General features: G+C 45.2%; 3 long non-coding RNA genes across 3 annotated transcripts; 1 reads left to right on the plus strand and 2 right to left on the minus strand.

The window, feature by feature from the left end:
• The first annotated feature begins 383,401 nt into the window (after positions 1-383,401).
• Positions 383,402-973,935, plus strand: LOC148436236 (uncharacterized). Its single transcript, XR_015876487.1, has 4 exons — positions 383,402-384,047; positions 717,018-717,104; positions 866,923-867,016; positions 973,808-973,935. It is a non-coding gene; the product is annotated as an uncharacterized LOC148436236 (long non-coding RNA).
• Positions 453,340-509,407, minus strand: LOC148436237 (uncharacterized). Its single transcript, XR_015876489.1, has 3 exons — positions 509,364-509,407; positions 454,361-454,571; positions 453,340-453,652 (listed from the first exon to the last, which is right to left on the minus strand). It is a non-coding gene; the product is annotated as an uncharacterized LOC148436237 (long non-coding RNA).
• LOC148436238 (uncharacterized) lies at positions 571,714-622,389 on the minus strand. Its single transcript, XR_015876488.1, has 4 exons — positions 622,312-622,389; positions 594,089-594,272; positions 574,187-574,375; positions 571,714-572,013 (listed from the first exon to the last, which is right to left on the minus strand). It is a non-coding gene; the product is annotated as an uncharacterized LOC148436238 (long non-coding RNA).
• Positions 973,936-1,153,124: the final 179,189 nt, after the last annotated feature.

A 1,153,124-nucleotide genomic window follows, 5' to 3' on the forward strand; every position in this document is an offset into this window, starting at 1 on the left:
TGGCTGCATGGGTACTCGACTCCTTATTGCAATGTTGTGTAAAATCCCACACAATGCGAGAAACCAAATCCGGCGAGTACATGAGTGCACCACCAGAGTGATGGAGACACCGGAACCGGCCCTTTAAAAGGCTGATACAGCACTCCACCACCTGCCTGGTGGCAGTAAATGCGGCATTATAGTGAGTTTGGGGCCCTGGTGTGGGAGTCAAATAAGGAGTCAGCAACCAGGGTGTGCAAGGATATCCACTGTCACCTGATGGAAATGGGACACCAAAAGATACATACATTTACCATGAAAACATGTTTACACTATTACTATAGATACATACTGGATTTTTACTTACCAAGAATCCACGCGTCACCAGCTTGCAGTGTGCTTAATTTTGGCCAAATCCCTGAATGCTGGATCACGTATGCATCATGGCTGCAGCCTGGGAATTTGGCATTCAGGGAGAGGATCTGGAGGGAGGCATCACATAGCACCATTACATTTAGGGAATGGAAATGTTTTTGGTTCCTATATATTTGTTCCCTGCATGCAGGGGGCTGAAGTGCTATGTGAGTGCCATCCACTACCCCTATGACGTGTGGAAAGCCTGCAATTTCAAAAAACTTCTGCTTTATCACATCAAGGACTTCCGTATCCAAAGGCATACTAATAAAATGTGCTAGATGATTGAAAAATGCATCTAGCACACGCCTCAGGATCCGTGAAAATGAGGGCTGGGAGAGGCCACCCACCAGCCCCACAGTGGTTTGGAAGGACCCTGAGGCGCAGAAATGTAACACCGCCATCAACTGTGTAAGTGGTGATATTGCTGTTGGAATGTGAATCTGACTTTCTAGATCATTCTTTATTATTGAAAGAGTGTCTAGGATATTTGGAGGCAGGCGATAAGTGGTTACTACCACATCAACAGGCATTCCAAAAAGGGTGACACATGTTCTATATATCTTGGCCCTTGCACGCCTCCTATGCCTATGCCCAGGAGGAGGCTGAGGAAGGTTGGTGGGGGGCAACATGGCCACTATTAGCTGTCCAACATCGCTCTGTAAAGTTAAATTTATATTTAAAATTGGTTTTACAGAGTGTTTTTTGATTATTTGTTCAAAAATACTTAGCTTTATAATAATGGTGCATATTCTTACAGGGTTGGGCAGTGCCATCTTCGGAAATCCCTACATGTGTATTTGTTGTACGGTTGTTTTTTTTATGGAAGACAAAAATGTTGAAGATTTTTTTAGTCCAAACCAATATTACTACTATTATTGTTAAAACAAAGCTTAACTTTTAATTTGGGCAATATGAATTGTTGTTAAATGTATGAATTTACATTTACCAAATAGAAAATAAATCATTATTAATAGAAAAAAATATAAAAAAAACAAAAATAAAAAAACATAATTGTAGGTTTGAATAAATAGACACTTACCTGATTCAAGTACAAAATGGACTGTTAAACACCTTTAATAAATTTAAAAATACAATAAAAAATTAGTAACAAAAAATGTAATTTTTTTAGGATTGTAGAACAAAAAGAAAATAAACAAAATATGCAGTAGGCTGGCACACTTACTTGAGTCTTCTAATAACATTGTTTTTTTAAGGCTACAAAAGCCCGGCCACCCAAACAGAACAAGTAACCGGCTCAAACACAACAAGTAACGGGGTTTTGTAAATGTATGAAAACCAAAAACCACCACCAAAAAAAAAACACTAAAAAAAACCACCACCAAGAATAAAGGAACAAAAAAACCAGCACCAAAAATAAAGGAACAAAATAAAAAAATAAAGGAACAAAAAAAACACCCACCAAAAATAAAGGAACACAAAAAACAACCACCAAAAATAAAGGAACACAAAAAACAACCACCAAAAATAAAAAAACACAAAAAACAGCCACCAAAAATAAAGGAAAAAACAACAGCCATCAAAAATAAAGGAAAAAAAAAACACCCGCAACCAAACAAAAAAAAAAAAAACCAAGACACAACCAACACACAAACAACACACACAAGCAACACTCCAAAAACACACACAAGCAACACTCAAACAACTCACACAAGCACCTCTCAAACAACTCACACAAGCACCTCTCAAACAACTCACACAAGCACCTCTCAAACAACTCCAAACAATGTAACCACTAACAATCCCTTCCTGCACCACAAATCACTCCAACTACAACCCACAAGTAAGGGAACATTTGGCTTTGCCTTAAATAAAGAAATAAAACCCCAATTATTGAATCATGCAGGAAAGGTGTGCATTTGTAGTTATGCAAATAGGGATGCACGGGTAACCAATCCAGGGATGCGCTCACATCTAGCACAACCCACGCAGTAATTACGGAATGCAGGAAAGGTGTGCATTTGTAGTTAGGCAAATAATTATGCATGGGTAACCAATCCAGGGATGCGCTCACATCTAGCACAACCCACGCAGTAATTACGGAATGCAGGAAAGGTGTGCATTTGTAGTTGGGCAAATAAGGATGCACGGGTAACCAATCCAGGGATGCGCTCACATCTAGCACAACCCACGCAGTAATTACGGAATGCAGGAAAGGTGTGCATTTGTAGTTAGGCAAACAAGGATGCACGGGTAACCAATCCAGGGATGCGCTCACATCTAGCACAACCCACGCAGTAATTACGGAATGCAGGAAAGGTGTGGATTTGTAGTTAGGCAAATAAGGATGCATGGGTAACCAATCCAGGGATGCGCTCACATCTAGCACAACCCACGCAGTAGTTACGGAATGCAGGAAAGGTGTGCATTTGTAGTTAGGTAAATAAGGATGCATGGGTAACCAATCCAGGGATGCGCTCACATCTATTAAAAAGTCTGCACAAGCAGTATTCTTCATGCTCTCTCACAGGTTAGCAAAATGTCAAGCGAGGAGCATGGTGAGCAGAGGCCAACTGAGGCAGGTAAGTGCGAATCACATTTTTTCGACAACATAAGAACTGTTCATATTTCCCTTTAAAAATGTTTACAATTCTATGTAATTTAAACAATGTTGTAGGTGCTGGGAATCAAATTCCACCAGTAGAGGAGGAGGAGGCGGGCCCAAGCAGGCCAAGGCCAAGAAACCATCCGTTTTCACGGATCGAGCTTGAGACATTGGTGACCATGACAATGGAGAACCTTGTCAATGCCCCAAGACATATGGGGGCTGGAGCCAAAGACAGGATTTGGTAGGAGATATCCAGGGCTGTTAATGCTGTGGGGACAACCTACAGAACCATGAAAGTCGTTAAAAAACGGTAAGAAAATGATATTGTGAGTTTACTGAAGTCCAAAGCTTGATCTTATTTAAATAAACTAACCCTTAAAATTTCCAAAATCACATTGACAGATGGACGGATTTCAAGTACCAACTGAAGAGGAAGCTACGGAGTAGGGTGGACCATGCTGCGGGGACAGGTGGTGGTCCCATCCCTGAGGAGCTGGCCTTGACGAGGTTGGAGACGTTGGCTCAGGGATGTGTGACGGAAGAGGAGATAGTCGGCGTGTCCACTATGGACACTGACATGGCCGACTTCAACACTCCACATGTGCAAGAAGGCAATTTTTTTTTGGTAGCCAAAAAGTATAAAGCTCAAACGTCTATACGATTTTTTTTTTATGAAAACAAATAAAAAAAATTTTTTTTATATTCCAGACTCAGAGGAGGTAGTGCCTGCTCCTGAGGTCAGGTCTGGGTCCAGCACAGATGCATACTCTGCAGGGGAGGATCCAAGTACTCCATCTGGGGACCCTGTGGAGTCTACTCCAGGGCAACCATCAGACCGAGCAGTGCCTCTCCTCACCAGGTTGGTCTCCCAAACTCAGGAGAACACATGTGTTCTTCTGAGGATGAAGACGACTCTGGTGAGGGTGGCAGTGGCCCTGGAGACCATTGCTGGGGCCCTAGATCGTTTGGCCAATACCCAGGAGCAGGCCAACCCACCTGCCATGATGGAGCGAGACTCCCTTCCTCCCAGGACCACCACCTTTGGCAGCCCAACAGCCACCCCCGCAAGTATGGAGAGCCCTATGCCTAGGCCAGAGGAAATACCATCTACCTCTGGCCAGGCCGTTGCTCACCTCTTCCTCCAAGCCAGCCCAAACGATGAAAGTAGCCCTGGATATCTCCTCCCTCACCTGTTGTCCAGTCCCCAATGTCTCAAGCTCTTTTTTTTTTTTTAAACAAAAAATGTATGTTTTTTTTTTTAATTATTTTAATTATATACAAATGTTGCTGTAACAATTATTATTTAAATTGTGCTGAAAGTCAAATTTAAAAAAAAAAAAAAAAGTAATAACAAAAAGGTCTATCTTCAACTATATCAATGTATACAAGGTTTAAAAAGTATGGTATCTGAAAAGGCTGCTACGCAAAACACAATGCTAGATGTTTTAAAAACTGTTTTACCAAAAAAATGTTTAAAAAACACAAATAAACATTTGTGTTACGAATTCCCTAATGCACACGCAAGTGAAATCAGTTTTAAGGTAATTGGCAGTGTTAATAGTTACAATGCAGCAATCTTAGCTGCTTGGTTTGTGTGGTTCCAAATCGAAACATCGCAGGTAACATCAGATTAATGATTGTACTGTTGTGGCTTACGGACGCTTCTTGCCAACCTTAGCCTGGACGATCATCCTGTTCGTAGAGTGATGTTTTCATGCATCTGCAATTCTTGGTCTTACGAAGCAGGTAATTTATGCACTCCCCTAAAACGCCTGGAAACGCTGAAGAACGCCTCCGTTTGCAGACCACCACCCCCGCATACTCCCACAAACTGTCTTTCCTGTCAATCAACTTTAGCAAACCACTTCCGTGTCGGAAGCCCTACGACCGAAAGTATTTTTGATCTGTAGAGCTCGTACGCACATGCGCACTGCTAGCCGTGTGCAGGCGCAGAAAGAAAAACTTCGTATGCGTACGACCGTGTGGCCGCAACGACCGACTCTGAATGAGGTCCTGAGACTCGGGAATTTGCCGGGTTGACAGACTCGCTAATTTCCCGTATTTTAGGTCTGAAAGGGGATACAGCATAAACCCAGGTTGTTTGCCGTGAACACACATTGATGTGGGTTTTTGCTATATGTGAATCGAAATGACCCAGGTCGAAGTTCCGGATCCACGACCTCTACCAGGTTCACACTGAGACCCGGGAAATTCTAACTTGGATTTGCCTTTAAAATGATTGTCGCTTTAAAAACACGGGAACACTCGTATGTATTCCTGCAGTGGCACAAGCTCGCACCCTATTACACAAGCACCAATGTGTGGAAGGGGCTGACCCAGGTCAGAGTCCTGGGTCCACGACCCTGCTCATTACCAGGGTTCGAGCTGAGAGACCTGGGAATTTGACAGATTGATGGACCCGGCATTTTCCCGGGTCGGATGTGTGAAAGGGGCTTAACAGGTCATGCTTTGTGGATTCCTTTAATCACGCACAGGTGAGTTCATCTCTGTTGCTTGGTCAGTAATTATCACACCTGCTTCCACAGACAGAAAATCTCAAAGCATGACCTGTTGGGAAAACTTATACAGGGGTATTCAATATGGAGCGAAAAGTAATTTTTTGCGATAATTTCGGCAAGATGACGTCATTTTTGCTTGTTTTGGTTTTACACCGTATTCAATTTCAAAGACTTTTCGCAGGTTCGAAAAGTCTTTGAAAAAAAACAGGGATAACTTTTCACCACTGAATAGGTGGCGAAAAAAAGTGCAGAATTGGGGTTTAGGGGTGCAGGCTTAAAAAAAAATAGCCTGCATCCCTGGGAATGTCATTTTAAAATAAACTGTGTCAAAAAAAGTTTTAAAAACAAATTGGGACACCCCAAAAAAATTATTTTAAATTTGGGGTGAAAAAAAAACATGGGAAAAAAGTGTTTAAAAATATGGAAATAGGTTCAGGGCTATACTGCAAATATGCGGCAGGTGTATTCTTGAATAGGCTATTAGTGGCAGGTGCATATTTGCAGAATTTTTAAATAAAGACTTTAGGGACTTAAAAATATGCTAGTACCCATTTTCAAATTTGATGGGACCACTAAAAAAAACGAAAAAAATAACCTAAGTGCTCTTCTGCATCACTTCTTCAATGTCGGGAAAAAAACACCCGCAGCCGCTATTTAAATCCCTGACTTTCATTTGCAGGCTAAAACGGGGGTACCCATAGTGATCCCCCATGTTTTTACAGTTTTAGGGGGGTCCTATAATTTTTGCCAGGAAAATTTCGTATTTTTTCGTAGATCCAACTTCGCAGGTTCCCGTTTTCGTAGCTTTTATATTGAATACGGGGATAAAGCGGGCGCGCACCCGATACTTTATCCCTGGAAAATCTCTGATATGGAGCGAAAAGTCCAGCACGGACTTTTCGCTCCCATATAGAATACCCCTCATAGAGTTGAGCTCGAGAATCACTGACATGGGCTTCCATGTTTTAGTACAGTTATCACGCTATGTTTGGAAACAGCGGTTTCGGATGCTGGAGTTAAAGGGGCAATGATATTGAATACAAACCCAGGAGTGTTTTGTGTTCCTTAATATTGCCCCTTTAAATCCAGCAGCCAAACTGCCAAAGACACAACGACTTTGAAAAACTCTGCATAGTAAGTTTACTCCACATCATTCTTTATGGAGAAGGTGGGAAAGACTGAGCCATGGTCCATGAGCTGCTATACTGTATCTGCTTTGTGTTTCCCAAGAGTGTGAGTCCCAACGTGATACGCCCACTGCCCAGTAGAGGGCTCTCAGTGCCTGCAGATAATTAGTTTCTACAATACTCTCCTCCATAAAAGTCATTATTGGCTACAAAATAACTTATGTAAAATATTTGATTAATTATGGAGGTTTGAAAGAAAGCGATGTAACACTGATGTATTGATGACTACGTTACACGGAACCTAATGAACCTGAAGCATTAAAGTGTCACTGTTTACAACTCAATAATAATTTTCATATATATAAAATGAACTGTATATGCTGCATTGTTATAAAAAGAGTTTGGCCAACCAACACATATATAAGGGCTAATGCTGAGGTTGGACGTAATCTGCTTCTAAAGTACATTCCAAAAAAAGTGCAGAGATGCCCAGCTCTGCATGCAAGGCCGCCATCGGGGGAGGGGGGGGGGCTGCCGGGACTATATTCCTACCACCCTTCTAATACCTCCTTAGGTACGTGCTATCTGCGCAAACCCTGATTTGACAGGGAACATGGAGGCCTGCCAGTCCTTCCACCCACCCACTGGTTCAATAAAGTTTTTTGATTTGGCGCGCGTGATGTCAGGCCGCACCGATGGAAGAGAGAAGAGCCGCGCCAGCCCGGGGAGAAGAAGGAGTCAGCCTCCATCAAGGAGGGTAAGTCATGGGAATTACAGGCTTGCAGCAGCAGCCAGCATGTCATACGAGGAGTGGGGACTGATTGCTTGGCTAGGGCTGGAGATGGAGAGCGTAAAGGGCAGAAAGCTGGATAGAGAGCTGGGCTATCTGTATTACTTATATATATATATATATATATATATATATATATATGTACAGCCAGGCGCACAGTGAGAGTGGGAGGTACATAGTAAAGAAAAGGAGCTAAAGCTGCCTATTTTGCTAGTCCCGGGCTCCGTAATTTCTGATGACAGCCCTGCCTGCATGAGTAGCAAAAACACCTGTTTTATACAGTAGTATATGCGCCTGGGTTACACCTGGAGCAGTGGCGTAACTACTGCCCCCGCAGCCCCCGCGGTGGCTTGGAGGCGCTGGGTAGCTTGGGGGTGACGGGGGCAGTAGTAGTAACTACGGAGGGTGCAGGGGTGCGGTCGCACCCCCTGCACCCTCCATCTGCCAGGCACCCGCTGAGTGTGTTACCAGCGGGCGCCCGGCTCCAAGTCAAACCCCCGGCGGCAGCCGGAGGACGGAGCTCCCTCCATCTTCCGGGTCCCGCAGGGCACTATGGGAGTGACGTAATGACGTCACTCCCATAGTGCCGAGGAGCGGACGCCGGGGTATGGACGGCAGCAGCACTGCAGCGGGGATAAAGGTAAGTGTTTGTGTTTTTTTCTTTTGTGTGTGTTTGTGTGCGCGCGGAGGGGGGGAGCAACTACAGGGGGCTAACTACAGGGGGCTAACTACAGGCGGCTAACTACAGGCAGCTAACTACAGGGGGCTAACTACAGGCGGCTAACTACAGGCGGCTAACTAAAGGGGGCTAACTACAGGGGGCAACTACAGGCGGCTAACTACAGGTGGCTAACTACAGGGGGCTAACTACAGGGGCCTAACTACAGGCGGCTAACTACTAGAAGGGGCACTACAGGGGGGCCCTGCATAATGGGCACTACTACAGGGGGCACTACTTTAATGGGCACTACTACAGGGGGCCCTGCATAATGGGCACTACTACAGGTGGCCCTGCATAATGGGCACTACTACAGGGGGCATTGCATAAGGGGCACTACTACAGGAGGCATTGCATAAGGGGCACTACTACAGGGGGCATTGCATAATGGGCACTACTACAGGAGACATTGCAAAAGGGGCACTACTACAGGGGGCATTGCATAAGGGGCACTACTACAGGGGGCATTGCATAAGGGGCACTAGTATAGGGGGCATTGCTTTTTGGGGCACAACTACAGGGGGCACTGTATAAGGGGCAATTATTTGATACACAGTTTACAGGTTATAAACTATGTTCCCAATAATCTGGTTCTACATGGACATAAAAACTGTGCAACCTGTCTTGAGCTGAGGTAACGGACTGGCAGGAGCAGAAAGGAGGGTTGGTGAAGTAGATCTGTCAGGGTGGGATGTAATGGGCATTACTGTTTGGCATAATGTGTATTTGACATTACTGTGTGCACAATGTGCTATTAGGGGCATTACTGTGTGGCATAATGTGTAAGGGGCATTACTGTGTGGCATAATGTGTTGTATGTGGCATTACAGGGTGGCATAATGTGAAATAGGGGCATTACAGCACGGCATAACTTTGTTATAAGTGCTTTACTGTATGTCATTATGTGTTATATGTGGCATTATTGTGTGGGATGTGTAAGGGGCATTGCTGTGTGGCATAATGTGTTGTAAGGGGCACTCCGGTTTGGCATAATGTGTTGTGAGGGGCATTCCGGTGTGGCACACTGTATTATAAGTGGCATTACTTAGTGTGTCATAATGTGTAAGGCACGTTGCTGTATCATGTAACCACACACCTTAAACGTAGTCTTTGGGTGTGTTTGATCTTTGGGTGGGAGGACGGGCGCCAGAAACTTTTTTGGCATGGGGGAGCAAAATTTATAGTTATGCCACTAACCTGGAGAGAACAGTAGTATATGCGCCTGGGTTACACCTGGAGAGAACAGTAGTATATGCGCCTGGGTTACACCAGGAGAGAACAGTAGTATATGTGCCTGGGTTACACCAGGAGAGAACAGTAGTACATGTGCCTGGGTTACACCAGGAGAGATCAGTAGTAGATGTGCCTGGGTTACACCAGGAGAGAACAGTAGTATATGTGCCTGGGTTACACCAGGAGAGAACAGTAGTGCATGTGCCTGGGTTACACCAGGAGAGAACAGTAGTATATGTGCCTGGGTTACACCAGGAGAGAACAGTAGTATTTGTGCCTGGGTTACACCTGGAGATAACAGTAGTGTATGTGCCTGGGTTACACCAGGAGAGAACAGTAGTATATGTGCCTGGGTTACACCAGGAGAGAACAGTAGTGCATGTGTCTGGGTTACACCTGGAGATAACAGTAGTATATATGCCTGGGTTACACCTGGAGATAACAGTAGTATATGTGCCTGGGTTACACCAGGAGATAACAGTAGTATATGCGCCTGGGTTACACCAGGACAGAACAGTAGTATATGTGCCTGGGTTACACCTGGAGATAACAGTAGTGTATGTGCCTGGGTTACACCGGGAGGTAACGGTAGTAGTGTTGCTGCTGAATAAGTGCAATGAAGTAGTAGAAAGTAGATAGCAACATCAGCTTTACTACGTTATTAGCATAACTGGGAGGGATTTAGAAGTACTCAGTCATTTAAAAGCTACGGCCATTTGTCACCATCATCAGTTTATATCTTGCACCAGGGTTTAGACACCCACTTGAGATCAGTCTACAAACAGTTAGAACACAACCTTTCTGTACTTTGCTATCAATTGCTCTTTCCATCCCATCACATTTGTATGTCATACCCAAGTTCAACACAAAACCTCTACATCAACGAAGAGCACAGGTGAAATTAAAGCAATGGATTTAGCAAAAGTTGCAGGATGGAATTTGAAAACCAATTAAAGTCGCCTGACGATTTAGGCTTATATGAACTCACCTTTGTGTTCTCCTGTATCTCACCATAACAAGCAATGTATCACTAGGTTTTAGAGCAGCTATCAGGGTAGCTCAAATGGAGACTTCAGTGTGCTTGCAAAAATACCTCACAAGTGTCCTGATTTTGATGGATCAGTCTAGTAACTGCACTATCCTGAATTGTCCCAAGGACCAGACATTTTGAAGATATGTCTCATTAATGCAGAGCCACAATGAAGGGTGGCTGATGGAGAGTGGAGTAGGATTGGACATTGTCCATCGATGGTTAGAAACAGTCAACTGTTTGCTGGCAATGGTTTTTCCATGGAAGGCTGAGCGCTGATGGTGCACAGTTTGTCGCTTTTTTCTTTGCCTGGCTGAGGTCTCCTTTCCTCTCCACATTCATGGTTGGAATCATCAATGGTTTATACAGCAATCCATTGATCTTATATGATGAACACTTCGACCGGACAACCCTAGAGAAGAGTTGGATAAAAGTATGCCCCAATAGCAACATTATCATATAACCTCCATTGTGATGTCACCATGCCCACTGTTCTGATCCACTGATTGGAAACATTGGGAGGTAAATGTGTGTGCTAACAACTTAAAAACGAATCAAGGCTGTGACATTCTGACCCGACAAAGGTTTCAATACCTTACTGTACATAAAACGGTGACATATAACTTATGTATTGAATGCTGAAGAAAGCTGATTCTGCTGCTCTTGCCCCTACATTAATGGGTTTGCTGGATAGAATGTGTTGTTCAATCAATTATTAACAGTTTGCTAAAGATATAAGCAGAGTGCTGATCGATTCATAGCCACAATACAGAAACAGTCGGAAGGCAGGTGGTCATTACCGGAGGGCCATTTGTATAAACAGACATTGATTATCTTTTACTTTTCAAAATATGTTTGTGTATTATGACATTGAACAGATGATTGGTTGCATTAACGTCATGGGTGTAACTGCCAAACAAGTGGAAATACAGGATTCCAGCCTCGTAACCAGTGTGAGACGGTTGGGAGACACCACAGCCTAATTTATTGATTATCACAGAACACTTGAGATGATTACTAGGTATCATCATCGCTTCGCTTCTGAATGGGGCCATTGGGCTGAGGTAGAGACATTGGTCAATTGCAGTCAACAGATCCCTGTAACATACTGTACTGTCTAATACAGTAGTGGGGAACAGGTGGCCCTGGGGCTCTACAAGTCTTCACTTGAAACCCACACCTACATCCTTCTATGATGTCTTTAATAAACTGGTCTCCGTTCATGAGCACTTCATCTGCAATGCGTTGATTCTCCTTGCCATCACCAAACCCTGGATATACCTTTCTGACACCACTGGTCCTGCAAAATTCCTCCATCACTTGGCTTCCTGGCTCTTAATCTTCAAATGGGCCCTCAAGACCCATTTCTTCCTCAATGCTTTCCAGCGCTCATCCTAACCCACTACTCTGTGCTCCCCATCTGTGTCACCCCTGTTTGTCTGACCCTCCCCTCAGAATGTAAGCTCTCGGGAGCAGGGCCCTCTTTCCTCACGTGCTTCTTCTTGCCTTACTTTTACTTTCATTTACAATGGCACCTAAAACTGCTTACTGACACCCTGCTGCTTATTTAGTTGTTATGCAGCATTGTTTATAAATCATCTACTTGTCCTGCATTCTCTGTAATGTTAATAACTGTCTTGTGTGCTCATTTGTTTCTGTACTTTGTAAGGCGCTGCAGAACCCTTGTGGCGCCATATAAATAAAGGATAATAATAATAATAATAATAATAATAATAATAATAATAATAATAATGTTATGTTTGTTTGTTGCAGTTTGTGATGCTTATTTAAAAGGCATTCTGATATGTTATTACACAAAGGTGTCCCTTCCACTGATTAAATGTGTTAATTAACTTACTACTGATATTAAGAGTAATGTGCAGCCCTTACAGTATGAATGGTAGTGGGCCACCCAATGCGGTCCCAGAAGTGTATCAGGTTGCCTTTCACTGCCCTGAGGAGTTTATGGTAATTGGAACAGATCAATATAAATCATATTCAGTACTTATCTTATTCAGTATCTAGATGTGAGATTGTGGGAAATATAACATATTCAGGTTTGACTGTCTGTTTTACAGTAAATGTATTAACTACATGTAGCAGAGGCAAATATTTTATGGTCACAAAGAATATTATTATTATTATTATTATTATTATTATTATTATTATTATTATTATTATTAGTAGTAGTAGTAGTAGTAGTAGTAGTAGTAGTAGTAGTAGTAGTAGTAGCAGCAGTAGTAGTAGTGGTAATTATTATTATTATTATTATTATTATTATTATTATTATTATTATTATTGTAGTAGTATTAATACTTGAAGTAGTATTTATTATTATTATTATTATTATTATTATTAGTAGTAGTAGTAGTAGTAGTAGTAGTAATAGTAGCAGCAGCAGTAGTAGTAGTAATTATTATTATTATTATTATTCTTATTATTATTATTATTATTACTGTAGTAGTAGTATTAATAGTCGAAGTAGTATTATTTATTATAATTATTATTATTAGTAGTAGTAGTTTTAATAGTCAAAGTAGTATTATTTATTACTATTATTATTATTAGTAGTAGTAGTAGTAATAGTAGTAGTAGTAGGAGTATTAATAGTCAAAGTAGTATTAATTATTATTATTAGCAGCAGTATCATTAGTACTAGTAGTAGTAGTGGCAGTTGTATTATTATTTTTAATAATAATAATAATAATAATAATAATAATAATAATAATAATAATAATAATATTAAGTTTAATATGCATGAATTGATAATAAATGAACAGGCTGAAAGTTAATGCAGCCCAGAGTGCCTCCATTGTGTGACAGAGATAGTCAAATGCATTACTTGTAGACCAGATATTTCTAGTAATACAAGGGTTGCAAATGGATAATAACCCATAGCAACCAATAAGGTGCCGGTTTTCATTGTCATTTGGTTAGAACACTGAAAAAGTAAATGATGATTCTTTATTCTCTGCACCATCTTGTAACCAGCAAGTGCCACGTGCCAATCCCACGTGTATAGAGGTTGTAGATTGCCCCTAATCTGAGAATAAGAGATACTGCTATATGCTAAAGTCAGCAGGGCATATAGCAAATAATAAGAGCTGATGGAGGGTGAAGGGTACTACAAACAGGGCCAGATTATCAATGAGGCAGATGGGACTATAGCTCTAGGCCTCCAAATAAAAATAGGCCGAATCATGACAGCATGCTTACCAGCCACCCACATGGCGGCCATAAATTATAAGTATTGAAATTAGATTTACATTTTTCTCATGAAATGAAGCACTTTTTTTACTTTACGTATTTAGAGAGACATTGGGGCTGATAGTGTAGGAGTGTTCATGCTCACATGGCTCTGGCCACACCCAAACAGCACCCGTCACACCCACATGTCACTGGCCACACCCACACAACACCACAGGTCACACCCACATGTCACTGGCCACACCCACACATCACTGGTCACAACTACACAGCGATGGTCACACCAACATGTCACTAGCCACACCCACACAGTGATGGTCACACCCACATGTCACTGGCCACACCCACACAGCAATGGTCACAGCCACATGCCACTGGTCACACCCACACAGCACTGGTCACACCCACATGTCACTGGCCACACCCACACAGCGATGGTGACAGCCTAATCATCTTCAGCCCAAGACACACGTGGCCCTTAATCTATACTTATGCACAAACCAGAGAAAGAATTAACTAGACATAAAATAGGGATGAGTTGGGAATGCATTTTTGCCTGTTGCCTGGAACTGTATTAAACAAAGTATATTTTAATATAACAAATATCAATGTTTTTGCCACTTTCACATACTCTTACCTTTTTAAGATCAGGTTTTAGTTGTTGAGTACCTAGTATTAATTAGAGATGTGCAGGACCAGATTCCTGGAATCCGAACACACCCGAACTTAGGGCTTACGAGTCAAACTGAGCCAGTGCTGCCTTGTTCGGATCTTAAAACGAGGCAAAACGTCATCTTCCCGGCGTCAGATCTCGTGTGTTTTGGATTGCATATTAAAGACCCTCCCTAGTGATCGGGCACCATTTCACACTGGAGACCGGAGGGAGAGGGTGTGGATAGTATAGGGACACTTGGGGCCTGATTAATTAAGGATTGTATCTGCAACAGTGCACGCAGTTGGCTGATTGTTGTGTACTGCGCATGCATATGCATCACAGTGCGCGGTTGTGAAGGCTACACTGTGATCGCACTGCCATTACGCAGAGCATGGTAAGCCATTGCAGAGTGAGTGACAGGTAGTCAGTGTTTGGAGGCGGTGATGGGGGAGTGGTTGGAGAATCGCAGGGGGCGTGCCTAAATTAGCCACTGCAATGGCATACACAGCTTGAGTGCTCTCTGTGTTGCGATGAGGTTAGCAATTTCTAAGTAAGGTCAGGGTTGCTGTATTTCTGGGTGAGGGACCGATGGTAATCGATGTTTCCGATATGTACACAGGGCCTGATTCAGAGCAGCTCGTAAGCGGCCGCTCGTTCGTTACGAGCGATGTTTGCCCAACTGCGCAGTCAGTGCGGCCGATAATCGTGTGATCGCTAAATAGTGAATGCCTGCTATTTTGAGTGACAGAATGAGGCGTTTGTGGGTGGTAACAGGGGAAGGTGCTTGAAAACGGGGAGTGGAGATCTGAACGCAGGCGAGCTTAAAGGTCAAAACGGGCGTTTTAAGGGTGTGCATAATTAACAAAGCAGCGTCATTGACCACGTCACTTGGTTGTTTTATAGTCAGAACTGCTCGCATGATTGTGGTAGGAAAAACCAACCACAAGAATAGCGAGCAGTTCAGACGCCTTTCGATGTACTCGATTAATCAAATAAATAGCGGACATGACATATGATGCGAGCGGCCAGGGGGCGTTTTTTTCAAAATTACGTTTGCATGTTTTGTTCGCTTGTTCAGACATAGAGGCGTGAACAGACCGCAAAGAGCGAACGGTTCATTTAAATAGCCAGCCCCTTTTTCTGAACGAGCGAGCGCAAATAGCGTCCGGCTCTGAATCAGGCCCACAGTACTGCAAGGTATTATGGATAAGAGATAGTGGTAGTGGGAGGCAGTGGGCGTCTATGCTGGCTGTGCGGCGGCATTGTGATACCATTCATTAGTATATTTTCTCAACAGACCTGCGTGCGATTATGGAGCTGCGATCACAATAGCGATCTGTAATGAATCAGGCCCTTAGTTTGTACTAAATAAAAACAATGATTAGAAGCACTGAAGACAGGGGCACTGTGTACTTCGGGCTGGCTGCAGCACTCTGCGAGGCACAAAATAATGCCATAGTAGTGGACTGCAGCACTGTGTAATTTCAAAAGCCTACTGGGGCAAAGTTTTTATAAAATATATTAAAATGTCATCATTACTATTAGGGTGCCACCCGGCTTATACTGGGGGTGCTGTGAGGCAGTTTGTTGTGTGTTCAGGGCCTTTAGGCCCAAATCTTGAGTATGTTCAGGCACTGTTAATATGATAAAAAATGTAACATCAGTAGGGTGCCACTCATACGAGGAGGACTGTTAGTTCATATGGATCAGTCAATAAATGAGCAAGAGCAGCAACCCAATACTAGTGCTGTGGTTTTTGCCAGTAGTCATGGTAGTACAGTACTTCAACATCTACTAGAGGTGGTCCAGGGGAAATAAAGTTTAAGAAAGGGCATCAGAAATCTAAACCATATGTCACAATGTTAAAGGAAAAATTACCTCTACTAAAAAATTGAAGAATTACTTCCAAAAAATTTAAAATTGCATACACCTTCTCACTCTGTCACCTTTAAAACAGGCAAATTAGTTCACTAAACATAAAGCTAAAGCTGAAGAAAAACTGTGTGTTCACAAACTTCACAAATCCCTGAGAGTCTAATGGTATTGTCAGGGTTTGGCCTAGGATTGGCCGTTACTCACCCCAACACCGGCTTCCCCTGATTTCTCGTGTGGTCAGACATCAGGTGCGGTGGCAGTTGACGTGCTGAGGATTTTGCCTTAGGTGCCCTTGGACTCTCATGTGCGGCTGTGACTTGGTTACTGAGGTTGCCATCATTCGCACAGCCATGATAGTCTGCATCACCTGACTGTTCCTTTAACCAATGGTAGCGTGGTCTTGGTCAGTTGACACCGGACTCCTATGAAATGCTACCTTAGGGTATTAGGGTATATAAGTAGGCTCTGGACACCAGGAAGTTGCCTGTGCAATGTCGTCACTTCTAGTGTATGTTTGTTGTCATTCCTTTCCAGGTTCCTGTTCGTTGCTCTCAAGCGATTTCTATTGCCATCTCGGTTCCTCTCTCCGGTGCACTGAGATTCACACGCTGTGTACTCAATAGTGTGTACTGAGTACACAATGTGCAAATCCAGACTCATCGGAGAGTGTTTCAGTGGTTGTACTCGGTAGTGTGTATTGAGAACACAGCGAGTGAATTTCAACGCACCAGAGAGTGGAACCGAGATGGCAATAGAAATTGCTTGAGAGCAAGGAACAGGAACCTGGAACAGAATGACAACAAGCATACACTGGAAGTGATGCCGATCCTAGGCCAAACCCTGACAGGTACTGTATCCATGAATGCTATTTTTGACACCATCTCTGCACCCACAAGTAAAGATGGAGAAATGTAGGATACTGTGTTAGTGCAACAGGGTGAGGGGGATATTTGTGTATCTGAGGAGGATGTTCATGATGAGGATGTTGTTTGATTCAAAGTAAGTCAGCAACCAGTGGCGACAGTTCTTGCCCATGATAAAATGAAGGCCATTGACATACCTGGGAAAAAGACAAAAAAAAGCCACCTCTTGTGTGTGGATTGGTTATTTTTTTCCATATCCTACATTTGTCAAGCCATTTTTACCATTTGTGAAGCCAAAGTAAGTAGAGATAGGGACATTAACCATCTAGGAACCGTCTCCCTATTACGTCATTTGCAGCAAATTCATGCAAAGTATTTGGAAAAAGTTTAAAAAGTTTAAAAATCTTGTAAAACAATAACAATCAGTCCAGCATCAGCTAGCTCCCAGCTCTTAGCTAGATACCAGCTCATGCAATATCTTTTGCCAACACTTTCATTATTAATTTCCTCATTAATGATGGAAGTAGCCCTCCTGCATCCGTTTTGCGAAAAGCTGACATCCATATCCAGGATTCCCCAGAAGATTCTTTGCGCGCTAAGGCTGCTGCTGCTGCCGAGGGTGAATCTTCATCCCAGGAAGGGACCAAGAAGACTAGTTTCAACCAACAATTGAAACTCATACTCAAACATCTGGTACACCTCATGAATATACTACGGAGGTTGTTCCCCAATTAGGAAGGAGGGAGGGGGTAGTATGGTCAGCTTATCTTGCAATCCTTGTCAGGAATTCTTGGCTATATTAAAAACAACATTGTACTCTTTTATGGCCTTAATTAATTTTCTTAATTATGTAATCAAACAATCAACCATTGCTTTACCTGCCTTCCACTAAATAGTCAGTTTTCATTTCCCTGTATTACCTTCGGGTCTCTGATCTATTTCTTGATTAATGAAAACATTCTTTCTATGCGGTCGTATAGTTTATGAAGCTGCCATCCTGTCTGCCACTGCTGTGCCACTATGTTTCATAGATGTACTATATTCTTCCATGTGTTTGTGACGCTGCTCTGTTGCTTAGTTTAGTCAGCAAGCCTTGGAAGAATATATAGGTGAAAACAATATTGTGAATTGTGCAGTGGTCAAAATTTAATGTAAATTAATGTTATTGAGGCTGATAATAATGTAGAAATAAAAACAGGCCCAAATGACATGGTTTTAGCTGTTTTTATCAATTTAAAAAAAAAATCCAGATCCAAAACCAAAACACGGAGGTCCACACACATCCCTACTATTAATACTATATTTGCCATACCTAACAAAGACCATGTAGACCCTGCCATCTGGGAGGAGAACAGCATTGGGAATGGCATATGGACATTTTAATAGTAGTGTTGTATACCTTCGGATGAGATCTTCATCTGATGATAAAGACAAAAGGAGATGGTCTACCAGAAAAATACTGGTTATTTATCAACACACTGGAATAATTTTCCTCTACTTCTGATAAATGCATGTCCAGGATTCAAACAGGAGGGAGCTTTGCATTGTTACAGCAAGTGACAGATGGCTGCCTACTGATCGTGGAGAATTAACAAGACAGACAGCTTGGCTGCAGCTAAAGCAAGTGTGAGAGGCTGCTCAAACACTTATACTGTTAGTTACTAAATATCTAAGACTAATTACCATATTTGTTCAATGCACCACATAAAGAGGGTTTGCATTGCAGTGGGAGATCTCAGTGACCCTTGGCTTGTGTTGCTATTGGTGTTACTTCTTTTTGTGGACATTGATTCTGAGTATGGAGCAAAGCAAAAAAAGTAACTTTGCACCAGGACAAACCATGCTGCAATGGGTGCAAATATATTTATTATTTTTGCATGCAGTATAAATACTGGCTGCTGTTTCATGTAGTCCACAAATGCTGGACAGCTTTATTTTACATAGCAATTTAGATTTCATTTTGGACACACCCCTCCCAAATGTAACTCTCTCTGCGCATTTGACATATGCCCCATCTGTAGCGCAACAGGGTTTTACGTAGATGCACAGTTACTTTCTTTTTTTTGGTCCCAACTTAGTATCGGACTTATAGGGGTAAATTTACTAAGATGGGAGTTCTATTAAGAAGTGATGTTGCCCATAGCAACCAATCAGATTCCAGATATTATCTTCTAGAAGGTGCTAGATAAATGAGAAGTAGAATCTGATTGGTTACTATGGGCAACATCACTTCTTAATAGAACTCCCATCTTAGTAAATTTATCCAATAGTGTTAAAAGTGATTCAAAACAATACAATACTGTGGAGGTAAAACTCTTCAATCAAACTCCCAAGGCCAACGACCTGTCTCAATGCATCAGAGAAACAAAGTGTCTTAAGGCGTAATTGTGATGGCGAAAATATATTGAGACCATGCAACTCATGGATGCTTGAAATGTGTCTGTCTTATAAATCCTGGCTTTTCTTACGGCATATGGTCTGGCAACATGGTTTCAATATTTTTTCTTTCATTAAAATAAATGGACATTTCTTTCTTCTTTATTCTCTGTAGTAGTCGGGAAAACCTTTCTTCTCCGCTAAGCTATTCGAAAAGTTTCCAAAGTACTGTAGCAAAACTTACACTACAGTACTGAGGGCCTGATTCAGAGGAGCTCGCAAAAATCGAGCACTCGCTCTGAATCAGGGCGGGCGCTGTTTTTTTTAGGGGCGGCCTCCTGGACTCGACCATCGCGACCATCAGGCTTGCGACAAGACCCTTGTGGTAGGGTCTCGTGGCCACAAGCCCCAGAGAGCTTCTGGCTCAAATCGAGCTGGAAGCTCTCCCACTGACATCACTGGTGATGTCAGTGGGGCAGCCCACAAACGGCAGGCGTTCGCATGGGAACGCCTCCGTTTGCGAAGCCACCCCCCTGCCACACCTACAAAATGGGACGAGCTGTCGATCAACATCGACAGCCGCCCATTTTGTAGTGAGTCCCGGAGCGAGCGTTTTTTGAGCTCGCTCCGGGGCTCGCGCACGCGCAGTGGGCACACCACGCGTGCGCACTGGGCCACCATCGACCCACTTGCACGCACAATGCGCTTGCGAGCGGGTCTGAGTCAGGCCCTGAGTCTCCAGGAAGTTTTGTTGTTTTGAGCTGGTACATTGACTTTCAGCAACTCTATTACTGTAAATCTTAATGGCCACCTAAAGTGGCCACAGGCGGGTGGTATATGTGAGAGAACCAATCAGAAGTTACAATGTCTGCGATTGGTCCTTAACTTGCATCCCAATCCAAGTGTCAAACAGGAAGGGGTATAAACAGCTTTATGGATCAGCCTCCGGAACCTTTATCTTTAATTAAAGAGTTAAAAAGTAATTTTTGGATCAAATTTTAACGTATAATTACTTCTTGGAAAATTCCATATTAAAAGACTCCTGTTTATATAATTTTTAAAAGGCAATTTTGTAATACATTTTCAGCATGACTTTTGAGAATCAACGTGGTGACTGTGGAATACTGCTCGCTACATGCGTTCACTATGTCTTGGCGTGCGATCACTTCGTGTATGCAGACACCCACGAGCCATTCATATGACGCCCACTTGCGCACGTCATCTCCTGGTAGTGCATGAAAACATTGCTACATCGAGCACCATTGGATGCGATCGCAGCGCTTGGGGTTGACTATACCCTGCCGCAAGCACTGCGATCACTTCAGTGTGTATTTCAACCAGGTGACGTGTACTATGACGCTGCCTGTTAATTATGCACACCTCTGAAACGGCGTTGAGACGCTCAGGCACGCCTGCGTTTGCACCTCCACTCTCCCGTTTATAGTGGCCAGCCCCTGTCACCACCCACAAACAGCTTCTCCTGTCACTCACTATGCTGGGCTGTCTATGCGCAGCGAGCAAATGCTTCCCGATCTCTCGCAGTGGTTTGTGCACGCGCAGTGAGATGCATGCGTAGATCTAAACTGTCGGCAGCTACGAGCGAACGCATCCTAGTGAGCGGGTCTGAATCAACTCCTAAGCCCCATGTTTTAGTTTTGGTTGTGGATCTGGGGTTGTATTTTTTAATTGTGTCGAAGTTAAATAATTGGTTATGGTCGTTTGTAATTATTATCTGACGATCTAGTCGCATATGGGCTGATAAAGAGTAAAATGGGACGCTAATCTGCGTCGAAAGCAAGCCGATGCGCACAAATGCGTATATATATATATATTTAAAAATGCAACTTTTAGCCAATGTATAGGAGACAGGTTCTGAGTATGTCTGTGGCAGATTTATTGAAAAACACACATACTGTGAGGTCCAGACGAGTGTTTTAAATGCAAAATTAGAAACCATTGTCATAAGTCTGACTATCATTGTATGCCTAAAGGAACTAACGTTTACATTCCAAATAGGCAGAAGAGGTCATCGATTAGCCATCAGACATTGTGACTCCATCAAGTATCTATCTGCTGGTCATCTCTGATCAGAACAACTTCATTGTCTGTCATTTGTTGAACTTAGGGCCTGATTCAGACCCGGTCGCAAGCACTGAGCGCTCGCAAACGGGTCGATGGTGGCCCACAGCGCATGTGTACGATGGAGCCGGCACCGTCGTGCACATGAGCAAGACCCGGATAGCGATGGGCAATCCGCCGCTCCGGGTCTCGCACCAAAGGGGGCGTGCTGTCGATGTTGAGTGACAGCACGCCCCCTTTGGTGGGCGGGCCGGGGGGGGTGGCTGCCCAAACGGAGGCGTTCCCAAGAGAATGCCTACCATTTGGGGTCGGCCCCACTGACATCACAAGTGAGTCTTAACCATTGCGACTATCTTCCTGGCCGCTCGCTATAGCTGTGGGTGGTCACCCACAGCTATGCGAGTGGCCAGGAAAATAAAAAAAAATGGCCCTGATTCAGAGCGAGCGCTCTGAATCAGGGCCTTAGTTCAGACAGATATAATAACGAATAAAATATAAACTCACATACAGCACCTATTTGCATGATACACGACACATACACGCAGCGCACGTTTGCACTGCGCTCAGACGTACAACGCACAGTGATGAATTCCTGTAAATATCTCACATTCATTTATGCAAGCATACATATAAAAGGCTCCCTAGCATTGAGCGTAATATTAGAGATTTTGTTAGCTAATCATTATGGTGTAAAATGTACATATATGATATGTAAGGTATAGAACTTAGTAGACATGTCATGTTTGGTATCATACTGACACCCTGTTTAATTCCAGATATCTGAATCTATCAGTGAAGGAGTCGCATTTTGCGTTCGGTGGTTATGGATTATAGGGGATTATTGGTTAGAATATGTACTTTGTATGTAGTGTTATCTCGTCTGGAGGGATGGACCATATCCCTGTTGTCACCATATGAACTGTCCTATGACCTGCATCGTACCAGAATGACAAAAACAAGAACCAATGGAATTATGCCAGCTCGTTCACTATTGTGTTGTCCATTTTCTGTAGGGTATGTATTCAAGCGCTCTGAGGATCTCATTCAGAGTCAGTCGCGAGCGCCGATGCGCTCGTAACCGACTCAATGGTTCAGCCTGTGCACGCGCAGCGGCCGCACTGCGCGTGTGCAAGCCCTGGAGCGACAGAGAGCTCCGGAGCTCATTACCAAAGCGGCGGCTGTCGATGTTGATCGACAGCTGCCCCCGTTTGGTAGGCGGGCCGGGGGGGTGGTTTCCAAAATAGAGGCGTTCCTTTGCGAACGCCTACCATTTTGTGGGTGGCCGCACTGACATCATCTGTGATGTTAGTGGGGAGCTTCCTGCTCCATCAGAGCAGAAATCTCCCTGGGGCTTACGAGTGCCCAGACCCTACCCTAGGGTCTGGTCGTAAGCCCCGATGGTCGCGATGGTGATCATCATTGCGACCATCAACCTGGTCGACGGTTAAGCTGTGGGTGGTAACGGCTTCTATGCTCAATCAAAGACTGTGGATGGACACTGGACACCTGTTTCAGACAGATCTTGTGTGTGTGAATTCTGTTTTATATAATATATATATATTGCATCTTGTTCAAAAAGTTTTTAGCAATAGTAGACACTGCCACTCTTCACTAAATATATATATACAGTATATTAATATATATATATATATATATATATATATATATATCCATAAATGGGACAAGTAAGTAATGGGAAGAGAAGTCACCTTTATTGTATCTTTAATCCTGTCTGGCGAGTTGCTCCCGTCCCCTCACAGCATTAGTGTTCCCAGCCCCATTTGATTTTCGCGAGGTTAGCAAGCGTTTAGACAGGCTCATAATTATAACAAAATGCAATAATATAATGACACTGTGTTTTTAAATGAGAAATGACACCAGTGACCCTCTGCGTCTGTAGGACGACAATTACTAAACACCTATCTTCGTGCACGCAACCCCCTGAGGACTTACTTTATTATTATTAACCTGACAAAGGAGTTTTGGTCTCCGCATGCAGAATCGCAAATATATGAGCTACGAATTGCTCTGGCTTAGCAATATTTTTTAATTAAAAGAACTTCTTAAGCTTAATGGACCATGATGAAGCTCTTGGCATGGTTACTCGAGGGTATAAAACTTTGGAAAAAGTTCTTAAAATAACCCTACAAATATAAACTAAAAGAAAAATCATCGTAAAGAGATCTTAGGAATAATATTTTACAGTAATATTAATCATTACAAACCACTAGTACAACGGCAAATTCGCATATGTTTTTTCTTTCTGGTAATTTTAGAAAAATTGTTTAAATGTTGTGCTACAGTAAAATGGCTCTTTTATAGTGAAATAGGCAAAAACTGCAAGCAAATGTGAATTGTGTACAAGCAACTACAGAATGTCTTAATTATTAGAAGTTACTGTATTAATTTATTTATACAGGTTGAGTCTCCCATATCCAAAATTGGATATCGGAATATTCCGTATTTTGGAATAATTGCATACCATTATCATACATCTCGGGAAAAGAACCCAAATCTAAACACAAAATGCATTTATGTTTCATATACACCTTATACACACAGCCTGAATGTAAATTTATACAATATTTCAATAATTTTGTGGCTTAAATAAAATTTGTGTACTTTGATTCATCAAAAAGCAAAGGTTTCACTATCTCAGTCATGCTAAAAACAAATCTGTATTTCGGAATATTCCATACTTTGGAATATTTGGATATAGGAAACTCAACCTGTACCAGAGAAGGTTATTTTAAAACTTGAATAAAACTGGCACGCAATGAATGCTTAATGCATAGATGCACCAGTTTACCCTGCATTAGTAAGTACCTGGGATACATTGGGAAGAGGGGGGGTTAGATCTATCAAACCTTAGAGAGAGATAATAGTTGGGATGTGGTTAAGATATCACTGCCCGGAATGCCTCCCGTTGGTATCCCGACACTGTAAGCTTGACCAGGGACTAAAGATAGGCATGTAAATCCCGACGCCTATCCTTAGCCCCACACCAATATCCCAAAGCCTGGCATCCCGAACAATGGTAAGCTGGGGCTTTCTAGCTGTTAGCCGTGGGAGGGGAGGGTTAGGTTTAGGCACCCACGGGGAGGGTTAGGGTTAGGTTAGGGAAAGGGGGGTTAGGGTTAGTCACCACTGGGGGGAGGTTAGGGTTAGGCACCCCCTGGGTGGGTTAGATTTAGGGTGCGGGAAGGGGGGGTTATGGTTAGGCACCACTGGGGGGAGGTTAGGGTTAGGCATCCCCCGGAGAGGTTAGAGCTAGGCACCCCTAAGGGAGGGTTAGAGAGGAGAGGATTAGGGTACTTACCAGCCCCAGTTGGGATCTTCACTGTTCGGGCTTCCGGCGCCGTTATTTGGTCCACCGGGAATAGATCATATTTCATTATGAACATTACATACCGATTCCGAGTACTTACCTATAACAACCAATCAGCTTCTAGCCATCATGTATCTAGCACAGTCTATAAAATGACAGAAGCTGATTGGTTGCTTTGGGCAATTTCTCCATTTTATCTCACTTGATGGTTTGATACATCTCCCCCAGGGGCTGATGCAGAGGTGAACTTATGCCCATTGAGTAGCATATCTTGCCTAACTTCACACTCCACATGCTCAGAAAGTGAGCGCACATAAACCTGGCTATGCAAAGTTGCACACAATTTGGGCAAATTGGCCCTTACGGCCTGAAAAGATGGAACTGGGGTGAGAAGAGCTATTCTCACATTGGCGATGTTCAGTGAGATGCTACATTCTGCACACATACCGTATCCTCACAGATGACATAATCTTGATGCTTAGGGCCGAGCACATTCTTTAAAAATGGATGTATTTGAAAAATAGGGTCAACGTCATTGCCTGGGGCGCTGCTTGGTTGCATTTTCCATGATCACTCTTAGGGACGTCAACCGCTCACGTTGTGCTTATAATTTAAACATGAGCTGTTTAGTCTTGCTGAAAACCAAACACAATTGAACATTATGGGTTCAAGTAGAACCAAGTCCCAGTTCTAATTACTTTCTGTGTTCCTAGTATAACCGCGTATTGGCTTGGGTCTTCCCGCATGTCGGATGTCGGATCTGAAAACCGCATCTCGCGTGTTTTTGATTGCATGTAAGTCCCTCTCTCATGATTTCAGGTGCCAAAATTGGTCAAAATTTACTGGAAATTACTGGAAATTACAGTTATTTATATTAACGTTTGGCAAACTAGGTTGGGTTTGAAATACCCCAGCAAGATTAAGGGGTCTATTTACTAAGCAGTGTAAGGAGACAGAGTGAAAAGTGATAAGTCAGTGATAAGGTGCCAGCCAATCAGCTCCCAACTGTCATTTTTCAAACACAGCCTGTGAGATGACAGTTTAGAGCTGATTGGCTGGCACCTTGTCACTGACTTATCACTTTTCACTCTGTCTCCTTACACTGCTTAGTAAATAGACCCCTTAAACTCTTAAAACTTTCAATAAATACTGCATGCAAGTTGCCGTTTTGTGTAACTGGAGTTGCGATGTTGCCAGTTTGAATAGTGACGGCGGTTTAGCGAGCACTAGCACAGTGAGTACTGACAGAGTTGACTAAGTTTATTTTAATTATTTCTAATCTCTTAAGTATACTCTTTGCTAACGATTTTGATTCAAATGTGTTCCAAATATCTTTTTCAAAAACGTTGTTACTAGAAGGCTTAGAAGCTTAGGGCCTGATTAAGACCCGCTCGTGTGCGCATAGCGTTCGCAAGCGGGTCGATGGTGGGGTACTGCGCGCGCGCCGTGGGCATGCGCAAGCCCTGGAGCGAGAGAGAAATTCTCTCACTCCAGGACTCACTACAAAAGGGGCGGCTGTCGACGTTGATTGACAGCTCGCCCCGTTTTGTAGATGGGGAGGGGTGGTGGCTACACAAAGGAATGCCTGCCATTTGTGGGAGGCACCACTGACATAACCAGTGATGTCAGTGGAGAGCTTCCTGCTCTGTTAGAGCAGGAAGCTCTCTGGGGCTTGCAACGGACAAGACCCTACCACAAGGGTCTCATCGCAAGCCCCGATGGTCGCGATGGTCGCGACCATCACCTGGCGGCTCGCAAAAGCTGTGGGTGGTCACCCACAACTTAGAGAGCGGCCAGGAGGCTGCAACAAAAGAAAAAAAACGCCCTGATTCAGAGCGAGCGCTCTTAAAGAGCATCCGAATCTGAATCAGGCCCTTAGTTCGTGAAAATAGTCTTATTTTTGTTTTCTTGTTTTAATAGAATAATGAGTTTATTCCCTTTTTATTATTTTGTTTGATTTTTATTAGAGATGAGCGGGTCTGGTTCTCAGCGAACCAGACCCCCCGAACTTCGCAATCCGAGCTGGTATCCAAGTCCGGCTCGTGTTTTCCCGCCTGACTCAGATATGAAAACGAGGCAAAACGTTGCCTCCTGCTGTCGGATTCTCGCGGGTTTTGGATTCTATAAAGGTACTAGTGATTGGCGCCATTTTCACTCTGTCTGTAAAGAGTGTGCATTACAGACGTGCTCTGTCTGTGCTTCTGTTATTCAAGGGTGCAATGTTGTCAGGCTGGGGCTGCAGTACATTAAGGGGGGCTGCTGTGTTGTCCTGTCCATCAAGGGGCTAGGGCTGCAGTACATAAAGGGGTGCTGTGTCGTACATGGGTGCTCTGTCAATCCAGGGGTGCTATTCCTCAGTGTTAAAAATATAAAACTTAAATAAAATTATCATTCCACAAAAAAAAAGATCTGTTTTGATTCTTTTGTGTGTGTCTGCTACTGTAGCTATGCTACTATTGTTCGGTCACACTGCCGGCCAGACCTGCAGTTCATCATCAACGCAGGGGTGTTTTGTTGTCCGTAAAGGGGGCTGCTGCCTGGTCCAGGGGTGCTTTTCCCCAGTGTAAAAAAAATAAAAGTAAAATAAAATTATCATTCCTCAAAAAATAAAAAGTAAATCTTTTTTTTCTTTTTGTTGTGTGTGTTAGCAACTTAGCTGCGCTGTTATTGTTCAGTGACACTGCCGGCCAGATCGCAGTTTATCATCCACGTATTGTGACACTATGGAGCATATTCAATTGGGTGTGAGAATAGCAAAAAACCCGCATCTGTGAGGTTTTTCCAGCGGGTGCAGGTTTTTTGCTATTCAATTAAGTGCGTGTTTGTTTGTTTTTTTGGCCACCGGGAGGTTTTAGTTCTCGCACCTCCAGAGCAAACATGATTTTTCCTAAAATCTTTATTTTTTTGAAAAATCAGAGGGACTTGCTCTGGCACCCTGGCCAATTAGCTTCATTAGTACTTAATTACTTACCTTTTGCAGCGCTGTATTCTGCAACAAGCGTCGGGAGCCGGCTCTTCTGCAGCAGGGTGGGTATGTCAGTGTGTGTGGTGTTTGTAAGTATGTATGAGTGAGTTTTTGATTGTATGAGTGTGTGTGTGTGACCCCCACTGCCAGTGTGCCCCCCAGTATCCATATTGCCCCTAGAATGGGCGATGGGAGAACTACATCTCCCAGCAGCCCTTGCCCCTCCCACCAGCCCCTGGAGCCTCCCAGGAGCCCCCAGGACTCCCAGCAGCCCCCTCTCCAGTAGGAGGAGAGAGGGGAAGCCACCGGGAGGCGCAGAGATCACCGGAGACCCCCGGCCAGGTAATTGAATATTTTTTATTTTTATTTTTCTTCGCGCGGCGCAGGGTTTTCAGAGCTGAAAACACTGCGACCACTATTTTTTAATTGAATACCGCGGGTATTGGGAGAGTGCATACCTGCAGTATTCCTAAATTGGGCACAAGGTTTTTCCTCCCTAAACCTCAGGCCCAATTGTATATGCCCCAATAAGTTGTAGCGTACAGTGTTATTCTTATATATAAAAATATTCCGACACTGGACCTCACTCAGAGTCGGTCGTAAGCGGCCACTCGGTCGTCCGCCTAATGATCGAGAATCAGAAATAAAAAACAATTGCACGGCCGGGCGATCGCAACCAAAGTGACGCCCATACATGAACAATGCACCTCCTCTAGGTAACAAGTGATAGCAGCTAGCGATCGAGTCGATCGTTGTCAGTGGCTGTATGTTAATTTTCTTCCGCTTGTGTTGTGTGCAAATGACACCAAAAATTAACAAAAAAACGCATAGAATAAGCCATCCCCATGACATTTATTTATTCTTATTTTTCGCTAATGCAAACGCAACTGAATCAATTACATGCCAATTAGCAGTGTTATTAGCAATGACAAACGATTATTAGCTGCTTGCATTGTGTGGCTCAAAATAGAAACATCAAACATAACATCAGTCACATTTGATTGTATCGATTGTACTCTGGGGCTTGAGAGAGCACATACCCAAACTCAAGCTGTACAATCAGCCAGGCCTCTAACCTGCTCGCAGTGTGACGGTTTACTACTTCCGGCCTTCTATGTCGGTCGTAGCAGGATATTTATGTACACCCCTGAAATGCCCTGAAAACGGTGAGGAACGCCTGCATTTTTAGACCACCACCCCCGTTACCACCCACAAACGGCCTTTCATGTCAATCAACTCTCGGAAGTCACTTCCTGCTCGTAAGCCGTACGATCAACAACATTTTGGATAGCAAGGTCTCGTACGCACATGCGCACAACTAACTGTACGCATGCGTGGTTTAGAAATATCGGATGCGTACTACCGAGCGGCCACTTACGACCGACTCTGAATGAGGTCCACTGTTTTTGTTACTGAAGTGTGTTATTCTTTTTTTCTTATTCATAAAAAAATATTGTGACACTGTAGGTCATTGATACCGTATTGCAATATTTACAATTGGTACAAATTTACGTGTGTGCTGTACCTCACTTCAATCGTGTTTGTTGATATGGATAACAATCAGTTGGGAGTAGAGCAGGAACCAAATACTAGTGCTGGAGCTGCTGCCAGTGTCACCAGTCATGACAATACTAGTCTGTCTACAGTACATCACCTACTAAAACCGATGCCCAAGGGCATACAGGGCTTAAGTCAGGGCATCTAAAATCAAATAACCAATCTTTTACATTGGTAAAGAAAAAAACATCAAATTGAAAGTTAGCTTTAGAAAGACATAACATTGGCGATATGCCTTTCACCACACGAAGTGGCAAGGAGAGGCTAAGGCCTTGGCCTTTATTTATGACTGGTAGTTCTGCCTCTTATGATGATGTAAGCACAAGTGATCACACTTACATAGAAATCTAGGATGCTTCTGTGGAAATGCACCAGGATGAGCAGGATATTTGTGTAGCTGACGCTAATAAGGATATTGTTGATGAGGATGTTGTTTGTGTAAATCAGGCATCAGTGGAAGAAACAGTTGTTGCCCATGATAAGGAAAAGCCCATTGTCATGCCTGGGCACAAGACAAAAAAATCCACTTCTTATGTGTGGTATTATTTCTACCCAAATCCAGACAACAATTGTCAAGCCATCTATACACTTTGTAAAGCCAGAGTAAGTAGAGGTAGGAACCTTAACCATTTAGGAACCTCCTCCCCGTTACTTCATCTGCAGCACATCCATTCAAAATGTTTTTTCAAAATTCAGAAACTTTGGCTAATAAAGTACCAACAAGCAGTCCAGTGTCAGCTAGCTCCCTTCTCTCTACTAGATCCAAGCACCTGCAATCTACACCACCAACACCTTCATGAACAATATCAATCATGACTCGATTGGTTTGTTTGGGCCCAACAAAAAAGCTACCAATTGGCATCTTACATTGCTGACAATTATCTCTATGTGTACAAACTGGCTTTACAGAGGCAAGATGTTGTCGCCACCATCAGCAATTCCTCACCCTCGTCAATGTGTACATCAACTTCACACAATATTAATTTGTCCCCGCTGGAATCCACCATTACAGGTGACTCTGTAATTTTTGGATGTAATTGGCATAGAATTTGTAGTTCATTTTTTTGGACATCATGTTTTCCTCATTTTGAGGAAGTAGCGTTCTACGCCGATCACTGACAAGGTTCCTGACTGTGCTGAAAACTCTTTCTGAGTACACACTGGAGGGTGGGCAGCTCAAGTAAAGCAAAGCCAGTTTGAGCAAATAGCCTTTTTTCCTGCCAGTAGACTGTCTGACATGCCTGTTTGGATGCTATCATGAAAAAAATTAAAATAGTCTTCAATCATTCTTTGAATTATGACTGTATAAGAATCAGTCATGGTAGAGGTCTCATTAATTGTAAGCAATTCTTTTACACATGAGCAGATGTCAAAACTTGGTTGTGTTGACTCATCTGCATCACCAGTGGGTCTTTTGGGAAAGTTAATTTTTTTCTCGGCAGATGCACTTGCTGGAGAAACTGAAGGAGAAGCCATTGCTGCATCACATGCCACTTAAGCTGACAATTTGCTTACCAACAGCTGTTTGCATCTCTTCAGATCTGTGTCCATTTGCAAGAAAGACACAACATATGACTTAAACCTAGGATCCAGCATCGTTGCCAAAATTTATTGATCCGATTGTAAAATCCTGACAACCCTTGGATCCTGATGAAGTGAATAAAGGACTTGATATAAAAGTCTAACAATACTGGATTTAAACCTCTATACGCTCCTGCCTATACCTTCTAAATCCTGCCTATACCTTCTAGAATTGTCACTATTTGTGTACGCAGTCATACAGTAAATAAATGCCTTCAGACCTTGAAATGTGTCTCCAACACACAAAGGTAATTATTCAACATAAAAACAGTAGGTTACACGCTGTGATCTAAAGACAATTTACCGCAAAGAAATCATACAGACCCAAGGTACAGTTATACATACGCACACACTCTGGGACAAGAAGCCTCCGTCAACAGCATCAGCTAGAAGACTCCAGATTGGGGTCTAAACGCACATATATACCCTTACAGGGATAAGCAATACAATAGGTAAGATTGGCATGATTCCATTGGTCCTCCGTCATTGTGCTTCTGTTACAGGACATTTAACAGGTCGATTCAAATGGACACAGGTCAGCCTCTGACAGCCTTTTGTCTCCTTTTTCCCCATGCATGCAAATCTAAGCTGCTAACATTACAAAGTACATTTTAGTGTTTTAACTCTCTACAGTCCATAAGTTGCGAACGCATGTTGCGATCTTCTCACCGATGACACCGGAAAGCTGTTGAGACAGAGTAGATCAGTACAACACCAAACATGGTTTGCTTATCATGTACTAAACCTTAGATATCAAATAGTGTTTATTTCACAACATTAGTAATAAATGAATAAACTTTGAATATTACACTTTGAAATTATGGAACCTTTTATGTGAGTGTGCAGTGTGTAAGTCTATCTATGATGGATAACATATATATATATATATATATATATATATATATACACAGTCAGGTGCATAAATATTGGGACATTGACAGAATTTTCATATTTTGGCCTCTATTCACCACCACAATGGCTTTGAAATGAAACAAACAAGATGTGCTTTAACTGCAGACTTGCAGATTTAATTTGAAGGTAATTACATCCAAATCAGGTGAACAGTGTAGGAATTACAACGGTTTCTATATGTGCCTCCCACTTTTTAAGGGGCCAAAAGTAATGAGACTATCAACTCAAAAGCTATTTCATCGACAGGTGTGGGCTATTCCCTCATTATTTCATTATCAATTAAGCAGGTAAAAGGTCTGGAGTTGATTCTAGATGTGACATTTGCATTTGGAATCACTTGCTGTCGACTCTCAATAATAAAAGTGGGAGGCACATATAGAAACCGTTGTAATTCCTACACCGTTCACCTGATTTGGATGTAATTACCCTCAAATTAAATCTGAAAGTCTGCAGTTAAAGCACATCTTGTTTGTTTCATTTCAAAGCCATTGTGGTGGTGAATAGAGGCCAAAATATGAAAATTCTGTCAATGTCCCAATATTTATGGACCTGACTGTATATATGTACAAACTGTACACATACCATACCCTTCTAACACATGTTTATTTTAAAACTACTATGCAAGGGTTATGAGCAGTGAGTATCACTCTCAAACAGGGTGGAGACCCCCAACTGTCTGCTGGTGCCATCCTGTCTGACAGTGAATTCAAAAGTTCTCTTCTGCCTATTTAGGATACCTGTGTCAGTTCATTTCAAGCAGATTTCTTACCATTGTTCATTCAGACAAATTGAATTGTGATCAGTGTCTGGGCCATATTTCAATTGCCACAGCTATACCTGTCCACATGTGGGGTCTCTCCATTTACATGCAAAAACACCCACAGTATCCTGGTGTATTGTTTTTCTAATTACTTTTCTCAGGAAGCTGTTTTACTAATACTGTGTTTGTTATGGTATTTTTTTTATGCAAGGTTGTCCTTGGGCTTGTATATGGTTTCTGAAAGGATTATTAAAACATTGCCATATGTACTTAGCTCGTGAGTTGTAACTTAAAATGGCGCTGGGTGATCAGTTACAAAATGGCGTCTTGCAGATTCTGATTGTAAACAGATTCTGTCTCAGCCGATTATCGAGCTTTGACAAGTCCGACATACTTAGTGGAATTGCTTCGTTTCAGCTCCTCCAGTTTCTCAAGCTGCTTATCCAACAGTCTAATTAGGGGAATTACCTGACTCAAGCTGGCAGTGTCTGAATTCAATTCACAGGTGACTACTTTGAAGAGTTTCAGCACTTTGCACAACATGGAAAGTATTTTCCACTGAGCTTGAGTAAAGTACATTCCCCCTCCTCTTCCTATGTCATAGTATGCTGTGTAGCTTTGGATGGCTTTTTGCTGTTCCTCCATCTGCTAAAGAATATAGAGTGTGGAGTCTTAAATCTTAAAACTACCTCTTGTTTCAGCTGGTGGCAGGTGCTGCAATCTGCCTGCTGAATAGCGAAAATGTCCAGAAATTTTTTAGGCCACAGAGAGCATCTCCTGCATGGCCCTGTCATTTATAAAAATAAAAATTGCACCACAAAGTTGTTGCATGAGCAAAACGTAGGACGTGTTGGAATTCACCCAGCTGTAATGCTCTCACAATATTGGTGGTGTCAGAAATCACATATCTGGAGGAGAGTCCAAGTGGGGTAAACCATTTTGCAATGACTTCCCTAAGTTTTTCTAAAAGGTGGTCAGTGGTATGCCTCTTAGTGAAACTGGTGATACACTGAGAAGCCTGCCTCTGCATGAGCTGCTGTTTCTTAGATGCTGTGTTGCTGCTGCTGCTGTTGGTGCTGCTGAAAGCAATACACCCACCAAGGTGGGCTGTTACAGTCATGTAATCTTGCATTTGTTCTGTTCAGCTTGTCCACATATCTGTGGTTAAGTGGACAGTGGGTAAAACCGCATTTTGGAGGATACTTATTAAGTATTTTTTAATGTCCTTGTGCAGGCTGGGAATTGCTTTTCTAGTGAATAGGAATCTAGATGGAATTTGATAGTGAGGACACAGGACCTCAATTAACTGTCTAAAACCCACTGCATTATTAGTGGATATTGGATGCACATCTAATACCAGCATATATGTTATGGTGTCAGTGATCCGCTCTGCAACTGGGTGACTTCTGTCATACTTGCTCCCCCTTGCAAATGATTGTTTAACAGTCAATTGTTTTTTTTAAAGTACTACTAGTAGTCTTCCTGGTCCCCTTCTGGGATGAAAATCCACTCCCAGTAGCAGCATGCATAGTGCTCAAGGATTTTTTGGGGCTGATGTGAATGATTTATATATTTTTTGTAAATGCCTCCCCTCTTCCCTCATAAAATTGCTTTGGAATAAAAAAAATAGATTACATTTACTACTAATCAAATTTTCCTTTCCCTGCCTTCAATTATATACATACTCCAACTCCCTCAGGCCTTTTGAATAATAAAAACATTTATTTCCTGATGTGCCATGTTGGAAGTTGAACTGCCACTGCTGCTGCAATCTTTGACATGCAGTTGATGAATGCCAAAAATGTCCAGAAATGTTTATGGCCACAGACAGCATCTCCTGCATGCCTCTTTAATAAAAAAAAATATTCTGAACCACCAAGTTGATTTTGTGGGCAAAACATTTGACATATTGTTCACCCATGCTCTTTCCTCCTCCCTCATAAATTTACTTCGGAATCAAAAGATTTAAATAAATTTACTACAAATCTACCCTTCCAGTCCCAGCCTTCAACTACATTCTGTCAAAGTCAAATATAAAAACTAAATGAATTACAATAAAATACAACACTTTCTGTAAGTTATTATAAATATTATTTTCATTATAAGTGTCTTTTCCTATTTCCTATTAAATTTGTATAACTGTATATTGAAGTGTAGTCTTATTTTAATCAGCATTTGATATGTATTATTTTATAGATACATACTGCATCTCTGCTGTAAATATAAATGTAGTATTATTGATGTAATGTTCTAGATTCCTTTATTTGTAGTTAAGCAATGTAATGTGCTGGCCCTGAAACTAAATATTTCCCCTCACCCATGATACTGTAAAACAAAAGAAATTCGGCATGGGATAGTCATCGGCAGAGACCTCAGGCTTTATGAAGATCCGACCGCTCACACAAAGGAGAAAATCCTGACCTATCCAATGTCGCGTATACACAGATCCCTGTCAGTACCCAATGATATTATTCCTTAAGGACTATTTTAATGTTAACTTTATATTGTACTGCAGTAACATTTGGAAGTCAGTGCATTCAGAATTGAAGCATTGTGTTGGTGCCAACCGTGCATGTGCATTGTAGGGGCTGTACTCTTTTTTATTTCTTTTTGCAAATAAAACTTTTGGACTTTGGAACGCCAAGTAAGCTGACCAGATTTCACAATTATTTTACTTTAATAATTGGGGGCTCATCTTGAAAAGAACTCGTTTTACTCATAGCCAAACAAAATTCAGAGTGTTAACAGAGGTGGAAGATGCATCACAAAAACATAAGAACAATTTGTTCTATATCTTAAACCATGTGTGTTGATACACCAAATTCCTGCTTTGTGGGTTGAGAAGGTGCAGAGAAGAATTCTGGAATAAGGTAAAGTAAATTGCTTAGTCTGCGTAGATATTTGCTGTGTTTAATAACTTGCTGCCTCATAGTTACGTTGCCATAAGACTTAAACAGTTTAGTCAAAATTGTATACAGTAGCTCAGTGTTCTAAAATTGACCATTTACTGATCCTATGCATACTTGCTGGACAAGTTAATTAGCACATGAAAACATTGAGCGAGCCACACAGACAATATAATCTGTGGCCATCTAGTGACTGAAACTGACTCATAATTTTGTATTTATTTTTCTTTCTTAGTCAGTACATGTTGAATAGAAAAGATATCTGAATTAAAGGTACCAACAAAATTAATTGTGTTAACAAAACTATATGCTTTATATGTGTATGATGCTCAAACCACCACATAAATAGGAAATTGTCCTTGGTGAAGGTAATCGCACTAAATATACAGTTTTTGGTACATGTGAATGCCCGCAGCAAGTGATGATATAGGTAGGGTAAAATAGTGTTAGAGACTGCAAAAAGGGGAGCAAGATACCGCACCCTAATTTGCTACATTTTAAAAGGAAAAGGTCGCAACAGGAGAAGCTAAAGAATCGCATTTCAGGAGCGGCATTTAATAAGTATGAGACTACAGTAATTCAATAAGTACAATAGTGAATATCGGGGAGTGAATGAGCCTGTTCCACTTCTAGTTTAAACGATACATAGTGAGAGCAATATTGTGTGTAGATAACCCGTTAGGACAATAGGTCAGTCTCGGGTTGTACTGTTAGGCCAGTAGGTTGAGCAGCTGGGGACGTGTCTGTATTGGTATTATCATACCTACCTGTGTGTCGAAGAGATCATTTGGACATAAAGTCGAGATGCGGGATATACAGCATGGAAGCCAGACATTCACAGTTTGGAAACCAAAGGTATATATCTGTACAATGTAAATGCTCAAAAAACAAGCACATATGTACATGTATACAAAGAGTGCTGTGCGTACAGTAAACAACTCAAGGGTACTAATTATAAATTTATTACCATAAAAATCACAATAATATAACAGTTTGGAGCCAATAATGTACAGAAAGGGAGGTCGGGAATGGTCGACAGCAATTTCCTGTACAGTGCCGACAGGTTCAGCTAGGTTTATTGTAGGGACATAGGGGCATATGTATCAAAGCTTGATATGAGATAAAATTGTGAAATATATTTCACCAACCAATCAGCTCCAAACTGTCATTTCTTAAACACAGCCTGCAAAATGTAAGTTAGAAGCTGATTGGTTGATGATATATATCTCACAATTTTTTCTTGCATCAAGCTTTGATACATATGCCCTTAAATATGGTGTGGCACAACTAAATATTGTGAGTAGTTGTCAAGAATGACCCAAGAGTGTGTGAGATCTTTTCCCATTGTTGGTACATTTGATGTCATGATAAATGTTAGTGATAAAAGCTGTAGAATAAGCCCACGCAAAATGTGGCTTAAAAACAAACAATGAATGTTTGGAAATATGGCAACGTAAAAATGAGGGGTGGAGAGTCGCAAACTAATAGTGAGGAAACTGGAAAGGTGGTTTGCATGCACACAGCGTGCCTTTACCTCCATATAATATAGACAAGAGTACCGCTAATATTGAGAAATAGTAATAATAATTGCATCTTGTATTGTCTGGTAAAATATGTGATAATATGGTTAAACTAAGTATTTTCCATCAGAAGCATTTGCTTTAGTTAATGTTTGTGTGGAGCCTAGAGAAAGAAAAAAAAATCTCCATGCATAATGAAGTTTCTCTTCGCATACTAACTAAATCACACAGGTAACAAAATACTTTTCTCTGTATTGTATACAGACACAAAATACCTGTTTAGCTACAAATTTTTGTGAGAAAAAAACAAATTTTAATTTTTAATATAACTTGTAAGTGAATTTAAAAGATATATTCATGAGGTTTTACATAATTGGTTTACTAACTAATGAATGCAAATATAAATATATATATATAAAATATATATATATATATATATATATATATATAAATTTGCAAATACCCAGTTCCCTATGAACTAAAGATGGACAGGACTCTGGATTGAAGGCAAAAGGTACTGTGGCACCCATAATTAATTATATATTTGATGTGGGATTAAAAGGGAATACATGAATGGTCAATTCCCCATAGTGCCCAATCCAGTGGTCATTTTTCATGTAAAAACATAAAAAAAAATTTATTTCTCATATTTATTTTCTTGATATCACTGTCCTCTACTCTGCTTTCTTCTCTTTACCTCTTAATCCTGACTGTTAGTGCTGGTGTCCTAAAGGATCAAAGACAGCCTAAGTATCTTTCCACAAGTCTGAAATGACTGTTTTCATTCTTTTAATCAAGTTAAGTATCCATTCTTAGTCATATGGATGAGTTATTGTTATGTTCATTTATTGCCTTCTTTGCCTGACACTAAAACAATTGTTTCATCTCTTGTAAGCAGGAAACCAGGTATTATAAGGATAAGCTACAACCATGTCAGATGAAGGAGAAATATTTGGGACATTGTCTGACCCAGGGGACGAGACACTTGACACTGGATAGGATGTAGGGAAGACACAGTATAAGGGTGTGATCTAATGTTATATGCACAGTATGCAGTATCTGCTCATTCTAAATTTGACACAAACGAGCACAAGATGGAAATTGTCACTTATGGCACCAACAAATAATAACCATCAAAAGATGTAATATGCTAAATCCTGTAATTTATTTTCCATATGTATCTCATAAAATACAAAGGGTGGAGAGTGACAAGGATTTAGCAGTTACACAGATACGCATGGATGCATGAAACATTTATATCAGATTGACTTTACATGTGACAACCTTTTAGAAAGTATAGACTTTAATATCATGTTTTTTCCCCCTTTTAGAGATGGGAGCTGCTATTATAGACTGATGAAGGTATGAACTGATAGCACTATTATAGATAATGTGGGTTGGCAGAAGACAATAATAATGCCAATTAAAATATAATTTTTGAGGTCATATATGAAGTTGGTGTCCTATGACAGATTAGAACCTTGTTTTATTTTTATGACAAACAACTAGAACACCACACAAAGAACTACTGACAACCATACACCTGCTACTGGCAGTGACAGATATAAAATGTCTAAGCACTTGCATATACTGTATAGGGATTACACTTATTAAGACAAGGAGAGCTGATGAGGTTACAAAGAGAGCGGCAGCCTCACCTATAGCTCAGTTGCCAAGAATCCCAGAAACCAATTTAATGTTTCTCTTTAGACTCTCAGCGTACAAAAACTGATTAATATGCAAGATTTGTGTTACCACAGGGGGCTCATTCCGGCCAGGTAATACAAATCGACTTAATTCAAGTAGTATAATGTGTAAATTTGAAATGTGTGTTTGTTTGGGTGAATTTGTTTTAATTGGGTCACAGAAAGATAAGTTGAGTGAGGTGATGACTGACCCAGGGTAAGTATGGTAAGAAGCATTGCCACTAGTGTTACAAAGTATCAGAACCACCCCTAGGCCACCACTTAACTTGTCACCATTGGATATATTTTATTTTTGTTGGACAGACAACCTTGAGCTGTGATAATGAAATGACTGTCAGGTACACCATGGGTGTGAGAAAGCAAATGAGACATTAACAGGTGAGTTCAGAGCTTCTGGCTCTGATCATGTTGGGAACTAACTATCATGTCAGTGTTCCTGGAAAAGAATGTAATGGTTAACAAATTTCTTGCGTTCTGGTTGCTTAACAGATCATTGAGAAGGACCGTAACAGGTGTTGATGACCACTACTACTACATGGAGAGTAGCTGAAAGAGACACCTGGATCCATTCCGCTGATTGCAAGAGCATATCCGAACAAAAGGAGAATAAAGAACAAGAAAAAGGAGAAGTGCTTTCACAATTTGAGGTTCTTTTGCTGGCAACTTAAACTTGCATGAGGGCAAAGCAACTGAACCAGAGATGAAGAATAACCATTAAAGCATGAAAGTGTTCCTGTCTCTTCTGTGTACTTACTTTTGTTTTGTTTTTGTTCCTTTTAGCTGGAACCATTTTTGATCTGACACCAAAGTGGAACGTCCTGGAGGTGGGTCTGATAATGATGTTATGGGAAATACATGGAGAGGTACCCAAGATCAGGCCATGACCTAACTCAACTTATAACTAAGGAAAAGATTCATAAATCAGGAAAATATTAGTAAACAAAGTGTTTAACAAAGTGTAGAACATGTTTGGTTTTGGGAGAATGGGACATAGGTTACAACAGAGGATACCAGAGGAACAGGTATAATCTAAGTATTGACGCAGAAGGGAACATGCTGTCAGCAGCTGGGGGTGCTAGCATCCAATAGGTATGTTGCGTATAATTTTTGAATAATAAAGGTCTTATATTTTCCTGGAGTATATCATCAGTGGTTGTGCCTTACCCCAAACTCTGAAGGAATGTGTTTAAAGAGAAAGTATTACTGAATATGATGACACATGTCTCATAAAAGGTACATTAATACTGATAATTCAATATAAAACTAATCCAACAACAAGATGGTAAAAGAAAAAATATATAAAAATTATGTAAAAGGAGTAATGTCTACATTGGAAAGCCTTCTGTTGTTAATATTTACAATCATACAGATTACTGTATATACACCATAAATTTCTCAAAACTATACCTCTCTTTATAGGATGTGTTAGAAATATGTTCAAGGGCAACAATAACCAATCCAATCAACCTGGTATAGAAATGGATGTTAGGGTTCCAATAAAGTATTACAACACAGAACTGGATAATCTGCAATATGATCCTACATTGGAATCATGAAAAGAGTGATAGTTTATTGATGATCAAAGGGTGGACTGTCAAAGTCAAATATTAAAACTGAATGAAGTACAATAAAATACAACACTTTCTGTACGTTATTATAAATATTATTTTCATTATATGTGTAATTTCCTGTTTTCTATTAAATTAGTAAAAAGTATGTACTGATGTTTAGTTGTATTTTAAACAGCATTTGCTATGTATTGTTTTATAGATACATACTGTATCTCTGCTGTAAATATAAATGTAATATTATTGATGTAATGTTCTAGATCCATTTATTTGCAGTTAAGCAATGTAATGTGCTGCCCCTGAAACTCAATATTTCCTCTCATCCATGATACTATAAAACAAAGGAAATCCAGTCATTGGCAGGGCCCTCAGGCTTTATGAAGATCCGGCCACTCACATAAAGGAGAAGATCCTGACCTATCCAACTTCGAGTATACACCGATCCCTGCCTGTACCCAATGATTTTATTCCCTAAGGACTATTTTAATGCTAACTTTGAAATTATACTGCAGTGACCATTGGAAGTCAGTGCATTCAGAAATGAAGCCTTGTGTTGGTGCCAACCACGCATGTGCATTGTAAGGGGCAGTACTCGTTTTTATTTTGTTTTGTAAATAAATCTTTTGGACTTTGGAACTCCAAGTAAGCTGATCAGACTTCACAATTATTTTACTTTAATAATACATACTCCATCTCCCTCAGGCCTCTTGATTAATGAAAACATATGTTTCCTTATGTGCCATGTTGGAAGTTGATCTGCCACGTGTTTGTGTCGCCCATTGCTGCTGCTTAGCTTAGTCAGCCAGCGAGTTTGGTGCAAATTTGGGCCTAAACCAGATGAAAAGAATATTATGAGTTGTGAGGTGGTCAAAATGGTCTGGAAACGAGTGAAAAATAATGTTATTGAGGTTAAATATACTGTATGAACAAAAAAAGCCCAAAATATGTGATTTTAGCAAAAGCAAAAACAAAACACACATGGGTGGTTTGGCAAAACCAAATCCATATCCAAAACACGAAGGAGTTACAGATCCAAAACCAAAACACGGGGATCGGCGCACATCCCAAATGTTTAAGGGACAAGAATCAATATTTTGACAGTCAGAATTACTGTTATACTAAATTAATATACTCATGGTGAAGTAAAGCATTGTGTATGAAATACCCCACATGGTTTCGCCATGTTGATTTTTCTCACCTGGTTCACAGAAGGTTAATAATACTATAGGAATAAAACAAGTCCAAGTTACATGATTTTAGCTGTTTTTATTAATTATTTAAGGAAAACTAAAACTGAACAAAAACCATAACATTTAGGGTGGTTTTCCCAAAAAATCGAAAGTACAGACTGACAGGCGCTAAAAATATTAATGTTTAATATTGATGTCAGAGGACCACAGTAATATAATTAAAATAAACACACAAAAAAAGGATGAAATCAAAATTAAATAAAAGTAAGAGATACTAAAAACATTGTAAATAATTAGTATAGAGAAAATAAATAAATGCAGCTGAGACAATGATATGAATCAATATAAGAAAAAATAAATGGACAATTCTTATTAAAGATACATAAAGTCTGCACTAAGCAGAAAAAACGGACCTGTACGATGAATTGTGGAATTTGTAGCAATAAAGACAATATACAATGGCTTACATATGCACAATCAAAAATAACATTAAAAGTATTGACGTTGATACGTAGCTCTTAAGTGGTCCGTGTATACATAGATATATACCAATGACTCTCACACATCTGAGACTATAGGAGAGTGTTAATTAGTACACCATAGTAAAGGTATTCCTGCCTGTGTGGCAAAATATGGATTTTAAAAGGGGGACTGTCAATGTCCAGTGATATTCTGAAAAGAATTAGAATATATAGTATAAATTAGGCCCTTAAAGCTGGGCTTATTGATTGTTCATCTTGGAGCGAAAGGCTGTTTCTGACGTTTAGAGCCACTCCTGATAGGTGTAGACCGCACAGCCGCAGATAGCTCTGTTTAATGTATCAGAGAAAAAAATAGAAAATTGTGCACATTTAAGCATGCATGCTTTAGAGGGTTTATCACTCACGATCCGGTTGTGACCATGTATCATGTCGTGTTCCTCATTTAACTCTCACATGCAGTGGCCTCACAGCAATCCAAGGAGGAGAAGAGTCGGCTCCGGTGCAATCAGCCGTCGGTGAGCAGCGTACAGCGTTGTTGTTCGTCCTGAATTCTGTCTCCTGAGTAAGCCGCTGATATCCCTAAGGCGGAGAAACACGTAGAGAGAAGGACGGGACGTGAAACTGCAAGCCGGGCAAGTGAGTCACTGACCACTTTATACGGAGGACGAACAACAACGCTACACGCTGCTCACCGACGGGTGATTGCACCGGAGCCGACTCTTCTCCTCCTTGGATTGCTGTGAGGCCACTGAAGCAATCCCTCTAAAGCATGCATGCTTAAATGTGCACAATTTTCAATTTTTTTCTCTGATACATTAAACAGAGCTACCGTGTTTCGCCGATAATAAGACCTACCCCGAAAATAAGCCCTACCCTTACTTTTGTAACCCGGTCAAAATTAAGCCCTACCCTGAAAATAAGACCTACCAAAATCCCATTTTGAGCTGGGAACGCTTCAGAGGCCAGCGTTCTCAGTCATGCAGTGCGCGGGTGACGTCATGACATCACCCGTACGCTGAGGATCCTGTGTGGCCGCACCTGCTGGATCATGTTAGATCCAGTAAGCGCGCAAGTGAGAGGGACATCCCGAACGGCGGCAAGTCAGATAAGTACCGAACTGGTGGGTGGGGGATCAATTATAGGGGGGCTTGCACTGCAATAAGGGAGGCTGCATAAGGGACACTGCTACAGGGGGGGCCTGCATAAGCGGCACTGCTACCGTACAAGGGAGGCTGCATAAGGGGCACTGCTACAGGGGGAGGCTGCATAAGGGACACTGCTACCGTACAAGGGAGGCTGCATAAGGGACACTGCTACAGGGGGGGGGCTGCATAAGGGGCACTGCTACCGTACAAGGGAGGCTGCATAAGCGGCACTGCTACCGTACAAGGGAGGCTGCATAAGGGGCACTGCTATAGGGGGGGGCTGCATAAGGGGCACTGCTACCGTACAAGGGAGGCTGCATAAGGGACACTGCTAAAGGGGGGGGGCTGCATAAGGGGCACTTCTACAGGGGGGGAGGCTGCATAAGGGGCACTTCTACAAGGGGGACCTGCATAAGGGTCACTGCTGTCAATGTTAATTAAAATAAGACCTACCCTGAACATAAGCCCTATGGTGTTTTTTTGAACAAAAAAAAAATAAGACAGTGTCTTATTATCGGGGAAACACGGTATCTGCGGCTGTGCGGTCTAAACGTATCAGGTGTGGCTCTAAACGTCAGAAACAGCCATACGCTCCAAGATGAACAATCAATAAGCCCAGCTTTAAGGGCCTAATTTATACTATATATTCTAATTCTTTTCAGAATATCACTGGACATTGACAGTCCCCCTTTTAAAATCCATATTGTGCCACACAGGCAGGAATACCTTTACTATGGTGTACTAATTAACACTCTCCCATAGTCTCAGAGGTGTGAGAGTCATTGGTATATATCTATGTATACACGGACCACTTAAGAGCTACGTATCAACGTCAATACTTTTAATGTTATTTTTGATTGTGCATATGTAAGCCATTGTATATTGTCTTTATTGCTACATATTCCACAATTCATCGTACAGGTCCGTTTTTTCTGCTTAGTGCAGACTTTATGTATCTTTAATAAGAATTGTCCATTTATTTTTTCTTATATTGATTCATATCATTGTCTCAGCTGCATTTATCTATTTTCTCTATACTAATTATTTACAATGTTTTTAGTGTCTCTTGCTTTTATTTAATTTTAATTTCATCCTTTTTTTTGTGTGTTTATTTTAATTATATTACTGTGGTCTTCTGACATCAATATTAAATATTAATATTTTTAGCGCCTGTCAGTCTGTACTTTCGATTTTTTGGCAATTGTTGGGAGGGTCCAGATTCCTCCATTTTTATGACGGCTGCTTTATATTATTAATTAATCCCCTGTTCCTTAGTACACTCCTTACTTATCCCCTGGTCTATTGAGGTGGATATAGTCCAGCGCCTACTTTTGTCTGTGTGTGATTTTCCCAAACCCAAAACACGGTGATTCGCGCACATCTCTATTATAATGGGCGGTAACAGTAGGACAATCCTGCTTGCACCTCCATAGGCTGTGAACAGAATTAGCCTTCTGTGAGTTATGGCACTTCATTGTTTCTGAGCCTGGTCATGAGGGTAGTCTGCAGGTAAAGCAAAGTACTGTAGGTATAGACAAGATTTGGTGTAAACCACCCCTTCCAGGCACGCCTAGCACTTCTGAGAAGCACTAGCCAGGTCTTAGCAACCCTCTACCAACAGTATCCTTGAATTGCCTTGTTTATTAGGGACACCAGTTTTTTGTGGAGGGCAGTACATCCCTCTGTCTGCATCTTACTTCAACATTTACTTTAATGGCAGGTAGGTGTGTTCATCCCCCCTGACCAATTCTAAGCAAAGTACTGGTGCCATAAAGTGTGGGTTGGTGGATTTTATCTATAAATATTCTGCCCATTCTTACCTCCATGTCTTAGTTCCATGGTCTAATACCATCTCCAAGCTGCTTCATGAGTTCTCAGGCTATGACCCCATTGGAACACTCATAGCATCATGTGGTATTAAATCCATAGTTTTAGAAAACAATATGCACAAAAATATACTGTATATATGACTTTGCACAGCAAAACATTATTATTTAAGTACATTATAAGATCTCTGACCACAAGTTTTTAAAAATATAGAAGGTGGGGGGATGTATCAAACCGTGGAGAGCGATAAAGTGGAGAGAAATAATTCCAACCAGTGGTGGCTCCAGTGGTGGGGCTGCAGCACAGTCCAAAATTCAAATAGGGGAGTCACACCAACTGCCACCCCAAACACTGCCAAACATCGCTGGCCAGGACTCACTGACAGTTGGTGTGATTTAGGGATTTGCACCAACCCTCGTGTTTTGGTTTTGGATCTGTAACTCCTTGTGTTTGGATCTGAATTTGGTTTTGCTAAAACCACCTCTTGCGTGTTTTAGTTTTGGAACAGTATTTTTTTTTCAAAAACTGATAAAAACAGCTAAAATCACTTAATTTGTTTTTTTTGTTCCTACAATATTATTAACCTCAATAACATTAATGTCCACTTGTTTCCAGTCATTTTTGACCACCTCACAGCCCACAATATTGTTTTCATCCAGTTTAGGGCCAAAATTTGCATCAAGCTAGCTAGCTGACTAAGTTAAGCGGCAACAGTGGGCGGCACAAACAGGTGGCAGTTCAACATCCAACATGGCACAAAAGGAAACATATGTTTTTATTAATCAAGAGGCCTGAAGGAGATGGAGTATGTATTATTAAAGTAAAATAATTGTGAAGTCCGATCAGCTTACTTGGAGTTCCAAAGTCCAAAAGATTTATTTGCAATAAATAAATAAAAAAGAGTACTATTCCTTACAATGCGCATGTCAAAGATTGCAGCAGCTGTGACAGTTCAACTTCCAACATGGCACATCAGGAAACAAATGTTTTTATTATTCAATAGGCCTGAGGGAGTTGGAGTATGTATGTAGTTGAAGGCAGGGACAGGAAGGGTTGATTGGTAGTAAATTTATTTAAATTTTTTGATTCTGAAGAAAATTTATGAGGGAGGAGGGGAGATAATGGGTGAACAATATGTCACATGTTTTGCCCACAAAATTAACTTAGTGGTTCAGAATATTTATTTTAATATTAAAGGGGCATGCAGGAGATGCTGTCTGTGGCCATAAACATTTCTGGACATTTTTGGCATTCAGCAAATGCATATCAAAGATTGCAGCAGCAGTGGCAGTTCAACTTCCAACATGGCACATCAGGAAACAAATGTTTTTATTATTCAAAAGGCCTGAGGGAGTTGGAGTATGTATGTAAATGAAGGCAGGGAAAGGAAAATTTGATTAGTAGTAAATGTAATCTATTTTTTTCATTCCAAAGCAATTTTATGAGGGAAGAGGGGAGGCATTTACAAAAAAATATAAATCATTCACATCAGCCCCCAAAAAATCCTTGAGCACTATGCCTGCTGCTGCTGGGAGTGGATTTTCATCCCAGAAGCATTCAGCAACTGCATGTCAAAGATTGCAGCAGCAGTGGCAGTTCAACTTCCAACATGGCACATCAGGAAACAAATGTTTTTATTATTCAAGAGGCCTGAGGGAGTTGGAGCATGTATGTAGTTGAAGGCAGGGAAAGGAAGATTTGATTAATAGAAAATTGAATTGAAATTTTTGATTCTGAAGCAAATGTATGAGGGAGGAGGGGAGATGCATTTACAAAAAATATATAAATCATTCACATTAGTCCTTGCCCCCCAAAAATCCTTGAGCACTATGCCTGCTGCTGCTGCTGGGAGTGGATTTTTATCCCAGAAGGGGACCATGAAGACTACTAGTAGTATTTTAAAAAACAATTGACTGTTAAACAATCATTTGCAAGGGGGAGCAAGTATGACAGCAGTCACCCAGTTGCATAGCGGATCACTGACACCATAACATATATGCTGGTATTAGATGTGCGTACAATATCCACCAATAATGCAGTGGGTTTTAGACAGTTAATTGAGGTCCTGTGTGCCTGCTACCAAATCCCATCTAGACTCCACTTCAATAGAAAAGCAATTCCCAACATGTACAGGGACATTTAAAAAAACGTAATTAGTGCCCACTGTCCACTGTTGGTAAGCAAATTGTCACCTCAAGTGGCATGTGATGCATTGATGGCTTCTCTGTAAGTTTCTCCAGCAAGTGCATCTGCAGAGAAAAAACTAAACTTTCCCAAAAGACCCACTGGTGATGCAGATGAGTCAACACAAAACACAAAAATTTTTAGGATGGATACGCTGCAGATGACGTAACAGGGAGAAGATTCCTAGATGGTTAAGGTTCCTACCTCTACCTACTCTAGATTTACAATGGGCACAGATGACTTGACAATTGTTGTCCGGATTTGGGTAGAAATAATTAACACATAAGAAGTGGATTTTTTTGTCTTGTGCCCAGGCATGACAATGGGCTTTTCCTTATCATGGGCAATAACTATTTTTTTCACTGGTGCCTGATTTACACAAACAACATCCTCATCAACAACATCCTTATTAATGTCAGCTACAAAAATATCATGCTCATTCTTGTGCACATCTACAGAAGTATCCTCGATTTATATGTCAGCATGTTCACTTGTGCTTACATCATCATAATAGGCAGAACCAACAGTCATAAATAAAGGCCAAGGCCTTAGCCTTGCCTTGCCACTTCATGTGGTGAAAGGCATATTGGCAATTTCATGTCTTTCTGCAGCTAACTTTCCCTTTGATGCTTTTTTCTTTACCACTGTAATAGATTGGTTCTTTGATTTTAGATGTGCTGACTTAAGCCCTGTATGACCTTGGAATCGGCTTTAGTAGATAATGTAGATGGATTAGTATCGTCATGAATGGTGGCACTGGCTGCAGCTTCAGCAGTAGTATGTGGTTCCTGCTCTCCTCTCAACTGATTGTTTTCCATATCAACAAACATGAATGAAGTGGGGTACAGCAAAAACGTCAATTTGTACCAATTTTAAATATTACACTGCGGTATCAATGACCTACAGTGTCTCAAGATTTTTTATGAATAAGAAAAGAATAACACACTGCGCTACTACTTATTGTCACAAGATTATTTATGAATAAGAATAACACACTGCGATACCACTTACAGTGTCACAAGATTTTTTTATGAATAAGAAGAGAATAACACTCTGCGATGCCACTTAGTGTCACAAGATTAGTTGTGAATAAGAATAACACACTGCGCTACAACTTAGTGTCACAAGATGTTTTTTGAATAAGAAAATAATAACACACTGCGCTACCACTGTGTCACAAGATATTTTATGAATAAGAAAAGAATAACACACTGCGCTGCCACTTACAGTGATGTCATTATGTTTTATATACTGCATAACGCATGTTATTTAGCACTTTGTTGTGGTCTTGTAGTCGGTGTGTAGACTAATCATTTATACACAACTGAGCTACCACTTACAGTCTCACAATATTTTTTATGAATAAGAATAACACACTGCGCTATGACTTATAGTGTCACAATATGTGGACAATAAACTGCGGTCTGGCCGGCAGTGTCACCAAACAATAATAGCGCACACAGACACACACACAAAAAAACACTTATTTTTTCACACTGAGGAAGAGCACCCCTGAATGAGGCAGCAGCCCCTTAATGAACAACACAGACAGCACCCCTTTTTTATGGACAACAAAGCACCCCTTGCGAGTGCGGACAGACCACCTGCAGAGTCACAAATATGTGGACGATAAACTGCGGCAGTGTCACCAAACAATAATAGCGCAGCTAAGTTGCTAACGCACACACATACACACAAAAGAACTTTAGTTTTTTTACACTGGGGAAGAGCACCCCTAATTGCCTGAGCCACCCCCTCCTGGACAACACAGCACCAGTTTATGGACTGCAGCCCTAGCCTTATGGACAGGACAACAACACAGCAGCAGCCACAGTTAATTGACAGGACAAGTGACACAGCAGCTGCAGCACCCACTGAAGGAAGCCCCCCTTTATATATTGCAGCCTAAGCCCCTTTATGGACAACACAGCAGCAGCCTTCAGCCCAAGACCCCGACTGGACACACACACTGAGTGACTGTCAGTGACTACACATCTGCTAGCTTCTCTCTCTACAGCCGGAGTGAAAATGGCGCCAATCGCGGGGACCTTTATATAATCCAAATCAAAAAGAATCCGACAGCGGGAGGATGACGCATTTTGCCTCATTTTCAGATCTGAGTCATGCGGGAAAACTTGAGCCGGACTCTGATCTCGCCTCAGAACACAAAGTAAACACATACCTTTCCTCCTGTCCAGCATGGTTTCGGGTATTTGCATCTAATTTTTTTAACCCCCTGGATGCCTACAGGGACCAAAGAGGACATAAACATCACATAGGAGAGGTGAGTATGGATTTTTTATTACAGGTACATCTATGGAATCCTACTGGACAAGGGTGTCATCATGATGTCATCAGGGATACTAGGTGAGTACAGTATGTGTGATAGTGAGTTTGAGTGTGTATGTGTGTGTGCATGTATGTAATAATAAACTTATAAGCGTGTGTTGTGTTTTTTTTTAAGTATTTCTTTGGCTGTGGAACTACAGGTACCAGCGGGTCCATAATGCCCCACATGCTGGTACTTGTGGTTATCCAAGTACCAGCATGCAGGGAAGGCTTGCTGGGACGTGTACTACCACAGCTAAAGACAATATTTTAACGTCTAATTTTTACACAACACATTTACACTATCAACCCGGCACCCACCAGCCAGGGGTGCTGGGGATTGCCCCGGGCTATCAGACTAGGCCTGGGGTGCCCTTGAAAGGGGGACCCCTTTTTAGGGGGAACACCACCTCCTCAGGGATCCCTGGCCTGAGCTGACTAGCGGTCAGGGGTAATGCATTGGCCGTTGAAACCAGTAAAAGGTTTTCTTTGGCTGTGGCATTACCCCCCCCCTGCTAGAAAGTGTCCGGTGCTGGTTGTGGAAATTACAGGGGACCCCTACTCATTTTGTCCCCTGTTTTTCCACAGCCAGGTCAGGCTCAGTAAAGCCCTGTGCTGGTACTTAATATACAGGGGCCCCCTATGCATTTTGGCCCGTGTATTCTTAGAACCAGGTCAGGCTTTATATAGCCCGATGCTGGTTATGCTTTTGGGGATAAAGGTGATTTTATATGTACTGCATACACATAAACATGCACGTATCTCATGAATATGTGCATGTTTCTATTTTACTCTGACCTTCTCAGGATAAACTCGCCTATCTGAACCTGGTCTAAAGTTCTGGAAAATTTTAGTCAAGTTTGGCTTGCGAATTTGCAAATCGCAACCTATTACATTTGGAAAGTTGTAAGTTTAGTATGGGAAAACATCTGGATGTGATTTGTGGGAAAAAGTGAAAAATGCAAAAAAGCCTGTTCTCACACTCTATTACATTTGCGATTAGCCAAAACATGCAAATTTACTGTCAAACTCGCAAAAAACAAAACAAAATTGTGACCTATAACATTCGGCCCATTGTCTTTCTCAAACCATTACCCTTCACTTCTAATCTATCTCACTATGTGAATTATTTTCTTCAACCTCATGTTACACGACTAAGGTCACACCTAAAAGACACTACACATTTCCTTAATTCCATTCAAGGAATTATTTGGAATGAAAAGTATGCCTTTCTCACACTTGATATGAAAGCACTATACACCCATATCCCCCATGATTTGGGGATTAATGCGATTGCAAATTGTCCTTTGGAAGATAGTACCTTATCCAAAACTCAGATTTACAAACAATCATAAAGTGTCAAAGATAAAGTGTATTTAGGCAATTTAAACAATTCTATCCACAATGTAGAACAAAATTATCTATAACATTTGCAATGTCAGTCTGTACTCAGCTATCCCTCTATATACAGGACAAGATACAAGATTGCTGTATAATCCATTGTAAATGAAAGTCAACAATTGGCTTTCTCAAACCATTTCATTCCAGGGTAAATAAAAGACACAAATTGGCTTTTGCATATTTCTGGGTGTTGGTGTATCATAGCTAAACGCACACAAACATACCCACTCCACACTCCAATAGGGTTCTGGTTGAAATAATGTTGCAACATTTGCCAGTGCATACTGTATGTTGTAACTTGTAAGAGCTCAAGGCTAACCACTGTGCCACCAGCTGGTGAAAGGCCTAAAGACTAAGGGGTCTATTTACTAAGCTTTGTTAGGAGATAAAGTGAACGGCGATAAGGTACCAGCCAATCAGCTCCTAACTGCCATTTTTCAAACACAGCCTGTGACATGGCAGTTAGGAGCTGATTGGCTGCTACCTTATCACCGTTCACTGTATCTTCTAACAAAGTTTAGTAAATAGACCCCTAAGGAGTCTATTTACTAAGCCTTGAATGGAGATAAAGTGAATGGAGATAAAGTACCAGCCAATCAGCTCCTAACTGCCATGTCACAGGCTGTGTTTGAAAAATGACAGTTGGGAGCTGATTGGTTCTGTTAAAATTTTTTTATATATATATATATATATATATGAAAGGGTTGTGAAAAAACCATTTGACCAAAAAGATTTAAATTTAAAATATAATATTGACCTAATATGCTTTAGGTAAATGTATTATTAATTAAAGGTCAGTGAAGCTGTGTCCAGAGGCTTCACTTACCTGTGTTACACCCGGTGTGGCTGGATTGAGTTCTTTTGCGTGCTGTAGGTGAGCGTGCTCTCGAAAGGCGGTGTGGCTTAGTGGAAAGGGGCATGACCTCGACCCGCAAAGCCACTCGCCATTATGTGTGCAGATCTTGGGGGAGCTACCGCCCCCCGTTCTCGGCACACAGTGGGCTTCCCCGGCACTCCTGCAGCTCCTGCATCTCTCCATGTCCTGGATTCACGTTGACACCATCCGACGGGGTGACACCAAAATAGCAGAGCAACTCTGCTATTTTGGTGGTACCCCCTGGGCCCCCCCCCTAGTGCAGAGTTGGATGTAAGCGTAGATACAAAGGGAGATAGGGGCGGTCTGTCTGCAATGGTGCGTACAACTTTCCAAATGGATCCATAAACACTTTTATTTCTGTGCACACATCGGCGGATGACTCTACATGAAACCCAACATGCTTTACTGTCAGAGGAGCTCCACGGCATGTGGTGGTAATCAGTGGCACACCTAGAATACCTTGCTTCAGTAATGGGATGGTCTTGGTCCTCAGGAAGACGAACAGATCACATTTTCCAGATATATTCATTACTCACTGAGACATTTTAAAAGATTCACAGGAGGAGCTAATTACTTCACTTGTGACTCTGCAAGGAGACATGGAAAACAGGCACTGTTTGGGGTCCTGAGGACCGAGTTTGAGAACCTGTGTTTTTTTAGTTTCCATGTCTTCAAAATAACTCTTCTTGGGATAAAATAATCTCCAATTTGTTCAACATTTTTTTATTTAATAAAAGGTGTTTATATAGCGCACACAGTGGAGCTCACAATCTATTTCCAATCGCACAGGTTCTCAAGCTAGGTCCTCAGGACCCCAAACAGTGCAGGTTTTCCAGGTCTTCTTCTAGAATAACAAGTGAAATAGTTAGCTCCACCTGTGGATCTTTTAAAATGTGCACTTGCTAAATGACCCGGAAAATGTAACCTGCATGGGGCCCTGATGACCCGGTATGAGAACCACTGCCCTATCACCATCAGAAATGATGGGCCCCAGAACTGACAAAACAGGCAGCCCCCCCCCCCCCCGGTGTTTCTGCAACACCAGCCCTCTCCAGTACTAACCAGTCTCCCTTCTGTCTCTGCCAACCAGCCCCCCTTATGTCTCTGCCAGCTGGCCTCCTTCTGTCTCAGCCAGCCATCCCCCTTTCTGTCTAACCAAGCCGGCCACCCTTCTGTCTCTGATAAACAGTACCCATCTGTCTCTGCCAACCAGCACCCCTTCTGTCTCCACTTGTTAGCCCCCTTTCTATCTATGTCAGCCAGACCCCCTTCTGCCTCTGCCGCCCCAGCCCCCGCACGACATGACACTTACCTTCTTCTCTTGTAGCTGGCATGAATGCTCCTCACAAGCCACGGGCCGCGGATCTTCTCCCTTTCAGCGGCCCAGCTCACAAAAAACTTTATTGCAGTGCAAGCGGGCCCCCTGTCACTGCATTGCACAAGTGTACTAGTGGCTGGTGAGCAGGCGGTAGGAGCCAGAGGGCGGAAAGGCGGTAGGAACGGCCGGGATCCCCCTTCTCTGTCTGAGTGTCCGGATGGCCCATAACTAGAGTCCAGTCAGTCCCCCCACCTGATGGCAGTCCTGACTATCACATGGACATACAGGTATACGCTAGGGTTCATTTTTTGCTAAGACTAAAATTAACCTACCACATGTACACAAGCATACACTAGGGTTCTTTTTTTTGTCAGAAGCCAATTAACCTACCATTTCAGTATGTTATTTTAAATGTGGGTGGAAAAGGAACACCTGGAGGAAACCCATGCAAACACTGAAAGAACATACCAACTTAACGCACTGTCAGGGCCATAGTGGGAATTGAACGCAAGACCTCAGTGACGTGAGGCAATAATGCTAACCACTATCCTACTGTGCTTCACATCTCCATGAAGAGTATATTCCAGATAATAAGTACATATAGAATATAGGTTGCCATACAAAAGAGTACCTATACCTTCAAACAGAAAATCTGAGATAAGACTGTGGTCCTTTTTAACATACAGATGACATTTTTCTCCTGTTAGCACCGTTAAAGATGTTGACTTACTGCTAAACGTAGCTCCATTTGATGGTAAATTTGTGTGTGCATAGAAGCAAAACGTAGTTTTTTTTAGCATGAATGAAATGAGAAAATAACCCATTCACTCTTGATTAACACAGACAGAATGCATGAAACACCTTGCATCTTTTTACAGCGACTGGAAGCCCGTCTTCCCAAGCATGCAATACTCACAAAGAATTCATTTATAAAAGGTGTTATGAGAAAAATTATTAAAAGGAAAAAATGTATTTCAACCTTATTAAGTCTTCCTTCAGATGGATGAATGAAAATGAAAAATTACCCAGATTTCTGGGAGAGTTAATAGTCTGTATTCTTTCATTAAGGTGGAAAGACGGCTGAAGGAATTGGCACATGTTGAGTTTTAATACATCGTCTTGTAATTATAGAATTGTTCTAATTTGGAATGCAAAAGATCAAATGCTGGGGGAATTAACCCATTTGCTCCTGGGCAATTACAGACAGGTTGATCCAAATATCACTGAGGAGAATTAACATAAACATGTAAATTGGCTGCAAAGAGACGTATGCTGTTAAAGTTTACTTACTTCTTCCACCAACAACACAGGCAGCCATTTTGTGAGCTGAGCCAATACTTGATTAACTGGTGACATTCAGTGATAGCAAAGCATGCATAGAAAACTTTAGAAAAAAACATACTTTTCGTTAAAGCCCACCAGCCTTCCTCACACTCTTAATTCCTCCCTCCTCATCTCTTCTGAGTTCACCAGTTTTATCCCTTAGCCCCTTAGATTGTAAGCTCTCTTGCTGCATTACACCTGTCTCCGATGCGCTCCCACTCAAAGTCAGACACTGTGATCCAAGCTGTTCTCTCCTTGGGGTCATTGAGTGCTGCTGTTTGATATCTCCCACTGAAGTGTCTGTTTGAACCTTTTTCTCAGAGGTTACCAAACTCGGTCCTCAAGGCACCCTAACAGTCCAGGTTTTAAGGATATCCATGCTTGACCACAGGTGACTTAATTAATACCTCAGTCAATTTGATTTAACGATCTGTGCTCAAACATGGATATCAAAACCTGAACTGTTGGTGTGCCCTGAGAACCGCGTTTGGGAACCTCTAGTATACAGTAGATTTGTTACTGTATTCTCAATGGACGGCACTGTGGACACTTTGTGGCTCCATATAAATTAAAGATAAATAATAATATGGACTGTTTACCAAGCTGCACTAGATGGCAAATGATTTCAGATGCAAGTCAAAAATAGTTTTGCAATTAGAAGTGTTTTCAAATGCTTTACTGCATTTTGTAGAGAGGAGGTATTCTTTTATGATTGTTGATTTAGATGCTTTTGGTAGCATTGGGGATTCTAGAAGATCAACCGCTGCCAAACACCACAACACCCAGTGCTGGATTAACAACAAGGCAGCAGGGACGGTAGTCCAGGGGCGCACACACACTGGGGGCCCCAAACATAGGTAGCTAGTGGGGCACTGTGGCATATATGAACTGGGGACAACACAGTGTGCGGTGCTGGGAGTGTTTACACACTATACTGTACATTGGTAGTGCCCCCACAATTTAGTTGCCCTAAAACCCCCACTAACCTTACTCCAGCACTGACAAAGGATTGGGTATGGGATTCCGGCGCTCGGGATCCTGATGCCGGAATCCCGTCAGGGTTAAGATGCCGACACTTGCTGGACAGTATGCTAACCCTCCCCCTTTCCCTACCCCTAACCCTCCCTCCCCGGTGCCTAAGCATAACCTCCCCCCTAGTGCCTAAACCTAACCTTTCCCTCTATGTACCCTAACCCTAACCCTCCCCCTTAGTGACTAGCCCTAACCCTCCCCCTAATGCCTAACCCAAAGCCCTAACTCTAATGCTAACCCTCCCCCAATGCCTAACTCTAACCCTCCCCCTTATGCCTAACCCCCCCTAATGCCTAACCCTTACCCTCCCCCTAATGCCTAACCCTATCCCTAATGCCTAACCCTAACCCTCCCCCTAATGCCTAACCCTCCCCCTAATGCCTAACCCTAACCCTCCCAATAATGCCTAACCCTAACCCTCCCCTTAATGCCTAACCTTAACCCTCCCAATAATGCCTAACCCTAACCCTCCCCCTAATGCCTAACCCTCTCTCTAATGAGATGCCCACCTGCGGCTTTGCAAATCCAAGCACTTTTGTAAAAAGACACATCATCGGTCGCAGATCCTTCGATTATCGGCCTTCAGAGTAACCCTATGGTCACATAGAACAGGCGTGGGAACTGATAAACTGTAGACTTTTTTATTGTGTACAGGATCGCAGACGCAGGATGTGACACGACCCCGAAATGTTCGCGATATGCCTGCGTTCTTTGCCGCCATTCCTCCCGTTACCTCCCCCAAATGCTCCCTGACTGCGTCAATCACACTGCAAGTAAATAGTCGCTGCGGGCAACTACAGTAATGTACCCTCACACGTGCGCTTTGCTACTTAGATGTCGATTATCGCTCAATTGCGTAACATCGGAATAGATCAGGCCCTTAGACGGCATCTATGGAATGTTGGCTACATTTCCGGGAGGCCGGGAGTAGCACCCGATATTCGGGAGGCTCCCGGCCAAACCTGTCTCACCTCCCGCTATTAGGCTTCACCCCTTGAAATTTTACTGGTACCCAGACTGGCTCTCTTAACTTGTAAAATAATTTCTATAAAAAGGAGTAATGAAAAAAATATATTTAGGCGACAATTTTTAAAAATATAATATTCTTAGATCAAATATCATTCAATGAATCTAAGAGATGACCTCAATTTACAGTCAGTGTAATGAGGGCCTGATTCAGAGCTGAACGCTCTGACCAGAGCGCTCGCACCGAATCAGGGCCCTCCTACCTTTTTTTGGAGCGTCCTCATGGACGCTCGCATAGCTGTGGGTTACCACCCACAGCTATAGCGAGCGTCCACGAAGATGGTCGCGATGGTCTTGACCATGGCGACCATCGGGCTTGCGACGGAGACCCTGCGGTAGGGTCTCCCTGCCACAAGCCCTGGAGTGATTTTGGCCGGCTTGAGACGGTAGGCGTTCCCATGGGAACGCCTCCATCTGGCAGGCACGCCCCCGGCACGCCCACCAAAGGGGGCGTGCTGTCAATCAACATCGACAGCATGCCCCCTTTGGTGCGAGACCCGGAGCGATGGAGAGCCCGTAGCTCGCCGGGTCTCTCGCATGCGCACGACGGAGCTCCCTCTGTCATGCGCATGCGCAGTGGGGGAACATCAACCCGCTTGCGAGAGTACTGCCGCTCACGAGCGGGTCTGAATGACCCCCTGAGTTCACTCAGATAAACTCCAGGTTCTAATATGGTCCTTAACGGCAAAAAAGGAATCTGTCAATGTCTTACAGCATCATACAGTACAGTATATCTAGTAAGCAGTGCAAATAGATGCATTTGATAGCACTATATAATCAAGGATTTTAACAATTACACATCCCCCATAAAATAGTTTGTATTGTAGGCATAAAATATGGCAAATTCAAATATTAAACCTCCGTATAAGTTTGTATGCGTCTGACAACACAGTCCTATTTATGGTATTGCATTTATCACCTTAGAGAGCAGCTTATAAATAATTGCACATTTCCCGTTTGATAGCAGCGTATATATTGACAGATTGAATCATTCAGTTGTAATCTGATAACTGTTCGTTAGTGAAAGCAGACAGTAATCATCACTGCATACAATTTGATTGCACGTATCCCATATGGCAGCAATGTGGAGTCACTAAAGATATTAATCCCTAATACTGCACATGTCTCTATTAGCAATTTGTTATTGGAATCATCAATACATTGCACATATTCCATAAAGCAGTAGTATGGTATCTGTAGACTGAAAAAAAAAACATTTATTCATAATATTGTACCAGTCCCTGTTTGCATTGGAAGTTTGTCATCAACATTGCACAGATCTTTAACAAGTTTGTAAACCAAGTGCTCCTAGAAAAGCATATTGAAAATACATAGGGGTAAATTTACTAAAGTAAGAGTTTTTAGAAGTGAGTTTTAGAAGAGATGTTGCTCATAGCAACCAATCAGATTCTAGCTATTATCTTCAAGAAGGTGCTAGTTAAATGTTAAGTAGAATCTGATTGGTTGCTATGGGCAACTTCTGTTTTAAAACTCACTTCTAAAAACTCTCACTTTAGTAAATTTACCCCTTAAACTCTAAAACATACAAAACAGATAATGTATATAAGCTCTTTTGTGGATGTATTGTAGGGAAAGTGAGGGCAGTACTAGCGATCATATTACATCTCTCTGAACTGAGATAGTGACTTTACCGTTCAATTCTAATACATCCACAAAAGAACTTATATACATTATCTGTTTTGGTTGTTTTAGAGTTATAGGAGCCTATTCATCATCACTTAATTGTCACAAAAGCAGGTAAAAAAGCACATTTTCACCTGCAATTGTGACAATTAAGTATACGGGCCATTCATTAAGAAGGTGAAGCAGGAGATATCACAGATATACACCCTATACAGTAGTATCAATGATATCTCCTGCTTACCTTTTGTTTGCGGAATGGCCCGCTGTCCCCATACACTAGTATCACAGATATCTTCTACTTACCTTCTGTTTGCGGAATGGCCCGCTGTCCCCATACACTAGTATCACAGATATCTCCTACTTACCTTCCTCTCCCGGAATGGCCGCTGTCCCCATACACTAGTATCACAGAGATCTCCTACTAACCTTCTGTTTGCGGAATGGCCCGCTGTCCCCATACACTAGTATCACAGATATCTCCTGCTTACCTTCCTCTTGCGGAATGGCCCGCTGTCCCCATACACTAGTATGACAGATATCTCCTACTTATCTTCCTCTCCCGGAATGGCCCGCAGTCCCCTTACACTAGTATCACAGATATCTCCTGCTTACCTTCCTCTTGCGGAATGGCCCGCTGTCCCCTTACACTAGTATCACAGATATCTCCTGCTTACCTTTCTCTCCCGGAATGGCCCACTGTCCACATACACTAGTATCACAGAGATCTCCTGCTTACCTTCCTCTCCTGGAATGGCCCACTGTCTCCATACACTAGTATCACAGATATCTCCTACTTACCTTTCTCTCCCGGAATGGCCCACTGTCCCCATACACTAGTATCACAAAGATCTCCTGCTTACCTTCCTCTCCTGGAATGGCCCACTGTCCCCATACACTAGTATCACAGAGATCTCCTGCTTACCTTCCTCTCCTGGAATGGCCCGCTGTCCCCATACACTAGTATCACAGATATCTCCTGCTTACCTTTCTCTCCCGGAATGGCCCACTGTCCCCATACACTAGTATCACAGAGATCTCCTGCTTACCTTCCTCTTCTGGAATGTCCCGCTGTCCCCATACACTAGTATCACAGATATCTCCTGCTTACCTTCCTCTCCCGGAATGGCCCACTGTCCCCATACACTAGTATCACAGAGATCTACTAATTACCTTTCTCTCCCAGAATGTCCCGCTGTCCCCATAAACTAGTATCACAGATATCTCCTGCTTACCTTCCTCTCCCGGAATGACCCGCTGTCCCCATACACTAGTATCACAGATATCTACTACTTACCATCTGTTTGCAGAATGGCCAGCTGTACACATACACTAGTTTTACAGATATCTCCTACTTACCTTCTGTTTGCGGAATGGCCTGCTGCCCCCATACACTAGTATCACAGATATCTTATACTTGCCTTCTGTTTGCGAAATGGCCCGCTGTCCCTATACACTAGTATAACAGATATCTCCTACTTACCTTCTGTTTGTGGAATGGCCCACTGTCCCTATACACTAGTATCACAGATATCTCCTGCTTACCTTCCTCTCCCGGAATGGCCCGCTGTCCCCATACACTAGTATCACAGATATCTCCTACTTACCTTCTGTTTGCGGAATGGCCCGCTGTCCCCATACACTAGTATCACAGATATCTCTTTCTTACCTTCTGTTTGCGGAATGGTCCCCTGTCCCCATACACTAGTATCACAGATATCTACTACTTACCTTCTGTTTGCAGAATGGCCGGCTGTCCCCATACACTAGTACTACAGATATCTACTAACTTTCCTCTCCCGGAATGACCCGCTGTCCCCATACACTAGTATCACAGATATCTCCTACTTACCTTCTGTTTGCGGAATGGCCTCCTGTCCCCATACATTAGTATGGGGACAGAATTCATCAAGCTCCGAAAATATTATATTTTCGGAGCTTGACTGCGGGGGAATTCGGCATCTTCAGCTGGCGAATACCCCCGCTTGGGTTTTGCTACCCGCTCTTCCTTATGGGAAGTAGGTCCGGGTTGCGAGAAGGGATCCTTTCGGATCCCTCCGCCCCTGTCCGGCTCCTTCCACCGGAAGTCGGGGTTCTTGTGCGCATGCATGACCTGTAGGTCGCGCATGCGCACCGTTGTCACTACTCCGACAGGACCAGTGAAAAGATTCACTGCTCCGAAAAGGAGCAGTGAAGCCGCTCGCGGGGGCAGCTGATTTCACATCAGCTGCGACCGCGCCGGAGCAATGCTGAATTGCTCCAGCGGCTGCGGTGAATTAGAATGTTAATTATTGGGGTCCGTTTGGACCCCGATAATTAACATCATGAATAGGCCCCTAAGCCTTTGCAATATGCTTTTTTAGGAGCGCTTGGTCTAGAAACTTGTTATTCATTTATGTTTGATAGTGTGCAGCTGGGAGTCCATCAGCTTGTCTGCCGGTCAGCTGACTGGGCTGACTGTGGGAGAGATGACTGGTTGATGCGCGTTTCGCCATTAGGCTTGTTCACAAGTCACCTGTCAAACTGTCAATATATACACTGTGATCAAACGGAAAATGTGCAATTATTTATAAGCTGCTCTCTAAGGTGATAAATGCAATACCATAAATAGGACTGTGTTGTCAGACGCATACAAACTTATACAGAGGTTTAATATTTGAATTTGCCATATTTTATGCCTACAATACAAACTATTTTATGGGGGATGTGTAATTGTTAAAATCCTTGATTATATGCTGCTATCAAATGCATCTATTTGCACTGCTTACTAGATATACTGTACTGTATGATGCTGTAAGACATTGACAGATTCCTTTTTTGCGGTTAAGGACCATATTAGAACCTGGACTTTATCTGAGTGAACTCATTTCACTGACTGTAAATTGAGGTCATCTCTTAGATTCATTGAATGATATTTGATCTAAGAATATTATATCTTTAAAAATTTTCACCTAAATATATTTTTTTCGTTTCTCCCTTTTATAGAAGTTATTTTACATGAGTAGGTAGAAATAAAAGTTACATTTTAAATACTACTAATGATACACTAGTCCAGTGGTGGAACTAGAGAGTGGTGGGCCCAGGTGCAAGAATATACTTTGGGCCCCCCTTTCCTGGCACCTCGCACCACAACATTTTTTTACCACCCCTCACTCCATCCCAGTAATTAAATCCAGTGTCTGTCCTGCTGCCCAGTATTGTTTTTTCACCACCCCTCACAGCCCCCAGTCAGTAAATCCAGTCTCTCCAGCCCCAGTGTGTCAGCCTCATTATCTCCCCCAGCCCCAGTGTGTCAGCCTCATTATCTCCCCCAGCCCCAGTGTGTCAGCCTCATTCTCCCCCAGCCCCAGTGTGTCAGCCTCATTCTCCCCCAGCCCCAGCGTGTCAGCCTCATTCTCTCCCCCAGCCCCAGTGTGTCAGCCTCATTCTCTCCCCCCAGCCCCAGCGTGTCAGCCTCATTCTCTCCCCCAGCCCCAGTGTGTCAGCCTCATTCTCTCCTCCAGCCCCAGTGTCAGCCTCATTCTCCCCCAGCCCCAGCGTGTCAGCCTCATTCTCTCCCCCCAGCCCCAGTGTGTCAGCCTCATTCTCTCCCCCCAGCCCCAGCGTGTCAGCCTCATTCTCTCCCCCAGCCCCAGCGTGTCTCTGCCTTGATCTTCCCCCAGCGTGTGTCCCAGCCCCAGCGTGTCAGCCTCTTTCCCCCCCAGCGTGTGTCAGCCTCTTTCCCCTCCAGCATGTGTCAGCCTCTCCCCCCCAGTGTGTGTGTCAGCCTCTCCCCCCCACCCCCAGCGTGTGTGTCAACCTCTTCCCCCCAGCATGTGTGTCTGCCTCTTTTCCCCCCAGCGTGTGTGTTAGCCTCTTCCCCCCTCCAGCGTGTGTGTCAGCCTCTTCCCCCCCAGCGTGTGTGTCAGCCTCTTCCCCCCCAGCATGTGTGTCTGCCTCTTCCCCCCCTCCAGCGTGTGTGTCAGCCTCTTCCCCCCCTCCAGCGTGTGTGTCTGCCTCTTTTCCCCCCAGCGTGTGTGTCAGCCTCTTCCCCCCCCCCAGCGTGTGTGTCAACCTCTTTCCCCCCCAGTGTGTGTCAGCCTCTTTCCCCCCCAGGGTGTGTGTCAGCCTCTTACCCCCCAAGCATGTGTCTCAGCCTCTTTCCCCCCCCCAGCGTGTGTCTCAGCCTCTTTCTCTCCCCCCCCGAACCACCACCACTTACTTAACTTATTTGCCTCTTCCTCTCCGGCTCCTCTCGATCCCTTCCAGCAGCCCAGCCCCTTGATATGACACGGCAGACGTGACGTCATGACGTCACGTGCGCTGTGTCATAACAAGGGGCCGAGCCGTGGCGAGTGTCTGTCTTGTTGGAGCCGGAGCAGCCAAAGCGGGCCCGCTCCAGCTCCAACCATTTATTTAATGGGGACCAGGTTGGCGGGCAGCGGCGCTGTCAGATGCAGGTGGCCATGGGCCCCTGCACCACAGCGGGCCCCTGCACCGCCGCTAGTTCGCCCCTGCACTAGTTACACACAAAAGTGCCCCACAAAGTAATTGAAAAAGTAACATGGCAGAACTGTTAGGGCACAAATGCTCTTCTGTGATGTCATCAGCCTACTGTAAGTGATGCTTCACCTTGTCTACTATGCTGTGAACCCATAAATAGGGCCTGTGCAAAACCAAGTGTGTGTGTGTGTGTGTGGACGGAGGGGGAGGGGGAGGGGGGGGAATTGGCTGTGACTCCCAGTGCGGTCAGATTGCAGATTATTATTGCTCTACTGCATAAACATCAGGCTAGAGTACAATTCTGAATCAGGCCCTTAGATGTTGTCTTTGGAATGTTAGCAAAATACATGAAGTATCTCTTCCATGGATCCATGGTTGGGTGGATCCAGAAAGTAGACAGGGTGGATTGCGAGCGTGGCCAACACACAAGACTCACCCACAAACTGACTTACATTCCATTCTGCATAAGCCGCTGCGTCCTTTTCCGCACTGCCGGATGAGGCTAATTCTCCCCTCTATGTTTTTGTGTCCTTTTATGCATGTTTTTCTGATATTTACAAAATCTTTTTGAGCACAATTTTTGTTTTTGGGTGACAGTGACACAGATTACACCTCTCCTGTATTTACCTTGCAGTTTGTGTTACATGATGTGCAGCATTAGGTCCATAATCAATTGCCCTTCACATACTGTAAAAGGCACAAGGTTTCCTGACAACAAAATACAAATAACTTGCTATGGGAGTAAGTAATTATATAAGTTATATAACTAAAATCAGCTCACTCAGCACTACGGCCTAACAAATATCCCAAACAGTGACACTCAAAAAATACCGTTAAATTTGAAAAAATATTAAAATGTAGAATATTTACGTTCAGGAACAGTGGGCCTGATTCAGCAAGGAACGCATCGGGCGATTGTTGCGTACTGCGCACAGCGATCGCAATGAAGTAACATAAAATTTACTTACATCCAAATTTAAACGAGTCCTAAAGCAGTTAGTAAGATCTATTTGTTGATGAAAACACACTGATACTATTTAGGGGTTACTAATATATTGGGTTTTACAGGGGGTTCCACATAAGTGTCCAAGAGAAACCTTATATGCAAATGCCTATAGCCATACGGATCTATGTGCCTTACAATCAGTGGCGACTCCAGGGGTGGGGCTGTAGTGCAGTCCAAGATTCAAATAGGGGAGCCACACCAACTGCCACCCCAAACACTGCCCAACATAGATGGCTGGGACTCACTGGCAGTTGGTGTGGCTCCCCTATTTGAATCTTGGACTGTGCTACAGCCACATCCCTGGAGCTGCCACTGTATAACGAATACAGAGAAATGGCACTGATTTTGGGGGAGATGTACTAAGCTCTCCAAAGTGATAAACTGGAGAGTGATAACTGACCAGCCAATCAGCTCCTAACTGTCATGTTACTTTCTGTGTTTGAAAAATGACAGTCGGGAGCTGATTGGCTGGTGGTTTATCACTCTCCAGTTTATCACTTTTCAGAGTTTAGTACATCTTGGCCCATACCACTTAAATGTATATATCTCTGATTTATTCACCCCCCCCCCCCCAAGTATATAACAGCTATATAATGGGGGTAAGGTGTAATCAGGGAGATTGCTAGACAGTTCTGGGAGTCAGGGAGATTGCTACTATTTCAGGTAGTCTCCCTGACAATCAGGGAGAGATGACAAGTATGTGTTGCATCAATTATATGCTTATAACATTTTATTCTTTGTAAAGTTTAACCAATAAATTATCTTTCTCAAACTATCATATTATTATTTTTTATTTCTTCTATATTGATATTTGTACTGGAAAGTAAAGGGAAAAGGAAACTGAAAACTGATATGTATACACCTATTACTTACAGCAAGGATGGGGAACCTCCTGCAGGGGGGCCGTATCAGGCCCTCGGAATCATTTGGTCTGGCCCTCAGAGCTTTTTTCTGTTAGCCTCATCTGCAACTAGAATCTATGCAGCAGTGCCGTGTGGAGCCTCCTTAGGATGCTTCAGACGGTCACACCACTGCCCTTAGAGCTCCTGAGGATGCTCCGCCCATTTCTGTAATCACCGGCGATTGCAGTCACGCCCCCGTGTGACATCACGTGGAGGGGGCGTGGCCTGAGAATAATGTTATATATTTCAAAATGGCCCTCAGCAGAAAAAAGGACCCCCACCACTGACTTACAGTAAGCTTGTAAGAGTATCTAGTGAACATCGATTATGGCTGGTGGAAGAGATATTCCTATCAACTTACTATTTCAGTACTTTGGTGAAAGAAGCACAAACAACCTATATTGTCAATTGCTGACTAGTAATTAATGATCTGTGTGACAAAAAAATCCAGTTCTACAGAATGTGAAAAGACTTAGGGGAGGAACGTGCATGTGTGTACACAGCCGCTATGCAAACGTCACAGACACAGAGGAATGTATTGAGACGCCCACCGTCGGCTTTGCAAATCCATGGTTGCGCAGAATGGTCGCCGGAGACATATTTCTTGTGTTCCTTGCTGCCGCTCTCCGTTACCTCCCCAAAAGGCTCCCTGCCTGTCAATCACACTGCGAGTAAATATTCACTGCGAGCAACTACAGTAATGTACCTTGACACATGTGCAGGGCGACTTGCTGTGAACGCATGAACAGTTTACCGATTATCGCTCAACTGCAAAAATATTGGCATAGTGTACAGTAAATCAGGCCCTTAGGGCCTCATTTATCAACGCGTTTCATCATACGCAACGAGTGATAAAACTCGTGCGTATATATAGGAGCTCATTTAGACCCGGTCGCAAGCGGCCGATCGCTCGTATGCGGCCGATGTTAACCGACCACGCATGCACACGCTTCATGCTGCGCGCGGAATCCGATCGCTCGCCAAGCAAAGACAGCCCAGTGTAATGAGTGACCGGAGAGGCCGTTTGTGGTTGGTAATAGAGGCAGGACACTAATAGCGGGGGAGTGGAGGTGCGAACGCAGGCGTTCCTGAGTGTAGCAATGCCATTTTTAAGGCGTGCGTAATAGCCTCATAGTACACGTCACCAGCCTTTTCTTTTTTACACAAAATTCCTCGCAGTGCTTGCGGTAAGATAAAGGCAACCACAAGCACTGTGAGTCCTTCCGATGGTCCTCAATGTGCCAATGTTTTAATACACTTCCTGAAGATGACGTGCGCTAGTGGGCGTCTCTACATACGCTAATGGGCGTCTGCATACACAAAGTGATTGCTCGCCAAGACAAAGTGGGCGTGCTTATGCCATTCCGAGCGAGCGCCTGCCATGCTGTCACTTTGCAGAATTTGCATAAGCTGGGGGAGAGAGATCGCATCTAGCGAGCGGCTCTGAATCAGGTCCATACTGCGCCGTCTTCACTTTCCGCTGCCATTTCATGGGTGTCTTGCGTCACTTCCTCAAAGATACTGTACCCACATCTGTCTGTAACCAGTTCCTGACATTCACACTACATCCAGAGAGCTACGGGCTCCTCTTATTCAGAGCTAACCATGTGCATGGCTCCGACACCAGGGATTGGTCTGTCTAATCATTCAAATGGATAGGGCTATAGTAAGTATGTCTAAGGTGTTGCAAGGAAATCTAGAAGTTCTGCTATATTGAAAAGGTATGTAATTATTTAAAAGGAAAAAAAAAAGATTATTAGTTAATTGATTAAAATGATGAAGACCACATACATTATACTAGCAGATGTACCCAGTTTCACCCGGGTAGACTTTAGATATTAAATGTTTTTATTTCCATCTCACCTCTCCAGTAACACATTAATTCTTCACCTCTATAGTAATGCATCACTGCTATAGTAAGACATTACCCTCCCTCACCTGTGTACTAAGACATTCCACTCCCTCGCCACTGTATTAACACGTTATCCTCGCTCGCCTCTGTAGTAACACATTTCCCTCCCTTGCTCGTGTTGTAGCACATTCGACATTCCTCTCCCTTACCTGTGTAGAAATACAACCCCTCCCTCACACCTGTAGTAACACATTACCCTCACTCATACCTGTAGTAACATATTCCTCTCCCTCACCTCTGGAGTAACATATTCCCTTCCCTCGTCCATGTTGTAACACATTCCCTTCCTTCACCCTATAGCAACACATTTGACATTCCCTTCCCTCACCTGTGTAGTAACACATTTTCCTCTCACCTATGTAGTAACACAGAGTGTCCCTAACACTACACACCATACTGACCCCCCAACCCTGAACCCATTACTATATGCATACCCCTCTAACCCTGCACCCAATACTGTGTCCTTATCCCCTTAACTATCACCCCATACTGTGCCCTTATCCACCTAACCCTGCACAGAATACTGTGTCCTTATCCTGCAACACAACCCATTACTGCACCCTTATTCCCTAACCTTGCTACCAATACTGTACCCTTACCCCATTACCCTGCACCCAATATTGTATATTTACCCCCAACCCATCCTCACTATTCAAATAGGGGAGCTGCACAAACTGCCAGTGATGCTTGGCAGCACTTGGGGTGACAGTTAGTGTTTGAGTATGATCTGTGCTACAGTCACATTGAGACAGTCAGGCAGGACATTGCACAGGGGGGGCAAACATTTTATCCCTTTTCAACCCCTTTCGAAAAATCCCTTCTTAGTGGGCACCTACATCATGGAAGGAATAACCCCCCCGATTTTCCTGTTTCTAGGTCCAAGGGTTTGGGCTGGGCGTTGATGAGTCGGTCAGCCAGTCAGTCTGGATATCTGATTTTATATATATTATGTTATACTCTTTCTTGCAGTATTTCCAATTTACTTGTTTTAGCCTGTATCTACTGTGTGCTCTTAGTTATTTCAGGTTTGGTCATACCTCTTTGAATGTCAGTATCTTCCCAGCCCCCAGACTCCGGTATAACTAGTCAATAGCAGTTTGGGGGACAGGAAGATACAGGAGGGAGGCGCTGATTGGTGTGTCCCGGATGCAGCGGCTGTGACACACAGCGCTGGTACCCGGGAGCTTACCTTCCCAGCAGACACCCGGCAATATTAAAAACAAGTTTAAAGGTACAGTTAGGGGTATGTTACATCCGGTGTCCCTTCTGCTATTTTTGGTCTGCGCTGCAACCTTCCACTGAGCGACCACCACTGCAAGCATCGCATTCGCTACTGCGACCGTGTGTGTACACACTATGTAATGCTTGTGCTGTACCAGTTTTTAGGGATTTTTGCACGTGTACAAAGTAGCAAATACATCACTCAAATCCGTAAACATCTGCATTGTGTACGATTCTGCGTCAGGCCATAAGAGTTAATTGCTGGGACTGTGCACCTCTGCATAACGCCGTGTTCTGCCATAAAATGCGATTCACACCAAATTCAGCTACAATTCAGCTCTTTTACTAAGTATTTATAGACATGGGCGAGTGCGACCAGCTGCAATAAATATCTTCCTGCAATCAATAAATCAATATGATTATAGTATATAATACTACCATAAAATGTAATATCACGGTACTCTGATTCTAATTATTACAAGACAAGAAAAACTTTACCGTAAACGAATCCACTTAATGCAGAGAGCACAGCCATATAAAATACTATTAGACATCAGTAGTGTTAATATAAGTAAATGTTTCTTTCCCTGCACAATCCATTAATGAGCAATCAAGGAGAATAGTTGGTAATTCAGATTGCTTTACATTTTCCTACTCAGGTACACTGGATATGTTTAGTTTTAGAAGGTAATTCCCATTAACATCCAACTCCTGCAAATAAAACCAACTAAAACACTCTAATCTGTCTTCCTCACCTAACACTAGAGTTTTTTTTAAAGATGTGAATAAGATTTTTCCACTTTATCGTAAATCTAATATAAAATCTTTCTTTAAAATGCTTGTTGGCTGTTTTTTCGCTGTAACAAGTGCATATATCAGATTGTTTCTCTCCATTACAATTCATGTTGCCTTTGGTGCACAGCTGGTTGTAATTACACGCTGATAGGGGTGCGCCCCTGAATACTATAGGCGTTATATATAGGGATTTTCATGTTTGTTAATGTATCAGTTCACATGCACGCTCAATGCTCTCATCAGTCGTGGACGGGCATCCGGCTCCTTCTTCATGGCTGACACTTGTGCGAGATTCTTTGATCTACTGTACTCTGGGCCTGATTCAGAGCCGCTCGCTCTGACAGAACGCTCGCTCTGAATCAGGGCAGGGGCTATTTTTTGGGGGATCGGCCTCTTGGCTGCTTGCATAGCTGTGGGTGACAACCCACAGCTATTGCGAGCGGCCATGATGATGGTCGCGATGGTCAAGACCATCGCGACCATCGGGCTTGCGATGAGACCCTTGTAATAGGGTCTCGTGGCCGCAAGCCCCAGAGAGATTTCGGCTCTAACAGAGCCGGAATCTCTCCACTGACATCACTCGTGATGTCAGTGGGGCCGCCCCCAAACGGCAGGCTTTCTCATGAGCTGTCACATGAGCTGTCACTCAAAATCGACAGCTCACTCCCTTTGGTGCGAGACCCGGAGCGACGGTTTGCCTGTCGCTATCCGGGTCTTGCACATGCGCACGAAGGAGCCTGCTCCGTCGTGCGTATGCACACTGGGCCACCATCGACCCGCTTGCAAGCACATAGTACCACGGCAATATTCAGCTCCACAGCATGAAATACAGTACTAGGGCAATATTCAGCTCCACAGCATGAAATACAGTACCACGGCAATATTCAGCTCCACAGCCTGAAATACAGTACCACGGCAATATTCAGCTCCACAGCCTGAAATACAGTACCACGGCAATATTCAGCTCCACAGCCTGAAATCCAGTATCACGGCAATATTCAGCTCCACAGTATGAAATACAGTACCACGGCAATATTCAGCTCCACAGCCTGAAATACAGTACCACTGCTGTGAAATTCAGTGTTCTGCACTGGAAACATGTTTATAATAAACTGTCTGGTGATTACGTATAAATTGGGTCTTTTACTTTCTGTCCCCCCCACCCCACCCCATCACGTTCTGTATATCACTGTTTTTGTGTTTCTGCTGTAGATTTGTGTTCAGCTACTCCCTCCTTGAACACTACAGATGGCCTTTTGGAAACAAAGCCATTTGTCTTGAGCATTAAATAATTGGTTTTAACAACAAGAATAGTAGGTCATTTATCAGCTTTGTCTCAGCACTGTAGTATATATACCTGAACTGAACGAACGGCTTTACTGCTGCAGACTGGGGAAGAGGATTTCCAGCCTCATAATGCACATGTATAAAATGATCTTTGATAGAACCTCACTGTATGTTCTCTGTTCTCAGCACATTTTAATGCAGTGTGAAGATTACTGACCATGACTTTCAGTGAGAGGACTATTGCATCCATCCTGTGGTGTTACATTATGTCTGGCATGTGACCTGTAACCAGGGGTTGAACTAATGTTTCTATTTCTTGCAGGAATTTAATGTATTGATCAATAAACTCTTACTATCCCCCAGTTTGCTTTTTTTTTGCGTACAAAAGGGGGTGTGGCTTAATTACCAGAGGTTGCGCCCCCTAAGTGACTTTATTTGCACCCCAAAATTGGGGGCGTGGCCTCATTACCATAGGCCATGCCCCCTAAGTGATGTTATTTGGAGGCGTGCCCGCATGCCCTCTCCTGTCTGTGAATGGATGCCACGCGCATGCATGCTGCATCCATTCACACTCTGGGGGTCTGCACCGCTGTACAGCTGCCGCGGTGGGGGTCCCCAACCTCCTGATTTGACCTCCAGCGGGCCACTTCGGCCCACGGGTGGAACAGCGGGACAGTACTGTCCTGCTGAAATCGGAATGTTGGGGAGGGGTGCACCCTCTATTGGTGGCACCCCTGTTTGACCGCACTGGTCGAACACCCCTAGAGCCGGCCCTGCACAGCGGGTCTCCAGACACCCAGAGGGCTATCCTGCTGCCAGCAAGAAGTCAGTGGCTAATTTATGTACGTCCTGAAAACAGTGTTCAAACAGTCCGACAAATCTGTGTTTTTCTAACCTCACCCCGTTACCTCCCCCAGACGCTGACCACCTGTCACTCACTTTGTAAGTGAAACCTCTGTGCGTGCATGATCGCAGAACAACCGCAGTACGGCTTTTGAACATGCACATCTGGCTAACAATCTCAAAATCTGCATAAACATCGGCATTGCGTGCGGATCTAAATCAGTCCCATAGTTACATTGGGCCTGATTCAGCAAGGCCCGATTATTGCATCGCAGTGCGCATGTGCAAACAAGCCACTGTGAACGGGACTGCGGTCGCAGAGGCTACACAGACCAAACGCAGAGTGATTGACAGGAGGTGCCATTTGTGGGTGATTACGGGGGTTGTTCGGGGAAACGCAGGCATGCCAGTGCGTTTTAACGGCATTTCAGGTGCATGCATAAATTAGCCACTGCGATGCCATACACAGCCTGAGGTCTCATAGTGGGTGTGCTTGTTAGTAATTTCTGAGTGCTGACCTTGTGCAAGTGTGCGCGAGGCTGCGATTGTACTCAATTGTACCGATGGTTTCACAGTCTTGCTAAACATTACGGATGTGTGTAAGGTAAAGTGGGCATATTTATGTAGTGCTGCGGTGGCGTTGCATGGATTAGCATAATATCGCAGTTGAACTGCGTGCGTAATCGAAGGTAAGATCCAAGCTGAATTGAGCCCATAATCAGTAGTGATGGAAAAAGGACGCTAGATATTTAAATTTAAACTTTTATGAAGCCCTTTTATAAATTGTAAGGGGCCTTATTTATCAACGAGTTTTATCATTCACAACAAGTGATAGAATTTGTTGTGTATGATAATGGTGTTGCAGCCAATCAGCTCCCAACTGTCATCTGTTTGAAAAATGACAGTTGGGAGCTGATTGGCTGGAGCACCATTTATCATGCGCAACAAGTTTTATCACTCACTGTGGGTGGGATGTATTAAAGGGGAATATGGTAAACCCCCCTGAAAATGCAGTTTTCGGGGATTTTACCACGTACCCTATCTTCAGGTGGCATCACCCAATAAAAGCCTATGGGCTTCTTTTTGGAACACCCCCCCTGAGGTGGATCCAATCGGGTCTCTCCCATCACCCCCCCCCCCCCCCCTGTGCATGCAGAGAAGGACGCCACTGGGACTTCTGGATGTTAAACCCGGAAGTCACTCGCTCCGTGGGCATCGCAAAGGACAGCTCTTATCGGGAGAACTGTCCTGTTCGATATTCCAGGTACATAGTTACCGCGGTAATCAACAGCGCTATGTACCCGATGAGAGGTGACATGTACCATAATACTCTTTGATAAATGAGGCCCTTAGTGGCTCATTTAGAGTTGAATGCATTTACCCTCTATGCTGAATTGGAACTGCACAAAAGAAAGAGCTTTGGCATGTCTGTGTAGTGAGTGCTGGTGAGCTTTTATGTTGCATCAGAAACATCTCCAGTTGTGTCACAGTTGGACGTCTAACTAGCAGTATTTGCGTCATGCGTACAAGTGTGTGAATTTACGACTAACAGTTGCATAGAGTTACGGCTTGCCAGTTTTAGTAGTAAATTTAAAGAAAGTCATATTAAGTTATGTGTATACAATATAATATAATAAAGTTTAATCAGCAGGAGAGATCAATACACCAGGATATATATATATATATATATATATATATATATATTGCACAGGAATAGGTCCTATAAGTATTAAACGTATGTAACAAACCCCTAAATGGTACCCAAATCTCAATTACCAATATGTATGGTATAGGGGGTGCTGCCATAGATAAAGTAATATAACTTAACAAAGGAGAGAAGAAAAGATCTGTAAATGGTGCATTACAACTTAAAATATAACTTTTATTAAATCTTGTCTAAAATAGATTCAATTACAAATGGCGAAATATATGTTACAAAATAAGTGAAAAAGTGCCAATAAGTGTAAAAGTGTATATTAAAATACACTGGATGCCTGTATTTGGTCTTCTTAATCTAGATATAGACCTAAGTCCCTCACCTTAATTTGTGTGAAACCAAACATTTGTCAAATATAAGATATGCGTGGGTTGATAACAATTGAATTTATATATATATATATATATATATATGTACATACACAAATTATCTTATTGTCTGTGTCTATATAAACTTGTATCCAAAGTCTAGATACAAAATTATCTTGCACAGGGTATTTTGCAACAATTGTATCAATCTTCACACATTGCTAAAGGTGCCTACACACATAGCAATCTGCACAGGATCCCACATTGTGTACGATTTCCCTTGAAACTCCTCCCTGGCAGTCCTGCACACGATTTGGTGTTTAAAGTGTCCAATTTAGAAACGATCTATCGCGCAGCCAGACTTTTTCCAATGCATTGTGTCCAAGATTGGCAAATTTGCCCTACAGCACAGCAGATCTGAAGATGCGATGTACAGTGAGCGGGGACGCGTATCGGCATCGTAATCATGAGTGGAAACTCACGATTTGGACATATTTTACACGATTTGTCGTCACGATTCATCGGAATCGGGCAAATCGTGTAAAATATCGCTATGTGTGTAGGCACCTTCAGGGAAGCTTGATACAATTGTTGCAAAATACCCTGTGCAACATAAGTTTGTATCCAGATTTTGTTAAGTGAGATCAATACACCATCATCCAATAGGAAGCAACTGGATGCAGGTCGTAGGCAAATAGTTGAATTGATCTTGGATATATTATATATGTATCAATTATGTCACTTTTATGTTGCCTTTTGTTCAAAAATAACAAACCTAGGTCCTGATTCAGAGCCGGACGCTCTGACCAGAGCGCTCGCTCTGAATCAGGGCCCACCTCCATAAATATGGAGTGTCCTCCTGGACGCTCGTATAGCTGTGGGTCACCACCCACAGCCTATACGAGCATGCAGGATGATGGTCGCGATGGTCTTGACCATCGCGACCATCGCCACTGCGAGCCGGAGCCTGCGGTTGAGTTTCTCAACCGCAAGGCCTGGAGTGATTTTGGCTCTATCAGAGCCAAAATCACTCCCACTGACATCACTAGTGATGTCAGTGGGGCCGGCTTCTGACGGTAGGCGTTCCCTTGGGAACGCCTCCGTCTGGCAGGCACGCCCCCGGCACGCCCACCAAAGGGGCGTGCTGTCAATCAACATCAACAGCACGCCCCCTTTGATCAGACACAACGAGCGAAGGAAAGTCCTTCGCTCGTCGCGTCTCGCGCATGCGCACGACGCAGCTCCCTCCGTCGTGCGCATGCGCAGTGCACACCATCGACCCACTTGCGAGCGGACAGCCACTGGCGAGTGGGTCTGAATCAGGCCCCTAGTTTTATACTCTTCCATTCTATTTATTATTGAGATTGCCTGACTGTGAGTCCTCTCATGTTCTCCTATTGTATGGTCTTCTTATAGTGAGATGTCCAAGAGTGACCCTGTATTCCAGGTGTGGTCTGACAAGTGAGTTATAGGGGCATATTCAATTGGGCGCGAGGTTTAGCGATGAAAAAACCTCACTACCCTCGCGTCCAATTTTGGTTTACCACGGGTATGTGCTCTCCGGATACCCACAGTATCCAATTTAAAAAAAGTGGTCTTGGGGTTTTCAGCTCTGAAATCCCTGCGCCGCGTAAAAAAAAAAAAATCTGCACTTACAAGCCCGGGGGTCTCCAGTGGTCTCCACGGCTCCCGGTGGCCTCTTCTCTATTTTCTCACTGGAGAGGGGGCTGCTGGAAGTCCTGGGGGCTGCTGGGAGGCTCCAGGGGTTGGTGGGAGGGACCAAAGGGCTGCTTGGAGATGTAGTTATCCCAGCGCCCGTTCCGGGGGGCACATAGACACTGGGGGGCCAAACACACTGGAGGCCACACATACACAACACTCATACACACACACATACACATACACTTACTCCTACACACTTACAAACACTAACAAACTCTCACACACACTGACATACTCACCGCTGCAGCAGAAGACCCGGCTTCCGACGCTGGATACAGAAGAAGATGCAGAAGATAGAGCTGCAAAAGGTAAGTAATTATGGACTAATTAAGCTAATTGGAAACTTCCAATTGCTTAATAATGCATGACTTACATCACCCTCAGCGGGGGTGCCGCTGGGGTCAAAGAGCAAGTCCTGCTGATTTTGCCTAAAATTAACGATTTTAGGGAAAATCTCACTTGCCCTGGAGGTGCAAGAAAAAAAAGCTCCCGAAAGAAAAAATCTGCAACTAACTGAATACCAAAAATCCTGCACCTGCAGGAAAACCTCACAGGTACGGGATTTTTGCTTTTCTCGACCCCAATTGAATATGCCGCATAGAGTGGCAATACCCTGTTTGCATTATGTGCACTTATCGAATTTATAACGGATGTCGGAATAATATCAGGCTTTGCAGCTACTGCCTGGCTCTGTGCTGCTCCTCAGCTGTCTGCCAGCTAGCTTTCCTAAGTCTTTTCTTTACTGTATACGTTTTAATAATAGACATTTTGCAAGTGGTGACAGATGAACCGAAAGTCATTTTTCATGACTTACATCTATACAGTGCATCCGGAAAGTATTCACAGCGCTTCACTTTTTCCACATTTTGTTATGTTACAGCCTTATTCCAAAATGGAATAAATTCATTTTTGTCCTCAAAATTCTACACACAATACTCCATAATGACAACGTGTAAAAAGTTTTTTTGCAACTTTTGCAAAATGAATTAAAAAAAAAAAACACTAAGAATTCACATGTACATAAGTATTCACAGCCTTATCATAAAGCTCAAAATTGAGCTCAGGTGCATCCTGTTTCCACTGATCATCCTTGAGATGTTCCTACAGGGTGAAAACATGCAAGGTACGCTCCGAAAACAGGTGTACATCCAACTGTGCATCACACACAATATAAGGCACATTACAGTGGCAAACGAAGGATTTTCAGAGGGGGGTTTCCAAATGCTTGATTTTAGAGTGAGTGTGGCCAGTCCATGAAGAGGGTAGAATTATCCAGCTTTAATATGCATCATACAAAGTATATTGTGTGTCATAATTCCAGCATATCCAAGACCAGCAATCACAGTAAGTCATTAAATTTGGCAGTAGGGCAATCTTGCCTGAGCTAAATGTTTTTATTTCAAACCAGAGCATTGGATCAAGTCCGGGAGTCTGGGGTTGCAGCAGAAGAACCTAGCACTGCCCTGGACATATATGTACATATTGGTCTTCTTATGCACTGAATAGTGTATTATACTGTATTAATAATTGACCCTATTGATGGTCTGTAGCATTGCACCCCTAACAGTGCATGTTTTCCAGATCTCCTAGTTGGTGCACAGGTGTATTTAATACTGGCTGACACATATTAAAAGATCAACAAGGGGTGCTATTTATTTCATTTGTCATTCTGAGAAGAACATTCAGTAAAATTCTATTATATTACAATTTCTATTGTGGTTATGGGCTGGGTAGGGGGGTTTCCAGGCAACCGGAAACCCCCCCTGCATTTGCCTATGCATTAATACCTCCAAATACGCATGGCCGGCAGTTCGATTCCCAGCAGCGTGAGGCAGACAGCTGGAGAGATCCCGGCAGCTGCAGCCCGACAGCACTGGAAATCCCGATCGTCCCTAGGTAAGTACTTACTAACCTAACCCTAACCCTCCTTAGGGGTGCCTAACCCTAACCTCCCCCCCTGTGCCTAACCCTAAAACCCCCTCTAAGTGCCTAAACCTAACCCCCCTCTTCCCTGCTGCCTAAACCATAAGTCCTCCGGGGGGGGTGCCTAACCCTAACCTCACCCCGGGAGTGCTTAACCCTAACCCACCCTCCCCCTAGCCTAACCCTCCCGGGGGGGTGCCTATCCCTAAGTCCCCCCGGGAGTCCTAAACCTAACCCTCCCCCCCAACGGCTGTCCGCTTGCAGCGCCCACCATCCCTTCGATCGGGATGCTGGGCGCCGGTCTCCCGGCGTCGGAAAATAGATTTAGACACCTGTCATTTAACCCTCGTCTGGATAAAGCAGTCGGGAAGCCGGATGTCGGGCTTACGTCAGCTGGCTTCCCGATTGCATCCCTCCAAATACTGTAGCATGTGGCACGAACGCTCCAATCCGCAAAGTTCCTATCACTGGGAGATGCTACATTGTACACACCCACCCGCCACGGCCACCTCCATCTTAATAATTAACCGAATGCTCTTATTATAAGAAAAGGCATATATCCACAATAAGTAGCCATATGACGTCACAAAATGTCTTGATCTGCTATGGAGAAGGTGTAATACAGATGTGTCCTCATTCATCTAGTGCACATAGGGCGTGAGGCGCTTGGTGCAACCTAGGTTCTCCGTCACAGGTAGAGATTCATATTTTTCCCTTAAAACCTTTCAGCCTTTGCATCAATATCCAGCGAGCACATTGGGTCACTAATGATGATGGGCCTGTTTCATAAAACATGTGGAAACTTATTTAATGGACCCATTCATCTTAATGAATAGGCCCCCATTTCACACATGATGTATAGCACTGGGAATGAAATGCAACAATTTTCTCAAACCATTTAACTGCAGGGCACAGCCCCACCTTGGGGTATCTTCTATTCTAAAATGACCAATTGTTATTGCCGCTGATTTCCTCTCCATGTCACACATTCTGCTTTATAAAGTTTCTAATCAAATCAGTACCTAATAATAACAGTACCGAATTATAACAGTACCTAATTATAACAGTACAATAACAGTACCTAATCATAACAGTACCTAATAATAGCAGTACCTAATTATAACAGTACCTAATAATAGCAGTACCTATTTATAACAGTACAATAACAGGACCTAATCATAACAGTACCTAATAATAACAGTACCTAATTATAACAGTACAATAACAGCACCTAATCATAACAGTACCTAATAATAACAGTACCTAATTATAACAGTACAATAACAGGACCTAATCATAACAGTACCTAATTATAACAGTACCTAATTATAACAGTACAATAACAGTACCTAATAATAACAGTACCTAATAATAACAGTACCTAATTATAACAGTACAATAACAGCACCTAATCATAACAGTACCTAATAATAACAGTACCTAATAAAAACAGTACCTAATTATAACAGTACAATAACAGCACCTAATCATAACTAGGGGTGTGCACCGGACACTTTTCGTGTTTTGTGTTTTGGTTTTGGATCTGGATCTTTCTTCGTGTTTTGGATCTGGATTGGTTTTGCCAAAACCACCCTTCCGTGTTTTCGGTTCTGGGTTTTGTGTTTTGGATCTGGATTTTTTCTTAAAAAATAAAAAAAAACGCTAAAATCACATAAATGGGCCTTTTTTTGTTCCTACGCTATTAATAACCCCAATAACATTAATTTCCACTCATTTCCACTCTATTCTGAACACCTCACACCTCACAATATTGTTTTTAGGCCAAAAGGTTGTACCGAGGAAGCTGGATGACTATGCTAAGCGACACAAGGGGGCGGCACAAACACGTGGCCCATCTAGGAGTGGCACTGCAGTGGCAGACAGGAAGCCAATCAGCGTTATGGTGCCCATTTGCATGTAGCACGAACCCGGGAGATCCGTGCTACATGCATCTGTGTGATTGGCACAGAGCAATGACAGGTCCGTGAGACCCGTCTGTGCTGCTGTGGTAAAAAAAAAAAAAAAAACTGTGTAAAAAAAGAAAAAAATGGCGTGCACCCTCCCAAAAAAGAGCAACCAGCCCCGGGCATTAGTAACCCAGTGCTGGGTGTGCTTAAATACAGGGGACAAACGACGTAGGGGTCCCCTGTATTCTGCGCAACCAGCTCTGGGCTCTGATCCGGTCCTGGTTCTGGAAATATAGGGGACAAAAAATGAGTAGGGTTCCCCTGTATGTTCCAGAACCAGCACTGGACTTTTTCTAGCGGGGAGCTGATGCCACAGCCAGGGGAGCCCTTTCACCGGGCCCCCCAGCCGCAGCATCAACCCTGACCGCTAGTCAGCCCAGGCCGGGGATCCCTGGAGAGCTGGGGACCCCCCCAATAAAGGGGTCACCCTCTCCAGGGCACCCCAGGCCCAGGCTGATAGCCCGGGGCTATCCCCGCCACCCCTGGTGGCGGTGGGTGGCGGGTTGATTGTGTGGTGTGGTGTAAATAAAGAATATCAAACATTGTCTTTACAAGTAGAACTGCAAGTCCCAGCTAGCCTGCCCCGCATGCTGGTACTTGGAGAACCACAAGTACCAGCATGCAGGGCATTAAGGGCCCACTAGTACCTGTAGTTCACCTGTAAAAAAAATGTTTAAAAAAACACAGGACACACACACCGTGACAGTATAAGTTTATTAAACATACATACACACACACACATGTACACATACTCACCTATGTAACCTGTAGCATCGGTCCACTTGTCCGGTAAAGTATCCCTAGGGGACCTGTGAAAAAAAACATACTCACCATCTCCTATGCGAGGTTCTGTCCTCTTCGTTCCAAAGTAGGCATCCCCGGACTTGGCAAAAAAAAAAAAGAAAACGCGATCCACGAACTTAGTACCGTTCTATAGAACGGTACTTCCCGAATGAGAGCTTAGCGGCGGGGTATCACCATGGAAACCCCGCTGCTAAGCGTTCATTGGCTGAGAGAGGTCATCTCCCGTCTCTCAGCCAATGAACGGCTCCCTCCATTGTAGTCAATGGTGGGAACCGCAGGGTAAACTTTAATAACCTTGCGGCTCCCAGCATTGACTACAATGGAGGGAGCCGTTCATTGGCTGAGAGAGACGGGAGATGGCCTCTCTCAGCCAATGAACGCTTAGCAGCGGGGTTTCCATGGTGATACCCCGCCGCTAAGCTCTCATTCGGGAAGTACCGTTCTATAGAACGGTACTAAGTTCGTGGATCGCGTTTTCGTTTTTTTTTTTTTGCCAAGTCCGGGGATGCCTACTTTGGAACGAAGAGGACAGAACCTCGCATAGGAGATGGTGTGTATGTTTTTTTTCACAGGTCCCCTATGGATACTTTACCGGACAAGTGGACCGATGCTACAGGGTTACATAGGTGAGTATGTGTACATGTGTGTGTGTGTGTGTGTATGTATGTTTAATAAACTTATACTGTCACGGTGTGTGTGTCCTGTGTTTTTTTTAAACATTTTTTTACAGGTGAACTACAGGTACTAGTGGGCCCTTAATGCCCTGCATGCTGGTACTTGTGGTTCTCCAAGTACCAGCATGCGGGGCAGGCTTGCTGGGACTTGCAGTTCTACTTGTAAAGACAATGTTTGATATTCTTTATTTACACCACACCACACAATCAACCCGCCACCCACCGCCACCAGGGGTGGCGGGGATAGCCCCGGGCTATCAGCATGGGCCTGGGGAGCCCTGGAGAGGGTGACCCCTTTATTGGGGGGGTCCCCAGCTCTCCAGGGATCCCCGGCCTGGGCTGACTAGCGGTCAGGGCTGATGCTGCGGCTGGGGGGCCCGGTGAAAGGGCTCCCCTGGCTGTGGCATCAGCCCCCCGCTAGAAAAAGTCCAGTGCTGGTTCTGGAACATACAGGGGAACCCTACTCATTTTTTTCCCCTGTATTTCCAGAACCAGGACCGGATCAGAGCCCAGAGCTGGTTGCGCAGAATACGGGGGACCCCTACGTCGTTTGTCCCCCGTATTTTGGCAACCAGCTCTGGTTCTGACTAGCCCAGTCAGTGCCGGTTGTGTTTAAGTACAGGGGACCCCTATGTCGTTTGTCCCCTGTATTTAAGCACACCCAGCACTGGGTCACTAATGCCCGGGGCTGGTTGCTCTTTTTTTGGGGGGGGGGCACGCCATTTTTTTCTCTTTTTACACAGGTTTTTTTTTTTTTTTTTACCACAGCAGCACAGACGGGTCTCATGGACCCGTTAGTGCTCTGTGTCAATGACACAGATGCAAGTAGCACGGATCTCCTGGTCCGTGCGTGCATCTGTGTCATTGAAATACACAGCAGCACAGACGGGTCTCACTGACCCATCTGTGCTCTGTGTCACTGTCAATCACACAGATGCATGTAGCACGGATCTCACGAGTCCGTGCTACATGCAAATGAGCACCATAATGCTGATTGGCTGAGAGCCGTGACAGACGGCTCTGTCAGCCAATCAGCACTTTGCCCATTAAAGGCAAAGGCATTTTTTTTTAAATGGCCGCTCGAGGCAAAACCTAGAGATCCGACAGCAGATCTCGAGGTTTTGCCTCGGGAGAGGGATCCGGGGCAGACAGGGAGATCCGAGCTTGGGCTCGGATCGCCCCGGATCCCCGAAGTTCGGGTGGGTTCGGTTCTCAGGGAACCGAACCCGCTCATCCCTAATCATAACAGTACCTAATAAAAACAGTACCTAATTATAACAGTACAATAACAGCACCTAATCATAACAGTACCTAATAAAAACAGTACCTAATTATAACAGTACAATAACAGTACCTAATCATAACAGTACCTAATTATAACAGTACAATAACAGGACCTAATCATAACAGTACCTAATAAAAACAGTACCTATTTATAACAGTACAATAACAGTACCTAATCATAACAGTACCTATTTATAACAGTACAATAACAGTACCTAATAATAACAGTACCTAATCATAACAGTACCTAATAATAACAGTACCTAATCATAACAGTACCTAATAATAACAGTACCTAATCATAACAGTACCTAATAATAACAGTACCTAATTATACCAGTACAATAACAGCACCTAATCATAACAGTACCTAATAAAAACAGTAGCTAATTATAACAGTACAATAACAGCACCTAATCATAACAGTACCTAATAATAGCAGTGCCTAATTATAACTAGGGGTGTGCACCGGCCACATTTCGTGTTTTGTGTTTTGGTTTTGGATCTGGATCTTTCTTCGTGTTTTGGATCTGGATTGGTTTTGCCAAAACCACCCTTCCGTGTTTTGGGTTCTGGGTTTTGTGTTTTGGATCTGTTTTTTTTTTTTAAAAAAAGCATAAAAACAGCTAAAATCACAGAATGTGTTGATTTTCAGCTCCTATGCTATTATTAACCTCAAAAACCTTAATTTCCACTCATTTCCAGTTTATTCTGAACACCTCACACCTCACAATAGTGTTTTTATATCCAAAAGGTTGCACCGAGGTAGATGGATGACTATGCTAAGCGACACGAGTGGGCGGCAGAAACACGTGGCCCATCTAGGAGTGACACTGCAGTGGCAGACAGGATGGCAGTTTTAAAAACTAGGCCCCAAACAGTACGTAATGCAAAGAAAAAAAAGAGGTGCAAGACGGAATTGTCCTTGGGCCCTCCCACCCACCCTTATGTTGTATAAACAGGACATGCACACTTTATCAAACCAATCATTTCAGCGCCAGGGTCTGCCACACGACTGTGGCTGAAATTATTGCTTCGTTTGGGCCCCCACAAAACAAGCTGGCAATTAATCTGGCCCTGCACAAACTGGCTCTACGGAGGCAAGATGTCGTCCTCATTCTCCTCATTCACCGATTCCTCACCCTCTTCAGTGTTGTGTACATCCTCATCCTCACAAAGTATTAATTCGTCCCCGCTGGAATCCACCACCACAGGTCCCTCTGTACGTTCTGGAGGCTGGTCTCCCTGGAAAAGTTGATAATTAATTTTTATGAACACCATCTTCTCCACATTTTGTGGAAGCAACCTCCTACGCCTTTTGCTGACAAGGTTCCCGGCTGCACTAAACCCTCTTTTGGAGTGCACACTGGAGGGGGGGGCAACTCAGGTAAAATAGAGCCAGTTTGTACAGGGGCCTCCAAATTTGCCTCTTTTTCCTGCCAGTACATGTACGGACTGTCTGACATGCCTACTTGGATAATGTCACCGACGTAATCCTTTAACAGACAGACGCACGCTTGTCGCTGCTGCTTTGAGGATGCAGGTGCGGCTACAGCCCACACAATTCACAAAGACAGGAAAAAAAAGAATAATTTTTTTATTGTTTGTGGAGCGCACTTTGAGGGTTACACCACCCTTTAACAGACAGACGCATGCTTGTCGCTGCTGCTTTAAGTATGCAGGTGCGGCTACAGCCCACACATTTCACAAAGACAGAAAAAAAAGAAGAATTTTTTAATTGTTTGTGGAGCGCACTTTGAGGGTTACACCACCCTTTAACAGACAGACGCACGCTTGTCGCTGCTGCTTTAAGGATGCAGGTGCGGCTACAGCCCACACATTTCACAAAGACAGAAAAAAAAAGAACTTTTTTATTGTTTATGGAGCACACTTTGAGGGTGTCACCACCCTTTAACAGACAGATGCACGCTTGTCGCTGCTGTTTTAAGGATGCAGGTGCGGCTACAGCCCACACATTTCACAAAGACAGAAAAAAAAAGAAGAATTTTTTATTGTTTGTGGAGCGCACTTTGAGGGTGTCACCACCCTTTAACAGACAGATGCACGCTTGTCGCTGCTGCTTTAAGGATGCAGGTGCGGCTACAGCCCACACATTTCACAAAGACAGAAAAAAAGAAGAATTTTTTTATTGTTTGTGGAGCACACTTTGAGGGTTACACCACCCTTTAACAGACAGATGTACGCTTGTCGCTGCTGCTTTAAGGATGCAGGTGCGGCTACAGCCCACACATTTCACAAAGACAGAAAAAAAAAGAAGAATTTTTTATTGTTTGAGGAGCACACTTTGAGGGTGTCACCACCCTTTAAAAGACAGACGTACGCTTGTCGCTGCTGCTTTAAGGATGCAGGTGCGGCTACAGCCCACACATTTCACAAAGACAGAAAAAAAAAGAAGAATTTTTTTATTGTTTGTGGAGCGCACTTTGAGGGTTACACCACCCTTTAACAGACAGACGCACGCTTGTCGCTGCTGCTTTAAGGATGCAGGTGCGGCTACAGCCCACACATTTCACAAAGAGAAAAAAAAGAATAATTTTTTTATTGTTTGTGGAGCGCACTTTGAGGGTTACATCACCCTTTAACAGACATATGAACGCTTGTCGCTGCTGATTTAAGGATGCAGGTGCGGCTACAGCCCACACATTTCACAAAGACAGAAAAAAACAAGAATTTTTTAATTGTTTATGGAGCACACTTTGAGGGTGTCACCACCCTTTAACAGACAGATGCACGCTTGTCGCTGCTGTTTTAAGGATGCAGGTGCGGCTACAGCCCACACATTTCACAAAGACAGAAAAAAAAAGAAGAATTTTTTTATTGTTTGTGGAGCGCACTTTGAGGGTTACACCACCCTTTAACAGACAGACGCACGCTTGTCGCTGCTGCTTTGAGGACAGTATCATATGCAGTGACAGTAGACTTGTCAGAAATTGTTGGCACGTCCTTCAGTCCGGACCAGATGTCCAAACCGGCCCTTGACTTATGACACAGGCGCACGCTTGGCACTGCTACTGTGTTGATACACGTGCGGCTACATCGCACACAAGTCACAAACACATAAAAAAAATTGTTTTTTATTTTTTGGAGCACTTTGAGGGTTACACCACCCTTTAACAGACAGACGCACGCTTGTCGCTGCTGCTTTGAGGATGCAAGTGCGGCTACAGCCCACACAATTCACAAAGACAGAATAAAAAAAAAATTTTTTATTGTTTATTGAGCGCACTTTGAGGGTTACACCACCCTTTAACAGACAGACACACGCTTGTCGCTGCTGCTTTAAGGATGCAGGTGTAGCTACAGCCCACACATTTCACAAAGGCAGAAAAAAAAGAAGAATTTTTTTATTTTTTGTGGAGCACACTTTGAGGGTGTCACCACCCTTTAACAGACAGATGCACGCTTGTCGCTGCTGCTTTAAGGATGCTGGTGCGGCTACAGCCCACACATTTCACAAAGAGAAAAAAACATTTTTTTTTATTGTTTGTGGAGTGCACTTTGAGGGTTACATCACCCTTTAACAGACAGATGCATGCTTGTCGCTGCTTTGAGGATGCAGGTGGAATCTAGATGGGATTTGGAACCGGGGACACACTACCTCCATCAATTGTCTAAATCCCACTGCACTAATGGCGGATACCGGATGCACGTCTAACACCAACATAGCAGTCAAGGCCTCAGTTATACGTTTTGCTTCAGGATGACTGCTGTCGTACTTCATCCTCCTCGCTAGGGACTGTTGGAGGGTCAATTGTTTAGTAAAAGTAGTGGTGTTCCTACTTCCTCTCTGGGATGATGAACAACTCCCAGCAGCAGCAACAGCACTAGGAGGAAGTGGTTCTTGATCTTTCCCTATTTTATTTTTATTGGAGAAAGTTTGGTCCTCCATTTATGTTATATTGATATATACGTGCGGCTAAGGCGCACACAAACACAGAAAATATTTTTTTATTTTTGCTGGAGAGTAGTGCACTTTGTAGGTTACACCACCCTTTAAGAAATGAGCCAGCTGGCTTTTTACTTATGGGACACAGGCGCACGCTTGGCGCTGCTCCTTTGTTGATGCACGTGCGGCTACAGTGCACACAATTCACAAACACAGAAAATATTTTTTTATTTTGTTTGGAGTGTACTTTGGGGGTTACAGCACCCTTTAATGGACAAGCCAGCCGGACCTTTATTTATGGGACACAGGCGCACGCTTGGCACTACTTTGTTGATGCACGTGCGGCTACTGCGCACACAATTCACAAACACAAAAAAATATATTTTATTATTTTGTTTGGAGTACCCTTTGGGGGTTACAGCACCCTTTAGCGGTCAATCCAGCCGGCCCTTTATTTATGGGACACCGGCACACGCTTGGCACTACTTTGTTGATGCATGTGCGGCTACTGCGCACACAATTCACAAACACAAAAAAATATTTTTTTTTTATTTTGTTTGGAGTGCCCTTTGGGGGTTACAGCACCCTTTAGCGGTCAATCCAGCCGGCCCTTTATTTATGGGACACAGGCGCACGCTTGGCACTACTTTGTTGATGCACGTGCGGCTACTGCGCACACAATTCACAAACACAAAAAAATATTTTTTTTTTATTTTGTTTGGAGTGCCCTTTGGGGGTTACAGCACCCTTTAATGGACAAGCCAGCTGGCCTTTTACTTATGGGACACAGGCGCACGCTTGGCGCTGCTCCTTTGTTGATGCACGTGCAGCCACAGTGCACACAATTCACAAACACAGAAAAAATATATATTTTTTTTGCACTTGGGGGGAGCACCCCTGATGGACAGAGCATCCCCTAGACAACACTATAGCACCCCTTTAGGACTGGGACACTGCACAGGACTTTGGAGTGGACACAGCCCCTATGGACAACTGACTGCACAACACAGTCCAGCCAGCCCCAAGGGACTTTGAAGTAGTGGACAAAGCCCCTATGGACAACAGCAGCACAGCGCAGCACAGCACAGCACAACACTACACTGCACTACACTACACTACACTACAATACTACACTACACTACACAGCCCAGCCAGCCCTAACTCCCACCCTCCCTCTTCACTGTCCACAGCCGAGTGAGAAAATGGCACCGATGCGGGGACCTTATATAGGATCCAAAACCCGCGAGACCCGGAAGGCGGGATGATGAAGTTTTGCCTCGATTTCAGATCCGAGTCAGGCGGGAAAAGTCGAGCCTGACTCGGATCTGCCTCAGATCGGGAGGGCTCGGGGGGGTTCGGATTTCAGAAATCCGAACCCGCTCACCCCTAATTATAACAGTACAATAAAAGTACCTAATCATAACAGTACCTAATAATAGCAGTGCCTAATTATAACAGTACAATAAAAGTACCTAATCATAACAGTACCTAATAATAGCAGTACCTAATCATAACAGTACTTAATAATAGCAGTGCCTAATTATAACAGTACAAAAAAAGTACCTAATCTTAACAGTACCTAATCATAACAGTACCTAATAATAGCAGTACAATAACAGTACCTAATAATAGCAGTACCTAATCATAACAGTACCTAATCATAACAGTACAATAACAGTACCTAATAATAACAGTACCTAATAAGAACAGTACAATAACAGTACAATAACAGTACCTAATCATAACAGTACCTAATAATAGCAGTACCTAATCATAAAAGTACAATAACAGTACCTAATCATAACAGTACCTAATCATAACAGTACCTAATCATAACAGTACCTAATCAGAACAGTACCTAGTAAGAACAGTACCTAATCATAACAGTACCTAATAATAACAACAGTACCTAATAATAACAGTACAATAACAGCAACTAATCATAACAGTACCTAATAATAACAACAGTACCTAATAATAACAGTACCTAATCATAACAGTACCTAATAATAACAACAGTACCTAATAATAGCAGTGCCTAATTATAACAGTACCTAATAATAACAACAGTACCTAATAATAGCAGTGCCTAATTATAACAGTACCTAATAATAGCAGTGCCTAATTATAACAGTACAATAAAAGTACCTAATCATAACAGTACCTAATAATAGCAGTGCCTAATTATAACAGTACCTAATAATAGCAGTGCCTAATTATAACAGTACCTAATAATAGCAGTGCCTAATTATAACAGTACAATAAAAGTACCTAATCATAACAGTACCTAATAATAGCAGTACCTAATTATAACAGTACAATAACAGTACCTAATCATAACAGTACCTAATAATAACAACAGTAACTAATAATAATAGTACAATAACAGCACCTAATCATAACAGTACCTAATAATAGCAGTGCCTAATTATAACAGTACCTAATAATAACAACAGTACCTAATAATAGCAGTGCCTAATTATAACAGTACAATAAAAGTACCTAATCATAACAGTACCTAATAATAGCAGTACCTAATAATAGCAGTACCTAATAATAGCAGTACCTAATCATAACAGTACAATAACAGTACCTAGTCATAACAGTACCTAATAATAGCAGTACCTAATCATAACAGTACCTAATTATAACAGTACCTAATTATAATGGTGCATACACACGGTCAGATTTTTCCTTCAGATATGAACGATAACGATTTAAAAATCGTTCAGTCGTTCATATCTGAAGGAAAATCGTTCATATCTGACATGCCTGAATGATGGACGATCAACGATGCGCGTTCCCGATGGTCAGATAACGATTTCTGACATCTGATGTGTTTGCAGTCAGACTTGGACGATTCCATTCACTTTAATGCAGTCAAAAATCGTTCAATCGTTCAAATCGTTCAAAACTTTGGTCAAATCGTTCAAATCGTTCAAATCGTTTAGTCGTTCAGTCGTTCATCTGACAAATCTGACAAGTCTGACAAATCTGACCGTGTGTACGCTCCATAACAGTACCTAATAATAGCAGTACCTAATCATAACAGTACAATTACAGTACCTAATAATAGCAGTACCTAATCATAACAGTACAATAACAGTACCTAGTCATAACAGTACCTAATCATAACAGTACCTAATAATAACAACAGTACCTAATAATAACAGTACAATAACAGCACCTAATCATAACAGTACCTAATCATAACAGTACCTAATAATAACAACAGTACCTAATAATAACAGTACAATAACAGCACCTAATCATAACAGTACCTAATAATAACAGTACCTAATTATAACAGTACCTAATAATAGCAGTACCTAATCATAACAGTACAATTACAGTACCTAATAATAGCAGTACCTAATTATAACAGTACAATAAAAGTACCTAATCATAACAGTACCTAATAATAGCAGTGCCTAATTATAACAGTACAATAAAAGTACCTAATCATAACAGTACCTAATAATAGCAGTACCTAATCATAACAGTACAATTACAGTACCTAATAATAGCAGTACCTAATCATAACAGTACCTAATAATAGCAGTGCCTAATTATAACAGTACAATAAAAGTACCTAATCATAACAGTACCTAATAATAGCAGTACCTAATTATAACAGTACAATAAAAGTACCTAATCATAACAGTACCTAATAATAGCAGTACCTAATTATAACAGTACAATAAAAGTACCTAATCATAACAGTACCTAATAATAGCAGTACCTAATCATAACAGTACAATTACAGTACCTAATAATAGCAGTACCTAATCATAACAGTACCTAATAATAGCAGTGCCTAATTATAACAGTACAATAAAAGTACCTAATCATAACAGTACCTAATAATAGCAGTACCTAATCATAACAGTACAATAAAAGTACATAATCATAACAGTACCTAATAATAGCAGTGCCTAATTATAACAGTACAATAAAAGTACCTAATCTTAACAGTACCTAATCATAACAGTACTTAATAATAGCAGTACCTAATCATAACAGTACAATAACAGTACCTAATAATAGCAGTGCCTAATTATAACAGTACAATAAAAGTACCTAATCTTAACAGTACCTAATCATAACAGTACCTAATAATAGCAGTACCTAATCATAACAGTACCTAATAATAACAGTAGAATAAAAGTACCTAATCATAACAGTACCTAATAATAGCAGTACCTAATCATAACAGTACAATAACAGTACCTAATAATAGCAGTACCTAATCATAACAGTACCTAATAATAGCAGTACCTAATCATAACAGTACAATAACAGTACCTAATCATAACAGTACCTAATAATAGCAGTACCTAATCATAACAGTACAATAACAGCACCTAATCATAACAGTACCTAATCATAACAGTACCTAATAAGAACAGTACCTAATAAGAACAGTACCTAGTAAGAACAGTACCTAATCATAACAGTACCTAATAATAACAACAGTACCTAATAATAACAGTACAATAACAGCAACTAATCATAACAGTACCTAATAATAACAACAGTACCTAATAATAACAGTACCTAATCATAACAGTACCTAATAATAACAACAGTACCTAATAATAGCAGTGCCTAATTATAACAGTACCTAATAATAGCAGTGCCTAATTATAACAGTACAATAAAAGTACCTAATCATAACAGTACCTAATAATAGCAGTGCCTAATTATAACAGTACCTAATAATAGCAGTGCCTAATTATAACAGTACAATAAAAGTACCTAATCATAACAGTACCTAATAATAGCAGTACCTAATAATAGCAGTACCTAATCATAACAGTACAATAACAGTACTTAGTCATAACAGTACCTAATAATAGCAGTACCTAATCATAACAGTACCTAATTATAACAGTACCTAATTATAACAGTACCTAATAATAGCAGTACCTAATCATAACAGTACAATTACAGTACCTAATAATAGCAGTACCTAATCATAACAGTACAATAACAGTACCTAATCATAACAGTACCTAATAATAACAACAGTACCTAATAATAACAGTACAATAACAGCACCTAATCATAACAGTACCTAATAATAGCAGTACCTAATTATAACAGTACAATAAAAGTACCTAATCATAACAGTACCTAATAATAGCAGTGCCTAATTATAACAGTACAATAAAAGTACCTAATCATAACAGTACCTAATAATAGCAGTACCTAATAATAGCAGTACAATAACAGTACCTAATAATAGCAGTACCTAATCATAACAGTACAATAACAGTACCTAGTCATAACAGTACCTAATAATAGCAGTACCTAATCATAACAGTACAATAACAGTACCTAATAATAGCAGTACCTAATCATAACAGTACCTAATTATAACAGTACCTAATTATAACAGTACCTAATAATAGCAGTACCTAATCATAACAGTACAATTACAGTACCTAATAATAGCAGTACCTAATCATAACAGTACAATAACAGTACCTAGTCATAACAGTACCTAATAATAACAACAGTACCTAATAATAACAGTACAATAACAGCACCTAATCATAACAGTACCTAATAATAACAACAGTACCTAATAATAACAGTACAATAACAGCACCTAATCATAACAGTACCTAATAATAACAACAGTACCAAATAATAACAGTACAATAACAGCACCTAATCATAACAGTACCTAATAATAACAGTACAATAACAGCACCTAATCATAACAGTACCTAATAATAACAACAGTACCAAATAATAACAGTACAATAACAGCACCTTATCATAACAGTACCTAATAATAACAACAGTACCTAATAATAGCAGTGCCTAATTATAACAGTACCTAATAATAGCAGTGCCTAATTATAACAGTACAATAAAAGTACCTAATCATAACAGTACCTAATAATAGCAGTGCCTAATTATAACAGTACAATAAAAGTACCTAATCATAACAGTACCTAATAATAGCAGTGCCTAATTATAACAGTACCTAATAATAGCAGTGCCTAATTATAACAGTACAATAAAAGTACCTAATCATAACAGTACCTAATAATAGCAGTACCTAATTATAACAGTACCTAATAATAGCAGTGCCTAATTATAACAGTACAATAAAAGTACCTAATCATAACAGTACCTAATAATAGCAGTGCCTAATTATAACAGTACAATAAAAGTACCTAATCATAACAGTACCTAATAATAGCAGTGCCTAATTATAACACTACAATAAAAGTACCTAATCTTAACAGTACCTAATCATAACAGTACCTAATAATAGCAGTACCTAATCATAACAGAACAATAACAGTACCTAATCATAACAGTACCTAATAATAGCAGTGCCTAATTATAACAGTACAATAAAAGTAACTAATCATAACAGTACCTAATAATAGCAGTGCCTAATTATAACAGTACAATAAAAGTACCTAATCATAACAGTACCTAATAATAACAGTACCTAATCATAACAGTACAATAACAGTACCTAATCATAACAGTACCTAATTATAACAGTACAATAACAGGACCTAATCATAACAGTACCTAATAATAGCAGTACCTAATCATAACAGTACAATAACAGTACCTAATCATAACAGTACCTAATAATAGCAGTGCCTAATTATAACAGTACAATAAAAGTAACTAATCATAACAGTACCTAATAATAACAGTGCCTAATTATAACAGTACAATAAAAGTACCTAATCATAACAGTACCTAATAATAACAGTACCTAATCATAACAGTACAATAACAGTACCTAATCATAACAGTACCTAATAATAGCAGTACCTAATCATAACAGGACCTAATAATAGCAGTGCCTAATTATAACAGTACAATAAAAGTACCTAATCATAACTGTACCTAATAATAACAGTACCTAATCATAACAGTACAATAACAGTACCTAATCATAACTGTACCTAATAATAGCAGTACCTAATTATAACAGTACAATAACAGTACCTAATAATAGCAGTACCTAATAATAGCAGTACCTAATCATAACAGTACCTAATAATAGCAGTACCTAATCATAACAGTACAATAACAGTACCTATTAATAGCAGTACCTAATCATAACAGTACAATAACAGCACCTAATCATAACAGTTCCTAATAAAAACAGTACCTAATTATAACAGTACAATAACAGTACCTAATCATAACAGTACCTAATAATAACAGTACCTAATCATAACAGTACCTAATAAGAACAGTACCTAATAATAGCAGTACCTAATCATAACAGTAGAATAAAAGTACCTAATCATAACAGTACCTAATCATAACAGTACAATAACAGTACCTAATCATAACAGTACCTAATAATAACAACAGTACCTAATAATAACAGTACAATAACAGCACCTAATCATAACAGTACCTAATAATAACAACAGTACCTAATAATAGCAGTGCCTAATTATAACAGTACAATAAAAGTACCTAATCATAACAGTACCTAATAATAGCAGTGCCTAATTATAACAGTACAATAAAAGTACCTAATCATAACAGTACCTAATAATAACAGTACCTAATTATAACAGTCCTTAATAATAGCAGTGCCTAATTATAACAGTACAATAACAGTACCTAATCATAACAGTACCTAATAATAACAACAGTACCTAATAATAATAGTACAATAACAGCAACTAATCATAACAGTACCTAATAATAACAACAGTACCTAATAATAACAGTACAATAACAGCACCTAATCATAACAGTACCTAATAATAACAACAGTACCTAATAATAACAGTACAATAACAGCACCTAATCATAACAGTACCTAATAATAACAACAGTACCTAATAATAACAGTACAATAACAGCAACTAATCATAACAGTACCTAATAATAACAACAGTACCTAATAATAATAGTACAATAACAGCAACTAATCATAACAGTACCTAATAATAACAACAGTACCTAATAATAACAGTACAATAACAGCACCTAATCATAACAGTACCTAATAATAACAACAGTACCTAATAATAGCAGTGCCTAATTATAACAGTACAATAAAAGTACCTAATCATAACAGTACCTAATAATAGCAGTGCCTAATTATAACAGTACAATAAAAGTACCTAATCATAACAGTACCTAATAATAACAGTACCTAATTATAACAGTACCTAATAATAGCAGTGCCTAATTATAACAGTACAATAACAGTACCTAATCATAACAGTACCTAATAATAACAACAGTACCTAATAATAATAGTACAATAACAGCAACTAATCATAACAGTACCTAATAATAACAACAGTACCTAATAATAACAGTACAATAACAGCACCTAATCATAACAGTACCTAATAATAACAACAGTACCTAATAATAACAGTACAATAACAGCAACTAATCATAACAGTACCTAATAATAACAACAGTACCTAATAATAATAGTACAATAACAGCAACTAATCATAACAGTACCTAATAATAACAACAGTACCTAATAATAACAGTACAATAACAGCACCTAATCATAACAGTACCTAATAATAACAACAGTACCTAATAATAGCAGTGCCTAATTATAACAGTACAATAAAAGTACCTAATCATAACAGTACCTAATAATAGCAGTGCCTAATTATAACAGTACAATAAAAGTACCTAATCATAACAGTACCTAATAATAGCAGTACCTAATTATAACAGTACCTAATAATAGCACCTAATCATAACAGTACAATAAAAGTACCTTATCATAACAGTACCTAATAATAACAGTACAATAAAAGTACCTAATCATAACAGTACCTAATAATAGCAGTGCCTAATTATAACAGTACAATAACAGTACCTAATCATAACAGTACCTAATAAGAACAGTACCTAATCATAACAGTACAATAAAAGTACCTAATCATAACAGTACCTAATAATAGCAGTACCTAATCATAACAGTACAATTACAGTACCTAATCATAACAGTACAATAAAAGTACCTAATCATAACAGTACCTAATAAGAACAGTACCTAATCATAACAGTACAATAACAGTACCTAGTCATAACAGTACCTAATAAGAACAGTACCTAATCATAACAGTACAATAACAGTACCTAATCATAACAGTACCTAATAATAACAACAGTACCTAATAATAACAGTACAATAACAGCACCTAATCATAACAGTACCTAATAAGAACAGTACCTAATAAGAACAGTACCTAATCATAACAGTACAATAACAGTACCTAATAATAACAACAGTACCTAATAATAACAGTACAATAACAGCACCTAATCATAACAGTACCTAATAATAACAACAGTACCAAATAATAACAGTACAATAACAGCATCTAATCATAACAGTACCTAATAATAACAGTACAATAACAGCACCTAATCATAACAGTACCTAATAATAACAACAGTACCTAATAATAACAGTACAATAACAGCACCTAATCAATACAGTACCTAATAATAACAACAGTACCAAATAATAACAGTACAATAACAGCACCTAATCATAACAGTACCTAATAATAACAACAGTACCTAATAATAGCAGTGCCTAATTATAACAGTACCTAATAATAGCAGTGCCTAATTATAACAGTACAATAAAAGTACCTAATCATAACAGTACCTAATAATAGCAGTGCCTAATTATAACAGTACAATAAAAGTACCTAATCATAACAGTACCTAATAATAGCAGTGCCTAATTATAACAGTACAATAAAAGTACCTAATCTTAACAGTACCTAATCATAACAGTACCTTATTATAACAGTACATAATCATAACAGTACCTTATTATAACAGTACCTAATCTTAACAGTACCTAATCATAACAGTACCTTATTATAACAGTACCTAATCATAACAGTACCTAATAATAGCAGTGCCTAATTATAACAGTACAATAAATGTACCTAATCATAACAGTACCTAATAATAGCAGTACCTAATTATAACAGTACAATAAAAGTAACTAATCATAACAGTACCTAATAATAGCAGTGCCTAATTATAACACTACAATAACAGTACCTAATCATAACAGTACAATAAAAGTACCTAATCATAACAGTACCTAATAATAGCAGTGCCTAATTATAACAGTACCTAATAATAGCAGTGCCTAATTATAACAGTACAATAAAAGTACCTAATCATAACAGTACCTAATAATAGCAGTGCCTAATTATAACAGTACAATAAAAGTACCTAATCATAACAGTACCTAATAATAGCAGTGCCTAATTATAACAGTACAATAAAAGTACCTAATCTTAACAGTACCTAATCATAACAGTACCTTATTATAACAGTACATAATCATAACAGTACCTTATTATAACAGTACCTAATCTTAACAGTACCTAATCATAACAGTACCTTATTATAACAGTACATAATCATAACAGTACCTTATTATAACAGTACCTAATCTTAACAGTACCTAATAATAGCAGTACCTAATCATAACAGTACCTAATAATAGCAGTGCCTAATTATAACAGTACAATAAATGTACCTAATCATAACAGTACCTAATAATAGCAGTGCCTAATTATAACAGTACAATAAAAGTACCTAATCATAACAGTACCTAATAATAGCAGTACCTAATCATAACAGTACAATAACAGTACCTAATCATAACAGTACCTAATAATAGCAGTGCCTAATTATAACAGTACAATAAAAGTACCTAATCATAACAGTACCTAATAATAGCAGTGCCTAATTATAACAGTACAATAAAAGTACCTAATCATAACAGTACCTAATAATAGCAGTGCCTAATTATAACAGTACAATAAAAGTACCTAATCATAACAGTACCTAATAATAGCAGTACCTAATCATAACAGTACAATAACAGCACCTAATCATAACAGTACCTAATAAGAACAGTACAATAACAGCACCTAATCATAACAGTACCTAATAAGAACAGTACCTAATCATAACAGTACAATAAAAGTACCTAATCATAACAGTACCTAATCATAACAGTACCTAATCATAACAGTACCTAATAATAGCAGTACCTAATCATAACAGTACAATAACAGTACCTAATCATAACAGTACCTAATAATAGCAGTACCTAATCATAACAGTACAATAACAGTACCTAATCATAACAGTACCTAATAATAGCAGTACCTAATCATAACAGTACAATAACAGCACCTAATCATAACAGTACCTAATAAGAACAGTACAATAACAGCACCTAATCATAACAGTACCTAATAAGAACAGTACCTAATCATAACAGTACAATAAAAGTACCTAATCATAACAGTACCTAATCATAACAGTACCTTATAAGAACAGTACCTAATCATAACAGTACCTTATAAGAACAGTACCTAATCATAACAGTACAATAACAGTACCTAATAATAACAACAGTACCTAATCATAACAGTACATAATTATAACAGTACCTAATCATAACAGTACCTAATTATAACAGTACATAATCATAACAGAACCTAATCATAACAGTACCTAATTAAATGAGTGTCACCAAGGTTCTTATTTTTTGCAAATGATCACTGAGATGCAGGACGGAATCGGTATGAAATACCGATCAATGCCGGCTGTCAGTATACAGACAGCGGCATCCCGATGGTTCAAATCCTGACAGGGAAACGGTGAGTAATGTTCCCCTGTCCTATTTACTCCCTAACCCTTTGCTGCACCCTCATACTAACCTTCCCTACCCCACACCCTAACCCTCCCGGTAAGTGCCTAACCCTCCCCCATTAGTGCTGTCAAAGTCAGATTTATATTAAATACAAAAATAATTTCTTAGATCCAAAATCTTATGCAATAACAGGCCTAGTATTACAGATTTCAAATGCAATAGATGATTATAGTTTAGCTAGTAACCCCCAAGGAGATATAAAATCAATGTTGGCTGGCCCAGGTTGGAACAAACAACAATGGTGTCATAAAATATGCAATTTCTATTCACCAACATTCCCTGTGTTTGTGGTACAAATAAGCTGACCCTAACTGGACAATGGATGAACTAGTTTATGATCACCCCAGGTCTTAAGTATACGTATTGCCTACACACACCTGTGTATACGAGTGGCCAGTCCATTGTCTTATGAAATAAGCAGGAAAACTTGTTTACTAACCATGGTCAAACAATTAAGAGAAATGCATCTATCATATATATATATGCAGTGATCTTAAAAATAGCAATTAGAGATGTGTTGTTTCTAACGACGTCTCTCAATCCTTAGATTCCTAGAGATATATTTGATTTTTTTTGCATGTGATATACCAGCCAGCTGCAGTATCAAGGTTCCCCTTTGAGGCCATGAGAGATTGGTTTAATTGGCCACACATTAAATCTTCTAACTTAGATAATATTCAAATGCATTTTGAGGCATTTCTTGTAAAACTAATCTTTCCTTTATCGTACTATTTGGTAATTTCAGCATACTGTATATGTACAGTATATAGGCTAGAATTAGACATTTATATTACATGTATTATATAAATTCCAGTTTACATGGCTCGCATAATTCAGAGATAAAATCACATATTTCTATCATGTCTGGGGTCAAAATGTGCAGAATGATGTTAGCTATAATCCAGTGTTTGCAAATAGATTATCGCACATTGTGAAAATTAAAGATATTAGCAAGGCCGAATTTAGGTTTAAATATAGTTTATAACAATAGGTTGATTCGAACTAGTTATTGGACGGGATCCAGTGGTGAATTCCAGTAACAACACCCTGAGCCTAAGCACCACCCACTGCTTGAATCAGTCAATGACCCCCAGTGAACTGGAGACGTCCCGCCCTTGAACCAATGGAAGCAGACACCACTTGAAATTATACACACCCATAATTTCACAGTATAAATTAGGCTCCACTGATCCAGAGGGGGTAGTAGCTGTATTTCTACCAGTCATCTGGTGACGACTGTACTCTGGATTTCAGAGGGGGGCGCATGCGAACCTAAGTTATACTGATATTGTAACTCTGGCTCTTTCTTGAACTATATTGTACCACTGAATTGCTTGTAATATCAATGTTATATATTCTTTCAATACAATAATTTCTTTTTGTGTGTTGGACCACAGAAACTGGTGTGTGTGTATTTTTCACTTGCTTTCACATAAAGGTTATTATACTGTGATATATATATGTTGCACTGTGATTTACATTATAATTTGATATGAAGATAGTGGCCCTCATTCAGAGCCACTCGCTAGCGGCAGTACGCTCGTTCCGAGCGATGTTCGCACATCTGCGCATGCGTACGGTTTTTAGTACGCATGCGCGAACCAGTCAGTGCGGCCGAAAATCGTTGGTACGCAATATAGCGAGGGCCTGCTATTTTGAGTGACAGAATGAGGCATATGTGGGTGGTAACAGGGGAAGGTGCTTGAAAACGGGGAGTGGAGATCCGAACGCAGGCGTGCTTAAAGGTCAAAACGGGCGTTTTAAGGGAGTGCATAATTAATACAGCAGTGTCATTGACCACGTCACTTGTTTTTTTTTAACTCAGAACTGCTCGCAAAATAGCGGTTGAAAACACCAACCACAAGAATAGCAAGCAGTTCATACGCTGTACGATGTACTCGATTAATCTAATAAATAGCGGACATGACTTATGGTGCGTGCGGCCAGGGGGCGTTTTTATCAAAAAAACGAGCGTATGTTTTGCTCGCTCGTTCAGACTTAGAGGTGGGAACAGACTGCAATTTGCGAACGGATCATTTGAATAGCCACCCCTTGTTTTTGAACGAACGACCACAAATAGCGAATGGCTCTGAATCAGGCCCTGTAATTGTTATGCATACTAGTGCTGTTACAATAATGGAAAGTATTGCGTATGCATCACACCGTGCATTCACATTTGTGTATCACCATACACAAGGTGCGTCCACATAGCGTCAATCGCCATAGAGAGATATAAAGAGGATTCCATAGTGCATAGCCCTAACCTCCCCCTGGTGAGCCTACCCCCTCCTGCAGCCTAGCCCTAAGTCCCCCTGGGGTGCCTAAACCTAACCCCCCCCCCTTCCCCAGCAGCTAATACTTACCTTTCCTCGGTCTCCTTTTGATCAGGACTCCATCTGCCGGGATACCAGCGTCGACATTCTCGGTCATGTCGGGATTCCATTGCCGTTGTTCTGACGGCGATCGGGATTCCGGAGCCGGTGTTCCAGCAGACGGCATCCTGGTTGTCAGGATCTTAACCGCATCCCCTGTAGGACATTGATACTGTATTGCTGTATAGTCTAATGTGATTGAAAGACAAAAACTGGCATTCTGGAACCATTTAACTTCTGGGTGTTGACCACATTGATTTATCAACACTATCTTGTTTTCTATCTTTTATTATTATTATTATTATTATTATGATTATTTTTATTATTATTATTATTATTATTATTATTATTATTAATTTCTTGAATTGTATGTGTACTGTCAAACATTTGCTTCAAAAACTACATTTAACAGAACGCCTGGAAATTACGAAACTATACAGTGCACAGACAGAGTCACAGCTAGTGATAAAAGCTTGTCGGAAGGTGAACAATACACAACACTCAAAGTACAAACAAAAAAAAAAGCACGCATACACTCACACAAAAAAGATATACAACATTTACAAACAATGGTAATGTTGCAAAAATAAAATAAAGTATCTTAAGGCCAATCAAGTGTTTCTATCCACAATCTGGATCAAAATGATGTGGCACATTTAAAAAACATACATTGTTTTTTTTAAAGCCATTTTGACCAATTTATTGTTTCCAGGTTTTTTTTTTTTTTTTAAATGATCACACTGTCACTGCTACCACCCTCTATGTCAGGCATATTACTGTATAATCTATTGTCAATTAAAGCAAATTATTGACTTTCCCAACCATTACATTCTGAGATTTGTCTGGACAGCTTGGGGTATTTAATTTTTTTCACATAAGCTCACTTACACTACTACTGTATACAGATTCAATAAATGAACCAAACTCCACTGGTCCCATCTGGTGAAAAGTTGCTCCTCATCTTTTTTTATAAAAAGTTGGGTGTTAGTCACAGCTGTGACAACAAGTTGCATTGTAAATGACATGTAAATAAGCGATGAATCACACAGGAACAGTGCCTTGTATTTTAGCCAATTGCTATCACGGATTTGATACTGTCCCTCACACAAAATAATACTCAACTGTAATTACTTGGATTTTAACAAGAATATTTTGTACATTTTTTTAATATTTTTTATTTACATGTTTTTATTATTATTACTATTATTATTATTATTATTATTATTACGGTATTATTATTTGTATTTTTTTTTCTTGTGGTTCTCTAATCCACAGCTGCATTTTGCTATCAGTGATGTGATTAAATGGCCCTAACAAAACAATCTCCACCTGTAGCCCCTTGGATTTTAACAAGAATAGTTTTTTTTTTTTATTTTGCTGTGGTGCCTTAATGCACACACCCAAAGGTCCAGAGCAGCATTTTGCCATTAAAGATGTGATATTACTGCCGCTCACGTAAACATTTTTGAAAATGGTTTTTACTACAATAAGAAAATGCTCTTTGTTTGTTTTATTGGTGTGCGTATGTGATGGTGGTGTATGTTTGTATGTGTGTCATATATTTTTAAAAGCAATACACGAAACATGAGAGATACAAGATTTCCAGTTAAATTATATTTTTTCTGCCTTTGTTAGGTCAAATAAAAGTTTCTACTGTGTCTTCCAACTATATAATGAACAGAAGTGGGTATTTGTACAATATATAAATAATAAACAAGTAAATTAAGCCAAGGTTTATTAGCGCTAATGTTCCTTATACTGTTATTAATACTGTGACGACCTATTGGACTATATTATCAAAGGGGCATAATAAAATATTACTCATCTAAGAACACAAAAGCGACCAGGGTTGGACACAGGAACGACCAGGGTCACGGTGCAGTGTGAACGGTCCGACCTGGGTGATGGGTGGCCGTGGAGCAATCACCACTTTTTATGACCTCACAAGTTTAGCAGGGCAGTACTGGGTTCAGTGTGAACGAGGCCTCCCCGGGATTAACTGGGGTCGCAGGTGCAGTGTAAACAGGGTATGACTTGGGTCTCATCCGGGGCTGACTCATGTTCAAAATCCTGGCTCAGACCCAGGATTTTGGTCTGTAAGTGGTATAACTCAAATTTATATATTACATGTAAAATAATAAATTTTAATATAATATAAATATTTTATATTATTCAGTCTATTAATATTGTATTTGTTTAAATTAAAAATAGAGCCCCTTCCAGTCATGTTAATTAGAACCTAGCCTGCTGATAATAGGCTTTGCACTTTAGAGTAATAAATGAGCAGGGGCGCCGAGATGGGGAGAGCGGGTACTAATTACCCGGCTCCGGGCTTGTTAGAGGGGCCTGGGTCCAACGCTGCCCCCCATCCCTCTTACCTGCCAGTAGCCCAGCACACACTAGGTGAGTTGTCTGTGACACTGTGTCTGTTTTTAATGTGCATGTGCAGGTATACGGAAGCATGTCCACAGTGATTCTTCTACGAATGCGCAAATCATCAGGAAAATGGCCACCGCGTCATTTTCCCTGTGATTTCCACGCGAGATACAGGAGAGGTGAGTATTAAACATGGGTGCAGGGCAGTGGCGTATCTATAATGGGTGCTGTGTGTGCGGGGCACACGGGCCCCCAGGTCCAAGGGGGCCCCGCAACGCACACCCTGCACCCATATTATTTTAAACTCACCTGTCCTTGGTCCTGTGTCAGGTATCAGCGCTGCTCAGAACACCGGAAAAATGGCCGCCGCGGCCATTTTTCCAGTGTTCTGAGCATGCGCAGCTGACTCCGGGCACACTCTAGTGCCCGGAGTCTACTAATGCTCCAGTGGCTGGTCAGCCACGTCAGTCGGTGCCAGCCACCATGGAGAGAGGAGGGGGCCCCGCATGGGGAGTGCACACGGGTCCCCTCCTCTCTTAAGACGCCCCTGATGCAGGGTGTGCGGTGTAGGACCCCTGGTCCTAGGAGCCTGTTTGCACCACAAACCCCTGCACCCATTATAGAGACAACACTAGGTTATAGTAGCTTAAGATCTTTGCCCAGTTCCTGCAAGAATAAATCCTTACACCCTACGGACAGAGAATAGTGATCTTGATAAAAAAAAATTCACACTAATCGAATTTCGTAACAGAACAGATGGATCCGCTGGTGAGAAACATTCCGGCTTAACAATCTTTGAGTTCTGTTTTCCCTGGAGTGTCACTGTGATTGGTTACAGTGACTTTTCTGCTCCGCAAAGTCCAAGTAGTGCATAGAGCAGGGTTTTATTTTATAGCTGCAGAATTCCCAGAGAAGAAAGAAGAAGAAAGTGACAGAGACGAAAAACGTGTTTATTTCAAATAAAGTAGTTGTAATAGGGAGATGGTGTTTTTATTTCTTAGTTCTTTACTATGGGGCACTACAGGTCTCAGCAGAGCTTGCAGTTCTACAACCACTAACATTACCTGGCAGCCATGCATTTTCAACCAGCTAGTGGCTTCTAGAGCTTTCTGGGACTAGAAATGTCACATACTAAAATGCTATATATAATATATATATATATATATATATATATATATATATTAGGGGTGAGCGGGTTCGGATTTCTGAAATCCGAACCCCCCCGAGCCCCCCCGATCCGAGTCAGGCTCGACTTTTCCCGCCTGACTCGGAACTGAAATCGAGGCAAAACATCATCATCCCGCCCTCCGAGTCTCACGGGTTTTGGATCCTATATAAGGTACCCGCGTCGGCGCCATTTTCTCACTCGGCGGTGGACAGTGAAGAGGGAGGGTGGGAGTTAGGGCTGTGTAGTGTAGTGTAGTGTAGAGCTGCTGTTGTCCACTACTTCAAAGTCCATAGGGGCTGGCTGTGTTGTGCTGTGCTGCTGTTGTTAATAGGGGCTGTGTCCACTACTTCAAAGTCCATAGGGGCTGGCTGGACTGTGTTGTGCAGTCAGTTCTCCATAGGGGCTGTGTCCACTCCAAAGTCCTGTGCAGTGTCCCAGTCCTAAAGGGGTGATGTAGTGTTGTCCAGGGGGTGCTCTGTCCATCAGGGGTGCTCCCCCCAAGTGCTAAAAAAATATTATATTTTCTGTGTTTGTGAATTGTGTGCGCAGTAGCCGCACGTGCATCAACAAAGTAGTGCCAAGCGTGCGCCTGTGTCATAAGTAAAGGGCCGGCTGGCTTGACCGTTAAAGGGTGCTGTATCCCCCGAAAGTACACTCCAGTCCAAACCAAAAAAAAAATTATTTTCTGTGTTTGTGAATTGTGTGCGCAGTAGCTGCACGTGCATCAACAAAGTAGTGCCAAGCGTGCGCCTGTGTCATAAGTAAAGGACCGGCTGGCTTGACAGTTAAAGGGTGCTGTAACCCCCGAAAGTACACTCCAGTCCAAACCAAAAAAAAAATTATTTTCTGTGTTTGTGAATTGTGTGCGCAGTAGCCGCACGTGCATCAACAAAATAGTGCCAAGCGTGCGCCTGTGTCATAAGTAAAGGGCCGACTGGCTTGACAGTTAAAGGGTGCTGTAACCCCCAAAAGTACACTCCAGTCCAAACCAAAAAAAAAAATATTTTCTGTGTTTGTAAATTGTGTGCGCAGTAGCCGCACGTGCATCAACAAAGTAGTGCCAAGCGTGCGCCTGTGTCATAAGTAAAGGGCCGGCTGACTTGACCGTTAAAGGGTGCTGTAACCCCCAAAGTACACTCCAGTCCAAACCAAAAAAAAATTATTTTCTGTGTTTGTGAATTGTGTGCGCAGTAGCCGCACGTGCATCAACAAAGTAGTGCCAAGCGTGCGCCTGTGTCATAAGTAAAGGGCCAGCTGGCTTGACCGTTAAAGGGTGCTGTAACCCCCAAAGTACACTCCAAACCAGAAAAAAAAATTTTTTTCTGTGTTTGTGAATTGTGTGCGCAGTAGCCGCACGTGCATCAACAAAGGAGCAGCGCCAAGCGTGCACCTGTGTCCCATAAGTAAAGAGCCGGCTGGCTCATTTCTTAAAGGCTGGTGTAACCCACAAAGTGCACTACTCTCCAGCAAAAATAAAAAAATATTTTCTGTGTTTAGCCGCACGTATATATCAAATCGATATAACATAAATGGAGGACCAAACTTTCTCCGATAAAAATAAAATAGAGAAAGATCAAGAACCACTTCCTCCTAGTGCTGAAGCTGCTGCCACTAGTCATGACATAGACGATAACATGCCATCAACGTCGTCTGCCAAGGCCGATGCCCAATGTCATAGGGCACATACAATCCCAAATGACAAAATTCAGGAAAATGACCTTGAAAAAAACATTTAAATCATCTGAAGAGAAACGTAAACTTGCCAATATGCCATTTACGACACGGAGTGGCAAGGAACGGCTAAGGTCGATCCCTGGTATGTTCATGACTAGTGGTTCAGCTTCACATGACGATGGAAGCCCTCCTCCCACTAAAAAATTCAAAAGAGTTAAGCTGGCAAAAGCACAGCGAAGAACTGTGCTTTCTAAGAAGATATCACAAATCCCCAAGGAGAGTCCAAGTGTGGTGGTGGTTGCGATGCCTGACCTTCCCAGCACTGGACGGGAAGAGGTGGCTCTTTCCACCATTTGCACGCCCCCTGCAAGTGCTGAAAGGAGCACCCACAGTCCACTTGCTGATATGCAAATTGAAGATGTCACTGTTGAAGTACAACATGATGAGGATACTGGTGTAGCTGGCGCTGAGGAGGAAGTTGGCGAGGAGGATTCTGATGGTGATGTGGTTTGTTTAAATCAGGCTCCGGGGGAGACAGTTGTTGTCCGTGGGATGAAAAAGCCCATCACGGTCATGCCTGGGCAGAAGACCAAACATTCCACCTCTTTGGTCTGGCAATATTTCTATCCAAATCCGGACAACAACTGTCTTGCCATATGTACCATATGTAAAGGTGAAAAAAGTAGGGGTAGGGACGTCAACCACCTAGGAACATCCTCCCTTATACGGCACCTGCAGCGCGTTCATAAAAAGTTACTGTCAAGTTCAGAAACTTTGGCTAAGACCGTAAGCAGTCCAGGGACACCTAAAGTCCTGTTGTATCCAAGCGCCTGCAAACCACACCGTCAACTCCCTCCTCGTCAATTTCCTCCTTAGTCAGGATCGGAAGTAGTCCTGCAGGCCATGTCACTGGCATGACTGACTCTCCTATCCGGGATTCCTCCGGAGGATCCTGCATTGCTACGCCTACTGCTGCCGCTGCTGCTGTTGCTGCTGCTGCTGGGAGTCGTTCATCATCCCAGAGAGGAAGTAGGAACACCACTACTTTTACTAAACAATTGACCCTCCAACAGTCCTTAGCGAGGAGGATGAAGTACGACAGCAGTCATCCTGAAGCAAAACGTATAACTGAGGCCTTGACTGCTATGTTGGTGTTAGACGTGCGTCCGGTATCCGCCATTAGTGCAGTGGGATTTAGACAATTGATGGAGGTAGTGTGTCCCCGGTTCCAAATCCCGTCTAGATTCCACTTCACTAGGCAGGCGATACCGAGACTGTACAGAAACGTCAGAAAAAGTGTCCTCAGTGTCCTGAAAAATGCCGTTGTACACAATGTCCACTTAACCACGGACATGTGGACAAGTGGAACAGGGCAGACTAAGGACTATATGACTGTGACAGCCCACTGGGTAGATGTATCACCTTACGCAGCAACAGCAGCAGTGTCACCAGTAGCAGCATCTCAGAAACGCCAGCTCATTACAAGACAGGCTATGCTGTGTATCACCGGTTTCAGTAAGAGGCACACCGCCGACAACCTCTTAGAGAAACTGAGGGAAATCATCGCCCAGTGGCTTACCCCACTTAGACTCTCCTGGGGATTTGTGATATCTGACAATGCCACCAATATTGTGCGGGCATTACATCTGGGCAAATTCCAGCACGTCCCATGTTTTGCTCACACAATAAACTTGGTGGTGCAGAATTTTCTGAAAAGCGACAGGGGCGTGCAGGAGACGCTTTGGGTGGCCCGAAAAATTTCTGGCCACTTTCGCATTCAGCGACTGCGTGCCGAAGACTGGAGCGCCAGCAAACACTCTTGAACCTGCCCCGCCATCACCTGAAGCAAGAGTTTGTGACGCGGTGGAACTCAACCCTCTATATGCTTCAGAGGATGGAGGAGCAGCAAAAGGCCATACAAGCCTATACATCCACCTATGACATAGGCAAAGGAGGGGGTATGCACCTGACTCAAGTGCAGTGGAGAATGATTTCTGTGTTGTGCAAGGTTCTCCAGCCCTTCGAACTTGCCACACGTGAAGTCAGTTCAGACACTGCCAGCTTGAGTCAGGTCATTCCCCTCATCAGGCTTTTGCAGAAGCAGCTGGAGAAAGTGAAGGAGGAGCTAAGACGGAGCGATTCCGCTCGGCATGTGGGACTTGTGGATGAAGCCCTTCATTCGCTTTGCAAGGATTCCAGGGTGGTCAATCTGTTGAAATCAGACCACTACATTTTGGCCACCGTGCTCGATCCTACGTTTAAAGCCTATGTGGTGTCTCTCTTTCCGGCCGACACAAGCCTGCAGAGGTGCAAAGACCTGCTGGTGAACACACTGTCAGCTGAAGCGGAACGTGACACGTCAACGGCTCCTTCTTCATTTTCTCCCGCAACTGGGGCTGCCAGGAAAAAACTTAGGTATCCTAAGCAACCCGCTGATGCAGGGCAGGCAGGACCAAGTTTGGACATCTGGTCCAGACTGAAGGACCTGGCAACAATTTCTGACATGTCTACTGTCACTGCATATGATACTGTCACCATTGACAGAATGGTGGAGGATTACATCGGTGACAGCATCCAAGTAGGCATGTCAGACAGTCCATACCTGTACTGGCAGGAAAAAGAGGCAATTTGGAGGCCCCTGTACAAACTGGCTCTATTTTACCTGAGTTGCCCCCCCTCCAGTGTGTACTCCGAAAGAGTGTTTAGTGCAGCCGGGAACCTTGTCAGCGAAAGGCGTAGGAGGTTGCTTCCATAGAATGTGGAGAAGATGATGTTCATCAAAATGAATTATCAGCTCTTCCAGGGAGACCAGCCTCCAGAAGGTACAGAGGGACCTGTGGTGGTGGATTCAAGTGGGGACGAGTTAATACTTTGTGAGGATGAGGATGTACACACTGAAGAGGGTGAGGAATCGGTGGATGAGGAGGATGAGGATGACATCTTGCCTCCGTAGAGCCAGTTTGTGCAGGGTCACATTAATTGCCAGCTTGTTTTGTGGGGGCCCAAACGAACCAATCATTTCAGCCACAGTTGTGTGGCAGACCCTGGCGCTGAAATGATTGGTTTGTTAAAGTGTGCATGTCCTGTTTATACAACATAAGGGTGGGTGGGAGGGCCCAAGGACAATTCCATCTTGCAGCTCTTTTTTTTCTTTGCATTATGTACAGTTTGGGGCCTAGTTTTTCAAACTGTCATCCTGTCTGCCACTACAGTTTCACGCCTAGATGGGTCACGTGTTTGTGCCGCCCACTCGTGTCGCTTAGCATAGTCATCCAGCTACCTCGGTGCAACCTTTTGGACATAAAAACACTATTGTGAGGTGTGAGGTGTTCAGAATAGACTGGAAATGAGTGGAAATTAAGGTTATTGAGGTTAATAATAGCATAGGAGCAGAAAACCTACAAATTCTGTGATTTTAGCTGTTTTTATGCTTTTTTTCAAAAAAATACAGATCCAAAACACGAAACCAAGAACCCAAAACACGGAAGGGTGGTTTTGGCAAAACCAATCCAGATCCAAAACACGAAGAAAGATCCAGATCCAAAACCAAAACACAAAACACGAAAAGTGGCCGGTGCACACCCCTAATATATATATATATAATGGACGATCGGAGGCACTCGGCAGGACTAATCCAACTACTTACAAATAAAGCCAGGCGGAGCCGGTGTAAAGGTCAACGTTTCAGCAGACTTGTTGCTTTTATCAAGACATAAAGACACTAGAGACAAATACATACATATATAAACTTACCCCGTGTCCATCACCTCCACGTCCACGGTATCCCCCACCGCTGCGTCGTGCGATGATGTCACCACTTGGGACCCGCCAATGCTCACGCGTCATGAGGGGGCGTGGTCAAACACCCGTGCCATCACCATGACTACAAAAATAAACAATGATATACATGAAGATAAGTGATAAGTGTGCGTAATCACACCTAAACTTATGGGCTGAGCAAACTGAAACATGCTCATACTACAGACATACCCTTAGATCATGACCCAATAAATACAATCTGAAAACCCAAATGGGGGTAAATGTATGATGACAATATCAGGCTAGAAATACTGAACTTAACCCATTACTGTGGATCACCTGCAAATGGAGACTTATGGTGCAGCTGCCCGCTAAACTGTCAGATGCTATAATGGCAAACATAAATGTAAGGGACAAAGAAGGGAGGTGTTTAAAGATAACAATTAAAAGATAGGGTCTCGTTAAGGCCCATAGGATGCACAGTCTGTAATGTATAGATCCATTTTGCCTCCCTCTGCAATAGCAAACGACCTCTGTCACCTCCCCTGTTGCTAGGGGGTATCCAATCTATCATCTTATATTTTAGGCTTGAGAGATTATGTTGCTGTTCTCTAAAATGACGTGCAACTGGTTGATCACAACCCTTACCCTCCAGCGCAGCCCTAATGCTGGACCAGTGTAGCACCATTCTCTCTTTAAATTGACGAGTGGTTTTTCCAATATACAACTTGCTACATGGACACCTGATGTAATACACTACATATTTACTTAAGCACGTTAGTGCATGCTTGATATAGAATTTCTTGCCAGATCGGGGATGTAAAAATGAGTCTCCTGTTTCGAGGAAGCCACAAGTAGTGCATCCTGTGCATTTAAAATTTCCTGGCTTGCATGTCAGAAAATGATGGAATTTATTTTCAGAAAATTGACTGATATCATTGTGGACTATAATGTCTCTGATATTCCTCCCTCGCTTAAAAGATGGCAAAATAGAGGATCCACACAAGGCTGGCATTTGTTTGTCTGTAGAAACTATAGGCCACATGGCCATAGCCGTTCACATCAAATCATGGCTGCCTTTAGAATGTTTGTGTCCAAACCACTTGATTCTCTGATATCTTCAGTAAAGCTGGTGAAAGAGCATCTTTACGGCTCACCGCCAATGCACGGCCTCTAGCTCTAGTTAGGATTTTATGATGATATCCACGTTGGAGGAACTTCATCATCATGTTCTGAATTTGTAATTGTGCATCTTGCGGGTCACTACAGATTCTTATCACTCTCAAAAATTGAGAAAAAGAAAGTCCAAATTTAAGTGTCCTTGGATGTTCACTGTCCGATGCTAAAAGCGTATTCCTATCTGTATTCTTGTAATATAAAGAGGTACATATGGTCCCATCTGGTTGCATCTTAATGGAAACATCCAAAAAATGTATGCTAGTATAACTACTAACAGAGGTAAGTTTAATAGGACAATCCTGATCATTAATGTCTTTAATGACTTTATCATATTCCTCTGGTGTTCCTTTCCATAATAGAAAGATGTCGTCTATATAGCGGCAGTACTCACATATATTTAGTCTAATGGCTGGATCGGAAAAGAAAAAGTCCTCCTCAATGACAAACATAAAAATGTTCGCAAACCTCGGAGCTACGCATGATCCCATTGCGCACCCCGAGCATTTCTGAAGGACACTACAGCATTTATCCTCAAATTACAGGCACTTTCACCTGTTCAGCAATCTGTTTTGATGTGTACGGTGGACGTGTCCAGCCTATACACCAGTATCCCTCAGGCACAGGGAATAGAGGCTGTCAGACAATATATCTTGCGAAAACCTGACTATAGAGGTCCTCAGATTGACTTCTTTATCCAATTATTCACTTGGACTCTTACTCGCAATTATTTTATGTTTGATAAAAAGATCTATTTGCAACGCTCGGGGTGCGCAATGGGATCATGCGTAGCTCCGAGCTTTGCGAACATTGTTATGTTTGTCATTGAGGAGGACTTTTTCTTTTCCGATCCAGCCATTAGACTAAATATATATGTGAGTACTGCCACTATATAGATGACATCTTTCTATTATGGAAATGAACATCAGAGGAATATGATAAAGTCATTAAAGACACTAATGATCGGGATTGTCCTATTAAACTTACCTCTGTTAGTAGTTATACTAGCATACATTTTTTGGATGTTTCCATTAAGATACAACCAGATGGGACCATATGTACCTCTTTATACTACAAGAATACAGATAGGAATACGCTTTTAGCATCGGATAGTGAACATCCAAGGACACTTAAATTTGGACTTCCTTTTTCTCAATTTTTGAGAGTGATAAGAATCTGTAGTGACTCGCAAGATGCACAATTACAAATTCAGAACATGAAGAAGTTCCTCCAACGTGGATATCATCACAACATCTTAGCCAGAGCTAGAAATCGTGCATTGGCGGTGAGCCGTAAAGATGCTCTTTCACCAGCTTTACCGAAGATATCAGAGAATCAAGTGGTTTGGACACAAACATATTCTAAAGGCAGCCATGATTTGATGTGAACGGCTAAGGCCATGTGGCCTATAGTTTCTACAGACCAACAAATGCAAGCCTTGTGTGAATCCTCTATTTTGCCATCTTTTAAGCGAGGGAGGAATATCAGAGACATTATAGTCCACAATGATATCAGTCAATTTTCTGAAAATAAATTCCATCATTTTCTGACATGCAAGCCAGGAAATTTTAAATGCACAGGATGCACTACTTGTGGCTTCCTCGAAACAGGAGACTCATTTTACATCCCCGATCTGGCAAGACATTTTATATCAAGCATGCACTAACGTGCTCAAGTAAATATGTAGTGTATTACATCAGATGTCCATGTAGCAAGTTGTATATTGGAAAAACCACTCGTCAGTTTAAAGAGAGAATGGCGCTTCACCGGTCCAGCATTAGGGCTGCGCTGGAGGGTAAGGGTTGTGATCATCCAGTTGCACGTCATTTTAAAGGACAGCAACATAATCTCTCAAGCCTAAGATATAAGATGATAGATTGGAAACCCCCTAGCAACAGGGGAGGTGACAGAGGTCGTTTGCTATTGCAGAGGGAGGCAAAATGGATCTATACATTACAGACTGTGCATCCTATGGGCCTTAACGAGAACCTATTTTTTAATTGTTATCTTTAAACACCTCCCTTCTTTGTCCCTTACATTTATGTTTGCCATTATAGTATCTGACAGTTTAGCGAGCAGCTGCACCATAAGTCTCCATTTGCAGGTGATCCACGGTAATGGGTTAAGTTCAGTATTTCTAGCCTGATATTGTCATCATACATTTACCCCCATTTGGGTTTTGAGATTGTATCTATTGGGTCATGATCTAAGGGTATGTCTGTAGTATGAGCATGTTTCAGTTTGCTCAGCCCATAAGTTTAGGTGTGATTACGCACACTTCTCTGTCCTTATCTTCATGTATATCATTGTTTATTTTTGTAGTCATGGTGATGGCACGGGTGTTTGACCACGCCCCCTCATGACGCGCGAGCGTTGGTGTGTCCCAAGTGGTGACGTCATCACGCGACGCAGCGGTGGGGGATACCGTGGAGGTGATGGACATGGGGTAAGTTTATATATGTAAGTATTTGTCTCTAGTATCTTTATGTCTTGATAAAAGCAGCAAGTCTGCTGAAACGTTGACCTTTACACCGGCTCCGCCTGGCTTTATTTGTAAGTAGTTGTTTAGTCCTGCCGAGTGCCTCCGATCGTCCATTATATGCATTACCTCCTTGGATGCGCACCCAGGCAAGTTGCTTCTACATATTTGAGTGCCGGACGTCTTTTGATTTATATATATATATACAGACAGGTCCATAAATATTGGAACGTTGACAGAATTTTCATATTTTAGCCTCTATTCACCACCACAATGGCTTTGAAATTAAACAAACAAGATGTGATTTAACTGCAGACTTTCAGATTTAATTTGAGGGTAATTACATCCAAATCAGGTGAACTGTGTAGGAATTACAACGGTTTCTATATGTGCCTCCCACTTTTTAAGGGGCCAAAAGTAATGGGACAAACTAAACAATCCTAAATCTAACTTTCACTTTTTAATACTTTGTTGCAAATCCTTTGCAGGCAATTACAGCATGAAGTCTGGAACGCATAGACATCACCAGATGCTGGATGTCATCCCTGGTGATGCTCTGCCAGGCCTCTACTGCAAATGTCTTCAGTTCCTGCTGGTTCTTAGGGCATTTTCCCTTCAGTTTTGTCTTCATCAAGTGAAATGCATGCTCAATCGGATTCAGGTCAGGGAATTGACTTGGCCATTGCATAACATTCCACTTTTTAGCCTTAAAAAACTCTTTGGTTGCTTTTGCAGTTTGCTTCGGGTCATTGTCCATCTGCACTGTGAAGCGCCGTCCAATGAGTTCTGAAGCATTTGACTGAATATGAGCATATAATATTGCCCGAAACACTTCAGAATTAATTCTGCTGCTTTTGTCAGCAGTCACATCATCAATAAATACAAGGGAACCAGTTCCATTGGCAGCCATACATGCCCACGCCATGACACTACCACCACCATGCTTCACTGATGAGGTGGTATGTTTTGGATCATGAGCAATTCCTTTCCTTCTCTTCTCATCACTCTGGTACAATTTGATCTTTGTCTCATCTGTCTATAGGATGTTGTTCCAGAACTGTAATAGCTTTTTTAGATGCTGTTTGGCAAACTCTAATCTGTTTTTGTGGCTCACCAATGGTTTGCATCTTGTGGTGAACCCTCTATATTCACTCTTGTGAAGTCTTCTCTTGATTGTTGACTTTGACACATATACACCTACCTCCTGGAGAGTGTTCTTGATTTGGCCAACTGTTGTGGAGGGGTTTTTCTTCACCAGGGAAATAATTCTTCTGTCATCCACCACAGTTGTTTTCCGTGGTCTTCCGGGTCTTTTGGTGTTGCTGAGCTCTCCGGTGCGTTCTTTCTTTTTAAGAATGTTCCAAACAGTTGATTTGGCCACACCTAATGTTTTTGCTATCTCTCTGATGGGTTTGTTTTGATTTTTCAGCCTAATGATGGCTTGCTTCACTGATAGTGACAGCTCTTTGGATCTCATATTGAGAGTTGACAGCAACTGATTCCAAATGCAAATGTCACACCTAGAATCAACTCCAGACCTTTTACCTGCTTAATTGATAATGAAATAATGAGGGAATAGCCCACACCTGTCCATGAAATAGCTTTTGAGTTGATAGTCCCATTACTTTTGGCCCCTTAAAAAGTGGGAGGCACATATAGAAACCGTTGTAATTCCTACACCGTTCACCTGATTTGGATGTAATTACCCTCAAATTATATCTGAAAGTCTGCAGTTAAAGCACATCTTGTTTGTTTCATTTAAAAACCATTGTGGTGGTGAATAGAGGCCAAAATCTGAAAATTCTGTCAATGTCCCAATATTTATGGACCTGACTGTATATATGTATATATATATATATATATATATATATATATATATATATATATATAAATAGATATATAATTTTTTTATATTATATAGTGTATATTATTTTAAACTGCAAATGAAGCTCAATATTTGCAAATGTAGAATTTACAATCCATCCACCGTCAGTGTGTGATGCAATTGGAGTAGGATTGAAAATAAAAAGTTACAGTCAAACTTCGCTGAGCAAATAATTTTCCCGCAAAGGGTCTGCAGGTTTCAGCCGTCTCCACCTCTGGGCCATTACTAGAAGAATTCATGAACTGAAGAGTTTCCACCATCGCCGCTCCTGCAGTCTAGATAATGTAAATCCTATTTAATTCACACAAATAAAACGTTACGGCCCCTTCTCCAATGAGTGCGTTCTTATCTCCACGCTTGAGCCTCTCTCAGAGTTTTTTTTTTTGTGTCTACAAAATAATTCCATTCAGAAGCAATCTTTATGAAACATCATGTGTCATGTTCTCCAGGACACTAACATCATGGTAAGGCATTGATTTTGTGTCATGGAAGATGACGCTTCTAGGATAATGACATTCATCTATATAGACTGCAGTAGTCACTCAGACACTGGATACGCTCTGCATCACTGCTTCAGTAGCCAGAGTAGAACAGAGAATCCACCTGAAATATAAATATAACAATTATATCTAATCTAACATGAATTTTTGGAAAGCAAGATTGTGTGAAGTGGCACTTATACAGTGTGGACTGATGAACTGTATATAAAAGATTCATTAATACAGTATCTGTAATACACAGATTAATACTAGATACAGATGTGTCCTTTCTTACAGTTGCTATAGTCGCGCCAAATAGCCCCTCTTGGTGCGCCAGGAACCATGAATCTCGGACCACGCCAAGGGTCCTTCTTGCTCAAAATGTGCATTTTATTTGCATAAATAAAACAACAGGGAGCAACAAAACTACATTGCTGGCTTACACTGATCAATGTGATGTGCGACTGAGTCTGAATCTGTGTAAGAAGGGCTCCAGCCAGCAGCCGCGGCTTCTCCTCTCATGGTGTGCTTCATCTGCGACTTTCTATGTGTGTAAAACCAATTCCTTTGCCATTAAAGTCACAGCCCAGTGTTTCGTACACCGTGAGCGGCTTTTTGCTGCATCTGCGATGCAGCTAAAGCTGGGTGTACACTGGGCCTGATCCTGAGATTTACGCAATGCCGATATTTACGCAGATAGAGCGATTATTAGCCACTGCGCATTTGTAAATGCCGTACTACGCACATGCAGCGATTGGATTAAGATTCTGCTCACACAGACTTAGAAAAAGACAGACGTGTCTGAACCTGTAAATGCCATTTCATGGGCGTGCACATACTTGCCTAATTTTGAAAAAGCATTTCGGGAACATTGTGAAAGCAGCACCTATGAGCATGGCGGTAAAGTGGGCGTGTACTGCTACATCTGAGAGGCGTGTCATACATGTGATGGGTGTGTACTGCTACATCTGAGTGGCGTGTCATACATGTGATGGGTGTGTACTGCTACATCTGAGGGGCGTGTCATACATGTGATGGGTGTGTACTGCTACATCTGAGGGCCGTAACATACATGTGATGGGTGTGTACTGCTACATCTGAGAGGCGTGTCTTAAAATTGACTTACATCCAAATGCAAAGCAGTTAATAAGATCTGTTTGTTGATGAAAACACACTGATATGATTCTAATGATCCCATTTCAATGTATATATCTTTCTTTTTTTAATAAAACAGCTACATAAAGGGGGTAAGGTGCAATCAGGGAGATTGGTAGACTCTTCAGGGAGTCAGGGAGATTGCTGCTATTTCAGGGTGTCTCCCTGACAAACAGGGAGAGAACACAAGTATGGGTGTGCATTAATTAGCCATTGCGATCTCCTATGCAGCATGAGAGCTCTCTGCGTGTCAGGAGAGCTGCAGTGGTTGCAGCTGGTCAAACATGACTTACATGATGTGTGACTGCCCAGTGTGTGTGGATGTTACCGATGTTTGCACTGTTGCACGTTATCGGACGGATATGAGAAGGCAGCAATGGACGTCCCTATGCTCGTTGAAGCTTTGGAAGGCATTAGCATATTTTAGCAATTCCAGTCTGTAAGAGATCGCAGCTGCAATTGCAGTAGTGTAAATCCGGAATCAGGCCCATTATGCGATTTTCGGCCCGACATGGCTTGTCAGACAGGGCTGATAATTGTGTACTGTGTAAACAGCACCAGGGCCTAAAGGTTGATCTAAAGCAGGGATAGGGAACCTCAGGCCCGGTGGCCATATATGACCCGTGAGATCATTTGGTCTGGCCCTCTGAGCTTTTTTCTGCTAGCCTCATCTGGCTAGCGGGGTGTCTAGAATGGCACCCTGCAGCCAGAATCTATGCCGTAGTGCCACCTGGAGCGTCCTTAGGATGCTTCAGATGGTCACACCGCTGCCTTTACAGATCCTCAGGATACTCCGGGCATTGCTGTAATCACCGGTGATTGTGGCCCCGCCCCGTGTGACATCACATGGTGGGCATGGCCTGCACTGGGCCTGCATATAATGTTATATATATCAAAATGGCCCTCGGCATAAAAAAGGTTCCCCTCCCCTGGTCTAATGCCTGTCAGATCGGCTCTCAAAATAGTAAGTGCTGAATATGCTACATCGGTCCCATGATTTTATTATCATTCAGTGCAGTGTGTATGGATGTCAGCCTACTGACTGCCAGTAATTAGCATTCCCCTACAGAGACAAGACAATTTGGAATTGAAAGGATCATTAGGAACTAAATGATTATTGGGTAGCGTGTATATCAACTGTTTTCGGGATCGTTTTGGTCAGTCTGAATTGGTCTAATCCACAGTCTAAAACTTGGTCCTCTGGACCCCCAACAGGTCTTTTCAGGTCTTCTCACAGAATCACAAGTGAAATGATTAGCTCCACCAGTGGATCATTTAAAATGTGTCAGTGAGTAATGACTACACCTGTGCACCTGCTAGGTGACCTGGAAAATGTGCCCTGTGTGGGGTACTGATCTAGCCATTAGCATTGTCAGCATAGTTGGGCAAACTCTCATATTGTGTACCCAGCTTAAGACGCAAAATGTAAAGACAATCTGGTACAGTGTTCCACTCCTCTTGGAGTATCTCAGTCACACCAATTGGAATGTGGGCAAACAGTCATGGTGAGATGTATCAAGCCTTGGAGAGAGATAATGTGGAGAAGGTGTCCAAAGCAACCGATCAGTTTATAAATGTTTTTGAAATGACAGGAATGCTGGGTACGCACTTTGCCGGCCCAGCGGCCAATCGACCATCCGGATGTACCAAGCTCCGGAATGCAAAGCATGGAGTGTGCAAGGAAACCGCAGCACCAGGAGGACACCCACAAAAGCAAAGAGACACTATACAGACTTCACTCACTGACGCATGCGCCGACCAATAGCATCACAAGTACAGTACGCATGCCAATGCCGAATCTGGTAGCAAAGTGATAGACATATATTGGTTTATTAAATAGACCCCTAAGTACATTGTATAAGAGCAATGCTAATGCCAGTGGTAAAGAAGAAAATAAAAGATTTGCTAATGCATCTCTATTCATATCCAGCTTATCCATGGAACATTACTTGGGGGGGCAAATTATTTGATAATAGCCTTCTTTTGACAGACATATCATATTTCATGGAGGTGTAAATGGAAACATTGGGCCTGATTCAGAGCTGAACACTCTGACCAGAGCGCTCGCTCTGAATCAGGGCCCTCCTACCTTTTTTTGGAGAGTCCTCATGGACGCTCGCATAGCTGTGGGTTGCCACCCACAGCTATAGCGAGCGTCCATGATGATGGTTGCGATGGTCAAAGACCATCGCAGACCATCGGGCTTGCAACGAGACCCTGCGGTAGGGTCTCGCTGCACCAAGCCCAGGAGTGATTTTGGCTCTATCAGAGCCAAAGTCACTCCCACTGACATCATTACTGATGTCAGTGGGGCCGGACTCAGACGGTAGGCGTTCCCATGGGAACGCCTCTGTCTGGGTGCCACGCCCCCGGCACGCCCACCAAAGGGGGCGTGCTGTCAGTCACCATCGACAGCATGCCCCCCTTGGTGCGAGACCCCGAGCGACGTATTTCTCATCGCTCGCCGGGTCTCGCGCATGCGCACGACGGAGCTCCCTGCGTCATGCGCATGCGCAGTATCACAACATCGACCAGCTAGCGAGCGAAATTTGCTCGCGAGCGGGTCTGAATGACCCCCATTATTCTTAGCAAATGCATACAGTAGCTTTAACATTAGTCCAGGCTTCAAATCTGACCTACAGTACCCTAGTCCAAGCTTTATCCATAACCCAAACATTACAACCACCCCAAACTGTCCCATGTACATAAAAAACCCTATGGCTTGGGAAACATTTGTATATACCCATCATATTTGGCAGAAGGATTCTAACAGGGTCAGTGTAACATGGTAAGCCTGATTAGTGGACCAGGAGGGCACTGCCAAGGTGCCCACCAGCACACCTGGGGCCAGATGTACTAAACTCTGAAAAGTGATAACTGGAGAGTGATAAACCATCAGCCACTCAGCTCCCAACTGTCATTTTTCAAACACAGGGCCGTATTCAATTGGAAGCGGAAAGCCGACATCCGCAAAAAAAATATCGCCGATTCCGACTTTTCACCTGTCGGAAACTTATCTCCGTACTCAATTCCATCCGCTTTTCGCGTACGCGGAAAGTCAATGCAGTGTAATAGGTGAAAAAGATTTGCCTCTGAATAGCAGGAGAAAAGCAGTGCAATTATTTTATTTTGGGGTGCAAATGTTTGGAAACCACTTAGAACCCTTGGAACAGCCCCCCAAAGGACAACTACATAAAAAAAATCCAGGAAAAAAACTTAAGAACACCCCAAAAAAGTACTTTGAATTTTGGGGTGAAAAAGCACAAAGTGGGGGGACAAGTTTGCAAACTAGCGAAATAAGGTTCTGGGGGTCAAGTGTTTTTGGGATTGCAGGTGCTTTTTTGAGGGAGGAATTTCAGTTTTATTAAAACTACACTTTACAGACATTAAAAGATGCTTGTATCCATTTTCAGGTACCCCAAATTTGACAGAACTACTTATTTTATCCAGACAATACTGCTTTATGCCATTCTTCAACACTTGTGCAAAGACGCTAATTAGAGGCAATTGTGCGAACTTAAGTACCCCAAACAGTTTGATTACGGCGAATCGGGCACTACTACATTGATCCCCAATGTTTCTGCATCTTTTTGGGGGGTTCAGGCTGATTTCCCCGATTCCGACAACACTTTTTGCCTGTTCTGACTTCGCGTGTCGCCGTTTTTGCCGCTTTTGGAATGGAATAGGGCGAATAGCGGGTACGCACATGATAAGTTTCCGCTGCTAAAATCACCATGTAGGCAAAAAGTCTAGCAATGCAAAACTTTATCACAGGTGCGAAACTAATTGAATACCGCCCACAGCCTGTAACATGACAGTTGGGAGCTGAGTGGCTGGTCGTTTATCACTCTCCAGTTTATCACTTTCCAGAGCTTAGTACATCTCCCCCCTGAGGTGAAATTTGTTTCATTTTGGTACCAAATGGAGCTTCATGCTGACCATGTTCAAGGGACACCAGAGATCTCAGCATCAGCACTGGATTTCAGAGTATGTGATCTTATGGGGCCCATAATGTACATCAAAAACAAAAAAAAACAGATTCTGTACTTTTTATTTCCCCAATCTAACACTTCTCCTATCCTCCAAAATGCGCCAAAACATTGCCGATATTTTTTAGTGATCTGTAGATAATTTTCACCAAAGATCATATTTGCCAATCGTGAAAGACTCCTCATTTTACTAGGAACGGTCTATAAAACGGCTGATCGGTACCATACACTAGCAATCTACAACCCGGTGAAATCCAACATGTTGAACAACCTAATTTACTGATTCTGATCACTTTTATGTTGGAATCACCAATCGGTGAACCATATATATTTTTTTAGACAATCATCTGCAAAACACTAAATTGCCCCAACTGATCGCAGATGTATGGGCCCAAAAGTCTTGAATCCATTAATGTCATAAAAAAAAGTCTTGAATGTGGCAACATTTTAAATTATTCACCTGATATCGTATTTGGCCACAATATTTTGCAGATTTTTGCTGTTAAGCATTCCCAAGCCCACCCAAGTCACACCACTAGAGATGTGCACCGACCCTCGTGTTTTGGTTTTGGATCTGGAACTCCCCTGGTTTTGGATCTGAATCTGGTTTTGGATTTTTTTCCTTGGTGTTTTGTTTTCGTGTTTTGGTTTTGGATCTGGATTTTTTTTAAAAAAAATAAAAAAAACAGCTAAAATCACATAAAATGTGCCTTTTTTTGTTCCTACAGTATTAATAACCTCAATAACATTTATTTCCACTCGTTTCCAGTCAATTTTGGTTACCTCACAGCTCACAATATTGATTTTTTTCAATCTAGTTAAAGGGCCAAAAGGTTGCATCCAGCTTGCTGGTTCAAAACTGATTGATATAATTATTAATAGAGTTGAGGACTGTGCAAAGATGATGGTTGGGATACCCTTGAGGATTGAAGGCATGGGCCTTCATAGAGGACAAGGAAATTGACGACCTCGCATTATCATGATGACTGCTGGCGGCAGCTACAACATGTGGTACTTGGCCTTGCTCTCCTGTCATGTGACAGCCCTCCATATTTTCTGCGGTATTGAAGCAGTGTCACAAGCACCAATAGTGTAGCCAAGGTGCGGTTACAAAATTCACACACGTGCAGTCATGTGCACACAGAAAAAATATACAAAAGACACTATTTTTTGGGGGGTAGCACTAGGTTGCGTTGCTGTATATTGTGTGGCTAAGCCTAACACGCACACACACAAAGAAAATAAATGGACAAAAGACACTATTTTTTTTTTGGGGGGGGGGTCCAAAACTTGGGCCCAGAGCACAGATTGATGATGACGGGTGGAGTCGGGCAGCACTAGGTTGCGTTGCCGACTTACTAGATCTTGTGCGGCTAAGCCTAACACACACAGACAATTATTAGAAAAAAAGACAATTTATTTTTATTTTTTTTATGCTCCAGAACTTGGGCCCAGAGCACAGATTGATCACGACTGGAGTCGGGCAGCACTAGGTTGCAACTTGCTGCTGGCGGTACTGCGGTTAAGCCTAACATGCACACAGAAAAATATAAAATACACTTTGATTTTTTTTGTTTTTAGCACGACTGGAGTTGGGCTGGATCTTGTGTGGTACTGCGGTTTAGCCTAACACGCATTCACACACAGAAAAATATAAAAGACACTTTGGATTGATATTTTTTTTTTACTTTTTTTTTTTTTGGAATCCTGAACTTGGGAGCAGAGATGGACACAGCACAAACCCAGGAAAAAGCAGACAGCACAGTGACAGTGACAGCACCGTGACCAGAGACCAGAATGGATCAGCAGCACCAGCCCAGGACACAGCAGACAGCACAGTGACAGCACCAGCCCAGAATGGATCAGCAGTCACCAGCCCAGTACACAGCCGACAGCACCAGCACCTCTCCCAGCTTACACTACCCACCCTCCCTGTTCAGTCTCCGCAGCCGGAGTGAAATGGCGTCCATCGTGTGGTCCCTTATATACTACATTGATTATAGACGAAAGCTCGCAGACCGCGAGATTTTGTTTCTATGGTTTTTCCTCGATTTGAGAGATCCGAGTAAGGCGGGAAACTCCGAGCCTGCTTGGATCCGACTCGGTTAGCTAAATTCGGGTGAGTTCGGGTCTCTGGAATCCGAACCCGCTCATCTCTACACCCCACATAGCAGAGTAAACCTACTGTTATCATTCAAAATTAAATGTGTTTGCAAAATCTGCAAAATGGGAGTTTACCAACACAATGCATGAGAACATGACGTGGAACGTGTACGCAAAACTCAATAGGTGTAAAATGTCGGGGCTGTTCTACTTATCTCTAAATATAACCACTGTTAGAAAAATAGTACATCTCAGTTTCTTCCGTTACATATAAATATGAAGCAGGGATTTGAGGTGTATTTAATAATGAATATACAGTATTCATGCAAAGCTGACATTTGACACTGAGGAGTCATCATTTTCTTGTATCAGGTCGCAGCGCACAGCTTAAGTATCCTTGGCCCTGTGGCACTGTATTTCATCTGACTGTTTAGTTAATATGTTCTTATAAATCTCCGATAGATTTCAAAGAGCTCAAGAGGAAAAAAAAATATCTTCGGAATTGCTCGGGAAACAGAATTTTTTTCTATGTAATCATCCTGTCCTTGCCAAGAATCAAAACGATTGTTTACTGTTTACGAATACATAACAAAGTCTTTGTTTTCCTGCATTATTACTTTTTTGTTTTGTTTTTTCCGTGCGATAGACCAAACCGCCCCTGTGCTCTTCAAAGGTAGATCAAACAATCAAACAGAGCAGAGAGATTATTCAGCTAGAAAGATAATTAAACCGAAGCTGTCAGCCACCCTCAGGATCTGTGTGCCCATTTTGAGATGGGAGCTGGAAGGAAGTTGAGTTGAGATTGCTTTGACAATGTATCAAGGCCGATGTAACAATCTGCTTTTCCAATTCCCTCTCTCTTTGTGGCAAAACAGCGCTAAGCCACGGTCTTGCAAACAAGGGAATTTTCTTTTTATAAGATCAATAATAGTAGCCAGAACACTCAATCATACTCAATACGAAACTGCCAAAACAATTTTATTCACTGATCTGCCCAATAAATGTAACGTAAAATTGTTTAATCTAGCAGGAACCGGTGTGTTTATTCGGTAGTGTGAGGGCTATGGCAACAGATAATGTACAATACAGACAGATCAAAAGATTATTAGTAACAGCATTTCATTGGGGATTTGGCAGTCAGGTTTATTTATACCTGGGTAATCCCAAGTGTATATTGCATGAGACATTATGATGCAGCTTAAAGAAACATCTTGGAACTGTGTTTTGCTATGAGCATAAATTCATCTCCCCACTGATGGAAAAGCCTATTTATAGACACTTAGCAACTAAAACTGATACTGATCATTAATATATGTCGAAATCGGTGTATTACTAAGCAAAATAATGTGCCGGAATGAATCAAGTATTTCTGCTTGATAAAACTGTTCCCAGCATATGTAATTGAAAACGGTGAAACTTAAAGAAGTTTACACCACCAGACAACTTTAATTGACTGGTTCCTAAATGCCTTACTGCAATTTTTATTTTTTCACCAAAGCTTTTTGTTATTTATATTTTCTTCCCTTAGATACGACAGATCGCTGCATCCAAGGAAACAAAGAATACCCAATACTGGATATACAGAATAGTTTATTCACTGTTGTAGAGGAAAATTTACTATGGTGTTTATTTTCTGGAGTACTTCCATGATCCTAGATGTTTCAGTGGGTTGGGTATAAAATTCCGGCTGTCGGGATACCGCTGGTCAGAATACCGACAGGGTCATCCTGACAGCCAGAATCCCGACACCCATAGGAACGAACGTAAGTATTTTCCTAATACCTACCCCTACCCTAACCCTCCTTCCCCGGTGGCTAACCCTAACCTTCCAGCACCTAGGATGGGAAGTGTGTAAGAAGCAGTGGTGGAGCAGGGCTCACTGCCGACCCGTGCAGACCCCAACCCTCGAACCCACGCCTTCACACAAAACTCCAGGCAGCTCTACGCACTGCAGGGTGTGTGCCTGGATTGTCCTGGCTGCATGGTGCCATTCACAGGTTGAATATTTCTTTGACTTTCTATATGGTGATGATCCCTGTAGTCACTGTGTGTAGGCGATGGGTCCACTTTAACCACTAGCCTGGGTTGATCACATCAGATGCAACCTCTCCATATTGTTGGAAACCCCAACGGTCACTGCTGGAAGAAAACCATCTGGCAGTTGTTGTGCTCAGCACACCATGTCATCCTCTCTCTTCCTTGGCCATCCCTCCCAGTCTACTCCTCCTGCTCCAGTCACAGAAAGATCACCCACCCAATGGGTGATCTTCCTGCAGCCCAAGCTAAGGGTAGCAGCAGTTCCCCACGCTGTCCCCTGGCCACAATGTGATTGTCGGCAATCCTAACAAGATCGCCCACCAGCCAGAGCTCACTGAAGCCCTGTCTCCCCCCAGCCTCTTCCCTCTCCCAAGCAGCAGTGATGGGGGATCTGTCACGCTGGGAGGCAGTTTTCTGGAAGCTGAGGCCTGAGGCCTGAGGCTGCGGGAGGAAACGGAGGCGAGGGGCCTGAATGTATGACCTCCGCATCCACGGGTCTTGGTCGTTGGCGAGACCTAGTCAAAGGTGTGGAATCTAACCCACGAGATGGTGTTCGCCAGTGACCCCACCAATCGGGATATGGGCTTGAGCTGCACCTCGTAAGCAGGTCGCGGTCCTTTGACTAGGTGACCAAAGCCCGCGGGAAAAAGGAGAGATGAACACTCGTGGCCCAAAGGGTCGGTGCCAGTAAGGGGCACGTAGGGACACTGTACTTGAGGTACAAGGAAGTGTGCACTGCGGACACACTCTACCGGGTTGCCGGTCAGAAAGAATGCACCACGGTGCAATACTGTAACACATAGGTAGGGACCACAGAGTCCAGTAATGAGGTGGGTAGTAGACAAACAAAAGCTGCCCCGGTTAGCAATGAAATTACATAGGCCACCTTAGACCGGGAGGTAGGGAAATTCTGGGGTAGGCATTCGAACTGGATCTCACACTGGTTTATGAAACCACGACATCGTTGAGGAGCAATACTGTAACACGTAGGTAGGGACCACAGAGTCCAGTAACAAGGTGGGTAGTAGTACTGGAGCCAGCCAGAGATCATAACGCTGGAGATTTTGGTACGAATAGCTACACTGTGATGGTAAAGCACTGGTGAAATGGATAGTATACTGCACACAGGCGACGGTGGTAACGCACTGGTGGAATGGAGGTATACTGCACACAGGCGAGGTGGTAACATACTGATGAGATGAATGTTATATCTGCACACAGGCTGAGGTGGTAAAGCAGTGATGATATAGCTGCACACAGGCTGAGGTGGTTAAGCACTGATGATATAGCTGCACACAGGCTGAGGTGGTTAAGCACTGGTGAAATAGACGATATAGCTGCACACACGCTGAGGTGGTAAAGCACTGGTGAGATGGATGATATAGCTGCACACAGGCTGAGGTGGTAAAGCACTGGTGAGATAAACGATATAGCTGCACACAGGAATAGATCACTGGAAGCAAGGGAACCTGGAACGAGAGACCACCAGTAACACTAGCAGCGACAATGGTTGTTCAGGCAACTACCTATTACACAGGAGCCGGATATATACCCCTGGAAGCCCACTGATTGGTCCACAGCGTCAGCTGACCGGCCAGACTGTCAGGGAAGGAAGGACAGTCAGAAAAGAAAGTGTCATGGTGGCGCCCATTACAGGGACTCCGATCCCAGCGCACCAGGCCGCCCAAGACACCAGCATTAGGGAGAATGCTCAGCACCTCCCACGTCGCCGCACCAGCCGCCCGACTGCCCGGGAAGTCAGAGGAAGCCGGCGGGACGGTAAAGGACAGCCGATCCCCGGCTGAACTCTGACAGTACCCCCCCCTTTCAGGGTGGACACCGGACACCCACCAGGTTTACCAGGAAATCTAATATGGAAGGCTCGAACCATTTGAGGCGCATGAACGTCTGTGGCTCTGATCCATGCCCTTTCTTCCGGACTGTACCCTTTCCAGTCAATGAGATATTGGAGGTTGTTAGATTTGGTAAATCGAGAGTCAAAATCCTCCCTACCTCGAACTCTGTACCTTGAGAAGTTTGCACTTGAGGTAACTTGGGAGCAGAAGTTTGAAAACGATTCAGCACTAGAGGACGCAGCAAAGAAATATGAAAGGTATTGGATATTCTTAGTTGAGGAGGGAGTTCCAACTTATACGCGACTGGGTTGATGACCTTGCGAACACGGTAAGGACCAATGAAGCGCGGGGCTAGCTTCATACTGGGTACTTTCAATCGGATATTCCTGGAGGATACCCAGACTTTATCTCCAACCGTCAGCAGTGGAACAGCGACACGTTGTCTATCCGCAAATATTTTGTAGTTCTTAGACGACTGCTTCAGAGAAGACTGAACCCTCTTCCAAATGGTTGCGAAAGACTCCACCAATTTAAAAACTGCAGGGACCTCTACTGTAGGTACATTTTGAAAATCTGGGACTCGAGGATCTCTCCCAAACACCGTAAAAAAAGGAGTGGCTTTGGAGGAAGTGTGATATTTGAAGTTGTGTGAAAATTCTGCCCAAGGTAATAGATCCAGCCAGTTATCTTGTGAAGAGGAAACGAAGAGTCTTATGAAAGTCTCCAGCTCTTGGTTAACTCTTTCGGTTTGCCCATTAGTTTGTAGATGGTAGGCTGAAGAAAATTTGAACTTGGTTCCACAAGTGCTACATAAGGCTCTCCAAAATTTAGCTACGAATTGAACTCCGCAGTCGGAAATTATCTCTTTAGGAAGTCAATGCAACCTGAATATTTCCTTAACAAAGACTCTTGCCAACTGAGGAGCAGAAGGGAGACCCATCAATGGTATAAAGTGTGCCATCTTAGAAAAGCGATCCACCACTACCCATATGGTATTGTATCCTTTGGAGCATGGTAGTTCAAAGATGAAATCCATGAATATATGGGTCCAAGGAGTATTAGGAATGGACAGGGGTTGCAGGAGACCTGCTGCCTTCTTGCGGGGAGTCATGCTGAGTGCATTTTACACATGAAAGAATAAATTCTCGAATATCCCCTTTCATTGTGGGCCACCAATAGGAATGCTGAAGGAACTTGTAAGTCTTGAGGATACCAGAATGACCAGCAAACAGAGAGCTATGAGCCCAAGTTAGTAATTTTCCCCTTAGTTCTGGGGTCAAAAATTTTTTCCGGGGGAGGAGTCAAAATTTGAGTATTAGGCGAAGACTACAGGATCTAAAATTGGTCGGGAACGTTGATGATCCTCTTCCTGAGTGCTGGACAAGAAAGACCGTGAGAGGGCGTCAGCTTTTCTGTTTAGACTGCCAGGACGAAATTTAAGTTTTAAATTAAATCTTGAAAAGAACAAGGACCAACGGGCCTGTCTAGCATTTAGACGGTGAGCTGTTTGGAGGTAGATTAAGTTTTTATGATCCGTGATCACGGTAACTGGAAAGTTGGCTCCTTCCAACAAATGCCGCCAATCCATTAAAGCTAACCGCATTGCTAGTAGTTCCTGGTCACCAATTCCGTAGTTCTTTTCGGCAATGGAAAACTTACGAGAAAAATACCCACAGGGATGGCACTTTCCATCACTTGAGATTAGAGACAGTACTACCCCCACCCCTACTGAAGAAGCATCTACCTCAACTGTGAACGGTTTGTCAAATTGGGGTTGGCACAGGATAGGTGCAGTGGAGAAGGCTTCTTTTAATTTTTGGAAGGCTTGGATGGCACTATCTGGCCAGCGAATGGGATTGGCACCTTTCTTTGTGAGATTTGTGATAGGTGACACCAGTGTGGAAAAATTTATTATAAACCTCTGGTAATAATTTGAAAAACCCAAGAAGCGTTGAGTAGCCTTCAAGGATTTTGGTAACGGCCAGTCAGAAATGGCTTTTAACTTCTCCGGATCCATCCGGAGGGACTTTCCAGAAATTATGTGCCCTAGGAAGGGTACCGAGGTTTGTTCGAAAAGGCACTTGGATATTTTTCCATAAAGATGATGCTTCCGGAGGCGTGACAAGACTTCGCGGACATGCTGGCGATGATCTTGCAAATTTTTGGAAAAAATTAGAATATCATCCAAATAGACTATAACAAAACTGTAGAGGACATCCCGGAAGATCTCGCTCACATAACCCTGAAATATCGCTGGGGCGTTGCAGATCCGAAGGGCATTACGAGATATTCGAAGTGGCCGTCTCTGGTGTTAAAAGCGGTCTTCCACTCATCTCCAGCTTTAATACGTATTAAATTATACGCACCCAGCAGATCAAGTTTGGTGAACAAAGAGGCCCCGCGAACTTTATCAAAAAGCTCCGGAATCAGAGGCAGAGAATATCGATTCTTTACAGTAATCTGGTTGAGACCACGGTAGTCATTTCAAGGCCGAAGCCCGCCGTCCTTCTTGCTAACAAAAAAACCCCCTGCCCCTGCTGGAGAAGTGGAGGGCCGGATAAACCCCTTAGCTAGATTTTCTTTTATATATGCCGCCATAGCGGTTGTTTCAGGAACTGATAATGGGTAGGTTCGACCCCAAGGAGGGTTCTTCCCTGGCAGGAGCTCAATACCACAGTCCCAGGAACGATGAGGTGGAAGTTTATCCACAGCCTGTTCGCAAAATGCATCGGCAAAATCTTGATAAGCTGCTGGTAGACCGGGAACAGAGGAACACTTGGGTTTGTCAGACGGGGGGGAAGCTTATATTTCCACTGGAGGACACCGCGTTAGTGCGGACAGGGAGTACTTGGATGAGACATCCATGGAAACAACTTGGACCCCACTATAAAATCTGCTTACTGGACCACTCAAACGTAGGATTGTGATTTTGTAGCCAGGGGAGGCCTAGAACTAGTTCATTGGCTGAGTCGGGAAGAACAAAAAATTCAATTGTCTCCTGGTGCAGACATCCAATCTGGAGGAACACTGGCAGGGTTTTTGAGGAAATAGATCTCCCTAGCAAGGTCTTGCCATCTACACCAGAGAGCAGTAATCTGTTTGGCAATGGAACCACCGGAATGCCTAGGGTCTGAACCAGTGACTTAGAAATAAAACTACCGGCAGCCCCAGAATCCACAAGGGCTTTAACCATCCTTGTCCTGGACCGGTAGGAGAGCGACACAGGCAATAAACTGTCATTTATTTGGGAGGAGTCAGAAATAACCCCCAATTGCATGCTCCCAACATCAATTAGGGTTTTGCATAGCCCGCCAATACAGGACAATTCCTTAATATGTGCTCCGGAGCAGCACAATACAAGCACAATTTATTTTGAAAACGCGGCGGTACTTAACCGGGATCTGTTAATTTGCATCAGCTCCTCACTGCTAGAGAAGGAAGGAGAGGAATGACCTCCCAAGGATGGGCGATCCCGAGGACGATCTCCACGCCCCCTATTTCCCCACCGCTCTCTATGGCGAAGGTCAATTTTAATACAGAGGGATATAACATCCGAGAAGGTGGGAGGTAAATCCCTAGATGCCAATTCATCCTTCATCCTCTCAGATAAGCCATGTAGGAAGGCTGCCTTAAGTGCTTCCTTGTTCCATTTTACTTCGGACGCCAGGGTTTGAAATTGTACTACATATTGCCCGACGGACACGAAGCAAATCTGAAGAAGCAGAGACAGATCTCCCGGGTTCATCGAAGATCCTTTTGAAAGCTGCCACGAACTCTTCATATCTAGATACAAGCGGATCTGCTCCTTCCCACAAGGGGGAGACCCAATCCAGAGCTGCCCTGGTTAGCAATGAAATTACATAGGCCACCTTAGACCGGGAGGTAGGGAAATTCTGGGGTAGGCATTCGAACTGGATCTCACACTGGTTTATGAAACCACGACATCGTTGAGGTGCAATACTGTAACACGTAGGTAGGGACCACAGAGTCCAGTACCAAGGTGGGTAGTAGTACTGGAGCCAGCCAGAGATTATAACGCTGGAGATTTTGGTATGAATAACTACACTCAGGCTGTGATGGTAAAGCACTGGTGAAATGGATAGTATACTGCACACAGGCGGCGGTGGTAACGCACTGGTGGAATGGAGGTATACTGCACACAGGCGAGGTGGTAACGCACTGATGAGATGAATGTTATAGCTGCACACAGGCTGGGGTGGTAAAGCACTGGAGAGATGAATGATATAGCTGCACACAGGCTGAGGTGGTTAAGCACTGATGATATAGCTGCACACAGGCTGAGGTGGTTAAGCACTGGTGAAATAGACAATATAGCTGCACACAGGCTGAGGTGGTAAAGCACTGGTGAGATGGACAATATAGCTGCACACAGGCTGAGGTGGTTAAGCACTGGTGAAATAGACAATATAGCTGCACACAGGCTGAGATGGTAAAGCACTGGTGAGACGGACGATATAGCTGCACACAGGAATAGATCACTGGAAGCAAGGGAACCTGGAACGAGAGACCACTATTAACACTAGCAGTGACAATGGTTGTTCAGGCAACTACCTGATACACAGGAGCCGGATATATACCCCTGGAAGCCAACTGATTGGTCCACAGTGTCAGCTGACCGGCCAGACTGTCAGGGAAGGAAGGACAGTCAGAAAAGGAAGTGTCATGGCAGTGCCCATGACAGGGACTCCGATCCCCGCGCACCAGGCCGCCCGAAACACCAGCATCAGGGAGAATGCTCAGCACCTCCCACATCGCCGCACCAGCCGCACGACTGCCCGGGAAGTCAGAGGAAGCCGGCGGGACTGTAAGGGACGGCCGATCCCCGACTGAACTCTGACAGGATCCTTAGGAATATCCACCCCTTGCTGTGCACTACGGCCAAATAAATTTGAACCCAGTTAACTTACCAGCATAGTTTCCGACTTTGGGATTAGACTCACACAAACTTGGGGAGAAAACCAAAATGCCACGCTTATCGAGACCTATTCCACACCCGAACCCCCAGGTCTGCCAGGCACCAGTGCTAACCACTGGCCAACCATACCACCCCAGAAGGTGTTCCTTGTTTTTTGTCAAAACACATTTTAATAAAAATTTTAAAGACTTCCGTTTTGTAGACTTGGTTTGCAGACGTACCTGTTGCATGGAACTCCAATCTCAGGAGCTGGGAAATTGGAATGTACATTCTCTATCAAGCTGCCGTTGTGTGTGACTCCAACTGACACCACAGTGGAACTGGCATTTTTAAAATATATTTTGCATTTATCACAATTGTCACTTGCCATTAATTTCAGTTCCCTTTATGCATCTGCTCAAAAAATAATTAGGATTTTATGCCGCAGTAAATATGTGTGTTCATCCATTAGGGCAAAGCAGAAGATTAATTGCATTACAATAGAAATCAGTGTGGCAAGATTCACAGTTCCAGTTGTAATGGCAGAACTGCTGCCCACAATACCTTGCTCTGATAAGCTTCAAAAGCATGTGTAAATGGGAAAATAATTGAATCTCTGACAATTATCGCCATTCCTGTATCTGTGTATATGAGCTGGAAAATGTGTTACTTAGACAATGGAGCCACGTTTTATGGGCATTGTTTCCCAACAGTACCAGCATGTTTCCAGAAAATGATTAATTTTCCCTTCCATTGTGCACATAATGGGTCATTTTATAAGAACAGCAAACTTTGAAAAGCTTAAAAACTTAATATTAATTATTCTCCCGTGTTGAGATTCCTTCTCTGGGGCAACAGAACGACGCTGCTTTGTCAGGACTTGCCATAGAGTTGTGTTGCCATGGCTTTTTAAAGAAGAGCGCATTACTTGCCCATTGCGGTGCCAGCGATTTTGGAGGGCTGCAACAGTGTTTAAGAGAATGTACTCAAATTGTTGCAGATAAAATTGGAAATATAGTGTCGTCACTGAAGCATGAGACACCATGCAGAACATTAGAAGGTGCACACTATGGGGTAGATTGCAATCACGCGGGTAAATTGCCAGTTTTCCAAACACGGGAATTTACTTAGAAAAAAATGGGGGTATTTTCTGTATCTTTAGAGGTGATCACGGACGATTTTGAAGTTAAAATGCACCCGAAAGTACAACTAGAAATGAATACATCATCGTCTAGACACGGCAGTACTTTCCCTAGACAGGAATACAACATGGGAATTTACCAAAAATCGTGGTTAGAATCACGAGTGTAATCAAACAAAAGACAGTGTAAAAATAGAACTTGCAAATAGACCCCCACTCAAGCAGCATGTCTACTAACATACAGAGATCAGTATGATCTGTGTATGTTTCTGCCTTTTGGTGTTCAATAAAACGTTAATTAAAAAAAAAAAAGATGTGCCCCCCCCTCAAAAGCATAACCAGCCCCAGGCTCCTGAGCCAGTCTTGGTTCTTAAAAATTGAGGAACCAGCACTGGACTCTCAGAGCCAGTCCCGGTTTTAAAAATAGGGGGAAAAATTGCGTGGGATTCCCCCTACTTTTAAAACCAGCACCAGCAGACTGAAATCTAGCCAGGGTGTAATGCAACAGCCAGAGAACCCTTTCACCGGTATCCCCAACCAAAGTATTCACACCCCAAGCTAGTCAGCACAAGCCAGGGATCTCAGGGGAGATGGGGACCCCCAATAAAGGGGTTCTCCTTCTCCTGAGCACCTCAGGCTTATGCTGAAGCCCGGGGCTCTTCCCTGCACCCCTTTCCGGAATTATACTATTGTTTTTACAGTAGAACCACAAGTGGAACCACAAGTGCCAGCAGACGGCCGGCACCCGTTCCTCCACTGTAAAAAAAAAAAAAGTAAAAAAAAGCCAGTACACACACACATCGGAGAATTCAAAAGTTTATTACATACCTAACACACACACATACTTACCTTCTACCATATGTTCATGTCCCCTTCTCCAGTATAATTCCACGGGTTACCGGTGAAAAAAAAAACAATACTCACCAACCTCCAGGCGTAGCCTCAGTCCCCTTCTCCTGTTAACACATACATCTCTACATGTCAGATATGGATCGGGTGCTCCTTTTTTGTTTTTTTTCACAAGTCCCATGGAGCCTACAGGAGAAGCGGACCGAAGCTACACCAGGAGGTTGGTGAGGATTGTTTTTTTTTCCACAGGTAACAGGTGGGAACTCTACTGGAGAAGGGGACATCAACATCTGGTAGAAGGTAAGTATGTGTGAGTGTGTTATGTATGTAATATATTAAAATTCTACGGCGTGTGTGTACTGTTTTTTTTTTTACTATTTTTTTTTACAGTGGGGATACGGGTGCCGGCCGCCTGCTGGCCCTAGTAGTTCCACAAGTGCCAAAGGGCTGGCATTTGTAGTTCTACTGTAAAAAACAATAGTATAACTCTAATTTTCACACTATTACCCCTGCACCCACTGCAAGGGGTGCAGGGAAGATCCCCAGGTTTCAGCATAAGCATGGGGTGCTTGGGAGAGGAGGGACCCCTTTATTGGGGGGTCCCCACCTCCCATGAGATCCCCAACTTGTGCTGACTAGCTTGGGGTGTTAATGCTTTGGCTGGGGAGACCCGGTGAAAAAGTCCCCTGGCTGTGGCATTACACCCCAGCCAGTTTTGAGCCCAGTGCTGGTTTTAAAAATAGGGGGAACCCCAGGCAATTTTTCTTCCCTATTTTTAAAACCAGGACTGGCCCAGCACTGGTTCCTAAAATACGGGGGAACCCTACACTGTTTTTCCCCATATTGTTAGAACCAAGACTGGCTCAGGAGCCTCAGGCTGGTTATGCTTTGGGGGGGGGGGGGGTGTCATTTTTTTGTAATATTAACCTTTTAGTTACACACACACACACACACACAAGCAATCTGCACGTATCTCACTGATATGTTCAGGCTGCTTGTTCGGGAGGGAAACACGGGGATTAAACACGGGTAGGAACAATCACATACACCAGCTGGAAAAAACGATCCTGACAAACATGGGAGCTTGGTAAATTCTACAATTATCATGGAGTAAAATTGAGGTTCTTAGTACATGTTTGCCCATCCACCGCGTCAAGGTGAACCCCATAAGATGAGTCCCTAACATCACTAATACTAACACATTACATTTAATTTTTCCAGGGCTAAAGGGGGACATCCACTATACGATTTTAGCAGGCGATTGAACGATAACGACGTCGTTATCGTTCAATTGTTTATAAATCGTTTATAAATCGTGCAGTCTTTGGTCGCTAACGATCAACGATGCGTGCTCCCACTGGTCGTTGGATCGTCTCGTCAGTCGACCGAACATGCAGGTCAATTTCACTTGATCTATTAAAGATCATTTGCAAATCGTTCAGACTGAAAGATAAAATTTCAAGGGAAAAAAATCAAGGGAAAATCGTTTAGAGATTGGACAGGGAGTAGATCGTCTAGTGGATGTGCCCCATTACCTGTAATAGTACCCATTCTAATATGTAAACAGAAATGCAGGAACCTGGACTGGTAATTAACAACAGCTACGGGCAGAAGGGTGGGGCACAAATCCAAATAGAAGGCGTCTCAACCTAGAAGTGTACAAAATATACACAAATATAATAGTAAGGGGGGGCTTGGACTGCACACCCTAATTTTTTTGCCTATCATCGGTTTTAGTACCTAGAGTGTGCGCCTGCATTCTGTGTCCCCTGTATTGTACTACAAGTCTCAGCATGGCAGCACCTCCTGTTATGTTTAAAATTATGATGTACAGTCCAAGCCTCCCCCCCTCCCAGCTTGGTAAATTCCCGAATTTATTTTAAGAAAAAAATCCCAATTCTGATTGTTCCTACCCATGTTTAAAAACAGACAGGACACGATTCTTAGAAATGTACACCTGCAATTATAAACCTATTGGACAGTTGTTCTCAAACTCGGCCCTCAGGACCCCAAACAGTACACATTTTCCAGGTCACCTAGCTGGGCACAGGTGTATTCATTACTCACTGACACATTTTAAAAGATCCACAGGTGAAGCCAATTATTTCACTTGTGATTCTGTGAGGAGGCCTGGAAAACATGAAGATGGATACTGTAGGTTTAATTCAGAGTTGTGAGCAATGCAAAAAAACAAAGCAGTCATTTTGCACCTGGACAAACCACGTACCACTGCAAAGGGTGCTAATACGCATGTATGCAGAGTAAATACTGGATGCTGTTGCATGCAGTCCACAGTTTCCCAAACTCCACCATTACAGTCCAGGTTTCAAGGATATCCATGCTTAAGTCCAGATGGTTAAATCAAATTGGCTGAGGTCCTAATTAAGTCACCTGTGCTCAAGCATGGATATCCTGAAAACCTGGACTGTAATGATGGTGTTTGGGAACCTCTGATGTAACCCACAAATTCAGAATAGCTTTATTTTTACACTACAATTTAGAGTTCAGATAGGACCCCCCCATCTAAATCTCTGCACAGTTTGATGGTCTCTTCCACTATAGTCTTGTCCATCTGCACATACCGTCCCCCTGTGTGTCCACCTACCATCTTTGTTATTATCACAGAGAATAGAAATCTTGTCCTATCAGCTGGGAGTTGTATGAGCCTCGCTATTGACCTGGTAATGCAGCAAGTGTAAGTTGGGCACACTAGTGGCTCCAGGCACGGGCAAGCCGGTCTGTTGCACGGAGCGCCATGGGATCCGGCGAGCACTGGAAAAGCCCTCCCTCCCACCTGGCGCTACTTTGATGATATACGCACAGGAGGAGGGAGCAGAGGAGGGAAGGGAAGGGGTGGCAACATAGGACGGCGCTGGGCACAGCAAAGCCTAGCACCGGCCATAGGTGGGCACACACTTCTTTTGTGTAGGACAGAGGTTCCTAAACCCTCCCATTACAGTCCACATTTTAAGGATATCTATGCTTATGCACAGGTGTCTTAATCAGTTCCTCAATCATGCATTTTGGGAACCTCTGGCCTAAGCATTGCATTCTGAGCTGCAAAAGACATGGTGGATTGCTGCACACTAAAAAGCCCCATGCATCAGAGATTGATTGCAGCAATCGTGCAATTTGCAATCGATTGTGTATAAATATCTTTCCCTTTTTCAATCGATTGCAGATTGCAGAATTGCCACAATCGATTGAAAAAGGGAAAGATTTTTATACACAATCGATTGCAAATTGCACGATTGCTGCAATCAATCTCTGATGTATGGGGGCCTTAACTCCACCCACTGAATAGAATAATCAATCAATTTCACCATTACAGCGGGAAGTGCATTAGCAAAACAGGGATCTTTTGGCTGTAACGTTTTTTGACACTGGAATTTTCATTTAGATTAGAACTGAGGTGAACTTTTTTTGACGACTCCCCATTGTCGCACCTGTCCCAACATACAGCAAGAATAGAAACCTGTTATTGATCATGCTGCGAGATTGCAGCCCTGGGAGAAGGAACCCGCTCACACTTCTCACTCAGAGCTGTGTGTTAAATAGGGTGGCAGGTGTGATAACTGGGGAGTTGTCCAAAAGTGTTTGTGCTTATGTAGGTTAGACGTAATCATTTATTTTCTACTAATAGTTTCTATGTCTTTTTTATTAACATGATGCTACTGTAAGCTGTGCCCTAAGATGTGCTGTAAATATAGAAGCACCTCACCTTATAAAAGCTTCATGGGTGCTGTTGACACTCGGGTGTTATAAGTTTCTGAGGAGCCTATTCATCAACACTAAATTAACGTTTTTAAGGACATTTTCCTTAAATAACGTTATGTTAGTATTCATGAAGTATCTTAACATAGGAGATATCACTGATATCTCCTGGTTAAGTTCCCCTGCGTTAATTTCCACACTCCCCATACATTAGTACATTATTCATCAAATTCCGAAAATTAAGTATTTTCGGAATTTGATGGAGGTACTATCCTGCACTGTGAGGTGGCGAATATCAGGTGACACTTACCTGCTTCCAGCTGGACAGGTCCCCCGGCGTCTCCCTCCGGCGCTCTGGTGCGTCCTCTGGCTCCGGAGGCTGGTCGGACACTGTGATCTCCCAGTAGAACACAATAAAGATTAGAAAAAAAAAAATACTTTTTTTTTCTCTCTAATCTGTACTGTGCTCTGCTGGGAGACCATGTGACAGACCAGCAGGACGGAGCCGGAGGCTGCTGCGTGGACAGGTAAGTGCGGGACATTTTGGTTAGGGGTGTACACAAAATGACCGCAGCTCTAAGTAGTGCTGCGTATGCGCTGGGTTTACGAATGTAACAGCGCATGCGTAGCACTGTTTCCAGCTGTGGTAAGTTAGTGTAGAGAGGGATAACTATCTATTTCCCGAAAAGCTGTCATCGCAAAAATGACAGCTTTTCGGAATAGATACTGATGGAGAGGAGGAATGATGATTCCTCCTTTATTTAGGTAGAACTCCATGCGAGTTTTAAACCTAATTACCTCCATTGAATTTTATGTGTTAATGAATAGGCCCCTCAGTCTGTATAATTTGTGCTCTATATTATATGTACGTACATTTCTCCCGGGACACTGTATTCAGTTGTCAACAAGTAGTGAAACCGAAAGATTGCATAAGAAAAGAGGTGTGTTAAACCTCTAGGATGGGGGCCGGCATGTATGCAAATTACTGTTTAGAGTTAGCCTATCGTTAGCAGGGGCGGGTTTTCAATAGAGACATTATATAAGGGGCTAGAAGTGAGGGCCAAAGCCTCTTTGTTCCAGATCCCTCCAGGACAGGGAAGTGCATTTTGTCAGTTGTCATTTTCCTTAATAAAACTCTCTTAGTGCTTCTCCTTCTTCTCTTCTTCTCTCCTCCTTTTCCTTATTGTATTTAGTCTCTTTTCATTTACTTCATATCATTGCTTTTACTTTTCCTTTCTGTCCTCAATCAGTGTCTTTTCTGATTTCTTGTTCTGCTGGGGGTGGGTGTAGCTATGTCCTGCCTAGTAATGAGCCTCCCCAGACCCTGGTCCCTGGCTCCACAGTGTCCCCATGTTATTAGGAGCTGCAGGTGTGGTTCCCCTATTGATAGTTCTATCCCCCCTCAGGCTGCAGCAGCTTTGTGGAAGGTGTGCCAGTGCGGGGGAGGGGTGCTTCCCTTTAGTCCTTAATGCCCCTGGTCAATATTATCTTTGTGGCTGCAATGGCCAGCACCATAGGCAAATGCAGGAGGGGTTTATGAGTGCCTTGCCTGAACCCCTCCTCAGCCCACACCATGATGACTACAATAGAAATAGCATATAATACTAAAGTTGCATGTTTTTTAGGATCCCCTCAGTGTCACAAATGAAATAACTAGCACTACAGTCCCTGTTGATCTTTTAAATGTGTCAGCCAGTAGAAAAAGTTAAAAAGCCAGTAATGAATATTGTTGTGCACCAACTAGATCTGGAAAACATGCACTGTACGGGGTGCACTGATATGGATCACCTATTGGATCAATTATTAATACTGGATAATACACCATCCAGTACATAGGGGGACCAATCTGTGCATCTGTTTCCAGGACAGTGCATGGTTTCTTTTTCTGCCCTCTCCCAGATTCCCCAACTTGCTCATATGATCTGTAAAGGAGTCGGCACATGAAATAAAAAGATTCAGCTCAGACAGGATGGCTCTACGTCTACATATAATTACTTATTGTGTTTGCTGGTCCTGTATATGCCAGAATTATATCATTCAGTACATTCGTATGATGTATTTTATAGATGGTCTAAGTGCTGATTATGCCCTCTTAATGGTAGAAAACAGTTGCAGCAAACAGTGTCAGTATTATGCTGGGCATTGAGGTATCATTGGGGGAATAGAATGCTTTAGTGATGCGTTATATGACAGTAAGGGGTAATGGCTTTGACACTGCTTTATTTATCTAATGCACCTAAGATCTAGCTTTTATCTCCTTTGAATCATTATTATCAGCCAATAGAGGAGATTGTATTATATACTGTATTCTGAGCATTTAACTTACAAAATAGACAGAATACATGTGCTACAGTGAATTTCTACAGGGTGCACAGCTTATTATTGCAATCACTGCCCCAAGCAGCTATCACCGGGAAGCTCCATTCTCAGCTATGCTCCTACTTCGACAAATATACATTGCTGGAGGTCACGCAGCCTTCGCGTCCTGCCTATGAGGGGAACAACGCGTGCAAAGCAGCTAGTTCAGTTCGTCAGGGCTAACAGCAGGCGTCTGGGGAAAATGCTTCGCCTTTAATAATTCCACATTAAAATGTCGTTTTCGTCACCTCTGCTTGCGATGTGGTGGCAATCACCCAGTTGCCAAGTGTTTCAAGGGGGGTGCCCAGCAGCAGCCTGCACAGCCAGCAAAAGGCACAAGTGCTAAGTAAAGTTCCATCCCCTGTCCGTGTCACAGCGATAGCAAAATGGTTGAGTTGGTACCCGGTTCTGCAGGACGCAGAATTTTCGTTAAAAGGCTTCAGTTTTGGTTTTCGTTTACCTATTTGCAGGGATGTCGACACATATTCGCCTAGAAATTTGAAGTCTGCCTTTGAATTGCCTCACATTCTTAGGGAAAAAGTGGCTGGCGAGGTTAGCGCAGGCGCATTGCTGGGCCTTTTGCAGAACCCCCATTAGGGATCTTGTGAATTCCCCAGTGGGAGTGGTTCCCAAGAAAATTCCAGGAAAATAAGGGCTCATGCAACATCTGTCTTATCCGCCAGGCTCGTCAGTAAATTATGCCATACCAGTTGAGGTTTCCTCGGTGGTGTACCAGTCTTTTGACGATGCTTTGGACGTCATTAGGTGTTATGGTCCGGGCGCACTGATGGCTAAGATAGATGTTGAGTCAGCTTTTCGTCTACTTCCTTTGCACCCAGAGTCATTCCAGTTTATGGGTTTTTAGCTTGGACAACGGATATTGCATAGACAAATGCTTGCCTATGGGGTGTTCTGTGTCCTGTGCGTTTTTCGAGCATTTTAGCACCTTCCTACACTGGTGCGCGGAATTTATTTATTTAATTTTTGCGGTAGTCATGGAATAGCCCACTATCTCGATGACTTTCTGTGTGTCGGCCCTTCCGGTTCAGGCAGATGCAGTTATCTTTTGTTTTCTTTACGAGCGCTGTTTTTTCATTTGGAGTTCCCGTTGCTGTGGACAAAACGGAGGGCCCTTCCCCTTGTCATTCCTGGGTATCGAGATCTGTACCTCGGTGGGTTCTTGTCGCATTCCTCTCGATAAGCCTGTCAAGTAATGCCATAGCGGAATGCACGGCTTCCAGTAGAATTACCCTGCGGCAGGCGCAATCCCTCCTGGGCCTGTAAAGTAATTCCAATGGGCAGAGCTTTTTCACGTAAATTGGAAAGGGCCACGGCTGGTGTCACTAACCGAGACATTTGCTACGTTTATCCTCAGAGATTAAGCAGGACCTCTCTGTCTGGGTCTCGTTTCTTCGGGATTTTAATGGCGTTCGGTTGTGGATGTCTCCAGCCGCTGACAATTTGCAGCTGCAGCTGTTCACCGACGCAGCAGGCACCACGGGGTTCGGATGTTACCTTGATGGCTCCTGGTGCGTTGGCCGTTGGCTGGAAGAATGGGTGGGAAAGGGTTTGACTAAGGACTTACTCCTTCTCAGACTCTTTCCCATAATGGTTTCCTTGGAAATCTGGGGGGAATGGTTACGCAATCGCAGCATCATTATCAGGTGTGACAACCTGGGCATGGTCCATGCGATACAATCAGCAACATGCGGCTTCCCTGCTGGTTTTGCGCTTGCTAGCGCAGCTGTGCTCACATGTTTGCGCTGTAACATCATGTTTAAGGCAAGACACGTTCCTGGGGTGGAGAATGAGATAGACGATGCGTTATCACGTTTCCAGTGGGCTAGGTCCCGATCTGTGGCCCTGGTGCTGACGTTGTGCTTTGCCCCTCTTATGTTTGGCAGGTGATCGAGCCGGCATGGAGGGCTAAGCAGAACAGTCTGTAGCCCCCTCCACGTTGCGAGCATATCGGCAGGCATGGAATGAATGGGAAGATTATTCCCGTAGCAGCAAACAGGCAGGTAAGAGTCAGCATCGTTCGATGCTTTCTTTTATTTGGAGTCTCCGTTTGGCTGGCAGATCCAGGGCTTCTGTTGCGCGCTCTTTGGGGGGCATTGCATTTTATTGTAAATTGAAGGGCCAACCTGACTTTACTAAAAGTTTTCTGATAGTGAAGGCTTTAAAGGGTTGGGCACGGGTCTCCCGGCCAGTAGCTGACCGTAGGAGACCTGTGGACGCTCATCTGCTTCCGGCAGTATTAGGGGCGGTTCTCGGAGTGGCTCTTACTGCGTATGAGGCGGTCCTGATTCAAGTGGTGTTTTCGGAGGCTTTTCACGGCACCTTGAGGGTATCGGAGCTGGTGGCATCATCCAAATGGGTTGATGCCGCCATGCTCCTCTCGGATATCCTGGTCAGTGAGAGGTCTGTTCTCTGTAGGATTCGGCAGTCGAAGACCGACCAGACTGGTAGGGGTAGGTGGATCTCGTTGGGTCCATCTAGGGACGAACAGATCTGCCCCGTGGCACTAGCTATGCGGTATGAGTTATTGCGGCCGGATGTTCCTGGTTCATGACTCATGCATATGGACAGGACTCCGCTTACCAAATACCAGTTTGGTTGGTTTTTGAAGAGGTGTGTATCAGTTTTAGGCCTCCCGCCTCAAGATTTTGGTACACACTCGTTTCTGATCGGAGCCGCAACTTCGGCGGCAGCTGCGGGTTTCTCGGCATCAGAAATTAAGGCCCTAGGACATTGGAAATCGGATAGTTATAAAGGTTACATTCGACCTAGGCATGAAGGCCCTTTGTTTAAAGTCATTTCACAGTCTGTTCCGGTTACGTTTATATTTTATGCTTGCCTGGTTTTTGTCTTGTCTCATGTACTGTCCTGTCTTGTCTGTTACCCCTGTCCGTCCTACTCGGGATTAGCTACTCGCCATTGCTGGCAATGGGAGTCTTGAGGGATTTTACAATTTTTACCTGAACTGACGGATTCAATTCGGCTATTCTCAATCATTTAATTAGGCCATAGTCCATCCCTCAGCAGGTTTTTATTTTACCTCTTGCCGAGTTCACCTGTTTTTTCCCAATTCCCCCCCACCCATTCTTCCCCTTTGTGTCTTCTGTTTGTCTCAGCCACTTCAAATAGTAAAGTCGGCGACCAATAGAAAATTTTTCTTTTTGGCAGATACTCACTTATGTTCTATCAGATCCCACTAATACACCATAAAATTTTATTGTTTTATGACAATTACTAATTTTTTATTTACTGCTTTCCTCCACCTTTAGGATTGCTCTTTGACACGCAGGACATTTGGGTTATAGGCCACTCATATATTTTCTGGGCTGCTAGGTTTGAGTTCAGATCAAGCTCCAATTTTTGAATATTCAGCTAGGGTCCGTTGGATAGGTTCCAGAGGTATGAGATGGCATTCCTTTTGTCCTAAACTGTTACAGTATGCAAGGCTTTTTGGTAGGCCACGTATTTTGGTGGCTTATTTAGGAGGCAACGACTTAGGGCAGAGGTCCACTGTAGAATTACGAGTTGATATTGTCAACGATTTGGCGAGGGTGCTATCGGCCTGGCCCTTGTGTAAATTAATTTGGTCTTGCATTGTACCTCGACAGGTCTGGCGTGGGGTTAGGAGTTTTCCTGCTAATGACGAAGCTAGGAAGAAACTTAATTTCGCAGTTGCCAAATTTGTGATGGCCAATTATGGCCGTTTCATTTACCATAATAACATTCAATTTCGATTTAGTTATATGTATAGACCTGATGGAGTTCATTTAACAGAGGAGGGTGTGTCATTGTTTATTGGGGATCTTTTTGAGGAGTTGGCGTTATTGGGGTAGTACTTGGTATGGTGGCGGTTCTATAAGCTGAACCTTGCTGTGGCGGGAAAGAACGGCAGTTCACCAGTCCAGGTGCAATTATGATTTAAGGGCGCTCCCTTCGTTGACTGGTAGTTGGCTGTACCAACCTAACGGGGGGCAGTATCATCACCTAAACGGGTGGGTAGTCAAGTTAGAGGGTGAGCGTTACCTTTTGTGTTTGACATGGTTTACATGGTTATGTGTATGCACTCTGGGCGATCTACGCCTGCTAAGTCTTTTGTTGTTTGTGTGTGGGCATAGCAGATCTGGCTGATTTCTGGCCGTCCTTTCTTTGCCACCATACATCCTTAATTAATTTAAGAATTAATAAATAATATTAATTTCTCCAATAAATCGCCATCAAGTTATCTGCCAAATCCACGTCTCAGTGTCTTTATTTTATGTTAGTATGATAAGTGGTTTGCACACATGACAACACCTCATCCGATAGAAGGTTTATGGAAATTAGGCAATGTCAGAGTTACAAAATGCCCAAGGTGTAGGCGTGTTATAAATCTATTTATTGAGCTGCATACACACACAACGATTTTGTAAATGAACGATTTTAGTAAACGATTTTCGTTCATTTACTAAATGTAATGAACGATTTTTTTTTAACTACAAACGATTTTTGCATATTCCTTTAATGAAAATCGTTGAGTTGGTCAATCTGACTGAACTACAAACGTGAACGCACATGAACGATAATTGTTCATCGTTTTAACTTAGAAAGTGAACGTTTTTTTGAATGATTATCAATATTGTTTATCGATAATCGTTCATTTTACATTTTTATGTGCTCTACGTTTTGGATTAATTTCATAAAACCTCATATTTCGCTTCAGATATTATAGCTACCAGATCTTCATTTTTGTCTCACTAGTGATCTGACATTATTATAATAGTTTATGTATATATATAGGGCTATCATATGATGCAGCACTGTACAGAGAATATTTGCCATTCACAACAGTCCCTGCCTTTTGAAGCTTGCAGTCTAAATTATTTAAAACACAAGAGCACACACAGTAATATAGATTTTAGTCAGCAGCCAAGTAACCTTTTAAGGTGCGTACACACACAACGATGTAAGTAATGAACGATTTTCGTTGAACAATTTTCGTTCAGTTTTTCCCTTGAAAAAGTGAATGAAAATCGTTTTACAAAGTAGTTGGTTTTACTTTACATAATAAACGATTTTCTTTGTGTTGAAGGAAAAATGTTGCAACTTCTATTGAAAATCGTCCAGTTGGCCAGTCTGACTGAACTACAAACTACAATCGACAAACGTGAACGCACATGAACGATAATCATTCATCGTTTATCGTTTTACACTGAACGATTTTTTGAATGATAACGACGTCGTTATAGTTAAATCGTTCAAAAAATCGTTGTGTGTGCACTGTGTACGCACCTTTAGTACGGTTTGTGGAGTGTGGGAGGACACTGGAGTACCTGGAGAAAACCAGCACGAACGCTAGGAGAACATACAAACCCCTGGCAGTCATGGTCGTGGTAGGGAATTGAACTCATGACTCCATTGCTGTTACGCAGCAATCCTAACCACTGTGCCACCATTTGATGCTTCAAAAGCTTTTGCTGCCCTCCAGCCAGGCTCATTAATTCATACCGTCGGAGAGAGTGAAGCAGCAGGAATTTATTCAGCTTTATTGAGGCATTGAGTCTGATTGAGAGCCGGGTGCAATGACAAGGTTCACGTAATTGAGCCTTTTTTTTTTTTGCTACTGCGCACGCTTGGAAATTACGGAAAATTCCTACAGCGCATTTGTACACAGATTGTATTGGGCCTGCTTTAGAGATGGACGATACTGCATAGCCGCACAGAGGGGCTGTGCAATACCATCCAACAAAATGGAAATCCAGCAGGGGGATGTAATCGGCATCCCGGCATGCGGGATGCCGACTGTTTTAATACCAGCACCGAAATCCCGGCAGGTCGGCATCCAGGCACCAGTATCCCGACCGTCAGCATCCCAAAGGTAAATATCGGGGTGTTAGGGGGACGTTAGGGTGCGGGGTTAGGTGTCTGCACTAGGGGGAGGGAGGGTTAGGATTAGGGTACGGGGAGGTTAGGCTTAGGCACTAGGGGGGAGGTTAGGGTTAGGCACCGGGGAGGGGGGATAGGATAAAGGTTAGGCTTAGGGTGCAGGGAGGTTAGGTTTAGGCACTAGGGGGAGAGGTTAGGTTTCGGCACCGATGAGATTAGGCTTAGGGACTAGGGGGGGAGTTTAGGGTTTGGCACCGGGGAGGGGGGGTTAGGTTTAGGCACTAGGGGGAGGGCTAGGATTAGGGTGCGGAGAGGGGGAGGGTTAGGGTTAGGCACTGAGGTGGGAGGGGGAGGTTAGGTTTAGACACCAGGGAGGGGTTGTTAGGTTTAGGGTACGGGGAAGTTAGGCTTAGGCACTAGGGGGGAGGTTAAGGATAGGCATCGGGGAGGGAGGGATAGGATAGAGGTTAGGACTAGGGTGCGAGGAGGGGGAGGTTAGGTTTAGGCACTAGAGGGAGGGTTAGAGTTAGGCACCGGGGAGGGAGGGTTAGGATTAGGGTGCAGGGAGGGGAGGGGGAGGTTAGGTTTAGGCACTAAGGGGGAGGTTAGGTTTAGGCACTGGGGAGGGGGTGTTAGGTTTAGGCACTGGGGAGGGGGTGTTAGGTTTAGGGTACGGGGAGGTTAGGCTTAGGCACTAGGAGGGGGAGGTTAAGGATAGGCACCGGGGAGGGGGGGGGGTTAGGATAGGGGTTAGAGTAGGGGTTAGGAAAAGAATTACCTTTAGTTCCTATGGGTGTCAAGATTCTGGCTGTCGGCATGCTGCTGTCGGTATTCTGACACGATCTGAGTGCAGTATCCGTAGACGCAGCTTCTAATCACCGTCGCACCCATCGTGATCGATGGTTGCTCCATTGGCGTGGTTGGTGCCTGGTGACTTGCGGAGCCAGGAAAGCTGCGTCCACCTTTGGATCAGTACCAAAATGCAGTTTTTACCCTAAATTTCCCACAAACCTCGGTGCTGTCAAACAACGCTCTGTCCACCCAGCTTTTCCCCGACTACGGCAGAAAAATCCCTATGCTGACATGCCTGGAACATCGTCATCAATTGTGGCCACTGGTGGTGGTGGTGGTGTCTCATTCAAAGTACAGCCTCAATCCTACTAGTGGAGGAGATGGGGCATTTAAAGTGAGAAAAAAAAACACCCCACACCTTCTAAATACACCCATGTGGTTGTATTTGGGAAGTAAATGCTACATTTGGAAAGACCCAGTGATATATATGTGGGCTGTAACCCTTTCGCTGCCAGTCTGAACCGCAGCGTGGGGATTTAGCTGACTGCGAGCCACGGCATCCATATAAATGTCTGATCACACCTGACATCAGCACATTCTCTCTCTATTTATTAATAATTGATTTTCTTGTTTTGTAACTGATTGAATATTTAAAAGCCTACCCAGTCAATTGCACTATGCCATTTATTATTCATTAAAGATAAATAAAATGTAATCCTGATGTCTGGTTGCCTTGTCCTGTCAGCCTAGTAAGGATTTATTTTCTTTATTGGGGACTTAAAGACCCACATTATTAATAGATGGCATTGAGTCAGAGAGTCTGGTGTCATTCAGAACATTGGCCACTAGGGGGTGAGACTAATCCTTGGCTGTGAAAACCATCGGAATGCGTGTTCCATTCAGTTGCTGTCTCCTCATAACCGCTTTCTGATTGCGCGATATTAAGACACAACCAGGGGCATAACTAGACCTAAGGCCCACCCTCACCTCTTCAGCTCTGTCCTCCATCAGCATGTGCAGCACAGGGCCAGGGCTACCATCAGAAATTGTGGGGCCCAAGACAGATTAAACTGGCAGGGCCCTCCTCTGACCCAATGGACACAGGGGCTATGACACCGCCCTGACAGTGTTAACATACGCCTCATGCCCCACACACTTGGGGAGGGATGCTGGCAGAAGCACACTTGGGAGGGGGGAGGATAGAGGCACACTTGGGCAGGGGGGGTCATTGCACACTTGGGGAGGAATGAGGCAAAGGCATACTTGAGGAGGGGGATCAAGGCACACTTGGGGCGGGACACTTGGGCCCGCACGGCGCATAGCTGGCTGGCCTGGCAACGTAGGTGCAGGGGAGGGCCAGGTCCCGGAGGTGACCCAGGCCCCATAGCAGCTGCAACCCCTACACCTATGTTAGTTACGCCGCTGGTGTCACCCACAGGGGCCGGAGCATCACTCCTAATGGCTGCACGCTCAATGAGAGGGGGCCCAGAACACGCAACTCCCTTTTCCGCACGGCGCTTAGCTGGCTGGCCTGGCAACATAGGCGCAGGGAGAGGGCCGGGCCCCCGAGGCGACCCGGGCCCCATAGCAGCTGCTCCCCCTGCACCCACGGTAGTTACGCCACGGGACACAAAAGTAAGGGAGATTTACTGTTATTGCTCAAAGGTGCAAATCTGCCTGTAACACAATAGCAGTAATCAGTGTCACGTGCAAGTTACAAAATAAGGGCAAGTTACAAGCTACATATTCTGTGCAGAGAAACTGCGCTTACTGGTTCGCCAAGTGTATTATAAGGTGAATGCACACATCGCAGCGCTGGAAGCACCCTCTGCCTCTGTGTCTAGTTTTGCAGATTTGAGGTTGGCTTGGAAAATAAAATAGTGATGACAGTACAAACACAGAAATGGGAGGAACAATTTCTTCAAAGGTTCCCCATTGCAGAGAAACACATATAGGTAAGGCATGCTCTCGAAAGACTGGCCTGTACCTGCCAGGGACACGGGGATGGGAGGGGGGGGGCTAAAAAACTCGGCTCCTGTCACTGAGGGGGAGTCTGCACCTTGGTGACAATCCTCAGCGGGTGATACCCGGGTGCGGCCCGCACCCCCCGTGTGACGCCACTGCTTTATATATAAGGTCAGGGTGTATGACACACAGATGTGTTCTTAAAAAAAGTGATACAGTTCCTCCCGTTTAACACTCGTTTTAGGATGAGCCCCCGCCAGAGCCGGATTTAGACCTCATGTGGCCCCTCTCACCTCTCAGCACAGACCCCCCATCACCTCTCAGCACAGACCTTCCTCACCTCCCAGCGCAGACCTCTCTCACATCTCAGCACAGACCCCCCCTCACCTCTCAGCACAGACCTTCCTCACCTGCCAGCACAGACCCCTCTCACCTCTCAGCACAGACCCCCCTCACCTCTCAGCACAGACCTTCCTCACCTCTCAGCACAGACCCCTCTCACATCTCAGCACAAACCCCCCCTCACCTCTCAGCACAGACCTTCCTCACCTCCCAGCACAGACCCCTCTCACCTCTCAGCACAGACCCCCCTCACCTCTCAGCACAGACCTTCCTCACCTCTCAGCACAGACACCTCTCACATCTCAGCACAGACCCCCCCTCACCTCTCAGCACAGACCTTCCTCACCTCCCAGCACAGACCCCTCTCACCTCTCAGCACAGACCCCCCCTCACCTCTCAGCACAGACCTCCCTCACCTCCCAGCACAGACCCCTCTCACCTCTCAGCACAGACCCCCTCACCTCTCAGCACAGACCCCTCTCACCTCTCAGCACAGACCCCCCCTCACCTCTCAGCACATACGCCCCTCACCTCCCAGCACAGACCCCCCTCTCCTCTCAGCACAGACCTCCCTCACCTCCCAGCACAGATCTCGCTCACCTCTCAGCACAGACCCCCTCACCTCCCAGCAGAGACCCCCCCATCACCTCTAAGCACAGACCTTCCTCACCTCCCAGCACAGACCCTCCCTCACCTCTCAGCACAGACCCCCTCACCTCCCAGCACAGACGCCCCTCACCTCTCAGCACAGACCTTCCTCACCTCTCAGCACAGACCCCCCCTCACCTCTCAGCACAGACCCCCCCTCACCTCTCAGCACAGACCTTCCTCACCTCCCAGCACAGACCCCTCTCACCTCTCAGCACAGACCCCCCTCACCTCTCAGCACAGACCTTCCTCACCTCTCAGCACAGACCCCTCTCACATCTCAGCACAGACCCCCCCCTCACCTCTCAGCACAGACCTTCCTCACCTCCCAGCACAGACCCCTCTCACCTCTCAGCACAGACCCCCCTCACCTCTCAGCACAGACCTTCCTCACCTCTCAGCACAGACCCCTCTCACATCTCAGCACAGACCCCCCCTCACCTCTCAGCACAGACCTTCCTCACCTCCCAGCACAGACCCCTCTCACCTCTCAGCACAGACCCCCCCTCACCTCTCAGCACAGACCTCCCTCACCTCCCAGCAGAGACCCCTCTCACCTCTCAGCACAGACCCCCTCACCTCTCAGCACAGACCCCTCTCACCTCTCAGCACAGACCCCCCCTCACCTCTCAGCACATACGCCCCTCACCTCCCAGCACAGACCCCCCTCTCCTCTCAGCACAGACCTCCCTCACCTCCCAGCACAGATCTCGCTCACCTCTCAGCACAGACCCCCTCACCTCCCAGCAGAGACCCCCCCATCACCTCTAAGCACAGACCTTCCTCACCTCCCAGCACAGACCCTCCCTCACCTCTCAGCACAGACCCCCTCACCTCCCAGCACAGACGCCCCTCACCTCTCAGCACAGACCTTCCTCACCTCTCAGCACAGACCCCCCCTCACCTCTCAGCACAGACCTCCCTCACCTCCCAGCACAGACCCCCCTCTCCTCTCAGCACAGACCCCCCCTCACCTCTCAGCACAGACCTTCCTCACCTCCCAGCACAGACCCCCCCTCACCTCTCAGCACAGACCCCCCCTCACCTCTCAGCAGAGACCCCCTTCACCTCTCAGCACAGACCCCCTCACCTCTCGGCACAGACCTCCCTCACCTCCCAGCACAGACCTTCCTCACCTCCCTGCACAGACCCCCCTCTCCTCTCAGCACAGACCCCCCCTCACCTCCCAGCACAGACCTCCCTCACCTCTCTGCACAGACCCCCCCTCACCTCTCAGCACAGACCTCCCTCACCTCTCAGCACAGACCTCCCTCTCCTCTCAGCACAGACCCCATCTCACCTCTCAGCACAGACCTTCCTCACCTCTCAGCACAGACCCCCCTCACATCTCAGAACAGACCCCCCCTCACCTCTCAGCACAGACCTTCCTCTCCTCTCAGCACAGACCCCCATCACCTCCCAGCACAGACCCCTCTCACCTCTCAGCACAGACCTCCCTCACCTCTCAGCACAGACCCCTCTCACATCTCAGCACAGACCCCCCCTCACCTCTCAGCACAGACCTTCCTCACCTCCCAGCACAGACCCCTCTCACCTCTCAGCACAGACCCCCCCTCATCTCTCAGCACAGACCTCCCTCACCTCCCAGCACAGACCACCCTCACCTCTCAGCACAGACCCCCCCTCACCTCCCAGCACAGACCCCCTCACCTCCCAGCACAGACTTCCCTCACCTCTCAGCACAAACCTCCCTCACCTCTCAGCACAGACCCCCCCTCACCTCTCAGCACAGACCTCCCCTCACCTCTCAGCACAGACCTCCCTCACCTCTCAGCACAGACTTCCCTCACCACTCAGCACAGACCCCCCTCACCTCTCAGCACAGACCTCCCTCTCCTCTCAGCACAGACCCCCCCATCACCTCTCAGCACAGACCCCCCATCACCTCTCAGCACAGACCCCCACCACCTCTCAGCACAGACCCCCCTCACCTCTCACCACAGACCCCCCTCTCCTCTCAGCACAGACCCCCATCACCTCTCAGCACAGACCCCCCTCACCTCTCAGCACAGACCCCCCTCACCTCCCAGCACAGACCTCCCTCACCTCTCAGCACAGACCCCTCTCACCTCTCAGCACAGACCCCCCTCACCTCCCAGCACAGACCCCTCTCACCTCTCAGCACAGACCCCCCTCACCTCCCAGCACAGACCCCCCCTCACCTCTCAGCACAGACCCCCCTCACCTCCCAGCACAGACCCCCCCTCACCTCTCAGCACAGACCCCCCTCACCTCTCAGCTCAGACCTTCCTCACCTACCAGCACAGACCATCCTCACCTCCCAGCACAGACCCCCCCTCAACTCTCAGCACAGACTTCCCTCACCTACCAGCACAGACCCCCCCTAACCTCTCAGCAAAGACCTCCCTTTCCTATCAGCACAGACCTTCCTCACCTCCCAGCACAGACCCCTCCCTCAACTCCCAGTACAGATCCCTCTCACCTCTCAGCACAGACACCCCCTCACCTCCCAGCACAGACCCCTCCCACCTCTCAGCACAGACCCCCCCTCACCTCCCAGCACAGACCCCTGTCACCTCTCAGCACTGACCTCCTTCACCTCCCAGCACAGACCCCCTCTCACCTCTCAGCACAGACCCCCCCCTCACCTCTCAGCACAGACCCCCCTCACCTCTCAGCACAGACCCCCCCTCACCTCTCAGCACAGACACACCCATCACCTCAGCATAGACCTTCCTCACCTCCCAGCACAGACCCCCCCTCACCTCTCAGCACAGACCTCCCTCACCTCCCAGCACAGACCCCCTCCCTCACCTCTCAGCACAGACCCCACCCTCACCTCTCAGCACAGAACCCCCCTCACCTCTCTGCACAGACCTCCCTCACCTCTCAGCATAGACCTTCCTCACCTCCCAGCACAGACCCCCCCCTCACCTCTCAGCACAGACCCCCCTCACCTCTCAGCACAGACCCCCCCTCACCTCTCAGCACAGACCTCCTTCACCTCCCAGCACAGACCCCCTCTCACCTCTCAGCACAGACCCCCCTCACCTCTCAGCACAGACCCCCTCACCTCTCAGCACAGACCCCCCCCTCACCTCTCAGTACAGACCTCCTTCACCTCCCAGCACAGACCTCCCTCACCTCTCAGCACAGACCCCCCTCACCTCTCAGCACAGACCCCCCCTCACCTCTCAGCACAGACCTCCCTCACCTCCCAGCACAGACCCCCCCTCACCTCTCAGCATAGACCCCCCTCACCTCTCAGCACAGACCCCCCCTCACCTCCCAGCACAGACCCCCCCTCAACTCTCAGCACAGACTTCCCTCACCTACCAGCACAGACCCCCCCTAACCTCTCAGCAAAGACCTCCCTTTCCTATCAGCACAGACCTTCCTCACCTCCCAGCACAGACCCCTCCCTCAACTCCCAGTACAGATCCCTCTCACCTCTCAGCACAGACACCCCCTCACCTCCCAGCACAGACCCCTCCCACCTCTCAGCACAGACCCCCCCTCACCTCCCAGCACAGACCCCTGTCACCTCTCAGCACTGACCTCCTTCACCTCCCAGCACAGACCCCCTCTCACCTCTCAGCACAGACCCCCCCTCACCTCTCAGCACAGACCCCCTCACCTCTCAGCACAGACCCCCCCTCACCTCTCAGCACAGACACACCCATCACCTCAGCATAGACCTTCCTCACCTCCCAGCACAGACCCCCCCTCACCTCTCAGCACAGACCTCCCTCACCTCCCAGCACAGACCCCTCCCTCACCTCTCAGCACAGACCCCACCCTCACCTCTCAGCACAGAACCCCCCTCACCTCTCTGCACAGACCTCCCTCACCTCTCAGCATAGACCTTCCTCACCTCCCAGCACAGACCCCCCCTCACCTCTCAGCACAGACCCCCCTCACCTCTCAGCACAGACCCCCCCTCACCTCTCAGCACAGACCTCCTTCACCTTCCAGCACAGACCCCCTCTCACCTCTCAGCACAGACCCCCCTCACCTCTCAGCACAGACCCCCTCACCTCTCAGCACAGACCCCCCCTCACCTCTCAGTACAGACCTCCTTCACCTCCCAGCACAGACCTCCCTCACCTCTCAGCACAGACCCCCCTCACCTCTCAGCACAGACCCCCCCTCACCTCTCAGCACACACCTCCCTCACCTCCCAGCACAGACCCCCCCTCACCTCTCAGCATAGACCCCCCTCACCTCTCAGCACAGACCCCCCCTCACCTCTCAGCACAGACCCCCCTCACCTCTCAGCACAGACCCCCCTCACCTCTCAGCACAGACCTCCCTCACCTCCCAGCACAGACCTTCCTCACCTCCCAGCACAGACCCCCCTCTCCTCCCAGCACAGACCCCCCCTCACCTCCCAGCACAGACCTCCCACACCTCTCAGCACAGACCCCCCCTCACCTCCCAGCACAGACCTCCCTCACCTCTCAGCACAGACCCCTCCCACCTCTCAGCACAGACCCCCCTCACCTCTCAGCACAGACCCCTCTCACCTCTCAGCACAGACCCCCCCTCACCTCTCAGCACAGACCTCCCTCACCTCCCAGCACAGACCACTCTCACCTCTCAGCACAGACTCCCCCACCTCCCACCACAGACCCCTCTCACCTCTCAGCACAGACCCGCCCTCACCTCTCAGCACAGACCCCCCTCACCTCCCAGCACAGACCCCCCTCTCCTCTCAGCGAAGACCTCCCTCACCTCCCAGCACAGACCTCCCTCACCTCTCAGCACAGACCCCCCCATCACCTCTCAGCACAGACCTTCCTCACCTCCCAGCACAGACCCTCCCTCACCTCTCAGCACAGACCCCCTCACCTCCCAGCACAGACGCCCCTCACCTCTCAGCACAGACCCCCCCTCACCTCTCAGCACAGACCTCCTTCACCTCTCAGCACAGACCCCCTCTCACATCTCAGCACAGACCCCCCCTCACCTCTCAGTAGAGACCCCCCTCACCTCTCAGCACAGACCCCCCCTCACCTCTCTGCACAGACCTCCTTCTCCTCCCAGCACAGACCCCCCTCTCCTCTCAGCACAGACCCCCCCTCACCTCTCAGCACAGACCTTCCTCACCTCCCAGCACAGACCCCCCCTCACCTCTCAGCACAGACCCCCTCACCTCTCAGCACAGACCCCCCTCACCTCTCAGCACAGACCCCCCTCACCTATCAGCACAGACCCCCCCTCACCTCTCAGCACAGACCTCCCTCACCTCCCAGCACAGACCTTCCTCAACTCCCAGCACAGACCTACCTCTCCTCTCAGCACAGACCCCCCCTCACCTCCCAGCACAGACCTCCCTCACCTCTCAGCACAGACCCCCCCTCACCTCTCAGCACAGACCTCCCTCACGTCTCAGCACAGACCTCCCTCACCTCTCAGCATAGACCTTCCTCACCTCCCAGCACAGACCCCCCCTCACCTCTCAGCACAGACCCCCCACCACTCTCAGCACAGACCCCCCCTCACCTCTCAGCACAGACCTCCTTCACCTCCCAGCACAGACCCCCTCTCACCTCTCAGCACAGACCTTCCTCACCTCTCAGCACAGACCCCCCCTCCCCTCTCAGCACAGACCCCCCCTCACCTCTCAGCACAAACCCCCCCTCACCTCTCAGCACAGACCTCCTTCACCTCCCAGCACAGACCCCCTCTCACCTCTCAGCACAGACCCCCCCCCTCACCTCTCAGCACTGACCCCCCTCACCTCTCAGCACAGACCCCCCCTCACCTTTCAGTACAGACCTCCTTCACCTCCCAGCACAGACCTCCCTCACCTCTCAGCACAGACCCCCCTCACCTCTCAGCACAGACCCCCCCTCACCTCTCAGCACAGACCTCCCTCACCTCCCAGCACAGACCCCCCCTCACCTCTCATCACAGACCCCCCCTCACCTCTCAGCACAGACCCCCCTCACCTCTCAGCACAGACCCCCCTCACCTCTCAGCACAGACCTCCCTCACCTCCCAGCACAGACCCTCCTCACCTCCCAGCACAGACCCCCCTCACCTAACAGCAAAGACCTCCCTCACCTCTCAGCACAGACCCCTCCCACCTCTCAGCACAGACCCCCCTCACCTCTCAGCATAGACCTCCCTCACCTCCAAGCACAGACCTTCCTCACCTCCCAGCACAGACCCCCCTCTCCTCTCAGCACAGACCCCCCCCTCACCTCCCAGCACAGACCTCCCTCACCTCTCAGCACAGACCCCCCCTCACCTCTCAGCACAGACCTCCCTCACCTCTCAGCACAGACCCCCCCTCACCTCTCAGCACAGACCTTCCTCACCTCTCAGCACAGACCCCCCTCACCTCTCAGCACAGACCCCCCTCACCTCTCAGCACAGACCTTCCTCACCTCTCAGCACAGACCCCCCATCACCTCCCAGCACAGACCCCTCTCACCTCTCAGCACAGACCTTCCTCACCTCTCAGCACAGACCTCCCTCACCTCTCAGCACAGACCCCTCTCACATCTCAGCACAGACCGCCCCTCACCTCTCAGCACAGACCTTCCTCACCTCCCAGCACAGACCCCGCTCACCTCTCAGCACAGACCACCCCTCATCTCTCAGCACAGACCTCCCTCACCTCCCAGCACAGACCCCTCTCACCTCTCAGCACAGACCCCCCCTCACCTCTCAGCACAGACCTCCCTCACCTCCCAGCACAGACCCCCCTCACCTCTCAGCACAGACCCCCCCTCACCTCCCAGCACAGACCCCCTCACCTCCCAGCACAGACTTCCCTCACCTCTCAGCACAAACCTCCCTCACCTCCCTGCACAGACCCCCCCTCACCACTCAGCACAGACTTCCTTCACCTCCCAGCACAGACCCCCCTCTCACATCTCAGCACAGACCCCCCCTCACCTCCCAGCACAGACCCCTCTCACCTCTCAGCACAGACCCCCCCTCACCTCCCAGCACAGACCCCTCTCACCTCTGAGCACAGACCCCCCTCACCTCCAGCACAGACCTCCCCTCACCTCTCAGCACAGACCTTCCTCACCTCTCAGCACAGACCTTCCTCACCTCTCAGCTCAGACCTCTCTCACATCTCAGCACAGACCCCCCTCACCTCCCAGCACAGACCTCCCTCACCTCTCAGCACAGACCTCCTTCACCTCCCAGCACAGACCTTCCTCACCTCTCAGCACAGACCCCTCTCACCTCTCAGCACAGACCCCCCTCACCTCCCAGCACAGACCCCTCTCACATCTCAGCACAGACCCCCCTCACCTCCCAGCACAGACCTCCCTCACCTCCCAGCACAGACCCCCCCTCACCTCTCAGCACAGACCCCCTTCACCTCCCAGCACAGACCCCCCCTCTCCTCCCAGCACAGACCCCCCCTCACCTCTCAGCACAGACCCCCCTCACCTCTCAGCACAGACCTTCCTCACCTCCCAGCACAGACCTTCATCACCTCCCAGCACAGACCCCTCTCACATCTCTGCACAAACCCCCCCTCACCTCCCAGCACAGACGCCCCTCACCTCTCAGCACAGACTTCCCTCACCTCCCAGCACAGACTTCCCTCACCTCCCAGCACAGACCCCCCCTCACCTCTCAGCACAGACCCCCCTCACCTCCCAGCACAGACCTCCCTCACCTCCCATCACACACCTTCCTCACCTCTCAGCACAGACCCCTCTCACCTCTAAGCACAGACCCCCCTCACCTCCCAGCACAGACCCCTCTCACATCTCAGCACAGACCCCCCTCACCTCCCTGCACAGACCTCCCTCACCTCCCAGCACAGACCCCCCCTCACCTCTCAGCACAGACCCCCCTCACCTCCCAGCACAGACCCCGCTCACCTCCCAGCACAGACCCCCCCTCACCTCTCAGCACAGACCCCCCTCACCTCTCAGCACAGACCTTCCTCACCTCCCAGCACAGACCTTCCTCACCTCCCAGCACAGACCCCTCTCACATCTCAGCACAGACCCCCCTCACCTCCCAGCACAGACCTCCCTCACCTCCCAGCACAGACCCCCCCTCACCTCTCAGCACAGACCCCCTTCACCTCCCAGCACAGACCCCTCTCACCTCTCAGCACAGACCTCCTTCACCTCCCAGCACAGACCCCCTCTCACCTCTCAGCACAGTCCCCCCCTCACCTCTCAGCACAGACCCCCCTCACCTCTCAGCACAGACCCCCCCTCACCTCTCTGCACAGACACCCCCATCACCTCAGCATAGACCTTCCTCACCTCCCAGCACAGACCCAACCTCACCTCTCAGCACAGACCTCCCTCACCTCCCAGCACAGACCCCTCCCTCACCTCTCAGCAGAGACCCCTCCCTCACCTCTCAGCACAGAACCCCCCTCACCTCTCAGCACAGACCTCCCTCACCTCTCAGCATAGACCTTCCTCACCTCCCAGAACAGACCCCCCCTCACCTCTCAGCACAGACCCCCTCACCTCTCAGCACAGACCCCCCCTCACCTCTCAGCACAGACCTTCCTCACCTCTCAGCACAGACACCCCCTCACTTCTCAGCACAGAACCCCCCTCACCTCTCAGCACAGACCTCCCTCACCTCCCAGCACAGACCCCCCTCAACTCTCAGCACAGACTTCCCTCACCTACCAGCACAGACCCCCCCTAACCTCTCAGCAAAGACCTCCCTTTCCTATCAGCACAGACCTTCCTCACCTCCCAGCACAGACCCCCAAACCCTCTCAGCCCAGACCCCCAAACCCTCTCAGCACAGACCCCCCACTCACCTCTCAGCACAGACCTCCCTCACCTCCCAGCACAGACCCCCCTCACCTCTCAGCACAGACCCCCCCTCACCTCCCAGCACAGACTTCCCTCACCTCTCAGCACAAACCTCCCTCACCTCTCAGCACAAACCTCCCTCACCTCCCAGCACAGACCCCCCCTCACCTCTCAGCACAGACCCCCCCTCACCTCTCAGCACAGACCTCCTTCACCTCCCAGCACAGACCCCCTCTCACATCTCAGCACAAACCCCCCTCACCTCTCAGCACAGACCTCCTTCACCTCCCAGCACAGACCCCCTCTCACCTCTCAGCACAGACCCCCCCTCACCTCTCAGCACAGACCCCCCCTCACCTCTCAGCACAGACCCCCCCTCACCTCCCAGCACAGACCCCCCCCCCACCTCCCAGCACAGACCCTCCCTCATCTCCCAGCACAGACCCCCCCTCACCTCCCAGCACAGACCCCTCTCACCTCTCAGCACAGACCCCCCCTCACAGACCCCTCTCACCTCTGAGCACAGACCCCCCCTCACCTCCCAGCACAGACCTCCCCTCACCTCTCAGCACAGACCTTCCTCACCTCTCAGCACAGACCTTCCTCACCTCTCAGCACAGACCCCTCTCACATCTCAGCACAGACCCCCCTCACCTCCCAGCACAGACCTCCCTCACCTCCCAGCACACACCTTCCTCACCTCTCAGCACAGACCCCTCTCACCTCTCAGCACAGACCCCCCTCACCTCCCAGCACAGACCCCTCTCACATCTCAGCACAGACCCCCTCACCTCCCAGCACAGACCTCCCTCACCTCCCAGCACAGACCCCCCCTCACCTCTCAGCACAGACCCCCCTCACCTCCCAGCACAGACCCCCCTCACCTCCCAGCACAGACCCCCCCTCACCTCTTAGCACAGACCCCCCTCACCTCTCAGCACAGACCTTCCTCACCTCCCAGCACAGACCCCCCTCACCTCCCAGCACAGACCTCCCTCACCTCCCAGCACAGACCCCCCCTCACCTCTCAGCACAGACCCCCTTCACCTCCCAGCACAGACCCCCCCTCTCCTCCCAGCACAGACCCCCCCTCACCTCACAGCACAGACCCCCCTCACCTCTCAGCACAGACCTTCCTCACCTCCCAGCACAGACCTTCATCACCTCCCAGCACAGACCCCTCTCACATCTCTGCACAAACCCCCCCTCACCTCCCAGCACAGACGCCCCTCACCTCTCAGCACAGACTTCCCTCACCTCCCAGCACAGACTTCCCTCACCTCCCAGCACAGACCCCCCCTCACCTCAGCACAGACCCCCCTCTCCTCTCAGCACAGACCTTCCTCACCTCCCAGCACAGACACCCCCTCACTTCTCAGCACAGAACCCCCCTCACCTCTCAGCACAGACCTCCCTCACCTCTCAGCACAGACCCCCAAACCCTCTCAGCACAGACCCCCAAACCCTCTCAGCACAGACCCCCCACTCACCTCTCAGCACAGACCTCCCTCACCTCCCAGCACAGACCCCCCTCACCTCTCAGCACAGACCCCCCCTCACCTCCCAGCACAGACTTCCCTCACCTCTCAGCACAAACCTCCCTCACCTCTCAGCACAAACCTCCCTCACCTCCCAGCACAGACCCCCCCTCACCTCTCAGCACAGACCCCCCCTCACCTCTCAGCACAGACCTCCTTCACCTCCCAGCACAGACCCCCTCTCACATCTCAGCACAAACCCCCCTCACCTCTCAGCACAGACCTCCTTCACCTCCCAGCACAGACCCCCTCTCACCTCTCAGCACAGACCCCCCCTCACCTCTCAGCACAGACCCCCCCTCACCTCCCAGCACAGACCCCCCCCTCACCTCCCAGCACAGACCCTCCCTCATCTCCCAGCACAGACCCCCCCTCACCTCCCAGCACAGACCCCTCTCACCTCTCAGCACAGACCCCCCCTCACAGACCCCTCTCACCTCTGAGCACAGACCCCCCCTCACCTCCCAGCACAGACCTCCCCTCACCTCTCAGCACAGACCTTCCTCACCTCTCAGCACAGACCTTCCTCACCTCTCAGCACAGACCCCTCTCACATCTCAGCACAGACCCCCCTCACCTCCCAGCACAGACCTCCCTCACCTCCCAGCACACACCTTCCTCACCTCTCAGCACAGACCCCTCTCACCTCTCAGCACAGACCCCCCTCACCTCCCAGCACAGACCCCTCTCACATCTCAGCACAGACCCCCCTCACCTCCCAGCACAGACCTCCCTCACCTCCCAGCACAGACCCCCCCTCACCTCTCAGCACAGACCCCCCTCACCTCCCAGCACAGACCCCCCTCACCTCCCAGCACAGACCCCCCCTCACCTCTCAGCACAGACCCCCCTCACCTCTCAGCACAGACCTTCCTCACCTCCCAGCACAGACCTTCCTCACCTCCCAGCACAGACCCCTCTCACATCTCTGCACAAACCCCCCCTCACCTCCCAGCACAGACGCCCCTCACCTCTCAGCACAGACTTCCCTCACCTCCCAGCACAGACCCCCCCTCACCTCTCAGCACAGACCCCCCTCTCCTCTCAGCACAGACCTTCCTCACCTCCCAGCACAGACCCCTCCCTCACCTCCCAGCACAGATCCCTCTCACCTCTCAGCACAGACACCCCCTCACCTCCCAGCACAGACCCCTCTCACCTCTCAGCACAGACCCCCCCTCACCTCCCAGCACAGACCCCTCTCACCTCTCAGCACAGACCTCCTTCACCTCCCAGCACAGACCCCCTCTCACCTCTCAGCACAGACCCCCCCTCACCTCTCAGCACAGACCCCCCTCACCTCTCAGCACAGACCCCCCCTCACCTCTCAGCACAGACACCCCCATCACCTCAGCATAGACCTTCCTCACCTCCCAGCACAGACCCCCCCTCACCTCTCAGCACAGACCTCCCTCACCTCCCAGCACAGACCCCTCCCTCACCTCTCAGCACAGACCCCTCCCTCACCTCTCAGCACAGACCTCCCCTCACCTCTCAGCACAGACCCCCCTCTCCTCTCAGCACAGACCTCCGTCACCTCTCAGCATAGACCTTCCTCACCTCCCAGCACAGACCCCCCCTCACCTCTCAGCACAGACCCCCCTCACCTCTCAGCACAGACCCCCCCCTCACCTCTCAGCACAGACCCCCCTCACCTCCCAGCACAGACCTCCCTCATCTCTCAGCACAGACCCCCCTCTCCTCTCAGCACAGACTTCCCTCAACTCTCAGCACAGACCCCCCCTCCCCCCCACCAGCACAGACTTCCCTCACCTCCCTGTACAGACCCCCCCTCATCTCCCAGCACAGACCCCTCTCACCTCTCAGCACAGACCTCCCTCACCTCTCAGCACAGACCTTCCTCACCTCTCAGCACAGACACCCCCTCACCTCTCAGCACAGAACCCCCCTCACCTCTCAGCACAGGCCCCCCCTCATCTCTCAGCACAGACCCCCAAACCCTCTCAGCACAGACACCCCCTCACCTCTGAAGATAACTCCCCCTTTCCACAGATACCACCTCCACTGACAACACAAACTCTTCTGCCCTCAAAGCATAGACCACTTTAGCAGAGACTCCCCTTCCTTTCTCAGCGGTGATCTCCTCCCCTCACAGCTCAACCCCTTCCCATTCCCTCACAGCCCCTTTCACCCCTCCCCGCCAAACTTACCTGCCAGAGACATTTGTATTAGCGCTGCTGACCTTCATGGGTCATCTTGTGGCTCTTCGTCAGTGGCTCTTCGTCAGTGGCTCTTCGTCTGCCTCGGTCAGTGTAAATTGCAGTGTGAAGTGATTACGTCACATCGCATTACGGAGCAGTGCCTCCGTCCAGCCGCGTCTCAATCCTGCCTCAAGCTCCTGATAGCCAGCTGTTATCCAGCGAAACCCCGAATCTCACATGCCGGTGAACACGTCAGTTCTCTGATGTGTTTCGCTCTGTAAAGCTGGGGCTTTTTCAAAGAGTGAATCACTCTTTCACTCTTTGAAAAAGCCCCAGCTTTACTGAGCGAAACACGTCAGAGAACTGATCTTTGGACCCATCTGTAGTGTCTATTGGCATCTAATTATTTTATTCCATCATCCCTTTACCGGCACGTGAGATTCGGAGTTTCGCTGGATAACAGCTGGCTACCAGGAGCTTGAGGCAGGATTGAGACGCGGCCGGACGGACACTGGTACATTGACTATTAAGGAGCCGCTTAAACCTCGTCTCTCCGGAGCCTCCTCCGATGCTCACAGCTATCTAATTACGTATACAGGATTGTGAACCGTGGAGGTGACATGCTTATTTAAGCAAGGATACAGGTTTCCCGCGATTCCTATTATACAGTTGATCTTGCTGGGTGAGACTGAAGATTTCTAACATTGCTTAGATGTGGACACTATGGAATAACATTTATGTTTTTTAAAAAATAAATTCTTGCAAATACATATTTTCACAATTTTTCGATCCACCTCCTCCAGCGGATTTTTTCAGATCTGTCAAATTCTATTTTGATTTTTTGCTAGCTATAACTTTATTATGAAATAGCATGTATTATTTGGGATTAATTTGCAATCCTATAAATGTCTAATCCTTAAAGTCTAAAACACTGTAGGTGATCAATATTGTATGTGATTATATTTTGTTTGCTGTTATTTTGACGGGTCAAATAATTTTATTCAATATATTAAATTGATTGTATTCTTTATATTTTTGTCTTGGTGGTGATCTGCTTGTATCAATTCTCCTTATTATTCATTAGCGCAGATATTTTAGTTTATTGTTTGTACTTTGGCACACCTGGCAGTCAGGTGTAGTTTAGTGTGCTACCACAAGCACACTGTGTGTATCTGCTGCTTCAATTAGAACACTTATCCATACAGATGGTTATGTATTAATTTACAATCTATGTGATTTGTGGTTACAAATTGTATTAGCGCTGAGAATTTCATTGTGGGCTTGTGTGTTAAGACCTGTAAAAAATCAGTTAAATAATATAAAAAAAAATTACATAGGGTCCCCCCCCCCCCTAAACCTTAACCACCCCCGGACTTGCCAGCCTGTCCTGGTACCTACAATTATGGGGAACAAAATGAGTAGGGTTCCACTGTAAATAAGGTACCAGCACCAGGTTGCAGGGCCAGTCCTGGTTTTAATTATAGGGGTGAAAAATTTGCATAGGGGAACCGCTATAATTTAAACCAGCACTGGACCCTTCTAGTGGGGGCTGATGCCACAGCCAGGGGAGCCCTTTCACTGGGTCCCCAGCCACAGCATCAGCTCTGACCGCTAGTCAGCCCAGGCCAGCAATCCCTGGGGAGTTGGGGACCCCTCCAATAAAGGGATCCCCCTCTCCAAGGTACCCCTGGCCTAGGCTGATAGCCCGGGGCTATCCCCGCCACCCATGGGCAGTGTGTGGCGGGTTGATAGTGTTAGTGTGTAGTGTAAAATCAATGCTTATATATTGTCTTTGGTTGTGGAACTACACAAATCAGCAAGCCTCCTCCGCAAGCTGGTATTTGGAGAACAACAAATACCAGCATGCGGGGCATTACGGGCCCACTGGCACTTGTAGTTCCGCAACCAAAGAAATACGTAAATAAACACAACATATACCGTGAAAGTAAAATTTTATTACAACATACATGCACTCTCACTATCACACCCACTATCATACATACTCACCTAGTATCCTAGTGGTTATGCTTTTGGGGGGGGGGGGCCCTATGTAATTTTTTTTACATAAAAACACTTTATATTAGGTATACAGGCAGATACATACACAAATCACACTGATATGTGTATGTTTCTGCCAAACTCACAGCTCAGGAGGTGGTCTAATTGAAATTTCTATTTCACATTGAGTTTGCTACAATCTCACTCGAGATTGGAAACTCGATTCATAGTAAATTTGCGAGTTGCTTCTCTTTCATGTAAAGTACTGTCTATTTTGGCCGATGGTGAGTTTTTTCCGAGTTTGCAATCTCACATGAGTTTTAACAGTGAAAAAAGAGAACTCACTTCCAAACTCACTCGAGTTTGTCTTTAGTAAATTTGCGAGATGAAAAAAATGCCAAAACTCACGTGAGATTGCAATCTCACCCAAACTTACACAAACTCGACTCTTAGTAAATTTACCCCTTAGAGAGAAGTCTGTGTGCAACGGAAGTGATTGCAGAACACAAATCGTGAGGGGAATTCTGACAAATTCACAAAAGAAACATGCAAAGTCTTGCACCCATATACGGAATGAGGCAAATAGTCTGCTGAGCAATTTTGAGAATTTCACAAATCTCTACAAGCTGCCCCTGGCGTGCTCCTGAATTTGGGGTGACTTATTTCCTGGACATGGACACTCATAATCATCTCTCCAGCTTTTCAACTTCCATTCCAGGAAGGATCCACTGGGACTGTCAGAGAGTGGTGGGACTTGGATCCCAATACAATCAGCTGAGATTTGCTCTAACAGGAAAAGGGGTTTCCGAGCATAACTCACCAGTGGTCTTTCCCGGGGACCCCTGCAAGGAGGTTAGGACTTTGCAGCACATTGTACAGAGGTTGTGGCACCATCGCCCACACCATTGGATATTGCACCTGCCTATGGCAGGCATAGTAAGTCCGACTGACCATGGTTACCAGAGTCAGTACAACTCCATCTTTAGAAACAGTCGCTGACACACCTCAGGGACATACCAGTGTCTGTTAGCCACCCACTCAGTCACCACCCAGAAATGTCATCAATATTGCATGGAGCTCCGTGTGATCTAGATCTGTGTCTCTGTGTGGCAGCCATTGGGACGTGCGCCTCTGACGCATCGCCCTATGCCTTCCCTGCGACCACCTCTGACTGACCCCTGTACCCCAATTATCTCTTCATGCACTGATCTATAATTATATATATGTTTGTGATGGTTCCTAATCGTAGACTGGTATAAAATCATATTGGTGGTAAAATATAGAATGGAGATCTCCATGGAAGAGTTTGCAGAATTATATGGGACATTTGAAGTTTTAATTTTGCCATAATGATTTCTGAATCTTTTGTCACTGGTTTAAATAGAACAAAAAGAACATTTCAAAAAATACTTTTATAGGGTCAAAAATGTTATGTATTATACAACTTTGTTCTGTTTGTTGCAGGTTTTCTACTTTGTGCTGTAGCAACAAAGTTGCGCCTCTCTGCAGAATGTTACTTATTAGTGCTGCCGAGGTGCTGACACGCTTATTTATCTTTTCTCATCCCTAAGGCAACAGATGATGAATAAAATATGTTACAATTTGAATTAATTAAAGAGTACAATTTTTTTTATTATGAGAGGGCATCTTCCTGACCCTTTTCCATGCCAATAATATAGGGCCTTATTCAGAAATGGACGCCAATACGATCGCAGCTACGATTTTGCCCGGAATGCAGCAGCAAAAAGACACAAATAGTTCCAAAGCACACCTGCACATAATGACGCCCTCCGCTTCTCATGTGTGCTCGGCGTCGCTTACCTGCGTAAATATCGGTAACATCGTGCCGCCATCTTGCCCTTGTCTGACCAGCCACAGACTCGGCAGCTCCCCTGATACACAGAGGGAGTCGCTGACTGCCTGTCACTTACAATGAGAATGGATCCTCTGTGGAATTGCAAGACAACCGCAGAGCGTGCGCAGTGTGGCTAATACACATGCGCAATGGCAAAGAATCGCTCGATCTGCGTAAAATTCACCATTGAGTCCATTTCTGAATCAGGCGCATAGTTCCAACATCATGGCATGAAGATAACAACCCAGAAAGTATGTCAGCGAGCCTCTGCTCCCACGTCATTCTAAGCTTGGTCTGCTTAGAACTCTAGAACCCAGGAGACACCCAGCTCACAAGGAAGGAACAGTCGCTAATTAGACACATGGGGAAAGTGATTTAATAGAGATCACTACCCTTGTGCTTCATAATGCCCCTCCCCCAGAGACCACATCACAAGTGTTTCCCGAATGAAAGTCATGACATGGGTCTAGAAAGAGCTCAATAGAAAAGTGTTTTTATGAGCAGTAGTTTATATACAGTAGTCCCTATATTTTCTGTAGTGCTTTACAGTGAGTACCTGGTTATCTAATTGTAACGTATATAATACTATATATTCCCTACCACACAGACACACATTAGGGTTAATTTTGCCAGAGGGCAATAAACTTACCATATGTTTTTGGAGTGTAGCAGTAAACTTAAAAAAGGAAAAATATATACACACAGAAAATACACTACATAGTATATGGTATTTACAATAATATATTGTATTTGTGACCCTATTCATGGGTCATATACTCTCTCTCCCCTCACCTGGCCGCTGACTTCTCAAGATGTCTCATCACCTGGTTCCTGCTTGCGAATTCTGTACAGACGCGCCTAGTTACATTGTGGCTGATCGCGCCACAAAAACATGTGCGCGTATCGTGCCATGTGACTGCATATGCTACGGTACACTATGGCGCACGCTGTGATCGCACCATGCATTCCGATGGAGAGGGCCAGCAACAGAAATCATGGGGTCTGGTACACCGCTATCTCTGGGGGCCCCCTCGACCCCCCCCAACCATCTCAACCCCCGCACACATACATTCCGCCCCAGCCTGCACAGATTCATGCATCACTAATTTATTAATATATATATTGCACTCATGGTCACATGGTCAACAGCAGAGGTACACTCATCATATGTGTGCTTAATCCATAGGTAGCGCACGTCATTTGCAGCAGATAAAAGCAGGGAGGCACTTACCCGTCTTCCAAAAATAGTAGAAATATATTTAATCCGTTGTAAAATTTATTACAGCAGACAGACACAGAACAAACTGAGCGACATTTCATGCCCCAATAAAGTTATAAGTTGCAGCCTTACTCACCTATAGAATGGTTTTGATCTTACAATGGATTATTATTATTATTATTATCCTTTATTTATATGGCGCCACAAAGGTTCCGCAGCGCCTTACACAGTACATAAATGAGCACACAAGAAAAACAGTTAATAGTAATACAAAACAATGCAGGACAAGGACAAGGTTATAAACTCAGCTGCAAAACACAAGCAGCAGGACATGAGCAACCAGGTGGTAGGTGCCATTGTAGGGAGTTAGGAGTAAATTATACTATAAGTAGGGGGAGGAGAAGCACGTGAGGATGAGGGCCCTGCTCGTGAGAGCTTACATTCTAAAGGGGAAGGGCAGACAGACAGGGGCGACACAGAGGGGTAGATAGTGAAGAAGGAGCATGGAGCATGAGAGAGAGAGAGAGACAGAGAGAGAGAGAGAGACAGAGAGAGAGAGAGAAAGAGAGAATACATTGGGGTCTATGTACTAAGCAGTGTTAGGATAGCGTTCCCGCTAGGCTGTTTTAGCGGGGCGCGGCGCCCTGCCCTCCTTCTGGAGGGCAAAAAGCACCCTGCCCTCCAGGAGGAGGGCAAAAAGCGCCCTGCCCTCACAGCCTGCGGGTGCCATTCTCACCTGCGGGACGCAGTGTCCCGCGGGTGGAGAGACATGCGGTGACCCGGTCACCGCCGGAGAATAGATGCCGGGCGCATGTGCCCGGCATCTATTCTCCCTTTCTGCAGCGCTTGGGGGCTGCCCGGCATGTCCGTAAGCACCGGGCACGCCCCCAAGTATGACGAATAGGGGACGCATCTTATAGACACGCCCCCTTTTCATGACCATGCCCCTGTTCGGGCGCGCACACGCCGAAGGCGCGCGCACAAGGTTGCCCTGTCTAGCTCCGGCGCCCTGCCTGCCGCCGGAGCTAGAGTGAACACTAGTTAGGAGACAGAGTGAAAAGTGATAAATGAGTGATAAGGTGCCAGTCAATCAGCTCCCATCTGCCATCTCACAGGCTGTGTTTGAAAAATGACAGTTGGGAGTTGATTGGCTGGCACCTTATCACTTCCTTATCACTCTTCACTCTGTCTCCTCACTGCTTAGTAAATAGACCCCACTGTCACTTACCACACGCTCTCAGACTGTCACTGATGATGCAGGCTGCTTCCATTCAGTGTCACTCCAGTTGTCTCTTCCACTTCTTAATTGCTGTGGCTGCCTCATGGGTGGGTAAGGTGTTAGCAGCCATTGATTCTGCTTGTGCCCTGTTATGTTCGCCTCGCTCCTCCTGCTTCTCCTAGGTGGCCGAGGTGGTATGGAGGCAGGACAAAAGAGAAGTGGGTTCAGTATCATGCATAATGACATTGTGACGTCATTCAGTACTATTTGCAGGCAGCGCCGGACCGGGAGACGGAAGTAACCACGTTTCCCTTGCCGGCTTGAATACTTTTTTCTTGCCTAATTGTGCTGGTGCAGTTGGTGTGTGCCCCTTTGAACATCGGGCCCCCTCTGAACCTCGGGGCCCGGGACGGGGGTACCCTTTGTTCCCCCTGTCGCAGGGCCTGCCTATGGAGGCGCAGGCGCGAACTCAGTGCCCGTATCCACTCTGGGCGTGCGTCTCACGCTATGTGTGACACGATTTGCCCACAGGCAGCAAGGATATAGCTGGGCATATCTTTATATTGTGTCCCTGTCCATGACCATCCACTTCACCATCGGAAGCTGTTGGCGGGCAAGGAGCATATATGGGTTTTTATTATATCATGGGTTTTTGGCCCAATGGGTTCAGCTGAACAGAAGTACTCTTCTGCAGGGTAACCAAATTCAGGCTGATGAGACATTTGCATAGTTAAGTAATTTAAAATAATAATTCAAGTTATCCATAAAATTCAACCTTCAATGCTTGAAAACCCTCAGTAGATCCAGAGGAAAACAAAAATAACAAAAACTATTCCAGGCCCCATACTACAGTAGTAACTGGACAATTTACTTCAACCTATTGGTGATGGACAAGGAACCGACGGTCTCTTATATGGTCTGCAGTCTGGTGCTATGTTCCATTTCCTTCTCCGTTTGGCGCCAGCTTCCTGTATGATGCTTGCTAACACCTCTCCGCTGTTTTAAAGGAGTGGGCACACAGCTCTGAGTCTAAAATGTCAGAAAGCGCATGTGTTCCATCGTGAATGCTGATAAAATATACCACACCCAAAATACACCTACTTATGTACCTTGTGTAATATCACCCCTCCCCCCCCATTCAATTGTCTCTTGGTTTGTGCTTTGTATCTATAACACCTTTTATTAGATCTAATACAATTGAGGAAATCAATTTCATACACGCATACTGGTCTAGGAGCCCATTTTAGATTGTACTCTTTATAGACATGGAAATGATTTTGAGATTAGTTATGGCTTCCATCAGGGCGGCATTATTTCCTTACCGATCTTCATCCTTATGCTAGAACTTTTCCTAGACATGGCGAGGAGAACCGGTGACATGGTGGGAGCCATGTATAACGTTGCAGCCTCTGTAAATGACCTGTTATTTCTATGCACTGAAGACAGCAAATCCTCCTTATGCATTTGATGATGGGATTTATGAAGTTCCAGTATTAAGAAAGATATTAACAAATCTGGAGAGTAGTTCTCTTTGGACCAATTGCAGGCTGGCTTCTGGGAATCTCCACTCTCTGTTTATGAAGCTAAAATGTTCATCTTATACTTGGCTAGTGACTTTCCTTTATACAGATGCAAACTATTTATTATTTCAAAACCTTTCCCTATCCTGTGTAGGTTTACACAATATATCCTTCATACATTACAGGGACCAAGCCCCTTCTGCCTGGTATGAACAATGTAATCTAATCAGAACCAATGATACCTTTAAGAAAATCTCCCAGAGAAGCTTATGATGCCCTCCCTGCACTACTGAAGTGCAACACATGCCCCCCTTACATGCCAACCAGACCTCCTTACTGCCCCTTGAATGCTGCTCAGACCTCCCCCATAACAATAAAAAAACATTATAAAAAAAAAACAGTCAATATTTAAAATTATTTAAAGAAAATGATTTTCAGGTCTTTCAGTGAAACTAATACATTTATTCAATAGGCTTCCCCATGTGAAGGCAGTCTTAACATCAGCAGCAGTTACCACCGGTGCTAGTAGGCAATAACTCTTTAAAGTGAGATAAACCCTTAATGATGTAATAAAAGGAAATTGTGATTGACTGTCATGTTTATGTGGTGCAATGCATGGTTGTGCCTTCGTTTGTCCACGCTTCTTCTGATTGGCAGCCACCAGCCTTCGTTGTACTTACAACATCCAGCAGCGGAGGATGGAAAGGTATGAAGAGGGGTGGAATAGAAGATGAGCCGGGAGAAAGTATGGCACAAGGGGAAAGTGAATGGTGGGAGAAGATGGGAGAAGAATTAGGGGGAACAGGTGTGGATGGGGGTCAGATGGGACAAAGGGAGACATCAAGGCAATCAGAGGTACACGAGGGAGGAGGCTTAGGTACACATGGTGACCGGGGGGGGGGGGCAAAGGCATAAATCAGTGATGGGGCCCAGTGAATATGCCCCCTGCTCTCAATTTGCCCTTTATGACAGGGATTACCTTTGCCTCAAACTGTTTCTCAATCATAGAACTGTCTATTTCACCCCAGGATCATCAGCGCCAGCGGGCCCTCATAGCATCCTGGGAACCTTACATTTGTACCTCTGATACCCCATGATGGCTGTCTTGTATCCCAGGATCACTCTTTCAAACAGTTCACTTTACACTCTTGTAATACCCCAAAGTAGTAAGGGCGATAATTGTGTGGTATGCATACAGATCAGAGTTTCCTTGGTGGGAAGCTTTTTTCCACAACAGCTCTTCACTATTTCCACACCCCAGCAGAGAGGCAAGGATTCCCCAGACACAGAGAGATACAACACAGTTCAGATGCAATCTAACAACAATATTTATTCCACAATCTGGCGTAATAATTGGAACATTTTCACCTAGTGCTGAGTATCACTAGTGCATCAGCTCTCTGTCTGTACTTGGGTAATGTCAGGTGTGACTGGCTCCCTGCGGTAAGTGTAAGTGACTCTGGATGCAGGGTTGTTTGCAGTCCAATCTGTTGTTGCTTTATGCTATTTCCTCAAACTCCTTTCTCTGTTCTCCTTGTTTCTTAAACTCAGCAGCTGTATGTAATCCCACTGCCAAGTCCTGGAGCTGTCTTTCTCCCTCTCACAGCACCCAGCACCTCCTTGTCCAGCTCTGCCTCACCTGTAACTGTCGCTAACTTTCCTCTCTGTACCGGTCACTGCAGGTTGTGCATGTGCTCATCTCCCTGGATGAGCCTGGTGAATTGTGGGGCAGCAGTTCACTATGGCTACAGCAGCCTGAGCAGCACCGACAAGCCAATGAATTGGTATCTTGAAGATGCGGGATACCAGATATAAACTCTCATTTAGGTATGAAGTGTGCTATGCCGGCTTCCTTGTTGCTACGACAGTTAAACTGGTAAAACTTTAAATCTGTCAGAAAATCTAGAACAGACTCTTCTCTTTCCAATGCAGGAAAATGCCCCCCCCCCCCAGATTCCAGGGTACCGGCAACAGAGCAGAAAATACATCTTTAGGGGAGAAATTGGAGCCTAGTGGCCATGAGTCAGTGTGGCTTTATAAAACCACAACTGCACCAAAACAAAGGTTTTAGAATATTGAAAGGGCCGGGAGTGCAAGAAGAGTAAAATAATAAAAAATAAATAATTGTTTTAATCATAACAGATGTTTGTGGAAGGTATATTAGTATAACCAAGTGGAAGAGATAGCCAGAATGGTTCTCGAAGGAAGCGTCAGCTGTTATAAGAGCTGAGGAATTAGATATATGAAATACAGACAGACCTCATCCATCAGAGGAGGAGCATAAATCTAATACAGTAGTGCAACTAAAGCGATAGAATTTTTTTTTACATATTTATAGAATTCGGAAACAAATATATATACAGGTTGAGTCTCCCATATCCAAATATTCCGAAATACGGAATATTCCGAATTACGGAATATTTTTAGTATGACTGAGATAGTGAAACCTTTGCATTCTGATGGTTCAATGTACATAAACTTTTTTTAAAGCACAAAATCATTAAAATACAGTATAAAATAACCTTCAGGCTGTGTGTATAAGGTGTATATGAAACATAAATGAATTTCATGTTTGTACACAAACTTTTTTTGATGCTCAAAATTATTAAAAATATTGTATAAAATGACCTGTAGGCTGTGTGTATAAGGTGTATATAACACATAAATGCATTATGTGTTTAGATATGGGTCCCATACCCAAGATATTTCTTTATATTATGCAAATATTCCAAAATACGGAATATTCCGATATCCAAAATACCCCTGGTCCCAAGCATTTTGGATATGGGAGACTCAACCTGTATATATATATATATATATATATACTAGTCAGTAGCCAGTCAAAATGATGGGACAATGACGCACCTATGAAAAGCCCTGTTTGAGCGTTCGAAGGACTACAAGTAGAAATGTCATCGGCGGCGCCTATGTGTGCCCGAAAGGAGCAAGAATTGAATTGCTCCATCAGGCACCACCTAGGGGCCGCTGGCATGCAACACACTTGAATTCCCCCCATAGAGGTGAGGAGCAGCATTATATATATATATATATGTGTGTGTGTTTATATATATATATATATATGCATACACACACATATATGTATATATACACACACACACACACACACACACACATATATATATATATATATATATATATATATACTGTATATATATATACAAAATAAATTGATAAACCTAATTGCGCTAATATACAATGAATTACAGATTGTGATAAAAACAATAAAATAAAATTTAAGGACAGTCCTCATCCTTAAGGATAATACTTGTGCTTGTTCCAATTTGAAGTGAATCAAAACAGTCCAGGGCAATTAGTCGCTTGAATTTTTTTTCATAAGATGTGAAGGAACTGTTATGGTGAGCGCAAATGTCCTGTAATTATACCCTCACACCAAAAAGTCACCCAAAAACGATGGCCAATTGGCCTATTATTAGTAACTGACACGATAATTTATCTTTTGTTTTTTATTAAAATAATTTAGAAAAAATTTCTTACATCGAGTAAAGTGGTGTCAAAATAGCCAACGTCTTTGTTAGGTAGATGTTAACCACCAAACACCCCAAAGGGTGTGGAGCTCATAGGTGGAGACCTGACGTAGGACAGATGGGTATGGAACCAATACCAGTGGCAAGTCAGATGCTTGGTTGCATAGGGAAGACGTAATAATGCCACTGTATAGATCATTGGTACGACCTTATCTAGAATAATGTGTTCAGTTCTGGAGGCCACATCTCCAGAAAGATATAAATACATTAGAGAGTGTACAAAGAGGGGCAAATAAATTGGTGCATGGCCTACATCATAATACGTACCAGGAAAGACTAAGAGATCGCAATATGTATAGTCTGGAACACAAATGGGAAAGGGGGGACATGATAGAAGCTTTCAAATATATCATGGCTTTTAACAAGGGACAGGAGGGAGACATTCTTCAAAACAAGAGAAGTACTAAAACAAGAGGACATGCTCTGACACTGGAGGGAGGTAGGTTCAAAGGAAATTTGAGGAAAGATTACTTCACAGAAAGGATAGTAGATAATTGGAATAGCCTCCCATTAGAGGTGATAGAGGCTAAGATAGTAGAACAAAGTAAACATGCTTGGGATAGACATAAGAATATCCTTACACAGAACTGAGGATCACATAGGGTTGAGGCTACCAAAAGGTAAAAAAGGGACAGACTAGATGGGCCAAGTGGTTCTTATCTGCCATCAAATTCTATGTTTCTATGTTTAATACCCTACGCATTTCGTCCCTTAAATGGGACTTCCTCAGGGGTACAATTGTTGAACAGGTAAAACATAAATATAGTATTGATAAGGGTGACAAATATATGTAACATACATAATAATAAAAATACACATACAGATGATCACAAAAGATTCATATACAAACTATCATAAAAGTTCAGGGAATGAGAATGACACATGGTACTCACTGTGCGATTATTAGTGCCTAAGAGATCTATATACATAGTGCATAGAAATTCTGCCAAATAAACATAAATGCAGAATTTGGTAAAAATGTACATACTACAATACAGATTTTGCACCTTTCACAAAAAAGACGAAACTTTTCACCGCTGAATAATTCTGTTAGGACCTGGTGTCATAAGCAGTGTGCAAGCAATGAGTGTGCCCCAAAACAAAAATCCAGTTAAGGCCTAATAATGCAAACACATATAAATACATAGATAAATCTAAATTGCATATACATAAATAAAGCCCCTAATAGGACACATTATATATAACCTCTATTCACAATTACACCTTCTCAATATTTTCTTTTAATTCTTATGACAGTGTCAGATATAGCTGTGTTATTGCTCGCAGTGGTAAAATTATCTAAATCATCCTGGTAAAACATGGATACATTAATCTCTAGAAAGAATGACTATTATAGTATCCCTACTTAAGTGATCAAGGCCCTCATTCAGAGCCGTTCGCTATTTGCGTTCGTTCGTTCAAAAACAAGGGGTGGCTATGCAAATGATCCGTTCGCACATTGCAGTCTGTTCACACCTCTAAGTCTGAACGAGCGAGCAAAACATACGCTCGTTTATTTGATAAAAACGCCCCCTGGCCGCTCGCACCATACGTCATGTCCGCTATTTATTAGATTAATCGAGTACATCGAACAGGATATGAACTGCTCGCTATTCTTGTGGTTGGTTTTTTCAACCGCTATTTTGCGAGCAGTTCTGAGTTAAAAAAAACCAAGTGACGTGGTCATTGACGCCGCTGTATTAATTATGCACACCCATAAAACGCCCGTTTTGACCTTTAAGCACGCCTGCGATCGGATCTCCACTCCCCGTTTTCAAGCACCTTCCCCTGTTACCACCCACATACGCCTCATTCTGTCACTCAAAATAGCAGGCACTCGCTATATTGCGTACAAATGATTTTCGGCAGCACTGGCTGGTTCACGCATGCGTACTAAAAACCGTACGCATGCGCAGATGTGCGAACATCGCTCGGAACGAGCGTACTGCCGCTAGCGAGTGGCTCTGAATGAGGGCCCAAGTTCCTTATGACACATTGCCCATTGAAGTGCAATACATAAACAGTCAGATTACTAGTGAGTAATAAACAACATTCTTATAAATGTATAGAACAAATGCAATAGAGGATACAAAGCCTCTTTGATTAAAGAAGCCCTTTTTAAGGCTTCAACTCGAGTTAGGGAAGATCTTATTTAGGGAAAAAAAAGGGACCCCGCAATGAGAAAAATGGGTGAGTAGACCTTTCATCACCCAATTTAATAGAGAAAATAATTCCATTAAAAAAGTGTTAGAAAACACTGGAGTATTCTTATGAAGGATTCAGTCTTGGGCCCACACCTTCCTAGTAAACCAAACCTAGGGCCTGATTCAGACCCGGTCACTATTTGCATACGCTCGCCCTCAGCGTATGCAAATTTGTCAAAGTGACGTCACGGGAAGCGATAACTCGCCAAGGCATAAGCACACCCACCATGTCTTAGTGAGCGGCCACTTTGTGTATGCGTACGCCCAGTCGCACAGGCAGAGCCGCCCACCAGCAACACGTCATGTCTAGGAAGTGTATTAAAACATTGGTACATCGAGCACCATCGGATGTGAATGCAGCGCTTGAGGTAGCTTTACCCTACCGCAAGCATTGCGAGGAAATCAGTCTAATAAAAAGGCAAGTGACGTGTACTATGATGCTGCCTGTTAATTAGGCACGCCTCTAAAACGGCATTGAAACACTGAGGCACGCCTGCGTTCGCATCTCCAACCCCCCGTTATTAGTGTCCTGCCTCTGTAATCACCCACAAACGGCCTCTCCTGTCACTCATTACCCTGGGCTGCCTTTGCTAGGCGAGCGAGAGGGCTGCGATCGCAGTATGTAGTTCGTGCACGCGCAGAACGAAGCATGTGCATGCGCGTAAGGAGAACATCGGGCCGCTTGCGAACACACAGCGCGAGCGGCTCTGAATCAGGCCCCTAGTCTTTAGGACATCAAAAAATTTGAAAAGTCTGTTAGCTCCCAGTAAATTAAGGACAACTAAAGACGTTAAAGGGTCTTTAAGCAAAGATGGTTATTTTCTGTGCAATCGTTGTATATGCTGTAAACATATGGAGGGGCAAATTTCAACAAAATAAAAAGAAACCTACTATCAGAGAAATAGTCACTTGCAATACGGATTTTGTTGTTTATATAATAACTTGTAGCTGTGGCTTGGTATACGTAGGAAAAACTAAAAGAGTTATTAAAATCCGTATTCAAGAAGACCTACATAACATCAAAAACCGTATAAAAACGCACAGCCTGCCTTGACATTTTGCAGAATTTCATGGCTCGGAAGTTAAAGATCTCTCCTGTACCATCTTAGAGCATATAAAAGATAACCCTAGAGGAGGGAGTAGGGAATTACTCCTTTCTAAAAGAGAATCATACTGGATTTATACCCTTGACATAAATCCTAAGGGTTTAAATGAGGGTATAGACATTGTCTCATTTTTATAAATTCTTCATTAGAATGTATTTTGTATTGGTATCAGGTTTCACTTAATCCTTATTATTGTGTCAATATATTAGTTTTTATTTTAATCTCAATTTTGTAGGTCTTTGTAAAGCTGGGATTATTATGGGAATTCCATGTTACTTCATTCAGGTGTTAAGTCACTTTAAATTATATTAAATTTAGGGGGTTTACAGTATTACAATATATATGCATACTTTATTGGTGTTTTTTTTTTTCATTTTAGCACTAAATTTAGGGGTTGATTCAATTCAACTTAATAGAGTGACTAATTTTTCTTTCCCACATTGAATGCATTTCTTTTTATGGGGTAAGGGATTTGCGATGGACCTGGCAACATGTAAGATGTTGGAACGCTTTTAACATATGGAGAAGGAGACATGCGGCTGGAACATGTGATCGGCAGGGTTGGAACACAAGCCGGAACACATGACCAGCCCGTGTGGAATGCAAGCCGGAAGTGTGGTCTCGCGTTTCGACCAGCTTCGTATACTTTGCAGGCAGGAGTTATTGGCTGGGCTCCCAGTAGACTGGGGGAACACACGGCCGGACTACTGATGTGTATTAGTTAGTTGAGTTCTCTGTACTCTTGAGGGATTGACTTTGTTGAGGAGTCATTTGGTCAGTGTAGTTTATTAATTGAAAGGAAGAGATGTCATCAGCATCCGGGTTTAAATATGTGGGAATTCTTGACAAGGAGCGAAACTAGTGGATAGGGGCCTCTCTGTATTACTGCTGCATTAATCTCTCTGCTCACCAGCCTTGATCTCCTGTGTGCCCGGCTGTGGACTTGCCATCAGTCTAAATTATAGTGGACTGGCTGCTCCTCTCTCCCTGTGGACAAGCATCAGTGAAGGGTGTGGCTGTTAGCTGAGGTCCTTGCCACACGCAGGACGTACAAACAGGATGCCATTCATACCAGCTGATATCTGTCATCCATGGCTGCTCCACCACTCCTGGGGCTGAAGTGCTGTAAGATCGGGCACAGTGAGACCCAGCCCGGGACAAACAGTGCTGCACACTATTTACTAAATACAAGTGTTATACGAGCAGCCGGATTAAGGTCTGTGGGGGCCCCTGGGCAACAAACATGTGGGGGCCCCTATTAAATGTGACAAACTGGGGGTATGTGCAATGTGGACCTTATGCAGAGCCCCCAGTAGTGTCAGTGCCCACAGTGGTAGTGCCCCGTATGCAGTGCACCCAGTAGTAGTGCCCCTTATGCAGTACCCCCTATGCAATACTCCCATTAGTAGTGCTCACTGTAGTAATGCCCTCTGCATAAATGCCTCCAGTAGTAATACCCCTGTAGTTGTGCCCCAAATAGTAATGCCCCCCAGTAGTATTTGGGTGTGTGCCCAATAGTAATGCCCTAGTAGTAATGCCCCCTGTATAAATCCCCCAGTAGTAATACCCATGTAGTTGTGCCCCCAATAGTAATGCCCCAGTAGTCATTCCCCCTTTAGTAGAGCCCTCTGTAGAAATTCCCCCAGTAGTAATGCCTCCCCTTTCCCCGAGTAATGCCCCAGTAGTAATGCTCCCCCCACGAGTAATGTCCCCTGTAGTAATGCCCCCCGCCAGTAATGCCCCCAGTAGGCTGCTTGCACTAAAAAAAAAAAATACTTACCTTAATCTAAGCCCCGCGTCCGCTGCTGTCCGCTCGGCTGCTCATCTGCACCATGGCAGAGACGTCATGACATCTCTGCCATAGTGCCCTGCGTGAACCGGAAGCTGGAGCTCAAGCCTCCGACTCCGGCTGCCGCTGCGGGGAGGGAGCCGGGCGCCCGCTGTTTACAGCGGGTGCCTGGTAAATGGAGCCTCCCTGCGGCGCCGGGGTTAAGTTGGCCAGAGGAGGCAGAACTGGTTCCGTCTCCTCCGGTCCTCTTTAACCCTGATGGGTTTGGGGGCCCTTAACGTGTGGGGGCCCAGGGATGATCGTCCCTGTCGCCCCCTGGCCGTATATATGCAGGTACTATACTATTAATTGACTACAGCCCGGCATCAGAGTCTGCCCCCTGGGGAATATCCCAGCGGAGAATGATACTAACATCTCAGGAATTGCTGCGATTTTATGCTACTCAAGTGACCTCCTATTACTACTGATCCAGCATATTCATTGCTCTGTGGAGAATATCTATGGAGATCTGACTGAGGGCATAAGCCATGCACCTCATAGGACACATTGTATTTACATAGGTTTGTGAATTTGTTACTAACTTATTATCCTTTATGGGCAGCAGTATTGGGAATGTACTACTGATATTAATAATCTTATTGTGTTTGTTTTTTGAATAAATGTTTTTTACATATAGTCAGAAGAAGTCTGTATTTAATTAGTCTATCAAGCACCATCACTTCAATTATATTTTTCTCACCATTACAGTTTGTTTTCTTCCTTTCTTTATAGTAATTACTATGTACTGCCAGGTGGCTACTGGTATTAAAATTAGCAGCAGTACATGGTGCTATAATCTATTGACTGATCATTGTATGCAGCTATATCACACTATATATAAGTATTTAGCCAGTGGTTGTCTAGCGCCAGGTCTTAGCAGCTTAGCTTTTATCAACAGCTGATACCCATTGCCCTGTGTATAATGTCATTCTTTCTAGAGATTAATGTTTCCATGTTTTACCAGGACGATTTAGATAATTTTACCAATTCGAGCAAATAACACAGCTACATCTGCCACTGTCATAAGAATGAAAAGAAAATATTGAGAAGGTGTAATTGTGAATAGAGGTTATATATGTCTTAGGTCCTCTGCTATACTCAATCTACACCACCTCTCTTGGCAAACTAATCCGCTCTTTTGGATTTCAGTACCATCTGTATGCGGATGATACCTATCTTCCCCAGATTTATCTCCATCTGTATTGGTCCGTGTCACTGAATGTCTTTCTGCCATTTCATCTTGGATGTCATCTCGCCACCTGAAACTTAATATTTCTAAAACAGAATTAATTATATTTCCACCGGCCAATAACAGTTACCAACCTGATCTCTCTATCACTGTTGATACCTCGACCAACCACCCCGCCCCACAAGCTCGCTGCCTTGGTGTAATCCTTGACTCTGAACTGTCCTTTGTTCCCCACATTCAATCTGTCTCAAAATCATGTTACATACACTTAAAAATATATTCAAAATTCGACCATATCTCACACAAGACACTGCAAAAACTCTAATCCATGCACTTATTATTTCCCGCATTGACTATTGCAATAGCCTCCTTACTGGTCTTCCCAAAAACAGGCTATCACCATTACAATCCATTATGAATGCAGCTGCAAGGCTTATCTACTTTGCAAAACGTTCTTCTTCTGCTGCCCCGCTCTGTCAGTCCCTCCATTGGTTGCCGGTTTTCTACCGTATTCAATACAAAATACTTTCACTTACACATAAGGCTATTAACCAAACCACACCAACATACATCTCTTCACTCATCTCAAAATATCTCCCAACCCGACCTCTCCGCTCAGCACAAGATCTGCGTCTCTCATCCCCATGCATTACTTGCTCCCATTCACGGTTACAGGACTATCTTCGCGCTGCACCCACTCTATGGAATGAACTACCTCACACTATAAGACTTTCATCTAGTCTCCAATCCTTCAAGCGATCCCTGAAAACTCACCTCTTCAGGCAAGCTTATCAAATTCCAGAACCTCCCACATAACCTTCATAGCTTCCATATCTAATTACATCCCCTTTTTACAGTCCACACACAATCTCACACATTGTATTTCTCTCACATCCTCATGACATTTGGTCGACATTCCCGTGTGACTGGATCATGCAGCCAACCAAGAAACTGTGCATTCTGGCTGGACCAAATGCAATATATAGCACCTATCCCTGTGTATCAATGCCTATTTCCCTATAGATTGTAAGCTTGCGAGCAGGACCTTCCTACCTATATATCTGTATGTTATTACCCAGTTTTGTTCTATTAATGTTTACAATTGTAAAGCGCAACGGAATATGCTGCGCTATATAAGAAACTGTTAATAATAATATATAATGTGTGCTATTAGGGGCTTTATGTATAAGCAATTTAGATTTATCTATGTATTTATACATGTTTGCATTATTAGGCCTTAATTGGATGTTTCTTTTGGGGCACACTCATTGCTTGCACACTGCTTATGACACCAGATCCTAAGAGGATTATACAAGGGTAAAAAGTTTAAAGTCTTTTTTCTGAAAGGTACAAAATCTGTATTGTGGTATGTACATTTTTACCATATTCAGCATTTCTGTCTATTTGGCAGAATTTCTATGCACTATGTATATAGATCCCTTAGGCACTAATAATCGCACAGTGAGTACCATGTGTCATTCTCATTCTCAGAACTTTTATGATAATTTGTATATGAATCTTTTATGGTCATCTGTATGTGTATTTTTATTATTATGTATGTTACATATATTTGTCACCCTTATCAATACTGATATTTATGTTTTACCTGTTCAACAATTATACCCCGAAGGTAGTCCCATTTAAGGGACGAAACGCGTAGGGTATTGGTGCCATACCCATCTGTCCTACGTCAGGTCTCCACCTATGAGCTCGCACCCTTTGGGGTGGTTAGTGGTTAACATCTACCTAACAAAGACTTTGGCTATTTTGATACCACTTGATGTAAGAATTTTGTTTTTTAAATACTTTAATAAAAAACAAAAGATGAATTATCGTGTCAGTTTCTAATACTAGGCCAACTGGCCATCTTTTTTGGATGACTTTTTGGGTATAATTTGACATTTGCGCTCACCATAACAGTTCCTTTACATCTTATGAAAAATATTCAAGTGACTAATTGCTCTGGACTGTTTTGATTCACTTCAAATTGGAACAAGCACCAGTATTATCCTTAAGGATATGGACTGTCCTTAAATTTTATTTTATTGTTTTTATCACATTATTTTAATAATCTGTAATTCATTGTATATTAACGCCCTCAGGTTTATCAATTTACTTTTCGTAATATCTGTTAGACTCCTGCTGACAGGGGTCCCACTTTGAGGTGCTACTAGAATTGACCTTAGCACAAAATAAGGGTATTTTGTGTGTTTTTATATATATATATATATATATATATATTTATATATATATATATATATACATATATATATATATATATATCATACTTATAGACTTTGTAGAACAGCTTTCCAATAGAGCTCCTGCAGCAGGCTGGATCAGGGGGCGGGGACGGACGTGTGATGTAATTAGAACCCGCCCCTTTCTCGGAAAAGTGTGCGATTCGCAGGTCTGCGAGTATGGGGAGGTGCTAAATGACGTAAATCAGGTTGTTTAGCCCCACCCCCATTAAATCTCCCCATCCTGCCTGCTTCACTAGGAAGTGGGCAGGATGCGGGAGTTATGCCTACACTTCCGGGGGGTGCGGAATATATATATATATATATATATATATATATACACACACTAAATAAAAGGAATTCCAGAACATAACATATGGGGATTCACTTTTGAAATTGTAAGAAGGAGTCAGAAGTCGTGAGGATGACGGGTGCAGGGAATAGTCTCCCAGCAACTGTGGTGAGGACTCAAACAGCTAAAGAATTGGATTACAAATCTAAGACCCCCCCTCCCCCCAAAACCAAACTCAAATACATAAAATGAAAAAAGTAAAAATACACAACAAACATGTCATATAAAAGGGCAAGCAAGATGGACCTGTAGACTCTTTTCTGCCCTCAAATTCTATGTTTCTATATTTCTATTGCTCTTTCTGCTTGAACACACAGTACATCTCCTGTCTGCAATTATATCACAGCATCATCAAAGCAGGACACTGGCCACACTCACAGAACCCTCCGCCAAGGTCCACTGAATATACTGGCAGTTTATCAGAAGCTGCATCTATGAAGCAGGGAGGCAGCTACTGTATGACAGACCAAGTCTTCTGTGTCCTGACATCGGATCAGCAACTGTAACAAAACCCGCGCTGCTGCAGAGCCACAGAACAGTGACACCCACACATTGGTTTTTATCTTCATTTTTTTTAAATTAAAAAAATATGATTTGATACATTTTTTTTTCACTTTTCTGCAGAAGACGTAAAATCAGTGATTGGCCCGGGTTTCCGCTGGCACACACGGGCACTCTTGGCAACTACATTACATCCACTTTGCATGTGGCTCAGAATCAGCGCCTTAGTGTTGCATAAAGCTGCTATTTTACCAGGTTTCCAACATTAAACATACAGAAAGATGCATATAATATTTACTAATTATCTTATCAGTCAATCAGTCTTACCAGGTACTGTACCAATTGGAGAATATGAATCCTTGCAAAGATATTTTTTACTCAGCCCTATTTTAAAATATCTGTAATTCTATTTTTGGACTTCACTTGTTGCCATAGAAATAGGTGTCATAGACAACAATAAGTACATTTTCTCCTACTCATCTCTGCCTGAAAATATTTTAACATGGTGAGAACTACAATAGATCCTGAATGTGGCATCGGGAGCAGCAAACACATTCATACTAAAATGCATAAACATCCTAAGGACCTCATTCAGAGCAGCTCACAAAATGTGAGCGCTCGCTCTGAATGAAGGCGGCCGCATTTCTAAAAAGAGCTGGCCTCCCGGCCGCTCACTAAGTTGTTGGTGACCACCCACAGCCTTAGCGAGCGGCCAGGTTGATGGTCGTGATGGTCAAGGGTCTCATCTGCCGCAAGCCCCAGAGAGGTTCCGGCTCTAATAGAGCCGGAAGCTCTCCCACTGACATCACTGGTGATGTCAGTGGGGCCGCCCACAAATGGCAGGCGTTCGTTTGGGAACGCCTCCATTTGTGAAGCCACCCCCCGCCACGCCTACAAAATGGGGCAAGCTGTTGATCACCATCGACAGACACCCCTTTTGTGGTGAGCCCCGGAGCGAGAGTATTTCTCTCTCGCGCTCCGGGGTTTACGCACAAAAGTTGCATCAATGCTCCGGGGTTTACGCACAAAAGTTGCGTAAAAGCAGGTCAATGTTGCGCAGAGCCCAACATTGACCTGCTTGCGAGCGCTCAAGCACTTGCGAGCGGGTCTGAATGAGACCCTAACTTTCCTACGTCCCTCACTGTTACCGGGACATACAGTACTGTAGCTCTCTGCTGATGGGGGGAAAATATCAAAGCTTTAGATTCATGCAACATTTCTACTCCCTCCCATTTTTGATTTTGGAATTAAAATCTCAAGTTAGTTCAGTTTCATTTTTCAAATTTCACAAAGAGAAAAGTTAAAAATTTTAATTACAAATTAGGTTTCTCTTAGTAATTTGTTGTTACCTTTTCATGTATTTTACCTTGTATGGCACCATACTTTCCTCTATCGGCAGATTTTGAAACTTAAAAAAAAAAAAAGGAATTCTTCTCCCCTTGCCTCGAGTAGTAAACTTACCCAATTTGGAAGCAATTGGACTCATTTGAAATCAAAGAATCGTTTGTCACATAAATGAAATAGGAACGATAAAAAAAGGGAAAAACTTAAATGTTGCATCAGTAAACAGGGCTTACATCAATTTTTGTGGGAAACCAGAAAATATGTATCAATATCTACATGGTATACAATAAAGTTCATTATTGTGATATATCTTTAATGGTTTAGGCAACGTAAGCAAAGAAAATGCTCAGACGTCTGTTTTTTTCATTGACTTGCTTCACTAAAATTGTCACTGCTCGGCCCCCTTGTGTCATACAGCTAAACCTTCCTCCACAAATGCTCTATAGAATAGGGTCAGCTACATCGAAATCTGTCCAGTGGTTCTTGAGATTAGCCCAAACAAACAGGGACTTTATTTTATACTATATATAGTAGGGATGTGCGCCAACCCCCGTGTTTAGGTTTTGGTTTTGGATCTGTATCACCTTGTATTTTGGTTTTGGATCTGTATTTTTTTTCAAAAATGTTCAAAAATCTGTTCCTACGGTATTATTAACCTCAATAACATTAATTTCCTCTAGTTTCCAGTCAATATTGACCACCTCACAGCTCACAATATTGTTTTCATCCGGTTAGGCCCAACATTTGCACCAAGCTAGCTGTCTGACTAAGCTAAGTGGCAGCAGTGAGCTGCACAAACATGTGGCAGTTCAACTCCCAACATGGCACATCAGGAAACAAATGCTTTTATTATTCAAGAGGCCTGAGGGAGGAAAGGAGGGGAGGCATTTACAAAAAAATATTTTACTCATTCACATCAGTCCTTGCCCCAGAAGAATTCTTGAGCACTATGCCGGCTGCTGTTGGAAGTGGATTTTCATCCCAGAAGGGGACCAGGAAGACTACTAGTAGTGCTTTCAAAAACAATTGACTGTTAAACAATCCTTTGCAAAGATTCAACTTCACTAGAAAATCATTTCCTAACCTGTACAGGGACATTAAAAAAACTTACTTAGTGGCCTCCAAAATGCCATTGTACCCACTGTCCACTTAACCACAGATATGTGGACAAGCTGAACAGGGCAAATGCAATGTTTAAGATTTACAGTTTAAGTCATACAGTACATTGTATCTTTTCTTTATATCCTTGAGTGCTATGTCTGCTGCTGCTGTGAGTGGATTTTCTTCCCAGAAGGGATGAAGACATTGTGTAAGAGATGCAAAGAGCTGTTGGTAAGCAAATTGTCAGCTCAAGTGGCACGTGATGCAGCGGTGGCTTCTCCTTCAGTTTCTCCAGCAAGTGCATCTGCTCAGGAAAAACTAAACTCTCACAAAAAAAACCCACTGGTGATGCAGATGAGTCAACACAACCATGTTTTTTTGTCTTGTGCCCAGGCATAACAATGGGCTTTTCCTTATCATGGGCAACAACTGTTTCATCCACTGGTGCATAATTTACACTAACAACATCCTCATCAGCAATATCCTCCTTATCAACATCCTCATCAACAACATCCTCATCAACAACATCCTCATCATCAACATCCTAATCATTAACATCCTCCTCATTAACATCTTTATTAGCGTCAGCCACACAAATATCCTTCTCATCCTGGTGCACTTCCACAGAAGCGTCCACAATTTCTATGTCAGTATGTTCACTTGTGCTTACATCATCATAAGAGGCAGAACCACCAGTCATAAATAAAGGCCAAGCCCTTAGCCTTTCCTTGCCAGATGTGGTGAAACTGGCATATTGCCAATTTTAGCTCTTTCTGCAGCTAACTTTCCCTTTCTTGTTTTCTTCTTTACCACTGTAAAATATTGGTTCTTGATTTTTAGATGCCCTGACTTAAGCCCCTGTATGCCTTTGGGCTTTGGCATTAGTAGATGATGTAGATGGACTAGCATTGTCATGACTGGTGGAACTGGCAGCAGCTTCAGCACTTGTATGTGGTTCCTGCTCTCCTCTCAAGTCTCAAATGATCGTTCTCCATATCAACAATCACGAATTAAGTGGGGTACAGCACACACATCAATTTTACCAATTTTAAATGTTACACTGCGGTATCAATGACCTACAGTGTCACAAGATTTTTTATGAATAAGAAAAAAATAACACACTGTGCTGCCACTTAGTGTCACAAGATTAATTATTTATGAATAAGAATAACACACTGCGCTAACACTTAGGACCTGATTCAGACCTGCTCGCAGCTCGCAGGGTCTGTGGGCACTACTTTTGTGTCTGGCCACTTACAAAGCTATGGGAGACCTCCCACAGCTTGTGTGAGCAGGCAAGAGGCCATCGCGATAATTGCAACCATCATTCTTGCGATGAGACCCTGTGGTAGGGTCGCGGCTACAGCAAGGCCGAGTGGACTTCCTGCTCTAATAGAGCAGGAAGTCCACTACTGACATCACTAGTGATGTCAGTAGAGCCTCCCACAAACGCGTGCGCAGTGGGGCACAATCGAGCCACTTGCGAGCGGCTCTGAATGGGCTCCTTAGTGTCACAAGATTCATAATTTATGAATAAGAATAACACACTGCGCCACCACTTAGTGTCACATGATTAATTATTTATGAATAAGGATAACACACTGCGCTACCACTTACAGTGATGTCATTATGTTTTATATATGACACATGTTATTTAGTACTTTGTTGTGGTCTTGTAGTCAGCGTGTAGACTAATCATTTATTCACAATTGAGAAAAGAAAAAAAAAGTTGAATATTAGACTGCGCTACCACTTACAGTGTCTCAAGATTAATTATATATGAATATGAATAACACACTGCGCTACCACTTACAGTGTCTCAAGATTAATTATATATGAATAAGAATAACACACTGCGCTACCACTTACAGTGTCACAAGATTAATTAGATATGCACTACGACAGTGTCACAATACGTGGACAATAAACTGCGGTCTGGCCGTTAGTGTCACCAAACAATAATAGCGCAGCTAAGTTGCTAATGCACACACACAATAAATATCTTTTTTTTTTTTGTGGATTGATATTAATTTAGTTTCACTTTTATTTTTTTTACACTGGCGAAGAGCACCCCTGAATGAGGCAGCAGCCCCTTGATGAACAACACAGACAGCACCCCTTTTTGATGGACAACAAAGCACCCCTGCCGAGTGGCGACAGACCACCTGCAGTGCAGAGTCACAAATACGTGAACGATAAACTGCGCAGTACAATAATAGCGCAGCTAAGTTGCTAATGCACACACACAAAAAAGCACTTTTTTTTTTTAAACTGGGGAAGAGCACCCCTAATTGAAAGAGTGCACCCCTGCACAACACAGCATCCCTAGCCTGATGGACAGGACAACAACACAGCAGCAACCACAGTTAACTGACAGGACAAGTGACACAGCAGCTGCAGCACCCACTGAAGGAAGCCCCCCTTTATATACTGCAGCCTAAGCCCCTTTATGGACATCACAGCAGCAGCCTTCAGCCCAAGACCCCGACTGGACACACACACTGAGTGACTGACAGTGACTGACTATGTTTGCTAGCTTCTCTCTCCACAGCCGGAGTGAAAATGGCGCCGATCGCGGGGACCTTTATGTAATCCACAACCCACTCAGGGCTGGATTAAAGGGGGGGCGACAGGGGCGATCGTCCCTGGGCTCCCACACCTGAAGGGCCCCCACACCCAGCCATAAGGGTTAACGTGAACCGGAGGAGATGTAACCAGTTCCGCCTCCTCCGAACACCTAACCCCCTTCGCCGCAGAGAGGCACCATTAGCCAGGCGCCCGCTGAGACTGTATCCAGCGGGCGCCCGGCTCCCTCCCCGTAGCGGCAGCCAGAACCGGAGGCTAGAGCTCACTCGTGAGCTCCGGCTCCCGGCTCCCGGCTCATGCGTCTCCCATAGTGCAAAGGAGCAGCCGGGTGGACCAGAAGGCAGCGGGAGCGGGGCTTAAGGTAAGTATGACTTTTTTTTCTTTTTAGCGCAAGCGGCTTTTCCACTGAGGGCATTGCTCGGGGGGGGGGCATTACTACAGGGGGCATTACTGGGGGGGGCATTACTCGGCATTGCTACAGGGGGTATTACTCAGGAAGGGGCATTACTATAGGGGGCATTACTATTGAGGGCACCATTTCTGGAGGCATTACTATTGGGGACTACTTGAAGGTAGGGCATTACTACTGGGGCACTAGTACAGAGGGAGCATTACTATTAGGGGCACTAATACAGGGGCACACAGAGGGTACTACTATAGGGGGCATTACTACTGGTGCCACTACCACAGGGGGCATGACTACTGGAGGCACAACTACAGGGGTATTACTACTGAGGGCATTTATACAGGGGGCATTACTATTGGGTACACTACTACTGGGGGCACTGCATAAGGGGTAACACTCCTGGGTGCACTGCATACGGGGCACTACCACAGTGGGCACTGACACTACTGGGGTCCCTCTTGTGCATACCCCCAGTTCGTCACATTTAATAGGGGCCCCCACATGTTTGTTGCCCAGGGGCCCCCACAGACCTTAATCCGGCCCTGAATCCACGAGAATATGACAGCGGGAGGATGATGTGTTTTGCTTCGTTTTCAGATTTTAGTCAGGAAGAAAAACCTGAGCCTAGCTCGGTTCTCACCTCGGATCTGGAAGTTCAGGTGGGTCCGGTTCTCAGAGAACCGGACCTGCTCATCTCTAATGTATAAATGGAATGTAGTTTAAATGCTGACAGGATGCCAGCACTCAGAATCCTGGTGCCAGCATCTCAACCGCTGACATCTCGATGGTAGGTATTAGGGCTGGGGGAGGGTTAGGTGTAAGTGTTAGGCACTAGGGGGAGGGTTAGGTTTAGGCACTAGTGGAGGAAGTTTGGTTTAGGGGTAGGCTTAGGATACTTACTGACAGGTGCCGGTATCCTAACCCTCTCGGGATGCCGGCATCGTGATTCTGGCTGCCAAGATCCTGGGTGCTGGCATCTAGTACCCAACCCGTATAGATGCATACCAAACAATCGCTTACTGTATATGTAAAACAATATGCACAAAACAAATATCTATGTAAATATATATATATATATATATATATATATTTACATAGATATTTGTTTTGTGCATATTTTACAAAACAAATTCAATTACAAAAAATAAAAAAAATAATATATATATATGTATATATATATATATATATATATATATATATATATATATATATATATTTTTTTTATTGAATTTGTTTAGTAAGCTTTTTATTTTTGACTTCTATAATAAAATGCTATTTTCACAAGTAAGTACCTCTTTAATCTTTGGGGTACACAATATGACTTGACTTTCTTTGGGGTACACAGTCAGCCTACGACATATTATCTGGCATTGTGTCACCCGTTAACAAGATGTTCCACCTACATTTCCTACTTCTGTCTAAGATAATGACCTCACACTACTCAGTGATGGCCAACACCCAATTACCTGTTCTGAGTTACCAAATCTGGTGAGATCTGCGGCCAGCGCATGAGTTAGTGGAAGGGCGACGACCATTTCAGTAGTCCATAGGCTACTATAGGGTAACGCCGTCTACAGAGGGTATTAGTTATCGGGGCCAAGCCTCAGATTGAGCTTGCTAAATCCAACTGCATAACAGCCCCCATAGTAGCCTATGGGGCCCGCATTAAAGTCAGAAACGGAGAACTGATGTATATATCGGAGATATCTGCTTTGGTTCCTTCATGTTAAATCCTAGGGATGCTTAATATTTGAGGGTACCCTGTAATTCAAGATTGGATTACTAACTTACAAAGCCTTACATGACCATGGCCCAAGGTAACTAAAGCAGCTTCTGATTCCATACCGTCCCACACGAGTACTGCGATCCGTTTATTAACAGTACCTACAATCTCCCGGAATTCATCTGGGGGTCGAGCTTTCAGTTTTGGGGCTCCAACCTTATGGAACTCACTTCTCCGCACAGTTCGAGAGGCCTCCACTCTGGAATCCTTCAAAAATAGACTCAAGACTCACCTATTCACCCAAGCATTTCACTAATGTCCCTTGTTTAAGCTTATTTTGAGTTTTGTACTGTAAAGGCAAATGTAAAGCACTTTGAGTCCTTTAGGAGAAAAGCGCTATATAAATAAAATGATTATTATTATTATTATTATTATTATTATTAAATATTGTTTAATACATCCGCTCCCTTAAATTACAATTTGATGCAAGATATACCGCAGCTTCCATACTCTTGACAAGTGCTTGGAGGCTTATTTTATTAATTTCTGAAATTATGTCTACCTGTTTTTAGGACTACCAAGAAAAATTCATAATTATACCGAAAAAAAAGAAAAAATGTGTTGGTACTTTGTACCACTGAGAGCTATCAGGGAAAAAAAAACACTGCCTGTAATATTATTATCTTGAACCACTTCCAATGTTGTTATTATATGTGAACAATTAAAAAAAAAAAAAAAAAAAAAATCTATTTTATTTTATATGACTAAAACAGAATAATATATATTTTTGTTTGTAATTTTGCTGTTCACAGAATTCCACAATGATTTGTAAGTCAGTAGATTTGAAGTCTATTTGAAATGTAATATTTCCGGTGCTGAGGACATGTCCAATTTTTCTAGAAATGGAAGCGCACAGTGTGGAGAAAGAGTCGTAGAGAAAAATATATTGGAAGAAGTTGGTAACTGAGATGTTAATGTGGACTGAGGTGAAAAGGTCGAGTATCTGAAGGCAACAAAGAATATAACAAAAGGAAATAAAATACAACATAAAGATACACCACCAAATACTGTAAAGAACATAAAAAATTCAATAAGAAAACGTAACAAAAATACACATTATTTAAAAGCAATAACTGTAAAATGTTGTTTTTTTTTTTTTTAAATACAGCTTGTATAAAACATACTACAGCTTTAATTGCATTCTTGTACAGTTACCGCAGCAGATATTGTGTGGCTATTTATTAAAAAAAAAGTCAAGACACTTTCTTTCATTTACAAATGCTCAGCTCAGAGCTAATGAATGCAGAAGTCGTTTTCTCTTGCAGTAACATATTGTAGCTGCTTTTGCCCCTTTTTCTAAAATGTGGCTTATTGTTTTGCAAAAGCAAGATGACGGCCCGGCAAATTTGTAGTCAGGATAATGGTTGGATCTGGTCATTCCTGTAGATTGTTACAGTATTTCCTATTTCTTTCCCTCAACAACTGTGCACTAACATGGCTAGCACACAAATTTGTATGGCAGGAGAGGTATTCAAATAAGCTAAAGGGGGTGAAGATAAGGAAAGCACAGGGCCGGTTCCCCGTTACGCATGGTATGCAGCTGCGTAAGGCGCCACATAGCGAAGGGCGCCTGAGCTGCGTACCATGCGGGCCGCGGTGCAGACTGTGTCTCTGTGACACAGCTGCACCGCGTGTGTAGCGCTGACCGGACGGAGTTCGGTCAGCGCTACACAGCACAAACACACAGCCGCCGGAGCCGGCAGCTGTGTGTTTGCTTTAGCAGCTGATGAGAGTCTGACAGACTCTCATCAGCTGCTGCTCCCACTGCCAGAGCCAGACATCTTCCGGCTCCCGCAGTGGGTAATGGGAGTGACGCGTCACTCCCATGACGCGTCACTCCCATAATGCAAAGCGGTGGACAGAGGAGCTGATCAGGTAAGTGTTTTTTTTATTTTTTTATTATGTCTCTACTGCGGGGGGCGGATTACTACTGGGGGCACTACAAGGGTGGGGACTACTGGGAGCCCTGCAAGGGGGGGGACTACTGGGGGCACTACAGGGGGGGAATACTACTGGGGGCACTACAAGGGGGGGATTTCTACTGGGGGCACTACAAGGGGGGGAATACTACTGGGGGCACTACAAGGGGGGGAATACTACTGGGGGCACTACAAGGGGGGACTACTAGGGGCACTACAAGGGGGGGGACTACTGGGGGCACTACAAGGGGGGGACTACTGGGAGCACTACAGGGGGGAATACTATGGGGGGCACTGCAAGGGGGGGAAATACTACTGGGGGCACTACAAGGGGGGAAATACTACTGGGGCACTACAAGGGGGGAATACTACTGGGGGCACTACAAGGGGGGGAAATACTACTGGGGGCACTACAAGGGGGGAATACTACTGGGGGCACTACAAGGGGAGGAATACTACTGGGGCACTACAAGGGGGGGAATACTACTGGGGGCACTACAAGGGAGGGAAATACTACTGGGGGCGCTACAAGGGAGGCTACTACTGGGGGCAATACAAGAGGGGGGAGTATTACTAGGGGCACTATATAATGGGCACTGCATAGGGAGGTACCACTACAGGGGGCACTGCATGGGGGGGAGTACTACTGGGGCACTATATAAGGGGCTTACTACTGGGGGCACAAGGGGCATTGCACTTGGGGGACCACTACCGGGGGCAGTGTAAAAGGGGCACTGCATAGGGGGGGGGCGCCAAAAAAATACTCGCTTACCAAAAAATTTGGGCTAGGGCCGGCCCTGGGAAAGCAGCAGCCATTTTGAACTATCGCAACAGCATCTGAGCCAGGGGCAGAACTATGGGAGACAATGGAGGAGACTGCCACCGGGCTCCAGCTCTGAAGGCGCACCTCCTCTATTGTCCACAACATATTCTCCCCACTTAGGGCTGCAACTATGTACCCGGAGTGTACCGTCATGGCCACCCAATACATGGTACCCCTTCCCAGCACCTGAGAAGCCACCATACAATAGTGGAGAGCTCCATGTCAGACCATCAGCTGCTGCCTTCATCTATCTATAGCCTGTCTGCATGCAAATTGTTACATTACAGTGTCAATAGAGGGGCACCAAATTATAACTTGCCTCCGGGCGTCTGGGATGAATTTACGCCACTGATCTGAGCTTAATTGATGAACAAAGATTAAGGGGTCTATTTACTAAGCAGTGTTAGGAGACACAAGTAAATGAGATAAGGTACCAGTCATTTTTCAAACACAGCCTGTGACATGGCAGTTGGGAGCTGATTGGCTGGCACCTTATCACTTTTCCCTCTGTCTCCTAACACAGCTTAGTAACTAGACCCCTTAGACTCAAAATGTTAAGACCACTTTGGAGACAGAGCTTTAATAGTCATGTGGTTTGTTTCCAACTAAAGCTGGCCACATGGACATACATTTATTTACTTATGGTTATGGAATCTGCAGGCACATGCATGGACGCAATGAGGTGGAGAGCGGGTACGGATTACCCAGTCCTGGTCCTCTGTAGGGCCCTGAGACTACAGGGTAGACGTGACCATGCCCCCCAGTACATGCGCCTCAGCGTGCACCATACAAACTGAATGGGGGGGGTCACATGTACATCCAACTAATGTATCCACTTTACAGTATAATCCAGTGTTCTCCCCACGCTTTATTTGTCGGGGTGGTCCGCCCGGTAAAAATCCCCCAACACCCGGCACTGTAACATCGGCGGTGCAGCCGGTACATTGCACCGGGGCTCGAACCCGCCGCTAGTGTCCCTCAAGTGTATTGCAGACAGCAGTGAGTAGCGGTCTGCCCTACACAGAATCAAACACACAGCCACCAGCGGCAGCTGTGTGTTTGTCATAGCAGCGCAGCCAGCCAATGAGAGTCACACAGACTCTGATTGGCTGCTGCAGCCACGGAGGGAGCCGGCTGGAGCTAACTCATGAGCTCTCATTCCGGCTCCCCCTGCAGCGGTTGATGGGAGAGACATCATGACATCTCTCCCATAGTGCAGAGCGGGCCAGGAGCAGCGGACAGCGGCGGTCGTCGGCTGGAGCAGGGATCAGGTAAGTTGTCTATTTTTTTTTCTTTTGTGAGTATGCATTACTGTATAAAGGGGGCTGCTACTGGGGGCACTGTATAATGGGGCTGCTACTGGGGCACTGTATAATGGGGCTGCTACTGGGGGCACTGTATGGGGGCTGCTACTGGGGGCACTGTATAATGGGGCTGCTACTGGGGCACTGTATAATGGGGCTGCTACTGGGGGCACTGTATAGGGGGCTGCTACTGGGGGCACTGTATATTGGGGCTGCTACTGGGGGAACTGTATAGGCGGCTGCTACTGGGGGCACTGTATAATGGGGCTGCTACTGGGGGCACTGTATATTGGGGCTGCTACTGGGGGAACTGTATAGGGTGCTGCTACTGGGGGCACTGTATAATGGGGCAGCTACTGGGGGCACTGTATAGGGGGCTGCTACTGGGGGCACTGTTTAATGGGGCTGCTACTGGGGGCACTGTATAGGGGGCTGCTACTGGGGACACTGTATAATGGGGCTGCTACTGGGGGCACTGTATAAAGGGGGCTGCTACTGGGGGCACTGCATAAGGGGCCAGCCTGGGGGCACTGCATAAGGGACCAGTCTGGGGGCACTACATAGGGGCACTACTTCAGCCTGGGGGCACTGCATAAGGACAAAGCTAAACTACAGGGGGCAATGCATAAAGGGCACAAATACAGGGGGCACTGCATAATGGGCACTTTTGACTGAGAGCCAGTTGGGGAGCAGCCTGAGACCTGTCGGTCTGGATTGGTAAGGGAAATACCCCTTTTCCCGGCATGTGCATAATTACGAAGGCCCCCACCCGGCTACTTTTAGATGCCACCCGGCTGGAAAAAATTTCTGAGGAGAACACTGTAATCATTTGTAATCCGTTCATTTACTATCAGATAGTATGTAGATAAGCAACTGACTGTTGCATGCACATACAAATTTGGGATATTTATTATCTACCCTCCAGAAAATATTGATAGACTCGTGTATTTTGGAGTCATCCCCCCCCCCTCCTGGGGAGCGGGTCACGCTCCTGCATCTGCCCAGTGCCCAGTGGAATCGGTGGGGCAGCAGGGAGGTGTGTGTGTGTGGGGGGGGCATATTGACATTATTCACCCCAATAAGTTTGATTTGTAGTAACTGCCCAATGTAAGAGAGTTGCAGATGTAAGCACAATGTATTAGTGGATTCCAACATTTTCAATTATTTGTGCCATGTATATAAATGCTCTACAAATACTGTATACAATATACCCAACAAATATTATATTTTCTCCTTCCGGATTTAGAAAACCCCATGAACCCCATTGCCCTACAAAGAGGTGTTAGTGTAATAAGTGCTTGTGTAGTGTCAGAAATAACAATGCAACAGTTTTGCTACAAATGTAATTATTAGTTGCAATGCACATACTTCACTGGCGTTCCCCTTTAGGGTGGAAAGTTTCCGCATAGCCTGATTGTTATTGGTCATGGGCATTTCATTGTATTCGGCCTATCGTCACCCACACTAACATCAGATATCTGAAAACACTCATCACGCATCCCCAAGCCAGTTAGATAATTTTGTACCAAACTGGTCACAAATCAGAGCATATATGGGCTGAAAATGATTTCCAATCTAGGCCAAAAACTGAATGTGACAGGTGGGGAATTTGCCTAATTGCTGACCGCATTCTAATCTATGACCATGCTATGTACTTAAATGGGGATGTAGTTATGAGACCGGCAGCCGCGATACCAGCGGTCTAAGGGCCTGATTCAGAGCCGAACGCTCTGACCAGAGCGCTCGCTCTGAATCAGGGCCCTCCTCCATGAAAATGGAGCGGCCTCCTGGCCACTCGCATAGCTGTGGGTGACCACCCACAGCATATGCGAGCGGCCAAAAAGATGGTCGCGATGGTCTTGACCATCGCGACCATCGGACTTGCGATGGAGACCCTGCGGTAGGGTCTCCCTGCCACAAGCCCTGGAGTGATTTTGGCTCTATCAGAGCCAAAATCACTCCCACTGACATCACTAGTGATGTCAGTGTGGCCGGCTTCAGATGGTAGGCGTTCCCATGGGAACGCCTCCGTCTGGCCGCCACGCCCCTGGCACGCCCACCAAAGGGGGCATGCTGTCAATCAACATCGACAGCACGGCCCCTTTGGTGCGAGACCCGGAGCGATGGAAAGCCCGTCGCTCCCCGGGTCTCGCGCATGCGCACGACGGAGCTCCCTCCATCGTGCGCATGCGCAGTGGGGAATATCGACCCGCTTGCGAGCGTACTGCCGCTCGCGAGCGGGTCTGAATGACCCCCTAAATCCTGACGGGGGAAGCCTGAGAAGTCTGACAAGGGGCTTAAAATAGACATCGAAATACTGATGCCTATCTTAATCCCAACACCGAAATACAGAAGGACGCCAGCCCGAATGAGATAAGTCCGGGGCGCCCTCACTGTTAGCCATGGGAGGGGAGAGTTAGGTTTAGGCAGCGTAGCCGGGTTAGGGTTAGGTTTTGGGGGGGGAGGTTAGGCACCCCTATGGGGGGGTTAGGATTAGGCACCACTGGGGGTGGGTAAGGGTTAGGCACTCCTAGGGGGGTGTTAGGGTTAGGCTCCACTGGGGGGCTTAGAGATAGGCACTATGGGGGGAGGGTTAGAGTTAGGTACGAAGTGGGGAGACAGGTTTAGGCACTAATGGGGAGAGTTAGGGGCGGTGTGGGGAGGGTTAGGTTCTGGGGAGGAGGTTATGGTTAGGCACCCCTAGGGGAGGGTTAGGCACCCCTAGGGGATGGTTAGGGTTAGGCACCACTGGGGGGGTTAGGGTTAGGCACTAAGGGGGAGGGTTAGGTTTTGGTACTAATGGGGAGGGTTAGGGGCGGTGTGGGGAGGGTTAGGTTTTGGGGGGGAGGTTAGGGTTAGGCAACCCTAGGGAAGGGATAGGCACCCCTAGGGGAGGGTTAGGGTTAGGCACCACTGGGGGGGTTAGGGTTAGGCACTAAGAAGGAGGGTTAGGTTTTGGTACTAATGGGGAGGGTTAGGGGCGGTGTGGGGAGGGTTAGGTTTTGGGGGGGAGGTTAGGGTTAGGCAACCCTAGGGAAGGAATAGGCACCCCTAGGGAAGGGTTAGGCCTCACTGGGGGGGTTAGGTTTAGGCACTAACGGGGAGGGTTAGAGGCAGTGTGGGGAGGGTTAGGGTTAAGCTACAAAAAGGTAGGGTTAGGGGGAGGGTAAGTAAATAATCGGGATGCCGCTGTCGGTATTGTGACAGGAGTCATCCCAACAGCTGGCATCACATACCCATTCCACTTACGTGTATGGTAATATCTGGCAAATTTCACATGAAGAGTTCGGGCTGAGCAGATGGATTACCCTGGGTATGTACACCCAGACAATTTTGAAAGAAACAGTAGTATAGAATTATCTGATTATAACTAGTAGTGTTGCCAGCATAAAGCATGTAAATATTGAGTTATGTTTGAGACATATTATTTATATCACAGAAACTATAAAATGTGTGGGGGTGAACCAAAATGGTCTGAGGTAGAAATGTTCACCTCAGCAATACATGTATAGAGATAATTACAGAGTGTCACCCATATGCAGCTTCCTATGGCCGGTCTGCACCCTATCTGTACGCATAGTTTGCAAGCCGTCATCACAGGGTGCACTTGTGCCTGCCCTATGCTAGGTGCTAATGGTGCTCCTGAAAGCTTTCATATTTACCTCAGCTTCCACCTTTGTAATGTGCCACCACTAACCTTCTTCTATGCAAGTGTCCTGTTACGTCCCAGTTATTCCTACTCAGTGGCAGCTGGAGATACAGAATACCTGAAATACAAGTCTCATACTTATGTAATATACTATATGAAGGTGCGCTGACAGGACAGATGTATATAACTGGTTAAATGAGCAGCTCACACAGCAGGCACTGCTCCTGCTAAACAATGTATACAAGGGAAAAGGAGTGAAACGCTGGTTGAAACAGATGACCACACTAATACATAAAAAGATTTAATGAAAAAAGTTAAAAAACAGATAACGACGTGAGCCACAGTAATATAGATGAACAAATGAACTTCAATTCAAATAATTATGGACCATAAATGGATCACTTAAGCAAGGTGATTCACCAAAGTAATTATGAATAAATATCCACTCCTGAATGGTAAATATTCCTCTAAGTATGAATAGTTAGTGAGGAAAAAGTACATAGATATGCCCTCATAAGGGAGATGATTAGTCACCTGTGAATTGCGTCCAAATGATGCCCTGTGTGGTAGAAGAACGTCCAGTACCTGGTAGAACACTGGGATCCGATCCCCACGGGGACCTGGCATTGTACACTTGCCCGGCTGACTTCAACAGAGTAACATGGGCTGGCGGTGATGGTGAGTCGCGATGTTACACTGTTGAAGTCAGCCGGGCAAGTGTACAACGCCTGGTCCCTGTCGGGTACGGATCCAGGTGTTCTACCAGGTACTGGACCTTCTTCTACCAAACAGGGCATCATTTGGATGGCAATTCACAGGTGACTAATCAAGGGCATATCTATGTACTTTTTCCTCACAAACTATTCATACTTGGAGGAATATTTACCATTCAGGAGTGGATATTTATTCATAATTACTTCGGTGGACCACCTTGCTTAAGTGATCCATTTATGGTCCATAATTTTTTGAATTGAAGTTCATTTGTTCATCTTTATTACTGTGGCTCACATCATTATCTGTTTTTACCTTTTTTCATGAAATCTTTTTATGTATTAGTGTGGTCATACTTATGTAAGCTTGGTTGTGAAGTAAGCCCACTGCCAAAAATCATGCTCTACTCTGCACTGTCCTCAAAGTGTCTATTCCAAGCTACAACTACTTTTACCGATACAGGCTGATGTTTTATTTGTTCAACAATCATTGAGTCAGTTTGAGTTAGGTTGGATCTTGACCCTTTACTATCTGAAATATCTGTAAATCAATATTGTCTAATCATAATTCTGTTCTTCTTGTTCCCTCTTGGAGCTCACTTATTATCGGGAACTGGTACAGATGTTAATTCTTACTGCTGCTTATTGTGGCTTTAACAAACTAAGGATCGCTGAGATCTAATATTACTCACAGGCAGGGGTAGGGGCTCCGATAAGAGGCCCCTCACTGTGATGCATAACAGCTAAAGTGATTACCAATGTAATCCCTTTACTTCTGGGTTCAAGACCCAGCCACGCCGCTGCAGATCCCTCTCCCAAAATATTTTGGGTAATATAGCTCATGGCATCAGCTACTGGGGCTAATGCTTCCCATTCCAGAGCTTGGTAAATTAGCAGCCCCATAGAAACCCATGGGAGCTGCTTTTGCCATCAAAAACAGGGGATTGTAGGAGATATCTCTGATATCTGCTTTGATCCTCCATACGTATATCCTAGGGAATGCTAAATATTCATGTTTGGTTCTGAAAATGGCAATTTCAGGGCACATCCCGACAAATATATACTGTATAAATAAATTAGGGAAGTGCAGGCTCGGATAGGTTCGAGTTGATGATGTTCGTCCATGCAAGATGACGTTTTGCCTCTTTCTGAGTTCCGTTTTTGTGGAGGGAAAAATCCGAACTCAACGTGCAAACTTGAACCTATCCGAGCCTGCACATCCCTAAAATAAATATATATTTTTTGTAAATATGCCCCATTATCTCTCCACTGATTATACCTGAATATTTGGAGACATAAATATGACAGCAATGTTTCCACCAACCTTGGTGTGTGCAATAAATGCTGACATTACTCAGAGAAATAATAATATGAAAAAGATGAGTACACAGCTATAATGACTTATCGTTAGTGCATAGCCAGACCAGGCAAATGATGAATGGGATAATGGACTGAATGATGAATTGATTGCTAAATTATGTCATCAAGCAGTCCATAGTGATTAATAAAACACTTGTTTATGCAAGCGCGGCCAGTGGAGCGTTAGTGTGCAGCGGGTTTATGTTTAGCTTTGTGTTAGGAAAGAGCAAATTCACATCCAGATATCAGATAGCAAAAGTATATGTGTAATCATGATATAAGCCCTGGCGGTGTCCTCTCATACCCAACCCTGAACCAAAATCAACATGCATTATTCCTCCATTATTCATGTGCTGCTCTTCATTCCCATGAACATGTTGGATGTGTGAGATGTATTCTATACAGTGGTTTGTTTGACAGCACACTATGACATCATTCTGAGAGGAGCCTCTGGGATACCCAGGACTCGGTGGCCTTTCCTTCCGACACAAAGTCTTCTGTTTTCCAGCTGAATAGTAAAGCTGGCCACACACTAGACCAACTTACATCCAACCATCCAACTAGTTGATTGGTTGGAATGAAAATCTGGTAAGGTATGAAAGCAAATGACAATCAGCAATTTGCTACAAAACGCTGGAAAATGGACAAAAACTGTTGTTTGAACAAATAGTTTAGATCAAACATTTAACAAACTTGTCTGACGTCCATTTTCCTCTGTTTTCTGGCATTTATGAGCAAATTGCTCATCATCATTTACTCCCATTCCTTACCAGGTTTTCATTCCAACCAGTCAGTATAACCAGTATAATGGTTGGATGAAAGTTGGTCTAGTGTGTGGCCAGCTTAAGAGGTCTTCTTCAACTCAGACACAGTCACAATTGGACTTTCCAAACGAGAATTCCACTTTATTGTCACAACACTTCTCTTTTGCAGGATTTTTCAATTACAATAGCATTCAATTACAGGGAACATCACATTAGGTCACAGGTTCTCAAACTCGGTCCTCAGGACCCCAAACAGTGCATATTTTCCAGGTCTCCTCACAGAATCACAAGTGATATAATTAGCACCACCTGTGGAACTTTTAAAATGTGTCAGTGAGTAATGAATACAACTGTGAACCTGCTGGTTGACTTGGAAAACATGAGCTGTGTGGGGTCCTGAAGACCGAGTTTGAGAACCTCTGCATTAAGTAAATAAACTCTTTGGAGCACATTCAAAAGGTTTAGCGAGGTAAGAAACCTCACGTCCCTCCAATTTTGGATTACCATGGGTATGCTCGCTCCCGATATCCACGGCATCCAATGAAAAAAAAGTGGTTGTGGGTTTTTTTAGAGCTGAAAAAATGGTGCCGTGGGGGTCTCTGGTGGTCTCCGCAGCTCCTGGTGGCCTCCCCTCCATTTTGTCACTAGGAAGAGGACAGCTGGGTGGCTTCAGGGGCTGCAGGATGGTGCACAGGCTGCTGGGAGATGTAGTTCTCCCAGCGCCAGCAACGGGGGTACACACTCACACGTGTGGGGGGGGGTTACACACGCTCTTGCACACGCACTTACTCGTACGCACTTACTAACACTCATGCACTTACCCTGCTGCAGAAGACCTGGCTCCCGATACTGGATGCAGAAGACAACGCTTCGGAAGGTGAGTACTTAAGGACTAATTAAGCTGATTGGAAACTTCCAGAGTCCCAGGCAAGTCCCACTGCTTTTTCCTAATATTAACTCCTGTAGGAAAAATCAGACTTGCTCTGGAGGTGCGGGAAAAAAGTCACCTAATTGCATAGCAAAGCCCTGCGGCTGCGACAAAACCCAGCGCCGCAGGTTTTTTTTTTCATGCCCGCAATTGGATTCGTACCTACATGTTTTATCATTACCAAGTTAGTACACACTGTATATAAATTCCTTCGCGTGTATTGGCTATACCATGAGGCCCCATAAATAAATATTTCTCAGTTCAGCTGAATTGGCCAACGGTGGTGCACGTTATGAAGCTGAGATCTCTTCAGGGTTCAATATCTGAATTATCAATCCAGAGACTTAAAATTGAGCATCAAGGTTTAAGAACTGGTTAACTCTCTCTGTTTCAGTAGTTAATGCTTCTTTCTGCTGAAAGGAAAGAGTTGCAGCTCTCTGACCAGTGGCGTTCCTCCCAGCGTTGACACCAGTTGCGGGGAGGGGCAAAAAGGAAGTGCAGGCAGGGGGCATGGCCTCGCGTGCCAAACCGCCATTTCAGTCACTCCAGGGGTCCCGGAGGTGTGGACTGCCCCCGGGGACCACTCTGGGCCTGAGTCAGAGCCGGACGCTATTTGCGGTCGTTCGTTCTGAAAAAAGGGGTGGCTATTCAAATGAACCGTTCGCTCTTTGCGGTCTGTTCACGCCTCTAGGTCTGAACAAGCGAACAAAACCTGCGGTCGTTTTTTTGGAAACTACGCCCCCTGGCCGCTCGCATCCTACGTCATGTCCGTTATTTATTAGATTAATCGAGTACATCGACCAGCGTATGAACTGCTCGCTATTCTTGTGGTTGGTTTTCCTACCACAATCATGCGAGCAGTTCTGACTATAAAATAACCCAGTGACGTGGTCAATGACGCTGCTGTATTAATTATGCACACCCATAAAACGCCCGTTTTGACCTTTAAGCACGCCTGCGTTCGGATCTCCACTCCCCGTTTTCAAGCACCTTCCCCCGTTACCACCCACATACGCCTCCTCCTGTCACTCAAAAAAGCAGGCATTCGCTATTTAGCGAACAAACGATTTTCGGCCGCACTGACTGGTTCGCGCATGCGTATTACGATCCGTACGCATGAGCAGTTGGGCAAACATCGCTCGGAACGAACGAGCGTCGCTTACGAGCGGCTCAGAATCAGGCCCTCTGTGTGCAGTCACTCCCTCACTGAGTCAAGAGCTAAGTGTTGCACGTAATGCTACAGTGCAGCACCTGCCACTGAGGAGGAGTCTGCATTTCGGCAGGTGACACCCGGGTGAGGTCCGCACACCTATTGTGACGCCACTGTCTCTGACACATGCAAAACCTGGTTTTGGTTTTGGATTCGGATAAAAATGTATAAATATTGATTAAAAATTTATAAACATCAATAAAAACAGCTAAAATATCAAAATCCAAAACCCATGGTCAGTTTTTAAATCCAAGTTCTGAACCGGCAACAGATCCGAAACCAAGACTTGGTTCGAACCGAGGGCCTGATTCAGACCCGCTCGCAAGCGCTGAGCGCTCGCAAGCGGGTCGATTGTGCCCTAGTGCGCATGCGCATGACGGAGGGAGCTCCGTCGTGCGCATGCGCGAGACCCGCATGGCAACAGCCAAGCTGTCGCTATGGGTCTCGCACCAAAGGGGGCGTGCTGTCGATGGTGAGTGACAGCATGCCCCCTTTGGTGGGCGTGCCGGGGGCGTTGCTGCCCAGACGGAGGCGTTCCCATGGGAACGCCTACCGTCTGTGGCCGGCCCCACTGACATCACTAGTGATGTCAGTGGGAGTGCTCTCAGCTCTGATAGGCCAAAAGCACTCCAGGGCTTGCGGCAGCGAGACCATACCGCAGGGTCTCGTCGCAAGCCCTATGGTCGCAATGGTCTTGACCATCGCGACCATCATTTTGGCCTCTCGCATAAGCTGTGGGTGGTCACCCACAGCTATGCGAGCGACCAGGAGGCCGCTCCATTTTTAGTTAGGAGGGCGCTGATTCAGAGCGAGCGCTCTGGTCAGAGCGTCCGGCTCTGAATCAGGCCCCGAGTCACAAGAGTGAATCCGAACATTGACCCGGTTCTACTCGGAACCCCTAAATTCGGGTGTGTTCGGATTTCAGAAATCCAGACGCACACATCTTTCATTTTTATTGTGCATTAAACGCTGAGAACAAAATATTTTCCATGACAATATCCGTCTCTGATTGGCTGTTTAAAATAGAGTAGCAAAACTATTCTAACCGCATTCTGAAATTCCTAAACTAAAGCTGCTAAAAGACAATAAATAATTTCAGTCTACGTCAGAGACGTCGGAGGAATTACTTTCACGGTTAAATAGAAACAAGTGAGATCGCGGCAACGTGATGCAGATATTTTCCGAACAAATAGATTTCACTGTAACGCATTTAAATGTATTTAGCATCTGAAAAAATTTGTATTGAAAAGTTGGGATGAATGCACAGAATGACCTTCCTGGGGGAAAATATATAATTAGTGCAACATTGTAAACTAGGTAGCGCAATGGACAGACTACATTAGCCAACCGATTGTGTGTGCTGTTAAATTCCACGTCTCCATTTGCATATTATACAAATGCTAGAACATCAGTTTCCTTACACAGAATCCAATTAAACACGTGTATGTGAAAAATCCACTTTAGACATTCCATGTACCATTTTACAGATACTCTCCCCTCTCCGTGGACCTAATTAAAATTGTTTTATTTTAATTCTGATGATCCTTCATGTCCCAGTGCTTTTTGATTTAACTCATGTGTCACTGGGGTATACTGATAATATTGCTTTTTAAAAAAGATACATTCGGCTGCGGTAATTAAACAGGACAAGGTAAAATAATTATTATATGTCACCGGGGTGGTTATTTTGGGTGCAAAATTCATTTCTGTAGACACACCGCACAAGGGATCTCTGCACAAACATCAATTAAAATACGGTAACATTATGGGCCTTATACAGACCTGCTCGCTAAGCCGCCATTGATCGCTGCCAAAAGGGGCCAGGTATGCAAATTCCACGACCGCACTGTATGGCGTAAGGACGCCCTCTATGTCTTACGGCAGTGAGCGTACGCAGGAGTATAAAGCCGCCCACTTTTCTTTCTTAACATACGTCGTCTCCAGGAAGTGCATGAATTATCGGTAACATCGAGACCCATCAGAGCTGCTCGCAGCACTTGAGGTCACCCCTACCCCACCACAAGCACTGCGATCAGTTCAGGCTAAAATACAACCAAGTGACGTGTTAAATGATGCTACTTTGCTAATTATGCACACCCATTAAACTCTGTGCGTTTGCACATCCACTCCCCCGTTCACAAGCACCTTCTCCTCTTACCACCCACAAACGGTGCAATCTGTCACTCAAAATAGCGTCCAGTCTGTGTACTACGAGCGCACAACTCCCGGCCGCAGTGACTGGTTCAGGCATGCCTACTTTGATGCATACACATGCGCAGATGTGCGATAATCGACCGTAGCGAGCGAGCGCAGCTTAGCAACCGGGTCTGAATCAGGCCCTAGGATTCATGCAAGAAAACATGTTAAAGTGGATGATAAGCAATGTAGATAGGAAAATGTTGATGAATATGGCTGAATAAGCCAGAGCAAGATTAGACCACAAGGTTGTTAGCATGGGGCAACTGTAAGAGGTTAGTGATTTCCCATTTATATTTTAATTTGGTGATGAGGCTGTGGACTGGCAGCCTATCACAGGTTAGGGTGTGGAATTTGTAGGGTCATGCTAGTGATCAACTGTCACATTCCATCTTTTGCCCGCTGGAAACCCTCCTTAGATGAGTTGTTAATTATTCCCAAAGCTGGGTAAACACTATATGATGTATTGTATGATATATAAACCTTACGTGGACCGATGTATCTTACACATTGTATAGTGTGTACACCCGATACATCGTTCCCATCTGTTCTTTGCAATTTCTCATCTGCTGTCCTGCTTGTCAGATGTCAGAGTGCAATAACGGCCCGGTGCAGTTACATGCAGCATTCAAAGATATATAGTGCCATGGTGGGAGCTATATATCGTTTCATCGGATGCTGCATTGCTAGGTCGCACCGTCAAATGTTGAGTACCCAGATTTAGTTGGGTATGCTCTCCTCAGTCAGTGATATACTGTAGGATTATGCAGGGCCGGCTCCAGGGGTCGGAACACCCTGTGCCGGCTCTCTACAGTGCGCCCCAACATCGCACGCGGCTTAGTCGAAAATGGGGGCGTGGCCTAATTACCTATGTGACGTTATTGCATGGCACGCCTCCAAATGACGTCATTCTGGGGGAGCTTCACAAGCTGGGCATCCCCCAGCCCTCTCCCGTCACTGAATGGATGCCGCGCGCATGCACGCAGCATCCAGTCAGACTCTGGGGTCCGGCACCACCGCACAGGTCCCCAACTTCCTGTTTTGACCACCCGCGGGCCAATTCAGCCCACGGGTGGAACAGCAGGACAGTGCTGTCCCACTGAAATCAAGATGTTAGGGAGGGGTGCACTCTCTATGGGTGGCACCCGTGTCCTGCCCCTCCGCGATCCCTGTAGCGCAGTGAGAAGACAGAAAAAAAAGAGAGATTTGCCCCCAGCACACTGCAGCAAAAACAATACTTAAATCCTACACGATAATAGAGATTTAGAGGTATTAACTACACACATTTGCAAATATATGAATAAGCGCCAGGCCAATCGTCAAGGCTCCTCTATACTGGCGTCCTTAGCATTAAGGGGTTCACGTCCGAGAAGCAAGGCACCCCAAAAAAAATGCCAATTTTTTTTGGGGTGCATTGCTTCTCGGACGTGAACCCCTTAATGCTAGGGACGCCAGTATAGAGGAGCCTTGACGATTGGCCTGGCGCTTATTCATATATTTGCAAATGTGTGTAATTAATACCTCTAAATCTCTATTATCGTGTAGGATTTAAGTATTGTTTTTGCTGCAGTGTGCTGGGGGCAAATCTCTTTTTTTCTGTGTTCAGGGTAAACCCCGCCCTTTACAAGCACCTGTGTTATGCAATTAAGCTGATCTGAGCAACTATCATTTTTTTTTGGAGTGAGAAGACAGACCTGCTCCGCACTGCACATGCCCCGGCGTCTGTTACGTCAGACCTGCTGCTATGGATGCTGGGAAAAGGGGCAGAACCAGCATTGGGTGCCGGACAGAGAGCAGGGAAGTATGCAGCTTCCCTGCCCTGTACGGCTTGAGGTAACAGATAATGCTGTCCTCAGATGGTGAATCTGTACCGCAGGAGGGGACAGAAAGCTGAGCTCTCTGTTCCATCATGAATCGCACTTACCATACATTAGTATGATGATGTAATACAGGCATGGAGCAGGGGTAATACACTTCTCCATGGTAACTTGCTCCATGAATAGCACGAAGCAGAGAAGAGCCCTGATTCCAGCTAAACAGGGCTCTTCTCTGCTTCATGAGTAGACCCCTGTATTTCAGTAGATAAGTATGTTGTATGTCTTTTAATATCAACCATTAGTGCATTTATTTGGTTCGCAGAATTATATTATCTTATTGGGCCTGATTCTGTACAGGCTGCAGTTTGATATCCTCACGCAGATTCCCGATAATCGGATGCATGTGCAGAAGGGGTCTTGAAAGAGCGCACCCAGGCCCCTTCATGCCTCTGCCTGATTGACAGACCGAGGTGTTTGCGGGGCAGTATGGGGGCGGGGATGGCCGGCGTTCCCGGAAACGGGAAAACGCTGACTTCCTGGCCTCGCAAGCCGGCTAACCTGTGTAAGCTGAGGCTCAAGGTGCGTACACACTAGACGATTTGCTCCCTGAGCGATATCGTCTAGTGTGTCCCCGGCAGGTTGTGCTCAATGTTGTTCATGACATTGAGCACACCCGCTGAACTATGGGCCTGATTCAGACCCACTCGCGAGCGGCTGTCCGTTCGCAAGTGGGTCGATGGTGAGCACTGAGCATGCGCACGACGGAGGGAGCTCCGTCGTGCGCATGCGCGAGACGCGACGAGCGAAGGACTTTCCTTCGCTCGTTGTGTCTGATCAAAGGGGGCGTGCTGTCGATGTTGATTGACAGCACGCCCCCTTTGGTGGGCGTGCCGGGGGCGTGCCTCCCAGACGGGGGCGTTCCCAAGGGAACGCCTACCGTCAGAAGCCAGCCCACTGACATCACTAGTGATGTCAGTGGGAGTGATTTTGGCTCTGATAGAGCCAAAATCACTCTGGGCCTTGCAGTTGAGAAACTCAACCGCAGGCTCCGGCTCGCAGTGGCGATGGTCGTGATGGTCAAGACCATCGTGACCATCAACCTGCACGCTCGTATAGGCTGTGGGTGGTGACCCACAGCTATACGAGCGTCCAGGAGGACGCTCCATAATTATAAAGGTGGGCCCTGATTCAGAGCGAGCGCTCTGGTCAGAGCGTCCGGCTCTGAATCAGGGCCTATATCATTAATGAGGCTCCCTCCCCCATTCCCCAACATGCAGCAACCTCATGTTAACCCGATGAACGATGATGATGAACGACCCGCAGGAACGCAACTCATCGTTATCGTTCATCGTTTTTGTGTTACAAATGGACGATAAAGTGGACGACTGAACGATAATGATATCGTTATCGTTCAGTCATCCACTTTAATCACCCAGTGTCTACGCACCATTACTCAGCCGGCCGTTGCCGCACAACATGGTCGCGGCGGTCATGTTGGTGATCTCAGGCTGCGATCTTGGTCACCACCCTGGAATTGCAGATGATGGCAGGAGGCTTCTCTTCACTTCAGACACCTCCTGCAGAATTTTAAGAGGACGGAATTGCAAAGTCCCTTGTGAACAGCTTTGCAATTCCATCCACTTATGTCCTCTAAATGAATAATATTGTATCCCTGGTTCAAAGAGAGATCATCATTATTATCACAGTTTAAAGTTTTTTTTTTTTTAGTTTTTTGTTTTTAAATCTTCATTATGTCAATATCTTTGCCGTGTTTTTTATTAATTGTTATCATACAAGTGGATTTTCTCCAGTTCCAAGTCAACAAGTCAACAAGAGACCTTGTGAAACAGCCTGAATTGGAGGACTTGTGAAATGTACTGAGTTAGGGCCAGGACAATGGGTAGACAGCAGGGCCGTAACTAGGGTAGTGCGACCTGTGTCATGGCACAGGGCACCACAGGTCAGCGGGCGCTGTTTGGAACTGTCAATTTTCTACCTGTTATCATTCTCACTTGTAGCTGCCTTCTATTTCATCCCCAGCATCTCCTGACCTCCCCTATCTCTTCCCTGGCCCTTCCCCATGAAGCCATTTCCCTTTTTTGGATGTGCTATGTCCCAATTTGAAAAATGAGGGGGGCGCCAATGCTCTTTCTGGCACAGGGCACCAAAAAGTCTAGTTACGGCTCTGGTAGACAGAAGTAGCAACTGCATTGTTGTGCATAATGGTGGTGTGGGTGCACCGGATACTGGCATTTTATTCCTGCTTAGAGATTCAGCAAGATAACTGCGTCTAGTGAATCCAATAAATTGTAAGGTTTCGGGCTCTTGTCCTGTGTGTTCAATAATGTCCAGTCTCATTTTATTGCTGTGTTTGCTGGGACTAAAAAACAAATAAATTGTACTGCTACTACTAATAACAGTAATCAGTGGCGGCGTCGGGAGTTAGCACCTTGTGTAGGACCGTATGAGGGTGCTATATGCTGCACTTCTGCCCCTACCCTCGCCCTCTCGCCTCCCCCTGAGCTCAAACCTTCAACACCAGCGGCCGGGTGGAGGGTGGGAATCTCATGCAGCTCCTCTCCACCATCTTCTCCGGAGCAGGCCAGGTTGATGTCATCCTGTGCAGCCGCACTGCACCAATGTCCCTCAAGCTGGCCCTGATGATAATAATGAAAATGGTGAATGTATCATACTTGCTTAATCTCCCGGATTGGCCGGGAGGCTCCCAAAAATCAGGTGGCACTCCCGGCCACCTGGAAGAGAAGCCAAGTATCCCGCTACTGGCTGCTACCCCAGCTGCAGCCGCCCACTTACCGAGTGAAGTGGGCTGTACAGGCAGCCGATGACACTATTCGCGGTGATCTTGGCACTGCGGGGAGCATGGAGCCACTTCAGCTCCATGCGCCCTACAGTGCCGACTTGGCTGCCCTAAGGTTGGCAAGTATGGAATGTATATGAAGAATATAAGGTAAAAGTTACATTTGAAAAATGAATATAGCCCCTCCCCATTTTCACACTAGTCTGGTGTACACTTAGGGCCTGATTCTGATTCGGTCACAGCGATGATGTCGGACACAGTGGAGCATAGTTTTTTTTTTTGCTCATACATCTGAGTCGCACTGCGCACACGATTTTGTACATACAGAGTCGCAGATCTAATTCTGATGCATGGTATCAGGAATCTAATGGGTAATCCTGGACGATGATTGGGAGTTAACAGGGGAGTGTCTAAAAAAAACACGTGGAGATGTAGCGTTAATGGGAGTGTTGTCACCAAAAGCGACTGCATACAAAGACGCTTAACCGCACACACAGGAGGCCATACGCGGACAGAGAGACCGCATCTGCCATGGGGCTGGTGCACGTTCTGATGTTACGACCGATGGTGGCGTTTAAAGACGCACCAAACGGTATTACAGTATCTACGTGGGCTGATAGTGGGTGTCTCAGTTACAACAGGGAAGGGCTTTGTAGCAACATTAGCATAAAGATGTTATCGCAACTGCGGCGAAAGTCCCAGCCGCTTCCACATCTGAGTATGCCTTACAATCAGCCCCATCACGTCTAATTTTGTGCTGTCAATTTAGACAGAGGGCTTGATGGTGAATTGGATGCATTTACATCAAAAATGGATAATCCGTGTTGCAAAAATGTTGCATGTACAGTACGTGTTTAGTCTCAGCTGATCTTCTCTTAAGAAACGGGCCACTCAGATGTTGGATGCATCTGTAGCATGAACATAAGCTTAAGGTGCAACACATTCTAGATTCCATTTATCATCGTGAACTTGAACAGAGCAGTCCCCTCGCATAAGCCGTGGCCAGTAGCTGGGCTGGGCTGGTCATACTACCAGGGGGAAAGCCACTACGTGGGGTCCACTAGCCAGTGGTGTATGTCCACGGCCCCTGAGCCCCTGGTAATATGGCATGCCCAAATGAGATCTCGTCCTGCACGTTTCATGGGATGCAATTTATATCTTGCGTTGGCGCAAATTTAGGCGCACTGACCAATGTAATAAAATACCTTCGAACATACAAAAGGTCACATGTAAAGACAGGCCCAAAATACCAAAGTTAATCAAACCAGTACATTAAGATATAATGGAAATATTTAGATTAATAAAGGAGGTCCTAAAATGTTTTGTTGATTCAATCTTTGCACTATGCCCGTCACCCGTGATCCTGCAACAGCGACTGATGGCACATAAATCATTAGCTTTGCCAATAGATTAAGTCAAGTCACAGCCATCTCTTCACATTACTTAATTGACATTTCTGTTTGGAGTAATCATTGGATTTCTATAACAGGCGTGAAAGTGTTTTAGTTCAATTTCATGACATTTTACTGTCAAGACGCTATTCTATATTGCGACAAGTTATTACGTTATTATATTATGTGCAGATACAGAAGGTGAAAGTGGTTTTAGCATTTACTACTAACACCTTCAAGCAGCTTGGTTACCCTATCCTGTCTTAGCCACAATTATAAACATCAGTACACGTGTGAGTTCTGGTCTGACCATGTAGCAATCCAGTTCTCTATGCTATTCTAGTTTTCAAACCGACGGACAGCATGCCAATGGCCTGAATCCCGACGCTGAAAGTCTGACACAGGACTTGTAGAGAATCCCGACGCCAGAGTCCAGAAGGACGCCAACTCGAACGAGGTAATCCTTAGCTGTTAGCCGTGATGGTGTGTGTGTTAGGTTTAGGCAGTGTAGCCGGGTTAGGGTTAGGTTTTTTTGGGGGGAGGGCTAGGCACCACTGGGGGGGCAGGGTTTGGCACTAAGGGGGGAGGGTTAGGTTTCGACACGAAGGTGGGGAGACAGTTTTAGGCACTAACTGGGAGGGTTAGGGTGCGAGGTGGGGAAGGTTAGGGTTAGGCTACAAGAAGGGAGGGTTATTGTTAGGGGTAAATATACTTACCAGACCCAAGTCGGGATACCAACCATCGGGATGCCGCTGTCAGTATTTTGACAGGAGGCATCCCGACAACTGGCATTAGATACCCATTCCATTCTAACATCTAGAAAATTCTATTAGAGGGTTCGTGCTACAAGGGTTTAAATTGTACCTCTAGCTGCTTGACACTAGGTAGGTATCCCGGGATGTAGTCAGGAAGCCGTCGGTCTAAATGCCGACCGCCGGTTTCCCGAATGTGAAATTCCAACAAGGTACTAGTTACAGGGGTCGAAAACCCGACGCCTGTCAGACCTACGCCGGGAGCCCAACGCTCGGCATACCGAACAAATGTAAGCCGGGCACGGACAGCCGTGGGGGAGAAGGTTAGGTTTTAGGACTCCCGGGCGGACCTAGGGTTAGGCACCCCCCCCAGGAGGGTTAGGTTTAGGCTAGCGGAAGGGAGGGTTAGGGTTAGGCACCCCCGGGGGACTTAGGGTCAAGCACCCCCCCGGGAGGGTTAGGTTTAGGCTAGGGGAAGGGAGGGTTAGGCACCCGCGGGGGTAAGTTAGTTTTACGCACCCCCTGGGAGGGTTAGGTTTAGGCTAGGGGAAGGGAGGGTTAGGGTTAGGCACCCCCGGGGGGACTTAGGTTTAGGCAGCCCCCCGGGAGGGTTAGGTTTAGACTAGGGGAAGGGAGGCACCCCTAAGGGAGGGTTGGGGTTAGGGGGGAGATTAGGGTTAGTAATACTTACCTTATTAGCGGTCGGGATCTTCACTCCTGCCGGGCTTCTGCTGTCGGGATTTGAACCATGCGGCCGGCAGTATTACATACTACACCCGGTATCCCAACCCTTACAAATTGTATATTAATAATGGGGTATTGTGCAAGCGCTCCGAGGGCCTATTGTTATTATTCTTATTTGTATTGGTTTTTTAATGTTTGTGATAGTAAGATTCTTAAACTATTGTGAGCTGTTTGGTGTCACTATATTAACGGAGAATTGTACACAGTCCTGGTGTGTACTAGTAATTCTGTGGGACGGGTGTTCTGAGAAAACAAATGTCCAATTTACTAAAAATCACCGTTAGGCTGTATTAAATTTGAGACACAGATGAAAATTCAGCCTAAAGTTTCTGCATACCGGTTTTTAATAAATTGGACATTTATTTTCTCAGATGGGAAAGAGGGCAACAGGAAAATATTCCAAAACTCAGGGGGTCATTCAGACCCACTCGCGAGCGGCTGTCCGCTCGCAAGTGGGTCGATGTTCCCCACTGCGCATGCGCACGACGGAGGGAGCTCCGTCGTGCGCATGCGCAAGACCCGACGAGCGAAGGACTTTCCTTCGCTCGGAGTGTCTCATCAAAGGGGGCGTGCTGTCAGTCACCATCGACAGCACGCCCCCTTTGATGAGACACTCCGAGCGAAGGAAAGTCCTTCGCTCGTCGGGTCTTGCGCATGCGCACGACGGAGCTCCCTTCGGTGGGCGTGCCGGGGGCGTGCCTGCCAGATGGAGGCGTTCCCAAGGGAACGCCTACCGTCCGAAGCCGGCCCCACTGACATCACTAGTGATGTCAGTGGGAGTGATTTTGGCTCTGATAGAGCCAAAATCACTCCTGGCCTTGCGGTTGAGAAACCCAACCGCAGGCTTTTACTCGCAGCTCCGATGGTCGCGATGGTCAAGACCATCGCGACCATCATTTTGCACGCTCGTATATGCTGTGGGTGGTGACCCACAGCTATACGAGCGTCCAGGAGGACGCTCCATATTAATGGAGGTGGGCCCTGATTCAGAGTGAGCGCTCTGGTCAGAGCATCCGGCTCTGAATCAGGGCCTCAATGCGTTGAAAAAGGCACACATATTGTGTCGAAACATGTTGGAGGAGTGACAAGGAGACTTTTACTATACCCTATTCCATCGGTGATCAATCGATCCAGAACCTCTTCAGCTTTAGCAGTAACCAGGCTCTGTAGTTGCTTATGGTTATACTGATTGTCATTTCACCATCTGGTATGCAGTAAATCTCTCTTTTCCATTTTTTAATGTAATAAAATTGTTATTTGGAAAATCTGCACCATGAGGAGTTTTCATGTGTTTGTTTGCACGGCTTTCCTGTGACCGTGGATAAATAGAAAAGGTCATAAAAAAAACATTACAGGAGAACGCACATTTACCTCCATGTAAGATACTGTGTGAGCATCCATACGTATATTATTGACATGATATATACATGGGAGGGTATATGGCTATCCAGATGAATTAAAGATACCTTTATATGTGGAACCTTACATCTTTTTATGTAAGCTTTAATGTGAGCAGAACAATTTGTTTTCCTGCATAAGAACACTGGGAGTGGAAATATGGTGGTACACTCATACTAAAAGGACACTGGTGTTTCACAGTCTTTTGGGATTTTTTATTCCATTGATCATTCAAAATTTAATATATGTTCTATTCGGTATGCAGTCGAGAAGCTGGCGGACCTAATCCCGACAGCCGGCTTCCCGACTGTCATATCCCGGCAAGGGTCTAAAGACAGGCGTCGATATGCCGACGACTGTCATTAGACATACGCCGGGAGCCCGACGCCCGGCATCCCGATCGAAGGGACGCTGGGCGCCGAGCGTGGATAGCCACGTGGGGGGGGGGTTAGGTTTAGGGTTCCTGCAGGGGACTTAGGCTTAGGCACCCCCCCAGGAATTTAGGTTTAGACTAGTGGAGGGAGTTGTTTGCATCAGGCACCCCCGGGGGGGACTTAGGGTTAGGCACCCCCACCAGGGGACTTTGGTTTAGGTGGCGGGGAACGGGGGGTTAGATTTAGGCACTTAGAGGGGGATTAGGGTTAGGCACTGGGGGAGTTAGGGTTAGACACCCCTAAGGGAGGGTTAGGGTTAGGGGGTAGAAATAGGTTAGTATATACTTACCTGGGGATGATCAGGATTTCCTCCTCTGCCGGGATGCCGCCGTCAGGAATCCAACCGCCGGGCATGGGTCCGGCGGTAACTCATACTGATTCCGTTCTATTCCTGTTTCTCTCCGCCTCCTTTTGCCGAGCACTTTGGGTACAACCTGGGTCATACATGTGGAAGGAAATTTTGAAACATGAAAACATAGGACATCCGTTGGACGAAATTGGCGCATAGAGTTATTATCTCTGTGTTTTTACATGCAAAACTCAAACAGTATCTACAGATAGGGGCAAATACTAAAAACATGTCCAGGAATTTTTTTGAAGCTGCAATTCACACACTAAATGCTGGTTGTCAGTTGCAATAACTCCTGCGCTATATTTCAGCGGGACGGCGGTCGCGCATCTGCATCCAGAGGGACCGCATTGCACATGTGTTCATTAATTAATGGGCCCCTTTGTAATTAAAGGTAGTTGGGCACATCAGTGAGTTTTGTTGCAGATCTTATGTAAAAGAAAGAAATCTGCTGAGACAGAAGTGAGCACATTGGGAGACGGAAGAGTCTTCAGATCAGGTGGGACCGATGCCTCTTGCAGGCTGTACATGGAATGCAAATTCTGCAAGAGGGCAATCAGGTGAGCTACTGTAAGACAGAGAATAGAGAACTGATTGCAAGAGAGAGAGAGACAAGTCCCAGAAAAATATATATGGCATTAGTAATAATGTAGGACAAGTAAGAATACTTGACTTCTGATGTATGATGTTAGATTGATTAGGGAAAATTTAGATTTTTTTTTCAGCAAGTACTGTTCTGAAAAACATAAGTCCATATGTAACCCTTACACTGCAGAACATTGTCAGAACCTGGGGCACAGTGGTGCCCCAGGCGCCGATCTGCGTCCAATCTAGCCATACTGTATACTGTGCAGTATAAGGATGCGACTGGTGCCCTACTAGTGGTATCAGATGACGGGTGAACTCACAAACCAATAGAGAATATTTTGAGGCCATATTTGCCAATTGATTTTGATCAGATTATTATTTTTGGCGCCCCCAGGTCACTCACGGTGATACTGGGCTACAGTGTGTTTTATTGCCCAGGACACAAGACTGAGAGGGCAACATAGTTCCGTAAGCAATGACAATGCTTGCATGGTGACAGTAGAGGCACCCACGATCCGTGGCGGTTTCAGATGTGGGGCTGCAGCCTAGTCCAAAATTCAATAAGGGAGCCACCCCAACCGTCACCATCAGGGTCTCACTGGGCGATGGTGACAGGGGCGGTTATCCCCAGGCCCTCACACATAGAGGGGCTCCCACAACTAGCGCACGCAGGGGGGCGTTTCTGAGTACTTAAACCCAGAGCCATAACTAGACTTTTTGGTGCCCTGGCCAGAAAGAGCATTGGCGCCCCCCTCATTTTTCAAAGGGACATAATGCACCCAAAAAAGGGCCATGGCTTCATGGGGAAGGGCCAGGGAAGAGATAGGAGAGGCCAGGAGATGCTGGGGATGAAATAAGAGGAAGCTACAAGCAAGAATGATAATACACAGAAATTTGACCCAAACAGCGCCCCCTGACCTGTGGTGCCCTGTGCTATGGCACCGGCCGCACTACCCTAGCTACGGCCCTGCTTAACACCCCCCGACAGAGCCAATGTAGCAAGCCCTGCCCCATATTACCCACAAATAGCTGCATCATGGTGCGAAGGGGCGTGGCCTACTGATGTGAGGTGTCCGGCCCCATTACCAACCTGCAGCTGCTGTATAAAAAATGTAAGTGTATGTGTTGTGTACTGGTTTATTGTGTATATATGTGTATGTATGTGTTTGTGTGTATATATTGTATGTGTATGTGTTATTGTGTGCATACTGTGGATGTGTTAGTATGTATATATGTGTAATTTGAATATATGTGCTAGTGTGTGTATACTGTATATGTATATGTGTTAGCGTGTGTATACTGTATAAGTATGTGTTTATGTATGTGCACTGTATATGTGTGTATGTAATATATGCACTTGCTACATAGATATATGTGTGTGCATGTTTAACATATATATATATATATATATATATATATATATATATATATATATATAGGGATTCAGGCACGGAAACCCACTGATTCCGCATAAAACTGTGGAATCAATGTATTTTTTCCCCGCATGCGAACCCGATTTTGTGGTTTTTCCGCTGACTTTACCTTGCACCTCTAGGAACTGTGAGGTTTAGTCCGACTGTGGGAGCTCGTGTGCGGGATAATCCCCGCCAATGGAATTGCTAATTGCTGCGCTACTTGAATACCCCCATATGTGTTCAATTCAGCACCAGGCCCAAATGAAAGTACGAGTAAATAAAAAGACTGATATTCTGAGATCACTAGTATTTGTTTAGGTGGAGAGATCCTGCATTCCCAATTTTAAGGCAGGGTGAAGTACGCCTCAGGCGGTCTGCATCCCCCACACCAATACTCCCACTTAACGTTATTCTAAGGGTTAATGCAAAGCATTAAAATAATCTGAATTCCTAATGCAGTTCTGCGTAGGATCATTGGCCCTCATTCAGACCCACTCGCAAGCGGGCGCACGTACGTTAGGCGTACGTACAAAAATATTTAAATTCAATGGCTCGCTCGTATTTTCGTTCGCATCTAAAATTCCTCCCTAAACTCTGACGACCCCTCCTCTAACTAACGAGCGTACGAAATAGCGAGCGTACATCCCCGAAATGGCTTGAAAGGAACGCACGCACACGTATAAACAGGAAGTGGCCTTGTCAGATGTCGATTACCTGCTCCTTTATTCTGCCTACCTCCATCAATCGTATCATGCCAATCAATGTATCAATTAGCTTAATTGTTTGTTTTTTTTCAACACAATGCAAGAAACTTTACTCTTGTCCGTGTTTGTGTTTACCCGCAGAATACGTACGGATGAAACATTCGCTTTTATTGTTCAAAAAACATGTGAACCACAATTAAACAATTGTACTATTGCTGTGGATCCCCGCATATTTCCCTGGGTTCATTTCTTTATTTAAATTTGCTTACACATGTCACTGCATCAAGCCTATCATAACTCTCCAGAGATTTCTGGCCCTGTCGAACACATGACTCATACACTAACCAATAAAATTGCTCCTGTTAATTTCCAAAATACATTAGCCAATCAGAAAATTTTTACACACTTTATCAAAAATGATTTTTAAGAAAAACACCATTGCCATCATGAGAGCCTCCGCATTCACCAGGCGTGAGCTGCTGGTGCTTACGGAGGTCATGGATCGCCGGATCACCAGCCAGCCAGAACCCATGACCAACCGGCAGAAGCGCTCCGCGTATGCGGAGGTACGGTCCCGCCTGCGGTCCTTTGGATCACGCCGCAACATCGGGCAGCTGGAGCGCAGGTGGTCCGACCTGCAACGGCGAACGCCCCGCTTGCTGGCATGCTTTCGCATGCAGATCCTGGCAAGTAAGTGTTATGTATTGTGGTTTTAATGTTTGTGTTTGTGGGGCAAACTGCGTGTGCATGTTTTCCTGTCTGTTCTATTTATTATTTGGACTCATATCTGCGTCTGCATGTTTTCCTGTCTGTTCTATTTATTATTTGTACTCATATCTGCGTCTGCATGTTTTCCTGTCTGTTCTATTTATTATTTGTACTCATATCTGCGTCTGCATGTTTTCCTGTCTGTTCTATTTATTATTTGTACTCATATCTGCGTCTGCATGTTTTCCCTCTTTTTATGAATTTTTAATTCTACTGCTATTTTTTTTTTTTTTTTTTTTTAATTTTGTTTGTTTGGCCGGATTTGTCCATAAACTAAACGCAATTTATTTGACATATTTTAGGGGGACAGCCAAGACTCCGCCGTCAACGTCGGCGTTCCCGCCCACTCTCCCCAACCCCCAGCCAACACTCCACCCCAAATCTTTCCCCTATTCCCCACTCCTCCCCATCCTTCCCAGACCCTCTCCCGGAAATGTCGGGCCTCCTTCCCCTCCGTCCCACTTCCCCCTCTCCTCCACCCACCCCTCTTCCAATTACCCCCTCCCCGGAGTCCAGCATAACTCCGCCCCATTCTTTGGGGAATGACGGATCCTCCGAGGAGGATCATGGAGGTTTGGCCGGAGCTCCCGATTTGTCTCCCGGTATGTTTTTTTAATTGTTTTTTTAAAGCACAAACTGTTTGTATGTAATCATGTGTCGTGCCTTTCTTCGTGTTTTTGTGGCTTGACTTTTGTTGATTGTGAAGGTTTGCCTTTACCTCTTCCTGGTGATTTAAGCATACACATATCATACCTGTGGGAATTTGTACCTAGGCCTTGTATTTTTGCCAGCCCACCCTTTTTATTTATGTTTTTGGGTTTAGGAGTGATTTGGTTTTTTTTTTTAATTTTTCTGTGGATTCCCTATTGTTGTATTAACCCACACACTTTTCTCACCCACAGAGGAACAGAGGCGTCGGCAAGAGGTGGCGGATGTTGTGGGGCAGATGCGCCAACATGTAATCGGCCTTCTGGTGGCCCTCGACCTGCTGTCTGGCCTCCTTCGGCATTAGTTTTTTTTTTTTGGTTCTATTTTCCAAATAAATTTATTAAGACAAATATACGTTGTGGCTCATTTTTAAAAACCAAAACCAAGATAGTTTAGCCTGACATAAGTAGACTGTTCCTGCAAGGATTTCCCTTTTTTAAAAGTTAGATTGTGTTTTGTCTTTGTATGTCAAACAGACACCAGAAACACATAACAGTAACAATGTCATTTCCCTTTTTGGGTGTAGTGTCAATTACAGATTTCTACATTTTCCAGGTTCCTACTTGGTGCGCAAGCTGCTTAGGCCAATCTTACAAATCCCAAGGTTGGGCCAGGCTTCCTTTTGGTGTGGATTGGGAAGCTGAAAACATATTTCAGTTTTGCTCAACTGGCGTCAGTACTGGTTTACCCCTTAGTCAAATGTAACTTGTGTTAACCTGGTTACACTTGCTGTTAACGTCCCAAAAAAGGAAGACCATTTCACTCTTCAAACATTTATTCACAACATAACAGAGAAAACAAAGTGGTCACTCCCAAAAAAAATACACAGTGATAAATTCAAATACAACACATACCAAGAAATAATTAAATAAAAACACAAAATCAAGAACTGGTTGACGAAGGACCATGCCAACATGATTCCACAAACATGGCGTTGCGATATGGGTTCCAGAATATATGCCCAAAAGGACCAGATCCAGGTTTGGTAAGGGTAGCAGGAAGTAGTGAGCGTTGGAGTGCCAAAGATTATGTGAACAAACAGAAGATGGTGAGAAAAATAAAAATAAATTAGATGTTCGCCAAAAAACACAAACACATTAGGTATAAACACTGGAGTTTTGTTCAAACTTACCTAAAAAATCTGGCCACCACATCATCGCGTATGGCCCCCCCACATACTGACCTTCGACCAACCTCGGGGGGGCCATCCTCAGGTAAGGCATCCTCTGGCTGCATTGGGACACCACTCCTTATGGCAATGTTGTGAAATATCCCACACAGGACCACAATTTTCGACACCATATCCGGTACATACATGAGCTCGCCACCAGAGCGGTGGAGGCATCTGAATCGGCCTTTTAAAAGGCCGATACAGCGCTCCACCACTTGCCTGGTGGCTGTAAGTGCGGAATTATACGCACTTTGTGGCCCTGGTGTGGGAGCCAAATAAGGAGTGAGCAGCCAGGACATGCAAGGGTATCCACTGTCTCCTGTGAACAAAAATAGACCACATCAGGAACACTGTGTATCAAGCTTAACATTGTTATGTACTAAAGGTCTCCACTTACCCAGAAGCCACGCATCACCAGCTTGTAGGTTGGTTAATTTCTGCCATATCCCTGATTGCCGGATGACGAAGGAGTCATGAGCACTTCCGGGTAATTTAGCATTCAGGGACAGGATCTGGAGGGAGGCATCACATACCACCATTACATTCAGGGAGTGATAGTGTTTCCTGTTTCTAAATATTGCCTCCAGCCATGCTGGAGGCTGAAGTGGTATGTGAGTACCATCCACAACCCCTATGATGTGTGGGAAGCCAGCTATTTGGTAAAAATTGGCCTTGGCCACACTAAGGGCACCCATATCCAAAGGCATTTTAATAAAATGATGGAGGTGCTTGAAAAGTGCCTCCATCACTGCCCTCAGGATCCGGGAAAAGGAGGATTGTGAGATGCCCGCCACTATTCCCACCGTTGTTTGAAACGATCCTGAGGCACAGAAATGTAACACCGCCATAAATTGCGTCAGTGGTGGTATTGCTGTTGGACTGTCAATTTGCCGCTCAAGATCACTTTCTATTAATGAGAGAGTGTCTATGATGATTTTGGGAGGTAGACGGTAGCGTCTTAAAACCTCATCATCGGGCATTCCAAAAAGGGTGACACGTGTTCGAAATATCTGGGGCCTTGCATGCCTACGATGCCTACGCCTGGGACAAGTTTGAGGTTGGTCGTCTTCCGGGAGCAGGGCCAGAACAATTCGCCCCAGATCTACCTGAAATTCAAAGTTTACAATGTAAGGCTTTTGACCCACCCCAAAAGTAACAAAAAACAACTTAGCTTTCTGATACCATCCATAGCTGCTTACATGCCGGGGTATTGTCATGATACGTATAAACTGTAAAAAAGCCAACAATGAGACTTCAAAAATTTAGAGGGTGTTTTTTTTGTTTAAAAATTGTTGCAAGCCAACACAGAAAATAGCGGAAACACACATTTGGCCATCGATGAAAACGACATTGCACACCGTACGTCAAATAGGGTTCAAATGGACCCAAAAAATGGAAAAGGGAAAAGCAAAACTGGATTATATGATGAATAAGCAGTCAAAAATGCGGTAATTAAATCGCAAATGCAAGTCACTACACCAACAGTCAAAAATGCGGTAATTAATTCGCAAATGCAAGTCACTACACCAACAGTCAAAAATGCGGTAATTAATTCGCAAATGCAAGTCGCTACACCAACAGTCAAAAATGCGGTAATTAATTCGCAAATGCAAGTCGCTACACCAACAGTCAAAAATGCGGTAATTAATTCGCAAATGCAAGTCACTACACCAACAGTCAAAAATGCGGTAATTAATTCGCAAATGCAAGACAAAAAATGGACTTACCCAACTCGAATATATAAGATTTCCACAAAAAACTTCTTTGGGTCCGAAAACCAAAAAAAACTAAAAAAGATGAAATGAGTGTTAAACAAATTAACGAACCACAAAACAGAAGAATACACCAATTGGCCACAAATTTGAATGCACAAAACTTACCAAATCAGGAATGGATGTGGAAAAAATGAAAAAAATGCGAACGGAAAAACCAAAGAAATGTAGCAAAAACAAACAAAAAACCAACTCTGCCAAATCCTCCAACCGCAAACAACCAAATCCAAACCACTTAACCGACAACACTCCAACAACCCCACCTCGACTCCACACACACCAAGCCATAAATAGTGTTTATTTTCCCGCACAAATTAAGGATGAATCATAGGGACGCACAATCAATGATGCGGCCGCAAACTAAGGACGCATGTATAAATACGTCACAAAATCACATAGAATTTCTGGATGATTTCATGCTGGAAGCAGAGACATGGCTTCAAACCAGGGAAACAATGGTCAAAATTGCGGCGGTAAGGCCTTCATGCATTTTGTGTCAATGATTCTTTTAAAACATAATATTGTGCAAGTTGTGAAGTGGCTAAATCTGCATATTTACCCAAATAGGTGAGGAGGATGACATGGAAGAGACTGCTGGCCCCAGTCAACCCGCCAAAGCTGGCAAAAAAAAAAGGCAGCCACATTTCACAAGCAAGGAGATGGAGGTTTTGATCCAGAAGTGCGTTGACATCCTGCCCCAGGCAGCCAGGAATATGAGCCAAAGCCAGAAGTGGAGAATGTGGGAGGAGGTCGCCGTTGCTGTCAATAGGGTGGGTGATTATGTCCGTCTAGCCCGGGATGTCAAACGGCGGTAAGTAAACACTTTCCCATCCTATAAACAAACCCCATTGTAAAAAAAAGGATAATGGTTCCAAATTCATTCCACAGATGGGCAGACTTCAAATATCGTCTCAAACAAAAACTTGCCGACAGGGCTAGGCATGCAAGGGGGACAGGTGGGGGTCCCACCCCTGTGTCATTGGAGTTGACAGACTTAGAAGAGATGGCACAGGGGTGTGTGCAGGCTGTGGAGGTGTTTGGCGTGTCCAACATGGATACGGACATGCCAGACTTTGCGGCTCCTCATGTTGGCCAAGGTAAGTCTTGTGATGTCACCAACTCAGAAATGCTATTGTGCCAATATGTAGATTCTAATGTGAGTCTTTTCTCCAATTTCCTAACAGAGACAGAGGCGGATGAGTCTGCTCCAGAGGGGAGCCTTGGGCGCAGAATTTCTGCTGGCTCTGCAGGGGAGGAACCAGTACATCCGGCTGAGGACCCTGCAGAAGCCAGTCCAGGGCGTGCCCCCTCGCAGGCAGTGGGCCTCCTCACAGAACTCAATTTTAAATCGGATTGCCATACGGAGATTCTGCAGAGGATGGACGCCAGTCTGATACGGGTGGCTGAGGCCCTGGAGCAAAATGCTGCGGCCAACGTGACCATTGGTCAGGCCCTGGCGGAAAATACCAGGGCCAACATCCGCATCGCCGATGCCCTGGAGCAGCTCGTTCGCCAGCACATGGTGGAGCCGACCTCCCTTCCTGCCGGAACATCCGGATCCTCCACCTCTGGCACAACATCAGCCAATCCTCCAAATGTGCCTAGCCCTGTGCCTAGTCCAGAGGCCACAACATCTGCCTCTGGACAGGCCAGCCCGATGGCATCCCGGACCCGGTCTGGCGCCCACCCTCACCCAGCCAAACGGGCGAGAAAACGGTGACAGCAATGGCGACTTTTCCCACACTCCTTCTGTGCTTGGCTCATATTCCTTTCTGGTCAAAACTTCCCTCTCCTTTCTTGTGAAATGTTTTTAAATTTTGTATTTACGCTTATGTTAGTAGTTGTGTTATATTTTTTTTTGGATCAAATATCTTGGCCACAAAAAAAGGCAATACAATATTAGGCCAATTTGTTTGTGTGTAAACAATAAATTAAAAACAAAACACTGACATTGTATTGTGACATTATTGTACAAATGGGTTACATTTAATCCTGGCCTTAAACGCAAAAACTGACCCTCTTTAAAAAAAAAAAAGGCCTCTTTAAGGAACGTTTAAAAAATCACATAGCGATGCAAATTCCACAGTAAACCAAAAAAAAGGGGAGCTAATTAAAAGATGATGACATTATTGTTACAATAGGCCATAACCACCAAATTGTGGCCAAAATAAAACCCCAAAAATGTACGCTAATTGATTGTGTAATCATGACATTAGCAGCTCTGATTTCCACCTGCGTACGCTTTTGTGCTATCCCAATAAACTGCTTTCCAAACACATACCAAGCCGGATTTCAATCCAACACTAATTACTTTACTGGCCAGCCGCGATTAATCGCTGCACCATCGTGGAGTCCCGGGACGGAGGAGAAGGCCATCGCCAATGTGGTCGAGTAATCCTGACCCTAAGCTGTGCGAGCATTTTGAAGGGAAAGCGGATGTTTCAGTGACGTATGAGACGGTCCGAACACATTTGACGTTCGCATCTGCTAATGTATGTACGCCCCAAAAACGCCTCGCCACGCCTGCGTTTTTTCATCTCCACCCCCGTCAACACCCAAAAACGCCCTGTTCTGTCAATCACATTTGACATGTCACTTCCTGTACGCTATTTTAGGAACGAGAGAAAAAAAGCTCGCAATCTGCCGTACGCACATGCGCAGTGCAACACCGACGCATGCGCGGTTAGTCAACATCGGAACGCAACGAGCGTACTGTTCTTAACGTGCGGCTCTGAATGAGGGCCATTGTTCCCAGCTACAATACAGGCTTTCCAAAACGTGTTACACAAGTTCATGAGCGCTTCACACAGGAGGAGGTATTAGTGCCACATCGCAGCGAATACATTGATGATGTCATCTATAAATTATTCAGTTATGCAATTGAAGTTTCTCATGTCTTCCTTTTGACTGTTATTTTATAACAGATTTTATTTTCTGACCGTACCAAAGGGAAAACACACAATATGGGGCACAGGGTCCGCGGTCACCTTTAAGCGATGGGACTGGTAAATCGCTGCATATGATGTCAGTAGAATCTCATTGGTGTGATAGGGGAACATTGATCATTCACCTTTATGTTTTGCTAACCGATCATATCCTTATGTACAGAATCGCAGCATCATGGAACTACCGCCTGACACCTCCCTTATTTATTACCAGTTATTTATATAGCGCACACATATTCCATAGCGCTTTACAGAGAATATCTGGCCATTCACATCAGTTCCTGCCCCAGTGGAGCCTACATCTATGAGGTCTATTTACTAAGCCTTGGATGTAGATAAAGTGAACGGAGATAAAGTACCAACCAACCAGCTCCTAATTGTCATTTTTCAAACACAGCCTGTGACATGGCAGTTAGGAGCTGATTTCCTGGTACTTTATCTCCGTTCACTTTATCGCCAAACTTTTTTTGAAAAAAAGACCTAAGGGAGTGTCTGCCTTGATTAGGCCACACCCCCTTCACCTGGGCCCGGCCGGCCTCTCTATGCCCCTGCTCACATATGCACACGCATGCCATAGACACGGGCACACTAGTCACGCCATCCATGCCAGGACGCGGACCCACCCTTACTTCCAGATCCAAGGCAAGAACCGAGCTAGGCTCGGGTTTTCCTGCGTGACTTGGATCTCAAAATGAGGCAAAACATCATCCTGCCACTGTCGATTCTTGCGGGTTTTGGATTCTATAACGGTCCCTATGATCGGCGCCATTTTCACTCTGGGTGTGGATGGTGAACTGTACAGACGTGCTGCTGTCACTGTCTGTGTCAGTGTGTTGACCAACTTGTCCTGTAGGGGTCTGGGGCTGAAGGCTGCTGCTGTTTTGCATAAAGGGTCTTGGGCTGCAGTATATAAAGGGGGGCTTCAGTGGGTGCTGCCGCTGCTGTGTCACTTGTCCTGTCAATCAAGGGGCTGCTGCTGTGCTATTATACATAAGGGCTGCTGCTGTTATCATGTCCATCAAGGGGCTAGGACTGCAGTCCATAAAGGGGTGCTGTAATGTCCAGGGGTTGTGCTCTGTCAATCAGGGGTGCTCTTCCCCAGTGTAAAATATTAAAGGTTTTTTTTTGTGCATTAGCAACTTAGCTGCGCTATTATTGTTTGGTGACATTGCCGGCCAGACCGCAGTTTATCGTCCACGTATTTGTGACTCTTTGTTGTCCATCAAAAAGGGGTGCTTTCTGTGTTGTTTATCAAGGGGCTGCTGCCTCATTCAGGGGTGCTCTTCTCCAGTATGAAAAAAATAAAAGTGTTTTCTTTTGTGTGCGTTAGCAACTTAGCTGCGCTATTGTTTGGTGACACTACTGGTCAAATCGCAGTTTATCATCCACATTACTCTGCAGGTGGTCTGTCCGCACTTAGCAGGGTGGATTTGTTGTCCATAGAGACTGGGTGCTGTCTGTGTTGTTCATCAAGGGGCTGCTGCCTCATTCAGGGGTGCTCTTCTCCAGTGTGAAAAAATAAAATTGAAATTAAATTAATAATATCAATATCAATCCACAAAAAAAAAATATTTTTTGTGTGTGTGTGTTAGCAGCTGCGCTATTATTGTTTGGTGACACTGCCGGCCAGACCGCAGTTTATGGTCCACAGTATAAGTTGTAGCGCAGTGTGTTATTCTTATTCATAAATAATTAATCTGGTGACACTGTAAGTGGTAGCGCAGTCTAATATTCAACTTTTCACTTCTTTACTCAATTGTGAATAATACCTCTTTTCCACCAAAAACCAAGCTCTGACCTGGGTTTTTAGACATGGTTCCAACCCTGGTCAGAAACCATTTACACAGCACCATCGATCTGGGTTATTCTCAGGTCAGCCCTATTCACACTGAACCTGGTCTGCCCTGCTAAACTTGTGAGGTCATAAAAAGTGGGAGGTGACTGCTCCACAACCACCAATCAGCTCATTTTAGGTATGACCCAGGTCAGATAAGCCGGGTTGTGCGTATACACTGCACCATTACCCAGGTCTATCTTGGGTCCGACCCTGGTAGCTACCTGGGTTGGATTGCCGGGACTGAGCTGCAACCTGGATAGACCCAGCAATAACCTGGGTTTTAGCTCTGGTGTAAAAGGGGTATAAATGATTACTGTACACGCCGACTACAACACCACAACAAAGTGCTACATAACATGCGTTATATATAAAAAATAATGACATCACTGTAAGTGGTAGCGCAGTGTGTTATTCTTATTCATAAATAATTAATCTTATTACACTAAGTGGTAGCGCAGTGTGTTATTCTTATTTATAAATAATTAATCTTGTGACACTAAGTGAATAATCAGACGTCATGGCCTGGTCTACCACTGCTATGCAGATGATACACAACCGTACCTGTCCTTTGCTCCAGGTACAAAGGACCCAATAACAACCCTAAATGGCTGCCTAGCTGAGCTCCAGGAGTGGATGAGTGCCAGTTGGCTGCGACTGAACCCTGATAAAACAGAGGTTCTTATGATAGGTCACAGGACAGGGCTACAGCATAGCCAACCAACAGGACTTACGCTTGGGGGATCAGAATTACAAAACGCTAAACATGTGCGGAATCTTGGTGTTGGCCTGGATAGCGGCATCTGACACTTAAACATCAGGAATCAGCCACAATGAAATCCTCATTCTTTTATCTGAGGAACATAGCCAGAATCAAGCACTTAATTCCTTCAGAAGATCACGCCTAGACTACTGCGACACTCTCTACCTCGGTCTCCCTGCAAAAGAATTACACCGCCTGCAGATGGTACAAAACGCAGCTGCCAGGCTATTAACCAACCAGCCCTGTTCCAGCCACATAACACCCATTCTCTACTCCCTTCACTGGCTGCCTGTCAGATGACGAATTGCTTTCAAGATTGGATTAATAACTTACAAAGCCCTTCATGACCATGGCCCAGTGTACCTGAAACAGCTTCTGATTTCTTACTGTCCCACTCGATTACTGCGATCCATTGATGAAGGACTATTAACAGTACATAAAATCTCACGGAATTCGTCTGGGGGTCGAGCTTTCAGTTTTGTGGCTCCAACCTTTTGGAACTCACTTCTCCGCACAGTTCGAGAGGTCTCCACTCTAGAATCCTTCAAAAATAGACTCAAGACTCACCTATTCACCCAAGCATTTCACTAATGTCCCTTGTTTAAGCTTATTTTGTATTTTGGACTGTAAATGTAAAGCACTTTGAGTCCTTTAGGAGAAAAGCGGTATATAAATAAAATTATTATTACTATTATTATAAGTGATAGCACAGTGTGTTATTCTTATTATTAATAAATAATTAATCTTGTGACACTAACTGGAAGCGCAGTGTGTTATTCTTATTCATAAATAATCTTGTGACACTAAGTGATAGCACAGTGTGTTATTCTTATTCATAATGATTTAATCTTGTAACACTAAGTGGAGGCACAGTGTGTTATTCTTATTCATAGATAATTAATCTTCTGACACTAAGTGTTAGCGCAGTGTGTTATTCTTATTCATAAATAATTAATCTTGTGACACTATGTGGTAGCGCAGTGTGTTTTTCTTATTCAGAAATAATGAATCTTGTGACACCAAGTGGTAGAGCAGTTTGTTATTCTTATACATAAATAATCTTGTGACACTGTAAGTGACAGCACAGTGTGTTATTCTTTTCTTATTCGTAAAAAATCTTGTGACACTTTAGGTCATTGATACCGCAGTGTAATATTTAAAATTGGTACAAATAGACGTGTGTGCTGTACCCCCACTTCATTTGTGTTTGTTGATATGGAGAACGATCACATGAGACTTGAGAGGAGAGCAGGAACCACATACTAGTGCTGGAATGCTGCCAGTGCCACCAGTCATGACGATGCTAGTCCATCTACATCATCTACTAAAGCCAATGCACAAGGGCATGCAAGGCTTAAGTCAAGGCATCTAAAATCAAGAACCAATCTTTTACAGTGTTAATGAAGAAAACATCAAAGGGAAAGTTAGCTGCAGAAAGAAAGAAAATTGGCAATATGCCAGTTTCACCACATGAAATGGAAAGGAAAGGCTAAGGCCTTGGCCTTTATGTATGACTGGTGGTTCTGCCTCTTATGATGATGATGTAAGCACAAGTGAACATGTTGACATACTGTAGAAATTGAGGATGCTTCTGTGGAAGTGCACCAGGATGAGCAGGATATTTGTGGAGCTGGCACTGAGGATGTGGATGATGAGGATGTTGTTGATGAGGATGTTGTTTGTGTAAATTAGGCACCAGTGGATGAAACAGTTGTTGCCCATGATAAGAAAAAGCCTATTGTCATGCCTGGGCACAAGACAAAAAAACAACAGTGGGGTTTTTTGGGAAAGTTTATTTTTTTCTCGGCAGATGTACTTGCTGGAGAAACTGAAGGGGAAGTAACTGCTGCATCATGTGCCACTTGAGCTGACAATTGCTTACCGACAGCTCTTTGCATCACTTCAGATCTATGTCCGTTTGGAAGAAAGACACAATGTCTTCATCCCTTCAGGGATGAAAATCCACTCCCAGCAGCAGCAGGCATAGCACTCAAGGATTCTCAAGAAAAGCATAACATAAGACTTAAACCTTAGTTCTTAAATCTTGCATTTGCTCTGTTCGGCTTGTCCACATACAGTATGTGGCTAGCTGTGTATGTATATATGTGGCTATCTGTGTGTGCATATTTGACTGTATGTATATATGTGGGTATATATATATATATATATATATATATATATACATATATATATATATATATACATACATATATATATATATATATTTATGTGGCTATCTGTGTGTATATATGTGGCTATCTATGTGTGTGTGTATATATGTGGCTGTGTGTATATATGAGGCTTTCTGTGTGTGCACATGTGGCTGTGTGTGTATATATGTGGCTATCTGTGTGTGCATATGTGTGTGTGTGTGTGTGTGTGCATGCTTTGACAAAGTCTTATCATATGTCCTGTTTGTAATATATAAAGGTTTGTTGGAAATGGTGAATATAGCTTTCTCATGATTTCAAACTAGGGCACAGATATATCTGGCACTGTACCACTATCACACCCTCTTCATTGGCTGGCAAGGCAAGGTGTTATTTACATTAATTGGAGGGGGAGGAGTTGGGACTGGAAAGGGGAGGAGTCTGTTAAAAACAGTAAATCACCACCCATAAAAGAATAGTCTAGATCCGACACTGTCATAAATTTGCTTCGGAATCTAAAAATAAAATAAAATTTACTACCAATCAACCCTTTCTGTCCCTGCCTTCAACTACATACATACTCCAACTCCCTCAGGCCTCTTGAATAATAAAAAAATTGTTTCCTGATGTGCCATGTTGGAAGTTGAACTGCCATGTGTTTGTGCCACCCACTGCTGCCGCCTACCTTAGTCAGCAAGCTAGCTTGGTGCAAATTTTGGGCCTAAACCGGATTAAAACAATACTGTGAGCTGTGAAGTGGTCAAAATTGACTGTAAACAAGTGGAAATTAATGTTATTGAGGTTAATAATACTGTAGGAACAAAAATTACCCCCAAATGATGTGATTTTAGCAGATTTTATAAATTAAAAAAAAAAAATGCAGATCCAAAACCAAAACCAAAACATGCAAGGGGTGGTTTTGGCAAAACCAAATCCAGATCCAAAACACAAGGATATACAGATCCAAAACCAGAACCAAAACACGGGGGTCGGCGCACATCTCTACTAGTAATGCACACAAAAATTGTACATTCAGTGGGCGTTGTATGGGAGTGTAACTGGCGTGTCTGTGCATGCAGTTTCGTTTGAAGGCGCACAGCCACAAACATAGTAGGCCATAGTCAGATGAAGAACTGCACCTGCCAAGGGGCTGGTGCAAGTTTCTATGGTGCGACCATTGGTAGAGTATAAGGACACACCAATCAGTATTACAGGGTGCACGGGCGCTAAAAATGGGCGTCTCAGTCCTTGCACAATTGGACGCATGGGTGTACACCAGGAAAGGAGTTTGTAGGCCATTTCCATAAACTTGAAGATGGGCCACTGCAAATAGACGCTGCTGCGTACGACCCGTTATGTCTAATTATTAATGTAACTGCTATTACTGCAATGTGTTCTGCTCTATCATCTAAATAATATTATTATTATATATTTATTTATAAAGTACTGACATATTATACAGAGCTGTACACTAAAGGGATCATGAATGGACACAAGCAAATTGCATGCAATTACATGTACACTTCCCAAATGAGCTTACGATCTAAGATGTGCGGGGAACACATGATACATAGGGGTAAATTTACTAAGACTCGAGTTTGGTCAAGTTCTTTAGTTTTTAAACTCACTTTGCTTCACCAAAACTCAGGTGAGTTTTCCCTTATCAAACTCGCAAATTTACTAAGAAGTGAGTTTAGCTGAAAGTGAGTATTTCGATGGTGAAGCAGATTGAGCTTTTTATTCCAAACTAGCTGGAGTACCCGGCATTGCCCAGGATTTTAAGAATGTTTGTTTACACATCCATCATCCTCCAACAAACCTCTCCTTAGGCAGGCCTCACAAAAAGTGTGACAAACTTCTCCATCCACAGTCCTAAGGTCTTTGAAGGAAGTAGGACCTGTAACGGTGTAAAGCAAACTTTGGAGATAGAAGCATTCAAAATTAATTTGGATGTACAGTGTAAACACGGCCAAGAGCTTCTGTTGCTCTGATACCAGGATGATTGTGTACTTCCTGGTTGCTGGATCGCACTATGAAATGCTCAGCAACTACTTCCAGTTCCTTGTGCAGCTGTTTCCGGCATGCAGGGTCTCCATGGTGTATAAGATTCATCCAATCGGTTTTACCCTTCAGGGGCTGACAAAGGAATGAACCGGAAGTAGCCTCTGTGCGTTCCATAGTGCGGACCAGCAACCAAGGAGGTAGACAAAAAAGTTTGGTTGCCGCTGTTGACACCATCTAGTTGTGTAAGCTGATGCATGAGCAAGTATAAATAAAAATTTGTGCTGCAGAGCTGAGTTTTTGCATCCCAGTATAGTTGCCATGTTTATGGGCCTGACTGTAAATCAGATGGATCTCTCCTCATGGATGCAGATGTCAATTTTTACCATATTCAGACTCATAATAAGCCCGGCTTAATATCAATAGTGGTTCCTCAGTGCAGGTTTGCTGACTATGTTGGCAGTGCAAGGGTGTTCTCAATGCAGGGTGCCGGCGGTGTCGGCAGAGCGGGGGTGCCAGCGGTTTCCTCAGTGCATGTGTGTTGACAGTGTCGGCAGCGCAGGGGTGCCGGTGGTGTCCTCAGTGTGGGAGTGCCGGCAGTGTCGGCAGTGTGGGGGTCACTAAGGGTGTCCTGAGTATGTGGGGCAGCGTTGCGGGTGTGCCGGCAGTGTCGGCAGCAGTGGTGTTGGCAGCAGAGGATGCTGCCAGTAGAGGTGCCGGTGGTGTCGGCAGCGGGGAGTGCCAGCGGTGTCAGGCAGTGAGGGATGGCGGATGCCATCTTCCTTTGCTTCCTGTTTGCATATTAAATGGGCTTAACGTTGATTGGCTGAGAGCCGTGACAGACGGCTCTATCAGCCATCCAGCGTTAAGCTTGCTCAATACAAAACCTCGCGACCCGACAGCGGCATCGCAAGGTTTTGCCTCGGGTGAGGGATCCGGGGCAGGCAGGGAGATCCGAGCTTGGCTCGTATATCTCCCCGGATCCCCGAAATCCAGCTGGGTTTGGTTCTCTGAGAACCAAACCCGCTCATCCCTAATAAATTCATACAGCATTTAAAAGGTACTGTAAACTCCATGCGAGAGCCATAGTAACTGATGTTCAGAGACTTAGATTGTATGCTACAGAATAACAGTCCATAATTCCTTAGTATGTAGCAAAATGCATGTTATAATATAAAATCAAATTATGAAATGAAACAAAAATAAAAAATTTATATTTTTATTATTGACCTTGCAGATGGCCCAAGAAGAATGGTGTCCAAATCTGCATCTAACAATAAACCAAACAGGACAATGCTTTTATTCTTCTTAGGTGTTTTAGGTGTAGAACCATGAGAGATCTTGGCTTGTAAACTGTGGGCTAAATTCTTTTCTAATTCCGTACCTGACCTGTAGAGTGCGAATGCTATGCAAAAATTGTGGTTTTAAATTATTTAAAAATTAACAGTAATTAATTGAGATTTCAAATTTTTTTAGTTGCCTCCGCCGTGTTTTAATACGCTCGTATGTAAAATTTCACGATCTTGGCTTGTAAACTGTGGATTTGTATAGAAAGACAGAAGGACAAATTTTTATTTTCATATAGTAGATTGCGAGTTTAGAGGTGAGTTTAAGGAGAGTTTAGGTGAGATTACTCATCTGAGATTGCAGTGTTTTCTCTCTGCCAAACTCATCCGAGCAAGCAGCCTGTACATATCAGTGAAATATGTGTAAGCTGCTTGTATGTTAAGCTTTTTAAAAAATGGGTTAAATAATTTTTTTTTTTAAATGACGTGAGGTCCCCCCCCCAAAAGACTAACCAGCCCCGGATTTGCAAGCCTGTCCTGGTACCTGGCCGGTTTCTAATTTTAGGGGTACCCCTACACAAAATTTTTACCCCTATAATTAAAACCAGGACTGGACCTGCAGCCTGGTGCTGGTACCTAATTTACGGTGGAACCCTACTCGTTTTGTTCCCCATAATTTAGATACCAGGACAGGCTGGCAAGTCCGGGGCTGGTTAGTCATTGGGAGGGGACCTCACGTCATTATTTTTTTAATAATTAACCCTACTTAAACAAGTTAAAAGAAAAAACATACACAAATCACAAAGATTTGTGTATGTTTCAGCCAAACTCGCAGCTCAGGAGGTGAGTGTTTAAAACTTCTATTTCACAGTGAGTTTGCTACAATCTCACACGAGATTGGAAACTGGAATCTTAGTAAATTTGCGAGTTGCATCTTTTTCATGTAAAGTACTTCCTAATTTGGCCGATGGTGAGTTTTTTCGAATGTGCAAACTCAGATGAATTTTAACAGTGAAAAAAGAGAACTCACTTCCAAACTCACTCCATTTTGTCTTTAGTGAATTTGCCAGATGAAAAAAATGCCCAAACTCATGAGAGATTGCAAAGTCACACAAACTCGGCCCTTAGTAAATTTACCCCATAGTGTAGTAGAATAACATTTGTTTTGTATCTGCGTGCTGGGAAGTGCTGATGGCTATTTATAAGGCAGCAGCATTATTAGGGGTATATTTACTAAAGTGCAGGTTTTTAGAAGTGAAGATGTTGCCCATAGCAACCAATTAGATTCTAGCTATTATCTGCTAGAAGATGCTAGATTATTGTTAATTAGAATCTGATTGGTTGCTATGGGCAATAACTCCACTTCTAAAAACCGCACTTCATCAAATATACCCCATAGAGTACAATATTAACTATAAATCAGTCATTGGAATCTCTGGGCCTGATTCAGACCCACTCGCGAGCGCTGAGCGCTCGCAAGCGGGTCGATGTTGCCCAAGTGCGCATGCGCACAAGGGATCCGGCTCCGTCGTGCGCATGCATGAGACCCGAATAACGACGTCGTTATGGGTTTCGCACCAAAGGGGGCGTGCTGTTGATGGTGATTGACAGCACGCCCCCTTTGGTAGGCGTGCTGGGGGCATGGCTGCCCAGACGGAGGCGTTCCCATGGGAACGCCTACCGCCTGGGGCCGGCCCCACTGACATCACTAGTGATGTCAGTGGGAGTGCTTTTGGCTCTGATAGAGCCGAAAGCACTCCAGGGCTTGCGGCAGCGAGACCCTACCGCAGGGTCTCGTCGCAATCCCGATGGTCGCGATGGTCTTGACTGTCGCGACCATCATTTTGTCCGCTCGCTGTAGCTGGGACAGCCCTGATACAGAGCGAGCGCTCTGTCAGAGCGTCCAGCTCTGAATCAGGGCCACTGTACGGCTACTGGTTGGAAGGAGCAGGGAGAGACAGGAAACATGTACCAGTCATTTTAGCAATCTTATAGCAAGAAGCTGGAACCATATCTGTTCTCCACCACAGAGCTGGTTCTGGGAGTAGCTGACTGTTTGAAGTAACAGAGACTAATGCAGAGTGAGTACCAGCCAGCTGAGCTGACATAGTGAATCTTGCATAAAATCGTACTGCGAATGCCCAGAACAGCTTGTGCAGACATATGTGCCTGTGCCAATTTGGGTCATTTTGCCACTTGTGCCTGCCTGCTTCTGGATGAGTGGTATGAGGTGGGATGGGGGCGTTCTAACAAGGCCAAGTACAGTAAGAGCGTATCGGTGCAATTTCAGATACATGCAGACCAGCAAAATGACGCATATATGCCTGATGAAGCCGCATTATTTGTGGGTTGCTAGAGACAGTGCAAATAATCCATGATGGTATTGGTGGTTGTATTAGCTAACCACCTGTGATTGGCTACCTGGAAATGCCACCTGACGTTGGTTCATTGTTGGTCGCTCGGCCATAAATTATGCATTTAGACCTTATTTATTTTGGGGGGGGGATATTTTCTGTTGTATTAAACAGGTTTTCACAGTTTATCTGATGCTTACTACCACAGGCTGTATTCAATTGCCAGCGAAAAGCCGTTCTCAGTGAAAAGTTTTCACCGATGACTTAATTTCGCCTGTTGGAAACTTTCCACACTATTCAATTGCAAAGACTTTTCGCCGATGCGAAAAGTCTGCGCCTTGTAACCAGCAAAAAAGATTCGCCTCGGGATGGGGGCGGAAAAAAGTGCAGAATTGGGGGTTTGGGGTGCAAAGTTGCGGCAACACACCTGCAGCCTTGGTACAGTCCCACAAAGGTAAACTGTGTCAAAAAAGTAAAAAATTTACTTAAGATCACTCCAAAAAGTACTTTCGTTTTGGGGGGAAAAAAAACAAAGTTGGGGGCCAAAGTTAAAAACTAGCGACTCCAGGGGGTCCCCCAAGTATGCCCAAGCTTTTTTTTATTGCAGGTGCATGCTTGAGGTGCGTTTTTTAAAAAAGGCACTTAAGCGATTTTTAACCATGCTAGCAGCCATTTTCATGTACCCCAAATTTGCTGGAACTACTTATTTTTGCCAAAAAAACCTGCTAAATGCTATTCTTCACCACTTGTGCAAAGACGCTAAATAGCTCCAATTGAGAGCATTTAAGCACCCTAAATACCTTCAGCAGGGCTATTCGGGGGTATCCATTGTGATCCCCCATGTCAGTGCATCTTTTGGGGGGGTGTCAGGATGATTTCCCCAAATCTGACAGGACTTTCCGCGAATTGAGTTTCGCCGGGACACGTTCTCGCAACCTTTGCAACTGAATGAGGCGAAAAGCGGGGACGGGCGCAATACTTTTCCGGAGCCAAAACAAGCGATGACGGTGAAAACTCCGGCATGCGAAAAGTCTGGGACTTTTCGCCGGCAATTGAATACGGCCCTAAATTTATTTGTTACACGGAAAATAAATGGTGTACAACAAGGGCACAAGTAGGACTTAAGTGTTTGTGACAAGTGTCTGGTGTTATGCCAAACATATAAGTTGTTTTTGCTGATCGGGAAGCATCCGGAGCTCTGCGTTTGGCCAGAAATATGCCGTTTTTGCATGCAACTTTTTCAGTTGTAAATTACGCTCATATTCTGTTCTTTTCCTGTTACAGACAGGGGGCTAAATGTAATAGCCCTCGAGTTTCCAATGCTGCGGGGATTTATGCGAGTCTCCCTGTTATTTTAAAGTTGCAATCAATTTAAAGGCTAAACCAGCTTGCTTTAGCCTTTAAAATAATTCCCACTTTAAAAAAACAGAGAGATTCGCATAAATCCCCGCAGCGTTGGAAACTAGGGGGCTATTATATTTATCCTGTGGAGTCTGAGGCCCTTATTCTGGGGTAATCCGTACGCAATTCAGATGTTCACGTAGTTGGGTGATTACTAGCAACTGCGCAAAACTTTCTGAAAACTCCTACGGTACATGTGTTACATTGAATGGTCACACAGAGGGGCTGTTGCATCCGGGTCAGACGGTATCAGAAATAGTGAAAAAGTTTTGGGTTTCCTGGGCGGTGACTGGGAGGTGACGGCTAGAGCATGCAAAAATGGTCAGTTCAGTGGGAGAGTCGCGAACGTGTCAGTAAAAGCGAGCGCGCACCCAGATGTCAGAGTCAGACACCCGAGGCAGCAATTTTCATTTGTTTAATTTACATAACTAGTTCTGTTCATGATAATATAATATCAATACCATCTCATTGTATTATTATTAATATTTATTTATTATTATTATTAGAGATGTGTGTGGACCTCCGTGTTTTGGTCCGAACCCACCCGAATTTGGGGGATCCGGGGCGATCCGAGCGCCTGCCCCGGATCCCTGACCTGAGGCAAACCCTCGCGACCCATCTGGCGAGTCGCGAGGTTTTGTTTTCAGCGGGCTTAATGCTGATTGGCTGAGAGAGCCGTCTGTCACGGTTCTCAGCCAATCAACGTTAAGCCCATTGAAAACAGCACAAAAGAAGATGGCACCCAACATCCCCCGCCGCCGGCACCCCCTGCTGCGGACACCACCGGCACCCCCACTGGCAGCATCCCCTGCTGCCAACACCACCACTGCCGACACTCCTGCACTGCTGCCCAACGTACTGAGGACACCGTCAGTGACCCCCACACTGCCGACAATGCCGACACTCCCACACTGAGGACACCATCAGCACCTCTGCACTGCCAACACAGTCAGCAAACCTGCACTGAGGACACCGCTGGCACCCATGCTCTGCCGACAACGCCGGCACCCTGCATTGAGAACACCTCTGCACTGCCGACACAGTAAGCAAACCTGCAATGAGGACACCACTGGCACCCCCACACTGCCGACACAGGCAGCAAACCTGCACTAAAGACACCGCTGGCACCCCCGCACTGCCGACACAGCCAGCAAACCTGCACTAAAGACACTGCTGGCACCCCCGCACTGCCGACATCACTGGTACCCTTCACTGAGGACACTGCCAGCACCGCAGCACTGCCATTTCATGTACTGAGGACACCGTCAGCAACCCCGCTCTGCCAACACTGCTGTTACAGTAAGTGCACTATTGGTGTATCCATACTGTATAACCCACTGTATCCTTATTGGAAATTAGAAACTGAACTGCCACATATTAGTGCCGCCCACTGTGTCCCTTAGCTTAGTCAGCCAGCTAGCTGGATGCAACCTTTTGGCCTTTACTAGATGAAGCAAATAATATTGTGAGGTGGTCAAAATTGATTGGAAATTACTGGAAATAAATGTTATTGAGGTTAATTATACTGTAGGAACAAAAACAGGCCCATTTTATGTGATTTTAGCTGTTTTTATGATTTTTTAAGAAAAAAATCCAGATCCAAAACCAAAACATGAAAACAAAACACGGAGGTGAGGTTTTGGCAAAACCAATCCAGATCCAAAACCAGGGGGGATCCAGATCCAAAACCAAAACATGAGGGTCGGCGCACATCTAAAATGTCCAAATCCAAAACCCAAGTTCAGATTTTAAATCCGACTTCCGAACTGGTAACAGATCCAAACTGGGACTCGGTTCGACTCTGTTCCCCCAAAGTGATTCCGAACTTTGACTTGGTTCTGCTCAGAACCTCTAAATTCAGTTGTTGTCAGTTCTCTGGGAACCAAACCCCCACATCTCTAATTATTATAGCACCGGAATACTCCATAGCGCTGTACAGCTGGGACACTATTAAGGCATGCTGTTCTCTGTAACAGTTAGTTTCACTTTCACTGGGATGAGATTATATTGGGAGATGGCCTTGCCCCCCTCTGCGGATCTTAAAATTGGTGCGGAACACTACAGTACTAGGAAAATGTTCCTAGCGGTGTCATAAACCTAGAAAGGGCAAACAGTGCTTCAGCGCGGAAAGCCATAAACTGAAAGGTCAACATAAAAGTTCAGATTTAGATATTACAGTCATGATGTTTAACCCCTGAACCCTAATCCAATATACACCAACAAACCAAGCGATCCAGCCACAAAAGTGACCTTACTGTGCCTGTTTTGTCATGCTGTGCATGTCCTGTTTAATCTACCACATAACGGTGGTTGAGAGGGACAGTACAGTATTGCTTCGGTTGTTGCACAGTGATGTGGTTATTTTAAAATAGACTGTAAATGAGTGTAAAAATTAATTTAAATGATCTAAGTGGTAATGACTGTAAAAGGAACATGGATTTATGAGACTGGTTTTGCCAAATACAAAATCAACACCAAAACACAAATATGGTTTCGGAAACAAAATACAGAGTCACTCACTCATCTTTGGTTTAACTTTAAGGGGTCTAGTTACTAAGCAGTGTTAGGAGACAGAGTGAAAAGTGATAAGAAAGTGATAAGGTGCCAGCCAATCAGCTCCCAACTGCCATCTCACAGGCTGTGTTTGAAAAATGACAGTTGGGAGCTGATTGGCTGGCACCTAATCATTTTTCACTCTGTCTCCTAACACTGCTTAGTAACTAGACCCCTAAATACACATTGATTTACAATCTATATAATAACTTGTTTATATCTGTCCCATCTCCAACATGTATGCACAGCGGGAGCTATCCAAAAGCTCCCACTGCTAGGGAGATAAGATAGACCTAGAAGAGGAGGAAAGCCAGTCAGGATCAGGGTAACTATGGGTGGTGGGATTGTGTGGGGTCAGACAGAGCAGTAGAGAAGGGAGCAGGGCAAGACAAAGCAGGGGGAGTGGCAGACTGTGGTGGGGCGGAGCTGGGGGGCAGACTTAGGTGACCCAGCATATAGCTTTGCTAGTAGTCTAATAATCAGTCAAGTAAGCGATGGCTCCTGGTATGACTGGTTTATGGCTTATCAGTAGGTGTTTAGGGGAAGGGGGCTAAAAGCTTCGAAGAGTGATAAAGTGGATGGAGATAAAGTACCAACCAATCAGCTCCTAACTGTCATTTTTCACACACAGCCTGCAACATGACAGTTAGGGACTGATTGGTTGGTACTCTATCGCCGTCCAATTTATCTCTCCAAGGCATAGTACATAGACAGCGTCATTTTAAGAGAGAAGGGGGCCCATGTGCAGCCTCTGTGCGGACCCCCTCCTCTGCGACAGCGCAGGAGATGCTGGATTTGTACCAGAGTCTACTGCGCATTTGCAGGTCTCCAAGAACATGATGCAAGCGCCTTGTTCCTGGGGACATCACTACTGCACATGTGCAAATCACTGCGCCATTTTCCTGGTGATTGAATTCAGAAGAACCGGCCAATGCAGGACTCCGGAGAGGTAAGTATACCAATTATATGGGTGCAGGGTGTGCGGCGTGGGCCCCCCTGGACCCTTTGTTCTTTGTGTGTGTGTTTGTGTGTGTAAGCCTGGCACTACATGGGGGGCACTGAAATAGGGGGTGGACACTACTGGGAGCACTTTATGGGGGTGCCCGTTACTGGGGGGCACTGTATAGGAGTGTCCACTACTGGGGGCAATTTATGGGGGTGGCCACTACTGGGAGCACTGTATAAGGGTGGCCACTACTGTGGGCAATTTAGGGGGTGGGTGGCCACTACTGGGGGCACTGTATAGGGCTGGCCAATACTGGGGCAATTTAGGGGAGTGGCCACTACTGGGGGCACTGTATAGGGTGGGCTACTACTGGGGGCACTGTATAGGGGGGGCTACTACTGGGCGCAATGCAGCATAGGGGGGATTACTACTGGGGAATTACTATTGGGGGCACTGCATAGGGGGGGTTGGGGGGCGCCAGTCCATTACATTGCCAGGGGCGCTTGGATCACTAGATACACCTCTGCCCAGGGGCCCGTGGGCACCGCACACCCTGTACTCATTATAGATACACCTTTGTACATAGACCCCAGTGGCGTATCTATAATGGGTGCAATGTGTGCGGGGTACACAGTGCCCCCGGGTCCAAGGGGGCCCCGCACCGCACACACTGCACCCATAATTTTTAAAAACTTACCTGTCCGAGGTCCCGCGTCGGGTGTCACTACTGCTCAGAACACCGGAAAAATGGTCGCCACGACTCTGGGGATCGCTCAGAGCGCCTGAAAAATGGCCGCTGCTCCAGTGGCTGGCCAGCCGCGTCAGTCGGCTGCCAGCCACCAGGGAAAGAGGAGGGGACTCCGCAAGAGGAGTGTACATGGGCCCCCTCCTCTTTTAAAACGCCCCTGATAGACCCCTTTATCTCTCTCCATTTTATCTCTCTCCAAGGCTTCATCCATTTACCCCTATGTACGGTGCTATCTAACCACTGGGGCAAGTCATTGTCAGAAGAATGGATGTTCCATTTAAGTTTACAAAAGAAATACAAATTTGCATCACAAAGTATTAGTGTCATTACTGACTAGCAGCTCTGAGGCTGTTTCTTTGCTCTATAAACACGATCCGTATAATAAGCTCGGGTGATTTCTTTCTGCATTCTCCACCAGGCTACGGTCCCGACACATGAATTTCCAATGACAGCTTAACCACCAAGCCAAAGCAGAGAACAAGCCTATTTTAATAAAGGAAAAATATGTACAGATAAAACTTGTAATATAATTATTTCCTTATTCATCTGCCTCCTCCGTGCTGTCAGTGTGCTAGAGAAGGTAATTTAATAAAGAGGAAAAAGCATCATAAATTTTATTGGTAACCGTATTAATGGCTTCCTGACACTATTTTTATGGTCAAAATCTTTGACAAGCTGCTCAAGAACTCTTTGGCTGGGAGACAAGGCATATGTGGAAATTGTATTAGCCTCGATGCTTGTCCCCACTGAGCATTGGGACGCACGCACAGTAGTCATTTGTGCTTTATTTAGTCTGTTAAAGTAATATATACTGTATATATATATATATATATATATATAAAGATCTAAGCAAACATATAGTTAGAACAAGGTAGAAGACCTGCAGATATTTATCACTCTGCAGAACCAATTTGCAAGAAGGCAATTATGACCGTAATCTACAATTGTATTTCCCTTACATTGGTGTGAAAATTAATTGGGACAAAGCTGGTATTTTTGCTGTGTTTTATTTTTTCACATTTTTAAAAAAATACATAGAACTATTAACATTAAGGGGGAGATTTAATAAAGCTTGGAGAGAGATAAAATTGGAGGTAAATAGCACCAACCAATCAGCTCCTAACTGTCACTCTACAGGCTGTGTTTGAAAAATGACAGTTAGGAGCTGATTGGTTGGTGCTATTTACCTCCAATTTTATCTCTCTCCAAGCTTTATTAAATCTCCCCCTATGAGACATGCGGAGTTGGGGCTGGGCAGGGACTAGGGCACATATCAGCGGTACCTACATCTGGCTTGTCTTCAGCTCAGGGCCCAGTAGTTGCCTCTGTGCCCCCTTCCTCTCTTGCCCTCGCTTCATTCTATGGGCAATGATCCTTCAGGCAACAGTTTTAAAACTTGCTGAGTGGCCCGAGACTGAGATAATTCCCCATTCCTGAGATTATATACAGTATATACTATCTGAAGTATCCAGCATTGCCCAGGTTTAAATCTACAAGTTATTAAGTTAGACATCCTATACCAACTGCCACCCCTCTGTGAAGTCTTCATCCAAATCCACCCGGTGGAAGGTCCAGAAAAGGCTCCCTTGGTCAAAGTTCTACCCAGCATACACCAACGGGAAGTCTGACGGGGACCTCAACTCCCTAGTATTTTTTCTGGGATCCAATGTTACCATTTTGTGAAGTTTTTGTCCAAATCCATCCAGTGAAAGGCTCAGAGCAGGCTCCGGGTCAAAGTTCTGCCCAGCGTTCACCAACGGGAGGTCCGACCGGGACCCTAACGACCCTAAAACCTGGCCAGGATCCAAATGGACCACCTTGCATTGGTTTCATCCCAATCGGTGCAGGGGTGCCCGAAAGTATAATTAGACACACAAGCAACCAGACCAATGAATTTTATATACAAGATTAGAGATGTGCGCATACCCTCATGTTTTGGTTTTGGTTATAAATCATCTCCATGTTTTGGTTTTGGCAAAACCACCCTCAAGTGTTTTGGTTTGGTTTGCTTTTTGGATTTCTTAAAAAAAATTGATAAAAACAGCTAAAATCATGTAACTTGGACCTATTTTTTTCTATAGTATTATTAACATCAATAATATTCACTTCCCATCATTTCCAGTAAAGTTTGGCCAGCTCACAGCATCTGAAATCAAGAGAGAGGGACTTAAATGCAATCCAATATATCAGAGAACCATTTTTTAGATCCCAGTTCCGAACTTGTGAGAAGACCCGAGCCGAGACTCAGTCCGACTTAGAACCCCAAAATTCGGGTGCATGTACAATGCCTAAAACTTTTAGGCAAAGTAGAAAATTAAGTAACTGTTACCTACTTGCGTAGACATAGGGCCTCATTCAGACCCACTCGCAAGGGAGCTCCGTCGTGCGCATGCGCCAGACGCGATGAGCGAAGGACTTTCCTTCGCTCGTTGTGTCTGATCAAAGGGGGCGTGCTGTCGATGTTGATTGACAGCACGCCCCCTTTGGTGGGTGTGCCGGGGGCGTGCCTGCCAGACGGAGGCGTTCCCAAGGGAACGCCTACCGTCTGAAGCCGGCCCCACTGACATCACTAGTGATGTCAGTGGGAGTGATTTTGGCTCTGATAGAGCCAAAATCACTCCAGGGCTTGTGGTCGAAAAACCCGACCACAGGCTACTGGTCGCACTGGCGATGGTCGCGATGGTCAAGACCATCGCGACCATCATCCTGCACGCTCGTATGTGCTGTGGGTGGTGACCCACAGCTATACGAGCGTCCAGGAGGACGCTCCATTTTTATGGAGGACGGCCCTCATTCAGAGCGAGCGCTCTGGTCAGAGCGTCCGGCTCTGAATGAGGGCCATTGTGCACAATGCCTAAATGCATTTAGGTAAAGTGTTAAATACTTTCTGCTTCTTCACTTACTACATTTAAAATAGTACAATGAGTATTTTATCATTTTAAACAAGCCCCAAAAAACGAAGCAACGATTTGAACTAACAGATTAAAGCTTTTTAAGTTCTAAATAAGTTTAATCGCAATGCTGCTTTTTCAAATATCCCAACATAACAAAATTACACGATTTTAACCCCCCAAAAACCAAAAGTTTTAGGTTGCAGAATGTCGATAACCACAATGTCGACATGTTCAAAATGTCCACATTTAAAATGTTGAAACCAAAATAATTTCGACACCCGATTTTCAGCCTAACCCTAAAAATTCTATAGTCAACATTTTGATTGACTTGACATTTTTAATGTGTCGACATTTTGGGTGTCGACATACAGTGATACCCAACAAAGAGGTGTGAATAACTAAGAAAGTAACACATTGTGCATATACCAAATGCTCAAAAAATTTAATTAAAACTCTGAGATAGTGGCCTCAATGGGTAAAGAAACAAGGGAGCAGTGGCCCAAAAAAGTTTGGGAAGCATTGCTCTAGTCTAGATAGTAGAGATGATCCGAGGGTAATCCGAGTCTGGCATGGGGTTTCCCATCAGACTCGGTTTACAAAGCGAGACAAAACATCATCAATCCTGGTGTAGGATTCTCGCGGGATTTGGATTGCATATAAGTCTCTTCCCACAGTGATCGGCGCCATTTGCTTCACTCCGGCTGTGCTGTACTCCGCTGTGTGGCTAAGCTGTGCTGAGTCCGCCCAGGGGCTGTGCTATCCAGAGGCTGTGCTGTCCATCCAGGTACTGTGCTGTCTGTCCAGGGGCTGTGCTGAGTCCATTCACGGGCTGTGCTGTTCATCCAGGGGCTGTGCTGTGTCCATCCAGGGGCTGTGCTGTGTTCATCCAGGTACTGTGCTGTCTGTCCATCCAGGGGCTGTGCTGTGTCCATCCAGAGGCTGTGCTGCTCATCCAGGGACTGTGCTGTGTCCATCCAGGGAGTGTGCTGTGTCCATCTAGAGGCTGTGCTGTTCATCCAGGGACTGTTCATCCAGGGACTGTGCTGTGTCCATCCAGGGAGTGTGCTGTGTCCATCTAGAGGCTGTGCTGTTCATCCAGGGACTGTGCTGTGTCCATCCAGTGACTGTGCTGTGTCAATCCAGGGACTGTACTGTGTCCATCCAGGGGCTGTGCTGTGTCAATCAATGGACTGTACTGTGTCCATCCAGGGGCTGCACTGTGTCCATCCAGGGGCTGTGCTGTGTCCATCCAGGGGCTGTACTGTGTCCATCCAGGGGCTGCACTGTGTCCATCCAGGGGCTGTACTGTCTTTCCAGGGTCTGTGCTGTGTTCCGTCCATACACTCCAGTGGCTGGTCCTGTGCTCAGTGCTGTGCTGGGTCCATCCACTCCTGTCCAGTGTCCATCCACTCCAGTGTTGCAGAATCACCTGTCAGGTGTCCATCCACTCCAGTTCTGCCGACACACCTGTCTGGTGTCCATCTGCTCCAGTGCTGCCGACGCACCTGTCCGGTGTCCATCTGCTCCAGCGCTGCCGATGCACCTGCCTGGTATATAACTTTTTCAGTGTTTCAGTGTTAAATATAAACAATTAAAAAAGAGAAGTTAAAAAAAAAAGATAAAAGTTAAAAAGTAAGAAAAATATAAAGAAAAACACTTAGAAAAGTCAATAAAAGTTTAAAAAACAGTATAAAAAAATAAGTTAAAAAAGTTAAAAGTTACATTGTTTATTTTGTGCTCTACCCCAGTGTATCCCTAACACAAGTACTATGACACTGTAGGTCATACCCTGGTGTATCCATACAAGTACTGAGATGCCTCAGGCCGTACCCCAGCTTGTAATCATAACACAAGTACCGTGACGCTTCAGGCCGTACCCCAATGTGTATCCATAACACAAGCACTGTGACGCCGCAGTCCGTACCCTTAGGGTATTTTAGTAGTTTAATAAACTGCCATACTATCTGCCACTGCAGTGCCACTCTGTTTCCTATATGTGCCATCTTGGAAGCTGAACTGCCACATGTTTGTGACGCCCACTGCTATCGCTTAGCTTAGTCAGCCAGCTAGCTTGGTGCAACCTTTTGGCCTAAACTGGATGAAATCAATATTGTGAGCTGTGAGGTGGTCAAAACTGACTGGAAATGAATGTTATTGAGGTTAATAATACTGTAGGAACAAAAAGGCCCAAATTATGAGATTTCTGCTGTTTTTATGCTATTTAGAAAATAACACAGATCCAAAACCAAAACACGCATAAGCAGTTTTGGCAAAACCAAATCCAGATCCAAAACACGAAGGAGATACATATCCAAAACCAAATCACTGGGGTCGGCACACATCTCTCAAGTTTGGCCGTCTTTTCAGTGCTCCAACTAGGACGTGTCTGACCCCTGCTGGCTGATCCCAGGATTTGCACACCACTGTACTTAGATCTGTGCTTATAATATTAACATGATAAAGACCAGCTCAATGTATGTACAGTACTACAGAGAGACAGTTAAGGTACCACAAATTGGATGTGTTGTAAGTAGATAAGCATCAAATATACCACAATTCGTTGTATGCAATGTTTGACAATATTGAGTACTGAACTCTGTACTGCCTTATATGGACTGCAGAGGACTGTACTCGTTGTCGAAACTGGATTATTGGCTGAGACAAGATCAGTTTAAAATTGAAGCGTGCGCGACGCCATCTTGCAAATGGCAGCTAGACTCCATTTTAGAAACAAGAATCTGCAAGACGCCATTTTGTGACCAGCGTCACTTCAAGTTACAACTCAGGAGCTAAGAACAGATGGCAATATTTTTGTTAATCTACCAAGGGAAACTGGAAAAACAAGCTTCCTGAGTAAAAGTAAATAGAATAGACAATGGGTATTTTTACATACAAATTTGGAATCCCTGGATGCAGACAAAGTATAGTTGTGGCAATCGTAATATAATCCAGGCATTGATCTACAAATTTGGATTTGTCTGAATCCTAAACAGGTCTTAGCCCCACACACAGACAGGATGGCCCCAACTTCACAGCTTGAGATGATAACACAGTTTCCTTTGAACACAGGAAAGGTGGTGGCTTGTTTATAGAGGGTATGTGGAACTATCTGGCTCAGCATGTCACACTGCTAAAGTGCACCCATCTTCATACACACATTAATACGTCTTTATATCAAACCCCGAATACTCACACATTACATATTCACACATAAGGTTTAATAAGCTTTAAAGTGTATGATTTAAGTTGGTTCAGTTAGTTTAAATGCTGAGAAATAAAGATATTTGATAACTAAGGTATTATACATGCTAAACAAGTTGTGTTTGGATTTGTACTGATGCGTACTCTTTTTACAGTATTCCGGTGTTATCGGTGGGGAGATCGCATCATGCATTCTCGAGTTATGGATCGCAGAGCCTACAAGCAACAAAATGTATATTTTAGGAACAGCTGTTAGGATGTTGCAGGGGGCGTGAAGAGGAAGATCCCCAGCTGTTAGAGGCAGGGAGAGTCTATTTGAACTAGCCTGTTAAATGTGCTGTAACAGATGCTTCTCCCCTGGGAACCAATAACACCAGCAACAAACTTCCCTTTTGTCCTGTTTATTCTGGGGGGGTATAAATATGTGTGCACGAACACTGGTTCTCAGTCTTCGTGCTGAACGCTGTATGACTAGGGGTCTCTTGCTGATGCCTATCTCCGGGTCCGGAAGCGCCTGCGTATGTATACTGTACTTGGGTCTGTATAATTTTCCTTTTGTGTCTTGATCAATTGCTTGTAACTGTCTGAACTTTTACCTGAATAACACTTGTGCTTTGGAACCACAAATTCCACATCTAAGTATTTATGGTATGACTGCGTACGCAAGTTAGCATCATCCTTAGAGGTTTATAGGTAGGATTTTAGAAGGTACAGGCAGGGGTATATAGAGGTTCAATTTTAATATCAACATCATGTACTACCTTACATGGACTGCAGAGGACTGTACTCGTGTACTACCTTACATGGACTGCAGAGGACTGTACTTGTGTACTACCTTACATGGACTGCAGAGGACTGTATTTGTGTACTACCTTACATGGACTGCAGAGAACTGTACTCCCGTACTACCTTACATGGACTGCAGAGGACTGTACTTGTGTACTACCTTACATGGACTGCAGAGGACTGTACTCCTGTACTACCTTACATGGACTGCAGAGGACTGTACTTGTGTACTACCTTACATGGACTGCAGAGGACTGTACTCCTGTACTACCTTACATGGACTGCAGAGGACTGTACTCCTGTACTACCTTACATGGACTGCGGAGAACTATACTCCTGTACTACCTTACATGGATTGCAGAGGACTGTACTCCTGTACTGCTTTATATGGACTGCAAGGGACTGTTCTACTTTAATTTTTTCCATGGACTGCAGAGGACTGTACTCCTGTATTGCTTTACTTTATGTACAGAGGACTACTACCTTACATGGACTGCGGAGAACTATACTCCTGTACTCCTTTACATGGTCTGCAGAGGACTGTACTGCTATACTGCTTTATATGGACTGCAGGGGATTGTACTCCTGTATTGCTTTACATGGACTTCAGAGGACTGTACTGCTTTACTGTTTTATATGGACCGTAGAGGACTGTTCTGCTTTACATGGACTGCAGAGGACTGTACTGCCTTACATGGACTGTAGTGGTCGGACTGAACCCCTGTACTGCTTTATATGGACCACAGAGTACTGTACTGCTTTACATGCACTGTAGAGTACTGTACTGCTGCACTTCTTTACATGGACTGTAGAGGACTGTACTGCTGTACTGCTTTACATGGACTGCAGAGGACTGTACTCCTGTACTACCTTACATGGACTGCAGAGGACTGTACTTGTGTACTACCTTACATGGACTGCAGAGGACAGTACTCCTGTACTACCTTACATGGACTGCAGAGGACTGTACTCCTGTACTACCTTACATGGACTGCGGAGAACTATACTCCTGTACTACCTTACATGGATTGCAGAGGACTGTACTCCTGTACTGCTTTATATGGACTGCATGGGACTGTTCTACTTTAATTTTTTCCATGGACTGCAGAGGACTGTACTCCTGTATCGCTTTACTTTATGTACAGAGGACTACTACCTTACATGGACTGCGGAGAACTATACTCCTGTACTCCTTTACATGGTCTGCAGAGGACTGTACTGCTATACTGCTTTATATGGACTGCAGGGGATTGTACTCCAGTATTGCTTTACATGGACTTCAGAGGACTGTACTGCTTTACTGTTTTATATGGACCGTAGAGGACTGTTCTGCTTTACATGGACTGCAGAGGACTGTACTGCCTTACATGGACTGTAATGGTCGGACTGAACCCCTGTACTGCTTTATATGGACCACAGAGAACTGTACTGCTTTACATGGACTGTAGAGTACTGTACTGCTGCACTGCTTTACATGGACTGCAGAGGACAGTACTCCTGTACTACCTTACATGGACTGCAGAGGACTGTACTCCTGTACTACCTTACATGGACTGCGGAGAACTATACTCCTGTACTACCTTACATGGATTGCAGAGGACTGTACTCCTGTACTGCTTTATATGGACTGCATGGGACTGTTCTACTTTAATTTTTTCCATGGACTGCAGAGGACTGTACTCCTGTATCGCTTTACTTTATGTACAGAGGACTACTACCTTACATGGACTGCGGAGAACTATACTCCTGTACTCCTTTACATGGTCTGCAGAGGACTGTACTGCTATACTGCTTTATATGGACTGCAGGGGATTGTACTCCAGTATTGCTTTACATGGACTTCAGAGGACTGTACTGCTTTACTGTTTTATATGGACCATAGAGGACTGTTCTGCTTTACATGGACTGCAGAGGACTGTACTGCCTTACATGGACTGTAATGGTCGGACTGAACCCCTGTACTGCTTTATATGGACCACAGAGAACTGTACTGCTTTACATGGACTGTAGAGTACTGTACTGCTGCACTGCTTTACATGGACTGTAGAGGACTGTACTGCTGTACTGCTTTACATGGACTGTAGAGGACTGTACTGCTGTACTGCTTTACATGGACTGTAGAGGTCGGACTGTACCCCTGTACTGCTTTATATGGACCATAGAGAACTGTACTGCTTTACATGGACTGTAGAGGACTGTACCCCTGTACTGTTTTATGCGGACTGCAGAGGTGTTTAGACTTAAAGCTCATTGCTGTTCTTCCAATATGTTTCCTAATGTAAAAAACAAACAAAAAAACAGATCTTTCCAAATGCCAACATAGACATTTTTATTTAATTTGTACTAGACCCTAGAACTTGAAAACTAGGTAACTAGGTTACTAGGTAAGTGTATTCAGGGCCGCAACTAGGGGTGCACGTGCACCGGGTGCCAGATTGTAGGGGGTGAAAAAAGCTAACTCAAGGTGGCTTGGCGGCTGCAGACTCAGAAAATGGCCATCCAAAAATGGCCGCCGCCAAAGAGGAGACAAATGCTAGAGGTCCTTACTGGCCAGGGGGGTTTATGCTCATTGCCAGGGGGTTTATGCCAACCATCCGCATGGTCGAGCAAGGACAAACTTCAGGTACAGGAAGGGAGGGGGTGCAAAATTGCTGCCTTGCACCGGGTGACAGATATCCTAGTTTCGGCCCTGGTGTATTCAATACACTTTATAAGTAGGGGTGAGCGGGTTCGGATTTCTGAAATCTGAACCCCCCCGAGCCCCCCCGATCCGAGTCCGATCCGAGTCAGGCTCGACTTTTCCCGCCTGACTCGGATCTGAAATCGAGGCAAAACGTCATCATCCCGCCTTCCGAGTCTCGCGGGTTTTGGATCCTATATAAGGTACCCGCGTCGGCGCCATTTTCTCACTCGGCTGTGGACAGTGAAGAGGGAGGGTGGGAGTTAGGACTGTGTAGTGTAGTGTAGTGTAGTGCTGCTGTTGTCCACTACTTCAAAGTCCATAGGGGCTGGCTGTGTTGTGCTGTGCTGCTGTTGTTAATAGGGGCTGTGTCCACTACTTCAAAGTCCATAGGGGCTGGCTGGACTGTGTTGTGCAGTCAGTTCTCCATAGGGGCTGTGTCCACTCCAAAGTCCTGTGCAGTGTCCCAGTCCTAAAGGGGTGCTGTAGTGTTGTCCAGGGGGTGCTCTGTCCATCAGGGGTGCTCCCCCCAAGTGCTAAAAAAATAATATATTTTCTGTGTTTGTGAATTGTGTGCGCAGTAGCCGCACGTGCATCAACAAAGTAGTGCCAAGCGTGCGCCTGTGTCATAAGTAAAGGGCCGGCAGGCTTGACCATTAAAGGGTGCTGTAACCCCCGAAAGTACACTCCAGTCCAAACCAAAAAAAAATTATTTTCTGTGTTTGTGAATTGTGTGCGCAGTAGCCGCACGTGCATCAACAAAGTAGTGCCAAGCGTGCGCCTGTGTCATAAGTAAAGGGCCGGCTGGCTTGACCGTTAAGGGTGCTGTAACCCCCGAAAGTACACTCCAGTCCAAACCAAAAAAAAAATTATTTTCTGTGTCTGTGAATTGTGTGCGCAGTAGCCGCACGTGCATCAACAAAGTAGTGCCAAGCGTGCGCCAGTGTCATAAGTAAAGGGCCAGCTGGCTTGACCGCTAAGGGTGCTGTAACCCCCGAAAGTACACTCCAGTCCAAACCAAAAAAAAAATTATTTTCTGTGTTTGTGAATTGTGTGTGCAGTAGCCGCACGTGCATCAACAAAGTAGTGCCAAGCGTGCGCCTGTGTCATAAGTAAAGGGCCGGCTGGCTTGACCGTTAAAGGGTGCTGTAACCCCCAAAGTACACTCCAGTCCAAACCAAAAAAAAAAATATTTTCTGTGTTTGTGAATTGTGTGCGCAGTAGCCGCACGTGCATCAACAAAGTAGTGCCAAGCGTGCGCCTGTGTCATAAGTAAAGGGCCGGCTGGCTTGACCGTTAAGGGTGCTGTAACCCCCGAAAGTACACTCCAGTACAAACCAAAAAAAAAATTATTTTCTGTGTTTGTGAATTGTGTGCGCAGTAGCCGCACGTGCATCACCAAAGTAGTGCCAAGCGTGCGCCTGTGTCATAAGTAAAGGGCCGGCTGGCTTGACTGTTAAAGGGTGCTGTAACCCCTGAAAGTACACTCCAGTCCAAACCAAAAAAAAAATTATTTTCTGTGTTTGTGAATTGTGTGCGCAGTAGCCGCACGTGCATCAACAAAGTAGTGCCAAGCGTGCGCCCGTGTCATAAGTAAAGGGCCGGCTGGCTTGACCGTTAAGGGTGCTGTAACCCCCGAAAGAACACTCCAGTCCAAACCAAAAAAAAAATAATTTTCTGTGTTTGTGAATTGTGTGCGCAGTAGCCGCACGTGCATCAACAAAGTAGTGCCAAGCGTGTGCCTGTGTCATAAGTAAAGGGCCGGCTGGCTTGACCGTTAAGGGTGCTGTAACCCCCAAAAGTACACTCCAGTCCAAACCAAAAAAATTTTTATTTTCTGTGTTTGTGAATTGTGTGCGCAGTAGCCGCACGTGCATCAACAAAGTAGTGCCAAACGTGCGCCTGTGTCATAAGTAAAGGGCCGGCTGGCTTGACCGTTAAAGGGAGCTGTAACCCCCGAAAGTACACTCCAGTCCAAACCAAAAAAAAATTTATTTTCTGTGTTTGTGAATTGTGTGCGCAGTAGCCGCACGTGCATCAACAAAGTAGTGCCAAGCGTGCGCCTGTGTCATAAGTAAAGGGCCAGCTGGCTTGACCGTTAAAGGGTTCTGTAACCCCCAAAGTACACTCCAAAACAAAAAAATATATATTTTCTGTGTTTGTGACTTGTGTGCACTGTGGCTGCTCGTGCATCAACAAAGGAGCAGCGCCAAGCGTGCGCCTGTGTCCCATAAGTAAAGAGCCGGCTGGCTCATTTCTTAAAGGGTGGTGTAACCCACAAAGTGCACTACTCTCCAGCAAAAATAAAAAAATATTTTCTGTGTTTGTGTGCGCTTTAGCCGCACGTATATATCAATATAACATAAATGGAGGACCAAACTTTCTCCGATAAAAATAAAATAGGGAAAGATCAAGAACCACTTCCTCCTAGTGCTGTTGCTGCTGCTGGGAGTTGTTCATCATCCCAGAGAGGAAGTAGGAACATGACTACTTTTACTTAACAAATGACCCTCCAACAGTCCCTAGCGATGAGGATGAAGTACGACAGCAGTCATCCTGAAGCAAAACGTATAACTGAGGCCTTGACTGCTATGTTGGTGTTAGACGTGCGTCCGGTATCCGCCATTAGTGCAGTGGGATTTAGACAATTGATGGAGGTAGTGTGTCCTCGGTTCCAAATCCCGTCTAGATTCCACCTGCATCCTCAAAGCAGCAGCGACAAGCATGCGTCTGTCTGTTACAGGGTGGTGACACCCTCAAAGTGTGCTACACAAACAATTAAAATATTGTTCTTTTTTTTCTGTCTTTGTGAAATGTGTGGGTTGTAGCCACACCTGCATCCTTAAAGCAGCAGCGACAAGCGTGCGTCTGTCTGTTAAAGGGTGGTGACACCCTCAAAGTGTGATACACAAACAATTAAAATATTGTTCTTTTTTTTTCTGTCATTGTGAATTGTGTGGGCTGTAGCCGCACTTGCATCCTCAAAGCAGCAGCGACAAGCGTGCGTCTGTCTGTTAAAGGGTGTTGTGACTCTCAAAGTGCTCAAAAAAATAAAAAACATTTTTTAATGTGTTTGTGACTTGTGTGCGATGTAGCCGCACTTGCATCCTCAAAGCAGCAGCGACAAGCGTGCGTCTGTCTGTTAAAGGGTGGTGACACCCTCAAAGTGTGCTACACAAACAATTAAAATATTGTTCTTTTTTTTTCGGTCTTTGTGAAATGTGTGGGCTGTAGCCGCACCTGCATCCTTAAAGCAGCAGCGACAAGCGTGCGTCTGTCTGTTAAAGGGTGGTGTAAATCTCAAAGTGCTCCAAAAAATAAAAAACTATTTTTTAATGTGTTTGTGACTTGTGTGCGATGTAGCCGCACTTGCATACTCAAAGCAGCAGCGACAAGCGTGCGTCTGTCTGTTAAAGGGTGGTGACACCCTCAAAGTGTGCTACACAAACAATAAAAATATTCTTCTTTTTTCTGTCTTTGTGAATTGTGTGGGCTGTAGCCGCACCTGCATCCTTAAAGCAGCAGCGACAAGCGTGCGTCTGTCTCTTAAAGGGTGGTGTAACTCTCAAAGTGCTCCAAAAAATAAAAAACTATTTTTTTAATGTGTTTGTGACTTGTGTGCGATGTAGCCGCTCTTGCATCCTCAAAGCAGCAGCGACAAGCGTGCGTCTGTCTGTTAAAGGGTGGTGACACCCTCAAAGTGTGCTACACAAATAATTAAAATATTGTTCTTTTTTTTTTGGTCTTTGTGAAATGTGTGGGCTGTAGCCGCACTTGCATCCTCAAAGCAGCAGCGACAAGCGTGCGTCTGTCTGTTAAAGGGTGTTGTAACTCTCAAAGTGCTCCAAAAAATAAAAACATTTTTTTAATGTGTTTGTGACTTGTGTGCGATGTAGCCGCACTTGCATCCTCAAAGCAGCAGCGACAAGCGTGCGTCTGTCTGTTAAAGGGTGGTGACACCCTCAAAGTGTGCTACACAAACAATTAAAATATTCTACTTTTTTCTGTCTTTGTGAATTGTGTGGGCTGTAGCCGCACCTGCATCCTTAAAGCAGCAGCGACAAGCGTGCGTCTGTCTGTTAAAGGGTGGTGACACCCTCAAAGTGTGCTACACAAACAATTAAAATATTGTTCTTTTTTGTTCTGTCTTTGTGAATTGTGTGGGCTGTAGCCGCACTTGCATCCTCAAAGCAGCAGCGACAAGCGTGCGTCTGTCTGTTAAAGGGTGTTGTAACTCTCAAAGTGCTCCAAAAAATAAAAACATTTTTTTAATATGTTTGTGACTTGTGTGCGATGTAGCCGCACTTGCATCCTCAAAGCAGCAGCGACAAGCGTGCGTCTGTCTGTTAAAGGGTGGTGACACCCTCAAAGTGTGCTACACAAACAATTAAAATATTCTACTTTTTTCTGTCTTTGTGAATTGCGTGGGCTGTAGCCGCACCTGCATCCTTAAAGCAGCAGCGACAAGCGTGCGTCTGTCTGTTAAAGGGTGGTGACACCCTCAAAGTGTGCTACTCAAACAATTAAAATATATTTCTTTTTTTTTCGGTCTTTGTGAAATGTGTGGGCTGTAGCCGCACCTGCATCCTTAAAGCAGCAGCGACAAGCGTGCGTCTGTGTGTTAAAGGGTAGTGTAACTCTCAAAGTGCTCCAAAAAATAAAAAACTATTTTTTTAATGTGTTTGTGACTTGTGTGCGATGTAGCCGCTCTTGCATCCTCAAAGCAGCAGCGACAAGCATGCGTCTGTCTGTTAAAGGGTGGTGACACCCTCAAAGTGTGCTACACAAACAATAAAAATATTCTTCTTTTTTCTGTCTTTGTGAATTGTGTGGGCTGTAGCCGCACCTGCATCCTTAAAGCAGCAGCGACAAGCGTGCGTCTGTCTGTTAAAGGGTGGTGACACCCTCAAAGTGTGCTACACAAACAATTAAAATATTGTTCTTTTTTTTTCGGTCTTTGTGAAATGTGTGGGCTGTAGCCGCACCTGCATCCTTAAAGCAGCAGCGACAAGCCTGCGTCTGTCTGTTAAAGGGTGGTGACACCCTCAAAGTGTGCTACACAAACAATAAAAATATTCTTCTTCTTTTTTCTGTCTTTGTGAATTGTGTGGGCTGTAGCCGCACTTGCATCCTCAAAGCAGCAGCGACAAGCGTGCGTCTGTCTGTTAAAGGGTGGTGTAACCCTCAAAGTGCGCTCCACAAACAATAAAAATATTCTTTTTTTTTTTTCTATCTTTGTGAATTGTGTGGGCTGTAGCCGCACTTGCATCCTCAAAGCAGCAGCGACAAGCGTGCGTCTGTCTGTTAAAGGATTACATCGGTGACAGCATCCAAGTAGGCATGTCAGACAGTCCGTACCTGTACTGGCAGGAAAAAGAAGCAATTTGGAGGTCCCTGTACAAACTGGCTCTATTTTACCTGAGTTGCCCCCCCTCCAGTGTGTACTCCTTAAGAGTGTTTAGTGCAGCCGGGAACCTTGTCAGCGAAAGGCGTAGGAGGTTGCTTCCACAAAATGTGGAGAAGATGATGTTCATAAAATGAATTATCAACTCTTCCAGGGAGACCAGCCTCCAGAACGTACAGAGGGACCTGTGGTTCCAGCCGGGACGAATTAATACTGAAGAGGGTGAGGAATCGGTGGATGAGGAGGATGAGGATGACATCTTGCCTCCGTAGAGCCAGTTTGTGCAGGGACAGATTAATTGCCAGCTTGTTTTGTGGGGGCCCAAACGAACCAATCATTTCAACCACAGTTGTGTGGCAGACCCTGGCGGTGAAATGATTGGTTTGTTAAAGTGTGCATGTCCTGTTTATACAACATAAGGGTGGGTTGGAGGGCCCAAGGACAATTCCATCTTGCACCTCTTTTTTTTCTTTGCATTATGTACAGTTTGGGGCCTAGTTTTTCAAACTGCCATCCTGTCTGTGACTGCAGTTTCACGCCTAGATGGGTCACGTGTTTGTGCCGCCCACTCGTGTCGCTTAGCATAGTCATCCAGCTACCTCGGTGCAACCTTTTGGACATAAAAACACTATTGTGAGGTGTGAGGTTTTCAGAATAGACTGGAAATGAGTGGATATTAAGGTTATTGAGGTTAATAATAGCATAGGAGCAGAAAAACCTACAAATTCTGTGATTTTAGCTGTTTTTATGCTTTGTTTAAAAAAAATACAGATCCAAAACACAAAACCCAGAACCCAAAACACGGAAGGGTGGTTTTGGCAAAACCAATCCAGATCCAAAACACGAAGAAAGATCCAGATCCAAAACCAAAACACAAAACACGAAAAGTGGCCGGTGCACACCTCTATTTATAAGCAAACTGTTTTTACTTCATTCTAAGTGTTCACAATTCCTTGCTCCTCGGCACATGAAAGTTCCCCCTAGTATTTTTAGTCTTAACTCAAACAATTAGGAAATGCAGTGAATCAGCATAAAACAGACTTGAAGTCTGGGAAATGCAGAACTTTAATAGCGCTGACCTGCTCAATATCTGAGGAATAACATCAGACTTATTGAAAAAGAATTAGTCCCAATTAATGACTGGAGAACTGAGATATACTGCAAGGAAACTCACTTGCAGAGGTCCCCAGGACATATTGAAAGGACTATACAGAGCTATTGATTAGCAATCTGATTCTGAATGGTTGGCTACTTCGTAGTTTTGCAAAGTTTAAAGATGACAGAAATGTACCTGACCTACATGTTTTGGGAACTTGAGACTTTTTTCAGCGTGTAAGGGAATAGTGATCTGTTCTGTAGGCGCAATGGGAAAAGAATTGAATAACGGACATACGCAATTAAAAATACTGCCACTGATGTGTAGGTAGTCAATATTTCCACTGTAATTCATGCACAGTCAACTATATTACACTTTGTGACTGAGCGAGCTGTGTTTGTGTCACACAGTTGGCATGTGGTCAACATTACTGCCTCACAGCCTTGAGGTCGTTACTTAAATTCCTAGCCAATCCACAATCTGTGTGTAGTTTGTATGTTCTCTCCAGGTTTGCATGGATTCCTCCCACATCCCAAAAACATGTTGGCAGGTTAATTGTTTTCTGGCAAAAAATAAATAACTCTAGTGTGTAGGTGTCTGTCCATGTAGCAGGGAATATAGATTGTAAGCTCCACTGGGGCAGGGGCTGTATCATTCTTTGTAAAGTGCTGTGCTTATGTGTGCATGCTTTATAAATAATAACTGTTAATAAATAAATGTACGAGAACCAGCAACACCTTGGGATTGGGGATTTTGTTACTTATACCCTTTTCAGATATAAATTCCTGGCTTCAACCAGCTCGGACCCAGGACACCGAGCGCGGGTTGAAGCCAGGCTAGCCCTTTTACACATGGGTGACTATCTGTGTTATTCCCCAGTTGTCACCCTTCACACTGGACCCGGATCTTGCAGTGACTCTGGTCTTTTGTCAGGCAAGCAGTGGACGCTCAGAGATGATGCCATCTCCAAGTGCCACTGAGCTGGCCATTCTGAGTCTTTTAGGCATGATCCGGGTCATCACCAACTGGGTTATGCTGTCCAGACTAGAGCAACTTGAGCAGGGTCGTGGACCTGGGATTTTGACCCGGGTCAGCACCTTTCACACATAGCCTAGACCCGGGTCGGTGCGTGTGCAGTGGCAAAATCTCTGCCTCCCCTGACTACACAACCCTTCTTTTAATTAATTGCAGAAGTTATCTAATGCAATGCTTGACCCAAAAAATGGTGGGGTGTTTACAATAAAGGTCTCCTCAAACTCGGGTGCATTTCATAAATCCAGTTAAAAGTGAGGCTACGCCCCAGTAAACTGTTAAACTTAGAGCTATTATTATGAAACCAGAGCCAGAACACAGGATAACATCTTATAAAAAGCCGATGTCTCAGGGCTGAAAAATCCCCTTTTACAAGTGCAGAATTGGTATGGGGAGAAATAAGCCTAAATAAAGGCTTCCCACATGTGGCTATAATTACTCTAATCAGTGCAGATGAACTAATACAGTCAAGTGCATCACATACTGTACCACATTTGTACCCATAAATAACATAAGGCTCTGTATAATGCCATGTGCTACAAGGACACAGACAAATTATACAAGGCATACAAAAAACAAACAACAAAATGTAGGAATGGATGATACAGATAGTCCCAAAAACCAGTAGAAGTGATCCCTGGTGGGTATGGGCACTTCAGCAGAACAGTTCTGAGGGGGTCCAATATCCATAGTCACCTTCTTGACGCATTTCGGACGTAATTGTCCTTCATCCCGTACCTGTCTGTATGATCCATTCCTTTTCCATCTGGAGGTGTGTTACATGTGATGCTATGGAGCAAACTGCGCCAGTTGTGGTTTGAGGTGCTTTTGCAATTATTTAAAATGTGAGTGTGTTACATAAATACATTTCATCCTTTTGAAAAGAAAGGTTTGGCACTGCCGCTATTTTTTCTCTTTACGTTTTGAGTTTATCCATATGCAGATTTAAGAAAAGTGGAAACTTTTATGGATATGGAATAACAAGATCATCCAATTATCTTAAGCTGTGAAAGAAATTATAGTGTAGTCTAAACAATACATCTTCTTTAGGTGAACTCATCAGCTCCACTGGCCTCCAATATCATCTCTATGCTGATGATACTCAGGTCTACCTCTCCTCCCCTGACTTCTCCCCTTCTCTCCTCACCCATATCTCCAACTGTCTCTTTGTCTTCTCTTCCTGGATGTCCCAGCACTTTCTTAAAAATTAACATGTCTAAGACTGAGCTGATCATCTTCCCACCCTCTTCCACTACCTCACTTCCCACAATTTCATTATCCATTGATGGCACAACTATCTCCTCTAGCACCCAAGTGCGCTGTCTTGGAATTATCCTTGACTCCTCCATCTCCTCCAAACCACGCCTGCCGCTTCCATCTCAAAACTATTTCTAGGAACAGACCCTTTCTCACCCTGGAAGCAACTAAGGCCCTCATACACACACTGGTCATCTCCAGATTGTACTATTGTAATCTCTGACTCCCACCTCTCTCCACTCCAATATGACCTGAAAGCTGCTGCTCAACTCATCTTCCTCTCCATATGTTCTACATCTGCCTTCCCTCTCCTACAAGCTCTACACCGGCTCTCCTTCCCCTTCAGAACCCAATTCAAGGTTCTTACACTCACTTACAAAGCCCTCACCCAATCCTCTCCCATTTACATCTCTGATCTCATCTCACTTCACACTCCTGCCCACCAATTCGCTCAACAAATGCACGCCGCCTCTCCTCCCAACTGATTACTTCCTCCCACTCCTGCCTCCAAGATTTTGCCAGTGCTGCTCCCTACCTCTGGAACTCTCTCCCTCTGCCTCTCCAACTCTCCACCTCTCTAGAAATCTTCAAACTGGCTCTTAAAACTCACTACTTCATCAAAGCCTTCCAGCTCTCATCCTAACCTGCTGCTCCATGCTTCTTCCTGTCTACCCCATCTGTGTCTCCCCTGTCTGTCTGCCCCTCCCCTTTAGATTGTAAGCTCTAATGAGCAGGGCCCTCTTGCCTCATGTGCTTCTCCTTCCCTCACTCATATGTTCATCTACTCCAAACTCCTCACAAGGGCAACTAACACTTGGTAGTTGACGCCGTGCTGCTTATTTTTGTGTGTTATTGCTGCTATTGCAGTCATGTATATAAACGATATCCTTGTCCTGCATTGTTTTGTACTGTAAGTCGCTGTTTTTGTGTTTGCTTATTTGTTGTTTATGTACTTTGTGAGGCGCTGTGGCACCCTTGTGGCGCCATATAAATAAAGGATAATAATAATAATTATAATAATTATAATAATAATAATTATAATAATAATAAATGTAAGTTAGATGTACAGTCTATAGCACAGTCTAATTTCTGCAGTATAAATTATATTTCAGTTTCAGCAGATGGGCTCATGGATTAATATTGTTTCATATTTACTTGTATCCTAACTTTACCAGTTATTCAGGGACAGAAAGGTGCACTGAGATGTCTGTTTGCAGGGACACATCAGTGAATGATGGAGGAATAAGCGTGGGGGCGCATCTAGGAACACGACCGGAATGATGAGGGTACCTGAGAAGGTAATGCTGATACAAGAGGTTTATACACTGGGCCTGATTCAGACCCGTTCGCTAGGCTGCGTTATAGATGTAGTGCGCATGCGTGAACCAGTCCAGGCATTCGCAAAGCGATCGCCCTTTGTACATAGATGCCTCGCTAGATTGAGTGACAGGATGAGCCGTTTGTGGGTGGTGACAGGGATAGGTCGATGGAAACAAGGGAGTAGTGGTGCGAACGCAGTCGTGTCTCAGCGTCTTAACACCGTTTCAGAGGCGTGCATAATTAAGAAGCAGCATCATAGTACACGTCACATGGCTGAATTACACACTGAAGCACTCGCAGTGATTGCAGTAGGGTATGGTCAGCCACAAGTGCTTCCGATGGTACTCGATGTTACCGATTATTGCATACACTTCCTGGAGATGACGCGTATCACTAACGGAAAGTGGGCGTCTTAAGTTAAGACAGGCTGGTGATGGGTAAATACAAACCGCGATCGCACGCCAAGACATAGCGGGCGTGCTAATACCTTGGCGTGCGATCGTGGGATTCGCATACTTTGGCAGCTGACGGCTGAATGCGAACGCTTCTAGCGAGCGGGTCTGAATCACGTGCTTCACTGGAAACATACAAATATTTTGCTTGGCCTACAACAATACAGATTAATTCAAACAATAGCCTGTCAGTGGGTGGGCTCCACGTGTTTAGCATAAGACTTTGGCCCTCATTCAGAGCAGTACGCTCTGAGCAGAGCGCACGCTCTGAATGAGGGCCGCCCTCCTAAAAAATGGAGCGTCCTCCTGGACGCTCGTATAGCTGTGGGTCACCACCCACAGCCTATACGAGCGTGCAGTTCGATGGCCGCGATGGTCGTGACCATCGCGACCATCGAAACTGCGAGTCGGAGCCTGCGGTTGAGGTTTTCAACCGCAAGCTCCGGAGTGATTTTGGCTCTATCAGAGCCAAAATCACTCCCACTGACATCACTAGTGATGTCAGTGGGCTGGCTTCTGACGGGAGGCGTTCCCGTGGGAATGCCCCCGTCAGGGAGGCACGCCCCCGGCACGCCAACCAAAGGGGGCGTGCTGTCAGTCAACATCGACAGCACGCCCCCTTTGAAGAGACACTATGAGCGAAGGAAAATCCTTCGCTCGTCGCGTCTGGCGCATGCGCACGACGGAGCTCCCTCCGTCGTGCGCATGCTCAGTGCAGAACATCGACCCACTTGCGAGCGGACAGCCGCTCGCGAGTGGGTCTGAATCAGGCCCTTTGTATCCTCTTGATCTCAAAACTTATAGCAGAAAATGATTATATCACAATGTAAGTGACTCAGTAAGACATAACTCAGGGCTGATGCGTTGGCTTACAATTCCTGCAGACAATTTCCTTCTGTAACGAGACTAGATTTCCCTTATCTACAGTATCATCCCTCTTTCCACCTCTCATGCCAACATCCAAAGATAAATAGGTGTTTGATTGCATGACAATTGGTATTTCCAAGTCTCTACAGTTTGATTACTGTTGATATCAGCTACAATGTAGGGTACATGCTCTAACACATTTTCTACGCACTTTTAAAAATGATCCTATGTGCTAGGAGAGAAGACATGAAAATTCATGCTAGGGTTCCCGGAGGCTCAGGGTGAACTTTATATGCAACTTTACATAGAGTCATAAAGTTAAATTAGCAAATTTGTTACATTATGCATCTTAATAAAAGGGCAATTCAACTATTACCCCCTAAAAACTTCAAGTCTGGAGTGCTTAGGGAAGCATGAGCTGGAGCTTATTTGGATAATAAACTACGGATGTGTCCTCGCTAATCTTTGCCGCTGCTGCGACTTGCTGTGGTGTGTATGGCGCAACTCGCGCTCCCGCAATGGACGCATGCGGCCTGGCGGACTGTGACGTAAGCGTGCGCAGCAAATCACATGCCGCTATGCGTGCACACATTTGTGTTTGAATCTGCGGCAAAGATGAAAGTGGACACATTTATAGCTGTAATACTGCCACAAACTATATGCTGGGCAGCATACTATAGTATATAATAGCTTGCATGTGTGTGCAGGACAGCATACTATAGTATATAATAGCTTGCATGTGTGTGCAGGACAGCATAATATAGTATATAACAGCTTGCATGTGTGTGCAGGACAGCATAATATAGTATATAACAGCTTGCATATGTGTGCAGGACAGCATAATATAGTATATAATAGCTTGCATGTGTGTGCTGGGCAGCATACTATAGTATATAACAGCTTGCATATGTGTGCAGGACATCATACTATAGTATATCACAGCTTGCATATTTGTGCTGGGCAGCATACTATAGTATATCACAGCTTGCATGTGTGTGCAGGACAGCGTACTATAGTATATCACAGCTTGCATATGTGTGCTGGACAGCATACTATAGCATATTATAGCTTGCAAGGGTGTGCTGGGCAACATACTATAGTATATGACAGCTTGCATGTGTGTGCAGGACAGCATACTATAGTATATAACAGCTTGCATGTGTGTGCTGGGCAGCATACTATAGTATATAACAGCTTGCATGTGTGTGCAGGACAGCATACTATAGTATATAACAGCTTGCATGTGTGTGCAGGACAGCATACTATAGTATATCACAGCTTGCATGTGTGTGCTGGGCAGCATACTATAGTATATAACAGCTTGCATGTGTGTGCAAGACAGCATACTATAGTATATAACAGCTTGCATGTGTGTGCTGGGCAGCATACTATAGTATATAACAGCTTGCATGTGTGTGCAGGACAGCATACTATAGTATATCACAGCTTGCATGTGTGTGCTGGGCAGCATACTATAGTATATAACAGCTTGCATGTGTGTGCAGGACAGCATACTATAGTATATAACAGCTTGCATGTGTGTGCAGGACAGTAGACTATAGTATATAACAGCTTGCATGTGTGTGCAGGACTGCATACTATAGTATATCACAGCTTGCATGTGTGTGCTGGGCAGCATACTATAGTATATCACAGCTTGCATATGTGTGCAGGACAGCATACTATAGCATATTATAGCTTGCATGTGTGTGCTGGGCAACATACTATAGTATATGACAGCTTGCATGTGTGGCTGGACAGCATACTATAGTATACTAGCTGGAGTAACCGGCGTTGCCTGGGATTTTAAGAATGTTTGTTTATACATCATCCTCCAACAAACCTCTCCTTAGGCAGGCCTCACGAAAAGTGTGACAAACCTCCCCATCCACAGTCCTAAGGTCTTCGAAGGAAGTAGGACCTGTAACGGTGTAAAGCAAACTTCGGAGATAGAAGCATTCAAAATTTGTCAGATGTACAGTGTAAACATGGCCAAGAGCTTCTGTTGCTCTGATACCAGGATGATTGTGTACTTCCTGGTTGCTGGATCGCACTATGAGATGCTCAGCAACTACTTCCAGTTCCTTGTGCAGCTGTTTCTGGCATTCAGGGTCTCCACGGTGTATAAGATTCATCCAATCGGCTTTACCCTTCAGGGGCTGACAAAGTAATGAACCGGAAGTAGCCTCTGTGCGTTACATAGTGCAGTCCAGCAACTAAAGAGGTAGACAAAAAAGTTTGGTTGCCACTGTTGACACCATCTAGTTGTGTATGATGATGCATGAGCAAGTATAAATAAAAATTTGTGCTGCAGAGCTGCATTTTTGCATCCCAGTAGAGTTGCCATCTTTATGTTCCTGATTGATAAATCAGATGGATCTCTCCTCATGGATGCAGATAGCGATTTTTACCATATTCAGACTCATAATAAGCCTGGCTTAATATCAATAGTGGTTATAAATTCATACAGCATTTAAAAGGTACTGCAAACTCCACGCGAGAGCCATAGTAAATGATGTTCAGAGACTTAGATTATATGCTACAGAAAAAAAATCCTTAATTCCTTAGTATGTAGCAAAATGCATGTTATAAAATCAAATGATGAAATTAAACAAACAAGATTTTAATAATTTTATTATTGACCTTCCAGATGGCCCAAGAAGAATGGTGTCCAAATCTGCATCTAACAATAAACCAAACAGGACAATGCTTTTATTCTTCTTTGGTGTTTTAGGTGTAGAACCACGAAAGATCTTGGCTTGTAAACTGTAGATTTGTATAGAAAGACAGAAGGAAAAAATTTAACTTTTATATAGTAGATAGTAGAGATAGAAAAGAAAAAATAGTAGATAAGCTAAATCCTTTTCTAATTCCGTACTTGACCTGTAGAGGGGGAATGCTATGCAAAAATTGTGTTTTTTAATTAATTAAAAATTAACAGTAAATTATTTCGTTTTAATTTTTTTTTAGTTGCCGCCGCCGTGTTTTAATACGCTCATGTGTAAAATTTCACGATCTTAACTTGTAAACTGTGGATTTATACAGAAAGACAGAAGTACAAAAGGAAAAATGTTCGCTTTTATATAGTAGATCACAGCTTGCATGTGTGTACAGGGCAGCATACTATAGCATATGACAGCTTGCATGTGTGTGCAGGGCAGCATACTATAGCATATGACAGCTTGCATATGTGCACAGGGCAGCATTCTATAGTATATGACAGCTTGCATGTGTGTGCAGGACAGCATACTATAGTATATAACAGCTTGCATGTGTGTGCAGGACAGCATACTATAGCATATGACAGCTTGTATGTGTGTGCTAGGCAGCATACTATAGCATATCACAGCTTGCATGTTTGTGCAGGACAGCATACTATAGCATATGACAGCTTGTATGTGTGTGCTAGGCAGCATACTATAGCATATGACAGCTTGTATGTGTGTGCTAGGCAGCATACTATAGCATATCACAGCTTGCATGTTTGTGCAGGACAGCATACTATAGCATATGACAGCTTGCATGTGTGTGCTAGGCAGCATACTATAGCATATCACAGCTTGCATGTTTGTGCAGGACAGCATACTATAGCATATGACAGCTTGCATGTGTTGCAGGACAGCGTACTATAGTATATCACAGCTTGCATGTGTGTGCACGACAGCATACTATAGTATATCACAGCTTACATATGTGTGCAGGACAGCATACTATAGCATATGATAGCTTGCATGTGTGTGCTGGGCAACATACTAACGATATTGGATCAGAGACTCTATATACCCTTGCCTATACCTTCTATTATCCTGCCTATACCTTCTAAGGATGACGCTAATTTGCGTATGCAGTCATACCATAAATAAAGACTTAGACGTGGAATCTGTGATTCCAAAGCACAAGTGATATTCAGGTAAAAGTTCAGACAGTTACACGCAATTAATGTAGACACAATTTAGGCGCAAAAGGAAAATTATACAGACCCAAGTACAGTATACATACGCAGGTGCTTCCGGACCCGGAGATAGGCATCAGCAAGAGACCCCTAGTCATACAGCGATCAGCACGAAGACTGAGAACCAGCGTTTGTGCACACATATTTATTCCCCCCAGAATAAACAGATCAATAGGGAAGTTTGTTGCTGATGTCATTGGTTCCCAGGGGAGAAGCATCTGTTACAGCACATTTAACAGGCTGGTTCAAATAGACTCTCCCTGCCTCTAACAGCTGGGGATCTTCCTCTTCACGCCCCCTGCAACATTCTAACAGTTGTTCATGAAATATACATTTTGTTGCTTGTAGGCTCTGCGATCCATAACTTGAGTTTGCATGATGCGATCTCCCCACCAATAATACCGGATTACTGTAAAAAGAGTGCGCATCAATACAAGACCAAACACGACTTGTTTAGCATGTATAATACCTTAGTTATCAAATACCTTTATTTCTCAGCATTTAAACTAACTGAACTAACTTAAATCATACACTTTAAAGCTTATTGAACCTTATGTGTGAATATGTAATGTGTGGGTATTGAGGGTTTGATATAAGGACGTTAGTTAACTTGGGGCAGATGCGTGTGCATAAAGCTATTAAAACACCGGTTTCATACAAAGTCCTATGCATTCGCTAATATGCGACTAGTTAACAGCGCAATTGTGTGTATTAATGTGTGTATGAGAAATGGTGAAAAATGCAATCGCATGGTGCTAATAGTATCATCGCCACATGTACTAAAATGTGAGTTTATCTAAAATGGCGCTTAGGCGGCCATTCGCAAAATGGCGTCTTGCGATCTCATTTTCAAGATGGCGTCTTGCGGCCATTCGCAAGATGGCGTCGTCACGATTAAATTTTAAACTGAACTTGTCTCAGCCAATTATTCAGCTTCGACAGTCCACCATTTGATAGCAAACAACATGCTATCACAATCTGCTATTAGAATTTAATATAGGCTTACATTTACATATTATTTGGTGTTATTATGCGATGGCACAAGGTGGTTCTTAATCCATCAATAATGTGTCTCTGAGTGGGGACATAAAACTACTATTATATGTACACCGCGGATCTTGGAAGATCATGTGAAAGGTGTGGGAATGCACCAGTCTTATAAAAGCAGTCTTGAAGGGGAATTGAGACTTTACATTATCTGAGGTGTTATTTGAATAACATTTCAATAATACATTCTATGCATGTCTAAATATAATACGTTAAATAATGGTGTTTCCTAGCTCAGGGTTGTAATGCAGTTCTGTATTTACCTCGGTATTCATACTGGCCACCATCATGATTTCATTCTTTCGTTTTACTCTATTTTTACATTTTCCACACTTCAACACAATAGGAACACACCTGACACATATGCCATTATTATGATGACAATTAGTATAAGGATTAAGAATTTGCCTATGCTGGCGATCACTTCCTGGACCCATTCCCCTAGATCTGAGAACCATTTCACTGGGTTCAGCCATGACACCCATCCTTCTATCTTTTCCCCTACTTCAGCCACTGAAGCATTATGGTTCTTACGAAATTCCCATTTTAGCTGCAGAATTTCATCCATCTTCCGGTCTATCACCTCCTTATGGTCGCTGGTATCATTGGTGACATAGGTGCAACATTTTACTCCAAATTGGGTGGCCAATGTTACGCAATACCCTCCAGTAACAGCAGTTAAATAATTCAACACTAGCCTGTGTTGCACCAGTTCTTTCTTGTATTCTTGCAATTCTCTTCCTGTATACCTGAATGTGTCATCGTACATCTTGGTGATATTATCGATCAATTTGGCAAGTTCCTGGATATATCTAAAATTTAATGTACCCCGAGAGATCCTGGTGGGGTCCAATGCGACCAGAACTTGAAAGCCAGTTGTCTCACTGATTAACTGAGTGGCTTTATATATGTATATCACCAGGTACCATATTTCTTTTGCCTCTGTGTTCATATTGTGTGTGAAGATATGGTGATGGTGTGTTTTTATGTATACCCAACATTTCAACATGTGTGAGGGTCATAACTTCTGGGACTACTCTTCCCAGGTAACACAAACCTTCGGAACTCGGGGAGAGCCATTTATACGCTTTTCTTCCAAAGATGAAATATACATTATCAGGGAGAACATAAGGAATGGTATGCATCATTATCATTAAGCACATTTTCCTTGCAAACAATCCAATTTCTGGTTCTTCCATCTGGTACATGCAAGTTTCTGGCTGTATTATTTTAGCACAATAACCATTTGGCACCTTACCAATAATTTCTTTGGTGGAACTCAATGTATACCGATACCTAAAATGTTTCCCACCAGACTTAATGGAGCGCAGCAGATCATGGTTTATGGACTCATTATCAGCTCTTTGTGAAAAGGTCATCGTCTGATTATTCCCCGTCACTTCCCAACTCCCGGGTTTATTGGGGTTGGTTATGTTTAAACACAAATGTGATCTATCTACTCGGAATTGATGGAGTTTGAAATGAGGTGGTTTGGATGAGAGGAATTTTTCATCCAATGTTTTCCCTTTTTGCAATTCTAAAATTTCCGTGATATTCAGCGGAAATGGCACCAACCCTACTTTATGCTGTCCCTGTGGCACATGTGAACACACCCAGCAATCAGTTTGATTTAACACCTTGCCTACCATGCTATGATAATCCTCTAGAGGATACCCACCCCAGTACGGATTATATTTAGGTTGGCACCGTTGGATACAGTTCTCATCAACTAGGGACCCACAAAGCTCACAAACACAGGAATCTTCAGACGATAAACCTCCACACCTTCCCCGAGTATCCAGAATGACAGCTTTTTTAACAATAACAGTACTAAGATTGGTCAGACACTCCCCTGATTGGCATTGCACTCCTCCTGATTCCACTCCATCAGCACTGCCATCAGCTCCCGTTTCCTCAATCGGTCCCCCATCACAGACACTGGATATCCCCGGAATGATCAGGATGGTGAACACTCTAAAAGAGAATATGAAAATGAACACAGCAGGCCCGTCCATTGTCACAACAAGACCTGCAAATTTCTCTCAGTTCAGGTATCTTACTATGACCTTTTCAATCCTCCCGGAACAAGCTCGCGAGCGACAGGTCCATGCTATCAGCTTTGTCTCCGACTTGTTTCTCCACCGGCTGATTGACCTTTTTGCAATGAGTGGAATGGACCCAGGTATCTCTCTCGGCCACCTTCAATGATGTAGTACTCATCAGCAGCACCTGGTACGGACCTTCCCACCGATCAGTCAAACAACCTGAATGCAAGAAATTTCTGATCATTACATATTCTCCTGGTTCAACATCATGACAGTTCGTTTCAGGCATATCATTAGACAACAATTTCAGTTTCTGCTGCTGTTGCTTTAACTGCTTACTCATTGATTTAAGATACTTCACAGTTACCTCATTGTTACCCTTTAGATCTTCCTGTGGACTTATAATCAAATGGGGTTGTCTACTGAACAATATTTAAAATGGGGAAAGATTCAGAGGAGGTCTAGGAGTGGTCTCTATGCTATGTAGGACCAAAGGTAACGCTTCTGGCCATCCTAGTCAAGTCTCAGTCATGATTTTACTTAGCTTATTTTTAATAGTCCCGTTCATCCTCTCTACCTTGGCACTGGCTTGCGGTCGGTAGGGGGTGTGAAGTTGGCTATTAATACCCATCAGCTTACACATATTTTGAAAAACATCACCTGTGAAATGGGTACCCCTATCACTCTCGATGATTTTAGGGATACCGTACCTGCATACAAATTCCTGAACTATTTTCTTGGCAGTAAACGCAGCAGTATTAGTGGCCGCTGGGTAGGCCTCAACCCAGTTAGAAAATACGTCTGTGCACACTAATACATACTTAAGGTTCCTGCAGGGTGGTAATTGGATGAAATCAATTTGTATCTCCAGGAAAGGTCCATCAGTCGGTGGAATGTGGGACGGTTCGGTAGGGATCGCTTTCCCTATGTTCTTTCTCAAGCAGGTCAGACAGGACATTGCTATCTTCTCTACTTGTGAAGAAAAACCTGGTGCGCACCAGTATGCCCTTACCAACTTGCACATAACCTGTTTACCCAGGTGAGTCAGACCGTGTGCTGTCTCAGCCAGGCTGGGGTAATATGTCTTGGGGGCTACTGGCTTACCATGTCCGTCCCTCCAGAGCCCAGAGGACTATTGCCCACATCCCTTGGACTTCCAAATGGATTTTTCCTGAATTGAACACAAATTTTGCATCTCAATTAATTTTAGCATATCAATAGTTTGGAATGACATAATTGTTTCAGTTGGAGAAAACATTTTTAACCCTGCTGCCCATTTTGCAGCTTCATCGGCTCTGTTGTTGCCCAGTGACACCGGGTCATCCTCTCATGTGTGGGCTTTGCATTTAATTACTGCCACTGCATTGGGCAGTTGGATTGCTTCTAAAAGATGTTTTATGTGTCGGGAATGTGCAACTGTTGTGCCTGCTGCTGTCATAAAATTTCTCAGACACCATAGAGCCCCAAAATCTTGCACCACCCCGAACGCGTACCTCGAGTCAGTGTAAATGTTAGCAGATTTGCCTGCTGCCACTTCACATGCTCTAGTCAGTGCTACTAACTCTGCCACCTGGGCTGAGTGTGGAGGACTGAGAGGTTTAGCTTCTATGACGTCTGTGTCATTTACAACAACATATCCTGTACATAATTCACCTGTGTCTGTTTGTCTATGACAACTCCCATCCGTATAAAAAGTTACATCCACATTCTCTAAAGGTGTGTCATGTATATCAGGTCTAGCAGTAAAGGTCTGATTCAGATATGTCATACAATCGTGTGTATCATTATGTCTGCCGAACTCACCTCCCGCCAGCAACTCCTCTCCTTCCACCCTTTGTACATCATGTTGTACATATGGTAGGTATGTTGCTGGATTCAGCGTACTGCAACGTTTAACAGTAATATTTGCAGGAGCGATTAGAGCTAGTTCCCATTTGGTGAACCTAGCCGAGGAGACGTGTCTGGTTTGAGCTGAGTTCAACTGAGCAGAAACAGCATGGGGAGTGTAGACAATCATATCATGGCCCAATACTACGTCCTCACTTTAACTCACCAATAGAGCGGTAGCTGCTACACTTCTCAAACAGGTGGGGAGTGATCTTGCTACCGTGTCCAATTGGGCACTGTAGTATGCTATGGGCCTACTGGCATCACCATGTTTTTGTGTAAGGACACCTGCAGCACAACCATCGGCTTCCGTACAATACAAATCAAAAGGTTTTTCATAATCCGGTATTCCCAATGCAGGAGCTCTTGTCAGACTGTACTTAAGATTAAGGAAAGCCTGTTCTGATTCCTCTGTGTGTATGACATGATCGGGCTTTGAGGAAGAGACTAATTCCTGTAAAGGTAAGGCCAAAATAGAAATACCTGGTATCAACATTCTACAGTATCCACACATTCCCAAGAAGGTACGAAATTGCTGTTGATTCTGCGGCAGTGTCATGTTTTGTATGGCCTGGATTCTATCTGTTGTGAGGTGTTGTAACCCCTGGGTTAGGCAGTGTCCCAAATATTTTACTCTGGATTGGCACGGCTGTAGTTTGTCCTTAGCCACCTTGTGTCCTGTTTGTGAGATATGAAGTAACAAAAGTTTAGTATCATTCAAACATGACATAAACAAGTCAGAACATAGCAATAAATCATCCACATATTGAATTTGAACAGATCCACTGGCAGGTTGAAAAGATTGTAAACAGTCGTGCAATTCCTGGGAGAAGATACTGGGGCTGTCTATGAAACCTTGGGGTAATTGTGTCCATGTGTATTGTAAACCTCTGTATGTAAATGCGAATAGATACTGACAGTCAGGATGGAGAGGCACAGAGAAGAAAGCAGAACAGTGGTCAATGACAGTTAAATGGGTTGCATTTGGTGGGATTTGCATCAATATGACAGCTGGATTCGGCACTACAGGGAATTGGCTCTCTACTACCTTATTAACACCTCTAAGGTCTTGTACCAGCCTATAACCCCTCCCACCACTCTTCTTCACCGGAAAGATGGGACTGTTGGCTACACTAGCTGTACGAACTAAAATTCCTTGTTGCAATAATCGCTCAATTATTGGAAAAACCCCTAATTCTACCTCCTGTTTTAGTGGGTACTGGAGAATTTTTGGAGCTTGCCTTCCGCTTTTTAAATTTACCATTACTGGGCTTACGTTTGCCATTAATCCAGTGCCCTGTCCATCTTTAGTCCAAAGGGAATCTGGAATTCGGGACAACATTTCATCTACCTGTGATGGAGTTTCATTTAAAACGGTAGAGTGATACATTATCCTTTGAGGAGTGTCTAACATATCCCACACCTCGTATACCATTCTCTCTGGGATATCTAAAAATACACCATCAGGGGTACAATATATAACACATTCCATCTTACATAACAAGTCTCTGCCCAGTAGGTTAGTAGGAGCCGCAGCAGCCAGGAGAAAAGAATGCCTGGTATGCAATGGCCCAATAGTAACCTCTGTGGACTTTGTTAAAGGATAATGTTCCACTTTACCTGTTACACCCATTGTTGGTACTGTCTCGTTGGTCACCTGCAAATTAACGGGACATTTTATCATGACCTGGTCGCCCCTGTGTCTACAAGAAAAGGATATTCAGTACCAGCTACATCAACCATCATGACCGGTTCTTCCCTAGTACTTCCTGTTAACCTGACCATCTGTAGACTACAGGTATGACCTGACCCCTAGCGTTGGCTACCATTCTCCAATAAAGCATTTACGGCTACAATTGGAGCTGGTGCCAGCTGAACATTTGCTGGCCTCTGTGCATATCCCTTATGGGGATATCTAGGTCTTTCCTGATGTGGGATCCCTACTCCATTTACTGTACAGTTTCTACTTAAGTGTCCTGTTTGTTTACAGTTAAAACATCTTCGTGTTTCGGGTGAAGACATGTGCTGTTGTGAGGTTTGCGCAGAGGGTAAAGGTGGTGGATATTGGTAAAGATAGGGAGGGATATGGTATTGTGGGGGATAAGAAGTTGGTGGATAGCCTGGGACCTGTGGTTGCATCGGGTTAGTGGGATAGAGTTGTGTTTGTTGTTGAGTGGTGTTAGTGAGAGCACATACTTGTTCAGACGTGAGTGTGTGTGCAAGTGCAAGTGTGTCTGTTGGCTGTGATGTTACCGTCATTCCCTCCAGAGCTTGTATACTGACAGCCATTAGTTTTTTGCTCCGGGCTTCTCTCTTTTTGGAGATGTTTTTATCATGTTCAATGGCGGTTTCTATGAGGGTATCTATTGTGAGTCCCTGCCAGCCAGGCTGTGAGGTCTGAACCCGAGTTTTTAAACTCTCTTTCGGACCGTCCACAAGTACTGTGACTATCATCCCCCGGTGGTGAGTGCAATCTTTAATATCCTCCATCCCAGTGTACTGGGTGATAACTTGCAGAGCCCGATCTCAATTATCTTCTGCAGTCTGACTCTCTTTCTGCTTAATGGTGAAAATTTTGTTCCAGTTAACCACTACTGGAAAATACATACCCAATTGAGTTACAATGCGGGAAATGTTACCTTGGTTTACTTGGTCTGTTAAGAGAACGTCACCATCCAATGCACAATCCGTGATAAATTTTGTCATGTCGGTATTGCGTGGCAGACAGGCCCTTAACACCACACGCCAATCTTTATTAGTGGGTTCATGTGAACTACCCAAATTTCTCAAAAATCTTTGACATTTGGCTAATTCCTTTTTGGGATCAGGGAAATCATTTATGATGGAATTTAGTTCTGCCCTTGTCCAAGGACAATGCATTACTACTTCCCTCGTGGTCACTATACCGTTTGCGTCTGCAGTTCCATTTGGAACAGTTATTGTCAGAATAGGATGCAGACCGGTAGCGCTGCTACCTTTGACCTGATTACCTGGCTGGGGGTTTAGTCTGCTGCTGCTACGTATGGTATGAACAACTTCCTCTATGGATGCAGAGGGCATTAACACTTCCCTTGCTGAAACCGATGGAGATGGCGGCACCACTCGTGATTGTGGTGATGCAGCATCTATCATCTGCACAGCATGGGAAATGGCAGACATTACAATAGGCTCATCATCCGCATCATGAACATTTTCTTTATAGTTGCTTAAGAGTGGATACAAGTTGCTTGTTACATTTTTATGGGTATTTTTGGTAACTGTACTTGCACCTCCATCCACATAAGGTGGGGGAGGTGAGCATGAACTGCTGGCAATACTCTCCACGACGCTACCTTGCTGCACGTGTGCGCCATTTTGCGGCTCGCTCGTATTGTAATTCAGCGTTGTGGATGTATTTTCTGGCAATGTGCTCACGACGTTTGCACATTTTTAAGCCACGCATCCCCTTCATGCTGCCACAGTTTTAAACATTCAAAATATTTAACCTTTTTCTCTCGGGAGCACATCAAACTGATGTGATCCCGGACATTGTCTAACACATTTTTATCAAAACTACCAATTCTGGGAAACGGTCTAACACTCTTCCTCGTCATATTAAACCATAAATCACAATTCCTTATTGCATAAGTACCGTACTTGGTATGCATGATACGACGGGCCGACCCGATTGGCGCCTCCATTAGCAGCACACCATTGCCTAACATCTCTACTGTTTGCGTGGCTCCCATTCTGAGACAAAATCCTACGCTTTTCAATAAAGATTTAAACCGGTGAAAGACAATCAAGACACTTTCACTTACCTGTGGACGATTTAAGTCGGCGGCGCCCACAAACTTCCACACCTGTATAAGATTTGAAAAAGGCAACTTCCACACCCGGATAAGATTTAGTAAGGCAACTTCCATACCTATGAGAGTTTATATGTCGGCTATTCTCACGCACCTCTCTACAACATGTACACCTGCTACTGTGTATAGAACGGTAAAGCTGCTTACCGAGTGGCTAGACTAACCCTTGCACCTAGCCCTTAAGGATCATATGATACCCTTAACTTTGTTCAACAAATATTCACTGTTACACACTTTTTTCCTGTGCAGAAAAATACACGTTAACCCAGATATTGGTAATAGAAAAAAATTTAAACCTCAATGGCTTTGTTCAAACACGTGGCAGCTCAACTGGAAGTAAGTATATGCTATTGTGCGAACAGTCGCATACACAATAATGCGACTACCACACAACCGTATGGCTTTTTAACTGCATACGCAAAAGTGCATCTTTGCTCTGCGCAAACCTGCGACTTAGCCGCGTACTCAGTACTGCGACACCCCTTTAAACGTAAGGTTCTATCAACAGAGGAAAACAAACTTTTTCCTCTCTTGTCCCTGGATTCTAATCAGCTTCCTTGATTCACACGGAGATGGATAGCGATCTCTCAGCACAAAAGCGGTTGCAGGCAAACCCTGCATGTGGCCACTCCACCCTTTCCTGAAATATCGATAGACGTATATACCGTGTGAGCAGGTAAGTGACTACGAGCCCCCAACTAACGATACTGGATCAGAACCTCTATATACCCTTGCCTATACCTTCTAATGTCCTGCCTATACCTTCTAAGGATGATGCTAATTTGCGTACGCAGTCATACCATAAATAAAGACTTAGACGTGGAATCTGTTGTTCCAAAGCACAAGTGTTATTCAGGTAAAAGTTCAGACAGTTACACGCAATTGATCTAGACACAATTTCGGTGTAAAAGGAAAATTATACAGACCCAAGTACAGTATACATACGCAGGCGCTTCCGGACCCGGAGATAGGCATCAGCAAGAGACCCCTAGTCATACAGCGTTCAGCACGAAGACTGAGAACCAGCATTCATGCACACATATTTATACCACCCCAGAATAAACAGGACAATAGGGAAGTTTGTTGCTGATGTCATTGGTTCCCAGGGGAGAAGCATCTGTTACAGCACATTTAACAGGCTGGTTCAAATAGACTCTCCCTGCCTCTAACAGCTGGGGATCTTCCTCTTCACGCCCCCTACAACATTCTAACAGTTGTTCATGAAATATACATTTTGTTGCTTGTAGGCTATGCGATCTATAACTTGATTTTGCATGATGCGATCTCCCCACCGATAACACCGGAATACTGTAAAAAGAGTACGCATCAGTACAAGACCAAACACGACTTGTTTAGCATGTATAATACCTTAGTTATCAAATATCTTTATTTCTCAGCATTTAAACTAACTGAACCAACTTAAATCATACACTTTAAAGCTTATTGAACCTTATGTGTGAATATGTAATGTGTGGGTATTGAGGGTTTGATATAAGGACGCTAGTTAACTTGGGGCAGATGCGTGCGCATAAAGCTATTAAAACACCGGTTTCATACAAAGTCCTATGCATTCGCTAATATGCGACTAGTTAACAGCGCAATTGTGTGTATTAATGTGTGTATGAGAGATGGTGAAAAATGCAATCGCATGGTGCTAATAGTATCATCGCCACATGTACTAAAATGTGAGTTTATCTAAAATGGCGCTTAGGCGGCCATTCGCAAAATGGCGTCTTGCGATCTCATTTTCAAGATGGCGTCTTGCGGCCATTCACAAGATGGCGTCGTCGCGATTAAATTTTAAACTGAACTTGTCTCAGCCAATTATTCAGCTTCGACAATACTATAGTATATGACAGCTTTCATGTGTGGCTGGACAGCATACTATAGTATACTAGCTGGAGTAACCGGCGTTGCCCGGGATTTTAAGAATGTTTGTTTATACATCATCCTCCAACAAACCTCTCCTTAGGCAGGCCTCACGAAAAGTGTGACAAACCTCCCCATCCACAGTCCTAAGGTCTTCGAAGGAAGTAGGACCTGTAACGGTGTAAAGCAAACTTCGGAGATAGAAGCATTCAAAATTTGTCAGATGTACAGTGTAAACATGGCCAAGAGCTTCTGTTGCTCTGATACCAGGATGACTGTGTACTTCCTGGTTGCTGGATTGCACTATGAGATGCTCAGCAACTACTTCCAGTTCCTTGTGCAGCTGTTTCTGGCATTCAGGGTCTCCACGGTGTATAAGATTCATCCAATCGGCTTTACCCTTCAGGGGCTGACAAAGTAATGAACCGGAAGTAGCCTCTGTGCGTTACATAGTGCAGTCCAGCAACTAAAGAGGTAGACAAAAAAGTTTGGTTGCCACTGTTGACACCATCTAGTTGTGTATGATGATGCATGAGCAAGTATAAATAAAAATTTGTGCTGCAGAGCTGCATTTTTGCATCCCAGTAGAGTTGCCATCTTTATGTTCCTGATTGATAAATCAGATGGATCTCTCCTCATGGATGCAGATAGCGATTTTTACCATATTCAGACTCATAATAAGCCTGTCTTAATATCAATAGTGGTTATAAATTCATACAACATTTAAAAGGTACTGCAAACTCCACGCGAGAGCCATAGTAAATGATGTTCAGAGACTTAGATTATATGCTACAGAATAAAATTCCATAATTCCTTAGTATGTAGCAAAATGCATGTTATAAAATCAAATTATGAAATTAAACAAAAATAACATTTTAATATTTTTATTATTGACCCTGCAGATGGCCCAAGAAGAATGGTGTCCAAATCTGCATCTAACAATAAACCAAACAGGACAATGCTTTTATTCTTCTTTGGTGTTTTAGGTGTAGAACCACGAGAGATCTTGGCTTGTAAACTGTGGATTTCTATAGAAAGACAGAAGGAAAAATTTTCACTTTTTTATAGTAGATAGTAGAGATAGAAAAGAAAAAATAGTAGATAAGCTAATTCCTTTTCTAATTCCGTACCTGACCTGAAGAGGGCGTATGCTATGCAGAAATTGTGTTTTTTAATTAATTAAAAATTAACAGTAATTAATTTCGATTAAAAAAATTTTTAGTTGCCGCCGCCGTGTTTTAATACGCTCGTGTGTAAAATTTCACGATCTTAACTTGTAAACTGTGGATTTGTATAGAAAGACAGAAGGACAGAATGACATAAGGAAGAATGTTCGCTTTTATATAGCATATGACAGCTTGCATGTGTGTATGGAATGGGTATGATATGGGTTCGATTCCCGTCAGCGGCAGCCCGACAGGAGCAGAGTGCGACGCAGCGGAAGCCCGACAGCGCTGGAAATCCCGATCCACTAACCTAACCCCCCTAACCCTAACCATCCTTAGGGGTGCCTAACCCTAACTTCCCCCCCAAGTGCCTAACCCTAATCCCCCCTCTAAGTGCCTAACCCTAACCACCCCCTTCCCCGCTGCCTAAACCTAAGTCCCCCGGGGGGGTACCTAACCCTAACCCTCCCTCCCCCTAGCCTAACCCTAACCCTCCTGGGGGGGGTGCCTAACCCTAAATCCCCCCTGGGAGCTCTAAACCTAACCCTCCCCCCCGCGGCTGTCCGCTCGCGTCGGGGAAATGCGGGCGTCTACATCTAGACGCCCGGCATTTCACCCTTGCCGGGATAAGACAGTTGGGAAGCCGGCTGCCGGTATATAGGCAGTCGGCTTCCCGATTGTTTCCCATGTGTACAGGGCAGCATACTATAGCATATGACAGCTTGCATGTGTGTGCAGGACAGCATCCTATAGCATATCACAGCTTGCATGTGTGTGCAGGACAGCATACTATAGTATATGACAGTTTGCATGTGCATGCAGGACAGCATACTATAGTATATTACAGCTTGCATGTGTGTGCAGGACAGCGTACTATAGTATATTAAAGCTTGCATGTGTGTACAGGACAGCATACTATAGTATATCACAGCTTGCATGTGTGTGCAGGACAGCATATAATAGCATATCACAGCTTGCATGTGTGTGCAGAACAGCATACTATAGCACATGACAGCTTGCATGTGTGTGCCGGCGAGCGTACTGAAGTATATCACAGCTTGCATGTGTGTGCAGGACAGCGTACTATAGCATATCACAGCTTGCATATGTGTGCTGGGCAGCATAATGTTGTATATCACAGCTTGTATGTGTGTGCTGGGCAGCATACTATAGTATATCACAGCTGACATGTGTGTGCAGGACAGCGTACTATAGCATATCACAGCTTGCATGTGTGTGCAGGACAGCATACTATAGTATATCACAGCTTGCATGTGTGTGCAGGACAGCATACTATGGTATATAACAGCTTGCATGTGTGTGCTGGGCAGCATACTATTGTATATCACAGCTTGCATGTGTGTACAAGGCAGTATACTATAGCATATAACAGCTTGCATGTGTGTGCTGGGCAGCATACTATTGTATATCACAGCTTGTATGTGTGTACAGGGCTGCATACTATAGTATATGACAGCTTGCATGTGTGTGCAGGAAAGCATACTATAGTATATTCCAGCTTGAATGTGTGTACAGGGCAGTATACTATAGTATATTACAGCTTGCATGTGTGTGCAGGACAGCATACCATAGTATATCACAGCTTGCATGTGTGTCCAGGACAGCATACTATAGAATATCACAGCTTGCATGTGTGTGCAGGACAGCATACTATAGTATACGACAGCTTGCATGTGTATGCTTTGCAGCGTACTATAGAATATCACAGCTTGCATGTGTGTGCAGGACAGCATACTATGGTATATAACAGCTTGCATGTGTGTGCTGGACAGCATACTATAGTATATCACAGCTTGCATGTGTGTGCAGGACAGCATACTATAGTAAATGACAGCTTGCATGTGTGTGCTGGACAGCATACTATAGTATATTACAGCTTGCATGTGTGTGCAGGACAGCGTACTATAGTATATCACAGCTTGCATGTGTGTGCAGGACAGCGTACTATAGTATATCACAGCTTACACTTGTGTGCAGGACTGCGTACTATAGTATATGACAGCTTGCATGTGTATGCTTTGCAGCGTACTATAGTATATGACAGCTTGCATGTGTGTACAGGGCAGCATACTATAGTATATGACAGCTTGGATGTGTGTGCAGAACAACGTACTATAGTATTTGACAGCTTGCATGTGCTTGCAGGACAGCGTACTATAGTATATCACAGCTTGCATGTGTGTGCAAGACAGCATACTATAGTATATGACAGCTTGCATGTGTGTGCAAGACAGTATAATAAAGTATTTGACAGCTTGCATGTGTGTAAATGGCAGCGTACTATAGCATATCACAGCTTGCATATGTGTGCAGGACAGCGTACTATAGTATATCACAGCTTGTATGTGTGTGCAGGACAGCGTACTATAGTATATCACAGCTTAAACTTGTGTGCAGGACTGCGTACTATAGTATATCACAGCTTATATGTGTGTACAGGACAGCGCACTATAGTATATCACAGCTTATATGTGTGTGCAGGACAGCATACTATAGCATATCACAGCTTATATGTGTGTACAGGACATCATACTATAGTATATCACAGCTTATATGTGTGTGCAGGACAGCATACTATAGTATATCACAGCTCATATGTGTGTGCTGGACAGCATACTATAGCATATCACAGCTTGCATGTGTGTGCAGGACAGCGTACTATAGTATATGACAGCTTTCATGTGTGTGCAGGACAGCGTACTATAGTATATCACAGCTTATATGTGTGTACAGGACAGCGTACTATAGTATATCACAGCTTATATGTGTGTGCAGGACAGCATACTATAGTATATCACAGCTTTATGTGTGTGCAGGACAGCATACTATAGTATATCACAGCTTACACTTGTGTGCATTACAGCATACTATAGTATGTTACAGCTTATATGTGTGTGCAGGACAGCGCACTATAGTATATTACAGCTTGCATGTGTGTGCAGGACAGCGTACTATAGTATATCACAGCTTGCTTGTGTGTGGAAGACAGCGTACTATAGTATATCACAGCTTATATGTGTGTGCAGGACAGCGTACTATAGCATATCACAGCTTATATGTGTTTGCAGGACATCATACTATAGTATATCACAGTTTACACTTGTGTGCAGGACAGCATACTATAGTATATCACAGCTTACACATGTGTGCAGGACAGCGTACTATAATATATCACAGCTTACACTTGTGTGCAGGACAGCGTACTATAGTATATCACAGCTTACACTTGTGTGCAGGACAGCATACTATAGTATATCACAGCTTATATGTGTGTGCAGGACAGCGTACTATAGTATATCACAGCTTATATGTGTGTGCAGGACAGCGTACTATAGCATATCACAGCTTATATGTGTGTGCAGGACATCATACTATAGTATATCACAGCTTACACTTGTGTGCAGGACAGCATACTATAGTATATCACAGCTTAAACTTGTGTGCAGGACAGCGTACTATAGTATATCACAGCTTACACTTGTGTGCAGGACAGCGTACTATAGTATATCACAGCTTATATGTGTGTGCAGGACAGCATACTATAGTATATCACAGCTTATATGTGTGTACAGGGCAGCGTACTATAGTATATCACAGCTTATATGTGTGTACAGGACAGCATACTATAGTATATCACAGCTTATATGTGTGTGCAGGACAGCATACTATAGCATATCACAGCTTATATGTGTGTACAGGGCAGCGTAGTATAGTATATCACAGCTTATATGTGTGTACAGGACAGCATACTATAGTATATCACAGCTTATATGTGTGTGCAGGACAGCATACTATAGTATGTTACAGCTTACACTTGTGTGCAGGACAGCGTACTATAGTATATCACAGCTTATATGTGTGTGCAGGACAGCATACTATAGTATATCACAGCTTATATGTGTGTACAGGGCAGCGTACTATAGTATATCACAGCTTATATGTGTGTACAGGACAGCATACTATAGTATATCACAGCTTATATGTGTGTGCAGGACAGCATACTATAGTATGTTACAGCTTACACTTGTGTGCAGGACAGCATACTACAGTATATCACAGCTTACACTTGTGTGCAGGACAGCGTACTATAGCATATCACAGCTTACACTTGTGTGCAGGACAGCGTACTATAGTATATCACAGCTTACACTTGTGTGCAGGACAGCATACTATAGTATATCACAGCTTGCATGTGTGTGCAGGACAGCGTACTATAGTATATCACAGCTTATATGTGTGTGCAGGACAGCGTACTATAGTATATCACAGCTTACACTTGTGTGCAGGACAGCATACTATAGTATATCACAGCTTATATGTGTGTGCAGGACAGCGTACTATAGTATATCACAGCTTATATGTGTGTGCAGGACAGCGTACTATAGCATATCATAGCTTATATGTGTGTGCAGGATATCATACTATAGTATATCACAGCTTACACTTGTGTGCAGGACAGCGTACTATAGTATATCACAGCTTACACTTGTGTGCAGGACAGCGTACTATAGTATATCACAGCTTACACTTGTGTGCAGGACAGCGTACTATAGTATATCACAGCTTACACTTGTGTGCAGGACAGCATACTATAGTATATCACAGCTTACACTTGTGTGCAGGACAGCGTACTATAGAATATCACAGCTTACACTTGTGTGCAGGACAGCATACTATAGTATATCACAGCTTACACTTGTGTGCAGGACAGCGTACTATAGTATATCACAGCTTATATGTGTGTGCAGGACAGCGTACTATAGCATATCACAGCTTATATGTGTGTGCAGGATATCATACTATAGTATATCACAGCTTACACTTGTGTGCAGGACAGCATACTATAGTATATCACAGCTTACACTTGTGTGGAGGACAGCGTACTATAGTATATCACAGCTTACACTTGTGTGCAGGACAGCGTACTATAGTATATCACAGCTTACACTTGTGTGCAGGACAGCATACTATAGTATATCACAGCTTACACTTGTGTGCAGGACAGCGTACTATAGTATATCACAGCTTACACTTGTGAGCAGGACAGCATACTATAGTATATGACAGCTTGCATGTGTGTGCAGGACAGCATACTATAGTATATCACAGCTTATATGTGTGTGCAGGACAGCGTACTATAGCATATCACAGCTTATATGTGTGTGCAGGACATCATACTATAGTATATCACAGCTTACACTTGTGTGCAGGGACAGCATACTATAGTATATCACAGCTTATATGTGTGTACAGGACAGCATACTATAGTATATCACAGCTTATATGTGTGTGCAGGACAGCATACTATAGTATGTTACAGCTTATATGTGTGTGCAGGACATCATACTATAGTATATCACAGCTTACACTTGTGTGCAGGACAGCGTACTATAGCATATCACAGCTTACACTTGTGTGCAGGACAGCATTCTATAGTATATCACAGCTTACACTTGTGTGCAGGACAGCGTACTATAGTATATGACAGCTTGCATGTGTGTGCAGGACAGCATACTATAGTATATCACAGCTTATATGTGTGTGCAGGACAGCGTACTATAGTATATCACAGCTTATATGTGTGTGCAGGACAGCGTACTATAGCATATCACAGCTTATATGTGTGTGCAGGACATCATACTATAGTATATCACAGCTTACACTTGTGTGCAGGACAGCATACTATAGTATATCACAGCTTACACTTGTGTGCAGGACAGCGTACTATAGTATATCACAGCTTACACTTGTGTGCAGGACAGCGTACTATAGTATATCACAGCTTACACTTGTGTGCAGGACAGCGTACTATAGTATATCAGAGCTTACACTTGTGTGCAGGGACAGCATACTATAGTATATCACAGCTTATATGTGTGTGCAGGACAGCGTACTATAGCATATCATAGCTTATATGTGTGTGCAGGACATCATACTATAGTATATCACAGCTTACACTTGTGTGCAGGACAGCGTACTATAGTATATCACAGCTTATATGTGTGTACAGGACAGCATACTATAGTATATCACAGCTTACACTTTTGTGCAGGACAGCGTACTATAGTATATCACAGCTTACACTTGTGTGCAGGACAGCGTACTATAGTATATCACAGCTTATATGTGTGTACAGGACAGCGTACTATAGTATATCACAGCTTACACTTGTGTGCAGGACAGCGTACTATAGTATATCACAGCTTACACTTGTGTGCAGGACAGCGTACTATAGTATATGACAGCTTGCATGTGTGTGCAGGACAGCGTACTATAGTATTTCACAGCTTATATGTGTGTGCAGGACAGTGTACTATAGTATATCACAGCTTATATGTGTGTGCAGGACAGCGTACTATAGCATATCACAGCTTATATGTGTGTTCAGGACATCATACTATAGTATATCACAGCTTACACTTGTGTGCAGGACAGCATATTATAGTATATCACAGCTTACACTTGTGTGCAGGACAGCGTACTATAGTATATCACAGCTTATATGTGTGTGCAGGATAGCATACTATAGTATGTTACAGCTTATATGTGTGTGCAGGACAGCGTACTATAGCATATCACAGCTTACACTTGTGTGCAGGACAGCGTACTATAGTATATCACAGCTTACACTTGTGTGCAGGACAGCGTACTATAGTATATCACAGCTTACACTTGTGTGCAGGGACAGCATACTATAGTATATCACAGCTTATATGTGTGTGCAGGACAGCGTACTATAGCATATCATAGCTTATATGTGTGTGGAGGACATCATACTATAGTATATCACAGCTTACACTTGTGTGCAGGACAGCGTACTATAGTATATCACAGCTTATATGTGTGTACAGGACAGCGTACTATAGTATATCACAGCTTACACTTGTGTGCAGGACAGCGTACTATAGTATATCACAGCTTACACTTGTGTGCATTACAGCATACTATAGTATGTTACAGCTTATATGTGTGTGCAGGACAGCGCACTATAGTATATCACAGCTTGCATGTGTGTGCAGGACAGCGTACTATAGTATATCACAGCTTGCTTGTGTGTGGAAGACAGCGTACTATAGTATATCACAGCTTATATGTGTGTGCAGGACAGCGTACTATAGCATATCACAGCTTATATGTGTGTGCAGGACATCATACTATAGTATATCACAGTTTACACTTGTGTGCAGGACAGCATACTATAGTATATCACAGCTTACACTTGTGTGCAGGACAGCGTACTATAGTATATCACAGCTTACACTTGAGTGCAGGACAGCGTACTATAGTATATCACAGCTTACACTTGTGTGCAGGACAGCGTACTATAGTATATCACAGCTTATATGTGTGTGCAGGACAGCATACTATAGTATATCACAGCTTATATGTGTGTACAGGGCAGCGTACTATAGTATATCACAGCTTATATGTGTGTACAGGACAGCATACTATAGTATATCACAGCTTATATGTGTGTGCAGGACAGCATACTATAGCATATCACAGCTTATATGTGTGTACAGGGCAGCGTACTATAGTATATCACAGCTTATATTTGTGTACAGGACAGCATACTATAGTATATCACAGCTTATATGTGTGTGCAGGACAGCATACTATAGTATGTTACAGCTTACACTTGTGTGCAGGACAGCGTACTATAGTATATCACAGCTTATATGTGTGTGCAGGACAGCATACTATAGTATATCACAGCTTATATGTGTGTACAGGGCAGCGTACTATAGTATATCACAGCTTATATGTGTGTACAGGACAGCATACTAGGGGTGTGCACCGGCCACTTTTCGTGTTTTGTGTTTTGGTTTTGGATCTGGATCTTTCTTCGTGTTTTGGATCTGGATTGGTTTTGCCAAAACCACCCTTCCGTGTTTTGGGTTGTGGGTTTTGTGTTTTGGATCTGTATTTTTTTGAAAAAAAGCATAAAAACAGCTAAAATCACAGAATTTGTAGGTTTTTCTGCTCCTATGCTATTATTAACCTCAATAACCTTAATTTCCACTCATTTCCAGTCTATTCTGAACACCTCACACCTCACAATAGTGTTTTTATGTCCAAAAGGTTGCACCGAGGTAGCTGGATGACTATGCTAAGCGACACGAGTGGGCGGCACAAACACGTGACCCATCTAGGAGTGACACTGCAGTGGCAGGCAGGATGGCAGTTAGAAAAACTAGGCCCCAAACTGTACATAATGCAAAGAAAAAAAGAGGTGCAAGATGGAATTGTCCTTGGGCCCTCCCACCCACCCTTATGTTGTATAAACAGGACATGCACACTTTAACAAATCAATCATTTCAGCGCCAGGGTCTGCCACACAACTGTGGCTGAAATGATTGGTTCGTTTGGGCCCCCACAAAACAAGCTGGCAATTAATGTGTCCCTGCACAAACTGGCTCTACGGAGGCAAGATGTCATCCTCATCCTCCTCATCCACCGATTCCTCACCCTCTTCAGTGTGTACATCCTCATCCTCACAAAGTATTAACTCGTCCCCACTTGAATCCACCACCACAGGTCCCTCTGTACCTTCTGGAGGCTGGTCTCCCTGGAAGAGCTGATAATTCATTTTGATGAACATCATCTTCTCCACATTCTGTGGAAGCAACCTCCTACGCCTTTCGCTGACAAGGTTCCCGGCTGCACTAAACACTCTTTCGGAGTACACACTGGAGGGGGGGCAACTCAGGTAAAATAGAGCCAGTTTGTACAGGGGCCTCCAAATTGCCTCTTTTTCCTGCCAGTACAGGTATGGACTGTCTGACATGCCTACTTGGATGCTGTCACCGATGTAATCCTCCACCATTCTGTCAATGGTGACAGTATCATATGCAGTGACAGTAGACATGTCAGAAATTGTTGCCAGGTCCTTCAGTCCGGACCAGATGTCCAAACTTGGTCCTGCCTGCCCTGCATCACCGCCAGCGGGTTGCTTAGGATACCTAAGTATTTTCCTGGCAGCCCCAGTTGCGGGAGAAAATGAAGAAGGAGCCGTTGACGTGTCACGTTCCGCTTCAGCTGACAGTGTGTTCACCAGCAGGTCTTTGCACCTCTGCAGGCTTGTGTCGGCCGGAAAGAGAGACACCACATAGGCTTTAAACCTAGGATCGAGCACGGTGGCCAAAATGTAGTGGTCTGATTTCAACAGATTGACCACCCTGGAATCCTGGCAAAGCGAATGAAGGGCTTCATCCACAAGTCCCACATGCCGAGCAGAATCGCTCCGTCTTAGCTCCTCCTTCACTTTCTCCAGCTGCTTCTGCAAAAGCCTGATGAGGGGAATGACCTGACTCAAGCTGGCAGTGTCTGAACTGACTTCACGTGTGGCAAGTTCGAAGGGCTGAAGAACCTTGCACAACACGGAAATCATTCTCCACTGCGCTTGAGTCAGGTGCATACCCCCTCCTTTGCCTATGTCATAGGTGGATGTATAGGCTTGTATGGCCTTTTGCTGCTCCTCCATCCTCTGAAGCATATAGAGGGTTGAGTTCCACCGCGTCACAACCTCTTGCTTCAGGTGATGGCGGGGCAGGTTCAAGAGTGTTTGCTGGCGCTCCAGTCTTCGGCACGCAGTCGCTGAATGGCGAAAGTGGCCAGAAATTTTTCGGGCCACCCAAAGCATCTCCTGCACGCCCCTGTCGCTTTTCAGAAAATTCTGCACCACCAAGTTTATTGTGTGAGCAAAACATGGGACGTGCTGGAATTTGCCCAGATGTAATGCCCGCACAATATTGGTGGCGTTGTCAGATATCACAAATCCCCAGGAGAGTCTAAGTGGGGTAAGCCACTGGGCGATGATTTCCCTCAGTTTCTCTAAGAGGTTGTCGGCGGTGTGCCTCTTACTGAAACCGGTGATACACAGCGTAGCCTGCCTTGTAACGAGCTGGCGTTTCTGAGATGCTGCTACTGGTGACGCTGCTGCTGTTGCTGCGTAAGGTGATACATCTACCCAGTGGGCTGTCACAGTCATATAGTCCTTAGTCTGCCCTGTTCCACTTGTCCACATGTCCGTGGTTAAGTGGACATTGTGTACAACGGCATTTTTCAGGACACTGAGGACACTTTTTCTGACGTTTCTGTACAGTCTCGGTATCGCCTGCCTAGTGAAGTGGAATCTAGACGGGATTTGGAACCGGGGACACACTACCTCCATCAATTGTCTAAATCCCACTGCACTAATGGCGGATACCGGACGCACGTCTAACACCAACATAGCAGTCAAGGCCTCAGTTATACGTTTTGCTTCAGGATGACTGCTGTCGTACTTCATCCTCCTCGCTAAGGACTGTTGGAGGGTCAATTGTTTAGTAAAAGTAGTGGTGTTCCTACTTCCTCTCTGGGATGATGAACGACTCCCAGCAGCAGCAGCAACAGCAGCAGCGGCAGCAGTAGGCGTAGCAATGCAGGATCCTCCGGAGGAATCCCGGATAGGAGAGTCAGTCATGCCAGTGATATGGCCTGCAGGACTACTTCCGATCCTGACTAAGGAGGAAATTGACGAGGAGGGAGTTGACGGTGTGGTTTGCAGGCGCTTGGATACAACAGGACAACGGGATTTAGGTGTCCCTGGACTGCTTACGGTCTGAGCCAAAGTTTCTGAACTTGACAGTAACTTTTTATGAACGCGCTGCAGGTGCCGTATAAGGGAGGATGTTCCTAGGTGGTTGACGTCCCTACCCCTACTTATTTCACCTTTACATATGGTACATATGGCAAGACAGTTGTTGTCCGGATTTGGATAGAAATATTGCCAGACCAAAGAGGTGGAATGTTTGGTCTTCTGCCCAGGCATGACCGTGATGGGCTTTTTCATCCCACGGACAACAACTGTCTCCCCCGGAGCCTGATTTAAACAAACCACATCACCATCAGAATCCTCCTCGCCAACTTCCTCCTCAGCGCCAGCTACACCAGTATCCTCATCCTGTTGTACTTCAACAGTGACATCTTCAATTTGCATATCAGCAAGTGGACTGTGGGTGCTCCTTTCAGCACTTGCAGGGGGCGTGCAAATGGTGGAAAGAGCCACCTCTTCCCGTCCAGTGCTGGGAAGGTCAGGCATCGCAACCACCACCACACTTGGACTCTCTTTGGGGATTTGTGATATCTTCTTAGAAAGCACAGTTCTTCGCTGTGCTTTTGCCAGCTTAACTCTTTTGATTTTTTTAGTGGGAGGAGTGCTTCCATCGTCATGTGAAGCTGAACCACTAGTCATGAACATACTAGGGATCGACCATAGCCGTTCCTTGCCACTCCGTGTCGTAAATGGCATATTGGCAAGTTTACGTTTCTCTTCAGCTGATTTAAATGTCTTTTTCAAGGTCATTTTCCTGAACTTTGCCATTTGGGATTGTATGTGCCCTCTACTATGACATTGGGCATCGGCCTTGGCAGACGACGTTGATGGCATGTTATCGTCTATGTCATGACTAGTGGCAGCAGCTTCAGCACTAGGAGGAAGTGGTTCTTGATCTTTCTCTATTTTATTTTTATCGGAGAAAGTTTGGTCCTCCATTTATGTTATATCGATTTGATATATACGTGCGGCTAAACACAGAAAATAAATTTTTTTTTGGTTCGGACTGGAGTGTACTTTGTGGGTTACAGCACCCTTTAACGGTCAAGCCAGCCGGCCCTTTACTTATGACACAGGCGCACTCTTGGCACTACTTTGTTGATGCACGTGCGGCTACTGCGCACACAATTCACAAACACAGAAAATAATTTTTTTTTGGTTTGGACTGGAGTGTACTTTGGGGGTTACAGCACCCTTTAACGGTCAAGCCAGCCGGCCCTTTACTTATGACACAGGCGCACGCTTGGCACTACTTTGTTGATGCACGTGCGGCTACTGCGCACACAATTCACAAACACAGAAAATAATTTTTTTTTGGTTTGGACTGTAGTGTACTTTCGGGGGTTACAGCACCCTTTAACGGTCAAGCCAGCCGGCCCTTTACTTATGACACAGGAGCACGCTTGGCACTACTTTGTTGATGCACGTGCGGCTACTGCGCACACAATTCACAAACACAGAAAATAATTTTTTTTTGGTTTGGACTGGAGTGTACTTTCAGGGGTTACAGCACCCTTTAACGGTCAAGCCAGCCGGCCCTTTACTTATGACACAGGCGCACGCTTGGCACTACTTTGTTGATGCACGTGCGGCTACTGCGCACACAATTCACAAACACAGAAAATAATTTTTTTTTGGTTTGGACTGGAGTGTACTTTCGGGGGTTACAGCACCCTTTAACGGTCAAGCCAGCCGGCCCTTTACTTATGACACAGGGGCACTCTTGGCACTACTTTGTTGATGCACGTGCGGCTACTGCGCACACAATTCACAAACACAGAAAATAATTTTTTTTTAGGTTTGGACTGGAGTGTACTTTCGGGGGTTACAGCACCCTTAACGGTCAAGCCAGCCGGCCCTTTACTTATGACACAGGCGCACGCTTGGCACTACTTTGTTGATGCACGTGCGGCTACTGCGCACACAATTAACAAACACAGAAAATAATTTTTTTTTGGTTTGGACTGGAGTGTACTTTCGGGGGTTACAGCACCCTTTAACGGTCAAGCCAGCCGGCCCTTTACTTATGACACAGGCGCACGCTTGGCACTACTTTGTTGATGCACGTGCGGCTACTGCGCACACAATTCACAAACACAGAAAATAATTTTTTTTTAGGTTTGGACTGGAGTGTACTTTCGGGGGTTACAGCACCCTTAACGGTCAAGCCAGCCGGCCCTTTACTTATGACACAGGCGCACGCTTGGCACTACTTTGTTGATGCACGTGCGGCTACTGCGCACACAATTCACAAACACAGAAAATAATTTTTTTTTTGGTTTGGACTGGAGTGTACTTTCGGGGGTTACAGCACCCTTAACGGTCAAGCCAGCCGGCCCTTTACTTATGACACAGGCGCACGCTTGGCACTACTTTGTTGATGCACGTGCGGCTACTGCGCACACAATTCACAAACACAGAAAATATATTATTTTTTTAGCACTTGGGGGGAGCACCCCTGATGGACAGAGCACCCCCTGGACAACACTACAGCACCCCTTTAGGACTGGGACACTGCACAGGACTTTGGAACTGACTGCACAACACAGTCCAGCCAGCCCCTATGGACTTTGAAGTAGTGGACACAGCCCCTATTAACAACAGCAGCACAGCACAACACAGCCAGCCCCTATGGACTTTGAAGTAGTGGACAACAGCAGCACTACACTACACTACACTACACAGCACTAACTCCCACCCTCCCTCTTCACTGTCCACAGCCGAGTGAGAAAATGGCGCCGAAGCGAGTACCTTATATAGGATCCAAAACCCGCGAGACTCGGAAGGCGGGATGATGACGTTTTGCCTCGATGTCAGATCCGAGTCAGGCGGGAAAAGTCGAGCCTGACTCGGATCGGACTCGGATTGGGGGGGCTCGGGGGGGTTCGGATTTCAGAAATCCGAACCCGCTCACCCCTACAGCATACTATAGTATATCACAGCTTATATGTGTGTGCAGGACAGCATACTATAGTATGTTACAGCTTACACTTGTGTGCAGGACAGCATACTATAGTATATCACAGCTTACACTTGTGTGCAGGACAGCGTACTATAGCATATCACAGCTTACACTTGTGTGCAGGACAGCGTACTATAGTATATCACAGCTTACACTTGTGGGCAGGACAGCATACTATAGTATATCACAGCTTGCATGTGTGTGCAGGACAGCGTACTATAGTATATCACAGCTTACACTTGTGTGCAGGACAGCATACTATAGTATATCACAGCTTATATGTGTGTGCAGAACAGCGTACTATAGCATATCACAGCTTATTATTGTGTGCAGGACAGCGTACTATAGTATATCACAGCTTATATGTGTGTGCAGGACAGCGTACTATAGCATATCACAACTTATATGTGTGTGCAGGATATCATACTATAGTATATCACAGATTACACTTGTGTGCAGGACAGCGTACTATAGTATATCACAGCTTACACTTGTGTGCAGGACAGCGTACTATAGTATATCACAGCTTACACTTGTGTGCAGGACAGCGTACTATAGTATATCACAGCTTACACTTGTGTGCAGGACAGCATACTATAGTATATCACAGCTTACACTTGTGTGCAGGACAGCATACTATAGTATATCACAGCTTACACTTGTGTGCAGGACAGCATACTATAGTATATGACAGCTTGCATGTGTGTGCAGGACAGCATACTATAGTATATCACAGCTTATATGTGTGTGCAGGACAGCGTACTATAGTAAATCACAGCTTATATGTGTGTGCAGTACAGCGTACTATAGCATATCACAGCTTATATGTGTGTGCAGGACATCATACTATAGTATATCACAGCTTACACTTGTGTGCAGGGACAGCATACTATAGTATATCACAGCTTATATGTGTGTACAGGACAGCATACTATAGTATATCACAGCTTATATGTGTGTGCAGGACAGCATACTATAGTATGTTACAGCTTACATGTGTGTGCAGGACATCATACTATAGTATATCACAGCTTACACTTGTGTGCCGTACAGCGTACTATAGCATATCACAGCTTACACTTGTGTGCAGGACAGCATTCTATAGTATATCACAGCTTACACTTGTGTTCAGGACAGCGTACTATAGTATATGACAGCTTGCATGTGTGTGCAGGACAGCATACTATAGTATATCACATCTTATATGTGTGTGCAGGACAGCGTACTATAGTATATCACAGCTTATTTGTGTGTGCAGGACAGCGTACTATAGCATATCACAGCTTATATGTGTGTGCAGGACATCATACTATAGTATATCACAGCTTACACTTGTGTGCAGGACAGCATACTATAGTATATCACAGCTTACACTTGTGTGCAGGACAGCGTACTATAGTATATCACAGCTTACACTTGTGTGCAGGACAGCGTACTATAGTATATCACAGCTTACACTTGAGTGCAGGACAGCGTACTATAGTATATCACAGCTTACACTTGTGTGCAGGGACAGCATACTATAGTATATCACAGCTTATATGTGTGTGCAGGACAGCGTACTATAGCATATCATAGCTTATATGTGTGTGCAGGACATCATACTATAGTATATCACAGCTTACACTTGTGTGCAGGACAACGTACTATAGTATATCACAGCTTATATGTGTGTACAGGACAGCATACTATAGTATATCACAGCTTACACTTGTGTGCAGGACAGCGTACTATAGTATATCACAGCTTACACTTGTGTGCAGGACAGCGTACTATAGTATATCACAGCTTATATGTGTGTACAGGACAGAGTACTATAGTATATCACAGCTTACACTTGTGTGCAGGACAGCGTACTATAGTATATCACAGCTTACACTTGTGTGCAGGACAGCGTACTATAGTATATGACAGCTTGCATGTGTGTGCAGGACAGCGTACTATAGTATATCACAGCTTATATGTGTGTGCAGGACAGCGTACTATAGTATATCACAGCTTATATGTGTGTGCAGGACAGCGTACTATAGCATATCACAGCTTATATGTGTGTGCAGGACAGCATACTATAGTATGTTACAGCTTACACTTGTGTGCAGGACAGCGTACTATAGAATATCACAGCTTACACTTGTGTGCAGGACAGCGTACTATAGTATATCACAGCTTATATGTGTGTACAGGACAGCGTTCTATAGTTTATCACAGCTTATATGTGTGTACAGGACAGCGTACTATAGTATATCACAGCTTATATGTGTGTACAGGACAGCATACTATAGTATATCACAGCTTATATGTGTGTGCAGGACAGCATACTATAGTATATCACAGCTTATATGTGTGTACAGGACAGCATACTACAGCATATCACAGCTTATATGTGTGTACAGGACAGCGTACTATAGGATATCACAGCTTATATGTGTGTACAGGACAGCATACTATAGTATATCACAGCTTATATGTGTGTACAGGACAGCGTACTATAGTTTATCACAGCTTATATGTGTGTACAGGACAGCGTACTATAGTATATCACAGTTTATATGTGTGTACAGGACAGCGTACTATAGCATATCACAGCTTATATGTGTGTACAGGACAGCGTACTATAGCATATCACAGCTTATATGTATGTGCAGGACAGCGTACTATAGTATATCACAGCTTATATGTGTGTACAGGACAGCATACTATAGCATATCACAGCTTATATGTGTGTACAGGACAGCGTACTACAGCATATCACAGCTTATATGTGTGTAGAGGACAGCGTACTATAGTATATCACAGCTTATATGTGTGTACAGGACAGCGTACTATAGTATATCACAGCTTATATGTGTGTACAGGACAGCGTACTATAGTATATCACAGCTGCCAATAACTGGTCTCCCCTACACCCAGCAAGTGTTTGCCATTCTCCTACACAATAAATGTTCATCGCTATCATCATGCCCCACCATACACAGAAATATTTCCCTCTGATCACGACTAGGTATATACAGTATATAAGCTGGGTACACATCTAAAGATTTTCTGTCCAACCATCCAACTAGTTGATTGGTTTTAATGAAATCTGGTAATGTATGGGAGTAACTGACAATCAGCAATTTGCTCCCAAACCCCGGAAAATGGACAAAAACTGTTGTTTGAACAAATTGTTTAGATCGTACCTGTCTGACGTTTAGGAGCAAATTGCTGATCATCAGTTACTCCCATACGTTACCAGATTTTCATTCCAACCAATCAACTAGTTGGCTGCTTGGACAGAAAATCTTTAGATGTGTGGCCAGCTTTAGAATATGACTATATTTTTAATCTATGAACATGATGATTCATCTTCTAATGTGGAGAGAATGTAACCTAATTACCAGTTATATCACACCTCCCAAAGCGTGACACAATCGGTGGGTATCGCTATGCCATCACTGGGTATGTCTAGCACTTCTATAGTTCTAAGTCCACCCCCAACCTTCATCCTTCCCCTCCTAAAGCACACTAAATTGCAGTAGCTGCATGTGGCAAACAATCACTATTGACATGCCTGACAATTTTCCATGAGTCTGAACAGACATGCAGACTACAGGCCAACAATTTAGATCAGGACTGTCCTGCCGAAATCGGGACTATCAGGAGGCATGGTTATATATGTAGCTTAGATACCCTACCAGTATGGCAACCTTACATAAATCAAGCAAATCCGCACCAATTGTCGGATATATATTGCACAGTGACATACCTGTATAGGAAAGATTCCTGGACTGCACACCCTGAATATATATAATGGGAGGGGCTACCTGTTGAAACTTCTTGCAGGCACAGGAACAGACAAATCACAAGTGCACAACTCCAAATTACTGATTATATATAAATACATTATGCAATAACATTTTGGAATAAATAGAGGTTTTTATTTAAAATCATGGCCAAGATTATGGGCCTACCCACCATATCTAGGTAACCTCTTTGGGATAGGTCCCTAACATTCTAGGGTTCAAATCCCGAGCGCAGGACTTCCCTAAATCGGCGCAGCCGAGACACCCCAGGGCATCGCCATAATGAGAAAAGTGAAATGTGAAGTAAGAAAGATAAGCGCAGCTATGGCTGCATGGAAAGGTGAAAATACAAATATGTAGCCCCACCAATTCTAAGGATGGTAGCTATATATGTATATATTTTATCCTTATATTGTGTGCCTCCACCTAGGCTATTTTATAAGGGCTATCCTAGGGTTGCCCTTATATATAATTTGTATAATGAAATGTTTTGTTTGGATTCAAATATTTACACAGTACAATCGACATTTATACATTGCACTTAAATCAACACCTGTCTCCTTTCTTCCTTCACAGCTTCCCGATGAAAGACGTCCATCAGATACCTTAAGGTAAGTAGTTCTATACACGGTTATTGTTTTTATACATATATTGTCATCATACATCAGGCCTTACAAAGTATACACATAAATATACAGGTAATATCACAATACAATTCCCATGAACATTCCCTCCCCGTGCAATAAATCCGCTATACTGTAATGAAACTATACTGATGGATTTCAGTAAATAACATTCCCAGTTAAAATATATAATAGTCAATTCCGTGAAGAGAATAAATGAAGATGAGTCTATATCAAGAGTCCTGTCTCTTCAACTAAAATGTCTTAGTCCTAAAGAGTTGAATCCAGGATTATCCTAGGCAAAAGAATAAGTTTATAGGATGAGCCCCAGATTTATCCAAGTTTATGCATCCTTTTAGGGCTTATATATATGTACGAAAATCCTCTGACTCTGTAACTTACATAAAGATATACATATAAGTCTCTAGATTGTAGAAGCCAGTGCTTTATCTACTGCAATACTCCTACTCTGAATTCCAAACTTGAGATCAGAGTTCACACTGTACTATATATGTGTAAAGTCTTGCTGCAATTGTATCCTTCTTCTATTTGATACTTTTCTCCTGCGTTGGCTATACAGGTGCATATAGCAGTATTATATGCCTTAATTCATAGTGCCTTGCTGACAAGAAAGGATTCTCTCTGATATATCCCCTGCTGTATACTTATAAATGATGCCAGTCTGCTTTACTAATGATGCTTGTAAGTGTGGTGTGGGGTTTTATAGTACTCACAACCACTCTGGATAGCTGTCAGGGACTGAAAGGGTTGCACTGTATCAACTGCTGAAGCGCTGGCTACACTCCATAGCTCTCAGGCTGTCAGCGTATCTCCAGCTCCTGCTCACACATCAGGGTCCGCCTCTCCTTCTCTCCTCCTCCTGCGTGACCTCAGATCAGGGGATGCCCCTTCCGACAATGCGGCTTCCTGTTGCAGCTTACCACTGGAGCCAAGCCAGAACACACAGCTCTGTCTCCGGCAAACACAAAGGTAATGCCCACTCTGGCTTCAGTGCTGGAGCTCCCGGCTGCTGCCGCTACTCGCGCTCACTCCTAAAGTAGCGCCAGAGAGACTCCCAGCATGAGCACTGTTGGGGGAACTGCAGACTGGACTCTGCGCTGCGCCAGTACCCCTATATCCCCCACAGCACGAGCATCCCTTCCGCACCTAACTGACACTGGCCACCTAACTGCCACTGGTCAGAGCTCATGCCATTTCTGGCACTTTCTAAACTACCTCGTGCCGCTGCACTGGCTAATACCCCAAACCTATATGTTCACAATACGGAAATGTAATTACATACATTTATATTATTTACATTCATTTCTCATAATGATTATAGTATAAACCTATTATTAAACATTCAGATAATTTATATATTAACTATTGTGTGTGTCCTGTACCACTGGCCTATATTCATGTATTTTTTTAGCCATAAATTCATATGGCTACATTCTCCCCCTGGTGATCTCATTATTAAACAGATCACCACAAAATTCCTATTTATGCATAAGGGCATCCACTTCTCCCTTCCTCATGATATCCAAAGTAGGGCCAGGAAAGTACAATATTAGGATTTACAACTCTAGGAGTGTTCCTGGGATTCCCTAATTGATCATAATTAAAGATAAGAGGGGGCCTTAATTGTCTCTTAGGCCTTTCTAAAATACTTTCCCTTCCACTATAAAGAATGCTTTCTGCCATATCCTTCTCATTATTTCCAAAAGAATTGTTATCAGGAGACATAAATTCTTCTTCCATGGGTTCAGGATAACAAAGGTCATTCACGCTATCTTTGTAGTAACAGCCAGGACCTTTCCCATCCTCCTCATTTCCTTCGCTATCCTCCTCCAGTGGCTGGGCATTACTTTGGACCTCTACTAGTTTCTTCGTTCTATTTGCTGACTTACAGTGGGAGAGTTTGTCTTCCTTAACAAATTTATCCATTCGTACATCTCGCCCTATAGGGAGTATGTGCTGTCTATGATAGGTAAGTATGATATCAGATCCATCCTCAGGCTTAAGCCGGTAAACTGGTAGACCCGAGAATTTCTCTATTATTACATATGGATTTTCTCTCCATCGATTTGCAATTTTTAATTTCTTTGGTTGTCCTAAATGTCTGATGAGTACTCTATCACCTGGAGATAATTCCTGATCTCTGACCTTCCTGTCATAATAGGTTTTGTTTTTCTCTCCAAGCTTTCTAGCTGTCTCATTAGCTACATCATATGCTTTATTCAACTCCTCTCTTAACTCACGGACATACTGAGTGTGGGAAGTAGAAGTCCTTCCACCAGGAGAGATCCCCATACAGATATCAATTGGTAATTTGGCCTCTCTCCCAAACATCAAAAAGTAAGGTGTCATTCCAGTAGCTTCATTCTTGGTACAGTTGTACGCATGTACCAATTTACTTATAAACTGTTTCCATTTGTACTTATCTAAGGGATTTAGAGTCCCTAACATGTTTAACAAAGTATGATTGAATCTCTCTGGCTGGGGATCACCCTGAGGGTGGTACGGAGTAGTCCTAGATTTGGAAATGCCACAGACATAACACAGTTCCTTTATCAGACGGCTCTCGAAGTCCCTGCCCTGATCCGAATGTATTCTGTTAGGTAGTCCATAGTGTATGAAGAACTTATCCCAAAGGGTTCTTGCTACTGTAAAAGCTTTTTGATTTGGAGTTACATAGGCTTGTGCATACCTGGTAAAGTGATCAGTGACAATCAGTACGTTGCATTTCTTTCCTTTTTCTACTTCTAAAGTCAGATAATCAATGCACACCAGATCCATCGGTCCATTACTCTGAATATGTACTAAAGGAGCTGTACGAGTAGGCAAGGATTTACGTACAACACAATTTCCGCAGTTCTTACAATAGTTCTCAATCTCACCCCTCATTTCTGGCCAATAAAATCTATCCGAAATTAGTCCTAAGGTTTTTTCAAAACCCAGGTGTCCATGATTGTCATGTAATGCCTGTAGGATAACTGGACGTAGTTTCTTTGGTAAAACTATCTGAAGGGATTTTCTTTCCTTTGTGGTTTTAGCATTCCTGCATAACAATCCATTTTTTAAAACTAAGTTTTTCCGTTGCCGCAATAATAATTGCACCTCCTGTGTCCATGGTTGGCAACTTGGAAGGTGAGTATTCTGGGTCATCTGCATCTGTGCTATGACATGTCTAATACTGGGATCATGTTGTTGTTCTTCAATTAATTGCTGATGTTTCATTCTTGGTACTCCCTCCAACTCTACCAGACTAAGCCAGCAATAGGAAAGTGGTATACCTGCTCCCGTTGCACCTAGACTGCTTATTAGTTCTTGCCCTCCATTTCCCACTTTCATCATCCGACACATTCCTTTTATATCTCCTGCAGGAACTTCTACCCACTCCTCCTCATTGAAACTCGCAGACTGATTAGGAATTCGTGATAGCAAGTCAGCATCTATATTGTTTATACCTGGCCTATATTTCAGTTTAAAATTGTACAAGGCCAATGCTGATAACCACCTGTGTCCCGTTGCATCCAGTCGGGCAGTGGTTTGAATGTATGTTAATGGGTTATTATCAGTCAGTACTTCAAAAAACACTCCGTATAAATAGTCATGGAATTTTTCAACGATACACCACTTTAACGCTAGAAACTCTAGTTTGTGAGTGGGATATCTTTTTTCACTTTTTGAAAGTCCCCGACTGACGAAAGAGATAGGCCTCATTTCTTCTTGTTGTTTTTGATACAGTACTCCCCCTATCCCCCCTTGAGAGGCATCAGTGTGAAGGGTATATGGTAGATTAGGGTCTGCATATGCTAACACAGGTGCTTGAGTTAAACAATTTTTAAGCTTCAGAAAAGCCCCTTCACATTCCTGTGTCCACCGATCTCCAAATGGTTCATTAGGCCGGTGATATGATTCAGAGCTATTATTTTTCTTTCCCGACTCTCCTAATTTAGTGTTCTTCACAGGGGGGTAACCTTTTGTCAAATCAGTTAATGGTTTGGCAATGGTTGAATACTGTGGCACAAATCTGCGATAGTATCCACAGAAACCTAAAAATTACCACAGTTCCTTTAATTTTGTAGGATGGGGCCAATTATTTACTGCCTCGACCTTAGATGGGTCTGTATCTATCCCGTTACGACTAACGATGTGTCCAAGGTACTTTACTGAGGATTGACACAGATGACATTTATCCACCGACAATTTTAGTCCTCCATCTATTAGCCGATCTAGAACTTTGAGTAAACGAGTGTTATGTTCCTCCAAAGTACTGCCAAACACGATGATGTCGTCAAGGTAAACTATTACTTCCCTATAGTTCATATCTCCAACGATTCTGTCCATTGTCCTCTGAAATGTAGCTGGGGCTCCCTTGATTCCTTGCGGCATCATCAAAAACTCAAAGAACCCCAACGGACAAATAAAAGCGGTCTTTTCTCTATCATTGGGACTCATAGGTATCTGATAAAATCCGCTCCTGAGGTCCAAAACGGAGAACCAGTTGCTTCCCTGGAGACAATCCAAAGCCTCATCTATTCGAGGCACTGTATATTGGTCAGGTATAGTTCGCTGATTAAGAGTTCTATAGTCTATACACATCCTTACTTTTCCACTTTTCTTTCTGGCCACCACAATAGGGGATGCATAGGGACTACGAGACTCTATAATCACCTGATTCTCTAGCAATCCTTTCAAATGATGCCGGACATCATCGAAATCAGCAGGCGCTATTCTGCGGGAACGCTCTCTGAACGGGGTTTCATCATTAAGTCTGATACTATGCTCAACCCCTTTGGCTTTACCTAAATCCCAGTCTCCAGCAGAAAAAACCTGGGCCCTCTTCTGTATTTCAGTTATTAATTCTTCTTGTTTAATAATAGGAATATCACTTCCTTGGAAACAAGTAATAAATTGATTAGACTCTTCCCCCTTTTCTACTTGTAGAGTCAAAACATGGGATCCAGACCCTCTATCCTCATTTTTACACCACTCTGAGAGGCAATGGTATAGTTTGGTGTTAGTACCCACGATTATGGGTAAATTATCTCTCCTTTCTGAGATTTTAGGGCAAATTAATGCAACAAATGGTACATGTAATTTCCCTTCTACTGGGTCTGTGATTTCCAAGGTCACCTGTACGTATCCTAGATATGGGTACTTCTCTGCACTCAGTCCCCAAATGACTAATCCATTTAATGGCTGAATTTGAAATTCAGACAAGTTTTCATTATACCAAGATTCAAAAATGATAGAGACCTGTGAGCCACTATCCAACAGAATTTCATACGGATGTCCATTTATTCTTGCTGACATCATGGGGGAGGGTCCCATTAAACCATCAGGTAGGATCCCACTCCACCATGTACTCCCCATGGCAGTCAAGCTAATTTCTAGGGTCCTGTGTGGGGGTCACAGACCTACCCCGACCGTTTCCCGGCCTGCTACAGTCACTATTACCAAGAGTACCAGAGGTGTTATTGTTCATTCCAGGGTTCTGACTGCATTGATATGCTCGATGCCCCATCTGTCCACATCTAAAGCATCCTCTAGTTACAGGCCTAACCCCTCTACCCGTACCTCTACTAGGCATTAATGAAGATACTCCTCTGGGAGGGGGCATTGAAGTTTGCAAAATTATGAATTGGTACATTTTTTTATTCTGCTCCTCCATTAGCTTAATTATTTTTTCTTCAAATGGCTGTTGTTCAAGAGCAGGTACCACTACCTTAACTTTCTTTATTGTACGTTCCCGCATATCTATGAGCATTTCATCCTGTTTTATCTCCTTCATAAGCTCATTGAAAGAGGGTGGGGTTTTCTTAATTTTGGAGCATCTAATTTTTTGTGCCACTGGGTCAGTGGTCAAAGCACCCCTCAAAAGTTGTTTCATTCGATTTTCATCGATATCCTCTTTTTTTAATCCCTCTTTCTCTACTATTTTATACAGCAATTTATCTAGTCTAAATAGATATACACTTAATTTCTCCCCAGGTTCCTGAAAAGTATGGTGCAACCTGGAAATGAGATCTCCCACATCTTCCAGGGTTCCGTAGGCATAGTCCAATGCCTCAAAATAAGTTTCAATAGTGGCGTCTGGATTACTACGCCGGGTGGCCTGTATAACTCCCATTGCAGGTCCCCTAAGGCTCTCCACCACTCTTTGTTTCATAATATAGTCGGGACATTTCCACTCCTCGGTTTGTTGTATGGCCGCCTCCCTCCAGGCTTCAAAAGTTTCCTCCCCTACGGGAACTGGTTGAATGCCTGAAAAGATTCTTAGTCTACGATAGCTGCCTTCATAGTGCCACCTTTCTAGCTGAGTTACAACCCTATCTATTATGGTCTCAAATTGGCTTCCTAATTTTTCATTATTTATGTTACTATCCTTTTCTCCATTATTCCCCTGGTCAACATTATCTCCAACAGAATTGGGGTCAATTAAAAAGGGAGATGATTCAGCCTCTTCATCTTCTCCACTACTAGGCCAAATAATATTCCATCTCCTTCCTGACATGCTGTCCGCCACCATCATCATTGGGATTAGATTTGGGTCTAAATCTCTCTCAGTCTCTATCAATATTACGCACACCAATCCCAAATCTCCCCTCCATTTATCTATAATATGTGGCTGTATAACCCCATATAATGATTTTACTTGTTTTGTAATATAGTCATCAGTAAATTCTGAAAAGTTTCCCCCTACTCCAAAACACTGTTTAGGGCTTACTCCTTTCCTATGGCACCATGCCCTTAAATCTGCTCCACTAAAATACTCCATTTCTCCTGAGTGTAGATCTCAGCTCAGTGCCTCCAAATGTAGCCCCACCAATTCTAAGGATGGTAGCTATATATTTATATATTTTATCCTTATATTGTGTGCCTCCACCTAGGCTATTTTATAAGGGCTATCCTAGGGTTGCCCTAATATATAATTTGTATAATGAAATGTTTTGTTTGGATTCAAATATTTACACAGTACTTATAAATCGACATTTATACATTGCACTTAAATCAACACCTGTCTCCTTTCTTCCTTCACAGCTTCCCGATGAAAGACGTCCATCAGATACCTTAAGGTAAGTAGTTCTATACACGGTTATTGTTTTTATACATATATTGTCATCATACATCAGGCCTTACAAAGTATACGCATAAATATACAGGTAATATCACAATACAATTCCCATGAACATTCCCTCCCCATGCAATAAATCCGCTATACTGTAATGAAACTATACTGATGGATTTCTGTAAATAACATTCACAGTTAAAATATATAATAGTCAATTCCGTGAAGAGAATAAATGAAGATGAGTCTATTCCAAGAGTCCTGTCTCCTCAACTAAAATGTCTTAGTCCTAAAGAGTAGAATCCAGGATTATCCTAGGCCAAAGAATAAGTTTATAGGATGAGCCCCAGATTTATCCAAGTTTATGCATCCTTTTAGGGCTTATATATATGTACGAAAATCCTCTCTCTGTAACTTACATAAAGATATACATATAAGTCTCTAGAGTGTAGTAGCCAGTGCTTTATCTACTGCAATACCCCTACTCTGAATTCCAAACTTGAGATCAGAATTCACACTGTACTATAGACATGTAAAGTCTTGCTACAATTGTATCCTTCTTCTATTTGATACTTTTCTCCTGCGTTGGCTATACAGGTGCATATAGCAGTATTATATTCCTTAATTCATAGTGCCTTGCTGACAAGAAAGGGATTCTCTCTGATATATCCCCTGCTGTATACTTATAAATGATGCCAGTCTGCTTTACTAATGATGCTTGTAAATTTGGTGTGGGGTTTTATTTATAGTACTCACAACCACTCTGGATAGCTGTCAGGGACTGAAAGGGTTACACTGTTTCAACTGCTGAAGCGCTGGCTACACTCCATAGCTCTCAGGCTGTCAGCGTATCTCCAGCTCCTGCTCACACATCAGGGTCCGCCTCTCCTACTCTCCGCCTCCTGCGTGACCTCAGATCAGGGGATGCCCCTTCCGATGATGCGGCTTCCTGTTGCCGCTTACCACTGAAGCCAAAGCCAGAACACACAGCTCTGTCTCCGGCAAACACAAAGGTAATGCCCACTCTGGCTTCAGTGCTGGAGCTCCCGGCCGCTGCCGCTACTAGCGCTCACTCCTAAAGTAGTGCCAGAGAGACTCCCAGCATGAGCACTGTTGGGGGAACTGCAGACTGGACTCTGCGCTGCGCCAGCACCCATATATATCCCCCGCAGCACGAACACCCCTACCGCACCTAACTGCCACTGGTCACCTAACTGCCACTGGTCAGAGCTCATGCCATTTCTGGCACTTTCTAAACTACCTCGTGCCGCTGCACTGGCTAATACCCCAGACCTATATGTTCACAATACGGAAATGTAATTACATATATTTATATTATTTACATTCATTTCTCTATAATGATTATAGTATAAACCTATTATTAAACATTCAGATAATTTATATATTAACTATTGTGTGTGTCCTGTACCACTGGCCTATATCCATGTATTTTTTTAGCCATAAATTCATATGGCTACAAATATAATAAAAAAAACAGTAAAGTTTTTAAATAGTGCAAAAAAGAAAGAATGCGTTATAATGCGGTGCCCTGAAGCAGACCAACCAAAGCAATCCAGGGGACTCACGCCCCAAAAATCAACCCAAAGTTGCACTACAGTATATAACTTGTAGGACTTACCTAATATTGTGCCTATTACTAGTGTGCATATACAATACCAGACTCCATGCTTTTAAACCAATAAGGGAGGGGTGCTAGTCCAGGCTGAAGGCGTCTCCTTTCCTTCAGGTGTGCAATAAAGCACATTAAATGGAGTATATGGGAAAGATTCCTGGACTGCACACCCTGAATATATATAATGGGAGGTGCTATCTGGATATGGTGGGTAGGCCTATAACCTTGGCCATGATTATGCTAAAAACCTCTATTGATTGCAAAATTGTATTGCATAATGTATTTATATATAATCATTAATTTGGAGTTGTGCACCTGTGATTTGTCTGTTCCTGTGCCTGCAAGAAGTCTCAACAGGTTTGCACTGTCCCCAACTTCCCCCGCAACGCGGGACACTGTGGCCCGCGGGTTGGACAGAAAAACGGGACTGTCCCTCTTGATGCGGGACAGTTGGGAGGTACAGTATGCAGTGATGCCCTGATTGCCACTCATTTAGTGTAAAGAGATAACCTCCGTTACCAACCATATATTGTGAAAAGCAGTGCCACCAAGAGATCAGTCAGAGCCCATTAATACAAGGGGCATGGCCAAACATTTTTTTTTAATACAGGTGCCTTCTGATGAAGCTGTGAGGGGTCATGGCATGCCATCTACGGGGCATGTTTACAACTTCCTGACAGGCCCAGGTGCCAAACAAGCATGAACTTCAGTACTATATTTTGCACAGAAACAACTGCCCAATGACAGACACAATGCAGGAAACTGTAACATATCGCCAGGGGGAGGAGGAGGAAGGGGGAGGCATTTATCAAAGCTTGGAAAGAGATTAAGTGGAGAGAGATAAAGTACCAACCAATCAGCTCTTAACTATCATTTTTCAAACACAGCCTGTAACATGTGAGTTAGAAGCTGATTGGTTAGTACTTTATTCCTCACAATTTTATCTCTTACTCCGAGCTTTGATAAATACTTATTGGCAGAAATATACAGGGGTGTATTAAGAGAAGAGGGGGCCGGTGTTCACTCCCCGTCTGGGGCCCCCTCCTCTCTCTTTGGCGGCTGACACGCACTAGTCTGTGCCTGGAGTCTACTGTACCTGCGCAAGTCACCGATTTCCCTACAGAATGCCGGAAAAATGGACTTTAGAGAGGTAAGTATTAAAAAGTATGGGTGCAGTGTGGGCCCTGGTGGACCCAGGGGCCTGTGTGCACTGCACACCCAGCACCCATTATAGATACGCCCCTGGAAATATATTAATTCAATGCAGGCTAGTATATATTTACACTACGGTATGTTCCAATGGCTGAGTAGAAGAAATCAGCAAAACTGCAATGATACCATGAGATTGAGTAAGAGGATAAATACATTTGCCGTCCCTAATCTCCCTTGCTGTCAGCTAGGCAGAGAAATGAGCTGACATCTGATTTGCCAGCCCAGCCGACCAGCAAATCAGTAGCTCATAATTCAGTTGATTTTATTTTAGCTGGTCCAAATCTAGTGCCAGAACCATTCAGACTGTAGAGAAATATCTTGGCGTATACCGGAGCTCAGTGCTGCTAATATCGCCTGGCTGCGCTCTGTGTAACTATATATATAAATGCAGCTTGTTGAGGCCCCAATCACACAGGCTGACAATGGGCTTTGATGTGAATGCCATCGTCAGACAATGTGTGAATTTGGGACAAAACCACCTTTTCCTCTATCATTTGTAAAATAAATATTCTCTATATTTTTCCTCTTCTTATTATATAAATTATTATTATTTATCATAACAATGTTGTTGATGAATATTATGCCACGATAATAAATTTGAATTTATTGGCCCTAAGGGCTGATCCTACCACCCTGCTTACTCTGATTGCACTCCCTGATTTCTACCTGTGTGTGTTACACTGAGATATGAAATGAATAAAAGCCTTTATTATAATGGATGAAAGGTATTCATCCTACAATTCTTTACTCACTACTTACCCCTATGTTATTACCCAGGTGTTAGTTAATTTGCCAACATTCACAATGTCGAACAGAGTATGCCGACGCACTACTAATGTTAGTTCATGCATTGTATCTGGGTCAGCATAATAACTTGAAACACAGGACCTCATTCAGAGTCGGCCGAAGCGGCCACACGGTCGTACGGAAAAAAGGGGCCGTATATGCAAATGATTCCCTCGCAAGTTGTGTCCCTAAGTTCGGATCGGTAGTTGGCCGACCAAGGGGAGGAAGCGGTCGGAAGACAAAAAAATACGCCCCCTTCTCGTACGCATTGCACGTCATCTCCGGGCATATCAGGATTAATCGAGACCATCGGGAACTATCGGAACTGGTCGTAGAGCTTAAGGTTGACCATACCCTCTCTTAAGCTCTACGATCATGTCAGTGTAAAAACCTCCCATGTCACATGTGCCATGACGCTACTTTGTTAATTATGCACTCCCATAAACCGTATGCACTCCCACAAAACGCCGTTCGCATAATTAGGCACGCCTGCGTTCGGATCTCCACTCCCCCATTTTCAAGCACCTTCCCCTGTTACCACCCACAAACGCCTCAATCTGTCACTCAAACTACCGACCTGGCTGTGTTCAAGGAGAGAGAAATTTCTGATCGTAGTGGCTAGTTTGCGCACGCGCATTGTGAACTGTACACTGGCGCAGTATAGCGAACATCGGTGGCGTACGACCGTGCGGCGGCTTCGACCGACTCTGAATGAGGTCCACAATGCTTTACCATGATGCCGACATGGTTACGATGCTTTAACTGACATTGCGACCATGTTGCACTCATAGGGGTTGATGCAGAGTGAGCGTGCGCCGTTTGCGTCTTGCGTGGATTCGCACTGTTCATGACAAGAGAATAAGGGCACGCTAGAGCGAGCGAGGCAGAGTCACAGCCATTTGTATCGCATGAATACATAGGACAGAAGAGATGTAGCTGGCCGGTAAGATGGCGTCCTGATGTTGGCAGCGTTCAGTACAGGCGCGTGGGTCAATACAACTGCGTGCTACACAGTGTTGGACGTAAGTGAAAATGTGGCTGTGGACGTCAGTATAGAGTAGGTAGAAGTGATCTCTGATGAAGATGACTAGCGGGAAACCAAACGTACATGTAGAGGTGGCCACATTTTTTCTGTACCATGCTTCTTGCACAACAGACATCCCATTTGCTTCTAACTTTGCATCAGGTCCTTATTCTGGAATGCACTGCCCCCTCCACACTATAATGGAGTTCTAACACAGAAACTAACCTGCTGGCCAATCCATGCAGGACTATGGAGGGGTATAGTAGGTAATACAGCAACAGTGGAAGCCCAGCAGAGGTGACGATCCCAATCATTAATAAGGTAAGTATACTAACCCTCCCTTAGGGGTGCCTTACCCTAACCTCCCCCCCCAGTGCCTAACCCTAAACCCCCTCTAAGTGCCGAAACCTAACCCCCCATCCCCGCAGCCTAAACCTAAGTCTCCCTGGGGAGGGTGCCTAACCTTAACCCCCCTCTTCCCCTAGCCGAAACCTAATTCTCCCAGGGTGGTGTCATTCCATAAATCCCCCCGGGAACCCTAAAACCTACCCCCCCTTTCCCGCGGCTGTCCACGCCTGGCGCCCGGCTTACATTCGTTCATTATGCCGGGCGTCGGTCTCCCGGCATATATCTAATGACAGGCATCGGGATTTCGACACCTGTCATTAGTACTTTGCTGGGATTAGACAGTCGGGAAGCCGGCGGTCGGCATTTAGACTAGGGGTGTGCACCGGCCACTTTTCGTGTTTTGTGTTTTGGTTTTGGATCTGGATCTTTCTTCGTGTTTTGGATCTGGATTGGTTTTGCCAAAACCACCCTTCCGTGTTTTGGGTTCTGGGTTTTGTGTTTTGGATCTGTATTTTTTTGAAAAAAGCTTAAAAACAGCTAATATCACAGAATTTGTAGGTTTTTCTGCTCCTATGCTTTTATTAACCTCAATAACCTTTATTTCCACTCATTTACAGTCTATTCTCACACCTCACAGTAGTGTTTTTATGTCCAAAAGGTTGCACCGAGGTAGCTGGATGACTATGCTAAGCGACACGAGTGGGCGGCACAAACACGTGACCCATCTAGGAGTGACACTGCAGTGGCAGACAGGATGGCAGTTAGAAAAAATAGGCCCCAAACTGTACATAATGCAAAGAAAAAAAAGAGGTGCAAGATGGAATTGTCCTTGGGCCCTCCCACCCACCCTTATGTTGTATAAACAGGACATGCACACTTTAACAAATCAATCATTTCAGCGCCAGGGTCTGCCACACAACTGTGGCTGAAATGATTGGTTCGTTTGGGCCCCCACAAAACAAGCTGGCAATTAATGTGTCCCTGCACAAACTGGCTCTACGGAGGCAAGATGTCATCCTCATCCTCCTCATCCACCGATTCCTCACCCTCTTCAGTGTGTACATCCTCATCCTCACAAAGTATTAACTCGTCCCCACTTGAATCCACCACCACAGGTCCCTCTGTACCTTCTGGAGGCTGGTCTCCCTGGAAGAGCTGATAATTCATTTTGATGAACATCATCATCTCCACATTCTGTGGAAGCAACCTCCTACGCCTTTCGCTGACAAGGTTCCCGGCTGCACTAAACACTCTTTCGGAGTACACACTGGAGGGGGGGCAACTCAGGTAAAATAGAGCCAGTTTGTACAGGGGCCTCCAAATTGCCTCTTTTTCCTGCCAGTACAGGTATGGACTGTCTGACATGCCTACTTGGATGCTGTCACCGATGTAATCCTCCACCATTCTGTCAATGGTGACAGTATCATATGCAGTGACAGTAGACATGTCAGAAATTGTTGCCAGGTCCTTCAGTCCGGACCAGATGTCCAAACTTGGTCCTGCCTGCCCTGCATCACCACCAGCGGGTTGCTTAGGATACCTAAGTATTTTCCTGGCAGCCCCAGTTGCGGGAGAAAATGAAGAAGGAGCCGTTGACGTGTCACGTTCCGCTTCAGCTGACAGTGTGTTCACCAGCAGGTCTTTGCACCTCTGCAGGCTTGTGTCGGCCGGAAAGAGAGACACCACATAGGCTTTAAACATAGGATCGAGCACAGTGGCCAAAATGTAGTGGTCTGATTTCAACAGATTGACCACCCTGGAATCCTGGCAAAGCGAATGAAGGGCTTCATCCACAAGTCCCACATGCCGAGCGGAATCGCTCCGTCTTAGCTCCTCCTTCACTTTCTCCAGCTGCTTCTGCAAAAGCCTGATGAGGGGAATGACCTGACTCAAGCTGGCAGTGTCTGAACTGACTTCACGTGTGGCAAGTTCGAAGGGCTGGAGAACCTTGCACAACACGGAAATCATTCTCCACTGCGCTTGAGTCAGGTGCATACCCCCTCCTTTGCCTATGTCATAGGTGGATGTATAGGCTTGTATGGCCTTTTGCTGCTCCTCCATCCTCTGAAGCATATAGAGGGTTGAGTTCCACCGCGTCACAACCTCTTGCTTCAGGTGATGGTGGGGCAGGTTCAAGAGTGTTTGCTGGCGCTCCAGTCTTTGGCACGCAGTCGCTGAATGGCGAAAGTGGCCAGAAATTTTTCGGGCCACCCAAAGCGTCTCCTGCACGCCCCTGTCGCTTTTCAGAAAATTCTGCACCACCAAGTTTATTGTGTGAGCAAAACATGGGACGTGCTGGAATTTGCCCAGATGTAATGCCAGCACAATATTGGTGGCGTTGTCAGATATCACAAATCCCCAGGAGAGTCTAAGTGGGGTAAGCCACTGGGCGATGATTTCCCTCAGTTTCTCTAAGAGGTTGTCGGCGGTGTGCCTCTTACTGAAACCAGTGATACACAGCGTAGCCTGCCTTGTAACGAGCTGGCGTTTCTTAGATGCTGCTACTGGTGACGCTGCTGCTGTTGCTGCATAAGGTGATACATCTACCCAGTGGGCTGTCACAGTCATATAGTCCTTAGTCTGCCCTGTTCCACTTGTCCACATGTCCGTGGTTAAGTGGACATTGTGTACAACTGCATTTTTCAGGACACTGAGGACACTTTTTCTGACGTTTCTGTACAGTCTCGGTATCGCCTGCCTAGTGAAGTGGAATCTAGACGGGATTTGGAACTGGGGACACACTACCTCCATCAATTGTCTAAATCCCACTGCACTAATGGCGGATACCGGACGCACGTCTAACACCAACATAGCAGTCAAGGCCTCAGTTATACGTTTTGCTTCAGGATGACTGCTGTCGTACTTCATCCTCCTCGCTAAGGACTGTTGGAGGGTCAATTGTTTAGTAAAAGTAGTGGTGTTCCTTCTTCCTCTCTGGGATGATGAACGACTCCCAGCAGCAGCAACAGCAGCAGCAGCAGCAGTAGGCGTAGCAATGCAGGATCCTCCGGAGGAATCCCTGATAGGAGAGTCAGTCATGCCAGTGACATGGCCTGCAGGACTACTTCCGATCCTGACTAAGGAGGAAATTGACGAGGAGGGAGTTGACGGTGTGGTTTGCAGGCGCTTGGATACAACAGGACAACGGGATTTAGGTGTCCCTGGACTGCTTACGGTCTTAGCCAAAGTTTCTGAACTTGACAGTAACTTATTATGAACGCACTGCAGGTGCCGTATAAGGGAGCATGTTCCTAGGTGGTTAACGTCCCTACCCCTACTTATTCCACCTTTACATAAGGTACATATGGCAAGACAGTTGTTGTCCGGATTTGGATAGAAATATTGCCAGACCAAAGAGGTGGAATGTTTGGTCTTCTGCCCAGGCATGACCGTGATGGGCTTTTTCATCCCACGGACAACAACTGTCTCCCCCGGAGCCTGATTTAAACAAACCACATCACCATCAGAATCCTCCTCGCCAACTTCCTCCTCAGCGCCAGCTACACCAGTATCCTCATCCTGTTGTACTTCAACAGTGACATCTTCAATTTGCATATCAGCAAGTGGACTGTGGGTGCTCCTTTCACCACTTGCAGGGGGCGTGCAAATGGTGGAAAGAGCCACCTCTTCCCATCCAGTGCTAGGAAGGTCAGGCATCGCAACCACCACCACACTTGGACTCTCCTTGGGGATTTGTGATATCTTCTTAGAAAGCACAGTTCTTCGCTGAGCTTTTGCCAGCTTAACTCTTTTGAATTTTTTAGTGGGAGGAGGGCTTCCATCGTCATGTGAAGCTGAACCACTAGTCATGAACATACTAGGGATTGACCTTAGCCATTCCTTGCCACTCCGTGTCGTAAATGGCATATTGGCAAGTTTACGTTTCTCTTCAGCTGATTTAAATGTCTTTTTCAAGGTCATTTTCCTGAACTTTGCCATTTGGGATTGTATGTGCCCTCTACTATGACATTGGGCATCGGCCTTGGCAGACGACGTTGATGGCATGTTATTGTCTATGTCATGACTAGTGGCAGCAGCTTCAGCACTAGGAGGAAGTGGTTCTTGATCTTTCTCTATTTTATTTTTATCGGAGAAAGTTTGGTCCTCCATTTATGTTATATCAGTTTGATATATACGTGCGACTAAACACAGAAAATAATATTTTTTTTGGTTTGGACTGGAGTGTACTTTGGGGGTTACAGCACCCTTTAACGGTCAAGCCAGCCGGCCCTTTACTTATGACACAGGCGCACGCTTGGCACTACTTTGTTGATGCACGTGCGGCTACTGCGCACACAATTCACAAACACAGAAAATAATTTTTTTTTTGGTTTGGACTGGAGTGTACTTTCGGGGGTTACAGCACCCTAAACGATCAAGCCAGCCGGCCCTTTACTTATGACACAGGCGCACGCTTGGCACTACTTTGTTGATGCACGTGCGGCTACTGCGCACACAATTCACAAACACAGAAAATAATTTTTTTTTTGGTTATGACTGGAGTGTACTTTCGGGGGTTACAGCACCCTTTAACGGTCAAGCCAGCCGGCCCTTTACTTATGACACAGGCGCACGCTTGGCACTACTTTGTTGATGCACGTGCGGCTACTGCGCACACAATTCACAAACACAGAAAAAATTTTTTTTTTGGTTTGGACTGGAGTGTAATTTGGGGGTTACAGCACCCTTTAACGGTCAAGCCAGCCGGCCCTTTACTTATGACACAGGCGCACGCTTGGCACTACTTTGTTGATGCATGTGCGGCTACTGCGCACACAATTCACAAACACAGAAAATATATTATTTTTTTAGCACTTGGGGGGAGCACCCCTGATGGACAGTGCACCCCCTGGACAACACTACAGCACCCCTTTAGGACTGGGACACTGCACAGGACTTTGGAGTGGACACAGCCCCTATGGAGAACTGACTGCACAACACAGTCCAGCCAGCCCCTATGGACTTTGAAGTAGTGGACACAGCCCCTATTAACAACAGCAGCACAGCACAACACAGCCAGCCCCTATGGACTTTGAAGTAGTGGACAACAGCAGCACTACACTACACTACACTACACAACCCTAACTCCCACCCTCCCTCTTCTCTGTCCACAGCCGAGTGAGAAAATGGCGCCGACGCGGGTACCTTATATAGTATCCAAAACCCGCGAGACTCGGAAGGTGGGATGATGACGTTTTGCCTCGATTTCAGATCCGAGTAAGGCGGGAAAAGTCGAGCCTGACTCGGATCGGACTCGGATCGGGGGGGCTCGGGGGGGTTCGGATTTCAGAAATCCGAACCCGCTCACCCCTAATTTAGACCATCAGGTTCCTGGCTACATCCCCATTGGTGTATCTGTAATGGGTGCACACTGGTGTTTGGGGACAGCACCACATACCCTGCCACCTTATTTAATACAGTACTTACTGTACTTCCCCAGGAGCCTGCATTGATGCTGCGACAGCAGAATAAATAGCTATGAAAATGCCGCAGCGGACATTCTCCAGGAGATTTGCGCAGTAGAGAAGTCTCCAGGACCATGGCACAGGTGTCATATAACCGGAGACCTTTCATGCGTAGTAGTCTCTGGCAAAATGTGCTTGTGAATTGCATTATTTTAGCCCCACCACTTTCATAATGACCTGCGATTCCTGGTATTATCTCCCCATCCTGACATTTCATTAGTAAGGGGTGCGGGGGACTACCTGAAATATTGGGAGTCTCCTGCACCTTGTACCTCCCGGGAAAGAAGACAAGTATGTTTTACTCCCTGCATCCTCTCTGGATTATAAATTCTACAGAGCTCAGATGCTTTTGTCAAATGCTCCCAAATGCATAACACATACATTTGCTAGCACAGAACTACAAATGTCTCCTTTTTTGGCTAGAATTTTTGTGCTATATGAGGCAATGCAGATGCCATAGGCAAACGCAGGGGGGGGGGGGGTCCGTCTGCCTGGAAATCCCCCTCCCCAGCCCACACCATGACCACAATAGAAATAATAATATAATAGAATATTACTAATGCTGCATGTTCTTCTCAGTGTCACAAATGAAATAATTAGCACCACCTGTGGATCTTTTAACATGTATCAGCCAGTAATTAATAACCTGTGCACTAACTAGAAGATCTGGAAAACATGCACTGTTAGAGATGCACTGCTATAGAGCCCAATATGTACATATATGTCCAGGGCAGTGCTAAGTTCTTCTTCTGTTCCTCCAGGCTCCCAGACTTGCTCCGATAGTCTGGAATGGTGCCCACATCTAAAATAAATACGGTCAGCTCAGGCAGGATGGCCTACTGGCACATCTAATGGCTTACTGTGATCACTGGTCCTGTATATGCTTGGAATTAATACACACAATACACTTTGTATGACGCTTATTAAAGCTGGTTAAGTACTAATTCTGCCCTCTTTATTGACTGGCCGCACTCGCTCTAAAATTAAGCTTTTGGAAACCCCCCCTCTGGAAATCCTGCCTTTGTCACTGGATTCTGAATCACAAACAGCTAGTTTTGGACTTTCACACTTTCATGTCTTTTTCGCACAGCATAGTGACTTTTTCGCACTGCAGTCGCACACAAACAGGATTGAAGTGTACTGAGGGCTTAGAATTAGACATGTGTGCCGAGCCATTTTTGCTGGTCTTAGTTTTGGATCTGTATCTCCTTCGTGTTTTGGATCTGGATTTGGTTTTTCAAAACCGCCCTTGTGTATTTTGGTTTTGGATATGTATCTTTTTCAAAAAATTGTAAATACAGCTAAGATCACATAATATGGGCCTGTTTTTGTGCCTACAGTATTATTAACCTTAATAAGAAAAATTTTCAGGCATTTCCAATCATTATTAACCACATCACAGCTTACAATATTGTTTTCACTACTTTTCACCAAAATTGGCCTGTAACCAGTGGGTTAAATAATTAATTTCTACATAGGCATATAAGTTGTAACACACACAACCCTTGCTAGGCTCCATTGAGGTTTGAAAAGAGATTCTGGTTGCAGTCTATCCATAGACTTGTCAGATAACCTTTTGGGGTCAAAAAAGACATAAATTGAGGGGCCCTAACTTGAACTTGTCACTATCAGAGATGTATAATGAGCCATCCATAGCTTATATGTTGTTATCAGTAGACAGTGAGTAGGGTAGGGTGTTCCAGTAGGGTGACCATTGTAAGATGTGTAGAGATGCTAAGCATTATGGGTAACTGATAGTGATGTCCATATTCTACACACAAAGGGGCTTTGAGAGTTTATCTCCAGACATACTAGGACACGTAATTACTGTATTTCTTTGTCTGAGTATATCTTAGTGCTTACAGAGCATGTGCAAGAGGTAAGAATGGTCTATGTTATGTTATACCAATCAGTGCTTGGTACCCAGTTTGTAACTAATATGGGCTTAATATCTGGAAAGCCAACACCCCATAGGGTATATAAATCAAGAGATAGACAAAGGGCCTTTGGCTCGCGTATGGACCTGAGACTGCAGTAGGGTGCCTGCAATGTATATTGAACTGCCTGGGTTTTATTGAAATGAGGGCTCCCCAGATGAAGAGGAAGTACATATTATGTTGAAGATGATGAATTACCGGTGTCATCAACAAAAGTTGAGTATACTGTATACTTTGTATGTTAATTGTTTGTTTGTTAGTTACTTGTAAATAAAGTGTGTTAATTTGTACTCACTCAAATAGTCACGTGTGTGTACTATTCATTTAGATCAGAACGAAACCCACCATTATGCATAGGCCAAAGGCTGCAGCGAGCTGGCTGGCTAAAGGAAGCGACAGAGCAGTGACACAAACACACCCGGCAGTTTAAAAAAATCAAGGACATGTAAGAAACATTACCACACGGTAATGGTACACTTAGACTCTCCTCATGGATTTGTGACATTTCTGAGCACACATTTGGTTCCTGTGCCTTAACGATTTTCATTTTTTTTACTCATCTACAGGCAGAAGGGCTTACATCATCATAAGAGGCAGAACCACCAGTCCTAAATAAAGGCCGTGTGGTGAATGGCATATTGCAAATGTTATGTCTTTCTGCAGCTAACTTTCTCTTTGATGTTTTTTTCTTTACCACTGTAAAATATTGATTCTTTAATTTTAGATGCCCTGACTTAAGATCTCTATGCCCTTGGGCATTGGCTTTAAAAGATTATGTTGACAACCTAGTATCATCATGACTGGTGGCAGCAGCTCCACTACTAGTATTTGGTTCCTGCTCTCCTCTCAACTGATCGTTATCAACAAACAAGAACGAAGTGGGGTACAGCACACACACCACAATTTGTACCAAATATATTTATTTTTAACTTTATTTTTATTTTAAACTTTGTTCACAAATGACACTGCACAGTCACACCACTTCTGTGACTGCACTGGGGTAGAACCTACAGTATCACACTACTTTTATGAATATTACACTGCGGTATGAATGACCTACAGCACCACAATACTTTTATTAATATTACACTGTCGTATGAATAACCTACAGCGTCACAATACTTTTATAAATATTACACTGCGGTAGGGCCAGCAGTGTCTCAGTGCTTATTTGAATAAACTGAGGTACAGCACACAAAAAAATCTTTTAAACTTTTTATTAACTTATTATTTTTTTACACTTTTTTTTTACTTTAGTTACTTTTTTTTCTTTTTTTTACAGCCCGTGGACGGACAGCACATCCCTGGTTGGGCACACAGCCACCCCCCCCCTGGACAGAGCACAGCACACCCCTGTTTTAGACAACAGCCTCCTGGGCAGAGCAGAGTTACAGCACACCCCTGGATTGGACACACAGCCCCTCCCCTGGACAGAGCACAGCTCATCCCTGTTTTGGACACACAGCCCCTTAGACAGAGCACAGTGACAGCACACCCCTGGATTGGACAACAGCTCCTGGCCTGGACACTCAGCCCTTCCTGGCATGGACAGAGCACAGTACACAGAGTATGTCCTGGATTGGACAACAGCCCCCTTGACAGTGGACACACTGCCCTACCTCTGGAGTGGACGAGGAGCACAGCACAAACAACCCATGACTCAGCAAGGAAATGGCGCCAATCACTGCAGAGAGGGACTTATATACAATCCAAAACCTGTGATAATCTGACAGCGGGAATATGATGTTTTGTCTCTTTTTGGTTTCCGAGTTAGGCAGGAAAACCCGAGCCTGTTTCGGATGCTCTATGTTCTGGTGGGTCCAGTTCTCAGAGAACCAGACCCGCTCATCTCTACTTAGAATTTGTACTTTTCGCACAATTGTGGTGGTGTAAATTTTCACAACTTTGCTTGGCGGCATGCATGAGGTGGCTCAGTCATATTGGTCCCCACAGGGCCGGCACAAGGGGTGTTCGACCAGTACGGTCGAACAGGAGCACCAACCATAGAGGGTGCACCCCTCCCCAACATTCCGATTTCAGCAGGACAGTACTGTCCCGCTGTTCCACCCGTGGGCCAAAGAAGCCCGCGGGTGGTCAAATCGGGAGTTGGGGACCCCCACAGCAGCAGATGTGCGATGGTGCAGGACCCCGGAGTCTGAATGGATGCTGCACGCATGCGCACAGCATCCATTCAGTGATGAGAGAGGGCTGAGGGAAGCCCAGCTAGTGAGGCTCCCCCCAGCCTGACGTTATTTGGAGGTGTGCCATGTGGGCACGCTGCCAAATAATGTCACATAGGGGGCATGGCTTAGAGAAATGAGGCCACACCCCATTTTTGTCCGGCATGCGCGATGTTAAGGATACTGTAGAGAGTCAGCACAGGGTGCTTTCGACCCCCGGAGCTAGCCCTGGGTCCCCGGTCTCCTGGTTTTTTTTTCTCAAATTACTGACCTTGATGGCAGGGCCTTAGCAGGGCTTTTGCTGTGCTCTGCGCCGGCCACGCCCCCCAGAGAGCAAGACATCATGACATCAGGCTGAGGGGGCAGAGCTGGCAGCCCCGGTAATTACAGCTCTTACTGGCTGTTAGATCTGTAGGGACCCTGCTAGCCAGATGCAGAGGGCACGGGTGAACAGAGGTTCCACCCACAGGGCATTATGTGAGTTACGCCACTGCTTGTTGCACAGAGCAAGTCCACTAGTGGTGTACAGGGTACATGTGCTCAGTACTTTTGTAATATTAGCAGTGCAAATTCAGTAATAAATACTGAGCGATGGAGCACATGGCTTGGTTTTGTTCTATTTTTCATGGCGAGCCAAAAGGGGCAATTTAGCATGATTGAGGATAGGTTACTGAAGACACAACTGTGTTAGGGATGAGCGGGTTCGGATTTCTGAAATCCGAACCCCCCCGAGCCCCCCCCCCCGATCCGAGTCGGGAACAGAGTCCGGCTCGGGTTTTCCTGCCTGACTCCGATCTCAAATCGAGGCAAAACGTCATCATCCCGCCTTCCGGGTCTCGCGGGTTTTGGATTCTTTAAAAGGTCCCCGCATCGGCGCCATTTTTTACTCCGGCTGTGGTCAGTGAAAAGGGAGGGTGGGAGCTAGGGCTGGCTGGACTGTGTTGTGCTGCTGTTGTCCATAGGGGCTGGCTGGACTGTGTTGTGCTGCTGTTGTCCATAGGGGCTGGCTGGGCTGTGTTGTTGTTGCTGTTGTCCATAGGGGCTGGCAGGGCTGTGTTGTGCAGTCAGTTGTCCATAGGTGCTGTGTCCACTCCAAAGTCTATAGGGGCTGGCTGGTCTGTGTTGTGCAGTGTCCTAAAGGAGAGCTGTAGTGTTGTCCAGCAGGTGATCTGTCCATCCGGGGTGCTCCCCCAAAGTGCACTCCAAAAAAAATGTAATAAAAATTTTTGCTATGTTTGTGAATTGTGTGCGCAGTAGCCGCACGTGCATCAACAAAGTAGCGCCAAGCGTGCACCTGTGTCATAAATCAAGGGCCGGCTGGCTTGTCCATTAAAGGGTGCTGTAACCCCCAAATTGCATTCCAAAAAAAATTAAAAAATACAAATTTCTGTGTTTGTGAATTGTGTGCGCAGTAGCTGCACGTGCATCAACAAAGTACTGTGGCGCCAAGCGTGCGTCTGTGTCATAAGTAAAGGGCCAGCTGGCTCATATGTTAAAGGGTGGTGTAACCCCCAAAGTGCACTCTAAACAAAATAAAAATTTATTTTCTGTGTTTGTGAATTGTGTGCACTGTGGTTGCATGTGCATCAACAAAGGAGTAGCGCCAAGCATGCGCCTGTGTCATAAGTCTGTTAAATGGTGGTGTAACCCCCAAAGTGCACTCCACAAAAAATAAACAATTCTTCCTTTTTTTCTGTGTTTGTGTGCGAAAAGTATGCGCAGTAACCGCACGTGCATCAACAAAGGAGCAGCGCCAAGCGTGCACCTGTGTCATAAGTAAAGGGATGGCTGGCTTGTCTGTTAAAGGGTGGTGTAACCCCCAAAGTGCACTCCCAAAAAAAATTAAAAATTCTTCTTTTCTGTGTTTGTGTGCGCCTTAGCCACACGTATATATCAATATAATATAAATGGAGGACCAAACTTTGTCCGATAAAAATAAAATAGGGAAAGATCAAGAACCACTTCCTCCTAGTGCTGATGCTGCTGCCACTAGTCATAACAGACGATAAAATGCCATCAACGTCGTCTGCCAAGGTCGATGCCCAATGTCATAGTAGAAGGCATATAAAATCCAAAATGACAAAGTTCAGGAAAATGACCTTAAAAAAAACATTTAAATCATCTGAGGAGAAATGTAAACTTGCCAATTAGCCATTTACGACACGGAGTGGCAAGGAACGGCTAAGGTCTTTCCCTATGTTCATGACTAGTGGTTCAGCTTCACATGACGATGGAAGCCCTCATCCCACTAAAAAAAAAATGAGTTAAGCTGGCAAAAGCACAGTGAAGAACTGTGCGTTCTAAGAAGATATCACAGATCCCCAAGGAGAGTCCAAGTGTGGTGGCGGTTGCGATGCGTGACCTTCCCAGCACTGTACGGGAAGAGGTGGCTCTTTCCACCATTTGCACGCCCTCTGCAAGTGCTGAAAGGAGCACCCACAGTCCACTTACTGATATGCACATTGAAGATATCACTGTTGAAGTACAACAAGATGAGGATACTGGTGTAGCTGGCTCTGAGGAGGAAGTTGGTGAGGAGGATTCTGATGGTGATGTGGTTTGTTTAAATCAGGCTCTGTGGGAGACAGTTGTTGTCCGTGGGATGAATAAGACCATCATGGTCATGCCTGGGCAGATGACCAAACATTCTTTGGTCTGGCAATATTTCTATCCAAATCCGGACAACAACTGTCTTGCCATATGTACCATATGTAAAGGTGAAATAAGAAGGGGTAGGGACGTTAACCACCTAGGAACATCCTCCCTTATACGTCACCTGTAGCGCGTTCATAAAAAGTTACTGTCAAGTTCAGAAACTTTGGCTAAGACCATAAGCAGCCCAGGGACACCTAAATCCCTTTGTCCTGTTGATTCCAAACGCCTGCAAACCACACCGTCAACTCCCTCCTCGTCAATTTCCTCCTTAGTCAGGATCAGAAGTAGTCCTGCAGGCCATGTCACTGGCATGACTGACTCTCCTATCCGGGATTCCTCCGGAGGATCCTGCATTGCTACGCCTACTGCTGCTGCTGTTGCTGCTGGGAGTCGTTCATCATCCCACAGAGGAAGTTCGAGCACCACTTCTTTTACTAAACAATTGACCCTCCAACAGTCCTTAGCGAGGAGGATGAAGTACGACAGCAGTCATCCTGAAGCAAAACGTATAACTGAGGCCTTGACTGCTATGTTGGTGTTAGACGTGCGTCCGGTATCCGCCATTAGTGCAGTGGGATTTAGACAATTGATGGAGGTAGTGTGTCCCCGGTTCCAAATCCCGTCTAGATTCCACTTCACTAGGCAGGCGATACCGAGACTGTACAGAAACGTCAGAAAAAGTGTCCTCAGTGTCCTGAAAAATGCCGTTGTACACAATGTCCACTTAACCACGGACATGTGGACAAGTGGAACAGGGCAGACTAAGGACTATATTATTGTGACAGCCCACTGGGTAGATGTATCACCTTACGCAGCAACAACAGCAGCGTCAACAGTAGCCGCAACTCAGAAACGCCAGCTCGTTCCACTGCAGGCTACACTGTGTATCACCGTTTTCAGTAAGAGGCACACCGCCGACAACCTCTTAGAGAAACTGAGGGAAATCATCGCCCAGTGGCTTACCCCACTTACTCTCCTGGGGATTTGTGATATATGACAACGCTACCAATATTGTGCAGGCATAACATCTGGGCAAATTCCAGCACGTCCCATGTTTTGCTCACACAATAAATTTGGCGGTGCAGAATTTTCTGAAAAACGACAGGGGCATGCAGGAGACGCTTTGGGTGGCCCGAAAAATTTCTGACCACTTTCACCATTCAGCGACTGCGTGCCGAAGACTGGAGCACCAGCAAACACTCTTGAACCTGCCCCACCATCACCTGAAGCAAGAGGTTGTGATGCAGTGGAGGTCAACCCTCTATAAGCTTCAGAGGATGCAGGAGCAACAAAAGGTCATTCAAGCCTATACATCCACCTATGACATAGGCAAAGGAGGGGGTATGCACCTGACTAAAGCGCAGTGGAGAATGATTTCCGTGTTGTGCAAGGTTCTCCAGCCCTTCGAACTTGCCACATGTGAAGTCAGTTCAGACACTGCCAGCTTGAGTCAGGTCATTCCCCTCATCAGGCTTTTACAGAAGCAGCTGGAGAAAGTGAAGGAGAAGCTAAGATGGAGCGATTCCGCTCGGCATGTGGGACTTGTGGATAGAGCCCTTCATTCACTTTGCCAGGATTCCAGGGTGGTCAATCTGTTGAAATCAGACCACTACATTTTGGCCACCGTGCTCGATCCTAGGTTTAAAGCCTATGTGGTGTCTCTCTTTCCGGCCGACACAAGCCTGCAGAGGTGCAAATACCTGCTGGTGAAAACACTGTCAGCTGAAGCGGAACATGACTTTTCAACAGCTCCTTCTTTGTTTTCTCCCGCAACTGGGGCTGCCAGGAAACAACTTAGGTATCCTAAGCAACACGCTGGCAGTGATGCAGGGCAGGCAGTATGAAGTTTGGACATCTGGTGTGGACTGAAGGACCTGGCAACAATTTCTGACATGTCTTCTGTCACTGCATATGATACTGTCACCATTGACAGAATGGTGGATGGTTACATCGGTGACAGCATCCAAGTAGGCATGTCAGACAGTCCATACCTGTACTGGCAGGAAAAAGAGGCAATTTGGAGGCCCCTGTACAAACTGGTTCTATTTTACCTGAGTTGCCGCCCCCTCCAGTGTGTATTCCGAATGAGCGTTTAGTGCAGCCGGGAACCTTGTCAGCGAAAGGCGTAGGGGGTTGCTTCCACAAAATAGGGAGAAGATGATGTTCATAAAAATGAATTATTAACTTTTCCAGGGAGACCAGCCTCCGGAACGTACAGAGTGACCTGTGGTGGTGGATTCCAGCGGGGGCAAATTAATACTCTGTGAGGATGAGGATGTACACAACACTGAAGAGGGTGAGGAATTGGTGGATGAGGAGGATGAGGACGACATCTTGCCTCCGTAGAGCCAGTTTGTGCAGGGACAGATTAATTGCCAGCTTGTTTTGTGGGGGCCCAAACGAACCAATCATTTCAGCCACAGTTGTGTGGCAGACCCTGGCGCTGAAATTATTGGTTTGTTAAAGTGTGCATGTCCTGTTTATACAACATAAGGGTGGGTGGGAGGGCCCAAGGACAATTCCATCTTGCACCTCTTTTTTTCTTTGCATTATATACTGTTTGGGGCCTAGTTTTTCAAACTGCCATCCTGTCTGCCACTGCAGTGTCACTCCTAGATGGGCCACCTGTTTGTGCCGCCCACTCGTGTCGCTTAGCATAGTCATACAGCTACCTCGGTGCAACCTTTTGGACTAAAAACAATATTGTGAGGTGTGATGTGTTCAGAATAGACTGGAAATTAGTGGAAATTAAGGTTATTGAGGTTAATAATAGCATAGGAGCAGAAAAACCCACAAATTCTGTGATTTTAGCAGTTTTTATGCTTTTTTCAAAAAAAATACAGATCCAAAACACAAAACCCAGAACCCAAAACACGGAAGGGTGGTTTTGGCAAAACCAATCCAGATCCAAAACACGAAGAAAGATCTAGATCCAAAACCAAAACACGAAAAGTGGCCGGTGCACAGACCTAAACTGTGTGCAGTGTTGTTTTTGCCTTACAATGTAAGTTTGTTCTTGGCAATTCACTTGTACTGTGAGGGTTCTTTTAGGCCAGGCATGTCAAACTCAAAATACCAACCGGGCCAAATATTCAAGGTCTACGAGCGTGTGGGCCGTAACAAAAAAATGAGGCTTATATGCAATTTTGAAAGTTTTTTTATTAATATAACCAAGGCAGTGCCCCCTGTATGAGTACCCCTTATGCAATTCCACCCTGTATTAGAGCCCCTTTTGCAATGCCCCCTGAATTTGTGCCCATTATGCAATGCCCCTTATGCAGTGCCCTAGTAATGCCCCTTATGCAGAGCCCCCAGTAATGTCACTAGTAGTGCCCCTTATGCAGTGCCCCAGTAATGCCCCTTATGCAGAGTCCCCAGTAATGTCCCTAGTAGTGACCTTTATGCAGTGCCCCAGTAATACCCCTAGAAGTGCACCTTATGCAGTGCCCCCAGTAATGCCCCTTATGTTGTGCCCCCAGTAATGCCCCTTATGCAGAGCCCTTAGTAATGCCCCTTATTTAGAGCCCCCAGTAATGTCATTAGTAGTGCCCTTTATGCAGAGCCCCCAGTAATGCCCCTTATGCAGAGCCCCCAGTAATGCCCCTTATGTTGTGTCCCCAGTAATGCCCCTTATGCTGTGCCCAACTCACCTGTCTGTGCAGCTCCAGTCCACACCGTCCCGTATAGACGCTGCCACTGACTGGATCTAATTAGATCCAGAACAGCAGATGCAGGCTCCGCTCATCGTGGGTGACGTGGGTGACGTTATGACGCAGCTTGTGAGTGACATCACTGGGAACGCTGGCCTCTGAAGTGATCAGAGGCTTCTGATTGCTTCAGCGACCACTGTTGCCAGCCTGTAAAGTAAACATTGCCCGATCGGAGCTCAGCTCCGATCATGGTAGGGGTGTGGGCCGCATATTATATATATGTGAGCCCACACTCTGGGGCCACAGAAAATGTTTATCCGGGCCGCTGCATGTTTGACATGCCTGTTCTAGGCTCTTTTATGTTACCATGCTCAACCATCATGTTTCTATGGGAGTATCATTGTATCAGTGGGAAGGCAGCATTAAAAAAGAACCCTGTAGCACTACATAGAATTCTAACTTTATTATTCATCGGCACTCATTAAAAAACAGTATTTTATTATAGATATACCGACAATTCATTATTATATAACTGAAAAAAATGACAATCCATATAATGAAATCACAAAATGACAAACAAACAAACATACAGAAGGATTGAGGACCCGATTCAGACCCGCTCGTTAGATGAGTACGCTCGCACCCTGCGTATGCAAATCCGGTACACACCCAGCAAGGCAGGCGATCGCACTGCAAGGCATAAGCACGCCCACTTAGCGTGCGATCACTTTGTGTATGCAAACGCCCAACAGCCTGTCTTAAGACGCCCACTTGCGCACGTCATCTCCAGGAAGTGTATGCAACCATCGGTACATCGGGTACCATCAGAAACTAATGCAGCGCTTGAGGTTGACTATACCCTACCGCAAGCACTGCGATCACTTCAGTGTGATATACAACCAGGTGATGTGTACTATGATGCTGCCTGTTAAACTATGCACGCCTCTGAAACGGCGTTAAGACGTTCAGGCATGTACAGAATGGAAATAATTGGCCAGCTACGAGCGAACGCATCCTAGCGAGCGGGTCTGCATCAGGTCTTGAGTACCAAGGCGCACAGGTCACTTATGCAGCCACCAATTAAACCAGGACCGCTGAATTCCCTTAACAATACAGATATAACATACAGGATATTAGTGATATGTACAAAAGGCTCGTTAATAGGAAGACTGTAGATGATGGTACATAGAATATGAATATCTCATCCCCTTTGGCCATCCGCTTGTATTTGAGCACATAGCAGTTCTCTTTTTTCTTCCAGGTACAGCATTCGTCACAGGACCACCTGAGGAATAAATGTGCAGAGCAGGTTAAATACGCAAACATTTAATAAAAACTGACATTAGTCACCAGGCATACTGTAGATGGAATACATACGTCTGGCGGTTCAAATCCCGGCAGCGGCAGGCCGACACGGCTGAAGATCCCGATCGTCGGCAGGTAAGTATTATCTAACCTAACCCCCCTAACCTTACCCCCAGTGCCTAACCCTAATCCCCCCTCTAAGTGCCTAAACTTAACCCCCCTTTCCCCGCCGCCTAAACCTAAGTCCCCCGGGGGGGTGCCTAACCCTAAGTCCCCCGCGGGGTACCTAACCCTAACCCTCCCTTCCCCTAGCCTAACCCTAACCTCCCAGGGGGATGCCTAACCCTAAGTCCCCCCCGGGAGCCCTAAACCTAACCCTCCCCCCCCCCCCCCCGCAGTTGTCCGCAGCGGTGCCCGGCATCTCTTCAATCGAAAATGACAGGCGTCTAGAATTAGATACCTGACATTTAACCCTCGCCGGGATAAAGCAGTCGGGAAGCTGGCTGTCGGGCCTCTGTGCACCAGCTTCCCGATTGCATACCCTGTAGATGGATAGAATGCACAGGTACAACCACAAACTAGGCAGAACCCAGATAGGTCGATGGGTCTCCCTCGCATGTACTGCCAGCGTATATAGAGGCACTTTTCTCCCACAATGCGTTTCGACTGCTGCTGTAGTCTTTTTCAAAGTTCCTCAAAATTGGCAGAGGAATAACACCTCACATTCATAAACGGATAACTGCAGAACTTATTATAAAATAAGGGACCCTGAATCAGTCCCATCAAAAGTGAAATATGATCTCTTTGATGTAAATTCCAAATGAAACTGAAAACTAAATAAAAAAAAACTTTTTACAACAATTCTTATATTCCTGGAATGTCTCTGCTGCAATGGTAATTCCAGTGGTCATTTTATTAGAGTCATAATATATTAGGTCTCAAAACCTGTGACTTAAAGTGTCAAAAGAAAGTTCATATAATGAATATACAGTATGTGTATATATATATATGTATCAAAAAACAATTAGCGCTGAAAACAATGTATACAACAAAAATATATAGTGAATTCAAAAAGGTCCAAACTGTCAAAAATGGTGATTTTTTCAACAAAGTCTAAATGATGTATAAGTGCACAGGAAAATCCAAGTGTAGGACGGCCAAGCTCCTTGTCAGGATCCACGCCACCTCCTCCAATCTGAAATACAATAAATGACAAAGGCGCCTCCTAGTGCAAACAAGTGCAAATGCCACCAATGTGAATAAATGCAATTTAAAAGTGAACCCGTACCATATGAGTAAATTAATTGGGCTTATCTCAAAGTATTATAGGTCCGCATGAAGTCATCCACATAACGAATATTTTTCATGGATTTAATAGTACTCCAAATAATAACTACAAAAAAAAAAAAACATAGTGCAGATGGTTTTTGCAAAAATAACAGCACATAAAAGGTATAAAATTGCTCGTATAATAATTTAGAGAAAATAATAGAAAATGACTGATTGGCTACGCTAATTCAACAACACTATTGATAGAAAATAATTTAGAGTGTAATTACTAGATAAATGATGTGAAAAGTAAAGAATAATTTTAATTAAACAATTGCATAGTAAAAGTATAAAAATCCTGAACTCTACATATATATTTCATACAATGCTAATGTATAGAAATGCATACATATAAATATATAGAAAAGGTAGGTTATAAAAATGTTGGATGCAGAGGAAAATGAGGGGGAGGGGGAAAAAAACAAAAATTGTAAAGAAAAAAATCCAATAAAGTTAATCAGTTCTTCCTGGTTGTTTAAATAACAAGCCTGAGGGTTAGAACTGTATCCTTGTGGTAAAGAAACTTTGCTTCATGGTGATGTAAATGTGGCAGAGCAACAGTTACTGTTAGTTTGCTGATATAAATGTAAGTATTAGGCAACTTGGAATGAGCTCACCCATCGAGTTGTATTGGCCGGGGTACGGGTGAAGGTGGCCATAGTTTCCCTTTGTCTGCAGTGCGTTTTTTGGCTGTGCTGTGGGTTTTTCCTACCTCTGAGCTTGACCTCCCGTTTGATGTGGCATTGCTCCGTAGCCAGCAGAGGGAACTTGGTTGTTTAAAGGCACCAACTGATTTGATTGGGGTCCCTGTTGTTGTGAATATTGCGGTCAGTGTGGTAGTCTTTTCCGGCTGATCGGCCCAAAGTTGGTACTGTTGCTTCTGTTGATGAATATGTCCTAGGGGGTGCTCAACGCGTTTCCGTGTGCCTACACACCTTCATCAGGAGCATGTCGGGAAAGAGGAATCAGCCCTTTTGTGAGGTTCTTTTTAATTAACATAATTGGAACCATTTTCAGCTGTAGATTTTCACAGCTTGTAGAAGAAGGAAAGAATGAGAATCACAAAGGCTCTCTATATTCTCTTAGGACTTTGCAGAACTTAGAGCATTGTCTCCGCTAAACCTATTTCATTTATACCAGTTTAGGAATGTAGCATTATCACAATAAAAAATAGCATAAAAACTCTATCTATATATATATATCAGAAAAAATGATCTATGTTTATGTACACATCATTTAGTTTACATTTTAAGACAGCAATAAATATAATATAATATTTTTGGAGATTATAAAGATAAAATTTAACCATTCAACTTACATAATTATTACAAATATCGGTAATAGGATATTAATAAAAAATATTCATATTTAGTATACAACAACTTTAGTGGTAAAAATGGCATGGCATAATATCTAAAAATAAAACAATATACAATTCCTTGCAGTATGGATGATTTTCACCTCTAATGTACTATCTGTATTATATTGAAAAAGACACCAATAATCATAATTATATAAAGATGATTGGACATAAAAAATAAAAAACATAAGAGAATACGAAAATGAAAATGTTAATGAGGACACATGGTAGAATCATATATAATGTATAATGTAGAGAGTCATAGATACAGAGATTATATCCACCAAAAATAGGGCAATAAACGGAAAAAATAGAATGAAGAAATAAGGTCCAGAGAAATGGTTTAGATAAATGATGATTCCTTTTGAATCATTTATTCAGAAAAAAACATCAGGTGAATGTGTGCTAATGGTCTTATTTGAATAGACAATGGAGTGAACCTAGAAATGGCCTCAAAAACCCGCAGGGAACTGTGGTGTAAATTTGGGACTATATATCGAAATCCACCTCCGCCATTTCATTAAGACCCTCAGGATGTAGTGTGCGCATTTTATGAATCCAGTAGGTTTCTCGGAGGCAGAGACGGGAATATCTGTCTCCTCCTCTAGCTGTACAAGGAATATATTCTATACCTACAAAATGTATACATTTAAATTCTCCTTTATGTTTTTCAATACAGTGTTTTGATACTGAGTGTTCTGTTCTTTTGTTAATAACATTCCTTGTCTGTCTCTCGATCTGCGGGTGGTGCGACCAGTGTATTGTGCATGACACTCTCATTGAAGGAGATAAATTACATATGTGGAATTACAATTGATAAGTGTTTTAATGTAGAATGTTTCTTTGGTAACGGAGGATGTATATTGCGTAGTTCTATGTGAGATATAATCACTTGTAATACATCTGTTAGAGCTGCATTTGTAGCAGCCTGTGATTTCTGTGCATAGCCAAGTTTTCTGGTTTGTTCTATCCCGTGAATTGGGTTTAAAAAAGGATGGTGCCAAGAAACTTCCCAGATTTTTGGCTTTTTTAAATATAACTCTCATACCCAACTCTAAATAAGATTTCAATAAGGGGTCGGTCATGAGAATCTTTTGATTGATGTGTATAATGGTTTTGATTTTGTTAGCCGCAGAGTTGTACCTGACTATAAATTTGATTGCTTGTTTATAATTATGTTCTGTGGAATCAAAATTATTATTCATTATTTTTTTAATTGAACTATGAGTTTCTATCACTAAGAAATACATTGGTTTATTGTTTCTAACCCTTAACAACCTTGTATAGCTTACTTAACTTAAACTAATAAATAACGACACAGACAACAAGAGCTTGGCTAAAAGGTCACAGCTTTTATTTATAATTAATTAACCTAACCAGGGTGGCAAAGAGACGCTGCAGACTCAGTTCTAGCTTTTACTTTGCTCAAAATACTCGGGGAACGACTGACACGTCCCCCCTCTAGACGCACTAACGCTGCGAGGGTCCCACTTCCCTCCTGGGCCAATCCGAGACGCTTTCGTACAAAAAACGCCCGGGTCCCCCCATGCGGAGCAGGACAAATTCGCCAGGTTCATTGAGGGCAAGTGCCCCCACAACGTATCTTACGCCACATAAAGCCACTGAGCTGCAGCGTACTCCCGCCAAAGCCAGACTCCAAAGGAAACTGGCCCGCCACCCAACACGACCTAGCCCAAAACAAAAACTCCTTAATAATCAAAGGGAATCCAAGTCATCAAGATGCCCTCAATCAGGATTGAAAAATACAGAGTGAAATCGCCAACTAAAAGCTATGACTCACAACCAAGCCACCCAGAGACACCGCATGACAGTCTTCTGACACATTCACCTTCTTCTTCATCCTGTCTAACGCACCATGCTTATAAACCACTCTCCCAGTCAAACTATGCACCATATAGATCACACATCCTCCCATTTGGCTTTAAGCCCAACAAAACCTCTCACTGCGAACGATCACCTCGCACCTTTCTGCTGTCGCTCATCATTGCTCCTGACAGGCAACACCTCCTAGTCAGGCACATCCTATTTAGTCACCGAGGACACAAGAAACCCAAGCACGAAACTCAACACCAAACCACGCACATCATTCACAACCCAAATTGTCAACTGCTGCAATCCCAGTGAGCAACAAAGTTCCGTACCATGAGTATCGCACCAAACCCAAACCATCCCGACACAACTTTAAGAAAAAACATAGCAACTAAATAGCAGGGATGCATAAGAGGGGAAACAAGTAACCAGAGTGAAGGGGAAAAACTAAAAAAGCTACCCGTGAACCAAATTGGGCCAGATCAAGGCTTCCGGGAGGAAAAACTAAAAAATCCCTTCACCACCCCCCAATTGTTGAATGCTAGTCGTTCAACGATTGGCTGGTAAACAATGTTTCAGGTTGTCGCCAGGTGCGCACCTAGTTCTAGTCGCAACTGAATACTTGCCACATCTGCAGCCGTTTGCATGCCCTAAACTCTGCAGGAAATGCCACCGCAATCGCTGCGCCAATTTGAAGAAAATGAGTACTAGAAACTGAAGCATAGAAACTGCCCCAATCAAAACTTAGACCAAAAACCGCAGGAAACTAAAATGTAGTACGTAGGATAAGATTGGCCCGTAACCACCCTCGTGCTCTAAGTGAACTGTAGAATGCAGGGTAAGGTTGGCATGAAACTCTCCTTGTGTTCACTAGCAGGGCACCACATCTGTAATGCACCGCAAGGCGTACCGGGCCTATGAACCTCTGGATGTTGAGAAACGGAAACTATCTACCCCCACCTTTATGGTCCGAACTGCCCAATGAAAAATTTGCAAAGCAGCACTAATTGAAAACTTGCAAAGCACCACTAATCTCTTGAAAAACAATATCTTTAAATAAAATCCCTGATGAAACTAAACACTCCAAAAGTGCAGCTGGAAGTTCAAATGTAAAAGTGAGGCCTACCACCCGTCAGAAGCCACCTGCCCCTAACCACAAGCAACGCATCAAAACTGCACATCAAAAAAGGCCGCCGGGAGACGACGTGAACGGGGAAACCATTCACCCAACATGTAATAACTGACTGGGTATGTACATGAATACCTTTAAGCTTACAATAGATGAGATCCCCGCTGGCACCGCCACCGCAGAGTCTTTGGAGCCACTCCACTACGAATGGTTCCAAACAAAGAAGTAAAGCAAATATTTAAAAACTTACCCTCCGTAGATGGCTGAGCCCATAAACTCGCCAAAATTGCCAGGCAGACGATTACCTCCTTGGTATCATTGGGACGAGAGACCGAAGCGCAATTTGTATGTAGAAATATAATATTCTGAACCTAAACACACAAAACTAAATGACAAAACAAATGCAAAAAGAACGAGTTTCAGTTGTAGATGGCATGAGCTGCACCCAATTCCGTAGATTAGAAAATAATTAATCCTCAGTCGCACTGACCAGCCTTATATGGCCCTGAAAATTGGGAACGCCTCCAACAGCAAGAATTACTCGAAAAACCTGTATCGTAATAAACCACGCTGAAAAATTTCCCTCCAATTGAAAGCCCAAAACACCTGGCCAGCCAGCCGCATTGGTAAACAAATTGCAGCAACAATTGCCACTGAAGTACAAATGAGTTCACCGTTAAATTGAACAAGAAACCATGCCTAACAACGAAGTGCTCGCTCAAACTGTGTAAACCTATAAATCAGCCGCATTTAAGCAAACAACTTACAAACCCATTACATCATTCTTTTTTTTTTTTTTTCTTTTATAAATGTTTCCACTGAGGCTCAAAACCTTAAATGTCTAGTGTGATATGTGGTCCATTTTCCACTACGCTACAAAACCTACCAAACAACCATAACCTGCTATTGTGACAATCTCCTTCTCCAACCTACCAACCGGACACAAAAACCTACCAACATATCACGCGCAACTGGAACACCCAAAACACGGAAAAAAGGTGACTGTGCAAAAAATTGAGGTCCAGACAGACGTCACTCCTTCCCGCACCTATGCAGAGAAATCAATACGGACGATGTGCTACACCGACCTGGTCAGTGCCGGCCTGAACATGCGAAAGTAAGAAAAACGGATTTCTCGATATAGGCGCCGGAAACCGCACCGCCCGAAGGCAAACATTATTCTGCTAATTCACCTGAACACCACTAAAACCCCACGCATTGAAACAGAATACATGGAGGAAACACAAACACAGGGAGATATCAGGCCAAGGTGGAAACCGCACCCACAACCTCTTCGCTGGGAGGGAGGAACGCTAAACACCACACCACCTGTGCTGCACAGAGAAAAAACAGCCAAACAAAAAGGCGACTGAGCCCGACTAGCTCCCTTAGAGCTAACCCCTGAGACGGGAGGTAAAACCACCTATAAACGTAGGCTATCCTTGGACAGGGGCTACCCCCGCAAGTGCAGCATGAGGGCAAACGACAGCCCAACCTACAATGCATCGGGGACCATAACTGGCGAAACATATACCTTAATAAACCAGGATTACCCCTGTTTCGAAGCAGTAATGCGGAGGCAGCCCCGTGACAAAGGAGGGTCGACGCTGCTGCGTGACCTATAAACAAATTGAAACACCCTTTGTACCCAAAAGGCATAACCACCCTACCACCATGGTTCCGCCCGCATTGGGCATCAAAATCGCCCCATGCCAAATTTCTGGACTAGACAAACATGTAACTACAACACAAATGTATAATAAATCCACCAGTGATCCGCACTCTGTTCGCCAAATAGCCCATGGCACAGAGGAGCATGTAACTCCACCCCCAACCCAATTTATTATATTCACAAAAATTGCAACACTCGCCTAAGTCGCTTGATTCCACACTATGACATCCCAAAATTGAACAATAAAAATCAGCAATTTACTTCTGCGGATCCTTATTCGCTGAAACGCAAAGAGCACAGCAAAAGCTGAATTCACACAATGAACAGTACCCTTGTTTCCTAATCCCCATAACTGCGTCCTAAGCCTCCCTGTAATTACCGCCTAACCCCCTTTCTAACCTCTGCACAACCCTCCTGTCAATCTAATGCGAGCGCGCCAGGCAAACGTTAGATGAAAAACAAAAACTGGAGTCATAACAAAATTTGTGACACAATCATACTCGCCAGCACCAGGTGGACCCAGAGCCTCCTCTACCATGCTTCTGCGAGGCGCCATCTTTGATGTTTTAACGCGGCGGAGCCGCCAGCTCGACCGCCATAACCGTCTCCAAATGCACAGGATCACTAGAGTCTTCTCCCAACACTCTTCCGTAATCCAGGTCCATCTCGACGCGCACTGGAACAGCAGCCGTACAAACTACTGCATTGACTTGAGTGACCACATCTGAGTCCGGCAGACCTGTAACTAAAGGAGAAAGGTGAGCAGAAGAAAAGGGTACAGGCACAGGGGGGGTGGGGGGGACGGGGGGAAACATTAGGTGCAGGAGCAGGGGTTGCAAGCAGAGAGGGTACAGGGGACCAACCGGGGTGGAAGGATGTTGAAATGAAATAGTAAGATGGGGTGCGAAAATGCCGGGCAGCAGACCCGAAATAAGGGGCAGTGTGCCAATGGGGTAAACAAATAAGGCAGGGATAAAGGTGCAAAGGAAGGATAGCCAAAAGAATGGGGGGGGGCAATACAACAGAAGAAAAATATGGGGGGGCAGAAACAACACATAAACCTAGGATGGGGGGAACAGGGGGGGGGCTGGTGGGAGAGAAAAAGGGGTGTGAGGCAGTGAGGATGACATAAAAGAGACAGGGAGCAGGAGATGGGGGAAGAAAAACTGGGGCAATGGCTAGGGTGGGCAGAAGATGTACAGACAAGCTGACAGCACAGCTGGGGAAACAGACTGGCTTACACGCTGGGGCTGGGACCCCCTACAAATGTGGGGCCCAAAACGGCCGCCATGTAAAATGGCCGCTGGGCCTGAAATTCAAGAAGGGCCGCTGGTGAACTGGGGGAGAAAGAAAGGCACGCAAAGTAAAGGGGACCCGGAATGCGAGGGAACCGCCAAGTGGGCGGGGCTAAGGGGAGCAAGCATAGCGGCGGAGGCCAGAAAGGGACACAGCGGGGAGAGCTCCCGCCCGCCGGAGAGGTATGTGACAGGGAGTCCGGAGGGCTGGTCGGAGGAGCGCACTGGGCGATGGAGGTGAGGGAGGGGGACCGCTGTGCTGGCCGCCGGGATGGTGCTGGAGGAGCACCAACAAAATGGCCGCCGGGCAAGAAAATGGCCGCCGAGCCCGCTGCGCGGGCAGAGACCGGGGACCGCCGGCAGCAGAGGGCAAGTGAGGGATCTGAAGGATGCGCAATGGCGCTAACCTCCGGGGGGGGTGGTAATAAATGCAGAGCCAGCGGGAGCTGCGGAAGCGGGCGCTCCCACTGGCACAAATGTAGGGTGTCAGCGAGTGAGCTGCTGGGGCTTGCGCAGGCAGGAGCCTGGGGAAACCTGGGCAGGAGAGGGGGGAGAGGAGAGGGGACATGAAAGAAGCGAAGCAGGTGGGGGACTAAGCCAAGGAGGTGTAGGTGGGTGGGATGGTACAGCCGGCGTGGACACTGTATAGCTGGCTGAAAGATGGCACAAGTGAGAAAGCAGGGACAGTGAGACCAAAGAAAGGCATATAAAACTGTTAACACAAAGTAAGAAAGAATGTATAAAAAGGACAAAGATACTCAGCCTGATCCTGTGTCAAAGATCCAGGAACCAAGATGCTGTCCATGCTCACACAGCCCAATATATACTGATCATCTGACCACTCCTTCAAGCAATATCATTGGCTCAACCAACCAGCTGACCAGACAGCCTTATAATCTGCCCAGCAACAAGGCTGACCTCAACATCCATACAGCAAAAAACATAGTATTCTTAGTTATACTCACGCTTATCCAGCCTTCGCTTACTATAGTAGCAACTTTGTTATATGCATCTTCCAGCAAGGATTCAGGCTATCCTTTATATTTAAATGCATTCAATAATTGTTTGGAATGTTGTTTAAACTCCTCTGTATTGGAACAGTTCCTATGTATACGACGTAACTGTCCTGCAGGTATATTTTGTAACCACTTCCAAATAATACATACAAGAAAAAACAAACAAACATAGTGCAGATGGTTTTTGCAAAAAATAACATCACATAAAAGGTATAAAATTGCTTGTACAATCATTTAGAGAATATAATATCTTATATGAAGAAGATTAGATCAGCAGATACACCCAACGCGTTTCGTCCGATTAGAGTAATGTCTTATCTTATGGACTTCCTCAGGGGTAATGAATAACCTCTTGCACACAAAACCCATATATATATAGGACTACTAATTTACATAATTAATTGAATATAGGAGAAACAAAAATGGCTGAAACAGGATTTCCTGTTAATGGATGAAAAACTATTAACATCCTTAACTAATCCTTTCACATCGAATAAAGAATGCAATACCTATAGCAGGGGTTCCCAACCATGGTCCCCAAGGCACACTAACAGTCCAGGTTTTAAGGATAGCCATAGTTGAGCACAGGTGACTTAATTAGTACCTTAGTTATTTTGAATTAGCCATCCATGCTTAAGCATGGATATCACCAAAACCAGGACTGTTAGTGTGCCTCGAGGACCGAGGTTGGGAATCACTGACCTATAGAATTCACAATAGGGCATAATTAGCCCTTAGTTAAAATGGCTACTATTATATATGTATATTTAATTCCATGTAGGTTCTTTAAAATAATGTGAGTCCGTGGTATTGATACCGTTTGAACAGCATCGATATTAGAGAGATTTGATTGCACAGACCAAATTGCCCATACCTCCCATTTCAATATAAAATAACTTTGTCACACAGAAACAGTTTGCGGTTACAACACACACAAAGGTACTATATTGTAAAAAGGGTATAATCAGCCTTAATCTATACAATGCAGCTATATACAGGATAAAGACAAAGATACAATTACCAACACTTCGCCATGCGGTCTTGGATCCTAGACTAATCAGCTGTCCATCAGGATTGCTGTGTGGTTCTTTAGGGTCAGGCAGGGAGGAAGGTAGCAAAGGAAAGGGGAAGGGATCCAGACTGCATGGCAATTTATAGGTGTACAATTACCTTTGAACATAAGCTGAATACTCAGAGGGGTTTCCTATTGGCCCTTTATTACTGAGTCACAATGGTTGTTGCTATTCATTTGTTAGTAAATGGTTGACGTCACTGGAGGTTGAACTTGTTAAAAAAATCCCTTTGTACTAACATTTGGCATGCAAATCTACAGGGGAGGTGTACAGTGATTTATACAGTATAGAGTATAATTCTTGGCAGGTCTTCATAACTCGATAGTGATCCCTTCCATATTCATTCTTTTGGTTTCATATTCCTGTTGAGACAGAGGGAAATCGGTAGATACTACTCATGACCCATTTATCTTATTCCTAATCCCAGATATCATATAACTTCTATTTAACATGTAACATTCACTGTATACCTTTAAAACACATAGCATTGTGCATATCTCAGTCAGTTTAGGGTTAAATGGGATATAAGTTTATTGTAAGGAAAGGCTGCTGTCCGTCGGGGTAAGGTTTCCGATAATAATACTTAAAAGCTGGCTATGCGATTGAAACGCAAAACAGTATTTAAACAGTATTGCTGTACTAACTTTATGTGTTTATGTAATGTAAAAATGGCACTTAACTGTTGTGAGCACAGAAGCATGGCTCGCCATTCACAATATGACGAGTTGCGGGGGCATGGAATGCGTGTGCATGTATAGCGAGCATGTGCAATTGCGCGTGCGCAAGTGCGTGCGCAAATGCGGCGGGAGCCTGTGTTCGCATCAGATGGCCGTGGATGATCAAATCGTCCAATGGATGTCGTGTTGTGATTCGTGCGCAATTAAGCGATCGCAACCAATTTATACGGTTTCGACAGTCCACCCTTTGATAGCAATTATACGCTATCACCATACGCAAGCAACAATTAATAATTGGTTATCTGATTAGCCATACTATAAGACATTAGTTAATGTTATTGTTATGGGATGGCATGAGTTGTTAATTTACCCATCAATGAAGCGCTCTTGGGGGAAGGGACATAAAACTAGCCTTATGTGCACACCACAGGCCAGACTGAAGAGGTCGTGACCATATGTTAGATTTGGGAATGCACCTAACCCATAAGGATAATTTTGAATTGTTTAGAGACTTCATTTTAGATGTTTTGAAATAGCATTAATAACACTTTTATGCACTGCTAAACAAATCCAAATCACATCATTACAAGGTACGTGTTCTTATGGGACTTCTACTATCATTCGGATCTTATTTCATGTGGACACTGTATTATAAAGTATTGTTCAATGTTCTTAACGATATGACTCCGTGTGGTCATTTGAATCATTGAATAATGCGCCCCTGGGGACATAAAGTAGCCCCTCGTACGCATACCACGTGGACTCTAAGTCGAGGACCAATGGGGAGCTAGTGTGGGAAAGCACCACTCCATGGAGAGGACAACCTTGGAAGAAAGGGGAGATGGAGACTACATTTAAACTAGAGTGTTCTAAAGAAACATTGACAATACTTTATTATACATGGCAATATGCAAGCAAACATTAGACCGTACTCTCTAATTCAGGGTTATAATGTAGGGTATTAGTTACATTAGTATTCACAGCATCATGGGTAACTACCATCATTATTTCATTTTCCTGGTTTCCATTGGAACAACCTTTTGCACACTTCATAGCCGCTGGAACACATCTGATACAAATGCCAATTATTAGGATGACCACCAACACTAGGATCAGGAGTTTCCCTATACTCGCAATCAGTCCTTGGACCCACTCTCCTAGACCCGAGAACCATTTCATAGGGTTCAACCAGGAGAACCACTCTTCGACCTGTTCCTCCACTTCAGCGATTGAAGCATTATGGTTCTTCCGAAATTCCCATTTCAACTGCAGAATTTCATCCATTTTCCGGTCTATCACCTCCTTGGGGTCACTAGTGCTATTGGTGATATAAGTACAACATTTAACACCAAACTGGGTGGCTAGGGTTACGCAATACCCTCCAGTGACAGCAGTTAAATAATCCAGCACTAAACGATGTTGGACCAGCTCTTTCTTGTACACTTGCAACTCCTTACCAGTGTACCTAAAGGTGTCATCATATAGCTCGGTGATATTATCTATTAATTTTGCGAGATCTTGAATATACCTAAAATTTAGAGATCCCCGAGCAATCCTGGTGGGATCAAGTGCAACTAAAATCTGGAAGCCAGTCGTCTCACTTATCATTTGAGTGGCTTTATGCACATCACCAGGAATCATGTTTCTCTTATTTCTGTGTTCATACTGCGTATGAAGGTATGGAGAAGGTATGTTCCTATGGACATCAATCATTTCATTATGTGCAAGAGTCATGACTTCAGGGAGTACCTTTCCCAAATAGCATAGTCCACTGGAACTTGGAGAGAGCCATTTATACGCTTTTCTACCACAAATATAATATACATCATCTGGGAGGATGAATGGGATGGAATGTTTCATGATACCGGTACACATCTTTTCTATGAATGATCCCATCACTATCTCCTCCATTTGGCTAATACAAGTATCAGGTTGTATGATCTTCGCACAGTACCCGGGTGGTACTCTTCCAACCATCACTTTAACATTACTCCGCGTATACCTGTACCTATAGAATTTCCCACTTGTAACAATGTTGTATAAAAGTGCTGAGTCTATAGATACACTATCGGCTCTCAGTGAGAAGGTCATTGTCAGATTAATTCCTGTGACTTCCCAATTCCCAGGTTTGTTGGGATTGGTGAAGTTGAAACATAACAGGGATTTATCTACTTGATATTGGTGGAGCTTTAAATTAGGGGAATCGGATATGTTAAATTTTCTGTCCACCGGTTTGCCTCCCTGTAAGTCAATGACTTCAGAGACCTTTAAGGGGAATGGGACTAACCCTACATTATGCTGTCCTTGAGGAACCTGGGAGCATACCCAACATTCGGTTTGGTTCAAAACCTTGCCTACTAGGGAATGGTAGTCCTCTAACGGAAGCTCGCCCGAGTATAAATTACTCTGGGTCTGACATTGTAGGATGCATTTATCATTGACTACAGGCCCACAATTTGCGCATATACAATACTCTTCAGACAATAAACCTTCACACTGCCTCCGAGATTCCAAGAGAGCAGGTCTTTTAACCATTACAGTGCTAATATTGGTCAGGTACTGGCCTTGTTTTTGCAGCTCTTTCTCTCCCAGCTCCTCTCCACCGACACCACTACCGATCTCTCTCTCCATCCTCCGACCACCAGCACAGAACCAGGACATCCCGAGACACAACAGTATGATATGAACTCTGGGAGGATACACAAAAGCAGTTACAACCTGAAACCCCATCACCATACCAGGTCTTACCAGCCTTGTTCAAGTGCTACTGATACAATTAGTAGCTTTCACGGAACAGGCTTGCAATTGACAGGTCCAGGTTCTCTGTCTCTCCCCTGGTCTGGTTCTCCTCAGGATTTTTGACCTTCCGACAATGGCTGGAATGGACCCAGGTGTCTCTCTCAGCTACTTTCACGGATGTTGTACTTGTCAGTAGCACTTGGTATGGTCCTTCCCAACGGTCAGTCAAACAACCTGAACGTAAAAAGTTTTGGATCATAACATACTCTCCAGGTTCAACATCATGACAGTTCATTTCAGGCATATCAGGTGATAACAGTTTTAGTTTCTGCTGCTGCTGCTGTTGGAGCTGCTTACTCATCCCTATAAGGTACCTCACAGTAACCTCGTTGTTACTTTTCAAATCTTCCTGAGGACTTATAATTAAATGAGGTTGCCTCCTGAACAGTATTTCGAATGGGGAAAGATTAAGAGGGGATCTAGGGGTGGTCCTGATACTATGGAGCACAAGAGGCAGAGCTTCTGGCCATCCCAAACCAGTTTCAGCCATGATTTTACTCAGCTTGTTTTTAATAGTACCATTTACCCTCTCCACCTTGGCACTGGCCTGCGGTCGATATGGGGTGTGAAGCTTACTATTAATACCCATCAACTTACACATACATTGAAAAACATCTCCGGTAAAATGGGTACCCCTATCACTTTCAATTACTCTAGGGATACCATACCTACATACAAACTCCTGAACTATTTTCTTTGCCGTGAATGCAGCAGTGTTGGTAGCAGCTGGGTATGCCTCTACCCAATTAGAGAATACGTCTATGCAAACCAAAACATACTTCAAGTTCCTGCAGGGTGGTAACTGGATGAAGTCAATTTGTATGACCTGGAAAGGGCCGTCTGCTGGAGGGATGTGAGATGGTTCGGTGGGTACAGTTTTTCCTATATTCTTCCTTAAGCAGGTCAAACAGGACATTGCCCTCTTCTCTGCTTGGGAAGAAAAGCCAAGTGCATACCAGTATGCCTTCACTAACTTACACATACCCTGCTTACCCAGATGGGTCAGACCATGTGCTGCTTCTGCTAAGCTTGGGTAGTATGCCTTAGGAGCTACTGGCTTCCCTTGTCCATTTCTCCAGAGCCCAGAGGACTCTTGCTCACATCCCTTGGATCTCCAGCTTGCCTTTTCCTGATGGGTACACAGACCTTGCATTTCAACCAGTTTCTGCATGTCAACCATTTCAAATACCAACACTTTATCCATTTGATTAAGTTTTAAACCTGCTGCCCATTTGGCAGCTTCATCAGCCCTGTTGTTACCCAATGATACTGGATCATCTTCGCAGGTGTGGGCTTTACACTTAATGACAGCTACTGTCTTGGGTAGCTGTATTGCTCTCAACAGTCGTTTTATGTGATGTGCATGTGCGATTGGTGTGCCTGCTGCCGTCAGAAAATTTCTTAGACGCCATAGGGCCCCAAAATCGTGCACCACCCCAAAAGCGTACCTGGAGTCTGTGTAAATATTGGCCGTTTTTCCTTCGGCCAACTCACACGCTCTCCTTAGTGCCACGAGTTCCGCCACCTGCGCTGAATGTCGTGGACCGAGTGGTTCGGCCACTATAACGTCCTTGTCATCAACCACAGCATAACCTGTACATAACTCACCTGTATCAGTCTGTCTATGGCAACTCCCATCCGTGTAAAACGTTAAGTCTGCATTTTCTAACGGTGTGTCATGAATGTCAGGCCTAGCTGTAAAATTTTGATTTAAATACTCCATACAGTCATGCCTATTAATTCCTGTACCAAACTCACATTCTACCACTGGTAACGATTCACCTTTACCTTCCACCCTTTGTGCATCATGAGGCACACTTGGTAAATATGTAGCAGGGTTTAAAGTATTACACCTCTTTATAGTAATGTTGGTCGGTGCAATTAACGCTAGTTCACATTTAGTGAACCTAGCGGAGGAAACGTGTCTGGTCTGAGCCGAATTTAACAGGGCAGAAACAGCATGTGGTGTACGTACAGTCATGTCATGGCCTAACACTACATCCTCACTCTTTTCCACTAAGAGTGCGGTTGCAGCTACGCTCCTTAAACACGTTGGGAGTGCTCTTGCCACAGCGTCCAACTGGGCACTGTAGTATGCTACCGGTCTATTGGCATCACCATGTTTTTGTGTGAGAACTCCTGCCGCACAACCAGCAGCCTCCGTACAAAATAAATCAAAGGGTTTCCCATACTCTGGAATCCCCAATGCAGGTGCTCTTATCAGACTGTCCTTAAGATTAAGGAAGGCTTGCTCTGACTCTTCAGAGTGCAAGACACGGTCTGGTTTTGTGGAAGATACTAACTCCTGCAGTGGTAAAGCCAGAATGGAAAAACCGGGTATTCATGACCTGCAATACCCACACATGCCCAAGAAGGTACGGATCTGGTGCTGGTTCTATGGTAGTGTCATGGTCTGTATGGCGTGGATTCTGTCCGCTGTCAGATGTCGGAGGCCTTGGGTAAGACAGTGTCCCAAGTATTTAACCCTGGTCTGGCACGGCTGTAACTTGTCCTTAGCAACCTTATGCCCTGTGTGCGAGAGGTGAAGCAACAAAAGTTTAGTATCATTTAAACATGACATAAACGAATCAGAGCATAACAGCAAATCGTCTACATATTGGATTAGTACCGATCCATTGGCAGGTTGAAAAGACTAAACAATCATGTAAGGCCTGGGAGAAGATACTGGGGCTGTCAATGAAGCCCTGGGGTAGTCGTGTCCATGTGTACTGTATGCCTTTGTATGTGAAGGCAAATAGGTATTGGCAATCAGGATGAAGGGGGACGGAGAAGAAAGCGGAGCATAAATCTATTACCGTGAAATGGGTAGCGGTTGATGGGATTTGCATAAGGATGACAGCTGGGTTAGGCACTACGGGAAATTGACTTTCTACCACCTTATTAACCCCTCTAAGGTCCTGTACCAGCCTGTACCCCCTCCCACCACTCTTTTTCACAGGGAAGATGGGACTGTTGGCTACACTGGCTGTACAGACTAAAATTCCCTGTTGTAGTAAACGCTCAAATATGGGGTGAACCCCTAACTCCACGTCTGGCTTTAATGGGTATTGGGGAATTTTAGGAGCGTGTCTACCGTTTTTCAGGTTTACCATGACGGGAGCTACATTTGCCATTAACCGAGTGTCCTGTCCATCCTTAGTCCAAAAGGAAACTAGGTATTTGTTCTAACATTTCATCTACCTGAGCTGAACCCTTGTCTGATGTTATGGTGTGCAGCATTAACCTTTGGGGAGTGTCTAGCACATCCCTTACCTCGTGTGCAAACCTTCCTGGGACATCCATAAATATCCTGTCAGGGGTACAATAGATAATACATCCCATTTTGCACAATAAATCTCTTCCCAGGAGATTAGTAGGGGCTGTTGCTGCCAGGAGGAAAGAATGCCTGGCATGCAAAGGCCCAATGGTAACCTCCGTGGGTTTGGTTAAAGGGTAATGCTGTACGCTACCTGTTACACCCATTGCTGGTACTGTCTGGTTTGTTATCTGTAGATTTTCAAGAGATTTTAAAACAGACCTGGTCGCCCCTGTGTCTACTAGGAAGGAACGTTCAGTACCAGCTACATTAACCTTTATTACCGGCTCTTCCCTAGTACCTCCCGTTATCCTGACTGCCTGCAGACTACAGGTATGACCTAACCCCTATAGTTGGCTATCTTCCCCCAGCAAGGCATTTGCAGCAACTATGTGGGCAGGATTTATCTGGTAGTTCTTATGGTTACGAGATGCATCAATACGTTGCTGCATGTGGGGTTCCTGAATTATGACTCTACAGTCCTTTCTAAAGTGTCCTACTTGGTTACAGTTAAAACATTTCTTAGCTGATCTGTTGGGGAAATTTTTTTGAAGTCCGGGAGGAGGGGATTTTGAGTGTGGGTATGATGGTTTTGGGTGTGTGTGAAGAGTGTGTTGTGGTCTGGTGTGGTATGTGTGAGGGAATTGTATGGGTTGGGCCTGCGCAGGATGGTAGGTGTTTAAGACTTGTAACTGTGCAGGTGAATATGTGTCTGTTGGCTGTAAGTGCATATCTTCTAGACCTCGAATGCTAACAGCCATCAATTTCTCGCTCTGAGCTTCACGTTTCCTGGTGATATTTTTGTCATGGTCTATTGCAGTTTCCCTGAGCACGTCAACTGTTATCCCTCTCCAACCAGGGTGTGAGGTCTGAACTCTGTCTTTCAAACTGTCTTTTAGACCGTCCATTAGAACAGTGATGACCATTCCCCGGTAGTGCGTGCTATCCTTAATGTTTTCGATCCCAGTGTACTGAGTGATCATCTGCAGCCCACGATTAAAGTAATCTTCTGCAGGATCACTTTCTGCATCATAGACATTTTCCAAATATTCACTCAGGACCGGGTACAACTTACTTGGTTCAGTTACAACATTTTTATAGTTTTTGTTATGTGGTAATGTATCATCACCGCCCACCACATAAGGTGGCAGGGGTGCGCAAGCGCGATTCGCAATACCTTTGGCAACGCTACCGTGGTACAAGTTTGCATTTCCCTGTGATGCGTACGCTACGCTGTGTAGCGTTGCGTGCGCATCACCCCTAGGCATGCACGTGGCTCCACGCGGTGCCCCATGCACGCCATTAACCCATGTGCGACTCTCATTCAGCCAGAGTTTCAAAGAATCATCATACTCCACTCTTTTCTTTAGGGATTTCACTCTACATATGTGATCCCTAAGGTCATTTAAAATCTCCATATTAAAGCTTCCAATCTTTTGGAAAGGTTTCTCACTCTTACCCGTCATCTTAACCCACACAGTACAGTGCGTCGTTGCGTACGCACCATATTTAGTGTACATTATATGAAGAGCCGACCCGGTCGGACCTTGCATACACAGCGCATCGTCTACCATCCCTGTTGACTGTTTTGCGCCCATTTTGCGAAAAAAACAACAATGATGAGACCGGTGGAAGAATTAACCGATAGGCTGCCTCCACACACCTATTCTACAGTTAGCTAATATCTAAAAATAGGGAACACAGCAATACCTACTAAGGCAAGCACAGTACCACCTATAATAGGGAACACAGGAGTTATCTAGCTATAGATAAAACCAGTAACCACCTATTGTCCTTTTGTCCCCGCAACCAGCCTCAGTCAGAGATGCCATACTCGTATGGTCCGGTCGCAACTAGGGGTGTGCACCGGCCACTTTTCGTGTTTTGTGTTTTGGTTTTGGATCTGGATCTTTCTTCGTGTTTTGGATCTGGATTGGTTTTGCCAAAACCACCCTTCCGTGTTTTGGGTTCTGGGTTTTCTGTTTTGGATCTGTATTTTTTTTAAAAAAAGCATAAAAACAGCTAAAATCACAGAATTTGTAGGTTTTTCTGCTCCTATGCTATTATTAACCTCAATAACCTTAATTTCCACTCATTTCCAGTCTATTCTGAACACCTCACACCTCACAATAGTGTTTTTATGTCCAAAAGGTTGCACCGAGGTAGCTGGATGACTATGCTAAGCAACACGAGTGGGCGGCACAAACACGTGACCCATCTAGGCGTGAAACTGCAGTGGCAGACAGGATGGCAGTTTGAAAAAATAGGCCCCAAACTGTACATAATGCAAAGAAAAAAAAGAGGTGCAAGATGGAATTGTCCTTGGGCCCTCCCACCCACCCTTATGTTGTATAAACAGGACATGCACACTTTAACAAACCAATCATTTCAGCGCCAGGGTCTGCCACACAACTGTGGCTGAAATGATTGGTTCGTTTGGGCCCCCACAAAACAAGCTGGCAATTAATGTGTCCCTGCACAAACTGGCTCTACGGAGGCAAGATGTCATCCTCATCCTCCTCATCCACCGATTCCTCACCCTCTTCAGTGTGTACATCCTCATCCTCACAAAGTATTAACTCGTCCCCACTTGAATCCACCACCACAGGTCCCTCTGTACCTTCTGGAGGCTGGTCTCCCTGGAAGAGCTGATAATTCATTTTGATGAACATCATCTTCTCCACATTCTGTGGAAGCAACCTCCTACGCCTTTCGCTGACAAGGTTCCTGGCTGCACTAAACACTCTTTCGGAGTACACACTGGAGGGGGGGCAACTCAGGTAAAATAGAGCCAGTTTGTACAGGGGCCTCCAAATTGCCTCTTTTTCCTGCCAGTACAGGTATGGACTGTCTGACATGCCTACTTGGATGCTGTCACCGATGTAATCCTCCACCATTCTGTCAATGGTGACAGTATCATATGCAGTGACAGTAGACATGTCAGAAATTGTTGCCAGGTCCTTCAGTCCGGACCAGATGTCCAAACTTGGTCCTGCCTGCCCTGCATCACCACCAGCGGGTTGCTTAGGATACCTAAGTTTTTTCCTGGCAGCCCCAGTTGCGGGAGAAAATGAAGAAGGAGCCGTTGACGTGTCACGTTCCGCTTCAGCTGACAGTGTGTTCACCAGCAGGTCTTAGCACCTCTGCAGGCTTGTGTCGGCTGGAAAGAGATACACCACATAGGCTTTAAACCTAGGATCGAGCACGGTGGCCAAAATGTAGTGGTCTGATTTCAACAGATTGACCACCCTGGAATCCTGGCAAAGCGAATGAAGGGCTTCATCCACAAGTCCCACATGCCGAGCGAAATCGCTCCGTCTTAGCTCCTCCTTCACTTTCTCCAGCTGCTTCTGCAAAAGCCTGATGAGGGGAATGACCTGACTCAAGCTGGCAGTGTCTGAACTGACTTCACGTGTGGCAAGTTCGAAGGGCTGGAGAACCTTGCACAACACGGAAATCATTCTCCACTGCGCTTGAGTCAGGTGCATACCCCCTCCTTTGCCTATGTCATAGGTGGATGTATAGGCTTGTATGGCCTTTTGCTGCTCCTCCATCCTCTGAAGCATATAGAGGGTTGAGTTCCACCGTGTCAAACCTCTTGCTTCAGGTGATGGCGGGGCAGGTTCAAGAGTGTTTGCTGGCACTCCAGTCTTCGGCACGCAGTCGCTGAATGGCGAAAGTGGCCTGAAATTTTTCGGACCACCCAAAGCATCTCCTGCATGCCCCTGTCGCTTTTCAGAAAATTCTGCACCACCAAGTTTATTGTGTGAGCAAAACATGGGACGTGCTGGAATTTGCCCAGATGTAATGCCCGCACAATATTGGTGGCATTGTCAGATATCACAAATCCCCAGGAGAGTCTAAGTGGGGTAAGCCACTGGGCGATGATTTCCCTCAGTTTCTCTAAGAGGTTGTCGGCGGTGTGCCTCTTACTGAAACCGGTGATACACAGCGTAGCCTGCCTTGTAACGAGCTGGCATTTCTGAGATGCTGCTACTGGTGACGCTGCTGCTGTTGCTGTGTAAGGTGATACATCTACCCAGTGGGCTGTCACAGTCATATAGTCCTTAGTCTGCCCTGTTCCACTTGTCCACATGTCCGTGGTTAAGTGGACATTGTGTACAACGGCATTTTTCAGGACAATGAGGACACTTTTTCTGACGTTTCTGTACAGTCTCGGTATCGCCTGCCTAGTGAAGTGGAATCTAGACGGGATTTGGAACCAGGGACACACTACCTCCATCAATTGTCTAAATCCCACTGCACTAATGGCGGATACCGGACGCACGTCTAACACCAACATAGCAGTCAAGGCCTCAGTTATACGTTTTGCTTCAGGATGACTGCTGTCGTACTTCATCCTCCTCGCTAAGGACTGTTGGAGCGTCAATTGTTTAGTAAAAGTAGTGGTGTTCCTTCTTCCTCTCTGGGATGATGAACGACTCCCAGCAGCAGCAACAGCAGCAGCAGCAGCAGTAGGCGTAGCACTGCAGGATCCTCCGGAGGAATCCCGGATAGGAGAGTCAGTCATGCCAGTGACATGGCCTGCAGGACTACTTCCGATCCTGACTAAGGAGGAAATTGACGAGGAGGGAGTTGACGGTGTGGTTTGCAGGCACTTGGATACAACAGGACAACGGGATTTAGGTGTCCCTGGACTGCTTACGGTCTTAGCCAAAGTTTCTGAACTTGACAGTAACTTTTTATGAACGCGCTGCAGGTGCCGTATAAGGGAGGATGTTCCTAGGTGGTTGACGTCCCTACCCCTACTTATTTCACCTTTACATATGGTACATATGGCAAGACAGTTGTTGTCCGGATTTGGATAGAAATATTGCCAGACCAAAGAGGTGGAATGTTTGGTCTTCTGCCCAGGCATGACCGTGATGGGCTTTTTCATCCCACGGACAACAACTGTCTCCCCCGGAGCCTGATTTAAACAAACCACATCACCATCAGAATCCTCCTCGCCAACTTCCTCCTCAGCGCCAGCTACACCAGTATCCTCATCCTGTTGTACTTCAACAGTGACATCTTCAATTTGCATATCAGCAAGTGGACTGTGGGTGCTCCTTTTCAGCACTTGCAGGGGGCGTGCAAATGGTGGAAAGAGCCACCTCTTCCCGTCCAGTGCTGGGAAGGTCAGGCATCGCAACCACCACCACACTTGGACTCTCCTTGGGGATTTGTGATATCTTCTTAGAAAGCACAGTTCTTCGCTGTGCTTTTGCCAGCTTAACTCTTTTGATTTTTTTAGTGGGAGGAGGGCTTCCATCGTCATGTGAAGCTGAACCACTAGTCATGAACATACTAGGGATCGACCTTAGCTGTTCCTTGCCACTCCGTGTCGTAAATGGCATATTGGCAAGTTTACGTTTCTCTTCAGATGATTTCAATGTTTTTTTCAAGGTCATTTTCCTGAACTTTGTCATTTGGGATTGTATGTGCCCTCTACTATGACATTTGGCATCGGCCTTGGCAGACGACGTTGATGGCATGTTATCGTCTATGTCATGACTAGTGGCAGCAGCTTCAGCACTAGGAGGAAGTGGTTCTTGATCTTTCTCTATTTTATTGTTATCGGAGAAAGTTTGGTCCTCCATTTATGTTATATCGATTTGATATATACGTGCGGCTAAACACAGAAAATATTTTTTTATTTTTGCTGGAGAGTAGTGCACTTTGTGGGTTACACCAGCCTTTAAGAAATGAGCCAGCCAGCTCTTTACTTATGGGACACAGGCGCACGCTTGGCGCTGCTCCTTTGTTGATGCACGTGCTGCTACTGCGCACACAATTCACAAACACAGAAATTTATTTTTTTTGGGGTTTGGAGTGTACTTTGGGGGTTACAGCACCCTTTAACGGTCAAGCCAGCCGGCCCTTTACTTATGACACAGGCGCACGCTTGGCACTACTTTGTTGATGCACGTGCGGCTACTGCGCACACAATTCACAAACACAGAAAAAATTTTTTTTTTTGTTTGGACTGGAGTGTACTTTCGGGGGTTACAGCACCCTTTAACGCTCAAGCCAGCCGGCCCTTTACTTATGACACAGGCGCACGCTTGGCACTACTTTGTTGATGCACGTGCGGCTACTGCGCACACAATTCACAAACACAGAAAATAATTTTTTTTTTGTTTTGGACTGGTGTGTACTTTGGGGGTTACAGCACCCTTTAACGGTCAAGCCAGCCGGCCCTTTACTTATGACACAGGCGCACGCTTGGCACTACTTTGTTGATGCACGTGCGGCTACTGCGCACACAATTCACAAACACAGAAAAAAAATTTTTTTTGTTTGGACTGGAGTGTACTTTCGGGGGTTAAAGCACCCTTTAACGCTCAAGCCAGCCGGCCCTTTACTTATGACACAGGCGCACGCTTGGCACTACTTTGTTGATGCACGTGCGGCTACTGCGCACACAATTCACAAACACAGAAAATAATTTTTTTTTTTGTTTTGGACTGGTGTGTACTTTCGGGGGTTACAGCACCCTTTAACGGTCAAGCCAGCCGGCCCTTTACTTATGACACAGGCGCACGCTTGGCACTACTTTGTTGATGCACGTGCGGCTACTGCGCACACAATTCACAAACACAGAAAATAATTTTTTTTTTGGTATGGACTGGAGTGTACTTTGGGGGTTACAGCACCCTATAACGGTCAAGCCAGCCAGCCCTTTACTTATAACACAGGCGCACGCTTGGCACTACTTTGTTGATGCACGTGCAGCTACTGCGCAGACAATTCACAAACACAGAAAATTTTTTTTGGGGTTTGGACTGGAGTGTACTTTCGGGGGTTACAGCACCCTTTAACGGTCAAGCCAGCCGGCCCTTTACTTATGACACAGGCGCACGCTTGGCACTACTTTCTTGATGCACGTGCGGCTACTGCGCACACAATTCACAAACACAGAAAATAATTTTTTTTTTGGTTTGGACTGGAGTGTACTTTGGGGGTTACAGCACCCTTTAACAGTCAAGCCAGCTGGCCCTTTACTTATGACACAGGCGCACGCTTGGCACTACTTTGTTGATGCACGTGCGGCTACTGCGCACACAATTCACAAACACAGAAAATAATTTTTTTTTTGGTTTGGACTGGAGTGTACTTTCGGGGGTTACAGCACCCTTTAACGGTCAAGCCAGCCGGCCCTTTACTTATGACACAGGCGCACGCTTGGCACTACTTTGTTGATGCACGTGCGGCTACTGCGCACACAATTCACAAACACAGAAAATAATTTTTTTTTTGGTTTGGACTGGAGTGTACTTTCGGGGGTTACGGCACCCTTTAACGGTCAAGCCAGCCGGCCCTTTACTTATGAAACAGGCGCACGCTTGGCACTACTTTGTTGATGCACGTGCGGCTACTGCGCACACAATTCACAAACACAGAAAATAATTTTTTTTTTGGTTTGGACTGGAGTGTACTTTCGGGGGTTACAGCACCATTTAACGGTCAAGCCAGCCGGCCCTTTACTTATGACACAGGCGCACGATTGGCACTACTTTATTGATGCACGTGCGGCTACTGCGCACACAATTCACAAACACAGAAAATATTTTTTTTTTTGGTATGGACTGGAGTGTACTTTGGGGGTTACAGCACCCTATAACGGTCAAGCCAGCCAGCCCTTTACTTATAACACAGGCGCACGCTTGGCACTACTTTGTTGATGCACGTGCGGCTACTGCGCAGACAATTCACAAACACAGAAAATAATTTTTTTTTTGGTTTGGACTGGAGTGTACTTTCGGGGGTTACAGCACCCTTTAACGGTCAAGCCAGCCGGCCCTTTACTTATGACACAGGCGCACGCTTGGCACTACTTTGTTGATGCACGTGCGGCTACTGCGCACACAATTCACAAACACAGAAAATAATTTTTTTTTGGTTTGGACTGGAGTGTACTTTGGGGGTTACAGCACCCTTTAACAGTCAAGCCAGCTGGCCCTTTACTTATGACACAGGCGCACGCTTGGCACTACTTTGTTGATGCACGTGCGGCTACTGCGCACACAATTCACAAACACAGAAAATAATTTTTTTTTTGGTTTGGACTGGAGTGTACTTTGGGGGATACAGCACCCTTTAACGGTCAAGCCAGCCGGCCCTTTACTTATGACACAGGCGCACGCTTGGCACTACTTTGTTGATGCACGTGCGGCTACTACGCACACAATTCACAAACACAGAAAATAATTTTTTTTGGGGTTTGGACTGGAGTGTACTTTCGGGGGTTACAGCACCCTTTAACGGTCAAGCCAGCCGGCCCTTTACTTATGACACAGGCGCACTCTTGGCACTACCTCGTTGATGCACGTGCAGCTACTGCGCACACAATTCACAAACACAGAAAATAATTTTTTTTTTGGTTTGGACTTGAGTGTACTTTCGGGGGTTACAGCAACCTTTAATGGTCAAGCCAGCCGGCACATTACTTATGACACAGGCGCACGCTTGGCACTACTTTGTTGATGCACGTGCGGCTACTGCGCACACAATTCACAAAAATAGAAAATAATAATTTTTTTTTGGTTTGGACTGGAGTGTACTTTGGGGGTTACAGCACCCTTTAACGGTCAAGCCAGCCGGCCCTTTACTTATGACACAGGCGCACGCTTGGCACTTCTTTATTGATGCACGTGCTGCTACTGCGCACACAATTCACAAACACAGAAAATATTTTTTTTTTTGGTTTGGACTGGAGTGTACTTTCGGGGGTTACAGCACCCTTTAACGGTCAAGCCAGCCGGCCCTTTACTTATGACACAGGCGCACGCTTGGCACTACTTTGTTGATGCACGTGCGGCTACTGCGCACACAATTCACAAACACAGAAAATAATTTTTTTTTTGGTTTGGACTGGAGTGTACTTTCGGGGGTTACAGCACTCTTTAACGGTCAAGCCAGCCAGCCCTTTACTTATGACACAGGCGCACGCTTGGCACTACTTTGTTGATGCATGTGCGGCTACTGCGCACACAATTCACAAACACAGAAAATTATTTTTATTTGTTTTGGACTGGAGTGTACTTTCGGGGGTTACAGCACCCTTTAACGGTCAAGCCAGCCGGCCCTTTACTTATGACACAGGCGCACGCTTGGCACTACTTTGTTGATGCACGTGCGGCTACTGCGCACACAATTCACAAACACAGAAAATAATTTTTTTTTTGTTTTGGAATGGAGTGTACTTTCGGGGGTTACAGCACCCTTTAACGGTCAAACCAGCCAGCCCTTTACTTATGACACAGGCGCACGCTTGGCACTACTTTGTTGATGCACGTGCGGCTACTGCGCACACAATTCACAAACACAGAAATTTTTTATTTTTTTTGGTTTGGACTGGAGTGTACTTTCGGGGGTTACAGCACCCTTTAACTGTCAAGCCAGCCGGCCCTTTACTTATGACACAGGCGCACGCTTGGCACTAATTTGTTGATGCACGTGCGTCTACTGCGCACACAATTCACAAACACAGAAAATAATTTTTTTTTTGGTTTGGACTGGAGTGTACTTACGGGGCTTACAGCACCCTTTAACAGTCAAGCCAGCCGGCCCTTTTCTTATGACACAGGCGCACGCTTGCCACTACTTTGTTGATGCACGTGCGGCTACTGCGCACACAATTCACAAACACAGAAAATAATTTTTTTTGGGGTTTGGACTGGAGTGTACTTTCGGGGGTTTCAGCACCCTTTAACGGTCAAGCCAGCCGGCCCTTTACTTATGACACAGGCGCACGCTTGGCACTACTTTGTTGATGCACGTGCGGCTACTGCGCACACAATTCACAAACACAGAAAAAAATTTTTTTTTTGGTTTGGACTGGAGTGTACTTTGGGGGTTACAGCACCCTTTAACGGTCAAGCCAGCCGGCCCTTTACTTATGACACAGGCACACGCTTGGCACTACTTTGTTGATGCACGTGCGGCTGCTGCGCACACAATTCACAAACACAGAAAATATTTTTTTTTTTGGTTTGGACTGGAGTGTACTTTCGGGGGTTACAGCACCCTTTAACGGTCAAGCCAGCCGGCCCTTTACTTATGACACAGGCGCACGCTTGGCAGTACTTTGTTGATGCACGTGCGGCTACTGCGCTCACAATTCACAAACACAGAAAATAATTTTTGATTTGTTTTGGACTGGAGTGTACTTTCGGGGGTTACAGCACCCTTTAACAGTCAAGCCAGCCGGCCCTTTTCTTATGACACAGGCGCACGCTTGGCACTACTTTGTTGATGCACGTGCGGCTACTGCGCACACAATTCACAAACACAGAAAATAATTTTTTTTTTGGTTTGGACTGGAGTGTACTTTGGGGGTTACAGCACCCTTTAACGGTCAAGCCAGCCGGCCCTTTACTTATGACACAGGCGCACGCTTGGCACTACTTTGTTGATGCACGTGCGGCTACTGCGCACACAATTCACAAACACAGAAAATAATTTTTTTTTTGGTTTGGACTGGAGTGTACTTTCGGGGGTTACAGCACGCTTTAACGGTCAAGCCAGCCGGCCCTTTACTTATGACACAGGCGCACGCTTGGCACTACCTAGTTGATGCACGTGCGGCTACTGCGCACACAATTCACAAACACAGAAAATAATTTTTTTTTGGTTTGGACTGGAGTGTACTTTCGGGGGTTACAGCAACCTTTAACGGTCAAGCCAGCCGGCACTTTACTTATGACACAGGCGCACGCTTGGCACTACTTTGTTGATGCACGTGCGGCTACTGCGCACACAATTCACAAACACAGAAAATAATTTTTTTTTTGGTTTGGACTGGAGTGTACTTTCGGGGGTTACAGCACCCTTTAACGGTCAAGCCAGCCGGCCCTTTACTTATGACACAGGCGCACACTTGGCAGTACTTTGTTGATGCACGTGCGGCTACTGCGCACACAATTCACAAACACAGAAAATAATTTTTTTTTGTTTTGGACTGGAGTGTACTTTCGGGGGTTACAGCACCCTTTAACGGTCAAGCCAGCCGGCCCTTTACTTATGACACAGGCGCACGCTTGGCACTACTTTGTTGATGCATGTGCGGCTACTGCGCACACAATTCACAAACACAGAAAATAATTTTTTTTTGTTTTGGACTGGAGTGTACTTTCGGGGGTTACAGCACCCTTTAACGGTCAAGCCAGCCGGCCCTTTACTTATGACACAGGCGCACGCTTGGCACTACTTTGTTGATGCATGTGCGGCTACTGCGCACACAATTCACAAACACAGAAAATAATTTTTTTTTTGTTTTGGACTGGAGTGTACTTTCGGGGGTTACAGCACCCTTTAACGGTCAAGCCAGCCGGCCCTTTACTTATGACACAGGCGTACGCTTGGCACTACTTTGTTGATGCACGTGCGGCTACTGTGCACACAATTCACAAACACAGAAAATATTTTTTTTTTGGTTTGGACTGGAGTGTACTTTTGGGGGTTACAGCACTCTTTAACGGTCAAGCCAGCCGGCCCTTTACTTATGACACAGGCGCACGCTTGGCACTATTTTGTTGATGCACGTGCGGCTACTGCGCACACAATTCACAAACACAGAAAATAATTTTTTTTTTGGTTTGGACTGGAGTGTACTTTCGGGGGTTACAGCACCCTTTAACGGTCAAGCCAGCCGGCCCTTTACTTATGACACAGGCGCACGCTTGGCACTACTTTGTTGATGCTCGTGCGGCTACTGCGCACACAATTCACAAACACAGAAAATATATTATTTTTTTAGCACTTGGGGGGAGCACCCCTGATGGACAGAGCACCCCCTGGACAACACTACAGCACCCTTTTAGGACTTGGACACTGCACAGGACTTTGGAGTGGACACAGCCCCTATGGAGAACTGACTGCACAACACAGTCCAGCCAGCCCCTATGGACTTTGAAGTAGTGGACACAGCCCCTATTAACAACAGCAGCACAGCACAACACAGCCAGCCCCTATGGACTTTGAAGTAGTGGACAACAGCAGCACTACACTACACTACACAGCCCTAACTCCCACCCTCCCTCTTCACTGTCCACAGCCGTGTGAGAAAATGGCGCCGATGTGGGTACCTTATATAGGATCCAAAACCCGCGAGACTCAGAAGGCGGGATGATGACGTTTTGCCTCGATTTCAGATCCGAGTCAGGCGGGAAAAGTCAAGCCTGACTCGGATCGGACTCGGATCGGGGGGGCTCGGGGGGGTTCGGATTTCAGAAATCCGAACCCGCTCACCCCTAGTCGCAACACTCAAAGGCCCTAACTGACCGATGAATATTACAACTACACTGGAAGCTATATTTTATCGTTAACTCTCTTTAACGATAGGAAACCAGGAGGATCCCCTCTGCCAGTATACCTGTTATGTATACCCTATATTTATTACCTAAAATAGGGACCACGAAGGCACAACCTATTTAACAATCTCAATCATACACCTTACACACTTCTATATTGTGGCCAAATAACAAAAATAACTAAAATACCTTTCTTTTGATTAATAGCCATTTGGAGATTACAGCCCTATCAATATGACGTATTTCAGTCTTGATGATTTATTTGAATTCTAACAGAAATGCTAGTCACATGCTTCACTTGTTATTGTGCGTTCGGTTACAAACAATTAGATGTAAACACTACACATGGCAGGAAGTGGCCGTACATCCGGTCGCACGCACTATGCTGCGACTGTTTGCACGTGGTGTACACTAAAACCATTGTGGCGTTATTGTGCGATCGGTTGCGCATGCAATGCGCGGCCGTTCTACAACAACGTGGGCAAGCACAAATCTCTCTCCACTATCCCAGATTCTAATCAGCCCTCTCTGAATTCGCAAACTGCGAGTCTCCGTCTCTGAACAAAAATAGGAACGCAGGAAAAAAATCTGCGGGCGCCTCTCCAGTCTTTTGTTCCAAGACGAGGGGAGCAGTTCAAAAACACAGTGATGGGTGATATCCAACTCGATGAGCCCCCATTTATTGATACCGTTTGAACAGCATCGATATTAGAGAGATTTGATTGCACAGACCAAATTGCCCATACCTCCCATTTCAATATAAAATAACTTTGTCACACAGAAACAGTTTGCGGTTACAACACACACAAAGGTACTATATTGTAAAAAGGGTATAATCAGCCTTAATCTATACAATGCAGCTATATACAGGATAAAGACAAAGATACAATTACCAACACTTCGCCATGCGGTCTTGGATCCTAGACTAATCAGCTGTCCATCAGGATTGCTGTGTGTTTCTTTAGGGTCAGGCAGGGAGGAAGGTAGCAAAGGAAAGGGGAAGGGATCCAGACTGCATGGCAATTTATAGGTGTACAATTACCTTTGAACATAAGCTGAATACTCAGAGGGGTTTCCTATTGGCCCTTTATTACTGAGTCACAATGGTTGTTGCTATTCATTTGTTAGTAAATGGTTGACGTCACTGGAGGTTGAACTTGTTAAAAAAATCCCTTTGTACTAACATTTGGCATGCAAATCTACAGGGGAGGTGTACAGTGATTTATACAGTATAGAGTATAATTCTTGGCAGGTCTTCATAACTCGATAGTGATCCCTTCCATATTCATTCTGTTGGTTTCATATTCCTGTTGAGACAGAGGGAAATCGGTAGATACTACTCATGACCCATTTATCTTATTCCTAATCCCAGATATCATATAACAGCTATTTAACATGTAACATTCACTGTATACCTTTAAAACACATAGCATTGTGCATATCTCAGTCAGTTTAGGGTTAAATGGGATATAAGTTTATTGTAAGGAAAGGCTGCTGTCCGTCGGGGTAAGGTTTCCGATAATAATACTTAAAAGCTGGCTATGCGATTGAAACGCAAAACAGTATTTAAACAGTATTGCTGTACTAACTTTATGTGTTTATGTAATGTAAAAATGGCGCTTAACTGTTGTGAGCACAGAAGCATGGCTCGCCATTCACAATATGACGAGTTGCGGGGGCATGGGATGCGTGTGCATGTATAGCGAGCATGTGCAATTGCGCGTGCGCAAGTGCGTGCACAAATGCGGCGGGAGCCTGTGTTCGCATAAGATGTCCGTGGACGATCAAATCGTCCAATGGATGTCGTGTTGCGATTCGTGTGCAATTAAGCGATCACAACCAATTTATACGGTTTCGACAGTGGACATATGGCATCCTTTAGGCTCTTTCCCAAATTATTAGTTACATGGGCGTTGAAATGGTGTGTTGAACAATGTTTATATAGTGTAACTGGGCACTTCCAGTTTCGGATCCCGGCCAAGCACTTCTGGTTTTGGCGGCCATGTTGGTGCTCCAGGGAGTAGAGCACCTCTAAGGAGGAACTACATATTGAGCATTTGTTGCATGCGGATATGGTTGCCTAGTATACTGTCTGCGTGCAGATGACTTCCGGTTTCTGGATTCGCCGCGTCATTTCTGGTTTCTTACGGTTTTTGTATGTATTACTATTGGGACATTGGGCCTGATTCAGACCCAGTCGCTATCTGCGTATGCTCACTGGATGCATATGCAAATTTGTCAAAGTGACGCCACGGGAAGCGAACGCTCGCCAAGACATAAGCATACCCACCATGTCTTAGCGAGCGGCCACTTTGTCTGAAAGTACGCCCAATCGCACAGGCAGAGCCGCCCACCAGCACACGTCATCTCCAGGAAGTGTATTAAAACATTGGTACATCGAGCACCATCGGATGCTAACACAGTGTTTGCGGTTGCTTGACCCTACCACAAGCACTGCGAGGAAATCAGTGTAAAAAAAAGGCAAGTGACATGTACTATGATGCTGCCTGTTAATTATGCATGCCTCTTAAATGGCATTGAAACACTCAGGCACGCCTGCGTTCGCATCTCCAACCCCCCGTTATTAGTGTCCTGCCCCTTTTACCACCCACAAACGGCCTCTCCTGTCACTCATTACCCTGGGCTGCCTTTGCAGGGCGAGCGAGAGGGTTGCGAACGCAGTGTGTAGTTCACGCACGTGCAGAACGAAGCGTGCGCATGCGCGTACACAGAACATCGGGCCGCTTGTGAATGCACAGTGTGAGTGAGCAGCTCTGAATCAGGCCCATTCTAAAAAAAATATGCATGAATTATTTTGGATGTTAAATCATCCATTCTGTAGTCGGTGGGAAAGGAAAGGATGCCTATTTGATAAAAGGATTAGTTAAGGATGTTAATATTTTTCATCCATTAACAGGAAATCCTGTTTCAGCCATTTTTGTTTTTCCTACATTCAATTAATTATGTAAATTAGAAGTCCTATATCTATGGGTTTTGTGTGCAAGAAGTCCATGAGATAAGACATTACTCTATCCGGACGAAATGCATTGGTTTATCTGCTGACCTAATCTTCTTCAGATAAGCTACTATTTTCTCTAAATTATTGTACGAGCAATTTTATACCTTTCATGTGCTGTTATTTTTTACAAAAACATCTGCACTATGTTTGTTTGTTTTTTCTTGTATGATTATTTGGAGTTCTATTAAATCCATGAAAAATATTCCTTATGTGGATGACTTCATGTGGACCTATAATACTTTGAGATAAGCCCAATTCATTTACTCATATGGTACGGGTTCACCTTTAAGTTGCATTTATTCACATTGGTGGCATCTGCACTTATTTGCACTAGGAGGCGCCTTTGTCATTTATTGTATGTACAGTAACTGCAACTAGTTTTATTTGGGAGCAAAAAAGTAAACATAAAAATATATCCAAGCCTGTCTGGCTCTAATTAACAAACACTTCCCTCTCTCAAGGGGGAAGGACCTAGGGCCTGATTTGATGGAGTTGTACTCTGGGCCTGATTCAGAGCCGGACGTTCTGACCAGAGCGCTTGCTCTGAATCAGGGCCCTCCAACCTAAAAATGGAGCAGCCTCCTGGCCGCTCGCATAGCTGTGGGTGACCACCCACAGCTTATGCGAGCGGCCAAAAAGATGGTCGCGATGGTCAAGACCATCGCGACCATCGGGCTTGTGACGAGACCCTGCGGTAGGGTCTCGCTGCCGCAAGCCCAGGAGTGCTTTTGGCTCTATCAGAGCCAAAAGCACTCCCACTGACATCACTAGTGACATCACTAGTGATGTCAGTGGGGCCGGCCCCAGAAGGTAGGCGTTCCCATGGGAACGCCTCTGTCTGGGCAGCACCTCACCCAGAAAGCCCACCAAAGGGGGCGTGCTGTCACTCACCATCGACAGCACGCCCCCTTTGGAGTGAGACCCATAACGACAGCTTGGCTGTCGCTATGCGGGTCTCGTGCATGCGCACGATGGAGCTCCCTACGTCGTGCGCATGCGCACTAGGGCACCATCGACCCGCTTGCGAGCGCTCAGCGCACGCGAGTGGGTCTGAATCAGGCCCTCTGTCCCCTATCTGTCACAAATGATTGATGTTTTGGGGGACTGCACATGTGCTGCATTCACAGTGCCTATCGCAATGTCCTGGATACCACAGCCTGTCAATCACTACAGGGAATGAGTAGCGATGGGGACTGCTCCCCAAAACAAAGGTGTGTCACCTCCGTTTTGAGGGAGTGCTGAGGCCAGGGTCTGAGTCTTCCAACATGGATTTCCTTACCCCAGTGGAGGAGTCCCGTTGACCATTTTGTACAAGCTTAGACTTATTCAGATGGGCAATGACTAATTTTTGTGATGGTGAATTGATGCTGCGTATTTGGATGCAGCACTTGGTTTTGTGATGCCAACAGAAGGTATCTTTTTTCTTCAAATGACTCCTGCGACATTAGCATATTTTGGCATCACTGCTGAGTCCACAGATGCAGCAGTGATGCTATTAGTGTCCAACACTGAATCAAGCCCCTGATCCAACTCACTAAACAGCATTTAACACAGCATTTACAATCACAAGCAATGGTCTATCTCTTTCTCTCTCTCTCTCTCTCTCTCTCTCTCTCTCTCTCTCTCTCTAGGACTCAACCAGCCTCCCAGGCAGTGAGAGACAGACTAGAGAAACTGACCCACCTTTTATCAGCCTCTCACAGGTGGTCTGGAAATCAAGGTTGCTAATCAGCTAATTATTTACCAGACAGAAGCTTGGAACCTGGAGCAGATATATCTCCACTTGACAACTTCAGTGTACATATATAAACACATTAAAAGAGATTAAATGCAGAGAGGACTGTAATGTATATCCAGTAATCTACAGTACATGTACATGCACGTTTTTGGCAAAAGGTAAAAGCTAATAACTAAATATATGTGGGCATGGTGGATCTTCACACATTTTCTAACAGAATTTATTTTATTTTATTTAGCTTTTGTGTGATTTAGCCCCAGAAACACAACATTGATGTTGATCGATTTTCATTGATTTTTAATCAATCAAAATTGATTAAAGTCAACTTTTAGTGTATATACCTCTAAAATTTACACAGCCCATAACATTCCTCTTCTCATACATGGCTAGGTATAAATATGTACATAGTATACAGAGTAATGTTTTGTGACATCTTAATATAATTTGCAGCTCAGATGTATTGGGGGTCAGCTTAATAAATTATATTGCCAGAGATCTTTTTGCTTTTATTTTTTTTATTAAAGTAAAAAAGTAAATTGCATCTGTTTAATCAAAGGCCCTATAATGCCAGAGTCACAGCAAGTTTAACAAGGGATTTTACATCTCTTCATAATTTACAGTTTAATTTTAAAATCCTTAATTTTTTTTCTTCTTTCTTCTTTGAGTTAATCAAATTTTCCCTTAATAATCTTCATGCATAAATGTAGATTAATGAAAAAAGGGCAGAATTTTTTTTTTTATGGAATTGGAAAGTTGTAGTTTTTTCACACAAAGCAAATCACAATTCTCAATCCTTGTTCTTAAAGGATAACTCACCTTTAATAAAACTCTGTTAATAAAAAATTCCCATAATGTGTGGAACATATTGCTTAGCCTTAGAGGAAAGGTAATGACTTCCTTCCTCCTTAATACAAAATTATGGCTGCCAGGTAAAGTACAACAAATCTGATCTACAATGAGGAGCACTATGTGGCTGGCGTTGGCGATTAAGCGATCAGCACAAATACAGTTCTACTGATGTCAGGGGCTTAAATCCCAGTATTGTTAAGTGGTAAGGTAAGGAGGTGGCAAGGTAAGGAGGTGGCAAGGTAAGGAGGTGGCTAAGGTTAGGAAGAGGTAAGGTAAGGAGGTGTTAACATAAGAAGGTGGTAAGGTAAGGAGGTGGCAAGGTAAGGAAGTGGTAAGGTAAGGAGGTGGTAAGGTAAGGAGGTGGCAAGGTAAGGAGGTTTTAAGGTTAGGAAATGATAAGGTAAGAAGGTGATAAGGTATGGAGGTGGTAAGGTATGGAAGTGGTAAGGAAATGGTAAGGTAAGGAGGTGAAAGGTAAGAAATTGGTAAGGTAAAGAGGTGAAAGGTAAGAAGGTGGTAAGGTAAAGAGGTGGTAAGGAAATGGTAAGGTAAGAAATTGGTAAGGTAAAGAGGTGAAAGGTAAGAAGATGGTAAGGTAAGGAGGTGGTAAGGAAATGGTAAGGTAAGAAACTGGTAAGGTAAGGAGGTGGTAAGGTAAGAAGGTGGTAAGGTAAAGACGTGGTAAGATGAGGATATAGTAAGGTAAAGAGGTGGTAAGGAGGTGGTAAGGTAAAGAGGTGATAGAGTAAGAAGGTGGTAAGGTAAGAAAGTGGTAAGGTATAGAGTTGGTAAGGTAAGGAAGAGGTAAGGTAAAGAAGAGGTACGGTAAGGAGGTGTTAATGTAAGAAAGTGGTAAGGTAAGGAGGTGGTGAGGTAAGGAAGTGGTAAGGTAAAGAGGTGGTAAGGTAAGGAAGTGATAAGGTAAGGAGGTCATGAGGTAAGGAAGTGGTATGGTAAGAAAGTGGTAAGATAAGAAAGTGGTAAGGTAAAGAATTGGTAAGGTAAGAAAGAGGTACGGTAAGGAAGTGGTAAGATAAGGTGGTGGTGAGGTAAGGAAGTGGTAAGGTAAAGAGGTGGTAAGGTAAGGAAGTGGTAAGGTAAGGAGGTGGTGAGGTAAGGAAGTGGTATGGTAAGAAAGTGGTAAGATAAGAAAGTGGTAAGGTATAGAATTGGTAAGGTAAGGAAGAGGTACGGTAAGGAAGTGTTAACATAAGAAGGTGGCAAGGTTAGAAGGTGGTAAGGTAAGGAGGTGGTGTGGTAAGGAAGTGGTAAGGTAAGGAGGTGGTAAGGTAAGGAAGTGGTAAGGTAAGGATGTGGTGAGGTAAGGAAGTAGTAAGGTAAAGAGGTGGTAAGCTAAGGAAGTGGTAAGGTAAGAAAGTGGTAAAATAAGAAAGTGGTAAGGTATAGAATTGTTAAGGTAAGGAAGGGGCAAGGTAAGGAAGAGGTACGGTAAGGAAGTGGTAACGTAAGAAGGTGGTAAGGTAAGGAGGTGGTAAGGTAAGGAGGTGGTGAGGTAAGGAAGTGGTAAGGTAAGGAAGAGGTACGGTAAGGAAGTGTTAACATAAGAAGGTGGCAAGGTAAGGAGGTGGTAAGGTAAGGAGGTGGTGAGGTAAGGAAGTGGTAAGGTAAGGAGGTGGTAAGGTAAGGAAGTGGTAAGGTAAGGATGTGGTGAGGTAAGGAAGTAGTAAGGTAAAGAGGTGGTAAGGTGAGGAAGTGGTAAGGTAAGGAAGTGGTAAAATAAGAAAGTGGTAAGGTATAGAATTGGTAAGGTAAGGAAGGGGCAAGGTAAGGAAGAGGTACGGTAAGGAAGTGTTAACGTAAGAAGGTGGTATGGTAAGGAGGTGGTAAGGTAAGGAAGGGGTAAGATAAGGAGGTGGTGAGGTAAGGAAGTGGTAAGGAAAGGAAGAGGTACGGTAAGGAGGTGTTAAAATAAGAAGGTGGTAAAAAGTGTTTTTGAGATTTTTGCAAATTTAATTACAGCATTTGCCATGAAGCTCAAAATTGAGCTCAGGTGCATCCTGTTTCCACTGATCATCCTTGAGATGTTACTACAGCTTAATTGGAGTCTACCTGTGATAAATTCAGTTGTTTGAACATGATTTTGAAAGGAATACACCTGTCTATATAAGGTTCCACACTTGACAGTGCATGTCAGAGCACAAACCAAGCAAGAAGTTCAAAGAATTGTCAGTAGACCTCCGAGACAGGATTGTCTTGAGGCACAAATCTGGGGAGGGTACAGAAAAATATGCTTTGAAGGTCCCAATGAGCACAGTGGCCTCCATCATCCATAAATGGAGGAAGTTTGGAACCACCAGGACTCTTCTTAGAGTTGGCCGGCCATCTAAATCGTGGGAGAAGGGCCCTAGTCAGGGAGGTGACCAAGAACCTGATGGTTACTCTGTCAGAGCTACAGCATTCCTCTGTGGAGAGAGGAGAACCTGTCAGAAGGACAACCATCTCTGCAGCAATCCACCAAGCAGGCCTGTATGGTTGAATGGCCAGATGGAAGCCACTCCTCAGTAAAAAGCACATGGCAGCCCACCTGGAGTTTGCCAAAATGCACATGAAGGACTCTCAGACCATGAGAAACAAAATTCTCTGGTCTGATGAGAAAAAGATTAAACTCTTTGGCATCAATGCCAGGCGTTATATTTGGAGGAAACCAGGCATCACTCATCACCAGGCCAATACCATCCCTACAGTGAAGCATGGTGGTGGCAACTTCATGCTGTGGGGATGTTTTTCAGCGGCAGGAACTGGGAGACTAGTCAGGATAGAGGGAAAGATGAATGCAGCAATGTACAGAGACATCGTGGATGAAAACCTGCTCCAGAGCGCTCTTGACCTCAGACTGGGGCGACAGTTCATCTTTCAGCAGGACAACGACCCTAAGCACACAGCAAATATATCAAAGGAGTGGCTTCAGGACAACTCTGTGAATGTCCTTGATTGGCCCATCCAGAGCCCAGACTTGAATCAGATTGAACATCTCTAGAGAGATCTGAAAATGGCTGTGAACCGATGCTTCCCATCCAACCTGATGGAGCTTGAGAGGTGCTGCAAAGAGGAATGGGTGAAACTGCCCAAAGATAGGTGTACCAAGCTTGTGGCATCATATTCAAAAAGACTTGAGGCTGTAATTGCTGCCAAAGATGCATCAACAAAGTATTGAGCAAAGGCTGCGACTACTTACGCACATTTCTTAGGTTTTTTTTTTTGTTAAATTTTAAAACTCTCAAAAAAACTTTTTACACGTCGTCATTATGGTGTATTGTGTGTAGAATTTTGAGGACAAAAATGAATTTATACTATTTTGGGATCAGGCTGTAACATAACAAAATGTGGAAAAAGTGAAGCGCTGTGAATACTTTTGGGTTGCACTGTACATACAGATTTGTGTACAAAGATAGAAAATGTGAACAATTAGTGCATATAAAAGAGCAAGGTCCACTATTTTGGTCTCCTAATATTTTGTGAGCATAGACCTATATTAGATGGGACTAAAATTATATGATATAGTCATATTCGGTATATCTCATAAACATATATTAATACTCCACAATTGGCCAGAATTTATGAGTTGTGAAATTCACTATTATTTGTAATAATGATATGTAGTCTGCTCAAATGGCAGTATTAAGTTCATTAAAGAAAGATCTTGAATGCTATAGAGACTTAAAAATAAGTCCTTCTTAAATGTGAAATACATTAACTGAATCAATCCTCTATAGTTCATACGATCGCAAAATATTTACTACAATTCCAACAGGTTGTGTTCTTATCATTGTTACATTGTTTTTATAAATACTCTTAAAGAATGTAACCTTCACAGAATGAGCAATATCCTGTAAGTAGCTGTAGTGTTACAAATAAGCCAAGCCGTAGTGGAGAAAATATGCTGGTGCTTACAATACAACAAATAGATCTTCTATATTATTCACAATTCCAAATGTCCACACATTTATTATCCCATATGGGTATCTTCCTTTATATAGAAAAGATATATATTCTAACTCCATTTAAGGGATAATTATTTATATAATGCCTGGTGTAACATACAGTGATTTACTAGTGTGAAATAGCACTATTTAATCTGAATAATACTCAGACTGATTGATTTGAGTGGTCTAGGAAGTCGCCTAACTAGATGCTGCTCATTAATAACAATGCTGATTCATATTTCGCATTATCAACACCTCTTTATAATATTTTGAGTAACCTTATCTCACTACATATTTAGTATTTTCCATTTTCAATTACTACAAGCATAGCATGCACATAATCTTGGGACCATGTGGTGGACCCGCTTGAAACGTCAACGCACGCGTTTCACTCCATTAACAGCTTTCTCAAGGCTAAACCCGATTGTCCCCCTCAGGTGCGTATTTAACAGATATGAGTAACCAATCGAAATGTTGCTCTGGATCACATGCATACAGCAGCCAATAGGAGTCATGATTCCAGCTGACTGCATCATAGATCATGAGATCTCCCACATACTGTACTACATCCCATTCATGACATTTGTAAACAAAACTCACGATTACATGATCGGACCTTGTCCCATCGCAAGAAAGGAAAAGGCTATGCAACTACTATTGTGTTAAGGTAAGTACTATAAAACTAAATCAATATAAAAACATAAAATAAAATTGTGAGTACAATATATTTAAATTGATCCAGCAATAATAAATTCAAGCTAGATCAAAAAACAGGATATCATGAAAAAACTTATACCATAATAAAAAGGGCAATTAGTCTCTATCTCTAAATATATATTAAACATAACAAATAATGAATCCAATTCAAGCAGTAATGATGCTAACAGAAATTTAGCATACTAATCTTTACCCAATTTGCCACTAATAACAAAATAAATATGTGTCTGAAAATATATTCTGAATATTATAGAAATATATATCAGTATTTTAACTTAAATAAAGTAATCTCAAAATCTGAAAATAGCAAAATTGACATAGTAATTTCTATCCAGGTACCAATGACAAGAAAATAATTAGATATGAAAATCAGACTATACAAATATGAATCAATAATGCTAAATATCTACATAAATCCATTTCTAAAGGGCTAAAAGGTGTGAGAAAACTGTGAATAAAAGACGCCTCCTAGAAAATAGCTCGAAGAAGGAGGGATAATGTGTAAAATATATAACAAAATATGAAAACGTGTATAAAAGTGATATATGTATTAATATATACTGTAGTATGGTGACTGTGAACATAATGTGGATTGAGTGTAAAAAATAAAATAATCCATAAAGTAGTTAACTTGAGATCTCAGTGACAAGTGATGAGATCCCTAAGATCTTCATACCAACCCTAAATTAAAAATGAGTGATAAAACTAATGATACAGAAGTTCAAAGGCATAATTGGTGTTACTGTAGGAGAATATAAATTCTCTCTAAAAAATATATACATTATAGTATAGGTATTGTATTATAGTCAAATATCCTGGAAAATAGTGCCACCCCTCATTAGCCATTAACTATATGGGTGTATACAGTATGATAGAGGAATGAAGTTTGGAAGAAAACATGTAGAAAATTAGATAGTGGGGGTGATAGTTAATCCTGTGTTATTCAAAAAAGTATATTTCCCTAACTAGACCAATAGTATTTTGAATTTATGTCTTGATATTCCAGTCATATTAGAGTATACTGTCCCCACAACATCAGAAAGTAGTAACAGAAACTACATATGATTTTAAAAATAGAATATGACTGTTCAGAATTATACGAATGGAATGTAGCTATTAGCTTCATTGAGACCCCCTGGATATTGGTTGTTCATTAAAAAGATTATTTTTGTTTCAAATTTCAAAAGATCTTTCTCTAAATCTCCACCCCGGATTCCTAATTGCATATGTCTCATGCCAAAGACTTGAAGACCTGTTTGATCACTATTATGGAATCTCTGGAAGTTCTTCACCACCGATGTCAGCGTCCTAAATTTAATTTGATCTTTATTGGAATTACGAATATTGCCTACATGTTAATATTCAGATTTTTAGAGGTCTTGAGGTTTTTCCAATATATATCTTATGGCATGGGCATTCTATATGAAAAATCATGCCAATAGTAGTACATGTTATAGAAGTGGATATGGACCATTTGTTATTATATTTGGCATAAAAGTGTTGCTTAGAAACCATGTACTTACAGGCCTTACAGTGTCCACAGCTTGAGAAGTCTCTCTTATTGGACTTGGCTTTCTGTGAAAGAGAAATGGCTATGTACCAATTGTTCCCGAATATTCCAGGACCTCCTCCAACTTGTTTTGACTTTTGTTGGTAAACTTCTTTTTAATTCATGGTCTGTTTGTAGTGCTGGTCAGTGTTTTTGTAAGATATTATTAATGCTCCTCCAATGGGCATTGAAAGTGCCGACAAGTTTTACTGGTTCATCTTTATTGTGTTTTAATTTCGTTTTGAGAAGAGACTACCTAGGGTAGGTTTTTTACTTCCCGTATAGTCTTTTTAATTAATCTGTTGCTGTATCCTCTATAGGCATATATTTTACTCAGTTATTTTTGCCTGATGTTTAAAATATCAGAATCAGAAAAATTTTGTTTAGTCCGTAAGAGTTCTCCTTTTGGTACAGCTTTGATGGTAGTGGGGAGAAGTGAACTAGTTGAATGGAGAATGCTATTTGTTGCTGTAAGTTATCTGAAAATATCTGTGGCAATGTTACCTTCATCATCAATACGCATTGTCAAGTCAAGGAAATTGGTCACACTCTAACTGGTCTCATATGTTAATTTTCAAATTGCAATCATTGGTGCTCAAGATGGAGATAAATGTCATTACATCATCCAGTTGACCTCCCCACAGTATTAGGATGTCATCAATGTATCGGAAATATTGTCTGTATACATATCCAAAGACTCATGATAGACCACCTCCTTCTCCCACCACCCCAGGTAGAGGTTAGAATATGTGGTGGCGCAAGCAGTCCCCATTGCTGTCCCTCTAACCTGGAGGTAGTGGGATTCATTGCAAGTAAAGTAATTTTTCATTAGAACATATTTCTCCAGCTGGATCAAAAATTCACTATGGTCACAATGTGCTCCCATATCCAGGAAGTATTTAGATGCTTTAATACCCCTATCATGAATGATGCTCGTATATAGGCTCTCGATGTTGCCAGACACTAGCCATACACCTGGATTGACACTCAGGTTCTGTAATTTGGTCAATACATCCACAGTGTCCAAGGTGCAGGACGGGAGTGAGATAACATATTTACGCATATCCTGCTCTACATAAATGCTAGCTCTCTCCATCAAACTCCCAACTCCTGAAACAATCGGCCTTCCTGGAGGTTTCAATTCATTCTTATGCACCTTGGGGAGAAGGTACAGTGTCGGGGTCTTAGGTTTTTCAATCTTTAGGAATTCATAATCCTGTTTGCTTATTACACCATTACTGAATGTGGTGTGAATCAAAATATTGTATTGTTTGAGATAAGGCTGTGTAGGATTAAAAATCAGCCTTCTATAACATGACATATCACTAAGTTGTTTTCCAAGCTCTTCAAGGTACATATCTCATGGCCAAAGTACCACATTGCCCCCTTTATCAGAGGGCTTTACTATAACGTCATGCCATTCAGATATCTTGGGTAAGGCTGCTCTCTCTCCCTTACTGATATAATCAGGATATGTTTTGTGATGTAAAAACAAGTGATCCAAGTCCTTGGACACTAAATCCTGGTAGACTTTTAATGGGGGACAAATTTTGCTATAAAGAAAGAATGAAGACTTATTTTTTATTTTGTTTTTATTGAATGGTTGGAGTATATTAGCCTGATTGTCTCCTTCTTGTTCATGCTCTTCTAGTATCTGTAAAACAGTTTGATCATCAAAGTTCAGAGCAGTGTCTTCCTGGTCACGACAATCATGGGAGTCTTTTAGGAAGGATTGATTTGAAAATATTTTTTTAAGGAGAATCCTTCTTGTGAAAAGGAGCCAATCTTTTTTGCATTCAAATCTATCTACATCTTAGATTGGATAGAATGAGAGTCCTTTGCTTAGGATCTCCTGTTGGTTTTTACTCAAAATTTTATCAGTCAAATTAATAACTTTCAATAGATCCCCTGATGACTGTGTATTTGAGGGTTCTATTAATATTGCTTTCCGTATCTCCTCTATCTCCAAGATAATGTGCATACTATGCTTGTACTAATTGAAAATGGAAAATACTAAATATGTAGTGAGATAAGGTTACTCAAAAAATTATATAGAGTGGATGATGCAAACTTTGAAGCAGCATTATTATTAATGAGTAGTATCTAGTTAATTGACTTCCTAGCACCACTCAAATCAATCAGTATTATTCAGATTAAATAGCGGTGTTAAGGCAGCGCTATTTCATGCTTGTAAATCACTGTATGTTACACCAGGCATTATATAAATAATTATCCCTTAATTGGAGTTAGTATATATCTATTTTCTAGGTAAAGATGCTCATATGGGATAATAAATGTGTGGGCATTTTGAATTGTGAATAATATACAGTAGAAGATCTATTTGTTTTATTGTAAGCCACAGAATATTTTCTCTTGGCTTATTTGTAACACTACAGCTACTTACAGGATATTGCTTATTATGTGAATGTTACAATATTTAAGGGGTATTTATAAATACAATGTAACAATGATAAGAACACAACCTGTTGGAATTGTACTAAGTATAGTTTTGCGATCGTATGAACTATAGAGGATTGATTCAGCTAATGTATTTCACATTTAAGAAGGACTTATTTTTAAGCCTCTATAGCATACAAGATCTTTCTTTAATGAACTTAATACTGCCATTTGAGCAGACTACATGTCATTATTACAAATAATAGTGAATTTCACAACTCATATAAATTCTGACCAATTGTGGAGTATTTATATATATATATATATATATATATATATATATGCTTATGAGAAATACCGAATATAACTATATAACGAAATACTAGGAGACCAAAATAGTGGACCTTGCTTTTTTATACACACTAATTGTTCACATTTTCTATCTTTGTACACAAATCTGTATGTATGTTAATACAAATTATTTTAACCTCTATTTTTCACTTTACCATTCCTAGTGGATGGAATTTTTATTACAACAATAATAAAAGTCAAGTTTCAATATATTATTTTTGTTTTTGTGCGCCCACCATAAACAACCCCTAGCCCTTCTTACTAAACATAAGGTAAGGCAGTGGTAAGGTGAGGAAGTGATAAGGTAAGGAGGTGGCAAGGTAAGGAGGTGGTAATGTAAGGAAGTGGTAAGGTAAGGAAATGGCAAGGTAAGGAAGTTTAAAGGTCAGGAAGTGATAAGGTAAGAAGGTGATAAGGTATGGAGGTGGTAATATAAGGAAATGGTAAGGTAAGAGGGTAGTCAGGTAAGAAATTGGTAAGGTAAGGAGGTGAAAGGTAATAAATTGGGACGGTAAGGAGGTGAAAGGTAAGAAATTGGTAATGTAAGGAGGTGAAAGGTAAGGAGGTGGTAAGGTAAGGAAGTGGTAAGGTAAAGAGGTGGTAAGGTAAGGAGGCGGTAACATAATGAAGTGGAAATGTAAAGATGTGGTAAGGTAAGGAGGTGGTAAGATAAGGAAGTGGTAAGGTGAGGTGGTGGTTAGGTAATGATGTTTTGAGGTAAGGAGGTGGTAAGTTATGGAGGTGGTAAAGTAAGAGGGTGGTAAGGTAAGGAGGTGGTAATGTAAAGATGTGGTAAGGTAAGGAAATGGTAAGGTAAAGAGGTGGTAAGGTAAGAAGTGGTAAGTTAAGGAGGTGGTAAGATAGGGAGGTAGTAAGGTAATGAAGTGGTAAAGTAAGGTGGTTGTAAGATATGGAAGTGGTAAGGTAAGGAGGTGGTAAGGTAGGGAGGTAGTAGGGTAATGAAGTGGTAAAGTAAGGTGGTGGTAAGATATGGAATTGGTAAGGTAAGGAGGTGGTAAGGTATGGAGGTGGTAAGGTAGGGAGGTGGTAAGGTAAGAGGTGGTATAGTAAGGAGGTAAGATAAGGAGGTCGTAAGTTAAGAAAGATATAAGGTAAGGAGGTGGTAAGGAGGTGGTATGGTAAGGAAATGGTAAGGTAAGAAGGTGGTAAGGTAACGAAGTTTTAAGGTAAGCTACAGAACAGAATGGTCACAGGAATGTTGGTGACTAACACAGAGAAACCTGTACGTGAGAGCTCTAAACAAAGTCATAGGCTGTTTCCAAAATCAACAAACAGAGCAACAATCCCACTTGAAATAGTACATTCTAATGTGTGTGGTCCAATGGAAGAAAAATCTGTGAATGGATACAGATATTTTATGACATTTAGAGATCTCTTTAGATGGCTGACACATGTACTTCATCAGAGAGAAATCAGAAGTGGCAAAAAGTTTGCAGATTGCAAGAGACTTATAGTAAATCAAACAGACCCTGAGATCTGATAACGGTTGAGAATATCTTAATAGAGAAGGGGGATAAATTCTTAAAAAAAATGAAAATGTGGAATAGAGCATCAATTAATTATTGTCTATACTCCTGAGCAAAATGGTGTTGGTGAACAAGCAAACCATACACTAACAGTGAGAGCAAGATGCACGCTAAAAGATGCAGGCCTAGACAAGCAGTTTTGGGCAGAAGCTGTGTTCACAGCTGTTTAGCTCAAGAATCATTCTCCTACATTTACCCTAAAGGAAATAACACCTATTGAAGTATGGTCAAAGAGAAAACCATGTTAAACATCTCAGCACCTTTGGAAGTGTGGTCCATGAGCATATACCAATAGAGAAAAGATGAAAGCTGGATTCATTGTCAGTTAGCTCTTCTTTGCAGTCTTGTACTGTTAGTTCTCTTCCATTTGATATCTCTGCTGCTGTTTTCCAGTCACCCCACTTACTCCAAAATCTTAATAGACTCATAAGCATTGCCTAAACTGTTACATACTTTCCCACTGAGTGGAGGCTTGAGCTCTAAGAGTCTTGAATATCTTCCTGATTGGTTTGTGGGTTAGGGAGTGGGAAGCTTGCTCCTTCCCCTTAATGGGGGACAATCATGTACAGCATCTGTGATATGATTAAGATGGCTCTTTGAAGCCCGTTCCTTCAGATTACTGACCAAACACTTTTGTGCTGAACACCAATATACTGTAGTTACAAAACTACTGTATAGTACTAACAATATTGTACATCCCTCTCTTTTTTCATTTTACAAATTATCTTCTCAATAAACATGTACCATTTTATGGTAAATCAAATGTAAAACTTTTGTGATCCACGCTTAATAGGGCACCAAAGGACCAAAATGATTTTCACAGATCACCAGAGTAGCTTACAAGAAAGAAAATGTGATCCCAAGAGCTCCTAATGGGAATTACTTATGCTATGAGTACAACAATTACTTATCAAAGTCACACAGATTTATGTCAGGTAGTAATTGAACGGTTATAAATATGTCTAGGCAATTCTCTTATTTAGTCACAATATTGCATTATTATATCAGTCACAATATTGCGTTTACATGTATATGTCCAGGCAATTCTCTTAATTAATCACAATATTGTGTTCTTATGCACACATTAGCTCCAGATGTCAAAAGTCCCAATGTAGCGTTATATACAATAATATTGCGTTTATGTGCAAACACTAAATCCAAATGTTAAATAGTCGCAATTTAGCGTTATATACAAACGCTGTTTCCAGATGTCAAATAGTCACTCCAAATCCTCTAGTATTCCTCCTTCCCCTGGGCCACTTCTCATGCATTCAGATTTCTCAGTGTATGCTCATACAAAAAAAGAGGGGTAACAGCATAGCGTAAAACCTTCAACGTTTATTTGAAATATCATAAAAACGTGCATGGATACGTACCATTAGTGACCTTTTGGGAAAGGCACACTGTCAAGCATATGTTTTAATATGCTCTCCGTATAGAGCGTTACCATCCCAGTCTGGGTACAAAGTTGTAATCACCATACAGCAATTCACCAACACGTTTCAACCTCCTCACAGGTCTTTATCAAGGTGTATAGTCATAGTGGAGTGACTCCATTTATGTAGGGTTAGGGCGACCCTGCCCCTTACTTGTATTTAAATATCTAAGATAATGTGTTGTAAACCTTTTTTTCCTAGTCACGGAGCTGTCTCGTTGCTCGTGGGTGCTGAGGGACCTCGTGTTGCGTTCCACATCCCGACAACGCAGCACGTGTCTATTTTTCTTATATAAGCAGGAGGTGATTTTTCCTATCCTGTACTGTCTGCCCGCTGCCGGTTCATGCAGCTGGCTTGTGCGCACACATGAGATCCATAGGCGTATTTACAATGGGTGCAGGTGCACTTGGGCCCAGTGTCCAGGAAAACCTCGCACCCAGAGTTATACTTAGAGTACCTTGTGCCAGCAAGTGTGTGCTACACCTCTGAGGCTCCGTCTTCCCAGTGACATCTTTGGCACTATGCAAAGACTTTGGCACTATGCCCGAGACTTTCATCTGTTGTGCATGCACCATCTTCTCGAAGATCACTGTGGGAAGATGTAGCTGCAGAGGAAGAGGGACCCGCTTGCCGCAGCAGAGATAGTATATTCTCACGATCCCACACATGTGCACAAATTGACAAAGCAGGCCAGGCTTCTAGGGACTGCATAGGCTGCAACCCGTAGAAGTCAGGTAGGGCTGCCGCTATAGCAGGGGAGTGGCTTCCGATGGGAAGCATTCGCTCAGCTATTGCAGTCCGGGCTGGTAGTCTTAAGCTGGGCATCCACTATACAATTATCTGTCAGATATCTGTCCAATCTGGCTGGTTGGAATGAAAACCTGGTAATGTATGGGGTGAAATGACAATCGACCATTTGCTCACAAACAATGAAAAATAGCCAAAAATGGTTGTTCAGCCAAATTGGTTAAAACTCACGAATTTAACCAATTTGAACAATTGTTTTTTGTCCGGTTTCCAGTGTTTAAAACCATATGATCGTCTGTTATTTGCTCCCATACATTAACAGGTTTTCATTCCAACCAGCCAGATTGGACAGATATCTGACAGAAAATTGAATAGCGGATGTCCAGCTTTAGGGGCAGAAAACACCTCCCCCTGGGAATGCCTGTCTGGCTGTGACCAGCAGGGAGCATTTGCAGTGAGAAGCCAGTGCCAATGCTAGGCAGTCCCTGCGGATAGCAGATTTAGCTGGGGGTAAAATCTGTTACTGGTTAGTTCCTCTTCAGGTTTTTTCTCCTCTGCACATCTGAACACACTTAGCAATTATTAAAGTGCATCCCAAGAGCATAGGGTTAACATGTGCCTCAAAGTTTTCTGGGTATACCATTGCAAGCCCCGATGGTCCATTACCTGGCCGCTCGCTAAAGCTGGGGGTGTAAAGAAAAAAAACGCCCTTCAGACCTGCGAGCTGCCTGCGGCAGCGAGCGGGTCTGAATCACGGCCAATGTGTTGACACACATTAAAAACTTCCCTAGAACAAATATTCTAAGGGCTACATAGTACATTTCAATTGTTATCCTATTATCAAAGTGTCCTGGAAATTATTGTTTGTTTCATGAAACACTTGACTCTTTGTCCCCAGAAGTCAGACACATCATTAGGTGGAAGTCTGTGATTTAGAATATTACTGTACTTCCCTGCAAACACACTATTGACATTTTCATTGCGGATACAAATGATGTGGAGAGGATTATAAAGGTTTGGCAAGGAACCCGTCTGAGAAGTGACACTGGCGACGCTGTGCCCCACAGTATACATGTATATGTTTAATCTTGATGAAGCCCTAATTCATTTGCTTTTTATAGTTTTAATAAATAATCTGTTAGAACCCCCAGGACGAGCAGCCTGACCTAATTTACCAAGTCTGCTTTTAAGCCAAGTGATTCTCAGTGTAATTGTAACAATGACTCGCTGATATTGTGATTATTGTCTAGTCCCAATTTAAAGTGCCAAAAGACGGGCGCAGTGTCATGTGATACAGTAGTTTCTGGTTGATTTTCAGAAAAAATAAAACTGCAAGAATAAAATCATCCAACTGATCATTTATTTATTTTTTAAAGTGGAAAATATTCTCTACATTTAAAATATACTTGCCTACTTACCCGGAACCTGCTGGAGGTTCCCAATTTTTCGGCTAGCCCCATGCACCCCCGAAAGAGTAGGCACTCCTCCCGCATGCTGCCCACTTTCTAGAGAAGCAGAATGGGGAGGATCGTACATCCCATCAACTGGCCCCGCCCATATTTAAATATGCACAACTCGTGACATTTTGCCACAAGGGGCAGGGCCTAATGACGCAAATAGCCCAGCCCTGCCCTCGTCACTGCCCACCTGCGTCTCCTCTCCTGGCTTCTCCCTGGAGGATAGGAGCTCTGACTTGGAGGTGATGGTCACATGACCGCCGGGACCCAGAAGTCGCTGCTGCGGCTGTCTGGGGCAGGTATGCCACTGGACCACCAGGGACGATATGTTGATATTCTAACAAGTTGACATTTCATCACTGCAGGGGCGAATCTAGAGAGGAGGGGGCCGGTATGCAGTCTCCGACACAGGCCCCCTCCTCTCCGGCGGCCGGCTGCGCACTGAGTAGTGCAGGGCCAGTGCTGCACTTATAGACTCTGGGCATTAGGGTGGGCCCAGAGTCTATAGCACATGCACAGGTCACCGGGAAAATGGCTGCGGCGGCCATTTTCCAGCCGTTTTTACAGGCGTAGACACCGGAGCCGACATGGGACTCCGGAGAGGTAAGTTTTATGGGTGCAGGGTGTGCAGTGCGGGCCCCCCCTTGACCCCGGGGCCCCTGTGCCCCGTACACCCTGCACCCATTATAAATATGCCCCTGCATCTCTGGCTACATGGTGAATGAGACATGGCCAACTTCAACATCATAACTGTAGACATATCATACCCAACCCCCATAATTCCTCATAGCTCTATATGTCATGTACACACATGCACATTACACTAAATCAGTACAAGTATAGATATAGACTAATAACACTGGAAATAGTGCTGTACTTTTGATACATAAATGCATCCCACTAAATATCTTATTGCATAAAAAATGCATAAGGTGCAACATTATGGGGTAGAGTTAAAAGTACATCCATTTGCGCAGCATCTCTTGCGCAAAAGGTATGCGGTCAGGAAGCCGGCGGTCGAAATGCCGACCGCCCGCTTCCCGACTGTGAAATCCTGGCATGGGACTAATAATAGGCATCGAAATCCTGATGCCTATCATTATCTCCACGCCGAAATCCTGACAGCCGGCATACCGAACGAAGGTAAGCCAGGCGTCGGGAGTGGGGAGGGTTAGATTTAGGGGCTCTTGAGGGGACTTAGGGTTAGGGAGGGTTAGGGTTAGGCTAGGGGAAGGCAGGGTTAGGATTAGGCACCCCCGTGGAGGGTTAGGGTAGGAGAAGGGGGGATTAGGGATAGGCACCCACAGGGGGAGCTTAGGGTTAGACACCCCCCGTGAGGGTTAGGCTTAGGGTGTTGGGAGGGGGAGTTAGGATTAGGCACCCATGGGGGGAGGTTAGGGTTAGGATCTAGGGGGGGAGGTTAGGGTTAGGGGTGGAGGAAAAGGTTAGTAATAGCTTAAATACTTACCCTGTCGGGATCTTTATTCTTCTGCCTTCCGGCGTCGGTATTACACCCGCCGGGCCTTAGTCCGGCGGTATGTCATTGTCATACCGATTACACGCAGAATGAGCACATGTAACTAAAAGAATGCCCTCCGGAGATATAAGCACAAACGGCCAGATAGGCGGGAGGGCGGTGTGATGGTGCTCAGTAAGTGCATTCTCACAAAATGCAATGAGCAAACACTTTTCTTATCAAACAATTCAAGGAAAGAGGTTACCCTCCAGTACTAATATAAATGTGCCGGAAAGAATATGAAAACACACAGCCCCAAGCTGGCACCCAGTAGACGGGGTGGCCCGACTCTAAGTCACTGAGCACATACCGTCAGAAGGAGCTGCCAGTAGACATGACCTCTCAAAAGCACCATTGCAGGGAGGGTTCACGTCTACTGATGGCTCCTATGTGCATCTCTCCACCATGTTGCCACCAGTGAATAGATGGATGGAAGAGCCACCAGCAGGACAAGTGACCTCTTCCAGCAGCCTAACCATGTCACTGCCAGGTGTCAGTGAGGAGATGGGGGGGCATCAATATGTGGTATATTCATTTGAACAGGGGGCAAGTGATTTATATTATAGTTCTGTGTTTTGTGCTTTATAGTGCTTGTTGAGATTTAATGAAATGTGGGTGACCCATGACTATTTTACTCCATTGCCCCTAGCGTTAAACACACATTGGGTCTATGGAATGGACAATGTCATGTGTTTTCAGCTTCACAATGATCTCATCCCCCTACATCATATAGGGTGAATGTGTTGCTGCCTCTTCTAACATAAAAGTTATATAGCAAAACTGGTGTAAACTGGTGACAGAAAACATGGTGAAGAGCTGTAGATGAATGGGCATGTGGCATTGGCATTGTTTGGGGCACAACGTAGTTAACTTTTTGAACAACTTTTTTCATCAACCTGAAGTTAATACCCTAACTCCAATACTGTATGCAACATTCTATCAGTTATCAGAATGTAGGAAACCCATGGATTTCAAATGTAGGTGCATGGACAATTCAGGTAGAGATGTGCCATATCTGCTAAAGAGGAAAAGTAGAGAATTGCCCATAACAACCAATCAGTTTTTACCTATCATTTATCAATTACATAATAGTTAGAAGCTGGTTTCTATCAGCAACACCTCCACTTGTTCTCTAAAGGAGGTTGGTTAGATATACCTCCCTCATACATACTTCACAAAACACATTGGGTCATCTGTGGGTGGGGCCTCTAAAGCCTCCATGTGGTGTGGTGAAACCCACACGCCCCCGGGACACCCCCTCCTCATACTAAGGTCTGATAATTCTAATTAGTGGACCTGATAACTTATAGTATACCATTATACATATTGGTCTATACTAGTGTTTCCCAACCTTGGTCCTCAAGGCACACCAACAGTCCAGGTTTTAGTAATATCCATGCTTGCTTGAGCACAGATGGTTAAATCAAAATAACTAAGGTACGAATTAAGACACCTGTGCTCAAGTGTGGCTTTCCTTGAAAACCTGGACTGTTAAGCTGTATACACACACAATGATTGTGTTACCAACGATTTTATGAACGATTATCTGTCAGATTTTTTAAAGTGTAATGAATGATGCTTTTGAACTACAAACGATTCTTGCATATTCCCTTAATGAAAATCGTTCAGTTGGTCAGTCTGACTGAACTACAAACTACAAAAGTGAACGCGCATGAACGATGATCATTCATCATTTTAACTCAGAAAGTGAACGATTTTTGCAATGATTGAACGATAAACAATATCGTTATCGATAATTAATCATTCAAAAAATCGTTGTGTGTGTATGCACCTTTAGTGTGCCTTGAGGACCGTGGTTGGAAACCCCTGGTCTATACTGACCCGAGTTATACTACATGCAAATGACCGTTATCCAACTCTAAATTACCATGACCACATAAAGGTAAGAGGATGCAGGTAACCAAACCCTGAGGTGATTTATTATATATGTAATAAAGTAGGGGATACATTGTTTGCTATAAAGTATAAACATTCACGCAGACCGTTCCACAAACTCGCACTGATAAACAGACTCACAATGTCAAAGAGTGTTCCAAAAACTCACACTTGCAAACAGACTCACAATGTCATACTGTAGAGTGTTCCAAAACCTCACACTTGCAAACAGACTCACAATGTCATACTGTAGAGTGTTCCAAAAACTCACACTTGCAAACAGACTCAAAATGTAATAGAGCATTCCAAAAACTCACACTTGCAAACAGACTCACAATGTCAAAGAGCATTCCAAAAACTCACACTTGCAAACAGACTCACAATGTCATAGAGTGTTCCAAAACTCACACTTGCAAACAGACTCACAATGTCATAGAGTGTTCCAAAACCTCACACTTGCAAACAGACTCACAATGTCATAGACTGTTCCAAAAACTCACACTTGCAAACAGACTCACAATGTCATAGAGCATTCCAAAAACTCACACTTGCAAAAAGACTCACAATGTCATAGAGTGTTACAAAAACTCACACTTGCACACAGACTCACAATGTCATAGAGCGTTCCAAAAACTCACACTTGCATACAGACTCACAATGTCAAAGAGTTCCAAAAACTTACGCTTGCAAACAGATTCACAATGTCAAAGAGAGTTTCAAAAACTCACACTTAAGTAAGAGGTTTTAGAAGTGGAGAAGTTGCCCACAGCAACCAATCACATTCTACTTAACATGTAACTAGCACCTTCTAGAAGATAATAGCTGGAATCTGATTGGTTGCTATGGGCAACACCTCCACTTCTAAAAACTCTCACTTTAGTAAATATACCCCCTAGGGCTTAGTTGCTGCTGTGGCTATGACCACATCTCTCATCATCATTGGAATAGTGAGATTATTTATTTTTATGTTCTGCTTTATTTTTCCATTTATCGTTTTTTTTATTTATTGTGTCTATGCTGAATATAATACTATTTTTTATATAGTATATTTTTCAAATACATTTTTTTTTATTGGTTCAGAATTGAGATATCATTTTTGATCATAGTACTTACATTGTAAAAGTGACTACGTTTTATTGCTGAGAGTGTTTATGACAGCTCAGATGTAATAATGTTCTTCAAACCCTTTACAAAAGCTATTATTGGTTGGATGATCTTTCGTTATATATATAGTACATAGGTCACAAACTAGTGAGTAAGAAAGTCAAATCCTTTTAAACATACAGTAAGACATCTGAATTAGTACCCTGATTCTTATTGGGTTTGTAGATTCTAGGATTTAGGGGTCTATTTACTAAGCCTTGGATGGAGATGAAGTGAACAGAGATAAAGTACCAGCCAATCGGCTCCTAACTGCCATGTCACAGGCTGTCTTTGAAAATTTACAGTTAGGACCTGGTTGGTTGGTACTTTAACTCTGTTCACTGTATCTCCAGCCAAGGAGCATGTGCGGAATCTTGCAAGTATTGCAAGATCCTGCGTGCAGCCCTGGAGCTGGCAGCTACCGCAGCAGGGACAGTGCTGTTCCTGCTCTGGGGATAGGGCATCACCAGGCTGCAGCTGTCGATAGCGATAGCTGCAGCTGGTGGAACGGTCAGGCGAACTGACCGTTCATACATATCCCCACCTATTTGCACTGCTATCTTGTAGATAGCAGCGCCAATTGTGATAGGGGATGCACAGACCCTTGTGGTAGGGTCTCGTCCGTCACACTCCCCAGAGAGCTTCCAGCTCTAACAGAGCAGGAAGCTCTCCACTGACTCACTGGTGATGTCAGTGGTGCCTCCCACAAACGGCAGGCATTCCTTCGAGAACGCCTCTCTTTGTGTAGCCACCCCCCACCCCGCCTACAAAACAGGGCGAGCTGTCGATCAACATCGACAGCCGCCCCTTTTGTAGTGAGTCCCGGAGCGAGAGAATTTCTCCCACCATTGACCCGCTTGCGAGCGCTATGCGCTTGTGAGCAGGTCTGAATCAGGCCCTCAGACCCAACCATGACACTCCCATAACATGTCCATGAAACTGCCCCTATAAGCGATCACTTTAGGTCACCTCCCAGTCTCCACCCTGAAACGCTCAGGGATCTCAATCCCCTTCTCAAGTGTCAGCGATGCCGTACGCAATTGCAAATGCCATAGGACACAGGTTCACAAATGCGCAATATGGGATTTCTGGACTTTTCATGCTCAGCTGCAGAAAAATCGGAATAGGATCCATCTCTGAATCAGAACCTGTGCTCTAAGTTAAATGGTTATAGCACCGGCTCCTCCATATACTTTCTGGAACTTATGGAGATTTTCGATTCTCCTAGGCTGCAGTTAAGACCTTTATATAAATATTTATTAACTTATTGGAACCCATTTGGCATCTGCCAGAACAACTCTGTTACATTTTGAAGGTAATACTTAGTATTATTATTAATTTTATTAAAAGATTATAATGCCTAGAGCAGAATAAGAAAAGACTATTACTCTAGAGCCTATTGCTGCTAATTGAGCTGTATATGTCATGTCAGTGACTTGGGGCATTAGACAACTTTCTCAGAAGTGCCTCAACATCCATTCAGCGGGAAACATAAGCAAACAAAGCACATTCAATAACGAACATCATTCTTATAGCAGAGTACATGTGAGTCATATCTCTATGATAAGACACCGAGTTACTGTATGGCAATTTATTATCTAAAAAAAGTGGAAAGAGTGTAGCAGTGGGTTCTAGATCCCTCATTATCAGCCAGGGTAGAAGTTCCATTTCCAGCAGACTAAACTGTACAACAGTTCTGATAATCAGTTCATGTAACAGGTCAGCTCTAGGTGGCTCGGTCACCACTCAATGACAGAAGAGTGCTTTATTTTTTTGGGGAATAAAATATGGGTTCAGAAAATAGTTTTCAGCCATTGTTGCAGATGCATGTAGCCAAACACTTCCCAGCCTTCCCAGAATACAAGAGCAGAGAAATGCTATTAGCTTGTTGTTTATATACAAATGCAATTAGTGCTATATGTATATGTCTAAATACGATTGTGTGTGCTCAATATGTAGACACGAGACATACTATAAATATAAGTCATTAGACCGCCTATCTCAATTATCTCCAGATGTGCAAGACTGCTAAATTTACATGCCTCTGCTAAAGTCATCTCCAGTATATAGTGTATATTGTGATAGAAGCACTGGTAAAGTGCAAATTGGCATATATGTGTGTCCAAGGTTCTTGACCTATGTATTTTAAACCCCTAGAAAATGTCTGTGTCAGCTTAAGAATTTGGACTTTAAGTAAAAGCTGGATAATGGGTCCTGGGAGTGTGGATGTGAGAGAGAAGGGAGGGCTCTAGTGGAACATGAAGGATTTCTACAGAGGGGTTTCCAAATGCTTGATTTTAAAGCAAGTGTGGTCAGTCCATGAAGGAGGGAACCAAAGAACCTTGCACTGCCCTGGACATAGATGTACATACTGGTCTCCTTATGTACTGAATAGTGTATTATTATTGGATGCAATCAGATAGCCGCCGGTCAAAATGCCGACCGCCGGCTTCCCAACTGTCAAATCCCAGCAGGGTAATAATGACAGGCATCGAAATACCGACACCTGTCATTATACCTATGCCGGGAGCCCGACGCCCAGCACACCAAACGAAGGTAAGCCGGGCGTCGGGTGTGGACAGCCGCGCCGGGGGGTTAGATTAGGGGCTCCTGGGGGGACTTAGTGTTAGGCACCCCCCCGGGAGGGTTAGGGTCAGGCTAGGAGAAGGGGGGGTTAGGGTTAGGCACCCCCGGGGGGCGGTTAGGGTTAGGCACCCCCCCATGAGACTTAGGTTTAGGCTGCGGGGACAGGGAGGTTAGGTTTAGGCACTTAGGGGGGGGGTTAGGGTTAGGTACCAGGGGGGGAGGTTAGGGTTAGGCACCCCTAAGGAGGGTTAGGGGCGGGGTTAGACTTACCCTTTCAGCTGTCGGGATCTTCACTACTGCCAGTCTTCCAGCGTTGAACATAGGTCCAGCGGTATTTCATACCGATCCCATTATTATAAATTATTAATAAATGACCCTATAGATGGTCTATATCAGTGCACGCCTAACAGTGCTTGTTTTCCAGATCTCTTAGTTAGTGCACAAGTATACTCATTACTAGCTGACACATTTTAAAAGATCAACAGGTACTGTAATTCTAATTATTTCATTTGTGACACTGAGGTGATCTTAAAAGAAACATGCAACTTTAGTATTTCATGCTATTTCTATTGTGGTCATCATGGTGTGGGCTAGGGAGGGGTGTTTCAAGGCAACCGTAAACCTCCCCTGAGTTTGCCTATGGGCTCCATCTGTAGGCTAGCTTGCACAAAAACCCTGGAGTGGTGTGCTGTCTCCTGGCTGCTTTGTGTTTGGAGGTGTCCATCTACCCCAGGAGAGGGGCCCCTTAGCCCGATCTTATTGCTTCACACACACACACACACACACACACACACACACACACACACACACACACACACACACACACACACACATATATATACATTCATATTCCTTCAATCCTCCAAATCTAATCTTTTTCCTGACTAAATCAATAAGATAGGGTCCTCTGGGACACATATTTTCAGATTTATGATTGATGAGAACAATTCTGCAAGTAAGACGCTGAGCAGTAAAGGTGTTGCTGTATGCATAGATTCAGAGCCGTAACTAGACTTTTTGGTGCCCTGTGCCAGAAAGAGCATTGGCACCCCCCTCATTTTTCAAAGGGACATAATGCACCCAAAAAAGGGCCATGGCTTCATGGGGAAGGGCCAGGGAAGAGATAGGGGAGGCCAGGAGATGCTGGGGATGAAATAAGAGGAAGCTACAAGCAAGAATGATACTAAACAGAAATGTGACAGGCCCAAACAGCGCCCCCTGACCTGTGGTGCCCTATGCGATGGCACCGGCCGCACTACCCTAGCTACAGCCCTGCATAGATTAGCTTGGATGCAGCAGTACATAAGCTCAGGTCTGTGCATTGGATACACTTCTCTACAAACACATGTCGTCGTGTCTGAGTGCCAGAGAGATCAGTAAATCCACCCGGGTCATACAATTCCCTGAAGGAGAACTTCCCCTTTAAGAAAGAGAGTGAAAGCTCACGGATTGCAGAGCACTATTAATCTATTTAATTTATCTCCTTTAATGATTATCTTGCCATGGATTTGATATGTTTTGCTGACTTTCACGAGGTTAGCTTGCACTATAAATCTACAACAGTTTAGGAGGTAAACGGGATGAACACTGGCTAGGAATTAATGAATTACAGTAATATATATATAAAAGCTATGCAATATAGATTTATTTATCCAGTGTGTTTGTCATATATGGTGTCACTTTCACATGCAAAAAAATGTCAATAAAGCATTAATGGTTCAAATGTTTTTGAAGTGAGCTCCTTACTCAGAGCAGTCCAATGCAATTAGGAATATCATCGATTTAACAAATCCAAAAGTTTTTGCATAGATTTTGCAGTACTGATAAGGTATCATCGTTGCTGTATTTTCTTAGCACTGCTCCCAAAGTGTACCTACAGTAGTTGTTTCAGAAGTGTTATTAAAGCTGTAAAACAGATCAGTTACATGAATAAATAGATTACACAGGGACGTCCCTGGAAGTCTCTTATCCCCATTGTACAGTATCCTATAGTAAAACCTGTGACATTATAACACTGCCTGGCGCTATCCATGGTACTGAATGTGTAATTAAAGCTCACAAACAGGTCAGCTATGAGCTACATGAATAGATAGATTACACAGGGACGTCCCTGGAAGTCTCTTATCCCCATTGTAGAGTATCCTATAGTATAACTTGTGACACTAGCACTGCCTGGCGCTATCCATGGTGCTGGAAGGTGTTATTAAAGCTCACAAACAGATCAGCTACATGAATAGATAGATTACATAGGGACGTCCCGGGAAGACCCTTATCCCCTTTGTAGAATATCCCATAGTATAACTTGTGACACTATATAACACTGCCTGGCGCTATCCATGGTGCTGAAATGTTTTGTCACTATAATACTGTAGCTCAGCAATTAGCTCAGGTAACTACAGCTCGTTGTATTGTGGATCTCAACTGACCCGATGATATGAATTCAGCGTTATATCTCTATATTGCGTAAAATAATGCGCTTTGGAGCTAACGTGCACAAATATCAGTTCCTCGAGAAGTAGTTTAACATATAAAACACTGATGTAAAGGAGACTTGAATCCTGCGGACTGACTGGTATTTCCGTAGAACGCGCTGCATTTGCCTTATATTGGGCTCATTACGAATGGAATCTTTCCTGGGCAGAGAGTGGCACCTCTGATGAAATCTTGCCTGGGCAGAGAGTGGCACCTCTGATTAAATCTTGCATGGACAGATTATGGAACCACAGATTACATCTTGCAATAGAGTGTGTGGCACCTCTGATTAAATCTTGCATTGACAGAGTGTGGCACCACAGATTAAATCTTGCATGTGCAGAGTGTGACACCACAGATTAAATCTTGCATGTGCAGACTGTGGCACCACAGATGAAATCTTACATGTGCAGAGTGTGGCACCACAGATGAAATCTTACATGTGCAGAGTGTGGCACCACAGATGAAATCTTACATGTGCAGAGTGTGGCACCACAGATGAAATCTTACATGGGCAGAGTGTGGCACCACAGATGAAATCTTACATGGGCAGAGTGTGGCACCACAGATGAAATCTTACATGTGCAGAGTGTGGCACCACAGATGAAATCTTACATGTGCAGAGTGTGGCACCACATATTAAATATTGCATGTGCAGAGCGTGGCACCATAGATGAATTCGTGCATGTGCAGAGTGTGGCTCCATAGATGAAATCTTACATGTGCAGAGTGTCGCACCACAGATGAAATCGTGCATGGGCATAGTGTGGCTCCATAGATGAAATCTTACATGTGCAGAGTGTGGCTCCATAGATGAAATCTTACATGTGCAGAGCGTGGCTCCATAGATGAAATCTTACATGTGCAGAGTGTGGCACCATAGATGAAATCTTGCATGGGTACGGTGTTTGGCATCAGTCATGACATCTTGCATAGTTGCATGGCAGAGTCTAGTACAACAGATTTAATCTTGCAGGGGTACAGTGTGGCACCTCTAAGGAGTTCTTGCATGGGACCAGTTTAGCACAACAAATGAAATCTAGCATGGTCAGAGCCTGCCACCACAAATTAAATCTTGCATGGATACAGTATGGCACCTGTTATGAAATCTTGAATTATTTGCCTGGCAGATTCTGGTACCGTACCACAGATTAAATCTTGCCTGGGCAGAGTGTGGCCCCTCTAATGACTACAGCACATACCTCTCGCTGTACCTCCCTTTTCAGCCTCCTAAATGAGTAACACCTCCTCTCTGTCCCTGCTGAATCCAAATCCACAGCTGCTGCTGCTGCTGGATGACAGTGCTGCTGGATTCTCTGTGAGGGAGCCTCATGTTTGGGGAGAAGAGGACAAGATCTGCCGCCGTGTTAGAGACTTCTGTATTCAGTCTTTGCAATCCCCCTCCCTCCCGTCCCAACTCCCCCCCCCCCCCTTCCTTCCTCCCTATTCTGTAAGCTTTATGTAGAAGCGCGGACAGCATGGAAATGCAGTAGACTAGGACACAGTCAGTCACCAGGGCTGATGGAGAGAGCTTTTATGTTGCAGTAAAACAAGCCCTGTCTGGGGGTGACTCCTCGGTGGTGCCCCAACAATTACTGACTTGGTTTAGCTTGGGCAGAATATATGCGGGATATACAGGTGACTGGAAGACTCCCTGGATTTTCTATATTGTAAATACACTGCTGTAGGTTGCCATGCCATCTGCAGAAGGCAGCCTCTGCTGCCACAGAGTCTTGCAACTCCAATCTGTTAACCAGGCAGCCTCTGCCACCCTTACCCAATAACCTGCCGGGACTACCCTAATGGAGTGATTTTTTTTTTCTTCTTCATCTGGTTTTTTTAGCTCATCATTGTAAATCTATCTGCAAACTAGTGGATAAAACAGAGGAAATCTCTCAATCCATCCCAACTATACTGTTATATATAAATATACTGTATATTTTTTTTCCCTGGCTGTTTCCATGTGACTTACAAAACTGATATACACGTATGCTGTGATGGAAGAGAGCACATTCCCTTAGACAAGGCGGATCAATATCTTGTCAAATGGGTAAGTCGTGTATTCTCTGAGCAAATTGCATTCCTATTATTCCTGTGGGACGCATGTTTTCTGCTGTTACCATATTATATCACACTGAAACACCAGTGGACTTATTTGTTCCCCTCAATGGCTGGCGTCAGGCTCCAGTTGCTCATTATAAGTGTTATATCCTTGCAAAGCCTACTCTGATTTATTTATTTATTATGTGTTTGCATAGAAATATTGTATTCCCAATGGATGCATAGCTCAGCCTGATATGACTCACTATGTCCTATAGTCTGAACTAAAGCACACAGTCTCTCTGGGAATGTGTTCGTGTGTGTGCAATAATATATATATATATATATATATATATATATATATATAGATATATATTTGTGTATATATATATATAGTAAGTGTGAGTGAGAGTCTTATCTATCTATATATCTATTATCTATCTATCTATCTATCTATCTATCTATCTATCTATCTATCTATCTATCTATCTATCTATCTTATCTATCTATATTTCTATCTATCTATCTATCTATCTATCTATCTATCTATCTATCTATCTATCTATCTATCTATCTATCTATCTATCTATCTATCTATCTGTCTATCTATCTATCTATCTATCTATCTATCTATCTATCTATCTATCTATCTATTCTACCTATCTACTGTATCTAATAATTGTATGTGCCTTGCTGTTAAAGATGACTACAGTATACACTATTATTCTATGTACAGCATTCTAAAACTACAAATCTTCATTTTAACGTTGTTTAGTACATTGGATTCTCATGCTGTGGGCTTTACATGTTTTTTTTATGTGTGTTTAATATTTTATAGGCCTTTGTAAATTTTTTCCCCTCGCTACCCATACAGAAGTGGTTATGTATAGAAGGGTAGTGTCCTTCAAGAATCTAGGTAGTGATAGTAAAACTTGCCTTCCCTAAATCTGAAACCAAGGTTCCCCTGGCTCACATCAGAGCCACAGTAAGTGTGCATGTATCTGATTCTAGTCTTCATTAGCTCCTTTCAGAGAATGGATAGAAGAGCCGCGTTGAAGGCTTCAGGTTGGGGCATGGAATGAGTTAATTAGAAGACTTGAAATTAATTAATGCTGTGTTTCTTAAATGAGGAGCCTGCAGCAGCCTCTCATCCTCTTGCTTTGTGTCTAAGCTCTGGCCCCTTCCTGCTTAGTACTTTGTGTAATAAGATGAAGGACATTATTATACTCCACTCCTACAGCTCCCTATCTTCTCTTCTATGTCCTTTTGGCTGGGAGGCAAAGCTGTATTAAATCTCTCCATTGACTTCCCTTGTAGTGCAATGCTACCCTTGGTCTTGTGTTTTATAGGATAGCAACCTCGCCCAGCCTAGACATGGCTTTTAAGGAAATTACATGGCACCGGTGTTGCTGCACGTGATTAGGCTATGCTATATCATTTAGTAAAAGAACATTTTATAGTGTCATTGGTACGTCAGCTCTTGAGGGTCCTCTCCAGGCTGCAATGCTCACACATTTTATGTAGAGTATTGAGTGTGTAACAAGATAATATACATAATACACAGCCGAACACACACTATCTGCCCTATCACCAGCCTGCTTTGTGCATTGCAAGCCTGCTGATTATTCACCTAGGAAACTGTAACTGCTGCCTTCCCACAAGCACATATTTCATTTAAGAAACAGATAGATAGTAAGTAATGGTTTGCTCCATTGCAGTCAGGGCTTGTGGTTGTGTCACACTTTGGATGGTATCTGTGACAAGACATTGCTTCAGAGGGTGGCACAGAACAGGCAGGGTGCAGCCAGTGTTTCTGTGGCTCAGCCAAGGGAATGGCTTATTTAAAAATGCTGAGAAATATGACTGAAATGCCAATAGCGGAATGCTCTTCTTCAGTTTACTGGACATCCCCTAACCACTCTACTAATATAAAGCCACTGGCATCATGTACTGGAACAGGAGCTATACCTGGCATTGACAATAAACTCATCAAGTTTTGAAGTGGGAGAATAGGTTGGCGTTTTTGTATTAGAACTATTTGGGTTCTACTTCCTAAAACTCAACTTATGTATAATTTACTGTCTATAATGTTTCATAATCATGTTTTTTTTTTCCCCAAGAGTAAATACCTTAAAAATAAGTAAATGGTTGAAATGCACAAAGGCACAGCTATTAATGCAAAGTGACTGCCCACAGTGTGTTAGGCAGATTTATTCTCTGGCACAAATCGGTGCAGTCACATTAGCTGTGTCTCTCTCTGTCACAGTAAAGCATTGCCTCACAACTGCAGACATAGGGAAAATAGAAGCCTACAGTATCAGCAGCTGCACATTAGTGTACAAGCGGTGGGAGCCTAATTGTACACACTGCAGAGATAATTGGTGGAGAGTGTAAGAGTGATCACTTCAGGATGCTCCTTATTACTGATTATTAAATATTCTTCTCCATTTTTCTTGCTTCTCTTTTTTTGTATCCCTCATCCCCTCCTTCATACTGCAAAGGATCCACGAGTTGGTCAGCTGTTCTGTTCTTTAGACTAGTGAGATTTACTGACATCTACATCAGGCCATCAGTTACTCTTACTGTATATGTCCTCAGGCCTCTCGCACACAGTGGAATTAAATAACCGGAGGTGAATGATGAGGTTAAAATAAGTTAGCTTGTCGAAATACCTCTCGGGGAGCCAGTTGGAAATTGCCATTAGTCTCTGTTCTGATGTCTTAAATAGTGGTATTATGAATCATGATTTAATAAATGATCTCAAGAGGTTCTGCAGTAGCTGGAGGCTTGCGGCATAACTGTTTGGGGGTCGTTATGACCGACTGGCATAGTTTGATTCTGCTGATGAGCAAGACTTGGCTACACATTGTGCTATCCTATTCCAAAGGGCAATTATTTATGCAGAGAAGGGGATACTAAAGCTCTATAGGATTTGGGCTTATTTGAACTACATTGTCATATACAGTATGTCCCTTTTGCATCTTTGATGGACAAGGAACCTTCTAGATTTCTAATTAAGGATTTGTAATTAACATTTATCTTAGAAGCAACTCAGAAGACATTTCAGTGTGTCCCATACTCTGTAATTATTGTAAATTAAGTTTTGTCTACTGTACATTATTTAAAAAAAGTTTTACAAATGTCCAAGTCATGTTGAAGTTGAACCAACAAGATGCAGTAGTAAGAGCCAAAATTAAGAAATAACTTGTATATAAAGTTTGTCATTATATATAATAATCATGTTTCTCATGTATAAGGTTTGGTAATATTCAGTACTTCAGTATTTTATTGTATTGCCTCTGCTTGTAATGTAATTTTTTTCCACAGTCTGGAATACCCAAAATATGTAATACAATATAGTAATTATCACGATCTGTACACCATGAAATATTTTCGTACAGCTACAAGAAGGTCATGAAGTTGTTAATTCTTCATTTTGTCACAAGATCGCTGGTCCTGCTTGTTGTAAAGCTGAAAATCTCATACTATGCCCCTATGTATTAACATGGCATACTGTAAAGGTTATTTACAAATTGCAAAAGTGCAGTGTAAATGCTTATTTATAGACAAGACTGTGGCGTCTGCCGGGGTGCAAGCATTGTCGCTGTCTCCTGGGAGAAACTGGATAGACTGGTGCTGTTCCCTGCAAAGTATGATCAGCCTCATCACAAGTGTCTAAAACCCAACATCCTGCATGAATTGTATACATATTTAGTACCTTATAAGCAATCTGTTTTTTTGGAAATGGAACACCTGAATCAGTGTCATAGCAGGACTTAAATTTGGTAATTTATAGGAGCAAACGATAATCACAAGTGGGTTAAATCTGCTAATACATTTCCAGACTTTCACTCCAACAAACCAACTAGTTGGATGGTTGGATGAAAGTTGGTCTAGTGTATGGCCAGCTTAAGGTATTCTTGGCAGGCCCTCTGCATTCCTGCCCATGTAATGCCATGAAGTCATGAAGAGGGGTTTGGGACTAGGTAGATTTCTAAACCTGATGTATTTTAAAGCCATACTGGGCACCTCTTCGGCAGCTCTCCAGGCGGCAGTGTGCCACTTGGCCTTGCACTGTGAATGGTGGACCTTTCATACACCGCTAGTTACAGCCCTGACTTGAATTCAATAAAAGGTGGCATTAAAGTAGGTAGTAGGTTGAATATTGTAGCAATGTATTTACTGTGCAAATGCTTTGCTAACTTTACAAACCTGCAGTCTAAGGTGTTTGTTTTTACCACGGTATTTCCGAAGCACCGGATTGGGTGTGTATTGAACCTCAAAATGTGGTAGGGGAACAAGTAGATTTACAGCATGGGTTTTATAAACAGTTTTCAGTGTCAGCAGTAATATGTCCCTTATGTACTAACAATTACAGAAAAGAAACATTACTTTAAGAGGAATTCTGGTACATGATGTAACAATACCTTTACATTGCAATGATGCTTACAACAGGGATTTTTGCACAATCACAAGCGCAATCGTGCAACCAATCAGGCAGCAGAAGTGTAGTCAGACTAATGGAAGCTGATGGTAGACTTTTTTTTATTACAGTACATTTCATGAATTTATTTTTATTGGATAAGTGATCGTAGGGTACTATGTAAATAGATCAGGGTGTAGAGCGGAAGCTTGGGGAAAACAACTGCATGAAGTTGACGGACGGTCAAAAAATAAAAATAACCAGTTTGGGTAACATAGCAGTAGTCACCTGATCTCGCTTCCCAGTAGAGTACTAATAATTTAAAGGACTGATTAAAAAAAATAAAATGATTTTTGAAGGGATTTAATCAGCAGTGATATAATTCTGGAAGCAGCAGACTTCCAGGTACTCAAACACATCATTTCCTAGCTGAACAAGGAGCCAACGTCATTAAAATAATCGTGCCTGGTTTAAGACAAAACAACATTAAGTAATGAATAGATCAGAGATGCAATATATTTATATATTTAAAGATACATGTGTAAAATTAAGACCCCCATGGGGCAATAGGTAAAATACTGGTTTGGGCATCCTTCCTCCTCCCCCTATTCCCTGTTCTTTAACTAGAGATTAAAGTGATCTGGGCCTCATGGTCCCAATGGGCCCCTGGCAGTAGTCTAGGTTGTCAGTGGTAAAGTGGATTGTGTTGTTGATGCCGCAGCTACAGTATGTGGACAGGAATCAGCTCCAGGTCAGAATGGCAGCAGCTGGCACTGATTAATGCATCATTCTATGACTGGGGATATTAAACAATGTGGGGCATTAGAGAGATCTGGTCCCTCTGCAGACATTCAGGGGAGTGCAGATACAATGTATCACCGAACTATCACCCGCTGTTTGGTGCCTGCTTGGTATGGCACTGATTGGGGGTCCTCAGAAATCATTACTGGGGCATCGTAGCTGATTCAGAGAGGGATGTAATCCAATATTTAGCAAATGGGCAATGTTTTAATCACTGCTCATGCGTCAGTGTCACACGGCACATGCGACCCGATTTATTACCGTTGTTGCCCTCAGTGAGAAAGTGATTGATTGGAAGGGACCGGTTATGGGCAGCGGTGGGGGGTGGTAACTCAAACGCAGGCGTGTCTCGACCATTTTCGGGATGTCTCTCAGCCTGTGGCAGCCTCCCCATATGCAGTTGCAAAAGCTCTGGCGTCTCAGTTCTGCATGACCATAGGGTTTCAGAGAACTTTGATTACTGACTGCTCTGTGTCCAATGCTGCATCTTTGTATGTAATCGGTTGGATTTGCGAAGCTGCTGGTGGGTCGATGTTGCCCTACTGCACATGCGCATGACAGAGGGAGCTCCGTCGTGCGCATGCGCACCCGACCTACCGTCTGAAGCCGGCCCCACGGACATCAGTAGTGATGTCAGTGGGAGTGATTTTGGCTCTGATAGAGCCAAAATCACTCCAGGGCTTGCGGCAGCAAGACTCTACCGTAGGGTCTCCGTCGCAAGCCCGATGGACACGATTGTCTTGACCATCGCGACCATCATCATGGACGCTCGCTATAGCTATGGCTGGTAACCCACAGCTATGCGAGCGTCCATAAGGCCTCTCCATTTTCATGTAGGTGGGCCCTGATTCAGAGCGAGCGCTCTGGTCAAAGCGTCCGGCTCTGAATCAGGCCCTCAGTACAAAGCCCAACGGGTGAGACATTTGCATAGTTTCATACAGTTGCTGCGTACAAACATTTGCGTTCATCTTTTAATCAGACCAATAGTTCTGGATCTGTACTGCACATGTCCAGATCCTTCTCTGTGAGATCATTCACAATTCCCCAAAGTTGCAGCCTGGTTGACTGGCTGCTGCCATTTGGGAACATGGAGTGGAAGCGGGGTAGATCTCCCTTCCAGCACATGGAGGTGTGTCCTTTATGTACAGTTTATCAGGTCTGGGACACTTTATTTGCCTTTGAGGTTGGCAGCTCTGTATAATATTTCTGATTTCTTGGCTGACCTCTCAAGGTTGCTTTCATTTAAAGAACTATATCCCGTCATGCCTTTCTCCAGTACCTGAAGCTTCTATACTCATGCAGAGGGAGATGTATGAACCTATAGAGGATCATTGGAGGTGTTGCCTATAGCAGCCAATCAGATTTTAGCTACCATTTATCATGTACAGTCTATAAAATGATAGCTAGAATCAGATTGGTTGATATGGACGACAGCTCCTCGTGTCCTCTTTACAAGGTTGGATGCATGTGCACCTTAGTGAGTTCAAACAGGCATTGATCAAGCTAACGGGAGGGGTCAGAAAATGACTTTGCTGAGTGATGAGTCTGTACTCCAGGGTTGAACTTGGGGGTCAGGGGCATTATAAGAGAGGAGAAGGCTCATGTACAGACTCAGTGTGGGCCCCCTTCTCTCTGGCGGCACAATAGATTCTGGTTTGGTACCAGAATATACTGCGCATGCACAGGTCTCAGAGAAATGGCGCCCGTGCCTTATTCCCGAGGACATCAGTACTGCTCTAGCACGAGTCAAAAAAATGTCGAAAAACCCAAAATGTGTGCACCAACCCTGCAATATTCATGTGTGCACCAACCCTGCAATATGCATATTGTGCTCTCTAGGTTTCAGATGTGTGTAATTATCTCTGTGTGGTTTTCCATTTTCTGCAATACCAGATCCCTGTACAATGTACCATGTTTCCTGATGTCTGTAAAGTGACTTTGAGTCCTACGGGAGAAAAGCGCTATATAAATAAAATTATTATTATTTAAATGTGCTTTAATATTTTTGTTAGTATGTATAAAACACGGTAAAAGTGGCTATTGTTGGGCTTAATCCAACTAACTCGCCTCTGCATTCAAGTGCTGTGAGTTGCCGTTGCAACTGCTTGTAAACGCCAGTAACAGCATTGGAACTAACCCCCCTCGTGGCCCTATCTCACCTAAGATTCATGGGGCTGCAAACAAAAATGTGCAAATCTATCAGTATCGTACCGCACCGTAAATGGGCTATATTGCTCCCTGTGACGGCCACGCCCCCTGAGTGCATTATGTCATACCTAGGGGGCATGGTTATCAGCACTGGGAATTAGCATCCTGTCCGTAGCATCTTCAGGATGTTCCGGGGGGGCTGTAAACACTACAGTGTACTGTACATGTCTGGATCATCCAAAGGGAGTCCGAGGGGGACTGCAGCACTGATTCATAATTGCAGACATCGGAATATGCACTTTGAGTGATGGTCTGACACGTATAAGGACATTTTACCACGCGGTGGGGCAGAATCAATTATGTGCAAGGTTCCAGCAGAACCTCTTATAATGTGTAGCTGCACGTACATCAGGTTATTACGGGAGGATTACTAGCAAGGCTTTCCTGACCAGATAAACCATTTAGTATTGGGACATGAGATTCCAGCGGATGCATATGTATCGAATTCTTATCAGAGGAGAACTTTGCTTGTTTTTTTGATCACACATCTATACATACCTCTCGATTTCAGCAGGATAGTCACGCTTTTTGGTCCAGCAGCTGCCGGAGTTCTGGGCTTGCACACCGGTGTAATGATTAACAAAGGGCATGACATGCGGCCACACCCCAAAAAAAGTTGTACATCAGGGGGAGTGGCCTATCGGGCACACAGCCACACCCTTTCATACACCCGGACCTTGTGCACGCACAAGAATTTCCATGACCTTATATTACAATGTTGGGAGGTATGTATGGGATGTGAAGCAAAGTTTTTCTGCCCAGATAACTCACATAAGTGCAGCTAATTGAATAGCACCCAATGCGGTATATATAAATATAATAGGGTGCCATTTCTGTGAACTTGTATGACTTCACCAATTACACCCATAAAATTAAAGCGATTATCACTTTATTACATATACGGAATTGGTATGAAATACCGTCGGCCGCATGGCCGGCGGTTCGATTCCCGTCAGCGGCAGCCCGACACAAGCAGAGTGCGACGCAGTGGAAGCCCGACAGCGCTGGAAATCCCGATCGTGGATAGGTACTTATCCACTAACCTAACCTAACCCCCCTAACCCTAACCCTCCTTAGGGGTGCCTAACCCTAACTTCCCCCCCAAGTGCCTAACCCTAATCCCCCCTCTAAGTGCCTAACCCTAACCACCCCCTTCCCCGCTGCCTAAACCTAAGTCCCCTGGGGGGGTGCCTAACCCTAATTCCCCCCCGGGGGTGCCTAACCCTAACCCTCCCTCCCCCTAGCCTAACCCTAACCCTCCCGGGGGGGTGCCTAACCCTAAGTCCCCCCCGGGAGCCCTAAACCTAACCCCCCCCCGCAGCTGTCCGCTCGTGGCGCCCGGCAACACTACGATCGTGATGACGGGCGCCGGTCTCCCGGCGTCGGGGAAATGTGGGCGTCTACATCTAGACGCCCGGCATTTCACCCTTGCCGGGATAAGACAGTCGGGAAGCTGGCTGCCGATATTTAGGCAGTCGGCTTTCCGATTGCCTCCCACATATACCTCCTTTCCTTTGGCTGATGTCAAAATACTTATTTTCCTCCATTCTCCATTCCTGATTAACCCAGAATAACAGAACAATATGGCTCACATAACAACGTACCTTGGTTTGTGACCTAAAATTAAGTAAAGGATGGAATTTAAGGCTGTCGCAGCTTTTATTTTATTTTTTCTTCAAAATTATAGGAGCCGTTACAAAGTGCCTTTTATTCTGCATTGGTGAACTCTTTGAAGGCAGTTGCTAATACACGCAATCGGCCGATTGTAGCGTACCGCGCATGCGTATGCACCACAGTGTGCGTGCGCGAACCAGCCACTGCGATCGGGACTGCGTCCCGCAGTGACTACGCAGACCCATCGCAGAATGATTGACAGGAAGTGTGGTGGTGACGGAGGGGTGTTCAGCGAAACTCAGGCGAGTCAGTGCATTACAACACCGTTGCAGCGGCGTGCATAAATTATCCACTGCGACGGCCTTATGCAGCCTGAGATCTCATAGCGTGCTTGGAAGTTAGCAATTTCTGAGTAAGATCAGAGCTTGTGCAAGAGTGCGTGAGGCTGCGATGGTAATCGATTGTACCAGTGGTTTCGCAGTCTTTTGTAAAGTGGGCGTCCTTATGTAGTGCTGCGACAGGATAGCGATCTCAATGGATTAGCATACAATCGCATGATTGTGAACTGCGTGCGTAATCGCTATTGCATTCGCAGTTGCGTTCCGTAGTGAATCAGGCCTTCTTTGCATAAAGCTGGTTACGCAGGACCATGGTTATAGAATCTGTTTTTTACACACGTTGTTTGTGTCATCAGCCCATTGGATGCTCTGCACATCAAATAGGACCATTCCATGAACATGAAGCATGTAACGATATATTGGGGTCTTTATGTAGTGGGAGCCTTCTTTGCGGTGCCACTGTGTTTGTTGGGACCCATCTGTTTGGTGACAGGGTGCTGCCAGTGTTCACTGTGCACCCTCTGTGTATACCAGTGTGTGGTGGGACACTTCTGTGCCATGCCATTGTGTTTTGGGAGCCTTCTGTGTGGGGCCAGTGTGTAGTTGGGCCCTTCTCTACCATGCCCTGTAGGTGCCATTGTGTTTTCAGACCTTTCTGTGTGGTGCCAGGGTGCTGCAAGTGTTTGATGGTACCCTACTGTACAATACCAGTGATTGCTGAAACAAGTTTGTGCCAGGGTGCTGCCAGTGTGTGTTAGGAACCTTCTGTCAAATGCCAGTAAAAGCCCCTAACCCCTTTCTTGCCCCCCCAGTACTGCACCAGTTGCTGTCTACCCTTGACCCCTCCCTACCCCCAGCACGGCCTGCCTCTTGCCCCCCAGCACTGTCGCAACTGTTGTCTGCACTTTCACCCTTCCTACCCCCAGCACTACCTGCCCTTACTCCTCTCTACAACTATCCACCACATCCCCATCCCTCCCTGCCTTTACCCCCCGCACTGTCCCAACTGCTGCCTGCCCTCACTCCCCATGTTATGTAATGGGACCCGGGAATAGTCGAGTAGGACCCCAGTTTGTCAAAGTGAGGGGCCACAATTTTCTGAGTTCACCGCGATCACTGGTTCAGACGTGTACCTAGCTTTAGGGTAAAGTCAAGTCTTGTAAAAAACAAACAAAAAAAAAAATGTTGCACATACTGTATATCAATTGTAATTTTGGAAATATTTTGTTTTGCGAAATGCATGAAACTTAATCAGTGATTTATTCTAACAGTACTTAACAATACACAGTACACATTCTCTTATACGGTGACTTCAGTTGCGCCACAGCGTGCCAGGTCCCAGGTGACTCGGCCGCACCAAGCGTTTTTTTCATTCAATATGTATTTCTCATTTGCATGTGGAAAACAACTGTAAGTGACAAAACTGCATCGCTGGCGTACACAGACCACCGCGGCTTGCAACATTACATCTGTGGGACTGACGGCCTGATTCAGCGAGGAACGCAGTTGCTAATATGCATGCAATCGGTCGATGGTTGCGTTCTCCCTTCCCTCCCTCCCTTCTGCTCCACGGGAGGTTTCTGTCCTCCCTGAGCTCGCCTTAGGACACCTGCGTTACGGTTTGACAGGTGTACCGCCCCAGTCAAACTCCCCACCTGCCACTGTCCCTGCAGTGCGCGCTGCACAAGCTGGCAATTGTGATGGGAACTGCGTTTGCAGAGGCTACGCAGACCCAGAGCAGAATAATTGACAGGAAGGGGCATTTGCGGGTGGTGACGGGGGTGATGGTGGGTCGAACGCAGGCTTACCAATGTGCTTCAACGCCATTGCAGGGGCGTTCATTAATTATCCACTGCTTGGCCATAAGCAGCCATAGCACTGATGGCGTACATGGCTGTTAGCAATTTCTGAGTAAGGTCAGGGATTGTGCAAGTGTGCGTATGGGTCAGATGTTACTCGATGTTACTCGATTGTTTCGCTATGTTCCCCTAGTATGCGGATGTGAGTATGGGGAATTGGGTGTCCTTATGTCAGGCTGCGTTCGCAATGTGAATGCACACATATAAATAGCACCGGTGATATTAGCAACTGCGGTTCGTGCGTATAAGCAGAATTGCGATCTGAGGGGGTCGATGTTGCCACACTGCGCATGCGCATGACGGAGGGAGCTCCGTCGTGCGCATGCGCGAGACCCGGACTGCGACAGCCAAGCTGTCGCTCCGGGTCTCGCACCAAAGGGGGCGTGCTGTCGATGTTGATTGACAGCATGCCCCCTTTGGTGGGCGTGCCAGGGGCATGGCGGCCAGACGGAGGCGTTCCCATGGGAACGCCTACCGTCTGAAGCCGGCCCCACTGACATCACTAGTGATGTCAGTGGGAGTGATTTTGGCTCTGATAGAGCCAAAATCACTCCAGGGCTTGCGGCAGCAAGACCCTACCGCAGGGTCTCGTCACAAGCCCGATGGTCACGATGGTCTTGACCATCGCGACCATCATCATGGACGCTCGCATAAGCTGTGGGTGGTAACCCACAGCTATGCGAGCGTCCATGAGGATGCTCCTAAAACAGGTAGGAGGGCCCTGATTCAGAGCGAGCGCTCTGGTCAGAGTGTTCAGCTCTGAATCAGGCCCTGAATCTGTGCAAAAAGGGTTTCGATGGGAGAAGTCCTTTCCACACGCCAAGATCTGTTGTGCTTCATATACTGTAAAACTTTGTATGTTTGTGCAGTTAAAATCTCAGCCCAGCGTCTCCAGTACATTGTGGGCCTGATTCAGACCCGCTCGCAAGTACATAGCGCTCACAAGCGGGTCGATGGCCGGGCAGTGCACACGCCACGTGCGTGCGCGAGCCCCAGGGCGAGTGAGAAATTCACTCACTTCGCTACAAACGGGGTGGCTGTCGATGTTGATTGACAGTTCGCCCCATTTTGTAGGCGGGTCGGGGGGGTGGCTTGCCAAACGGAGGCGTTCCCGAAGGAACTCCTGCCATTTGGGGCCGGCCCTACTGACATCACCAGTGATGTCTCGTCGCAAGCCTGATGGTCGCGATGGTCAGGACAATTGCGACCATCACCTGGCCGCTTGCTAAAGCTGTGGGTGGTCACCCACAGCTATACGAGCAGCAAGAAGGCCGGTCCAAAAAAAAAAAAAACGCCCTTCAGACCTTCGAGCAGGTCTGAATCAGGGCCTGTGAGCGAATTTTTGCCGCATCTGTGACTGAGATGCAAAATTTTATTAACTACTGTATACATTATACGCTACCAGGGGCGCCAAGAGGAGGGGGCGAGTACTCTTACCCTTTTTCATTGACATAAAGCACTGCATGTATTGCAGACAGCCCCAACGCTCACTAGCATCCGATTAATTTGAGACATGAATGAAGGTGGATTAAGCAGTGTTTTTGTAGGAAAAATGTAAATCTGAATGGGGATGATCCTGATATGTTAGAACATAGCAATGCCAAAAAGCATAATGTGAGTGTGCCCTATGCATGTGCAAGATTATGTCAAAGTGCATTCGCACAAAATAAAATGCATTATAGGGAATATATTTTTCCCAGTGGCTGCAATGTATCAGTTTTCCTGTCTGTCACTGATCAGCAATATGGTCCCAGACCCTGTCTCAGCCAAACACAAGATTTTTTTTTTTTTTATTTTGTATGAAAAAGAATTCTGTAAAATCCAGTAATACCCGTAGGTTGGGCCACCTCATTTTACACTGTGAAATACAGCAGCCCCGTCGCTCTCTAAGTGTGTGTGATTGGGACTTAGCCACTGGCTATCACTTATTTTCTGCAGACAGCGTGTAACAAGTTATGTCAAGCATAGACCTCTCATGCCTGAGAATGGCAGGGATTGCACAATGCACACATTACCTTGTAGCAGAGTTTAATATGTCGTACCGTATTGTATTCCCAGATTTGCCACGTTAAATAATGCACGCCTTTAGCAAAAGGATGATTATGTCTCTCATGGAATAAGAGTTCTCCTGGCATGGGACAAGTGTTTCAGGTATTAAATATATACTGTGCATATACTGTGTATATATATAATATATATATATATATATATATATATATATATATCTGTATATATATATATCTATATATATATATATATATATATATATATATATATCCTCCCCTTTAGAATGTAAGCTCCCACGAGCAGGGACCTCTTCCCTCAAGTTCATCTCTTTACATTTTCTTCGACTCTTTACTCCCCATAAGGGCACCTAACACGTGACTGCCAACTCCCGGCTGCTTATTGTAAGTGTTTAATCGCTATGGCAGCAATGTATATAAATCGTGTCCTTGTCCTGCACTGTAATGTACTGTAAGTTACTTTTTCTTGTTCACTTATTAGTTCTATGTACTATGTGAGGCACTGCGGAACACTTGTGGCGCTATATAAATAAAGGATAATTTTATATATATATATAATATATATATATATATATATATATATATATATAGTATCTGAATAGTGTTACTCTTTATTAGATTGGCCAGCTTGTGCAGCACCAGTAACCACGCCCAGAGGAAACAAGCAAGCCTTTTAAACTCTAAGCTCCTTCCCAGCTGTGGCCAGATTGACAGATTTCACGTCCATGTTGTCCTCCCTCTGAGTCTAATCCCACCCTCCACCCCCCCCAGATAAAGGTGACAAGCAGGACCGTTAAGAGCCGGCCTAATCTTGTACCCCTTCAGAAAAAAAAACCTAGCTGGGGAGGGGGGGCGCTGTGAGCCCATCATCCCAGCGCAAATTCGATCAGTGGGCCTGATTCAGAGCTGGACGCTCTTTGAGAGCACTCGCTCTGAATCAGGGCGTCCTTGTTTATTTTTTTAATGACGGCCTTCTGGCCGCTCATTGAGCTGTGTGTCTCGTTCCCGCAAGTCCCAGTGAGCATTCGGCTCTAATAGATCCTGAAGTTCACCCACTGACATCACTTGTGATGTCAGTGGGGCCGCCCCCAAACGGCAGGCGTTCCTTCGGGAACGCCTCCGTTTGGCCAGCCACCCCCCCTGCCTCCAAAACGGGGCGAGCTGTCAATGACAATCGACAGCTGCCCTGCTTTGGTGCGAGACCCGTAGCGACGGAGCACCCGTCGCTGCCGGGGCTCGCGCATGTGCAGTGGGGCAACATGGAATCGGTTGTGAGCGCTCAGCACTCACGACCGACTCTGAATGAGCTCCTATATTCCTTGACCATTTATATCAACTCAAGTGGGCGGCAAGTCAATTTGACTTCCATTGTTGGTATATGTTTTGATCATGTATATTTATTATGGGCCTGATTCAGAGGCGCTCGTAAGTGGCCGCTCGTTCGTTCCGACCGATGTTCGCACAACTGCGCATGCGTACGGATTTTAATACGCATGCGCGAACCAGTCAGTGCGGCCGAAAATCGTTTGAAAATGGTATTTCATATGAGAATCAGCTCCTCATTGATAGCAGCGGGACTCTAGACACTGATTCAGATATTTTGTAACATATTTTTTAGTGTATTATTTACCATTTACCATTTATTTTATTTAGTGCCTTATTGCTTTTGTTTTTTCTTTGTATATGCCTACTGTAGGTTGTCAGTGCTATAGTGAAAATAAGCCCAGGCTAGTCAGTCCAGAAGTGGAGTCTCTCTTGTGTCTCCCTGATGATACCATTCCCAAGCTAAAATCAGCACTGGGGTTCTTAATGAGCCCCCCCCCCTTTGACTGCCGGGAAGTGATAAAAGACAGGGACCCATAAAATATTTGCACAAGAGTCAAAATAAACAAACATACAATACACACATTTCAAATAAGCTTTAATTTAAGAAAATACTCACAAATCCTTGTTTATCAATTTATTAGGTAAAATCTTTGGGCCTGATTCAGAGCCACTCGTAAGTGGCAGCTCGTTCGCTCCGAGCGATGTTTGGCCAACTGCGCATGCATACAGATCGTTATACGCATGCGCGAACCAGTCAGTGTGGTCGAAATTCATGTGCTCGCAAAATAGCGAATGCCTGCTAATTTGAGTGACAGAATGAGGCGTATGTGGGTGGTAACAGGGGAAGGTGCTTGAAAATGGGGAGTGGAGATCCGATCGCAGGCGTGCTTAAAGGACAAAACGGGCATTTTATGGGTGTGCATAATTAAACAGCAGCGTCACCGACCACAAGAATAGCGAGCAGTTCGTACCCTGTTCGATGTACTCGATTGATCTAATAAATAGCGGACATGACGTAGGATACGAGCGGCCAGGGGGCGTAGTTTCCAAAAAAACGACTTCAAGTTTTGTTCGCTCATTCAGACCTAGAGGCGTGAACAGACCGCAAACAGCGAACGGTTCATTTGAATAGCCACCCCTATTTTCAGGACGAGCGAGCCCTAATTGCGTCCGGCTCTGAATCAGGCCCCTTGTTTCTTCTTTCATCATCCATCATAGCCCAAATTCAGAGCTTCCAGTTGCCAGGACTCCCCCTCACCCACAGCCAATGCTATTTTATTTACTCCATGCAGGAAGATTGTGTTGGGACATTTAGACCATTCAAGAAAGACAAAAATAGAAACACTAAACCTAAAACTGTTTACAGACATTGGGGTCTATTTACGAAGCTGTGTTAGGAGACAGAGAGCCTGATTCAGAACCGGTCGCAAGCGCTCAGCACTCACAACCGGGTCGATGGTGGCCCACAGCGCATGTGCCCGACAGAGCCGACTTCGTCGTGCGCATGCGCGAGACCCGGCTAGTGACGGACACTCCGTCGCTCCGGGTCTCGCACCAAAGGGGGCGAGCTGTCGATGTTGAGTGACAGCTCGCCCCCTTTGGTGGGCGGGCCAGGGGGGTGGCTGCCCAAACGGAGGTGTTGCCATGAGAACGCCTGCCGTTTGGGGGCGGCCCCACTGACATCACAAGTGATGTCAGTGGAGAGCTTCCAGCTCTGTTAGAGCCAAAAGCTCTCTGGGGCTTGCGATGAACGAGACCCTACCACAAGGGTCTCGTCGCAAGCCTGATGGTCTTGACCATCGCGAGCATCATCATGGCCGCTCGCTATAGCTGTGGGTGGACACCCACAGCTATACGAGCGGCCAAGAGGCTGCTCCAAATAAAAAAAAAGCCCGACCCTGATTCAGAGCGAGCGCTCTGAATCAGACCAAGAGTGAAATGTGATAAGGTGCCAGCCAATCAGCTCCTAACTGCCATCTCACAGGCTGTGTTGACAGTTGGGAGCTGATTGGCTGGTACCTTATCACTTTTCACTTAGTAAATAGACCCCATTGTGCCTCTGTTGTTGTGTTTTAATATTGTATTGTGCACACACCACTACGTTATAATATGTGTGTGTTTGTTTGTATGTATATGTGCTTGTGTCTGCCCAGGAATATCTGGAGGCCTGGGTTGCTTTAGCTGTCTAATGTCACATACTATTACCATAGAGATCTTTCTGAAGTAATGTAATGATCACTGAACTACTGTAGAGGTCATTCAGTGATCATTAGACATCATCAAGTTCCTGGAGGCCTCAGTCAATGTGCGTTTAATCATTAGCAAATGATTTGCTGATTATGTCATTAGTGTAGAATAATCGAAGGCTAAACTACCACAGGTACAATGCCCGCGTGACTGAGGTGACCCCAACCATGTATTATTAATTAGCCTTTTCTCATAACATGGTTTCCTATGTTCTGGGCTGGAATATCATACTTATATGCTAATTTGTGATCGCGGACATGACTGTAGGCTGTTATATGAAAGCACGGAGTCAGGGACAGGTACAGTAGCCTAATGTTTATTGTGTTGCTCATAATTTCCTCTGATATATATAATAGAAACCACTCAGTCAGGAATGTAAGTGTTATAATAAATGTGCCTGGTCACTTGGTAAGTAATTACCTATAAACCCTGACGATGACTGTTCCTTAAAGCATTTTTGTGAGTGTACTGCATTATAGGATTCTGAAATCAGCACCCCCACATCGAAAAAACATTGTCGACATGATTAATATGTCAACAAAACATTCCTGGTGGTCCAGCTGTGACTTACCTGGAATGGTGCGTCCAGCAATACCTTCTGAGTCAGGTAGTTAGCCGACGGTGAGTTCCAGCTGAGCCTCTGGCAATTCCGGCGGTGAGTATCACTAACCCCTAACCTTTCTCCTATTGTATAATCCTAACCTCTTCTCCTGCAGCCTAACTCTAACCCTTCCCATAGAGCCTAACCCTGAACATCTTGTGCCGTAGCCTAACCCTCCGCTGCCACAGCCAAACCATAATCCTCCGGTTCGTGCAAAGTGTCAACATTTCACATGTCGACACTGACCATGTCGACATTCTACAGAAGTGGACACATTGCATGTTGATATTTCAACAATGTTGACATAACAACTGTTGACATTGTGGTTTCAACATTATGACTGTCGATACTGTAAATGTCTACATTATGACTGCAATCCCTTTACATGGGTTTCAGTTGAAAGGTCAACAGAAAAAAGGTTGACAAATAATAGGTCAACACCAGATAGTCGACTGTCAATATGTCGACAGCTGCAAACGGTCGACGGGTACAAAAGCTTGACACACAAAAGGTAGAATGGATGTAGGTCGACATTGGAATTGTCGACACAAACATGGTTGACATTGATTTTTTTTAGAACTAGGGTTAGGCACTTACCAGATGGTTAGGATTAAGCACTAGGAGGGATGGATAGGTTTAAGCACTTACCCCAACATTTAGGGTTAGGCACTAGGAGGTACGGTTAGGATTAGGCACTTACCAGAGGGTTAGGCAGTAGGAGGGACGGTAAGAGTTAGGCTCTTACCCCAACAGTTAGGGTTAGGCACTAGGAGGTATGGTTAGGATTAGGCACTTACCAGAGGGTTAGACACTAGGAGGGACGGTAAGAGTTAGGCTCTTACCCCAACAGTTTGGGTTAGGCACTAGGAGGTACGGTTAGGATTAGGCACTTACCAGAGGGCTAGGCACTAGGAGGGACGGTAAGAGTTAGGCTCTTACCCCAACAGTTAGGGTTAGGCACTAGGATGTATGGTTAAGATTAGGCACTTACCAGAGGGTTAGACACTAGGAGATACGGTTAGAGTTAGACACTTAAAGGAGGTATAGAGTTAGGCACTAGGAGGGATGGTTAGGGTTAGGCACTTACCCCAACAGTTAGGATTAGGCATTAGGAGATACAGTTACAGTTAGGCACTTACCCCAGCAGTTAAGGTTAGATACTAGGAGATAAGGTTAGAGTTAGGCACTTAGCGGAGGGTTACGGTTAGGCACTGGGAGGGACGGTTAGGCACTTACCGGAGGGTTAGGGTTAGGCACTAGGAGATACGGTTAGCATTAGGCACTCACCGGCGGGTTTAGTGTGAGGCACTAGATGGTCCGGTTAGGGCTTACTCGCAGCGCCTGGCTGTTATATGCTGCTGATAAGATGGAGTGTGGTGCGAAGGCTTTGCGATCATGTTTGCCAACTCTCCTATTGCCGTCCCAAGAGGCCGCAGAAAGATACTCACATTGTCTCAGTACAAAGCTGAACATAGAGTTTAAGTGAGTGACCTTAACTAACCAGCTACTACCACAATAAGGATAATTTAAATGTCTGTGTGTCCTCCACACGTTTATAAAGATGATTTTTCAAGACAAAAAATAGCAGGTCAGTCCAGTTCATTGAATGATTTGCTGTCTCCACATTAGAATTTCCCTTTTGACATAGTGTGGGGACAACATTTTGGTCACTTTGGAGACAGATGAGTAAGTTAAAAAATATTTTATTATAAGGCACCACAAGGGTTCCGTAGTGCTGTACAAAGGGGAAAATGGACAGAAAGATACATAAGTACAAATACATAGATACATTAGATACATAATTGCAGTGAGCAGTTGGCATACTTATATAGAGAAGACAAAGGGCAGAGGGCCCTGCTTGTTCGAGTTTACAATCTGTACATAGAAAGTGCTTGTTAAGCCGTGCAGATTCAGGACCAGATTCAGACCCGGTCGCTAAGGCGCACTCGCTCGCTGTCAGCAATTTTCGCCCATCTGCGCATGCGTATTATTCACAGTACGCATGCACAAACCATTCTTTGCGATCTGATTTTGGCAGCTCCTAAGCTACTATCAGGTCCCTAGTTTGAGTGACAGATCGTGCCGTTTGTGGGTGGTAACACGGAAAGGTACTTGTAAACGGGGGAGTGGTGTTGCGGACGCAGGCATGTCAGGCTGCCAAAACGCCGTTTAAAAGGTGTGCATAATTAGCAAAGTAGCGTCATTGTACACGTCACCTGCATGTATTTTAGCCCGCACTGATCGCAGTGCTTGCGGCGGGGAAAGGCAACCCCAAGGGCTGCGAGCAGCTCTGATGGCTCACGATGGTCCCGATTAATCCCACATCTCCCGGAGATGACGTGTGTTGCGAGTGGAAAGGGGGTGTCTTTATACACTTGCGAGCGCACTTGGTCGAAACTCGCTAAGACATAGAGGGCACCCTTACGCGACGCAGTGCGAGCGCTTCATTTAAATATCCAGACCCTTTTTGCTAGCGAGCGGCCGCATCTTGCGATCAGGCCTGAATGAGCTCCTCAGGCTGGCATCAGGTGTTCATGGCGGAGGGCTGCACTAATAAGCTGCTTTTCCAGCGAAAGATAAAGGGCCCCATTTACAAACGAAATATAATCCCTTTAGCGCTCACTAAAGGGGTTATACCATCTTCCTGTATTTAGTAAACAGCGTTAATCTTAGATTACCGCTGTTTGTACAGCATCGCTCTCGCCATCTAAAAGATGGCGAGAGTGATGCGGGCACCCATTGCGGCCAATGGAGACCCGGCGGTGCCTTTCCGGCTACAGCTAAGCCTTCCAAGCACTGCCGGGTCTCCCTGTCATGCACATTCGCAGACGGACCGTCGAGCTTGCGCATGACACTGGAGCCCTTCGCTGGTAACGTTAGGCTGCCAGCAACCCAGCGGAGGACCTCGCTGAGGACTTCGACTTCGCGGGATCTCGCCGGAGGGGTAAGTATTACTAAATACCAGTGGAATTTTCATTTGTATCGCAGTGATACTAAACGAAAATTGTTACTGGTATTTCCCTTCGTTTGGAAATGGGGCCCAAAAATGGCTAGTATTGCCACTGATAGGAACAGTGAAAGTTTACACCCCCAGATTCTGTGTCTGCAGTGCTCCTGCACATATGTGATATCAGGTCACTTTGCCGCACGTGTACTAAAAGCGCCTCACACATTTGAAGGATCTACAAAGATTCCTCTTCGCACTCCGCCGATAGCTCTTTCCATTTAAGATTAAGATGAAGTTAGCTAGCGGAGACAAGATTCTAAGGGGTCTATTTACTAAACAGTGTTAGGAGACAGAGTGAAAGTGATAAGTCAGTGATAAGGTGCCAGCCAATCAGCTCCCAACTGTCATCTCACAGGCTGTGAAAAATGACAGTTGGGAGCTGATTGGCTGGCACCTTATCACTTTCACTCTGTCTCCTAACACTGCTTAGTAACTAGACCCCTAAAACTTTTGTGCTAGAAGGAAAAGGAAAAGAGAATCTGCATATGGTGCACTTTTGTGCTAAATGGCAGTTGCAACATTCCCGTACAATACGCTGTGCACCAACGCTGCCATTAACGCTGGAGAAATTATTATTATAATATTTAAATAGGTCAGCGTAGAAATGATCCCATGCCTTTACCAGGTTTTAAAAGTCTCTTTATCAATTTGCCAGGCTCTGGCACAGTACATGTAGCATCCATAACATTAGCTGGAAGCGCTGGACTCTGTGCACGGAATAACGCCCCTCGAGTATATTTGGAGAGGAGGGAGAGGAGAGAGCTTTATGAAAAAGTAGAATCTAGTTCCCTGCCTCTGGACTTGTCTAGACAGTGTTAGTGATGTATGTATCGGTCTGTTTGTTATTGTACATATCTATTGCTGTAGAGAGATGCACATTACCAGGAGAGGTGCAATAGTCAAACAAAATCAAATAATAAAAAAATAAAATGATGGATATTTAAACATACAAGCACTGACACCAGCTTACAAAGTGCTTTTTTTGCTTGTTTAGGCTTTGGTCCTTTTTTGTTTTAGTTCTCACGTTATGAGCTGGATATTGAACTTTCATCTCTTCACAGTGTAACAAACAACAAAATAGCAATAAAACAAAAAAAAAAATGAAACCACTAAAGCAAACATTGAGTGAGGCTATACAGGCTTGTTATGTAACAATAGTAGGCCTAGGTGAGAAAATACAATTATGTTTTATTACGTCTTGGACTAATACTTGCAAATAATATTCCTTGAAGAGGAAACTCGGTTAGAAGGGCTGTAATCAAATCTTATATTGAGGTCCTCTATATCCAGGTTCCATAGCTGGGAGATGGAGGCATCCTGTGCTCAAGGCAAGAACGGTAGTGACCAGCTAATAGCATCCTGGGTCTAAATGACACGTGTCTATCTGTGCATAGGCCCTGATTCAGAATGTGTCTATCTGTGCATAGGCCCTGATTCAGAACGTGTCTATCTGTGCATAGGCCCTGATGCAGAACGTGTCTATCTGTGCATAGGCCCTGATGCAGAACATATCTATCTGTGCATAGGCCCTGATTCAGAACGTGTCTATCTGTGCATAGGCCCTGATGCAGAACGTGTCTATCTGTGCATAGGCCCTGATTCAGAACGTGTCTATCTGTGCATAGGCCCTGATGCAGAACGTGTCTATCTGTGCATAGGCCCTGATGCAGAACGTGTCTATCTGTGCATAGGCCCTGATGCAGAACGTGTCTATCTGTGCATAGGCCCTGATTCAGAACGTGTCTATCTGTGCATAGGCCCTGATGCAGAACGTGTCTATCTGTGCATAGGCCCTGATGCAGAACGTGTCTATCTGTGCATAGGCCCTGATTCAGAACGTGTCTATCTGTGCATAGGCCCTGATGCAGAATGTGTCTATCTGTGCATAGGCCCTGATGCAGAACGTGTCTATCTGTGCATAGGCCCTGATTCAGAACGTGTCTATCTGTGCATAGGCCCTGATTCAGAACGTGTCTATCTGTGCATAGGCCCTGATGCAGAACGTGTCTATCCGTGCATAGGCCCTGATGCAGAACGTGTCTATCTGTGCATAGGCCCTGATTCAGAACGTGTCTATCTGTGCATAGGCCCTGATGCAGAACGTGTCTATCCGTGCATAGGCCCTGATGCAGAACGTGTCTATCTGTGCATAGGCCCTGATTCAGAACGTGTCTATCTGTGCATAGGCCCTGATGCAGAACGTGTCTATCCGTGCATAGGCCCTGATGCAGAACGTGTCTATCTGTGCATAGGCCCTGATTCAGAACGTGTCTATCTGTGCATAGGCCCTGATGCAGAACGTGTCTATCCGTGCATAGGCCCTGATGCAGAACGTGTCTATCTGTGCATAGGCCCTGATTCAGAACGTGTCTATCTGTGCATAGGCCCTGATTCAGAACGTGTCTATCTGTGCATAGGCCCTGATGCAGAACGTGTCTATCCGTGCATAGGCCCTGATGCAGAATGTGTCTATCTGTGCAAAGGCCCTGATGCAGAACGTGTCTATCCGTGCATAGGCCCTGATGCAGAACGTGTCTATCTGTGCATAGGCCCTGATTCAGAATGGTACAACTCCGATGGTTGCCCGCGTGGCGCATGCGAGGGATCTATACTGAGCGTGTGCCAAACAGTGTCTGCGAGGATGGTCGCAGTGCTCCCTAAGACTCAGTATGATTGCCATGCTGCGGCTGTTTTGGGGTAGGGAAGGGGTGGCAACCATCAGCATCCCAGATAACAGGGCGTGGCGGCCGTGCAGAGGCCAGTGTCTGTGGGCCTCATTCAGAGGCGGTCGGAGGATGCAAGCGGTCGCTCAGAAACGGGCGGCCACTTGAATCCTGACCGCCCGCCTCTGTTGCGTTCGTTAGGCTCTAACGACCGCTCGGGTGATGGTCGCGATAGTCAGAGACCATCGCGACCATTGGGGCTTACGACTGGACCCTAGGGTAGGGTCTCACTTGTCGTAAGCCCCGGAGAGCTTCTGGCTCTGTCAGAGCCGGAAGCTCTCCACTGACATCACTAGTGATGTCAGTGGGGCCTCCCCCAAACGGTAGGCATTCCCATGGCAACGCCTCCGTTTGGGCTGCCACCCCCCCGGCCCGACTTCCAAACGGGGCAAGCTGTCAATCAACATCGACAGCTCGCCTCCTTTGGATCGAGACCCGCTACGACCAGCGGTGTCGGTCGTAGCGGGTCTCACGCATGTGCACGACGGCGCCGGCGTGCGCATGCTCTGTGGGGGGCCATCGACCTGGTCCGATCGCATCGGTGCTAACGACCGGGTCTGAATGACCCCCTGTGTCTTTCGACGAAGCTTCACTGACCCCGGCAGCGCGAATTTCGTGGCCATCCTGAAGATCATGGCCAATGTTCACACAAGTCGGATGCAGCAGCGAATCACAGGCGTCTAACTACACAAGATGCCTCCTGCGGTACTATCATAATTTCGTATCGTCGCTGCGTCAAAGAATACGCAGCGGTGATGCCATTAGCGTAGAAGTCTGAAACAGGCCCAGTCATCCCCCACACTGTAGAATTTAATTAATTGTAAAGGTTAGTTCATTTTAATATAGGATTTGGTAAAACTCACACAATCGGCTCACGACAAGCAGCCAACGATCTCTTAACCTTTACCCATCTGGGGAGATACACGCACTTCTCTACAAACTTTTCCTCCTTCATTTGCAAATCTGATCAAGATGCTTCAACCCTGAAGTGTGAGGAGAATGAGATAGTGAATCCGTTATAACAACACAGGCCCTGATTCAGAGCCGGACGCTCTGACCAGAGCGCTCGCTCTGAATCAGGGCCCACCTCCATAAATATGGAGCGTCCTCCTGGACGCTCGTATAGCTGTGGGTCACTACCCACAGCATATATGAGCGTGCAGGATGATAGTCGCGATGGTCTTGACCATCGCGACCATCGCCACTGCGAGCAGAAGCCTGCGGTTGAGTTTCTCAACCGCAAGGCCCGGAGTGATTTTGGCTCTATCAGAGCCAAAATCACTCCCACTGACATCACTAGTGATGTCAGTGGGCCGGCTTCTGACGGTAGGCGTTCCCTTGGGAACGCCTCCGTCTGGGAGGCACGCCCCCGGCACGCCCACCAAAGGGGGCGTGCTGTCAATCAACATCGACAGCACGCCCCCTTTGATCAGACACTACGAGCGAAGGAAAGCCCTTCGCTCGTCGCATCTCGCGCATGCACACGACGGAGCTCCCTCCGTCGTGCGCATGCGCAGTGCAGACCATCGACCCACTTACGAGCGGACAGCCGCTCGCGAGTGGGTCTGAATCAGGCCCACAGTCTGCTTTCTTATGTATTATTTTATGAACAGTTATTGAGATCGCACCTTCATTTAAACTGCAACGCTTTACAGAGAATATTTGATCACCAGACATTCACATTAGTCCTTGGCCTAGTTGAGTTCTAACACACACATGCACACTAGGAAACTAGAGCACTCTGAGGAAATCTGGGCCTGATTCAGACCCGGTCGCAAGTGCTGAGCGCTCGCAACCGGGTCGATGGTGGCCCAGTGCGCATGCGCACGACAGAGCCGGCTCCGTTGTGCGCATGCGCGAGACCCGGATAGCGACGGGCAATCCGTCGCTCCGGGTCTTGTACCAAAGGGGGCGTGCTGTCGATGTTGAGTGACAGCACGCCCCCCTTTGGTGGGTGGGCCGGGGGGTGGCTGCCCAGACGGAGGCGTTCCCATGAGAACGCCTACAGTCTGGGGGCGGCCGCGGGAGAGCTTTCGGGTCTGTTTGAGCCGAAAGCTCTCTGGGGATTGCGGCAACAAGACCCTACCACAAGGATCTCGTCGTAAGCCCAATGGTCGCAATGGTCTTGACCATCGCGACCATCATCCTGGCCGCTCGCTATAGCTGTGGGTGGTCACCCACAGCTATGCGAGCGGCCAGGAAGCCGTCCTTAAAAAAAAAAAAAAAAAACGCCCCTGATTCAGAGCGTCCGGCTCTGAATCAGGGCCTCTGTGAAAAAACAAAGAAAACATACAAACTTCACCCAGATATGACCCTGATCATATTTAGGAGCTCATTCAGACCCGCTCGTTGATGTGTTCTTTCGCTCCCAGCGTATGCAAATTCGGGTAAGTGACAGCACGGCAAAGGCATAAGCATGCCCTCCATGTCTTGACGTGCGATCACTTTGTGTATGCAGACGCCCCCACCAGCCTGTCTTAAGGCACCTACTAATGCACGTCGTCTCCAGGAAGTGTATGCAAGCATCGGTACATCGGGTACCAACGGAAGCGAACGCAGCGCTTGAGGTAGACTATACCCTACCTCAAGCACTGCGATCACTTGAGTGTAAAAAACAGCCAGGTGACGTGTACAATGACGCTTCCTTTTAATTATGCACGCCTCTGAAACGGCGTTGCTTCGGTCAGGCGCACCTGCGTTCTCATCTACACTCCCCCGTTTCTAGTAGCCAGCCCCTGTCACCACCCTCAAATGGCTTCTCCTGTCACTCACTCTGCTGGGCTGTCTTTGCTGGGCGAGCGAACACGTCCCGATCTTTCGCAGTGGTTTGCGCAGGCACACTGCGATGTTTACACATGCACACAATGTGAACCATCAGCAGCTATGAGCGAACGCTTCTTAGTGACTGGGTCTGAATCCCCTGCTGCCCAATGCCCTCCTTCTTAGCTGTGCTCTTGCTGTTCCGTTCCTAAACTGTCTAAGTGGCATATTTATTAATTACAGGGTTCTATACTGGATAATTGAAATTTCATATCACTGCATTATGAAATTAAGTATTGCTAGAAAGTGTTAAAAACTACCCACAGGGTGACTCTAAGCTCAGCTGAGTTCTTGCCGGTGAGACTTGCTAATGGTCGTTCACAGCCACCTGGAGGTTTCAGAAGTCCGTGTGGCTTCCAGGTGTGTAAGGGGGCGTGTCCAACACAGCATGTTCCGCTGGCAAGAGCTAAAGCTGTGTACACACCAGGTTGACCCCAATCCCCGGACCTATCTGACGTTTGGTAAATGCATACACACTTACCAATCTTCTGCCCGATGTGCCAGGCTTGACGTCACAACTCGGTGGGCATTTAAATTTGCCCGCCCATTTGAGCGGTCACTCACCAGCGGGTCCCTGCAGCATGTGTATGGATGATCGGCGGTTCCCCCGCACACACCAGCAGATGACCAATATATATTTCAGATACATCGGCCATCTGCTGTGCTGCAGGGTTGATCCGATATGTCTGTGTACGACATCGTCCACAGATATCGTGTGTACAATGAAACGGCCGATATACTGTATCTATCGGTGTGTACCCAGCTTAAGCCGGCATGGACAAGACACCAACAGACAGCTGTGCAGAATGCCTGGACGCACTGACTAAGGGGTCTGTTTACTAAGCCTTGGATAGAGATAAAGTGGACGGATATAAAGTACCAACCAACCAGTTCCTAACTGTCAGTTTTCAAACATAGCCTGTGACATTGCAGTTAGGAGCTGATTGGCTGGAACTTTATCTCCGTTCACTCAACTCCATCCAAGGCTTAGTAAATAGACCCCTAAATTGGTGCAGAGAGCACTGCTTACAACAACAGCACACCTACCTTACTGACAAGCACATTCATCCATCCACCAGAGGAAAATGGAGAACCCCCCAGTTACAATCCTTCCCTGCATCATAAGGTAAGTGTGGTTGTGCTAATCCCCACCCCCAGTTATTAATAAGACTTCTGTTTAATCATTTGGAATAAACACTCCTTAAAGAGTGTATTGTGAGGATTTACCAGTGGCATTTAAGAACCACAGAGGGGGTCACTTTATAAAGACTTTAAAGGAATTCTTTTATTTTCAGAAAGGAAAATATTTTCTTGCTGTCACTGTTTTAATATTTTAAGAAATGTAACTTATTATAATATAGAAATATAGATTATGTATTTTATGACAAGAAACGTTAGATTTTATCCTTGATTTTCTGGTTTACTGTTATTGCTGTTTATGTTTGGATTTATGATACATATATTCTCCTTTCAGTTATAAAGTATCATTCTCTAATACGATATTTGCAAATAGATATATTTTCTACAAACAGGTCTGGTTTATGCCTATTCAGATGCACCAACCCTGTATTTATGTAATGGCTCGTGGTGCTGCTTTGGTCGAGGTCATGTTTTAATCTACTGGAAAGGTTTCATTTAGTAGCTTGGTCACACTACTAAATGAAACCTTTCCAGGTGCACGCGCTGCGCAGGTTTCCCTCGTCCTCCTCACTTAAGCACGTCGTGACAGGGAGGCCAGCCAAATGATTTCTCCTCTCAGACGCAGTCAATGACCAGTTAGTTTTCAAAAGCAAATTCAACTTTTATGTTGGGAGAAAACTTTGGCCCTGATTCAGAGCCGGACGCTCTGACCAGAGCGCTCGCTCTGAATCAGGGCCCACCTCCATTAATATGGAGCGTCCTCCTGGACGCTCGTATAGCTGTGGGTCACCACCCACAGCATATACGAGCGTGCAAAATGATGGACGCGATGGTCTTGACCATCGCGACCATCGGAACTGCGAGTAAAAGCCTGCGGTTGAGTTTCTCAACCGCAAGGCCAGAAGTGATTTTGGCTCTATCAGAGCCAAAATCACTCCCACTGACATCACTACTGATGTCAGTGGGGCCGGCTTCAGACGGTAGGCGATCCCTTGGGAACGCCTCCGTCTGGCAGGCATGCCCCCGGCACGCCCACCAAAGGGGGCGTGCTGTCAGTCACCATCGACAGCACGCCCCCTTTGATGAGACACTCTGAGCGAAGGAAAGTCCTTCGCTCGTCGGGTCTCGCGCATGCGCACAACGGAGCTCCCTCCGTCGTGCGCATGCGCAGTGGGGAACATCGACCCACTTGCGAGCGGACTGCCGCTCGCGAGTGGGTCTGAATGACCCCCTTTGTCCCACAGCCAAACAATTAAAAAATTTTCCTTGTTTACACCGGTAAAGAAATCAGGATAACAACTGCCAGGGACTATTAAATCTATTAGAAAAGAATCAAGACTATGAAGCTTTGTAATAAATCTTTGCTAAGGCAGCCTGACACTTTTCTAAGTTTACAGGATGCTTATATGACCTAATCCCCTCTGATGCTCTATATCCCAGGATTCTTCTATGCCGGTAAGTATGTACATTAATACATTATACATGCTTTTAGGCATAGAAGAGACTGGTGCTGCTCAGCGGCAGAACCTCCCTGGTAGAGATGGCCATCAATCCATTCATGGTGATTTAGCGAGTGGCCATCGATGGTAACCAACTATGCAATGGATGACCATCGATGATTTCACTAACTGATGGTCACCCTGTTTTTTGACTTACTGGCCCATTGGTCAATCAGAACCTAGAGGTGGGGTGTCAGGGGCAGACCTATGCTCCCTGTCCTGGCACCTTGCAAAAAAAAACAACAACATTCGGTTATGCTTTACCATCGGTGGAGGGAAGCCATCTGGTTCTCCCCCCATTGATGGTAAAAGCATTCATCATCGTCCATAAACCATCGTTATTATGAATCATCGATGGTCGATGGCCATCCCTACTCCCTGGACCCTCTGTAGCCCTGCACACAGCCGTGTGTTTCCTGGGCTGGGGAGGGAGGCTACGGCCACCGAGCAGCCGCTGTCTCCTATTTCCCTGTACGATGTGCCGCTTCCGCAGTGCTACAGGGAGGCAATTGCACTGATCCCCCCCCTGGATCCGCACCTGGCCCGCTACTAGCTGCAACCTTTAAGGTTATATGCAGAAACCCCCCCCCCCCCGATCAAATCCTGTTTTTGCCCCTGATCTGTTTTGGGGAGGCAAAGGATGTTATCAGTAATAACACATGTATAATAATAATAACACATGTATAATAATAATAACACATGTATAATAATAACACATGCATACAGGGGATGCAGTCGGGATGCCGACCACCGGCTTCCCGACTGTTTAATCCCCAGGGGACTAATGATAGGCATCGAAATCCCAACGCCTATCTTTATCCCTACGCCGGGAGCCCGACACCTGGCATACCAAATGAGGGTAAGCCGGGCGGCGGCCGCGGACAGCCACGGGGGAGGGTTAGGTTTCAGGGCTTCCAGGGAGACTTAGGGTTAGGCACCCCCCCACCCGGGATGGTTAGGGTTAGGCTAGAGGAAGGAGGGGGTTAGGGTTAGGCACCCCGGGGGGAGGTTAGGGTTAGGCACCCCCCGGAGGGTTAGGATTAGGCTGCGGGGGCAGGAGGGTTAGGTTAAGACACTCACGGGGGGGTTAGGGTTGGGCACTATGGGGGAGGTTAGGGTTAGGCACCCCTAAGGGAGGGTTAGGGGTAGGGGGATTAGGCATAGGTAGTGTATTTACCAATCGGGATCTCCATGCCTGCCGGTCTTCTGGTGCTGGGATTTGAACCGCCGGACATAGGTCTGGCGGTCATTCATACCGATCCCGCATACAGGGCCTGATTCAGAGCCACTCGTAAGCGGCCGCTCGTTCGCTCCAAGCGATGTTCGCACAACTGCGCATGCGTATGGGTCGTAATGCGCATGCGCCAACCAGTCAGTGCGATTGGAAATCGAGCGCTCACCAAATAGCGAGTGCCTGCTAATTTGAGTGACAGGATAAGGCGTTTGTGGGTGGTAACAGGGGAAGGTGCTTGAAAATGTGGAGTGGAGATCCGAACGCAGGCGTGCCAAACGGTCAAAATGGGCGTTTTAAGGGTGTGCATAATTAACAAAGAATATATTAATTAACAAAGCAGCGTCATCGACCACGTCACTTGGTTGTCTCTTAGCCTGAACTGTTCTCATGATTGCGGTAGGAAAATGCTACCACAAGCACTGCGAGCAGTTCAGACGCCGTTCGATGTACTCGATTAATCTAATAAATAGCAGAGATGACGTATGATGCGAGCGGCCAGGGGGCGTCTTTACAAAATAGCAAGCATATGTTTCGTTCGCTCGCTCAGACATAGAGGCGTCAACAGACCGCAAAAAGTGAGCACCCAATTTAAATAGCCAGCCCCTTTTTCTGACCGAGCGAGCGCAAATAGCGTCCGGCTCTGAATCAGGCCCACAGTACTATGCTCTGCTTTATTCACACATATACAACTGACTTTCAAATATTATGGAAGAATCACTTAACGAGCAGTCATACGACACATTGCAGGCACTATGGCCCTCATTCAGAGCCGGTCGCTATTTGCGCTCGCTCGTCCAGAAAATAGGGGTGGCTATTCAAATGAACCGTTCGCTGTTTGCGGTCTGTTCACGCCTCTAGGTCTGAACGAGCGAACAAAACTTGCGGTCGTTTTTTGGGAAACTACGCCCCCTAGCCGCTCGCATCCTACATCATGTCCGCTATTTATTAGATTAATCGAGTACATCGACCAGCGTATGAGCTGCTCGCTATTCTTGTGGTTGGTTTTTGCTACCACAATTTTGCGAGCTTTTTGGCTAAACAAAAGCCCAGTGACGTGGTCAATGACGCTGCTGTTTTAAATATGCACACCCATAAAACGCCCGTTTTGACCTTTAAGCACGCCTGCGATCGGATCTCCACTCCCCGTTTTCAAGCACCTTCCCCTGTTACCACCCACATACGCCACATTCTGTCACTCAAATTATCAGACATTCGCTATTTTGCGAGCACATGAATTTCGGCCGCACTGACTGGTTCACGCATGCGTATAACGATCCGTACGCATGCGCAGTTTGGCAAACATCGCTCAGAGCGAACGAGCTGCCGCTTACGAGTGACTCTGAATCAGGCCCTATAACAGCACATCATGAAACTGTGTAACACTGAAATCAGTGCATTAAACGGAGACATATGTACATTCTATTCATCTGTATTAAGCAGACTGAGTTACTAAACACCCCCAATACATGCTATATTCAGCTGCCAACGAGGTCAGAATTACCCAGGAGGGAAGCTAAGTCCCAATGGGAAAAAGATTTATTTTATTTTGGGAAATCCTTGTATCTTTGAGATATGTGTGTCAGCGTAATTAACTCTTTACAGAGTATTTACAACCGGCAGGGCATTCTGGTATTTGTAGTTCTACATCAACTTGACAACCTCGATTAGAATGTTTACATATTTTTGTGTCATCTTATCGGTTTCTGCTATGCACAATGATATAATTAAATTGTCCCTCTTCCAATGCCCTGTCTGCACAGAACAGGTTTCCATATTTTACATATTTTCTTACGCACCCCAATGGGGGCGCAAGGCAAAATTAGCTATGTTGCTGTTGCAGTGTGCTGTAATTATAAGCATTCCAACAACGTTCCGATGGCTCATTGCTAACGTCGATCATAATTGAATCGGTCCGTTAATTTGTCAGAGGTAAGACTAATGATATTGCCCATTAATTCTTAAAGCCATATTTTACAGATGAAAAACAATCCTACAATTATGACCCTCATATTTATTTTGCATAGTAAATCTTTTTTTGTATTAAAACTGTGCAGGTTAATCATTCAAACTCTCCATATATAGAACAATGTAAAGCTTAGCCACTGGTAATGTTCAACAGAACAAGTCATGCAAAGCACAAAAGGTTCTCCAAAATTTAATTTATTACATTTTAAAAATCTGCTACAGGTCGAGATGAGCAACATTTTCAAAACATCCTGACAAAATATTTCTAGGATTTCAAATATAGCTGCACAATATGGCACTTTACCAACGCGTTTCACCCTCTCCGACCTCAAACACATCACACACTGGAATGAATTGCCACATGGGTTATACATTTCACAGTAAGTACATATACAAATGCAGTGATGTAGGAAACACAGAACTTAAAGATTATATGGCTGTGATCTCGCACTGCTGCAGGGCGGCCGATTCTGTCACAAAACTGTATTTACTATAATGTAGCTGTTTAGTCTACAAACCGTCTGGACTGTTCCTAAGCAAAGTAGAAAAGAGATATATTCCATAATAAACTCTGCTGTTATAGGATAGTAATCGGTTAGCACTGTCTCAACTACACTGAGGCATCTTGTCTGTTATTTAAAAATAAAATTACATATATTTTAATAAAGTGAAAGGGTTTAGAGTCAGGGTTTAACTTAACAGATAGGGCTATAGCTGTAGATAATACAGGGATCAAGGTGTATTTTTCCAGGTACAGCAAAGGCATGTTTGAAGTCAGGATGAATGATCAAATCGAGAAGGTGAGGTTCAGGACTAGACTAATGGCCAATTTATCAAAGAGAGAAAATCCCTATTGCCCTTCAATACATGTATTTTAGGCAGCGAATGAACAAAAGAGAACCATAACACTGCTATAGCTGGAGGAAACATCTGTCAACACTGGCGATACCATCCCAATTCTTTTGCATATTGCGTATTGCAGCATTTACAATATTTATACAAATATCCCCCAATTTGTAAATGAATATTTCAATAGTTAAACATAAATCACTGAAAGATGGCCATCTCGGGGAATGTGAATTCATTCTTGTACCTATTTCTTTTTATTGTATCATACAATTATATTATTTTTTATTTGCAAATTAGAACTTGGGACTGTCATGGGCCCTAAGTTTGCTCTTAGTTTATAACTTATGTTTGCAGCTAACGTAAAGATGTTTTTTTTTTTGAATGGCCCATCCTTGTGCTCTATGGGCCTTATGCAGATGTGGGCGCGAATGCCATCGGAGCTGCAAACTGACACAGATAGCAATTGCTAAAAAAATGCTAATGACTCACTCGCCGTCCAGGGCTTAGAGACGCTCACTGAGAGTATCTCGCAAACGGCACTAACGCAGAAAACCAGAGCAATTGGAAACATCAAACACAGATCAGGCGGCCAACAGCCCTCTGAGTAAGTCTAAGCTGCCGCAGTTAGGGTTAGGCTGTAGTTAGGGTTAGGCTGCAGTTAGGGCTAGGCTGCAGTTAGGGCTAGGCTGCAGGTATGGTTAGGTTGCAGGTAGGGTTAGGCTGCAGTCAAGGTTAGGATTAGGCTATAGGTAGGGTTAGGCTGCAGTTATGGTTATGGCTAGGCTGTATAGGATTAGAGTCAGACATTTGTTAGAGTTAGGGCTAGGCTGCAGTTAGGATTAGGGTTAGGCTATAGTTATTGTTAAGAAGAAGTTAGGGTTAGGTCCCAGCTAGGGTTAGGGCTAGGCTGCAGTTAGGGATAGGCTGTAGTAGGGTTAGGCTGTAGTTAAGGTAAGGTGGCAGTTAAAGCTAGGCTGTAGTTAACGTTAGGCTGTAGTTAGGGTTAGTCTGTAGTTAGGGTAAGGCTGCAGTTAGGGTTAGGCTGCAGTTAGCTTTAGGCTGTAGTTAGGGTAAGGCTGCAGTTAGGGATTGGGATAGGCTGCAGTTAGGGTTAGCCTGTTGTTAGGGTTAGGCTGCAGTTAGGGTTAGGCTGCAGTTAGCTTTAGGCTGTAGTTAGGGTAAGGCTGCAGTTAGGGATTGGGATAGGCTGCAGTTAGGGTTAGGATGTTGTTAGAGTTAGGCTACAGTTAGGGTTAGGGCTAGGCTGTAGTTAAGGTTACGCAGCATTTAAGGTTAGGCTGCAGTTAGGGTTAGGCAACAGGTAGAGTTAGGGCTAGGCTGTAGTTAGGGTTATGCTGCAGTTAGGGTTAGGGCTAGACTGCAGTTAGGCAGTTGTTAGACATCAGTTAGGGTTAGGGCTAGGTTGCAGTTAGGATTAGGACTAGGCTGTAGTTAGGGTTAGGCAGTAGTTAGAGTTAGGCAACAATTAGGGTTAGGACTCGGCTGCAGTTAGGATTAGGGTCAGGATGTAGCAGGGCCGTAGCTAGGGTAGTGCCGCCGGTGCCTTGGCACAGGGCACCACAGGTCAGGGGGCGCTGTTTGGGCCTGTCAAATTTCTGTTTATTATTATTCTCACTTGCAGCTTCCTCTTATTTCATCACCAGCATCTCCTGGCCTCCCCTATCTCTGCCCTGGTCCTTCCCCATGAGGTCATTCCCTTTTTTTGGGTGCATTATGTCCCTTTGAAAAATGAGGGGGCGCCAATACTCTTTCTGGCACAGGGCACCAAAAAGTCTAGTTACGGCTCTGGGCTGTAATTAGGGCTAGGCAGCAGTTAGGGTTAGGTGGCAGTTAGGGTTAGGCTGTAGTTAGGGATAGACTGTAGTAGGGTTATGCTGCAGTTAGGGCAAGGCGGCAGTTGGGTTAGGCTGTAGCTAGGGATAGTGATAGGCTGCAGTTAGTACTAAGCTGTAGTTAGGGAAAGGCTGCAGTTAGGGATAGGCTGTAGTTAGGACTAGGTTGCATTTTGGGCTAGGCTGTAGTTAGGACTAGGCTGCAGTTAGGGATAGGCTGTAGTTAGGACTAGACTCTTCCCTCTCCTTCAAACCACATATTCAGAACCTTTCACAGTCCTGTCGTTTCCATCTCAAGAATATTTTCAAGATCAGACCCTTTCTCACCCATGATGCCACCAAAACCCTCATACATTCACTAGTCATCTCCAGATTGGACTACTGTAACCTCCTTTATCTAGCCTCCCCAAACCCCATCTCTCTCCTCTCCAGTCTATCCTTAATGCTGCTGCTCGGCTTACCTTCCTCTCCAAATGCTCTACATCTGCCTCCCCTCTCTTACAAGTCCTCCACTGGCTCCCTTTCCCTTTCAGTACCCAATTCAAGGTTCTCACACTCGCTTACAAAGCCCTCACCCATTCCTCTCTCTTTTACAAATCTGATCTCCTCTCCCTTCACTCTTCTGTCCGCCCTCTTCGTTCATTTAATGCATGCCACCTTTCATGCCAATTGATTACTTCTTCCCACTCCCGCCTCCAAGATTTTGCCTGTGCTGCTCCCCATCTTTGGAACTCCCTCCCTCTCCCCATCAGACTCTGTACCTCTCTACAATTACTCAAACGAGCTCTTAAGACCCACTACTTCATTAAAGCCTTCCAGCTCTCATCCTAACTTGCTGCTACATCTTCCTTTCTCCCCGCCCACCATGTTCTGTGTCACTCCTGTTTGTCTGACCCTCCCTTAAAAAATGTAAGCTCTTTCGAGCAGGACCCTCTACCCTCTTGTGCTTCTCCCTACTGTAATTTAACTCTTACTCCCCACTAGGGCAACTAACACTTGGCTGCTTTTGTGGGTGTTAAGGTCGCTAATATAGACATGTTTATTATACATGTCCGTGTCCTGCATTGTTTGTACTGTTTTGTATTGTATTGTACTGTAAGTCACTGGTTACTTATTTGTTTATGTACTTGGTAAGGCGCTGTGGAACATTTGTGGCGCCATATAAATAAATGATAATAATAATAATAATGAAAAACCATCAGTACAATCGAGTACCATCACATCCTCATGTACACTTGCCCAAGCTCTGACCTAACTCAGGAATTGCTAAGTTCATTGCACGCTATAAGTACTCAGGCTGCGCACGGCATCCCAGTGGCTAATTTATGCACACCCCTGTAACTGTGTTCGAACGTAATGGGTCACCTGCGTTTCGCCGAACACCCCCCTGTCACCTCCCACAAAGGGCACTTCCTGTCAAGCACTCTGCAATGGGTCTGCGTAGTCACTGCGTTCGCAGTCCCGATCGCAGCGTCCAGTTCGCACATGCGCAGTACGCTTGCGTGTGTATTAGCAATTGCGTTCCTTGTTGAATGAAGCCCTCTGTTTCATATAAAAGTCAACCTTTTTCAATGTCGAATCCATCAAAATATATATTTTTTTAACCCTCGTTCCACTTTAACAGAAGAGGGAACTTTATTTTGGCTGCAAAATATCAACTCACTTTTCTTTTTTTTTTTCGTTTGTTTCCATGGAAAAACATCATATATTACCCTGGAGATATTTGTGACTTGTCCCAATGATACAGCAGATTTCCGTGCGTTCTCTTGAGTGAAGATAACCTGGCAGTAATATCGATTTCTCAAAATAAACACGAATAAAAACACCTCATTAAATAGCAAGTTTCTAATTCCTGAAGAATTGTGAGACTCTCCCAGAATAAAGGAAAGTAGAAATTGTAGTTTCTACCAAATGTTATGAATTGTTGCTATGTACTAACAGCCTAATGCAGGAGATGTCACAGAAATCTCATGCAGGGTAAATGCTGGCCAGCTTTATTTGGTGCATTGTTGCCACAGGTGGTGCCTCTTTGTAGGCACAGCAGCAGACTAGCACCGCAGACAGTTGGCGTCTCAGTAGGAAGCCCATTGGATGCGGCATCAGCAAAGACTCGGTCGCGGCTGTAACAGTGCACGCCTCTAATTCAGGCCCTGTACGTTTATACAGATATTCTTCGTAACCTAAAGTACAATTTGCTGTATACTGCACAAAATAATTATTATTAATATATGCAAATATATGTGAAAGTTTTCATACCTTGACAGTACTTGCCGCTCTTTACAAGTAACGTTTGCCGTTTTTGTTTACATTTGCTCCTTAGTCGAGGGCCGGCAAAAAAAAAAAAAAAAGTGGCTTATAGAGGCTGGTCGAAATTGTGGTCTAATGGGATTACTGACAGCTTTAATGGCTAGTTTATGTCTTTCTGTATTCTATATCTTGTGTGCTGTCTGCACTGACCCCACGCGGTGTTTGTATTGACCGTATGAGGAGAATACTCGCGTCTTCCATCTGGTTTCATGTTATATTTATGTCTAATGCCATGCGCAGTTTGTGCCCTCACATGTCAGGATTAGCAGGGCAGGGAAAGCCTGATCTAATTGGATAATCAGGCCGGATGTGGAAGGTAATCACGTCTCATATACTGGCTTAGACATGACATTTGGTGTAAAGATTATGTGACTCAGGCAAAGCAGGACAGCATCATTAAAATTGATATGTAGCACAGACGGCGTAATGGTTAGCATTACGGCCTCACAGCACTGCGGTCCTGGGTTTGTTTCCCACTTCGGCCCTAACTGTGTGGAGTTTGTATATTCTCCCTGTGCTTGCGTGGGTTTCTTCCCGGGTAGTTCGGTTTCCTCCCACACTCCACCAATATACTGGTAGGTTAATTGGGTTCCAACAAAATTAACCCTAGTGTGTGTGCGCATGTGCATATGATTGTGAACGTCTCCGTCTGGCTCTCTGGGGCTTGCGGCAACGAGACCCTACCACAAGGGTCTCGTCGCAAGCCCGATGGTCGCGATGGTCTTGACCATCTTCCTGGCCGCTCGCTATAGCTGTGGGTGGTCACTCACAGCTATGCGAGCGGCCAGGAGGCCGTTCAAAATAAAAAATAGCCCGGTCCTGATTCAGAGCGAGTGCTCTGTCAGAGCGACCGGCTCTGAATCAGGGCCTCAGTGTCCTAGACAACCCCTACTGGCCATACAGATATATTGCTGCATAGTGGGAGTTGCAGAGACAGACTTCTATGTGCATAGAAACTTTGTATAAGAAGATGTCACTGTTCTTGTTCATCGATATCAAATTTTCCAAACTCGGTCCTCAAGGCATACTAACAGTCCAGGTTTTAAGGAAATCCATGTTTGAACACAGTAGGTAAAATCAAAATAATACGTAGGTACTAATTAAGGGCCTGATTCAGAGCCGCTCGTAAGCGGCCTCTCGTTCGCTCCGAGCGATGTTTGCCCAACTGCGCATGCGTACGGATCGTTATACGCATGCGCGAACCAGTCAGTGCGGTCGAAATTCATGTGCTCGCAAAATAGCGAATGCCTGATAATTTGAGTGACAGAATGAGGCGTATGTGGGTGGTAACAGGGGAAGGTGCTTGAAAATGGGGAGTGGAGATCAGAACGCAGGCGTGCTTAAAGGTCAAAACGGGCGTTTTATGGGTGTGCATAATTAAAACAGCAGCGTCATTGACCACGTCACTGGGTTATTTTATAGCCAGAACTGCTCGCAAGATTGTGGTAGCAAAAACCAGCCGCAAGAATAGCGAGCAGTTCATACGCTGGTCGATGTACTCGATGAATCTAATAAATAGCGGACATGACGTAGGATGCGAGCGGCCCGGGGGCCTTAGTTTCCCAAAAAACGACCGCAAGTTTTGTTCGCTCGTTCAGACATAGAGGTGTGAACAGACTGCAAACAGCGAACGGTTCATTTGAATAGCCACCCCTGGATGAGCGAGCGCTAATTGCGTACGGCTCTGAATTTCGACCGCACTGACTGGTTCGCGCATGCGTATAACGATCCGTACGCATGCGCAGTTGGGCAAACATCGCTCGGAGCGAACGAGCGGCCGCTTACGAGCGGCTCTGAATCAGGCCCATAGTTTCTATTGTAGCCCCAAGGTGACATCTAATTTCTTTATGAGCTACAGGATGGATGAAACATTGTACACTTTTTTTTCATATTGCACCAGTTTAGTGTTTCCCAACTCGAGTCCTCAGGGACCCCTAACAGTGCATGTTTTTCAGATCTCCTAGTTAGTTCACAGGTATATTAATTATTGACTGGCCAGGGGCATTTCAAGAGAGAAGGGGGTCTACGTGAAGTCTCTGTCCGGGGCCCCCTCCTCTCCGGCGGCCGGCTGCGCACTAGAGTGTGCCTAGAGTATACAGCGAATGCGCAGGTCACTGGGAAAATGGCAGCGTGACCATTTTCCAAGTGTTTTCCCTACTGCGCATGCGCAAAATGCCGGGAAAATGGCCGTGTCGGCTATATTCCATCTGATTTTGACAGCGCTAATACCGGTGCCGACGTGGGACTCCAGAGGCGGAGTGGTAAGTATTGAAAGTATGGGTGCAGGGTGTGCGTCGTGGGTCCATGTGCCCCACACACCCCTGCACCCATTATAGAAACGCCCCTGTGACTGGCACATTTTAAAAGATCCACAGGTGGAGCTACAGTAATTATTTCACATATGATACTGAGGATATCTGTAAAACCTGCGCTGATAGGGGGTCCCTGAGGACTGAAGTTGGGAAACACTGCACCAGTTTAATGTCTACACAAATACATAAAATGTTACTAATCTTAATGGTATTTACCCATTTAAAATTATTATTGTTACCTGGCAAAAAGGGATTATTTGCAGCCTTCTATTTTCAGCAACGCATATCCACTAGAAGCGGTCGCTGCACCCCTCGCTGGGATTTCTCTCCTTGCACAATTACGCCGACTGTTCGCTTTTTGTCCTCTTTATATGATTTCTGTAGCAGAACATTTCCTTGCGCTGAAAGAGGGTTTTTAATGCATCCATTGAAAGCTGTTCTTTTTTTTTTTTTTTCTTCTCCCTGCTTGGCGGTGGAACAATGCAATTTGGCTGGCAGAACAATTGGGAGCATCACCTGCTGTCCGGCTGTATTGCTCAGTGTCTGCAGACACAGCCTTTCATTCAGAGACACAAACAGCTGCTTGCTTTATTTATTCTAAACATGCATCAGGTGTAATGTTCTAGCAGGACGCGGAGCGCAGAAGAGCAGGTTAGGACGCAGGACATTCTCTCACGCTGGCTCCGGCGGGTCAGGGCTCTTGCTTTTGCATGGCAGAGCTTTTGGCTTTTTTGCAGCCCTGTTATTCCCATCTTCGGGACGGAGATCACGGGCATGTCACAGGCGTCGTGATCTTGCTGTTAGAGAACGTTTCTGTCTGTATGTGATGGGAGAAAGAGGGACGCTTGCCCTGGAGCCAATTAGTTCCTTTTAATCAGAGGAGGGGCATTTAAAAAGAGGAGAGGGCCAGTGTGCATACTCAGTACGGGCCCCCTCCTCTCTGGTGGCGCAGTAGATTGTGGCTTGGTGCCAGTATCTGCTGCGCATGCGCGGGTCTCTGGGAAAATGGAGCCCGCGCCTTATTCCCAGGGACATCAGTACTGCACATGCGTGAGTCACCGCACTGGGAAAATGGAGGCCACCATTTTCCCAGTGGTTTTTGCTGGAGGGACAGCCAGGCTTCTACGGCTGGGGGGGGGGGAGGGGGGTGTATCAAAGCATAAGGAGGGCATGGCAGGGAGATGATGCAGTATTGGGGGCGGGGCAGAGGCAGTGACCGCATCATTGTGGCCCCACCCCCTATTCACATTGCCAAGATTAACAGCATTGTGAAGAAGGGGGCGGGGTCATGATGATGTGATTCAGAGTGATTCACATCATCGCCCCCCCCCCCGCCCCCCCGCTGCAGGTGCGTGTATGCGAATGCCGGGGGTACGGGGCAATGCAATAGGGTGGCAGCTGGCCGGAAGATTTGACTCCTTATTCGGGCGGCTGGAAGCACCACCTGATTTTCATGTATGTATGGACTAGGGACAGGTACATATAACAATATATGGGTGCAGGGTGTGCGGTGAGCATGTGTGCATTGCTCACCTGCACTCATTACAGATGTCATACTTGCCTACCCTCCCGGTTTGGTCGGGAGCCTCCTGAAAATCAGGTGCCGCTCCCGACCTCCTGGGAAGGTAGGCAAGTCTCCCGGCAGCTGCCGACCCCTCCTGCCCCCCACCCAATTACAAGAAAATCCCCGGCAGCGGCCTGGTAACCATGCGGAAATAATAGTTTCAGCATATTTTAGTCACCGGCCCATTCATCATCATGGGTCCGATAGGACCCCTTGATATTCAGCAAACTCCAAAAACTTAAAGTTTTCGGAGTTTGCTTACGAGAACAAGCGCCATTTTCAGACGGCGCCAACTCTAGTAGCCCCGCTCCTTCCTTTGGGAAGGAGTTCTGGGGATACAAAGCCGTCTTCCCAGGGATTCCCCGCCGGCTGTGCGCATGCTTCTGTAGCTGCGATACTAACCGAGGGGACAGCTGCTTTTTGGAGCAGCTGTCCCCACACCGGAGCAGTGATGAATTGCTCTGGTGCAAACTATCCTCCGTTGCGAGTTGGAATACTTAAGTATCCCTCGCAGAGAGATCAATACGGCCTCCGATGATAAATAGGCCCGTGAAGGAGTAACTTTTCACCTGGGCTTGGGCAAGCCATGTTGCAATGTACGGGGTGCAAAAACATTTATTAATTTATTTTGCATGCAGGGTAAATACTGGCTGCTTCTGCACATGCTAGACAGCTACAGTATATTTTCACACTGCAAATTAGATTTGAACTACAGTAGGACATGCCCCTATCAAATCTACCGCTGGACATACACTTGACAAAGGGCTTCTCAACTTCTGTATCATCAGCAGGTCATGTTTTGTGGATTTCTTTAATCATGCGCAGGTGCGTTCATCTGGGTCAGTCATGATGATGCTTCCTGTTTCCACAGGCAGAAATCCTCAAAACGTGACCTGCTGGGAAAACTTGAGTGTTGAGGTTGAGGACCCCTGCACTAGACCGACTGTCATCCAACTGTCCAACTTGTCTGACCCACTTTCGTACTCCATGCCCCTAACCAACTTTTTCATCAGACCAGCCAACTTCTCTCCAGCTAAACGATTCTGACATCACTGAAGTAGGCGGAGACTGGGCAGCTACTTCTATTCCTAAAAAAATAAGAGAACAAATAACAATAAAAAAATAGATTTCAAATCTGCCATCAGACCCTTCCTCTGCAGCTTTTATCTTACATGACCCCCTGTCCTGTACAGCAGTCATCACACAATCCCCCCCAACTTGTCACCAAATTCCTCCCCTTGCCCAGAAGCTTGCCACACAATCTCCCCAAGCCCTCCCCCATCCCCTCTCCTGCTCAGCAGCTTGTCCTGGAGGCAAGCGCAATAGTGACCAGGGACCAACAAAGCAGGTAAGTGCCGCGATCTGGGGGTGAGAACAAGTCCCACAATCCCATACTTACCGACTTTTGTGAAAGCCTTTCCGGGAGCAGCAGGGGAGAAGCTGCTGCGCTAAGCTTCGGGGGCGGGGCCATACTACAGCCGCCATTAGGCACCACCCCATTTACAGGAAAACCCCACGATTCACGGGTCTGTGGGAAGGGGCGGGTCTAAATGAAGTGATTTGCGTAATTTAGCCCCACCTCCTACCTACGGACTCACAACTTTTTCAGAAAATCTCCCCCATGCTGCACACTTCACTAGGAAGTAGGCAGAGTGCGGGAGATGTGCTGACTCTTTCGGGGTTGCGGGGGGTTACCCGAAAAAAATCGGGAGCCTCTCGCGACTCCCGGGAAAGTAGGCAAGTATGCACAATGATCCCCCCCTTCCTTCCCATACAGCAGAGCCTGCCAATGCCAGCAGCAGAATTAGGTGGACAGAGTGTGATTATGAAATGATTATCGTCCAACTAATTTAGAGAAATTAAACTAATTTCAGGCATTTTTCAACATATGGGTGCAAATGGCTGATTATCACTCGCTGCTACACACTATTATCATAACAACCAGCCAACTAGTTGGCATGTTAAATCTGCCCAACGACCGACAGATATATCGTTCCCCCAACGCATCCAGAAGCATTCTGTCGCCCGCCGGATCTTCTGATGGGCCCTCACTGCAGGCAGATCTCAAGATACAATGAACGCCGCACGGGAGCTCACAATAGTGCATACACACTAGACGATTTGTCATTCCGAATCGCCTCAAAACGACACATCGTCCAATATATCGTCTAGTGCAGAGGTTCTCAAACGCGGTCCTCAAAGCGCCCCAACAGTTCAGGTTTTAGAGATATCCATGGATGAGCACATATGGTTTAATCAAATTGACTGAGGTACTAATTAAGGCCCTGATTCAGACCCACTCGCGAGCGGCTGTCCGCTCGCAAGTGGGTCGATGTTCTGCACTGAGCATGCGCACGACGGAGGGAGCTCCGTCGTGCGCATGCGCCAGACGCGACGAGCGAAGGAAAGTCCTTTGCTCGTTGTGTCTGATCAAAGGGGGCGTGCTGTCAATGTTGATTGACAGCACGCCCCCTTTGGTGGGTGTGCCGGGGGCGTGCCTCCCTGACGGGGGCGTTCCCACGGGAACGCCTCCCGTCAGAAGCCGGCCCACTGACATCACTAGTGATGTAAGTGGGAGTGATTTTGGCTCTGATAGAGCCAAAATCACTCCGGAGCTTGCGGTTGAAAACCTCAACCGCAGGCTCCGGCTCGCAGTTTCGATGGTCGCGATGGTCACGACCATCGCGGCCATCAAAATGCACGCTCGTATAGGCTGTGGGTGGTGACCCACAGCTATACGAGCGTCCAGGAGGACGCTCCATTTTTATGGAGGGCGGCCCTCATTCAGAGCGTGCGCTCTGCTCAGAGCGTGCGCTCTGCTCAGTGCGTACGGCTCTGAATGAGGGCCTAAGTCCTCTGCGTTAAACCATGGACATCTCCAAAACCTGGACTGTTGGGGAGCCTTGAGGACCGCGTTCGGGAACCTCTGGTCTAATGTATACCAAGCTAAACTCTGCAGCTGAAAAGAAATGCTTCATCAGAGTCTGGTTCAACTTCTCCCGGCATAAGAGGAAGCAAGTCAGGGATATGCAAAAATATTAATACAGACATACTGTATGCATAGGCACCAACAGGGGCTTGCACCCAACTCAACATTAGTGTTTGGTAAGGCTTTGAGATTCAGAATATGAAAGTGGAAATAACAGTCTGATGCCATTGGGTGCATGTTGTACATTATCAGGGCATTGAACACTATTTGCAAAATCAATACCAGTTTTCATAAATACTCTCCAATTTATTTAGTTTGCAAAGCATACACATGTATTATACAGCACATTCTGGGCCTCATTCAGAGGCGGTCGGTGGATGCAAGCGGTTGCTCAGAAACTTGCATCCTGACCGCCCGCCTCTGTTTCAGTCTTTAGGCTGTGGGTTAACACCCACAGCTCTAACGACCGCACGGGTGATGGTCGCGATGGTCAGAGACCATCGCGACCATCAGGGCTTACGACGAGACCCTAGGGTAGGGTCTCACTTGTCGTAAGCTCCGGAGAGCTTCTGGCTCTATCAGCGCTGGAAGCTCTCCACTGACATCACTAGTGATGTCAGTGGGGCCTCCTCCAAACGGCAGGCGTTCCCATGGGAACGCCTCCGTTTGGGCTGCCACCCCCCCGGCCCGCCTTCCAAACGGGGCGAGCTGTCAATCAACATCGACAGCTCGCCCCCTTTGGAAAGAGACCCGCTACGAGCCGGCTCCCTCGTGCGCATGCGCACTGGCAAAACATCGAGGCGGCGGCACGGCCGCCTCTGAATAAGGTCCTCTGTTTTTCCCCGATGCATAGAGGAGAGATGGAACCTAAATAATGATAACTACTATTTTTAAGATATAGGGCAGGATGTACTAAGCATCCCATCCACGTTTCGGAACATCCTCCCTGTCTTTGGGTACATACCACGGTTGATTATGATACGAATGCAATGCATTCCGGTGCTTAGTACATATGGGGTATGCGGCAATACCCACGAAAATGCAGTTTTCGGGGAGGGGGTTGCAGCATTTTCCCCTTTAGTACATCCCTCCTATAAGCTCTTCTAGTGCATATATTTTGTGGATTTATCATTGCTTCAGATCAGTTAGTGTATCTCTCAAATTAATCCCAACTGGAATTCATGCAACGTACCTGCACGCCAGGGCCTTAGATATACGGTGCACATCACTGCTAGCCATAGCTACTGAGACACTGATCTACAGTATCAAAGAGGATCTTTCACACAGCTCCCACCTGAGAAAGTGCATTCTCCTCACTGAATGCGGCTGCTGATCCCACGGAGATGAATTAGCTTACCAGACCTTTGAAAAGCCATCAGCGCTCAACAGCGAGCAGGGGCTTAAATCTATCTGGCCATTTGTTTCAAGGTGCATACTAAGATAAATTCCCCAGAGCAAGAGTCAAGGATGTTGTATGGATTTGCCTGATGGGTCGTGAATACCAAGCCTATTTCAACCCGCTCTCCTGTTTCAACGAAATAAAAATCATTTATTTCAGCGCACAGAGCAGTCTGCAGAGCAGAATTTACAGGGGCAATGAAGCACTGCCCCGGAGAGCTTTTCTTGTGCTTGATTCCAAAGATGATGAACAATCTCAGCCACCCAGTCTAATGTTCCCAGTCACATCATACAGAAATCCACCCGTATACAGTAATCATCTTGTACATATTGTACGATAATGTTGCAGACTGGAACCAGCTTAGAGATGCTCTGTAAAAGCCCTTCAAACAGTCTGAGCCTTACTATATAAAAGTTTCTATTAATATTGGATGTGGTGTCCTTTGTCTAGAGCTATCTCTCGGCAATGATATTCCCAGCTTTGCAATCTGAGCCTAATTCAGACCCGCTCACAAGCGCTATGCGCTAGCGAGCAGGCCGATGTTTGGCCACTGCACAAGCGCACACCGGAGCTGGCTCCAAAGTGCGCATGCGCGAGACCCGGCTAGCGACGGACGCTCCGTCACTCCGGGTCACGCATCAAAAGGGGGAGGCTGTCGATGTTGATCGTCAACTTGCCCCGTTTTGGAGGCGGGCAGGGGGGGGTGGCTGGCCAAACGGAGGCGTTCCCAAAGGAATGCCTGCCGTTTGGGGGCAGCCCCACTGACATCACGAGTGATGTCAGTGGTTGAGCTTCCGGCTCTATTAAGATCCAGAAGCTCACTGGGGCTTGCGGTAACGAGACCCTACCACAAGGGTCTCGTCGCAAGCCCCGATGGTCGCGACCATCACCTGGCCACTCGCAAAAGCGTCTGTCTCTGACTCAGGCCCTCTGTATGATATGGTAGTCGCTATTTTGCCAGCTAAAACAATATAACAATGTGACAGCAATTCCTGGTAATTCATGACTGTTTTATTAGCAACCAGTGAGATCAGAGGGGAACATTGAGATAAGGTGAATGATGAGTCTACTACAGGGATCAGAGTGATGATAGGTTAGCTGGGCCATGGGTGGGGGGTTGTCCATTTCCTTTGTGGAGAAATGTCATCTTATACTATGAGACTAAGGGCTGGATTCAATTAGAGGCGAAAAGCCGCGATCGGCGAAGAGTGCTCGCCGATGCAAGGTTTTCGCCACATTCCCGCGTATCGCCCTATTCAATTCCAGGACGTATTTGCATGTGTAAAAAATCCATAGGCAAAAACAGGCTCAAAAGTTTCACCACCCAGAAGCAGGAGAAAAGATGTGCAAAATCCGTATTTTCGGCTAAAAGTGTGGGGACTTGGGGGGTCATTCAGACCCGCTCGCGAGTGCAGGACGCTCGCAAGCAGGTCGATGTTCCCCCACTGCGCTCTCCATCGCTCCGGGTCTCGCACCAAAGGGGGCGTGCTGTCGATGTTGATTGACAGCACGCCCCCTTTGGTGGGCGTGCCTGCCAGACGGAGGCATTCCCGTGGGAACGCCTACCGTCTGAAGCCGGCCCCACTGACATCACTAGTGATGTCAGTGGGAGTGATTTTGGCTCTGATAGAGCCAAAATCACTCCAGGGCTTGCGGCAGCGAGACCCTACCGCAGGGTCTTCGTCGCAAGCCCAATGGTCACGATGGTAAAGACCATTGCAACCATCATCATGGACGCTAGCATATGCTGTGGGTGGTCACCCACAGCTATGCGAGCGGCCAGGAGGCCGCTCCAAGTTGAGGGAGGAGGGCCCTGATTCAGAGCGAGCGCTCTGGTCAAAGCGTTTGGCTCTGAATCAGGCCCTTGGTTCAGAACCCTTTGGACCACATGAATAATTTGGCAAAAAATAAAAAAAAATCTTAATTCCCCCTAAAAAAGTAATGTCAATTTTGGGGTGAAAATGTGAAAAGTGTTTGAAAATAGGTATAAAGTACTGGGTCAGGTATTTTGGTATTTGGGGTGCTGTATGGATGGGACAAGTATTTTGGGGGGTTGTATGGATGGGACAGGGGTTTTTAGGATTGCAGGAGTTTTTATAATGCACTTTATTAACACAAAAATATACTACAGGCTGTGTCTCCTACATCCAAATATTCCGAAATACCGAATTTTTTTTTGCATGACTGAGATAGTGAAACCTTTGATTTTTGATGGTTCAATGGACACAAACTTTGTTTAAGGCACAAAATTAATAAATTTTTTGTATAAAATTACCTTCAGGCTGTGTGTATAAGGTGTATATAATGACCTGCAGGCTGTGTGTATAAGGTGTATAGAATGAGCTGCAGGTTGTGTGTGTATAAGGTGTATAGAATGACCTGCAGGCTGTGTGTATAAGGTGTATATAATGAGCTGCAGGCTGTGTGTGTGTATAAGGTGTATAGAATGAGCTGCAGGCTGTGTGTATATGTTGTATAGAATGAGCTGCAGGCTGTGTGTGTATAAGGTGTATAGAATGAGCTGCAGGCTGTGTGTGTATAAGGTGTATAGAATGACCTGCAGGCTGTGTGTATCATACTTCCCGACAATCAGCTCCAGCCTTCCGGGAGGGAGATGATTGTCGGCTAATAGCAGGGGGTGGGGCTGGCCTTTGGGGGCGGAGCAGGGGGTGGGGGCGGCTATTTGGTGGCACACTGGGGGCGAGGAGGGGGGCGGGGACGCACGATTGCGTCATCGTGACTCCGCCCCCTCTTCACAATGCTGTTATTTTCAGCATTGTGAAGCAGGGGGCGGGGCCACAATGACGCGATTCTGCGCGAATCGCGTCACCGGGCCCCCCGCTGCGGGGGTTTCCGTTTGTTTCAGGGGGGAGGTCGGGAGGGTCGAAAGCTTCCGGGAGGCTTGCCTGCCTTTCCGGGGGGCTGGGAGCGGCACCCGAAAATCGGGAGGCTCCCGGCCAAATCGGGAGGGTAGGCAAGCCTGGTGTGCATAAGGTGTATAGAATGAGCTGCAGGCTGTGTGTATAAGGTGTATATAATGACCTGCCGGCTGTGTGTATAAGGTATATATAATGAGCTGCAGGCTGTGTGTATATAAGGTGTATAGAATGAGCTGCAGGCTGTGTGTATAAGGAGTATATAATGACCTGCCGGCTGTGTGTATAAGGTGTATATAACAGGGTTGCCTACCTTTAACATTCTCTTCCCGGGAGATGTCCGGGTAAGAGATGCAGCAGGGGGCCAACGGGGGCGGGGCTTGATGATTTGTGTCATTAAGCCCCGCCCCCTCGCGGTTAAATCACCGCGATTGGGCACAATTTACATTGGGGGCGGGGCCAAATGCTGTGATTCATGCAGAATCACAGCTTAAGCCCCGCCCCCTTCACGGAGACCCGCGATTGCCGCGGGTATTCTCCTAATTCTGCCCACTTCACTAGGAAGTGGGCAGAATGCGGGAGAAATGCCTATCCTTCCGGGGGTGCGGGGGGTTACCCGAAAAATCGGGAGCCTCCCGCGAAAACCTGGAGGGTAGGCATGTATGGTATATAATGACCTGCAGGCTGTGTGTATAAGGTGTATATAATGAGCTGCAGGCTTTGTGTATAAGGTGTATATAATGAGCTGCAGGCTGTGTGTATAAGGTGTATATAATGAGCTGCAGGCTGTGTGTATAAGGTGTATATAATGACCTGCAGGCTGTGTGTGTATAAGGTGGATATAATGAGGTGCAGGCTTTGTGTATAAGGTGTATAGAATGACCTGCAGGCTGTGTGTGTGTGTGTATAAGGTGTATATAATGAGCTGCAGGCTGTGTGTATAAGGTGTATATAATGACCTGCAGGCTGTGTGTATAAGGTGTATATAATGAGCTGCTGGCTGTGTGTATAAGGTGTATAGAATGACCTGCAGGCTGTGTGTGTGTGTATAAGGTGTATATAATGAGCTGCAGGCTGTGTGTGTGTATAAGGTGTATAGAATGACCTGCAGGCTGTGTGTGTATAAGGTGTATAGAATGACCTGCAGGCTGTGTGTATAAGATGTATGTAATGACCTGCAGGCTGTGTGTGTATAAGGTGTATATAATGAGCTGCAGACTGTGTGTGTATAAGGTGTATAGAATGACCTGCAGGCTGTGTGTATAATGTGTATAGAATGACCTGCAGGCTGTGTGTGTATAAGGTGTATATAATGAGCTGCAGGCTGTGTGTGTAAGGTGTATATAATGACCTGCAGGCTGTGTGTGTATAAGGTGTATATAATGACCTGCAGGCTGTGTGTGTATAAGGTGTATATAATGACCTGCAGGCTGTGTGTGTATTCGGTGTATATAATGACCTGCAGGCTGTGTGTGTATAAGGTGTATAGAATGAGCTGCAGGCTGTGTGTGTATAAGGTGTATATAATGAGCTGCAGGCTGTGTGTGTATAACGTGTATATAATGACCTGCAGGCTGTGTGTATAAGATGTATATAATGAGCTGCAGGCTCTGTGTATATGGTGTATATAATGACCTGCAGGCTGTGTGTGTATAAGGTGTATATAATGAGCTGCAGGCTGTGTGTGTGTATATGGTGTATATAATGAGCTGCAGGCTGTGTGTATAAGGTGTATATAATGAGCTGCAGGCTGTGTGTATAAGGTGTATAGAATGACCTGCAGGCTGTGTGTGTATAAGGTGTATATAATGACCTGCAGGCTGTGTGTATAAGGTGTATATAATGAGCTGCAGGCTGTGTGTGTATAAGGTGTATATAATGACCTGCAGGCTGTGTGTGTATAAGATGTATGTAATGACCTGCAGGCTGTGTGTGTATAAGGTGTATATAATGAGCTGCAGACTGTGTGTGTATAAGGTGTATAGAATGACCTGCAGGCTGTGTGTATAAGGTGTATAGAATGACCTGCAGGCTGTGTGTATAAGGTGTATAGAATGAGCTGCAGGCTGTGTGTGTATAAGGTGTATATAATGAGCTGCAAGCTGTGTGTATAAGGTGTATATAATGACCTGCAGGCTGTGTGTATAAGGTGTATATAATGAGCTGCAGGCTGTGTGTAGATAAGGTGTATAGAATGAGCTGCAGGCTGTGTGTATAAGGCGTATATAATGACCTGCCGGCTGTGTGTATAAGGTGTATATAACAGGGTTGCCTACCTTTAACATTCTCTTCCCGGGAGATGTCCGGGTAAGAGATGCAGCAGGGGGGCGACGGGGGCGGGGCTTGATGATTTGCGTCATTAAGCCCCGCCCCCTCGCGGTTAAATCACCGCGATTGGGCACAATTTACATTGGGGGCAGGGCCAAATGCTGTGATTCATGCAGAATCACAGCTTAAGCCCCGCCCCCTTCACGGAGACCCGCGATTGCCGCGGGTATTCTCCTAATTCTGCCCACTTTACTAGGAAGTGGGCAGAATGCGGGAGAAATGCCTATCCTTCCGGGGGTGCAGGGGGTTACCCAAAAAATCGGGAGCCTCCCGCGAAAACCGGGAGGGTAGGCATGTATGGTATATAATGACCTGCAGGCTGTGTGTATAAGGTGTATATAATGAGCTGCAGGCTTTGTGTATAAGGTGTATATAATGAGCTGCAGGCTGTGTGTATAAGGTGTATATAATGAGCTGCAGGCTGTGTGTATAAGGTGTATAGAATGACCTGCAGGCTGTGTGTGTATAAGGTGGATATAATGAGGTGCAGGTTTTGTGTATAAGGTGTATAGAATGACCTGCAGGCTGTGTGTGTGTGTGTATAAGGTGTATATAATGAGCTGCAGGCTGTGTGTATAAGGTGTATATAATGACCTGCAGGCTGTGTGTATAAGGTGTATATAATGAGCTGCAGGCTGTGTGTATAAGGTGTATAGAATGACCTGCAGGCTGTGTGTGTGTGTATAAGGTGTATATAATGAGCTGCAGGCTGTGTGTGTATAAGGTGTATAGAATGACCTGCAGGCTGTGTGTATAAGGTGTATATAATGAGCTGCAGGCTGTGTGTATAAGGTGTATATAATGAGCTGCAGGCTGTGTGTATAATGTGTATAGAATGACCTGCAGGCTGTGTGTGTATAAGGTGTATATAATGAGCTGCAGGTTGTGTGTGTAAGATGTATATAATGACCTGCAGGCTGTGTGTGTATTCGGTGTATATAATGACCTGCAGGCTGTGTGTGTATAAGGTGTATAGAATGACCTGCAGGCTGTGTGTGTGTGTATAAGGTGTATATAATGAGCTGCAGGCTGTGTGTGTATAAGGTGTATAGAATGACCTGCAGGCTGTGTGTATAAGGTGTATATAATGAGCTGCAGGCTGTGTGTATAAGGTGTATATAATGAGCTGCAGGCTGTGTGTATAATGTGTATAGAATGACCTGCAGGCTGTGTGTGTATAAGGTGTATATAATGAGCTGCAGGTTGTGTGTGTAAGATGTATATAATGACCTGCAGGCTGTGTGTGTATTCGGTGTATATAATGACCTGCAGGCTGTGTGTGTATAAGGTGTATAGAATGAGCTGCAGGCTATGTGTATAAGGTGTATATAATGACCTGCAGGCTGTGTGTGTATAAGGTGTATAGAATGAGCTGCAGGCTGTGTGTATAAGGTGTATATAATGAGCTGCAGGCTGTGTGTATAATGTGTATAGAATGACCTGCAGGCTGTGTGTGTATAAGGTGTATATAATGAGCTGCAGGTTGTGTGTGTAAGATGTATATAATGACCTGCAGGCTGTGTGTGTATTCGGTGTATATAATGACCTGCAGGCTGTGTGTGTATAAGGTGTATAGAATGAGCTGCAGGCTATGTGTATAAGGTGTATATAATGACCTGCAGGCTGTGTGTGTGTATAAGGTGTATAGAATGAGCTGCAGGCTGTGTGTATTAGGTGTATATAATGAGCTGCAGGCTGTGTGTATAAGATGTATATAATGAGCTGCAGGCTGTGTGTATAAGATGTATATAATGACCTGCAGGCTGTGTGTATAAGGTGTATATAATGAGCTGCAGGCTTTGTGTATAAGGTGTATATAATGAGCTGCAGGCTGTGTGTGTATAAGGTGTATAGAATGACCTGCAGGCTGTGTGTATAAGGTGTATAGAATGACCTGCAGGCTGTGTGTGTATAAGGTGGATATAATGAGGTGCAGGTTTTGTGTATAAGGTGTATAGAATGACCTGCAGGCTGTGTGTGTGTGTATAAGGTGTATATAATGAGCTGCAGGCTGTGTGTATAAGGTGTATATAATGACCTGCAGGCTGTGTGTATAAGGTGTATATAATGAGCTGCAGGCTGTGTGTATAAGGTGTATAGAATGACCTGCAGGCTGTGTGTGTGTGTATAAGGTGTATATAATGAGCTGCAGGCTGTGTGTGTATAAGGTGTATAGAATGACCTGCAGGCTGTGTGTATAAGGTGTATATAATGAGCTGCAGGCTGTGTGTATAAGGTGTATATAATGAGCTGCAGGCTGTGTGTATAATGTGTATAGAATGACCTGCAGGCTGTGTGTGTATAAGGTGTATATAATGAGCTGCAGGTTGTGTGTGTAAGATGTATATAATGACCTGCAGGCTGTGTGTGTATTCGGTGTATATAATGACCTGCAGGCTGTGTGTGTATAAGGTGTATAGAATGAGCTGCAGGCTATGTGTATAAGGTGTATATAATGACCTGCAGGCTGTGTGTGTATAAGGTGTATAGAATGAGCTGCAGGCTGTGTGTATAAGGTGTATATAATGAGCTGCAGGCTGTGTGTATAAGATGTATATAATGAGCTGCAGGCTGTGTGTATAAGATGTATATAATGACCTGGAGGCTGTGTGTGTATAAGGTGTATATAATGAGCTGCAGGCTGTGTGTATAAGATGTATATAATGAGCTGCAGACTGTGTGTGTATAAGGTGTATATAATGAGCTGGAGGCTGTGTGTATAAGGTGTATATAATGACCTGCAGGCTGTGTGTATAAGGTGTATATAATGACCTGCAGGCTGTGTGTGTATAAGGTGTATATAATGAGCTGCAGGCTGTGTGTGTATAACGTGTATATAATGACCTGCAGGCTGTGTGTATAAGGTGTATATAATGAGCTGCAGGCTCTGTGTATATGGTGTATATAATGACCTGCAGGCTGTGTGTGTATAAGGTGTATATAATGAGCTGCAGGCTGTGTGTGTGTATATGGTGTATATAATGAGCTGCAGGCTCTGTGTATATGGTGTATATAATGACCTGCAGGCTGTGTGTGTATAAGGTGTATAGAATGACCTGCAGGCTGTGTGTATAAGGTGTATATAATGAGCTGCAGGCTGTGTGTGTATAAGATGTATATAATGAGCTGCAGGCTGTGTGTATAAGGTGTATATAATGACCTGCAGGCTGTGTGTATAAGGTGTATATAATGAGCTGAAGGCTGTGTGTATAAGGTGTATATAATGACCTGCAGGCTGTGTGTGTATAAGGTGTATATAATGATCTACAGGCTGTGAGTATAAGGTGTATATAATGACCTGCAGGCTGTGTGTATAAGGTGTATATAATGACCTGCAGGCTGTGTGTATAATGACCTGCAGGCTGTGAGTATAAGGTTTATATAATGACATGCAGGCTGTGTGTATAACGTGTATATAATGAGCTGCAGGCTGTGTGTTTAAGGTGTATAGAATGAGCTGCAGGCTGTGTGTGTATAAGGTGAATATAATGAGCTGCAGGCTGTGTGTATAAGGTGTATATAATGAGCTGCAGGCTGTGTGTATAATGACCTGCAGGCTGTGTGTATAAGGTGTATATAATGAGCTGCAGGCTGTGTGTGTATAAGGTGTATATAATGAGCTGCAGGCTGTGTGTATAATGTGTATATAATGAGCTGCAGGCTGTGTGTGTGTATAAGGTGTATAGAATGACCTGCAGGCTGTGTGTATAAGGTGTATATAATGACCTGCAGGCTGTGTGTATAAGGTGTATATAATGAGCTGCAGGCTGTGTATAAGGTGTATATAATGACCTGCAGGCTGTGTGTATAAGGTGTATATAATGACCTGCAGGCTGTGTGTATAAGGTGTATATAAAACATAAATGCATTATGTATTTAGATTTGTGTCCCATTCACAAGATGTCTCATTATGGTATGCAAATTTTCCAAAATACAGAATATTCCGATATCCAAAATATACCTGGTCTCAAGCATTTTGGATATGGGAGATCAACCTGTAGTTCCCATTTAAATGTACCCCCAAAGTTAACTATAGTAATTATTTATCACCAAAAGAAACTGCTTTAGAACATTTTTCCGCACTGCAAATAAGCAAATAACAGCCATTTGACTCAATTTAAGAACCCTAAATACTTTTATTAGGGCCATTAATAAACTTCTATATTGATTTCCAGGGTAAGTTAGGCTTTTTATGGGGTACAAACTGATTTCCCCAAAATATGCTGTTCTTTTCGCTAGTTTCACCATTCGCTGCATTCGCATATCTGCGTTTGCATCTGTTTTACAATTGAATAGGGCAAAGAACCAGGATTGCACATTTTGAAAGTATGTGAAACCTTCCCCTCCAAACAGGCGAATGAAATCAAAAGATTGCAGCGGCGAATGCATTTTGCCTGCCGGGTCTTTTCGCCACTAATTGAATCCGGCCCTAAGGCAACTGTACTAAGCCTTGGAGAGAGATAAAGTACCAATCAATCAGCTCCTAACTGTCACTTTACAGGCTGTGTTTGAAAAATGACAGTTGGGAGCTGATGGGTTGGTACTTTATCTCTCTCCACTCTATCTCTTTGCAAGGTTCAGTACATCTACCCCTAAAGGTTCTATTTGCAGCTGGCATGTGGGGTAAGGACCACCTGTTACCCAATTTGGGAAATGCCACGTTATATAGTATGCGGATCCTCTCTATAATCTCTTCCCATCTTCCTGTTCTATATCAGAGACATGGACAAAGACAATATATACCATGCGCACAGTGGTAGAAGGGTTATGCTATATATATATATTAGCTTTGTTTGAAAGCAACACATGGAATATGCTGTAGTTTATATTGAAGCTGATACAGAGTTGAAACTATGGGGTCTATGAGCCTGATTCAGAGCCGGACGCAATTAGCGCTCACTCGTCCAGAAAATAGGGGCTGGCTATTCAAATGATCTGTTTGCTCTTTGCGGTCTGTTCACGCCTCTAGGTCTGAACGAGCGAACAAAACATGCGAACGTAATTTTGAAAAAAACGCCCCCTGGCCACTCGCATCCTACGTCATGTCCGCTATTTATTAGATTAATCGAGTACATCGACCAGCGTATGAACTGCTCGCTATTCTTGTGGTTGGTTTTTGCTACCACAATCTTGCGAGCAGTTCTGGCTATAAAATAACCCAGTGACGTGGTCAATGACGCTACTGTATTAATTATGCACACCCATAAAATGCCCGTTTTGACCTTTAAGCACGCCTGCGTTCGGATCTCCCCTCCCCGTTTTCAAGCACCTTCCCCCATTACCACCCACATACGCCTCATTGTGTCACTCAAAATATCAGGCATTCGCTATTTAGTGAACAAACGATTTTCGGCCGCACAGACTGGTTCGCGCATGCGTATTATGATCCGTACGCATGCGCAGTTGGGCAAACATCGCTCGGAACGAACGAGCGGCCGCTTACGAGCGGCTCTGAATCAGACCCTATGTACTAAGCAGTGATTAGAAACAGAGTGAAAGTGATAAGAAAGTGATAAGGTGCCAGCCAATCAGCTCCCAACTGTCATCTCACAGGCTGTTTAAAAAATGACAGTTGGGAGCTGATTGGCTGGTACCTTATCACTTTCTTATCACTTTTCACTCGGACTCTCTCTCTCTAGTGTCTTGTGGCTTCTCAGTGCTGGGAAGGGGTGCCATGTATTGGGTGGCCGTAACGTTACACTCTGGGTACATAGTTACAGCCCTAAGTGGAGTGAATATGTTGTGGACAATGGTGGAGGTGCCCCTTCAGAGCTGGAGCCCGGCGGCAGGCGCCTCCATTGTCTCCCATAGTTCTGCCCCTGCAAGTATGTTTGCAGAGCATATGCTGTTTGTTTTTGCACTGCGTAGGCTCCGGAACCAAACATACAACACTACGGACGATGGAACGTCATATGCATCTCATGCACAACAACCCAGCTTGTGACTGAGTAGGTGGTGCTGGTCTGAGTGCAGCGCTGTCACAATGGCTACATATACAGCAGAGGGGGCGTAGATGTACATGTGTGTACATGTCATGTGTGTACATGTAATTCCGACTCGTTCCACTCCATTGTCATTTATTACTCATTATAGGACTGCGACAAGTGTCTGCTGATAATGATGACGGCTGTACCTCCAAGCGTGGGTCGGTCCAGCACGCAAGTGACCGATGTTTTCAGTCTGTCCGAGGCGCACTATGCAAGCATCCCGATGGTTACTGCTAAAAGACACTGGGCCTGATTCAGACCCGTTCGCGTACGCACGCTATGGGTGATTATTGCATGTTTGCGTATGCGTCAAAGTATGCATGCGCGAATCAGTCACTGCGGTGGGGAATCAGTCACTGCGGCTCTTGTAGTACACAGGCTGGACGCTATTTTGAGTGACAGCGCCGTTTGTGGGTGGTATCGGGAAGGTGCTTGTGAACGGGGGAGTGGTGATGCAAACTCAGGCGTGTCTGCCCGTCAAATTGGAGTTTCATGGGGGCGCATAATTAGCATGGAAGCGTCATTGTACACGTCACTTGGTTGTTTTCAGCTTGCAGTGATCGCAGTGCTTGCGTTGGGGTAGGGGCTACCTCAAGCGCTGCGTCCAGCACCGATGGCTCTCGATGGCTCTGATTATCACACACTTCCTGGAGATGACGTGTGTTAAGAGAGAAAACTGGGCGGCTTTATACCGGCGTGCGTTTGCTCGCCCGTCGCTCTCTAAGACATAGAGGGCGTCCTTACACCAGACAGTGCGATCGCGGCATTTGCATACCCGGCCCCCTTTTAGCTGTGTGATAGCGCAGCTTAGCGTCCGGGTCTGAATGAGCTCCACAGAACAAAGAGAGGCAATTTCGGTGGGCATTTCTTGGTGGTAATACGGGAGTGACTAGCCAGATGCGGCCATGTTGCAGTCAGCGACTGCGTCTTTTGCTGCCCTTGCACCGACATCGGCGGCAAAATTCAGGCAGAGATTTTGTGGCTCCGTAGAGCTGGTGCAATCTCCAACAGTGTGACTTGCTACGCACCGCGGCATATAAGTGCCGCAGCCTGTGGGCTTCCCTGTACGGAAACCATCACCCACGACATAAAATAGCGTGCACCTCTCAATCAGACCTAGAATGATAGAACCAGTTATAGCTGAGGTACCACTGGCCTCTTCACTATCCATTTATCACAATCTCCCTGTGACTGTGCTTCTGGCTGGATGCTAGAAGGCGGGAGATAAAGAAACTTGCTGAGAGACATATTAATAAACTAATAGTGGTCTAGGCTGCAGGCCGGGAGGTCCTGAGAGAAATCCTTTGGCAGGAATTGATAAGACAAGTATCTAGATTGTTTTTATTCTCATTTTAAAGTAGTTACATTAGATCCATTCTACGGCAGGCTCTCAGTGGGGGTGATACATCTGAATTTCATTTGCTGTGGTCGCAGACAAGGAAATATCTGCTGCAAAATCAAGATGTTCCATCAGTGCTGAAATAGGCTAATTCCATCCACACAGAAGGATGTAACACTTGTATTACACAGCGCAGCTGCTGGAAGTGGTGATGGAATGGAATAGCTGCATATTGATACAGATGAGACCTGTGTTCACATCCTGCTTCTATTAAATTACCAGCCTCATCCATCAGGAACCAGGTGATCCCAAGCTCTGTAGAGGATTAATGGGACCCATACATCAGCAATCAATTCGGGCAATTCTGTGTTTTGCAGATGATTGTGTAAAGAAAAAAAAATTGGTAATGTATGGCGTTCGCCGATTCTGACCAAAAAGTGAATCAGTTAATCTGGTTGTGCAACACGTTGGATTTCGACGACCCATCTGGGCTATAAATTGCTAGGGGGAAATTTATACCCCTTTTCCACCAAAATTCCGGGTCTGACCTGGGGTTGGAACAGAGGGCCTGATTCAGACCCGGCCGCAAGCGCTGAGCACTAGCAACCAGGTCGATGGTGGCCCACAGCGCATGCGCACGATGGAGCCGGCTCCGTCGTGCGCATGCTCGAGACCCGGATAGCGATGGTCAATCCGTCGCTCCGGGTCTCGTACCAAAGGGGGCGTGCTGTTGATGTTGAGTGACAGCACGCCCCCTTTGGTGGGCGGGCCAGGGGATTGGCTGCCCAAACAGAGGCGTTCCCATGTGAACGCCTCTGTTTGGGGGCGGCCCCACTGACATCACGAGTGATGTCAGTGGGAGAGATTTCAGCTCTGTTAGAGCCAAAATGTCTCTGGGGCTTGCGGCAACGAGACCCTTGTGATAGGGTCTTGACCATCGCGACCATCTTCCTGGCCACTCACTATAGCTGGTACTCTGGCCCTGATTCAGAGTGTCCGGCTCTGAATCAGGGACAGAGTACCTAACCGAATCAGACCCAGAATTTAGCCGGCGCTGACACGGGATATTCCCGAGTCTGCGCCGCTCACACAGGAGTCGGGTCTGCATAGACCCGGCTTTCCCGGCGTGAAAGTGGACACTTGGAGATGACATCATCTCCAAGCACCACTGAAGCCGGACCAATCGGCCGGCTAGCAGCGCACTCCAGGTCATCGTGACCCGGAGTGCGCTGTTCTCACAGCAGGGTTTCACGGGCTTAGCCTGTGTTAAACCCTGCTATTTACTTGACCCGGTGATCCAAACCTCTCCCATTTTACACCAGGGAGCTTGCAATAACCCGGGTTTTAGCTCTGGTGTAAAAGGGGTATAACTAAAGGCTCATACACACTAGATGATGCGATACTGATGAATGATTTCCCTTGAACTTGCTGGAGTGCAGGACAAACGATATTGGGTGTACACACTAAACTATATCGTTAACGATATCATTCAGAGACATCATCCTGCCTATCGTCAGATTGGGCTGCATGTTTGCACGACAGCTAACATTGTTAACGACCCGCGTAAGCGCGCATCGTTGGTCGTTTGGTGCATACACACTGGACGATATGAACAATATATCGTTGAAAGTTATCGTTATCATTCATATCGTTCACTTTTTTCGTCTAGTGTGTATGCCCCTTAAGAATCAAGTTTGGACGATTTGACCAAAATCCATGATAAAGGTGCAATTTTGCAAATTGGGAATTTACTAATGGTAGAATCACATGTATACCGCATGTCGAACACGACTTCACAGACCAAATCGGCTCAAAGCACCATCAAAACAAACATTGTCAAAATTACATTGGTACCAATGCAAGTCACAAATTTACTAAAAGTCGAGTTTACCAAATTGACAATACTCGCACCCAAATCGCACCTCAATGCAATTAATCAATGCACTTGTTTTAAAACTCCTGTTGACGTGTGAAAACCATTTCAATTAGCCCCAACTCAAACAGGATGCTTATAAAAGCCAACAACATCAGCTGCAGCGCTCTCTTTCTGCTGACAAGCATGGCTGAGGCAAGATACTCAGGGGCCGATTCAGACGCTAAGCCGCAAACGCTCGCTATGCTTGTGAAGGTGCTTGTGAACAGGGGAGTGGTGGTGCGAACGCATGTCTGAGCGCCAAAACGATGTTTATTGGGCGTCCATAGTTAGCATGGAAGCGCCATTGTACACGTCACTTGGTTGTATTTCAGCCTGTAGTGATCGCAGTGCTTGTGGCGGGGTAGGCTCTACCTTAAGCGTTGCGTGCTGCTTCGATGGCTCTCGATGGTTTTGATTAATCATATACTTCCTGGAGACGATGTGTGCTAAGAAAGAAAAGTGGGAGTCATTACACCGGCGTGCGCTCACTCTGCTGTCGCTCTCTAAGACATAGAGGTCGTTCTTAAGCCAGACAGTGCAATGGTGGCATTTGCATACCCGGCCCCTTTTTAATGCGAGCGATCGCGGCTTAGCGTCCAGGTCTGAATCGGCCCCTCAGTTCTGAGGGCCTGATTCATTGCCGATCGCAACTGCAACTACGCACGCAGTTGGCCGTTTGTTGCGTACTGTGCATGGATATGCATCCCAGTGCTCAAAGGCTCCACTGCGATCGGACTGTGGGAGTGATTCAGACCCGGTCGCAAGCGCTGAGCGCTCGCCACCGGGTCGATGGTGGCCCAGAGTGCATGCGCACGACGGAGACAGCTCCGTCGTGCACATGCATGAGACCAGGGTAGCGACGGGCGCTCCGTCGCTCCGGGTCTCGCAACAAAGGGGGCGAGCTGTCAATGTTGAGTGACAGCTCGCCCCCTATGGTGGGTGGGCCGGGGGCATGGCTGCCCAAACGGAGGCGTTCCCATGTGAACACCTGCCATTTGGGGGCGGCCCCACTGACATCACGAGTGCCTTACATAGTACATAGAACTAATAAATGAACAAGGAATGAGTAACTTGCAGTACATTACAGTGCAGGACAAGGACACAACTTATATACATTGCTGAAATAGTGATTAAAGCACTCACAATAAGCAGCCAGGAGTTGGCAGTCCCGTGTTAGGTGCCCTAATGGGGAGTAGAGAGTAGAAGAAAATGTAAAGAGAAGCACATGAGGGAAGAGGTCCCTGCTCGTGAGAGCTTACATTCTAAAGGGGAGGGGCAGATAGACAGGCGTGACACAGAAGGGGAGGGGCAGACAGGCAGGCGTGACACAGAAGGGGAAGATAGGAAGGAAAGAGCATGAGGTGGGTTAGGATGAGTGCTGAAAGGCCTTGATGAAGTAGTGGGTCTTGAGAGCCCGTTTGAAGATTTGTAGAGAAGTGGAGAGTCTGATAGGGAGAGGGAGAGTATTCCAAAGGTAGGGAGCAGCACGGGCAAAATCTCGGATGCAGGAGTGAGAGGAAGTAATCAGTTGGCAAGAGAGGCGGCATGCATTAGTTGAGCGAAGTGGACGGGCAGGAGTGTGAAGGGAGAGAAGGTCAGAAATGTATGCGGGAGAGGATTTGGTGAGGGCTTTGTAGGCGAATGTAAGAACCTTGAATTGGCATCTGAAGGGGAAGGGGAGCCAGTGTAGGGCTTGAAGGAGAGGGGAAGCAGATGTAGAACGTCTGGAGAGGAAGATGAGCCGAGCAGCAGCATTGAGAACCGATTGTAGTGGAGAGAGGTGAGAGACTGGGAGGCCAGCCAGGAGAAGGTAACAGTAGGATATAACCAGTGAGTGGATGAGGGCTTTAGTGGCATCCTGGGTGAGGAAGGGTCTAATCCTGGAGATATTTTTTAGGTGAAAACGGCAGGACTGCGAGAGGTGCTGAATGTGCGGTTTAAAGGAGAGGGAGGAGTTTAAGATAACTCCAAGACAGCGCACTTTGGGGCTAGAGGAGATAGTTGTGCCATCAATAGATAATGAAATTGTGGGAAGTGATGTAGTGGAAGAGGGTGGGAAGATGATCAGCTCAGTCTTAGACATGTTAAGTTTAAGAAAGCGTTGGGACATCCACGAAGAGACAGCAGAGAGACAGTTGGAGATACGGGTAAGGAGCGAGGGGGAGAGCTCAGGGGTGGAAAGGTAAATTTGAGTATCATCTGCATAGAGATGATATTGGAGGTCAAAGGAGTTAATGAGTTCACCTAAAGAGGATGTATATAGGGAGAAAAGGAGAGGTCCAAGAACAGAACCTTGGGGAAACTCCTACTGTTAGTGGAAGTGGAGGGGGAGAGGAGTCATGAGAGGACACAGCGAAGGAACGATCAGATAGGTAGGAGGAAAGCCAGGAGAGGGCAGTGCCACTTAAACCGAGAGAGTATTTTAGTCCCACAGTCCATTTCAGATGCATCTATTGGGACAGGAAGAGTGATCGAATCAAGATGGGGCCTAGCCACTCTCTCGAAGACCTGAGCAGTACTTGAAAAGGACCGGACTGCCCATTTAGCCACTTCCACTACAAAAATTCATTCCTTTACCAGTAGTGAAGGAAGAGACGGTGGAACAGAGCACCGATATTGGGACACGGGCGCTGTGTGATTTTCTTTACCTGCTACAGTACATGAAAGTAGACTGTGTGACTGCACTGTTCTCATTCTGTGACATCACCATCCAATCACACACTAACCAGCTACATAGACTGTGTGACTGCACTACTCTCACTCTGTGACATCATCATCCAGTCACATACTAACCTGCTACATAGACTGGTTGAATGCATTGCGCTCACTCTGTGACATCACCATCCAGTCACACACTAAACTGCTACATAGACTGTGTGACTGCACTGCGCTCACTCTGTGACATCACCATCCAGTCACACACTAACCTGCTACATAGACTGTGTGACTGAACTGCGGGCCTGATTCAGAGCCGGACGCTCTGAAAGAGCGCTCGCTTTGAATCAGGGCGTTTTAAATTTTTTTGGATCGGCCTCCCGGCCGCTCGCATAGCTATGGGTGACCACCCACAGCTATAGCGAGCGGCCAGATTGATGGTCGCGATAGTCAAGACCATCGCGACCATCGGGCTTGCGACGAGCCCCTTGTGGTAGGGTCTCGTGGCCGCAAGCCCCAGGGAGCTTCTGGCTCTGATAGAGCCGGAAGCTCTCCCACTGACATCACTGGTGATGTCAGTGGGGCCGCCCACAAATGGCAGGCGTTCGCTTGGGAACGCCTCCATTTGTGAAGCCACCCCCCGGCCACGCCTACCAAATGGGGCGAGCTGTCAATCACCATCGACAGCTTGTCCCCTTTGGTGCAAGACCCGGAGCGACGGAGCACCTGTCGCTAGCCGGGTCTCGCGCATGCGCACGACGGAGCCGGCTCCGTCGTACGCATGCCCAGTGGGCAAACATCGACCTGGTTGCGAGCGCTTGCGACCGGGTCTGAATCAGGCCCAGTGCTCACTCTGTGACATCATCAGGTTACAATCACACACTAACCTGTTACATAGACTATGTGACTGCACTACTCTCACTCTGTGACATCACGATCTAATTACACACTAACCTGTTACACAGACTGTGTGGCTGCACTGCGCTCACTCTGTGACATCACCATCCAGTCACACACTAAACTGCTACATAGACTGTGTGACTGCACTGCGCTCACTCTGTGACATCACCATCCAGTCACACACTAACCTGTTACATAAACTGTGTGACTGCACTGTGCTCACTCTGTGACATCACCATCCAGTCACATACTAACCTGTTACATAAACTGTGTGACTGCACTGTGCTCACTCTGTGACATCACCATCCAGTCACACACTAACCTGTTACATAGACTGTGTGCATTCACTCTGTGATATGAATCAAACATAATAAGAAACCATAACAATAGTAATGATAATAAAACTAATAATTACAACAATAGCATTAATAATAATACAACATCACTGTAAAATAACTTCCTATTTAATATTCAGCATACTATTTATTTTCCCTGTATAACTATGATTGGAACAAGACTGGTGAGCAATGTTAGAGAAGAGTGACCAACATCTTTGTATGTGTAAATGTCAGTGTCAGCATCAGTCTGTATGTGTCAGTGTTAGTCTTTCTGTGTTAGTCTGTGTCAGTGTCTGTCATTGTATGTCTAGGCCAGTGGTTCTCAAACTCGGTCCTCAGGACCCCACACAGTTCACTTTTTGTAGGTCACCCAGCAGGCGCACATGTGTATTCATTACTCACTGACACAGTTTAAAAGATCTACAGGTGCAGCTATTTCACTAGTAATTATGTGAGGAGACCTGCAAAACATGCACTGTTTGGGGTCCTGAGGACCGAGTTTGAGAACCTGTGGTCTAGGCTATGTCAGTCACTACTCAGTGTGTGTTATAACGTGTATTACAGGCAATAGCCCCCTACTCTAAAACATAAAGATATAAAAAGTAAAATCAGTGTTCCGTAACCTGCATAAGATGGGTCAGTAACTCCTTGGTGACTTGCAGTAATAGTCTTTTTACGGAGGTTCATTTCCCTGTGTATGAACAGTACATTCAGCAGTTGGAATTCTCCCATTATACAGTAAACAGTGCGGCTCGTCCTTGGGTCACATTCTGATATGATAATAGGGATCTTACGTCCACACTTTGCTCCCCTTGTGGTAATATGTGGTCTACCTGACATCCGCCTGCACCATTATCTGCCTCCGACCTCTGTAACTCCGTTACGTCTCCGCTATATTATCACAGTTTGCGATTTGTTCCATCTCTGGGCTCATGTACTAAGAAGACTCCCACTAGGTCATGGGGGATAATAGAGAATTAACCACATTGCTAGCAAGGGTCACATTAAGGGTGACGCATTCCATACAGGTCTGTGTGTGACAGTCTGTCTCAGTCTCTGAGGTATGTAGTATAGCTGTGTCATTGTCTACCTGCCATTCTGATTTATAATGTTCTTATCATTTGCAGTCAGTGCATTGTTACAAATGTTACTTTTACATACATGCCTACTCTCCTGCAGTTTCTGCGAGACCCCTGAATTTGGAGTAGTTCTCCAGGCTTCCACGAGTACAGACAACCCTCCCATATCCCGCCACTTCCATACATCCCAACGATCGGAATTTCAGTGACAGGCCTTGGGTGCACACGCAAACGGGAACATGGCCTTGTGCCTGCTAGACCATGCTCCCAGGGGTGCAACGTTTTAGGGGTCTGACCATGCATCATGTTTCTTGTCATGCTGGGGTTGAGACCAGCACTCTAGAAGCTGCTGGGCTGCCCCCTGCATCCTCCAGGCTCTAATTGGACGCTGCATGCATAGCACCGGTGACAGAGTGTCTATTAACCTCCCGAATGCCCGTGGGACACTGCAGCCTGTGAGTGGGATAGCGTGATAGCACTGGAAATGCAGGACTGTCCACTGAAATCTGGGCATTTGGGAGGCATGCACTTCGCTGGTGAAGTAGGCGAGGGGCAAGATGATGCGTTGTGTATTGTCGTCACAGCCTTGTCCCTGTTTTGTGATTTCCCAAATCAGTGCAAATATATTGTGGGGGGAAGAGCCAGAATTGTATAACTCATAGTAACACACCCCATCCCTCCAACCTGGACCTCATGTTCCCCTGATCTCCTGGAGGGCAGATCAGGAAAGTAGGCAAGCAAACCTCCCACCATATTGGGGCTGGAAGAAGGCACAGTCTACAACTTTTGCCGAGAAAATTGCCTATGCTGGGATATGCAAGAGTTCGGTGAGTTAAAGCTGTGTACACACTATCAGATAGTGTGTGCGGATCCGAGAAACTCTCCGATCCGACAGAGCGATTATAGGATCGGTGTGCACCTGTGCTCTCTTCAACGGGATCAAGGTTGGGTATGAGACAGCATGTTCAGCAAATGCTATTCCAACCACACTATCTGACCATTACAGGATCGTTTGAAGCCGTTTATTGGCTAATGCTCCTACATACACACTATCCAATTATCGTGCCGATCAGGGTCGGAATGGCCCACAGGGGTACAGGGGGAACCCCGGTGGGCCCCACTGTCTGAGGGCCCACCCCTCCTCTAGGGAACAGGTTACAGACTGTGCTTTTGAATTATACATTATACATATATTACATTATACTGCACAGGACTATGGTGTATTTCCTACAATGCATTGCTGTTATTAATCTGGTACATTATCATGCATGATGTAGCAGTATGTTATATATATATTTTTTAAGGGGCCCAGACCATGCTCTCTAATGGTTAGCCCAGCCTCTGTGGAGGCTCGCCACACCCCTAAGTATGGGCCCCTATCACTGCATTCCCCCGGTGGGTCCTTCATGCCCCAGTCCGACACTGGTGCCGATCAGCCAATGATCATAATTGGATTGTGTGCATCAGCTTCCTTCCTGAAATCTGCTGCAGATACAGTAGCTTTGTAATCAATCCAGAACAAAATGTGTTTGGCGCTGTCCAAGGTTATGAATCTCTACTGTCTCCCTCGCACAAGTTGTGCCATTGCTAGCGCTTTTACTGTCTCAAGGCACCGTTACATAAATTCTCACGTATATATTTTAATTATATCGTTTTCAGTTAAGCTCTTCATTTTCTCTCTGTATGGCGAGGTCTGCAAGCAGCGATCTAATTGATAGGATGTAATTCACTCTCCCTTGTTGGGTACAGCATCACCCTTCAAGGGCTGTCATCAATAACAACTGTATGTTTCTCTCTGGTTAGTGGAGAAGTGTCCACAGGAGCAAATCTCTCTCTGCTAAGTGCCTGGCTTGCTACTTATAGAGGTGAACTAGATTTGTCATGCGCATGGAAAGTGCTTAGATAAAAGAGATATGCTTCCTTTGTGAGCGATCTAAGCCTTCCGGGAATATATACCATTCCTTTCATCTGACTATTGCCGTGTGTAACACTGTGTCATTCAGCAGTATGGAATGCAGCCAGATAGCCAATACAGGGCTGTAACAGCCTCAGGCGGCCAATCAAGAGATAGCTCCAAGCTCAGGCAAAAAAAATATATATATATATATATATATTTGTAGAACATTTTTCACAGGTCGTTGAGACACATACAGGTCACTTCCATCTGATTGGTTTGCAGTCTAATCGTGGCAAATGGAAGTGGTCAGTGCAAAGACTTTGGCAACATGACAACATGAGCACCTGTAGAGTAGGGATACCCATCAGTGGGCTGTCCATTGATGGTTACCATCGGTGATTACCGTCAATGGCACTATACCATCTATAGTGATCCATCAATAGTTTGCACCACTCGATGGTCACCTCTGCTGGGGGGTACAGAGGGCAGCAGGCCAATGATAATTAAGGGGGCAGGCACTAGTGGGTGCCAGTGGGGAGGCTAAGCTTCGTGCCAACATAAAAAGGAAAAAAGCATCAGGTTCTAATCTGACAGTGATGGCAAAGAACTATTGGATCTCTCCTTGTGATGGAAAAACCATTTACCAGTACTTAACCATAGATGTCTGATAACTATCGATGATCGTTGGCCATCCCTACTGCAGAGTACAGCTTGATGAGATAATGGTGGAATCTGCTACTGTAGTTGCAGAATGATTAAGGACTCTATTTACTACAATCCGCATATTGAATGCGGATTGTAGTGTGATATTACCTAGTGAATTCGCATTGCAAATTCAGGCAATATCACAGGGATTTACTATAAGTCCCTTGCAGGGACAGAGCTTGCGATAAAGCTCTGTCCCTGCGGATCCCATCCGCACTCTAGTCGCGGTATTTTCGGAAAAAACACCGCGACTAGAGCCCGCGCATGCGCCGACCCACCGTTGCTGCTACCCCCCACCGACACTAAGCCCCGCCCCCCGGCGCTAAGCCTCCAGGTGGCGTTATTATCACAGGGCTTACCCCGGTATTTTTTAACAATTTATTTTTAGTAACTCTGGTCGGATCACATTTCCCATTACAATTATGGGAAATGCGATCTGCTTTACTAAAAATAAGTGATAATTAGGGGTTGGAGTAGAATTTTACTAATTCTACTCCAATTGCCCTATAGTAACTACAGGTGAAACTAAAATAATGTGAAAAGGGTGTGAAAACACCCTTTTTCACTTTATTTTAGTAAAAATAATGTTAATAAATAGAGCCCTAAGTATTTTCAGTATTTGCCAATATTTAAATGAAGAAACGATTAATGCATATACACATTGCATAATTATTTAATGTTTGCAATACAATATATTTTTTTAATTCGAGTTCCAGGGGGCCATTTCCATTATGCTTAGATCACCGATTTTGCTGTTTTGCAATTAAATGTGCCTCAATCTTGTTAATAACCCCAGTGCTTACAGTCTAGAATAATCTAGATGTGCCCCAGCACTTTCTAGAGTGGGCAGCCTCTAGCAGGAGGAACTGTGAAACCAGCAGTGGCTCCTTCAAAGATACTGTCAAAAGGGCATAGCCAGTTGGGGGGCTGGGAGAGGCCTCCATGGAGCTGCTATGCCCCTGTGAATGGGCTTATATCTGCCCAGTCCCCGTATTGGTGCCCCCTGCGCACCACATTTGCACTGACAGGATCCGGTTGAAAAATCTGCAGTAAAAAGGTAGACAATGTCTAGATAGATCCCAGATATTAGACAGTCAATAGGTCGACAGGGACAAAATGTCGACATTTACACAATGTTGACACTCTAAGTGTCGACATGTAAGTAGGTCGACAGGTACAAATGATCGACAGGGTCAACTGTCAACACAAAAAAACAATCAACACAAAAATGCTTTTTTTTAAAGGGATTACTGCAGACACCCTTCTTGGCAAACTGTCCACAAGTTCCTGGATTCTGAGCTGGCCAGTACATCCAGGTTACCGAATTTTCTGAATACCAGTCCAGCGTCGTCTGAAAACATGATAGGTGGTATTGTCATCCTGATAAAAACTTAGGCCCTGATTCAGAGGCGCTCGCTATTTGCGAGCGCTCGCTCTGAATCAGGGCGGGCCAGTTTTTTTTTTACCCTGGCCTCCAGGTCGCCTGCTAAGCTGTGGGTGACTACTCACAGCTTTAGTGGGCAGCCTGGCGATAGTCGCGATTATCGCAACCATCGGGCTTGCGACGAGACCCTTGTGGTAGGGTCTCGTCCACCGCAAGCCCCAGTGAACTTCCTGCTCTAATAGAGCAGGAAGTTTACTACTGACATCATGTGTGATGTAGTAGGGCCGAACACACATGGCAGGCGTTACTTCGGGAATGCCTCCGTTTGTGCAGCCACTCCCCCAACCCGCCTACAAAACGAGGTGAGCTGTCGATCAACATCGACAGGCGTCCTGTCTTGTAGCGATCCCTGGAGCGAGTGATTTCTCTCTCGCCCTGGGGCTCGCGCACACACAGTGCGCACTGCCCGCCCATCAACCCACTTGTGAGCGCTATGCACCCGCAAGTGGGTCTGAATCAGGCCCTTAGTTGTTTCTGTAGAACTGCAAGTGCATGGGCCTCCCTACCAAGTGTTCTTGTTGAACCCGCCACATTAGTGGCCATTTGGAACACGTGTGCAATGGTATTCATGGTATGCATTCCGCTTGCGCAGGGGTGTCCAATCACTTTTGTCTACATAGTGTATATATATATATATATATATATATATATATATATACACACACACACACACACACACACACACACACACACACACACTAACTATGAATACTGTTTACATTATTTAAAAAAAAGCTCTTGCCTGTTAATTTCTTTATTTGATATATGCATATTATATACAATGTTACATCCATAGGTATTATACAGTACACACACAGCAGAGGAAACTGTTAAAAAAACAACAACAACTTCTCTGATTGGCCTGGATTGTTCATGCATGTTCAGGAACCTTTTTCCTGATCGTTCACTGTTTCATGCATTTCTTAGTGTACATAGTAGATGTGTGAGTAATACTAATTTGGCCCGTTAAATGACTGTCAGCTCGCCATACAGTGTAATTGTGGCCTTCAGCCAGTTAATCCCACATCTTGTTCTGCTCCATGTTTATCCACTCCTCTAATCCCCTCACATCCTTATGTGACATGTTGTTGAAAAGAAATCATCAAGGTCCTGAGGTTCAAAAACAAAATGTGGGAAGAACTTTGTTATTTTTAACAGTTTAGCAAAATAAAACTAGATTTACAATGTATTCCTAAACACAGGCGTGTCCTCATCCACCTACTGTATCCTCAAACGTACAAAATTGCAAAGTTTTGCACACTATAAAAATTGAATGCATACCCTGGGCCTGATTGGGACCAGTATGATTTACCGCCGGTTGCATGGGATCCCGACAGGTAAGTATTTTTTTCTATTTGCTAACCTAGCCTCCCTCCCTAACCCTAACCCTCCTTGAGGGGTGCCGAACCCTAACCACTTCCCCGCAGCCTAACGCTAAGTCTCCCGGGGGGGGGGCTAACCCTAACCTCCCCCCGGGGGTGCCTAACCCTAACCCCCCCATCCCCTAGCCTAATCCTAACCTCCCGGGGGGATGCCTAACCCTAAGTCCCACCTGGGAGCCCCTAACCCTCTCCCCCCCGCGCGGTTGTCCGCGCCCAGCGCACCTTCGATTGGTAAGCCGGGTGTCGGGCACCTGGCGTAGGTCTAATGACAGGCGATCATTAGACACTTGCCGGGATTAAACATTTGAGATGCCGACGGTCGGCATTTAGACAGTCGGCATCCCGTACGAATCACTACGAATCGCTATTGTGATCACAGCTAGGATTATGCACGCAGTTCTGCTGTGAAAATATGCTAATGTCTGTAACTGCTCACCCGGCATAGAGATGCCCAATAATGCTTTTGCACATCCGTAAGACGTCACAATCCTGTGTATACATCTGTAACATCGGACCCTCAAGCAGATGTGATACGGCTGGGACAAGGGTTTCTCTCCTGGGGTAGATGGACTCCCTCTTTTCCACACACAGCAGCCGGGAAACAGCACACCAGTCCGGGGTTCTCATGCAAGCTGTTCGGAACCAGTCTTTATTGTGCCAAAGTACATAAACATAAACAAAACATAAACATAAGTCCGAGCCCAGCTGGGCACTAGCTACACAGCAGATTCCCTGTCTATAATAATGGTAGGTCCTATTGCCCTAACCATCAACAAAACACGTACACAGTACTTACAAGGATTATCCCCAAGAGTCTCTGAACAGGCTAGTCTGCCTGCTCTCCCAGGTGTGAGACACTCAGCCACAAACAAACCATGCTTATATTAGCAGTGTCCAGGTGCAAGCCCTAATGAGTCTGTTACCAGGCTGAAAGGCCCAAAACCTGGAGTGGCCTGTGGATGGAGCCCTCCCTCTCCTCACATCCACACCCCCAGGACCCAATCCGGCTTTTCTCAAAAGCCGACACTCTGGTCTGTTAGCACAACAGACTTCTCCTGGGGGTTTTAGAACACATAGGCCAAAAATCTAGGACAAACGTATCTGCCATTGACCACTTTATCAGTGCTTCTATCACACAGAATTACAGCAGGTCTGACCTAAGTCTCATCGCACGCAGTGAGTACTCAAGTTGCATAGGCCATTGCAGTGGCTAATTTATGCACGTCCAGGAAATAGCGTTCAAACGGACAGGCACGCCTGCGTTTCTCCGACCATTCCCCAGTCACCACCCCCGTCCCTCACTCTGCGATGGTTTTGTATCTACGTAGATGATCGCAGTGCGATCGCAATGCTGGCCGGCGCACTACGGTGTATAGGCATGCGCAGTATGCAGCAGCAGCCGATCTGCGTAAGCTGTTGTAGTTGCAATCAGTGATGAATCCGGCCTCCTGTACACCACTAGTGGATTTGTCTGTAAGACACCGGGGGCCGGTAGGACCAACCTGCATCATGCATCCCGCCATGCAACATTATGCCAATTTACGCTGCCATGATTTTGAGAAAAGTATAAATGCTGAGCCCCCAGTACAACACAATCCTGTTCATGTGCAGCTGTGATGTGAAAACGACGTCTGAAACTAGCTATCCATGGCACGGCATCTAAGTCGCAGTATCTTGCGTCATATAGCGCAAAATGCTACATAAATAAGGACACAGCAGAACAGAAGCAGAGTAATACACTGTATGCAGAATATAGATGAAGTGACTTAAACCGCAATGCTGGGGTTGGATCCTGGATCCAGTCACCTGGTTGTGCCAGCCTATGGTAGGGCTAGGGGTGATTTAATGCAGTGTTTCATAGGCCCAGGTCTCTTTGGTTGGTGAAGCTTCCCAGTTGCTTGGTTCTCAGTTGGTTCACTTTTTGTTGACTGTTTTGGATGCACCAGAATGGCAGAACAGCAGACCTAAGGGCCTTATTCAATACCGATCGCTATTGCGATCACAGCAGTGATTACACATGCGGGTCTGCTGTGAGCAGTGGCGTCACAAGGGGGGTGTGGGGGGTGCGGTCCGCACTCGGGTGTCACCCGCCGAAGGGTGACACCGAAGTGCAGACTCCCCCTCTGGTGACAGGAGCCGGGTGCTGCACTGTAGAATTACGTGCAGCACTCGGCTCCTGTCACAGTGAAGGAGCCAGCACTACAAACACACTGGTCCCCGGGGGCAGCCCGCACCTCCTGGACCCCCCCGGAGACGCTAAAACCAGGGTTCGGGTGCGTGGCCCCGCCCCCACATGTGAGGCCCCGCCCACTTGTCCTGAGGCCCCGACCCTTTCCCCGACGCGCGCGGCTGCGCCGCGCTCCTGCTTGTACACCCGCACCGGGTGCAACTAAAGGTGAGGACGCCACTGGCTGTGAGAATAGGCTAATGAATGCAAACGCAAAGCCATTGCACAGTCAGGATAGAGACACCCACTACCGCTATCTTACATCCATGATATCTTGCAGTACTGCGTATACATCGGGAACATCAGGGGCATTTCTAGAGAGGAGGGGGCCTGTGTGCAATTTCCGTCATGGGCCCCCTCCTCTCTGTCCTGCGGCCGGCAGCGCACTGAGCGTGCCCAGAGTCTACAGCGCATGCGCAGGTCATCAGGAAATTGGCCGCTGCAGTCATTTTTCCTCTATTGCGCATGCGCAAACGACGGGAAAATGGCAGCGGTGGTCATTTTCAAGCCGTTTTTACAGTGCAGACATCGGCGCCGATGTGGGACTCCAGAGAGGTAAGTATAATGGGTGCAGGGTGTGCAGTGCGGGCATCCTCCTGGACCCAGAGGCCCGTGTGCCCCACCCACCCTGCACCCATTATAAATACACCCCTGGGGAACATCGAGTAACATCAGCCCCTCAAGCACAATTACAACAGGTCTGACCTTACTCATAAATTGCTAACTTCGCTGCACACAGGGCCTGATTCAGACCCGCTCACAAGCGCTTGAGTGCTCGCGAGCGGGTCGATGGTGTGTTCTGCGCACGCGCAATGGCCGCACTGCACGTGCGCAAGCCCCAGAGCGAGAGAGAAATTCTCTTGCTCCGTGGCTCACTACAAAGGGGGCAGCTGTCGATGTTGATCGACAGCTCACCCTGTTTTGTAGCCGTGGCGGGGGGGTGGCTTCACAAACGCTGGCGTTCCCATACGCCTGCCGTTTGTGGGCGGCCCCACTGACATCACCAGTGATGTCAGTGGGAGAGCTTCCGGCTCTATTAGAGCCAGAAGCTCTCTGGGCTTGCGACCACGAGACCCTACCACAAGGGTCTCGTCGCAAGTCCCGAAGGTCGCGATGGTCAAGACATCATCCTGGCCGTTGGTCACCCACAGCTATGCAAGCGGCCAGGAGGCCGCACACAAAAAAAAAAAACGCCCTGATTCAGAGTGAACGCTCTTTCAGAGCGTCCTGCTCAGAATCAGGGCCACAGTGAGTACTCAGGCTATTTATGCCGTCACAGCGGCTAATTTATGCATGCCCATACGGACAAGCATGCCTGCGTTTCTCTGACCACTCCGTCAGCACCCCCAAACGCTGACGTCCCATCTCTCGGTCTGCAATGGCTTTGTATCTGAGCTAGTGATTGCAGTTCGATCGCAATGCTAACTCACACACGCGCACTACGGTGCATGCGCATCCACCATCGGCCGATCTGTATACGCTGTTGCAGTTGTGATCCGTGATGAATCAGGCCCCAGGTGCAGATTTTGATTGCTTTAGGATGCACTTACCTTTGAGGCTATAGTATGACCTGCACCATCCGTACGAGGACAGCAACACCTCCTTAATGGGACGGGTAGTCAGGTTTAGAAAGGAGAGCTGGATAGCCTAATTTTGTGTCGATATAGGCCCCTTGGGCGGTAGCCGCCTACAATGCATTTATTTGTTGTTGTTAGTTGTGCATTGTTGGATTTTGCCCAGTTATGGCCCATACTTGCCGACTGTATGGCTGCTCCTTACGGGAGGGAGCAGCCAGATCAGCAGGAGGGGGAGCATGGCTGGGACAAGGGGGAGTGGCCGGGCAGTTGACGAGCATTTGTGGGTGTTGTGGGGGTGGGGCGATCGTGTCATTTTGGCTCCGCCCCGCTACACAATGCCGATAATACGTCACAAGCCCCCTCCGCTGCAGGGGTGTAACTATTAATCGCGGGGTGGGGATGGGGGGATCGGCGGCTGCCGGGAGGCTTGCCTGTCTTTCCGGGGGGGCCGGAACTGAACACGATTTTCAGGAGGCTCCCGGGCCAAATGGCCGGGGAGGATAGGCAAGCCTGTTATGAAAGTCCTTTCTTCTTTGCTACCATAGAATATTGAATTAATTACATAGTAAATAAATAAATAGCTGACCAAGTTCTGCCAAAGTTATGTCCCCTTGTCTTTATTTTTAAGTTTACAGTATATTATGTTTCATTTAAAGTTGTAATAAATAATAGAATTTTGTGCTGAACCCCTTGTTTTGGTTTTGGATCTGTATTGTTCATGGTTTTTTTAGGGGTGGGGGGGGTAAGAAAACCACCCTAAAGTGTTTTGGTTTTGGATCTGGGTTTAAAAAAAAAATGCAAAAAAGTTTTTAAAAACTTCGAAAATCATGTAATTTTTGCAATCCAAAACCTGAAATTTGAATTTCGAACTGCGGTAAAGTCAGAACCATGACTTGGATCTGTCCGGATTCACGAAATTCGGGTGGATTTGGATAACTGGAGAAACAAACTGCACATCTCTAATGAACTATGGGCCTGATTCAGACCCACTCGCAAGCGGCTGTCCACTCGCAAGTGGGTCGATGTTGTGCACTGCGCATGCGCACGACGGCGGGAGCTCCGTCGTGCGCATGCGCCAGACGCGACGAGGAAGGACTTTCCTTCGCTCGTTGTGTCTGATCAAAGGGGGCGTGCTGTCGATGTTGATTGACAGCACGCCCCCTTTGGTGGGCGTGCTGGGGGCGTGCCTCCCTGACGGGGGCGTTCCCAAGGGAACGCCTACCGTCAGAAGCCGGCCCACTGACATCACTAGTGATGTCAGTGGGAGTGATTTTGGCTCTGATAGAGCCAAAATCACTCCGGGCCTTGCGGTTGAAAAACTCAACCGCAGGCACAGGCTCGCAGTGGCGATGGTCGCGATGGTCTTGACCATCGCGACCATCAAACTGCACGCTCATATAGGCTGTGGGTGGTGACCCACAGCTATACGAGCGTCCAGGAGGACGCTCCATAATTATGGAGGGCGGCCCTCATTCAGAGCGTGCGCTCTGCTCAGAGCGTACGGCTCTGAATGAGGGCCTATGTGGCTGGCATAGGGGACACCCATCATCCAATAAGAGGTTTATTGTATGTTACAAAGCAGTTATAAAACAACATGGCGGAAGCCAGTTTATGCTTTGATTAAAACTGTCAGAGAGCTGTCTGATAGTTGGAATGAAAGCCGAGCCATCTCCATGTAGGAAATTGCTATTTTTTTCTTTCTCCTAGTCAGAAAGTCCTATGACATACTGTAGATCAGGTTCATAAATACAGCTCATAATGTCTACATAATTTAGCACCCAGCCAATACTAGGACATTTCATGCTATCAAAAGTGCTGTCTACATAATGTTTTCTATAAAATGTTACATCTTACAGAGAAGAGCTGGAACACTTTACAGGTTAGTGATTTTCTCATCCCAGACTATCTAAGTAACCACCACGAAATAGCTTTTTTCTTCTCTCAGGGATGTAATTACAATATGAGTGGCTGTGACCAGGGGATCAGAATGTCAGGGGGGACACCAAAAATATTTAAGATGATTATACAGTATGAGCTTTTTCTGTCCTGTGACCTCAGGTTTTTGCAGACTCCGGTCAGGGGGACAACAGGGGTGTTACCAACTGTTACCAATTTAGGAAATAAAACAGGGCAACATACCGTGGGGCCTATTCAACAGCACTAAAATAACGTTTTTAAAGGACATTTTCCTTAAATACCGTTATTTTAGTATTCATTACAGTATGATACTGTGGACCTTATTCAGAGGCGGCCGTACGGTCTACGTCCGCACGGCCGCCTTGATGTTTGGCCAGTGCGCATGCGCACGAGGGAGCCGGCTCCCTCGTGCGCATGCGTGAGACCCACTACAACCGATAGCGCTGGTTGTAGCGGGTCTCTTTCCAAAGGGGGCGAGCTGTCGATTTTGATTGACAGCTTGCCCCGTTTGGAAGGCGGGCCGGGGGGTGGCAGCCCAAACAGAGGCGTTCCCATGGGAACGCCTACCGTTTGGGGGAGGCCCCACTGACATCACTAGTGACAGAGCTAGAAGCTCTCCAGGGCTTACGACAAGTGAGACCCTACCCTAGGGTCTCGTCGTAAGCCCCGATGGTCGCGATGGTCTCTGACCATCGCGACCATCACCCGAGCGGTCGTTAGAGCTGTGGGTGTAAACCCACAGCCTAATGACCGCAACGGAGGCGGGCGGTCAGGATGCAAGTGGCCGCCCAGTTTCTGAGCGACCGCTTGCATCCTCCGACCGCCTCTGAATGAGGTCCTGTATCTCCTGGTTAAGTCCCCCTGCGTTCATTTCCACACTCCCCATACATTAGTACATTAGTACATTAGTATGGGGATGTGGAAATTATGGTATTCATCAAATTCCGAAAATTATGTATTTTTGGAATTTGATGGAGTTACTATTCGCCCCTGTGAGGTGGCGTATAGCAGATGACACTTACCTGCTTCCAGCTGGTGATGTCATCCGGCGTCTCCCTCCAGCGCTCTGGTCCCTCCTCTGGCTCCGGTGGCTGCTTGGACACTGTTTTCTCCCAGCAGTACACAAAAAAGTTTAGAAAAAATATAAACTTTTTTTTTTTTTTCTGAACTGTCCTATGGTCTGCCGCTGCACTTCCATTGGTCTTACCGTCCCGGCTGAAAACTGGGGAAGATGTTAGCAGGAAGCTTAAGCATAAGCCACAATCAAGAGACTGAGGCTTGTGATTGGTTCTCTCACTCACACACCCAGGGCCAAGATGAGGGGGACATGGGGAGTACAAATTTAAGGGGCCTGGGCTACTAATGTCATCCACAGGGGTGCTGATCCCAACCACAAACTAATTGTTATGCACAGACAGTCCTTGCAATGAGATTATGGGAATCAGATAATTATTGCTGGAGGCTTTCTTGTCAGTGTTGTGTGAAGATATGCTGTCTCGCATCAGTGATCAAAATGTGTAACTGATGATATTAGAAACACCCAAATGGCCACATCTTTACAACAAATTTACAGCATTTATTTGCATATACAGCATTTTATCATATGAATAGTAATGGGAAAGAAATGATAATGCAGAGATAAGTAAAGCTTAGTAGTGACAAATATTTCAATAACAAATCTGTAAATAACTGTTATGATGCTCCCGAATAATTTACATAAAACAGCTAGAGTCACGCTGGGAAGGACTTCTGCCTAGAACAGCCACCCGTTGTTCCCTTACAGCAGTGGGTCCCAAACGTTATGGAATCGCGGCGCCCTAGTGCATCAGAATTGTATTCATGGCACCCCTAAGCCAAAAGTTTGCTATTCAAAAATTCAGAAAAAAATGTAGTGAAGTAGTAAAGTGAAGTAAATTGTGCTAACCTGTCATCCTTAAGTTCATTTATGTAGTGGGTGACAGGTTTGCGCTTCTGTTTGTCCACATATTTACATTATATTGAACAGAAATAATTCGATTGTGCACTGGACCACCAACCTGAGGCACCGGCAAGTGTCCCAAGGCACCCCCGGGTGCCGTAGCACAGAGTTTGGGAACCACTGCCTTAGAGTTACATGCACTCACCGGTACTTAGGGTGCTGCCAGGTCTTATTTCCGACAGTAGGGGCTTATATAATTATCAGGAGATTGCAGGATGAGTTGAGAAGAATGATACAGGATAAAACCAGAGACAAGATTGGGACCTCGGTCATAGCAATGGTTGTAAGACTACAGGGGTAATCAAAGGGCAGGACAGCAGCAACGAATGGTAAATAGTATAAAGACATCCGCTGGTAGGGCTAAAGCTGAGGAGGTAGCCTGCAGGTGAGCATCAGCCGGGACCAGGAATCATTGCGGCTGCTGTGGTCACAGTTGCTTAGCAACCATCGGGACCATCAGCCAGTCCGGCCGGCCTGACACGGCGTCCTGGTCGCTTAGTAACGCCAGGTACCTGCTAGAAGAAGGAACCGCAGCTACGGCTCAAAACAATTACGTATTTGTATCAGCAAAGGCTTGATACGTCTCCCACAGTGTAAATATGTCTAGAATATAGTTATCATTGTTCTTCAGACATCAGTCACTTAGGTCAATGTGTCTTTCTCAATATTCTTATAGAATACAAATTACGATCTATACTCACTTTGATCATGGTAATACAGACTTAAGTAAGTAGTAAGTTTAAATGATCATTAAGATGGGATACATTCACCGGTACCTAGGCGGCCGCCTGGACTTATAGCTCGAGGTAGTAGCAATTCACATGGAGGAGCAAAGGATACAATGGTGAGAGCAATAGTTGGAATGGAGACTAAATAGTGGATAGTAGATATATCATCCAGAACAGGAGTTGGTACACTATTGATGCGGCAAGAAGCTGGTTCAAGATGCTGTTGGTAGTAAATGTGGTTTGGTTATAAGAATAGAAAAGGCGGCTTGAGGCCGGTACTGAAGAGTCAAATAATTGATTTGGCTTTGAGAGAGGTTGTTGTGGCTTGGAGCCCGTGCTGAGGAGAGGAAAATATTTGAGTTGGCTTTGAGAGCCGCGACAGCCATTTTCCTAGTGTTTTGTGCAGCCTTTACCCCTTTTTAGGGGTAAGTATTAAAAAGTATGGGTGCAGGGTGTGCGACGTGACACCCTGCACCCATTTTTAATACGCCCCTGCTCAGTTGATAAATGAAATGACTGCATAGGAATGGAGTGGGTTAAACCTAGTAGGCTGGGGGTGGACCTGTGTTGAGCATCATGAGATGAAATAGTCCTATGGGATCTAGGGTTGTAAATTTAACTGTGATATTAGTTTTGGTTGGAGGCTCTTGTTCCTGTCTTCCCACCCTCCATCCCTATTTCTCTTAGTGTTTGGTGCTTTCATCGGTGGTAATTTTAGGCGGGAAAGTACGGCAGGTTGCCGGGTGGATAGTCAAGGTGGAAGGCTTGAGTGGAGGCTTTTTGTGGTTAGAGTATTTATGGTGTAGGGTTTGGGCTGTTGTTACCCGTTCTTTCTTTGCCATCATACTTAAATTAATTTAATTGATATTAGTAACTAAAGGGTTAATATTTCATTTAATTTGTTATTTAAATAAAATAGCTAATGTATGCGTTATTATCACTGATGCACGCGCACGGCAATCCCCAACCGTTAGGAGGTTTAGGGGTCTAGTTACTAAGCAGAGTTAGGAGACAGAGTGAAAAGTGATAAGAAAGTGATAAGGTGCCAGCCAATCAGCTCCCAACTGTCATTTTTCAAACACAGCCTGTGAGATGACAGTTGGGAGCTGATTGGTTGGCACCTTATCACTTTCTTATCACTTTTCACTCTCCTAACACTGCTTAGTAACTTGACCCCTTAGTTTTATTTATGAGAATAAGACTCACATTTTCGAACAAGAAAGACACTCAGCGTGGCCGAGTTGCTGGGGGCCCTGGGAGGAACTATTTGGCGCAACTTGAGCAATAGCTTATGAGGACACATCTATATAAGGTACAATACCAAAATGTATGTAATGTGATTTCAACCTGTAACTGGATGGGTGACGGAGATGTTTGGAAATATTCAGGGGCCTATTTACTAAGCCTTGGATGGAGGTAAAGTGGTGGGAGATAAAATACCAGCCACTGTCAATTTTTAAACACAGCCTGTGATATGGCAGTTAGGAGCTGATTGGCTGGTACTTTATCTCTGTTCACTTTAACTCCATCCAAGGTTTAGTAAATAGACCCCATAGTCACAAAAAAAATATACAGTGGCATCATGGAATGGCAGATCTTTTTGTATGGACTGATATATCTTAATATTAATATAATGTTTTAATTTGTAAGAAAGCTTCATAGAATGAATTACAGAATTAAATCATAAAGCAGGATTTTTTTTTTCAGGTTAAAAATCAATTTTGCTTCTTCTCTCAATACATACGGTAAGGGCTATACAGTCACTACCTCTCCAATATCTGTGCACTTATTTAGTTACCATATATTTGAACAATGTTGGATCAGCATTGTGAAATGTACAATGTGACCTCGTACATTTGGCTTCAATACGCCACACAGCGTGACTTGCATGGCGCGAATGAGCCGCCACTTCCCGTGCTACTCAGCTAACGTTGGGCGACTTTATTTGCCAAAAAAGACTGCGCTGATTAATGTGATATGTGACACCTGTATATCTGTGTGCTCCTGAGTCTGTATATGGGAGACTGCGCTGAGTAATGGGATATGCAGGGCCATAGCTAGGGTAGTGCGGCCGGTGCCATCGCACAGGGCACCACAGGTCAGGGGGCGCTGTTTGGGCCTGTCAAATTACGGCTCTGAGTAATGTAATATGTGACACCTGTATATCTGTGTGCTCCTGAGTCTGTATATAGGAGACTGCGCTGAGTAATGTAATATGTGACACCTGTATATCTGTGTGCTCCAGAGTCTGTATATGGGAGACTGCGCTGAGTAATGTGATATGTGACACCTGTATATCTGTGTGCTCCTGACTCTGTATATGGGAGACTGTTCTGAGTAATGTGATATGTGACACCTGTATATCTGTGTGCTCCTGAGTCTGTATATGGGAGACTGCGCTGAGTAATGTGATATGTGACACCTGTATATCTGTGTGCTCCGAAGTCTGTATATGGGAGACTGCACTGAGTAATGTGATATGTGACACCTGTATATCTGTGTGCTCCTGAGTCTGTATATAGGAGACTGCACTGAGTAATGTGATATTTGACAGCTGTATATCTGTGAGCTCCTGAGTCTGTATATGGGAGACTGCGCTGAGTAATGTGATATGTGACACCTGTATATCTGTGTGCTCCTGAGTCTGTATATAGGAGACTGCGCTGAGTAATGTGATATGTGACACCTGTATATCTGTGTGCTCCTAACTCTGTATATGGGAGACTGTTCTGAGTGATGTGATATGTGACACCTATATATCTGTGTGCTCCTGAGTCTGTATATGGGAGACTGCTCTGAGTAATGTGATATGTGACACCTGTATATCTAGGTGCTCCTGAGTCTGTATATGGGAGACTGTTCTGAGTAATGTGATATGTGACACCCGTATATCTGTGTGCTCCTGAGTCTGTATATGGGAGACTGCGCTGAGTAATGTGATATGTGACACCTGTATATCTGTGTGCTCCTGAGTCTGTATATGGGAGACTGCGCTGAGTAATGTGATATGTGACTCCTGTATATCTGTGTGCTCCTGAGTCTGTATATAGGAGACTGCGCTGAGTAATGGGATATGTGACTCCTGTATATCTGTGTGCTCCTGAGTCTGTATATAGGAGACTGCGCTGAGTAATGTGATATGTGACACCTGTATATCTGTGTGCTCCTGAGTCTGTATATGGGAGACTGCGCTGAGTAATGTGATATGTGACACCTGTATATCTGTGTGCTCCTGAGTTTGTATATGGGAGACTGCGCTGAGTAATGTAATATGTGACACCTGTATATCTGTGTGCTCCTGAGTCTGTATATAGGAGACTGCGCTGAGTAATGTAATATGTGACACCTGTATATCTGTGTGCTCCTGAGTCTGTATATAGGAGACTGCGCTGAGTAATGTAATATGTGACACCTGTATATCTGTGTGCTCCTGAGTCTGTATATGGGAGACTGCGCTGAGTAATGTGATATGTGACACCTGTATATCTGTGTGCTACTGAGTCTGTATATGGGAGACTGCGCTGAGTAATGTGATATGTGACAACTGTATATCTGTGTGCTACTGAGTCTGTATATGGGAGACTGCGCTGAGTAATGTGATATGTGACACCTGTATATCTGTGTGCTCCTGAGTCTGTATATAAAAAACTGTGTTGAATAATGTGATATGTGACACCTGTATATCTGTGTGCTCCTGAGTTTGTATATGGGAGACTGTTCTGAGTGATGTGATATGTGACACCTGTATATCTGTGTGCTCCTGAGTCTGTATATGGGAGACTGCGCTGAGTGATGTGATATGTGACACCTGTATATCTGTGTGCTCCTGAGTCTGTATATGGGAGACTGCTCTGAGTAAAGTGATATGTGACACCTGTATATCTGTGTGCTCCTGAGTCTGTATAGGGGAGACTGCGCTGAGTAATGTGATATGTGACACCTGTATATCTGTGTGCTCCTCAGTCTGTATATGGGAGACTGCGCTGAGAAATGGGATATGCAGGGCCATAGCTAGGGTAGTGCGGCCGGTGCCATCGCACAGGGCACCACAGGTCAGGGGGCGCTGTTTGGGCCTGTCAAATTACGGCTCTGGGGATATGTGACACCTGTATATCTGTGTGCTCCAGAGTCTGTATAAGGGAGACTGCGCTGAGTAATGTGATATGTGACACCTGTATATCTGTGTGCTCCTGACTCTGTATATGGGAGACTGTTCTGAGTGATGTGATATGTGACACCTGTATATCTGTGTGCTCCTGAGTCTGTATATGGGAGACTGCGCTGAGTAATGTGATATGTGACTCCTGTATATCTGTGTGCTCCTGAGTCTGTATATAGGAGACTGCGCTGAGTAATGTGATATGTGACACCTGTATATCTGTGTGCTCCTGAGTCTGTATATGGGAGACTGTGCTGAGTAATGTGATATGTGACACCTGTATATCTGTGTGCTCCTAAGTCTGAATATGGGAGACTGCGCTGAGTGATGTGATATGTGACACCTGTATATCTGTGTGCTCCTGAGTCTGTATATGGGAGACTGTGCCGAGTGATGTGATATGTGACACCTGTATATCTGTGTGCTCCTGAGTTTGTATATGGGAGACTGCGCTGAGTAATGTAATATGTGACACCTGTATATCTGTGTGCTCCTGAGTCTGTATATAGGAGACTACGCTGAGTAATGTAATATGTGACAACTGTATATCTGTGTGCTACTGAGTCTGTATATGGGAGACTGCGCTGAGTAATGTGATATGTGACACCTGTATATCTGTGTGCTCCTGAGTCTGTATTATAGGAGACTGTGTTGAATGTGATATGTTGCACCTGTATATCTGTGTGCTCCTGAGTCTGTATATGGGAGACTGTTCTGAGTGATGTGATATGTGACACCTGTATATCTGTGTGCTCCTGAGTCTGTATATGGGAGACTGCTCTGAGTAATGTGATATGTGACACCTGTATATCTGTGTGCTACTGAGTCTGTATATGGGAGACTGTTCTGAGTGATGTGATATGTGACACCTGTATATCTGTGTGCTCCTGAGTCTGTATATGGGAGACTGCTCTGAGTAAAGTGATATGTGACACCTGTATATCTGTGTGCTCCTGAGTCTGTATATGGGAGACTGCGCTGAGTAATGTGATATGTGACACCTGTATATCTGTGTGCTCCTGAGTCTGTATATGGGAGACTGCGCTGAGTAATGGGATATGCAGGGCCATAGCTAGGGTAGTGCGGCCGGTGCCATCGCACAGGGCACCACAGGTCAGGGGGCGCTGTTTGGGCCTGTCAAATTACGGCTCTGGGGATATGTGACACCTGTATATCTGTGTGCTCCTGAGTCTGTATATGGGAGACTGCGCTGAGTAATGTGATATGTGACACCTGTATATCTGTGTGCTCCTGAGTCTGTATATGGGAGACTGCGCTGAGTAATGTGATATGTGACACCTGTATATCTGTGTGCTCCGGAGTCTGTATATGGGAGACTGCGCTGAGTAATGTGATATGTGACACCTGTATATCTGTGTGCTCCTGAGTCTGTATATAGGAGACTGCGCTGAGTAATGTGATATTTGACAGCTGTATATCTGTGAGCTCCTGAGTCTGTATATGGGAGACTGCGCTGAGTAATGTGATATGTGACACCTGTATATCTGTGTGCTCCTGAGTCTGTATATGGGAGACTGTTCTGAGTGATGTGATATGTGACACCTGTATATCTGTGTGCTCCTGAGTCTGTATATGGGAGACTGCTCTGAGTAAAGTGATATGTGACACCTGTATATCTGTGTGCTCCTGAGTCTGTATATGGGAGACTGCGCTGAGTAATGTGATATGTGACACCTGTATATCTGTGTGCTCCTGAGTCTGTATATAGGAGACTGCGCTGAGTAATGTGATATGTGACACCTGTATATCTGTGTGCTCCTGAGTCTGTATATGGGAGACTGCGCTGAGTAATGTGATATGTGACACCTGTATATCTGTGTGCTCCTGAGTCTGTATATAGGAGACTGCGCTGAGTAATGTGATATTTGACAGCTGTATATCTGTGAGCTCCTGAGTCTGTATATGGAGACTGCGCTGAGTAATGTGATATGTGACACCTGTATATCTGTGTTCTCCTGAGTCTGTATATAGGAGACTGTGCTGAGTAATGTGATATGTGACACCTGTATATCTGTGTGCTCCTGAGTCTGTATATAGGAGACTGCGCTGAGTAATGTGATATGTGACACCTGTATATCTGTGTGCTCCTGAGTCTGTATATGGGAGACTGTGTTGAATAATGTGATATGTGACACCTGTATATCTGTGTGCTCCTGAGTCTGTATATGGGAGACTGTTCTGAGTGATGTGATATGTGACACCTGTATATCTGTGTGCTCCTGAGTCTGTATATGGGAGACTGCTCTGAGTAATGTGATATGTGACACCTGTATATCTGTGTGCTCCTGAGTCTGTATATAGGAGACTACGCTGAGTAATGTAATATGTGACAACTGTATATCTGTGTGCTACTGAGTCTGTATATGGGAGACTGCGCTGAGTAATGTGATATGTGACACCTGTATATCTGTGTGCTCCTGAGTCTGTATTATAGGAGACTGTGTTGAATGTGATATGTTGCACCTGTATATCTGTGTGCTCCTGAGTCTGTATATGGGAGACTGTTCTGAGTGATGTGATATGTGACACCTGTATATCTGTGTGCTCCTGAGTCTGTATATGGGAGACTGCTCTGAGTAATGTGATATGTGACACCTGTATATCTGTGTGCTACTGAGTCTGTATATGGGAGACTGTTCTGAGTGATGTGATATGTGACACCTGTATATCTGTGTGCTCCTGAGTCTGTATATGGGAGACTGCTCTGAGTAAAGTGATATGTGACACCTGTATATCTGTGTGCTCCTGAGTCTGTATATGGGAGACTGCGCTGAGTAATGTGATATGTGACACCTGTATATCTGTGTGCTCCTGAGTCTGTATATGGGAGACTGCGCTGAGTAATGGGATATGCAGGGCCATAGCTAGGGTAGTGCGGCCGGTGCCATCGCACAGGGCACCACAGGTCAGGGGGCGCTGTTTGGGCCTGTCAAATTACGGCTCTGGGGATATGTGACACCTGTATATCTGTGTGCTCCTGAGTCTGTATATGGGAGACTGCGCTGAGTAATGTGATATGTGACACCTGTATATCTGTGTGCTCCTGAGTCTGTATATGGGAGACTGCGCTGAGTAATGTGATATGTGACACCTGTATATCTGTGTGCTCCGGAGTCTGTATATGGGAGACTGCGCTGAGTAATGTGATATGTGACACCTGTATATCTGTGTGCTCCTGAGTCTGTATATAGGAGACTGCGCTGAGTAATGTGATATTTGACAGCTGTATATCTGTGAGCTCCTGAGTCTGTATATCGGAGACTGCGCTGAGTAATGTGATATGTGACACCTGTATATCTGTGTGCTCCTGAGTCTGTATATGGGAGACTGTTCTGAGTGATGTGATATGTGACACCTGTATATCTGTGTGCTCCTGAGTCTGTATATGGGAGACTGCTCTGAGTAAAGTGATATGTGACACCTGTATATCTGTGTGCTCCTGAGTCTGTATTTGGGAGACTGCGCTGAGTAATGTGATATGTGACACCTGTATATCTGTGTGCTCCTGAGTCTGTATATAGGAGACTGCGCTGAGTAATGTGATATGTGACACCTGTATATCTGTGTGCTCCTGAGTCTGTATATGGGAGACTGCGCTGAGTAATGTGATATGTGACACCTGTATATCTGTGTGCTCCTGAGTCTGTATATAGGAGACTGCGCTGAGTAATGTGATATTTGACAGCTGTATATCTGTGAGCTCCTGAGTCTGTATATGGAGACTGCGCTGAGTAATGTGATATGTGACACCTGTATATCTGTGTTCTCCTGAGTCTGTATATAGGAGACTGTGCTGAGTAATGTGATATGTGACACCTGTATATCTGTGTGCTCCTGAGTCTGTATATAGGAGACTGCGCTGAGTAATGTGATATGTGACACCTGTATATCTGTGTGCTCCTGAGTCTGTATATGGGAGACTGTGTTGAATAATGTGATATGTGACACCTGTATATCTGTGTGCTCCTGAGTCTGTATATGGGAGACTGTTCTGAGTGATGTGATATGTGACACCTGTATATCTGTGTGCTCCTGAGTCTGTATATGGGAGACTGCTCTGAGTAATGTGATATGTGACACCTGTATATCTGTGTGCTCCTGAGTCTGTATATGGGAGACTGTTCTGAGTGATGTGATATGTGACACCTGTATATCTGTGTGCTCCTGAGTCTGTATATAGGAGACTGCTCTGAGTAAAGTGATATGTGACACCTGTATATCTGTGTGCTCCTGAGTCTGTATATGGGAGACTGCGCTGAGTAATGTGATATGTGACACCTGTATATCTGTGTGCTTCTGAGTCTGTATATGGGAGACTGCGCTGAGTAATGGGATATGCAGGGCCATAGCTAGGGTAGTGCGGCCGGTGCCATCGCACAGGGCACCACAGGTCAGGGGGCGCTGTTTGGGCCTGTCAAATTACGGCTCTGGGGATATGTGACACCTGTATATCTGTGTGCTCCAGAGTCTGTATATGGGAGACTGCGCTGAGTAATGTGATATGTGACACCTGTATATCTGTGTGCTCCTGACTCTGTATATGGGAGACTGTTCTGAGTGATGTGATATGTGACACCTGTATATCTGTGTGCTCCTGAGTCTGTATATGGGAGACTGCGCTGAGTAATGTGATATGTGACACCTGTATATCTGTGTGCTCCGGAGTCTGTATATGGGAGACTGCGCTGAGTAATGTGATATGTGACACCTGAATATCTGTGTGCTCCTGAGTCTGTATATGGGAGACTGCGCTGAGTAATGTGATATGTGACTCCTGTATATCTGTGTGCTCCTGAGTCTGTATATAGGAGACTGCGCTGAGTAATGTGATATGTGACACCTGTATATCTGTGTGCTCCTGAGTCTGTATATGGGAGACTGTGCTGAGTAATGTGATATGTGACACCTGTATATCTGTGTGCTCCTGAGTCTGTATATGGGAGAATGCGCTGAGTGATGTGATATGTGACACCTGTATATCTGTGTGCTCCTGAGTCTGTATATGGGAGACTGTGCCGAGTAATGTGATATGTGACACCTGTATATCTGTGTGCTCCTGAGTTTGTATATGGGAGACTGCGCTGAGTAATGTAATATGTGACACCTGTATATCTGTGTGCTCCTGAGTCTGTATATAGGAGACTGCGCTGAGTAATGTGATATGTGACACCTGTATATCTGTGTGCTCCTGAGTCTGTATATAGGAGACTGTGTTGAATAATGTGATATGTGACACCTGTATATCTGTGTGCTCCTGAGTCTGTATATGGGAGACTGTTCTGAGTGATGTGATATGTGACACCTGTATATCTGTGTGCTCCTGAGTCTGTATATGGGAGACTGCTCTGAGTAATGTGATATGTGACACCTGTATATCTGTGTGCTCCTGAGTCTGTATATGGGAGACTGTTCTGAGTGATGTGATATGTGACACCTGTATATCTGTGTGCTCCTGAGTCTGTATATGGGAGACTGCTCTGAGTAAAGTGATATGTGACACCTGTATATCTGTGTGCTCCTGACTCTGTATATGGGAGACTGTACTGAGTGATGTGATATGTGACACCTGTATATCTGTGTGCTCCTGAGTCTGTATATGGGAGACTGCGCTGAGTAATGGGATATGCGGGGCCATAGCTAGGGTAGTTCGGCCGGTGCCATCGCACAGGGCACTACAGGTCAGGGGGTGCTGTTTGGGCCTGTCAAATTACGCCTCTGGGGATATGTGACACCTGTATATCTGTGTGCTCCAGAGTCTGTATATGGGAGACTGTTCTGAGTGATGTGATATGTGACACCTGTATATCTGTGTGCTCCTGAGTCTGTATATGGGAGACTGCGCTGAGTAATGTGATATGTGACACCTGTATATCTGTGTGCTCCGGAGTCTGTATATGGGAGACTGCGCTGAGTAATGTGATATGTGACACCTGTATATCTGTGTGCTCCTGAGTCTGTATATAGGAGACTGCGCTGAGTAATGTGATATTTGACAGCTGTATATCTGTGAGCTCCTGAGTCTGTATATGGGAGACTGCGCTGAGTAATGTGATATGTGACACCTGTATATCTGTGTGCTCCGGAGTCTGTATATGGGAGACTGCGCTGAGTAATGTGATATGTGACACCTGTATATCTGTGTGCTCCTGAGTCTGTATATAGGAGACTGCGCTGAGTAATGTGATATTTGACAGCTGTATATCTGTGAGCTCCTGAGTCTGTATATGGGAGACTGCGCTGAGTAATGTGATATGTGACACCTGTATATCTGTGTGCTCCTGAGTCTGTATATGGGAGACTGTTCTGAGTGATGTGATATGTGACACCTGTATATCTGTGTGCTCCTGAGTCTGTATATGGGAGACTGCTCTGAGTAAAGTGATATGTGACACCTGTATATCTGTGTGCTCCTGAGTCTGTATATGGGAGACTGTGCTGAGTAATGTGATATGTGACACCTGTATATCTGTGTGCTCCTGAGTCTGTATATGGGAGACAGCGCTGAGTGATGTGATATGTTACACCTGTATATCTGTGTGCTCCTGAGTCTGTATATGGGAGACTGTGCCGAGTAATGTGATATGTGACACCTGTATATCTGTGTGCTCCTGAGTTTGTATATGGGAGACTGCGCTGAGTAATGTAATATGTGACACCTGTATATCTGTGTGCTCCTGAGTCTGTATATAGGAGACTGCGCTGAGTAATGTAATATGTGACAACTGTATATCTGTGTGCAACTGAGTCTGTATATGGGAGACTGCGCTGAGTAATGTGATATGTGACACCTGTATATCTGTGTGCTCCTGAGTCTGTATATAGGAGACTGTGTTGAATAATGTGATATGTGACACCTGTATATCTGTGTGCTCCTGAGTCTGTATATGGGAGACTGTTCTGAGTGATGTGATATGTGACACCTGTATATCTGTGTGCTCCTGAGTCTGTATATGGGAGACTGCTCTGAGTAATGTGATATGTGACACCTGTATATCTGTGTGCTCCTGAGTCTGTATATGGGAGACTGTTCTGAGTGATGTGATATGTGACACCTGTATATCTGTGTGCTCCTGAGTCTGTATATGGTAGACTGCTCTGAGTAAAGTGATATGTGACACCTGTATATCTGTGTGCTCCTGAGTCTGTATATGGGAGACTGCGCTGAGTAATGTGATATGTGACACCTGTATATCTGTGTGCTCCTGAGTCTGTATATGGGAGACTGCGCTGAGTAATGGGATATGCAGGGCCATAGCTAGGGTAGTGCGGCCGGTGCCATCGCACAGGGCACTACAGGTCAGGGGGTGCTGTTTGGGCCTGTCAAATTACGGCTCTGGGGATATGTGACACCTGTATATCTGTGTGCTCCAGAGTCTGTATATGGGAGACTGCGCTGAGTAATGTGATATGTGACACCTGTATATCTGTGTGCTCCTGACTCTGTATATGGGAGACTGTTCTGAGTGATGTGATATGTGACACCTGTATATCTGTGTGCTCCTGAGTCTGTATATGGGAGACTGTGCTGAGTAATGTGATATGTGACACCTGTATATCTGTGTGCTCCGGAGTCTGTATATGGGAGACTGCGCTGAGTAATGTGATATGTGTCACCTGTATATCTGTGTGCTCCTGAGTCTGTATATAGGAGACTGCGCTGAGTAATGTGATATTTGACAGCTGTATATCTGTGAGCTCCTGAGTCTGTATATGGGAGACTGCGCTGAGTAATGTGATATGTGACACCTGTATATCTGTGTGCTCCTGAGTCTGTATATGGGAGACTGTTCTGAGTGATGTGATATGTGACACCTGTATATCTGTGTGCTCCTGAGTCTGTATATGGGAGACTGCTCTGAGTAAAGTGATATGTGACACCTGTATATCTGTGTGCTCCTGAGTCTGTATATGGGAGACTGTGCTGAGTAATGTGATATGTGACACCTGTATATCTGTGTGCTCCTGAGTCTGTATAAGGAGACTGCGCTGAGTAATTTGATATGTGACACCTGTATATCTGTGTGCTCCTGAGTCTGTATATAGGAGACTGTGCTGAGTAATGTGATATGTGACACCTGTATATCTGTGTGCTCCTGAGTCTGTATATAGGAGACTGTGCTGAGTAATGTGATATGTGACACCTGTATATCTGTGTGCTCCTGAGTCTGTATATAGGAGACTGTGCTGAGTAATGTGGTATGTGACACCTGTATATCTGTGTGCTCCTGAGTCTGTATATAGGAGACTGCGCTAAGTAATGTGATATGTGACACCTGTATATCTGTGTGCTCCTGAGTCTGTATATGGGAGACTGCGCTGAGTAATGTGATATGTGACACCTGTATATCTGTGTGCTCCTGAGTCTGTATATGGGAGACTGCGCTGAGTAATGTGATATGTGACACCTGTATATCTGTGTGCTCCTGAGTCTGTATATGGGAGACTGCTCTGAGTAAAGTGATATGTGACACCTGTATATCTGTGTGCTCCTGAGTCTGTATATGGGAGACTGCGCTGAGTAATGTGATATGTGACACCTGTATATCTGTGTGCTATATCTGTGTGCTCCTGAGTCTGTATATGGGAGACTGCGCTGAGTAATGTGATATGTGACACCTGTATATCTGTGTGCTCCTGAGTCTGTATATGGGAGACTGTGCTGAGTAATGTGATATGTGACACCTGTATATCTGTGTGCTGCTGAGTCTGTATATGAACCACAACGGAACTTGGAATAAAAAATAGCTGTGGTGGCTACATTGTTGCACTTCGTATACAGATGCAGAGGCTCAGTCGTAGACTTATATACAAGTGTCACATATCACATTAATCAGCGTAGTTTGCTGGTGCGTCCTAGTCATATCACATTATGACTTAGATGCTCGGCAAATAAAGATGCAAAAAATACATAGAGTCTTGCGGGATCAGGCAGGCCTAGAAGGGCTTTTTAGCGCGACTGCAGTAAAGACGTATAAGGATACATCTGTAGTGAAATGTTCTGATACACTGTGTGTTTCTAGCTTCTTGTTTATGTTTCTTAATTGCTCTGAGCTTCTTATGCTCAATTTTCTAACTGTCTGGCCCACGTATTAGAGTCCACATGGACATTCCAAAGAGTAAATTACTCCCACTGTGTCGCACCTGTTTTTGGCTTTCAATTTGTTCTGTTTTATTTATTCCGTCTTCTTATCTAAGGTTGCAAGGGTATGCGTTTATGATGCCGGTGGTCTATGCCGACCGCCGGCATCTCCACTACAGAGTCCCGGCGAAGGCTAATTAACCTATGCCGAGCGCGGACAGCCACGGGTTAGGTTTAGGCTTCCGGGGGGGGGGGGGGGGGACTTAGGGTTAGGCACTCCCCATGGAGATTAGGGTTAGGCTAGGGGGAGGGAGGGTTAGGGTTAGGCACCCCGGGGGGAGCTTAGGGTTATGCACCCCCCCAGGGGGACTTAGGTTTAGATGGCGGGGAAAAGGGGGGTTAGGTTTAGGCAAGGGGGGGAGGTTAGCGTTAGGCACCCTAAAGGAGGGTTAGGGTTACGGGGGGAATTAGGTTAGATAATACTTACCTTTCGCACGATTGGGCTTTCCTTCCACGTCGGCCATGCGGCCGGCGGTGTAACATATGTATTCCGTTGCAAGATACCAGTTTGTACTTTTGAGTTCTTGCCTTTTTTGGTTGATGATATGGGGTTTTGGTAGTAGAATCTTGATAAACTATTAGTATGAGCCAATGGTTAAAAATCTCCTTGTGTGTTCACTGAATTGGGTTATCTAGGTGACTTTTTATTTGTGCTTTATCTCTTCCCAGTGATGGGTACGGGATGGCGGCGCTCAACATCCTGACGCCCGCATCCCGACACAGTTAGGATACCAACACCTTTCGGTAAGCACCCTAACCCTCCCTCTCTCCTTACCCTAACCCGCTCTCCCCAGTGCCTGAACTTAACCTCCCCCCCCCAGTGCCTAACCCTAATCCTCCCCCCAACCCCGCTACTTACCTTCGGGATGCCGCCGGTCGATATGCCAGGATTCTGACAGGTGTCGGGATTCCGGCGCTGTTATTCTAAGCGCCGGCTTCTCCTGTGTCAGGATACTGAACGTATCCCCTCTTCCCATTATGGTTCCGTGCTCTTTAGAAGGTCTTCTCCTTAAATCATTAAAGTCTTTGAAATCTTTGTCAACTAATGTTTTATTGTATTTTTTTTTTTTTTTTAGATGTAGCTTGTGAGGGGATGTAGTTAGGAAGTCACCGGTCAAAATGCCGACCGCTGACTTCCGATAGTGAAATCCTGACATGGGACTACTGATAGGCATCTAAATACTGACGCCTATCATAAGCCCCACGCCGAAATCCCGACACCCGGCATGCCGAATGCAGGTAAGCCACAGGGGGAGGGCTAGGTTTAGGTACTCCCGGGGGGGACTTAGGGATAGGCTAGGGAAAGGTGGGTTAGCATCAGGCACCACTGGGGGAGGGTTAGGTTTAGGGTGTGGGGAGGGGAGGTTAGATATAGACACCACTGGGGGGGGGGAGGAAGCCGGAGCTCAGAAGCCGGAGCTGGCACTGCGGGGAAGAAGCCGGGCGCATGCTGGTAACAAAATCTCATCGGGCGCCCGGCAAATTGAGCCTCCCTGTGGGGCTGGGCTGAGGCGGGCTGGTGGAGGCGCCGTCTACAAATAGAAGTGATGGAACGCAGTTCCGCCCCATTCCGGCCCACTTTAACTGCTAGATAGATAGATAGATAGATAGATAGATAGATAGATAGATAGAGATATGAGAGAGATATGAGAGAGATAGATATGAGAGAGATAGATAGATAGATAGATAGATAGATAGATAGATAGATAGATAGATAGATAGATAGATATGAGAAAGATAGACAGAGAGATAGACAGACATAATATCATTTACTGTATATATGTTAAGGGTGAGCGGGTTCGGATTTCTGAAATCCGAACCCCCCCGAGCCCCCCCGATCCGAGTCCGATCCGAGTCAGGCTCGACTTTTCCCGCCTGACTCGGATCTGAAATCGAGGCAAAACGTCATCATCCCGCCTTCCGAGTCTCGCGGGTTTTGGATCCTATATAAGGTACCCGCGTCGGCGCCATTTTCTCACTCGGCTGTGGACAGTGAAGAGGGAGGGTGGGAGTTAGGGCTGTGTAGTGTAGTGTAGTGTAGTGCTGCTGTTGTCCACTACTTCAAAGTCCATAGGGGCTGGCTGTGTTGTGCTGTGCTGCTGTTGTTAATAGGGGCTGTGTCCACTACTTCAAAGTCCATAGGGGCTGGCTGGACTGTGTTGTGCAGTCAGTTCTCCATAGGGGCTGTGTCCACTCCAAAGTCCTGTGCAGTGTCCCAGTCCTAAAGGGGTGCTGTAGTGTTGTCCAGGGGGTGCTCTGTCCATCAGGGGTGCTCCCCCCAAGTGCTAAAAAAATAATATATTTTCTGTGTTTGTGAATTGTGTGCGCAGTAGCCGCACGTGCATCAACAAAGTAGTGCCAAGCGTGCGCCTGTGTCATAAGTAAAGGGCCGGCTGGCTTGACCGTTAAGGGTGCTGTAACCCCCAAAGTACACTCCAGTCCAAACCAAAAAAAAAAAATTTTTCTGTGTTTGTGAATTGTGTGCGCAGTAGCCGCACGTGCATCAACAAAGTAGTGCCAAGCATGCGCCTGTGTCATAAGTAAAGGGCCGGCTGGCTTGACCGTTAAAGGGTGCTGTAACCCCCGAAAGTTCACTCCAGTCCAAACCAAAAAAAAAATTATTTTCTGTGTTTGTGAATTGTGTGCGCAGTAGCCGCACGTGCATCAACAAAGTAGTGCCAAGCGTGCGCCTGTGTCATAAGTAAAGGGCCGGCTAGCTTGACCGTTAAGGGTGCTGTAACCCCCGAAAGTACACTCCAGTCCAAACCAAAAAAAAAATTATTTTCTGTGTTTGTGAATTGTGTGCGCAGTAGCCGCACGTGCATCAACAAAGTAGTGCCAAGCGTGCGCCTGTGTCATAAGTAAAGGGCCGGCTGGCTTGACTGTTAAAGGGTGCTGTAACCCCCAAAGTACACTCCAAAACCAAAAAATATATATTTTCTGTGTTTGTGACTTGTGTGCACTGTGGCTGCACGTGCATCAACAAAGGAGCAGCGCCAAGCGTGCGCCTGTGTCCCATAAGTAAAGAGCCGGCTGGCTCATTTCTTAAAGGGTGGTGTAACCCACAAAGTGCACTACTCTCCAGCAAAAAGAAAAAAATATTTTCTGTGTTTGTGTGCGCCTTAGCCGCACGTATATATCAATATAACATAAATGGAGGACCAAACTTTCTCCGATAAAAATAAAATAGGGAAAGATCAAGAACCACTTCCTCCTAGTGCTGTTGCTGCTGCTGGGAGTTGTTCATCATCCCAGAGAGGAAGTAGGAACATCACTACTTTTACTAAACAATTGACCCTCCAACAGTCCCTAGCGATGAGGATGAAGTACGACAGCAGTCATCCTGAAGCAAAACGTATAACTGAGGCCTTGACTGCTATGTTGGTGTTAGACGTGCATCCGGTATCCGCCATTAGTGCAGTGGGATTTAGACAATTGATGGAGGTAGTGTGTCCTCGGTTCCAAATCCCGTCTAGATTCCACCAGCATCCTGAAAGCAGCAGCGACAAGCGTGCGTCTGTCTGTTAAAGGGTGGTGACACCCTCAAAGTGTGCTACACAAACAATAAAAATATTCTTCTTTTTTCTGTCTTTGTGAATTGTGTGGGCTGTAGCCGCACCTGCATCCTTAAAGCAGCAGCGACAAGCGTGCGTCTGTCTGTTAAAGGGTGGTGTAACTCTCAAAGTGCTCCAAAAAATAAAAAACTATTTTTTTAATGTGTTTGTGACTTGTCTGCGATGTAGCCGCACTTGCATCCTCAAAGCAGCAGCGACAAGCGTGCGTCTGTCTGTTAAAGGGTGGTGACACCCTCAAAGTGTGCTACACAAGCAATAAAAATATTCTTCTTTTTTCTGTCTTTGTGAATTGTGTGGGCTGTAGCCACACCTGCATCCTTAAAGCAGCAGCGACAAGCGTGCGTCTGTCTGTTAAAGGATTACATCGGTGACAGCATCCAAGTAGGCATGTCAGACAGTCCGTACCTGTACTGGCAGGAAAAAGAAGCAATTTGGAGGTCCCTGTACAAAACTGGCTCTATTTTACCTAAGTTGACCCCCCTCCAGTGTGTACTCCGAAAGAGTGTTTAGTGCAGCCGGGAACCTTGTCAGCGAAAGGCGTAGGAGGTTGCTTCCACAAAATGTGGAGAAGATGATGTTCATAAAATGAATTATCAACTCTTCCAGGGAGACCAGCCTCCAGAACGTACAGAGGGACCTGTGGTTCCAGCAGGGACGAATTAATACTCTGTGAGGATGAGGATGTACACACTGAAGAGGGTGAGGAATCGGTGGATGAGGAAGATGAGGATGACATCTTGCCTCCGTAGAGCCAGTTTGTGCAGGGACAGATTAATTGCCAGCTTGTTTTGTGGGGGCCCAAACGAACCAATCATTTCAGCCACAGTTGTGTGGCAGACCCTGGCGCTGAAATGATTGGTTTGTTAAAGTGTTCCAGTCCTGTTTATACAACATAAGGGTGGGTGGGAGGGCCCAAGGACAATTCCATCTTGCACTTTTTTTTTTTCTTTGCATTATGTACAGTTTGGGGCCTAGTTTTTCAAACTGCCTTCCTGTCTGCCACTGCAGTATCACGCCTAGATGGGTCACGTCTTTGTGCCGCCCACTTGTGTCGCTTAGCATAGTCATCCAGCTACCTCGGTGCAACCTTTTGGACATAAAAACACTATTGTGAGGTGTGAGGTGTTCAGAATAGACTGCAAATGAGTGGAAATTAAGGTTATTGAGGTTAATAATAGCATAGGAGCAGAAAAACCTACAAATTCTGTGATTTTAGCTGTTTTTATGCTTTTTTTCAAAAAAATACAGATCCAAAACACAAAACCCAGAACCCAAGACACGGAAGGGTGGTTTTGGCAAAACCAATCCAGATCCAAAACACGAAGAAAGATCCAGATCCAAAACCAAAACACAAAACACGAAAAGTGGCCGGTGCACACCCCTAATATATATAATTTCAGGCTTACTTACATTGTAATTGATTTATTTTGTAAGAGGAGGATTTTTCTTTCCTGTTAAGGATTCTTTTATTTCAAAGATGAAATTTGCTCAGGCTGCCTCTTGAAGGTCTAATGATCTGGTCAAGAGTAAAACAGCATTTTTCACAGTTGTGGACCGAAAGTTAATGTGATGATTTCTACACAGATGCAACAGGCCTTGAGGCTGTCTGAGAGGGATCTCATCAAACACTCTGCCAAGAATATCTATGGATGCGTTTTGGCTCAGGAATTATTGTAGCTCATGGATGAATCTGACAGAAAATCTATGGTCCTATCTTCCTCTCTAACCTCGGTCCTCGGGTGACAAATTCCTACCCTCCGCCTCAGCCATGGAGAGAGCTCAGGGGACTGCAAAAGTTTTCTCAAGGACTAAAGCATTTGTAACTTCCATTACAGCTATTGGGTGTTGATAGCAGTTGTGTCTCAGAAGGGACATATCTTCACGGCACATTCAGAAATGTGTTAATGTGATTTTTCATTACATTTCTGAGATATGCATTCCAGTTCATGGCACCTTTGTGTATTTGCAGCACTTATTTTATAATTCATAGCACAAAAAGTTTTAGAACAAAAATTGTCAAGGTTAGTCAAAGGTACAGTAATGGACCTCTTGACGGAAATAGGGATTTTTACGTGAAAGTCTGTGCGATCATTATGCAATGATTGTGATCAGAATTAAGTGGGTCTTGAACACACAAATGATTGCTCAATACAAAAATGTCCCTTGACAAAATTCCTTTCAGTCGACAGATCTGCCCCTTTCTGTTTTCTGATTGGCTGTGTTATGTAGCAGTCAACTAGGAGGCCAATTACAATGTACAGTAATAAGAAAGACTTGTCGAGGGACAACCTTCTTTGGAATTTAAAGAAATTTGCTATTGGGGAGATTTACCCTGCACCATTTATGGATGCAGCCTCGCAAATGGTTTTATATGACAGCTATATACATCATTCTGCGATGACTAGTACTCAATCTATAATCTATATAATAAGCAAGACAGTGTGAGTACTTGTCAGTTTGTCCTTTATACACGGTCAGAGTTTTGTTTCTAGTGCCAGCAAATTTGGCATGGTGTTGTAATTTGACCAGGATGAGGTTTTTGGCTATGTTTGAAGTTCGGCAAAGCCATAGAGGTCTACATGGTGCCCACCAAGTAGGCCGCGGAGTCACTGATTTAAAATTGTGGTGTAAGCAATTTTGCCCAGGATGTCTTCCAGTGCCTAAAACTGCACTGATCTGCAGGCACAGGCTGATATGTACCAGTGGGAGGCAGGCAGAGCTCCAATGGAGAAAGGGCATTGAGTCAGAGGATCAACTGTCACACTGCACCTGCACTGACAGTTACTCATTTCCTCCAAGCACATCTTCATATGCCATGGTCTCCCACGTTGGCCTGCAGAACTTTCGGCTCGGTAATTATTTCTGTTCTGCATGGATTTCTGAAACCACAGTGATTTGGGAAGCTATACTGATTTCTATCCTGTAACTCACTCTGCTCCTCCAACAGTTAGCAAATACACCTGCCTGCACTTTCATATACTTCTAAATTGTGTTGTTATCCAGGTGTGAGTGACTTCTGTGTTCCTCGTCAAAGCTTTCCCCCTTTAGTATACCACATTAGTATACCACATTCAAACTAAGTATAGTTCTTTTCACATCTTAGCCTTCAAAACTGTGGTCCTTTTCAAGACCATTCACTGTTAAAGCGCAACTAAACATGAAGTTTCAGAATAGCCATGCCACCAAAAATCGATACAGTCTGGACCGCAGCTCCTCAGGAAGTACAAGCGGATGTCAATGGATCATTGGAATGGAATGGGGTTATAGACAAGGACAATGTACAAAATGAAGCCTGCAGATGTACTTCAAGGTTCATTCTTCAACCTGGACAACGCCGGGTATCCCAATTAGTTAAGAATATAGAGTTAGCCAAGTAATCTACCAGTATGTTTTTGGAGTATGGGGGGAAACTGGAGCAACTGGAGGAAACCCACTGAAACACAGTAGACCAGACAAATTCCAAGTAGATAGCGCCTTGGTCAGGAAATTAATTAATGACCTCAAAGTTGTGAGGCAGCAATGCTAACCACAACGCCAACTAAGCTGCACAAATAAAACTTTTACATACTGTATCATATTTTGCAAACTTTAAATGTGAACCTGATCCAGATGTCATAACAAAACTATTGAAAGATATTTAATTATAATATATGTAATAAGTAGGGAAGAAGACAGAGAAGGCTCAGGGCCTGAATCAGAGTCGCTCGCTCTCGCGCTGTGCGTTCACAAGCGGCCCGATGTTCTGCGTATGCGCATGCTTCGTTCTGCGCGTGCGCGAACTACACACTGCGATCGCATCCCTCTCGCTCGTCCAGCAAAGGCAGCCCAGGGTAATGAGTGACAGGAGAGGCAGTTTGTGGGTGATTACAGGGGCAGGACACTAATAGTGGGGGGTTGGAGATGCGAACGCAGGCGTGCCTGAGTGTTTCAATGCCATTTCAGAGGCATGCATAATTAACAGGCAGCGTCATAGTAGACGTCACTTGCCATTTTTTTACACTGATTTCCTCGCAATGCTTGCGGTAGGGTAAAGCTACCGCAAGTACTGCGTTCACATCCGATGGTGCTCAATGTACCAATGTTTTAATACACTTCCTGGAGATGACGTTTGCTGGTGGGCGGCTCTGCCTGTGCGATTGGGCGTACGCTCACATAAAAGTGGCCGCTCGCTAAGACATGATAGGTGTGCTTATGCCTTGGCGAGCGATCGCTTCCCATGGCGTCACTTTGACAAATTTGCATATGCAGGGAGCGAGCGTACGCAGATAGCGAACGGGTCTGAATCAGGCCCTCAGTGCGCAATACCAGTAACTCAGTAACATTGCCTGCTCTGCTGTTTCAGCTTTTTGACCCATTGGAAATACTTCTTTTGGAATGAAATAGTAATATACACTCAAAAAACACCTTGCTTCACAGTTTTGCAGCTTAATTACAGCTACTTGTTTGTACCACTATATTTATTTTATTTTCATCCTGCTAGAAAATGCAGATATGACTGTTTGGGCCTGGAATGAACATGAGAGCTATGTAAATGCTGTCTGAACTTATACCACTGCAGTCCTGCAGTACGTCATTTGTCATGTGTTCGGTTTAAGCACACTTTCTATACCCAGTATAGAGGGACATCGATAGAAAACAATGGATGTACCGATGTTTTTAACATTGGATATAAAACATTGTTTAGTGCTAAACATTGGTTCTAGAACATTGATGTTATCCGATGTTAACCAATGTTTCTATTTTTTTAAGTAGACTACCCACTTAAACATATAATACACTAAGAAACTTCTGAAATGATGCTTATGTTTACTTGATGGAGGCCTACAGTATGTACAGTCCAGCGGCTCAAAAAAACAGCGGCACTCAGGGGATTTCAAAAATGCGGAACCCCTTTATAAGATCTGTAAAGACCTGGTACTTCTGATATTACAAGCAGCCCTCCTGACACATTGGCGTTAAATGGGGTACTTATGCTGCCAGGGCGCAGACATCTAGCACCACATCCGTGTCAGTGGTTGCCAGGCGACAGCGCGCTTGCCACAGCTGGTGTTGCTGGGAGACCGTTTGACGTAGTTTTTGAGCGTCTCGATGTCTGCGCCTCGTGGTCCCAGCGGTCACGCACTAGGGTTGGTGTCTTCTCTATTTAGAGCGGGGTAGGTAGCATCTATTCACCAAAAGCAGCTACAGAATAGGGGAATGGAGTAGATAGCAATAGTTCACTGAAACTTACTTGCAATGTATAGAAGTTATTTATTAATGGCAATCATAATTTAAAAGTAAATTAAAAATCACATTATCATTAAGAAAATTGCAACAATTTACACATATAAAAAAATTGTAATCAGAATAATAAAAAGGCTGGAAGCCCTTCGAATATCGGGTGCCGCTTCTGGACCCCCAGAAAGGCAGGCAAGCCTCCCAGTGACCGCCAACCCCTCTTTGCCCTCCCCCCACACTAATGATAGAAAAGTGACGCGATTCGCTCTGAATCGTGTCATCGTGGCCCCGCCCCCTGCTTCACAATGCCTTTAATTTCGGCATTGTGAAGAGGGGACAGAACCACGATGACGCAGCCCGCCCCCAATACAGGGTCATTGTCATACAGGCATTCAGCTCCCTCTAGGGATGGCCATCGGTATGGTATGGTATACAATGGCCATCGATGGTAATCAACTATGCAATGGATGACCATGGATGGCTTCACCAAACGATGGACGTCTCTATTTCATGACTGAATGGCCCGTGGGCCAATCAGAACCGGGAGGGCGTGGCTTTGTGGGTGTCGGGGGTAGAGCTATGCTCTGTGTCCCGTCACCTTGAAAAAAAAAAACCTATTCGGTTAAGTTCTTCCATCAATGGAGGGAGACCATCTGGTTCTCCCCCATCGATGGGAAAAACATTCGGCATCGGTCATAAACCATCGATGATTGTGAATCATCGATGGTCGATGGCCATCCCTAGCTCCCTCCTGGAAGGAGGGAGCTGAATGTCGACAAGTATATTTTTACCCCTGAGGGAATTATGCGGCAACCTGCAGAGAGCACCGGTACATTTTTTCTGCCTAAAGGGAATAGGTGCACTGATAAGGCCAAATGTCCGGATAGTAAGTGTCTCTGTCTATACATACATACATTATATAGTCGCATACATACAGTATACTGCACATGCAGCGAGTGACTGACAGTGTCAGTCACTGCTCAGTTACCAATAGCTGCTGATTAGCTGACCAGAGTGTCTTTCACTGTGCACACATGCAGCCAGCCCAGACCTGCAGCAGAGACTCACTGAGAGCAGCTTTAGTGGCAGTGAGCTGGGGGCAGGGCCGGTCTATGTGCTGCTGCTGATTGGCTGTCCAGAATGTCTATCACTCTGTTAGCCACAGCCCCCAGCAGCATGCACGAACGCAGCAGTGTGTGTAAACTGTGTATTGAAATGCCAGCGTCACACACACAGTAACTGCAGCTGCCACACGCAGAGTTAAAAAATAAAGCATAACAACAAAATAAAAAAAATTGGAAACCATCTGGCAAACATCGGGGGAGAAATCTAGTGATGGTGAGGAAACATCGGATCCTCACCATTGCAAGGTTAAACATCGAACATTGGAACCATCTGACCGATGTTTAAGCTGAAACATCAAATGATTCCCATTGCTACCCCCAGGAGTGCTAGGCTGCCTCTTCAGCCAATCTTGTCCTTCACAGTCGCCTGTTTACTGATGCCCATACCAGCGTCAGGTGCATGCCGCCATACAGAGCAGCCGCCAATGGAACATACCTCCAGACTGCCGCCCAGATCGAGACAATACAGTCCTGATCGTGACGGCAGGACAGAGCCCTCAGATCGGTACTTTCTTGCCCATATTAGGACAGATGTATATAAAGATACAGTAAAAGAAACAAGTACCCCATACACCCAGTGGCGGGCTGGGCCGGGGGGCGCAGCGTCATGCGGGCCGCGGGCAGTCTGTGCACCGCGTGTGTAGCACTGACCGGACAGAGTTCGGTCAGCGCTACACAGCACAAACACACAGCCGCCGGAGCCGGCAGCTGTGTGTTTGCTTTAGCAGCTGATGAGAGTCAGACAGACTCTCATCGGCTGCTGCTCCCACTGCCAGAGCCGGACATCTTCCACTCCCGCAGTGGGTAATGGGAGTGACGCGTCACTCCCATGACGCGTCACTCCCATAATGCAAAGCGGCGGATGGAGGAGCTGATCTCGGCGGCGGGACCAGGAGCAGGAGCGGGTGTCAGGTAAGTGTTTTTTTTTTTTTATATATATATATATTATGTGTGTCTACTGCGGGGGGTCTGGCACTATAAGGAGGAGACTACTACTACTGGGGGCACTACAAGGGGGGGACTACTACTACTGGGGGCACTACAAGGGGGGGGCTACTACTACTGAGGGCACTACAAGGGGGGACTACTACTGGGGGCACTACAAGGGGGGGGACTACTACTACTGGGGGGACTACTACTAGGGGCACTACAAGGGGACTACTACTAGGGGCATTGCATAGGGGGGAGGGGACTACTACTAGGGGCACTACATAGGGGGGAGGGGACAACCACTGGGGGCACTGCATCAAGGGACCACTGCTGGGGGCTCTATATAAAGGGCAATAGTGGGGGTACTGCATAGGGGGAAGACTACAACTGGGGCCACTATTTAAGGGGCACTGCATAAGGGTTACCACTACTGGGGGCACTATATAAGGGGCACTGCATAGGGGGGATCACTACTGGGGCACTACTCGAGGCCTGCATAAGGGTGTCCTCTCCTGGGGGGGGGGTGCCGTAGCACGCCCGTTCTTTCGGGCACCCTGGCTACACGCTACTCCTCTGCCAGGGCCGCCTGCATGCATTTGCCCCCCAGGCTAAAAGTTGCCAGCCAGCCCCTGCATACACCCATCAAATCAGTCTAATGTTTGCAAAATAAAATTTTGTTTGCAGAAAGTTAGACCATTTTTGTGTCGAACTTTTGACCCTGTCGACCTTTTTACATATCTAACTTTAGTGTATCTGACATTTGTCCCTGTCTAACTACAGTATTCACTGTCTAACATGAGGTGTCTATCTAGACATTGTCTAACTAATTACTGTCTATCTATAGTCGGGAACCCGCTGAGCCGCGGTTCTGATCTTCCCGCACTTTGGAATTCAAATTTTTTAAATCAGAATTTCAGGTTTTGGATTGCAAAAATTTCATGATTTTAGCTGTTTTTAAAAACTTTTTGCAATTAAAAAAAAAACGCCCCAGATCTAAAACCAAAACACTTAGGGGTAGTTTTGCAAAACCAGAGTCAAAACACTAAGGGCCCAATTCAGACCCGCTCATTAGATGCGTACGCTCGCTCCCAGCGTATGCAAATTTGGCTAAGTGACGGCACGGCAGGCGATCACACGGCAAGGTATAAGCACGCCTACTATGTCTTGGTGTGCGATCACCCTGCGTATGCAGATGCCCACCAGCCTGTCTTAAGATGCCCACTAGCACACATCATCTCCAGGAAGTGTATGCAAGCATCGGTACATCGGGTACCATCGGAAGCGAACGCAGAGCTTGAGGTTGACTATCAAGCAAGCAATGCGATCACTTCAGTGTATAATTCAACCTGGTGACGTGTACTATGATGCTGTTAATTATGCACGCCTCTGAAACAGCGTTAAGATGTTCAGGCATGCCTGCGTTCACACTTCCACTCCCCTGTTTCTAGTGGCCAGCCCCTGTCACAACCCACAAACGGCTTGACCTGTCACTCATTCAGCTGGGCTGTCTATGCTGGACGAGCGTATGCTTCGCAATCGTTCGGACTAGTACGCGCACTGTGACACATACGCATGTGCACATTGCAAAACATCACCAACTACGAGCGAACGCTTGCTTGCGAACGGGTCTGAATCGGGCCCTAAGATGAATCCAGATCCAAAACCAAAGTACGGGGGTCAGCGCACATCTATAAAAAATACTTTGCGTTACGCCGCTTTGCTGCAGAAGGGTACATTTCTCCTCCTTTACAGCTCGCCAGGCTCCTCAGACAATGCTAGGCCCAGGTCATTAGTAAAATGCTCAGCGCCCCTACCCAGGGTAATAAGGGGACCCAGATTTTTCTCCAACTCATTGGTGCAAGTAGGACCTTAGCAAAAGGTAAAGACAACTTACAAACCTGCGGATTACCGTGAATTCCAATACACTTAGGGAGATGTTCCTACAGGATGCAATCGGGAAACCGGCTGACGTGATCCCGACAGCCAGCTCTATATCAGCGTGAGTCAAATGACAGGCATCTATATCTAGACGCCTGTCATTTTCCCGACGCCGGGAGACAGGCGCCCGGCATCCCGATCGTAGTAATGCCGGGCGCCGCGAGCGGACAGCCGCAGGGGGGAGGGTTAGGTTTAGGGCAAACCGGGGGAGACTTAGGGTTAGGCACCCCCCGGGAGGGTTAGGGTTAGGCTAGGGGGAGGGAGGGTTAGGGTTTGGCACCCCCGGGGGGGACTAGGGTTAGGCACCCCCCGAGGGACATAGGTTTAGGCAGGGCGGAAGGGGGGGGTTAGGGATAGGCACCTAGAGAGGGGATTAGGGTTAGGCACTTGGGGGGGAGGTTAGGGTTAGGCACCCCTAAGGATGGTTAGGGGGGTTAGGTTAGGTTAGTTTTTACTTACCTCAGGACGTTCTTGATTTCCAGCGCTGTCGGGCTGCCACTGCCGGGAATCGAACCGCCGGCCATGCGGAATCGGTATTTCATACCGATTCCGTTCCTACTGTTTGTTACAGTTTGCTTGATTATAACGTTTGTTGGGTATATTATTAATGCTCCACAATGCATAATGAAGAGTAATGGGTGTTCCGACACAGATAATGCGAGCCAGAACCTTATTGACCATCATTGGATTTCTTACTGTACGTATCATTTCCTGTTACATGTTATGGAGCGTGACCATGTCTCTTCTCTGTGAATAAATAAATAAACCGATAGTTGCACAAAATCAAGAACTCTTCATTTACCTTGATGAAGAACTAAGCAAGGCAGCTAAGGACGGCATATTGGGCTCAGTAATATATGTATATTAATTATGTATACTACACAGCATGTGCTGTAAATGCACAAATACAGAACACTTAAGAACAGCTTGATGGATTTTGTTTTTTCACAACCCAAGAAGCAATGAGGACGAGCCAGACTGGGTCACGCTAACTCTGGTCCACGTGTCGTACCACACTAGGCAAATATATCGAAGCTAGATGTGAAGGGACTGAGTAATACACACAGTGGCTTGCGAAAGTATTCAACCCTCTAAAAAGTCACAACACACTTGCGCAAACTGTGGCTTTTCAGACTTGTAATTAATTTTTTGTCTACAGATTTAAAAAAATTAAAATGTCTGCTTGTATAAGTATTCAACCCCTGCCGGCCAGTACTTGGTAGAACCACCATTTGCAGCTTTTGGCTACTAGGAATGCACACTGTTTGGGAGTGGATTTGCCTAATCTTCCTTGCAGATTTGCCCCAGGTTGGTCAGGTTGGTCAGGTTGGTCGGGTGTGTGCTGCAATTTTCAAATAGTGCCACAGATTCTCCATGGGTTGAGAACTGGACATTGACTCAGTCATTGCAGAATAATCACCTATTTTGTTGTTCAACCACGGCTTATCTTGGTAAGAGTTCCATTTTTTTGTTTTGCATCACAGAGCAGGAGCCCACTGGATCACCGGTCACCGTAGGAATCACAGCCAGTGGCAGCACTAAGAATCACAAAGGAGGAAAACAATTTGGTGGGCCAGAAGGTTCACAAGTCTGCGCCGTTCCTGGGTGGTGCACCATCACAGGTGCCAGCCCTTAGGCCACTCAGTACTTGGCTGGTTGCTCTAATAATTACTGACTTTAGGGTAATAGGAAAGTTTGTTCTATAGACTGTGAGCTGTGATTGTGACAGCGAGGGGAGGGGGGCAATTCTAATGTCCCATGTATCACAATGATTGACAGCTTCACCCCATCTGCTCCGTCCCCCATTGACCCTGAAAATAAACCCAGTACTAGGCTGGACAATGGTATACTGCCCTGCCCAGCACATAGAACCAGAGGTGGTTGAGTAGAAACCTTAGCATTAGGCTTGGAGCAATTGCCCTGTGCCATCCCGCCATAGCCCCCAGGGTACCATATTTATATTTTCTTTCCTCTTAACTATACCACCCCTATAAAAGTCATGTCATCGCTACCACAAATCAGCAGCATTCAGGGGAACAGCATAATCCCGGTTATCTGCAAACAGTACATAGAGATGACTGATTATTCAGTGGTCAGCAAAATGCATGAAGGCAGAAGAGACCCAGAGGTGAGAGACTGTCACACTAATGTATTACACTTACATTACAGACATTACAGAAGTGTATGCAGGAGTCTGTCTATCTATCTATCTATCTATCTATCTATCTATCTATCATAACCTGCTTGAGTTTGAGGGTCAGGGATTCCCCTCTGAATTTGAGTTAAATCTGGAAACATGACTGATTTTTTTATTTTTTTTTTGGGGGGGGGGTTATGTATTATGATTACAGGCTGCATGTGCTGTAGTGAAGGGCACAGAAGTGACAAGGCTGGGATGAATGTTTATCTCAGCCTGACAAAGCATTAACATTCTGTGTTACCATTCTGTATTACCATTCTATATTACCAGTCTATATTACCATTCTGCATTGCCATTCTGCATTACCAGTCTGTATTCCATTCTGCATTACCAGTCTGTATTACCAGTCTGTATTACCAGTCTGCATTACCATTCTGTATTACCCGTCTGCATTATCATTCTGTATTACCAGTCTGTATTACCATTCTGCATTACCAGTCTGTATTACCAGTCTATTTTACCAGTCTATTTTACCAGTCTATATTACCAGTCTATATTACCAGTCTGTATTACCAGTCTGTATTACCAGTCTGCATTACCAGTCTGCATTACCAGTCTGCATTACCATTCTGGATTTCCAGTCTGTATTACCAGTCTGTATTACCAGTCAGTATTACCATTCTGTATTACCCTTCTGTATTACCCTTCTGTATTACCCTTCTGTATTACCCTTCTGTATTACCATTCTGTATTACCAGTCTGTATTACCAGTCTGTATTACCAGTCTGCATTACCATTCTGCATTACCATTCTGTATGTCCAGTCTGCATTACCAGTCTGTATTACCATTCTGCATTACCAGTCTGTATTACCAGTCTGTATTACTATTCTGTATTACCAGTCTGCATTACCAGTCTGCATTACCATTCTGTATTACCATTCTGTATTTCCAGTCTGCATTACCATTCTGCATTACCATTCTGTATTTCCAGTCTGCATTACCATTCTGCATTACCATTCTGTATTACCATTCTGTATTACCAGTCTGCATTACCATTCTGTATTACCATTCTGTATTTCCAGCAGCACGCAGTGTTATTATAGCCCTATCACAATTTGGGATCACCATCTCGAACTGTGTGTACCATACGGCGTACAGTGTATATTGGTTGATATTATGGGGACATAAATTATAGTAATACAATGGAACATGTTAAATCCAGAGGATATAGGGAAATAAACCATTTATTGCATTGTGTTTCTGTCTCACCATCTCGGTAGAGATGATCTGTCACAGATAAGAACCAGACACAGATTTATCTATGCTAATATATGAGAGAAGAATTAATAAAGTGCAGCCTTATTGTGTAACCTTGTAATAATCTGGCACTGAGCCTTTAGTTCTTGATATCTGGCTGACTTTGCTGAGAGTTACTATGCAAACCGTGCAAGCGGACAACAGTAATTTTGTTTGCTATTTACAAAGCAGACATGTTTGCTCTGTGTATACTGAATCAGCTTGAGGTTTGCCATCGCCGATGCGGAGAGAGCAATGAAAAATGTAGAGGTCAAAATTAAAAACAAACACAATAATATTTGGAAATCAACTCGGTGATTGTTGCATGCAGATGAGCGATCGCATCTCGGCGTAAGATTGTGAAAGTTTTCAATGTAAAAGTGAAAGACTTCTGCATCCACTCAGCTCTGTGGTGCACACCGGCCACTGGGTGCTGAGGGCCCCTACTGCACACCAGCACCTATTTTTAGTACTTACCTCTTTTTGGACTGTGGCATGAAGGGATCACCAGAGAATGCATTGGTAGGGCCACAAGATTAAGGGATGTGTCCAGCCACCATTAGAGAGGACTTGCAATGAACAGTCCCCTTCATAAAAAGGGGGTGGGGGCGTGTTAGGATCACCCACTTTGATTGGCAGGAGGAATAATCTTGGTGCAGTTTCCATAGGATGATCCTGCTCCACCAAGTTACTGGCTCCTAGGGGAATAGGCGGGTCCTCAGGCATTGGGACCCACTGGGAATGTTCCCTGTAGACCTGTGCGCCAGTCCAACCCTGTCTCCAAAGCATCCTGCTGCCGCTTGCAATGTCACTCTGCTCCAGTACCATATTTACCAAGATAATCCCGGATTATTGCTCATGTGCAACAGATTCTGGCCCAGGCCCTAACTAGACTTAAAACACACCTGCATCCTCTTATAGGCTATTAAAGATCAGGTTTTCAGTAAAAATTTCTTATCATGTTCAATACTTAAAGAACTGTGTTGGCCTGGTCCCTCTGGCCTACCCATAGGTGTATTTATAATGGATGCAAGGGGGCCCTGCACCCAGGAGCATATCTATAATGGGTGCAGGGTGTGCTCACCCTGCACCCATATTATTCAAAACTTACCTCTCCGAGGTCCCACACCGGGTGTCAGCGCTGTACAAAAAGCTGGGAAAATGGCTACCGCAGCCATTTTTCCAGCGTTTTGCACATGCAAATTATACTTGGGGCACATTCTAGCGCCCAGAGTCTACTAATGCTCCGGTGGCCGGCCAGCCGTGTCAGTCAGCTGCCGGCCGCCGAGAAGAGAGGAGGAGACCCCAGATGGGGAATGCACATGGCCCCCTCCTCTTTCTAGACGCCCCTGTCTGCACCGTACACCTTGCACCCAAAGTATACTTACCTGAGTCCCTCCTCTTCCACGGTGCCCTCTTCCCAGTGAGATCTTCAGGAAGATGGCGCTGCGCAGTGAAAGTAAAAACTAAGGTGCCGTGTGACGCTGCGTCCTACTCAGAATCAGGCTTACAGGGTCATACCAAAAGTACGGTTGTCCCCATACTATTGGGCAGATTCAATTATCCGCACAGCGGCAGCTCTGCCCGGAGTTACTCATTTGCTGCCCGCTACCCCACGCGTTAAGTCCCAAGCATGGGCATTACTACCACAGGTGCAAGGGGTGCAGCTGCTATGGAGCCCAGAGCTGAGGGGGACCCATCTTCCTTGTAAAAGTTACATGTCGTATATATATTTCTCACCATTGGGTTATACATAGGGGCCCTTACAGACTTTTGCTATGGGGCCTTCAAATACCTAGTTATGCCCCTGGATGCACTTAGCACAGATTTTTCCTTGCAGCCTTTGGAACACTCTCTGAAGCTTACCGCGTGGGGTTATTGCAAAGTTCCGGGCACTCTAACCAGGAGCTTTGAGTTACCGTGCAATAGCTTACCACACATGGAAATTGACATATAATTGAATAGCTCCAGGTGTTAAACCCGGGAGCTGCATCCATGTGGCTAATTGCATCTGCCCCATGTGTTGTCTGCATTCCAGAGCTTGCTGGGTATACAGTGCAAAGTAGGGGTGAGCGGGTTCGGATTTCTGAAATCCGAACCCCCCCGAGCCCCCCCGATCCGAGGCAGATCCGAGTCAGGCTCGACTTTTCCCGCCTGACTCGGATCTGTAATCGAGGCAAAACGTCATCATCCCGCCTTCCGAGTCTCGCGGGTTTTGGATCCTATATAAGGTACCCGCGTCGGCGCCATTTTCTCACTCGGTTGTGGACAGTGAAGAGGGAGGGTGGGAGTTAGGGCTGGCTGGGCTGTGTAGTATAGTGTAGTGCAGAGTAGTGTTGTGCTGTGCTGTGCTGCTGTTGTCCACTACTTCAAAGTCCATAGGGGCTGGCTGTGTTGTGCTGTGCTGCTGTTGTTAATAGGGGCTGTGTCCACTACTTCAAAGTCCATAGGGGCTGGCTGGACTGTGTTGTGCAGTCAGTTCTCCATAGGGGCTGTGTCCACTCCAAAGTCCTGTGCAGTGTCCCAGTCCTAAAGGGGTGCTTTAGTGTTGTCCAGGGGGTGCTCTGTCCATCAGGGGTGCTCCCCCCAAGTGCTAAAAAAATAATATTTTTTTTGTGTTTGTGAATTGTGTGCGCAGTAGCCGCACGTGCATCAACAAAGTAGTGCCAAGCGTGCGCCTGTGTCATAAGTAAAGGACCGGCTGGCTTGACAGTTAAAGGGTGCTGTAACCCCCAAAGTACACTCCAGTCCAAACCAAAAAAAAAAATATTTTCTGTGTTTGTGAATTGTGTGCGCAGTAGCCGCACGTGCATCAACAAAGTAGTGCCAAGCGTGCGCCTATGTCATAAGTAAAGGGCCGGCTGGCTTGACCATTAAAGGGTGCTGTAACCCCCAAAATACACTCCAAACCAAAAAAATATATATTTTCTGTGTTTGTGAATTGTGTGCGCAGTAGCCGCACGTGCATCAACAAAGGAGCAGCGCCAAGCGTGCGCCTGTGTCCCATAAGTAAAGAGCCGGCTGGCTCATTTCTTAAGGCTGGTGTAACCCACAAAGTGCACTACTCTCCAGCAAAAATAAAAAAATATTTTCTGTGTTTAGCTGCACGTATATATCAAATTGATATAACATAAATGGAGGACCAAACTTTCTCCGATAAAAATAAAATAGAGAAAGAGCAAGAACCACTTCCTCCTAGTGCTGAAGCCACTGCCACTAGTCATGACATAGACGATAACATGCCATCAACGTCGTCTGCCAAGGCCGATGCCCAATGTCATAATAGAGGGCACATACAATCCCATATGACAAAGTTCAGGAAAATGACCTTGAAAAAAACATTTAAATCAGCTGAAGAGAAACGTAAACTTGCCAATATGCCATTTACGACACGGAGTGGCAAGGAACGGCTAAGGTCAATCCCTAGTATGTTCATGACTAGTGGTTCAGCTTCACATGACGATGGAAGCTCTCCTCCCACTAAAAAAATCAAAAGAGTTAAGCTGGCAAAAGCACAGCGAAGAACTGTGCTTTCTAAGAAGATATCACAAATCCCCAAGGAGAGTCCAAGTGTGGTGGTGGTTGCGATGCCTGACCTTCCCAGCCCTGGACGGGAAGAGGTGGCTCTTTCCACCATTTGCACACCCCCTGCAAGTGCTGAAAGGAGCACCCACAGTCCACTTGCTGATATGCAAATTGACGATGTCACTGTTGAAGTACAACAGGATGAGGATACTGGTGTAACTGGCGCTGAGGAGGAAGTTGGCGAGGAGGATTCTGATGGTGATGTGGTTTGTTTAAATCAGGCTCCGGGGGAGACAGTTGTTGTCCGTGGGATGAAAAAGCCCATCACGGTCATGCCTGGGCAGAAGACCAAACATTCCACCTCTTTGGTCTGGCAATATTTCTATCCAAATCCGGACAACAACTGTCTTGCCATATGTACCTTATGTAAAGGTGGAATAAGTAGGGGTAGGGACGTTAACCACCTAGGAACATCCTCCCTTATACGGCACCTGCAGTGCGTTCATAATAAGTTACTGTCAAGTTCAGAAACTTTGGCTAAGACCGTAAGCAATCCAGGGACACCTAAATCCCGTTGTCCTGTTGTATCCAAGCGCCTGCAAACCACACCGTCAACTCCCTCCTCGTCAATTTCCTCCTTAGTCAGGATCGGAAGTAGTCCTGCAGGCCATGTCACTGGCATGACTGACTCTCCTATCCGGGATTCCTCCGGAGGATCCTGCATTGCTACGCCTACTGCTGCCGCTGCTGCCGCTGCTGCTGCTGGGAGTCGTTCATCATCCCAGAGAGGAAGTAGGAACACCACTACTTTTACTAAACAATTGACCCTCCAACAGTCCTTAGCGAGGAGGATGAAGTACGACAGCAGTCATCCTGAAGCAAAACGTATAACTGAGGCCTTGACTGCTATGTTGGTGTTAGACGTGCGTCCGGTATCCGCCATTAGTGCAGTGGGATTTAGACAATTGATGGAGGTAGTGTGTCCCCGGTTCCAAATCCCGTCTAGATTCCACTTCACTAGGCAGGCGATACAGAGACTGTACAGAAACGTCAGAAAAAGTGTCCTCAGTGTCCTGAAAAATGCCGTTGTACCCAATGTCCACTTAACCACGGACATGTGGACAAGTGGAACAGGGCAGACTAAGGACTATATGACTGTGACAGCCCACTGGGTAGATGTATCACCTTACGCAGCAACAGCAGCAGCGTCACCAGTCGCAGCATCTCAGAAACGCCAGCTCGTTCCAAGGCAGGCTACGTTGTGTATCACCGGTTTCAGTAAGAGGCACACCGCCGACAACCTCTTAGAGAAACTGAGGGAAATCATCGCCCAGTGGCTTACCCCACTTAGACTCTCCTGGGGATTTGTGATATCTGACAACGCCACCAATATTGTGTGGGCATTACATCTGGGCAAATTCCTGCACGTCCCATGTTTTGCTCACACAATAAACTTGGTGGTGCAGAATTTTCTGAAAAGCGACTGGGGCGTGCAGGAGACGCTTTGGGTGGCCCGAAAAATTTCTGGCCACTTTCGCCATTCAGCGACTGCGTGCCGAAGACTGGAGCGCCAGCAAACACTCTTGAACCTGCTCCGCCATTACCTGAAGCAAGAGGTTGTGACGCGGTGGAACTCAACCCTCTATATGCTTCAGAGGATGGAGGAGCAGCAAAAGGCCATTCAAGCCTATACATCCACCTATGACATAGGCAAAGGAGGGGGTATGCACCTGACTCAAGCGCAGTGGAGAATGATTTCCGTGTTGTGCAAGGTTCTCCAGCCCTTCGAACTTGCCACACGTGAAGTCAGTTCAGACACTGCCTGCTTGAGTCAGGTCATTCCCCTCATCAGGCTTTTGCAGAAGCAGCTGGAGAAAGTGAAGGAGGAGCTAAGACGGAGCGATTCCGCTCGGCATGTGGGACTTGTGGATGAAGCCCTTCATTCGCTTTGCCAGGATTCCAGGGTGGTCAATCTGTTGAAATCAGACCATTACATTTTGGCCACCGTGCTCGATCCTAGGTTTAAAGCCTATGTGGTGTCTCTCTTTCCGGCCGACACAAGCCTGCAGAGGTGCAAAGACCTGCTGGTGAACACACTGTCAGCTGAAGCGGAACGTGACACGTCAACAGCTCCTTCTTCATTTTCTCCCGCAACTGGGGCTGCCAGGAAAAAACTTAGGTATCCTAAGCAACCCGCTGGCGGTGATGCAGGGCAGGCAGGACCAAGTTTGGACATCTGGTCCGGACTGAAGGACCTGGCATCAATTTCTGACATGTCTACTGTCACTGCATATGATACTATCAACATTGACAGAATGGTGGAGGATTACATCGGTGACAGCATCCAAGTAGGCATGTCAGACAGTCCATACCTGTACTGGCAGGAAAAAGAGGCAATTTGGAGGCCCCTGTACAAACTGGCTCTATTTTACCTGAGTTGCCCCCCCCTCCAGTGTGTACTCCGAAAGAGTGTTTAGTGCAGCCGGGAACCTTGTCAGCGAAAGGTGTAGGAGGTTGCTTCCACAGAATGTGGAGAAGATGATGTTCATCAAAATGAATTATCAGCTCTTCCAGGGAGACCAGCCTCCAGAACGTACAGAGGGACCTGTGGTGGTGGATTCTAGTGGGGACGAGTTAATACTTTGTGAGGATGAGGATGTACACACTGAAGAGGGTGAGGATGAGGAGGATGAGGATGACATCTTGCCTCCGTAGAGCCAGTTTGTGCAGAGACAGATTAATTGCCAGCTTGTTTTGTGGGGGCCCAAACGAACCAATCATTTCAGCCACAGTCGTGTGGCAGACCCTGGCGCTGAAATGATTGGTTTGTTAAAGTGTGCATGTCCTGTTTATACAACATAAGGGTGGGTGGGAGGGCCCATGGACAATTCCATCTTGCACCTCTTTTTTTTTTCTTTGCATTATGTACAGTTTGGGGCCTAGTTTTTCAAACTGCCATCCTGTCTGCCACTGCAGTATCACGCCTAGATGGGTCACGTGTTTGTGCCGCCCACTCGTGTCGCTTAGCATAGTCATCCAGCTACCTCAGTGCAACCTTTTGGACATAAAAACACTATTGTGAGGTGTGAGGTGTTCAGAATAGACTGGAAATGAGTGGAAATTAAGGTTATTGAGGTTAATAATAGCATAGGGGCAGAAAAACCTACAAATTCTGTGATTTTAGCTGTTTTTATGCTTTTTTTCAAAAAAATACAGATCCAAAACACAAAACCCAGAACCCAAAACACGGAAGGGTGGTTTTGGCAAAACCAATCCAGATCCAAAACACATCCACATCAGATGTATAAACCTTGTTTCATATTGTGTTGTGTTTGCAGTTTTGTACCAGTTTGAGTGGCGACTCACATTACTGTTTATAACTTTTAGCGGCTCGGATTGGCTCATCCATTTTTAAATTGTGCTACATACAGTATGGTCATGCAGGAATATACTTGGCTTAAATACTCTGTGCAACTGTTAAAATTCTAATATCATGATTGATAGCCGTTTTCACTATCTGTTAAGGAATTAAGCTGCCCTACTTACTTTTCAAATTGTGCTATACCTACAGTACTATAACATTCCTCTCCGTACCTTTTAGTAGATAAGCCCCAGCAATGCTGTGTAGTCCACCACGAACCAGCATTTTTCTCCTGTTCCCTTCTCTCCCATGTTCTTAGCTTCCGACTGCTACAAGCTGCAGAACTTTCATACAAGATTCTGGCCACCATGAATCGATCTGAATTGGTCACAGCATACAGTATGTGGAAATGTATACACCCACCACGTGGATAATGAATGAGGTCTGTAAATATTATTGTATAATATGCGTGCTAGCCACTATCAGCGGAGAGCGATGGGCAGTATGGGTACTACTGACAATAAACTAAGTTGCAATTTAATTTGTAATGTCCCAACCTAAACTGTACTGTGTTGTGTAGGATGAAGTTCTAGAGTTCCTTAAAGGTGATTTGCACCCTCTGATAACTTAAAGTATACAGGATCGTGCATTATCTATTGCAATTTGACTAAAGGCATTTTTTTTTGCTTTGTATTCTTTTGTAACTTTTAAGTGGCATATTATTATTATTATTATAATAATAATAATAATAATAATAATAATAATAATAAATAAAAATAATTATTATTAGTAGTAGTAGAGAAGTATTACTATTATTATCATCAATATAAAAATAATAAAAATAATAATAATTAATTATTATTATTATTAATTATTATTATTATTTTCTTATTATCCCAATATTTTCAAATATGAGCTATAGATATAACCAACATAAGCATGAGGTAAAAAAAAAGGTAACTGTCTATGTGGTATTAAAATCTAGACGAGTGAACATCTGGAATTAAGGGGAACAGATGTGGTAATTCTAAATTTGATCAAAGCAGTTTTTCCTCCAAGCTGGGGAAAATATCACTATACAGCTGTAGCCTAGACATTAAGCGGCAGTTGGGCTGCCTCAATAACGCCATCCAAATATGCCAATGTGTTAAACTCTGTCATGTCACAGAAATGGAGTGTAAAAAAAAAAAAAAAAAGGACATGTATGATGAATAGCATGGTTGGAGTACTGGTAAGCATTACTGCCTCACATTTCCTGACCAAGGCACTTTCAGTGTGGAGTTTTTATGTTCTCCTCGTGGTTGTATGGGTGTCCTCCAGGTGCTCCGGTTTCCTCTCACAATTCAAAAAAAACATACTGGGGATGGGATGTACTATCGCTGGCAGGTACCTAGAAATGCACAGAGGACAGCTCACCCGTTAAGGGCTGTCATTTTCAGTACAGGGACTTCCAGAAGTGCCTCTAGCATCCTTTCTCGCATGTGCAGAATGAAGCGTACGCCGCGGGGGTGCTGGGCTTTTGGATCCCTATCAGTGGGATAATGATAGGCCTATCATTAGACCCCTGCTGGGATTAGACAGTCGGGAAGCCAGCAGTCGGCATTTCGACCGTCGGCTTCCTGACTGCATCCCCCTCTAGTGTATGTACATGTGATAGGGAATTTAGATTGCAAGCTCCACTGGTGCAGGGACTGATGTGACTGACTAAAATAATCTCTGCACAGCGCTGCAGAATATGTGTGTGCTTTATAAAGAACTGTTAATAATAAATAAATTAAATAATCAGGGTATTCAGGCCACAACAAAATTCATCAAAGAACACTTAATTCTGCTTTAGGGAAGGGCAGGATTCTGGGCCTCATACAGAGGCGGACGGAGGATGCAAGCGGTCGCTCAGAAACGGGGCGGCCGCTTGCATCCTGACCGCCCGCCTCTGTTTCGGTCTTTAGGCTGTGGGTTTACACCCACAGCTCTAACGACCGCTCGGGTGATGGTCGCGATGGTCAGAGACCATCGCGACCATCGGGGCTTACGACGAGACTCTAGGGTAGGGTCTCACTTGTCGTAAGCCCTGGAGAGCTTCTGGCTCTGTCACTAGTGATGTCAGTGGGGCCTCCCCCAAACGGTAGGCGTTCCCAAGGGAACGCCCCCGTTTGGGCTGCCACCCCCCCGGCCCGCCTTCCAAATGGGGCGAGCTGTCAATCAACATCGACAGCTTGCCCCCTTTGGAAAGAGACCCGCTACGACCGGCGCTGTCAGTCGTAGCGGGTCTCACGCATGCGCACGAAGGAGCCGGCTCCCTCGTGCGCATGCGCACTTGACAAACATCGTAGATCGTACGGCCGTCTCTGAATGAAGGCCTCTGTCTCCAAATGCAGGGTGAGTCCAGCATTCCATATTTTGCATCATTTGCTCTTCTCTAATGGCAAACAATCAGCAATATACTTCGATCTGTCTAATACACATTGAACCAATAACTAATTTTTTTTGACTGGTTAATACAATGTATTATTGCACGTTACATTGTTGCACAAATTTAATAAAACACCACGAAACATTGTACAAAGGGCAGGTGTGATAGAGAACTGACAGAGGTGGGAGGCAGAGCAGCTTCTTCTGTCAGTATTTACTTTATAAAATAACAGCCTTGATCTCCCAATGATGTTACTGGGTATTAGTTTAGGTCAATTGAAGGATTAACCTTTTCTGTTGCACTGAAGACTTCCAGTCTATACGGCTGTAATTCCTCCAGTCGTCCTAGTTGTGAGATTTCAGTTAACTTCAAAAATAGCCCCTTAGTTTCCGTAGTGCGTTAGAATGTGTTTTATTTGTTTGTTTAGCGCCACAAAATATTTTTTTTTGCACAGAAATGCAAATGAAAGACCGTCCAGATCCACTGAAATCCGACCGGCTTTACAAAGAGAAATGCCATTTTTATGCGGACCACTGAACATACTGTACGCTTGCAGAAAAATACCGCATTTGCAAAGCGTCTCCCTATTTTCTCAGTTATTTCATTTGTTGGATTATTTATTTTGAGTAACAAAACCCTTTGGGTCTCATACGTAGATGGGAGTAAAATGTTGCCTACCTTTACTGTCTCCTCCCCGGGAGAAGCCCTGGGAGGAGAGGCAGGTGGGTGGCGACAGGGCCTGATGAATTGTGTCATTAAGCCCCGCCCCTCATGATAAAATGCCCGCAATTACCTTAAAAATAATGGCTGAGTTGCAGACTTGTATGGTTCTCGAGGTGCGACCACCCCTATGTGTGCACCTAAATATCCCCTCTCTGCGCACCAGTTCCGCGTGACCCAGCCACGCTGAGTGCGTTTGTCACTCAACATGTGCATCTTATTTGCACATATAAAACAACTGGATAAAACTACTTTGCTAGTGCACAGTGGGTCTGATTCAGAGCTGAACGCTATGACCAGAGCGCTCGCTCTGAATCAGGGCCCTCCTACCTTTTTTTGGAGCGTCCTCATAGACGCTCGCATAGCTGTGGGTTACCACCCACAGCTATAGCGAGCGTCCATGATGATGGTCGCGATAGTCTTGACGATCGCGACCATCGGGCTTGCGAAGGAGACCCTGCGGTAGGGTCTCGCTGCCGCAAGCCCTGGAGTGATTTTGGCTCTATCAGAGCCAAAATCACTCCCACTGACATCAGTAGTGATGTCAGTGGGGCCGGCTTGAGACGGTAGGCGTTCCCATGGGAACGCCTCCGTCTGGCAGGCACGCGCCCGGCACACCCACCAAAGGGGGCATGCTGTCAATCAACATCGACAGCACGCCCCCTTTGGTGCGAGACCCAGAGCGATGGTGAGCCCATCGCTCGCCGGGTCTCGCGCATGCGCACGACGGAGCTCCCTCCGTCGTGCGCATGCGCAGTGGGGAACATCGACCCGTTTGCGAGCGTCCTGCCGCTCGCGAGTGGGTCTGAATGACCCCCAGTGATCAATGTGATGTGCAGCGTTTGTACATCTGTGTGTAAATGAGTTTGAATCTGTGTAAAAAGGGCTCTGATGCAGCAGCCACAGCTTTTCCCGATGCCAAGGTTCCGTTGTACATCATCTGAGACTTTGTACGTGTGTAATACCAATTCCTGCATGGTTAGAGTCGCAGCCCAGCAACTCTCAAACACACATCTGTATGTGACAACACCCCATTACCGCCCAGTTTTGTCTCATCAGTGGTATGTACCAGGGACGTGCAGTCAGGCCAGGCAGGGGAGGCAGAGCCTCCCCTGTCATCCTCCCCTATCATACTCCCTGTCATGCTCCAGAGTTTTGATATAAAAACTGTGTTTTTATACATGTGTGCCTCCCCAGCCATTGACCTCACCGCACATCACTGGCAAGTACGGAATAGATGTGATGCATATTTACGACGCATCACCCCGCGCACAGCTTAGGAGCACGTGCAATGTAAACACACACCGGATACCCTCTGAATTTGGGCTTATTTCAGCTCTGCATTCAGCCTCAATCCCTGAAAAATTGAAGTCATGCAACATGACTTCCCAGTAACCAAATGGTCGTAGTATACATGTGCTGAGTGCTTGGGATTTTTGGAATGTTAACACAACAACCTCCATTGTGTAGAGATAGTTGTTCTGCAATTGTTGATATTCCTTTAGTAAGGGATTGTGTAGTCATGTGCCACAGTACGTATTGTATGGTTGTGACTGGACAATCGATGGATGTGACACAGCAACTATGGTAAAAAATTAAACTCCTAGACATATACTAGCAAACCCCTATATTACTGTCCGGACCAAAGATATTTGCTAGAAGAATAATAATTAAAAAAAAAAACAAGGAAAAGCATCAGAAATAATAGAGACCCTTCATCAATGATGGTGATAATATACTAGAAATAGATTTTATATCTCAGTATAATTACCAGCAGCCCATGCGGATCAGCACTGCCCTGTAATAAGGGGCCCTATTATTCTCTCAATGACCAGAAACGCCTGTTATTCCAGCCTCTGCCAACGTGCTGCTTTGTTACACACTACAACAGTCAGTCGTGGTTAATGGAAGCGTAGGGAGCAGTGATCTCACACTTCCAGTTATTTATCGCAGCTAACGGAATTAAAGGACCCTCCAATGCGCGTTCACTTCTTCCAAATGGATTTTTATGTGGGTGGAATTTTTTTTTTTTTTTATTGTTCACCATTGAAGATGTTCTTACCACTGACACAGCAGGGTCCCTTAGAATGTAAGCTCTCACAAGCAGGTCCCTCTCTTCTTTTGTTTCTCTAAGTAACCACATATTCTCATTACTCAATTGTGCATGCCAAATAAATAATCTTTCAAGTTTATGTGTTGTGTGTCATGTTACCCGGCCTTCAATATAAGATTCCACTCCGCGTATCCAGGGGCGTATCTATAATGGGTGCAGGGGGGCCCCGCACTGCACACCCTGCACCTGTAATCTTACTTACCTCTCCAGAGTCCCAGGTCGGTGCGGGCACCCAGCGCTGTAAAACGACTGGAAAATGGCGGCAGTGACCATTTTCCCATCATTTGCGCATGCGCAGTACAGGGAAAATGGCCGTCGTGGCCTTTTTCCCGGTGACCTGTGCATACACTATAGACTCTGGGCACACTCTAGTGCCCAGAGTCTATAAATCCGGCACTGGCCGCGCACAGCTCAGTGCGCTGCCAACCGTCGGGCAGAGAGGAGGGGGCCCGTGTCGGAGACTGCACACGGGCCCCCTCCTCTCTAGGAACTACCCCTGCGCGTATGTGTATTCAAAATAATTTGTGCACATGTGGTAATAAATTTCTCATAAAAAGTGGTATATTTATTTAACACAAGCAAAAATAAACAAAAAAATAAACATAAAAGTAGACAATGCTAAACTTAATGTAGGAGGGAACCTGTGGGTTCAAATATATTCCAATATTCAAGTGAGGTTAGACCAGCCAAAAGTCCATATGAATTGTGGAGGAGGTAAGTGCGCTCAATAAGTAATAATAAATATGATGACAGAGTTAAAGTGTACACACATGCATGCGTACAAAATAAAATAAAAAATAGTATCACTCTCTTGTAATATGACCAACATAGGGTCTATGTACTAAGCCTTACAGATAAAGTGGACAGAGATAAAGTTGAAAACCAATCAGCTTCTAACTTTCATTTTTCAAACAGACTGTAAAGTGACAGTTAGGAGCTGATACATCTCCTCCCAGCTGACGAATAAAGTCTCCAAGCATCCTCTGCAATAAAACTGTGAAAATAAAAGTGTTAGGTTAAATTTTTTTATGACATTTCCTGACAAAAAAAAAAAAACACTAAACGCCCTATTGATATCATACTGACAGCCGCGACATCTGTAATCACACATTTAAGTTACCTGCGAAACGCTCTGCCTGCAAAGCCCACAAATGGGAGCACTTCCTTCGCAATGAACTATGAATGCTCTTCCTACCTCCCTCCTGGTCCGCACGTGCGCAGACTTAGCAAGACGAGAGAAGATTTTCCAGCTGGTGAAATCCTGGTCTGCGCTGAGGACCGGGGCAAAAGTGAGTCTACGCCAGGACATTGCTTTTCTGTGAGAGTTGTCCCAGCGTAATTATAGTACTAATAAACACATATTTAGCTGCTTGTTTTGACAATTATTATTTCATATACAGATGTGTCCTCGTACACCTCAATAAGCCATACGGCGCGAGACACCTGGCGAGAGTGAGCTGCCAGGTCCCGTGCGACTTTGTGACCGACCAGCATTTTTTACCATTTTAGTCGCAATGCGATGAGGATGCGCCACGAGACTGCACTGATTAATTTGATATGAGACAATTGTATATCTGTACGTGACTGTGGGCCAGATTCAGACCCGCTCGCTAGGATATGTTCGCACGCAGCCAGCTGATAGTTGCAATCTGCGCATGCGAACAGATCACAAGTGCGCATGCGCAAACCAGTATGAGCGATCGGAATGCGTACGCTTGCTGCGCATAGACAGCCCAGCTGAATGAGTGAAAGGAGAAGCCGTTTGTGGGTGATGACAGGGGCTGGACGTCAACAACAGGGGGATTGGAAGTGCGAACGCAGGCGTGCCTGAGCGTCTTAATGCCGTTTCAGAGGCGTGCATAATTAAGAGGCAGCATCACAGTACACATCACTTGGCTGAATTATATACTGAACCACTCGCAGGGAATGGGTATGATATACCACCGGTCGCATGGCCGGCGGTTCGATTCCCGTCAGCGGCAGCCCGACAGGAGCAGAGTGCGACGCAGCAGAAGCCCGACAGCGCTGGAAATCCCGATCGTGGATAGGTAAGTATCCACTAACCTAACCCCCCTAACCCTCCTTAGGGGTGCCTAACCGTAACTTCCCCCCAAAGTGCCTAACCCTAACCACCCCCTTCCCCGCTGCCTAAACCCAAGTCCCCCAGGGGGGTGCCAAAACCTTAAGTCCCCCCCGGGGGTGCCTAACCCTAACCCTCCCTCCCCCTAGCCTAACCCTAACCCTCCCGGGGGGGTGCCTAACCCTTAGTCCCCCCCAGAAGCCCTAAACCTAACCCCCCGCGGATGTCCGCTCGCAGCACCCGGCATCACTACGATCGTGATGCTGGGCACCGGTCTCCCGGTGTCGGGGAAATGCGGTCATCTACATCTAGATGCCCGGCATTTCACCCTTGCCGGGATAAGACAGTCGGGAAGCCGGCTGCCGGTATATAGGCAGTCGGCTTCCCGATTGCTTCACACTCGCAGTGCTTGTGTTAGGTTATGGTCAGCTACAAGCGCTGCGTATGCATCCGATGGTACTCGATGTTACCGGTGGTTGCATACACTTCCTGGAGATGACGTGCGCAAGTGGGCATCTTAAGACAGGCTGGTGGGCGTCTGCATACACAGAGCGATCGCACGCCAAGACATAGTGGGCGTGCTAATGCCTTGCCGTGCGATCGCCAGCCTTATCAAATTTGCATATGCATCTAGCGAGCGGGTCTGAATCAGGACCTGTGTACGAATCACACGGGGAACTTAACATGGTAAAAAGCCGTGGCCGCTGCATTACGGTATTTAAACATATTCAGACTCAGTCGCACGCAGATATTCAAGTGTCACATCTCAAATGAATCCATGCAGTCTCATGTTGCATCTTACCGATGTCGCATTGTGATTAAGACATTTTCGGGCAAAAAAAAAATAGCTGCAAAAAAGAAGCTCAGTGTTAGCAGAGTCGCACGGGACCGGATGTACTGACGGCAGCAATAGTGTATGGGGCACATCTGTACAGTCATTTAGGTCTCAGGATCTGTAGCTGGAACAACAACTTCTTCCTTTCTGCTTTTTGTAATGTCCTGAAAGCCTGATTAAGAATTGGACCCTATTTGCAGCCACTCGCTAGCTAAAAGGGGACGGATATGCAAAACATGCGCTCGCTCTTTGCGGTATGAGGACGCCTCTATGTCTTAGCGATGGCCGCTAAATGCGCTCGCTAGTATTTAAAGACGTCCCTTTGCCACTCGCAACACAAGTCATCTCAGGTATTTATTAGATTAATCGGTAACATCGAGAGCCATCTGAACTGCTCGCAGCGCTTGAGGTAGACCTTACTTCCCACAATCACTGCGAGCAGTTCAGGGTAAATACAACCAAATGACGTGTGCAATGACGCTACTTTGTTAATTATGCACAACCATTAAACGCCGTTCTGACGGTCAGACATGCCTACGTTCACACATCCACATCCCCGTTCACAAGCCCCTTCCCATGTCACCACCCACAAACGGCGCTATCACTCAAAGAATCATCCTGTCTGTGTACTACGAGCGGACGATTTCTCATCGCATATGCTACTTTGCGCACGTGCACTGCGACTTATACGCATGCGTAGTTGAGCGACCATCGCTCAGAGCGTGAGAGCGGATCTGTATCAGGTCCTGAGTTCTAAGCTGCAACGTTATTCGGGTGTAATTTAGAAATCCTCCTTATGTCCCTTGGCGGAAACAAAAAACCTAAGTCTCCCGGGCCCCAAGATTTGGGCTGCTGGGCTTGCTTTACAGAGCACTATTTTATGTATTGATTCTTATTCTTATACACAGTATACCACGCTAATACTGCAGGTACAGCGGTTGCGGTAACACGCTGTCCCTGCGATGTCGCAGAATGCATTGTTTTCGGGATTCCGAAAAAAATCCCTTCTGTTTGTTCCTCTGCACATGCTCAGTCATACTCTCCGGAATAGTCTCCGTCCCCGTTTGCCGTGACCGCCGACGGGGTACTGTAAGTACATCTCCAGCCTGTCCGAACTGATTGACATGTGTATATAGGCTTTATCCTAGCCTGTATATTTATGTGCTTTTATATGTAACATTTATTTAAATGTTAAATATAAAAGCACATAAATATACATGTATACAGGCTAGTATAAAGCCTTTATATATACACATGTCAATCAAATTCGGCAGGTTTAACAGGCTCTAAAGTGACTTACCTGTCGCCGATCACCGGGAAGCAGGGACGGAGACTGGGCGGGCTTACAAGATGCTGCAGGGACTTATGGGAAAATTTCCCTCTGTCCCTGCAGTTTTCGGGATATTTAAGTATTTTCTTCGTATAACACCATTCTGAAATGTTGTTATATACAGTAAATATTTAATCGAATGATTTAACGCTTTTTGCTTTGCTGAATAGCAGAAAGCATTAAAGCACTGTAGAGATCTATGGCTGATCCCTACAGTGCGGTATTCAGCGAGCAGGGAATCAATGGTGAAGATAATTGCGTTATCTTCTTCATTATCCCATTGCTGAATAGGAGAGTTACATAAAAAATACGGAAGTCATAGTTTCCGTATTTTTTATGTAAAAAAATCAATGCTGAATACACCTCCCTCTATACATATACTGGTACTGAAACGTCGATGATTGATAAGCAAACATGATTGAAACATTTGTTATGCCGCAATGCCTGTACTAAAATGCCACAGCAATAATGTTTTTTTTTATGAACATGGATAATGAAGTATGTCTTATTCTATGGCTATTACATTAATCTTTTTGATATCATATACATTGGTGAACGTGGTGAGTGCTCCTTTTTTGAAATTCGTAGTTAACATACAGTGGAGGTGAGTTTACACTGTATGGCTGTGGAAGCACCCCTGAACTGTATTTATATTGATCGTGAGCGCAACTGCCGAAAGATTATATATATTATGGATTTGGTATGAAATACTGGCGGCTCATTTTATATATATGTATATATAAAATGAGCCGCCAGTATTTCATACCAAATCCATAATAAATATATATATATATATATATATATATATATATATATATATATATAGATATAGATATTGTGACACAGTTGGGATAGGGGTCCCTCTCCTGGGGTAGATGGACTCCCTCTTTACACACGTAGAAACAGGATACAAGTCTGTGGCTCTCGTACAAACTGTTCGGCATCGGTCTTTATTATTGTGCCAAATGAATATAAACATAAACAAAACATAAGTCCTAGCCTGGCTGGGCACTAGCTACAAAGCAGATTCCCTCTCTATAATAATGGTAGGGCCTATTGCCCTCACCATCAAGAAAACATGTGCACAGTACTTACAAGGATTATCAGCAAGTATTTCTGACCAGGCTAGTCTGCCTGCTTTCCCAGGTGTGAGACACTCAGCCAGAAACAAACCCATCTTATATTAGCCATTACCAGCTGCAAGCCCTAATGAGCCTGTTACCAGGTTGAAAGGCCCAAAACCTGGGGTGGCCTGTGGATGGAGCCCTCCCTCTCCTCACATCCACAGCCCCAGAACCCAAACCGGCTTTTCCAAAAGCCGATACTCTGGTTTGCTTACAAAACAGACTTCTCCTGGGGTTTTTTAGAACACATAGGCCAAAAACCTAGGACAAATGTACCTGCCATTGACCACTTTACTAGTGCTTCTATCACAATATATATATATATATACACACACAGTATATATGATGATTCACAAGCTGTAGATTACTAAGATGTTGAATACATCGTCATAGCTGGAAATATAATACCCTGTGAGCATTATCGCGATTCCGGCGAGTCTGCCCGACGTTTAAAAACAGCAATAATTTCAAAGAGAAAACCAGGTTGGTCTGGCCTTTTCATTCATTGCCTCTTTAAAACTCACCAGAATTGCAAAGATGCCGGCATTCCGCAGGATGTTACACGTTTCCCCATAAAATACCTATTTTTGATTTCAAGGGTTATTTTTTTAATTTATTTATTTATTTATTTTTTTATTTTATTTTTTGGTCCAGGAATGTAGTGTAGTGCAGTCTGACAGCTCAGAGTGGAAGCCAAGTCATTAGGGCAGGCTAGAATGCTCTTTCCTGGCTTACATGTGGCAGCATTAGTGATGCGTGGGCCGGAGTACAACATGCAGCAGGATCTCACACAAATCGAATTCCGAGTCAGAACATAACATTGTGCAGAGAGGCGAGGAGCGAAGAGTTCCTGTCATGCGAAGTTCCGCATTTGCTTCGCAGAAGGTCCCGTGGAAAAGTTTTAAAAACTTTGCTCCTCTCCAGGTTGTAAGAAACTAGCCCAGCGGGGGCTGTAGTGCTGCTGTTTGTTACCCGAGGTTTATGGGTACCGCTGTTTCTCTTCCTTACCACATGCTCCACAAGTTACATTTGAGATACGTTTGAGATCTCAGTGACGTTCCTGTTGTAAGTATGAGAGATATGCGCTGACCCAGGTGTTTCGGTTTTGGATCTGGAATTATCTTCGTGTTTTTGTTTTGCAAAACCACCCTCAAGTGTTCTGGTTTTGGATCTGGATTATTTATACATTTTTTAAAAAATTATAAACGCTTTAAAATCAGTTCAAATCATGTAATTTTTGCAATCCAAATCCCGAAATTCAGATTTATGATCAGAATTCCGAAGCCCCGGGAGGATCAGAACCGCGTCTCGGATTTATCTGTATCCCCAGGGTTCTTCAACCTTGAAGGCAGTGTGGGCCACATTAAAAAATTCAATGAAGCCTAGGGCCACTAAGCTATACTGCAGTATTTAGACTCTGCCCCCTCCTCACACAATTATGACCAATAACTGCCCCCTACTACAATTTTAATTATGTCCCATAACTGCCCCCCTCAGTAGTGCTCCATATACAGTGCCCCCTGTAGTGGTCCTCCTTATGCAGGCACCCAGTAGTGATTCCCCCTTATGCAGTGCCCCATATACAGTGCCCTTTATGCAGGCCCTCAGTAGTGGTCCTCCCTATTCAGTGCCCCCTAGTGTGTAGTGGTCCTCCCTATTCCGTGCCCCCAGTAGTGGTCCCCCCCTATTCAGTACCCCCAGTAGTGCCCTTTTATAGTGCCCCCAGTAGTAGTCCTCCTCCAATGCAGTGCTCCCAGTAGTGGTCCCCCTATACAGTGCCCCCAGTAGTGATCCCCCCCAGTAGTGCCCCCAGTAGTGGTTCCCCCTAATGCAGTGCCCCCAGTAGTGGTCTCCCCAATGCAGTTCCCCCAGAAGTGCCCTTTATATAGTGCCCCCAGTAGTAGTCCCCCCTATGAAGTGCCCCCAGTAGTGGTCCCCCCTGATGCAGTGCCCCCAGTTGTGGTCCGCCCCCAGTAGTGGTCCCCCGATGCAGTGCCCCTGGTAGTGGTCCCCCCAGCAATACAGACAAAGACACACACGTAAAAAAAAGAAAAAAAAAAACACCTGACTCCCCGCTCCGGCTCCTGCCACCGTCCACTCCTTCGTCCTCCCTGGCCTCCCCGCATTGCATTATGGGAGAGACGTCATGATGTCTCTCCCATCACCCACTGTGGGAGCCGGAAGATGGAGCTCATGAGTGAGCTCCAGGCCGGCGCCTGCAGTGGTGCAATGGCCAATGAGAGTCTGTCTGACTCACATTAGCTGGCTGCCAAAACAAACACACAGCTGCCGCCGTCGCTGGCGATGTGCTTGTTTCTGTGTGTAGTGCAGACTGCACTCACTGCGGTCTGCACTACAGTAACCATCGGCGGGCCACGGGTTGAAGACCCCTGCCTTGGGAGATTAGATCCGCGACTGGGATTTTTGCGGATTTCCAAAATCCAGGTGGATTCGGATTTCCACTTTAGTTATTTCCATCAAACCAAAATAAGTGAAAAATGTATTATAACAAGTTATTCTGTTGGTGACTTTTGTGCAAACAAAACCAGGAGCTCTGATAGAGTGGGGGCGCGGGTACAAATTATCCAGGTATGAGCCGATGTAGGGGCCATGTGTTTGCGCCACCGCAATGCGCATCACGTACACCAGCACAGCGCATAGCTGAGCCCCCTCCAGTGGCCGTGCCCCAACAGCGTCTGGACTCGCCCCATGTCTCATCGGCAGGGGCGTATCTACCCACTGGCCAGGATGGCACTCGCCAGGGGCGCCGTCCGAGGGGGGGGCGCCATCCGGTGGTGCCACCCGTGGACAAGGGGTAGATGATTAGGGCCCTTTCTGCTCCCCCCCACCACTCAGCCCCCGCAGCCCACACAGATACTTACCGTGTGGCTGCGACAGGCTCCTCGGCGGCTGCCAGTGGTACGAGCAAATGATTCATAAAGTATTTTTTTACACAAGGCGCGCATGACGTCATGACGTCACGTGCGCCACATTGCTGCTCTTACTGAGGAGCCTGCCGCAGCCTCACGTCACCGGGAAGATACAGTGGCACAGTGGGAGCCAGCCAGAGAGGGAGCCAGCGTGGTGATGAGGTAAGTACTGGGCGCGGGGGGGCACTGCATAACGGGCACTACTTTAAGGGGCCATGTGTATGTGTGTGTATATAGAGAGGGAGAGATATATTTGGAAACACCCCCCTAAAAATCCAGCGTTTGCCCCTGCCTGGGGAGAGGGAAGGGGGGTGGCTGGGGACACAGAAGGGGGGGTGGCAGGGGACACAGAAGGGGGATGGCTGGGGACACAGAAGGGGGATGGCTGGGGAGAGAAGGGGGGTGGCAGGGGACACAGAAGGGGGTTGGCAGGGGAGACAGAAGGGGGGTGGCTGGGGAGACAGAAGGGGGGTGGCAGGGGACATAGAAGGGGGGTGGCTGGGGAGACAGAAGGGGGTGGCAGGGGACACAGAAGGGGGATGGCAGGGGACACAGAAGGGGGGTGGCTGGGGAGACAGAAGGGGGTGGCAGGGGACACAGAAGGGGGATGGCAGGGGACACAGAAGGGGGGTGGCAGGGGAGACAGAAAGGGGGTGGCTGGGGAGACAGAAGGGGGATGGCTGGGGAGACAGAAGGGGGGTGGCAGGGGACATAGAAGGGGGGTGGCTGGGGAGACAGAAGGGGGGTGGCAGGGGACACAGAAGGGGGATGGCTGGGGACACAGAAGGGGGGTGGCAGGGGAGACAGAAGGGGGTGGCTGGGGAGACAGAAGGGGGGTGGCTGGGGAGACAGAAGTGGGATGGCTGGGGAGACAGAAGGGGGGTGGCTGGGGAGACAGAAGGGGGATGGCTGGGGAGACAGAAGGGGGGTGGTTGGGGAGACAGAAGGGGGTGGCTGGGGAGACATAAGGGGGATGGCTGGGGAGACAGAAGGTGGATGGCTGGGGAGACAGAAGGGGGGTGGCTGGGGAGAAAGAAGGGGGATGGCTGGGGAGACAGACTGTAATTATTCAGAAAATTTGGAGGGAGGAGGGCGCCAGTCCATTACTTTGCCAGGGGCGCACAGACCCCTAGATACACCCCTGCTCATCAGTACAGCACAAAGCATAACACGGCTCATGTACTAACATTGCAATTGGATGCAAAATTTACAATGCCGCCATAACCAAAGGAAAACACGACTTGCACTCATCGCACTAGAAGTTGCTGTGGTTCAATTTTGCCTTTAATTCGATTCTAGCAAATCAGCCCTTTCAAGTTTAGATTTTTATCATTTGAAACATCCAGTAATAAGCGAGGGCCACGAAAAATACAATGATTTCACTGCTGATGTATGTGAATACTGTACTCTAGGCTTATACTGAAAGCGAAAGCAGTCATCGTCAATGCTTCTACTTAAGCCACGAGTATCCTTTGAAATGTCGCTTCTTATTGGTGACATTCCCTGTTTCTGCCTTAGAAATGTATCTCTCCCATAATTCGTGTAGACGGCGGGGACAGCTACTGGTAAGGTTAGAGTAGATGAAGAGCCGATTGCCTTCCAGACAATGAGCGGAGAATTGGATCCTAATGGGAGATGAGGTTGCTCTCTCATTTCGGAGACTGAAGCAGGTGACCTTACTTTGCAATCAGCTACGTTAACCTAATTGACTGATACACTGTAAAGTTCAAACAACTGAGAACTCACTGCTTGCCTGGGTATGACAGTGCGAGTTGGCACACAGTTCCCTTTTCCCACTGGCACAATGTGGAGGAAGAGACTGAAATAGGCACGGATAGTCTTCTTCTCTCAGCAAACCATACAGGACAACGCTGCCTTTCCGTTTACTAGGAGAATGAAGCTTGTGCCTCATGCCTCATTGGATATCAATACTTTACGAATGTTGGTTCAGCCCGAACAATGGCTGCCACCGCTGTGTGCTGGCAGCGAACTAAATTTAACGTTTGTGTGGGTTTTTTTGTTACGTGAAAGAGTTTTGAGAAACCTCTGTAAACTTATTTTTATTTCTAAAAACAAAGGGTCTATTTATCAAATAAAATTTGCAAGATATCCCCCCTAAAACAGGATGTAACTAGGAGGTAGATATACTGCTGTACTTCCTTTTTCAACAGCAAAAGCAGAAGCTGACGGATTTACCAAGCTCCGGAATGTGAGGCATCTCCAGATAGCGTTAGCGGCTGAAGCCTATGCACCAAAGATCACTGATATTACCGGGAGAGGGATCCATAGGAACCCTATCCAACAATGACCACCGCACAAGTACGGTCAACAGACCTCTCATGCGTAGTGCCGTGGCTGGGTCTAAATAGCCAAGTGCAATGATGGTTAGCGATCATTTCACTTTTTGCACATCGTAGGAACGTGCTCCTCGTGTGATTATTAATGCATGCTGGCGGCAGAGAGTTTCTTATAGCCATGAATAGCTCCATTAAAAATTTCTAATTCTTGGGCCTAAGGGCCTGATTCAGAGCTGAAAGCTCTGACCAGAGCGCTCGCTCTGAATCAGGGCCCTCCTCCATGAAAATGGAGCGGCCTCCTGGACGCTCGTATAGCTGTGGGTGACCACCCACAGCTATAGCGAGCGTCCATGATGATGGTCACGATGGTCTTGACCATCGCGACCATCGGGCTTGCAACGGAGACCCTGCGGTAGGGTCTCGCTGCCGCAAGCACTGGAGTGATTTTGGCTCTATCAGAGCCAAAATCACTCCCACTGACATCAGTGGGGCCGGCTTGAGACGGTAGGCGTTCCCATCGACAGCACGCCCCCTTTGGTGCGAGACCCGGAGCGATGGAAAGCCCGTCGCTCCCTGGGTCTCGCGCATGCGCACGACGGAGCTCCCTCCGTCGTGCGCATGCGCAGTGGGGAACATCGACCCGCTTGCGAGCGTACTGCCGCTCGAGAGCGGGTCTGAATGAGCCCCTAAATCCAAATAATTAATAAATAAGTTCCCAAACCGTGGCAATAGAGCGGTAGTAAAATATTACAATTTACTGTAGAATAACTGGCTTCTATGGCGTAAAACTTTGCTAGCTGCTGTCAAAATTAAGAAAATGATTGCTTATGGGGGCCCATATATCAGAAATCAAAAATTATCTGCAATGTATGTGGTTCGCCGATTGCCGATTGTGATCCAAAAATTATCTGAATTGGTAAGTCAGGTTATCCAACATGTTAGATTTCACTGACCAGTCGGGGCTGTGTAGTTTGCTAGTGATGACAGCAGGCCAGGCTCTGACAGGTTCTTTGTAAATGTAAAACAGGGAAGCTTAGCCAGATTTTCTCCACAGCGTGTGGAAGTACAAACTCCCATCAAATTGGCAGGAACATCATGATTGTTGGACAGTCCTTCAAAATTGGAACTGTCCGGTGAAAAGCGGGACTTTTGGGAGACATCAAACTATACTGTGTTTTCTCTGCAAAGGGTCTTAAAAGAGGTATGGATGACTGTGCAGGATACACTCAATTATAACTTATACAAATACTGGGCCTGATTCAGACCCGCTCGCGAGCGCTGAGCGCACGCAAGTGGGTCGATGTTGGGCCAGAGCGCATGCGCACGACGGACCCGGCTCCGTCGTGCGCATGCGCGAGACCCGGATAGCGGCGGGCAAGCCGTCGCTATGGGTCTCGCTGCAAAGGGGGTGTGCTGTCGATGTTGAGTGACAGCACGCCCCCTTTGGTGGGCGTGCCGGGGGCGTGGCTGGCCAGACGGAGGCGTTCCCATGGGAACGCCTACCGTCTGGGGCCGGCCCCACTGACATCACAAGTGATGTCAGTGGGAGTGCTTTCGGCTCTGATAGAGCCGAAAGCACTCCAGGGCTTGCGTCAGACGAGACCCTACCACAAGGGTCTCGTCGCAAGCCCGATGGTCGCGATGGTCTTGACCATCGCGACCATCTTTTTGGCCGCTCGCTATAGCTGTGGGTGGTCACCCACAGCTATACGAGCGGCCAGGAGGCCGCTCTAAAATTCAGAGGGACGGCCATAATTCAGAGCGAGCGCCTCTGAATCAGGGCCACTGTTCCAAACTCAGCCGAATCTCCCTGTTATAATCCTCTATACTGCCTATAAGACATTTTCACATCATGCCAGCTGCAGAGAGGTTTTTTTTTTTTTTTCTGTTCAATACATTTATTAAAAGGCTAATTATTCCACAACAGTAGGGTTGTACTATATTAATATTTGTGTATTAACATAAGCAGACTTGTTTTTTTTATTTATTGCTGCATATGATAATACAGAATGCTCTAGGTCTGCACTTTTAACTGTAGTCATTTAGACTAAATTGCCTTTCCTTATTTCTGGGTTAAATTTATAGCTGGAGGGTGCAACAGATGCTAAAATCAGTACTTGGAGGGCGCCTCACTCAATAAGGGCACCAGCTGCCATCCGACTGTTTACTGAAAAAAGGGTTTTAGTTGTACAATTATTTTCAACAGAATGTGACACGCAGTCATTTTTCTGCAGGTCGTGGATATAAAAAAAAATAAGCGTAGATCAATTGAGAATGAAATAAAGTTTGCATAAATAATAATTACTACTAATAGCAGGATCATACCCGCCAACTCTATGTCAGATCTAGAAAATAACACATAATTATCAATAATACACATCTACTGTACTGTAAGATGTTAACAATAGTGAAAAGCATATACTGAAAAAGGGTAAAGTCATACAGTATGACCGAGAGCATAGGGTTAGTAGATCATCCATTTAATATCAGGTACTTATGAAATAACCAAGCTGTCTCCTCGCATTGCATCCATTTCAGATACATAGTGCATGAAGCATAGCTGCAGCTGTTGCTATGTAACTTTACGGCATACTGTAATTCTGAACAGTGGCCTTGCAAAATGTTCCATTGTAGACATGGCCAAATTGTCATTTGATATGCGACATGGGTAGGAGATGGATATTGCATGCACTACCACTACTTCCAGTGACCGTTGCACAATACAGAGAGCCACCTTGTATACTTTGCACAATACAGAGAGTATTTTTGTGTTCCCCGCACAATACAGAGAGTCTTCCAGTGACTCTTGAACAGTGCAGAGACTCTTTCAGTGGCCCATGCACAAGACAAATATCCCTGTATTAACCCCCTCACAATACAGAAACTATTCCAATGATAGCAACATAAGAGAGCATACCAGTAGTTGCTATACAATACAGAGAACTTTCTAGTGACTGCAATATAACGCAGCGAGCCTCCTAACAACTGATGGCCAAATAATATAAAAGGTACATTCTATTGGTCCTAATAGACAGATGTGTACTTATACACCTTGCGTCTATATGCCGTATGGTGCAAGATGCCTGGTTTGACTAGCAAAGCAATTTTCTCGCTCCCAGTTGTTTTATTTATGGAAATAAGTTGCACGGTACCTGGTGCGCTGAATGGGGTTATTGTGAGCGACTGAAGCCACAGTGTATGAAGACACATCTGTAAAACAGAAGGCATCCTAGTAATCACCATACAATGCAGATAACATCCTGGTGACTGCTATATAATACAGAGAGCATCTTAGTGGCCACAGTATAATACAGAAAGCATACTAGTAACTGCAATATAACACTGAGACCATTCTAGTTGCCTTCATACAATATAGATAGCATTTTAGTGACTTCCTTACAATACAGAGAGCATCCTAGTGACTGCCATACAAAACAGAGATCACTTTAGTGACTGCAATATAATAAATAGAGCATTCTAGTACTGTCCCGCTGAAATCGGGATGCTGAGAAGGGGTGCACTCTCTATGGGTGGTGCCCCTGTGCGACCGCACTGGTCAAACACCCCTAGAGCCGGCCCTGGCAGGGAGCTAGGAATGGGGGGGATCAGCGTACTGCAGGCCCGTGGCACATGTAATAAGGAGGCTGATACTTGGCAAGGGAAATAACCACTATAGCATCATCTGATGCCAAGCAGCCCCCACTCTCCCAACCCAATACTCTTACTAAATATTTAGCTTTTTCTTAATAGTTTTCTCCTGGTTTTCTTTTATCATATGTTTATATTACGAGACAGTTGTTTAGTATGCCGCCTTGGGTTATGACACAAAGCAGCTCTCTTGAGACATTTCTTTTCAATGCAGAGAGATTAGCAGAGCAGCTTCATATCCCAGGGCAGGAAAAGTAAACAGCTAGGCTTAATGATATTAAAATATGACTAAAAAAACAATAGAATGTGGAATGGAAAATCAGTGTATCTATTAAGATGCAGAGAGGCAGCACCGACCAGTCTGAGAGGAAACCTCTTCTACGTGAGCCCATTCTAGCTGACACTAAAGACTTGTTCTAGGGGGTCTACTCATGGTCGGCTTAACAGCTGCTGTTGTTTTCGCCCTGGTCGGCCTCCACTGGAAAGTGAGAGTCTGCTAACACCAGGGCCGTAACTAGGGTAGTGCGACCAGTGCCATGGCACAGGGCACCGCAGGGCAGGGGGCGCTGTTTGGGCCTGTCAATTTTCCTGTTTATTATAATTCTCACTTGAATCTTCCTCTTCTTTTATCCTCAACATATCCTGGCCTCTCCTATCTCTCCTCTGGTCCTTCCCCATGAGGCCATGACCCTTTTTCAGGTGCACTATCTTATGTCGCTATTTAAAAAATGGGGGCGCCAATGCTCTCTCTGGCACAGCGCACCAAAAAGTCTAGTTACGGCTCTGTGAGAAGGACGCACTTTTCCAAGCCCTGCACCAACTCACAACTGTGGTAGCCTAGGGTCTACTCTAATTACTCTACGCTAATCTAACTAAACATGGCCTCTAAAGCAGACAATTTGTGGCTGACGGACACAGAATCATCGCAGCTATAGTCAGTGCTGCGAATGCGCCGATTTTGTGAACGGAACGGCGCATGCGCAGCACTGATTACAGCGGCGGTAAGGTAGAGTAGATAGGGTAAAGTATCTATTTTCTGAAAAGCTGTCATCGCTAAAATTATAGCTTTTCGGAATAGATACTTATGGAGAGGAGGAATGATGAATCCCTCCGGTAATTAGGTAGAACTCCATGTGAGTTCTAAACCTAATTACCTCCAGAGAATTTTTAGTAATGATGAATGGGCCCCATAGTGTTGATTTCTTCAAACCATCTCTTGTGTGATTCTGTCATATAAATATGGATAAATAATTACGCTACTTAGTGCCATTGAGCTACAGTGTACTGTACTGTATTTATATGTTTGTTTTGCTGCCCATTCATACTGCAAATCTCTAATACAGTCCAAGGCTGCCCTATTGTAATGAGACTAAGGGGTCTATTTACTAAGCAGTGTTAGGAGACAGAGTGAAAAGTGATAAGAAAGTGATAAGGTGCCAGCCAATCAGCTCCCAACTGTCATCTCACAGGCTGTGTTTGAAAAATGACAGTTGGGAGCTGATTGGCTGGCACCTTATCACTTTCTTATCACTTTTCACTCTGTCTCCTAACACTGCTTAGTAACTAGACCCCCTAGTGACTGTGGCAGCCATTGGAGCATAATGATCTCATTGTCAAGTTCAAGCTTCTAGAGTGAGATTACCTGTGCTGTGTGACGTGGAGCATTATCCTGCTGGAAGTAGCCTTGATTAGAGGATGGGGAGACTGTGGTCATAAAGCAGGGGTGGTGAGGTCTTTTTTCTGGTGAGGGCCATTTTGATATATGTAATATTTACGGACCCAGTGCAGGCCACGCCCCCTCCATATGATGTCACATGGGGCGGGACTACAATCGCCGGTGATTACACCAATCCTGAGGATGCTCTGGGGAGCTGTAAGGGCAGCGGTGTGACCATCTGAAGCGTCCTGAGCACTCCTGCAGAGATTCTGGCTGAAAGGTGCCATTCTAGGCACCCTGCTAGCCATATGAGGCTAGCAGAAAAAATCCCAGAGGGCCGGACCAAATGATTTCGGGGGCCTTATGCGGCCTCCGGGCCTGAGGTTCCCAATCCCTGCCATAAAGGGAAGCACATAGTCAGCCTTCTGAGTAAGACTAAGCTGCCACAGACACAGTTGATCTCCAGACATGCAGGGGCCTTTCCTGCTGCATGCATGAACGCAGTGGCTAATTTATGCACGCCCAGAGAAGTGTTTAAACAGTCCGACGCGCCTGCGTTTTTCTACCCTTAAATTCATATGCACAATGGCAAACAATTGCTCAATCTGCTTATATATCGGCATTACGTCCATTTCTGAAACAGACCCTTAGTTGCTTAGTTATGTATGTTTGGCTTTTTGTGAAAACTGCAAGATCCACACGCAAAACTGTTTTGAGCACAATTCTCTAGAGACTATTATGCGTGAAAACACCTGGAGACTAGTAGTTTCTGAGATACCCGAACTGCAACCTTCTGCCACCAACAGTCATTCCATGGTCAGAGTTACTTAGATCACTTTTCTTCCACATTCTGGTGTTTGGCCTACACAACAGCTGAACCTCTTGACCATTTTTCCACTCTGCTATGCTTTGAGTTGCTGCCACATTATTGGATGAGCATTACATATATGCATTAACGATACGGTATAACTAATAAAGTGGCCACTGATTGTAGATCTTTTAGCCATACATCTACATATTCATGATCTTCTCAGTAACTGCAGGGGAGCAACCTTCGGTAGGAGCTAAACTGATACAGTAGGTCGTTCCTAACTGTGTGAATGTCAACAGTCAGAATGTCGATGTGGACATAAGGTTGACATAAAGATGTCAACATTTACAAATGTCAACATGGTTAAAAAGTCGACATGTTTATAAGGTCGACATTTAGCATGCCGACACCAGAATGTCAACAGTACATTTTTGTGCTAGGGTTAGGTTTAGGGTTAAGTTTAGGTTCAGGGTTAGATTTCAGTTTAGGGGTTACTGTTAGATTTAGGCTAAAATATCTGGTGTCAACATGTTAAATGTCAACCAACATTCTGAGTGTCGACTGTTCCTACCACACCGGAAATATAAACAAGTTGTAATTACATTTTAAAAATGTGGTTTAATGTAATTGAAGCCCAAAGTATCGCTTGTACTTTATCCAGCATATCTCAATAATAAATTGCAATAATAGAACACAGGATTGCACAGCGCACATACAAAAAAGAACCAGGCTCTGAACCTGTACATATGCAGATTTGCAGGCGTTGAAGGAGGGGGCTTTCACTGAGTGGACCTCCCGACAACAGGTGTGCATGACTGGCAGGAAAATGGGTGCATTTGGGCAGATCAGAGGTGGGGTTTATTTTGGTCCAGATTTGGGATTTTGTGAATACGATTACCCTGTTTGCGCTCCACAAAAAAATACTAAGCAGCACCAAGTGTCCCACTGCTCAGAAATTTTTTTTTACTGAATGTTTGCGATAAAAAGCACAAACTTCTGATGCAGAAACGTATGAAAAGACTACGCAGATTTACCCAGATCGAGCGATTGTTTGCAATTGCACATATACATTAGCCGCACGCACTGCGATTGCATTACAATTACGCTCGTACAGAGGAGCTGGTCATACTTGACTTACATCAGGGGCATTTCTAGAGAGGAGGGGGCCCGTATGCAGTCTCCGACATGGGCCCCCTACTCTCTTTCTGGCGGCCGGCAGCGCACTGAGGTGTGTGCAGCCAGCGCCGGAGTTTATAGACTCTGGGCACTAGATTGCGCCCAGAGTCTATAAAGTATGCGCAGGTCACCGGAAAAATGGCTGCGGTGGCCATTTTACCTGTACTGCGCATGCGCAAACGACGGGAAAATGGCCGCGGCGGACATTTTCCAATAGTTTTTACAGCGCAGGACCCAGGGCCGACATGGGACTCCGGAGAGGTAAGTAAAACTATTGGTGCAGGGTGTGTGCGGTGCGGGGGACCCCCTGGACCTAAGGGCCCGTGTGCCCCGCAAACCCTGCACCCATTATAGATATGCCCCTGACTTACATGCTGTGTGACTGCGTTTTGTGAGAGAAAGCTGGTGCGATTGCATTAACATAAATCTCGGAAATCAGGACCCCAGTTCTCAGTACACGGCAATTCTATTTGCTTGTAGTTGCAACACAATAAAGATGCAATGCAGTGCGCAAAAGATACTATAGTGAAATCTCACGCCATGACTAGAAAGATTTAGGGGTCTATGTACTAAGCAGTGATAAGAGACAGAGTGAAAAGTGATAAGTAAGTGATAAGGTGCCAGCCAATCAGCTCCCAACTGTCATCTCACAGGCTGTGTTTGAAAAATGACAGATGGGAGCTGATTGGCTGGCACCTTATCAAAGACTTATCACTCTGTCTCTTATCACTGCTTAGTACATAGACCCATTAAAGTCAGTCAGACCATGTGTTTTGCTACGACTATGACTGGCAATAAGTTTATATTGCCCCTGTTTGCAGAGTAGCCAACTGCCTCCAAACATTGTAACTCTCGTGCCATCCCAATGCGCATTTGTGGTCTCTGTTGTATAGAGCTGAGGCCAACCCATCAAGTTTTTCTGTTAAATTAAATTGACTCTCCAACTTCCCACCTGCATTCGCAGTAACGCACAGGGCGAAGACTGCGTTTAACAAGGAGCCATTTCAGCAGTGACCCCGTTCTTTTAACGCCATTTGGAGCCCTTGTTTAAAAGACAAGAAAAAAGCTTTTAAATTCAGATGCCTGTTTAATGAGTTGCTTCATTTATTGCTGGGCTGGGCGAAATGACACTGGAAGACAAGTAGTGTTTGTATGTAGTTCCTGATGTGCCCTGCCTATTAATGGGGGAACTTTAACTAGAAAGGAAAGAGAGGATAGCTGAATGGTTTTACCAAGTCCTCATTGCGCCTTGAAGATAAGGGAAACCTTTTTCTGCAAGATTGAAGAAATATATCACACAGTAATTCTTACTTTGATCAACTGTTGTAAAGAATATGTCTCATTATTTAGATAAACTCAACGCTGTATACCAGGAAAATGTAACGTATCGGTGTAGTATTATAGGCAATGTGTAATGATACTATCACAACAAAGAAATTGCTACATTCTACACTATATCATTTATTTGAAACAAAAATACAAGATCTCCAAAGTTTTAATGTAAAACGAAATAGGGTGCTTTGTAACTCTTGTGCCGCTTAATTTTACTCAGCAGTAAAAGATTTCTAAATACAGTAAAAACGGCACAAATAAGAGCATTTAAAAGAAAACAACAATTCAATTTTTTAAGTAGTACATGATCGTTAATATAGAGGCTGATGCTGAGGTTCAGGTGTATCACCTGTATCACCTGTTCACTACAATTGCGTACATATGCAAAGTTGCACCTATCAGGTAGCTTATCACGTCAATATGTAATTAAGGATTGCGGCAATGTATTAAAAACTGCCTGTAAGGAGAAGCCAGTCTCCGGGGTGCAAAAAGGGAAGTGATTCTTTCTTCTTCGGGACCGCGCATTGCTATTGCTGAGCGAGTGTGCGCAGGCGGTCATTTCTGCAAGGAGTAGCCTATAGACGATGATGGTTATGCCACTTATACAGTAGATGGCATTAGATACTGGGACCAAGCTTCGGAATGCTTTGCAAAAATGGGAGACTGCAGCAGATATCCCCTGCCATCTCCTGTGTATACATTCGGGGGAAACTTAATGTTTGGGGAAACCCCCCCCCAAAAAAAACATCCATAAATATTAATTAATAAATAGGCCCCTAAATGAGGTAAGGAAAAAGAAAATACTGTATACAGGAATAATCCCAAAACATTTAAAATAGTATTATGTAACTGTGGGGTTTATGTACTAAGCTTTGGGGGGAGATAAAGTGGACATAGGTAAAGTACCAACCAATCAGCTCCTATGAAACTGTCATTTTGCAAACACAGCCTGTAAAGTAACAGTTAGGAGCTGATTGGTTGGTACTTTACCTTGTCCACTTTCTCTCTCTCCAAGGCTTCGTACATTGGGCCTGATTCAGAGCCGGACACAATTAGCGCTCGCTCGTTCAGAAAAAGGGGGTTTTCTATTCAAATGATCCGTTCGCTCTTTGCAGTCTGTTGACGCCTCCATATCTGAACGAGCGAACAAAACTTGTGGACGTTTATTTGAAAAATACACCCCCTGGCCACTCGCATCATACGTCATGTCCGCTATTTATTAGATTAATCAAGTACATCGAACACCGTATGAACTGCTCGCTATTCTTGTGGTTGGTTTTTCCTACCACTATATTGCGAGCAGTTTTGACTATAAAACAACCAAGTGACGTGGTCAATGACGCTGCTGTTGTAATTATGCACACTCATAAAACGCCCGTTTTGACCTTTAAGCACGCCTGCGTTCTTAATTCCACTCCCCGTTTTCAAGCACCTTCCCCTGTTACCACCCACATACGCCTCCTCCTGTCACTCAAAGTAGCAGGCATTCGCTATATAGCGAACAAACGATTTTCGGCCGCACTGACTGGTTCGCGCATGCGTATTATAAACCGTACGCATGCGCAGAAGTGCGAACATCGCTCGGCACGAGCGTACTGCCGCTTACGAGCGGCTCTGAAACAGGCCCATAGACCGCTTAAATATATAATATGTATTGTAACTATAAGTAATGGTTCTCAAAGCGAACCCCTCCCCCGAAATCTACTGCATGTATAGTTAATTGGGAAGGGATGTAGTTGAAATACCGACACCAGTCAGAATCCCAGTGCAGGCATCCCAACCGCCAACATCCCGACAGTAAGTAGTGGGGTTAGGGTTAGGTAGTAGGAGGAGATGGTTAGGTTTAGGCTCTAGGGGGGGGGGGGAGCAGGGCCGTAGAGAGCCTGGCCAGGCCTGGGTAAATGAGGGGGCGTGGCCTAATCACGGGAGATGTGGCCACGCCCCCTTGAAAAAAAATTATTACTTTTGCAGCGCCGGGGAGGGGGGCGGTGTAAGCCCCCCAGCCCGGCGCTAAGCAGGCCCCCCTGTGTGATCGCTCCGCCCCACAGCCATAGGAGACTGCCCCGGCTGCTGCAGATCTCGAGCGCCCCGGCATCCCGTACCCAACCCCTTTAGGAGTAGTAATAGAGCAACAGTGAACAAAAAGAAATAAAGTAATTCAACTGTTAACTTGGCTAAGTTTAATTAACTTTAGAAAAAATGACTAATCCTCCCATTAAAAAATGGTTATGTTTGACGAGGGTAGTGCTACCAAATGTAATAAATATTTATAGGGACAGTCAAAGCCCGCTCCCCTCCATTGTCACTACGCTACGGACCTCTCTACTTTTAGTTTTTTGTTTTGTTAATGTGCTGAGAACTTACTGTACGTGGTGTTTTCCAACCCGGGGTCAGCCGAAAAACGGATACAATTTGCAGATCTTCTTATTGTCATTCAGGAATGTAAAAAGCTCTTTTCATGAATTGTTAATATTTTCCCCTTAAATAAAAAAGCAAAGAAGCAAAGCATTGTCGGACGAGCATAAATGAATATAAGCATGCATTGCCGCTTTCTGTCAATTGTAGCTTTTTCATTTTAGGCACGGGTAAAATATTTATAAGACCACAGAAATAGTCAAAATGGCATTTATTTGTGTCGTTAATTAGAAATATATACATTATTCCGTATGTGTCCATCTACTTCCAGGTATGGTGCTGTTAAATATTAACTACAAGGATAACTTTGAAAGAGAACAAATGTAAATAAGACACTTATATTCAAGAGAATAAACTTGTGTCCTATGAGTTATATATATTCATATTGTCCCCTGGGAAGTAAGCATGCTTCTATAACACTTTACATGCTGACTATAATATACTATTGTGCGTGGAAGAGCCCTTGTAATGATGAAACAGTGTCACAGACATCAATTTATCACTACATAGTTTCTCACCTTGGACCCTAAGTCAAAGACACACACTTAGACATGACAACATGAGGGGAGCAACCACACTGGTACAACTAAAAAAAGTCGTTGCACAACTCTCTTAGGGGGAGATGTACTAAGTCTTGGAGAGTGATAAAGTGGGGAGATCTAAAGTACAAACCAATCAGCTCCTAAATGTCATATTTCAAACATAGCCTGTAGCATGGCAGTTAGGAGCTGATTGGCTGGCACTTTATTTATCACTCTCCAGGGCTTACAAAATCTCCCCTTATACACCAAAAATTTGCCGGCAGACAGTACAGGGTCAATACATGACTAGCAGGGATCAGCGGACATGCATTAGGCAAAACTTGGTTCAGTGGCAAGCTGAGTGTTCTGTTATATGAGCAATCACCTAGCACTGACTGCAAGGCGAGATCTCATTATGGGCCTAATTAAGAGGGGGGCAGAGACGTGGCTACAATGTTATGGAAAGGACTGAGACACCCACTTTCAACAGCAAAAGATTCTGTAATACCGCCTGGTGTGTCTTTAGACACCACCATTGGTCGCACCGTTAAAACTTTCACCAGCCCAATGGCAGGTGCAGATTTTCTGTCTGACCAATGAAAATGGCTGTGCGTCTGTCTACGCAACCGCTCTCACTGACACGCCTGCGTCATTCCCATAACACGCCCATAAGACAGATCGTCTCCGTGCAACAGCAGCTTTGTGCGTACACTCTGTAAGGCATGCACCAAAGGAGCTTTTAGGGATTTACGCACATGTGCAGTTATAAAAAAATCATTCAACTATGTGAACGTTTGTATTGCGTGCAATTCTGAATCAGGCCCTATAAGTGCTAAGGGGTGGAGCTCTGATCACAGACAGGTTAGATGGTTGTGCCATCACTCCCAAACAATGGCGTGTGTTGGTAACCCGTCTGCCTACGGGCAATGGTCCGTATTCAATTTGGAGCGAAAAGCCGTTTTCGCATGTTTTTGGCGAAAACTTTTCGCCGATGACGTCATTTTCGCCTGTTTTGATTTTACTCCGTATTCAATTTGGAAGACTTTCCGCCTAGACGGAAAGTCAATGCAATGTAATAGGTGAAAAAGTTTCGCCTATGAATAGCAGGCAGACAAAAGTGCAGAATTGGGGTTTTGGGGTGCAACGTTGCGGGAACCCCTGTGCAGCCTTCAGGCAGTCCCCCAAAGGTCAAGGTGTCAAAAAAAAAAAAAACAGTTAAGGACACCCCAAAAAAAAAAACTTTCAATTTGGGGGCGAAAAAAAAATGTTGGGGGACAAAGTTAAAAATCAGCGAACTATGCCCCAGGTGTTTTTATCATTGCAGGTGCTTGCAGCAGGTGAATTTTTCACGATTTTTTCAACTTAACTTTAGCAACTTAAAATATGCTGGCCCCCATTTTCAAGTACCCCAAATCTGCTGGGATAAGTTATTTTCTGCAAAAAAAAACCTCCTGAATACTATTCTGCACCACTTATACAAAAACGCTATTTAGCAGCTATTGAGCCCGTTTAAAAACACCAAATACCTTCAGCAAGCCAAATCGGGGGGGTATCATAGGGAACCCCCATGTCAGAGCATATTTTGGGGAGTGTCAGGCTGATTTCCCCAAATCTGACAGTACTTTCCACTTGTTTAAGTTTCGCCGGGTCCTGTATTCGCCTACTTTCAAATTGAATACGGCGATACGCGGGCATGCGCACAATACTTTTCCGCCTGCAAAACATGCGATGTAGGCGAAAAGTCGGGGAGGCGAAAAAGTATCGCGCCTCAGCTCAAATTGAATACGGGCCAATGTCTCCAAACACCTTGGAGCCAACCATTAAACCAGATAACTTGCTGTGGGCGAATTTTCTGTATCAATTCAAAGCCAGAGTATTGACTGCAAGATGCCAGTTCTAAATGTAATTACACAGAATGGTATTCTAAATAGTGGTGGTCAGCAGCGGCTTCTGCTCTCTTACCTGAGGGGGGCTGCCGCTGCTGCTGGCTTGGGTCCCGGTGCCTGGTCAATGAATCTGGCAGGCGTCGGGACCTGCACATCTGCATGCTTAACACCACCTTCTCGGGGCTGCATTGTTTATAACCCCAAGAAGCCCTTATGGGCTGCCCGAAAGGCAGAGCAGTGATTTCCACTGGACTGCACTGGCTCACTGAAGTGGCGTATTTTACTGGGGGGGGGGGGCTGATCGAGCAGGAAGCTCCCCACTGACAATCCCTGGGGTTTGCGAGTGCCCAGACCCAACCTTAGGGTCTGGTCGCAAGCCCCGATGGCGCGATAGTCTTTACCATCGCGACCATTGCCCTGGTCGGTCGCTAGAGCTGTGGATGGTAACCCACAGCTTAGCGATCGACCAAGAGGCGGCACTACAAGGTGCAAGGGGCCGCTCTCATTCAGAGCAACCGCTTGCATCTAATGACCGCCTCTGAATGAGGTCCTGTGACTCATAATAAAGAATTGATTTACACACATCAAAAGTGATTACTGTCATTTTTACCATATATATAGAACACCAGTCAGAAGTGTTTACTGCCCATACGTGTAATCATCTCAGACGCAGATTACTTGAACAGCCGAGGCCCAGGATATAAAGTGGAGTTCTTCTTTAGTTGTTCTTAAGTACTAGAGCCCGTGTAATATATTTGTCATTCGTTGTGCAACAGTGTCTAAACAATCTCTCCTGTAAGATACATTGTTCAATAACTACTTTGAAGTATTGAACACAAGTCTGTTTGTGTAGTGTCTATTGTATATTGTGTCTTTTCAAATTTCTTTGGGACTGAGCGCAACTGCGGCAATTCAGAGTCATTAGAATCTTAGGTGCGTCTCAGCTGGGCTCTAATTAGGAGCTGCTGCAGGATTGGACAGAAGCTCCAATACACCTGTTTTCAGATGGATCTTTTGCGACAAGTATATTGGTGGTTAAAGTGCGCACTGATAATGATGATGATGGGTATGGAATATAGGCAAATAATGTACGATATAATTCATCAAGTGAAATGCAAATGCAATAGGTGATGTCAGGGGTTGCGGTCATAATACCGACAGTTGTGATGCCGGTGCTTAGAATGACAGCATCGGAATCCAGACACCTGTCAGAATCCTGGCGTCGGCAACCCGACCTCCGGCTTCCAGATGGTAAGTACTGCGGTTAGGGGGTTAGGGTTAGGCACTAAGAAGCAGGTTATGGTTAGGTACTAGGGGGTAGGGTTAGGTTGAGGTTGCGGTGAGGGAGGGTTAGGGGAAGGGAGAGAGATAGGGTTAGGATTGTGACCATCAGGTTTCGGTATCCTAACCCTGTCGGGATCCTGGCGTTGGGATTCTGACCGCCGGCATCCCGTACCCAACCCAATGTCAGACTGGGGGCTTAGAATGTGCATTGTCCTCCAGATAGCAGAGTGCTGGTGTTTAAACCACTGGAGTCACAATGGGGAGCACTTATCCCCTGTCACATGGAGGCGTTTGAGCTCAGAAGATGCTTTGTGCTTTCCATCCAGAAACGAGCTGACATTTTCAATAATCTACTTAATAACCCAAGACGGCGTTCACCCATATTAATGTGAAATACGGTGGTGCCATATAGAAATCTGCTTCATTTGCTAACGACCTACTTTTAACTACTGTAAGGCTCAACCGATGACAAATGTGACATTTCCTTTCTTACTGAAAGAGTTCCTCACGGTCAGCAGTCAAACGTTAAAATAATTTGACAAAATTAATGCTAAACTGGAATTAAATTAAATCAAATCCAACTTTGCTTTCAATACAAATTAAGAAAAAAAATGAGATACCCTGGAATACTTTTAATCCACCTTTTTAAACAGTTCTAAAAAATGCAAGAACATATATTTGCTTCACAAACTGACTCAAAAACATGGAAGGCTGAATCGCCCCCTGGTTGATGGAGGAAGTGAAAGAGAATGGGGTGGAGGAATGAGGGAGGGAGTGAGAGAGGGTGGGATGGAGAGTGTGAGGGTGGGATGGGGTGATAGGGTGGAAGTGAGAGGATGTGAGGGTGGGATGGGGTGATAGGGTGGAAGTGAGAGAGGGTGGTAGGGTGGGATGGAGGGATGAGGCAGTGAGTGAGAGGGGGTGGGAGCAAGAGAAGGTGGGAGGGAGTGAGAGAGGGTGTGAGGGTGAGAGAGGTAGGGTGGGAGTGAGATAGGGAGGGAGAGAGGGTTGGAGTGAAAGAGGTAGGGAGTAAGAGAGGGTGGGATGGAGGGATGGGGTGGTAGGGTAGGAGTAAGAGAGGGTGGGATGCAGGGATGGGGTGGTAGTGTAGGAGTAAGAGAGGGTGGGATGGAGTGAGAGAGAGTGGGAGTGAAAGAGGTAGGGAGTAAGAAAGGGTGGGATGGAGGGATGGGGTGGTAGGGTAGGCGTAAGAGAGGGTGGGATGGAGGGATGGGGTGGTAGTATAGGAGTAAGAGAGGGTGGGATGGAGGGATGGGGTGGTAGTGTAGGAGTAAGAGAGGGTGGGATGGAGGGATGGGGTGGTAGTGTAGGAGTAAGAGAGGGTGGGATGGAGGGATGGGGTGGTAGGGTAGGAGTAAGAGAGGGTGGGATGGAGGGATGGGGTGGTAGTGTAGGAGTGAGAGAGGGTGGGATGGAGGGATGGGGTGGTAGGGTAGGAGTAAGAGAGGGTGGGATGGAGGGATGGGGTGGTAGGGTAGGAGTAAGAGAGGGTGGGATGGAGGGATGGCGGTGGTAGGGTAGGAGTAAGAGAGGGTGGGATGGAGGGATGGGGTGGTAGTGTAGGAGTAAGAGAGAATGGGATGGAGGGATGGGGTGGTAGGGTAGGAGTAAGAGAGGGTGGGATGGAGGGATGGGGTAGTAGTGTAGGAGTGAGAGAGGGTGGGATGGAGGGATGGGGTGGTAGGGTAGGAGTAAGAGAGGGTGGGATGGAGGGATGGGGTGGTTGGGTAGGAGTAAGAGAGGGTGGGATGGAGGGATGGGGTGGTAGTGTAGGAATAAGAGAGGATGGGATGGAGGGATGGGGTGGTAGGGTAGGAGTAAGAGAGGGTGGGATGGAGGGATGGGGTGGTAGTGTAGGAGTTAGAGAGGGTGGGATGGAGGGATGGGGTGGTAGTGTAGGAGTAAGAGAGGGTGGGATGGAGGGATGGGGTGGTAGTGTAGGAGTAAGAGAGGGTGGGATGGAGGGATGGGGTGGTAGGGTAGGAGTAAGAGAGGGTGGGATGGAGAGATGGGGTGGTAGTGTAGGAGTAAGAGAGGGTGGGATGGAGGGATGGAGTGGTAGTGTAGGAGTAAGAGAGGGTGGGAGGGAGGGATGGGGTGGTAGTGTAGGAGTAAGAGAGGCTGGGATGGAGGGAAGGGGGGGTAGTGTAGGAGTGAGAGAGGGTGGGATGGAGGGATGGGGTGGTAGTGTAGGAGTAAGTAAGGGTGGGATGGAGGGATGGGGTGGTAGTGTAGGAGTAAGTAAGGGTGGGATGGAGGGATGGGGTGGTAGTGTAGGAGTAAGTAAGGGTGGGATGGAGGGATGGGGTGGTAGTGTAGGAGTAAGTAAGGGTGGGATGGAGGGTGGAAGGAAGAAAGATTTGTGTTGCAAAAAAATAAAATGCAATGGTAAAAAAATCATGATGGATTATTTCCATAAATTGCTTACTTACTTAAAATAATCCAATTTCTATTTTTAAAGTACAGTATGTCTATATCTAGCTTCTAAGTTAATGGAATCCTCTAATTGAGAACATACAAACTTCACGTGAGAATCAAACTCGTGACCCCAGCACAGTGACCAATGTGCCGCCATGCTGCCCACATTGCCTGAAAAGGCTGCTGCGTATATACCATTTGCCCAGGCTGCTGCGTATATACCATTGCTCAGGCTGCTGAGTATATCCCATTGCCCAGGCTGCTGAGTATATCCCATTGCCCAGGCTGCTGAGTATATCCCATTGCCCAGGCTGCTGAGTATATCCCATTGCCCAGGCTGCTGAGTATATCCCATTGCCCAGGCTGCTGAGTATATCCCATTGCCCAGGCTGCTGAGTATATCCCATTGCCCAGGCTGCTGAGTATATCCCATTGCCCAGGCTGCTGAGTATATCCCATTGCCCAGGCTGCTGAGTATATCCCATTGCCCAGGCTGCTGCGTATATCCCATTGCCCAGGCTGCTGAGTATATCCCTTTGCCCAGGCTGCTGAGTATATACCATTGCCCAGGCTGCAGCGTATATCCCATTGCCCAGGCTGCTGCGTATATCCCATTGCCCAGGCTCCTGAGTATATCCCATTGCCCAGGCTGCTGAGTATATCCCTTTGCCCAGGCTCCTGAGTATATCCCATTGCCCAGGCTGCTGAGTATATATCATTGCCCAGGCTCCTGAGTATATCGCATTGCCCAGGCTTCTGAGTATATCCCATTGCCCAGGCTGCTGAGTATATCCCTTTGCCCAGGCTGCTGCGTATATACCATTGAACAGGCTGCTGAGTATATCCCTTTGCCCAGGCTGCTGCGTATATCCCTTTGCCCAGGCTGCTTAGTATATCCCATTGCCCAGGCTGCTGAGTATATCCCATTGCCCAGGCTGCCGAGTATATCCCATTGCCCAGGCTGCTGAGTATATCCCATTGCCCAGGCTGCTGAGTATATCCCATTGCCCAGGCTGCTGAGTATATCCCATTGCCCAGGCTGCTGAGTATATACCATTGCCCAGGCTGCTGATTATATATACCATTGCCCAGGCTGCTGAGTATATACCATTGCCCAGGCTGCTGAGTATATCCCTTTGCCCAGGCTGCTGAGTATATCCCATTGCCCAGGCTGCTGAGTATATCCCATTGCCCTGGCTGCTGAGTATATCCCACTGCCCAGGCTGCTGAGTATATCCCATTGCCCAGGCTGCTGAGTATATCCCTTTGCCCAGGCTGCTGAGTATATCCCATTGCCCAGGCTGCTGAGTATATACCATTGCCCAGGCTGCTGAGTATATCCCTTTGCCCAGGCTGCTGAGTATATCCCATTGCCCAAGCTGCTGAGTATATCCCACTGCCCAGGCTGCTGAGTATATCCCATTGCCCAGGCTGCTGAGTATATACCATTGCCCAGGCTGCTGAGTATATACCATTGCCCAGACTGCTGTGTATATACCATTGCCCAGGCTGCTGAGTATATACCATTGCCCAGGCTGCTGCGTATATACCATTGCCCAGGCTGCTGAGTATATCCCATTGCCCAGGCTTCTGAGTATATACCATTGCCCAGGCTGCTGAGTATATCCCATTGTCCAGGCTGCTGAGTATATCCCATTGCCCAGGCTGCTGAGTATATGCCATTGCCCAGGCTGCTGAGTATATCCCTTTGCCCAGGCTGCTGAGTATATCCCATTGCCCAGGCTGCTGAGTATATACCATTGCCCAGGCTGCTGAGTATATACCATTGCCCAGGCTGCTGAGTATATACCATTGCCCAGGCTGCTGAGTATATACCATTGCCCAGGCTGCTGAGTATATCCCTTTGCCCAGGCTGCTGAGTATATACCATTGCCCAGGCTGCTGAGTATATACCATTGCCCAGGCTGCTGAGTATATCCCACTGCCCAGGCTGCTGAGTATATCCCATTGCCCAGGCTGCTGAGTATATCCCTTTGCCCAGGCTGCTGAGTATATCCCTTTGCCCAGGCTGCTGAGTATATACCATTGCCCAGGCTGCTGAGTATATCCCTTTGCCCAGGCTGCTGAGTATATCCCATTGCCCAGGCTGCTGAGTATATCCCACTGCCCAGGCTGCTGAGTATATCCCATTGCCCAGGCTGCTGAGTATATACCATTGCCCAGGCTGCTGAGTATATACCATTGCCCAGGCTGCTGCTTATATACCATTGCCCAGGCTGCTGAGTATATCCCATTGCCCAGGCTGCTGAGTATATACCATTGCCCAGGCTGCTGAGTATATCCCATTGTCCAGGCTGCTGAGTATATCCCATTGCCCAGGCTGCTGAGTATATACCATTGCCCAGGCTGCTGAGTATATACCATTGCCCAGGCTCCTGAGTATATACCATTGCCCAGGCGAGCCTTCTTGTTTGACTACATTGGGGTAATAAAGGGTAGACTTCAAGAAATCCAATAACTACAGCAGCGTTTGACTGTTCGCAGTTATGAACTTATGGCACATAATAAACAATAGCACATAAATTAGTAAGTAATATTCCGTCATAAAGAGGTCTACAAAGTCTAAATGGTAGATAATTTACTTGATAATCAATAACTGAATAATTTATTTCCTTTACCTTAACCTAAATAAATACTCCTAGATTACTTAGAATTATTGACAAACTCTAATAATGACATTCATTTCATTAACGCTTTTAATCTCATTCGTGTTTTGTTCTTACATGGCGATTATTTAATTTACTTGTTTCTCAGTCATCAATGATTTATCTGTCAGCCTCATGTCTTAAAAATGTTTTTTTTTTTTTTTTTGCAAAGTTATTGTTTAACTAGTATTTTTGACCCGTCTTTTGTGAGCTCGTTAGTTAGTACGGCTGGCGTATAGCCTCAAGCCCCCACTGTGTGTCTCCTGCCTCAAGCCAACCTTGTGTTTCTCTAGCCCCATGCTTGCCTCCAGCCCCTGTGACGCTCTCGTGCATCCTCACCGTGTCTCTCCAGCTTCATGCAACCCTCTGTGTATTTCCTATCACATGCCCCCCATGTCTCTCCCACATCATTTCCCCCTGTGTCTCTGTTTCTTTTTCAACTGTGCCCCTCCATCTCTATCTCACCCTCCACCATCTATTTCATCTTTGCCCCCATCTCCCTGACTCTCTTTGATCTCTGTCATTGGAAAGAGGTAGAGGGTTTGTGTGTGGGCAGTCTTGTTGGTGAGTATTATGCTCTGGCACTTTCTCCTCTCTGTAATACACTATGGACACTAGGACGCGGAGCCTGCGAGAGATGTCACCTCCAACCTAGCACACGCACGGCCTAATGCGCGCTGCTGTGTAGAGCAGCGGTTTTCAACCGCTCTGACTTGGCACACTAGTGTACTGCGGGTGGTTGTGAAGTGTGCCATGGCGCGTTCACATTAAAGAACTGCGGACCGGGCATTGATGCCGATGAGTTCCTCTGGGAGGCTCAGACGCGCCTGGGTCGTAACCTACCTAGATGTGGCGGCATGACATCACAGCCAGCCCGATTGCTCCTCAAGCCAGTCAGCCCACTGGCCCTAACCTGCCTGCCAGCATGTCCGCACGCTGCTGACAGCTGTGCACTGTGTGTGGGGGACAGGTAGGTATGTAGGAGCCAGTGTATATGTGTGGGGGACAGGTAGGTATGTAGGAGCCAGTGTATATGTGTGAGGGACAGGTAGGTATGTGGGAGCCAGTGTATATGTGTGAGGGACAGGTAGGTATGTAGGAGCCAGTGTATATGTGTGAGGGACAGGTAGGTATGTAGGAGCCAGTGTATATGTGTGAGGGACAGGTAGGTATGTAGGAGCCAGTGTATATGTGTGGGGGACAGGTAGGTATGTGGGAGCCAGTGTAAGTGTGTGAGGGACAGGTAGGTATGTGGGAGCCAGTGTAAATGTGTGGGGGACAGGTAGGTATGTAGGAGCCAGTGTATATGTGTGAGGGACAGGTAGGTATGTGGGAGCCAGTGTATATGTGTGAGGGACAGGTAGGTATGTAGGAGCCAGTGTATATGTGTGAGGGACAGGTAGGTATGTAGGAGCCAGTGTATATGTGTGGGGGACAGGTAGGTATGTAGGAGCCAGTGTATATGTGTGAGGGACAGGTAGGTATGTAGGAGCCAGTGTATATGTGTGAGGGACAGGTAGGTATGTAGGAGCCAGTGTATATATGTGGGGAACAGGTAGGTATGTGGGAGCCAGTGTAAGTGTGTGAGGGACAGGTAGGTATGTAAGAGCCAGTGTAAATGTTTTGAGGACAGGTAGGTATGTGGGAGTCAGTGTAAATGTGTGAGGGACAGGTAGGTATGTAGGAGCCAGTGTAAATGTGTGAGGGACAGGTAGGTATGTAGGAGCCAGTGTATATGTGTGAGGGACAGGTAGGTATGTAGGAGCCAGTGTATATGTGTGGTGGACTGGTAGGTATGTAGGAGCCAGTGAAAATGTGTGAGGGACAGGTAGGTATGTGGGAGCCAGTGTAAATGTGTGAGGGACAGGTAGGTATGTAGGAGCCAGTGTATATGTGTGGGGGACAGGTAGGTATGTGGGAGCCAGTGTAAATGTGTGAGGGACAGGTAGGTATGTGGGAGCCAGTGTATATGTGTGAGGGACAGGTAGGTATGTAGGAGCCAGTGTATATGTGTGGTGGACAGGTAGGTATGTAGGAGCCAGTGTAAATGTGTGAGGGACAGGTAGGTATGTAGGAGCCAGTGTAAAAGTGTGAGGGACAGGTAGGTATGTGGGAGCCAGTGTAAATGTGTGAGGGACAGGTAGGTATGTGGGAGCCAGTGTATATGTGTGAGGGACAGGTAGGTATGTAGGAGCCAGTGTATATGTGTGGTGGACAGGTAGGTATGTAGGAGCCAGTGTAAATGTGTGAGGGACAGGTAGGTATGTGGGAGCCAGTGTAAATGTGTGAGGGACAGGTAGGTATGTGGGAACCAGTGTATATGTGTGAGGGACAGGTATGTATGTAGGAGCCAGTGTATATGTGTGGGGGACAGGTAGGTATGTGGGGAGCCAGTGTAAATGTGTGAGGGACAGGTAGGTATGTAGGACCCAGTGTATATGTGTGAGGGATAGGAAGGTATGTGGGAGCCAGTGTATATGTGTGAGGGACAGGTAAGTATGTGGGAGCCAGTGTATATGTGTGAGGGACAGGTAGGTATGTAGGAGCCAGTGTATATGTGTGGGGGACAGGTAGGTATGTGGGGAGCCAGTGTATATGTGTGAGGGACAGGAAGGTATGTGGGAGCCAGTGTAAATGTGTGAGGGACAGGTAGGTATGTAGGAGCCAGTGTAAATGTGTGAGAGACAGGGAGGTATGTAGGAGCCAGTGTATATGTGTGAGGGACAGGTAGGTATGTAGGAGCCAGTGTATATGTGTGGGGGACAGGTAGGTATGTGGGAGCCAGTGTATATGTGTGAGGGACAGGTAGGTATGTAGGAGCCAGTGTATATGTGTGGGGGACAGGTAGGTATGTAGGAGCCAGTGTATATGTGTGAGGGACAGGTAGGTATGTAGGAGCCAGTGTATATGTGTGAGGGACAGGTAGGTATGTAGGAGCCAGTGTATATGTGTGAGGGACAGGTAGGTATGTAGGAGCCAGTGTAAATGTGTGGGGGACAAGCAGGTATGTGGGAGCCAGTGTATATGTGTGGGGGACAGGTAGGTATGTGGGAGCCAGTGTATATGTGTGAGGGACAGGTAGGTATGTAGGAGCCAGTGTATATGTGTGGGGGACAGGTAGGTATGTAGGAGCCAGTGTATATGTGTGAGGGACAGTTAGGTATGTAGGAGCCAGTGTATATGTGTGAGGGACAGGTAGGTATGTAGGAGCCAGTGTATATGTGTGGGGGACAGGTAGGTATGTAGGAGCCAGTGTATATGTGTGAGGGACAGTTAGGTATGTAGGAGCCAGTGTATATGTGTGAGGGACAGGTAGGTATGTAGGAGCCAGTGTATATGTGTGAGGGACAGGTAGGTATGTAGGAGCCAGTGTAAATGTTTTGGGGACAGGTAGGTATGTGGGAGTCAGTGTAAATGTGTGAGGGACAGGTAGGTATGTAGGAGCCAGTGTAAATGTGTGAGGGACAGGTAGGTATGTAGGAGCCAGTGTATATGTGTGAGGGACAGGTAGGTATGTAGGAGCCAGTGTATATGTGTGGTGGACTGGTAGGTATGTAGGAGCCAGTGAAAATGTGTGAGGGACAGGTAGGTATGTGGGAGCCAGTGTAAATGTGTGAGGGACAGGTAGGTATGTAGGAGCCAGTGTATATGTGTGGGGGACAGGTAGGTATGTGGGAGCCAGTGTAAATGTGTGAGGGACAGGTAGGTATGTGGGAGCCAGTGTATATGTGTGAGGGACAGGTAGGTATGTAGGAGCCAGTGTATATGTGTGGTGGACAGGTAGGTATGTAGGAGCCAGTGTAAATGTGTGAGGGACAGGTAGGTATGTAGGAGCCAGTGTAAATGTGTGAGGGACAGGTAGGTATGTGGGAGCCAGTGTAAATGTGTGAGGGACAGGTAGGTATGTGGGAGCCAGTGTATATGTGTGAGGGACAGGTAGGTATGTAGGAGCCAGTGTATATGTGTGGTGGACAGGTAGGTATGTAGGAGCCAGTGTAAATGTGTGAGGGACAGGTAGGTATGTGGGAGCCAGTGTAAATGTGTGAGGGACAGGTAGGTATGTGGGAGCCAGTGTATATGTGTGAGGGACAGGTAGGTATGTAGGAGCCAGTGTATATGTGTGGGGGACAGGTAGGTATGTGGGGAGCCAGTGTAAATGTGTGAGGGACAGGTAGGTATGTAGGACCCAGTGTATATGTGTGAGGGATAGGAAGGTATGTGGGAGCCAGTGTAAATGTGTGAGGGACAGGTAAGTATGTGGGAGCCAGTGTATATGTGTGAGGGACAGGTAGGTATGTAGGAGCCAGTGTATATGTGTGGGGGACAGGTAGGTATGTGGGGAGCCAGTGTATATGTGTGAGGGACAGGAAGGTATGTGGGAGCCAGTGTAAATGTGTGAGGGACAGGTAGGTATGTAGGAGCCAGTGTAAATGTGTGAGAGACAGGGAGGTATGTAGGAGCCAGTGTATATGTGTGAGGGACAGGTAGGTATGTAGGAGCCAGTGTATATGTGTGGGGGACAGGTAGGTATGTGGGAGCCAGTGTATATGTGTGAGGGACAGGTAGGTATGTAGGAGCCAGTGTATATGTGTGGGGGACAGGTAGGTATGTAGGAGCCAGTGTATATGTGTGAGGGACAGTTAGCTATGTAGGAGCCAGTGTATATGTGTGAGGGACAGGTAGGTATGTAGTAGCCAGTGTATATGTGTGAGGGACAGGTAGGTATGTAGGAGCCAGTGTAAATGTGTGGGGGACAAGCAGGTATGTGGGAGCCAGTGTATATGTGTGGGGGACAGGTAGGTATGTGGGAGCCAGTGTATATGTGTGAGGGACAGGTAGGTATGTAGGAGCCAGTGAATATGTGTGGGGGACAGGTAGGTATGTAGGAGCCAGTGTATATGTGTGAGGGACAGTTAGGTATGTAGGAGCCAGTGTATATGTGTGAGGGACAGGTAGGTATGTAGGAGCCAGTGTATATGTGTGGTGGACAGGTAGGTATGTGGGAGCCAGTGTATATGTGTGAGGGACAGGTAGGTATGTGGGAGTCAGTGTAAATTTGTGAGGGACAGGTAGGTATGTAGGAGCCAGTGTAAATGTGTGAGGGACAGGTAGGTATGTAGGAGCCAGTGTATATGTGTGAGGGACAGGTAGGTATGTAGGAGCCAGTGTATATGTGTGGTGGACAGGTAGGTATGTAGGAGCCAGTGTATATGTGTGGGGGACAGGTAGGTATGTAGGAGCCAGTGTATATGTGTGAGGGACAGTTAGGTATGTAGGAGCCAGTGTATATGTGTGAGGGACAGGTAGGTATGTAGGAGCCAGTGTATATGTGTGAGGGACAGGTAGGTATGTAGGAGCCAGTGTAAATGTGTGGGGGACAAGTAGGTATGTGGGAGCCAGTGTAAAGTTTTGTTTTTGGTGGGGATTAATGTGGCTGATATTTTTCGGTGAGGGCAGCCAATTGTTTTATATATTTGTGGGGGGCAATATGGTTTATACTTTTCTGTGGGGGCCATCCAATGTTTTTTGTTTTTTTTGGGGGGGGAGCAGTGTGGTTTATATTTATTCTGTGGGGGCCAGCCAATGTTATTTTTTTTGTGGGAGCCAATGTAGTGTGTTTTATTCCTGTGGAGGCCAATGTAGTGTGTTTTATTCCTGTGGGGACCAATGTAGTGTGTTTTATTCCTGTGGAGGCCAATGTAGTGTGTTTTATTCCTGTGGAGGCCAATGTAGTATGTTTTATTCCTGTGGAGGCCAATGTAGTGTGTTTTTATATGTGGGAGCCAATACATATGTTTTTTCATAGGTTGCGCACGCCACATCGCCGGATGGTGTGCCTTGGCAATTTTAAAATCTTGCGTAGTGTGCCTCTTGCGTAGTGTGCCTCTTGCGTAGTGTGCCTAGAGTTGAAAAGATTGGAAATCACTGGTGTAGAATGTCACAGTACGGTGCAGACACACAGTACTTAGCTTCTCCCAGGTGTTACCCATCATTTACAACTGTTACCCTTTGTGATTACTGCTATTACCCTGAGTATTACCATTACCACAGATATCACTGTATTACTGCTTTTACCAAGTTAATTCCTGCATTATCACTTTATACTGCTGTTACCAATAAACCTTGAAACTTGCTTATGGACATCTGTGTGGCCTAACATCCACTTTCACATTCCACTTGACATTATTGTGATGACCACCCAGGTCCCATCAATAGGTTATATCAATGTTTTAGGGAGGGCTTAATGGAGGGGGAAGCAGCTCCAAGAGCTGACTAGTGTCTTCTTTCCCCTTCCCAACTCTTCCCCCCTTGTCTATGTCTCTCATCTCGGTCCCTCCTTTCCCCCCCTACGCCGGTCTATCTTTCTCTTTCCTCTCTGTACCCCTCTCCTACCCCATCTCTTTTTGTTCCACTCTCATCAGGGGGTGGATCATGGAAAGGGGGCTAATAGGGCTGAACACAGGGCGCACATGAGTGGAGGAATACCCTGAAGTGAGAGGACAATTATAGGGGCTCACAAGTGGTGGGTGGGGGTGACTGGGTAAGGGCCTGCTAGTGGGGGAGTTTCAGCTACTGGCAAGCAGGGCTGTGTCTATCAGGCAGCCAGTGAGAGCTGCGAGCGGAGGGAGGGGGTGAGCTCTCCCTGCAGCTCTCTACTGAGACTGCACTAGACAATAGTCCTGCTTGTTTTAACATTCCTTCTGGAAGATTCTGTAAGGTGACATCAAGCTGGGAGGATAGGGGGTCATGATGTTATAAATTGCATCATTGCATCTCCACCCCCGTTTGTACAATGTGGCAATTTGTGACATAGTAATGGCATCACCAAGTGATATAGGAGTCTCCCCAACATTCCGGGAATAGTAGACATGTATCAATTACAATAAGCTCTATTCCGTTACTATGTTCTGGTAACTTCCCGTGTGCATTTGTACAGGATCAGTAATAACTTTTATCTCTGTTCCTAGCGATACAAACATAATGTGCATGGTCTTTATGAATTTCTCATCTTGCATAATTATATTAACCTCTATATTAAGCCCCATAAAAGATGGTAATAATCGTACCAACTAATAAGAACGAACACATTAAACAGGTGACAATGGTCAAAACGCAGAGGCAAACTTGTACACTCATTAAACTATAAACAAGCTAAAGTCCTACTATTAAAATTTGTAGACGCTACATTAAGGCTCTGTGATCTGAGTTGTTTAATTAAGCCCCTATGCATATGTCTGGAGCCGCGATGTAACATCTCGGGGAAAAAAAAAAACAGAGTGAATGACGCGAGTGCAGTGAGACTGCAAACGATCAACAAACCAGTCTGATCTACTAAAACACGAGGACATGCACTGACACTGCAGGGAGGTAGGTTCAAAGGAAATTAGAGGAAAGATTACTTCACAGAAAGGGCTGTAGATAAGTGGAATAGCCTCCCATCAGAGGTGGTAGAGACTAGGGGCCTGATTCAGAGCCGCTCATAAGCGGCCGCTCTTTCGCTCCGAGCGATGTTTGCCCAACTTTGCATGCGTACGGATCGTAATACGTATGCGCGAACCAGTCAGTGCAGCCGAAAATCGTTTGTTCGCGAAATAGCGAATGCCTGCTATTTTGAGTGACAGAAGGAGGCGTATGTGGGTGGTAACAGGGGAAGGTGATTGAAAACGGGGAGTGGAGATCAGAACGCAGGCGTGCTTAAAGGTCAAAACGGGCGTTTTATGGGTGTGCATAATTAATACAGCAGCGTCATTGACCACATCACTGGGTTATTTTATAGTCAGAACTGCTCGCATGATTGCGGTAGGAAAAACCAACCACAAGAATAACGAGCAGTTCATACGCTGGTCGATGTACTCGATTAATCTAATAAATAGAGGACATGACGTAGAATGCGAGCGGCCAGGGGGCGTATTTTTTCAAAAAACGACCGCAAGTTTTGTATGCTCGTTTAGACATAGAGGCGTGAACAGACCGCAAAGAGCGAACGGTTCATTTGAATAGCCACCCCTATTTTCTGGACAAACGACCGCAAATAGCGTCCGGCTCTGAATCAGGCCCTAAGGCAGTAGAACAATTTAAAAATGCTTGGGATAGGCATAAGAATATCCTTACACAGAACTGAGGATCACATAGGGTGGAGGTTACCAAAAGGTAAAAAAGGGGCAGACTAGATGGGCCAAGTGGTTCTTATCTGCCGTTAAATTCTGTGTCTATGATCTCACTTTGTCAAGACCTATAAAAAAGCCAAACAGGTGTTTTTTTTTTTAAAGTTTGTACTATTTGCATTTAAAAGAAAATTTAAAACAAGTCATCGTGCACATCTTCATTAAAGTGTCTGCCGTCCCTGTATTTTGTCTAAAAACAAAATGCTGCATAGGGCTGATATATCAAATGTAAAATATAGAGCCGTATTCAATTGAGCCGAGCCGCGTTAAGTTAATGCGGCCCGGACTTAACGCCGACTTCGCCTGTTTTGTAGGCGGAAAAGTATCACGCACGTGCGCGCTTTACCCTGTATTCAACTTGAAAGTACGCGTAAACGGCACCCGGCGATACTGCAACAAGTGGAAAGTACTCTCAGTTTTGGGGAAATCAGCCTGTCACCCCCCAAAATATGCTCTGACATGGGGGTTAGCTATGGTTACCCCCGATTTGGCTTGCTGAAGGTATTTGGTGTTTTTAAATGGGCTCAGTAGCTGCTAAATAGCGTTTTTGTATAAGTGATGCAGAATAGTATTCAGGAGGATTTTTTCCAGAAAATAACTTATCCCAGCAAATTTGGGGTACTTGAAAATAGGGGCCAGCATATTTAAAGTTGAAAAAGTGAAGTTGAAAAAATCATGAAAAATCCACCTGCTGCAAACACCTGCAATCAAAAAAACACCAGGGGCATACTTGGGGACCCCCCCAGAGTCACGTTTGCTAGTTTTTAACTTTGTACCCTGAAAAAATTGTTTTGCCCCCTTTTTCAAAGTACATTTTTGGGGTGCCCTTAAGTTTTTTTTGAAAAAATTTTTTTTGACACAGATTACCTTTGGGGGACTGTCTGAAGGCTGCACAGGGGTTCCCGAAATGTTGCACCCCAAAACCCCAATTCTGCACTTTTTTCTGCCTGCCATTCATAGGCGAAACTTTACCGCCTATTACATTGCATTGACTTTCCGCCTAGGTGCAAAGTCTTTCAAAATGAATATGGGGTAAAACCAAAACAGGCGATAATGACATAATCGGCGGTAACTTAACGCGGATCCGGACTTAACGCCTCAAATTGAATTCTGGCCATAAATAGAATCTAAATAGCATTCAGACAGACCCCTGGGTGAAGACCGGTGCACAATGCACACCCTGCACCCTCTGCTGTCAGTACGTGTGCCAGCCCCATGCTGGGTGCAAGAGATCCGTCTAACACAGGGTTCCATCTGCCATACGCATGACTCATGCGATCGCGTTTACGGCGCCCAGTTTACGCCCCAACATGCCCATTTTATGCAAAGACAGATCCGGCCGCAAAAATTTATAAATTCACTTCTGCGTATGCGCTGTATGCTAAAACTCGCTGTTAGTGTCCGTGAAAAGAGATGGGTGTGACGCAGAACTAGCCCCTTTGCCGCGTGGAAGTTCCTTCCGCCTTTAAATCACACACAAGCACAGTACTATGTAGTATATATACTGTCCCTGATCAGCTTTTGACAGGTTTCATATTTCTATTTCTTATAGTTCTTTTTCACGATAATAATCTAGACTAATATAATAAGAACTTTGTGTCTGTCTGTTTGTTCCAAGTTGGCGGAAAAAACGACTGAACCGATTTGCAGGAGAGCTGCATAATTTTGTAGTGGAAGCTCCTAGAAATAACTAGGGGTGTGCACCGGCCACTTTTCGTGTTTTGTGTTTTGGTTTTGGATCTGGATCTTTCTTCGTGTTTTGGATCTGTATTTTTTTTTAAAAAAGCATAAAAACAGCTAAAATCACAGAATTTGTTGGTTTCTCTGCTCCTATGCTATTATTAACCTCAAAAACCTTAATTTCCACTCATTTTCAGTCTATTCTGAACACCTCACACCTCACAATAGTGTTTTTATGTCCAAAAGGTTGCACCGAGGTAGATGGATGACTATGCTAAGCGACACGAGTGGGCGGCACAAACACGTGGCCCATCTAGGAGTGACACTGCAGTGGCAGACAGGATGGCAGTTTGAAAAACTAGGCCCCAAACTGTACATAATGCAAAGAAAAAAAAGAGGTGCAAGATGGAATTGTCCTTGGGCCCTCCCACCCACCCTTATGTTGTATAAACAGGACATGCACACTTTAACAAACCAATCATTTCAGAGCCAGGGTCTGCCACACGACTGTGGCTGAAATGATTGGTTCGTCTGGGGCCCCACAAAACAAGCTGGCAATTAATCTGTCCCTGCACAAACTGGCTCTACGGAGGCAAAATGTCGTCCTCATCCTCCTCATTCACCGATTCCTCACCCTCTTCAGTGTTGTGTACATCCTCATCCTCACAGAGTATTAATTCGTCCCCGCTGGAATCCACCACCACAGGTCCCTCTGTACGTTCTGGAGGCTGGTCTCCCTGGAAGAGTTGATAATTAATTTTTATGAACATCATCTCCACATTTTGTGGAAGCAACCTCCTACGCCTTTCGCTGACAAGGTTCCCGGCTGCACTAAACACTCTTTCGGAGTACACACTGGAGGGGGGGCGACTCAGGTAAAATAGAGCCAGTTTGTACAGGGTCATCCAAATTGCCTCTTTTTCCTGCCAGTACATGTACGGACTGTCTGACTTGCCTACTTGGATGCTGTCACCGATGTAATCCTTTAACAGACAGACGCACGCTTGTCGCTGCTGCTTTGAGGATGCAGGTGCAGCTACAGCCCACACAATTCACAAAGACAGAAAAAAAAGAAGAATTTTTTTATTGTTTGTGGAGCGCACTTTGAGGGTTACACCACCCTTTAACAGACAGATGCACGCTTGTCGCTGCTGCTTTGAGGATGCAGGTGCGGCTACAGCCCACACAATTCACAAAGACAGAAAAAAAGAAGATATTTTTTATTGTTTGTGGAGCGCACTTTGAGGGTTACACCACCCTTTAACAGACAGACGCACGCTTGTCGCTGCTGCATTGAGGATGCAGGTGGAATCTAGACGGGATTTGGAACCGGGGACACACTATCTCCATCAATTGTCTAAATCCCACTGCACTAATGGCGGATACCGGACGCACGTTTAACACCAACATAGCAGTCAAGGCCTCAGTTATACGTTTTGCTTCAGGATGACTGCTGTCGTACTTCATCCTCCTCGCTAAGGACTGTTGGAGGGTCAATTGTTTAGTAAAAGTAGTGATGTTCCTACTTCCTCTCTGGGATGATGAACAACTCCCAGCAGCAGCAACAGCACTAGGAGGAAGTGGTTCTTGATCTTTCCCTATTTTATTTTTATCGGAGAAAGTTTGGTCCTCCATTTATGTTATATTGATATATACGTGGCTAAGGCGCACTCAAACACAGAAAATATTTTTTTATTTTTGTTGGACACTAGTGCACTTTATGGGTTACACCACCCTTTAAGAAATAAGCCAGCCGGCCCTTTACTTATGGGACACAGGCGCACGCTTGGCGCTGCTCCTTTGTTGATGCACGTGCAGCCACAGTGCACACAATTCACAAACACAGAAAATATTTTTTATTTTGTTTGGAGTGCCCTTTGGGGGTTACAGCACCCTTTAACAGACAAGCCAGCCGGTCCTTTACTTATGACACAGGGGCACGCTTGGCACTACTTTGTTGATGCACGTGCTGCTACTGCGCACACAATTCACAAACACAAAAAAATATATTTTTTTATTTTGTTTGGAGTGCCCTTTGGGGGTTACAGCACCCTTTAATGGACAAGCCAGCCAGCCCTTTACTTATGGGACACAGGCGCACGCTTGGCGCTGCTCCTTTGTTGATGCACGTGCAGCCACAGTGCACACAATCCACAAACACAGAAAATATTTTTTTATTTTGTTTGGAGTGCACTTTGGGGGTTACAGCACCCTTTAATGGTCAAGCCAGCCGGCCCTTTACTTATGACACAGGCACATGCTTGGCACTACTTTGTTGATGCACGTGCGGCTACTGCGCACACAATTCACAAACACAGAAAATATATTTATTTTTTTTGCACTTGGGGGGAGCACCCCTGATGGACAGAGCATCCCGTGGACAACACTACAGCACCCCTTTAGGACTGGGACACTGCACAGGGCTTTGGAGTGGACACAGCCCCTATGGACAACTGACTGCACAACACAGTCCAGCCAGCCCCTATGGACTTTGGAGGAGTGGACACAGCCCCTATGGACAACAGCAGCACAGCACAACACAGCCAGCCCCTATGGACTTTGGAGGAGTGGACACAGCCCCTATGGACAACAGCAGCACAGCACAACACAGCCAGCCCCTATGGACTTTGAAGGAGTGGACACAGCCCCTATGGACAACAGCAGCATAGCGCAGTACAGCACAGCACAGCACAACACTACACTACACAGCCCAGCCAGCCCTAACTCCCACCCTCCCTCTTCACTGTCCACAGCCGAGTGAGAAAATGGCGCCGACAAGGGTACCTTATATAGAATCCAAAACCCGCGAGACCCGGAAGGCGGGATGATGATGTTTTTCCTCGATTTCAGATCCAAGTCAGGCGAGAAAAGTCGAGCCTGACTCGGATCGGCCTCGGATCGGGGGGGCTTGGGGGGGTTCGGATTTCAGAAATCCGAACCTACTCACCCCTAGAAATAACCTGCACTTTGTTTCATCTCAATCTGGGGCAGATGTACTAAGCTCTGGAAAGTGATAAATTGGAGAGTGATAAGCCTCCAACGAATCAGCTCCTAACTGTCATTTTTTCAAACACAGCCTGTAACATTACAGTTGGGAGCTGAGTGGTTGGCGGTTTATCTCTCCCAAATGTATCACTTTCCAGAGCTTAGTACATCTCCCCCAGAGTCAGAGGGGCTTTGAGCCCACCTTCCCATTGCATAGGAGAGGTTACATAGCAGTCTGTGCACAGGACACACAGTCACATTGGTGTGAGAGGTGGGTGAATAGGAGAGGTTACATAGCAGTCTGTGCACAGGGCACACAGTGACATTGGTGTGAGTGGTGGGTGAATAGGAGAGGTTACATAGCAGTGTGAGTGGTGGGTGCATACGAGAGGTTACATAGCAGTCTGTGCACAGAGCACACAGTGACATTGGTGTGAGAGGTGGGTGAATAGGATAGGTTACATAGCAGTCTGTGCACAGAGCACACAGTGACATAGGTGTGAGTGGTGGGTGAATAGGAGAGGTTACATAGCAGTCAGTGCACAGGGCACACAGTGACATTGGTGTGAGTGGTGGGTGAATAGGATAGGTTACATAGCAGTCTGCGCACAGAGCACACAGTGACAAAGGTGTGAGTGGTGGGTGAATAGGAGAGGTTACATAGCAGTCAGTGCACAGGGCACACAGTGACATTGGTGTGAGTGGTGGGTGAGGGAGGCAATCGGGAAGCCGACTGCCTAAATACCGGCATCCGGCTTCCCGACTGTCTTATCCCGGCATGGGTGAAATGCCGGGCGTCTAGATATAGACGCCCGCATTTCCCCGACGCTGGGAGACCGGCGCCCGGCATCACGATCGTACTGATGCCGGGCGCCGCGAGCGGACAGCCGCGGGGGGGGAGGGTTAGGTTTAGGGCTCCCGGGGGGGACTTAGGGTTAGGCACCCCCCCGGGAGGGTTAGGGTTAGGCTAGGGGGAGGGAGGGTTAGGGTGAGGCACCCCCGGGGGGGACTTAGGGTTAGGCACCCCCCCGGGGGACTTAGGTTTAGGCAGCGGGGAAGGGGGTGGTTAGGGTTAGGCACTTAGAGGGGGGATTAGGGTTAGGCACTTGGGGGGGAAGTTAGGGTTAGGCACCCCTAAGGAGGGTTAGGGTTAGGGGGGTTAGGTTAGTGGATACTTACCTATCCACGATCGGGATTTCCAGCGCTGTCGGGCTTCCGCTGCGTCGCACTCTGCTTCTGTCGGGCTGCCGCTGACGGGAATCGAACCGCCGGCCATGCGGCTGACGGTATTTCATACCAATTCCGTGGGTGAATAGGATAGGTTACATAGCAGTCTGTGCACAGAGCACACAGTGACATTGGTGTGAGTGGTGGGTGAATAGGATAGGTTACATAGCAGTCTGTGCACAGGGCACACAGTGACATTGGTGTGAGAGGAGGGTGAATAGGAGAGGTTACATAGCAGTCTGTGCACAGGGCACACAGTGACATTGGTGTGAGTGGTGGGTGAATAGAATAGGTTACATAACAGTCTGTGCACAGAGCACACAGTGACATTGGTGTGAGTGGTGGGTGAATAAGATAGGCTACATAGCAGTCTGTGCACAGGACACACAGTGACCTTGGTGTGAGTGGTGGGTGATTAGGAGAGGTTACATAGCAGTCTGTGCACAGGACACACAGTGACATTTGTGTGAGTGGTGGGTGAGTAGAAGAGGTTACATAGCAGTCTGTGCACAGGGCACACAGTGACATTGGTGTGAGAGGTGGGTGAAGGCGCTGCTGGCCTCTCCCGTTCCAGGGCCACTAAGCAAAGCAATACAACTAGAACACCTCAAGGAAATCTTTTTTGGCAGAATCGATTTAATCGTGGGCAAAGTCACAGATAACAGTTAGTGTAATACATAATATACAGTAATACACACCATCAATATATTAAACTTATTGTTTAGGTACATGCAGATAAAATAGGTCTTTTAGTCAGAGGCATATTTATAATGAGTGCAGGGGGTCCAGTGCCCACACCGCACACCCTGTACCCAAATTTTCTAATACCATTCCGAAGTGCCATGTCGGGTGTCGCTGCCCTGCGAAAAAGAAAAACCAGGAAATTGTCCGCTGCGGCCATTTTCCCCATGCGCAGAGGGGAAATTGCCGTGAAAATGGTGTGGCTTCGCCAATTTCCCGGTGATCTGTGCAGGCGCAGTAGACTCTGGGCACAGACTAGTGCCCAGAGTTTACTGCAGCGGTCGGTCCGCTGCTGGCTGCCGGGGGGAGAGGAGGGGGCCCTGGTCGGGGAATGCACACGGCCCCCCCCCTCAATACGCCCCTGCTTTTAGTTTATTAATCTTGTTAACTTGAGATAAATACTGTATATTCTTGAAAACACCCATACTGTATATTTTTAAAAGCTCTTCAGGGTAAATGTCAGTATTGATATTCTACAGTATGCCAAGCTTTTTTTTTACCATCGGATTTGCTGCAGAAAAGTCTCTGCTGTTAAACCATCAATAACAATATTTTAGCATGTCCGAGATGTTACATGATTCATTCTGCAGTTCAGGGATTCAATGAGATATTGATGTACAGTGCACAATCCCAGGGGTGAATTTTAAATAAAATTGTTGTTTTATTACTTTGCAAGTTGTTTTTTTTTCTTTCACCCCCTTATATTATTATTACAGGTATCTCTGCATTGTCTCACTAAGTAATTAGATGAGGCTTTAATTGCTTGTTTGGTTTTAAAATTTAATCCTATTCAATTACTCCAACATACTGTAATTAATAGCAAGGCAGTCCTCACAGGCAATCTCCCCGTATTTGCTCTTTAATAGTCTGGGAATTCATTTTATTCCAGGTAACATGAATGCCAGCTCTGTAAATATAAAATGATGAGCTATAGATTACAATAGTATCCACAAATGATTTGTGCCTTGTTTTTCCATCGTCTGCAATTATTTAATGAAACGTGGCTGACCAGCATAGACGCACACACGTTTTTTGCGTGTTCTAGCGCTGTCTGTCATGGTGCATGTAGAAGCAGTCACACCCATTTACAGTATGTTCCATGACTGATTTTTATTATTTGAAGTGCGGGCAGAACTTTGACCCAGGGAGCCTGTTTTGAGTCTTCCACTGGATGGATTTAGATGAAAACTTTACAGAGGGGTGGCAATTGGTCTGGTATGCCTAATGGAGTGGTTTGGGTCCCAGTATGTCCTCACAGCGGGCAGAACTTTGACCCAGGGAGCCTGTTCTGAGTCTTCCACTGGATGGATTTGGACGACAACACATACTGTAATAAAACTTAATAACTTGAAGATTTTAACCTGGGCAACACCGGTTACTTCAGCTACTGCAACATAAACCCAGTTATACATTCAGGCCTTCATTCAGAGGCGGCCGCCTCGATGTTTGTCAAGTGCGAATGCGCACGAGGCAGCCGGCTCCTTCGTGCGCATGCGTGAGACCCGCTACGACCGACAGCGCCGGTCTCTTTCCAAAGGGGGCGAGCTGTCGATGTTGATTGACAGCTCGCCCTGTTTGGAATGCGGGCCAGGGGGGTGGCAGCCCAAATGGAGGCGTTCCCATGGGAATGCCTACCATTTGGGGGAGACCCCACTGACATCACTAGTGATGTCAGTGGAGAGCTTCCGGCTCTGACAGGGTCTCGTCGTAAGCCCCGATGGTCGCGATGGTCTCTGACCATCGCGACCATCACCCTAGCGGTCGTTAGAGCTGTGGGTGTAAACCTACAGCCTAACAACCGAAACAGAGGCGGGCGGTCAGGATGCAAGCGGCCGCCCAGTTTCTGAGCGACCGCTTGCATCCTCCGACCGCCTCTGAATGAGGCCCTCATTCCCTTCACCGTTTCAAAATCTTAGTTTTTTCACTATTGATTTTCACCTTGAACAGGAATCTCGCACTCATGGTCTCCGCTATAGAGCCTGATTCAGTGTCGCAGACACTACCGATGTTTGCTAAGTTGAGTGATTCACTGCTGCTGCTCGTGCTTGGAAATCCCTAAAAACTTGTATGGTGCATGCGCTTCACTGTGTGTACGCACAGAGGCGCAGGAGCAATTAAGGCGCACAGTGTCACTAATGTGTTGGAAAAGTGCTGGACGTTCCTGGGCGGTGACTATACAGACGCACGGAGATGGTCCGTTTTTTGGGGGCGTGTTATGGGAGTGTCGCGAGTGTGTCACTAAGTTTTTCCGTACCCAGTTGCTTCATCGTTCACATAGGAGGCCGTACTAGGACGAAGAAACTGCACCTGACTTAGGGCTGCTGCAAGCTTCGATGGTGAGAACGATGGTGGCTTCTAAAATGCACCAGGCGGTCATAAGGCGCCTACGGATGCTGAAAGTATGCGTCTCAGTCCTTGCACATTCATATGCAAGAATGTACACCAGGGAAAGGCTTTGTAGCGACATTTGCATCAAGTCGCCGAATGACGTCAGCCAAAAGACCTCCGATTCAGCCCCATAGTGGCTATTTTGGTAGCAGAACAATGATGGTGCCAATGCTAATATCTCAGGAGTAATATGCGTTAGGAAGAGTCACAATTTGTGCCTCCTGCATTTACAGTAAGTGAGCAATAATACATTGGTGAAAGAAGGCCATGTGGGGGAATGTATATATATATATATTTATATTTTTGTATTTTTTTCTCCATCATTTTTCCTTGTTGTACTACAGTGTGAATTAGTTGCTGTGATTCCCCACATACAATCGTACCCTGGCAGCTATGGGTAAGCTGGAGCTTGTAGTACTATAGGCGCCAGCATGCCCAACCCTTTAAAGTTGGTCTAGCCCGGGAATTCTGAGATCTGTAAATCACCAGGGAAAAATTATATTTTAATCTATATTTTACCATTAACTCATTGCATACTGCACAGGAAAACAGCCTAAGGTCGGGTACACACTACAACGATGGGCAATCAGGACGATGGTCGGGGCGAATTCCCTTTGTCACGGACTATCACGTGATTGCCTGTACACACTGTGTAAATTAATGAATGACGGAACGATATCTTCTGTGCTTCATTAAACTGCACCACCTCATACACGATGGGCCAAATGTAATAGGGTGAGAGTTTAGAAAATATGAGAGTTTTCTCACACTTTTAAACTCGCCCAATGTCATAGCGTTCGAGAACAGGCAAACTCCCATGTTTTTAGACTCAAAAAACTCTCACGATTTAAACTCTCATCCAGATGTCTTTTCCATTATGAAAATACAACTCGACCAATGTAATAGTGGGAGAGTTTACTGCTAAATGTACAGCAGTGGCATTAGCCTCCGTCTCTGAATCAGGGCTAGAATACCCCAATAGCCTCTTACACAGGTAAAAAGTAACAGGAATGCAGATATTTTGGGGATAGGGGCATCATATTATGTGTTTAGTAGAGATGTGCGGGTTTGGGTATCTGAGAACCGACGACAACCAAATTTAGTGGTTCCAAGTCGAACAGAGGGCCTGATTCAGCAAGCAACGAACGTGAGAGAACGCACGGCGTGAGCCAATGTTTGTGATCTGCGCATGCGTGTGGTAAGGGCTCTCTCAAAGTATGCAGGGAGCCCGCAGAGACCTTCGATGTTGATTGACAGGAAGTGCCGCTTGTGGGTGGTGGCAGGGGGGTGGTCAGCTGAACGCAGGCATGCCTGTACGTTCGAACACCATTACAAGGGCGTGCATAAATTAATCTCTGTGGCGCCGCACACAGCCGGGCACCTCTCTGCGTGCAGGAATCTCTCAAGGACAGCGGCAGGGTCAGGTCTACCCTTAACTTGCACGCAGCTTCGATGACTCTCAATGTTCCCCATGTTTACAGTGTCAATCACGGCATAGGTGGGCGGCCTTATGTTTTGCTGGGTGTCTGCTTCTTGTGCTGCAGTTTCCATGCGTATGCATTGATTAGCATATTCTCGCAGCGGTTGTGTGCGCGTGCCTCTGCTAGTGTGCGTTCCTTACTGAATCAGGCACAGAGCTCGAGTTCAGAATCACTTTGGAGTTCCGGGTCAGAACTCGGCTTTTAAATACAGATCCAAAACCAAAACCCATGAGGGTGGTTCACCAAAACCAAAACATGAATCCGGATCCATAACCGAAACACTGGGGTCGGCGCACATCTCTAGTATTTAGTATTTATAATATTGTTTATAGTTACCAAGGAAGCCATACAATATTGAGTTCTGTTTTAATAATTTTGTACTTAAATTTTAATTTTATTTTGCATAATAGCTATTTATTAGACATATAAACATGTTTCCATCTATCACTGGAGTCTATAATGTTTTTCAAAGCAATCCAAATTACTGTGTGACTGTGCATCAGCTTGACCTCAATTCTATTCATTAGTAATACAAAATGTAATTATGTTTCTATCAATTATGTTTGTATTGTCTACAAGTGAAGTATTATTATTAAAATCTAGTTAAATTGGAAATGTATGCAAAATAGAAAGTTGAAAACATGATTAGCAATTAGTAAAAATCGGTCTACAATATATAATAAATTTAGTGAAAGAGATGGCGATATGGGCTCACCTCCCTCTGTGTCCCGCATTCTGCATCCTGACCTACAGTACATTCGACGGGAAATTTCTAGTTTTCGACAACCATGTTTCTGCTCTGCTTCCTATGCATAGGGCTCCCTTGTGACCCTGTTTTTACCAGAATTGTTCCCTTTTATTCTGCCCAAATCTATAACTCACAATAATTTGTTCCATGTAAATTAAACACGTTACCAGGAAAAGTATAAAAAAGTTCCTATAACTGGGACCTTAAAGGAAGTATAGGGAACATTTTACAGAAAGTTCAAATGTCTTTGGTGACATTTTGAAATATCAAGAGGCTGTCCCATAATTTTATAACACACTGTATGCTCACAACACCATACAAGGTCACAGAAGTGGTTTCGGTGTCCACCCCATTTCTACCCAGACAAATTGATCCGTGAAACAGCAGGTTGCTTAAAATGCCTTTTTTAGATGTTTTTAGAATTCAATTAAAATATTTTTTTTTTAAATAAACAATAAAAACTTTTTTTTTAATGAAAGACCTTATTTATAAATGTCCACCACTGTGTTCTTGTTTATTATGTGTTATTTGTTGCATATATGGTACTGAAAATTGTTACTGTTAAAATGTAGTCCTCAAAGTTTGACATTTGTGGAGTGTAGAGAAAACTGAGATAATTGATTTGGAAATACTGTAACACACAATTACATTTCAATCTTGTAGGCGCCAATTTGCATTGTTATATTTAGTAGTCAAGTAGAGGCAGCCATAATTGGTCACCCAACTGTATATTCTCGGTGATTCTCAAATAGCCATCAGAACCACTCGAAAGTTCATCTAAATAACACGTTTTGTTTTTTTTTTAATCATCCTTGAGATCTAGATTGATAAAAAAATATACTGTACCAGATAATTTAAATTTAATCATTTTGTGTTCACTGAGATTTATTTCAACCATAAAAGGTGATAAATATAATTCTAAGAGCAAAATAAAAAAATAAAAAAAAACATTTATTGCATTCACACTCTATTGGTAGAAATGCTGTTTTTGTTGCTTCCACCTATTTGTGAGTGCCAATAAACATTGATTATACGAAAAAAAAACTTTGTTAAAGAGTCCCTCATCTACTCCAATCTCCATTTGAAATCACACCCACCCTCCATTATCTGCTCTGTTAGAAAGCAATGTGCATTGCTATAATCTGCTCTGTACATCTTTATAAATCTGATTTAAATAACTGATTTTTTTTATATGTAATTATACTATTATTTATTTATGTTTTAGATTTTCTTCATTTTTGGATTTATTTTTGGGTCCTGGGGAAAGATTAGTGAGATTTTAAAAAGTGTTCAGTGAAATCTCCTCTACATTAGGTCATAAAATTGCAAAAGTTTTGCCAGAGGAATTTAATTTAATTTATGCCATTCCTAGCTCAACGAGACCACACAGAAAAAATAAATAGGGAAGGGAGGAAGGAAAGGGTAAGGCCCGCAGGCCAGGGTACATAAAAAAAACTAACATAAAGAAAGAGTTAAACATATTTCAAAGAGACATATCTTATACTTTTTATGTGTTAACCTCAATTTGTCCGCTCTTATTGTATTATGCAGGGTTTTTTTTTGTCATGACATTCATTGTATACTCTGTATTTTGATGTTTTATATTCTTATATGTGGTGATTCGACAAAAAAAAATTAAATAAATGAATACAACTCATAAATGAAACAAATACATTTTCTAATTAAACAAAGAAATAAACACACAAAATGGAAATTTACAAATACAGCTAGACATGGCAATGCAAAAGCAGAACTAAAAAGTTCTATCGCCGAAACTGCTGTATGCACCTCAAAAGTACAGCCTGTTTCACTGATCTAATCATTTATAATTTTGCCGTAATTTCATTCATCTCTATTCATGTGCTCCAAATTTGTTTCAGAAGCCAGATACACATAGCTAACACATCAAAAAATACATAAAAAGTGTGTAAAAATTAGGGATGTGCTGCCGACCTCCGTGTTTTGGTTTTGGTTTTAGATCTGTATCTCCTTCAAGGTTTTGGATCTGGATTTGGTTTTGCAAAACCACCCTCAAGTGTTTTGGTTTTGGATCTGGATGTTTTAAATAAAAAATAGATAAAAAGTTTTAAAAACAGCTAAAATCATGTAATTTATGCAATCCAAAACCAGAAATTCAGATTTAAAATCCCAATTCCAAACCGCAAAAAGATCATAACCGCGACCCGGATTTACTCGGAACTCCTCAGGAGATTGGAACCGTGACTCGGATTTATCCGGATTCATGACGTTTGGGTGGATTCAGATTTCTGGAGAACCGAACCACACATCTCTAGTAAAAATACACATTTATCTACAATCTACCTATCCCCTTTCAACTTATTACCAAGCCTTAAGGTGCCCATACATGGTGCGATAAAGCAGCCGATCCGACGGATTGGTACAATTTGGCTGCTATAGCATACCGTGTATGGGCATGATATCGGATAGTGCGTGCACCCGTGGGGTCGTACATCGCACCCCAAGATCTTACTGCAGGTTCAGTTTATCTGGGGATGCGATGTGCGATCCCATGCAGCGCTATGTGGGTGGGGGAGGAGGGAGCCGGCATATTGGGTGGTCGGCCAACCGATCGCACGTGTGTGGGGATGGCCCGATATGTCGGACGTCGGATCCCCCATCTCGTCGCACGGTGCATGTCGCACCATGTATGGCCAGTTTTAACTCAAGAAAAATTCTTATGAATTTCATTGCATATAAGCCCGTCTTCTTGCTTTCCCTTCTCTCTAGTCACTACACCATTCCCGCCCGACTTCCTGGAGTAACATGTCCTCCTTCTTCGATTGTGGCGCCCGGCTGTGATGTCATATCATGGCGTTGCACCCCCAGCCAGGCAAAAAAAACATTACGTCACTCATTCAGTGGTTTAGGCAGGGCACGCACCGAGGTAATCGCCAAGATTCACCCCTTGATAGTGCCAGCCCTGAGGAACAACATACCTCTATATGAAGCAAACTTGATGCCTCAGTGACTCCTTGTGAACGGGTCAGCTGCGTTTGGATGACTATTGGTGCAGCTCATAAAATGGCTGCATCCACTGTGTGAAGGTGACAGGAACATTTTAACATCTTATTGTGAAACGACTCTAACAACTGATAATTCCGCTATACGGCAGACACAAGTGAACAAATGTAGCATTTGCCTAAGGATTGCAATCTATTCATTCTGACACACGGTGACAAGATTCTCCCTGGATATCCAGTTTAAAGAGTTCTCTGTTTTGATTCGCCAGCAGGTTCGTCTCACCTCTCTGTGCGTTCTCTGCTCTGCAGAGCTAGTGATCTTCCAATCAATTCTGAGGTGTCATCCTGAGTTTGCAGAATGCATATTGAGATGGTTCAATCTGTCTAAAGAGCTGAGGGAAGCCAGAGACAGAGTTTACTGACTGCTAAAGCAACTCAAATATTATTTAGGCTCTTTAAAATCTCTACTCCATTCTCTAGCTTGTCAGGTACCTCTCTGCACCAGCCGACCCTAAATAACAGCTACGGGCTGACTATCGGAATTTTAACTTGGGGGTAATGAGCTCTGACTGGAACACGTAAAACTCTGCATTAACTCTTAGAAACCCCCACGTCAAGGGCACATTTGAAAATGGTCGTCTTTTAGAATTTGAGGGTACAGAAACTGAAACGTTGGTCCATTGTGAAGGATTGACCACTTTTGTCACCTATCCCTAGTTGGGTAGCCCACATGCACGCGTCTCCTACCATATGAGCCCCCTCATCATCTATACTTAAGAGTCTGATTAAGACCCCGTGAGGGCCCTAGGCAACATATTCATTTGGACCCCATCACAGCCGTCTGGTTGTCAAAAAAAGGGACATAAAAATGCATTTGAGTAATCCGGGACCCTCAGTGCCCATTTTGCTCTAGACAGTAGCCTACTGTAGGTTGCATAACGGAGAAGCCACCTCTGCTTATACTGGGCAGGTGGGTCCGACCTTTAGGCAGTTAGAGAAGTATCACCACGTGATATTACATCCTAAAGGTTTGTAGCATCAATGGCACATTATCGGATCGGCTCAGTGGCCAATCAGTCAGGGGCAATGCAATTGTCTTGTGTTTGTGATTGGTGTGATTTCCCAGATCATTATAAATCAATGCCTTTGTTAAACTGACTCAGATATAGGGTAAGTTAAGGGGATAAAATACTACCTTAAACCAGATGGAGAAGGGAGCACCAGCATCACCCGTTAGTGTTATTGGTAGTATGCTGACATTGCTTTTAAAATATACTTGTTACGATCCAGATTATTCAACCCCTGAAGGAAGTGATCTAGCTGATTGATCTTAGTGACTTCATGTATTCTTGAGAGTTATGCATCTACTAAAGTAATAAATGTGCACTCTGAGAATGAGCACTAGAAATGTACTGAGCACTTGGAAAGAACTAGAAAATGATCTGCTGTTTCTATAGGGACGTGCATCCCTTGAGACATCCATTTTGGGGGTATAGCACATGTTCATGATGATACAGCTAATTCATTCACTAGGAACCAGCAGCTTGTAAATATTATTCAGGCCTCATGAATATTAGTCATGCTGCATGAATATCAGCCTCCTCATGAATATTAATAAGACATCATGAATATTAGTTGGGCCTCGTGTTTATTAGTCAAGCTTCATGAATATCAGCCTCCTCATGAATATTAATACGACATCATGAATATTAGTTAGGCCTGATGAATATTGGTCATGAGGTGCCTCAGTGATGTCACTGAACCAATACGTTCCTGGGTCAAGAGAACTGCTCCAGCACACAAAATGGCTGCCTCCACTAATTGCAAATGGCTGTAAGGCAAGAACTACCCCCCCAAATCACCACATTCTTCAATCATCTAAACATACCCCTGCTTTTCTGCATACACCAATGGCAGGGGCGTGTGAGGTGCCCAGTCATCATAGTGCACACCTACCAAAAGATGCTAGCGGTCCTGACTTTGAGGACGGAGGGACAATCCACTCAAATGTGAACAAACTTATTGTATAATTTGGGACAGTTGCCTGGAGTGAATAAAGTATCATTATCCGGTTCTGTTCTTACTGTTTTAATGCTATTTATGTACAATACCCTGCAGATCTCTAGGAAGGTAAGCACATTATTCAACTAAACTGGAAATGACCCTGACAGAAAGCAAAGTGGGACTTTCCAAAAAAGAAGACTTAAGCTGTGTGTGGTACAATGTGATATGTTCAGTTCTTATAAGGGAATAACCCTCCTTAACCTGTGGATGTGCTAACATTCTTTTAGTAAAAGAAAATCCACTGAGGCTCAAGAAACATAATTTGTTTTAGCAAGAAAAAGGTAAAATGTTGCCTCTCTCCATTCTGTTCTTATTAATTATTCATGGACGAGGATGTATGTACTGTAGCTGTTTATCAGTGTTTTATCTTATCTGAAGAAACAAACTGAATCCACAAAACTCAAAGAGCAAATCTCTTCTTCTGCTTGCAAAACACAGAGATCACTTTCCACTGTGTTTTCAAGTACTATAGTTCTCCTAAATGACTACTAGATAACGCAGATGGTATTTCCAAAGTACAGTACAGTACAGTGTTTATTACTTTATGTGTGGGAGTATTGTGGCTAATTTCGCAGTAGTGAGACACAACTGCTATCTGCATCATTTCCGTCTCACTGTCAACCCTGATGAAAGTGTGTGAGCCGAAAAGTCCGAACTATGAGGTTATGAAACTTTATAACTTTTTTAACATTTTTACGTCCTGGAGTGCCATCCTTTATTTCTCTTGTGTATCACTGGTGACACTTATGACTGGTCACCAAGGCAACAATTCAGTTTATTCATCAAGTGTCAGGTTATATCAAGAGTGCATTCATGTCTATATATATATATATATATATAGTGATAAAAGCACTGGTAAAGTGGTCAATGGCATTTGTCCTAGGTTTTTGGCCTATGTGTTCTAAAAAAAAACCAGGAGAAGTCTGTTTTGTAAGCAGACAAGAGTATCAGCTTTTGGAAAAGCCGGTTTGGGTCCTGGGGGTGTGGATGTGAGGAGAGGGAGGGCTCCAACCACAGGCCACTCCAAGTTTTGGGCCTTTCAGCCTGGTAACAGGCTCATTAGTAGGGCTTTCAGCTGGAAATGGCTAACATAAGCATGGTTTGTTTGTGGCTGAGTGTCTCACACCTGGGAGAACAGACAGACTAGCCTGTTCAGAGACACTTGGTAATAATCCTTGTAAGTACTGTTCACGTGTTTTGTTGGTGGTGAAGGCAATAGGCCCTACCATTATTATAGAGAGGGAATCTGCTGTGTAGCTAGTGCCCAGCCGGGCTAGGACTTATGTTTATGTTTTGTTTATGTTTATATTCATTTGGCACAATAATAAAGACTGGTGCCGACCAGTTTGTAAGAGAACCTCAGACTTGTATCCTCTTTCTACGGGTGCTGTGTGTGTAAAGAGGGAGTCCATCTACCCCAGGAGAGGGACCCCTATCTCGACTGTGTCACATATATATATATATATATATATATATATGGGTTTGGTATGAAATACTGGCGGCTCATTAGCTGCTGGTTGAAATCCCGACAGCAGCACCCCGATGACTGAAGATCCCGACAGAGGCGGTAAGTACACTAACCTCCCCCTCTCCAGCCCTAACCCTCCCTTAGTGGTTCTTAACCCTAACCTCCCTCTAGTGCCTAACATAAACCTTCCCTTAGTGGTGCTTAACCCTGACCCCCCTTCCCGCACTCTAACCCTCCCAGGGGGGTGCCTAACCTTAACCTCCCCCCGGGGGTGCCTAACTCTAAGCCCCCCTCCCCGAAGCCTAACCTTACCCTTCCCGAGGGGTGCCTAACCCTAATCTCCCCCCTGGGGTGCCTATACCTAACCCCCCTATCCCTGGGGACAGTGTTACTTACCTGGCGTCCGGATGTTCGCGATTCTGGTAGTCGGGATGCTGACCGCTCTATCCTGATCTCATTTGGAATAGTGGTGTCTGCATTTTGCCAGCGGTCGGGATTCCGGCATCGGTATATCGGTGTCCGGGATCCCGTTTGCCGGCTTTTTAACTACATCCCTTTGATACATATATGAGCTTGCGCTTTCACTTATTTTTTGCAAGGATATATCAGTATCTCAGTATATATAGGCAGCACTCCTTCGGTCTTTAAGGGAAATTACACCGTGTTTATCCCAGTGACAAGGCGGCGTGAAGCATAATGGGACTGTTATCAAGGACGCAAAGCGGCAGCTTGGAGGTACAGAAGCCTTCAACAGCGCATGCGTCTATCCGAAGTCCCGGCCAGGAGGCACCCCGGCATTACTGTACGCTTATGTTCCTTGAGTGCCCATCTCCATGCTTGTATATATTGTATATCATTCTTGCCTTCCCTACCGATTCGGCTGGGAGCCTCCTGAAAATAGAGTTCTGCTCCCAGCCCCCCGGAAAAGCAGGCAAGCCTCATTGGTGGCCGCCGACCCCCCTGCAGTCGGGGTGGCCGCCGACCCCACCCCCTGCTTTACAATGCTGTTAATCTCGGCATTGTGTAGCGGGGGCGGGGCTAAAATGATGCGATCATGCGACTATGTTCCCTGCTCCGACCGCAAATGCCAGGTAATATGTCTGGCAGAGCCCCCCCTATACCGGCCACGACCCGCTGCTATGCCAACCTGGCTACTTCCTCCTGGAGGGGGCAGCCAGAATGTCGGCAAGCCTGATATATATATATACTGTCGGCACCCTGGAACAGTTGCACAAAACAAAGTGAGTTTATTGTGCAGGTCAGCAATGTTTCAAGCACAAATGGCCATTTCTCTGTTACAGCTTCCTCTACAGTGCATTGGACTTGCCACCAGAATCTTAATCCTCTCTCTCGCTCTCATTGTGGGGGAGATGCACTAAGCCTTGGAGAGAGATAAAGTGGAGAGAGATAAAGGGCTCGATTCAGAGCCGCTCGCTGGATGCGTTCGCACGCACCCAGCATATGCAAATCCGGCACACACCCAGCAAGGCAGGCGATCGCACAGCGAGGCATAAGCACGCCCACTATGTCTTGGCGTGTGATCGCTTTGTGTATACAGATGCCCACCAGCCTGTCTTAAGAGTCAGACGCCCACTTGCGCACGTCATCTCCAGGAAGTGTATGTAACCATCGAGTACCATCGGATGTGAACGCAGCGCTTGAGTTTTGACTATACCCTACCACAAGCACTGCGAGCACTTCAGTGTAAAATTCACCAGGTGACGTGTACTATGACGCTGCCTGATAACTATGCACGCCTCTGAAACAGTGTTAAGACGCTCAGGCACCCCTGCGTTCGCACCTCCACTCCCCCGTTTCTAGTGGCCTGCCCCTGCTACCACCCACAAACGGCCTCTCCTGTCACTCATTCTATGCTGGGCGAGCGCACTCTTCCCGATCGCTCACACTGGATCATGCACGTGCACTGCGATGCGTACACATCCGCAGAATGCAAAAATTGTCCGGCTACGAGCGAATACCTCCTAGCGGGCGGGTCTGAATCTGGTCCAAAGTACCAGCCAAGTAGCTTCTGTCACTTTACAGGCTGTGCTTGAAAAATGACAGTTAGGAACTGATTGGTTAGTACTTTAGCTCTCCGTACTTTAGCTCTCTCCAAGATTTAGTACATCTACCCCTCTGTCTCTCATTCTACCTCTCTCTCTCTCTTTAGTTTACACAAATATATATCACAACATCAGCATCGAGGTTTCGGTCCCACACGTGGACCTTTATCAAGATATATATATATAATTTTTAAACAGCAATTATAGCTCACCAACTTTAGAAAAAAAGTGAATATTTTTTTATTTCACATATCCAGAGAGTTTATTCCTAGCTTTCACATAAGTAAAGTAAACCTAAAGCATTGATGTGTCTCCTATTTCTGGTGGAGAGTATAAATATTAATGCACTTCGGCTACAAGCGATAGGCGTATGAGATAAATGTGAGTAGTATACGTCGGCGATGGCTACTTGTGCTGCCTCCCTTCATTCTCTCAGCGCTGGTGAGTCAGAGTAACCAGCCAGGTCTCCAACCATTTCAGTAGATTCTTTACAGCTTCTGAATGTGGAGTTGGCATTTAATCACTTAGGCCCTGGAATTAATGGCAGAGCATTTCAGAAAACATACGCATGTTAAACCATTAAATCTCCCCTCTCTCATTCAATACTTACAAGAAGTGTATTAATATCAGCTTTGATGCTGCTTCTGGCCTCTGTTCCTTTGTAGGTATGATAAAGGGTCACGATGAATACTGGGCTGTCACTGCTCTCTTTGTGTCAGGATAGCCGTTTATAACCAGACACCTATGAAAGATGTCTCTTGCATGCTTGCTGCCACAAGCCTGTTGCATGTATCTGGTTTTAAAGTACAGATGAGCGGATTGGTTTTGCTGAAAACCGAATTTTGGAATTCCGAGTCGAACTGAGGGCCTGATTCAGAGCCGGACGCTATTTGCGGACGGTCGTTCAAGGGGGTGGCTATTCAAATAAACCGTTCGCTCTTTGCGGTCTGTTCAGGCCTCCATGTCTGAACGAGCGAACAAAACTTGCGGTCGTTTTTGGAACACTACGCCCCCTGGCCGCTCGCATCCTACGTCATGTCCGCTATTTATTAGATTAATCGAGTACATCGACCAGCGTATGAACTGCTCGCTATTCTTGTGGTTGGTTTTTCCTACCACAATCTTGCGAGCAGTTCTGACTATAAAATAACCCAGTGACGTGGTCAGTGACGCTGCTGTATTAATTATGCACACCCATAAAACGCCCGTTTTGACCTTTAAGCACGCCTGCGTTCGGATCTCCACTCCCCGTTTTCAAGCACCTTCCCCCGTTACCACCCACATACGCCTCCTCCTGTCACTCAAATTAGCAGGCATTCGCTATTTAGCGAACAAACGATTTTCAGCCGCACTGACTGGTTTGCACATGCGTATTACGATCCGTACGCATGCGCAGTTGGGCAAACATCGCTCGGAACGAACGAGCGGCCGCGTACGAGCAGCTCTGAATCAGGCCCTGAGTCCCAACTCGGGTCTTCTGGCCAAACCGAAAAACCAAACCCAAAACACTTGAGGGTGGTTTTGCAGAAACCTAATGGATGATTTAGAACCATAACCAAAATCACAAGGAAAATGTCACCAGCACCATTTTTTCGAAGACACAATATGCTCATGTTCAGGTATGAGGGGAGGTCTGCAAGCATATTGCACAAGGGACCCCTCCTCTGATAAAACACCCCTACGACTTTACCATTCCATTTCTAAGTGTGGAAGGTAGTGTTATTTGGGTTTATCTTTGATATCCGTTGGGTTTACAAAGCCGATGATTTGACCGGTGGATTTCAAAAGTCAACAGTAATTGTGCTAAACCACTGTTAATTAGTGTTAATTACGATTGCCCTTTGAAATCCATCAGTTGAAGCCGATGATCATCGGTGGCTTTGTAAACCTCATGTATAATATATGTATCCCTGGCCTAGGCTATTCTCCCCAATTTCATCCACAATACACAGTTCACACAAAACTTACATGTGTTCTCTGTCTATACTCAAATATCACTGTGACTCAAGACCTATATTGTCCTGCGACTGGTACATAAGCTTAAGTACAACAAGCAAGGTAATACGTGAGGCTATATGACACAAACTCCTATCCTCCAATAGATTGTTTATGAGCAGTGCACTCTTTATTACCAAGTCTCATTGTATCACTGCGTTCCCAATTATACAGTGCAAAAGTGCAAATATCTGTTAATAAAAATAATAAATAGCTATTATCTAGTTACAATTAGATCCAATCCACAAAAAAAAAAAAACAGATCAAAAATGCTAGAGGCTGATTAGGACGGAATTGATGGGGTGGTTTGCGAATATCTGTCATCTGCTGATCGCACATTAAGCTTCGTGGAGCTACTGTAGTACGGTCATTGTGTGAGATCACAGTTCGTTTTAAAGGACCTAGAACTTCTATGTACATCTGTGAAAGTTGTCAGCAACCTGTTACGTAACTTGTATAGTAATTGTGTGTGGATATTCTAAATGTATGTGAAAAAGTATTTGTTTCATGCAGAGGCGTCACTAGGGTTGGTGTCACCCGGTGCTAGAACTCATGGTGACACCCCACCCCCCCTCCACCAAAAAAAAATAAAAAATCTATATATCAGAAAAAAAACGCCCACAAGCCTGGCTCAAATTTTCATTGGGTGCTGAACTCACATAAGGATTCAATAGACATCTAAAGTGCATACAGTCAAATAAATACATATATAATTATAAATGAGCAATAGTTCTAAAAGATACATATTGCAACAATACATTGTCAAATGCATATCTAATACACAATCGCAGGAATGTTACGACACGTAATAATTATCTATATACCAGGAAGGATAATTTAATTATATTGTATACATCCCCAAAGCAAGAGGTGCATTATATCCCCTTATAGCCAATAACATAAATCACATGTAATAGAAAGTGCTATCAATAGTTCATATTATCATATGGTATAAAACCATGGTTTCCCCAGACAGCCTGCCCCCCTTCTGTATCCAGCCAACCCCCACTTCTGTGTCCCCAGACAGCCTGCTTCCCCTTATGTGTCCCCAGAAAGCATGCCCCCCCACAGTCTGCCCCCCCTTCTGTCCCCAGAAAGCATGTTCCTTTTCTTTGACCCCAGACAGCATGCTCCCCTTCTTTGTACTCAGACAGCAACACCCCCCCTCTGTGTCCCCTGACAGCAATACCCCACCTTATGTGTCCCCAGACAGCAATACCCCACCTTCTGTGTCCCCAGACAGCAATACCCACCTTCTGTGTCCCCAGACACAATGCCTCCCTCTGTGTCCCCAGATAGCAACACCCCACCTTCTGTGTCCCCAGACACAATATCCCACCTTCTGTGTCCCCAGACAGCAACACCCCACCTTCTATGTCCCCAGACAGCAAAACACCACCTTCTGTGTCCCCAGACAGCATGCCCCCCCTCTCTGTCCCCAGACAGCAATACCCCACCTTCTGTGTCCCCAGACACCATGACCCCCTTCTGTGTCCCCAGACACAATACCCCACCTTCTGTGTCCCCAGACAGCAACACCCCACCTTCTGTGTCCCCAGACACCATGCCCCGTCTCTGTGTCCCCAGACAGCAATACCCCACCTTCTGTGTCCCCAGACACAATGCCCCCCTTCTGTGTCCCCAGACACAATGCCCCCCTTCTGTGTTCCCAGACACCATGCCCCCCTTCTGTGTCCCCAGACACCATGCCCCCCTTCTGAATCCCCAGACAGCATGCCCCTCTTCTGTGTCCCTCCACAGCATGCCCCCCCTCTGTGTCCCCAGACAGCAATACCCCACCTTCTGTGTCCCCAGACACCATGACCCCCTTCTGTGTCCCCAGACACCATGCCCCCCTTCTGTGTCCCTCCACAGCATGCCCCCCATTCTTTGTTCCCAGGCAGTATGCTCCCCCACTCTGTGTCCCCAGACAGCAATACCCCCCCTTCTGTGTCCCCAGAAAACATGCCCCCCTTCTGTGTCCCCAGACAGCATGCCCCCCTTCTGTGTCCCTCCACAGCATGCCCCCCCCTTCTTTGTCCCCAGGCAGTATGCTCCCCCACTCTGTGTCCCCTGACAGCAATACCCCACCTTCTTGGTCCCTAAACAGCATGCACCCCCTTCTTTGTCCCCAGGCAGCATGCACCCCCCTTCTTTGTCCCCAGACAGCATGCACCCCCTCTGTGTCCCCAGTCAGCATGCAGCGCCCTTCTTTGTCCCCAGACAGCATGCACCCCCTTCTTTGTCCCCAGACAGCATGCACCCCCCTCTGTGTCCCCTGACACTCTGTTTCCCTTCTGGGTCCAGCCCAGCCCTCTCATACTTACCTTCTGGGTACGGCTCCTCTCATTTAGCCTTCTAGCAGCAGCGGCGAGTGGGTGAATGGACGACGGTCAGCGGGCTCCTCTATAACAGCAACGGCAGGCAGGGGAGTGTGAAGGCAGCGGGTTCCTCTATTCCAGCAGCAGCAGATGGGGGAGTGTGAAGGCAGCGGGCTCCTCTACTCCAGCAGCGGCAGACAGGGGAGTGTGAAGGCAGCGGGCTCCTCTATTCCAGCAGCGGCAGGCGTTGGAGTGTGAAGGCAGCGGGCTCCTCTATTCCAGCAGCGGCAGGCGGAGGAGTGTGAAGGCAGCGGACTCCTCTATTGCAGCAGCGGCAGGCGGGGGAATGTGAAGGCAGCGGGTTCCTCTATTCCAGCAGCGGTAGGCAGGAGAATGTGAAGGCAGCGGGCTCCTCTATTCCAGCAGCGGCGGCGCCATGACACCATGAAGTCACGCACCGCATGCTTTCTTTACAAAAAACAAACTTTGAAGTACGGCGACGGCAGCAGGGGCGGGTGGTGGCCGGGAAAGTGGTTAAATCCGGGAAAATAGTTCACTATGTGGCCGAAGAGCGAATGTGGCGGCAGGGGTGTGTGGGCATAAGCATTCTGCTTTTGATGTCACCCCCTTGGAGGGTGACACCTGGTGCGGCCCACACCTCCCTTGTGACGCCACTGGTTTCATGTATTTACATAACAGTTTATAGGGTGGTACTTCTTTCTTTGGTAAGGATGTGCCTCAGTGTAAGGGATTCACATACACTATAGAAGAAGGGGCGGAGTAATATAGTTGGGGGTTGGTTTGGTTCCGGTCAGGGGAAAGAGGGTCCAGTTTGAAGATAACGATATAAGAGCTGTCAGCAACAGCTGACAGCTAGTCAGCTGTTCCCCCCTCGAGAGCCCACAGGAGACTCACCGGCGCTGCAGGAGGGGAGGAGCGCGAACAGCAGCGGCGGCTGGGAGTCAGATGATGTGGTGCCAGTGAAGGCTGTATGTGGAGAGCCGGAGGGTGTTCCCGGCGAGCAGTCCGCGGGTCTGCAAGCACAGAGCAGTGGCAGACTGTGTGAGAGGAGAAGAGGCAGAATATGAGGCAGAATAGGGATGGCCATCGACCATCGAGGATTAATGAAACGACTGTATTTATGCTGAGAGATATCAACTCTTCATCGCTAATAGATAAGGATATTATTTCTAACTGCATCTTAAATTGAAGTATACAAAAGTCTTATATTACAATGAGACCTTGATGAAGGTAAACAGATAGTTTGTCCACTCATAGCAAAATCCAATGGAGAAGGAGTGTGAATAATAAATGGGCATCCCTCCACCTGGCAACAAATTTGCCTTTCCACTAATCAGGCAGCCATTTACTACCATCTGTTATAGAAGTAGACATCAGTTACAGTGGTTTTCATCTAACTCAATAAGGGCTCTATTTATTAACATTATTTTTAGTAAAATAAAGTGAAAAAGGCTGTTTTCACACCCTTTTCACATTATTTTAGTATCACCTATAGTTATTACAGGGCAATTGGAGTAGAATTAGTAAAATTCTACTCCAACCCCTAGTATCACTTATTTTTAGTAAAGCAGATCGCATTTCCCATAATTGTAATGAGAAATGTGATCCGACCAGAGTTACTAAAAATAAATTGTAAAAATATATCGGGGAAAGCCCTGTGATAATAACGCCACCTGGAGGTGGCGTTATCCAGGGTCTCCCCCGGTTACCGGGCTCCCAATCTGCTCTAACGGGGAGAGCAGAGGCGGGAGCTGGTACCGGTACCAGTAATCAGCTGTGTGGTCTAAACAGACCGCAAGCTGATTGCTGTAAAAAACTAAAAAAAAAATTGAAAATTTTTTTTTTACTTACCTGAATCCAGGGACCGGTGATTGGGCCTCCGGTGATGGCTCCTCTTCGGTCAGCTGGTCTCTCATAGTGCAGTGTGGCCCGGTCATCGGTGATCGGGTCCCAGTGCAGTATGGGAGATCACCTGACCGGGAAGCCCGGAGAAGATCACCGGAGGCCAGGAGGATGCAGGTAAGTGTAATGAAGGGAGGGGGGGTCGCGGGGGTCTGCGATCATGGGGGGCGGGCCATAGCGTCGGTGGGGGGTAGCAGCGACGGTGGGTCGGTGCATGCGCGGGCTTTTAGTCGCGATATTTTTTCCGAAAATACAGCGACTAGAGTGCGGATGGGATCCGCAGGGACAGAGCTTTATCACAAGCTCTGTCCCTGCAAGGGATTTATAGTAAATCCCTGTGATATTGCCTGAATTCGCAATGCGAATTCACTCAGTAATATCACACTACAATCCGCATTCAATATGCGGATTGTAGTAAATAGAGCCCAAAGACTGGAAAGTTACTATCACATAAGATAATATAGAAAGAAGTATTAAGTTCTATACCCTCTATAAGTTTTCAGGAACTTTATTCATTCTATATAAAGCACATATTACAGGCAGTCTGATAAAAGTTGAGTCCTGGAAGTGGATCGGCATTAGGGTCGGCCTGGATTCCTGACTGAACTTTCCATTTCCTTTGGTTACGGATTTTGCTGTAACACTAATTCTGCAGAATAGAATGTATGCTATGTACTAACAGATACATATATTAAAACAAAAATAATAGACAGCGCTTAATAGACAGGGTTTAATAACATACATAATACATAGAAAAATAAACAATTACTAAAAATTAATAGGTTAGAACGGCCGGTAATTTACTCAAGAAATTAGCAGATAAATTATATTAGACCATAATATAAATATAGATGGTCTTTAAAAATATGACAGTCAATACTAAAAAGTATCAAATAATGGATATGCCACCCAAGATACAGACATACATATAGACAAACATATATAAGTCTTAAAACAAATTGAGTGTAGCAGTCAATACTGCAGAAGCAACGCTGGTTAATGTGCCAATATAATTGTGGGCTCGTATGCCAAACCACATAAATGAGTCTTCAGCTTAGACTCTATACATGCAAATATAGTGTTAGTCTCTGTCCAAAGCGAATGGTTAGTATGCAAGTCTTTGTGAAAAACTCCACATAAATATTGGCAGAAAATTGTTAGTAGCAGGCATGCATATGTCCAGGCTTACAGCATATCACTCGCAGATAAGATGGTTGTATGCATCCAGGATGTTTGTAAATACGCATATAGCCCAATCATAAGTCATATAAATCACTCCTCAGTGGGGATGTGAGCCGATTTGCTTTGGAGGTATGCTATGTTTCCCATTTGGATTTAAGACCGGACCTTATTTCCTGCAAGGTGTCACTAGTGCATATTACCCATTGTTTTGGATCCTGGACTCTATTTATGTTTGGGTGCGGCCAGTAAGGGGTGGGGGGAGAGGTGCTTTGGGCCCGCAGTCACTTGCATAGGATAGGCTGCATAGCAGTCTGTGCACAGGGTACACAGTGACATTGGTGAGATAGGTGTGGCACCATGCGTGCGGCCGGTAAGGGGTGGGGGGGGAGGTGCTTTGGGCATGTGGTCACTTGCATAGGAGAGGTTACATAGCAGTCTGTGCACAGGGCACACAGTGACATTGGTGTGAGTGGTGGATGAATAGGATAGGCTACATAGCAGTCTGTGCACAGGGCACACAGTGACATTGGTGTGAGTGGTGGGTGAATAGGATAGGTTACATAGCAGTCTGTGCACAGGGCACACAGTGACATTGGTGTGAGTGGTGGGTGAATAGGAGAGGTTACATAGCAGTCTGTGCACAGGGTACACAGTGACATTGGTGTGAGTGGTGGGTGAATAGGATAGGCTACATAGCAGTCTGTGCACAGAGCACACAGTGACATCGGTGTGAGTGGTGGGTGAATAGGAGAGGTTACATAGCAGTCTGTGGACAGGGCACACAGTGACATTGGTGTGAGAGGTGGTTGAATAGGAGAGGTTACATAGCAGTCAGTGCACAGGGCACACAGTGACATCAGTGTGAGTGGTGGGTGAATAGGAGAGGTTACATAGCAGTCTGTGCACAGGGCACACAGTGACATTGGTGTGAGAGGTGGTTGAATAGGAGAAGTTACATAGCAGTCTGTGCACAGGGCACACAGTGAAATTAGTGTGAAAGGTGGGTGAATAGTATAGGTTACATAGCAATCTGTGCACAGGGCACACAGTGACATAGGTGTGAGTGGTGGGTGAATAGGAGAGGCTACATAGCAGTATGTGCACAGGGCACACAGTGACATTGGTGTGAGAGGTGGGTGAATAGGATAGGCTACATAGCAGTTTGTGCACTGGGCACACAGTGACATTGGTGTGAGTGGTGGGTGAATAGGAGAAGTTACATAGCAGTCTGTGCACAGGGCACACAGTGACATTGATGTGAGAGGTGGGTGAATAGGAGAGGCTACATAGCAGTCTGTGCACAGGGCACACAGTGACATTAGTGTGAGAGGTGGGTGAATAGTTAAGGTTACATAGCAGTCTGTGCACAGGGCACACAGTGGCATAGGTGTGAGTGGTGGGTGATTAGGAGAGGTTACATAGCAGTCTGTGCACAGGACACACAGTGACATTGGTGTGAGTGGTGGGTGAATAGAAGAGGTTACATAGCAGTCTGTGCACAGAACACACAGTGGCATTTATATGAGTGGTGGGTGAATAGGAGAGGTTACATAGCAGTCTGTGCACAGGGCACACAGTGACATTGGTGTGAGTGGTGGATGAAAGCACTGCTGCCACCAGTCTGTATAGCGCTGCTGGTCACATAGGACACTTCCAGGAAACAGCCTCTATGTGAAGCAATACAACTAGAACACCTCAAATAATTTTTTTTTTGGCAGAAGCGATTTCCTTGCAGGCGAAGTCACTGGCAAAAGTTAGTTATTTTAAAAAATAAAGAAAAAAAATCAATATGCAATTAGTTTTTGAACAAAATGTTTTATTTAAATAAAGCAGAGAAGACCAGGGGATAAATATACAGATATGTCCAAATGCTCCTTTCAAATCGCACCAAATAGTCCCGTTTGCGCCTTAGCCGCGCCAAGCATCTTTTTCTTTAAATATTCATCCTGTTTGCATCACTAATGTGACAAAAGTAGATTGCACGGTTATACTGACCGCTGGGGTCGGCAGTACATGTTCTTCTGTGTGCAAATCAGTCTCAAATCTGGGTAAAAAAGTAAAAATGCTGAGTTCCCATACAAACGACCCACGCCATGCCGCGCACCTCATATCTCTATCCTTCAACCTTCAATCATAAGAGGGGTGCCCTGTGTAACACACAATGCGAGAAACACTTTCTTAATAACTTATATGAAATAAAGACTCGGAGACATGAGATTTGGCAGAATAATTAGTTAGCAATTTATTAAAATTATCTAATGAGTATTAATCTAAACTGACTGAAGTATGGTGGCAAAGAAAGGACGACAACATTCAGCTTACTCCAGACATGCAGCACACAGACATGCCGCGCACAGACATGCAGCGCACAGACATGCAGCACAGAGACATGCAGCACACAGACATGCAGCACAGAGACATGCATCACACAGACATGCAGCACACAGACATGCAGCACAGAGACATGCAGCACACAGACATGCAGCACACAGACATGCAGCACAGAGACATGCAGCACACAGACATGCAGCACACAGACATGCAGTGCACAGACATGCAGCACAGAGACATGCAGCACACAGACATGCAGTGCACAGACATGCAGCACACAGACATGCATCACATAGACATGCAGCACAGAGATATGCAGCACACAGACATGCAGCGCACAGACATGCAGCACAGAGACATGCAGCACACAGACATGCAGCGCACAGACATGCAGCACACAGACATGCAGCGCACAGACATGCATACCAAGCGGAATCGAGGCATGATACCCAGGGTTGCCGACATTCTGGCTGCACCTACTGGAACTGAGCAGCTAGATCGGCATAGGAGGGGGCGTGGCCAGCAAAGAGGGCTAGGGCTGGGCAGCTCTCCCAGCATTTGTGGGTGGTGGGGGCGTGGTGATGTAATCGCGTTATTTTGGCCCCACCCCTGCTGCATAATGCCAAGATTATCAGCATTCTGAAGCAGGGGGCGGGCCAAAATGACGTGATTCAACGATGCGGGGTTACTTTTGTAACCATGGGGAGGGCCAGATGGGTCGGCGGCCACAGAGGCTTGGCTGCCTTTCTGGGAGGGGGCCGGGAGAGGCATCAGATTTTTGGGCCGAATCGAGAGGGTAGGCAAGTATGATTAAACCATGATGGGGCCTGGGTCTAATGACATGAAAGCTCGGTCGAATCCACACCCCACCCCGAAGTAGCCAGCTGCTTCCCCTCTTTGGGCATCCCCCGGAGAGGGGTTGAAAAGAGTAGGCTAGTATGTAATACCATTCAAAGCAAAGCACGGGCTCGTTTAGCTCTGAGCGGTGTCGCCGTTAGAATTTTCCTGCTTAAACACGCCGAGAAGCTGCGGCTAGGTTAGTAAATTTATCCACGGGTGTTTCCTCTACCTAAAATAAATAGACCCCTGTGTTTTACTTCACAGAATTGTGCAAACTGGGGAAAACAACAGTCACTGACATGAAATGAGAGAGCAGGATGTTCCTGCAGAGCTGGGAGGAGAAGATTTGCATAGATAGCAGATGATATGTAACTAAAACCCTCAAGCAATAATTATAACTTGTCTGTAAGCGTTAAAGACAGCAACAACAACAAAATGTGTCAAGTACAACAGCAAAACTTGGTCGGGGTTCTGTCTTTGATTCCTGTGATTTCTCCCATACTTGAGAGTTGTCCCTTTCAGTAAACATCTGATTATCTGCAGTCTGAGCCTTGGCTTTAGCAATAATACAGCGGAGGTACGGGGAAGAGAGGACGGTTCACGGTGCTAAATTACTTACATATATTTAATCTACTGTCAGAATTCATTATTTCCAAGTGAACTTTTAGAATGCTGCACATTTTAATTCCCTCGTTAGGAGATTGCGGAAAAGTACCCAGGAGCAAGATTAGTTGTGAATGTACGAATTACTACCGATATTACTTCCTATGTTTCGCCCATGCGTTATTCTGATTACATATTATAGACCCGCGGGGGCTGATTATTAAGACCTTTATTCATATAAACTCATTGATTCGTCTCTATAAATTGCATACTTGTAATTGGACATTCAGAATCGCTAGCCGGTTACCGAGACCTAATACTTTTTCAATTACTTTCCAGCATTTCTGGTTTTTAAAGACGTAATCTCCCTTGAGTACGGAATAGGCCAATAGTAGTGTCATGGATAATAGGTGTGTCATGGATAATAGATGCATTCAGATAATTGAGTTTTAAATAAGGCCATTTTAAATACATTTAAAAATGTTCCGTCTCCTAAACAACCATCTACCTAGATTTCATTGTTTTAAGAGTTTAATGTGACATTACCTTTCTCCTTCATGGTTGTCGAGTATAAATATTCACAAGCACGGGCAAGAATTCACTGAGGCATGAGGCACTGGAACCATGGATGGAAATATTCATTAGAGCGTAGTATAGGAAAGGTGACGCCACTGAGGCGTGAGGCACAGAGTTCCTCAATTATGTAGAAATAGGTGCTGTTGCGCTGTAATTATCCTGGGAGGAAAAGCAGAAATTCAGAGGCTTTATGTCACGATGTATCCAAACCACTATGTAAAGCAATAAATAAATTAGTAGGAGAGTCACAGGTTGATTCGGGATGTAGTTTGCAGACCGGCGGCCGGGATGTCGCCGGTCTAAATTCCAATGGTGCAAGCCCGACACAGGATTTAAGATAGGCGTTGAAATGCTGATGCCTATCTTATTCCCGACGCTGACGCTGGAATCTAGACAGATGGCATCCCGAACAAGGTAAGTTGGGGCGTCTTAGCTGTTAGCCGTGGGGAGGGGTGTTAGGTTTAGGCAGCATAGCGGGGTTAGGTTTTTTGGGGGGGAGAGATTAGGGTAAGGCACCACTGGGGGGGTTAGGCACTAAAGGGGAAGGGTTTGGTTTAGGCACTAAAGGAGAGGGATAGGGTGCGGGGTGTGGAGGGTTAGGGTTATGCTCAGTGGCATCAAAAGAGGGGTTCGGGCCGCACCTGGGTGTCACCCGCCGAGGGTATAATTAAGTGCAGCACTCGGCTCCTGTCACTGTGAGGGAGCCGGCCGGCACTGACTGCACTCCGCAACCCCACTCCTGTAAACTGCACCTCCGGCACCCCCATGAATAATGGGGCTTCGGCCATGAGGACACGCCCCTTTCTGAGCAGCCACGCCCCCTCCTGCGAGGACACACCCTATTTTCGGAGGCGCCACGCCCACACAGCGTCCCTCCCCGCACCAGGTGACACCATGGGGAGGGACGCCACTGGTTAGGCTACAAGAAGGGAGGGTTATGGGGAGAAGGGGGGAGGGTTAGGTTTAGGCACTAACGGGGAGGGTTAGGGTGCGGGTTGGGGACGATTAGGGTTAGGCTACAAGAAGGGAGGGTTAGGGTGAGGATACCGACCATCCGGATGCCACTCTCTATATTTTGACAGTAGGCATCTCGACTGCCGTCATTACCCATTCCGTTTGATTCTAACGCACATTGGTGAAACCATGCTGCACTGCAGATGGGGCAGATGGAAAATGTGCAGAGAGATTAAGAAGTGAGAGGGACGTGTTCAAACTCACATGTGCTGTAAATTGTAGTGTAAATATAAAGCTGCCCAGCATTTGTGTGCTACATGCAAAAGCAGCCAGTATTTACCTCGCATGCACAAATAATAAATGTTTTTAAACCCCTTGTATTGCAGCATATTTGTTCCAGTTACAAAGTTACTTGCTTTTTTTTTCTTTGCTCCCAACTCAATCATCCCCTCAGTGCTTAACATGACAGCTGCATGCTCGAGGATATATTTGATGATGATAAAAAAAAGTCCACTAAAGTTTATTAAAACATGAAGGTTTCATTTCTTTTTTATATATTAGAATTAGGGGACTATTCATTAATACTTAAATATCCTTGGAAGTAATTAGGTTTAGAACTCGCATGGAATTCTACCTAATTACCGGAGAGATTCATCATTCGTCTTCTCCATAACTATCTATTCCGAAAAGCTGTTTTTGCGAAGATTTTGCTTTTCAGGAAACAGATACTTTTCCCTCTCTACACTTACTTACCGCAGCTGTAATCAGTGCTGTGCATGCGCCGTTCCATTCACAGAAGCATCGCATGCGCAGCACTGATTACAGCTGCGGTAATTGAATATAAAAATTCTTATGTCCCCGCAGCTCCCCACCTACCTGGCCGGCTGTCAAAGGCTGCAGCCGTGGACCCCGACCTCCCGTCCAGCCCCGGTCTGCAACGGCTACAAGGGGACAGGACGGCCAGGCAGAGGAGGCTGTAGACTTTTAAAAAATTTTTTTTTACTATGTTCTCCCCTCCGCAATGCTGCTGCTGGTGCTGCCGGGCGGCATCTCCCCTCTGTTCCCCAGTGGCACTTGTAAGTAGAAGAAGCAGCATTGCGGCGGGGAGAACACACAGCTGGAGCCTGAGAAGGGACTAAAGGGTGACGGAGGGAGCCGAGGAGGACCTGCCCAGCTTAAAGTAGAAAAGTTAATCACGATGTACACCAACTGTTAGTGGCATATAGTAACAACATCAAATTCCGAAAATATATCATTTTTGGAATTTGATGAATAGCCTAAATGCTACATCCCTATACTAATGTACTAATGTATGGGAAGTGTGGAAATTAACGCAGACAGACTTAACCAGGAGATATCAGTGATACAGTATCTCCTGTGTTAAGTGTGTTAATGAATACTAAAAAATGGTAATTATGGAAAAATGTCCTTAAAATCGTTATTTTAGGGTTGATGAATAGGCCCCTTCGTGAGAACTATCATCATCCTGCCCACATTAGTGGTTCTGTGTACCCCACAGCTCACACCTCCACTTAAAGGTGTGAAACTGGGTACACACCTCTGCAATATCGGCTGATTGGCCTGAAAATCACCCAGGTGTGTATGCAAGGGCGTTAGCTGATAGGTATCCGGTCTAAAGATCTACAGTAAAAATGTAGACACCAGTTGTTAGACAGGCAATAGTTCGAAAGGGGCAAAAGGTCAACACACTAAATGTCGACATGTAAAAAGGTCGACGGGTACAAATGGCTGACATGAACATGGTCGACACATGATTTTTTTGTTTTTTTCAAGGTTAGGCACTTATCACAACGGTTATGGTTAGGTACTTACCACAATGCATACTTCCGGGAGGGGGCTGAATGTCAGCTTACAGCGGGGGGCATGGCCGCACAGTAATGTTGTTGCGGGGGCGTGGCCAGTGCGGGCCGGGGGCGTGGCTGTGAGATCACGTCATCGCGGCTCCGCCCCCTCTTCACAATGCCGGAGTCAACGGCATTGTAAAGCGGGGGGCGGGGCTACGATGACGCGATTTAGCGCGAATCGCGTCACCAGGCCCCCCGCTGCGGGGGTCGTGCTAGTAACTGTGCAGGGGTAGGGAGGGATGGCGGCTTGCGGGAGGCTTGCCTGCCTTCCCGGGGTCCGGGAGCGGCACCCGATAATCGGGAGGCTCCCGGCCAAATCGGGAGGGTAGGCAAGCCTGCCACAATGCCCGGAGGGTTAGGGTTAGGCACTAGAAGGGACAATTAGGGTTAGGCACTTACCACGACAGTTAGGGTTAGGCACCAGGAGGAAGGGTTAGGGTTAGACACCAAGGGGAGGGTTAGGGTGAAGATTATGTTTAGAAAAAGAAAAACACATGTCGACTATTTTCATGTCGACATTTTGACCCTGTCGGCTACTTGCATCTGTCGACCTTCTTAAATGTCGACCTTTAGTGGGACGACCTTTTGTCCCTGTCGACCTATTGCCTGTCTAACATCTTGCGTCTATCTAGACATTGTCTACCATTTTACTGTAGATCTTTCAATCCATAACCAGCTGATAAATGGCTTCAACGGCTCCTGCAACGGTCGGATCGGGAGGTCGCATCTTATGAGCTGCTAAAAATTTGAGATGCCCGACCTCCTGATCCCCACACTGAGCTACACAGTAGCACACAAGTACAGTACACAAGTACAGTACATTAGTACATAAGTTCAGTGCATCCTCCTAAATCATCAGATTTGTGTCCACTTAAAGCACATTCACTCCAGCTAATTCTCCCTTAATGGAGGTGATGACATTTGAGGCAACTAAAGACGGCCGAGAGGCAGGATAGAAGCCATCAATATCAGCAATAATGACATGATTTTACATATTCACTGACTATTTATAAGACATTGGACGGGATGCACTATTATCAATTATGCGGTCAAACTCCCGAAATGCCGTTTTCGGGGGTTTGACCGCATTTCTCATATGCACCAAGCCTTCCACAGCTAGCACCCGTAGGGCAATTGCCCAATAGAAGCCTATGGGCTTCTTTTGCAAAGTGCTTTGAGAGGGATCCCTTCGGATCCTCCCCCAGCACCCACCACAGCGCACTTGTCCCTCTGCGAATGTGTCGTATGACTTCTGGATCATAATCCCGGAAGTCTCTCTATCGCAAAGGACATGCTCTTATCGGGAGAGCTGTCCTTTGTGATTTTACTTGCAAATCATGATACATACCGGTGTTATTAATACCGGTATGCATACAATGAGTGGGGGGGTGCATTGCATGCAAAATGTGATGCTTTATGCATCTTGCCCACAGTCTACAGTTACAACATATACAATTTAAATACATGGGTGTGGGACAACATATCAGGACTTTAAATCATGGAGACTGAGAAGTACATGGATGTATGTCACTCACATTCTAGGAACTTCTGTCACTACAATCAACATTCACAGTCTTCATTTTATGGAAATGCACCAATCCAGCTCCCCAATCCTCCACCCTGCCCCTTCTCCTTGTTTTATGCTCTTCATCAAATACCTTCAACAATCAGTGCTGGGTGACGGTCTCCAACAGATTTGTCTACTTGGCTTCCAGTGGGGCTTATTTATCAAATAATATTTGCGGGAGACCGGCAAATATTAAGGATCCCCTGAATTTATGAATGAGGGACCGTAGCAGATTTCTCCAATATCTCCTTTGGTCCTTCCATTTTCGACGGCAGACACAGCCCCCATCATTTTTCTATGGGGGCTGCTTTGCTGCTGAATTTACAAGGCTCTGGAATGATTGACATTCCAGAGCTTTGTCCCGATAGGATAACGCCGTCTCCAGATTGTTGTACTCTCTAGTAGACTATGGGCTACTAATTTGCAACGTTTTTCGTAGAGGGAGCCTGTGTGCCCGGATTTCCAAACCAGGAAGCAGTGCGATAGCATTATGCATTCCGAGACGGCGATATATCCTGAAATGTAACATGTATATTGCAACTTCATGGAGGTTACCTAATGACATTACAGTGATGTGATACAAGCCATAGTGACAAATAACTTCTTAGCCTTCGAGGTCATACATCAATGTTCTTGATTTGAGGTTCCTCAAAGTTGTAGTGTTTAGTGATTTGGTTCTGGTCAACTACGGGTGTGGTGGCCCTTTGCTTTTGGCTCACCTGATGCAATATTGCTGTGCGGTCACACGTGGCCATAACCCCTTAGTGCAGAATTCTGCACAGTTAATTGCATTTACCTAATGGCCCGTGACTGAATTTTAGCGTGTTATGGCAAAGCGCAATGAGCAACTTACTGTATCAATCATTTCCAGGTCACATGGCACTACTCTGACCACTGAAAAACGATTACACAGTCCAATACCCCAGTCCCATACACCAGTGGTTCGCAGCTTCAGCCGTCAAATACCCCCAACAGGTCAGGTTTTCTCAATTTCCTTAAATATGAAAAGGTGAGTTGATCTATATTGCTGGATCAGTAATTATCCCGCCTGTAGCCAAAGACAGAAATCCTGAGACATGATCTGACGGTGATACTTGAGGACTGGTGTTGAGAACCAATGCCCATACACCAACATTTTGAACAAGTTTTATTTTTTTTTATAGGCTTCAAACATACGTGATAACTCAGGATTGATTTTACAATAAAGCCAGCCGAGCCAGTGGACACAGACAGTAGAATCTGGTAGGGCAGAAAGCAAATTTTGTGGGAAATAATTCTAATTTACCTACTGTCATGGCCCACAACGTACATTAATGAGCATGCCTAACTGACATAGATGTATGCATGCATGTATAATATGTGTTTATACATATATATATATATATATATATATATAATTTGTTCCCAAACCGTGCGCCGTGGCACCCTGGGCTGCCTCAGGTTTCACTTGCAGTGGTGTCTCAAGTTGGTGGTCCACAAACAAATCAAATTATTTATGGTCGATGGAAATATTATATATAAATAAATATATCACAGGTTTTACCATTTGCAGTGATGTGCTATTACAATAACATGTTTTGCATCTGAATTCTGGTGAGTGCCCCCTCTAGTGATTATTTTGTGCATGTCAGGACTTATCTTTGGACCTGTGAGGAGCAACCTGGTGGCTGAATATGGCTGAGATGTGCATGCATATTATTCCTACAGTATGGGGTAAATTTACTAAGATGGGAGTTCTATTAAACAGTGATGTTGCCCATATCAACCAATCCGATTTCAGATATTATCTTCTAGAAGGTGCTAGATAAATGAGAAGTAGAATCTGATTGGTTGCTATGGGCAACATCACTTCTTAAATAGTAAATTTACCCCTATGAATGTATAACATCCATAAACCATACTTACCCCATCCATTGGTGCAAAGTAGAAACCAGCACTCACTCACTGAAGAAAGTTTGTGCTTACAAGTGAGTGCTGGTGTCTGCTTTGCCCAATTGTTGAGATATATATAAATTATCTTCATATTATTATAAACAAGGTGACTGCTTATCACGCGCAGGCATACACCTGTACAGAATTTAGTGTCATCCATCTTGTATTGATCTGCCTGGGAAAAGCGGTAACTCACCCCATGACAGAAGCATTGTATTAGAAGTCCTTGTGAGCAATGTATCTAAGGAATGTATACACAATTTTTGCAGCCATGATAAATCCATTATACATACCCAAGGTCCTATTATCAGCTCTATGACAGGAGATGCGTGCAGAGCTGACATCTGCTCATTCACCAGCTCCGCAATAATGGACGATATGCCGTGCGCTGATCCATCTTCCTCCAGATACATATTAGTTACAAAATGACACATTAGCTTCTCTTTAAAACTGTTCTCATACAGCTGCACAGTAACGATGGCAAATGCCGGCCTGCTATGTATATCCAGCGTAAAAGAATCTTATAGGAAACGTATGCTGAAAACTGGACAAAGGAATAAGGCCTTAGGCCGAACGCTTTTATATAAGTTGTGGAAATGCAAGGCAACTATAAGATACACTAGGGAGGGTATACAATCGGGAAACCGGCTGACTTAATACCGGCAGCCGGCTTCCCGACTGTCATATCCCAGCGAGGGTGAAATGCCGGGAGTCTAGATGTAGACGCCTGACATTTCCCCGACGCCAGTAGACAGGTGCCCGGCATCCTGATCGAAGGGATGCCGGGCGCGGCGAGCGGACAGCCGCGCGGGGGGGTTAGGTTTAGGGCACCCGGGGGGGGACTTAGGGTTAGGCACTCCCCCGGGAGGGGTAGGGTTAGGCTAGGGGGAGGGAGGGTTAGGGTTAGGCACCCCCCGGGAGGGTTAGGCTAGGGGGAGGGAGGGTTAGGGTTAGGCACCCCCGGGGGGAACTTAGGGTTAGGCATCCCCCCGGGGGACTTAGGTTTAGGCAGCGGGGAAGGGGGGGTTAGGCACTTAGAGGGGGGACTAGGGTTAGGCACTTGGGGGGGAAGTTAGGGTTAGGCACCCCTAAGGAGGGTTAAGGTTAGGGGGTTAGGTTAGTATATACTTACCTTAGGGACGATCGGGATTTCCAGCGCTGTCGGGCTTCCACTGCCAGGCTCTGCTCATCTGTCAGCCAGGCGCTGCCGGGAATCGAACCATGCGGCCGGCAGTATTTCATACCGATTCCCTAGGGAGTGCATTATTCCTGTAATACACCAGTTTTCTTAATAAGCACTGAAGTGATGACATCAGCACAAACCAATTATATGTTACAGCAGTGTTTGCACACATTATTTAGAGTTTTACCAGGTACATAGAGAGGGGAGGGGTACATGTATGTGGGCGTGGGGCTCTCCCCAAGATAGCAGTTAGACATATGAAGCATGACCTCGCCCCAAGATGGTCGCAACAACAGCAAGTCACGTCTAATTGTAATACCCCAAATATTTGAGGTATTATGGCTGTCGCTATACATTGTGCTTACCTATACATGCTGAAGCAGAGGGGCCCCGTGATAGGTCAGCTGGATGGCTGGAGACAGTTGGGAGAAGAGGAGCGGCAGTTGGTGAGCGGCTGTTAGTCCGGAGGGAGCAGATGAGAGACGGGATACTACATGTTGGAGGTGCCGCTGTCTAGGTCCGATGAGCGGCACCTGTCACGATGTGCAGCATATGGGAAGGTGGCAAGCAAAACAAACGGTGAAAAACACGGGTGTAAATATATGCAACGTATGTCTGGTGTCATTCGTGCACATACGTCACTGGTGCCGACTTACACACATCTTGTAAGGAAGAAAATGGACGTCTTCCTTGTTAAGCGATGGGCGCTCATATGAGCGCATTAGAGATGACTGCGCATAGAATCTAGATGTTATTTATTGGTTTGCTCGAGGAAATGAATGAACTTTGTTTTATTCTGTGATCACAGTTATGTAGGATATTTACAAACGTAACTTATCTGGGGAATTACCCCATGTTTTCCCGTTAACCCTTTAGGTTTAAACTAGAGATGTGCGGTTCGGTTCTCCAGAGATCCAAATCCACCCGATTTTCGCGACTCTGGGTAAATCCGAGTCGCGGTTCTGAATTCCTGAGGAGATCCGGGTCAATCCGGGCCATGGTTCTGATCTTTTTGAGGTTCGGAATCTGGATTTTAAATCCAAATTTCGGGTTTTGGATTGTGTAAATTACATGATTTTAGCTGTTTTTGAAACTTTTTATCTATTTTTTTTTTTTAAGTCCAGATCCAAAACCAAAACACTTGAGGGTGGTTTTGCAAGACCAAATCCAGATCCAAACCCTTGAAGGAGATACAGATTCAAAACCAGAACACGGTGGTCGGCACACATCCCTAGTTTAAACTAGGGGTGTGCACCGGCCACTTTTCGTGTTTTGTGTTTTGGTTTTGGATCTGGATCTTTCTTCGTGTTTTGGATCTGGATTGGTTTTGCCAAAACCACCCTTGCGTGTTTTGGGTTCTGGGTTTTGTGTTTTGGATCTGTATTTTTTTGAAAAAAAGCATAAAAACAGCTAAAATCACAGAATTTGTAGGTTTTTCTGCTCCTATGCTATTATTAACCTCAATAACCTTAATTTCCACTCATTTCCAGTCTATTCTGAATACCTCACACCTCACAATAGTGTTTTTATGTCCAAAAGGTTGCACCGAGGTAGCTGGATGACTATGCTAAGCGACACAAGTGGGCGGCACAAACACGTGACCCATCTAGGCGTGAAACTGCAGTGGCAGACAGGATGGCATTGAAAAACTAGGCCCCAAACTGTACATAATGCAAAGAAAAAAAAGAGGTGCAAGATGGAATTGTCCTTGGGCCCTCCCACCCACCCTTATGTTGTATAAACAGGACATGCACACTTTAACAAACCAATCATTTCAGCGCCAGGGTCTGCCACACAACTGTGGCTGAAATGATTGGTTCGTTTGGGCCCCCACAAAACAAGCTGGCAATTTATCTGTCCCTGCACAAACTGGCTCTACGGAGGCAAGATGTCATCCTCATCCTCCTCATCCACCGATTCCTCACCCTCTTCAGTGTGTACATCCTCATCCTCACAGAGTATTAATTCGTCCCTGCTGGAACCACAGGTCCCTCTGTACGTTCTGGAGGCTGGTCTCCCTGGAAGAGTTGATAATTCATTTTATGAACATCATCTTCTCCACATTTTGTGGAAGCAACCTCCTACGCCTTTCGCTGACAAGGTTCCCGGCTGCACTAAACACTCTTTCGGAGTACACACTGGAGGGGGGGCAACTCAGGTAAAATAGAGCCAGTTTGTACAGGGACCTCCAAATTGCTTCTTTTTCCTGCCAGTACAGGTACGGACTGTCTGACATGCCTACTTGGATGCTGTCACCGATGTAATCCTTTAACAGACAGACGCACGCTTGTCGCTGCTGCTTTGAGGATTCAAGTGCGGCTACAGCCCACACAATTCACAAAGACAGAAAAAAAAAAGAATATTTTTATTGTTTGTGGAGCACACTTTGAGGGTTACACCACCCTTTAACAGACAGAAGCACGCTTGTCGCTGCTGCTTTGAGGATGCAAGTGCGGCTACAGCCCATACAATTCACAAAGACAGAAAAAAGAAGAAGAATATTTTAATTGTTTGTGTAGAACACTTTGAGGTGTCACCACCCTTTAACAGACAGACGCACGCTTGTCGCTGCTGCTTTAAGGATGCAGGTGCGGCTACAGCCCACACATTTCACAAAGACCAAAAAAAAAAGAACAATATTTTAATTGTTTGTGTAGAACACTTTGAGGTGTCACCACCCTTTAACAGACAGACGCACGCTTGTCGCTGCTGCTTTAAGGATGCAGGTGCGGCTACAGCCCACACATTTCACAAAGACCAAAAAAAAAAGAACAATATTTTAATTGTTTGTGTAGCACACTTTGAGGGTGTCACCACCCTTTAACAGACAGACGCACGCTTGTCGCTGCTGCTTTAAGGATGCAGGTGCGGCTACAGCCCACACATTTCACAAAGACCAAAAAAAAAAGAACAATATTTTAATTGTTTGTGTAGCACACTTTGAGGGTGTCACCACCCTTTAACAGACAGACGCACGCTTGTCGCTGCTGCTTTAAGGATGCAGGTGCGGCTACAGCCCACACAATTCACAAAGACAGAAAAAAAAAGAACAATATTTTAATTGTTTGTGTAGCACACTTTGAGGGTGTCACCACCCTTTAACAGACAGACGCACGCTTGTCGCTGCTGCTTTAAGGATGCAGGTGCGGCTACAGCCCACACATTTCACAAAGACCAAAAAAAAAAGAACAATATTTTAATTGTTTGTGTAGCACACTTTGAGGGTGTCACCACCCTTTAACAGACAGACGCACGCTTGTCGCTGCTGCTTTAAGGATGCAGGTGCGGCTACAGCCCACACAATTCACAAAGACAGAAAAAAAAAGAACAATATTTTAATTGTTTGTGTAGCACACTTTGAGGGTGTCACCACCCTTTAACAGACAGACGCACGCTTGTCACTGCTGCTTTAAGGATGCAGGTGCGGCTACAGCCCACACAATTCATAAAGACAGAAAAAAAAAGAACAATATTTTAATTGTTTGTGTAGCACACTTTGAGGGTGTCACCACCCTTTAACAGACAGACGCACGCTTGTCGCTGCTGCTTTGAGGATGCAGGTGGAATCTAGACGGGATTTGGAACCGAGGACACACTACCTCCATCAATTGTCTAAATCCCACTGCACTAATGTCGGATACCGGACGCACGTCTAACACCAACATAGCAGTCAAGGCCTCAGTTATACGTTTTGCTTCAGGATGACTGCTGTCGTACTTCATCCTCATCGCTAGGGACTGTTGGAGGGTCAATTGTTTAGTAAAAGTAGTGATGTTCCTACTTCCTCTCTGGGATGATGAACAACTCCCAGCAGCAGCAACAGCACTAGGAGGAAGTGGTTCTTGATCTTTCCCTATTTTATTTTTATCGGAGAAAGTTTGGTCCTCCATTTATGTTATATTGATATATATACGTGCGGCTAAAGCGCACACAAACACAGAAGATATTATTTTATTTTTGCTGGAGAGTAGTGCACTTTGTGGGTTACACCACCCTTTAAGAAATGAGCCAGCCGGCTCTTTACTTATGGGACACAGGCGCACGCTTGGCGCTGCTCCTTTGTTGATGCACGTGCAGCCACAGTGCACACAATTCACAAACACAGAAAATAATTTTTTTTTTGGTTTGGACTGGAGTGTACTTTCGGGGGTTACAGCACCCTTAACGGTCAAGCCAGCCGGCCCTTTACTTATGACACAGGCGCACGCTTGGCACTACTTTGTTGATGCACGTGCGGCTACTGCGCACACAATTCACAAACACAGAAAATAATTTTTTTTTTGGTTTGGACTGGAGTGTACTTTCGGGGGTTACAGCACCCTTAACGGTCAAGCCAGCCGGCCCTTTACTTATGACACAGGCGCACGCTTGGCACTACTTTGTTGATGCACGTGCGGCTACTGCGCACACAATTCACAAACACAGAAAATAATTTTTTTTTTGGTTTGGACTGGAGTGTACTTTCGGGGGTTACAGCACCCTTAACGGTCAAGCCAGCCGGCCCTTTACTTATGACACAGGCGCACGCTTGGCACTACTTTGTTGATGCACGTGCGGCTACTGCGCACACAATTCACAAACACAGAAAATAATTTTTTTTTTGGTTTGGACTGGAGTGTACTTTCGGGGGTTACAGCACCCTTAACGGTCAAGCCAGCCGGCCCTTTACTTATGACACAGGCGCACGCTTGGCACTACTTTGTTGATGCACGTGCGGCTACTGCGCACACAATTCACAAACACAGAAAATAATTTTTTTTTTGGTTTGGACTGGAGTGTACTTTCGGGGGTTACAGCACCCTTAACGGTCAAGCCAGCTGGCCCTTTACTTATGACACAGGCGCACGCTTGGCACTACTTTGTTGATGCACGTGCGGCTACTGCGCACACAATTCACAAACACAGAAAATAATTTTTTTTTTGGTTTGGACTGGAGTGTACTTTCGGGGGTTACAGCACCCTTAACGGTCAAGCCAGCCGGCCCTTTACTTATGACACAGGCGCACGCTTGGCACTACTTTGTTGATGCACGTGCGGCTACTGCGCACACAATTCACAAACACAGAAAATAATTTTTTTTTTGGTTTGGACTGGAGTGTACTTTCGGGGGTTACAGCACCCTTAACGGTCAAGCCAGCCGGCCCTTTACTTATGACACAGGCGCACGCTTGGCACTACTTTGTTGATGCATGTGCGGCTACTGCGCACACAATTCACAAACACAGAAAATAATTTTTTTTTTGATTTGGACTGGAGTGTACTTTCGGGGGTTACAGCACCCTTAACGGTCAAGCCAGCCGGCCCTTTACTTATGACACAGGCGCACGCTTGGCACTACTTTGTTGATGCACGTGCGGCTACTGCGCACACAATTCACAAACACAGAAAATATATTATTTTTTTAGCACTTGGGGGGAGCACCCCTGATGGACAGAGCACCCCCTGGACAACACTGCAGCGCTCCTTTAGGACTGGGACACTGCACAGGACTTTGGAGTGGACACAGCCCCTATGGAGAACTGACTGCACAACACAGTCCAGCCAGCCCCTATGGACTTTGAAGTAGTGGACACAGCCCCTATTAACAACAGCAGCACAGCACAACACAGCCAGCCCCTATGGACTTTGAAGTAGTGGACAACAGCAGCACTACACTACACAGCCCTAACTCCCACCCTCCCTCTTCACTGTCCACAGCCGAGTGAGAAAATGGCGCCGACGTGGGTACCTTATATAGGATCCAAAACCCGCGAGACTCGGAAGGCGGGATGATGACGTTTTGCCTCGATTTCAGATCCGAGTCAGGCGGGAAAAGTCGAGCCTGATTCGGATCGGACTCGGATCGGGGGGGCTCGGGGGGGTTCGGATTTCAGAAATCCGAACCCGCTCACCCCTAGTTTAAACTGATGACAACTACATCTATTAAATACAGTTTGGCCCTGGAAATAAGCATTGGGGGACCTGTGGCTTTGTAACAGCACCGTATAATGAACCAAGGGCCTGATTCAGAGCTGGACGCAATTAGCGCTCGCTCGTTCAGAAAAAGGGGGTGGCTATTCAAATGAACCATCCGCTCTTTGCGGTCTGTTCAGGCCTCCATGTCTGAACGAGCGAACAAAACTTGCGGACGTTTATTTGAAAAATACGCCCCCTGGTCGCTCGCATCCTACGTCATGTCCACTATTTATTAGATTAATCGAGTACATCGACCAGCGTATGAACTGCTCGCTATTCTTGTGGTTGGTTTTTCCTACCACAAATTTGCGAGCAGTTCTGACTATAAAATAACCCAGTGACGTGGTCAATGACGCTGCTGTATTAATTATGCACACCCATAAAACGCCCGTTTTTACCTTTAAGCACGCCTGCGTTCGGATCTCCACTCCCCGTTTTCAAGCACCTTCCCCTGTTACCACCCACATACGCCTACTCCTGTCACTCAAAATAGCAGGCATTCGCTATTTAGCGAACAAACGATTTTTGGCAGCACTGACTGGTTCGCGCATGCGTATTACGATCCATACGCATGCGCAGTTGGGCAAACATCGCTCGGAACGAACGAGCGGCCGCTTACGAGCGCTCTGAATCAGACCCCATAAGTTTGAAAACAAGGTATATAGCCATAGAAGCTGCAGACTGCCTACAGTATCTCTTTTATTCCCATCATTTATGCATTTAACTACTACTAATACTACTAATAATAATAATAATCATAACATTAAATTAATTATAATAAAAAATAATTCTATTTATAACAATAATAAATAAGAGTTATTATAAAAAAAATATTATTACTATAATTATTAGTATTCTCCCCGCTTGATTTTAAGGTAACACAGTGTCTGAATAATCTTTTACATAGATAACAGTCAAAGCCGGGAACAAATATTTTCTCCATTTTGCGAATAAATGATTTCCTTTTTCATTAAACTGACACGGATCATTGATTTTTCACATCTCACTTCTAGTTGGAAGAATACAGATAACAGGGACGTTTTGTCAAATAAAACTCCAGACTACTAAGCAAACGTCCTTTGACAGAGCAATGCCAAACCCAGGATGTCCCTATATAACTCCACCGCGGATGAGCCAAAACGCTCCCACTCTCATGCAAAACGTACTTACGGCGGCGTGATTTATAATGAGCCCAGTCCAAAGGGTGAAAGTGCAATGGATTTTCCATTAAACAGCCCAACCTCAATATGGTTGAGTTGTTGTCTTATTTGATTTATTGCCCCTACATGAGCAGGTTTAAGGCTGCCAAGTCTCTTCATTACATTATTTATTTAGGATGAGGTGGGCCGACATACGTGTACTGTCAACAGGTCTCCGATTGCCCCTTTCCAACAACTTGATCAGGAGAGAACCCCCCCACCCTAGTCACTCTGTCATTGTTCAGGGTTATTTGAAGGTGAACTGAGAACGCTAATACGGCTGGTGAGTGCAGAGAGGGACCATCTGTGTTGCAATCAATTCAAGGCTGATATCCAAGTCCTTCGCTCATCGAGCTGCTGAATGAAATGCCAGCCTGAAGTAGCTCCTTTAGAAAATTGGCAAATCTATTTACTGCCTCGCCACTAATGTCTGAAGCCCAGTCAACAAGTTTCAAAGTGGAAAATATAGAGACAGTCATCTCAGGGCCGTAAGACTTTGGAGAGATACAAGTCTCAGTGCAATATTCCAGCGAGTGTTCCATCTGCTGGGCTGGAATCTCTAGAACACGTTTATTTGTTGATTTAAATATCATTAAATAGTATGTGCCCACTCTGTAGTGCACAGAGCGGGCACATACTACACTGCCAACACTAAATACTATTTATTTATCTATTACATATCTATCTATCTCTATCGCATATCTATCTATCTCATATCTATCTAATATTTATCTATTGCATATTTATCTATCATTTATCTATCTCTCTATCACATAACTATCTCATATCCATCCATCTATTTCATCTCTATCCATCAATTTATTCAAACAGTATATCTAATTGCCTATATATATATATATCTATCATCTATTTATTTATCTCATAACTGTCTATCTCATATTTATTTATCTAATGTCTATCTATCTCCTATCTAGCTATCTAATATCTATCTATCTAATATCTATCTAATATCTATCTCTTGTATCTATCTATCTATCTATCTATCTATCTATCTATCTATCTATCTATCTATCTATCTATCTATATCATATTTATTTATCTAATGTCTATCTATCTCCTATCTAGCTATCTAGCTATCTAATATCTATCTATTATCTATCTATCTTGTATCTATCTATCTGTCTAACTATCTCATATCTATCTATCTATCTATCTATCTATCTATCTCTCTATCTATATATCTCATATCTATCTCATATCTACCTCATATCAACCTCATATCTATATCTCTATCTATCTACAGTATCTGTCCATCTCTCTATCTCGTATCCATCTACCTAATACATACTTGCCTACCATTTTGATTTGGTCGGGAGCCTCCCGAAAATCAGGTGCTGCTCCTGACCTCCCGGGAAGGCAGGCAATACTACGAGCTGCCGCCCACCCCTCCTATCCCCTCGCAATAACCCCTGCAACCCCGATTCGCATCATTTTGGCCCCACCCCCTGCTTCATAATGCCTATATTATCGGCTTTGTGTAGCGGGGGCGGGGCCAAATGGACGCGGAAGGAGCAGCCAGAAGGTCGGCAGGTATGATCCAATATCTATCTCATATCAATCTATCTCATATCTATTTATCTATCTATCTCATATCTATCTATCTAATATCAATCTTTCTATCTATCTCATATCTATCTATCTCATATCAATCTATCTCATATCTATCTATCTATCTATCTATCTATCTATCTATCTCATATCTGTCTGTCTCATATCTATTTATCTATCTAATATCAATCTTTCTATCTATCTATCTCATATCAATCTATTTCATATCTATCTATCTATCTCATATCTATCTATCTAATATCAATCTTTCTATCTATCTCATATCTATCTATCTCATATCAATCTATCTCATATATATCTATCTATCTATCTCATATCTATCTGTCTCATATCTACCTATCTAATATCAATCTTTCTTTCTATCTATCTATCTATCTATCTATCTATCTATCTATCTATCTATCTATCTATCTATCTATCTCATATCAATCTATTTCATATCTATCTATCTATCTATCTATCTATCTCATATCAATCTATCTATCTATCTCATATCTATCTATCTAATATCAATCTTTCTATCTATCTCATATCTATCTATCTCATATCAATCTATCTCATATCTATCTATCTATCTATCTATCTATCTATCTATCTCATATCTATCTGTCTCATATCTACCTATCTAATATCAATCTTTCTATCTATCTATCTCATATAAATCTATTTCATATCTATCTATCTATCTCATATCAATCTATCTATCTATCTATCTCATATCTATCCTTGGAAATTGGGACCTCAACAGCCCACAGGATAGATCCAAGCTTTGAGGAAAAATCTGCCAAATCACAAAGCCTTTCCCACTATCGTCAGGGCTAAAATCTGAGCAGATGAGACGTAAAGTAAAATTAATCTTAAATACACAGAATTTACAGGAAAGAGAAATTATGCACTCACAAGCTCTCAATCTGCTTAATGTGCTTTCCTATGATATCACTAAAGTTTTCAAATAAATTGCTTTCGTAGTTTCATAAAACAAGGCCTAGGTGACCAAGCTCCACATTACTGTCCCTGTCTGAGGAAAAGCGCACGCAGAAATATTTTATTTCCAAAGCTGCACATTTTATTTCTTCACATTCCGAGCAGCGATTGAAAGCATTTAAGTGAAATTATAATGGAGACAGTTTCAGTGTTTCCAATCCATTCTCCAGAATAAGTCTGACGATTTCCCAGACTGGAGGGAGCGGTCCTGTGACACTGGTAATACACCCAAACATCAAACCTCCACCAGAGTTACACTTACTGCAAATAAATTATATTCAGGGAGAGAATGAAAGTGCTGCCTGTCTCCCATGTTTTACTACTGACTGATTAACCCGTCCATTGACTCCAAACAGAGAACTGACGTAATGTAATGTAGAAGACATGTACAGTAAATGGCAGCGCAGGTTTTTTTCCATTGTATGATCATAGAGCAGTTCTGTACTGTACTGAGGAGAAAGGTAATCAAACAACCAGCCCTAGTTGACCTAGTGCATCCATAGGGTATGGTATGATATTTTGCAAGTCATAATGTTAACATTCATCATACTGTATCTACATGAGAGTATCAACATTGACCATGTGAGCATTCATCACGTAGACAGTAATGAAATGTCAACATGTTGGAATGTCATCATATCTTCCCTGGTGGCACAATGGTCACTTTCCATCTCCTGCACGGCTTCCGGGTCCCGGCGGTCATGTCAGAGCTGTGTTTCACCGGTGTTCCAGTAAGTAATTATCCCCTATCCCTATCTCTCCCTCTAGTGCCTAACCCTGGCCCCCTCTCAGCCAAACCCTAACTCCCCATGCAACCTAACTCTAACCTCTCCTCTCTGTAGCCTAACCCTCACCCTCCTGCCTGCAACCTAACCCTAACCACCCCTCTCTGTAGCCTAACCCTTCTGCTCGCAACCTACCCTTAACCTCCCATCTCTGTAGCCTAAACCTAATCCTCCTGCCTGCAACCTAACCCTAACCTCCCCTCTCTGTAACCTAACCCTCCTGTCTGCAACCTAACCCTAACCTCCCCTCTCTGTAGCCTAACCCTCCTGCCTGCAACCTAACCCTAACCACCCCTCTCTGTAGCCTAACCCTCCTGCCCGCAACCTAACCTTAACCTCCCATCTCTGTAGCCTGACCCTAACCCTCCTGCCTGCAACCTAACCCTATTCTCCCCTCTCTGTAGCCTAACCCTCCTGCCTGCAACCTAACCCTAACCTCCCCTCTCTTTAGCTTAACCCTAACCCTCCTGCATGCAACCTAACCCTAACCACCCCTCTCTGTAGCCTAACCCTCCAGCCCGCAACCTAACCTTAACCTTCCATCTCTGTAGCCTGACCCTAACCCTCCTGCCTGCAACCTAACCCTATTCTCCCCTCTCTGTAGCCTAACCCTCCTGCCTGCAACCTAACCCTAACCACCCCTCTCTGTAGCCTAACCCTTCTGCCCGCAACCTAATCTTAACCTCCCATCTCTGTAGCCTAACCCTAACCCTCCTGCCTGCAACCTAACCCTTACCTCCCTTCTCTTTAGCCTAACCCTCCTGCCTGCAACCTAACCCTATTCTCCCCTTTCTGTAGCCTAACCCTCCTGCCTGCAACATAACCCTAACCTCCCCTCTCTTTAGCTTAACCCTAATCCTCCTGCCCGCAACCTAACCCTAACCTCCCCTCTCTGTAACCTAACCCTCCTGCCTGCAACCTAACCCTAACCTCCCCTCTCTGTAGCCTAACCCTAAATCCTCCTGCCCACAACCTAACCCTAACCTCCCCTCTCTGTAACCTAACCCTAATCCTCCTGCCCACAACCTAACCCTAACCTACCCTCTCTGTAGACTAACCCTAACCCTCCTGCCTGCAACCTAACCCTAACCTCCCCTCTCTGTAGTCTAACCCTCCCACCTACAACCTAACCCTAACCTCCCCTCTCTGTAGCCTAACCCTAATCCTCCTGCCCACAACCTAACCCTAACCTACCCTCTCTGTAGCCTAACCCTAACCCTCCTGCCTGCAACCTAACCCTAACCTCCCCTCTCTGTAGTCTAACCCTCCCACCTACAACCTAACCCTAACCTCCCCTCTCTGTAGCCTAACCCTCCCACATACAACCTAACCCTAACCTCCCCTCTCTGGAGTCTAACCCTCCCACATACAACCTAACCTCCCCTCTCTGTAGCCTAACCCTCCCACCTACAACCTAACCCTAACCTCCCCTCTCTGTAGCCTAACCCTAACCCTCCCACCTACAACCTAACCCTAAACTCCCCTCTCTGTAGCCTAACCCTAATCCTCCTGCCCACAACCTAACCCTAACCTCCCCTCTCTGTAGTCTAACCCTCCCACATACAACCTAACCCTAATGTTGACATTTTGACATTGTCGATATCATAACTGTCAACATTGCAAGTGTCAACCGTGTGACTACATCCCCACCTGTATATTATCTGTTGATCTACTTTGACTGTCATAACAATAGGTAAAGGGAAGCACTTTCCAAAAAATGATGCCTTAAATCTAAAGGAGGGAGCTGATTGATACCTATTGATCTCTTGTATGTAATGGCAGAGATGTATGGAAGGAAGGAATCCACAGAAATTAAGCAGGGGGCATATACAAAATAAAATTTCCTGTGCCAACTTACAGTATTCACCTCAGCATCCGCAATTATCTTGGCTGGCATGTCCGCGCACTTCCCTGTGACCAGCATGTGGGTGATGGCACAAAGAGGCTTCTGTGCTGTGGTTTTATAATGTCTTCTTCATATGACCCTTAACGAATCATCTCTTGTGAAATGAGAAATCATGACAGAAATGCAGAAGGAATATCTTGTAGAGAAAAGAATGATAGAATGATTATATTCTATACTGTACAATGACAGAATGATTATATTCTATACAGTACAATGACAGAATGCTTCTATTCTATACAGTACAATGACAGAATGAGATAATGATTGTATTCTATACAGTACAATGACAGAATGAGATAATGATTCTATTCTATACTGTACAATGACAGAATGAGAGAATGATTCTATTCTATACAGTATAATGACAGAATGCTTCTATTCTATACAGTACAATGACAGAATGAGATAATGATTGTATTCTATACAGTACAATGACAGAATGAGATAATAATTCTATTCTATACAGTACAATGACAGAATGCTTCTATTCTATACAGTACAAAGACAGAATGAGAGAATGATTCTATTCTATACAGTACAATGACAGAATGCTTCTATTCTATACAGTACAATGACAGAATGAGATATGGTTATATTCTATACAGTACAATGACAGAATGATTATATTCTATACAGTACAATGACAGAATGCTTCTATTCTATACAGCACAATGACAGAATGAGAGAATGATTATATTCTATACTGTACAATGACAGAATGCTTCTATTCTATACAGCACAATGACAGAATGAGAGAATGATTATATTCTATATTGTACAATGACAGAATGCTTCTATTCTATACAGCACAATGACAGAATGAGAGAATGATTCTATTCTATACAGTACAATGACAGAATGCTTCTATTCTATACAGCACAATGACAGAATGAGAGAATGCTTCTATTCTATACAGTACAATGACAGAATGATTCTATTCTATACAGTACAATGACAGAATGCTTCTATTCTATACAGTACAATGACAGAATGATTATATTCTATACAGTACACTGACAGAATGCTTCTATTCTATACAGTACAATGACAGAATGATTCTATTCTATACAGTACAATGACAGAATGATTATATTCTATACAGTACACTGACAGAATGCTTCTATTCTATACAGTACAACTACAGAATGATTATATTCTATACAGTACAATGACAGAATGAGAGAATGATTCTATTCTATACAGTACAATGACAGAATGAGAGAATGATTATATTCTATACAGTACAATGACAGAATGATTATATTCTATACAGTACAATGACAGAATGCTTCTATTCTATACAGTACAATGACAGAATGATTATATTCTATACAGTACAATGACAGAATGCTTCTATTCTATACAGTACAATGACAGAATGAGAGAATGATTGTATTCTATAGAGTACAATGAAAGAATGATTATATTCTATACAGTACAATGACAGAATGATTATATTCTATACAGTACAATGACAGAATGAGAGAATGATTATATTCTATACAGTACAATGACAGAATGAGAGAATGATTGTATTCTATACAGTACAATGACAGAATGATTATATTCTATACAGTACAATGACATAATGAGAGAATGATTCTATACTGTACAATGACATAATGTTTCTATTCTATTCAGTACAATGACAGAATGAGAGAATGATTCTATTCTATACAGTACAATGACAGAATGATTATATTCTATACAGTACAATGACATAATGAGAGAATGATTCTATACTGTACAATGACATAATGTTTCTATTCTATTCAGTACAATGACAGAATGAAAGAATGATTCTATTCTATACAGTACAATGACAGAATGAGAGAATGATTCTATTCTATAGAGTACAATGACAGAATGATTATATTCTATACAGTACAATGACAGAATGAGAGAATGATTCTATTCTATAGAGTACAATAACAGAATTATTATATTCTATACAGTACAATGACAGAATGAGAGAATGATTATATTCTATAGAGTACAATGACAGAATGATTATATTCTATACAGTACAATGACAGAATGATCAAAATATTCTATAGACCACAATGACAATGTTTATATTCTACAGAGTACTATGACATAATGATTATATTCTATAGAGTACAATGACAGAATGATTATATTCTATAGTGCACAATGACAATGATTATATTCTATAGAGCACAATGACAGAATGATTATATTCTATAGAGCACAATGACATAATGATTATATTCTATAGAGCACAATGACAATGATTATATTCTATAGAGCACAATGACAGAATTATTATATTCTACAGAGTACAATGATATAATGATTATATTCTATAGAGTACAATGACATAATGATTATATTCTATAGAGCACAATGACATAATGATTATATTCTGTAGAGCACAATGACAATGATTATATTCTATAGAGCACAATGACTGAATGATTATATTCTATAGAGCACAATGACAGAATTATTATATTCTACAGAGTACAATGATATAATGATTATATTCTATAGAGTACAATGACAGAATTATTATATTCTACAGAGTACAATGATATAATGATTATATTCTATAGAGTACACAGAGTACAATGACAGAATGATTATATTCTATATGCAATGACAAATCATTATATTCTATAGAGTACAACGAATGAATGTTTATATTATATAACGTACAATTATAGAATTACATAATATATTCATAGAGTTCAATGATATAATGATTATATTCTATAGAGTACAATGACAGAATAATTATATTATATACAGTACAATGATATTATAATTATATTCTATAGCGTACAATGACAGAATTATTTTATTATATAGAGTACAATTACAATGATTTTATTACATAGAGTACAATGACAGAATGATTGTATTCTATAGCGTACAATTGCAGAATGATTATATTCTATAGAGCACAATGACTGAATGATTATATTCTATAGAGTACAATGACTGAATGATTATATTATATAGAGTTCAATGATAGAATGATTATATTATATAGAATACAATTATAGATTGATTATAGCAGTTTTCAACTAAATCAGTATGATTTGCCGCCGGCGGTATATCCTGATGGTGGCAGCCCGGCAGGGGTGAAAATCCTGATCATCCAAAGGGAAGTATTGACTAACCCTATTCTACCCCCTAACCCTCCCTTAGGGATGCCTAACCTTATCCTCCCCCCCAAGTGCTTAACCCTAATCTCCCCTCTAAGTGCCTAAACCTAAACCCCCCTTCCCCGCACCTAAACCTCAGTCCCCCGGGGGGGTGCCTAACCCTTATCTCCCCCCGGGGGTGCCTAACCCAACCCCCCCTTCCCCTAGCCTAACCCTAACCTCCCTGGGTGGTGCCTAACCCTGGCATGTGACAGACCCTGCTCGACTAATATTCATGAGCGACCGACACCTAATGAATTGCTAGGCTACATTCTCAAAAATACTGGTTCATCCTACAAAATGGCTGAGGTAAGTCGTCAGGTCCCCTATTATAACTGCTACCACGTATTTCTTCATGGTCATACACAAAAAAATGTGGCTCTATGTTAGAGCCACACAGTTTTGCAATTCAAGTGATGACCTACACATATTTTGGAACCCGTCTCGAATTCGGTGACTGAATAATCAGTGACAACCATCTGTTTTTGCTCAGCACAAAGGTAACCTAGACAGTCTGTAACATTTACAAAGAGTCACTGAGCTGTGGAGACTGACATTTGAGGCACAAAGTCAGACTTGTTTTTATCTAACTAAATGTATTTCAGTCTTGATCTGTCCTTGATCAGTGCTCACTGCCGAACATTTGGCAAGCCAACTTGATCCGAAATGTTTTTGTAATGGTTATGAGCCTTTTGCTTCCTCGCTGCAGGAAAAAAAACACACAATTCCAACATTTTCAGTATCTTAAATGGGAAGCACAACTATGAATCCGATGAACTGTGCAAGTCTGACTGCAATGTACATAGAGTCTGAGTCGGAAGAAGCGAGAATGGCGGACGCAGTGGATTGATTTTTTTACTTTTAAGTCGCACTGCGTATGCGTCCAGATGATCGGTGCCCAGAGCCGGAAGTTGTGATTGAGGGGCACAGGAGATGCACAGTCTTAAATAGGTCTTGGAAATATATTGGGCATTCCTGGGCATACATTTGTAGATGGTCCGTCTTACAGGTATGTTGTGTGTGTGTCACTGACAGCAGCTGCGTACAGAGGCGACCAGCCGCTAATATTGGAAGCCATACTTGGATGGAGAAATTGTACCTTGCACCATAGTGCAGGCGCAAGTTTCTACTGTGCATCTAGAGAAGCACCAATCTGCATTACAGTATCTACAGACACTGACAATGATCGTCTCAGTCTCAGCTCCAATGTGTGAATTATTGTCAGGTAACCCTATGAAAAAGGGACTACGCAGAATTCACGAGCCAATATTCTACATCCGGTCTAATTCAAAATGACATGGGACCCTTCTTCGTGTAAAGCCGGGTATCCACTAGGCGATTTTGACAGGCGATTGCATGACAATGACGTCGTTATCGTGCAATCGCCCGCAAATCGGGCATTTAAATGACAAAAATGACCAGCAATGCGCGTGCCCGCTGGTCGTGTTTGCCATCTATCATCGACTGTACATGCTGGTCAGCCTGACGATCCCGTCAGGTTCAGCACGTACGGGGATGATGGATGTGCCTGGACTGAACGAGTGAACGTTCAGTCTAGGCACATCGCTAGACATACAAACGACAGCACGATTGCAATGGCGTAATCGTGCTCTCATTTTTTATGTCTATTAGTGGATATGCACCTTAAGTCACTAAGGGTTGTGACACATTGGCTCTTTCCACGCCCATTGTATAGCAACCACTGGCACCAGCCATTCCTCCTGGTGCCTACAGTACACGTGCCAGTAGTGTAATCATAGTGGAGATAATGAAGAGTGAGTACAGTCAGTGCCCACGTACAGTATGATTCTATGCAGATTTGTGTGATCCCGCCCCTTTTACCTAACTGCGCGCTGATTGGTGAAAATAGGCGTTATGGTGTGTTCTGACATAGGACAAGTAAGACTGTGGCCCTCATTCAGAGGCGCTCGCAAGAAGCGAGCGTTCGTTCTGAATGAGGGCAGCCGCTTCTATTTTTAAGTGCGGCCTCCTGGTTGTTAGCTAAGCTGTGGGTTACCACCCACAGCTTAACGACCATTGGGGCTTGCGACGAGACCCTAAGGTTGGGTCTCGGCAACTGCAAGCCCCAGGGAGCTTCCTGCTCTGATCGAGCAGGAAACTCCCCACTGACATCACTGATGATGTCAGTGCGGCCGCCCACAAAACGGTAGGCGTTCCTTAAGGAACGCCACTGTTTGTGAAACCACCACCCCACCACGCCTACAAAACGGGCCGAGCTGTCGATCAACATCGACAGCCGGCCCTTTTGTAGTGAGCTCCGGGGCTTGCGCACGCGCAGTGAGGCCGCTGCGCGTGCGCAGGACCAAAACATCGACCCGGTTGCGAGCGCTCAGCACTTGCGACTGGGTCTGAATGAGGTCCTGTGTTTGTACAATTATATAAAGTAGCAAACCAGGAAGAATACGCTTATATGCCTGAGAAAGCTGTTTTACTTGCTGGTGGTCACAGACAGGTGAAAATAGTGATTGATGATTTTGCATATGCGAGGCGTACATCTGTACGTCTGCTGAATTGGAGAGGTTTTTCCAACTGATGTCTAACAATGAATAAGTGTGCGCTACATAATATAAATGGGTTGCAATAATGGTGCAAGTGGGACAGTAGTGTCTGTGACACGCGTTCGGCGTTAACCAGATGCCTATGGTAATGTTCAAAATGCGTAGGGTAATCTCCCACATGTCATTTCTCTGCCTTCAATGTTTGCTGTGTCCAGACTAATTAAACTGCTGCCCGCAGTGCCACATCACTTCCGGGCCTGTTTCAGGGGTGGACGCTATGTCGATGTTTGCCCAGTTGATCGATTTGCTACTACGCATTCGCGAAAAGTCCAGATAATCCCCTACTGCGCATGCTTTTCCTGTTGTTGGGTACGGAGGTGCTGGCTTTGGAACTGACGATGCAAAACCATGGGCCTTCCTGGGCAGTGACCAGGAAGTGGACTGAAGTGAACGCAAAAAAAGGCCGTCTCATGGGCGTGTCAGTGGTTTCCAAATGCCGAGCAGCAGCCACAAAGGCCATGTTTAGAGGATTTTCAGAAGGAGATGCTGCGCCAGCTATAGGCTGGTGCATGGGTCAATGGTGGGTGCAATGGGGTGCTGGCTGTGGAGAGTTTAGAAGCACCTGCGGAGTTGCGCTGTCCATGGACATTGAAAGTGAGCCTCTCAGGGTTTGTGCATGCTAGCGCACAAGGTTAAAACTAGCATTTGCATATTACCGCCACTGCGACACCGCATAAAATCGCAACCGCGATAATGTAATCTTTACATTATTTGCTATAGATATTTGTTCCTTGGTGGCAGGGGCGTTTCTAGAGAGAAGGGGGCCCGTGTGCAGTCTCCGACACCGGCCCCCTCCTCTCCGTCCGGCTGCGCACTGAACAGTATGCCGCACTTAGACTCTGGGCACTAGAGTGTGCCCAGAGTCTATAGCGCATGCACGGGTCACCAGGAAAATGGCCACCGTGGCCATTTTACCCTGTACTGCACATGCGCAAACGAGTCATTTTTACAGGAGCAGACACCGTAGCCGACATGGGACTCCGGAGAGGTAAGTTTTATGGGTGCAGGGCGTGCGGTGTGGGCAGTGGCGGGCTGGGCCGTGGGGCAGGGTGTCATGTGCCTCTCGAGCAGCACTCGAGCAGCACCATGCGGGCCGCAGGCAGTCTGTGTGACACAGGCTGCACCGCATGTGTAGCGCTGACCGGACTCTAACTGTCTGCCGATGGTGCCCACTGCAGGAGCCGTTCCATCTTCCGGCTCCTGCAGTGGGTAATGGGAGAGACGTCATGACGTTATATGACGTCTCTCCCATAATGCAGAGCGGCCCGGGAGGACAGACTGAGGAGCGGATGGCGGCGGCGGGAGCAGGGATTCAGGTAGGTGGTTTTTTTTATTATTTATTACGTGTGTGTGTACTGTGGGGGGGGCACTACAAGGTGTAGAGAGCTACTGGGGGCACTACAAGGTGTAGAGAGCTACTGGGGGCACTACAAGGGGGAGAGTGCTATTGGGGACACTACAAGGGGACAATGGGGACATTGCAAGGGGGAGAGCACTACTGGGAACACTACAAGGGGGAGAGCACTACTGGGGACACTACAAGGGGGAGAGCGCTACTGGGGACACTACAAGGGGGAGAGCGCTACTGGGGACACTACAAGGGGGAGAGCACTACTGGGGAATCTACAAGGGGGATTACTACTGGGGGCACAACAAGGGGGGCTACTACTGGAGGCATTACAAGGGGGGGCTGCTACTGGGGGAACTACAAGGGGGGGAGACTACTACTGGGGGCATTACAAGGGGGGGGACTAGTACTGTGGGCACTACAAGGGGGAGAGCACTACTGGGGGCACTACAAGGGGGAGCTGCTACTGGGGGAACTACAAGGGGGGAGACTACTACTGGGGGCATTACAAGGGGGAGAGCACTACTGGGGCACTACAAGGGGGACGGCACTACTGGGGGCACTACAAGGGGGGACTGCTACTGGGGGGAACTACAAGGGGGGCACTACAATGGGGAGAGCACTACAAGGGGGAGAGCACTACTGGGGGCACTACAAGGGGGAGAGCACTACTGGGGCACTACAAGGGGGACGGCACTACTGGGGGCAGTACAAGTGGGAGAGCACTACTGGGGGCACTACAAGGGGGGACTACTGCTGGGGGCACTACAAGGGGGAGAGCACTACTGGGGGCTCTACATGGGGGATTACTACTGGGGGCACAACAAGGGAGGGCTACTACTGGGGGCATTACAATGGGGGACTACTACTGGGGGCATTACAAGGGGGAGAGCACTACTGGGGCCACTACAAGGGGGGGACTACTACTGAGGGCACTACAAGGGGGGGACTACTACTGGGGGCACTACAAAGGGGAGACTACTACTGGGGGCACTGCTACTGGGGGCACTACAAGGGGGGGACTACTACTGGGGGCACTGCATAGGGGGTTCCACTACTGGGGGCACTATATAAGGGGCTTACTACTGGAGCCACAAGGGGCACTGCATAGGGGGGACCACTACTGGGGACACTATATAAGAAGCTTACTACTGGGGCACAAGGGGCACTGCACAGGGGGGACCACTACTGGGGGCACTGTATAAGGGGCACTGCATAGGGGGGATCACTACTGGTGGCCTTTATAAGGAGGTCTTCTCCTGGGGCACAGGGGGCACTGCATATGGGCACCACTACAGGGGGCTGCCCCATATCTTTATTTTTACTTAAACAATTATTCCATGTGTACCCGCCTCCTCCCTGGAACACTTGAGGGGGAGGGGGGGCCTAAGCACACACGTGCTCGGGCACCCCGGCTACTCCTCTGCCAGGGCCACCTGCACGCATTTGCCCCCCCAGGCTAAAAGTTGCCAGCCAGCCCCTGGGTGTGGTCCCCCCTGGACCCACTATAAATACGCCCCTACTTGGTGGTATAGAAATTATAAAGTAGGAGTAGCTCTGTAATGATTATTACAAATATTGGATTCTTGTCGTGAACGTTGGTTTTGATCTCCCAGTACTGATATTGAATTTTGTGTGCATTTTGAATACTTCATGCCTTTTAACCAGGCAGAATAGGGCTGGGAAGGGATGTTCAGTAACAATGTGTTCAACTAACAATTGTGTGCATGTACATAAGGATATCTTAAGGAGGGGGGGGGTGTACTATACTAAGCCTTGTGGAGTGGTAAAGTGGAGAGATATAAAGTACCAGCCAATCAGCTCCAAATTGTCATGTTACAGGCTGTGTTTGAAAAAATGACAGTTAGGAGCTGATTGGTTGGTAGTTTATCACTCTCCACTTCACCACTCTCCAGGACTTAGTACATCTCCTCGTGAAGAAATGGACGCAGCTCGAGACAGATACGGCTTGTCACGTTGCAGGAACACGCCATGTTTGTCTGCACTACAGTATCTTTCTGGAATAATTTGCACTGACGTTGCTACTAGATTATAATTCTGATACTTCTGAATAAGAGATACAAAGTATGTTATAACAAGGCATATGCAAGACAAAACTAGCCATTACTATTACTGATTGCCGTGAAATGTACAGTAGGTCACTGCGTGATTGACAGCGCAAAGATGATGGCCGTTATATCACTGACAGGCGCGAGTGGATAAATATTACCAAACTATTTTTATGGCAATGTAAATGGGAAAAAAAAATCCCAATCTGAATGATTTGTATCACTTGTCGTTTGCGTTACGGTATTAAGTGATTGTTTTCAGTTAATTGTAATCTTACACTGTCAGCCCTAGCACCTGGTGCTTTCCTTCATGCAAATTAAATCCTGTGAAAAAACACAAAACAGAAAAGTCTGTTTGCTACATTTCTGCAGGAACGATCACGTTCTGAGAATATACTTTAGTTTTGGTTTGTAATGTGGTTTATTATATGCCTAAGAAGAGATGCCATACAATTAAATATTAATATATTTGCATCTTGTAAAATTTACATTAATATAGCGCTTAATTTGGATAAATATTTCTGTAGTTATTAAAGTGCATTTCACTATGATGGCCCGAGCACCTTTCTCTAAGGCTTATCTCTGGGTCTCCAGTTTTGACATAGGTGGGGAGGAAATAACTTGTAGCCCATGAGAAGGCCTCTATGTTCACAGCAGCACAGACTTTTTCAGGAGATAAGTGCGCTGTTCTTCTTTTAGCAATCTTCCCACTGATGAGATCAAGGGCATCAAGCCGCAGATTGACATCTGTATTTACATATTGACATCATTTTATATTGGGACAGTTGGATTAACAAAAAAACAAAACAGTATAGATTGGGATTATTTTTATTAATTTTTTTTAACAATGGCAGGAGCAGGGTCCCCACAACAGCGCAGATTAGCGATGAGAGAATTGCGTCAAAATGATGTGGAGGTATTAAATGTAATGCTATAAGAAACACAGGGCCTGATTCAGAACTGGTCGCAAGGATGCATTCGCACGTAGCCGTCCACAGCCAAAGTATGCAAATCCCGCGATCGCTAGCAAGACATTAGCACGCCCACTATGTTTTGGCGCGCGATTGCGGTATGTAATTAGACGCCCACCAGCCTGACACAAGACGCCCACTTTCCCTTAGTAACACACGTCATCTCCAGGAAGTGCATGAAACAATTTGTAACATCGGCTGACATCGGGCACATACGCAGGACTTGTGGCTGACCCTACCCTACCGCAAGCACTGCGAGTGCCGCTGTGTGTAATTCAGCCATGTGATGTGTATGCTGACGATGCGTCTTAATTATGCACGCCACTGAAATGGCGTTCCAACGCACAGACACACCTGGGTTCGCACCACCAAACCCCCGTTATCATCGACCACACCCTATCACCACCCACAAATGGCACGTCCTGTCACTCATGTTTGCGGAGAGTCTGTGTACTGGCTGCGAATGCTTCCCGATCGCAGGCACTGGTTCACGCAGGTGCACTGCATCTTGTACGCATGCGCAGATTGAAAACATTGGCAGGCTGCGTGCGAACGCAGCCTTGCGACCGGGTCTGAATCAGACCCACAGTTCATACAGTGGGTGGATGCAGGAAAGATAAAAATGCGGTGAAACCCAGAAAATGTGGGTTTGCCCACACCAATCCCCGGAATGTGAAGTGCTCTGGGGCTTGGTTGCTGTGGGTAACGCCATCATCCTGACGGCATTACCCTATAGAGGCCTATGGGCTTCTATAAGGAGAGTGCTAAGAGAGGGATCTGATAGGATCCCTCCCAGCACCCCCTGCGGCACACGCGTCCTTCTGCGCACGTGATGAAGGACTCCACAGGGGCTTCTGGGTCATAGACCCGGAGGTCCCTCCATTGCAAAGGGCCGCTCTTACCGAGAGAGTTGACCTTTGCGGTGTTCGTCATGCAACCCGCCCAGTGTATCCAATTTGTTGACTAAATATTCCCAGCAGATTAAACTGTATTCTTTTACAAGGAAATTTGTTAGAGGATTTTTGCTCGCGCTTCCTGGAGTTTTTAGCAAGCCCAATGTGATATAGGGCTACCCCTAGATTTACCCCAATGGGAGAGAAGTCAGAAAAAAGCAATGGTACATCACAATAACGGCGCTAACTCTGCTGTGCCAAATCATATATACATGGTATATTACCAAATACACATTGGGCCTGATTCAGTGCTGAACGCTCTGACCAGAGCGCTCGCTCTGAATCAGGGCCCTCCTACCTTTTTTTGGAGCGTCCTCATGGACGCTCGCATAGCTGTTGGTTACCAACCACAGCTATAGCGAGCGTCCATGATGATGGTCGCGATGGTCTTGACCATCGCAACCATCGGGCTTGCGACAGAGACCCTGCGGTAGGGTCTCGCTGCCGCAAGCCCTGGAGTGATTTTGGCTCTATCAGAGCCAAAATCACTCCCACTGACATCACTAGTGATGTCAGTGGGGCAGGCTTCAGACGGTAGGCGTTCCCATGGGAACGCCTCCGTCTGGCAGGCATGCCCCCGGCACGCCCACCAAAGGGGGCGTGCTGTCGATGTTGATTGACAGCACGCCCCCTTTGGTGGGCGTGCTGGAGCGACAGCTTGGCTGTCGCAGTCCGGCTCTCGCACATGCGCACGACGGAGCTCCCTCCGTCGTGCGCATGCGCAGTGGGGCAACATCGACCCGTTTGCGAGCGTCCTTTGCTCGCGAACGGGTCTGAATGATCCCCCATATTCCAATATCAACCGTCAGTATTTATAAAAAAAAAAGACATTACTACGACCAGTATATATATGGACCTAATTATTCATCATAAAACACACAGATAATTAGATAAAAGTAGATTACAAAAGTCTTGATAAAACACTTCACTTAGGGATTAAAATTTCCCCCTAAAAATTCACATAACATAATAATATTCACAATAAAAGACAAAGGGGCCCATTTGTCAAAATGTATTTGAGGTAAGATCCACGAAAACACCTGTTTTGGGGGGTTTACCTCAAATTCTAAGTATCCCCCTGATATATTAAGGAGGGACCGTAGCAGATATCTCCAATACCTGCTGTGATCCCCTCCGTTATCGCTGGCAGCCGTCTCCCCTATAGGTTTCTATGGGGGAAGCGATGCTGCCAAATTTACCAATATACGGAATGCGATGCATCCCAGATATTGGCATCCGTAGCTGACGCCATCTGAAAGATGACGTCAGCCGCTGTAGCCTATGGGCTGCACCACACACTATTAGCCGGCGGAGGGATCCGCCGGAACCCTCCCTGGCTATGGCAGCTGTGCATGTGCTGTCCATGGGATGGTGTATGCGCACCACCCCCTGCGCTGGCCGGCAGATCTCCGGAGACATCGCAGGATCAGTCTCCTTTTCGGAGCCCGTGTTCCTGCATGTCCCATATGTTACATCCGGCCGAAGATATCGCTTTTTGCGCCGTTATTGTGATATACCATTGCTTTTTCCTGTATTCCTTTCTTTTACAACCTGTTTTTCAAATACTTTTGGAATTTGCCTGCTTTCAAGCAGCTTCGGAAATGAAGAGGTAAATTAGTGTAGTGTGGTTTGCGCTAAGCAGGTAAGTGCAAGTAGAAAAAGATCAGCTTATTGCAGGTGAATGAGGTCTATTAATAATGTCAGACTTTGGCCTTAAGAGGGAGGCGTTCCGCGGAGGTGTGGCTATAGCAGTTTTGGGGTATGGCTGCATCTCTTTAACAGGACTGTGCATCAGTACTGGTGTGTGCCCCTGAAGATTTGTGCCCACACAGTGTTTGCTTACATGGCATCTCTTCCTTGGCAGTACCCGGGCCCCTGTAGGCAGCCATTAGTGGTTGCACCAATGAATGAGAACGAAGCCTATCTGTTTACTAGGAGCTAATGACATCACAGCGGCCTGCGGCTCACATCTGCTTAAGGGGATGAAGTGACTGGTGGGATCCTTAAAGTACTGTATTCATTGTTTAATATAAAAATTTGGGGGGGCAGACATTTCTGTAAAAATAATTTTAAAATGAATAAAAAAAATAAAAATAATAAGTTTTTCACCCTCTAAACTTCTTACAGAACTTTCTTCTTTTTTTTTATTCAGCGTGAACCACAAATAAAAGATTTGCAGATCGGTGTTCATAAATAAAACAGAGACTCAATTGGCGCGTGCAGCCCAGTCATTTGGCACCTTACCAACTGTTCTGTATGCATCACACGGCACTGTATCGGCTCTAGAGCTTTTAAATAAAGAAAATATGCTTAAATAAAGCGGCATTGACAGTTTAACAGTTTCCCAGCCAGATAATTCAATAGCATTTTGCAGGAAGCACTGGGGAAATAAATAAAAAAAAAAATAAAAATAAAAAAAAAAAAAAGGATGGGGTGGGGGGGCTTCAAAGTAGACAGGTTTTATTTTCATGCCAGTATAAACAATGGCTTTTATGGGACTATTTGCTCAGTTACTCAAGGAGAAAATGATGAAGTTTCCATGGTGATTGCTGTATCTCCGTGTTCTCAGTGGTTGCCGGGTCTGTGTGTCGGAGGCGCTGATAATATGGCACCGTGTCTCTCGGTGTCTGCTGGATGAGCAGTGAAACAGATAGGAATTGTGTTTTAAAATGTCATGTTTGAAAACAAAAAATTCTTTAAAAAAATACACAAAAATAGAAAATTAAAAACATTTAAATGGTTAAAAAACTCCATATTTATCTTTTTTTTATTACATAGTAATAATACATGGAATATTCCATAGATCTCTAGTCAATGTTAATGGCTTTTGACACTATTTTTTTTTTATTAACTACAGTACAGTACTAAACTGATGTTTTTTTAGTTTTTTGACAAAGTGGCCCTCAAAAATTTTCAACTTTTTAAAAATTAAGTTAAATACATATTTTTTAAAAATGAATTAAAATATTTTATTGAAAAATATATATATGTCTAGGGGGTGTCCATAGGCTCCCATTGTAAAAATTACCTCCCACCCCCATTGGCAATAGACCCTTCCCAGTGGCAACTGGTCTCGATTAACACTACCCCCAGCTCCCTAGAGGTAATAGTTCCCCAGATTTGTAACTCCCCATGCTCTCTCCTCCTCCACCAGTGACCGGTGTAATTTTTTAGGTATATTAAAATCCTTCCATGCTCCAGGGTCAAATGTATTTATTAGGGTATTACACCCCCACCCCCAGTGCCAATAGAGACCCCCCATGGGGGCTGGTGTTTGGTTGTTGTTTGCGTGTGTAAGTGCAGAACTGTACTGTCCCATGTGCACAAAACTTTCTTATGTTTACGCCTATTGTATATGCAGATTTGCTTGCATCTAGCGCATATGACTCCTTACGATTAAATAGACAGATTGGAGGAGGGAAGGTGCATGCACGAGTAAATGAGTACAGTAAGGACATGTTTGCATGAACGTGTGAGTCTGACCTAGAGAGAGACGCATGGGCACTTGTCAGCATGAGTACCATTCGCGGGTGCTCAAACAATAGTGCACAATGGGCTCTGAATCAGGGCCCTCCTCCATGAAAATGGAGCGGCCTCCTGGCCGCTCGCATAGCTGTGGCTGACCACCCACAGCATATGCGAGCGGCCAAAAAGATGGTCGCGATGGTCTTGATCATCGCGACCATCAGACTTGCGATGGAGACCCTGCGGTAGGGTCTCCCTGCCACAAGCCCTGGAGTGATTTTGGCTCTATCAGAGCCAAAATCACTCCCACTGACATCACAAGTGATGTCAGTGGGGCCGGCTTCAGACGGTAGGCGTTCCCATGGGAACGCCTCCATCTGGCCGCCACGCACCCGGCACGCCCACCAAAGGGGGCGTGCTGTCAATCAACATCGACAGCACGCCCCCTTTGGTGCGAGACCCGGAGCGATGGAAAGCCCGTCGCTCCCTGGGTCTCGCGCATGTGCATGACGGAGCTCCCTCCGTCGTGCGCATGCGCAGTGGGGAACATCGACCCACTTGCGAGCGTACTGCCGCTCGCGAGTGGGTCTGCATGACCCCCAATATGCATTGATGAGGATTATTTTCAGCAGCGGCTTCTGATTGGCTGATTGCATCTGTTCTCCTCCCACCGATATTATATAAATCGTTAGTTTGGTCTTTATATTAAATGACATCACTGACTCCTATCTGCACTACTTATGTGATATTTGCATTTGGACTCCATCAGTTAGGAGTATTCTGATTTGACGTTTAAAAGGGGAAGACAACGAATGATTGCTCTTAAATTAGTTTGTACTTTTATTTTGTATTTATGACAGCACAGGGTAAATGCAACGTTCATGTTTACTAATAAGACTGTCCAGACACTTCCTTGGTGTATTATATTGTGTACAGATTGGGTACTGTAACTCCAGCATTTGTTACTACACTGTGTTGAGGAGCCGCAACTACTATCGGAAAACTGGACACGGTCGCGTTACTGATGTGCGCTCATCGGATTGGGCATGTGTGAGCAGCCGTTGATACCGATCTTGAGGCTGTGCTACAGCGTACGTCTCCGAATCAGGGGGCCTACAGTCCAGAACGCATAAGGCCATTTATCTCCTCAAATGGAGGGGCCACAACTTATACAGTCAAAGAGGGACTTTTTATGTAATGTGTTGAGTTGCGTCTCCTCCCAGGTCAACAAGCTGCCAAGTACTGTACGGAATGCCTGGCTGTAAGCCTGGATGTAGTCTGGTTTATGATTATATATACTCTACCGAATTGGACTATGTTCTTGTCAGTTTAGCACCTTTCCTAGGGGAGTGTAAGCTACAGATGCGATGTGTTGAGATCAGAAAGCCATGATTAATACGATTAGATTACTCCCCCCTCCTCTGTCTTGCCTGCTGCCCTGTGGCATCTAAAATTGAACCAAATTCTTCGGAGAGGTCTCCCCTGACTGAAGGCAGGCGCTGCTTTCACATTACAGGGCATGTGGATCATCTAACTGCACCAAGCTATGGGCCTCCTCTTGGCATTTCATTTCTCCCTCGTTCATTAGGTGTACTCTCTAAAGTGTAGCCCTGGAGTAAATGAAGAGCTTTGAATCTACTTCCAAAGACAACTTGTTAAAATTGGCTTTCATCACCATGGATGGGGTGGGAGGCATGTCAGCCTCCCTGTGATCCTCAGAGACATAAGCACTACAGAGGCATAGTGACGTTTATATGTGTGCCATCAGTGTCAAGGGGCAATCTCTTCGTTGCATCCCTCTGTGTCTCTCTACTTATTTAAAGCATAGGGGGCTATTTCTCATCCCCTTGAATTTATTGCACGTTTTTTCTTGCAGGCACATGGGGTCCGGTAAGAGCAGAACCCGAAGAAGACAGTAAAGTGATTTCGCTATAACTTTATTTCCGAGATGGTACCCGGCCTGCGTCATGTGCCAGTGTCAGTTATACCTCTGTTCCACAAAAAACCCGGGTCCAACCTGGGTCTTCAGACATGGTTCCAACCCAGGTCCGACACCGTTTACACAGCACCATCGATCTGGGTTATTCTCATATCAGCCCCGTTCACACTCTTCCCTGCTCAACTTGTGAGGTCATAAAAAGTGGGAGGTGACTGCTCCACAGCCACCAATCAGCTCATTTTAGGCATGACCCAGGTCGGATAACCTGGGTTGCACTGTTTAAACTGCACCATTACTCAGGTCCATCCAGGGTATGACCCTGGTAGCTACCTGGGTTGGATTGCCGGGTCACTTGACCCGAGTTATTTTTCAGGGAGCCTTTTACACTGAGCTGCGACCCGGGTAGAACCAGCAATAACCCAGGTTTTTGCTCTGGTGTAAAAGGGGTATTACTGTGAAAATTTCAGGAAATGTAGCACATAGGCTACAATTTTTAACTTCACCTAAAGACGGCGCTAGGGGGCCTGAGGGCCTGATTCAGAGCCGGACGCTATTTGCGCTCGCTCGTCCAGAAAAAGGGGCTGGCTAATTAAATTAACCGTTCGCTCTTTGAGGTCTGTTCACGCCTCTATGTCTGAACGAGCGAACGAAACATGCGAACGTAATTTTGAAAAAACGCCCCCTGGCCGCTCACATCATACATCATGTCCGCTATATATTAGATTAATTGAGTACATCGGACGGCGTATGAACTGCTCGCTATTCTTGTGGTTGGTTTTTCCTACCACAATCATGCGAGCAGTTCTAACTTTAAAACAACCAGGTGACGTGGGCAATGACGCTACTTTGTTAATTATGCACACCCATTAAACACCCGTTTTGACCTTTTGGCACGCCTGCGTTCGGATCTCCACTCCCCATTTTCAAGCACCTTCCCCTGTTGCCACCCACAAACGCCTCATTCTGTCACTCAAAATAGCAGGCATTCGCTATTTAGCGAGCACACGATTTTCGGCCGCAATGACTGGTTCGCGCATGTGTATTACAATCCGTACGCATGCGCAGTTGTGCGAACATCGTTCGGAACGAACGAGCGGCTGCTTACGAGCGGCTCTGAAACAGGCCCTGAGATCCGGAATGCTTAGAAGCTTGAGCAATTTGGCAGACCCCATAGAACTCATCATCGGATTGTAAATAGGGTTCAATGTTCAATTATTCTTTAAGCCCTGGGAATGGCTGCAATTATCAGTCTGCAAAGATCTAGAAAGTAAGTTATTAACGGAATTCTTTGTACCTGTCCCTGTTCCATTAAGCTGTGTTTAGTGAATATCCAAAAATATCTCTTTTCATGGTCACCAGCAAAATGATGCCGTGTTACAGGCCATGATGTGCAGTTAGGTAAACTGTTTATACATATGTGACTTTCTGCACTAGACAGGGGCAGCTACAAATGAGAGGTTAACCTGATAAAAAGGTGTTCTAGTGAGGTCAAAGGTCAAGATAGCTCATTTGATTGTTTTTGTTTAACCCTTTCACATGTTTTGCCCCTTATGACCAGACCAATTTCACCTTTTCTCATCAAGGGGCTGATGAGGAACTAATCGCAAGTCGGTTCTGTGGACGAATTTTGCATATATATATTCGCACTGTGAATGCTAAGCTGCACAGCGCACGCAAGTACGGTCAGCGCAGAGTTGTGTGGAACAGTCGCATCTGCACTTGTGACTGAAGAAGCATAAGTGGCTGGTACTGTAACACGGTGTTGGCATATAGGCTAAATAAAGTAAGGGTGGGTCACTGCAATGGCGGATTATTCAGAGTTGCGCATACAGGTAATTCTGCCTGTTTACAAATGGAGCTTTTGCTCCTACTATAGGGCTAGAGTAAGTACGCAAAGGTAATGACGGCAACTACAAAGTTACAGATGTGTCCTGCTACACCTTTGCTGATCGCCATATAAACGTGCGCACGCATTACGATTACCGTGCAATTACCTGCAGCAGCATACGCTATGGAGTGCACTGCGATCGCATCATGCATTCCTATGGTGGTGCAGGTGCGAACGCACTGCGCGTATCTGCAAGCAGGCACACGCCTCGTACCATGCGTGGCGCAATTTGCTGAGTACGCAGCAAAGATGTATCAGGAATCATCTGTACATCTAACCTCAATATGCCACACAGCACGACTTGCCAGGCATGAGTGAGCCGCCAGGTCCCGGGAGATTCTGCGAGCGCAGGGCGTCTTTTTTGATGAAAATGCTTCTAGGTCGCAATGCGATGCAACTAGGATGCACCAGCAGACTGCGCTGAGTAATGTGATAGGTGACACCTGTATATCTGTGTGCTCCTGAGTCTGTATATGGGAGACTGCGCTGAGTAATGTGATATGTGACACCTGTATATCTGTGTGCTCCTGAGTCTGTATATAGGAGACTGCGCTGAGTAATGTGATATGTGACACCTGTATATCTGTGTGCTCCTGAGTCTGTATATGAGAGACTGCGCTGAGTAATGTGATATGTGACACCTGTATATCTGTGTGCTCCTGAGTCTGTATATGGGAGACTGTGCTGAGTAATGTGATATGTGACACCTGTATATCTGTGTGCACCTGAGTCTGTATATAGGAGACTGCGCTGAGTAATGTGATATGTGACACCTGTATATCTGTGTGCTCCTGAGTCTGTATATGGAAGACTGCGCTGAGTAATGTGATATGTGACACCTGTATATCTGTGTGCTCCTGAGTCTGTATATGGGAGACTGCGCTGAGTAATGTGATATGTGACACCTGTATATCTGTGTGCTCCTGAGTCTGTATATGGGAGACTGCGCTGAGTAATGTGATATGTGACACCTGTATATCTGTGTGCTCCTGAGTCTGTATATGGAAGACTGCGCTGAGTAATGTGATATGTGACACCTGTATATCTGTGTGCTCCTGAGTCTGTATATGGGAGACTGCGCTGAGTAATGTGATATGTGACACCTGTATATCTGTGTGCTCCTGAGTCTGTATATGAGAGACTGCGCTGAGTAATGTGATATGTGACACCTGTATATCTGTGTGCTCCTGAGTCTGTATATGGGAGACTGCGCTGAGTAATGTGATATGTGACACCTGTATATCTGTGTGCTCCTGAGTCTGTATATGGGAGACTGTGCTGAGTAATGTGATATGTGACACCTGTATATCTGTGTGCTCCTGAGTCTGTATATGGAAGACTGCGCTGAGTAATGTGATATGTGACACCTGTATATCTGTGTGCTCCTGAGTCTGTATATGGGAGACTGCGCTGAGTAATGTGATATGTGACACCTGTATATCTGTGTGCTCCTGAGTCTGTATATGGGAGACTGCGCTGAGTAATGTGATATGTGACACCTGTATATCTGTGTGCTCCTGAGTCTGTATATAGGAGACCGCGCTGAGTAATGTGATATGTGACACCTGTATATATGTGTGCTCCTGAGTCTGTATATGGAGACTGCGCTGAGTAATGTGATATGTGACACCTGTATATATGTGTGCTCCTGAGTCTGTATATGGAGACTGCGCTGAGTAATGTGATATGTGACACCTGTATATATGTGTGCTCCTGAGTCTGTATATGGAGACTGCGCTGAGTAATGTGATATGTGACACCTGTATATCTGTGTGCTCCTGAGTCTGTATATGGGAGACTGTGCTGAGTAATGTGATATGTGACACCTGTATATCTGTGTGCTCCTGAGTCTGTATATGGAGACTGCGCTGAGTAATGTGATATGTGACACCTGTATATCTGTGTGCTCCTGAGTCTGTATATGGGAGACTGCGCTGAGTGATGTGATATGTGACACCTGTATATCTGTGTGCTCCTGAGTCTGTATATGGGAGACTGCGCTGAGTAATGTGATAGGTGACACTTGTATATATGTGTGCTCCTGAGTCTGTATATGGAGACTGCGCTGAGTAATGTGATATGTGACACCTGTATATCTGTGTGCTCCTGAGTCTGTATATGGAGACTGCGCTGAGTAATGTGATATGTGACACCTGTATATATGTGTGCTCCTGAGTCTGTATATGGAGACTGCGCTGAGTAATGTGATATGTGACACCTGTATATCTGTGTGCTCCTGAGTCTGTATATGGGAGACTGTGCTGAGTAATGTGATATGTGACACCTGTATATCTGTGTGCTCCTGAGTCTGTATATGGAGACTGCGCTGAGTGATGTGATATGTGACACCTGTATATCTGTGTGCTCCTGAGTCTGTATATGGGAGACTGCGCTGAGTGATGTGATATGTGACACCTGTATATCTGTGTGCTCCTGAGTCTGTATATGGGAGACTGCGCTGAGTAATGTGATAGGTGACACTTGTATATCTGTGTGCTCCTGAGTCTGTATATGGGAGACTGCGCTGAGTAATGTGATAGGTGACACCTGTATATCTGTGTGCTCCTGAGTCTGTATATGGGAGACTGCGCTGAGTAATGTGATAGGTGACACCTGTATATCTGTGTGCTCCTGAGTCTGTATATGGGAGACTGCGCTGAGTAATGTGATATGTGACACCTGTATATCTGTGTGCTCCTGAGTCTGTATATGGGAGTAATGTGATAGGTGACACTTGTATATCTGTGTGCTCCTGAGTCTGTATATGGGAGACTGCGCTGAGTAATGTGATATGTGACACCTGTATATCTGTGTGCTCCTGAGTCTGTATATGGGAGACTGCGCTGAGTAATGTGATATGTGACACCTGTATATCTGTGTGCTCCTGAGTCTATATATAGGAGACTGCGCTGAGTAATGTGATATGTGACACCTGTATATCTGTGTGCTCCTGAGTCTGTATATGGGAGACTGCGCTGAGTAATGTGATATGTGACACCTGTATATCTGTGTGCTCCTGAGTCTGTATATGGGAGACTGTGCTGAGTAATGTGATATGTGACACCTGTATATCTGTGTGCTTCTGACACTGTATATGAACTAAATAGACCTCTTGGGGATCTGCAAGGATGGGGCAGGTGTATGCCGCAGGTGCATTTTTGACGTTTTTTAAAAGTTCACTTTAGAGAAATATAGGGGTATTCAATATGGGAGCGAAAACATCGTTTTTGCGTTAATATCGCACTTTCGACGTCATTATCGTAGGTTTGACTTTTACACCGTATTCAATTTCAAAGACTTATCGCAGGTTCGAAAAGTCTTTGATAAAAAGCGGGGATAACTTTTCACCATTGAATAGGTGTCGAAAAAAAGTGCAGAATTGGGGTTTAGGGGTGCAGGGTTAAAAAAAAAAAAAGCCTGCACCCCTGGGAATGACATTTAAAAAAGAACTGTGTCAAAAAAAGTTTTTAAAAAAAAATAGGGACACCCCAAAAAATGTATTTAAAAATTGGGGTGAAAAAAAAAATGGGAAATTTTTTTTTAACAATAGGGAAATAGGTTCAGGGCTATTCTGCAAGTATGCGGCAGATGTTTTCTAGAATAGAATTATAGCGGCAGGTGCACAAATGCAGAATTTTTAAAAACTTACTTACTTTAGGGACTTAAAAATATGCTAGTACCCATTTTCATGTACCCCAAATTTGATGGGACCACTTAAAAAAACGAAAAAAATAACCTAAGTGCTCTTCTGCATCACTTCTTCAATGTCGGGAAAAAACACCTGCTGCGGCTATTTAAATCCCCGACTTTCAATTACAGGCTAAAACGGGGGTACCCATATTGATCCCCCATGTTTTTACAACTTTAGGGGGGTCCTACAATTTTTTTAAGGAAAAATTCGTAACTTTTACGCAAATCCAACTTCGGAGTCTCCCATTTTCGTTACTTTCATATTGAATACGGGGACAAGCGGGCGCGGCCCGATACTTTAACGCAGGTAAAAACTCCAATATGAAACGTAAACTTCGACAGCGAAGTTTACGTTTCATATTGAATACCCCTATAATAATATGCTAGCACCCATTTGCAAGTACCACAAATTTGACTGGACTAATAATTTTCACCAAAAAAATATTGCGTTACGCCATTCTTCACCACTTTGCAAAGACGCTAAAAAAAAGCAATTTAAACAACTTAAGTACCCCAAACACTTTTATTAAGGCTATCAGTACACAGCTACATTGATTCCCTATGTTAATGCATCTTTTTTGGGGTACAGACTGATATCCCCAATTCTGACAGTACTTTCCGCCTGTTCCGCATTCGTCGCTTCCCGTTTTCAACTGTTTAGGAATTGAACAGGGAGAAAAGCAGGGACTTGTGCGGAAAATTTTTGCCTCTGAAACAAGTGAAGGAGGCGAAAAGTAGTCGGACAGGCGAAACTTTTCTGACTTTTCGCCTCTAATTGAATACGGGCCTCAGTCGCACACAGATATACAAGTGTCACATATCACATTAGTCAGCACATTGTGACTTAGGGCCGGATTCAATTAGCCGCGAAAAGTGACGGTCTTTTTGCCTCTCAGACTTTCCGCCTCATTCGCCTGTTTCAGAGTCGGAATCTTTCCATGCGCGTCCCCGCTTTTCACCTAATTCAATTCCAGAACTGGCGAAAATGAAAAGCGGCGAATCAGGGGCATTTGTAGAGAGGAGGGGGCCCGTGTGCAGTCTCCGACACGGCCCCCTCCTCTCTGCCCGGCGGCCGGCAGCACACTGAGCTGTGCGCGGCCAGCGCCAGAGTTATAGACTCTGGGCACTAGAATGCGCCCAGAGTCTATAGAATATACGCAGGTCACTGCGGCCATTTTCCCTGTACTGCGCATGCGCAAGTGACAGAAAAATGGCCGCAGCGGCCATTTTCCAGTCAATTTTACAGCGCAGGACCCCCGCGCCGACGTGGGACTCCGGAGAGGTAAATAAAACTATGGGTGAATCCGTCCGTAAGATGAATTTCCGACAAAAAAAGACATTAAGAAAACACCTCGTGCTAGCAGGGTTTCACGGAACCTGTTGCGCCAAGAGGGGCTTTTTAGCGTGACTGCAGCAAAGGTGTATAAGGTCACATTTTTACGCTTACGGATAGGAGTGGTCTGGTCACAGAGATGCATAAACTCTGCATATTGGTAAATATCATACTTGCTGACAATCTGGCTGCTCCTTCCGGGAGGGAGCAGCCAGATCGCCAGAACAGGGGGTGTGGTCGGCAAAAGGGGGCGGGTCCAAACGAGGTGAGGGCGGTTTGCGGGGTGGGGTCACGCGATCGCGTCATTTTAGCCCCGCCCCCGCTACACAATGCAGGGGAAAAGGGCATTGCGAAGCAGGGGGCGGGGCCAAAATGACGCGAATCGCGTCAGCGGCCCCCCCGCTGCGGGGGTTTATCAGGTAATTCGGAGGTGGGGTCGGGGGATTGGCGGCAGGCGGGAGGCTTACCTGCCTTTCCGGGGGGGCGGGAGCTGCACCCGTTTATCGGGAGGCTCCCGCCCGAATCGGGAGGGTAGGCAACCCTGGTAAATATTCTTATTTTTTGTAGTTCTGTATTCACAATGCGTTAGTAATTGTAGCCAACTTGCCTTTAATTTTAGCCCATTGGAATAAACATCCTTCAATTCAATACGGATAATACTGGGAGGCGTTTCCAAAAATAGTAAAAAAATATATATTTACTGTAGCCGCTGTTTTGCCCCCTGTTTTCTACTTGGTTATTGGAAAACCCCACATATATGTGTTAATTTATCCTGCCTTCTATAGCATTTACAAGGATACATAATATGTGCACTTCATTAAAAATTATATTTATTCAGGGCCTGATATAGCGTTAAACATAAAAATATGACTTTTTGTGTTCATGCAGAACGCTCCCAAGTCTGCGTTTTTGCAGGTGTATTCTGAGTTGCACATATTGGGGTATCAATGAGAGTTTTTAGAAGTGGAGATGTTGCCCATAGCAACCAATCAGATTCTAGCTATTATCCTCTATAACAGGCCTGGCCAACCTGTAGCTCTCCAGCTGTTGTGAAACTATAAGTCCCAGCAGGCCTTGCCACAGTTTTGCTATTAGAGAATGCTAAAACTCTGGCAAGGCATGCTGGGATTTGTAGTTTCACAACAGCTGGAGAGCCATAGGCCAGGCCTGCTCTATAAGGTGCCAGGTAAATGTTAAGTAGACTCTGATTGGTTGCTATGGGCAACATCTCCACTTGTAGAAAACCCCACTTTAGTAAATTGGCCTCATAGTGTCAGATTTGTAGAGTGCAGTGCGGAGAGACTTTATTGCGTCCCAGCATTTTCATGGCTTTCATTTATTGGACCTTTGAAACTATTATCATTTGCTTCTAAATAAACAGTTTCACTCCGTCAATATCACTAACATTATTTTAAACATGATTAATTCCTGTCAGGGAAACGTATGCTTAGGATTGAGTTGATGTTGAAAAGGAAAACATTTCAGCTATGACGTTTTCTATCATTGCTCAAAATATTCCTTTTTGGTAACTGTTAATAAATGATCTATGACATCGTGGGAATCGAACTGCTAGTAACTCTCCTAAAAAACGGTGACAATGGCAATAGCTATTCCTAATGCCGCATACACACACTAGACGATAAGATGGACGATATGAATGATATCGTTATTGTTCATCGCATTCAATATTGTCCAGTGTGCATGCAAGACATCGTTAACGATGCGCGCTCCCGCGGATCGTTAACGATGTCTTTCATTCCCCGTACTTGCAGGGGCAACCTGACGATATCATCAGCTTCTGCAAGTACGGGGATGAGGGAGGGTGCCGTCACTGAACGATATCGCTAACGACATTGAGCCCAGCAATGCAGGGGAAACACTTAACAATATCGCTCATGGAGCACATCGTTAAGTGTGTAGGAGCCTTAACTGCGGGTCCTGTTGCCAACTTAATGAGCACTATATAAGAGTCCGGTGATCTTTCAATATGATAGAACAATGGCGGATTGTGGATTGCAGGACTACACTGTATCGCAACACATCTTGCGCTGTACAGTGTAAAAATTATAGGCAAATGAGGACACATATGAATTGAATTCCACATTATGGGGTCATTGGGTTTTGTGTGTTAACCCTTTTGATTTGAACCAAAATTTGTCATTTAAAGTGTCTTTGTAAGACCACCCCCATACTGCAAGTAGTACAATAGTCTGGTCACCAGAGAACCCACCGTACGCGCATTTTTCCTCCCAAGCCGCAGTTAATCAGCGTTATATTTCTTACCATGGCTCTGGCGGGAGTGTGGCTCCCATTGGGATCTGTCAAGCACAGTAATGTTCCCAGCGGTAACTAACGCTTAGCTGCCTGGTTCTTTTGAACATCAGAGCACGGCTCTCCCAACATGTTATCTATTTGCCCTCATTTGTGTCTCCATTAAAGGGGAAGTAGCTGCGAGTCTTGCAGTGTGACATGAGGCATGTAAGAGTTTGTAAAGGGAATAGCAATGCTCTGCGCTACCATGAGATTCGACAAGTTCAGCGGGAAAGGTTAGAAACCCATTGCAGGAGTTCTGCTGTAATCCTGCAAGACTGGAAAAGCTGCAGTCATGGCTCAGAGCCAACGGAGGGAGTGACACTCGGGGTCAGCTGGGAATTATGGAGGGGAGGGATGGCAATCTCTCATGGAGCACATGGGAAGAAGGAAACCAGTGGAGGATAATTCAGCTAATTCTGCTCCCAGCTCACCTCCGTCATTAGATTATAATGTCTTTTTGGTTAAGCTGCAATTTGATCTATGTATGGAGGATTTTTTTTTTTATATCTCCAGCATTGTATGATGGGGAATACACACTGACGTTAATGGAGATGAATTGGAAGCAGGTGGTTTACTGTGCAAAATGATCATTGCAACACCCACCCCAGTAATAACCAAATCTTCGGAGTAAATGGAGCTTCCATTCATAGAGATAGTTCCCCTCATCTCTGGTTTATGAGATTCACTAATGTTTAGCTATATTTTTAGATAATGGACAATGGGGCCTATTTATTAATCAATCCTGCACTTAATATAAGCGGAAACTGCTGATTCTGCAGGTTTAAGAGCAGAATTAAGTGGCCCTTAATGTACCAATAATTAAAGCTGGAGAAATCACAGATACCTCGTGTTTTCCGCCCACCAGCCCCTGCTGCAGCCGACCTCATACTTTTCTATGGGGACGGTGTTTAACAAGTTCCGCAAAGCAAATCTTTGGGGATCTTGCACGAGTTGCCATCTTTATACCAGTGTACCTGCATCTGGGCTGCTCTGCCGGAGAGGGATCTTTACAATCCCTCTCTGGTGAGTTGCAGACGTCCCACAGTTGTTTGTTGACTTTTCCGCTTTGCGTATATACGCAGCTGGGAAGCCGCACATGCGCATCAGGAGAGCCGCGCACGCGCAGTAGCCGTCTAGTGCCTGTGGGGGATCGCCAAGATGGCGTAGTTCGTATCCTGGTGATTTCAATTGGTACATTTCAGTGAAAACATTTTTTTATTGCAATATGAGTTGATAAGGATTCTTATTCTTTTTGGGCCTGGCTGCACGTTTTAATAAATATGCCCCAAGGGCTTATTTAATAAAATAGTACCATGTGCGGTAATAGGCTGTAACCAATCAATCATCAATCAATAGCTTTCATTTGCTGCATGGTTTGATTAGTGGTTAGCATTACTACCTCACAGCCCTGAGGTCATGAGCTCAATTCCTGAAAAAGGCACAATCTGTGTGGGATTTGTATGTTCTCATTCGGGTGCTCTGGTATCCTCCCACACTAGATAATATGGCTAAAGTAAATGGATAGTGACAAAAACAAATGAACCCTATTGTGTATGTGTATCCATGTGATAGGGAATACAGACTGCAAGCTCTACTGGAGCAGGGACTGATGGGACTGACTGAAATAGTCTCTGTAGAGCGCTGTGTAATATGTGTGCGCTATAAAAATAACTTACTAAATAAATAATATTTGTACGTAAATTCTGGGTCTGACCAGGAGGATGGAACAGGGTTCCAAACTGGATCAGACCCAGAATTTAGCCGGCGCCGACCAAGGATATTCCCGAGTCGGCGCCGTTCACACAGGAGCCGAGTCTGCAGTGACCCAGCTCTTTCCGGCGTGGAAGTGGATGCTTGCAGATGATGTCATCTCCAAGCACCACTGAAGCCGGACAATTGGCCGGCATGCGGCGCGCTCCCGGTCATCGTGACCCGGTTCGCGCCGTTTACACTGCAGGGTTTCACGGGTCATTCCCGTGTTAAACCCGGCAAGTTACCTGGGTTAGATTGCCGGGTCACTCGACACGGTCCACCCCTGTCCCCTTTTACACCAAGGAGCTACCCGGGTTCACCCTGCAATAACCAGGTTTTTAGCTCTGGTGTAAAAGGGGTATGAGTGATTTGCTAAATTGCAGGGGATAACGACAGCCATAACGTATTGGTCGCTGTGCGTCACATACCAGATTTAAGCGATCTCAATTCTGTTAAATAAGCGTCAACGTGTTATCAGTGCAGAGGATCCACCAGCAGAGGACGGTGTGCGCACATCACTTTGCCGGATAATAGACAGCTTCCATCATACACACATACATTAGCGCAGCATACTAAGCCAAATCTCATGTAACGCTCTCACTTTGCCTCCTCTGCCAGCCAATGATCAATTTAGACAAGTTGGACGTGTGTACTTTGGCTCAGAGAGAGATGTTTGTAGCCGCATCAGTATAGCAGGAACCGTACCTCACTATCCGGTGGTGCCAGGCTTGCCTACACACTGACACAAAAGAATTGGCTGTGCAGAAAATTTTCAGTGATGATTCTAATATTCTGATTGGTTGATTGCTGTCTGCCCACCTGCTCCATTTCCTGCTCAGCCATGAGCTCCAGGTTTGCGGAATGAATGAATGACTGCAATCAGCGCTTGAACCCTAGTCAGGTGCACCTAAAATCTATTGCAGCTGAAAGCAAATTTGAAAAAAAAAAAATGCATTATTTATACGGCAGCATTCGCAGTTCATTGAGACATTGGGGTAGATGTACTAAGGGCCTGATTCAGAGCTGAACGCTCTGACCAGAGCGCTTGCTCTGAATCAGTGCCCTCCTACCTGAAAATGGAGCGGCCTCCTGGCCGCTCGCATGGCTGTGGGTCTTTGACCATCAGGACCATCGGGCTTGCGACGAGACCCTGCGGTAGGGTCTCGCTGCCGCAAGCCCAGGAGTGATTTTGGCTCTATCAGAGCCAAAATCACTCCCACTGACATCATTACTGATGTCAGTGGGGCCGGCTTCAGACGGTAGGCGTTCCCATGGGAACGCCTCCGTCTGGCAGCCACGCCCCCAGCACGCCCACCAAAGGGAGCGTGCTGTCACTCACCATCGACAGCACGCCCCCTTTGGCGCGAGACCCCGAGCGATGTATTTCTTGTCGCTCACCGGGTCTCGCGCATGCGCACGACGGAGCTCCCTCCATCGTGCGCATGCGCATTCGGCAAACATCGACCCGCTAGCGAGCGTCATTTGCTCACGAGCGGGTCTGAATGACCCCCTAAGCCTTGGAGGGAAATAAAGTGGATGGAGATAAAAGTACCAACCAATCAGCTCCTAACTGTCACTTTACAGGCTGTGTTTTAAAAATGGCAGGAGCCGATTGGTTGGTACTTTTTTCTCCGTCCTCTTCATTTCAATCCAAGGCCTTAGGCCCCCGACCGGCAGCCATCGATGTTCTGCGATCCGTCGGAGGATCGGTGAAATTATACATTTCACCGATGTACAAATCATGATGTAAACGTGTTGGATTTCACCGATCCTGCAACCCGGCATCTACGGATCGCAGGAATGCGACAATCGGTTGCTTGTGTATGGGCCCCTTTAGTACATTGAGCCCATTGTCACATAATTTCTGCACTCACTTATTTTAGGTAATGCTGTAGCTGGTTTTCCTGGGGTTCCCTTCAGTTCTGTAGTCTAGGACCTGTCACCCTATAAATCGTTTTTGATCACCACTTTAAAATTACTGACAGTTGTGTGTCAGCGGGAAGACCAACAAAAAGAGCAATCTCTGAGATTGCTGCTACTGTATCACAGATATCAACTGCTCTATTGACATAATCAGAGCATACCGATGTACGCCGAAAGCACCATTAGAGTGCAAAGAGGGATCTCTTTGGATCCCTGCGCTCAATGATTTTACGAGCGGGAACACTGCAGTGACAGAACACAGGGCCTGATTCATTAAGGTGCGTACACACGTAACGATGTTGTTAGTGAACGATTTTCATTAAAGATTTTCGTTCAGTTTTTTCCTTTGAAAAAGTGAACTATTTTTTGAAGTGTAATGAACATTGGCCCTGATTCAGAGCCGGACGCTCTGACCAGAGCGCTCGCTCTGAATCAGGGCCCACCTCCATAATTATGGAGCGTCCTCCTGGACGCTCGTATAGCTGTGGGTCACCACCCACAGCATATACGAGCGTGCAGGATGATGGTCGCGATGGTCTTGACCATCGCGACCATCGCCACTGCGAGCAGAAGCCTGCGGTTGAGTTTCTCAACCGCAAGGCCAGGAGTGATTTTGGCTCTATCACTAGTGATCACTAGTGATGTCAGTGGGGCCGGCTTCTGACGGTAGGCGTTCCCTTTTTTGAACGAGTGAACGATAACGACGTCGTTATAGTTAAATCGTTCAAAATATCATGACGTGTGTACGCGCCTTTACTGATGGAAACTGCGATTACGCACGTAATCGGCCGACTGTTGCATTCTGCGCATGCATCACAGTGCGCCAACCAGCCACTGCAATCGTAGTGACTACGCAGACCCATCGCAGAGTGATTGACAGGAAGAGCGCCATTTGTGGGAGGTGACGAGGGGGTGGTCAGTGAAACGATGGCGTGCCAGTGTGCTTGAACGCCGTTGCAGGGGCGTGCATAAATTATCCACTGTGGTGCCATACGCAGCCTGGGTACTCATAGCATACAATGAAGTTAGCAATTCCTGAGTAAGGTCAGAGCTTGTGCAAGTGTGCGTGAGGCTGTGATGGTACTCACTGTTACCGATAGTTTCCCAGTCTTGCTAAGGATTACGGATGTGTGTACAGGCCCGCTAAGAGCAGCAGCGGGCTCGGGTAATAGGGGGCGTGGCCTAATTGGGGGAGGCGTGGCCACGCCCCTTCCCGAAAAAAAACCAAAAAGATTTGCAGCGCTGCTTCGTGCTGGGGGGGGGCGCTCTGGGCCCCCTCAGCCCTGCTCAAAGCCAGGGGGGGCGCGATCAGTGTGATCGCTCCCCCCACAGGCAAAGGAGACTGCAGCTCAGCACACGCAGGGCCTGATTCAGAGCCGCTCGTAAGCGGCCGCTCGTTCGCTCCGAGCGATATTCGCACAACTGCGTATGGGTTGTAATGCGCATGCACCAACCAGTCATTGTGGTCGGAAATCGAGCGCTCGCAAAATAGCGAGTGCCTGCTAATTTGAGTGACAGGATGAGGCGTTTGTGGGTGGTAACAGGGGAAGGTGCTTGAAAACGGGGAGTGGAGATCCGAACGCAGGCGTGCCAAACGGTCAAAACGGGCGTTTTAAGGGTGTGCATAATTAACAAAGCAGCGTCATCGACCACGTCACTTGGTTGTCTCTTAGCCTGAACTGTTCGCATGATTGCGGTAGGAAAATCCAACCACAAGCACTGCGAGCAGTTCAGACGCCTTTCGATGTTCCCGATTAATCTAATAAATAGCGGAGATGACGTAGGATGCGAGCGGCCAGGGGGCGTCTTTACAAAATAGCGCATGTTTCGTTCGCTCGCTCAGACATAGAGGCGTCAACAGACCGCAAAGAGCGAGCGCTCAATTTAAATAGCCGGCCCCTTTTTCTGACCGAGCGAGCGCAAATAGCGTCCGGCTCTGAATCAGGCCCACTGTGTGCTGGGCTGCTGTGAGGGAGGGGTAGCGACGCCGGACCTGGGCCCCCGCCGGGCCCCTCAGGAAGCCCGGGCCCCGGTAATCTGTACCCGCTCCCCCCCCCCTCTCGGCGCCCCTGTGTGTGTAAGGTAAAGTGGGTGTCCAATGGATTAGCATACTATCGCAGCGAGACTGCGTGCGTAATCGCTATTGCAATCTCAGTTGCGATCTGTAATGAATCAGACCCACAGCGGTTCACAGGGTTTTGCACTCAGCAGGACAGCGACTTATCAGAGCAGAAATCCCAATAGGAATACATTTGGAAAATGTCCCTGATAAAATAATTTTTCTGTCACTGTGATAAGGAATTTATACTTTTTCAGGCTCCACAGCCACCGAAGATAAATAAGCATCTTCAAATTTTAAATACAGAGCGCACTTTTAGGACTTGAGAACGCAGCCCGCAATGGAAAGGATACGTGTGATTCTTCAATGGCATTTACTAACTAGATCAGAAGTGTCATTTTTTTTAAAATAGGCTATACAGTATAGTGTTGCAGAAAAAATATCTTGAGTCCCTGGCTCAAACCCCATTGGTTCAGTTGGATTCTATGAACAGAATTTAAAGATTTGGGCAAATGACTTGAAAACAATAAAACACTAGGCATGCTAGGGAAATAAATGTAATGCAATTATAATAATTAAAACAATTGTATATCATAGTACAATCAGAGCCGTAACTAGACTTTTCGGTGCCCTGTGCCAGAAAGAGCATTGGCGCCCCCCTCATTTTTCAAAGGGACATAATGCACCCAAAAAAGGGCCATGGCTTCATGGGGAAGGGCCAGGGAAGAGATAGGGGAGGCCAGGAGATGCTGGGGATAAATAGGGACATAACATAGTGCACCTGAGAGAGGGCCATGGCCTCATGGGGAAGGGCCAGGGAAGAGATAGGGGAGGCCAGGAGATGCTGGGGATAAATAGGGACATAATATAGAGCACCTGAGGGCCATGGCCTCATGGGGAAGGGCCAGGGAAGAGATAGGGGAGGCCAGGAGATGCTGGGGATAAATAGGGACATAATATAGTGCACCTGAGAGATGGCCATGGCCTCATGGGGAAGGGCCAGGGAAGAGATAGGGGAGGCCAGGAGATGCTGGGGATAAATAGGGACACAATATAGTGCACCTGAGAGAGGGCCATGGCCTCATGGGGAAGGGCCAGGGAAGAGATAGGGGAGGCCAGGAGATGCTGGGGATAAATAGGGACACAATATAGTGCACCTGAGAGAGGGCCATGGCCTCATGGGGAAGGGCCAGGGAATAGATAGGAGAGGCCAGGAGATGCTGGGGATAAATAGGGACATAATATAGTGCACCTGAGAGATGGCCATGGCCTCATGGGGAAGGGCCAGGGAAGAGATAGGAGAGGCCAGGAGATGCTGGGGATAAATATGGACATAACATAGTGCACCTGAGAGAGGGCCATGGCCTCATGGGGAAGGGCCAGGGAAGAGATAGGGGAGGCCAGGAGATGCTGGGGATAAATAGGGACATAATATAGTGCACCTGAGAGAGGGCCATGGCCTCATGGGGAAGGGCCTGGGGAGAGATAGATGAGGCCAGGAGATGCTGGGGATAAATAGGGACATAATATAGTGCACCTGAGAGATGGCCATGGCCTCATGGGGAAGGGCCAGGGAAGAGATAGGGGAGGCCAGGAGATGCTGGGGATAAATAGGGACACAATATAGTGCACCTGAGAGAGGGCCATGGCCTCATGGGGAAGGGCCAGGGAAGAGATAGGGGAGGCCAGGAGATGCTGGGGATAAATAGGGACACAATATAGTGCACCTGAGAGAGGGCCATGGCCTCATGGGGAAGGGCCAGGGAATAGATAGGAGAGGCCAGGAGATGCTGGGGATAAATAGGGACATAATATAGTGCACCTGAGAGATGGCCATGGCCTCATGGGGAAGGGCCAGGGAAGAGATAGGAGAGGCCAGGAGATGCTGGGGATAAATATGGACATAACATAGTGCACCTGAGAGAGGGCCATGGCCTCATGGGGAAGGGCCAGGGAAGAGATAGGGGAGGCCAGGAGATGCTGGGGATAAATAGGGACATAATATAGTGCACCTGAGAGAGGGCCATGGCCTCATGGGGAAGGGCCTGGGGAGAGATAGATGAGGCCAGGAGATGCTGGGGATAAATAGGGACATAATATAGTGCACCTGAGAGAGGGCCATGGCCTCATGGGGAAGGGCCAGGGAAGAGATAGGGGAGGCCAGGAGATGCTGAGGATAAATAGGGACATAATATAGTGCACCTGAGAGAGGGCCATGGCCTCATGGGGAAGGGCCAGGGAAGAGATAGGAGAGGCCAGGAGATGCTGCGGATAAATAGGGACATAATATAGTGCACCTGAGAGAGGGCCATGGCCTCATAGTGAAGAGCTATGGAAGAGATAGGGGAGGCCAGGAGATGCTGGGGCTAAATAGGGACATAATATAGTGCACCTGAGAGAGGGCCATGGCCTCATGGGGAAGGGCCAGGGAAGAGATAGGGGAGGCCAGGAGATGCTGGGGATAAATAGGGACATAATATAGTGCACCTGAGAGAGGGCCATGGCCTCATGGGGAAGGGCCAGCGAAGAGATAGGGGAGGCCAGGAGATGCTGGGTATAAATAGGGACATAATATAGTGCACCTGAGAGAGGGCCATGGCCTCATGGTGAAGGGCCAGGGAAGAGATAGGAGAGCCCAGGAGATGCTGGGGATAAATAGGGACATAATATAGTGCACCTGAGAGAGGGCCATGGCCTCATGGGGAAGGGCCAGGGAAGAGATAGGGGAGGCCAGGAGATGCTGGGGATAAATAGGGACATAATATAGTGCACCTGAGAGAGGGACATGGCCTCATGGGGAAGGGCCAGGGAAGAGATAGGGGAGGCCAGGAGATGCTGGGGTTGAAATAAGAGGAAGCTACAAGCAAGAATGATAATAAACAGAAATTTGACAGGCCCAAACAGCGCCCCCTGCCCTGCGGTGCCCTGTGCCATGGCACTGGCCGCACTACCCTAGCTACGGCCCTGAGTATAATATTACAATGGGTGTGATACAAAATATCGACAATAAAATGGTGGACACTCATTTGGTCGACACCAACAGATCACCATGGAAAAAGGTGAACTTTTTTTTATAACCCTAATCTTCACCTTAACCCTCCCTGTGGTACCTAACCCTAACAGTCTCTACTAGTGCCTAACCCTAAAGCTGCATACACACACAACGATTTTGTTACCAACGATTTTATGAACGATTTTCTGTCAGATTATCTATCCGATTTTTTAAAGTGTAATGAACGATTTTTTGGAACTACAAATGATTTTTGCATATTCCCTTAATGAAAATTGTTCAGTTAGTCAGTCTGACTGAACTACAAACTACAAACGTGAACGCGCATGAACGATAATCGTTCATCGTTTTAACTCAGAAAGTGAACGATATTTTTCAATGATTGAACGATAAATGATACCGTTATTGATAATCGTTCAAAAAATCGTTGTGTGTGTATGCACCTTGACTCTCAGGTAAGTGCATAACCCTCCCTATGGTGCCTAATCCTAACCATTGGGGTAACCGTCTCTCCTAGTGCCTAACCCTAGTGTCACGTTTCCCCCGCTGCGAGTTTGATACTTAAGTATCCCTCGCAGCGAGAAGATTACTTAATCATCGGAGGCCATATAGCCTCCGATGATGAATAGGCCCCAAAGTCAGCTGCAAGTCAACTTCTGCAGATCACAGATCCCCTTGCATTGCTGGGAGGGGTAAAGCGACTGCTGTAGTCTCAGAATCATGGAGAACCACAAACGTGTTTTCAATAAACACAAATTGTGCTGTATAGAGAACTGATAGGTTGCAAACTTGTGTTTAGCTACAGTACTTCCTCCAATCCATCTGTACTCTTAAAAAAAAATAAATGTCTCCAAAATCATCTCAGTCCTCTGTGCTAGGATGAGATCTGTTCCCCCTTCCCATTCTCTTCCACATTTGCATTGGTAATGTGAGATAATTAACGCTGAGCACATTGAAGGACAGTTGAGCCCTCCGCAGACAGAGCTGCTCTTTACTAGATATGCCTCTCTGCATTAATATCCAGTTGCTAAATGAGGGGAATGTGGAAAGCGTAGACGCCTCACACCTGTGACCATCGCTGTGCTTTGTTCTAGAAGGATGGACAGATTTATACAGAGCATCCCATTGTATAAACATCTGGCCTCCCGAATGGAATAATCATTCTTCTACTTTAGTCTGGTGTAGGGGGCGTTTTAAGAGAGGAGGGGGCCCATGTGCAGGCTCACTGCGGGCACCTTCCTCTCTTTGGTGGTGCTGTGGTGGCCGCCGGTGCAGTAGATTCTGGCTAAGTGCCAGAATGAACTGTGCATGCGTGGTTCTCCGGGAAAATGGCACCCATGACATTTTCCTGGGGACAGCAGTACTGTGCATGCGCGAGTCACCGGGAAAATGGCCGCCGCCATCTTCCCAGTGATTTTGCTGCTCTGCAGAGCAGGCCCAGTGCTGCGGAGAACGGACAGGTAAGTATAAAGACTATAATGGGTGCCGTGTGTGCGGTGTGGGCCCCCCCTGGACCTAGGGTCCCATGTCCACATCACACCCTGCTCCCATTATAGATACGCCCCTGGTCTGGTAACATAGTCCAAGCTGTGGCTATATCAGAGTTATATTTACCTGTATGGAAGCTGCGGATGTTTTGTGGCACCTAATAAATAAAAGACAACAAGCGAAGTGGAGGTACTGTAGTCATTATATGGGCTTAAGCAATAGTCATGAGGATGCAGCCTATGAATTCATCCAAAGCTAGGGAACATCGCTGAGGCATGGGGCACAGGCTTTGTGCCTCATGCCTAAGTGATGTACCTAGTTTTTAGCAAACGAACAGACCGAATATTGATTCAGCACACAAAATGGCTGCTTCTGCTGAGCGTAGGTGATAGAACCACTTTATTAGAACGAGTAGTGACTGATTCCTATAAATATTTTATTATGATTGGGACTCAAGTGTAGAGATGTTCTGTGCTCCTCGTTCTCATATATCAATAACACATGTCTGTCGACATGTACTGCTACAACACGGATAGCCCTGCTCAATCAAGGGTGACGATCCAGGATTGTACTATATCAGGGGTCAACTACTCCGCTCCTAACTGTCACTTTACAGGCTGTGTTTAAAAAATGACAGGAGCTGATTGGTTGGTACTTTATCTCTGTCCACTTCATTTAGCACCGAGGCACCTTTAGGGGGTATCCTATTACCCTTGGTAATTTGCCGCACAAAAAAAAACGTGCTTTTATCGTGATAAAAACCTGATGGTCATTATTGGGCTACCCAATTATAGCTAAAGCTGTACGTTTCAGTTCTCCAGACAACCTAATCCACCCGAATTTCCTGAATCTGGATGAATCCGAGTCGCAGTTGTGGTCTACTGAGGAGATTGTTGTAGAAAAAATCCATTGTGCTTGATACAGGTTTAGCACTGCTGCCTTAACGTGGGAAGATGATCCTATATATGAGCTGGAGATTTACATTGACATCTGTCATTTCAGTTAAATAAATAACAAAAAGTTCGTCTAGAAGCGCGTTTCTCTGCAGATTGGGGCGGGGATTGGGCAGAGCAGGGGCAGGACTTTGTCCTGATTTGGCATGTCTAAGTTGGGAGCTATTTGTGCCTGTCAACCAGTATTTGGAACAAAGGCATATTCAGCATTGTAATTAATTTACACATTACAGGAGAATTCAATTCCCGATGTCTGTGAAGTGCTGTCGGGAAGTCTCGGGTACAGTCGGAACGCCGGCAGCTTGCAAAGATCAGCATTGCCAAAATTCCTCTGCACTACATAGGGTTGGCCCAGAAAAATGAACGATGTTGGGCTACCGTTGTTCCAGGGAATATGTGCAGCTGAGCATGGTAGCAATGCTTCGGCCATAATGGAATCCACCTCTATGAATTGCAGAGAGGATTTGTGAGATGCTGGAAGGTACAAGTTTACATATTTATCAATAATGGTGCATAAACACGATCAGATTTTTCCTTCAGATATGAACGATAACGATTTAAAAATCGTTCAGTCGTTCATATCTGAAGGAAAATCGTTCATATCTGACATGCCTGAACGATGGACGATCAACGATGCGCGTTCCCGTTTGTCAGATAACGATATCTGACATCTGAAGGGTTTGCAGTCAGACTTGGACGATTCCATTCATTTTAATGCAGTCAAAAATCGTTCAATCGTTCAAATCGTTCAAAACTTTGGTCAAATCGTTCAAATCGTTCAAATCGTTTAATCGTTCAGACGTTCATCTGACAAATCTGACAAGTCTGACAAATCTGACCGTGTGTACGCTCCATAAAGCTGCATACACACACAACGATTTTGTTACCAACGATTTTATGAACGATTTTCTGTCAGAATATCTGTCTGATTTTTTAAAGTGTAATGAACAATTTTTTTGAACTACAAACGATTTCTGCATATTCCCTTAATGAAAATCGTTGAGTTGACAAGTCTGACTGAACTACAAACTACAAACGTGAACGCGCATAATGATAATCGTTCATCGTTTAACTCAGAAAGTGAACGATTTTTTCAAACGATTATCATTAAACGATATCGTTTACCGATAATCGTTCAAAAAAATCGTTGTGTGTGTATGCAGCTTAAGAGTTACACACAAGTCTGTTTTGTGGACGGACCTTGCGATTTTCTACGCATTCTTCGTAGCTGAGAACACGCAACAATGGGCCTCATTTACAAGTTTCTATAACACCGCGCTGATGTTAGTTATATGCTGAAAGCAGTTCCACTTTAAAGGTACATAAATAATAATAATGGGTGCTTTTAATTATGCATTGGTCAAATGTGTACGCCTTACCTGTAAGTAGAGATGTGCGCCGGACCATTTTTGCCGGATTTGGATTTGGATTTGGTTCTAATTCGTCGTCCGGCTTTGGATTTGGATTTGGATTTGCCAAACTGTGGTGACTGGCTTTGGATTTGGATTTGGATTTGGAATTTTTTACAAAAATTGACAAAAAAGCTAAAATCACATAAATTGGTCTTTTTTTTCTTCCTAGAGTATTATTAACCTCAATAACATTAATTTCCAGTCAATTTAGACCATATCACAGCTTATAATATTGTTTTCAACATTATTGGCCAAAGGTTGCAGTGAGCTGACTGGTTACTAAGCGACAAAGCAGCGGCACAGACACCACAGTATAAAGCACATCTATGACACATTGCCACACAGCAGTGGCAGAAATGAAAAGTAGTGCACCCACCCAGTGGGGTACGGCCAGCAGAGTCACAGTACTTGTTTACAAAGTGTGCTACGGCCCTAGGAGTCACAGTGCACAATCTTGTTAGCATTACACCGCACATAGGGCCTGATTCACATTACACCATAAAGTAGTGTCTCTTATTTATGTTACGACACACAGTAGTGCCCCTTTTACACAATGCCCACAGTAGTGACCCTTTTACACAATGCCCACAGTAGCGGTGTCCCTTACACAATGTCCCCCAGCAGTGGTGCCCCCTATGCAGTCCCCTTAGTAGTAGGGTCCACTATGCAGTGCCCCCAGTAGAATGCCCCCCAGTAGTATGCCCCCCATTAGCAGGCCCCCCCAGTAGTATGCCCCCCATTAGCATGTCACCCAGTAGTATGCCCCCCATTAGCAGGCCCCCCAGTAGTATGCCCCCCATTAGCATGCCACCCAGTAGTATGCCCCCCCAGTAGTATGGCCCCCCTAGTAGTATGGCCCCCCCAGTAGTAGGCTGCCCCAGTAGCAGGCCTCCCCCAGTAGTAGGCTGCCCCAGTAGTAGCCCCCCCTGTAGTATGGCCCCCCCTGTAGTAGGCTGCCCCAGTAGCAGCCCCCCCAGTAGTAGTAAGCCCCCCCAGTAGTATGCCCCCCCCCCAGTAGCAGGCCCCCAAAGTAGTATGGCCCCCCCAGTAGCAGACCCCCCCCAGTAGTATAGCCCCCCCCAGTAGCAGGCCCCTCAGTAGTATGGCCCCCCCAGTAGCAGACCCCCCCCCCAGTAGTATAGCCCCCCCAGTAGCAGGCCCCTCTGTAGTATGGCCCCCCCCAGTAGCAGAACACCCCCCAGTAGTGCAGACCCCCCCAGTAGTATAGCCCCCTCCAGTAGCAGGCCCCTCTGTAGTATGGCCTCCCCAGTAGTATAGCCCCCCCCCAGTAGCAGACCCCCCCCAGTAGTGCAGATCCCCCCCAGTAGTATGCCCCCCCCAGTAGCAGACCCCCCCCAGTAGTATAGCCCCCCCAGTAGCAGGCCCCTCTGTAGTATGGCCCCCCAGTAGTATAGCCCCCCCCAGTAGCAGACCCCCCCCAGTAGTGCAGACCCCCCCCCCAGTAGTATAGCCCCCGGCCCAGTAGCAGGCCCCTCTGTAGTATGGCCCCCCCAGTAGTATAGCCCCCCCCAGTAGCAGACCCCCCCCAGTAGTGCAGACCCCCCCCAGTAGTGCCCCCGGCCCTTGCACAAATAAAAAAATAAAACTTACCTGATTCCCCGCTCCCGCGCCGTCCGCTCTGTCACACGCTGAGGAGGGAGCCGGAAGATGGAGCTCATGTGTGAGCTCCAGCCGGCTCCCTCCGTGCAGCAGCCAATGAGAGTCTGTGACTCTCATTGGCTGCTGTAACAAACACACAGCTGCCGCTGGCGGCTGTGTGTCTGTGTCTGTGTAGGGCAGAGCGCTATCACTGCGCTCTGCCCTACACGCGAGGAGACCTGATGTCGGATTCTCTAGTGAGAATCCGACATCAGGCGGCCGCCGTTCGGCCCCGAACGGGGATCCGAGTCAGGCGGTGAACACCCGAACAGGGTTCGGGTGGACTCGGATCCCCAATGTTCGGAGCGGTTCGGATTCCACAGAATCCGAACCGCTCATCTCTACCTGTAAGGGAATAAAATGATAATAAAAAGCAGATGTTTATAAAGCTCTGTCCCTGTCTGTGTCCGTCTTCTCTCTTCACCCGTCCTAACTGCGCCGTGGGGCATAGACGGACACAGACATGGAGGGAACCAGCCGGCAGCAGAGAAGGTAGGCAGCAATAGGGCCAGTTAGTTAGGGCTCATCTGCCACCATCTAAGCGCGGCTAACAGCCGGTATTATTGAAAGTCTCCCAAGTCTCCCAGTACAGACTATTTAACTCTGCAGCAAGAAGAGCGTTATAAACATCTGCTTTGTATTAACATTTTATTCTCTTACAGGTATTGCGTACACATTTGTCCAATACATAATTACAAACGTCCCTTATTATGGGCTTCATTTATCGACGAGTTTATAATTCACGAGTGATAAAAGTCGTCGCGTAGGATAATGGTGCTCCAGCCAATCAGTCAGCTTGTACCTATCATTTTATACAACGTACTTGATAAATGCTACCTCAAAGCTGATTGGTTGGAATGGGTAACTTCTCCACTGGTTTATATACGGACAATACTTGTGGACTTTCTGGCTGCTCTCTCCAGGAGGGGACAGCCAGATTGGCACAGCGAGGGGCATTGTGCAGCATAGGTAGGCGGTGTGGGGGTGTGTGTGATTGAACGGTTGCATCATCGGTTGTCCGCGCCGCCCACTAAGTGGGCGGCACTGAGTGGACGCAGAGAGCTCCAGGAGACTTGATTACGCTTTCAGGTGGGCAGGATCACCATCCGAGATTCGGTAGAGTAGGCACGTCCGATATGGGCGAAATACGAGTGAAACTGTGACTGACTTGTGAGCGACTCCGAATCAACCTGAGTACTCAGAAGAAAAAGACGCCTGTTCACTTACGACAGGTGATCCACTTATAATGTGAATAGCTTCATCCCTGCTGTCAGTCTGCCCAACATGAAGGACAGCGTAAGGCAGGTGCCATCTGACTGAGCCAGTTTAAACCACGTGGTTGTGGGAGCAGTATACCTTTAAGAATTATGATGCTGGTGTTAGTCATTAGTGTTAGCCTATTGGGATCCTTGGGGGTGTGGCCTTGCTTGTATATTAGGTCTGTTATCCAAAGACTCAGCCTCTTTGTTTCTGGAAATCCCACCTTCCCTCCCTGTTTGTGGTGTATTGTTTGCTAGGTGTGTTGTGGTGGAAAGAACGGTAGTGTGCTTTTAGTTATACAAATTAGATGGGTGCGCTCTCCCTGATCAATGATAGGCTGGAAACGTCCCCTTCCGGTAAATGACACAGCCCGTCCGGGCGTGCTTTGGCTGGAGAGTTGAACACCAACGGTGATGTGTTTGGTCTGCGTGTGTTTGGTGGGTGTGTCCGTTCTTTGTTGTCCGCAACCATACTAACTTTAAGCTCACAATCAATTACAATTGGCAACTTCTAATTATCTAATTAGATCATACTTGCCTACCCTCCCGATTTGGTCGGGAGCCTCCCGAAAATCGGGTGCCGCTCCCGGCCTCCCGGGAAGGCAGGCAAGTCTCCCGACCTCCGGCGACGTGTCTGCAACCCACGGACTTGTAAGTATAAAGCCCGGCAGCGGGGGGGTCCGGTGACGCGATTCGCGCTGAATCGCGTCATCGTGGCTCCGCCCCTGCTCCACAATGCCCCTGCTCTGTAATCCCGACAGCTCCCTCCCGGAAGGAGGGAGCTAAATGTCGGCAAGTCTGAAGTAGATAGCCCAAATTCAATATTATATTAATTATTAATAATCTAATGTCAAATAAATGTGACCTTTAATTTTAAATCCAACTCCTTGTGTTAAGTTGTGTTAAGTCTGTAAGGTATAGTGCACATATCAACCATAGGGAGTTTATTAGTATTTTAGTGTATTCTTAGTAAAAGCCAGAATAATACACTGAAATGTATTGGGCTCCGGGCTCTAGACTTCTGCTTAGGAGGGGATACAGTAGCTGGTTCTCCAGCAGCCTAAAAATAAACAGCTGACTGTTTTCTGAGCTATGAATATTCAGCATTGTGCACATGTTTTTCTCCTGCCAAATCTATGGATGAACTCTTCCCCAAACTGAACATAAATTACAGCAAAATGTATGCTGATTGCCAGTGACATGCTTCATAAAAACGAACGTATGCATTGTGTGGAGAGGTTCCAAGCCAGCCATCTCCTATCGCTTTCTGTCAGCATGTGAAACCATCGTGTTCTACTCGCTGCCATGGGGCTGGTGGCAGAGCCCTACTGGTCCCCGATCTGATGGTTCTTCTGCCGTAGCTGCAGCAAACACTGACATAGAGAACAGGCAGATTCTGTGCTTGGGAATAAAACAAAGCAATTTATTAACAAATGAGGAGTTGTTTAGTTTGTGTAATTGTCTGAATTCGTGTTGTCGCCCCAATTCCCACTTGTGCCATCAAACCATGACATCTGTTAATGACATTGTGTCAGTCTTGCCTACCCTCCTGATTTGCCGCTTCCGACCCCCCGGAAAGGCAGGCCTGTCCCCCCCCATACTACTAATAGAAACCCCCGCAGCAGGAAGGGGAGGGTCGATATCGCGATTCGCGCTTAATCGCGTCATTGTGGCCCCGCCCCCTACTTCAAAATATCTTTAATTTCGGCATTGTGAAGAGGGGACGGGGCCACGATGATGCGACTGTGCGGTCACGCCCCTGGTCCCACCCCCACTACGGAGTCATTGCCCGGCCACACACCACGCTGCATGCAGGCATGTATGCATTGTGTGTCTCTCGCCTTCCTCTCCGGCAGAAGCTCTCGGGTTTGATTACCGCGGTATGTACCAAGTGCGGTTGCACAGGGGCGCCACCCGTAGAGGGCGCACCCCTCCCCAACATCCCGATTTCAACGGGACAGTGCTGTCCCGCTGTTCCACGCGTGGGCCGAAGTGGCCTGCGGGTGGTCAAATCGGGAAGTTGGGGACCCCCACTGCCGCAGCTGTGTGGCAGTGCCGGACCCCCGGAGTGTGAATGGTGCGCACGGCATCCATTCACTGACGGAGAGGGCTTTACCCCCAGCCTGACGGTATTTGGAAGCGTGCCATGCGGGCATGCCTCCAAATAACGTCACCTAGAGGGTGTGGCCTATGGTAATGAGGCCGGCCCCCAATTTTGAAGCCACACGCGATTACAGGGCGCATAGTAACGGGCCGGCACAGGGTGCTCAGACCCCTGGAGCCGACCCTGCTGCTGTGCTATTTGCAGTGTCATTGTCGGGTGTACTCCCCAGCTACCGTAGGACTTTCTGTAAGTCTGGCTTTGATTTATATATTCATGTATTATATTATTGTATTATATTCATGTATTATATCCATAAATTCATGTAAGTCAGCAATATCTATAGCTTTAAGATCAATGTAAATATGTAGAATGCTGGCAGAATATACAAACCCTGGATCCTATTTATTCTGATTCTTTCATTCTGTAATTAATTTTCATCATTGGTGGTGGCATGGTAAACACTGTGGTTAGCATTGCTGTCTCACAATGCTGAAGTCATGAGCTTAATTGCCCACCTGGACTCTATATGTGTAAAGTTTGTATGTTCTCCTCATGGCTGTGTGAGCTTCCTCTGGGCACCCCCAGCTTACCCCAGGCCCCAAAGAAACATTGGTAGGTTAACTGGTTGTTGACTAAAACTGGACCCATTAAGCTTCAGTGGGGCAAGGACTGATGTGGATACCAAATATTATTTGTCCATCGCTGTGTAATTAGTTCATCTTCAGTTCTCTCTGTTATTTTTCCTACCACATCTGCTGGAAGTGGGATTAAAGTATCAACTACCTTTTCAGTGATGTGAAATTTACACTTGAATTTCCCATAGAGTTTTTAGTCTTAGGGGTCTATTTACTAAGCAGTGTTAGGAGACAGAGTGAAAAGTGATAAGTCTGTGATAAGGTGCCAGCCAATCAGCTCCCAACTGTCATATTTCAAACACAGCCTGTGAGATGACAGTTGGGAGCTGATTGGCTGGCACCTTATCACTTTCTTATCACTTTTCACTCTGTCTCCTAACACTGCTTAGTAAATAGACCCCTCATTCATTTCTGTAATATGTAAAATGTGCCTTTTTTCCAAATTTTTAACATCTTTAAAAGATATCCCCAGTCCTCGGACAGTAGTCCCATATCTGGAACCCCATCCCTTCCCCCATTCTGGAACCCCCTCATCCCCTCAATAGCGGCTCCGGTATTTCTATCACGTTGAGTCCTCTAGGCTCTGAGCAGGTAAAACAGAAATCAGTTAGAGACTTGGCGTTTTTGATTGTCTCTGCTTTTTCACCTCTAAACCTGATTCGCTTTGAAGGACGCTGCTATTTAAATTGCATTCGCCAAGATTACTGTGCATGTGATTCTGTTGTGCTACCGCTGCAAAGGTTAAGTGGAAAAATCACTGATCTATACATGTCAACAGCTAGACATGGCAGTGGGGGAAAGAGGTCTCTGAACTGCCTCTATATGATGGAAGGATAATATAGTCATTTAAAACGGCTAACATTCTTTTTTTTTTTTTTTCGGACCATTAGGATTGTCATTTTAATTTAGAATGTAAGCTCTGCAGGCCAGGGCGCTTCTCCCTTGTGTTTTTGTGTGTTCCCTTGTATTCTCCTTTTTATTCTGTCAGTAGAAGTAGCGATTGCACTGCTGGAATACATACTGTATGGCAGTTCGACAATCATTATGTCAACACTGCATGTGCCGGAGCCCCGTTGCCGACACTGGTATGTCGATGGTGTAAAAATGCTTTATTGCATTTTAACAGTGTAGCTATTATAACTTTATGCTGCTTTCATTGCTCTGCTACCAGCTGCGAAATACAGCTAATGGCAGAATATTGCAGCAAGAGGGGAGGGACTATAAGGGTGCAATTCACTTGGGAAGTGGGCAGGATCTGGCAGCGCTACTATTCCAAAATTATGGGGGGATTTCAGGTATTCTACAGGGAGGGGCGTGTCTTAATGATGCTGATAGTTTGGCCCCTCCCCCATCTGTATCTCCTCTCCGGGCAATTCTCCAAGAGGAAAAACTAAGTATGCTATAATAATATATATATATATATATATATATATATATATATATATACAGTCAGGTCCATAATTATTGGGACATTGACAGAATTTTCAGATTTTGGCCTCTATTCACCACCACAATGGTTTTGAAATGAAACAAACAAGATGTGCTTTAACTGCAGACTTTCAGATTTAATTTGAGGGTAATTACATCCAAATCGGGTGAACGGTGTAGGAATTACAACAGTTTCAATATGTGCCTCCCACTTTTTAAGGGGCCAAAAGTAATGGGACTATCAACTCAAAAGCTATTTCATGGACAGGTGTGGGCTATTCCCTCATTATTTCATTATCAATTAAGCAGGTAAAAGGTCTGGAGTTGATTCTAGGTGTGACATTTGCATTTGGAATCAGTTGCTGTCGACTATCAATATGAGATCCAAAGAGCTGTCAATATCAGTGAAGTAAGCCATCATTAGGCGGCAAAATCAAAACAGACCCATCAGAGAGATAGCAAAAACATTAGGTGTGGCCAAATCAACTGTTTGGAACATTCTTAGAAAGAAAGAACGCACCGGAGAGCTCAGCAACACCAAAAGACCCGGAAGACCATAGAAAACAACTGTGGTGGATGACAAAATAATTAATTCTCTGGTTAAGAAAAACCCCTTCACGACAGTTGGCCAAATCATGAACACTCTCCAGGAGGTAGGTGTATATGTGTCAAAGTCAACAATGAAGAGAAGAGTTCACAAGAGTGAATATAGAGGGTTCACCACAAGATGCAAACCATTGGTGAGCCACAAAAACAGGAAGACCAGATTAGAGTTTGCCAAACAACATCTAAAAAAGCCATTACAGTTCTGGAATAACATCCTATGGACAGATGAGACAAAGATCAACTTGTACCAGAGTGATTGGAAGAGAAGAGAAGGAAAGGAACTGCTCATGATCCAAAACATACCACCTCATCAGTGAAGCATGGTGGTGGTAGTGTCATGGCGTGGGCATTTATGGCTGCCAATGGAACTGGTTCCCTTGTATTTATTGATGAAGTGACTGCTGATAAAATCAGCAGAATGAATTCTGAAGTGTTTCGGGCAATATTATATGCTCATATTCAGTCAAATGCTTCAGAACTCATTGGACGGCGCTTCACAGTGCAGATGGACAATGACCCGAAGTATACTGCAAAAGCAACCAAGGAGTTTTTTAAGGCTAAAAAGTGGAATGTTATGCAATGGCCAAGTCAATCCCCTGACCTGAATCCGATTGAGCATTCATTTCACTTGATGAAGACAAAACTGAAGGGAAAATGCCCCAAGAACAAGCATTAACTGAAGACATTTGCAATAGAGGCCTGGCAGAGCATCACCAGGGATGAAACCCAGCGTCTGGTGATGTCTATGTGTTCCAGACTTCAGGCTGTAATTGCCTGCAAAGAATTTGCAACAAAGTATTAAAAAGTGAAAGTTAGATTTAGGATTGTTTAGTTTGTCCCATTACTTTTGGCCCCTTAAAAAGTGGGAGGCACATATAGAAACCGTTGTAATTCCTACACCGTTCACCTGATTTGGATGTAATTACCCTCAAATTAAATGTGAAAGTCTGCAGTTAAAGCACATCTTGTTTGTTTCATTTCAAAGCCATTGTGGTGGTGAATAGAGGACAAAATCTGAAAATTCTGTCAATGTCCCAATATTTATGCACCTGACTGTATATACACAGTATATAGTAAAACATTAAAAAATCGCACTCAATACATATAGAAATAATAGAGTGCTCGGTTGTAGCAGCATACTCCTAATTGCCTCAAAAAGAGCAATAGAAGCAATCCAGCACACCATCCAAATAGCAAAAAATTAAAAAACATTTATTTAAAGACACATGATGCCATCATGCTGTATTAATTTCGACATAATACTTATCAAAGTCGAGTTATAGAATTTCCAAGCATAATGATGGCTCCCAGCCCCGACAGCTGTTTCGGTGTGTCCACCTTTATCAAGGGTCAGCCACTGCTGCCTTCTTACCTGCGTGCAACGATGCATAACTGCGTAAATATCGTTAACATCGACGCACATCGGTGACCATCGTACCCATGCGGCAGGTCAGACCTGCTCCAGCCTTGGGTGCTCTTCTGACACGCAGAGCTGCTTACGCACTTGCAGTGTCTAATATATGTGCGCCCATGTAACGGCATATAAACGGACAGGCACGTCTGCGTTTTTGTGACCACTCCCCGATACCACCCCCAAATCACTTTGTGATGGGATCCACTGTGCGTCCGCAATCGCAATGCATGTGCAGTGCAGCGTATACGCATGCGCAAATGGAAAATCGATCTGCGTGAAAATTGCATTATCGTCCATCTCTGAATCAGGCCCACGGTCCACTACCTACAGAAACACCGACATGAAGCAGCCCGGAGAATGTTGCTGGCATCGGGGCACTACTGTTGGTGGGCGCCTGCTCAGCTTGTGCCCAGTGGTGGCTCTGGTTATTGTCTGTGGATTGGAGGAATGTGTCAGCTGTTTTTATAGAAGTGATGGAGACGTATATCTGTGCTGGAGTTTAGGCTCGGGTCTCCGCCACTAGATGTCATAATAAGATCACTTACTAAGGAAGACAGGAGAAGAGCAGAGCCGTGAAATCACTGTGTGCTGTTTGCATGTTCCAGACCTTTCACAAACATGTTCACTGTACGGCCTCTGATACTGCGGCCGTTGGATTTTATACCTCTGTAACCTGCTCCCACTGTCACATTGAGACGTGCGCAATCCATTGATTACTCCATTGTAACCGTCTTATTACCGCCCGTGGGTGTTTCGTGCGTTGAACAGTGTCATGAACGGAAAATAATATTTTTTAATACATCATCTCATTTCTGTCATCAGAAATCTACATTACAATCTATATTACAGCTTATCAGTTATGGGAAAACATTGCACATAAGCCTTGTTGTGCATAACAGTTTAACCCCTTCTCTTCTATGGGACGTTTATAAACATCCATTCTGAGAGATGATATATTCCTAAACGGATATTGATAAATGCCTTTTAAATAAGGTGTGATTGGCAGATTTGGGGGTAAATTTACTAAAGTGAGAGTTTTTAGAAGTGGAGATGTTGCCCATAGCAACTAATCAGATTCTATTTAACATTTAACTAGCACCTTCTGGAAAATAATAACTAGAATCTGATTGGTTACTATGGGCAACATCTCCACTTCTAAAAACTCTCATCTTAGTAAATTTACCCCTTGGTGTGCACACAGCACGTTTTTAGTGTGAGGGGACACACAGCTGATGTGACCTTCAGGGCCGTAGCTAGGGTAGTGCGGCCGGTGCCATGGCACAGGGCACCACAGGTCAGGGGGCGCTGTTTGGGCCTGTCAAATTTCTGTTTATCATTCTTGCTTGTAGCTTCCTCTTATTTCATCCCCAGCATCTCCTGGCCTCCCCTATCTCTTCCCTGGCCCTTCCCCATGAAGCCATGGCCCTTTTTTGGGTGCATTATGGTCCTCATTCAGAGGCGGTCGCTCGGGAGCGATCGGTTGCACCCAAAGTGATCGAGAGTATGCAAAGCGAGTGCTCAGTCACAACGCACATCGTAAGCACGGAAACACCCACAACAATGAAAGCACACCTCCTATCTCTACGTCCTAATTCAGAGTCGGTCGCAGGCGGCAACCTACGTCAGCACGATTAACACCTGTTACATTGTTAATTGCCTACAAACATCGGTAGAGGCAGAAACCATCGCCAGCACTCGCAATGCTTAGGGTAGACCCTGGGCAACCTTTAGCACTGCGAGCAGTAGCATCGTTATCGCAACAAGATGACGCGTGTGATGACTCGCTCAGTAATATATGCACGCCCTTAAAACGCCCTTTTTAAGGTCAACCACGCCTGCGTTCGCACCTCCACACCCCCGTTCACAAGCACCGTCCCCTGGAACCACCCACAAACGGCACAAAATGTCAATCACAGCTACAACCTCGTAGTGACTAGCGAGCAAGAGAATTGCGGTCGGAAAGACAGGTTTGCGCACGCGCACTGCCATGTGTGCGCATGCGCAGTTGAAAAAAATCATCGCTCGCTACGTCCAATCGCTCCGTGCGACAGCCTCTGAATGAAGTCCTATGTCCCTTTGAAAAATGAGGGGGGCGCCAAATTCCCGCCAATGCTCTTTCTGGCACAAGGCACCAAAAAGTCTAGTTAGGGCTCCGGTGACCTTTCCCGTGACATCATCATGACGTCACTACTATTAGCCACCATTAGATATACGGTTTACAGTCGACAACAGGTACATCATCGGAGTTGGATATGGCAGCTGAAAAAAGATTTTTGTGCTACTCTGTTCATTCCTAATGACATCCGGTGTGTGACGCAGGGGACAGGGAGTCTCTAAAGCTGCCTTAAAAAATGTGTATAGATTTTCATATAGAATTGTGTATAGCTATTGATATTGTAGGGTTATACTTGCAAAATAGACCCTGATCATTTATTCTACACCTAAAAGACATTGGGCGGGATGTACTAAAGGCAAAAATGTGGTATAATCCCTGTAAATGCAGTTTTCAGGGGGTTTTACTGCATTCCCCAAATGTACTAAGCACCGGAATGCTTTGTCCCGATGGGTAGCACCACCTTCAAGTGGCGTTGCCCAATAAAAGCCTATGGGCTAATTATCTGGATGCTCTCCATCACCCCCCGTGGCCCGGGGCCTTCTGCGCATGCGCAGGACACCAAAGGGACTTTTGGGTTTTAAACCCGGTCCGGAGCCATCGCATTATTCTTGGTACCATACATACCATGGTAATGAACCGTGGCATGTACCCGAAGACAGGGGGGATTTGTAAGACGCCGCGGAGCACTTGTGGCGCCATATAAATAAATGATAATAATAATAATAATTTACCGGTGCTTTCACGCTTTTTCCATCCCTACGGCTCTTTAGGCGTGCATGCGCAGGAACACTGCCAGTAGCAGTGAAAGTACAGCATTTAGCATTCGCTGGGAGAGCTCCTTATCGGCGTGGACATTTAAATAAATTGCCCCAAAACTTAATACGGAATTATCATATTCAGGCGCCTTTTGTGATAAATGATAAATAGCAATAAACAGCACAAGGGGCATATTCTAAGGGTCTGATTCTAAGCCGGATGCAAGTACAAATGTGGGATAATCCTGGGGATAGCTGCAAATGGCGCATACTCCATAGAGAGCCATCGCAGATTACGCATGCACCGCAGCATTCAAACGCACAACTGATGGAGTTTGGACTGATCCGCAACGTGTAGCGACCCCATAACACATCGTGAATAGGCCCCTGGTTGCTTCTGGCCATGAGATATAGTACTTGTGTTTCAGGGTTTGCTTATCTGAAATCTCAATCACAAAATCCGGTTTTAGTGAATGGGAATGGATGGTGTAGCTATTTTATTTCTCAAGCAAAAAAGAGATAGAAAAAAAGCAAATCCAGCCACAATACTGAAGGCTCAGGTCATGAAGAATTCAGGGTCTGGCCTGACTAACCCTCTGATTCAGGCACGAGAATGAACAATCCACATGCCTGCGGTTTGGTAATTACTCTATATAATATTGTCCTTTTTATGCTGTCAGCTCTTCTGTAATGCAACTTGCTTTCCATCTCCGCTGTTCAATACAAATCATTATAACATATGGCCTCTGTGTTACAGCCGCCTTAACATGAGCACTCAGAAGATTACAGGAGAGGAGAACTTCTGATGGGGGGAAACAGAAAAGCACAATCCCCCCCAGGAACTGAGCTAGTCCTAAGTCGCGGAACCTGCGAATCGCGGCATTTTTGGAAGATACTCGCTTCGCTAAACGCCTGCACCCCAGGAGGGCTGATTACAGATGTTGCTGAAAGGTGTAAATACATGACCAAATAGGACAATTTCTATTCATGTTTTACATTGATAGCCTACAGCTGGGACAATCTGCATTACTTTCTGTCCAGAGGTCTCTAATTATTATAATGATTATATGATTATATAATAATCATTATTATTTATGGGGCGCAGCAATGGGACTTCAGCGCTGTACGAAGTGCATAGAAAATAGAGTACAAAGATAACAGGATACAAAGTGAATACATACTGTAAGTACAAAAAGAATACATAAATAGCAGTCTATAACTAGGCATCTATGCAGGGGCGGTTTAAGAAAGACGGGAGCTCGTGTGCACAGCAGGGCCGGCCGACACGGGACTCTGGAGAGGTAAGTGTAAGTATAATTATATCGGTGCTGGGAGAGCGGTGTGGGGCCCACTTGACACAGGGGCACGTGTGTACCACACACCTTGCATCCATTATAGATACTCCAATGAGTCCAATGTGTCCATGTAAATAATGTCAATATAACTACAAAACCAGGGATGACCGAAGCTGTAACCCAGTTGATTGGCGCAGTGGAGAGGGTCAGAGATGCTAATTGTGAGATTAATACCATGGGGAAGGGGTCATGGTGTATTAAGAAAAGAAAGAGTACGCAAGAGAAGAGGGCCCTTATGCTTTTCTCTCATAATATATGTCATGTAGTATATTACTTCTGTAATGTAAAATGATGCACAAAATTAAATCATAAACACAGGTAATAACCCAAGCGCCAATGGTGGTGTATTGCTCTCACTCCCCTACTGGTGTATAATGTTGCACACCCACAGGAAGCTTTGCCAAACTTCCAACACTGAAGAAAATAACACACACAATGAAATCACAGTTAAAAGAACAAAAAAAGAGGACAGTCCCTATAGTCCCTACTGTATTACTCATGGTGGATAATTGCAACTACTTCCATCTTATTATCAGTTCCTACTAGGTGTGCGGCAATTTCAATGCAAAGCCGCGTGTTGTGATGACACTCGTGACACCACCACTGACTGACGGGCGCTGCGGCGTTGCTTTGTGAAGCGTTTTGCTCTTTCCAGGCTCATACGATACAGGAAGTGTAGCTACGGCCCTGGTGTTTAGTGTCGGAGGCCTGCGGTGATATTAGTAGTGGTGGGTGCACCATGATGACGTAAATCACGTCACCTCGGCCTGAACCTTCAGATTTAGAAGATCTCATCTCTGCGTATTCCAGTGAGCAGGTCTACAAAGTGGGATGTATGTCCTTGTGTCATGGAACTCCAGGGCAATCCTCCCAGCCAACCCGAAAGCCAAGCGGCAGGATAATCATTAATTTAGGAGCCCATATTGGCTCTTCATCAATCCTTCAAAATAGCATGTGGCCTTGCTGCCGTTATTGGAAGATGCGAGGACTGTTCGCAGTTATCTTCTGGGCGCAACTTCCAACATGCCGACGATGATTTAATCGACTTTGATTAAATCATTAGGCTTGTGTTTGGGGTTACGGAGGCAGGTATGGCAGCACGTACCGCCATCGTTAGCGTGCGCCATCTGCAAAACAATCACATGATCGTTGCTCCATCCGGTTGCAAATGACCATCTACTCAACCAGATAAGTGGTGGAGTTGCTTAATCTGATGTCCAACCAGACCATTTGGAATATATACAGTATATCAGTGATTTCCAACCTCGGTCCTCAAGGCACACTAACAGTCCTGGTTTTAGTGATATCCAGGCTGGAGCACAGATGGTTAAATCAAAATAACTGAGGTACTAATTAAGTCACCTGTGCTCCAGTATGGCTATCCTCAAAACCTGGACTGTTAGTGTGCCTTGAGGACCGAGGTTGGGAACCCCTGCAGTTTATATTTGCTTATTCCCCACATTCAAATGCCTAGTTAGTACAAAAAGAAATGTAGGTCTATAGCGAGCTTGCAGACATTTGTCAAAAAATGTACATATTCTATAATGTGACCTTTCACGTATTGTGAAACGCTAATAAAAATATTACAAGAGAAAGGATAGAGATTGTCTTCTGTATTCTGCAAGAGGCAATTTACCAGAGTAAGAAAAGAGAAAAAAAAAAAGAGCCTTTTAGGCTGTAAAACACAGATAGGCCACTATTATACTAAAAAGCCTCTTCTGAAAATTGCTTTTTTTGGCAACCAGATCACACAGAAGTAAAGTGCTTTGTGACAGCCGCTAAAAAGGAATCCTACACAAACAAAGGAGCCGTGAAACAGGAGGAGTAACGCAGCGAACGAGCTCTGGCGGCAATCCTTGTGCAATCCACGGACCTTTACAGAATTAACTCGTCCGCTGCCTGTCGCCTGCTAATTGCCAATTAAAGCAACACTCCACGCTCTCTATGACGGGGGATTGCATAAATCACAGCGGGGAAATGTCACAACGTGCGGACATGAATTGTAATCTTTTTTTTTCTGCAGATTTCACAAATTGAGATTGCGGCATTTGAGGTATATTTTTGAAATGGTCTTAACAGGGCTGGAAGTACAGTGCATGTACATTACATTCTAGCAGAACTATGGGCTACTCAATAGAGAAATACTATATATAGATACTGTATGTACGGTACAGGACATGCTCTTGCTGCAATGATTTTAATGGTATTGTCCACCTTTAGATAGCTCTTCTGAGGATCTGCCCCCTGGTGGGCTTGGATTCATTCATCCAAAAGTCAAAGATTGTCGTCTTTTTTATATGTTTTGTAAAATAAAATATGTTTTGCCCCCCTCCTGTTGGTGCAGGGACATGGGAGGGTAACCTGATGCTACGAACCATATATGTGAGCAGCACTATTGGCCAGATTTAGAGATGGACGCTAATGCAATTTTCACGCAGATTGAGCGATAGTTTGCCATTACACGTGTGTATGCACTGCACTGTGATCGCATTGCGATCACGCACGCACAGAGGAATCCATTGCTGAGGGAGCAACAGACTGACAGCTCTTGGGGATGGTATTGGGGAGTGGTCACAGAAACGCAGGGGTTTTCCACCTCCACACAACTAACCGCAGGAGATCTGTAGTTATGCACCTTGGGCAAAGATCCATATGAGGGCTAAAGAGAACACTGATTAGAGAAACTCTGGCCCTCATTCAGAGGCGCTCGCAGGAAGCGAGCGCTCATTCTGAATGTGGGCGGCCGCTTGTATTTTTAAGTGCCGCCTCCTGGTCGCTAGCTAAGCTGTGGGTTACCACCCACAGCTTAGTGACCGACCAGGGTGATGGTCGCAATGGTCAAGACCATCGCGACCATCGGGGCTTGCGACGAGACCCTAAGGTTGAGTCTCGGCAGCCGCAAGCCCCAGGGAGCTTCCTGCTCTGATCGAGCAGGAAGCTCCCCACTGACATCACTGCTGATGTCATTGCGGCCGCCCACAAAACGGCAGGCGTTCCTTAAGGAACACCTCCATTTGTGAAACCACCCCCCCGCCCCGCCTACAAAGTGGGCCAAGCTGTGGATCAACATCGACAGCCGGCCCTTTTGTTGTGAGCTCTAGCAAGAGAGTTTCTCTCTCGCTCCGGGGCTTGTGCACGTGTAGTGCGGCCGCTGCGTGTATGCAGGGCCTATCCATCGACCCAGTTGTGAGCGCTCAGCACTTGTGATCGGGTCTGAATGAGACCCTCTGTCTCCAAAACAAGAACGCAGTCACGGTATCCAGGGACGCCTGATGGACTGCGACTAACGCTCTCTTTGTCTAGTTTGTTGTGAAGTGGACCACAACATCTGGTGAGGGCTAAAGTTTTATCTCTTTTAATTGTTTATATGTGCATTTTTTGTGATTAAAGAATAAAAATAGTATTACATTAATTGGAGTTTCTTTTATATTTATATGCACGAAATTCTGAACCTGAGAAAGGGACAAGGTTACGTGATCACCTCAACTGGGAGGTTTATCCCCCCAAACAAAAAGGCGAACTGTGTCTACTTCAAGGGTAGACCATTTGTTCTGGTAGGGATCCTGCTATATATCGTATAAGGCTATAGGCTATAAGGCTTTAGTGGATGATTATGTGACTTTATTCTCCTATGTGGTTTCTTTGTATGTTTTTTTTCTGGGCATACATTGCCTCCAAACAATAAAAGTGATGTGGAGAACTATCAAACCCTCTGGAAAAAAGTTTTTTTCCATTAGTGCCTGAAGATCTATCTGGTGATATTTTTCTTTAAAAGATCCATATGCATTGGCTTAAAGCAACGCGTTTTGTATGCATTGACTTAAAGAGACGCGTTTTGTAGAGTGCAACAAGTGCACTTCATAAGTCTCTGTTTGGTTGGTTTGTGCGGTTAAGTGCAGATGTGTTCACATACCGTATACTTATCCTCAAATCACCACAAATAGCCACAGACTTTTGCAACTGCACCATCCATCTCAGCGCTGAGTTTTTCACAAATACTTACTGTATTCCTTTGCAACAAAAAAATAAGACTAAATTTAGGGAAAAGTACGAAAGTTTGGGAATTGCTACCCATAGTGGATCATCGCCAGATGGCGCAAAAAAAGGATAGACGTACGAAGACACATTTGTATGGTGTGTTTCTCAATGTGATACAATTTAACATTCCAATGGTGAACCTAGGATTATTATGCAAAGTGATACATTGTTACCTTACAAATATACAGACGTTTAACAGTCAGAAACCAGTCAGGTGCTGAATAGCCACCTGAGTTTGGTACATTTCTACACTGAGGTGGCTGGTGTGGTGAATTGGTTAAAAAGATGACATGTGATGTGTTGAATTCCTTCCACACAATGGCGAACACGTTAACGAGAGCTGGTGTGAGGGGCTGACTACTGTATATGATTCTGTGACTCTCCCTCACACTGCAGCTATGTACTGGACAATAAGTTTTATTACTCCCAGGCTCTGAGAACGCACCCGATCTATTACTGCTCCATTCTGCATTATTTTTTGGCAATTTACAGCACTAAATGTTTCTTAATGACAAGCAGCGATGTCAGCCTGTGGTAATACAGAGGGCTGGTGATGAATCAGGGAGCTCCTGTTCCTGAACCTGCTTTCTCTGTGTTGTACAGATGATTCTCTCTGCTCATTATATGGGATTTCTTCTGTTTCACAGAAATCAAAGCTATCTCCTCAGAAGTAGTAAGTGACTTAGCTCCTCGGCTGCAGTTATAGCTAATTACAAAAGGCAATCATAAAAGCCGATCCTATGTTCACATTCAGGTATATAACGTGAGAAAAATATCGCGGAGACTCGAGAACACCGCTTGCCGTTTGCTTTAAAAAAAAAAACATACAAAATAAAAATTCAAATCATTGCTACAGTTATTCAGGACCACGGACACTGTTTTTGTCTTTTGTCTTTTTTTTGTAGTTTTTTTTATTTTTTTTCACTTTTAGATTTTTATGGTTTTATTTATTTTTTTCTTTGCTTCGGTAATTCATTGTAAGAATTTTCATTATTTTATGAATGTATCCAATCCACATTTATTCCATGTAATGTACTGTATTACAGTCACCAACATAACCTTGGTAAAAAGTTCCATACAGTAGTCTTGCAGCGGAGATGCCTTTCAGTGTTGATGGTGAATAATCATTTCTTCCAGACCTTGGTGGCCTTTGTGCTATTTGGTATGTAAAGCGCATTTAGCATTAGACAATTCTTTGTATCAAACTCGCATACCTAATAATGAGAACTCTTCTTAGATGTCTTTCTCCTATGTAAACAAATCCAATTTGCCTATTTCCTTATGTAACAAACACCCTGAGCCCTCCCAAGTTGTGCTGTAATTCTAATTTAGACAGGTGCTTAAAACGGGATGTAGTCAGGAAGCCGACGGTCGAAATGCCGACTGCCGGCTTCCCGTTAAACCCCGGCATGTGACTGATGATAGGCGTCTATCATTAGCACCACACCAAAATCCCGACGCCCAGCATACCAAACCTAGATAAGCCGGGTGTCGGTAAGTGATAGCCACTGGGGGGGAGGTTAGGTTTAGGGACTCCCAGGGGGTCTTAGGGTTAGGCACCCCCCCTTGAGGGTTAGGGTCAGGCTAGGGGAAGGGGTTTAGCATCAGGCACCCCTGGGGAAGTTAGGTTAGGCACCCCCCCCAGGAGGGTTGTGTGCGGGGAGGGGGGTTAAGTTTAGGCAATCCTGGGGGGAGGTTAGGGTTATGCACTGCGGGGGAGGTTAGGGTTAGGTACCCCTAAGGGAGAGTAAGGGTTAGGGGGGGAGAGAGGAGAGTTAGGGGTCTTACTTACCTCTGTTGGGATCTTCATGTACCGGCCTTCCAGCGTCGGTATTTCATCCGCTGGGCTTAGGTCCGGCAGTAATTCATACCAATTCCCTTAAAACTATAGGGTGATTTTTACTGTACTACAGTAAAACAGCATTCGTAACATCTGCTCTCCCTTTTGAAATGTACCAACATTGTTGGTCACATTACAGGCTGTGTTTGAACCGATTGGTTGTTTAGTCGTCCAACAACCACAACATACTCCCACATTGAACAAGTATTGTGTAATGTGTAATGGTATTGTGTATTGTGTAATGGTATTGTGTAATGGTATTGTGTATTGTGTAATGGTATTGTGTAATGGTATTGTGTATTGTGTAACGGTGTGCATGGGTTAATAATGCAACAAATCGCCCAGACTTCTTTCCTTCAGAGTGAATAACATTGGAAATAATGTATCTCAGTGGCCTGCTCTCTCTTTAATTCCCTAAACCAATCTTAAAAAGTTCTCTTTTATTCTCCTCGCATCACTTCTGATACATTTGTATTGAGCCTCATCGGTTTATTTTTATTCTGAGAGCTTTTGTTGCCATAGTACCCGCTTATTATATACTTTTTAAAAAATGTCTCGTTTGGCCTCTGTGGTTTTGTTTTAGAGGCCGCAAATCCAGCCTACGAGCATTAATGTCCCCGCTAAGATGGCTAAATTGAGCCTTCCCGAGATCCAAAAAAAGTCTTCTAACAGCAGAAGCCAAATGTTATGTATTACGATGGCTAGTATTACGCACGTTATCGGTTCTGTTGCCTAGTACAGTACAAATGCCGCAGTTCTAACCCCCCCACGGCCAGGCTTTTCCAGCGTCCATGAAATGATGGGAATAGATGAAAATATTCTCCCATCTTGTGACCCTGACAGGCAACAGGACTGGTTTCCAAACTGGTAAGAAGTACAAAAGAGACTGAGGTCTCCATTCTTTAGCAAAAAAAAAATAAAGTAACAGGCAACAGAAAACAAACCAGTAATAGGGATCTCCTACAGCGAAAAGGGGATTTAATAACAACAGTTGATTGATCTAAATCCTTATGAGTTGGAATCAGTTGCTGCCTATCAGTTCTCATTAACAACGCAGATAACATAACTACATCAGTGCACTCCGGTGACCAGAGCCGTAACTAGACTTTTTGGTGCCCTGTGCCAGAAAGAGCATTGGCGCCCCCCTCATTTTTCAAAGGGACATAATGCACCCAAAAAAGGGGACTGGCTTCATGGGGAAGGGCCAGGGAAGAGATAGGGGAGGCCAGGAGATGCTGGGGATAAATACAGACATAATATAGTGCACCTGAGAGAGGGCCATGGCCTCATGGGGAAGGGCCAGGGAAGAGATAGGGGAAGCAGGAGATGCTGGGGATAAATAGGGACATAATATTGTGCACCTGAGAGAGGGCAATGGCCTCATGGGGAAGGGCCAGGGAAGAGATAGGGGAGGCCAGGAGATGCTGGGGATAAATAGGGACATAATATAGTGCACCTGAGAGAGGGCCATGGCCTCATGGGGAAGGGCCAGGGAAGAGATAGGGGAGGCCAGGAGATGCTGGGGATAAATAGGGACATAATATAGAGCACCTGAGAGAGAGCCATGGCCTCATGGGGAAGGGCCAGGGAAGAGATAGGGGAGGCCAGGAGATGCTGGGGATAAATAGGGACATAATATAGTGCACCTGAGAGAGAGCCATGGCTTCATGGGGAAGGGCCAGGGAAGAGATAGGGGAGGCCAGGAGATGCTGGGGATAAATAGGGACATAATATAGTGCACCTGAGAGAGGGCCATGGCCTCATGGGGAAGGGCCAGGGAAGAGATAGGAAAGGCCAGGAGATGCTGGGGATGAAATAAGAGGAAGCTACAAGTGAGAATGATAATAAACAGAAATTTGACAGCTCCAAACAGCGCCCCCTGACCTGTGGTGCCCTGTGCGATGGCACCGGCCACACTACCCTAGCTACGGCCCTGCCGGTGACCATCAAAGATACTAAAGACTGGAACCAGGGTGGTACTTTCAAGCTAGCTAATAATGCTTTTAGTAGAATATGTTATATCATCTGTATAGCTTCCATACACATCATACAGCCGACTGAAAGAATTTGTTCTGCAAAGCGCTTGCAATATTCAGCACTGTTCTTCGTATGAGACATTTTTCCTGGGTGATATAAAAGCGAAACGCAACATTTATAGTCCTAGTTATTATCAAGCTAAGTAATAGAAACTTGTAGCTGTTACCCCCTTTAGTCAGGCATCTAGGGGCTGCGTTGTGCAGCCATATTCCCCAGGGTTTCTCTCATGGAAAACCAGGGGTGTGAGCGGGAGTACCAATCCCAAGCTATTGGTTACTTCCCCTACACACACTTCCCCGACATTGTCATTTCAAGTTTTTTAGTTTAATTACCTTCCTGGGTTTGTATAATCCATAAAGGCAGCTAGAGGAAGGGTCCTATAATCACCATCCCAGAGAAAATGCCGGCGGACAGATTCCCGGCGCCGAAATCCCAACAGCAGTGAGATTCGGTTGCTGTCCAGACAGTGAGTATTAGGGTTAGATTTAGAGTTAGGCACTAGGGGGAGGGTTAGGGTCAGGCTTCGGGAGGGGGGGACTATGTCATGCTGCGGGGAAGGGGGGGGGAGGGCAGTTAGGACTAGGCAGCGGGAGGGGAGTGTTAGAGTTAGGATATGAGACAAGAGGGTTAGGGGTAGAGTTAAAGGAAGGATTAGAATACTTATTTGCATGCGTTGGGATTTCCACCGACGGGATTACGCTGCCGAGATTCTGACCGCCAGCCTTATCAGCGACAGGATCTAACCCATTATAACTAGGGAGTAGTGCAGCCTTAAGGGAGAGTAAAAAAAAATAAAAGGGATTTCAGGATGCCAAGAACTTACAATATATATATTTACAGGCTGTAAGTATATTAGACAACATTCTGGCCTAGAACAGGAAAGAATCCAAATGTTCTCATTACCAAGCCGGATTCAGCCCTGTTCTGTATACCAGTGATGAGTGCGCCTAGTTCTATTGCACAATCTATTTACTATTTGTATGTGCTTAACTACTTCTTAGCTGTTGCACATTTCTGGTCTGTTAAGGTGCATACACACACAACGATTTTTTGAACGATTATCGTTAAACAATATCGTTTAACGATAATCGTTTGAAAAAATCGTTCACTTTCTGAGTCAAATGATGAACGATTATCGTTCATGCGCGTTCACGTTTGTAGTTTGTAATTTGTAGTTCAGTCAGACTTGTCAACTGAACGATTTTCAGTAAGTTAATATGCAAAAATCGTTTGTAGTTCTAAAAAATCGTTCATTACATTTAGTAAATGAACAACTTTAGTAAACGATTTTAGTAAATTTTTTCAAGGGAAAAAATCGTTTACTAAAATCGTTCATTAACTAAATAGTTGTGTGTGTATGTAGCTTTACACTTAATTGTAATCGGTAACTTTGCAAATTGGTCTCGAGCTAAAGTCTATTATTGCTGTCTAAAAATACATATTTATCATCGCTATCATCATTCATTGACACAAGTTCTATTTTCAGTGTCACAATTTATATCTGGTTAGATAAAATTGCCATAATTAAAAAACCTGCAGTGTATTACGCCTTGTGCTATAGGAATTAATAGATGAGCGACCTACTCTACGGTCTCATCCGGTCCTGTTTCCATTATGCCAACTATATCACAGCTCTACTCCTGCATTAATTATTCTACTCTAACTACGAAAGTGACAGCAGAACAAGTAATGTGGCAAGATCCAGCAAATCCTGCCGTGGTGTATATTGCTATAGAGAGCCATGCTCCATTGCCAGCAATATCACACATTTTTACTGTTATACTCTAGGTCTATTGCCCTTTAATAAGTAGGACCTCATAGAGCTGGTATCAGGTGCATGGCTAACAGGATACCTTATTAAATCCAATGTGTTTGTAGGTTGGCCCTCGCTGGAACTTAAATCACAAACTCACGAGATTACAGTGGACGGACAAACAGTCGCATGTGCGCACAGGATAAATCATTGTGCATGCTCGTAAATTATCCTGACTACTGTAGTCTACATGTGTGTTATATTGGCTGAATGTATTTAAATGCTTGAAATAAATGTAAACATGAAAACATATGCTAAAATGCTATACACCCCTATAGATGCAGTTCACTCCACACAGCTCATAAAGACATTGAATAACCTATTATGAGTGTGGTGTTTCAATATGCTATGGTTATAATAGTGAGTTATTGCACCTCATGATGTAGTAGTATATAATGTATTGTGTTTTTGCATGACATTGGGCATGATTCAGACCCGCTCGCAAGCGCTTGAGCACTCGCGAGCGGGTCGATGGTGTGCTCTGCGCACGCGCAGTGGCCGCACTGCGCGTGCGCAAGCCCCGGAGCGGTTCACTACAAAAGGGGCGGCTGTCGATGCTGATCGACAGCTCGCCCCATTTTGTAGGCATGGCGGGGGAGTGGCTTCACAAACGCAGGCGTTCCCATGCCAAGCCTGCCGTGTGTGGGCGGCCCTACTGACATCACCAGTGATGTCAGTGGGAGAGCTTCCGGCTCTATTAGAGCCAGAAGCTCTCTGGGGCTTGGGGCCACGAGACCCTACCGCAAGGGTCTCGTCGCAAGGCCCGATGGTCGCGATGGTCTTGACCATCGCAACCATCATCCTGGCAGCTCGCAATAGCTGTGGGTGGTCACCCACAGCTATGCGAGCGGCCGGGAGGCTGCACAAAAAAAAAAAAATAACGCCCTGATTCAGAGCGGGCGCTCTTTCAGAGCATCCAGCTCTGAATCAGGCCCATTGTGCACTAGATGTGTCCTCATACTGCTGTTTATCTTCATGGCAAACTCATAGGTCAGATCGACTCAATATTCCCCTATTGTTTTATGACCATGCCTCACATCAATAGGGAGGACATCCATCAAACCTTGGAGAGAGATAAAGTGGAGAGAGATAAAGTACCAACCAATCAGCTCCTAACTGTCATTTTAGAAGCTATAGGCCTCATTTATCAATGAGCGATATTCTGGCTATCACCCGTTACTAATGTTAAATGGCGCTCCAACCAATCAGCTCCTGTCATTTTTCAAAAACATCACAGCGCCGGCCCTGACTTATGATGCCGTCATTTATCAGCTGAGACCCCCAGCTAGTAGCGATCATTATTATGTTGAGGCATGAGCCATCCTCTTTACTGTCACATTTCATTACTAGTGTGCTGCTCAAACAATAAAATTGTATTGAGCACGAGGTGTATACATTATACAGTATCATACCTCCCAACATGACCCTCTCCAGGAGGGACACAATGCTCTGGTCCTGGACTTCCCTGGTAAGAGGTGGGGCTGCAGCGTAGTTCAAAAGTCAAATAGGGGAGTCACACCAACTGTCATCTCACACACTGCCAAACATCACTGGCTGGGACTCACTGGCAGTTGGTGTGACTCCCCTATTTGAATTTTGGACTGTGCCGCAGCCCCACCTCTGGAGCCTCCACCAATCATAAATTACCAGGGAAGTCCAGGACCAGAGCATTGTGTCCCTCCTGGAGAGGGTCACGTTGGGAGGTATGCAGTATACCTTACCTGTGAGGTCAGCAAGCTGTTTGTTCCGAAACCAAAGTGAGGTCTAATAATCTGTTTTCAGGATGTTCTGCTTGTCAGCTACGTAACAAAAAAGCAATTAAAAGTAAAGTACATTTATGATAAACCTAAATTATAAAACAAAATAGTAAGTAAGTACCAATAAATAGGCACATGTTGTACCTATGCTTGTATCAGGTACTGTTAATAATAATAATAATAATAATAATAATAATAATAATAATGCTACTGTAACCCCCACAGGCATTGAAGGGTTTAAGGCTATGCTGTTGGTGCAATGCGCAGAGTTTGGCGGTTGCCATGGAGACGCATGAGCCGGGAAGTTTAAAACTCTGCTGTGGACAGTGACAGCTGGGGCAGGAGGCAGTTGGAGATCGGGCTCACCTGGGGGTAGAAGTTGTCAGCGACTATGCGATTGGTGAAAGGAGGAACCGGCAATGACTGGCGAGAGGGGAAATCTCCCCTTAGGCTGACGAGGACATTCAAGGGAGCCGCCGCTGATTTGAGGCGCTGTCCAGGAGCCGGGTGCTGAAGGGAAGACGGTAATTACGGATGCCCCACAACATTACAGTTATCAGGGAGCATTAATAAGAGGACTGAGCTACTGTATTCCTTGGAGGGATCTCCCTTATTGTAGATCCCTGATCAGAGGTGTACGGTAACGCCGCTGCTGCAGCTTGGAATTTATACGCAGTGGTTGTGTGAAAATCTGCAAATGTTGTAGCTGTGACTAATTGCATTGAGACTGGCGGCATCGCAAATCCAAGCGACTGCATACAGGGACGCAGCATCGGTCACAAATCAGTCAAAATCAGCCTTGTGAGTGACTTTATGGTCGTGCAGAATAGCTGCAGGACCAGAGGCGCAGTAGCCATTTTGACCGCATACAGAATCGCAGTCGCAGACTGAGACATGCCCCGAAAACAGTTGCGACACACTTGTGTTAGAGTCGCCACCTCACCGTTGCTGCCCACAAATAGTCCCTTCCTGTCAATCACTTTGCAAATAAATCCTCACTGTGAGCGACATCGTTAGTGAAACTTGACGCATGCGCAGTGCGACTCAGACGCATGCACAACCCTGGAGAATCGCTCAACTGCGCAAACATCGGCACTGCGTTGATCTCTGAATCAGCACCACTCATTGCCACATCCCTACCTCTCTTTGCATCCGGTGTGGGCAGCAGCGAGGAGCTTGTAAATAAGGGGGCATGGCCTCACGGGTGTGGGCGTGGCCTCAGGTGGGGCATGGCATAGTGGCCCGAACCCCCATTTTTTGTCACACCAGGGGTAACGGAGGTACAGGCTGCCCCCGGGGACCAGCCTGTGTGAAGTGCCGGCTCCCTCACTGTGCTAGGAGCCGAATGCTGCACGTAATGGGGAGCCAGCACTTTGGTGTCACCCCTCGGCCCGCACACTCCTTGTGACGCCAGTGCCACCACTGAATAGTGGAATTTACTTGAAATATGGGGTCTACACAGTCCTACCACCAAGCACCCCTATATCCTCTCTACAATTATTCAAACGGGCTCTCAAGACCCACTACTTCATCAAAGCCTTCCAGCTGTCATCCTAACTTGCTGCTATATGCTCCTTCCTCCCCATCTACCCCATCTGTGCCACACCTGATTGTCTGTCCTTCCCCTTACGAGCAGGGCCCTCTACCCTCTTGTGCTTTTCCATACTTTACTTTCATCGACTCCTTGCTCCCCACTAGGGCATCTACAGTTATACTTGGTTGCTAATGTGCTGCTGCTTATCTGGGTGTTATGGTCGCTAATGTAGCAATGTATATTATCCATGTCCTTGTCTTGCATTGTATTGTACTGTACTGTAAGTGTCACTGGTCATTTATTTGTGTTTGTACATTGTGAGGTGCTATGGAACATTTGTGGCGCCATATAAATAAATGATGATAATTGTTATACCAGACCCAGCAGCTAGCGGTACCTCAGATACTGACTTAAGTAGTGCTCCATTGCAAGGGATTGGGTGGTGCTCAGAATCAAGGACAGACAGAGGGCCTGATTCAGAGCCGAACGCTCTGACCAGAGCGCTCGCTCTGAATCAGGGCCCTCCTCCCTCAACTTGGAGCGGCCTCATGGACGCTCGCATAGCTGTGGGTTACCACCCACAGCTATAGCGAGCGTCCATGATGATGGTCGCGATGGTGAGACCCTGCGGTAGGTTCTCGGTGACCGCAAGCCCTTGAGTGATTTTGGCTCTATCAGAGCCAAAATCACTCCCACTGACATCACTACTGTTGTCAGTAGGGCCGGACTCAGACGGTAGGCGTTCCCATGGGAACACCTCCATCTGGCAGCCACACCCCCGGCACGCCCACCAAAGGGGGCGTGCTGTCACTCACCATCGACAGCACGCCCCCTTTGGTGCGAGACCCATAACGACGGCTTGGCCGTCGTTATTCGGGTCTCGCGCATGCGCACGACGGAGCCCCCTCCGTCGTGCGCATGCGCAATTCGGCACCATCGACCCGCTTGCGAGCATCCTGCGCTCGCAAGCGGGTCTGAATCAGCCCCAGAATCCTCTCAGTGATAGTGCGTTTCTTTAACATAATCCCTCATCAGCATCAGTTTCACCTTCATCATAATTTAGCTCCTGCAGAAGAATATAAATGTGACCTACCTCAGTACCTATGCGCAGGGGCGTAACTAAGTATTTGAAGGCCCCATAGCAAAAGTTTGTACGGGCCCCCTCAGCTCTGGGCCCCATAGCAGCTGCACTATGGTAGTTACACTCATGTCTATGCTACTACTTAGCTAACCCTTAACGGATTCAGAAAGATCCTAATTCCAGGAAACAAAAGTTAAACAAGTCTGCGTTTGTGACTGAAAACAGCCAATAATATATTCACTAGAGCTGTGCGGTTTGGATTTCCAGAAATCCGAATCCAGGCGAATTTTGTGAATCAGGGCAGATCCCAGTCGCGGTTTAGATCTCCTGTGGTGATCCGGACAGATCCGAGTAAAGGTTCTGACTCTTCCGTGGTTTGGAATTCGGATTTTAAATCCGAATTTCGGGTTTTGGATTGCAAAAATGAATTGATTTTAGCTGTTTTTCATTTTTTTTAATCAATTTAAAAAAAAAAAAAAATCACCAAAACTCTTGAGGGTGGTTTTGCAAATCCAAAACCAAAACATGAAGATGAATCTAGATCAATAGAACCAAAACCATAATACGGGGGTCAGCGCACATCTCTAATATTCACCTACTGTACATCTACGTGCACCAACAAATATGGTATTGTGCTCAGATGAACTATACAATTATACAGAATTAGGAAATTGACAAAGGGCTGTGTGCTTATAGCATCATCTGACTCTTGTACATATATACCATATTACTCAGATGCTCATTCAATAATTACTATAATTAGAAAAGCAAAGTAAAGATTTTATATACCATGGGAGTTCAAGGCACCTAATTTATACATCTAGTAATTGCATCTTAAACGTATCTTCTAATGGGAGATTAACCCATTGAAGTGCAGTAATCTTTCATTTCTGTGGTGAACGGTGTCTGGCATCAAAGTGCTGATCGCCATGGGATTATACTGCGCTTGTTTTTTGCCCTGATGGCACTTTTATATTCATCTATTCTTATGTTCTGTGGATGTGTTGCACAACTCACATATTGGGGTAAATTTATTTTAGGTCAATTTTAACTCAATCTAATCTCAATGTAGTTCTTCAGGGTCTAAAGATTGATTTTTAAATGTTAGTAAATGTGCGTATTACCTCCTGAAGCTCGATATCGACCTTTAGTGAATTTACCCCATAGTTTGGAAGAGACGCTTATATGTAAATAAGTGACTTTTCAAAGATTGTTTCCAAAATATTTTCTTTTCAGGATATGGATGTAAAATGTATTTAGTTTTATGGTATTCTGAGCCTGATTTATTACCGAACGTAACTGCGAATGCAATAGCGATTACGTGCGCAGTTCAACTGCGATATTATGCGAAATGCCGCCACAGCACTACATAAGGACGCCCACTTTACCTTACACACATCCGTAATGTTTGGCAAGACTGCGAAGACATCGGTACAATCGAGTACCATCGCAGCCTGACGCACACTTGTACAAGCTCTGACCTTACTCAGAAATTGCTAACATCATCGCACGCTATTAGATCTCATTCTGCGTAGGGCATCGCAGAGGATAATTTATGCACGCTCCTGAAACGACGTTCAAACACACTGGCACGCCTGTAGTTCGCCGACCACCCCCACGTCACCACCCACAAATGGCACAACCTGTCAATCACTCTGTGATGGGTCTGCGTAGTCCCGATCGCAGTGGCTGGTTTGCGCACAGACACTGCGATGCATATACACATGTGCAGAACGCACCAATCGTCCGATGGCGTACATATTAGCAACTGCGTTCCTCGCTGAAGCAGGCCCTCTGACATATCACAGAATGTACCATCTATTGTTACCATTATAGGTTTTGTAGGTCTTACCGCATATGTGTCACTATGTGATCTCAGACTTTGGTGACGATGCAGATTGTATCAAAATGGACATAGGGCCTGATTCAGAGCCGCTTGTAAGCGGCCGCTCGTTCGCACTGAGCGATGTTCGCACAACTGCGCATGCGTACGGTTTGTAATACGCATGCGCGAACCAGTCAGTGCGGCCGAAAATCGTTTGTTCGCTATATAGCGAATGCCTGCTACTTTGAGTGACAGGAGGAGGCGTATGTGGGTGGTTACAGGGGAAGGTGCTTGAAAACGGGGAGTGGAATTAGAACGCAGGCGTGCTTAAAGGTCAAAACAGGCGTTTTATGGGTGTGCATAATTAAAACAGCAGCGTCATTGACCACGTCACCTGGTTGTTTTATAGTCAGAACTGCTCGCAATATAGTGGTAGGAAAAACCAACCACAAGAATAGCGAGCAGTTCATACGCTGTTCGATGTACTCGATTAATCTAATAAATAGCGGACATGACGTATGGTGCGAGCGGCAAGGGGGCGTATTTTTCAAAATTTTGACCGCAAGTTTTGTTCGCTCGTTCAGACTTAGAGGCGTGAACAGACCGCAATGAGCGAACGGTTCATTTGAATAGCCTCCCCTTGTTTTTGAACGAACGACCGCAAATAGCGAGCGGCTCTGAATGAGGTCCATAAATCACTCTTAAAAAATATTGCACACAAAAATAGTGTATTTGCCCCACATGCAGTGCACAAGATGCGTTCTACAGCAGTAGCATGTGCGCCGGGTTTGCGCCAGCCCCCCGTCAGAGACACTTATCTGCCACTTGCGCCCATGTTGGAAACCACTCGAACGCAACTACCCACCCCTATTCTGCCTTTCCTGGTTGTAAGGGTCTCTGGGCCTGATTCAGAGATGAACACAATGCCGATATTTCCTCAGTTGAGAGATTATCGGTACACTGCGCATGCATCTAAATCGCACTACGCATGCATCAATGTACATTACTGTAGTCGCTTGCAGCTACTTTTTACTTGCAGCGTGATTGGCAGTCAGTGAGCATTTGTGGGAGGTAACGGGGAGTGGCGGCAAAGAGAGAAGGTGCGTTGCAACCGTTTTCAGGGCGTGTCCATTCAATTCCTGATCCAGCAAGGAATGCACGGATGCCGACGCACGCAATCGAACGATGTTCGCAGTCTGCCCGTGCGCCTGGGTTACAGTGCACGTGTGCAAACCGCTCACTGAGTCCACAAAATCGAGCGCAGTGAATAGGGAAAAGTGATTGACAGGAAGTGCCATTTGTGGGTGGATATGGGGAGTGGTTGGCCGAACGCAGGTGTTCCAGTGTGTTCACACCCGGTTACAGGGGCGTGCATAAATTAGCCACTGAGATGCCGCACGCAGCCTGGCGTCCCTCTGCGTGCAGGAAGTCTCTCAACCCCTGCTGCAGGGGATCCGATGTTACTCGATGTTCCCGATGTTTTCTCAGCCTTGCACATCAGTACGGACGGTGGCGGACGGTAAAGAGGGCGGCATTATGTAGTGCTGGCCGTCTGCATCTTTGTGCTGCGATTGCCGTGCGTATGCGATCATTAGCATATTCTCGCAGCTGCCAGGTGTGTGTGTCTGCATCCGTGCGGACACTCACGGTTAGCACCCATGTACACTATAATACCGATTGGCATCCTTAGATACCACCATCAGTCACAACATCGAAACTTACAACAGCTCTAAGGATGGTGCAGTTTCTCCGTCTGACCACTGGGCCTCCTATGCCTGCGGCTGTGCGTCTGGAAAAGCAGCAGCTTGGACTGACACGCCCACTACACTCCCATAACACGCCCACTGAGCGGAGCATTTTTGCGTGCACTAGCCGCCATCTCCTAGTCACTGCCCTGGGACGCCCATCATTTTCCTCAACATTTCTGAGTCCGTCTATAACCATCGCAGCAGTGCCTTTGTGCGTAGACTCTGTGTAACGCCGTAGGGATGTTAATAAACTTTTGCACATAAATTTGCTCAACTACGTGAACAGCGGCACGGCGTGTGGATTGCATGCGGCCGTAAATCAGTCCCTTTGTTTTATAGAGTAACTCCTGGTAGAAATAGAATACTTATTGGGATTGGATGGGGATTACTGCAGCATGGACAAACAGACCGTTCCAGCACTGGGTGTCGTTGTGTCACTTCTTACCCATGGACACCTTCGGCCAGGTATACTGTGCAACTGCATAACCCTGTGCAATAATGCTGTATTATTGATCATGAAGTCTCCTACTGGCAGAGTACAGCAGAACAGGATGATGGAAGGAAAGAGAGCACTGGCATTTGTATTTCTCTCACTCTGGAAGGGATGTAGCGAACACAAATTATCCATCTGCAATGGTCTGTAAGAGCCTCTACCAGCCAAGACAACCTGTCAGTGCTTTACATGCAATTTAATTTCAATTTCTTAGCTTTATTTCAAGGTCATTCCCCTACACAAGCAAAACATGGTCTACTGTATTACTCATCCAATCATTCAAGCCCAGAGCAATAATTAGCCCGGCTTAACTAGCTACTACTCGTAAAAGACTCGTAAAGAAGAATTTTAATAATTATATGTCAACTCATTTAGTGTACGAAAATTTTAAACAGTTCCTGGCGCTTTACATACTGTATACCTCCGATCAACCATAACATTACAACCACCTGCCTAATATTGTGTATTGTGTTGGTCTACCTCGTGCCACCAAACTGGTCCTGCCCATCGAGGAGTGGACTCCACAAAACCTTAGAAGGTGTCCTGTGGTATCCAACAAGTTAGCAGTAGATCCTTTAAGTCCTGTAAGTTGTGAGGTGGGGCCTCCATGGTTCGGACTTGTTTTCCAGCTCATCCCACAGATGTCGATCAGATGGAGATCTGGGGAATTTGGAGGCCAAGTCAACACCTTAAACTTTTTGGGGTTTATTCACTAAGTCTTGGAGAGAGATAAAATGGAGAAAATATGAGTCCCAGCCAATCAACATCTAACTTTCGGTTTACAGGCTGTGTTTGAAAAATGACCGGAGCTGATTGGCTGGGATTTATCTTTCTCCATTTTATCTCCAAGGCAAAGTGAATAATCCACTTTGTCATGTTCCTCAAATCATTCCTGAATAATATTTGCAGTGTGTCAGGGCGCATTATACTACTGAAAGAGGCCACTACCATTAAGGAATACCGTTGCCATGAAGGGGCGTACTTGGGACCTGATTCAGAGCTGCTCGCAAAAATCGAGCGCTCGCTCTGAATCAGGGCGGACGCTTTTTTTTGTAAGCCGGCCTCCTGGCTGCTCACTAAGCTGTGGGTGACCACCGACAGCTTTTGCGAGCGGCCAAGCAATGGTCGCGATGGCCGTGACCATCGCGCCCATCGGGCTTAAGACGAAACCCTTGTAGCAATAGAGCCGGAAGCTCACTACTGACATCACTGGTGATGTCAGTAGAGCCGCCCACAAATGGCAGGCGTTCCTTTAGGAACGCCTCCGTTTGTCCAGCCACCCCCCCTCCCCGCCTACAAAATGGGTCGAGCTGTCAATCAACATAGACAGCCGCCCCCCGTTTGTAGCGAGCCCTGGAGCGAGTGAATTGCCCCATCATCGACTCGCTTGTGAGGGCATAGCGCTTGCGAGTGGGTCTGAATCAGGCCCTTGGCCTACAACAATGTTTTTGTATTTGTTACATGTCTCAGTAACATCCACATGAATGGCAGGACCCAAAGTTTCCCAGCAGAACAGTGACAAGAGCACCACACTGCCTCAATCAGCCTGCCTTCTTCCCGCAGTGCATTCTGGTGCCATCTTTTCGCCATTTAAACAATGCACAATGCACCGCACTGTCCATATGATGTAACAAAAAATAGTGATTCACCATACCAGGCCGTCATTTTCTATTGCTTCATGGTCCTGAGTGACGCTCACATGCCCATTGCAAGTGCTTTTGGACAGGGGTCAGCATGGGCATTCTGACTGGTCTGAGGCTACGCAGTCTCATATACAGAAATTATAGATTCACGGTGTGTTCTGACACCTTTCTATCATATGCAGCATTAACTTTTTCAGCAATTTGTGCTACAGTAGCTCTTCTGTGGGCGCCCATGACCCTATTGTCCTTCCTTGGACCACCTTTGGTAGGTACTAACTAGGGGTGAGCGGGTTCGGATTTCTGAAATCCGAATCCCCCCGAGCCCCCCCGATCCGAGGCAGATCCGAGTCAGGCTCGACTTTTCCCGCCTGACTCGGATTCTGAAATCGAGGCAAAACGTCATCATCCCGCCTTCCGAGTGTCGCGGGTTTTGGATCCTATATAAGGTCGGCGCCATTTTCTCACTCGGCTTGACCATTAAAGGGTGCTGTAACCCCCAAAGTACACTCCAGTCCAAACCAAATAAAAAAATATTTTCTGTGTTTGTGAATTGTGTGCGCAGTAGCCGCACATGCATCAGCAAAGTAGTGCCAAGCGTGCGCCTGTGTCATAAGTCAAGGGCCGGTTTGGACATCTGGTCCGGACTGAAGGACGTGCCAACAATTTCTGACAAGTCTACTGTCACTGCATATGATACTGTCCTCAAAGCAGCAGCGACAAGCGTGCGTCTGTCTGTTAAAGGGTGGTGTAACCCTCAAAGTGCACTCCACAAACAATAAAAAAATTCTTCTTTTTTTTTCTGTCTTTGTGAAATATGTGGGCTGTAGCCGCACCTGCATCCTTAAAGCAGCAGTGACAAGCGTGCGTCTGTCTGTTAAAGGATTACATCGGTGACAGCATCCAAGTAGGCATGTCAGACAGTCCGTACCTGTACTGGCAGGAAAAAGAAGCAATTTGGAGGTCCCTGTACAAACTGGCTCTATTTTATCTGAGTTGCCCCCCCTCCAGTGTGTACTCCGAAAGAGTGTTTAGTGCAGCCGGAAACCTTGTCAGCGAAAGGTGTAGGAGGTTGCTTCCACAAAATGTGGAGAAGATGATGTTCATAAAATTAATTATCAACTCTCCCAGGAAGATGAGCCTCCAGAACGTACAGAGGGACCTGTGGTTGTGGATTCCAGCAGGGACGAATTAATACTCTGTGAGGATGAGGATGTACATAACACTGAAGAGGGTGAGGAATCGGTGGATGAGGAGGATGAGGACGACATCTTGCCTCCGTAGAGCCAGTTTGTGCAGGGACAGATTAATTGCCAGCTTGTTTTGTGGGGGCCCAAACGAACCAATCATTTCAGCCACAGTCGTGTGGCAGACTCTGGCGCTGAAATGATTGGTTTGTTAAAGTGTGCATGTCCTGTTTATACAACATAAGGGTGGGTGGGAGGGCCCAAGGACAATTCCATCTTGCACCTCTTTTTTTTCTTTGAATTATGTACTGTTTGGGGCCTAGTTTTTCAAACTGCCATCCTGTCTGCCACTGCAGTGTCACACCTAGATGGACAACGTGTTTGTGCCGCCCACTCGTATCTCTTAGCATAGTCATCCAGCTACCTCGGTGCAACCTTTTGGATATAAAAACACTATTGTGAGGTGTGAGGTGTTCAGAATAGACTGGAAATGAGTGGAAATTAAGGTTATTGAGGTTAATAATAGCATAGGAGCAGAAAAACACACAAATTCTGTGATTTTAGCTGTTTTTATGCTTTTTTTAAAAAAAAATACAGATCCAAAACACAAAACCCAGAACTCAAAACACGGAAGGGTGGTTTTGGCAAAACCAATCCAGATCCAAAACACGAAGAAAGATCCAGATCCAAAACCAAAACACAAAACACGAAAAGTGGCCGGTGCACACCCCTAGTACTAACCACTGCATACCAGGGAACACCCCACAAGACCTGCTGTTCTGGAGATGCTCTGACCCAACACAATTTGGCCCATGTTACAGCTCCGATCCTTACACCTGCCCATTTTTCCCGCTTCCAACACTTCAACTTTAAGAACTGTGGGCCTGATTCAGAGGCGCTAGCTATTTGCGAGTGCACGCTCTGAATCAGGGCGGGGAGTATTTTTTCATGTTTTTTTTCCTACCCGCTCGCTAAGCTGTGGGTGCCCACCCACAGCTAGTGCGAGCGGGCAGGAGATGGTCGTGATTATCGAGACCATCGGCATTGCGTGGAGACCCTAAGGTAAGGTCCCAGCACTCGCAATGCCAAGTGGACTTCCAGCTCTAATAGAGCTGGAAGTCCACTACTGACATCACGAGTGATGTCACTAGGGCCGCCCATAAACGGCAGGCGTTTGTTCAGCCACCTCCGTTTGTTCAGCCATCCCCCTTACCTGCCTACAAAACGGGGCGAGCTGTTGAACAACATCGACAGCCACCCCATTTTGCTGCGAGCTCCGGAGCGAGTGAAGATCTCACTCGCTACGGGGCTTGCGCGTGCGCAATGGGCCACCATCGACCCGCTTGCGAGCGGGTTCGAATCAGGCCCTGTGTCCACTTGCTGCTTAATATATCCCAGCCCTTTTTAGGTGCCATTGAAACAAGATAATCCATGTTATTCACTTCTCCTGTCAGTGGTTTTAAAGTTATGGCTGATCAGTCTATAGACACACTGCAGCGGATGTGTGTGCATACAGAAGTGTCTCTTCACCTTTATCTAACATGTAGCCTTGTTTCATGGTAAATATTTGCCAAGTACCCCCCCACCCCCAAAGTGTGTGTTCCTTATAATGAGTACCCCTAATGTGTGTACATTTATTCCAAGCTGCTCCCTATGCATTGAAATGTTTTACATTTACAGCTCCTGATTAGATTTGTATATGTGCTACTACTTACCAAGACTATTCATTTTATTTAAACTTATATTTAAGAGACTGCAGTTCAGCTAGATTATACCTAAGGCTCTCCTTGGTGTACATGTAGCACCACTTCAGAACCTAAGTGATACAGCTTTACTTGTACCTCCACCCACGGGCGTACCAAGGGTTCCGGGCGCCCCTGGCAAAGTGAAGGATTTGATGCATCACCGAGGGCACCATCCATCTAATAATTCTTGCTTCTAACTTTGCCATCTGCTCTGTATAGCGCATATTATTGAAGAAGACCCTGTCCATAAAACTTTAAATGTAGAAGGAGGTGTATAGACATTAGGGGGAGGTGGAACAATGGACTTAGTGGTCCTTAGGGGAAACTGAGGAGGATGAGACTGTGTAGTAAGAGTGTCAGGAGGGTAGGGGTGTTGGGCAGGAAGGATGGGATAGAGGTGGGGGTAAGAGAGGTGTAGTAGGATTTGGGGAGAAGAGGGAGGAGGACTAAGGGGTAAGCTGTGAGGCCTTGTAGGATATATGCAAACAAGGAGCAAAATATAGAGAATGCAAGGAGGGAAGAGATGGGGGCATGACCTAAAGCAGAATAAAAAAAGAAGGGGCATTTCCACGTGGAGTCCATCATCTCTAAGCAACATGAAGGCAGTGGAGATGGGTTCTTCTAAAGCACTAGTCACATCTCTCCATGACCTGGTCATGCCCACTCCACCCAGAAAAATAGATGATGCTGTGCCAAGTTATACATCGTCTGACCGATGTTACTACAAGGTATAGTCAGGACAATATTAGCTTTCTCTATAGTAACAATATCAGTGCTGAAAGGTCAGTAAGGACGCTCACCCCCATTATGGTTACAGGATGCAGTTCCTGGTATCCACTGCCCAGTTCTTGCGATTACAAGGTTGCAGATAGCAAGCCGCGGGCTCGTCATTTTGTAAACCATCAGTGCTGATGTCACTTCCATCATCACTGACAGAGCCCGACCTCCCTGCATCGTGATGTTTGAATATCTGCTTGAATAGCCGTATCTGCCCACTAAGAGCCAGAGGCAGCAGCCCAGCACTATACATGAGATGCTCCATTTCCTCCCTCTGATTGAATCCGGACACCACTGAAAAGAACAAATGAAGCTCCATTATGAAAAAACCTGTTGACCACAGTTGTCACGGCCAGGGTATTTCAGCATGGCGCTAGGCGAGTGTTACCTGTGAGGTCATTGTGGCGCGGGCTGTCTGGTGGCGGAGCTGGTGTCTGGCGGGGGGCTTTGGCTGCGCGCGTTGTTGTGCGGGCCTGTTGTCACTCTGCGCTGGTAAGGCCTGGCAGCGTCTCCGTTCCATTTGGCATGGGCGCCACCATCTTGCCTTCTGGCCATGTGATGCGGCTGGCCAATCCTGGTGAGTCACATGTTCCCTCCGGCCAGTAACAGCACGGCATGGTGTATTTAGGAAGGGTCAGTGCCTTCCTTCTTTGCCAGTGCAACGTGTATCTCAGCCTAGCTGAGAGGGAGTTCTCTGTGCTTTCCTGTTCCTGTGAATTCGCTGTCTGCCAGTCTGCCTGTCAGCTCCTAGCTCCCACTGGACTACCCCGCTTCCTCCATCACCCTTGCCCATACCTGAGTGCCTGAGCCTGCTGACATCCTGCGCTTCAGTTCACTACCTGCAAACCTGGCTTGTTTATTTTCAGTTCACTATCTGCAAACCTGGCTTGATTATTTTCAGTTTCACTACCTGCACACCTGGACAGCTCTAATTGTTTCTACTTGGACATTAACCTTTTTGCTCCCACCACAGAACTCTTGTGCACATTTATATATTCCTGGACTTTTATTTACTGCCACATTATATGTCTACTCAAGCACTTATTTAAGATCCTAGTTTTATTTTCAAATCTGCTTCTGTGATCGCTCCTGCTACCACCCCGGGTCCACAAACAACCCAGAACATAACAACAGTTAGGGATGGACACTGATGGTTTACCATCAATGGTCGATAGTTTTCTACCAACTGGGAAAACCATTGATGGTCCTGGTCTGCTGATTGGTTGCTATGAGCAACTTCTACACTTTATCCATCTTGAAGGTTTGATACATCTACTACAAGAAAACAAGTATTTCCCTGTAGATTAAAGTATTATCTGTACTCCTGAGTACAATGAGTCAATCCACAGAAATGGGGTCCCATGTATACTAAGAGACCAGCAGCTATGCAGAAATGTACGACAATCCCTCTTTTTAAATGACAGTTTAATGGATTGTGAAAAATGTCCCTCTATTGTGCCGATATGCAGTCGGGATGCCGGCGGTCTAAGTCCCGACCGTCGGCATCCCGACAGTCTAATCCCGGCAAGGGTCTAATGACAGGCCTGTCATTTTACCTACTCTGGGAGCCCGATGACCGGCATCCCGATCAACGGTAAGCCGGGCCCCAGGTGCAAACAGCCACGGGGGGGAGGGTTAGGTTACGGGCTCCCGGGGGAGACTTAGGGATAGGCAGCCCCCCGGGAGGGTTAGGCTAGAGGAAGGGGGGGTTAGGGTTAGGCACCTCCGAGGGGAGGTTAGGGTTAGGCACCCCCTTGGGAGACTTAGGTTTAGGCAGCGGGGAAGGGGGGGTTAGGATTAGGCACTTGGGGGGTAAGGGTTAGGCACCCCTAAGGGAGGGTTAGGGTTAGGTTAGTTTGTACTCACCTTAGCTGCTGTCGGGATCATGCGGCTGGCGGTAAATCATACCGATCCCACTGTGCCACCTCTCAGGAACCTACTGTACTTTCCATGTTTCATTTAGAAAAATAATGGCTTCTCTCTTTTGTGTGGTTGAGATTCCTTTTTTTGTGGTTGTCTTTTGTGTCTCTACGGCTTTTACAGTCATCTCATATCTGAATGAAAATGAAAAAGTTAAAACACAAAAGTGGTTGTAACATAGGAAGCGTTAAGAGTACGATTATGCGAGGTCATGCCGTGTAAATGGTGCAACTATACGCAATGGCAACTATGACAATCAGCAGCATTATTGTAAAGGGAAAAACAGAGATGGACTGATCGCAGAGCCGCACACAAGTGGCTTTGCAATCCATTTAAAATGTTAATGCAGCACAAGGTGTCTGTAGGAAACCTGAGATCTGATTCTTTAAATTTCAGTTCAGAGCTTACAATTTGGGACTCCGTTCTATTCGGAACTTCAAAAGTGATCAGAGCTGGGACTCAGTTCTACTCGGAACCTCAAAAGTGATCCGTGCCGGGACTCAGTTCTACTCGGAACCTCAAAAGTGATCCGTGCCGGGACTCAGTTCTACTCGGGACCTCAAAAGTGATCTGAGGACTCAGTTCTACTCGGAACCTCCAAAGTGTTCTGAGCCAGGGCCCAGTCTTACTTGGAACCTCAAAAGTGATTCAAGCTGGGACTCGCTTCTACTCGGAACCCCAACAGTTTTCTGAGCCGGGACTCAGTTCTACTTGGAACCTCAACAGTGATCCGAGCTGGGACTTGGTTCTACTCGGAACCCCAAAAGTTATCTGAGCCGGTACTTGCTTCTACTTGGAACCTCCAAAGAGTTCTGACCCGGGAGTCAGTTCTACTTGGAACCTCAAAAGTGATTCAAGCCGGGACTCACTTCGACTCGGAACCACCAATATTTGGATGTGTTTGTTTTTCAGAAAATCCAAACTGCTCACCCTTAATATAAATGACATTGAGCCAAATATGTTAGTTAGAGCTAAAGGAATCACATTCCAAGTTACTCATCTGTATTCTGGTTTTACTGGATTTTTGGTTTAGTAGATGCATCGGAACGTCAAATCTTCCACATCGTCCAGTGTGTACGCACTATTGGATGCGGCGGGTGAACGATATATCGGGCGGTCGCACACCAGATCGTGCAGTGTGTATGACCCGATATATCGTCCATTAGCTTCTGCCGCCGCTAGGTTGTACCCAGCATTGCTCCAAGTTCATTTCAGTTTACTGAAGGAACCTATTAAGTACAAATAAGTCACCCCCCAGCATGTTTTAACCAGTGGCATCTGTAACTTGCACCTTTGTTACCATGTTCTGTCTTTCTTTGTTGAGGTCTATAATGTACATATTGTACCAGCTGACAAGGGACTAAAGTGTCATTTGTGCGCTGGGTCCCTGACAGTTGCAGTGATGCCCGGGGGACTGGTTACTTAAAGCACGGGACATTATGTCCAGTCATTGTGAGTCTCATAGACAAGCCTCAGAGCTGCTAATTATGGGAGTAATAGAGAACTGGCTGGCAGTAAGACCAATTGCCGTTACTAAAGCCCTGCTCTGTCTTAGCTGCTCGGGATATATTCTCTTGAGCTGATGAGATTTCTTTGGTATCTGAATAGCTGCATTATACCAAGCTCGATTTCAGCTGCTTATCAGAGCTATTAAATGTGAGATCTAGCTCTCCTATTATCTATCAGCGGCTTGACGGAATTACCCCTTTGCAAAGGCTAATAGCTCTGATTAGGGGATGATCTGCCCTTAACGCCACCGCTGCAGCCGGGGAATTGGATGTATGGAGACGCTGTGCAATGTACATACGTACACAACCCAAACAGGAACTGCGCAATGCTATGTGCTCAGTGCTCTGCTAATAACAAAGCAGGTCATGGGTCATTTAACAGGAGCTATTTATATACCCTGCACACTGCACGAGCTAATAAAAAGCTGAAGTGCAATTTTAAAGAGCAGAGATGGACGTATTCTGCTCCCGTAACCGTGCGCACGGAAGTACGGGGCGATACAGCCTCATATGCGTTTCCATTGCATCTACACTTACGAGTGAAATGGTAATGTGGCATGTGAAGAGTGGAGACGTGGACCATTGGAGATGTTACACATAGCAACCAATCAGCTCCTACCTATTATTATGTTATAGAATGTACTTGATAAATGCTACCTCAAAGCTGATTGGTTGCTGGGGCCAACTTCTCCACTGTTGCACTTCTCCACTCTTTTCACATGCCACGTTACCACTTCACTCATTAGATGCTGGGCCATCTGGACCCCTTAGTGCCCACGGGTTCCAGGCAATAGGTTTACATTAAAAAGGTCGACAATGTCTAGATAGACACCACATGCAGTGGTGTATCTACAATGGGTGCAGTGTGTGTGGGACACACGGGCCCCCAGGTCAAGGGGGGCCCCGCACCGCACACCCTGCACCCATATTAGTTTAAACCTACCTGTCCTTGTTCCCGCGTCGGGTGTCAGCGCTGCACAGAACACTGGAAAATGGCCGCCGCGGCCATTTTTCCGGTGTTCTGCGCATGCTCAGTAGACTCCGGGCCCACTCTAGTGCCCAGGGTCTACTAATGCTCCAGTGGTTGGCCAGCTGCGTCTGTTGGCTGCTGGCCACCGGGGAGAGAGGAGGGTGCTCTGCATGGGGAGTGCACACGGGTCCCCTCCTCTCTTAAGACTCCCCTGACCACATGGTAGACAGTCAATAGGTCAACATGGACAAAAGGTCGACACACAAAAGGTCAACATGGATGATGACAGACAGGTACAAAAAGGTTGACGGGGTAAAAAGGTTGACACTGAAATGGTCGTCAAAAAAAATAAATTTTTTATGGTTAGGGTTAGGCACTTACCAAAGGGTTAGGCACTAGGAGGGACAGTTAGGGATAGGCTTTTACACCGACAGTCAGGGTTAGGCACCAAGGGGAGGGTTGGGGGTAAAGATTAGGGTTAAAAAAAAAAACATGTGTTGACCATTTTTGTGGTGACCCTTTTGTGTCAACCATTTTTGTGTCGACCTTTTGACCTTGTCAACCTATTGCATCTGACTGTCTTCATCCACGTCGACCTACTGTATGTGGACCTTTTGTCCCTGTAGACCTATTGACTCTATCATGTGGGGGTTTATCTAGATATTGTCTATATTTTTCACGTAGATCTTTTACACCAAGCCCAGTGCCCCCTGGGCCCTAGGCAGGGGCCCAGGTTGCCTAGTGGATGATCTGTCTCTGCCCTGTACTGCTTTCACCAGAAACTAAATGCCATTTTAATTCCTACAAAAGAGAGTGATCCATTGATCCCTGTAGCAAACACTGTGGAGACAATGGCGTTTTCATCATACGGTCGTAAGTGATGTGACAGCTTTGTCGTCGCCTGATCATTGCAGCAGCAGAGTAATTCAGTCAGCAGGGGCGGGTGGTACAATTGGCTCCCAGATAGCAGTATACGTTTTGCAATTAACCGATGATTAATCGCGTCCTACTAATAATCACAATAATAGTACTATCAATAGACTAATGCAAAATCCTATGTTTGATAGTTGCATGTAAGCGCCTCTCTGTAGGGTACGTCCTGGGTCGGCAAGGGTTGAAATGGAAATGTGCCTGTTATAAGTGGTGGAAAGGTTGCATTCATTTTCCATAAACCCCCTCTCTCCTGTCTACATTGCTTAGTCCTACGCGTCTATGACAATGTATGCAAAGCATTAGATGCTCATATATAAAGGTCATTTAATATCCCCCCTGCTATTCATATACCTTATTGCATATCCCGCCGCTATCACTGGGATCAGCGTTTTCATGTATAGCCCATATGTATGCATGCTATATTACCTCCGAGTCCCTGTTTTTTTTAGCTGAGCTGTGTTAACCCTTCAGCTCCTGGACGTGCCGGCTGGCTCATTCCATGCACTGACGTGTAATAAACGCTAAGTCATTATCTCGCCAGCGAGACATCTCAGCCGGTGACATTGAGATGCACTCCGCATATATGTTCCGATGCCAAAAAGCGGAATTCTTCAAAGTAGGTATTACGAAGCTGTCATCCCCGTTGCACTGATACAAAATAAAACCCCTGCTTCATATGTACGGCCTGACTCCTCATGGCTTAATACCCTGCATTTCATTTCTCTCCATTGTTTTTTGTGAATAGCTGCTCGATCATTTCCTAATCCATGAAGTACAGTCACCTTCACCAGCTCAGGCGGCGCGCTCGCCACAGAGCTGTGGATTAATTTGGTCAAGGTGCTCTTGCATCAAACCGCGCTGCGTGCCTGGGGCGAGTGATGCACCATCAGGGTCACTTGTACTTTCCATTTCCAACGTCCTATACAATGTAGAGTTCAAAGGTAAGAGGTCGGTAATCTTTGGCTCTTCTGGCGTTGTGGAAATGGAAGACCCAGAATGCACTGCCAGTATCAGATGACAGGACATTCTGGGATTTACAGCACCATCACAGATGTAGGGGTATATTTACTAAAGTACAGGGATTTTAAAAGTGGAGATGTTGCCCATAGCAACCAGTCAGATTCTAGATACTATTAGTAGTGCCCCAATATAGTGCCCCTGTAGTAGTGCCCCCATATAATGCCCCTGTAGTGCCACTTGTACAAAAAAAACACTTACCTTAATCCCTGCTCCTGCATCCGCCGCCATCCTGTCCGCCCGGCTGCTCCTCGGAACTATGGGAGAGACGTCATGACTTCTCTCCCATAGTGTGCATGGAGAGAGGTGGAAGCTGGAGTTCACAAGAGAACTCCAGCCTCCGGCTAACGCGGCGCTGCAGGGAAGGAGCCGGGCGCCCGCTGGTAATAACATCTCAGCGGGCGTCTGGTTTAGAGCCTCCCTGCTGCACAGCCGGGCATGCATATGAATCATGATTCATATGCATGCCAGGCTGTCCGTCCATTACCACCAGGAATTTCATTTTTACCCCATGTGGGGTAATTTACCCCTGTTCCCCGACCACTGATCTTGAAGGTGCTAGATAAATGATAATTAGAATCTTATTGGTTGCTATGGGCAAGAACACTCCACTTCTAAAATCCCGCACTTTAGTAAATATACCTCGTAGATTCATTGACTAAGGACCTTTGACCCAGGATCCATAGTAACTCCCATTTTTGTGAATGGTTTTAGTTTTACTTGTCCGCGGTCCAAGCGTATTCACTTCTCTGATCATGCTATTTAGCCTTTCTGGAGATTAGTGTCGTTTTTCTATTTTTCATTTGTGTAATAGTTTGCGATCTCTGCATATTTATCAAAGTAAGAACAGTAATATTGTAATCATGAAGCAATAAAACTGGTGTAAATATGCCCAAAGGATGTGAGGTGAAGCAAAATGATAATTGACTGTTTAAATTAGGCAAAATATTGAAATTTTCTCAGCAGGGGAACGCTGTTCCCATAAATTCTGCTGAAAAAGACAGCACAGTGTGTTCCATTAAGCAACAGGGACAAATGATTTTTTCGTGGGAGGGGCAGTTTATTGTAAAGATGAGGTGTAACCACCAGCAATGCTTGTCTGACATATTAGGCCACACCCTTTTTGGCAAAATCCATCCCCTTTCTTCCTTGTCATGCCCCCTTTGTCCAGATGAAATTGAATTTGTCTAACAATAATCTGGATTGTTGGGGAGTAGGGTGAAGTCACCCCTTTTGGGTTGAGGAATTTGCTTACCCCCATTTTGAATAATTAAAACAACTTGCACAGATTTCTCTAGGGGCTACTAAAATGCAGAATTTACCGAGATCTGGAATGCAAGCTATCACCCCTTTTTGTAGGTCGTGCAGGTTCAGTTGCTGATATGTTGGTACTTATGGTCTGATTCAGACCCGTTCGCTATCTGCGTATGCTCGCTGGATGTGTATGAAAATTTGCCACGGGAAGCGATCGCTCGCCAAGGCATAAGCACGCCCACCATGTCTTAGCGAGCGGCCACTTTGTGTATGCATACGCCCAATTGCACAGGCAGAGCCGCCCACCAGCATCACGTCATCTCCAGGAAGTGTATTAAAACATTGGTACATCGATCACCATCGGATGTGAACGCAGTGCTTGAGGTAGCTTTACCCTACCGCAAGCACTGCGAGGAAATCAGTGTAAAAAAAAAGGCAAGTGACGTGTACTATGACGCTGTCTGTTAATTATGCACACCTCTAAAACGGCGTTGAAACACTCTGGCACGCCTGCGTTCGCATCTCCAATCCCCGTTATTAGTGTCCTGCCCCTGTTACCACCCTCAAACTGCCTCTCCTGTCACTCATTACCCTGGGCTGCCTTTGCTGGGTGAGCGAGAAGGATGCGATCGCAGTGTGTAGTTCGCGCACGCGCAGAACGAAGCGAGCACATGCGCGTACGCAGAACAGCGGGCCGCTTGCGAACGCACAGCGCGAGCGAGCGGCTCTGAATCAGGCCCTTATTTCTCTCATATGTACCGAGCTCTGGAATTTGATCAATTCCGGCGCTCGGACCAGACGGGAAACGCTACCTTTAGGTGGCGTTACCCAGGAGAAGCCTTTGGGCTTCTCTTCGCATTCTGCGATGAGAGGGATCCAATCAGATCTCTCTCAGTGTCCCCCATGGCACGCGTCATCCTGCACATCATACTTTGTACCTGGAGGTCCCTCTATCACAAAGGACAGTTCTTATTGGGAAAGCTGTTCATTGCGATTTTAATCTACGTACCTAGAAATGAGATTAAGATCATCAGAATTATTAAAGAAGCATTTGTATTACCGCCCGTTTGTAAATGACCTGGAAGCTAATGTCTGATTGCCATGGGTTATGCCATATTTGTGCTGCTGCAGTTTTGTTAGTAAAAAGAAGATTACTTATTGAAACACACAATATTATCATCCACCCAGCAGCTACTTTGTATCATATAGATTTTCTTTTTCCTTGTGTCGGAGGTTTTGTCTTCCCCCTGGTACCTTCTAAGCACAATGTTGACTTTTATCTCATTGGTGAAAATATGCCATTTGAGAACAGAAAGCAATTGATCTCCAGGCCTTGTCCTTTACTGGGAATATATTATTATCAGGATGTTTTTGTCCAAACCCTGTGGTTTACCACCTCCGTGCGTGAGACACAATCATGTCATTACAGGTCACACAACTGTAACACTGATAGCGCCTTGTACTCGGCCTGACCCATCTCATGCGGGGAGTGCGTGGCCAAGTACAGAATGTCTACTGAAAAACAAAGGACTGGGAGTTGCCGGCAACAAGCACAAAGGGTGATGAAGACAGATACATTGTTGTCCCATCTGCAAGTCTTTGGGGCCGATGTATCATCACCGCCTGCATTTCTGCCCTGGTAACACTGCTGTGATAAACAAAATAAAATATATGTGCGACATACTGCATCAGAAATATTTTATTTATCGGGGCCGTGTTATAATACTTCCTGGCAGGGACATGGGCTCTGATAAAACAGTGGGCCTGATTCAGAGCCGCTCGCTCTGACAGAGTGCTCGCTCTGAATCTGGGCCGGGTTTTTTTTTTTTTTGGAGCGGCCACTTGGTCACTCGCACAGCTGTGGGTGACCACCCACAGCTATAGCGAGCGGCCATGATGACGGTCGCGATGGTCAAGACCATCGTGACCATCTGGCTTGCGACGAGACCCTTGTGGTAGGGTCTCGTTCATCGCAAGCCCCAGAGAGCTATCGTCTCTAACAAGTGATGTCAGTGGGGCCGCCCCCAAATGGCAGGCGTTCTCATGGGAACGCCTCCGTTTGGGCAGCCACCCCCCCCCCCGGCCCGCCCACCAAAGGGGGCGAGCTGTCACTCAACATCGACAGCTCGCCCCCTTTGGTGCGAGACCCGGAGTGACGGAGTGCCCGTCGCTTGCCGGTTCTCGCGTATGCGCAAGACGGAGCCGACTCCGTCATGCGCATTCGCTGTGGGCCACTATCGACCCAGTTGCGAGCGATCAGCGCTTGCGACCGGGTCTGAATCAGGCCCAGTATCCGGTCTATGATAGACAGTAACAAGATTGACAATGTCTAGATAAACAACATATGTTAGACGGGCAGTAGGTCGACAAGGACAAATTGTTGACATGGAAGAATGTCGACAGTTACAAATGGTTGACATGGTTAAAAAAGGTCGACGTGAAAATGTTTGACATACAAATGGTCAACACATTTTTTGTGTGTTTTTTTTCGGTTAGGCACTTGCTGGAGGATTAGGGTTAGGCACTTAACCCAACGTTAGGGTTAGGCACTTACCCCGATGGTTAGGGTTAGGCACCAGGAGAGAGGGTTAGGGTTAGTCACTAGAAGGGACGGGTCGGGTCAAGCGCCTAACCCGACAATTAGGGTTAAACACCAGGAGGGAGGGTTAGGCACCAAGGGGAGGTTTAGGGTTAGGGTGAAGATTAGGGTTACAAAAAAAAAATGTGTTGTGTGTCAACCTTTTGTGCCTCTCAACCTACTTCCATGTCAACCTTTACTATGTCAACCTTTTGACCCTGTCAACCTATTGCGTACTTTTTCTTTTCGGACTTGGCAGCACATGTGCAAACAAGTTCTTCAGAGGACTGCAGAGCTCAAAGCGGGGCATGGACCCCCCCCCCCCCCTACACACACACACACACACACACACACACACACACAAACACACTCTTGGCTATACTCCTAGTATTGGGGCCTTATAGACCTCTAAGCATCCCTGATAAGTGTTTTATGAGCCCTTCATAGAGCCTGACAGCAAAACTATAAACACATTTTTGATTATATTTCGGTATATTATTTAGTCACTGTTGTGACAGCTGCATGTCCCTAGGTCACAGGACATTCTGTAGATTGGTCCTGATACAATCATATCTGCTGATCTGTAACAAATAGCAACTAATCTGCAATTTTATTTAAGTTGACTTGTGTGAACTTATTTAGCACAGATGTGATGTTTGGGGATTTACAAGGGATAATCCTCATGCTGTCCTTAAATTGCATTCTATAACATACAATCTAGCTGTCTAAAAAAAAAAATCTACATAAAAAAGTAAAAAACCAACAACAAAACAAAAAGGAATTAGATTGCAGTCGTGTCAGACAAGAACGACGTCCCAATGATACAAATATTTGAGATCTTTTTATGCTTCAGCAATACATGCAACGGCATTCTGCACTGTATTCAATTGTAATTACTCATTTTACAGCAAATATGGGGCCGTATTCAATTACAGGCGAAAACCCGTTATCGGCGATAATTTATCGCCGATGACGTCATTTTCGCCTATTGTAATTATCCCTGTACTCAATGACAAATAATTTTTGCCAGTGTGAAATGTCTTTGTAAAAAAAAAACGGGGATAAGTTTTCTCCAGCCTTTAGCTGCCAAAAAAAAGTGCAGAATTGGGGTTTAGGGGTGCAGGCTGAAAAAAAATAGCCCCCTAAAAACAATGGACCTCATTCAGAGTCGGTCGAAGCAGCCGCACGGTCGTACGCGAAAAGGGGTCGTATATGCAAATGATTCCCTCGCAAGTTGCGTCCCTAAGTTCGGATCGGTAGTTGGCCGACCAAGGGGAGGAAGTGGTCGGAAGACAAAAAAATACGCCCCCTTCTCGTACACATTGCACGTCATCTCCGGGCATATAAGGATTAATCGAGACCATCGTCAACCATCGAAACTGGTCGTAGAGCTTAAGGTTGACCATACCCTCTCTTAAGCTCTACGATCATGTCAGTGTAAAAACCTCCCATGTCACATGTGCCATGACGCTACTTTGTTAATTATGCACTCCCATAAACCGTATGCACTCCCACAAAACGCGTCCGCATAATTAGGCATGCCTGCGTTCGGATCTCCACTCCCCCGTTTTCAAGCACCTTCCCCTGTTACCACACACAAACGCCTCCATCTGTCACTCAAACTACCGACCGGGCTGTGCTCAAGGAGAGAGAAATTTCTGATCGTTGCGGCTAGTTTGCGCATGCGCATTGCGAACTGTACGCATGTGCAGTATAGCGAACATCGGTGGCGTACGACCGTGCGGCCGCTTCGACCGACTCTGAATGAGGTCCAATGTGTGTCAAAAAAAGAAAAAGAAAAAAAATCGGGACAACCCAAAAAATTAACTTGAATTTTGGAGTAAAAAAAAAAAAAATGGGGAACCAAATCCTAAAGTAGCAAAATAGATTCCAGAGGGGTTCAAAAGTTTGCGGCAGGTGTTTTCTTCATTGTGGGTAGTAGCGGCAGGTGCATTTTTGAAGAATTTTTTAAAATCTTTTAGGGACTTAAAAATATGCTTACACCCATTTTCATGTACCCCAAATTTGATGGGCATAGTTATTTTTCCCAAAAAAAAACGCTATTCAGCATCACCTTCTTCAAAGCCGCATTTATACACCTGCCGCGGCTATTTAAAAACCTGATTTACCTTCAGCAGGTAAAAACGGGGGTACTCATAGTGATCCCTCATGTCAGGAGGCTAAGGATGATTTCCCGAAAATTCACCGATTTTTTTCCCAGCTTCAAGTTTCACCGGGTCCCACTTTCGCATCCTTTGAAATTGAATACCGGGATAAGCGGTTTCCTCCTGGAAAACAAGCGAAGGAGGCGAAAAGTCCAGCAGACGAAAAGTCTGGACTTTTCGCCTCAAATTGAATACGGGCCAAAGACTATGAAGAGACCTTAGTTGACCGTTCTGCTGGGGGGAATCTTTGCAGGGACTAGGAACAAATTCTAGCTCCGAAACGTGAAATCTTTCAATGCTGAATGTAGAATGAGGTAAATCGTGCTGAGCAGTTTCAGATATTTTGATACATTTTAGCACTGGAAAGCCTTAGCCCAGAGGTGGCCAAAGTATCGATCACGACTTCGGACACTCGACCAGTTGATCGCGTTGGCTAGTCCAGCAGCAGTTAGCAGCGTCCAATAAGAATCAGTATGATTCTTATCGACTGTTGCGCTGAAATCACAAGTGGGGTGCTGAAGCCACAGCTGCCATGTTGTTGCGATCAGGTGTCCATCAGCAGCCAATAAGAATCAGGGTGATTCTTATTGGCTGGCTCAGCTGCGCCGAACTGAAACCGCGGTTCTCTGAAGTTGCGGCTGTCTCTGTCGGCTGTCACTGTGCCAGCAATAGTCAATAAGAATCAGGCTGATTCCTTTTGGCTGAGGCTGTCACTTATAACAGCCCCCATTGCCCCGGTGGTAGAGCCAAAGTTAAGGGATGGCAGGGCTGGCTCGGAGTTGCCAAACCCAAAAGGGGGTACAGTGCGGCATCCTGGACCAATCAAATTTGGCGGGCCTGCACTGTGGCTGCTGCTGGACGGTTGGTGTCACTCAGAGCTGAGGGCAGGGAGGGGCTGGAAGCTCTTTAGACCAGTGTCTTCTGTGGGGGGGTTGGGCAATGTATGTTTTATTTTTTATGTGAGGGACAATGTTTTGTTTTTTTTCCTGTGGGGTCATTGTGTTGGGGTCTCCAATGTGTGTGTCATTTTGATGGGACTGTCCCCATGCCCCTTGCTGCAAGGTCACGCCCCCTTTTTTGACACACCGCGGCCCCTGTTACAGGCATGCGTTTGCGGCTCGCGCAAATGTACATACTTGGTAGATCATAACATATTTTTAGCTTTGAAAGTAGATCGCCGAGTCCAAAAGTCTAGCCACCCCTGCCTTAGCCATATATATTAAACAATAGGCGGGATGTACTAAAGGCGAAAATGAGGTAAAGCCCCCATTTTCGGGGGTTTTACCGCAGTCCCCAAATGTACTAAGCACCGGAATGCATTGCTTCATCCCGATGGCTAAGTCCGCCTTCAGTTGGCGTTACCCAATAGAAGCCTATGGGAGGGACCGGATCAGATCCCTCCCATCAACCCCTGCGACCCGCGTCCTTCTGCGCATGTCTGGGTGTTAAACCCGGAAGTCCCTCTGTCTGGAGCCATCGCTAAGGACGGCTCTTATCAGGAGATCTGTCTTTTGCGATATTCTTGGTACATACCACGGTATGTACCCAAAGACAGGGGGGATGTACCGCATGGCAGAGGCAAAGCTTAGTACATCCTGCCCAATATCTGCCGCAGTCCTTCCTTTTCCGACAGCAGAAACAGCCGCCCCGGCAGCTAACTCCATCTACAGAGCCTACGGGCTACACCTCACACAAATTACCGAAACTCGGCAATGGCCGCTGCACATGCGTGGTCAACAGACCAACCGCGCATGCACAGAAGCGATGCAGAGTCCCAAAAGAGGAGTGAGATGAGCGCAATAGTTGGGACTGTCACGTTTTAGAGCCCCTGTTCCTGCATGTGTATATTCGTACATTTGGGCGCAATTTCATTTGTTATTGCTGCAAATCACGGTGATAATAAAGTACAATTATTGGGTCTGAAACCTAATACAGTAATTGATAAATATGCCCCTTCAAAACAAAACAGTTAGCAGTTATACCCTATAGACAGGGGCGCCGAGAGGGTGGGGGGGAGCAGGTACTATTTACCCAGGCTTCCTGTGGGGCCTGCTGGGGGCCCGGGTCCGGCGCCGCCTCCCTGCCTCCTCCTACCCACACAGCAGCCCAGAACACAGCAGCCGCAGCAGTCTCCTATGCCTGTGGGGGAGAGCGGTCACACTGATTGCGCTCCCCTCTGGCTTTGCACCAGGCTGAGGGGCTCACAGCGCCCCCCTCCCCAGCACGCAGTGTTGTTTATTTTATATTTTAGCTCAAGGGGTGTGACCACGCCTCCTCGAGATTAGGCCATGCCCCCCTCTTCAACTGGGCCTGGCAGGGTTCTCTACGCCCCTGCCTATAGAAGGGAAGGTAAGAGACATCTAATACCCCTTTCAGACAGAAAACCAAATCAACAGGTCATACATTTCTACCCTGTAATTTGCTGATCAATCCTTTTTTTTCTGTCTGAAGGGTCAACCCGGGTCGAAATTCACGGGACTTTGACCCAGGAATTTACTAGGGTCGGAGAAACGGGAAATTAGACCCAGGTTGACCCTTTCAGACAGAAGAAATACCTGTGTTGATCAGCAAATTACCGGGTAGAAATGTGACCCGGTAAATTGCTCTTCTGTCCGAAGAGGGGTACAGGGGGGATCGGCAAAACAGGCCGGCACGCAAATGCCGGGTAAAAGCCGGGGTTTTTTGGGGGGGATTTAGTCTGCAAGCCGACGGTCTAAATGCCGACCGCCAGCTTCCAGACTCTCTAATCCCAGCGTAGTAATAATGACAGGCGTCGAAAACGACGCCTGTCATTAACCATACGCCAGAAGACCTAGGCCCTGTATACCGAACAAAGGTAAGGCGGGCGAGGACAGAATTGGGTGTAGGGTTCCCGGGGGGGACTTAGGGTTAGGCACCCCCCCCGGGAGTTTAGGGTTAGGCTAGGAGAAGGGCGGGTTAGGGTTAGACACCCCCGGGGGGAGGTTAGGGTTAGGCACCCCCCGGGAGACTTAGGTTTAGGCTGCGGGGAAGGGGGAGTTAGGTTTAGGCACTTACAGGGGGGTTAGGGTTAGGAACTTGAAGGGGAGGCTAGGGTTAGGCACCCCTAAGGGAGGGTTAGGGTGTCGGGATCTTCACTGCCGGTGTTCCAGTGTCGGGATTCGAACCTCGAACATGCATCTGGCGGTATTTCATACCGATCCCTCCTCAGCTACCGTTTCCCTATTCAGCTGCTCTTACAATTCATTGTTTGTTAATTGTTACAGCGGAACACAAAAGCTATCATTGTATAATCAGCGCAGTTCAATGCAAAAATTATTTCCCCTTTCTAAATTCTATTTCAGATATCTGTAGGAAGTTTTGCTCAGGGAAGTAGAGTGTGCTGCTTTCGTTAGATGAGGCCAATCTGTAAAATGCTAATACATGTGTTCAATGGTTTCATGATTAGGATCAGACTATATTTTTCCTTCAATCTTCTCTTCTGTAGATAATTTAGCAGTCGGCATTTGTAATGAGCCTGATTGTGATGAGAACTAATGATGTCACTGGGGGTCTCAGGGTTCCTGTGGAAGCTCCGCTCTCATGTATCTTTAATAAAAGGGGTGGGTGGAGGGATTAAACCCTTTGCTGCCCTCCCATTCTAATCTATCTTTAATGAATGGGCCTTGGAATGCCATTAAGTTTGCCAATTCAAAAGAAAGCTCGAGCAGTTAACGTTCTCCAGTACTCGTTCTACTGTGGGAACAGACACAGGGTCAGAAGCTATTTGTATTTATGGGAGAGAAAAAAAGTTTTTTATCTTTAGAACAAAAAAAAAAAAAAAGAACCGAAATCCTTTTTTGCAAATCAGTGCAAACATTTTTAGGACGGCAGCTCTCATAGGGCCTGATTAAAAGTCTTATGCAAAGCTACTGTTTTCGAAGGTTTACTGCAATATAAATGGCTCGCCATAAGTATTAAAAAGGCTCTACAGCAAATATCAGGGACATCCGCTGCGGACTCACAGCCCAGCAGTCTCCAGAAAATTCTATGGGGCTGCGATGTTCCCATAGGCAGCAAGTTCTGCAAACCGTAACTTTCCAGAGTTTTTGCACGATAGGTGGCGTTGCCTTTAGAAGCCTATAGGCTTCTTTTTGCAAAAAGCCCCATAGTGGGATCCTTCAGATCCCCCTGCGGATTGCTCAATCGCAGGCTCATGGCCACTTATGCGCAATAGGACTACCTAATCATAAACCCGGAAGTCTTCTCATCGGAGCAGTTCTACCTGCATACCGGCAGTAACAGATGCGTTCGCACCCGCAACTCCATAGGATTTCATGGTGAGAACATAGCAAGTGACATGGCGTAACATGTCGCACGCGGCCAATCGCGTGGCGCGATGCGTGCACACATTTGCAGCGCAAGCGGCAAAGATGCAAGAGGACACATCTGTAGTCCACAGTGACTACCATGGTAAGCACAGACCCAGGAGGTAGGCTATGGCGCAGCTTTGCACCACCCCCCTGAGCTCTATTTTCACTGTGACAGCCTGCAATTGTGATCGATCCCATACGCAGTTGTTAAGGCTCCACCGTCTTAGTTCCGTCGGCCATTCTGCATGACCTTAGGGTTACTTGGAAGCCCGATCAATGACCAATGTGTGTCTGATGGTTGCGTCGTTGTAGGCAAGTGGTGGATCTGCAATCCCGCCGGTGGGTATCTCAATAGAAATTCCAGCAGCTGTGACATTTGCAGATTTTCGCACAGCCGCTGCATATGGGGCCGCAGCAGCGACAGCATTTAAGTCCGTCCCTGCATTAAGCCCGCAGTTACTTGCTTTTTTGCTTTGCTGCCAACTTTTACCTTTTTGCCCTGTAGCACAGATTCCCCATGTATCACTATATAAATGCCTCTGTCCTTACAATGCTGACACATCTCGGTGAACACAAATACAGCAGGAGCAGTTGGCTAACAGGGCCAGTAACAAAGCCGTCCTTTTCTCAGCTAGTTATTTAGAGTTCGCAAGCTGCTGCCTTTCCCCGACATTCCCTCTGTGCATTTTGTTTATTCCTCTCCCACCATCTGATTCTCTCTCTGTTATGTTTTATTTCATTTCACATTCTGTTCCAGTGATTAAAATATGGGGGACATGAGAAGAACTCCCAAGACAATGTAGGTGCCCAGGGAGTAACGACCAAGGAGGGGATTTACTAAAGGAGGTAGGTTTACTCTTATGGGCAGATCTGTGGGCACTATTAAGGCCGCATGTGATTAGAAGGCAAAAGGAATAAATAGAGAATATAGAGAATATAGTGGGCACAAGTCTGACAAATAAGAATGAAACATACAGAAATCACCTCCTAAATAGTAAAAATAATAAATAAGTGGTGAATGGGTAAATAGACATCAACACATAGTAAAAATGTTGATGAGTGACATTCTAGCTCCCAGGGTTCTTTGTTCTGTGCCCCAATCCCCTCTCTTCTCTTCATTTCGCTTTTACTGAGTCCATTTACTTGTTTTTCTTGCTCTTTCATTTCCTTTATTCCCCTTTTAGTTACTTCCCTCAGTTATGTTCTACTTGGTTCCCTTAAGACACTTCTTCTCTTCTCTTTCCTTCTCTATAGTTTTTTTTTCCAACCTTTTCATTCTCTTTTATCATGTTCCCTTCCCATTTATTCCTTTTTGGAGTGCCCTTCCCCTCCATTTTTTTTCCATTTCATTTCCGTCCATTGTTTCCTTTCTCTTGCCTCCCTTTGTTCTTTTACTTCCCTACTCTCTCATCACTTCATTCCCCTTCTTTTCCCTGCACTTTCCTCCCTTCCCTATCCTTCCCCACATCTTCTCCTTATTCCCTTCTCTTCAAAACATTCACCTTCTCTTCCTTCTAATTCCCTTTATTCCCTCTTTGAGCACTCTTTCCTCTCTTCCCTCTGTTTGCTTCTATATCAATCTCTTCTATCCTTCCCTTCCCTTCTATCCTTCCCTTCTATCTTTCCCTTCCCTTCCATCCTTCCCTTCCATCCTTCCCTTCTATCCTTCCCTTCCCTTCTATCCTTCCCTTCCATCCTTCCCTTCCCTTCTATCCTTCCCTTCCCTTCTATCCTTCCCTTCCCTTCCATCCTTCTATCCTTCTATCCTTCCCTTCTATCCTTCCCTTCCACTAGTTCTCTCTTTGTCCATCCTTTCCTTCCATCAGTTCTCTTTTTGTCCATCCTTCCCTTCTATCCTTCCCTTCTATCCTTCCCTTCCCTTCCAGCAGTTCTCTTCTTGTCTATTCTTCCCTTCTATCCTTCCCTTCTATCCTTCCCTTCCAGCAGTTCTCTTCTTGTCTATTCTTCCCTTCTATCCTTCCCTTCTATTCTTCCCTTCCCTTCAGGCAGTTCTCTTCTTGTCTATTCTTCCCTTATATCCTTCCCTTCTATACTTCCCTTCTATCCTTCCCTTCCTTTCCACCAGTTCTCTTCTTGTCTATTCTTCTCTTCCATCCTACCCTTCCCTTCCACCAGTTCTCTTCTTGTCTATTCTTCCCTTCTATCCTTCCCTTCCTTTCCACCAGTTCTCTTCTTGTCTATTCTTCTCTTCCATCCTTCCCTTCCCTTCCACCAGTTCTCTTCTTGTCTATTCTTCCCTTCTATCCTTCCCTTCCTTTCCACCAGTTCTCTTCTTGTCTATTCTTCCCTTCTATCCTTCCTTGCCACCAGTTCTCTTCTTGTCTATCCTTCTCTTCCATCCTTCCCTTCCCTTCCACCAGTTCTCTTCTTGTCTATTCTTCCCTTCTATCCTTCCCTTCTATCCTTCCCTTCCAGCAGTTATCTTCTTGTCTATTCTTCCCTTCTATCCTTCCCTTCCCTTCCAGCAGTTCTCTTCTTGTCTATTCTTCCCTTCTATCCTTCCCTTCTATCCTTCCCTTCTATCCTTCCCTTCCTTTCCACCAGTTCTCTTCTTGTCTATCCTTCTCTTCCATCCTTCCCTTCCACCAGTTCTCTTCTTGTCTATTTTTCACTTCTATCCTTCCCTTCCCTTCCAGCAGTTCTCTCCTTGTCTATTCTTCCCTTCTATCCTTCCCTTCTACCCTTCCCTTCCAGCAGTTATCTTCTTGTCTATTCTTCCCTTCCATTCTTCCCTTCCACCAGTTCTCTTCTTGTCTATCCTACTCTTCTATCCTTCCCTTCCACCAGTTATCTTCTTGTCTATTCTTCACTTCTATCCTTCCCTTCCCTTCCACCAGTTCTCTTCTTGTCTATTCTTCCCTTCTATCCTTCCCTTCCCTTCCAGCAGTTCTCTTCTTGTCTATTCTTCCCTTCTATCCTTCCCTTCCCTTCCACCAGTTCTCTTCTTGTCTATTCTTCCCTTCTATCCTTACCTTCCCTTCCACCAGTTCTCTTCTTGTCTATTCTTCCCTTCTATCCCTCCCTTCTATCCTTCTCTTCCATCCTTCCCTTCCTTTCCAGCAGTTCTCTTCTTGTCTATCCTTCCCTTCTATCCTTCCCTTCCTTTCCAGCAGTTCTCTTCTTGTCTATTCTTCCCTTCTATCCCTCCCTTCCCTTCCACCAGTTCTCTTCTTGTCTATCCTTCCCTTCTATCCCTCCCTTCTATCCTTCTCTTCCACCAGTTCTCTTCTTGTCTATTCTTCCCTTCTATCCTTCCCTTCCCTTCCACCAGTTCTCTTCTTGTCTATCCTTCCCTTCTATCCTTCCCTTCTATCCTTCTCTTCGACCAGTTCTCTTCTTGTCTATTCTTCCCTTCTATCCCTCCCTTCTATCCTTCTCTTCCATCCTTCCCTTCCCTTCCAGCAGTTCTCTTCTTGTCTATTCTTCCCTTCCATCCTTTCCTACCATCCTTTCCCTTCCCTTTACTTCATGTTCCTGCTTTCTTATCTTTCCCTTCCCTCACAACATTTCCATTCCCTTCGTCATCCGCTTCCCTTCCTTTCCTTTACTGCACTTCCTGTTATCTCATTATTCTCCTTCCATTTATTGTCTTTACATTCTTTCCCTCCATTCTCTTCTTCTTCCCATCCAACCTTTACCTTCTCTTCCTTCTTTCTTTTCCCTTACCTCTATTTTGTTTTATTTCATTACATTCCACCCTTTCCCTGATCTTTCTTACTTCCCTATCTTGTTCTCACCATTCCCAATCCTTTATTTTCCCTTCCATCTGCTTCCCAGTAACACATTCCCTTCCCATCTCATTCCATCCGCACGATACAGTATAACATGTCACCATCTACCTCAATGAATGATTATTACCACAGAGAATACACTTTCTTACTGTCACATTATTTTGTGTGCACCATTATACCAGGATCTGCTACAATGTGGGTATGTATAAAACTCATATAAAACACTTTGATACCCACCAGCAAATTCTCAGGATTATTTCCAGTGACACATTCTGATAGGCTGAAATGTGCTCCATGTTCCGGGCACCAGAACTTTATATAGGTGGTAAATTAATTAGTAAATAATACTTTATAAAAAATGAATTGATCACATATGGAAAAATCATGGAAACAATAGTTTGTATGGACAATGAGGAGCTGTCTGCTCAACCCCAACACTTATATTGGTATACAATCGGGATACCGGCAGCCGGCTTCCTGATTGTCATATCCCGGCGAGGGTGAAATACCGGGCGTCTATATCTAGACGCCTGACATTTCCCTGACGCCGGGAGACCGGCCCCTGGCATCCCGATCGAAGGTATGCCGGGCGCCGCAAGCGGACAGCCGCGGAGGGGGGATGGTTAGGTTTAGGGCACCCAGGGGGGACTTAGGGTTAGGCACCCCCTTGGGAGGGTTAGGGTTAGGCTAGGGGGAGGGAGGGTTAGGGTTAGGCACCCCCGGGGGGACTTAGGGTTAGGCACCCCCCCTGGGGACTTAGGTTTAGGCAGCAGGGAAGGGGGGGGTTAGGGTTAGGCACTTAGAGGGGGGCTTAGGGTTAGGCACTTGGGGGGGAGGTTAGGGTTAGGCACACCTAAGGAAGGTTAGGGTTAGGGGGTTAGGTTAGTATATACTTACCTTAGGGATGATCAGGATTTCCAGCACTGTCGGGCTTCCATTGCCAGGCTCTGCTCATCTGTCAGCCAGGCGCTGCCGGGAATCGAACCGCGTCCGGCAGTATTTCATACCGATTCCCTTATATTATATTAGTACAATTTTATCTGCTGAATACACTCTTATTCCAGCGAATCAAAGCATTTATTCTCTTACTTTTCTTTTCAAACAATTGATTAAGCCTATCAATTCCGCAATACTGTACCTAGGCCACTCTGTGATCGATGGGAATAAACTCTTCATTCCTGGGGAAGGAGCGGAAATCATGCCTCTCCTTCTGTTTAGGAATTATCTTTCACCTAAAGGCAATAGAGCAAAGTCAGAAGTATGCACCCCGCTGGGACCAGGATGATTGTCTATATAAACAATATTATAGCAAGGGACAGGTGACTTATTAACTTTGAAAGCAAGATGGGCTGTTTCATGTAATTGCGGCAGGATGCGAATAACCTCTTTGTGAACTTTTTTTTTTCTCTCACTGTAAAGGGTGTTTATTTCCTGCAGAAATGGTCTTATCCATCTTCTATGAAGGTAAATCTGGTTTAAAACTGAAAATGAAACATAGAAACTTTGGGAAGGTTAAATCAGGAAGGCTCTGTTCAATCAGTCTGATACAGATGTGTCCTTACACATATATGCTTAGTTGCGCCAAAAAGCCCCTCTCCCAGTGCCAGGTCCCGTGAGACTCTGCTACCACCAAAAATTTAGCCAAAAATGCATCCAATTTACAGTGCTGCACACGGGACCTGGCGCGGTGTATTGGGGCTAGATGTATGAGGTCACATCTGTACATGGCCCTATCTGATGCTTTCCTACAGTATGTGCGAATTCGGCTACACACATAAGTGTACAGCCTCTGAGGATAATTATAGGGCCGCACACCCTGCATCCATTAAAAATTCTCCACTGTGGACAGCCTAAGTGTACATAAGTGTACAGCCTCTGAGGATAATTATAGGGCCGCGTACACTGCCATCGGCTGCAGTATTGTATCGTGACTCGTGAGGGTCACCTTTGCAACTCATCTGATCTAATTACTCTTTGTATACCAGGTGTTCTGCAGGATATGTTTTTTCTATTATATTTTAATTAGTTTACTGATCAGTTATGTTACTTACCTGAGGTCCAGTGACCCCATGATCTGATGTGTTCAATGGGCCAACAACCTTAGTTGGCTGTTTCACTTTCAATAGACCTCAGGTAGGTAGAAATAATAACAGTAATAATAACAACAAAATAATAATAATAATAATAATAATAATAATAACAATAGGCTATTAATAAGCGATTGTGTTGGGTTCTCTGGCACCCTCCTGACTGGCATGTGCCTTGAAGCCCCATTTAGCATTTCGCTGATTATGCGAGGAAGAGGTGTCACTATATATCCAAAATGCCCCCCCCTGCCCCTGGGCTTACCATGTACCGCAGAACCTACTCCTACGCCAGATCCCATTTAGAAACCGAAAGAAATGGGAGGAGTTTCAACTGTCTGTAATGGAATGGGGGGGGGGACAATTTACTTTTTTTGTCAGTTATGAAGTGAAACATCATAGTGATAAGTAAGGATAACGTAGAACAAAGTATCGACTAGCTGAGGGCTGCATTAAGCATGAGTTGGAAGCCCCTCCCTCCCTACCCAAAACCGTGTGTTCGTCTGAGTTTCATTTTGTCCTATACTAAACATTCTTAAAACAGTAGGCAGGAAGGCGCTACCAACCAGCTGCCATATGGGGCGTAAGTGGTCGTTATGGGGCACTTGCCCCTTTGAAGGACGGCGAGTGGGGTGGACAATTGGGCGCTTTCTTTGTGGACTGTGCCAAAGTAAGGGATGGTGAGACTTTCACAGCACAGGTTACACATATTCCAAGGGGGGGGGGGGCGTTTTAGTTGTCCCCATTTCATGGTAAGAGGTATTTGGCTAGAGCTGGGTTGTGGTAGTGCCTTCTTTTGCCAACTTTTATTAAAATAAATTCATGCAATTAATAAATACATTAATTCGATTCGAACCAAGCAGTTGTTGTCAATGTCGTTATTTTAAGGTTAAGCTTAGCATCAGAGGGTTCTAATGTTTCTCACAATAAATGAATGGACGCCTTATGAGTTTCATGACTTACAGTACATCAGAAGAATATTCATATTACGGTTCAGTGATCCTTTACGTGGGCGGCATAAAAAGTGACAGTGACAACTGTTAATTAAATTTCCTATGATGGACCTCCATCCCATAAATGGCTGCACAGAGCGGGTCTGATTCAGAGACTTACGCTAATGCAAAGGCATTTGCGATTTGTGCCGCTTAGCAATCGTTTAAATATGCTAATACATCAGCCGGCAGAATTTGAATTGAGACCTCACAGCATACTTACCAACTCTCCCTCATTGTCGGGGAGACTCCCTAACATAGCAGCAATCTCCCTGTCTCCCTGAAGAGGCTAACAATCTCCCTGATGGTACCTTACCCCCTATTATGAAGCTGCTATATAAAAAAAAAAAAGAAAAAAAAAAAAAAAAGATATATACATTTAAATGGGATCATTAGTATCATTTCCCTGCATTGGTTATAAGGCACAATGGCTCTCATTCAGAGCCGTACGCTCTGAGCAGAGCGCACGCTCTGAATGAGGGCCGGCCTCCATGAAAATGGAGCGTCCTTCTGGACGCTCGTATAGCTGTGGGTCACCACCCACAGGCTATACGAGCGTGCATTTTGATGGCCGCGATGGTCGAGACCATCGCGACCATCGAAATTGCGAGCCGGAGCCTGCGGTTGAGGTTTTCAACCGCAAGCTCCGGAGTGATTTTGGCTCTATCAGAGCCAAAATCACTCCCACTGACATCACTAGTGATGCCAGTGGGCCGGCTTCTGACGGGAGGCGTTCCCGTGGGAACGCCCCCGTCAGGGAGGCACGCCCCCGGCACGCCCACCAAAAGGGGCGTGCTGTCAATCAACATCGACAGCACGCCCCCTTTGATCAGACACAACGAGCGAAGGACTTTCCTTCGCTCGTCGCGTCTGGCGCATGCGCACGATGGAGCTCCCTCCGTCGTGTGCATGCTCAGTCCAGAACATCGACCCACTTGCGAGCGGACAGCCGCTCGCGAGTGGGTCTGAATCAGGCCCAATGATCCCTATGGCTACATGCATTGTCAGAAAAGAATCAGTGTATTTTCATCAACAAGTAGATCTTACTGACTGCTTTGAGGTTCATTTACATTTGGATATAAGTCAGTTTTAGGACACGCCTCTCAGATGTATCAGTACACGCCCATCACATGTATGACACGCCTCTCAGATGTAGCAGTACACGCCCACTTTACCGCTGCGCTCATAGGTGCTGCTTTCGCACTCTCCCTGAAATGCTTTTTCAAAAGTAGGCAAGTATGCCGCACAGCCGCGTACACAAACGCAGCGCTGGACGCAGATCCTGAAACATCGACTCTTCGAATGAGACTATGGGCCTGATTCAGAGCCGGACGCTCTGACCAGAGCGCTCGCTCTGAATCAGGGCCCTCCTCCATTAAATTGGAGCGTCCTCCTGGATGCTCGTATAGCTGTGGGTGACCACCCACAGCATATACGAGCATCCAAAAAGATGGTCGTGATGGTCTTGACCATCGCGACCATCGGACTTGCGACGGAGACCCTGCGGTAGGGTCTCCCTGCCACAAGCCCTGGAGTGATTTTGGCTCTATCAGAGCCAAAATCACTCCCACTGACATCACTAGTGATGTCAGTGGGGCCGGCTTCAGACGGTAGGCGTTCCCATGGGAACGCCTCCGTCTGGCAGGCACGCCCCCGGCACGCCCACCAAAGGGGGCGTGCTGTCAATCAACATCGACAGCACGCCCCCTTTGGTGCGAGACCCGGAGCGACAGCTTGGCTGTCGCAGTCCGGGTCTCGCGCATGCGCACGACGGAGCTCCCTCCGTCGTGCGCATGCGCAGTGGGGAACATCGACCCACTTGCGAGCGTACTGCCGCTTGCGAGTGGGTCTGAATGACCCCCTATAGTCAAACAGAATGACTAAAACGCTGAAGCTTTGTTCTCTGTGTTTACGATCGCAGACGCTGCCTAGTACACGCCCCAGAAACGGCCCGTCACACCCGCGTTTTGACCGGAACCCCCCGTAACCACACACAAAACGGTCTCTTCCTGTCAATTAAATGCTAGCGAATCCTCACACCGAGCTCAATCGCAATTCATTCGCCGTACATGCGCAATGAGGTTGTGACGCTTCTACAGACTACCGATAATCGCTCAACTGCGTGAAAATCGGCACCGCGTCCGATTCTAAATCAGGCCCAGTGTCCGCACTAACTGCCCAAGATTACAACAATAGACGCAGTTACGTTAAAAAAATAAATGCATTTTAAAAAAATGAAGATTGTGCGTATATAAACCTCAGTGTTTATTGTTCCTCACCTTCTATAGTACGCCACCGGGAGCTCATTAATGTATGTCATGAGGGGCATGGTTAGCTGGACATTTTTTTTGATTTCTAATGGTTAGCGATTAAAAAAAAGAAAACACGAGGATGGATTGCGCCTTCAGCAGTGAGAACAAACTGATGTTTGGGAACACATAAATAACCCCTCAACACTCATAAATATCCCCACTGGCATTTTATGCATAATTAACAGAAAACGTTGACTGATAACACCACTGAATAGTAATGACACGTGGAGAGCTGTATTTTACCTGCGTCAGCTGTCTGACTGACGATGGTGAATTACAAGCAATCAGTTGGAAGCTGGCCGGGTCATTTTTAGTTACTGAGTCCTAGCGAGAGCTTAAAAATCTAATTAACACCGACTAAGAGTGCTGGCTTCCCCCCGTCTTTATTTCTTCCACAAAAAGCCCTGTTTAGTGTGAGTCAAGTGAAATCCTCTGTAATTTGCATTCGGAATACTAAACACGTCCAGTTTCCTTTCAAAACCCCCAAACTTGCCTGCTGGACACAGGCGAAAGGAGCAGTAAATTTCCGTCCCTCCCGCCTCGCCGAAGCCTTCAGAGCCCATTTAGTATTCCGGTCCCGACAGAAATCCTCACTGTACACATCAGATTTCTAGCCCCGAGGGAAGCACGGATGAGTTATGGGCTCAGAACAGAAACTAATGGTCTATCGGACGGCTCAGAAGGATTTTTCTCCCCCCCCCTGTTTTTTCCCAAAAGATTTCTTAACGATCATGGCTGGCCCATCCTTACGCCTGTGTGTAAGAGTCTCCCTCTAAAGGAAGGATGTGCAACTTTTAACATTATACTTCATATTAACTCCCATGGTGCATAGATAGGACAGGCCATCCATGTTTCAGGCTCTTCTAATCCAATTCCTTAAGCGGCATCTCTCAACGGTCCTGATTTTCTTGGGACTGCCATTATATTTCAAGAAACATAGCCTGCCAAAGTGGTGAGGCCACACGTGGACACGTCTATTGCATACTGTAGGTGGATTAGGACTTGGTTTGGGCGGGTTGGGGAGCCTTATGTGTCCATATTGTCAAATGGGGAATGTTGTGAGATATGAACTTAAGCAGCCCACACACGCACGTAAAGATATTGGACCTCATTCAGAGCCGCTCGCAAGCGCCTGAGCGCTCGCAAGCAGGTCGATGTTTGGCTGTGCGCACGCGCAGCGGCCGCACTGCACGTGCGCAAGCCCCGGAGCGAGAGAGAAATTCTCTCGTTCCGGGTCTTAATACAAAAGGGGCCGAAAGCTCTCTGAGGCTTGCAGCAGCCGAGACCCTACCTCAAGGATCTCGTCGCAAGCCCCGATGGTCGCGATGGTCTTGACCATCGCGACCATCATCCTGGTCGCTCCTTAAGGCTGTGGGTGATAACCCACGGCCTAGCAAGCGGCCAGGAGGCCGGATCATTTTTTAGATGTGGCCGCCCTCATTCAGAGCGAGCGCTCGCATTTTGCGAGCGGCTCTGAATGCGGTCCTTTGTCTGAGAAAGAGGTTGCTCCCTAAAACAATTTATTTTTTGACAATGAAAATGTGACCTGCATCATTGGAGACCAGGTTATATGTGGTTATTACCCAGCAGGTGACATATGGACACTCTCCGAACATGATTTGTTCAGAATGTGTGTGGCTGAATTGAGTTCAAGTTGTTCAACCATAATTGAGATAGCTTAAAATATACCAATTTGGTTGGCTGGCATAGATTGTTATGTACAGAAAATATAAACAGTAATATGAGAGAATATAAGGCTATATTTACTGCCTGCAGAATTTGAAACATCAGTGATATAAAATGCAAATTATACCTGCCATTCCATTTAGTATTATTGGCATTTTAAATTCTGTGCGCAAAATTGCCGACATTCAGCGGTTTTGAAGAGTCACGTTTGGTATAACTAAACATAGTGATACGCATTGCCACCAGTCATGGGTGAGATTGTTGTTTAGGCTGGTGCAGTCTGTGGTCAGGTTGTTTTCAGCTGGGATGCCGCCTTGTACACCTGCCAACCTAATGTAAAGGGAGCTAATATACAACTGATTAATGTACAGCTGACACATAGCTTTCATTATTGCAAATCTCCAAGGGGGTCATGGATGATAAATTAGCTACTGCATCCTTATTAGAAACAATTACATATCACTCAGACAAGTGGAGCAAAATTAGCAGGGTGGGAACATTTGTCAAAAATATATTGTAATCATTTGGGTGCTAGTGGATATTTTTGCACAATGGAACATAGGAGAATAACTGCAAAATCTAGTACAAGAACCATTATTGTACACTAAAGGCCCTTGCCCCAAAAACTTGCCATTACCAATACATGTATTTTGCTCTATGTTGTTTTATTTACTATAACTCTTATTCTGCGGCAAGACAGAGAACCTGATTCTGAGCTGCACGCAAGTGGTACGCAATGCCGATGACCACATAGTTGTTCAATTATTTGCAACCACGTTACACAGAGGGCCTGATTCAGAGCCGGACGCTCTGACCAGAGCGCTCGCTCTGAATCAGTGCCCTCCTCCATGAAAATGGAGCGGCCTCCTGGCCGCTCGCATAGCTGTGGGTGACCACCCACATCATATGCGAGCGGCCATGATGATGGTCGCGATAGTCTTGACCATCACGACCATCGGGCTTGCGACGAGACCCTGCAGTAGGGTCTCGTGGCCGCAAGCCCTGGAGTGATTTTGGCTCTATCAGAGCCAAAATCACTCCCACTGACATCACTAGTGATGTCAGTGGGCCGGCCCCAGGCGGTAGGCGTTCCCATGGGAACGCCTCTGTCTGGCAGGCACGCCCCCGGCACGCCCACCAAAGGGGGCGTGCTGTCAATCAACATCGACAGCACGCCCCCTTTGGTGCGAGACCTGGAGCGATGGAAAGGCCGTCGCTCCCCGGGTCTCGCGCATGCGCACGACGGAGCTCCCTCCGTCATGCGCATGCGCAGTGGGGAACATCGACCCGCTTGCGAGCGTACTGCTGCTCGCGAGCGGGTCTGAATGACCCCCAGAGTGTGCACACAAAGATTTCTATTGCGATCAGGACAGACGGTATCAGACTTGGGGTGGCAAAGAGATGGCCATTCCTGCAGGGGCGTCTTTAGAGAGGAGGGGGCCCGTGTCCATTCCCTGTCCAGGCCCCTTCCTCTCTTCCCGGCGCCCAGCAGCCAACTAGAGTGTGCCCAGAGTCTATGCTTTTTGTACAGCGCTGACACCCGGCGCGGGACCTCGAAGAGGAAAGTTTTAAGTAATATGGGTGCAGGGTGTGCACCCATTATAGATACACCCCTGCGTTCCTGGGCAGTAACTGGGAGGTGGCCTGAAGTGAGTGCAATAAAAATCCATCTTCATGGTCGTAGATGGAAGTGTCGCGGGTGTTGAAAGTGGCTGCGTTCTCAGATGCAGAGTCTCAACCACAGAGGCCATGTTTAGATGTATAAACTGTATGTACCATAAGGCTGGTGCAAGTGTGGTGGTGCACTGACGAGGTACCACCACCACCTGCTGTGTTACAGCATGCAGACACGATGAAAGTGGCTGTCTCAGGGCTTGCTCAGTCAGACGCGGGCTATTATACAAGGGAAAGGCTGAATCTGGCATTTGCACATTTTCGCAGCAACAACACCGGCAACAGACGCAAGGGTGGACGCAGCAGCCTCCACCTCTAAAGTACACCCAGGGTGAGAGACACGCTCTCGGCTCTGCATGCTTTATAATACAATGCAATTATTTTAGTTGCTTGTTCTACAGTGTCATTTATTCTGTTAAAGTGAGATTAGATGCAAATAATTGACAATGCACACAATGCGGATGCTAGAAAATGTCCCTAATGAGCAACTCACAATAGATATAATATGTCAAAAAGAAATAGAGAATGTATAGTATGCGAATTGGCCGATAATTAAAATAACTGGTGTGTGTCGGGCAGAATGTGAGTAAGGGGATCATGAAATAATGATCCGTGTTTGTTGCATGCTTTGAATGTACTTGTGAAAATGGAGAACCTAGTGCAAATTTAATAAAATGATATTAATAATATAATAATAATAATAATAATAATAATAATAATAATAATAATAATAATAATAATAAAAAATAAGTAAAACATGAAGGTCTCAATGTTAGGATGGATAGAATTGTATGGCATAGGGTAGCCTTTTTGATACTATGGCATCTACATAAGCCTTGGAGAGAAATAAATAATGGATGAAAATAAAGTACCAACCAATCAGCTCCTACTTGTCATTTTTCAAACAGCCTGTAAAATGACAGTTAGGAGCTGATTGGTTGGTACTTTATCTCCATCCACGCTATCTCTCTCCAAGACTTAAGACCTCATTCAGAGTCGCACGCGCAGCGGCCGCACTGCGCGTGTGCAAGCCCCGGAGCGACAGAGAAACTCGTTACCAAAGGGGCGGCTGTCGATGTTGATCGACAGCTGCCCCCGTTTGGTAGGCGGGCCGGGGGGGTGGTTTTGAAAACAGAGGCGTTCCTTAACGAACGCCTACCGTTTTGTGGGCGGTCACACTGACTTCAGCAGTGATGTCAGTGGGGAGCTTCTTCTCCATCAGAACAGAAAGCTCCCTGGGGCTTACGAGTGCCCAGACCCAACCTTAGGGTCTGGTCGTAAGCCCCAAAGGTCGCGATGGTGATCACCATCGCGACCATCAACCTGGTCATTCGTTAAGCTGTGGGTGGTAACATCAACCTGGTCGGTCGATAAGCTGTGGGTGGTAACCCACAGCTTAACGATCGACAAGGAGGCGGCCGTTCAGGATGCAAGCGGCCGCCCTGATTCAGTGCGACCACTTGCAACTAACGACCGCCTCTGAATGAGGTCCTTAGTACATAGACCTCTGTAGCTCTCTCTTAGAGCAATGGAAAATTGGGAAAATCGTAATTTCTTCTGCTGTTATCCCATTATTGGTCCATAGAGACTGATGCTGACTTATACATACGCCTGTTTGCGGAGCGCATTTTGCACTTCATTATCTATTTTTTCCCAGTCATTATTTATATAGCGCACACTTATGCAGCGCTCTACAGAGAATATTTTAGTCATTTACTTCAGTCCCTGCCAAAGCGGAGCTTACAATCTATATACCCTACCACATGGACACACACACATACCCACTAGGTTACTTTTTTGCCAGCAGCCAGTTAACTTACCAGCATGTTTTTGGTGTGTGGGAGGAAACACAATGCAAGCTTGAGGGGAACATACAAACTTCACACATATTGGTCATAACCAGGAATTGAACTCATGACCTTAGTGCTGTGAGGTATTACTGCTAGCCACTACACCAACCGCTCCGGAACCAAGCATACGCAAATATGGGAATTCAAAGTTGTAGGCATTTCAAGCGCATATTTACTGCATCTTGTAGATCCCTATAGATTGTAAGCTTGCGAGCAGGGCCTTCCTACCTATATATCTGTCTGTTATTACCCAGTTTTGTTGTATTAATGTTCCAATTGTAAAGTGCAACGGAATATGCTGCGCTATATATAAGAAACTGTTAATAATGTTAATGAAAAAATATTGTACATGATGTCCTGATCAACTGACCATTGGGCCTGATTCAGAGCCGCTCGTAAGCGGCCGCTCGTTCGCTCCGAGCGATGTTTGCCCAACTGCGCATGCGTACGGATCGTAATACGCCTGCGCGAACCAGTCAGTGCGGCCGAAAATCGTTTGTTCACTAAATAGCGAATGCCTGCTATTTTGAGTGACAGGAGGAGGCGTATGTGGGTGGTAACAGGGGAAGGTGCTTGAAAACAGGGAGTGGAGATCCGAACGCAGGCGTGCTTAAAGGTCAAAACGGGCGTTTTATGGGTGTGCATAATTAATACAGCAGCGTCATTGACCACGTCACTGGGTTATTTTATAGCCAGAACTGCTCGCAAAATTGTGGTAGCAAAAACCAACCACAAGAATAGCGAGCAGTTCATACGCTGGTCGATGTACTCGATTAATCTAATAAATAGCGGACATGACATAGGATGCGAGCGGCCAGAGGGTGTTTTTTTCAAAATTACTTTCGCATGTTTTGTTCGCTCGTTCAGACCTAGAGGTGTCAACAGACCGCAAAGAGCGAACGGTTCATTTGAATAGCCACCCCTATTTTCTGGACGAGCGAGCGCTAATTGCGTCCGGCTCTGAATCAGGCCCATTGTCAGCAATGAGGATATCACAGCCTTTCATGGCTTGTTAGATTCATGTAAGAACACTAAAAGACCTAGAACAAGAATATGACAATGCAGGAGAGGCCTGTTGGCTTCTTCAAAACTGAGGCATTTTGTCAAAGTACATGGTCCCACCACCATTACAGTAACAGAACCTATTTTGCCAGTTCCGGATTTCATATGCATGTTACCAGGGACGTTTCTAGAGAGGAGGGGGCCCGTGTGCAGTCTCCGACACGGGCCCCCTCCCCTCTGTCCGGTGGCCGGCAGTGCACTGAGCTGTGCACGGCCAGTGCCGGAGTTATAGACTCTAGGGACTAGAGTGCGCCCAGAGGCTATAGAGTATGAGCAGGTCACCGGGAAAATTGCCACAGCTGCCATTTTCCCTGTACTGCGCATGCGCAAATGACAGAAAAATGGCCGTGGTGGCCATTTTGCAGTCATTTTTACAGTGCCGGACCCCCACGCAGACGTGGGACTCCAGAGAGGTAAGTAATGCTATGGGTGTGCGGTGCGGGGCCCCCCAAGACCCAGGAGCCCATGTGGCCCGCACACCTTGCACCCATTATAAATACGTCCCTGCATGTTACCATAACCCAAGATGGAAAAAAAAATCAGATGTTGCTCAGATCAAACACTCAGTTTAAGTCTACCAATCAGAATGCTGCAAGATTGCAGGATACCCTCTCTAACGTTAGACAGAAGACAACGGTGTGGAAGAAATAATTATGACAGATCCTCCAAATATTCCAGATAGCAACAGAGCACAGGATCCTCCAAATATTCCAGATGGCAACCTGACCAATTTAGGCTTATTTACAAAAACCTGAACTTGGGGCAGTAACGCAGCCAAACATGAATCAGATCATATGACTACAAATAATGTTTACTATAGGAAGAACCCATGGAAACCCTGACCTAATTGTGTCTTCTAAGAATGCCATCTCGCCATTCATAACAGTCAACACGTATGACCCCTCTTATTTTATTATTTGTATGGTTCCCTCATTATAATCTTCTTAAGAGCATAACACAATGGAAATGCGATGTATAAATACCTTGATCCATACATACTCGTAGCATCTGCCCTGACGAACGTTGTCCCCCCCAGTGCTAAATGGGTTAAATATCTTTCTTAACATCAGTCAGTGATAAATCTGGTTCATGAGTCACTTGGAACATGTATTAGCTTTGTTTAGAACTAATTATGAAGCTGCTCTTTTATAATTGGTGTCCATTGCTTGAGCTCCCATAGACATTAGATAGGAAGCTTTGTAGAATTTCCTCAGTGGTATTAATTAATTTGAGATCATAGGCCCCGGTAGCCCTTTGAAACTCAACATGTGTGTAAGGCTTAGCTCTAAGAGGTTGGATATTGTGCTTTCAAAAGAGTTTACTAATTAACAAAGATTTTCCTGTAATTGGGCACAGATAGGCTACGCATAAAGCACAAATACATGTACAAATGTATACTCATACACTCTGGCTTCTGTCGCAGCCCGCTTATTGCGCCAGGTCTGGGGTGACTCGGCCACGCTAACTCCTGTGTCAAAGCCAAGCGTCTGTTGTACACCGTGGACCTCATTCAGAGGCGCTCGCAAAGTGCGAGCGCTCGCTCTGAATGAGGGTGGCCCCATCTATTTCCCGACCCGGCCTCCTGGCCGCTCGCTAGGCTGTGGGTGACCAGGCCAGGTTGATAGTCGCGATCGTCAAGACCATCGCGACCATCGGGGCTTGCGACGAGACCCTTGTGGTAGGGTCTCATCTACCGCAAGCCCCAGTGAGCTTTCGCCTCTATTAGAGCCGGAAGCTCACTACTGACATCACGAGTGATGTCAATGGGGCCGCCCCCAAATGGCAGGCGTTCCGTCGGGAACACCTCCGTTTGTGTAGCCACCCCCCCGCCCGGCCTACAAAACGGGGTGAGCTGTCGATCACCATCGACAGCCGCCTCTTTTGTAGCGAGTCCTGGAGCTAGAGAATTTCTCTCTCGCTCCGGGGCTTGCGCACACGCAGTGCGGCCGCTGCGCGTGCGCAGGGCCTCAACATCAACCCGCTTGTGAGCGCATAGGCGCTTGCGAGCGGGTCTGAATTAGACCCAGTGAGTGGTGTTTGGCTGCATACGAATAAGATGAAAAGTCCAAAGAAAAAGATGGTATGCTACACACCTCTCGGATCGGCTCAGTTGCGCCGGGCATCTCACACTGTATGGTGTATGGACGCTAGCTGTTAGAGGATACATTTGTATTACCATAAAATTATTGAATTAAATTGCAACATACAGGATATTTGCAAAATTACCCTGCAGAGTAGTTTATTCCCCGGCATTGGTAACGCAAAGTGAAATCGATGAATGATGAAATTAAACAATAAGGTTCCAGGCACGTTGCACAAATATCCAACCAGTCACCATGTTCGGGATTCAGTACATTGTCTGGGGCAAATTTGTTTTCTTTTTAGGTAGTCGCTAAGTCAAAGAAAAGTGTTTGGATTATTTGAATGTATTGTTTTGTACATGATCTCCCACAACTTTTACAAAGTACTTTGCTGTGTATTTCTGTTTTGTGTCTGTGCCTGCTAACAAGGTAGGTAGTTTAGTGCTTCCCTGCCCTTTACATTGGATATGATTATTTCTACATCGCAGCTCTTGCATTGTGTCGCAATAAACAGCTCTACCTGGCGGATAATTGAGGTTTAGACAGAAGCCAGGGGTTGCTTGGGTAAACCTTTATCATCATGAAGGTATGTCCTATAAATCTTTATGTCTTTGTTGTAGAAATCTGCTTGGCTGGTTCTCAGAGAACCGACAACAACTGAATTTAGGGGCTCAGAGTCAAACCAAGTCCGAGCTCAGAATCACTTTGGGGTACCGAGTCAGACCGATTCCCGGTTTGGACCTTCCCGTGGTTCAGAACTCAGATTTAAAAACCGAACTCTGGTTTTAGATTGCATACTAGCAGGTACCAATGATGTAATTTTAGCTGTTTTTTTAATTTTTTTTAAAATATACAGATCCAAACCAAAACCAAAACACGTGACGGTGGTTTTGAAAAACCAAAACACAAAGATAAATCCGTATCCAAAACCAAAACACGGGGGGGCGGGGAACATCTCTAATTTGTTGAAATAGTAGGAATAAAAATCGAATATATTACATTTTAAAGAGAATTCACGCTTCAAACATAAAGATCTGCGCCTGGTGGAGCACGTACAAATGTAATGTTTTATTAAAAATAAAATCTCTTATGGGTTGTAAATAGCCAAGTCTTCCTCGTACTGTAAGCCACAAGAAGAATTGTGGAATTTCATAGCAGAATTCATTCATTTCAAAACAAGGAAACAAATCATTGTTGCATTTAATTGTCCCTTCTGTTCTCTGCTACAAAACAATTGATGCAAATTACCCATAAAAATGCCGGCTACGAAGGCCCCAAATGGCGAGAAATCTGCATATTTGTGTCGGCATCTGTGATGATCACTGGGCCTGCAGACAGGAGATAGATGACAATTTAAAGGGCAGCTTAACACTCATTTGTAAAGCCTGGTGGTGAAAAGGAATGTTCCGTAATTAGTTACCCTGGCTTTTCCTGTCTTGTGCTCTGTTGTAAAGTTAAGTCTGGGGCAACCATGGTGAGTGTTGGGTAGGGGAGCAGGTTGGGGCTATCACAGCAGGTATGGAATAGATAACTCTCATGATAAATCTCACACCAGACCAGGTGCCGTTAATTATTTAATATTACTGTATATCATTGTGTCTGATCAGCCCGTGTTATTCGCCATCTTTGGACGAAGAGGAGAAGCCGGCAGGAGTTGTCTTTTTGCGCAAAACGTCTTCTGCATATTGTCGCACAGTAGCTGCGCACAAAGGCCCGCATGCGCAGTGGCCAAACTTCGAGCCGCTTGCGAGCGCTGTACACTGGCGAGCAGCTCTGAATCAGGCCCAAAGTCCCAGCGGCTGCCACAATAGCGCCCCCTCTCTGAATCAGCTCCAAGTGTGGAATAGGACCCAAACATAGAACCTGATTCAGGGATGGACGGATTTGCAGAGCCGAACACAAGCATCTGCGCAATTACATCCGTCTCAGATGCAAATGCAAAAAGAGGTGTCAGACGCCACCGAGCTCGCAGCCTGGGATCACCATCGGAATACTCGCGACTGATGGTTCCGATGGTTGCTCCTTTGGGCAGGCTGCGAGATCTGAAGCTTCCTACAGCCTGACCGGGCGCTGGTCACTTAAGAAGCCAGGAATCTGTGTCCACTGACGCAGACCCTGGCCCTGATCAGGCACGCCCCTGCTCCACCCCCCAAATGCTGCAGTATGTCAGTCATGCTGCAGCTTGTGGGGGGGGAGGTGTCTGCGAGCGTTTTTCACGTTTTTTAATACTTCACTTTAGAGTCTTTAAAATATCCTAGCACCCATTTTTGAGTACCCCAAATTTGACAGGTCTACCTATTTTCACCAAAATATACTGCTTAATGCCATTCTTTACCACTTGTGCAAAGACGCTAATTAGAAGCTATTGAAACAACTTAAGTACCCCAAACAGTTTTATTAGGGCTATTCGGACACCTCTACATTGACCCCCAATGTTAGTGCATCTTTTTGAAGGGGTTCGAACTTCAGGCTGATTTCCCCAATTCTGACAGCACTTTCCGTCTGCTCTGAATTCGCCGCTTGCCGTTTTCGCGTGTTTTGCAATCGAATACGGCGAATAACGGGGACGCGCACGATAAGTCCCGCATCCGAAAGACGCGATGCCGGCGAAAAAAGTCCGGCAGTCAAAACTTTTCCGCGGGTGCGAAGCTGATTGAATACCGCCCTAAGTTTGTGTCATAGAACACAGTCACTTAAGTTCTTAGTGAATACAGCATACCTCCTCGGTCAGAAAGAAAATTCAATGCATCCGTCTACCTGATGCTTTAGGCAACTTACCAAAAGCAAACAGGATGAGAGAAGCTAATGATTTCTGGCTGAAAAGAGCCGGCGCAGAGACTGGAAAGCCAATGTGTGCGCCCTTTCTTTGCCTGTGCAGATTATGTGGGAGATGCAATGACAGATGGTTTGATACTGACCTCTGCCGGAAGGAATAGGCTGAGTGTGGCTCCTGCCAAAGCTGACTTGTTAGCATGCTGTGCAGCAAGGCAGGGGGAAGAGAAATAGGATGTCGGATAAAGAGACACCGAACCACTCTGTGCCCTGGCTGTATTAATAATGGATCAGAATGAAAGGTGGCTGTTTGTATATTGTGTCTGCACGGTATGCTGTGACGCACGCTGTACAATAATAATATGATCTCGGCGTTGGACGGACATTGTAATAACGCGGAAAGTGGAAACATGAAACACATGTGCGGAAAGGGAGATATCTTCTCGTCTTATAAATAAACCATTAAACAGACTTAATAAGAGCAGATCTTGCTAAGAGCATGCATTGCACAGGGGATAGCTGCCAAACATTGATCAGTGGGGAGAAGAGGCCCACGTCACGTGCTAATTTGGGAAGGAAAGAATAGTAACCTATCTTAAGACAACAGCTACCCCCTACAGGGTAATTGTGGCAGACTATGGCCTCTCCTGAAGCTTTGTGAAGATATTTGCTATGCATTTATGTTGGCAGGCAGTGCTGCTATTGCAAAATAACAAACTAGACACCCGCTCAGAATACTTGCTGACTTTTTGCCCTGGCCAACAGGTGGTGCACTAAATGGGGTATTTAGCCCCTCCCTCTTTCACCCACAGGTTCATAGGCTTGGGCTGCGGGGGAGGCAGTGCCACATTGACGCGATTGTCTGCTAAAGGCATTATCAAGCCCTCGGACGGCCCACTTTGCTGGCCTACTGTACTCTCTCTGGAGTCTGAAAGAGCTCTCTAAATTTTTGGGGGTCTCCCGGACATTCCAGGAGAGTAGGTGAGTCCATGTAATGCATAGGGTGTACTCTTTAAAGGACTACATCTAATGCTTTTATGTTGTTTTATTCACCATATTACTTTTTGTTTCTTTGTTTTGCCACACTCCTACAGTAATTAACCACCTTTAAGTAGGATACTACACAGAGGAGCAGGTGGGGGGCATATTGAATATTCTAGGCATACTCAGTAATAATGATTAATCCAGCTTTATTGTTATATGCCATTTAGTGACCAGAGATTTATTTGCCCTCTTTCCCACCCCCCTTTCCTCAGATCCTGATGTATAAAAGAGTATTATAATGGCATACTGATGTGTATATCGTGCTGAGCTAAATGTATCATTGTGAAGAGCTTTTATTAGTACGATTAGCAGAACTTTGATTGTAATTCCAGCTGGCAAAGTAATCTGCTGCCTCTAAAAGAATATAAGATAATAAAATGTGTAGTTTCTAAAGTAAATTAATTAAATGTATTTGCTATGATACACACACGTTGGGTAGCAAATAGCAATGATGCATTAGAGTGTGGGATGGATTATTATTGTATTGAGGGGAATTTTACTAACATTGCTCCCGGGTACAGTACTGTACACTGAAACCATAGCACCAATCAGACATAGGGGCCTAGTTACTAAGCATTGTGAGGAGACAGAGTGAAAAGTGATAAGGTGCCAGCCAATCAGCTCCCAACTGTCATTTTTCAAACACAGCCTGTGAGATGACAGTTGGGAGCTGATTGGCTGGCACCTTATCACTTTCTTATCACTTTCCACTCTGTCTCCTAACACTGCTTAGTAACTAGACCTCATAAGCTTTTATTGTCTTAAGATGGCTGTGCATCAGGGCCACCAGCAACTGCATGGGGGTTCAGGAAGTCAAAGTAACAACAGATAGTGACAATAAAACAAAATGAGAAGACCGATGGTATTGTGAATTGGCCAATGTATAAAAAAAAAAACAAAGACATTTATATTATGAGAATTGTAACCTATTGATGACACCTGTGTTTTGCTTTGCATTTGTTTAGTTTATGCTTTAATGAAGCTGCACCCCCAAAATAATTTCCTAATTTCCCGCCATGGTAAAAAACATTCTCTTGATGTATAGTTTTCTCAACTTTTTTGCACCCTGCTCCACCAAAAAAGGTACACGTTTAGGATGCCGGCGGCCACAATACCGACCGCCGGCTTCCCTACTCCTCAATCCAGGCTAGGGTTAAATGACAGGTATCTAAATCTAGACGCCTGTCATTACCCCTATGCCGGGAGAACGGCACCCACCATCCCGATCGAAGGCATGCCGGGCGCCGCAAGCGGACAGTCGCGGGGGTGAGGGTTAGGTTTAGGGCTCATGGGGGTGTCTCAGGGTTAAGCGCCCCTCCGGGAGGGTTAGGGAGAGGCTAGGGGAAGGGGGGGTTAGGGTGAGGCACCCCCCCGGGGGGAGGTTAGGGTTAGGCACCCCCCCGGGGTTTGGGCAGTGGGGAAGAGGGGGGTTAGGTTTAGGCACTTAGAAGGGGGATTAGGGTTAGGCACTTGGGGGGGAGGTTAGGGTTAGGCACCCCCAAGGGAGGGTTAGAGGGGTAGGTTAGGTTAGTTAGTACTTACCTGGGGACGATCGGGAATTCCAGCGCTGTCGGGCTGCTGCTGCCGGGATCTCTTCCTGGCGCTGCTGGGATTCGAACTGCCGGCCATGCGGCCGGCGGTATTACATACCGATTCCCCAAAAAACAACCCCCCAAAAATACTCCTTGTATTTTCCATATCTCCTAATGCTTTCTATACCTTTGTAGTCTCATCTTTGTTTGTGCGAGGCTAAGGGTGCCTCTGTAATCGCAATAATGATAATGACATTTAGCGGCACTAGCTGGCTAGTTGTGATTGGCTGATTGCGTATTAAATCATTATCATACTGTACATATTATATGAATATAGCATTACATTTAATTGACATTTGCATTTGGGCTACTGCACAAAAGAAGATTACCTTTTGATGTTCGTATTGTTATTTAATTAGCATTTTGTATTTATGTTTGAATGTAATTACATTTTATATGAACCATGCGATTTTCGCTTTTATGTGTTAAGCTGGGCATCCACTATACAATTTTCTGTCAGATATCTGTCCAATCTGGCTGGTTGGAATGAAAACCTGGTAATGTATGGGAGCAAATGACAGGCGATCATATGGTTTTAATTTAAACCCTAAAAAAAGGACAAAAAAAACTTGTTCAAATTGGTTACATTTGTGTGTTTTAACCAATTTGTCTGAACAACACTTTTTGGCTATTTTCCAGTGTTTGTGAGCAAATGGACAATTGTTATTTGCTCCCTTACATTACCAGGTTTTTATTCCAACAAGCCAGATTGGACAGATATCTGACAGAAAATTGTATAGTGGATGGCCAGCCAGTACAATATTCTCTCACCTCATTATTGCATTGTGTACCAACGGGGTAATGTGCCTTTAGCATCTACTAGTAATAATGTCAGGCTGCAGATGTTATTCTTTGAGCTGGACGCATCTTCAGATGCATCCAATTGAACATAAACACGTAGGCCTAAGTACAGTTTTTATTATATTTATTTACAGAGCCGTAACTAGACTTTTTGGTGCCCTGTGCCAGAAAGAGCATTGGCGCCCCCCTCATTTTTCAAAGGGACATAATGCTCCCAAAAAAGGGCCATGGCTTCATAGGGAACGGCCAGGGAAGAGATAGGAGAGGCCAGGAGATGCTGGGGATGAAATAAGAGGAAGCTACAAGCAAGAATGATAATAAACAGAAGTTTGACAGGACCAAACTGCGCCCCCTGACCTGTGGTGCCCTGTGCGATGGCTCCGGCCGTACTACCCTAGCTACGGCCCTGTTTATTTATTACTAGATATTTATGTAGCGCACACATATTTTGCAGTGCTTTACAGAGATTATTTGACCATTCACATTAATCCCTGCACCATGTAAGTAGGGGGAGAATAAACAAACTCTGCATTGTTAGGGCCATGAAGGGAATTGAACCCAGGACCTCAGTTCTGTGAGGCAGTAATGCTAACCATTACACCATTCGTGTATACCATAAAACAAGATAAATGGCACCTATATACAATATATCCTAATATATATATATAACAAATCCCAATGTGCACGGCACTCTGTCCTGTGGATAGTTTATAAAATTTGGGTGTTCTCTACGATGCAATGAAGGGTACAGATGTACAGCGGGGGAGGGGTGTGTGTGGCGGCACTCACAGCTGTAATAAATGAAAGGTTCTCACTAACCAAAACAGATCATTGTATGTTTGTTAATGATATCTCAATTTGTTAGTGTTGCACTGGATTACCCTCCTAGCCCACCCCCAAACAAGGGGAAAGGTAGGTCTATTATAGGGGTCCATTCATTAAACTAATTATCAGGGCCTGGGCGGCCCCCCAATAATTAGGTGTCCAACTCATTGCAAGCAGCAGCGGTGGATACAAAGCCACCAGAGCAATCCAATATTGCTCCTGTGCGGAGACAGCGGATCAGCTGACACAACGATTTCCTTCACTGCTGCTTCAGTTCATGAATGCGCAACCTCCAGCTGTAATGGCGGAACCTGGGCTGGGGGAATCCTAAAGAAACACTCTTTGTAACCAGGGACTCCTGCGAGTGGGAGCAAATGCCATCTGAAGATGGTGTTAAATTTCCGCAGTCATAGTCCGAAATTATATTATTTTCGGAGTTTGATGAATTTAGATCCCCATACTAGTGTATGGTGATGGTGGCCACATTGGGGCTGAATGTTAAGCTCCTGCGTTATCTTTATAATGAATAGCCCTGTCACTTAATTTACACAAAGTAGGTGAAAATGTTAATTTTCACCTGCTTTTGTAGAAATTAAGTGATGAATGGACCACTTAGTTTCTAACATAAATACTGACGGGATTCAGTTAAGATGCCGGCGGATGGGATACCGGATGTCAGGATACCGATACCGGAATCCCAACACCTGTCAGAGTGCCGACACCAGCCTCCTGAAGGGATCAGGATACCGATGTTGGCATGCCGACCGCCAGCATCCCGAAGGTTAGTATGCAGGTTAGGCTTAGGGTTAGGCTGGGGATGGAGGGCTTAGGTTTAGGGACCTGCCAGGGTGGGTTAGGGTTAGGCACCGACCAGGGACGGTTAGGGTTAGGCAACAGGGAGGGGGGTTAGGGATAGGCACCACCAGGGAGAGGTTCGGGTTAGGCACCGCCCAGGGAGGATTAAGTTTAGGGTGTGGGAAGGAGGGGGTTAGGGTTAGGCACCACCAGGGGTTAGGTTAGGGTTAGGTACCACCGGTGGGAAGTTAGGGTTAGGCACCACCGGGGGAGGGTTAGGGGGGAGAGGGGGAGGGTTAGGTTACTTACTGGCCCCTGTCAGGATATTCACCATTGGGATGCCGCTGTTGGTCTTCTGACCACCACCATCCCGTCCACCGGTAGATCATACTGTTTCCGTGCTGACATCATAGAGCCATGCTGCTGACCAATCAATGCCTGAATAAGTAAGAGAGATGGAAAAAAAGTTCATGTAAACTGTAGGTTCCAAATGGGGCAGCGAGTGATGCGAATGCAAAATGCTCTCAATACAGCTACATATATATAGATATTGCATAGTACCATAGTACACATCTTTAGCAGAGAAGGTATGTAAATCTGGTGCTATTTTGGATAACTCAGGGTCTCTGCTAGAATACCGGGTGATGTCACTTCCGAGTAATGTGCTGTGTACATTTCTGAGTGATACAATGTGACATCCTTCCAAAGATCCATTTAATATTACCTGTAGGCTGACGACACCTGGTGCTGCTTCAGCGTCTGCGGTTGGCAAGTTTGAGATCCAGAGTCTTGTCAACCTGATGTCAAACAGGGCTGATTAATAAATATGGTTTAGGACGAAGTACAAAGAGGATGCTGGAACTGGTGCTGACCAAATGGAATTGGCTAAGATAGAGATTACTGTAAAACTACTTTAATGTATAAGTTGTTGGCACGCAACATAACATCAAAACTAAATGGGAGGGCAAAAACCATAACTGTACAACCCCTCTCCTAACAATAGGATTTAAATTATTATTATGCACCAATTGGGCTTGCTCGTTCTCTGGTGTTTATGCCATCACCCACCAAGTGATCTACTGCCCATCTAAAGCCTGAACTAACTTGCCGGACATCACAAGTGTTGACATCACTTTGGAACAATTACATTTCTGATTCATCGGACTGGACCAGGTAGGTACACCGTGGACATCTGAGGGCTCCAAGCTATATACATGGACATGGAAGCTACAGTACGTTAAAGGATCATCGTTCTACCGGTGAAAAACCTTGGTAAATATCCACCTATTGGACAGTCCTATTTCCAAAACGGAGATTACATTTTTATTCCATATTATATTGAAGCCGGAAGTATGCACAGGAACAGGCAATATTCTCATATGGGTAATAATCACTAGGGTGAGGCAAATTGCTCATATATCTCATTTTAAATATGTATGCAAAAATTTTTTTTTTATTAAAGTGATTAATTTTTTTATTCAAATTGTGATATCTATAGCACTACTATATTTTACTATTGTTTAGGTTCTCTGCTGTACCTCATGGGCCTATAGGGTCTCCGTCGTACCTCACTTTTGTGCCCCAGTGTAAAAAATGTCGCAATTCACTGTTGAACCTATGACTGGTCCAAGTGGTACTGTAGTTAACTATTGAGCTGAATATTATGCTACAGCCCATATAAATAGGACATGTTGCAGTTAATTGCTTCTTCGTGAACCCTGTGCTCTGTCATCATCAATTTTTTTTTGTTTGTCCTCCTGGAGTTTTCACGTTGTATCCACTGAACTCAAGTCCTTAACCGAGCAAATAGCCTTCGTATTTTTTTTAATCTCTATTTTATTATTTTGGGAGGGAAGGTCTTCGGAGCCCCGTACTGCCAGACGGAGTGCTTTGAAGTTAGCAGACTAAGAGGAAGTTTGGGAACAAAGGGTTGTAGTGAAAGGGTGCTGTGAGCCGATTGTCTTGCAACAGAAGGGAACTGACAAGGAGCTCCTCGTTTCCAGCAGGGGGGATTTGATCAGCAGTCAGTCTATATGCCACAAGGCTTAGGATACAACCAGCTATTGTAGGAAGACGGCCTACATGAGAGAGCTGTGTCAGTCAGCATTGTGTAACAGGGGATCCCAGGACCCAACCAGGCCTCAAGGTTCAACCCACACACAAAAAAAAGGAGTTTGTATGTGATCGCTAGGAAAACATTGCTTAGTGGCGACACGCGCTCTATCCCTGCTGCTTGAGAGGCTCTTAACCCACTTTATCAAATCTGGTTAGATTTAGCGCTGACTGACCCTTAGACCGATGATCAGTGCTTGAACTGTAAGACTCCATTTTGTATTAAAGATACAGGGCAAAGCAAGAACTCCATTTGGAGAACCGGCCACAGCAGAAAGGCATATAAGAGCGGCCTCACTGTGGGGTCTAGTTACTAAGCAGTGTTAGGAGACAGAGTGGAAAGTGATAAGAAAGTGATAAAGTGCCAGCCAATCAGTTCCCAACTGTCATTTTTCAAACACAGCCTGTGAGATGACAGTTGGGAGCTGATTGGCTGGCACCTTATCACTTTCTTATCACTTTTCACTCTGTCTCCTAACACTGCTTAGTAATTAGACCCCTCAAACTATCAGCGTGCATCTTCTCCAGCCCTATTCTTGGTGCAAGAGCTCTGTCTGGAATCAGACCCACTGTATCTCTGTGCACTATCTCCTCTGATGTTATCAAACCTTCTACAGAGGACAAGAGCAAGTGTTCCCCAAGGCAGCCAATCAACTTCTAGCTAGCACTTATCTAGTCCATTCTATCAAATGTTAGCTGGAATCTGATTGGTTGCTTCGGTGCAACATCTACACTTGTCCTTTTGAGGAGGTCTGATAAATTTCCCTCTGGGGGAGGTAAGTACTGTAGGATTTATAGAACAAGGAGCAAAAAATAAATAAAAAAACAACAACTGCAGTTCCAACAATGCAACACAAAGAAAACCGAGGATTGTGTGCAACATGTTCTCCATATAGGTTATCTTTAAATGTAAGTTCATTTTGTGGATGGTATTCCTCTAAAATTATTTACCGGCATGAACTAGCTTAAGCGCCCCATGCCTCAGTAAGGCAAATATACAGCTGTATTGTGATATAACACGTATCTAACTCTTCACAATACAGTAGCACGCGCATGAATATGTGAGCCAAGTTGGCGGGATCTGCAGTGGTGCACATGTCGACACCACCTGAGGGGGTAAGTTGGCCGGATCTGTGATGATCACTTTCTAGTGAGGTTTAGCTGAATCCACCTGTTCTTGTAATCACATGGAATAAGCGTAACATTATTAGGGATGTGCGTGCTCGGATCAATTCTGATTTTCCTGCCAAAACTCGGGTCTCAGAAAGAGGCAAAACGTCATCTTTCATGGACTTTTGTCCAGGATTGATGCTGTTTGTCCATGAAAGATGACGTTTTGCCTCTTTCTGAGACCCGATTTTTGGCGGGAAAAATTCTAAATTGGCGGGAAAATCCGAACTAATCTGAGCCCGCACATCCCTAAACATTATGAGGTACAGGTTGAGTCTCCCATATCCAAATATTCCGAAATACGGAATATTCCAGAATACGGATTTTTTTGGCATGACTCAGATAATGAAACCTTTGATTTTTGATGGTTCAATGTACACAAACTTTGTCTAAGGCACAAATGATTAAAAATATTGTATAAAATTACCTTTAGGCTATGTGTATAAGGTGTATATGAAACATAAATGAATTTCATTTCTGTACACAAACTTTGTTTGAGCCACAAAATTATAGAAAATATTGTATAAAATTACCTGCAGGTGTGTGTATAAGGTGTATAGAACACATAAATGCATTGTGTGTGTATATTTGGGGTCCTATTCCCAAAATATTTCATTATGGTATGCAATTATTCCAAAATACGGAATATTCCGTTATCCAAAATACCCCTGGTCCCAAGAATTTTGGATATGGGAGACTCAACCTGTATCACTATCCCAGTAATGTGGATCACTCCTCCTCCCCCCCCCAACCAAGAACCCATTCTTTTCAGAGGTCTTTATATAGTCTTCCGAGAATACCTGGGTGCAGCAAATATGAAATAAGGAAGGAACACATGCATGTTAAGAAGTAATACCCACTGTGCTCTATTCAGCCAATGTATTCTCAATGGAGAATGTCCATGCTCCCACGTACCTGACCACGCCCTCTTTTACCAGAGTCCGATAGATATCACCGCAGCTCTGGGCTACAGCAGCATCACTAAGCGGCCTATTCATCATCACTTAATTTCTACAAAAGCAGGTGAAAATGAACATTTTCACCTTCAAATTTAGAAATTAAGTTATCGGACCATTAATTAAGGAGGTAAAGCCAAGAGATATCACAGATATCTGCTACTTGCCTTCCTTTCGCGGAATTATTAGTACATAGACCCCTACATTTCTATACAAATTTCACAACTTTGGGGCCTATTCAATATCGGAAACCGTATGGCTCCCCGATGAATATAGGATGATCTCGCTGTGAGGGATACTTAAGTATCCAGCTCGCAGCGGGGGATAGATTTAGCCGAAAAGCAGCTGTCCCCTCGGTTAGTATCGACCTTGGGTCACGCATGCACAAAGCCACCAGGGTGGTAGTGAGGAGGCAGCGGAGGGATCCACTGGGATTCCTCTTTGCATCCCCAGAACTCCTTCCCATAGGAAGGAGCGGTTCTAAGAGAGCAAGCGCTGTCTGAAGATGGCGCTTTTTCTCGGCAGCAAACTCCCGAAAACTTTCAGTTTTTGGAGTTTGCTGAATATCAGGTGGTCCATTCGAGACCCCTGATAATGAATAGCCCGGTAACTAAAATATCCGCATGGTTACCGGGTCATTTATCAGTTGATGAATAGGCTCCTCAGTCCGGTGATGCACTGGCCCACCCCGGCTCTACCACAGGCCAGCACCAATGCAACAAACAACGTCAATCCAACTCAAGTGCCACATGTAAAAGAACAGTCCTGATGTCCTTTTACTATCGTGTTCCTTGTAAGCCATAGATAGAGCTAAACTGTGCAATATTGCAGAGGGAAAACAAAAAATAAAAAATGCCAATGGTAACGTGGACATCATTCGGACATCGATGTGGCCTTTTTGCTGTTTCCTAGTTGCACGCTTCCAGGAGCATCCGCCAATCCACAAAGCTAGGCACAGATTGATTTTATGGTGATGTTTCCAAAAATCCTGAACTGTCCTCGGTAAAGAGGGCGGCTCACATAAAAAAAAAACAGCATTGTGAGTCTCCATCTTCTGTGGTTTGTGTATGACCCTCAGTAATGTCACCCGAATATTCACTGTCAGCATCAAGTATATACAGAATTTGACTCGGGAAGGAGTGAATATGTCGACACTGAATACGAATTCGGGAGAAAGCCGACAGCAAAATGCAGACACGGTTGTAATGTTAGTTAAACCATTTTTGCCATGTCAATGTCATATCTTTAAATATTATGCATTAAGTTGTTTAAAGTTATATTGATGACACAGTTTGAATGCTTTTACTAACATTACAACCATGTCAGCATTATGCCACCGACATTCTCCCAACTTCGATATAGTCACTGTCGACAACACATGTGTATTCTTCTTGATCCTAGTAATCATGAAATGCTTGCACCTGCTCTATACAGGGAGCTTCTCACCGAGCCTAAGACATACCTCTCCTCTCTCGTTCCTGCAGGTCTCCGGAGAGTACATGGTGCCTGGGATTCTGTCAGCCAACGGAAGAAAGCAGAAACCGGCGGATACTCTTCATTTAAATGCAGAGGTATAAAGCATGACTTTTTGTTGAAATTATTGTCTGAGGCCCTCAGACAATTACCATCCGTGCTAATTGGAAAAAGATTAATTCATCTAGCTTAGCAAGAGCTAAAAGAGACATCTGGTAGCTCAGAACTTTCATTCCTCCCCCCCTCGAAATGTAAATACAAAAAGGTTAAATGTATTCTGTCTTTAAATCTTGGATATGTGTCGGAACATTAATAATTGAGATGTATATTGTGCCCTATACACTGAGGTCTACAGAGAAAGACTGAAGAGAAGAAAATAATAATTTATATCTAGAACAAAAATTATATATACACGAAAAAGCGAGAGGCTGGGTATTCTATAATTATCTCATAGACACGGATGAGAGAATATATTGTTTCAAGGCGTAATGTGTATCTTTATCCTACTATCATGCTATGGGAATTAAAAATATTATTTTTGTATCTAAAATGACTTGATAATAACTTAAATTAAGGGGGGCGAAAATATGGAGAAATATATAATTAAGGGGATTAACACAGTAGTTGCTGGGTGATTACAGTCTCCTTTCTTCCAGTCTAGACCTCAGGATGGATTTCAGAGACTTTTACCAGTTTAATTGCAAGTTCTGATTTAGTGCTTTATTTAAAATATATATCCAGTTCTCACCCTAACCCACTGCCCCTTGTTCTTTCCGCACCGTCTACCCCATCTGTGCCACCCCTGCAGTGTCGGACTGGAGCATGAAGGGCCCACCGGGGGAATGCAATGGTAGGGGCCCATGCTTTGGGGTGTGGTCAGTTCCTACAGGGGATGAGGCCTGCCCCCCACAGAGGTTTGGACAGAAATTAGAGACCATGTAACTGACCCTCTAATAGAGTACCAATGTCTAATTCAAGTGCACAGTCTGGAACCTGACATTAGAGCAAGTGGTGGGGTCCTCAGGCAGTGGGGCCCACCGGGGATTTCCCCTGTACCCCTGTGGGCCAGTCCAACCCTGCACCCCTGTCTGTCTGCCCCTCTCCTTTAGAATGTAGGCTCTCATGAGCAGGGCCCTCTTCCCCCTTGTGCTTCTTCTACCCTTCCTTAGACTATTAGCTACACCTCACTCCCCACAAGGGCAACTGACACTTGGTTGCTGACGCCCTGCTGCTTATTTTAGTGTTATGCAGCAACGTATCTAAACCGTGTCCTTGTCCTGCATTGTTTGGTACTGATGGGTATTGCCATGATTTCGAATGGACATCTTTGACCTTAACTGAGGTACTAGATGACATTATTCTTGTAACAATTGTTATTAATAATTCATAACATATTACACAGCATTTGGTGGAAATTACATACAGTGACATGAAACCAAAGAGATGGACCATACTCGCCTACAGTCCCGGAAGCCACGAGAGCCTCCCGAATTTTTCGGGTAGCCCCTTGCACCCCCCAGAAGTGTAGGCAGATCACCCGCATCCTGCCCACTTCTTAGTGAAGCGGGCTGGATGGGGGGAATTAATGGGTAATTTGCAGGTCTGCGTGGAGGGGGCGGAGCCAAATGACTGTTGCCTAATTACGGAAACAGTCTGGCCTTGCCCCCCCGAACCGGCCCGCAGCAGCAGCTCTCCGGGCTGCACCCAGAAACCATTTATTCAAAGTCAGTAAGTATGAGATGGACTAGCCCACAAGAGCTTACAATCTAAGAGGTGTGGGGTACACTTGATGTAGTGGAACAACAATTGTAGCTGTTTTTTTATTTTTATTTAGAGGAACTATATTGCAAATGTGAAGAGTTATCATTCTGATTTTAAGAGAAATCGATTTTAACATTGAGGGACCTATTTATCAAACAATATTTGCGGAATATTCACTGAAATCATCCGTTTTTCGAAGCACACCCGCAAATATTATGAATACCCGAAATGTATGAAGGAGGTATCGCAACAGACATCTCCGATATCGGCTACAGGTTGGTATGGGGATGCAAAGCTGTAAGATTTACCAAGCTCCAAATGCAAAGCACGCCAGAGTTTGGCCGTCGCCCCCGAATGGAAAACGCTATCTGCAGGTGGCATTGTCTTATACTACCCTATGGTCAACTAATTCTCAAAATGTTTCAGAGGGGGAGCCGTAGGCTCCCTCTCCGTCGACCCCCAGGGACACCTGCTCTTTCACCAGGACGGGCTCTTATTGGATTCCGTCTACTGGCAAAAGGATTTTAGTAAATTTGTGTGAAGATATTCATCTTCACTTTGCAAATTTGTGTGAAAAATATTTATCACATCCGCATTAAAACTGTGTATTGTGATAAACAGGCACCCGAATGGAGAAGTAAAAGGGCTCGGTGGCAGCTCCAAGGCAGCTCCAAGGCTCCAAGGCAGCTCCAAGGCAGCTCCAAGGCTCCAAGCCAGCTCCAATGCAGCTCCAAGGCTCCAAGCCAGCTCCAAGGCAGCTCCAAGGCAGCTTCAAGGCTCCAAGGCAGCTCCAAGGCAGCTCCAAGGCAACTCCAAGGCAGCTCCAAGCCAGCTCCAAGGCAGCTCCAAGGCAGCTCCAAGGCTCCAAGGCAGCTCCAAGGTAGCTCCAAGGCTCCAAGGCAGCTCCAAAGCAGCTACAAGGCAGCACCAAGGCTCCAAGGCAGCTCCAAGGCAGGGCCCCCTTGCATTTTCCATTCATTTATTTCATTTTAATTCATACAGTGAATATTACTGTATTTGAGTTTGAAATTTGAGTTCGCTGTGCGCATGGAAAACTGTTAAATATATTACACAATGTAGCCACTGAAGCTTGAATAAGCAGTCATATCTTCTAAGCAGCGCATTCCCAGTATGTTACCATTTCAAAATTATTATTTTCTTCTTACACCAAATAATGTATAGTACAGCTCCAAACACAGTCTAAAATTGTGGTTTGATAGTACCAATAATTGACTTAAAAAGTAGGCATGACGTGGTGATAAATTTGGGCGAGATTTGGATGGATCTGGGCTCAGTTTGAGCTTGGTTTTAGTTGCTCATGGGAGGGGCTTATTTTTGTCTTAATGATGATTTTAAAATGGTGGGAGGTGTGAGGTAGCTCGATATATTCAGGACCTACTGCACACCCTGGCAGAATGCTCTCTATAAGACAAATTGTGCAAATGAGCATGTGGGAGATTTATCAAAGTAAAGTGGAGAAGTTGGCGACACCAACCAATCAGCTTCGAACTGTTGTGTTTCAGGCTGTGCTAGCCGATTGGTTGCTATGAGCAACTTCTGCACTTTGTCTCTTTCCAAGATTTGGTAAATCTCCTCCCATAATTTGAATGGACTAAAAGAGACACACAAAATCCTCCAACGCACTGCCATCAGCCAGTAACAAAAAAAAAAAAGAAGACTTGTGGTACCTACTGGTACGGCGGTCATTATGCGAGTGCATATACGTTACTTCAGTGGCCTCTCCTAATCCTTTAGTGACACATATACTGAAGTTTTTCTTCAATTATAGGACTTGTTGTAGCCTCATTTATAGTCCAAATGAATCATGAGAGTGAGGGGACATTAGGGAGGCAATAAAGTCCCAATGGCTGATGGCAACCTCCGTCAGTACTTGCCACCAGCAGCAGCAACTTACATATTACAATAACTTATGTAAAATAATGAGACCAAACTATTTTTTTGGTGAGGCAAAAAAGGGTCAGCTTTTATTTTATATAATTAATTATGCAAATCAATTCAAATGTACGGTGGCGAAGAAAGAGCAGCCAGTTACTAAACTAAAAATCCACCTGCCTGGATAATTAACATTTTTGGGATCACTTCTGCCAGCCCCTCAGCCTAAATTGGGGGCCTACTGCCAATCCAATCAGATGGGGGCCTTCTGCCAGCTGGGCAGATGGTCTTGCTGACCCCAGTAGGATACAATCAGCCTAATTAGAGCATCGAAAGGGAGTGCCCTCTAGATCTAATAGAGCACAGTGACCATATTACTGACAGACGTTCTCTCTCGCCCTTAAGCCAACACAAAATGACAGGGAGGGAGGGAATTCCAGCAGAAAGAGGATGGGTAACTGTCTACACAACCCTATAAATGTTAACGATGCACCTAAAGCCCTAAGCTACCTGATAGGTACACTAACTGCAAATAATGGGGTCTATGTACTAAGCAGGGGCGTATTTATAATGGGTGTGCGGGGCACATAGGCCCCTGCGTCCAGGAGGGCCCGCACTGCACACCATGCACCCGTATTATACTTAACACTCCGGAGTCCCACGTCAGCGCCGGTGTCTGCACTGTAAAAAATGGCCGGAAAATGGCCGCCGTGGCCATTTTCCCGTCTTTTGCGCATGCGCCGTACAGAAAAAATGTCCGCTGCGGCCATTTTCCCGGTGACCTGCGCATGCGCTATAGACTCTTGGCACACTCTAGTGCGGCGCTGGCCGCGCACCATTCAGTGCGCTGCCGGAAGCAAAGGAGGGGGCCTGTGACGGAGACTGCACTCGGGCCCCCTGCTTTCTAGAAACGCCCCTGGTACTAAGCTTTGGGGAGAGATAAAGTGGGGAGAGATAAGGTACCAAGCAATCAGCTCCTGGCATGTTACAGGCTGTGTTTGAAAAATGACAGTTAGGAGCTGATTGGTTGGTACTTTATCTAAACAACATTTTTCTGCCGCTGTTGTCAAGGGCGAAAGAAGCCAGGCCCCAAGCCAGGGGGTTTATAGTTCATTGTTTATTGTTAACATAATTATATAATGGAAGGTTTTTTAGTTTTTTTTGACATAGGGTAATATACAGTACATGTCAAAATGCGCTTCTCCCATCGAAAACCTTTGTATCTTATACAGCTATAGAAGTCGTCCAAAAAGAGTTTTTTCTACAGCAAGAAGTTTAAGGACATATAAATTAGATCCAATAACTTTGTCTTCATCACTATCGGATTGTCAGGTTGTCAAATATAATTTAAAAAAAATAATTATCTGTATTGGGTAGGGAGGAATCATAAACGCATGTGTTATAATTTAATAGGTGAAGCCTTTCATAAGCAAATTCAAAATCCTCCTACATCCTATTGGTGTTATTATCTAATACAATCTGCAGCCTCACGTTGACTCTGACACAAGCCGCGAAGGAATGTTTCAGATTTTTGCAAACAATCCTCCGGTAATTACTGCCTAAGAAGGATTATAAAATCAGCTTTCCTGCTAATAAACATACAGTGCATTCTCATTTCCATCAAGATCAGCCTGAATCACCTGAGATAATTACCTCAGCCAAGCGCTGTGAAAGGGAAAGGCACTTTCTGGAGGCTTTGTGTATCTAGAATGTGTGGAAGGAGGGGTAAATACAATGATACATATTGCATTGGTAAGGGTAAATATAGCATAGTGTGTTTTATCTCTGGCACCAGAAAGAAAAGGCAGGGCTGGAATAATCACACACCTTCATTGGTGTTAAGATTCTATTTGATGTAGAGGAGGCGACTCCTGAATATGATTTCCCCCCCAGGCTGTGGTATCTCACATACTCCTCCGCTTTGCAATCATTCTGACTTTATCTGATCCACCACTTGTAGCAGGAACATTTGGATGAGTTTTATTCAAAGGAAAAATAAAGATAAAATGTTTTGAGCCAAGTAGACATTTATGAGTAAACGGCACCGGGCTGATGTTGAACACCAGCCGTCCGTGATAACTCTTGCATTGCATGCACAGAACTAAATGTGTGTTGTATATTCGCTGGCATGCTGTGTCGTACCCATCTCGGTGGCCGAACTACCCCTGACTGAACGTATGCTCCTCAATATCAATGCGCATTTTTGCCAGCCCCTGTGATCGGTCTGAAAAGAAGTATACTTAAGCGTGGGCACAACTCTGCATACACCTGCAGTTCCGTCAACATGCCGGCTCTAGCCTACAGCATGCGAGAATGCCCCATTATCCCCCAGTTATGCAGCTTCAGCCGCAAGTTGGAGAGTGACTGTATTGCGTATGTCTTGGCATCAGTCTTACTTGTGTACCGATGGCTCCAGGGTACGAACAGTGCAAAATACGCAAAATTTGTCCGCAAAACAGACTTTTTTTTGCATTGGCCCTAAGTGTTTGCCCCAATGGTCAGAGATGCTTTTATTGTTTGTTTGATTTACTGCAACCTGCTGGATAATAATTAACCGTTGTGTAACTTTGTCACCAGTATATTTATAATCTGGTCTGTAACTAATGGTTGGTAGGGATGTGGTGCAGGGCCTAGGGGGCGGCACCTCTATTTTGCATGCAGGGTGTCTGGGACAGCACCCTGCAGCCTAGAATGCTACCTGGGCACTCAGATTTTCCCTAGTCCCAGCGATACACCCCCACAGAGGTGCCTGAGTGCTCATCAAGTCCCCTTGTTGCTGGTGGCTCCGCCCCTTCATTGTGACATCATGATATCACACATTAGGGGGCCGGGGCCAACCCAGGGCGTTCTATCAACTGGCTACTTTCCCGGGATTCAGTGCATGTGAGGTAGGCTCTGCCACAGTGTTAGAGTCTACTGGGGACATGCTCCAGCCAAAAATGGGGATGTACAGAAACTGTGCATGGGCTCCCCTTCTCTTTAACTTCCCCTGACGTTTAGGAGCCAATTTACTAAGCAGTGTTAGGAGACAGAGTGAAAAGTGATAAGGTGCCAGCCAATCAGCTCCTACCTGCCATCTCACAGGCTGTGTTTGAAAAATGACAGGAGCTGATTGGCTGGCACCTTATCACTTTTCACTTAACACTGCTTAGTAAATAGACCCCTTAGAGTTATAACTTTGATCACTACTGTTATGGTGACTCATCTTTTATGCAAAAGAGGGTTGGTGGGATATTGTATTTTGTCTATTTTTATTTTATTTTTTTTTGCTACTTTTCAGAATTACAAAATATTTTTTTTTCCCCATTACAAAATATTTAATTTACTTAAGGCAGTGAGAATCGGAGTGGGTTTGTGTATTGACGGAATATGACCAAAGGTCCAGTTCCTTTTTATTTTGTAACAGTAAACATTTTTTATTTTTGGCGAAGGTTCCATGGTTGGTTCATTGACATTCCATTCTATATTTGTACAGTACTCAGTATTTTTTAGAAATTTGCATTTAATTTATGAGGGATCCAAAAGTGAAAAGACTGCCAGTACCTTTTACAACGATTGGACTGTGACTTGCATGAGATATTAGCACAGATTGTCCATTATAAATTGTTATACTGTATATCTGTATTCTGTACAATACGAGACCTTTTCATTAAATGATGTTCTTGCCCTACAAAGCCATCCTTGGGGGTTTTGAAAAGTTTCATCTTAACTAGTTCTTTACTTTGTTTAAAATAGACAAATAATGTGAATTGTTGCAGATTTATTTATTTAATAAACACATTAATCATATTGCTTGCCTAGATAACAATTACTGTATGATTAACATTTAACGCATTGTACGAAATTAAACATTAAACATTTTATACTGTATTTCCTGAGTTTAATGGGTCAGTGGGTGGTGGCCGGGTATCTCCTCTGTGTGTGTAATATACTTCTCATATATTTGGGGTTAAGGGTCCTTAACTAACATTAACCACAAATGTATTAAGCACTGAAGAGTGATAAACTGGAGAGTGATAAACCACCAGCCAATCAGGTCCTAACTGTCATTTTTCAAACACAGCCTGTAACATGACAGTTGGGAGCTGATTGGTTGGTGGTTTATCACTCTGCACTTTATCACTTTTCAGAGCTTAGTACATCTCCCCCATAGACTTACCCAGCTGTATAAGTAAGACAACGTTACAGACATAATAAACTTGGACAATCCTTTCTTTTTGACCAGCTACCCATTAAATAAATATAAGGTGAGATTTAGCAAAGCTTGGAGAGAGATAAACTACCAACCAATCAGCTTCTAACTGTCATGTTGCAGGCTGTGTTTGAAAAATGACAGTTAGGAACTGATTGGTTGGTACTTTATCTCTCTCCAAGCTTTGATAAATCTCCCTCATAAAGACCACTCAAGGACACTCCATTGGTATTCAGAAGTTTCTTATTACCTTAAGGGTGAGCAGGTCTAAAATTGGACAATGCCACCAAAAGCCAAAGGCAGTGATGATGCACCTCGATTTATACTGGTGTTACAGACAGGGCCATATTGCGCGCCATGCGACCGGAGCTACTACCCAGGGCACGATGCGGAGAGGGCTGTTCTTAGCCATTCCCACTGTGGTACCCGTGCCCAGCTCATAGCTTACTTAAACAGCCGCCCAGTGTAAGGCGGAACCTCCCTGGCATCATAGAGGTCAGCCCGGCTCCCATCTTCCTCCTTTTGGCTCTATGATATCTTTGCAGCACAGAGGAGATCATGATATCACAACACAGAGTATGCAGAGGAGCAGCCCAGCCGGAGAATTGCTGAAGTAGAATTCGAAAGAACAGGATAAGAGAAGGAAGAAAAAGAGAAGCGGACAGAAGAGCCACTAAGACAGGGGTCAAAATTGTGGTGTGGGGGACCGGAGAGAGCCTAATCATTAATAAAATAAGTATGGGGTGAGGTTGGAGGCCTTGACAGTTGTACAACTGCTTAAGAGAGCTGGGCGGGCGCACTCAGTGTCTTGCCCAGGGAACCAATGACCAATATGACTAGGTTCGGCTCTGGTGCCAGATTTATGGCAAAGCAATTTAATAATGTTTGCTGAGAGGCTGAAGTTGCAACAGCCAGTAAGTAAAGTTAAGTATAATGAGGGCATTTCTGGCAAAGTATGGGGGACTTATGGAGCTCTAAAAAACTAAAAACCGTATTTCATTCTACTGATTGATTACCCAAATTTTGACATTTTATAAATTGTTAAGAGGACACAATGGAGGATACATGCTGTTGGACTATATAGAAATCCAGGGCAACACCAATGTGTTTTGCAGTACGTATACACAGTGCCACGGAAGAAGCACCGTCTTCGTGGTACAATATGGCCTTGTTTTACACTACTCTTTGTTTTCACTAAGAAGCCACATTCAATCAATATAAGAAATACTGTGTGACTACGTATAATGGTGTGAATTGTCTGTGACACTCATACACTGCACAAGTAACCTGATCAGATGAAGAATAAACCAGTTTTTTCAATGGACCTTGCATTATTTTAGTTGATCTATTACTCTACTTCCTGCGAAATTTCACTTTCTTACTAAATATGTCTCTCGTTTTTCCACTTAGACCTTTTTCTACTCTAGGTATTAGGTGACTCTTTTTTTTTCACCAGAGTCTGTTCTGCAAAATAGCTTTTTAAATATTTTTTGAAAAGTCACTATTTTATATAGTAAAAAAATAAAAACAAATACTTGAGTTTGATTGAAAAATAAAATTATTATTATTATTATTATTATTATTATTATTATTATTATTATTATTATTAATAGTAATAATAATAATTAAAAAATGCCCATAAGGTTTCCTTTTCTTGAAACTATCTAAAAATAATTGTACTGTTGATATAACATCTAAATAAAAGAGAAAAAAAATGGAATCAGTCAAATTAAGTCTATGGTGAACATTCGATATATTCATCTCAATGTACAGAGTAATTCCAATGAATTTACATTTCATGAAATGCACGGTTATAAAACAATACATATAGGGACTGAAGAAAAGATGCACCCTGTATTTGCACACTATTCGGCCACATCTCAAGATGCGTCCAGCCCTGCGCTATGCAACAGGTTTACATCAGGATAAGACAATAGAGTAGGCACCGGGTCACCCAAGGAGATGGGGGTGACAGTGCTGGCAGTAATGCTAATGTTACACTGCACAACTTGAACACAGTAAAGTACGTTAATGAAGTGGCATATAATAAATAATAAGTCGCAATTAACATGTATAATACAATTAAATACAGATGCAAATACAAAATAAAAGAACTAATTAAGTTCAATTAAATACAAACATTCGTTGATTTCCCTATTAAAAATCAAATAGGAAACTGCTTTCCTGCTGTGGACCGAATGCAAATATCAAATAAATAATGTTAATAGACCCCAGCAGCTGCACTAATGAATTATAGAGCATGTGGCAGGATCCAAGACGCTGTTACCCAGTCAGCAGTGGCTGCCGACCGTCGTCATCATCTGCATCGGTGCAAATTGTTCACCTTGGTTTGAGTTCCTGGCAGGAGCACATGTTGTGACCTGGCATTTGTGCGAACATGCCCTAACTGTGCCCTAACTATACTTGGCTGATGCCTGCTGAGCCCGCATCATCCCTGCTCCATCCATAAAGACCTGTATGTGCAAAAATACGACTGGATCTGCATACGCATAGAAGTGCGAGCCTTTTTTTTTAGTAGCATAGAAAGTATGTCAATTCCTATGTTGCAAATTAAAAATAAGAAAAGGCACTTATGTCCAACTCTAGGGCATGACTCTGAGTCAGGTGCAAGTTCTCATGTGTATGGATCCCAGCAGGGGCGTATTAAGAGAGGAGAGGTCCCGTGTTCTCCCCCCGTCAAAGGCTACCTCTTCTCTCCCCGGCTGCTGTCAGCAAACTAGAGTGTGCCTAGAGTCTACAGCAGAGTTTACTGTGCATGGAGTAGCAGCCATTTTCCTGGTGAATTCCTACTGTGCATGCGCAAAACACTGGGAAAATGGCCGCGGTGGCCAGGTGTTTTCAGCAGCGCTACCTCGTGTGACATCGGAGAGGTAAGTGTGAGAGAGAAAAAGTATGGGTGCAGAGTGTGCACCCATTATACATATGCCCATGGATCCCAGGGATATATGCAGACTGTCCAAGCACCATCTCATGGACAAAGACAGAGTGTGCAGAGAGACTCAACCCTTGGCTCTTCTAGTAGGCTATGGCCAATGTGTTGGTTGGGGCACCATTCAGCATTAACTAATACTTCCCCAAACATTCAGGCTCATATGCAATAGCCTGCAAGTCTTGTCTGGTTTCGCCCTTTAAATTATTGCCACTTCAAATCTACGAACTAAATCGCCGGCTATTACGCATGGGCAACAACAGGTATTCCCCAGCATTCGGAATGAGTGATATCACTGAAGTGATTGAGCAGCTTCAGTATACCAACATGTACTGCGACTACATATGGGCCTCAGGACGGACACTAATGCAATCACTACTGTGGTCTCTCACAGATCGCAGTTGCTAAAATATGCTAATAACTTCCAAAGCACAGCCAAGCATAGGGACGCCCACTGCTGCCTGCTCATATCTGTCCGATGACGTGCAACAGCGTAAGCATCGGTAACACTGACGCACATCGGGCAGTCACGCAGCAGGTAAGTCAACACTGACCAGCCGCAAACACTGCAGCTCCTCTGACACGCTGAGAGCTCTCATGCTGCAAAGGCGAGCGCAATGGCTAATTTATGCACGCCCATGAAACGGCGTCCAAACGGTCAGGCACGCTTGCGTTTTAATAACCACGCCCCCAGTTACCACTCAAAAATGCTGTCTACCTGTCACTGTCTTGGCGAGTGGTTCCTGTGTATGAAAGTAATCGCAATGTGCATGCTTTTGGACATGCGTAATGGTAAACATTCGCTCGATCTGCGAATATCGGTATTGCATCTCTGAATCAAGCCCTCAGTCGCTTAACAGGTGCTTGATTTGCCCTGAACCCCCCCCACCAGGGCCGTAGCTAGGGTAGTGCAGCCGGTGCCATGGCACAGGGCACCACAGGGCAGGGGGCGCTGTTTGGGCCTGTCAAATTTCTGTTTATTATCATTCTTGCTTGTAGCTTCCTCTTATTTCATCCCCAGCATCTCCTGGCTTCTCCTATCTCTTCCTTGGCCCTTCCCCATGAGACCATGGCCCTTTTTTGGGTGCATTATGTCCCTTTGAAAAATGAGGGGGGCGCCAAAGCTCTTTCTGGCACAGGGCACCAAAAAGTCTAGTTACGGCTCTGCCCCCCGCCCCTTTCTTAACGTCACTATTCTCTATTGGGCTCACATTATAAGGTCTCCTTGGACATATGAAGGAGTAAATAGTTTCTAACTCTCCTTCAGAACCTCCAGTCTGTTTCAGTCAGTCTGTGCCCAGCTTTGTGTGTCTACAGATCCACCTGAAATTCACAGCAATGTTTAACATACCACTTCACCGGGCCCGTCTGTGCTGAGATGTGCGCTTACCGCTGCAATGCGTGTTAAATAGCCTCCCCCAGGCTAGAGATTGCATGCCATGCTCCTCACCTTATCTGATCCTTCTTGTATTTCTGTTTTGTTGAGCCATCTATTTCTGAGATATTTTGCTCCAGTAAAAGGGAAAGCGGAAAGATGGAGAGGCAGCCCCCCCTTTTCTGCCCGCACCGGCAAAGCTCTTGGTTTTGAAAAGGATTTTTACACTTCACCAGATAACACAGCAGATGAGCCGGCTCTTTATGTGCATTGAACACGATTGGGGATCTGATGAAAAGGTGCATCACAAACTGAGCCAGGAATATATAGCTTGAGACTGTACAAAAGTTTTATATACAGGCGCCTACCATGGCTCATTGGCCATTCTGGTCCCCTGAGTGCTCATGGTACAAATCAATGTTTTTGTCTTTGCCTTCTTAAAGCAGAATTTAAAATATAGGGGATATACAAAGTTTATTGAAATTGGAGGTTTTTGGGGAAGTCAAGATACATCAGGTCAGACTTTGTCCACATTTAATGTGAACTTGAAACCAACAAAATGCAAGTGAAAAACAAAAGATATTTATAAAAAAAAAAAGTGGAACCTATGTACAATACTCTAGTTGCATAAGTCTTCACACCCTTTTGTAATAAGGGCTGTAGCTGTGTTTAGATGTAGCCAATTATATTCAAAATCATGGTGAAAAGAAATTAGCATGCACCTGCTGGCAAAGACAGTGATTGTGATGAACCCCAAATGACGATCAGTTGCTCCTTTAGGATTACCTAGCATGAAGGATATCAAAGGAATTATACAGTATCATTATGTACCATGGAGCACTGTGAAGACTACCACCAATAAGTGGAGTAAATGTGGCACAACAGGGATATTGCAAGACCTGGATGTTCCACCAAAGATGGAATCGGTATGAAAACCCATCAGGGAAGCTACCAAAAGATCTACAGTAACATTACAGTAGCTGCAGGGATCTATGGCAAGAACTGGTCACTCCCTTCATGAGACAATAATGTCCTGTAATCTGCACCTCTGGACTATGGGGTATGGTGGCAAGATAGAACAAAAACATCTAAGCCTGTCTAAATTTGGCAAATTAATACATTCAATCACAACAAACCATGTGGAAAAAATGTCTGGCGGTCTGAAGAAACCACAGTTGAACTTTTTTGTCCTTAAGTCTAAAAGATATGTTTGGTACAAAAAGGCAACACCACCCATCACCTAAAGGGCACCGCGCCCACTCTGATGCATGGTGATAGCAACAGCAGCAGTTTCTCATCAGCTTGGACAAGATATACTACCACAAAACCTGCTGGCCTCCCTCGTAAAGCAGAAGCTGAAGAGCAGTTTCACCTTCCAATATGAGAATGGTTCAGAAATTCAAATCCAGGTCACCCGAGGTATGGCTTTGGAAAAGGAATGGCTTCGGATGGCCCAGTCAGAGCCCAGACCACATTCCCTTTGAAAGCCCGTGGAAAGACCCATGGAGGTCTGTACACCGGGGATCCCCGTGCACTTTGATGGATTTCAATTTTTTAAAGGACAAAGGGATACATTTACAGATTCCAGGTGTGTGAATTTCATAGAAACATTTACAAAAAGTTACTGTTATAATAAAAGTATTAAGTACTTCAACAAAGTATTAGTTCAGGGATGCGTACACTTATATAATCAGGGAATTGTAAGCTTTTTCTTTTCACTTTTTCTGAAAAAATATTTATGCCTTAGCCTCAACTTTTTGATCTCCATGTCACATAAAATGGATATGGTTTGGAAAGAGACCATGTTGGAAAAGGAAACCTGTGTTTCAAAATTATATGAGACCTGGAATGGTTGTGTTTCAACTTTGCCTTGTGATTTTCAAAGGCATATTCACGCATAACTCAATGGTATACTGTAGCTTCCTTGTACTATCCAATGACCCTCCGATTATTGTGGATTCTTAGTAGAATCTATGGGAATCCATTCCCCTAAAACTATATTGATTTTGATTATTTCAGCTGGTGTTTTGCTGGGTTCTGGGTCCTACCCCATCACTCCTACCCTCCTTTCTGAAGATCTGGAGACCTTATTGCGGTTACCATTAATGTATTGCATAACGACTTAAATTGTGATGTACTGATCACGTCTTTACTTGACTTTATATCATTACTGTGATATGTATTTTTAGTTTTTTACTGATAATGTTCTATTTTGTTACCAAATGTAAAATCTGACAAAATCTGTATTTTCCATTTTACGGTGTTTCAATAAAAATAATTTTAATTATTTAGATGAGAAAAGCCGTAATCTGCGAAAAAGTTTCGCCTATTGCCGCTTTTCGCCTGTTTGTGACTTATCTCCAAATTCAATTCCAGGACGTTTTCGCCTAAGCGGAAACTCAATGCACTGAAACAGGCGGAAAAATTTCTCCAATGAACGGCAGGCGAAAAAAAGTGCAAAATCTCTATTTTGGGGTGCAAATGTGGGGATTTGATTCAGAACCCTTTGGATACCCCCCAAAGGACAAATCAGCCATAAAAAAAAAATAATTACCTCAGAACACCCCAAAAAAGACATGTAATTTTTGGGACAAAAATGAAAAAAGTGGGGGGATAAGGATAAAAACTAGCAAAATAGGTTTCATGGGGGGCAGTATGGGTGGGTCAGGTGTATTTAGGAAGCAGGTGTATGCAGCAGGTGGATTTTTCACATTTTTAAAAAATGCACTTTAGAGTAGGGATGAGCGGGTTCGGTTCCCTGAGAACCGAACCCACCCGAACTTCGGGGATCCGGGGCGATCCGAGCCCAAGCTCGGATCTCCCTGTCTGCCCCGGATCCCTCTCCCGAGGCAAAACCTCGAGATCTGCTGTCGGATCTCGAGGTTTTGCCTCGAGCGGCCATTTAAAAAAAAATGCCTTTGCCTTTAATGGGCAAAGTGCTGATTGGCTGACAGAGCCGTCTGTCACGGCTCTCAGCCAATCAGCATTATGGTGCTCATTTGCATGTAGCACGGACTCGTGAGATCCGTGCTACATGCATCTGTGTGATTGACAGTGACACAGAGCACAGATGGGTCAGTGAGACCCGTCTGTGCTGCTGTGTATTTCAATGACACAGATGCACGCACGGACCAGGAGATCCGTGCTACTTGCATCTGTGTCATTGACACAGAGCACTAACGGGTCCGTGAGACCCGTCTGTGCTGCTGTGGTAAATAAAAAAAAAAAAACCTGTGTAAAAAGAGAAAAAAATGGCGTCCTCCCCCCCAAAAAAAGAGCAACCAGCCCCGGGCATTAGTGACCCAGTGCTGGGTGTGCTTAAATACAGGGGACAAACGACATAGGGGTCCCCTGTACTTAAACACAACCAGCACCGGGCTAGTCAGAACCAGAGCTGGTTGCCAAAATACGGGGGACAAACGACGTAGGGGTCCCCCGTATTCTGCGCAACCAGCTCTGGGCTCTGATCCGGTCCTGGTTCTGGAAATACAGGGGAAAAAAATGAGTAGGGTTCCCCTGTATGTTCCAGAACCAGCACTGGACTTTTTCTAGCGGGGGGCTGATGCCACAGCCAGGGGAGCCCTTTCACCGGGCCCCCCAGCCGCAGCATCAGCCCTGACCGCTAGTCAGCCCAGGCCGGGGATCCCTGGAGAGCTGGGGACCCCCCCAATAAAGGGGTCACCCTCTCCAGGGCACCCCAGGCCCAGGCTGATTGCCCGGGGCTATCCCCGCCACCCCTGGTGGCGGTGGGTGGCGGGTTGATTGTGTGGTGTGGTGTAAATAAAGAATATCAAACATTGTCTTTACAAGTAGAACTGCAAGTCCCAGCAAGCCTGCCCCGCATGCTGGTACTTGGAGAACCACAAGTACCAGCATGCAGGGCATTAAGGGCCCACTAGTACCTGTAGTTCACCTGTAAAAAAATGTTTAAAAAAAACACAGGACACACACACCGTGACAGTATAAGTTTATTAAACATACATACACACACACACATGTACACATACTCACCTATGTAACCTGTAGCATCGGTCCACTTGTCCGGTAAAGTATCCCTAGGGGACCTGTGAAAAAAAACATACTCACCATCTCCTATGCGAGGTTCTGTCCTCTTCGTTCCAAAGTAGGCATCCCCGGACTTGGCAAAAAAAAAAAACGAAAACGCGATCCACGAACTTAGTACCGTTCTATAGAACGGTACTTCCCGAATGAGAGCTTAGCGGCGGGGTATCACCATGGAAACCCCGCTGCTAAGCGTTCATTGGCTGAGAGAGGCCATCTCCCGTCTCTCTCAGCCAATGAACGGCTCCCTCCATTGTAGTCAATGCTGGGAGCCGCAAGGTTATTAAAGTTTACCCTGCGGTTCCCACCATTGACTACAATGGAGGGAGCCGTTCATTGGCTGAGAGACGGGAGATGACCTCTCTCAGCCAATGAACGCTTAGCAGCGGGGTTTCCATGGTGATACCCCGCCGCTAAGCTCTCATTCGGGAAGTACCGTTCTATAGAACGGTACTAAGTTCGTGGATCGCGTTTTCGTTTTTTTTTTTTGCCAAGTCCGGGGATGCCTACTTTGGAACGAAGAGGACAGAACCTCGCATAGGAGATGGTGAGTATGTTTTTTTTCACAGGTCCCCTAGGGATACTTTACCGGACAAGTGGACCGATGCTACAGGTTACATAGGTGAGTATGTGTACATGTGTGTGTGTGTATGTATGTTTAATAAACTTATACTGTCACGGTGTGTGTGTCCTGTGTTTTTTTAAACATTTTTTTTACAGGTGAACTACAGGTACTAGTGGGCCCTTAATGCCCTGCATGCTGGTACTTGTGGTTCTCCAAGTACCAGCATGCGGGGCAGGCTAGCTGGGACTTGCAGTTCTACTTGTAAAGACAATGTTTGATATTCTTTATTTACACCACACCACACAATCAACCCGCCACCCACCGCCACCAGGGGTGGCGGGGATAGCCCCGGGCTATCAGCCTGGGCCTGGGGTGCCCTGGAGAGGGTGACCCCTTTATTGGGGGGGTCCCCAGCTCTCCAGGGATCCCCGGCCTGGGCTGACTAGCGGTCAGGGTTGATGCTGCGGCTGGGGGGCCCGGTGAAAGGGCTCCCCTGGCTGTGGCATCAGCCCCCCGCTAGAAAAAGTCCAGTGCTGGTTCTGGAACATACAGGGGAACCCTACTCATTTTTTGTCCCCTATATTTCCAGAACCAGGACCGGATCAGAGCCCAGAGCTGGTTGCGCAGAATACAGGGGACCCCTACGTCGTTTGTCCCCCGTATTTTGGCAACCAGCGCTGGTTCTGACTAGCCCGGTGCTGGTTGTGCTTAAGTACAGGGGACCCCTACGTCGTTTGTCCCCTGTATTTAAGCACACCCAGCACTGGGTTACTAATGCCCGGGGCTGGTTGCTCTTTTTTGGGGGGGTGCACGCCATTTTTTTCTTTTTTTACACAGGTTTTTTTTTTTTTTTTTTACCACAGCAGCACAGACGGGTCTCACGGACCTGTCATTGCTCTGTGCCAATCACACAGATGCATGTAGCACGGATCTCCCGGGTTCGTGCTACATGCAAATGGGCACCATAACGCTGATTGGCTTCCTGTCTGCCACTGCAGTGCCACTCCTAGATGGGCCACGTGTTTGTGCCGCCCCCTTGTGTCGCTTAGCATAGTCATCCAGCTTCCTCGGTACAACCTTTTGGCCTAAAAACAATATTGTGAGGTGTGAGGTGTTCAGAATAGAGTGGAAATGAGTGGAAATTAATGTTATTGGGGTTATTAATAGCGTAGGAACAAAAAAAGGCCCATTTATGTGATTTTAGCGGGTTTTTTTTATTTTTTAAGAAAAAATCCAGATCCAAAACACAAAACCCAGAACCCAAAACACGGAAGGGTGGTTTTGGCAAAACCAATCCAGATCCAAAACACGAAGAAAGATCCAGATCCAAAACCAAAACACAAAACACGAAAAGTGTCCGGTGCACACCCCTACTTTAGAGACACAAAAATATGCTAGCACCCATTTTCAAGTACCCCAAATTTGACTGGACTATTTATTTTCACCAAAAAATACTATTTTCTATCATCCTTCACCACTTTTACAAATATTAACACAACTTAAGGACCCAAAGTACATTTATTAAGGCTAATAGTACACATCTGTAATGATTTCCAGTGTCAGTGTGTCTTATTTTGGGGTACAAACTGATTCAGTATTTTTTGCCTGTTATGCATTCGCCTATTTGATTTTCACCTGTTCTGTAATTGAATAGGGCAAATCGCGGGGACGCGCATGCCGCAAATTCGCGTCTCAAACAGGCGAATGCGGCGGAAAGTAAAACAGACGAAAAGTCTCTGACTTTTCGCAGCTAATTGAATGTATCATTGGTTACACAATAGACACATGACTCATCACATCTCTCTTATGACACATCCCCAGGGGCAGTTTGGCCATAAGCCTTTCTTGGACTTACACGAAGGCAGCCTGATTTTCTCTTTCAACTTATTTTAAAAACAAAAAGTATTTATCGCTCTCCAGTGAGCAGGGAGGGGGTCAGTAGGCATGCAGAGGCTTGGTGGGCAGGCAGGTAGGCGGGTGAGTAGACTGTCAGGTGGTTAGTGGCCATCTGGATAAGGGTCCTATATTACAATCATTGAAAAGGCAATTTGAGTAAAACTGCTACAATGCACAGTCCCTGCTTGTTGCCTTCTCCTTGATGGTCTCTCCTCTTCGCGTGCTGTGGTTGGACACTATTCTTCCACAGTATGGCTGTGTAGTGTGTGTGCAACACAAAGAAGAAAATCCAATTAACAACAGGTAATTGGGCGTGGAGGGAGGAAAGATAGAGCTCGGTGACTGTAGTTATAAGGGGTTATTAATTTATCAATGGGTATTATTATGAGGGTGGAGGGATTATTACTGTACTGTATGTAGTAAATGTGGATAAAACGGTTATTTTGATAATACTGGGAAAGGTAATTAATGAACATGTATTGAAGGAATGTAATGAATAGATAATTAATGAACATTAATCAAATAAATATATGATGTGGGGGTCAATTAATAATGAGGTTGAGAGAGTTAATCATTATAAAGGAGTTGCTAGGATGCTCTCTGTATTGTATAGCAGTCACTGGAATGCCCGCTGTACTGTATGATAATCTCTAGAGTGTTCTCTGTATAATATGGAGATCCCATAGATGCTCTCTGTATGGAAGCACATACTATGGTATAGCAGTCAATTAGATGCTCACAAATCGGTCTACTCAAGACTACTAAAATAGATATTTAAAAATCTAGTTTCCAAGGAAGTTTACCTCAGGTGCCACTACCCATTACATTTATCGAGTTGTATGTTTGAGTTTGGTCACGGGGAGATTGATAGTGGCGCGTTTCTGGCACGCTTGGCTCTATTGACATTCTATTACACACAGCTACTTGAAAGTTGTGGAAATAAGCCAGTAACACGCCAGATTTGCAAACTCGGCCGCTATTACATTTCCCCATATACAGTATGTAATTATGATCCTAACAGCAGGACATACTGTAGCTCCTGCATAGTACAGTATATACATTTGTGGCTACCTTGGAGTAGAACCCTGCTAACGTAGATTTATGTTACTGGCAACATCTATGTAGATAAGAAAACCTTGATCTGACTTTTTTTTGTATGTGTATTTGAAACGTACTGTAAATAGGTAAAAAAAAAGTTATTAAATGTCCACAGGAGCATACACATTCTGCTAGCAGGGCAATGTATTTGCTTCAGTGGCATGGGTAATAGACTTTTACAGGAATATGGCAGCATTCAGCAATCAACTTCAGATCAGAGCTACTGTAGTCTCATGTTCAAAGCAAGACCATATACAGTAGTTTGGTTCATTTAATAGGTTTCAAATCCACTTTAACTGTTTAGTATGTGTGTTTCCATTTGTGGGGGGTTTGTTGTGCGAGGCAGTAGTTTGCATTGATAAGTGATCTCTCTGTACTGCCCTAATAGATGCGTAAATGTGCAGATACAAATGATAACGCCATGTAAATGATATGCAAACAAATTCAACTGCTGTTTACTTAAAGCAAATTATTGATTGCTGCACAAGTTTTAGATGGTGGATTGGGTTTAGTCGGTCATACATTTTAATGAATGGATCAGAATTAATGTGGGGTTCAAAAGTTTCTCTATTCTACATCTAAACAAATGTTGATTTAGTGCTAGATTGTCATTAGTTTCTACTTGTTTATTCAAATATTATATCTTCTAGAGCAAATTAAGACTCCCTCCGCCATATTTAGCCAGGCAAATATATATCATCATCTAAGAATTTTTTTTTTTGTTAAATAATACAGAATCATCAGCCAAATGCACATATTTAATAAAATAGATTAAGGATTATTTTCTTCTGATGCATCAAAATTGTACCCCCAAGCAGCAGTTTGTGATCTCTCACCCAAGCTTCGAAGTGCTTGGATTTGGGCCGTAACTAGCCATGGGCAACCGGTATCGCTGCACGAAGTGCACCACCGATCATCTATGGTCTCTGTATTTGGGTAGCAGGGTGCCTGGAACAGCACCCTGCAGCCAGAATCACAGATGCAGTGCTGCCTGAAGCATCCTGTGGATGCTCCAAAAGGCAGATAGTCATAAAAGCACCCCAGAACTAGGGATGGCCATCGACCATCGATGATTCAAATCATCGATGGTTTATGGCCAATGTCGAATAGTTTTAACATCGATGACAGAGAGCCAATGGTTCTTTGCCAACGATGTACGAGTAGCAGCCGATTCTTTTTTTTTCCCCTGGACGGGACAGAGCTTAGCCCCGCCCCCAGTGCCCGCTAATCCCCACCCCCTTTTTTTATTGGCCCGCGTGCCCCTTTCCCAACAGCAGTGGTGGCCATCGAGGGGTGCAAACCATCGATGGTTCACCATAGATGGTTTGTGTGCCATCGATGGTGACACCGGATGGACCCATCGATGGCAATCATTGATGGACACCCCTCCGATGGCCATCCCTACCCGGAGCATCATGGGGATGCCCCAGATAGCTGTTTTGTTCCGGTTGGTTGTGGTCCCGTCCCTGTGCTATGACATCAAGCGCTGAGGGGGGTGTGGCTGGCACCGGGCACCGTAACTCGAAGTTGCGGCGCAGGCTTGAATCATTACATAACGGAGGTGGCTAGGAGCTGATTGGTCGGTATTTTAACTCAGTCCTCTGTATCTCTTTCCAGGGCTTAGTACATACATCCCTATTTCAGTTATTTGTCCCCTCTAGAGCATGAATCTTGCATTGAGACAATTATGCTAGAGACCTAGTTTACAACAAATAGTGGGATTTGTGTATAGGACGCAGCCACACAACCTTCTGCAGTACTCCGTCAGGTATACTAACTTATACCCCTTTTACACCGGAGCTAAAACCCAGGTTATTGCAGGGTTAACCCGGGTAGCTCCTTGGTGTAAAAGGGGAGAGGGATGGATCGCGGGGTCGAGTGACCCGGCAATATAACCCAGGTAACTAGCAGGGTTTAACACGGGAGTAACCCGTGAATCCCTTCTGTGTGAATGGCGCACTCCGGGTCACGATGTCCTGGAGTGCGCTGCATGCCGGCCGATTGGTCCGGCTTCAGTGGCGCTTGAAAATGACGTCATCTCCAAGCGTCCACTTCAACTTCGGAGAAGCCGGGTCTATGCAGACCCGACTCTGGTGTTAACGGCGCCGACTCGGGAATGTCCTGGGTCGGCGCCGGCTAAATTCCAGGTCTGATCCGGATTGGAACCCTGTTCCAACTCCGGGTCAGACCCGGAATTTAGGTGTAAAAGGGGTATAAGTAAGCAAGTGCAAACATTTTATTGACTTATCTGCACCTCAACTCGGAAGAAAAATAGGAAAACAAGGAGAGTAAAATAATTCCCTCACTCAGGTAACAAATACCATAATTTATGGGCGTAGGAATCAATGAAGGGGCCAATCATGTGCCACATCTGCCATCACTCCTTTCCTGCTGAGAATACGGTGCCTGCACAGACGTGGGCAAAGGCTCTGTGTCACACACCCTGCACCCAGAGGATAGTCTTTACAATCTTCTGCGCCATAGTTTCGCTGATTTTTCTGGTAGATTGTTAAGACCCTGCTCTGGATGTAGGGTGTGCGGAGCAGGGACCCCCTTGATTTAACAGCATGTGCGCACTACGCCCTCTTCCCCCATTATAAATACACCACTGCTATAATCTATCTGTGGTGATCCCAGGATTTTGCCTGTGTTCTGCCCTTGCTCAATAGTCCTGATCAAAGTAAGTGATTAGGAGGAATTACAGTTATTAGCAAAGGGGGCACTTCAGCATTAAGGGTTCCTGGTGGGGGCAGTGATACACATCCAGATCTGAGGAAACTGTCCTAATTTAGAGGCGCAATCACACCTTCCACAAAAGCAAGTGACAGTGTATTGAGGGGGCCTCAAAATCAAGAGATTTTAGGCATTGCCTAAAAAAATTCCCAATTTCTAAATCAGGGTCCCTGATTACTCAGTATGGGGTCATCATTAGCCAGGCGGTGAAATGTCCACTGTAATATAATGTGGCTGCAGATGAACAGAAGGAGTTTATTGTACCATAAACTGGATTCAGACAGACTGGCAGTCTGCACTGTTAAGTGGCAGATGAGGTTTAATGTAGATAAATGCAAAATTATGCATTTCAGTGGTAAAATATACCTACAATATACACATTTAATGGACTGTGAATCTTTCATGTAGAAATATTTAGGAGTAATTTCAGACTCGCAATTGCACATAATGTCAATCAAAGCCAGCAAGGAAATGTAATGCATTAAAAGAAGACCAGAACTAGGGGATAAAACAATGGATTAGCATTCCTATAATCCCTAGATTTAGGACTGATTTATAGCATATTTTGGGTATTAGTTTTTAAAAATGAAGTTTTGGAAAGGCAGATAATTTAGCCTCTGGGTATATGTCTATGCAAATTACATTTATTTCAATAACAACACAGAGCAAAACCTTGTACGGCTCAGTATCTGCTGTTGGTGTTATTAAGAAGAATTCCAAATCAAATTTAATTCTGTATGTTAATCATAAATTCACATTTTTTACCTAATTCCAATGCAGCCATCCGCCTAATCTGGAACATGCTCCGCCATCTACCGCAGTCAGGGTAGGCTCGCTTTGGTCATCAGCGCAACCTGTTCCATAAAAATGTCTCTATGATAGGTGCTAGGGGAGCATTCCTAGACAGCATTCCACATTGGAGAGTCTTCTCACTCCTGGCAAAGCAACAAGAGTGACAAGTTGTCCTCCAATAACAAGCTGAATCCCTGATGGGAGACCTACAGCATCAAGTAGTTTTGAACCCTAGGGGGTCTATTTACTAAGCAGTGTTAGGAGACAGAGTGAAAAGTGATAAGGTGCCAGCCAATCAGCTCCCAACTGTCATGTCACAGGCTGTGTTTGAAAAATGACAGTTAGGAGCTGATTGGCTGGCACCTTATCACCTTTCACTCTGTCTCCTAACACTGCTTAGTAAATAGACCCCCAAATCAGTTATATTTTGAATTTATGATTAACACCATCTGGAACACCACCTAAAGGAGAATTTAGAGGTATGCAATGACAGCAGGTGGGTAATAGTTTTATAGCACAGACTAAACAGTCTCATAGAAAGTAATCATCCATCGTCTTAACCGATTACGTGAGATGGTGTAATCGGTTAGAGAATGTCGAAGTGTTGAGAGGGCAAAATAGTTTGTGAATCGTTCCCACATTGCCAGAACAATTTATGAAAATAATAATACCTACTTGAGAATTAGGCAACCTTATCCCTATTTACAAAGGAGCATTGCTCCTCTACCGTTATGCCCTACTGGAGCCTAGACCAGCCTATTAGCAGTACAAAAAAAAACCAGTGGGGAAAACAGCAGAACCACAAGAGCTACGTCCCAGATATAGCACAATACGGCCTTCCCTGTAGGTATAGCGGCCTTCCCAGTTAATAAGACGTCAGCACATAACACTCCTGAAAGAATTTGAAAGTCTAAACAGACACAAGACAAGTTGGACCTACTGTACAGTACATGAGACCAGATGGTCCATGGTAGTGACTCCAGCTCAAATTGTGCTTTGGAGACATAGAGGCCTTTAGCTATAGCATAAGCTGAGTTATTCATCTTCCCTATTCATAAACCCTGAAAGCTTAGATAAATGCAGCACACAGTCCATCCTAGTCAGCATTGGGGACGGTTTGTTGCAGGATACAGTGACATAGTGGTACTCGCTCTTCCTGCCCTTTCCAGTCCATTGAATAAGGGGCCTCTCTAATCCTCCTGCCGACTTTCTCTCAGCGTTATGAACTCTCCAAACCCCACCTTTCTTTACATGGAATGTAGAATAGTCCATACCAAGTTCTTATATGATAGATATTAGCCTATAGTTCAGATGCCAGTTTGTTATGCTTGGTTTGGTAATTTAGGGTAGGGATTGGGAACCTCAGGCCCAGGCGCCATATAAGGCCTGCGGACTCATTTGGTCTGGTCCTCTGAGCTTTTTTATGTTAGCCTCATCTGGCTAGAAGGGTGCCTAGAATGGCGCCCTGCAGCCAGAATCTATGCAGCAGTCCTACCTGGAGTGTCCTTCGGACGCTTCAGACGGTCACGCCGCTGCCCTTACAGCTCTCCTGACCATCCTCAGGGTGCTCCGGGCATTGCTTTAATCGCCGGCTATTGTGGCCCCGCCCTGTGTGACATCACACAGAGGAGGCGTGGCCTGCACCGGGCCCACAAATAATGTTATATATATATCAAAATGGCCCTCAGTGGAAAAAAAAACCCCCACCCCTGATTTAGGAGATGGAGGTTGTGTCGCCATTTTGTTACGGTTTGTAGTCAGTATGTCACCATTGACAGTGTCATGATAGTGACATGGTTAAACTGTCGACATTATAATTGTCAACACCTGGAGAATGTTGTCATGGGCTGAATGTCGACATGTGAAATGACGACATTGTAAAAATGTCTACATTACCATTAGGAATTGCCTTAGGATTGGCGTTGGAGTTACTGTGTTAGGAACGAACTTAACTAATAAACACAGTGTCAACATTGTGACCAAGTTGACATTTCACCGGTGTCGGCAAAATGAGTGTCGGCATTACGACCATGTCGACGTGTTCAGCATCGGCCATGTCGACAAGTCTCATCTCGACGATATGTCATCCTAATATTCCGAACCCATTTCAGTATGTAGTGTAGGTAGTGCATACTGTAGCTATTGCTTGTTTCAGGTGGGAAATCCCTTCTAGATTAATATTCACTCGGAATAGAGATAAGCCGTTCCTTTCCAGAGAAAACCCTCCCGGATACACGAAGTAATCAGTACAAATAACTGGTGCTTTATCTCTTTGTGATACCTTTGGATAACTAATGATCTATCTGTATGTACAAATGATTCACTTACAACTGTGATCAATGGTCTTAGGCTGAGAAGGAAAGCTTGCTCCCCAGTGGCCTCAAGTTGACCATCATCCATCTCAGGCACATGCTCCTAGTGTGCAATCTCTCTAAAGTGTCCCCCCAGCATGAGGATCCCACCGTTACATCAGCCCTGGTGCCGCAAGAGTTAATCATGCAATAGCAACTTGTACCCAAGGTCAAAATCCACTTTCTATTAAAATCTTTGGTTATCTTCCATCTGTTCCGTCATGCGATGGATTGATTTGTACTGCAGCAAAGACATTTACGCAGATAAGACCGAAAAGATCCATGGGGTGTGTTGTAAGCGGCATTAGTGCGGCGAGATGCAGCGAATGCTATTCCCTCAAGTGTTTTGTCTGTTACTTTTGTTGCTTTGATTTGTGTTGCCACAAAGGGGAATTGTCACAATTATCTTGCTTCCTTTGATGTAAGTTCCTAAAGCAGAAGTGAAGAACTGAGATTGTTACATCCCATTATTATGTGTGTGCGTGTGAAGCAGCTACTCGTTGTGAGGGATTTAAAGGAAAGTCACCATCTGAGCATGAAAACAATTCTAAATATATGTTGCTGTTTATTTGCACAGGAACTTTGTTCTGAAATTTCACTCCATGAAACTGACACATTACCATGCACAGGCAGATAAGGGGTCCTTTGGATAATAAGGGGTCAGTTCAATTAACATGCGATGTGGAATACATCATGTCTCGAAATCGCACCTCGTGGGACCCCTGCATTGCTGATTTTACCTTGCACCTATAGAGGTGCACAGAAAAATCGCCAGTAGAGTGGCTGCCCTAACTGGCAAATACTGTATCGCCAAAATGCTCGGTGGCACATGGAGCTTAAATTGACTTCTAAATGTTGAGAAGAGATTTGTGTTGTAGTAACAATTAAACCCACTAATAAACTCTTCAGTTTGGCTGAGGATGAAAACGTAAAACTGTAAAGTGACCTTAAGTTGCAGATTCACTTCACTGGATCCGCCAGGGGTGTAGTAGGTATTACCGCCGTCCGCAAATCCCGACAGCGGCAGCCTGACAAGGGTGAAGATCCCGATCGTTCCTGAGGTAAGTATCGCTAACCTAATTTCCACCCCTAATCCTAACCTCCCCTCCAAGTGCCTAACCCTAATCCCCCCTCTACATGCCTAAACCTAACCCCCCCTTCCCCGCAGCCTAAACCTAAGTCCTCTGGTGGGGTTCCTAACCCTAACCTCCCCCCAGGGGTGCTTAACCCTAACCTCCCCTTCCCTTAGCCTAAACCTGACCCTCCTGGGGGGGTGCTTAACCCTAAGTCCCACCAGGAGCCCTAAATCTAACCCTCCCCCCCACGGCTGTCCGCGCCTGGCTTACCTTCGTTCGGTATGCCGGGCGTCGGTCTTCCGGCGTATGGATAATGACAGACATCGAGTTTCCAACGCCTGTCATTAGTACCACGCCGGGGTTAGAAAGTCTGGAAGCCGGCGGTCGGCATTTAGACCGTCGGCTTCCAGACTACATCCCTCTGCCAGGGTCCACGATGAATAAAGGGGTCTTCACTGCATTCCTCTGTAAGATAACTGGGGAGAAGAAGCACTATAATCTCCCTTTTCATCCACATGGGATGTTAATGGGGGCAGGCACTGGTACCCACACAGCCTGTTAGAGACGAGTGCGATATGAGTGCGTCACAGTTATACGGAAGCCTGGCAGTGGCGATAAACAGTGCTTGCAAGGTAAGTATGCTTTTATAATTTAAGGGGCCTATTCATTAATATTTGTGATGGCTCCATGGAAATATAGGATCTACTGTAGCTCGCTGTGATTGGAGGTGGCAGACAGCATTCTATTGGATCAATTCAATGATATGAACATGGCCAGATTTGGAGGATTATTAGCTTTTTGGGCATTTTACATCAGGGCACGCGACATTCCATCTATTTTTGCTCGTATAAGCCCCATAGCTTTCTATGGCCATTACTATAAGAGCCCCCCAAAACAACCAGAGGCAACCCTGTGTCTAATGTCCCCACAGCACAGGCTCCACCCACTGCACCCAAACTATGCCTCCCAAACATACTGTAGTATACCTTTCTGCAACTTTTCCACCTGAGAGGAATCTTTGGATCCCTCCTTAGCAACCTGTACTTGTGCCCAAATACACAGTAGGTAAGTGGAGTGGTAGTGGAAGTTCTTTACCTTACTTTTCACTCTTCAGCAGTACAGGCTCTTGACAAAGCCACTGTCCTGGCAAGAGGATTTTGATAAATTAACCATAAAAATAATTTTTAATCACTGCCATATGCAACAATCAAATATTATAGTTTATGGGGCCCCAACACCACCAATGATAAATAGTCCCCCTTGGAATTTTATGTCTTTCCAGTTTTGTAAGATTACTTCAATCTTGACCGAAATTAAACTAAATGCTAACCGTAGACTTGGATGAAATGTGACACTATTCAAGACCACTTTAAGACACTAGCAGACTCATTGAGAACTCCCATCAGTGCTCACTATACCCCATGGCATGACAAGATTAGACTTAACATAGAGTAGCATAGAGTGAGATTAAGGTTAAGGCTTGGCCAGATGTAAGGTCTTTAGTTCAGATTTGGACTAATGTTATTGTTGTGTGAGTTAGGGTGATGATAATTGGTAAATGGTCGAGGTTAAAGATGACCTTTGAATCACCATCTCACATAAAACAGGAGACTGCTCACTTGGAAAGAAGGGCTGTTGGGTCTACCTGAAATACCAGAGAGCTAAGATAGAAGCTTCTTCTATATAAATTTTGTTATTAGGAAGATTAATATTGGGTGTCTTCCCCTTTAGGACTCCTTTTCACCCTTAATGACCTGGCCATGACCATATTGGTGACTTTTGAGAAAGATGATAGAATGCTGTATCTCTGGCTTTATTATATAATGATTTATGCATCGGTTACTACTATAACTAAGCTTGTTATGTTCAGCCGGAAGACGCCTATGAAACATATTTTGATTTTAAAATAGCTGTCATTTTTTATTACTGTTCTATAACAGGCTGTGTTTTTTATTGCACTGTTTCACACTCCATTTGTAAAGCAGCATTTAAAAAATGTACACATAATTTCGGAGTAATAAGCTACAGGCGTTGGTTACTAATGGTTCGTTACCCTTAGCGGTTACTGACTGGCATCCACTGTCTAACAGCCTACAATACCCGGTTGTACTTACAGTTTAATATTGCCTGAATATTTGCCTATATGAGTTTTGTCTATATAATTAGTGATTCACTGATGATTAAGAATGGGAGTGACCCCACCCCGTCATGATCACATTAAATAGGATTTTAAAGATTCAGGAATTTTGTTTTACTTTCTTGGCTGGACAACAAACTTTATTTAATAATGCAATGATAATGTATATAATACCATACACTATATATATAAAGGATAAGATAAATAGGCATAGGTCTAAGGCACTGCAGTTTAGGAAGCAGCATATCATTTTTATGTGAATTTCTATTTATTTTTTACTTTAATAATTTTATTAATAATAATATAATATAAAAATAATTATATTATTATTATTATTATTAATTGAGTGTTGCTTTTATTTTTATGATGAGAGAGCAAAGAAAAAATTGTTTTTACAATAATATTTTGTACAACTGATTTTATAAGATCATAAGAACATATTTGCTACAAGCAGAAACAGTATAAGCCAAAGGGTAGAGAGGGGTAGAAGAAAGGGAGATGGACCCCCATTGCCTCAGGGAGATACAACAGCTATGTCTACAGTAGTATTCTTTAAGCTTAAACATTTAGACCAAATTTGTTATTATTTAATACTATCACCACTACTATAAGTGTTATTAAAAATATAGATAATATTATAGTTAATATTATTACCTTTGTTATTATTAAATTAATAATATTAGTACTACTACTAATAATAATAATAATGTTGTTAAAATTACCATTACCATTTTGTTAATATTGCATTTATTTCCATAGATATTATTATTATTATTATTATTATTATTATTATTATTATTATTATTATTATTATTATTACCACTGCTTTTATTATTGTTGTTAGTATTACTACCATTATTGTTGTTATCATTACTATTATATTTATTATTATTCTCGTTATTATTATGATTATTAATGTTATTATCATTACTTTTATTATTATAAGTGTTATTATTTCTCTTCATCTTCTTCTTATTATTATTATTATTATTACTATTATTGTTTTGGATCTTTGATCTTTACTAAATACTTTGATAAAGGGACAATGCACAGGGATGAATAACTAATAAATAGCTTAGGGGCTGATTCAGCATTGCACGCGTGTAGGAATCGTTCTGGGAATGTGCAGAACAGATCCTACGTGATCGCAGGGGGATATCTATAATGGGTGCAGGGTGTGCGCACACCCTGCACCCATAATATTACTTACCTCTCCAGAGTCCCACATCGGCGCGGGGGTCCGGTGCTGTAAAACAACTGGAAAATGGCCTCGGTGGGCCATTTTCCCGTCGTTTGCGCATGCGCAGTACAGGGAAAATGGCCGCCGCGGCCATTTTCCCGGTGACCTGTGCTAACACTATAGACTCTGGGCACACTCTAGTGCCCAGAGTCTATAACGCCGGTGCTGGCCACGCACAGCTCAGTGTGCTGCCAGCCGCTGGGCGGAGAGTAGAGGATCCGTGTCGGAGACTGCACACGGGCCCCCTCCACTCCCGAAATGCCCCTGCATGATCGCATGAAGCCCCTGCTATGCCTCTGCCTGGTTGACAGGTAGAGGCATTTAAGGGGCGGTGCGGGGCCGGGATGGCTGGCATTCCCAGAAATGGGGCTTTCCTGGGGGCTACGACCAAGGATGCAGTTTCCTGGCCTCGTAAGCCAGCCAGCCTGCGTAAGCTGATGCTTACACACATGGCCAGTGGCCCTGCGCCGTCCATGCAATGGTGATCCCAGTCGCAACCGTGGTCGCAGCGCTGGGATCGAAAATGCAGCAGGGGGTGTCATACACCTCCTGCTGCATTTGCATATTAGCAAAGACAAAATTGCAAAGCTGCTTGCATGCTGCTTTGCAATTCTGTCCTAAGCTGCATCGCCCCCTTAGTTTATATACACATAGAGTGTATACAAGAGTTGGAGGGAAGCACATTTACACTGCATAAATATGTGTTTATGTAAAATTTGTTGCACTGTACATGAGTCCAATTTGCACCACTATTTTGAGCTCCACATATACCGGACCCATGTGGTCCCTTGTGAGTGGCAGATTAATGGTCGATCGTGTGTTGATGCAGCAAAATCTGTAATAATTGAGATATTATTTATTTTAGAGGTGAATCCATGTTGGAGCTGTCAATCATGCTTTGAATCTGCGCCAGTAACTGTAGCTCTAAGAGTGGATGGAGCACTCAGGAGTGGGGGAGGGGGGGGGGTCAGGAAGGGGGGGAGGTTTCCCCCAACAACATGCCGCATTTTAAAGACGTAAAGATCTATAGACTAAACCTCTCCACTACTTAATTTCTGTCACTGGCAAACCATACAAAATATTCAGCTTTTACAGCGCTATAAGTTTTAGGTACTTGCACAATGTGTATTTATTAACAGATGTACAGTACTTGTTTTTATTGTTTTGTTTTGCAGCACTGTATACTGTAACCATATTAATTACATTCTGCAATATGCACAAATGTGCTATAACCCACAATAACAATAAAACAGCTTTCAATGTTATAGTGCAGCTTAGTCATTGATAGCAGATGTGGTTGGTTGATATGTGTCATAAAACAGTTGTGTACTGTATATTGCACCATGTTTCGGCCTGGAGTTGTATAGTATAGCATTCTTTTGCTGAATAAGCCCCCTTGTGTCTAGTTAATACCCCTTTTACATCAGAGCCTACATCTTGTGTCTAGTTAATACCCCTTTTACATCTACCCGGGTTCCAGCTCAGTGTAAAAGGGTCCCTGAAAAATAACCTGGGTCAAGTGATCCAGCAATCTAACCCAGGTAGCTACTAGGGTTGGACCCAGGATGGACCCGGGTAATGGTGCAGTGTAAATGGTGCAACCCAAGTTATCTGACCTGGGTCATGCCTGAAATGAGCTGATTGGTGGTTGTGGAGCAGTCACCTCCCACTTTTTATGACCTCACAGGTTTAGCAGGGCAGACCTGAGTTCAGTGTGAACAGGGCTGACCTGGGAGTAACCCGGATCGAAGGTGCAGTGTTATACCCCTTTTCCACCTAAATTCCGGGTCTGACCCGGAGTTGGAACAAAGTTCCTATCCGGATCAGACCCGGAATTTTGCCGGCACTGACTCGGGATATTCCCGAGTCAGCGCCGCTCACACCGCAGTCGGGTCTGCATAGACTCGGCTTTTGCTGAGTGAAAGTGGACGCTTGGAGATGACGTCATCTCCAAGCGCCACTGAAGCCGGACCAATCGGCCAGCTAGCAGCGCACTCCAGGTCTTCGTGACCCGGAGTGCGCTGTTCCCATAGCAGGGTTTCACGGGCTACGCCCGTGTTAAACCCTGCTAGTTACCTGGGTTGGATTGCCGGGTCACTCGACCCGGCGATCCAACCCTCTGCCCTTTTACACCAGAGAGCTGCCCGGGTTAACCCTTCAAAAACCCGGGTTTTAGCTCCGGTGTAAAAGGGGTATAAATGGGGTCTGACCTGGGTTGGAACCATGTCCAAAAACCCAGGTCGGACCTGGGTTTTTGGTGGAAAAGAGGTATTAGTCAGCTTGCAATATTTACCCTACCGTGCCATTTGCACTTTGATTCACAGAATAATACCTGCCAAATACCTGTACAATTGTACTTTATGACCTAATTACATTTTCAACCCGGGGAAATCTTAGACACTTACACTAGCAATAATGTTTTCAGACTTTAAATAAGAAGTAACTGTTTGTGTCATTCTAACAGACCTAAATTAAAACATCTGCAGAGGGAGTCAATACTGATCAATATGCAATGATGCAACCCGACAATACTAATTTAATTTGCGGCTTTTAACTGTAAAGACCAAGACGTGAAAGGCGGGAGCACCTAAGGAATAATTAAATAATGAAACAATAACAAAATGATGTGGCCTTGATTCAGACGATTGAGATTGCCAGATTTATTAATTATTTAAAACCACCCTTGTTTAATTCAATGAGAAAGCATTACAAGTTGGAAACGGAGGCCATAAGCCTAGCACTTAATTGTGACTGCAATATATTTAATGCTAAACAAACTGGAAAAAAAAATTCTCGCATTTTCTTTTTTTTTAAGCTTGTATAATGCAGAGATTCTTAACCTCCTTTGGGCTGGGACATAGATCAGATCTGTGAGTACTGCAAGCATCGCATTTGTGAATTAATAATCTGTTTACTTAGACTTTTACTGCCTACAAGTGCAGTGTGATTGGTATTATAGTGTCTAATAGGGAAATAGTCACTTTGATGTCAGTCGAGCAAACTTTGAACATTCAGCTCGTTCCGGAACAGCGTCTTATTGATAAAAATAAAAGTCATATTTACCATATATTAAAGAAATTAAATACACACATCTGTTGCTTTCTCCCATTAAGGGCGGTATACAATTAGTTTCGCACCTGCGATACCTTTTCACATGCGGTACTTTTCGCTGTCATCGCGTATTTGAGCCGTGGAAACTTATCGTGCGCGCCCCCGCTATTCGCCGTATTCAATTCCAAAAGAAGTGAAAACACAACCCGGCGATTGCAAGCCAGGTGAAAAGTGCTGACAGAATTGGGGAAATCAGCCTGACACCCCCTAAAAGATGCACTAACATTGGAGATCACTGTAGATGTCCCAGAATAGCCCTAATAAAGCTATTTGGGGTACTTAAGGTTTGACAATTTCTTCTAATTAGCGTATTTGCACAAGTGGTGAAGAATAGCATTAAGCAGGTTTTTTTGGTGAAAATAAGTAGTCCTGTCAAATTTGGGGTACTTGAAAATGGGGGTAAGCATGGTTTAAAGTCGCTAAAGTAAACTTTTAAAGAACTTTATAAACACACCAGAAGCAAGCACCTGCAATCCAAAAATATCCTCACCCCTACTTGCAGACCACCCAAAAGTCTATATCGCTAGTTTTTAAGTTTGTACACCCACTTTGCACTTTTTTGCCCCCTTTTTCGAAGTGCTTTTTTGGGGTGTTCCACAAACTTTTTACTTTTTTTTTTTTTACACAGTTATCCTTTGGGGGGCTGTCCCAAGGGTGCTGAGTGGTTTCACCACCTTTGCAACCCTAAATAGCGATTTTCGACTTATTTTCTCCACCTATGCAGAGGCGAATCTTTTTCGCCTATTACAATGCATAGCGTTTTCGCGTACGCAAAAAGTGGACGGAATTGAATGCGGCAATACTTTTCCGACAGGTGAAAAGTCACAATCGGCGATACTTTTTCGCGGATCTCGGCTTTTCGCTTCTAATTGAATAAAGGGCCTAAATACAGCACAGGCATTATCTTCCTGCAGCAGTCAGTATGACAAAGACAATTAAGTAATGTGAGTAGACGGACACTTTAGCATTGTAATGCGGACGGTGTGCTAATAATTGATCTGCTGGCAGCTGGACGCCAGTCCTCAAGCAGCCAATCTGACGTAACCTGATAGTGTTGCTGATCATAATAATCACAGTATATATCTGCACCAGACATTTGGCCAGGTGTATCTGTGGCCCTGATTCAGAGCCGGACGCTCTGACAGAGCGCTTGCTCTGAATCAGGGCCGGGCTATTTTTTTTTTAGAGCGGCCTCCTGGCCGCTCGCATAGCTGTGGGTGACCACCCACAGCTATTGCGAACGGACAGGAAGATGGTCGCGATGCATCGGGCTTGCGACGAGACCCTTGTGGTAGAGTCTCGTTGCTGCAAGCCCCAGAGAGATTTCGGCTCTAACAGAGCCGAAATCTCTCCCACTGACATCACTCGTGATGTCAGTGGGGCCGGCCCCAAACGGAGGCGTTCACATGGTAACGCTTCCATTTGGGCAGCCACTACCCCGGCCCGCCCACCAAAGGGGGCGTGCTGTCAGTCAACATCGACAGCATGCCCCCTGTGGTACGAGACCCGGAGCGACGGATTGTACGTCGCTATCCGGGTCTCGCGCATGTGCACAACGGAGCCGGCTCCGTCGTGTGCATGTGCTCTCGGCCACCATTGACCTGGTTGCGAGCGCTCAGCGCTTGCGACCGGGTCTGAATCAGGCCCTGTGTCTCAGGCCACAGGTAATTGTGTAGCAGTTAAGTGAACATGCCCTCACTGCATTCTGCATACAGTTGCCCGCCTCTTCCGTCACCCATACCCAGTATCGGACTGGAGTATGAAGGGCCCATCAGGGAATGCAGTGGTATGGTTCCAAACATAAGGAGTGTGGCCAGCCACCAGAGGGGGTATGGCCAGCCAAAACAGATGGACTTTGCCAACCATTAGAGAGGATATGCAAAGAAAAGGGCCCCTTTATAAAAGAGGGGAAAGTGGTGTGTCAGAACCACCCACAATGATTGGCAGGAGGGCTAATCTTAGTGTAGTTTCCATAGGAACAAATCAAGCACCCAAGTTCATCCATGACCCTGCTCGACCCCTAGAATAGAAGGTGTGGGCCCACCAGGGATTTCCCCTGTACCCCTGTGGGCCAGTCCAACCTTGCCCATACCTCCTGCCCAGGCATAAAGAGTCGTAAGTTGAAAATATACAAAAAAAAACTCTGTACTTTGTGATTTTGTTTATGCATACCGGCGTAACTAACACCAGCATGCATGTGAAGAGTGACGGGATGTATCTCATCCCCAATGTGGTGCGTCATGCATCCCGCCCGGGGACTTATGTGTACATTTTGTTTTTGTGCAGTAATAAAATTCATCTTATGAAAAATACAAATGTAATGTTAAAGTATTTCAGACATTTCTGAGGCACCACCTTAAGAGATTTGTTCTCAATGCTTGTTACAGCTTTGCATGGCAGGGTGCTGGGTGACGTGGCAAGGCATAGGGGAAATCTTGGATATGGGAGCAACGGAGAATAACAGCCAGGTAGGGGGGCACACAGAGTTAAGGGGGGAGATGTAGGAAGATGTAGCGATGCGAGAACCCAGAATTAAAGTTTTGAGCCTTGGAATAAACAGGCTGCCAGAGCAGTGACCGGCAGAGATTCATTAGTAGAATGATTGCCATGGAATATCAGTGTGCTTAATGAAAAGGCAATTAAAAGGGTGACTAATAGTCAAGGTAGCAACCGATAAGAACATTAATTCAAGTTTTAGTGGTGTCATTAGTAAAATATGGCCGGATAGGGATAGATAAAATATGTGCTAGACAGAGGGACATGATTTTGCAAGAGATGGAATGTGGGGAGTTTAGGACCTGTCAGGTTTATATATGACCCCAGGACAGGGGGCCGGTTTGTTTGGAAGGGATGGTCCCTCTGCTTACTGACATTTCAGGGGATGGGGTGTTAGTGGTAAGGTGATTACATGGAGACCTTCCTTGGACAGAAGAAGTTTCAGGTAGACAGTGGAGATGAAAGCTAAGGGATCCTTTCTGGTGTTATATGAAAGACCAGCTTAGCTTTAATGGTAAAAGCTATAGAGTAGTCAACGCAATGATGTACCTGAAAACCAAAGTTGCAATTTCCAAAGGGAGAGGTATAAACAGAAAACAGAGGGGGTCCATGTACTGAGTCCAGGGTTACCTCAACTGAACCTGGGGGTGAGGCACTGGAAGAATGGTGAGAGAGATATGATGAGGACCAGAATAGGACAGTGTCCTTCAGGACAAAATAGCTAATGTGTTATGTGTGCTGGGGATGGTCTACTTTAGCAAGAGCTCTTTCAGTGGAATATAGTGCACGACATGTGTAGAACAGTCTAATCTGGAGAACACCTGCAAAGGAGGTTTACACCAGTAAAAATAAAGCTCAAAGACTGGGCCTCAGCTTGAAGGAGATTCAGAGATGGCTTCTAAGGATGTGAGTGATAAAACCATCCTCTACATAAGATGGCAGACATTCAGATGACGGAGATGAAAGATTATAGCTAGATGGGGAATTAGAGCGGGTGAAAGAGTAAACAGGAGACGCTAAAGAACAGGATACAGAGGGCAGTTTGTTGAAAGAAGAGCAGAGACTTCCATCTCAGTTACAGCACCACAAATGGAGAAGGTGCATTAAAGGAAGTCTGTTGGCAAAAGTGTTCTTAGGCAATTGTGATACAATATCCTGCTGAGGATCAGGCAAGGTCATGAGCAGCAGAGTCAGAGTCTGGCCTAGTGGAATATTGTCGGAAATTGAAGTTACTGAACAGCCATTACTGGATAAGGAGGAAGGAGAGAAGTAATGTAGGTCTATTTAGTTGGGTAAGGACAATAGTGTTAGTCGGTGATTTTTTTAATAAGTCTATGCAACCCAGAGTAATCCATCTAGATGGAGCCGCTGGCCACACCTTCCTGCCTTAGTAATGCCCCCAGTCCATTGACCAAAAGCTGGACCATCCCATGAAAAAGAGACCTGTTGTAGACCTGTAAGGAAAGTCATCTGACGTTAAGTTAAACTCTGCTAGGCAAATGTTACAATAACAATCAGAAAAACAATGTAGCATGTTAACAGGGGTGTGGCTGATCGGTGGGGCATGATTAGGGTGGCAAAAAAAGTAGGGCCAATTCAAATCCAAGAGATGTGTGGTCGTGATATACCCAACATTCTCTACGGGATGCTGGGGAAAATCTGTGATGCTGGTGGTCAGATGTTGTTGGAACGTTGGCAAAATGTGGTCATTGCTCCGATTAATCGCCCCCTCGGTGTCTACAGTCTGCAATAACAGAAACTCAGCTCTAACTTAGAAGAACCTTTACTGGCATCGTAAAACATGGGGAGTTATATAGGAGGAGCCCTGTAATACAATACTGGCACAAAACACGACAGTCCGAAACGTCCTAACTCATTTATAACTTTCATTAATTTTACTAAAAGCTGAGAATTGTTATATTTCACTAATGCATTAGAGAGAGCCATGTAATTTCCAATTTTTTTCTGTTCTTTGTGTATTTGAGATACGGTATAAAAAGGTGAATTAACTTCAATGATCTCTTATGTTTTAAACATACACCTTGGGGCAGTTTCTGAAAATGTTACATTTTTTGCATCTTTATCTCGCGGAATGAATGTAATTTCCAGCGATAAAGAATTTGAAGGACTGTGCCGCAACTCAAAAACCCAAGTACACCATCTGACCCGTTTTCTCGTTTGGGAATTTAAGGGGATCTCGCTGATGAGTTTTTTTAGTCCTGGATGGAAGAGCAGTAGATGGAATGTGGAGCAAGGAATTACAATGATATAGAAATGCAAATGACTTCAGTTTACAACAAGGGATTCAACGGATTAAATGGATTTATTAGGACAAATTAGACATAGTAACTAATGTCGGGAAGATCACACATGTAGAGATGACTTTAATGTAACCTAATACTGTACATCTCAGGGGTCACTTTAGAAAACTTTGAACGTGCGGTAGGGCTTTATGCAGAGCCTGTCTGCGTGTTTTCGATGCACTGCGCATGTTCTAAAACAGCGCGCACTGTGTTGCAGTCATACACATTTCAGTTGCATCTCTACTTATGACTGAAGAGTCTGTAAAAGGGCATTCTAGCACAGGCAAATTTCAGTGAGGACATGTCGACGCATCTGTCGGCTATGCAGAGTGGGACCTAAATGTACAGATGGGGGCGGGTGCACGGCAAGATGCATACAACTGTGCATACAGTAGGAATGGCCATCGTTGGGTGTCCATCGATGGTTACCATTGATGGGTCCATCAGTGATTACCATCAATGGTACAAAAATCATCCATGGTGAACCACAGATGGTTTGTACCCCTCGATGACCATGGGCTCTGGGGCCAATCAAAAATCGGTCGTGGCTTAGAAAATGCCGGGGGAAGGGCAAAGCTCCATCGCGTCAAGAAAAAAAATTATCCATCGGCTCCCACTTGTCCATCGATGGCGGAAAACCACTAGCTCTCTCGCACTGATGGCAAAACCATCGCTCATCAACAGTTAACCATCAGTGATTTCTAACTATGGATGGTCATTGGCCATCCCTAGCATACAGGCAATATATTGTTAGAGTTTGGCTAACATGCTGAGTGTGGGAAGTTTTCCGCAAGTGTGCACATGGCGGTGAATCCACACATAAATAACACTGTACAACAAATTAATAGTTCTAATTTGTTTCCTTTGTAAAAATAGTCAGACATTACTAATTTGAGGTCAAGAAAACTAAAATGATTTCAGAATGTTGTTACTAGCTCTATTTTTGAGCTACACTACTTGCACTATACTGTATGTACATTAGTAATATAGTCATAGTGAAAAGCTATTTTAAAATAATCTGTTATTTTCTTGATAGAAAATAAATAACAGTTGTTTTAATTCAATCAATCACAAATAAGAACACAAAATGAAACATACAGCATAGGAAACAAACATACAGCATAGGAAACAAACATACAGCATACAAAACAAACATACAGCATAGGAAACAAACATACAGCATACGAAACAAACATACAGCATACGAAACAAACATACAGCATACGAAACAAACATACAGCATACAAAACAAACATACAGCATAGGAAACAAACATACAGCATACGAAACAAACATACAGCATAGGAAACAAACATACAGCATAGGAAACAAACATACAGCATACGAAACAAACATACAGGATACGAAACAAACATACAGCGTAGGAAACAAACATACAGCATAGGAAAGTACTATGTAATGTAGTGGCCTATACATGGGGGTGCTTTCTCTTTGCTTGTCGCTTGTACTCCTCTTCTGGGGCATCTCTTGTCACTGTCCAACAGTAGTGATCACCTACCCTGATATCTTTGTTCCTTTGCTGAAATGTCTTGGTGGAATCGCTCCCTATGCTTGTCACTCAGTGCACCACAGTTATCATGTGTGGGTAATCCCGTGAATCACATATATTTGAATAGGGGAGGGGACAAATAACTGATTAATTTAATTGGGTCATTAGGCCCCGCCCCCTCTGCGCGGAACGCAGATTGCTGGTAAGATTCTCTCCATTCTGCCCACGTCACTAGGAATACCCCTACATTGTCATAAATGGGCTATATCTCGGAACTCGGAGCTAACTGAGAGCTTTAAATGTCATATTCATTCTTTGCATGCTGACATCAATTAGAAGTAACTATTTTCACATCGGAAACATTTTCATTGTTGTGCAGTGTAATTAGTTAATCTTTTTAGTACCTCTAAGTAGACCACAAACTATGGACATACTCTTGTCTACTGGTAAGCTGGGTACACATTAGCTGATATGTAGACGATATGTTGTCCAATAGGCCAATGTGTAAACACTACTAACGACCAAGCGTGCTCCCGTTTAAATCGTCAGTCGCATCGTCGGCGGTGCTGTTGTCCATCGCATCGCTGGGTACACACATGGGTAAGTGTGTATCCAGTTTAAGAAGAGAACTGGCCTTTAGTGAATATTTACATTGACAAAGTTCCCCTCCCCCTCCTTGTGTGCAGCCAAGTTCTTAAAAGCAGGGCCCTCCCTCCTACTATCTCATGCAGAAGCTCTACCCTCGACACGTCCGTGGACTGCATCTCTGCAGATTACTTGATTTTTCTTGGCGGTTCTCTCTCCCCTCTGTATACAAAAAGACCAAGCGCTTCTCAGTTGCTTCCTATAGACTGTTTACTCTATCTGTAAGCTGGTTATAGAGCCTGATTCACTACGGATCGCTATTGCAATCGTAGCTGCGATTAGGCACGCAGATCTGATGCAAGAATATGCTAATGATTGCACTCGCAAAGCCAGCATAGAGACACCCACTACCGCTATCTTCCATGCGTAAGACCCCCCAGAATTGCGTATACATCGGACTCTCATGCACAATTATAGCAACCCTGACCTATCTCAGAAATTACAACTGTCGTGGCACGCAGTGAGTACTCAAGCTGCGTATGCCGTCGCAGTGGTAAATGTATTCACGCCAAGTAATGGCGCTTAAACGGACTGGCGTTTATCTGACCACTACCCTGTCACCACCCCTTAACGCTGACGTCCTGTTACTCACTCTAAGATGGCTTTCTTTCTGTGTGCGCGTTCGCGGAGCAATTGCAATGCTAAGTCATGCACGCGCACCGCAATGCATACGCATGCTCAGTACGCACCTCTGGGGCGATCTGGGTACGCCGTTGCAATCCGTAAAGAATCAGGTCACATTTATTCCAATCCTTTAGGTTTATTAATTGCAGAGCCGCTTGTGTGCGGTTCTGCAATTCCCGCCATCCCTGAATGAGGCCCTTAGTTTGAATGATCAAATCCAAAAATGCATTTAAAATGCGGGATGTGATAATTAGGCCCCAGAAATCTGTTCCTTCCCCAGTCAATGTCCAATAGGACAGAGGACTTTTTATCCTCACTATCTCCCAAATTACACCACTGCCTGGATAAAGTCGTTATGGAGCCATAGTAGGTTGGTTCTTTAAGAAACTTTTTGTCCCTCTGTAACCCCTCTGGGCCCCTCATGTTGTCAGACCCCGTTACATTTGCATACGCTCCTATGGCTACTGTCAACGCCCCTGACCATTCTCTTCTTTACTGCTGGAGCCATCACATCTTTCCAGTGAGTTGTGGACGTTTTGTTATTAAACTATCACGTTATTTTCAGCAAACAATATCTAAACGATAAATCAAGCCGGCGTCTGCCTCACACAATTAGTTGTGCGTGCGTTACAGGGGAGGCAGGCCTATAAGTGCACGGTATCATTTATTCTGTTTTTCACTGAAATGATTGGAAGTATCAGGGGAGCTGCACATATGCACAGAACTGCTGTGTACAAAGAGGCAGAAATAAGATTGAAGGACACAGAGAGTGAGCAGACGTAATGTAATGACTATGGGGATTGGGCCCGTGAATTCTCAGTTCTACTGACAATGCATATAAGTAATATCAGCGTCAGCAGTTGTTTATGACTGGCAAATGAATTGTATATAGTATGTATTATTCATACTTCAAAACATCTGGAGCCAAGGCAGCGGGTATGGCCACATCATTGGTGTAGGGGCTTCGCTGCACCATGATGGAATTGTGGCCATTTGCAAAATGCTGAGCTATCTCTTAGCTACAGTACCTCCCCTCTCCTCTAAATACCTATCAGTTGCCGTGCGCTCCAGTAGCGGATGCAGGCGGCATCTCTTCATGGAGATTCCTCCCACCTTTACCATTGCAGTCCAAAGCCATAGCAGGGACATAATTCCCACCGGGACCAGGGAGGTGAGCCTACGGCATGTCCTACGCGTGCACAGGGTGGCTCTCCGGTAGATGTGAAGGCTGCAGCGAGTCATTCCAGGCACCCTGCAAGCCAAATACAGTACAGGTGGCACATGGCAGTGGTGGAACCACCCCCTCTGTCTTGCACCCCGGTTGGCAGCACACCCCTATTTACAGCCATGTGCAGGTGGGCCAGAACTCTATCATTGGGACTATCTTGCCAAAATCAGGACAGTCGGTGGTATAGATTCTTCCAATAAAAGGGAAAGTGACAGAAATAAATTCTCTCAATATACTGTAAGAGAAAATACATTTAATTACTTTATCGGATCTACAGATGGAGCAGACCTTATTGCAGAGAATGGGGAATTAAGGCATAAAAGAATATGTTAATTTGAATATTGCAACTGAACACATTTATGGGCAGTGCCGCATGTCAGCTGGACATTGCAGTGTTATATGAGAGTTTGGCTTATGAACTTACTGTATGTGAATTCAATTATGGAAATTATTATCCAGATATCCCTAAATTAGAAGTCATTTCAAAGAGTGAGCTGGGTAAATGACAGTTAGAAGCTGTGCGGTTACTTTGGGACAACTTTCTCCAAGGCTTGATACATATTCCCCTGGATAATAGATACAACACCTGTAGTTCTAGTGAACTATAAGCGAGAATCAACATTTAAAAGACAGGTCGTACAGTAGAATATCTAATGCAGACAATTGACGGACGTGCCGTGTAACTTGGACGCTGAGCGATATGACAGTCTCCAATTTGGCATCAAGATTTGGTTGTTACTTTAGACATATGGTCAAACAGCTGGGGCGCTCTCAACAATATTTTTAATAATCTTAGACAAAGTTTGTGTACATTGAACCATCAAAAATCAAAGGTTTCATTGCCAAAAGTATTCTGTATTTCAGAATATTCCGTATTTTGGAATATCTGGATATGAGAGACTCAACCTGTAATACATACATTACTTAATTCCTCTGAAAATAGTTTAACACTTGGTATTGAAATAGTTAATTAATGTTTTTGAGAAACGGCTGCTGATTCCGCCTTCATTAGCAGAATTATTACTCAGAAGAGGTTACTACCAACTATTGATTCAGTAAACTTCAAAGAAATCAGGGCTCACAACAGTCAAATCTAATGAAAATACCAAACCGCGATGAATAAGCAGATGAGCAGACTTTGCTAGACATCTAAGTAATATTCACGTTAATTGTACAAGACGTACACTATTTTCTAGTATGTGCTGTGACCTTCGTTTCTCTACCAATTGCAGTAAGTGTGTTAGATCCTATTATATCATAACCTTCTGAGTATTGACTTTCGGATTGTTTTTTAATTAGCATTTTAATTGCTCATCAAAGTAATGGAAGATGCCTTGGAAAATGGGGCATTTGCTAATCCCTTCGGTGAGAGACTAGAAGCAAGGTCAAGCGATGACTGTCTGATAATTTCGCTGCGGCCTTTCATTACGTTCCGGCGTAGACCCCATTGAAGTTTGCGCTAACGCTAATAGACTAATAGACCCCTAGCTAATTATGTTTCATTGGAACATGGCTTTCTAAAATGAAAATATCAAATTCTAGGGTACAAGTCCATATTTTTTTTTTTTGCATTTAACAATTAAATGTATGGATCGACATATTTTTACCAACATAACTTCTTAATGAAGATCATCGGGTGTATCACTTAGAGATGTGCGGGTCCGGTTCTCAGAGAACTGACAACAAACGAATTTAGAGGTTCCGATTCGAACTAAGTCCGATTTCAGAATCACTTTGGGGTACCAAGTCAAACCGAGTACCGGTTCGGATCTTCCTACGGTTCGGAACTTGGATCTAAAAACTTAACTCGGGTTTTGGATTGCATGCTAACAGGTCATAATGACGTAATTTTAGCTTTTTTTTTTTTTTTTTAAATATCATTTTAGCTGTTTTTTTTTTTTACATTTTTAAATATAGATCCGAAACCAAAACATGGGGTTCGGGGCACAGCTCTAGAATCACTATCACTTTGAACAAATTTTCATACTTAGAAACTGTTAAAAGCCTGTAAACAGGACATCTGCAGCACTTAAAAATATTGGGCCTGATTCAGACCCACTCGCGAGCGGCTGTCCGCTCGCAAGTGGGTCGATGTTCTGCACTGAGCATGCGCACGACGGAGGGAGCTCCGTCGTGCGCATGTGCCAGACGCGACGAGCGAAGGATTTTCCTTCGCTCGTAGTGTCTCTTCAAAGGGGGCGTGCTGTCGATGTTGACTGACAGCACGCCCCCTTTGGTGGGCGTGCCGGGGGCGTGCCTCCCTGACGGGGGCGTTCCCACGGGAACCATCGCCAGCACTCGCAATGCTTAAGGTAGACCCTGGGCTACCTTTAGCACTACAAGCAGTAGCATCGTTACTGCAACGAGATGACGCGTGTGATGACTCGCTCAGTAATATATGCACGCCCTTAAAATGCCCTTTTTAAGGTCAACCACGCCTGCGTCCGCACCACCACACCCCCGTTCACAAGCACCTTCCCCTGTAACCACCCACAAACGGCACGAAATGTCAATCACAGCTACGACCTCGTAGTGACTAACGAGCAAAAGGATTGCGGTCGGAAAGACAGGCTTGCGCACGCGCACTGCCATGCACACGCATGCGCAGTTGAAAAAAACATAGCTCGCTACGACCAATCGCTCCGTGCGACCGCCTCTGAATGAGGTCCGGAGTGAGATATCGCTCTCAACTGATCATCTTGGTGAAACCATGCTGAACTGCAGGGGGGGCAGATGTAAAATGTGCAGAGAGATTTAGATTTGGGAGGAGTGTTTCCAAACTGACATCTAAATTGTAGAGTAATTATAAAGCTGTGCAGTACTTGTGGGCTACATGTAAAAGCAGCCAGTATTTAACCCACATGTAAAAAAAATGTATGTATTTACACCCCTTGTATTGCAACATGGTTTGTTCAGGTTCACAGTTGAGAGAGATATCTCACTCTGGGCCTGATTCAGACCCGCTCGCGAGCGCTGAGCGCTCGCATGCGGGTCGATGTTGGGCCAGTGTGCATGCGCACGACAGACCTGGGTCCGTCGTGCTCATGCGCGAGACCCGGATAGCGACGGAGCCGCATCACAAGTGATGTCAGTGGGAGTGCTTTTGGCTCTGATAGAGCCAAAAGCACTCCAGGGCTTGCGGCAGACGAGACCCTACCACAAAGGTCTCGCCGCAAGCCCGAGATCTTTTTGGCCGCTCGCTATAGCTGTGGGTGGTCACCCACAGCTATGCGAGCGGCGAGGAGGCCGTTCTAAAATCAGGAAGGACGGCCCTGTTTCAGAGCGAGCGCTCTGTGTGAGCGTCCGGCTCTGAATCAGGGACAATATTCCCAAGTCTGAATCAGTCCCACTGTGTGCAGACTGCAGGACACACTGCAATACACAGTGCAGGACACACCACAGGACACACTGCAATACCACTGCAGGACACACCGCAGGACACACTGCAATACACACTGCAGGACACACCGCAGGACACACTGCAATACACACTGCAATACACATTGCAGGACACACCACAAGACACACTGCAATACACACTGCAGGACACACTGCAGGACACACCGCAGGACACACTGCAATACAAACTGCAGGACACACCACAGGACACACTGCAATACACACTGCAAGACACACTGCAATACACACTGCAATACACATTGCAGGACACACCACAGGACACACTGCAATACACACTGCATGACACACTGCAATACACACTGCAGGACACACCGCAGGACAAACTGCAATACACACTGCAGGACACACCACAGGACACACTGCAATACACATTGCAATACACACTGCAGGACACACCGCAGGACACATTGCAATACACACTGCAGGACACACTGCAATACACACTGCAATTCACACCGCAGGACACACTGAAATACTCACTGCAATACATGCTGCAGAACACACCGCAGGACACACTGCAATACACACTGCAGGACACACCGCAGGACACACTGCAATACACACTGCAAGACACACAGCAGGACACACTGCAATACACACTGCAATACACATTGCAGGACACACCACAGGACACACTGCAATACACACTGCAGGACACACTGCAATACACACTGCAGGACACACTGCAATACACACTGCAAGACACACCGCAGGACACACTGCAATACACATTGCAATACACATTGCAGGACACACCACAGGACACACTGCAATACACACTGCAGGACACACCACAGGACACACTGCAATACACACTGCAAGACACACCGCAGGACACACTGCAATACACACTGCAATACACATTGCAGGACACACCACAGGACACACCGCAGGACACACTGCAATACACACTGCAGGACACACCGCAGGACACACTGCAACACACACTGCAACACACACCACAGGACACACTGCAATACACACTGCAAGACACACTGCAATACACACTGCAATACACATTGCAGGACACACCACAGGACACACTGCAATACACACTGCATGACACACTGCAATACACACTGCAGGACACACCGCAGGACACACTGCAATACACACTGCAATACACACCGCAGGACACACTGCAATACACATTGCAGGACACACCGCAAGACACACTGCAAGACACACCGCAGGACACACTGCAATACACACTGCAATACACATTGCAGGACACACCACAGGACACACCACAGGACACACCGCAGGACACACTGCAATACACACTGCAATACACACTGCAGGACTCACCGCAGGACACACTGCAATACACACTGCAGGACACACCGCAGGATACACCGCAGGACACACTGCAATACACACTGCAGGACACACCGCAGGACACACTGCAATACATACTGCAGGACACACTGCAGGACACACCGCAGGACACACCGCAGGACTCACTGCTGGACACACCGCAGGACACACTGCAATACACACTGCAATATACACTGCAGGACACACCGCAGGACACACTGCAGGACACACCGCAGGGCACACTGCAATACACACTGCAGGACACACTGCAGGACACACCGCAGGACACACTGCAATACACACTGCAGGACACACTGCAGGACACACCGCAGGACAAACTGCAATACACACTGCAGGACACACCACAGGACACACTGCAATACACATTGCAATACACACTGCAGGACACACCGCAGGACACATTGCAATAAACACTGCAGGACACACTGCAATACACACTGCAATACACACCGCAGGACACACTGAAATACACACTGCAATACATACTGCAGGACACACCGCAGGACACACTGCAATACACACTGCAGGACAAACCGCAGGACACACTGCAATACACACTGCAGGACACACTGCAATACAAACTGCAGGACACACCGCAGGACACACTGCAATACACACTGCAGGACACACTGCAATACACACTGCAGGACATACCGCAGGACACACTGCAATACACACTGCAGGACACACCGCAGGACACAGTTCTTGGCTAGTATAATTGTCTATCAAACAGAAAGACAATTGCTCAGAATTGCAAACTGCAAGATGTTGTTTTTCTTTATTATCAGCCATTTAGAGGCTTCTTGCAATGTTTCCCAAATGAATTGTGGTGGCAACACCCATCCTGATCTGGTTGTTCGGCTTGGTTACTGATGAACCAGACCTGCATCCCTTTCCCACGTTAATATGGTAGCAGCATTGAACAGATCTAGCTGTTTGGTTGGCAAGCTGGACAAATGGATCCCGAATACCCCATGGTAGCTGTCAACTGTCACCATACAGCCAGCTGTGATTATTAGTCACCATGAGTTTCTCAAAAGGTCATATAGGGGATGGGTATGATGGTTCAAATCCTGATGCTGGAAGCCCAATCAGTGAAGATCCCAACAGGGGCGGTAAGTACCTTAACCTCTTCCCTCTCCCCCCCTAACCCTCCCATGGTGTTGCCTAACACTAACCTTTCCTGGTGGTGCCTAACCCAAACCTCCCCCCTGTGGTGCCTAACCCTTACCCCCTCCCCTAACCCTCGGCGGGGGTGTGCCTAATCCTAACTTCCCACCGGGGGTGCCTAAACCTATTCCCCCATAGCCAGGGAAACTTTAATACTTACTCCGGGACCTAATGTTCGGGATGCTGATACCGGTATTCTGATCTCCTTTGGGATTATGGTGTCGGCAATTTGCTGGACATACCATCCGCCAGCATATTAACTATATCCCGTCATATAGATATTATTAAAATGAATAATGATAACTGATCATCTTACGTTAGTCTAAGTTTTGGCCATGGTAAAGGTATTTTACATAATGGAAATGACTGAGAATTTGCGCAGGTGACCTAAAGTCTGCCAAAGTGCATTGGTTTGCTGGACAAGATGCGCAGGAGCAGAATTTTACGCAGACAGATGGGATAAGCGAAAATATTTCTTGCGGCGTAGAGTGTAGGTGTCGTGCCCCAGCGAACTTAGGCCCTCATTCAGCGCCGCTCGCTATCTGCGGTCGTTCGTTCTAAAACAAGGGGTGGCTATTCAAAGGAACCGTTCGCTAATTGCGGTCTGTTCACGCCTCTAAGTCTGAACAAGCGAGCAAAGCTTGCGGTTGTAATTTTGAAAAATACGCCCCCTTGCCGCTCGCACCATACGTCATGTCCGCTATTTATTAGATTAATCGAGCACATCGAACAGCGTATGAACTGCTCGCTATTCTTGTGGCTGGTTTTTTCAACCGCTATTTTGCGAGCAGTTCTGAGTAAAAAATAAAAAAGTGACGTGGTCAATGACGCTGCTGTATTAATTATGCACTCCCGTTTTGACCTTAAAGCACGCCTGCGTTCGAATTCCGCACCCCCGTTTTCAAGCACCTTCCCCTGTTACCACCCACATACGCCTCCATCTGTCACTCAAAATAGCAGGCATTCGCTATATAGCGAACAAACGATTTTCGGCCGCACTGACTGGTTCGCGCATGCGTATTAAAATCCGTACGCATGCACAGATGTGCGAACATCGTCAGAACGAACGAGCGGCCGCTTACGAGCGGCTCTGAATCAGGGCCTTAGTGGGGGGATGTATCAAACCTTCTAAGGAGGACAAGTAGAGAAGTTGCCCATAACTTGTAGTGGGATGCAGTCGGCATTCCGACGGTCAGGATTATGGCGGTCATGATTCCAGGGGTCAGAATCCCAGAGCCGGAATCCTGGCTCCAGAATCTCGACTGCTGACATCCCAAAGTTGAGTATTACGGATAGGTTTAAGGTTAGGCTTAGGCACTAGGGGGAGGGTTAAGGTTAGGCAGCGAGAGGGGAGGGTTTGGGGAAGGATTAGTGTAAGAGTTATAATACTTACAAAATTCTGTCGGTATTCTGACTGTTGGCATCGTGACTATGGCGGCTGAGCATGTGCAGTCTGCAGGGCAGCACCCCCTGCACTGGTCAACAGCTCTCTGGAGACATCGCAGGGATGGGTTCCTTTCAGAGCCCGTGTCCCTGAAAGTCTTGGATGATACATCCGGCCGCTATGATCGCATTGTGCAATGCGATCATGGGCGGTACTGTCACGCCCTGATCACGTTGCAAAAGTGATCATTAATAAATGTCTCCATCAGGCCTTAGGGCCTGATTCAGATCCGCTGGCGAGCACATAGCGCTCGCAAGTGGGTCGATGGTGGGGTGCAGCGCGCGCCGCGCGCATGTGCAAGGCCCGGAGCGAGAGAGAAATTCTCTCGCTCCGGGACTCACTACAAAAGGGGCGGCTGTCAATGTTGATCGACAGCTCGCTACATTTTGTAGGCGGGGAGGGGGGGTGGCTAGGAACGCCTGCCATTTGTGGGAGGCACCACTGACATCACCAGTGATGTCAGTGGAGAGCTTCCTGCTCTGTTAGCACAGGAAGCTCTCTGGGGCTTGCGACAGACGAGACCCTACCACAAGGGTCTCATCGCAAGCCCCGATGGTCGCTCTGGCTCTGGTCGATGGTGTTAACCCACAGCCTTACCACCGCAAATGAGGACGTCTCTATCAGGCCCTTAGTCTATCAGGCCCTTAGTCTCTATCAGGCCTTTAGTCTCAATGAGGCCCTTAGTCTCTATCAGGCCCTTAGTCTCTATCAGGCCCTTAGTCTCTATCAGGCTCTTAGTCTCTATCAGACCCTTAGTCTTTATCTGTCCCTTAGTCACTATCAGGCCCTTAGTCTCTATCAGGCCTTAGTCTCTATCAGGCCCTTAGTCTCTATCAGGCCCTTAGTCTATCAGGCCCTTAGTCTCTATCAGGCCTTTAGTCTCTATCAGACCCTTAGTCTTTATCTGTCCCTTAGTCTCTATCAGGCCCTTAGTCTCTATCAGACCCTTATTCTCTATCAGGCCCTTAGTCTTTATCTGTCCCTTAGTCTTTATCTGTCCCTTAGTCTCTATCAGACCCTTAGTTTCTATCAGGCCCTTAGTCTCAATCAGGCCCTTAGTCTCTATCAGGCCCTTAGTCTCTATCAGGCCCTTAGTCTCAATCAGGCCCGTAGTCTCTATCAGGCCCTTAGTCTCAATCAGGCCCTTAGTCTTTATCTGTCCCATAGTCTCTATCAGGCCCTTAGTCTCTATCAGGCCCTTATTCTCTATCAGGCAGTTAGGGGGTCATTCAGACCCGGTCGTTAGCACCGATGCGCTCGGACCGGGTCGATGGCCCCCCACAGAGCATGCACACGAAGGCGCCGGTCATAGCAGGTCTCGATCGAAAGGGGGCGAGCTGTCGATGTTGATTGACAGCTCGCCCCGTTTGGAAGGCCGGGGGGGTGGCAGCCAAAACGGGGGCATTCCCATTGGAACGCCTACCGTTTGGGGGCTGTCCCACTGACATCACTAGTGATGTCAGTGGAGAGCTTCCGGCTCAGACAGAGCCAGAAGCTCTCCGGGGCTTACGACAAGAGAGACCCTACCCTAGGGTCTCATTGTAAGCCCCGATGGTCGCGATGGTCTTGACCATCGCGACCATCACCTTAGGCGGTCGTAAGGCTGTGGGTGTTAACAGCCTTACCACCGCAAATGAGGACGTCTCTATCAGGCCCTTAGTCTATCAGGCCCTTAGTCTCTATCAGGCCTTTAGTCTCAATGAGGCCCTTAGTCTCTATCAGGCCCTTAGTCTCTATCAGGCTCTTAGTCTCTATCAGACCCTTTGTCTTTATCTGTCCCTTAGTCTCTATCAGGCCCTTAGTCTCTATCGGGCCCTTAGTCTTTATCTGTCCCTTAGTCTTTATCTGTCCCTTAGTCTCTATCAGGCCCTTAGTCTCTATCAGGCCCTTAGTCTTTATCAGGCCCTTAATTTCTATCAGGTACTTAGTCTGAATCAGGTCCTTAGTCTGAATCAGGCCCTTAGTCTCTATCAGGCCCTTAGTCTCTATCTGTCCCTTAGTCTCAATCAGGCCCTTAGTCTCAATCAGGCCCTTAGTCTTTATCTGTCCCTTAGTCTCTATCAGGCCCTTAGTCTCTATCAGGTCTTAGGACCTCATTCGGAGTCGGTCGAAGCGGCCGCACGGTCGTACGCCACCGATGTTCGCTATACTGCGCATGCGTAAAGTTCGCAATGCGCGTGCGCAAACTAGCCGCTATGATCGGAAATTTCTCTTTTCTTGAACACAGCCAGGTCGGTAGTTTGAGTGACAGAATGAGGCGTTTGTGGGTGGTAACAGGGGAAGGTGCTTGAAAACGGGGGAGTGGAGATCCGAACGCAGGCATGCCTAATTATGCGAACGGCGTTTTATGGGAGTGCATATGGATTATGGGAGTGCATAATTAACAAAGTAGTGTCATGGCACATGTGACATGGGAGGTTTTTACACTGACATGATCGTAGAGCTTAAGAGAGGGTATGGTCAACCTTAAGCTCTACGACCAGTTCCGATGGTTCCCGATGGTCTCGATTAATCCTTATATGCCCGGAGATGTCGTGCAATGCGTACGAGAAGGGGGCGTATTTTTTTTAAATCCGGCCGCTTCCTCCCCTTGGTCGGCCAGCTACCGATCCGAACTTAGGGACGCAACTTGCGAGTGAATCATTTGCATATCCGGCCCCTTTTCCCGTACGACTGTGCGGCCGCTTTGACCGACTCTGAATGAGGTCCTTAGTCTCTATCTGTCCCTTAGTCTCTATCAGGTCCTTAGTATTTATCCGTCCCTTAGTCTCTATCAGGTCCATTGGCCCTCATTCAGAGCCACTCGCTATCGGCTGTACGCTCGTTCCGAGCGATGTTCGCACATCTGCGCATGCGTACGGTTTTTAGTACGCATGCGCGAACCAGTCAGTGCGGCCGAAAATCATTTGTACGCAATATAGTGAGTGCATGCTATTTTGAGTGACAGAATGAGGCGTATGTGGGTGGTAACAGGGGAAGGTGCTTGAAAACGGGGAGTGGAGATCCGATCGCAGGCGTGCTTAAAGGTCAAAACGGGCGTTTTATGGGTGTGCATAATTAATACAGCAGCGTCAATGACCACGTCACTTGTTTTTTTTTAACTCAGAACTGCTCGCAAAATAGCGGTTGAAAAAACCAACCACAAGAATAGCGAGCAGTTCATATCCTGTTCGATGTACTCGATTAATCTAATAAATAGCGGACATGACGTATGGTGCGAGCGGCCAGGGGGCGTTTTTAAGAAATAAAAGAGCGTATGTTTTGCTCGCTCGTTCAGACTTAGAGGTGTGAACAGACTGCAATGTGCGAATGGATCATTTGCATAGCCACCCCTTGTTTTTGAACGAACGCAAATAGCGAACGGCTCTGAATGAGGGCCATAGTCTCTATCCGCTCATACTTAAGAAACCATTCTTGTCATTATGTTGAACAATTAACTAATATACACATTATATCAAGAAGACACTGAAGTGAGATATCAGCATTAGCAAGACTCAGTTTTGCATTGATAGACATCATTTGCATGTCTAATTGAGGTTCAGTGCTTGATGCAAATGTAACCTGGGATTTTACTAACAGCACAAATTGGAGGAGGAGTCCTTTAGTTCAGTGGGTTTCCTAATTTACATTACTATCACTTCACTTGTTGGACTTGTTGCAATATTATCCTCCTGTGAATGACTGTATCAATGTGGAGATGTTTATTTCCGCTGCACGGCGCTGATGGGGAGCGATACATCTTCAGATCGTATATGCAAAACTGGAGCATAACTCTGTGATTGACCCGTTCAGCTGTAGTGTCATCTCCTGCTGGAAACATCACTTCAGTTATATTATCAACCCGGGAACGTTGGAAATACAATTAATCATCCTCATTTGTTCATTTACACTGTAAGCCGACTGACAAAGTGAGATCTCCTGACTACTGTATATAGCACAGGTCTTGGCGTAAGTGGGCGTGGTACAGCCAGGTGCCAGCAGGGCATTTTGTGGTGGTACTCAGCACTATGCAGTACGAACATCTTTTTTTTTTAAAATGTTTTAATTCTTAGAACTAGTTCTGGAAACAGGAATAAATCTGTGAAATCATTTCAGAAATGAATAAAATAAGTGTCTGAAGACTTGTCCAGATTGAGTACTGGCACCTCTGTACATAGAATAAAAGCACTGGGCAGGGGCGTTTGTAGAGAGGAGGGGGCCCGTGTGCAGTCTCCAACACGGGCCCCATCCTCTCCGCCCGGCGGCCGGCAGCGCACTGAGCTGTGGGGGTCATTCAGACCCGCTCGCGAGCGCAGGACGCACGCAAGCAGGTCGATGTTCCCCCACTGCGCATGTGCACAAAGGAGGGAGCTCCGCCGTGCGCATGCGCGAGACCCGTCGAGCGACGGGCTCTCCATCGCTCTGGGTCTCGCACCAAAGGGGGCGTGCTGTCGATGTTGATTGACAGCATGCCCCCTTTGGTGGGCGTGCCGGGGGCGTGCCTGCCAGACTGAAGCAGACTGACTGTCTGAAGCCGGCCCCACTGACATCACTAGTGATGTCAGTGGGAGTGATTTTGGCTCTGATAGAGCCAAAATCACTCCAGGGCTTGCGGCAGCGAGACCCTACCGCAGGGTCTCCGTCGCAAGCCCGATGGTCAAGACCATCGCGACCATCATCATGGACGCTCGCATATGCTGTGGGTGGTCACCCACAGCTATGCGAGCGACCAGGAGGCCGCTCCATTTTCATGGAGGAGGGCCCTGATTCAGAGCGAGCGCTCTGGTCAGAGCGTTTGGCTCTGAATCAGGCCCTGTGTGCGGCCAGCGCCGGAGTTATAGACTCTGGGCAATAGAGTGTGCCCAGAGTCTATAATGAATGCACAGGTACTGCGCATGCGCAAACGACGGGAAAATGGCTGCCACGGCCATTTTACAGTATGTCTACAGCGCCGGACCCCCGCGTCAACGTGGAACTCCGGAGAGGTAAGTAATATTATGGGTGCAGGGTGTGCGGTGTGGGGCCCCCCGTTGACCCAGGGGCCCGTGTTCCCCGCACACCCTGCACCCATTATAGATACGCCCCTGGCACCGGGCAAGGGGGACAGTGTTTACTCTGAATGTAGCATTTTCTTGTGCGGTACCCTCAAATACTTTGGGGGGGCATTCAGTTAGTCACGCTATATGCCCAGCAGCGAATTGATCATGCCAGTCGGGATGAAGCTATTCAATTAATTATCCTTTTACCCGTGCATTAAACCAGGGGTTAATGAGCGCTAACCCATTTATTCTGCACATGGGTGCCAAGAGGGGGGGTTTACTAATTACCCGGGCCTGGGCTTGTTGCAAGGGCTCGGCAGGAGCCTAGGTCTGACACCGACCCCCTCTCCCTCTTACCTCTCAGCAGCCCAGCACACGCTGCTGGGTACTGGGCTTTAGTGGGAGCAGCAGTCTCCTCTGCCTGTGGTTTTTGTGCTGGGCTGAGGGGCTCTCAGCGACCCCATCCGGACAGCGCGTCGGTGCAAATAGGTTTTTTTTCTTTTTTCAGAGGGGGCCCTGGCCACGCCTCCTGCAATTAGGCCATGCCCCCTCAATAGTACTGGGGCCCCGGCCAGCTCACTACAGCCCTGATTCCGCGGAAAGTGCAGATTCAATAGGTTTCCCTGTGCGTTAAAATGCAGAATGTGCTTTTTAACGCAGATTTTTTCCTCGCAGCTCTTGAGGGTGGAAAGAAAAATCATGCTTCTCGTGATTAGCGCGTGGGGTTCCCGCAGCTGATTGAATCAGGCAGCGCGATTAATTTGGATTCCCCCCTTTATTTGGGAATTGCTTTCTCTGGTTGACCCAATTGATGTGAATGTATAGAAGATTAAAAGTGGCTTTGCGGCCCGTTGAGTTTTTATTTTATTTTCATATTCAATATTCCACAGCGTATGATGTTATACTGTATGTCAATTTTATGGAGTTTGTTAAAATATTGATTTAATTTTTTACTTTTTTATTGGGACAGACTGATGAGATATAACTTCCCAGCACTCCTAACTATTTTGATCTGTGTATTACATTAAAAGTGATACATCAGACCTAGGGCGGGATGTACTAAAGGGGCTAAAGGGGTACGCCCAGCTCTTTCTCATCCGTTCATTCTTGTCCACTCTCCTGAAATATCCGGGAGACTCTAATTCCTAATGACATGGGTGGGACAGAGGGGAGGGGGTGATCACGGTATTCACAGCGGATCGTATCATCCTGACCTACCTCTCTGTGTGATACTGCTATTTGAGGCATTGCGCTACAGGGGGTCGAATTTGAACTGCAGCAGCCCCAGATCTCGCCGATGAACTCAATAAAGTCGTCCATCATGTTACCACCCCTACAACGTTTAAGTCAATACTTGTTGATACAACTTATCTTAATTTATGGGGTCAATCAAGTTAAGTGCGAGGGGGGCGAGTTGCCATTACAGCGGTGTAGAAATTCAGGCGACGAGGCTTGCAACTCTCCCTGGACTCATTGGTTTTCGTACTCAGCCCTACGGGAGTCAGGTGGTACTGTAAATGCGGCACGGCTAAGTTGCGCCTAATTGATTTGACCTCGATATGTTTATAGAGATGTGTGCTGACCCCCATGTTTTGGATTTTTATCTGGATTCATCTTCATGTTTTGGTTTTACAAAACCACTTTCATCTCAAGTGTTTTGGTTTTGGATCTGGATTATTATTTTTTTTTAAATGCTATAAAGTTTTTAAAAACCGCTAAAATAATGTAATTTTTGCAATCCAAAACCAGATATTTGGATTAAAAATCAGAATGCCGAACCGGTGGAAGATCAGATCTACGACTTGGATTTATCCAGCTCTCCTTAAGAGATTAGAACCACAACTCGGATATGTCTGGATTCACAAAATTCAGGAGTATTTGGATTTCTGGAGAACCAAACCGCACATCTCTAGTTTTTTCAACTGTCAAAACAATTAATCGGATTTTGTATAAATAACATTCATCTGCTGTATGTTTTTGTTACATACCGTATAACTTGATATATCAAAATAAAAAGTTACAAAAACAAATTAGGATAAAAATGGAAACATGACATTTATGAAAGGGCCAGTTCCTCGAGTAAGGGCCGTATTCAATTACAGGCGAAAACCCATTATTGGCTATAATTTATTGCCGATGACGTCATTTTCGCCAATTTTAATTATCCCCATATTCAATTAGAAGGACTTTTCGCTGGTGCGAAAAATCTTTCTAAAAAAACGGGGATAACTTTTCACCACAGAATAGGTGGCGAAAAAAAGTGCAGAATTGGGGTTTAGGGGTGCAGGCTTTAACAAAATGCCCTGCACCCCTGGGAATGTCCCCTAAAATTAATGTATGTTAAAAAAAAGTGTAAAAAAAATCGGGACACCCCCAAAAAAATATTTAACATTTTGGGGTAAGAAAAAAAAATAGGGAACACACTAAAATAGCTAAATTTAATCCAGAGGGGTTCCAAAGTATGCGGCAGGTATTTTCTTCTATACGGGTGATAGCGGCAGGTGCATTTTTGAAGAATTTTTAAAAATCATTTTAAGGACTTAAAAATATGCGTGCACCCATTTTCAAGTACCCCAAATTTGATGGGCATAGTTATCTTTCCCCAAAAAAATTGCTAAATGCTCTTCTGCATCACCTTCTTCAAAGCAGCATTTATCCACCTGCCGCGGCTATTTAAAAACCAGACTTCCCTTCAGCATGCAAAAAAACGGGGGTACCCATAGTGATCCCCCATGTCTGGACATCTGTAGGGGGGTCCAAGGATGAGTTCCCGAAAATAGCCCCATTTTTTTGCCGCTTCCAGTTTCTCCGGGTCCCGTTTTCGCGTCCATGGAAATTGAATACGGGGATAAGCGGGCACGCGCGCTATACTTTTCCGCCTGGAAAACAGGCGAAGGAGGTGAAAAGTCCAGCAGGCAAAAAGTCTGGACTTTTCGCCTCAAATTGAAAATGGGCCTAGGTTGGACTTGTAGGCGGCGGTTAAACTTTTTTTGCACACTAAGGGGTCTATTTACTAAGCAGTGTTAGGAGACAGAGTGAAAAGTGATAAGAAAGTGATAAGGTGCCAGCCAATCAGCTCCCAACTGTCATTTTTTCAAACACAGCCTGTGAGATGACAGTTGGGAGCTGATTGGCTGGCACCTTATCACTTTTCACTCTGTCTCCTAACACTGCTTAGTAAATAGACCCCTTATTCTCACTTCCTGCACGCAGTGGTGATGTCTTCAGAGGGCATTGAACGAGAGTACAATTAGAACTGCCACAGGCAGACCCTTTATAAGCTCTAGTTTAAAACTCAGAGAACCATCAACAAACAAATTTAGGGGTTCTGAGTGGAACCGAGTCTGAGTCTGGAATCACTTTGGGATACTGAGTCGAAACGAGCCCCGCTGCGGATATTCCTGCGGTTCGGAACTCAGATTTAAAAAACAAATTTGGGTTTTAGATTGCATGCTAACTGGTCAAAATTACGTAATTTTTGCTGGTTTTCTTTTTTTTTTTTTAAATACAGACCTAAGAACTAAACACAAAGATGAATCCGGATCCAAAACCAAAAGACGGGGGTCAGCGCACATCTCTATTTAAAACCAAGGCATTTTTTCCTGTATGCAGCTGGTGTGTCTCTAAAATGAGGACCAGTAACATTGTGGGTTTTATGAGCTGACAATTACAGACTTTGCTTTCAACATAGTCTCTTAGAAACAGCAGCATTTTTTAAATTGAGGCCAAGTAAATCAAGTACAATGTCGCCGTTGTGAAGCCATCTCATAGCCATCGGGAAAGCTCTTTTCAGGGCTCAGCATGTTGCCCCTAGCAACAAATAGCTACTTTAGTGTTTAGAAGTGCCTATGTACTGTGTAACTAAGTAACAACACTGGCAGAGCTAGCAAAAAGGCTTCCCCAAGGACTAAAGTACTAATATGTAATCGCTTGGAAAAGCAACGCACTAAAAAACATAAAAAGCAGATTAGTAATTCAATAAAAATAGACCAAATAAAATAAGTGAGGTGAAAAATGTTAGTGCGTTGATTACAGCACTGCTAGATCTGATACTCTTGTTCTTATTGCTTGCGACTGAGACTAAAGGTGGGTACACACCAGGCAGATCTCTCTACCAACCCGTCGTTGCGCCAATCGTGAAACCTATACACACTTACCGATCGGCCGGTAAGCGTGTCGGAGCTGGAATCGCAACTTGGCAGGCATTTGAATTTGCCTGTCCAGTTGAGCTCTCATTCACCTACGGTTCCTGCAGCAAGTGTACGGGGGTTCGGCTGACCGTCCGTACACACATCAAGATGCACCGATGTATCTATCTATAGATATATCGGCCATCTACTCTGCTGCAGTACATACCCGCCGACCCGCTCTCTATATACTGGCAATTCCATTGAATGGCCGATATATCGCCTAGTGTGTAGCTAAATACTAGGGGCTATTTCAGTGATTTTGTCTCATCTGTGCATGCATTTTAGTTGGTAAATGTGGTCTGTGCACGCGTCGTACGATGCATCCAATGCCACATTTAGCTCAAGCAGGCGGAGTCTAATATTAAGTAGGTATTTCTGGTCGATAAGCATTAAAATGCACAGAGCGGCATTGTCTGATGGGCATGTCATAGGCATGTAGCTGGACTCCAATGCTTGATTTAGGTGTTCGGACGCCTGTTTCAGACGGATAGGGCTGGTGGAAGTCCAGATACTAATGAGCACAAAAAAACAGTGGGCATTGCGACTGGGAAGCATGAACCCAACAAGTACGCACAATGATGGACAGATAGCTTAATTAGCATATATCCATCCATAGGCTGCCACGGCGGATCACGAAAAATTCGGACATTCCTGCTTCCGACTAAGAATCACAACCTAGAGAGTTATATAATATAATTCTATGATAATGGGAATAATTAGACCTGATTGTCTTACCTACTGACATGAAATATAATGCTTTCACTTGTATATATTAAAGCTATGAGTGTAACGGTATGCAGTTAGGATGCCGGCGGACCTAATCCCGACAGCCGGCTTCCTGACTATCATATCCCGGCAAGGGTCTAAAGACAAATGTTGATATGCCGACGCCTGTCATTAGACATACGCTGGGAGCCCGACGCCCGGCATCCCGATCGAAGGAACGCCGGACGCGGATAGCCGTGGGAGGGGGGTGGAGGGTTAGGTTTAGAGTCCCAGGAGGGGATTTAGGGTTAGTCACCCCCCCGGGAGGTTAGGGTCAGGCTAGGGGAAGGGAGGGTTAGGCACCCCCCCGGGGGACTTTGGTTTAGGCAGCGGGGAAGGGGGGGTTAAGTTTAGGCACTTAGAGGGGGGATAAGGGTTAGGTACTGGTGGGGAGGTTAGGGTTAGGCAACCCTAAGGGAGGGTTAGGGGGTAGAATTAGGTTAGCTAATACTTACCTGAGGCCGATCGGGATTTCCACTGCTGCCAGGATGCTGGTGTCGGGATTCCGGTAAATCATACCGATTCCAGTGTAAGAATGCCTATTCCCACCTATATACTGTACACACTTGCTGTTGGGAGCAGTTGAAGACGCGTCTCATGGATGCCTGGCCTCTGTATTTGGGTTCAAAACCTGCAAATGGATTGGAGTCAATTCCCTGAATTCTGCCCCTCCCAAGGGTCACCAAAGAATCCTATATTACATACTGTATATTGCTTTCTAGTGGGACAGGATTTTAAGACAATGATTTGGGCTGCGGTATTGACTTTTGCAAAATGATGGTAGTGAGGACAGTGTGAATGTTGTTAGTCTGAAGTTCAAAAATGGTTCCTGCTAAGGTGAGTAAGGGCCTGATTCAGAGCCGGACACAATTAGCGCTCGCTCGTCCAGAAAATAGGGGTGGCTATTCAAATGAACCGTTCGCTCTTTGCGGTCTGTTCACGCCTCTAGGTCTGAACGAGCGAACAAAACTTGCGGTCGTTTTTTGGGAAACTACGCCCCCCTGGCCGCTCGCATCCTACGTCATGTCCGCTATTTATTAGATTAATCGAGTACATCGACCAGGGTATGAGCTGCTCGCTATTCTTGTGGTTGGTTTTTGCTACCACAATTTTGCGAGCAGTTCTGGCTATAAAATAACCCAGTGACGTGGTCAATGACGCTGCTGTTTTAATTATGCACACCCATAAAACGCCCGTTTTGACCTTTAAGCACGCCTGCGTTCTGATCTCCACTCCCCGTTTTCAAGCACCTTCCCCTGTTACCACCCACATACGCCTCTTTCTGTCACTCAAATTATCAGGCATTCGCTATTTTGCGAGCACATGAATTTCGACCGCACTGACTGGTTCGCGCATGCGTATAACGATCCGTACGCATGCGCAGTTGGGCAAACAGCGCTCGGAGCGAACGAGCGGCCGCTTACGAGCGGCTCTGAATCAGGCCCTAAGTTTCCTCCGTATGGACAGATATCTTCATGTCTAAATCCTTATGGAGAAACCATGTTTTAGAATCTGGGGAGAGAGAGAGAGAGACTGCCTCCTGATATTACTCTCCTAAGTACACCCAAGCAGTGCCCTATGCACCTCTGCATACTCACAGGGGTGAGAAAGACACATGTTCCTAGAATCCTGACACCAAAATAGGGAAATTTGTAAAGTATGGTGACACATGTCATCTTATAATTGACCACGGCACAGTCTGATCGGCATGTTGGAAACTATGTCTGGTGTGATCTCACCTCAAATAGATATTATTTGTAACTTTTTTATGTGAAAACCAATGTAAGTATGTGTTCTTTAATATTTTAATTATCTGCATTGATTGTTAAACATAAGGATATTCAGAGGCATGTCTTAGGTAATACCAATGCGTCGTTCATAATTACACTATTCCTCAATGATTGGCATTAAGCTGTATGAGTAATCAGACTGTGGAAATGAAGGTCAGCCCTCTGATGAAGTCACTCTGAGGAAACGCGTAAGATACAGTACATGGCCTGATGGACCACGCGTCTTCTGAGTCTCTTCTCAGCATGGGTATCTATCTTGTAATTTAAATTGATACTCTGATCCTGTGAGGCCTCTGATCCGGTGATACCCATCTATTGTAGTATCTTCATTTTTATACTGCTTCATTAAAGTAATAAAACATTTGTAGTGCATGTTTCATTATAGTGCACCCCCTTAATATCTATCTATCTATCTATCTATCTATCTATCTATCTAATATCTATCTATCTATCTATCTATCTATCTCATATCTATCTATCTATCTATCTATCTATCTATCTATCTATCTGTCTATCTAATATCTATCTAATATCTATCTATCTATCTCATATCTATCTATCTATCTATCTATCTATCTCATATCTATCTATCTATCTATCTATCTATCTCATATCTATCTATCTCATATCTATCTATCTATCTATCTATTTATCTATCTATCATCTATCTATCTACAGTATCTATCTCATATCTATCTATCTATCTATCTATCTATCTCATATCTATCTATCTATCTATCTATCTATCTATCTATCTATCTATCTCATATCTATCTATCTATCTATCTCATATCTATCTATCTATCTATCTCATATTTATCTATCTATCTATCTATCTATCTATCTATCTATCTATCTATCTATCTATCTATCTATCTGTCTGTCTGTCTATCTACATGTCTATAACAATATTTAACAAACAGCCTTCATATCTTGCATATACAATGTGCATAACATAGAGACTAAATCCATTTCATCTTCAGAGAGAGCTCTGTGTAATTAGCTGGAGCGCTGTGTGTCTGCAGAGGGAGACGACTCTCACAGACTTTAGCCATATCTATATTGATATTTTCATAGCATCATCTCGGAGGTGACAGAAAATCGTTGCAGCCTAGGACACTGAGAGGTCCCCCGCGGCACAATACTTGTACACCGCCGTCTGCCTCAGGAAGACGGTGTCATGGTCCTTGTCTGCATCTGGTTGAGAGGCAAAGTCACGTCACGTATAGCACGTGGTGCAGTACACATGAGGCTTATGGGGAAAGGCTGAAGCTGAGTTGCGTTGGACCAATCTGATAAAACATGCAAGTAAGAAGCTACTACAGTGTGAAGCTCATTTGCACCCTCTCACCCCCAGAGCAGGGGCCAGTTGTGACTCTCTCTCCCTCTCTTAAAAAAAAAATTTGCACAACATGACTTCTTCCACATGATACAAAATAAACAGCTCCAGAACTCTCTCCTTATATATTATTTACTAGCTGGGATACCCGGCGTTGCCCGGGTTGAAGACTGGACCCTGAAGTACGCCTGCAGCCTTCATTTTTTTACATTGTCCTCGCCTATAGCTTGGCAAATCAGGAGTAAGTGACAGTGCAGGCAGCATATTCTCATACCATTTGGAATGGGGAATATCAGGAGCAGACTGACTTACAGAACAGAAATCAGTAGCTACCAAACCCACTTGAGTTTCAGAAACCACTGCAGAGCAGAGGGGGTGATTCAGCTGTGGATGGATATGCTATCGCAGCTGCTAACATGTTAGCAGCTGCGATAGCTGTAATGTGGTAATGCAGCAGGAGTCATCACGCCTCCTGCGTGCAGTACAGACCCAAGGACGCAGCTGACATCCCTTTGGCCGGCTGAGTGACCATGGGGTATAGCAAGCCGGCCGCCTGCAGTTGAGTAAGAGAGGCCAGGAAATCTCCATCAGCAGATGGAGATATTGGCCTCTCCACTCCACCCCCAACGATAGTGACACGCCTCCGTTATCGGAAATGGAGGCCGTCGCCACCCGCTCCCCAACCACATGGGCAGTACGGGTCAGGCACATGCTCAGATTCCCGGTAATCGGGAATTTGCGTGATCCCTGTCTATGCGGCTGCAGCTGAATCACCCCCTCAATCACTCTGCAGACCAATTTCGAAGACCATGGCTAGCAGGGCTGCCCTCAGAGGGGGGACGCCAGGACTGGAGTCCTATTCCCAGCTGGAGTCCCATTCCCAGACAGAAGAGGGCGTGTCCGCAGTGGCACTGTGTGGCTGCGATCATTCTCCCCTGCTGTTTATAATCTCCACATGCTAAGCTTTGCCGGGATCAAAGATTGTGGATTGATTATGCTGCCTGCCACAGTCTGAATGTATCGAGTACTGAGCTGCTCATGAGCCTGCCAGAGTTTGACAGCGAGTGTATGAAGTCAGCCCCTTAGCCCCAGAACCTGTGTAATTTAAGAGTGTCCCAGTTTTATGAGATTGTGTGACATTGTGTTGCCCTGTAGGAATTCAAACCTAGGCAAAAACCTAATCCTGGTCAAAATACAACACCATGCCAAATTTGGTGGTGCTAGGTACAAAACTCTGCATAAAGGACAAACAGACAGACAGACACTTTCTTGCTTATTATATAGATTTATATAGTAAGAAAGTGTATGAAACGGTGATGTATATACTGAAGGTGAAGTGTAAGCAGCAACCAGAGGTTACAAAATGCTCCACCAGTATACTGTACATAGCTGTTATTAAAAATTTATTTACTCCTAGAAATCAATGACTTGGGGTATAGAATGGACTGTTGGCACAAAATGTTATCACTTATAAATACATTAATGATAAAGAACGCTTGCCTCGCACATAGTGGACGGTAAGAGTGCTCAATTCTTCTTTTAGCAGAGAACTAGGCAACCTGTAGCCATTCAGCAGTTGTAGAACTGTAAGTCTCAGCATGCCCTAACAGCTGGTAAGAGCTATGGCGACCTCTCAAAGTTGCCTGTGCTAATCTGTGTAAAGTATATTAGATGTAAAGACAATTCTACACTGGAAAAGTCCTGCAGCGATTATTTTCCATATAAGACGTAAGCAGGCTAAGGGGCCTATGTACAGTATCAATCTGTTTGTAACTGCAGTTTCGGCATAACTTTATGTATTGCTCCTAATGTACATAAGAGGACAATGCAGGAGATTTCACAGAAATATCCAGCAAAGTGCTAATTAGCGCTGCAGATCGCAATCCCCATTAATATCAATGGAGACTATGGGCCTGATTCAGACCCGGTCGCAAGCACTGAGTGCTCGCAACCAGGTCGATGGTGGCCCAGAGCGCATGCGCACGATGGAGCCGGCTCCGTTGTGCGCATGCGCGAGAACCGGATAGCGACAGGCACTCCGTCGCTCCGGGTCTCGCAACAAAGAGGGCGAGCTGTTGATGTTGAGTGACAGCTCGCACCCTTTGGTGGGCAGGACGGGGGGCTGGCTGCCCAAACGGAGGCATTCCCATGTGAACGCCTGCCGTTTGGGGGCGGCCCCACTGACATCACAAGCGTCCGGCTCTGAATCGGGGCCTATGATCTGACCCAGTGACGTACCTAGGGCAGGGCTGATGGGGCCTTCATAAGGAGGACCACTACTACGGGTACTGAATAAGGGGGACCACTACTGGGGCACTGCATAGCAGGGACTGTAAAAGGGGCACTGCATAGGGGGGCACAGTATAAGGGTGCACTACTGGGGGCACTGTATAAAGGGAACTAGTACATGGGGTACTGCTACTGTGGACATTGCATAAGGGGCACTACTATAGTGGGCATTGCATGAGGGGCACTACACTACTAATCTGGGCATTAAGGTGCATATGTAATGGAAAGGAATGTTCCCAGAGTGACGAGAAAGGGGTGTGTGTCATGTTGACACGCCCCATTTTTCTTTGGCCACGCCCCTTGTGGAATGTGCACATGCCCATTATTTCGGCGGGCACACATGGGGGGTGCTCATTTTTAATTTTGCCATATACCCTAGTTACGCCACTGATCAGACCCCTATGTACTAAGGTCCAAAAAGCAAAGCTTTTCGGAGTTTAGCCCCAGTAGTTTACACCATCTTCAGATTGTGTATAACACGGTAAGCCTATGGAGGTGCCAGGGGCAGGACAGAGATATTTTGATCTCTCCCCTGCAGACCCTGACCGGCTCCAGAAGCTGACGCTATGCGCATGCACATTGTCTGTTTCTGCCGGAAAAGTCTTTCACTTCTGTGAAAGACTTACATAATTTGCCAGGGATATAACTCGCAGGGACAGCGTTCACCACAACCACTGCCCCTGCGAGATCCCCTTTGTACATAGCGGGAATATTTTCATTATAAATGAAAAAAACAAAACATGCGAGTTGGACCGATAATAATCGCGGCAGAACTGTGATTATTAGCACATAGACCCCAAGAGATATAAAAATATTGCTTCTATCTGTATTCATTGTGGCTAAATTTGACGTTTACAGTATATATTCATCCAAACTAGCTACTTCCGATATGTAATGATCTAAAAAGTAAAGCGTCATATTTGACCGGCAATCTGTGAGCTCTCCACGGTTTGGGAGAGCGCCACAGTTTGCCCGTACTTGTTTGGCAAATATTACATTTCAAGATTTAACATCTCTCAAAGCCTTGTAGCCGTCATACGCATCTGATTGCGCAACCTACTTTACCGTGAGTATTTTGTGTCGTATTCCAATTCTCACCTCCCGTGAGGTTTGTCCCAATTTTATCCAGCTAAATACACTGAGCAGATAGGCAGAGTTTTGATAGATAATATGTATTCAGACAGCGTCACCTGATGCTTACAGACGCCAGTCCTCATGCCAAGCATAATGACCTTGCATGTATTAAAATAAATGTGTCCCCCAGCAAGTTATTGCCATCACAGAACATACCTGGAATGTATTCTCTTTACTCTTGTGCTACAAGCACTCTGTGCTGATGTCCAATCCTAATTGAAAGGCCTCGGTCTGTTCATAACACTTAGGGCTAATTTATTTGTAGTTACACATAGCTGCAGGCGGAATTCAGGAGGAGAGGGAGCTGGATTTCCAAACAGGGATCTGAGTTGTAGCTGTCGTCTCTTGTCCGATTATCATGACTCATATAAATGGTTCCTGTGCACTGGCGGCTTCTTAGTGTAAGAGGAACAGTTCCCTGTTATAGTGTCATTTATTCAAGGTGAGCAGTCATTCCGTCGGGTTGCAGAGTGTAGCTAGTGTCTGCAAATCTAGGGGAAAAAAAGTACAAAGGGGGAACGAAAACAACTTTCTACAGTATGTCCCCGATAAAGCAGAATAGGGGAGAAGGTGTAGCCCATTAATAAGGACACCATGGGGTCTAGTTACTAAGCAGTGTTAGGATCAGAGTGAAAAGTGATAAGAAAGTGATAAGGTGCCAGCCAATCAGCTCCCAACTGTCATTTTTCAAACACAGGCTGTGAGATGACAGTTAGGAGCTGATTGGCTGGCACCTTATCACTTTCTTATCACTTTTCACTCTGTCTCCTAACACTGCTTAGTAAATAGACCCCCATATATTTTATGCACACCAAGGGCAAAGTGTAATAGCCCGCATGATTCCAGTGAGATACTGTAGTCCAGTGGTTCACAAACTTCCTTGAATCACGGCGCCCCCTAAGCCGTTTTTTCCCGCCACCACTAGGCCAAACATTTCTTATTGAGAAATTCTGCAAAGATGATTAAATTAAGTCAATTGTGCTTCTTTTTCATCCTTAAGTTCAGTTCATAGTTACCTACTTTCAGCTCCCTCCTTCCGGGAGGGAGCTGTCAGGCTTCCACAGGTGTGACGCAACGATGATGCTCCGTTGGGGGCGGAGCATGGGGCGTGACAGTGCGATTGCGTCAATCGTGGCCTCTCCCCCTCTTCACAATGCCGAGATTAATGGCACTGTGAAGCAGGGGGCGGGGCTTCAATGATGCGATTCAGCACAATTCGCGTTACTGGATTCTAGTGTAACCGTGCCAGGGGTGGGAGGGCGAGTCGGCGAATCGGGAGGGTAGGTAACCCTGGTTCAGTTATGAGGCCATAGCAGAGGAGGGCACCGAGTGCAGCATACTGTGAGTAGGCCCCCTCCTATCTGTGGTACAGTACAGTCTACGACGTATGTGTCATGTACATGCTAACTCTCCCTCATTGTCATGGAGACGCCCTGATATACCAGCAATCCATACTTGCCGACTATCAGCTCCAGCCTTCCGGGAGGGAGCTGATTGTCGGCTAACAGCGGGGGGGGGGGGGCAGGGGCGGTCATTGGGGGTGGAGCCGGGGGCGGAGCCGCACGATCGCGTCATCGTGGCTCCGCTCCTCTTCACAATGCCGTTATTTTCGGCAGTGTGAAGCAGGGGGCGGGGCTGCGATGACGCGATTCAGCGCGAATTGTGTCACCGGCTCCCCCGCTACTGGGGTTTCTAATCCTTTCAGGGGGGAGGACGGGAGGGTCGGAGGCTTCCGGGAGGCTTGCCTGCCTTTCCGGGGGGCCGGGAGCGGCTCCCGAAAATCGGGAGGCTCCCGGCCAAATCGTGAGGGTGGGCAAGCCTGCAGCAATCTCCCTGTCTCCCTGAAGAGTCTAGCAATGTCCCTGATTGCACCTTACCCCCATTATGTAGCTTATATTAAAAAAAATATAACAGAGATATTTACATTCCAATGGGACCATTAGTATTATTTCACTGCATTGGATATAAGGCACAATAGGCCTGATTCTGGTTGGATCGTAAGGCTGCGGATGCGCGCAACCGGTCGATGTTCGTGTTCTGAGTCTGAGTATGCATCGCAGTGCGCAAGGGCAAGTCAGCTACTGCGATCAGGTATGCGAACGCAGCGGTACAAAGAAATGATTGACAGGAAGCACGGTTGAGGGGTGGCGAGGGGGGGTAGACGAAGGAACGCAGGTGTGCCTGTGTGTTTGAATGCCGTTACAGGGGCGTGCATAATTAAGCCCCTGCGATGGCATACGCAGCCAGAGGTCTAGATGGCGACAGGACGTTTCTCAGTCTGTGAGTCAGGATCAGCTCAAACAGAACTGTGCGTATTGGTCCGATGATACTCTATGTTACCGTTGTTTTCGCTGACTTGCGGATGTATGTAATGGAAAGTGCACTGCGATCGCATTCATTTGCATATTTTCGCAGCGAGCAGGTGCATGCGATTGCGGACTTGCGATCCGTGCTGAATCAGGCACAGTGATCCCTATGGCTACATGCATTTTCTGAAGAGCATCAGTGTGTTATCATCAACAAGTAGATCTTACTAACTGCTTTGGGGCTCATTTACATTTAGATGTAAGTCAATTTTATGACACGTCTATCGTATGGAGCTGTACACGCCCACTTTACTGTCACACTCATAGGTGCTGCTTTCACAATCTCCCTGAAATGTTTTTTCAAAAGTAGGCAAGTATGGTGCTGTATGTGCAGGTCTCTGATAACATGGCTCCTGCACCATGGTCCTGGAGACACCTCTACTCTGCATACACAAATCTCTTGGAAAATGGCTGCCACACCTTTTTCCCATTGATTTGAGCTGATACTGCAGCGCCGATGTGGGACACCGGACAGGTAAGTATAAAACATGTTTGCAGGGTGTATGGCGAGGGCCCCCCGTGAGCACTGCACACCCTGCACCCATTATAGATACGGCAATGGGCCTTAGGTTCCGTTAAGTGGGGGTGGACAGGGTTGCACTTCTGTTTGCACACAGTTTTTATGATTGGCAGCCACCAGCTCTAGATTTATCCTATCACATGGATCATAAATAATTTGCTTTGATTCTGGACCACCAACTTGTGGCACTCTTGGAAGTTCCTCGAGGCACCCCAGGGTGCCGCGGCACCCAGTTTGGGAAGAACCACTAATGTAGTCACTAAATTTAAAGTGGCAATTGGTTTAAAGGCAAAACCAAATTGCGGCCTATTACATTTGTGACTGCTGCAACCCCCAGATGCTACAATACTGACATTACTAAATAATTGTGGGTTCTATACAAAACACAAGACATATTATATGGACAGGTTCGGAAGATGTACGCAGTGCCGGATTAAACCCTGTGGAGACCCCTGGGCAGTCGAAATCTCTGGGCCCCTCAGGGGTATCTTTAGAGAGGAGGGGGCCGGTGTGCATTCCCCATCACGGGCCCCTTCTCTCACTCCGACGGCCGGCAGCCAACAGGTGAGGCTGGCCGGCCACCACAGAATCAATAGCCTGTGGGCACTAGAGTGTGCCTGGAGTCTATTGCACATGCACAGATCACCGGGGAAATGGCGCGGTGCCATTTTCCCAACAATTTCCTCACAACGCATACACAAAACGCCGGAAAAATGGCAGCAGCGGCCATTTTCCGACGTTTGAGCAGCACCTAGGAGAGGTAAGTTTTACATAATATGAGTGTAGGGTGTGCGGTGCGGATCCAGGGGGGCCCATTATAGATACGCCCCTGGGGCCCCTCGCAGATTATCTCCATAATACGTTTTTAATTTTACCAACCAACAATTTTAATAAATCTGTACGTAGGTTGCACAGAAAATGTTTTACAAACTGACAGCTGACATAAGATGAGCTTTTAGGAGACAAACTGCAATGTGAATCTGATGTCTATGGTTTCTGTACTTTAAATTGTTAATGGGTACATTACATTAATACAGTATTTTCTCTATAGAGTCTCTAATGTAAAGTTTTTGTTTCTTTAAGTTGATTAATTTTTTTCTATCTTTTGGAAACAATTGATTGAGCAGCAGCACTGCAATGTGGGTAATGTGTTCAATTCTGGCTACTGTACCACTCGCCGGCGCAGATGGCGAGTTTGAATCTTCCAAACGAGCAGTAAGTTGAAGACACCGCTTGTTGTTAATTCCGCTTGTTTTTAAATACAAAGCCCATACTATTTGTACGGCCGGGAGAAAGTAGCCCAGAGCCGCTCACTTCAATAGGACAAACTGCGCTCTGCGCTGTCTCCTCGTAGGGCCCGTGTCCCCATAGTAACAGATGGGGGCTGCTGTGCATGTGTAACTTCTGACCCAATGCGGTGCCACCACACACCACTGTGTCACCACCGCTGTACGCAGTACAAGTCCCACTACATGTACCTGCAGGTGTGCACTACACACCGCACACCATCTACTGTACCTTAACCCGCTCCTTGCTGGATCCAGGGCCATCTCTTCCATTGGGCATGTTGGGCAGTTGCCCAAGGGCCCGAAGCTTGTAGGGACCCACCGACTTGCCCCCCTACAGCCGCGAGTACTCGCCTCAGTCACAGTTTCACTTCATCCGCCGTCTTCAGACCAGTCAGACAGAGTCTCTCTGCATGTGTAGGAGGTCTGATGGGCATGCAGGAGGGTTTAATTTTTTTTGACCATTTAAATTTTTTTCCCATGAATGGGTGGGTAGGGCCCACACTGCTGTTACGACAACCCTTGCTGGATCTCTCTTATACTGTACGTTCCTGCATTGTGCTGCATTAACCCTATGCTGTCTCACGTGCTTCTGTTCTACCTAGTTAATAAACCGATCCTTGGTTAAGCTATTCATCGTGTGGACTGACCTCTACCACACACCGCCGACACCTATCAACATAGGTTCTGCTGATATAAACAAGTCCTCAGGCCACTCACTTCTCTGGGCTATTGGCCAGACTCAGAAAGCAGATCTACTATCCCTGGGGCAGTTTGAGAGAGTGGGTCATGAGGAGTAATCTGCTTTAAGGGCCCGATTCTGCAAGGATCACTGATGCGATAGCGGCTTCAATCGCATACGCAGGTCTGGTGCGAGAGTATGCTAATATGTGCAATCGCAAAGCAGTCGCACGGACAACATACACACGCCCACTTCCCCTCTCGCACATCCGTAGAACCATGCAATCCGGCCAAAATATCAGTAACATCGAAGTACATCGGAGCCGCTCGCACATTTACAGCCGGTCAGACCGCACTTTTAAATTGCTAACTTTCCTAGACGCAGTGAGCACTCAAGCTGCGTAGCCCGTCATAGTGGCTAATTTATGCACGCCCCTGCAACGGCGTTCAAACGCACTGGCACGCCTGCGTTTCTCTGACTAAGCCGTCACCGCCCACAAATGGCGCTTCCTGTCAATCACTCTGCGATGGGTCTGCGTAGTCACTGCGATCGCAGTGCCGGTCGCAGTAGAGCATTCGCGCACTTGCACCGCTATGCATATATGCGCTCACAGTACGTAACAATCGGCCGTCTGCGTACGCGATCTCATCGGCGATCCTTGCTGAATCAAGCCCTACAGTATTCTTTAAGCTTTATTTGCTGTCTTAGATGCTGACAATTGGTCGGAGTTACAAGCTACAGTATACTGACATGTCTGACTGGAATAAAGCCTCGGAGCATCGCTCTCTCTCCAACTTGCAGGCAGGAGCGTCAATCTGTCACTGCTGTCCGTGAATTTCCCCGAAGCTTAGTTCTTACGGAGCTCTCAGTAAGGTATTATTTTTAGTGTAGTTTTCCTTCTACCCCACATGAAACCTGGGGTGCACAGGCGTTCTCTGTCAAGAGGGCTCATTTGCTCTAGGCAGTATATTCTACTCAGGAGAACAGCTATTCTTGATGGTTATAACAGGTTAATTGCCCTCCTGAGAGTTTGGAACTTACCCCAGGCTGTATCTGACAGTGAGCAGTTAATCACTTGCGAATCTGTCCTTCTAGTTTGTTACCTTGTAACACGTCTGAGGTTCTTCAAAGGGTCTCGCTTACTGTGGCTACGTGAGAGCACAAGCCACTGTGATTTCATGGGCAATGTGTACAAGCTTGCATCAAACACAGATTCAGGGATGGACGCAGAGAAGGTTGCTGCTGCGTCTGTAGGCGGTTGCCCGACTTTAGGAAAATGCAGTTACAAAGCTTTTCCCAAGCGTCCATCTTTCCATATGAATGTGCAAGGACTGAGGAGCCCACTTTCAGCATGATCACCGCCTGGTGCATGCCAAGTGCACGCAATACCGATGTTCACGTATTTGAGCATATTTTTTGCTACTGCGCATGCGTAAAATATTCTGAAAACCCCTACGGCTCATGTGTTACCACAAATGCGCTGTTGTTACGGGACGGCTGGTATCAGAGACAGTGAGGGAGAACCATCAGTGGCGCGGGTGTGTTATGGGAGTGTGCCGGGCGTGTCAGACGCAGAGCCACAGCTACAGAGGCCTCGTTCAGTCGGAGTCACTGCGCCTTCCATAAGGCTGGTTCAAGTGTCAGTGGTGCACCGGTGGTGGAGGGTCCTGTATCACCGGCGGTGTTTCACTGTGCGGCAACACTGAAAGTGGGCGTGTCCGTGCTTGCACAATTAGGTGCACGCTAGTACAGGAGGAGAAAGCAGAAAGTAGCATTTGCATATTATCGCTGCTCAGGGGCGTTTCTAGAGAGGAGGGGGCCCGTGTACAGTCTCCGTCACGGGCCCCCTCCTCTCCGTCCGGTGGCCTGCAGTGTACTGAGCGGGCACTAGAGTGTTCTCTGGGCACTAGAGTGTGCCCAGAGTCTGTAGCGCATGTGCAGGTCACCAGGAAAATGGCAGCCATTTTCCCTGTACTGCGCATGCGCAAACGACAGAAAAATGGGCGCGGCAGCCATTTTCCAGCCTTTTTTTTATAGGCGCAGACACCAGAGCCGCCGTGGGACTCCGGAGAGGTAAGTATAATATGGGTGCAGGGTGTGTGGTGCGGGCCCCCCATGGACCCAGGGGCCCCCCCATTATAAATACGCCCCTGTAGCTGCTACGACTCCGCAAGCGTGCACCTTTGAATCAGGTCCTCATTGTATGAGTACGATCTCATGGTGAAAGGCACAACGTAGAGCGATGTCTTTGTTGTGTTAGGACAGCAGTTACATAGGTACGTGATCCCTTTGGTGAGAAGTAGAGACATACAATTCAATTTGGGCCCATAAACTCCCTATGGTTGACATGCGCACTATACCTTACCGACTTAACACAACTAAAACTTATCTAAAAATAAACACACGGACAACAGGCGTTGGATTTAAAATTAAAGGTCAAATTTATTTGACAGATTATTAATAATTAATTAATAATTAATCATATTAAATTTGGGCTATCTAATTAGATAATTAGATGTTGCCAATTGAAATTGATTGTGAGCTTAACGTTAGTATGGTGGCGGAAAACGACAACGGACACACCCACCAAACACACGCAGACCAAACACATCACCCGTTGGTGTTCAACTCTCCTGCAAAAAGCACGCCCGGACGGGCTGTGTCATTTCCCGGAAGGGACGGGTTTGGCCTATCATTGAACCGGGAGAACGCACCCATCTAATTTGTATAACTAAAAGCACACTACCGTTCTTTCCAGCACAACACTCAAAACAAACAAACACTCAACAAACAGGGAAGGAGGGCGGGATTTCAAGAACAAAGAGGAGGAGTCTTTGGCTAACAGACCTAATATACCAGCAAGGCCACACCCCCAAGGATACCTATAGGCTAACACTAATGACTGACACTTAACAACAAAAGTCCTTAAAGGTATACTGGGCCTGATTCAGAGCCGGACGCTCTGACCAGAGCGCTTGCTCTGAATCAGGGCCCTCCTCCCTAAAAATGGAGCGGCCCCTTGGACGCTCGCATAGCTGTGGGTTACCACCCACAGCTTATGCGAGCGTCCATGATGATTGTCGCGATGGTCAAGACCATCGCGACCATCGGGCTTGCAACGAGACCCTGCGGTAGTGTCTCGGTGACCGCAAGCCCTGGAGAGATTTTGGCTCTATCAGAGCCAAAATCACTCCCACTGACATCACTAGTGATGTCAGTGGGGCCGGACCCAGACGGTAGGTGTTCCCTTGGGAACGCCTCCGTCTGGCAGCCATGCCCCAGGCACTACCACCAAAGGGGGTGTGCTGTCACTCACCATCGACAGCACGCCCCCTTTGGTTCGAGACCCCGAGCGACATATTCCTCGTCGCTCGCCGGGTCTCGCGCATGCGCACGACGGAGCTCCCTCCGTCGTGTGCATGCGCATTCACCCAACATCGACCCGCTTGCGAGCGGGTCTGAATGACCCCCACTGCTCCCACAACCACAGGGTTTAACCTGGCTCAGTCAGATTGCACCTGCCTTACGCTGTCCTTCTGAAATACAGATGAATTCTAAATATTTGCTATTGGTGAATTAATACAGAAATTGAACCTTAAACGCCAATGGATGTTGCTACCTGGAGAATCAGACCAGTCACAGAGCGCAGAACGTACAGAAGACAATCGGCAAACATCCACAAACATCACGGCTTATAAAAAGATCATATAACCCCTCAGACACTAATTCTTCCTGGATTATTTTCTTTGTACTGTAGATGATCCATGATATGCTTTTAAAAATTCTTCTTACAACCTACATAGATTTTGCAATCCCATTTTATATTTTTCTCCAGTGTATTATTAGTTTGCCAATTTCCTGAACACTTTCAGATAACACAGCAGCAGTATGTTTCAGGAAGGCAACAGGAGTACAAGACTTTTGACGATGATGTTCTACTGTGCGGATACATAGGGCAGGATGTACTAAAGGAAAAATGCGGTAAAAACTCAGTTTTCAGTTGTTTTACCGCATTTCAATTAGGGGTGAGCGGGTTCGGATTTCTGAAATCCGAACCCCCCCGAGCCCCCCCGATCCGAGTCCGATCCGAGTCAGGCTCGACTTTTCCCGCCTGACTCGGATCTGAAATCGAGGCAAAACGTCATCATCCCGCCTTCCGAGTCTCGCGGGTTTTGGATCCTATATAAGGTACCCGCGTCGGCGCCATTTTCTCACTCGGCTGTGGACAGTGAAGAGGGAGGGTGGGAGTTAGGGCTGTGTAGTGTAGTGTAGTGTAGTGTAGTGCTGCTGTTGTCCACTACTTCAAAGTCCATAGGGGCTGGCTGTGTTGTGCTGTGCTGCTGTTGTTAATAGGGGCTGTGTCCACTACTTCAAAGTCCATAGGGGCTGGCTGGACTGTGTTGTGCAGTCAGTTCTCCATAGTGTCCACTCCAAAGTCCTGTGCAGTGTCCCAGTCCTAAAGGAGTGCTGTAGTGTTGTCCAGGGGGTGCTCTGTCCATCAGGGGTGCTCCCCCCAAGTGCTAAAAAAATAATATATTTTCTGTGTTTGTGAATTGTGTGCGCAGTAGCCGCACGTGCATCAACAAAGTAGTGCCAAGCGTGCGCCTGTGTCATAAGTAAAGGGCCGGCTGGCTTGACCGTTAAAGGGTGCTGTAACCCCCAAAGTACACTCCAGTCCAAACCAAAAAAAAAATTATTTTCTGTGTTTGTGAATTGTGTGCGCAGTAGCCGCACATGCATCAACAAAGTAGTGCCAAGCGTGCGCCTGTGTCATAAGTAAAGGGCCGGCTGGCTTGACCGTTAAAGGGTGCTGTAACCCCCGAAAGTACACTCCAGTCCAAACCAAAAAAAAATTATTTTCTGTGTTTGTGAATTGTGTGCGCAGTAGCCGCACGTGCATCAACAAAGTAGTGCCAAGCGTGCGCCTGTGTCATAAGTAAAGGGCCGGCTGGCTTGACCGTTAAGGGTGCTGTAACCCCCGAAAGTACACTCCAGTCCAAACCAAAAAAAAAATTATTTTCTGTGTTTGTGAATTGTGTGCGCAGTAGCCGCACGTGCATCAACAAAGTAGTGCCAAGCGTGCGCCTGTGTCATAAGTAAAGGGCCGGCTGGCTTGACCGTTAAAGGGTGCTGTAACCCCCGAAAGTACACTCCAGTCCAAACCAAAAAAAAATTATTTTCTGTGTTTGTGAATTGTGTGCGCAGTAGCCGCACGTGCATCAACAAAGTAGTGCCAAGCGTGCGCCTGTGTCATAAGTAAAGGGCCGGCTGGCTTGACCGTTAAGGGTGCTGTAACCCCCGAAAGTACACTCCAGTCCAAACCAAAAAAAAAATTATTTTCTGTGTTTGTGAATTGTGTGCGCAGTAGCCGCACGTGCATCAACAAAGTAGTGCCAAGCGTGCGCCTGTGTCATAAGTAAAGGGCCGGCTGGCTTGACCGTTAAGGGTGCTGTAACCCCCGAAAGTACACTCCAGTCCAAACCAAAAAAAAAATTATTTTCTGTGTTTGTGAATTGTGTGCGCAGTAGCCGCACGTGCATCAACAAAGTAGTGCCAAGCGTGCACCTGTGTCATAAGTAAAGGGCCGGCTGGCTTGACCGTTAAGGGTGCTGTAACCCCCGAAAGTACACTCCAGTCCAAACCAAAAAAAAAATTATTTTCTGTGTTTGTGAATTGTGTGCGCAGTAGCCGCACGTGCATCAACAAAGTAGTGCCAAGCGTGCGCCTGTGTCATAAGTAAAGGGCCGGCTGGCTTGACCGTTAAAGGGTGCTGTAACCCCCAAAGTACACTCCAGTCCAAACCAAAAAAAAAATAATTTTCTGTGTTTGTGAATTGTGTGCGCAGTAGCCGCACGTGCATCAACAAAGTAGTGCCAAGCATGCGCCTGTGTCATAAGTAAAGGGCCGGCTGGCTTGACCGTTAAAGGATGCTGTAACCCCCGAAAGTACACTCCAGTCCAAACCAAAAAAAAATTATTTTCTGTGTTTGTGAATTGTGTGCGCAGTAGCCGCACGTGCATCAACAAAGTAGTGCCAAGCGTGCGCCTGTGTCATAAGTAAAGGGCCGGCTGGCTTGACCGTTAAGGGTGCTGTAACCCCCGAAAGTACACTCCAGTCCAAACCAAAAAAAAAATTATTTTCTGTGTTTGTGAATTGTGTGCGCAGTAGCCGCACGTGCATCAACAAAGTAGTGCCAAGCGTGCGCCTGTGTCATAAGTAAAGGGCCGGCTGGCTTGACCGTTAAGGGTGCTGTAACCCCCGAAAGTACACTCCAGTCCAAACCAAAAAAAAAATTATTTTCTGTGTTTGTGAATTGTGTGCGCAGTAGCCGCACGTGCATCAACAAAGTAGTGCCAAGCGTGCACCTGTGTCATAAGTAAAGGGCCGGCTGGCTTGACCGTTAAGGGTGCTGTAACCCCCGAAAGTACACTCCAGTCCAAACCAAAAAAAAAATTATTTTCTGTGTTTGTGAATTGTGTGCGCAGTAGCCGCACGTGCATCAACAAAGTAGTGCCAAGCGTGCGCCTGTGTCATAAGTAAAGGGCCGGCTGGCTTGACCGTTAAAGGGTGCTGTAACCCCCAAAGTACACTCCAGTCCAAACCAAAAAAAAAATTATTTTCTGTGTTTGTGAATTGTGTGCGCAGTAGCCGCACGTGCATCAACAAAGTAGTGCCAAGCGTGCGCCTGTGTCATAAGTAAAGGGCCGGCTGGCTTGACCGTTAAAGGGTGCTGTAACCCCCGAAAGTACACTCCAGTCCAAACCAAAAAAAAATTATTTTCTGTGTTTGTGAATTGTGTGCGCAGTAGCCGCACGTGCATCAACAAAGTAGTGCCAAGCGTGCGCCTGTGTCATAAGTAAAGGGCCGGCTGGCTTGACCGTTAAAGGGTGCTGTAACCCCCGAAAGTACACTCCAGTCCAAACCAAAAAAAAAATTATTTTCTGTGTTTGTGAATTGTGTGCGCAGTAGCCGCATGTGCATCAACAAAGTAGTGCCAAGCGTGCGCCTGTGTCATAAGTAAAGGGCCGGCTGGCTTGACCGTTAAAGGGTTCTGTAACCCCCAAAGTACACTCCAAAACAAAAAAATATATATTTTCTGTGTTTGTGACTTGTGTGCACTGTGGCTGCACGTGCATCAACAAAGGAGCAGCGCCAAGCGTGCGCCTGTGTCCCATAAGTAAAGAGACGGCTGGCTCATTTCTTAAAGGGTGGTGTAACCCACAAAGTGCACTACTCTCCAGCAAAAATAAAAAAATATTTTCTGTGTTTGTGTGCGCTTTAGCCGCACGTATATATCAATATAACATAAATGGAGGACCAAACTTTCTCCGATAAAAATAAAATAGGGAAAGATCAAGAACCACTTCCTCCTAGTGCTGTTGCTGCTGCTGGGAGTTGTTCATCATCCCAGAGAGGAAGTAGGAACATCACTACTTTTACTAAACAATTGACCCTCCAACAGTCCCTAGTGATGAGGATGAAGTACGACAGCAGTCATCCTGAAGCAAAACGTATAACTGAGGCCTTGACTGCTATGTTGGTGTTAGACGTGCGTCCGGTATCCGCCATTAGTGCAGTGGGATTTAGACAATTGATGGAGGTAGTGTGTCCTCGGTTCCAAATCCCGTCTAGATTCCACCTGCATCCTCAAAGCAACAGCGACAAGCGTGCGTCTGTCTGTTAAAGGGTGGTGACACCCTCAAAGTGTGCTACACAAACAATTAAAATATTGTTCTTTTTTTTCTGTCTTTGTGAAATGTGTGGGCTGTAGCCGCACCTGCATCCTTAAAGCAGCAGCGACAAGCGTGCATCTGTCTGTTAAAGGGTGGTGATACCCTCAAAGTGTGCTACACAAACAATTAAAATATTGTTCTTTTTTTTTCTGTCTTTGTGAATTGTGTGGGCTGTAGCCGCACTTGCATCCTCAAAGCAGCAGCGACAAGCGTGCGTCTGTCTGTTAAAGGGTGTTGTAACTCTAAAAGTGCTCCAGAAAAAAAAATTTTTTTTTAATGTGTTTGTGACTTGTGTGCGATGTAGCCGCACTTGCATCCTCAAAGCAGCAGCGACAAGCGTGCGTCTGTCTGTTAAAGGGTGGTGACACCCTCAAAGTGTGCTACACAAACAATTAAAATATTGTTCTTTTTTTTTCTGTCTTTGTGAAATGTGTGGGCTGTAGCCGCACCTGCATCCTTAAAGCAGCAGCGACAAGCGTGCGTCTGTCTGTTAAAGGGTGGTGACACCCTCAAAGTGTGCTACACAAACAATTAAAATATTGTTCTTTTTTTTCTGTCTTTGTGAATTGTGTGGGCTGTAGCCGCACTTGCATCCTCAAAGCAGCAGCGACAAGCGTGCGTCTGTCTGTTAAAGGGTGGTGTAACCCTCAAAGTGCTCCAAAAAATAAAACATTTTTTTTAAGGTGTTTGTGACTTGTGTGCGATGTAGCCGCACTTGCATCCTCAAAGCAGCAGCGACAAGCGTGCGTCTGACTGTTAAAGGGTGGTGACACCCTCAAAGTGTGCTACACAAACAATAAAAATATTCTTCTTCTTTTTTCTGTCTTTGTGAATTGTGTGGGCTGTAGCCGCACCTGCATCCTTAAAGCAGCAGCGACAAGCGTGCATCTGTCTGTTAAAGGGTGGTGACACCCTCAAAGTGTGCTACACAAACAATTAAAATATTGTTCTTTTTTTTCGGTCTTTGTGAAATGTGTGGGCTGTAGCCGCACCTGCATCCTTAAAGCAGCAGCGACAAGCGTGCGTCTGTCTGTTAAAGGGTGGTGTAACTCTCAAAGTGCTCCAAAAAATAAAAAACTATTTTTTTAATGTTTGTGACTTGTGTGCGATGTAGCCGCACTTGCATCCTCAAAGCAGCAGCGACAAGCGTGCGTCTGTCTGTAAAAGGGTGGTGACACCCTCAAAGTGTGCTACACAAACAATTAAAATATTGTTCTTTTTTTTTCAGTCTTTGTGAAATGTGTGGGCTGTAGCCGCACCTGCATCCTTAAAGCAGCAGCGACAAGCGTGCGTCTGTCTGTTAAAGGGTGGTGACACCCTCAAAGTGTGCTACACAAACAATAAAAATATTCTTCTTCTTTTTTCTGTCTTTGTGAATTGTGTGGGCTGTAGCCGCACTTGCATCCTCAAAGCAGCAGCGACAAGCGTGCGTCTGTCTGTTAAAGGATTACATCGGTGACAGCATCCAAGTAGGCATGTCAGACAGTCCGTACCTGTACTGGCAGGAAAAAGAAGCAATTTGGAGGTCCCTGTACAAACTGGCTCTATTTTACCTGAGTTGCCCCCCCTCCAGTGTGTACTCCGAAAGAGTGTTTAGTGCAGCCGGGAACCTTGTCAGCGAAAGGCGTAGGAGGTTGCTTCCACAAAATGTGGAGAAGATGATGTTCATAAAATGAATTATCAACTCTTCCAGGGAGACCAGCCTTCTGAACATACAGAGGGACCTGTGGTTCCAGCAGGGACGAATTAATACTCTGTGAGGATGAGGATGTACACACTGAAGAGGGTGAGGAATCGGTGGATGAGGAGGATGAGGATGACATCTTGCCTCCGTAGAGCCAGTTTGTGCAGGGACAGATTAATTGCCAGCTTGTTTTGTGGGGGCCCAAACGAACCAATCATTTCAGCCACAGTTGTGTGGCAGACCCTGGCGCTGAAATGATTGGTTTGTTAAAGTGTGCATGTCCTGTTTATACAAATAAGGGTGGGTGGGAGGGCCCAAGGACAATTCCATCTTGCACCTCTTTTTTTTCTTTGCATTATGTACAGTTTGGGGCCTAGTTTTTCAAACTGCCATCCTGTCTGCCACTGCAGTTTCACGCCTAGATGGGTCACGTGTTTGTGCCACCCACTCGTGTCGCTTAGCATAGTCATCCAGCTACCTCGGTGCAACCTTTTGGACATAAAAACACTATTGTGAGGTGTGAGGTGTTCAGAATAGACTGGAAATGAGTGGAAATTAAGGTTATTGAGGTTAATAATAGCTTAGGAGCAGAAAAACCTTCAAATTCTGTGATTTTAGCTGTTTTTATGCTTTTTTTCAAAAAAATACAGATCCAAAACACAAAACCCAGAACCCAAAACACGGAAGGGTGGTTTTGGCAAAACCAATCCAGATCCAAAACACGAAGAAAGATCCAGATCCAAAACCAAAACACAAAACACGAAAAGTGGCCGGTGCACACCCCTAATTTCAATATGTACTAAGCCCTGGCCACCCTTTTTTCGACACGGAGGGTAATGCCATAAAAAGATGGCATTACCCTATAGAAGCCTATGGGCTTCTTACCGCACACCGCTCCCGATGGTTCGCCGCCGCCTCGCCGACCAGCCGTCACCCAGTGCTGGCCCCCACTCACCTACACTCCATTTTCGCGGGCCCACGCTCCTCCTGGGTCATCCGCCTCCTCCTAATCTTCCAGGTGCAGGGAGGTGGAGGAGGAGCCCGGGGCTTCCTGCACATATGACCAGCAGGAAGCTCCCGGGGCTCGGAGGGGACGGGGTCCCATGGAGACCCCATCACCCGGCATCGGCTATTTCGCAAAGGGCAGCTCTTATCGCAAGAGCCGTCCTTTGCGATACTAATCGCATATGCGATTAGTAAGGTTGCGGTGACTGGCGGAATGGTCACCGCAACCTTAGTACATCCCGTCCATTTCCTTTCTGTGCCATGGCTGAGGTTGTGGTTGATGGTGGGTAAAGAGGGGACTGTAGCTGGGGATACTTGATAAAGGACTGTGATTAGGCTGTGACCAAGATGTCATTCTGCCAGATCGGGACAGGAGAACGTAGAATGTAATGACAGACGTTGTTGAACAATTGGGTCTATTTTCTAAGCCTTGGATGGAGATAAGTGGATGGAGATAAACTACTAGGCCATGTCACAGACTGTGTTTGAAAAATTACAGTAAGGAGCTGGTTGGTTGGGCCTTTATCTCCATCCACTTTATCTCCAGCCAAAGCTTAGTAAATAGACCCTAAAGTCAGGAGAAGACCAATACAGAGGAGGTCACAAGCAGGGGCGCCGAGAGGGGGGGGGGGGCGGTTACAGATTACCCGGGCTCGGGCTTCCTGAGGGGCCCGGCGGGGGCCCGGGTCCGGCGCCGCTCCCCCTCCCTCACAGCAGCCCAGCACACAGCGTGTGCTGAGCTGCAGTGGAGACTGCTCGTGGCTGCTGAGTAGCAGCCACAGAAGTCTCCTATGCCTGTGGGGGGGAGCGATCACACTGATCGCGCCCCCCCTGGCTTTGCGCTATCTTTTTTCTTTTCCGGGAAGGGGGCGTGGCCATGCCTCCCGCAATTAGGCCACACCCCCTATTACCCAGGCCCGCCGCAGCTCTCAGCGGGCCTGGTCACAAGGAGCGGGAGAGCATCTCCAAGGGGAGAGGAGGGTAGAGGATGTAGGTTGGAGGCCAATGCAGAATTTGTATCATCAGAGATGTTTATAATAGGAGAGATGTCAGAGGTAACAGATAGCATGCTGGGAAATATGAGAAATGGCTTGGGTGATCCGAATAACATGCGAGCGGAGGAACAGGTGGGAAGACAGGAGAACTCTGAAATTAATATGCAGCACAAAAAAAAAAAGCAGAAGCCAGTCCCCACCTCATTATCTGCTTCCATGCCTGGAGGTGTGGGTGATGTGGAGACCACTGTGTGACAGGGCTGCAGGTGAGGCAGTGTCTGATTGTGTGAGCCATGTTTCTGTTATTGCCAGAAGGTTAAGGTTGTTTGAGAGAAAGAGGTCACAGATGGATGGTACATTGTTATTGCTACAGACACAGCATTCATTCCACAGGGTGCATTTCAAGTAATACAGCTGTTTGTTATTGGTACCTTGAGGATATATCCTTGGAGTTTAATGAGTTTTGGCTGGTGTATATATTTTTTGTAGCTTTTTATTTGCCCTAGGATGTGTTAGGATCACCTTGGACGTACAGCAAACTTGGACAATACTATTTTCCTCTTTGAAACAATGAGTTCCTATCCTTATAACAAACTAAAGGACTGTCATGGAAGTAGCGGGGATTTTCTCCATTTATATTTGTTTTATTGCTAGAAAATCTAGTGTTTGGCCTTCTGTCACCTCAGGCAATGGTACATTAAATCTCCCTTTTGTACTTTTATCCAAAAGATCCTAAACATGGTACTTTGGGCCTGATTCAGTAAGGATCGGAAATGCGATAGCAGCTGCGAATTTGCAGAGAACACAGCGGCACAAATATGCTAATGCTTGCCAAAGCTCAGCCGGCATAAAGACGCCCACGTCTTACATCCGTCCAATGACCATCTTCTGTGTAAACATCGATACCATCGACGCACATCGCACAGGTACGCGGCATTTGCACCAAGTGTGACCAGCCGCAGTCCCTGCAAGTCTCCCCGCACGCAGAGAGCTCTCAAACTGCGCATGCAATCGCAGTGGCTAATTTATGCACGCCCAAGCAGCAGCGTTCAGATGGACAGGCACACCTGCTATTTTTCCCACCCTCTCCCCCCCCCCGTCACCAGCTCCAAATGCTGACAGCCTGCCACTCACTCTGCGATGGATTCCTCTGTGCGTCCGTAGTCGCAGTGCGAGATCACAGCATGGCGCGGTTTATGCGCATGCACAGGGACGTACTGTGACTGCTAATGAGCCGCAAAAGGGGCATGATTTCCCCTCAAAAGGGGCGTGGCCTTGCATAACAGTGGCGTGCCATGAGACAAGGGGGCGTGGCCATGCTGCACACCCCCGTCTTTCAGTATTCCTGGCCGAGCAGAGTGCCGGAGGCAGACCTGCTCGGCCGGTGTTTGACGCCGGACCGGCTCATTTGCCAGAAGTGGCAGATGGGCAGTCCGACCCTGCGCATGCACAATTGCTCGATCTGCATACGTACGTAGCTGCATTTGCGATCCTTACTGAATCAGGCCCCTTGTTAATTCATTTCAGATAGAATAGAAAATACGTAAAATTATTATATATTACTAAAGTAGCATAAAAGTGATTGCGCAGAGTATACGCATGTGTACGATCGCGATTTTAGAAAGTGCTCGCCTAGAAAAATACTGCAGTTTAGGGATCCATGATCCCTATGACATGCTGGATTAGGATGTAAATACTTTCTCATTCATCTCCATGCGTCATGCAATAGGAATCAATGTACCCCCCAGTATGTTACCAGAAGTTTGTCGGTACTTTATCAGAAAGTGGATGAGCCCTAATAGAAACCGACTCCATGTTTGTGACAGTATCAGATCTTTTGCTAAGACGATTTCTTATATTAATTAAATGCAGTAATGCTAAATACAGCATTTTTTTTGTCACATTGTGGAGAAAAAAAAAATGTGATTAATTCCAGGCTCGTGCCTGCACAGATTGGTGTCCTGTCACATAATGGCCAAAATATACTTCAACTTAATCATATTGATCCAGCAGGAGAAGAAATGTTTGCAAATTTCGGCCTTGTTCCGTAAATCATTTTGCAAACAGAAATGCAGCCGTTTCAATCTAGTCATCGCCATATGGCGTTCGTCGAGAAATCTGGTTTTAATTTTGTGTTAGATGTAATATTTCAAATAAATGAAACCCATGGAAAATCGTCAAATAAATGAATAAGATTAAAGTCTATCCCGAATTTCCCCAAGCTCATGGAATATCTGGGAGACGCTCCCGAATTTCGGGATGCTCTTCTGGAGCTCCGGGAGTGTATACGTGTCTCCCGGATCCCGCCCACTTCCCAGTGAATTGGACGGAGGCTTGCCGACTTTCTGGCTGCCCCTTCTGGGAGGAAGTGGCCAGATCGGCATGACAGGGGTGTGTGGCCATCACGAGGAGTCGGGGCCGGCCAGGCGATGTGTGCTTGCTGGTTTGCACGAGAGGCCAGATGTATCAAGCATCACATTTTCAATGTGATACATCCCGCTACCTACCGCATGCATAGATTACTTAATAACGCCAGTATGCAAATACAACAAATGTGATTAAAATCAAAGGACAGTTCTTGTGAAGAGAGGACTTCTGAATTTATGACCCAGGAATACTTCTGCACATGCCCGAACCGCGGGGGACCCTAGGAGAAATCCCATTCTGGATCCCTCTCTGGAAATTGTGCGGAAAGAAACCCCTTGGATTCTATTGGGCAATTCCATCTATAGAGGGCATTCTCTATTGGGTACAAGCTCCAGAAAGTTTTGTTTTATGGGAAATGTGGTCAAACCTGCGAAAACTGCAGTTTTCTGAGTTTTGACCACATTTTAGTGTTAGTACAAACCACTGCTATTTTTAAAATAAATGAATACAGTATGCCCGGGAAAGCCCGCTCAAATTGACACACTCTGCATCCATATATTCAGCGGCTTTAGGCGGTAACCATCGGAAAGCATTCGCAGTGCGACTTGGACGCATGTGCAAACTAAAAAATTGTCCACTTGTGTCTGTCATCTTTCCACACTGCAACTGCAGACAATCAAACGTGTCCTGGGGACTTAGGGCCTTATTCAGCAAGGATCACATTTGCAAAGCTGCACGCAGGCTATAGATATGATGTATACACGCAGGCTATAGATATGATGTATGACTCAGGCTATAGATATGATGTATGCATGCAGGCTATAGATATATGGTGTATACACGCAGGCTATAGATATATGATGTATGCACGCAGGCTATAGATATGATGTATGCATGCAGGCTATAGATATATGATGTATGCACGCAGGCTATAGATATGATGTATGCACTCAGGCTTTAGATATAATGTATGCACGCAGGCTATAGATATATGATGCATGCACGCAGGCTACAGATATGATGTATGCACTCAGGCTATAGATATATGATGTATACACGCAGGCTATAGATATGATATATACACTCAGGCTATAGATATAGGATGTATACACGCAGGCTATAGATATGATGTATGCACGCAGGCTATAGATATATGATGTATGCACGCAGGCTATAGATATATGATGTATGCACGTAGGCATAGATATGATGTATGCACACAGGTTATAGATATGATGTATGGACGCAGGCTATAGATATGATGTATGCACGCAGGCTATAGATATATGATAATACTTCATTTATTTTAAAACTTGCAACATAAAATACATAAATATAAAATATATATAGTATAAATAATATAATATAATATACATAATAACAACAACAAACTTAGGTACACATAATATTACCACATATTATGCCCCCTCCAAACAAATTCCACCAAACTTAACCATATATCATCTAACACCTACAAAGAAAAACTAAGCAAGGATTTATAATACACATCACCTGTTCTAAATCACACAACTAACAAACAAACTTAACTCTACCCATCACCATTACCTGCCACCTCCAGGCAGATGTATGCAAAACCTTCTCATAAAAATAAAAACAACAAAATCTACAGGGCATGTAAGAAGAAAAAGACTCCCAGCTGAACAAAAAGAGGCTATCCACCACCCACTCATGGGGGCTTCAACTGACCCCACCGATGGAACCAGCTGACAGTGTCTAGCCTCCCCCTATTCAGTTCCATCATCATCTTCACCTCTTGTAGAATCGAACCCACCGCCACTTCACAGAGGAGGACCTTTCTCCATTTGGAGACATGACACCGTGCACCCCACGTGTGGTACCTAACTGCTAAACTAACTAAAAAAATTGTGGTCAAATCAAATCCACCGTACCTTCTGACTACCCCATAAGCCCACTCAGGGTAACTAAGACCCAAAAGGCACGGTATTCCAATGGCCCTTGATACCTCCTCATAAACTTTTACATTAAAGGGGCACTCAAGCAGGAAGTGGTCCATTGTCTTCTCCACCCCTGAACATTCCTCCCGTGGACAACCACGTTCACTGGCACTCCGCCACTTGAGGTTCCCTCCAACATAAAGCTTTCCATGAAAAGAGAGCCAGGCAATATCTTTAAACTTTGGCGGTATCCTCTGTGAATTTAACAGAGCTAACCCGTCCGAAGCGGCATTACCCGGGCAGTCCCTCAGTGACAGCAGGAAAATTCTGTTCCCCAACAGTTTTTGACTTCACTCACTCCCACACCATGTTGCTTTATCATCTTCAAGCTCTGGATGACATAGATCGGGAGGTAACCATGCCAAATCTGAAAACTTTTCACTTGACCACCATCTATCCATAGACTGAGGAAGGGAGACACCCATGGTCTGAATCCCTCTACCCACCGAGGGGGAGTATCCAAAAACATACTCCCAACGTTAAATTTTATAAACGCTGTCACAAAAAAAAATCACAGGGTTTACCATATCTAAACCCCCGTCTTTCCTCGATTTGTAGGTAATCCTTCTCTTAACTATGTTGGTCCTATTCCCCAACAACAGCAGAAAGAATTAGGAGTTCAATCTAGCCCACATAGATTGAGGCAGAAAGCACACGTAACTGACATACAAAAATATAGGGACCAGGTAAGTTTTGCACAGGTCAACCTTTTCCCTAAAAGACAACTTCCATCTTTTCCAACACTCTACCTTCTTGGTAGCATTTTCCAGACTTTTAACCCAATTTAGAGTGGCATAATCACCATGATCAAATTTGATGCCTAGGATTTTCATCTGATCACTGACCTGGGGGAAGCTGTCGGGAAGGGAAAATTCATCACTTTCCTCCCCCATCCAAAAAACTTCACACTTTTCACAATTTACTCTGGAGCACGAGGCTTCAGAATACTCACAGATAAGATGCTCCATGTCACAGGCCTCCCCCTGAGATACAGAACCACTGTGACATCATCTGCATAGGCTACTACCATCAAGGGACACACTGGACTCAGCTGCACCCCTCCTACAGTTCCACTCTCTACCCTTCTGATAAAGGGATCGATCGCAAAAACATATAAAAGGGGGCTCAGGGGACAACCCTGACGAACCCCACAGCATACCTCAAAGGCAGGACCCACCCAACCGTTCACAAGTGGGAAGCTTTTAGCCAGTCGATATAGAGTCTTCAACCAATTGACCACCCGCCCTGGAAGACCATACCATTCCAGTAAAGCCCAAAGGTACTTGTGGATTTCCCGGTCAAAAGCCTTAGACTGATCCAATGCCAGTAAGTACTTTCCCCACTTCTCAGCCCTGCACCGCTCAATGGCCTTCCGGACACCAAGGACAGCACTAAATGTGCTTCGACCCTTCACAGTACAGTGCTGAGAAGATGAAAGCAGAAGCTCAGAAAATTCTGAGAGCCGATTGAAAAGCACTTTTGCCAAAATCTTTCTGTCTGTATTAAGAAAGGCTATGGGGCGCCAATTCTCAATACGAGACGGGTCTTTTCCTTTGGATAATAAAATAAGTGCAGACAACCTCATGGAAGGAGGGAGAATTCCCTCATCCAGCCTCTCATTAAATACTTCCACAAGGCGAGGAATTAGGAGGTCTGAAAAGGTCTTATAAAACTCATATGTTAAACCATCTGGTCCTGGTGATTTTTTTGAGTTCAACCCCACTATCGCTTTCCTAACTTCCTCTGCAGTTATATCACAGGTCAAAGAGTCAAGAGAAATACTCTGAGAATCCAGACCAGGAGTTCCCCTCAGAAATGACTCCATCCTCTCTCTAGTAAGTGGCTGCTCAGACAACAGATCAGAATAGTAGGACACAACTACGTCTAGAATGCCTTCTTTATCCTTACGAAGAGCACCCTGTTTGTCAACCAGTCCTCTGACATGTTTGGCATCAACTGACGACTTACAGCTCTGGTAAGGATCTGGTGAGTGGTACGAACCATAATCCCTTTCCAAAACCAAAGACGCCAATCGGTTATATTGAAATTCTCTCATCTGAGCTTTCACTCGAGAGATTTCCCCACAAACTCCCTCCTCAGAGATCAAGAAATCCAATTTCCTTCTCAGTCTATGGTAGACATTTCGCTTTAATACGTTTTTCTTGGCTACAAGACCACGGAAAAACTTACAGATTCTCTTTTTTATTACCTCCCACCACTCCGACCTACTCCAACCAGCCTCCTGAAGTGTCTCCTGAGATTGAAAGAAGACCCCAAAGAACTGCCTAACTCCCTCTTCTTCTAGAAGCTCCGAGTTCAAATGCCAAAGACCCTGCCCTTTCTGAGGGGTTTCTGAGGTATTCAAAGTTACTGAGAGAAAAACGTGATCAGAGAACTCCACCAACCTTACCCCTAGGGATGAAGTTTTAGAAGTCTCTTTAACAAAAAAACCTATCTATCCTAGACCTATGGCTACCACTAAAGAAAGTGAAACCTGTGAGGTCTGGGGAATGACGAATATGTACATCCACCAGACCTGCCTGTCTAACCATACTAACTAAAAAATTGGAATCATAGCCCAGAGGTCTCATTGAGCCCCCTCTGACTTTTGGCCTAATTATGGTATTAAAATCACCACCAAAGATAACCTGCTGGGCCGTAAAATGATAAGGTTTTATCTCCATGAAGAGACATTTCCTCTCCCATTGTGACTGAGGACCATAAATATTGATTAACCTAAGGTCCTGTCCCTTCATGTTAACATCCAAAATCATACAACTGCCTGTCTGCAATTCTATAATCTTGCGTATAGTTACCATGCCAGTAAAAGTACTGCCACCCCACCGTACGGCTCGGCCGCAAGAAACCAGTTAGAAGGACCCCTCCTCCACTCACGCTTCACTTTGTGAAGGAGATCCAATTTACTAATCCTAGTCTCCTGCAAAAAACAAAAAATCAACCTCAACCATGTTGAAAAATCAAAGGCCATCATACGAGCACGTTCGGAAACTACGAAAGCCACATTAATCGTGGCGCATCGTATAGGGTGAGGATCCATATTTATAGATTATAAAAGAAACACGACCTTGCTTAATTTTACTTCTCCACGTGAAACCTCTAACCATGAAAAACACAACCAAGAAAACTTAACCCTGCATATCAGCCCCCACTGGGCCAGCAAATTCCACAGCCGAAGTCAGGGGCACCTCCTGCGTACCCCCTCCTCCATCCCCTTGAGACAATGTCTCCCCACCATCAGAAGATTCTAAAATTGGGGGATTTGACTCAAGATTTTTACCTACAACCACACCATCCGCCACCTGACTAGAGTCCACAACTGATCCCAAAGATGAATCAATCACCTCCTCCTCCATCTCTAATCCCTGATTCTCCTCTATTACATCCACCACCCTATCAATTTTTGAAACATCTTCCATTAACTCTTTTCCAACCGGGTCCCGTGTCACACCATCCTGATCCTCTTCTGGAGATACCTCCTGTTCTGGCCCTTTTCTCTTTTTCCCCTTCCCTTTATCACCACTCTTTACTTCACCTTGCTTTGCCATCCTCCTTGCTTTCCTTCTACTAACTCCAGATACCAAGAACAACTCACCTCCCTCCCTCACTATCTCACCTTCCTCGTCAGACGTGAAAAAACATAAAATTTATTTGACAATATTAAAGCCGTATCCTCCCCTTTCCTTTTCTTCTTCCTCCCACCTTTAACTTTTTGAAAAGTTTGTTCCTCCACCTCTTCCCTTCTCACCTCCTCCCTTCTCACCACCTCCACTCTGTTGCTCTGCTCTTCTCTTACCACTTCTACCACCGCACTCCTTTCTCTTTCTGTATCTTTCCTTCCTCCACTGTCTTGACGAGGTTGCCTGGATTCCATATTGTGGCATGCTTTCGGGCACCTACTATAGGGGTGCCCTTCTTCCCCACATAGGTTACATTTAACCACATGACATTCTTTCGAGACGTGCCCAATTTTCCCACACATTGAACACTTAACAACCGTACAATCACCACTCAGATGCCTAAAGTATCCACATTTAAAGCATGTCCTCGGCTGCCCAGGGTAAAAGCACTGAACCCTATCTCGACCTATGTAGGCAGCCGAGGGAACATGCACAAAGCCGGCATCTGAGTGGCGCAACTTGATCAGCACCTCCCAAGCCCCCCCCATACCCCCATTGTATGACCGGCCTTCACCATATGCGACTGCACATCACAAAACCTGGACAGCCAGAAACTTATACCATCAGGTGGTAATGACTCGTTCCTGACCAATACAGTAGCCTTTACCCTATCTTGTTTTGTTACAAAATTTGCAACAAATTTGTTATATGGCTCTGAATTCTTATACGTCTGCCATTTCACCCAGAAGGCCTGTAATCCAAAATATGTCAGGAAACTCAGATCGTACTCTACAGATCTTGCTGGGTGAATACAAGCGTACAGATCACTTGCGGAAAAACCAAACTTGAATATCATTTTCAAAAAATTTTCATTATTTGGTGCTTCTCCCTCCCCCACCCACTTGAATTGCACCAAATTCCTCCGTTTTTCCACACCACCAGCATTCCCAACAAATACATTACTAGCCGCATTTACTCTAGCACCCTGTTTAGAGACCATGCTTGCATATGAAGCCACCTTTGGCACAGATTTGTCCATGTTGTCCCCACTTCTCCCAGCTCTTTCAGCCCTTGCTATCACGTCTTTGACAAATGCTTCAGCAGCTGTTTTCGCCCGTATAGGGACCGCCATTTTGTCACCATACACTGTCTCTATGATTAGTCTCTCTTCGGATGACACAGTGCTCATATTCAATATCGGCGTACCCTGTGCCGTACGCTCCGAACCACCTATACCATCTTCGCCCTGCACTTCACAGGACCGCACCCCTGGATTTATCTTGGGTGCAACGGGCCTAACCCGGGGGCCCCCCTCCATGCTTACCTCAGCTAGTGTTGCCGCCAACACAATTTCTGCATCAGTGACCTCATTCTGCGCCCTAGGAACAGCCCCCGCTGCTCCCCCCATCTAGTCACCAGCCTCTACTGCGAGTGGCCCTGACTCACATGAGACAACCAGTACAGTAGGTGCAGTACCAACACTCACTGCGCTCCCGGTACCTCGTGAACCGTCACTTACCCACAGTTTAGCCTCGCCGTGGAGAATCGCATCTCCCGCCCTCGTATCCATCCGCGTCATTGAAACCTGGGACTCCATCCTCCTTTCACCAAGCACCCCCGACTCAGGCTTCATTGCACCAGCTTTCTTTTCCATACTTGGCTCAGCTTCACAAACTTGCTGCCCAGCAGAACCATTTATATCCGCCACTGTCTGTGATTCTGAAATCCCAGCCGACTCTGCATCTTTTCTTTCTTTATCCTTTTAATTATGGCCAGATTTTTTTTTTACTTTGTCCAATGCTGTAGTTAATGTTAGAATTTCATCTTCCACCGCAGGACGCTCCCATTTGAAACATCTGTTCTTTTTGCACATTTTGTAATGCAGTCTTGAGTTCAGCCTCCTTGCTTCCCTTTGCAGCTCTTCCATGCTGCACTGGGCATAGGCGTCCTCCTCACTCTCTGGGCCTGACTCAGCAGAACCTAGTATGCTGTCACTTATATCTAGTGACAGTGCTCCCCCTGCCTCACTGCCAGTGGGGTCTAACACACTGGCCCGAGTTGCCTCACTTAGGGATTCCCCCACTGGCAGTTTAGAGGGAGCCACTAAGCTAGATGCCCCCTGGTCATATGACACTGACTCAGTGCATACCAGGACTCTCATTACAGGAGCCTCAAAGTCCCTAGCCGAATCCACCAACCTCTCAGCACCCGCCAGTACCTTCACTGCCTGGAGCGGGGCTGACAAGACAGAAGCCGCAGTGACAGGCGCAGCCTGTCCAGCACCTGCCGGAACACACTTCACAACCGGGAGCTGGGACACTTCACTCACCGGGTCACTCGCCGCCGGGATACACGCTGCCGGGACACACACTGCCAGGGACACCTCCTGTGAGTCCTTCAGGACCGCAGCTTCTTCCTGTATCAGACTTCCATCAGGGGTCTCCAGGTAAGCTACACCCTCCGACTCCTCCATAGCTAGCGCTGACTGCACAACGGGACCCTCCGCCAGCGGCTGTGATCCCACTTTAGCCGTAATCAATCCACCAGCATTCACCATGTCACCAGGCTGTCCTGATGCCACAGGAGGCCGGGTTTTAGCTTTTTTAGGCATTGGCACTTCCCTTTGTGCCACGTCAATAATCCAGCAAAAACACTGGAATATCGCTGGGAGTTATTCTCTGTAAACAGCAGAAATAAGATGTATAGGCCGCACCTGGATCACAGCCACACTTTCCTAAACACTTCCCCCAGACAGAGGCAGCCTGCCTGGGGAAGCCTGCAGGGGATCCTCCCTCTCTCACAGCCACAGAAATAAGATGTATAGGCCTCACCTGGATCACAGCCACACTTTCCTAAACACTTCCCCCAGGCAGAGGCAGCCTGCCTGGGGAAGCCTGCAGGGGATCCTCCCTCTCACACAGCCATGGAAGTAGAGCAGGAGCAACAGCACACATACCCTCTCCTGATGGATGCACGCAGGATATAGATATATGATGTATACACGCAGGCTATAGATATGATGTATGCACGCAGGCTATAGATATATGATGTATGCACGCAGGCTATAGATATGATGTATGTACTCAGGCTATAGATATGATGTATGCATGCAGGCTATAGATATATGATGTAAGCACGCAGGCTATAGATATATGATGTATGCACGCCGGCTATAGATATGATGTATATACTCAGGCTATAGATATGATGTATGCATGCAGACTATAGATCTAGGATGTATGCACTCAGGCTATAGATATATGATGTATGCACGCAGGCTATAGATATGATGTATGTACTCAGGCTATAGATATGATGTATGCACGCAGACTATAGATATGATGTATGCACGCAGGCTATAGATAAGATGTATGCACACAGGCTATAGATATATGATGTATGCACGCAGGCTATAGATATATGATTTATGCAGGCAGGCTATAGATATATGATGTATACACGCAGGCTGCAGTGGCGGAACTCCCGGAGACAATGGAGTCATTTGCCGCCGGGCGTCAGCCCTGAATGGGGCACCTGGCTCCATTGTCCCTGGGAGCTGCATGGAGAAGGAGCGCCGCTGTTCGGCGCTCCACCTCCATTGTGTAACTACGGAGGGTGCAAGGGGTGCGGTCGCACCCCTGGACCCTCCATTTGCCGGGCGCCCGCTGAGTGTGTTACCAGCGGGCGCCCGGCTCCTATCCTCTTGGCGGTAGCCGGAGGACGGAGCTCCCTCCATCTTCCGGGTCCCGCAGTGTACTATGGGAGTGACGTCATAACGTCACTGCCATAGTGCCGAGGAGCGGACGCCAGGACGGAGCTCAGGAGTGAGCTCCGTCTTCCAGGTCCCGCAGTGCACTATGGGAGTGACGTAATGACGTCACTCCCATAGTGCCGAGGAGCAGACACCAGGGATGGACGGCAGCAGCACTGGAGCGGGGATAAAGGTAAGTGTTTTTTTTTTTTTTTTTGTGTGTGTGTGTGCGCGGTGGGGGCAATCACTACTGGGGGCAACTACAGGGGCCTACTACTGGGGGCAACTACAGGGGCCTACTACTGGGGGCAACTACTGGGGGCGACTACAGGGGCCTACTACTGGAGGCGACTACAGGGGCCTACTACTGGAGGCAACTACAGGGGCTCACGACTGGGGGCAACTACAGGGGCCTACTACTGGGGGCAACTACAGGGGCTCACTACTGGGGGCAACTACAGGGGCTCACTACTGGGGGTAACTACAGGGGCCTCACTACTGGGGGTAACTACAGGGGACTCACTACTGGGGGCAACTACAGGGGCAACTACAGGGTGCTCCCTACTGGGGCAACTACAGGGGCTCACTACTGGGGGCAACTACAGGGGCTCACTACTGGGGGCAACTACAGGGGCTCACTACTGGGGGTAACTACAGGGGTCTCACTACTGGGGGTAACTACAGGGGCCTCACTACTGGGGGAAACTACAGGGGAAACTACAGGGGCTCACTAAGGGGGCAACTACAGGGGCCTCACTACTGGGGGCAACTACTGGGGGCTCACTACTGGGGGCTCACTACTTGGGGCAACTACAAGGGGCCTCACTACTGGGGGCAACTACCGGGGGCTCACTACTGGATGTTCTGCATAGGGTACCATTACTGGGGAGCACTACATAGGCGGACCACTACAAGGGGCATTATATAAAAGGAACTGCATAAGGGGGGCGGTGGCAGCTGGGGCTGGCATAGGTGCTGGGGGGTGATACATTTTAGTTTGGGGGGGGGGCACCAACATTTATCTTGCCTCCGGGCACCTGGGATGAAGTTACACCACTGGCAGGCTGCAGATATGATGTATGCACTCAGGCTATAGATATAGGATGTATACACGCAGGCTACAGATATGATGTATGCACGCAGGCTATAGATGTATGATGTATACGCGCAGGCTATAGATATATGATGTTTGCATGCAGGCTAAAGATATATGATGTATGCACACAGGCTATAGATATATGATGTATACACGCAGGCTATAGATATGATGTATGCACGTAGGCATAGATATGATGTATGCGCGCAGGCTATAGATATATGATGTATGCACGTAGGCTATAGATATGATGTATGCACGCAGGCTTTAGATATGATGTATGCACGCAGGCTATAGATATAATGTATACACGCAGGCTATAGATATATTATATATGCACGCAGGCTATAGATATATGATATATGCACGCAGGCTATAGATATATGATGTATGCACGCAGGCTATAGATACTGTATGATGTATGCACGCAGGCTATAGATATATGATGTATGCACGCAGGCTTTAGATATATGATGTATAGACGCAGGCTATAGATATATGATGTATGCACGCAGGCTATAGATATATGATGTATGCAGGCAGCATTTCAATTGTGAGCCTTGCAGATATGGTAATGCAGCAGGAGGCATCACGCCTCCTGTGCTTTACTTTTCCGAGCTGCGTTGTCCAATGCAGTATCGGACAAACTGCGTAACATCTGCCGGCTGCGGTGACCCATGGGGTCATGCAGCCGGCCGCCACAGCTTAGAGGAAGAGGCCATGAAATCTCTGTCAGCCGACGGAGATCCTGGCCTCTTCCCTCCCCCCCAACGTCGGCGACACGCCTCCGTTTCAGGAAACGGAGGCCATCGCCGCCCCCTCCCCGACCACAAATGGCAGCAGACTGTCAATCACTGACAGTTTGCTGCCAGTTTACGTGCGGCCTCGCAGACCCGTACTGCACATGCGCAGAACAAGTCATGCATCTGCGCAGATTCCCGTACATCGGGTATCTGCGTTCAGCGGGGTGCCCTGCTGAATGAGGCCCTTTGTATTTGCACTCGTGACAGTGTAAATTCGCACAATGGTGGGATGCATGATGCGGCATAGGCACAATTGTCCTTTGTTCCTGCGCATTTTTTCTCAGATCAGTGTTTTTTTCGCACTGCTATAGAACGCAAATCCATGGTAGCGTAAAGGGTATACGTATGTTGCAGATATTTCGCATTGGCATTGCAAAAGAGACATAAATTGAGTGAAGAACACACATTGCACGGCCTAGTGTAATTTTTCATGGCGTACCACCGGGCTATTTGGCGCGATTTGGGGATAGATGTATGAGGACACATCTGTATTAATAATTGAATCAGAACTGGAGACTGTTAATACCAACATTCTAGTGTCCCAGGACGTGAGAGACCTTTTTTAAACATTGGCTCGACCCTATAACGTAACTGCTGACACTTCCATTGCCCTAATCCTGCTTCTCAAAACTCAAGAAGCGATAAACTAATTTGTACCAGCAGAAATGTTTTTGCTTGAGGTACCTCCTGCTTTGTTCTAAAAGTCGGAGTCGGAGTGCACCGATTTCAAGCTCAGAAAACTGAGCGTTTATGGAATTTGGCTATGGTAGCTAACGCTTCCTCCATCTCCGCTGTTTCCCGCAGTGCGCACGCATGACCAAAGGTTGCTCACGCACAGTTACGCTGAGAGGACAGAACATCTCAGCATACAATTTTTCTTTGCTATTAGTTGTGAAATTTCAGGTCTTGGTCTTCGTTGAGACAGCTGCTTATCGAAGGGGCAATAAATAGACCCTGGCATTTATCTTTTCTTTAAAAAATAATAGGCCCCTCTGTTCGGTAACTGAACTGAAAGTGTGAACTTCCTTCGCAGTACCGATCTGTACATTATCTGCTTAATGCAAGTCCAAATAAAAACAGTACATTGAATTTCTCCCACCCAATTGAGTTTCCCTTTGCCATGATGATGTGATGTGAATGTACAGCGGAGACGGAGCACATAATACAGGGCAGAGGTCACATCCTGCACTGCAGTTCCTTGGATGTGACATTAGGCCTTGTGCCCGTACATGCAACGTATCAAACAAATAGCTTTCTTTTTAACCCTACTAAGGTCTAAGGAGACAGGTTTTCTATATATATATATATATATATATATATAATCCAGAAATGGCTGGCACTCAATACTTAAAAGTACATTTCACCTGGGTGCCTCCCATACTTGCATAATATAAAATCAATCCATAACAGTGGCACTCACAGGATTTGTTCCACAAGGAAAAGAGTGGTGCAAATGCACCTAACTCAAGACTACAATCTTACACAGGTCAACGTTTCATTTATTGAAAAATGTTGTCAATAAATGATACGTTGACCTGTGTAAGGTTGCTGTTGTGAGTTAGGTGCATTTGCACCACTCTCTTCCTTGTGGAACAAATCATGTGAGTGCCACTGTTATGGATTGATTTTATATATATAAATATATATATATATATATATATATTCCATAGACAAAAAAAAAAACCTTAAGGTTTCACATGTCCCATTAAGGCTGCTTAGACATGATCTGAAAAGTCACAATATCTATTGAATTTCTGCCACTCAAATGCCAAAAAGCAATGAAATTACGACCATTAAGGCTGACGCCTTAATGGACATGTTCCTTGCATAATACAGATACAGATATGGTATGCCATCACACCCTGTGGTTAACTGCAGATTCAGCACTCTCACAGAGTGAGATTGCTGTCACTCACAAGGAGCTGCTAATTCACAGATTTGTGTGCTCATTGGAATACACACATGCAGTCTATGCAACTGAGGTCTGAGCAGTTATGTGGCTCACACATCTCATTCAGTGCCCACAATCTTCCCATTCAGTCACCACAATAATCCCACTGGCTTTCAACATCCTTCTCACTCCATACATCTATCTCATTTATTATACACATTCAGCTTCCTAATTGCTAAAACTATCATACTCTGTCTATACATGTACACTAACTTCGCCTCCATGCTGCTATAACTTCACCAATCCTTACAGCTGTGTGTTCTCCCAACTGTGCTAGTCTGCATGCCCTGATCCACACCAATATGTCTTTCCACATGTGCACCACCCTGTCTTCCTGCATCCATGCCACTGTGTTTACTTCTATCTGAACCACTGCCTTGTCCCCAGCCACGTCACTCTGTCTTTCCCTTATCTCTGACACTCTTTATTCCTCCATCTGCACCACTCTGTCTTTCCCCCCCACCCATACCACTATGCCTTCCCACCCATTTGTACCAATCTGTCTTCCCCAATCCCTTCTGTTGTGTAATCTCCCATTGTGCTAGTCTGTATTCCTCATCCACACCAATCTGACTTTACCCATCTGTGTTGCCCTGTTTTCCCTCATCCATGCCACTCTGTACCCCCTATTCATGTCGCTCTGTTCCCCCAAACTGTGCCACTCTGTTTCCCCCCGTGTGCACCATTTTCCACCAATCTGCATCACTTTGGCTCATCCCCATCTGTACTGTCTAATCTGCTTCCCCCACAGTGGCATAAATTCATCCCAGATGCCCGGAGGCAAGTTTTAATTTGGTGCCCCCCAAAAAGAGAAAATATATATTTTACATATATATCTAACTGTCTCCCATAGTTCTGCCCCTGTTCCCCATCCACCATACTTTTATCCCATCTGTGCAGCTGTATGTTCTGCTCAGACCTCAGTTGCATAGACTGCATGTGTGCATTCCAATGAGCACACAAATCTGTGAATTCGCAGCTCCACCATGTAGTGAGTGACAGCAATCTCACTCTGTGAGAGAGCTCAATCTGCAGTTAACCACATGGTGTGATGGCAAACCATATCTGTATTACACAAGGAACACATCCATTAAGGCGTCAGCCTTAATGATCGTAATTTCATTGCTTTTTGTAGTTTGAGTGGCAGAAATTCAGTAGGTTTTGTGGATTTTCTAATCATGGCTAAGCAGCCTTAATGGGACATGTCAAACCGTAATGTTTTTTGCCTACGGAATTTCATAGCTTTTTTCAAAATTATTAACTATCAGGGTTTGAATGAGCAAACTGGGCCACCTGCAGGGGAGAAAGGCAACAAAATGGTACACTAATGCAGGAGGTGGTTTGGGAGATGCAGAGTGCGAGACGGCTGCAGTCACAGATGCACGAATGCAGCAGTGAGATCCATCTACGCATCTATGTTAAAAATTAAATGTGTAAAATAATTCAGCACCCACCGCCTAGGGGTGCTGGTGATAGCCCCAAACTACCTGCATCAACAGCCGCACCGTTTGTAGCGAGCCTCGGAGCCAGCGAATTTGTCACTTGCTCCGGGGTTTGCGTGCGGCGCGTGAGCAGTGCCCCGCCATTGACCCACTTGCGCTGGGCGAGATGCTGAGACCAGGAAAAGCTGGACTTTCAGAGCCAATGCTGCCTGCTCCCTCCAAGAATGGAGAGGCCACAGAAATGGACTCTGATAGACAGTGCATCTATCATATGGGCGCCTGGCAGACATATGGATGTACCTGTGTATATATGCGCCTGGCAGACAGACGTGTGTAGGGACACCTGGTAGACAGATGTGTGTATAGGTGTATTTGCTCCTATAGTGTTCATTCTAGCACCCTGCACCTGTCATAACCTGTGCAGTTTATTTTTCTTGCCTTGGGTGTCACTCTATGCTCTGGTGCTTCTAGCACACTCTGGTCTGTATCTCAGCAGTTTGTTGCATCAGCTGAGTGTGCTAGAAGCACCAGAGCAAAGAGCGGAAGCCCAGACAGGGAAGAGTAACTGCACGGGTTGCGACAGTTGCAGGGTGCTAGATTGAACAGTACGCCTAGCAGACAGATGGGCACACCTATGTATGTGGCAGACAGACAGGTGTACCTCAACAACACCTTATATAAGAAAATAGAGGGAGATAGTCTGACCGGTGGTAATAATGAAATTGGTTAAAGTACTGCAGCTCCCATTAGAGGAATTGCTAAACTCTTCTTATGATAGTTAGTTAGCAACTCCCAAATGTGTAATTATCGATCAGACAGGTGTACCTGTTGTGGCAAGGACACCATACAGATGTAGCCACGCTCATCCTTGCCGCGATGCGAGCGCATCGCAACATGGATGGCGCGACTAGAGTGTCCGCATCTATGGCGTGCCATAGACTTTAATGGAAAGAACACCGGCCGTGCCTAGTTGCGGCCTGGCGAGAGGTCCGCTATATTGCGGTGTATGATGCTGTGCACACGCATCGGGGAAACGATGACAGCGGCTATATCTGTACATGGAATGCTAAGTTTTCATGTTCAATCCACACAGTTAATGTGTCAGAAAGACATGGAGACCAACAATTGAACATTACAGTATTTTCCCGAAAGCCCTTCCACTAGCTCCGTGGTTCTCAAACTCGGTCCTCAGGACCCCGCACAGCTCACGTTTTCCAAGTCACCTATCAGGTGCACAGGTGTATTCATTACTCACTGACACATTTTAAAAGATCCACAGGTGGAGGTCATTATTTCACTTGCGATTCTCTGAGGAGACCTGGAAAACATGTACTGTTTGGGGTCCTGAAGACCGTGTTTGAGAATCTGTGCCCTAGCTAACAGCATTCACCTCTCTAACCACTAACCAATCAGATCAGCGTCTATATCCCAGACAAATGGACAAGTCAGCTTTAAATCCATTAGACCCCTCCCTCTCCCCTAAACTGACAGGAAGGTGACACGCCCACCTTGTCTTCTTAAGGGAGATCCCCTGAAGTGCTCAGGTTAGCCAGCCACACCCTGTCAATTTGCTGCAAGCAGAGGAAATGCATTCAACCAGACAACACCAGAAAATCACACATTATTGTTATCATGAGAAATTGTCTTTCCCTGGGGCCTGTCAGCTAAACCCCTGTGATTCCCCTTGTCACACTGTGTATAAGCACCTGTCAGACAAACGTGGATACCTGTGTATAAGCGCCTATCAGACAGATGGGTGTACCTGTGTATAAGCGCCTATCAGACAGATGGGCGTACCTGTGTATAAGCACCTGTCAGACAAACGGGTGTACCTGTGTATGTGAGCCTGTCAGACAAACGTGTGTACCTGTGTATGTGATCCTGGCAGACAGATAGGTGTATCTGTGTATAAGCGCCTGTCAGACAGACGAGTGTACCTGTGTATGTGAGCCTGGCAGACAGATAGGTGTACCTTTGTATAAGCGCCTATTAGACAGACGGGCGTACCTGTGTATAAGCGCCTATGAGACAGATGGGCGTACCTTTGTATAAGCGCCTATCAGACAGACGGGCGTACCTGTGTATGTGAGCCTGGCAGACAGATAGGTGTACCTTTGTATAAGCGCCTATTAGACAGACGGGCGTACCTGTGTATGTGAGCCTGGCAGACAGATAGGTGTACCTGTGTATAAGCGCCTATTAGACAGACGGACGTACCTGTGTATGTGAGCTTGGCAGACAGATAGGTGTACCTTTGTATAAGCGCCTATTAGACGGGTATACCTGTGTATGTGAGCCTGGCAGACAGATAGGTGTACCTGTGTATAAGTGCCTATCAGACAGACGCGTGTACCTGTGTATGTGAGCCTGACAGATAGGTGTACCTTTGTATAAGCGCCTATTAGACAGACGGACGTACCTGTGTATGTGAGCCTGGCAGACAGATAGGTGTACCTGTGTATAAGCGCCTATTAGACAGACGGGCGTACCTGTGTATGTGAGCCTGGCAGACAGATAGGTGTACCTGTGTATAAGCGCCTATTAGACAGACGGGCGTACCTGTGTATGTGAGCCTGGCAGACAGATAGGTGTACCTGTGTATAAGCGCCTATTAGACAGACGAACGTACCTGTGTATGTGAGCCTGGCAGACAGATAGGTGTACCTTTGTATAAGCGCCTATCAGACAGACGAGTGTACCTGTGTATGTGAGCCTGGCAGACAGATTGGTGTACCTGCGTATAAGCGCCTATGAGACAGATGAGTGTACCTGTGTATGTGAGCCTGGCAGACAGATAGGTGTACCTGTGTATGTGAGCCTGGCAGACAGATAGGTGTACCTGTGTATAAGCGCCTATTAGACAGACGGGCGTACCTGTGTATGTGAGCCTGGCAGACAGATAGGTGTACCTGTGTATAAGCGCCTGTTAGACAGACGGGCGTACCTGTGTATGTGAGCCTGGCAGACAGATAGGTGTACCTGTGTATAAGCGCCTATTAGACAGACGGACGTACCTGTGTATGTGAGCCTGGCAGACAGATAGGTGTACCTGTGTATAAGCGCCTATCAGACAGACGAGTGTACCTGTGTATGTGAGCCTGGCAGACAGATAGGTGTACCTGTGTACAAGCGCCTATTAGACAGATGAGTGTACCTGTGTATGTGAGCCTGCAAGACAGATAGGTGTACCTGTGTATAAGCGCCTATTAGACAGACAGGCGTACCTGTGTATGTGAGCCTGGCAGACAGATAGGTGTACCTGTGTATAAGTGCCTATTAGACAGACGGGCGTACCTGTGTATGTGAGCCTGGCAGACAGATAGGTGTACCTGTGTATAAGCGCCTATTAGACAGACGGATGTTCCTGTGTATGTGAGCCTGACAGACAGATAGGTGTACCTGTGTATAAGTGCCTATCAGACAGACGGGCGTACATGTGTATGTGAGCCTGACAGACAGATAGGTGTACCTGTGTATAAGTGCCTATTAGACAGACGGGCGTACCTGTGTATGTGAGCCTGGCACACAGATAGGTGTACCTGTGTATAAGCGCCTATTAGACAGACGGATGTACCTGTGTATGTGAGCCTGACAGACAGACGGGTGTACCTGTGTATAAGCGCCTATGAGACAGTTTGGTGTACCTGTGTATAAGCGCCTATCAGACAGACGGGTGTACCTGTGTATGTGAGCCTGGCAGACAGATAGGTGTACCTGTGTATAAGCGTCTGTCAGACAAGCAAGCGTACCTGTGTATGTGAGCCTGGCAGACAAGTGGGTACATTTTGACATACCTATGCATCTCTAAGTCGTTTCCCCCCTCTCATAATTGTCCTCCCCCATCCCCCTCAGAAGATTTAGTTTCATCACATTTGAGTGAAAATAAATATCCTTTATGCAGCACTTACGAATGGCTAGAACACATCTCTTGCACTAAGTACCATTGTGGATGCTGGGATAAGTATCATGCTATGTTCAGTAGTACAAAGTGATATGTAACAAAACTCGTTTATTCAAATTGTTCTGAGTTTTATTTCAAATGAGAACATTTGCACCAAATGGTGTCTCTTTAACTGCCGCTCATTTCCACTGAATTACCCAGAATCTCCAGCTGGTAGAACGTCACATTCTTCATACTGCTAACTTCAAAAAGTACAGACGGCCAGTGATACAAGCAACTGGGATCTCAACTGCAATATTCATTCGGACCATTCTGAAAGTTTACTTATGCTTTGCTCTGTATCAGATTGTGGGGCCTATTCATCAACACTAAAATAACGTTTTTAAGGACATTTTCCTTAAATAACGTTATTTTGGTATTCATGAACAGACTTAACACAGGAGATATCACAGATATCTCCTTGCTAAGTTCCCCTGCGTTAATTTCCACACTCCCCATACATTAGTACATTAGTATGGGGATGTGGAAATTGTGGTATTCATCAAATTCCGAAAATTATGAATTTTCAGAATTTGATGCAGTTACTATTCGCCACTGTGAGGTGGCGAATAGCAGAATCGACTTACCTATATTCGTGTGTGCAGGTTCCCCGACGAGTCCCTCCGGCGCTCTGCTCCGTCCTCAGGCTCCGGAGGCTGTCATGTGGTCTGCTGGGAAACCACATGACAGAGCAGCAGGACGGAGCCGGAGGCTGCTGCGCGGACAGGTAAGTTGGGAGGGGGGGGGGGGGTCGGGGGGGGACACAAACTTAACGCATCTGTAGGCAGTGCTGCGCATGCGCTGGTTTTACAGATGTAACAGCGCATGCGCAGCACTGTTTCCAGATGCGATAAGGTAGTGTAGAGAGGGAAAAGTTTCCCGAAAAGCTGTCATCGCAAAAATGACAGCTTTTCGGAATAGATTCTTATGGAGAGGTGGAATGATGAATTCCACCTATAATTAGGTAGAACTCCATGCGAGTTCTAAAGCTAATTATCTCCAGAGGATTTTTAGGTTTAATGAATAGGCCCCTATATTTGTTGTAATTCATTTAATTTCTTTTCATTTAAATGTGTAGGGGCTATTCAAAATGTAATACAAGGGTCCAGTTACACCATCAAGCACCACGCCAGACAGACTTATTTAAACAATCAGAAAATAGCAAAATGCTAGCACTCTGTTACATTGTAAGTTTCTCCAAACTTTGTATTTTCCATAGCTTTTTAATCCAGACCCCTCTTAAATGAAGATGTGAGACAATGGGCGATGGGGTTAGAGTAGTAGACTCACTGCTCACCTAACCAGTCAGCTGTCTACCAGCGCTTCAAGCAACACGTATGCACACTGTATGCACACTGGAGCTAGAAGGCTGGACTTGGGCTAAAAAAAAAATATATATATAAAAAGTGTTTTTTTTGCAAATAATACATAATAAACAGGTTTGGTTTGATGTGTCGACATGTAGAAACGTAAACAGATAGCATGTCGACATCAGCAATATTGGCATAATGTCAAAATGTTCAGACATTGCTATGTTAGCCGATTAAGACTGACCCTAAATTGTAGCCTAACCCTAATTGTAGTGTAACCCTAATTGAAGCCTAGCCCTAATTTTAGCCTACAGTAACCCTAATTGCATGTGTCGACATTCACAATTATGACAGATTAAATGTGTCAATATTATATTGATGCCAGACCATGTCAAAATTCTGGTGTCAAAATGTTGATTGTTGACTGGAACCAGCGATAACCAGGCCTCCCCATGATTTGCATTGAAAAATATTGCAGGAGGCCTGTGGTGAAGGCTACTGCCAGCGTTGGTCATCACCAGGAGGGGGAGTTTGATAAATAACAAATACAAAATCAGAGGGGTGTAAACCTGCTGTCACAAGGCAGCTGGTAAGAAGGGATAGTCGGTCCCTAAATAAAACAAAACAAAGCATGTCTGAACGTCAAAACGGAGTTTAATGGGTGTGGATAATTAGCAAAGTAGCGTCATTGAACACGTCACTTGGTTGTATTTTAGCCTGAACTGATCGCACTGCTTGTGGTGGGGTTAGGAGCTACTTAAAGTGCTGCATGCAGCTCCGATGGCTCTCGATGTTACCGATTAATCACACACTTCCTGGAGAGGACGTGTGGTAAGAGAGAAAGGTGGGCGGCTTTATACTCCTGCGTACGCTCACTGCCCTCGCCCTCTAAGACATAGAGGGCGTCCCTAAGCCAGACAGTGCGATCGCAGGATTTTCATACCCGGCCCCTTTTGGCAGCGAGCGAGCGCAGCTTAGCGTCCGGGTCTGAATCAGGCCCACTGCCAGTTTGTTGCATCAGCAGAGTGTGCTAGAAGCACCAGAGCAGAGGGCGACACCCCAGGCAGGAAATGGGAACTGCTTGGGCAGGGTGCTAGAATGAACACTAAGGTGTCATCCAGCATATATATATATATATATATAAACAATCGTTACATCATAATTTTTCCTTTTGTATCTATTATAAAACCCGCAACCAAGAGGAATCGCTCTGAGACATTAAATTCTGGGTTTGGAAAGTGCAGGCAAATTGGTATCATCGTATAACTTGTTTCCGTTGCAGGTTTTGCATTGCAGCGTCTGACAGGCTAGCACTTTTTCGCCCAGTGGTGAGGAAGTATACACGTCTCCTTTCAAGGTCTTTCTGCAGAACAAGCAGAATGTTTTATTCATAGCTCCGTTGTTTTGTCAGATGTAACAGAAGTGTTTTTCTTTTAAGTTACTGACTTGGCATCTGCTTTAAGCGGTATCCAAATAAACACATCTTCCTGACCCGCAGAAGCCTGAGACTGCTGCCTGTTTCCATCTGCTCTGATCCTCGTCACATCGCAGCTGCAGCAGGCTGCCAACACCAGGCCCTGGCCACGGAATTCCTCGCCAGCCAAATGCGCTGCTTAGGTTGTCATGGTAACTGGATGCAACTCTTCATTACTCATCACTGTTGTGCATCACGTTATTGATACCTCCCTAATTGATAATAGAATCATGTGCAAATCGTTTTCCATAAATCGACAGATAAACCATGTTAGCCCTTTTCCTTATGCCATGTCAGCCTATCTGCAGAGCAAAAGGTTAATTGCGCTTTACAATGTACAGTATCAGCTGCTTCAACAATGTATCTCTGGTGTCAGGCGGTTTTGGCTGTTTGCCATGTCTGATCTAGCCATCCGGTCCCAGCTTGGAGGATTGATTGTTGGGTGGGCGGAGGCCCACGGTGGAAGCCCAGTCTGAATGGGTTGCTTGGATTCTCCTGCGGACAAAAGATATGTTGGGATAGCTTTAGGGCCTGACTCACTATGGATCGCTGTAGCGACAGCGTACGCAGACGGCCGAGTGTTGTGTACTGCTCTTGCGTATGCATCGCAGTGTGCGTGCGCCAAGGCACCACTGCATACCTCCCAACATGACCCTCTCCAGGAGAGACACAATGCTCTGGTCCCGGACTTCCCTGGTAATATATGATTGGTGGAGGCTCCAGGGGTAGGGCTGCAGTACAGTCCAAAATTCAAATAGGGGAGTCACACCAACTGCCAGTGAGTCCCAGCCAGTGATGTTGGGCAGTGTGTGAAATGACAGTTGGTGTGACTCCCCTATTTGAATTTTGGACTGTGACCAGGGAAGTCCAGGACCAGAGCATTGTGTCCCCCCTGGAGAGGGAGGGACACGGGCGTGCATGAATTAGCCACTGCAATGGCCTACGCTGCTTGAGCTCTCACTGCGTGCAAGAAGATTAGCAATTTCTGAGTAAGGTTTCTGAGCAAGGTTTCGGAGTGAGGCTCCGATGTTACTTGATGTTACCAATGTTTTTGCAGACTTGCAAGGTACTATAGATGTGAGTAAGGGGAAGTGGGTGTCCTTATGTTGGCCTGCGACGGCATTGCGATTGCAGTCATTAGCATATTTTCACAGAGGGTCTATGTGCGTATTCGCAGCTGCAATCACAATAGCGATCCGTAGTGAATTAGGCCCTTAGTGCGTTCTTTATTTCCAGAACTTTCTGTAAGGCAGGGCCGTATTCAATTAGGTACGAAAAGCCGTGATAGGCGAAAAAGTATGGCCGATTGCGTCTTTTCGCCAGGCGGAAACTATTCACCATATTCAATTGCAAAGACTTTTCCCGTACACGGAAAGTCAATGCAATGTAGGAATGCCCGGTGGAAAAAAGTGCAGAATTGCGATTTTGGGGTGCAAAGGTGCAGAAACCGCTCTGCACCCATTGGACAGCCCCCCAAAAGTTAACTGTGTCAAAAAAAAAAGGAAAAAAAAGAGGAACACCCCAAAAAAGCACGAAGTGGGGATACAAAGGCAAAGACTAGCGCAATAGACTTTTGGAGGGTCTATAGTATGGGGGAGTTTTTTTTTTTAATTGCAGGTGTTTGCTGCAGGTGCGTTTTTTGCAGCACTTAAAATTTGACTTTAACGCTTGCACCCAATTTCAAGAACCCCAAATTTGACAGGACTATGTATTTTCACCCAAAAAAAACTGCTTAATGCTATTCTTCACCACTTGTGTAAAGTCGCTATTTTGAAGCAATTGACAACACTTAAGTACCCCAAATAACTTCACTAGGGCTAATCGGGGACATCTAGATTGATCCCCGATGTTAGTACATCTTTTGGGGAGTGTCAGGGTGATTTCCCCAATTCTGCCAACACTTTTCACCGGTTAGAGTTTCGCCGGGACGCGTTTTCACGTCCTTTGGAATTGAATTTGGCGTATAGCGGGGCCGTGCGCGAGTCTTTTTTGCATGCAAAACTGGCGATGTCGCCGAAAACGTATCACGGGTGCGAAAAGGATTGAATAAGGCCCTGTGGAGGAGGGGTGTCCAATCTCAAATCTAACTGCAGTGTAAAAATAAAGCTGTCCGACATATGTGGACCACATGCAAAAGCAGCCAGTATTTGCTAGAGATGAGCGGCTCATTTTTGAGACAACTGAATACACCCAAACTTAGGGGTTCCGAGTCAAAAAGAGTCCCTGCTCGGATCACTTTGGGGTTCCCATTAGAACAGAGTCCCGACTCGGATCTTCTCGCAATTTGGAACTCGGATTTAAAAGAAAACAGATCTGGCATGTTTTTTTGTGCATTTAAAGCTATATACACACGGGACGATGAGCTGTATGAACGATATTGGTAAAAGATTTCCCTTGAACTTTCTGTAGTGCAGGACAGACGATATTGGGTGTACACACTGATAGATATCTATGATAGATATTGGGTGTACACACTGATAGATATATATGATAGATATTGGGTGTATACACTGATAGATATCTATGATAGACATTGGGTGTACACACTGATAGATATATATGATAGACATTGGGTGTACACACTGATAGATATATATGACAGATATTGGGTGTACGCACTGATAGATATATATGATAGACATTGGGTGTACACACTGATAGATATATATGATAGACATTGGGTGTACGCACTGATATATATCTATGATAAACATTGGGTGTACACACTGATATATATATATATATATATATATATATATATATATATATATATGATAGACATTGGGTGTACACACTGATAGAGATCTATGATAGACATTGGGTGTACACACTGATAGATATCTATGATAGACATTGGGTGTACACACTGATAGATATCTATGATAGACATTGGGTGTACACACTGATAGATATCTATGATAGACATTGGTTGTACACACTGATAGATATATATGATAGACATTGGGTGTACACACTGATATATAGATATATATGATAGATATTGGGTGTACACACTGATAGAGATCTATGATAGATATGGGGTGTACACACTGATAGATATATATGACAGATATTGGGTGTACACATTGATAGATATATATGACAGACATTGGGTGTACACACTGATAGATAGATATATATGATAGATATTGGGTGTACACACTGATAGAGATCTATGATAGATATTGGGTGTACACACTGATAGATATATATGATAGACATTGGGTGTACACACTGATAGATATATATGACAGACATTGGGTGTACACACTGATAGATATATATGACAGACATTGGGTGTACACACTGATAGATATATATGACAGACATTGGGTGTACACTTGATAGATATATATGACAGACATTGGGTGTACACACTGATAGATATCTATGATAGACATTGGGTGTACACACTGATAGATATCTATGATATACATTGGGTGTACACACTGATAGATATATATGACAGACATTGGGTGTACACACTGATAGATATATATGATAGATATTGGGTGTACACACTGATAGATATATATGATAGACATTGGGTGTACACACTGATAGATATATATGATAGACATTGGGTGTACACACTGATAGAGATCTATGATAGACATTGGGTGTACACACTGATAGAGATCTATGATAGACATTGGGTGTACACACTGATAGATATATATGACAGATATCTTTCAGTGAAGTCATCCTGCCACATCTCTGAACAGGCAATTGTTTATGATATCATCCAAATTGGCCTGCATGTACGGATGACCAAAGATATCGTGATCGTCCAGCGCATCGTTGGTCGTTCATTGCATACACACGGAACAATATGAACGATATCGTTATTATTCATATCGTTCAAAGATATCGTCTCATGTGTATGCCCCTTAGGTCCATCCCTTGTGATCTCAGGTGCTGTGAGGTGATCAAAATTGAATGGAAAATACTGGAAATTAAAGTTATTGATGTTAACTATAATACTAAAGGAACAAAAACGGGTCCAAGTCACACAGGGCCTGATTCAGACTCGCTCGCAAGCGGGTCGGTGGTCCCCCACTGCGCATGCGCCTCCTCCGGCATGCGCGAGACCCATCCAGCGATGGCAGCTCCGTCGCTACGTGTCTCGCTACAAGGTGGGGCGGCTGTCGATGTTGATTGACATCTCGTCCTGTTTTGTAGGCGGGGAGGGGGGGGTGGCTGCAGAAACGCAGGCGTTCCCTAGTGATGTCAGCAATGGAGACCCTACCACAGGGTCTCCTCGCAAACCCGATGGTCGCGATAATCACGACGGGCTCCAGGCCGCTCGCAAAAGCTGTGGGTGGTCACCCACAGCTTAGCGAGCGGCCTGAAGAAAAAACAAAAAACGCACTGATTCAGAGCGAGCGCTCGCCAGCAGTGAGCGGCTCTGAATCAGACCCACAGTTTTAGCTGTTTTAATCAATGTATAAAGTAATCCAAAACGGAATCCGAACCAAAACACTTGAGGGTGGTTTTGGCAAAAACCAAAACACGGGGGTCCGCGCACATCCCTAGTATTTACCCTGCATGTAAAAGCAATACACGTATTTGCACCCCTTGCATTGCATCATGGTTTGTTCCAGGTGCAAAGTTATTTGATTTGTTTTGCTTTCCTGCAGTAGATAGTTCCCTCTGACAGCAGCACTGTGAGACAGCATTGCTGCCCACTGTGCCACGATGCTGTCCAGTTATTTCAAGTCACCTGAAGAAAGATTTGAAAGTGCCTTTTAAGTTTGTGTTAAACAATTAATTTGCATGTTATAAATTATATCAGCATAAATTACATAAACGTTATATAGAAAAATAGGAGAAACCACATTTTATATTCGCCCCTTAGTACATGACCAGCTGCGGCTCTGTACAGAGGACTGCTCCTGTATAAACCCTTTCTTGTGTGTTGTGCGTGGCAGTCAGTACAAAATACAAGTGCAGAAAAAGGAAGCAACAATCTCCAATCACCCATCATCACCACTTTAGCTAAAACGCCACTCACCGCCCCACGCATTAATTGCATGTAATGGCTTCCTGCTTTCCTGACCTGCGTCTCCGCAGCCCTTTTGAAGCTCTGGAAAATGTCAAGGTGAGGACATGATCTTCTTCTCCTGCAATAAAAACTCATTTAGCTCAATTATTTTTTCAATACTGACCATGACAAGGCCCAGATGTTACATTTTGCATGTCCGCAGCTCATTGTCGTGACTGATTGTGTACAGTGTTGTCCCAGCCTCAGGTAACAGACTCCGTGCTCGCTCCCAGGCCGGCAATGAAGAGGTGGGTTGCGAATCCGCCGCCTTGTACATACAGTTTCCTAACATAACTTTATTCCACTCACATCCCGACAGAGAGAAGCCAAATAAATCCAGCTTTATTTATGCCTTCTTTGGTATGCAATATCCTCCGAGTTAACCACTGCCATTCATTTGGAAAGTCCCGTCATATTTCATGGTCACTAATGGAGACAAAGGGATGTGACATGCACCAAGCGGCTTTCAAAGCAGAATTCAGCTGTTTCATTCTAATCCAATCATGGTCGGAGGTTGGGGGACCAGAACTCATTTACTGAAGACACCACTGGGTTCCAGACAAAAACTTTGAAGCTCCCCACAAGGCTTTCATTGGTGATTAGCTTCCTGGTAAGCCAATTACCGGAGTTTATTTATAGCCTACTAGTCTTGGTGTCTGTTCAGGGGGGGAGGAAAGGATGGCTTTAGATATCTCAAGATCTGGTGTCTGTTGTAATTATCGGGAGACAAAACCATTAAGACTCTTTTAGATCATAAACAAAGTTTTTGATTAAAGGGGAGCTGTATCAAGGCTTGTAGATAGATAAAATGGAGAAATTGCCCAAAGGAACCAATCAGCTCCTGTCATTTATCTAGCACAGTTTTTGAAATGGCAGTTAGAAGCTATTTGGATGCTTTGGGCTACTTCTCCCCTCTCCAAGGCTCGATACATCTCCCCCTAAGTCAAAACTTTTCCATTTGACCCTATGAAAAGCGGTTGTATAGAAGGACGTTCTCTGCCTCAGACTAGCTTAGTCAGAAATGTTACAGTATGTTCTGTGCCAGAAATGGTTAAAGGTTTCCTAAAAGTGCCCATCCACATAGCGATATTTGCAAGCGATTGCACAGTAACGATGTCTTTATCGTGCAATCGCTTGCAAATCGTGCATGCATCATGCACATTTATGTCGGAAACGACCAGCAATGCGCGCGCCCGCTGGTCGTTTCCAACATCTATCATCGGGCAAACATGCTGGCCAACCTGATGATATCGTCAGGTTCAGCATGGTGCCAGATGATTGATTGAGCCTGCACTGAACGACTGCTTGTTCAGTGCAGGCTCAGGCTCATCACAGATGGAGAAACGACAGCACGATTACAATGTCGTAATCGTGCTCTCCTTTCTCCGTCGGCTAGTGGATGGGCACCTTAAGTCTTTTACTGTGTAGTTAATTGTATATATTATAGCCTCATGCAAATCACTTTGAGTTACAGCTCTTTGGTAGGAGGTGGCATCAGAGAGAAGGGTGAGCAGTTGTGCTATATAAAGTATTGTGTTATTGTGTATATACCCAGGTTGGGTACAGGATGCCATCACTCAGGATCCTGGTGGTCAAAATCTCAACATGGGAAACCCAGCAGGAGTAGGATACAGACACCTGTCGGTAGATATCCTAACCTTCCCCCTGTCCCTACCCCTAACCCTCCCTCCCCAGTGCCTAAACTTAACCTCCCCCTCCCCGCACCCTAAACCTAACCCTCCCCCTAGTTCCTAACCTTCCCCCTAACCCTGCTACTTACCTTCGAGATGCCAGTGCCGGGATTCTGACAGATGTCGGTTTTCCGGAGCTGGTATTCTAAGCACCTACATCAGGCGAAGCTGAGAAGCCGCCAGTGGGCGTCTCTGTACAAAAGACGGTGGCCATGACACTTGTATAACTTCTCAGATCCACTGCAAACAGACATACAGCAGCGACTGGGTTTTGCGTCCAGATCTGAATCTTAGCCCTTTCAAATTCCAAAAATGTAATCACTCTCCACTTTAGTATACTGTCGATGGCAACTGGGTCACTGGTGTCTTTCATCATGAGCATTACTAGCAGGGTAGCAGCTGTGATGGAGCCTAGCAGATGGGGGCCCATTCTGTCTTTTTAGATGTCGGGCCACGTGTTGCTGCCACATGTGATGCACTCGGCTCCTGAACTGACATTCTAGGGATCCAATATGAAATTCTGTTAGTGCGGAGCATCTCAGGGCAGAGCAGGGAGAAGTGGTTGGCGATCAACCCCGTAAAATAAATTGGGTTAATGTCCCTGTTTAGAAACTGTGGAGGCCATTCAAGAGTTTGCTGTAGAGCCCCCAAATTTCTAGGTAAGCCCCTGGCTATCATGCTTGCTGCAGTCCCTCATTTGTTGCACCTGAACATACGGATGGTTTATTATTTACGGTTTGTCCCATTTTCCTGTCCGTGCTCCCAGCCTGACACTTGCTGCTGATGACCTTATACAACAGGGTGTAAAGCAGTAGATTAACTGCTTGTAGGCTATACATGGTTAGGGTCAGGAGGAGGATGGCTCTGCTTAGCGATTAGCAGCAAACCATTATTACGTTCACAGTATCTATTCTACCCTTCGAGGGTAAGGGCACGAGTTGTGATACATTGCAATAGGGTTCTGCACCGGCCACTTTCGTGTTTTGGTTTTGGATCTGGATTGGTTTTGCCAAAACCACCCTTCCGTGTTTTGGGTTCTGGGATTTGTGTTTTGGATCTGTATTTTTTTTTTAAATAGCATAAAAACAGCTAAAATCACAGAATTTGTGGGTTTTTCTGCTCCTATGCTATTATTAACCTCAATAACCTTAATTTCCACTTATTTCCAGTCTATTCTGAACACCTCACAATAGTGTTTTTATGTCCAAAAGGTTGCACCGAGGTAGCTGGATGACTATGCTAAGCGACACGAGTGGGCGGCACAAACACGTGGCCCATCTAGGAGTGATACTGCAGTGGCAGACAGGAAGGCAGTTTGAAAAACTAGGCCCCAAACTGTACATACTGCAAAGAAAAAAAAGAGGTGCAAGATGGAATTGTCCTTGGGCCCTCCCACCCACCCTTATGTTGTATAAACAGGACATGCACACTTTAACAAACCAATCATTTCAGCGCCAGGGTCTGCCACACGACTGTGGCTGAAATGATTGGTTCGTTTGGGCCCCCACAAAACAAGCTGGCAATTAATCTGTCCCTGCACAAACTGGCTCTACAGAGGCAAGATGTCATCCTCATCCTCCTCATCCACAGATTCCTCAACCTCTTCAGTGCTGTGTACATCCTCATCCTCACAGATTGTTAATTCGTCCCTGCTGGAATCCAGCACCACAGGTCCCTCTGTACGTTCTGGAGGCTGGTCTCCCTGGAAGAGTTGATAATTCATTTTTATTAACATCATCTTCTCCACATTTTGTGGAAGCAACCTCCTACGCCTTTCGCTGATAAGGTTCCCGGCTGCACTAAACACTCTTTCGGAGTACACACTGGAGGGGGGGTAACTCAGAGAAAATAGAGCCAGTTTGTACAGGGGCCTCCAAATTGCCTCTTTTTCCTGCCAGTACAGGTACAGACTGTCTGACATGCCTACTTGCAGTGGTGTTCCTACTTCCTCTCTGGGATGATGAACGACTCCCAGCAGCAGCAGCAGTAGGAGTAGCAATGCAGGATCCTCTGGAGGAATCCCTGATAGGAGAGTCAGTCATGTCAGTGACATGGCCTGCAGGACTACTTCTGATCCTGACTAAGGAGGAAATTGACGAGGAGGGAGTTGACGGTGTGGTTTGCAGGCGCTTGGATACAACCGGACGAAGGGATTTAGGTGTCCCTGGACTGCTTACGGTCTTAGCCAAAGGGGAAGCAATTGGGAAGCCGACTGCCTAAATACCGGCAGCCGGCTTCCCGACTGTCATATCCCGGCAAGGATGAAATGCCGGGCGTCTAGATGTAGACGCCCACATTTCCCCGATGCCGGGAGACCGGCGCCCGGCATCCCGATCGTAGTGATGCCGGGCGCCACGAGCGGACAGCCGCTGGGGGGAGGGTTAGGTTTAGGGCTCCCGGGGGGACTTAGGGTTAGGCACCCCCCCGGGAGGGTTAGGGTTAGGCTAGGGGGAGGGAGGGTTAGGGTTAGGCACCCCCGGGGGGGAACTTAGTGTTAGGCAACCCCCGGGGGACTTAGGTTTAGGCAGCGGGGAAGGGGGTGGTTAGGGTTAGGCACTTAGAGGGGGGATTAGGGTTAGGCACTTGGGGGGGAAGTTAGGGTTAGGCACCACTAAGGAGGGTTAGGGTTAGGGGGGTTAGGTTAGGTTAGTAGATACTTACCTATCCATGATCGGGATTTCCAGCGCTGTCGGGCTTCCACTGCTCGGAACTCTGCTGATGTCGGCCTGTCGCTGACGGGAATCGAGACGGCGGTATTTCATACCCATTCCAGCCAAAGTTTCTGAACTTGACAGTAACTTTTTATGAACGCGGTGCAGGTGACGTATAAGGGAGGATGTTCCTAGGTGGTTAACGTCCCTACCCCTACTTATTTCACCTTTACATATGGTACATATGGCAAGACAGTTGTCCGGATTTGGATAGAAATATTGCCAGACCAAAGAGGTGGAATGTTTGGTCTTCTGCCTAGGCATGACCATGATGGGCTTTTTCATCCCACACAAAACAACTGTCTCCCCCGAAGCCTGATTTAAACAAACCACATCACCATCAGAATCCTCCTCTCCAACTTCCTCCTCAGCTCCAGCTACACCAGTATCCTCATCCTGTTGTACTTCAACAGTGACATCTTTAATTTGCATATCAGCAAGTGGACTGTGGGTGCTCCTTTCAGCACTTGCAGGGGGCGTGCAAATGGTGGAAAGAGCCACCTCTTCCCGTCCAGTGCTGGGAAGATCAGGCATCGCAACCGCCACCACACTTGGACTCTCCTTGGGGATTTGTGATATCTTCTTAGAACGCACAGTTCTTCACTGTGCTTTTGCCAGCTTAATTCATTTGATTTTTGTAGCGGGAGGAGGGCTTCCATCGTCATGTGAAGCTGAACCACTAGTCATGAACATAGGGATAGACCTTAGCCATTCTTTGCCACTCCGTGTCGTAAATGGCATATTGGCAAGTTTACATTTCTCCTCAGATGATTTAAATGTTTTTTTAAGGTCATTTTCCTGAACTTTGTCATTTGGGATTGTATATGCCCTCTACTATGACATTGGGCATCGGCCTTGGCAGACAATGTTGATGGCATGTTATCTTCTATGTCATGACTAGTGGCAGCAGCTTCAGCACTAGGAGGAAGTGGTTCTTGATCTTTTCCTATTTTATTTTTCTCGGAGAAAGTTTGGTCCTCCATTTATGTTATATTGATATATACGTGCGGCTAAGGTGCACACAAACACAGAAAATTATTTTTTATTTTTGTTGGAGACTAGTGCACTTTGTGGGTTACACCACTCTTGAAGAAATGAGCCAGCCGGCTCTTTACTTATGGGACACAGGCGCACGCTTGGCGCTGCTCCTTTGTTGATGCATGTGCAGCTACAGTGCTCACAATTCACAAAGACAGAAAAAAAAAAAGTAGAATTTTTTATTTTTTGTTAGAGTGCACTTTGGGGGTTACACCACCCTTTAACAGACAGACGCACGCTTGGCACTTCTGCTTTGAGGATGCACGTACAGTGCACACAATTCACAAACACAGAAAAAATATATATTTTTTGGAGTGCACTTTGGGGGTTACAGCACCCTTTAACAGACGAGCCAACCGGCCCTTTACTTATGACACAGGCGCACACATGGCGCTGCTCCTTTGTTGATGGACGTGCGGCTACAGCGCACACAATTCACAAACACAGAAAAAAATATATATATTTTTGGAGTGCACTTTGGGGGTTGCAGCACCCTTTAACGGACGAGCCAACCGGCCCTTTACTTATGACACAGGCGCACACATGGCGCTGCTCCTTTGTTGATGGACGTGCAGCTACAGCGCACACAATTCACAAACACAGAAAATTATTTTTTGTTTTTGTTGGAGTGCACTTTGGGGAGATGAGCCAGCCGGCCCTTTACTTATGGGACACAGGCGCACGCTTGGCGCTGCTCCTTTGTTGATGCACGTGCAGCCACAGTGCACACAATTCACAAACACAGAAAAAAATATATATTTTTTGGAGTGCACTTTGGGGGTTACCGCACCCTTTAATGGTCAAGCCAGCCAGCCCTTTACTTATGACACAGGCGTACGCTTGGTGTTACTTTGTTGATGCACGTGCACAATTCACAAACACAAAAAAAAACATTTTTTTTTTTTTTGGAGTGCACTTTGGGGGTTACACCACCCTTTAACGGGCAAGCTAGCCGGCCCTTGATTTATGACACAGGCGCACGCTTGGCGCTACTTTGTTGATGCACGTGCAGCTACTGCGCGCACAATTCACAAACACAGAAAAAAAAAAATTTTCTTTGGAGTGCACTTTGGGGGAGCACCCCTGATGCACAGATCACCCCCTGGACAACACTACAGCACCCCTCTAGGACTACAGCCTTTATGGAACACTGCACAACACAGTCCAGCCAGCCCCTATAGACTTTGGAGTGGACACAGCCCCTATGGACAACTGACTGCACAACACAGCCCTGCCAGCCCCTATGACAGCAGCACAACACAGCCCAGCCAGCCCCTATGGACAACAGCAGCACAACACAGCCCAGTCAGCCCCTATGGACTGAGTGGTCACAGCCCCTATGGACAACAGCAGCACAACACAGCCCAGCCAGCCCTAGCTCCCACCCTCCCTCTTCACTGTCCACAGCCGGAGTGAGAAATGGCGCCGACGCGGGGACCTTTTATAGAATCCAAAACCCGCGAGATCCGGAAGGCGGGATGATGACGTTTTGCCTCGATTTCAGATCCGAGTCAGGTGGGAAAAGTCGAGCCTGACTCGGATACGACTCGGATCGGGGGGGCTCGGGGAGGTTCAGATTTCAGAATCCGATCCCGCTCATCCCTACATTGCAAGCAACTTCATGTCGTCACAAATTGTCTCACGTTTGAATTGAGTAATCTTCAAAATTGTGACTTGGGAATGCGACTTTAACAAATGTGGACAGTGGCCTGATTCAGACCCGCTCGCAAATTGCGGCCGCTCGCTGGTAAAAAGGGGCCGGATATTTAAATTAAGCACTCACACTGCGTCTCGTAAGGACGCCCTCTATGTCTTAGCGAGCCCCGGCAATAAGCGCTCGCTAGTGTATAAAGACGCCCCCTTGCCACTCGCAACACACGTCATCTCCGGTATTTGAAGGATTAATCGGTAACATCGAGAGCCATCGGAGCTGTTCGCAGCGTTTGAGGTAGACCTTACCCTCCCGCAAGCACTGCGAGTAGTTCAGGGTAAAAAACAACCAAGTGACGTGTTCAATGACACTACTTTGCTAATTATGCACACCCATTAAACTCTGCGTTCTGATGGTCAGACACGCCTGCATTCGCAACACCACTCCCCCGTTCACAAGCACCTTCCCCTGTTACCACCCACAAACGGCGTTATCTGTCACTCATTCCACTGGGCAGTGTTTTCAGGGCAAGCGAGCAAAATCCAATCGTTCGTACTAGTTTACGCACGTGCACTGCGACTTATACGCATGCACAGATGGGCGACCATCGCTCAGAGCGAGCGAGCGCAACTTAGCGTCCGGGTCTGAATCTGGCCCAGTGTCCAAATAAAGAAAGGAGCATCCGTTTGGCCTCAGAGCAGATAATAGATTTATAAACTTCCGCACAAACTGTTGATAGTGATGAATTTAACGGCGTCAAGATAATTAAAGTAACAAAATAATGAAAGTAACTTATCCTCAGATCCATGCCGCAAAATAAAACACGTACTGTATGTATTCGTAATGCATTTGATTGATGTTGCTGTAAACCTGAAAGAGTAAACAGAAAAATTAGTTTCACAATCCAGGATAAAACTATTAACATACTCTCAATGGGGCATTTATTAATTATCGTGTCCTAGGCCCAATAATTGTAATTTTCTTATTGGCTCTATTCACGGCAATAACAAATGATTGCCGACATGCATTAAAATACACTCAGAGGGAGAGGGGCTCCGAGAGCAGTTAGAACTGAAGTGATCACTAATGCAATAACTTCACGTCTCCTTTGGGTGCTGGGCGCCCTACTGCGCATGTGCGGTCTGTTGACCATGCATATGAGCGTGAAGAGTACCCTATAGGCCAATTGCCATTTGCAGCCCATAAGCTACAATGGTTAACGCTATAATTTATTTATTAACATTTTCTTATATAGCGCAGCATATTCCATTGCGCTTTACAATTGGAATCATTAATAGAACAAAACTGGGTAATAACAGACGGATATATAGGTAGGAAGGCCCTGCTCGCAAGCTTACAATGTATAGATAGCATTGATACACATTCAGTGAACTTTGGGCCTGATTCAGAGCCGGACGCAATTAGCACTCGCTCGTCCAGAAAATAGGGATGGCTATTCAAATCAACCGTTCACTCTTTGCGGTCTGTTCACGCCTCTAGGTCTGAACGAGCGAACAAAACTTGCGGTCGTTTTTTGAAAAAATACGCCTCCTGGCCGCTCGCATCCTACGTCATGTCCGCTATTTATTAGATTAATCGTGTACATCGACCAGGGTATGAACTGCTCGCTATTCTTGGGGTTGGTTTTTGCCACCACAGTTCTGGCTATAAAATAACCCAGTGACGTGGTCAATGACGCTGCTGTTTTAATTATGCACACCCATAAAACGCCCGTTTTGACCTTTAAGCACGCCTGCGTTCGGATCTCCACTCCCCGTTTTCAAGCACCTTCCCCTGTTACCACCCACATACGCCTACTCCTGTCACTCAAATTATCAGGCATTCGCTATTTTGCAAGCACATGAATTTCGACCGCACTGACTGGTATAACGATCCGTACGCATACGCAGTTGGGCAAACATCGCTCGGAGCGAACGAGCGGCCGCTTACGAGCGGCTCTGAATCAGGCCCTTTGCCACCATGAGAGTGCCCCGTTGTGTACGCTCAGTTCAGGGTCATGCGCAGTGCAAATACGCGCCAGATATGCTCCTCAAAAGGACGCCTATTGATCCCCCTCCTCTCAAGATATCCTGTGTATACTGTGAATACAAGTAAAAGTGTAATATGAAGATTCCATAGAAGGAACTGCCTTTCCCACTAATAAGCGAATGTAAATTGTATTCAGACCGTTTTGCACCTTTAATACTGTCTGACACTTGATTTCGCTGTTAATTATAAGCTTTGGAATTTTTTTGCCATTTTGCACATAATAAGTCTGACTTATGTACCAGGGACCTCCCGTGCCAGGAAAGGGGTTAAGGATCACTCAGAAACATGAAATCAATTGAAGCCGTTTTCTGTAGCGATTTGAAGGTCGGCAGAACTTGTCAGGGTTCTACTTAAAACACATAAAGATTGGGCAAATTCCACTTATGCAGGGCAGAGCAACTGACAGACTGTCATATCCTGTTTGTATCAGAGCACTGGTCAGAATAACTTTCTCTGCACTGGGTCAGAGAATGTGAAGGCACGGGAGAAGGAAATGATTTTCACATTCTACCGTTTTACTAGATCAAGGTACAGTAGTCCTGACTCCTGACGGGCGTCCTTAATCCCCCCCTCTCCCTCCCCCCTAAGGATAATTATTGAGATGTAATAACCTTCAATCTCATTAGTGCTTGCAGTGAGTGAATCATATCGCCCAAGATCTAAATTCAGTATACAGGTCAAAAGAAAAAGTTTACTTTTGTTTTACGGTCACTTGTCATTTTGCTACATTGTAACCATATAAAAAAATGAGTAAATTATTGTTAAATTATTGTTATGTTACGTTAAAAAAGATGAACCCCCTTAAGGGCCAGTGGGCCTGATTCAGAGCCGGACGCTCTGACATAGCGCTCGCTCTTAATCAGGGCTGGGCATTTTTTTTTTTAGAACGGACTCTTGCGAGCAGCCATGATGATGGTTGCGATGGTCAAGACCATCGCGACCATCGGACTTGCGACGAGACCCTTGTGGTAGGGTCTGGTGGCCGCAAGCCCCAGAGAGATTTCGGCTCTAACAGAGCCGGAATCTCTCCACTGACATCATTTGTGATGTCAGTGGGGCTGGCACCAGGCAGTAGGCGTTCTCATGGTAACGCCTCCGTCTGGGCAGCAACCCCCCTGGCCTGCCCACCAAGGGGGCGTGCTGTCACTCAACATCACTCAACATCGACAGCACGCCCCCTTTGGTGCGAGACCCGGAGCGACGGATTGCCTGTCGCTATCCGGGTCTCGCGCATGCGCACGACGGAGCCGGCTCCGTCGTGCGCATGCGCTCTGGGCCACCATTGAACCGGTTGTGAGCGCTCAGCGCTTGCGACCTGGTCTGGAGCAAGCCCGGTATTCCTTTGTACGTTAGTAACTAGACTCATTTTAAAGTTTTTTTTGTTTGCCATGTCAGATAAGATTTGTATTGTTGTAGTGTTTATTTAGATCATGTTTTCTTCCTGTAGTATTGTGAAGAAATAATCAGACGGGATCTAGAAAAGTATACTTTTTGAATGTTACTGAGCCACCTCAATAAGCCGCAAGGTTCCATAGTAACCTCCTCGCGATATTCCTATGTTTGCTTTTACTGGAGCTGGCATATCATAAACATTACAAATAGCGCTAACGCTACGTTGCAATTTTGAACACTGGCTCTTGCGCGTCTTTCTAGAGTCCTGGCGGCTAAGAATTTTGTGGCAGGGGATTGCTCTGCAAGAGAATAGGGCCGTCTTGACGCTAAATGTTTCTTGTAAATTAATTCCCTTTTGTTAACATAATCTGTAAATGTTTTTCCCCTTTGCTAACTTATCACTATTGCTTTGCTGCTGGCTCTGACATACGTGACTATCAGGTTACCTATGTGCAGAACACAATCATGATAGAAAAGAGGGGCGGGGCTTCGGGGCTGCTGGGGAGGGATCAGATTCCTCTCCAATCGGCAGATGGTGGATCGTGCCAATCATTGTGCAGTGTATGGTCACGACCAATCAGCGATAAGCGGACACGAATAATCTTCCATCATGCCTAAATGTATCGATCAATGCTCGGTCGCATTTGGCGGTGTATTCACTGACATTTCCCCTGTTTTTTCATAGGGGAGGAATGGTGAAGTGTTTCCTCCCCTGGAATACACGAGAAGTTGTCCAAAGCAAACAATCAGCTTTTTGTCATTTATCTACACATGAAATGACAGACGCTGACTGGTTTTAGGGACATATGGAGTAGGCAGCCGCTCCTTCTGAGCAGTGGTCAGCCGGCTGGCTCGCAGCCAGAGAACGATACTCCCCTGCCGCTCTGATAGTGAATTACACACAATCAGAAAGGCCAGGCAGCATATTGTACCTGACTGCAGCCAGGCAGTGCATGCATCTATAATTGTGCAGGGTGTGCGGTGCGGCCGGGCCGACACTGCACACCATGCATCCATTTATTAAATACTTACCGCTCTGGAGTCGCGCATTGACGGTACCATCGCTCTACAACTCCCCTGGTAAATGGGCATTTTCCCGGCGTCTTGTGCAGGCGCTGTGGGGAAAATTGCTGCCGCGTCATTTCACCGGTGACCTGTACATGCGCAGTAGACTCTGGCATATCACTAGAGTCTACTCTAGTGCCCGGAGTCTGCTGTGCTCAGCGCGCTGCCGGCCTCCGGGCAGACAGGATGAGGACCATGAGCATTGCTTTGTCCAGGGCCTGCAACACTATGTTAAGATGGCCCTGGCTGTAGTACTTCTGCCACTGCTGTTCCACCCCCACTAGAGTGTCTTATGATTCCCCAATGTTTTTGGAGCTGATTAGGCTGGTAACAAATTGGCTATTTTACCCAAAGGTACCTCCATCAGTCATTGTCAGCAAGTTTTCCTGCAGGCTGTCACATCCGCACATAGCGTGCTAAGGCACTCACTGCCGCACGCGCAGGAGAATGATGGGACCTCCGTACAGAAGTAGCTTTATGAATATAACTGTAAATCTTCCTAATGACTCATTCCAATGTTCCGCTGTGTTCCCAGAAGAGCTATTGGGATGTGCAAAGGCCTGAAAGATCCAGGCTTGTTTTTGCTATAGTGTTTCACAATCTGTCACTAGCGTTTCCCCCAGCCTCGTCCCTGGTGAGAGTGACTTACGGACAATGAGACGGGGCTGGAACGGCCCTACAAAGGCAGTGTGCCCTATAGGCAGATGTTCCGGACTCATGAAAATTGGGGGTTGCTGCGTTGATTTCCTGCGGGTGCCCATAGTATATTGAATTAGCTCTCAGAACAATGGGCTTATAAATCGTTCACTGGCAGTGGACTTACAGAATGCCAAAGAGACATAGGAGTTAAATACACATGCATAATGCAATGCAGAAAGTCATTTTATAGCAACAAGAGAAGTGGTTCACGCATACTGCGCCGTACATGTCTAGGGGCAGAAGAAAACACGACAAGGTGGATATCATGTAGCATAGCATTAATCAATATTGTCTTTATAAAATGAGTTTACCAGCCAGTAGCATATTCTAATTGTATGGAGTGTGATTTGGGCAAATCTCCTGTTTTTATTTATTTTGGGGGGGAGGGGGGCAGTTACAAACCATCATGATGCCATGTTGCGGGGGCAGGGCCGTTGGGAACAGGAAGAAGTGTTGTAACTGGAGTGTCCCAAGGATTCTCTGGGTGGCTCTGCAGTGGTTCTACAGGCTTCACAAGCCAAATGCGACACCTTCCTAGTTACAGCCTGGCTGTTGACAGTGTATACTGCAGCTAGTAGTAAACCAGCCTTCTGGATCCGGCCCACATCCCCAGTGAAGTGTGCAGTCTGGGGGTCTCGAAGATGATGAAGTGATTTGCAGTTTATCATGTCATTGTTGACCCCTCTTAGACACTAATGCCGCAATTAGTCAAATTGTAATGTGGGTGGCGGGGTCGTGATGATGCATTTTGCTGCTACAGCGCCCACACACCCCCCACCTGGATCTCCTATCCAGGAGGAAAACTTAATAAAAACGGTCAATAAATTTCAGTGCATGCTGCTGTGTATCATGTCTATGTGATATCCACCTGATCTGATACAAGTCTACCAGTACAAATTGACACACTTTCCAGACAGCCAATCAGCAACTGTTTTCACTGTGCAGTGTGGACCAAAACATAATTTTTGGACCATGTTTTCAACCTGCTAACAGTCAGCAAACATTGGCACTAATGTATTGTATAGTACTACACTATAGAGACAAAACTGATTGGACACTGACAGCAAATAGATCATCAGTGAGATGTTATTGACGTCAGTACATTGTAGGTCACCACGTTCAGTAATTACTGTAGACACCCTTCATGGCCAACTGTCCACAAGTTCCTGGACAGCAGCAGGGGGTATGTTCTGCCATTCCTCCTTATGTACAGAGACCAACTGTGACACTGAGGAAGGTGGAGTCGGCCTAGAACGCACCTGTCGCTCCAATTTGTCCCAGAGGTTCTCAATGGGATTAAGATCTGGACTCTGAGCTGGCCAAGCCATCCGGGTTACCGAATTTTCTTTATATCAGTTCAGCGTCACCTTGGAAACATGACAGGTGACATTGTCATCCTGATAAATACATTTGTTGTTTTTGTAGAACTGCAAGTGCAAGGGCCTCCTTACCAAGTGTTCTTGTCGAACCCGCCACATTGGTGGCCATTTGTAACTTGTGTTCAATGGTATGCATTTTGCTTGCACCGGGGTGTCCAATCACTTTTTTCTACATAGTGTATTACAACCTCCGAAACACAGCACAATGGCTGGCCATGTTTGGCAATTTGTGAAGTTTTTGAACCTGCCACCATTTCCCAAACGGTCATGTAGCAACACACTCATTAATTGCCATGACGACCACAGACACTATGGGCCTGATTCAGACCCACTCGCGAGCGGCTGTCCGCTCGCAAGTGGGTCGATGGTCTGCACTGCGCATGCGCACGACGCGAGATGCGACGAGCGAAGGACTTTCCTTCGCTCGTAGTGTCTGATCAAAGGGGGCGTGCTGTCGATGTTGATTGACAGCACGCCCCCTTTGGTGGGCGTGCCGGGGGCGTGCCTCCCAGACGGAGGCGTTCCCAAGGGAACGCCTACCGTCAGAAGCCGGCCCCACTGACATCACTAGTGATGTCAGTGGGAGTGATTTTGGCTCTGATAGAGCCAAAATCACTCCGGGCCTTGCAGTTGAGAAACTCAACCGCAGGCTTCTGCTTGCAGAAGCGATGGTCAAGACCATCGCGACCATCATCCTGCACGCTCGTATATGCTGTGGGTGGTGACCCACAGCTATACGAGCGTCCAGGAGGACGCTCCATATTTATGGAGGTGGGCCCTGATTCAGAGCGAGCGCTCTTGTCAGAGCGTCCGGCTCTGACTCAGGGCCAATATCTTTTTCCCTTCATCACTGCTGGGTCTGGAACAATTCGAGTTGAAGCGTGGCCTGACAGATGTGGGCCCCTCACTGGTTTCTACAGTAGTAACGTCTGTGAAGACTACAGATTTCAAGAACAACATCCACAAACAAGACAGGGAATGCAGTACTTTGACATTTGCTAATTAAAGTAAATAAATGGATAACAAATTAAATGTATGGCCTCTCTGCTACATTTTGGCAATGTTATTTCAGCTGCAATAAATAATACATGCACAAATACATATTTATCAGTACAGACTCAATTCTAGGATGTAATAGCTTCATAAGTTACTGTGTGCGCTACACAGTCACATTGTAGTGTAATATAGCTGCTATTTTTGCATTCTGCAATTTGTGATCAAGGGGTCTATTTACTAAGCAATGTTAGGAGAGAGTGAAAAGTGATAAGATAGTGATGATAAGGTGCCAGCCAATCAGCTCCCAACTGTCATTTTTCAAACACAGCCTGTGAGATGACAGTTGGGAGCTGATTGGCTGGCACCTTATCACTTTTCACTCTGTCTCCTAACACTGCTTAGTAAATAGACCCCCCAATATTACGGACTTCATCTTTATATTATACAGTCAGGTGCATAAATATTGGGACATTGACAGAATTTTCATATTTTGGCCTCTATTCACCACCACAATGGCTGTGAAATGAAACAAGCAAGATGTGCTTTAACTGCAGACTTTCAGATTTAATTTGAGGGTAATTACATCCAAATCAGGTGAACGGTGTAGGAATTACAACGGTTTCTATATGTGCCTCCCACTTTTTAAGGGGCCAAAAGTAATGGGACAAACTAAACAATCCTAAATCTAACTTTCACTTTTTAATACTTTGTTGCCTTAAAAAACTCTTTGGTTGCTTTTGCAGTATGCTTCGGGTCATTGTCCATCTGCACTGTGAAGCGCCGTCCAATGAGTTCTGAAGTATTTGACTGAATATGAGCATATAATATTGCCCGAAACACTTCAGAATTCATTCTGCTGCTTTTGTCAGCAGTCACATCATCAATAAATATAAGGGAACCAGTTCCATTGGCAGCCATACATGCCCACGCCATGACACTACCACCACCATGCTTCACTGATGAGGTGGTATGTTTTGGATCATGAGCAGTTCCTCTCCTTCTCCATACTCTTTTCTTCCCATCACTCTGGTACAAGTTGATCTTTGTCTCATCTGTCCATAGGATGTTGTTCCAGAACTGTAATGGCTTTTTTAGATGTTGTTTGACAAACTCTAATCTGGTCTTCCTGTTTTTGAGGCTCACTAATGGTTTACATCTTGTGGTGAACCCTCTATATTCACTCTTGTGAAGTCTTCTCTTGATTGTTGACTTTGACACATATACATCTACCTCCTGGAGAGTGTTCTTGATTTTGGAAACTGTTGTGAAGGGGTTTTTCTTCACCAGGGAAATAATTCTTCTGTCATCCACCACAGTTGTTTTCCGTGGTCTTCCGGGTCTTTTGGTGTTGCTGAGCTCTCCGGTGCGTTCTTTCTTTTTAAGAATGTTCCAAACAGTTGATTTGGCCACACCTAATGTTTTTGCTATCTCTCTGATGGTTTTTTTTGATTTTTCAGCCTAATGATGGCTTGCTTCACTGATAGTGACAGCTCTTTGGATCTCATATTGAGAGTTGACAGCAACTGATTCCAAATGCAAATGTCACACCTAGAATCAACTCCAGACCTTTTACCTGCTTAATTGTTAATGAAATAACGAGGGAATAGCCCACACCTGTCCATGAAATAGCTTTTGAGTTGATAGTCCCATTACTTTTGGCCCCTTAAAAAGTGTGAGGTACATATAGAAACCGTTGTAATTCCTACACCGTTCACCTGATTTGGATGTAATTACCCTCAAATTAAATCTGAAAGTCTGCAGTTAAAGCACATCTTGTTTGTTTCATTTCAAAGCCATTGTGGTGGTGAATAGAGGTCAAAATATGAAAATTCTGTCAATGTCCCAATATTTATGCACCTGACTGTATATCGCTGAAAGTGCTTACAAGTAACTTCCTCCTAATCCATCGCAGTTCACTGTAAGCTAATCAGCATCTCCTCTGCTCACAAAATAAATTGACTTAGTTTGGGTACAAATTTTTGGCAAACAAGTCCTGATCCTAAGTTAAGCCTCGGGTTGGCACGGCGCACAGGGCTTTGGAATTGGGTAAATGCCATTCATTTTGTCTCTTTTTGCTTTGTTTCATGTAAGCTGCCAATCAACTTGTGAGGCCAGCTATGCAAATTGTAATGGGCCTATGCTGAGTGTTTGGGCTGGTGTCACCGCTCCCATTGGGGCTGAGAGAGATGTGAATGCACACCCGTATTGCCTAGTGTTAATTTGCACTGCACATCTGCACAAAATGAGTGCACGCAAGTGCGGATATGCAATGTCAGATGCAAGTGGGATGCATCAACCTTCACTGGGGTCCTCAGCCTTAGGCCATTTACAAGTCTGCGATAAGCTGTATATGTGTTGTTCACCTGCGCAGTACTGAGCCGTATGGCAAAATCTGAAACATTTTCACTGGCCATGTGCAACCTTATTGGATTGTATATGTCCAGTATGCACATGCGCCGTATACGGTAAATGGTGATGTAGTGAAGCCTTTTGCTTGAGAGTTACGCTACCGGTACAATGTGAGCTTTTGTTTTAGGACCAGCTTTGTGCTTTGCATCGTAGGGAGTCATTATACGGACCATTACCACTACATGTAATAATATACCCCCTCTTGTGTGAAGATGGGTGTAAATGCCACTTTTGTGTATGGAGATGTTTTTTCAGTTGAGTGAACGACCACAAAGGTTTTTTTTTTTACCTCAGAAAAATTACTTAATATTTATAAGCCTTCAGAGGTGCTAAAGAATGGGCACATTTCTACTAAAGCAGGTTGAAGCCCACAAAATGGCCGCCTCTCAAGCAAACTTTATAACCTTCATATTTATGTGCAAAAAAATATGAATGTGTATATGACATGGATAAGTCTGCAACGAGCAACAGAAAGAAAAACATTATTATAAATATTTGGGGCGGGCAAGCAGTTATAATATGTGGGGCATTCCATTTTACTTGCACAGTCCTGTGACAGACTGCAATCAGAGCTAATGATTACTGTATAGAGGTTTGTTGAGACGCTCGGTGGTTTTATTATCCCATATAAATAAATTAACATCCTGACTAGAAATAACCACACAGACAACAGAAATGGTGATTAAAAAGATCATAGACAATTCAGTAAATCAGATTGGAATTGGAATTATGAAAGGGTGTCAAGAAAACACGGTGCAAACCTCGGCTACGGCCCAATAAGGTATTTCAATAAATGGAGTATTGTCCACCCCAGCGCAACCAGGATTGGCAAGGACCACTCCCCCTTAGCTCCTCCAATAGATGGAGACCAGGTCCACCCCTGAGGAAGAGACAATCTCGCCATTCTCAAAGTGGGAGTGGTACCCTTCCACTCCAATAAGAGGATGTCGAGGAGCGCTGCTTTCCGACCGTCTGTGCCTCACCTATTGGAGGGAAAGCAATACAATACATTCCAACAGAAATAAAAATTACATACAAACCAAAATAGTTCAGGAGAGCAGGAAAAGAGGACAATGGCTGCTCTTGTTGCTAACTTATAGTCCCCTAACAAACCTTTCCGCTTAACTCCTGATTGGCTAACTAACCTGACACTCAAAGTGCAGAACTAACCAACCATATGCTCTGCCCTTATTACTTAACCCTTACCTCCCCTTATATAAATAATGACATTAAAAAAAACCTGGGTGCTTATATATCCTCACACTTACCTAAGTAGTTGTTTTTTTTCTTTTTCTATTTATCAACCTGTATTTTATTTATCCTGCAAGTTCCTAAACCACAATGAAGCAGTAACTAGCAATAAGACAGTTTTTCAGTTTCTCTTACAGCAAAATGGGCAATAAAAAAAAAGCCTAAACAGTATTTTTTTTTTTGCTTCAAACAGGCATATAAGATTCAGCATATTTAGATCCTGAGGTATTGCATAAAGATGAATCCGTTGCAAACTGTATATTGCTTCAGGGGCAGCGTGGCAATCAGAGACTTCATGCACAGCTGCCCAATAGCTAATCACAAATGGACTGAGATTAACGGTGTAATTGCTGTGCTGTGTATATAAATCCCAGGATATGACCAGGAATTGCGTCAGTAATGTGCTGACTGACTGGAAACTATTAAAATTCTTGTATATGTCACGGCAATGCAAATGCTATAATATAATCAGGGTGGGGAAAAAAAAATGCCGACATTTATAAATATACATTTTACAGTATGTAGAAACGAGCAGAAGCGTTAAAAGTGCTCCGCATTTGGCCGGGAAAGTTGTGCACGCCTCCTGAAAGAAGTTTGACGAAACGCAGTGAGAAACCGCCAAAGCAAAAAGCTGAACTTATCTCGCCAAAATGCCACAGTGGCCTGTGGTGAGAAGAAACCCGCTTTGTACAAATGTTTGCCACAACTTCGCTCATACTTTTAATTTTATACATATATTCTGACAATAGTCTACACAAATAGTTGGATAAATTATAGTTTTAGGGGTCTATTTACTAAGCCTTGGATGGAGATAACGTGAACGAAGATAAAGTACCAGCCAGTCAGCTCCTGTCATTTTTCAAACACAGCCTGTGACATGGAGGTTAGGAGCTGATTGGCTGGTACTTTATCTCTCTTCACTTTACCTACAGTCAAAGCTTAGTAAATAGACCCCTTGTACTCTTCCACATATCACCGTTGTAGGGAACTGTGCATTTGGACCATGCTAACCGGCACAGTGGCAGGCATTGGGAATTATTGATTATTTTGGTGCCTTCAGGTCATTTATTTACCACAAGTGCTGGTCAGACACCAGTTTAATTTGACACAAATCTGCCCATTCGTTCAACTAGCACAGGGATGGGGAACCTCAAGCACGGGAGCCGTTTAAGGCCCCCGGAATCATATGGTCTAGAAGAGTGCCTAGAATGACACCCTACAGCCAGAAGCTATGCAGCAGTGCAGCCCGAAGCATCCTTAGGATGCTTCAGATGGTCACACCGCTGCCCTTACAGCTCCCCGGAGCATCCTCGGGATGCTCCCGGAATTGCTGTAATCACCGGCAATTGTGACCCCGCCCTGAGTGACGTCACATGGAGGGGGCGTGGCCTGAACCGGACCTGCAAATAATGTTATATATATCAAAATGGCCCTCGGCAGAAAAAAGGTTCCCCACCCCTGATCTAGCACATACAATGGTTCAGGTAGTGCCCTGGTGCATTATGGGATTGTGGGCCAAGCTGGCATGGAAACCTCATTGGCGGAAAATTTAAAAATGTCAAACTATAGGACTGACAGTGCTGCCCTGCCCCCCACTTCTTACTTTTATGGATAGCGGAGTGATTAATGTTCTTCTCTTGTGAATGTAGCACTGGGCTGTGACATCACAGCCCAGCAGTGTACGCCCATCACCAACATGGAGGAACAGCAGTTTATCGCTTCACAGGAAAGAAGCTACTGGCTCCAAGGCACCTGCGACACTTAGCAAGGGGCACCATGCTGAAAGTGGCATAGTGAATGAGTGACATTATTTTGCTCAATTGGTAGATGAGGCATCACTTAACCCCTGGCGCTCTAGGTGACTGCCAAGGTTCAGTTGTAGCACCGACCCCGCAAATTCATTGTTTTCTAATGTTTTATTCCACTGATTGAACTGCACCTTGGAATGTGATTTGCAGCATTTAAATGCATCAGAATTGCGCAGTAGGTACCCCAGTGGCAAAACAGGTCAGGGTCTCATTACTGTCACTTCTGAAGGTCTGTATACAGCAGGTCTGCAGGGGGAAGAGGTAATAAAGGATAAACATGTTTTTAAAAGGGGACTTGAACAATTATTTGGAATTCATGCTCTCTCGTCTATAATATGATCATACAATTTTCAAAGTAAAAGGTTTTTTAAATTCTTTATTGCCTCCTGGATTATCTTTCCAACCATCCAACTACAGATGTGCCCTTATAATCGCAATAAACAACCCCTCTCGGCGCGCCAGGTCCCAGGGAAATTGGCTACACCAAGCGTCTTTTTTGCATCTAATAAAACAAGTGGAAGCGACAAAACTTCATTGCTAGATTGCACTGATCAAGCTGATGTGTGACATTTGTACGTCTGTGTGGGAACGAGCCTGAATCTGTGTAAAGTTCTGGGATGCAGCGGTCGTGGCTTTTTCTCACGCCAAGTTTCATTGTGCTTCACCTGCGACTTTGTACGTGTTTAAAATAGAGATGTACGCCGATCCCCGTGTTTTGGTTTTGGATCTGGATCCCCCCTGGTTTTGGATCTGGATTGGTTTTGCCAAAACCTCACCTCTGTGTTTTGTTTTCGTGGTTTGGTTTTGGATCTGGATTTTTTCTTTAAAAATCATAAAAACAGCTAAAATCACATAAAATGGGCCTGTTTTTGTTCCTACAGTATTAATAACCTCAATAACATTATTTCCAGTAACTTCCAATCAATTTTGACCACCTCACATATTATTTGCTTCATCTAGTTAAGGCCAAAAGGTTGCATCCAGCTAGCTGGCTGACTAAGCTAAGTGACACAGTGGGCGGCACTAACATGAGGCAGTTCAGCTTCTAATTTAAAACAGGGATACAGTGTGTTATACAGTGTGGGTTGGATACACCAATAGTGCACTTACTGTGACAGCAGGGGTTGCTGACGGTGTCCTCAGTACATGGAATGGCAGTGCTGCGGTACTGGCAGTGTCCTCAGTGAAGGGTACCGATGATGTCGGCAGTGCGGGGGTGCCAGCGGTATCTTTAGTGCAGGTTTGCTGGCTGTGTCAGCAGTGCAGGGGTGCCAGCAGTATCTTTAGTGCAGGTTTGCTGGTTATGTCGGCAGTCCTGGGGGTGCAGCGGTGTCTTTAATGCAGGTTTACTGGCTATGTCGGCAGAGCGGGGGTACCAGCGGTGTCTTAGTACAGGTTTGCTGGCTGTGTCGGCAGTTCGGGGGTGCTAGCTGTGTCTTTAGTGCAGGTTTGCTGGCTGTGTCGGCAGTGCGGAGGTGCCAGAAGTGTCTTTAGTGCAGGTTTGTTGGCTCTGTCGGCAGTGAGGGGGTGCCAGCAGTGTCCTCATTGCAGATTTGTTGTGTCGGCAGTGCAGGGGTGTTCTCAATGCAAGGTGCCGGCGATGTCAGCGGAGCGGGGGTGCCAGCGGTGTCCTCAGTGCAGGTTTGCTGACAGTGGGTCTCATTCCGACCCGCTCACGAGCGCAGGACGCTCGCGAGTCGATGGTACCCAAATGCGCATGCGCGAGACCCGAATAACAACGGCCAGGCCGTCATTATGGGTCTCGCACCAAAGGGGGCGTGCTGTCGATGGTGACTGACAGCACGCCCCCTTTGGTGGGCGTGCCGGGGGTGTGGCTGCCAGACGGAGGCGTTCCCATGGGAACGCCTACCGTCTGGGTCCGGCCCCACTGACATCACTAGTGATGTCAGTGGGAGTGATTTTGGCTCTGATAGAGCCAAAATCACTCCGGGCCTTGCAGTTGAGAAACTCAACCGCAGGCTTCAGCTCGCAGAAGCGATGGTCAAGACCATCGCGACCATCATCCTGCACGCTCGTATATGCTGTGGGTGGTAACCCACAGCTACGCGAGCGTCCAAGAGGCCGCTCCATTTTTAGGTAGGAGGGCCCTGATTCAGAGTGAGCGCTTTGGTCAGAGCGTCCGGCTCTGAATCAGGCCCTGTGTCGGCAGTGCAGGGGTGCTGGTGGTGTCCTCACTGTGGGAGTGTCGGTAGTGTGGGGGTCGCTGACGGTGTCCTCAGTACATTGGGCAGCAGGGCAGGAGTGTCGGCAGCAGGGGATGCTGCCAGTGGGGGTGCCGGCGGTGTCGGCAGCGGGTGGTGCCGGCGGTGTCAAGCAGCAGGGGATAGTGGGTGCCATCTTTTTTTCTTCCTTTGTATTGATTTCAATGGGCTTAATGCTGACTGGCTGAGAGCCGTGACAGACGGCTCTCTCAGCCAATCAGCGTTAAGCCCGCTGAAAACAAAACCTCGCGACTCGACAGAGGGGTCGCGAGGTTTTGCCTCAGGTCTGGGATCCGGGGCAGGCATGGAGATCCGAGCTACACTTGGATCGCCCCAGATCCTCGAAATTCGGGTTCTCAGGGAACCGGACCCGCTCATCTCTAGTTTAAAGCGAATTCCTGTGTGGTCAAACTCGCAGCCCAGGGTCTCTACTACACTGTGGGTGGTGTTTGCTGCGTCTGCGATGTGAAGCAATGCAAAATATTCGTGTTGGACATCTTGTACCATTTGGCAGGTAAAGCACTAGGTGTATGCAGACACAACTGGAGTTGGCTGGTTAGAATAAAATCTGGTAATGTATGACAGTAAGTGGTTCAGTTTCATTTGCTCCCAAATGCCAGAAAATGGATAAAAATGGTTGTTCAGACAAATTGGTTGAATCAAACTGATTTAAGCAAATTGTCTGACCGCTTTCGCCTGTTTTCCAGTGTTTTGGGGCATATGGTTGTTTGTCATTTGCTACCATACACTACCAGATTTTTCATTCCAACCGGTTGGATGGTTGGAAAGATAACCTTTAGGTGTGTGGCCAGTTTAAGATTTCATTTGCCATATCAATAATTTGCATTGAGAGGATAATATATACTCCCATACACTTTCATACCATCAATCCCTAAACACTACTATAGACTTTGGCAGGTAGCCAGAATTATTGTTACTTTCATACTTTGTTACAACAATGTTGCTGTATTTTTCACAGCAAATAACCTTTAGATAGGGGAATATAACAGGGACGCTTCTGTAATGGGTGCGGGGCACACGGGCCCCTGGGTCCACGTGGGGCCACACCGCACACACTGCACCCAGATCCCAGAGTCCCAGATCGGTGCCGGTGTCAGCGCTGTCAAAATCACCTTGAAAAATGGCCAACGCAGCCATTTTCCCAACGTTTTGCCCATGCGAAGTAGGGAAACACCAGGAAAATGGCCGTGGCACCATTTTCCCGGTGACCAGCACATGCTCTGTAGACTCTGGACACACTCTAGTGCCCAGAGTCTTTCGGTGTGGCTCTGTGCTCTGTACGCTGTCAGCCGCTGGAGAGAGAGGAGGGGACCCCGGACAGAGACTGCACAAGGGCCTCCTCCTCTTTTGAAACGCCCCTGCTGTTAGCCCATGGTCCACAATTTCACGTTTTACTGCTGACCCTTACTAAGAACCCGATGGCTGCGCTCGCATATTCAGTTGGCCTGGTCTGAATCTGGAAACAAAGTGATTGCTTCCAACTCTTTGCCGGAAAGAGAAAGAGAAAAATGCAACATTCAAGCAAAAATATTTATTTCTGCATTTTAGTTGTTATATTCTTTTCACAACCACATTAAGGACCTCATTCAGAGTCGGTCGAAGCGGCCATACGGTCGTACGGGAAAAGGGGCCGGATATGTAAATGATTCCCTCGCAAGTTGCGTCGCAAAAGGTCGGTTCGGTAGCTGGCCGACCAAGGGGAGGAAGCGGCCGGAATACAAAAAAATACACCCCCTTCTCGTACGCATTACACATCATGTCCGGGCATATAAGGATTAATCGAGACCATCGGGAGCCATCGGAACTGGTCGTAGAGCTTAAGGTCGACCATACCCTCTCTTAAGCTCTACGATCATGTCAGTGTAAAAACCTCCCATGTCACATGTGCCATGACGCTACTTTGTTAATTATGCACTCACATAAACCGTATGCACTCCCATTAAACGCCGTTCGCATAATTAGGCACGCCTGCGTTCGGATCTCCACACCCCCGTTTTCAAGCACCTTCCCCTGTAACCACCCACAAACGCCTCCATCTGTCACTCAAACTACCGACCTGGCTGTGTTCATGTAGAGAGAAATTTCTGATCGTAGCAGCTAGTTTGCGCACGCGCATTGCGAACTTTACGCATGCGCAGTATAGCGAACATCGGTGGCGTACGACCGTGCAGCCACTTCGACCGACTCTGAATGAGGTCCTAAAAGTGGGGATTGTGATAAATAAGAAATGTCTAAAAAAATAAAATCCTTAAAGTGTTTTTCTTTAGCAATTTAAAATATTCAGATGTTTAAGATCAAAGGTTACTTTTCTTGGAGCATACGGCATGAAAACCGCAAATGCAAGAATATACCAAATAACATTCATCCTATCTATGGATACAGCGTATTTATGATTTTTAAGCTCACCTAGATTTAGAGTGTTGTTTGTTTTCCAGACCATGATTGTATTTTTTGTTTTACAACACACATCTGCCATCTATAGATAGATTGGTTGGAAGAAGTCTTGACTTTACATGACAAAGTGTATATCTCGCCAGCAGTAAAATACCGAGATGTTTTTATTTAAGACGTTGGTGTGAAATGATTGCAGTGAGCAGGTTCATCGTTGTGCAGTTTGTTTGATGTTTAAGTTCACAATATGACTTTCCATTGTGAGATGATTTGACAGGATAAATCTTTATAAAGGTGAACGTGTCACATGCAGCCAGGATCTGTTAGTCTTGTCAGTGTTGTTTCCCACTCGGTAGGGAAAAAATTCGAGCAAGACAAGAAAATATCAAGTAGCTGGAATTGATTTTACATGCTAGGTTCATTGGTGATATTGCTTCCGTCACTTTTAAACAAAGCTGAGTGGAATATGTCATTTTGCCCTGGATTTTATATGGATCTTGCAAGTTTTGTGTTAAATACAGAAATGACCCTAAACAACTTACTTACTTAGGATTCAGGATGAATTCCAGGAAGCAGAGACTGCAAAGCAGATATTCTTTCTGTCTTGTGCCCTAAGGGATCCTATGAGACAATAAGTTATGTGGTGCCCTGTACTCTGATTGCATACAGGGCCTGATTCAGAGCCGCTCGCTAGATGCGATCGCTCGCTCCCAGTGTATGCAAATCCAGCGCACGCCCAGCAAGGCATGTAATCGAATGGCATGGCATAAGCATGCCCACTATGTCTTGGCGAGCAATCACTTTGTGTTTACAGACGCCTACCAGCCTGTCTTTAGCCGCCCACTAGCGTACGTCATCTCCAAGAAGTACAGTATATACATCCAACGGTACATCGGGACCCTTCAGATCTGACCGCAGCGCTTGCGGTTGACTGTACCCTACCGCAAGCACTGCGAGCACTTCAGTGAATTATTCAACCAGGTGACGTGTACTATGACGCTGCGTGTTAATTATGCACACCCCAGAAACAGCGTGAAAACACTCTGGCACGCCTGCGTCCACAACTGCACTCCCCCGTTACTACTGGCCTGCCCCTGTTACCACCCACAAACGGCCTCTCCTGTCACTCATTCCACTGGGCTGTCTTTGCAGGGCGAGCGTACACATTCCGATCGCTCATACTAGTTTGCACATGCGCACTGCAAACTACACGCATGCGCACATTAGCGAACAACATCTACAGCGAGCGGCCGCTTTCTAGCGAGCAGGTCTGAATCAGGTCCACAGTCCGATCTCAGTGGTACTGATAGATGTACAGTATTGCATTAGAAACATCTTCTAAAAATGGATGCACAACCCTTCTTAGACATATAAACTAGAACAGTTAGAACAATGACTGATATCCCCTAGATGTGCATAAATCACGCAGCCTAAATACACCAAAAATAGGCTTCCCCAAATATACCTATCAACGGCTATAAATGACAATATTGTTTTGGGTATCAAGGCGCTTGATGAAATAAGATCAAATAAAATATACTCCCCTTATGTGCAAGATTCCAGGTTCACCCTTGGATCAGATTTCATACATATAAAATAGTAGAAAATAAACACAACATAGTGTAATCCAGTTTTAAACACTTTCACATGTGAATATAAATGTAAATGTCCCAATCAAGGTGTTATATATTTTCGGGGAGTCACCTTACATACAGCTCACACTTTACGATTAAATAAGGTGCATATCAAAAAGATATCTTTGATGAATCAACTTTGTGAATTTTATTGAATTTTATTGAATTCCATCACCAGAACATAGGGCCTGATTCAGATCCGCTCGCAAGCGGGTCGATGGCCGGGCAGTGCGCACAAGTGAGCCCCGCAGCGAGTACTCACTACAAGACGGGGCGGCTGTCGATTGTGATTGACTGCTCGCCACATTTTGTAGGCGTGCAGGGGGGGTGGCCGGACAAACGGAGGTGTTCCTGAACGAACGCCTGCCATTTGTGGGCGGCCCTACTGACATCACCAGTGATGTCAGTAGTGAACTTCCTGCTCTATTAGAGCAGGAAGTTCACTGGGGCTTGCGGTGGACGAGACCCTACCACAAGGATCTCGTTGCAAACCCAATGGCCGCGATAATCGCGACCATCACCAGGCTGCCCGCTAAAGCTATGGGTGGTCACCCACAGCTTAGCGAGTGGCCTGGAGGCTGGTGAAAAAAAAAACGTCCCGCCCTAATTCAGAGCGAGCGCGAGCACCTCTGAATCAGGGCCATAATGCAGATGAATCACGGGGTTGCCCCCACAACATTCCACTCACGAGAAAAAGAAGACAATCATTCATGTACTGTAGTATGCGCTTGTATCTTTTCATCAATCAATCCATTTCAATAAATGGGCTCCACCATAGGATCTTATCCCCAAAAATGGAAGAGCTAAAGGTATGTAGAATAAAAACTTTAAATCAGTGATAAGAGAAAAAATTAAAAAAGCTTAAAAAACATGGAAGGACCCTACCAAAAAGGAGAAAATGTTCTGCGTTTAGATCAGGATCGTGCACAGCAAAACACCTCTATTCGGTCAGTCCATACAATAGTAATGTCCACCACCAACGCGTTTCGATCTTGTATTAGGATCTTTTTCAAGGTACATGATGGACATCCTCCCTACATAGCATTAAATACCCTAATCCATTAACCCCAGCCAATCATCGTTACTCCACATACCCCCTACTGTATAATCTAAACAAATTTCCATTCAGATTCAAACATAGTCTATTAATCCATGTTCTGGGTAGCATTCGTAATCAATCAAATTTGGGAATTCAGTCAAACAGTGATTTAAGGGCAAAATAGAGTAAAGCTGGGTACACACTAAACGATTGTGTACCCAGCGATGTCGCCTACGATCGCAGGGCCGACATACCGGGCCGTCCATACACACTGGGCGACCCGGTGCCCATCCACCCGATATGATGCCCCACCCCACCGCATAGCCCTGCATGAGACCGTCAGCCACATCGCCTGATCTTACTGCATGTACAAAAGATCAGGCGATGAGGCTGACGACCGCCCGGAAGCGCACACTACACAATGTAGTGCAATCACAGTACATATTTTTAACGATTTGTTCCAATTTGCCGGTGCAAGCTACACAGAGGCAGGCACAGATCAGTGAGATCAGTGCATGCTTCTGTGTTAAAATAAATAAATGTAAAAAACGTAGGGTTCCGTGAAGGCTTCTTTATAACTCGCACCTTGTAATGAAAGTCGCATTACAAGGTGAGAGTTTACATACGAAAAAACTCACACGGACTCGCACAATGTAATAGCCTCGAACTCAGAAGTTCACAGGCTATTACATTTGCCGAGTTGTGGGACAAACTCGCACCTTTAAATGTGCGAGAAGGTCCGAGTTTGTACTGCACCAAAAACTCAAGACCCTTACATTTGGCCTCCAGTCTCGTTTAGTATCGTTAGACATACAGACAACTCCATTGCAGAAGATTTTATGTCACTTTTCATGATGGGTGGAAAACCCAAACCTGCACTGATGAGATACAAATAGAACAAGATTGGCTGTAAGCATGTTCCTGTCTCAGCATTTCCCCATTGTGTATTCAATAGTGACTATACCTGGAGTAGAATTGCTTATTTGTATTATGTCAGTGGAAAAAAGCCTTAAGCCTCTCAAAGACTTCTCTTTGTTTCAGTGTAGCTATCTGTGGTCTGTGCAGGTTAGAAGTCATTAGATTTACTAATAACTAAATCGCACATGAAAATCGTATAATAGGCAATATAGCTAAAATCACATGCTTATTCAGGTATCTCACCTGTCAGAATAGAGAAAAATAAATACAGTACATAGTAATAAAACACCATCTCTGTCACTGGCAGCTATGGATCATTACAATCTTTCTCATGCTAGACCCCAGTGGTAAGACACTCTTATATATGGTTATATATAGTGAGAAGCCATATTGATATGCGTATTATGAATACCTACTGATCTATACACCCTAAATGTCGCTATTTAGCGTTGTAAGTCGCACAAGAAATAATTGCTTTCCAGACTTTGATTGTGGTTCCAAAGCACAAAAAGATATTATTTACCAAAAAGAATATAGTTACACGCTGTGATCTAAATACAATTAGCGCAAACAAATTATACAAATACAAGGTACAGTCGATACATACGCATGCGCTCTGGATCCAGATTTCCCGGCATCAACTATGAAACGTCTGTCAACAGAAAAGAAAGATGACTAACTATCAGATCCAGAGTGCTTGCATATAAACCCTTGCAGTGATAGGCAATACAATAGAATGTGTTTGCATGATCTCATTGGTTATTCCTCTTGCTTCTTCTGTAACGATGCAGTCCATAGGCCAGTTTGTACAGTATGGGTTCAGCCCTCCAACGGCTCTTTGTGTGTGTTTTCCCACCTAAGAACAAGTCTAAACTGACTAGTAAACATGATATTACAGAGTACATTTCAATAACTCTCTATGATTCATAATTTCCAGACACGTTGCGATCTCCCTGCCGATGGAACCGGAGATCTGCAAATAGACAGTGGTTTAGAATAGCACCAAACACGGTCTGCTTATCATGTACTAAACCTTAGATCTTAAATACAGTCACTTCATAACATAATTAATTATGAATAAAACTTTGAATATTAACCTTAATGCTAGGGAACCTTTCTATGTAAGTGTGCAATGTGTAAGTGTAGGGATATTAAGAAAAGACGCTAGTATGCGTTGTGCGTCTACGTGTTTGTGGAGTACACCATGGTACGTGTTTTGCAGGGTTGTTCCTATTATGGGTATTAATAAATGGGTGTATAGTTTTAATAAGGACTTTTAATAGTGTTCTATTGCATAGGATACGCACAACGCTAAATAATATCATCGCCGTATGTACTGTTATTGTGTGAGATTCGCAAAAATGCTGTTGGGCGGCCAGTCGCAAAATGGCGTCTTGTTGCCATTCGCAAAATGGCGTCATGCAGATTTGATTTTAACAGATTCTGTCTCAGCCAATCATCCGGCTTTGACAGTATCTTAAAGTTTTGCTCATCTGTTTTGATGTGTCCGGCCTTTTATAGTCAAAAGTCTGAGAGTCAGTATACAGCTAGCAGGGGTCAGCAGACACGGGTTAGTCAAAGCAAGACCAAGGCACAAGGGTTAGGCAAAAGGATAGGATAGTAGTCAGAAGCAAGCCAAAAAGTTAGAAGCTGGTGTCTCATTCAAAGTCTGTTGGGTGTGCACAACTGCACGTTCACAGAACAATCACCTAGCACTGACTGCTAGGTGAGGTCTAATTATGAGTACAGTACTAAGTTGCGGAGCTCTGATTACAGACAGGTTAGTTGGCAGCACATGTGTAGACACTCTTTAAGAGTGCTGGCGGCTAGAAACTCTTCTGAACTTATGGACAATATCTCCAAACACCTGAGAACTGCATTGACCAGCTATTTTACTGAATTAAGGGCCTGATTCAGAGCCGGACACTATTTGCGGTCTTTCCTCCAGAAAATAGGGGTGGCTATTCAAATGAAGCGTTCGCTCTTTGCGGTCTGTTCACGCCTCTAGGTTTGAACGAGTGAACAAAACTTGCGGTCGTTTTTTTAAAAAATACGCCCCCTGGCCGCTCGCATCCTACGTCATGTCCGCTATTTATGAGATTAATCGAGTACATCGACCAGCGTATGAACTGCTCGCTATTCTTGTGGTTGGTTTTTGCTACCACAATCTTGCGAGCAGTTCTGACTATAAAATAACCCAGTGACGTGGTCAATGACGCTGCTGTATTAATTATGCACACCCATAAAACGCCCGTTTTGACCTTTAAGCACGCCTGCGTTCTGATCTCCACTCCCCGTTTTCAAGCACCTTCCCCTGTTACCACCCACATACGCCTCCTCCTGTCACTCAAAATAGCAGGCATTCGCTATTTAGCGAACAAACGAGTTTCAGCCGCACTGACTGGTTCGCGCATGCGTATTACGATCCGTATGCATGCGCAGTTGGGCAAACATCGCTCAGAACGAACGAGCGGCCGCTTACGAGCGGCTCTGAATCAGGCCCTAAGTGGCTTGAATTTTAAATGAATGCCTTACTGTGACAACCTTCCTTCAATTAATGTACTAATATCCCAGCAATATTCTACAAACTATTAGGCCCCATACATTGAGATCATAGCTCACTGTTAAAATAACAGTGGGCACATTTTGATAACCCTAGATGGGTGGGTACCACGGTAATAAAATACTTGAACCCCTCACAATTAATTAAATATTATTGTCCATAATTTTAATAAAATGCTTAGTAGTGCCTCCTTATAAAGTGAATGCTTAGCAATGTCCCTGTAACAAAGATGATGGTAAGTAGTGTCCCCATAATTTTAATATAATAGTAACACCAGTATAATAATTGATATGACCGCCTTATTTTACAAAAATGTGATTGCACCCTAAATAGAAGATAAATTCTCTCGCCTTACAAAATACTTAAAATATTCTTCTGTTTTTGATCTTAAGCAATAAATATGGGAAACACAAAACCGAAAACCAGTTGCATAGAATGGGACCGCTGACGATAAGCACCAGGCGGGATACCAGTTATAATCCAATGAGCCAGCGTAATTAATAGCCAGGCAGACAATCAGGAGCGTCGTATTTGTAATTCGCTGAGAGGCCGCTTGTTCTACAAGAGTACTGACGCGATGGTGACTATCACTGAGCTCTTTTACATCTGGCTTTGCCACACGGTTTGGCCGAAACTGCCGCACCTCAGATGTGGTTGAAGTTTTCACAACCCAGGCTGCAGCATGGTAAATCCGCTGCTTTGGGGGTACCCAGGCTATGTAAAGATTTACATACCACAACAAAAAAAACGTAGCTTTGTGAGTTTACCCTTTGTCAATGCAAGTGGCTGCATTCCCCCGACGCACAGCAGCAGGCTTAGGAGGCCGTGGTCAGACAGAGAAACTGGATATGCCATAGAGCTGGTGCAATTTTTCGATGTTGTGACCGATGGTGGCATATAATGATGGACCAAATGGTATTGCAGCGTGCGCAGAGTGGGCGTCTCTGTCCTGGCATATTTGGCCACAGGGTTGTACACCAGGGAAGGAGTTTGTAGAAATATCTGCAAAAAGCCGCAGATGGGGGCGACCGCCAATGTGCGCTTCTGCCTGTGACTCACAATCAGGCCCATGATGTCACATGACTGGACCCAGCTAGCTAATGTGTACATGTTTGGGAGAAGGGGGGCTTGGGATCCGGGTATAATCATTGAAGCACTTAGGGCCTGATTCAGACCTGTTCGATAGGATGCATTCGCACGTAGCCTGCCGATGTTTGCAAATTCGCATGCGTATAAGTCACAGTGCATGTGCGCGAACCAGTCCATGCGATCGAGAAGTTCTCGCACCCTGTTGTACACAGACGCCCAGCTAGAATGAATGACAGGTCGCGCCGTTTGTGGGTGGTGACAGGGGGTGGTCGATGGAAACGGAAGTGCGGTGGTGCGAACGCAGGCGTGTCTGTGCCTCTGAATGCCGTTTCAGGGGCGTGCATAATTAAGATGCATCGTCACCATACACGTCACATGGCTGAACTAAAAACAGCAGCACTCGCAGTGCTTGCGGTAGGGTATGGTCAGTTCAAAGTGCTGCGTATGGGTCCGATGTTACTCGATGTTACCAATTGTTTAATAAACTTCCTGGAGATGACGTATGTTACTAAGGGAAAGTGGGCGTCTTGTGTCAGGCTGGTGGGTGTCTAAATACATACTGCGTTTGCACGGCAAGACATAGTGGGCGTACTGGTGTCTTGCTAGCGATCGCGTGATTTGCATACTTTGGCTGCATACGGCTGCGTGCGAACGCATCCTAGCGAGCAGGTCTGAATCAGGCCCTTAGAGCACTGCTCAGGAAAAGGACAGGAGCCCCCCAAACAAACCCCCCCCCCCCTCAGAATCTGAGCTGTGTTCCACTCTTTCTCATATGGTTTATGACACCGGAATGTGCACTTGTTGTGGCTTTCTCAGACCTGCATATTGACTCTGTTTATGTGCCATATGCTGCGGTGTATATTATTATCTCTGGCTCATGTGCCACCCACGTGTGCTCTTGGGCCCGGTTCAATCTGTACAAGATACTCCGGCATAAAATTCCTGCAGTTGGGGAACATAATTATTTGCAGGGAGAACTGTGGCCTTTGAAAGTAGAGAGATTTTACAATAGCAGAAGTATAATCTGTTCTATGCTGAAAATGAAATGCCACCCTGGTCTGTGATTTCTGTCTGCAATATGTGAAACTGAGCTGAATGCAGTTGGCATGGATACAGTAGCTACCATATGCCTTGGCACTGTAAAGGTATAATATATAAGATGGTATTTCAGTGCCCGTGTATTGGTGATTTAGTGAGCATGAAAATGAGATCATTGTAATCGTAAACCACCATCCTAGGCAGCACCCCTGAAGTTCTGTCGCTCCTAAGTGTACTCCCAATCTGCTTAAGTCCCTGCCTCTCTGTTGTCATCCGTCTCTGCTATCCTTATCTGCAGTTGTTTGACTGCATAAAGCTGCATGTTGGGCATCAGCAGGAGCAGGGTCGGACTGGCCTACAGGGCTACAGGGGAAATCCCTGGTGAACTCCACTTCCTGTGGGCCCACCCCCTCCTCTAGGGGTCAGGTTCCAGACTGAAGACTCTAACATTGTTACTCTATTAGAGGGTCAGCAATAAACATGGGTGCTCTCTATAATGGCAGGCCTAGCCTCTATGGTGGCTGACCACACCCCTTGAGCCTGGGCCCCTACCAATGCATTCCCCTGGTTTGTAAATCATGCCCCTTCCGACACTGAGCAGGAGAAAGTGTGGTCAGTACACAGCACCATGATTGAGCTTTATTCGAGTATTGTTTTCCTGGTCAACTGTTACTGATGTTGTCTTTTTCATGACCATAACTGTGTGACTGACCATGACCTTTAAATAGGACTCTGGGCGTAATATATCATGTATCGCAATTAGACTGCCATACATCTTGAACCTATTTGCATGCACACTGATGGTTTTTTATGTGTTTCTCCCATCCCACCACATCCCAAAGGTGCTTTATTAGCCTGAGATCTGATGACTGTAAAGTCCATTGGAGTACACCGACCTCATCGTCATGTTCATGGAACCAGCTTCAGATGATGTGTGTGTTTGTTTGTTTGTTTGTTTTTAGATATGTGGCAAAAAATACCTTCAAGTGTTTTGGTTCTGGATTTCTTTAAGATTTATAAAAAAAAACCCAACTAAAACCATTTAATTTAGACCTGTTTCTAAATCCGGGCCAGGACTTGGTGCTACTCGGAACCCAAAAGTGATCTGAGCCGGGATTCGATTAGACTAGGAACCCCAAAGTTTGGTTTTCAGCAGCCTACTGTATGTGAGACATACTCACATAGGCTGTGGCATTTAATCAAGGCTCAGTTGGTATTAAGGAGCCTAGTAAGAACCAAGAAATTCATTTCCCAACACCATTACATCACCATCACCACCACCAACCGGAACCGCTGACAGCAGGCAGGAAGGAACCCCGGATTCATGTTTTTTGCTCCACATTCTGACCCTACCATCTGCATTTTGCAGCAGAAAACAAGATTCTTCAGAGCAGGTGATGTAATCTTCAGATGCCCAGTGTTGCTGAAACTGTGCCAATGTAGCCTCAGTTTCCTGTTCTTAGCTTACATGGTGGGATCTTCTGCTGCTGTAGCTCACCCACTTCAAGGTACAACATGCGGCATGCCATGTGTTCCTGTGCAAACCACTGTTTATGTAAATAACACATGGTAACTTCAGTTACTGATACCTGCATACCTGGAAATTCTACTGTGACCTCTCCCATGAAGAAGACATTTAATGCTGCTCTCTGGATGCTTTTTGTTCTATGCACCATTCTCTGTAAACCATAGAGAGTGCGTTGTATGAAATGTCCAGGAGATCAGCAGGTTCTGAGATACTCAAGCCACAGAGTCTGGCGCCAAAAATCAGTCTACGGCCAAAGTCACTTAGATCGTATCTTTTCCCCATTCTCGTGCTTGTTCCGAACAACCAAATCTCCTGGCCATGTCTGCACGGCTTTATGCATTGAATGGCTGATGCATGATTGACTGATTAGATATTTGCATTAACAAGAGGGGATGTAGTCAGCTTACCGGCGGCTGCGGTCTAAATGCCGACGCTGCTATCCTGACAAGGGAGTTAAGATAGGCGTCTAAATACCGTCACCTACCTTATTCCCAACGCCGGAACACAGACGGATGCCTGAATGAGGTAAGTCCCGGGAACCCATCCTCTTAGCCGCGGGGGGGATAATTAGCGTTAGGACAGTTAGCGGGGTTAGCGTTAGGTTCTTGGGAGAGAGGTTAGGGTTAGGCACCCATAGGGGGGAGGGTTAGGGTCAGGCACCACTTTTAGGTTTAGGCTCTAAGGGGGGAGGTTTAGGTTTAGACACAAAGGAGGGGGACTTAGGTTGAACTAACGGAGAGAGTTAGGGTGCGGGGTGAGGAGGGTTAGGGTTAGGCTACCAGAATGGAGGGTTAGGGGGAGAGGGTAAGTATACTTACCCATCTCCTGTCGGGATACCAACCATCGGGATGCTACTGTTGGTATTCTGACAGTAGGCATCCCGACAGCCGGCATATCATACCGATTCCAACAAGAGAGTGTTCAGGTGTACCTAATGGCCACAAGCAGAGGTGCAAGCAAGTTGGCCACATTTGCCATCACACTGCGCAAACAGAAATACATACGGATATTGCCTATACGCAGCGTTATGTGCATCTAGGCGGCAGCACTATCCATCTGTTTGTGAAAGCAGGTGCCATCACTATGAACGTGCACCAGCCATTCAATTGGTGCTAGAGATCTATCCGAAATCAGATGGACCTTTGTGTACCCATAACTGTGCATCACCCACAACTCTCTATATGCCCTCTTGAAATGCCCTCGCTCCACGTAGTTTACGTGCCAATATGTCACTGACACCCAGTTACTCCCCTTCTGCCACAAGTGGAGATGTGTACTATATGTCTCTGAATCACATATTCAGAAACCTACTCATACTAGCCGATATCCTGGCTGTTCCCCCTAGGATTGGCGATCCAGGTTAGTGTTGGGGTTTACGGCATTTGCCATGATCGCTTCATCGTGACCTTACCCCCTGCTAGACAATGTCCAGGCATTGTGAAGTGGGGGATGGGCGCAATTCAGCACAAATCTCACCATCAAGTCATCTTCACTAGAGAATGAGCAGCAGCATTGTGTGGCGTTCTGGAAACTGGCCTGCTTTTTCCGGGCATCCGGGAAGGCCATCCAAAGTACGGGAGTCTCCTGGACATTTTGGGAGAGTATCATACTTGCGACTGCTCAGTCTAGAGGCATGCGCAGTGGAATGTATCGCAAAAAACATCAGCAAAACGGACTTGCATGGTAGTCTGCATCAGTCCATGAGTGCACACAGTTTTCTTTTTTATTTTTAGCTGTCTTTTGTACTTTTCTGCCACGGTTTTATAACACCAGTCATTCATATGGTCTTGCTGCCCTTTTATTTACAGTATGACATCGCTCGGCTGTGCTCTCTGCTTCCTAATTAGCACAAATTGCAGGAGGGCACTGCTGTGCTCTTCGCAGCCTATTTAGCACAAATTGTATGAGGTCACCGTAAGATGTAAAACCCATTTAAACAGCAGCAAATTCACACTGGTGTTTTTAGCAGTTACTTTGCAGGATGTATTGATTTGAACTAGTAGCGTAACTACAAGGACACAACCGGTCCCGGAGGTGAGTAGGGCTCAGCAATCCCATGTTGCAAACAACCCACCCTCCACTTCCCAGACACCTCTGCTCCCCAAGTGCACCACCTGCATTTAAAGGAGACTAGGGTGTCATCGCCAGGCTCTTACCCAGCTTTTGCTATAAAGCCCAGTGATTCACTGTTCCACTCTTGGTTTATACATCGACCTCAGACATTTTCTCTGTGCTTTTTTGTATTGTCTACAATATAATCCTCACTTTTGTTATGTTACCAATGTGTAAGTCCCAGCTGTAACGATGGAGAGCCGGGCTGGTAGCTTCGGCCGTTTTTTTTCGTTACCAAATGACCTTGAGATCTGCTTCCCCTCAATAGCAGTAAAGGGATTAGACGTCACTGAAGTATTCTGCCAGTCAAAGAAGAAAAACAAAAATAAAGCAGGTTCTTGGAGATTCGCCCGAAAGAGCAGTAATTCTTATTATTCTCCCATCCCACAGTACAGTGTGATATAATATATGTACATTTCCCTGCAAATACTTTAAACCTCCTCTTTAAGGTAGCCTGTGTTGAACGATGCTGAAAGCAGCACGACCGGAATGCTCTTCCCTCCCCTCTGTCATAAAGGAGAAGGGAATCCATAGACCCATTCAGGTGGAAAAGTGATTTTTATAATTTGCACTTGACATTATAAAACAGCAAGTAATCACAAAAGAGGATTAGTGTCTGTAATTACTGTACCTCTAACTACAGGTCATTAGGGTAAAGGGAATACATTAGCCAAGCTCGGTTACACAACTTTGCATTATGAGACACAAAAATACCTGTGGGAATTTCTAAGCTTATGAAACTGGGAGCTGGTGTTCAGGTGGCACCGATTGGTGTCTTTATGCGAAAACAAAACACAGGTTGTCCAGGAGCCGGAGGAGGGGCATAGACTGAACATACAGTAATAATACCATTAACACACTGATATTGTACAGAACCTTGTAGAGCCAAGATTTACCAATGATAAGTTAGAACCCTACTGGCCATGGTGATTTTACCCTTAAGAGTGGAGGTCCCAGAACTGTCTGTCTGTTTTATGGTCAGCCACTAACTGATTGTCCAGTGTCCACATGACCTGAAGGCAGAAGAGCTTGGGCAACATGAAACAAAATAAAACGTTAAGAACCGCTGTGATGTCAGCCTCCTGTACAACTCCAGCACGAAAATTGTGCTACACCTCAATTAAATATGACGTATATACATCCAACCTATTGTTATACATTTCCTTGGGTCCCAGTTGGGCAGGTTTAGGGTCCCAGCCATGCCTGTTATAAGCATAGACAAAACCATGCACGATCGCAGCCCCCCTGCACCACAGTGAGTCAGACTCCATATTATTGTAGCGTAGCGAGCGTAATCACTTCTTAGCGCTGCTGGCAATTTTGAAATTGATGCGTAGCAAAGCGAAGTGCCTGTTGGAAAGCATATTTGTACTGGCCTGTTTGAATGCAACCCATACAGAGCTGAGAGGCGACTGAGTTGCGCAGGACTCTGTCCATTCCTGTGTACACTCGGGAGCATGCGCAGTGTAAAAACATGAAGCATACGGTACATTCCTGAGGAAGGACATACCCCGAGTGTCTCCTGAACGGAGACTGTGAGAGTGACTGCAGACACAACCTCTCTGCTGTGTACATTACATACTCCACTGTCACCACTGTGTATAGGTGTCCCTATACTATACAGCACACCTCTGCATTAACCACTCACGTTCCAGGCTGGATCTGTAAAACCTGCTACATTGTGAGCCTACTGCATTAACCCTGTATAACCCTGCAACTCCTATCAACACTGGTTGGGTACAGGATGTCGGCATTTGGGATCTCGGCGGTCAAATCCCGATGGCGGCATCCCGACAGGGTTAGGATACCGACACTTGTCGGTTAGTATCCTAAATCTCCCCCTCTCCCTACCCTAACCCTCCCTCCCCGGTACCTAAACCTAACTTCCTCCTCCCTGCACCCTAAACCTAACCCTTCCCCCTTAGTGCCTAACCCTAAGCTTCCCCATAGTGCCTAAACCCTAACCCTCCACCTTAGTGCCTAACCCCTAACCCTCCCCCTAACCCCAGTACTTACCATCAAAATGGCGGAAGATGGGATTCCGGTGCCGGCATTCTTTGCAACGGCATCCTGACTGTCGGGATTTTGACCGGATCTTATAAACACCTATAGGATCTGCCAATAATAGCATCACTTATGTAATATACAGTATATGTATAAGGATATTAAATCAAATAACTATATCTGATCTTGACACATAGGTGTGTTTTGTCTTCCTCGGCAGGTGTGCAATCCAAGATGGAACATCCCTGATGAGCGATGTGGAGCAAGTGGGCGTGTCCTGAGTCTTAAGTCTTTTCACATGACAGACGTATCAGGTGAGGGCAGCCAGGGGTGTTCTGCCTTTATCAGCCCCCCCCCCCCCCCTAAAATGCCAGATAAGTTTTGGTCACAATGTTCACTTGACAAATTAAATGATAATTGCAAAGTTTTGCCAAACATCTGATTGTGAGCAAATATTATAGGATTGGCTTGGATAATGTGAGGGATTGATGCTCTTTATTGGGTGAGTTACAGAAGGGTCATTGAAGCATTTGACGTGAAATGATTATTACTGTTACATTAATGATATAAAGCTTCTTCGCATGCTGGTAAGAAGTGCTGACACTGCTTCTTGTCACAGCTCAGTTAGTACAGAGATCAGCGGCATTTCTAGCTGTCCGTGTAGCCAAACACTGATATTATAATGTCTGGTTAAAATTTGTGTCTTGTTTTGTTGCTCTTCCAAGTTATGTGAGTGGAATTTCTGACTGTAATTTACTTTAAGTAATGTCTCGCCTTCATACACTGTACCTGTTCTGTTATCAGGAGAACACCCCTACCCCTGTAGGGCACATTGTATGAATTTCAAAAATCCTCTCTGAATTATTTTAGCATAGCCAAAACAGCGGATAAGAGATGTTACCTCATCCATGATCCAGATGACAGCTCTTTTCATTTGGAAGGCCAACCTGGGAGACAAATGCAGAATTTGTAGGGAGGGGGGGTGTTGGGTGTTAAAATTCATGAATGCAATACACAGTGTATTCCAGTGGTGTGTGGTGAGGTCAATGGCTGGTGAGTAACACATGGAGATGGGTCTGTGCTGGGAATCTGTCTCACTCCCTACTCACTGTAACTCTCCCCTCATTACACTAGGCTTCAGTGTTCATTGATTCTCCTACCTTCATCACTGTGTCTTCTATGGCTGCTGCTGACTAATCTCTGATCTCTAAACACTACAGTGCACTTCCTGGTCTCATGACACATCCAAGGTGTCCATTTTTGCTTACAGCACGCCCCCCATACTCAGAGGCATGCCTCTACTAGCTCCCTCTTTGTGCAGCTTACTGCCTGTGGTGTGGCCCCTCCCCCAGCTTTGCAAGCAGTGTCTGATTATACAGAAGTGAGGCTGAGCTGTTGCTGCCTCATCTCTCGTCTCCCTGCAGTACCAGCTAGCGCCACAAAGAAGATGTTTGTAAGTTATAACTATCTTCTTTGTATTATTCTAATCATTTTTATATCAAATCTCAGGAATTTGGGCTCTGCCTCCTCTGCCTACCCTGACCTCACATCCCTGGTGTATTCTCATACTGGCATTTTCTGTATAGTTTAGACAATTTACCAAAAGATGAATGCAGGAATTAGCGGACTAAGGGCCTGATTCAGACCCGCTCGCATATTGCGGCCGCTAGCATCCTGCGCATGCTTATTTTTAAAACTGACGTCATGGGATGCGTATGCAGCCGCCCATCAAAGTATGTAGAGCCGCCAACTAGCGCACGTCGTCTCCTGGAAGTGTCTTAAAACATTGGTACATCGAGCACCATCGGACGCTAACGCAGCACTTGCGGTTGCCTTACCCTACCGCAATCACTGCGAGGACTTCAGTGTAAAAATACAGCCAAGTGACGTGAACTATGACGCTGCCTGTTAATTATTCACGCTTTAAAAACGGCGTTGAAACACTCAGGCACGCCTGCGTTCGCACCTCCACTCCCCCATTTTTAATGGGCTGCCCCTGTTACCACCCACACACGGCCTCTCCTGTCACTCACTGTGCTGGTCTGTCTTTGCTGGGCGAGCGGGCAGTATGCGATCGCAATGTGTAGTTCACGCACGCGTACTGCGATGCGTGCGCATGCACGTACGCAGATCATCGGGCCGCTTGCGAGAGCAAGCATATAGCAGCCGGGTTTGAATCAGGCCCTAAGTAACACAGGATACCACAGTCTCCAATATTCTCTCTTGGGACTGCAGTTATGTGCAATTTACCAAGCTCTGAACTTTTCAGGGAGTGACCCCGATAGCTACTTCAGATACCGTTAATCATTGTACCCTAGTCATAATAGCCTAGCCGCACAAGCATGGGAGAGCAGGATGAGAACCCGGAAGAGTAATCAGCGACGAACAGCGAAAGAGTATTTTTTTTACCGTGTACCGGGACCGTTGCTTTTCAGAGCAGCTGTCCGGGTGTGAGAAGAACGGTGAATGGCCCCGATACTACAATAGCAGCGATAAGGCATATCGGCTATCGTGGCAAACTTGCAAAGGATCTTAAAAAAACACCCATAATGTGTTGGTGCATTGTTTAAGGAACTCTAACCGCATATTTTTTTTTTACCCTTGGTATATATCTATTGTAAATATTAAGGGAAGAATGCTAAAAAAATACATGTTTTTGATACAGTACTTTAACTACAGTGGGGTTGCCATGTGGTATAGCATGTGAGTAACATTAGTAGATGGTGGCTCTCAATGGGCCTGATTTAGAGCCGTTCGCTATTTGCGGTCGTTCATTCAAAAACAAGGGGTGGCTATTCAAATGATCCGTTCGCAAATTGCAGTCTGTTCACACCTCTAAGTCTGAACGAGCGAGCAAAACATACGCTCGTTTATTTGTTAAAAATGCCCCCTGGCCGCTCGCACCATACGTCATGTCCGCTATTTATTAGATTAATCGAGTACATCGACCAGCGTATGAACTGCTCGCTATTCTTGGGGTTGGTTTTTGCTACCACAATCTTGCGAGCAGTTCTGGCTATAAAATAACCCAGTGACGTGGTCAATGACGCTGCTGTATTAATTATGCACACCCATAAAACGCCCGTTTTGACCTTTAAGCACGCCTGCGTTCGGATCTCCACTCCCCGTTTTCAAGCACCTTCCCCTGTTACCACCCACATACGCCTCCTCCTGTCACTCAAAATAGCAGGCATTCGCTATATTGCGAGCACATGAATTTCGGCCGCACTGACTGGTTCGCGCATTGCGTATAACGATCCGTACGCTTGCGCAGATGTGCGAACATCGCTCGGAACGAGCGTACTGCCGCTAGCGAGTGGCTCTGAATGAGGGCCAATATCAGGCACTCTGGGATCTTCCTTTCAGTCTGAGCTCTGGTATTCTGCAGGAGCAGCAATGTCTGACTTGGCTGTATATAGGAGCAGGATCTCTGGTATAGGATTTATGGATGAAGGTATCACAAGAGTGTTGTTTAACCCATTCAGTGCGTGCAGACAGACTGCGCTATTGCCATTGTCCCAGTGAGATTACTCTCCGGTAATGGAACTATCATTGTGGAACGATAATCCACTCTACCTATTAATCTCTTCCCCTGGATTTTGACTGATGATGTTAGATTGCCTTAATGAATCTGGAGCATCTGTATCGTATCAGGCAGTATTGTAATATTAATCCGTCCCCATAACTGTAAGTGAATCCACTGTCTGGCTAATTCTTTTGCATGCAGCGCGCGTCTTGCCTAGTACAGGAAATGCCTGATACATTTAGGAAACCATGTTGATTATGTGCTTTAGCATTATATATTCGATATACAGTGGTGCCAGATAAAAAAGGATAATAATAATAATAGTAGTACTAGTAATAATAATAATAATAATAATAATAGTAATAAAAATATAATAATAATAATAATAATAGTCATAAAGTACTGTATAATAATAAATAATCATAAAGAATAATAATAATAATAATAATAATAATAATAATAATAATAATAATAATAATAATAATTATAGTAATAGTAATAATAGTAATAATAAAAAAAAAATAATAATAATAATAGTCAAAGTACTGTATAATAATAAATAATCATTAATAATAATAATAATAATAATAATGATGTAGAATAATAATAATACAGTGCTTTAATATAGTTTTTTGGGAATGTATAGGGAATATTTTTAATCTATAGAAAACCTTTTAAATGGTCTATTTATGCTGATTATATTTAAAACAATTCACAACAGAGAAAGGATGAGGTGTAAACTGGCATCTAGTAAGTTAATAACATATCTAGTCTTGTTCCCCCACCGGGATGCAGTCTGGAAGCCGACGGTCGAAATGCTGACCACCGGCTTCCTGACTGTCAAATCCTGGCAATGTACTAATGACAGGTGTCAAAATCCCGACGCCTATCATTAGATCTACGCCAGGAGCCCGACACCCGGCATACCGAACAAAGGTAAGCTGAGCGTGGACAGCCGCGGAGGGGGAGGGTTAGGTTTTAGGGCTCCCGGGGGAGGGTTAGGTTTAAGATAGGGGAATGGGGGGTTAGGCAACCCCGGTGGGAGGTTAGGGTTAGGCACCCCCCCGTGAGACTTAGGGTTAGGCTGTGGGGTAGGGGGGGTTAGGGTTAAGCACTAGGGAGGGAGGTTAGGGTTAGGCACCCCTAAAGGAGGGTTAGGGTTAGGGGGGGAGTAGGGTTATTAAATACTTACCTGTCGGGATCTTCACTGCTGCCAGGCTACCGGTGTCGGGATATTTCATACCGAACTCTCTCCCACCTGACTGGTAAATATCAAACAGTGACACAGGAGGTAAGGCTTCACCACATTTCAATTTGGTCTGAAAGCTTATGAGTCAGTTTCATGGGATTATAACCAACCTGATTTTGCCTTTTAAATTTTTGCCACTTTAAGATACCATGCAGACTTGCCATCATCTGGTTGATGCCTGCAATCTGCATTCTATTGCTTTTCCCGCTATATGTTGAGGAGCTTAGGGCCATGGAAGAATGGTCCAGGGAATGGGGAGGGTGGGAGTGATATGTAATCCCGGACTTGCACTTACCAAATACTGCACAGGTCAGACATTTCACCTAATAACTGAGATTATAGATTCCCTTCTTAAATATATCTCCTGGGCAAATGAGATCACAGGAAACCCATTTTTTCCCAAACAATACAGACCACAAGGCTCTGTTTAATATACTTCTAAGCACAGTATACGGTATGACTTGAAACCGGGGCATTTTAAGAGAGGAGGGGGCCCATGTATAGACCCAGTGCAGGCCCCCTCTTCTCTCTAGCAGTGCCGCAGTCGGTGCAGTATAGTAGATTCTGGCTTAGTGTCCACATCTACTGGGCATCCATGGATCTCCGGGAAAATGGCGCCTGCAGTACTGAGCATGTGCAAGTCACCGGGAAAATGGCCGCCGCCATTTTCCCAGTGATTTTTGCTGCTCTGCAGTGCCGGGCAGCCCTCTGGAGACAACGGACAGGTAAGTATAAAGACTATATGTGTGGGGTGTGGGCCCCCCTGGACCCAGGGGCCCGTGTGCATCACACACCCTTCACCCATTATAGGTATGCCCCTGACTTGAAAGCTTAGTATATTGACAATTCATATCTTGCATGTTAATGTTGAATAAGGACAGAATTTGCAGCCTCTTTATACAGTTGCTTTTATCATCTGTTTCTTGCTCATCACATATTAATGTTTTCCCGTTGCGCTTTTCTGCCAATTTGAACCTTGTGTGATCCAGAAGTAGAGGCGGAAGACTCAGTTGCCCGTCCAATCAAGCACCAATGTATTTTATATTCATCACCGATTCAAATTATTCATCAATAAATTTATGTTGGGACAATTCTGATTGCAAATGAGGCACAAACGACTTGACATGCAATGAAAGCTAAAATATAGAAAAAAGTGTCGGATGATTGTCGATTAAGCAGAATTTATTTGCTTCTCTCTCGTTCAACAGGAATGCTAATGTGCAATCTCGCATGAAGTAAAAGAAAACAAACGTGTTGATTTGTTATAGCTATACTATAGTCAGTGAATCTGAATGGCACCTTGCTCAACAAAGAATTGCAGTGTAATCTCGTAGATCAGGGTTTCCCAACCACAGTTCTACAGGCACACTAACAGTCCAAGTTTTATGCATAGCCATTCTTGAGCACAGGAGACTTAGGCCCTGATTCAGAGCCGGACGCTCTGTCCAGAGCGCTCGCTCTGAATCAGGGCCCACCTCCATAATTATGGAGCGTCCTCCTGGACGCTCGTATAGCTGTGGGTCACCACCCACAGCCTATATGAGCATGCAGGATGATGGTCGCGATGGTCTTGACCGTCGCGACCATCGCCACTGCGAGCCGAAGCCTGCGGTTGAGTTTCTCAACCGCAAGGCCCGGAGTGATTTTGGCTCTATCAGAGCCAAAATCACTCCCACTTACATCACTAGTGATGTCAGTGGGGCCGGCTTCTGACGGTAGGCGTTCCCTTGGGAACGCCTCCGTCTGGCAGGCACGCCCCCGGCACGCCCACCAAAGGGGGCGTGCTGTCAATCAACATCGACAGCACGCCCCCTTTGATCAGACACAACGAGCGAAGGAAAGTCCTTCGCTCGTCGCGTCTCGCGCATGCGCACGACGGAGCTCCCTCCGTCCGGACAGCCGCTTGCAAGTGGGTCTGAATCAGGCCCTTAATTAGCACCTCAGTTATTTGATTTAACCATCTTTGCTTAAGCATGGATATCACGAAAACCAGGACTGTTGGTGTGTCTTGAGGACCGAAGTTGGGAATCACTGTTGTAGAACTTGAATTTCTAATCCCTTAGCAAGAGCATATTAAAAAGTAGACCAGATTATTACACTGTGCAGTAAAACTTATGGGGAGCAAGACTGGCTCCCACTATGTACCTACATTTCTGACTATCAACTGAATGGATACACTATAAAATTGCTGCCTACAAGAAGATTGCTGCTTAAAGCATCTTTGAAAAAAATAACAAATGTAACAATTACAAAGTGGTGATCAACTCCCGGTAAAAGGTGTCTAAAAAGATTAATTATAAATGTCTTGTTTGGCAAACTCTGTCCATTGATTAACGGCTGCTGAAAGCTTAGACTTTGCGCAGTTCCACAATACGAACATTTCGAGACCTCGGACAAAAACTAGAGCCATTCTTTTCAGCCCGGATTTGTATATATATACAAAACAACAGATCTAATCTTGTTTAAAGGGAGAAAGAAGATGACAAAAATATGCCCAGCATGAATTAGATACACCATGTCTGTTTCCTGTAAAGGAAATCGCACATCCTTTCTCCTCCTTTCATTTTGCTATTGGGAAGAATGAGGACTTTCATCTGCTCATTAATAGTGTTCATTTGAATGTAGCTGATCTTTACACAAGCAGCGTGAAGCCGCTTTATAGAGTATCAAATAGCGGCAAACATCTGAAAAGATGAGCACTTCAATTATTTTCTAAAACAGAGTAACAATCACATGAGGGAAAGTGGCAATCATGTGTTCTATTGTGCGTTTAGTCTATCAGAAAATTTGTTGCAGGAAAATATTGTTATTGCACATATTTTGTCAATTCGTGTGATACAATGTAACGGAAAATATATACTGTTTTTAAAAGTAAGTTTAAAGGCAATGTATCACTGTTTTAATGGTTTCCTACATTATTTACTTAAAGGACTAACAAAAAATATGAATTTATTTATTTGCTTGTACAGAAATACTTTTTATACACACTATTACAGCGGGTAAACAGTCCAATAAAAGCACCACCATTGTACTTGTCTTCTTAGATAAATTATTTTGTTATATGTATTGGCAAAAAATCTCCACCTCCACCACATTCATTATTGGAACATGAAGGATTTAACATTATGAACTTCAATTGCTCTCTTGCAAAATACATTCCACTGTAGTTTAGTTTTACATTACATTGGCCTTTGGCTCTTCAGTGGTCTTTAGATTCACAAAATGTGTTGGTCCCATCAATGGTTTTCACCAGTTTATTTTGCATTTAAGGCAATTTTTCCCTCTGTGATCGTCCTAAAGTCATGTTTTTTTTTTAGAGCAGTTGATCGTCATTCATTTTCAATGACTAGTGCCGTCGACAGGTTTTCACCAGTGTTATTTGCCATTTTAATAGTCAGAAGCACCGAGAAGGGAGAGGTGCAAAGTTTTTGGGCCTGTTAGGTCTTCTTTGGTGACCCAATGGGCACATTCAGTCAACTGCGTAAATGTTGCCCCGTTATTCACAGATCGCATTAATTAAAATGTCAGAATGTTAAAAAGAAAAATGCAATAAACAAGAAAATATCTAAGAGGTAAATTTATCATGTGGCAATTTTGTAAATTTTTGGTGAATTTTTGGGCATTTTACAACCTACCAGATTTATTCATGTAAAACAGAAGGAAAATCTTGACAGCCAGGTAATCAGAAGTGGTCTCTCATCTGCCGGATGTCTATTAGGTAGGCCCATGGTCAGAAATGAACTAATTTTAAATTTAGTTTCATAGGGGTTCTAATTTTTTATACTACTGATTACGTTGGTACAGGACAAGAAGAAGAGTGTAGGTAATTTTATACTAAATTCCCTACACTACATAAATATTTAGGGGGGAAAAAGTTCTGGAAAATTATGACATAAGGGATCATAAAATGTAAAAAGTACATAGGAGGGCCATAATAAATAAAAATACAAAGGGAGAGACATAATAAATTATAAAAACACATAGGGACGGCATAAATAATTTTAATAATATATAGGGGGAAAATTTAATATTGCTAACATTAAGCGGGCCAAAATAAATATTAAGGACCAATATAAATATTGAAAATATATAGGGGGCAATAGTATGGATTTTTTTTATATATCAGAGACGCACATTTTTTTTTAAAACAACACCGTAGCCCAATCCTTCTTGCTAATGGACATTGGGATCACTAGGTGTTATGGTCTGGCCTAAGAAATTGGATAGACACTATGTTGCTGGCCCTGTTAGTGAAGATGGGTTTCCCCTAAACCTCCGCCATCGATATAGTGGGTCTGAAACCGTTGCACCTTGCCACACACTGCTGGCGCGAGTGCAGAAGACGCGGCTGAAATGTCCTTATTCACATCCAACTCTGCATAAGCCCCTAATCCCACTGACCTGCCCTCTCAAGACATTTGTCTATGCCCCGTTGCGGCCCATTAATGAAGATGCTACTGAAATACGAGTTACTCACAACACGCTCAGATCTGGAGCATGGGCAGTGTGAGAACATGCAAGATACGCACAGGCGCACATTCAGCTCTGCAACGGGCCCTGTGTGTTTTCTAATTGGATGGTATGGAATGCCCTCTCTGATTGGTCCATGATGCCTTAGTAGTACTTTCTGTCCTGCAGAGGCGGATTTAGGGGTAAGGCCAGTGTCAGACTGGGGCATAAAGGGCCCACCGGGGGAATGCAGTGGGGTGTGACCAGACCCCAGAGAGGGTATGGCCAGCAACCAGAGGTGCTTGGCTAACCAATAGGTAAATCTGGTTGTAGTTTCTATAGAAAGGAGCCAAGCACCCATGTTGATCAGTGGTACTACTCCACCAGGTAACTGACCATAAAATTGAGCAACAATGTATGATTCGAGGTCTGGAACCTGTTACCTAGAGTAGGGGGGTGGGCCCTCTGGCAGTAGGGCCCTCCGGGGATTTCCCCTGTACCCCTGTGGTCCAGTCCAGCCCTGGGTAAGGCACAAAATTATTGATCCCCCTCTTCACAGCTGCTCTCAGCCTCCATGGTCACTGGCAGTTAGGCATAGCTACAAAATTCAGAGCACATGGTAGTTCTGCCCTATCAAGCAGGTCATGTGATTTTAGCACCTTCTAAGTAAGCGCCTGTTATAATATACTGTACACTGGTAATATACAGTTTTATAAGACTAGGCATTACTCGAACCACTCAACAGCTGTTTTCCCTGAAGGACAACGCTTGTCACCGCCAGGCAGTGGGTGTCGATGAACTTAACAAGATGGATGTCATTGTGAATGTTAGTTGGTTACAACAAAATGGCTGCCTCCGTTATATGTAGGCGACAGGTGCTCTTTAAGGTAGAGAAAAATAAATATTTTTGTGCACCAAACCTACAAATTTGGTGGCAATTTATTGTTACTTATACCCAATACTGGTGATATGATTCTGTAAACAAAAAAAGGTTTTGTCTGCTCTTAATTGGCTTAGTACAGAATCTTCTTTATTATACTTAGTAAAACAGTTTCAAAGATGGGAAACTTTTGTAATCAATGAGCTGAATAAGCTATCCAGGTTTATCATTAACCTTACGCTTTTACTTTGCCAAAAAAAAACAAAAAAAAACTGTTTTGGACTGTTAAACAGAATATGACACTTGACATTTCTTTCTGGATGCGCGGAATGGCGGTTGCTCCAAAAGAAAGCGCAAGTGGCATTTAGATTGTGTCAAATTATGCAATTAATTATTCCATTCATATTTGCAATTCACAAGCTTACAGCGGCTGTCTCCTTTAATACATGCAGTCACAGAGACACAAAGGATTTGCTTAAAAAAAAAAAAAAATCAGCCTGCATGGCTTTGTGCTAATGTAGACGGCAGACAAAGTACAGTTAATGCTCAAAACCCCAACTTTCCAGATGAATTTTGTTCTGTCAGAACCCGGGGAGACCGAGCTACAAGACTTTGCAGTAATAAGGCTGAATCCCCTTAAGTGGAACAGGCGGTACTGTATATATGAACAGCATGTAAAGGGTTATGGATTGAAAGATCTACTGTAAAAAGGGAGACAATGTCTAGATAGACACCAGATGCTAGATGGGCAATAGGTCGACAGGGACAAAAGGTCGGCACACTAAATGTCGACATGTAAGAAGGTCAACCGGTACAAATGGTCAACATGATCAAAAGGTCGACATGAAAATGGTCGACACACTTTTTTTTTCTAACCCTAATCTTCACCCTAACCCTCCCCTTGGTGCCTAACCTTAACCCACCCTCTTGGTGCCTAACCCTAACCATCGGGGTAGGTGCCTGACCCTAACCGTCCCTTCTAGTGCCTAACCCTAACCCTCCGGTAAGTGCCTAACCCTAACCAATGGGATAAGTGCTTAACCCTCCGTTAAGTGCTTCACCCTGAATCTAACCCTAAAAAGCAAAAAAATCATGGGGCAACCATTTTCATGTTGACTATTTGCATGTCGACCTTTTTAACCTGTCAACCATTTGTACATGTCGACCTTCTTACATGTCGACCTTTAGTGTGTAGACCTTTTGTCCCTGTCGACCTATTGCCTGTCTAGCATATGGTATCAAGACATTGTCTACCTTTTTACTGTAGATCTTTAGACCAGATACCATGTAAAGATGTCTTGTTTCAATGTGGAGATAATGCACACATTTGTTGAGAAATGTAGATAGAGGCAGGACAATGTATAATTTATAGACATCTATCCATACGTAGTAACCAAAATGAAGCATGGGACAAGTTTTCTCCAAAGCACTTGAAGGATTTTCCTAGAGTGGGTGTACTGGTGAGTGAAGTTGCAGCATCATTTCCTGCTAATACTGTTTCGTACAGCGATTTTGCTTTTGCTGCACCTCTTCATGGAACACCATTCTGCACTACTTATAATTTAGCATCATTCAAAACTTATATTCTTTGGATAGATCTGGGATGGTGACATTCAGTTCATTCTGCTGGTATACGTTTATGAAGCCGGCGGACGGAATGCCGACCACCGGCTTCTAGACTACTAATTCCCGGTGAGGGTTAAATCTAGACGCCTATCATTTTACCGATGCCGGGAGACCGGCGCCCGGCATCCCGATTGAAGGGCGGGGGGGGAAAGGCGGGTTACTTTTAGGGCGCCCGGGGGGACTTAGGGTTTGGCACCCCCAGGGAGGTTAGGGTTAGGCTAGGGGGAGGAAGGGTGAGGGTTAGGAAGTGGGTGGAATGGATGGAGAACTTGAAATCCGGTCTAAAGATCTATAGTAAAAAGGTAGACAATGTCTAGATAGACACCAGATGTTAGACAGGCTATAGGTCGACAGGGACAAAAGGTCAACAGGGACAAAAAAAAGGTTGACAAACTTAATGTCGACATGTAAGAAGGTCGATAAGTACAAATGGCCGACAGGGTCAAAAGGTCGACATGTAAATGGTCGACACATGTTTTTTGTTTTTTGTTTAGGGTAAGAGTTAGGGTTAGGCACCAGGAGGGAGGGTAAATCTTTCAATCCACATCCGGAGAACATAAACCCTGAATAGTCAAGTTCTTCTGAACTAACTCAAAAGCTAATAACAGCTGCTGCGTTTCAACTTGCCAAACACTGGTTTACAGTGCAATAGGTCGCAAGATCAATTCCCATGGTGGGCATCAGTTGTTAGGAGTTATTCTGACCTTTGACATCTGCTCGTTGTTTTAAATAATCTTAATCTAATTAACCGTCTGGAAAGTGCAGCTAAACATAAAGAACAATATCATGAACAGGGGACTAGCCAGAACTTTGTGGGCCCAATGGCGACATTTTGAAGGGACCCCTGTCCCTATGCTGCTAGAGAGACGCTTTTCTGCAGCTATTACAGTGTATGCCCCATAGTAGTGCTTTACTTTACTTTCTGAAAAATAGTATTGCCCTAGTTCACATTGTCACATTATAGTGCTGCAGTACACATTATGCCACACAGAACCCACAATTCCCATTATGATAGTGTCCCCAGTTCATATTGTGCCACATTACAGTGTCCTCCATTTCAAATTAGGCCACATTAGTGCCCCCAGATCATATTATGCCAGACTATAGTGCATCTACTTCATATTGTGCCACACAACAGTGCCCCAGTTCATATTATGTAACATTATAGTGCACTTCAGTTCATATCATATCACATTACAATGAACAGGTCAGAATATGCCAAATTACAGTGTCCTCCAGTTCAGATTATTCCACATTACAGTGCCCCACAGATCGGAATCAGTATGTAATGCCGGCTGTCGGGATGCCTCCTGTCACAATACGGACAACGGCATCCCGATGTTTGGTATCCTGACAGGGTACGGGTAAGTATACTTACCCTCCCCCCTTCTCCCTCTAACCCTTCCTCTTTGTAGCCTATCCCTAACCCTCCCCGTTAATGCCTAAACATAAGTCTCCCCCTTCGTGCCTAACTCTAACCCCCCACCCAAGTGGTGCCTAGCCCAAACCCTCCCCCATAGTGGTGCCTAACCCTCACCTCCCCCCCAAAACCTAACCCTAACTCCGCTACACTGCCTAAACCTAACCCTCTCCTCCCTCCCATGGCTAACAGTAAAGGTGCCCCGGACTTACCTCATTCGGGCTGGTGTCCTTCTGTATTCCGGCATCGGGATTACGTTAGGCATCGGTATTTAGACGCCTATCTTAAATCCCTTGTCGGCCTTCCCTCCCCCATTGGGATTGAGACTGGTGGCATCGCTGCCGCTGGTCTCATAACTACACCCCCCAGATCATATTATGCCAGCCTATAGTGCACCCACTTCATATTGTGCCACATTACAGTGCCCCAATTCATATTATGTAACATTATAGTGCCCTTCAGTTAATATTATATCACATTACAATGTAGAGGTCAGATTATGCCACATTACAGTGCCCCCTTATGAATATAGCATCCACTATACACACCTGGAATGTCACCCCATTTACAGTAAACGACGAGTCAGACCCATTACTTAGCTTGTTTAGACAAAAACGAAAAGCGTTGACAAGTATTGGGTTCTGAGATCTGCAAGCTTTCTACCTAAATAATTTACACAGTGTACAGACATATACTAAACGCAGCACCGCTATCAGCCTAACTACACTGCACCAGCATAGCAGGAGAAGATACCTGACCTAAGACGATACCCGCCCCTTCATCGGGGGGTAAGCTGTATGTCGGGATTCCTGGTAGAACAATGCTGATATCACACTGACGTCTGTGAGACTTGCCCCCTGTGAGACACTGTGTCAGATTGATAGGTTGATGACCCAACAAAAAATAATCAATAATCAAATGATTTATTAGTTAGATGAATGCAATCATAATACAACTCACTATTGTCATGGATAAACAAAATTTAAAAATAACAATTTTTCACTAATTTAGACAACAAGTGATAGAAGGATGATAAAAAATACAAATAATAAAAAAAAAAAATTAAAACCGCAGTATCGGGCTTAAAAAATGAAGCAAAAACCTCAAGTTGCAATGTATTTTACTGCACCTGGCCACTACCTCAGGCAGTGTTCAATGAATCTGCTAATAAATAATTTGATTATTATCTATTTTTGTTGGGTCATCCCTTTGCCAATTGTAGCTCGTACTTCTTGTTTGGGTAAGAGGGCGATTGACCACTGCCTTTGACAGTCCTATATTGCTCGGCCCCCATTTATGGTGAGGAAGGGGCTAGTTTTGCATAGTGGAAGTGTCACAATGAAGTTTTGCTCTATGAAATGCCCTTTCCATCAAGTGGCATCACAACGGGGGTGCGGGCCGCACCCAGGTGTCACCCGCCAAGGGGTGACACCAAAGTACCAGCTCCTCAGTGACAGTGCACTGTAGCATTACTTGCAGCACTCGGCTCCTGCCACAGTAAGGGAACCAGCACTGCACACAGACTGGTCCCCGGGGGCAGTCTGCATCTCCGGACCCCCGGTGTGACTAAAACGGGGGTGCGGGCCCGGTGGCCACACCCCCTACACGTAAGGTCACGCCACTACCTGTAAGGCCAGAACCCCTTTTGCCGACGCGTACTGCTATCATGTCCGCACTGGGTGTCACCACGGGGAGGGACGCCACTAATCTCAGCGTCTGAGATACCACTCTCCTTTTTTCAGTTCTTTTCCCTTTGGGTTAGGTTGGGAAACATATCAGTTCTCCTTAGGTCGCAGAGACTGGGCACCCGTTATCGGCGTCCCACCTCCAATTTTGCAAAAATGAAATGATGCAATAATATTTTGCTACAACTAATTAAATCCCTGATCCGACATCTTCTCTGCAAAGTGTCGCACAGGTTAATTCCTCCGTCAGTTTAGTGAATAGCTAGATGGCTACAGTGTGCGACGGCTGAGATCCAGAGCTTCTCTATCATAACATCATATAAATCTTCATAGACCAATCCCACCTCTTGAATACTAAGTGCAGGTTATTGCCGCATTTGTAATTCATTCCTATTCACCAACCAGAAGGTTCGGAGGCAACAGGACGATGCGATGGATAGTTGTGAGTCTAAAGAACAGAGAGCGCCAGAACGTGTGTCAAGGGAGAAATATAGGCTGTAGCCAAGTACATTTTTATATCAGATCGTGCTTCCCTTAACACTTTGTGAGTCCCCTGCACAACGGCCTGATCTCGCTGAGATAAGAACAGAACTCTGTATATTATAGAAGATTTATTCTTCCCCTTGTTTGTGCCTGTGCCAGGAGTAGGATATAGAAGAGCCCTGCAGACTGCAGCTACGATGACTCACGCCGTTGTAGAAAGGTGCGCAGCCAGCCAGCCAATGAGATTTAAATACCAAGTGATATTTTTTTTTCATGGTATTTACATCCCCAGGAACAGAAGATTTCTATGTTTGTTCTTTGAAATGATTTCGTGGTGTTTTTTTTTTTTTCTTTCTCCTATTGGCTGTAGACAATTTACTATCCTCACATTGTTGTAATAAGAAACAGGCTTGCAGTTTAATTGCTTTACAGATCTGCATTCTATTCTGGAGAGATTTGTCTGTTTCTTGTGTGACCGATGACCAGACAGCGGCTCCCAAATACTGCAATGGGCTCAGTAATTGGGTCCAGTCAATAAGATGCGCTTTGCAAAACAACTGACAACAGAAGAGGCTTGGACAGGGGCACAAGGGGTGATTGCAAGGTGGCACAGGGGCCGTTAATGTTTGGATACTTGAAATAGCTGTATGTTGGCCTAGACCCCCCCCTCCTCCCCCAAATTCCACATATTCACCATGCACACACATGATTTAGATGAACAGAACTATGCTAGGCTGCTGCTGTCCTATTCTAATGCCATAATTAGCTGCAGCCTGACCTAGCTTCGTCCACGTCGCCCCCTGCACGTCCGTGCATGGCATGTTTTGAGTCCTCCTGCTGCTGAATGCTACTGAAATGTAACAGTGTTTATTTATCATTGGTGGCAGTGAGCCCCCTTGTACTATTACTAGCATTTATTTTTGCCACATATCGCAGCGATGAGGAATCAGTTTTTGTTCCAATTTAAGAATAATGTTTTATCGGCCCATCGTCTCCGAAAGACCCTGTCACAGCCTGAAGCCAGCAGTAAAGTCATAGCAATAGCTGAAAATAGGGGGAGGGGTGGAGCATAGAGGCTGCTGGGGGAGGAGCCAGAAGATCCCTCGCAGGTGGGGCTCTCCTCATTGGGGCAGAACAGCATGGAGGTGGCATTTCCAATGGGGAACAAGATCCGAAAAAAAGAGCTGGTCCGGACCACAATACTGTCTGAGGATCATGGAAGCGTATTACATCACCGCATTATTTTCTGCTTGATAAATAGGCCCCATAAACAGATAATTTTATAAATTGGTCAACGATATATTTTGACTGTAACAACACAAAGGCGCATACAGGGGGGGTTCTGAGTACCTAGAAACCCACCAAATGGACCATATTTTAGTTTTCCTTATTGTGGCCAGCGATCGGCACTTGCTCCATGATGGCATGCTTTGCAGGTCTATGCGGAATCATCAATGGTCAGAGGGAGACCTGAGAAAATAAAATATATATACTGTGATATGATAGGGGTAGGGGTCCCTCTCCTGGGGTAGGTGGACACCTCCTTACACACAGCAGCCAGTCGTGGGATTTCGTGCAAGCTGGTCAGCGCCAGTATTAATTGTGTGACACCAATAATCAAACAAACAAAACATAAAAATAAACCCCTAGCCCGTCTGGGCTCTAACTAGACCGGTAACTCCCTCTCTACATGTGGCAGGGCCTACTGCCTTACCACAAACATAGTACATAGTCACAGTGTCTCAGAACAAAACCTCAGTGTCTGTTCTCCCCAGGGTGTGTGAGACCCTGCATAAAAACTCTACACAGCTCTTATAAGCCACTTCCAGGTGTAATCATTAATTAGCCTGGTCTCAGGCTGAAAAGCCCAACACTTGAAGCGGCCCTGTGGATGGAGCCCTCCCTTCTCTCTCACACCCACACCCCCAGGACCCATTATCCGGCTTTTACCAAAAGCCGACACTCAGATCTGCTTGGTAAAACAGACTTTTCCTGGGGTTTAAAATACATATGACAGAAATCTGGGACACACATATACATGCCATCCCCAACTTCTCCAGTGCCTCTATCACAATATATACACACACACACATATAAACCCTGTTACAAACTCTACATTTGCACCTACATCCTATAAAGATACTGCTATTGTGTTCCTGACAATACTGTGGGGTCTAGTTACTAAGAAGCAGTGTTATGAGACAGAGTGAAAAGTGATAAGAAAGCGATAAGGTGCCAGCCAATCAGCTCCCAACTGCCATCTCACAGGCTGTGTTTGAAATATGGCAGTTGGGAGCTGATTGGCTGGCACCTTATCACTGACTTATCACTTTTCATTCTGTCTCCTAACACTGCTTAGTAACTAGGCCCCTGTATGTTGCATTCAATACACAGAGGTGGTACACAGAATGTTTGGGCACAGTAGCAAAATTTTTTTAAGGCCTCAAATTTTCCGAATCATCCCCCTGGAGCAGTGGCATATCTATAATGGGTGCAGTGGGTGCGGGGCACATGGGCCCCCGGGTCCAGGGTTGCCCCGCACCGCACACACTGCACCCATATTTTTTTTAAACTTACCTGTCCGAGGTCCCACATCGGGTGTCACTGCTGCTCAGAACACCGGAAAAATGGCCGCCGCGGCCATTTCTCCGGTGTTCTGCGCATGCGCAGTAGACTCTGGGCACACTCTAGTGCCCAGAGTCTACTAATGTTCTGGTGGCTGGCCAGCCACGTCAGTCTATTAAAACGCCCCTGCCCTGGAGGCCTCCGCTCAGCCTTTACTGAGGCAGATGCACAGGGACCCATTTTTGGGCTTCAGTGTGCATGCTCTGGCTGTTAGGCATGCCTAAAAGAGCACAGCCGGCACAGTGGGAAGGTGGACCGGCATTGCCGACTCACCCTAATTTATCTGAACTTTACAACCCACACATAGGAAACATCTGTCTGGGCTGACTTAACATTACAAACCTTTCGCCTTTATTTACTGCCCACACTGCTCGCCTTGCCAAAGAGATCTGTACAGCACAGTTATTGTATTTGGTTGGTTAAAAGTGTGCAGATTTATAATCACGGATTATATTTACATTTTTCCATAATACACTCAACAGGAGCATTTCCTAATGGGTATATATTTACAGAGCCGTGGCCGCCGCTGACGTCCACTTCTGTGATGCTTTTTTCTAATCAACAGCGCTATTGTATACATTTAAATAGACATTTTTATTTTTAGATGTCATTTTCTAACAGTCCTTCATCTCTTTTTTTTTCCCCCTCTGGAGAACTTCACGTTGAGATATTGTGTGATAGAAATGGGAGAAACTGAGGACTCGAGATATAGAACGTTAAATACACACTAGTTATACAAAAACAGCTCAACAAGCTGCTTGTCACAGAATGAAACATTGAACTAAAGTAGACACTATCACATATATATTATATTGATATACTTTACACTCAGACAAGCAGTCTCGGACTGGGGCATGAAGGTCCCACTGGGGAATGCTGTGGTAGGGTCCCATGCTTAAGGGTTGTGGCCAACTACCAGAGGATGTTTTGCCAGCCACCACAGAGAGACTTTACCAACTAATCCTGGGTGTAGTGTCCATAGAAATGAAACAAGCACCCAAGTTCATGGTCCTGCTCCACCAAGTTACTGACCATCTAGTACGCAGGTTCTCAAACTCGGTCCCCTGGACCCCACACAGTGCATGTTTTCCAGATCTCCTCACAACTGAAATAATTGGCTCCACCTGTGGATCTCTTAAAATGTGTCAGTGAGTAGCGAATACACCTGTGCACCTGCTTGGGTGACCTGGAAAATGTGACCTGTGTGGGGTCCTGAGGACCAAGTTTGAGAACCACTGCCCTAGTACGGTGGTTCTCAAACTCGGTTCTCAGGACCCCATACAGTTCATGTTTTTCAGGTCACCTAGCAGGGGCACAGGTGTAGTCAATACTCACTGACACATTTTAAAATATGCACAGGTGGAGCTAATTATTTCACTTGCAATTCTGTGAGGAGACCTGGAAAACATGCACTGTTTGGGGTCCTGAGGACCGAGTTTGAGAACCTGTGCTCTAGTAGACCAATAACAATGTATAGAGGAGAGGGTGGGCACTCTGTACAACCGTGGGCCAGGCTGACCCTGCAAACAGGTGATTTGTAAACTCTAGGATTATTATTGCTCTCGTTTTCGGCCCTTCTAAATAGCTTTATAGGGAGGATTTAGAGCTTGCTTGTTACCCACATTCAGGCTCAGGGTAAATTCATGTATTGAATTGATTACATGCAATTGCACAGACGTTTGTGGAAATCAGCATGGATATTTGGTGGTTGTGAGATGAGATTAATAAAATTAAATGGCAGTGGCAGAAAATGTGTATTTATGGGGCATTTTTAGTATTTATGGGTGGTCACACTAATTTGATGACAAATATACGCACACACAAAAGCTTAATGTTTTTGTCTGTGTTGCCTTAACAACACTTAATAAATAAATAAATAAATAACTGGAACAATCTATTCACCATGCTGGAAACCATCAGAATAATCGTGCACCGTTTACACCTGCCCAGTGGTGAATTTTCCATAAGGCACTGGCAGACATTTTATCTAATAGCCTGACACCCAGCAGATACCATGACCATACTTTCGAGCCCATTTATTAATAATTGCATTTGTAGTGCGATCTGGACTTGATTTTGCTGCCCATGAAATTAGTAAGTCCTCATGCTATAAACGAGTTCCGTGTCGAATGACCCAGGGTTCCCGATTACACTGCAGGGTTTCATGGGTTGTTCCTGTGTAAAACCCTGCAAGCTACCTGGGTTGGATTCCCGGGTCACTCGACCCGGGAGGCCAACCCTGGCCCCTTTTACACTTAGGAGCAACCTGAGTTAACCCTGCAATAACCCAGGTTTTAGCTCTGGTGTAAAAGGGGTATAATTCTACCTTTTAAGCTGCATACACACACAACGATTTTGTTACCAACGATTTTAGGAACGATTTTCGTTCAGATTATTGGAGCATACACACGGTCAGATTTTTCCTTCAGATATGAACGATAACGATTTAAAAATCGTTCAGTCGTTCATATCTGAAGGAAAATCTGACATATCTGACATGCCTGAACGATGGACGATCAACGATGCGCGTTCCCGTTTGTCAGATAACGATATCTGACATCTGATGTGTTTGCAGTCAGACTTGGACGATTCCATTCATTTTAATGCAGTCAAAAATCGTTCAATCGTTCATCTGACAAATCTGACAAGTCTGACAAATCTGACCGTGTGTATGCTCCATATCTGTCAGATTTTTTAAAGTGTAATGAACGATTTTTTTGAACTACAAACGATTTTTGCATTTTCCCTTAATGAAAATCGTTCAGTTGACTGAACTACAAACTACAAGCGTGAACGCGCATGAACGATAATCGTTCATCGTTTTACTCAGAAAGTGAACAATTTTTTCAAACGATTATCGTTAAACTATATAATCGTTCAAAAAATCGTTGTGTGTGTATGCAGCTTAATGGAGCGTACACACGGTCAGATTTGTCAGACTTGTCAGATTTGTCAGATGAACGACTGAACGACTAAACGATTTGAACGATTTGAACGATTTGACCAAAGTTTTGAACGATTTGAACGATTGAACGATTTTTGACTGCATTAAAATGAATGGAATCGTCCAAGTCTGACTGCAAACCCATCAGATGTCAGAATCGTTATCTGACAAACGGGAACGCGCATCGTTGATCGTCCATCGTTCAGGCATGTCAGATATGAACGATTTTCCTTCAGATATGAACGACTGAACGATTTTTAAATCATTATCGTCCATATCTGAAGAAAAAATCTGATCGTGTGTATGCACCATTAGTCCAGGGTTCTCAAACTAACGGGGTCATTCAGACCCACTCGCAAGCGGCAGTACGCTCACAAGTGGGTCGATGTTCCCCACTGCGCATGCGCACGACGGAGGGTACTCCGTCGTGCGCATGCGCGAGACCCGGACTGTGACAGCCAAGCTGTCGCTCCGGGTCTTTCACCAAAGGGGGCGTGCTGTCGATGGTGACTGACAGCATGCCCCCTTTGGTGGGTGTGCCGGGGGCGTGCCTGCCAGACGGAGGCGTTCCCATGGGAACGCCTACCGTCTGAAGCCGGCCCCACTGACATCACTAGTGATGTCAGTGGGAGTGATTTTGGCTCTGATAGAGCCAAAATCACTCCAGGGCTTGTCGCTGGGAAACCCTACCACAGGGTCTCCGTCGCAAGTCCGATGGTCGCGATGGTCAAGACCATCGCGACCATCTTTTTGGACGCTCGTATATGCTGTGGGTGGTGACCCACAGCTATACGAGCATCCAGGAGGACGCTCCATTTTAATGGAGGAGGGCCCTGATTCAGAGCGAGCGCTCTGGTCAGAGCGTCCGGCTCTGAATCAGGGCCTAAGACCTCAAGGCAGCTTAACAGCCCAGGTTTTAATGATATCCATGGATGAGCACAGATGGTTAATTCAAATTGGCTGATGTACTAATTAGGTCATCTGTGCTGCCTCAAACAATGATATTCTTAAAACCTGGACTGTTAGGGTACCTTGAGGATTGATTTTGTGAACCACTGCCTTAGTCCAATAATTGCATAGTTTAAAATGTAATGCTCTGTCTCCATTTTATGAATAAATGAGTGTACTCACTGTGATACTGTTCATATTAGTCTGCTGCTGGTCCGTCACTATTGTTTAGTCATTTTTGGCAATTACATTTTATATGTTTCATATTTTGACATTATTCATTATTTTAAAGTATCTTGGAGTTGGAATAAGATACATTTTAAACAAATATCAGTATCTCCAGCACTAACACTGTAACACTGTGAATGCAATTATATACCATATAAGCTCACATTACTATACAGTATACTTTCCCGTACACATTGACAGTACAGCCTATCAATTTACTAGCTGCTAGTGACATCACTGAATTACTATATACCTGCCTGCACACAGTGACCATACAGCCTATCAATTTACTAGCTGCTAGTGACATCACTGAATTACTATATAGCTGCCCGCACGCAGTGACAGTACAGCCTATCAATTCACTAGGATCTAGTGACATCACTGAATTACTATATACCTGCCCACACACAGTGACAGTACAGCCTATCAATTTACTATGAGCTAGTGACATCACTGAATTACTATATACCTGCCCGCACACAGTGGCAGTGCAGCCTATCAATTTACTAGGAGCTAGTGACATCACTGAATTACTATATACCTGCCCGCACACAGTGACAGTACAGCCTATCAATTTCTAGGAGTTAGTGACATCACTGAATTACTATATACCTGCCCGGACACAGTGACAGTACAGCCTATCAATTTACTAGGAGTTAGTGACATCACTGAATTACTATATATCTACCCATGCACAGTGACAGTACAGCCTATCAATTCACTAGGAGCTAATGACATCACTGAATTACTATATACCTGCCCGCACACAGTGACAGTGCAGCCTATCAATTTACTAGGAGCTAGTCACATCACTGAATTGCTTTATATATACCCTAACACAGTGACAGTACAGCCTATCAATTCACTAGGAGCTAGTGACATCACTGAATTACTATATATCTACCCACACACAGTGACAGTACAGCCTATCAATTCACTAGGAGCTAGTCACATCACTGAATTACTATATACCTGCCTGCACACAGTGACAGTACAGCCTATCAATTTACTAGGAGCTAGTGACATCACTGAATTACTATATACCTGCCCGCACAAGGTGACAGTACAGCCTATCAATTCACTAGGAGCTAGTGACATCACTGAATTACTATATACCTGCCCACACACAGTGACAGTACAGCCTATCAATTTACTAGGAGCTAGTCACATCACTGAATTACTATATACCTGCCTACACACAGTGACAGTACAGCCTATCAATTCACTAGGAGCTAGTGACATCACTGAATTACTATATACCTGCCTGCACACAGTGACAGTACAGCCTATCAATTCACTAGGAGCTAATGACTTCACTGAATTACTATATACCTGCCTGCACACAGTGACAGTACAGCCTATCAATTCACTAGGAGCTAGTGACATCACTGAATTACTATATACCTGCCAGCACACAGTGACAGTACAGCCTATCAATTCACTAGGAGCTAATGACATCACTGAATTACTATATACCTGCCCGCACACAGTGACAGTACAGCCTATCAATTTACTAGGAGCTAGTCACATCACTGAATTACTATATACCTGCCTGCACACAGTGACAGTGCAGCCTATCAATTTACTAGGAGCTAGTCACATCACTGAATTACTATATACCTGCCCGCACACAGTGACAGTGCAGCCTATCAATTCACCAGGAGCTAGTGACATCACTGAATTACTATATACCTGCCCGCACACAGTGACAGTACAGCCTATCAATTCACTAGGAGCTAGTCACATCACTGAATTACTATATACCTGCCTGCACACAGTGACAGTACAGCCTATCAATTTACTAGGAGCTAGTCACATCACTGAATTACTATATACCTGCCCGCACACAGTGACAGTACAGCCTATCAATTCACCAGGAGCTAGTCACATCACTGAATTACTTTATATATACCCTAACACAGTGACAGTACAGCCTATCAATTTACTAGGAGCTAGTGACATCACTGAATTACTATATACCTGCCCACACACAGTGACAGTACAGCCTATCAATTTACTAGGAGCTAGTGACATCACTGAATTACTATATACCTGCCTGCACACAGTGACAGTACAGCCTATCAATTCACTAGGAGCTAGTGACATCACTGAATTACTATATACCTGCCTGCACACAGTGACAGTACAGCCTATCAATTCACTAGGAGCTAGTGACATCACTGAATTACTATATACCTGCCCGCACACAGTGACAGTACAGCCTATCAATTCACTAGGAGCTAGTCACATCACTGAATTACTATATACCTGCCCGCACACAGTGACAGTACAGCCTATCAATTTACTAGGAGCTAGTGACATCACTGAATTACTATATATCTACCCGCACACAGTGACAGTGCAGCCTATCAATTCACTAGGAGCTAGTGACATCACTGAATTACTATATACCTGCCCGCACACAGTGACAGTGCAGCCTATCAATTCACTAGGAGCTAGTGACATCACTGAATTACTATATACCTGCCCGCACACAGTGACAGTACAGCCTATCAATTCACTAGGAGCTAGTGACATCACTGAATTACTATATACCTGCCCGCACACAGTGACAGTACAGCCTATCAATTTACTATGAGCTAGTGACATCACTGAATTACTATATACCTGCCCGCACACAGTGACAGTACAGCCAATCAATTCACTAGGAGCTAATGACATCACTGAATTACTATATACCTGCCCGCACACAGTGACAGTACAGCCTATCAATTTACTAGGAGCTAATGACATCACTGAATTACTATATACCTGCCTGCACACAGTGACAGTACAGCCTATCAATTCACCAGGAGCTAATGACATCACTGAATTACTATATACCTGCCCGCACACAGTGACAGTACAGCCTATCAATTCACCAGGAGCTAATGACATCACTGAATTACTATATACCTGCCATAACTTTCAATCACATTTGTTAAATTATTGATGCTTTTTGTTTCACAATTGTCAAAATATTTAAGCCCCAAAGGCTTACAGAGCTGACTCTTTTATCCTAAAGCACTTTGCTAATTAAAGGATAGTGAAATTGTTTGTCAATGTTTCAGTTTAAGGAGATGTTTGCTGCAATTGTGTTTGACCCAACTGTTGTTTTAATCTTCGGTTGATCCAAGAAAAAAAAAATCCATTAAGATTAATTTTGCTCTGAATTCTTGGATTCTGTACAAAAACCTTAATGGGCTATTTCTTGTGTATTCCTAATTAACAGATTGCATACACTAATGCAAACTCCCAGCAGGTTCTAAATGCTGTTGCTGGGGTACATAAATGAAATCCAGTTCAATTATTTAATCTGTACCTTCAGGAGATAAACAGACTGAATATTTGTAGCTAAAAAGATAGTTTCTTAAGCCTGGCTGAATTTGACAAGTTGCTAATAGCAGAAAAGTAAAAAAATAATAATAATACAATAAACACACCAAAGAAAATATGAATATAGAACCAGTTGGATAGCTATTTGTATTTAATATTCGGCAAAGCTAACATGACCTTGTTACCAGAAAACAAATAGCTGCTTATGGCTGCAGTAATAGGAAAATATGGCATATTAAATGTTATTATGCAGTCAGTACACTGTCACTAAATAGTATTTTTTATTGCACACTCGATTTTCGCACTGTTCCTTTATAAGCCACGCCCACTACGCTCCTTTTCACCACAAAGAGCCCTAACAGAATTCTAGGTTCCATAGTTACAGTTTCCATGTTCTATAACACCCACAAGCACAACACAGATACCTACAGTATGTATAAAATTGTATCTTAAGTTATAAAACAATGTTGCAACATACTGTATCTTCAATAACAATAATATGTTACACACTGAAAATGTAACAGTTCAATTACTGATTTCTTCCTGGCTCCCATACAATTCATATCCCCTTGCGCACCCAGTGGCAAACACACGATTTCTAGAGGGGGGTTCCAAATGCTTGATTTTTAGAGCAAGTGTGGCCAGTCCATGAAGAGGGCAAAATTAGCACTTATCCAGCTTTAATATGCGTCATACAAAGTGTATTGTGTGTCATAATTCCAGCATGTACAGGACCAGTGATCACAGTTCCCATTAAATGCGGCAGTAGGGCCATCCTGACTGAGCTGGATGTTTTTATTTTAGACGTGGCCACCATTCCAGAGCATTAGAGCAAGTCCGGGAGAGCAGCAGAGGAACCTAGCACTGCCCTGGACATATATGTACATATTGGGCTCTATAGCAGCACATCCCTAACAGTGCATGTTTTCCAGATCTCCTAGTTGGTGCAATGTATTTATTACTGAAGCTGCATACACACACAACGATTTTGTTACCAATGTTTTTTTATGAACGATTTTATGAATGATTTTCTGTCAGATTTTTTAAAGTGTGAACAGTTTTTTGAACTACAAACTATTTTTGTAACTTCCCTTAATGAAATTCGTTCAGTTGGTCAGTCAGAAAGAACTACAAACTACAAATGGGAACGCGCATGAATGATAATCGTTCATCGTTATAACTCAGAAACTGAACAATTTTTTCATCGATTGAACGATAACGATGTTGTTATAGTTAAATCGTTCAAAAAATCGTTACGTGTGTATGCACCTTGGCTGATACATGTTAAAAGATACACAGGTGGTGCTAATTATTTCATTTGTGATACTGTGAAGAACATGCAGCACTAGTAAAATTGTATTACAGTACTATTTCTATTGTGGTCATGGGGCGGGCTGGGGAGGGGGGTTTCCAGGCAGACGGATACTCCCCCTGCGTTTGCCTATGGCACCATTCCAATGTATAAACCTTAGCAGTTACTTAATACAGTAGCAGCACTATACAGTATCTAATACCTCTTTTCCATCAAAAGCCCGGGTCCGACCTGGGTTTTCAGACATGGTTCCAACCCAGGTCAGACACCGTTTACACAGCACCATCGATCTGGGTTATTCTCAGGTCAGCCCCATTCACACTGAACCCGGGTCTGCCCTGCTAAACTTGTAAGGTCATAAAAAGTGGGAGGTGACTGCTCCACAAACACCAATCAGCTCATTTTAGGCATGACCCAGGTCAGATAACCAGGGCCGCCATCAGGGGGCGACTGCCGGGTCTGGAGTCCCGTGCCCGGACAGCAAGGGGGCCCCCACAGGGACAGACCTACCAGTCATGCAGCAGGTGTCCCTTGGGAGTAATGGCCCTCATGTATTCCCCGGCACATAGCAGATCCTTCTCACTGAGGATCCGCACCGCCGTGCCGGGCATCTCACTGACAGTTATTACTGAGCAAGCATAGCCTCCTTTACTTCCTGATAGCTGGCCCCTCCTCAAGACCAGACACCTGACAATGAGCACAGACAGAGCAGCTCAGCAGACAGCATATGCCTGAGAGAGCTGCAGTGTGACTCACCAGTCTGCCCACACGGACTCTCTGCAAGTCTGACTCCTGCCCCCTGCAACAGACGTAAGTGAGCCGGAGGGCCTCTCAGGACACTGACAGAGGTAAGTTAATTATGGAGGGGAGGTGGGGGGCACCACTGAGAGACAGGGGGGGGCAATGATACAGAGAGGAATGTCTGTGGGGGGGCATTGACAGACAGAGGGGAATCAGTGGCGTGGCACTGACACAGGCTGTGTGTGTGTGTGTGTGTGTCTGGGGGGTCACTGACAGAGGGGAGTGTGTGTGGGGGTTACTGACAGACAGAGGTGAATGTGTGGGGGTCACTGACAGACAGAGGGGAGAATGTATGTGTGTGTGTGTGGGGGGGGTCACTGACAGACGGGAGTGTGTGTGTGTGTGTGGGGGGGTTCACTGACAGACGGGAGTGTGTGTGTGTGTGTGTGTGTGGTGGGTCGCTGAGAGAGGGGAATGTAGGGATCGCTGGGAGAGAGAGGTGAATGTGGAGGGGATCATTGAGAGAGGGGAAAGTAGGGGGTGTCATTGAGATGGGGGAATGTGGGGGGATCTCTGAAAGAGGGAAATGGGGGGGATCACTGAGAGAGAGTGAAAGGTGGGGGGATTGCAACTGGTACAATAAAGTTTTTATTTTTTTGTATTGAGGCAAGGCACGCATGACGCCATTACATCATGCACGCCGCACCACTGACAGAGGATCCGGCTGCAGCACAAGCAGGAACAGCCAGAAGATATAGGAGAAGGTAAATGTCTGTAGGCTGTAGGGGGCAGAATAGAGACAGAGGGGTGCTGGCTAGGGAGACACTGCGGGGCTGGAGTTGCAGAAACACGGGGAGGTGGGGGGCCCTGCCTATTTTGTGAGTCCCGGGCCCCACGATTTCTGATGGCAGCCCTGCAGATAACCCATGTTGTGCCGTTTATACTGCACCATTACCATCCTGGGTCTGACCCTGGTAGTTACCTGGGTTGGATTGTTGGTTCACTTGACCCGGGTAATTTTTTAGGGACCCTTTCACACTGAGCTGCGACCCGGGTAGACCCAGCAAAAACCCAGGTTTTTGCTCTGGTGTAAAAGGGGTATTACATACAGTAGCTATATAACAAATCAGTGATCAATCCTTGCACTACAGAACTTCCCATACATCATTCCCATTGTTTTCATTACTCATAATAATGTAAATAAAAATCGCTGTTTGAACAGCGACCTTTGGCAAAATGAAACAATATTTTTTTTTGCCTGTATCGCCTCTGTTACTGAAAAGACCCCAAACTGCCATCAAATAAAAAGTTGTGTTTCGGTGCATCATAAGATACACCCATTATAAGAACAAATCATCTACTTCTTCCTAATTATAAACCATAAACTAAAAGATAGAAAACTAATTTCTTGCTTGCGCAGCACGGACTGAAATACTATAAGTCAGTGGTACAGTAGATAAGAAGAGCTAGCAATTTCAGTAATTAATGACTTACGCACATACTAAATAATGAGCTGCAGTGTTTAGCACCTCCTAAATTATCGCTTTGACAACTTATCACTTCTTCCTCGTCACACTGATAATATTTGCCAAATCCTCCATTTCTCTCTACATTCTTAATAAGTCCTACAGACCTTCATTGGGGAAAGGGGGGGAGGGAAATTAGACTTACCCTATGTTACTCATACCCCTTTTACACCAGAGCCCAGGTTTTTGCTGCGTCTATCCGGGTCGCAGCTCAGTGTAAAAGGGTCCCTAAAAAAATAACCCGGGTCACGTGACCCTGAAATCCAACCCAGATAGCTACCAGGGTCGGACCCAGGATGGACCTGGGTAATGGTGCAGTGTAAATGGCGCAACCCGGGTTATCCAACCTGGGACATGCCTAAAAAGAGCTGGTGGTTGTGGAGCAGTCACCTCCCACTTTTTATGACCTCACAAGTTTAGCAGGGCAGACCCAGGTTCAGTGTGAACGGGGATGACCTGAGAATAACCCGGATCGATGGAGCTGTGTAAAAGGTGTCTGAAAACCCAGGTCGGTGGGAAAGAGGTATTTGGTGGAAAAGAGGTATTAGAGAGGTTTTTGGTGGAAAAGAGGTATTAGAGAGGAGTAGCGTACCATATTTTTATTTAAATTTTGCATTTTAGTCGCATCGCAGGCAGTGAGAAGCTGCTCACAGTGTACCAGAGATGCTGGGCTGCGACTTTAATGGCACAAGAATTGTTTTTTGCACACTTACAAAATTGCAGCTGGAGCACAACGGAACTCCGCACGCGGCAAAGCTGAAGCCGCTCGCATTGGAGTCTTTTCACACATATTCGGACTCAGTTGCAAGCAGATGTACAAATGTCGCACTTCCCAGTGGCCAGTGGGTCTGATTCAGAGAGGGGCGCAAATACAGTTCTCGTGACTGCGTCTTTTCATGCAGTGTCTGTGCGAAAATATGCAACTGTTGCAGCCACTGGAATTTGTTTTGAGACGCTCCTGTGACGTCGCAGATCCGACGCTTGTGCACAAAGACGCAACCATCAGGGGCACATCCATTGCTTCCCAATTTGCGAGTAACTCCTAACTGTAACCACCATTGCAAGACCAGTGGGGTATATACACAGAACAAAAACATTGGCCATTTGCGTAACCATCGAAATAGCATCCATCTCTGTATCAGGCACAGTGTATGCTAGCAATGTAGTTTTGTCTCTCCCAGTTGTTTTATTTTTGCAAATCAAGTGATCATTCTAGCACCCTGCACCTGTCACAACCCTGTGCATTTCCTCTTTCCTGCCTGGGATGTCGCTCTGTTCCAATATAAGCCACACCCACTACAGTCAGCTGAGGCAAAAACCTACTGAGATACAGACCAGAGTGTGCTAGAAGCACCAGAGCAGAGAGTGACACCCCAGGCAGGAAAGAGGAACTGCACAGGTTGTGACAGGTGCAGGGTGCTAGAATGTACACTACAAATAAGATGCATATTTTGGCCCTGATTCAGAGTGCTCGCTCTGAATCAGGGCGGCATTTTTTATTTTGTGCCGGCCTGGCCGCACGCTAAGCTGTGGGTGACCACCCACAGCTTTTGCGAGCGGCCAGGTGATGGTCGCAATGGTCGCACCCATCGGGCTTGCGACGAGACGCTTGTGGTAGGGTCTCGTCCATCACAAGCCCCAGTGGACTTCCTGCTCTAATAGAGCAGGAAGTCCACCTACTGACATCACGTGTGATGTAAGTAGGGCTGCCCACAAATGGAAGGCGTTCCCGCGCCCCGTTTTGGTGCGAGACCCGTAGCGACGGAGCGCCCGTCGCTGGCCGGGTCTCGTGCATGCGCATGCCGGAGGCGGCGCATGCGCAGGGGGCAAACATTGACCCGCTTGTGAGCGGGTCTGAATCAGCCCCTTTGATCACACAAGACCTGGTATGCTGAGAGTGGCTATTTGGTGTGACAAAGGTTTCATATATAAAAAGGTGCAGTGGAAAATGATCGTACGTAGAGGGTTCACTGGAACTTCATGGACACTATGCTAAGCCCTAGTTTTTTATCAAATTCCTCATTACATCTTTATTATTATTATTATTATTATTATTACTCTTTATTAGTATAATGCCAGCATATTGTGCAGCGGCTATACAGAGCATGTTTCCTCTTTCCTGTGGCCAAGGGTGGCAGCAGGGATTCCTTTTAGGGGCAAAGTAACCTTCCTGGGGGCCAGGTAGTCGTGGTGATGGTGGGAGGTGGATTATTGTAGGCAAAATATAGAATATACTAAGAGCTAAATTGATCGGTGTAGTTAGATATACTGTAGATTAGAATAAAATTGCACCACAGTCCAAAATAGCATACAATCAATAAATTGCCATCTTGACAAAGAACAACCCAAAATTACTTTGGAGGCTTCCTTAATAATAGAGCATAGGTTCATGGTAAAATTGTATGAAAAATATAGAGTAGTGATCACATAAGGTGGTTGCTCACTTCTGCTCTCTGCCGTGTGCCCAGTGACAGTGAATGCCAGGCTGATAGATACTTTACTGTACCTTGCACAGGGGACAATAGAAATGCTGCTTGCATAATACAAAATGTATCGGATCCCAAAAGGTCAGGAGATGATCATGGTAGACAGAAACAACTCTGTTGACAGTGCAAATTAAAAAATGAAAAAGCAGTAAATACAGTATACCCTGTTATTAATGAGGATCAGAACGCAACCATGTGGACTGTGGGGCAGGGTTTCACATTGTGTGCACAACAGGAACCACAAAGGAATCATTGTTGTACATTTTGTCAGTTCTGGCTTGGTCACGCAAGTCAGACTTTTATGCCTTCACAATCTGATTAATACATTTGTTGACTGGTAAAGTGACTCCTATTGGTCCACATTTCCACATACCCAAATCCATCTTGGTTGTCATATTCGCAACAACTCAGGATGGAAAAAGGCGGAGGCAGCATCCTGAACAGCTGAATGGTGTTTGTTAGAGATGTGCGCTATGCAGCTCGGCAGCACAGACGGTGTAATGGTTAGCATTACTGCCTCATAGCACTGAGGTCATGGGTTCGATTCCCACTGTGGCCCTAATTGTGTGGAGTTTGTATATTCTCTCTGTGTTTGCGTGGGGTTTCCTCCGGGTACTCCGGTTTCCTCCCACACTCCAAAAATATACTTTAGGTTAATTGGGTTCCAACAAAAAATTACCCCTAGTGTGTGTGTGTAAGTCTGTGAGCATGTGATAGGGAATATAGATTGTAAGCTCCACTGGGGCAGTGACTGATGTGAATGGACAAATATTCTCTGTAAAGCGCTGCGGAATATGTGTGCACTATATAAATAACTGGTAATAATAATGCACTGGGGGGCGGGGCCAGTACACAGCCCACCACTTTTTGTGCCATTGAGCCCACGGCGGCCTGCTGTACCCCTCTGTTTAGCGCATGCATATCTAATGTTGGAGGCCTGTCGGGGATGTACAGTACGTCCTGTGGCCAATGAGGTAATTTTCATGCAAGCTAAGAAATGTATCTTAATTTCTATATTTATTTGACCCTGTAATATTATTAAAAGAAAAGAAAAAAGAAAAGAAATAGACTTAGTAAAAAAAAGCTCTGTCATTAATGCCATTGGTCATGGCCATCTGTTCCATTGTGTTCTTTGAAACTTTTTTATGTTAAATTGGATTGCTTTTTTATGTTTTTTTATTCTGCTGAGACTATCCACGTGCCATAAATAAATACATAAAAATCACATTAAAAAGCCTCACTGCAGCCAAATACTGTACCCTGAGTTTGGACATTAAAAAACACTTCTGTTTCAGTTCCCTTTATATAGTACGTCTCAGCATTTTGTTTTGTTAGCTAGAAACAGATTTATTATAATTAAATAACAAAAAAATTAGCATTAATTAAATATTCAGTTTTAAAAAAAAATTGTTGTAGAGTCTACCAAAAAAAATGTTTTAGCATAATTTAAATAATATTTAGAAACAATTACTTTTGTTGCAGTATGCGTTATTTTAGCGCGTTTACAAAAATTTAACACCTGCTTAATTGTATCTGGTGTAGGAGACAGGTCACACAATACTGACACTGTTTCTCTGTATAGTCTACCTCTTGGTGGTGCCTCCACCTAAGTCTTCTTACTATTTAATTAAAAAAGGGGGTCCACCAGGGGTCAGCTGCGGCAAACCCCAATATGCTATTGAGTAGGTGTGGTGCACAGTGTTCCCACCACTCCAAATAAACCACACCCCCACACATTTTCAATTTGCTATGGGCAACTTCTCCACTGGTCAGCTCCAACTTTTTTACACAGCTTGATACATCCACCTGAAGTGATTATCAGAAGAGTCCAGCCACCCCCAATGGACAAAGTGGCAGCCGGTAGTCCCATAATAAGAGCTGTTTGTACTACAGGTTGAGAAAAATAAAATAAATGTGAAATTATAGTTTCTGCCTTCCGGTGTAGAAAATAAAACAGTTTAACAAGGTGAAGAAAACTTTTATCTGCTGATAAATCAAAATAACATCGTACCAAAAAATCTATCAGTAATTGCTCATCTGTCAGTTGTCTTGAGGTCCTTTATATTCTCTTTGCACCTACAGATACAAGTTGGTCAATGGTGGAACATACAGTATAATAAAGAGAAAATGAAAGATAGTTTATTATTTTGAAAACAGATAAACCCTTATATAGACTCTGTCACGGCTCGATGTATTGGAAGAGGTGGACCCGAACTGGGTTGTGGTACAGAGACACCAGGACCAGGAGAGAGTTGGAATTTAGATGGTTTAATATAATTCTGTTGCATATAGTTAAATGAGAACTAATGAGAGATGGTAAATATAGTCCTTAGTGCAGGGATGCACAACTGTAGACACTGTAAAACAAAATGTAAAAAGTCTCTGAGGTTCAGGGGGTACTGCGGAGAAGAACTGTAAGGTTGAATGCTGTAGAACTTGAAGACACATTGAATACTGGAGGGTAATTGAATATGACTCCTGGATGGAGTATGTAGGACTGGGAAATTAACTTGAGTCAGACTCCGGAATGGAGTATACTGGATTGGGTGAAGCATTTTGAATAGGACTCCAGGATGGAGTGTGCTGGATTGGGGGAAGCACTTAGAATAGGACTCCGGGATGGAGTGTGCTGGATTGGGAGCAGGAGTACTCCTGACTGAAGTACACAGGAACTAGGAACAAACAAACTGGAGCAGGAACAGCGGAGCACAGGAACATAGGTTTTGCTGTGACAAGGTGCACTATTGTACTGGCAATGAGACAGGGAAGGGCTTTTATATCCCTGGTCAGATAGTGATTGGCTGGAACAACAGGACAGCGCTGCTGACTGGATGGGTCTGAACCACCTGACTTGATCCAAGATGGCTGCATCCATGATGCGGAGGTCTGACACGCTGAAGTGCAGGAAGTGCATGGAAGTGCGGCTGGGACACCTAGGAAACAGCGGGGATGCAGGCAACCACCTTCAGGCATAGGCCCCACTCTGGATTCCACTGACAGAGGCAGCCAGCGACTCAGCAAGCCGCGATGACATAAGCGCAAGGGGAGATGCAGGGGTCTCAGCCGGAGGTCTCTAGCACGGTTTGTGACAGACTCTGCAGTATTAGCTGCGTACCAAATAATGGAGGTGATTCTTTCTGGTAAAGGTATCTTTGTGCCTTAAAGGGTTATTACTTCCCCCCCCACACACACACAATTCATGCCCACTCTCCCTTTGTGCGCACTGCACAATGGCTGCGTAGTACATGACGTGGAAAGTCCGCACCGACTCCAGTGGTTTTGCTCCCCCAGTACTGGGGAGCACACAAAATATCTCAGCAGCCCTGTCTGGCCCAGTACTGGACCAGCGTAAGGTCAGGAAACATGTTACTGAGTCAAGGGGGGAGAACTGGAAGTGATAGTCTCCAACTTGATCCCACTGATAATAATATAATCATGGTGGTTGAAGCACTAGACAGATGCCAATATGTGATCACCCTCTTGTATGAAATTAAGTTAGTAGCTACATAGAGAAATAAAATAGCCAGAAGGGAGGAGCCATCAATGACTGCATAACCTGAACCGCGGTAATACATCCACCAGTGGACCAACATCATGGGGTTGAACACAGACCACGTTCTACAGATACGAGCATCTGATGGACAGGAGATCCAGGCTCACCTCGCTACCACCTTCATACAGATATGCAAAGAAGCATGGGCTAATTAGAGGAAACTCCAGAATTCTATTCTCAGTATATCAGTGTAGTTGAGAGACTATAAGTATTATTATTATCCTTTATTCATATGGTGCCACAAGTGTTCCACAGCGCCTCACATAGTACATAGAACTATTAAGTGAACAAGAAACAAGTAACTTACAGTACATTACAGTGCAGGACAAGGACACGATTTATATACATTGCTGCCATAGCGATTAAAGCACTCACAATAAGCAGCCAGGAGTTGGCAGTCATGTGTTAGGTGCCCTAATAGGGAGTAAGGAGTAGAAGAAAGTGTAAAGAGAAGCACATGAGGGAAGAGGTCTCTGCTCGTGAGAGCTTACATTCTAAGGGGAGGGGCAGACAGACAGGCGTGACACAGAAGGGGAGGGGCAGACAGGCAGGCGTGACACAGAAGGGGAGGGGCAGACAGACAGGCGTGACACAGAAGGGGAGGGGCAGACAGACAGGCGTGACACAGAAGGGGAGGGGCAGACAGACAGGTGTGACACAGATCGGGAGGGGCAGACAGACAGGCGTGACACAGAAGGGGAGGGGAACATAGGGAGGAAAGAGCATGAAGTGAGTTAGGATGATAATGTACGTATATTACTCTTGTCTACTATCAGGGGTATTCAATTTGGAGCGAAAAGTCAGTGCTGGACTTTTCGCTCCACATCGCTGATTTTCCTGGGATAAAGTATCGGGCGCGCGCCCGCTTTATCCCCGTATTCAATTAAAAAGCTACGAAAAAGGGAGCCGGCAAAATAGGATCGGCGAATAAAAATGTGATTTACCTGGAATCAATTGTAGGACCCCCCCTAAAGCTGTCAAAACATGGGGGATCACTATGGGTACCCCCATTTTAGCCTGCAAATGAAAATCGGGGATTTAAATAGCCACGGCAGGTGTTTTTTTTTACGACATTGAAGAAGTGATGCAGAAGAGCACTTAGGTTATTTTTTTCGTTTTTTTAAGTGGTCCCATCAAATTTTGGGTACATGAAAATGGGTGCTAGCATATTTTTATGTCCCTAAAGAAATTTTTAAAAAATTCTGCAAAAATGCACCTGCCTCTAATAACCTATTCTACAAAACACCTGCTGCATACTTGCAGTATAGCCCTGAACCTATTTCCTATTTCCCTATTTTTAAACACTTTTTTCCATTTTTTTTTTCACCCCAATTTTTTAATAATTTTTTTGGGGTATCCCTAATTTTTTTTTTTTTTACTTTTTTTGACATAGTTTATTTTTAAATTACATTCCCAGGGATGCAGGCTATTTTTTTAAGCCAGTGGTGAAAAGTTATCCCCATTTTTTTTCAAAGACTTTTCGAACCTGCAAAAGGGGATAATTGAAATTGGCGAAAATGATTCCGAAATTTTTGCTCCAAATTGAATACCCCTGTCTGTCTCAAAATATATTAGGTTTTACATTTTACTTTACTTATTATAGTGATATATTATATATATAATCTGTAAACATCTTTTGAAAAGCTCTGTAAAGCTGAACTTCTGGAGTAATAAAATGTTATCAAAAAAGTCTTAAAACATCCTCCTCAATAGGGATCACTGTGTGTACAGAACACCGCAGACAATATACAATAATGGCAAGTGTTATTTATTTTATGCATGCAATGTGTACGATCTACTGTACAGTATTGCTCTAAAGGGAGTCTTTTAAGACCACTGCCAATTTGAAGACATTACTTTAGGACCAGAGTCAATATGCCTCAGAGCTATATTGTCTTTGTATACGAATGCACGCCATACAGACACGTCAGGATCTCCAGTCTCTCGTGTCTAATAACAGCATCTCCGGATTCTAACAAAAAATAAAGAGATTTTTTTTATAGAGCTTTGAATTTTGGGGCAATTGCCAGTATAAAATAATACAGTAATCTATGGCGGAGAATCCTACAGTTAAAGATTTAGGGCCTGATTCAGCCTTGGATCGCAGTCGCTAATACGCATGCAATCAGCCGAGTGTTGCGTTCTGTGCATGCGAAACGCAGGCATGCCACTGCATTTGAACGCCACTGCAGGGTCATGCATAAATTAGCCACTGTGATTCCCTACGCAGCCAATTTCACGAGTAAGGTCAGAGCTTGTGCAAGTGTGCGTGAGGCTGCGATGGTACTCGATTGTACCGATGGTTTCGCAGTCTTGCTAAACAGTACGGATGTGTGTAAGGTGACGTGGGCGTCCTTGTGTTGTGCAGCGGCGGCATAGCGATCGCAATAGATTAGCATACTATCACAGTTGAACTGCCTGCATAATCGCTATTGCATTCGCAGTTGCGATCGGTAGAGAATCGGGAAACACATGGAGTAAATATATAGCCATACAGTGGGGAATTGGGTCTCTGGATGGAACTGATTTTGCACTTTGTTTGTAAAAATGTTAAACGGGTAGATTTATTATGTTGTGTTATGTCAAAACTGACAGTCATCGGCAGTTTTGGTCAATGGATTTAAAACAGCAACTATAATAAATGTTAAACGAGCCTGATTTAGCATGTCTTACAGTTGCCGTTTTAAAACCAATGGTCAAAATCGACAATCAATGGTGGCTTTGATAAACTGTGGATTAGTAAATCTACCCCTTGCTGTTATTACGATCCAACCCTTAGGGCTTTTGTTAGCTGATTCTTCTCTGCGGGTTTGAGGTGAAAATGTAAATCAGCATTAACATTTAGAGCAGTACCCAATTAGCCCTGAACATTGTAATTAGTGAAATGAAGTTCACCTGTGTGAAAACTAAGTGTCACATGTTCTGTCAGTATAAACACACCTTTTCTGAAAGGCCCCAGAGGCTGCAACACCACTAAGCAAGAGGCATCACACCATGAAGACCAAGGAGCTCTCCACACTGGTCAGGGACAAAGTTGTTGAGAAGTACAATTCTGGGTTGGGTTATAAAAAAAATATCCAAATCTTTGATGATCCCCCAGAGCACCATCAAATCCATCATCATCAAATTGAAAGAACATGGTACCACAACAACCTGCCAAGAGAGGGCCGCCCACCAAAACTCACAGACTGGGCAAGAAGGGCATTAATCAGAGAGGCAGCACAGAGTCCAAAGGTAACCCTGAAGGAGCTGCAGAGTTCCACAGCAGAGACTTGTGTATCTGCATGTGACCACAATAAGCCGTACACTCCATAGAGCTGGGCTTTATGGAAGAGTGGCCAGAAAAAAGCCTTTACTTAGTGATAAAAATAAGAAGACACGATTTGAGTTTGCCAAAAGACATGTGGGCGACTCCCCAAAAGTATGGAGGAAGGTGCTCTGGTCAGATGAGACTAAAATTTAACTTTTCGGCCACCAAGGAAAACGCTATGTCTGGTGCAAACCCAACACATCCCGTCACCCCAAGAACACCATCCCCACAGTGAAACATAGTGGTGGCAGCATCATGCTGTGGGGATGTTTTTCAGCAGCAGGGACTGGGAAACTGATTTGAGTTGAGGGAAAGATGGATGGTGCTAAATACAGGGATATTCTAGCGCAAAACCGGTTTAGTCTGCCAGTGATTTGAGACTGGGACGGAGGCTTACCTTCCAGCAGGACAATGACCCGAAGCATACTGCTAAAGTAACACTCGAGTGGTTTAAGGGGAAACATTTAAATGTGTTGGAATGGCCTAGTCAAAGCCCAGATCTCAATCCAATTGAGAATCTGTGGTCAGACTTGAAGATCGCTGTTCACAAGCGGAAACCATCCAACACAAAGGAGTTGGAGCTGTTTTTCCTTGAGGAATGGGCAAAAATCCCAGGGGCAAGATGTGGCAAGCTCATAGAGACTTATCCAAAGCAACTTGCAGCTGTAATTGCCGCAAAAGGTGGCTCGACAAAGTACTGACTTTAGGGGGGTGAATAGTTATGCACGCTGAAGAAAATTGTCGACTGGCACTCCGTGTTTACCAAAACGATGCAGCTGCGTCCGGTGCCTTCCGCTTTACCTCTCACTCATGTGAGGGACAAATTTGTATATTCAGTCAACCCGGCGGCACTCAAGGACGACTTGTAAAGTGAAAGTTAGATTTAGGATTGTTTAGTTTGTCCCATTACTTTTGGCCCCTTAAAAAGTGGGAGGCACATATAGAAACCGTTGTAATTCCTACACCATTCACCTGATTTGGATGTAATTATCCTCAAATTAAATCTGAAAGTCTGCAGTTAAAGTACATCTTGTTTGTTTCATTTCAAAGCCATTGTGGTTGTGAATAGAGGCCAAAATCTGAAAATTCTGTCAATGTCCCAATATTTATGCACCTGACTGTGTGTATATATATATATATATATATATATATATATATATATATATATATATATACATACACATGCCCAGATGACCACATGACCATTTTGACTGCACTTGGGAATGCCCATGGGAATGCAGTCATTGGCAGAAGTGACGCCCAGAAAGCGGTCGCGACACGCCTGCGTTTGAGTTGCCATCTCCCACAGATGGTTCCTTGCCTATCAACCACTTTGCAAATAAATCCTCCGGAGATTCAAGAGCGCTGGTAATGAAATTTGTCGAATGCGCAGTGTGACCCAAATGCATGAGCAGATCACTGATAATCGAATAAACATCGACATTGCGTACATCTCTGAACCAAGCCCTTATCGCAGTCCTCTTTATCCTTTGAGGGATTTACAAAAATCCCACCGAGGATGATCGTACTCAGGTACGCAGCACAGGCTGGAGATGACTCTAAGCATGGTATCTCAGTTGCTTGTGCTTGTCTGGAGATAGAGTTGCTGTCCGGCAGCACCAAACTTGGCAGATACGTACTGGGTCAAATGTTGCTATTTCATGTGGCTACTGATGCCTTGCCATTCCTGGGGTTTACTCTCTTTGCTCCCTCTAGGTGTGCTTGATGGCCGACGCATGGCTACCACCTATTGATGCAGGCGCACGGGTTCTGCAGAGCTCTATACTTGTGGCCACGTGACCGATAATGTCATCCTAGATCCAAATCTGCCCAGCCTACTTAATCCACATTCTGGCACTATACAGTGGCAAAATAGTAAGCTTTGCTGAGTTCAGTATTCCCTGTGTACTGACCCAACTTGTTTGCTGAGCCGCTCTCTTTCTGACTCTTTGACTGCACATTGTCTATAAAGATTTCACCAGGGCTAGTGGACCTGAATACTCTGTTCTTGCACTTTTGGCATTGGTGAGACCTTTTTGTGATCTGACCCTGCTTGCTGACCACACACAAGATTACCACAAATCTTCAGCTGGTAGATTTGACTTTTACTCCCAGAGGAAGACCACAAAGTGGTCGAAACGCATTGGAGGACAGTATATCCACTAATTCCATGTTCAGACATATCCAGTACAAGATTCTACACTGAGACCTGAGATCGAGATCGAGCATATCACGTGACCGGCGAGTCACACATGACGCAACAAGCACACAACCCGGAAGCAGCAGGGAGCTGAGGACGCCGCACACGAATCAGGAAGAGGAGACGGAGCACGGGAGGAGGGATCCAGCCACACGCAGCATCAGGACAGGTGAGTCTCCGTATGGAGGGGGACGCGGACAGTGATCGGGCACGCCTTTCCCCTCCAGTGACAGGGTACCGCCAGACTTAAACATCCTGAGTGCGGGATAGTTCTTTGGATTAGACCTATCACCCGCTCGGGAACTAGCCGACTGTTCCCAGTCCGGAGTCCCTGCACTGACCTACTGTGTGGTTTTTCTCCTACCCGGGCAGAAGACCAAGCACACCTACAACAGGCATTACCAACATCCAATTAGACTTGGTGCTTAGTCCATTTATTAATAATAGCATCACATCATCAGCGGGACGCCGCTATCCAACTGGACACAATACACCTTCATCATCGATCGATAGGGTCTTATTACCATTAGCATTGTGCTGACAAACGATCTGAGCACAGAACATTTGTGGTTGCTACCAGCAACACTATATATCATCACTTGAGTTTGTCCTACGGATTTAGTAGGCAACACTTCATGCGATACTTATTGTTATATGTTATTATACTGTATATCCTATAGTAAAGTTTTTTTTTTTTTTAATCTAATCTACCATTTACTATGATTGATACTTACATGTGCACATCATCCTGATCTTTTTTTATTGAATCCCACAGTACTCTTTCACACCTTCATTGGTTGAGCGCCGATTGTATCCCCCCCCTTTTGTGACATAGATTTGGATCCAGCATAGCTGTACAGTATACTCAATTATAAATTGCGACAATAGCAGGAAAGGTCCGGCCCTCCATTTGAGATGCACAAATGTTGCCTTGCATGGCGAGGTTTGCTGTTATAAGAGAGCATTAGTTTAGAAGGAAATCCCTATTGGTAGGCGTAGCTTGCTTTTCATTAAACTAGCATTAGTGGCTGGAAGGTCTTTCATCTGTCCAGAGTAGGAAGTGACAAGTCTGGAAAGTCTTAAATGTCACACTAGGGCCCATCAGAGCTCTTTAGGAGTTTGACCATTGATATGGAACTAGTGGACTCTAATTGTGATGCCCCTGTGTGATGGCTCTGGAAAGTGGTTTGGCTTGGTTAGCCTGGCTGTGCAGATCCTGATCACACTCTTATTGTAACATGATACAACATAGGCCGAGGGTCAAGTAGGTTAGTCTGCTGGACGGACTTGGGGGACCCCTCCCAGCCTTACTGTATATCATTGCGTGTAAGCTGTCCTCGGTAGCCACCATATGGCCTCTAATGATCTGTAACTCAGATCTAGTGTTTTTTTTTTATGCACTTAAATGAGCCCATTTTTGGATTTAACCAGCTCAGGGAACTTGTGATCTGTTATCTCCCCTAGCTCAGAAACATTCAGCATTGATTTATGTTAAGGAAGATCTAATGTCAGATGTTAAATCTGAGTTGAGTGCGTGTAATAAAACTTTCATAGCACTCACAGTCCATGAAGCTGCATCCTGCTGAGGTGGCATCGGAGGGGACGCACAGGAGCTACAGCTATCAGGGGTAAGCCTTGTGGAGGCTATGAAGAAGGCAGACAGGGCCTAATATGCATAGGGGCAGATGTTCTAAGCCCTGGAAAGTGATAAACTACCAACCAATCAGCTCCTAACTGTCATTTTTCAAATACAGCCTGTAATGTGACAGTTAGGAGCTGAGTGGCTGGTAGTTTATCACTTTAAGATTTATCACTTTCCAGAGCTTAGTACATCTCCCCCTTTGACTGAAAAAATTGGATTGATGGGTACTACTTTAATAAATTTGTGCTCTTTAGGGCCCATTGTACTCCCTAGAGATTCAGAATCCATAGATAATAATAACTGTCCGGCTTTTAATGTGCTGAAAACCAGCAATTCACACTTCCATTAGTAGGACACATCAAGTTCTGATCCCTCTTACCTCTTTATTTTTATATTGTCTTGCAAGTGAGTAGAATAGTTCTGCAGCATTCTATTTTATGCTAAGCAGGATGATCAGTGTAATTAGCGTTGCCGTGGTGATATGCTTGCACTCCTCATTCCAGTATGCATGTTCGGAAGGTGCCGTGTGTATCTTCTGCCTGTTTGCCTAAGCACAGATGCAGCAACAAGAGCGCCATTCATTGTACAGGCGATGGGTCACATTGCTAAGTGACAGCCATTGTTGGATTGCTCTATTTTTTTTACTCTGCAAACAATGAGAGAGACCAGCAAATCATGTAATGTTGTGCGGAGTATCGTTACCTGCTTACACGATTTCCTATTTTTAGTTACTTATATTGTTCTTTACCCTCAATGTTCTGGAAGGGAATTATGTGATTTGCCATAATTAAAATAGGTATAACCTATGGTCATCCTGCGAACCTTTGAGTTATGCTGGAAGATAGAAGATGTAATAGACAGGATAAATAAACCACTGATCCTGAGACCAGTTATTAAAGATGTTTGGTAACAAGTACTTGTGGCATTCGATATGGCCTACAGTATTTCAAGCTCAACAATGTAACTAATATGTTATTGTTACATTCTCTAGGAACGAAACCAGAGGGAAAAAAATTAATTCAAGTGCATTTTACATGGAAATTGCAACAATTACAGTTTATTTATTAACATTCACTAATGGTGCGTACAGACGGGACGATCGACAACGATAATTATATCGTTTTTCGATCTGCTGGGTGTGTTGGACGATCGTTATCGATCATCCAGCACACCACCAATACACCAACGACTATAACAACCCGCGATCAACGATTGCTGGTCCCTATAGTAACCTGGTCGATATCAACCAGATTGGCCTGCATGCACGGGTGATGGTCGATATCGACCATATGTGCCCATGCATTGCAGGTCGATGGTGGGCAAAACATGCACAATATGAATGATAACGATATGATCGATATCGTTATCGTTCTTATCATCCATTTTAATCGTACCGTGTGTACGCACCTTTAATGTCAGCATATTACCTTGCACCTTGCAATTTTTCACTATCCTTCTTTAGTAAATTTCACCCGGTTTATACAAACCTAGATAGCTATATCATAAAATAATAATGCAGTGAGTATATCTCGAGCAATGAGGTACCTCTTTCATTGTTTACCACCACCCCACCCTTAATCAGGAAGACTGATGTCGGTATTGATACATTCAGTGTAACCCAGCTGGCAGCCACTGTTAGAAGCAAACTACACTATGTAGACAGAAGTGATTGGACACCCCCGCATTTCAGATAGTTTGGCCTGGGTCCACTAGTTGTAATGCATGGTCACATTAAAGGGGAGATGTACGCAGCTCTGGAAAGTGATAAATTGGAAAGTGATAAACTACCAACCAATCAGCTCCTAATTGTCATCTTACAGGCTGTGTTTGAAAATGACAGTTAGGAGCTGATTGGTTGATCATTTATCACTTTCCAGTTTATCACTATCTCGAGCTTAGTATATCTGCCCCTAACTCTGAGAACTATAGAGATGTTCTCAATAACTCTGTGCTCTCTACATTATGGCAGTTTTACCGAAACAACAAAAGTATTTATCAGGATGACAATGTCACCTGTCATGTTTCCAGGGCGACGCTGGACTGGTATACAGAAGATTCAGTAACCCGGATGTACTGGCCAGCTCAGAGTCCAGATCTTAACCCCATTGAGAACCTCTGGGATGAACTGGAGCGATGGGAGCGTTCTAGGCTGACTCCACCTTCCTCAGTGTCACAGTTGGTCACTGTACATAAGGCGGAATGGCAGAACATACCCCCAGCTGTTGTCCAGGAACTCGTGGACAGTTTGCCAAGAAGGGTGTCTGCAGTAATCACTGCACGTGGTGACCTACAATGTACTGACGTCAATAAGATCTCAGTAATCTATTTGCTGTCAGTGTCTAATCACTTTTGTCTACATAGTGTAGATGCTATCTATCAGAGCTGAGAATCAGGGGAAATCAGAGACAGGTCTCCCCTGTAGCTGCCAGTCACAGGATTTGCTATGTTTAGTAATGTCCCCAGGACTTGCCAATCAGCTGTACATACTTTGCCATCTGAATCCATCAGACCTAGGGGTTTATTTAGGATTCACCTATTTTTTGCAGTGGAACTTAATATTTTTTATCTGCAGCGATACACAGATTGGGATGTACTAACGGCTGCTGTTTTTTTTTGTAGGTTTGACCACATTTCCCAAACAAGCTCCAGAACCAAAACATTTCATAGCGTGTACCTATACAGTAGACGGCATTGCCAAATAGAAACCTATGAACTTCTATGTACATAATTCCCTATGAGGAATCTGATCCTTCCCAGTGTCACCCACGGCTTGCAGATGCACTGGCCGATGGCTCCAGAAGGACTCTCAGATCATAAACCCAGAAGTTCTCACACCATAAAGTACAGCTCTTATCTGTCCATTGCGGTTTTAATCACAAAACTACATGCGTACAGCGTTAGTAAACGGGCTATGCATGCGGTAACTGGCGGCAAGTATCGCATATGTCATCTCTTCCGTGTATCAAGCTTAGATTAGTATCACTGAAGTGTTAAGTAACAAACCACATTTTTTTTTGTCCCCCGAGTTAATTGTTTATGTCGGCATGAAATTCGAAACAGAGCAAATTGGTTCTCAATTCTTTTTGGAGAGTGTAAAAGCCAAAAATGTGTGTTGCAGAAGGATCAAACCACACATCCTAAAAAATTAATGACTAAATGGGGACAGAGGGCCTGATTCAGACCCACTCGCGAGCGGCTGTCCGCACTGTCGTGCACTGAGCATGCGCACGACGGAGGGAGCTCCGTCGTGCGCATGTGCCAGACGCGACAAGCGAAGGAAAGTCCTTCGCTCGTTGTGTCTGATCAAAGGGGGCGTGCTGTCGATGTTGATTGACAGCACGCCCCCTTTGGTAGGCGTGCCGGGGGCATGCCTCCCTGACGGGGGCGTTCCCACGGGAACGCCTCCCGTCAGAAGCCGGCCCACTGACATCACTAGTGATGTCAGTGGGAGTGATTTTGGCTCTGATAGAGCCAAAATCACTCCGGAGCTTGCGGTTGAAAACCTCAACCGCAGGCTCCGGCTCGCAATTTCGATGGTCGCGATGGTCTCGACCATCGCGGCCATCAAAATGCACACTCGTATAGCCTGTGGGTGGTGACCCACAGCTATACAAGCGTCCAGAAGGACGCTCCATTTTCATGGAGGCCGGCCCTCATTCAGAGCGTGCGCTCTGCTCAGAGCGTACGGCTCTGAATGAGGGCCAGAATCTTTTAAACTGTTGAGAAACAGGATCACATAAGCTTTGTCTGTGAAGGAAATTATTTATTTCATTTAATTGGACAGCTGGGAAGATTGAGCGTGTCAGACCAGTCCAGCGGATGGATTCACCGCATCGTAATACCAGTCGCAAATCCATGAATTATTCCATTTTTTCTTTAATTTGTCACTGTTCTGCAAATGGGAATTAGAAAAACTTGTGGTCAGAAAATCGTGAACCCCTGTACTCGTGTTGTCAGCATTAACCCCCTCCCACGTCCATTTCTAACACCGTTACCCTCCTTATGCACCGAGGCCATGATTCAGAGCCGCTCGCAAAAAGCGAGCGCTCGCTCTGAATCAGGGCGGGTGCTTTTTTTTTTATCCGGCCTCCTGGCCGCTCGCTAAGCTGTGGGTGACCACTCACAGCTTAGCGAGCGGCCAGGTGATAGTCGCGATGGTCGAGACCATCGCGACCATCGGGCTTGCGACGAGAGCCTTGTGGTAGGGTCTCGTTTACCACAAGCCCCAGTGAGCTTCCTGCTCTAATAGAGCAGGAAGCTCACTACTGATATCACGTGTGATGTCAGTAGGGTTGCCCCCAAATGGCAGGCGTTCCTTCAGGAACTCCTCCATTTGGCCAGCCACCCCCCTCCTCCCTGCCTACAAAACGGGGCGAGCTGTCGATCAACATCGACAGCCGCCCCGTTTTGTTGCGAGCCCAAGAGGGAGTGATTTCTCTCTCACTCCGGGGCTCGCACACTGCCCGGCCATCGACCCGCTTGCGAGCGGGTCTGAATCAGGCCCTGAGAACAGTGCACCACCTGTCAGTCTGCAGTGTGCTTCTTGTACACTGGTGCATGAACATTGATTGGTTACTGCTTAAATCAATTAATGTGTACTGTATTTCCGCCTACATTATTTGCAGCTGGAGAACCCCAGTGGCAGCTAGTACAGTGTAGAGAGGAGGCATCTATATTAAGAAGGGCAAGACCAATATACTGTATTATAAAAATGACACAGTAACCAAAATAAGGTGTTTTTTTTAAATAATAATTTGCAGTCTGCCCTCCCTATAGTTCTAGTCGTCATCCTACAAGTAATATTTTAATAAAGTTTATCGAAGCTCTTCCCGAAAATCCAAAAATGCAAATCAGAGCTGTTTAACCACTTACAGTAACTGATAAATTTTTTCATCAAAACCGCACAGTAATTGTCAAGTTTTTTTTTAAATGTAATTAAGTTTAAATAGTATTTAAAAAATATATTTGAATATTTTATTTAAAAAAAATATACCTAGGGGATACAGTATTTTGCACCCCCCCAACTCCTGTGTCCATAGCCCTCCATTGAAATTTAATTTCACACCCCCCATCAAAAATAGCCCACCCAGTGTAAAAAAATATCACCAGCAATATTAACCCTCACACCTCCCTAGTGGTAATATATCCCTGTGGAAGAGCCAACACCCTCGCCCCAGGGACGATAGGTCCCCAATTTAGCCCTACCCACTCTTCCACTATATATGTAATTGTTTATATAATATATATATATTTTATTTATTTTTTTCAATAGGAACCTCTCATTAACAATGAAGTAATGTCCTGGGCCAAAATGTATTTTCCATAAGATAATTATCTTAAAGTCCCTTATACTGTATATACACTATCATACTGCCAATAACAGTTGAATCTTCATTGTTGATATTTGTCACTTAGCAACGGGACCCACGCTGATGACGTCAGCCCCGCCGCGACTGGTCTCTGCCATCTCTACCTCTAATCTATATGAAAATTAGGAAGGCACCTGTATCTTATCTTCTGTTTTGGTGATAGTGCCGAGAACTTTGGACTAATATATTTATATATATATATATATATATATATATATATATACATACATTAGTCTCTCTATAGCTTACCCCCAGTAGCTCCACCCACAGCTCCTGAACCTATATTTCCAGAAAAATTGCCCTGTGTATGTATATATACATATACACACACAATATATATATACTGTATATATACATATACACATACACAATATATATACTGTATATATACATTCGTTTTTCTATTGCTTTACCCCCAGTAGCTCCACCCACAGTTCCTGAACCTATTTTTCCAGAAAAATAGCCCTGTGTATGTATATACAGTGTATATATACAGTCAGGTGCATAAATATTGGGACATTGACAGAATTTTCATATTTTGGCCTCTATTCACCACCACAATGGCTTTGAAATGAAACAAACAAGATGTGCTTTACCTGCAGACTTTCAGATTTCATTTGAGGGTAAATACATCCAAATCAGGTGAACGGTGCAGATGGACAATGACCCGAAGCATACTGCAAAAGCAACCAAAGAGTTTTTTAAGGCTAAAAAGTGGAATGTTATGCAATGGCCAAGTCAATCCCCTGACCTGAATCTGATTGAGCATGCATTTCACTTGATGAAGACAAAACTGAAGGGAAAATGCCCCAAGAACAAGCAGGAACTGAAGAAATTTGCAGTAGAGGCCTGGAAGAGCATCACCAGGGATGAAACCCAGCGTCAGGTGATGTCTATGCGTTCCAGACTTCAGGCTGTAATTGCCTGCAAAGGATTTGCAACAAAGTATTAAAAAGTGAAAGTTAGATTTAGGATTGTTTAATTTGTCCCATTACTTTTGGCCCCTTAAAAAGTGGGAGGCACATATACAAACCGTTGTAATTCCTACACCGTTCACCTGATTTGGATGTAATTACCCTCAAATTAAATCTGAAAGTCTGCAGTTAAAGCACATCTTGTTTGTTTCATTTCAAAGCCATTGTGGTGGTGAATAGAGGCCAAAATATGAAAATTCTGTCACTGTCCCAATATTTATGCACCTGACTGTATATATATATATATATATATATATATATATATACACGCACAGTATATATATATTATATATACACCCACAGGCAAAAAATTAAATTGCAATGTTCTTTATGACCCAGCTCCCCCCTAACGCCAGTACTGGTCCCCCCCATGACCCTCCCGTGCCTAGCCCCACCCCCTCACCTCCTTATTGCAGAGCACAACAGAGCATGGCGCAGGAGGAGCTGATTATCGCACTTTTACTTTAGGCACATGCGCCCGGAGTGCCGCTCGCATGGACACTCTGGGGTGCTATATTAGGAGTGATGTCAGCATGCACAGACTGCCGCACCCCTCCCAGGGGGCCTGAGAAGGAGGACGAAATCCGTCCAGCACATGTGCAGAACTGATTTCCTCCATTACACAAGAGGATCTGGAGAAGCAGCACTAAGGCATAAGATGCGACCTGATCAGGTAACACACTCCTGGCTGCGATCGCATCTCATGCGTTAGTGCCAGGAAAGTGGTTAAAACACTTTGTAGATCTGGGCTGCAAATATTTTCTAGTGTTCCTCTAAGTACCATTGTCGCAAATGAGGTTTATAACTATTGCTGCTGCCTTCTTCCATTCAGTCATCTATCTCTTCTCCCTTCATACTGCAGAACTAACATCTGCAAATCACACTGCAGGTAAGAACATCTGCTGTATTTATGGGACTAATGCAGAGATGAATGGAAGCAGGTGGTTTTACTGTACGTACGTGCAGAACTAATATTGTCTATTCACCGCATACAGAGCCGTGCAGCACACATCTATTCATACGCTTACTTTGGAAACGGTCATCATCATTATGTGAAACTTGCCTCAGGTCCTACCCCATCTACGTGTGGACGCCCCGGTACAGACCAGTTGTGCCCCTTCAGTCACATGAGATGGGACCGAAATGCGTAGCACTTTCCATTGCCCCTACTTGCATACGCAAAAATCACAATGCGTCACGCAGTTTAAAAGCACGCAAGATACGCTCGGCAAACATATGCTTCATTTCCCCGGCCTTTTCATTAAATACTAACATGAGTGGCCGCTTAAATGGGATTAATTATTTCCTTAAAATAGATGACCCATTGGTCTCATATATACTGTACAGCTGGGAGGTCATGATGTCCAAGGTCACATACATAAGCTAAACACAAGTAGAATATATTTTCTCTGCATCTCATTCTTTCTACAAATAAATATCAAAGGATTCCTCTCCAAGCCCCACGCCCAGGATTATCCAGCCACCCGCAATCATTCAACTTCTCCCAATCTCTTCTTGCAATGCAATTTCATTCAGTTTTAGTGATCGCTGCATCTTTTGCGCACTGTTCAGGCAGATGAAAATGATGGCAGCAGGCTATTTAGTTTTTATGTATTCTAATTCCAGAGATTATTGCTGAGAGGAGAAGACCCAGTGCACTTTACAGCTAGTTCGGCTACTCGTTCAGCTTGCATACACAATCTGTCTCTGTCATCCAGAACAAATGTAGCCGAGAGTCTGCACTCCCATGCAAAGGACGGAACTGGCCAGGCTGTAGCCGTGAAACAGAAATGAGAGTCAGGATTTTTCATGTTTCTATTTCAAAGGCGGGTGCAACATACAGAATATTGGTCACTTAATCATGCTGCAGTCCCGTAACAAATCACCTTGATTAATACACTGCAAGACACATTTTCTTCTCTTGTCTTATTTTTTTCATCAATCAAGATTGTAATACTGATTTACAGTCTGCTGTGTGTCACGTGATTGCCGTGACAACCACAGTCGCGTGACATATTGTGTAGGGTAGGGGACTGTGAACACCTCTCCTCAGTATGTTCACAATGTAATTATACCCCCGTCTTTCCTCTGTGCCCACTAGCTGACCTCTGATGAGCTGCGTGTGTGATCCATCTGGACAGGTCCCATAGAGCTCTGAGGCCAGCCATCTTCTCATAGACATATCGTATATCCAAGTCTATTTAAAAAAGGATGAGCAGAAACCAAATCTGAGATACATGTTTTGCAGCAGCAGCCATATATATATATACATGGCCGAACTAAGGGTCACATGGGCCTCGGATGGATATGATCATGGGCCCTTTGCGAATAGCTGAGGAGGTGTAACCAGCACTGTGTGGGTGTGGCCAGTGATGTGGGCGTGTACACCCCCACACAATCAGCCCGTATCACTAAAGCTGCATACACACACAACGATTTTATGAACGATTTTCTGTCAGATCTTTTAAAGTGTAATGAACGATTTTTTGGAACTACAAACGATTTTTGCATATTCCCTTAATGAAAATCATTGAGTTGACAAGTCTGACTGAACTACAAACGTGAACGCGTATGAACGATTATCGTTCATCGTTTGACTCAGAAAGTGAATGATTTTTTCAAACGATTATTGTTAAACGATATCGTTTAACGATAATCATTAAAAAAATCGTTGTGTGTGTAACTGTGTATGCAGCTTAATTATGTAAAAGTAGGAATAATGAATAAATCATTTTGTGAGAAAAATAGATATTTGGACTACTGTAATCTATTTGGTTTTGGATCTGGATTTAACTTCGTGTTTTGGTTTTGAAAAAACCATCCTCAAGTGTTTTGGATTCGGATAATAATTGATAAAAAAAATCTTTTAAAATCGATAAAAATAGATAAAAACAGCTAAAATGGCAGATAGGAGCTGATTTGCTGGTACTTTATCTCTTTTCACTTTATCTCCATCCAAGGCTTAGTAAATAGACCCAATATATACACAGTTGATTGCACCTTAATATGTTATCCAGGTCCCTCAATAGTAAAACAAACTGAGAATTGTCTTTCTATATATTCTGTATATTTCCTTTCAATATGTTAGTGTCTGGTTTAGCAGTCTTCCGGGAAAGAGAGGACATTGACATTTTCAATTCAGCATACTGAGAGCAGTGCTGAAGTTGGCATTAGGTAAGAGAAGGATATTGCAATTTGGAGGAGGTCAATGCCATCCTGTGTGCCCCTTGGGGCACAGCTTCCAGTGAGTCACCCGCCAAGCCCTGAGCTGTCTTTGTGAGACCATTTGAAGCACATAATTATGATGGGATCCTTGGGACACTCGATGACAAACCCAGTGGACACATTGCTGCATTGTTTTGATGGGAGCTCTTCGCATTTACATCCTGCTTGAACAGTGATAGACGTGTCCCCATTGACCATGGTCAATGCATTGGCCAATATTGGCCATTGTGAGACTAAGAAAATAAAATGTTGCATTCTCTTGTGTTCTCTTCTTTTTCTCTAGCTAATTCTCGCTTTGCAATATTTTATGTGTATTCTGTTATTACTGTCTCTTTTTATTGCGGAAATGAAATTGTTTTATCTTATGAAACGCTATTTTGTATGTTGCTGTGTTTCTGCATTCAGTACTTTGGCGACGTTGCTCCTACCAGTGTCCACATCTTGCAGTCTTTCAGGAAATTGAAATGTCCTTCGGGTACAGCCTATCTCATTGTCTCGTCAACGATGGCATTAAGATAGCAGCTTTAATATTTACATGCACCATTCTGCATAAATGCCACGCACATTGTCAGCGAAGTGCGGACAAAGAAAATGATACTTGGTTTCTTACACTGGAACAGTATTTTAATTGTTTCATGCTGCATCAGTTTCCCTGGAAATAACTTTAATGTTACACAAGAAAAAAACACTAGTACTAAAAAAAAAAAAGACTTATTTTGTGTACTATATGTAACCCCCACTGCTTGCTGCGGTCTATTGCTGGCAGTGGAAGGGTTAATACCTGTGTCAGCCTCTTGAGGGGAAGTTGTTGCATGCCTTCTAGTATGTGCTACTAGTTTGAGGCTAAGCAGTGTGAACCCTATAATAATCCAGAGCTGGCTTGCGATGGAAGCTGGGAAAATACAAGGTCAGCGACTTGAGAATATTTAAGAACTTACCGCCAAACAAATTTATTCAGTCCAGAACCCCAGTGAGAGAAGAGCAGTGTTTGTCGCACAGTGCTACAAACAGTATCAAGAAAGGAACAGCAGCAGTATATAGTGAGCGGAGGAAGTTCTGGTACTATCAGAGAGGGACTATTTTTTCTTGGACAGAACTGCAGAGAATCTGGTGTACTACAAATTGACCTTAGAGGAATAGAGGTCATGGGTCTGTACTGGTCATCCGAAGACTCCCCAGGATTGAGGTAGTAACACCAGTAACCTGGGAAGTTGCAAGTGAATGCTGCTTTATAGTCACATCTGAGAGATGTGTTCAAGTAAACACTCCACTGGACAGTCACATCTGTACGTCAGTGGATAGACTTATAGTGTATGCTGCACTAGAGTCACACCTGAGAGACATGTTCAAGTAAACAAAGAGATCTGTTGTAATTGGGTGCCACACTATATGACATTTGCAAATGTCAAACAGTGAGACATTCGCAGGAAGATAAGGTGCACATTTTTTTTACCTTAAGACCTAGGTCCAACAATTCCAGAAAGTGCACCAATAAAAGTATGGCCATAATTTGTTAGGACTATGTTAATCAAATCCAATTTAACGTATAATACATGTAAGTGAGTGTGTGAGGTTAATCTGAAAGGGAGGGGACTAGATTTTCATTAATATGGATTTAAAGTCTGATCAGGGGATTGGTAAGGACATTGGTTATTGGGCATATGTATTATTGGAGTTTAGTGTTATTATACATCAGTAATTTAACACCACCTCTTTGGGTTATTTAATTTTCTAATTAGTGTCCTTGTTTGTGAACATTTTTTGGTGCGGGAAGGTACAAGGTTTACTGCACCTCCCCGAGCTGTCTCATGGTGAAGCCCCTTTCCTTGGAAGATAGAAGATAGCTTGGGTGGAGGCTCCACCAAGGCGAGAGTAATCCCAAAAAGCCCATAGTTAGTTGTTATGATCCTATCAGACATCAACCAGAGACAGAGCAGGTGAGTAGATGTTACACATAGAAGAGTAAATATATTTTTTGACTGTTTTACATTAAGGAGCTCATGCAAAGTTCAACACTAGTAACTGCTCCTGGCCAAGCATACATGGAGCTGAATGTGTATGTAGGGTTGAACACATCTTTGTGAGAAGACATCCCCTATTGTATGTTTATTTTGATATGTCATCATTCTCATTATAAATGGCTTCTTGAGGAGTCAATGTTCGACCTATGGTGCGTTGATGATGTAGTGATTGGATCCACCAGCACAGTTCAGCATTACTCAGATATGCAAATTGGGCTTTGCAGGGCTTAGTCCCAGGCATGGAAGTACACAAGAGGAATTTTCAAGCTGACATTTGCATATTTTTGCACTTGCGAATTTGTGAGAAATTGAAGCTGTGAATGAATTGCGTGCACCTCTGTTCAGACACTAAGTGAGAATGCCCCAATACAGAATTGGGTGTACCTACCCTGACCCCTAAATTAGGAAAATGACAAAATATTTAAAAACATTATATTTTCCATTAATCTACTTTTAGCTCCTTTTGTGCAATTCACTCCATCTGTTATATATACTCCTAATGGTATTCTGCAACTGCTAATGGTTACAGGAATGTCCAAAGCACACTTTTTATTGGAGGTTTGGTGTGCATATAGCGCACGTAATAAACGCCTATGTAGTGTATGTGGTTGTGTGTATTTTAATTTACATAATTGTTTGCTTTTCATTTTATTAAGCACTGTTATTGGTAAAGTATTTGTTTACATGCAACAGCATAGGTTTAAGGGTTATTGGCTTCCATGCCTATGTTAGAGCATGTAAACCCATGCTGTAAGATAAGCATAAAATTTAAGTGCTCATATGATCAGGGATTCTTGATGAGAGTGAGATTACCATGTCCGTGTCAAGAAAGTCATTGGATGTCCTGAGTTAAGAAATTCATTGGATATCATCAATTCCAAAATGTGAGCCAGGTGCCCTCCATCTCACTGGAGTTTTCAGTCACTGCCATTGACAGTGCTTACAAGTCAAGGAACTGTAAATGGATGTTGCTATAAGTACTTAACATTTATTAATATAAATATTTACTGATAATTGCTTAAAATCAAAGAGATACTAATTCATGTTATTAATATGAATATTGCCAATTTCCTTAGGTACATGTCATGGGATGAATTCACATACTATGTATCTCTGCTGTTACCGACCCAGTGCATAGTGCATTCAGTATATAGGGCTGACCCTACATTAATGTATACATACATAACTTAACAGGGTATCAAAATATTTACTTGAAGTACAGTAGGCTTTACCAGTTTCTCAACTTGTGATATATGTACCCCCTTAAGTATCTAATTAAATTCATAAATTACCAACACTAGATTAAAAAATGGAATTTAATATATAACCGAAGCTGAGTTAATGACCTGTGGGGCCCTTGGCAACATACAAGTTTAAACTGCCTCTATGTTTGTAAAAAAAAAAAAAAAGACGTAACAAAAAGGGTTAGGATTAACCATACTACTCTGTGCCCCCTGGGCCCTTTGTGGGAGCCTAGATTACTTAATGAATGAGTCGGCTGTGTATTTTATTAAGAAATGAAACCTATTCAAAACAAAATGGAAGAGATTATTATTATTTATTATAAATATTTTTATTGTTGTTTCTGGCTAGAGCTTATTTTTTTACTTTATAAACTATATTTCTTTAAATTACATTACACATCAAGAAATAGTGAATGTAAGTTCAGTTAAACAGAAAACATACTCATTAAATATTAGAACTTTTAAATAAGTAAAACAATGGCATACTGTTATGAAACAAGACTCAGTCAAGTAAAAATAAGTATTATTTTTTAATATTTTGCTTCTATTGTATGTTCTATCATCTCTATATCTAGCTATATATATACTTTTTTTATTATTATTTTTCCCTGTAATGTCACTTTTTATTATTATTGTTTTATCATTACATTAATAATATGTAATATTATAGCAGACTGCAACAATTTGTGTCAATATGTCTTAAGATTTGGTACATATGTTCCATCTTTGTTTAAGCATCTGCTTAAAATTAATTTAATTCACACCTTTTTTCCATTAGAATTTCTGTACGAAAAATACTTTTCATTCCTGTTAATTTCGTTGTTAATAGATATGTTAAACATTGCAGAGCAATTCACACTGCCAAAGAGCCTTTGCAACCTGTTTAACCTTGTTAGAAAAATAAAACTTGTTTCCCCAATCAAACTAATTTCATCTGTTCCACTAGTAGAATAATGTGATTCATCCTCAGCAGCTTAAATGCTTTCATTAATTCCACTGTATAATTAGATAAAGGGTACCTTCTTGTAACATTATGACTAATGTTAAATACTTCATTTAAAGATAATGCTTCTCCTCATAAAACAGGCATTTTTTCTCTCTAATATATTTTAATCTAAATAGAATTTTTTTCAACTATGTAAGTGTTAAATCAATTAGGTACACTGGGGTAATAGCTAGAGATTCAATTTCTCTTTGCATATTAAACAATTAATTAATTATGGGTTAATAGGGAAAGTTGAACTGATGTAATTTTAGCCATCCACACACTCAATTAATATTTATTTATTTGAAGAGCAGTGACTTTCTCCTTGAGAGTTTTCCACATAAGTCAGGACGTTAATTTTTGCCAATATTTTAATTTGCACCCAGCCAGAAATGGGCACAATATCACAATATATGCACTGTAAATGGAAAAGGTAATTCACATAATCTGATAACAAATCGCAACATTTTTAAATAATAATAATAATAAAAAATATGTTAATCCAACCTGCCATTTGTTTTAAATTAGGGAAAGTAATAAAATATTTTTGTAACTGGGTTTTGCAAAAACATCCCAATAATAATGAAAGTTCTATAGAGGAAGTTTGGTTTCTCAATCCATCTTTTTATTGGGTTATGTACTTCTGAGAATAAAGTCAGTGAGTTCAAAGGCTGGTGAAAGCATCAGGGACAGAGTAATGTACCTTATTCAGGAACAAGTCATATATCATATCCACTTGCTGGAAGCTGTACAAATCTAGCCAGGGGTGAAAGGCACATTAAGGATTACAACAATGGTTGAAGTATATCTAGAATAGTGGCTGCTCATGGCCAATGCCATTTTGGATTAGTCCCAGCTGGCCAACATAACCTCTGTTAGTTGTAAGTTACTTAATAGTACATATAATGTAGCTCTGGTCAAACTGGAGTAGAGTTGGCCATTCAACACATCATTACCATGCACATGCCCGAACGCCTCCCATGGCCCTGACCCACAATGGACGGACAGGCAAGCAGCTGTTCACAGGCAAAGGTGGAGGAAACAGTGGAACTATGCTACTCTATGTCCAGAAGGGTGCCACAAAGTGTATGTAGCTCTGTACAAGCATACCTAAAGGATGAAACAATAAAATATGATTATAACAGGGATGAAATGGACAAAACAGATATTGCAGGGGCAAGAAACAAACAGAGAAAATGTATACAGCAAAATGAGATACAGTTCTTAGTAGGGGCAATCAGAGACCCTGTGCCTGGTAAGGGTAGACAGATAGAATTAAAGTCAGCGACTATAACTTTAAGTGGCAGTGCACAGGAGACCAGGAAAGTGCAGAATGAGAAACAAAATGGTGGAGGGACCTGCTTGTGAGAACTTGCAGCCTAAAAGAATGGGAGTTCTTTTGGGGCTGAACTGGAAAGAGATATGGATGGAGGACGGGTAAGCTTTAATGACAGGTGGGTTTTCAGTATTCGTTTGATATCTGCAGGCTGGTAGTCGGTGCAAACACAATAGGACAGAGAAGTGAGTTCCAGAGGAAAGGAGCAGCGATGAGATGTAGCAGCAACCAGAGGAAGAACAGAGAGTGCGAGAGGAAGTGAGGATAGAGATGAGGTCAGAGATGTAAGCAGTGGAAGAGCGTTGAAATGGTTTGAAGGTGAGTGCTACCACCATAGTTGACCAAGGTTGTTCTTTACAAGATCACCTCTGGTGAAGAATCCGTTAGATACACCTGTTTATGCTGCGTTGTGCTGAATGAAGCAGGAGCTGTACTGTACTTGTGTTTGCTGTGATCTGTATAAGCAGCTTACAACTCAAAATGTTGCTATATTTGCTTGGATTTTAGTCTTGCCATGTCTTACTGCTCTTAGCAACGTGCTGGAGATATATACTAATCAATTATGTCTTTTTAACTGGCAACAAGGGGGCATTTGGTACATGTGGGGAGCGACTAAACTCATTTATCAAGCCGCAGTCTTGTTAATTTGTTAATAAACAGCGCTAAGATGAATGTTGGAAAAGATGAGGACAAAGACTAGAGGATAAAACTGCTAATAAATGAGAAGCTGGATGTGGCTGGTCTCTGAGCTCAGATCCTGCGTGCCTTAGCAATCTTTTATAAAATCACTGTTACTATAGTACACTACTTAATGAGTGATAGAAAATGACATGCCTTGCATGGCGATGAGGGCTGAGGAGTCCCACTGAGAGTCCATGTTTAGGACCATAACATTAGACCTGTGTATGTTCCACACTTGGGGAATGACTCAATGTCAAAACTGAACTGAAAATTGTAGCATTCTAGATCCTGTCCCTTGGCCTTTAGACCATGTTCTATGACAGCATGCAGAGAGCAGTGTTCTCCGAGAATGTGTGCAGAACTACTTATGCAACCAGCTTAGGGATGGACATTGAAGAATGATCGTCATTCCCAGTACATGAACATTTTTTTGGGCACGATCTTGAAGGCATGATGTACAGTTGTGTCCTCATACACTGACCTGGCCGCGCAGAGAGGTTCTCCCTCAAAATGGCATCTTAATCGCATAAATATAGCTAGGAGTGACAAAACTACAATGGGAGATTGCTGATCAATTTGATGTGTGACATTTGTACATCTGTGTGCGGCTCTGTGTATGAAGTGCTGCGATGCAGCGGCCAAAGGTTTTTCTAGGGCGCCAAGTTGCGTTGTGCTTCATCGGGGTCTGCAAATTGGGAATTTTTCCATGCAGAATTTCCCTGATGCCCACCAATTTTGGTTGCCGATCAGTGAATTGGATCATCGACCGGAGGTCTTGGAATTGCAGTGCAGATGTATGGGCCCTTTAAGAGTGCCTAAAATGACATAAACATTACATTGGCTCCCTTTTCTCTTGTCAAATGTATTTACCATACTTTTCAGACTATAGGCCCTTGCAGTATGTGTGTATCAGGACCGTAGCTATGGGTAACCGGTGCTGTTGCACAGAGACTCTGTGGGTTGCACCGTCGCCACCCAATGGTAGTTGCTCCTGACTAGCAGGGTACTCTGGATGCTCCAGACAGGAACCGTGCACACTAAGGCCCTCATTTAGAGGCGGTCGGAGGATGCAAGCGGTCGCTCAGAAACTGGGCGGCCACTTGCATCCTGACCGGCCGCCTCTGATGCGGTCGTTAGGCTGTGGGTTAACACCCACAGCTCTAACGACCGCTCGGGTGATAGTCGCGATGGTCAGAGACCATCGCGACCATCGGGGCTTACGACAAGACCCTAGGGTAGGGTCTCACTTGTTGTAAGCCCCGGAGAGCTTCTGGCTCTGTCAGAGCCGGAAGCTCTCCACTGAGATCACTAGTGATGTCAGTGGGGCCTCCCCCAAATGGCAGGCGTTCCCATGGGAACGCCTCCATTTGGGCTGCCACCCCCCCGGCCCGCCTTCAAACGGGGCGAGCTGTCAATCAACATCGACAGCTCGCCCCCTTTGGAAAGAGACCCGCTATGACTGGCGCTGTTGGTCGTAGCGGGTCTCACGCATGCGCACGAGTGAGCCGGCTCCCTCGTGCGCATGCGCACTGGCAAAACATCGAGGCGGTCGTAGACCTTACGGCCGCCTCTGAATAAGGTCCTAAATGCAATCGATCTGGCGTATTGAGAACGCCAGGTCAGCGCTGCAATTACCGGAGCTGCCGGGCACAACCCCTTTGCGTGACATCACGGCAATGCGTGCTCAGTAGGTGGGACCGGCACAGGGCGCTGATGTGCCCAGTTACGGCTCTAGTGTGTATAATACCGATTTCCTTAGCCACACTTGGGTACAAGCTTTTACGCCTGTGACCGACTGCTACACATGAGATTGCACTGTAACAGCCTCATTTTCTTGTCTCTCAGGTTTCCACACTTTACAGTACATGGAGCCGCTCTGCGACAGGCACTCAGCATTTTGCCATCTCAATTAAATTGTTAGTGTCAAAAAATAAAAACAGGTTTCTAATTCGAGCCATTTCCTCGGCTATTAATATCAGAAGCGATTTTCTTCCTCTGCATCTCCCTTTGGCAGTCCCTACCTTACTGCGGGAGCCGCATATATTAAGTGAAACTGTTCAATTTCATGTGGAAAGAATTACCTTGAATATCAGGGATATTCACCCATGAAATGTGATTTGCTTTTTACTCATGAAGAGAATCTTTAACTATCAAAGTCTTTTGCATGAGCGAAACGCAGAGCTCATCTCAATCACAGGGGAGATCACATCCCGATGTTAGCATTCGCCTTGTGATGCCCTGAATAAGCGACTGTGCTTGACTGATGAACCTGGAGTCGCAGGAACATTAGGAAGCGTTCTTTTCATAGCAAGAGTTATATTATATGACCATACAGTACATAAGTAAAACATAATAACATGTTATTCTTCTCAGCGATGCACATTTGTATATAGTAATATATATGTATATATATATATATATATATATATATATATATATATATATATCAATCCACTGGGATAAATTTAAAACTCAGAAAAATAATGAGACACAGCACACTGTATTGTATGTGTGTGTATATATATATATATATATATATATATATATATGCAGTCCAGAGATAGGCGTCACCCACGGCGTCTTAATAAATCAGACTTCACATGCTCGTTAAATATGAATCAACGTTTCAGGACTCTTTAATGGTCCCTTCGTCAGGATACAACGTTGTATCCTGATGAAGGGACCATTAAAGAGTCCTGAAACGTTGATTCATATTTAACGAGCATGTGAAGTCTGATTTATTAAGACGCCGTGAGTGACGCCTATCTCTGGACTGATAATATTCCTCCCCACACTAGGAGAGGTAACAAGGAAGGCACTGGGCGCAATATATTATTTCTTTATGTGAGGAGTGCCGGCATGTTGGACTACTATATATATATATATATATATATATATATACCGGACCGGCTCCAGGCATGTTCCACCTGAGCGGCAGCACAAGGGCGCCACCTACAGTGGGCATGCAGATTTTCAGCCTGTCTTGAGAAGGGGACACGATCCCTGAAACGTCTATTTGTATGAAATAATAAATTTACCCCGGAGCGGGTCTTTGTTCATTTCATTCTGGAGTCTCCGAGTGCCGCCTCTCGCAATTCTGGATTAATAGTGGGGGAGCAATACCCCTCAGGAAGGCACCGGAGCCTGTTAAAGCTTCAGGACTGGAGAGTGCTCCCGCTGTTCGTTTCTGACATCAATCATCGCTCGAACATGTCGTTCAATCTGCCGATAACGACAGATTGGCCATGTTCGGGGATGATGGAGGGTGCCTGCACTGAACGATATATCGTTCAGTGTAGGCACTGCACAGTGCAATTAACGATATCGTTATGGTTCAGTCTTTTCATTGTCGCCTAATGGATGTGCCCCTTAAGATAAGCACCTTGCACTCAGAACGTTGTTATCTTTGCATTTTTGATGAAAATATTTTATAAAATGCTTTGAGTATACCAATTAGGCTGCCAGTATTTTTAAAATTATTTTCCTGTGATTTGTACTTACATTTATTTAAATTATTTTCATATAAAGATATTTTTAACTTTTCAATTTCTTGCATTGTCGTTGGTGCCTAATAGATGAGCTATAAAGTCATTTTTACATTTGCATAGGTTGTTTCCATGCACCCACATCAGCCGATCTATGTGATACACTGAACATTTTATTTAGTAGGTTTTATGCCCTTCTTTGACACTAGTAACCTCATTTTGGACACACTTTATTGCACAGGCACTTGGTGCATGTTACATACTTGGCTTGTGCTCACTTGAAGGCATTTATATCTTCATCAGCATTTTCAGATTGTAGACACCTTTCTAGCACTGACACTACCATATTGAACATAAGGTTAATCTTATATTACATTGATGTGAAGCACTGTTTGGTGCTGGTTATCAAGTCCACTGTTCACTATTCTTATGCAAATTGCAGACCACCAATGCTTTAAATCTCTTGATTCAGCTGACACCCATAACCCCTGGGGTAGTGCACTATTAAATCTTCTTTAGCTTCTATGTTATTATTATAAAGTAAACCAGACGTATAACTAGACTCAGGTGGCACTCGTAATCCTCTACTTACCCTATATATATATATATAATATATATATATATATTTATATATTCAACAAAATACTTGCATTCACATTTACCTCCAACCGCAGGGTGCTCGATCATAATTTTCTGGAGAAACCAACTGACTCAGACATCAATTAGGATACGACCTGGCTGATCTATTCTAACATGAGTTATGTCTTGATAAAGGTTTTTTTCTAAAAAACTGAAATGTCAACAAACAATTTATTTGCATTGTAAATAAATCTACCACTATTTGAATTGCTGAGTGTCTTTACTTTTAGAGATATACTTGCACACAAACATATACAGTATATATATATATATATATATATATATATATATATATATTGTGGTGAGAGGGGTTGTCTCTCACCTTAATTGCCCACATTCCTCTGAGATCAGCTCCCACCAAGGGAGTCTAGCCTGTCCACTTTGCTGCAGCAAGGGAGATTAGAAACTCCGGGATTCCACAGTTGCACAAACCAAGCTGGAATAATCACTGGAGAACAAGAAGACTTTAAAACTCTTATCTGCCTGATGCTCTTTGCACTGATACTGAATAGCGGCCAGTTTAGTAGGCCAGAATGTTGTAGTGCCAGGGACCAAGGGCTATGGTGGGAGAGCAGGCCGATTGTGGCTGAAAGCAACTGCTGACTACTAAGCATGAGGAGTGCTGGGACCTTTTATGTTAATTTGTGTTATATGCCTGTGTTTCCAGACTGAGTATGCTCAACATCCTGTGTTACAATATATATATATTAGTTATGAAAGCACAGAAAAGCTTGTAAATGGCAGCTGTATGTGCCCTATGATCCTGGCTTGTCTCTGGAACACAGAAGCTAATTTGCAACATTGATTATCAGAGCACCTGTGAGAGGCTGTTTTACAGTGTGTCAGTTGCTAGTCTCAGCCTCCCACTACCTGGGGAACAGGCAGCAGGCCTGTTGAGAGACACTGTAATTACTGGCTGTAAGTACTTTACTAATACTGTTGTTTTGTGCGTGGGATGTTATGTCCCTCCACTCTGAGGGAATCATTCTGTTTAGTTAGATCCAGACAGGTTAGGCTATTATTTTATGTTTTATTTATCCTTATGCTGCAAATAAACCTAATTGTGGATACTTGTACCAAGGCCGTGGACTGATATGCTACTAATTGGCTGCTGTGTAAAAGTGCACCTGTCTACCCCAGGAGATGGCAACCCCTTCCCAATATATATATAAATATAATACATACTAACAGTGCCTACCTGTTGTTGCCGAGTGATTATTCATTTTATTCAACAACCAAGAGTGTGCACCCTGGGCACTCCCGATCGCTCCCCCGGGGTCCGCTCCTCTGTGCATGGTCTGATGTTCCCAGCAAAGTTTCCTGAGAAAGTTTTGGATACAGAAGTCACCCTGGAAATGCTGAGCTGGTAGATCACAGAGCCAGCGGTGTGCCCAATGTTCAGAGAGACTTGCCCCCCAAACAGCAGATGGGCAATCGGCAGTAGCAGCGGCAGCCCCAGAGGGAGGAAGGATGATGCACATGGGTAGGGGGTCGTTGGATGCAGCCCATAAATATCCATATGGAAGAGACATTCCTTTTTGAAGTTGTATGAGAGTCCCAGATGAGTATTGTGAGAAGAGTTCGCCCTTCGTTACCAAATTATTAAACATAGGAATGTCTAGTAACCATCCAGCTACCCCCTTGAGATTTATTTTGGATCAATTTACCACTGTTAAGGATTTTAATGTCAACGGCATCTTTCATTTCAAACCAACATGCAGCCAATCCGAGATAGGGATAGCTATCGTTAGGGCAACATAGAATGGATACATTTTGACACCAAAGTAACATGACTGCGATGTCACGAAGACATTGTTTCTGAACCATTCAGTGGTTTAAATGTTAGTCATAGACATGGGCAGAAGGCAGAGCTTGTTTTCACATGCGTAAGAACAAGTGTCCGAAGAATCATTGTTTCTCCCTGCATTGTATTACATCAACATGCATCGGAAGAACACACATCGAGTAGAACCATGCCACGGGGGTGGCCATCTCAATACTGGGATCGAATGTCAAAACCCTCACTATTGGATCAAAGCCGTTGATAGTGGCGAACCAGCTTTTACAAGGGCGATCCCTCATCTCGGAATCCAATCATCAACAACAGTATAGAATAATTATGTGAGGTGCTTGCCAAACTAGGTATGCGATACTTTGTTGTCCAAATCACCATAACAAGGATAATAGAAGTACATGCAACTTGATTAAGCTAACTCCTTCCGTCCCCTTGTTTTCTTTTCCCGGAATGAACGGTCTTTCCTTTAAAAGCATGAAAATAATAATTTGGACACAAGCCATCAAGCAAACATGTCCCTATCACTGGAGTTCCTTTATAACTTAAGTATTCGCTTCTGTTAATATAATTATCCTTTAATTGCATCCTCTTCATCTCATTACTGTTGCCGTTCATTAGCATGTTCGGTATGTTTCTGTTGTTTTTTTTTATTTTGTTATTATCATCAGTCTAGTGATCTCCTGACCTAGACCTTCCAATCAAGTTAAGATGTCATCCAGGCCCCGTCGCTCCAGTGTGTTTTTCCAGCCTAAACAGCTTTGTCGCAAACTTGATCGTCTCTATGTGCTGGAGATAATTAAGTGTTCCTGGTTTATAACCTATTGTACTCATTTCGCAGATGAAAATGTAAGCCTTTATCTTATGACAGCGAGCGTGGATTCGCTCACATTTTTAAATGCCACACGGTACATTATTTGATGGAAATAAGCGACTCACGGCAGATCCATTTGGGAAGCTGTCGTTAAGTTTTGTTAACAGTTACAATAAGAGGAAAGGGGATGAAAAATAGATATTACTGATGATTACATGGGCATGTTGTAAGACTGCTTTTCAATGTTTCTGACGACTAGTTTATATTTTTGCTTAGTCTGCCGTTAGCAGCGCAATTTGGGATTTGAAGAGTGACCTGCAGAAAACTGTGTAACAGATTATGGGCCTGATTCAGAGCCGGACGCTATTTGCGGTCGTTCGTTCTGAAAAAAGGGGTGGCTATTCCAATGAACCGTTCGCTCTTTGCGGTCTGTTCACGCCTCTAGGTCTGAACGAGCAAACAAAACTTGCGGTCGATTTTTGGGAAACTACGCCCCCTGGCTGCTCGCATCCTACGTCATGTCCGCTATTTATTAGATTAATCGAGTACATCGACCAGCGTATGAACTGCTCGCTATTCTTGTGGTTGGTTTTTCTTACCGCAATCATGCGAGCAGTTCTGACTATAAAATAACCCAGTGACGTGGTCAATGACGCTGCTGTATTAATTATGCACACCCATAAGACGCCCGTTTTGACCTTTAAGCACGCCTGCGTTCTGATCTCCACTCCCCGTTTTCAAGCACCTTCCCCTGTTACCACCCACATACGCCTCCTCCTGTCACTCAAAATAGCAGGCATTCGCTATTTAGCGAACAAACGATTTTCGGCCGCACTGACTGGTTCGCGCATGCGTATTACGATCCGTATGCCTGCGCAGTTGGGCAAACATTACTCGGAACGAACGAGCGGCCGCTTACGGGCGGCTCTGAATCAGGCCCTATATTTTCTTAACGTTAATAATTCACAAAGCATCTATTTTCTAAATATGCGTATTGCAAGACATGCGCATATATTGTGATGGGTTAACATGACCATTTTTTTCTGTTCAGCTAGAAATTATGAAAAAAAATGGCGCACGTCTATTTGCAAAGCACATATTTAGACTAAACTCATGGCTGTTTTCTTTATGCATGCCTGAAGAAAATCCTAGATTCTAGAGCTAGGACTGTTACATGGCCAGATTAACAATGGGACATATGGAACTACAGCCCCTGACCCCCACAGCAAATTAGTTACTTTATCCTGACAGTATGATGACTATCAACCGCCAGGCCATAAATCGTAAATATTAAAATAGCATTTCTATTTTCCTCTCAAAATAGTGCAATTGTTCTACTATTTCATCTTTAAAGAGGCCTAGGGGCTGACTGTGTAGGGGATGTACACGTCCACATGGCACTGGTCACACCCACATAGCCCTGGCCACACCCACACAGCAATAACCACACCTCCTCCACTTCCCACAATGGGCCCTTCATCATTTTCAACCCCATACCCATGTGGCCCTTAATCCGAGCCTGACTTTTGCAGAGTGCACAGGTTGCTTCATATGGCATTAATTGTCTTCACTGTGCACAGAACAAGCTTAAGATGGGTACACATTATACAATTATTGGTCCGATTTGGCAATAATCAGGAGATAAGATTGTCCCATTTGTGTAGGCAGGATCATTTTGGCGTTTCACTGCTAAAACGGTAAAATAAACACCCATAAATGCTCCCCATCGATTACCGAATCAGCCAGACTTGCCAGAAGATATTGGGCAAAAGGTCCTGTGTACTGCGTACATTCACTATAATCAGACCATATTTCCTATGAATTTTCCTGATTACCTCATCCTCCTTGTGGTTGGACGTATACAAATTATCCATCCAACCTGGAAATCGACAGCGTTTTCATGTAAATTGTATGGTGTGTACCGCACATATTGAAACCTTCGACTTGCAGAAAAATCGTCCCAAAAGTTGGGTGGACCAAAAAAATTGTTAAGTGTGATAGCTAGCTCTAGAGTGCAATCATTTTCTACACACAGTGGAGGCGGCCATTTTGTGGGTTGAGTGTAGAGACAGGAGGGTGGGAGCCTATCAGGTCACTAGGATCCAGTGACATCACAAAGGCACTTTTTTGTACTCAAGTGGTGTCACTAGTTCCTATTAAGTAAAGAAAAGCTATAGCAATAATTTTAAAAACTACAACCTCTGAAGCAAAAGCAGGTTACTTGCAAAAGAAACAGTACGTACTTGCTTTGGCAATGTTAAACAATTTGTAATGATATTACAATGCAAAATTTGGGCATTATTACTGGTTAACCTAAATTAAAGTGCAGTTTTTACTAAAAATACCCCTATTATTCAATTAGGAGAACTTTGGGGTTCTGTTCTCGACACCAATGTTTGGAAGAACTCAGGACCTCATTCAGAGTCGGTTGAAGCGACCGCACGGTCGTACGCGAAAAGGCGCCGTATATGCAAATGATTCCCTCGCAAGTTGCGTCCCTAAGTTCGGATCGGTAGCTGGCCGACCAAGGGGAGGAAGCGGTCGGAATACAAAAAAATACGCCCCCTTCTCGTACGCATTGCACGTCATCTCCGGGCATATAAGGATTAATTGAGACCATCGGCAACCATCAAAACTGGTCATAGAGCTTCAGGTTGACCATACCCTCTCTTAAGCTCTACGATCATGTCAGTGTAAAAACCTCCCGTGTCACATGTGCCATGACGCTACTTTGTTAATTATGCACTCCCATAAACCGTATGCACTCCCACAAAACGCCGTCCGCATAATTAGGCACGCCTGCGTTCGGATCTCCACTCCCCCGTTTTCAAGCACCTTCCCCTGTTACCACCCACAAACGCCTCAAACTGTCACTCAAATTACCGACCTGGCTGTGTTCAAGGAGAGAGAAATATCTGATCGTAGCAGCTAGTTTGCGCACGCGCATTGCGAACTTTACGCATGCGCAGTATAGCGAACATTGGTGGCGTACGACTGTGCGGCTGCTTCGACCGACTCTGAATGAGGTCCTCAGTCACCACTGGCAGTACTGCAATACTTCATATCCAGGCTTTGACCACTTGCAACAGCCCTATTTCAAGAAGCACTGTGTCATTATTTAACACTTCTACCTTTATTGTCAGCTGGACAAGGGTCCGCCTGTCACACACTCAGGTTGCCACCAGGTGACAGCTCACTTAGGCCCTGATTCAGAGCCGGACGCTCTGACAGAGCGCTCGCTCTGAATCAGGGCCATCCTTCTGAATTCTTAGAACGGCCTCCTGGCCGCTCGTATAGCTGTGGGTTACCACCCACAGCTATAGCGAGCGGCCAGGAAGATGGTCTTGTAAGTAGGGTCTCGTTGCCGCAAGCCCTGGAGTGCTTTTGGCTCTATCAGAGCCAAAAGCACTCCCACTGACATCACTTGTGATGTCAGTGGGGCCAGCCCCAGATGGTAGGCGTTCCCATGGGAATGCCTCCGTCTGGGCAGCCATGCCCCCGGCACACCCACCAAAGGGGGTGTGCTGTCACTCACCATCGACAGCACGCCCCCTTTGGTGCGAGACCCATAGCGACGGCTTGGCCGTCATTATTCAGGTCTCGCGCATGCGCACGACGGAGCCGCCTCCGTCGTGCCCATGCGCACTTGGCGAACATCGACCCGCTTGCGAGCGGGTCTGGATTAGGCCCACAGAGCGGCTCCCATGCATTGTGCGTGCACAAGCTTCTGTCTGCTCGCACGCTTTTCCCTCAACTGCGACTCCAAGAGTGTACTACAGTACCACTGAAAGTGTCGATTTACTTTATAATAACAATAATAATAATAATAATAATAATAATAATAATAATAATAATTAATAAAGAGAATTCCATAGCCATTAGGCCAACAAGCTACCAGGGCTCTAATGGACCTGCTGTGCTGCCCACAGACAGTGAAGCCCTTATGCAATTGTGAAATCCACCACTTTGCTTATCTCCAAGGTGACCTCCTTTGTGCTACAGGTATACAGTGATACATTCTGAAATGATGTGATGCCACAACCTCTGGTTTAATGATAAAACAATGTTGTTCACATCCAGAATAATCATAAAAGCCTTGTGCCAGAGTAAGAGTAAAATGCGTTCCTCTGTTAAATTTAGATTTACATCCAAGTTTTCCAAATATATGTGATAGTTTGTAAATATAGAGAGGTTATTCAAGTATAGAGACAAGTGTATACTGTCATTTCTCCAGAGGTGGCTGCAGTCCAAAATTCAAATAGAGGAGTCACACCAACTGCCACCCCAAACACTGTCAAACATCACCAGCTGGGACTCACTGGCAGTTGGTGTGGCTCCCTTGTTTGAATTTTGGACTGTGCGGCAGCCCCACCTCTGGAGCCCCCACTAATTTTAAAACATATTTACTATAGTTTTCAGTAAAGTTCAAAGCATAGTTTTGTACTAAATATGATACATTGTGATCATCAACTAGTCTTTAACATTTTAATAATAAGCTAATTATTCATCAAATGTAAGAGTAGGGTCTAGATAAAATCAAAGACAAAACAGATACTGTACAATTTTGCTCTCGGATGCTCAAACCTATATCAGATGCATGTAGAGCAAATAGAATGGTCGAGAATAGTGTCCGGGAGCACAGGAAAGGTCTGTGACCCAACGCGTTTTGTCCTACATGGCTTCATCAGGGAGTGTGTGTGTATATACACACTACTGTATATGCAGAGTTTGGTGGCACCGCAGGACTTGCTTCTCCTAAATTCCTTCCTCTGGAGTGATTATGCATACTTTTAAGGCAGGCACCCTGGGAAGTTCACTGTATTAATAAGAGTGCCCGCTTTTGTGTGAATTTATATATGTATTCATAGGGGCAGTTGATTATTGCAGCAGATGTTGATAAATGACCCCGGAACTACATCCCTTATCCCCGCAAAATGGTGAAAATGTTAATTATCAGGACAAATCAGCAGATATTATAATGTACAGGATGCCCCTATACTGTGTACATATAAATATATATATACAGTATAAAGATGGGTCCTCTTGTATCTTTGTTGCTTGTAAGGCAAATCGTTTCACGTATGCCGCGATCCATAGGATTGCATGGTGCGAATGCAGCTGCATCATGGCACAATTAATTTTTTAACACATATTCCGCAGCGCTTTACAGAGAATAGTTGGCCATTCACATCAGTCCCTGCCCCAGTGGAGCTTACACTCTATATTCCCTACCACATGCTCACACACATATACACAATAGGGGTAATTTGTGTTGGGAGCCAATTAACCTACCAGTATATTTTTGGAGTGTGGGAGGAAGCCGGAGCACCCGGAGGAAACCCACACAAGCACAGGGAGAATATACAAACTCCGCACAGTTAGGGCCGTGGTGGGAATTGAACCCACAACCTCAGTGCTGTGAGGCAGTAATGCTAATCATTACACCATCTGTGCTGCCTAAGCGGCAAAGATACACACGCACATGCACACACACATACAGAGATGCGATGGTGACTTTGTCAATTCACCTTACTCTGTAATGTGTCTGGGTGAGCTTCGCACGGAACCATTAAGGTGCAAATCATCGCTGATAAATACAGAATGAGCCACATAAAACCGCAGACCGGCTTTAATCATTTTGCTCACCTCTTGCACGTTGGTGAACTCCCGCTACGCTTGGTAACTGAGGACCTGATTCAGCAGTGCACGCAAGTGAACGCAGATTTCCTGAATGATTGACAGGCAGAGGCATTTAAGGGGCGGAGTGGGGGCAGGGGCTGCCGATGTTCCCGTAAACGGGGTGTGTCTGTCCTGTTTTCTAGGAGTGGTCAAGCAGGGACTGTGTGAACATGAGTAAGCTGAGGCTTAGGGCTATTTCACACCTGCCGGTTTTTACCGGACAGCAAAAATCCGGGCGTTTTTATGCCGTATGTAAAATTTAATTAAGTACGGGAATGGATGGTTCCTTCCAGATAGCACGGACATGGCACGGTCGCCGTGTTACAGCTGAGAAATATCCACTGAAATAAGCGGCTGCCATCCACTGTTTCAATGTTAGAGATAGGGGAAAAAAAACACATGGCAAAACCATCACTCACGGCAGTTGTGTGTGAAAGGAAAATAAACACCTGGATTTTTGTCGTCAGGTGAAAACTGGCGTGTGTGAAATAGCCCTTACTCAGCTGGCTGGCGTTGTCCACCATCGCGACCACCGATGCTCGCGATGGTGATCCCAGCCTCTGTCGCAGTGCTGGGATCGCAAATGCAGCAGGGGGTGTCATACACCTCCTGCTGCATTTGCATTATTGCAAGAATCGCAATTGCAAAGCTGCCTGCGTGCATACATCATATATCTATAGCCTGCGTGTATACACCATATATCTGTAGCCTGCGTGCATATATCTTATATGATATATACACGCAGACTATAGATATATGATATATGCACGCAGGCTATAGATATATGATATATACACGCAGGCTATAGATATATGATATATACACGTAGACTATAGATATATCTATAGCCTGCGTGTATATATCATATATCTATAGTCTGCGTGCATACATCATATCTATAGCCTGCGTGTATATATCATATATCTATAGTCTGCGTGCATAAATCATATATCTATAGCCTGCATGTATACATCATATATCTATAGTCTGCGTGTATATATCTTATATCTATAGTCTGCGTGTATATATCATATATCTATAGCCTGTGTGCATATATCATATCTATAGCCTGCGTGTATATATCATATATCTATAGCCTGCGTGCATATATCTTATATCTATAGTTGCATGCAGTTTTGCTGAATCAGGTCCTGAGGGCCTGATTCAGACCCGGACGCTATGCTGCGCTCACTCGCATTGAGCGATTTTTTGCAGTCTGCGTATGAGTCACAATGCGTGTGTGCGAACGTGAACCAGTCATTGCGATGGGAAAGTGCTCGCCCGTATCCCGCAGTTGGGCCGTTATTTTGAGTGACAGATAGTGCCGTTTGTGTGTGGTGACAGGGGAAGGTGCTTGTAAACGGGGGTGTGGATGTGCGAACGCAGGTGTGCCCGACCGTCAGAACGGCGTTTAATGGGTGTGCATAATTAGCAAAGTAGCGTCATTACACAAGTGACTGGGTTGTATTTTAGCCAGAACTGCTCGCAATGTTGTGGTGGGAAAAGGCTCCCACAAGCGCTGCGAGCAGCTCCGATGGCTCTCAATGTTCCCGATTAATCCTACAACTGCCGGAGATGACGTGTGTTGCGAGTGGCAAAGGGGCATCTTTATACAGGTGCGAGCGCATAGTGTGGCCGCTCGCTATTACTTAGTGGGCGGCTTTATGCGACGCAGTGCGAGCACATGATTTAAATAGCCGGCCCCTTTTAGCCAGCGAGCGGCCGCAAATAGCGTGCGGGTCTGAATCAGGCCCTGAGCTTCCAGCCTCGTGTATTAATATCAGAATTCTTTTCAACCTGTTAGCTTACTGTAGGATATAATAATATGGTGTGCCGTTCTCTTTATCCTTCTCAGTTCCTCTTTCAGCTACTGTAGCTCTTATAATGTAACCTTATTCTCAGTATAAAATTATTAAATAACAAAAATTATGTAAATTTTTTTTTTTTTCAAAAATTAAAACTTAATTTCCCCAAATTATCCCTATCTACCTCTAAATTCTGTATGTATCGTAAAACAGCAATATACTGCACTGCCTCACCCTCCGCAGGGTACTGCAACCTCAGGCTCGGTAATTCCACTGGTGTGGGGTATCATTTTCTAACGCTTTATTTTTATATGACTACATGAATATACATTTGTTTTTTATAATGAATAATGTATGTGATCCTTCAGACTTCTTACCACAGCAGCTCCTTTGTATAGGAAGGGTCTATTTTTATTTTTTATTTTTTGCAATATCCAGAAGCTGTTATCAAGCTGTTTACAGCGCGCTGAGTAATGTGGCTATCGGCCCGGTCATGGAGGGAAGTGTAATCCTTCTATTTATATGTTGACTCTGATGTATCTGCTGAGGGAATGAACATACCTGTGAGCTAAACTGTCTTTTTGGAACAGTCCACATCGCCTTGTCTTCTTGCACGTCATTGCTCTCACCCAAAGACACGGATTCCGTGTTAAGAATAAATGTTGTAAGATGCAATGCAAATGAAATACCAAAATACAGTATATTATTTTGAGGCATTTTAACTACTTCATTGCTAAGGCCAGTGTGATTATATTGTATCTGATTCTGAATTAGAGATGTGCGGTTTGGTTCTCCAGGAAATCAAAACCCACCCGAATTTCATGACTTAGGACAGACCCGAGTCACAGTTCTAATCTCCTGAGGAGAACCGGATAAATCCGAGTTGCAGTTCCGATCTGCCAGTGGTTCGGAATTCGTATTTTAAATCCGAATCTGGGGTTTTGGATTGCAAAAATGACATGATTTTAGCTGTTTTTCAAAAAAATGTATAATTTAAAAAAAAAAAATTCCAGATCCAAAGCACTTAAGGGTGGCTTTGCAAAACCAAAACGCGAAGATGAATGCAGATCCAAAACCAGAACATGGGGGTCAGCGCTCATACAGTATGTCATCTAAAAAATATACATCAAAAATGTCTAAGGATGAGTCACACTCATCCTGAGCTTAGTTGTAGGAGTTTAAAGCCCCCTCCTGCTAACACACTATGGACTTTGTAAAAAGCTAGGAAATGGGGGTCAGGCACCGCAAATGTCCTATTTGCAAGAGGGGAGTCTGCTGCACCCCTAACACTACAGAAATCATTATGAATTCCAGTGATAGGGGATGATCACCCCATTCTCAGGTAAATGAAGACATTTGAAAGAGGAGAATCCCATTTTTAAAATAATGGGTCCCCTTCGAGGTTATTGTTTGGTTATAACCTGTGATCAGCAGACAATATCAGCTTGCACTTTAGAAATACAAGATGAGCTGGTGAAGGCACTTAATATGCCCAATCTCCTTCATCCTGGAACCTACAAACTTGTGAGCACCCTTGTTTTAATAAGGGGAGTCTCTTTGATCTAACTATGTGCTCCCTAAGTAGTTAATGTCTGGTGATCAGAGAAGTTTCTATTTCCTAGATCTCAATCATCCTGCCATCACTAAACTCAGGGGTGTCCTTTTTGATCTGATGCATTGGGTTGTCTAATTTCCAGCATTGCTGGGCTGCCATATACAGTATTTCTTGCATATTTTATCTGTTTCATTTATACGCTTTGTCATGTTCAAGTGCTGGTTTTCTAGAATCTCGACGTTCGCTCTTTTGGCAAGGTGGATAAATATAAAATATCAAAGCAAAAACCTGGATTTTGTTTTCTTGGTTGTGGGTAAGAATATAAAATACACATATTTATTATTAGTTGACGTGCAATGGTAAAAAAACCCATTTAGCTTTGACCATATTCTTTGCCATGTGAAGAAATATAAACAAACTATATTTTATGAAAATGCAAAGCCTTCCGGCAAAAGAAAAAAAATCCAAGGTATAATTTGTTATGGGTCCTGCGTAAAATCGATATTGTATTGTGACCAACCTAATAGGAGCCATAGTAGGCCCAGCACAGGGACGAGTAAAGCCTCAGAGGTAAGGCGGTAAAGAAATGAGAATAGTTAAAAAAATGAAATAAAAGTGCCCCCCCTATTAAAATAGGGGCTAGTACAGAATGAGATTCAACCCAGGGTGTGTATTGTAAAATACATGAAATGTAAATGTACCCCTTGCACCTATGGTAGTTATGCCCATGCGTGAAATCGTTCTGCACATGGATAGAAGTCAGACATCATGCAAGTGTGTGATCTTGCGGGGGTACAGAAAATCCGCACCCTTCGATGGGGCATACTACTGCGTACCCTGTGCAACATGCAGGCTGTCCTGACTTACAAAATGTTGCATTAGACCAGTGGTTGGCAACTGATACTTTGTAGTTCTTTAACATTTAAAGAGCCACAGATTTTCCATCTCAGCGCTAGACGGATCAAACTCAAACTCATTATCCTGTTTTATAACATTTCTACTCTTTGCACCAAGTTTTTAAACAAACCTCTAAATTGTTAAGAAATCGTTACTGACTGTGTGACTAATATAAACCCTTTAACATTTGATGCACTTTAATATTTATTTGTATTGATCAGAGACTGATTGGACCGTGAGCTGTGTACATTATATTCTATTATTCTCAGCCAGCCGGCACATTATAAAATATTCCTCCACACAGTGTGTCAAATAAATGACTTTTATTTAAAGGAGACAATTCACCGACATTACTAAATCCTGATGCACTAAGTGATAGGACAGGATGGTTTACAGGCTTCTTCTGCTGTTTTAAATAAGGAAAAAAAACCATTTAAAATTAAAAAGAAACTTGTTTATTAGAGTCCTGAAACATTGTTTTTATCACGTAAATGGTAACAGTGGTTTTCTTAAAGTAAATAAGAAAGAGAGAAAATGTAAAGAATAAGACTATTTCTACTACTTAAAAGTCTCCTGTTCACAAGTAGATAGGTTAAAAACATCTCTAATGTTTAATAGAACATCTTAACTGTTAATGGTAATAGGGCCTGATTTAGCAAGGATCGCAACTGCCATTACGCACGCAATCGGACGCATGCGCGAACACTCCACTGCCATCGGGTCTGCAGACGCAATGACTATGCAGACCCATTGCAGAGTGATTGACAGGAAGAACGGTTTGGGGGAGGTGACAGGGAGGTGGTTGACGAAATGCAGGCGTGCTGGTGCTTTTGAACGCCGATGCAGGGGTGTGTATATATTAGGCACTGCGATGCCGTACGCAGCTTGGGATTTCACTGCGTGCGATGAGCTTAGCAATTCTTGAGTAAGGTGAGAGCTTGTGCAAGTGTGCGTGAGGCTGCGATGGTCTGCACTCGATGTTTCCGATGGTTTCGCAGTCTTGTTAAGGATTAAAGTAAGGTGGGCGTCCTCATGTTGTGCTGCGACGGCATAGTGATCGCAGAGGATTAGCATATCTTCACAGTGAGACTGCGTGCGTAATCGCTATTGCAATTGCAGTTGCGATTCGTACTGAATCATGCCAACAATTAGCAAAACAAATTCTAATCAACTGGGAAATGTGCTGCTGTATTTTAGCTATTTTGTGATGAATTCTATTATAGTCCCCTTATCTAGTAGCATGCCTTTAATAGTGTGTGTAATGCTAGTTAATATAATTTAATAAGGTATGGGGATGGAACGTACTCATTTCAAGGACCTGATATCCATTTGCATTTGTTGGCCTGATTCAGAGGCAGATCATCATGGCGCAAGTCCAAAACGCAGATGGATCTCGTAGACATCTGCAAACTATAAATTCGGCGCAGAAAGCTGTCGCGGGCTGCGCATGTACAGACAGATTGTTCCATCCGTTGTCTGATCTCTCTTCTGCGTGAGACGGGTGTTTCTGGGCAGCAACTGGGCAGTTACCGAGCGAACGCACTGAACAGATCCATCTGGTGGAAGTGACATGGGTGTGTTGCAGGCATGTAGTCGACTTCGGTGCAGGCTTTACATGTGCCTATGGAGATGGGACACCTGTTTCTGAGGGATATTTTATACCCAGCATGGGGTGGGTGTAAGCCCCAATACTAATGATGATGGCTGGGTGGTACGGCCTTCCACATGAAGATGGGCTGATAATCGGCGTAGACGGGCGCATACACACATATGGTAGTGAGTGGGCTGCCGCAGCCAAATGGTTTAGCGGCCGCAGAAGAGCCCAACTCTTATCAGGCCCATGAAAGCAGTGAATAAAAGAGGACAATGTACTGTACTGTCTTCTACTGACTTGCACCCACTACTTGAGTTGTCAGGCAATTTATCACATTCAGATCTGGTAAAAGATGATGACTAGAATTACTGATTTAACTACTGTGTTTGCAGAAAACTCCTGCACCCATTATATGCCAAGATACAGTAAATAAAATGTAAAAGCAATCCCCGCCTCATTTAGCTACCATCGATGGGATCATGAGATCGTGGGTTACAGTACGCCTTCTGGAATCTGTTTTGGTATCCATGGAAATTGCTGCAAACTGTACCCACATCTCTAACTGCTGTCACCAAGTAGTGACTGTCTTTTAAAATGTTATAATTTTATTGATCTCATACTGTGCATCGTCTCGGTCACAAAGATCAAAGCTTTTCGGGGCTGGCGCTGAGTTGGACTTGCGTCCCTTTACAGATTGGCTCCGCGCATGCCCAGGAATCAGGACGCAATCATATGAATGCAGATTATACACGATTCTTACACTTGCGTGTTCATTAGGGGTGGAATGTGGGAGGAATGGGGCGGTCTAATGTGTGCTGGGTCTTTATGTAATTGTCATCAGATGCAGACTTGCTTAAAATTTCTTTTTTTATTTAATTATTAAAGGTCAGCAGAACTTTTCTTCTTACAAAAACTGAGAATGAATATGCTTTTGCTCTGCACTGAATCCCAACCTTGTTGCTCACTGCACCCTCCTGGTCTAGCACGCCAAGGAAGGCAGAACTCACCGGAGGCAACATTATAACGAGAGACTAGGCTGCCTTAGGATTAGCTGTCCTGGCAGCCATTAGGTAGCTGTGTAAGTATAAGACAATGATCTTTTGGCATTTGTAGGCTTCAGTCCCTGCCAGGATACAGATGGAATTCCTACAGTATGATTGATCAACCTCCTATCTGCTTAACATGACTGGCCCTAAAGTGTTAGGTGAGGAAACCAAGGTCTTGGCAGCCTTTTCCACTGACAGAACTGGAGATGACAGAAACAGTCACAGATATATATATATATATATATATATATATATGTATGTGTGTGTAACTCTGTATATATACACATACATAGGTATATAGGGTGCCTCCTAGTGCAATGACATCTGTGCATTCACCAATGTGTACAAAATAATTAAGAATGGTCCAAAGAAAATATAAAATATATCTTATCTGATTATGTCAAAAGATTCCCCAACCTGTTCTCCTTAATTTTTTTTCTTTATTACAGCTCCAACAGAAAAAGATAAAAGAACATACAGTATAGCGTGATTCCATTTTAGCATACAACCAATGCCAGAAAGCCAGAAATATTCAGAATCAAACATACAATGTTAAACTATTAAATGTGCTTATCTGAATATTCCAGGAAAGACCAGCTACAAAGCAGCAAGAAATCCAACATGTTTCGTCATGTCCCTATTCCCTAAGCAGTAAATATCAGTGTTAAGTTTAGGGTCAGGGTTAGACTGCGGTTAGGGTTAGGGTGCGGTTAGGGTCAGGGTTAGTCTGCGGTTAGGGTCAGGGTTAGGGTGCGGTTAGGGTCAGGGTTAGGATCAGGATTAGGGTGCGGTTAGGATCAGGGTTAGGGTGCGGTTATGGTCAGGGTTAGGCTGCGGTTAGGATCAGGGTTAGGCTGCAGTTAGGATTAGGGTCAGGGTTAGGCTGCGGCTAGGGTCAGGGTTAGGGTGCGGTTAGGGTCAGGGTTAGGCTGCGGTTAGGATCAGGGTTAGGCTGCAGTTAGGATTAGGGTCATGGTTAGGCTGCGGTTAGGGTCAGGGTTAGGCTGCGGTTAGGATTAGGATCAGGGTTTGGGAACGGGGTTAGGTTCATGGTTAAAGATAGATAGCACAGCACTTAAGTGTCAAGAAGGAAATTACATAAATTGTTTATCCTGAATTCAGTTAAATTTAATCAAAATATATAAAATCTAAAAACATACATATATAAAAGTAGGAGCAATTAATCAGATTTCAGCTGGATTCGGCACACAATGGCAAGTAATACCAGGGCCGTAGCTAGGGTGGTGCGGCCAGTGCCATCGCACAGGGCACCACAGGTCAGGGGGCGCTGTTTGGGCCTGTCAAATTTCTGTTTATTATCATTCTTGCTTGTAGCTTCCTCTTATTTCATCCCCAGCATCTCCTGGCCTCTCCTATCTCTTCCCTGGCCCTTCCCCATGAGGCCATGGCCCTCTCTCAGGTGCACTATATTATGTCCCTATTTATCCCCAGCATCTCCTGGCCTCTCCTATCTCTTCCCTGGCCCTTCCCCATGAGGCCATGGCCCTCTCTCAGGTGCACTATATTATGTCCCTATTTATCCCCAGCATCTCCTGGCCTCCCCTATCTCTTCCCTGGCCCTTCCCCATGAGGCCATGGCCCTCTCTCAGGTGCACTATATTATGTCCCTATTTATCCCCAGCATCTCCTGGCCTCCCCTATCTCTTCCCTGGCCCTTCCCCATGAGGCCATGGCCCTTTTTTGGATGCATTATGTCCCTTTGAAAAATGAGTTGGCGCCAATGCTCTTTCTGGCACAGGGCACCAAACAGTCTTGTTATGGCTCTGAGTAATACAATATGGCAATAATCAATGTTTAGGCCAATAAAGGAAAAATACTGTACTAATAAGCTGGAGTCCAAAACAGAGGGCAACACTGTGGACTCCAGCTTATTAGTATTTTTCCTTTATTGGCCTAAACATTTATTACCTGAATTCAGGATAAAAAATTTATGTAATCTCCTTGTTGACACATAAGCGCTGTGCTATCTATCTTTAGTTTCTGTATGCCTTGAGAATTAATAGGAGTCCTGACACCCCTCCTCACAGCTGCTACCAACTTGTTTGATATATAGCGCCTTATTTGAGAGTTTTTCTTTCTTAGTATCATGGTTAGGCTGTGGTTAGGTTTAGGGGGATGCAATCGGGAAACCAGCTGACGTGTTCCCGACTGCTTTATCCCGGCGTGGGTTAAATGACAGGTGTCTATATCTAGACGCCTGTCATTTTCCTGACGCCGGGAGACAGGCGTCCAGTATCCCGATCGAAGGGATGCCGGGCGCCGTGAGCGGACAGCCGCGCGGGGGGGGGGGTAACTTAGGGTTAGGCACCCTCCCGGGAGGGTTATGGTTAGGCTAGGGGGAAGGAGGGTTAGGGTTAGGCACCCCCGGGGGGGGACTTAGGGTTAGGCACCCAGCGGGGGACTTAGGGTTAGGCACCCCCTGGGGGACTTAGGTTTAGGCAGCAGGGAAGGGTTAGGCACTTACAGGGGGGATTAGGGATAGGCACTTGGGGGGGAGGTTAGGGTTAGGCACCCCTAAGGAGGGTTAGGGTTAGGGGGGATTAGGTTAGGTTAGTATATACTTACCTGAGGACGAACAGGATTTCCAGCGCTGTCGGGCTGTCACTGCCGGCCGGCGGTATTTCATACCGATTCCGGTTTAGGATCAAGGTTAGGCTGTGCTTAGGTTTAGGATCAAGGTTAGGATCATGGTTAGGCTGTGGTTAGGTTTAGGATCAAGGTTAGGATCATGGTTAGGCTGTGGTTAGGTTTAGGATCAAGGTTAGGATCATGGTTAGGCTGTGGTTAAGTTTAGAAACAGGGTTAGGGTCAGGGTTAGGCTGCAGTCAGGATTAGGGTCAGGGTTAGTATCATGGTTAGGCTGTGGTTAGGTTTAGGAACAGGGTTAGGCTGCGGTTAGGGTCAGGGTTAGGCTGTGGTTAGGTTTAGGGCCAGGGTTAGGCTGTATAATGTTTAGGGTTATAGCTTAAAGACTGTAAAAATGTTATGTCATTTAGATAATGTCAAAATTCTGATGTTAGCTTCATGGTTGATTTCTTGTTTGTCTAGGGCAGGCCTGGACAACCTGGGGCTCTCTAGGTGTTGTGAAACTACAAGTCCAAGAACATGTACCAGCTATCTGGAGAAGCATGCTGGGACTTGCAGTTTCACAACATCTGGAGAGCCTCCAGTAATCCTCGCTTACTCTGGGATTTTAAATACCTCCATTTGCCAGTGTTACAGGCAGATACCCCAGAAATCCTATCAACCCAGTCATCCACCAACAAATCTTCCAGAGGGCAAATTGACCAAATTATCTGTGCTGCCTAACCGGCAATATCTACTGAGACTTTGGGCTGTGTATCACTCTGTCAGGGGTATTAGATCTTTCATCATGAATGACTAGTAACAAATAAAAACAGTGTAGTAGGGCCCTTCTCCTTTCTCTGGCTTCGTAAGCTTCAACTCTATTCTTCTACAAAGTATTTTGTGCATTCCAGGCACCCCTGAATGTCAGATAAGGACATGTGTATCTGGTCAATGGTTTATCACCCTGGCTTCATGTTAAGCTTTGTACAGTATGTCTCAAGGTCTCAGATTTCAACCAGTCTGTGTGCTACTTTCGACTCATATGTCAATTGGGAGGCCAACCTCATTTATTCATTCTTGATACAGTAGAAGGCACATGGTATGGGGCTTCCTGATTCTACATACATTGCACATCCCTTTAACCAGCTGATTATCTAAACCTTTCCCAGGATCAGTTTCATCTAGTACTCCATAATGTACATAGAATCGTGTCCACAGAACCTGTTTGGGACCTGTGCTTTAGTGGAAAAGCCTTGAGCATACCGTGTGTATTGGTAAGTGACAAAAAGGATATTGCTGGTGTCCCCCTCTTCCAGATTCAATTGTCAGAAAGTCTATACACACAAGTTCCAGTGGTCCACTGCTGATAATTGGGGTACTGATTTGGTGGGCACAGTCTTTCTCATGATATATCTCTTGTAAATGTGCGTACACACATTGCAATATCTATGAATGATCTGAACAATAACGATATCGTTCAACGATAAATCGTTCATATCATTAATTTTTATGCAACGAACAACCAACGATGCGCGTTCCCGCATAGATGATAACGATATCTATAGTCGACCGTACATGCAGGCCAACTTGGACGATTTCATCAAGATTTGCCTGTTCAGAGATGTGGCAGGATGACTTCACTGAAAGATATCTATCATAGATATCTGTCAGTGTGTACAACCAATAATGTTTGTCCTGCACTACAGAAAAGTTCAAGGGAAATCGTTCAGCAATATCGTTAGTTGTGCAGATCGTACCGTGTTTATGCAGCTTTACAATATCGGAGACACCTTTTCAAATTGTCAACCTGGAGAACATGGAGCTTCTCTGGATCTGTATACACCAGCACTGGAGTTTCTGTCAGGCCTTTCTTCATTTTCAGAAAAGCTGCCTTATTCTCAGAGATCCATCTGTGCATTTACTTAGCTCTGCTTTTCAGGGCCCTTACTATTGGTGGTTGGATAACTCCCTACTATGATTGGTAAGAGGCATTTAGATTTTCATGTACTGTGCCATGTGGTTCATAGATTATCCACAGACACCCAGGAAGAACCTAAGCTCCCACAACTTTGTTAACTTAAGCCAGTTGGTCACAACTTTGATCATCTTTGAACTTGGCTGTATCAGTGGTTTTCTCTTTCTACGGGAGATGTATGAAGCTTTGGTGAGATATAGAGTGGAGAAGTTGCCCATATGAACCAAGCAACCTCTAACTGTCATTTGTCTAGCACATTCTTTGAAATTACAGATGCTGATTGGTTGCTTTAGGCAAACTTCTCTACTTTATCTCTATGCAAGGCTTGATACATCTACCCAATGACTTGGCATCCTGACTAAGCCTGGCTACAGGCGAAATGCGTCGATTGCGGAGGTCATCGATGGGATGCTGATCGAGAAGCACACCTCTGAACAGTGCACCAACGTCTGCCGGCAGACACCTTTTCTCTCTCCTGAATCAGATCGCTTAGAAGGGACTTGGAGGAGGACCATCCACCCTTCCCTTTCATCTTTCAAAGGAGGTAAGCGCCTAAGCCAGGAACGGACTCTATCTTGCACCTACAACATACGGGTGAATCTCACTGCAGGTAAAAATATGCAAGAGTACTTATTACAGCATTCTTTTGATACCTAACCTGGATACTGGGAAGGATTATAAAGCATAATTGACTGTACCTATCCCAAATACTTTTGGAGTTATTTCAATGATCATTCAGCCAGTGCAAATAAAGTAAGTCGCTGAAATAGCGCATATTTAATGCATATATCAAATTTGAAGTACAAAATACATGTTGTTTGTCCTTTTATGTCATTTTGAGTATACCGGTATTAGGATAAATTGTCACATATGGGTATCTATACCATTTTTGATACTTATGTGATATTGCCATAGATTTAAATATTACTCTTTCTTTTGAGGAAATATATGTGTTTCTTGTAAATAAACCTTTTTCTAAATTTACCGTGTCAGTGATATACTGTACAACAGCATAGTATTATTTTATGCCAACTTTATGGTGAGCGCTGGGAATGCCTTTTTATTTGATACATGTCCCCTCCAGACTCATAATGTATCCTCCATATTTCACTGACTTACTGCAGCCCTGACACTTCTCTATGGAGGTTATCCACCAATTGATCAAGCAACTTGAATAGATTGAGCACCTTGAATAGCCTCTCTTGTGCTTTTCAAAAATTCATCCAAAAATAATTTGGGATCAAGGTCATTGAGGGTTTCTTGAAAGTGTACGTATATCCTCCATCACTCTTACCATGAGCTTCAGACTAGTGGCCAAGCTCCACCCATTCCAGCCACTTACAGGCACATACAAACCATTATTCTCCCCTCATATAGCCAACTGTCACATTAGTTAGTCTGTCCCAAGTACACACGTGGCACACTCTTGGACTATATAGTAAAATATTTGGTGGCTCTTATTACTTTTAAACAGCAGTAAGTTGCTGGAGGCCTCCAGTGTGTGAGGTGTTGGCTCTCATATTTGCAGTCGTGTTTCATATTGGAGCCTGTAGTATGACCTTCGTGGAGCTCGGTTTCCTGATGCTTCTCTGATGTATCCCAGCTGAAAAGAGCAAGATGGACACTTTCCAAAGTTACTGATATGTATATCAGTCACATCCATTCAATGACTGGGGCTGCAGGTTAATGTAGTCTCCCCAGCAGCCCAGTGGCAAACACAGGATTTCTAGAGGAGGGTTTCCAAATGCTTGATTTTAGAGCAAGTGTGGCCAGTCCATGAAGAGGACATAGGCCCTCATTCAGAGCCACTCGCAAACAGCAGTACGCTCGTTGCGTTCCGATGTTGAATAACCGCGCATGCGTCGGTGTAACAGTGCGCATGTGCGTACGGCAGATTGCGAGCTTTTTTGGTCTCGTTCGTCAAATAGCGTACAGGAAGTGACATGTCAAATGTGATTGACAGAACAGGGCGTTTTTGGGTGTTGACGGGGGTGGAGATGGAAAAACGCAGGCGTGGCGAGGCGTTTTTGGGGCGTACATACATTAGCAAATGCGAGTGTAAAATGTGTTCGGACCGACTCATACGTCACTGGATGATCCTCTTTCCCTTCAAAATGCTCGCACAGCTTAGGGTCTGGATTACTCGACCACATTGGCGATGGCCTTCTCCTCCGTCCCGGGACTCCACGATGTTGTTGTGATTAATCGCGGGAGGGTGAAAAGCAATTAGTGTTGGATTGAAAACCGGCTTGGTATGTGTTTTGAAATCAGTTTTTTGGGATAGCAAAAAACCGTACGCAGGTGGAAATCAGAGCTGCTAATGTCAGGATGACACAATCAATTTGCGTACATTTGTGAGGGTTTATTTTGCCCTCAATTTGGTGGTTAGGGCCTATTGTAACAATAATGTCATCATGTTTTAATTTTCGCACCATTTTATTTTTGCCTCTTGAATTTGCCTCGTTATATGATTTTTTAAACGTTCCTTAAAGAGCCCATTTTTTTTAATTTTTTTTTTTTTTTTTTCCCAGTTTTTGCCTTTTGGTCCAGGATTAATTTTAACCCATTTGTACAATAATTTCACAATCCAATGTCAGATTTTTTGTTTCAATTTATTGCTCAAACAAAATTAAAAAAAATTAAAAATTTGGGATCATCTTTTTTTGCCAAAGATATGTCCCAAAATCAAACAAATTGGCCCAACATAACTGTTGACATAAACATACAAAAAAAATTTAAAAACATTTCACAAGAAAGGAGAGGGAAGTTTTGACCAGAAAGGAATATGAGCCAAGCACAGAAGGATTGTGGGAAAAGTCACCATTGCTGTCATCGTTTTTTCACCCGTTTTGATGGGGGAGGGAGGGCGCCAGACCGGGTCCGGGATGTCATCGGGCTGGCCTGTCCAGAGGCAGATGTTGTGGCCTCTGGACTAGGCACAGGGCTAGGCACATTTGGAGGATTGGCTGATGTTGTGCCAGAGGTGGAGGATCCTGATGTTCTGGCAGGAAGGGAGGTCGGCTCCACCATGTGCTGGCGAATGAGCTGCTCCAGGGCATTGGCGATGCGGATGTTGGCCCTGGTATTTTCCGCCAGGGCCTGACCAATGGTCACGTTGGCCTCAGCATTTTGCTCCAGGGCCTCAGCCACCCGTAGCAGACTGGCGTCCATCCTCTGCAGAATCTCCGTATGGAAATCCGATTTGAAATTGAGTTCTGTGAGGAGGGACACTGCCTGCGAGGGGGATTGCCCTGGACTGGCTTCTGCAGGGTCCTCAGCCGGATGTACTGGTTCCTCCCCTGCCGAGCCAGCAGAAATTTGGTGGCCAAGGCTCCCCTCTGGAACAGACTCATCCGCCTGTGTCTCTGTTAGGAAAAAAGAGAAAAGCCTCACATTAGAATCTACATATTGGCACAATAACATTTCATAGTTGATAACATCCAAAGATTTACCTGGGACAACATGAGGAGCCGCAAAGTCTGGCATGTCCGTATCCATGTTGGACACGCCAAACACCTCCACAGGCTGCACACACCCCTGTGCCAGCTCTTCTAAATCGGTCAACTCCAATGACACAGGGGTGGGACCGCCACCTGTCCCCCTTGCATGCCTAGCCCTGTCCGCGAGTTTTTGCTTTAGGCGATATTTGAAGTCGCCCCATCTGTGGGAAAAAATGGAAGCCATTATCCTTTTGTTTAAAATGGTGTTTGTTTTTAGGGGGGGCAAGTGTTTACTTACCGCCGTTTGACATCCCGGGCTAGACGGACATAATCACCCACCCTATTGACAGCAACGGCTACCTCTTCCCACATTCTCCCCTTCTGGCTTAGACTCATATTCCTGTCTGCCTGTGGCAGGATGTCCATACACTTCTGTATCAAAACCTCCATCTCCTTTCTTGTGAAATGTGGCTGCCTTTTTTTTTTGGCAGCTTTGGCCGGAATACTGGGCCCGGCAGCCTCTTCCATGTCATCCTCCTCACCTATTTGTGTAAATATTCAGATTTCTCAAAATCACAACTTGCCCAATCTTATGTTTCAAATAAATCATTGATACAAAATGCATGAAAGACTTACCGCCTGACTCTTGGGCATTGTTTCCCTGGTCTGTCGCCATGTCTGAGGTCCAATCAAGAAATACCCCAGAATTTTAATGTGTTTTTGTGACGTATTTATACATGCGTCCTTATTTTGCGGCCGCATCATTGATTGTGCGTTCCTATGATCCCTCCTTAATTTGTGCGGGAAACGAAACACTATTTATGGCTTGGTGTGTCTCGAGTCGAGGTGGCGTTTTTGGATTGTTGGAGGATACCTTGGCTGGAGATTATTGTTTGCGTATAAAGGAGTTGGCGGTTGGAGATTATTTTGTTTGGTAGATTTGCGTTTTTATTTTCCGTTCTCTTTTTTTTTTTTTTTTTTTTTTTTTTTACCTCGTTTCTTGATTTGGTAAGTTTTGTGAAGTCTAACTTTTGATCAATTGTTGTTTCATTGTGTTTCTTCATTTTTGTAAATTTGGGATCAATAATTTCATATATTTTAGCTTTTGATTAATTTCGGACCCAAAGACCTTTTGATTTGGACTCTTATATATTTGCTCTTGGTAAGTCCATTTTTTATCTTGTATTTGTGAACTAATTAGCGCATTTTTCACAGTTTGTATAGTGACTTGTATTTGCGAACTAATTAGCGCATTTTTACTACTTACTATTGTGACTTGTATTTGCGAACTAATTAGCGCATTTTTACTACTTACTATTGTGACATGTATTTGCGAACTAATTAGCGCATTTTTACTACTTACTATTGTGACTTGTATTTGTGAACTAATTTGCGCATTTTTACTACTTACTATTGTGACTTGTATTTGCGAACTAATTAGCGCATTTTTACTTCTTACTATTGTGACTTGTATTTGCGAACTAATTAGCGCATTTTTACTACTTACTATTGTGACTTGTATTTGCGAACTAATTAGCGCATTTTTACTACTTACTATTGTGACTTGTATTTGCGAACTAATTAGCGCATTTTTACTACTTACTATTGTGACTTGTATTTGCGAACTAATTTGCGCATTTTTACTACTTACTATTGTGACTTGTATTTGCGAACTAATTTGCGCATTTTTAAATGCTTATTAATAATTTACATTTTTTTGAGGTTGCCCTTTCGCTTTTTGGGCAAACATTTCAACCCATTTTGATGTACTGTGTGCAATGTCGTTTTGCTCTTTTGCCAAATGTGTGTTTCGCATATTTTAAGTTTGGTCTATCACAAAATTTAGAAACAAAAATGCACAGAGTGAAATTTTTCAAATAATTTTTGTGATTAATTTCAGTTTGGACGTATCATGACAATACCCCGGCAAGTAAGCAGCAATGGATGGTATCATCAAGCTAAGTTGTTTTGAATTTTCTTTTGGGGTGGGTCCAAAGCCTTACATTACAATCTTGCCATTTCAGGTTGATCTAGGGCGGATTGTTCTGGCCATGCTCCCGGAAGCCGACCAACCTCAATCTCGTCCCAGGCGTAGGCATCGTAGGCGTGCAAGGCCCCAGATATTTCGAACACGTGTCACCCTTTTTGGAATGCCCGATGATGAGGTTTTAAGACGCTACCGTCTTCCTCCCAAAATCATCATAGACACTCTCTCATTAATAGAGAGTGATCTGGAGCGGCAAATTGACAGTCCTACAGCAATACCACCACTTACGCAATTTATGGCGGTGTTACATTTCTGTGCCTCAGGATTGTTTCAAACAACGGTGGGAATAGTGGCAGGCATCTCACAATCCTCCTTTTCCCGGATCCTGAGGGCAGTGATGGAGGCACTTTTCAAGCACCTCCATCATTTTATTCAAATGCCTTTGGATATGGGTGCCCTTAGTGTGGCCAAGGCCAATTTTTACCAAATAGCTGGCTTCCCACACATCATAGGGGTTGTGGATGGTACTCACATATCACTTCAGCCTCCAGCACGGCTGGAGGCCATATTTCGAAACAGGAAACGCTATCACTCCCTGAATGTAATGGTGGTATGTGATGCCTCCCTCCAGATCCTGTCCCTGAATGCAAAATTACCAGGAAGTGCACATGACTCCTTCGTCATCCGGCAATCAGGGATATGGCACAAATTAAACAACCTACAAGCTGGTGATGCGTGGCTTCTGGGTAAGTGTAGACCTTTAGTACATAACAATGTTAAGCTTGATACACAGTGATCCTGATGTTGTCTATTCTTTTTCACAGGAGACAGTGGATACCCTTGCATGCCCGGGCTGCTCACTCCTTACTTGGCTCCCACACCAGGTCCACAAAGTGAGTTTAATACCACGCTTACAGCCACCAGGCAAGTGGTGGAGCGCTGTATTGGCCTTTTAAAAGGCCGATTCAGATGCCTCCACCGCTCTGGTGGCGAGCTCATGTATTTGCCGGATATGGTTTCGAAAATTGTGGTCCTGTGTGGGATCTTTCACAACATCGCCATAAGGAGTGGTGCTCCAATGCAGCCAGAGGATGCCTTACCTGAGGATGGCCCCCCCGAGGTTAGTCGGAGGTCAGTATGTGGGGGGGCCATACGCGATGATGTGGTGGCCCGATATTTTAGGTAATTATTGATCAAACAACAGTGTGTATACCCAATGTGTTACGGTTTTTTAACGTTCATCTTTTTTTATATTAATTCTTGCACCATCTTCTGTTTGTTTGCATAATCTTTGGCACTACCACGATGACTACTTCCTGCTACCCTTCATAAACCTTTCTGTGGAAACTTCGGGAATATATTCGGACACCAATATTGCAACGCCATATTTGTGAAATCATGTGGGCATGGACCTTCGTCAACCAGTTCTTGATTTGTTGTGTGTTTGTTTAGTGTTTTTGGTATGTGGAGTTTTTCTGATTATCACTGTGTGTTTTGTTTGTGAGTGACCACTTTGTATTTTGATTTCTGTTGTGAATAAATATTTGGAGAGTGTAATTTGTTTCCTTTTTGGGCACCTTAGAAGCAAGTGTAAACAAAATCCCAAACGTTAATTTTACCTAAGGGGTAACCCAGTAATGAAGCAAGTGGAGCTAAAATGTAATATGTTTTCGGGGTACTAACCAACACAACAAGGAATCGTGTACAATCAGTTGCCTTCGTAAGATTGTCCTAAGCAGTTTGGCCACCAAATAGGAACCTGAAAAATGGTGTAAACTATCATGTTGACCACCACAAAAAAGGAAAATGACATTGGTACTGGGAGGTGTTTCTTGTGCCTGTTTGCATTCAAAATACAACACACAATCTGTAGTGAGTTTCTGGGGCAAACCTTGCTTGAAGAGTCTACTTATGTCAGTGTAAAGAATCTTGGATTTACTCCAAACGCATGAGACAGAGCTTGATTTTAAACAGATTTATTAAGAAACGATTTAAAAAAAAAAATAAAAAAAAATTCCGAAGGAGGACCAACAGATGGTCAAGGGCCTGCATTAGCCCGGTGACCTGCTCCCGCATACGGTCCACACAATTCTCAATCTGTTCCCGACGCCTCTGTTCCTCTGTGGGTGAGAAAAGTTTGGGGATTAATAAATCGATAATGAAGCAACATTGTAAAAAAACAAAAAACAAGCAAACACAAACTTACAAGCTTGTGGGCCAAAAATACATTACACGGATAAAACCCAGAACCCCAAAATGTCGTATGCAAAAAATACAAGGGCCCTAAAAAAAGGCACACAGGTGTGATATGTGTATGGTGACATCAGCAGGAACAGGTAAAGACAACCCCCAAAAATACCCTAAGGCGAAAAAAATATAAAAAAAATGGGGACGACACATGATTACATACAAACAGTTTGTGGTGTCCAAAATCGACTTTAAAAACATACCGTTCTCCAAAACGAGAGAGCCAGAAGCCACTCCCTGGACCACCTCGGAGGTGGCTACATTCCCCAACCCGAGGGGCAAGGTGTTTTCGCCATCCTGGGAGGGGGTATTTGGAGGAGGGACGGATGGAGGAGAGGGGGAATTGGGCTGGAGGGGAAGTAGGGCAGAAATTTCGGCCACAGGGTCTGGGGAGGAGGGGGGAATAGAAGAATTGGGGGTTGGAGAGAGGGGCCGGGACCGGCGTCTTGTGTGGCGATGCCGCCGTAGTGTTTGCTGTGCCCCTAAAAAATGACCAAAAAATTGTTGTTAGTTTCAACAGGAAACCAAAAAAAAAAAAAAATAGGACAGACATGAAAACATGCACATGCAGATATGACTACAATGACTGAATAGGACAGACATGAAAACATGCACATGCAGATATGACTACAATGACTCAATAGGACAGACATGAAAACATGCACATGCAGATATGACTACAATGACTGAATAGGACAGACATGAAAACATGCACATGCAGATATGACTACAATGACTGAATAGGACAGACATGAAAACATGCACATGCAGATATGACTACAATGACTCAATAGGACAGACATGAAAACATGCACATGCAGATATGACTACAATGACTCAATAGGACAGACATGAAAACATGCACATGCAGATATGACTACAATGACTCAATAGGACAGACATGAAAACATGCACATGCAGATATGACTACAATGACTCAATAGGACAGACATGAAAACATGCACACGCAGTTAGGGCCCACAAGATAAACTTGAAAACCACAGTCCAGAACAGCGGGGCGTCCGCCGGTGCAGGTCCGACCACCTGCGCTCCAGCTGGCCAATATGTCGGCGTGAGCCGAAGGAGCGCAGGCGTCGACGTACCTCCGCATATGCGGAACGCTTGCGCCTGTTGGAGATGGGTGGAGGCTGACTGGTGATCCTCCTGTTCATCACCTCCGTCAGCACCAGCAGTTCGCGCCTGGTGAATGCGGCGGATCTCATGATGGCAATGGTGTTTTTTTACAAAATATTTTTAATAAAGCACCACAAAAAAATTTGATTGGCTAATGTATTTGGGAAATTAACAGGACAAATTCTATTGGTTAGTGTATGAGTCATGTGTTCGACAGGGCCACAAATCTCTTGAGAGTTATGATTGGCTTGATGCAGTGACATGCGTAAGCAAATTTAAATAAAGAAATGAACCACAGAAAAATTATGGGGAGACAAACAAATAGAACAATTGTTTAATTGGGGCTAACATGTCTTTGGAACAATAAAAGCGAAGATTTCAGCCGTACGTATTCTGCGAGCAAATACAAACACGGACAAGATTAAAGTTTATTGCATTGTGTTGAAAAAAAAAAAAAATTAAGCTAATTGATACATTGATTGGCATGATACGATTGAGGGAGGTAGGCCGAAAAAACGAGCAGGTAATCGGAATCTGACAGTCCCACTTCCGGTTTGTACTTGTGCGTGCGTTCCCTTCAAGCCATTTTGGGGATGTACGCTCGCTATTTGGCACGCTCATTAGTCAGAGGAGGGGTCGCCTGAGTTTGGGGCGGATTTTTAGCTGCGTAGGAAAAAACGAGCGAGTGCTTGAATTTAAATATTTTTTTACGTACGGCGAACGTGCGTACGCCCACTTGCGAGTGGGTCTGAATCAGGGCCATAATTAGTACTCAACCAGTCTTAATATGCGTCATACAAAGTGTATTGTGTATCATAATTCCAGCATATACAGGACCAGTGATCACAATAAGCCATTAGACGCGGCAGTAGGCCATCCTGCCTGAGCTGAATGTATTTATTTTAGATGTAGGCACCATTCCAGACTATTGGAGCAAGTCCGGGAGCCTGGAGGACCAGCAGAAGAACCTAGCACTGCCCTGGACTTACATGTACATATTGGGCTCTATTGCAGTGCATCCCTAATAGTGCATGTTTTCCAGATCTCCTAGTTGGTGCAAAGGTTATTTATTACTGTCTGATACATGTTAAAAGATCCACAGGTGGTGCTAATTATTTCATTTGTGATACTGAGAAGAACATGCAACACTAGAAAAATTCTATCATATTACTATTTCTACTGTGGTCATGTGAGTGCTGGGGAGGGGGGTTTTCAGGCAGATGAAAACCCCCCCTGCGTTTTCCTATGCAGCCAATTACAGGAAAGTAGGTCGCAACCCCTGGGACCATTCAGGGATACACCTGCCTACTTCCTGGTGTTACTGGCGCTGCAAAAGGCAAACTAAAATCCCAAAAAGGGATCATTGCAAAAAAAAAAAATCATATGTAGATGTTTATGCAAATGTCCCTAGTTACCAAAATGCAACTCAAGTAATTACACAAGCAAACAAATGCAAATAGTTACCTAATAATGCATGCAAAATAAAAGAATTTGCATTGCCCAAGTGATAGAATGTCTCCTCACGTGTATAATCAGCTGCGCTGCGGTAAACCAAGTCCAATATGAATTAATATCACTACACAATGAATGAAAGAGCTGTAATGCTCTCCTGAAGACACGGTGCGAATATTTCAAGTACATCACTTACATCACTCATATGCTTTCATACTTGTAACTTGGTGTAGCTAGTACGTGATCGGCTTCAGCGCATTTGTGCTTCTTGTTGTCCTCTAGCAATGGCGGCTGCTCCCTGTGCAGCATGACTGGGAAAGAGGGTAGTTATTAGTGTTCATTCTAGCACCCTGCACCTGTCACAACCCGTCCAGTTCCTCTTTCCTGCCTGGGGTGTCACTCTCTACTCTGGTGCTTCTAGCACACTCCGCTGATGCTTCAAACTGCAGTCCAGATGGTGCTAGAAGCACCAGAGCAGAGAGCAACACCCCAGGCAGGAAAGAGGAACTGCAACAGGTTGTGACAGTTGCAGGGTGCTAGAATGAACACTAGTTAGTATAAAGGTGGGGTTGCCTGGAAGCAAAGAATTGCTTTTATATACCTGCGGTTCTGACCTGGGGTTGGAGATCTGTAATTCACTTTTTGGAGACTTACTGTATTATGATAGGGTGAGAGACCTCTGGCACCTGATTTAGACCCGCTCGCTAAGATGCGTTCACTCGTAGCTGGCTGATTTTCGCATTCTGCGCATGCATATGCACCGCCGTGCACGTGCGCGAACAGCAGCGAGAGATGGAGAAGCCATCGCTCATTGCGCATAGACAGCCCAGCAGAGTGAGTGACAGGAGATGCCGTTTGTGGGTGGTGACAGGGGCTGGCCACTAGAAACGGGGAAGTGGAGGTGCGAACGCAGGCGTGTCTGAGCGTCTTAACGCAGTTTCAGAGGCGTGCGTAATTAACAGGCAGCATCATTGTACACGTCACCTGGTTGTATTTCACACTGAAGTGATCGCAGTGCTTGCGGCAGGGTAAAGTCAGCCTCAAGCGTCTGCATACACAAAGTGATTGCACGCCAAGACATAGTGGGCGTGCTTATGCCTTGCCAATCGCCTGCCTTGCCGTCACTTAGCTGAATTTGCATATGCTGGGTGCGAGCGTATGCTTCTAGTGAGCGGGTCTGAATGAGCTCCTCTGTTCCAGGGCACGTTACACTAAGGACCCGTGCAACTGCCCAGTTTGGGCAACAACTCCCTTCAGCTGTCTAAACATTGTTGAAATACTTTCGACTCCTTCGATGCCGCAGAGCTTCACTCATTTCAGTTAGCAACTAAAAGCTTATCCGTCCCTTTCCGAGAGGAGTTAAAACATCATTTTGATGCCCAGTTGCTGTGAGTTTAATGGGAGCGCACAGCTCTGCGAGACTGCTTAGAGCCCGATAGAACGAGTGAGGTGTCAGTGTGTGGAGTTGGCATCTAGATGAGCGTAGAGATGCCAATAAACGGTTTGGATTTTGGCCTCTTTCTGCTTTACTCCACCCACTTAGTTCACTCCGACAGCAGCGGCGATGAGATTGTCAACAAAGTTATTATTCCGCTCGCTGATCAATATCTGTTCATTTTCTGCTGACTGCCCCGAGAACGAATGCATATGGTTTTCAGCTCTGTTTTATTCTCCTGGATGGTAATGGCTAAGCCCCTGCATTTCTGCAGCAGTGATGCATTTCAATTGAATGGTGAATTAAATGGAACGACTCTCTCTCTCTTCTTCTGCCAATTGGCACGTCTTTCACTAATGTCACTAGCCAAGGTATCCGTAGGCCCCTCGTTTTCCACATGGACAGTGCAGAGGAAAGCGCGCACATTTAATGCTTATAATAGATCACATAAAAGATACGCTTGGTGAGTTACAGTATGTTAGCATGTTGTGGGCACCACTTTGGCCCAAGTACTTCTAGAAGATTAGACCGCCTGATCATTTGGCTAATACACTGCTTATACTGAATTGTATCTCCTTCTACAGCACGGTGGATTTGCGAGCGCTCGCTCTGAATCAGGGCGGGGAGGATTTTTAATTTTTTTTTCCTATCCACTCGCAAAGCTGTGGGTGCCCACCCACAGCTAGTCCGAGCGGGCAGGAGATGGTCGTGATTATCCAACAGAGCAGGAAGTGCACTACTGACATCACTCGTGACATCACTACTACTGACATCACTCATGATGTCAGTAGGGCCGCCCAAAAACGCCAGGCATTCCTAAGGGAACGCCTCCGTTTGGTCAGCCACCTCCCCCCTCCCCGCCTACAAAACGGGGCGAGCTGTCCGTCAACATTGACAGTCGCCCCGTTTTGTTGCGAGCCCCGGAGCGAGTGATTTCTCACTCACTATGGGGCTTGCGCACGCCGCGCGTGCGTACTGGCCCACCATCGACCGAGAGGGTCTGAATCAGGCCCTAAGGCAGCTCCCACTGCTTTATAAATGAAGGAAATGGCAGATATTTAAGTCAGTTTTACCCATATTTGTGTTCATCTAAACAGATTTTCACATATGCAAACAGTAACGTACTGTGGGCCGCTAATACAATCGCTATTCGCTAGTACATCCGCCGTCTCAACAGCTTTTGCGAAAAATGTGCAAATATTTTACAAGATAAAAATTAATTTAGAGTCACCTTTCGTTGTCGCCTGTGTCCTGGAAATATGAAATTTGACCCAGTTACAAACAGGCGGCATTAAGCTTTGCACTCACAAATAAGCTTCTATAACCGAGTGATGGACGTTTTAAAAGGTCTCAGACAGGTGGCTGATTACAGGGACTCGGGTAGTTTGTTGCAGAATTGAGGAACCATATGAGAAGGCAGAAAATCCAGGTTCCCTACTGCATTTTGGAACTATAAGTTGCTTTTTGAAGTAGATATGGATTGGTTAGTGCTGCAAACAGCAGGGAAAACAAATTATTATCCAGGTATTTGGGTAATTTGTCCAGAAATCTTTGTACAGGAGAGCAGGAAATGTGTACCGTACACTGCACTCTATAAACAGCCTGCAGCCTAGATCTTATCACATGACACAATGATGGCTGATTAAATGGTAAGATGTCCTAAGCTTGCCAAGGGGAATTTGGGTGGATGTACCAAACACTACATCCCGATAGTCTATAATAATCATTAGTCATGTAATGTGCTGGCTATGGGAGTTATACAGGATTTGTTGCTATATTGTTGAAATATGTATTGTATGTCATCATGATGTTAATATGCAAAACAAATTAAAGGTCATAAACCCAAATATATATCTTTGGACGCTGAGAGAGTTTGTTCTAATCGGTAGATCATGTGCAATGTACTTTGCAAGTTTGACTGTTATACCAAATAACATGGATGCATATGTGTCTTTATACTCCTAAAATTTCCGCGGCATACGGTGCAAGACGCACTGCATGACTTGGACGTTCTGCCACAAGTAGCGATTCTTGGACTTTCATGCTTATTTCTGATTTTCACTTCTTCACCTCGTAGCTGAATCCAAAGTTACTTTTAGGGGTAAATTTACTAAGAATCGAGTTTGGTCGAGTTTTTTTTTTTTTTAAACTCACTTTGCTTCACCAAAACTCGGGAGAGTTTTCCCTTCTAAAACTCGCTGCATGTGTGTGACTATATACAGTGCTAACCTGCTCCCAACTGACAGTGAGTCCAGAGCCGCCAGCCAATCAGCGCCCGCTAATTGTAGACGTGGACCCTTCTGTACTGTTGTGTAAAACAGTTTGCTTTAAATTATTTAGGGCTCCTCTTACCCAGTGTTCCATGGGATGGAAATTAGATTGAATTACAGTTTTAAGGTCAGGAAAACTTGGAGCTGCTTGCATGCATGGATATTATCTGTGTGCATACGCATGGATGATCCTTCACAGCCGAACGTTACTTTACAGGAAAAAATACAGCTAACCCTAAAGATATGTGTACTTTTTGCCTTTTTCTTTTGCACTAGCCTTTGTTTTGCATCTGTACCGTCTAGGACAATTTGGGGCCCATATATCATTAACTATTTGCGGTCTTCTGTATTTCCCAAAAACATCCGTTTTCGGGGGATTACTGCAAATAATTAGTATCCCCCAGATGTATTATGGAGGGACTGCAGCAGAGATATTGGAGATATCTGTTGCAGTCCCCTCCATTTCCGACAGCAGCCACGACCAGTGGCAGCTCCAGAGGTGGGGTTGCAGCGCAGTCCAAAATTAAAATAGGGGAGCCACACCAACTGCCACACCAACTGCCACCCCAAATGCTGCCAAACATTGCCGGCCGGAACTGACTGGCAGTTGGTGTGGCTCCTCTATTTGAATTTTGGATTGCGCTGCAACCCCACCTCTGGAGCCACCACTGGCTACAACCCCCAAAGGTTCAATGGGGGATGCAATGATGTCGGATTTGCTTGGCCCCCGCAGCTAATACCAGCTAAAGATGGCATTGTGTTTATGTAGCCTATGGGCTACACAGCTCAAAAATTACTGGAAGTCGATTCTGGAGGAACCTTACCCCGACAATGGAGCGTGGCGCAGGCGTGGTCTGTAGGCAGTGCATGTGCTGAAATCCCAGGACAGGAGAGAGGAGACCGCTGACATGGTCACTTTACCTTTCGGAGCCCCTGACCCTGCGGGTGCAATTTCATACATCCAGGCAGTATGATCGCATCCTGCAATGCGGTCATGGACGCTAATAACATGCCCAGATCTCATTGCAAATGTGATTATTGATAATTGGCCCCTTTTAAGGGGCGATGTTCAGTTAGCCACATAGGCGTTTGAAAATAATTATTTTTAAAATATGTTTTGTATAAAAAGTGTTCTATAATACAGCAGATATAATATTAGTTCTTGTAAAAGAATAAAAGTGGCCAAAAAAATCATAAAAAATACACCCACAAGAGTCATACAATACAGATGAAACCAATGAAGAAAATATCAGAGGTGATTTTGTAATTAGCCAATCAGAAGAGGCAAGTTAACGTTGGCGAACGTCATCATTGATACGACTACTGACAGGCATATCTCTGTACGCAGGTCTGAAGAGCTATAGCGGTGAAAACATCTTTAATCACAGTATTTAGCATAGAAAATGTGACACTTATCTATAAATTACAGACACATCCTTGCAAAAAAAAAATCTCAGTTGGTGCTAAATACAATAAACTCTCTAACACCTCATTTCAATTATCCTGATGCCCTAGAAAACTAAAATGATTATAAATAGTACTGCACAAATATCACCAAAGATACTACAAATCAGTCCCTTTGCCCATTGTTAATAAATCGATCCCTTGTACTGCTTTTATGTCTAAATTCCGGGTCTGACCCAGGGGCGCAGGGCACCGCACACCCTGCACCCATAGTATTACTTACCTATCCAGAGTCCCATGTCGGTGCGGGGGTCCGGTGCTGTAAAAATGACTGGAAAATGGCCGCCGTGGCCATTTTTTTGTCGTTTGCGCATGCGCAGTACAGGGAAAATGGCCGCCGGTGACCTGCGTACACTCTATAGACTCTGGGCACACTCTAGTGCCCAGAGTCTATAACTCCGGCACTGGCCGCGCACAGCTCAGTGTGCTGCCGGCCGCCGGACTGAGAGGAGGGGGCCAGTATCGGAGACTGCACAAGGGCACCCTCCTCTCTAGAAACGCCCCTGTTCTGAAGGTTGGAACAGGGTTCCAATCCGGGTCAGACCTGGAACTTTCCTGGCACCGACCCAGGATATTCTCTAGTCGGCGCCATTCACACCGGAGCCGGGTCTGCAGTGACCCGGCTTTTCCGGCGTTGAAGTGGACGCTTGAAGATGACGTAATCTCCAAGCGCCACTGAAGCTGGCCAATCGGCAGGCATGTGGCACGATCGGGTCATCGTGACCCGGATCGTGCCGTTTACACTGCAGGGTTCCATGGGTCGTTCCCGCGTAAACCCTGCAAGTTACCTGGGTTGGATTCCCGGGTCACTCGACCCGGGAATCCAACCTTGTTCCAATTTACACCCAGAAGCAACCCGGGTTAACCCTGCAATAACCAAGGTTTTAGCTCTGGTGTGAAAGCGGTATTGGTAACATTGCATTAAACTCACTAACGGTGTATTCTGTGCATTACCCAATGTTACCTGCATTTCTAAATAAGCCATGTACCATATAATAATGTAATGATGACACAGACAACAGAGCTGGCGTTTTAAAATGAATGTAAAATTGTATTGACCAATTGATGATCATATGAAGATAAATTGGTGGCATTTAAAGAACAGACATGAAAAACATTCAACCACACAAACCAAACATTTGGTGTTCCACTCTCCAAATAGCAGAACTTATCCGTCCAGCTGGTGTGTAGCCATTTCCCATCCTGGATAATTCGCCTATATAGCATTCGTCATAAGCAGGAGAGCGCACTCACTAATCCTAAATGAAACATTAATAATGCACATAGCGTTCTTTACCGCTCTACCCAAAACACAGGCAAATATGGAGAGTGAACTGAAACATAGAGGCAGCTAGTCTGCATTGTAGCAACAATCCAACCACTAACTCCTCCCTCACACAATTACTATTACCCACAACCAAGATGCAAATTTTAAGGGGGGAACCCGCCATCACGTTAAAGGAGCAATGCACGTAAAACGCCCCGTGGTTTATCCTCCTCATTTACTTCAAAACCTTCAGTCCTACTTAGGTTCAGAACTGAACAGGGCAATTATCAATTGTTTATCTATGTAGTGCAAATTAGACAGTGAAAGTAACAATTTTTAACCTACATGCATTGATAGTGTATGACAGGGGTCAGGGAACTTTTTTACCTTTTACCCCAAAATATATTTAGATATGTCGACGTTACCCCTTGATTTGAAAGGAAGGAAATCATATTGTAGTGCCCCATATAATGCCCCTGTAGTAGTGCCCCCATAGTTATGCCCCTGTAGTAGTGCCCCCTCATAATGCCCCTGTAGTAGTGTCCCCATATAATGTCCCTGTAGTTGTGCCCCCATATAGTGCCCCTGTAGTAGTGCCCCCATATAATGCCCCTGTAGTGCCACTTGTACAAAAAAAACAAAAAAAAACCTTAATCCCCGCTCCTGCATCCACCGCTGTCCTGTCTGCCCGGTTGCTCCTCGGAACTATGGGAGAGACATCATGACGTCTCTCCCATAGTGCGCATGAAGAGATGTGGAAGGTGGAGTTCAGAAGAAAACTCCAGCCTCCGGCTAACGCGGAGCTGCAGGGAAGGAGCCGGGTGCCCGCTGGTAAAACAGATGTTATTACCAGCGGGTGTCCGGCTTAGAGCCTCCCTGCGGCACAGCCGGGCATGCATATTAATCATTCTGTATTATAGAATGATTCATATGCATGCCCGGCTGTCCGTCCATTAGCCCCAGGAATTACATTTTTACCCCATGTGGGGTAATTTACCCCTGTTCCCCGACCACTGGTTTATGAGCTCATGTGTCTTTGGATCTTGAGTGTAAAATTTAGATTTGCAAAGTTGCAACAAAATCCAGATTCCTAGTGGAACAGCCCATTTCGTTTAATTAATTTTTTACTTAGTTGCTGCTAATATCCTTTGATACAGGGTAGTGTCAGAAGTGCCTGCAGCTTAGACGCCACTGTTATATGTTCTACCAGTTTTAAAATCTGGACAGCTGAGCAGGGGCGTATTAAGAGAGGAGAGGGGTTCGTCTTCACTCACTTCCGGTGACCCTTCCTCTCTCCCCGGCTGCAGTCAGCCGACTGACAGCAGCAGTAGACTCCGGGCACTAGACGGTGCCTGAAGTTTACTGTGCATGAGCAATTCACCAGGAAAATGGCTCAACAGCCATTTTCCCGGTGATTTCCTACTGCTCATTGCGCAAAACGCCAGTAAATGGCCGCTGCGGCCATTTTCCAGGCGTTTTCAGCAGCGTTACTCCGTGGGACATTGGAGAGGTAAGTATGAAAAATTAAGTATGGTTGCAGGGGGTGCGTTGTGGGCCCCCCCTGGGCACAGGGGCCAGTGTGCACCGTTTATAAATACGCCTCTGCAGCTTAGATCTATGCTGCATTGAGGGCAGTTAATCATTAAAGTAGGGTGTGCTTGAGGTGGGTGAGATTTCAAGGACCAAAGTATCTCCCCATCTTTTTTGTCAACTGGGGGAAAATGAACATTTTTTTTTTTTTAATGAAATAAACGGTTTGTATGATCTAAAGTGGAAACCAACATTACAACATGGGCATCTGAGGAGCAGATTCAAACAGAAATTGAGTCTCTTAAATGCTCAACTGCCCATGGAAAAAGATTAATTTGAACCCAGACAACACTTGGCAGTCAGCATGCAATCACCCATTAATAAACTGATTCACAGATATATTGTGCTAAGTTCCTAACAAGGGGATTTTTTGTCTCGTGGTTCCTCTCTCTTTAATCGCAGTCTTCTGCTTTGCTAGTTCTTCTCTTGAGCTCTGTATTTGGCAGAAAGTGTTCATTGAAGCAAGATGTAATGATAAAAATTCAACTCCAAGTCAAATGCACAATGTGACTCTAAAGTGACAATCCAATAATAGTGCATAGCCATCCGGGGACACAGGGCCTGGCATTATTCAGAAAATACACTGTCTGCATGATGGTCGCTCCATCAGAAATCTCTAGTGATCTTTTTAGAGGTGCTCGGCGTTAATTCACATGCTTCGATATTTGCAAAAATAATAAAAGAAAAGAAAGTACAGGTGCCATGGTGCGGGGAAAAATACGATATATGCTCTAAGGAGAGTTAGGGTCAAATGTAATAGGGTGCGAGTTTAGAAAATGTGAGAGAAAACGGTCACATTTTTAAACTCTGCCAGTGTAATAAAGTCACAGAACAGGCAAACTCCCATGTTATTCAGGGGCCTATTCATCATATCTTAAAAATCGATGGAGGTAACTAGGTTTAGAACTCGCATGAATTTCTACCTAATTACCGGAGGAATTCATCATTCCTCCTCTCCATCAGTATCTATTCTGAAAAGCTGTCATTTTTGCGATGACAGCTTTTCGGGAAATAGATAGTTTTCCCTGCCTGCTCTAACTTACCGCAGATGGAAACAGTGCTGCCATGTGCCGTTACATTCGTAAACCCAGCGCATGCGCAGCACTACCTACAGCGGCGGTAAGTTTGTGTGCCCCCCATCCCGCCCTCCCTCCTCCGCTCACCTCCCCCCCGTCCCGCACTTACCTGCCGCGCAGCAGCCTCTGGCTTCGTCCTGCTGTTCTGACACATGGACTCCCAGCAGCCCACAGTACAGTTTCGAAAAAAAAAAAAATGTTTTCTGCTGGGAGAACACAGTGTGCGAGCAACCACCGGAGCCAGAGGAGAGACCAGAGCGCCGGAGGCAGAGGGCGGGGGACCTGCCCATGCTAACACAGGTAAGTGTTACCTGCTATTCACCACCTCACAGTGGCGAATAGTAACTCCATCAAATTCCGAAAATACATAATTTTTGGAATTTGATGAATACCATAATTTCCATATCCCCATACTAATGTACTAATGTATGGGGACGGAGTGTGGAAATTAACGCAGGGGAGCTTAGCAAGGAGATATCAGTGATATCTCCTGTGCTAAGTGGCTTCATGAATTCTAAAATAACGTTATTTAAGGAAAATGTCCTTAAAAACGTTGTGTTAGTGTTGATGAATAGGCCTCTCAGACTCAAAAAACTCTCAAGATTTAAACTCTCATCCAGGTGTTTACTGTTTTGAAAATGCAACTCGATCAGTGTATAAGTGTGAGAGTTTTACTGCTAAACTCTCACATTTTCTAAACTCACACCCTATTACATTTGGCCCTAAATGTCACCTGATACACTATGCCGAATGGCTGTTGTGGGTTCGGAATTAAAATGAACATATTTATGTAAATTTCAGTCCAACATAATGGTAAGTGCATCAACAATTCGCACAATTATTCACCAAAATGGCTGGTGCCAAAGCAGCATTTCCATAAGTGTGAAATGGTCGCCGTGGGAGGGAGCGTGAACATTCCTTGTTGATACAGATTAGCTCTAATCATGGAAAGATTCTCTACCCAAAATTTGAGGATTTTTTTTATTTCTGACACTAGGGGGTATATATTCTAAAGGTCGATTTAAAATCGATCTAAAACATTCAACATTGATGCTGTGTTTCGTTTCTGGGGTTAAATCACACATTTACTAACACTTGAAAAACCAAATAAAAAATTCTGTTAGTAAATGTGTGAAACACAACATCGATTAAAATCTACCTTTAGTAAATATATCCCCTACATATTTAAATAAACTGGAGATTAAATATAATTATTATGATTTATTATATATAATTCCTAAGATGTGGGTGACACAATAGGTACTGTATACGCATGAAACTTGCTCTTCATTACACAAAGGTGTTCTTGGCAAAGCTACCGGCGGTAACTGCAACATTTAGGTATTGGTTTTGATTCCCACCATGGCCCTTTCTGTGCAGAGTTTGTATGTTTTCCCCGTGATTGCGTGGGGTTCCTCTGGGTGCTCCAGTTTCCTTCCACAATCCAAAAACAGACTGGTATTTGGATTCTGCAAAAATAAAATGTTTACCCGAGTATATGTATACTGTATGTGTGTGTACATGTGTAGGCAATATGGATTGTAAGCTGCACTGGGGCAGGACTCGGGTGAATGACTGAAATGTTCTCTGTAAAGTGCTGTGTATTGGTTCTGCATGCTTTATAAATAACTGTTGAATAAATAAATAACAGTCAACTCTTCTATATGTATTTTTCAGGGCAAAATGAGATAACATCCTGGAGGAGAAAATGTGCTAAGCCTTGAAAAGTGATACAGTGGAGAGTGATAAAATACCAACCAATCAGCTCCTAACTGACATTTTTCAAACACAGCCTGTAAAGTGACATCTAGGAGCTGATTGGTTGGTACTTTAACACTCTAAGCTTTTTCTCTCTCCAAGACTTAGGACCTCATTCAGAGCCGCTCGCTCTGAATGAGGGCGGCCACTTCTAAGTTCAGAGCCGGCCTCCTGGACGCTCGCTAGGCTGTGGGTGACCACCCACAGCTTTAGCGAGCGGCCAGGTTGATGGTCGCGATGGTCAAGATCATCGCGACCATCGGGGCTTGCGACGAGACCCTTGTGGTAGGGTCTCGTCTACCGCAAGCCCCAGTGAGCTTTCGGCTCTTAGAGCCGGAAGCTCACCACTGACATCACGAGTGATGTCAGTGGGGCCGCCCCCAAACGGCAATCGTTCCATCGGGAACGCCTCCATTTGTATCCACCCCCTGCCCAGCCTACAAAACGGGGCGAGCTGTCAATCACCATCGACAGCCGCCCCTTTTGTAGTGAGTCCCGGAGCGAGAGAATTTCTCTCTCGCTCCGAGGCTTGCGCACGCGCAGTGCTGCCGCGGCGCATGCGCAGGGCCTCAACATCGACCCGCTTGCGAACGCATAGGCGCTTGCGAGCGGGTCTGAATGAGACCCTTAGTGCATCTCCCCCACTGTGACCTCATGAGACTGCCAGCTCTCCTATCATTGGCTGTCATTGGTCACATGAGATTAAGGCTACAGAAACTCACATCAACAGATGCAGAATTTAATAACAGCAATGGCATGGGCGTTCATCGCACATGGAGCGTGCGTCTCAGCAGGAAAAACGTTGGTGTTAATAAACATTGCAATTAGGGTTTTACTCTGAGTGTACCGCATGGCTTTACTGCAGAGGTAGATTTATTTTTATTTCAGACAACAAAGTCTGCGATTTATGTATTCCGTTTTGCAGCTTGCTTGGAGAAAAGTGGATCTTTTAATGTAGGTTTTCAGACGCGGTGGCGCGGCCTCTCTGCTGTTCTTGCCACCAGTCTCGAGAGAGCGTCTGTCTGATGTTCTAGAACTCCGAGGAAGCTTGAAGGAATTCAAACAGGAAAGGTCCCCCCTGGAGAGCAGGTCCAGGTTCCTTACTCCGCAGATACATCATTTTACAGTTGACTCCAATAGGAATTAACACTTTGCCTATAAGAGTGCAAAACAATTCAGAGCAGATACACAAAAGCTACATTCGCCATTCTAGGTTATAAGAATATCAAACACACTTAGCCAGTGTCGCAGTACAGCAGATAGATGAACAGTAACATGTAATACATCACACTAATATAGAGACTGACTCCAGGCTCCCCCAGCGATTAGGAGCCCAGTCATGTCTTTCTCAGTCTGCTGTTTGTGATATTGCAGATTGATTCATTACGGATGAGCAACTGTGATTGCAATAGCGATTACGCACACTGAGTCTCATTCAGACCCGCTCGCAAGCGCTTAAGCGGGTCGATGTTGAGGCCCTGCGCATGCACAGCTGCCGCACTGCGTGTGCGCAAGCCCTGGAGCAAGAGAGAAATTCTCTCGCTCCGGGACTCACTACAAAAGGGGCGGCTGTCGATGGTGATCGACAGCTCGCCCTGTTATGTAGGCAGGGCTGGGGGGTGGCTACACAAATGGAGGCTTTCCCGACGGACCTCTGCCATTTGGGGGCGGTCCCACTGACAACACTCGTGATGTCAGTGGTGAGCTTCCGGCTCTAATGGAGCCGAAAGCTCACTGGGGCTTGCGGTAGACGAGACCCTACCACAAGGGTCTCGTCGCAAGCCCCGATGGTCGCGATGGTCTTGGCCATTGCGACCATCAACCTGGCCGCTCGCTAAAGCTGTGGGTGGTCACCCACAGCCTAGCGAGCGGCCGGGAGGCCGACTCAGAATGTAGAAGCAGCCGCCCTCATTCAGAGCGAGCGCTCGCATTGCGGCTCTGTCTGAGGTCCACAGTCTCACTGTGGTAGACTACTTACCCTCTCATAAAGAAATAGGGGGCATAGTGTTAATGGCTGAGTGCTGCCTCTGTGCACAGCACAGAGTACAAAAGCCAGGCACACTAGGCTGCAGGACATACATGCCTACCTCCCGGTTTTCGCGGGAGCTTCCCGATTTTTCGGGGAACCCCCCGCACCCCCGGAAGGATAGGTATTTCTCCTGCATCCTGCCCACTTCCTAGCGAAGTGGGCAGAATGAGTAGAATTTCAGCGGCGATCGCAGTTCTCCGTGTAGGAGGCGGGGCTTAAGACGTGATTCTACATGAAATCACATTATTTGCTTAATGACGCAAATCATCAGGCCCCGCCCCCGTCACCCCCCCCCGTGCTACTTCTCTTACCCGGGCTTCTCCCGGGAAGAGCTACTGAAAGGTAGGCGACTATGCTGCAGGATCCCTGTATTCTGGAGGTGATTTCCCCTTCTCTGTGTACCTGCTGGTGCCTCCATCGTTGCCTGAAGACCGGAGTTGAAGGCTTCAATTGCCTCTAGTAGTTCTGCCATGGCAAAGGAGGACTATTACATATGTTACTACCAGGTAGTTCCACTACCTCCAAGGATGTACAATATAAAAATTTTTCATTAAGGAGCAAGCGCAGAAGGACGCACGCCCTGGGGAGATGATGGGAGGGATCTGATTGGATCCCTCTCACATCATCTCTGATTAGAAGGCCCCTAGCCTTCTAAGGGTAACGCCATCTGAAGATGGCAAGATGACATTACCCACTGCATCCAAGCACCAGAGTGCATTACATTCTAGGGCTTGGTGCATATGAGAAACGTGGTCAGACTCCGAAAACTGCATTTTTGGCGGTGTGACCGCATTTCTCACATTGCCGCCCCAGGTAAAAGTTGTCTTTTTGTGGTGTGGGGACTTCCGTGTTTATGACCTGGGAGTCCTTCTGCTCATGCATGTCTTAAACACGCTTTACCGCCTGCACCAAAATAAGACGTATTTTCATCATATGGCGTCTTCCTTTACTCTTAGTGGATGTTTGTAATTTTTGGACCCATCTGTCGTCTTTGTACATATTCCAAACTGAAATCATTGAGTTGACTCCTCTCCCACTAGTACCTAGCGAATATTTCACAATCTAATTTAGAAGCTTACAATAGAGAGAAGGCGAACATTACTTTACGTGATTTAAGGAGCGTTTAGCGATCACAACGGAGCTGTATTGTGGGAACGGGCACAGTATTTGTGAGTGTTCTGCTGTAGGTTAATTAATGCTGACACAAAGGTCTGGCCTGGCGCTACAATTTAGCTGCGGCTGAAGCACAGTTGCCAACGCTAGGCAACAACTAACATGCATCGAATGGACAATGCGGTCACAATTGTATAACTCGAAGAGGGAACCATCTTTATATTTCTCAATTTTCTCAAAGAGAACCAGTAAAAAATAAAAATGTGCATTATTAGATAACAAGGCTCAGTCGCTATCTAAAATAGCAGTTGGTGTGGGCTGTTCTGTGGATGAATCATGTGTTGTCAATCTCATGAGATCACAGTGGGGCGATCTGGAGCCTGTACTAAAAGATGACAAACTGCAGATTGCAAATGTCATAGAAAATATTCTCAGGATCACACTTGAGTATGCTCCTGACAATACAGTATGACTCACGAGTATTTGATCCTGCTTATTATAATACAGTGAAGCCCATGCAAAAAATATCTTGTCTTTTCCTATATTTGTATTACAGATGTTGCAAATTAAATTTTTGTTTAAGGTGTAAAGTTCTTACGATGCAATCTGGGAACTGCTTTGGCTTCCACATCCCGCCTTGTCTTTGGAAATTAGCATTTCACGCAATTAATATTGTATGAGTTGGGATGATGATGGTGGTTTAATACAGCCGCCCCGGTGTGGTCGGGGTATTACCGAGAACGCTCAAGGCCAAATTCTGCGTCAAAACATGCAAATACGTGATGAAGTGAATATTTAACGGAACCGTTTTACAATCCTTGCTCATCTCTATTTAATGTGGGAATAGCCGTAGGCGCCCACATGGGGAGACGGATCTCATTTTGCTGGACGAGAAATATCTTGAATTATAAGATAAAATGATGTGTTTCTGAATACACCCCCAGTCATCATTTTTTCCTTTGTTTTCAGGTCAATTAGTGTCTAGCTTCCCGGTGGAATGTATGGTAAAGATATTCTCTGAGCATGGAGATGTGTCACATGGGAGGAACATGGCGGCAAGCTGTGACCAAAGGGAGACCCCAGTGAGACGCTTTAAAGCAAGGTAGGGATGCGTTGTAGTTTACTTGCGTTGAGTCATTAAATATAATTGTTATATTGTATCTTCTGACTGTGCTATTTTTGTTTTATACCAAAGAGCAGAGCGTGTTTTTATCCCGCAATGTCCTTGTGACACGTCTGCAGGAACAGGTCGCCTGTTGTACTCTCCCAAGAATATTCTTATGGCGCTGTACAATATTGTAACGTCTTATTGACAGACAATAAATCTAAAACACAGTACAATTACTTTTTAACTCTCTAGCTTTTGGGAAGCTGCTGCTCTCCAACTTCTGAGGAATGACGTAGCAATAGAGGCTTGCAGGGCATGCTGGAACTTGTAGTTCCACAAGGTTCTGTGATAGTTAAAGAGCAATAAGAGGTCTACCACTGCAGAAATAGGTTAAAGCACTTGCAAATTTATTTTGCTATTTAATCCAGGTAATAACTACAGTAGGGCACAGATGCCCATGTCTAAAATCATATGTATCAAGTCAACACGTACTGTTAATCAATTGTTTTTGGTGGAGATTAAACATAGAATCCAATCTCTTCCATTAGCGGTGACCCCCCAACTGGTCTTGCGGACTGAAGTAATTTAATCCATGTTGTAGAAAGCATCTGTGCTGTCTAACTTTTGGCAACGTCATTTTTGTCCACGTTTGCGGTGTCAACACTCGGTGCTTTTGCACTAAAGGTAAGAATGACAAAGCGCACGCTGCGATCAAAAAATGGTCATCACCTGTCAGCATCAGTCTGTGCATTCTGAGATTTATAGGGTGCGAAAAGGATTCCAAGAGCCTTGCAACAAAGGCTATTACCTCCTTGCCTTCTCCTTCTTGTCTTGTTTTTGCATATTTAGGCCTTTAGTGGAAACTTTTAATAAATGTGGATCTAATTATATCAGTGTAGGTGACTATGAATCCTCTCTACTGTACATACAGTAATATGGATGAATCTGACTCACATGCAGCACCGTGCGCTCCCGCATTCTGAATGTTAATATTTCGCTCATGGAATGTTAATGTGACTACATGCTCGTCTTTAAGCATATGCATTCTTAAAGCTCTGTTTTCCTTCTGCTAGCGCTAGGTGTCATCATTAGTATTGGCAAGTACACCTACCCTATGCTGAGTGCAAGGGAACCATCTGAAATATATGTCCCCTTGGTATACACACGACTTAGAATTAGAGATGTGCGCGAACACCTGTGATTTGGTTTTGGCGAATCCACCCTCAAATGTTTTGGTTTGGTTTTGGATTTCTTTAAACATTTATAGAAACAACTGAAATCATTTATCTTGGACCTGCTTTTGTTCCTATAGTATTATTACCATCAATAACATTACTTTCCAGTCATTTTCAGTCAATTTTGACCACCCCACAGCACCTGAAATCACGAGGGAGGGACATAAATGCAATCCAAAACATGAGAGATGCAGTTTCTATATCCAAGTTCCGAACTTAGCGAGAAGAGGACTCTGTTCTTCTCAGAACCCCAAAGAGATCAGAGTCAGGACTTTGTTCTACTCGGAACCTCAAAGTGATCAGAGTCAGGACTTTGTTCTACTCGGAACCTCAAAGTGGTCAGAGTCAGGACTCTGTTTTACTCGGAACCTCAAAGTGATCAGAGTCAGGACACTGTTCTACTCGGAACCCCAAAGTGATCAGAGTCAGGACACTGTTCTACTCAGAATTCCAAAGTGATCAGAGACATTTGTTCTACTCAGTACCTCAAAGTAATCAGAGTCAGGACTCTGTTTACTCGGAACCTCAAAGTGATCAGAGTCAGGATTCTGTTCTACTCAGAAATTCCAAAGTGATCAGAGTCAGGACTCTGTTCTATTTGGAACCTCAAAGTGATCAGAGTCAGGACTTTGTTCTATACGGAACCTCAAAGTGATCAGAGTCAGGACTCTGTTCTACTTGGAATTCCAAAGTGATCAGAGTCAGGATACTGTTCTACTCTGAACCTCAAAGCGATTGGAGTCGGGACTCTGTTCTACTTGGAAATTCCAAAGTAATCAGAATCAGGACTTTGTTCTACTCGGAACCTCAAAGTGATCAGAGTCAGGACTCTGTTTACCTGGAACCTCAAAGTGATCAGAGTCAGGACTTTGTTCTACTCGGAACATCAAAGTAATCAGAGTCAGGAAACTGTTCTACTCAGAATTCTAAAGTGATCGGAGTCAGGACTCTGTTTTACTCAGAACCTCAAAGTTCGGGTGTGTTTGGTTTTCAGCAAAACTGAACCTCTTAGAATAGAATGCAGCTATGACTACATACCCACACCTTTACCATGACACTCCCAGAAGACAATACTCTCCCATGTCGCCCAGTTCCAGCTCAGATTGCGCCCAGAAACACCCATTAAACATATGGAGATACTGTAGAAGGCCGGGATACGCAGATATGTGTATAAGATACATAAAGATGTGTATGTTCACTACAGTACATGAGCAGTTTTCTAAAATTGTCTGTGCAGCTAGATATGGAGCTACAGATGTGTCCTTATATACTATGGCTTCAGTCTCGCCAAGTGGCCCTGTTAGGAGCACCAAGTCATGTGCAGCTTTGCCGCGCCATGCATCTTTTTCCGCCCAATATGTGTGTCTTATTCGCATTAATAGAACAACTGGAAGCGAGAAAACTGCACTGCTAGTGTACGCAGACAACTGGGGCTTGCGACATTTGTACATCGGTGTGCGACTGAGTCTGGGTTCTTTGTAAGAATGGCTCCGATGCAGTGAGCGCGGCTTTTCCTCCTGCCGAGATCCATTGTGCTTCATCTACGATTTTGTTCGTGTGTTACATTAATTCCTGTCATAGGCTAGCATCTCTGGTACATGGCGAGCGGCTTTTCGCTCCATCTGCGACTTTGTACTTGAATTATACCAATTCCTGTGTGCGGCCTTTAGCTCTATCTGTGATGGGAGTCCGATGCAAAATACGGTACGTTGCTGATCTCGTAGCCTCTCGATCATGCCGGACATCTTGCTCCATATGGTGTAGAGACGCTCAGTGTATAAGGACACATTAGTACTGCGGCTCAGAATCTGTCCCTATCTTGGCAATTAAGATAACAATGTAAAATGTAACTTTATTGAAAGCATTTTTCCACTTTTGTGTTTGTTTTTTTGCCCGAATGGAACCACTTGTTGAATAATTACCAAGTAACCATAGCCCAGAGCAGACTACTACCGCTGGTACTGCTCCCGATTCCTGGCTGAAAGACATTAGAGTTACAGCCTCTGACAGAACTTCCAGGGTTCGGGTCCCGGATTCTTCTGCTTCAAATAAATGATGAATTAATTCATAGGTGGCAGAACAACATGAAGAATCAATTCATTGAAGGCCACAATTACAACGACGTACAGCCTGGACATGAACAGTAGCCGGGCACAGCTTATCGTCATGGTGTAAATATTGTCAGTACAGTAACTATTATTATTATTATGTTCTACATTGAACAAGGGGATTCATTGAGGCGGGGGGCGGTAAACTCTATGTGACCTAGTATACAGACTAAGAAAACATCTTACTTGAGGCAAAAGGGAGCAGCTATATTGCTTGGCCCCTGGTCCTGAGTCTCAAACAAAAGAGGTCTATCTACTAAGCCTTTTAGGGGTCTATTTACTAAGCAGTGTTAGGAGACAGAGTGAAAAGTGATAAGAAAGTGATAAGGTGCCAGCCAATCAGCTCCCAACTGTCATTTTTCAAACACAGCCTGCGAGATGACAGTTGGGAGCTGATTGGCTGGCACCTTATCACTTTCTTATCACTTTTCACTCTGTCTCCTAATACTGCTTATTAAATAGACCCCTTAGAGAGATAAAGTGGATGGAGATAAAGTACCAACCAATCAGCTCCTAACTGTCACGTTGCAGGCTGTGTTTGGAAAAATACAGTTGGGAGTTGAATGGTTGGTACTTTCTCTTCCTCCACTTTATGTCACTCCAAGGCTTTATACATAAACCCCACATTCCTTTGTGTTATAATGAAAATGATAATTAATGCTTATTATTTTCATATGTTGCCAACTGAGGATAGTTATTTAATACAACAAAACCGATGTGTAATTTTCCCATTAGTAAATGCTTAACAAAAGAAATGTCCACTCATAACTGAATAATACCGCACGATAGTAAATGATATTAGCGCTAGTAGTGAGTTCTCTGAGGATCTAGCACCACACATGTCTGGGAATTCTCTCTCTCTCTCTCTCTCTCTCTTTCTCTCTTTCTCTCTCTCTTTCTCTCTTTCTCTCTTTCTCTCTCTCTCTCTCTCTCTCTCTCTCTCTCTCTCTCTCTCCCCTCCCTCCCTCCCCCTCTCTCTCTCTCTCATTTCTCCCATGCACAGATTAAATGTCCTACCGGTGAGACTGTGGGGTCTATTAACTAAGCTGTGTTAGGAGATAAAGCGAATGGTGATAAGGTACCAGCCAATCAGCTTCCAACTGTCATTTTTCAAACACAGTCCGTGAGATGGCAGTTAGGAGCTGATTGGCTGGTACCTTATCACCGTTCACTTTATCTCCTAATACAGCTTAGCAAATAGACCCTTGTGTCTGTTCTGTACCTTCTAGATAAAAGTGATTTCCCAGATTATTGTTGTAGATCATAAAAGGGGGTTCCGTATGTTTTGTAGACGTTCATCACGTCAACATGAGAATGTCAAAATGATCCTAGCGTCGACATGATCGACATTCATTGACCATGTTTGCATTCAGCATGTTGATACTGATGAATGTCAACATGTTTAGAATGTCGACAAAACAGTGGGTCCCGGCGTTCAGCGATCATTTACCATGGTAGTGTAGCGGTGTCCTCCAGATCCGGCAGTGTCTGGTGACGCAGAGATCCGGCAGTGTCATCTGATTCAGCCGTTGCTGCTGAATACGCTAACCCCTATCTCTAACCTTCATACTAAACCTAACCCCACAGCCTAAACCCCCTCCCTGTAGCCCACCTAACCCTAATGTCGGCATTCTGCAGAATGTCGGGAATTTCGCATATCGATATTTCAACAATGTCACATACGTAGAACATTTTGGGGCAGATATATACTAAGCTCTGGAAACTGATAAATTGGAAAGAGATAAACAATCAGCTCCTAACTGTCATTTTTCAAACACAGCCTGTGACATGACAGTTAGGAGCTGAGTGGCTGGTAGTTTATCACTTTCCAATTTATCACTTTCCAGAGATTAGTACATCTCCCCCTTTGACTCTTGACATTTTGAATGTTGACAATGGTGACTGTATCCCCATAAAGACATAGGTCTTAGGACATAGGCCCTGATTCAGAGCCGGACGCTCTGACCAGAGCGCTCGCTCTGAATCAGGGCCCACCTCCATTAATATGGAGCGTCCTCCTGGACGCTCGTATAGCTGTGGGTCACCACCCACAGCATATATACGAGCGTGCAGGATGATGGTCGCGATAGTCTTGACCATCGCGACCATCGCCACTGCGTGCAGAAGCCTGCGGTTGAGTTTCTCAACCGCAAGGCCCGGAGTGATTTTGGCTCTATCAGAGCCAAAATCACTCCCACTGACATCACTAGTGATGTCAGTGGGGCCGGCTTCTGACGGTAGGTGTTCCCTTGGGAACGCCCCCGTCTGGGAGGCACGCCCCCGGCACTCCCACCAAAGGGGGCGTGCTGTCAATCAACTTCGACAGCACACCCCCTTTGATCAGACACTACGAGCGAAGGAAAGTCCTTCGCTCGTCGCGTCTCACGCATGCGCACGACGGAGCTCCCTCCGTCGTGCGCATGCGCAGTGCAGACCATCGACCCACTTGCGAGCGGACAGCCGCTCGCGAGTGGGTCTGAATCAGGCCCATAGCTAGGAGCTGCCAGTGATATTCATTGGGACCATTTTTTTTTTAAACCCACCATATGACTGAAGAACGCAATGCACAGAGATCACTGCGGGCAGGAGCCACAGCACCGACTCCAAAAGTCATACTCACAAATATACTGCATGTGTAAAAATCTCAGCAATCAGGAGAACTAATGAGATTGAAGTTAATAGCTGTGGTTTATGCAGAAGCATTTAGCACATCAGAATTCCTGTCGTATTGCCTGCACCGCTGATGAAGGATCAGAGCTTTCATTTTCTGATAACACAGGTTATTGTTTGACATGACTGACGCTCAGGCAATTTCACATTTTAAGTCCTGTCATGGTATTAAGTCAGTATCTGTCTGCAGTCCTGGAGGTTCTGGCAGGTTTTCCATCTGTCTGCTATAGCAACAGAGTTGTATCCACCATGTAGGCAAACTAGGCTCCTGCCTAGGGTGTCACCGTTCATGAGGCAGCGTACAAGTGGTTTTAGCTAAGTAGTATATTTTGCGAACTAGTTCTTCATTCATCACCTTTTTGTCTAAATGTAATAAGGCTGGGAGATGTCGAACAGAATGAACACGTAGAGTGTTCAATGATTTATTTAAGATATAAAGAAGATTAAATTGCAGAATATGATTAATACAGCTCATTACATTTTATATATATATATATATATATATATCTATATATATATATCTATATATATATATATATATATATATATATATATAGCATCTTCAGTAATGCAGCCATATTTTTTTAATAAATGTTTTAATTACCATATATACTTTATAATGTTATCTGCACATTTTTAATATTTATTTGATGAATATAATATATGCACTTTCTATGACACTGTGGACCCCTTGTGGTGCCCTATTGATGTAGGATAATAATCTCATTAAAAAATATCTGCAAGAAACAGTACATAGAGATGTTATATAATATGACATTGTTTATAAAGGTTTTACTTGTTATATGCAATATATATATATATATATATATATATATATATATATATATATTTGTGTGTCATCAATATTTGCTATAACAATAATTAAATGAAGCTTCTTTACACAGGATTCTGAATGTTTATATATGACATTATAATTGGATGTAAAAGCAAATTTATAAATGTGTTAACATTGAGAATATTTTATAATACACATTAATTAAATTGTATATATTTATTTAACAAAGTTAATTTTAAGATTCTTAGAATATGTTAACGTGATTTATTTTAAAAAAATGGCTGATTTGCTATTTGACTAATGATTAATAATTATTATGACAATTACTTTATAATTATACAGTATGCACCTTTTACCTTGTTATCATTAAGTACCTGATGAAGGGGCCACCCCTCTCACAGTGCTGCTTGTATTAATTACCATATACTCATCATAATATTCATGAGGGCCCTAAATAGCCTGTTTTTACTGTATGTGGATAGTTGCACAAAATTAATGGTGGAGAAGGGGGCCCAAGCTATTAGTTGCCTAGGGCCCCATGGTGACATCATCAGGTTCTGGAAAAGGATGCTTTCAAACCAGGAGCGTATCTATAATGGGTTCAAACTTTTTGCGCATGCGCTGTGAGGACATCGCTGAGAAAATGGCGGCCGCGCCATTTCCCCGGTGATCTGCACATGTGCCATAGACCCTGGGCACACTCGGTGGCCGGCCTGCCGCGTCAGTCGACTGCCGGCCACCGGAAAGAGAGGAGGGGGCCTGTGTCGGAATATACACACGGGCCTCCTCCTCTCTAAAGATGCCCCTGTTTCAAACGGTATCTAGGCCTAGCAGAAACTACTCTCACTGAGGTGGGCACTGACTTTATCTAGAGATGTACTCGGACCCCAATGTTTTGGTCTTGCCAAAACTACCCTCAAGTGTTTTTAGTCAGATTTGGTGTTGGATTTCTTTAAAAATTGATAAAAAAACAGCTAAAATAATGTAACTTGAATCTGTTTTTGTTCCTACAGTGTTTCCCAAACTAAGGCCCTGATTCAGAGCCGGACGCTCTGGCAGAGCGCTCGCTCTGAATCAGGGCCGTCCTTCTGGATTTTTAGAGCGGCCTCCTGGCCGCTCGTATAGCTGTGGGTGACCACCCACAGCAATAGCGAGCGGCCAGGAAGAGGGTTGCGATGGTCAAGACCATCGCGACCATCGGGCTTGCGACGAGACCCTTGTGGTAGGGTCTCGTTGCCGCAAGCCCTACAGTGCTTTCGGCTCAAACAGAGCCGAAAGCACTCCCATTAACATGACTTCTGATGTCAGTGGGGCCGGCCTCAGACGGCAGGTGTTCCCATGGGTTTGCCCGTCGCTATCCGGGTCTCGCACATGCGCACGATGGAGCCGGCTCTGTCGTGTGCATGCGCACTGGGCCAACATCGACCCGCTTGCGAGCGCTCAACACTCGCGAGCGGGTCTGAATCATGTCCTCATTTCCCAGGAGGTACTATAACAGCGCATTGTTCTAATTCTTCCTAGTTGGTGCACAGGTGTATTCATTACTGGCTAACACATTTTAAAAGATCCACAGGTGGAGCTAATTATTATACTAGTGATTCTGTAAAGGAGACCTGGAAAACATGCACTGTTAAGGCCCCCGTACATCAGCAATTGACTGCAGCAATCGTGCAATTTGCAATCGATTGTGTATAAAAATCTTTCCCTTTTTCAATCGATTGCAGATTGCAGAGATGCCACAATCGATTGAAAAAGGGAAATATTTTTATACAATATCGATTGCAAATTGCATGATCAATTGCTGATGTATGGGGGCCTTTAGTAGCAGTGTACTGAGACAGGAGGGGGCCCGTGTTAACTCCCTATCCGGGGCCCCCTCCTCTCTCCCCGGCTGCCGTCAGGGAAATGTAGCACTAGAGTGTGCCTGGAGTCTACTGCGCATGCGCAGTTCAGTAGGAAAATAGCGCGGCAGCCATTTTCACATTGATTTCTTAATGCGCATTCACAAAACGCCGGGTAAAATGGCCACGCCGGCCATTTTCCAGGAGTTTTCTGTAGCCCTACTCCGTGGGACATCGGAGAGGAAAATATGAAAAATGCAGGGTGTGCGGTGCGGGCCCCCCCTGGACCCAGGGACCGCACACCCTACACCCATTCAGTGGTACATAGGAGCCCTTACACACTTTTCCTATGGGGCCTTCAAATACCTAGTTACGCCCCTGCAAACTCCAAAGTTTGGGTGTGTTCTGTGTTCTCAAAAAACAAATCGTTCATCTCTAAAGCTGCATACACTCACAACGATTTTGAAAATGAACGATTTTAGTAAACTATTTTCGTTTATTGTTTCAAGGGAAAAATGAACGAACATCGTTTACTAAAATCGTTTATTTACTAAATATAATGAACAATTTTTTTGAACTACAAACGATTTTTGTACTTTCCCTTAATGAAAATCGTTAAGTTGTTCAGTCAGAATGGATGATGAACTACAAATAGGGATGCGCATGAACGATAATCGTTCATCGTTTAGGCTAAAAAATAAGATTTTTTTTTAAACGATTGAACGATAACGACGTCGTTATAGTTAAATCGTTCAAAAAATCGTTGTGTGTGTATGCACCTTAACTGTTAAGCTGCATACACACACAACAATTTTTTTAATGATTATCGTTAAACGATATCGTTTAACGATAATCGTTTGAAAAAATCGTTCACTTTCTGAGTCAAATGATGAACGATTATCGTTCATGCGCATTCACGTTTGTAGTTTGTAGTTTGTAGTTCAGTCAGACTTGTCAACTGAACGATTTTCATTAAGGGAATATGCAAAAATCGTTTGTAGTTCATTAAAATCGTTCATTACACTTTAAAAAATCTGAAAGTTATGGAGCATACACACGGTCAGATTTGTCAGACTTGTCAGATTTGTCAGATGAACGATTGAACGATTAAACGATTTGAACGATTTGACCAAAGTTTTGAACGATTTGAACGATTGAACGATTTTTGACTGCATTAAAATGAATGGAATCGTCCAAGTCTGACTGCAAACACATCAGATGTCGGAAATCGTTATCTGACCATCGGGAACGCGCATCGTTGATCGTCCATCGTTCAGGCATGTCAGATATGAACGATTTTCCTTCAGATATGAACGACTGAACGATTTTTAAATCGTTATCGTTCATATCTGAAGGAAAAATCTGACCGTGTGTATGCACCAATAATCTGACAGAAAATCGTTCATAAAATCGTTGGTAACAAAATCGTTGTGTGTGTATGCAGCTTAACTACTCACCCTGATAAAACCCAGAGTCTGTGCCAAAACATTGGGACAGAAGAACGTGCAAGAAGTTTGTTATTGGTGATGTTTAAAGCAGTAACAAAAATTAAACAGGCCTTCCTACTGATATAAATACAAGACCGAAAAGCACAGAAAAACCGATGTGCTTGGCAAAAGTTGCAGAATGACTTGGGTAAGCCATTAAAGTTATTTGGAGGTGTAAAACCTCGGTAAGGGTTTTCAAATAAAAGTGCAATTAAATATAACACAAATATTGAAAAAGAATACAACACAGTTTATTTAACTGTGCCTTAAAAAAAATAATTTTCAAAGTGCGGCAAAATAGGTGACAATTGCTGCAAACAATATGTAAGAGGTGTATTCAAAAACATCAACAACTGTGCTTTTTATTTAATTGAGTTACATTTGTTTGGCTTTAATGTAGCACTTTGGTGGAGGTCACGGTACTTTTATGTAAATATGAATGGCCAGGCATTGTTAGCGAGCAGGCTGGATGTAGGCGCGCTCTCCTGCATTCATCGTAGAACATATTTTGGAGTTGTAGACGGAGCCCGTGATTTATTTTCGGGGCATGTGGATTTGGCTGTTCAGCAGATGCTCTGGGTATAGAGCTTGGATCCAGACTGCAGTGGCAGATTGAGCTCAGAGAAGTGCTGAATGAATCCAGCATATACATGCTGTGTTTGACAGCTCCGTGTACCCTGCACCTCGCTGCCAATTGTCTCCTAAACAAAGGCAAAAGTTGCTTTCCAGAACGCCAATAAAGGAGCCTACTCTCATACATTTTTTCCATTCATAAAATATTTAGAAATATTTAAAGAAAAAAAAAGAAAAAACTTTTTAAATGCATTGCCCTAAAATTTAGTAAAAATCGCTAAACAGTCAATATACGGGTCATTACAATTCTCACAATTAAAAGGCAGTTATGATCGTACAGAGGATTCACTCACAAAGTGAGTGACAGATAGTCAGCATTTTGGAGGTGGTAGCGAGGGGTGGTTAGAAAAATTCAGGTGCGTCGGACCGTTTAAATGCAGTTTCAGTAGCCATTGTGATCTCCTTCGCAGCATGAGAGCTCTCTGCGTGTCAGGAGAGAAGCAGGGTTTGCAGCTGGTCAGACTTGACTTACAAGCTGCAACGCTGCCCGATCTACGTCAATGTTCCTGATGTTTATGCGGATGCACATGGACGGACGGATGTGAGAAGGCAGCAGTGGGCGTCCCTACTGTATGCTCGGCTAAGCTTTGGGAGACATTAGCATATTTTCGCTATTGCATGTTAGCGTAAATCTCGGAATCAGGCCCTCTGTTATCACAGAATAGTCACAATTTTCATTGGGCAAAAGGGACAATGCCTACCAATATGAGTGCCATCTACACATGGAAGTCCTAGCAGAGTGCCATCTACACATGGGAGTCCTAGCAGAGTGCCATCTACACATGGGAGCCCTAGCAGAATGCCATCTACACATGGGAGCCCTAGCAGAGTGCCATCTACGCATGGGAGCCCTAGCAGAGTGCGATATACCCATGGGAACACCAATAGAGTGCCAGCCACACATGGGAGCCCTAGCAGGATGCCATCTACACATAGGAGCCCTAGCAGAGTGCCCTCTAAAGATGGGAGCCCTAGCAGAGTGCCATCTACGCATAGGAGGCCAAGCAGAGCACCGTATACCCATGGGAACCCCAGCAGAGTGCCATGTACCCATGGGAGCCCCAGCAGAGTTACATCTACACATGGGAGCCCTAGCAGAGTGCCATCTACACATGGGAGCCCCAGCAGAGTGCCACCTACACATGGGAGCCCCAGCAGAGTGACATCTATGCATGGGATCCCCAGCAAAGTGTCATCTACACATGGGAGCCCCAGCAGATCACTATATACCCATGGGAGCCCCAGCAGAGTGCCACCTACACATGGGATCCCCAGCAAAGTGTCATCTACACATGGGAGCCCCAGCAGAGTGCCATCTACACATGGGAGCCCCAGCAGATCACTATATACCCATGGGAGCCCCAGCAGAGTGCCATGTACCCATGGGAGCCCCAGCAAAGTGCCATATACCCATGTGAGCCCCAGCAGAGTGCCATGTGCATTGTACACTAGAGAGCGCCAGCAGAGTGCCATGTACACATGAGAGCCCTAGCAGAGTACCATCTACACACATCTGTCATCTATATGTCATTATTTAACAGAAAGGTCACATTTTTCAGGCACTCTAATACATCTAATTGAAGTCATTTGCCATTTAGTCAACAGGCCTAAATTTACATTTTTATAAGTGTTCTCTGAATCCTTACAGGTACATATGTTGCTGTTTTAATTCTGCTTGTCATCCAACATTTTTAGCTGCCTTGCACTTAGTTCTGTGCTGCTCTCTGTAACATTTTCATCCATATGTCGATTGCCTGGCAGTTAAGAGAATTTAATTGTCTTCAGACATTTGCCTCTAGACGTTACCTGGATGCACACCGTGCGTCTGAAACACTCCTCTGCATGGAAATTCCTTCATATCTATTCATGTATTCATAGGATTTCTAGAAAAGTGAAGAAAAAAACAAAACAAAAGCCTCTATTAACATCCGTAGCAGTAAACCACAGTAATGATGTAGAGAGCCACAGGCTGCGCCACTTTACATCAAGCAACAGCTACGGCGCGGCTCTTACTGAGTCCGCTGTGGGAACTGTGAACATCGATGGTCAGTGTTTAACCTTACACATATAGTAGATAGAACAATTCAAATAAGAGTTACACCAAAAGCTGCTACAAAGTCAGCACTACACAAAGGCGATAGAAAATAATACATTTCATTAAATCTGAACCGTAATTCCAGCGTGACAAAGGTCTAAGGGGTCTATCTATCGGGATGTAGTCAAAAGGTCGACAATGACTATGTAAAAATCCATAATGTCAACACCACAATGTCGACAGTTATTATATTAACTTTTTTTAAATGTCCACAGGCAACTTGTTAACATTGAAGAATGTCGACATTTGAAATGTCGACATTAGGGTTAGGCTTTGGGCAGGAGGGTTAGGATAATGGTGCATACACACGGTCAGATTTTCCTTCAGATTTGTACAATAACGATTTTAAAAATCGTTCAATCATTCATATCGGAAAGAAAATCTGACCCTGCGACGATTCATTTTAATAATGTCAAATATCATTCGTAGTTCATGAAATCGTTGGTAAAATCGTTCATCGTTTATCGTTCATCGTTTGTCTGACAGATCTGCCCGTGTGTATGCACCATTAGACTGAGGGAAGTTAGGGTCAGCTCTGACCCAGCCGGAAGTGACAGTCACATGAGTGCCGGGAGCAGGTAAGTTACTGCCGGACCACCAGGTACATGTCAGCATTCCGGACCGACATTCTAACATGTCAACATTCCATTACTGTCTACTTGATGGTCAAGGTCGACATTATGACCATGTCAAAGTTCTCATGCCGACATATCATACCACACCTTATTTATAACTTAAACTCATGGAAGTGGCTATTTCTGCAGGCTGAGGCTGAGCTTTTTTGATCCTTCTCTCCATTGGGCTGGAGTGACACTGAATGATGGCCATCACCAGTTTTCTGCTCTCCACCGGATGGGTGCGCATGCGCAGTTTCGCAGCTGGGTCCGAGCCTAGAAGTAAAGTGGTAGCATAAGCTCATACTTCTTAGTGATCGCCGGGACAGGCTACTTCTGTATCCATGTTCCAGTAACTCCACAACGGAAATACATCCGAAAAAATATTGCTTATTGGTAACTTTACAGAGGGATATTGGACTTTATTTATTAAATACTTCTCTGAGCTACAGTTCCATTCCTTTCAGTATTAAGCAATAGGATAAACATCAGAGCCAGCCAAAAAAGGTCATATGCAAAGAGATTAAAACAATGAATGATGAGAAGGACATAAAATATATGAACTCGCCTACACCACCGATCCACACAAACACCCATCTGTAGAATGGCGACAACCCCATTTGTCTATGGGAAATCAGGAATGTCACAAGATGGAATCACTTTGGGAGAGGGGATATGATCATGTTTTGGATGTGAAACCATATATTGGTGAAAGACGTGGGTACAGATGCCACCATGTCATAGAAACATAAAGTAGCTATTCTACAAAAGTCATATGTCACTGGGTATCAAGCAGAGAACCTCAGACCTGTACGTGTGATATAGAGAGAGAGAGAGAGAGACAGTGACGTGTTATAATGCATCTTAGAGACAGACAAAACTGTGTTTGTTGGGACGACAGACAGAACTTTTACTATAGAAATTATACAGTAACTGAGACAGGGGCATATTAAGAGAGGAGGGGGCCCGTGTCCTGTCCCCGTCCAGGGCCCCCTCCTCCTTACCCGGCGTCCGGCAGCGCACTGACTTCAGCAGTGGACTCTGGGAACTAGTCTGTGCCAGAGTCTACTGCGCATGCACAGGTCATCGGGGAAATGGTGCGGCAGCCATTTTCTCAGCAATTTCCCTACTGCGCATGCGCAAAATGCCAGGAAAATGGCTGTGGTGGCCATTTTCCATGCGAGTTGTACAGCACTGCTACCACCGACGTGGGACTCCAGAGAGGTAAGTATTGATAAAATGGTTGTAGGTTGTGCGGTGTGGTCCCCGCTTGGCCCAGGGGCCCATGTGCCCTGCACACCCTGCACCCATTATAGATATGCCCCTGGGTGGAGAGTGACACGTATCTGTAAGATGTCATTAAGAGAATGCATAGAACTGTATGAGAAGTACTGTACTATAGAGAGTTATGCAATGCCATGGACCATCAGGTGTAAGAATCAGGGGCGGCTCCAGGCTGAGGCGCCCGTTAACCCTGTGCGCGGCAAATCCGTGCGTGACTGAAAATGGGGCGTGACCTAATTACCATTGGCCACCCCCCTGAAGGACGCTATTTGGGGCACACCTCCTGTTTAACCCCAGGCTGGGTGCCCAACCTCCCGACCGCCCACGGAACACTTCGGCCCGCAGGTGGAACAGCAGGGCAGCGCCCGAAAAATGGGACTGTCCTGCTGAAATCGGGGGGATGGTTGAGAGGGGTGCGCCTGATCGAATGTGCCTCAAGCCGGCCCTAGTAAGAATAGTTGGTTTTTGTGCTCTTCAATAATACTGTACATGAGAATCGTTGGTTGGGAAGGGGGTTGTGGCGTTAGTGGCTTTATAGTATCCCAATTGTTTTTTTTTACAGTACCCATAGTATTGAGAGGTACATTATGCATTTGAATTTATAAATAAGTTACAGTTCCATGGGCCTGGACTCTAAGAGGTATATGTATCAAGCAGTGAAAATAGTGGAGAAGTTACACACATCAACCAATCAGCATCTACCTATCATTTTATAGAATTTGCTTGATAAATGCTACCTCGAAGCTGATTGGTTGCTATGGGTAAATTCTCAACTTTTTTTTGCTGTTTGATGCATCAACCTCGAAAGTCTCAATTACAATAGACTGGGTCAATCTTTTAAAAATTCATTGTTTTATTGATTTTTTTTGATATATTTGATGCATTTTTTGCCGCTTGCCAGTCTATACCTCATTCTTGTGCAAAGTGGAATCAGCTATAAATATTGTCTAGCAGGTGGTGGGTTTTAGTTTTAGTCAGGAGGTGTTGGAAATTCTCTTGTCATGTGTGGCAGAGAGACCATCACAAAATGTAATTTATGGTTGATAGGATGAAGAAGGCTTTGGAGTCTATTTACTAAGCAGTGTTAAGAGACAAAGGGGGTCATTCAGACCCGGTCACAAGGGCTGAGCGCTCGCAACCGGGTCGATGTTCCCCCACTGGGCATGCGCACGTCGGAACCGACACCGACGTGCGCATGCGCGAGACCTGGCTAGCGACGGGCGCTTCGTTGCTAGGGTCTCGCACCAAAGGGGGCGAGCTGTCGATGGTGGGTGACAGCTCGCCCCGTTTGGGTGGCGGGCAGGGGGCGTGGCCGGCCAAACGGAGGCGTTCCCGAAGGAACGCTTGCCGTTTGGGGGCGGCCCACTGACATCAGCAGTGATGTCAGTGGGGAACTTCCTGCTCGATCAGAGCAGGAAGCTCCCTGGGGCTTGCGAGTGCCGAGACCCAACCTTATGGTCTCGTTGCAAGCCCCGATGGTCGCGATGGTGTTGACCATCGCGACCATCAACCTGGTCGGTCGCTAGAGCTGTGGGTGGTAACCCACAACTTAGCGATCGACCAAGAGGCAGCACTACAAGATGCAAGCGGCCGCCCTCATTCAGAGCAACCGCTTGCATCTAACGAACGCCTCTGAATGAGGTCCAGAGTGAAAAGTGATAAGAAAGTGATAAGGTGCCAGCCAATCAGCTCCCAACTGTCATCTCACAGCCTGTGTTTAAAAAATGACAGTTGGGAGCTGATTGGCTGGCACCTTATCACTTTCTTATCACTTTTCACTCTGTCTCCTAACACTGCTTAGTAAATAGACCCCTTGGTCATGAATGTCATGACAATTCAGTGAAATAAAATGTACAGTAGCCCTCGCTGACCCCAGGAATGGCGTCTGTCCAGAGGTACTCGGACCGCATATTGTGCTTAGTGTAATTGATTTTGTGTAAAACATCGTACTTGCATATAAAACCGCCAAAATGTAATTCCATATCCACTTTCAAAGGCCTCGGATTAAGCAGAAGAAATCCTATTAGCCCCCTCCCATTAGCCTGGAAATGTATGGGATTATATGTGATGAATTGACCACATACAAGGACCAATTCCTGCGGAAACAGCAGGTACGATTTTAGCCCATGACGGTGATGAATAGACTCATTAGGGTATTATGAATAGCACAGCTGAGAGGCGCAATATAGTTTGATAGGAAAATGGTGCATATTGCATTTCTCGCCTTGCCTGCTCCTGTGAATAAATGACATAGCTTTTGAGAATTTAGGTCAGAGGAAAAAAAAAAATGATGATATATATTTACTATCCACACTGTAAGGGTCATTTAAGAACACGGAAGAAGGCAAGTCCTCAGCACATTTGCAGTTTTGTGGCCCCCTGCACTTGAGTTTTCGTTAAAACAATTTTTATTTACAAGAGGCGCATGGATTGGCCCATTAGGATGGTAGTGTGCATGTGATGGAGAGTCAACTGTGGGCTGGAACCAGGTGACTGAAGGGATATCTGGCTCGATGTAGGTTGGGTGCATGAGTGTTGCTCAAACTGCACCAACATGCAACCATGAGATTTGATTTTGTAGGACATATTTATTTTTAGATTTAAGGGTGGGAGGGCACATTAACAGGGGTTGTTCCTTAGTTGGTCAGAAGCAGCAGAGCCTAGTTTTCCCTGTAAACAGAGACGGATTAAGGCTTGTGGGGGCCCCAAGGCAAATAAATTCTGGAGGCCCCCGCCAAGCCACATGACGCCTGTGTCTACCACCCCCCCAAGCCGCACGGCACCTGTGCCTACCCCCCCAAGCCACACGGCGCCTGTGTCTACCCCCCCCCAAGCCACACGGTGCCTGTGTCTACCCCCCCCAAGCCACACGGTGCCTGTGCCCACATTCCGTCCCTCCATACAGCCCCATAAGGAGCCTTACCTGATGTGTCCCGGCCAGCAGAGCTGCTCCTGGGTTCCCTCTTCAGCATCACGGATATGTGTCACATCACGCTGATGAGGAACTCAGGAGCCGTTCTGAGTCTCTGTTCTCCATCCGGGAACAGGTGCTGCTGGACACCTGTTCTCTGCAGGGTCACATTCACCCGGTGTGAGGGGCCCTCTATGTGTGGGGGCCCCGGGACAACCGCCCCTGTCACCCCCCCTTAATCCGGCCCTGTCTGTAAAAAGGACTTTTTGTGGCTGCTTTGCTGAATTTTGATTTCGACATCATTGACGCGTCAACATGCCCAATGTCGACATTAGACCACGTCAGCATTCTCATGGCAACATAATGGATGTTGAGAAAATATTCAGCATCCAGGCAAAATCCTTTTGTCCCTTCTGTCCCATGAGGTACACTTGTTTTTTCCATATATTTGTTCAGAGCACCATGAAAACACCTGATGTGACAACAACCAACATTTATTATTTACTATCTGGAGTACCCAGCGTTACCCGGGTTTTAAGAATGTTTGTTTACACATCATCCTCCAACCAACCTCTCCTTAGGCAGGCCTCACGAAAAGTGTAACAAACTTCCCCATTAACAGTCCTAATGTCTTCAAATGAAGTAGGACCTGTAACGGTGTAAAGCAAACTTCAGAGATAGAAGCATTCACAATTTGTAGGATGTACAGTGTAACCACGGCCAAGAGCTTCTGTTGCTCTGATACCAGGATGACCATCTACAGCGACTCCCTGTTTTCTGCGCAGAAAAACTTTGGGAGAAGCATTCCATGTGTAATATTTTGGCAGCTCACAGTACAGCAGGGTCCTTGCAAAGTCATCATTGACTCTTTGATAAAGCCCCCATTATATAGGGGTGAAACGCGTCAGTGGACCCTCTGGTTGTCAGCACTTTTGGATGTGTCAAGCTTTGAATACTGGACTACCCTATACCAAGTGGTTTAATCAGAAGCGAGCACCTCTATCAGCTTACTGGATCCCCTAATAGGCTCCGTCCCGAACAGCACAGCATGCTTAGCTGGTAAGCACGGGAGACGGAGGACTTGCTGATGCAGCGTTAACCCGGCTCTGGCGGCTGCCTCTGGAGACATGAGAGTCAGATCCACTCCCAGCTCCTATTAGTGTATCAAGACACTCGTTACACTACGATTTCCTTAGCCACAACTCAGCTTGTTCACTCATAAACCAGTCCGACTGGATACCAAATGTGGAACTTTTAACTGGATTTTTTATCACCACTATATCAATATTCACGTAATATTGCAATATTAATGATGTGTGCACACACAAAAAAGATTCTTCTATAATTATCATCATTGTAATATACATGCAGCTATTCAGCATTTATTCCTGTATGGACTAATAGATATACAATATATACATTTTTTATCATCTATTTTCTACTAATTATTTTATATATAATAATGCTGGTACTCATTGTGTATTGACTATTTAAGTGTATTTAACATGAGAGATTTTTATGTCATTGTAATAATTGCGAGTAAATAAAACAATTTACCGGTGAGTAACGGAGCTGTGATTGCTAAATTCTATATTTCTGTCATCTCACAATTGGCAGATTTTTTATTAGCGCAGTCCTCTTGATATATATTTCTTTTTAAAGTCATCACTTTGACACAGTGGGAAGAAAAAAGTAAATGTTGTTGCGTCAGAGAAGCTGAAGATGCTGGCAAAGCCTACTAACGCTCTCTTCGATAATAAACATTAAGATCATGACAAAACAAAAGGTTTGCTCCGAGGCCCTATGCATATGTCGTGAGGCACCACAATGAGCGTCCAGCAAAAATTGTGGTTTTAAATGAATTAAAAATTAACAGTAATTAATTTTGATTTTAACATTTTTTAGTTACCTCCGTCGTGTTTTAATACGCTGGTATGTAAAATGTCACGATCTTCGCTTGTAAACTGTGGATTTGTATAGAAAGACAGTAGTACAGAAGGACAAATTTTCGCTTTGATATAGTAGAGAAGATAAGAAAAGAAAAAATAGTAGATAACCTTTTGTAATTCCGTACCTGACCTGTAGAGGGCGAATGCTATGCAAAAATTGTGGTTTTTCATCAATTAAAACATAACAGTAATTAATTTTTATTTCAAATTATTTTAGTTGCCTCCACCGTGTTTTAATACGCTCGTATGTAACATTTTACGATCGTGGCTTGTAAACTGTGGATTTGTATAGAAAGGACAAATTTTCACTTTTATATAGCACAGACGGTGTAATGGTTAGCGTTACTGCCTCACAGCACTACGGTCATGGGTTCGATTCCCATCATGGCCCTACCTGTGCGGAGTTTGTATATTCTCCCTGTGCTTGCGTGGGTTTCCTCCGGGTGCTCCGGTTTCCTCCCACACTCCAAAAATATACTAGTAGGTTAATTGGCTCCCCAAAAAAATTAACCCTAGCGTGTATGTGTGTGCGCATGTGATAGGGAATATAGAGTGTAAGCTCCACTGGGGCAGGAACTGATGTGAATGGTAAGATAGTCTCTGTAAAGCGCTGCAGAATATGTGTGCGCTATATAAATAACTGGTCATAAATAATAAATAAATAAATATAGTAGATAAACCTACCTTTTTCTTTCCCCCAAGCAAATGATGCCACCTTCAGTCATTTTTAAGTTTTTGTTTTTTTATAACTAGATATTAAAGAAGTTAAACTTTCTCCCCAGCATAGGAATGTAATAGAGCCACACCCAGTAGGCCAAAGAGAACTTAGGGACAGACGTATCAAACTTTGCCGATAGTACATGCTTCCCGACATTCTGGCTGCCCCCTCCGGGAGGGGGTGGGCGGGGTGATCCATAAGGGGGCGTGGCTGGGGACAGTATGCTTTTCTAAGGGCGGAGTGGGGGGCGGGACTGTGCCATTACGTAATCATGGCCACGCCCCCACTACACAATGCCAAGGTTACCTGAAACACCCTGGCAGCTTAGGTGTTGATGGTGGAATTCACGCTGAATCGCGTAATCGGCCCCTCCACTGCCGGTGTGTTTCAGTTATGGTGCGGGGTGGGTGGGGTCTGGTGATGGTGCCGGAGGGAGGGGTTTCGGGATAGGCGGCTGGCCAGGAGACTTGTCCGCCTTTCCGGGCAAGTATGTCATAGCAACCAGTTTATAGCTATGATTTTATAGAATATACTTGATAAATGAAAGCTAGAAGATGATTGGTTGCCATGCTACAATGTTTCAGAAACTTGTTAGAACTAAAGGTATTTCAGATGAGACTCCAAGAGGTTTATTTACTAAGTGTTGCATACTAAACCCCAGTCTGTCTGATTATGTTTATGCCCAAAATTGAAAACACTTCTGCTAGTCATGTTTTGCTAGTGAAAGCATCGCCCTTTTAAATGTCGGCATAAATACGTTCTAAAGCGCCGCTTTTTAGAACCCAACGCTTAGTAAATAAACCCCTAACAGCTTTTTTTATTTCACCTTGAAGCACCTTTTCTTTTAAACCTGTTACATAATTGCTTTGTAAAGTATTGCCTTTAACTATAGCTTGTATGTAGTTTGTAAGCTCATGTGTTGTACACAGTACAGGAAACATGGCATCGTACATCAAGGCAAATGGTCATTCACTGTGGAATCATATGTACATGGTGGTGCTAATTGGTCATAAATAATACTGTACTAGGGTAAAGGAAAAGACTTGTGTAAGAAAATGCATATTCTAATGATGCGTTCCTTTGTACAACAGTCACCTTGTCACCAGGTCTACAAGTTACCCCATGATTTCAGAGAGATGTAGCACAATGGATTTAGTAGTAAGTGCATTACCCTATTAGTAAACAATATAATAATAACGTCATTAAATGCTACATACACAAGCAAGAATAGTGTTTGGACTAAATGCTAAAGTCACATTATCTTTAGATTAAATGCTAAAGTCACATTATCAATATAAAATGGAAGTATATACAAGCACAAATATAAGTAAATTAAATGCAAATACTCTATTTGTTGTTTTCCCTTTTAATGGGGGAATTCATTTCTGCAAGATGGACATTCTGGAACAGCACATAACGTCCATCCCCACCACAAGTTTTGCCTCTCTCACCATAAGGGTGGTAGTACTGTTTATGGCTGACAAGAGGGGATGGGAGCGAGAGGGGCGGCAGTGCAGCACAGGGTGCACTGTCGTCCTGATACGGCGCTGTTGGCACGTCCGGGCTGTTAGCCAGCAATTGCATTAGAGAAGGCAGACATGCTTTAAGCATTGCACCTGGAGATGTGCCTTTCAAGGAGTTACGCAGATCCGGAGAGATATTAGATACAAAGTGTACACTTTGCACATCTTGGAGTTGGCGATGATGATGATGATGATTGTCGCATCTTTGCTACACACAGCGTTACACATTAGACAAAAGGTTAGCACAAAAACACAAACATGGAGACGCAAGTGTATATATATATATATATACTATGTATATATATATATTATATATATATATATATATATATATGCACGTGGCACTTTACAGTCAACTCTTAATCAAGGCCATAGATATAAAACATAGAGTCTGTGCCACAGTTAAGATCTCATGTGAGATCATCTCCAAAGTTTTTTTTCATTAGTAAGTCATGCTTCATTGTGTTAGGTTAGCACTCTAACACTTGTACACTACAGGTTCTCACAGTTATTTATAAGGTCATTGTTAATTTTATTACTATACTTATTATTAATTATATTGTCATTATTTTATTTTTCATATTTTTCATTATTATTATTATTATTATTATTATTATTATTATTATTATTATTATTATTATTATTATTATTATTTATTATGCATTATTAATTACCATTATTATTAATAATATGTATTAACAATGATCATAATAATAATAATAATAATAATAATAATAATAATTGTAATAATAATAATAATAATAATAATAGTAATAATAATAATAATAATGTTATTATTATAAATAATATAAATATTGTAAAACAAACTGATTGCTTAGGAAATGGAGGCATGTAGCAAATGCAATGAAAACCATCTAATGAGGCCAATTAAACTGGAATAGGTCAAAATGAGTGGAAAGGGAGAGCTAGGATGCGAGGCTGAGAGCAAGAGGTACATTTAACACAATTCTATCTCATTACAGCACCACATTACCGTAATGGCTTTTGAAATACACCATTTGCATTTCAGTGTGGCTGCATTATCCCGGCACATCCAAATAAGCTATGTTAAAAGCTGTAAGTAAATCAAATTGTTGCCTGAAAGAATGTACTTTGTCGCAATGCGCATGCGCCATTAATTGCACATTTAGGGGGTGGTGGGTGTTATCAATGTACCTTACATTTGTTAGAATTGTAAACCTGCCATCAATTGGATGCAGGTCTAATACACAGTGATTAACCTACAATCACATCTGGTTGATGGCGGGTTTAAAAAAACGCAAATGACATGCGGTCTAAAGAGCTTGGAGTTGGCAGCAAAATGCTGGTTTATAATCCGAACATCCTGGAAAAATCTTGATTTAACCCTTGTGGTGCATCCAAATTTTGACTTGCATATGTCCTGTCCTTAGTATATGTCTTTGAGGAGGCAGCGAATCTTTGCTGTCCTGGCACAAGTTTACCTGTCAATGATGATGCTGGTGACATCTGTGCTACATCTGTGTACTAGATCTACAATATTCCATATCATGGACTTTAAACATATTATTGTGGCTACTGTGGGTATATAGTAGGGGTGTGCACCGGACACTTTTCGTGTTTTGTGTTTTGGTTTTGGATCTGGATCTTTCTTCGTGTTTTGGATCTGGATTGGTTTTGCCAAAACCACCCTTCCGTGTTTTGGGTTCTGGGTTTTGTGTTTTGGATCTGGATTTTTTCTTAAAAAATAAAAAAAACCCGCTAAAATCACATAAATGGGCCTTTTTTTGTTCCTACGCTATTAATAACCCCAATAACATTAATTTCCACTCATTTCCACTCTATTCTGAACACCTCACACCTCACAATATTGTTTTTAGGCCAAAAGGTTGTACCGAGGAAGCTGGATGACTATGCTAAGCGACACAAGGGGGCGGCACAAACACGTGGCCCATCTAGGAGTGGCACTGCAGTGGCAGACAGGAAGCCAATCAGCGTTATGGTGCCCATTTGCATGTAGCACGAACCCGGGAGATCCGTGCTACATGCATCTGTGTGATTGGCACAGAGCAATGACAGGTCCGTGAGACCCGTCTGTGCTGCTGTGGTAAAAAAAAAAAAAAAAACCTGTGTAAAAAAAGAAAAAAATGGCGTGCACCCCCCCAAAAAAGAGCAACCAGCCCCGGGCATTAGTAACCCAGTGCTGGGTGTGCTTAAATACAGGGGACAAACGACGTAGGGGTCCCCTGTACTTAAGCACAACCAGCACCGGGCTAGTCAGAACCAGCGCTGGTTGCCAAAATACGGGGGACAAACGACGTAGGGGTCCCCTGTATTCTGCGCAACCAGCTCTGGGCTCTGATCCGGTCCTGGTTCTGGAAATATAGGGGACAAAAAATGAGTAGGGTTCCCCTGTATGTTCCAGAACCAGCACTGGACTTTTTCTAGCGGGGGGCTGATGCCACAGCCAGGGGAGCCCTTTCACCGGGCCCCCCAGCCGCAGCATCAACCCTGACCGCTAGTCAGCCCAGGCCGGGGATCCCTGGAGAGCTGGGGACCCCCCCAATAAAGGGGTCACCCTCTCCAGGGCACCCCAGGCCCAGGCTGATAGCCCGGGGCTATCCCCGCCACCCCTGGTGGCGGTGGGTGGCGGGTTGATTGTGTGGTGTGGTGTAAATAAAGAATATCAAACATTGTCTTTACAAGTAGAACTGCAAGTCCCAGCTAGCCTGCCCCGCATGCTGGTACTTGGAGAACCACAAGTACCAGCATGCAGGGCATTAAGGGCCCACTAGTACCTGTAGTTCACCTGTAAAAAAAATGTTTAAAAAAACACAGGACACACACACCGTGACAGTATAAGTTTATTAAACATACATACACACACACACATGTACACATACTCACCTATGTAACCTGTAGCATCGGTCCACTTGTCCGGTAAAGTATCCCTAGGGGACCTGTGAAAAAAAACATACTCACCATCTCCTATGCGAGGTTCTGTCCTCTTCGTTCCAAAGTAGGCATCCCCGGACTTGGCAAAAAAAAAAAACGAAAACGCGATCCACGAACTTAGTACCGTTCTATAGAACGGTACTTCCCGAATGAGAGCTTAGCGGCGGGGTATCACCATGGAAACCCCGCTGCTAAGCGTTCATTGGCTGAGAGAGGTCATCTCCCGTCTCTCAGCCAATGAACGGCTCCCTCCATTGTAGTCAATGGTGGGAACCGCAGGGTAAACTTTAATAACCTTGCGGCTCCCAGCATTGACTACAATGGAGGGAGCCGTTCATTGGCTGAGAGAGACGGGAGATGGCCTCTCTCAGCCAATGAACGCTTAGCAGCGGGGTTTCCATGGTGATACCCCGCCGCTAAGCTCTCATTCGGGAAGTACCGTTCTATAGAACGGTACTAAGTTCGTGGATCGCGTTTTCGTTTTTTTTTTTTTGCCAAGTCCGGGGATGCCTACTTTGGAACGAAGAGGACAGAACCTCGCATAGGAGATGGTGAGTATGTTTTTTTTCACAGGTCCCCTATGGATACTTTACCGGACAAGTGGACCGATGCTACAGGGTTACATAGGTGAGTATGTGTACATGTGTGTGTGTGTGTGTGTGTGTATGTATGTTTAATAAACTTATACTGTCACGGTGTGTGTGTCCTGTGTTTTTTTTAAACATTTTTTTACAGGTGAACTACAGGTACTAGTGGGCCCTTAATGCCCTGCATGCTGGTACTTGTGGTTCTCCAAGTACCAGCATGCGGGGCAGGCTTGCTGGGACTTGCAGTTCTACTTGTAAAGACAATGTTTGATATTCTTTATTTACACCACACCACACAATCAACCCGCCACCCACCGCCACCAGGGGTGGCGGGGATAGCCCCGGGCTATCAGCCTGGGCCTGGGGTGCCCTGGAGAGGGTGACCCCTTTATTGGGGGGGTCCCCAGCTCTCCAGGGATCCCCGGCCTGGGCTGACTAGCGGTCAGGGCTGATGCTGCGGCTGGGGGGCCCGGTGAAAGGGCTCCCCTGGCTGTGGCATCAGCCCCCCGCTAGAAAAAGTCCAGTGCTGGTTCTGGAACATACAGGGGAACCCTACTCATTTTTTTCCCCTGTATTTCCAGAACCAGGACCGGATCAGAGCCCAGAGCTGGTTGCGCAGAATACGGGGGACCCCTACGTCGTTTGTCCCCCGTATTTTGGCAACCAGCTCTGGTTCTGACTAGCCCGGTGCTGGTTGTGTTTAAGTACAGGGGACCCCTATGTCGTTTGTCCCCTGTATTTAAGCACACCCAGCACTGGGTCACTAATGCCCGGGGCTGGTTGCTCTTTTTTTGGGGGGGAGGACGCCATTTTTTTCTCTTTTTACACAGGTTTTTTTTTTTTTATTTACCACAGCAGCACAGACGGGTCTCACGGACCCGTTAGTGCTCTGTGTCAATGACACAGATGCAAGTAGCACGGATCTCCTGGTCCGTGCGTGCATCTGTGTCATTGAAATACACAGCAGCACAGACGGGTCTCACTGACCCATCTGTGCTCTGTGTCACTGTCAATCACACAGATGCATGTAGCACGGATCTCACGAGTCCGTGCTACATGCAAATGAGCACCATAATGCTGATTGGCTGAGAGCCGTGACAGACGGCTCTGTCAGCCAATCAGCACTTTGCCCATTAAAGGCAAAGGCATTTTTTTTTAAATGGCCGCTCGAGGCAAAACCTCGAGATCCGACAGCAGATCTCGAGGTTTTGCCTCGGGAGAGGGATCCGGGGCAGACAGGGAGATCCGAGCTTGGGCTCGGATCGCCCCGGATCCCCGAAGTTCGGGTGGGTTCGGTTCTCAGGGAACCGAACCCGCTCATCCCTAGTATATAGTAACGATCAAGTGTAAATCAGGTACATCCTACACATGTTTGTAAGGCTCCCAGGTCACAAGAAGAGTACCATCACTTGTGATCTGCTGGTTTGATAACCATACTAAAAAAAAAAAGTTTTGAGTTATGGGTGGGAAAATCGCACTTTGATTTATCACATCTTAAAATGAAGCTTAGCTTGCACTAGTGTCCCCCTATGTGAAGCTGAATCCGAGGTGTTTGAATGCAAGTTGGGTACAGTACAGGGGTGTACACATATAAGTAGAGCAGTTCCCCAAGACCAGTGGTTCTCAATCTCGGTCCTTTGGACCCCCATACGGGTCACGTTTTCCAGGTCACCCAGCAGGTGCACAGGTGTACTCATTACTCACTGACACATTTTATAAGACCCACAGGTGGAGCTAATTTTTTCACTTGTGATTCTGTCAGGAGACCTGGAAAACATACACTGTTTGGGGTGAGGACCAAGTTTGAGAACCTGTACCCGACATACAGCGCCAAATTTGAATAGCGCCTTCTCCATCGGCGCTAGCAACATATCTACACCCGTCCATACTGTGGACAGTCTGGTGGATTTCCAGAGTGTCCAGAGTAATCCTGGAAGGGTGGCGCCCCCTCTGGAGTTAGGTCACCCTAGACAAGTGCCTAGGTCGCCTCTACCCAGGGCTGGCCCTTCAATTACGGCCCACTGTTACGTGTAATGTAAATAGACAAAAAGTACTGTAGCAAAGAAGAAAAAAACTCCAAAGAATGTTTTTAGTATTTTAATGAAAATAAATGTTCCCCCCTCTATCTTTTTATCTCTTTATCACCCTCCTACATCCATAGGGAATTTTCTTTCTTCAGTCCTGAAATTGGCCAATTGCAATAAATTAAAAAAAGAAAAAGAGTTATAATAACACAGTTTACAACAGATTTAAGCAAATTGCTCTGCAAGTCCAGCATTGCTTTTTTTAAATGCACTTATTTTTTTTTGCAATAGCACTAATGTATTACGCACACTGTACAGAGAATATTCAGTTATTCACACCAGTCCCTGCACCAGTGGAGCTTACAGTCCATACTCCCTACTAGTCAGGGCCGGATTAACGGGGGGGGCGACAGGGGCGATCGTCCCTGGGCCCCCACACGTTTAGGGCCCCCACACCCATCGGGGTTAAGTGGACCGGAGGAGACGGAACCAGGGACGCTCCATTTGCCAGGCGACTGCTGAGATTGTAACCAGCGGGCAACCGGCTCCCTCACTGCAGCGGCATCCAGAGCCGGAGGCTTGAGCTCATGTGACCTCCAGCTCCCAGCTCACGCAGTACACTAAGGGAGAGACGTCTCCCATAGTGCCGAGGAGCAGCCGAGCGGATTGCTGCAGACGCTGGGCTTAGCCTAAGGTAAGTATGAGCTTTATTTTTTTTTTCAGTACAAGCGGCTTACTGGGGGCATTACTCGGGTAGGGGGGGGAGGCACTACTGGGGGCATTACTACTGGGGGCATGCCCGATGGTCGCGATAATTGCGACTGTCTCCAGCCTGCTCGCACAAGCTGTGGGTGGTCAACCACAGCTTTGCGAGCGGCCGGGGACAGCCTTTTCCATGAAGCTCAAAATTGAGCTCAGGTGCATCCTGTTTCCACTGATCATCCTTGAGATGTTCCTACAGATTAATTGGAGTCCACCTGTGGACCCATACATGGTGAGATTCAAAGTTGGTAAGATCAGTTGTATGATTTCCCTTGAAATTCTCCCCTTGATATTCTTCATAAGATGTGGTCAAATGGTGCACGATTGATCATTAAGATCATAGGATAAGACATGATTTTGAAAGGCATACACCTGTCTATATAAGGTCCCACACCTGACAGTGCATGTGAGAGCACAAACCAAGCATGAAGTCCAAGGAATTGTCTGTAGACCTCTGAGATGGGATTATCTTGAGGCACAAATCTGGGAAAGGGTACAGAAAAATATCTGCTGCTTTGAAGGTCCCAATGAGCACAGTGGCCTCCATCATCCGTAAATGGAAGAAGTTTGGAAACCACCAGGACTCTTCCTAGAGTTGGCCGGCCATCTAAACTGAGCGATTGGGGGAGAAGGGCCCTAGTCAGGGAGGTGACCAAGAACCCGATGGTCACTCTGTCAGAGCTACAGCATTCCTCTGTGGAGAGAGAACCTTCCAGAAGGATAAACATCTGAGCAGCAATCCACAAATCAGGCCTGTATGGCAGAGTGGCCAGACGGAAGCCACTTCTTAGTAAAAAGCACATGGCAGCCCACCTGGAGTTTGCCAAAATGCACCTGAAGGACTCTCAGACCATGAGAAACAAAGTTCTCTGGTCTGATGAGACAAAGATTGAACTCTTTGGCGTCAATGCCAGGCGTTATGTTTGAAGCAAACCAGGCACCGCTCATCACCAGGCCAATACCATCCCTACAGTGAAGCATGGTGGTGGCAGCTTCATGATGTGGGGATGTGTTTCAGTGGCAGGAACTGGGAGACTAGTCAGGATCAGGGGCGTATCTACCCTATGGCCAGGATGGCACTTGCTAGGGGCGCCGGCCAACGGGGGGGCGCCTCCCGGCAGTGCCACCCACGGCCAGAGGGTAGCGAACTCAATTAGTGCCCAGTCACATGGAGTCTTTCCCCCACCTCCTGTAGGGTCTCTTGGGACTGGGAGACGTCATGACGTCTCTCCCAGTCCATTCCCATATTGCCCTGCGCTGAGGAGCCGTTAGGATGGCCGCGACGTTTGGGCAGGCAGCAGTGCCGGCCCGCCCATCAGCTCCAGTGAGTCCTCACTAATGATGGCGATGCTGCCGCCACCAACACACCGCTGCAGAAGCCAGTCCCCCGCTGTGCAGGAGACGGCAGGTAAGTTTACTGTGGCTGGCGGGGAGAGGTGAGGAGGCTGCATATGCGCACGCAACACCCCCCCCCCCCGACAGACTAAATTTGTCTCCGTCTCTGAATGCATTGGCCGCCAGGTGCGAAGGAGCTGTCGCTCCTCAGATAGAGAGCTCTGATTTTCAGTGCTCTCTGCAGAGGATTTGGCTGGGGCGGGAGCAGCTACACTTCCTGAGTAGCAGCAGCAGCTCCGCTGGACCCCGGCAGCGACCCTCCTTCTCCCTCCTCAGCCCTCGGTTTTGTAAGTAAGCTTGCTTTCGTGTGTGTGTGTATATATGCTATGTGTAATCATGTTTGTGTTTATTTGTGTATATGTATGTATGTATGTTTGTATGCTGTGAGTAAGTGTGCTCATGTGTGTGTATGTGTGCTGTGAGTGTGCTCATGTGTGTGTATGTGTGCTGTGAGTGTGCTCATGTGTGTGTATGTGTGCTGTGAGTGTGCTCATGTGTGTGTATGTGTGCTGTGAGTGTGCTCATGTGTGTGTATGTGTGCTGTGAGTGTGCTCATGTGTGTGTATGTGTGCTGTGAGTGTGCTCGTGTGTGTATGTGTGCTGTGAGTGTGCTCATGTGTGTGTATGTGTGCTGTGAGTGTGCTCATGTGTGTGTATGTGTGCTGTGAGTGTGCTCATGTGTGTGTATGTGTGCTGTGAGTGTGTATGTGTGCTGTGAGTGTGCTCATGTGTGTGTATGTGTGCTGTGAGTAAGTGTGCTCATGTGTGTGTATGTGTGCTGTGAGTGTGCTCATGTGTGTGTATGTGTGCTGTGAGTGTGCTCATGTGTGTGTATGTGTGCTGTGAGTGTGCTCATGTGTGTGTATGTGTGCTGTGAGTGTGCTCATGTGTGTGTATGTGTGCTGTGAGTAAGTGTGCTCATGTGTGTGTATGTGTGCTGTGAGTAAGTGTGCTCATGTGTGTGTATGTGTGCTGTGAGTAAGTGTGCTCATGTGTGTGTATGTGTGCTGTGAGTGTGCTCATGTGTGTGTATGTGTGCTGTGAGTGTGCTCATGTGTGTGTATGTGTGCTGTGAGTAAGTGTGCTCATGTGTGTGTATGTGTGCTGTGAGTGTGCTCATGTGTGTGTATGTGTGCTGTGAGTGTGCTCATGTGTGTGTATGTGTGCTGTGAGTAAGTGTGCTCATGTGTGTGTATGTGTGCTGTGAGTAAGTGTGCTCATGTGTGTGTATGTGTGCTGTGAGTGTGGTCATGTGTGTGTATGTGTGCTGTGAGTGTGCTCGTGTGTGTATGTGTGCTGTGAGTAAGTGTGCTCATGTGTGTGTATGTGTGCTGTGAGTAAGTGTGCTCATGTGTGTGTGTGTATATATATATATGTATGGGCTGTGTAGTGAGGGAGGCTGTGCTGAGGAACGCTATGCAGTGAGGGGCTAAGGTATGAGGGGCTGTGATGAGGGCTGTGCAGATGGGGGCTGCGAGGTAAGAGAGTTTTTCTGTGCTGTTATTAATGGGCAGGTAGAGTTATTATAAATATAGATATGGGGTTTTGGCACATGCGCCTTACCTATTTCAAATATGGGGGGGGCGCCAGTCCTTTACTTTGCCAGGGGCGCTCGGACCCCTAGATACACCCCTGGTCAGGATAGAGGAAAAGACAAATGCAGCAATGTACAGAGACATCCTGGATGAAAACCTGCTCCAGAGCGCTCTTGACCTCAGATTGGGGTGACAGTTCATCTTTCAGCAGGACAACGACCCTAAGCACACAGCCAATATATCAGAGGAGTGGCTTCAGGACAACACTGTGAATGTTCTTGAGTGGCCCAGCCAGAGCCCAGACTTGAATTCGATTGAACATCTCTGGAGAGATCTGATAATGGCTGTGCACCGACTCTTCCCATCCACCCTGATGGAGCTTGAGAGGTGCTGCAAAGAGGAATGGGCGAAACTGCCCAAAGATAGGTGTGCCAAGCTTGTGGCATCATATTCAAAAAAGACTTAAGGCTTTAATTGCTGCCAAAGGTGCATCAACAAATTATTGAGCAAAGGCTGTGAATACTTATGTACGTGTGATTTCTTAGGTTTTTCTATTATTAAATTTGCAAGAATCTCAAAAAAACTTTTTACACTTTGTCATTATGGGGTATTGTGTGTGTAGAATTTTGAGGACAAATATGAATTTATTCCATTTTGGAATCAGGCTGTAACATAACAAAATGTGGAAAAAGTGAAGCGCTGTGAATACTTTCCGGATGCACTGTACAAACATCTTTATCATTGCAAATAAGCACATACATAAAAGGGTTTTCACTTTACATTGGTTGAAAAACACATTACAGGCGCCAATGAGTGCGCGGTCCAAGGTTCTTCAAATCAAGGCTCCTGACAACGCTGCGCTACACACTGGCGCCCGCAATGCCAGATATACAGCTGACTGCATTACTGCCCATTATCAGTTCCTTTTACAGCAAAGTGATATTTTCTGTATGTTGTTTTATTAACCTCCACTTTCTTACAAGTCACCGGTTCCTCTCTTTACAGCTTTCTCTGCAGTAAAGTCATTTTTTTCTGTCCTTGTTACAAATATGTATTAAGTTTGCAAAGACTTTGTGGCTAATAATAGAATGTCCTGTAACAGTGTAACACAGCTGTGTAATAGGACTTATGACACAATGTCCCCATAAGACGGAAAGTCTCAAAGTTACACCAGATATATATATATAAAGAGAGAGAGCAAAATATAGATATAGGCCCTGATTCAGAGGCGCTCGCTCCTGAATCAGGACGGGCCGTTTTTTTTTCACTTGCCTCCAGGCCGCTTGTTAAGTTGTGGGAGACCACCCACAGCTTTAGGGGGCGGCCTGGCAATGGTCGTTATTATCACGACCATCGGGCTTGCGACCAGACCCTTGTGGTAGGGTCTCGTCCACCGCAAGCCCCAGTGAACTTCCTGCTCTAATAGAGCAGGAAGTTTACTACTGACATCACGTGTGATGTCAGTAGGGCTGCCCACAAACGCCAGGCGTTCCTTCAGGCCAGCCACCCCCCATGCACGCCTACAAAACGGGGCGAGCTGTCAATCACAATAGACAGCCGCCCCGTCTTGTAGTCAGTCCTGCAGTGAGTGAAAATTTGCACTGCCCGGCCATCGACTCGCTTGCGAGCGGGTCTGAATCAGGCCCATAGTCCATAGCCAAGTATAGGGAGCATTGATCCATATGCACAAAATGGTGAGACTTTTACTGCATATAAACTCTGCTTAATCTGCATTTACAATCATATACGATTATGAACAGGATGAAAATAACGCTAATACTGCTACTGGAGCAATCTATGCATTAACCACCAAAGCGTAAGTTTTACAGTACCCCATACTATCCAATCAGACAGTAGCTTTTACTGTTTCCCTTGTACTAGATCAATCAAAGCTAATTGTTCATTGGTTGATATGAGTTACTGCACATTTGCCCTTACTAAATAGCCATCATGCCTTTTTAAGCAAAGCTTATCACAACTGACTTTGTTTTGTTTTGGCCAACCAGCGCATTGCGCTTATAATCAATAGCCAATGAAATCAGATTGAAATGTATTTGTTAAATAAAAAAAAAACCACATCAACAAAGAGAAACAAAATGGGCTTTACATTTGTATAGGAACTAACATTCGGTCATTGGTACATGCGCTTTGCATTGTCAACCGTTGTGTTACCATCTAGCTGTCCAACGCGCTACGATTCTGGCTGTTTCCGCTTGCCGGGATCGCAGCATTGCACAAATGGCTTGTTACTTCCAAATAAATGAATTTGTACTGTGCTAGTGATGAATGGTCCAGGTTTTAAATAATGCCTTTTATCCCAGAGTCGGACAAGATGGGGCCTGCTCCCAGAATCCTCTGCGTTCATTGCGCATTTCATTATTTCCTTTTGTTTGCTACCCTCATGCAGATAAAAAACACCCTAGAGGGAGATTTTCCATTCACCCACTGAGCTGCTGGTGCTGCATTAAATTGCAGCCTCATTGGCTACGAGATGATTCACGTTCTCATCCTCTACAGCTGGGGTAGGATCAATTCCACAGCGGCCTTTGGAGACACAAGTAAAGCTATCTCTACAAGTGATTTATATCAGACTGGACAGATAAACCACTAGTAATCTTCAAGGGAAAGGCAGACAGCCATTTATTTCTCACACTCTAGGTAGGACAGTTGGAGCGTTTAACCTCTTCATTATGGCTGCGCTTGGCTTTCCTGTCATATTTCAATACAGTGTTAACATTTTTTTTTTTTCACACGTGCTGAAAAGTATTTGTTTGTGAACCGTGCTGGTTTTCGGGTCTTGTTCGCTGGAAGCCGAATATGACACCCTACATTGGACAGCACATGTTCTATTTGTCTCGCTGTTCCTTAGGGAGACATCGTTTCCAAAATGAAATTCCCTCCTGGACATCTACATTGATCATTGGTACAATGCAGTGTTCTCCAGGCTCATGAATAAAGGTTGGATAAAGACCCGTGCCCCGGGGAAGGCAAAATAATATCGCCCAGTGTTACAGCTATTAATACTAATTTATATAGCGCTGACATTTTCTGCCGCGCTTTACAATAGTTATCAATTCAAGCTCCCAGGATGACAAAATCCTTTTTGACTGCAAAAATGTCAAATTGATAAATTTTCTAGACCAGTGGTTCCCCCAAACACAGTCCTCAAGGCTCCCTAATGGTCCAGGCTTTAAGAATATTCAGGCTTAAAAATATAGGTGAATTAATGAGTACAATCATTTTGATTTCACCATCTGTGCTCAAACATGGATATTCTTAAAACCAGGACTGTCAGGAAGCTTTATGACTGTGTTTGGAAACAGCTGCCCTAGACCAATGACCCCCATAATATTCTCTATTAATTAGAGACACTGATTAGCTTTCCTTTCAGAAAGCCATGACATGCATTTTTTAGTTGTTAGTGAATTAGTTATCAACGCCTGTAACCAGGGCCGGACTGGCCATCGTGCACTTCTGGCATATGCCAGAGGGACCGATGGCCTAAGGACTGGCTCGAGGAGGGGTGATGGAAAAGACTCCTGCCCTTTACCCAGCGGCTCCGAAATCATTAAGATTTCACGGAGCTGGAAGGGGTGGAGGCGTGTATGGGCTGGCGGTGGCTGTGCTGGGCTGAAAAGAGACAGGGGCGTGCCGCGAGGCCAGCCCCCGTGACTCACGGCATGCCCCCTTGCATTTACCATGGTTTCCTCTACACGAAAGTGCAGGGCGGACTGCCAGGACTGATATACAGCCCCAGTCCGTCCCTGCCTGTAACCACCCTTACAGAAAATAAACTTTTCCTATGCTCAGGGCGAAACCTTTCTTTAATTTGCAAATGGTGACCCATCGCCCTCTGTACAGTCTTTAGTACAAAAAGTCCAGTAGACAAATCTTTGTATTGCCCCCAGATACACATTTTCAGTGGTCTAAGTGGGCTAGTATACGGCTGTATGCCATACCAAGTACCAACACCTCTCCTTCTGCGCCAATTGTAATGATATCAAATTCCATTCACTTACATTTTCCATACCAGCACTTCTAAATGTCCACTCCAGCCACTGCAAATACAGTAGCTATTATGAATGAATTAGAGCAGGACGGAAGACGCATGTCACCTTTGGAACTCTCTCCCTCTCCCCATCAGACTCTCCACCTCTCTACAATCACTCAAACGGGCTCTCAAGACCCACTGCTTCATTAAAGCCTTCCGGCTCTCATCCTAACATGCTGCTATATGCTCCTTCCTCCCCGTCTACCCCATCTGTGTCTCCACTATATGTCTGCCCTTCCCCTTTAGAATGTAAGCTCTTATGAGCAGGGCCCTCTATCCTCTTGTGCTTCTCCCTACTTTACTTTCATCTACTTCTTATTCCCCACTAGGGCACCTAACACTTGGTTGCTTATGCTCTACTGCTTATGTGGGTGTTATGGTCGCTAATGTAGCAATGTATATTATCCATGTCCTTGTCCTGCATTCTATTGTATTGTACTGTAAGTATTTTGGTCACATAATTGTTTATATATTTTGTAAGGTGCTGCAGAACACTTGTGGCGCCATATAAATAAATTGATAATAATAATAGTAATAATAGGCAAAGGGGGGTTTGCAGTTGCCCAGCAAGGGGGGTTTCCATTTGCCCAACTAGTGGCTCAAATCATGTCAATAGCAGTAGTATATAATAAGATTTTTACTAGAGCTATGGCCACAGCATGTAGTATATAGGATAGATACAGCAGGAGCTGCACATGCCCAGTGGAAGCTGCGTTTACTACCAAGTCTGCTGTGTGTGTATTTTAGTGCTTAATCAGTGCACTGGACCAGAGAAAGGAGACTGCTGTCTTACCAGGAGGTGGGAGAATGTGTGCTCATGTGTCGGAGCAGCTCAGTAAAAATAAGGTTCAACATAGTCAAGCTGGTACTGAGCGCTGTCGAAGTTGAAATAATAAGGTAATAGGAATAAATGAATAGGGAGTAAAAATAAATTAAAATAAAAATAAAGATAAATAATAGAAATAAAACTAAACATAACAATAAAAACCAATGTGGGAAATACAAAATTATAAAAAATAAAAGGAAGCATATACTGTAAAACATAACTGTTTATAATGCAAATTACATGCATTAGTAATGTTTTTAGCCTTTATAGGAAAATTTGAGGTGCAAGATTCAGTGTTCGGGGAAGGTGAAAGTCCGCTTGGTAGAAGTCCGCAATAGGCGGTTACAACTGTCCCTAACCTTACCCTACTAGAGGATGTGTTGGTCCCGCCGTTGTCTTCCCCTATTGTAGTGCCTGCCGGCGGTCTGTGTGAGCGTGGCTCGAGTGAGTCGCAGCATCTCCTGATGATGTCAGATGCCCGCCGGTCGATGTTACTTGCATCCAGCTAGCTCCAGCTAGTGCCTTCTTGCCTGGTCCCGCTTCCAACCAACGCGTTTCGCACCCTAGAAGAAGGCCTTGCTTTTGCTGCCGTAAACTCCTTTCGCAACAAGAGGTCAGCTGATCTCCGGGCTCCTTCATTGTGACAGTTGAGGAGCCCGGAGAGCAGCTGACCGGATTCCCAGAGAGAGGACCTCACCGGAGCACCAATCACCGGGTAGGTAAGTGTAAGCTAGGTGGGGGGGTTGCGATCGTGCGGGGAAGGGGCAGTTGGCCTATGGCGCCTTTTGATGCTACTTACAATGGCTCCATAGCACTGTCTTCAAGGTCCCTGATGAAAACTGACAGTGAGCATTTGCAACGGCCATCTGGCACCTGCTGCGATGACAGAAAACTGTCTGTTACTTCAATAAAGTCTTCTTCATACTACTAAATGTGAGTGCTGGTCCTGTACTTTAGCCCGGATGGATGAGAAAGAAGGGAGAGAAAAAATGTGAATCGTGCAAATTTTTTAAAATAATAATTTTTTTACACAAACATTGGCAATTGTATTCACGCACAAGGAGGAGCAGGTCTCCTTTGCAAGTATTAATTTGGACCCGCTGTAGGCGATGGTCATCTTGAGCAAAGTCTGCCCGCCTATCCAGTGTCCCCCGCCCCCTCACCCATTCTGTAGCAGCCTTCATCTTCACTCTCCAATCCATACGTCGTTCCCCATATCTACATAGCTGACCCGTGGTCCCCCCATTGCAATGACAATCTGCAAGTTGAATCCTCTCGGTCTCTATAAGATATAACATTTCCATGTGATGCTGACAATAAAAATGAGCTCTACACTCTGCGAAAATGTTTTTGAAGAACTATGTAGGCCAGAAAGCTGCGACTTGTAATCTAAATCCAATGCACCTAGTCATCGTAGATTATATAGATGATATACAGACTCAGGAATAATCAGATGCATTGATAAGGAGACAATGTAATAACGGGGGATTGAGAAAAAAAAAAGTGCGTCTTCGAGTGTTTCACCCTTCATCTATAAAGCTGCCTGCATGGAAGATGTCACAATGCATAGCGGAATAATGGCTAATGGTTGGAATCCCATCCACATGTCTCCTCTTCAGCTGGATGTATTATTACTTTGCCCCATTGGCGTACGAATGGATTTAAGACTGAGCCTGCTCCCTCGCAACAGGACCTCCCCTACCCACTGTTCAATTCACTTACTCTATACCTGTGCACTGTGCCTTCACACAAGCCGGTGCCAGGGATGGCTTTGATTGTCATAAGCAGAGACACCTTGCAGAGAGCCAGGGATTGGAACAGATGACGGGGAATCGAGCTTCCGTATAGTCAGAAACATCTTCACACTGCTCGATTCCAAGTGGCAGTAACAAAGGGGCCTGTGATAATTGGCAGCTGGTTTGATTTCCAGCATAAATGAAAAGGTTCTTTCAGTGTGTTAGATGGACCTCGCGTTAAAGGGAGCTCTCTGTGATCTCCGTGCGCATTGAACGCTCATCTCTCTCCATTATCCTTTGTGAAATTGTGACATTTTTCAGCAAATGATGCCTGAGTTAGTTATGAAATGTGATTTTATTTTTTAACCTGGTTTGTGTACCGTTCGTATTACTGTATATTAGAGCTGAGTGCGCTGTCTCCAACTACTGTGGAATGACACGTTTCAGCATATCCTACCAGATTTTAGGCAAGCAACCTTGGCTCTCCCGTTGGTGTGGGACTACAAGTGCCAGCAGTCCCTAACTGCTTTTAGCACTAGAGGCAGGTAACATGTGGCTCTCCCGTTAGCTTTCCTTAACTTCTTTCAGCACTAAAGGCAGGTAACAGATGGCTCTCCCGCTGGTGTAGGACTGCCAGCGTGCCCTAGCTATTTTTAACATTAGAGGCAGACATCAAGTGGGTTTACTGGCGGTATAGGAGTACAAGTGCCAGCGTGCTCTCTCTGGGCCTGATTCAGACCCGCAAGCGGGCCGATGGTGGCCCAGTGCACATGCGCACGACGGAGCCGGCTCCGTCGTGCGCATGCGCCAGACCCGGATAGCGACGGGCAATCCGTCGCTCCGGGTCTTGTACCAAAGGGGGTGTGCTGTCTATGTTGAGTGACAGCATGCCCCCTTTGGTGTCCGGGCCAGGGGAGTGGCTGCCCAAACGGAGGCGCTCCCATGTGAACGCCTCCGTTTGGGGCCGGCCCCACTGACATCACGAGTGATGTCAGTGGGAGAGATTTCGGCTCTGTGAGAGCAGAAATCTCTCTTGGGCTTGCGGCAATGAGACTCTACCACAATGGACTCGTTGAAAGCCTGATGGTCACTATGGTCTTGACCATCGCGACCATCTTCCTGGCCGCTCGCTATAGCTGCGGGTGGCCACCCACAGCTATGCGAGCGGCCGGGAGGCCGCTCTAAAAAACAAGAACGGCCCTGATTCAGAGGGAGCGCTCTGTCAGAGCGTCCGGCTCTGAATCAGGGCCTCTGTCTTTTGCATTAGAGCCAGACAACGGCTGGCTCTCCAGCCAGTGTGGAACTACAATGTACAGCATGCCCTGAGGGGATTTGCAGTTCTACAGCAGATTCTTCCTCATACGCCATAGTGGTCATTGGTTTCTGAAGAGTTAAAGGTGACAATAAAAGCATCCATCCGCCAGCTGCCAGTACCACTACCACTCGCTAGGCCCCTCCCTCTTGGGTTGTGACACTAGCCTACCCCAGTCAGTACTCTGCAACCACTTCCTGCTACAGCACCTATCAGCTGACGATGATGCTTTTCCGCCCATACAAGAACCAATCACACCACCAAGCAAAACCCAAACACCAACCACATACCGTGAAATGAAGGGGTATAAAATTAGATCCTCCAGACAACACTAATATCACCTCCGCTGGCTGTCGTCCCCAGGTACATCCTGGCTAACATCCAGCTAGAGAGTCTCCATGACCTTCACACATTACCTTCCATCAATCCAGACTACTACGTTACAGTCACCCAAACATTCAAACTACTGTACACTAATCAAACTGCAAATGATAGCAATCCCAACCCAGTCATTTACTACCCTCAGGCCTATCGGGCTTGTTTCCACCTCTGGGTCAAGCCCTTTGTCATTAATGATAGAGCACAGGTTACTAGGTAACCATGTTACACACCTGGTAACCTATGTAGGAGATCCATTCCTTGGTAGTTATGAATGCCTATGTACTGCCTCTTGGTTTATGTATAATTTAATACCCATTTTTTCAGTCCTCTGTATCTGAGCCAGGTGGTCTGCTAATACAGACGTATACGATGTTACAGCAGTGCTGACGTGCAACTGATATCTCTATCACTGTTGATAACTCGACAATCAAACCCACCCACAAGCTCGCTGCCCCCATGTCATCCTCAACTCTGAACTATCCTTTGTTCCCACACATTCAATCTGTTTCCCAATCATGTTACATACATCTAAAAAACATATCCAGAATACGTCCATATCTTACTCAAGGCACTGCAAAGACACTCATTCATACACTCATTATCTCAGCCTTGATTATTGCAATGGTCTCCTTACTGGTCTCCTCCAAAATAGACCTCTCACCACTATAATCCATTATGAATGCAGCTGCGAGGCTGATCTCCCTCTCTAAATGTGCATTGTCTGCTGCTCCGCTCTGTCAGTCCCTCCATTGGTTACCTGTATTCTACTGAATTCAATATAAAATACTTTTACTTACACTTAAGGCTATTAACCAAACCACACCAACATACATCTCTTCACTAATCTCAAAATTATTCCCAACCCAACCTTTCCGCTCTGCATAAGATCTGCATCTTTCAAACAAACACATTACCTGCTCCCATTCACAGTTACAGAACTTATTTCGGGCTGCACCCACTCTGTGGGTTGCCCTCCCACGCACAATAAGACTTTCCTCTAGTCTCCAAACATTCAAACGTTCCTTGAAAACTCACACTCCAGAATCACCCACATAACCTCCATAAGCTATTCTTCCCCATTACATCCCCTCTATGCAGTCCACACATAACCTCACATATATTCTCTCTCTTCACTTTCACATCCCACTGACCACAGGCCATTATTCCTGTGTGTCTGGATCATGCAGCCCACCAAGAGTCTCTTCAATCTGGAAGGGCCAATATGCAATAGATAGAACCTATCCTTGTGTATAATGCCTATTTCCCTACAGAGTGTAAGCTTGCGAGCAAGGCCCTCCTACCACTTTGTATGTCTGTTATTACCCAGTCTTGTTATAATACTGTTTGTTCCCAATTGTAAAACTCAATGGAATATGCTGGCACCATAGCAGTAACTGATAATAAATAATAATGTATGCACGTCACTTTCCTCCAGAGTGACACAATAGCTCTTACAGTAGTTTAGGGAAAAATTGTTGTGGACTTTTCAGTGTCCTCTTGAGTGGTTTAGAAAGCACAATAATTAGAGTTATGCATTCGTCATCCCGGCGGTCAGGATGCTAGGTCTTACACTACCGGCGCCAGAACACCGATGCCATTCAGAATACCAAGGTAAGTAACAGGGTTGGGGGCGAGGGTTAGGTTTAGGGAAGATGTGGTTTAGGGTGCGGGGAAGGGGAGGTTAGGTTTTGGCACTAGGGGCGGATGTTAGGCACTAAAGAGGGAGGGTTAGGGTAGGGGGAATCGGTATGATTTACCGCCGGCGGTTAGAATCCAGACAGTGGCTGCCCGACATGGGTGAAAATCCTGATCGTCCCTAAGGTAAGTATAGACAAACCTAATTCCCTCCCCTAACCCTTAGGGGTGCCTAGCCCTAGCCCTAACCTTCCCCCCAGGTGCCTAGCCCTAACCTTCCCCCCAGTGCCTAACCCTAATCCCCCCTCTTAGTACCTAAACCTATCCCCCTCTCCGCCGCCTAGGGGGGGTGCCTAACCCTTGTCCCCCCCAGGGGTGCTTAACCCTAACCCTCCCTCTCCCTAGCCTAACCCTAACCTCCCAGGGGGGTGCCTAACCCTAAGTCCCCCCGGCAGCCCTAAACCTAACTGTACACCCCCCCCCCCACGGCTGTACGCGCCCGGCATCCTTTCAATCGGGATGCCGGGCGCCGGTCTCCCGGCGTCGATAAGATGATGGGCGTCTAGATTTAGACGCCTGTCATTTAACCCTCGCCGGGATAAAGCAGTCGGGAAGCCGGCTGTCGGGATTAGGTCATACTGCATACCGGAGAGGGGGAGGGTTAGCATACCGACCACCTATGTACATAATAATACAGTCTGCCCACAAAAGATAAATTATGCACATTTCTGATATAATATTAGTAGTGCTGGTATGATATGGGCACTGCTGGAACAATAGAGCTAAGCATGTTTGGTTTGATATAATAGGAGCACTCCTTGTATAATACGGGTATGTCTGTTTGATATTTCAGGACTTATACTCCACTGACAGTGATTGTATAATATGGGTGCCAGTTGATTTTAGTGATTGAGGGGTCTATTTACTAAGCTGTGTTAGGAGATAAAGTGAACGGTGATAAGGTACCAGCCAATCAGCTCCTAACCGCCATTTTTCAAACACAGCCTGTGACATGGCAGTTAGGAGCTGATTGGCTGGTACCTTATCTCCGTTCACTTTATCTCCTAACAAAGCTTAGACCCCATAGATACTGCTGGTATAATATGGGCCCCTCCGCTGCATATAATAACATTGGGCCTATTCATCATTACTAAAAATTCTCTGGAGGTAATTAGGTTTAGAACTCGCATGGAGCTCTACCTAATTACCAGAGGAATTCATCATTCCTCCTCCCCATAACTATCTATTCCGAAAAGCTGTCATTTCTGCGATGACAGCTTTTCGGGAAATAGATACTTTTCCCTGTCTGCTCTAACTTACCACCGCTGTAATCAGTGCTGCGCGTGCGCCGTTACATCCGTAAAAGCAGCGCATGCGCAGCACTGCCTACAGCTGCGGTAATTGTGGTAAATGTGACGGCATGGCCGGTTTTACATATTCGCTGGTTACGCAGTCGAGTAGCGTGCCACCTAGAGGAGTGCGCCCTGACCCAGCCGCAGCCAGTGAGATGGAAAGCGGCCTCCGGGCAGACCGTGACACAGCTGCCTGCACAGGCGCGCCGCAGCGCTCAGGAGTGCGCCCGCCGACGCCGCTGCCAGACCTGTCCCCCGCCGCAAGTCCTCTGCTGCCGCTGTTGGAGCCAGCAGGTAAGTCTGAGTAGGAGGCTGTAATGGAGGGGCTGTGATGAGGGGGAGTGAGAGGGGCTATGTTGAGGTGTGTGGCCATGGGGTACAGAGGTGGAGCAACCTGTGCTGTGTGAATCCCTTGCTGGCTGCACAGAGCCACCATATGTCAGCCGGCCTTGTCTCTGCAGGGATCATGCAGGTGACAGAGGCACAGTGCTGGTGGGGGAGAGAAGGATACGTGTTGGCTCAGATGTTGGGGTGCGGAGTGCCAGGAATGGGGGGGGGGAGCCCAAGGCATATTCTTGCACCTGGGCCCACCACTGTCTAGTTCCGCCACTACATAATTTTTGGAATTTGATGAATACCATAATTTCCACATCCCCATACTAATGTACTAATGTATGGGGATTGTGGAAATTAACGCAGGGGGACTTAACCAGGCGATACCAGTGATATCTCCTGTGTTAAGTGTGTTCATGAAAACTAAAAGAACAGTAATTAAGGAAAATGTCCTCCAAACCGTTATTTTAGTGTTGATGAATAGGCCCCATAGTCACCGCAGGTATAATACGGGCACGGCTAACATAATTATGTGTAGGCTCCAATGACAACTGTTTATTGTGTAACTATAATTCAATTATTATGTAGTTATTTACACACAGATGCACATGCAGCAGGTGTAATCGTTTGTTAGACAGAATATAACCATAGAAGCCAAAATGTGTATAGCTGTTGCCAAGAGTAGTTAACATCTGTTTAAATCTGTAGATTTAACCTCATGAACAAATAGCAAATAACTAATATATTCCACAAGACAGTCTTGTCACATGCAGCCCTGTCCTCCATAACACATCACATCTACTGATATCCGCTGTGCTGCTGGGGGACCCTGCTCCTTCCACTATATAACTCTCAGTCCGTGGCTTCCTGCTGCCTCCATTCCCCTACTCACATCATGTCACTGCCCCTGTCACATGCTGCCCTGTCCTCACTAACACATCTGTCATCTCCTGATATACTCTGTGCTGCTGGGGACCCTGCTCCTTCCACTATATAACTCTCAGTCTGTGGCTTCCTGCTTCCTCCATTCCCCTCCTCACATCCTGTCACTGCCCCTGTCACATGCAGCCCTGTCCTCACTAACACATCACTCATCTCCTGATATACTCTGTGCTGCTGGGGACCCTGCTCCTTCCACTATATAACTCTCAATCTGTGGCTTCCTGCTGCCTCCATTCCCCTCCTCACATCATGTCACTTCCCCTGTCACATGCAGCCCTGTCCTCACTAATACATCACAAATCTCCTGATATACTCTGTGCTGCTGGGGACCCTGCTCCTCCCACTATATAACTCTCAGTCTGTGGCTTCCTGCTGCCTCCATTCCCCTCCTCACATCATGTCACTTCCCCTGTCACATGCAGCCCTGTCCTCACTAATACATCACAAATCTCCTGATATACTCTGTGCTGCTGGGGACCCTGCTCCTCCCACTATATAACTCTCAGTCTGTGGCTTCCTGCTGCCTCCATTCCCCTCCTCACATCATGTCACTGCCCCTGTCACATGCAGCCCTGTACTTACTAACACATCACTCATCTTTTCATATGACTGTTAGGATTTGCACTACTAACAAGGGTTAAAAATCAAAGAGGTGTCCCCTTTTTATGATCTGATTTGATTAGTCCTATTACAGTGAAGGGGTGGAGTTTAAGGGCTAAGATTTCCTGGTTGGAAGGTTTCTTGCCTCTTTGGAAGTTTCCATTCCACACCCGGTTATTGTTACGTTGGCCTAATTATTTTGTTGTATAGAATGTTAGCAGTGGCTGTCTTGTTGTAGGTCTTGAGGAGCTTTGAGTTGTTTGTGATAGACTGGCAGTTAGCCCCCATATAATGGTGCATACACACGGTCAGATTTTTCCTTCAGATCTGAACGATAACGATTTAAAAATCGTTCAGTCATTCATATCTGAAGGAAAATCTGACATATCTGACATGCATGAACGATGGACAATGAACGATGCGCGTTCCCGTTTGTCAGATAACGATATCTGACATCTGATGTGTTTGCAGTCAGACTTGGATGATTCCATTCATTTTAATGCAGTCAAAAATCGTTCAATCGTTCAAATCGTTCAATGGTTCAATCGTTCATCTGACAAATCTGACCGTGTGTATGCTCCATTAGTTTTAAATTGTTCGTAATGGGCTGGCAGTTGGAACCCAACTAATGCTGCATACACACGGTACAACATTCATGTACGATATAAACGATAATGATATCGTTCATTAATAAATCGCTCATATCATTATTTTTTTGCTGCCAATGATCGACCAACAATGTGCGTTCCCACATGGACGATGACAATATTGATAATCATCCATGCATGCAGGCCAACCTGGACGATATCTATTAGTGCCTGCAGGACAAAATGGTCATTGGTCGTGGGTGATATTGTTGGTGCGTGGATGAATGATATCATTCAAACAACACACCGGGAATTTCAAGGGAGATCATTCAGCGATATCGATCGCTGAACAGATCATCCCGTGTGTATGCAGCAATAAGCCTTGAGTTGTCAGAGGTGGGCTGGCAGTTGGCTACCATCTAACCTTGAGTTGTTGGAGATGGGCTTACAGTTGGCCACCATCTAAGCTTTGAGTTGTTGGAGATGGGCTTACAGTTGGCCACCATCTAAGCCTTAAGTTGTTGGAGACGGGCTTACAGTTGGCCACCATCTAAGCCTTGTGTTGTTGGAGATGGGCTTACAGTTGGCCACCATCTAAGCCTTGAGTTGTTGGAGATGAGCTTGTAGTTGTCCCCATCTACACCTTTTATTGGATTATTTGGCAAGGTGTTGATAATGTCACTACAATACCTCTTCCGAACTTTCAATAAATAATTAAATAAAGCTGACCCTTTTGCCTGCCAATGGGTTGGGTATTGGATCCCGACCACCAGGATGCTAGCTGTCAGAATCCCGACTGTAAAAGTCTCCTACTGCTAACCCCTACCCCTAACCCTCCCTGTCCAGTGCCTAACCCTAACCTCCCCCTTCATGTGCTTAACCCTAACTCTCCCCCTAGTGCCGACCCCTAAACCTAACCTTCCCCTAACCCCCGATACTTTTGGAATCCCGGCGGTCGGTATACTGGATTCGGGATACTGACTGCTGTTGGGATTCTGGTGCCGGTAATTAGACCGCCGGCATCCCGTATAGCGGGTTGATATTGAAAAAGAATAGGAGGTAGGTCTCTGAGCGCACACCTTTGAAGCAGCTGTTAGTCACTAAGGGAGGGGTATCCCTTTACCCCAAAGTAATAATTAGAAATGGAAATATAGTGACACCAGCGCTACAGATATAATGAATCAGAAAACTTCCTCAAATAATGGGTGGCAAAAAAAAATCTATTTTATTGCGTAAAAATTAATAACACAGTAAACATATAAAATTTCATAAACATACCATGAAACTCGGTTCAATAAAGTGCATACAGTATAGCAGCAAATCGCACTAAAGAGAAAATGCGTGTGCGAATAAAGCTGCAAAGTGCATAAATTAAATAATGTAGCATAGGACACGGTTTCATAAAGTGCATAACAGTATAGCAGAAAATATCACTATTGAAAGTGCAGCTGCAGAATACATAGAATAATCATTACCAATTACCATGGGAAACCAGTACCATGAATAGTTAAGTCCTTAGAATGAAAAAAGTTTTTAGAACTAAAAAGTTAATAGTCCATACCATAAACCGGTGGTGAGTGTCAATTTGGGTTAAAAGAGCAGAGGTTCGAGGTTCCGGACAGCACCCTGATCCAGACACTCACAGACTTTAGGTAAGTGATGGATGATAGGTACTGCACACCAGCGCCGACGCGTTTCGAGCTCTATGGCTCTTTATCAAGGCTGTGTGCAGGGATAGATTAATTCTCCTTTTAAAGCTGGTGGTGATGGTGTCACCGGAAGTGGTCCTCCCGTCCACATGACCACATCCCCCTGCCAATATGTCTCTGTGACTTTATTGCAGATATGTTTTTTTCCTCTATTCACCTGGTGTAGAAATGTAGGCTGACATTAGCCGATAAGAAGTTTGTTATATATATTCTGTGCTGCTGGGGGACCCTGCTCCTTCCACTGTACAGTATAATAGCTCTCAGTGTTTGAGGCTATGGATAGACTTTTATGAATCTCTTCATTACTTTATGCAACAAAGTGAATTTAATTACAAACGTTGCTTATTAGCGAGTCTTCAGCTCTGGTACGCTGCTTGTGCCGTCGCGTTGCATGTTAGGCTCACTCGTGTATTTGTGCCCGGCAGCCAGCAAAAGACAGCAGGCGCAGAGTAGGGAGTAGATAACTTCCATTGCACTGTAATAATTGGATGATATGAAGGAATCACAAATGATCCAAGAGCAGTGCAGAGACAGATTGTTAGAAAATTATGGCTCTGTTCTTACAAGAGGAAAGGCATTAAAGATTTAACAAAATAAATCTGTTTATGCATGTAAATGGTTCAGTGTGTTTTCCGGATGTTACCGTGCTTTTTAAATAAAGGAGAGAACATAAAGAGCTGTGGAACATGAAAGACTACACACTCTTCTTGAAATTGAAACGGTAATAATTTGAAAACACCTACTGAAGCTATTATATGTTTAATCTGTAAATAGAGAGGCATATGTATTATATTTATATTCAGTAGCACACTGGGAAAGCCAGAAATAGCATAAAATAAATAACTAAGGAAACTCAAACATCGGGGCACTTTTATATGGAGCGAGGGAGCTGGAGCTATGAAAAAGGCGGAAGTACTTGCCTAAACATAAACTCACCTGCAGCTTGCTGAAGGTCCCGTGGCCTGGTAAGTGTGTCCACCCTCGGTCTATGGAGTAGCTGGAGTGGAGGTGTATGGTGATAATTTCCAGGCAGGAGTGTTAATATATCAGCAATGACAGAAAATTATGATTATTTCCTGTTTTTGGAAATAATCCATCAGTAAACAGGGACAGTGGGCCACACATGCCTTCTCTCCCGGAAGTCGCAGGAGGCTTTTGATCCGCTTGAGCCCAAACAATTCCGAAAAACATGTACTTACAATGGACATTTTTGAGGGCTTAAAAATAACTTATAACAATATACATTTATTCTGTTTGTTTGACATTCATTATAGGATTTGGAATTTAAAACTGTCCTGAATGACAGGTTCTGATAAAAGTAACAATAATATTTCCGTCAACTTGAAATTTTGCAAAAGTAAATCAGAAATTAACTTGTAGAACATCAAACTTTGCTGAATCCCGTCGCCGAACAGTTTCACGTATTCAGTAAGGGCCTGGTTTAATCCCACCTTGTAAACAATGGCGCCGTTACTTTGTAATGTGTCATCTGTGCAATTAAATTTTTTGTTTTTCAGCAAACAATTGTGTACTGTAGGAAGAGATTACAGTGTGTAATTCTTCTTCTGACGTTGTGCGTCTGCTGGGATTATCTAGTCTGTGTCTGCCAGATGTTTAGTTCGATGTTTGCGATTGTCGTGTTCCGGTAGGACCCTAATAGAGAACACACAATCCACACTCCAAGCCACTTAAGCTGCTTCATCACTGACTGCATATCTGCCTATACTTGTCTGATCATTCAGATAATGCCACTAGATCTACTGTAGTTTTGCATCTCCACCTTTGTGATGAATAAATTGCCCAGCCCCAACTATCCAATGGTACCATTGTATTATAATGGAGTGCGCAGAGGCAGTATGGTGCAACCAGTCTTCCTTGCCTATGAATATATACCATATATCCCATTTAAATATACTCCATCTGTAGATGAACAAATACATGTTGAGAGAAAATGTGCAGTTGATTCTGAGGGCCTCTGCATAACGGTGGGTTTCGTTCTGATCGAAATGAATAGTACACACACGTGTGAGTACAAATGAACACACTTTATTTACAAGTAACAAACAAACAATAAACAAACAACATACAAAGTGTACTGTATACTCAACTTTTGTCTATGTATTCAGATGACCCAGGTAATTCATCATCTCCAACATAAGATGTACTTCATCTTCTTCCGGGGAGCCCTCGTTTCACAACGCCCAGGTAGTTCAATTTACATTGCAGGCATCCTATCTGCAGTCTCAGGGGGTCATTCCGATCCGCTCGTGAGCGGCAGTACGCTCGCAAGCGGGTCGATGTTCCCCACTGCGCATGCGCATGACGGAGGGAGCTCCGTCGTGCGCATGCATGAGACCCGGGGAGCGACGGGCTTTCCATCTCTCCGGGTCTCGCACCAAAGGGGGCGTGCTGTCGATTGACAGCACGCCCCCTTTGGTGGGCGTGCCGGGGGCGTGCCTGCCAGACGGAGGTGTTCCCATGGGAACGCCTACCGTCTGAAGCCGGCCCCACTGACATCACTAGTGATGTCAGTGGGAGTGATTTTGGCTCTGATAGAGCCAAAATCACTCCAGGGCTTGTGGCAGGGAGACCCTACCGCAGGGTCTCCGTCGCAAGCCCGATGGTCGCGATGGTCAAGACCATCGCGACCATCTTTTTGGCCGCTAGCATATGCTGTGGCCGCTAGCATATTTTCATGGAGGAGGGCCCTGATTCAGAGTGAGCGCTCTGGTCAGAGCGTTTAGCTCTGAATCACGCCCTCAGATCCATGCATGAGCTTAGACCCTTTGTGTATCTTGATTTATATAGCCTAGTATGGGGTGTTGGCGTTCTGGATATGAAGCTCGTTTAGTTACAAACTAGGTATCAAGCACTGGTTGGTACAGCATAGCATTGACCAAACTTATGTCTCTTGCACATGCTCCGTAAGCACTAAGATATATACTACCAGACAAAGACATACAGTAATGACGTATCCTAATGTCTGGTGATAAGCTCTATTTCAAAACTCCTTTGTGTAGAGTCTCATTAACCCATAATGCTTAGCGTCTCTACACATCTTACAATGTAATGTGGCTCACTGTCGGCTGATAAGACCATGTAAGCTATGAATGGCTCATTATACATCTCTGGTAGTGACAGATACAAGCTAGGGCCCCTCAAATTATGTCTTGTTTGACCTCAAAAGGTTATATCTAACCAGTATGTGCAGACTGCAGCTATATGAATACAATGATCTTCTTCACACCTCAATGGGGCCTAGCAAGGGTTGTGTGTTACAAACTTATATGCCTATGTAGAAATTAATTATTTAACACACTGGTTACAGCCTCATTCAGATATGGGAATAGAGTAAGATATAGGGGCCTATTCATCATGACATATCACTAGTGACAATTATGTTTTAAAATCGCTGCAAATTTAAAAGATGTTTTGGAGGCATTCATTATGCCTCATTCGTCATGCCTCCCTAACAAAAGTATCACTTCCGAAAACCTGCACTTTGCGGCGTTAGCTTTCGGAAAAAAGTTATGTATCTACAAGGAATTCCTCACTGCTGCATGGCTCTCCCCCCCTCTATTCCTCCGCTGTCTCACCTCCTCCCCCCTGCCGTGCCTCCGGTGTCCGATCCGGCACCCTCCCACCCACCCGGGTGTCCAATCCCCCCTCTCGTGGGTGCCCGGTTCCCGGTGCCCCCGCTCCTGCGGGTGTCCGGTGCCGCTGCCCCTGCAGGTGTGCGGTGCTTCCCTGCGGGTGTCCGATGCCCCCCCTGCCGTATCCCCTCTCACCTCTTCTGTCGGTGTCTTCGGCCAGTAAGTGTGGCCACTTGTCTGCCATGCCGCAGAGCTGAGAGCTCCGGGGCTCTGCAGTGCAGACACAGCAGGGAGAGATATTAATAGATCCCTCTGCTGTGGCTGGCAGGTGTTTCTTCACAGGCTGCCGTGTAAACAGCAGCCTGTGAAGATTATCGGGGGCTGAATGCCCTATTAGGATGGTGCTCAGTAACATCATCAAGTACCGAAAAAAATGCTTTTTCGGAACTTGATGAATAGCCCTGACACTTGTTTCTTACAAAAGTATGTGAAAATTAACCATATTGCACTGCAGGGGGTGCTAATACATATTAACCATATTGCAAGCAGGGTAGATACTGTCTGCTTCTGCATGTAGTAGGGATGGCCAACATTGATGATTCCCGGCCAATGTCAACTAGTTTTGCCACTGATGGCAGAAAACCAATGGTTCTCTGCCATCAATGGATGAGTGGGAGCCAATGTTTTTTTTTTTTTTTTTTTGTAGGACAGAGAGTGACCACAGCAGAGGTGACCATCAAGGGGGTGCAAACCGTCGATGGTCCACCATAGATGGTTTTTGTACCATCAATGGTAGTCCCCATTGAGCCCATCGATGATAAACATCGATGGACATGTCTATCCTTAGCAAGTAGCAAGCTGGACAGCTTTATTTTTACACTGCAATATAGATTTTATTTTCAGATACACCCCTCCCAAATCTAAATCTATGTAGTATGTACACATTTTACATCTGCCCCACCAGCAGTGCAGCACGGTTTTACCCAGGTGCCCAGTTACTTGCTATATCTTACTCTATTCCCAAATCTGAATCAGGACCCCTACCTGGTATCTGGCTGGTTTGGTGCTGGATGGAGTTTTGGAAAAGTAACTTTATGGGGGTTATTTCCTGGGTTTCAAGATTGCGGAACTGGCGTGATTAAGTTTTATAGCTCCAATAATTTATTTGAGCTTATAGCTGTAATAATGTATATTAGAGGGTATACAAGCCCTTGCACATTTTACCTCGTTGGAAAAGATAGCACAAAGCGTGTTCTGGAAGCCTTCCTGCCACATAATGTACTATGGACCTCATTCAGAGCCGGACGCTATTTGCGCTCGCTCGTTCAGAAAAAAGGGGTGGCTATTCAAATGAACCGTTCGCTCTTTGCGGTCTGTTCACACCTCTAGGTTTGAACGAGCGTACAAAAAATGCGGTCGTTTTTTGGAAAACTACGCCCCCTGGCCGCTCGCATCCTACGTCATGTCCGCTATTTATTAGATTAATCGAGTACATCGACCAGCGTATGAACTGCTCGCTATTCTTGTGGTTGGTTTTTCCTACCGCAATCTTGCGAGCAGTTCTGGCTATAAAATAACCCAGTGACATGGTCAATGACGCTGCTGTATTAATTATGCACACCCATAAAACGCCCGTTTTGACCTTTAAGCACGCCTGCGTTCTGATCTCCACTCCCCGTTTTCAAGCACCTTCCCCCGTTACCACCCACATACGCCTCCTCCTGTCACGCAAAATAGCAGGCATTCGCTATTTAGCGAACATACAATTTTTGGCCGCACTGACTGGTTCGCGCATGCGTATAATGATCCGTACGCATGCGCAGTTGTGCAAACATCACTCGGAACGAACGAGCGGCCGCTTACGAGCGGCTCTGAATCAGGCCCAATGTACTTACTGAGCGTTCCCATTGTACTCCATTATATTTCTGAGTGCTTGCACTGGACACTGCAGGCAACATTGGAATTCATGTGAATGAAAGTGAAGTGAATGCCGGCCATAAAGCGTGCATGTGTGCGCAGCTTACTTACATTCGTTTTGGACTACCACTGTCAAAGCGCATTTAATATCATTTAAGAGCTTGTATTGGACACTAAGGGGTTTATTCACGAAGTGTCAGCTTGTAAAACCCGGTACTTCTGTTTGTGTTTATGCCCGATATTTAAAAGGGCCGTGCTTTTACTAACAAGGCACGGCTATTAAATGTACTGCCCTTTTAAATACCGGGCATAAGCGCAAACTGAAGTACCGGGTTTTGCAACCCAACTCTTTGTAAATAAACAGCCTTAGTGGTCAGTGCAGGACAGGCACATTGCAGCCAGCAACATGGCAAGTCTTTCCTCTCACCCAATAGAGGTGCTCAATAAAACTTGCAATGTTCATGGTACAGTATATTGCGTAGATGTTTTGCGGCACACCCTCATGAATTGAACTGGCCACTTTTACATACAGTATAACTCTTAAAACTCCAGGCATTTCCTGAAGGTTGTGACTTCCATTGGGTGTAGTATGTAATTACCGACAGCGGAAGCACGGCAGGGGTGAAGATCCTGATCACTAATAAGGTAAGTATAACTAACCCTATTCTCCTCCCTAACCCTCCCTTATTGGTGCCTAACCCTAACCTCCCCCCTAGTGCCTAAACCTAACCCCCCTCCCCTAAGTCTCCCGGAGGGTGTGCCTAACCCTAACCTCCCCCCGAGGGTGCCTAACCCTAACCCCCCCTTTTCCTAGCCTAACCTTAACCCTCCTGGGGGGTGCCTAACCCTAAGTCCCCCGGGAGCCCTGAAACCTAACCCTCCCCCCACGCAGCTGTCCGCACCCGGCTTACCTTCGTTCAGTATGCCGGGCGTCGGGCTCCCCACGTAGGTCTAATGACAGGGGTCGGGTTTTCAACACCTGTCATTAGTGACTTGCCGGGATTTGACAGTCGGGAAGCCGGCGGTCGGCATTTAGACCGTCGGCTTCCTCTCTACATCCCCTTCCATTAATTTCTTGTCAATTTCCTGAACCAGAAATTAAAATGATCGCGTAGGTGATCACTTTACTTATCACTTATCTCTTATCGGAGACCGTCTCCCGGATACCTTAATACATTACCCCGGAATAAGATTCTTTATTGCCATGATATGTGCCAACAAAGAATCTTAATTTTCAGGGGCAGAATGCATTTAATAATAAATTTGCCTTTTAATCTGGTTCTCTAAAAGTTCAAGATATTCATTAAAATCTCTTAATTGTGGCTTGTGATTGGTCAATCTGTTATCGCACTCCCGGGGCATGTCTGAGAATTGGGGCAGCCACCGTTTGCTCCGGCTAGGGCAAGGGGGCCTAGGAAAATATTTTGTTAGGTGTTACAGCAGCTTTAAAACAGTACTAATTAATAATATAGAACCATACACATGTAATAATGGCATCTTGAGCTAATTTGATTTATGGTCGTCCCTTGAGATTTAGTACAGTTGAGGCCAAGTTAGCACAGTCTTGTACAGAATGTGCTGTGTCTTCCGTGCTCCGCTGAAACATCCTGACTATGCTGTTTGATAAGTTGTCCTTTTATTACTCTACTGAAGTCAGTACAGTATATTAATGCAGAAGTCGGTTCACAGCCCTTTGTGCAGCCCGGAGAATGGAAGAGATTGGAGTTTTTCTCCTACAGAGAACTTTTCTTTAATATTTTTAAGGCTAAAACTGTCCTTTCACCCGAGGTAGCGAGGTAATTTCAGTTCAATCAAGATGTCTTTTCGCCTTTCTGCGTCCTTGCCTTCAAATAAGATAACGGAGTTCATGTTACCATTTTTGATTTCAGGAGGGATATAGACTATTTTTTTTTTTGGACGGATTATTTATTTTCTATGTTTCTTCTGTGCCATCTAAAGCTCCCAACTCCGGCAGGATCAAGTTGTATTAGCAAGACTTAGACACCAAAGAGCGATGAAGTTTTCATTTCTCTGGCTCTTGGTAGGTTCTATAGATGAAAGTTGTTTCAGCTATTTTATTTAGAGTGGGAAAAGAGAACATCAGAAATACTCTCCCAGAAGGAAAAAGTTTCAATGTACCTCCGAATGAAATATATTGATTTCTATCGAACATTATTTTATGGGGATTATCTGCTAACCTTGCTTGAATGTGCGAATCTGTGTTAAAATCCAAATACACCAATTAGATGTTGGCTTTCATTCTGTAACTTGCACTAGACAGATGGAAGCTAATTGATGTTTGGTTGCTATGAGGTTTATGCACAAAAGCAAATACAGATGTGCCCAACTAGTTTGTTGTTCATGGCGCACCATTCAAGGCTCTGTGTTGTGCCATGGAACGTTACGTGATGGCTGGACTTGTGGCGTACCGTGGTATTCTTCAACGAAGGATACGCTAAGACATGTAATACAGAGCTTAACTGCTGGGTGGCGAGTGCTCCACTGTTGTAATTTGTACTGAATACCATACTGTTAAATTGAATGGATATCACATTCACGCACTGTACTTGTTCGCACAACCAATATTTTTAATATCACATACAGTAAGCTCTTAGAACGGGATGCAAATCATTACACATATTGTATATAACTGTATAGTAGTGTAGTTGCCCGAGTTTTTATCACGGTATAACTGATACTGTAGATTAATGAGATGCACGCACAGCTTTCAATGAGATATGGTGAATTATTCTCTAATGGTGGGGTACTGTGTATATACAATATGTACTAGTACTGTATAATATCTGGAAAGGAAGACAATTTTTTTTATTATTAAAAACAGCAGCGGGTGAGTGGAGTGCACAAGGATGAGCCCGCTACAGTATGTGCGGTTCTTCATGTACTGTAGCTGGCTTGTGGGCTAGTGGTTAGGTGATCGCTTTGCAACAATGATTGTCCCGGGTTCGAGCCCTGCAAAATAATTATTTTTTTTTTGGCACTGTTGGCTCTGGACACTATAGTGAAACTATAGACCATGTAGCGCTATGCCATGGCGTATGGAAGATCATTGCACTGCGCATGCCCAGTTGCCCAGTTGTCTGTATTACTGTGTGGTTGAATTTTCACACTTGCGCCACTCTCTGCGCTGTCCCAGACTTGGACACTATAGTCATTTCATGACTTCAGAAACTGCTAGTGAGCTCTTTTTGAGAGAGAGGTCTCTGTATTACAAACTGTGCATTTAAAGCGCAAACTTGCGTCAATGTCGATGCTGTCCCAGACTTGTACTCTATAGTGATTTCATGACTTCAGTAACTGGTAGTGGGCTCTGTTTGAGAGAGAAGTCGCTGTATTACAAACTGATTGTGCGTTTAAAAGCACAAACTTGCGTCAATGTTGATGGTGTCCCAGACTTGTACTCTATAGTGATTTCATGACTTCAGTAACTGGTAGTGGGCTCTGTTTGAGAGAGAGGTCTCTGTATCACAAACTGATTGTGCGTTTAAAAGCACAAACTTGCGTCAATGTCTGCACTGTGGTGACTGCAATGGGATCTCATGTAGCGCTATTCCATGGTGTATGGATGATCATTGCACTGCGCATGCCCAGTTGTCTGTATTATACACTGACTGTGTGGTTGAATTTGTACACTTGCACCACTCTCTGCGCTCTCCCAGACTAGAACACTATAATGATTTCTCATGACTTCAGCAACTGGCAGTGGGCTTTGTTTGCGAGAGAGCTCTCTGTATTACAAACTGACTGTGTGTTTAAAGCGCAAACTTGCGTCAGTGTCTGCATGGTTGGCGCTGTGGTGGCTGTCAGCCAGCTCCAAGGGGTTACAAATGGGATCTCTGGTGCATGCCCAGTGGAGGGGTTGCAATGGGATTTTTGGCGCATGCCTAGTGGAGCCGCTCTGTAGCTGTGGCGTAAGGAGGCTCATATAGTAGTAATACACATGCCCAGTGTATCGGGAGTCACACACATGCCAGTCGAGTTAAAAGGAGGCTCACAGTACATGTACTGTAATTTGCAGCCATCACATCACATACACGACAGATGCAGTTCTTTCTAGGACAGGCTTGTGGGCAAGGGGTTAGGTGAACCGCCTTGCTTACACTTCCTGTCCGCCTGTTCGAGACCTTAATTATTTTTTCTATTTTTATTTTTTAAATCTTCACTACAGTAGTTCAGTATTGTTATCCAACTCAATACATTATATATGTAGATGTTCCCAGCTACTGTAGTTTGTTGCGCCATACTCCATGTAGCGCATGGAAGAAAGAATGGTGAATTTCCACTGTTTTATCCATACTTTCCTCCATACCGCTGACGTGTGCGACCGACTTCTGGGGGTGTGTCTAGAGGAGGAGTCAGTTCTGAACTAAGGTACACACACATGGTAATGAGATTATTAATATGCACCATTTACACTGTTCTCTCAGCTTCTCCAAGATTCAAAATCCTTCCTCACCTCTGGGGTGGCAAAGGTCAGTCCTGCTCCAGTTTTGCGCAAAGCTGCGTCATGTCTAAATACTGTGGGGAATATACATCAAACCTTGGAGAGAGTTATAGTAGAGAGAAAGGACCAACCAATGAGCTCCTAACTGTCACTTTACAGCCTGTGTTTGAAAAATGACAGTTAGGAACTGATTGATTGGTACTTTATCTCTCTCCAAGATTTGATTCATCTCCCCCTGTATATTTATTTAAATATTACACATGGTTCAAAAAAAACTGAGCACTTAGATATTTAGAGCCCTTTGTTTCTAGAGCATGTTGGTTAGTAAATAACTTTCTATGTGCATTTTAAGTCAAGGATTTAAGAAGCAGACAATCCCAGCTTTGGATATTCATATACACAATTTTAAAGGACATGTATTATTAAGCTACGTTATATATTGAAAATACAGTAGTGCTTGGAAAAGACTCACTTTTTAACTTATGGCCACAGTTAAAGTGTATTACAAAACAGACTGATCCAAAGCTGGATTAAGTGGGATGTCCCCAGGAGTCAGAGACAGTGCACAATGCCGCTGCCTCTACACATAATAAAAGATGGGTGTGCAGGCAGGAACAGTGCTTCCTATGGCTACAGAGCGCACAGCCCTACCTCCTTGGTTACCCCCCCCCCCCTCCCCAACATGTCGGCGCATTGATCATGGAATGTAAAGTCTACCTGGCACTTTTAGAATTTTTACACATGTGTTTTCGTTTTAAATCTTTAAAGGGGTGTGGTACAAGAGATAGACAGTGATTAGTTAGACAATGTCTAGATAGACACCAGATGTTAGACAGTTAATAGTTTGACTTTTGTCTGTGTCAACCTTTTATCCTCGTCAGACACACTAAAGTTAGACATGTAAAAAGTTTGACAGGTACAAAAGGTAGACGGGGTCAAAAGTTTGCCGTGAAAATGGCCAACACAAAAATGGTCGACAAATGTAAACATTTTTTTAGCCCTAATCTTCCCTCCTGGTGTCTAACCCTAACCGTCTGGGTAAGTGCCTAACCCTAACCATCCAGTAAGTGCCTAACCCTAAACCTAACTCTAATCTTAAAAAAAGAAGAAAAAAAATGTGTCAACAATTTTGTTTTTTTAGCCCTGTCCTTCACCATGGTGTCTAACCCTAACCCTCACTCCTGGTGCCTAACCCTAACCATCTTGGTAAATGCCTAACCATCCAGTAAGTGCCTAACCCTAACCCTAAAAAAAGAAGAAAAAAAAAAGTGTCGATAATTTTTGTTTTTTAGCCCTAATCTTCACCCTAACCCTCCGCATGGTGTCTAACCCTAACCCTCCCACCTGGTGCCTAACCCTAACCATCTGGGTAAGTGTCTAACCGTGGGGGTAAGTGCCTAATCCAAACCGTCCAGTAAGTGCCTAACCCTAACACTAAACCTAACCCTAATCCAAGGGGAAAAAAATAAACAAAATTTGTCGGCCATTTTTTTGTTGATAATTTTCATGTCGACCTTTTGTACCTTTCGAACTTTTTACATGTCTATCTTTAGTGTGTCTGACTTTTGTCTGTGTCAAACTTTTATCCTTGTCTAACTATTAACTGTCTAACATCTGGTGTCTATCTAGACATTGTCTAACTAATTACTGTCTATCTATAGTCCGGAACCCCTTTAAAGTTGGACAGAATGGTTGCACAGTGCTATTGCGAGACCAGCTGTAAGCGTGGATACATTACCAACCACCTATGAATCAGGCCCACTTACTGCAGGGGAGGTTTGAGAAACACTAATGAGCCCCTAATGGTTTGCTCAAGCAAGGACGAAGTATAAGGTTTTGCCTTCGGTTTTACAAGGTATTACAGCAAAAGAAATTTCAAAATAATACCTACTTGAATTAAAAAATGTAATGGAATTGTAATTAAGGATGCTTCATACAGGGGTTATACAATATGTCTGTCTAGGCATTTCTTACAGCACTTATGTAGCTAGGGTTATCCCAAAGCCAAATGAAGGAATCTGCTGCATGATATTATAATTACCATATTCACCTTCAAATTCAATGCAGCATCCTCTGGGAAATAAAGCACATGGAGACGCTGTCTGATTCCACCTTCTTTCTGTGAGATACATTTTGTTTGTGAGTAATTATGTATTTATCTTGCTGTGCCCATTGCCATTATAATGCTGCATTGCTCTTTATACATTTCCTATAAACAAAACAGCATTATGGGTTCAATGAGCAGCGCAAGAAATGTAACAAATCCCATTTGGGCTTCACATCTTGTATCCAGTTTGGCACAGCTAGAGGAGCTATAAAGAGCATCCAAAATAATTTAGTGAATACTCTGTGTTCTCGCTTGTTATTGTAATAAAGCACTCGGAGAATTCAGTATATTAATAATACAGTCTGCGTATCATAGGAGCAATGTAGAGGAACACTGGCGGTTTTGTATAGCGCATGCATGCAGTGTTTATTCTAGCGCCCTGCACCTATCACAGCCCGTGCAGTTCCTCTTTTCTGCCCGGGGTGTCACTCTCAGCTCTGGTGCTTCTAGCACCCTCTGGTCTGTAGGTGCAGAGTGCTAGAATGAACACTACATGAGACCTGTCTTGTGTTGTGGGCATGTAGATACATTTCCGTCCTATTATGTCATGTGTATGGAGAAGGAAGCCTGTTTCTGACGGACTCCTTGCACCCAGCATGGGACTGGTTCATGTGCCGTGATGATGGGTGCAGCTGTGGACAGAAAAACAGTGGGGGGCACGGCTCCCTGCACAGATCCTCAGATTAGCCCTACGGAAAGTCACAAGTGGCTGTGCTGGTAAAGTGACTGTGTATAGGGGGGTACACTGCACGCCATACTAGCCGACTATCTGGCTGCTCCTTCCGGGAGGGAGCAGCCAGATCAGCAGGGCAGGGGGCGTGGTCGACAAAAGGGGGCGTGGCCGGGGCAGATGTCATTTGCAGGCGTGATGGGACGGGGCCACGCGATCATGTCATTTTTGCCCCGCCCCTGTTACACAATGCCGATAAAACAAGCATTGTGAAACAGGGGGCGGGGCAAAAATTACGCGATTCAGCGTGAATCGCGTCACCGCCCCCCCTGCTGCGGGGGTTTAACAGGTATTCATGGGGGGGGATCGGCGGCAGTCGGGAGGCTTACCTGCCTTTCCGGGGGGTCGGGAGCTGCACCTGTTTATAGATAGGGAGGTTCCCGGACAAATCTGGAGGGCAGGCAACCCTGCTGCACGCTGATGTATGCTGCACTATACTCTGCTGATTAAAGTCCAGACTCACAAGTGGCTTTATGTACAAGGCATGCTGATGTATGCTGCACTGTACTCATGCCCATCTGCTCCAGGGTAAAAAAAAAGTCATATAATATATTTTTTAAAAGCTTAGAAAGTTAAAAAATATCCTTTTTTTATGGAGCTGTACCCCACTGTGTATACAAGCCCTGTGACTCCTTGGGCAGTAGCCCACTGTGTATACAAGCACTGTGACTCCTTGGGCCATACCCCACTGTGTATACAAGCACTGTGACTCCTTGGGCCGTACCCCACTGTGTATACAAGCACTGTGACTCCTTGGGCCATACCCCACTGTGTATACAAGCACTGTGACTCCTTGGGCCATACCCCACTGTGTATACAAGCACTGTGACTCCTTGGGCCATACCCCACTGTGTACAAGCACTGTGACTCCTTGGGCCATAGCCCACTGTGTAAACAGTAAAAGTGCTGTGACTCTGCTGGCCGTACCCCACTGGGTGGGTGAGAAGGCCCAAGGACAATTAAATCTTGCACTACCTTTCATTTCTGCCACTGCTGTGTGGTAATGTTTCATAGATGTACTTTAAACTGCTGTGTCCGTACCGCTGCTCTATCGCTTAGTAACCAGCCAGCTCACTGCAGCCTTTGGCCAATAATGGTGAAAATAATTTTGTGAGCTGTGAGGTGGTCTAAATTGACTGTAAATGACTGTAAATTAATGTTATTGAGGTTAATAATACTCTAGGAACAAAAAAAAGCCAAAAATATGTAATTTTAGCTTGTTTTTGTAAATTTTTGTAAAAAATCCAAATCCAAAACCAGTCACGGCACTTTAGCAGAGTCACAGTACTTGCTTACACAGTGAGTTACTGCCAACAGAGTCACTAAATTTTTTTCTGAATTTCTCAATAACAAACTTTTGGCTTAGGGGTGCCGTGAAAACAATACTGATGGACTAGGGTGCCGTGATTCAAAAAAGTTTGGGAACCACTGCATTAGACTATGTGTCCAATATATCATTCCGATCCACCTCAAATTGGTATATCGGATGATATATGGTCTAATGTGCAGTGTGCACCCAGTCTTACTGTTTTTGGGCTTGGTTGCCTAAAGGTGCGTACACACTGGGCGATTAAAGTGGACGACTGAACGATAACGATATCATTATCGTTCAGTCGTCCACTTTATCGTCCATTTTTAACACCAAAACGATGAACGATAATGACGGTGCGCATTCCCGCGGGTCGTTCGTCATTATCGCTCATCGGGTAAACATGCAGGCCAACCTGACGATATTGTCAGGTTGCTGCATGTTGGGCAATGGGGGAGAGAGCTCGGCACTGAACGATATCATTAATGATATCGCTCAGCGGGTGTGCTCAATGTCATGAACAACACTGAGCACACCCTGCCGGGGACACACTAGACGATATCGCTCAGGGAGCATATCGTCTAGTGTGTACGCTCCTTAAGATGGTAAAGGGAATTGTAAATATTTAAGAAAGGAAATGGTTCTTACAACTTTACCATGGACTCAGTTGTCATGGGAAACATGGTTGTCTTGGGAAAACTTTGCAACGTTGACATTTGCTTTAAAATGACTTTTTTTTTTCCCGAAAGTGACAAATGTACTGCTGGAATCCGCATTTTGCACTTGCAGTATATATCGCCTCCTTTTCGTGATGTTCTTTTCTTTTGTATAGCGTGGCAGTCAGTCTTTTTAATGGCAAGGTTTAGACAGTTAATGGAATGCAACGTCCTACATTTCATTGTCTTCTATGCATGGGTCAAGAATGGCCAACGTCTCACTCAGTTCAATTACCTCTCAAAAAGCGGAAGAACAAAAATTACAGTAAAATCAATGGCTGCCCTGATTTGTAAAGACACTTCAGATGCCAAAGACACTCCTTTGGGAAGCTTTCTATGGTACAAATAATTATTGTTGGAAATAAAACCTACAGACTGAAAACACAATGTACTGGCCCTGCCAAGACCGTTATTGTGCGTTTTAGAATTTACTAAGGGATTAATCAATGTTTAACTTTAGTTTTACACTAATGAGAAATAAAATACAAAACAAATAAAAAATAAACTTGGGAGCCAATTCCAAGTACCTTTCCTTTAGTAAGTCTGCAATATGCACAGAGAATGCCATTCTTATAGAGTGTATATATATGTATATATATATATATATATATATATATATATATATAATATATATATATATATATATATTTTGTGTGCTGCAAGATCGAAAGTTATTTATACATTTCACACTTGTGACTCTAAAGGCAGCGCCAATCTCCAGACCAAACTCATAGTTACCACGGACCCTCTCCATTTGTCCGTCTAGCCACCTCCCAGACACTGCCCTTGAACGCTCATCAGCTTTCCAGGAAATTATTGATACCGCGCAACAGCGCCTTCGTGCGTACACACTGTGGGACGCATGCGCAGTAGGAGTTTTTAGGGATTTTTGCGCCCACCCAGTAGCAAAAGTCGCCGAAGTCCGTGAACATCTACATCGTGTGAATCTCTAAATCAGGCCAAGTGTCTATTACTTCTAAGGATGGCATCACAGTAGCTCACTGACTGCGAAGGCTGAGCCTATAGAACTGGTGTAATTGGTGGTCAGCGATGAACGCCAGTGGACGGAGGGATCAGACAAACTGGTTATGTAGTAAATGAATGCCACCTGCTAATTGTACGGGCATGCTGGATCCAGATCATGAGCATAGATCTTAGTGTGGTCCTGCAAAACTGAGAAAGCAGTGAGGGTCCCATGGAGTTACTCCACCCTAATAATGGCCGGCTGCACGGGGCGGAGCACCCTGTGCCGGCTCTGTTAATAGCACCCTTGTGCGTGACCAAAAATGGGGGCATGGTCTAATTACCATACGCCACGTTCCTTATTTGGAGGCGTGCCATGCGGGCTCGCCTCCAAGTAACGTCAGGCTGGGGGTAAGTCCAGCACTCCGTCACTAGCTGGGCTTCCCACAGCCCTCTCCCAGCACTGAATGGATGCCGTGTGCATGCGCGCAGCATCCATTCAGCTACGCCGTGGTCCGGCACCACCACACAGCTGCGGCGGTGGAGTTCCGCAAGCTCCTGGTTTGACCACTCGCAGGCCACTTCGGCCCATGGGTGGAACAGAACTGTCCTGCTGAAATCGGGATGTTAGGGGGGGCGCCCTCTATGGAGTGGCACCCCTGTTCGACCGCACTGGTCGAACACCCCAAGAGCCGGCTCTGACCCTAATGCACTGGCCTGAGGAGTTTACAAATATTTTCAAGTAGAAAATCCCTTTAAATATGAGAGAGGATGATAGATATTTTTTATCATATCTTTTATTTTCTTAATTCTGCCAAAGTATGCGAATGCCCATTTTGGTGGTGCATCTGGGATGTTGTAATTCAAGATTATATGGATGGTAACCAATAAAATTCTTCCCGTCATGCAGAATAATTTCAGGGACTATAAATCGTGATAGTTATTATGACTCGCAAACAATTTATTTCAGAATTATGAGTACAGTAGGCAATTGTTTAGATTGCTAAAATAATTATTAGTGTTGGCTGGGGATGGGAAGGGGTGCACTCGCCTGTGAAATAAACAAAATATGTGGTTGTTGGATGGAAAAAGACTGAAATGTAACAAAATGTTTTTTTTTGTTCAATGGAAATGGGGAGAAGTGTGATCACCTATCTTCTTCCAACATTACAGGGTCATACTGACCTTATGTGCAAATGCATTTATGCTATGTGATAATCCACTGAAGCCATGTGATAATGTTCTTACGCCATGGGAAAATGCACTTATGCCATGTGATAATGCACTGACTCCATGGGATAATGCACATACTATATGATAATGCATTGACCTCCATGTGATAATGCGCTTATGCCATGTGATAATGCACTTATGCCTTATGATAATGTACTAGCTCCATGGCATAATGCACATACTACAGTATATGATAATGCATTGACCCCCATGGGATAATGCACTGACGCCGTATGATAATGCACTGATACCATGTAACAATGCACTGATGTCATGTGATAAGGCTCTGAATAATGTGATAATGCACTAATGCCATATGATAATGCACTGATGCCATGTGATAATGCATTGATGTCTTGTGAGAACGCTCTGAATAATGTGATAATGCACTGAACCCATGTGATAATGCACTGATGCCATATGATAATGCACTGATACCATGTGACAATGCACTGATGTCATGTGATAAGGCTCTGAATAATGTGATAATGCACTAATGCCATATGATAATGCACTGATGCCATGTGATAATGCATTGATGTCTTGTGAGAAGGCTCTGAATAATGTGATAATGCACTGACCCCATGGAATAATGCACTGATGCCATATGATAATGCACTGATACCATGTGATAATACAGTACATTGAAGCCATGGGATAATGCACTAATGCAGTGTGATAATGCACTTATGCCATGGGATAGAGAGACAGTGGGACTGGTAGTGTAGGTGCTGTACACACCCATGTGGCTCTGGCCACACCCACACAGTACTTGTCACAAAAGCAAACACTTACTGCGCTGGGGTGTCTCAGTCAGGACAATAAACTACCTAATTAATAATTGATTAAATAATAAAAAAATATCTAAACAATTAAATTGAAATAAAAAATAAAAACATGTATACAATATAATAGTGACAAATTATATCATAAGGATTGTGTAGCAGCTTTGATAATAAGATATCTTCTGAAGGTTACATAGAAATCATTTTCATGATTTCCAAATATAAATAGAATAGCATAAAACCAATATATGGATTAGTTTAAAAAGAAACAATCACATGTGGGATAGCTTCTGTGAAGCCAATTATTGATTAAGATTCCAGCACTCCAACAGTCTTGTAAAGACACGGATTAGTTTGGCCCCTAAATAGCTGTGAGTTTATATCTGATCAGTCTCTTATCTCCTGGAAACTGAGTAAACGGATAGTACACAAGTTATAGTGCTCAATAATACCCCTTTTACACCAGAGCAAAAACCTGGCTTATTGCTGGGTCTACCCAGGTTGCAGCCTAGCGTAAAAGGGTCCCTGAAAAATAACCAGGATCAAGTGACCCGGCAATTCAACCCAGTTAGCTACCAGGGTCAGACCCTTGATGGAACTGGGTAATGGTGCAGTGTAAACGGCGCAACCTGGGTTATCCGACCTGGGTCATGTCTAAAATAAGCTGATTGATGGTTGTGGAGCAGTCACCTCCCACTTTTTATGACCTCACAAGTTTAGCAGGGCAGACCCAGGTACAGTGTGAATGGGGCTGACCTGAGAATAACCCAGATTGATAGTGCTGTGTAAACAGTGTCTGACCTGGGTTGGAACCATGTCTGATAACCCAGGTCGGACCAGGGTTTTTGATGGAAAAGAAGTATAAGTAACAATGTATTAAAGTAAAATAATTGTGAAGTCCGCTCAGGAGTTCCCATGTCCAAAAGATTTATTTGCACAGATAACTAAAAAGAGTACCGCCTATACAATGCGCATGCCCGGTTGGCACCAACACAAGGCTTCAATTCTGAATGCACTGACTTCCAATGGTCGCTGCAGTACAATTTAAAGGTTAACATTAAAATAGTCCTTAAGGAATAAAATCATTGGGTACAGGCAGGGATCTGTGTATACTCGACGTTGGATAGGTCAGTTCCTTCTCCTTTGTGTGTGCAGCCGGATCTTCATAAAGCCTGAGGGCCCCGCTGATGACTATCCCATGCTAGATTTCCTTTGTTTTACAGCATCATGGGTGAGGGGAAATATAGAGTTTCAGGGACAGCACATTACATTGTTTAACTGCAAATAAAGGGGTCTTAGAACATTACATCAATAATATTACATTTATATTCACAGCAGAGATGCAGTATTTATCTATAAAAATACATATTAAATGCTGATTAAAATAAGACTAAACATCAATACACAGGTTATGTAAAATTATAAATATACTTAAAGTATATTTAAAGTAAGAACTTTGTATTAATCATATTCCATATCCGCACGGTGTGATCATTTCTACAGGGTCACCAAAGTTATCCTATTGAAATACAGAACAGAATAAGTCTAAGGAATGCTGCAATATTATAAATCACAATAGCATACAATCAGATCTCATACAATCAGATTGGCTGATCATTATTTGTAACCTATATAAGTACATGCTTATATTCAAGAAATCTAGCTTTAACAATGCAAATTCCAGGTGTTATTTTGTAGCAGTAGGTCTCAGTCACAACCGCAGCAATAACTTTCTTACCCGGGTCCCGGGCATGTAACGGGCTAGCAGCGGTTAGTCATACTCAGCTCCGAATCTCGTCTCCGGTCTCCTTAGTTGACAATAGGGACAGATGTCAGGTGCCACAGCCGCTAAAGATGTAATTAAGCCTGCTGGGTTTCTATAGCTGGGTGCCAGCTTGTGCAGCGTCTATGTAAACCGTATTTAACGTACGGATACCACGGTGTCCCTGGCTCCTTAGGGTACTAGCTGCAGCAAGTAGTGAGCGCAAAGAGGCACTTAAAATCCAATGGATAGTAACTGTTGGTCGGAGTTACTGGATTGTCACAGGAGCAGCAACGCTTTTCGGCATTTGCCTTTTTCAAGCTGGACAGTACTGGTCACACCGACAAGGCACAGGTTACAGCTCCTCCCGTTCTCAGTATAGGCCCTTCAGCATCTTCAGCCCCAGGCCCATGTGGCCCTTAATCCGGCCATGCTGAGGCCATGAGATAATGCACTGATGTCCTGGGATAATACATTGGCACCATGAGATAATGCACTGATGCCCTGGGATAATACATTGGCACCATGAGATAATGTACTGATGTCCTGGGATAATACATTGGCACCATGAGATAATGCACTGATGTCCTGGGATAATACATTGGCACCATGAGATAATGCACTGATGCCCTGGGATAATACATTGGCACCATGAGATAATGCACTGATGCCCTGGGATAATACATTGGTACCATGAGATAATGCACTGATGCCCTGGGATAATACATTGGCACCATGAGATAATGCACTGATGTCCTGGGATAATACATTGGCACCATGAGATAATGCACTGATGCCCTGGGATAATACATTGGCACCATGAGATAATGCACTGATGCCCTGGGATAATACATTGGCACCATGAGATAATGCACTGATGCCCTGGGATAATACATTGGCACCATGAGATAATACACTGATGCCCTGGGATAATACATTGGCACCATGAGATAATGCACTGATGCCCTGGGATAATACATTGGCACCATGAGATAATGCACTGATGCCCTGGGATAATACATTGGCACCATGAGATAATACACTGATGCCCTGGGATAATACATTGGCACCATGAGATAATACACTGATGCTCTGGGACAATACATTGGCACCATGAGATAATACACTGATGCCCTGGGATAATGCGCTGGCACTGTGAGATAATGCACTGATGCAATGGGATAATCTCCTGGCACCATGAGATAATGTCCTGGCACCATGAGATATTACACTGGCACTGAGAGATAATGCACTGATGTCCTGGGATAATACATTGGCACCGTGAGATAATTCACTGATGCCCTGGGATAATGCACTGGCACTGTGAGATAATGCCCTGGCACCATGAGATATTACACTGGCACTGTGAGATAATGCATTGGCACAGTGAGATAATGCCCTGCCACCGTGAGATAATGCCCTGGCACCATGAGATAATGTACTGGCACCATGAGATAATGCACTGATGCCCTGGGAAAATACACTGGCACTGTGAGTTAATACACTGGCACCGTGAGATAATGCACTGGCACCGTGAGATAATGCACTAATGCCCTCGGATAATGCACTGATGCCCTGGGATAATGCCTGGCACCATGAGATAATGCCCTGGCACTGTGAGATAATGCCCTGGCACCGTGGGATAATGCTCTGGCACTGTGAGATAATGCACTGCCCCCCATAGAATAATACACACAATATAATAATAGCCTAGTAGTACAGATAAATAAAATGTGCTGCTAATTTATTGTTACATTTCTGGGGGTCTTCAGTCCATATAGCCATTCAGCTGGCAGCATAACAAACCATTAAAAGTTATGACTTGCGCCTTATGAGTTCCTGATAATTCCTGTTGTGAATTACCAGGGAAGATGAGATAAATCACTCACTATTATTATGTATACACATATATATATATATATATATTTTCTTTCATGTGACTGCGTAATATGTCAGCGCTTTGTAACTGTAAATAGAATAATAATAATAATAATAATAATAATAATAATAATAATAATAATAATAATAACATAGTAACATAAAAATTACAAAAAATAAATTTTTCAGCAGATATATCCTGTATTTCTATGTACAGTAATCGAGTTGCCTCTTTTCTTTTCCTTTGTAAAGTTTGACTCCTAACGCTGTTTGTCCTCGGATGAAATCCTAAATATAGATTGTTGCGGTGATGTTTTCCTCTCTCTCTTCCCCCTGATCCTTTTGCAAACAGAAACAGAGCCAATCTCTCAGCGGTGTCAGCATGGCGGGATTAGCAGCTCTATACGTTGGTAAATATAGATGTTAGGCCCTCAGAAGACAAAACACATGAAACTTTTGAAGAGCCAATGAAGGTTAATCATCTTAATATTCTCTCTTGGACCTGAAGATTTGTCTATTGAGGTCTCTTTTATACTGTATTTGTTCTGTACATTTTCTGGTTGTTCTTCTTAGAAACAAACTGCATTTTAGCTGTACAGTATGTGGTTTAATACAATGATACATTCAAACCCCAAAGATACAAGGCAGAATAGTGTAGTGGTTAGTGGATGGACTTCGTTCCAACCCTTTACGAGTAAGGCACGTATTCAATTAGTTTCACGTACGCGATAAAGTATCCCGTGCCGGACTTTTCGTCTACATCACGTATTTTAGCCGCATAAACTTATCGTGCGCATACCCCCGATTCGCCCTATTCAATTCCAAAGGATGCGAAAACATCGAAAAGTGGTGTCAGAATCGGGGAAATCAGCCTGAACCCCCCAAAAAGATGCAGAAACATTGGGGATCAATGTAGTAATTACCCGATTAGCCCTAATAAAACTGTTTGGGGTATTTAAGTTTGCACAATTGCCACTAATTAGCGTATTTGCACAAGTGGTGAAGAATAGCATAAAGCAGTATTTTTGGAGAAAATAAGGAGTCCTGTGAAATTTGGGGTACTTGAAAATGGCTGCAACCATATTTTAATGTCTCTAAAGTGCAGTTTTAAAAAATGAGAATTTCCACCCTCATAAAACCACCTGTAATCCCCAAAACACTTGACTCCCTTCTTAGAGCACCCCCAGAACCTTATTTCGCTAGTTGGCAAACTTGTCCACCCAATTTGTGATTTTTCGCACCCAAATTCAAAGTACTTTTTTGGGGTGTTCCTCATTTTAATTTAGGTTTTTTAGACACAGTTATCCTTTGGGCTGTCACAAGGGTTCTGAGTGGTTTCCCCACCTTTGCACCCCAAAATAAAAAATGCACTACTTTTCTCCTGCTATTCAGAGGAGAATCTTTTCCACCTACTATGGAGATAAGTTTCCGCCTGGCGAAAAGTCGCAAATGTCGATACTTTTCGTGGATCTCCGCTTTTCGCTTCTAAGTGAATATAGACCTAAATTGGATTATTTTGACTAATTTAGCACTACCAGATTACACACAACAAATGCACATATAAATAACAACTATAACAGTGAGATAACCTTAAAACGTTAGTACACAAGGGGCCTAATTCAGGGGTACACGCTAACTGCTCACAATGTCGGTATGCACGCCATTGGCCAAATATAGAAGTACTGCGCCCTGTATCAGAATCGCACTGCGTATGCGTTCCGATAGTTACCGCAATTAGATGCAGAACGAATTTTGACGCAAGAGCTGTGGATTGCAATGGGAAGGTCACCAGAGCGCGGCTAGCTAGACGTGGGCGTGTCACTGACAGCGACTGTATCTAAAGACGCAGGAGCGCTGTCACAGGACGCCGTGTTCAGACTAATTGCACCTCTCATCGGGTTGGTACAAGATCTGATGGTGCATCTAAAGACACAAGGTGACATAACGTGTTAATTATTACGAGATCCCGACTGTCAGGATGCTGACGGTCAAAATCCCAATTGATTTAGATACATTTTCTAAACCTTAGCCTAACCCACCCCTCCCACAGCCTAACCCTAACCCACCCCTCCCTCAACCTAACCCACCCCTCCCACAGCCCAACCCAAACCCACCCAAAGCCTAACCCACCCCTCCCAGAACCTAACCCACCCCTCCCACAGCCCAACCCTAACCCACCCACAAACTAACCCACCCCTCCCACAACCTAACCCACCCCACCCACAGCCCAACCCTAACCCACCCACAGCCTATCCCACCCCTCTCACAACCTAACCCACCCCTCCCACAGCCTAACCCACCCACAGCCTTATCCTAACCCACCCCTCCCACAGCCTAACCCTATCCCACTCCTCCCATAGCCTAACCCTAACTCACCCCTCCCACAGACTAACCCTATCCCACTCCTCCCATAGCCTAACCTTAACCCACCCCTCCCACAGCCTAACCCTATCCCACTCCTCCCATAGCCTAACCCTCCCCTCCCACAAACTAACCCACCCCTCCCACAGCCTAACCCTATCCCACCCCTCCCACATCCTACCCCAAACCACCCCTCCCACAACCTAACCCACTCTTCCCACAGCCTAACCCTATCCCACTCCTCCCATAGCCTAACCCTAACCCAGCCCTCCCACAGCCTAACCCTATCCCACTCCTCCTATAGCCTAACCCTAACCCACCCCTCCCACAGCCTAACCCTATCCCACTCCTCCCATAGCCTAACCCTAACCCACCCCTCCTACAGCCTAACCCTATCCTACTCCTCCCATAGCCTAACCCTATCCCACTCCTCCCAGAGCCTAACCGTAACCAACCCCTCCCACAACCTAACCCTAACCCACCTCTCCCACAGACTAACCCACCCCTCCCATAGCCTAACCCTAACCCACCCCTCCCACAACCTAACCCACCCCTCCCATAGCCTAACCCTATCCCAACCCTCCCACAGCCTAACCCTAACCCACCCCTCCCACAACCTAACCCACCCCATCCACAGCCTAACCCTAACCTACCCCTCCCACAGCCTAACCCTAACCCACCCCTCCCACAACCTAACCTACCCCTCCCACAGCCTAAGCCACCCCTCCCACAGCCTAACCCTAATCCACCCCTCCCACAGCCTAACCCTAACCCACCCCTCCCACAACCTAACCCACCCCTCTCACAGCCTAACCCTTACCCATCGCTCCCACAGCCTAACCCTAACCCACCCCTCCTATATCCTAACCCTCCACCTAGTGCCCAACCCTAAACCTAATCTTAAACCTCTAACCCTAACCCCTATACAGTACTTTCCCGCTGGAATGTGCCGGCATCCTGACCGTCAGGATCCTGACTACATCCCATCATGACGGAAAAAAGGAATCCTGTGAAATAGCCATTTGATATTAGAAATTAAACAAATTAGGACATACTATATATATTCAATAAATAGTTGGGGGAGCTCTAGCTGCTAACTTGAAGAATGTATGAATGCCCTCCAGTAATCATAGGAAGGTTCTCTACCCTTATGTTCAGTCTCCCATCGATGGTATGAGAGTAACACAAAATTAAAAGAGAAGAGGAAAATCTAGTGCATTAGGGTCCTATTCATATATATGGATGACCCCCCATAATTAAGTATTTGACTAGCAGCAGTGGATACAAAATCACCAGAATAATTCAACGTTGCTCTGGTGTGGAGATACTGTACTGTAGCTGATCTGAAGACTAGCTCTCCCCGCAAAACTCACTGCCGAGTCTGACTTAGGAATTGGTTTTACAGCCGTACTAAGAGGTCTATTCACTAAGCCATGGAGAGCGATAAAAAGTAGAGAGATAAATCCCAGCCAATCAGCTCTTAACTGTCGTTTTTAAAACACAGCCTGAGTGTAAACTGACAGTTAGGAGCTGATTGGCTGGAACTTATCTTTCTCCATTTTATCTCTCCCCAAGGCTTAGGGGTCTATTTACTAAATCTTGGATGGAGACAGAGTGAACGGAGATAACGTACCAGCCAATCAGCTCCTAACTACCATGTCACAGGCTGTGTTTGAAAAATGACAGGAGCTGGTTGGCTGGTACTTTATCTCCATCCAAGGCTTAGTAAAAAGACCCCTTAGTGAATAGACCCCTAAGAGCCTTATTTATCAATGAGTTTTATCATTCGCAATGAGTGATAAAACGGTGCTCCAGCCAATCAGCTCCCAGCTGTCATCTGTATGAAATATGACAGTTGGGAGCTGATTGGCTGGAGCACCATTATTATACGCCACGAGTTTTATCACTCGTTGTGAATGATGAAACTCATGGATAAATAAGGCCCAAAGTCGCAGAGGAAGTACAACGGAACATAGCGTGAGGAAAATCAGCGGCCGCTCGCATCTGAGCTCTTTTGACACAGATGTAGACACAGGCGCACACAGATGTACCAATGTCGCACACTCCAGTAGTCCGTGTACGCTAGCAATGCGGTTCAGACACTTTTAGTTGTTTTAGGTATGCAAATGAGATAAACATTTTGAGCAAAAAAGACGCGCGGCTTGGCCAAGTCACACGGGACTTGGTGCGCCGAGAGGGACTATTTGGTGCGAATGGAGCCACAGTATAAAAGGACTCATCTGTATGAATGCTGAGGTGTGACGTGGCTGTTAGTCTGGCCGTGGCTGATGCCAATGGGTTTGGGGGCATGATCAATATCAGTAGGGTCAGGGCAAGTTGTACGTAAGACATGGCTGGTCAGACAAGTAATGATTGTGGCACCGTGGGAGTGCCCTGTCTGGAATTTTAAATCAAGAATTCTGAGCTGTACGGTCACAACCTGCAGGACACTGCTCATCATGACTTGTTACCTATGCACACCCGGCCATAATAGCAGGTTAATATAAATAGTTGAATGTTTAATATCATGGCCACTTATTTTGCCCTAATGCCAAAAGTTGCCAACTCTCCCCTTGTTTGGCATTGAAAAAGTAACTATATCATATGGGTTGGGTATAAGATCCCGGTGGTCGGGATGCCTCTGGTCAGAATACCGATAGGGGCATCCTGACAGTCAAAATCCAGACAGCCAGTGGCGTAACTAGGGCAGGGCGAGCAGGGTGCAAGCCTTGGGCGCCATGAGACCGGTGGTGCGGGGGGGCATCGCTGGCCATGGTACCGACCCGTCCTAGTTAGCCAGTGTAGTGCCGACCGCAGTGAGTGCGGTCAGCGCTACACATTTACACAGGACCAGCGCTAGACTTCCAGCGCTGGTCCTGTGCTGCACAGCTGAGCAACTTCCCTCCCCCTGAGCGCTTGCCCAATAGCGCCAGGAGGAGGGTGGCAGGCGAGCTCAAGCTGTGCTAACACACACATTGCCGCCAGCATGGCAGCGATGTGTGTGTTATTCAGCAGCCAATGAGAGTCAGACAGACTCTCATTGGCTGCTGCTGCTGCACACACATCTCTGCCAGTGCTGGCGGAGATGTGTGTGTAAACAGCAGCCAATGAGAGTCAGATAGACTCTCATTGCTGCTGCAGCGCCCACTGCAAGAGCTGGGCTTCCGTCCGGCTCCTGCAGTGAGTAATGGGAGAGACGTCATGATGTCAGGACGTCTCTCCCATTATGCAGAGCGCGCCAGCCCGGGAGGGCTGACGTGCGGACGTTGCGGCGCCGGGAGCCAAAGCAGGAGCGTGGATGCAGGTAAGTTTTTTATAATTTTTTTATTGGGAAAGGGGGTACCTCTACTGGGGGCAGTAATTGGGGGCACCCTCTACTGGGGGCAGTAATTGAGGGCACCACTGGGGGGAACCTCTACTGGGGACACTAATTGGGTGAACCTCTACTGGGGGCACTAATCGGGGGGGACTACTACTGGGGGCAGTTATTGGGGGCACCACTGGGGGACCACTACTGGGGGCACTAATTGGGGGGACTACTACTGGGGCACTCCATCAGGGACCACTACTGGGGAGACTACTACTGGGGGCACTATATAAAGGGCACTGCATAGGGGGAGACTACTACTGGGGGCACTGCATGGGGGGACTGCTACTGGAGGGACTATATAATGGCCACTGCATAAGGGGGGGTCTAGTACTGGGGGCACTATATAAGGGGCTTACTACTGGAGGCACAAGGGACACTGCACTGGGGGCACTAAATAGGGAGGACCACTACAAGGGGCACTGGATAGTGGGGACTGCTACTGGGGGGGCTGCATAAGGGGGATTACTACTGGGGGCACTGTATGGGGCACAACTGGGGGCCTGCATAAGGGGGACCACTACTGGGGGCACCGTATAAGGGGAACTAATGGGGATCTGCACAAGGGGCACCACTACTGGGGGTACTGTATAAGGGGAACTAATGGGGAGCTGCACAAGGGGCACCACTACTGGGGGTACTGTACAAGGGGCACTACTGGGGGCCTGCATAAGAGGGACCACTATTGGGGGCACTGCATAGGGTGGACTGTATAAGGAGCACTACAGGGGTTAAGGTGCATATGGAAAGGAATGATAAGAGTGACGAGAAAGGGTTTATGTGTCCTGTTGACACGCCCCATTGTCAAGTGACCCCGCCCCTTGTGACCACGCCCAGTTTTTTTGACGTGCGCATATTGACGGGGCATCATTTTAAAATTTGTCCTGGGCTCCAAATACCCTAATTACGCCACTGCCGACACCCATAAGGAACTGAGATAAGACTAACCCTTACCCCTACCTCTAACCCTACCCCTCCCTCCCCGGTGCCTAACCCTAATATCCCCCCCTAGTGTCTGAACATAACCCCCCTCCCCGCACCCTAAACCTAACCATCCCTCCCCCCCTAGGGCCTAAACCTACCCTCCCCCTCCCCACACCCTAAACCTAACCCCCCCCCGGTGCCTAACCCTCCCCCTAATGTCTAACCCCGCACTCTAAACCTCCCCCTAATGCCCGATACTTACCTTTGGAATGCCGGCGGTTGGGATTCTGGTGCTGGGAACCCGACGCTGTTGGGATTTTGGCATCGGTACTTTGCCTGTCGTCATCCCGCATGTCGGGATGCTGACTACATCCCTATCATACAACATATACCAGATAGAGGATGCAGTAGTGGATTCCTGGCTAAATCAGTATGCCAGTGACTCTGCCAGTAAGAGAGAGAGAGGTAAAATGGGAAATATTTACAATAACCGGTAACTCCCAGCATTGGCAGTGGGCACGCATACAGGACCGCATGTTTTCCCTGGCAGCTGACGAAAAAAGGCTATCTAGTTTCTGTATACTCGGGTATCATTAAATACACTCCACTAAGCAATGTATCCAACCAGTGATGCACGTTAGGTAAGGACTTGTTTACAAAATAGAACATTTGGATCTATTATATCTAATTAAGAAGAAAAAAAAAGTGTCCACCGAGTTGCATATGTCCACTAAAGAGCCTATTGTTGTGTCTTCAAGGCGAACGATAAATGGGAAGTAATTATATATACATTTAAAATCCCTGCTGTTATGACAATCCTGCAACCAATAGACCAATAGACACAGAATCCTCGGCACATTGTTACTTAGCAATGCAGATCTACAATACACTCCCACCAGCTACAGTTTTAGTTTTAAGCCTATGAGCACATTCTAATTGCTGTTTTTAAGGTGATGTCGTTTTTATAGTAAACGCGACCTTTCATCATTATCAGCCAACAGAACCGGCGCTACAAACGCAGACTTTTTTTCTTTTTCATCTGACATTATCAGAAAGATCAAAGGAATTTAGCCAGTGATTTGCTACAAAGAAATGTGCCAGGAAGATAGAGACGAGCGCATTGTTTTCCTATCTCCGATTCCTTTTCTTCCGTATACAAAGGGTGGATAAGGAAAATAGAAAGTCTGAATTCAGAAAGCAGCCTGGTGTTTGTAGGAAACATGTATTTCATCGACAATGTCAAACATTCCCACACACAACGCAGATAACGCAGCCATGGATGGTCCCACGGACTGCCCTTGCAGAGTCCTCTATCAGTCCACCAAGGCAGCCAACAGCCGGAGGCAGCTTGAGCTTTACTCGGAAACCCTCTCAAGTAGAAATCACGATGAAAGCAGTTCTTCTACAGTGATGGAAATGCAGCACCTATTGCCTCTGCTAGACTAATGTACTCGTCAACCTCAGTCACTACTGGTGCCCTCAAAAATACCCAGCTGATCAAACAGTGCAGGCCCTGTAACATGACTTCACTTCCCAAATGTTACACTTCATTTATTACCGCAGTTACCTGTGCCGAAATAATTAACGGATGTATAATAACGCCATTCTCATTTATAAATATACTGTTATCGCCTGAATAAATATACTGTTATATAACTCAGGATACCAGGGGAGCTGTCTAACTGCAATGGTCACATTTACTCTAGGCCAGATGCGTTACTCAGTGTTAGTGAAAGCCTGTAATGGCGATGGGGTTTGTTGGTTTCAAAGACTCAAAGTAGGGGGACTTGCTTCCGTGAGCAGTTGGGAGCGCCTGTCTAACTCAAGAATGCAGTGAGGTGTATGGCGTATTTTTTCGCCATTATAAAACAGTAATGCTATTCAATTCAAAACGTGGCGGATTTTGCTTTGAATAGTATTGATGGTTTAAATCTCCTCCTCAAACACACCGAGAAGCAGCAGCTCACTAAGAAAAAAATGTACCCCTGGTGAAAATTGAACCAATGACTCCAGTAATGCTAACCATTGTGCCACCCTGCTGCACATAAATGCATACAATACATACATGTTGCATATTATTTACATACACTGTACACACAAAAAAAGCCATACATGGCTGGCCTTCAAGGAGCTGACTTTGGAGAAAAATACTATATTATAATGTAATAAATAAATGCATTTATTATTATTATTAATTATTATTATTATTATTATTATTATTCACAATTTGTGTGTTTGTCATACCTCCACGGCACCTTCACAATTAAGAGAAGGAGGTATGATAACCAGGCAACACCGCTTTTCTTCTTTATATTTACAGACAGTTTTCTTATTGACCATAACAATTCTGCCACATATTTCCAAAAACAAATTTGTTAAATACACTATTATGCACATTGTAAGCTCCACTGTAATCTTGGTGAATGATATGGCTAGATGAACCGTAATAAAAAGTCCATACAACATAGGATGCATGGTTAGATTGCACCTTACAAAGTACTATTTCACACGTCATAAGCAAAATCTAATATGGCCACATACGTGATCATACCTTGATAATACAGACCCAGCAAAAACTGATAAGGAAGTGACAATGGGAATGTTTCAGCGTTTCAGCGTTGTACGCTATTGGTGCAGAAGGCGTCTTGTATAAATGAGGCTGCATTTCAACTCCGACTCAAAATCAGACCCTCAGCTACTAAATCCTTTAGGGGTTCATGCTTATATTTGTGTCAAAAACACTTACGCCTAACAACAGAAGTTGATGTCCAAATTAGAGATGTGCGGTTCAGTCTTTCTGAATTACGAACACACCCGAAACTCAGGGTTTTCGAGTCAAACCGAGTCCAAGTTTGGTTCTGCAATCAGTTTGGAACTCTGATTTAAAAACGAAACTCGGGTTTTGGATTGCATGTAAACCTGTCCAAGTTACATGATTTATCAATGCTTTTATCGATTTTTAATTAATCCAAAACCAAATCAAAACTAAAACACTTGAGCAGGGGCACTGAAAGGGAGGGAGAGCGGGTAATAAATGCCCGGGCTAGTTGGAGGGGCCCGGAGGGGGCCGGGGTCTGATACCGCCCCCCTCTCTCTTACCTGTCAGCAGACCGGCACATGCTGCTGTGTGCTGGGCTGCAGTGGGAGACTACAGTCTCCTCTCCTCTTCCTGTGAGAGAGTCGTGATCACACTGATCACACCCCCCTCTGGATTTGCACCGGGCTGAGGGGCTGACAGAGCCCCCCTCTCCAGCGCACGGCGCTGCAAAACTGTTTTTTTTTAAAGGGATGTGACCACACCTCCCATGGTTAGGCCACGCCCGATAGTTTTGGGGCCCGGGCCGTCTCTCTATGGCCCTATACTTGAGAGTGGTTTTGCCAAACACCAAAAAACGATGATGAATTAGAACCAAAACTGAAACACGGTAGTCCGTGCACATCTCTAGTCCAAATTTTTTATTTAGGCTATGATTATCATAGTCTTATGGTCATTGGAGACGCAACCTTATGGCCTATTCTATCTAACTTGCCAAACAATATCGCTACATGTGTGGAGAGCTAAATTTTTTAGTAATATAATATGCATCGCTCTGCCGGGATAACTTGATCAAATATGTTTGTTCAGGGATTGAATTATTAAAATTGATTATACTAAAACACTTTTACAATAAACATATATATTTTTTAAACTATATTTAATGACATTTTGTATAGTTAAAAAAAAATAAATGTAAATCATTTTAGATACAGATGCATAATCTAAATACGCTAATTACAAATTTCCTACTAGGCAACATTTATAATTTTCTACATTATAGAGCTGCTACAGATTTAATGACAATTATGCAGCATATCCAAGTAGGCCAGAATAGTACGGATTCCACTGCAGAACAAATCAACTTGATCCTCCGCGCATCCCAGACCATGAGGCTAATTTACATCTCTTCAGTGGGAGATTGGGGTTAAACCATAAGATGTCATTCATGCATGGAGCCTATGGGTAAATTGCATGTGCGACCGTGTCTTACATTGCATGCTTTGTTGTTAGTAAGTAGCATTCTGAGTGGCCCATAAGAGATCTATACAGAATTACGTGTCAGTCAAGGTCCTTGATTTTTATTTCTACAATTCTAAGCCCCATTTCAGCCCTATAAAAAAATGCTAAAATTCATACTGCACTTTAATGCCTACTAAAAATAATGTGACATTTAAATGCAAGGAATTTAAACGGTCTGCCCCAGCTCAATCATATATTAAGCACGGGACACAAACAGTACCGAGCTCCTTCAGATGTTCAGCTGTTTCAGTCTGGATTTTGCATCCTTATAGATCCAGCTTTGCATTCTTTGAGAGTGCGCGTTATTTGCAGACATGATTAAACAATGTATCTTTGTATGAATCTCCAGCGCAGACACAGTAACAGTGGTTACCAAATCTTACAGTTCCTGGCGTAGCTAAGTACTATACTTGCGCATTACATTAAAAGGAAAATTCTGTTGTTATGTAGGATTGAATGAGATGAATTCTAGAGTGTTCACATATCTCAGAATTGAACTTCTGAATGATATTTTACCACCTCATGACCGGATGGTCGGATCTCACTTTATGACCAGGCCAGTTTCCATATTTTGGTGCCGTGCCCTGGTACAGTGAAAAACGTTTCTGTTTTTTTTAGTCTACTCAAGTACAGATTTATATTAGATTTTGTTTTCTTCATGGCCAACACCGCATCCTTTTGATAAAATAGGAACGTGAAAGAATGTTTCACCCCGGGCAAGGTCTCACTTCCTCCAAAGGGTATAGCCAGTGTCGGACTGGAGCATGAAGGTCTCACCAGGGAATACAGTGGTAGGGGCCAGAGATTTAGGGGTATGGTCAGCCACCAGAAGGGGTGTGGCCAGTCACCAAGGAGGGACTTGGCCAATCATTACAGAGGACATGGAAATAACAGAGCCCCTTTATAAAGGAGAAGACAGAGGTGTGTCAGGACTACCCATTTTGTTTGGCAGGAGGGCTAATCTTGGTGTAGTTTCCATAGAAACAATTCAAGCATCCAAGTTAATCCATGATCCTGCTCCACCCCCAGTGGAGAGAGTGGGGCCTTTAGGCAGTTGCGCCCACCAGGGATTTCCCCTGTACACCTGTTGGCCAGTCCAACCCTGCGTATAGCTGTCATAGATAATGCAATGACTTTAATACTGGGTTCAGACTCGGTTTAGGCACAGTCATCAGACTGCACACGTGCAAGCATTCAGTAAGTTACAGAAGAGGGATTCCATAAATATTTGTGTAAAATTTAAAATATAGGCCACGATGGCTGTTACCCTTTCTGTACAAGAGTTCTTCCTTATTATTATTATTAGGAAAAGATACATTAATAAAAGGAGACTGGATAATAACAAATAGACAGAGAGGTAAAAGGGCCCTGCTCGCAAGTTTACAATCTTTAGGGAAATAGGATTTGATGCATGAGGACAATTACTACATATTGCAAATCAATCCAGACAGATTACAAAACAAAAAGTATTCTTGGTGGGCTGTATGATCCAGTCAACCAGCAATATTGGGATGGGGTTAGTGAGCTGTGTGAGTTTAGAATTATAACATATGTAAGTTTTGTGTGAACTCTGTAGAGGGGAGATAATTAGGTGCAATAGTTTACAGAGCTTATGTGGGTGGGTCAGGAATTTGATAAACTGCCTGAAGAGGTGAGGTTTCCAAGGAACTAATTAAGTTCCCAAATATAGTTCCCATAGCTTTGTACTGGGACTGCAAAAAAAAAGTCCTACTTCCTAAGCTCCAAAATACTTAACTTTTCCAAGCTTGGCCTGAAATCCTGAAGGTTTAGAAGAAAGTCTTGTTGTGTGTGGGAGAGCAGTCCACAATCCTCTAACTGTGAATGGGGGCAGGTAATGAGTGTGGATGAGAGTCACAGATCTTGTGTGGGTTGAGTTAGGAGCTACTTTGCATATTGTTATGCAACATGATAATAGCACATGCATTAATATAGCTAAGTTGAGAGCCAACTCATCTGGAGCAGGCTTGCCTACCTCCCAATTTGGCTGGGAGCCTCCCAAATATCAGGTGCTGATCCCGGCCCCCGGAAAGGCAGGCAAGCCTCCTGGCATCCACCAACCCTCCCGATGGGGGCTGACGCGATTCGCGCTGAATTGGCTCATCGTGGCCCCGCCCCCTGCTTCACAATGCCGAAAATAACGGCATTCTGAAGAGGTGGTGGGGCCACGATGACGTGATCGTGCAGCTCCACCCCCGACTCTGGCCTAAATGTGTCATAACTGTCCGAACACGCCCCCTGCTGTTAGCTGACAATCACCTCCCTCCCAGAAGGGTTAAGTTTTATGGAGCGTAGCGGGGTTAGGGCTAGGTTTTGGGGGGGAGGTTAGGGTTAGGCACCCCTAGGGGGGAGGGTTAGGGCTAGACACCACAGGGGGGTTAGGCACTAAGGGGGAGGGTTGGGTTTAGGCTCAAAGGGTGGGGTTAGGTTTAGGCACTAACGGGAAGTGTTAGGGTGCGGGGTGGGGAAGGTTAGGGTTAGGCTACAAGAAGGGAGGGTTAGGGGGAGAAGGGGGGAGAGTAAGTATACTTACCCGACCCCTCTCGGGATACTAAACATCGGGGTGCCGTTGTCGGTATTCTGACAGGAGGCATCCCGACAGCCGGCATTAGATACCCATTCCGGTCCAGAACTGATCATGAAGGATTTTTGGTGATAAATTGAGCTGTCCTTACACTTTCCCTACCTTATCCTCCTGGCAGTCAGGAATAGTGGTGTTTCTCCCGGGGCGTGTGGGGGGATGTGGTATGTGTGTCTAAGCAAGGACACATCTGTACTCCTTAAAACCAAACCACAGAGACTAAATATTGAGATAGAACTAGATAACTTTCTGTGAAATATCCCGATAATATAATACACAATACAAATACATAACTACAGACACTGCGAAACCATCTCTTATTTATTTTAAATTGCTTTTAAACTTTTTTTTTTTTACAATTACTATTTATAGTTTTGATTTTAATTTATTTTATTTGTAATTTATTTATTGTTATCACTTTTTTTATTTTTTCTTCACAAATTTAAACAATCCTCAAATGGACCAAAGTTATTTGAAACTTCGCACGAGTATTACCGCTCTTTTTCATTTCCACTTCCTGTCAAAGACTTCTGTTTTTAGGGAAAAAAAACAATAAAGTTTTTACAAAGTTTGCTAGATAGATATAACTTTCTGTCTCAGCCACCATATTCTTGATAAAGTGCCCGGTGTGGCATGCAACATCAGAGAGAGAGGGGTCTATTTACTAAGCAGTGTTAGGAGACAGAGTGAAAAGTGATAAGGTGCCAGCCAATCAGCTCCTAACTGTCATTTTTCAAACACAGCCTGTGAGATGCCAGTTGGGAGGTGATTGGCTGGTACCTTATCACTTTTCACTCTGTCTCCTAACACTGCTTAGTAAATAGACCCCAGAGAGATACAGGAGATGGGAGCTTCACAGCACATACTAACAGTGACATCATCAGTGGGTGCCTGCAGCTTGCTGTTCATGGTCGCAAGACGCACATACACACGCCGGCCGTGACTGGGAGAAAAACACAGCTGATCCAGATTGCAAGGAGGCGAAAGTGTAGGGACAGCTCAACTTATCACCATATCCTTATTCATTGGCTCTGTACCCCTGGTCTCCACAATCAAATCCTAAAAACGAGCTTAAATATTACAATGTAACTCTAATTTTATTTCCTTTTTTTTTTTATGTCAGTACCAGTGCCTATACACATCATACATGCCTACCCTCCTGGTTTTCGCGGGAGGCTCCCGATTTCTCGGGTAACTCCTCCCGCACCCCCGGATGGGTAGGCACTTCTCCCGCATTCTGCCCACTTTCTGGTGAAGTGGGCATTATGGAGAGAATTTTCGCGGCGATCGCGGGTTCCCGTGTAAAGCTTAATGATGCGAATCTCCATGAATCGCGTCATTTAACCACACCCCTTAAATTTAAGCCAATCGCTGCAATTTGCCACAAAGGGGGTGGAGCTTATTGATGCAACCTGTCAGGCCCTGCCCCCGTCACAACCCACCTGCTTCTCTTCTCCAGGCTTTTCCTGGGGAGGAGAAGCAAAAGTTAGGCAAGTATGGTACACATGCTTTAACTTACTGTAATAGCTCTTGTCTTATTAAAAATCCAAGCTCTAAGGGGTCTATTTACTAAGCAGTGTTAGGAGACAGAGGGCCTGATTCAGACCCGCTCGCAAGCGGGTCAATGGAGGCCGAGTGCGCACGCGCGAGCCCTGGAGCGAACGCAAAAAGCACTTGCTCTGGCGCTCGCATCCAAAAGGGGCAGCTGTTGATGCTGATTGACAGCTGCCCCGTTTGGAAGGCGGGGAGGGGGGTGGCTGAGCAAACGGAGGTGTTCCTGCAGGAACGTCTGCCGTTTGTGGGCGGCCCTACTGACATCACTAGTGATGTCAGTAGGTGGACTTCCTGCTCAAATAGTGCAGGAAGTCCACTGGGGCTTGCGGCAACGAGACCCTTCTGCAAGGGTCTCGTCGCAAGCCTAATGGTCGCGATGGTCTTGACCATCGCGACCATCATCATGGCCGCTTGCATAAGCTGTGGGTGGTAACCCACAGCTATGCGAGCGGCCAAGAGGCCGCAACAAAAAAAAGAACACATGCCCTGATTCAGAGCGGGCACACGCTTTTTGCGAGCGGCTCTGAATCAGGCCCAGAGTGAAAAGTGATAAGAAAGTGATAAGGTGCCAGCCAATCAGCTCCCATCTGTCATTTTTCAAACACAGCCTGTGAGATGACAGATGGGAGCTGAATGGCTGGCACCTTATAACTTTCTTATCACTTTTCACTCTGTCTCCTAACACTGCTTAGTAACTAGACCCCTAAATCTGATGAATATGTAACTCACCTAGAAATGTGCCAGCTCCCACAAATCACAAGCTATTATATCTGGCCCATAGTCCCTGTATTGTGGGTCTGTAGTTACAGTAAGTGAAAATTTCACCAGTACAACTTTTAAACAGTAGAGCACAGGTTCTCAAACTCGGTCCTCAGGACCCCAAACAGTACATGTTTTGCAGGTCTCCTCACATAATTACTAGTGAAATAGTTAGCTGCACCTGTAGATCTTTTAAAATGTGTCAGTGAGTAATGAATACACCTGTGCACCTGCTGGGTGACCTGCAAAAAGTGAACTGTGTGGGGTCCTGAGGACCGAGTTTGAGAACCACTGCAGTAGAGTTTATCTTTTACTAGTCCACCAGCTTGGCTGTGAGTTGGCCCATCTTGAGCAGGCAGAAAGTCTATCTCTTTAATAATGTTTGAGCCCGCAGAAAGTATATCTTTGTTATTCTTATGACCTTATCGGGCCTATGTACTAAGCCTTGGAGAGATAAAGTGGATGGAGATAACAAAGTACCATCCAATCAGCTCCTAACTGTCAATTTTCAAACACAGCCTGTAACATGTCAGTTAGGAGCTGATTGGTCGGTACATTTTCTCCATCCACTTTATCTCTATCCAAGGCTTAGTACATAGACCCTGTGATGGATGGTATATGTAGAGATAGACCGATACACTTTGTATCTAACACAAGTAATTAATATTCATAAATTCTTCAGTCTTTAATAGCACAGTCCTTAGATTACTCAGAATAACGTTACTGGATATTGCAGAAAAGGAGCCTTGTGTACTGAACTGACACACGGTACACAAGGGCTACACAAGGGCAAACTATCACAGAACTAACTGAGCAGTGTAAGCTAGCAGAGAGGAGGGACACTGCACTGAGAGACACTGCACTGAGAGACACTGCACTGAGAGACACTGCACTGAGACACTGCACTGAGAGACACTGCACTGAGAGACTGCACTGAGAGACACTGCACTGAGAGACACTGCACTGAGAGACCCTGCACTGAGAGACCCTGCACTGAGAGACCCTGCACTGCACGGTTACTGCACTGAGAGACACTGCACTGAGAGACACTGCACTGAGAGACTGCACTGAGAGACACTGCACTGAGAGACACTGCACTGAGAGACCCTGCACTGCACGGTGACTGCAAAATGACTCGCAAGGCAGAATAATGAAACATTAGAGGCAGCCAGAGTGGGTTATGCAATAATATTATGTAGATAAAATAATAATAATAAAAAAATCCACATTTTTATCACCCACTATAACATACAAAGAATATGGCGATGTGTAAGCTGCGTGCGGCATTTACAAAGGTCAGTGCCTCTAATGTGAAAACTTGACAGTTTCATTGAGAGCAATAACAATAGCAGAACCATTGTCTTACTGAAGGTCACATCGGAAAATGGATTCCCGAATATTCCCCTATTTTTTGGGAGGGGGGAAAAAAATAAGATTCTGTCCAAAAATACAGACATGTTTTATAATAAGGGACAATGGGAAATGTGTGATTTTAGCTTCATTCTAACTAGTGACAATAAATTCCCCAGAAATCACTGCCCCCAATCGCAGTGTCACCATTATTACACCCGTCTCGTCCTGTGAGTGCATGGTGACAGTTGCAGGGGGCGGGGTTGGACTAGTCCCGTCATTAGGCCATGCCCCACTGGCAAAATGCCGAAATCCACACATCTAAGAAGAGGGGGTGGGGCCAAAATTAACGAGATTATCAAAGAATTGCATCCTCTCTCTCTCTCTCTCTCTCCACTTTACCACTCTTCAAGGCCGAATCGCATCATTGTAGCCCCGCCCCCAATTTACAATGCCTTTAATATTGGCATTGTAAAGCGGGGGGCTAGGCTGTGATGATGTGATCACGCCCCCCCCAATGCCCACTTACGTCGCCACCACGCCCCCTGCTACACTGACCTGGCTGCCCCCTCCTGTAGGAAAGTCGGTAAGTATGTTAGTACATCTCCCCCCCCCAATGTGAGCTCCATTTTAGTAGGTAGCAAGAGAGGGCATAGAAGTTCTTTACCTTATCATTGGCTGCTCCAAGACGCAGATAAATGGCTGCAAACCGTGCAACCGTGAATTGTGCGTATGTTTGCAAAGATGTGTATGCGATGCCGGATGCATGCGCAGTAGGCAAGAAATTGATAGATGCGGCTGCATGCGACTCAAAATCATTCACTATATTGACAGTTTAATACACGTCACTTCACCTCTGTTCTCTGTACTGTACTATGATGTCATTGTACTATTTGATCACTAGGGCATATTCAATTAGCCGCCGGGTTTATCTATTCAATTAGATCCTGGATCACTGCGTATACAGTTTACTTAATCCCATGTTATATGCAACGTTTTGGGGTTTCACGTCTGGTGAAACCAGGGCCGGCTCCAGGGGTCTGAGCACCCTGTGCCGGCCTGGTACGCTGCACCCTGCAATCACGCGCGTCTTCGGGGCACGGCCTCATTACCATAGGCCACGCCCCATAAGTGACATTATTTGGAGGAGTGCCCGTATGGCACACCTCCAAATAACGTCAGGCTGGGGGTAAAGCCCAGCCCACCGTCATTGGCTGGGTTTCCCCCAACCCTCTCCCGTCAAGGAATGGATGCCACACACATGCACACTGCATACATTCACACTCCGGGGGTCTTTTACCATTGCCCAGCTGAGGCGGTGGGGGTCCCCAACCTCCCGATTTGACCACCCGCGGGCCACTTCGCTGAAATCGGGATGTTGGAGAGGGGTGCGCCCTCTATGGGTGGTCAAACACCCCTAGAGCCGGCCCTGGGTGAAACCCATAGATTCCAGCATTTTACGCAGAATCTTTGGGTTACTGTTCGTTATCCCGGGGTTTACCTTGTGGGGAAAATGCTGATTAATTGAATAGAGGACCTGATTCAGAGCCGGACGCAATTTGCGGACGGTCGTTCAGGAAAAGGGGGTGGCTATTCAAATGAACCGTTCGCTCTTTGCGGTCTGTTCACGCCTCTATGTCTGAACAAGCGGACAAAACTTGCGGTCGTTTTTTGAAAAAAATACGCCCCCATGCCGCTCGCATCCTACGTCATGTCCGCTATTTATTAGATTAATCGAGTACATCGACCAGGGTATGAACTGCTCGCTATTCTTGTAGTTGGTTTTTCCTACCACAATCTTGCGAGCAGTTCTGGCTATAAAATAACCTAGTGACGTGGTCAATGACGCTGCTGTTTTAATTATGCACACCCATAAAACGCCCGTTTTGACCTTTAAGCACGCCTGCGTTCTGATCTCCACTCCCCGTTTTCAAGCACCTTCCCCTGTTACCACCCACAAACGCCTCATTCTGTCACTCAAATTATCAGGCTTTCGTTATTTTGCGAGCACATGAATCTCGACCGCAATGACTGGTCCGCGCATGCGTATAACGATCCGTACGCATGCGCAGTTGGGCAAACATCACTCGGAGCGAACGAGCGGCCGCTTACGAGCGGCTCTGAATCAGGCCCTGAGCCAGGTGTGAAACCTGGAGCTTTTCCGTGCATAGTCATTCCCCTCGCCTAATTGCCTACGCCCCGAAGTATCACTGACTGACCCGCCTGGAATCTGGGCGCTTTGTACAGCTTTTAATCCTACTGTACATTACAAAACGTCTTAATCCCAGGCATCATGTTTTAAGCAAGAAAGAACATCTATTCATTGAGAGAAAATTGATGCTGATATGAATGTACTTGAAGTTAATGTCTCATCAAGCAAAGGGGCAATCTGTTCCTAACTTAAATTAACATATATTCATTAAGTAAATTAAACATGACACCTCTAGTGCTTTGAATGGTAAGTATTATAATACAAATGAAACTGATGAGATAAATATGTAAAACACACACACACAAAAGTAAAAATATCACCAGAGCGGTCCCTCAGACCGTCTTTGTATACACACTCCGTGCTTTTATAAGGTGAGCGCGCAATGCGTACCAATGAGATTTAAAAACACAATGCAAGTTATCTATAAACAGTATGCAAATGGACAGTAGCCCATAGCAACCGATCGGCAATTAGATTTACAGAGACAGCACAATGACAGCTCATGTCTGATTGGTCCCTATGGGTAAATGCACATTTGTACTATCTGTGTCAGTCGATGACCCCAAGAGCTTTTATACTTAATAGGAACTTGTAATTGCTGGTTGATGTTAATCTTCTTTGTTTATTGATGATCCATAATATCCATATTGACAGCAAATCTGGAATAAATTGGAGCATGGAAAATGGTGTTTAAAGGCAAAATTAATTAATTAATTCAGTGTACTTATCCTTTGCAAAACTAAAAAATTACACATACAAATATGGGGCCAAATGCAGTTAGATGCAAGTTGTTCGCAATTACTCCCACATTGCGCGCACGGATCTTAGGGGGTGATTCAGCTTCGGACGGATTTGCAAAGCTGCACGCAGGCAGATGGAGCAGGAGGTGTATGACTTCCAATTTGTATACTCGTTTCCGCTCTCACTAGTCCACATACCCCTTCCTCATGGGCGCCAAGAGGGGGGGGACACAGGTACCAATTACCCAGGCTTGGAGCGGTTGGAGGGTCCGGGTCAGCATTCTGCCCACTACCACTGTCTGTGCCTGTGTAGCAGCGCTGTTGCAGAGAGTGGAAACTGCTGCTATACTGTCATGGCCAGCGCTAGTGGGAAGACAGGAGATGTTACAGGTGGGGGCAATTGCACTGGTAACCACACCCTCCCCTGGAGCCGCCCACTTGTGCCAACCGTGCGGCAGTGTTATTAGTCCCATCATTTTTGGGGGGAGGGGGTGAGGCCACACCTCCTGGATTTGTCCATGCTCCCAGTGCCTGGGTCCGTCAGAGCTCTCGACCGTCCTGCCCATTCTCACCAGTATGTGCTCATACCTCATCCCTATCCTGTGCCCCACATGACCACCTTCATACTAGTCTGTGTCCCATATTCCACCATTCAGTATGTACCCCATATGTCCTCCTCACCAGTCTGTCACCTAAATGCCCTCTCTTCCCCGTCTGTTACCCACATGCCCTCTCCTCACTGGTCTGTGCTACACATCCCTTCTCCTCATCAGTCAGTCACCCACACGCCCTCTCCCCACCGGTCTGTGCTACACATGCCCTCTCCCCACCGGTCTGTGCTACACATACCCTCTCCTCACTGGTCTGTGCTACAAATGCCCTCTCCTCACCAGTCAGTCATCCACATGCCCTCTCCCCACCGGTCTGTGCTACACATGCCCTCTCCCCACTGGTCTCTGCTACACATCCCATCTCCTCACCAGTCTGTCACCCACATGCCCTCTCCCCACCGGTCTGTGATAAACATGCCCTCTCCTAATCAGTCTGTGCTACACATCCCCTCTCCTCACCAGTCTGTCACCCACATGCCCTCTCCCCACCAGTCTGTGTTAAACATGCCCTCTCCTCACCAGTCTGTGCTACACATCCCCTCTCCTCACCAGTCTGTCACCCACATGCCCTCTTCCCACCGGTCTGTGTTAAACACATACCCTCTCCTCACCAGTCTGTGCTATACATGCCCCTCCTCACCTGTCTGTCACCCAAATGACCTCTCCTCACCAGTCTGTGCTACACATGCCCCTCCTCACTAGTCCATCACCCACATGCCCTTTCCCTCACCTGTCCGTCACCCACATGCCCTCTCCCTCACAGGTCTGTGCTACACATGTTTCCCTCCATGACACCAAGTGAGATCAGCAGTGATGTGCCGGAACACAGGGGCTGATTCAGACCCGCTCGCGAGCGCATAGCGCTCTCAAGCGGGTCGACTGTCGGGCAGTGCACATGCGTGAGCCCCGGAGCGAGTGAGAACTTCACTCGCTTTGGGCTCGCAGCAAAACGGGGCGGCTGTTGATGTTGATCGACAGCTCGCCCTGTTTTGTAGGCGGGTCGGGGGGTTGGCTGCACAAACGGAGGCATTCCCCAAGGAACGCCTGCCGTTTGTGGGCGGCCCTAATGACATCACACGTGATGTCAGTAGTGAACTTCCTGCTCTATTAGTTCACTGGGGCTTGCAGTGGATGAGACCCTACCACAAGGGTCTCATCGTAAGCCTGATGGTCGCAATAATCGCGACCATGGCCAGGCCGCCCACACTAGCTGTGGGTGGTCAGCCACAGCTATGCGAGCGGCCTGGAGGCGGATTTTTTTTTTCAAATAGCGAGCGCCTCTGAATCAGGACCACAATCCCTGCTCCTAGAATAAGTGTCAGTATGATAATCCGTTGTGTTCCCGATCCACTCTAGCCTTGATTATTATTGTAAGTGACCCATATATATAATTCACCATCATGTTAATTATGTTACATAGAGCTGTACAGTTGCAAAGTGCTAATAGATACTCTTTAATCGACTTACAAGAAAGTAGCACTTGTTGTTTCCCAGAATGTCTCACTTTCTTCCTAATGTAGAATTGGGTAAGTTATTGTGTCTTAATGAAAGTCCTATGGCTTTATAAAACGTTACTTCTAGACACAGACAATAACTGATCACAGCAAAGAGAAACTGCACAATTTTACCATAATCTTTCATCAAAAATCCACATTGCAGAAATCAATAAGTGCTCAGTGTCTCAATAGCCAGCAGCACTTTCAACAATATACTCATTTAAATTGCAATTACAAGCGTGACCCCCTCCTGTTAGAGCCATTACTTGTCATGTAATGTCACACAGTCTGTTTTCCCATAAAGAATATACTTGTATATCGAGTGTGGTTTTTATATACGGAGTACTATACAAATATGCTTACATCTTACAGGGAAAGAGAGGTTTATCTTTGCTATAATGTGAGCACTGAAATTATTATCTTTTTTGTTTGGGATGTAGTAATAATCGTGGCATTTACTATGTCGACAATTATTACGTCGACATCACATTGTCGCCACTCCCATAAAGATGGACCATATCCATGTGTCCATTTAGCCACATCCCAGGAACGCCTAATACATTTTCTGCATGCATGCGCGGTACGAGTTAGACGTATGCGCAGAAGAAAACAATTGCTCCAGGGCCGTCTTTAGGGTAGGGATGGCCATCTGTGGGGTATCCATCGATGGTTGCCATTGATGGGCCCATCAGTGATTTTCATCAATGGCATGCAAATGGTTTGCACCCCATTGATGATCACCACGCCTGAGGAATGCCGGGCAGCGAGCCAATCAAAAATAGGGGTGGGGCTTAGTAGCCACCGTGGGTGGGGCTATGCTCCGTCCTGTAAAGAGAGAAAAAAATCAGCTCCTAGTCATACATCGATGGCAGAGAACCATTGCTTCTCTACCATTGATGACAAAACTAGTTGACATCGGCCAGCCACCATCAATGTTTTGAAGACATTGATGGTCGATGGCCATCCCAACTCTAGGGCGGTTCAAGTAGTGCGGCATTAGCCGCCGCAACCTGGATGGCCCTGGCGGACAGAACCCCGCCCTTCTCCCAGCTGCTGGCATTTATGATATTGCAGTAGCCCAGGGGGAGGGATAAGGGGAGAGAAGGGGCGGCAGTGTAACACAGGGCGCACTGACACCCTGATACAGACCTGCACAGCAGCACAGGGTGCTAACACATCCAGGGCCAGCACTGATCACGCCTAACATCGGCAGTGCGACCAACGGAGGATCTGACCCTAACTGTGAGGAACACAAGGAACATACATAGAAATAAATGTTTCTATGGGAGTGGGCATGTTACAGTGTGTATACAGATGAGTGACATTTTCAAAACTGTCCTGTGAAATGATTGCCTGATCCCACTATAACTTTTTAAGTCTTCCCGATCCTTATTCCGACCACCCCGCCCAAAGGAATGAAGTGACCTTGCCCTGCTAACATACCACACATTCCTCAAAATCCTAACTTACAAATACAGGGCCTCATTTACTAACAAGTTTTATCACCAAAACGAGTGATACATTTCACTGTGTATGATAAATGGTGCTCCAGCCAATCAGCTCCCAACAGTCAACTGTTAGAAAAATGACAGTTGGGAGCTGATTGGCTGGAGCACCATTTATCATACACAGTGAAATGTATCACTCGTTTTGGTGATAAAACTCCTTAGTAAATGGGGGCCACAGTGCGTAGCGGCATTCCACGGATGGTAAAGCAAAAGTGGACTTCAGAGGTCATATCGCTGTACAGTACTTTGCACCTCTGAGCAGTGGCGTAACTATACATTTTGCTACCCCCTGCCAAAAAAGTTTATGGCACCCCCTTCCCCTCCATGGCATTTTTATAAAACAAAAAAAGGAACTCTCATTTGTGGATTCACGTGTACTCCCGGGCTCCCCAGTAGCTCCGTTCCTCTCGCCGCCGCCACATGTGTTCCTCCCAGTGGTAGATAACGGGGACTCACACCGAAGGAAGGGGTGGGCCACAAGCTGCCGAGTGACGTCTCACACTTCTCCCCACAAATCGCAGGGGACCTCTAACCGAGCCGAGCCCATAGCTTGCGGGGAAGGGCGGGGCCGGGGAGAAAGCGCTGAGGTTTACAGAGTCCCCGGTCTCCCTGGCAACCGTGAGGATTGGAACGCCAAGGGAGGGAGAGCCGGGAGAGCCTCCCCCCCATGGTGTTCCAATTCTCACGCTTGTCCCCGCGCCCACCCCTGCCGGCGCCCCCAAGCCACCGCGGGGTCTGCGGGGGCCGTTGCTACGCCATTGCCTCTGAGAAAGGTGCGATATATGCAGTAAAACTGGTTGTCTTCCCTTATGAACATCGCAGCAACTATTTTGTCTTAAGTAAATTTACATTTGTATGCTGGAAACCGGCTGATTTGAAATTCATTGTTTTCCTCAGATAACCATATTCTGATAGTGGCCGCTCTGTAATTTGTGGAAGGTTCTTCCTGACATAAAGAAGAACCATTAACTCGCAGCCTTGACATTGATTGGGAAGTTTTTCTCCCTGGGTTCAGAACTAAAGTAACATATTTGGTCAACACGGAGCCAGATTAGAAGTCAAACAATGTCCGGGGCTGCATCGCTTTACATTCCACAGTGCACCAATATCACTGTTACCATTACATGGTAATTGTGAGATTAGTATTCAGCACCACAGTGGAGCGTGCTGCAGATGATCTAAATTCTCTATCCCAGCAGGAGAAGCACATCCCTGCACTATTTATACCCAATAAAAGGATGGTGAATAGACCCAGATGTTTTAAGATCTGTTACTACTGAAAGCAAATGGGGACATGTCACTTCCACAAATTTAAGACAATATTTTTGGATGCGTAAGCGTTTGTGAGCACGGATTTGGATATATGCATATAGATATATAGCTGCGATGTAGGGAAGAAACCTGTGTGTAGCTGAATACAAATTCCTATTTTAAAGCCGTTTACTGTAGGTAGAACATAGCAGCTATAGCCTCCACCAAGAATGTATTGAGTGGCATACTTATTCATCAATATTTGCAGAATACTCCCCAAAAATGGGTACCCACAAATTTAACGAATCACATGGATTTAAAGTGGAGGGACCTTAGCAATATATCTACCACGTTCTCTCCATTTTCAACTGCAGAGCAGCCCCCATATGTTTCTATGGAGGCTGCGATGCAGCCGGATTTATCAAGCTCTGGAATGCGAATACATGAAGGCAACGCTGATGCCGCACTCAGGGGTCTATTATTACTAAGCAGTGTTACCCATACCTCCCAACATGACCCTCTCCAGGAGGGACACAATGCTCTGGTCCTGGACTTCCCTGGTAAGAGGTGGGGCTGCAGAGCAGTCCAAAATTCAAATAGGGGAGTCACACCAACTGTCATTTCACACACTGCCCAACATCACTGGCTGGGATTCACTGGCAGTTGGTATGACTCCCCTATTTGAATTTTGGACTGTGCTGCAGCCTCACCTCTGGAGCCTCCACCAATCATAAATTACCAGGGAAGTCCAGGACCAGAGCATTGTGTCCCTCCTGGAGAGGGTCACGTTGGGAGGTATGGTGTTAGGAGACAGAGTGAAAAGTGATAAGAAAGTGATAAGGTGCCAGCCAATTAGCTCCCAACTGCCATCTCACAGGCTGTATTTGAAAAATGACAGTTTGGAGCTGATTGGCTGGCACCTTATCATTTTCTTATCACTTTTCACTCTGTCTCCTAACAATGCTTAGTAAATAGACCCCTCAGTGCTCACTAATGTCTGACATCACCCTGTACACTTGTTTTACATACAACATGCTTCCACCTTGAGCCACAACATGCCTGTCCTGTATTTTCCCACAACAAAGGTGGCAGCCATACTCATGACCTTAGTGTTTCCTTCTTTCTCCTTTCTTTAGAAGATACCGGCCGTCAGCTTATAGTTTAAAGGTCAGGTTCTATCTAATTTAATATTTCCTTCCAGCCACTTCTATTACGCTTTACAGTACAAATATATAGGGGCCTATTCATCATCTGAGTGTTCTCAGAGTCTACTGCGCATGTGCAGATCGCCAGGGAAATAGCACGGCCGCCATTTTCCTGGTGATTTCCTCACAGCGCATGTGCAAAACGCCAGAAAAACGGCCGCGGCGGTGCTGAGAGACCCGACAAGGAACCTCGGAGAGGTAAGCTTTAGATAATATGCAGGGTGTCCAGAGGGGGCCCATGTGCACCGCACACGTTGCACCCATTATAGAGGTGCCCCTGCTTGCAGTTCTGCGTATACATCGGGAACATCGAGTAACATCTGCCCCTCACTCACTATTACAACAGGTCTGACTTACTCAGAAATTGCTAACCTCGCCGCACGCAGTGAGTACACAGGCTGTGTATGCCGTCACAGTGGCTAATTTATGCATGCATCTACAACGGCGTTCAAACGGACTAGCACGCCTGCATTTCTCTGACCACTCCCCCGTCACCACCCCCAAAGGGTGACGTCCTGTCCCTTGAACTGCGATGGCTGTGTATCTGCATAGGTGTTGCAGTGCCTACGCAATGCCAACTCACGCATGCGTTCTGCGATGCAGGCGCAGTACGCACCATCTGCCGATCTGCGTACACTGTTGCAGTTGCGATCCGTAATGAATCAGACCCTAAGTGTAGACAGGCGGGCACGCAGCAAAATTGCATACAACTCTACACACAGCCCACTATATGCAATAAACTATTTACGTCAGAAGCCGGCTTGAACCTTATCAATTCAACACGGATTTTATTAGCCATAATAGCATCTTAACAAAAATCTAATATATAAAGACACAACAATTGTATATGGCGCTAATATTTGTCATCAATTATTGATAACAAAAAGAGAGGAAGTTGATGGCGAGGATCAAATGGGTAGGCAAATTGATATATAGGGCCGTAGTCAATTCGTTTTGCACCCGCGGAAAAGTTTCGCCTGCCGGACTTTTCACCGACATCGCGTCTTTTGGCCGCTGAAAATTATCGTGCGTGTCCCTGATATTCTCCATTTTCAATTGCAAAACACTTGAAAATGCCAATTGGAGAAGTCAGAACAGGCGGAAAGTGCTGTCAGAATTGGGGAAACCAGTCTGAACCCCCCAAAAAGATGCACTAACATTGGGGAATGGGAGTGTCCGAATAGCCCTAATAAAACTATTTGGGGTAGTTAAGTTGCTTATTGTCGTCTTTGCACAAGTGGTGAAGAATGGCGTTAAGCAGTATTTTGGGGGGAAAATAAGTAGTCCTGTCAAATTTGGGGTACTTGAAAATGGGTGCAAGCCTATTTTTATGTCTCTAAAGGGAAGTTTTTTAAAAATAAACATGAAAAACGCACCTGTTGCATGCACCCTCAGGGCTCTATGTACTAAGCAGTGTTAGGAGACAGAGGGCCTGGTTCAGAGCCGGATGCTATTTGCGCTCGCTCGTTTAGAAAAAGAGGCAGGCTATTTAAATTGAGCGCTCGCTCTTTGCGGTCTGTTGACGCCTCTATGTCTGAGCGAGCGAACAAAATATGCGCTCGCTATTTTGTAAAGACGCCCCATGGCCGCTCGCATCCTACGTCATCTCCGCTATTTATTTGATTAAACGAGTACATCAAAAGGCGTATGAACTGCTCGCAGGGCTTGTGGTTGGATTTTCCTACCGCAATCATGCGACCAGTTCAGGCTAAGAAACAACCAAGTGACGTGGTCGATGACACTGCTTTGTTAATTATGCACACCCTTAAAACGCCCGTTTTGACCGTTTGGCACGCCTGCGTTCGGATCTCCACTCCCCGTTTTCAAGCACCTTCCCCTGTTACCACCCACAAATGCCTCATTCTGTCACTCAAATTAGCAGGCATTCGCTATTTTGCGAGCACACAATTTCCGACCGCAATGACTGGTTCGCGCATGCGTATTACAACCCATACGCATGCGCAGTTGTGCTAACATCGCTTGGAGCGAACGAGCAGCCGCTTACGAGCGGCTCTGAATCAGGCCAAGAGTGAAAAGTGATAAGAAAGTGATAAGGTGCCATCCAATCAGCACCCAACTGTAATATTTCAAACACAGCCTGTGAGATGACAGTTGGGAGCTGATTGGCTGGCACCTTATCACTTTTCACTCTGTCTCCTAACACTGCTTAGTAAATAGACCCCTTAATCATAAAAACACCTGACCCATCCTTGCAGATCCCCAAGAAGTCTATTTAGCTAGTTTTTATTATTGTCCCTCCACTTTGTGCTTTTTTGCCCCCAAAATGAAAATACTTTTTTGGGGTGTTCTTAAGTTTTTCCCAGGGATTTTTTGACACAGTTGTCCTTTGGGAGGGGGGCTGTCCCAAGGGTTCTGAGTGGTTTCCCCACCTTTGCACCCCAAAATAGAAATGTTGCAACTCTTTTCTCCTGCTATTCAGAGGTTAATCTTTTTCGCCTATTACATTGCGTAGACTTTCCGCGTATGCGAAAACCGTCTGGAATTGAATACGGAGATAAGCTCAGACCTGGTGAAAAGACGCAATTGGCGATACTTTTTTGCGGAAAACGGCTTTTCACTTCTAATTGAATACGGCCTTTAGTAAGGTACTATAACATCTACAACAGCTGTAGCTTAGTATGTCAAAAATCGGGTGTACTCTATTCCCATATAATCATGTTAAAGGCTCTGCAGCCACACTAACCTTAAGATGTAAAAAGGGGTGTAATCATCCAACCCCAAGGTGCACAGCTAGAAGGTAACATTTCCTCTTTATCTACACCGGTAGGAATGGTCATCGGTGGTGTGTCCATCAATGGTTTCCATCGATGGGTCCATCGGTGATCACCATCGATAGCACAAGAAAAACATCTATGGTAAACCATTGATGGATTGCACCTCTTGATGGCCTTCGCTCCTGGGGACATGGTGGGCTGCAGGCCGATCAAAAACTTGGCAGGGCTTACCGACCAGGGAAGGGGAAGGGCTAAGCTCCATCTAATTCTTCACTTAGATGCTTGAATGTACAGTACATCTCATGGGCGTGATTGCAGCGGTCTGCGCTTTACTAAGGGTCACGTCAGCCATTGGCTTGTAACTTGCCAGATATGCAGATAACCATTCCATTCCATAACGTCTTTCTGTCAATGGGGATTTTCTCGTCTGATCTGGATGAATTTATGTATAAGGCTGAACTCTCTGGGAAGAAAAATAAACCTCTTATGCCGGTATCTCGCATCACTTGCAGGCTGACGGGTGCTGCAGATGTTTCTCTGTATATAACTGTAGGTCACTGGTACATTAATTGTCCGCAAGGTGTTTATCATGTAATGACAAGAAGAACTACCACAGAAATACATTACTATCATGAGTGGCCACAAGTGTTGGGTGTTCAGGTCCATAAATTTTCGTATCAATCTACCATAAAACATTGACTTGATGCACAAAAATATCACAAATGATTGTATTGAAAAAACAATAGCATTAATATAAACCATCCCCTGGAGTGACACAGTACCACCAGGCTGTCCCTCAACATTGCCTAGGGGGCTCCGGCAATGTAAGGTTAGCTTCCCAAGCATAATGTGGGATTTATAATCTAGCTTTGTAGTAAATGGAATAGATTAGCAAGGAATATAGCAGATAACTTGTCGGTATTGTTTAACAAAGAACAGCTATGAAGTAGAAATAAAAAAATAATGATCTTCGTCACCCTTTAGCATCAACAACCAATTATAAAATGATGACTTTATTAAGAAACATAGATTAGGATATAATACATGAATAGTGTAAATAAATATATAACAGTGATCACCACCAGGGTCAGACAAGGCTGACTTGTACCATTATCACAGGAAATCTGTATCCTGACACTGAATATATTGAATTTACACGCTCATGTGGAGTCTACAGTATACACATATAAAGATTTGTGAAACTTTTCTTTACCTTTGATAAAGCACACCCCCAGATCCTCAACAAGTACAGGCCAACTGACTTGAGAGTCTTACTTACCTATAACTGGTTTCCCGGCAAATGGTGACTCGGGAGTATATTTACTAAAGTGCGGATTTTTGGAAATGGAGATGTTGACCACCCCCCATGGATTTTTTCCCCCGATTTTCCAAAACCAGCCCAGTCTGAGTGGTTCGGGGCTGGTTATTGAATTGAGAGGGGTACCCCACATTTTTTTTTTTAAATTAACCATCTATTCTCAGATGACTGAGGATTCATAATTCTATTTGATAGCTGAGCATATCGTAAAGGGGTCAATCAAGTGGGGGTTTTGACAGAAGAAAAATATGCAATTGACATTCATATACAATGCTTAGTATATACTGTATTTAGGCCCTCCAAAGCACCATTGATGTCTAGCTTTTTGGTCAAACATTATTCTTAGTATATGTACCCCTTTTACACTACTCTTTTTACCATATTTTTCAAAAGGTCATTTTCTGTTAAAATAGATTTAATTAGGAGAGGCTGTAGTATTAAGGAGATTCTTTAGTAGTAAGGAGAGACTTTAGTAACAAACAAAGGGCCTGATTCAGAGCCACTCGCTGCTGGCGAACGCTCGCTCTGAATCAGGGTGTGTTTTTTTTTTTTATCCAGCCCACTTGCAAAGCTGTGATTGACCACCCACAGCTTGTGCAAGCAGCCTGGAGTCCGTCGTGATTATAGCGACCATCGGGCTTGCGACGAGACCATGTGGTAGGGTCTCGGCTCCTGCAAGCCCGAGTGGACTTCCTGCTCTAATAAAGCTCAGTCGCACGTCGTGGCTCATGCAGAGGGCTAACATTGAACCGCTTGCGAGCGGCTCTGAATCAACCCCAGAGACTTTAGTAAAAAGCAGAGAATTTAGTAGTAAGTTGACTTTGGTAGTAAGGTAAGACTTTAGTAGTAAGGTGAGACTTTAGTAACAAGGAGAGACTTTAGTAGCAAGGTGAGACTTTAGTAGTAAGGTGAGACTCTAGTAGTAAGGTGAGCCTTTAGTAACAAGGAGAGACTTTAATAGTAAGGTGACTTTGGTAGTAAGGTGAGACTTTAGTAGTTATTTGAGACTTTAGTAACAAGGAGAGACATTAGTAGTAAGGTGAGACTTTAGTAGTAAGGTGAGACTTTAGTAGTTAGGTGAGACTTTAGTAACAAGGAGAGACATTAGTAGTAAGGTGAGACTTTAGTAGTAAGGTGAGACTTTAGTAACAAGAAGAGACTTTAGTCTTAAGGTGAGACTTTAGTAACAAGGAGAGACATTAGTAGTAAGGAGATACTTTAGTAGTAAGGTGAGATTTTAGTAGTAAGGTGACTTTGGTAGTAAGGTGAGACTCTAGTAGTAAGGTGAGACTTTAGTAACAAGAAGAGACTTTAGTAACAAGGAGAAACTTTAGTAACAACGAGAAACTTTAGTAGTTAGGAGAGACTTTAGTAGTAAGGAGAGACTTTAGTTACAAGGAGAGACTTTAGTAACAAGGAGAGATGTAGTAGTTAGGAGAGACTTTAGTAACAAGGAGAAACTTTAGTAGTTAGGAGAGCCTTTAGTAGTAAGGAGAGACTTTAGTTACAAGGAGAGACTTTAGTAACAAGGAGAGATGTAGTAGTTAGGAGAGACTTTAGTAACAAGGAGAAACTTTAGTAGTAAGGAGAGTCTTTAGTAACAAGGAGAGACTTTAGTAGTAAGGAGAGACTTTAGTTACAAGGAGAGACTTTAGTAACAAGGAGAGACTTTAGTAACAAGGAGAGACTTTAGCAGTTAGGAGAGAGTTTAGTAGTAAGGTGAGACTTTAGTAACAAGGAGAGACTTTAGTAGTTAGGAGAGACTTTAGTAGCAAGGTGAGACTTTAGTAACAAGGAGAGACTTTAGTAGTAAGGTGAGACTTTAGTAACAAGGAGAGACTTTAGTAACAAGGAGAGACTTTAGTAGTTAGGAGAGACTTTCGTTACAAGGAGAGAATTTAGTAACAGGAGAGACTTTAGTAGTTACGAGAGACTTTAGTATTAAGGAGAGATTTTAGTTACAAGGAGAGACTTTAGTAACAAGGAGAGACTTTAGTCATAAAGAGAGATTTTGTAATAAGGCCGGGATGTACATAAGGAAAAATGCGGTAAAAACACAGTTATTGGGGTTTTTACCGCATTTTCATATGTACTAAGCCTGATGGGCTTGTTACCTCATCCTGCTCCCAACACTTTGCCGCCACCCCACAGCTGCCCAGCACCAGCCCCTCCTCACCTCAGCCTCCTATGTGTCAGCCCTTGCTCATCCAGGGTCCCCCACCTCCTTCTTCTCTTCTTCCAGGAGGAGGGAGGAGGAGCCCGGGACTTCCTGTAGAGGTCACCAGAAGGAAGCTCCCGGGGCTAGGAGGGGGAGGAGACCCGCAGAGACCCCCTCACCCAGCGGAAAAAGCTAGGAAAAGGTCAGCTCTTATCGTAAGAGCTGTCCTTTGCGATACTAATCTCATATATTAGTACATATGCGAATAGTAGCGATACGATGACTGGCGGGATGTACACTGCAAGGTTTGTACATCCTGGCCTAAGAGAGAGCATCGGTGTTGCGGTGATTAGAAGTTGGTAAGCACATGGGACTCTGGTGGCCTTATTGCACTTTCAGTTGTATTAACATGAAAACTCACAAACTTTTTTTTCTTGTTCCTGTGAAATTATAATACATGGATTTACAGCAAGTCAATTTATTAATTTTTGTGCTCTTTCACATTCTGGAAAATAACATCTGCTTGATTCCAATATTAAGCTGGCGTGATGCACAATTTGTACGCATGAACACATTTTACAAGCGATAATTCTTCTTTGTATGTATCAAAAACGTCAATAGATATCATTGAATTTCTTTCTTGTTTGCGTCGTGTTTATGCATTACAGGGTAATTGCCGTCTCACAGTTGCACCGGCTGTTTACAGAGCCAGTGTACAGCTTGCATGTGAGAAAGAGAGAAATACAGATAGAGATGGTCGCATAGATCAAAACAATTCGACATTTGATCCCGTTTGACCAGTTTAATGGACTCCAAATAGCTTTTGGTACTATCAGCCAGACCTGGTTCGGTTTCCATGGCTTGAACTGTGCATTTTGAAAAAGGAGTTGTGTTTTGCAGTTGACTTTTTCGAAGTTAAGTTTACTTAGTAAAGATGTCAAAATCAACAAAACAATGGTGCCTGCTTGAGCTTACAATACTGTGGTTGCATTTTAAAGTATTTAGGTGCTTGGGCCAAGATTATATGATTATGGACAAGGCTACACATCAACAAATTTAATGTTTCAAAGTACAGCTCATTAGAGTTCTACTATTAGTCGAACCGGACAAATAGGTAATAATCAGCAAAACGTTTCAGGCAGAATACTGGACACTTCCTCAGTGCAATATGATGTCAGGAGACCTTGATTGATCAGAGCATTGCATCTGTACTGTACCATCAGTAGCTGCACACAGGGTGACAAGAGGGGGGCATTGGAGTGAAGCACTACAGTATTTACCCAGCTCGGGCTTGTGTAAGATGACCCGGTTGGGGCCTGGGCATGTTGCTGTGCAGGGGGAAGAATTCCCCCCTCTTCTGTGTGTGCTGCCAGCAGTGGCATAGTAATTTCCATTTTTATTTTTTTTACCGGTGGGCATGACCACATCCCCAGAATTCCCCAGGTGTATTCATCTAACTCTGATAATGCTAGGATAGCAGTAATACTATTATAGTGATAATATTGAAGTATACGTGACCAGCATTAAACTCATGCGGTAACCTCCCTGCTCTCTTCTGTAGCCCAGGAGTCTGTATCAAGTGATTGGAGACCGGACTGGGTGACGATTCCCCATGTTGACAGTCATATTTTTTGTTCTTATATTGTAATAATCCTCATGTGCTGCTTGCAGAGCTGTAATGAAAGATGTGCGATCATTGATACCGCCCGTGGCACAAAGCCAGGGGGCGCGGGGCGATCACTATACCAATGGCACATTGGAGAGGCACCCTACCTCTATTTTCTACCTTGTGGGTGCCAGGAGACGCACCACTCTGAATGGAAAGCCTTGGGGCACATCTTTAGGACAAGCATGGAGGGCCTTCTTCTTGCTGCCAATGCTCCCCTAGGAGCGGGTGGTGCCAGCCCAGGGTGAGATGGTGCCTTTCTCCGGTACTGGCAGCTCATCTCTTTTTTTTTCCTGATCTTCCGCTGCAAAAGCCAAATGAATGAAAGCTGTGATATAACAAAGCCATACTGCCACCAACCACCGTGTGTACCAGCTCTCACTGCACCCAAGGCTGAGGCCTCTGCTGTCTGCTCTGTGTTACATCAGTAACATAGTTGACAGCAGCACATTTCACCAAACGTGTGCAAACTGAGTTCTGCAAGTCAGCTATGCTTAATAATCACCTACTTGACCTCCACTTCATTTAATGGACATGCCGCTGGATTTATTTTTTTCTGGGATCTTATTTTTGCTTCCAACTACATCTCCAAGCTGACAAAACAATACATCAGGGGGAACACCGTCAGCATTGTTCAGGCGGCAGGAATTGCATTGGTGGAGACATTTCGTATTACAAATGTCTTATTAACCAAATTAGTTTCTGGAAATTGGACGATATTGTTTTATTTTCTTTCCCAATGACAGACTAGGTGCAGAAACTCAACAAGAAACAGACTCTTATATATATTCCATTAACGGCACTAAAATGCTATAATTCAGGCTTTGAAATGAACGCACCTCTCGTCATTGACACAAGACTACTTTATTGCAGCATTCAACACAATCGGATTCCAAATGTAGAGTGCACCAAGTTATCCTAATAAAAGGCATACTGTATCTCCCAACAGTACTGGTGAGAGGAGGGCACAGAGAGGGCACACAGGGGTCTATTTACTAAGCAGTGTTAGGAGACAGAGTGAAAAGTGATAAGGTGCCAGCCAATCAGCTCCCAACTGTCATTTTTCAAACACAGCCTGTGAGATGGTAGTTAGGAGCTGATTGGCTGGCACCTTATCACTTTTCACTCTAACACTGCTTAGTAAATAGACCCAACAGAGAGGGCATGGCTGCACTTCCAGTGCTGCCCCTTACTCCCCTGAAACTCCCCTGCAATTCACTGCCCAGTGCAGAGAAGCAGTGAAAGGGGCATGTCTCCCCAACTGACTGGCTGAACGGGACAATGCCGCCCCAATGAGGTAGCTTATACAAGCCTCTGAAATCAGGACTGTCCCACCAAAAGAGCGTGTTTGGGGGGTATGTATATGTGTAAATCTCCAAACTGCTCCTTTGTGGGTCTGATGTGTTAATTTGTATTTATAGACTCCTCAGGGTATATTTACTTACAGTAAGGAGTACATTTACTAAGATGGGAGTTCTATTAAGAAGTGATGTTGCCCATAGCAACCAATCAGATTCTACTTCTCATTTATCTAGCACCTTCTAGAAGACAATACCTGGATTATTATTGGTTGCTATGGGCAACATCACTACTTAATAGAACTCCCATCTTAGTAAATTTACCTCTAAGTGTGGGTTTTTAGAAGTGGAGATGTTGCCCATAGCAACCAATAAGATTTTAACCTTTACCTTCTAGAAGGTGCTAGATAGATAAGTAGAATTTGGTTGCTATGGGCAACAACTCTACTTATAAAAAAAAACCTGTACTTTAGTAAATATACCCCCTCCAGTGGATTGCAAACAAGCTTATCTGACTGCTGTATAATAACATCTACACTGCTGCAGCAATTTTAGTAAGTAGTGACTTTACGTTGGCATACCTCCCAACATGACCCTCTCCAGAAGGGACACAATGCTCTGGTCCTGGACTTCCCCGGTGATTTATGATTGGTGGCGGCTCCAGGGGCGGGGCTGCAGCACAGTCCAAAATTCAAATAGGGGAGTCACCCCAACTGCCAGTGAGTCCCAGCCAGTGATGTTGGGCAGTGTGTGAGATGACAGTTGGTGTGACTCCCCTATTTGATTTTTGAACTGTGCTGCAGCCTCACCTCTTACCAGGGAAGTCCAGGACCAGAGCATTGTGTCCCTCCTGGAGAGGGTCATGTTGGGAGGTATGCGTTGGTTTGCATCAGTCGGTGCACATACCCCCAATGCTGCCTGAGGCCTTGTGCTGCAACTTCACTGCCCAACCATTGTATGCCCTTATCTAACCCCAGTACTTCTCTATATTTATCATTCATCACGTTTTCCATACTGCAGGAGCAAGCGCACAGTGACACGCATCGCCCACTGACTGATATGAGGTGCACATGGATGGACAGTATAGGGGAAGGAGGAGGTGTGAAGTCACTTCCCTCACTTGTACCTATTCCATTCCCACTGTCACTCACCGCAGTCCTCACAGGAATCATGTGGTAATATGTCACCATAGAGTTACTTACCAGGGGTGGTAGGAACAAGATTCTCGCTTTACCTCATGGGCCCCTGCATGTCTCCATGAGTCCTCACCCCCCCCCCCCCCAGTTCTGGACAGTAGTCAGAGCTTCTATCCTACAATGACTGCTGCCAGGGATGCAGTGAGGCACGTGAGGGGGGTGGAGGTGAGATTAAAATTCCAGTGGGCACCAGAGAAGACATTCTACTTCCTTGGATGAAGTTATAAACCCGTGTGGGATGCATGACACAACGCATTCGGGATGCAATGCAACCCACCACTCTTCGCATGCATACTGGCGTTAATTAATGCAGGTATGCATGAAGAAAATCACAAAGGACAGCTCACACGGTAAGAACTGTGTTTTGCGAATGAGGGACTAACGGGTTTATGACCCATAAGTCCCTCTTGCGTCCTTCTGCGCATGCACAGAATGACAGGCACGCAGCGGGGGGTGCTGGGAAGGATCTGATTGGATCTCTCTCACAGCACTCTCCGAATAAAAGCCCGTACAGTCGGCTTCTATAGGGGGGATGCAGCAGGAAGCCAACGGTCGAAATGCTGACCGCCGGCTTCCCGACTGTCTAATCCCGGCAGGGGTCTAATGATAGGTGTCGAAATCCTGACACCTATCATTATCCCTACGCCGGGAGCCCGACGCAACGGCATACCAAACAAAGGTAAGCCGGGCGGCAGGTGGAATTTAGAGGTAGCAGCGCCATTGTCTAAAGAAAAGGAGATATAGTTCAATAGGGGGAGCTTATCTTAAATGACCCCTATATGCTTTTGGCTTTGCCTTTTCTGAAAAAGGACATTTATGTTAAGCAGCCATTTTTATGTATGTTTGTGAAGTGAAATAAATTGTTTGAAGGTTTTACACTATGAATGTGTTTTTTCCTCTGTATTATATATGTGCATGAGGAAACACAAATTACCATTGGATCCGTGGTGTTGAAAACCCTTATACGCTGATGGAATCAGGATCGGGCTGACTTTTTCTTATATTTTTTGGATTTAAAGTGCGACTATAAACGTGACTATATACATTGTATCCCTTTTTTATATTGTGCCTTCCCTGACGAAAATCAGGATGTGTTTATATCCTTATGAGCTTGGATCCGTTTGTTCTTTTAGGTGCGGACAGCCGCCAGGGTGGAGGGTTAGCATAGGGGCTCCCGGGGGAGACTTAGGGTTAGGAACCCCCCCGGGAAGGTTAAGGTTGGACTAGGGAAAGGGGGGGTTAGGGTTAGGCACCCCCCAGAAGACTTAGGTTTAGGCTGTGGGGATGGGGTTAGTTTTACTTACCTAAATCCCCTGTAGGGATCCTCACTGCTGCTGGTCTGGCCTGATGATAGGAAAGGTCATTATGGACCCAACAATCATAAGTCATTCTTCTTACACTAATAATAATAATAATAATAATAATAATAATTAACTAATTGAATAACAACCTTTGGGGCAAGGTGCTTGAAACTCTCCCCACCCTGACTTTCATACCAGTGGCAGACTCTCCCTTGAACCCTAATACTGTACCAGGGTTTGCACCTGATAAATAACAGTACCTTTCTCTGAGCTGGATCGAGAGTCGTCCAAACAGGCGCCATCTTTGTCTCATCCATGTATGGTGGTTAGAAGTAGGGGTTTGATGTCATCCTATTAGGGTATTCCTAGACCGTTGAAACAAAGTTGCTGGCTTGTAAACTCAGAAGTCCGTTATCTAAGAAATTTGAAGGATTTAAACAAAGGGACAAGGGTCAGAGATGTTTGAAGGTGGAGATGGACAATTAAATTGACAGCAAGTAACTAAGCATGTCTTGATTTGCTGATTTATATGTATCATACGCAAGTTGTGAGTTAGGATTTCTCCTCTTGCAGCAGAGGGAGAAAAATGTTCATTACACAGCAATGTTACACAAAGCTGAATTGGAAAGTCAAGATGAACTGGAACATTGCATGAAACTCACACACAAAGGGCAGAACACTTCAAATACTTAACATTGTGTCTATTTTATATATGCAAATATAGAAGTAAGAATCACATATTACCGCAACATAACGATTAAAAAACCCCCCATTGCACTACACCCTCCACCTAACCCCACTACATACCGTCGGGATTCCGAAGCCGGCATTCTAAGTACCGGCAACCCGACTGTCAGGATTTTAACCACATCCCCACTTATAGAACATACTGTGCTGTCCAAAGCCAAATTTTTTTATTTTGTTTTCATTTGTGTTGAGCATACAAGGCTAAGACGCGGACCCCGTCATGTCCCTCAGGGTTTTCACCAAATAACATGTTGTAATCACACAGTTGGTGTATAGGAACGATGCTGGGGTTACATTTTACAATTATGTATATTCAGATTGCTTTAATTAGCCATGCACAGGTTGGAAAGATTCCTGGGTTTATGAGGGTGGTGCAGAGTTTAACTGCTGATGTGGCAAAATAGGAAAACAAAATAGTGTATTAAGAGAGCTGTGTCTCCATTTGGTTATAACCAGCCCCGATCTGTGTCATCTATAGCAGTTTCTACATGATACATAACACATAATAGTCCATTTATAATCAAAGCACTGTATCCATTCAGGAGGTAGTTGAAATACCGACTGTCAGAATCCCGATACCATTCAGATTCCCATGCCGGCATCCCCACGCTAAGTATTGGGGTTAAGGGGATGGTTAGGATTAGGTACTAAGGGGAGGACTAGGGTTAGGCACTAGGGGGGGTGGTTAGGTTTAGGCTGCAGGCATCAGGGTTAGAATACTTACCGACAGGTGTCGTTATTCGGCATGCAGTCAGAAAGCCGGCTTCCCGACTGCTTAATCCCGGCGAGGGTTAAATGACAGGCGTCTAAATCTAGACGCCTGTCATTTTACCGATCCCGATCAAAGGGACGCCGGGTGCTGACAGCCGCGGGGGGGGGTTAGGTTTAGGGTTCCCGGGGGGGGGAACTTAGGGTTAGGCACCCCACCAGGAGTTTAGGGTTAAGCTAGGGGGAGGGAGGGTTAGAGTTAGGCACCTCCGGGGGGGGACTTAGGGGTAGGCACCCCCCCAGGGGACTTAGGTTTAGGCGACGGGAAAGGGGGGGTTAGGGTTAGGCACCCATAAGGGAGGGTTAGGGGAGGGAATTAGGTTAGTCAATACTCACCTTAGGGACGATCAGGATTTTCATCCATGTCGGGCAGCCGCTGTCGGGATTCCAACCGGTAAGTCATACCGATTCCCGGTATCCTAACCCTGTCGGGATGTCGGCGTCAGGATTCTGACTGCGGGGATCTAGAACGCCGCCATCCCGTACCCAACCCATCCATTCTGCATCTGCCAATGTTGATCGTTTAGGGCCAGATTCAGAGATGTACGCAATGTTGATTTTTACGCAGAACAAGCGTTTTTCTTTTGCTATCGTGCATGCGTCAGTCACACTACACACGCGCAGTGACCGTCTTGCGATTCCACATGCACAGAGAAACCTTTCGCAAAGTGAGTGACAGGTAGTCAGCATTTGGGGGAAGTAATGGGGGGATGGTTAAAAAAAATTCAGGTGTGTCTTACCGTTACATGGGCATGCATAAATTAGCCATTGCCGTCACTCAGCATGAGAGCTCTCTGCATGTCAGGAGAGCCGCTGAATTTGAGACAGGTCAGACCTGCCACACTGGCTGCATGGCTGGTCGATGTTACTGATATTTATGCAGGAACGCAACATCGGAAGGATATGAGAAGGCAGCAGTGAGCGTCCTTATGCTCAGGTGAGCTTTGGAAGTATTAGCATATTTTCGCAGCTGTGTTCCGTGCGAAATTGCAGCTGCAATCGCATTAGTGTCCATCTCTGAATCAGGCCCCCCTACATCTGAAGGTGCAATTGCGCGATCTTGCGATCGGATGGGAAATGCAGATCCGCCATTTGGAGATGCCGACCGGCAGCCATCGATGTGCCGCGATCCATAGCAGGATCGGTGAAATTCTAAATGTTAAATTTCACCGATGTACCAATCTTGAAAATTTTTTGATGGTGATCGGCATATCTGTGAAATCCTACATGTCGGATTTCAGCGATCCTGCGATGTCGGGTTGCAGGATCGCAACATCGCGGCAATCCGTCGCTGATGTATGGGGGCCTTTAGACCAGCCCCGAGTAGGGTTCAGTCACACCAGCCTAAAAGTATCCATTCCAGCCTTCCTGTCATAATGCAATCACTTCCTCATTGCCTGTAAATCCATCTAGCCTTTTAAGCACAAATTAGCTGGTGATATAGCTGACAAGTGTGATGAAAACAAGTTTATTATATCAACAGATTAAATTAGCACAGACTTTGACATGAGCTGTTTTGCAACAAGAAGAATAACATAAAATAACATATTTGACAGTTTGTTCATTATTAGCAAATATTCGTTTACAGGCGTTGCACAGTCGGACAACATCCTCCAATCACTAGAGAACATACAGTGTCTCAAAAATGTGGCACCTTATAGAATATTAACATTTAAACAATCTTGTTTGGGTTGCTATGGTGTTTGAAGGAATTGCAGAGATGGTATTTATTACTATCACCTTTTATTACCCAGGAGGATGTGAATGGCTAATTTAGCTGGTGTGGTGGTGGTTCATTGTTATGATAATGAATATTGAAATTACTGGATATTATAGTAAACTGTTAAAGCATTTTTATGTTAATTTTTCAATGTTACAGGTTAACACCACTCAAAAAAAGTTATGCCTAATTACAGTAACTCATTAGGCTGATTACTGCAACTTACCATATGAAATACAACTTCTACCTGTAATTGCCTGTTAAAAACACAGAAAAACACTGTCTGATAGCATTCGAAACTGTAGCTGCCATCAGTTACATAAGTTTTGAAGAACAGACATTCGACAGTAACATCTGTAACTGCATAAACTAGGCATGGACTTCATTGATTTTAAGATTGCACTGGCTGCTGTGTTTTCAGCAGGCAATTTCAGGAAGGAAACTATTTCAAGTCTCTCGACATAAAGCAGGCACATATGTCACTAATGCAGATGTGGATGCATCTTTAGGTGAGTCTTGCTCAGCATAAAATTGCTTCTTTTTCCCCCCAGATTTAGGCCTACGCTATTGAATATCGTGTTGGCTTTTAGCAGCTTAAGGCTCCCATACACAGTGAGATTCAAGGTTGGTAAGATCAGTTGTATGATTTCCCTTGAAATTCTTCATAAGATGTGGTCAAATGGTGTACGATTGATCATTAGGATAAGATGCATAGAAGTGTATCACATCGTACATGATCAGTTGAGATCTCTCTGCAAAACCATCTGATCTGCGATCCAACTAGACGACGGCAGGGACACGCATCGGGGTCGCAGAAGACTCAAAATACAACTATTTGCAAATGATTGGTCTGTCCAACCTGTAGAAACTGCCAAAATTGTGTTAAAAATTATCCCGTGTATAGCCAGCTTTATTCATTTCAAGTCTTCTTAGTGATGCCACTGGTTTCCAGTGAATGGAATGGTGAAATTGAATTACCATTAACCTCCTCCTATCTGGCCTCCCCAACTCCCATCTCTCTCCTCTCCAGTCTGTCCTCAATGCTGCTGCTCGACTCATCTTCCTCTCCAAACGCTCTACATCTGCCTCCCCTCTGTTACAAGCCCTCCACTGGCTCTCCTTCCCCTTCACAACCCAATTCAAGGTTCTCACACTCGCTTACAAAACCCTCATCCAATCCTCTCCCATTTACATCTGTCCTCATCTCCCTTCACTCTCCTGTCCGCCCTGTTAGTTCAACTAATACATGCCGCCTCTCATGCCAACTGATTACTTCCACTCCCGCCTCCAAGATTTTGCCCGTGCTGCTCCCGACCTTTGGAACTCTCTCCCTCTCCCCATCAGACTATCCACCTCTCTACAATCCTTCAAACGGGCTCTCAAGACCCCACTACTTCATTAATGCCTTCCAGCTCTCATCCTAACTTGCTGCAACATACTCCATTCTCCCTGTTTACCCCATCTGTGCCACACCTGTCTGTCTGCCCCTCCCCTTTAGAATGTAAGCTCTTACAAGCAGGGCCTCTACCCTCTTGTGCTTCTCCTTACTTATACTTTCATCTACTGTTCTTACCCCCACACCAGAGCACCTAACACTTGGTTGCTTATGCTCTGTTGCATATCTAGGTGTTATGGTCACTTATGTATCAATGTATATTATCCATGTCCTTGTCCTATTTTGTACTGTAAGTCAGTTGTCAAAGTATTTGTTTATGTACTTTGTAAGGCGCTGCGGAACACTTGTGGCACCATATAAATAAAGGATAATTATAATAATAATAATAATAATAAATAATAATAATAATAATTAATATCGGCTGAGCTCATTAATTACCCGATTGTACATTGGTATGATAATCTGGGGAGATATTGTGAGGTGATGAAATACATGATTCAGATGTGGACACTATTACACAGCCACAAGGAAACGGCTTTGCAATACCGTCAAGCAAATATTTTAATGCTTCAGGAGTTGTCTAAAGGAAGCAGTCGCCTCCTGACATCAATTGCGATCTGAGTGCAGCGTCCGCAGACACGCGACCGGCACCACCAACCAATCTGAGTAAGCTACAGCTTATTCACTGTGGAGGGTGAGGAATTTTAATAAAAGTATGAAGCTGAGCCACCTAAATTAGTCCTATATGTCCCTACATTTCCAACTAGAAAATTGGGACATATTAGGCTATTATTACCAGTTATTTATATAGCGCACACATATTCCGCAGTGCTTTTACAGAGAATATTTGGCCATTCACATCAGTCCCTGTCCCGCTAGAGCTTACACTCTATATTCCCTATCGCATGCTCACACATATACACACTAGGGCTAATTTTCTATTGGGAGCCAATTAACCTACCAGTATATTTTTGAAGCTTGGGAGGAAACCGGAGTACCCGGAGGAAACCCACGCAACCACAGGGAGAATATACAAACTCCACACAGTTGGGGCCATAGTGGAAATTGAACCCACGACCTCAGTGCTGTGAAGCGACAATGCTAACCATTACACCATCTGGCCAAGCCCCACCCCCTCTCTGCTTTTCACTGGCCCCTCCCTCCCACACCATCTCCACCCTGAACCACCCTCCCTCACTACATCACAGCTCCGTCCTGACTCCATCTCGTCCTCCCCACACTCCCGTACTCATCCCCCGGCATCTGATCCTCCTTTTCAAAGTCTGTCCCATCTGTGCAAGCATTGAGGAGTTGGGGCAGACATTACACAATTATGTAGATTATTATTATTATTATTTTCAGTGGTTTTGGTGCATGCATACCCCTGTTTAGGAATATTGTGCCCTCTATTGAACCTGACCACATGTACAATAGTGGCTATGCTGATACATAGATAAATAATAAATTGCTTAAAGAGGCAGAAAACGAGACTCTTATGATTTACTATGTAGATGATTTTGTTATTATTGTATTGCGGCAATATCTGTCAGACTCATTCTGCAAGCTGGGATTAAATCGATACAATTATTTACATCGACTTTCCTGCTTTTCACGGCCGAGAAGTATCAGGATCTGATGATGAAACTCAATAGCGTTGCTTCAAAGCAGAACATTTGTTTGGTGACATTTCCCTTGTACGGTGTCACAGGTAAGAAGTTTGCTAATCTCACACATCATTACCTAAGTATTTTATACATCACCTCATCTTTACAGCATTTTGTGCCATCGTTATACAAGGATTCCTGCAGACACAAGTGAAAACGGCACCTCAATTAGACATACAGAAAGTGATTTGTTTCACATTACATTGTTTTACTGTAGCTTTTTCAGTACCAGAGGGCTCTAGAAGCAAATACTTTAATAAATACTGTGTAAATAATACAAATGTGCTATAACCCATAGCAACCATTAAGTTATAAGATCTCCATTGGCTTATTGCTAATTAAATACCTTCACCAACCTTAATTAACTTAGCACTTAACTTATCTAATAAAGAAAGAGACGGACACCATAACAGCTTGGATAAAAGGTCACAGCTTTTATTTCCGAATTAATTAATGAATTCACCTAACCACGGTGGCCAGGAGACGCTGCATACTCAGTTCTAGCTTTCAAGCTGACTTAAACGGGGAACGACTAAAACGTTCCCCCTAAAGACGCACTTACGCTGTGAAGGTCTCGCCTCCCTCCTGGGCCAGTATACTCCGAGCGCTTAAGTACAAAAGCGCTCGGGTCCCCTCGTATGAGAAGGACAGACTCGTCATGTTACATCGAGGTCCAGCGCCCTCACAACGCTCTCTTGCGTCACAATAAAGCCACGGAGATGCAGCGTTCTCCCGCCAAAGCCAGCCTCAATTTGAGACTGGCCCGCCACCAAAGGAAAAGACCACTAATCCAAAAAGGCAAGCAACTATAAACAAACCTAAACCCAAATGATTAAAATGAACCCCGTCTGGGCGAAAAAATCTAGCTAACGCCGAACCCCAAAAGCTATGCCTGACTACCAAGCCACCAAAGGACAGGACATGTTTATTCAAAGCTCTGTTAACCTTACGTCTAGCCCTATCCAAAGCCTTGTGATCCCGTTCACCACGCCAAACCAGTTGCGGCACTATTTCAGACAATACAATGCGCACATTCGGCCACAACAAGCGAACTGCATCAACCAATTCTCTCAGCTGAAAAGACAACTCCAAACCTTTCAATTTACACAGATCATTCTCACCAACATGTAGGACCAACCAATCAGCTACACCCCATTTCGCTGCAGACTCCACCAACAAATCTCGCACAGATGCACAAAGCAGGCCACGCACATCTGAAACTGGGACAGCAGCGTGAGGAACCGAAACAGTAACTGGTGGAACATTGAGGGGTAGAAGGGGGGACAAAGGAAGGAGGGGGGGCTGGGAGACAACAGTGGGGAGAACGGAGGGGATAGGCAAAGGGGGTGCAGCGATAGAGGAAGCAGGTACAGAAGGAGCGGAAAAAGGAGGGGCAGGACCAGCAAAGGTGGAAATAGGGGGCATAGGCACCAGAGGTAAGTGAGAAAAGTTGGTTGAGGCAGGGTGTTGCATGACAGGAGCAGGGGGAGGGAAGGAGTGCTAGCAAAGGAACGGGGAGAATAGGAACCTGTCAACCAGGGAAATGGCTGTGATAGAGGGGTACTGAAAACAGGGTGGGAGCAATCACATTAGGCATGGCACGCAGGCTGCTGCCCTGTGAAGATGCAAGACTGGCAGGAGCCTGAACATAGGGGCTGGATCCCACCACTGAAGTGGGATCCAAAATGGCCGCTGGTGACCTGTGCATACACTATAGACTCTGGGTGCACTCTAGTGCCCAGAGTGTATAACCCCGGTGCTGGCCGCATACAGCACAGTGCGCTGCCGGCCACCGGACGAGAGGAGGGGGCCCGTGTCGGAGACTGCACACGGGCCCCCTCCTGTCTAGAAATGCCCCTGAGTATATATATATATATATATATATATATATACTTATATGCACTATTGTGTCCTTGTTGCATTGTTCTGTGGTCCCTGGTGGCAGTATGCAATTGCCTAGGGGTCCCAGGTTACAGAATGCTATTGTCCAGGGGTCTTAGATGGCAATGCGCCTTTGTCTGGGAGTCACAGGTGGCAGTGTGCCATTGTCCAGGTGTCCCAGGTGGCAGTGTGGTATTGTTCTGGGGTCTCAGGTGGCATTGTGCCATGACAGTGCGCCATTGATCTGGATTTCCAGGGGGAAGTGTGCCATTGTTCTGGCGTCCTAGGCAGCAGTGTTCTATTGCTCTGGGATCTCAGGTGGCAGTGTGCCGTTACTCTTGGATACCAGGTGGCAGTGTGCCGTTGCTCAGGGATACCAGGTGGCAGTGTGCCAGTGTTCCTGGACTCAGGGCCTGATTCTAAGCTGCTCGTAAGCGGCCACTCGTTCGCTCTGAGCGATGTTCGCACAACTGCGCATGCATATGGGTCGTAATGCGCATGCGCAAACCAGTCTTTGCGGTCGGAAATCATGATCTCGCAAAACAGCGAATGCATGCTAATTTGATTGACAGAATGTACCGTTTGTGGGTGGTAACAGGGGAAGGTGCTTGAAAACAGGGAAGTGGAGATCCGAACGCAGGCGTGCCTAACGGTATAAAGGGCGTTTAATGGGAGTGCATAATTAGGAAAGAAGCGTCATCGACCACGTCACTTGGTTGTCTTTTAGCCTGAACTGCTCGCAGTGATAGCGGTAAGAAAATCCTACCACAACCACTGCGAGCAGTTCTGATGCCTGTCGATGTACCCGATTAATCTAATAAATACCGGAGATGACGTGTGTTGCGAACGGCAAAGGGGTGTCCTTACAAAATAGCGAGCGCATTTCCCGTTTCCTCGCTCGCTCAGACATAGAGGCGTCAACGAACCGCAAAGAGCGAGCGCTCAATTTAAATAGCCGGCCCCTTTTTTGGAACGACGCGTCCGGCTCTGAATCAGGCCCTCGGTGTCAGCATGCTGTTGTTCTGGGATTCTAAAGTAGGTGCACTTTTCTTTTGTAAGTAATAATCACAGAATTTGTTTGTAGTTTGCCTCTATGTGAAATATGATATATAGTACATGCAACTTGTTATATACAGCTTATTGATATACAGTACTTCTAATAAATGTATCTCACAATATGGGGTACCTGGGAGTAACTTCACTGCATAAGAATGTTTTGGGGACAGGATGTGAGTCGGACCCCATACAATGTCTCCTCCCAAAGATGCGGCACGCGTTCTTCTCCAGGGTGCTGTAGATAGAGTTAATCCCTGCAGACGCAGTCTTCTGAATCACAAACAATTCAGGCTGATGATTACTAGAAATAACTCTTTCATGTTTTTTTGGAAATGAACTATCGGTTTTATTTATAACACCATGCCGGCTCATCCAACATCTAGCTCCATAACTGGAGAATCATCACACTAATGGTGAACATAAGTCTTGCCAACTGAATCTTTCTGCCAGCGTATTGTTCACGGATTAGGTTTCCAAATTTAGAGCGTAAAATCTGTTCTATATTTTCGAACGGCTAGTTTAGCTCTATGTAGGTGTCGCTGGTACAGGAGTTATGCTAAGAAGAGTCTGGAAAAATATCAAGAGTTATTTAAAGCTAGAAGGGGCCTGCAGGAAATGTTTGAGTATCATCAGCTTCATTAAACTTGGGGCCAAATGCACTGATGTAGCTAAAGGTGCCAGGACACAGTCAGGGGTCCCGATATTTTTATTTTTTTAATAACATTTACTCACACTTGCAAATTTCTGCACTGTCAGCCCCAATATCTCCCTAAATACGTAAAAGTAGAAAAATTGCCTTTCCCTCTCCAATATTTGACTTTGCCCCAACATATCTGATCCCCCAACCAAGCTTGGTGCAGCTAGCGTGGTCTAGCCCACTCCCACCTTACTGCCATTACCGTATCTCAACCATAGTTCTCACTCTCTACCCTCCGTTCTCTCACCTGTTTCCTGTTTTGTCCATTTCAAAATTGAACTGCATCATTTGGGCTTGTCCACTGGCACTCCACCCCACCATTAGTCTGCCCTCGGTCTCACATCCGTCATTGGTCTTGGCTGTTTCTTAAGTAGTTTGTTCCTTCTTGTATATCTTTAGTATATTCCCAAGGTGGTTGCTTACCCTGTGCATGGTCCTATACCTAATTTACCCTTCTTATTATATGTTTTTGTTTGCTGCGTATTTTATGTTTTAATTGCAAAGTGCTTTGAAACGTAATGGGAACAAGGCCAGTATAAATAAAACTATTATTATCTAATAAAGATAAGTAGTGTATAAAGTAAAAGTGGCAGGGGACGTGGCCTAGACAGGTATGGCGTAAGACATGTGTTTTAGCGCACTCCAGTCTGTGTATCTTGTCTGATATCCTGTGGCCACCGGGAGGGGCCTTCTTCTAGCGAACTCTCTACTGCTGCCCTAGGCTGTTTTCGCTAGGCTTTGGTCTACTGCGCCTCTCTCACTGCCACATTGTGCAGCCTTAGGGCCTACTCCTGTCACTGACGCCGGACAGCTTTCTTGCCACCCCCTGCCTCTTTCTCCTCTTGGTGCGGTGATTCCTCCTGGTGATCGGTAGCTCCAGCAGCTGACAGACTTCTGAGGTGCCGCTAATGGCCTCTGGCTGCTTCTCTCCCAGTCCACTGTAGTGTTGCCTTGCTGAAGGGCCCTCTCGACCACTGCAGACATCTTGAGAGTTGGTCTCTGCTCCTGTGCTGGAACTGCTGCTACAGGGACTGCTGATTCTTCTACCTACCCCCATGACTCTGGTCCTGTATATCTTAGACCTAGTGGTAGAAAAAAGGTACTGTACTTACCCTCCTCGCTGCTTCTCTTGCATCCCTAGTCTCCTGTTCAGGGCTACCCTTTGGTTCTATTGGATTATTCGGTGCTTATTGTTTTATATTGGTCATACGGGACATGCTTCTCATTCCTGCAGCCCCCTTCTCCTGTGCAGGTTTACCTTCTGGACTTTTGTTTTAATTCTGATACTTATCACCTGTTACCGTTACCTCCTGTTATGGCTTTACCTTCTCTAGGCCCCATGGAACGACTCCTTCTAGCCATTATCACCTCAGGACAGAGGGTGGAGGATCAGGTGGAGGCACTGCATGCTGACTTGATATGCAGGTTTGGATTGCAGAGTCTTGAGAATTGTATTTCCTCCCTTGCGGCCTGTAATGCTTTTGCCAGTGCTCGACTGATGCCATTGAAATTTCTTAGGGTGGCACGTCAGAACACACAAGTACAGAGACAGCTGCAAGATAGTCAGCTCTCCTGCTCCATGTTGTTTGCTATTCACCTACCAGCAGTTTCGGGGGGCCGTAATTGCTTTTTCGACTTTTCCCGGCAAAGCTGCAGCCTGGCTTGGACTGCGGGCCTCAAATTGGGATGATCCTCCTTAAATGATTTCAGTGCGTCTGAGCTACCAACCTTGTTTGATTCGGCCTGCCTGTGTTACGGTTCTCGCACGGTTGTGTAAGGCCTCTAGAGCCAAGGAGAGGATCTTCCACCAATAACAACCACCTGTTGTTCCCTTAGTGATTTATACTCACACCGGTACTTAGGTGGCCGCCTGGATTTAAGCCTCCAACAGTAGAGGCTTACACAACCGACGAGAGACTGCAGGACTGCTGATGAGAAACAAGGCAGAAAAGAGGAGTGGCAGTCCTTCCACTACTGGAAATAGCTATAGTGAGGCTCCGGGCCGATGGTTACTTGTGAAAGACAAGGTTCACAAGCAGCGGCAGATAATGAAGGTCTAAGGTATGTCTTGGGACTATGGTGCAGCTAGGTTGGAGCGGCTAGACACTGAATATAAGCTGAGGAGCAGGAAAGACCTGGACTGTGAGGCTGAATGATAACGGACTAGACAGACAAAATAATAGACATGGACTGGACAGGCCAATAACAGACATAGACTAGACAGGTAATGCACAATAATGAGGCAGAACCACTGGCTGAAGTAATAGACTAGATAGAAGATGCGGCCTTGCGGGCCGAGGTGCGACAGGAATAACACAGACCGGCCTTGAGGGCCGAGGTGCGACAGGAACAACATGGAGTGGCCTTGAGGGCTGAGGTGTGACAGGAACAACACCGAGCGGTCTTGAGGGCCGAGGTGCAATAGGAACAACACGGAGCTGCCTTGAGGGCCGAGGTGTGGGCCGAGGTGCAGGGTGTGATAGGAACAAGATGACAGACAGGTGGACTGTGGCATGAACACAGGCTGGATGCAGGGAGGTAGAGAACACTGCAGACTTGAATCAGCTGGAAACAGACTGACGCGGTTATGCAGGGCTGTGGTATGGAAATGCCGCGGGCAGCAGAGAGGTAGGCCGTGGCTGCAGAAGTCACTGCCACAGGAAGTCCAAACAGCGAGGCCAACGGAACCACAGCAGATGACTCGCAGGCAAATATTGACAGGTTCAGGACACAGGAGGAATTTTCAGTACACTGGAACTGCAGAACGAGGTAAGACGGCCGTACAGAACATACACTCCAGAAGTCAGACAATATCACTGGCAGGGCTGGCTGTAATTTATCAGAAGCAGGAACCAATCAGCGTAATCCCTGCAAAAATCCTGCCTGATGACAGGACACTATGCAGCTGATTTCTACACACAAACTGACAGGCAGGAATGCAGCAGTAAGCTGCACACAGACACAGAGGGTCTGATTCAGAGCCGGACGCTATTTGTGGACGATTTTTCCGAAAAAGCCGGCTATTTAAATTGAGTGCTCGCACTTTGCGGTTTGTTGACGTCTCTATGTCTGAGCAAGCGAACAAAAAATGTGCTCGCTATTTTGTAAAGACGCCCCTTTGCCGTTCGCATCACACGTCATCTCCGGTATTTATTAGATTAATTGGGTACATCGAAAGGCATCTGAACTGCTCGCAGTGCTTGTGGTAGCTTTTTCCTACTGCTATAACTAAGAGACAACCAAGTGACGTGGTCAATGACGCTCCTTTACTAATTATGCACTTCCATTAAACACCCTTTTAACCGTTAGGCATGCCTGCGTTCGGATCTCCACTCCCCCGTTTTCAAGCACCTTCCTCTGTTGCCACCCACAAACGGTACATTCTGTCACTCAAATTAGCAGCCCCCCGCTGTTTTGCGAGTGCACGATTTCCGACCGCAATGACTGGTATGCACATTACGACCCATACGCATGCGCAGTTGTGCGAACATCGCTCAGAGCGAACGAGCGGCCGCTTACGAGCGGCTCTGAATCAGGCCCAGAGTTCAAGCTACCTGCAAGAGCCGGAACTGGAATTAAGGCATGATGCAGTGTCTCGGTCACCTTATACAGCCGGGACCTGCCACCAAGATGATCCTCTGTCACGGATCATAACAGCCTGTCTTATTAAAGTTTATAGACTTTTCATTATTATCTATGTTCGTTTTTAAATTCTGTTTTAATATTTGGTTACTGATATCTCCTGTGTTTATCTTTATATCATCTGCTGTATGTATTTATTACCTCCAGGGTTTATTCTGTGATCCAACTCTGATTTCTATTTATTTGTCTATATTTTATATTCATTTGGGTTACTTTTGGTTATTACATTTGAAAGTCTCCTCGTTTCCCCTCTAATCCTGGGCTGGACACAACATGACCTTCGAGTACACTGTTGGGGGGGTTTAGGTAGTGTAGAGTAGTTTGTGGGGGGGTTGGTTTTTGTTTGGGGATCCAAGTGTTCCATAATTTGGTGTTTTGGTATACGGGAGGAACTGGGGGATGGTTGGTCCATGCTATGTTCTGTTGTCTGTGTTTTTTTGTGAATAGCTAGTGTATATTTTATTCATTTATTCATATTGATAGTTAGGTTGCTATTAAGGCGCCTCTGTCTATTGTTAGGTGCTGGGGTATAAATGCATTATTATTATCATTTATTTATATGGCGCCACAAATGTTCCGCAGCGCCTTACAAAGCACATAAACAAGTTGTAGACAAGCGACTTACAGATCAATACAATACAGGACCAGGACATGGATAATATATATTGCTACATTAGCGACCATAACACCCAGATAAGTAACAGAGCATAAGCACCCAAGTGTTAGGTGCCCTAGTGGTGAGTAAGAAGTAGATTAAACTAAAGTAGGGAGAAGTACAAGAGGTTAGAGGTCCTCTCTCTAGAGCTGAGTTCATATTCATTACCAGGGCTTCCATCAGAAATTGTGGGGCCGGGATCTGACAAAATTGGCTGGGCCCTTCTTCCCCCACTAACTTTTTCCTTCAAAAAAAATTGCCCAAAAATATCAAGTCTGCCCACTTATGTGCGTCCAGCCAGCCCCCTTTCTGTGCATCCAGCCATACCCCTCTTGTGTACATACAGCCAGCCCCCCTTATGCGTGTCCAGCCAACTCCCCTTATGTGTCCAGCCAGCCCCCCTTATGTGTGTCCAGCCAGCCCCCCTTATCTGTCCAGCCAGCCCCCTTATCTGTCCAGCCAGACCCCATTTTCTGTCCAGCCAGGACCACCCTTATCTGTCCAGCCGGACCCCCTTATGTGTCCAGCCATACCCCCTTATGTGTCCAGCCAGACCCCCTTATTTGTCCAGCCAGACCCCCTTATGTGTCCAGCCAGGGACCCCCTTATGTGTCCAGCCAGCCCCCTTATCTGTCCAGCAGGGACTCTCCTTATCTGTCCAGTCAGCCCCCCTTATGTGTCCAGTCAGGACCCCCCTTATCTATCCAGCCAGACCCCCTTATGTGTCCAGCCAGGACCCCCCTTATGTGTCCAGCCAGGACCCCCCCTTATGTGTCTAGCCAGCCCCCTTATCTATTCAGTCAGCCCCCTTATCTATCCAGCCAGGACCTCCCTTATGTGTCCAGCCAGCCCCCTTATCTATCCGGCCAGGACCCCCCTTATGTGTCCACCCAGCCCCCTTATCTATCCGGCCAGCCACCTTATCTATCCGGCCAGCCCCCTTATCTATCCGGCCAGCCCCCTTATCTATCCAGCCAGCCCCCTTATCTATCCGGCCAGCCCCCTTATCTATCCAGCCAGCCCCCTTATCTATCTGGCCAGGACCCCCCTTATGTGTCCACCCAGCCCCCCTCTCCTCCGCTTTCACAAGCACAGCACAGCACTTTTAAACTTACCGTCTGCTGCTGTGTGCTGTCTCCTCTGCTGAGTCCTGCCCCCCAAACTCAGACACGCCTGCACGTATTCCCGGGCTGTTAGAGCCGCGGCGGGTCCTAGTGCCCGCTGACAACTGAATCTGACGTAAAAAAAGAAAAAAATGCTAGAAATGACAGGGGGGTGGAGCGGGCCTCCCCCTCTCTGCCAGGTGTCCGGGCCCGAGACTCCAGTCCCGGCGGCCCTGTTCATTACAGTGATACCAACCATTCTCCTGGTTTCGTATTGCATGGGACTAAATGGGGTCAGCTATATGTATTGTGTGAGGTGCAACTTGCCTACTTTTATTATCTTTATATTTCTTGTCATTTACTGCTCTTTTTAATGGGATACCTAACAGATATGTTGGGTTCCGAGTTCCTGACATCCACAAGCACCAACTGACACTGAAACCCAGCTGGAGATATTTGGGAGCAGTTGCGGTGGCAGTTGGTGTAGCTCCCCTATTTGAATTTTGGACTGGGCTGCAGCCTCACCTCTGGAGCCTCCACTAGATATATTTAATATTTGACTTTTGTCAGAACTGTCATATAATGTTGTTTTTTTCTCACACCTGCCTACCCTCCCGGGACCTGGGATTTTTTGGGTAACCCCCCCCCCCCTGCAGCCCAGCAAGAGTAGGCACTTCTCCCGCAGTAGGCAGAACGGGAACATTATCTCAGGGAACAGTGGGTCCGTGAGTAGGGGGCGGGGCCTAGCTACACGATTCTATGAGAATCATGTAATTTGGCCCTGCCTCCAAGTCAAACATGTGGGATGCCCGACATTTTACTGCAAGGGAGTGGGGCTTAGCAATGCAGCTAGTCTGGCCACGCCCCCATCACCGCCCACCTGCATCCCCTCTCCAAGCAGCTCCCGGAAAGGAAAATCTATATGTCGGAAAGTATGCCTTTTAATTATCCTATCTGCATATGTGATAGAGCGCTATGGGCAGGATGTACTAAAGTGAAAAATGCAATTTTCGGGGGTCTTACCTAATTTCCATATGTACTAAGCCGCATTCCGGTCCTTCCTTCCGGTGGGTATAACGCCATCTTGAGGTGGCGTTACACAATAGAAGCCTACAGGCTTCTGTTCGGGACGCCGCGGTATGTACCCGATAAGAGGCGGTGCTTAGTACAACTCCCTCGTGTTTTTTTTTTTTTTCTTGTATACCAGCACATGACTCTGCGTAACACAATTTGAAAAAAACATATAGAAATTTTTTAAAAAGTGTCAGCGTGGCATCTAAAAGCTAATCAATCAAAGTAGTACACAGGTTAATCCTGGTTAAGCCACGCTAATACTGTGAGAACAATACCAGAACAGACAATGTTTTCATCTTGTTGTGTCCGTGTCCTTATTGTACCTGGTTACCTGGAGGTTACCGTGCCTCTAATCTCTCAGGGCCATATCTCTGTGTCCTCCTGCTCTGATGTATGCAGGCTGGGTGTACATATTATACAGCTCAACTCGGGCTGGTAAAGAAAACACAGCGGGAGCTGAGAAAACAAAGAACTTGTGATATAGCGGGATGAAAGAATATTTATAAAAGGCACCTATTAAACTGCAATAAGCTGATACATCAAACCAATTGAAGATATCGTCCTACTAGGGCAAAGGTTTTCGACTCCGAAAAAAAACAAAAAAAAACGTTTTGTTTCTGTATAATGAGAGTTCTCTATACTACTGTAATGCAAGCAAAGGGGCTGCCTGCACGCTTCTCACATCCAATCCTGCATTCTTATTTAATGGCTTGACATCCTATAACAATTATCATTATTTCTGTCCAATTTTCTCTGTGAAGTAGCTTTGACACAGATCAATGCATCTTACTGTCTTTTTTATGGTGTAGTAACATTACATACTGACAGCTGGAAGACTTAATTGGTCCAGTGACAGAAAGCGCGATGGCTGTTCGCCGTCACATATTCCATCTGACCTTGTGTTTAAATCAAAGGTAAATGTTCATTTCATTTCAAACCCTGGAAATCAGAAGAAGGAAACGGGCCCCGTCCGGTTTGTGTTACGTTAATATTTATTATTATCATTTTTTTTTTTTTAAATAAATGATAATGAATCCGACTGCAGAGATCAGCAAACAAATCTTCGCTCTTTGGCATCTTCACAAACAAAGCTGCCAAATTGTTCAATACTTGGAGCCTGTTTCCACTTCCTGTGAAGGTTATCACTATTTGATGCCGAAAGGAAAGTTTGAGAGGCAGGGGCTGGCCGCAGCGTTGGACGCCAGCTGGTTTGCGTTTGGGTCCGCGCAACAGGCTGATTCAGAGATGTACACTAACCCGATGGTTAGCGTACACCTCCGATGGCGAGTAGTCTGCGCATGCACAGGACCCATTGTGTTCATGATTGACAGGCTGCAGCGTTTGGGGGTCAGAGCGGGGGGCGTTCCTGGGCAGCGCTCCGAGAAACGGAAGCATGAGGCTCCAGTTTTCCGGGAGGAACAAGGTTTGCGTTGATGGGTACAGATTAGCTTGGCAAGCTGCAGGAACCGGTCAGGCTGCGGTAAACTTCAGCTGCCGCAGCTTGGCCAAAGGGGCAACTGCTAATGTGAAGTGCCCCTGCACTCCCGGAGGCGTAATTATCCCTGTTTTCAGACACATCTTTTACACTACGGATAGGGCGGGTGCAAGTGTGCCCTGATAATGGTGACGGATATGCATTGTATACTGTGGCATATATTGTAGACTTTTGTGAGGGTTACTTATAAAATCTTCAATATTGGTGTCCAGAAATTACCAGTCGAATGATCCGAATGCCGGCAACCTGTGGCCATCACCGAGAATAGAATCTCCCCTATGTATCTCTTGTATTGGTTAGATACAGTCTCCAGCAAACTGTACCTCATGTTATGTTTTTTTTTTAATCTGGCCTCCTGGCCACTCGCTAAGCTGTGGGTGACCACCCACAGCTTTTGCGAGAGGCCAGATGTTGGTCGCGACCATTGGGCTTGCATCGAGACGCTTGTGGTAGGGTCTCGTCTGCTGCAAGCCCCAGTGAGCCCCTAATAGAGCCGGAAGCTCACTACTGACATCACTGGTGATGTAAGTAGGGCTGCCCACAAATGGCAGGCGTTCCTACCACCTGTCCAGCCACCACCCCCCCCCGTCTGCAAAACTGGGCGAGCTGTCGATCAACATCGCTACGGGGCTTGCGCACACGCATTGCACACGCCGCACATGCGCAATGCACAACCATCGACCTGCTTGCATGCGGGTTTGAATCAGGCCCTGAGTTTTACAATGGAACAAGCCGTTCGGTAAAGGTGAGAAGTGTCAGTGATACAAACTGTGGGTATTGATGAGGTAACAGGGAGGACATTCAATTAGGAGAGAATTGCAGGTGATGTCAGCGATGTGCAAGTGATTTCAGCGATGTGCAGGTGATGTTAGCGATGTGCCGTTGCAGCAATACTGTAGTTTGTAGCCCCATAGAAGAGAATTTTAAAATATGTGATTTAGGGGCTACCGTATGCCCGGTATGAGAGCGCATAGGGTTGATGCCAGTAATTGAGGCATCAATTGAGGGCATCAACCCTAATTAAATTGATCCCTATAGATCAAATTCCATCTGCAAAATGTGCAAAACTTTCTGGCCACATGCAGGATGGAGTGAATATTTCTCAGAGCAGTTTAGATCATTTTGGTTATTTATAAATGTTACAGTACAGAAATGTCCTCTATGCATCTTTGCTGCATACGCGGTAAATTGTGCCACGCATTGGGTGAGGTGTGTGCCCACGAGTGGATACTCGCACTGCATTCACACCTGCGACGCCCTAGGAATGCATGGTGTGATCGCTGTGCCCGCCATAGCGTTCTGTAGCGTGCGCTGCTTCGGGGGATGGCATGGCGCGATGTGTGCGCACGTTTGTAGCGTGATCGGCAAAGATGTAAAAAGGACACATCTGTACCTGCATCTAAAGACTGGATTACAATGCATCCTTCACATACTGTACACCCACATCTGCGTCAGTCAGTGGATTGCATACAGTATGCTGCCGATCCCATAGAAGAGGACAGTCCACCGAAACAGGCTATAGATAGAATACGATATATCTAGCATTCCATATTGATTTGTGGGCAAGGTGGTGGCAAATGCATAGCTCTGGACGGCGTAGTTGGGTGAATTGAGAATGTACTTTGATAAGAACAAGTGAAAGTAGTTTTGCATTGAGTGAAAAAAAACAACTAAACTATGTTGTCATTATTCAAATAAGCTAAAAAGAGTGTGATAGATTCTGTATATGTATTTAGGTGCATTCCTACTGCTCATCAAACATATACTGTTAATGGGACACACAAATGCTACTTTCAGCTGCTCCTCTTCATTTTACACGTGTTGTAAAGCAATGCAACAAAAACATCCAAACACCTACAAGTGTCTAATGCAGTGATTCCTTTACTGGGTGCCGTGGCTCACTGGGGGGGGGTTTGGTAGTTGGCGATCCGGTGCCAGTTAAAATAATTTTTGATCATTGCGATAGTCAAAATTAGGGGTGAGCGGGTTCGGATTTCTGAAATCCGAACCCCCCCGAGCCCCCCCGATCCGAGTCCGATCCGAATCAGGCTCGACTTTTCCCGCCTGACTCGGATCTGAAATCGAGGCAAAAGTCATCATCCCGCCTTCCGAGTCTCGCGGGTTTTGGATCCTATATAAGGTACCCGCGTCGGCGCCATTTTCTCACTCGGCTGTGGACAGTGAAGAGGGAGGGTGGGAGTTAGGGCTGTGTAGTGTAGTGTAGTGTAGTGCTGCTGTTGTCCACTACTTCAAAGTCCATAGGGGCTGGCTGTGTTGTGCTGTGCTGCTGTTGTTAATAGGGGCTGTGTCCACTACTTCAAAGTCCATAGGGGCTGGCTGGACTGTGTTGTGCAGTCAGTTCTCCATAGGGGCTGTGTCCACTCCAAAGTCCTGTGCAGTGTCCCAGTCCTAAAGGGGTGCTGTAGTGTTGTCCAGGGGGTGCTCTGTCCATCAGGGGTGCTCCCCCCAAGTGCTAAAAAAATAATATATTTTCTGTGTTTGTGAATTGTGTGCGCAGTAGCCGCACGTGCATCAACAAAGTAGTGCCAAGCGTGCGCCTGTGTCATAAGTAAAGGGCCGGGTGGCTTGACCGTTAAGGGTGCTGTAACCCCTGAAAGTACACTCCAGTCCAAACCAAAAAAAAAATTATTTTCTGTGTTTGTGAATTGTGTGCGCAGTAGCCGCACGTGCATCAACAAAGTAGTGCCAAGCGTGCGCCTGTGTCATAAGTAAAGGGCCGGCTGGCTTGACCGTTAAAGGGTGCTGTAACCCCCAAAGTACACTCCAGTCCAAACCAAAAAAAAAATTATTTTCTGTGTTTGTGAATTGTGTGCGCAGTAGCCGCATGTGCATCAACAAAGTAGTGCCAAGCGTGCGCCTGTGTCATAAGTAAAGGGCCGGCTGGCTTGACCGTTAAAGGGTGCTGTAACCCCCAAAGTACACTCCAGTCCAAACCAAAAAAAAAATTATTTTCTGTGTTTGTGAATTGTGTGCGCAGTAGCCGCACGTGCATCAACAAAGTAGTGCCAAGCGTGCGCCTGTGTCATAAGTAAAGGGCCGGCTGGCTTGACCGTTAAAGGGTGCTGTAACCCCTGAAAGTACACTCCAGTCCAAACCAAAAAAAAAATTATTTTCTGTGTTTGTGAATTGTGTGCGCAGTAGCCGCACGTGCATCAACAAAGTAGTGCCAAGCGTGCGCCTGTGTCATAAGTAAAGGGCCGGCTGGCTTGACCGTTAAAGGGTGCTGTAACCCCCAAAGTACACTCCAGTCCAAACCAAAAAAAAAATTATTTTCTGTGTTTGTGAATTGTGTGCGCAGCACGTGCATCAACAAAGTAGTGCCAAGTGTGCGCCTGTGTCATAAGTAAAGGGCCGGCTGGCTTGACCGTTAAAGGGTGCTGTAACCCCCGAAAGTACAGTCCAGTCCAAACCAAAAAAAAAATTATTTTCTGTGTTTGTGAATTGTGTGCGCAGTAGCCGCACGTGCATCAACAAAGTAGTGCCAAGCGTGCGCCTGTGTCATAAGTAAAGGGCCGGCTGGCTTGACCGTTAAAGGGTGCTGTAACCCCCAAAGTACACTCCAGTCCAAACCAAAAAAAAAATTATTTTCTGTGTTTGTGAATTGTGTGCGCAGTAGCCGCACGTGCATCAACAAAGTAGTGCCAAGCGTGCGCCTGTGTCATAAGTAAAGGGCCGGCTGGCTAGACCGTTAAAGGGTGCTGTAACCCCCGAAAGTACACTCCAGTCCAAACCAAAAAAAAATTTATTTTCTGTGTTTGTGAATTGTGTGCGCAGTAGCCGCACGTGCATCAACAAAGTAGTGCCAAGCGTGCGCCTGTGTCATAAGTAAAGGGCCGGCTGGCTTGACCGTTAAAGGGTTCTGTAACCCCCAAAGTACACTCCAAACCAAAAAAATATATATTTTCTGTGTTTGTGACTTGTGTGCACTGTGGCTGCACGTGCATCAACAAAGGAGCAGCGCCAAGCGTGCGCCTGTGTCCCATAAGTAAAGAGCCGGCTGGTTCATTTCTTAAAGGGTGGTGTAACCCACAAAGTGCACTACTCTCCAGCAAAAATAAAAAGATATTTTCTGTGTTTGTGTGCGCTTTAGCCGCACGTATATATATCAATATAACATAAATGGAGGACCAAACTTTCTCCGATAAAAATAAAATAGGGAAAGATCAAGAACCACTTCCTCCTAGTGCTGTTGCTGCTGCTGGGAGTTGTTCATCATCCCAGAGAGGAAGTAGGAACATCACTACTTCTACTAAACAATTGACCCTCCAACAGTCCCTAGCGATGAGGATGAAGTACGACAGCAGTCATCCTGAAGCAAAACGTATAACTGAGGCCTTGACTGCTATGTTGGTGTTAGACGTGCGTCCGGTATCCGACATTAGTGCAGTGGGATTTAGACAATTGATGGAGGTAGTGTGTCCTCGGTTCCAAATCCCGTCTAGATTCCACCTGCATCCTCAAAGCAGCAGCGACAAGCGTGCGTCTGTCTGTTAAAGGGTGGTGACACCCTCAAAGTGTTCTACACAAACAATTAAAATATTGTTCTTTTTTTTTCTGTCTTTGTGAATTGTGTGGGCTGTAGCCGCACCTGCATCCTTAAAGCAGCAGCGACAAGCGTGCGTCTGTCTGTTAAAGGGTGGTGTAACTCTCAAAGTGCTCCAAAAAATAAAAAACTATTTTTTTAATGTGTTTGTGACTTGTGTGCGATGTAGCCGCACTTGCATCCTCAAAGCAGCAGCGACAAGCGTGCGTCTGTCTGTTAAAGGGTGGTGACACCCTCAAAGTGTGCTACACAAACAATAAAAATATTCTTCTTCTTTTTTCTGTCTTTGTGAATTGTGTGGGCTGTAGCCGCACCTGCATCCTTAAAGCAGCAGCGACAAGCGTGCGTCTGTCTGTTAAAGGGTGGTGACACCCTCAAAGTGTGCTACACAAACAATTAAAATATTGTTCTTTTTTTTTTGGTCTTTGTGAAATGTGTGGGCTGTAGCCGCACCTGCATCCTTAAAGCAGCAGCGACAAGCGTGCGTCTGTCTGTTAAAGGGTGGTGACACCCTCAAAGTGTGCTACACAAACAATTAAAATATTGTTCTTTTTTCTGTCTTTGTGAATTGTGTGGGCTGTAGCCGCACCTGCATCCTTAAAGCAGCAGCGACAAGCGTGCGTCTGTCAAAGGGTGGTGACACCCTCAAAGTGTGCTACACAAACAATTAAAATATTGTTCTTTTTTTTTTGGTCTTTGTGAAATGTGTGGGCTGTAGCCGCACCTGCATCCTTAAAGCAGCAGCGACAAGCGTGCGTCTGTCTGTTAAAGGGTGGTGACACCCTCAAAGTGTGCTACACAAACAATAAAAATATTCTTCTTCTTTTTTCTGTCTATGTGAATTGTGTGGGCTGTAGCCGCACCTGCATCCTTAAAGCAGCAGCGACAAGCGTGCGTCTGTCTGTTAAAGGGTGGTGACACCCTCAAAGTGTGCTACACAAACAATTAAAATATTGTTCTTTTTTTTTTGTCTTTGTGAAATGTGTGGGCTGTAGCCGCACCTGCATCCTTAAAGCAGCAGCGACAAGCGTGCGTCTGTCTGTTAAAGGGTGGTGACACCCTCAAAGTGTGCTACACAAACAATAAAAATATTCTTCTTCTTTTTTCTGTCTATGTGAATTGTGTGGGCTGTAGCCGCACCTGCATCCTTAAAGCAGCAGCGACAAGCGTGCGTCTGTCTGTTAAAGGGTGGTGACACCCTCAAAGTGTGCTACACAAACAATAAAAATATTCTTCTTCTTTTTTCTGTCTATGTGAATTGTGTGGGCTGTAGCCGCACCTGCATCCTTAAAGCAGCAGCGACAAGCGTGCGTCTGTCTGTTAAAGGGTGGTGTAACTCTCAAAGTGCTCCAAAAAATAAAAAACTATTTTTTTAATGTGTTTGTGACTTGTGTGCGATGTAGCCGCACTTGCATCCTCAAAGCAGCAGCGACAAGCGTGCGTCTGTCTGTTAAAGGGTGGTGACACCCTCAAAGTGTGCTACACAAACAATAAAAATATTCTTCTTTTTTCTGTCTTTGTGAATTGTGTGGGCTGTAGCCGCACCTGCATCCTTAAAGCAGCAGCGACAAGCGTGCGTCTGTCTGTTAAAGGGTGGTGACACCCTCAAAGTGTGCTACACAAACAATTAAAATATTGTTCTTTTTTTTCGGTCTTTGTGAAATGTGTGGGCTGTAGCCGCACCTGCATCCTTAAAGCAGCAGCGACAAGCGTGCGTCTGTCTGTTAAAGGGTGGTGACACCCTCAAAGTGTGCTACACAAACAATAAAAATATTCTTCTTCTTTTTTCTGTCTTTGTGAATTGTGTGGGCTGTAGCCGCACTTGCATCCTCAAAGCAGCAGTGACAAGCGTGCGTCTGTCTGTTAAAGGGTGGTGTAACCCTCAAAGTGTGCTCCACAAACAATAAAAATATTCTTTTTTTTTTTCTGTCTTTGTGAATTGTGTGGGCTGTAGCCGCACTTGAATCCTCAAAGCAGCAGCGACAAGCGTGCATCTGTCTGTTAAAGGATTACATCGGTGACAGCATCCAAGTAGGCATGTCAGACAGTCCGTACCTGTACTGGCAGGAAAAAGAAGCAATTTGGACGTCCCTGTACAAACTGGCTCTATTTTACCTGAGTTGCCCCCCCTCCAGTGTGTACTCCGAAAGAGTGTTTAGTGCAGCCGGGAACCTTGTCAGCGAAAGGCGTAGGAGGTTGCTTCCACAAAATGTGGAGAAGATGATGTTCATAAAATGAATTATCAACTCTTCCAGGGAGACCAGCCTCCAGAACGTACAGAGGGACCTGTGGTTCCAGCAGGGACGAATTAATACTCTGTGAGGATGAGGATGTACACACTGAAGAGGGTGAGGAATCGGTGGATGAGGAGGATGAGGATGACATCTTGCCTCCGTAGAGCCAGTTTTTGCAGGGACAGATAAATTGCCAGCTTGTTTTGTGGGGGCCCAAACGAACCAATCATTTCAGCCACAGTTGTGTGGCAGACCCTGGCGCTGAAATGATTGGTTTGTTAAAGTGTGCATGTCCTGTTTATACAACATAAGGGTGGGTGGGAGGGCCCAAGGACAATTCCATCTTGCAACTCTTTTTTTTCTTTGCATTATGTACAGTTTGGGGCCTAGTTTTTCAATGCCATCCTGTCTGCCACTGCAGTTTCACGCCTAGATGGGTCACGTGTTTGTGCTGCCCACTCGTGTCGCTTAGCATAGTCATCCAGCTACCTCGGTGCAACCTTTTGGACATAAAAACACTATTGTGAGGTGTGAGGTATTCAGAATAGACTGGAAATGAGTGGAAATTAAGGTTATTGAGGTTAATAATAGCATAGGAGCAGAAAAACCTACAAATTCTGTGATTTTAGCTGTTTTTATGCTTTTTTTCAAAAAAATACAGATCCAAAACACAAAACCCAGAACCCAAAACACGGAAGGGTGGTTTTGGCAAAACCAATCCAGATCCAAAACACGAAGAAAGATCCAGATCCAAAACCAAAACACAAAACACGAAAAGTGGCCGGTGCACACCCCTAGTCAAAGTAGGGTATGCAGTCGGGAAGCCGGCGGACCTAATCCCGACAGCCAGCTTCCCGACTGTCATATCCCGGCAAGGGTCTAAAGACAGGCGTCGATATGCCAACGCCTGTCATTAGACATACGCCGGGAGCCTGATGTGGATAGCCCCGGGGGGGAGGGTTAGGTTTAGGGTTCCTGGGAGGAATTTAGGGTTAGGTACCCCCCCGGGAGTTTAGGGTTAGGCTTGGGGAATGGGGGGTTAGCGTTAGGCACCCCCGGGGGAGACTTAGGGTTAGGCACCCCCCCGGGTGACTTAGGTTTAGGCTGCGGGGAAGGGGGGGTTAGGTTTAGGCACTTAGAGGGGGGATTAGGGTTAGGCACTGGGGGGGGAAAGTTAGGGTTAGGCACCCCTAAGGGAGTGTTAGGGTTAGTGGGTAGAAATAGGTTAGTTAGCACTTACCTTAGAACGATCTGGATTTCCTCCTCTCCAAGGATGCCGCTGTCGGGATTCCAACCGCTGGGCATTGGTCCGGCGGTAACCCATACCGATTCCGCAAAATAGTGCTGGTGGCTGCGTATCATAAAATATGTGGACAAAGGGAAGCGCAGCCCTGTCCACCATCATATAACTGAAGCTGAGGATGACCTATAAGCACATTTACAGAGTGACAGGGGCTTAGAAAGCAGTCTGACCCTGTCATGTGCTCGCAGTGACCGCATCAGCTGGCTCTTCACTACTCTATCAGTACTAATGTGCACGCGCGGTCTAATTGACCACACATGTGCGGCCGCCATTGCCAGGGAAGGTCCCAGTGGAACCCTCAACTGATACATTTTGCTAAGTGTAGCCTGTAGGCTACAGCGGCTAACGCCATCTTCAGATGGCGTTAGCTGTGGGGGCCAATCTCAGGCATGCTTAGCCTTCTGTAGCTTGGTAAATCTGACCGCATCACATCTCCCATAAAAACCTATGGGAGCTGGAGCATACTTACCTACTTTGCTGGGCAGCTTTCCAGGAGCAGCAGGAGGACCTGCTGCTCTCCTCTTCGGGGGGCGGTGCCAGACGATAGACGGCATTAGGCCCCGCCCCCTTTACAGGAAACCCCCATGATTTGCGGGTCCGTGAGGAGGGGGCGGGGCTAAATGACGCGATTTGCCTAATTTAGCCCCGCCCCTTCCCGACGGACCCGATAATCTCAGGTAAAATCTCCCCATCCTGCCCACTTCACTAGGAAGTGGGCGGGATGCGGGAGATATGCCTACTCTTCCGGGATCGCGGGGGTTACCCGAAAAATCGGGAGCCTCCCGCGATTCCCGGGAGAGTAGGCATGTATGAGCTGGAGCCGCTGTCGGGTTTGGAGTGATCACAGCAGATATGGGATATCTGTTGCAGTCCCTACTTCATACATTGGGGCGATCATTTATTTTTACGGGTATCCCTCAAAAATGGGTGTTTTCTGGGAATATAGTTATCCTGGCACAATGAGTCTCATCTTGTTTTATTAAAAAAAAAAAAGCAAATACTGTAGTAAATAGCAAGCTCTTGGGTTCCAGTGCTCCAGTTATTTCTATGTACGGAAGTGATGCAGAATGGGCCGTTTCAGGTTCAGCACTCACGGTATTCTTGGCACGGCCTTGCCGCATTGGAGAGAATTCATTTAATCTCAGTTGAAATTAAGGCTTTAGTATTTAGAGAAGGCTTCTCTTTGTGAGTGTCTAGCGCTGGGATTTGAAGGCCACAGTGCTGGTTTTGTGTTAGGATGTTCACAGCTGTCAAGCATTGGTCTGCCTCCAAATTCCTACTCCTTCATTCCAAAAGAGGCAAAGCACAAATTAGTTAGACACTCGTTTTGAGACGGCACAAGATGTACAAGGACACGATCTACTGCTGGGATTACGTATCTATACAATAACTAAAATTATCTGCCGCAAAAGACAACGGATTCTCGAGTCTCTGCTACCACGTGCATTATTTGCCATAGCATTTCAGTACAGTCGCTGAGTTACTGGTTGGTACAAAAAGTGATTTGCTTGTCTTATTCGCTGTTTTCTGACTTCAGCTCTCCTCTTAGCTGGGAATTCGCTTTCAGTGCAAATGCCACTACAGAACAGGAACAGCTGACAGCACCCGCTCATTCATCTCATGGGTGGGTTTACCAGTGTCTTCTGTTACTGTTAGGGGTTAAATGTGACGGGCTAGCAACAAAATGACACAGCACCGTATATAGTGACACACTAGCGTATAATGTTAGACCTTATAATGGCACAGCGTATAGTGGGGGTCATTCAGACCGGCTCGTGAGCGGCATTACGCTCGCAAGCGGGTCGATGTTCCCACACTGCGCATGCGCACGACGGAGGGAGCTCCGTCGTGCGCATGCGCGAGACCCGGCGAGCGACGGGCTCTCCATCGCTCCGGGTCTCGCACCAAAGGGGGCGTGCTGTCGATGTTGGTTGACAGCACGCCCCCTTTGGTGGGCGTGCCGGGGGCGTGCCTGCCAGACGGAGGCGTTCCCATGGGAACGCCTACCGTCTCAATCCAGCCCCACTGACATCACTAGTGATGTCAGTGGGAGTGATTTTGGCTCTGAGAGAGCCAAAATCACTCCAGGGCTATCGGCAGCGAGACCCTACCACAGGGTCTCCGTCGCAAGCCCGATGGTCGCGATGGTCAAGACCATTGCGACCATCATCATGGACGCTCGCTATAGCTGTGGGTGGTCACCCACAGCTATGCGTGCGTCCATGAGGACGCTCCAAAAAAAGGTAGGAGGACCCTGATTCAGAGTATTCAGCTCTGAATCAGGCCCAGTGTACTGTATATATTACTGACACAGCAGTGTATAGCGACACACTATATAGTGACACAGAAGTATATAACGACACACTATATAGTGACACAGAAGTATATAACGACACACTACATAGTGACACAGGAGTGTATAATTAGTGTGACACAGGAGAGTATAATGGCACACTATATAGTGACACAGGAGTGTATAATGACACACTATATAGTGACACAGGAGTGTATAGCGACACACTATATAGTGACACAGGAGTGTATAATGACACACTATATAGTGATACAGGAGTGTATAATGGCACACTATATAGTGACACAGGAGTGTATAATGACACACTATATAGTGATACAGAAGTGTATAGTGGCACACTATATAGTGACACAGGAGTGTATAAGGATACACTTTATAGTGATACAGGAGTGTATAACGACACAGTATATAGTGACACAGGAGTGTATAACGACACACTATATAGTGACACAGGAGTGTATAATGACACACTATATAGTGACACAGGAGTGTATAATGACACACTATATAGTGATACAAGAGTGTTTAATGACACACTATATAGTGATACAGGAGTGTATAACGACTAGGGGTGAGCGGGTTCGGATTTCTGAAATCCGAACCCCCCCGAGCCCCCCCGATCCGAGTCCGATCCGAGTCAGGCTCGACTTTTCCCGCCTGACTCGGATCTGACATCGAGGCAAAACGTCATCATCCCGCCTTCCGAGTCTCGCGGGTTTTGGATCCTATATAAGGTACCCGCGTCGGCGCCATTTTCTCACTCGGCTGTGGACAGTGAAGAGGGAGGGTGGGAGTTAGTGCTGTGTAGTGTAGTGTAGTGTAGTGCTGCTGTTGTCCACTACTTCAAAGTCCATAGGGGCTGGCTGTGTTGTGCTGTGCTGCTGTTGTTAATAGGGGCTGTGTCCACTACTTCAAAGTCCATAGGGGCTGGCTGGACTGTGTTGTGCAGTCAGTTCTCCATAGGGGCTGTGTCCACTCCAAAGTCCTGTGCAGTGTCCCAGTCCTAAAGGGGTGCTGTAGTGTTGTCCAGGGGGTGCTCTGTCCATCAGGGGTGCTCCCCCCAAGTGCTAAAAAAATAATATATTTTCTGTGTTTGTGAATTGTGTGCGCAGTAGCCGCACGTGCATCAACAAAGTAGTGCCAAGCGTGCGCCTGTGTCATAAGTAAAGGGCCGGCTGGCTTGACCGTTAAAGGGTGCTGTAACCCCCGAAAGTACACTCCAGTCCAAACCAAAAAAAAATTATTTTCTGTGTTTGTGAATTGTGTGCGCAGTAGCCGCACGTGCATCAACAAAGTAGTGCCAAGCGTGCGCCTGTGTCATAAGTAAAGGGCCGGCTGGCTTGACCGTTAAGGGTGCTGTAACCCCCGAAAGTACACTCCAGTCCAAACCAAAAAAAAAATTATTTTCTGTGTTTGTGAATTGTGTGCGTAGTAGCCGCACGTGCATCAACAAAGTAGTGCCAAGCGTGCGCCTGTGTCATAAGTAAAGGGCCGGCTGGCTTGACCGTTAAGGGTGCTGTAACCCCCGAAAGTACACTCCAGTCCAAACCAAAAAAAAAATTATTTTCTGTGTTTGTGAATTGTGTGCGCAGTAGCCGCACGTGCATCAACAAAGTAGTGCCAAGCGTGCGCCTGTGTCATAAGTAAAGGGCCGGCTGGCTTGACCGTTAAGGGTGCTGTAACCCCCGAAAGTACACTCCAGTCCAAACCTAAAAAAAAATTATTTTCTGTGTTTGTGAATTGTGTGCGCAGTAGCCGCACGTGCATCAACAAAGTAGTGCCAAGCGTGCGCCTGTGTCATAAGTAAAGGGCCGGCTGGCTTGACCGTTAAAGGGTGCTGTAACCTCCGAAAGTACACTCCAGTCCAAACCAAAAAAAAATTATTTTCTGTGTTTGTGAATTGTGTGCGCAGTAGCCGCACGTGCATCAACAAAGTAGTGCCAAGCGTGCGCCTGTGTCATAAGTAAAGGGCCGGCTGGCTTGACCGTTAAGGGTGCTGTAATCCCCGAAAGTACACTCCAGTCCAAACCTAAAAAAAAATTATTTTCTGTGTTTGTGAATTGTGTGCGCAGTAGCCGCACGTGCATCAACAAAGTAGTGCCAAGAGTGCGCCTGTGTCATAAGTAAAGGGCCGGCTGGCTTGACCGTTAAAGGGTGCTGTAACCCCCGAAAGTACACTCCAGTCCAAACCAAAAAAAAAATATTTTCTGTGTTTGTGAATTGTGTGCGCAGTAGCCGCACGTGCATCAACAAAGTAGTGCCAAGCGTGCGCCTGTGTCATAAGTAAAGGGCCGGCTGGCTTGACCGTTAAAGGGTGCTGTAACCCCTGAAAGTACACTCCAGTCCAAACCAAAAAAAAATTATTTTCTGTGTTTGTGAATTGTGTGCGCAGTAGCCGCACGTGCATCAACAAAGTAGTGCCAAGCGTGCGCCTGTGTCATAAGTAAAGGGCCGGCTGGCTTGACCGTTAAGGGTGCTGTAACCCCCGAAAGTACACTCCAGTCCAAACCAAAAAAAAATTATTTTCTGTGTTTGTGAATTGTGTGCGCAGTAGCCGCACGTGCATCAACAAAGTAGTGCCAAGCGTGCGCCTGTGTCATAAGTAAAGGGCCGGCTGGCTTGACCGTTAAGGGTGCTGTAACCCCCGAAAGTACACTCCAGTCCAAACCTAAAAAAAAATTATTTTCTGTGTTTGTGAATTGTGTGCGCAGTAGCCGCACGTGCATCAACAAAGTAGTGCCAAGCGTGCGCCTGTGTCATAAGTAAAGGGCCGGCTGGCTTGACCGTTAAAGGGTGCTGTAACCCCCGAAAGTACACTCCAGTCCAAACCAAAAAAAAATTATTTTCTGTGTTTGTGAATTGTGTGCGCAGTAGCCGCACGTGCATCAACAAAGTAGTGCCAAGCGTGCGCCTGTGTCATAAGTAAAGGGCCGGCTGGCTTGACCGTTAAAGGGTGCTGTAACCCCCGAAAGTACACTCCAGTCCAAACCAAAAAAAAATTATTTTCTGTGTTTGTGAATTGTGTGCGCAGTAGCCGCACGTGCATCAACAAAGTAGTGCCAAGAGTGCGCCTGTGTCATAAGTAAAGGGCCGGCTGGCTTGACCGTTAAAGGGTGCTGTAACCCACAAAGTACACTCCAGTCCAAACCAAAAAAAAAATTATTTTCTGTGTTTAGCCGCACGTATATATCAAATCGATATAACATAAATGGAGGACCAAACTTTCTCCGATAAAAATAAAATAGAGAAAGATCAAGAACCACTTCCTCCTAGTGCTGAAGCTGCTGCCACTAGTCATGACATAGACGATAACATGCCATCAACGTCGTCTGCCAAGGCCGATGCCCAATGTCATAGTAGAGGGCACATACAATCCCAAATGGCAAAGTTCAGGAAAATGACCTTGAAAAAGACATTTAAATCAGCTGAAGAGAAACGTAAACTTGCCAATATGCCATTTACGACACGGAGTGGCAAGGAACGGCTAAGGTCGATCCCTAGTATGTTCATGACTAGTGGTTCAGCTTCACATGACGATGGAAGCACTCCTCCCACTAAAAAAATCAAAAGAGTTAAGCTGGCAAAAGCACAGCGAAGAACTGTGCTTTCTAAGAAGATATCACAAATCCCCAAGGAGAGTCCAAGTGTGGTGGTGGTTGCGATGCCTGACCTTCCCAGCACTGGACGGGAAGAGGTGGCTCTTTCCACCATTTGCACGCCCCCTGCAAGTGCTGAAAGGAGCACCCACAGTCCACTTGCTGATATGCAAATTGAAGATGTCACTGTTGAAGTACAACAGGATGAGGATACTGGTGTAGCTGGCGCTGAGGAGGAAGTTGGCGAGGAGGATTCTGATGGTGATGTGGTTTGTTTAAATCAGGCTCCGGGGGAGACAGTTGTTGTCCGTGGGATGAAAAAGCCCATCACGGTCATGCCTGGGCAGAAGACCAAACATTCCACCTCTTTGGTCTGGCAATATTTCTATCCAAATCCGGACAACAACTGTCTTGCCATATGTACCATATGTAAAGGTGAAATAAGTAGGGGTAGGGACGTCAACCACCTAGGAACATCCTCCCTTATACGGCACCTGCAGCGCGTTCATAAAAAGTTACTGTCAAGTTCAGAAACTTTGGCTCAGACCGTAAGCAGTCCAGGGACACCTAAATCCCGTTGTCCTGTTGTATCCAAGCGCCTGCAAACCACACCGTCAACTCCCTCCTCGTCAATTTCCTCCTTAGTCAGGATCGGAAGTAGTCCTGCAGGCCATATCACTGGCATGACTGACTCTCCTATCCGGGATTCCTCCGGAGGATCCTGCATTGCTACGCCTACTGCTGCCGCTGCTGCTGTTGCTGCTGCTGCTGGGAGTCGTTCATCATCCCAGAGAGGAAGTAGGAACACCACTACTTTTACTAAACAATTGACCCTCCAACAGTCCTTAGCGAGGAGGATGAAGTACGACAGCAGTCATCCTGAAGCAAAACGTATAACTGAGGCCTTGACTGCTATGTTGGTGTTAGACGTGCGTCCGGTATCCGCCATTAGTGCAGTGGGATTTAGACAATTGATGGAGGTAGTGTGTCCCCGGTTCCAAATCCCGTCTAGATTCCACTTCACTAGGCAGGCGATACCGAGACTGTACAGAAACGTCAGAAAAAGTGTCCTCAGTGTCCTGAAAAATGCCGTTGTACACAATGTCCACTTAACCACGGACATGTGGACAAGTGGAACAGGGCAGACTAAGGACTATATGACTGTGACAGCCCACTGGGTAGATGTATCACCTTACGCAGCAACAGCAGCAGCGTCACCAGTAGCAGCATCTCAGAAACGCCAGCTCGTTACAAGGCAGGCTACGCTGTGTATCACCGGTTTCAGTAAGAGGCACACCGCCGACAACCTCTTAGAGAAACTGAGGGAAATCATCGCCCAGTGGCTTACCCCACTTAGACTCTCCTGGGGATTTGTGATATCTGACAACGCCACCAATATTGTGCGGGCATTACATCTGGGCAAATTCCAGCACGTCCCATGTTTTGCTCACACAATAAACTTGGTGGTGCAGAATTTTCTGAAAAGCGACAGGGGCGTGCAGGAGACGCTTTGGGTGGCCCGAAAAATTTCTGGCCACTTTCGCCATTCAGCGACTGCGTGCCGAAGACTGGAGCGCCAGCAAACACTCTTGAACCTGCCCCGCCATCACCTGAAGCAAGAGGTTGTGACGCGGTGGAACTCAACCCTCTATATGCTTCAGAGGATGGAGGAGCAGCAAAAGGCCATACAAGCCTATACATCCACCTATGACATAGGCAAAGGAGGGGGTATGCACCTGACTCAAGCGCAGTGGAGAATGATTTCCGTGTTGTGCAAGGTTCTTCAGCCCTTCGAACTTGCCACACGTGAAGTCAGTTCAGACACTGCCAGCTTGAGTCAGGTCATTCCCCTCATCAGGCTTTTGCAGAAGCAGCTGGAGAAAGTGAAGGAGGAGCTAAGACGGAGCGATTCCGCTCGGCATGTGGGACTTGTGGATGAAGCCCTTCATTCGCTTTGCCAGGATTCCAGGGTGGTCAATCTGTTGAAATCAGACCACTACATTTTGGCCACCGTGCTCGATCCTAGGTTTAAAGCCTATGTGGTGTCTCTCTTTCCGGCCGACACAAGCCTGCAGAGGTGCAAAGACCTGCTGGTGAACACACTGTCAGCTGAAGCGGAACGTGACACGTCAACGGCTCCTTCTTCATTTTCTCCCGCAACTGGGGCTGCCAGGAAAAAACTTAGGTATCCTAAGCAACCCGCTGGCGGTGATGCAGGGCAGGCAGGACCAAGTTTGGACATCTGGTCCGGACTGAAGGACCTGGCAACAATTTCTGACATGTCTACTGTCACTGCATATGATACTGTCACCATTGACAGAATGGTGGAGGATTACATCGGTGACAGCATCCAAGTAGGCATGTCAGACAGTCCATACCTGTACTGGCAGGAAAAAGAGGCAATTTGGAGGCCCCTGTACAAACTGGCTCTATTTTACCTGAGTTGCCCCCCCTCCAGTGTGTACTCCGAAAGAGTGTTTAGTGCAGCCGGGAACCTTGTCAGTGAAAGGCGTAGGAGGTTGCTTCCACAGAATGTGGAGAAGATGATGTTCATCAAAATGAATTATCAGCTCTTCCAGGGAGACCAGCCTCCAGAAGGTACAGAGGGACCTGTGGTGGTGGATTCAAGTGGGGACGAGTTAATACTTTGTGAGGATGAGGATGTACACACTGAAGAGGGTGAGGAATCGGTGGATGAGGAGGATGAGGATGACATCTTGCCTCCGTAGAGCCAGTTTGTGCAGGGACACATTAATTGCCAGCTTGTTTTGTGGGGGCCCAAACGAACCAATCATTTCAGCCACAGTTGTGTGGCAGACCCTGGCGCTGAAATGATTGATTTGTTAAAGTGTGCATGTCCTGTTTATACAACATAAGGGTGGGTGGGAGGGCCCAAGGACAATTCCATCTTGCACCTCTTTTTTTCTTTGCATTATGTACAGTTTGGGGCCTAGTTTTTCTAACTGCCATCCTGCCTGCCACTGCAGTGTCACTCCTAGATGGGTCACGTGTTTGTGCCGCCCACTCGTGTCGCTTAGCATAGTCATCCAGCTACCTCGGTGCAACCTTTTGGACATAAAAACACTATTGTGAGGTGTGAGGTGTTCAGAATAGACTGGAAATGAGTGGAAATTAAGGTTATTGAGGTTAATAATAGCATAGGAGCAGAAAAACCTACAAATTCTGTGATTTTAGCTGTTTTTATGCTTTTTTTCAAAAAAATACAGATCCAAAACACAAAACCCAGAACCCAAAACACGGAAGGGTGGTTTTGGCAAAACCAATCCAGATCCAAAACACGAAGAAAGATCCAGATCCAAAACCAAAACACAAAACACGAAAAGTGGCCGGTGCACACCCCTAATAACGACACACTATATAGTGACACAGGAGTGTATAGTGACACAGGAGTGTATAACGACACACTATATAGTGATACAGAAGTATATAATGACACACTATATAGTGACACAGGAGTGTATAATGACACACTATATATTGATACAGGAGTGTATAATGACACACTATATAGAGACACAGGAGTGTATAGTGGCACACTATATAGTGACACAGGAGTGTATAACAACTAGGGATGTGCGCCGGACCATTTTTGCCGGATTTGGATTTGGATTTGGTTCTAATTCGTCGTCCGGCTTTGGATTTGGATTTGGATTTGCCAAACTGCGGTGACTGGCTTTGGATTTGGATTTGGATTTGGATTTTGATTTTTTTACAAAAATTGACAAAAAAAGCTAAAATCACATAAATTGGTCTTTTTTTTCTTCCTAGAGTATTATTAACCTCAATAACATTAATTTCCAGTCAATTTAGACCATATCACAGCTTATAATATTGTTTTCAACATTATTGGCCAAAGGTTGCAGTGAGCTGACTGGTTACTAAGCGACAAAGCAGCGGCACAACGACACAGACACCACAGTATAAAGCACATCTATGACACATTGCCACACAGCAGTGGCAGAAATGAAAAGTAGTGCACCCACCCAGTGGGGTACGGCCAGCAGAGTCACAGTACTTGTTTACAAAGTGGGCTACGGCCCTAGGAGTCACAGTGCACAATCTTATTAGCATTACACCGCACATAAGGCCTGATTCACATTACACCATAAAGTAGTGTCTCTTATTTATGTTACGACACACAGTAGTGCCCCTTTTACACAATGCCCACAGTAGTGACCCTTTTACACAATGCCCACAGTAGCGGTGTCCCTTACACAATGTCCCCCAGCAGTGGTGCCCCCTATGCAGTCCCCTTAGTAGTACGGTCCACTATGCAGTGCCCCCAGTTGAATGCTCCCCAGTAGTATGCCCCCCATTAGCAGGCCCCCCCAGTAGTATGTCCCCCATTAGCAGGCCCCCCCAGTAGTATGCCCCCCATTAGCATGCCACCCAGTAGTATGCCCCCCCAGTAGTATGGCTCCCCCAGTAGTAGGCTGCCCCAGTAGCAGGCCCCCCCAGTAGTAGGCTGCTCCAGTAGTAGCCCCCCCTGTAGTATGGGCCCCCCCTGTAGTATGGCCCCCCCTGTAGTAGGCCCCCCCAGTAGTATGCCCCCCCCCAGTAGCAGGCCCCTCAGTAGTATGGCCCCCCCAGTAGCAGACCCCCCCCAGTAGTATAGCCCCCCCCAGTAGCAGGCCCCTCTGTAGTATGGCCCCCCCAGTAGTATAGCCCTGCCCAGTAGCAGACCCCCCCCAGTAGTGCAGACCCCCCCAGTAGTATAGCCCCCCCCAGTAGCAGGCCCCTCTGTAGTATGGCCCCCCAATAGTGCAGATCCCCCCCAGTAGTATGGCCCCCCCAGTAGCAGACCCCCCCCCAGTAGTATAGCCCCCCCCAGTAGCAGGCCCCTCTGTAGTATGGCCCCCCCAGTAGTATTGCCTCCCCCAGTAGCAGACCCCCCCCAGTAGTGCAGACCCCCCCCCAGTAGTATAGCCCCCCCAGTAGCAGGCCCCTCTGTAGTATGGCCCCACCAGTAGTATAGCCCCCCCCCAGTAGCAGACCCCCCCAGTAGTGCAGACCCCCCCCCCAGTAGCGCCCCCGGACCTTTGACAAGTAAAAAAATAAAAAAAATAAAACTTACCTGTATCCCCGCTCCCGCGCCGTCCGCTCTGTCACACGCTGAGGAGGGAGCCGGAAGACGGAGCTCATGTGTGAGCTCCAGCCGGCTCCCTCCGTGCAGCAGCCAATGAGAGTCTGTGTGACTCTCATTGGCTGCTGTAACAAACACACAGCTGCCGCTGGCGGCTGTGTGTCTGTGTCTGTGTAGGGCAGAGCGCTATCACTGCGCTCTGCCCTACACGCGAGGAGACCTGATGTCGGATTCTCTAGTGAGAATCCGACATCAGGCGGCCGCCGTTCGGCCCCGAACGGGGATCCGAGTCAGGCGGTGAACACCCGAACAGGGTTCGGGTGGACTCGGATCCCCAATGTTCGGAGCGGTTCGGATTCCACAGAATCCGAACCGCTCATCTCTAATAACAACACACTATATAGTGACACAGGAGTGTATAATGACACACTATATAGTGACACAGGAGTATAGTGACACACTATATAGTGACACAGGAGTGTATAACGACACACTATATAGTGACACAGGAGTGTATAGTGACACACTATATAGTGACACAGGAGTGTATAGTGACACATAATATAGTGACACAGGAGTGTATAGTGACACACTATATAGTGACACAGGAGTGTATAATGACACACTATATAGTGACACAGGAGTGTATAGTGACACACTATATAGTGACACAGGAGTGTATAACGACACACTATATAGTGACACAGGAGTGTATAATGACACACTATATAGTGATACAGGAGTGTATAATGACACACTATATAGTGATATAGGAGTGTATAACGACACACTATATAGTGATACAGGAGTGTATAACGACACACTATATAGTGACACAGGAGTGTATAACGACACACAATATAGTGACACAGGAGTGTATAACGATACACTATATAGTGACACAGGAGTGTATAACGACACACTATATAGTGACACAGGAGTGTATAATGACACACTATATAGTGACACAGGACTGTATAATGACACACTATATAGTGACACAGGAGTGTATAGTGACACACTATATAGTGATACAGGAGTGTATAACGACACACTTTATAGTGACACAGGAGTGTATAATGATACACTATATAGTGATACAGGAGTGTATAGTGGCACACTATATATTGACACAGGAGTGTATAGTGGCATACTATATAGTGACACAGGAGTGTATAGCGACACACTATATAGTGACACAGGAGTGTATAGCGACACACTATATAGTGACACAGGAGTGTATAATCACACACTATATAGTGACACAGAAGTGTATAGTGGCACACTATATAGTGACACAGGAGTGTATAAGGATACACTTTATAGTGATACAGGAGTGTATAACGACACAGTATATAGTGACACAGGAGTGTATAACGACACACTATATAATGACACAGAAGTGTATAATGACACACTATATAGTGACACAGGAGTGTATAATGACACACTATATAGTGATACAAGAGTGTATAATGACACACTATATAGTGATACAGGAGTGTATAACGACACACTATATAGTGACAAAGGAGTGTATAGTGACACAGGAGTGTATAACGACACACTATATAGTGATACAGAAGTATATAATGACACACTATATAGTGACACAGGAGTGTATAATGACACACTATATAGTGACACAGGAGTGTATAATGACACACTATATAGAGACACAGGAGTGTATAGTGGCACACTATATAGTGACACAGGAGTGTATAACAACACACTATATAGTGACACAGGAGTGTATAATGACACACTATATAGTGACACAGGAGTATAGTGACACACTATATAGTGACACAGGAGTGTATAACGACACACTATATAGTGACACAGGAGTGTATAGTGACACACTATATAGTGACACAGGAGTGTATAACGATACACTATATAGTGACACAGGAGTGTATAACGACACACTATATAGTGACACAGGAGTGTATAATGACACACTATATAGTGACACAGGACTGTATAATGACACACTATATAGTGACACAGGAGTGTATAGTGACACACTATATAGAGACACAGGAGAGTATTACGACACACTATATAGTGACACAGGAGTGTATAGCGACACACTATATAGTGATACAGGAGTGTATAGTGACACACTATATAGTGATACAGGAGTGTATAACGACACACTTTATAGTGACACAGGAGTGTATAATGATACACTATATAGTGATACAGGAGTGTATAGTGGCACACTATATATTGACACAGGAGTGTATAGTGGCATACTATATAGTGACACAGGAGTGTATAGCGACACACTATATAGTGACACAGGAGTGTATAATCACACACTATATAGTGACACAGAAGTGTATAGTGGCACACTATATAGTGACACAGGAGTGTATAAGGATACACTTTATAGTGATACAGGAGTGTATAACGACACAGTATATAGTGACACAGGAGTGTATAACGACACACTATATAATGACACAGAAGTGTATAATGACACACTATATAGTGACACAGGAGTGTATAATGACACACTATATAGTGATACAAGAGTGTATAATGACACACTATATAGTGATACAGGAGTGTATAACGACACACTATATAGTGACAAAGGAGTGTATAGTGACACAGGAGTGTATAACGACACACTATATAGTGATACAGAAGTATATAATGACACACTATATAGTGACACAGGAGTGTATAATGACACACTATATAGTGACACAGGAGTGTATAATGACACACTATATAGAGACACAGGAGTGTATAGTGGCACACTATATAGTGACACAGGAGTGTATAACAACACACTATATAGTGACACAGGAGTGTATAATGACACACTATATAGTGACACAGGAGTATAGTGACACACTATATAGTGACACAGGAGTGTATAACGACACACTATATAGTGACACAGGAGTGTATAGTGACACACTATATAGTGACACAGGAGTGTATAACGACACACTATATAGTGACACAGGAGTGTATAACGACACACTATATAGTGACACAGGAGTGTATAGCGACACAGTATATAGTGACACAGGAGTGTATTGCGACACACTATATAGTGACACAGGAGTGTATAATGACACACTATATAGTGACACAGGAGTGTATAATGACACACTATATAGTGACACAGGAGTGTATAGCGATACACTATATAGTGACACAGGAGTGTATAATGACACACTATATAGTGACACAGGAGTGTATAGTGACACACTATATAGTGAGACAGGAGTGTATAGTGACACACTATATAGTGACACAGGAGTGTATAAGGACACACTATATAGTGACACAGGAGTGTATAGTAACACACTATATAGTGACACAGGAGAGTATAATGGCACACTATATAGTGACACAGGAGTGTATAATGACACACTATATAGTGACACAGGACTGTATAATGACACACTATATAGTGACACAGGAGTGTATAGCGACACACTATATAGTGACACAGGAGTGTATAATGACACACTATATAGTGATACAGGAGTGTATAATGGCACACTATATAGTGACACAGGAGTGTATAATGACACACTATATAGTGACACAGAAGTGTATAGTGGCACACTATATAGTGACACAGGAGTGTATAAGGATACACTTTATAGTGATACAGGAGTGTATAACGACACAGTATATAGTGACACAGGAGTGTATAACGACACACTATATAATGACACAGAAGTGTATAATGACACACTATACAGTGACACAGTAGTGTATAATGACACACTATATAGTGATACAAGAGTGTATAATGACACACTATATAGTGATACAGGAGTGTATAACGACACACTATATAGTGACACAGGAGTGTATAGTGACACAGGAGTGTATAACGACACACTATATAGTGATACAGAAGTATATAATGACACACTATATAGTGACACAGGAGTGTTTAATGACACACTATATAGTGACACAGGAGTGTATAATGACACACTATATAGAGACACAGGAGTGTATAGCGGCACACTATATAGTGACACAGGAGTGTATAACAACACACTATATAGTGACACAGGAGTGTATAATGACACACTATATAGTGACACAGGAGTATAGTGACACACTATATAGTGACACAGGAGTGTATAACGACACACTATATAGTGAAACAGGAGTGTATTGTGACACACTATATAGTGACACAGGAGTGTATAACGACACACTATATAGTGACACAGGAGTGTATAACGACACACTATATAGTGACACAGGAGTGTATAGTGACACACTATATAGTGACACAGTAGTGTATAGCGACACACTATATAGTGACACAGGAGTGTATAATGACACACTATATAGTGACACAGGAGTGTATAGTGACACACTATATAGTGACACAGGAGTTTATATCGACACACTATATAGTGAAACAGGAGTGTATAGTGACACACTATATAGTGACACAGGAGTGTATAGTGACACACTATATAGTGACACAGGAGTGTATAGTAACACACTATATAGTGACACAGGAGAGTATAATGGCACACTATATAGTGACACAGGAGTGTATAATGACACACTATATAGTGACACAGGAGTGTATAGCGACACACTATATAGTGACACAGGAGTGTATAATATCACACTATATAGTGATACAGGAGTGTATAATGGCACACTAAATAGTGACACAGGAGTGTATAATGACACACTATATAGTGACACAGAAGTGTATAGTGGCACACTATATAGTGACACAGGAGTGTATAAGGATACACTTTATAGTGATACAGGAGTGTATAACGACTAGGGGTGAGCGGGTTCGGATTTCTGAAATCCGAACCCCCCCGAGCCCCCCCGATCCGAGTCTGATCCGAGTCAGGCTCGACTTTTCCCGCCTGACTCGGATCTGAAATCGAGGCAAAACGTCATCATCCCGCCTTCCGAGTCTCGCGGGTTTTGGATCCTATATAAGGTACCCGCGTCGGCGCCATTTTCTCACTCGGCTGTGGACAGTGAAGAGGGAGGGTGGGAGTTAGGGCTGTGTAGTGTAGTGTAGTGTAGTGCTGCTGTTGTCCACTACTTCAAAGTCCATAGGGGCTGGCTGTGTTGTGCTGTGCTGCTGTTGTTAATAGGGGCTGTGTCCACTACTTCAAAGTCCATAGGGGCTGGCTGGACTGTGTTGTGCAGTCAGTTCTCCATAGGGGCTGTGTCCACTCCAAAGTCCTGTGCAGTGTCCCAGTCCTAAAGGAGTGCTGTAGTGTTGTCCAGGGGGTGCTCTGTCCATCAGGGGTGCTCCCCCCAAGTGCTAAAAAAATAATATATTTTCTGTGTTTGTGAATTGTGTGCGCAGTAGCCGCACGTGCATCAACAAAGTAGTGCCAAGCGTGCGCCTGTGTCATAAGTAAAGGGCCGGCTGGCTTGACCGTTAAAGGGTGCTGTAACCCCCAAAGTACACTCCAGTCCAAACCAAAAAAAAAATTATTTTCTGTGTTTGTGAATTGTGTGCGCAGTAGCCGCACGTGCATCAACAAAGTAGTGCCAAGCGTGCGCCTGTGTCATAAGTAAAGGGCCGGCTGGCTTGACCGTTAAGGGTGCTGTAACCCCCGAAAGTACACTCCAGTCCAAACCAAAAAAAAAATTATTTTCTGTGTTTGTGAATTGCGTGCGCAGTAGCCGCACGTGCATCAACAAAGTAGTGCCAAGCGTGCGCCTGTGTCATAAGTAAAGGGCCGGCTGGCTTGACCGTTAAAGGGTGCTGTAAACCCCGAAAGTACACTCCAGTCCAAACCAAAAAAAAAAATTATTTTCTGTGTTTGTGAATTGTGTGCCGCAGTAGCCGCATGTGCATCAACAAAGTAGTGCCAAGAGTGCGCCTGTGTCATAAGTAAAGGGCCGGCTGGCTTGACCGTTAAAGGGTGCTGTAACCCCCAAAGTACACTCCAGTCCAAACCAAAAAAAAAAATATTTTCTGTGTTTAGCCGCACGTATATATCAAATCGATATAACATAAATGGAGGACCAAACTTTCTCCGATAAAAATAAAATAGAGAAAGATCAAGAACCACTTCCTCCTAGTGCTGAAGCTGCTGCCACTAGTCATGACATAGACGATAACATGCCATCAACGTCGTCTGCCAAGGCCGATGCCCAATGTCATAGTAGAGGGCACATACAATCCCAAATGGCAAAGTTCAGGAAAATGACCTTGAAAAAGACATTTAAATCAGCTGAAGAGAAACGTAAACTTGCCAATATGCCATTTACGACACGGAGTGGCAAGGAACGGTTAAGGTCGATCCCTAGTATGTTCATGACTAGTGGTTCAGCTTCACATGACGATGGAAGCCCTCCTCCCACTAAAAAATCAAAAGAGTTAAGCTGGCAAAAGCACAGCGAAGAACTGTGCTTTCTAAGAAGATATCACAAATCCCCAAGGAGAGTCCAAGTGTGGTGGTGGTTGCGATGCCTGACCTTCCCAGCACTGGACGGGAAGAGGTGGCTCTTTCCACCATTTGCACGCCCCCTGCAAGTGCTGAAAGGAGCACCCACAGTCCACTTGCTGATATGCAAATTGAAGATGTCACTGTTGAAGTACAACAGGATGAGGATACTGGTGTAGCTGGCGCTGAGGAGGAAGTTGGCGAGGAGGATTCTGATGGTGATGTGGTTTGTTTAAATCAGGCTCCGGGGGAGACAGTTGTTGTCCGTGGGATGAAAAAGCCCATCACGGTCATGCCTGGGCAGAAGACCAAACATTCCACCTCTTTGGTCTGGCAATATTTCTATCCAAATCCGGACAACAACTGTCTTGCCATATGTACCATATGTAAAGGTGAAATAAGTAGGGGTAGGGACGTCAACCACCTAGGAACATCCTCCCTTATACGGCACCTGCAGCGCGTTCATAAAAAGTTACTGTCAAGTTCAGAAACTTTGGCTAAGACCGTAAGCAGTCCAGGGACACCTAAATCCCGTTGTCCTGTTGTATCCAAGCGCCTGCAAACCACACCGTCAACTCCCTCCTCGTCAATTTCCTCCTTAGTCAGGATCGGAAGTAGTCCTGCAGGCCATGTCACTGGCATGACTGACTCTCCTATCCGGGATTCCTCTGGAGGATCCTGCATTGCTACGCCTACTGCTGCCGCTGCTGCTGTTGCTGCTGCTGGGAGTCGTTCATCATCCCAGAGAGGAAGTAGGAACACCACTACTTTTACTAAACAATTGACCCTCCAACAGTCCTTAGCGAGGAGGATGAAGTACGACAGCAGTCATCCTGAAGCAAAACGTATAACTGAGGCCTTGACTGCTATGTTGGTGTTAGACGTGCGTCCGGTATCCGCCATTAGTGCAGTGGGATTTAGACAATTGATGGAGGTAGTGTGTCCCCGGTTCCAAATCCTGTCTAGATTCCACTTCACTAGGCAGGCGATACCAAGACTGTACAGAAACGTCAGAAAAAGTGTCCTCAGTGTCCTGAAAAATGCCGTTGTACACAATGTCCACTTAACCACGGACATGTGGACAAGTGGAACAGGGCAGACTAAGGACTATATGACTGTGACAGCCCACTGGGTAGATGTATCACCTTACGCAGCAACAGCAGCAGCGTCACCAGTAGCAGCATCTCAGAAACGCCAGCTCGTTACAAGGCAGGCTACGCTGTGTATCACCGGTTTCAGTAAGAGGCACACCGCCGACAACCTCTTAGAGAAACTGAGGGAAATCATCGCCCAGTGGCTTACCCCACTTAGACTCTCCTGGGGATTTGTGATATCTGACAACGCCACCAATATTGTGCGGGCATTACATCTGGGCAAATTCCAGCACGTCCCATGTTTTGCTCACACAATAAACTTGGTGGTGCAGAATTTTCTGAAAAGCGACAGGGGCGTGCAGGAGACGCTTTGGGTGGCCCGAAAAATTTCTGGCCACTTTCGCCATTCAGCGACTGCGTGCCGAAGACTGGAGCGCCAGCAAACACTCTTGAACCTGCCCCGCCATCACCTGAAGCAAGAGGTTGTGACGCGGTGGAACTCAACCCTCTATATGCTTCAGAGGATGGAGGAGCAGCAAAAGGCCATACAAGCCTATACATCCACCTATGACATAGGCAAAGGAGGGGGTATGCACCTGACTCAAGCGTAGTGGAGAATGATTTCCGTGTTGTGCAAGGTTCTCCAGCCCTTCGAACTTGCCACACGTGAAGTCAGTTCAGACACAGCCAGCTTGAGTCAGGTCATTCCCCTCATCAGGCTTTTGCAGAAGCAGCTGGAGAAAGTGAAGGAGGAGCTAAGACGGAGCGATTCCGCTCGGCATGTGGGACTTGTGGATGAAGCCCTTCATTCGCTTTGCCAGGATTCCAGGGTGGTCAATCTGTTGAAATCAGACCACTACATTTTGGCCACCGTGCTTGATCCTAGGTTTAAAGCCTATGTGGTGTCTCTCTTTCCGGCCGACACAAGCCTGCAGAGGTGCAAAGGCCTGCTGGTGAACACACTGTCAGCTGAAGCGGAACGTGACACGTCAACGGCTCCTTCTTCATTTTCTCCCGCAACTGGGGCTGCCAGGAAAAACTTAGGTATCCTAAGCAACCCGCTGGCGGTGATGCAGGGCAGGCAGGACCAAGTTTGGACATCTGGTCCGGACTGAAGGACCTGGCAACAATTTCTGACATGTCTACTGTCACTGCATATGATACTGTCACCATTGACAGAATGGTGGAGGATTACATCGGTGACAGCATCCAAGTAGGCATGTCAGACAGTCCATACCTGTACTGGCAGGAAAAAGAGGCAATTTGGAGGCCCCTGTACAAGCTGGCTCTATTTTACCTGAGTTGCCCCCCCTCCAGTGTGTACTCCGAAAGAGTGTTTAGTGCAGCCGGGAACCTTGTCAGCGAAAGGCGTAGGAGGTTGCTTCCACAGAATGTGGATGTAATCCTCCACCATTCTGTCAATGGTGACAGTATCATATGCAGTGACAGTAGACATGTCAGAAATTGTTGCCAGGTCCTTCAGTCCGGACCAGATGTCCAAACTTGGTCCTGCCTGCCCTGCATCACCGCCAGCGGGTTGCTTAGGATACCTAAGTTTTTTCCTGGCAGCCCCAGTTGCGGGAGAAAATGAAGAAGGAGCCGTTGACGTGTCACGTTCCGCTTCAGCTGACAGTGTGTTCACCAGCAGGTCTTTGCACCTCTGCAGGCTTGTGTCGGCCGGAAAGAGAGACACCACATAGGCTTTAAACCTAGGATCAAGCACGGTGGCCAAAATGTAGTGGTCTGATTTCAACAGATTGACCACCCTGGAATCCTGGCAAAGCGAATGAAGGGCTTCATCCACAAGTCCCACATGCTGAGCGGAATCGCTCCGTCTTAGCTCCTCCTTCACTTTCTCCAGCTGCTTCTGCAAAAGCCTGATGAGGGGAATGACCTGACTCAAGCTGGCTGTGTCTGAACTGACTTCACGTGTGGCAAGTTCGAAGGGCTGGAGAACCTTGCACAACACGGAAATCATTCTCCACTACGCTTGAGTCAGGTGCATACCCCCTCCTTTGCCTATGTCATAGGTGGATGTATAGGCTTGTATGGCCTTTTGCTGCTCCTCCATCCTCTGAAGCATATAGAGGGTTGAGTTCCACCGCGTCACAACCTCTTGCTTCAGGTGATGGCGGGGCAGGTTCAAGAGTGTTTGCTGGCGCTCCAGTCTTCGGCACGCAGTCGCTGAATGGCGAAAGTGGCCAGAAATTTTTCGGGCCACCCAAAGCGTCTCCTGCACGCCCCTGTCGCTTTTCAGAAAATTCTGCACCACCAAGTTTATTGTGTGAGCAAAACATGGGACGTGCTGGAATTTGCCCAGATGTAATGCCCGCACAATATTGGTGGCGTTGTCAGATATCACAAATCCCCAGGAGAGTCTAAGTGGGGTAAGCCACTGGGGCGATGATTTCCCTCAGTTTCTCTAAGAGGTTGTCGGCGGTGTGCCTCTTACTGAAATCGGTGATACACAGCGTAGCCTGCCTTGTAACGAGCTGGCGTTTCTGAGATGCTGCTACTGGTGACGCTGCTGCTGTTGCTGCGTAAGGTGATACATCTACCCAGTGGGCTGTCACAGTCATATAGTCCTTAGTCTGCCCTGTTCCACTTGTCCACATGTCCGTGGTTAAGTGGACATTGTGTACAACGGCATTTTTCAGGACACTGAGGACACTTTTTCTGACGTTTCTGTACAGTCTCGGTATCGCCTGCCTAGTGAAGTGGAATCTAGATGGGATTTGGAACCGGGGAACACACTACCTCCATCAATTGTCTAAATCCCACTGCACTAATGGCGGATACCGGACGCACGTCTAACACCAACATAGCAGTCAAGGCCTCAGTTATACGTTTTGCTTCAGGATGACTGCTGTCGTACTTCATCCTCCTCGCTAAGGACTGTTGGAGGGTCAATTGTTTAGTAAAAGTAGTGGTGTTCCTACTTCCTCTCTGGGATGATGAACGACTCCCAGCAGCAGCAACAGCAGCAGCGGCAGCAGTAGGCGTAGCAATGCAGGATCCTCCGGAGGAATCCCGGATAGGAGAGTCAGTCATGCCAGTGACATGGCCTGCAGGACTACTTCCGATCCTGACTAAGGAGGAAATTGACGAGGAGGGAGTTGACGGTGTGGTTTGCAGGCGCTTGGATACAACAGGACAACGGGATTTAGGTGTCCCTGGACTGCTTACGGTCTTAGCCAAAGTTTCTGAACTTGACAGTAACTTTTTATGAACGCGCTGCAGGTGCCGTATAAGGGAGGATGTTCCTAGGTGGTTGACGTCCCTACCCCCTACTTATTTCACCTTTACATATGGTACATATGGCAAGACAGTTGTTGTCCGGATTTGGATAGAAATATTGCCAGACCAAAGAGGTGGAATGTTTGGTCTTCTGCCCAGGCATGACCGTGATGGGCTTTTTCATCCCACGGACAACAACTGTCTCCCCCGGAGCCTGATTTAAACAAACCACATCACCATCAGAATCCTCCTCGCCAACTTCCTCCTCAGCGCCAGCTACACCAGTATCCTCATCCTGTTGTACTTCAACAGTGACATCTTCAATTTGCATATCAGCAAGTGGACTGTGGGTGCTCCTTTCAGCACTTGCAGGGGGCGTGCAAATGGTGGAAAGAGCCACCTCTTCCCGTCCAGTGCTGGGAAGGTCAGGCATCGCAACCACCACCACACTTGGACTCTCCTTGGGGATTTGTGATATCTTCTTAGAAAGCACAGTTCTTCGCTGTGCTTTTGCCAGCTTAACTCTTTTGATTTTTTTAGTGGGAGGAGGGCTTCCATCGTCATGTGAAGCTGAACCACTAGTCATGAACATACTAGGGATCGACCTTAGCCGTTCCTTGCCACTCCGTGTCGTAAATGGCATATTGGCAAGTTTACGTTTCTCTTCAGCTGATTTAAATGTCTTTTTCAAGGTCATTTTCCTGAACTTTGCCATTTGGGATTGTATGTGCCCTCTACTATGACATTGGGCATCGGCCTTGGCAGACGACGTTGATGGCATGTTATCGTCTATGTCATGACTAGTGGCAGCAGCTTCAGCACTAGGAGGAAGTGGTTCTTGATCTTTCTCTATTTTATTTTTATCGGAGAAAGTTTGGTCCTCCATTTATGTTATATCGATTTGATATATACGTGCGGCTAAACACAGAAAATAAGTTTTTTTTTGGTTTGGACTGGAGTGTACTTTGTGGATTACAGCACCCTTTAACGGTCAAGCCAGCCGGCCCTTTACTTATGACACAGGCGCACTCTTGGCACTACTTTGTTGATGCACGTGCGGCTACTGCGCACACAATTCACAAACACAGAAAATAATTTTTTTTTGGTTTGGACTGGAGTGTACTTTCGGGGGTTACAGCACCCTTTAACGGTCAAGCCAGCCGGCCCTTTACTTATGACACAGGCGCACGCTTGGCACTACTTTGTTGATGCACGTGCGGCTACTGCGCACACAATTCACAAACACAGAAAATATTTTTTTTTAGGTTTGGACTGGAGTGTACTTTCGGGGGTTACAGCACCCTTTAACGGTCAAGCCAGCCGGCCCTTTACTTATGACACAGGCGCACGCTTGGCACTACTTTGTTGATGCACGTACGGCTACTCCGCACACAATTCACAAACACAGAAAATAATTTTTTTTTGGTTTGGACAGGAGTGTACTTTCGGGGGTTACAGCACCCTTTAACGGTCAAGCCAGCCGGCCCTTTACTTATGACACAGGCGCACGCTTGGCACTACTTTGTTGATGCACGTGCGGCTACTGCGCACACAATTCACAAACACAGAAAATATTTTTTTTTTGGTTTGGACTGGAGTGTACTTTCGGGGGTTACAGCACCCTTTAACGGTCAAGCCAGCCGGCCCTTTACTTATGACACAGGCGCACGCTTGGCACTACTTTGTTGATGCACGTGCGGCTACTGCGCACACAATTCACAAACACAGAAAATAATTTTTTTTTTGGTTTGGACTGGAGTGTACTTTGGGGGTTACAGCACCCTTTAACGGTCAAGCCAGCCGGCCCTTTACTTATGACACAGGCGCACGCTTGGCACTACTTTGTTGATGCACGTGCGGCTACTGCGCACACAATTCACAAACACAGAAAATAATTTTTTTTTGGTTTGGACTGGAGTGTACTTTCGAAGGTTACAGCACCCTTTAACGGTCAAGCCAGCCGGCCCTTTACTTATGACTAGGGGTGTGCACCGGCCACTTTTCGTGTTTTGTGTTTTGGTTTTGGATCTGGATCTTTCTTCGTGTTTTGGATCTGGATTGGTTTTGCCAAAACCACCCTTCCGTGTTTTGGGTTCTGGGTTTTGTGTTTTGGATCTGTATTTTTTTGAAAAAAAGCATAAAAACAGCTAAAATCACAGAATTTGTAGGTTTTTCTGCTCCTATGCTATTATTAACCTCAATAACCTTAATTTCCACTCATTTCCAGTCTATTCTGAACACCTCACACCTCACAATAGTGTTTTTATGTCCAAAAGGTTGCACCGAGGTAGCTGGATGACTATGCTAAGCGACACGAGTGGGCGGCACAAACACGTGACCCATCTAGGAGTGACACTGCAGTGGCAGGCAGGATGGCAGTTAGAAAAACTAGGCCCCAAACTGTACATAATGCAAAGAAAAAAAGAGGTGCAAGATGGAATTGTCCTTGGGCCCTCCCACCCACCCTTATGTTGTATAAACAGGACATGCACACTTTAACAAATCAATCATTTCAGCGCCAGGGTCTGCCACACAACTGTGGCTGAAATGATTGGTTCGTTTGGGCCCCCACAAAACAAGCTGGCAATTAATGTGTCCCTGCACAAACTGGCTCTACGGAGGCAAGATGTCATCCTCATCCTCCTCATCCACCGATTCCTCACCCTCTTCAGTGTGTACATCCTCATCCTCACAAAGTATTAACTCATCCCCACTTGAATCCACCACCACAGGTCCCTCTGTACCTTCTGGAGGCTGGTCTCCCTGGAAGAGCTGATAATTCATTTTGATGAACATCATCTTCTCCACATTCTGTGGAAGCAACCTCCTACGCCTTTCGCTGACAAGGTTCCCGGCTGCACTAAACACTCTTTCGGAGTACACACTGGAGGGGGGGCAACTCAGGTAAAATAGAGCCAGTTTGTACAGGGGCCTCCAAATTGCCTCTTTTTCCTGCCAGTACAGGTATGGACTGTCTGACATGCCTACTTGGATGCTGTCACCGATGTAATCCTCCACCATTCTGTCAATGGTGACAGTATCATATGCAGTGACAGTAGACATGTCAGAAATTGTTGCCAGGTCCTTCAGTCCGGACCAGATGTCCAAACTTGGTCCTGCCTGCCCTGCATCACCGCCAGCGGGTTGCTTAGGATACCTAAGTTTTTTCCTGGCAGCCCCAGTTGCGGGAGAAAATGAAGAAGGAGCCGTTGACGTGTCACGTTCCGCTTCAGCTGACAGTGTGTTCACCAGCAGGTCTTTGCACCTCTGCAGGCTTGTGTCGGCCGGAAAGAGAGACACCACATAGGCTTTAAACCTAGGATCGAGCACGGTGGCCAAAATGTAGTGGTCTGATTTCAATAGATTGACCACCCTGGAATCCTGGCAAAGCGAATGAAGGGCTTCATCCACAAGTCCCACATGCCGAGCGGAATCGCTCCGTCTTAGCTCCTCCTTCACTTTCTCCAGCTGCTTCTGCAAAAGCCTGATGAGGGGAATGACCTGACTCAAGCTGGCAGTGTCTGAACTGACTTCACGTGTGGCAAGTTCGAAGGGCTGAAGAACCTTGCACAACATGGAAATCATTCTCCACTGCGCTTGAGTCAGGTGCATACCCCCTCCTTTGCCTATGTCATAGGTGGATGTATAGGCTTGTATGGCCTTTTGCTGCTCCTCCATCCTCTGAAGCATATAGAGGGTTGAGTTCCACCGCGTCACAACCTCTTGCTTCAGGTGATGGCGGGGCAGGTTCAAGAGTGTTTGCTGGCGCTCCAGTCTTCGGCACGCAGTCGCTGAATGGCGAAAGTGGCCAGAAATTTTTCGGGCCACCCAAAGCGTCTCCTGCACGCCCCTGTCGCTTTTCAGAAAATTCTGCACCACCAAGTTTATTGTGTGAGCAAAACATGGGACGTGCTGGAATTTGCCCAGATGTAATGCCCGCACAATATTGGTGGCGTTGTCAGATATCACAAATCCCCAGGAGAGTCTAAGTGGGGTAAGCCACTGGGCGATGATTTCCCTCAGTTTCTCTAAGAGGTTGTCGGCGGTGTGCCTCTTACTGAAACCGGTGATACACAGCGTAGCCTGCCTTGTAACGAGCTGGCGTTTCTGAGATGCTGCTACTGGTGACGCTGCTGCTGTTGCTGCGTAAGGTGATACATCTACCCAGTGGGCTGTCACAGTCATATAGTCCTTAGTCTGCCCTGTTCCACTTGTCCACATGTCCGTGGTTAAGTGGACATTGTGTACAACGGCATTTTTCAGGACACTGAGGACACTTTTTCTGACGTTTCTGTACAGTCTCGGTATCGCCTGCCTAGTGAAGTGGAATCTAGACGGGATTTGGAACCGGGGACACACTACCTCCATCAATTGTCTAAATCCCACTGCACTAATGGCGGATACCGGACGCACGTCTAACACCAACATAGCAGTCAAGGCCTCAGTTATACGTTTTGCTTCAGGATGACTGCTGTCGTACTTCATCCTCCTCGCTAAGGACTGTTGGAGGGTCAATTGTTTAGTAAAAGTAGTGGTGTTCCTACTTCCTCTCTGGGATGATGAACGACTCCCAGCAGCAGCAGCAACAGCAGCAGCGGCAGCAGTAGGCGTAGCAATGCAGGATCCTCCGGAGGAATCCCGGATAGGAGAGTCAGTCATGCCAGTGATATGGCCTGCAGGACTACTTCCGATCCTGACTAAGGAGGAAATTGACGAGGAGGGAGTTGACGGTGTGGTTTGCAGGCGCTTGGATACAACAGGACAACGGGATTTAGGTGTCCCTGGACTGCTTACGGTCTGAGCCAAAGTTTCTGAACTTGACAGTAACTTTTTATGAACGCGCTGCAGGTGCCGTATAAGGGAGGATGTTCCTAGGTGGTTGACGTCCCTACCCCTACTTATTTCACCTTTACATATGGTACATATGGCAAGACAGTTGTTGTCCGGATTTGGATAGAAATATTGCCAGACCAAAGAGGTGGAATGTTTGGTCTTCTGCCCAGGCATGACCGTGATGGGCTTTTTCATCCCACGGACAACAACTGTCTCCCCCGGAGCCTGATTTAAACAAACCACATCACCATCAGAATCCTCCTCGCCAACTTCCTCCTCAGCGCCAGCTACACCAGTATCCTCATCCTGTTGTACTTCAACAGTGACATCTTCAATTTGCATATCAGCAAGTGGACTGTGGGTGCTCCTTTCAGCACTTGCAGGGGGCGTGCAAATGGTGGAAAGAGCCACCTCTTCCCGTCCAGTGCTGGGAAGGTCAGGCATCGCAACCACCACCACACTTGGACTCTCCTTGGGGATTTGTGATATCTTCTTAGAAAGCACAGTTCTTCGCTGTGCTTTTGCCAGCTTAACTCTTTTGATGTTTTTAGTGGGAGGAGTGCTTCCATCGTCATGTGAAGCTGAACCACTAGTCATGAACATACTAGGGATCGACCTTAGCCGTTCCTTGCCACTCCGTGTCGTAAATGGCATATTGGCAAGTTTACGTTTCTCTTCAGCTGATTTAAATGTCTTTTTCAAGGTCATTTTCCTGAACTTTGCCATTTGGGATTGTATGTGCCCTCTACTATGACATTGGGCATCGGCCTTGGCAGACGACGTTGATGGCATGTTATCGTCTATGTCATGACTAGTGGCAGCAGCTTCAGCACTAGGAGGAAGTGGTTCTTGATCTTTCTCTATTTTATTTTTATCGGAGAAAGTTTGGTCCTCCATTTATGTTATATCGATTTGATATATACGTGCGGCTAAACACAGAAAATAAATTTTTTTTTGGTTTGGACTGGAGTGTACTTTGTGGGTTACAGCACCCTTTAACGGTCAAGCCAGCCGGCCCTTTACTTATGACACAGGCGCACTCTTGGCACTACTTTGTTGATGCACGTGCGGCTACTGCGCACACAATTCACAAACACAGAAAATAATTTTTTTTTGGTTTGGACTGGAGTGTACTTTCGGGGGTTACAGCACCCTTTAACGGTCAAGCCAGCCGGCCCTTTACTTATGACACAGGCGCACGCTTGGCACTACTTTGTTGATGCACGTGCGGCTACTGCGCACACAATTCACAAACACAGAAAATAATTTTTTTTTGGTTTGGACTGGAGTGTACTTTCGGGGGTTACAGCACCCTTTAACGGTCAAGCCAGCCGGCCCTTTACTTATGACACAGGCGCACGCTTGGCACTACTTTGTTGATGCACGTGCGGCTACTGCGCACACAATTCACAAACACAGAAAATAATTTTTTTTTAGGTTTGGACTGGAGTGTACTTTCGGGGGTTACAGCACCCTTAACGGTCAAGCCAGCCGGCCCTTTACTTATGACACAGGCGCACGCTTGGCACTACTTTGTTGATGCACGTGCGGCTACTGCGCACACAATTCACAAACACAGAAAATAATTTTTTTTTTGGTTTGGACTGGAGTGTACTTTCGGGGGTTACAGCACCCTTAACGGTCAAGCCAGCCGGCCCTTTACTTATGACACAGGCGCACGCTTGGCACTACTTTGTTGATGCACGTGCGGCTACTGCGCACACAATTCACAAACACAGAAAATAATTTTTTTTTGGTTTGGACTGGAGTGTACTTTCGGGGGTTACAGCACCCTTTAACGGTCAAGCCAGCCGGCCCTTTACTTATGACACAGGCGCACGCTTGGCACTACTTTGTTGATGCACGTGCGGCTACTGCGCACACAATTCACAAACACAGAAAATATATTATTTTTTTAGCACTTGGGGGGAGCACCCCTGATGGACAGAGCACCCCCTGGACAACACTACAGCACCCCTTTAGGACTGGGACACTGCACAGGACTTTGGAGTGGACACAGCCCCTATGGAGAACTGACTGCACAACACAGTCCAGCCAGCCCCTATGGACTTTGAAGTAGTGGACACAGCCCCTATTAACAACAGCAGCACAGCACAACACAGCCAGCCCCTATGGACTTTGAAGTAGTGGACAACAGCAGCACTACACTACACTACACTACACAGCACTAACTCCCACCCTCCCTCTTCACTGTCCACAGCCGAGTGAGAAAATGGCGCCGACGCGGGTACCTTATATAGGATCCAAAACCCGCGAGACTCGGAAGGCGGGATGATGACGTTTTGCCTCGATGTCAGATCCGAGTCAGGCGGGAAAAGTCGAGCCTGACTCGGATCGGACTCGGATCGGGGGGGCTCGGGGGGGTTCGGATTTCAGAAATCCGAACCCGCTCACCCCTAATAATAACACACTATATAGTGACACAGGAGTGTATAGTGACACACTATATAGTGACACTGGAGTGTATAGTGACACACTATATAGTGACACAGGAGAGTATAACGACACACTATATAGTGACACAGGAGTGTATAGTGACACAGGAGTGTATAACGACACACTATATAATGACACAGGAGTGTATAGTGACACACTATACAGTGACACAGGAGTGTATAGTGACACACTATATAGTGACACAGGAGTGTATAACGACACACTATATAGTGACACAGGAGTGTATAATGACACACTATATAGTGATACAGGAGTGTATAATGACACACTATATAGTGATATAGGAGTGTATAACGACACACTATATAGTGACACAGGAGTGTATAACGACACACTATATAGTGACACAGGAGTGTATAATGACACACAATATAGTGACACAGGACTGTATAACGATACACTATATAGTGACACAGGAGTGTATAATGACACACTATATAGTGACACAGGAGTGTATAATGACACACTATATAGTGACACAGGAGTGTATAGTGACACACTATATAGAGACACAGGAGAGTATTACGACACACTATATAGTGACACAGGAGTGTATAGTGACACAGGAGTGTATAGCGACACACTATATAGTGATACAGGAGTGTATAGTGACACACTATATAGTGATACAGGAGTGTTTAACGACACACTTTATAGTGACACTGGAGTGTATAACGACACACTATATAGTGACACAGAAGTGTATAGTGGCACACTATATAGTGACACAGGAGTGTATAGTGACACACTATATAGTGACACAGGAGTGTATAACGACACACTATATAGTGACTCAGGAGTGTATAACGACACACTATATAGTGACACAGGAGTGTATAGTGACACACTATATAGTGACACAGGAATGTATAACGACACACTATATAGTGACACAGGAGTGTATAGTGACACACTATATAGTGATACAGGAGTGTATAACGACACACTATATAGTGACACAGGAGTGTATAGTGACACACTATATAGTGACACAGGAGTGTATAACGACACACTATATAGTGACACAGTAGTGTATAGTGACACACTATATAGTGATACAGGAGTGTATAACGACACACTATATAGTGACACAGGAGTGTATAATGACACACTATATAGTGACACAGGAGTGTATATTGACACACTATATAGTGACACAGGAGTGTATAACGACACACTATATAGTGTAACAATACACTATATAGTGACACAGGAGTGTATAGTGACACACTATATAGTGACACAGGAGTGTATAACGACACACTATATAGTGACACAGGAGTGTATAACGACACACTATATAGTGACACAGGAGTGTATAACGACACACTATATAGTGACACAGGAGTGTATAGTGACACACAATATAGTTACAGAGGAGTGTATAACGACACACTATATAGTGACACAGGAGTGTATAATGGCACACTATATAGTGACACAGGAGTGTATAATGACACACTATATAGTGACACAGGAGTGTATAATGACACACTATATAGTGACACAGGAGTGTATAATGACACACTATATAGTGACACAGGAGTGTATAGTGACACACTATATAGTGACACAGGAGAGTATAGTGACACACTATATAGTGACACATGAGTGTATAACGACTCACTATATAGTGACACAGGAGTGTATAACGACACACTATATAGTGACACAGGAGTGTATAACGACACACTATATAGTGACACAGGAGTGTATAACTACACACTAAATAGTGATACAGAAGTGTATAACGACACACTATATAGTGACACAGGAGTGTATAATGGCACACTATATAGTGACACAGGAGTGTATAGTCACACACTATATAGTGACACAGGAGTGTATAATGACCCACTATATAGTGACACAGGAGTGTATAATGACACACTATAAAGTGACACAGGAGTGTATAATGACACACTATATAGTGATACAGGAGTGTATAATCACACACTATATAGTGACACAGGAGTGTATAGTGGCACACTATATAGTGACACAGGAGTGTATAGTGACACACTATATAGTGATACAGGAGTGTATAATGACACACTATATAGTGACACAGGAGTGTATAACGACACACTATATAGTGACACAGGAGTGTATAATGACACACTATATAGTGACACAGGAGTGTATAACGACACACTATATAGTGATACAGGAGTGTATAATGACACACTATATAGTGACACAGGAGTGTATAACGACACACTATATAGTGACACAGGAGTGCATAGTGATACACTATATAGTGACACAGGAGTGTATAGTGACACACTATATAGTGATACAGGAGTGTATAATCACACACTATATAGTGACACAGGAGTGTAAAGTGGCACACTATATAGTGACACAGGAGTGTATAATGACACACTATATAGTGACACAGGCGTGTATAATGATACACTATATAGTGACACAGGAGTGTATAGTGGCACACTATATAGTGACACAGGAGTGTATAGTGGCATACTATATAGTGACACAGGAGTGTATAGCGACACACTATATAGTGACACAGGAGTGTATAATCACACACTATATAGTGACACGGTAGTGTATAATCACACACTATATAGTGACACGGGAGTGTATAATCACACACTATATAGTGACACGGTAGTGTATAGCGACACACTATATAGTGACACGGGAGTGTATAACGACACACTATATAGTGACACACGAGTGTATAACGACACACTATATTATGACACAGGAGTGTATAACGACACACTATATAGTGACACAGGAGTGTATAACGACACACTATATAGTGACACAGGAGTGTATAACGACACACTATATAGTGACACAGGAGTGTATAATGACACACTATATAGTGACACAGGAGTGTATAATGACACACTATATAGTGACACAGGAGTGTATAATGACACACTATATAGTGAGACAGGAGTGTATAGTGACACCCTATATAGTGACACAGGAGTGTATAAGGACACACTATATAGTGACACAGGAGTGTATAGTAACACACTATATAGGAGAGTATAATGGCACACTATATAGTGACACAGGAGTGTATAATGACACACTATATAGTGACACAGGAGTGTATAGCGACACACTATATAGTGACACAGGAGTGTATAATGACACACTATATAGTGATACAGGAGTGTATAATGGCACACTATATAGTGACACAGGAGTGTATAATGACACACTATATAGTGACACAGAAGTGTATAGTGGCACACTATATAGTGACACAGGAGTGTATAAGGATACACTTTATAGTGATACATGAGTGTATAACTACACAGTATATAGTGACACAGGAGTGTATAACGACACACTATATAGTGACACAGAAGTGAATAATGACACACTATATAGTGACACAGGAGTGTATAATGACACACTATATAGTGATACAGGAGTGTATAACGACACACTATATAGTGACACAGGAGTGTATAGTGACACAGGAGTGTATAACGACACACTATATAGTGATACAGAAGTATATAATGACACACTATATAGTGACACAGGAGTGTATAATGACACACTATATAGTGACACAGGAGTGTATAATGACACACTATATAGAGACACAGGAGTGTATAGTGGCACACTATATAGTGACACAGGAGTGTATAACAACACTATATAGTGACACAGGAGTGTATAATGACACACTATATAGTGACACAGGAGTATAGTGACATACTATATAGTGACACAGGAGTGTATAACGACACATTATATAGTGACACAGGAGTGTATAGTGACACACTATATAGTGACACAGGAGTGTATAACGACACACTATATAGTGACACCGGAGTGTATAACGACACACTATATAGTGACACAGAAGTGTATAGTGGCACATTATATAGTGACACTGGAGTGTATAAGGATACACTTTATAGTGATACAGGAGTGTATAACGACACAGTATATAGTGACACAGGAGTGTATAACGACACACTATATAGTGACACAGAAGTGAATAATGACACACTATATAGTGACACAGGAGTGTATAATGACACACTATATAGTGATACAGGAGTGTATAACGACACACTATATAGTGACACAGGAGTGTATAGTGACACAGGAGTGTATAACGACACACTATATAGTGATACAGAAGTATATAATGACACACTATATAGTGACACAGGAGTGTATAATGACACACTATATAGTGACACAGGAGTGTATAATGACACACTATATAGAGACACAGGAGTGTATAGTGGCACACTATATAGTGACACAGGAGTGTATAGCAACACACTATATAGTGACACAGGAGTGTATAATGACACACTATATAGTGACACAGGAGTTTAGTGACACACTATATAGTGACACAGGAGTGTATAACGACACATTATATAGTGACACAACAGTGTATAGTGACACACTATATAGTGACACAGGAGTGTATAACGACACACTATATAGTGACACCGGAGTGTATAACGACACACTATATAGTGACACAGGAGTGTATAGTCACACACTATATAATGACACAGAAGTGTATAGCGACACACTATATAGTGACACAGGAGTGTATAATGACACACTATATAGTGACACAGGAGTGTATAATGACACACTATATAGTGACACAGGAGTGTATAGTGACACAGGAGTGTATAACGACACACTATATAGTGATACAGAAGTATATAATGACACACTATATAGTGACACAGGAGTGTATAATGACACACTATATAGTGACACAGGAGTGTATAATGACACACTATATAGAGACACAGGAGTGTATAGTGGCACACTATATAGTGACACAGGAGTGTATAACAACACACTATATAGTGACACAGGAGTGTATAATGACACACTATATAGTGACACAGGAGTATAGTGACACACTATATAGTGACACAGGAGTGTATAACGACACACTATATAGTGACTCAGGAGTGTATAACGACACACTATATAGTGACACAGGAGTGTATAGTGACACACTATATAGTGACACAGGAATGTATAACGACACACTATATAGTGACACAGGAGTGTATAGTGACACACTATATAGTGATACAGGAGTGTATAACGACACACTATATAGTGACACAGGAGTGTATAGTGACACACTATATAGTGACACAGGAGTGTATAACGACACACTATATAGTGACACAGTAGTGTATAGTGACACACTATATAGTGATACAGGAGTGTATAACGACACACTATATAGTGACACAGGAGTGTATAATGACACACTATATAGTGACACAGGAGTGTATATTGACACACTATATAGTGACACAGGAGTGTATAACGACACACTATATAGTGTAACGATACACTATATAGTGACACAGGAGTGTATAGTGACACACTATATAGTGACACAGGAGTGTATAACGACACACTATATAGTGACACAGGAGTGTATAACGACACACTATATAGTGACACAGGAGTGTATAACGACACACTATATAGTGACACAGGAGTGTATAGTGACACACAATATAGTTACAGAGGAGTGTATAACGACACACTATATAGTGACACAGGAGTGTATAATGGCACACTATATAGTGACACAGGAGTGTATAATGACACACTATATAGTGACACAGGAGAGTAAAGTGACACACTATATAGTGACACATGAGTGTATAACGACTCACTATATAGTGACACAGGAGTGTATAACGACACACTATATAGTGACACAGGAGTGTATAACGACACACTATATAGTGACACAGGAGTGTATAACTACACACTAAATAGTGATACAGAAGTGTATAACGACACACTATATAGTGACACAGGAGTGTATAATGGCACACTATATAGTGACACAGGAGTGTATAGTCACACACTATATAGTGACACAGGAGTGTATAATGACCCACTATATAGTGACACAGGAGTGTATAATGACACACTATAAAGTGACACAGGAGTGTATAATGACACACTATATAGTGATACAGGAGTGTATAATCACACACTATATAGTGACACAGGAGTGTATAGTGGCACACTATATAGTGACACAGGAGTGTATAGTGACACACTATATAGTGATACAGGAGTGTATAATGACACACTATATAGTGACACAGGAGTGTATAACGACACACTATATAGTGACACAGGAGTGTATAATGACACACTATATAGTGACACAGGAGTGTATAACGACACACTATATAGTGATACAGGAGTGTATAATGACACACTATATAGTGACACAGGAGTGTATAACGACACACTATATAGTGACACAGGAGTGCATAGTGATACACTATATAGTGACACAGGAGTGTATAGTGACACACTATATAGTGATACAGGAGTGTATAATCACACACTATATAGTGACACAGGAGTGTAAAGTGGCACACTATATAGTGACACAGGAGTGTATAATGACACACTATATAGTGACACAGGCGTGTATAATGATACACTATATAGTGACACAGGAGTGTATAGTGGCACACTATATAGTGACACAGGAGTGTATAGTGGCATACTATATAGTGACACAGGAGTGTATAGCGACACACTATATAGTGACACAGGAGTGTATAATCACACACTATATAGTGACACGGTAGTGTATAATCACACACTATATAGTGACACGGGAGTGTATAATCACACACTATATAGTGACACGGTAGTGGATAGCGACACACTATATAGTGACACGGGAGTGTATAACGACACACTATATAGTGACACACGAGTGTATAACGACACACTATATTGTGACACAGGAGTGTATAACGACACACTATATAGTGACACAGGAGTGTATAACGACACACTATATAGTGACACAGGAGTGTATAACGACACACTATATAGTGACACAGGAGTGTATAATGACACACTATATAGTGACACAGGAGTGTATAATGACACACTATATAGTGACACAGGAGTGTATAATGACACACTATATAGTGAGACAGGAGTGTATAGTGACACCCTATATAGTGACACAGGAGTGTATAAGGACACACTATATAGTGACACAGGAGTGTATAGTAACACACTATATAGGAGAGTATAATGGCACACTATATAGTGACACAGGAGTGTATAATGACACACTATATAGTGACACAGGAGTGTATAGCGACACACTATATAGTGACACAGGAGTGTATAATGACACACTATATAGTGATACAGGAGTGTATAATGGCACACTATATAGTGACACAGGAGTGTATAATGACACACTATATAGTGACACAGAAGTGTATAGTGGCACACTATATAGTGACACAGGAGTGTATAAGGATACACTTTATAGTGATACATGAGTGTATAACTACACAGTATATAGTGACACAGGAGTGTATAACGACACACTATATAGTGACACAGAAGTGAATAATGACACACTATATAGTGACACAGGAGTGTATAATGACACACTATATAGTGATACAGGAGTGTATAACGACACACTATATAGTGACACAGGAGTGTATAGTGACACAGGAGTGTATAACGACACACTATATAGTGATACAGAAGTATATAATGACACACTATATAGTGACACAGGAGTGTATAATGACACACTATATAGTGACACAGGAGTGTATAATGACACACTATATAGAGACACAGGAGTGTATAGTGGCACACTATATAGTGACACAGGAGTGTATAACAACACACTATATAGTGACACAGGAGTGTATAATGACACACTATATAGTGACACAGGAGTATAGTGACATACTATATAGTGACACAGGAGTGTATAACGACACATTATATAGTGACACAGGAGTGTATAGTGACACACTATATAGTGACACAGGAGTGTATAACGACACACTATATAGTGACACCGGAGTGTATAACGACACACTATATAGTGACACAGAAGTGTATAGTGGCACATTATATAGTGACACTGGAGTGTATAAGGATACACTTAATAGTGATACAGGAGTGTATAACGACACAGTATATAGTGACACAGGAGTGTATAACGACACACTATATAGTGACACAGAAGTGAATAATGACACACTATATAGTGACACAGGAGTGTATAATGACACACTATATAGTGATACAGGAGTGTATAACGACACACTATATAGTGACACAGGAGTGTATAGTGACACAGGAGTGTATAACGACACACTATATAGTGATACAGAAGTATATAATGACACACTATATAGTGACACAGGAGTGTATAATGACACACTATATAGTGACACAGGAGTGTATAATGACACACTATATAGAGACACAGGAGTGTATAGTGGCACACTATATAGTGACACAGGAGTGTATAGCAACACACTATATAGTGACATAGGAGTGTATAATGACACACTATATAGTGACACAGGAGTTTAGTGACACACTATATAGTGACACAGGAGTGTATAACGACACATTATATAGTGACACAACAGTGTATAGTGACACACTATATAGTGACACAGGAGTGTATAACGACACACTATATAGTGACACCGGAGTGTATAACGACACACTATATAGTGACACAGGAGTGTATAGTCACACACTATATAATGACACAGAAGTGTATAGCGACACACTATATAGTGACACAGGAGTGTATAATGACACACTATATAGTGACACAGGAGTGTATAATGACACACTATATAGTGACACAGGAGTGTATAGTGACACAGGAGTGTATAACGACACACTATATAGTGATACAGAAGTATATAATGACACACTATATAGTGACACAGGAGTGTATAATGACACACTATATAGTGACACAGGAGTGTATAATGACACACTATATAGAGACACAGGAGTGTATAAAGACACACTATATAGTGACATAGGAGTATAGTGACACACTATATAGTGACACAGGAGTGTATAACGACACATTATATAGTGACACAACAGTGTATAGTGACACACTATATAGTGACACAGGAGTGTATAACGACACACTATATAGTGACACCGGAGTGTATAACGACACACTATATAGTGACACAGGAGTGTATTGTGACACACTATATAATGACACAGGAGTGTATAGCGACACACTATATAGTGACACAGGAGTGTATAATGACACACTATATAGTGACACAGGAGTGTATAATGACACACTATATAGTGACACAGGAGTGTATAACGACACACTATATAGTGACACAGGAGTGTATAATGACACACTATATAGTGACACAGGAGTGTATAATGACACACTATATAGTGACACAGGAGTGTATAATGACACACTATATAGTGACACAGGAGTGTATAGTGACACACTATATAGTGACACAGGAGAGTTTAACGACACACTATATAGTGACACAGGAGTGTATAGTGACACAGGAGTGTATAGCGACACACTATATAGTGACACAGGAGTGTATAGTGACACACTATATAGTGACACAGGAGTGTATAACGACACATTATATAGTGACACAACAGTGTATAGTGACACACTATATAGTGACACAGGAGTGTTTAACGACACACTAAATAGTGACACCGGAGTGTAAAGTGGCACACTATATAGTGACACAGGAGTGTATAATGACACACTATATAGTGACACAGGAGTGTATAATGATACACTATATAGTGACACAGGAGTGTATAGTGGCACACTATATAGTGACACAGGAGTGTATAGTGGCATACTATATAGTGACACAGGAGTGTATAGCGACACACTATATAGTGACACAGGAGTGTATAATCACACACTATATAGTGACACGGGAGTGTATAATCACACACTATATAGTGACACGGGAGTGTATAATCACACACTATATAGTGACACGGGAGTGTATAGCGACACACTATATAGTGACACGGGAGTGTATAACGACACACTATATAGTGACACACGAGTGTATAACGACACACTATTATGACACAGGAGTGTATAATGACACACTATATAGTGACACAGGAGTGTATAACGACACACTATATAGTGACACAGGAGTGTATAGTGACACACTATACAGTGACACAGGAGTTTATAACGACACACTATATAGTGACACAGGAGTGTATAGTGACACACTATATAGTGACACAGGAGTGTATAGTGACACACTATATAGTGACACAGGAGTGTATAATGACACACTATATAGTGAGACAGGAGTGTATAGTGACACCCCTATATAGTGACACATGAGTGTATAAGGACACACTATATAGTGACACAGGAGTGTATAGTAACACACTATATAGTGACACAGGAGAGTATAATGGCACACTATAAAGTGACACAGGAGTGTATAATGACACACTATATAGTGACACAGGAGTGTATAGCGACACACTATATAGTGACACAGGAGTGTATAATGACACACTATATAGTGATACAGGAGTGTATAATGGCACACTATATAGTGACACAGGAGTGTATAATGACACACTATATAGTGACACAGAAGTGTATAGTGGCACACTATATAGTGACACAGGAGTGTATAAGGATACACTTTATAGTGATACAGGAGTGTATAACGACACAGTATATAGTGACACAGGAGTGTATAACGACACACTATATAGTGACACAGAAGTGAATAATGACACACTATATAGTGACACAGGAGTGTATAATGACACACTATATAGTGATACAGGAGTGTATAACGACACACTATATAGTGACACAGGAGTGTATAGTGACACAGGAGTTTATAACGACACACTATATAGTGATGCAGAAGTATATAATGACACACTATATAGTGACACAGGAGTGTATAATCACACACTATATAGTGACACAGGAGTGTATAATGACACACTATATAGAGACACAGGAGTGTATAGTGGCACACTATATAGTGACACAGGAGTGTATAACAACACACTATATAGTGACACAGGAGTGTATAATGACACACTATATAGTGACACAGGAGTATAGTGACACACTATATAGTGACACAGGAGTGTATAACGACACACTATATAGTGACACCGGAGTGTATAACGACACACTATATAGTGACACAGAAGTGTATAGTGGCACACTATATAGTGACACAGGAGTGTATAAGGATACACTTTATAGTGATACAGGAGTGTATAACGACACAGTATATAGTGACACAGGAGTGTATAACGACACACTATATAGTGACACAGAAGTGAATAATGACACACTATATAGTGACACAGGAGTGTATAATTACACACTATATAGTGATACAGGAGTGTATAACGACACACTATATAGTGACACAGGAGTGTATAGTGACACAGGAGTGTATAACGACACACTATATAGTGATACAGAAGTATATAATGACACACTATATAGTGACACAGGAGTGTATAATGACACACTATATAGTGACACAGGAGTGTATAATGACACACTATATAGAGACACAGGAGTGTATAGTGGCACACTATATAGTGACACAGGAGTGTATAACAACACACTATATAGTGACACAGGAGTGTATAATGACACACTATATAGTGACACAGGAGTATAGTGACACACTATATAGTGACACAGGAGTGTATAACGACACATTATATAGTGACACAACAGTGTATAGTGACACACTATATAGTGACACCGGAGTGTATAACGACACACTATATAGTGACACCGGAGTGTATAACGACACACTATATAGTGACACAGGAGTGTATAGTGACACACTATATAATGACACAGGAGTGTATAGCGACACACTATATAGTGACACAGGAGTGTATAATGACACACTATATAGTGACACAGGAGTGTATAATGACACACTATATAGTGACACAGGAGTGTATAACGACACACTATATAGTGACACAGGAGTGTATAACGACACACTATATAGTGACACAGGAGTGTATAATGACACACTATATAGTGACACAGGAGTGTATAATGACACACTTTATAGTGACACAGGAGTGTATAGTGACACACTATATAGTGACACAGGAGAGTATAACGACACACTATATAGTGACACAGGTGTGTATAGTGACACAGGAGTGTATAGCGACACACTATATAGTGACACAGGAGTGTATAGTGACACACTATATAGTGAAACAGGAGTGTATAACGACACACTATATAGTGACACAGGAGTGTATAGTGACACACTATATAGTGACACAGGAGTGTATAACGACACACTATATAGTGACACAGGAGTGTATAATGACACACTATATAGTGACACAGGAGTGTATAACGACACACTATATAGTGACACAGGAGTGTATAGTGACACACTATATAGTGACACAGGAATGTATAACGACACACTATATAGTGACACAGGAGTGTATAGCGACACACTATATAGTGACACAGGAGTGTATAGCGACACACTATATAGTGACACAGGAGTGTATAGTGACACACTATATAGTGACACCGGAGTGTATAACGACACACTATATAGTGACACAGGAGTGTATAGTGACACACTATATAGTGACACAGGAGTGTATAACGACACACTATATAGTGACACAGGAGTGTATAACGACACACTATAGTGACACAGGAGTGTATATCGACACACTATATAGTGACACAGGAGTGTATAACGACACACTATATAGTGACACAGGAGTGTATAGTGACACACAATATAGTGACACAGGAGTGTATAGTGACACACTATATAGTGACACAGGAGTGTATAGTGACACACTATATAGTGACACATGAGTGTATAGTGACACACTATATAGTGACACAGGAGTGTATAACGACACTCTATATAGTGACACAGGAGTGTATAATGACACACTATATAGTGATACTGGAGTGTATAGTGACACACTATATAGTGACACAGGAGTGTATAGTGACACACTATATAGTGACACAGGAGAGTATTACGACACACTATATAGTGACACAGGAGTGTATAGTGACACAGGAGTGTATAGCGACACACTATATAGTGACAAAGGAGTGTATAGTGACACACTATATAGTGATACAGGAGTGTATAACGACACACTTTATAGTGACACAGGAGTGTATAACGACACACTATATAGTGACACAGAAGTGTATAGTGGCACACTATATAGTGACACAGGAGTGTATAGTGACACACTATATAGTGACACAGGAGTGTATAACGACACACTATATAGTGACACAGAAGTGTATAACGACACACTATATAGTGACACAGAAGTGTATAGTGGCACACTATATAGTGACACAGGAATGTATAGTGACACACTATATAGTGACACAGGAGTGTATAACGACACACTATATAGTGACACAGGAGTGTATAACGACACACTATATAGTGACACAGGAGTGTATAGTGACACACTATATAGTGACACAGGAATGTATAACGACACACTATATAGTGACACAGGAGTGTATAATGACTAGGGGTGTGCACCGGCCACTTTTCGTGTTTTGTGTTTTGGTTTTGGATCTGGATCTTTCTTCGTGTTTTGGATCTGGATTGGTTTTGCCAAAACCCACCCTTCCGTGTTTTGGGTTCTGGGTTTTGTGTTTTGGATCTGTATTTTTTTTTTAAAAAAGCATAAAAACAGCTAAAATCACAGAATTTGTTGGTTTCTCTGCTCCTATGCTATTATTAACCTCAATAACCTTAATTCCACTCATTTCCAGTCTATTCTGAACACCTCACACACCTCACAATAGTGTTTTTCATGTCCAAAAGGTTGCCACCGAGGTAGCTGGATGACTATGCTAAGCGACACGAGTGGGCGGCACAAACACGTGACCCATCTAGGAGTGACACTGCAGTGGCAGACAGGATGGCAGTTAGAAAAACTAGGCCCCAAACTGTACATAATGCAAAGAAAAAAAAGAAGTGCAAGATGGAATTGTCCTTGGGCCCTCCCACCCACCCTTATGTTGTATAAACAGGACATGCACACTTTAACAAAATCAATCATTTCAGCGCCAGGGTCTGCCACACAACTGTGGCTGAAATGATTGGTTCGTTTGGGCCCCCACAAAAACAAGCTGGCAATTAATGTGTCCCTGCCACAAACCTGGCTCTACGGAGGCAAGATGTCATCCTCATCCTCCTCATCCACCGATTCCTCACCCTCTTCAGTGTGTACATCCTCATCCTCACAAAGTATTAACTCGTCCCCACTTGAATCCACCACCACAGGTCCCTCTGTACCTTCTGGAGGCTGGTCTCCCTGGAAGAGCTGATAATTCATTTTGATGAACATCATCTTCTCCACATTCTGTGGAAGCAACCTCCTACGCCTTTCGCTGACAAGGTTCCCGGCTGCACTAAACACTCTTTCGGAGTACACACTGGAGGGGGGGCAACTCAGGTAAAATAGAGCCAGCTTGTACAGGGGCCTCCAAATTGCCTCTTTTTCCTGCCAGTACAGGTATGGACTGTCTGACATGCCTACTTGGATGCTGTCACCGATGTAATCCTCCACCATTCTGTCAATGGTGACAGTATCATATGCAGTGACAGTAGACATGTCAGAAATTGTTGCCAGGTCCTTCAGTCCGGACCAGATGTCCAAACTTGGTCCTGCCTGCCCTGCATCACCGCCAGCGGGTTGCTTAGGATACCTAAGTTTTTTCCTGGCAGCCCCAGTTGCGGGAGAAAATGAAGAAGGAGCCGTTGACGTGTCACGTTCCGCTTCAGCTGACAGTGTGTTCACCAGCAGGTCTTTGCACCTCTGCAGGCTTGTGTCGGCCGGAAAGAGAGACACCACATAGGCTTTAAACCTAGGATCAAGCACGGTGGCCAAAATGTAGTGGTCTGATTTCAACAGATTGACCACCCTGGAATCCTGGCAAAGCGAATGAAGGGCTTCATCCACAAGTCCCACATGCCGAGCGGAATCGCTCCGTCTTAGCTCCTCCTTCACTTTCTCCAGCTGCTTCTGCAAAAGCCTGATGAGGGGAATGACCTGACTCAAGCTGGCTGTGTCTGAACTGACTTCACGTGTGGCAAGTTCGAAGGGCTGGAGAACCTTGCACAACACGGAAATCATTCTCCACTGCGCTTGAGTCAGGTGCATACCCCCTCCTTTGCCTATGTCATAGGTGGATGTATAGGCTTGTATGGCCTTTTGCTGCTCCTCCATCCTCTGAAGCATATAGAGGGTTGAGTTCCACCGCGTCACAACCTCTTGCTTCAGGTGATGGCGGGGCAGGTTCAAGAGTGTTTGCTGGCGCTCCAGTCTTCGGCACGCAGTCGCTGAATGGCGAAAGTGGGCAGAAATTTTTCGGGCCACCCAAAGCGTCTCCTGCACGCCCCTGTCGCTTTTCAGAAAATTCTGCACCACCAAGTTTATTGTGTGAGCAAAACATGGGACGTGCTGGAATTTGCCCAGATGTAATGCCCGCACAATATTGGTGGCGTTGTCAGATATCACAAATCCCCAGGAGAGTCTAAGTGGGGTAAGCCACTGGGCGATGATTTCCCTCAGTTTCTCTAAGAGGTTGTCGGCGGTGTGCCTCTTACTGAAACCGGTGATACACAGCGTAGCCTGCCTTGTAACGAGCTGGCGTTTCTGAGATGCTGCTACTGGTGACGCTGCTGCTGTTGCTGCGTAAGGTGATACATCTACCCAGTGGGCTGTCACAGTCATATAGTCCTTAGTCTGCCCTGTTCCACTTGTCCACATGTCCGTGGTTAAGTGGACATTGTGTACAACGGCATTTTTCAGGACACTGAGGACACTTTTTCTGACGTTTCTGTACAGTCTCGGTATCGCCTGCCTAGTGAAGTGGAATCTAGACGGGATTTGGAACCGGGGACACACTACCTCCATCAATTGTCTAAATCCCACTGCACTAATGGCGGATACCGGACGCACGTCTAACACCAACATAGCAGTCAAGGCCTCAGTTATACGTTTTGCTTCAGGATGACTGCTGTCGTACTTCATCCTCCTCGCTAAGGACTGTTGGAGGGTCAATTGTTTAGTAAAAGTAGTGGTGTTCCTACTTCCTCTCTGGGATGATGAACGACTCCCAGCAGCAGCAACAGCAGCAGCGGCAGCAGTAGGCGTAGCAATGCAGGATCCTCCAGAGGAATCCCGGATAGGAGAGTCAGTCATGCCAGTGACATGGCCTGCAGGACTACTTCCGATCCTGACTAAGGAGGAAATTGACGAGGAGGGAGTTGACGGTGTGGTTTGCAGGCGCTTGGATACAACAGGACAACGGGATTTAGGTGTCCCTGGACTGCTTACGGTCTTAGCCAAAGTTTCTGAACTTGACAGTAACTTTTTATGAACGCGCTGCAGGTGCCGTATAAGGGAGGATGTTCCTAGGTGGTTGACGTCCCTACCCCTACTTATTTCACCTTTACATATGGTACATATGGCAAGACAGTTGTTGTCCGGATTTGGATAGAAATATTGCCAGACCAAAGAGGTGGAATGTTTGGTCTTCTGCCCAGGCATGACCGTGATGGGCTTTTTCATCCCACGGACAACAACTGTCTCCCCCGAAGCCTGATTTAAACAAACCACATCACCATCAGAATCCTCCTCGCCAACTTCCTCCTCAGCGCCAGCTACACCAGTATCCTCATCCTGTTGTACTTCAACAGTGACATCTTCAATTTGCATATCAGCAAGTGGACTGTGGGTGCTCCTTTCAGCACTTGCAGGGGGCGTGCAAATGGTGGAAAGAGCCACCTCTTCCCGTCCAGTGCTGGGAAGGTCAGGCATTGCAACCACCACCACACTTGGACTCTCCTTGGGGATTTGTGATATCTTCTTAGAAAGCACAGTTCTTCGCTGTGCTTTTGCCAGCTTAACTCTTTTGATTTTTTTAGTGGGAGGAGGGCTTCCATCGTCATGTGAAGCTGAACCACTAGTCATGAACATACTAGGGATCGACCTTAGCCGTTCCTTGCCACTCCGTGTCGTAAATGGCATATTGGCAAGTTTACGTTTCTCTTCAGCTGATTTAAATGTCTTTTTCAAGGTCATTTTCCTGAACTTTGCCATTTGGGATTGTATGTGCCCTCTACTATGACATTGGGCATCGGCCTTGGCAGACGACGTTGATGGCATGTTATCGTCTATGTCATGACTAGTGGCAGCAGCTTCAGCACTAGGAGGAAGTGGTTCTTGATCTTTCTCTATTTTATTTTTATCGGAGAAAGTTTGGTCCTCCATTTATGTTATATCGATTTGATATATACGTGCGGCTAAACACAGAAAATAAGTTTTTTTTTGGTTTGGACTGGAGTGTACTTTGGGGGTTACAGCACCCTTTAACGGTCAAGCCAGCCGGCCCTTATGACACAGGCGCACTCTTGGCACTACTTTGTTGATGCACGTGCGGCTACTGCGCACACAATTCACAAACACAGAAAATAAATTTTTTTTGGTTTGGACTGGAGTGTACTTTGGGGGTTACAGCACCCTTTAACGGTCAAGCCAGCCGGCCCTTTACTTATGACACAGGCGCACGCTTGGCACTACTTTGTTGATGCACGTGCGGCTACTGCGCACACAATTCACAAACACAGAAAATAATTTTTTTTTGGTTTGGACTGGAGTGTACTTTCGGGGGTTACAGCACCCTTTAAACGGTCAAGCCAGCCGGCCCTTTACTTATGACACAGGCGCACGCTTGGCACTACTTTGTTGATGCACGTGCGGCTACTGCGCACACAATTCACAAACACAGAAAATAATTTTTTTTTGGTTTGGACTGGAGTGTACTTTCGGGGGTTACAGCACCCTTTAACGGTCAAGCCAGCCGGCCCTTTACTTATGACACAGGCGCACGCTTGGCACTACTTTGTTGATGCACGTGCGGATACTGCGCACACAATTCACAAACACAGAAAATAATTTTTTTTTGATTTGGACTGGAGTGTACTTTCGGGGGTTACAGCACCCTTTAACGGTCAAGCCAGCCGGCCCTTTACTTATGACACAGGCGCACGCTTGGCACTACTTTGTTGATGCACGTGCGGCTACTGCGCACACAATTCACAAACACAGAAAATAATTTTTTTTTTGGTTTGGACTGGAGTGTACTTTCGGGGGTTACAGCACCCTTAATGGTCAAGCCAGCCGGCCCTTTACTTATGACACAGGCGCACGCTTGTCACTACTTTGTTGATGCACGTGCGGCTACTGCGCACCACAATTCACAAACACAGAAAATAATTTTTTTTTGGTTTGGACTGGAGTGTACTTTCGGGGGTTACAGCACCCTTAACGGTCAAGCCAGCCGGCCCTTTACTTATGACACAGGCGCACGCTTGGCACTACTTTGTTGATGCACGTGCGGCTACTGCGCACGACAATTCACAAACACAGAAAATATTTTTTTTTTTAGTTTGGGACTGGAGTGTACTTTCGGGGGTTACAGCACCCTTTAACGGTCAAG

The sequence above is a fragment of the Taudactylus pleione genome, unplaced genomic scaffold (assembly GCF_031769625.1).
Source record: "Taudactylus pleione unplaced genomic scaffold, aTauple2 ptg001880l, whole genome shotgun sequence".
Taxonomy (NCBI): domain Eukaryota; kingdom Metazoa; phylum Chordata; class Amphibia; order Anura; family Myobatrachidae; genus Taudactylus; species Taudactylus pleione.